Here is a 1,153,433-nt window from a genome sequence, read left to right on the forward strand (position 1 = left end):
GTCATATGCACTTGATGAATGTTTTTGAATGAATGCATGGAAATTCCCCCAGTTCTCCAGAGAATTACAAAGTGATGTGGAAGTGGTGTGTCTGAGTGTAAAAGGTGTTTAAACAGTTTTTTTGCTTTAAAGCACTGACGCCTTACTTGAGCCCATCAATTAACTAAAAACAGGAGAAAAGTCTGACATCTCTATCTCCATCTTACACCTGTTCTCCTTTGCTCTGAGCCAGTCTTTGCTACAGCCACCTTGGAATGAGGAAAGACAGAAATGATAGATAACATCTTTATTACAAGGGACTGAAACTACCCCTAGGGACAGCAGAGCCTTGTAGGACAGACCACTCCTCCAAGGAGGACTGTTACCTACAATGATGAGGCTGCACCCTGAAGTAAGAATAATCAGCTCATGGAAACCAGATTGCCTCCTTAAGTGATGACAGTGATAACAACTTCTCCAGAACCCTCAAAGAACAAGGACTGAGGTAATGGTCAACCAGGCCCCACCCAACCCCTGGAACATACCTGTGACTGTAACTGTTTAACGATGCATACCTTTTGTTTCCTACCTTTGATTCTTTGTCTATTTAAAGCTAAAGTTCATGTCTGTACCCCAAAGATGGCAGAAGAGGGGCTGCTTGCTTACTTTGTCTCTTCCCACGTATGTCCCGTGCTATGTAAGAAATCTTCTCTGCCCTTACCGTGTCTCTTTATTTCGCCAGACCTCGCATTTGGAAATCCAGAAGTTTTGAGCCGGGGGTCCAAAACTCCAGTTTCAAGTGACACAAAAGCACCTATGAGGAAAGGGTAGCTTGAAACATTAAATCCCAAAGAGTGCAAAGCTGACACATGAAAACATCGGTGAAGATGTTTCTGCTTGTTTCTTCTCATCTCTCACCAGCTAGTACCAAGGCTACATGGGGCAGAGGGTATAGGTTCTGAGAAGAATGAGAGATGGGATGGCTAAATGGACAGAGTGAAGGTGGGCAGGGACTGCTCTCCAGACCTCATAAGTCTCAGGGTTTCTAAACTCCAGGAATACTGAGTATGAGTGAAAGTGTCAACATGGGAAACTGGCAGATTTCATAACTACACTGATGCAACATAAGCAGAAGCAGCGGGTGTGGATGTGGGGACAACAGATGCTTCACTAGGCATCTAGATTTCAAGAGGATGAGTCCTCAGCCCCCAAATCGGGTTTCTATAAACTCTGAAAATGAAGTGGGGAAGATCTAATTGCCTATACCAAACTTAGTTTGGCAAAATAACCTTTCCAGTAAAATACATAGTGTGGGAATTGACACAGAACAGCCATCTTGGTCCAGGAATGGGGTGAGCCCCGTCACTTCCCTTATCTCCCTCCCTTTCCTGCAAGCTCAGCTAGGGTTTTCTCCCTTTCCAAATCACCTGTAGCTGCCTACATCTGCCTAACAGAACAGCCAGAATTCCACCTTGCTAGTGCTGAGCAGTATTTTATTCTTGGCAAAGAGTCCCTTAAACTTGAGAATGAATGTCTTTGTAACCACCTTGTCTGTTTCTCACCTGTCTGATCCTGTGATACTTGTTGGGGATGCCACAAAGTATAAGATATTGTCTTGACCTCATTGATTTTGTAGATTCAGTGCAGGAAACTAGAGATATAATCATGAGGCAATAAGAAGATTACAAGAAATACTCACACATAAACACGTTACTAGAGTAGCACAGAGGAAGGAGAAATTTGAATGTCATTCACCACTGCCAGCCCATTTGACCACTCTTGTCTTTCCAACACAACGAAATATCACTCTTATCAAAAAATAAGGTGCTTCACCCAGTTTTTGCAACAAAGGCTGATGTCTCTGCAGTAATCACTTATCTGATCACTTCCTTCCATGTTGGTGTGACTCCTTTCATGGGAAAAATTTAAGTTGTTGTATGATCTCCACTGTTGCCACATACCTGCCCTACTGATCCCACTATTGTGCCCAAAAGGTCACTATGAGACTCATTCCTTTGAAATGACATTACTGTCTATAGAAGTCTTCCTCGTCATTGTACATTTACCACCTAACATTTCAATATGTGCCCTTGGAATGCTTGTGCTTGTATGCTGTATAACTGTCATGCAAAACTGTGGTCAGTCAGTTGGCAAACTCAGCCTACTCTAGAGCCAAGGAGCAAGTATTCTCATGACCACTGGCATAGGTTCTAATCCTCCCACTGGTACCCTACATTAACTATATCTCAATTTCTTCATTTGTAAAACAAAGACATTGAGAAGAATTAGTGGTAGGATGTTATAAGTTTTTAATAACTGAGATTAGTACTTTTATCATCAGGATGAATAAAAGATATTGAAACACACTTAAAACAAAGAAAAAGTATAAAGGAGAAGAAGACAGATAAGGATAAAAGAAACAGTTAAAGATGAACAGAATTGCGATCCTTATAAGAACCACATTAGGTTTGAAATATTCCAACTGAGAAGAAATAGGGACAGAGAGTATAAGTTTCAAACAAAACTATTACCATATATTCAAAATTGAACTGTGAGGTTGGATATAGTAGCACATGTTTGTAATCCCCTCTACAAGGGAAACACATACAGGAAGATTGAGGCCAGCCCAGGCAAAAATGTGAGACCCTATTCAAGAAATAAATAAAACGAACAAACAAAAAACAAGAAAGGGATGGGGATGTAGCTCAAGAGGTAAAGTGCCTGCCTAGCAAGTGCAAACCTTAAATTCAAATCCAATACTGCCAAAAACAATCAGTCTGTACAGCAAATCTAAGAACGGTGGTTGGTTGATATTCTATTGTCCCTTTAGAGGTGAAAATATTCTTTCAACATACACACACACAAACATAAACCACCGAGTGTGATACGATAACATATATGATACATCATAATTTTATCTATAATTTCACTCTCACATAACTTTTATAAATCCATGGTTATGATGTGCATAATTGTTAATTATCTAATTCCTCCTATTTCATCATTTTATGAAGATACTCATGCTATTTTATTAAACAAAATCATTATTACATGTTAACTAAATTATTAAATGAAAAACTCATTTTTAAATTTAATGAGTTCAAGTCATATCCTATATATAATAAACTTAAAGTCTTATTGTATTAAGAACTGTGTTTAAACTAAGTTAATACTTAGTCTCAAAATATTTTTGACCTATAAAGCTCAATAGCATTTTCTTATTCATAAAATTCTGCTACAGATTTGGGCTTCTGACAGGGCAAGGACAAAAAGCAAAATTACTAGCACGCTTGGAGCCAAAATTCTTTTGCTTTCCTTTACAAAATTGCTTACTTTCTTCTGAGATTAATGAACTGTCAGTGGACCGAGCAATGACTAAAACTTTAAAATAAGGAAGGGTGACCCCTAGTGTTGGGCTTTAGAAACCAAACTCACACAAAGCTCCAAACCCATAAAAAATTAAGTAGCACATGTTATATAAAACAAGTCAGAATTTCAATTTTATTTACCTTCATCATCTTTAGGCACATAAATAACTAATATTTAAAAGATATTATTAACAATTTAAGTGAATCTTTCAAATGACAACAATTCCTCCCACGTCAACTGTTTCATTCATGGCAAGTGTATGAATAAAAAAAGAATAAAACTAGAGGAAAAGGTACAAGATTTACTTGAATGAGCAAAGAGAAAGCTAGCCAAGGGGAAAAAAAAAGCTGAAATATTAACTTCACATTGCACTGAAGATAAATTATATTTAAACCAGAGCAGTAGACTTACATGTATTCAGTAAGAAAATCTTGAGCAAATCATTTACTCCTTTACTAGTCTTTCCACAGAAATTTTCACCTTTACAAGCTCAAGGTCACCAGTCCTGCAGACAAGGAAAATAGTTCTGTTTAAACACCTGTCACTTGTGACAGAATGAAATGAAATGAGAGGTCAGAAATGACTTACTGCATCATTTGAACTCATTGTTACACAACAAGAGGAGACTTTTGCAAAAAGAGGACATACTGGGACAAGGGAATCTTATATTTGAAGGGAAAGTATGTAAGAAAGCCCTGGAGTTCTTTCTTATTAAGTTTTATTGCCATTATTTACTAAGGCTCTTGATGGGAGCTGGCTTAGCACCAGCACAGAGCTAAGCAAAAATTAGATATTTAATGCTCTCCTTTTGAGGTTCAGGTGTTGGGGTGATGTAAGGCTTGCTCAGTCAAAGTTTATGCTGAGGACATCTCTACCTCTTCCTTTTACCCAAACAGATACAAGAAAAAGTGCAAAATGATGGGGCAATTGAGAAAGAGAAGGAAATTGAACATGGTGATAAAATTGCCAATTTATCATGAAAATAGAATTTACTTCTGCCATTAACAATGACACTTACACAACATATTTGCTCCTTAAGATCTGGACTCATTTCCTTGCTTTGTTCTACTGTTTCCATGAAAAGAGGCATTTTGCTTGATGAGATCTTTGTGGATGCCATCTTAGGCTTTCTAAATGCTAGTTGTACCAGCAAAGAATTTCTGTTTGTCATTGAAGCCTTCCAAGCCTTACCAGATTCCCTGAATTTGGTTCAAAATAGAAATGCCTTGTTATTTTACTCTTGTAATCTCTGGTTTTACTCTCTAGGCTCCCTAGGCTTTATCCAGTAAAGCGTCGCTTATTGTTTTACACAAGTGTTTCCAATTAACATCTGTTATCTAGCTTGTAACTGTAAATTATTTACATTACATGTGCTAAATTATTTAAAATAATACTTTAAAAGAATGTTTATATTCTCAAGAAATAAGGATTTATACTTTCAGATTATTTAGCACTAAAAGATAAATTTTATTTCTTTTATGCTTCTAATTTTAAACATTTTACAAAAAAGTAAAAGAACTCTTTTAAATCTGCATTTTCAATATATTTATAAAAAGAATTTATTACAACCTGTTGCTTAGAGTTCCTCTTTCATTATACGCCTTGCAATCAAGGACTTTCAATTACTAGCAATGTGTCCATCATAAAAATTTTCACTTATTTAGCAAGAAGGTAGTCTTTAACAGGTGTATTCATAATTTCATTTTGTATGACTGATTTACTTGCCTACCAATGCTCATTCCAGCAGAGCATTAGCACTCTCTTGGAACTTCTGTTTCTTTTAAAAGCTGCCTCAATTCCTTCCGGTGACTAATTTCATAAAACACTGAAATGGCCTCTTTGAAATTCGGCTTTCAAAGTGCATAGAAATCTTCGGAAGTAGCTATTGCATACATTATGCCTTTTTTTTTTCAATGTAACTCAAGCAAGTAAGCATAGCAGGTATCTAAGCAACATTTGGAAGGCAGTCTTTTCTCGCCAAATAATACCACAAAAAAATACCATGCCCAAATACACACACACACACATTCTCAAGCACAAATTCATGAGCATTTACTCGTTAATACTATGCTTTGGGAAGGTGGTGTACAAAGAAGCCTGAAAAGTGATAGCCCTGATAGAAAAAATCTTGGAAAATTAGTTTTATTAATGATTTGGTAAAATCAATGATTTGCTTTATTTCCTACTTGAACCCACAATTTTGTAAAAATGTAAACTTATTACCAAGTGGAATTCAGCGATGCTTGAATTAAAACATTAAAACATGGAACTTCAAAAGTATTTAGTATTTAGAATGTTAAATGCAGGTATTTAGGGTTTGCTGGAGTGCTTTAAGGAATTTTTTCAAGTCTTTTAGGTTTATAGAGATTTTATTCTTCTATTTGGAGTAAATCTATAGAACGGCTTGAGGTCAAGTTCTCTTCAAATTTAAACTCTTGGGAGTGATAACATATAAAGTTGTTAAAATAAAAGTGCATGTGTATTTGTCATATCTATGTGAAATTCATGGGCAGATAACTATAGAAAAAATAAATGAGAGGTACAGATTGACACATACATAGATGGATGTATTCATCTATGGATAAGTAGACAGATGAGAGAAAGAGATTGAGAGAGTGCTGTGGTACATACAGAGTGAGAGCCACAATTAAAGACTGTATCGGGAAAGTAGAGACAGTCATGTGGGCAAATTTGAAAATATTGAGGGTATAATGCTTCTAGATGGGTTCAAAGTGGAAGACATGACTGGTAGATAGAGTAACAATAGGAAAGACTGGAACCAGGGAAAAGCCCAAGGACAAATGACCAACATCAAGGAGATGTTTCATATAAAAACTCAGATTATGATCTATACAATGAACATGTTTAGCAAAATTTTTATGTAAACAAAAAATATATAAAACTAAGAATAGACTGTATTGTCTGATTGACAAAAAGTTCCCAAACCATCTGGATTCCCTCAGAAGAAGAGGATAATTTAAAGAAACATGAAATGAGGTAAACATAAGGTCTAATATGTAGGTCTAAACATTCAACTGCAAATGAAATAGTGTGGTTTAGGTGAAATGCAAATGAATCTACTCTAACACAGGTCTGCCACAGATAACTGAATAGAAAGGAGGTTTGTACGGAAATATTCTGTCTGAGCCTGAATTCTCCTCGTTAGTCTGTGTCTCCTTGATGATAATTCTAGGTTAAGAGACACATATTTCTCCAACAGATACCACCAACCTTATGATTTTTCCCAAGATTTGACTTGCACTTTAATTATGAAAATTATGCTCTTATGGTTAAAAAAACTAACATTACAAATATTGTACATAATAAATGGTAAAAAACAGCTTTCCTAATACCTCATCACTTAATACATAGATGTACATCTTTTGAGATGTTTTCTTTACATATACAAATATATATACCTAAATGCATAAGTATGATTTTTTAGCAAAACAAAATTATATTAAACAGTTTTTCAACTTCCTTTCTTCCCTTTTTAATACAACCACTAATCAATCAACAAATAGTTACTTCTCTATGAGATCGAAGGAAATTCATCAAGATATATAATACTTATTATCCCCTCCAAGTGTAGCAAATTCCTCCCCGACCAAGCATGGCAGTATGTGGTCATGTCTCTGCTCAGATTGATTAATTGACTATCTTTTAATGTATGTATTTCTTTTTATCTTTTTTCTCCTTTTATTTTATCATTTTACATTTACTTACATGTGTATATAGTGTTGGTGTCCTCTCCCCCTCCCCCTAATAATGTATCAATAACACATTATTATGTATATACATTAATAATATATTATTAATACATTATTAGAGAAATAATGTATGCATTTGTCTAAGAACACAGTGCATATATTTAATGTTTTCTTTAGCTACAAGTTTCTGTATTGAAATTTTTCTCCTAGATTAAATTATTTCAATAATTATTTAGTTGTACTCAGTTAATTTAAGGAACAAATTAACAAATTTTGACAATTTTCAATCAGAAAACATAAACCTTATTTATTTACTTACTAATTCATTCATGTATCTATTTACTTATTAGAGGTGCTAGGTATTGAACTTAGGGCCTTGTGCTGGCTAGGTAAATGCTCTGCCATTTGAGCCACATCTCCAGCCCACACTTTAAATGAAAATTCATTTCTTAATAAAATGGATGGAAGTTTTTCTGATTTCTCAGTTATTTCTATTATTAATTCATATATTCACTGCTGAATGTTATTATTCTCCAATTCTTCACTGAGATCGTGCTCAATATTCATCTTATCCTTATTTTCATTTTCATAGACAGAAGTGCTAAGAAAGCTTATTCACATAAATTAATAACAGGTCCTAGAGGGAGCTTAGATACAGCAGTGTCATTAAATTTTTTGAACTTGTTATTGGGCATATGACAAAAATTACTTGTGGTATTCCTTCAAATATTATTTTTAATGATTAGTCAATGAAAATTCTATTAGGTTCTCTTTAAATTTTATTTCATCCACTGAAAAAGAAATCCAGTGGATTTGCAAGAGCATTTGTTACCCAATAATTAGGCATTTGCTTTCTCAACAACTTTAGTATTTCCAATTCTCATTTGTTTGGCCCCCTGATCATTTTATACACTGTTACAATTTACCATTGTATAAGGAGGCCTATGCCTTTCTTTATAAAGGAGAAAATCTGGGAAAATAAAGTAAAGAAAGAATACTTTTTATTGCATTCCTTTTAGATAGACCAATTTTAGGAATAAATTTTTATGCAGGATGAGGATGTGGAAATTGATTCCTTTAAACTATGTATGAAACCTCATCACGTGTGGAATATCTATACACATCCATGGAGACACAGGCAGATGGAGACCACTGCTCTACACTCTGTAACCATTTTATTACTTAACAACTTTAAATGCTAAATTGCTAAGAAAAAATATATAATTGGTCCAGCTTAAGTGAGCTTCCTATTCCACGCTCAGTGAACGAGGGCTCACTGGCATAATGTCACACACGGTGCACGGAGACACCAAGTATCACTCTTAATACATGAGAGACCAGTCCTAACAGGACAGAGGTGTGAGCTGAGCCATGCTCACAAGAATTACCTATGACACTTATTAATGTGTTTTCTCTTTTTCTTCTCAAACTTGCCAATTTTAATTTTTGATCTTATTTTGTCTTTTACTTTATTCTTGCCACCTAAATTATTTTACCTTACTTTGTTTTACCTTTTACTTTTCTTTAGTTGATGCTTAGTATATTTACTTTTAACATGTTAAATACATGTTTTCACTGTTATGAATTACTTCCAAGTACCAATCTGCTTATGTCCTATTGACTTTAATACAGAATTTTTTTTTTTTTTCTGAGACAGGGTCTCTTTATGTAGCCTAGGCTGACCTGGAACTTATTATGTAATCCAGGCTGGTCTTGAACTCAAGAACCTCCTGCCTCCACCTCTCTAATGCTTACATAGTAATCTTAACCTCATTAATTCTACATAATCCGTAATTTCAAAGTCAAGGTCAGTATAGGAAAGTGTCTCTATAACTGTCTTGTTTTTCCACCTTTATCCAACAGTCCTAAATATTATCACCATTTATTCATACTCGCCGGTTGTCAAATGTTAGCTAAGCATCCACAAACTCATTTTAAATTATGAATACTTAACAGCATGCTCAGCTCAAAACCAGACAATAGATTTTCATCAATTTTAGAATAAATTCCAAACTCCTTACTGTGGCTTTAATCTTTCCTTGAATTAGCTTCTCAAATCTTCCCATCCTCATTTTCTGTGATCTGCCTCTCTCACTCCTCCTTTCAGACAACACTGTCTGGCTTGTTTTTCCTAAAGAACAAAGAGCTTGCTGTTATATAAAGAACTTTGCAGCTACCATTTACTTTGCCTGGAATTCTTTCTCCCTAAAACTTCACTTGGCATTCTTAATCATTTCATTCAGGTCTCTGCTCACATGTCCTTAGGGACAGGTTCACCACTCCTTCTATCATTAGTATTTAAAAGGACTGAGAAGGGAAATGAGGAAAGCATATATACAAACACAAACACACACATACATATAAAGAACATCTCTGGAAGACTAAGGGAAACAGGGAACTGCTGAAAGTCAGAGACTTTAGTTATATGTTTCTTATTCCATAGGACTAAATCATCTATTTTAGACTGTAGTAGACTCTGGGTATCCATGGGCATGACGCCTTTTGACAAATCTAAAATTTCCACTTTATCACTTAAATCAAGCATATTAATTTTACCTTGCCTTTTGGGCACCATTGGCTTTCCAGGAGGCACATTTTCACAAAATGAAGGTCAGGGAACCACTCAGCAGGTCACACAATGATTTAAACACAACTGACACAACATGGCTGATAGCTTCTGTGCATCAATTGAGCTGCATAATATATGTACAGAAATGTAGAATTTTTGTTTTTGAAATTTCTTTTGTTTTTTATTTATTTTCATTTGACTGCACTTGGTCAAAAATGTATAGTAAATCTGTGAGTGATGTGGGCTTATTATTTTTAAAAAGACTACGCAATGACTTTAAGAGGGGAAGGTGATTAATGACGGAGGAAAGTTTTGATAATGGGAAAAATATTTGTTGGGTTATGGACTTTAGGTAAACTTATGTAAGGTAATGGGAGAAATTTAGGCATTCCAGGAAACTTAAACAGTATGTATAAAAGTATAGAAGGTAAGAGAAAAATAGAAAACATGTTACTAAATATTTTATGCAAATTTTTATCATTGGGGCCTAGATTAGTAGAGGCAAAAAATATACCTGTCTCGGTAGAACAGTGGAAGCTTGTTAAGGAATAATAGAAAATCATATTACATAGGAAGAGTAGAGACAGAAAGATTATAAATTTCAGAGGAAAAGTTTAGCTTTGCTGTACCAAAGAAAACCAAGTCATTGAAAGTGTTTAAGCAAGAGAATAGAATAGTCACATGAGTGATTAAGGTAGATTATTCTACATCATTGCAAGAATGGATTGGTAGAGTTACAGCCTGGGGGCAAAAAGGCCAAGAAAGAGGCCCTTAGAGTTATTTTTAAAATGGTTGGGGTCTAAGTAGTTGAGTGTCTTTTGCTGTGAATTGCAGGTTATAATAATGATGATAAGTTGGTTTTTTTCTCTCTCTCTTTCTCTCTCTCTCTCTCTCTGTGGTATGTGTGTATGTTTTCGCTTTTTAAAAAAATTAGAATATTTAAAATTGTCTATATGTGCTATAGTTTTGATGTCTTCCAAAGGTTCATGTGTTAAAATGGCACTATTGGGAAATGGGTTCTTATGGGAGGTCCCAAGGTAATTGGAGGTACCCTTGAAGGGGACTGTGGAACCCTGTGCCCTTCCTCTTTCTGTCTCCTGGCTGATGATGTGAATAGTGTGCTCTGCCATTTACTCCCAGTCACTGCCAAAACTCATCAGAGACCCAAAGCAATGAGTTTAACCAATCTTGTATGGGAACCTCCAAAACTGTGAGCCAAAATACCCCTTTTCCTCTTTATAAGTAAATTACCTCAGATATTTAATTATAATAATAGAAAGATGATGAATACATTATCAGTGTAAATTCAACCAGCAAGTAACAATTTTTTGTAGAAAGGCTATGCTGTGGTGGCTTATATAATATAAAAAATACAAAAGTATTCAAAACCTGACTCCTCTGTTGATATTAATCAGTATACTATTAACAGTATATGAATAACTTTACAGAATTCTTTCTCTTACCCTACAAATATTCATTTAAATCATAATTCATCCCACTGTATAATAGAGATGACAAAGCACTATAAGTTTATGCATCAGGGCCAGGTCATGGCATTGTAAAACCAAGGAGCACAAAACCAGAAACTAGACCTTTAAACTACAGGTTTGCATGCATTCACAGTGTTATGCTTTATGTGGTGAGACAATCTTCTGAGTACTTCTTATGTTCCAGCTACAAGTATTGTTACCTCATTTATCTCTTTAAGCATCCCACAAGTTAGGCATTATTATGAACACTATTTACCAATATGGAAATATGAAACTTCAGAAAGATAATTTGCAAGGCTGGGCATTTCACATCATGCTTGTAATCCCAGCTACTAAGGAGACAAAGATTGGGAGACTCACAGATTGAGGCCATCCTGGCCAAAAAGTTAGTGAGACTCCATCTCAATCAATAAACCAAGTGGTGGTGGTGTATGCCTGTGATCACTGTTACATAGAAGTCTGTAGTAGTGGCAGGATTGAGGTCTGGGACTTGTTCCAGGTAAAAAAGGCTGGGTACATGACTCAAGTGGTAGAGTACCTGCTTAGCAAGCACAAGGCTCTGAGTTAAAATCCCAGTACCATAAAAAACACATAAAAAAAGATAATTTGCAATGACTCATGCAACTTGTAGGTAGCAGTAAAGGTATTAGTGTACAGGCCTGTCTGACCCAAGAATCTTAACTCTGACAGTCACAGTATTTAACAATATCACAATGAGGGGGAAAAAAATGCCATAGAAACAGAGTTGCGAGATTGTTCCTAGGAACTTTGGGATCAGGTGATTCTTGGTGAAGGAATTAGCATCTGAAGACCTGGAACAAGGCAGGTGTGTTATTCTCACCAGGTCTATTTAACCTAGGCAGATAAGAAGTAGAATTGGCATGGAGAGCTGATGATATGGTATTATGTATAAAACTCTACAACCAAAAAGACTCTTAGAATTAATAAATGAATATGTAAACTCGAGGACACAAAATCAACACATCAAATAAACACATTTCTGTATACTAATGTCCTATGTGGAAAAAATCAGAACAATCTAATTGAAAATAATTACAAAAAAATAAAATTTAGGAATAAATTTAATCAAGGGGCTGAAAGACACATATACTGAAAACTATAAAAGTTTGATAAAGAAATCAAAGAATTTTCTTAGAATAAAAATGTCTCCCATATTCCATATGCATACCACACACACATATACATGTGTGCCTTGATTTTGCTAATTTTAATAGAAACACATCAGCATTCTAAAATTCTCTTCAGACTGGAACCATGTCTTATTTGTGCCTGAAAATAATTCAGTTAAAAAGAAAAGAAACAAAGGAATATGAAGGAAGAGGAGGAAATAAGAAAAAGAAAGGAAAATGAAGGGAAAACCCAATGTAAAAATTGCAATCTAAAGAACTTATAACATTTAGCAAATACACATTGAAGTGTAAGTAGTGTTAAACATGGCATCCTCTTCTAGTTCCTTTTTTCTCAATTTTAGTTTATTCTTGTGTACTTCACTAACATTCTCACATTTACTTATACCATAGCAATCTTCTCATTCGAGTCAAAAGGAAAAAAAATACTTTTGTTCCTAGTTATCCTTCAGATATAGGCTTTCCAGAATTTAGCACATAGTAGTAGAAATCAGTGAATGAGATAAATAACTATAAGCCATGAAAAATTTAAAGCTAGCATAGTTCTCAAGTTTGAAGCTGTGTATAACATAAGCTCATAACATTATTTTACTTTGATTTTTATATTTACTTTGTTTCATATACAAGTAAAGAAACATTTTCTAAAGCAAGAAAAAAAGGTTGTTATATTAGGTTTATAAAATTTCACAGAATGTAATGGAAGCATTCAGCACAAAATATTAACCATAAATCCAATATTTCTTTTTAATCTCAGTAAATTCAAATGTTCTAATTTAATAGCTTCCAGATAACTAGCTTATTAGCAAATGATGTGAAGTAAAAAGCTTTAGACATACCCCCAGGCCTCCTTAAATGATATTTTACTGTTAACTCTGCACCAGATGCAGTGTTCAATCTAAATAAATGAATCACCTCCTACCATTTTCAACTTTAAAAAATAATAAATTAAATCCACACCAGAAATGACAATAAAGCTTGTTTTTGTTGCAAGACTACTCCTTGATTATGAAGTCTGATTGCCTTTAAGCTTTTGATATATGTTTTTAATCACATCAGCATTAAATTTTAAAGAAGAAATTTTCTTTATTGTTTTATGTTATTTTTACATTGTTTTATGCATATGAGTTTTGGGGATTGGCTGTTGGTAACTTCACTTAATAGCTTTAAACACATGGCAAAACAGGCATGATTTACTAAGACCATTTGCAAAAGCTAAGCTAAAGGAAAAAGCATATTTATAAATAGAAAATGCTTAAGATTTTATTTATCTTACTCTTTCTTGTCCTCTTACTTTCTGTTTCTCTTTTTCCTTCTTATGGACAATTTTCCTGGCCAAACTAAAGATTTTTCTATATTCATCTTAAGAACTCTTTCTTAGCTACCATCCTGCCATGGGCTAGGTTATTAAATAGAAAAATTCCAATTGCTCATCTATGACCTAAAATAAAGAAGGAGATGTACAAGAGTGAGAAGCTCAAGAATGACGCTATTGACACCTGATGAAGGTACTATGACTCAAAGATGACACTAGATTTTTCGTTGTGTCCAGGTTTTAGATCATGACATACATTCTGCAACCTCTTATTCATAGATACTTGCTAATATTTTTTCACCTGGGTTTATGACCAAGCATTGCATATATATCATATTTTATATATTTATTTTATTTTATTTTCCTTTATTGTTGTGCTGGGTGGAAGTATGTTGTGGCATTTACAAAGGTTCTTACAAGTATCAACTATATCATACTTGAATATGTGTGTGTGTGTATATATATATACATGTAATTATGAGCTTTTTATCTTAACGGTATGCTATAGATTCACACCTTGTTTTGTTTTGAAGAGTTCTTAAAGTGCTGGTTTTCTATATGTAGCCAACCTTTCAAAATTACAACTAGGCCCCAACCCTGTTCAGTTTTTTGTTGTCATGGTGACTTATTGTCTGACAAAAATACATTAGGAGTCATAAGAGAAATAAGACAATATGAATTTATTGTCCAGTGAGCTTGTAAATTAATATAATTTTCAGTTATACCTCCCCCAAATTTTTTTCTTTCATAAAAAGAAGGTCATATTTGTGTGTTCTTTCTGATCAGAGTATTTAAGGCAACTTTTCATTCTACATCCCTGATCCTAGGAAGCAGACCCCAAAAAGGAGCCATCACCACTGGTCAACTTTATTTCAAATGCCTCATGATGAGCACTCTTCCTTGCCACATGCAGAAGTACTTCATACATTGGCAACTTAGTTACAACTGATTTCCTCTTCAAGACTTGGTTGTTCTTAAAGGATATTCAAACCAGTCTAATCTCTGCCACACTTTGAATAATGAGTCAGACCAACAAAATCAAGGGGTAACATGATTGTTACTTGTTAACAAATAACTTTTTTGTTATTTGTTCCATTGAAAATGTAAGTGGTGTGTTTAAATGACTACTTTTATTGAAATATAAAAACATTCATGTTCTTTAAGGTTTAATTTATAATCAAACTAACATGCATAAAGAAAAAATTTTGAGAAAAATTTAAAAGAAAGAATGATGTCTTCTCAAATACTAAAATTTTAAGTACTTCCTTTAAAAAATAGCTTCAAATGCAAGATTCTCAAAACAAAGGAATGATAAATGCTTAAGGAGATAGAAAATGCTATCTCTCCCCTGATTTGATCATTATAAATTTTTGTATTGAATTATCACATTATACCAAATAAATATGCATAAGTACTATATGTAAATTTTAAAAACTTAAATACACTGAAAATATAGCTCCATTTTAGATATGACCTCAAAAGCACAGGAAAAAAAAAGCAAAAATAGACAACAGAGATTACATCAAGTTAAAAATCTGCTCAGCAGAGGAAACAATCAACAGAATCAAGAATCAACCTACAGAATGGAAGAAAATATTTGTCAACTATTCATCCAAAAAAGGATTAATATCTAGAATATATTTTTTGAAAACTCAAAAAATAAAAGCAAGTAACCTGATTTAAAAATGAGCAAATTCTTTAAAGAGACACTTCTCAAAAGAAGGAAATACAAATGGCCAACAAATATATGACAAAATGTTCAGTAGCTTAGACATCAGAGAAATGCAAATCAAAACCATATTGAGCTATCATCTTACTTCCCTTAGAATGGCTATCATAATAAAGAAAAAAAATGAACAAATGCTGGTGAGGATGTAGAGAAACAAAAGAATCCTAATACACTGCTTGTGAGAATGTAAATTAGAATAGACATATAGAGAACAAAATAGAGGTTCCTCAAAAAGCTATAAATAGCCTGGTGCCAGTAGTTCACACCTATAATCCTAAGTACTTGGGAGCCTAAGCTAGGAGGCTGTTCAAGGCCAGCTGGAGGGGCAGGGAGATCATGAGACCCCATTGTAGCCAATGGCTGGATGCAGTGGCCATGCCTCTCATCCCACCCATGGCGGAAAGTCTAAAATAGGAGGATCACAGTCCAGGCTAGCCTGGGTAAATAGTGAGACCCTATCTCCAAAATGATCAGAGCAAAAAGGACTGGCTAGAGGCTCAAGTGGTAGAGCACCTGCTTAGTATGTGTGAAGTCCTGAGTTTAAACCCCAGTACTGAAAAAAAAAAATAGATTGAACATATGATCTAGCTATTCCACTTCTGGAAATATATCCAAAGGAAATGAAACCATGATATCAAAGAGAGACTTGCAACCCTACATTTGTTGCAGTACCCAATAGCTAAAGTATGGAATCAACCTAGGTATCCAATGGATAAATGGATGAAGAAAATGTGACATATATACACAATGGAATATTTGCCATAAAGATGAATGAAAATCCTTAATTTGCAGCAAAATTGATTGAACTGAGGTGAAATAAGTCAAACACAGAAAAATAAAGAGCACATGCTCTCTTTCACATGTGGAAATGTTTTCTAAAAAGAAGTTGATGAGAATATAGAACAGTAATTACTAGCAGTTGGGAAGGATGGGATGGAAAACCGAGGCTGGATTTGTTCAGTATATACTGCATCCCCATTAACACGTAAAATTAATATATCAATCACAAATAAAAAATTTAAATATACGTGGATCCATAAGAAGACAATTTCTCTATTTATATTATTATCCAAAAGAAAGATTTTCCAATGGCACATAACAAGATATTTACTTCTGTGACAGTAGTGTCTAACACATCCTAACTGGGTAACTTATTAAAAGCCATGGTTTGGCAGTCAATCAGACTCCAGAACAATTGAACAAAAGTTGTTTCAAATTAGTTTCCCTATGTGAAGTCAACCAAAAATTATGCTTGATTGATTTAATAATTTCAGTAATAATTAAATTTTATTAATCATACACTGAAGGTTTTTATCTTAGTAAACCATATGAAGCAAAATTAGTAAATAGTTTCTCAGCCTTTTGGCTAGGAAAGTATAAAATTAGTAAAATATATAAAAAATTCTCATAAAAATAACAAAACTAACTTTTAACAGATAATGGATCTGAATAACCATTTCTTCTAGAAGATATATAAATGACTGATAAGCACCTGAAAGATGTCAACATCATCAGGGAAACACAAATCAAATACCATTTCACCCCTATTGGGATGACTGTAATCAAAAAGACATAATAACAAGTGTTGGTAAAGATGTAGAACTTGAGAATCTAAAGTGGTATCAGCTCTTTGGAAAGCTGTGCAGCATTCCTCAGTTGCTTAATCATAGAATTACTTTATGTTTCATTAATTCTACTCTTGCACATGAACCCAGGGAAATGAAAAAACATGTCCACTCAAAGACTTGTAATGAATGTTTACAGCAGCATTATTCATAATAGTAGAGGTTAAAAACAACAAATGTCCTTCAACAGTTAAGTGGCTAAATGAAATATTGTATATGCAATATACTATATCCATAAAATGGAACATTATTTGCCTATAAAAAGCAAAGATTTACTGATACATGCTATAACATAGGAGAGCCTTGAAAATGTTATGCTAAATGAGAGCAGCTAGAAAGACACATATTTTATGATTCCAACTACATGAAATTTAGGAAATTATAGGAAAATCTATGGAGACAGAAAATACATTTGTAGTTTCCTAGGGCTTAGGAGGTGAATCAGGTGTGGTTTAGGAGAATGCAAAGAGAGGCTGCAAATGGGTATGAAATTTCTTTGTGGGAGTCATGAAATGTTCTAAAATTGATTATGGCAATGATTGCACAACTCTCTAAATATGGAAAAAAAACATTGAATTACATACTTTAAAGGGTGAGCTGTATATAATATATGAAAATATCTCAATCAAGCTTTTACCAAAAAACTATTAGAACAATCTCACCTGAGAATAACACAAAACATTGAATACTGATACAAAGGGACCTACAACACTGTTACACACCAACTAAATAACAAAGTCATCTCAACACTCTCTTTATGAATGATTTGGTGAATAATCCTTCTCTTTCTAACAATAAAACCAAAAGATGATTTTCAGAACAGCCAAAACTCAATCTTCAGGTTTTCTTAGTCTGTTGGATAAATATATATACTGAAAGAAGCCTTAATTAAGCATCCCCTGCTCCAGGAAAATTCAATAAAGCAACAATTTAGATGGCTCACAGAGACTAGTTTCAGTAGCAGAAATCTAGAAATGGTGGTTAACATTTCAGCCCTCCACTTGCAAGTATACCTTCAAAACAGCACTCAGCAACTCAGATAAAGGTCTTTGGAGGCATAGAACAAGACCAAAACACACACATTTAGTAAACATTTACATTTGACAAGGCTGTAAAATTTGTAACTAGTTGGAATATAACTCCTCTAGGTTTATTTACTGAGATGCACATCTGTATGATGAAACTACCAGATTAGTTTATTAAAATCAGTTCTTTATTTTGAACATTTGATATATGGCTCACTTTTCTTATTATCTAGAGTGAAATTGTTTCACTCCATCTAGCACAGATTATATTGTATCTTATGACGAACTAAGTCACAATCAACAAAACAAAAAGGGCTTGTGTTCTTTAATCTTAAGAGGTCTTAAAAAGATCAAAGTCACAATTCATTTCACACCATATTCCATTTTTTATGACAGGAAGCAATTCATAAAAGACATGAAATACATAGGCTCACTTATAATATTAAGTCATTTTGAGAGAAAAAAATTACCATGACTAGTGTCAAACCCTTATTGAACTATATTACCTATATCATCAACATAATATTTGGATATAATATTTGTCTTTTATTTTAAAAAGTATCTATCTATACTATTTTACATAAAACAGACTGAAACCTGGCCTGAGAAATGTCTGGTAAAAAAAAATACCTAATCTCTTATCATTGTGGTATAGGCAACTGGAACTGGCTTAAGACATATTTTTGAGACATGAAATAGCAGAGATCTATAATTAAGTATACTGTGACAATTGAAAGAATATTAAAATTAAATTTTTATGCAAAGGTACTAGTATCTATAGAAATTTTAGTACATATTAAGAAGGAACTGTATTTTTCTGATGTCTGAGTTTATTTAAATAACAACCTTACTCCTTAAGAGATAATATAGCCTTTTTATTTTTATGTATTATGTACAATAAAAGAAAGAAGCACTATGCAGTGATGTGCTTGAAAAGTTATTATTACTTCAATGACAGAAACAAAAGTATATTATCACTTGGATGATGTCAATGAAAGGGTATCATTACTTTTTCTGAGGAGAACATTCTGGTAAGTAAACATGCAAGTATAGTATTTATTACATTTTATTCCACATGTGTCTCCAAGGAAATCAGAAAGAAATGCAATTAGTTTGTGATGTTGGAGGAAAAAGTTCTGGTTCCTTTTTTTTTTTTCAACAAAAAATCTCTGAATCAGTTATATTTCATCAAAATTTCCTTCACATCATAGCATTCTATTTTGCAATCTGCTCTATATTTCTCACACATTATCTCAAAGTTATTCTTGCTACAGAAAGTGAAAATCAAAATCCAAATTCCCAAAGAAAGTGCTGAAATCTTTCAATGTTAAATCAATCCCTTGGTACATGTATTAAACGGAATTATATATATTGCATCCCTGTAAGCCTCTGAAAATAAGCATGTTATTCTAAGAAATGTCTAATGAAAAGCATGTTTTACTATACACATAAGTTTTAGATTATTATAAACTAAAATTAAACAAATTTGTTATGTAAACTACTTCATATTACCTTCTTAGAAATCAGAGCTTATTGTTCTTTTCATTTCTGAAAGTGATATGCCAGGTTTAGCAACTTTTAAATACTACTTACTAAACTACAGCTAAAACAGATCACACCTGAAGGAATACAGTTCAAAAGCAAAATTATTTCTACATTTAAAAGGTAACTGCTAAATCTTAATATGTGCTAATGCTAGTGTTTTTCTCACCCAACTTTTTCTCTGCAAATCATGTACCAGCTAACAAAAATTACATGGGAAAGTATAAATTTCAAAGCTCAATGTGTGTCTTACCTGTACTGTCAGTCTGGTACCTAAGATGAAATATTTGGTCACCACATTGATAACGCTTTCTTCAGGAAAATCTAAGAAGATTGTGCTGGGCAGGAGAAGATAGCTGTCACTAAGCAAGGAAAAATGTCATTTTCTTCTTTTCTTAAATACAAAATTGGAGAACAGGAGTCCAGAACAGATCCTACCTGCGGGAGGATGGGATTGGTACCAGGAGGGAGGGGGGACGAAGTGGTGAAAGGGTATAGGAGGGTGAATATGGTGTAAGTACTGTGTACACAAGTATGAAAATGGAAAAATGATACTTGTTAAAACTATTACAGGAAGGGGTGAGAGGAGATGAAAGCAAGTGGTGGAGGAAGTGTATTCAAGTATGATATACTTGATATACTGTAAGAACTTTTGTAAATGCCACAATGTACCCCTACCAGCACAACAATAAAAAAGAAAAATAAATAGAGAAAGCATCTACTGTGTAAATTGTGGTTAGAAAGAATACATACTCCCACCTTGGGACCTTACAGGTACTGTTGGATTAACCCATTGTTTAGTAGATCAGTTCATAGTAATCACCTTTACATTTCTCGAGTCTATCATTTTTAGATTTCTTTTTCAGGTTTTTTTTTAATACTTTCCTACATAAATGACTTTTTTCTGTAGTTTTTCTTTTCTCTCCCTCAGAATTCTGTCCTTGATATTTTGGTTATCTTACCTTTTTATGAAATGTAATTCTCATTTGTGTTCAGTCCTCTAGGACCTAGACTACAGCCATTGGCTCACTCTTATTTCAGGGGAGATCTCCCCTCAACTTTCTTCACAGCTTCTGCAAATGGACCATTATTTACAGAAACACTGGCAAAAATCAAATCCAGTTTTTCCACCTAACTCTTAACTTATCTATTAACCAGGTAAGCACGATAAGAGGAAAATTTTTGAGACTTACATGGCAGGCACCAGAGTAATCATTGTACATTATCTTAGCTCATCTTATCTGTGAGGTAAGCATACTGTCATTCTTATTTTACATACAAGGAAACTGAAGTGCAGAAAGATTAAATTATTTTAACGTGTTCATGCAGTTATATAGAACAGAACTGGGATTTAAAACTAAACTCTTTACAGCAAAGGATTGCTTCTGTAACCTCCACATCAATTACCATTCAGCACTTTTTCTTTTCTTTTCCTTTATTTTGCGCTGAGTGGGGGCACATTGTGGCATTTACAAAGGTTCTTACAATGCTAAGCACTTTTTCCCTAAGTCTTCATGAAGCTCAAAAATCATGCCTAGATAATATGAACTTTAAAGTAATTGATGACATCTTTTATTATTTACAGTTAAAAAGCATGAGAGAAACAATGTTCTTTGGAAGGTGTGATTTAAATTAGCATTGGACCAAAGGGCCTAAAACAAACAATTCTATAGTCAAATTAAAATGCAAATAAACAGCATCATTCTGGGTTCCCTTTGGCTACTAGCATGAATGCTAAAATACACAATATTTCTGTATCACTAAATGTTGACAGTGGGGAGGCGGAAGCACTAAATTAAATCTTCTCTACTTCATTAAGAAGCTTCTGGAACTAGAAGAATATCAACAGTGTTGCCAACAGTACTAAATTGTAGGGCATGGCTTACAACTCTATGTACTTGTACTTCTGGTAAGTCTAGACATTGAGCCTCTCCATTGGAGGGTTGCCCAAGTCATTGGGCACAAATTCACCCATCTACCTAGCACCACAATTCTGGCTTCACCAGCTTGGAGTATTTCAAAGACAGGCCACATGTGTAACTGACTTTTAACATCCAAAAAGAAGGAGTAGTGGTATTTGTCATACATTCACCACTTACCATCAGTCAAATCAACCCTTTTCCCAATGAAAAGATTGTGTAAAGAGTGGAGAGGAAGACTTACTACAGACAATGCACATTATTTTTTAATGTAAGAAAATAAAAAAAAACTTTCAAAAACCATATTCTTTATAACAGTACAACATTACATATTTTATGATATATAATAACTTTAACAGGACACACTGTCTCTTAAAATAACAAAAATAGGCATATATAGTTCTATACATGTATACATATATACATGTCTTTTAAAAATACTTTAAATGTATTATTCTTACACACTAAAAAACATCTTTAATTCATTGTATCTAAATTGTGAGAAATAGCAGATATACAGGACCTCTACCTGAACATATCTATAAGGAGGAATCATGCATTTAAAAGACTGTATGTCTGGTGGGAATGTAAGCTAGTACAACCACTTTGGAAAAAAATATGGAGGCTTCTTAAAAAACTAAACATAGATCTGCCATACGATCCAGCAGTACTGCTCCTAAGGACATACCTTAAAGAATGTGACTCAGGTTATTCCAAAGGCACCTGCACACCCATGTTTATTGCAGTGCTGTTCACAATAGCCACGCTGTGGAAACAGCCAAGATGCCCCACTATCGATGAATGGATTAAGAAAATGTGGTATTTATACACAATAAAATTTTATTCAGCCACAAAGAAGAATGATATTTTGTAATTCACAAGTAAATGGACTGAACTGGAGAACATCATCTTAAGTGAAGTTAGCCAGGCTCAGAAGGCCAAAAATCGTATGTTCTCCTTCATATGTCGATTACAGACCTAAAACAAATGCAGTAATATTATGACATGGGTCACACACTAAGGGGAGAATGCACACAGGAGGAATAGAGAGAGGAAAGGAAACTTAAAATTTGAATGTGGTTGATGTGCTCACTGTAAAGGAGTGAATACAGTAATCTTAAACTGGCAGAGGCCACTATGGGAAGGGGACCAGGAAGTAGCAAAGAGGTCTGGTAGAGATGAACCAGTGTGGGTTGTAATACACATGTGCATGGAAGCAACGCTAGGAATCTCTCTGTATAGTTATCTTTATCTCACACTAGCAAAAACGCTATGCCTTTCATATTATCTCTTAAGTTTTCTCTTCAACAAAATCGGAGAACAAGAGGGCAGAACAGGTTCTTCCCTGAAGTGGGGGGAGGTGGGGTAGCCCAAACAATATATACACATGTGAGTAAATGTAAAAACTATTACAAAAAAAAAGGCTGTATGTCATGATGGCATAAAATTAATTGTAGAATACTCAATTTTTATACCTTCTCTCTTGTATATGTGCATTTTAATTTTAATTGTTTTGTTAATAACAAAGAAGACAATTGTCTTGTAAAGTATTAGCTCATGCTTTCAGCTCCAGATGGCATGAGGTAGTGCTAATAAAGTAGCACTAAAGAGATTTTGATTCTGAACGAAGATGCTTTTGCATCAACTAAGTGAGGATGACTTTTGGAACCTTTCATCAAACATGAAAGGTTGCTTCTCCATAAGCACAATAGCACCAAAAAATTAATAAAACTCTCATGCTTTTGGTCCATAGTCAAGCTTTCCCAATTGTTAGTGTATATTTTAGCATATATTAATTGTACAAAATGTTGAGCTTCACTATTTCATTTTCATACATGTGTAAAGGCACTTTGATTGTGTCCTCCCCCCATCCCCCACACTTGTTCCCCTCAACCCTCTTCTAGGTCCTCTTCTTATTCTCTAATAGTCCCCTTTCTACTTTCATGCCTTTTTGAACTTCCATGTACTTTTTTAGACGGATTACAAGAGAAAACATGTAATATTTGTCTTCACTAATCTGGCTTATTTGCTTAACATGTTAATCTCCGGTTCCATCCATTTTCCTGCTAATAACACAATTTCATTCTTAATGGCAGAATAATACTCCATCGTGTATATAGGCCACATTGTTTTTATCCATTCATGCATTTATAAGTACCTGGGCCAATTCTTGACTTGGCTATTGTGAATATTGCCACAATAAGCATGGGTATCCTCCATCCATCTATTGTATCCTCATGTAGGAGATACATGAGGATGTAGAATAGCTGAAACATATTACAGTTCTATTTTTACTTTTTTTGAGGAACCAACATACTAATTTCCATAGTAGTTTCACTAATTTACATTCCCACCAACTGCATATTAAGGGTCAATTTCTCCCTGTATTCTTGTCAGCATTTGTTGTTTTATGTTCTCTTGATGGTAGCTTCTCTGACTAGGGTGAGAGGTAATCTGTGTAGTTTTAATTTGCATGTTCTAATAGCTAAAGAGGTTAAACATTTCTCATGTATTTTTTGTCCATTTGTATTTCTTCACTTGAAAATTTCTATTCAGTCCATTTTACCATTATTTAGTGGACTATTTATTATTTTCATGTTAATTTCTTTAGTTTTTTATGTGTTTTGGTTATTAATCCCCTGTCAGATGAATAGTTTGCAAAGATTTTCTCTCATTCTCTATTCCATCTCTTCACTCTGGTAATTATTTCCTTTGACGTGTAGAAGCTTTTTAGTTTGATGCAATCCCATTTGTCAGGTCTTGTTATTATTTTCTGAGCTATTAGAATTCTAAACATAAGGTTACTCTCTTGGCCTATACCTTGAAATATTTCCCCTATGTTTTCCTCTAGTAGTTTCAGAGTTTCAGGTCTTACATTGAGGTCTTTGATCCATTCTTGAGTTGATTATTTTTTTGTACAGGGTGAGAGGTAGGGATAAAGTCTCAGTCTTCTATGTTTGTATACCCAGTTTTCCCAGCTCCACTTGTTAAAGAGACTTTCCCCCAGTGTATGTTTTCAGAACCTTTGGTGAAAATCAGGTGGTTGTAGCCATATGGTCTTACTTCTGGGTCCTCTATTCTTATTCCTTTAGTCTACATGTTTGTTTTGGTGCCAGTATCATGCTAGTTTTATTACTATGGTTCTATAATGTAATTTGAGATCAGTTATTGGGATACATCCTGCAGTGCTTTTTTTTTTTTTTTTTTTTTTTTGCTCTGGATTGCTGTGGTTACTTGGGGTCTGTTGTGCTTCCATATGAATTTTAGGATTTTTGTTCTAGTTCTTTGAAGAATGACATTGGAATTTTCATGGGAATTGCATTTTGAATCTATACATTACTTTCAGTAATGTGGCCATTGTTACAATATTAATTCTGGTGATTCATAAACACGGGAAGTCTTTCCACCTTCTGACATCTTTAATTTCTTTCTTCAGTGTTATATAATTTTCATTATAGACATCTTCTCTCATCTATGCCTCCCATGCCATTGGGACCACATGCGTAATTGCCCATCCTGGGTTGTTGGTTGAGATGAAGTTTCACTAACTTTTTGCCTGGGATGGCCTCAATCCATGATACTCTCAATCTCCTTCTTTAGAGTAGCTGGGATTACAGAGTGAGCCACCCCACCTGGACTGTTGAGAGACTTTTCATTACTTTTTCAATTTCATTACTCATTATTGATCTCTCTAGAATTTTTTAATGTCTTATTTTAGTTCCGTTAGGTCATATGTGTCTAGAAATTTATTCATTTCTTCTAGATGCTCAAATTTAGTGGAGTATTAGTTATCAAAATATTTCATAATGATCATCTGACTTTCAGTGGTACCTATTGTAACATCATTCCCTTTTTCATCTAATTTTATTGATGTGCATTTTCTGTCTTTCTTTTGGTTAGTTTGGCTAAGGGTTTGTCAGTCTATTGGCTTGTTCTTAAATGATATGTCTTTCTTAATATCTCTTGTTTTCTCTTCAACATAATCTGAGAAGAAGAAGCCAGAACTGGTTCTGCCTGGAAGCAGAGGGGGAGAGGAGGGAGGTGGCACAAACAATTTATACACATGTAAGTAAATGTAAAAATGATAAAATAAAAGGAGAAAAAAAAAAGAAAAGATCAGATTGTTCTTGTTTTTCTAAGACCTTGAGGCACATCATTAAGTTATTTTATATTCTTCTTCTTAAATGCTGGCATTTATCACTATAAACTTCACCCTTACTTTTTAGTATAATAACTTTATAATATAACATCTACAGGATTTTGGTATCTTGCAGATTTTGACCAGGTTTATATGATTACAACTTTTTAATTAGTGCAATCTGGGTGAGGAAAAGAAGAATAAAAGGAAACAAAAAGGCCAAATGTCCCTTAATTTTGTTTTTATAAACATTTCTTATAGGTGAAATAAAATCTACCCTGTAATAGTAAGTATTTATTCACATTTGTACATTACCATTTTCACAGTTTGAAATAAATTCTGCAGTGTCTTATAAACTGTATTCATAAACTTCCCTCTTAGAACCACTCTCATTGTTTCCCTCAGATTCTAGCATGTTGTGTTTTCATTTTCACTTGATCCTAGAAATATTTTAATTTCCCAGATTTTTTTAAGGACCCACTGTTCATTCAAAAGTATATTGTTCAGCCAAGTGCTTGTGGCTTACCCCTGTAATACTTGCTCCTTGGGAGGCTGAGATCTGAAGAATCAAGGTCAGCCTGTGCAAATAGTTCATAAGACCCTAACTCCAAAAAATAGCCAGAAGAAAGTGGACTGGAGGTGTGGCTCAAGTGGTCGAGCACATGCTTTGCAAGTGTGAATCCCTGAGTTCAAACCCCAGTTCCACCAAAAAAATTGTATTGTTCAATCTTCATGTGTCTGAATATTTCCTGTAATTTCTCTTGCTGTTGATTCTTACAGTATGAGCTGATAAAATCCAAGAAATATTTCAAATTTCTTGTATTTGTTAAGACTTGCTTTATGTCCTAAAATGTGATGTGTTTTAGAGAACGTGCCAAGTGCTGCTGAGAAGAATGTGTGCTGTGTAGATTTTGAGTAGAATATTCTATACATATTTCTTTAGTCCATTTGATCTATGATGTCATTTAACTAAGATGTTTGATGATTTTTTTTTTACTGGAATACCTATATATTGGTGAAAGTGAGTTATTAAAGTCACTTATTCTTTTTGTGTTGGGGTCTATCTGAGCATATATTTTATAAAATTAGGTACACCGACATTCAGTGCATATATGTTTACAATTGTATACCTTCTTTTAAAAAAAGATTTCAAATGCATTTTATTTATTCAATTATGCTGTATTCTAATGAGCAACACAGTGCTTACATGACAAGTTGGTTTTAAGACAATTGTATATTATAGCAGTTGATGTTATAGTCACTGATATTTCCACTCTTTGTTGGCTAACTCTGCCAACAGGGTATAGGTTCTATTTTATTCCATCTATGTGATTAAAACCACCCATGCAACAAGACAAAAAAGTGGTTCCACTAGCTAGCACAGCATTGCCATATTTGTCAGGAAAATTCAGTGAGTGTTTTATATGGCTCTGCCTTGCCATAATTCGATGAATGAGTTTACTGTGTGTGTGGCCAAGCAAAACATCATGAAGGTCTGATTGGATTGCAGCTAACTGTAGCTATTGGTCTATTTTGTTGCAAAGACATCAAGACCTCTGCAGTAAAATCAGTTCTAAGAGGAGAGTAATAATCCAGTAATAATTGCCTGGATTTTTCCTCTCAGGCTCTTATTTTCCAGGATTATAGATAGCCAATTCACCATCTCCTGTTAAAGTAGCAAGATATATAGAAAGCCAAAGTCTTCCATTATTTATGATTTCTTGTGTTCTGCCTTTTTCCTTTCCTGAGATTTTAGTCTAACCAAGTTTTAATGTTTTCTACTTAATTCAGTTCCTGACCATCCATGTCATCTCACCATTTGAAATGTGTCATCTGTCACTCAGTTTCTCTTGGATGTCTTGAGATAGTTCCTGGATTTGAAAGGCCTGCTATGGGCTTCAAAATCACTTCTAAATTTCTTATCTGATTGTTTTAGTTGAAGTTCTTCTACTCAGATGCTGAGATCAGGAAGAATTTTGAAAGAGCTTCCTTCAAAGTGCTAGATGGGTAGAACAGTAGCCACTTCCAAATTCTACCCAGACATATCAACACCATTTCTCCAATGGAATAGAAGTTTTGATCTATTGGGAAAATTGAAGTTCAGATGATTTCCTTAGGAAGTCCAAGATTCAGCTTTGAACTAAGTCACAGACAGAAGACAAAAGGAGATGATGCCCAGGCAAATCTGGCAAGTGTCACTTTTCTTGTATCTTCTTGATGACTTGTTCCCATTATCAACACACAATGACCCTCTTTGACTCTTCAAATTTTGGTTTAAGTCTGCTTTATCAGATATAAGTATAGATACTGCTGCTTCCATTTAGGTCCCATTTGCTTGAAGCATCTTTTTTCATCCTTTTACTTTCAGCTGTGTTTGTTCTTGCTAGTGAGGTGTGTTTCTTACAGGCAGCGAAACATTAGGCTTTGTTTTTTAATCAAATCTTTCAGTCTATGTCTTTTAATTAATAACTCTGCCGACTTTCAGAGTTATTATTGAAAGTTATGTTGTTATTTTTAATGTTCAATTAATCCCCAGTCTTCATTTGCTATCTACTCTGGCAGTAAGATTTATTCTTTCCTGTATTGTTATAGTCATTTTTATCTTCATGTTCCATGTATATGATTCCTTTAAGTATCTTTTATGGTGCTTAAAGGTCATTAATTCCTTTAGTATGTGTTTATCATGAAAGCTTTTTATTTTTCCTTCTATTTTGGATGGTAAGTTTGTTGGATACAGTAACCGAGGTTGGAAGTTATTCTTTTTTTAGGGCTTGAAGTAATCATTAGATATCCTGTCTTTTAGAGTTTCTGTTGAAAAATCTGTTCTTATTATGATAGATTTGCCTTTATATGTGACTTAGCACTTGTCTCTTGTAGCTTTCAATATTCTTTCCTTGTTCTGTATAGTTGGTATTTTAACTATAATGTGATGAGGGGAAGTTCTTTCTGGTCATGTCTGCTTGGCATTTTAAATGGCTTCTATACATGGATGTCCATATCTTTCCAAAGATTTGAGAACTGCTCTTCTATTATTTTATTGAATATATTTTCTATGCCTTTGGCCTATCCTCTTCTTCTTTTTATATGTCCATGATTTGTAAGTTTGACCTTTTAATGGGATCTCAGAGGTATTGTATGTTATGTTCACATTTATTTTTTTCTTTTTATTATTATCTGAATGCTTTCATTTATCTACCTAGTCTTCAAAGTAGTCTGATAATTTGTATAAAAGACTAAAACAAGACATTCATATGTAAATATTTGAACCAGTCTGTTCAAAAAAGTCCCTAGAGAAAAACAAACAAAAACCAAATAAAAACAAACAAAAAAAAAAGTGAGAGGGAATAAAATAAAAATTTTAAATTAAAAAAAAAAGAGGACAGATTTTCAGTCCTTTAAGGAAGTCAATTGTGTAGGCAGCCATGAATGATCTCTACCTATACATACTAGATCTTCTTTCTGTGGCCACTTCAGTTATGCACCACTTGGTAAGAGCAGAGCCTGTGCACTATTTGCCTTCCTTTTTTTCCCCTTTGTGGTGCTTGCCTAACAACCAGAGGGCAGACTAATTGCTTTTGGCTGCCATGTTCCTCAGGACTGGGTGGGGTGGAGCATAAGCCTTCTGCTGCTAGTCCTAGTCTCCAGTGCCTTCAGCTGTCTGGTCATGGGGTGTGGAAACCCTGTAAAGATGCAGCAATCTGCATGGTGGTAAAAAATTTGCATGCTCTACCATCCTGGTCTGACTTTCTGTGTGTAATTGTTTACAACCACTCGTGTAGCACTCCTGGAGTCCTTGTAGCCAGCTTCTGGCCCCAGACAGACAACTTCCAGGCCACCACCCTCTGCCCTGGACTCCTACCATTTTCCTACTGCCTGGAGGTCTCCGTGTCTCTGACTCAAAGTCTTTGCACTGTAGTTAGATGAACTGCCCAGGCCAGTACCAGCTGGATCAGTGCTTGACCACTGCAGGAAATTCCCATTGCTGGAAGTTCCCAGAGAAAGGAAAGTGCAGAGCCCTTTGACTCCTAAAGTCACAGATTCAGAGAGGAGCCTCCTAAAACAGCTTCTAGTCATTTGCACTGTGACTGATGGCCAGGAAGAAGAGATGGCTTTCCCAGTGCTTATATGTGATGCAGACTCTAGGACCCCTGTTGGTTAGACTGCAATCTTAGTGAGTTTAAAACAGAGAGAGATAGACAGACAGACAGACTGAGACTTTCCAAGGTTGGCTTCAGAGAGTATCTCTTGATGGGGAGAAGTAGCTAGATCACACCAATCACCCCATTGATTCTGAGGTTTACACTGCTTTTCAACTTTATTACAAGATTATGCTAACTTGGTAGGGGTTTTTATTTTATCCAAAATTGGATAAATGATCCATCCCTTCTTTCCTCATGGTATAGTAAAGGAAATGAAGGGACCATCCATTAATCATTTGTGTATTTCCAGAATTGATGACAATGATTAGCAAATACTGTGCCTACTAAGTATGAATTGACTTAGCTCAAAAACCCACAAGGAGTACTTTTACTTAAACTGATGTGCAAAAAATACATACATATATAAATATCTATGTATATAGATATCCCTATATGTGTGTATTTCTCTCCCTCTAGGAAATACAGGCCTATTTCACTCAAGTGGTGTCCTAAGGACAAAAATGAGATACTTTCAAGTATCTCTATGGAGTCTCTGGCCCACCTCCATGGGCTACCTGCCCACCACTATATTTCCTTTTTAATATAGATACTGCAAAGATTAGATGAAGGAAATAGAGTCCTACCTTTAGTTTCTTTAGAACCTGCCTTTCCAGTTTATTCCCTCAAAAAATCTTTTGTCCATTTAATTGACACTAGAAGTTACCTTTCCCAGTAACTAAGTTTCCATTCACCTAAAGGATTGTCACACTGCTGCAAGCTAGTCTAATCTCAATATAAACTCTGACTTTAAAATTTGTAAGAGGTAGAAACTATTGGAGATGTAAAAGAAGTTGCATTGCATTTTACGTTTTCCTCACCATCTTTCCCTGCTTACCTCACATCCTCATTCCACACTACTTTACACTGTCACTAGCCAGTGAGATTACAAGCTTTGTCAATTATACTAGCACAACTCCTTTTCCATTCTTACTTTCCCTGCCAATACTAACTCTTTTCAAGTCATTATCTTGACTTTAAACTATTATCTTGATTTCTTTATAATTGGAAAACATGAGGAATAAAGTATTCATTATTAAGTATTGAATGTTTATATCAGTGGGTCTTCTTGCCTTATTACTTCCTTCCCTCCTTTGCAATCAATTTGCCACAATAAAATGTGGCCTTTTTAAAACCACCTCACTTTTCCAAAACCTTATATTTGCTCTGAAATTAAATATACCTGAAGTGGAACTACATAGAGAACATCAGAATGTTTCCGTGAAAGAGGTTTAGACCTTGAGTTATGTCACATTTAAAAACAAATACACTGAGGAAGCAGAAAGTGTGCCTCCTATAGTGAAATCTTAGAGAGATGCTGGAGACACACCTTGCATGCAAAACCACCAAAAAGAGGCAAAACTTTGACCCCTCCACACCTCCAGCCGGTGCAGAGCATATCCACTTCACATTAAACGGAGAAACCAGGAGGGCCCCCAGGCCGCCAGGTGCCTGCACCCAGATGGCTTGGGAAGACATGGACAAGGTGAGATTAGCAGTACCGCGGTACTCCCACAGACATCCCTGGGCCAGAGCAGCATAGCCACCTGGACAGACCGACCTCCACCCAGGGAAAAAAGAGAAATTGAGTAATAAGCAATAAGAACAATAAAGACATGTGGGAAAGAGAGTGGGGTGCACTGAGCACCGAAGATTGGAGGAAGGGAATCTTTCCTGGGACTGTAAATAAACAACCTGGGTGGGCAGGAGAGGCTCCAGCGGGAGAGGGGGCGCACACCCAGCAACCAGGAGTGGGAAAGCTTGTGAGAGTGGCAGAGGGAGGAAAACTCTACAGGAGAGGAGGGAAGACCCACTTCCCACGTGAGCTGTAAACAAACATGGAGGCTGGCAGGAGCAGCAGCACCGCCCAGTATTCATGAGTGGGAAAGCTTGTGAGAGTGGCTGTGGGAGGAAAACTCCACAGGACGGGGGGAAGACCCACTTCCCACGTGAACTGTAAACAAACACGCAAGCCTGAGAAAGCAGGTGCAGTGTCACCTCCCCCAGTGTGCTTGGAAAGGGGAAAGCTTGTAGCAGAGGCTTGTGCACAGGAATACTCTGAGTAAACAAAGCTGGCAGGGCCAGGTGAGTGCTAAGCTCACCCCTGAGATCTGCATAAATAATGCCTCCAGCAACAGCAGGCTGACAGCAGTACACAGGCAAGCCACAACCGCAGATACCATTCACAGAACTGTCTCCAGACTCTTTTTTTTTTTTTCTCTCTCCCTACCTTTGATGAGAAAACAATTGAACTACACCTGCATGCTGAAAAACTTACTGAAACTGTATTGCATTTGAACTTGGGACATTTTGTGGGTTTTTTTGTTTTTTATTTTTATTTTTTTGTGTGCAGTATTGTTCTACTTTATGCATCCCCTTTGATGAGACAACTACAGAACAACATCTGAGGCACCATCTCCAGGACTGGAGACTGAGATGGACACCAAATTATTAAGACTGAAACTTCATTCCATTTGAACTTGGAGGTTTTTTTCTTCTATTTTTTATTTTGTTTTATTTTATTTATATATATATATGTATATATATATATATATATATATATATATATATATATATATATATATACATATATATATATTACTTTCATTTACTTATTTTTTATTTTTATTCTTATCTTTATTATTTTATTTTTTATTTTCAATCCTCTCTCTGTCTCTCTAAGGCCTGTTCAGCTTACTATCGATTAGTACACTAACACTCCCTGTTTATACTTTGAAACTTTGTTTGATTCCTTCTTTTGTTTTTTTCCTACCTGTCTGTTTGTTTTTCCCTTTTCTTTAACTTCTTGCTTTCCATCTCCTCTCACCCTTCCATTCTAAATATTACCATTGTTATTATTATAAGCTAGAAAATACTTAATTGCACACAGTACAGGGACAGTAACAACACCAAGGACAATGATGAGAAGACAGAAAAAAAAGGGAAAACAGTTTCCTCACAGCAAAAAATTAGTACAGCAACCAGAGGGAAATGAAGAAAACAGATACTCAGATCCAGACTCCAACAAAATGAAGATAAACTATGCCAAAGAATCCAATGAAGCCCACAAGAATAATTTAAAAGAAGAAATACTACAGGTACTCAATGAGAATTTTATAGAGATGATACTGGATAGGGTCAATCAAAATGTACAGGAGACACTGAAGAAATTCCAAGATGACAAAAATAGAGAATTTGAGAAAGCAGAAGAAGAAATAAAGGAAACCATACAAGCACTGTATAAACACCAAAGTGAAACAGAGAACATGATTAATAAACAGATAAATGAACTCAGGACAAAAATAGACAACATTAAAGAGGAAACCACCCAGGACATGGAAAACCTCAGAAAAAAGAACAAAACAGAACTGCAAAACAAAATGGAAGGCCAATCCAGCAGAATAGAACAAACAGAAGAAAGAATCTCAGAACTTGAAGATGAAATGGTAATTAAAGGAAAAATTGAGGAACTATTAATTAAACAACTCAAGACCTGTGAAAAGAAAATGCATGAACTCACTGACTTCATCAAAAGACCAAACTTGAGAATCATGGGCATCGAAGAAGGAGAAGAGGTGCAAGCAAAGGGAATGTGTAACATATTCAACAAAATAATAATGGAAAATTTCCCAAATCTAGAGAAAGATATTCCCATACAGATGCAAGAGGCCTCCAGAACACCAAACAGACCAGATCAAAATAGAACTACCCCACAACATATCATCATTAAAACAACAAGTTCAGAAACTAAGGAAAGAATATTGAAGGCTGTAAGAGAGAAAAAACAAGTGACATACAAAGGTAAACCCATCAAAATCACAGCAGACTTCTCAACAGAAACATTAAAAGCAAGAAGAGCGTGGGGTGAGATCTTCCAGGCACTGAATGAAAATAACTTCAACTCCAGGATACTCTACCCAGCAAAACTATCATTCAAAATAGATGGAGCAATAAAAGTCTTTCATGATAAGCAGAAACTAAAACAATATGTGACAATAAAACCACCACTACAAAAGATTCTACAAGGGATTCTGCACACAGAAAGTTAAACCCAACTTAACCATGAAAAGACAGGCAGCACCAAACCACAGGAAAAGAAAAAGCAAGAAAGTACAGAGTAACCTCAACTTAGGTACACACAATCAAACCTTCAAACAACTAAGACAACTAAATGACATGAATCACCACATACCTATCAGTACTAACAATTAATGTTAATGGACTTAATTCACCCATCAAAAGGCACCACTTGATGAAATGGATTAAAAAGGAAGATCCAACAATTTGTTGCTTACATGAGACACATCTCACTGACAGAAATAAGCATAGGCTTAGGATGAAAGGCTGGAAGAAGATTTACCAAGACAATGGCCCCTGAAAATAGGCAGGAGTGGCCTGACAAAGTAGACTTCAAACCTACGTTGATCAAATGAGATAAAGAAGGACATTCCATACTAATAAAAGGGGAAATAGACCAAAAGGAAATAATAATTATCAACCTGTATGCACCCAATGTCAATGCACCCAATTTCATCAAACATACCCTGAAAGACCTAAAAGCATATATTAACACAAACAGAGTGGTTGTGGGAGACTTTAACACCCCATTATCAACAATAGATAGGTCATCCAAACAAAAAATCAATAAAGATATACAAAATTTAAAATATACAATAGATCAAATGGACCTAGTTGATGTCTACAGGACATTTCATCCAACCTCTACACAATATACATTCTTCTCAGCAGCCCATGGAACCTTCTCCAAAATAGATCATATCCTAGGGCACAAAGGAAGCCTCAGCAAATATAAGAAAATAGAAATTATACCATGCATACTATCTGATCACAATGAAATAAAAGTAGAACTCAACAACAAAAGTAAAGACAAAAAACATGCAAACAGTTGGAAACTAAATAACTCACTACTTAATGAAGAATGGATCATCGATGAAATAAAAGAGGAAATTAAAAGTTTCTGGAAGTCAATGAAAATGAAAACACAACCTACCAGAACCTATGGGACACAGCAAAGGCAGTCCTGAGAGGAAAGTTTATAGCCATGAGTGCATATATTAAAAAAACTGAAAGATCCCAAATCAATGACCTAATGATACATCTCAAACTCCTAGAAAAACAAGAACAAGCAAATCCCAAAACAAATAGAAGGAGAGAAATAATAAAAATAAGAGCTGAAATCAATGAAATAGAAACCAAAAAAACCATACAAAGAATTAATGAAACAAAAAGACGGTTCCTTGAAAAAATAAACAAGATCGATAGACCCCTGGCAAACTTGACTGAAATGAGGACAGAAAAAAACCCAAATTAGTAGAATCAGGAATGCAAAAGGGGAGATAACAACAAACACCATGGAAGTCCAAGAAAACATCAGAGACTACTTCGAGAACCTATATTCAAATAAATTTCAAAATCTTAAAGAAATGGACAGATTTCAAAATATATATGATCATCCAAAACTGAAACAAGAGGATATTAATCACCTGAATAGATCTATAACACAAAATGAAATTGAAGCAGCAATTAAGAGTCTCCCCAAAAAGAAAAGTCCAGGACCTGATGGATTCTTTGCTTAATTCTATCAGACCTTTAAAGAAGAACTTATACCAATCCTCCTTAAACTGTTCCACAAAATAGAAAGGGAAGGAAAACTGCCAAACACATTTGATGAAGCCAGTGTTACACTTATCCCAAAACCAGGCAAAGACACCTCCAAAAAGGAAAACTATAGGCCAATCTCCTTCATGAACATGGATGCAAAAATCCTCAACAAAATAGTGGCAAATCGAATTCAACAACACATCAAAAAGATTATTCACCACAACCAATCCCAGGAATGCAGGGGTGGTTCAACATATGAAAATCAAAAAACGTAATAAACCACATTAACAGAAACAAAGACAAAAACCACTTGATCATCTCAATAGATGCAGAAAAAGCCTTTGATAAGATCCAACACCATTTCATGATAAAAGCTCTAAGAAAACTAGGAGTAGAAGGAAAGTACCTCAACGTTATAAAAGCTATATATGACAAACCTACAGCCACCATTATACTTAATGGAGAAAAACTGAAACCATTCCCTCTAAAATCAGGAACTAGACAAGGATGCCCACTATCTCCACTCCTATTCAACATAGTACTGGAATTCCTAGCCACAGCAATTAAGCAAGAAGAAGGAATAAAAGGAATACAAATAGGTAAAGAAACTGTCAAAATATCCCTATTTGCAGATGACATGATCCTATACCTTAAAGACCCAAAAAACTCTACTCAGAAGCTTCTAGACATCATCAATAGCTATAGCAAGGTAGCAGGATATAAAATCAACATAGAAAAATCATTAGCATTTCTATACACTAACAATGAGCAAACGGAAAAAGAATGTATGAAAACAATTCCATTTACAATAGCCTCAAAAAAAATCAAATACCTAGGAGTAAACCTAACAAAAGATGTGAAAGACCTCTACAAGGAAAACTATACACTTCTGAAGAAAGAGATTGAGGAAGACTATAGAAAGTGGAGAGATCGCCCATGCTCATGGATTGGTAGAATCAACATAGTAAAAATGTCAATACTCCCAAAGGTAATCTACATGTTTAATGCAATTCCCATCAAAATTCCAATGACATTCATTAAAGAGATTGAAAAATCTACCATGAAATTTATGTGGATACACAAGAGGCCATGAATAGCCAAGGTAATACTCAGTCAAAAGAACAATGCTGGAGGTATCACAATACCTGACTTCAAACTATATTACAAAGCAATAATGATAAAAACAGCATGGTACTGGCACAAAAACAGACATGAAGACCAGTGGAACAGAATAGAGGACCCAGACATGAAGCCACACAACTATAACTAACTTGTCTTTGGCAAAGGAGCTAAAAATATACGATGGAGAAAAAGCAGCCTCTTCAACAAAAAGTACTGGTAAAACTGGTTAGCAGTCTGCAAAAAACTGAAACTAGATCCATGTATATCACCCTATACCAAGATTAACTCAAAATGGATCAAGGATCTTAATATCAGACCCCAAACTCTAAAATTCATACAGGAAAGTGTAGGAAATACTCTGGAGTTAGTAGGTATAGGTAAGAACTTTCTCAACGAAACCCCAGCAGCACAGCAACTAAGAGATAGCATAGATAAATGGGACCTCATAAAACTAAAAAGCTTTGGCTCAACAAAAGAAATGGTTTCTAAACTGAAGAGAACACCCACAGAGTGGGAGAAAATATTTGCCAGCTACACATCAGACAAAGACTGATAACCGGAATATATAGGGAACTTAAAAACGAAATTCTTCCAAAACTAATGAACCAATAAAGAAATGGGCAAGTGAACTAAACAAAACTTTCTCAAAAGAAGAAATTCAAATGGCCAAAAACACATGAAAAAATGCTCACCATCTCTAGCAATAAAGGAAATGCAAATTAAAACCACACTAAGATTCCACCTCACCCCTGTTAGAATAGCCATCATTAACAACACCACCAACAACAGGTGTTGGCGAGGATGCGGGGAAAAAGGAACCCTCTTACACTGTTGGTGGGAATGTAAACTAGTACAACCACTCTGAAAAAAATGTGGAGGCTACTTAAAAAGCTAGACATTGATCTACCATTTGATCCAGCAATACCACTCTTGGGGATATACCCAAAAGACTGTGACACAGGTTACTCCAGAGGCACCTGCACATCCATGTTTATTGCAGCACTATTCACAATAGCCAAGTTATGGAAACAGCCAAGATGCCCCAGCACTGACGAATGGATTATGAAAATGTGGTATCTATACACAATGGAATTTTATGCAGCCATGAAGAGGAACAAAATGTTTCATTCGCTGGTAAATGGATGGAATTGGAGAACATCATTCTGAGTGAGGTTAGCCTGGCCCAAAAGACCAAAAATCGTATGTTGTCCCTCATATGTGGACATTAGATCAAAGACAAACACAACAAGGGGATTGGACTTTGAGCACATGATAAAAGCGAGAGCACACAAGGGAGGGGTGAGGATAGGTAAGACACCTAAAAAACTAGCTAGCATTTGTTGCCCTTAACGCAGAGAAACTAAAGCAGATACCTTAAAAGCAACTGAGGCCAATAGGAAAAGGGGACCAGCAACTAGAGAAAAGGTGAGATCAAAAAGAATTAACCTAGAAGGTAACACCCACGCACAGGAAATCAATGTGAGTCAATGCCCTGTATAGCTATCCTTATCTCAACCAGCAAAACCCCTTGTTCCTTCCTATTATTGCTTATACTCTCTCTACAACAAAATTAGAAATAAGGGCAAAATAGTTTCTGCTGGGTATTGAGGAGGGGGAGAGGGAGGGGGCAGAGTGGGTGGTAAGGGTGGGCGTGGGGGTAGGAGGGAGAAATGACCCAAGCCTTTTAGGCACATATGAATAATAAAACAATAAAAATAAAATTTTTTTAAAAAAATGGGATGAACACAACAAAGCAAGTTTCACAACTGGGAAAGCTATGAGAGGCAGAGTGACCTGTCCAGGGTCAAATGCCTCACTGGAAAAAGGAGCAAGGAGCGAACCCACGTCAGGCTCCTCAAAGTAATGGCCGTGTTTCATCCCAGCCAGAGAGAGTAGGTGGAGGGTACAGGTGTGAATGTGTCTAGTTGTCCACATGGTTTGGGCCAGGAAGCCATCAGCATGATGGTAGATCTAGTGAAGGCTTTTGTTTGAGGCAGAGTGTCAGTTGAGACCTTCAGAGATGACCTCACTTCCTGGAAAAGGACAAAAAAGAATATAGAACCCTGGTGGCCAGGCAACTAAATTCCTGAGCAACCACTGTCAACTCATATCTCTACTAGCTCTGTAGAGAGAAAGATGTTCTCTTGCTGTCTCCAGTGGTGTTGGGGCTCAGGCCCCAGGAGACCACACAGAGGAGAACAGCCCAGTTCTGGAGAAACTGCTTCAGGACTCAACGACACCCCCAGAGGGGATGTTCCCAGAAGACAACAAAGGGTGGAAATAAATCAGCCCACATCACAGGTGAGCACATCACGGAGGACATCCTCAACAGTTTCATTCTGGAGAAAATGGATGACTTGCTGCCTCCCCTTCTGTTCTGGGACCACTTCTTCATCCCCACTTTCCTATGTAACAACCGATGATCCAGGACAACTTAACATGAGCACAACAGATGGCTCAAATGATCCAACTACAAAAGCCAAGCCAGTTACTTCATCAAGTCCAGAACTTGAATCAGCTCACTCAGAACATATGGAGGTCGAAGCAACTCCCACTGAGCCTCCAGAACTGGAGCATGAAATGGTGCCTGGCCCATCACAGGAGCCCACAGAGCCTTCACCTGTGGACACAGAGAATGGGCAAATTGAGAAGAAACCACTCTTAGATGTCCTTCAAGATTTGGTTCCCGAGCAAGTCACACCAACAGATGCGACTGAAAATGAGTCAGCATCCACCCTGGATGAGAACTGCACTGAGGACATCCCAGAGGCAGCCACACAGGAGATGTTGGGGGAGCAACAGCTGCCTTCCCTGCCATTTGGAGACTTGCTCTTCGTGCCCACTGGATTGCAAGGCTCCGAAGGAAGAGTAAATATGATTCAGCAGGCACTGCAGATCTTGTTTTCATGGTGTGACTCCAACAGAAATCGCACAACTCAGGAGCAATTCAAAAGGGCTGTCTACTCGATCCTTATGACCTGGCTCGACGTGTACCCGGAGGACTTCGGCCAGCCCCTTGACATTGCCTGCCTAAGGCTGCTTATAGTGTTCCTTCAGCCAGCCGTGACTCACGTGGACAGAAAGTGCCGTGTCCAGTTTCTCCTGGGTCCTGGGAACCAATAAGGCAGAAACTGAGGAACTGAAGCTCTTTATACTTCGAAAATATTCTGTACCATTAGAATGAAGTCCACCTATCAGTTCTTACTGAAGAAGCAGATATTCAAAAAGTGAACAATTATCAAGAATAGTGCCAGCTCTGGTAGTGAGGGGGTGGGGGGGAGAGGGAGGGGGGGAGTGGGTGGTAAGGGAGGGGTGGGGGCAGGGGGAGAAATGACCCAGGCCTTGTACGCACATATGAATAATAAAACAATAATAAAAAAAGAACAGTGCCAGCTCAAACCTCTCTTGGAGGAAGAAGAGACGAGTCCCTTGTCTCTTAGGAGGTTTCATCAGGATCTTGTTGGCTGGAAGCCAACCCCTTCTATCATAGATTAACCCTGGCCTGCACGTAGTCCCTCAACTCATTTCCCTGGACCTTCAAAGTTCACTGAAAGGCTCAAAGCTTTGTCCCTGGAATGTATATGTCCAAATTTTTTCATAATATTGTTTATTTAGTTTACCTCTTCATATTTCTTGCCAATGTTAATTATCAAACATATGCTTAAGTAAGTTTCAAATTGCCAACCACTTGGTTGCTGTCAAATTTTCCTTATTCTCTTTGTTCTCCATTTATGCAGACTCAGTGCCCCCTCTTTCCCTCATTCTTTCTCTGTATGTCTCCATTTCATGATTTGTTATGACTATTCTATATTCCAAATAAATTTGTTAATTTTATGAAAAAAAAAACAAATACACTGATAAATAAGCTAACAGATAATTTATTTAATAGATTCTTGTGGGTTCACCATGAAAATTTAAAGCTTTCTATTCTTTCCTATGCAAAACTCTTTTCATAAGCAGCTACCCTAAGCACTTCTCAAGTCATATGCTCCATATCTAACAATGAGAATCCTGGGTGGATAAAGAACTTTTACAAATGTGCAGGGAGTGCAAAAAGAGGAATAATAGTACAGCAGCCCCGGCTCCCAAGAGGTGAGGCCCATTGCCAGCCCTAGGTCTGAAGAAGTAAGGGGAGGGGCCAGTTGTAAGCACTAGGGAGAGCTGGGGTTATGTACAACAACTATAGTCCCAGCTACTTGGGAGACTGAGGTGAGAGAATCACTTCTGTCAGAGGCTAGCCTGCAACATAGCAAGACTTTGTGTAAATGTAAATAAACGAATAAACATCCAGAAATCCATCCGAAAGGAGGCATTTGCCTGAAAGAGAGCTAATCTGTGGTAACCTGGTTACTTGGAAGACAGAGCTGAGCAAACCAATACCATATTCTCTCGCTCTCATATCCTGCAAATGTCCCATTGGGTCAAACAAACCAGAAAACAAACATAGTATACTCAAGTGTGAAATTCATAAAGAGCTGCCTCCTGGGACATGCAACAGTATGGAGAAGGGTGAAGTATGAATCTGGAAGGGACAACAAAGGAAGTTATCCAACACATCATGGGTTGCTATATAGTTGTTATATAAAAAGAAAGAAAAAATATGATAGTGAAAGAAATACTGCTGAAATGAAGCCGTGTGTGTGTGTGTGTGTGTGTGTGTGTGTCTGTGTCTGTGTCTGTGTGTCTGTGTCTATGTATGTCGAGATTTTTACAAAGTCCCAAGCTATGAGGAAGGACAAAGTATGTACTATTTTCAAAACTTTGTTTTTATTTGAACTCTTTTTAAAGAAACAATAGAATGGGTGTCTCACAAAATTACTTTGGTCAAAAATACACTAGACATACAGTCCCTAGTTTACCTGAGCATTCAAATTACTGTAAATTTGAGAGCAGGCTCTACATCTTCAGCTCCCTGTCCCCATTAGATTTTTGTTTTCTTTTTCAGTACTGTGCAATGAACCCAGGGCCTCATGCATGCTAAGCAAGCACTCTAGCCCTTGAGCCATGGCTCCCATTAGCTGAGATACAAGGGCTTACTGAATGAGTAAGTCAATGAGTGGTTGAGAGATGAAAAAAAAGGAATCATCTCTGTAGTTTAATATCTAAAGTTTTCCTAATAACATTTTCAATGTTACCTGCTCTAGCTCTTTATTCCTGCCAAACTATTCCTGATTTATATCCTGTACTTTTTCCATCCAGTTCCTTTAATAGTCCTATATTCTCCAACAGGAGCAGACTCTGTCAAGCTTGTCCCTGTTTTCACGTGGGACTAGATGACTTTTTATTGTGGGAGGCTGTCTTGTGTATGCTCGGCAGCATCCTTCCAGATGAGAGCAGTGCTTTACCAAACATGATATGTAATAGTGGCTCAAACAATGCTTAAAGTCCCAAGGTGGGTGGTGTATGTGTTGGGGAAAGGAAGAAGACAGTGGTTGCTGCCAGTTGGGAGCCACTCTTCCAGAATGCACTCCTCCTTTTTTGTCTCTAAATATAAAGGCTCTCCAGAATGTTACCTTCAAAAATTTGCATGCTTCTTGGAACTATTCAAGAGCTTTTGTAATATTGATGATTAAGCTTCTATATCATGCTTATCACTTTCCATCTTCAATTTAATTACTTGAATTCTTCCACTAGATGAAAATTCCATGAGCATAAGAATATTACTGTATTCCCAATGTACCTAGTGATGTATCTTCATAGTCTACAACATATGCTTGATAAATATTTGTTTAAATGAATGAGTAACCTTATGTTTTCATACTCAGAACTGCCATCATGTAGTGACATTTTCACTGTGCAATTAAGAGCTTCAGAGAAATCTTAGAGACTCTAACATGCAAACCCTTTTTTCTAATAAGAAGCTGAGAGCAATACTTGCACATTTGCTGGGATTCATAACAATTCTAAAGTATTATGAATTAAAGTAGAATTTCACATCCTTTTCCTAAATGTTTTTTTAAGAATCTCTAGTTAACATAGATATCCAAAAAAAAAGCTTTTAAAACTATGTTTAGACCAAATGCAGAGCTTTGCCTGGTCAATATTTACCACGAAAATTTACCTTCAATAATGAGACTTATAAAATTGTTTTCATCTTCGAAGTGCTTTAAAGCATTAATTAATTATTGTAAGACTTCTGTGCAATAAATAATTAAGTATTTTTGTCACTCCATTTGTTGATAGGAAAATGAAACGAAATTGTTTAAGAACTTTCTTCAATTTATTTAGGTTAGCCACAATGTTCAAGAATGTCTTTCAGCAAACCTTTCTTTTTTTCATTGCATAACCTCATTTAAGAGCCATTTTATGAAATACATCTTATAAAGTTTGGTACCAGAAAGCTCAAATGATTTCTAATATCAGAGTTATAAATAATAAACTCTCCTATTTCCACCAAATATTAAATCAAACTTCAATCTTCAGTATTTCTGTTCATGAATTATAAAACTTTAAAAAGTGGTAAGTGAATTCCAGAATTACATTTCCATTTCTTCAGCATCAATATAAGTAACTGGATGAACATTTTGTGCAAGAAAATATGCAAACCCTAAAAATTCTAGCTCAAGAAATGAAGTTCAAATCATAGTTGATTATATTCCAGGATTTACAAAACTAGCACTTCCCTTGGAAAATAAAATAACAAGAAATTTACAATGTTCTGTCATATTTTGTAATGTATTCAGATGTTAAAGTGTTGGAAACATTTTGGACTTCCTGTCAGTTTTGTGTTTGTGAATTCGCTGTTTCTTATCAATTTACAGGGTGTGTTCACAGACTTAGGAAAACAAATTTCTTGGCCTTTTACTGCTATGAGTATGGATTTGTCTTTATATTTGACCACTTACTCTTAATATGGATATTCAAAATTACATCTGCAGCAGCACACTGAGCTTAAATGTATCTCGGTCTTCTTGATAGTGTTAAGCACTTTTATGCCTCTTTTCCAAAGTGGTCACTTAAGTAGCAACCTCTCACTAAGCACCCTATTTCTACAATCCTAACTTGCCCTCTATTGAGTGTATAGACTTCAACCTAAGAGCTCAACCTACAACAGTTTCACGCCATAAGAAAACATAAACGTGCTATTCTCTGCAGAGTGTTATAAAGCAGAAAGCATGTTAAGGAAGGAAGCATCAAAGGAAGGAAGCAAAGAGAGCAGATGGTGGAAGCAACTGGGTTAGTGCTTAAGGGTTTCGATACAGTTATCCACTCAGTGTAAAGGGATGGGGGAGGGAAGGAATTTGACAGGAAGTACAAGGAGTTCCTATAGCAGCAGAGGAGAATTTTTTCAATGTTGTCACTTCTTCACTGGTGGAATTGCTCTTGACTAGAAACTGTCTCTGAGTCATAAGCTCTGACTGGAGGGAGATACAATTAGCCCCTGTGACAATGGCCACTTCCAAATGTTGCCCTCAGATACACTCTTTTTTGTAAAAAAAATTATTCCTACACTCTTAGACTTAATCATGCTGACCACCACAAGAACATTAACCATACTGGGTGGATAAGTGAAATCAAGAGATATTTCAGAAAAAAGCCAACACCAACAATTTCCTTAAGCTCCCAATGTCCATATTGAAAGACTCAGAGTCAGAAACATTTTGTTTGTTCCTTTGTTTTCTTTCAGAGATGGCCTAAAACTTCAGTGTTAGATAAAAATTTGGCAAAACATGATTTAAGAAGTATAGTAAAATCAAACCTTACATCAGGATACCTTTCTCTTTATTAACCTAAAAACATGATATTTTGGGAGGATAGAGGAAAAGAGGGAGGGAGACAAGAAATGTATGAGTGTAAGAAAAAAAGACAGAAAGCATGTGTGTTGGTGCACACCTGTCATCTTAGCTACTGTAGAAATCATAAAATAGGAGGATTGGTCCAGGGCAGCCTGGACAAAAAGCAAAACCCTATCTCCAAAAAAAGCAGAGCAAAAAAGTGGCCGGAGTTGTGTCTCAAGTGGTAGAGTGCCTGTCTTAGTAAGCAGAGGGTCCTGAGCTCAAACCCCAGTACTGAAAAGAAAAAAAAGATACATTTGATTGACTACCTATTAACTCTTAAGGTACACCCTTTAGCCACTTTTAAATGTACTTTATCATTTACTCCTCACATTGTAGCAAGGAGTCGGGCCAAAAACAAAGAAATAAGCAAGTTTGTGTTCGGATAACCTAGTAGGAGGAAGGGGATGGCACAGCAAGGAGATAAAACTTAAAAATCTAAACATGAAGAAGGTCATGTAGCACTGGGGATGAAGTAGTCAATAGAGTTACATGTAACCATATGTGGGTTTAACCTTGTTTTTTGCTTCTGTAACCTGCTTACAAGGGTATATATGGTAAGACCCCTTTGTTCTTGGGGCTCAGCCTTTGGAAGTGAATCTGCTGAGCTGCTGCTGGCATGCTAATAAATATTGGTTCCTGAAAAGCTGAATCTCTGTTTGAGAGTCCCATAACAACATCATGTCTGTAAGATATGTATGTGTATACCAATTTTATAAATTTAAAAATTATACTGAATGATATTAAACTGCCCTTGATTATTCAATTAATATGAGTATTAGTTATAAATTAAATCTAGTTCTTCAGAACAATCTATTTTATAGTCTATTTACCTATTTATATTAATGAACATTTAAAATGCCAATATCAACTGCCATATGATCTAGTGATACCGCTCCTGGGCATCTATCTACCCAAAGGAACCTAAATCAGGATACAATAGGGACACCTGTAAACTATATTCATCGCAGCACTATCCACAACAGCCAAGCTTTGGAAACAACCCAGATGCCCTACAACTGATGAGTAGATCCAGAAATTGTGGTATATATACACAATGGAGTATTACTCAGCCGTAATGAATAATGATATGTGGTTTAAAGGTAAATGGATGCAAATCTTCATGCTAATGCATGCATGTTAATTACATGCAATACTTCATGTTAAGTGAAGTAAGCCAGGATCAGAAACAAAAAAGCCACGTGTTTTCTCTCATACATGGAAGATAAATCCAAAGATAAACATGTACACAAAAACAAGCATGATCATATGCAAACTGAGATGTAGAACATGTTTGTAACAGTGGAACTACTCTATGGAACTCGCGGAAAGAGAGAAAGGAAAAGAGAATGACAGAACACCAGTGATATCACATAACATAAGATGTGAAAGTAGAGGATATAAGGATGTGTAATGAAAGCTGTTGAAAAACGGGGGATGTAAGGTAAAGGGTAAGGCAGAGTAATGGAAGGGGTTGAACTGACCAAAGTAAGGTACACACACAGTAGGCATGCATTGAGACATCCCTTTGAACATCAACTTAAAGATTAATAACAAAAACCAGGACTGTAAAATAGGTACAGTATATGTGGAGGGGGGTACTAGTGGGAGGAGGTAGAGTGAAGGAAGGAGATTAAGGTGATGGTATATAGTTGACAGACTTCATGTACCTATCTGAAAAGAACTAAGAAACCTCTTGCAATTGCTTTAAGTGGTGTGGGGCGGAGGTTGAGAAGAGAGACGATGGGGGCAATGTAACTAATGTACAATATAAGTCTAATTGGATTGTCACTACGAATTCCCCATACAATGAATATATCCTAATTTTTAAAATATATATATATAAATAAAATGCAAATATCATAGTGAGCAATAGGGCCAAAGAAAAACATCAAGACAAGAAAAATAATTCATTTCAGAAAACAGAGCAAAAAAAGAGAAGGTTTAGTAGAAAATTATGCTCTTTCCAAAAAAAATTTAAGAGTAAGGAAAGCAATAGAGATCCTCCTCTGAGGGTGTGGGGAAGCTTACAACAAGCACAGCAAGGAAATGCAGCTGCATGAAAGGCAAAGGCATGAATTTAAGACAAAATAGCCTATTTATGATCAATTAATTGGTTATCCATAATCACAATTCTTGGTCAGCAAAATATATAAGTTAGAAGAATACTTGATGTTATCATTTTTAGAAGAATAATAGAAATATGTTGAGAAAGAAAGAGTGGGAGTGAAGGAAAGGAAGGCAGGAAGGGAGGGAGAGAGGAAAAGAGTCAGGAAGAGATAGAGAGAGGGGAAGAAGAAAGAGAAAAAATCTTTTCACTGACTTGCTTCTGGAAAGCTCTGCCAAATTCAATGCAATGCCATTAATCTGACCATAAATTTATCACCCATCAGACAGTTTTCAATTCATTCAATGCCACTCATTTCTCAGCCAAAGTGACAGTGCCAATTTGAATTAATTTTTCACATATTTCCTCAGCTACTCTTAATGGTTTATTAAATTCTAGGAGCTACATACACTGTCTTTCAACTATTCTCAAAATTTGTAATTCCATATGAAGCTATCAGTTTCTATATGATTTATCCTTTACAGAACAATGTCATTTATTACTCATTGATTCCATTACCCTCTAAATTTTCCTATATATATGTTTATATCTTATATCTATATAAGCTTATAGAAATGACTAGTTTGTCAAAATCAATTAAATTTTATGATCTTCTAGGTATTTTTATTTTTCCTTCCTAAAATAGATTGTAATTTTGGGTGGTTTGAGAATGATAAAAAGTCAGGGGCTATGTCTCCGACTGAATTTGACACTTTGATATCAAAAACTCTATATCTATCAGGAAGGAATCCGAAATATGAAGTATCACACCTAGATTCAGTGTGCCATGGACTTATTTGTGTTAAATGTTAATGTTTCCTGGTTGTTTCATTTAAGAATTAAATCAGCTACCTGAAACAGAAAACAAAAATTAATACTGGCTAGGACAAAATAGTAGTATAACTTTCTTTTGTAGGTGAAACTTCTCGGGGAAGGTAGTCAAGCCTTCAGAGACTCACACTCCTGACTTCCTATGTTGCAATCCCAGTTCGTGCTTCCCATCTTAATGATCAGCTCAAGGTTTCTGGCACACCTGAGCTTTCATAAAGAGATTTTGCAGAAATCCCACATAACATTTCCATTTATATGTGACTAAAAAGAAATAAGTCACATAGTTATACCCAACTATGAGGAAGTGTACAAAATAGTCTTTCAATTAGGCAATAATCAATAGTTTGTTTCAAAGATGGAAAAATGGATATTAAAGGGCAACTAAAGGGCTACAGCACACCAGAGTTCCATCTTTGTCTTTCATTTTTAAAACCGTTCTTTAAATTGTTTTTAATCATTTGCAATGTTCTTTCTTTGGATAATGGGCTTTTTAATCCAAAATACAAGTAATCAACCCATATCATTGTCATTGTCTTCCAAGGCACTACTTATCATTCAGCCCTTTTCTTAATTTCCAAACTCCTATTGTCAACTCTATTTGGATATACAGTGTGATAGAGATAATGCTATATACTAATTAAAACCTATTCTCTTGGTTGCTTTTGCTTTTGAGAGTGGGGACATACAGTAATACTTCATTTCCCAGCCACCCTTGCCATTAACTTAATTCCACATGACTGAATTCTGGCCAATAAATCATTGACAGTGATACATTCCATTTGAGAGTTCACTCTTTCTCCTCTATTTGTGATATGAAGTGACAAATACCAAGATGGCAGAGGCACACAATTGAAGGAGCCTACATATGTTGTCATTGCTTAAAGATGTGCCACCCAAGAAAGCCCCCACCTAAACCTGTATCAGACATCATGGTGAGCCCATGAGATTTGTAGTGTTATTTGTTTCAATAGTTTCCCTGACTAAAAAACCAGATACAAATAAAGATTTACCATATTCTCTAGTGAGTCAAATATAGTTCTTAACAGATTAGTTTTGTAAGAAGACAAATCATGTTAGGAATGACAGGTTCTCTTTACATGAACCAAACAAATAAAAATAGAGAACCTGATGTTAGAGAAATTATTATATTTAGAAGAATTGCATACAATAGCATGAAGGAGAAAAATCAAATTCAATTAGAAGAAATTGAGAAGTCTTCCAAGATTAATGATCACCCAACTTTGATACTATCCAGCATTCCTTCATTGTTATGGTTACCAGTTATCTCCACTACTGCAGGGTGAACGTCCCTTATCTGAAATACTTAAGACCTGAAATATTTCAGATTTTCAACTTTTTCTGCATTTAGATGATTGTCATCTACAGAAGGAGATTTTGTGGGGACAGGACTCAAGTCTAAACATGAATTTCACTTATGATTAATATATATTTTACTATAGTTTGGATAATAAATGTCCCCCAAAGGCCCATGTGTAGAAGGTTTGTTTCCCAGAATGGGGCTTTTGAGAGGTTGTAGAACCTTTAATAGGTGGGATTTACTGGAGAGTCTTTAGGTCTTTAGATCACTGGGTCGTGCTCTTTTCTTGTTCCCCACTCTTGGTGAGTGGTTTTGCTCTACCACATGCTCCTGCCATGATGTGCCACCAATAACACGAAGCAATGGGTCAATAGACCAAAACCTCTAAAACCATAAGCCAAAATTAACCCTTTTCTTTTTAGCTTGACTCTCTCAAGTAGTAGAGTGATGGAAAGTCTACTAATACACACCTTATAGACATAGTCTGACAGTAATTTTTGGTAATAGTTTTATTAATTTTGTACATAAAGTAAATTTTTATGGTGTAAAGTTTCCCACTGTGGTATCAGGTCAGTGTGGTATCAGGTTGGTCATGTGGCTGAAATGGTAGAGCAACTGCCTAGCAAACACCAGGCCCTGAGTTCAAACCCCATTACTGCCTAAAAAAATATTTTTTCAGAATTTGAAGCATATCATATTTTGCATGTTCTGATTAGGGATGTACAACCTGTAGTTACAGAGTCCTTGCAATCTGTTCTTGTCTAATCTCTGGTTATAAAATAAACACAGGCTGAGTATGGACTAAGTGTTCAGTAACAATGACGATCGTGTTGATGGACACAATGATGATGGTATTGATAATATTAAGGTAAATGAGTATCAGTGTTATTTTATCAAGATTAGTAAATAGATTTTATGCAGCTCATTCAAATAAGAAGTTTAGCATTGATTAAAGCTATTTTTCCTTCATTATGTTTTTCCCATTCCCTGTGTAAAATTTCTAACAGTGCTAAGTTCAGTTTCCTTCTCTTTAAAACAATTTTTTTGGTTGTTTCACTTCTTACATAGGTCCCAGGATTCATATTCTGGTCATTTTCACAAATACTTTCATTTTTTTAACTGTCCTCTAACCTTGTATTTGTGAAATGAGGCACTATATATAAAAACCTAATTGGTACAATCATCTTTTGATAAAGTGTCTTCTCCAGAAATCCAGTGTCGACCTTTGTTACCTCCCTTTTTTCCAGCTGACATGTGAATAATTAGAATAATTATTCTATATAATAATTAGAATAGAAGTAGTGAGAACAATTTCCTACTCAAATAAAGTTGGAGTAAGTAAGTGATAGTACTCTAAGTCAGTTTGGGGGAACTTAAGTATGAATTGCAATATATATATGTATTGCTGTAATGTTCAAGGACAGAGTCTTGGTCACATTGTGTGATCTGTGCAGAAATGGTGGTATTTATTCTAGTTGTTCAGATGAAGAACAGATCAAAGACACACAGAAGGATGAGATGATGAGAGGAATGAAGAAACACTACACAAACACTATGGGACTCCTTTATAAAATAGCTTTAGTAAAGCAGAAAATATTTTATGTTAACTAAGACAGGAAAGACAAAAGAGAAAAAAAAAGTAAAGTAAAAAAGTATTCAGAAGGAGGGAAAAGCACAAATAAAGGGATTTTTTTTCCTTTTTCTAAAGTAGTGGAGAAAAGAGACAGAAAAAAATGATGAGATTTAAGAACACAAGGTAATGCAGGCTTATCTGGTTTTACTTTCTTCCAATTTTTCTTGAAAAAAAGATCATGAAAACAGAAAAGAATCAGGGTTATCACAGTTGGAAAGCCCTTAGAAAACAAACATGTGTAGTACAAGAATAATATAAACTATAAAATAACTTGGTTCAAGGAGAAAATAACCTTCCACATTTGGTGAAAGGCCACCCCCCCTCATATTTTAAAACCATTCGTGTTTGAATAGAAATGCAAGCAAGTAGTTCAGAATTAAAGACCTGATCATGCCTTCATTGTGTGTTTGCTTTTGTGCTCATATTCACGTTCCAACTCCCCACACACCGCACACCTTCCCCTGGTTTGAGCTCCTGCCTCACACAAAACACCAGGCACAGACTGGACTGGCATCAAATGTCTGAAGAAATGCATGTGGATTTGCAGTGTTCTTCTGCAGAAGGATTCGTAAGGCTTCTCTTACACCCAATGGTGTCATGTCATTTGGAAAATTAATTTAATTGACGTTACATTTGTGTACTGATTTTCATACCTTTGGTGAAAACTCTTCCCTTGAAAGGTATCTCAAGTTTTTGCAAGATTGAAACTTGATAAAGGACACAAATAAAGCAGTAGAGAAAGAAGGAACCAGGAAACCTATTAATTCAACTAATCTTCCTCAGAGATTCACAGACTGACAGATGTCAATCCTCCTTATGTCCACAGAATTTGTTGAAGTGTTACTTTTCAGGAGATGTTCTGCTGCTAATATAAATACATTAAAGAAACCAAGTTACAGGTTCACAACATGGTGATTTTTGACCTGCTAAGAGAGATGTGGGGCATGAAATAAATATCACGGTGGACAATTTTATCAAAAGAACTTATGATTCTATATGATATATTCCAAAAAAAAACCAAAAAAATGATGTCAGAGAGGGTGCTTATCTGACACTAAGGAAGATAGGAAACTCTAGGACCTTTTTTTTCTTCCTGAAATAGATTGTAACTTCAAGTGGTTTGAGAATGAGAAAAGTTGTGGGCTACCTTTTCTATTGATTGTTTATGCATTTGCTATTAGGTGCCTCTGGTGACGCTTCAGGAGTTAAAAATACGTAATACTAAATCTGGTTTTAGTGTTACACACTATTAGGTTGAAGAGAGCTCGTGTTGTACAGAATTTAATCTTTAAAGATTTACCTCTAGAAGAACGATGTATGGACAATATAAATTAGGAAAATATTCAAAAAAAGAGAAAGGAATAAGTAGCAACATAGCATATTCTGTTTGTACAAGGAATAATGAACAAAAATTTTGGTATGACCTAAACCATAGGACCCCAAACATAGGTCAGTGGGGGACCTTTTCCCTACTTACCTTATGGGGGAGTCATAATGACCTATTGGGGAAAACAAGACTTTCTGGAGAAAAAGACAGGGGAAAACTGGCAAAGGAGGTAAGAGGAGAGGATTTTAACCTGAGGAAACACATCAGAACCGAAAATGCATCAGAACCTAAAAACAAGCTATTTCCAGCAGCATCTGCCTCTGATAAAGGAATTGAATTAAAGTTTCCACTTCTGGCCCTACATGTGTGTCCTCCTCCCTCCAATTTTCTCTTGAAACCACTGCAGAATGTTTTCTCCATCGAGTATCCTACTGAGTCATCTCAAAAACCAGGGACAACCTACTGCAAAATGTTTTTGTAGAATATTAGTGGCAAAATTTACATTTGCTAGACTTAGAATAATTAATTTGGATAGGAAATGATATGTTCTACAAAGGTATTCCTTGCTTCAGTAGTTTTGACTATTATCCTGTAACAAACACTATTTGACTTCTATTTGTACACTGCTTTTCATTTTTCAAGTCTCCCTCACTTAGGTTAATTTTCTTGAGAGATAAGATAAATATGACTTTTCCTGGTTTTGAAGATGAAGAAAATGAAGTATAAAAGGATCACACAACTAAATCTATGTACAGAACACACCTCATGGCTCCCACTTCATTAAGAAAATATGAAAGTTAAATTTTCTGCCCTGAATATATCTCATGCACACACTCCAGTTGTATACTTCACCACAATACTTAATGTGGTTTATAATTAAATATTAGTAACACTTTTAAATTAATTTATTGCCATCTAAGAATAGGCTAAAATATCTGTTTTTTATACTATCATAACTATCATACAAAACATAGTGCCTCATACATTAGAGATGTTCAGTGGATACTATCGCATGAATGATGGATGCTTTTCTTTAAATCAAATGGTACTTACTCTTTGTCCCTTGTAATTCAACTATGATTGTGCCTAGCAATGTCAACTGCATCTAATTTTATCTCACTATATCACTAGCTGGTCATTATACTTAATTATCTCTGCATAAGCTCATCTATTTCCTTCTATCAGACTGTCGATTCTTAACTATGCATGACCACCAAGAAACTAGTACAGGGCAGCTTATGGTGTAGGTCAGTGGTACAGCACTCCTTGCATGGAGGCGGTCCTGCAAAGAAAAGACCCTAGGACAGTCCCACATCCTCTGATGGTACCCAATAATATTTGATAAAATGAATTTTTCCCATGCACCATAGGAAACATACAGAACAATCTTTAAAGTTCTAAAAGTATCAATTTTAGAGACAATCTACCCACACAATAAACTCTTAATGAATTTCAGAACATAAAATCCTATATATAAGACATTTTCTATGTGAGTAAATAATTTCCATTTGATCAGGAGCCATGATAGATACAAAAACCATCACCTTATTTTTCAATCCATGTGAGGTCACAACTTTCCTTAAAAAGAGAATGATCTTAAGCCTCAGAGCAAGTAAAGAAAAAAGTGAATACAAACTGGCCATTTGAACTCCAACATTTCTTGTTGTTACCCCTGCCCTTCCAGGCAATGTCCTTACTTTTTTTTTTAATTCCATTCCCTTTCTGTTCTACCTTGCTTCCCTTTCCAGAGCCCTAACCCAAACGTCACTGTATGATCAACACATGCACTAAGATTGCCTGATTTTCCTCAGGATGATGAGGTTCTGTGAAAAAACAAGATGTCAGGCCCAGCAGAGCCCAGTTCGGCCAAACCATTAGGCCATCATCTTAATCACTGTCCTCTGGTTTCATTACCATGATGTAATACATCTCTATAGTAAATTTCCTGTCACCAAAGCCAGTATGGTTTCCATGACAAGAACCAGAACTGGCCAAACATGGTCAAGAGGAAAGGGGGGACAGTCATGAATATCCTGCCCACTTTTTGATTCACCTGACCCTCCCATCCTACAAAATAATATACCCTCAGGTCTTTCACTTGGGATGAGGCAATCAGTTCCTGCTCTTCACTGGCAACTCAATAAAATCTGACCTCTTTGTGACTATTGGTTCTGCTCCAGAGGGTTAAAGAAATGAGATTTGGCTCTGTAAAAATTGGGCAAAATTTCCTACAATTGTACTCAGCTGTGTAATGGATGCACTGAAACAGGTGATTTGTATATGTGGTGGGGGACTTGCTTCATGTATTTACTTGATGTAAGGCATCAAGTCCTTACACCTAAGTGTGGGAAATGCCACTGGTAAAAGTTTTGACCTAACATTCTATATAAGTTACACATCATGAAACTAGAAGACTGAACATTTCCAAAAGATTTCCTCCACACCTCAAAGGGAGAAGTGACATTTTCAGTTCTTGCTTCTCAATCAGGAATAAAGTTCTCCCAATTTAAGGAGGAAAAATAGCAGTATTTCAGAGACATTGTAAAGGTCACTAATATATGACATAGAACTAATGTCTGTGAAGAAAATCACTACTGGAAGGATAAAGCTATCCTCTCAACCTTCAAATGCACTAATTAAAATTATATCTTCCAGAAGAAAAAATGGTAAGGCAGATACTTCACAAAATAACAGCCTTGTTTCACTGAAATTCAATCTCAAATAACAAAGAGATCCTTAAATGTCATTCAAACCTCTACACAAATGATATCAATAGTTATATAAAAAGAGACATTTCACTGGTCTCTTTTTGTATGATTCACATTTCTGAATTTTGTTACTCCTGGTCTTCATTTATTAAGGGTTAAATTTTGTTTCCTTATATGTCTATTTTAAGGAAAAGATGAGGCTCACCCAATCCCTTTACATTCCAAACAGAACCACATTTATTTTTGTACCTAAAAAATAGCTGTCTTCCCAATTCATTGCTAGTTTTTCATGACTTTCTTTAGGTCTTTCTGATTTTACTCTTCAAAGTCATATAAATAAGAAAAGTATCTTAATTGAAGCTATTAAATCTTAGTTTAAAACGTATACTTTTTTAACATTTCCATTTTTTAAATTTTCTCAGCTTATATGCCACCTTCAGCTTTTATTGTGCTTATTGGTGCTGGTGCTGAGGATTGAACCTCAGGCCTTGCACACGGTAAGTATGTATTCTACCACTGAGCTACACCTCCAGCCCTCACTCTCACCTCTGTTTTAATAAGGCTGAAGACTTGGTTTTGTTATAGACATAAAAATTGTAATCTGTAAATATGTCTAGCATGAAAACTACCCTGCCTCTGGATACATTTTGAATACAAAATGCCCACAATCATGGGCAAAAGGTTCCAGCCCAGTCTCTAAGAACATAAGAGTAAGGTTATTGCTTTACCAGACAGGATGCTGAAGGGGATCAGAATATTCCAAAATAGTTTACTTTGACATAAGGATTATTTCAAGCTGAAGAACTGGAAAGAAGCAGGAAGAATTCTCTCCTCTCCAGGGAGAGAATTGAAACCAGGGCATATGTTTCTCTTTATGAAAGTGACATAAATCTCCATTTGTCAAGGTATTCCCCTCTCCTGTACCAGAAAGAGGAAATAACTCTTATCTGCATAACGAACCATACTCAGTGGCCTTTGTCTGCTATGCATTTCTTAGTTACATTCCTACAATTCATTGTCCCTAGGAACCCAAACCCCATCTCTCATTGTCTAATTACTTATTCACATTTTATTGTCCCTTGTTAAAATGGTATACATGTTCACCATCTAAGCACCTCTGGGTTCTTGCATCCTTGCTCTGAGGCCCTGTGCATAAACATATTAACATAAAAGAACCGATGAGGATGTGATATCAGCAACATGTTAGGAGATTCCAGCCTCTATCCCAGCACAGTTAACACTGATTTGACAATCTTCCACAGGAAAAATGCCTTTATGAGGGTGACCAAATCCAAGTGAAAGATAACAGCACACACATAGAGCACAGACATGAGAAAGACACGATAGAGAGAGGACAGTTTTACCCACATAGTCATTCCCCCAAGCCCACTTAGTAAAGATCCCTTTGGACCAAAACTCCCCTATTGAATAAAGGGAGAGCCAAAGGAATATCTGACTTTACCATGGACCATAGCACCAGATCTACTCCAGTTGCAGCCAACAACGAACCTATCCACAGAAACCCAAGTTTCAGGTTCACTGCCTGTATACCACAACAATTCTGTTCCCCATCCATCTTGCCAGCCCAACTAGCATTTTTGACTGGGCTGATGGGTACAGGGCTTTCCCTATACTTTGTAAGGAATAGAAGGACTAGAAGATGAGACTTTTCTTTCAAGTTCATGGACTTGCACACAGGTCTACATGATCACAAAGAATCAGGAAAATGTGACACCACCAAAGGAACAAAATAAAGTTCCAGTAACTGACACTAAGGAAATAGCAATCACTGAACTATCTGACAAAGAATCCAAGTAATAACCTCAAAGAAGCCCAATGATCTACAAGGTAATATATAGGGAGCAATGACAAAGGTGACTCCATTTTGGATGACAGAAGCACTTTAGAAACAGACATGTAAAAGGGGCATGAGAAACAATAAGTTTCTCACAAAAATAACAAGCCTCTAACCAAAATAACAAAATGCAGCTGCAAGATGTGGGCCCCAAGGCCAGGGTGAGCTGACCAGACCTTCCTGGAATGCTCAGTTCGATAAGGAGAGGAACAGACCAGTGACTGAGTTCAGCAAGAAGCTGACTCAGCACCGACCAATCACAAATATAGTTCAAGGTAGAACAGTTGGACCTAAGCCAGTTAATGTTCTGTATCATCTCCTAGAATTCAGCCATTATTTGACTTGGTTCCTTCACTAAGTCCCACCCATCAGGATGCTTTACTATCCTTTCAATATCCTTCATGCTTGCTTTACGCTTAACTCCTAGTCTGTGGTGTGACCTTGCTTTATCTCCTAACTGCTTATCCAGCAACTTCATTTGTGACTGCATGAGGGTACGAATTCAGGGAATAAGAATCCAGTCCAGTAACAGTAACACAGACAAGTGAAGAATTATATAAGTACAAATATATATGCAACCAATATCAGAGCACCTCAATACATAAAGCAAATATTGACAAATCAAACAAGAGAAATAAATAGCTATACCTTTGTAAGTGATTTTAGTGGCCCAGATCATCCAGACAGAAAATCAATTAAGGAGACAGAAGACTCAAACAACCTACAAACCAAAAGAACCTAACAGACATACACAGAACATTTAACTTACATCATTAGAATAGACAGTCTTCTCAAGTACACACGGAACATTCCCCAAAATACCACATGCTGTGCTGCAAGATAATCTTAACACATTTAATAAAACTGAAATTATTCCAAGCATCTTTCCTGACTATGAAACTAGAAATCAGTAACAAAAGGAAAATGGAAAAATCCAAACTAACAAATGAATTTAGCAAAGTTGCAAAATACAATATTATTGTTTAAAAATCATTTGCATTTCTTTGTCCTAAAACAAATTATCTGAAAGAGAAATTAGGAGAATACTGCCATTTGTAATAGCATCAAAAAGGCTACACAGGGAGCTGGGAATGTAGCTCAGTAAGAGAGAATTTGCATAGCATTTGCAAAGCCATGGATTCAATCACCAACACAGATACAAATGAATGGAAAAACATTTGATGCTCATGGATTAGAAAACTGTTGGATTTCCGTGTTCATAGATTTGATTAATACTGTTAAAATGTCCACACAACCCAAGATTGAGCCACAGATTGAGTGTAATCCCTCTCAAAATTTCAATGTCATTCTTTGGAGAAATAGGAAAAAATCCTAAAATTCATATGAAAGCAAAAAAGAACCCAAATAGACAAAGCAGTTTTGAGAAAGAACAAAGTTGGAGGCATCACACTTCTGGTTTCAAAATACATTACAAAGCTAAGTAATCAAAACTGTATAATATTATCATAAAAGTGAACCCATAGACCAATGAAATAGAACAGAAGGCATAAGTATTCACACATATACAGTCAATTGATATTTGCAAGGGTGCCAAGAATATACAATAAGGAAAGGGCAGCTACTTCAATAAATAATGGTATAAAAACTGAATATCCATATGAGTATGCACAAACAATGAAACGGGATCATTATCTTAGATCACAAGCAAAAAAGTCACAAAATTGGTTAAAGATGTAAACTAAGATTTGAAATTGTCTTGAGGTAAACCTTAGTTTACCCCAAGGTTTGTCCTTTCATGACAGCAAGATGGCTGCAACAGCTTCAAATATTACCCCTCACACAACAATATCCAAAAGCCAAAAATAGAGAGAGAGCATAATGTTTTCCTACATCCCTAAATAAGAATGGTTAGAACTGAATCAGAAGTGATTTAAATGATTTCTCTTCATATCTCACTTGTGACAATTCTGTCACATGCCCATGCCAGATGAATCACTTGGCAGGAGTGTGGAATGTCATAAGTGGCTTGGACAAATCACACATCACCCTTGGAGTTGGGAAGGAAGCCAAATTCTCCTGATGCTCAAAGTCCCTGGGCAAAGCAGGACCAAATCAGTGTGTGCTCACAGGCCACCAAACAACACTGTCTGTCTTGATTGCTAAAGCAACCCCTCTGTTCTGCTCATCCATTTTTTTTCCCTTTCTCCTGCTTTCATTATAGCATGCTGAAAATACTAACATCTGTTTTATTTTCCACAGCCCCAAGTTTGAAGTTCCAGCTTAAAGAGTTCCCACTAGACCCCTTTGTGACATGTCTTGTAAATAGGCTAACATTCAGTTCACAAAAGAAACACTTACAAGCACGTTAAGAAATGCAATTGTCCATTAACCTTCCCACTCTTTGAATATCAGCAACATAATTCACTCAAGATACCTGGGAGGCAGGAAGTAGCCACAACAATCCCAGCTGATTCTATCCCTTTAGCTCTTCAGACTCAAAGATTATGATATTTATGGCAATTTATAACCTCCTCAAGAGCACAACTCACACCTCCCATGGTGATAGGTTATGAGCAGTTAGTAAATATTTATTGGATATATTAATCATTTTGTGTTATTCTTTTTGTGACTCTCCTGAACACTCTGACTAGATGAAGATTGCCTTTTGGAAACTCAGTAAACCTTCTGAATCTATTTATGGTCTGACTCTTCTTTATCCCCAGGGAAGCTCAATTCATCCTGCAAAAACAACCACTGTTTCATGTTAGACTGCACCATTCCATTTCACAGCACTTCATGGGTTTGTGTTATTGCTTGACATGCTATGTTTGGGGAATATAATGGCAGTATTACTTCTTCTAACATTTCAGAGCTCAAAGTACTCCACTTGCATAACATTTTAACATGGATAAAGTGCCAGGCCTTTCATGAGAAGCTTTTTGCTACACTCCAGGGCCATGCCTTTTGACAACTCCACCAGTGCTCTTCCACTTAGCTTACATTTTGGTTAGCATTGTCTTCTTCATGCTCCTTCAACAAATTTGCCTGTACAGTTGCCCCTGCTTAAAATGCCTTTTACTACCTGGTTTACCTTCTGAACTTGTCTTGATGGCCATTCCTCAAGCCAGCTTGCCAGGTATCCCCAGGAAAAATTTGACACATTTTCTCTATGTTTTTTAACCATGTTTAATTATAGCTTGCTTTGATTTGGCTTTTAGCATGCTTGTTTCCCTCTTTGATAAATTTCTTAGAAATGAATTCTGTTTTTTTTTTTTAAAAAATATAATATAAAATGTACTCAATAAATAATTGTTAATTAAAATTTTGAATTACACATAACTATACACAAAGCAGGTAAAATTTCTAATATATTACAAAACTAGTGTCCTGAGTGAATATAATATCTTACTTTCAATCCTTTCCCAATGTCTCCTCAGCTTCCTTGACAGAAACATTCTAAAGGAAAGTGTAATTTTCTGATTAAATCTCACATTAAGAACACAGTTGGAAATTGTCATATATTGAAGACTTGTGTTTCATATAATGTTTAATATCTAATCAATTCAATGCTCCTATCTGGCTGTCCAAAGCGCTTCTAATTTTTTCCCATTTCCTTTTCTGCCTCCTCTTTCTTATCTTTCTTTTTTTTTTTCTTTTCTTTTTCTATCAGGCAATTGTAGAACATTCAAATTGATGAAGTGTAAAATTATTCTGAAATAATTGTTAATATAAATATTCTTGAGTTACTTTACTTGTTAGTTAAAATGGAATATTAATGACAAATAATATCATCTCTTCCAAGCATCAGCAAGCAAATTTCTTGCCTACTGTTTTGCTGCAAAAATTTAGAAATAGCACTCTTTCTTTGTAACACCTAGCATGTTGTGCCACCATAATTGTCCCATTCACTAAAGCTTTCTGTTTCATCCACTAGGATGTACATCTCAGGAACTATAACTTGGTTAGTTTGTTAACACATTTCAAACCCCTAGAAGAGTAGCTGGCTCAAAGCACAAGCACTCATTCCTTTTTTTGGTTAAAGTGAAAGAAGGAATTTATAGCTTCTGCAACTACACATGTTACTGATAAGGCTATTCCATTTTGCTCATCATTTTCTTTCATCCTCATTTCTCCTTTTTCTTTCCCCTGTTAAATCTTACACATACTTTATATGTGCTGTATAAAAATCAAAATAATGATAAATAATACCAACTTCATCTCTTTATACTTTCCAATCTATTTTACATGTCACAATTTTAACTTTCAAAACCATCTAAAGACCTTTTTATACTGATAGTGTCTTAATTAGAATTCAAATGCTGATGTAATTTGGCTCAACATGTCAGCTCTAACTCAGTTTGGCTAGCTATGCAACATTTTCCATATAAATTTACTTTATTTTTTCCTGCCTTATGTCATCTATTCAGACTACTATTCAGTCCTCACATAATGGTCTCCCTTTTCTCTGTATGTCTCCACTTATAGGCATCTTACACAACTTTTGATTCAAGGTTTATATTACTCTCTTAAAAAGAACCTCAAATAACCACCTCTAATTTTTCCAATAGCTCTCTAAACAATGAAAGGAATTATGATTTACAGGTTAAGAGAAAAACTAATGAAACGAATGAATCCCTCCTCCAGAGAACTATGCATGTATACCAACAACAATATAGGAAAATCTGTGTCACTTACAAACTAGCTTGTATCTTCATGGTGTCGAAATCCTGGAAGGTATGTACCATTCTATACACTTCTCCTGATAACACAATAATGCTTTCATTGAAGATTAAAATTTTTTAAATCTTAAAAGTCTCTAGTTTATTGAAGTCCAGCTTATAAACAATTTCAATAGGATTAATGATATCTAAATATGTACATAGTCTCTACTCAAACTACCTTCTGCACCATTATATATGCTTACATTCATAATGACATTTTTTAAAGTTTTTTATTATTGTGTACTGGGGGTATATTGTGAAATCATAACAACATTTTAAAAAATTCCCCAAATGATGCTTTCTATCATTCCAATTTGAGAAATCCCCAAACCTTCAATATAACTCTGATAAGACTTTGGTTTTTTTTGTTTTTTTAATTTTTTATTCATTTATTCACATATGCATACAAAGTTTGGGCCATTTCTACCCCCTGCCCCTTGCCCCCTCCCTCTAACCCCACCCCTCCTCGCTCCCAGGCAGAACCTGTTCTGCCCTTATCACTAATTTTGTTGAAGAGAAGACATAAGCAATAATAATAAAGACAAAGTGTTTTTTGCTAGTTGAAATAAGGATAGCTACATAGAGAGATTCCTAGCATTGCTTCCATGTACAAATGTGTTACATCCCAAGATGATTCATCTCTAAATGAATCACCAGTTCTTGATCCCCTTCCCATATTGACCTCTGTCACTTTAAGGTTTCTGTATTAGCTCCTCTGCAGTGGGGACATCAAACACTTTCATATTTTGGGTGTTCTATCTATCCCCATACCTCTCATATGTGCTCTCCCCTTAGTGTGTGCAAAAGTCCAACAACATTGCTGTATTTGCCCTAGATCTAAAGTTTGCATATGAGGGAGAACATACGATTTTTGGTCTTCTGAGCCTGGCTAACCTTTGAATACATAAGAATATTTTTTAAAAATAAAGCCATTCTGTGTTCAATTTTTGCTGGCTTGTTGCCTTATAGCTTCACTTTGTATTATTCTTGTTTCTTCAAAATATGTGTGTGTTTGTTGTGTATGTATAATATGAAATCAAATATTATATATTTCCATATAGAAAAAAATCAAATAGATCTTTTAGGTCAAAACTATAGTCAAGCAGGTACTATTGGCTCACACCTGTAATCTTGGCTACTTGGGAGGCAGAGATCAGGAGAAATGCAGTTGGAAGCCAACCCAGGCAAATAGGTTGTGAGACCTTATCTCGAAAAATACCCAACACAGAACAGGGCTGTCGGAGTGGCTCAAGTGGAAGAGGACCTGCCTAGCAAGTAGACTGAGTTCAAACCCCAGTACCACACACACACACACACACAAACAGTCAAATGTTTAAGTGCCAATAAACAATAATGGAGGCGGGGGCATCAGAAAAGAGAGGGGAGAAAGAGGCAGAGAATAAGAGGATCTTCCATGAAGGAAAGAAATAACTCCATGTTTTTCAAAGTTTCATGGTAACATGCAGAGAAAGCATTTTTTAAATCCCTAAATGGATTTACTTTATGTTGTGAAACACTCCTCTCCAGAAGAAACTAAAATCCCTTCCCTGTTTTAACTTGTTTCTACAATTTTTATCTGTGCTATTAAAAATATGAAATATTATAGCCTTTTAATATACAGCATCCGATTTATAGAGAATTCTTAGAAATAAAGATAAAGCCAATTTCCAAGGAATAGGTAACCATATTAGGATTCTTCTGAAGGAACGCACTTGTTTTACTCAGATTCTCCAGAGGAAATAAACACATTTAGAATATACAAAGAACAATTCATCATTTTGTTAAAAGTATAAATAATCCACTGGGGGGAAATGTGGGGAGGAAAACCCAAGAGCAATATGTGATGCTGGAATACAAAATTAGTTTGGACAACTCATTAGAAAACATACTGCAAAAAAATAATCCTTTGCTGTTCCCCACAGACTGAACAAAATGATAAAGAAAGAAATTCACATTTTTTTGTCATCAATAGAACTCTCCCCCTAGAATAACAGAGAATATGAATCAATCTTGCAGCAGGACAATTAACCATTTCTTAACCTACAACATTCTCCAATTTCTACAAAATATCACCGCATTTTTAGGACTCTTCAAATGAATGCATCAGAGAATTAAAAATCAAGGGAAAGTTTCAAATCTCCATTGTCCTAAGTGCTACCCACAAAAACTATACAAATTACAAGGTGATTAATGAGTCAAACACATGTAACAGCCTCGGAACCAGCTCTGAATCCTTTTAGCTATTGTGTTGGGCTGGTTTGTTCAGAGTTTGTGGACATGTGTGGACAAAGAAGTATGATAAATTTTTTCTAGCAGCCCCAAGGTTTCTATCCCTGAATATTCTCAAGAGCCCTGGAAAAAGAAGTTTAGTCTGATTTTCCTGTTTGGGATCTCAATAGCCCTTCTCCCTTCAAGAAGGAAATTGAAATCTTAGCTCCTTTTAATTTCTTATATGATCAAGCTAACATTACTAAAATCCATACTAATTTGACATGTTTGGGCAAGAATGGAATTGGTCTTGTGAAACCAGAGAAAGGGTCCACTTCCTTTACAAACCACAAGCCATACTAGGTCAAACCCTAACTACCTTATATTTGCTCTTTTTTTCCTACAATGGTCATATTTATCATTTTTATTATGAGCTATTCATGCATACAGTCTTTATTTTTACATATTTAATAATATTTCCTATTGGACAGTTGTTTTTCTAAATACTTTACAAATATTACTTCAACTAATTCTTATGACAATTCTATGAAGTGGACACCATTACTTTCCCCATTTTAAAGATAATACCAATGCAGCACAATGAGGCTAAACAATTTGCCCAACATCACAGTGTTGGTAAGTAGTGAAGTGAGGGTTTGAATCCAGGCAGTCTGACTTCATAGTATGTTTTTAACTACTCTGCTCTCTGAAATTATTCTTCTTAGATACCATTTTGATTTCATGATAACCATATTCTCCCTCTCAAAAAGCAAAAAAAAAAGCAACAAAATAATAATAGCTCACCAACCCAATTAAGTCAATATTTTGACAAGGGCCCACTCTGTTTGGTCTGTGCCTGTGTGTCCAGCCTACAGCCCACTGAAGTCAAAAAATATCAGTTCTTTACTGTTCTAATGAATTCACACTCTTCAACAGGTGAAACCTCGGTTTGTGCTTCCCTCTTCCTCATTGCTCATTCCTTTTTTCTGCACTGTGTACTTTTTCCTTTTAAGGACCTGCTAAAAAGTCATGTAAATCTGTAATTTGTTTAGTATGTTCTTTCTTGAATCACACTGTCTGATAGAACATTCTCTCTGCTAGCTGTAACCTGACCTCTTGTCTACCAGACCTACTGTGCCTATAAAATCCTTTCTACCTGACTAGACTTTGGACTTGATCCTAAATAGTTAATTTTGGCCTGATAAAGTCATGGCCTACTCATGATGTCTTCCCTCCAACACTTAATAGTATTTTAGTCTAAGAAATATTTGCCTTTGTTTGTATGACGGCAGAGTTGTCACCATGTTATCACATTTTATACTCCACCATCTCTCATTAAATATTTGTGGAGGAAAAGAAACAAGGAGTAGGTAATGAAGGATGGAGAAAACAGAAAGTAAGAGAAGGAAATTGATGGGAAAAAATTTACTTATATATGGTATTGTTTGAAAGGATAACTTTAGTAAAATTTTCTCCTCTTCTTACTTTTAAAATACAGCAAATTGTAATTGTTTATTTAATCTAAACTTTGACTCAAAAAGACAAAATAACAATTAACCCTTTAATTATATCTATGTCCTTAGAGACAAACTAATACATAAACTAGGTTAATACAAGAAGTCCCTTCATAAAAGTTTTATGTAATAACCTTGAATTCCATTTTTAAAGCCCAATCTTTTAAGTAATGATTTATTTTTTATCATTTCTAGAAATGTTGCTCCAGGGGGAAAATGAGACCCAAAAAGATAAATGTTAGCAATTAAACTAGAATCTTCTATCTTATGCTAGATGGTACATTTGTAAAGCCACATAGAAAAATATGAATCATCTTTATGACAATTGTTACAAGAATCATTAGTACTAGTCTTGCATTAAGTAAGGAAATAAATTGCTTTGCTGAAAATTTAATCTAACTATACCTTGTATTGTATTTACTAAAGTGAACAGAATTTCAGCTGCTGGAATTTCAGTGAAGGACCCCAAACTCCTTCAGCAAACAATTAATATGCTTTTAACATTACAAAACATCTGAGCTTTGACAGGATAATTAGACTGAATAGGGTATTGAGGCTTGTTTGATTGTTTTGATTGATCTGACCTGTCAAATCAAATCAAAACCATCAAATAATATTTGACATGGACAAAATAATCACATGCAGGAGAATATCCTGTTTCACAACCTTTTATAGTAGGAATTTTGCACAGTATTAGTAAGACAACAGAACAAAAATGAAGACATCACATATGTCAGTAATAATAATCTTCATAATAAAATTTTCTACTTTCCAGGGCCCATGACATTTTGTCTTTCTAACTTTCCATTATAGGGAGTTAAATTATCTTTTGGTGTATTTCTCATGTACTTTTTTTTGTTTTTTCTCTTCAGACAACTTCCTTTTGACAGCATTTGAGGGAGAATCAGGTCAATGAAGCAAAGCATAAGTAAATTGCTTTTTCTCTGCAATATCTGTAATATATTGGTAAAGGAGACACTTATTTGTGCATTCATTTACTTATTTGCTTGTTTGTTTGAGACAGGATATGACTATGTAACCCAGGCTGGCTTTAAACACCCTAGGCATGGCCCAGTCTGGTTTCAAACTCATAATCCCCCCCACATCTGCCTCCCTAGTGCTGAGATTATAGGCATGCACCACTACCCCCACAGTTTATTTAAAAAAAAAACACAGCTCTTTGGGATTAAAACAGAATTAATTCATTAATCTCACAGAAATATCTCAGCAACATGAATAATATAGGTTGGACACATGATAAAATAACAAGACAAAAAAAAGTACAAAGATGTACTAAATATATCATAGGATGGTAAACTTTTAGTTAAAAATTAAAAATTTAGGTATGTGCAATATTTTTAAACTTTATGTATTTTATTATAACCTAAAAGCAGAACTAAAGCTTGTAAGTGACATAGGTAAGAGAGGTTTTTCAATAAAAACCCATATTTTCATTTTCTATTGAAAAAAATAATTTTGGATCAGTATCATTTTTCTATAGCTGTGTTCTTCTATCATTCATTTCTTTCTGGAAGAAACTCCTTAACATCACTTTATAACCTATTTATGAAAGTCCATCAATTCATGTCAGTTTTCTGCTTCAAAATACTGGCCTGCTTTCCACGTCTACAGAATAATTTGTTTTTATGGAAATAATTTCCTTATTAACATTACCCTAGGTGAGTTCTAAGTCCCTTACTCTTCCCCATCTTGTTTACTTTTCCAATTCTCACCATCTTATTTAACTTTTACTTTGAACTTTAACCTCTAGGTCTTTTCTTAATGGACTATAGTCTTTCATTCTACTCTTTCTGTTGGAATACTCTTCACTTCTAATCTCTGTCTGGTAAATTTCTCTGTATCTAAGGAAACATTTAAAATGTCATACATATACACTTGAAATAAGGTCACAAAATTCTTTAGCCTGGGGAAACATAGGTGTGAAACCACAGCCTCCTAGGTCATTCTGACCTAGTACAACAGTTTCCACAGACTCTCCGATTCTGTAAATAACCTTAGTAAAAGCCCTCTCATGTTATCACAATTCTTACCTGAAATAAATAAGGTAATTGACAGACCACCAGTCAACATCCTCTGTTGTCAATTAGTGTAATTATAACAACTGGGTTGCTATAAACACCTCTGTGTTCTTTTGTAACCATAAAACTCCTGCCCCTTCAGGTGTTTTTGTGGGGCATAAATTCTAGGTACCTAAACTTGTGCCCCTGGCTGACCATTCCCATATTGCTTTGAATACTCTTTGTTCTTATATTCAGTGTGCTTAGTCACTCCTTGTCATTATGACAAATACTAGAGCAAATTAACTTAAAGGAGGAAACATTTATTTTGGCTCACTGTTCCAACCCGTGGTTGGCTGGTGCCATTGCTATGACTCATGGTAAAGCAGAACATTTCTGGAGGAGGTTGCTTACCTTGTGGCAACTAGAAAGCGAAGAGAATAAGATAGGGGCTGGGAACAAGACAGAACCCTTCAAAGGTACCCAATCCCTAGGACCCACTTTCCCCAAAGGACCCACGTCCAGTCAGCCCAGTCAGCTATGAATTCATCAATGTTTTAATTCATTCACCCTCATGACCAGTTACCAGTTATCCCCAACTGATACTGGTATCAGTTGGGGATCAGACTTCCAACACCTGAGTCTTTTGGGGAAGGACACTTTATAACCAAATGATAAAACTCAGTATGCCTCAACTTGTATTTTAAATTGTTACATCCCTCAAGATTCTTGTGATGGTGAGTATTGACTTTCAAATGACTGGAGTGAGAGATGCCTAGAAAACTAATAAAGCCTAATTCCAACTCCAAGGGAGCGCCCAGAATAGATTGGCATCTCGGTCAGAGGACTGAGTGGAAAAGACTTCCCCCCCAAAAATGTGAGCAGCACTGTGCAATAGGTTGGAGGCGCAGGTGAAACACAAATGTGGAAGAAGGAGGAAGTTCATGTGCATACACACACAATCTCTTCTTGAGCAGGTGCATATTTTGCTGCTGCTGTCAGCGGGGATGTCCGATACTCCAGCCTTTGAGTGTGGACTTGTTCCAGTCACTCTGTAGGGGTGTTTTGGTGTTTTAGGCCTTCAGTCTGGGGCTGCATCATGTGTCCACCTTGTTGTGAGGCTTCCAGATTCTTGGACTGAGCAGCTACTGGTTTCCCAGGCTCTATGGATGGACATTGTGTGACTATGCAGTCCAATATGATCTCATAAGCCAATGTAATAAATCTATATATACATATATATATATATATATAATTATTATACCATGCATCAAAGTTTGGTCATTAATATTACTTACATGAAACAATGTAAGTAATATGATGAGGCCAGGTGTGGTGGCAAATGCTGTTATCTCAGTTACTTGGGAGGCAGAGGTAGAAGTATCTTTTGCCAACCCCAGGCAAAAGACCTTATCTGAAAAATAAACTAAGGCAAAAAGGACTGGGGGCATGGCTCAAGTGGAAGTCCTGAGTTCAAGCTCTAGTACTGCCAAAAAAGAAAAAAAGGCTGTGGTATATTGATGATAACTTACCATCTAGAATCAGCCCCAGTAACTTCACAGGGTTTTTACATCAGGTGATGTAAAGGTAAATACTTAGCCCATTGTATGTGGTTCATTAAACAAATGTGTTGTAGAATGGGTTCTCTTATGAGGGGATAACCTAAGGAAACACTTCAAATATATATAATATCTTCATTTTAAATGAAATAAAGAATGCATAAGAGCAGTTATATTTGAGACTTGATTTTTTATATACTCAGAGTTAACCTCTTATAAAGTAGGGATTACATATTCTGTATATTTTCAATATCAACACGAAATTAAAAATATAACATGTCATCCTTAATGGTTTTAAAATAATTTCTTTTATAAGTGGTGAGAATATGTCTTTCACTGATGATCCTAACTCTTTTGTTAAACATATTTTTATTCGATTTTACATTTTACCTTCTTAATTTTGCATCCAGTCTTTTTCAAAGCCTATGACTTTGAGTAAAAGACAGGGTTAAGCTATAAAACTAATAAAATATGTTACTAGCTGGAGGAATGCTGGTAATTTCAAAGAGAGCCCTCACAGGTGGCAGGTTATAATGAAACATAAAAGAAGTATAAAAAGGGGGATAAAACAGAAGAGATAAAAACCAGCCCCCACATTCCCTATCCCTAGTAATGAATAAATCAATAAATCTAAAATCAGCCTGAGAAAATAAAACCTAAAATACACCATCTCTTGTAATATGCAGAAATGGCTACTAGTAGATGGTCAGGATATTTGCTTTCACACATCCAGACTGTAACGTAATTTTGTGCAAACTCTTTGAAAATGTCTTTCCTAAACAGTTTGGGAAATTAGGACTGTGATGGGGAAGGGTATTTAATTTGCATATGCACAATAAGTATATTTTCCCATAAATTATCTTTGGATTAGGAGCATATTATTAAAGCAATATCCCTCAATATAAATATCAGAAAGCATATTTTTGCAATAATTTTATACTAACTGAAAAGCTAGAAATTGGGTCATAATCACTAAGATGCCCAGGCAAAAGCATCTGGATCCATTAGCTACACACATAGGCCTGGACCAGTGGAGCCCAAACATATTTTCACCCATGGTCGCTTACAGACCTGACATGTAGGTAAATTTTCTGTATTATTCATGACAAAATGTCCCCATAAACAATACTGTAAACAGAGACAAAAATGGTTGTGCACTTAAGTGTGCATATTCCTTCTGTCTCTCTCTCTCTCTCTCTCTCTATATATATATATATATATATATATATATACATAACTTCAAATTTATGATTTGCAAATTGTATTACAATTCCAGATGGCTGCTTAATTTTACCATTAAATTTATTTCGAAAATCTCCAAACATTTACAACTGATAAACTATATTGGCAAAGATATATGTGATTGATTAAAATTGATGTTTATAACAGGTGGCCAAATTAAACAAATCTGCTTTGCTGTGAAGCTGTATTAAAAACACCACTCAAAAATCTAATCTGCCATTTAAGGAAACAGTTCAAACCAATCCAGTGGCTGTTCCTTTTTTAAATTTTTTGACCATTTAGCTGGCCATGTCCTACCAATATGCTAATACCCATCTGGGACATAAGCCATTAAAATAATCCAAAAATACCAAATGAAATGATCACTTTCTCCACTAAAATAATAGGCTGAAAACACACCTAAAGTTTTACTTTCCTCTCCTCTTTCATGTATGATTTTATATTGTGTCAGAATTTTTTGAGCAAAATGTCATGCTGACCAAAAGGAACAGTCAATCTTCTTTACAAGATACTTGGATCTGTTACACACTTGGGAAGACTCGTGATTATTTCCTATATGCCATCTGTTCATGCTAGTCTCCCAAACTCAACGCTATTTATTTATAGAGATTGTATCCAGGGAATAACCAAATTATGCAGACTGTAAAAACTAGAAAACGATTAACTCGCATTGCCCATCTCCTACTTGGTAACAACGTGGATGGTGACAGGGTAGTGATAAAACCAGACATCAAGATCCCCCATCTATATCAGCAATGCACATGAGAACAACTAAGTCATAAATTTTGTTAGAAGTAATTTTGAAATTAAAGTCAAAATAAGTGAAATCAAAACAAACAAAGTAGTTTTTATTTTGTAAAATACAGAGTTCTTATAATAGGGTACATATACACATACCACACATATATATATTTAGCACTTTGGTGCACATAAACACATAAAGTTATAGGTGTCGCTTTGGTTTTATCACTCTACCTTTTGATACTGTCACAAATCTTGCTGGTATAATTGAAACCCTTTTAAGTAGCAGAAAAAAGTGCTGCTAGGATTTGGGAAAGATGGATTGGTTCAGTTCATAGGATACTGAACCACCAAGTTTATAACTAAGTACAAGGCAGGGTTCAGTTTCTCTGTCATTTGACTAACTCCTTCCACTGTATGGTAAATCCACACAAACTTAAATGTGTGCAGTGTTGGGGAGAATTTACTCTTTAAAGCTGAAAAGTTGTTTTAGTTCTCCTCTATCTGAGAACTTGAAACTTTGTTCTGTCCATCAAAGGTGATTCTAGTCAGAATGAAAGAAATATTAAGTTCTTGTTAGCTTCAAGATGAAGACCCTAATCCTCTATTGTTATTAAAGGAATTTTGTCTTTTGGAGGTACTGGAGTTTGAACTCAGGGCCTTGTACTTGCTAAGCAGACGCTCTACCACTTGAGCCACTCTACCAGCCCTTTTAAAATTATTTTTTAGCTAGGGTCTATCATTTTTGTTCAGGGTTGGCCTTCTCTTACTTATGCCTCCAGTGTACCTGGGATTGCAGGCACACACCATCACTTCCAGCTTACTTAAGGATTTTTTTTTCCTTCATTCATTCATTCCACACTTATTGAGTGCAATTTTGTCTATTACTATATAAAATTATCTATAATGTATCCAATTTTAATATTTCTACTTTGTTTTACATTTGGTGCAAAAGCACACAGCTGGACTAACCTGTTTGCTTCTCTCTGAAATACTGCTTAATCCCGGTTTTGTAGTCCACAGACTATTTCTGGAAAAGATAACACTGAGTTAACACACAAACCCAGAATGTCCGTCTTCAAGAAGACAGCAAGCTTGTATGGTAGAGGACATCTTTACTAAACTTTTGAAATCACTCTTTCAACAGTTCTCAATAATTATTCATTTCAAGAAGAAAATATGTAATGTGAAAGATTACAAAAAGCTAATGTAATGTGTTGCATGTGTATCTTTTTTGGTTTTTTTTGGAGGGTGGTACTGGGGTTTGAACTCAGGACCTTGCACTTGATAGGTAGGTACTTTACCATTTGAGATATGCCTCCAGATCTTTTCATGTGAATCTTTACATGTGAATCTTTACATGTACTGTACATAATAAGCCATAATACAATATATAAAAATCATTTGAGTATCCAGACTACTATCCTTTTAATTCCAATTAAAATGACAGCTCTGAAAACTTCTAAATTCATACATTCTTCCTTGTGTTACTGAAATTATAATTCAATGAAAATCACAAAATAATCATTTAGGGACACATTCTTTTAATTCTTACTTACTGGATGTAATAAGTATTTGCAGAGTACTGGGTCTCTGGTTTTAAACCAAGTCATTTTTTTTATGCTTCTCCTCCCCAACATCCTAGCATACACCCATTAGTTTAGGTAGGGTGCATCTACATTTTTACTAGATTCTGTTAATCGTTCAGTATTCTTTGTGATAAGTGGCCATGAGATTGATTTAGCTGAAAACAGAATATCATATTCTGAGCCCCAGAACAGCCAGCAGTGTTTTAGAATGGCCATTAATCTTCCACAGCCAGTCACTTTTTCACCCCCACTTAACCCCCCACCCAGTGCACGCCATGGGAGCACTCCTGAGCTTCCTTTTAACCTGTTTGCTTGTGTTCAATTTTGGTTCCTCAGTAGGAAAGTAGAGCATGCCAGAAAAGATTTGTACTCCTTAAGGTAGGAATCAGGAAAGATTAAGTTGGTTTAAAAGTGAAGCAAGAGACTTAAAATGAAGCCCTTTAAATGCCACCTTTATTTCTTTCTGTTTTTCTTTTAAAGAATAAACAAGGGAAGATATGGAAGAGGCAAGGGGGAGGAAAAGGCTGTTTATTCTTAGCCCTTTCTCCCAATGACTCTTACAGGTGCCTGCTTGACCCACAGACCCCCATGGCATCCTTATGATATTATGGAATAAGCTCTTTATGCAAAAGCCACTTACATCATTGAACTATGGGATAGAAAGGTAAATATAAAAATGCTCTACCCAAAATGTGTGGAAGGCATGAGTGCATGCTTGTGCATGTTGGAAGAAAGTAAATATTGTTGCAAGAAGATAGTCATATACTTTTACATTTAAAGTCATGAGTAGAATTTTCCTCACATTCAGTAGAACACTCTGCTCATTCAAATCACTCCCAATAACTAATTCAGAGTTAGAAGTCAGGATATTAGTTACCCTTAGTGAGGAAAGTGGGTAGGGAGTAACCCAACTAGAAAATTTGAGGGAGCTAGTCATATTGTGTTTCTTAATTTGGGTGTTTGTTACACTGGCGTGTTCACTTTCTAAGAATGTATCAAGCTTTCCACCTGCAATTGATGTAATTTTCAATTTTAAGTTACATGTACTTTAAAAAGTTTTCTCTAAATGAAGTTTTAAAGTATATTATATAAATATTAAAACAAAATCCGCTGCTGATTTAACAACTAACACTTTCCTAGTGTCAGATGACAGAGCCTTCCTAACTTGGCAGTTAATCGGCCAGCACATAAACGACTTTCATGTTGAGTGCTAAGAAGGAAAAAATGATTCAACACCTTGAAAATCAAAAAAATAAGACTTTTTCCTGGTCCACTATAATAAATGATCATGTCATCTAATATAACTAATACCCGATGTTGTAAATTTATTTTTCTTTAAGCCACCAGAATAATATTATAATATCCCAATGTCTCATAATAACATTCACCTCTAGGGAAAGAATTCAACTTCATATATTGCAGATCTTGCCTTTTCACTGGGGGCTGTTTCTTTCTTTTATCCACTTCTTCAAAAGTTAGCAGGAAAAGTGACTAGCATCTGTGATCCTCTGTAATGCTGGACTGACTGGATAGGAATAATAAGGTTGTAAAGGAACAATTTCTATATTAAGATTCTATTCAGGTACTTAGAGAGTGGAAGTGCCATTTTGTTCCTTTAGCCTTGCTGTGTCTCAGACTCTACCAAAGTGTACTGGAAGCAATTTCTCTTTTCAAAACATTAGGTTTCCACTGCTGACCATTTCAACTAATTCCAGATTAAAATAAACCTATCTTGTTTCCTAACAAGGGAAGGGAGTATTATTATGCTATCAGCATAAAAATGGTAACCCAGAGCAGCCATTTCTATACTTTCCTGGCTAACAGGTCTCTCACACCTACCTTCACAGTCCTTTCCTCAGATGGTAAAGCAAGACAGAAAGGAAGAGAATCCTGTATAAAAGCCCCAGCCTTGAAATATAAACACATATTGATCCAAGTCCCTCTATGCATGTAGAAGCAAAACAAACAGAATTTATTAGTACTGTTTTGATTGAAAGTCATGGTGACCTGTGGGAAGAAAGGGCAGGGTTGAGTAACCTATAAGCTCAAGAAACTGAATATTCAGAAAGCAATAAATTCAGTGGTTCTTTCCAATTATGACAATGAGAACTTGGTCTCTTTCTTTCTCTCAGGTCTACTTTTCTCTATGTGGATAAACTTCATTCAGTCAGTCTCATCCCATAGAGTAGCAAGATGGCTACTATGCCTTCTGCCTTCATTAACCACAGTGGAAATAGCTCTTTCTTTTCAAAAGCTCAATCCTAGGATTGTCTCCAAAAAATGTGTTATATTGTTTTCCCTCTAAACTATGCTTTGTACATACTGAAATTGAATAAATCCATTGGGTAGGCCTGGATCACAGCCACATCTTGCTCTAGGCTGGCAGGCTGCCCTTCCAAAATATAACTTCTAAAGTGGGGAGTGAGGAAAGATTTCCATAAGAGGGGGACAGGAAAGAAGTTTGTACCAGAAAAAAAAACTGCTGTTTCTGGGGAGACAAAGGTACTAGACATCGAGTAGCAAATACACTTACATGAGTATCTTCAAATGCAATGTTAACTTCTGAAGCACAATAGAAAAAATACCATATAGCACTTTACAAGTAGTCACAGTTATGAAAAAAGTCCTGAATCAGTAGAGATTAATTTTCCCACTTCAGCTGGTCCAGAATGTTTTCTGGGAAAGGCATCAGTCCATTTCTCCAAGAAAACTATCTCTGAAGACAAAGTTCCACTCTACCGCTCACATTAGCAGCTATTTCCCCAAGCCCATTCTTGCCCACCCCAAATCACAAATTCAGCTTTAATTCTATTCCCTTTTTAATTATAATTCCTCATTGTTTCTTCTAAACCTATCTAAAGACAAAGAGAGGGTTATATAAAATAAAAAAGAAATAATCTGGATAGAAGCTTGCACTAGATAAAATTTAAAAAGGAAATCTTTATATCATTTCAAAGGAATAAACTCTTCCTCCTCCTCCTAGGGGTCCATTAGTTAAAGTACTACAATGACATGATAATAATATGGGTTGTTGGCATTGTGTAATAGTATTTTGCTAAGAGACTTGGAAAAAGCATAATCATTGATAATGTATCTAAAGATAGCCTCCCAATTAGATGCTTTCTGCATAGCTTTGAAAGGGAAGATGGTGGCCTGTCCTTCACAAAAGAATTTTAGAAAGCAAAAGAGTGATGTTTTTAGGTTAGTTTGACTGCTGTTGGGCTGGAGTCAGGGAAGGAGACTTTTTGTAAGCCTTCCTAGTCTATGATTCAGTCAAACTACTCAATAATGGGATAATCTACAACCCAATTGTTATGTGAGGCAGTCAGGGATGGGCTAAGTGAAAAAATAAAAGACAAATTACAGGGTAAACTCCTGGACTGCTAGAAGATGGAGTCTTTTATCCAATTTTACCTGTTTTTTTTGCTATTTTACTAGTTGTTATATGGCAGGTTCTCTTTGAGAAAAAAAAGGAATAACTTACAGTATCAACTATTGTGAAAATAAAATGCCCCATAAAATCCATATGACAGTATCTTTATTTCTTCAGGGAACTGAACATTCTAAGCTTTTAGACTTTTTTGTGGTTTTCTGGCACCAACTTTTCTCTTTTAAAGCTTCTTTTCATGAAGATCTAGATTTTCTTTCTTCTCTTGAGGGTTAAAAATTTTATTATTTGTTCTTTCTGCTGAACTTCTATTGATTTCCACATATCTACTTCTACTTTCCAAAGTTACAAGAGAATGTTTGACCTGATTCTTGATGGATTTTCTGTTCTTCAGATTGAGATTGTTATTTGTTTTTCCTATTGATTTGTTAGGGAACAAACCTAGATAAGTTATTTTTTCTCTTTTTATTTGAAAATACAGAAAATTTACAGGCCAGCAAATGTTACTTGATTATATTTTTAGTTTTCTAATATTTTATTTTCAGCTTCATCTCTTTAACTCAATTTGTAAATTTTATTTACAAATTGTAATTATTTTGTATTACAAATGTAATTATTTCCACTAATCTTACAAAATAAAAGCCTCGGATGAGAAGGACATGGCAATTAGGGAGTGTCCATTTCATGCTTTCCAGAGTTTTAAATGTGAATAATGAATCATCTGGTCATAGCAGTCTTTAGAAATCTAATTTTACATGTGATCCCTGTGTATTTGATAGTGTGATTTCACTACTTGAGACTTATCTGCTTTTACTGTGAGTGATGGGTCAGTCAGGCATCCACACTGAGAAGACACAGGTTAGACCTTAAGAGAGATGAGTCTGCTAAGGGAGGCACAGTCTTCTGGGTCAACATTCTGCAAGACATCCTTCTCCAAACACAAGCTTCTGTGTCATCTTGTGTCAGTGTTCTTTCTACCAAGTAAATACACAGTGAGCTATGTACTTTGACATCAGCTTTAGAAATATGGTAAAATATATGAAGAAGTGAAGTATTCATTAAATGAATGTCAGTGAACTCAGAATACTTCACAGGAATTTGTTCACATTACACTGAGTGTATTATTGACTGACTCCATAAATATGATACAATGTATACCTCGTCAAATTCATCCAAGTTTGTTCTTGCATGTACCACTACTTGGCAATGGTATTCCAGCCTTAACATTCTGTGAGTCTTAAAAATTTGATCTTGAATGGCAACATAATATTAGGTATAGAAGATTAAATTTCTTTTATAATATAAGTAACTTAGAAGCTCAATAATTTAGTAAAAGTTTTACACACTGTCCCTCTCTTTATTTCTATTTTAAAAATTTAACAATATAACTTTTTCCTTAGGGAAAATAATACTTCTTAGCTTGACCTTTATGCAAATTTTGAACATAAAATACAGGCTTATCTTGTGTCTATATAAGATAAATGGAAATCATAGCTGCTAGTGCTTTTTATTTTAATTATCCTGTTAAGGATTTATGTTAATAGTGCTTTCAACTAGATCTCTGTCATTTAAATTAGTGAAATAATTAATTACTAGGCATTATAAAACCAGCAGATTGAGCTGGAGGCATGGCTCAAGCAATAGAGTGCCTACCTAGCAAGCACAAAGTCCTACAAATCCCAGTGCCACCAACAAAAATTAGATCTTGGTCATACAAAAAAATATCAATTCAGTGGCAGTCTGAATCAGTTATTTCAAGTGCTACTTATTAAAAAAATCAGTGAACTCAGTGTAAAAATTTATAGTACTAAGTGTAAAGCCTGTGAATTTTGTTCTGTATCTTATATAAACTTGTAACAATTTTCTCAAGCTGTCAACATAATACATGTATTTTTGTGAGCTATTAATTTTCTAATTAAATTTTACAGATTGTAACATGATTTTTACATGAATGATACTTTGTTTAAACTATCAAGTGTCAGTATTTTACTATAATTTTATTATAATTTTATTATAAAAAGTATATTATCACTAAATGAACTTTGATTTTAAGACCAAATTAGTTTTAGATGTATACCATTTTTATGGATAAAAGCCAACATATGTCAAGTCTAATTTTTAAAACTGATGAAGTTTCTAACACACAGTGCTGGCATTATCAACACACTGAAGGAGCCAAGCTTTACTTTGCCAAAAAAAAGGTGAATATGTTAGAAAAAGGGTAAATCCAATTACTACACCTTTTGCTTTCTAAATCTGGAATTGATGACCTGAGAATAAACCAATGTGAAGCAAAGACAGAATCAGAACTATTTTCTGCCAGTGCAGGGGATAATTCTTAAATTTTAGTGAAGCTATCCAACTTTGAATGTTCAGTTCATAAATGACTAAGGCTGCAAGTGGAATTTTCCTTTATGGTTTTTCTCACCTTGAAAAATAAGGTAAGACATATGAAATTGAAGTTCAAAGAGTAAATATGTTTTGCTTCTAAATTAGGATGATTCAAAAATAATTTGGCTAAATAGAATTCAGTAAAATGTTCTGATTTCTTGATCTTATTTCCCAAGAAAAGAACTACTACTTATTAGTAGTAGTTAGAACAACTCCACCATACACATTCCTTTTTAAAAGTTCATAAGGAAATAAGACAGTAAGAATCATATATATATATACACATGCACACACACACACACACACACACACACACACACAGAAACACCACTTTCTCTTCTCTTTCAGGATACCATTGGAGAATGTGAGTCAGTCATCAGGAGAATCCATACTGAGATAGATAGCTCTTGAAGAAAGCTTGTGGTTGGTTGAAGAAGTCAGACTGGAAATTTAAAAATTTATTGAAATACAACATATCAAATCCTGTGGAATATAGCAAAAGCAGTACTAAGAGTGAAGATTATAGCAATGAGTACCTAAGTAAAAAAATAGAGAGGTGTAAAATAATCTAATGATACATCTCAAGGTCTTAGGAAAATAAGAACAAACCAAACACAAAACCAGTAGAAGGAAAGATATAATAAAGATCAAAGCAGAAATGGGGGAAGGTGGGTTAATGGAAAATGATGGAGGGGTAAATTCAACTATGATATATTGTAAGAATTTTTGCAAATATCATAACATACTCCAGTAAAACAATAATATGATAATTAAAAATATAAAATAAGGATCTAAGTTAAAAGGAAAAAAGTTTTATTTCTTAAATTCATTAAAAGTTACCAGATTAAAAATAAAATAAAGATCTGAGCAGAAATTATTGAAATAGATTTATACAAAGTGTCAATGAAAAAGAGTTGGTTCTTTGAAAAGATAAATAAAATTGATCCACTTTTGGCTAAACTAACTAAAGAAAGAGAAAATGTACCCAAATAAATAAAATTAGTGATAGAAAGGGGTCATTACTAAAGAATTATTGGAGAATGTTTTTTAAATCATGTTAATAAATTATAAAATCTAGAATAAAATGGACAAATTTCTAGACACATATAACCTGCCAAAATTGAACTAAGAGGATATAAATAACCAAAAAGTCTCTCAACAAGAAAAGCACAGGAACAGGTGACTTTATGGCTGAATTTTACCAAACTTTTAAAGAAGAACTTGCACCCATGCTCATCAAACTACTTCATGAAATAGAAAAGAAAGGAATGCTACCAAACTCATTCTACAATGCCAGCATCACCCTGCTACCAAAACTTGAAAAGGACACAACAAAATTGAAAACTAAAGACCAATGGCCCTGATGAATACAGATACAAAATTCCTCAGTAAAATACTAGCAAACTGAATTAAATAGCACATTGAAAAGACTAGATATCATGACCAAGTTGGATTCATTCCAAGGATGCAAGGATGGTTTGACATACACAAATGAGTAAAAATAATTCTATACACAAAAGAATAAAGAATAAAAATCAAATGATCATCTCAATAGATTCAGAGAAATGATCTGATGAAATTCAACATCTATTAATGATAAAAGAAGAAGGTATAGATGGATCATACATCTGTGTAATAAAAGCTACATGTAACAAACTGATAACCAACATAAAATGGAATGAGGAAAAAAACCAAAAATTTTTCCTCTAAGATCAGTAATAAGACAAGGGCGTTCATTCTCATCGCTCTTGTTCTATGTAGCACTAAAATTATCACAAAAGCAATCAAGAAAGAGAAAAAAATAAAGGATGTCTAAATAGGAAAGGAAGAAGTCAATATATCCTTATTTGTAGATGATATGGTTCTGTACAGAGTAAAACCTACAGAGTTCACAAAAAAATTATTAGCACCGATAAACAAATTCACTAAAGCAGCAGGATACAAAACTGACATAGAAAAAATTAGTAGCTTTTCTACATATGAAAAGAATTTACTGAGAAATAAAGTAATCCCATTTGCAATAGTTTTAAAAAGTAAAATACTTAAGAATAAACCTAAATAAGGATGTGAAAGACCTCTAAAATGAAAATTACAAAACACTGGAGAAAGAAATCAAAGAACACACTACAAGGTGGAAAGTCCTCCTGTGCTGGTGGATTGGAAAAGTTAATCTTATAAAAATGTTCATACTCCCCAAAGCAATCTACAGATTCAATGTAATCCACATGAAAATACCAATGACATTCTTCACAGAAACAGAAAACAAATCCTAAAATTCATATGGAAGCACAAGAGATATTGAACAGCTAATGCAATTTTGAACACAAACAGTAAAGCTCAAGGCATCACAAAACCTAGTTTCAAGACATACTACATAGCCATAGCAACAAAAATAGCACGGGATTGGCATAAACATACAAACAAAAAGTCTGATAGGTTAATAGAACAGAATAGGAGGCTCAAGAATGAATTCCAAATCTTCAGAAAATTGATTTTTGACAAAGGTAACAAAAATAAACATTAAAGAAAGGACAACCACTTCAACAAATGGTGCTGGGAAAATTGGATATCCACATGTAGAAGACTGAAACTGAACCCCTACTCTCTCTGTACAAAAATCAACTAAAAATGAAACCAAGACTTTAATAGAGGGCCTGAAACTCTGAAACTATATAGGAATACATACGGGAAACATTTTAATGGATTGGCACAAGTGACAAGTTTTTGAATAGGACTCCAATAGCTTAGAAAATAAAAGAAAGAATTGACAAATGAGATCACATCAAATTAAAAAGCTTTTTTAACAGCAAAGGAAACAATCATCAGAGTAAAAAGACAACCTTCAGAGGGTAATAAAATCTTTGCCAACTCTTCATCCAACAAAGGATCAATATCCAGAATATATAAAGAACTCAAAAAATTTAACAAAAAAAGCAACTCAATTAAAAAATGAGCAAATGATTTGAATAGACACTTCTTGCAACCAACAATACTGCACCAACGTCCACAAGGAGCTTTAACTCTACAGTGATGCCTAATAATCTATCAAGGTCATGGTGACACCAACCAGGAGGGCATTCCTGGGAGAGGGTGAGAATGAGAAAGTAAACAATAAGTAGGCACTTTTCAAATAATTTGTACAAGGGATGCTTAATTTTCTTGCAGGTACAGTTGGGCTAGAAAAAATTTAAATTTTTTTCAAATTAATGGACAGTCCAAGATGTTACCAGCTTGTTACCACACTCAGCTCACCTCAGCCCTAATTCAGCCAAGCCATGGACAAAACAAAATCAAAGTGCTATTTCCTGTACTTGTAGCATTTGTAAGAACTTTGTGATAGAAATAAAGAAACAAAATCAATATTAGACATTTAGCAACTAAACTTCTTGCTTTAGAATCTTAAACTCTTCAAACAAAGCATGGTAAAAATGACAAAAGTATTTCAAACAGTTACCTCGTAAAAGATAAAGAGAAAATTCTTGGTTGTACAAATGATATGTAAGAAAAAAGCATAAAACTAAGCTTCAAAGGAGGCATTATATAGATGAATATTGTTTAAATCTTTTTGCAATACAATTCTTTTATGTAAACATTTTTAGTAATGTGATAAAATTTTCTGTATTTAAAACTTACTTCCATTTCTAAATATACTATAGGAAAGTAGAACACAATATTAAAATTCTAAAAAGTTACATGCTATTGACTTGATACAGAAAACAGAAAAAAAATCCATTTCAATTTTAGCTTATCATGATCCTACATCTACAAACTCTTAAAACATGAGGTTACAACATAAAGGAATCTTACTACAATCTTTTCTTCTGTACTATTAATGTCTATTAATGGGGATGTACATTTAATAAGCATTGTGGGCTTTAGTCAAAACCTATAAAATAATTGGAAGAAATTAAAACATGATTTTTGACCATTATGTTAATTCAATTTATTTATAACTAATCTGCATTATTATAATTTATTGTTTTTCATTTAAATAAGCTTTAATATAAATATGAATGTTGGTTATTTCTATTACTTCTAAAAACAAAGCTACACAGGCACTTTACTAGCTTCTCTAGATACACTTAAGCCATTTGGTAATTCTGCAGTTTAATAATTATTACCTCTACATACAGATGACATAACTGAGAATAATGAAGTTAAATATTTTTGCTCAATATGTATTCCAAGTCTTTCTGGTTTCAAAGTGCTGCTGTGTTTGCGATTCTAAAACAAAACAATAAAAGTCTGAATCCTTTTAAATGTGAGAAGAAGTATTAATCATAGAAAGCTAAAAGAACTTAAAATTTTACATTTTAAAAATTGTATCACTTATCAAGTTGCTATGTATTACTTCCTTCCCACTCCTCCCAACTTTTCTTATCTTTCTATACCTTTCTTTTCATCATGATTTATACTTTGTTTTACCTTCTATAATGCCATATTTTCAGACTCATCTCAATCCATTCATCCCTACCCTTCCTGTTTGAACATCCTTCATCCCAGGTGCCAAATACCTTCCCATTATAACTTACATCCATCATCACTCAGACTTGACCCTACTTGTCATAACTACCTTTAAATGCATTTTTAAAAAGAGGACACAGATAATATTCATGTCATAGTACTCTGTCATCAAGATAAAACAATTATAGTTCAGAATTTCTTTAAGCCTGGTGTTCATAGTTTATGATCCTAAAGTACTGTGTACACATAACTAAAATCAATAGGAAGTTAATGGAAAGCAAGTGCCCTAGGGTGAATCAGGCACTACACATAACATACCTACACAACACAAGAGAAGACACTTCAGCTGAACAAAAACAAGTTGGGAAAGTTGAACCAAAACATGGATTGGTTGTTTTATATGATGCTTACCTTTAGGGAATTTATAACTTGACTTTGGATTCAATATGCTCCCACTTCTCATACTATAAAAAAAAAATGTCTGGAAAACCTGAGGGAAATGCCCTGATTAAGATGATTCACCAGGATGTGCTAGGAGGTTCATATATCTTCGTATTCTCATAATTAGAAGAAATGAAATCTCAAAGGCTTGAGTACCTCTCAGGTGATGAATGTAATAAACAGCTAAAATATAACAGCTGAGCTCAAAGTCGTTCCAGCCACTGACACCTCTAGCCAGGAAGGTAGAATGAATAATGCTGGCCTTTTGAATATTCCTATTGGCCAAAATGTTCTTTAGAGAATCATGAATTGATTTATAATAAAAAATTAAATTTACAATCATAAAATGAATTATTTATAAGCATTTGCTGAATACTTAATATTGTTTCATATGTGCACTGGTTGGGTGTAACATATGTCAATCATTCACTCAATGATTGATAAAGAAGTTATATACATAGTGATTAGGACCATAGATTCTGAGTCAGATAACGTTTTAAAAAATGTATGCATTTAGCCCATTAAAATACTGTTAGCCCATAGTTTTCAGACAATAAAAGTAATCTAAAGTTCCTACCTGTTAGTATTATCAAGTTTTCTAATGCTTCTGTAAAAAGTTGCTACAAATTCAGTGGCTTAAAACAGCACAAACTTATTCTTACAGTGTCAAAGACCATATATTCAAAGAGGTCTCATGAGACTAGAATCAAGGTGACCACAAGACTCTATTCCTTCTCACAAAGTCCTATAGACAGTCTGATTTTCTGTCTTTGCCTCCTGCTCAAGGCACCTTCTTTGGCCACCTAACATCTGCATAGCCAGCAATAGACTAGTGAGTCTCACTTTGAATCACTAACTCTGTCCTCTCTGCTGTCCTCTTCTGTATTTAAGGGCCTTTGTGATTACTATGATCACCCCAATGATCGAGGACATTTTCCTTAATTTTGATTGGTTAGCAACCACACCACCTCTTACTATGAATTTATGCCATTCATAAATTCTGATGAGACAGTGGATATCTTGCAGGGGCTATTATTTGGGTTAGAACATACTAAATAGTTCAACAATAGTACTTAACTTGCTAACACTATCATATTTTATAATGCATAATAGGAAAATAAAATAAAATTTATAAGGTCCTTTCTTAAAATACTAAGTATTATAGTTAATAAAAAATTACATTGTTCATTACACTAAACACATTTTTCATTGTTATTTTTACAAATAAAAATTCCTGTGAACAATCACATCTAACTGTAAATTATGTAAGTACAGAAATATATGCTGGCATATAAACTTCCAAAAAAGACACATTTGAAGGAGCAATGGTTTATGTTGTTCACAGGCATCATTTAATTACCCTTTAAGAGTGAAGTCCAAGGATTCCAAGATGGCTGCTAGAGGTAGGAAGCAGAAAGAGAGCCTCCTATAGTGAAATCTTGGAGAGACACTGGAGACACACTTTGCAGGCATAATCACTGAGAAAAGGCAAAACTTTGACCCCTCCACACATCTAGCCAGCGCAGAGAATCTCCACTTCACGTTAAACAGAGAAACAAGGAGGGCCCCCGGGCAGCCAGTCACTGACGCCCAGACAGCTTGGGAAGACACGGACCAGGTGAGCTTTGCGGTACTGCGGTACTCCCACAGACAAGCCTGGGCCAGAGCAGCAAAGCCCCCTGGACAGACTGACCTCCACCTGGGGAAAAAAGAGAAACTGAGTAATAAGCAATAAGAGCAATAAAGACATGCAGGAAAGAGGGTGGGGTGCCCTGAGCGCTGAAGATTGGGGGAAGGGAATCCTTCCCGGGACTGTAAATAAACAAGCTGGGCAGTCCAGAGAGGCTCTGGTGGGAGCGGGGGCGGGGCGCACACCCAGCAACCAGGAGTGGGAAAGCTGGTGAGAGTGGCAGAGGGAGGAAAACTCCACAGGAGAGGAGGGAAGAACCACTTCCCACATGAACTGTAAACAAACATGGCAGCTGGCAGGAGCAGCAGCACCGCCCAGTATTCAGGAGCAGGAAAGCTGGTGAGAGTGGCAGAGGGAGGAAAACTCCACAGGAGAGGAGGGAAGACCCACTTCCCACGTGAACTGTAAGCAAACATGGCGGCTGGCAGGAGCAGCAGCACCACCCAGTAATCAGGAGCAGGAAAGCTTGTGAAAGTGGAAGTGGGAAGAAAACTTCACAGGAGAGAGGGGAAGACCCACCTCCCACATGAACTGTAAATAAACATGCAGGCCTGACAACGCGGGGGCAGTGTCACCTTTCCCAGTGCTTGGAAAGGGGAAAGCCTGTAGCAGAGGCTCCCGCACAGGAGAACTCTGAACAAACAAAGCCTGCAGGGCCAGGTGAGTGCTAAGCTCACCCCAGAGATCTGCATGAATAACGCCGCCAGCAACAGCAGGCTGACAGCAGCGGGCAGGCAAGCCACAGACGCAGATACCATTCTCAGAACTGTTCTCAGACTCTTTTTTTTCTTTTACTCCCTACCTTTGATGAGAGAACAACCGAATTACACCTGCAAGCCGAAAAACTTACTGAAACTGTATTGCATTTGAACTTGTGACACTAGGTGGGTTTTTGTGTGTGTGTGTGTATAGTTTTGTTCTACTTTATGCATCCCCTTTGATGAGACAACTACAGAACAACATCTGAGGCACCATATCTAGGATTGGAGACTGACACGGACACCCAAATTATTAAGACAGAAACTTCACTGCATTTGAACTTGGACGGTTTTTTGGTTTTTTTTTTTTAACTTTCTATTTTTCATTTTATTATAATTCATTTTTAATATATGAATATTTCTTTCATTTACTTATTTTTTATTTTTATTCCTATCTTAATTTTTTTTTTATTTTTGATTTTCAATCCTATCTCTGTCCCTCTAATGTCTGTTCAGCTTACTGTCAATTAGTACACTAATGCTCCCTGTTTATACCTTTGAAACTTTCTTGTCTGAAACCTTATTCTGCTTTCTCCCTCTTGTCCATGTATTTGTTTTCCCCTTTTCTTTAACTTCTTGCTTTCCATCTCAGCTCACCCTTCCATTCTAAATATTACCATTGTTATTATTGCAAGCTAGAAAATACTTAATTGCACACAGTACAGGGACAGTAACAACACCAAAGACAATGACGGGAAGACAGAAAAAACAAGGAAACTAGTTTCCCCACAGTAAAAAATTAGTACAGGAACCAGAGGGGAATGAAGAGAACACAAACTCAGATCCAGACTCCAACAAAATGAAGATAAACTATGCCAAAGGACCCAATGAAGCCCACAAGAATAATTTAAAAGAAGACATACTACGAGTACTCAATGAGAATTTTATAGAGATGATACTGGATAGGGTCAACCAAAATGTGCAGGAGACACTCAAGAAATTCCAAAACAACAAAAATAGAGAATTTGAAAAAGCAAAAGAAGAAATAAAGAAAACCATAGAAGCACTGTATAAACACCAAAGTGAAAGAGAGAACACAATGAATAAACGGATAAATGAACTCAGGACAAAAATAGACAACATTAAAGAGGAAACCAGCCAGGATATGGAAAACCTCAGAAAAAAGAACGAAACAGAACTGCAAAATAAAACGGAAGGCCAATCCAGCAGAATAGAACAAACAGAAGACAGAATCTCAGAACTTGAAGATGAAATGATAATTAAAAGAAAAACTGAAGAACTATTAATTAAACAACTCAAGACCTGTGAAAAGAAAATGCATGAACTCACTGACTCCATCAAAAGACCAAACTTGAGAATCATGGGCATCGAAGAAGGAGAAGAGGTGCAAGCAAAGGGAATGTGTAACATATTCAACAAAATAATAATGGAAAATTTCCCAAATCTAGAGAAAGATATTCCCATACAGATGCAAGAGGCCTCCAGAACACCAAACAGACCAGATCAAAATAGAACTACCCCACAACATATCATCATGAAAACAACAAGTTCAGAAACTAAGGAAAGAATATTGAAGGCTGTAAGAGAGTAAAAACAAGTAACATACAAAGGCAAACCCATCAAAATCACAGCAGACTTCTCAACAAAAACATTAAAAGCAAGAAGAGCGTGGGGTGAGATCTTCCAGGCACTGAATGAAAATAACTTCAACCCCAGGATACTCTACCCAGCAAAGCTATCATTCAAAATAGATGGAGCAATAAAAGTCTTCCATGATAAGCAGAAACTAAAACAATATGTGACCACAAGGCCACCACTACAAAGATTCTACAAGGGATTCTGCACACAGAAAGTTAAACCCAACTTAACCATGAAAAGACAGGCAGCACCAAACCACAGAAAAAGAAAAAGCAAGACAGTAGAGAGTAACCTCAACTTAGGTACACACAATCAAACCTTCAAACAACTAAGACAATTAAATGACAGGAATCACCACGTACCTATCAGTACTAATGCTTAATGTTAACGGACTTAATTCACCTATCAAAAGGCACTGCTTGACGAAATGCATTAAAAAGGAAGATCCAACAATTTGTTGCTTACAGGAGACCCATCTCACCGACGGAAATAAGCATAGGCTTAGGATGAAAGGCTGGAAGAAGATTTACCAAGCCAATGGCCCCCAAAAACAGGCAGGAGTAGCAATACTTATCTCTGACAAAGTAGACTTCAAACCTACATTGATCAAACGAGATAAAGAAGGACATTCCATACTAATAAAAGGGGAAATAGACCAAAAGGAAATAATAATCATCAATCTGTATGCACCCAATGTCAACGCACCCAATTTCATCAAACATACCCTGAAGACCTAAAAGCATATATAAACGCCAACACAGTGGTTGTGGGAGACTGTAACACACCATTATCATCAATAGATAGGTCATCCAAACAAAAAATCAATGAAGAAATCCAAGATCTAAAATATACAATAGATCAAATGGACCTAGTTGATGTCTACAGAACATTTCATCCAACCTCTACACAATATACATTCTTCTCAGCAGCCCATGGAACCTTCTCCAAAATAGATCATATCCTAGGGCACAAAGCAAGCCTCAGCACATATAAGAAAATAGAAATTATACCGTGCTACTATCTGATCACAATGCAGTAAAAGTAAAACTCAACAACTTAAGTAAAGACAAAAAACATGCAAACAGCTGGAAACTAAATAACTCATTACTTAATGAAGAATGGATCATTGATGAAATAAAAGAGGAAATTAAAAAGTTCCTGGAAGTCAATGAAAATGAAAACACAACCTACCGAAACCTATGGGACACAGCTAAGGCAGTACTGAGAGGAAAGTTTATAGCCATGAGTGCATATATTAAAAAGACTGAAAGATCCCAAATCAATGACCTAATGATACATCTCAAACTCCTAGAAAAACAAGAACAAGCAAATCCCAAAACAAATAGAAGGAGAGAAATAATAAAAATAAGAGCTGAAATCAATGAAATAGAAACCAAAAAAACCATACAAAGAATTAATGAAACAAAAAGTTGGTTCTTTGAAAAAATAAATTTGAAAATTTTAAAGAAATGGACAGATTTCTAGGTATATATGATCATCCAAACCTGAACCAAGAGGAAATTAGTCACCTGAATAGACCTATAACACAAAATGAAATTGAAGCAGCAATCAAGAGTCTCCCCAAAAAGAAAAGTCCAGGACCTGATGGTTTCTCTGCTGAATTCTATCAGACCTTTAAAGAAGAACTGATACCAACCCTCCTGAAACTGTTCCACAAAATAGAAAGGGAAGGAAAACTGCCAAACACATTTTATGAAGCCAGTATTACACTTATCTCAAAACCAGGCATAGACACCTCCAAAAAGGAGAACTATGGGGCAATCTCCTTAATGAACATTGATGGGAAAATCCTCAACAAAATAATGGCAAACCAATTCAACAACACATTAAAAAGATTATTCACCACGACAAAGTAGGCTTCATCCCAGGGATGCAGGGGTGGTTCAACATACGAAAATCAATAAACATAATAAACCACATAACAGAAGCAAAGACAAAAACCACTTGATCATCTCAATAGATTCAGAAAAAGCCTTCAATAAGATCCAACAGCATTTCATGATAAAAGCTCTAAGAAAACTAGGAATAGAAGGAAAGTACCTCAACATTATAAAAGCTATATATGACAAGCCTACAGCCAGCATTATACTTAACGGAGAAAAACTGAAACCATTCCCTCTAAAATCAGGAACTAGACAAGGATGCCCACTATCTCCACTCCTATTCAACATAGTACTGGAATTCCTAGACAGACCAATTAGGCAAGAAGAAGGAATAAAAGGAATACAAATAGGTAAAGAAACTGTCAAAATATCCCTATTTGCAGATGACATGATCCTATACCTTAAAGACCCAAAAAACTCTACTCAGAAGCTTCTGGACATCATCAATAGCTATAGCAAGGTAGCAGGATATAAAATCAACATAGAAAAATCATTAGCATTTCTATACATTAACAATGAGCAAACTGAAAAAGAATGTATGAAAACAATTCCATTTACAATAGCCTCAAAATAAATCAAATACCTAGGTGTAAACCTAACAAAAGAAGTGAAAGACCTCTACAAGGAAAACTATAAACTTCTGAAGAAAGAGATTGAGGAAGACTATAGAAAGTGGAGAGATCTCCCATGCTCATGGATTGGTAGAATCAACATAGTAAAAATGTCAATACTCCCAAAAGTAATGTACATGTTTAATGCAATTCCCATCAAAATTCCAATGACATTCTTTAAAGAGATTGAAAAATCTACTGTTAAATTTATATGGAAACACAAGAGGCCACAAATAGTCAAAGCAATACTCAGTCAAAAGAATAATGTAGGAGGTATCACAATACCTGACTTCAAACTATATTACAAAGCAATAATGATAAAAACAGCATGGTACTGGCACAAAAACAGACATGAAGACCAGTGGAACAGAATAAAAGACCCAGATATGAAGCCACACAACTATAACCAACTTGTCTTTGACAAAGGAGCTAAAAATATACGATGGAGAAGTAGCAGCCTCTTCAACAAAAACTGCTGGGAAAACTGGTTAGCAGTCTGCAAAAAACTGAAACTGGATCCATGTATATCACTCTATACCAAGATTAACTCAAAATGGATCAAGGATTTTAATATCAGACCACAAACTCTAAAGTTGATACAGGAAAGAGTAGGAAATACTCTGGAGTTAGTAGGTATAAGTAAGAACTTTCTCAATGAAACCCCAGCAGCACAGCAACTAAGAGATAGCATAGATAAATGGGACTTCATAAAACTAAAAAGCTTCTGTTCATCAAAAGAAATGGTCTCTACACTGAAGAGAACACCCACAGAGTGGGAGAAAATATTTGCCAACTATACATCAGACCAAGGACTGATAACCAGAATATATAGGGAACTTAAAAAACTAAATTCTCCCAAAACTAATGAACCAATAAAGAAATGGGCAAGTGAACTAAACAGAACTTTCTCAAAAGAAGAAATTCAAATGGCCAAAAAACACATGAAAAAATGCTCACCATCTCTAGCAATAAAGGAAATGCAAATTAAAACCACGCTAAGATTCCATCTCACCCCTGTTAGAATAGCCATCATCAGCAACACCACAAACAACAGGTGTTGGCGAGGATGCGGGAAAAAGGAACCCTCTTACACTGTTGGTGGGAATGTAAACTAGTACAACCACTCTGGAAAAAAATTTGGAGGCTACTCAAAAAGCTAGACATTGATCTAACATTTGATCCAGCAATATCACTCTTGGGGATATACCCAAAAGACTGTGACACAGGTTACTCCAGAGGCACCTGCACACCCATGATTATTGCGGCACTATTCACAAGAGCCAAGTTATGGAAACAGCCAAGATGCCCCAGCACTGACGAATGGATTAAGAAAATGTGGTATCTATACACAATGGAATTTTATGCAGCCATGAAGAAGAACGAAATGTTATCATTTGCTGGTAAATGGATGGAATTGGAGAACATCATTCTGAGTGAAGTTAGCCTGGACCAAAAGACCAAAAATCGTATGTTCTCCCTCATATGTGGACATTAGATCAAGGGCAAACACAACAAGAGGACTGGACTTTGAGCACATGATAAAAGCGAGAGCACACAAGGGAGGGGTGAGGATAGGTAAGACACATAAATAATTAGCTAGCATTTGTTGCCCTTAATGCAGAGAAACTAAAGCAGATACCTTAAAAGCAACTGAGGCCAATAGGAAAAGGGGACCAGGAACTAGAGAAAAGGTGAGATCAAAAAGAATTAACCTAGAAGGTAACACACACGCACAGGAAATCAATGTGAGTCCATGCCCTGTATAGCTATCCTTATCTCAACCAGCAAAAACCCTTGTTCCTTCCTATTATTGCTTATACTCTCTCTACAACAAAATTAGAAATAAGGGCAAAATAGTTTCTGCTGGGTATTGAGGGGGTAGGGGGGAGAGGGAGGGGGCTGAGTGGGTGGTAAGGGAGGGAGTGGGGGCAGGGGGAGAAATGACCCAAGCCTTGTATGCACATATGAATAATAAAAGAAAAAAAAAGAGTGAAGTCCAGCTCTAGAAACTGGACGCTATGGCATGAAAGAACTGTGTCTCTAAGAGCTGTCTCCTTGATCTGTTAAGAGAAGACATTCCTGAAACCAGTCAGTAGCAATGTGAACAAATTCATGTTTAAGCTTTTCAGAACTGCTTCCAGAGTAAGATTGATATAGACTACAGTTTTCAGGTAAGGCAGGAATTTTGAACAGGTCTTCCTCACAATTTTGGCTTACAGTTTTCTCTTAAAACTGTCAAATGCTATTAACTCTCTTTTCTCCCCCAATTCCATTCCCCAAAACACACAACACACAGTTATGAATACAATTTCTAAGTTTTCACTGACCCCTTGAAGTCCATGCAATAACTTCAAATATCCACGATCTTGACTTTAAAAAAAAATCATACTGTTTTGTTGTAGAATAAGATATAAGTAGATGGATGAATAAAAGAATGGATTTCTAAGGATAAGAAATGACAAGAATGGCAGGCATCTCCTATTAGACTGGATGAATGACTCATGCTTAAGTACTGTCAGCTCTTATATCTTCTATTTTTCCCCTGAGCCTGAAGGTCTGGAGAAAAGTCTGAGTAATGTGAGTTAAAGAACAGAAAGAATAAAAGCCAAACTGAGACAATGTAAGGAAATGTATATAACAATCATTATTTATTTCACACTTAAAGCCATTCCACTTAGACTGATAAAATTCTTAGGATAATTCTTCACATTCACTGCATCCTTGTGACAAAGTTAGACAATGTGTAATATTCTCTGTGTTTTTAAGTCACAAGACTAACACATATTTCAAAAAGAAAATTAGTGTGGAAGGCATAAAAAAGAGCTCAGATTTTTAAATCCATATACTTTCATATTTCTGACACTTTCTGTTGAAAGTAATTATAAAGTGATTAAAAAAAAAATCTACCCAGTGGAAAAAGTCTGTCCCTTTCAACATCTGACTTAGAAAATATATGCAAAAACATTTTACTTCTCTTTCTAAAAGATCATCTTCCTTATCACTCAGACCTGGTCAATTTCCCTAAGCTTAGACCTTAATGTTTCCTCTAGAACTCATCATAGTAATAATAAAATAAATGAGTTCCAAATATCACACGTGATGCTATGGATTAAGCGAGTGGGGGAGAGGTCATTCAGGAAGGAAAATTTCTGGGTTTTTTTTTTTTTTAATTTAGAGTTAGACTATTTCAATGCTCCCCAAATCTTCTCCCTTCTTTTTAAAAATATTTTTATTTAATTACCTTTATTTATTTTAACTGATACATAAAAATATTAAAAATTCACATAGTACTGAGGTGGTATGTAATGTTTTGATACACACATAAATTGCACAGTGTTTATGCCATGGTAGACATAGCTAGCTCCTCAAATATTTATCATTTGTTTATGGTAAAAACTTTACAAATGTTTTCCTCTAATTTTCTGAAATGTGCAGTTATCCATAGTAACCCTATTGTGCAATAGCACACCAGGACTTCTTGTCCACATCTAACTATAACTTAGCACCCTTAATCAACTTCTCCTCATCCTTTCTCACCATCTTCCCAGACTCCGGTAACCACTGTTCTTTCAACTTCTATGAAAACAACTTTTTAAGTTTCCACTTAAGAGTGAGACCGTGCAGTACTTCTGTACCTTTTTTCACTTAACATAATGATCTCTAGCTCCATCCATGTTGCCACAAATGACAGTAGAATTCCAGTTTATATAGGTACCACGTTATCTTTATGCATTCATCAGTGGTTACACACTTAAGTTATTCCCATTTCTTCTCTTGTGAATAGTGTTACAATGAACATGGGAGTGTAGATTTCATTTCCTTTGGATAAATACCAGTAGTGAGATTGATGGGTAATACTGTTTTCCGTAATGTCTATTTTAGTTTACACTCCCACACAGTATACAAGGGTTCCCTTTTCTCCATTCCTTCACTGGCATTTGTTTCCTTTAGTTTTTGCTGTTGTTGTTGTTTGGTTTTTATTTGGTTTTGGTGGGACTAAGGTTTAAACTCAGGACTTCATGCTTATAAAACAGGTGCTCTACTGCTTGAGCCACACCTCCAGTACAGTTTGCTCTAGTTATTTTGGATATGGGGATCTCATGAACTATTTGCCTGGGCTGGCCTTGAACCACAATCCTATCAATCTCAGTCTCCCAAATAGCTAAGATTACAGGTGTAAGCCACCAGCAGCCAGCACCTTTAGCATTTTCATAATAACTATTCTTACTGGAGTGGGGTGATCTCTCATTGTACCTTTGATTTACATTTCCCTGATAATTAATGATATTGAACATGTTTTGTGTACTCTTTGGTCATTTGTATGTCTTCTTTGAGGAGTGTCTATTTAGATCTATTGCACAATTTTTATCAGATTCTTTGTGGGGTTTCATTTGTTTGTTGAGTTTTTGCAGTTCCTTTTGAACTCTGGTTAATAACCCCTTGTCAGTATATTTTTTAAATATTTATATTTAAAAAATTGTATATTTTTAAAATATTTCCTCTATTTTGTAGGTTGTCTCTGCACATTGTTGATTGTTTCCTTTGCTATGCAGAAGCTTTTAGTTTGATATAATCCCATTTGTCTATTTTAGCTATTGTTTCTTGTGCTTTTGTCTTCTTGTCCAAAATAACCTTACCCATTCCAATTTCCTTTCTGTTTACTTCTAGCAGTTTCATAGCTTCAGGTCTTATATTTAAGTCTTTGATCTATCTTGAGTTGATTTTTTGTAACCACTGGGAGATAGGATCAAGATTCCTTCTTCTACATGCAAACATTGAATTTTCCCAGCAAGATTTGTTGAAAAGAGTGTCCTTCATTCATGCATGGTCTTAACACCTTTGTTGAAAATCAGTTGGCTGTAAATGCATGGGTTTACTTCTAGGATCTCTATTATATTCCATTTGTCCATGTGCCTTTTTTCAATGCCAATGCCAGGCTGCTTTTATTATTGGAGCAGTGTAGATATTTTGAAGTCAGGTAGTTTAATGCCTCCTGTGCTGTTCTTTTTGCTCAAGATGGCATTTCCATCTTGTGTGTGTGTGTGTGTGTGTGTGTGTGTGTGTGTGTGTGTGTGTGCCCATGTAAATTTTTAGAATTGTTCCTTCTAGTTCTATGAAGAAAGTCATTGGTATTTTCATAGGATTATATTGAATCTGTAAATTATTTGGGGAACTATAACATAGTTTCTGATTCTTTGTGTTGATTTCTTATCCTGCAAGTTTGCTGAATTCATTTATTACTTTTAGTAGGTTTTTTTCTTTTTGGTAGAATTCTGGGGGTTTTCCATGATACAAAGTTATCAACAAGCAGTGACAATTTGACTTCTTTTCCAATTTAGATATCCTTTATTTCTTTCTCTTGCCTGCTTGCTTTGGTTAGGACCTCCAAATTTGAGTTAAATAGAAATGGTGAAATTGGGTATCTTTGTCTTGTTCCATGTCTCAGAAAAAAATTTCAACATTTCTCCATTCAATATAATTTGCTGTTCACTTATTATAAAAGACCTACATCATGTGTTGGTTCCTTCTCTAAGTAAATTGTTCAGTGTTCTTACTATAATGGTATGCAAAATTTTATCAAATACTTTTTTATATCTATTGATATGACCATGTTTTTATTCTTTATTCTATAGATACAGTGTATCACATTTGTTTGCATATTTTGAGCCATCCTTTTTGTCCATGGGGTGAGTCTCACTTGATCCTGGTGAATAATCTTTTTAATGTGCTGTCAAATTGAATTTGCTAGCATTTTGTTGAGGATTTTCATGTTTATGTTCATCAAGGTTGTTGGCCTGCATTTTTCTTTTTTGTTGTTGCATGTTTATCTGGTTTTGATAATCTTAGCCCCATAGCATGTGTTTGAAAGAACTCATTTCTCCTCTATTTTTTGGAATAAGTTAAAAAGAATTGATATTAATTCTTCTTTGGCAGGATGTAATAGTAAAGTCAACTGGTTCAAAAGACTTTAATGGGATGCTTTTTATTACTGATTCAATAGTGTTACTTGTTATTGGTTTGTCTAGGTTTTCTTTTTCATGAGTCAATCTTAGCAATGTGTTTGTGTCTAGGAATTTGTGCATTTCTTCTAGGCTACCAGATCTGTTGGAATTTAATTGGTCACAATAATCTCTAACAATGATCTTTTGTATTTCTGTGGTGCCCATTATAACTTCTCCATTTTCATCTCTGATTTTACTTATGTAAGTCTCCCTTTCTTTTTTTTAGTCTAGCTAATGTTTTAGCCATTTTGTTTATCTCTTCAAAGAAATAGCTATTGTTTTGTTGATCTTTTGTGTTTTTCATCTCCAGTTTGCTTCCTCTCCATTCTTTATATTTGGGGCTTCATTTTTTCTTTTCTAGTTCCTTGAGATACACTGACATTGTTTATTTGAGATCTTTCCATTTTGGCGTAGTGGGCATTAATGGCTATAAACATTCTTCTTTTTACTACTTTTTCTGTATCCTACATCTTCTTTACTACTTTTGCTGTATCCTGGATATGCTGTCTGCATTTCATTTATCTCAAGAAAATTTTAAATTCCCTTCTTGATTTTTCATTTGATCCATTGGTTGTTCAAAAGTAAGTTTTTTTATTCACATGTATTTGCATAGTTTCTAAAGCTTTTCTTGTTATTAATTTCAATTTTTACTACAATGTGATCAGAAAGATACTCAATATGATTTGTTTTGTTTTGTTTTGTTTTTGTGGTACTGGCGTTTGAACTCAGAGTTTTGCACTTGCTAGGCAAGCACTCTGCCACTTGAGCCAAATCTCAAACCCACTTTATTTTAGTTTATTTTTAAGATAGGGATTTGCACTTTTTGCCAAATGCTGGCCTCTACCACAATTCTCCTACTTCTGCCTCCTGCCTAGGTGGATTACAAGCACATACCACCATCCCCAGTTTGTTTTTTTAGAGAAAGTCTTACTAACTTATGCTAGTGCTGGTCTCAAACCACAATCCTCCCATGTCTACCTTCCATGTAGCTTAGATGATAAACATTAGCCACCACACCCATCCCTGATTTCAAATTTTTAAAAATTTGTTAAGACTTGTTTTGTGGTATGTCATATGGTCTATTCTGGAGAATCTTCCTTATGCTGATGAGAAAAATATGCATTAAGCAGCTGTTGGATGGAACATGTTATAGATAATCTGTTAGTTCCTGGTCCACTTATTCTTCCTTGATTTTCTGTGTGGATTATCTGTCTGTTGCTTAATATGGATTTTTTTTTTCAGCTTTTATTGAAATTTATATGGTGTACAAAGAGATTTCATTTTGATGTTTCCATACGTGGATACAATGTACCCCCATCAAATTCCACTCATCTACCCTGCCCTTTCTTTGAACAAATTCAGCAGGTTTAATTGCTCTATTTTCATATTTTAACCAGAGAATGATTAACTATTGTTGTTCTGGAGTCTATCTCTTCCTTAATACTTAAGTCTATCTCTTATATAGATTTATAAGAGACTTATAAGAGATATATTCTTTTAGTGTGCACTTTTAGAGATATATTCTTTTATATATGCACCAATATTGGGTGCATATGTATTTAGAATTATTTCCTCTTACTGAATTGACACATTTTCATTATATAATGATCTTCTTTCTCTCTTTTGACTACTTTTTATTTGAATTCTATTATGTCTGATTTAAGTATGCTAGTCCTGATTCTTTTTTGTTTCTATTTATATGGAATATATTGTATAACATCTCTTCATTCTCAGTCTATAAGCATCTTTAGAAAGGAAGTGAGTTTCTTATAAGTAACACATAGTTGAGTTTTATTTTTTACCAATTCAATCACCCCATATCCTTTAATCAGAAAATTTAATCCATTTACATTCAAGGTAGTTATTGATGTGTAAGGTCTTACTGCAGCCATTTATTTAATAAACTTGTTTTCTCATATTTTTGTAGTTTCTTTTCCTTTTTTTCTTTCACAATCTCTTATAGTCTTCCTTTGTCATTAGATAATTTATTCTAGTATGTTTTGAGTTTTGCTTATTATTTATCTATTACAGATTTTAACTTTGTGGTTACCATGAGGCTTACAGAAAAAAAAATAGTTGATTACAAAAAGGTCTTTTTAAATGATAACAATTTAACAAGTCATAAAGAACAGAAACAAAGTAATAAATGAAAGAAGAGAAAAAATAAGAAGAAAACCATATTTGCCCTCTAGTCCTTCCCACATTTTGAATTTTTGTTATCCCATTTTATGTCTTCTATATTATCTATCTCTTAACATAATGATATAGTAATTATTTTTTTTATATTGTGTTTTAGTGTGATGAATGAAGACATGAAATTTATGCACCATGCTTACAGCATTAGAGCATCTGAATGTTTGTTTAACGATTCTTATCAGTGTTTTTACACCTGCCTATATTTTCTTCTTACTCATTATTGTTTCTCTCTTTCAGCTTGAAGAACTTCTTTTAGCATTTCTTGTAAAACAGGTCTAGTAGGAGATACAGTCCCTGAGATTTTGATTGTCTGAGAATGCTTTCTTTTCTCCATTTCTCAAGAATAGCTTTGCTGGGTACGGTATTCTCAGTTGACAGGTTTTTGGTTTTTTCCCTTCAAAACAATGAAATTTTCATACCACTCTCCTGGCCTGTAAGGTTTCTGCTGAGAATCTGCTGTCAAGCAAATTGGGACACCTCTAAGTATTATTTATTCTTTTTTCTTACAGCCTAGAGAACCTTTTCTTAACCTTCACCTTTGAGAGCGTGATGATAAGCTTTGGGTAGACTTAGTTGAGTGATAGTTGACTAGTGACCTCTGACCTTTCGGTACCTGGATATTTGTATCCTCTAGATTTGGGAAGCTTTCTGTTATTATTTTTTTGAATAACCTTTCTACCCCTTTGGCATTCTCAAATCCTTCTTGAACTACAATAACGTGAATATTTGCTCTTTTAGTACTATCTCAAAGTTCCTAAAAGCATTGTTTATTCTTCCGCATTCTTTTTTCTTTTCTCCAACCCTATATTTTCAAACATCCTGTCTTCAAGTGCGTAAATTCTTTCTTTAGTCTATCTTGTTATTGATACTTTGCACATTTTTAATTTTGCTGAGTACATTTTTCAGCTAAGAATGTCTGCTTGATTTTTTTAAATTGCTTCCATCTCTTTATTAATTTTCTGTGTTAGTATTAAAACATGCTCTGTGCTTTCTTCAAACTTGAGTTCCCTTGAAAACACTGTTTTAAATTCTCTGAGAATTCTCCCATACTGGTTACTATGTGGTCAGGTTTTAGAACTTTATGAGGTAAGGTCATATTTTCCTGAAAGCTCTCGATGCTTGCTGGTGTGATGCCATCTTGGCACTGAAGTATTAGGTATTTACTGCAATCCGTCTTCCTAACCTGGCTTTGTTTGTGCCTATACTTACAAAAATTCAAAGCAAGCTGCTTATTTTCTCTGAGCCTGTAGTCACTTCCTCTATTTCAGCATGGGACGGCACCTAAATCTAGATTGCTAGGAGTCTGCTGTTGATGTGTTATCACTATTTCAGTACTAGAGGGAAATCCAAGTCCAGGCTTTACCCAAATACATGTTGCTTGGAAAGAACCAAGAAAGTACCTAGAGGGAGAACTCTGTTCCCACAAGATTCTCCCTAGGGCCAGGGTAGGCACAGATCTTTGTCCTAGTTACTAGTCTGTAATCAGACGCTGAAGAGTTCTGCTCAGCTCTGGCCAAAGCTGCAATGGAGCGACTAGTCTCTGACTCCTGTGTCATACTGGTAGTCACAATACCAACAAGTTTTATCACATTCTGAGCCCAGAGCCACTAAGACCAGCATAATACTAAAATAGATCAAGAACTGCACTGCTATTGACTACCTTTTGCTGAGGTGAACTCATGATCCAAGACCACTGCAACCAGCCACAGGTAAGGCTAACTGGCATAAGATCCTAATAGACTAGGCCATGTGCCTTTCCCTGGAGTTGGAGCTATTCCAGAGGCAGACCTGTAGATGGAAGCCTTAAGGATCTTTCCAGTGTTAGGTTTCACCAGTCCAGAACTAAGTGCGGCTAAATCTTGTGTTTACTATCCTGTCTATTCCTGGTGAATGGGGTCGTAAAGGATACTCTTTTTTTTTTTTATTTTATTATTCATATGTGCATACAAGGCTTGGGTCATTTCTCCCCCCTGCCCCCACCCCCTCCCTTACCACCCACTCTGTCCCCTCCCTCTCTCCCCCCACCCCCTCAATTCCCAGCAGAAACTATTTTGCCCTTATTTCTAATTTTGTTGTAGAGAGAGTATAAGCAATAATAGGAAGGAACAAGGGTTTTTGCTGGTTGAGATAAGGACAGCTATACAGGGAGTTGACTCACATTGATTTCCTGTGCGTGTGTGTTACCTTCTAGGTTAATTCTTTTTGATCTAACCTTTTCTCTAGTTCCTGGTCCCCTTTTCCTATTGGCTTCAGTTGCTTTTAAGGTATCTGCTTTAGTTTCTCTGCGTTAAGGGCACAAATGCTAGCTAATTTTTTTAGGTGTCTTACTTATCCTCACCCCTCCCTTGTGTGCTCTCGCTTTTATCATGTGCTCAAAGTCCAATCCCATTGCTGTGTTTGCCCTTGATCTAATGTCTGCATGTGAGGGAGAACATACGATTTTTGGTCTTTTGGGCCAGGCTAACCTCACTCAGGATGATGTTCTCCAATTCCATCCATTTACCAGCGAATGATAACATTTTGTTCTTCATGGCTGCATAAAATTCCATTGTGTATAGATACTGCATATTCTTAATCCATTCGTCAGTGGTGGGGCATCTTGGCTGTTTCCATAACTTGGCTATTGTGAATAGTGCCGCAATAAACATGGGTGTGCAGGTGCCTCTGGAGTAACCTGTGTCACAGTCTTTTGGGTATATCCCCAAGAGTGATATTGCTGGATCAAATGGTAGATCAATGTCTAGCTTTTTGAGTAGCCTCCAAATTTTTTTCCAGAGTGGTTGTATTAGTTTACATTCCCACCAACAGTGTAAGAGGGTTCCTTTTTCCCCACATCCTCGCCAACACCTGTTGTTGGTGGTGTTGCTAATGATGGCTATTCTAACAGGGGTGAGGTGGAATCTTAGTGTGGTTTTAATTTGCATTTCCTTTATTGCTAGAGATGGTGAGCATTTTTTCATGTGTTTTTTGGCCATTTGAATTTCTTCTTTTGAGAAAGTTCTGTTTAGTTCACTTGCCCATTTCTTTATTGGTTCATTAGTTTTGGGAGAATTTAGTTTTTTAAGTTCCCTATATATTCTGGTTATCAGTCCTTTGTCTGATGTGTAGCTGGCAAATATTTTCTCCCACTCTGTGGGTGTTCTCTTCAGTTTAGAGAACATTTCTTTTGGTGAACAGAAGCTTTTTAGTTTTATGAGGTCCCATTTATCTATGCTATCTCTTAGTTGCTGTGCTTCTGGGGTTCCATTGAGAAAGTTCTTACCTATACCTACTAACTCCAGAGTATTTCCTACTCTTTCCGTAAAGGATACTCTAATGCTAGAAGTTGGGATAGTGTTGGTGAAGGCAAGCCCTTAGCTTCCTAGGCTGATGTTAAGCTGGATTGTGCCTAAATTTCATAACTGCAGGGGTTGCACAGTCTCAAGAAGAGAGTACGTATGCCCACCCCATGGAAACTACAAGGGCAAAATTTATCCTGAGGGCACATGGTCTGCCAGATGCCTGGGAAGTTTATAGGCTCTGTTTCATAGGGCCTTCAGTTTCTATCAGGTGGTGGGTCTCACCACAATAGGCCTGGCACTCTAACACAAAGCCTTGAACTAGCTTGTATGCCCTGTTCCCCTGAAAATGGAGTCCTACTCCCTACTCTGGAGTCCAATATTGAAGGAGCAGTGATAGTTGCATTTAGCCACCTGGCCTAAGGTTAGAATGTGGGTATTGGCCTGCTGGTAGGGGCTATGTAGCTTTTCCCAGCACTGAATTTCACCATGGCAGGCCATATACTGGTTTTCAAGTCTAAGGTCTAAACTTAATTCCCTGTCCCAAGCGGGGTCATTTCTCTGCATGTTGGGATGCTTAGAGTTCAAGGATGGATAATGCCAGCAACCTTTTCCTTTCTGCCTTCTTTAATAGCCTTTGCATTTTGTTGTACTAACTCAGGTGCCATGGTTTCCCACCTGACATCCTGGGCTCTTGTGAAGGTAGTTTGGTGTGTGAATAGCTGTTCAATTTGGTGTGTCTATGAGAAGATAATTATCTGAGGATATTACTCAGCTGTCAACTTGCTCCATCTCCTCCAGATTTTATGGGGACTAGCTCCATATAAGGAAATGTGAGAAGTAGGACAACACTCCAATATGTCTGGAAACATAAACTAAATATTCAAAAATCCAACAGAAAATAGGATTTCTTTTTTATCAAGTTTCTGGATTAAGGATTCATCAGTATGTACTCAAGTGAGAGAAGAAATAATAAATGTAAAGATTAATAGTTTTTCTTTAAAAATTTATAGATAATGAATTACAGCTAGAATAAAAAAGTCAAGAGCAAACAAGAAAATATTTTTTCATTATTGTGCTTGGTTGGGGTATGTTGTAGCATTTATAAATATAACATGGATCAAATATGTCATATTTGAACTCAGCCCCTCCACTACTCTCTTTCATCCTGTCTCCCCCAATTCCTGGAACAGTTTCAACAGATATCATTTTTGCATTTGCATACATGTGTATACATTATTTGCACCATACCCATCCCCCTACCCCTTTCCCCACCACTTCCGTCTCCCACTAGTGCCAAACTCCCCCCACTCTGGACAGAACCTGTTCCGCCCTCTTGTTCTTTGATTTTGTAGAAGAAAAAAACATAAAAGATAATAAAAGAAACATGGCGTTTTTGCTAATTGGAGATAAAGATGCTATACAGGGAGATTCCTTGTATTGTTTCCATGCATATAGGTATTAATACCCCAATTGGTTCATCTCTACCAGTCCCTTCACTACTCCCTAGTCCCCTTCCTATAGCAGCCTCAGCCAGTTTAAGATTACTATATTAATTCCTATACAGTAAGAACATCAACCACCTTTAAGTTTTTGCTTGCCTTCCCTTGCCCTATCCTTCCCTTGAGCAGCCTCCCCTTGGTGTGACCCACTAGATATTGCTGCATTTGTTTTAGGACTATAATCCACATATGAGGGAGAACATGCAACTTTTGGCCTTCTGAACCTGACAAACTTACTTAAAATGATGTTCTCCAGTTCCATCCATTTGCCTGCTAATGACAGATTTCATTCTTCTTTGTGGCTGAGTAAAATTCAATTGTGTATAGATACCACATTTTCTTAATCTATGTGTCAGTAGTGGGGCATCTTAGCTGTTTCCATAGCTTGACTATTGTGAATAGTGCAGCGATAAACATGGGTGTGCAGGTGCTTTTGTAGTAACCTGATTCATATTCCTTCAGGTATACATCCCTAGGAGAGGTATTGATGGATAATATGCAGATCTAATTTTAGTTTTTTAAGCAGCCACTATATTGTTTTCCATAGTGGGTGTACTATCTTATATTCCCAAGGGCTCCTTTTTCCCTGCATCCTTGCCAACACTTGCTGTTGGTGGTATTCTTCATGGTAGCTCTTCTAACAAGAGTGAAGTGGAATTTTAGTGTAGTTTTGAATTGCATTTCCTTTATGGCCAAGGATGGTGAGCATTTTTTCATGTGTGTTTTAGACATTTGGGTTTCTTCCTTTCAAAAAGTTCTGTTTAGTTCAATTGCCCATTTCTTTACTGGGTCATTGATGTTTTTCAGAGTTTGGTTTTTTGAGCTCCCTGTATATTCTGGTTATCAGGCCCTTGCCTGATGTATAGATAGCAAAGATTTTCTCCCATTCTGTGATGGCCTCTTAAATATAGAGACCATTTCTTTTGTTGTGCAGAAGCTTTTTAATTTCATGTAGTCCTATTTGTCAATCCTTTCTCTTAGTTGCTGAGATGCTTGAGTTCTACTGAGGAAGTCGTTGCCTATAACTGCTTCTTCCAGTGTATTCCCTACTCTTTCCTAGACTAGCTTCAAGGTTTCAGGTCTGATATTAAGGTCCTTAATCCACTTTAAGTTGATACTATTACAGGGTGACAGGCATGTATTTAGTTTCAGTTTTCTGCAGGCACATCACCACTTTTGCCAGCAACATTTGTTGAAGAGGCTATCTTTTCTCCATCATATGTTTTTGGCAACTTTGTCCAAAATTAGGTGGGCATAACTATATGGATTCATATTCTGACTATTCTGTTCCACTAGTCTTCATATCTGTTTTTGTGCCAGTACCATGCTGTTTTTATTGCTATGGCTCTGTAGTGTAGTTTGAAGTTGGGTATTTTGATCCCTCCAGCATTACTCTTTTTGCTCAGTATTGCCTTGGCTATTCACAGTCTTTTGTGTTTCCAAACGAACTTTAGGGTTGATTTTTCATTTCACATGTAGATTGCTTTTGGTAGTATAGCCATTTTTATGATGTCGATTCTGCCAATCCATGAGCATGGGAGATTTTCCACCTTCTGCAGTCTTCTTCGATTTCTTTTTTCAATGGGTTTGTAGTTCTCCTTGTAGATGTCATTCACATCCTTTGTTAAGTTTATTACTAGGTATTTGATTTTTTTGAGGCTATTATAAATGGGATTGTTTTCCTATATTCTTTCTACTCATTGTTGGTGTATAGAAAGGGTACTAATTTTTGTATGTTGGTTTTGTATCCTACTACTTTGCTGAAGCTGTTTATGGTGTCTAGGAGCTTTAGGGTGAAATTTTTTGGGTCTTTTAGGTACAAGATCATACCCTCTGTCAATAGGGATAGTTTGACTACTTCTTTACCTATTTGTCTTCCTTTTATTTCTTCTTCCTGCCTTATTGCTCTGATTAGGAATTGCAAGACTATGTTGAACAGGAGTAGGGAGAATGGGTTGCTTTGTCTCATTCTTGACTTTAGAGGAAATGGTTTCAGTTTTTCACCACTAAGTATGATGTTGGCTATAGATTTGTCATATGCAGTCTTTATTATGTTGAGGTACATTCCTTCTATTCCTAGTTTCATCAGAGTTTTTATTATGAAATGGTGTTGAATCTTATTGAAGGCTTTTTCTGTATCTATTGAGATGATCAAGTGGTTTTTGTCTTTGCTTCTGTTAATGTTCTGTATTACATTTTATGATTTGCATAAAATGTAATCCCTGCATGCCTGGGATGAAGCCAACTTGGTCATGGTGCATATCTTTCCTATACATTGTTGGATTTGGTTTGCCATTATTTTATTGAGGATTTTTGCATCAATGTTCATTAAAGAGATTGGTCTGTAGTTCTTTTTAGGTGTGTCCTTGTCCAATTTTAGGATGAGTGTAATACTGGCTTCATAAAATGAGTTAGGCAGTGTTTCTTCCCTTTCTATTTTGTAGAAAAGTTTAAGGAGTGTTGGTATTAGTTCTTCTTTAACAATCCGGTAGAATTCAGCAGAGAATCTATCAGATCATGGACTTTTCTTTTTTTGGAGACTATTGCTTCAATTTCACTGCATGTTATAGATCTGTTTAGGTGATTAACATCCTCTTGGTTCAGTTTTGTATGGTCATAGTATCTAGAAATTTGTTCATTTCTTCTAGATTTTCCAATTCATTTGCATGTAGGTTCTCAAAGCAGTCCCTGATGATTCCCTGGATCTCCTTGGTGTTTGTTGTCATCTCTCCTTTTGTGTTTCTGATTTTACTAATTTTCCTCCTCATTTTAGTCAGATTTGCCAGGAGTTTGTCAATCTTGTTTATTTTTTTTCAAAGAACAAGCTTTTTGATTCATTGAGCTTTTGTATGGTTTTTTGGTTTTTGTTTTGTTTGGTTTCATTTTGTTTGTCTCTATTTCACTGATTTTGGCCCTTACTTTTTGGCAAACAAGAAAATAGTAACAGATAAATGATACTCAAAAAATTGAGATTATAAAGGAGCTCATACAAATGAGATAGAAAATACTGGTAAAGTTTTAAAAATAATAATAAAATAAAAATGGAAGATGTTCAAGGTTATTGATGCATAATAATTGTACTCACAAGCTTTGCTATGAAAGCGATCTCTGAAAATAAGTGATTTTTAAACTACAGCATATAGTTTCTCAATTATTCATTTAAGAGAATGACTCATGTGACTGTCAGTATTTGTTAATAAAGTGTTTTAGAAACCCCAAGTCAAAAGATTAATTAGGAAAGATTATACTGGGATTGGAACTAAGCTGTAATGTTACCACTAAAGAAAGAGGGTTTCTTGAGCAAAAGGCATGAGTCTTTCAGCAAGGACAAGGGAGCAGGAAGCCCAGAGTCTCTGGCATTGTCTAAGATAGAAGTGTTCTAGTCAGCTGACAAGAGTGCTCTTGCTGGTATAAGAGATATTTCTGACAATGTGGAAATGCTGTCCCCAAATTGCCTGGCAACTTATTTCCCTGGTAGATGTCATTTCAGATCTAGCATAGTCTATTCCCTAACAAACTGTACAAATCTTTTTGGAAGAGGTTACATTTTGGTGGTCAGAATATCAGGATGCAGAGAGTTATACACAGAGGGAGGTTCAGAAATCTTCTTAGAGTTCCCCCTCCCTTGAGTCTTTGGCTGAGCACTGATCAGAGCACTTTTGTGAAGAAATTCTGTGAGAATGAGAAAAGAACAATCCAGAAGTATTAGAAGGGAAGAGTCACATATTTCTTACAGGACCAGGAACAGTTTCTCTTCGCATTAGTCAAAGTGGAAAATAAGGCAATGTGACAAAATTAGCTACCCTGATCCCTCTTAGCAAAGAGTAAATGCAAGACCTGAAAGAATCAGCCTGTTTCCGGGTAACCTCACTATGCCTCAGAACAAAGTTCAAAAACATTTATAGTACTATGAAAACAAGATGAATTTCACAAGTCTGCCTTGTGAATATAAAAGGAGTGGGAGAAAAAAAGAATCATAATGAGTAGAAAAGTAAATCAATCAAAACTGACCCAGAAATTACAGAGATGATAGAATGCATAAGAAAAGAAAGTAAAACAGTTTATGCAACAATATTCAGGTATTTAAAAGCTAGAGATTAAATATTTTAAATAAAGATGTAAATGACATAAAAAGACCTAAATCAGGATAGAGATAAAAAAAAATGTAAAAACAAGCCTCAGAACCTACTTCAAATCATGCATAAAAATTAATCAAAAATAAAGCAGAGCCTTAAGTATAAAAGCTAAAATTATAAAATTTCTAGAAAGAAACATGAGAAATTCTTTGTGACCATGGTATATCACATTGACTGTTTGTGTGTAAAATTTTATATTGTACATGTAAAACATAATTATAAAAGAAAAAACTACTGATTGTCTTTCATTAAGATTAAAAACAATTGCTCTTTTGAAAGATATCTCTATCTTAAAAAAAGAACCCATGAACTGGAGATGAACCTTCACAATACATATAGCTGATGAAAATCATGTTCAAGAATGTACAAAGTTCCCTTACAACTCAATAAGAAGATGCAAACCAGTTATCAAATGTTCAATAGAAATTGCTAAAGTTTTTAAAAATATGACAAAATGTTGCAAGAATATGAAGCAATGGGAACTCATATGTTGTCAGTGAGAATAGAAAATTCTACCACCATTTGGAAAACACTTTGAGAGTTCCTTATAAAGTGAAACATATGGGTGTAAAAGGGTGAATATGGTATAAATATTGTGTACATGTGTATGAAAATGGAAAAATGAGACCTGTTGAAACTATTCCAGGAGTGGGAGGAGGAGGGATAAAGGAGAATGATGGAGGCAGTGAATTCAACTATGATCACTGTAAGAACTTGTGTAAATATCACAATGTACCTCCATAAAACAGTATAACAATAAAAAAAAGTGAAACATCCACTTGATATTTGAAACAGTCATTCCATTCCTAAGTATTTACCCTAGAGAATTGGTAACATTTACAGAATGACTTATTCAAGTATATCCAACATGTAGTATATTCTTTTCAATGGAATATTACTTAGGAGTGATGCATAACCAACTATAGATACATACAGCAACAAAGATGAATCTCAGAAACATTTCACAGTGACATTATGCCAGACATAGAAGACCAGTCATTGAATGACTCCATCTACATGAAATTCTAGAGCAGGCAAAAACAGTCCATAGTGATAGAGAGCAGATCATGCTTGTTTGGTAAGTGGTGGTCCATGGTGGTACTGCCTGAGAAGAAACACAGAATTCTTTTTAAATGAAGGAAACACTCCACGTAGTAGTTTTTATGGAGGTCCTACATGATGAGTACATTTGTAAAACTCATTAAATTATACATTTTAAATGGACTTGTTTTCATATATGAATTAAATAATGATAAAATTGGTTTGATTTTTGTTAAGAGGACATCATAACTCTCCATTAACAAACTTAACTAATGTGTTAGTCCTTTTCTTCATTGGACAACACACCTAAGAAAACCAATTTAAAGAAGAAAAGATTTATTTTGGCTCATGGATTTAGATGCTTCAGTTCACAGCCACTGATTACATTCTTTCTGGGCCTGTGGTGAAGCAAAATAGGGGGCTGAAAGGGTGTGATGGAGCACAGCTGCTCTCACCTCATGGTAGCCAGGAAGCAGAAAGTGAGCAAAAGGGAGAGGCCGGGTAAAAGATACACTCTTCAGAGGTATGGCCCCAGTAACAAAATTCTTTCCACTAGGCCCCACCTTCCCATAACATATTCAGCTATGAATTGATCAATGGATTAATCCTCCGATGAAGTTACCAACATCGTGATTCAGTCACCTCTGAATAGCTCTACCAGTTGGGGACCAAGCATCAACACAAGGGCCTTTTGAGGGGACACTTCATATCCAAACCACAACAACTGGCAACCATGATACTGAATTCAGCCAGCTCTAATGGTATAGGTAAGCTGTGGTGAAGGGAAAAACTCATGAAGCTTTTATAGTTCTCATTCTTTCCAGTCAAAGTAGAAAATGGGACATTAGGTACAATTAGAGCTGACACTAGAGTTCAAACTTTTCACACCAAAAGTCTGCATAGGTAACAAAATCCAAACCACATTTTGGAATTCAGGAAGAGTTTGTGATCCAGTGACTAAGGAAAAGTATGGCTTAGAGACAGATTCACACAGCAATCTTGTACTACATTAATAACATAATAGAACATTTCAGTCCTCAGTGTAATGGCCCTTAAGGAGAATGAGAAAGATCTTCCTATAGGGCAGAACCACTTTACTTTTTTTTTCTTATTTTTTTATTATCACATTATTGTTGTACTTGGGATACATTATGGCATTCTCAAAAGTTTTACAATATCTCATAGTTGAATTCACCCCCTCCATCATTCTCCTTTACCTCCTATCCCCCCCATTCCTGGAAGAGTTTCAATGAGTCTTATTTTTCCTTTTTCATACATAAGTACATAATATTTCTATGACAGTCATCCTCCTACACCCTTCCTGATCCTCTCAACCCTTTCTTCCCCCTCCACTGGTAACAACCCTTCAGACAGGACATATTTTTCCTTCTTAAAAAGATCTACATAATAAAAAATGGGTAATAGTTGCCCTATTATTCAGAATTTTGAAAGAAACTAAGTAAGGAATTGATAAAAGAGGTTTTGAATATGAAGTAATAAATTTCTGGAAATGGGGAAAAATTTGAAATTGTTTGTGCTCACAAACAGGCATCAAATGGAGAGCAATTTTCCTGTAGTAAAAATGAAGACAAAGACAGTTTTTAAAAAAATATTAATGACCCTCTATCTCCTGCTACTCTAGTTTGACCAAAGGGAGCATGAAGAAAATAATCAAGCCATCAGGTACAGAGGCTGCACATGTGCCCCCAAAACACAGGCTTCCTTTAACACGTTTATTCTAGCTTCCACTATTGCTAAATACCTTACATGCCTTCAGCTTGAGGCTGATTCCCTTTTGTGGCTCCATTCGCTATGTGATCTTCTGGCCAAGTTGAATATTTCCATCACAGAAGGAAGAACAACATATTTCACCAGAAAAAACACATCAGACATGAGATGCCTTCCCTGAGTGCTCTCAAGAAATTCCAAGACAACAAAAATAGAGAATTTGAAAAAGAAAAAGAAGAAATAAAGGAAACCACAGAAGCACTGTGTAAACACCAAAGTGAAAGACAGAACATGATTAATGAAGAGATAAATGAACTCAGGACAAAAATAGACAACGTTAAAGAGGAAATGACCCAGGATATGGAAAAACTGAGAAAAAAAAACAAAACAGAATTGCAAAACAAAATGGAAGGCCAATCCAGCAGAATAGAACAAACAGAAGACAGAAACTCAGAACTCGAGGATGAAATGGTAATTAAAGGAAAAACTGAAGAACTATTAATTAAACAATTCAAGACCTGTGAAAAAATGCAAGAACTCACCGACTCCATCAAAAGACCAAACTTGAGAATCATGGGCATCGAAGAAGGAGAAGAGGTACAAGCAAAGGGAATGCGTAATATATTCAACAAAATAATAACAGAAAATTTCCCAATCTAGAGAAAGATATTCCCATACAGATGCAAGAGGCCTCCAGAACACCAAACAGACCAGATCAAAATAGAACTACCCCACAACATATCATCATTAAAACAACAAGTTCAGAAACTAGGGAAAGAATATTGAAAGCTGTAAGAGAGAAAAAACAAGTGACATACAAAGGTAAACCCATCAAAATCACAACAGATTTCTCAACAGAAACATTAAAAGCAAGAAGAGCGTGGGGTGAGATCTTTCAGGCACTGAATGAAAATAACTTCAACCCCAGCATATTCTACCCAGCAAAACTATCATTCAAAATAGATGGAGCAATAAAAGTCTTCCATGATAAGCAGAAACTAAACAATATGTGACCACAAAGCCACCACTACAAAGGATTCTACAAGGGATTCTGCACACAGAAAGTGAAACCCAACTTAACCATGAAAAAACAGGCAGCAGCAAACCACAGGAAAAGAAAAAGCAAGACAATAGAGAGTAACCTCAACTTAGGTACACACAATCAAACCTTCAAACAACTAAGACAACTAAATGACAGGAATCACCACGTATCTATCAGCACTAACACTTAATGTTAGCAGACTTAATTCACCCATCAAAAGGCACCGTTTGATGAAATGGATTAAAAAGCAAGATCCAACAATTTGTTGCTTACAGGAGACCCATCTCACTGGAAGAAATAAGCATAGGCTTAGGATGAAAGGCTGGAAGAAGATTTACCAAGCCAATGGCCCCCAAAAACAGGCAGGAGTAGCAATACTTATCTCTGACAAAGTAGACTTCAAACCTACATTGATCAAAAGAGATAAAGAAAGACATTCCATACTAATAAAAGGGGAAATAGACCAAAGGAAATAATAACTATCAACCTGTATGCACCCAATGTCAATGCACCCAATTTCATCAAAAATACCCTGAAAGACCTAAAAGCATATATTAACTCCAACACGGTGGTCGTGGGAAACTTTAACACCCCAATATCATCAATAGATAGGTCATCCAAACAAAAAATCAATAAAGAAATCCAAGATCTAAAATATGCAATAGATCAAGTGGACCTAGTAGATGTCTACAGAACATTTCATCCAACCTCTACACAATATACATTCTTCTCAGCAGCCCATGGAACCTTCTCCAAGATAGATCATATCCTAGGGCACAAAGCAAGCCTCAGCAAATGTAAGAAAATAGAAATTATACCATGCATTCTATCTGATCAAAATGCAATAAAACTAGAACTCAACAACAAAAGTAAAGACAAAAAACATGCAAACAGCTGGAAACTGAATAACTCATTACTTAATGAACAATGGGTCATTGAAAATAAAAGAGGAAATTAAAAAGTTCTTGTAAGTCAATGAAAATGAAAACACAACCTCCCGAAACCTATGGGACACAACAAGGCAGTCCTGAGAGGAAAGTTTATAGCCATGAGCACATATATTAAAAATACTGAAAGATCCCAAATCAATGACCTAATGATACATCTCAAACTCCTAGAAAACAAGAACAAGCAAATCCCAAAACAAATAGGAGAGAAATAATAAAAATAAGAGCTGAAATCAACGAAATAGAAACCAAAAAAACCATACAAAGAATTAATGAAACAAAAAGTTGGTTCTTTGAAAAACTAAACAAGATCGATAGACCCCTGGCAAACCAGAATAAAATGAGGAGGGAAAAAACCCAAATTAGTAGAATCAGGAATGCAAAAGGGGAGATAACAACAAACACCATGGAAGTCCAGGAAATCAACAGAGACTATTTTGAGAACCTATATTCAAGTAAATTTGAAAATTTTAAAGAAATGGACAGATTTCTAGATACATATGATCATCCAAAACTGAACCAAGAGGAAATTAATCACCTGAATAGATCTATAACACAAAATGAAATTGAAGCAGCAATCAAGAGTCTCCCCAAAAAGAAAAGTCCAGGACCTGATGGAGTCTCTGCTGAATTCTATCAGACCTTTAAAGAAGAACCGATACCAACCCTCCTTAAACTGTTCCATGAAATAGAAAGGGAAGGAAAACTGCCAAACACATTTTATGAAGCCAGTATTACACTTATCTCAAAACCAGGCAAAAACACCTCCAAAAAGGAGAACTATAGGCCAATCTCCTTAATGAACATTGATGGGAAAACCCTCAACAAAATAATGGCAAACCGAATTCAACAACACATCAAAAAAATTATTCACCACGACAAAGTAGGCTTCATCCCAGGAATGCAGGGGTGGTTCAACATACGAAAATCAATAAACATAATAAACCACATTAATAGAAGCAAAGACAAAAACCACTTGATCATCTCAATAGATTCAGAAAATGCCTTCGATAAGATCCAACACCATTTCATGATAAAAGCTCTAAGAAAACTAGGAATAGAAGGAAAGTTCCTCAACATTATAAAAGCTATATATGACAAACCTACAGCCAGCAGTATACTTAACGGAGAAAAACTGAAACCATTCCCTCTAAAATCAGGAACTGGACAAGGATGCCCACTATCTCCACTCCTATTCAACATAGTACTGGAATTCCTAGCCAGAGCAATTAGGCATGAAGAAGGAATAAAAGGAATACAAATAGGTAAAAATACTGTCAAAATATCCCTATTTGCAGATGACATGATCCTATTCCTTTAGACCCCAAAAACTCTACTCAGAAGCTTCTAGACACCATCAATAGCTATAGCAAGGTAGCAGGATATAAAATCAACATAGAAAAATCATTAGCATTTCTATACACTAATGAACAAACTGAAAAAGAATATATGAAAACAATTCCATTGACAATAGCCTCAAAAAAAATCAAATACCTAGGTGTAAACCTAACAAAAAGATTTGAATGTCCTCTACAAGGAAAACTATACACTTCTGAAAAAAGAGATTGAGGAAGACTGTAGAAAGTGGAGAGATCTCCCATGCTCATGGATTGGTAGAATCAACATAGTAAAAATGTCTATACTCCCAAAAGTAATCTACATGTTTAATGCAATTCCCATCAAAATTCCAATGACATTCATTAAAGAGATTGAAAAATCTACCGTGAAATTTATGTGGAAACACAAGAGGCCACGAATAGCCAAGGCAATACTCAGTCAAAAGAACAATGCTGGAGGTATCACAATACCTGACTTCAAACTATATTATAAAGCAATAACAGTAAAAACAACATGGTACTGGCACAAAAACAGACATGAAGACCAGTGGAATAGAGGTCCCAGATATGAAGTCAGACAACTAAAACCAACTTGTCTTTGACAAAGGAGCTAAAAATATACAATGGAGAAAAAGCAGCCTCTTCAACAAAAAGTACTTGTAAAACTGGTTAGCAGTCTGCAAAAAACTGAAACTAGATCCATGTATATCACCCTATACCAAGATTAACTCAAAATGGATCAAGGATCTTAATATCAGACCACAAACTCTAAAGTTGATACAGGAAAGTGTAGGAAATACTCTGGAGTTAGTAGGTATAGGTAAGAACTTTCTCAACAAAACCCCAGCAGCACAGCAACTAAGAGATAGCATTGATAAATGGGACTTCATAAAACTAAAAAGCTTCTGCTCATCAAAAGAAATGGTCTCTAAACTGAAAAGAACACCCACAGAGTGGGAGAAAATATTTGCCAGCTACATATCAGACAAAGGACTGATAACCAGAATATATAGGGAACTTAAAAAACTAAATTCCCCCAAAACTAATGAACCAATAAAGAAATGGGCAAGTGAACTAAACAGAACTTTCTCAAAAGAAGAAATTCAAATGGCCAAAAAACACATGAAAAAATGCTCACCATCTCTAGCAATAAAGGAAATGCAAATTAAAACCACGCTAAGATTCCACCTCACCCCAGTTAGAATAGCCATCATCAGCAACACCACTAACAACAGGTGTTGGAGAGGTTGTGGGTAAAAAAGAACCCTCTTACACTGTTGGTGGGAATGTAAACTAGTACAACCACTCTGGAAAAAAATGTGGAGGCTACTTAAAAAGCTAGACATTGATCTACCATTTGATCCAGCAATACCACTCTTGGGAATATACCCAAAAGACTGTGACACAGGTTACTCCAGAGGCACCTGCACACCCATGTTTATTGCAGCACTATTCACAATAGCCAAGTTATGGAAACAGCCAAGATGCCTGACTACTGACAAATGAATCAAGAAAATGTGGTATCTATACACAATGGAATTTTATGCAGCCATGAAGAAGAATGAAATGTTATCATTTGCTGGTAAATGGATGGAATTGGAGAGCATCATTCTCAGTGAGGTTAGCCTGGCCCAAAAGACCAAAAGTCATATGTTCTCCCTCATATGAGGACATTAGATCAAGGGCAAACACAACAATGGGATTGAACTTCGATCACAAGATAGAAGCAAGTGCACACAAGGGAGATATGAAGATAGGTAAGATACCTAAAAAATTAGTTAGCATTTGTTGCCCTCAACACAGAGAAAGTAAAGCAGATACCTTAAAAACAACTGAGGCCAAAAGGACAAGGGGACCAGGAACTAGAGAAAAGGTTAGATCAAAAAGAACTAACCTAGAAGGTAACACACACACACACAGAAAATTAATGTGAGTCAAGTCCCTGTATAGCTATCCTTATCTCAACTAGCAAAAACCCTTGTTCCTTCTTATTATTGCTTATACTTTCTCTTAAACAAAATTAGAGATAAGGACAAAATAGTTTAGCAGGGTAGCAAGGGGGTAGGGGAGAGAGGGAGGGGGCAGGGTGGGTGGTAAGGGAGGGGGTAGGGGCAGGGGGGAGAATTGACCCAAGCATTGTATGCACATATGAATAATAAAAAAATTAAAATAAATAAATAAATAAAAGTACTAATTATGTCCTCTTCTTATTCATTTGTAGAAAGGAGGCATGTAGTACTAAGCCCATTTCTCTTCCTCCTTTATAGTATACACACATGCATTTTTTTTGCTAACCTTCCTCTTCTTCTATCTAACATAAAGTGTATTGGTTGACTTTATAGTTTAGTCTATAAATTATATAATATTAAAGGAGAATTAGTGCAGCAGGAAAAGAATAAACATCACTCGGAGACAGATTCTATGATTCACAGAACCTTGCATCCACTCATTTGGGAAGATGAAGAACTATATATGGCTAGGTAAGGCACAGTTATGTCATAGCATATGGGTGATTGTTGAGTGGTTGCTATTTTTAAAATAAAAAAAGAGGGTAGAAAAGTGCATATGATGCTAAGCTGACAAAGTTAGAACTATGTCAGAGTTATGTTCAAATTGACCTAATGACTGGACCCGTTTTTCTTTTGATCTTCTTTAAAGGAGAGAAACCTGAAATTCTATTACCCAGAACGTCTTGAAGTAGATGGTTATAGATTGGTCAAGCAAGCATCACAACAAGCAAGCAGTAAGATGTAGCAAAGAAGAAAAAAATCATTTTAGGGGGAAGGGCAGCAATTAAAGAAATGTACAGGCAGACATGAGATTCTGTGGGTAAGGGTTTCCAAGTCAGTCACCTTGGGTGCTTCAGGCAGCAGGGACATTAGTGGCCACTTCTTAGAGATTCTCAAGGTTCCAGCAGTGTGCAGATGCTCTCTTGAGAATCCTCTCAAGGTCATCAGGCCACTGCCATGAGCAGGATGGCTTCCCTGGTCTTCACTTTCCAGTCTAACAATGATTACACCTATAATTTTTGAGTTTCTGTATAGAAACCCTTTCCATTTGAATACCCAGAATGACTTCTGACTTCTTGACTAAAATCTACCAATATAGGAAAATGCCATAAATTTGAAATGGACAAAAAGTGACTGATATGGTAGTCCTTTAGACACAACTTTTAAAAAAACACATTAAACAACATCAGTTTTTCTGAAGTCCTAGATCAGGGCTATGTACTATGCAATTGTCTTCCCCAGAAGACAATCTATTTTCCATTCAGAAAATAGATGAGTGTTGTCTTAATTTTACTAGTTTCCTATGGTTGCACAGGATAGAAAAGGAAGGGAAAACAGTCTTCCACCTGAGCATGAACTCAAAACTTTAGTCAAATAAATGAAGTCCTGCACAGTTCTTATAGTCACAGCAGAATAATCCTTCATACGCATATCTCTCACTCAGATTCTACAGATTATCAAAAGTTCATTATTGATGACCTTAGATTACTACATTTAGTTTTCTATATTTAATATCCTAACAAGAGAATAGAAACATTTTGTAAATTATCCACTATCTTAAATTATTGAAAATATGGCATTAAGTGATGACAGAGTTATTAATAAAAGAAAACAAATTCCAGTTTCCTGTCCAAGAAATGTTTCATGCCAGTGAATGAAACTTAGTTTTTTGTTTCAAAATTAGTTCTAATTTGGAAGAGATTCTTAACAGCAATGATTAAGGAAAATACTTCCATGAACAATCTGAATAAAGGTTCACTTCTAAGTGTTAAAAGTTCTAAATGAAAACTCTCTGTGATTTTATGTTTAGTTTTAAAAGATTACTCTGACTTAATAGAAGATACTTGTGACTGTCAAAAAGGAATGTTATGGTCGATTAATGCTCTTAGTAAGAGCATTTAAATATTTTATAACAGAGAACCCATCATTCAAATCACTGAATATTTATTCCTTTTTATATGTTAAAAACAAGACTAAATTAAAGAACTTTTTCATTAAAGATCTATTTAGGCTGTAAGAAGTAAATGAAGCTTTTCAAACTAAAAATAATTCTGGCCTCTTGCTACATTTTTAGCATGCTAGCAAATGACATACTGATATGCGAAGAGCTAGACAGCTGTGGTGAACTCAGTGTGTGTTTTGGCACAGAGTCAAACAGTGTTCTATCAAGCAACACTACTGTCTACTATATAACATGACACCTAAATCTATCAGTTACATCATATTCAGCTTCCAGATATGCTTCTCTGTTGACATGTTCTTCTTAGAATCAAGTGACAAGAGAATGTGTCCAGTAAAAAGTTTTGAACTGCAAGTACTCCAGAGGCATGACAACCTAATCTACATTCAACTGACTTTTTTAGCCAACTGATAAATGTAACGAGTGCCAACCAATTGTGGGAAAAGTTGATTCTAAGGCAATTGCACAGAGGGAAGAATACTAGAAATGGTTCCAGAACACGTTACAATCCAGCCTGAAACACTGCATGCACAAGGAGAAAAGCCAGAAAGTGAGAATCACAGAGCAGCTATGGCAGTGGTAAAGTCAAGGAGAAAATGTGAGTTTGAGAAAGATTGAAAAAAGTGACAAGCATCAAATGATCTTTAAGAAGTACCATTTTCTAAAGAACAGAAATTGGATTAAAAAAGACAAATGACGTATATTTTCAGGCAATATTGAATCTATTTGAAAATATAATGTGATTATATGAGAAAATAATGATGGTAACTGCCATCTTTTGACACCTGTGACATGCCAGGCATTCTATCAAGCTCTTTATTTCATCATCTTATTTAATCTGTGTGACAATGCTTTAAAATAATCTCACTTATCCTTATTTTACAAATGAAGAAACTTAGGTTCAGAAGCTAAGTGACTTGTCCAAGTTCACAGTCATCAAGAAAAGTCAACATTTCACAAACCCACACAACTGCAATCAGCTGATTTTTGACAAAGGTGCCCAAAATATGCATTTGGGAAAGGGTAGCTTCTTCAACAAATGGTGCTAGGGAAACTGGACTTCCTGCAGAAGACTGAAACTAAATCCCAGTCTCTCACCTTGTACTAGCAACAATTCAAAGTGGATTAAAGATCTTAATGTGAGATCTGAAGTAGTAAAATTAATACAGGAAAAAGTAAAGAACTCACTGGACCACATAGGCATCAGTAATAACTTTATGAATGGAACTCCAATAGCTCGGCAATGAAGATAAAATATTTACAAATGGAACTGCATGAAACTAAAAAGCTTATGTACAGCAAAGGAAATGGTCATCAGACTGGAGAGACAGCCCACAGAATGGAAGAAAATCTTTGCCAGCTATACATCTGACAAGGGAGTAATAACCAGGACATATAGGGAGTTTAAAAAACTAACCTCTCAAAGAATCAACAGTCCACTGAATAAATGGGCAAATAAGCTGAACAGACAATTCTCAAAAAAAGAGCAAACAGCCAATAACTTTGAGATTTCATCTCACCCCAGTCAACATGGCTATCATCAGTAACACAAATAATAGCAAATGCTGGCAAGGATGTTGTGGGAAAGGAAAACTTCTGCGCTGTTAGTGGGAATGTAAATTATTACAACCACTATTGAAGCCAGTATGGAGGTCCTTCAAAAAATTAAAGATAGAAGCTACCATGTACCATTACAACCCCTAGGTATATATTTGAAGGAATGAGCTCCGGGATATGGTGGAATCACTTGCACATACATGTTTATTGCAACACTATTCACAATAGCCAAGCTTTGGAAACACTGCAGATGCCTCACAACTGATGAATGGATTAAGAAAATGTGGTGTATACATACAGTGGAGTTTTATTCAGTAATAAAAAAGAATAAAATTATGTTGTTTTCAGGTAAATGGATGGAATTGGAGAACTTCAGGTTAAATAAAGTAAGCCAAGTTCAAAAAAATCAAAGGTCCCATGTTTTCCCTCATATATGGAAGATAGACCTGTAAGCTAAATGTATATACAGATACATATATGATCATATATATATATCTATATACACACACACACATATATATGTATATATATATATATATATATACTATATATAGTGAGAAAGAAAACAAAATTCTACTAGTGACTCTGTCTGAGGGAACTAGAGTAGATGGGAAAGGAAAAAAAATGTTAGAGAATGAAAAATATTGAAACAAACCCATCTATATATGAACATAATATAATGTACTGTACAATAAGCTGTTGAATATTAGGAAAGCAAGGTAATAGAAAATGGCTAAGTAACAGGAGTAAGTAACAAAGTAAGTAAAATACTAAAATACCAAGGTGAAACCCCCTTGGCCTATCAATGTACACTTTTTAAAAATGAAGGGCAGGAGGGTATAAAAGGTCTTATCTGGGGGATAGGTACCACTGGGAAGGGGGGAGGGATGAGGAAAGTCTGAATGAGGGTGAATATGGTGGATGTATTTTGTATTCATATATGAAAATAGAAGAATGAAACCTGTTTAAATTGTTCTAACCTCTTAGAGGTTAGGAACAATGGAGAGGGTAAATGTAACTAAGATATATTGTAAACACACATGTAAATATCACAATCTATCCCCCGTACAACTATTAAATGCTAATAAACACTTTTTTAAAAAAGAAAGTCAACATTTGACCCCAAATCTATGTGGCTCAAAGTGCAACTTCCCTTCTTATTCACAAATTTGTGAACCTTGTACTTATCAGTGCATAATAAACATATGTAAATGCACATATGCATAGATTATTCATACACATATATCCATACTGTCATTCATAGACTTATCTCAGCACTATGAGGGTAACAACAAAACTATGCAGACCATTTCTCTACACAGTTTACTCATTAGTTTACTTTGGATGTCATGTAATCATAATAAAAAATGGAGGTATATTTAAGAGAGAAATGATACTAGGACAGGTTTAAAATACATAAAATGTTTTCAGTATTTTCTGGGATTTTTATACTATTGAAGCCATCTCTCTAAAGAAGGTAAATATTAAGTACAGCTGTTCTATAAGATAAAGACAGGGATGACTTTTGTAAGGATTCTTTTAAATAAAAAAGCATCAGTATTCAGTGAAATCCTGGATATCAGAGAGGTGAGAAATTCCTTAATTTATTTAACCATACAATAAACAGCCTTTGGGGATACTTTGGAGAATTGATTGAAACATATAGAAACAGGCCAAATGGTTCACAAACTATAGGTTGATTTCCCAGAGAAATATACTCATGTATTCAGCAAAGAAAATTCCAAAAATCAAAAAATATTGTTACTGAATTTTGAAAGAAAGAATGGAGCTTCTTCAATGTATTGTGCTGATAATGCAATCACAAGCTCCTCTTCATTTGCCCACCTCAGGCAGATCTCCTTTTTTAAAGTTCTCCCATACTCTGTTTTAATAAACCTAGTAGGAGGTTCAGAATATGTAGGATGAGTTTCCCTGGTAGCTACAAAGAAAAAAGCAGATGAATAAAGGTATCTGCATCCATAGGTGATGTCAAAGCAAACTACAGCAATTCAATAGTCTCATTTCCATGCTATAGAATAAGAGAACTGGAGCTGGACATGATAACTGATGCCTGTAATCCCAGCTATTCAAGAAACAGAGATCAGGAGGATGGCAGTTCTAGCACAGCCCAAACAAAAAATTACCAAGATTCATTCTCAACCTATAAGCCAGGCATGGTGGCATGTACCTGTCATCCCATCTATGTGAGAAGCATAAGTAGGAGGATCCCTGTCCAGATTACTAGGCAAAAATACAAGTGAGACCCTACTTAAAAAATAATTAAAGCAAAAAGGGCTGGGCATATGGCTCAAGCAATACAACATCTGCATAGCAAGAGTGAGGCCCTGAGTTCAAACTTCTGTACTGCTAAATAAAATAGTATAATAAATTGAAATAAGAGAATTGGAGTAGAGGACATAAGTCTTATTACTGTGATTTTTATACATCAAGGTGGTAGCTGTGGTTGACTCCAAAGAGTGGACATCCATGGGAATGACAACTTCCATGTCTTCTTTATTTTGTTTTAATAATGAATCTGTATTACTTTTGCTTCACCCATTATCTTGTGATAACTGACATAACAGAATTTTGTTACCTGTGTCAACTATCATAGCGATTATCCACTAGGTGTCCCCTAGAAATGAGCCCCTGACCACACATTTTAAATCCCTGGCAGAATAACCTCCTTTCCTTTTTTTACAGAGGGGATTGGTTTCATTGGTCCTTTTAGGAAATAAATACCCCATTCTTTTCAATCTTTTCTTTTTCAACTTTATTTTATGGACTCTAACAAGGGACTTGACTGGGCCCCTCACACTATCTGACCAAACTCAGCATGACTTGAATGTCTGAAAAGAAAGCCTTTGCATTTCCCTTTTGATCATGTTAAGACTATGTCAACCTCTCTCTTGTTCTAGCAAGAATAAGGCTGGTGACCACTGCCAAGCCATTATCAAATTTCTCTTGCTTTTTATGATAAGCGGTTGGGATTTCAACTAACTGAGTGAGGGCTCCCTGAGATTGTCTCTGCGTCTGGATTCCCTGAATTATCTTCATCTGGGCCACATCTCCGTGCATCAATGGAGCTAAAGCCTGACAGCTAGATTATAATGTCGCCTTTGTGTAACATGAACAAGTTTCCTATTAGTCTGTCAAATGTAAATTTACCAAGTCTGGCGTCCACAGGGTAGTTTTGAGGGATGAATGTTTTGGAAGGTGATCTCTTGAGTTTTGCAGCAGTGGAGGGTTTTTGTGTTACTGTTGTTTTTACAAACCAGTAATTTAAACCATTCCTTTAAAATGAACTGTCCAAACAATTCAATCAGGCAACTTTCTTTTTAATGGTTTCCATGATAAACTATAGCATAAATCCTATTTACTCACCATGTGATTTTGAAAAATAATCTAGAATTTGACTAAAACACACCAGAGAATCTGGTCCAGTCGTCACTTAGTGTTGAAAGCAGGAAAACTTCATCTCATCTGGGTGGCTAATTCTGATACATTGACGAAAAGATTGGGACACACAGGAAGGAGACTCTTCCTTTTCTTCCCCACCCTCTCTTCCCCAATGCTCTTAAAATAGAAAGTGTTATTTTTCTGGAACTCTGTAACACCTACCACCACTTCATACCTGCTCTTCAAAACTGAGTTGATCTCTCACCATCTTACAAACACACTTTAGAATCACTGCCTTCCAACTGCTCAGAATGAGGAAGCTGTCTTATGTAAGCATTACTTTAGTCATCATATTCATTTCCTAGGGGTGTTATAGCACCACTAACTTAGTAGCCTAAAGCAACAGGAATTAATTCCTCATAGCTCTGAAAGTCAGAGGTCTGAAACCAAGATGTCACAGGACTGTGCTGCTCCAAAGGTTCCAGTGTCCTCCCTGCCTCAGTCACCTCTGGTAACTCCAAGTGTTTTTTAGCTTGTGGCCACATCACTCCAGTCTCTGCCATCATCTTCACATCACCTCCTCCTCTTCTGTTTGTCTTCACCTCAATGTGTCTGTGTGGACACTCTCTCTACCTGTATTTTCTAAGGACAATTTTGATGATATTTAGAGCCCACCCAGGTAATTCAAGCAATTTTTTTCATCCCAAATCCTTAATTTTGTCACATCTGCAGAAACCCTTTCTTTTCCAAATAAAGCAATGCACAAATTCTAAAGACAAGACATGAAATTTTCATGTCATCATTATTCAACTACTATCAGAAGGTCTGGGCCTTAAAATTTTAAACTCTTTGAATGCTCTTTTCATTTTCTTTTTTTTTTTTGAAAAATTGATTTCAAGCATGACCATGTCCATTTATATCACAACACACTAAATTTTTCTCTTACTTTAACTTACTAACCCTGAATATTTATCCCAAGATGAGCTAATGCTTCAATTTTCCCCATATCAAAGGTTTTCCTACTACCTTCATATGTATTCCTTACCTTCTACTTATTCTCTGAAAAACTGTATTTATTTGGCTAATAGAAGTATTGATTATATTAAAGACTATCTATAAATCCCCCAGTATTCTTTTCTTCATCAAATATTTTTGATTCCCTATAATTCTCTCAAGTCTGTAAGAGGAGCTAACTTTAAACTCCCGAGTTCTTTACCTGTAATTTACCCAGGAGTCCTATGGACTCTGATGAAAACATTCTTATAGCTTATCTTACCCACAAAGTTCCCAGTGTAGACAGGCAGATGTGTAATAAGGTACAGCTGAGTGTCTGAGAGTTCAGGCCTGCAAAAAAGACATCCCTTAGGTTCCCAAATTTGTAGTACATTTGGGACATTCAGTATGTCACTGAAGGTCTTACAAGAGTATCTTCAGTAAAGCATGAAAGCATCCAGCCATCCAAGTGTCACTGAACACCTGAAGGTTGAATGGAATTATCTATCATCTCAACCTGAGGGTCTCAGGTGTCACAATGAATAGGTAGCTATGGGGGCAGATGGTGATTTTCTAAAAGGGAGGAACCTAAATGCTTCAAGTCCAGTAGAAAATCACTCTAGCCTAGAGATTCAAAAACGAGCACTAAGGTATCATCAGATGAGCAGGGTGTCTCATTGATGAGGTAGCTGGGCACAGAGCCACAAGGAAGGAAATTTTCCTGTAGAGAAGCAAGAAATTACATTAAGCCAAGAAAAAAATATAATTTTAGTTTTCTAATTACAAACTTAACATATACCTACTCTAGAAAACTTGGACAGTGCATTTTAAAAGTCTAAAATTATTTATAATTTCAATCACTCAGGTAAAACCACCATTAATGTTTTGCTATATGTCTTCTGTCTTTCTATAAAAGTATCTCTGTTGTTTACTGTAACTTTGAAGTTATTTTATATATATTATTGTGTATCCTACTTATGTTTTGCTTAACGTTACATGAAGATAATTTCTCTACTGGGCATTCTTTGAAAGTAGAGTTTCAATGAAAATATAATATCCCCTTATGTAATTCTATCTAAGCATTCTTTATTATGCATTTTTTTATTTCTTTCTTTATTTATTTTTGTCAGACTGGGGTTTGAACTCAGGGCTTCATGCCTGCAAAACAGGTGCTCACCTGCTTGAACCACACCTCCAGTCCATTTTGCTCTGGTTATTTTGGAGATGGAATCTCATGAACTATTTGCCCAGGATGGCCTCAAACAGCCATCCTCCTAGTCTCAACCTCCCAAGTAGATAGGATTGCAGGTGTGAGCCACCAGCATCCAGCCTCAGCATTCTTTGTTGTTTCAAACATTTTGCTATAGAAATAGTGTCAGGACAAATGCCTTATTTATTACATAATTGTATACATGGGTCATTGGTTATCACTACAGTATAAGTTCCTAGATGTATGGCCAAGGTTAAGAAAATTAACACTTCTAAGAATCCCAACACATTGTAAATAATTGTCATTAAATTATACTTAAAGGTTGGGGCGGGGGGGCTGGCAGCATGGCTCAAGCAGTAGAGTACTTGCCTAGCAAGTGCAAGGGCCCAAGTTCAACCCCTAGTACTTCCATTCTGACATACAGAAAGTACTAAATTAATGCTAGCTAATTCTTAGTAATAATTTGCCATGTGCTCTATACAAGAATGAATATAGGATTTTAAACCTGTTGAAGCCCCATAAAAGGGGACTAAGGTAGAAAGAAGAAAAATAGAGAAGATGAACCAATTTGGGTTATAATACTATATATATATATATATATATATATATATATATATATATATGGAAATGTCACAAGAAAATTCCCTGTGTAGCTAACTTACACAAACAAAAATGTCATTTTTTTTTCTTTTACAAAATCAGAGAACAGGAGAGCACAACAGGTCCTGCCTAGGGGGGTTGGTACTATTGGGAGGGGGGAGGACATGGGGAAAGGGTGTAGGAGGGTGAATATAGTGCAAATACTATGTACATATGCATGTAAATGGAAAAATGATGCCTGTTGAAACTATTCCAGGAATGGTGAAGGAGGGATAAAAGGAGAATGGTGGAAGAGGTGAATTCAAAGAAGAACTTTTGTAAATGCCACAATGTACCCCCACCCAGCACAGTAATAAAAAAATAAATAAATAAAAACTATATCAATTGATATCCCTTAGACAACGCTCTTCTCAGACATATTTCTCTAGATCCCATTTTAAGGTAGGGGATGAGAGGGTCAACTTCTGAGCATCTACCCACATAAACTACCTGTTTCCAGGCTCTCTGCTGGTTTCAGGTGTGGCATTTGTGGCATTTGCTGTATTTCATTCTCTCTGATCTGAACCTTCAAAATGTTCCAACATTTCAACAACATTGGTTCCATTAGGGCTACACTGTGAATAGTTTACATTTTCTAAAATGTAGGGATGAGGTAGAAATATTGATGCTGAGAAATGAACACATGGCACATGCATTTACATCAAAATGAGAGTTTTTCTACATGGTTTGGTATCGGCTAAGGAATAATTTTCTATTTTATTTAAACCTTGTCCACTGAAAAGCTACCAAAGTTAATTTTCTATTTCATAAAGTAGTCAGCATGTCGTTACTGTGAACACGTACTTCTCCCTCCCATATTTTGAAAAGCGCTTTTGATTTAATACATGGAGTTGTATTACAGTTGTCTTGCACTTGAATATAAGGATGAGTTATACGAGTTTCTTACAAATGTGTTCCGTGCAATCCAAAAGGGGTGACCTTTGGTCAGTATTAAAATTGAGAAGAAATTAGCTCATTAAAAGGCAATATCATATCCCTTATTCAGCTGTCATGAAGTTCAACTTGAAATAAAATATATTTTAAGCCTAAACTCATATTCTTTCCAAGTATGGGTTTGATATCATACTCCATACTATTATAACAGTAGTTGAATGTATTTTGTGTAAATCTGTAAAATTTCACTCTAATGTTTCTTATAATAGAAAGGATTCATTTATCTTGCAAGAAAAATTATTCCTCTTACTTGAAGTTTCAACATGAATTTCTCTTGTTTTAGCTCTAGGTTTACATGTGGCCATTATCCAAGCCTTTCAGCACCGCTATTACCAGTGAACTTTGCCGCATAACATCATTAGCTGTACACATCACACTGATTAGAACATTCACTTCAGTTTGAAGGTCAGGGTAGGGTTTTGACCCCAAAGCCCATAATTCTCTGCAACATGAGCCATGTTCAACATGAGATTCATATTTTAGAGTGTGAACAACTAAAAGGCTGCAGAAGAGCACTCAAGATTTACCAAGGAAAGACAAATATTAACCTATGATCTCAATAGACATATTCTGAAAACCCTGTTTAGGTAAGGAAAACACATCTTGTTCAATACTATAAGTGCTTTGAAGAATGCATACAGTAGAGATTATTTTTATAAGAGGAAGAAAATGAGGGAAGGAACTTAGGAAAGGGGGCAGGAATGGAGAGAGGAAAAAACAGGGAAAATAAAGAAGAAAGGGAGAAAAGGAAGAGAAGGATCTCTTCACCAGAGAGAGGGACCACAATCCATAGAAGGCCATGTTAGAGAGTTGACTCCCTAAGATGGAAGAAACTAAATGCTTCAAAGTGCAGAAAAAAATCACTCTAGCCTAGAGATCAGAAAGTAAGCACAAAAGAATTTTGAGATGAGCAAGTGTCCCATTGACATTGCAGTTGGGCAGACAGCCATGGGAAGAGGAGCAAGGGAGGCAGGGAGGAGATCAGAGCAATGCTTCTACATACAATAACTGATTTGGGTCTCTCCCTCATTGACTTCTGGACAATCTGTCCTTAAATTTTGGTGCTATGATTATTTGTGCTGATTCATGACCACTGTCATACCTGACCTTATCTTAGACACCTGGCTTTATTTTCTTTTCTTGCTGATTTTGGCTTTGTAATACAACCTCACTAGTTTGTTGGGCCTGGGATCTCCAGCCCCAATTACTTCCCCAAGTCTGCTGCTCAAATAGATTTCTGTATTTTTTACAGGTTCTTCTCTGTGCACCATTGATTAGATTTGGAATTTTCTAAACTGGACCTTGGTTAACCTTGCCATTTAAACAGAAGGAGCCAAATTCCCTTGTGCTAACTACTAACCTCACAATAATTTCAGCTGGTCCAGCTATCCTCAGACTTCCCTGGAGCACTAACTTTTTAACCTCCTGAAGGTAATTTTAAATATCTTTATGACTTTTCAATAGCAGCTAGTAGAACTCAAAAAGTATTCTTAAATTCAATTTGGGAAGGACTTTTAAATCTAAATAAAAAATAATTAGCAAGAAGGTAGTTTGCATGATGAACAGTCAAAGGTGTACTCAGGCCTTCTCTCTCTCTCTCTCTCTCTCTCTCTCTCTCTCACACACACACACACACACACACACACACACACACACACCCCAAGAGTATTTTGATTTTTTTCTCTTAGATTTAGTTTATCTTCAATCATGGTAAAAAGAATACACATATTTCAAATCTGAGTTCTTATATCTACAATTGTGTGACATAAATATATGTATCTTTTCAAAAATAATGACAAATATATTACTTTAAAAAAATAGATATACTCATTGTCAGAAATTTAGAGTAAATAAAGAATAAAAGTCACCCATAGTCTATTATCCTGAAATAAATGTTAAAGCAAATTTTACCAAGTTTCTGTTTTATATGATTCTCTGATTTAATGTGATTCTATAAGTCTTTGTAATCTATATCTGTCTTTACCTTTTTTTAAAAATATAGATACATATACATACACATACATACTTACATTTATGCAATTTTGTAATCTTTTTTTAACATCAATATCTAGTAGGTATTTTATGTCATCAAATAATAGCATACTTACTAACTTGTCAATTTTTATTATGCTACAATTTAATCAATTAGATTTGAGTTACTTTGCTTATTTGAAGATTAGTTACTTAATTTCTTGACATTTCTTCAACCATACAAAAATGGAAAAAACAGCAACTTTAATGGGTAGTTGTGAGATTCAAGTATCTGACTCAATGGCACTTCTAGGGCACTGAAGAAAAATTAGATTGGCTCTCTCTCGCTCACTTTTTTTTCCCTAAAATTAGATTTCATTACCTCACATAGTCTTTCAAAGAGAAATCTACAAAGATAAAAACAGGATATAAGTAAATATCATCATATGGACTGCCAAGAAGTACTGATAATTTCAGTAAATAAACAAATAAGTAGAAGTTGCTTTTTCATAGTTTTTCATTTTCATACCAGAAATTACAAGCAAATTTTGAATGGTGTAGTAAGTTAAATGAACCTGAATCTGAAATTGTGAGATTCTTTTACAGTACATTTAGCGAAAAACAAAATTTTAGATTATTTCTGAAAAGTGAAACTTCAGAGTATATAAATAATTTCAAATTAATCAAGAAATTATAAAAGTAGAATTATAATACATAAAAGTAGAACTACTTCTAAATTAAATTCTTATTTACTCAAAATTTAACATAAATTAATATTTTTTGTGTGTGTGGTACTGGAGATCAAACCAAGGGCCTTGCACTTTCCAGGCAAGCTCTCTAGCACTGAACTAAATCCCTGCCCCTCCCCCACTGCCCAGGCTGACCTTGAACTCACCATCCTTCTGCCTCAGTCTTATCAGTATTGATATTAGAGGCTTGTACCACCATAGCTTATTAAGTACATAATTTTTCTCACATGTTTAACTTCTTTTTTTCTTTTCTTTCTTTTTTTTTTTTTTTTTTTAACAGTACTGGAGTTTGGACTCGGCACTGTGCTTACAGAGAGGTACTCTACTACTTGAACTGCTCAGTCAACCTTTTTGCTTTGGTTATTTTTAAGATAGGGCCTTGCTTTATGCCGAGTCCAGCCTGAACCACCATCCTCCATCTCCACCTCCCAAATATCTAGGGATTCAGGCTTGAGGAACTTTGCCTGGCCATTGACATCTTTTTTTAATGTGTAATTTTCCCTCTTACTAATATATGTATTCTAAAACCTTTTTTCACTCTTAGTTTTTATTTTTTTAAAGCTGTGATATAGACTAGCCCAGAAAAATCCCAGGTTTCACCATGTCTTTTAAGAATAGATAAAATCAGAAGTCTATAGTATTACTTTTTGGAATTTCATCTCCTTTGGTCATGAAATTCCATGGAAATAAATGTACATGTCCTTCAAATTTAATCAGTTAGGGACTTTTAACTTGACTCTCAATTTTACATATGGATATTGGAAGTTATAATGAATTAGTAATCAAGAAGATGAAAACTCTGAATGGAACATTCTACACTACACTTGATCTATGAGGATCATTACAGAAGCAGATGGGTCCCAAAAAATCTTCAGAACTATTTGGCAGAGAAACAACCATCAGACAAACTAAGGGCAATAGCTACATGATAAAAATCTCATAAACAGGTAATGCTGAACAGCAGTTACCTGTATTTTCTTCACAGTGTCGTTCTCCTGCTCATCTCTCTCTTTTTCAATAAAAATACCCAAAAGCATCCTACAAAAGAGGAAACCAAGATCGTAAGAGGCATGACTGGAAGAGCCACAACCCATCAGAAAACCCAAGCACCAGGGACAAAAGCTCTGAAGTAGGGCGCAAAACGAGAAGCAAGCTTACTTTCCGGAGTTGTAAGTGCATAAAAATCAAATATCAAGATGAGCTAATTGGTTGATCGGAAGTGCAGAGATAAGGCTGGCAAAATGGTTCAAGTGGTGTAGTGCCAGCCTAGCAAGCTCAAGGCCCTTAGTTCAATCCCCAATACTGTCCAATAAATAAATAAGTAAATAAAAGGACAGAAATAAATTATCTTGAAATTGTAATACATTTGACTTCCATTAGTAAACTTGTAAATATTTCCTTCTCTGCCCAAGTGAGACATGACTATTCTAAAACCCAAGAGTAGGAAGCAAGTGAGTCAAGATCAAAATGTAATAAAGTCACTGTAACAAGAGTGAAAACAGACATAGAAATAGTCCATACGCAGACTGGCGTAAAATCTCCCATTATAGGCCCATTAGTATGTTGCTAATGAAGATTGTTTTGGCAAAGTGTCTTTTTTTGTCTTTAAAATCCAATTACACCTTCCTGCTTTGCTTTCTGTAGTTGAATTCAATTAAAAATAAAATATTTAAGTATTAGTTATCTATTTGCATATTTATTCTCTATCACCTATGTGATATAACCTAAGGAGACAGAAAACATAAATCCAATGAAGAAAGTTTGTGCCTTGAAAGAAGTTACAAAGTAATGTGATCAATGAACTGATTAAAAAAAATTTTATTCATTCCAGACAGAGATTTTGATATACTTTCTAATGTTTAACTTGTTCCTAGCAACTCTCACCTATTTAAAACTGGAAAAGATTTTCAAAGATACATTAAGTCTGATGCATAGTGTTAGATTATTGAAATATTTATGTAAAAATTCTAGTTGGTTTCCCAACCGAGAAAATTTTAAGTCAATTAGAAGGTAAATTACAGCTATCAGCTACAACTTCATGCAGGACTTCTGGAAAGTTTTGTGTATGTAAAATTTTCTATAATATCTAGAGTTCCTGTCCTATTCTGGTGAGGCAGCAGCTCTTACCTCTCTCATTGTTTGGATTAGAGAACATCATTGTTCTGCAGATATTTGGAAGGTTTAGAGCTCCAACTAACTCTGATGAATTTATTGAGAGAAAGAAGCACCATTTCATCAATTTTGTTTCTGTTCTTTGGGTGAACAACAGATCCAAGAAGTAAGAACGCTTACTCACCAAGGATACCATGACTTAAGAAGTCCTACATTTTCAGGAACTTTCTTTTGTTAATTAAAGAGATTAGTCTGCTTATCGAGAAATATTTGCATTGACCTGGAATGGAACAAGTAATCAATTTGAACATCTCTTGGAAGCATAACTCAAACAATCTTGCCTCAGAAAGTGAGAAAATCCTAGTACTCATCCATTCTTTCATAAACCCAAAATGTCACTCCTGTCATTTTTTTCACCTGTCCTCTCTCATTGGATTTTTATCTTTGGCATCCAGTTCAGTGATTTCTCTGCTGTCCTGCATTGCCCATGGCTATTTTGAGCTTGTGTGATCTCTTTGAAATTGAAGGTGACCTATTGTTTACAACAATACTGTTAAGTAATAGAGGAGAGTATTTCCTTCCTCTGTACTATCTTCATTGTACCAGATTCAAACTTCATAAGTTGTTTCACATACTTAAAAGTTAAACTGGAAGACTTGAATCAGAGAGAAAAAAAATTTTTCCTTGATGATTTTAATTTACTGATTAACTTAGGGAAATCCACAGCCCCTCTTCCTAAAAGAAGCTGTAAGGGTTTTGTTGCTGTTGTTGTGCTAAAGTTAAATTTTCCTTTACTTTAATTTAATGTTGATGTTAAATTTCACACTTATAACCCATACATTATGAATCTAGAATCATTCATGCTGTCCCAGAAAACAACATCCTAAGTTATTGTTTAGCTTATGAAACACAAGTGATTTCCTATAAAAAAAAAAAGAAAGAAAGAAAGAAAAGAAAAAATAGATTTGAGGACCGAATTTTGTCATATTGAGCATATGGATATAATAAAATCAATGATTGACTGAAATAATAAGGAACTTGATACAGCAAATAGAATATTTGTTTTCTCCTTTATTTTTCAAGCAAATGATCAAAAAGTCTTATATTGGAAAAATAACTCAAGGAAATATGCTTATGATATCAGAGTATTTGGTTTGGATTAGTTTTATGTCTCTAAGAGACATAAACAAAAATCCTGATTCTAGCCATCTATGAATTTTTAATGCCAAAATTAAATGGACTCTTGTAGGTTCTCATTTTACTTGAACTCTCAGACACTTTTGACACTATTATTTGTACCTTCAATTATTTCCTCCAAGATTTTGCTGTTTTGCCTTAATTCTTACTTCTTTTTTTATCGGCCTATATTAAATTGTGCACAAAAGTGTTTCCTCACGACATGTCCACACATGCATAAAATGTACTTTGTTCATATTCACCTCCTCTATTACTCTTTCTTACCCCACTCTTTCCACTCTCTCTTTTCTTTCCCTTCCCAGCTTCCTAACAGCCCCCTTCTACTTTCATGACCTTGAGGTATTTTTTTTTCTTTTCCCCTAGCATCCAGAAATGAGAAAAAAGAAATGTGATATTCTGCTTTGTAGGACTAGCTTACTTCACTTAACGTGTGATCTCCAGTTCCATCCACTTTCCAGAAGACAAAATAATTTCATTCTTCTTAATGCCTGAGTAAAACTCCATTGTGCATACCACATTTTCTTCATCAAATCATCTGTCAGTGGGCACCTAGGCTAATTCCTTAATCAGATTGATTTTTCTTTCTATGGTTGCTCTTTCTCAGTATATTTTAGATTTCCTCTTCCCCTCTATCTATGCTGTAAATATTAGATTTTCCCAGGTTTTCTTCAACTGTACTTTTCTGAGTCCAGTAAACTCTCTGTCCTAGAAAATCTCAGTCAAATCTGTGGCTTCAACTATTATCTGGTCAACAATGATTTTTAAATATGAATTTGAAGATCAGATCTCTCTCCTGAGCTCCAATCAATATGACCATATGCCTATTATTCATCATTTATCTCCAAATTAACAGAATCCCAATTAAGCTCACCATCTTTCCTGCCTTTTTCCTGAATCTACCTCTGCAAAACACTGTGATGTGGGTTCCCCACTACCTGGAAGATTGAGCTAGAAACAGGGAAGTTGACTTTAACCATCCTGTCTTTTTCTGTCAGCCATTCAATCTATCACCCAGTCCTATTGATTCACCTTCCTTAGTATCTCTTATACCAATCCCATGCTCTCAGTTCTACCACTGCCTCTTCAGCTCAAGCATTTATCATTTTTACCTGCAGAGCCCACTAGTCTCTTAGCAGAACTCCCAAGTTCATTTTGAAATTTCTTTATCCACATTCCACACTGATCCTACATCTTTTTATCTTCAAATAGGTGACTGCAAAGAAAGCATATAATACTCTCATCTAAGTGCTGGGGGAGGAGTAGGGTAAAAGAAGAGAGACTTCTTTAATCAAACATATTCACTGCAGAGTAACTGGAAAATTTTTTGGAGATTATAATTACTTTATTCTTGGAAATAATTTGGGGATTTTTATGTTGAGTTTGTTTTTTGAAACAGGGCCTCACTATGTTGCCCAGACTGGCCTGGAACTTGCTATGCACCAGGCTAGTCTCAAACTCAAGATCCTCTGCCTCAGATTGTTAGTATTACAAGTATACACCACTGTGCCCAGCTGAAAATAACATTTATTTTGACCCCTAAAAATCTTTCATGTTTATTCAAAGAGATGTTCAGCAAAGAAGAGCAGAAGAAGGGAGGGAGGGAAGAAAAAGAAGAAAAGAAAGAAGAAAGAGAAAGAAAGGGAAGGGAAAAGAAATTACTTGTTTAATTTCCTTTCTTGCATGTCAGAAAAGAAAGGAAAACTGTTCTGTGTAAAATTTTTCAATGGGTCCACAGTATTGTTAAATAAACAGTCATTTATTTAGCATGTTTTACAAGCTTCTTCATGTATAGTACCTGCTTGTCTCCCCCCACACCCACTTGTCATCAATGATTACTAAATATAAATGGTATATAGAAATATAAACATTGTTTGATGCCCTACTATCTTTCCATATGCTTTGCACATACCTGAAAGTACCTAAATACATCTTCCCTACTCACCTCACAAAATCCATCACGCATACACGTGCACACACACACACACACACACACACTCTGATATCTTTTGTCCTTCAAAGACAAAACCCATGAAGTGTAATTGCCTTAGAAAATCTTCTCTGATTTTCCAAGATTTGGAGGTTAAATGCCATGCCTCTATCCTTTGCTTGTGTTTTTATATACTGTGTGACTATTCTTCTATATTACTCATTGCAGTGTAACGAGGTGCTCGTTTTCTATGTCTCTATTCCCAATATACAGTGAACTTCTTGAGAAGAAAATTCATGTTTTCATCTCTATATCCCCAGTATCTACCCTAATATTTTAATGAATGATTTATAAATACTTTGAGACGGTTTCAATGTTTTAGTAAAAAAGAGAAAAAGTATTCCTTAAGGCAGGTTTGTTTTGATATTTTTGTAGTTTAAAGTTCTTAGAAGAGTTGATAGCTTATAATGTTAACACTTCTGTTATTTTCAAAGGATAACCATGAAATTACTAACCCTAATCTAAAGATTATGTACTGGGTGTTGAAGCCTAAGGTACTACAGTGTGAGTCATTAAAGACAAAACAAGACATAAAATTCTGTATATCTAAGTCTGTCAGAGCAGTTAATTAACTAAATTAGGCAGAGTTCATTGGTGACTTTTTTCCTTTATTTGGTTTTAAAAGTAAAATTTATAAGCCTATTAAGAAAAGAAGACAAATCACTTCTTGTAGACAACATGTAAAGAAATTTGGTGAATGTCAAATTGCCTGAATAAATTATATTATAAATTATTTTGGAAAAAACACAGAAGATAAACTTGCTATCATTAACTAAGATCACTTTTTGTCATTATTATGTGTATTAATTATTATACAACCAACTAGTCAAACAGGTTAGCTTCAGTTTGTTCCTATTGAACATACAATTAAATAATACCATGAACTGAGGAATGATAATAATGACACATTCATAACCATCCTGAAAATATATTTACAATGTTGGACTGTCTACCAACATTGCATATTGTGTCATGCTAAAGAATGGCACAGGTGATTTAGCAAATGAAGACAACCTTTGCTTAATGCTCACCTGAACTATTACACAATTACACAATACTTAATACACAGTGTGTAATCAGAATACAGGATAAGGTAACAGTACACCGCCACCAACACAATCAAAGAAAAGAGTCATCTTCAGGTCTTGCAATGCTACTTATCCATGATCCACACGTGGGCATTCAAGAGCCACTGGCACTCAACAGGCTATCAGTCAGGGCAGAGAACACAAAATCTTTAGTCTGTTATTCAATATCAATTCTGACTCTTTATGTCATTCTTGAATTTACTTCCTTGACTGTCTAAAGTTCTAGTTAGCTACTAGGCTCATTAGTTATTCATTTATTTTTGCTTCATTTATTTGAAAGAAATTCATTCATTTATTCTTTCAAAAATATTAAGAATACCCCCCTTATGCAATACAAGTTCTGTGCTTCATGCAACCTATGTGGGGGAGTCAAGATGAGAAGCCATTATGAATTTTATAAGATTTTTTTAGGGGGGTAGGAATAAGAATAATTCAAAAACTAATCTAAATATATATCCTTCTAAACTTTCCATAATGGAAAAATGACTGACAGAGAAGTGACAAAGGATTACCTTCCTTGTTTCATTAAATTCTCTTTTAGCTTTTCTTAGTTCTATTTACTTTCCTGCTCAAAATTGTCCATTAAAAAAGCGAGAGCACACAAGGGAGGGGTGAGGATAGGTAAGACACCTAAAAAACTAGCTAGCATTTGTTGCCCTTAATGCAGAGAAACTAAAGCAGATACCTTAAAGCAACTGAGGCCAATAGGAAAAGGGGACCAGGAACTAGAGAAAAGGTTAGATTAAAAAGAATTAACCTAGAAGGTAACACCCACACACAGGAAATCAATGTGAGTCAATGCCCTGTATAGCTATCCTTATCTCAACCAGCAAAACCCCTTGTTCCTTCCTATTATTGCTTATACTCTCTCTACAACAAAATTAGAGATAAGGGCAAAATAGTTTCTGCTGGGTATTGAGGGGGGGAGTGGGAGGGGTGGAGTGGGAGGTAAGGGAGGGGGTGGGGGCAGGGGGGAGAAATAAACCAAGCCTTGTATGCACATATGAATAATAAAAGAAAAATGAAAAAAAAAAAAATTGTCCATTAATGGCTCATTGACCAAAACTTTGTTTCTGAAGCATTTTCCTGGTTCCACATATGATGTGTCTGACCACTTAACTACTATCAAGACCTGTTATTAGACTAATTGTCACCCAATTATTTACAGATACATTAAATGTTTTTAAATATTTATTTATATGCTTTTAATTATGTACATATCTTCAGTTGTGCAATAACCGTAAGCTTAAGGCCCATATCGAAATGTGAAAAAGATATTTTGGTCACTGAATGGCCTTAAAGGGAGTTTTAGGACCTATTCCAAATTCTAAAGCTTGACCAAAGACATGGGGAAATGAAAATTTGGTTAAGACTCCTTTCTATGAGAATTTGGGACTAGAGCAAGATTGGAGAGACATGGAGAAATCATTTTTAAAGTCCCATGGCTTCTCTGAAGGATAATAATAAAGTTGTCTTGCAGGAGATAATTACTATGCACTAAAAGTGGCCTGGCACTCAGTTACACTACCACATTCTATGCCAAGGTCATATGCAGTCATACCAGGATGGAATTTCAAGCATCAGAAACTAAAACCAGAGTCCACTGTTTAAAACTTGAGCTTGAGTGGTTTTGCATAGGAAGCAAATTCTATATAAATATTAATTTGACAACTGTCAGCTCCACATATTCAGAGTTAGTGTTACATAAACTGTCAACCCACAGACAGGTTGGAGAGAAGGGCGGGTATACCCTGGGGATCCCATCTTATCTGCCCCACACTGTTTTGCTTTTTTTTAAGGAAGGGAGCTAGAGAATCAAAGGCAAAGTAAAGACAGCTACAGATTGAATGGTTCTTCTCAGTTTAGGATTTTACTCCTTAAGGACAGGTGCACACTTGGCTTTAACAATCTCTTTCCAAGCCAGGCCTGGTGGTACATGGCAGCAATTCTAGCAATTGGGAGGCTGAGGCAGTGGGATTACAAGTTCAAGGACAGCCTCAACTACATAGTGAGTCTGAGGCCACAGCCTGAGTTACATAGTAAGACCCTGTCCCCCCACCCCCCCAAAAAAAATCCCCTTTGGAGCACGAGTTTCAAGTTCCCCTTTCCCTAGTACCAGTGGATGATTTTGCCACTGAGGTCAATGATCAGTAGCAAGTTTTAATTCAGAGCCCAAAGATTTTTTCCTAAGGAACTAAGTATATAATACTATTCCAGGTAACAGTGCTTTTCCAAATTTTTTTAGTATTTTAATGTTTCAAATCCCACCCCATGGAGTATGGAGAAAAGCAAAGAATGGAGCAGCCCTTAGCAAAAATGAACTGAAGCTAGACATCTACTCTCAAAGCCACAAATTCATGGATCTCTGACTATGCTTGCCTCTGCTTCTCCTGTCTGGCCTACTTGACTGTTGTGCCAGTTCAAGTCTTTCAAATTAAGCCACCTGCTTCATCCCTCCCTATGTCCTTGTTCTTGGCAGACTTCAGCCCCAGGCAAGAGACAAGGTCAGCTCTTCTGCTGGAACTGAGTTGCCTCTGGCTAGTCCATCCTCCCTCAATGACTTCTGCTGGTTCCCACTCACCAGAGGCTGTCAGAGCCATGGGCACAAGTAGCTAGTTCTAGCTTTGAAAACCTTAAACACGTACACAGTTAGGGCTTTCTGCAGAACTTTACTCTGAGCACACAGCTTCACTTTCACTCAGATTACCTTTTATTGAAAAAACTCTCCAAATACATACTTTCTGCCTATACTGCATAATTTTAATTATGCAGCATCTTACTATACTGCAGAATTTTAATTTTTTTTTGCCAAGTTCTGGTGAAGGATCTCTACCTCAACCATACAAAGCAGATATTTAGATATCTTAAATTAATTATCCACATAAATGCTACCTAACAAAGTTTTGCTGCAATAGCATCATTTCATTGCCAAAAGAGTTTTCAGACTCTATTAATTGTGGTTTAGAGATGACAGTGATAAATAGGTGGTAGATACAGCTTCCTAAACTATATACAAGATTGGAAAATACTATACTATCCACTGTGAAGTGTTACTTCCCTGTAAGAGTGGCTATTTCCAAAGCTGATTTACAGTGTGGCAAATAAGAAAATGGGATGATGTACAGCAACGGAGATTCTGCAAGAATTGCCAGGCAGGCACTGTTCTCAAGCACCGTACCATAAATTCTCACAAGATAAAGTGTGTTCCAGAGGAAGCAGGGGACCATTTGCTTTATATTCCTCCATTCTGCAAGATTTCTAAAATTAAAATAGGAGAGAATGAATAGGATCTACTAGTTTAAAATCAGAATAGACAGCACCAGATAAAATCATATCTGTGACTGATCCTGGGTGGGGATGAGTGTATGTGACCTTGGACAGCCTGAATCTCAATATTCCCAGCTGCCTTCCATTGTTTTATTTCTTGAGGGATATCAAATATCTTCTCAGCTAATGTGAAGATAATATGAAATAATACACAATTGTTATATGTCACTAAAAGTGATATTTATATACATTTATGTATGTGGTCAGATTGCATAATATCATAGATGAAATGCAGTGTTTGCCTATATCTGGATACTAGAAATGAGATATGCACAGGACAGTTTTGATTCTCATTCCTGATACCTGGTATTTTGATACTATGAGCTCCCCAATTACATGAGAATTCCAACAAAAATTGTGAGTCAGAGAATTTATTATCTTTTTTTTTTTTTTGAGACAGGTCATGTTATGTGGCCCAGGCTGGCTTCTCAATTCTCCTCCCACAGCCTCCTGAGTGCTGGGTTTACATGCATGTACCACCAATGCCTGGCTTAAGAAGAATAGTTTTTAGTTATATTTCCAACTGGCAGCACTGAGAGGGATTTTAAAGCCAATCATTGGAAAAAAGGCCTGAAACCAGTAAAAGCACACAAGAAAATAGAAATTGCATAGCAATCTGAAATCATGGAGTCAGTGGTCCCTCAGATGTCTCTAAATTCATCAAAAGTGAAGTACAACCAAAATGACATACACTACTGAATGGGTGGTAACATGGATGCTAGTAATTCTGTAAGGTGAAAAGTATAATCAGTGAAATTAAAAATTACTTGAGGCTTTTTTCAAGGTAAATGAAGTTTAACATGCTAAAAAAAAAAGCATAGTTTAGAAACAGATTGTTTGTGAGAGTTCTACACTGTAATCATTCAACAAGTAGTAAATAGCTAGTGTAGACCAGGCAAAATGTTAGATGTGGGAGATCATTAGTTGAAAAGACAGACCAATATCCTATCTGCTTATACCAGCAGGAAATACACAAAATTAACCACATAATTACAAGATATTTAATAATGAGTGTAAAGTGCTGCTCACTGAGTAGTTGAAATAAACATAGGATTATATAAAGAAAATTAAGTTTTAACTGGGTGAAGAGAATTAATTTTAGGTACTATAGTCACTTAAGATATATAGATATATATATATATATATATTTTTTTTTTTTTTTTTTTTTTTGGGCAGCACTGGGGTTTGAACTCAGATCTTCATGCTTGCTAGGCCAGCATTCTCACTGCTTGAGCCACTCCACCAGCCCTACTTTTTTGTGATCTTTTCTTTCAAGATAGGGTCTTTCAAACTATTTGCTCAGGACTGGCTTTGAACCACAATCCTCCTGATCTCTGCCTCCTGAGTAGCTAGGATTATAGGTGTGAAATACTGATGCCTGGTTTGCTTGAGATTGTTGCTTTGTTAGATGAAAATTATACCATTAGGAGAAAATACAGTTAGCATCAGTGTGACTGGCCAGTGTATATGTGGGTCTTTTCAGTTTAGGCAGTCTTTGAGAATCTCTTCAGCAAGACTTATTAGAAATGCGGAAACACAGTGAAAATTGCCATTTGTATCCCCAAACTTATTTTGGTATGAATTCCTGAAATTTAGCAATTACAAACCAGAGCAGAGAAATTTCTTAGATGCTGGGCCTAGTTGGTAAAGTCACTTCTCTTTAGCACAGTTTTCTGAAGTTAAAAACTCAATGTAATTGCACCTATTAAAAATAAACAGATTTTTTCCTAATGTTAAGTTATACATAATTTTAAAATTTTAATTAGTATACAGGGGATAAAATAAAAATTTAAAGTGAATTTTTAAGATATAAGAAGCAAGTTCAAAGAAACTTCATTCCTAAAATACATCCCAAAATACATGCATATACATACAATTTCCAGCAGAGACCTGATTTTACTTGCCTCTGACTTTACGGAAACATAATCAAAAGTTTTTTGGAAGTACTTTACCATTTATATCCTAGTTTTATCACTAAGGACTTTTAGGCCTTAAACAAGTTACTAATTCCTTTTGACTCTCAGTATATTTGTTTATGAAGTTAATAATGCCTCCTTCACAGACTTGTGACATTCCAACTGTGAAATGCTAATCCTTGCTCCATCCCTTTCTGTGGCTATAACTGACTATCACAGACTGGGTAATTTAGGAAGAATAGAAGTTTATTTAGCTCAGGTTCAAGAGGCTGGGAAGTCAAAGAGCATGGTAATAGCATCTGGTAAAAGTCTTCCTGCTACATCACAACTTGGCAGAGGACATCACAAGGGCAAAACAGCAAACATGCTAGCTCAGGTCTCTCCTTATAAAACCACTAATGCCATCATGGGAGCCCCACCCTCATGACTTCATCTAATCCTAATTACCTCCCAAAAGCCCCACCTCTAAGTATCTCTAACCTACGCCTTTGAGAATCAAGTGTGTAACAAGCAAATGGGGGAGCCCTTCAAATCACCCCTCCTACCAAATAGAGTAGAATCCAAATAAAAGTTTCCTAGTGTCTTTCTCTTCTGACCTCATCCTTCTGACTTTACTATAAATGAACAAGAAAAATAAAAAGAAAGTAGACAAAAGAATAAAAAACTTGTTTCTCTTTCTAAAAAGTCAGCTTTAGATAGTTAGAGATGTCTTCCAGACATCTTCCAAGAAAAGAATCAGTGGTAACAAATTTGCATTTTAGGTAAGTGATGAGGGTGGGGATTGGATAGTTTGGTGACAAAAACAAAGTGGTTGCTTAATAAATATTAAGTCTAATGAAAATAATTTCTAAGCTGATTACTTGAACCGAGTGAATGAACAAATAAAGAAATATCATCCATCTGAAAAGGTCTTGACACCATTACACAAATGCTTTTTGATGCTATTTCTTTTTATGTCAGTGGCTTTCAACCCTGGCTATATTATAGAACTGCATGGGTAATTCTATCAGAACTTGAGGGGAAGGAGTAAGGCATCCATGTTTTTTAAAGCTCCCCAGGTATCTTAATACCACAGACTTAGTCACTTATAAACAATAGAAATTTATTTGGCTTACTGTTCTGGAGGCGGGGAAGTCAAAGACTAGGGGCCACATCTTCCTGCATAGTCCCATGCAGAAGGCTGAAGGGTAAAAGAGTATTGGAAAAACAAGAGGAGACCTAACTTGCTTTTATAAAAAATCTACTTTTGAAATAAGGACCCCACTCCTGTGATAATCAACGCTTCCCCAGAAGAATTGCATTCATCCATTTATGAAGACAAAGCCCTTGTGACCAAATTATCTCTTTAAAATCCCACCTGCACTGGGAATTACATTTCCAGTATGTGAACTTTAGGGGCTATCTTCCAACCACAGTGCCTGGTGATCTCCAAGGCACTGTCAAAGTCGACCACAATTAGAGGTTCATTGGTTCCACACCACTCAGTGTCCATCCTACACATTTTCTTAGTGACAAATATCACCATTCATTTTGTACCATCTCTTGGCACCTTTGAAGTAATAAATATTTTATTACTCTCTTTTGTCCTGGTTTACTAACAGATGAAAATTACATAATACAGCCCTCTTTTGTTTTCCCCCTGCTGTACTGGGGCTTGAACTTAGGACCAGACATTTGCTAGGCAGGCACTTTACCACTTGAGCCACAACACCAGTCCTAGACAACCGTCTTTAAATCTTGTTTCATCTGATAACTAGGTCCAAAGAGCAATCACGATGCAATGGCAGAAATTTGAAATAGATTTAAAATGGATCATAATTCTTGCTGAGCAATAGGTTGACCTGGGAGGGTAAGTATTCTCTCTCTCTGTAGCTCTGAACCTCAGAAACCCAGCCACTCCTCTTACACCAACTGAATCTGAATCTCTGACACTGAAACCCAGGCATCAGAATTCTTTTTGTAAATCTAAGGAAGCTCGCAGTAAGGTATAGGGATTGTTCACATTCCTACCCATAGGTAGCTACATGACAAAGTCTTCCATGCAACTGGCTCCAGTAGTCAATGGAGAAGCCTGACAAAGTAACAAGATTCTCATTTATAGTGGTGCTGGCTTCTTTCGACTTGTGTGACTCACAAGCTGTTGTTACTGTTCCTGAGGCAAGGAAAGATGAGCACCTTTCCCAAGCCCTCTCTGGTTTGACAGATTCAAGATACTAGACATGAGGCATTCTTTTTAAAGCCAGATTTTTTTCCACCTAATTGCACATTTTTGTAACCTGATGTTCTGACTGAGGCTGTACATTATTGGGATTTGTATTATATTATAATTAAGTCTATTTATTCGTTGTTAAATATAAGTCTTTCTCTTCTTAAAAGCAAGACAAGCATAATACTAATTTGCATCAAGATACATAAGTGTAATCATATGTTAGACATTTTATTATTTTCTTTGTAGTCTGCTATCACTTGTTTATTTGAACTCTTCTTTATTCTTGATACTACTTTCCCCTCTCCAAATTACATGATTTGTTCCGTTCCCCTGCACCCAAGAAAATCATGTTTAAAATGTAGAAACTATTTTAGCAAATATAGGCATAAATAAATATAAATTATATCACTATTTGCTACATAAAAATAAAATCTTATATACATTTGTGCTTCTTTTTCTTTTCACCCAGTAATACCACATGAAAATTCCACAAAGTCCTTTCATATAGTTCTCATTCATTTTAATAAATGTAAAATAATTCATTATATGCAAAGTACCATAATTCAATCATTTTAATGGACATGTATTTTTCTCCTTCCTCTCTTCTCTCTCTCTCTCTCTCTCTCTCTCTTTCTCATACTGAGGATTCAATTTAGGTCCTTGCTCTTGCTAGGCAAGCACTCAACCACTTGAGCCTCACTCTTAGGCCTCTTAATTTTTTTTTATTATGAATGCTGCTTAATTAAATATGCTTCTATATGTATACTTATAGACCGCTGCTTTTAACTTTGTGGTTTAATTATTCCATTGTGGTTGCTGGCTCACAGTGTATACTAGGGATTTCTTCTTTTTAATTTTAATGGCCATTGGTAGATTTCCTATCCAAAGAACATAAGAATTTACACACCCACTAACAATGTTTGCAAATATACTTTTTCTATACCATAATAACTAGAATTTTTTTTTATTTCTGCCAGTGTAGTACAGAGTAACATCTCATTTCAAATTTAATTTACATTTCCCTGACTCCTACTTAGCTTAGTCATCATTTCATTTATTTGTTGACCTTCTGGGTTTTTACTTGGAAATACATATTCTCAATGACTTTAAAGGAATGTGTAGTATTTCATTATTTAGGAATTTTTTTTAAAACTTCAACTGTGTTTTGAATAAGTAGACTTTATCATTTTAAAGCTTTTTCTTATTTCTAATTAAGTTTTGCAATGACCATATGGTTATGCACTTTAAATTCATTTTTACATTAAATTTTATATTAGTGCCACTTACAGATGTCCTGATAATAATAAACCACTATTTATTACTGAAACAAACCTTTATCAGTCTATTAATTCTTTGCTAAACTATAAGATTATTACACTAATATTTAGTTTGTAATTTTTACAATTAGGTTGATGTATTTTCTTTATATTTGTGATCATACAGATACATACATGTGTCTGTATATATAATAAAACTTTATTATATATATGCAGCAAATATTTACATACATAATATATATCGTATTGCTTTATTCAAAACAACTTTTTAATTTTTTCCATTCTGGACCTATTTAAAATAGAAAGCAATGTCGAATTTCATTCTAATAAATTTCATTTACATATTTAGTTGCTGTAATTGGTACATAAAGGTTTGCAGTTAGCATATTACTTCATAAGTAGTAATTTGTTATTATATAATGTTCTTATTGTCCCTGATTTTCAATGGCAAAGATAAGAATCAATGTATGTGTTCATTAATGGATGAATAGATAAAGGAAATATGGCATAGAAACACAATGGAATATTACTCAGCCACAAAAAGATACAATGAAAGCCTGTTAGTGGCAGCAACAGAGATGGAACTGGAGAATATTGTGGTAAGTAAAATAAGTCAGGCACAGAAACATAAGTAAGGCATTGGCTTACTTGGGTATGGAAGCTAAAGAGTTGATGTCTAGGAGGAGAAAATAGAACAGTAGTTAGTAGGGCCTGGGAAGGGGGTGGTGAAGAGAGAAAGGCTAATTAGATGTAGGACTGCAGTTTCTATGGCATGGTAGGATAATATAGTTGGCAACAATTGACTGAATATTTAAAAATCTCTAATAACTGGATTTTGAATCTCCCACACAAAGAAATTGTTAATGTGTAATGTGACAAAAATGTTTTATTAACTCTAGTCTAACCTACAAAAATTATATATGCATTAAAATGTACATTTCACCCAATAAATATGTACAATTACTGTGTCAATCAAAAATAGCTGGGTGCTAGTGGGTAATACCTGTAATCCTAGCTACTTAACAGGCTGAGAATGGGAATATCATGGTTCAAGGCTAACCCAGGGAAATAGTTCTTGAGGCCCTATCTCCAAAATAACCAGAGCAAAATGAACTGGAGGTGTGGCTCAAGTGGTAGAGCGTCTGCTTTGCAAACAGAAAGCAATACATTTAAAAAAAGCATTTTTAAAAGATTGATAGCTCTCACTATTCACAATAGCCAAGTTATGGAAATAGCCAAGATGCCCCATTATCAATGAATGCATTAAGAAAATGTGGTATTTATACACAATGGAATACTTACTCAGCCATGAAGAGGAATGAAATCTTATAATTTGCAGGTAAATGGATGGAACTGGAGAACATCATTCTGAGTGAGGTTAGCCTGGCCCAGAAGACCAAAAATCATATGTTCTCCCTCATATGCAGACATTAGATCAAGGGCAAACACAACAAGGAGATTGGACTTTGATCACATGATGAGGCGAGAACACACAAGGGAGGTATGAGGATAGGCAAGAAACACAAAACAACGAACAAGATAGCATTTGTTGCCCTCAATGTAGAGAAACTAATGCAGAAACTTTAAAGTGATAGAGGCCAATAGGAGAAAGGGACCAAGAACTAGAGAAAAGGTTAGATCAAGAAGAATTAACCTAGAAGGTAATACCCACGCACAGGAAATCAATGTGAGTCAATGCCCTGTATAGCTATCCTTATCTCAACCAGCAAAAACCCTTGTTCCTTCCTATTATTGCTTATACTCTCTCTTCAACAAAACTAGAGATATAAGGGCAAAATAGTTCTGCCTGGTAGTGAGGGGTTGGGGGGGGTAAGGAAGGAGAAATGACCCCAAACATTGTATGCACATATGAATAAAAGAAAAAGATAAAATAAAAAAAAATAAAAGGATTGATAGTTCTCTTCTACCACTATAATAGCTCATAAGATAAGATACTTCCAACTCACTTTTACAATTACAGGTTTTCAAGGTTAAATTGTCACATTTACTTTACTACTTAGGGTGTTTTTTGGAGAGGTGTTGTTGTTGTTTATTTTTTGGTAGTACTAGGGTTTGAATTCAGGTTTGTGTGCCTGCTAAGCAAATGCTCTACCACTCGAGCCACACCTCCAGTCCTTTCTGCTTTTTTAGTTATTTTTCAGATAGGGTCTTAGATTTTTGCCTGGTTGACCAGGATCATGATCTTCCTACCTATGCCTCCCACATAGCTGTGCATAGCTGTGATAATAGACGTGAACCTCCATGCTCAATTTGTTTATTGAGATGGGATCTCTCTAACTTTTTGCCCCAACTGGTTTCAAACTGCAATTCTGTCAATCTCCACCTCTCAAGTAGCTGGGATTGCAGGCATGAGCCACTTGTATTTTTAGTCACTTAATACTTTAAAAAGCCTTGCCATTTTGTTAGTCTTATCTTTTAAAATATGTAACAATTGAATGTTATACTCCTAATGCCATTTTCTTGCTACACTCTGTCATTTTTGAATTGCATGATTTTGTACCAGGCTGTCATATGTAGGAACAGATATGCTAAGTTATGTAGAAGTGACCAGTTTTTACATTTTCTTTTTTATTTTATTCTGATTAAATTGTTATGACTCATTTTATTTTTTATGCATGTTAATTGGCATGTTTTAGATTTTTCTTATTTTTGATGGTTATAATAATGAGATTATTGGACACATCATCTCTCATCTCTCTACTACTACTAAAAATCAGACAGCCTCTAAACAAGTGCTCTACCTCCATCCGATTCCTGCTTTCCCACTCCTGTTCACCAGCACACACACACAGGTAGACACACTAACCAGCTGTGAGCTGAGTAGTGTCCTCTCTAGGGACCAAGCTTTCCACATAGGGAGCTTTGAAGGACATTCCAGATGCAAATCATAGCACTGATGAATCAAGGTTTCATTACTTCTGCCTTAAATAGCTATGATTTCACTGTAATTGGTAGTAACTCCATGAGAAGGATCGACCCTTACAGATTAAAGTCTTCCAAAATTTCCCTTTTATCATCAGCTTTTTTAAACAAATAAATAATAAAACCAGACAAAAATGTTTGACTTACAAGTTATAAATAATTGTCAATTCAAATTTATGACATTTTATTCTGAAAATAAATTACAAAATAAGGTTTTACAGAACAATAATATTTTATGCCCTTGCATTGGGGTTTAGTAGCCAATACTTCGAAGATCCACTTGCACTAGACACTTTTTAAAATAATCCTGAATAACAAAGTCATTCTCTACTCTCTGTGATTTTAACAATCACTCATTATAATTAAAGTGGCTTGAAAATATCTTATTTGTCCTGGAAGAAAGGAAAATGCCTGGAAAGAACTAAGAGTTACTGTTTTTTACTTGAATAATTACCCTTTCACTCCACAACTCAATCTAACTTCCAAACCAGGGTTTGATAATACAGAAAAAAGAGACAAGTAAGGAAAGGAATTCTATGAAACTACCCCTTTTTGCCACTAATTCAAAACTTCACTGTTAAAGGCCAAATGACAACTGCATTTATTATTGAATAAACTTGTAGTTTGTAATAATGACTCCAAATTTTATAACAGTCAGGCCACTTGATTTTTCCCAGGAAGCTTGCCATAATGGAATTACCTTTCAAATTACATACTGTTATTATTCAATAGTACTAAAATACACCTACTGTGGTTTTAATTTGTACAAACTACCATTGTATTTGGCACAGAAGAAAATACAAATAATAAATTATAAACTTAAGAACTACATTTATATTTGAAAATATGTACAATAACACTCTTTACCCTGAATAGAAGGAACTTCCTGGGATGGTTGGATAAATACATGACTTCTTATATCTCTTATGTTCCTAAAAAGAGAAGTTAGTGTGCCAAAAGAAACTTCTAATCATGTATGATGATGAGGACTATTTGCTTTGAGTAAATCCTCCGCCTTAAAAAACAATTTGAGGAGAATTACGATGGCCAAGTAGGAAGAACCAGAATTTATATGCCACATAGACAACAGTTGCACTGGGCAAATCTGTGTGATGTAACACTTTTGGATCTCTAGCATCTGTTGAAGTCCTGCAATTTCAAAAGGCTTGCACCACAAATACTGTTGGTTTGGTCAATTCAACTCTGAGCACAGGAGCAGCTACCAAAATTACAAAGACAATAAGCAGAAAGGGAGTAGCCAGGAGCTCCAGCTATATTGTAGGCAGCCTTGCATGTGTTCCTGGAGCAGCTGGCACACAGCTGTGGAAACCAGTCTGGGCAAAAGGGACCATATCCTCCAAATACGATGGTCTGTGCGCTCATCAGTGACTGTTGCTTCTGGCTTAGAGGAGCAAAGAAGCAGGCAGCCACTTTTGTTCCACCTCTCCATTTCTGCAAGCCCCATCACCTGTTGAAATGATTTCCAGGGCATTTAAAGGGCTGGCACCCCTTCCCATCTTCATTTTTCTTTTTCCATTACTGAAAACAAGATTTTAAAAATAAGGACATTCATCAGCTGGGTGCAGTGGTGCACGTCTGTAATTCTGGCTGTGTGGGAGGCTAACATAGGGAGGATCATGATTCCAGACCAGCCCAGGCAAAAAATTTGTGAGACCCTCCCCATCTCCACCTGTTGCTGGACATAATGGCTCATGTCTGTCATCCCAACTATGGCAGAAAGCGTAAAATAGTAGAATCATGGGCCACACCTGCCCAGGCATAAATGCAAAACCCTATCTAGAAAACAACCAGAGCAAAAGGGCTGGAGGAATAGCTCAAGTGGTAGAGCACCTGGGTAGCAAATGTGAAACCTTGAGTTCAAACCCCAGTACTGCGAAAAACATAAGTAAGTTAATAAATAAATACATTGAAAAACAGGTGCAAATATAGAGAAAATAAGAAAGTGACTACACTTGAACAGAGAAACCTGTAGGTTCAGGAAAAAAAATGACCTTAAATTTATATATTAGATTTATACTCAGACACAGAGACAGCCTATAACACTCAAAAGAAAAGAAAAAGAAAGAAACCCAGGGAAATTGTAACAAATCTGACTTCCAGAGTTATTACATTAATAAATTCAAATATGAGGCTTTTATTTAAAAAATCACAAAGCATAATACGACACTTTGGAATGAAAAAAATTAATGTCAGCAAAACCTATTCCTGAAAGAGACCATATGCAGACATACTATACATAAAACAACTGTCTTAAAGATGCTCAAAGAATTAAAGAAAGTTGTTGAGAAAGTCAAAGAAAATGATGCATGAACAAAATGGAAATATCAGTATAAATCCAGAAAACCTAAAAGAAGTCAAAAACAAATTCTGAAGTTGAAAAGTACTGTAAATGAAATGAGAAATTCACTAGAGGTATCCAAAAACATACTTGAGCAGGCAGAAGAAAGAATTAGTGAAAGTCACAATAGGACACTGGAATGGTCACGTCTAAAGAATACAGAGAAAAGTAACTGACTAAGATTCATCGGTCTAGGAGACTTGTGAGGCACAGTTGGAAGGACCAAGCATGATTTGCTTTTGGGCAGCATGCTTCAAAGCAATGACTCAGAGACCTTGGCTCCCATTTAAAAACAGCTTTTACCTTCTTCAACTGATGGCTCCTGAGATCTCCTGAGAGGGTTCGCCAAGTTGGTCACCTGACAGTGTAAAACAGTGTGGAGGATCACGCCTGAGATTTTACCATCCAAGCCCGAGAGCGTATATATCATTTCCACTCATACTTGACGGCCATGCCAAGCAATCAGTTAGGTTAGAAAATGATTTGTTGAGTAGCAGAGAGAAAAAAAATTTACTTGATATTCTGCAGCATGGTCTGTGTGTAAGTATAGGAATAGGGAGAAGTTTCACAGGGACATTATTTCTTCTACTGACTCTAAAAGTGTTCCATTTTCTGGGTGAACAAATCTCAGGAAAGAGCATTTCACAAAGTAACAATTTAAGTAAAAGCAAGGGGTTATGGGCAAAGGCTAAGGAACAGTTTGGGGCATTTGGGAAGGGTTGGTATCTGGAGCAAAGGACAAAATGTAATAGATATTAAACTGGAAACTAGTGACCTGACCACTTAGTTCATGTCAACAAAACTGGCTGAACATTATATTTTTTACACATTAGATCTTGAAATCAGAAAGATTATTGATAAATGTCTTCCAAAAGACATCCAGAAAAAAAGAAACCTTATTAAGAAAAAAAATTTAAAGGAGTCTTTGCTCCCATTTCTTGCCTGGCGAACAGGAAATGTTTCTTTCTCTTTTCCTTCTCCATCCTCCCTTGTCTATATTTTATCCTGTTACATTAAAATAAATCCTTCCTAAAACTTTAAAAGAAAAAAAAATAAAGATTCAAGATATATTTGTAAGAGAAGAATTGATTGGACTTTGTGTCTGATTATATTATTATTTCTTACCAACAGACTATTGGTAGGAAAGAAAATATAAAATGACAGCAAGAGTTCTGATTTTTCAGAGACTGGGTAAGTTGGAGGAAGAACATAGAAATAAAAATCTGTTTATGGATAGATGGGGTCATTGAATGAAATTAATATTGAACTTTTTGAGTTCCAAGAACCTACACAGTAACCAGGCTTGGTGATATATGCCTGTAATCGCAGCTACTGGAAGGCAGAGGCAGGAAGATCCTGAGTTTGAAGCCAGCCAGGCAAAGTTAGTGAGATCCTATCTGTAAAACAAAATACAGAAACACAAAATGTCTCGGGGCCTGGATCAAGTGAGCCCTTGCCTAGAATGTGTGAAGCCCTGGGTTCAATGTCCAGTGTCACAAAAAGAAAAAGGAAACCTTAACAGCATTCATCTCAAGACAGAGATATGATTACAATTTTGTGCAGTTTCAACTTTGAATCAGCCTCCACCAATTATTTCTGTCTCTTCAATCTTTTTGCAGCATCTCCTACTCAAACTCATTTGTTCAATAAAACACTTTTTTATTCTTTAAAGCAATGCTCCCATAAATTCTCATCTAGCTATCACTACTTAAAAGATTTAAAAAATTTTTTAACTATAAAATTCCTTCTATATTTCCTCTGTCCATCATAGATTTCTGTCCCATCACAAAAAAACAAACTGTTTTCATTACTATATGTCAGTAGTGACCTTCTTATTGGTAAAATTAATAGACTGTTTTTTACTTATCCTATTAAATTTCTTTGGGGACATGGCACTGTTTGACCATTCCCCTCTAATTAACACTGTCTGCAACTTTGACTTTGACTCTGGTAAAAATGCTCACTGTTCTAACTGATCCTTCTCAGTTTCCTCAAATGATTTTTCTCCCCTGCCTTCCATCACTGGCCCCTTTCCCTTCTGCTTTCATATTGCAACCTAACCTATGTCTCAAGCCTTGACTGTGAACTTCATCAATTCCCTTGCTTCCAGAGGGGAAGAAGGTGGCCCAGAAGAATGGGGAATGTGTGCACACATGTGCCTTGAGTTGCAATCATGTCCAGCTACTCACAGGAAACTGAGCAGCTACTCCTCAGTTTCCTGTGGCATTTGCCATGTGAAAATCCCAAGCACTGTGCCTGGACTATCCAATTTTTTTTAAAAGTTCATTTTAAAATGTTTTATGTATCATATATTAAAGTAGTCCACTTATTGTTAAAATCTGCTTAACAGCATTAAGAGTTTGTGGTGGCAAACTCTACAATCTCAGCTACTAGGAAGGCAGGGAGGAGGGTCACAATTTGAGGCCAGTTGGCCAGTCCAGGCAGAGTTAGCAAGATCATGTTTCAACATACAAGCTGGGTGTGATGGTGCACGTCTGTAATCCCATCTATGTGGGAATTGTAGATAGGAGGATTGCTGTAAGAGGCTGGCCTTGGGGGTAAGGGAGAATGATACTCTATCTGAAAAATAACTTAAAACATAGCAAAAAAGGGCTACAGGTATGATTCAAGTGATAGAGTGCCTGCTTAGCAATGCAAGGCTCTGAGTTCAAACACCAGTACCACAAAAAAAAAAAAAAAAAAAAGACTGTTCCCTGAATTTCTGTTATCTTGACCACATGTCCTTGGATGCAGAATCAGAATTCCAAACTGCACATCTCCATTTTGTTATCACACAGGCACCTTAAGTTCAACACAGGCAGCATTGAAATATATGCAATCCAGAAAGTCCAGCCTCTCGTTTGTCCTGAAATCTGTTTAAGGACATGTTGAAATCTTTCATACCCACCACCTTCATTTTCATATCAATAATAGGGTCCAAAGTTAATAGTAAAGCTAAATTCAGATTTCTGAACAACTTAAATGCAATCAGGTAGGTGATGTCAGTGTGTAAGTCAACCTACACATGACACACATTACCTGAACTAGTAGATGGAGTAGAGACATCACAGGCAGTAGCTACTGTTTCTATTGCTGCAGTAGATATGGTAAGAATTTTATGTGAATTAATTTAAGGAATCCTCACAACAGAAAAAGTCCTATTATTATCTTCAGCCTACAGATGAGGAAACAGAACCAACTTATGAAGGTAATCTTAATAGTAGGTGGATGGGTTTAGAATCCAAATTTAAGACGTGACTAACTCAAGAGCTTGTGAGCTATGCCCAGTGGCCATTCCAATCTAGACTAAATTGTGATTGTTGAATGTGAGGTTCAATGTGTTTGGAGTACCTTTAATAGGAAATCTAGCATAAATAATAAATTCCTTTCCAGAATGGTCCTGTGCAATCATGATATTTAAGACCAAGGCAGATTGGTTACTCTCCATCCATGGTGACATCTGCAACTAGTTTGTGTCCAGCATTACTTCCTCCTTCAAGCCATAGAACCTCTCCTTTCCTTCAGGGAACTGCCTGTTTCTTGATTCCTAAGTTTGTGCTTTGGAAAGTTGTCAAAGGGCCTCACCTATCACATCATAAGATAGGAATGTAACTACAAAACCAGTAGATACAATAGAATGGAGCCTCATACCTAACGGATATTAGTTTGCTAGTTTGCAGAGCTGAATTGTGGTTACTGGAGTTTGGGGTGAGTGGGAACATGAGAAGATGTTGGTAAAAGGCTACAAAGTTTCAGTTAGATAAAAGAAATAAATATTTGAGTTCTACTTCATACTATGGCAACTGTTAGTCAATAATAATGTAATATATTTCAAATTGCTGAGAGCAGATTTTAAATGCTCACCTCGCCAAAAAAAAATAAGCGTGGGAGATGATATACTAATTAACTTCTTTTAATCATTACTTTTTATATATATAGAGAGAGAAACATCACATGTACTTCATAAATGTTTACAGTTATTATTTGAAAATTTAAAATATAAACTTATGACCAGATGCAGTGGCTCAAGCCTGTAATTCCAGCTACTTGGAAGGTGGAGATCGGAAGGGTCATAGTGCTAGGCCAGCCCAGGCAATAAAGCAAGACCTTAACTGAAACATATCTAAAGCAAAAAGGTCTAGGGACATGGTTTAAGTGGTAACATGCCTGCCCAACAAGTGCAAGACCCTGAGTTCAAACCCCAGCACTGCCAAGAAATAAAATTAAATTAAAATTTTCAAATGTGAAAAAAGAAGGTGATAACATTTGCCAAGATTACTAGTTATAAGAATGACATAGGTTGGAATCCTACCTAGAAACTGCAAAGAGTAGGTGGCTGCATTTCTATCCCATGCTCTTGTCCCAAAGGTGGAGAAAAATCCATCAAAGATAAAAAGTTTATCAAAGATCTAAACAAGCATGATAAATGGGAAAAAGGAAAGAGATTTCTGGTATTATTTGACCCCACTTTTCTAGCTACGTCTACTCTGAATGCAATTTTTATTTGAGGCCATGAACTTTGGTTTTTTAAACTAGTTTAGATCGGAATTGTGACCTCCAGCTAAGAGAGGGCTAATGAACATACCTTGGTAAAATAGGTATCTTTGGAAGCGTGCATCAAGTAGACTGGCTTACTTTATACTTCTACACAAATAAACCAATCATAGGTTAACATCACTATTATGCCCTCATTTAAACCATTGTAAGACATATTGCTTATAATGTGTTTGCAGATCAGGTGACCATCACCCTCTTAAAATATTTCCCTATACGGAAATTGGTGGGTGAGAAAGGGGAAGAAGTGGAGCAGGAGGAAGTTGTAGGTAATCCTTGTTGACAACATGAGAACCATTTAAATTCCTCAACCAACTTTTGTATCATGCTCTGCCAACATATCCAGTTTAATATGTAAAGCAAAAACAGCATGAATAAACAATTTGCAAAAGAAATTGCCTAACCTTCTTTATAAATGAAAATGAAAAAGAAAGCAACTTGCCATTTCTCAGCTATGAAACTTGTAACAAAACAAAACCAAAACAGAAAACAAAAAGCCAAATACATAGCAATCCTAATTATGGTCACCAAATACATTCCTTTCAATGCATGGCAGATGTGCACTTATGCAACTTGTCTTTGGGTGAAACCATTTGATGTGTTATGGTCACAGGGGTCATGAATACCCCTTCGTTACTTATAGACTACCACACTTACTAGTTGAAACAAAATCCTCCACAACCATCCTGGGTGGAATTCCAGAGAAAGATAATACAGAGCTGAGCTCAAAGACAAGCTCTTTGAGCAAAATAAAAACATAAGTTGCTTTAAGTCACTAAACTTTAGGGGTTGCTTGTTATTGTGTACACCATGGCCTGTGTTGACTAAAATAAAATGCAAAAAGTGTTAGCAGCCTATTTTGAGAGGAGTTAAAATTGCACACATATCTGCCTTTAGTGGCAGGATAAATTGGGAGAAGCTTTTTGGAGAATACTTCAGTGGGATGTCCTAGCAGAAAAAATGAAATTATTCATTTTTCTCCTGACAATAGATTGTCATATAAAAAGGAAAAAGAAATATTAGCATTGGTAACTAAAGTTTTATTTTCCAGGAAATTAAAGGACAAATTTGTTTTAGTGAAGTTTTAGTGTTTTGTAAGTTAGGGGAACCCACTCTAAGTTCAGCCCTTTGATTACAAGTCTAGCCTTCTTCTCTTACTGGCTTTCAATGGTTATCCTTACCATGCTTACTCATTAATATAAGAATAGTATTACAATCTTATTTTAATTTCATTATCATTTATAGAATAAAGCAGAATTATTGCAGGGAATATTTTTGGATAAAATATTCTTTCTTTCATGCTCAAATTTAAAACCAAACAATATCCAAATATCATCAATATTTCTAAAAAAGGTAATGAAGATAATGACTTTGATATGGAGCAGAATGAACTTGGTACACTTTCACCCTCCAAATGATTCCACTGGTCATAGTCACAGCCAAGAAGCTTAGACCCAATACACAGAAGCAGGGCCTCACCAAAGAGCAAAGAATAAATGCTCCCCATTTCCCTGACAGATTCATGAACAAGAGAGAGGAAAAGTTTCATTGGTTATATTTAATTACTCTCACACTCACCAAACAGGTAAGTCTCTCCTTCTCCCAGGAGAAGGCAGCTATTAGGGCTGGATAGAAATAGGTAAGGTGATCTTCCAGGAAGTTCCCCACAGTAACTGCTAAGTCCTGGCAGAAGCCTCTCATTCACACCTCGATAGGTTTTGAGTTTCTTCAGCAGCCGTGGTCTGGAATTTTTTTTCATTACTAAAATGCATGTGATTTTTCTTTCACAATGACAAAGGCAGAGTTAAAAAGATGCTCACACAAGTTAATCAAGGCATGCACTCTATCAGTTTAACCTATTTCTGAATTGGTCTCTTTTCTTCTCTACCTTATGTAGGGCTCTCGGCATTTGCAGACTTCCCACTTTCTTCATCTCTAATCTCCCATTTTCTCTTAATCTCTTCTTACCCCTCTCTCCAGGATTGGTGATTTGTTTGGAACGTGTTGTTTGATCTCTGGGTTAAGTGCATCAGGCCATTGAGTTCAGGAGCTGGGTCACCACACACTCCTCATATGTGGGTTGTTGGGTAGGACAAGTCAATGTATTCCAAGACCATTCTTCTGTGGATCTTTAAATTTACCACTGTGAACCTTTGAGTATTCAATTCAAGGAACAGATGGGAGCAACACGATAAGAATTAGTACATTAGATAAATGTACTAATTTATCTAATGGACATTCCATAAATGCAATGGAATTAGCAGCTATGAAAGCTTTGTATGTTTTGTGCTTTTATTTGATTTTTTGAGGCATTCTTTTAGAGTTTTGCAAAACCCAGACTTCAAGAATAATAAAGGGAATTCTGTGATTGATTAGTTTAGTTTAAATTAATTTGTTCAGAGGCAAATACATCAAATTCTCTTGATTTATTAAAATCAAGTGATAAATTCATTATATTAATATCTATCTTAAATGATTAAATATTTTATAAAAAAACGGTAAGCTGTTTCTTAAAATTCCAAATTTGGGCCCAACCATGCACCCAAATGATAGGCTTTAAAGAGCTAGTAATACCTGCTGTGGTTTGAGTGTGTTCCCAATGGGTTACAGCCTTCGCTCCTCAACAGAGCAGTATTGGGAAATGGGACCTAATGGGAAGTATTTGGGTCATAGAAGCAAAGCCCTGTTAAATGGATCCATGCCTTTCTCCCAGAATTGGGTTTTTGCAATAGTGAGTTCTCACTCTTACAAGACTGGATTAGTTACCTGGAGAGAAGGTTATTATAAAGTGAAATCATCCCTGTGTCTTAACCTCTTTCACATGGACCCATTTGTCCTTGAGTTTTCTGCCATAAATGGAAACAGTACAAGGCCCTCATCAGAAGCAGGGCAGATGCTGGCAGCCTGCTCTTGGAATTCCAGCCTCCAAAACCATGAGCTAAATAACCTTCTCTCTTTTATAAATTATCTAGTCTTAGGTATTCTGTTATAGCAGCAGAAAATGGACTAAAACTATATCCTTTTGCCTTCCCCAATTCGGAAACAATAGAGAAGTAGACACAGAATTCAGATGAAAATCGTGTCATCTTTATCACACGTGAAAAGGTTTGCAGAACATTACTTTAGATCAATGGCTGGAATCATCTACTCATTCAGGCACTGGCACAGTGGACACCCACAGAGGTGGAGCCTTCCAGCAGGCCACAGGCAGACCCAGTCCTCCTACCTTAGCCACCCAAATGCTGGGATTATAGGCACATACTACCATGACCTGCTAAATGTTTTATTTCTTAATATATGGTGATTTCCTGAATTTATAAACACTTTAGATTTGCATATTTTACCATATGGATTACCATTCTAGGTATTTTATGCAACAGAAATTTATTTCCTTCAAAATTCTGGAGGCTGGAAGTCTAAGATCAAGATGTCAGCATGTATGGTTTCTCTGGCTTCTGTGTTCACATGACATTTTTCCTATTGGTATACACCCCGGCACCTCTCCCTTCAGTCATATTGAATTAAGGTCCCACATTATAGGCTATAAACTTAATTACCTCTTTAAGGGCCCTATCTCCAAATACAATCATAATGTGGATAAGGACTTCAACAGATGAACTGGAAGATGGGATATTTTAACACATGGCACAATTTGTATAGTATACATCAAAAACAAAGAAAAAATTCAATTAAGTGGAAACACTTTAAACAAAGAGATTGAATTCACTGATAATGACTTTAAGACATCCCCTTCTTTCCTAAGGGGGAAATTTTTTTTTTCGTGGTACCGGGGCTTCAACTCAGGGCATGCACCTTGAGCCACTCTCTGATAGGAAGAAGAATGCAAGAGAAATGGAAGCCCGTGGAAAAAAAAATAGGATAGGAAAGAAACAAAGGAGTGTTTGTAGGAACAGCCTGTCTGGAAGTAAAGACTGGCTTTTCCTGTTTTACAAGTAGAAACTAGTTTGGAAGAATCCATACTCCCTTGTCCTGGGACCAGTTGGGGTTCTTCCAATGACAGGGAGGGAAGGAGAAGGAAGAAAGACAGAAAGTGGGCACAGGGAAGAATTGAGGGCAGAAGAGAGAGAGTAGTGTAAGAAGGAAATAAGAGAGGAGACCGGGAGGGAGGAAAGGATAGAGAGAGAAGGGATAGGAGAGGTATGATTAAATATGACAGTAAGGAAGAACTACCTGGCTATATGTTTAAGTAAACTCTAAAGGATGACTGCCTAAGTTTTTATCCCAGCTCAGCAACTTAACAGATGGGACAATGGGAAAATCACTTAATATCTCCATACATCAGTTTCTTAATCTGTCAAACAAGGTAAACAACTGTACCTCCATCAAATAATCATTTACAGAAGCAAACGGACTCTTCTATGTACAGTTGGCATATGTTTAGGCCAGGGCTCTATAAACATCCACCACTGTTACCATCATGTCGAAGATGTACATTTGGGATCCAAGTTATAAGCAGGAAGTAAGACCTTGACTGTGATGATCCACTGAATGTACACAATTCGGGAAATAATCCGTTCCCCTTTTCACTCCCAGGTTGCTTCTCCAGCTGAGCTTAGCTATGGACAGTTATGACCAACTCTGAATACAGCAACTTTAGACAGATTGCTCAGTTTACCTAGACTGAAATGACTGAGGTGATACAGCAGTTCTTGTGTGATTTTATTTAACTCTCCTAACACAGACCTCATGTCCCATCTAGGAAGTGCTGATATGTCCTACCTTCTCATGAAAAAGCTAAGCAAAAATTCCAGTCTTCCAATATAAGTTTTCTACATGAGTTACCAATTACTTGCTTTTTTCATTGATGATGCAAAAAAAAAAAAAAATCCAGAAAACAACTGTTTATTCCCTTCAATTTCACTGTGCTACAAGTTGGCAAACCACACTAACCCCTAAAGAGAGTCATTTCTAAAATGAGCGTGCTGGTGTTCTGTTTACTGTTACTTGGGCACTTTTGCCTTGCCAGTGCCTATGTCCAGAGACAACACCACACAGAAATCAGTAGCTGAAAAAACACCAGTAATGTTTACTGTGTGCCTTTATTAAAAGTTAGCAACTAATTGCATAGCATCACCTGCTTAAAAACATCACAAATAGTATTATTACCACGAGTCTGAAGAACTTCTCCCTGGCACAGATTTTTAATAGGCTTTAAAAAGAGTAAAGTCCTATAGGAGATGCCAGATTTGTGGTTTCATCCAGTGCAGTTGGGAGACAGGATGTGGTTCAGCAGTTATGGGGGTTGCAGTGAGTCAGCTATGGAGACAAATGTTTCCATGGTGACCTTCCCCATTCATTTGGTATGCCCGTGAGGATTAATGACATGGCATTAACACTGATAATCATAATGAAGAGAGCTGTCTGAGAGTGGGGCAACCCAACTCTGACATTTGGGAGGAAATAGGGAGGAATTTTTAGCCAATGTGTTGGGGAAGAAAATTTTGAACTATAGGGACAGGAAATCCATTTCTTCTCTGTTTTATAGAACAGTGTTCCTGCTTATGACAGACTTCTAGTCTCCCCTCTGGGAATGCTCTTAGTATTACCACAGAGTGAGTGTAGAAAAAAATAACCCAGAGAAGTGATCACTAAAGGTCAAAAGAACCAGGATGAGAGAATATGGACGGTACACAGGCTTCATCTCAACTCGGTCATTTTGTTTTCTTTGTTTCTTTAAACACCATGATACGTTCCTTAGGAAATCCTTTCAAGGAAAGTCTTTTTCACTGAGACTTACTATTTTTTTTAGCATCATAGCACCACTTTTGTCCCTTTAGGGAAAAAAGCACATCTTTTCACGTTGTGCTAATAGCAGCATTTTATTTTAATGCACAGAGATGTGGGACATTGTACAAACTGATAAAGTGGAACATTAGGAGCTGCAGCCTGACTCAGATGCCAGCCTGGGTAAAGTTAGAGACACAAAGAGAGATTACTACACTTCGCAGAGCAGGACACAAATACTCACAGGATCACAGATGATTGTGCCTTGTCATTTAGTTAGTCATTTGCATGGTTAGCTCCTTTATTAAATTTCAAGATTCCATGAAGCAGAAACTTCATCTTACTTATCTTTGTCATTGCCCGTTCCATCACTAATACACACAAATAAATACACAAATACACACACATGTCTATACACACAAACACTGATCCAGCATACCATTCTGCCAACCACACAAGACCTTGCTACGTATCTACTAAATATGTAGGTTTGATCAGCAAGTTAAAACCTTGAATGAGGCAATTAAGCACTTGTATATGATATTTAAAAATCCATAGAGTCAAATTAAAATGGTTTGTAAAATTACGTAGCACTGTTTTGCTCTTTTAAGTGTTCAGACAAGTGGACTTGACACAAATACAATAAAGTCTGAGTGTCAGTAAATGAAAAAAAGATACATTTAAAAAAATCAAAAGATTCTCAAAGCAGCTGGACCATTCAGATTGATTAAACAATGTCTGCAGAATGCTGATGGCTGGACCTACCGTGGCATTTCTTAATCCATCAAATATTTATTGAGCACCTACTTTAATAGCTATTTGCTGTGCAAAGCACAGTTCTAAGTGCTTATGCATATTAATTTATTTAATCTTCTCTAAGAGGTAAACACCGTTATTAAAATACCTATTTTTCAGACGAATAAACTGAAGTAGAAGTAATTTAATAACTTGCCTAATTCACATAGACAGTAGGCAGTGGAATTATAAATTGAAGCAAGCTGTCTAGCTTTAGATCACAGGCTTCTGACAACTCTGCCATATTGCCAGTCCCTGGACTGGAAACTGTTGATACAATATTCACTGGGCACATTCATTGCCTCTACTCTCATAAAGCTTGAAGTTTGAAGGTGCGATGTGCTAAAAACAATGAGCCATGATCACAAGAGGCAAGTGCTGAAAGAGCCTCCAGTGACGTCATCCTAATCTAATGATTATGAGGTTAGTCAGAACCAGGAAAAGACATAGATAGTAAAAGAGATAAGTGCCATTTTTCTTACTGACCTTAGCAATGGCCTTCGGTAATGTATGAATAGCTTGGCTGGAGATGTTGAGTGGAGTTTAGTAGGGAACATTTCCAAGTGAATCCTAAGGTGAGCCTCTGAACCTTAACAAACATACCTCTGAGAGGTGTGTCACAGGGCAGAGATTTAGTATTGACTAGACAGGGACCATCAACCAGGTAGAACCTGTTGGCTTGACTTTGGAAAGGACAGTGTTTTTATGAAACCAAAAATGTAAACATGGACTTTCTGGAGACCAGGGTAGTCAATAGTGCATACTTGCAAGCTCTGTTAGAGTTAGAGTGAATGCCATGAACATAAGAAACTTTGAGAAGCCAGGTGCCTGTTAAGAAAGTCCCTCTAAAATTTAGTCTAAATCTTGGCCCTTTGTTAAACATTATACTATAATGTTTGATATAAATTAAAAATTTTATATGTTTCAAGTTCTATGCTAAGACAAGAATATAATGTTATATTATTGTATAGGGAAATTCAAACTTTCTATCCGAAGATTCAATATTTGAGCCTGCTAAAATAAATTGACAATGGTTAATAGGATATAATCTGTAGCAAATTCATTTGGTCACAGTTTTGTGTGACCTGGAGCCTTCAGATTGAAGACCCCAAGACCCAAAAACGAACTATCCATTTTTATGGTTATATTTGATGTAGTATGACCATCCATATAAAACTATGATTATACAAAAAGTGTATGATCAAATAGTAATATATTAAGGGCAGAAACCCAGTAAGGTTTAAGTGACAAATTTGTCACTTAATGTCATTGATGCCCCAGTATAAAGGGTGATAGTCAAATCTATAGGGAAACATTGGGCAGGGAGGGATGCAAAATTCTTTTCTCCCTTCAAACTTGTTATGAGTTTCATGTATTGGCAGGATATCTGGAGGCAAGGCACAGGTCAGGAGAAAAGCTAAAACGAGAGAAATGAGTAAGCAGAAGAATCAAGAACATGGACATAGCAGTGCGAATTTAGGAGTTTTAAAGCCCCAGCAAACTGTTTGTGAATGAACAGCAGAAATGTAAGGGGAAAAGCAAAATACTGTGTCAAAGAGACAGGTCATCAGAAATTGTCAAGAGAGCCAAAGAAACTCTGAAAGTGGAGAGGAAGCAAGACAAGACTTGTCCGACTCACAGCAGAACTGATGTAGGGCTGAGGTAGCCTGCTCTCCAGCCAGGCTTCTCCAGTTCCTTCCCACCCTGCTGAGAGGGAGTGAGCTGGGCCACTACCACACATGCTGAGAGCTAAAGGCGGCAACCAAGAATGGATCTGTGATGGGGGCCTGGACATGTCACTGCTGAGCTCAGTGAGTTGCAGTGTTTGGTGCAAGTTGACCTCAAGTGGCTGGAGTATTTTAGATGAAAATACCAATTTTTTCCATCAAATAAATGACTGAAGAATCATCTCTAAAACATTTTAGGACAGAAAAACCTCATTTGTGAGTCACAGACTTTAAAGCTTTCTGGAATTTTCTCCTTACATCTTCACAACTTTCATGTGTCTGTTCCTTTCTGTATCATCTCATGACCATCGCTGACTTCATTCTCCTCAAACAGACCAAAATGTGGCATATTGCTCTAGACTACTCTGTGGAAAAGCACGTTAGACATGTCCTGAATTGTACCTTTATATATGATTACTTTTGTGGCTTATCTAGTAGTCTATCTTGCATCATAGCTAGGATTGCTAAATATTGGGAAAGGGAAGTAACACCTTTTATTAAAATATGACATTGCTTAAACAAATATCTATTCAATTCCAGGCATGTTCTACTGAACTGTACTATTCCTTTTTTACAATGTAACTTTAACCTAAGGTTGTTTCACTCAAATAATGTACTTACACACCTGAAAATCCATACCTGAATGAATTTTAAGATGAGTTAGCAAAAATTAACCAGCTCAATAATAATGTGAGCCAAAAAGTACTTTCCTTATTTTAATCAGAGGAAATATTTGTATTGCATGTAGTGACTTGAGTGATATTTCTGGGAATTTTGAAGAAAGCATTTCTCTCCTTGGGTATAAATTTCCAACTACAAGTTATTACCCTTGTTCTTGGTGTTTCTGGATGGCTTTACTAAGGATTTGACATATTGTCTTTTGTCCTTTTGGCTCCTGTCATTGTCTTCACTTTTCTGGATTTTTTTCATGGTGTCTACTTGGTTTTAGGATCTCTTTTTGGTTGCTTTTTCCCCTTTGTACAAAATGCTGTCTTGTCTTCTCAGCATTTCAAAAGGCCTCCCCAGTGATTTGAATTTGAAGAAAGCTGCAGGGTCTTAGCTCAGTGGAAAGCTTAGAATGACAGTGAAATCCCTAAACAGGGACTACTTCTGAACAGGGAAACCTAAAAATAAAAGCTGTCTGTAGCAAGGACTATGCACCAAGACAACTATCACTGAAATGCAGAGGAAATGGAAACACACACACACCACACACACACCACACACCACACACACACACACACACACACACACACACACACAAAACAGCCTGGTAGGTGCCAATTAGAAACCTGGAAAAGACCAGCTTCCTAGAAGGTGGTTCACCCCCCAGGTAGTTTGAGGTGGTGGAAGTTTGATTTATCCAAGAAATATCCGAGAAATCAAGAAATGTCATAGCCCAGAATGGAAGGATACGATACCACAAGAGGATCTAAGTTTAAGTCTTCCCAAGAACTGCCCACACTGAAAACTGTTGAACAATACAGGGCAGGGGAAAAGGTAAGGAAAAATAGTGGAGGGGTTAGACTGATTTAAGCACAGAATATTTGTAAGTAAGATACCAAAGCAAAATCCCCACTGAACAACGAACAGAAACAAACAATGGACAGGAATGTAAAACAGGTCATGAAAAAGGGACAGCATTATCAGGAAGGAGAGGATAAATGAAGAGGGTAAAGGAGAGTGAATATAGTTGACATATTTTCTGTACATGCATAAATATGGGACATTAAAATCTATTGAAGTTATTTTAAGAAGGGAAATGGGGTATGAACCAAACTGCAGTATAATACATATATATGCAAGTGTCACAGTGAATTCCCCTGTATAACTACCATATACAAATAAAAATGTTAAAAGAAAACCAAAAAACTGGAGGACTCCAGGTCCCCTCCAGTAAACCTTTTCTTCCTTCTTCCTAATTACTTACCAGTTGTTCTTCGAAACAGTCACTCTCAGTTCAGAATTTCCTCATCCTCACCTGCTGTATTTCCCACCATTCCAGCATTTTGCTCCTTTAATTGCACTCTAAAGAGCTGCCTCAATTAACTTTGACCTCCAATTTTCCATCCTTTCCCATGTAATCCTGTCATTCTTGTATACTTTCTCTTCTTTTTCTCTTTGGTCCACACCACACCCTGGGTCATTACTTGTTTGTACCCACTGTGAAAATATCAATACTAAATTTAGTATCTAGACTCAGGCTGCTGAAAGAAATTGAGGGAAAAGTACAAATGTGTGGCAAATGCTGGTAAGTATTCATATTCACCTCCTCAGCTGGACCACCAATACTACTCGGCAATTCTACCCTGTGTCCCTCTTATAGCTCCTTCAGTTATGAAGCACAAATGTTACTTCAACTGTGCTTTGTATGAAGAGAAGCAAAGCTATTAATTACTTCTACCCATGGGATATCACTTCTTTCCTACCAGCCTCCATGAAAAACGCTCCTAGTTTGATCACTTGTTCTCTGGACTTCCCTCGTATTAGATCAGCGTACTTGTTTGTGTGTGGTACTGCAGTTTGAACTCAGGGCCTCGCGCATCCTAGGCAGGTGCTCTACCTCTTCAGCCAGCCCACCAGCCCCTGGCCATGCCTTTTTCTCTTAATTTAGCCATAAAAATAATTTCTCAAGCGTATACTCCTTTCTAACTACCTTTTCTGCTTTCTTCTTCCTTTTATTAAGTAGCTTTCACTTACCATATTTATTTTTCCTATCCAGCTCCCCATATTTCACTTATTTGAAATGTATTTCTTTAAAATCATTATTAATATTTGTACTTATCTGAAAAAAACCTACACTGAATAACTCTGTGTATACGTACCAGCACCCAGCCCCAATTGTGTTTAACCTTGGGCCTCTCTTTTAATTTTTTAGGCTACATGAATATCATCAGTTACTATTTCTCTTCACTGAAGGATTTTTTTTTTTAATTCCTTCATTTTCATAGAGCAAATTCTCTAGTTTCCAATAAAGGGAGTGAGCTTTCTGTTTTTTGTGTGTCTGAAATGTTGCTCTTCTGCCCTCATGCTTGATTAAAAGGTGATCTGGGGGTGAAATTCTGTCATAAATCACAATTGCCCTCAGAATTTTGAAGGCACTGCTCCATTACCTATCATTGGTATTCCAATTATTGTTCATTGTTGTGCTGAATTATAAAGTTGTATTTACAGAACACCATCCTTAAACATATAAATAAGTTGCATGAATAGCATAAAAATTTTTTTTCTAACCAACTGAAAATAAATTATCAACCAGAAGCTCTCAGTACCTTTATTTTCTTTTCTTTATATTTGCTTACAAATTAGAATGGACAAAATTTCTTATTATTTTGTAGGAATTCCTTTTCTAGTGCTCTTTTTAAAATTTTATTTTATTTTTACTAACATATTATTGTATTGAAGGTACATTGTGACATTTATGAAAGTGCTTACACTGTATCTTAGTCAAATTTACCCCTCTATCATTCTGCTTTATCCCCTCCTTAGAATAGTTTCAGCAGGTCACATTTTTCCATTGTCATGCATGAGTACATAATAATTCCCCTATATTCTCCTTCCTACACACTTTCCTTATGTCTTCTTCCTTCCCCTGGTACCAACCCCCAGACAGGGCCTGTTTTAACTTCCTATCCTTCATTTTTGAAAAAAGACATTTTTGTTTGTTTAAGATGGCTGTACAGGGAATTTCATCATATTTCCATGTATATATGCATTATTTTCCAAATTGAATGCCCTTACTTTAACGTGTATTCCCTACAAAGTCATTTAACATTCTCCTACATAATAAAATGTCGTCATCAAAATCAGAAAATTAGCATTGATGTAGTACTGTCATTTAAATCCTTTAACTCTTCAGGTTACTTTTTTTGGATCCTAGTCAGATTTGGCCAATTGTCCTAAGAATATTTATTTTTAAAGGGTCCTATGAAAATCATCCCTGTAGGTCTCTTTAGTCTTCTTTGTTCAGGAATAATCCTTCAGGTTTCCTTGACACTTCGTCACCTTGACACTTTTGTAGAGACCAATCATTTCATGACATTTTCCTCTGTTTGGGTTCTCTGATGTCTTCACCTGATTAGGTAAAGGATACATGTTTTTGGCAGAATTAGCACAAAGGAGATGTTATATCCTTCTTGGTATATTTTAATAGTTTTCCAATGCACACTATATCTTTTTTCCACTCTTTTATTTTTAAATTTTTCTATATCATTACATTGAAAAGATCTCTCATGTACACAAGATGTGTGTGCCATTCTTTGCCACTTGAGTGGAATATTTAAATCATTTGAATTAATGTAAAATATTGGTATGGTGTAATTTAAGTCTAAAATATTGCTTTTGTTTTTCTTTTTTGCTTATTTTGGACTGTATGAGTACTTTTAGTATTCCATCTTATCTCTACTGTTGGTTTACTAACTAAAACTATTTGTTTTATATTTTAGTGTTTTTTCTGTGATTTATAATATGCATCTTTATTTTGCAATGATACACTTTTATAAGTTATTAAATTACTTAAGTAATTTTTAAAATAATAGTATTACCTAATACACCATACTTCTTTATGTATAAGGTAAGAACTTTATACATAAAGTATAAAGTACATGATCTTATCTCTCTCTCTACCTTGTACTATTGTTATATATTTCATTTTTGTATATGTTACAAATCAAAAGCTATATTGTCGTTAATTTTGCTTTAAATAATATACTGCCTTTAATTAAATGAAATAAAGGAATCCAGGGGCTAATGAAAAAATTTTGGAGACAAATGGTGGTGACCCACCAATGTAAGTATATTTACTTACCCTGAACTATACAATTCAAATGGTAAATTTTTATGTTATGTATATTTTGCCACAGAAAAAAACTTTCTACTTACTGTATATTTATCCTTCCTAGCATTCTTTACTCCTTTGCATACATCCAATTTCTATTTCATATTATTTCTTTAACCTGAAGAGCTTTGTTTAGTATTTCTTATAGTTAGAATCTGCTGGCAACAAATTCTTCTAGTGTTTCTTCATCTTAAAAAAGTCTTATTTGCCTTCATTTTTACAATATCTTTTGTCAGATACAGAATTCTAGGTTGACAGTTATTTTTTCCTTTAGAAATTTAAACATATTCTTTCATAACTTTGTGACTTGCATTGTTGTTTGAAGAATCTGTGATCATTTTCATGTGTTTTTTTCCTCTCTGGCTGGTCAGGTTATACTCATGTTAAGGAAATAACAGTCTTTGGCTATCTCTATCCCAATACCTGAAGACAATTGTTTCATAGTGTGGTCCAGGCTTCTAATTATTTACAGAGAACGGTCAATTTCCATATTATTTACTCTCTCATGGAAGAAAAGGGAATTCACCATCCCATACACAAGTCACTGCTGTTATTGTTATTATTGTTAAAAATCAGTAACTATCATTTATTGCCATCCTACAAATTCTTTCATGTTTTATTTCTATTATCACTCAATCCAAAATATTTTCCAATGTTCCTTGTGATTTCACCTTTGACTAATGTGTTATTTCTAGTCAGTTATTTAATTTCCAAATATTTCAGACTCTCCTAGATATATTATTTGGTTGTAATTTGTGTGTATTGTGGTCAGAGAATATGCTCAGCAATATGGCAATCTTTTGAGAAGCAAGATCCAACTGTAACTTGCTGTTTATTTTCCATTTGTCTCATCTGTATTTTTGTTCTTTCTTCGTTTCTTGCCTGCTTTTCACCTGCTTTTACTTTTGAATTCCTTAACTGCTTTTCTTAAATTTTTATTTAGATATACACCAATGAATATCGTGCAAGGAAGATTCATTGTGACAGTTCTAAGAAGGCTTATGTTATACATTAGTTAGATCACCTCCACCATCTCCTCCTCTTGACTCCCTCCCCACTCCACTTATAACAATTGCAAGAGGTTTCATCATTCTATTTTATATATACATACATGCATATATATATATATATATATGTATATATACATATATATATATGAAGCCCATCAACCATAGTCCCTCACCTTCACCTCCTCCATTCACCCTTCTCCCTCCCACAAGCACCCACCCATATACCGCACCTATTTTACAGGTCTGTTCTTTGTTACTACTCAATTGCTTTTTAAAAAATACATGTTTACATTATTTCCAGTGCATGCTGAAGGAAATACAATATGCATCATTAACTGCCACAATCTAGTTAGAGTTCATTTTTATAACATTTAAATAAAATATAAAAACTCTGAAAACTAAAGAGTTCCACCTATTCATCTTCTTCTTTTGACTACTGTTGTCACATATATTATTTCTAGAAATATTTCCTCAATTTTACAGTTTTGGTTTTCATCATATGGCTTTTAAGGCAATTAATTAAATATAATTTTATATTTACCCATTCACCTGAGCATTGATGAAGCAGATGGAGTTTAGGACCTTAGGTTCCCATATTTTCAGAATTCTATAGTCCTTCTATGAAGAAAAAACATGTATCTCTCTATTTCATACTGCTGCTTTTATTCCACCTTAGTGAAGACTATTAATAAGCCACAAAAATTAGAGTCTAAAATGTTTTGTTTCTAATTATTCAAGTATTCAGCATGCTCTCTTTAAAAGAAAAATGTATACCTGGTACTATTTTTCTTGCTTGACATTGCTGATTCTTTCCTTGAATTCACATTTTGGTTTTTCGTTGCCTTGGTATCATTCTATTGATTAGTCACTGCCTCAGTCTTGTATCTTCTCATGCTGCTTTAGCTAAATCACACTACTTGTTATTTTCCCTGAATTCATCCTGAAGTTTCTGGTCCTGTGCTTTTCTTCTGGTTCTTCTTTTATAGAGAGAGCACCTTCACCCATTCACCATCTGGCAAAACACTCAGCTAGATCCTCATCTGAACCCACCAGCCTTCTGCTTACATCACCTGCCTTCTAGGTGGTAATTACCCTGCCTTCCTTTCAGCTTCCAGCATGTCCTATATTTTCAGTTGCCTTTGTTCTATTAACACTTAAATATATTTGCTTGTTTACCTGACCTTCATAAGCAGTTTTAGATCATAGAGCACATCTCTTTCCTCTCCTTGGTCCATGTGTCTACCACAGTACACTGGATTTACATGTGACTGATTGACTGAACACATGACAGAGGGAAGGAATATAAAAGCTTCTTCATATTAAGCAATAGTTGGTAGTTTTAAGATGGTACCTATTTTAATAAGGAAGCAATATGCTAAACTAAAGAAGTCAAATTGAGATAAAAATGTATAGAACATATCATGAAGATAGAGTAAGAAATAACAAGTTTCTACTAAAAAATCTCTACATTGGGCCCTGTGTACAATAGCTTTTTCTACTTTCTTAAGAAATATATATGGCATGGAATCTTTAGCTAATCAACACAAGACCTTCACAGACATTTGAGCAAGCTGAAGACCAAAATGAGATAGTTCAAGGAAAGTCATATCCTTTCTGGACAGGTAAAATGCAGCAAATGTACTTGACCACTTTAGGAACTGGTAGAAGAAGAAATTAAAGATTCTAAAAACTTTAAGTCCAAGACAGAGAAGAAAAAAATAGTCTTTTAAAAAGTCAGTGTTTTAATGATGAGCAATTTTGACCAATTAAAGCTTAGACTAATTGCTATGGTGATTTTGGAGAAGAATGAAGCTAATGAGTTTCTGAATGTCAACTACAATTTTTGAGTACTTTTAATTCGGAATCTTTTTATTTAATGAAAAAAGCACTGAAGACTCATTCTAAATGTATTCAAACTGCATTTTTACTTTTCCAGCTGTATTTTGTATAGGAATTATATTTTACTATACTACCCACTCTTTTTTTTTTTTTTTTGGAAGTAAAGCCTTAAAAAGTCTCCTCTAGGGCTGTCAAATCATATACTCCATCAGATTCCAAAAATAACTTTACTCAATGTAACATAGGATAAGAATTTGGCCTGATATACCAATCCAATGGTCTAGAGGAAAAGAGTTGACAGATTGCTTGACCTAGGAAATCATTCAAATAACTCTGCTAAGAGCAATGCACATGCACTTTTTAACATCATTTTTTGATTCATGTCAATTTTTACTAAAAAAAAATCATTGAGCAAAATGCCTAAAGACTTTTGAATTCACTATATTTTAAATGTTTGCCTTGGGTAGATAGAAAGTAATCTTTCTCTTTCCAACTTCTATGGGGACAAATGTAGAAAATAATGAGAGAGACAATTTATCTTTTCCTTTTTGCTTTGCTAGATATTAATTACAACTAATGTAAAATTACAGCACAACTAGCTAGACATTTAAACCTACTTCAGCTTAGACATTTACCTGAAGATCAATAGTAAGAAACCCAAACACACTATGCACATACATAAATAATTGGTCTTAGCCCCAGACGTGAAGACTGTGCTTTTCATTTGCTGGTATTGATGTTTACAGAGAAAGCAGTGAAGTAATGGTACAAAGTCAAATGCACCAATCACATGACCCCAATCATACAGAGGAGAGAAGTAATGAGCTCATTCTCCTCATTTTCCTCCTTGTAGTTTCTCCTCTTGATTTTGTTTTAACATCAAGGTAATATTTGATATCAAGATGGGAAATGCACCAAAATAAAAAAGTGTAAATCAAAAAGAAAAAAAATGAGCATCAAACCAACAGTGTCTTTTTGTGTCTGTATTTGAGATTCACACTGCCAATTATTTCAGGTCCAAGAAATTCAGAGATACAAGGATGGCCTACTCCTACACCTACATTATTTTTCCCTTCATTGTCAGGGTGGCAAGCAACGTGAAAACAAACAAGGAAAATTTGTATTCGCAATGTCGTTCCACTCAGTTAATGGTTTACTAATCTAACGTTCACTAAACTGAACTGTTGCAGAAAAATACCTGCCTCCTGATATTGCTCTCTTTCTGAACCCTGCAAATGAAAGGTCCTAATCAGAAATACTATTAGATCTGATTGAGACTTTTAGTTGATATACATTGGACTGACTTAAGAGCTTTCACTTTTTCTGTCTAACTCAGGGGCACTGGTCTTTGAAATAAACTTTGTGAAGATAAGCAAGTATACACAAATAAGGGGTTCAATATAATTAGATGAGCACTAGAGGTCATTAAATTTAATAAGTCTTATGTAGATAATGATACATATTATCTACAGATCTAGTTCCATAAGTTAGATATGATTTTCTGTGTTTTTTCTATAGACATTCTTGCACTTTACTTTCCATCAGTATTTGAGGCAAATACATAAATTTTAAGAGAAAAATTATATCCCTCTTCAGTAGCAGCTGGTTATCAGAACAATTGTACAGTGATACCTCTGGGATTTCACAATATAACAGCTCAGAATAGAGTATATATTCAAAGTATTTTCCTGTAAATGTTTAAATAATTTTTAAAATCATACCATGATATCTGAATGATAATTTTATAATATTTACAAACAGAAAAGCAGAAGGACTTTAAAGATTTTATAGATAAATCTCTTCCGTTGACACAAGAGGAAATAGGCCCTCCAAGATGAAACAACCTGCCCAAGGTCAAACCTTGAGTTCACGAAGGAACCAGAACTAGAAAGCAAAGATTTGCATTATCAGTACTAAATCCAATGGAGGTGACAGATGTGTTCATTGTCCTTTAACATTCTTATTTTTTCCCAGAAGTTTATGTTTATAAAAGAAGCCTTTAATAGACTATTTTCTTACCAACTCTCTGAAATATAAGCTTTTATTTTCAAACTTCAAGATTTTTATTTTTTCTAATAAAAAGTACTTTCTGTTGAACACTTAAGAGTTCTGTACATTCTGAAAGGTAACTTAGATTTTTGGAAGTTAATTTTAGAAATTTAGAAGTGTTTGTCAGCTTAAATATTACCTGAAAATCCATTTGGCATTCAAGATGTTCATTCATCAAGAATTTAAGGTTGTTGTTTATTATTCAATGGCAAAAGTTTACATGCATTAATAGAACATTTATTTTCTTTTTCTTCTTTTAAAATTCCTTTTGGTATTTGGCAGCAAGCAAAAGGCTAAAAACTCAGGGAAAAAATTTAATAGCTATTCATATTTTTTTCAGATGTTTTTATAGACTGTTTAGATATATAGTTCTGTCAACTAAATCAAGCCCATTGATTTCCTTTGTGTGTGTAAGAAGGGAGGTGTGTGTGTGTGTCTGTGTGTGTGTGTGTGTGTGTGTGTGTGTGTAATGTGAACATCTTAGAAAAAACTGATTTTGGAAAAAATTATTTTGTTAGCATGGAGGACTATCTATCTACTGGTTAATCAGACACTAGAAAAAATATTAATGGAAGTTAGTTGAGCATATTACCTGGGACTTTTTGTTACAAAACATAATGTTTGTTATTTTAAATACATTATACACTCAAATGTCTCTCCATTTACTAAGTCTCTAGTGAGTCTAATAAAGACTACAGATTTAAGAGATCAAACCATATGAAGTCAACAAAACCCAATTAACAAGTGCATTAATTGATCTTCCTGTATAACTCAATCTGATTGGTAGTCTGTTAGAAATTAAATGATGAATTACACACACACACACACATATACACAACTAGCCAGTGTTATATATTGAGAGATATGTGTAAGTGATTTTTTAAAGTTGAACAATTGTCAAGCCCCTCCTTTACATAGCATGTTCAGCCTTTGCTCAGTGACAGTTGTTGCTCTCGACGAGATACAGTTTTGTATGTAGACCTCTAGTCTAACAGTTATAATGATGCTTTTTATCATGATCACAAAGCGTTTAATTACACAGAGCAATTTAGAAAACAGAGTCCATGTCAAGACAGATCATAATCTAAGACAGATAAAACTGATGTGGAAAGCTTAGAGGGTATGCAAACAACAAAATCAAAAGTAAGCATTGAGTAATTATAAAGATAAAACCTCATAGTTTCACTTTACTTTTATTCAAGATAAATGAATTTTGGACAAGTCACCTTTAATTGCTAAATTCTTCACAGGGCCATCAGGGTTCTATTATTTCCCTACTGAGCTTCACTAACTCCAGTAGTCATGATTACTGCCACTGTATCATGAGATAAAGGGGTGTGTGGAAGCAGGGTATATTGTGAGAAATAAATAAATCCAAAGCCATTGTTGTACAACATCACTTGAGCTAGCTGCTATTTTTAATTACAAAAAAAAAATTATGTTCCTCTCATATATCTTATTGCTCAGGAAACCATCCTGTATCTGAAATAACATATGATCACACACTTTGTTTAAGGGCAAAACACCACAGGCAAACCCGATCAACTGATCAGAGCTCTGAGTTTATGGAATCTTGATTCCTAATTTTACATTAATTTCTGAAAATCAGAACTATTACCTCCAAAAATGAGAAAAGAATTGTAAAAAATAATTACTTTGTTCAGTTTTATAGTTGTAGAAATGGAGTATATTTTCTAAATACTATAAAGAAAATATCACTGAACATAATAGTATGTCAAAATAGATCTTCAGGAAAAAAATACTGTGATAAACTTGACTCCTTGATACCAAGAAGGAATTCTCATCCAAACTTTAACATGCTTTCCTTGTTTTCACTGGATGCTCAGCATCCTTTTCCATATGAGATGTTTGGTACAATTTTTAAAACTTGATTATTAAGTGCAAACCCAAAATTTATTGATTTCTTCTCAAAAGGCACTCTAACTCATCAGATAACCTTGCAGTTTCGTTCTCATGAATGCTCTAGTCCTGAAAACCTCTATAGGACACAGACAAATGAATAGAAAAAAGATATCCATTGAGTTTTGAAATACCTGGTGTATTGGATGGGTCCAGAATTATGAATGCCAACCCTCCTGTCACACACAAGAAGCTGGATGTAAGCAAATCCTTCCATATCATGTATTCCATTCACTCTGTTGGCCCTGATGCCCATCTTCATTAGTCACGGGAGCAACACTTGGAGGTTCAATCATAACATCGTTAATTATTCCTCTCATGATGAGGAAGACACCATCACCAAGTGTTGTCATTATGGCCAACACCAAGTGCCCTCAGAAAAGCTTCAGCTTCAGCATGGGACATACAAACCCTGAGAATGAGACTAGATACAAAGTCCTCATGATAGTGGTGTCAACAAAGGTTCTGGGCTTCAAGCCCAAGGCACCTCCCAGAAACAGCCAGTCCTCCCTCTCAACCCCAATTATTTTATTGGCACATATGCACAGCTAATTACTGAAGAACTCTCTTCTTTATGCAATAAGGATGACTATAATTGGCAAGCATTTTTTTTCCTTTAAAAAATTGATTTAAAATATAAGGGAAAAATCTTTTGATAAAGGTAAATAACACAAAGAATAGATATTGGAGGAAAAAGAAATAGTGGCAATAATAATTATAAACATCTTGGCTCTTAAATTTTCCAACTAAGGTGTCAATCTTATGCTTTTGAAAAATTATTTTTACACATATCAACAAACTTGGTTGCAAGCAGAGAAGTACAATTTAAGCAATTGTCAGGTATTTATATGTCACTGTGATAATTGGTTACCAAAGAGAGAGGATAACAAGGAGAAATGCAACTATTTTCTTGAAGCAGCTTTGGAAACAGACTAATACTTAGTATCTTAAAAAGGCTGGAATGGTAGATTTGAACAGAATATGTCAATATGAAAACTGACCTGATGGTAGGTTGTGTGTGTGGTACAGGGTTTATAGTACTTTGGGTTTTTGCTTTAGTTATTTTTTGGATAGGGTCTCTCACTTTTTGCCCAGGCCTGCCTTTGATGGAGATCCCCTGCCCATATCTGGGATTATGCACATGCACTACCATATGCAGCCCCTGGAATATTTTAAGTTCATTTTTTTGTACTGATGAGGAAACAGAATAATTGTGACTAAAAAAAAAAAATAAGGATTTTAATAGTGTAAGTGGCCAAATTTTGCTCAAATAATTTTAGTTTTGTTTCAATGAACATAGGGGTTTCTAAAAATTTCCAAACTACACAGAAATACACAGTAAAAATCATGGATGCTGTGACACAATTCTCAAAAAATTAAGCAGCTAAATGTTTAAAAAAGAAGCAAGTAATAAATGGTTTTAAAACTTGTTAAATGGTTAAGAAATACATGAATACTATAACAAATATGTTAGTTTGTCTTGGAAAGGACCTGATGTTTGTGGAAGGGTTGCAGCTTGTGAATTATTGTGAAGTAGCAGAAGGAAGGTTTTCTGAAATCAACAGGAAGTTGTAACACTGGATGTGGATATGTGTGGACCATTGATTGTGCTTGTGAGGTGAGTTTGTGAAGTTTTGTGTAGTCTCACAAAACCCAGGTCAGCCATATGCGTTTTTTTTCCTCCACCTACTTTGTCTAGCAGATGAAAAAGTGCACAAGTAAATGCAAAATTTCCCTTGTGGTGAACTTGCTTCCCTATGCATCCATTGCATAGGAACAGACTCACATTAAAAAAATAATAATAATTACAGTAAAACTGGCTATAGAACATTGGTCAATTCAAAAATTTTTTAGAATGCACCAAATATAACATGAAAATAATTTATCCGGGGCTCAGTTGTCTGACCACACACAATTTTAAATACTAATTAAATGATTGTAAATGAGCCTGTTAGCTGCTCACGCAAACCACAGGATCATGACAATGGATGTAATTATTATACTAGTGGTTCCCTGACTTTAGTATGATCAGAACCTACTGCAGTATTTGCTAAAACTCAGAGTTGTCCAACTCTCAGAGTTTCTGTTTCATATTTGCGTTTTTAACATTCTCAGGAGATGCTGATTCTGCTGGCCTGGGAGACAGGGTCACTGAATAACCACTTGGCCAGACCACATTAACTACTGCTGAAAGCAGCTATGACACAGAGTTCCAATACCATACAAAGAAAATCTGTTTTCATCAAGATTACACAAAAAGAATGGGACTGTCTCATCAAGAAGACCTTAATAACATTCTTCCGACATTCTTTGTTTCAGTGCTCATGGCAAAAGAGATAAAAAAGTGAAAAAAGACAAACTTAATGCTTAGATTTTTGACAGGGTAGTTGGAATTTAGACGATCTCCCAAGTATTTGTCATTGTCAATTGTATAGAATCTGTGTATTTGCTGTGCAGTTGAACTCCTGGGATGTGTCTTGATCAGAACAAATCACTTAGGTTAATCTCATTAATCCTGGGTACCCATGAGTATCCAAGCGTGTTCTAGTCAGGAAAAAATTTTAAACTTCACCTCCATGGTTTGAGAAGCAATGTTCTCAAATCGTGCTCTGTTTTACCTTTGGCAGTGCTGGTGATTGAATACAGGCATAGTAGCTAGTATGCTACCTCTGAGCTTCCTCCAGCCCACTGGGAAACAATACTTGCTTTCTCTTCTATAAACCTGAACAGAGAAACAGGTCACTCCAGAAGTTGCTGGCAACCATTGTATAGCCATAAGACAAGCCAGATTTAAGGCAAAGCTAAATTTCCAGAGACAGTAACCAAGAGAATACCACAGAAAAATGAGCAAAATTCTTCCTTGATCATAACCTGAAGCTCACACTACTATAAAAACTTTTAAGAGCTTGAGTTGAATTCTCTGTTATTTTAACCAAAAGAAAAATAAATTAACAGGGGAAAAAAGTCTCCTGTCTAAACAAGTAGAGAAAAAAGCTTTGAAGAAATGGGAACTAATAATTAAATCAAGCAGATGCATCTAAAATGGATGCACCCTTCATAGAAATCTATTGATAAACATGAAGTAAACTTAGGCTATTTGTAGATGCACGGATCAAAATCTTAATAAAGCCTGTGAAACAAATTATCAAGTCCACGTAGGAAGGCCTTGATAAACCTCTAAAAGGTTAAAAGGACTCAACATTCTGAGGACACAAAGAATCCAGAGCAATTATGTGTGCAAGCTTTTCCCACAGCCGTACTGCTTACATCTTAGTTGCTATAAGAAAATTAATGTAGTCCTTTTTTCCTGAGTACAGTTAGAATACTTCAGTCTTAATTTCATGAAGTATCTTAAAGAATCTTTCTAACCTATTTCCAAATACAGATACCTGAACCAAGGAGCTCCAATCGAAACAAAACCAGTGAGGGAGTCCCACTTCCACTCAACTTGGAAAATTCCAACTTAACAAGATTCTTTTGAGTAGATGTGCCCTATGTTTACCAACAGGAAGCAAACAAACAAAAAATAGAGCCATGGGAAATAAAGGCCTTTCCCAAAAACATAAATTTGATTTGCCGGTTTATTTGTCACAGAGAAATGACTTCACTATCTCTTGGTATAAAGTAAATTAAGCCCAGTAAACCAAGTGAGAGATAGAAATGGCATGATCTTAGGAGTGTGAGAAAGTTAAGGTTGAAATCCCATCCCTGATATCTTACTTTAGACATGCTATTTAACTTTCTTGAGTACCAGATTTCTTATCTGTATACTGAGGATAATATGTAACTTACAGAGGTTTATATATATATATATATATATATATGTAACAATTAAATAACACATGGAAAGCATCTTACAGTGCCTGGTTTTTAACAGGTACACAACATACGGTAAGTTCTTCTCTCTCCCTTACCTTAGGTGCCTCAATAACCCTTTAGAACCAAACAAAAACTAGCTATATTTGGGCAATATTTATCGTAGGCTGTTCATGGAGGAAGGTAATCAGTGCTATTAACCATATGAGCTTTAAAAGCATTGCTGTATTGGAGGGGTCAGCATCTTGAGAATACCCAAAAAAACATTGGGCAAAGTACCCTTCACAGGAGAATCTGCTGGCAAAAGGAAACACAATGACGCCTAGGACAAACACTCAGAAATATAGAGAAGGATAATATTGAGTGCTATAGAAAGTGGACTACATTTCTTATTAGCAAAAAATCAGACTCTTTGTGTTTGGGGAGTATATTGGGTTGGTTGGTTGGTTTGTTTTTAGAAGGACTAGTGCCAAGGATTGAACCCAGGGCCTCACTTAGCTCTTGTTCAGGAGAAGCTTTCTGTGACACTTGGGCCAGCTGATTTCTGAAAAGCAACTTTCACATTTGGTAGTGGGACATGAAACCTGAGGGCTAAGTGTGTCCGTAGAAAGTAAATCATCAAACAATGAATGTGTAACAAATATGCATGGCATTTTAGGACTCATATATCAAGACCATATCCCGAAATACTTCTACAAAGCTGATGAAATTGTTGTCCAATTTACTCTTGCTTGCCAAACTGTAATAATCTCAAACTGCTGCATTTAAAAAGAAAAAGGGTACATTAACGACTTTTGCATATACTATCCCTGCTGTCTTTTATATAAACCTACACTGCTACAAATTCTATCCATTAAAAATAATATACATTTATAGTTCTGTGTTTACAAGGTGTGTGTTAATAGGCAGGTGGCTAGAGTACTGTTCTGTTTTGGTTTTTTCTGGTTGTTTTAACCTTATTTTGCCACCTGCAAAGTACTTTTTAAAAAAGCATTGCCTGAATGATAGGTTCACTTAATACAATTGTAGAACGTACTCTAAAAGCAAAATGTATTGTGAAAGACTTGTGATTTTGCTGCCTAAACTGTCACCTCACTATTCAAACTGTATACTTGGGTGTTACTCAGAACATAGAGTGTTACGAACAAAGTTAATTTCATAGGAAATTGATTTATAAAAAATTTAAAATTCTATAATTTTACAATGGGTTCTTAAAATCCCATTTGCCCATAAGAATACAGAGACATTATAGAAACGATTGATGTGGTGTTCAGCAAAGAGTTGACTTTTCTCAATAAACATACTTAGATTCCCAGTTTCACCATTCCCATCTATGAGCTTGGGCAACAATTCCATACCTTCTGGTACCAAAATCAGGGAGAGATCAGCAAGTACCACAAAGGTGACTATGTAGAACAAATTAAATAATAAATATTAAAAGATCTTTTCTGTTGCTGTTTTTAAGACATGGTTTACTTTATAGTCCAGGCTGGCCTTGAACTCTCAATCTTCCAGCTTCCACCTCCCAAGTCCTGGAATGATAGATGTATACTATAATACCTAGCCTATTAAAATATTTTCTAAATTAAAAACTACTTAGACAGTTTCAGAATTTTTAAGTATTCTAGATACAAGTATCAGCTCTGCTACTTATACCAGTGTGTCCTTTACAAGTCATTTACTCTGAGCCCAAACTCTGTATCAATACGCTACAAAAAATAATAACAGCTACCCTACTTATGTTACTGTGAAATTCTAATGAAACTGTGTTCTCTAAAAGAACACTGTTGATTCTATAGTATTATAAATTTCTTAATGATAGTTTTCTTGTCATTATAAAATACACTTTGATAAAGCCCTCCCAATTATACTTACACAAAAAATTTTTGGTTTTAGTGGCGCTAAAATTTGAACTCAGGGCCTCATGCTTCCTAGGCAGATACTCTATCACTTGAGCCAGTTCACCAGTTCTGTATGCTATGTGGTGTGTGTGTGTTTTGGTGATACTGGGGTTTAAACTCAGCACTGTACCACTTGAACCAGGCCCTCAGCCCGGTTGAGTATTTTTGAGATAGTGTCTCACTTTTTCCCCCCAGGCTGGCCTTGAACAGCAATCCTCCTGATCTCTATCTCCCATGTAGTTAGTATTACAGGCATGAGTCACTGTTGCCTGGCCACTCACACAAATTCTTAACAGAAAGAGAGAGACACTTCAATTCTACATGCCAGATTAGAAACACCATGAAGTTAGAATTCTTACTGTTTTGTTTGGTGATGCAGCTTGAGCTCCTAGAATAATGCTTTATACATAGTAAGTGTTCAATAAATGTTATCTTAAATATAGGAAATATACTCATCTTGATATATTGATAGTAATATAAGTTGGAAAATGCAGCTATAAAAATCAACTATAGCTAAAAAGAGAAGAGAAAATACCTTAAGAGAACACAGTGTCTGTATTCCATAATTTACACTGGGAAAGAACAGTCACACAACATTTCCCTGGAGACCAAAGAATACGTGGTTTTCTTCCACATCTGTAAGAAAGAAACCAAGTCAGTGAAAATAGAAGAAAGCATTCAACAATCTGGAGATTTTTTAAGGAAAGAAAATATTGCCAACCATTTGCCCCTATTCCTTTCATCTTCATCTGAATATACACCTAAAATTCAATTAAATTGTTACACTCATAACAGTGACTCAGTTCTCAAAGATGTCTAAATTGTATTCAGTATAAAGAAGTGTATGTTTCATAAATAATCTCTACAAAAATCATTACACTTAAGTTGTGCTATTTACTTCTTTCTTCAAATTATTTTAATTAAGCATCCATTATGTATCAGGATAGAAGACTCAAAGAAGTAAACATATCTCATATTGTAAAGGAGTTTAGAATTTAGTGAAAAACAGAGATTAACCTTTTTTTTAAAAAAAAGTGCTCTCATTCAGTATGTCAGTATTCATAGACAATCCATAATTATACATCAGGTTTATTTCTTGTAGAACTAAAACATCTAAGTTGTATAAATGTGTATCTGTTGATAATCTTGAGTTTTTTTTTCTGGTAGCTTTGTTATTTATTGTTAGCTTTTTTGGTTATTTGAGTGTTTCTTGGTTGGCTTTTGGGGTTTGTGTATTTTCTGTGGGTGTGAGTGTATTAGTGAGGATATTCTAATGTTATATTTTATTCTCTAATAGCTTCAATGTACATATCTACCAAAACATTATAATTATTTATTGTTTTTACCCAACCATTATACTATCCATTTATTAGCACATAGATTATGCTCTGCGTTATGTTGTTTTTATGTTGTGTGGCACAATATCTGTAGTGTTGTAGATGCTAAATATATATGGAAGAAAGAGAAGGAGGGAGATAAAACCCAGGTAAATACATGTCATGTTCTACCCAAATGACCACATGATCTGAACTTAGAGAACTTTCAATTAAAAATAAACATGTTGATAACAAATTATGTTTGAGCTTTAAGAGTATGTGAGAAAGTAAAAACAAAAACACAAAACAAAAGGCAATACCGGGTAAGTTTTAAATAAGGAATTGGATGGTGTTTTTATCTACATGCTCCAGTTAACCTCATATATTCTTGTCACATGCAGAGAAGTCACAGCCTACTGAGCTGAACAGGGTAGACTTTCCTATCACAAGACACAGCCATGAGCTGCTCAGGTTGGCATAACTAGACTCAACCGGAACATTGTGATTGGTGTCTTAATAACACAAGCAGGATGTAGGGAAAACACTACATCATCCTTTGCTTTTACCTTTTTGCCTGAACTACCTGGATAATTGGCTAAACCTTCCATTTTGCCAGAATGTGGACACTTGGCAAAGTAGTGAAAGGAAATGTGCCTAGTCTTAACCTATGGAACTAATTCTCTTCATTACTGAAATACTTAAGCAACTAAAAACTTACTAGGAAAGGTTCTGCTAAAATTATACCTGCTGCTTCCAGACTTGAGAAACAGAAACGCAAAAGTGACTTGAGGAAAACAAAAGCACAAATACAGATCTCACTGGCACAGTCCTCAGAGCAGGTTTTACTGGTGTAGCTACAATCTTGTTACTAAACCAAGTGAGAACACTGAGATTTCAGGACAGGGTCATACCCCTGCAGGATCTGGGTTGCCTTCTCATCCCAATCCTGTCCAAAGAGAGCACTTCTCCAGGTACCTGTTAGGACAGCTGGAAAGACATTATTCCACCAAAATAAACTTTTTTTAAATTAAAAGTTTGATTGCAAATTCAACCCAGCCCAGTATGTGATATGCCATTTTTGATAGACACCATTTTCCTATTGCTACTCCAGGAAAGATCTCTATTAGTGACTGTGCCTGACTAGTGAGGGGGGAAAAAAACTAAAGCATTGTAACCCAGATGACAAGAAAAGTAAAGAGAAAACAGAAACTTCAACCTAGAATCCCTTATATCCTGACACTTAGGGAAGGAAAAGATTTGGTTGATTTTATGTAACTTACTTAGTTCACATATGGAAGACTTTTTTCCCTTTTGTTATCCTACAAGAAGAGAAAGGATAGTATCAAGCAGATTAAAATGTGTTTAAGATGTGGATGGATGTTGTTGTAAAGAATACTCCAGAATGTGTTTTACTTATATGACCTCTGCTTGTGTTAGTAAATCTGGAGATGACTCACTGTCTTACACACCAGTTTGCATGCTTGAATACTCTCCTTGCCCCTACAATCTCACCAGGTCCCACTCTGTCTACCCAAAGATTTAGCTTAAATGATTCCTACTCAGAGAGCTTAAATGGTCCATATTCAGAGACTTTCCCTGAAGTTTCAACTTGGAATAGATTTCTTTCCTATTTGGGTTCCTTACGAGATTTCTTCAGCAACATTATTACAAACTATAACTATTTAATCTATTTCTTGGCTTTCATCTATTTCCCTCAGTAAAATTTAATTTCCCAGGATGCAAGTGCCTTCCAATGTCTTGTTGATCAATGCATTTCGAGGACTAACTCATGGCCTGACATGTATCAAGTACTGAATCCTTTTTATTTTTCCTGAGTGAATGAATGAATAATACAAACTGGTGCTTAGAAAACTACAGTTCCATTTTGGGACTTGCAATTTTTTACATAATCTTGAGTGTTGTTTACCACTTTAAACATGTTTGATTTCCTTCATTTATAAAATAATGATAGTTCTAATGGAGATGCTGAACATTAGATGAAATAATGAAAGCAAGAACATCATGTTAAACCAAAAGAGAATTTACAAGGGGTTGGGGGGTGATGAAGGAGAATGGTGGAGGAGTGAATTCAAGTATGATATATTTGCTATATTGTAAGAACTTTTGTAAATGCCACAATGTACCCCCACCCAGTACAACAATAAAATGACTGAGACCAAACAGGTACACATTGAGATTTGTATGTAGGAAGTGGAGGCAGTATGAGTTGTTGATTGGCAGTTTCTTATAGGCAGAAGACCATCTACCCAGAAGAGTTTAATTAGACAGTGTACAGAGGCCTCCTCTGTTAAGATACTACTCTCTTGACACATTCAAGGGGTAGGATTACTCACAAATTATCTTTCTTTAATTCTTCCTGAATCCTGTGCTGTTTTCTTTCTTCTAGGGAGAAGGAAGGAGAGAAGGAAGTAGGGAAGGAGGAAGGAAGAGAGGGAGGAAGGAAGGAAGGAAGGGAGGAAGGAAGGAAGGAAGGAAGGAAGGAAGGAAGGAAGGAAGGAAGGAAGGAAGGAAGGAAGGAAGGAAGGAAGGAAGGAAAGCTAAATCTAAATTTGTTAACTGCTTTCACAAAGTCACTCTAACATATTTACACCTAACAGCTACAAATGCAGGCCAGTGCAGGTAAGATGTTCAGATAACTCAAATACCAGGGCCAGGATTATAGTTCAACATCTGAGGCTCCTTAAACAAGAAAATCTAAAAGCATTTGCATGATTGTCCCTTGAACTTTGTACCTCTTTACATCACTCATCTTACCCAAATTCAAATACCTTAGTGTCAGAAAACATTCATTCACACATTCACTATGATGTTTTCCAAAATGATGAAAAACCCTTCATAAAATGCCCAATAAAATAAACTTTTGTTTATACCAAAGCTTCATTCCTCAAAAATTCTTCAAATGTTCTTAATTTTTAGCAATTTATTATCACTGCTGCTAACATTTTTTTGTTTGTTTTCTTCTATTTAATTTTTTTTATTGTTTTATTATTCATATGTGCATACAAGGCTTGGGTCATTTCTCCCCCCGCCCCCACCCCCTCCCTTACCACCCACTCCGCCCCCTCCCACTCCCCCCCCAATACCCAGCAGAAACTATTTTGCCCTTATCTCTAATTATGTTGTAGAGAGAGTATAAGCAATAATAGGAAGGAACAAGGGTTTTTGCTGGTTGAGATAAGGATAGCTATACAGGGCATTGACTCACATTGATTTCCTGTGCGTGTGTGTTACCTTCTAGGTTAATTCTTTTTGATTTAACCTTTTCTCTAGTTCCTGGTCCCCTTTTCCTATTGGCCTCAGTTGCTTTTAAGGTATCTGCTTTAGTTTCTCTGCGTTAAGGGCAACAAATGCTAGCTAATTTTTAAGGTGTCTTACCTATCCTCGTGTCTCCCTTGTGTGCTCTCGCTTTTATCATGTGCTCAAAGTCCAATCCCATTGTTGTGTTTGCCCTTGATCTAATGTCCACATATGAGGGAGAACATACGATTTTTGGTCTTTTGGGCCAGGCTAACCTCACTCAGGATGATGGTCTCCAATTCCATCCATTTACCAGCAAATGATAACATTTCGTTCTTCTTCATGGCTGCATAAAATTCCATTGTGTATAGATACCACATTTTCTTAATCCATTCGTCAGTGCTGGGGCATCTTGGCTGTTTCCATAACTTGGCTATTGTGAATAGTGCTGCAATAAACATGGATGTGCAGGTGCCTCTGGAGTAACAGTCTTTTGGGTATATCCCCAAGAGTGGTATTGCTGGATCAAATGGTAGACCAATGTTTAGCTTTTTAAGTAGCCTCCAAATTTTTTTCCAGAGTGGTTGTACTAGTTTACATTCCCCCCAACAGTGTAAGAGGGTTCTTTTTCCCCCGAATCCTTGCAAACACCTGTTGGTGGTGGTGTTGCTAATGATGGCTATTCTAACTGGGGTGAGGTGGAATCTTAGTGTGGTTTTAATTTGCATTTCCTTTATTGCTTGAGATGGTGAGCATTTTTTCATGTGTTTTTTGGCCATTTGAATTTCTTCTTTTGAGAAAGTTCTGTTTAGTTCACTTGCCCATTTCTTTATTGGTTCATTAGTTTTGGGAGAATTTAGTTTTTTAAGTTCCCAATATATTCTGGTTATCAGTGCTTTGTCTGATGTGTAGCTGGCAAATATTTTCTCCCACTCTGTGGGTGTTCTTTTCAGTTTAGAGACCATTGTTTTGATGAACAGAAGCTTTTTAGCTTTATGAGGTCCCATTTATCTATGCTATCTCTTAGTTGCTGTGCTGCTGGGGTTTCACTGAGAAAGTTCTTACCTATACCTACTAACTCCAGAGTATTTCCTACTCTTTCCTGTATCAACTTTAGAGATTGGGGTCTGATATTAAGATCCTTGATCCATTTTGAGTTAATATTGGTATAGGGTGATATCATGGATCTAGTTTCAGTTTTTTGCAAACTGCTAACCAGTTTTCCTGGCAGTTTTTGTTGAAGAGGCTGCTATTTCTCCATCGTATATTTTTAGCTCCTTTGTCAAAGACAAGTTGGTTAAAGTTGTCTGACTTCATATCTGGGACCTCTATTCCACTGGTCTTCATGTCTGTTTTTGTGCCAGTACCATGTTGTTTTTACTGTTATTGCTTTATAATATAGTTTGAAGTCAGGTATTGTGATACCTCCAGCATTGTTCTTTTGACTGAGTATTGCCTTGGCTATTCGTGGACTCTTGTGTTTCCATATAAATTTCATGGTAGATTTTTCAATCTCTTTAATGAATGTCATTGGAATTTTGATGGGAATTGCATTAAACATGTAGATTACTTTTGGGAGTATTGACATTTTTACTATGTTGATTCTACCAATCCATGAGCATGGGAGATCTCTCCACTTTCTATAGTCTTCCTCAATCTCTTTCTTCAGAAGTTTATAGTTTTCCTTGCAGAGGTCATTCACATCTTTGGTTAGGTTTACACCTAGGTATTTGATTTTTTTTGAGGCTATTGTAAATGGAATTGTTTTCATACATTCTTTTTCTGTTTCCTCATTGTTAGTGTATAGAAATACTAATGATTTTTCTATGTTGATTTTATATCCTGCTACCTTGCTGTAGCTATTGATGGTGTCTAGAAGCTTCTGAGTAGAGTTTTTGGGGTCTTTAAGGTATAGGATCATGTCATCTGCAAATAGGGATATTTTGACAGTTTCTTTACCTATTTGTATTCCTTTTATTCCTTCTTCTTGCCTAATTGCTCTGGCTAGGAATTCCAGTACTATGTTGAATAGGAGTGGAGATAGTGGGCATCCTTGTCTGGTTCCTGATTTTAGAGGGAATGGTTTCAGTTTTTCTCCACTAAGTATAATGCTGGCTGTAGGTTTGTCATATATAGCTTTTATAATGTTGAGGTACTTTCCTTCTAGTCCTAGTTTTCTTAGAGCTTTTATCATGAAATGGTGCTGGATCTTATCAAAGGTTTTTCTGCATTTGTTGAGATGATCAAGTGGTTTTTGTCTTTGCTTCTGTTAATGTGGTTTATTACGTTTATTGATTTTCGTATGCTGAATCACTCATGCATCCATGGGATGAAGCCTACTTTGTCGTGGTGAATAATCTTTTTGATGTGTTGTTGAATTCGGTTTGCCATTATTTTGTTGAGGATTTTTTGCGTCAATGTTCATTAAGGAGATTGGCCTATAGTTCTCCTTTTTGGAGGTGTCTTTGCCTGGTTTTGGGATAAGTGTAATACTGGCATCATAAAAGGTGTTTGGCAGTTTTCCTTCCCTTTCTATTTCATGGAACAGTTTAAGGAGGGTTGGTATCAGTTCTTCTTTAAAGGTCTGATAGAATTCAGCAGAGACTCCATCAGGTCCTGGACTTTTCTTTTTGGGGAGACTCTTGATTGCTGCTTCAATTTCATTTTGTGTTATAGATCTGTTCAGGTGATTAATTTCCTCTTGGTTCAGTTTTGGATGATCATATGTATCTAGAAATCTGTCCATTTCTTTTAGATTTTCAAATTTATTTGAATATAGGTTCTCAAAGTAGTCTCTGATGATTTCCTGGACTTCCATGGTGTTTGTTGTTATCTCCCCTTTTGCATTCCTGATTCTACTAATTTGGGTTTTTTCCCTCCTCATTTTAGTCAGGTTTGCCAGGGGTCTATTGATCTTGTTTATTTTTTCAAAGAACCAACTTTTTGTTTCATTAATTTTTTGTATGGTTTTTTTTGGTTTCTATTTCGTTGATTTCAGCTCTTATTTTTATTATTTCTCTCCTTCTATTTGTTTTGGGATTTGCTTGTTCTTGTTTTTCTAGGAGTTTGAGATGTACCATTAGGTCATTGATTTGGGATCTTTCAGTCTTTTTAACATATGCACTCATGGCTATAAACTTTCCTCTCAGGACTGCCTTAGCTGTGTCCCATAGGTTTCGGTAGGTTGTGTTTTCATTTTCATTGACTTCCATGAACTTTTTAATTTCCTCTTTTATTTCATTGATGATCCATTCTTCATTAAGTAATGAGTTATTTAGTTTCCAGCTGTTTGCATGTTTTTTGTCTTTATTTTTGTTGTTGAGTTCTACTTTTACTGCATTGTGATCAGATAGTATGCACGGTATAATTTCTGTTTTCTTATATTTGCTGAGACTTGCTTTGTGCCCTAGGATATGATCTATTTTGGAGAAGGTTCCATGGGCTGCTGAGAAGAATGTATATTGTGTAAAGGTTGGTTGAAATGTTCTGTAGACATGTACTAGGTCCATTTGATCTATTGCATATTTTAGATCTTGGATTTGTTTATTGATTTTTTGTTTGGATGACCTATCTATTGATGATAATGGGGTGTTAAAGTCTCCCACAACCACTGTGTTGGCGTTTATATATGCTTTTAGGTCTTTCAGGGTATGTTTGATGAAAATGGGTGCGTTGACATTGGGTGCATAGAGATTGATGATTATTATTTCCTTTTGGTCTGTTTCCCTTTTTATTAGTATGGAATGTCTTTCTTTATCTCGTTTGATCAATGTAGGTTTGAAGTCTACTTTGTCAGAGATAAGTATTGCTACTCCTGACTGTTTTCGGGGGCCATTGGCTTGGTAAATCTTCTTCCAGCCTTTCATCCTAAGCCTATGCTTATTTCTGTCAGTGAGATGGGTCTCCTGTAAGCAACAAATTGTTGGATCTTCCTTTTTAATCCATTTTGTCAAGTGGTGCCTTTTGATGGGTGAATCAAGTCCGTTCACATTAAGTGTTAGTACTGATAGGTATGTGGTGATTCCTGTCATTTAGTTGTCTTAGTTGTTTGAAGGTTTGATTGTGTGTACCTAAGTTGAGGTTGCTCTGTACTTTCTTGCTTTTTCTTTTCCTGTGGTTTGGTGCTGCCTGTCTTTTCATGGTTAAGTTGGGTTTCACTTTCTGTGTGCAGAATCCCTTGAAGAATCTTTTGTAGTGGTGGCTTTGTGGTCACATATTGTTTTAGTTTCTGCTTATCATGGAAGACTTTTATTGCTCCATCTATTTTGAATGATAGTTTGCTGGGTAGAGTAATTTTCATTCAATGTCTAGAAGATCTCACCCCACGCTTTTCCTGCTTTTAATGTTTCTGTTGAGAAGTCTGCTGTGATTTTGATGGGTTTGCCTTTGTATGTTACTTATTTTTTATTTCTTACAGACTTCAATATTCTTTCCTTATTTTCTGAACTTGTTGTTTTAATGATGATATGTCGTGGAGTAGTTCTACTTTGATCTGGTCTGTTTGGTGTTGGAGGCCTCTTGCATCTGTATGGGAATATCTTTCTCTAGATTTAGGAAATTTTCTGCTATTATTTTGTTGAATATGTTACGCATTCCCTTCGCTTGCACCTCTTCTCCTTCTTCGATGCCCATGATTCTCAAGTTTGGTCTTTTGATGGAGTCGGTGAGTTCTTGCATTTTCTTTTCACAGGTCTTGAGTTGTTTAATTAATAGTTCTTCAGTTTTTCCTTTAATTACCATTTCATCTTCAAGTTCTGAGATTCTGTCTTCTGTTTGTTCTATTCTGCCGGATTGGCCTTCCGTTTTGTTTTGCAGTTCTGTTTCGTTCTTTTTTCTGAGGTTGTCCATATCCTGGGTGGTTTCCTCTTTAATGTTGTCTCTTTTTGTCCTGAGTTCATTTATCTGTTTATTCATCATGTTCTCTGTTTCACTTTGGTGTTTATACAGTGCTTCTATGTTTTCCTTTATTTCTTCTTTTGCTTTTTCAAATTCTCTATTTTTGTTGTCTTGGAATTTCTTGAGTGTCTCCTGTACATTTTGGTTGACCCTATCCAGTATCATCTCTATAAAATTCTCATTGAGTACTTGCAGTATGTCTTCTTTTAAATTATTCTTGTGGGCTTCATTGGATCCTTTGGCATAGTTTATCTTCATTTTGTTGGAGTCTGGATCTGAGTATTTGTTTTCTTCATTCCCCTCTGGTTCCTGTACTAATTTTTTGCTGTGGGGAAACTGGTTTCCCTGTTTTTTCTGTCTTTCTGTCATTTCCCTTGGTGTTGTTACTGTCTCTGTACTGTGTGCAACTAAGTATTTTCTAGCTTGTAATAATAACAATGGTAATATTTAAAATGGAAGGGTGAGAGGAGATGGAAAGCAAGAAGTTAAAGAAAAGGGAAAAACAAACAGACAAGAGGGAGAAAACAGAACAAGGAATGAGACAAAAAAGTTTCAAAGGTATAAACAGGGAGCGTTAGTGTACTAATCAACAGTAAGCTTGTCCATGTCTTCCCAAGCCATCTGGGCACGGGCAACTGGTGGCTTGGGGGCCCTCCTTGTTTCTCTGTTTAATGTGAAGTGGAGATTCTCTGTGCCGGCTGGAGGTGTGGAGGGGTCAAAGTTTTGCCTCTTCTCGGTGGTTTTTGCCTGCAAAGTGTGTCTCCAGCGTCTCTCCAAGATTTCACTATACGAGGCTCGCTTTCTGCTTCCTCCCTCTAGCCACCATCTTGGAATCCGCTGCTAACATTTAATTATGAGAAAATCATAGATTTTACTTACTGTCTTTTTAAGTTAACACATACTATATAGATTAATGAGCTTCACTGTGATATGTTCATGCATGCATGTATTGCCCATTGACCATGTCTGCTTTCTCTTCCATGCTTTCTTGTCCTCTGCTCTCTCCTTGCTCTCCATTACCCCCTTCTTGTCCCTAATAGTCTCTCTTCTACTTTCAGGCCAACCATGTCTTTTAAAAGGCCTATTATGTTTTCTGTTTCCTCAATAGAAAAATGTGTATTCACTAATAGTGATGCACAATTCTTTATCAATTTTCAGCCAAAATTTGTTAATTGTGTTTTCATCCTTTTTGGAAGCTTGCTTTTACTTTTTCCACTTTAACCAATTAAAAATAAAAGGAGTGTGTTAAAATTTCTCATTATGATGTTGGGTGTATCAATGTATCAGTTTACTTCTGTAGCACTTCTATCAATTTTTTGCTGTACATATTTTTAGACCATTGTATCAGGTGAATAGATGGTTTCCAAACCATTATCATTTGGGGCTGATGCTTTTCATTTCTGCAGATTCTTTCAGTGTCATTTTATCTGGTCCTAATGCACCTACATCTACTTATTTTTGTAAGTCTTTTTTTGGGGGAGGGGTGGTACTAGGGATTTAAACTCAAGCTTTGTGCTTTCTGGATAGGACTCCAGCCATTTTTGCTCTAGTAATTTTGGAGGTAAGGTCTTGCTCTTTGCCAAGGTCAGCCTGGACCATGTTCTAGATGTGTGACACCACACCCAGATTTTTTCCATTGAGATGGAATCTTGCAAACAATTTTTGCCAGAGATGGCTTAGAATGGAGATCCTCCTAATCTTAGTCTCCTTTGAAGCTTGGGATGACAGGCATGTGACACCACATTTGCTCTATGAAAATGATGGAATTAAAAAAAAAATCCCTCAGTGAAGAGAAATAGTAAAATGATGATATTCATGTAGCCTAAAAAATTAAAAGAGAGGCCCAAGGTTAAACACAATTGGGGCTGGGTGCTGGTACATATACACAGAGTTATTCAGTGTAGGTTTTTTTCAGATAAGTACAAATATTAATAATGATTTTAAAGAAATACATTTCAAATAAGTGAATATGGGGAGATGGATAGGAAAATAAATATGGTAAGTGAAAGCTATTCTTAATAAAAGGTTGAGATAAGGTCAAGCCATCTGCCAGAGCTGGCCTTAAACCACCATCCTTTCAATCTCAGCCTCCCAAGTAGGTGGTATCAAAGTCACAGTCTTGAACCATGGGTACCTGGCCATATTTGCCATTCTTTTATTTTCAACTTCAACCCTTATGTTCTAGCTGTGCCTTTTTCTATCTTCTTACCTTCTACTTATATATGCCACTTCATATATAATACCTTTATGCTCCTATATTTTCATTTGTTCCCTTCCCATTTTTATGCAATATTGTCATCCATTTTATTTCTGTATATGTCAAAACTCCAAAATGTACTGTATAGCTTCCTAAACAATATCAATTATCTTTTTAAGATATTTTAATGAGAAGAAAAAAATTCTTAAGGAGGTTGCCAGTGGCTCACGCTGCAATCCTAGCTACTCAAGAGGCAGAGATCAGGAGGATCACGGTTGGAGACAAACTGTGCTGGTTTTTCAAGACCCTATCTCGAAAAATAACTTCACAAAAAAGGGCTGGTGGAGTGGCTCAAGGTGTAGGCTCTGAGTTCAAGCCCCAGAACCATCAACAAAAAGAAAAGAAAAGAAAGAAAAAAATCTTATATATGTATCCACATAGCTACATGTTATTATTTGTGGTTCTCATCATTCCTCTACATGAACAGTCTGAAAAATTCGTATTTTACCATTATTTTTTGCTAGTCATAGAATTCTAAGTACCCAGATTTGGTTTTTGGTGCCTCTCCCCTACATGCAGTACTTCAAAGATACTGTTATAAAGTGAGATAGCCTCTCACATGCATTGTTTCCAAAAAGGAATCTTTCATTCTTACCTGCACTGCGCAGTAATAATGTCTTTTTCTCTGACTTCCATCTCTTTATTTTGAGAAATTGATTATGATGGGCTTTAGTATAGGATATTTCATATCTAGATTATCTGTTATGGTTGGATATGAAGCATCCCTCAAAAGGCTCATGTACTGATGTTTTGGTTCCCAGACGGTGGATCCAATCACTGAGAGGTGATAGGATCATAAGGGTTCTGACCTAATCTATGGATTAATCCATTGATGGTTGGTGAAAATTTCAAGTGTGGGCCCTAATTGGCAGAAGAAGGGAACTAGGAGCATCTTCTTGGGGACTATACCTTGTCCCAGGCCACTTCCATGAGGTGAGCAGCTTGTTTCCACTATGCCCTCCACAATGATGCTCTTTTGAGCTTCACCACCACAGGGCCAAAATCAATGGGTCCACCAGACCATACACTTAATCCTTGAACCAAAATTGATCTTTTCTTCCTTTAAACTGATTGGTATTTCTCACAGTGATGAAAAAGACTGACTAACACAGAAAATTGGTGCCAATAAGTAGGGTTCTCGCTGTGATCTCCTGTTCACATGGTTCTTCAGCCTTTGGAACTGGTTTGTAGGAGGGATTTGGAAGAGTTTTGAAATGCAATTAGAGAAGCTCGAGAATGCTATAAAGCAGAGCTTAACAGGCAATTTCTGTGGAAGTGCAGATGAGAATGCTGATAGGAATGTGGACAGTAAAAACTATCCTCATGAGGTTTCAGATGGGAATGAGGGCTACATTGGGAATTGTACCAGAGAGCATGGATGTTACATTCTGACAGGGAATGTGTTTTTATTTGTCTATGTCATAGGATTTTGTGTAAGGCCGTTTGTATTAGATAATCTGGAGAGGAAATTTCAAGTTAGCACAACATTGGGTTATGGTATGGGTAGTGCTAGCTGCTTTTAGCCAGTTTTACAGTAAGAATTGAGACTAAAAAACAGAGTGGGAAGACTTGAAAAACAGTCTGGTTTGGAATTTGCCAGAAAAGCTTGTACAGTTTGGCCTAAAGAAGTATGGTTTCTAGAGAGATGACAATTAAAAAGAAATCATCTACTTTGCACCAGGACAATAGGAAAGATGTCTCAAGGGCATGTCAGGAATCAGCAAGAACAGCCGTCACAGGTTCAAGTGTTAAAGTAAAAATTCATTTGTAAAACTTTCACTTGAGAAGAGAGCTAATGAGAGTACTACTGGGGCATGCTGCTCACTAGGGTCACCTACAAAATTGTTTCTTCAGTGTTCCTTTAACCATGCTCAACCACCCAGGCATTCAGAGGCTGCTGAGCCATATCCCAGTGGGAGCCAGCTACTGTTCTTTCTGGTGCCAGACTGGCATCCTTCACTTGATGATTTTGCAGATGTTCACAATGCAGGAGTTACAGGGATGGAGGCTTCCACCTAGATTTCAAAGGAAATCCAGCCCCTCAAAGGAAAGTAAATGTGCAACTGAGTCAGATTTCCTTCCGGCAGATCCTAAGAAAGAGATGCATGAAGCTATAAGAGTGATGCTGAAGAAAAAGTGGAGACCCCAGGAAGTTAGAGATGCCAGGAATATGCAATAACAGTCAAGGACAGCCTATGAGAGTCCAGGAAGTGTTATGGTTTGGACATGAATTGTCCTCCAAAAATTCATATGTTAAAGATTATGTCTCCAGATATTGGATCTAGTCACTGGGATGTCATTGTATCATGAGGTCTCTGAGACCCCTGGATTAATCTGTTAACCCATTGGTGGATTCATAATTTGATGGCATTATTGGGAGGTGGTGAAAACTCTCAGAGGTGGGGCCTCATTGGAGATAAAAGGTAACTGGTTGTATATTTTGGGGAACTATATCTATTCCAGACTCTCTTACTTTTCTCTCTCTCTCTCTTTCTCCCTTCCTCCTTCCCTCTTTCCTGGCTTCTTCCATGAGTGAGCAGTTCTATTTCACCATTCCTTTCTGCCATGATGCTCTGCCTCCCCATAGGCCTAATAACAATAGAACTGTCAACTATAGACTGAAATCATGACCCAAAACAAATCTTTTCTCCTTCAAACTGTTTCTCTGTTAGTTGTCACAGAGACAAAAAATCTAATATTATTTTTTTTTTGCAATTCTTAGGCTTAGAGTCTACTACCTTTTTTAATGACCTACGGATTTATAGCTTTCATCAAATGTGGAAAAAAATTTTGCCATTATTTCTTCAAATATTTCTTTTCAGTGTTAAGCCCTTTGGAAATTCCAATTGCAAGTATAGTACATCACTTGAACTGTCCCAGAGCTAAGTGGTGTATTGATCATTTTCTTTATTTGTGCTTCATTTTCTTTACTGTTCTAATGTTTCTACTCACATTGGATCACATCTATTGCTGTGTCTATAAGTTCATTTATTTTTTTCTGTAGTTCTCTGTCTACTGTTAATACCATTTAGTGTATTTCATTTCTGATACTATAGTTTTCTTCCCTCAGAAGTTCTATTTGATTTTCTATTACTCTATTAATATCATGTCTGTCTTTTTCCTATTTTAAATATAGAATAGAGTTAGGAGAGGTTTAATATCCTTACCTGTTAATTATAACATCTTTGTCACTTATGATTAATTGATTTTTCTCTCCTCATTATGGATTATATTCTTGCCAGTTTTCATGCCTAATCATTTTTATTAAATGCCAGGCCTTGTAAATTTTTCTTTTGGGATAATACATATTTTGCAACTTTAAAATATTTTGATTTTTTTTTCTGAGATGTTATTAAGTTACAGGTTGATGCTTTGGTATCTTTCTTTGAAGATTTGTTATGCAAGCTAGCACCATAATCAGTCTAGGATTATTTATTCCTCACTGCCAAGGCAGAACTCTTTTATCCACAGCTCTGTGAATTATGTGATTTTCCAATCTGGCTGGTGGGAATATGTGCTGTTTCCTAGACTATGTGAGTGCTAAGTCTTAGTCCTTTAACTATTCTGATCAGTTCTGTCAATTACTATTGAGGTAGTTTCCTCAAATGCATCCACTGATCAATACTTTGTTGAATATTAAAGGGGAATTCTCTAATTATCCAGCATTTTATCTATATGAGGTGATTTCCTCTGGTGTTAGTTTCCCTGTGAGGTTCAGCTACATTTTCTCTCTTGATACTTAGCTTCATCTGTTCAAATCAGGGATACACTAGACTCCCTGTGGGAGTCTTAAGGCCTGGAAATTCTCTCAAGGTTGGGAAAACAAAGGGTTTACCTCACTTCTTTCCTATCTTCCAGGAATCATTGTCCTTTGCTGTTAGTTACCAATGTCTTGAAAACTATTCTTTCCTGTATTTGTTTAGTTTTTTCATTGTTTCCAATAGAAGTATAAATCTGGTGCCTGTTGCTCCATCTTGGATACAAGTAAAGTCCATGTATATTTTACACAACCTATATTTAGATTTCTTTTTTCTTTAAGGCAGAGTTTTAAATAAAATATGCTAGGCTACATCCACTAAGCTACATCCGTAGTCCCCCAATATTTGAAAATTGTACTTTGTTAAGTATAGTCTATTTTTATCCATCATTATTACTTGGACATGTTTCTGCAACCTTATTTTTTATTTTACTTTTCTCTTTCACTTTAATGCTTCTTCTTTAAAAAAAAAAACAAACCTGATTTCCCATTATGAGATGACATTAGCAAAATCTTAAATTCCTTAGTTCTTCTCTACAAAACCTGTCATTTGATTTTTTTCTAGACTCTAAATTCCAGATTATTATGAATACATTTTGTCTTTTTATTTGGACTTAAGTTGCCTACACAGGGGCAAACTTTGCCAAACTGTTGAACCATTTTTAACCCAAATAGCTTTTGCAGCATCCTTTGAATTTTCTCTTTCCACTGTGCAACAAAGTTAATTTCCTCTGTCACAGGAATTTGGATAAAGAGTAGTGACTCAACTGCCTGAGGTCAGATTGTTCCCACGTGGTTTTCTTATCTCCCCACAGGAAAAGAGATGCTTTTCTGCCCAGAATTATGTTTGAGGATATTGGGCAAATGTCAGTGGGAATTTGGAGCTGGCGCTTTTTGTCCCAAGATGATAGGGGAAGAGGGACAAGAACAGGACTCCAATAGTACTCTTCCTATTTTTGCCCTCTAAATGCCCTATTGCACTTCATTCGATTCCAGTTAAAACCACCACCACCACCACCATACACACACACATATCTTAACAAATTGCACAGAGGGCAATAGAGTGGGAATGCCCCAGGATTTCCTCAAGTTGAGGAAGACAAGTGGTCTTCATTATCCTGTTCTGGTTCCTAGAAAGTTGAAAATAGTAGATGGATTGAGTGGTTGGGCTAGTTCAGTATCTTGGTTTAAATTACCTTCAAAATCAGTGCAAATTCAAGCCATTTTAAAAATTAAATGACACCCTATCCCAGTGCCACCAAAAAAAGTGAAATGAAATTAAATCTTTGCACCTTATGAAAAACAGAGATAGGTTCTGGATTCAGATAAAATCTTCACCTCTTTGGACATTCTGTGGGGGCATTTGTTGTTATATACAACTGTCATGTACTCTGTAGAACGTCAGTCATTCCTGGCTCTTGCCCCATCCCTTAAGCAATAATAGATTGTGCCAGAATGTGAAGGGTCTTGCAAGCCCTGATAAACCTGAATGTCATCCTAAGAATCATGGAAAGATGTTTAAGATTTAAAAACTTTAAAGAAGAGAAATAAAATTTCAATCAAACACTAGTGAATTAGTCCCTAAGGGGACAACATCTTGATATAAGCATAGCATTACCAGGTACTAGTCAAGAACATGGTAGGCAGTGGACAGTGAATGAGTAAATAAAAGCAAGAGAACATAGGCAGAGATTAATTGGGGGCTAACATAATTATTTAATTAATTATTAAAGAATATCCACACTACAATAATATGAATGGAATAGTACAAATAGGACTGATGAGAATTGTTTAGAAGAAATAATCCATAGGTCCAATGAAGTAGTCTAATGTTGCACCTAGATCATTAATTCTATAGCCCTGATATCAATGATTTAAGCAATAATTCATTTTAAGCACAAAGAAGGCACAGTAACATAAGAAGTGCAAAGATAAAGTTACTAAATTATTTCTACAAGGTATGCATAGTTTTTCAAGTATATCTCTGTTTGCATATCTCATAGGAACATACTCAGTTATTTGGTAAAACTTTAATAAAGACCTACTGAATTTGTACGAATAAATGAGTTTTTATCTCATTCACATTATCAAGCTACTAAATCCCCAACACCTTTGCAGTTTCAATGATGAGCCTTTTCTAGAGTTTCTGTTATGGAATGAGCAAGAGGGTTGTACATTTGTGCCATTCTGAATTCTTTTTCCACTTTTACAGATGATAGTTGTGGGTGTTTCCAGTTCTCTTTGAACTGGTCACATTTTTAAAACAAGCACCTATACACATCATTAATTAAAACCAATCATATGCAAATTTAAAGGATTTGAAGAATCTTAGCTATAAAGGCTATTTCTTTAAAATATAGAAATGACTTGAACAATTGCAGCAGTGTATGAGAGAACAAAACCATTTGGAGAGGGGGAGGTAAATGGATTAAAAAGGAAAAGAGAAAATTAAAGACAAGAAGTCATAGATATAGTTCAAAGGAGAGGGAAGTGTTAACAATCAAGGAGAGCAAAGGTCTGAGACTGAGTGCAGTACAAGAGTGGATTATAAGGATTGTGAAAGACAGATGAAACAATGAGCAAAAGAGTCAGTTCATGATTGGCATTGACTTTGAACACCCCATAGGATGATATGAAGAATATGAGTTTATCGAGGGGAAAAAAAAAACCACAAAAATGTGAAAAGAAAACAAGTAACCAAAAAGTATCTTTGTAAAATTAAAGTTATTGTGTGATAGTTATGATATGCAACACCCAAACTTGTGTGTGTGTATATGTGTGTGTATTAGCATGCAATAGTTGTACAGGGGAGACACACTGTAAAATTTACATAAGTAAAAAGCAAAACTTTTAGAGATTTCAAACTACAATAAAACCCAAAAGGAATCTATGAGTCTTCATAACCAATTTTTCATACCACATTTCCAATTAGCAAATTTATTTAATACGTCTGAGTCCAGAACAAATATGTTCTCAGTGGTCTCAGAGCAAAAGTACCTGGGAGTATACTAAACATATTTAAGAGGGAAACCTGCCTGTGCCTTCAAACCTAATGGAAATTCTAAATTACAGCAGCAAATGAGAATTACACATGAATACTAAGAAACTGTGACAAAGATTTGGACAAGGGAATATTTGTGGCATATTTGGTTGGCAGGGCCATCAAATGAAACAGCTTATTCTTGGCTCCTCAACCTCATCTTTCTTTCCTTTCATTCTTCCTAATCTCCCAGGTTCCCTACATTCCTAGGGCTCTATTCTCTTTTGCCCAAAGCCTACCATTGGAATGGTCTTAGATTACGTTTCATGTTTAAACAGAAAACACTTGTATAATTCATCCTAGAAACTAGAAATGCCAAAATTACCATCCTCTACAATGCCTGTAAAGTTGTACAGGTTTTTACTTTTTAATTTCTACATGTATTCTGTAAAGAAGTATACCTCTATGTGTGTGTGTATATGTGTGTGTATGTGTGTGTGTGTGTGTATGACCTGCCCTCCTAAAGGAATATTTTATATTCCCATAGTATAGGAGAATTTGATGAGATTTGGGTTAAATTATATCATATTGGATTAAATTATATTCTAAAGGTAAGAAATTTACCTTTATGGGATTATCAGTAGCAGTAACAATTTGAACATGATGGACAGTTCAGACAATGAAGAAGAGGGAGATGGGGTAGTGTAAATCAATGTGGGTGGTAAGGTTAGCCATTTTCCTGCTAATATCTTTTTAGAATTTTAGAGATTTTGAGAACTAAGGTAACATTCATAGTAGAAAATGGAAAATAATCCAAACAATGGAGAGAATAGCATGGATAGTAGAAAGCAAACAGGAATACAATGACCTTGTAATAATAATGCTTGTGATCTTGGTAAATATAAAAGGTCTCTTCCACTCCATTCTCTTCTTGCATACTTTGTGCCTCTTATCTGTCCAGAGCAGCAGGTGAGCTTATTCCCATCACATGAGTAATCGAGGGTGAACATTATTCAAGCAGATAAGGCTTTCTGGAAAAAAACTATTGTATTACTTACTGGTGAGCACTATCATACACACACACACATGCAAAATTTTCTAATAGTAGCCTGTGATGTCTTGTATCACATATTGTGAAAATGATTATTTTACAAACACTAATTAATTAAATATCACAGACTGCTTATCAGCAATATCTACAGAAAAGAGCACAGCGAACCTACCAGTCCTGAGATTTTTCAACACACATGGAGAATGCTAATTTAATAACAGTGCTGTGACCTCTAAATATGTTTTCCTGTATAGCTCTGACAAAGCTATTACAAAGCTATTACAAACAGTAACATATTTGATTAAAAAAAGTTGTAGAGATATAATTATTTAAAACTTATTTTGAGTTAAATTACCACTTCAGAAAGATACTTGTTGAATTATAATCCTATATATTACTTTAAAATATTGTATTTACATGCAAGTTAGGTTCATTTTGGTCCCTAATATTGTTTCAATCCCCCTGGTTTTTCCCAGGGCACACTCTGCTTCTGATTTTATTTTCTTTCTCCTATTTTCTGTCCAATGTTTATTTCCTCTTCTTGATACAATGCACCATCTTTTAATTATTTTGTGTCCAGTTCATCTGTCAGTTCTGCTTCTGTCTTCTTCCTCCATTCTCTCAGTCTAACTCATGATCCTCTCTGGACCATCTATGTGTTGCTCTCTCAACATTAGGGGATTCCTAGTATTTGCAAGTAATATTGAAGCTGATTCTGGTTTGTAATAAGCCAGGGCCAAAGTACGGAAGAGCAAGGGCCAGGGGACAAGGCCAAGCAGTAATAAGTTAACTTATAGGTACTAAGACTTCTAGCCCTAAAGTTAATTAAAACTTTCACTCAATGATTATGTTTAATGACTTTCCTTCCACTTTGGTAATGTCTCAAAGAATGTTTTTAAATGAGAATGTCATCTATGCTAAGTAGTCAATAAGGTGATAATACCCACATTACATTTCCCTGTTCAGAATTTCAGTTTTTGAGGAAACTCAAAAAAGACCCTCTTACTGTAGTATCATTTATTGGCTTTAGCAACATGTGTTGGGAAATTGTCTTCTTGTAGTCATGTACAAAAGCGGTTGCTATGAACACTGGAGAAGAGGCACAAGTGGTAGAACACCTGCACAGCAAGCATGAGGCCCTGAGTTCAAACCCCATTACCACTCCACAAAAAAAAAGACAACTGCCATGCAAAAACAGCTGATATGTAAAAGTAGCTGATATGTCTTCCTGTCCTACAAATTCTTCTCTCAACGTTCAGTATTGTCTACACTCCTAGCCAAATCTTGCAGTACATAATGCTTTCAGGAATTTATATATAATAGAAGCTTCTTGACAAAAAGTAATCTTACTTGGCCAAGATACTGTGCCAGTTTTCTAGGGTTACCATAACAAACACAACAAATTTTCTGTTTTAAAACAAAAGAGGTTGTATTGTCCCACAGCTTCTGAAGCTAGAAATCTTAAAATCTAGATGTCAGTAAACCATGCTCTCTGATGGCTGGAGGGGAGGCTCCTTCCTTGCATCTTCCTAGATTCTAGGAATTCCTTTGGATTCTTTGGCTTGTGGCAAAATAACTCTTATCTCTGCTTCCATCTTCACATAGCCTTCTTGTTGTGTGTCTATACCTGTGTTCCTGTTTCTCTGTTTTGTCTTTTTATGAAGAACCAAGCATTAGCCAGGTGCAGGTGGCTCACATCTGTTATCCTAGCTACTGAAGAGGCAGAGATCAGGAAGATGGCAGTTCAAAGCCAGCCAGGGCAAATAGTTCACAAGACCTTATCTTGAAGAAAACCACCACAAAAAAGGACTAATGGAGTGGCTCAAGGTGAAGGCCCTGAGTTCAAATCCCAGTACCACAAAAAAAAAAGAAGCATTAAATTAAGATCCTCTCTAATTCAATATGACCTCATCTTAATTTAATTACATCTGCAGAGATCCTATTTTTAAATAAGATTACATTCATAGGTGCTGAGGCATCAGTTCAACATATCTTTTTTGTGTGTGATACAATAATGCCAGAATAGATTGCTTTCATTATTTTCCCATTTGAAACCACAGTTGTCAGTTATGTATGGTGTAGATGTTTAACTCACATTGCAATGAAAATACTCCAAAAGAGGGCACCAAGAATTGTTTGTGATCCACACACCCACAGAATCTTGTCAGTTTGGAAAGATTGCAGACAACATAACTAATAAAGTTATTGTACTCTTGTGAAAGAAAAATAGCATGTTAGGAGAGTGTATTAACCCTGTTGTAAAGTATCAATTATACTCTACAGCAAAGGAAATGAAAGAACAAAGACAAAATGGTTTTAATTCTTATCCTGTTTGCTCTTGCTTGTTTTATTCCATTTCAATTTACACCTATATTCAAGAATACTAAAATGTATCAACCAAGCCTCAAAGGCAGTTTAATTTTTCCTTCACACTTTTGTAACAATTTGATGCTTTAAAGAACAGATATGTAATCTAACATAGAAAGTGATGAATAAGAAATATAATTCAATCTCTAATAGCTGTGAACTAAATTTGTTGTTTACTATTATAAAAAGGGAAGAGAGGGGAGAAAGAATAAATTAGAGTAAGGAAAAGAAGAGAGAAAGGGGTATGAGAAACAGAGTAAAGAAGAGGGAGAGGGAAAAAGAGTTAATATAAAACAGTTACTTCGTTTTACCTTTTTGTTGTTAGGTTTGAAGATTTCTATTTTCTGTGCCATGACTATATCAAGTTACAATCCTTATTGTAACCTTCTATAAAATATAGCAATAAGAAAGCAATAATTATTTCTAAAATTCAGGTTTTAAGGTAGAAGATTTTTAAGAGTACTGATCCTTATCAAAGATTATTGATGCCAATACTGAATATTGGTTGAAACCAGCACACACAAAGGAGCAAGTCCTTAGAAAGGCAGATAGTGTGAGGAGCAGGAGCAATGGAAATTATTCAGATTTTTAAAATTGAAAACAGAAAATTCATGAAATTTTAGTGTCAGCCTGAAGAGTATATATGAACAATGCTGTCGCTACTCCTTTGCCAGGTTATTTTATACAAAAACAAAGTATGCACAAAAAAAATATTTTTACCACGAATAGCCAAGGCAATACTCAGTCAAAAGAACAATGCAGGAGGTATCACAATACCTGACTTCAAACTATATTACAAAGCAATAACAATAAAAACAGCATGGTACTGGCACAAAAACAGACATGAAGACCAGTGGAACAGAATAGAGGATCCAGATATGAAGCCACACAACTATGAGCAACTTATCTTTGACAAAGGAGCTAAAAATATACGATGGAGAAATAGCAGCCTCTTCAACAAAAACTGCTGGGAAAACTGGTTAGCAGTCTGCAAAAAACTGAAACTAGATCCATGTATATCACCCTATACCAAGATTAACTCAAAATGGATCAAGGATCTTAATATCAGACCCCAAACTCTTAAGTTGATACAAGAAAGAGTAGGAAATACTCTGGAGTTAGTAGGTATAGGTAAAAACTTTCTCAATGAAACCCCAGCAGCACAGCAACTAAGAGATAGCATAGATAAATGGGACCTCATAAAACTAAAAAGCTTCTGTTCATCAAAAGAAATGGTCTCTAAACTGAAGAGAATACCCACAGAGTGGGAGAAAATATTTGCCAATTATACATCAGACAAAGGACTGATAACCAGAATATACAGGGAACTTAAAAAACTAAATTCTCCCAAAACTAATGAACCAATAAAGAAATGGGCATGTGAACTAAACAGAACTTTCTCAAAAGAAGAAATTCAAATGGCCAGAAAACACATGAAAAAATGCTCACCATCTCTAGCAATAAAGGAAATGCAAATTAAAACCACACTAAGATTCCACCTCACCCCTGTTAGAATAGCCATCATCAGCAACACCACCAACAACAGGTGTTGGCGAGGATGCGGGGAAAAAGGAACCCTTTTACACTGTTGGTGGGAATGTAGACTAGTACAACCACTCTGGAAAAAAATTTGGAGGCTACTTAAAAAGATGGACATCGATCTACCATTTGATCCAGCAATACCACTCTTGGGGATATACCCAAAAGACTGTTACTCCAGAGGCACCTGCACATCCATGTTTATTGCGGCACTATTCACAATAGCCAAGTTATGGAAACAGCCAAGATGTCCCAGCACTGACGAATGGATTAAGAAAATGTGGTATCTATACACAATGGAATTTTATGCAGCCATGAAGAAGAACGAAATGTTATCATTCGCTGGTAAATGGATGGAATTGGAGAACATCATTCTGAGTGAGGTTAGCCTGGCTCAAAAGACCAAAAATCGTATGTTCTCCCTCATATGTGGACATTAGATCAAGGGCAAACACAATAAGGGGATTGGACTATGAGCACATGATAAAAGCGAGAGCACACAAGGGAGGGGTGAGGATAGGTAAGACACCTAAAAAACTAGCTAGCATTTGTTGCCCTTAACGCAGAGAAACTAAAGCAGATACCTTAAAGCAAATGAGGCCAATAGGAAAAGGGGACCAGGAACTAGAGAAAAGGTTAGATCAAAAAGAATTAACCTAGAAGGTAACACCCACACACAGGAAATCAATGTGAGTCAATGCCCTGTATAGCTATCCTTATCTCAACCAACAAAACCCCTTGTTCCTTCCTATTATTGCTTATACTCTCTCTACAACAAAATTAGAGATAAGGGCAAAATAGTTTCTGCTGGGTATTGAGGGGGGGAGCGGGAGGGGGTGGAGTGGGTGGTAAGGGAGGGGGTGGGGGCAGGGGGGAGAAATGAACCAAGCCTTGTATGCACATATGAATAATAAAAGAAAAATGAAAAAAAAAAAAAAAAAAAAAAAAAAAATATTTTTATACTGAATGTATCTTCACTCATTGTTACATAGCAGGTCTTCAGAGTATATCTCCCAAGTATTGATATGTAAAAACAAATTGGATTCCAGGTAAATGAAAAGAATGTACAAACTAAAATTTTAAAGATTTTTTTTTAAATGAAAAACCATGCCAGGATGAAGCTCCACAGTTTTGTGTGGGAGTTGATGAAAATTTCATACATCATTTATTAGATATAAATCAATATTTAACAATCAGATAAAATTCTTTTTTATTGTTGATGAACATCATTTGAAATCATCTTTGCGTGGTGATCCAGTAAGTATAAAATCACTCACCTTTCTGGGCCACTTCTTTTCAGAGCAGAGCTCCTATAATTGCATTCCCATCTCCCTTGCCCCTCTTCTTTTTTTTTTTTCTTTTCTCTTATTTTTGGAGATGTATCTGTAAAGACATTTGGCATCTCATCAGTAAAAAGAGCAGCTGGAGAAAGGTCTTCCTACGTGCTCTGTCAAGGGAATTGCAAGTTTAGGTGGGGTTTTAATAGACATCAAGGATGCACTGACATAACATAGATTGCATGCTTTCATTCCACCCATTATTTGTGCCTTTCTCTTTTAATGGAAATGAGAACAATTATAGAGCAAAAGAGATAAAACTTCTCATTGACAGTACAGTATTATAGTCCATGAATGGGATAAACCTAAATACATACATACGGCAGGTGTTTACACATCAGATGATACTAATTAAACTTACTTTCTGTTTTCCAGTTTTGTAAGAAACATGCAAAAGTCTATCCTCACTAACAAATCATTAATGTCCTACATAGGTTGAGGAACTTAAAAATATGTTTTTGTATATTATATGTGTATATATATATACACACACATTATATAGACACCAAATATGTGAATATTTTATATATATACATTTTGTATATATATATATATATATACATTTTGTGTATATATATATATATATATACATTTTGTATATATATATATACAAAATTCTAAGTAATATTTTCCTAGAACAGCTAATAGTCTGCCTTTTTATATTTCGAATGCTAATAAGTTGTTTCTTCCATAAATTTCCCACAACTTGGACTTTTAAAAAAATACAAACTAGGCAGATCTTCCCTGACTCAAGCCCTGAGAATTTCTTTCACAAGGTGTTGACAATTCTTCATTTTAGAAGCCCTGTACAGCCGTCCTGCACGTGGTGGCCCCATGCTAAACATAAGCAATTGTTCAGCACATCCAGAATCAAACCTCTATCTAAGAGCAGAAAGGGAGCTGTAAAAACACCACACTTGATAGGGCTCTGTTGAATACATGGAATGTGGGCATTATTAAATAGTCAATTTACTCTGTGTTTGACTCATGCTTAATTAAAGGATTAAAAAAATAGAGCTGGACCCACCTGCCAAATTCAGCGTTCATTTTAGAGTAACTTCTTAAATTTGAAAATTAAATCATATTTCTTGTGGTAATTTTGAGAAACAGGTTTCATTTTAGCACAGTAAATTGAACTCTACCATTTATTTCTACTTCCCCTAGAAAAGAAAGTAATGAAAGGTATGGCAAGAAAAAAAAAATACTAAACCTGCAAGAAAAAAAAAATACTAAACCTGCAAGGGCAAAGAGAATTAGAGAGAATACCACAGCAGGTGAGAGATGTGAATGAATTTTGGGGAAATGAAAAGCACAAGGAGCAGTGATAATCAAATTGACAGAGCAAAATGAGATTTAACTCCTGCAAAGGAGAAAATTAGAGTAGCTCGCTAAGTCACACTTCAAAGTCCCAGGAAGGCAAGGGACATGGAGGCTTCCAACATCAGAAGATGGCTTCTCCCACTGCAGCAAAGACACAAGGCACGGGCAGGTATACTGTGGTGTCCACTGAAAACAGATGTGATGATGCGGAAGGCTAAATGCTGACCAGTTACAACTCCCACCACAAACCACCACCTCTTCCATTGTCTGTGTCCAACAGCAATTCATAGCAACAAACTATGAGTCCAAATACATTTGAGGAAAATTGCTAATGTTTAGCATAGAAAAAAGATCTAGAAAATTTGACAATTTACCATTGCATCAGCAGCAAAGGATGCCTATTTTCCCATACCTTCTTTACCTTAGGGCATTGATAATCATTCAAAAAACATTTTCCCCTCAGTAGTTTAAAAGTACCTTAAGGGTCACGTGCTGTGGATTATGCCCATAACCCTCGCCACTTGTGAAGCACAGATCAGGAGAACAATGATTCAAGGCCAGCCCTCACAAAAAGTTAGGAAGACCCCCTCTCAACAAAAAAAATCAAGTGTAGCAAGGTGCACCTGTGGTCCCAGCTACATAGGAGGCCAAAGATAGGAAGATCTCAGTCTGAGGCCAACCAGGGAAAAAGTCCTGAGACCCTACCTGAAAAATAACCAAAGTAAAAAAATGACTGGGTATGTAGATTAAGCAATAGAGCACCTGCCTAGCAAGTGCAAGGGCCTGAGTTCAAATCCAAGTGCCACCAAAATGTATCTTAATTCACGAATGTTCATTTCTTTGATTCTTAATGGTATGAATTTTTTTGTTTTTATTATTTCTGTGCATTCCTTCTTAATGTTCTTTTTAATGTTCCTTGCCTTTTTTTTTATGTAGATTGGTCATCTTTCCAGTTGATTTCTCAAGTGGACTGGTCACCCTTCAATTGACTTGCCAAAGCTTCAGTTTCCTTTTAATGTAATAGGTACTCACCAAACAACTGTAAAAAACAATGTGTACTTACAAAACACATTTGAGAGAGAGCAACATTGGAAGAATTTTATCTCCTGACTTCAAGACAGTATAAAGGTACACTAATCAGTACAATATGATAATGGTGTAAAGATAGAAAAATAGGCCAAAGGAAGAGAACACAAAGCCCAGAGAAAGTTATGTATGGTCATGGGCAATTGTGTTTTGGCAAAGATGCAAAGGAAATTCACTGATGAAGGCATATTCTTCTCTGTATCATCTTGTTCTAGAACAATTGGATATCCATACACTAAAATAAGTGAACCTCAATCCTAACTCAAGGAATCCAAAGAAAGTCAAAATGAATCACAAACCCAAGTATCAAATCCTAAAACTGTAAAATTCTAGAGGAGACATAGTAGAAAGTTTGTGATGATGAGTTAGGCAAAGACATAATATTCAATTCTGAAATTGTTATCCATAAAATAAAATGAACTCTAAGTGGAAGTTTAGCAAAACTTCTCTTCAAAAGACATTGTTAAGCCAGGCACCGGTGGCTCACACCTGTAATCCTAGCTACTTGGGAGGTAAGGTTGGGAGAATTGCTGCTCCCCCAGCAATTCCCCACAAGGGAAATAGTTCATGAGACCCTATCTCCAAAAAATAACCAGAGAAAAATGGACTATAGGCATGGCTTCAGTTGTAGAGTGCCTTCCTAGCTAGTGTTAAGCCCTGAGTTCAAATACCCGTACCACCTAAAAAAAAACACCCAAAAACCCAAAAGATGCTTTTAAGAAAATATGTGTAAATCTTATATTTCATAAAGGGCCTACATCAAGAATATATAGAGAATGCTCAAATCTCAAGAATAAGGAGATAACAATCTAATTTAAAATGTACAGTATAAGCCAGGTACCTGTGGCTCATGCCTGTAATCCTGTCTACTCAGAAGCATAGAGTAGACTCAGGGCTGGCCCCAGACAAATAGTTCCCTGTGTCAAAAAAAAACCCATTACAAAAAAGGGCTGGCAGAATGGTTCAAGCAGTAAGAGTGCCTGCTGAGCAAGTGCAAGGCCCTGAGTTCAAGGCCCAGTGCCACCAAAGAACAAAAACAAAAACAAAATGTATGATATAAACAATAAAAGGCAGAACATCTTTCATACCAGAAAATGAGGGGTTCAAAAACAAAACACAGCAAAATCAACCCTTCATTGAAGATGCATCAAAGGGATACAGGAACCAACTGAAAGAGCTCCCAGTAGCCAATGTTGGAATGATTTGAACAATAATAACAACAGCAAATATTACTGGAGTATTTAAAGAAACAAAACCCAGAATATAAAATGCATTTTTATGAATCTATATTGACATAAGTAAATGATTAAGTTGTGGAGGAAAAGAAATACCTCTTCAGTACAGAATTCCAAATAATGTATGTAAATATTTCCCCTCAGAGAAGGTGACTTCTTTGCAAAAAAGTATAATATGGCTAGAAGAGAGAAGAATAATTTTACAGCAGAGAATCTGAGAAGCATTATCTTAATATGATGATCAAGGTTAACATTAACAATGATAAATTAAGTTGATGGTAAAAATGATTGATATGATATGATATAATTAAACCTTTATCATTGTGGTCTACCTTCAAAAAACCTTGTAATGCCAGTATAGTTGTTAGAAAAATATCAGGCAAATTCAGTTAGAGGAACATTCTACAAAACATCTAATGTATCTAATGTTCCCCTTAAAACTGTCAGGGTCATCAAAACGAGGAGAGTCTTAGAAACTGTTAGAGACAAGAGAAGCCAAGAACTATAAAAAATAAAAAATGCAATGTGATATCCTAGATGGGATCCTAGAACAAATATGGAGCATTAGATAAAAATAAGGAAGTATAGAGTATGTTTTTTACTTAATGATAATATATCAATATTGGTTCATTAATTGTAACAAATGTACCATACTGATATGTTAGGGGAGACTGGGCACAGTTTATGTTGGAATGCTTTGTACTTTCATCTCAATTTTTCTGTGAATCTAGAATGGTTCTGAAAAAGAATCTATTTTTAAGAAATCAGTAAAAATTTGAATAGATAGTTCACCAAAAGAAGATGGAAAACAATTCTATGAAAGTGTCCCAAAATCATTACTCATTAGAAAACTATAAATTAAAACTGTAACTAGATACACTTGAATTTCTCAAACTAAAAAGCTGACCACACAAACACTGATGAAGATGTTATATTACTGGAACTCTCCTATGTTTCTGTTGCAAATTTCAATGCTAGAACTTCTGTGAAAAACAATATGGCAAGTATTTGAAAGGTCAAATACATACCTACTACACGACCCATTCATTCCACTCCTAGATATTACTCAAGAAAATTGGAAGCATATGTCCCTATGCAAAAATGTTTACAGCATTTGTATTTGTAATACCAAAACCTGAACTGTTCTGATATTACATGAACAAATACAAGGATAAAGAAACTTTGTCATATCCATGCAATGTAGTACTACCCAGCCTGAAAAATGATCAAAATATTAGCTGGGCATGATGATATACTACTATAATTCCAGCACTCAGGAGGCTGAGGTAGGAGCATCAAGAGTTCAAGGCCAGTGTGTGCTGTACAGCAAGACCCTGCCTCAAAAAAACAAACAAATAATATACTAATTACTAATGGGATGACTGGATCACAAAATAATTATTCTAAGTGAAGAGAGGTAAAAACTAATAGGGCTCCTTTTTTTATAAAATCCTAGAAGTGTAAATTATTTCTATAGTGAAATAAGATCTTGTCAATCTGTTGACAAGATGGGGGAAAGAGCCAGTTGAGATGAGAGTATTATAAAGTTTCTGGAAGAAATGTTGGGATTACAGATGGAAATGTTAGTGATCTCAGTTGTACTGATGTTTTCACAGGTGTATACATGTGTCAAAACTTATCATACTGTGCACTTTAAAGTCAGAGAGTTTATTGACTGATATTGTTATCCTTCTGACTTGATTTGGAAGATTTGCCAAATTAGAGATGTTTTCTTTCAAATGTCTATGTTTTAATCCATAACAAATGTCATTAACATAACATATGCTTGTGTAATTGACGATAATCATGCTATCATTTGACCAGGTGTTATTGCATAGCATTTTCACAATAAATACAGTTCACAACAACTTTTTAGAGTTGTGTTTATGGAAATTTAACTTACATATGGGGAGGAAAGCATTTTATTTTAAGAAAGAGACTCCACATGCATTAAAGCACCTTAAAGATAATATTCTTTTAAGGATGAAGGGGAGAATAAGAGGAAGAGAGCAAAGGGCTAAAGAAGGAAGAAAAGAAGAAAGGAAGAGAGCTATGGAGGGAAGAGAAAATAAAAGATGGAAGAAAAAAAGTAAAGAAGGAAGGAAGGACCTAATATAGTCCCCTCCAAATTACCTTATTGAATTAATAACTTGAATTTACAAAATCCCAGATGCAGAAAACATAAAATGTCTTAAGACCAAAGAAAGGAAATACAAATACTCTGGATATGTATGAGATATGTTCTAAATGGGAGTTAAATGGACCAAGGCAGTAAACAATTACATGATTCACAGAGCAGGGTGGCAGAGCAGTAAGAACCATCCATCAAAAACTTTGAAAACAGCTGGATTATGGTAGAAAATCATAGGACTCTTAGCAGTTAATATACAGTGCCAGGCATTTGCTGTTTGAAATGGGTTGATGAAATCAAACTCCTAAATTTAAATGAGTTTACCTAAATTTAGCATGCTAATTTCCCTCCCTGACAACGAATATATTTTTCTTTGTTTCAAATGCATACTGCTATTTGACATCTAGTGTTCTCCTGTCCCTCCAACCAAAATAAGTTCAATTACACTTTTAACAGTCCAGAAGAGGTTCTGAATTACTAACCCCTGATCAGTTTCTAAACACAGTTGACTCTTAATGTAATCCAAATTAATTGAATTGTACAAAATAGAAATAAAGCGAGTAAGTTGAGAGCTGAAAAAAGAGCAATCCTGAAGACCTGTGATCTCTTTCTTGAAGCCCAGGAGCCATGGGTATCAAAGTTAAGAATTTTCAGAGTGTTAGAACAGTAATATGAAGAACATACCAAAGGTTACATATATCCAGTGTTATCAAAGACATGACTATATTTTGTAGGGAAATGTAGGTACATCCATTAGCATGCAAAGAAGAGATTGTAAATAATGACTTCATGTTCAGTCATGGCAGTTTTGTCATCAACAAATTTCAGAAAATCTTGTGGTATTCATATCATTTTGGATTTCAGATTTGCAGATTAGGCTTTGTGAACCTGTAACTTCAATGCCTTAATAAGAAAAGAAGACAGTCATGATTTTTTATGGCTTTCTATAGAAGTTTAAACATGACAATAATGCTTTTGCACACATTTTAACAGATTCCTTTAACTTTCAAAGTGTTAATAATACAGAATTATCAGTTATATGAACTCAATTTTTTTTTCTTTTTTTATTATAGTATTATAGTACTGGGGGCACATTGCAACATTTTACAAAATTTCTTACAATATATCCTAGTCAAATTCACTCCTCCCCCATTCCTACAATAGTTTTTCAACATGTCTCATTTTTCCATTTTCATAAATGAGTATATAATATTTCCACTATATTCAACCTCCTTCACCCTTTCCTTATATCCTCTCCCCTCCCACGAGTTCAAATATTGTATCTCAAATTTGTTTTTCCAGAGTTTTCACAGAATGGCTCTGTAGTTTCTGAAAAGTGTAACTGTGAAACCAAAGTTTACATTTTGCTCATTTTGAACTAGCAATTATAATAAAATAGCAACTGACCAAGTCAGAGATTTGATGGAAAACTAGGCCAAAAAAAAAAAAAAAAAAGAATTTCGATTGATTAGTGTCTATTGATACTACTATTTTTAGAGGAAACAATTCAAGAATTATGAATGGTGGTGTGGTATGCTGAATTGTAAGAATGGTAATATAAGATATTACAGCTAGTATATTTAAGACATATGCTTGAGCATACTTTTCATAGTATATGTAAGATAGCATACTATATTGCTATTACATTGGAACGTTCCTATGATTCTGTAATGAGGGTCTATGTAGTATAGCCATATACATAGTGAAATATTTTAGATCTGAAACTTCGTACATTGAGATTGATGTCCAATTAACTTCTGTTTCATCAATAAAATAAAGAAAGTATGTTTCAAATGTGTTTCATTCTGTTGTATAAGGTACTAGACATTTTCCTGAAGATAGAAAATGTTAGCTCAAATTTCCACTTAACAGGAGGCAGAAATCAGGACAATCTGGTTTTTGCCAGCCCAGGCAAAAATCCTTTACAAAAAAGGACTAGTGGCCATTTCATGATAAAAGCTCTGAGGAAATTAGGAACAGAAGGAATGTATCTAAACATTGTAAAGGCTATATATGGCAATTCTATAGCCAACATCATACTTAATGGGGAAAAACTGAAACCATTTTCCCTAACACCAGGAATAAGACAAAGGTGCCCACTCTCCCCACTCCTATTCAACATAGTCCTGGAATTCTTAGCCAGAGCAATAAGGCAAGAAAAAGAAATAAAAGGAATATAAATAAGTAAAGAAGTAGTCAAACTATCCCTATTCAGAGATGACATGATTTTATATCTTAAAGACCTGAAAACTCCACCCAAAAACTCCTAGACACCATAAACAGCTTCAGCAAAATAGCAGTATACAAAATCAATGTACAAAAATCAGTACTCTTTCTATATACCAGCAATGAACAGTTTGAGAAAGAATAGAGGAAAACAATTCCATTTACAATAGCCTCAAAAAAAAAAATCAAATACCTAAGAATAAATTTTAAAAAGGATGTAAATGACCTCTACAAGGAGAACTACAAACCATTGAAGAAAGAGATCAAAGAAGACTGCAGAAGGTGGAAAGATCTCCCATGCTCATGAATTAGTAGAATCAACATAGTAAAAATGACTATACTACCAAAAGCAATCTACATGTTTAACACAGTTCCCATCAAAATCCCAATGACATTCATCACAGAGATTGAAAAACCTACCATGAAGTTCATTTAGAAACACAAAAGACTGACTAACCAAGGAAATACTGAGGAAAAAGAGCAACGCTGGAGGTATCACAATACCTGACTTCAAACTATAAGACAGAGCCATAACAATAAAAATAGCACGGTATTGGCACAAAAACAGATATGAAGACCAGTGGAACAGAATAGAGGACCTGGACATGAATCCATGCAGCTACACCTGCCTAATGTTTGAAAAGGTGCCAAAAGCCTATGGTGGAGAAAAGACAGCCTTTTCAACAAATGTTGTTGGGAAAACTGGTTATCTGCTTGCAGAAAACTGAAACTAGATCCATGCCTGTCACCCTGTACTAGTATCAGCTCAAAGTGGATTAAGAACCTTAATATCAGACCTGAAACCTTGAAGCTAGTATAGGAAAGAGCAGGGAATACACTGGAAGCAACAGGCATAGGCTAGGACTTCCTCAGTAGAATTCAAGTGGCCCAGCAACTAAGGGAAATGATTGACAAATGGGACTACATGAAATTAAAAAGCATCTGCACAACAAAAGAAATGGTTTCTAAATTGAAAAAGCCACCAACAGAATGGGAGAAAAACTTTGTTAGTTAAACATCAGACAAGGAACTGATAACCACAATATACAAGGAGCTCAAAAAACTAAACTCCCAAAAAATCAATGACCCAATAAAGAAATAAACTAAACAGAACTTTTTCAAGGGAAGAAGTCCAAATGATTAAAAAATACTTGAAAAGATGCTCACCATCCCTGGCCATAAAGGAGATACAAATCAAAATCACACTAAGATTTTGCTTCACTCCTGTTAGAATAGCTACCATCAAGAACACCACCAACAACAAATGTTGGTGAGGATGCAGGGGAAAATGGAACCCTCATATACTGCTGGTGGAAATGTAAGCTAGTACAACCACTATGGAAAACAATATAGAGGCTCCTTAAAAAACCAAAAATAGATCTGCTTTATGATCCAGCAATACCACTTCTAGGGATATACGCACAAGGAATGTGAGTCAGGTTACTACAAAGGCACCTGCACACCCATGTTTATTGCAGCGCTATTCACAATAGCCAAGGTATGGAAATAGCCAAGATTTCCCACTGCCAATGAATGGATTAAGAAAATGTGGTATGTACACACAATGGAATTTTATTCAGCTACAAAGAAGAATGAAATTTTGTCATTTGCAGGTAAATGGATGGAACTGGAGAATATTTTAAATGAAGGTAGCCAGACTCAGAGGGCCAAAAATCGCATGGTCTCCCTCAGATTTGGATTATAGACCTAAAACAAATCTGTCATATTATTGGACATGGGTCACACTGAGGGGAGACCATGCACAGGAGGGATAGAGCAAGGGAAGGAAACCTAAAACTTGAATGTGGTTGATGTGCTTACTGTAGAGGAGTGAATATGGTAATCTGAAATTGGCAGAGGCCACTATGGGAAGGGGACTAAGGAGTAGTGAAAAGGTCTGGAAGAGATGAACCAATTTGGGTTATAATACACATATGCATGGAAACAACACAAGGAATCGCCCTATATAGTATCTTTATCTCAAACTAGCAAAAACACCATGCTTCTCTTACTATCTTTTATGACTTTTCTTCTACAAAATCAGAGAACAAGAGGGCAGAACTGGTTCTGCCTAGAGGCAGGGTGGATGGAGGGTGGGCAAATAATGTATGCTCATGTAAGTAAATGCCAAAACCATAAAATAAAATGATAAATAAATAAAGAAAGAAGATGATAATGCATAATCTTACACATTTAAAAATCCAAAAATATTTAAGTGAATCATTGCTTATTGAACTGTTCATAGCATTTCAGTAAGTCAAGTTTACAACCAAGGTTCTCAAGATAAATTTGAATGTCAATTCTTGAAAGTAAAATAAGAATAAAAATTTTTTTAAATGGGTGTTGGGGTGCTGGTAAAGTGGCTCAAGGTGCAGGCCCTGAGTTCAAACTCCAGTAACGCAAAAAAAAAAAAAAAATCAAATTTCCACTTAAATTAAAATATGAACTTACCTTTTCAAAACAGTTCTATATTTTGTCTTTTTTTTCAATATGATTTTCATATGTAGCATTATTTATTTAAAATCTGATTTTTACTCAGGTTGGGCTTACCTGATAAGAAAGGAATTTCTGATTACACAAAGTAATTTGTATACTTCTACAGGTAAGATATTTTCAGAATGTTGTGTTCTATTCCTGCTTCTCAGAAAATAAGAACTCTATTGTTAGTCTGTGAATCATCTAACGAGTCTTCCTCTTCATTTTGTTAACAACTCTCCTTCAAATTTTAAAATGTTTATCTATACAAAGAAACCAAATGATTAGCATAACTATTAAAGCAACTACAGCAACAACAAACCCACTCTGTTCCAAGCCCCATGTGTAGTCCTTTCTCTTACATCACTATTATTTAATCATCACAGCTCCCTTGGATGTGCACCATTAACTATTTTATCTTACAGTTAAAAGATGTGTCCACATCACAATTACACACATTTTCTCTGACTCTTCTACATTGGTACCCTTTTCTTTACATCAAATGCCTTTTTTCTCTTATTCTATAGAAGATTAAGTCTATGGAGTCATCTCTGTAGTTTCTTTACTAGCAGGTGACTGGTAGAATGCACATCAAAATTCTGCAACTAAAAAGTCAATGTACTCAGATATTCCCTAAATGTTTCTGCCAGCTAGCCTTGCAGATCACTCCAGAGCTATAAAAGAAGGCGTCAGGAGCTCAGAAGTGCTTCATTTGTGCTATATCCCCATACACTCAGCCTACTAATTGTTTCTAACTTCCAATATTGCCCAACCTGCAATCAAGAGCTCTTGATACCCATCACTTTTGGGTCTCCGTAGTAGTCTGGGCATTCTGAGACTGAATGAAATTAGAAGTGATTTGAACTCAGCATCTCTGAAATATTTTTATGCCCTGTTGCAACCTACATTTCCATCTCTTTGGCCAAAATGCTCGGGCAACTGCAAGTAGTGCCCAAATGTTTCAAGCCATTTGATTACCAGGAGTTATCCCTCTGAAAGTATGAGGGATTTATTTTGAGATGTGTGCTGTTACTCTGACTGCTGCTGTAAAGCTATGGGTTGTTCTTTCCTTTTTTGCCATAGGAGTACTTTATAATTTCAGTAAGATTCTCTCTGCATGAAATAATGTACTTTAATGTAGATTTCCTGCAGCAATCCACAAATACTTCTCTGTGGGGTTTTATGTTTCAACCATTTCAATGTACTCATATCACTTTTAAATTCACTTTTACTTACATTTTTTATAATGTTCACCCTGACTAGTAATTTTAGCCTTACATAGATATTTTTTGTTGTAGTTTCTCTAAATCTTAAAGTCCTAGAAGTCTGAGCATAAGGTAAGTTTCCTTGTTCTTAGACCTCCATTTCAGTATGGAATGACAAGTCTTAGATCACAAAATATTAAACAAAATGGAAGTTTTCCTTAACATTAACATGATTAGCTTGGTTTAAAAGATAAAGCAGACTACTTTTTGCTAACTTGCATGGCATTCTGGCTGGAGGTAGAACAATATTCTTATTTGCATATAACGTACATATATATTTCTCCCAACCCCTGGATCAGATCTTTTGGTTTAAGCTTTTTAATTCCAGTTCCAATTTCAATAAACTTTATTGGCATAGCAAGGAATGCAAGCATGGCTAGAATCCATAAATTATGTTTGTGACTTTAGGGCACTGGGTCTCACAGAGGTAATAGGATTTTTTCCTTGCATCTTCATTTTCCATTAAGTAAGGGAAATGGACGAGAATATTTTACTTCTAGAAAGACAGAGCAGAAGAGGGGAAAAATGGACTTCTCAGTGTGGCTGCTTCTGAAATGAGCCATGAGCAGGAAGCAAGCATTGTCTTTAAAAAAATAAAAGAAATAACAGTTCAATAAAATAATTCAATAAAATAAAATGCACTTTTAAGAGAACATCCCAGTTTTGTGGTGCCTAAGGTTTATATAACTTTGTGGATCATTTAAAAAAAGAAAGAAATTAAGCTTATAAATTCAAAATTAGGTTCAAAAGTTAATATTCAAAATGGTAAATCACAAAAAAATTATACAGGTTTTTAAATGTGACAAATAAACATCATAAAATTCAAGAAAATACAATTTCAGTTAGATAATTAACATATCTCTATACTTTTCCTCAGCATTTTTGGCTGTGTATCTGATCACCTTTTATATGACAATTTCTATATCTTTCATAGTTTGAGTGGAAAGATAATTCAGTTTATGTTCTAATTTAAAATATATTTTAAATTAATTAGACTGTAGAACACTTTCTTTCAGCTTCACAATTCATGGTTGGCAATGTCAGACCAAGACTTCCCAATATGCTGGGATGCATAATCATCATTCATGGCTTCAAAGTATTGCTGTAGGTTTGTACCAGATAATCACGAGTTCTATAAATTCTATGATTCTCATAAAAAGGACAAAAAATTCTGGTGCATTTATAATCATTCATGCTGCATTATTATGTTCCTGACAGAAGAGGACTTCTGTTTTTAGTAGTCATCTTTCCCTTAATTGCACGTGTTCAAAAAAGTAATCTCAGACCAGTTTCTGGCTTATTTCAAACCTTTTCCCTTCACCACCTGTATGTATCTAGTGCCAATTATTCTAGAGCGAGTTATTATAGTGATATAATCTCAGGTCCTATATCTTCATATTGTGACATTGGGCAACTCTGCACAGGGTATTCTGGAAGCCATTTTTATACTGACACAACCAGAAATAACTTAACTGAATATGAAAGCATTTGAAAACAACAAAAATGCATTCTACTGAACCAGTTTTAAGCCTTGGCACTGCAGACATTTTGGCTGGATAAATTTATATTGGGGAAGGGGCATTTTTTAACTCCAGGATGCTTGGCAACCCCCTTCTTCTCTACCCACTAGGATACCCAGCCCTGTTCCAGCTGTCATACCCCAAATGTCTCCTGAGACAGAAATCACTCCCTAGTTGAGAACTACTGCACTAGAGAAATCTCATATGCCCAACACATATTAATTGCTTACGAAAAAGTCCATCCACTTCGCTAATGCCAAAATATGGCACACAACAAGTTGATAAAAAGACAAAGTCTTAACCAGGTAGAATATCTTTATCTGCATATTTTTCAAAAACATTATGGTCATCCCAAAGTTTGGAAAGGAATCCATTCAAGGAGTGTATATGTTAAGCCTTTTAGTCTGATTCCATAATGAATGAATTTCTGTTTGACTTTGAGGCCATAAAGAGAATAATCATTTTGGTATTTTTATGTTCTGAGGATTCCCTGAACTTAGATATGATGTTTCTAGTGGTTAGTGGTTTTTAAATTGTACTGGAAAGGAAATAACCTAGCTCAGTGGACAGTTTCAGGATTTCCTTACTCATTATTGACCTTCTTTGTCAGTAGTGTGTGATGGCTGAAGGTCAGTGAGTCATTTGCTTAGTGCTCAAATGCCAAGACTAACTGTCTGTCTCCTTCAGCTCCTTAATAATGATAAGTCCTAGGCTGGCAGAGTGGTTCAAGTGGTAGAGTGCCTGCCTGGCAAAGGTGAGACCCTGCATTCAAACCCCAGTAGCACCAAAACACCAACAAAAATATTGGTAAGTCTTCCTCTCTCTGAAGTTATTCACTTCAAGTTTCCTGGTCTAGACAATACCATCTTCTCCTTTATGAAACAATGAGAAAGTACCGTCATAACTATCAATTTTCAGCTCTCCTGCTACAATCAAGTAGAGCTTGAAGATGTAAATTGTGAATCAATGAACTAAATCCTTCAGACCAACAATTATTGAGAGTCCCTAATTAAGAAGTGATGAACCACTGGCCAATATCCACGGCCCACAGTAGACTGGAGGAAGGCATTGTGGTGGAATGCTAGACTCCCCAAATTATAGCTATGGAATACAGAAATCTTTTGTAATGCTTGCTGCACTCTCACATCAGACCAATTTTGTTAAAACAAACCTTTTGAAAAAATAGAGTTTGGTGGCTCTCTGTTACATAAAAGCCAAGTCAATAACTTTGTCTTGCAATTTAAAGCAGTTGAAGTGCTTCCACCATCTGGTACCTTTCTCTCATAATTAATATTAATTATTATTAGCATTATCATTACTATTCCTATTATACAGACAAGAAAACTAAGACTCATTAAGTTAAAATATTTTCTTGTGCAATGGTTTTGCAGATTTATTTCTGGCTTAGGAACCTGTAATAAATCTAAAATTTAACAGTAACTTTATTTTGATCCCCAGATAATCCTCCTCATTCTTCTCACTCCACAGTAACTTCAAACTGTTGGAATATGAAAAAGGTCTAAGTGATTCTATGTTTTCCATTACCTCTGTATTCTTGGTAAGAGGAAGGGAAGATTTTTTTCAAATCCTTCATAACCAACTCCATGTTGTGAGGAAAAGAACTATATGGTAGTCTGGATAAGTTAACATATGCTTCTTGAAGCAGGACTTTTTTTTTCCCCCTCTTCCCCACCCCCCTCCCTTACCCCCCTGCCCCCTCTCTTACCCCCCCTGCCCCTTCCCTCTCCCCCCTACCCCCTCACTACCAGGCAGAAACTATTTTGCCCTTATCTCTAGTTTTGTTGAAGAGAGAGTATAAGCAATAATAGGAAGGACCAAGGGTTTTTGCTAGTTGACGTAAAGATAGCTATACAGGGAGTTGACTCGCATTGCTTTCTTGTACCTTTGTGTTACCTTCTAAATTAATTCTTCTTGAACTAACCTTTTAGAAGCAGGACTTTTTTAAAAAAAGGTATTTTCTCTATCAAATAAGATTAAGAAACTGTGTTAAATTAAGTTTAATATGTTTATTTCCTACAATCTTTAATTTCCCAAATATAATTGACAATGAAGTCTTGCTTTCTTTCATGGAACATAATCTTATTGGGTAGTAGTGTTATTTGGAAAATGGATTGGTGAATGCTGGTATAGTGGTAAGAACATGAGATTTGGCACCAAGCAGTTTGGGGTTCAAATCTTGGCTCAGATATTTACTAGAGAGTGACTGTTACAAAGTTACAAAGCCTCTGAAATCTTATCAGTAAAACTGGGCTCAAATAACTGGCTGTAGAGTATTGTTACATGGTTTAAAGTCAGCACACAGATAATATCTTGTACAGTACGTGGTACATGTTCCTATTAATTTTTGAGTGCATTCATTAAAAGAGGTTTTAGGAAGAGTTAATTTGAAATCACAGGGAAGATAGTTATATTGACTCATAATTTTATTAGCTTTTACTTACTGTATGTTGATTGACTTCTTAGGGAGAATGAAATCTGTTTAGATTCATTGAACCCCATCTAATGTTCAATAGTTATTTGTGTGAAAATCTCTTGGCTGGAGAAGAAGCAAACAAATAAGCTTTTTGTAGTAAAGAATAATTCACTATTAATTCAATACAATCTTATACAAAATAATAGTCTTCTTAGTAAGGTTACATACCAAGTATTAACCAGCATAGGTTCTGAGTAGGGAGGAGTTGTGATGGTTTACCAATTTCTTCTTCTAATTTTCTATAATGAACATGTACTATGTTTGTAATGAAAGAAAAAGTTATTTTTAAATTTAAAATAATAAAACCCTGAGTTCTTTAATGTCAATGTCTTGGTAATGCTTATTCTTCTAGTAGGAGGAGATTGTGTCTATTTTGATAGTGCTATGTACAGCACAATTCTTTTAAAATATAAAACTAATTATAGTTTTCAGACCCAAAAGAAATCTTAATGATCAACTTTTCTTATGCTTTGCCATGAAATATGAAAAATTGGATCCCGAATGTTTATGGTACTTGCAAGCAGTAAGTTACTGATAGAACCAGGACTCACTCCTGGACTTTTCGATGTTTATGTTTAACAAATTACACCAGTGTGAGACCCTGGGAGAAGGAATCCTAGGTGACCTGGAGAAGGTATTGACTAAAGGGAGTGTTGAGGATTTCTACACTGTCAGTTCATTATTCATATTCTTATTCCTTCTAACTCATTCTACTAATCTGATCCTAATTGACTTGTTCCTTTGCCTCTTTAAAATAAGCTCTCAGTGGGACAGCTATAAAGCAGCAGCATAAGAGAGAACTTTGTGGTGACAGAGTGGTTCTGTGGTTGGTTTTGGTAGATGATTACAGGAATCTATACCTGATAAAATAACTCAGAGCTACAAACACACACCACGTCAGGTTACTGATGTTGCTACAGTTACATAAGATGTGAGCATTGGGGAAACGTCTCATGAACCTAAAATTATTTCAAAAGAAAAAAAGTAAGCTCTCAATGACAGAAGTCAGACTAAATTTGAATCCTTCCATGTCTCCTTCTCCCTTCTGGTATTTTCTCCGTAATTCTGAATCTACTTCGTCTTTCCCACTTACAGTATCTCAGGCTATTTTGCTCTGTTCGAAGTCTTCATCTCACTTTCACTGAAGCCTTTCCCACAGCAGAGTGGTCATGATTCTGTTTTTTTTCCCTGCTTCTCTAAGCTCTGACCAACTCTAACTTAAACTTCAAGATTTATCTCAAATCTTTGGTCTTTTATGAAGCTCTTAACCAACGCAGTGTTGTTGGTTTCTTCGTACAATTGTCACTTATTAAAATTACAGTTGTGTCTCTTTCCCCAACAGGCATATAGTCAAATAAGTATTACTCATTTTTGTAACAACATCTTAAGAGGACTCTAAGTCAATGGTGGTTGAATAGGAGACTTTTGTCTCCCAAGGGTAGTTCTTGTCTGCTAGATGTTCAGAGCAAAGTGACAGGATGTTATAATTTTAACTGAGGGGTGAGTGAGTAAGAGACCTATTGCTCTGCTCTTACAGGGACATGAAATAAGACACACAGATCAGTACTTTTTTTAGACAAAAAGTGACTCTGGAAAGCATCTCTAGATTTGTAACACATAAGCAACCAGGTCATCTCAACAAATAAACTGGTCTTTACTTTGAGTATAAGGCAGCTAGAATAGGCTGGTACAAGGTACTGCTTAGGTGACAAAAGAAAAACAGTGGGAAATCTAGGAAGAGGTTGGAATTTTGGATGAGAGAAGCAGAAATGAGAAAACATGAGTGAAAGCAATAGGTATTGGGGGGCATACAGCAGTAACTAGGAACAGGGCCATAGGTTAGGTGCTCCTTATGGAAATCTGGTCACTAAACTGTTCCTTTACATTAAATTAAATGTAGCATCTTCTGCAGTTGACACAGAAATAAATTTCATCATCCACTTTCACATTTTGGTAGCAGGAACTAACAACCCAGCTCCCAAATTGTCTCCATTAGAAGTGAGAGGAACAGATGGGAAGAGAATAAGCAGAGTGAAGATATTTGTCAACTACCATTGCTAGAAAATAACAAAAATTAATTGCCTCCTTGTCTGTGTTTTCACAGCAGGTTGTTTTTACCTCAATTGTGCCTACTGCTTTTGCATTTATTGCTAATTCTTTCCACATATCGTTCTCCTTGTCCTCCATGCTCACAACTAGATGGTAACTTGTGCTTTTGGATGTATGAGATCCTGTATGCTACCACTGTACCACTTAATGCAGGTATAGAGCATTATACATAGGAGGAAAAGGAGAGGAAAGGACACAGAGAGAAGAATCACTGTACTGGGAAGGTACTGATTACTATAGTGTTTGGGAAAGGAGGCCAGTGACTGGATGAGCTGGACTGGGGAAAATGGAGTTTGAAAGTTAAGAGGAAGAAAACAGAGACAATGATGATACACTAATTGCAAAACTTGGCTTCAGGTTCACTTGCTTTTTATGATTATTGCTGAGAATTTTGCAGTTTGGTGTTACAATTTATATAGAAGTAGTTAGAGCCAACTTTTCAATTTATTCCACTGTTAAATAATTAATCTGTCCCTTGGGCTCTTTAGTAAACTGATCAGCTGCATTACTACTGGACAAAATAGCTCTGTGATGGCTCTTGTCACTTACCAACTCAGGCATCATTTTTCTTTGAGAAATCATACCTTTGAATCTGAATCATATGATTTTTTTTTAATAAAGAGGAAGGTTGTGATCATTGAGAGTAATTTCAGATAACTTTACCTGGTGTCAGTAAACATGTCCATCTGATATGATTTATAGATTCTGTACCAAGATTTATTCTTCACAATTTTGGAGAATTTGGAGGACTCTGTTGTTTATCTTAATTTCTTTCTTTTACAAAAACTCAAAGATAACTTGCAGAATGTTAGTGGAATAGATAGAAACATAAAAGCTAGCAGAATTCTGTAATCTAAAGACTACATTTTAACTAATAGTCTCCATAACAAAAACTCCCCCTTCCCCAGTTTCACCATGATGAGTTATTAGTTAGCTAAGTGCCACCTGGTAGCTAATAAGGTACCTTTGAGTATCCAGCATGAAATTTTGTATTCCTGTGTCTTGGCATTTTTCATCAAAAAGATTTAAGGAGCAGGAAGTCACAATCTCCACAAAACTGATGTACCTGTCCTCCTTGGATAGTTTTGCTTTTTGGCCAATAGACTTAACTTTTAAAATCAGTATGTTAAAACCCAAGTAAAGAATAAAAGAGAGAGGAAACCCAGCATGGAATAGAGAATCAGACAATTAGAAATTTAATATATAAAACAAGCATCTATAAGTTATATCAGTTACCATAACTACAAATTTAGCTCTGGGTTTTGTAGCAGCCAAAGTAAAAATAGAAACCCAGATACTCATAAAACTTTTGTCTACTTAGCATCCTGCTGTATATGCAGTATCCAGAATAGTATCTAGAACCTTAGGAGACACACAGTGAATACATATCCACGAAATAAAAGAGGAAAATCAGGCTGGTAGAAGTATCTCAGTCAAACTACCCTGAATTAACAATATATAATCAGCAACTGGATCATCAGGTAATCAGCCCAATCATGATTGATTACTAAGCTATTTGACCATGAAAGACAACATTTTGAATGAAGGCATGAATATAGCCTTCCCTTCTGCCAGCCATCCAGGAAAGGAAAACCTCGAACACTGAGATCATAGATGACCCAAATTGTCCTAAAATGTCTTGGTGAAAAATCACATTTGATCCAGGTAACTTGGATTTAGACTAACAGCTCCCATGACTCCAATAAGAAGTTAGTTCTGGATATCACACAATGAGTTACAACAACAGCCTTCAGTATCTCTAGGTGTAAATAAATGATGTTAATAGCTGTTTGTTATGCACAAAAGAAGACATTTCATCACACAGCAGGAAGACTTCAAAAAGAAATAAACTAATAAGTCTGAGATCTTGACCAAATTTAGAGCTATAAAACAAGACAAATACTACAGGTAGAATAAAGAAAGAAATAGACTGCATCAGGTATATATTGCATCAGGATAATACTTTTATAGTGCTTAAATGGCTGTAGAAGTTAAGATTTTTCTTACTTTTTTCTAGTAATAATATTATTCATTTGTTTTTGTTTTGAAACAGGGTCTCCACGTTGGTCAGGCTGGACTTAAACTCCTGGGCTCCAGGGCTCATCTTTCAGTAGCTTTAACTATAGACACACCACCACTGATGGCTGCTCTAGAAGTAATTTTAAAATCCTCTTCCCAGAGATTATTCTGCCATTGTGTCATTATCTCAGAATTCTGCAGTTTCTCCAGCCAGACCATAAAGCTACCTGGGCATGGAAAGTCTCTGTATTTCTTCATTCCTCAATTACAATTAATTAAAAAATTATCTGACAATAACTACTTTATGAGCTGGAATCCTTGAGAAACATGCAATTCTGACTTCCAGGAAGTTAAAGAGACAGCCCATGAACTAATTAGAAGAAAGCTTGATTTTGTTGTGTTTTGTTTTTGTTTTTGGCATGGGAAATTGAATCCAAGGCCTTGGATATGCTAGGCAAGCACTCTACAAATGAACTACGTTCCCAGTCCTTTTATAAAATTTTATTTTAAGACAAGGTCTCACTAAATTGTCCAGACTGGCCTTGAACTTGCAATCTTCCTGCCTCAGCCTCCCGAGTAGTTGGGATAACAAATGTGTGTCACCAGCCCCATCAAATGTTTGATTCTAAGAAAGCACTGATTTTCAGCATTAATGATTAACAGACCATAATGACCTATACATATAAACAAGTGGATGGAGTGACATGGGTCAACTCAGTCGTCTTGAAAGACAGTCTGTTTTTCAGAAGTGTATAATCTATAAGAGAAAGCATAGTTTATATAGGAAATATATTAAGTGTATATGGTTATTAGTCTTCCAGATAACTACTAACAAAAGTTATCTCCTAGTTTATATGTTTCTCTGACTAAATAATATAATCATGCCAGTCTAGTATATAATTGTTAGCATTTATAGCCAAGGGATTGTAACAGAATGTTAAAAATTACACTAACTATGAACAAAGAGAAAATCGTAAATGTATTCAGTAAAATTTATAAATTTTCTATCATGATTTACCTTTATTTAGGAATGAAATATATTCTTGCCATTCTAAATTAGTGTTTAAAAACAGCATTATTTCTTACAGGTCCAGACTGGTGGAGTCAGAGTGCATTGATTTTGACTTGACTTCCACCATTTAACTATATTGGTTAACTTATTTTAGCATAGGTTTTTGCATCTGTAAAATGGGTATACTATTTAAACTATCAAATGAGATGATAAATACAAATTAGCTTCCTATTGCTATCATAACAAGTTGCCACAAACTTAGCTTAAAAGTACAGAAATTATTCTCTTCCACTTCTGAGAGTTAGAAGTCTGAAATGGATTTCACTGGGGCACAAAGGAAATAGCAGAGCTCTGCTCCACTTGGAGCATTGAGGGGAGAACCCCTTCTTTTGACTTTTCCAGCTTCTTGATTTCCTTGGCTTCCTATTATGACCTAACTTTTACACTTTTGTCTTCACTCTCTGATTCTCACTCTGCTGCTCCACTTATTAGGAATCTATGGATTATATAGATCTCATGCAGATATTCCCAGGTAATACTGCCACTGAAAGATTCACTCAACAGCACTGGCAAAGTTCCTTTGTGCTGTAAGGTATTCAGTTTTAAGGATTAGGTCATTAGGTCGTAGTTACCTTTTTTTTTTTTTGGAGGAGTGGAGGATTTGTAAATTACTTTGTCTACCATCCCATGTAAAGTGTTTTTAAAAATGAGCTAATATTATTTTTGATAAATATTTACCTGGTTCACCCAGCTTCTCTGAAGTTTGTACAAAACAGTTAAATGGCCATCATTGTACATTAGGTAGATGTTTGACCAATACAGTCTCTGGTTCTTTTCCCAGACTGTATGAATTTGTTCTTTAAGTGTCTGCTGAGATCAGTGGACCATTAGTTTCTATCAGGTGTAGTTATCAACAAGTTTAAAGTTAATTGACTATTTCATTATGGCCCCAAAGAAACTACATGTGATTTTTAAATATTCTACTATGCTCATTTCAGAATTTCTTAGTAAACTCTTCTCTGGGTTTATTTTGTTTTAGACAATTGTGATGCATTAAAACCATGTAATCTGTTGCTATGAGACAGCTACTTATATTTTATTCATTTTCCACCAAATCTTCTCAGGTAGTATCAAAAATTCCTCGATAAAATGAGAACTCATCCCCAGGATAGACAAGGATCACAGTCAATCAGAACCAAACTTTGGTCAGTTATCCAGTGCCAGCTGCTTCCCAGGAAGCCTACTCAAGTATGAAGTTTAAGTTCCAAGAAGTGATTTAACCCTCAGGCCATTTTTTTTCTCTGTCTGCCACAACTATCATTTGCTTCAAGATCTAGCTCAAAATTAGCCATCCTCTGAAAACTATTCCCTTCAACTACATGTCACCATGACTTAACACTTTGTTTTCTGTTCCTGTACATTTAGCATGTATGTATTCACACATATCTCTGAAATACATGTGTGCAAAAATATATGCACCCACATATACATGCATACATTTATTAATTTGCTCATTTAGCTTTCTCTTTCTTCAGTTTGTTGGCTCTTATTTTTTTTCCTGTTAATCTCCAGTGTAAACTACTAATTCTCCCTATCTCCCCTAGGGTAACGAGCACTGTGTTGTACACTTAATAAATGCTTGCAAATGACAAAATGAATTCTTTGCTTTGGTTAAAGAGGAATTCAGCAAGGAAATGAGCCCCTGTGTTTGTGTGTAGGTTTCAATGGTTCATTTTCTTGTCAGACTTCCCCTGGTTATGAAAGCTGTGGCGGCACCAACAGTGTTAAGGGAGGATTTTATTGGAGAACATTTGGAGGATTAGAAAAATCTCCAGAGCTTTGGAAGCACTGCATTTTGTGTTCAGACTTTTTCATTCTGTCTCCAGACCAGAATAAGCAGAGAAGAAAGATGGCAAGATCCACAGGACTCCATATGTGAAACCAGCCTCCTAACCCCCTTCAGAAAGAAGGGGGAGGAGGAAAGGAGCACAATCATTAGAGAATTTCTCGTTCAGCTGTGGTAATTCTCATCTGGCTGCAACTCTGCATATCAGCTCTTAACCTCACAAAATGTATCACTGAATGCATGATGTGTTCAATTAGTTTTAAGTTATCCTCCTTCCCAATTTTTCTAAAATAACAAGCCAAAAAACATCTCAGGAAAATGCTTGCATTCAAACCAAAAGATTCAAACAGGATTCAATGGAATGCTCTGTAGCTCATGCCCTTTGTACACTTTTCCCTGTTGTGGGACACAGAAAATGCTTACTAGTGTAACAGGAGAATAAGGCACAATTTCTAGTGCCCCAGAAAAGACAATTGATCAAACCAAACACATACTACATTACTGTAAAGCCAAGCCTCTTCCCTCTCCCCCCTTCAAAGTTTAATCTTATATTATCATCACTGCACTAGATTTTCTGAAAATGAGGGGATGCTCTCAAGTGAGAGTACACAAATTCTGGAAGTGACTGTCACTGTCCCATTCCTCCACCTCAATCCTATTCACACTTTTATGATTGGCTTCCTTTTTGACCCAGGCTTGTTAATTATATCCAGCTGTAGGCAAATTGCTCTTCCAAATTGGCAATGCTGAGCTCTCAAGCTGCTTGAATTTTTTCCTTCCCTTGATAAAACCTTTGGCGCATGCATTTTCTTGACTAGTGTTTCTGAATTAATCCCGAGTTATGGATTTTTTAAAAGGTTCACGGGACTCACAAAATAATTCTGGTTTTGAATGTAGTGTATTTCTTTTCATCTGAGTCAAAATTTCCTAAGAACATAGAGGAGACCTTTCCAGAGAGTTAGACATGTTGCCATCACTATTCCTCTAGTTCCTAGATACTCGTGTTAAGATCTAAGTAGTAACTGGCCAGGTCACAGTGCAACTCCAGAGAGCATTTGGATGTTTTGCTATGTTCCAAGGCTCCAACACCCATCCAGAATAGCTTTCAAGGTTTTAATGAACGCTTTTTTTTTTTTTCCTAGAACTTCATGCTCCGTCCAAGGATTTTATTGTTCAGACATTCCCTTGTCCCTCTCTTCCCAAGGGATTCTGTTGACAGCACATATACACTTGCTACAATTTTACTGTAAGAAAGTATTTTATTTTTTGTTTTCTTTTTCACCTTCCAAGGAAAAAAAAATAGAAGCTCATTTCCACCTATCAACCCAAGAGTCTCTGCCTAAGAAATTGACCTTGAGGGTAAATATCAGGTACACAGGAATTGGGGCAGGGAATGAGATGCAAAATCAAGAGAGCCAGGTCAGAATTAACAGTCCTACTATTAACCAGCTGCCTAACCTTGGGCCGTATTTTAATCCTCTAAGCTGTGGCATTAGTTAAGTGGAATTAATAATACTACCTGCCTTGCCTCTTTCACAGGGTTGGAGTGAGGACAGACAGATCATATGGGTGAAGATGCTTTGCAAACTGAAAAGCATAATAACCAATTAGTTCCTATTAACAAGCTGAGAATATTATCTAATTGCTTTTAAATGCATGCTGTGTGTACACTCATGCTCTGTCACTGGGTAAATAAGACCTTGCTTTTGCTAAGTACAGATTCGTTCAGTGAACAAGAGGAGGAAAATAACATTTATTAGGCAAATATGAGCATCCAGGCCTTTTCATACTTATATCTTTAACTAAAAGTACTTCTGTAAGAAAATACATACTTCATTAATTCTCTGAAAAATACAATTTAGTAGTCTCATTTTCATATGAAGGAAATTGAGACATAGAGATATTAAATGCGTTTAAGGCAGTGTTTCCCAAATTCTTTTCCTACAACTCTAGTTCTGAGAGATACCTCCTGCTATAGTTTGGATCTTGAATGGGCCCTTAGGTCCCCACACAGTAGTACCACTGAGAGGTTGGTAGAAGATTTAAGTGGGAGGAAGTTAGGTCATTGGAGGTGTGTCCTTGAAGAGGACATTGGGGCTATAGCCTCTTCCTCTCACTCTCTTTGGCTTCCTGGCCAAAGCAGCTTCCTTTATTATATGCTTTCTCCCTTCTGTACTGCCTCTCCACGGGTCCAAAGCCAACAAGGCCAAGTGACCATGGATTGAAACCATGAGCCAAAATATACCTTTTTTTTTTTTGTAAGTTGATTACATCAGTCATGGTTTTATTTCACAGTGATGGAAAGATGACTGACACACTCCTCTTTTAAAGAGTTCTATTTTCCAAAATAGAGAAACACTGTATTCTTTCATGTCAAATAGATTCACAGTGCACAATATCATATTTGTAACCACAGAAAAGATCTTATAGTGAAGAAAACTGTTTAACCTTGCTCAGTCTAGAGTTCTATACACTTAGTTGATCTTAAGAGATTCTTTTTCTTTCTCTCTTTTTTTTTTTTAGTAGAATTGGGGTTTGAACAAAGTGTTCTCTACTGCACTCCCCAAGTAGCTAGGATTACAGGCATGAACCATTGGTGTCAGGCTTGAGATATTATTTTTTAATTGCCCTTATTAACATTGGATAGAACTGAGATTCTGCAGAAAACATTTTGTCAAATGTAGGTGTAAGTTCATCGTGTGGTAAATCTTCAGGAAGAATTGCAAATCTGTGCTCGTATAAAAGGTGTACTATAACCCAATAAAATAGGAAAAGAGAGGACAGCAGCCATAAAATTTATTATTCTCATCCACTGGTAATTAACTTAATACTAAATGTTATTTGTTTATATTTATTTATTTATTTAATTGCTGGAGATGTAACCAGGGTCTTAGGTCTGCTGGGCAAGCACTCCGCCAGTGAGCTACATCTCTAGTCTGTTTTTCCCCTCCCCCCATTCTTTTTTTTTTCTTATTTGTTATCAAAGTACATGTAGACTTTTGTCATCTGAATTTTAAATGTCATTTTATACGTCTACATGTAGATACATAAAGCATAAATTTTAACATATTCATTTTAAAATGTACAGTTGGTTGTCATTGAATACATTCATTGACATTGATGCTGTCCTGATACCAGCACTGTCCCTCTCCAGAACATTTTTATCTTCCTAAACTAAAACCATATACTATATTCTGATATTTTTACCCAACATGTTATCCTAGTATTATTACATTTTGTAATTTACTTTTTTTATAGCCTTCATTTCTAGTGATTGTGAGACAGCCTACTATATTATTTTCATGAACTTGCTCATTGCTGGACTTATGTATTATTTCCACTTTTGTATCTCTGTGTATACATTTTTTATATTTTGGATTATTTTGTTAGAATACCTACTGGATCAAAAATATGAATATTTTAGTGATTTGTAATGAAGTTGACAAATCTAAAAGTTATATAAAATTTATACTTAAACTAGTGATTGGTATATACATTCATTCTTTCAAATAAACAAAATCTTAGGCTTGGTGTGGTGGTACACACCTGTAATCCTAGCAGTTGGGAGGCTGATGTAGAGAATCACAAGTTTGAGACTAGCTTGGGCTGCATAAACTCTGTCACAAAACAAAACATAACAAAACTTAGCAGGGTTCTAATATTTACCAGGCATCATTATATGGAAGAACCATGGTCTCAAATGATTTCAATTCATGCAGGTTGGTAATCGTTATGGGTCCTAAGGAAAAAAAGGGGGAACTTACTTGTCCAAAAGTTTTATTGCATTTGTTTTTTACTGAGAAGGCATCTTTCCTGTTTACTGATTCCCTTTGAGAATTTCCTTCTTGTTCTTCATTTCCCCTCTCCCATTGCTCATTCCTGTATATGTGGCTGGATAAATTCACCTCTAATATTGTTTTCTCATTTGTTGAATGACAGCAATTCTATCTACATCATGTGATTTTTTGCTTTAACTCAATGAGACATTGAACAATCTTAAAGCCTCAAAGTGATACTGTATATCTTAAGACAGTGTCTAGCACATTTGAAGCAGTCTGCAAACATTTCCTGTTACTGTTATTACCCCATGATAGAGAAAGTAAAATGAATCCTTTAGCCATTCCAAGGAATGGACAAGGTAAGAACTGTGGCACTATATGTCAATCTTAAAGAAGCTTTTTGTTTTGTGTTTTCAAAACCAAATTACCAAGTAATAAACATCTTTCTTCCAAGAACAGCACAGTTGAATTTGTATGTGGATAGGGAATTTTTGGTTGAGTTTTGTTTGTTTGAAACAAGGTTTCACATGTAGCCAGCCTATCCTGGAACTTGCAATCCTCCTGCCTTAGCTTCCCAAATGCTGGGATTACAGACATGAACCACCAAGCCCAGCTAGAGTTTTGTTTTTACTTTGGCAAATTACTGTTAAATTTTAGAAAGTTCTGCTAAGTACTTGAAAAAGAAAAATATGGGGCTGCCTAGCAAGCATGAGGCCCTGAGTTCAAATGCCAGTACCACTAAAAACAAAACAAAACCCCAAAAAACAAAGAAAGAAAAAAGAGAGAGAAAAAAAACCATGTCTTTCAGGTTTTGGCTATCTGTGATCTAGGAAAGTTCCTCAATTTAAGAAATAGGAATGGTGGCAGAGTATGCTCAAAGTTATAGTCATTAAAATCCAGCTATATTGTACGCTAAGAAAGGATGAACTTAAGAACACTGAGCTGAATTGACAAGTTATGGTAGGCTGGTAAGTATGCTAATGAGCAAGCTACAAGCCTCAAAATTCTGCTTAAAACAAGATTCTATTCTTACCAAATGTTTAAAAGAAGTCTTTCTCTTTCCAATATGTATGTATGTATGTATGATATATATGTATATGTATGTGGTGTGCATTTACTTACATTTATATTTCCAAGATCTGTTCTAAGCTTGGTTATAACAGCATATCTCTGATTAAAGGAATGTGTGGCTTGGCAAATTAAGTGAATACTATATTAAATTGAATTTCACATTGTCTTGATTTTAAAAAAGTAAAGATGTCTGAGTAACTGACGGATGTCAATCCATGAACTCTTGTTAGAAATTGTACATACATAATGCCAGAATTCTGAATAAAAGTTATGTTTATTCAATTGTGATCACACCTACGTTTATGATATTTTACAAAAACGACTAAAATATGCACTATACAGTCTTACCACAGAAACAAGTCAGGGTGGCATATGGTGAAACCACTTCAAGCTGCTAAAGAAGTAGCAAACTGTAAAATACTTCAGTCTTAATACAGAATTATGTTCCTCTCGATCAATCATATACTGCTGTTTTCATTGTCGAGGTAAAGTCCTTTTATTAAAAACTTATGTCCAAATACACGATATTAAAATAAAAATAAAAAAACCTTATTTACTCCACCAGACCTAAGAGAAAGCAAAGAGGCCAGGAGCTACCAGAACAACTAGGAGAGTAAATTCAAATATTCGGCAAATGACAAATAAACCAGAAAAGGAGATAAGCCAGCTGTTCACACTGCAAAGTTACCAAACATTTTTTTTGGTCCAAGTTTTATTTATTACAGGAATAAGGAACAGCAAGTTTTCCATGGTGGTGGTGGTGGTGGTGATGGGGGGAGCCTTATTCCTGACTAGACGAACAAGCAGCGGTCCATTTTCAATGCACCTTGGTATTTCCTTAGGGTAGTTTCTACCCCTTTCTTCCTACCGGCAGCCGCTCGGGTCTGACCTCCACCTTGGGGACACAACCCCACGACGCCTCTCCTCGGGCTGCAAGTGTCCACGGCGCTCGACCTCGGCTGTCCGGCCACACTGCTGGCAAACTCTGCTATCCACGTCCGGATACTGGACCCTGGCTGCGAGCTGCGCCGCGTCCGGGTTCCCGCTAACTGCCGGGAAGCCGCTGCGGGGCCCGGGTGGCGAACAAAGGCGGGGCCCCGGGCGCGGGGAGCGAGCGCAGGGCGCGCGGCCGGGGTAGCGCGCGTCTCTCCGGTGGCGCGCCCGAGCCCGCATTCCTCAGAAGCGCCTGGAGCCCGCGGGGCGACGTCACCCCAGGCTCCGCCCCCTTCCCTCCCAGAGCAAAGTAACTCTTGAGTAACAGGAGCAGCCTCTGCCGAGCATGGAGAGCTGCCGCCGCGACCGGCCGGCGACGCGGGAGACGCTTTCGCCCGCGAGGTAGTTTGGCGACCGCGAAGAAGGCAAAAGTGCCGGCACGCCGGCGGCTACGGACCCCCGCCTTCACCCCCCGAGGTCGGCCCCGCAGCCCGGCCGTGGATTTGGCTGCGAGTCCCCCGGCAGCTCTTTGCAAAGCTGCTTGAAACTTCTCCCAAACTCGCCATGGATTCGGCGGCGACGGCGCTGCCTGCTTTTGTGGCGCTCCTGCTCCTGTCCCCTTGGTCTCTCCTAGGGTTGGCCCAAGGCCAGTTCTCGGCAGGTGAGTGGCCGGGAGGGACTTTTGGAGCCCGGACGAGTGCCCCCAAGCCCGGGGCAAGGATGGAGGGAAGCTTTGGTGGCTGGGGTGTGGGTGGGGGGGGGCACAGGTTAGAAGCAGAGATGTCCCCGGACTTTGTGCCAGGTGGGACGTGGGGCACCCGGCTGGCGCCACTTGGCGCGCAGGTAACTTTCATCGTGACGACCCATTGTGTGTCTCTGAGGCGCGCTCAGGGCGCGGGTTCACGGCTGTGTGAAGTGCGTGGGGGACATTGCTTTTCTTGGGTGAACTGGTGGCCTCGGCGTCCGGGGCAGCCTGCATTGGGTTAGTGGGGAGCAGAGAAAGAAAAAGTAGTTGGGGCTCCGGGGACGACCAGTCTGTTGCTCGCCGTGCGAGCTGCTGCTGGCTGCCGCCAGAGTGTTCAAAAAATTCCCCGGGAAGCCATTGTCAGAAATGTGGAGAAGCGAAGGGGCCGACTTCGGCGCGCTTTGCCAGGTGCTTTTTGTCCGGGGAATAACCTCCGCTGAGTATTGTCCAGCTACTTCCCCGTTGCTCTCCGAGTTCCCTGCCTCCTCCCCCCACGTTGGGTCGCTTCCCCGTTCGCTCTGTGGGTAGGACAGTGCTTGGAGGATATTGCATGCGTGTGTTGGCCGAGTCCTTTAAGATGTTTTGAAATGTGATTCTAAGAATCAGCGCAGAGCAGGATCTGTCCTGGGCAGCGAACTCTGGGCTTCAGCCCGGGAAGCCTGGCCCGCGTGTGGGAGCCGCTTGTCTGGCAACGCCACCTCGGAGCTGGCTCCGCATCTTCAGGTGCCAGTCTGGGTGATCGGGTTGTAAATGACTGCTGCCCGCCAGGAGAACCCCAAAAGAGGAAAGTGTCAGTCTCGCATGTCGCTTTGGGTTCTAGGTAAAGCCACTCAGAGCAGTCCTGGAGTCCTGGTTCTCTCGGACCGGTTCAATTGTGCTACCCTTCAGTTGGGTTGCTCCTACCCTTCTCTCCTCTGGGGGCCCCGAAGTTTTACCTGGTGGACGCTGGGGAGCGGGCTCGCGGTCGCCGGTCTGCCTCCCGCTGGTCCTGACAACTTTTCTGGCCAATCCACCTAGCTCAGCCCGACTGGCGGGCGCATCTGCTGCTTTGGCTCTGTGTGCAGATGGAAACGCAGAGGTGACCGAGAAGGGGATGCAGAAGACGGGAAACACAACAGCCGCGCTCCGGCTCAGCCCGCAGGATGCGGAGAGAGAACTTACTTTGTACTTGACAGTTGCTCTCTTTGTTGAGACTGGCTGATTTCCTGGGAATAAACTCACATTATTGTTTTCCCGAGCAGTCGTTTATTTGCTTTCCGCTTCCCCTCCCCCCTGTTAGAACTCTAGAAAAGGAGTTAGACTACAGATTCAGGTGTCAGCCTGTGTCGTCCACTCAAGAGACGAGGAAATGGTAGCGTGCAGAGGAAAAACCCTGTGTGTAGGCTATGTGTGCCGAGGGTAACAGCTCTGTGCAATGAGTGATCCGATGGTTTAATTTAATTCCCTTTGGATTAAGCATGACTGCATGCATCTCTGACATACAATGCCCGTTAGTATTGGAACCGTGCTTGATGTAACTCATTATATGCAAGCAAGTTGGAGAGAGTACTGATTTCTGCGTGGTGTTTGCCACTGCTCAGAGAGCCTATGCTTGAAAAGGCATGTAGTTTGTTAATTGAAAGTTTGAACTTTACCAGTTGCATGGTTAAATTTACATGTAATAGGGCTGCAACTATTAATGTCTTAACAGCTGGAATATTTTCAATAGTAAAGAAATTTTGTTTCTTTTTAAGTATCACTTACCCTTTATGCACAAGTAAATATTGCGTTTCCTCCAGCACAATGTGCAGATGGGTTTTCTGATACCTGGAATTTAGATATCTCAAATGAACAATTGTGTTCTTACACATCCAGTTCTAAGTAATTTAGCTAAATAACATCTGACTTTTCTTTAGTGACTTTATGTTGTATTTAATTAGGATGTGCAGTCCTTATAAATGCAATTCTCACAGGGCTGTATATCAAAAATTTGCCATTCAGGATATACATAGTTCTCCAGAAATGAGTGTCTCTTATTCCCAGAGTTTAAAGTCAGATTGTGAATCTTTCTTCACAGACTGAAGGTTTGTTTTGTAAATATTTCCTTTTTTTCTGGTTATCATAAATCATTTGGTACTGTCATCAGAATCTATGGTAGTCAGATTTGTTGAAGCACATAGATTAGAGAGGAATTGGAGATTGGTGGTGTATTATTTCTTGCTGCTGTTTTTCCCCCTTACATTCTGTTATAAGTGATAAACTTTTTGAGAAATTTAAATAAACATGTTTAAAAATCTAAAACAAATTTATGCTCCAACTTTGAAAATATTTTATTCTCTGAAGTATGTCTTTTAAATCACACTACATTCTGAAATTGTGCAGTTCGGATGTAGTAAACTTAAAATTGGAAAGACTGAGGAACTGAGGATGGTTGGGTGTTTGATGTATCAACTACACATTTCACCTGCTTTTTAAAGCTCACTATTTAAGACTGTTGTCATTATTGTGACTTTTTTCTTAGCTTCTGGAGTTAAGGTGTAAAACTGCTTTAGGTGAGCCTATTAAAACCAGGACTTCCTATAAATCTCAAATCACTCTTTCATTCTAGTCTCTCACTTAAAATGACACTTGTATCATATCTATATTATATCTGGGAAACCTGAGGTGGAGAAGTACAAAGAGTAGTATGATATATTCAATGGATTTTGTAGCTGTTATCTCCTGGTATCATCATGTAAGAAAGTCACCTGTATAAGAATCCAGATGACTGACAAAACCAGTTACAGATGAGATGACTTGGAAACTCAGCTTTCTCATCTATAAAATGGGGATAATACCTGTCCTGACCTTTCCACGTAGCTTTTATGAGGCTCAAGTGAAGTAATTTATGTGAACTAGCACTGTCAATTGTAAAGCATTATGTAGCCATCTGGGGTGTAATCATCATGCATTAAAGTAGCCGGAAGTGCCTTAGTTTCAGCTTTTACTGCTCCCCAACTCTCAGAACCCCAACTCTCAGAACTCTCTGACCAGTTCAGACAGTTCAGGACTCTGTGTGTGTGTGTGTGTGTGTGTGTGTGTGTGTGTGTTTCACTCAACTCATCATTTTAATCATTGTTAAACATAGGTAGTTTTAACAGTGACAACACAGTGTCAGAAATTATCCTTGAAAAACATTTTTTATTATCTTGCATGGATCCTTTCATGAATTAAACTTGTGGAAGATTACTATTAACATTTCTAGTATTCTAACTACAGGAGAAAAAACATTTTTAAGCCAATTTCTTTAGCCAATTGTTTGAAACGTTGGTTCAGCTTTTTCATCTTAGCATAGAGGATAACATGCAGCTTTGAGATGCAGTCTCATCAATGACCTAGAGGGGGACTATCCTCTCTTTAGTTTGATATGAGCCTGCAGTGATGTGAAAATGCAGCTCAAGAGCTTGCCTTGGATGTGGTTCCTGACATGTCACACTGGTGATACCTTATGACCTTGCAACGTATCTAAGCAGTGTCACTTTCCTTGTGTCTTTTTTCTTGTCTCTAAGACAAAATTAATTTCTCTTATACTTATCTCTAATTTCTCTTACTACTCTCTAGGATGATATGATGTAGCCAGCTTATATTTGGTTTTCTGGTTTCAGTTGTCCAGTATTTCTTGGTGCCTCAATGTATTAAATCTTCAAATTCTAATCACTGGTAATGATATGTAACTGGACTAGCTTTTCTCTTACTTGTCCCCTTCTATCTGACTGTTGATTTTCCTAGATTGTGAGATGTCACTATTTGTCTGGTCTACCCAGACTGGAAGAGGCAGGTTTGGCTGCTATTTGAGCATTGGCATGTGTGTGTGCTGCTGACAGCTCTTCTTTTTGTGTTCATAAATGCAAATATGAAAAATAAACCAGCCCTCTGCTTCTCTGCCCCTCTTCCCCACTCGCTTGTAACTCCTCTGTAGCAGCAACTAAGCCTCCTATACATATACACAAAATCACAGCCTTTTTGTTTTTACCAATTATCTTTTGGTCTGGACATATTCTTAAAAACTGGAAATTGGACTGATCCACTGCTCAGAGTGAATGCCATCCCTCCTACCAAATCTCTTATGTGTAGCGATGATGTTTTAGTACATGTTTTATACCCTTAAGTATTGAACTTTTGTGATGTAATTCCATGTAGAGGAAGTGTGTTGGTTCCTACTAGTATTGTTGAAGTGTATTGCGTTAGTTCTACTTTGGGTGGTATTAAAGACAGTGTAAATCATGCCAAATATGAATCTGTACTGTTCCCATTTCCCCTACTTGCTCTTCATGGAAGACAGGAAGAGAACTGCTGGGAGATTGTGGGCAAGAAACATGAAGAGACTTTATAGATTGTTCTTACAGACAAAACAGCACAGGGAGTGTGTGTGTGTGTGTCTGTGTGTGTGTGTGTTTGTAATCATTTACTTACTTTTTAGAAGGAAAAGAAGGCTATTTTTGATTTGTTTATTGGAATCAGCCTTTGCCTTTGTCCAAATAGATTCATTTCTTATTCTGTCAATGTAAACATTTCCCTCTGTGTATTCCTCTTAGATTTCATCCTTTGATTGTATGTATCTGTTCTGTGTTCCTATATTAAATGTTTTTCTCCGCCTAAAAAGGTTGTAATTGCTTTTGAACATGACTTGTTTTTTCATCAGAATTCATTGTTTGTCATAGTTACTGAAAAATAGTACAAGACATCAATTCATGATGTATCTTAAAATGGTATTTGATAACAAAGTTAGTAAATAATGCATCAATCAGGTTACTTTTATTTCAATCACAGCCAAAAGCAAACTTGCATATCCATGTAATAATCTTTTAATGTCACAGAATGTTTATTTAGTGTGCTTATCTGTCTCAGGATGAAAGAGAGTTTTTATGTTCCTTTTTGTAAATGGGGATAGAAAATTTGAGTACCTAGTTACCTGCTATTTTGAGATAAATAAGATATATACAACTATGCTTTGTAAAACTTTAAAAAATTATTATGTTTGAATGTTTATAGTATGAACTTTGAGGTAGTTTATAAACTTCAAACTTTATCTCAGTGCAAATGATTTATGAAAATATTCTTAAAGAATCATAGTTAAATATAAGAAGTGTTTTATGAGACATGTGTTTGCTATTCTTTCTTATTGTGGGAATTCTTTGGATTTGTAGTTAATGTTTTGGTAATAAAAACTGAATTTCCATTATTTCAAAACTTAATTTTCTGAGGTATTTCAGATTGTTGAGGTCCTGGAAAAGCATTAGGCTGAGATGTAAGGATTGCATTGATCCTGTTGTGGAACATTGACACTTCTCCACTTAACTCTGGTTGGATTTGTTTTGGCATTTTGCTCTGTCTGTTGATAATCCATAAAAATTATAAGTGGCTTATTTTGTCACTTATAGTTGTTTTAGTAGCAAATTAAGTAGTCCTAAGTGAAATAATTCGTGTTTCCACTTGATATGATTGTAGAACTGCTAGTGAAAAATGATAAACAGGGCAATGCTAGCTGATTCCTTCTACAGGTATCATTCTAGGAATTGTTTTAATAATAGGAATTCAGGAATAAAGCCAAGTGAAATACTGTGTAGTTGAGATATTGTTTGGAGTTATTTTGTTAGGAAAGCTGAAGTTGTAAGTATATGTATCTTGACAATGATAGTACTTCATTGTGCAAAGATTCAGGTTGGAAAGAAGCTGAGGATATCTAGGGATGGTACAAAGCTCTATATTTATATTCTTGGAAGTACTACTGAAAACAGATCATTATTTTCTCTATTTCTTAGATGGAGAAACTTAAATGGAAATTAAATGAACAGATAGTGTATCCTATCCTGTACTTCATTTCTTAATGAGAAAATCATAAATTGTCCTTCAGATTGGTGTCTGTTTATATAAAATCTTTCCATAGACTTCCTATATAGACTTAGGTTGATTCTCCAAACTCTGTCCAAAGAAGCTGCTGACCCAGCCACAGAAATTCTCCTAAACCTAGTGGGCTGTGGGGTGGTCCAGCAGCTGCTTCAGTGACAGACTGGTCACAGCTCCTTGAGGTGATTTGCCTTAGGTCATTCAGCAAATTCAAGAGGACAGGGGAAGCCTCACTCAGGTCTTTACTACTCACCTAAGAGTTGATGATTGCTTCATGGTCAATGTATTCTTCCACTGCGAGGTGCTGTAGGTTTTGTGGTCCATGCACCAGCTGCATTACCATCACCTGAGAACTTGTGATGATCTGTGGTCAGAGTCAACTCCAGACCTACTGAATGAGAAACTGTATTGTAATATGATTCCAGGTGATTTTCTTGAATATTTAACCTTGAGAGACAGTACTCTAAGATAAAGAGAGCTTAACATAAAGAGATTGCCACATGCCCTTGATTGTAGAATTTTAAGACTTGTGAAAGGATTAATTGTAATATGAAACAAGTGTCCCTGGATTTATAATTTTTATCAATATTTACTTGATTATAATTTAACATCTCAGACAGATCAAGACAACAATGCTATTTTTTTAAGGAATACTCAGAAAATTTTGAAAGAAATATTTTCACAGGGAAAATAAAAGTAAGGCTAAATAGTTTTAGTTATAAGCATTTTGAATACGACTATTTAGAGGTAAACATACTATTGAAGGAACAAAAATGCTAAATGCAAATCGTTTTTACTTAATGCAATGTTGGTGCAGAAAATAGTATTTCCTCTGACATTAGTAGTATCAGGCTCTTGCTTTGTATTTCTCTTTTTCTTCCAAGTGTAATTTAAGAGTCCATTTATAAGACAGTCTAATTTAATGAATGGGAGTTAGTAGGTAGAATGCATTAAATTTCACAAGTATTCTTTTTACTATCTTTTGTGCTCATATTTAAGAACAGAGATTCTTGTCAGTTTTCTCAAGAGAAAAATTATGATGTAATAGACAGTGTACACTATTCATGTCAAAACACAATTTTGCTTGCATTTAATAGCTTGCTTTTTAGCCTTTTAGAAAATGAATTTTCCCAGAAGACCTAATTGCCTTCTTATTAATGAGCCTGTGTTTTTTGTTGTCCATTTACTTTTCTGTATGTGTCTACTTGTGCTAGCTGTTTCAAAAGTGAAGTCTCCAATTAATTCACAACTAGTATATTTGTTTTTTCCACTCACTAGTGATTCAGAAAATACTGGCATGATGACATGTCTATGGTAGAGACTAATGAAAGGCAAGAAGTATGAATTAATGTTAACCCATAATAGTAGGTGATACTGTTGTAGTAGAAGCTGGGGTGGGGGATAATATAGATAAACATTCTCTGTATTTTTTGATACTGTAAATACAGATATAGTTACCTTCCATTGTCTGAAATACAAAAAGCAGTTGGATTTATTAATAAATTACAAATTAATTTGACTTATGTTTCTTAATCTAAGCACTTTGGTGTTTAAAGAAAGGTCTAATTGGTGACAGATTACTGGTAGTAATAGACAACTAGGGATAGAAAAACTCTGAAAGTCATTTTCATGCACCTTCAAGAGCTTTGGAGTTTGGATGTTCTGACCATTTACTTTTTCTAATTTTACTCCAAATTCTACACCTTGTCATTTTCACCAGCTCTGCTTTTATTCTTATTAGTGATTAGGTTCCTTGTGTCTCTCACATGTTGGAGAGGGGAGATTTTTCCAGAGCAATTACAAATACAGTAGGAGCTGCGACTTACTGAGAGCGTAAGACTTGCCAGAATCTGGACCAGTGCTTTCCGTATTTCCAAATCTTCACAATAATCATTCCCAAGTGGAGTCACACCCATTGTACAAGCAGGTTTAGGAAAGTAAGTGTTAACTTGGCCTAAGAGGCTGTGTGAGGAACTGGTTGAGCCAATAGTTATTATTGGATAGATGTAAATAGGTGTAGTGCTTAGACTTTGTTTTGGTTGTGTATTAGCAGAGGATGCCACCTAGCCTGGTCACAACAAAAGGAGAATTCATTGTCTCTACTACCAACTCAAGTGGAGCTCTTGATTCAGAAGTTTACCTAATTCCAATGGGACATGATCTCTCTCTGCCTGTACAACTTAGCTCTCAGTGGCTCTACGTAGTGGCAAGTCGTCTGTGGCAGCTCCCACCCCACAAGATCCCAATTTCAAATCCGTTAGGGAAATGTGAATTTACCTGCTGGCCAAACCTAAAATGACCCTGAGGTTCAATGTGACTGCATCCAGTGGATTGGATATCTCCCTGCTGAATCAAAGGTTCTCACTGAGGAAAAGTTGGTGTGCATACTGGCTTAGTCCAGGGTTCTGGGTTCAGCCCTAGATCCCCACCCAGGTTATATATGGACTGATCAGGAAACTGTGGATCCACAAACAATCAGATGTGCACAGGTAGAGAAGTGGGTTCTGGAAAGGCAACTAGAATATGTGCTTGTGATGGAATTAAGTTAGACTCAAGTACTAGAAGGAAAGAAAGAATAGGGCTAAGTATAAATTCATATTTTGATACTTAGGGAATATATGAAGTAAAGGGGCTGGCAGATTCCTGGTTCCAAAGATCTGTCTAGGAGGTTGTTTTAGGCCACAGAGCCCTGGGCTCTGTCTTAGCTCTGTCACTTGATCCTAATTCCTTTCTGTTTTATCCTCCATTTCCTGATCACTAAAGTGGGCATATTACAAAGAAAAATAATCTTTAATGTCTTTTTCTCTAGTTACTTAGCCAAAAAATATAAAAAATTTTTTGTAGATTATTTTAGTTAGGGATATAAACTTTGGTGATAATTTATTGTTAAAGGCATAAAAAGTGTATATGCTGGAGAATGGGAATGAGAACAATGAATACTTCATATGTATGCCCGTCTAAATTCTGCTCTATGTATCTTACTGTGGGGAAAAGAGGTATAATAAGAGTTTGTATGATTTCATTTTCATCTATCTATCTGTCTATCTATCTTTCTATCTCTCTATCTAATATATAATGTTACCAAATAGCATTTGTATTTTCTCCAAGTATGCCACTGTTGAGAATTTACAGTGAGTTTTTGGAATTTAAACACATGTTTTAAAGACTGGGATCATGCACAGCCTATTGTGTGTACAATTTTTTCCTTTTGAATATTTTCATGAAAAGATAGAAAATGTTCTTGCCTCCATCCAAGCTGGTTTTCCGTTTGGTGAGAACATGATTTTGATGAGTTTTGTATCCCTTCATTTATTCTTCTGCACTATGCTGAGCATTTACTGCTTGTCAGGGCTGCCCCAGGTCCTGGCTATGAAGTAAGTAAGCCTGACCTTGTCCTTGGGCTTGGGGAGTCGATATAAATTGTGACTTCAGGATTGGCAGAGTTTGCATAGCTCCACATGCAGTGATTCAGACTGAAGCCTGGGGCTACATTATAACTGACCATACCTCCCTAGCTTGGCGAGCCTCAGAGCTCAGTCTGTCTCTCTCAATTTGCTGGTCCACTTCAGAATTTGCCTGGGATAATTCCAGTTTACCAGCTGTCTTTTCTTATCCTCAAGACTACACACAAAAAAACCAAACTACCAGAGAATTATGCAAAAAACCCCACCATGATAGTAAAATTCCACCAAGAGGAATTCCCCAAAAATTGAGTAATCTGGAGAGTAAGCAAAGTCAGGTGGAGGAGAAAACATTTGTTTTCTGAAGGTCACAGTCAGTCACTAAGCTTCTGCAAGCAGGAAGGTTGACAGGCAGCATCCCAGACTACAATACATATTCATAAATGCACATTCACTACCTGATCTTTCATATGCAGAATCCCTGTTGTTTGGCTGCCAATTTTTATTTGCTGTGACCTCCAGCTGCCTGTGGACGGCCTTTGTTACCTGGACTCTGAAGGGCCTTCTCTTTGCTACTGCTTCCTTGGAGCCCACTTCTCTGAGCAGTGGATTAGGGAGAGAAGCCAAAGATCATTAAGAAAAAAATCCAGCAGAGAGGCCTGGCAGCCAGGAATGAGGGTGGACTATGACTCTCTGACTGCCCAGGTAGCACCTGTTTCCCAGGAACAGAGAAAACTCACTGTTTAACATTTTGGTCATTCATTATGAAGGGGACAGCATTATTCACATTTAAACACACCTGTTGTTTTATCCGGAAATGGAGTTTTGAATTTCTGTCTTAAAAGTGACCAACATGACCTGCGATATGTGAATTCAGGAGAGAAGTAATTTTAGAGATGTGTAAAATTAAAATTGCCAAATTACGTGGACCTCAGCTTCAAAAACAAAAACTTAGAATAGCTAGTTTTAGTTGAGTCACAAAAATTTTGTGCCCATTTTACATTTAAGCAAAAGACACCCAAATGAAGGATTCCATTTATGGAGTATATAGCACAGACACTGGAGTCTGACTGTTCATGTGTGAACACAGGCTCCAACATTTTCTTGTTCTGTGATCCAGCCACTTCCCTTTAGTTTCCACATCTGCACAATGGGGTTATGAAAGTACCTTTTCTGGGTGTGTGTTTTGAAGAATACTGAGTTTAAGTGCTTTCAAAGAGTACAGGACACACTAATGAAATTCATTCACTTGAACTATTATTATTGGCGCCATTACTACTAGAGTAAATTAAATAATGTTTGCAGAATATCTAATCTCATGCTGTTATCTTTCATAACCTCTAGTTGCATTATCTTTTACTTTAAAATAAAACCGGCAGAGAGTAGATTATAGGATACCTGACATAAATCAATTCAATTCAATACAGGCAGCACTGTAAAGAATATAATTCAGTATTTATGAAAATAAGAGATAAATTTATACCAATTCCTAAGAATCAGAACCTTAGGATGAATGACAATAATCTCCCTCCCTGTCAAAGTAAAAGTGATGGGTAGAAGAGCTAGAGTTGAGTGTGAGAGAAGCATTATGTTTTAGGTATAAAAAATACTCCCTGAATTCTTGGAAAATGTTTTATCATTATTTTGGCAGTACTGAGAATCGAGTTGAGGCCACCTTGCTTGCTAAGCAAATGCTCTTAACACTTGATCCATACCCTCAGTTCTTTTTATTTTTACTTTGCCTTTCACTAGGGTCTTGTGCTTTTGCCAAAGTCAGCCTTTGACCACAATTCTCTTACCTCCACCTCCACTACTACTTGTAGGTGGGATTACAAGTGTGTACCACTAGGCCCAGCCAATTTAAAATTTCTTAAGAGATTGGAGGAGTTGAGAAGTTTTAGGCAGACGTTAAATCACTTAACCTCCTGAAAAGGTTCAATCAGAAATAAAATATGAAAAACCCTATTGGAAATATGATTAAAATGGGAATTGACCAGAAAGTTGAGAAGTGAAATCTCTGCCACTAGTTGTCTATCCCAGGGAGATTAATGTCTTATCTAGAAGCAGCATTCAGATTTTGAAGTGAGGGGATTAGAAATAAGCAAACATGTAAGAGAGACCTCCATACCGCTCAGTGAATGTCTTTCACCAACTGTTGCAGAATGAGAAATGGATCTCAGTGTTTCTTCAGTTTGCATTCAACACAGGTGCTAAGCAAATGCACACCAGCATTTAAAATACCCATTTAATTATGAATTCTTATATTTTTGTTTTTCTTTTTGAAAGTTATGCAAGGGTTTAATCTTCAATAGTTCTTAAATAATGAAGTAGTTCTAAATCTGTTTATATCTGGAGACTTTTTCAAGCCACTGTCCATTGTCCACATTTAAAGCTATGTTTAGTCCTGGCACATGTTGGGAAGGTTGGACAAAACTCTTGACAGTTGTTTGCTGGTCTACAGCCGGTAAACAGAGAAAATCCTCTCAAAACTGCCATGTGGATTTTATGCTCTACTCAAACTCTTGTTTTCTTGTACTCTTTCACTTCTTTTACATTATCTTTTCTAGCTTTAACTTGAACCAACTTCCCTTTTCCCTTGCATTGTATTTGTGAAAATATTGGCTCTGCAGTTATTTAAAAAGTTCTGTTAACTGTCTTATGAGAGAAGCTCTTTGCACTGTAGGCTTGAATCTCGCCAAAATAAAGGTCTTAAAATATTTAATTTACCATACCAGTGCTAGTTTATGCCTTCGTCTGGATGTTCCTATATGACCTTGTGACTGTGATGGCACAGGTGTCTTTAGGATGCCTCTCCATTTAAAAATTTAAGTTTTTACCCATTTCTTTAGGTGCTGTCATTTTTGTACACTATTTGATGAACATTGTTGACTTAATGAAAATGACTGTTAAGAGAAAAATCCAAAACTTGTCTAGGACATCAAAAGTTTGAACAGTTTTCTAAGAAAACTGGGCTTCAGAATCACGACTCAGTCTTTATTTGGAAAAAAAGATTACTAGTCTCAAGAATATATTCCTAAAGGATACTGAATCAGAAAAAAATTGAGAATTGGAGATCCATGCATGGAGTGAAAACACTGTACAATGAATTAATATTTATTGAAATGTTGTACATGAAAATCTATAAATTCTACCTAGTGTGGTTCAGGTTCTGGCTTCTAGTCATCCCTCACTAGGCAAGTGGAGAAAGCCATAAGCAGCAGAGGTTAGAGCAGATACCGCTGGAAGAACCCAGGGGCTGTGATCGCTCCCTCTTAGGCAAAGTCTTAGGTTCTGCAAGATGGAGAGTGCTATTCTCAACAGTAATGTAGATTCCATCTGAAGCTTTGAGTGCTATTGCTTACACTTTTAGTTTAGGAAGCTGCTGTAGACCAGTCAGTCCTATGATTTCCCAGTTAGTTACATGCTGGTCACTCATTTGAATGAGATCTTTCCTAGTCTCTCAGAAGTTTGCTCACAGTTTGGAGTCAGCATAGCATTGGCTGCAAAGTACTCTATCCACCTTCAGCACTTATTCACAGTTATCCTACGAACCTTACCAGTAACCAACACATTTTAGAAAAACATGTAATTTTGTTAAAAATGCCTCAGGTTGCTTTCGGTCTACTAGTTAAGTAAAAGGTGGAGGAGGGAGGGACTGGATGTCATATCAGCATTTACCCTTTCAGGGACTAATACCTTGAAAACTCTAAGGGGTTCCTTTTGGGTGGAGATCCTTACTCTTGTCACCTCATCTGTTGTTGGAATTACAGTTACACCAATCATTGTCTTTTATGGAGCGATGACAAAAGGGATATACCTTTCCTGCACATTGTGGCAATAGGTTTGAACTTGTCACAGCACACCAAACATAATATCCTTTTGAGGTTGTTATAACAAGTAATGCCAGTCTCAATTATTAGCACTTTCTTGATGGCAGCACCTTGTTGGGGAAGGAATCATTGATCTGTGCATTCATATGATTGGTTAGGATCCCTATTAGAGAGGTTGTGAGCTGGTGGCCTCTTCATCCAACACCATGTACAGGGCACAGCTTGTCTCATTTCTTTCATATTAGTCTAGTTAAGTTCATAAAATACCAAATGCATGTCCCTTGTGTGCCAGGTGGTGTGTGTAGCATTCCGGGCAAAAAGATGAAAAAGTTGACCAAATTCCTGTACTGAAGGCCCTCACAGATTCTTTGGAGGATCTAGTAATAAATACTTATAATTCAGAGTGAGAGATAACAATGGATCACTCCTGGGTAGCTATTAGTCCTTCTTGGGTCAGAAGGCGATTAACTGGAATCGGCACACAATGGAGGCAGGAAAATTGGGGGAAGTTATGTTGATGGTGGTGAATTTAAATAATCAGCTCTCAAAAAAAAAAAGTTCAGGGTTTTGCATTTGTGTATCTGTGGTGTCAGTAAGTCCCACCACGCTGATTTCAGACTAGTACAGTGACATCACTGAACAGAAATTGGGAAGAGATGCAGTCACACATAGTGCTTACACCATTGCAGATACAAGAGAAGTAAATAATCCTGAGAACATAAAAAAGATACTTAGGACTGCTGAGTTTTTAGTTATTGCCCCTGTTTGTAAATATAATTTATTTAACTGTGAATTTATGTAATTCGAATTTAAATAATGGCTATAGTTAAGAACTGGCTCACAAAATTCCTAAAAATTTTTAATAATTGATGTCAGGAGTTGCCGTTATAGGTGGTTTCAGTTCATAATTTTGGTTATGTGTTTGAGGGATCCAGTCAATGAGTTGTCTTTAATTTGGGTAACATTTTCCCAATTGTTACCCACAAAAAGTGCATGCCTTGATATAAAATGTTGATGTCAAAGGGCTTGGAGCCTACATAATCTTAGGTAAAAATCTCCCTCCAAAGAAAACTATCTTTCTGTTTAATGTGTTTCTTAAGACCATTATCTTTGGTCTCAGGTGCTGGTGTGACTTTTAAGTTCTCCTTAAGAACTGTTAACTTAGAGCCCGGCTACCAGTACATAAAAGCTAAGCTTTTAAACCCCTTTGAATTATGTACATTTTCTACACTAAGTATCATTTTTTCCCCCAGAATATTACATAGTAGATGGGGGGTTTTCAGTAAACAGAGCTTGAAAATTATTATGTAGTCTTTGTAGTAACACATCTCTTGTGACCCATAAAAGCACCAGGTATTTAAGTTATTCAGAAAAAAACATGTCTATAAAAGCGAATGAAATTGCACCCAGTCTTGCTATACATTATTGCTTGTCTGGATTTTGGGGGAATATAATACAAAACTGCTAACATCTACAAAATATGTTTTCTTTTTTGTGGTACTGGAGTTTGAACTCAGGGCTTCATGCTTACTAGACAGGTACTCTACTGCTTGAGCCATACTTCCAACCCCCAAATCTGTATTTTTAAATAAAGCATGTTTCTTATCTTAATACTGTATGTGAGCTTTTGGCTTAGTGATCTTTTATTATTGTTTTCCACTGAATTAGTTACTTCCAATAAGAGTATGTCTGTTTAGTTATTAACTGAAGCTATATGACTATTTTACTTGCATTTTAAAATTCTTTCATTAATCTCTACCAGTGTCATGTACAGTAGTTGAATGCTGTTTTGCTACATACTTTTATTGTTTATTTCTCTAACACAGGATTATTCCATGTCCCAAAAATTGTTTTACAGAATTAATGGACTACTAAATGAAAATTAGCATGCTTTTCACATGTGTTAGATCTGCCCACAAAGTTATTGTCCACAAGTAAATTATCATACTTTATACTGTAGAATATATCATGAGATATTTGTTGAGATTGGCATAGTGTGACTAGGTTATGTATGTATGTATGTGGTTTTTTTATTTTCTATTTGGTGGGATGAGTGTACGTATGTGTTGAGTTGGGTAGTACACACAGTTCTACAGCACAGACAGTGTTATTTTAGATTTTATTTATTTATTTTAGATTTTTTTAGACAGTTCTATTTTAGACTTTTTTCAACTTTACAGTGGAGTGAAATTGATATGCACTTAGTAGAAAGCATTTTTTTTGAATTTTAATCTTTTCCTGGGTTAGGGATATGTGGTACCATGCTCCCCGGGTGACTGAGCTGTAGGGAGTCACAGCACCTATCCAATGAGCCTCAGGATCTCACAGGGAAACAGCTGATACACCTACAGTGCAGTGTGTTGCTACGGTAGCCTTTCTGGTAGGTTAGGTGTGTTGCATGCATTTTTGACTTTGGATATTATCAATTCATGATGGGTTTATTGGACTGTAATTTCATCTTTAAACTGAGGAACATCTGTATGAACTCCTGACCATCTCCAAGTGATTTATTTTGACAAAATGAATTTCTCTCTGTATTATTTCCCTCTGTGTAATTTTATATACTATCTTTTACCTCATATCTAGAAAAAAAAATCTACTTTCCCTCATATGTAAGCTGTTTCTAGAATTTGGAAGCATTCTAAACTTTCTAATGTAAAACTAGATTTCATAGCAGAAGTTTCCCACACTTTAATTCTCAGTAGTCTCTCTTAATGAAACCAAGTGGGAGAAGAAGTGACAGATATTACTCTAAGTTAATAAAGGTTAAATACTAAATTGGCTGGAAGTTTTGCTTTTTGTACTTCCATAGGTGCAGGAAAGAGGCATTTTTTAGTATAAACTCTCAGGGTTTCTTTTAAAAAGTCAGTTCTACTGTATGTCCTGGGATTGGTAGACTTTAAATTTAATTTCTTACCTTTCTACATATAATACTATAACAATTAATTGATACAGAATGATGCCTGAATTAGCTGAGCATAATCACAGATGTAATTATGCTTGGTAGATTATAATTCATAGGACTAGAAGGATGATCAGTAGTGACCACAGTCATTAAAATGAGATTCCCCCTCCCCTCTCAGTTAATCACATGATTATGTCATCCAGGATGAGCCATTTTAGAGTATTTGTTTTTGACAGACAACTTCTCATTTGTATTACTTTATACCACAGCATTCTGTGTATTGAATGGGGCCTGATAAAGATCTGTAATTCCTTTCTCACTGTATTTAGCCTGTTATTTATTGAAGCCTGATGACACCACAACACTGCATGGGTCTCGTGATTTCACGTGTGTTGCACTGGAAGCCGGGCCTATTTTCATGTCTTCAGCCATTTCAAGGGTAGACATTACATCTTTGTTTTGAATGGTTTGGATTCACTCGTTTGTAGTGATATAATTTTAAAAGTATTGTCTTCAATAACTGAGGTTTTTGTGCTTATCTTTAGCCTAGCACTGAGATCAGTACTTGAACCCTCATGTCAGTATTTTCAAATTTCAAGTGACAACCTATTTTTTGGATACTGAGTTCAGTTTAGTAGATAAAATACTAGAAGAGAGTATAAAACAAAAATAACAAATAATCATGTATCTCATAGAGGAATGTGGGGTGAATATTATTTCACGAAATTTTGATCTTCATTGAGTAGGCTTATGTATCTTATGTGTGTATGCATTGGGTCACAATGTGAAATGAATTTCTAGCTGTGGGTCTGGCCAAAAAAGTGGGAAAGCCATTGTTGCATGCGATGCTCACTACATTCCTACAAAGTAACTTGTTCAAGGTCACCAGCTTATAAACTCCAGGATCATTTAACCATTACGTTGTAGCTCCTCTGGCTGACTACAAAGACCACAGGGTTTTGCTTAATTTGGTAATTAATTTTGGGGTTTAAAAATACTTTAGGGCTGGCAGAGTGGCTTAAGTGGTAAGAGTGCCTAGCAAGTGTTCAAACCCCAGTACTGGCAAAAAAGAAAAAAACATTTAATTCACTTTTCTTTCCTCAATTTGGTAGTCAATTAGTATTTGAAGAACCAAAAGAGCAATATCTGTGTGTTCATATAAATTACCATATTTGATTCCCACTACCCTATGTATAGCTACATAAATGTTAGGTATTGTTATTGCCATGACTTGCTCTTTGCCTCTTCAAATACTAATTGACCACCTGGTTTGACTAGAGAAGTTTGGATTAAGTAGCTTTTAAGGTATTTCCAAACCTAAAAATTTACAATTCAATGTTTCAGGAGTAGAGATAACTCCTGTGGAGTACTTTATATAGTCTTTTGTTCCTTGTTTATGACAAGATGTTGCAGTGAATAAAGAAGCTATGATTTTTATTTATATTTACTTTTCTATTTTGGCGTAACTCCTGACAAAACAACAGAAGGCAAATGTACTTTGGATATACCTGTACAAGCTCATTATTCACATTTGTCTTCAAATAAATCTGCAGCTTGATTTTAAAACAAAACACTATGCAAATAAAACTTGATTAGGAAAAAATTAAATAACCATGGTGATATTCAATGGAACATCTAAAAAATTCTGATGAGTAAAAAGATATCCAAGATTTAAAGAAAAAACAACAAAGGAACAACAAAAAACCCCCTTGAGCCCTCTAGTTGCAAAGTAGCTATCTATCTCCTATTTCTTTGCAATTCATTCTATTGTCGAGGCTTTGAAAACCTGCTTATCAGATATCCATCTATTAATCTCTATGTAGAGATCTAGATGAACACTTTGTCAAGAAGTATGTTTTATTTGTGTTTATTCTGTGTCCTAATCCTAGATACAATGATAAACATAGCTTGTATTTTGAATGGTGGCATGGTATTACTTCACAGTTCAGTATGCATCTCTTCAAGATTATGGACATTATCATGCTTAGACGTTTCTCAACAATTAGAGGAAGCAGCCGTTTTTGGACAGAGGAGCATTGATGCCTCTGTTCTCTAGCAGCCCCTTAGTCTGATCTTGCTGGAACCAGAGGAGGATATTGGGATGCAAATTAAGTAGAGGACGGGCTCCTTGCCAAGTGTTGTTTATTGAAGTGAGTAAATGTCTCCGTGGGCTGAAGGGAGAGGGAGCTGGTTACTTTAAGTGGGCAGGAAAAGCCACCATACTTCCAAGTCTTGAGGTTTCTTCTATTGTATCCCAAATGCAGATTACCTGAGCGCCTCAAGGGGCCCAAAGTTCTCCCAGCACCTAAGAGCCCAGGTTGTTTTGAAACTGAAAACTGGTCTTTTTTGGAAGCAAGGATGGTTAGAATGGAAGCTAGGCTGTGATTTGTCTTTTTAACATTTCCATGGGGAGAGACTGTTAAAGAAATAAGAGGATTATAATTTCAGGGGACATGTTTATAGTAATGGTAATTGTTTCACTTTTTTATGTTTCAGATATAATCAATATGTAAATAGCAGAGCATTCATACCTGTTCTTGAGAAAAATTCTTTACACGTTTTTAAAAACTTATCGTTTGAATAAATACTTCAAAGTATTAGTACCATATTTATTTAAAATTTTCTGCAATTCAGATTTTGAAGTAGACTTACAGTCACGTCAGCCCACCTAGTTAATGAGATTTTGCTGTTTATGTGTTAGCCACATCCAATTAGAAAGGAGGAAAAAAAACTCTCTAACCCTTTTCATAAATGATAATCATCTAAGTGTTAATCCAAACTAAGAGAACAGGATTCATCAACATAAGGATGTATTACTTCTTAGAAGACATAAGAGTGATGGAGTAAGAAATAATAAGGCAAGAATGGATGAATTCAGTCAAAACAAGAAAGATTTAAAAATGTGTAACTTTCATTTTGATGTTTATTTGATCGAAATGTGAAATTTCATGTTTCCTCATTTCAAACCATAAAAAAATATCAGATATATAGAGAAATTAAATTTTGTTTAGTTTATGTTAAAATAATTATTTGTCATTTTATGTAGCCAGGCGTCATTAAGATAAGAGAACTTCAAAAGTGATCTTACTTTGATGTTATTTGTTCCCTATACTCCCTGGCATCCTAAAGCTATTAAGATTAGTGTTTTGTTGTTGGCTGGTGCCTCCTTTTTTTTTTTTTTTTTTTTGTGGCTGTTAACTGCTGGTAGTCATCTTCAATTTTGATAATTGATGTAAGACAATTTTATAGATGATTAACAACACTATTATATATGTGGGAGGGTTATGGCTTAGTTATTTTGTTAGCCTTTTTAAGTGTTATCTTTTTCAGTTTATAAGTAACCTTATGTTTGTTACTGTGAGTGTGAAAAAATGTGATACCTTTCCTCATTCCTCATAAGGGACACAGCCTTATGATAGATTAGCAATAGAAATACATGACAAATTTATTTTACTAGAGTTTTACATATCACAGTTTTCAGAGTGAAGACCCAAGGAAAACTGCCCATTTTTATACTTAGATTTGGTGGGGAATGGTTAGTTATGTAGAAGTAGGATGAACCAAAAAGTATGACAGAATGGTAATTGACCAAGGGGTGAAACTCAGCCGTGGCTGTCCAGGGTCTTCCTGGCCTCTCTTGTGACATTTCTCCCTCCTGCACATAGGGCAAGATCCTTCCTGGGATGAGAGTTTTAGATGTGTTATCAGACAAGGTAGGTCATAGTATTTCTTTATAGTTAGTTAAAAAAATTTTTTTTGTGGTACTGAGATTTGAACTCAGGGCCTCGTGCTTAGTAGGCAGGCATTCTACACTTGAGCCAAGCCCTCAGTCTTATGGTCAGTTCTTATGTAGAAGATCAGGCGAGTTCAAAGCAATATTTTTAGGCTGTATGGCTTGCTTTGGGAAAAAGGAGTCTGAGTTTCAATGACTCAACTTGGGGAAGAGGAAGTCTGGTTCCTGTGACTCACTTTGAAGAGAATGAGAGGTGAGGAACAGGAGGGCAGGAAGGCAGGAGGTCAGGCAGGCATTGGTTCTGGGGCTGCTTCTGAGGCCTTCCAGTGTCATTGGGTTTAAAATAGTCATTGTGCCAAAATACCATACTTTGGAGTATCAGTTTTCTACATCCTTACTCTGCAATAGTGTTTTACTGATTGCAAGGACATCCTGGTTTACTGAGCCTTCTTTGGTTTACTGTGATGCCAAACACAATAAACATATTTTGAGTAAGATTTTGTGAGGGAAGCTATAGTCCTCTTTGTTTATAAACAATTATATTACAAAAAAAGTACAGAGTCTGTACCTGAAGGTGTCACATTATATCACCATTAGTTTATTATTATACCTTGTATAACACTTAGTACTTTTATAAATTTAGAGCCAGTGTGCATTGCTTTATATGTTTGTTTAAGAAACAATAGATCTTATAATATGTTAATAACCTTAAAGGCCGGATATGTTCTTATTAATGACCAAACTGAAGGAAGTTACATTTTTTCAAAGATTATAGTCACACTTTGTACAGTGACTCATTTGTAATACCAGCTCAGGAGGTGGATATTGGGAGATTGTGGTTTGAGGACAGGGTTGGGCAGAAAGCTAGTGAGACCCTCAACAAGCTAGTCTTGGTGGTATATATCTGTAATCCAGCTACCGGGAGGCATAGGTAGGAAGAGGACCTCATCTGAGGCTGAAAAAAATAAAGGAAGAAAGGGTTGGGGTATGGCTCAGGTGGTAGACCCCTTTCCTAGCAGGTCTGAGGCCCTGAGTTCAAATCCCAGTACCACTGCAAAAAAAAAAAGATTATGAAATTATGATTTCTCTGATTCTATAGAATAGGACCTTATAAAGACTAAATATGGACTTAAGTCCTAAAATCCTAAATTAAATTTATTTTATTTGGCTTAAGTAATGTTTTACAATAAAAATGGTCATTCCACAAATATTTCTTATGGTAACTGTATGTACAGCACTTTGATAGAAACCGTAGGGATACAAAGTATATGGTAAATTTCCTAGATGTAGTATGTAGTATCAGAGGTGGTGTTTTGGAGTTAAAATGCTCTGTTCCAGACTTTACTACTATAAAGGTAGCCCACTCAGTATCTGCCCAGAGTTTCTACCTCAAGATTTAGAATCAGTTTTTTTTAATGGGACTGGGATTTGAACTTAGGGCTTCATGTTTGCAAGGCAGTTGCTCTACCCCTTGAGCAATCTTTCCTCAAGATTTGGGAAATTGATTTTTTCTAATATTCACCCTGGTGGAATCTCAGAGGAGATTTCCTCGCTAGCATGCCTGTTCTCCATCCCATCAGTTTTTAAATTCATCTTGAACACCTTCACTATGGTGTGCTTTCGGGCTGAGGCTGTAGTTGTTTCATCACTAGCTTTTTAAAAAATTTTTATCCTTTACAGTTTTGGATAGACAGATGTTAAACAGACCACTTGTCAGTAAGTAACCATAAATTACTAAAGTTGAGTAAAGAAAAAGGATGAGGAGAACATCTTTCAGGGAGATTGAAAACTGGAGTGAGTGGGAATTCTTGACTTGCAGAAAGCTGGGCAGAAAAACCTAAGTGAAGAGCACAGTTTTCTTGAAGACTGGAGAGGCATGAAGATCCCCTCGCTGGTGTGGTGGAGAAACTGAGAGAAACCCACCCATTTTATGGTGGAGAGGAGACATAGAAAGGAGGTTGGCTGAGAGTGGCAAGGCTTTGGGGCAAAAGCCACACCGAGCAATAGCCTAAACATAGTTGTAAGGATTTAGTTCCAAGGAAAAAGTAGAACCAAATCAGGAAAATGACATGATTTGAAATTTATTTTAAAAGGATCTATCTCTCTGGGCAGTATGACTAATAGTTTGGAGGGGCCATGTGGATTTTGGTGAGGCCAGTTTAGAGGATATCGTGAAGATCTAAGTGAGGGATGATCAGTGGTCTAGATGGAGGTAGAGTGGGAGAGAAGTGGGAGGAAAGAATGGTGAAGGTTGGAAGGATAGGGCTTGCTGATTGGTTTGTGGGCAACTAAGGAAGAAGGAAGGATGAGAGATGCCTCCTGAAGTACCTGCTTTGAACTGTAATGTTTACCAAGACTGAACATTAAAGTTGGATTTTTGGAGCTTTTTGCTCTAAGAGGATTTAAAAACAAATTTGAGTGTTACACTTTTCTATTTTATGTAGTTCTATTTTAGGCGATATGGCTGAATATTCTTATTTTTCAAAATTACTTTCACACTGTGGTTTAAAGTATGTGTGTAAGTATATGCACATGTGGTGGAAGTTAGTCATTTAAAATTTCCCCTTGCAGTTCCAAACAATTGGATCCTAAACCCAGGTACCTTTCTGTATTGATTCTCTGCGCTTTCCATGTTGGCTTCTTTGAGTTATAAGCTTTACTACTTTTGGAGTTCTTCTCCTGCTAACTTTCTCTTTTTTAAACTATGTATGAATACATATGTATGTGTATGTATGTACATAGCCATTCACCCACAGTTTCCTTTAGATTGCACTGTGTTGCTGTGTAAGAAAATATGGAGAAAGGAAGAAAAATTTTAAAAATTGTTCCTTTTCTTTAATGGGTTGTCTTAGAAAATGGACACATTCTAGAACATTGAGGACTGAGATTTCTTTTTGTGAAAGCAGCAAAGATTTTACAATTTGGCTGCATAGGAAAGTCAGAAAAAATAGGAATTCAGTGGTTATTCTACCCTTCCCCCCCCCCCCCCCCGCATACTTTCAGGGCATTATGATGTTTTAATATGAATTGTGAAATGTAGGGAGGTATACTCTAATTCGCTTTCACGCACGTAAATCAAGTTTCAGGCTCTTTCGGAAGTGTTTACTAGCAAAAGCGTCACGGGCAGGTTTTAAAATGCTTTTGGATTGCGTGACGGCATGGTGCCACTTCGATTGAAGGCTTGTAATATTTTATTTTCTTTTTCAAAGAGTCAAGATAAAGCCTGTAAACAGTTTTTCTCATTTTGTTGTTTCTGTTGTAGTATTGTGTTGGCTCTAACCTTTTGCCCCTGGGAAACAAAAGTGTTTTTTTTTTTTTTTACTCCAGTGCTCCTGCTGAGTTCTCCAGCTGTTGGGCAACAGTTTCAAAGTTGTTCCTTATTTACACACTGTAATTCTGGCTGATCAGAAAGCTTCCCAAGTCTGATGTAAAGCACAATGTACTAATTTTAAGGGGACTATCCATGAGAACTTACTGGATGGTTGCTTAAAAAAAATATATAAAATTCAATGTAATTAAATCATCATATCCTTAAAAATGGTTATAGTGAACTTCAATGTAAAGCTTAGTCTTCCACAAATTAGAGCAAATTCATCAACTGGCAGGGTCTAGGAGCTACTCTTTATTCATTCAACATTAAAAGTAGCAAGCATGGTGAAGCACTAGTGTATGCTGGGTACCACATGAGGCTCTAAACAGGCTTTGCAAAAACCTCTAGGACAGATTCAGACCAATTTGAGACCTGGAAATGTTCCTCAGCCCACTAAAGAATGGAGTGCTGAGAGCCACGTAGCAACTGGCTCTGTTGGAGAATTTGAGAAAACATTACAGAGGTGGGGCAGTTATGTTAAATCCAACCCTTGGAGTTTCAGATAAGAGATACGAAGAAAAGTATTTAGATGCCAAGACACCACTATGTTAAAATACAGCATTTGGATTTGATGATTTTTATTTTTAAGCGCTTTCTAGTTCTGTGAGAATTTAAGTATAGTGGTGTGGGTGTCTTTTAAAACTGGGCTTGAAGCATTCGTATTTGATATATTTAAAATAATTCAGTTTCAATTCGTAGTTCTATGTGGATTTTGTTAAATAGAAGTTGCTTTGGAGAAAAGTAAAGATGTTGAATGTTTGCTTCCTTTTTGGAGAGGAAGCAGTCAAGTCATTCATTCAGCATATGTTGTCATGTGCCTAGTATGTGAAATATTGTTAGGGAACAATAAAACAGATATTCCAACCCATTCACTTCAGTGTTTAGATTCTGGTGGTACATGGATACCACTTTCTGGATTGGAGATTAATACAGGTGTTTGGGTTGCCACAAAAGTCAACAAAACATCAGTCTTTCCCAATCCTCCAAAAAAGTATTCAAGGGGCTAGCCACAGAGAATGGAGAGAGTATATCAAGTGTGAGAAGGCTATGTGGGGAGTGTGGCTATTGAAATGTTTCCTGAAAGGCAGGGTTTTCATAGGCAAAGACTGTGAAATATGACATCTCAGAAGAAGAGAAAAATAGAGTATTTTCAGCTTAAATGCTCCAACTGAAGAGGCAAACTACTCAGTTGAAATTGGATGGATGGAGTTTGCCTAGGAGGTGATACAAATGTTGAGAACTAAAGATTCATAGGAAAAGGGCCTGCCATCCAGGTCAGTATTCTAGGTAGAGTCAGCAGATCTTGTTGGGATCCAGTAGGAACTGCTATTGGTGTCTTTGAAGATGCTAGAGATTAATCTGGACCTTTGTAGATCATGAAGCCCTTGGGTCCTGTACCAATGATTGGTGACTTTATCTTGGAGGCAACATGACATTGGAAGATTTTAAGTAGAGGAGTGATAGAATCAGATGCCAACAATTAGGAGGTTACATTAAATCCATTTTTTAAAAAATAGTGAACACTGGTGAACCAATTCCCAGGGGAAAGGGAATTGTCAGGACTTATCCTAGTCTTGAAGCTTAGGCTACCGGCCTTGGCTTTTAGCACTCTCTTGCAGTAATTTTTACTTCCCTTGTCTTTGCTCTTACCCTCCATTCTACTCTGCATCTGTTATATTTGTGGTACATAGATCCCAGCCACAATTGTGAAGGGCGATTTAACAAAGTAATAAATGAAAAAAGTAATAGATTAGTGTAAGCCTAATGTTTATTTTAGTGGTAGATTTTGGTGTTCTTATGAATACTTGAGCCTGTCTAAATTAATCTGATGTTCTCACCACAGTTTCCAGCTTGGGAACTGACTGCAGGTAAAATAATTAGAAATTATTGGTGTAGCCCAAACTGCATTATAGCTGCCAAGTATGGATACAGGAGAGCCAGGCTGTTTTGGCCTGCTTCCTCATAAACATTCTTTCCGCATTCTTTATCAGCACATAATCCTGAGACACAAAAAGCCTTTGTGTCCTAATGGGAATGTGAGAAAATCAAAACTATCTATTGGTTTTGCTCCTGGTTAGGAATGACTAATGTGTGTATTAGCCACCCACGTTTTGAATTGAGATAAATGTCCTGCTTTTCCCCCTAAGAGATACCACCATTCCAATACAAGGCACCTTAAAGACAGACTGTAAATATCTGTTTTCATCTACCTAATGCTCTGATTTGTAGACACTTGTTAGAAATGTAAATTTAGTGGCTCTTGGCCTAATAGCACTTACAAAGAGTTTCCCATGTGCCAGGCACTTTATGAATATTAACACATTTAATCATCACCATGATCATGTGAGGTATTATTGTTATACACTGTTATAGACCTAATTGTGTCCCCAAATTCAGATGTTGAAACTCTAATCCCCAAAGTGACTGTTTCTGGAGATAGCTCTTTAAGGAAGTAATTAGGGTTAGTTAAGGTTTTGGGTAGGAGCTCTAATCTACTAGGACTAGTGGCCATATAAGAGAAGACCTCAAGAATGGGCATGCAGAGAAGAAGGCCCAAGTCAGGAAACAGTGAAAAAGCAGTCATTTACAAACCATAGGGAAGCCTCAGGAGAAGACAGCCCTGCTGGTACCTTGATATGAATTTCCAGTCTCTGGAACTTGAAGAAAATAATTTCTTATGACTCTCAATCTGTGATATTTTGTTATGCCAGCTCTTCAGATTAATGAACATTTTTATGATGTGGATAAACAGAGATTGAACAACTGGTTCAACTGGTTACAAAAGTAGGAAGTGACAGAGTCAGGATTCAATTTTGGAAGTATGATCATGCAATTAATGCTGTTAACCACCGTGCTATGGTGCTTCCCATGCAGATGGAGCATGCCAGTGTCTGGCCTGGGTGGTGTGAACACATCCTATTTCTGTCAGTTTCCCTTCCATTCCTTTCCACTCTCCACCCCTCTTCCTTCTAGTGTGCAATGTCCGTGGACTGTTCACCTGGAGCTGTGCAGTGCAGGAATGGTACATCTGCAGAATCCCTTACCCTTGTCATGGTTGGTAATTTTCTCTGGTTTGAGGAATTTCATGGCTCAGAATGAGCAGGGTCAGCAAACCCTGTTAAATTTTTCTTGTCATGCATTAGCAAAACTCACCTTCATTTTTTCCCAGCATTAGTCTGTGAAAGACTGCTTTTGTTTTATATCTCTGATTGCCATCTTTTGGAAAAGATTTGTGAGTGAGTGTGTGTGTGTGTGTGTGTGTGTGTGTGTGTGTGTGTGTGTATAAGGGCAGGAAGAAGGAACTGGGAGAGAGGAGAGATATTGTTGGAATTAAAGTGACCATGTTGGATGAGGGAAGGGGTATTGAAAATATAATGGAGGGGGTGAGCCTCTTCAAGGTACTCTGTACATATGTGTGGTTTTATCACAATGAAATTCTCTCATATATTAATGTATGATAATTAAAAATAAAATTAAAAAAGAGAAAAGATATAGTGATCATGTTAATACCTAAAACTTACCTAACCAATAATAAATTAAGAACTTTTTGACTATTTAAAAATATGTTTAAGAGGGAGGAGGGGAGAAGAGAAAGAATAATGGGTGAATTTGATCAAGGTACATTATATAAATATATGGAAATATTACAACGAAGCCCCTTTGTTTAATGACTATGCTGATAATGACAGGTTTAATATGTTGTTTTAATTGTATAATAATGGTAGTATTTTTGGTACTTGGACTTCCATAGACTGAAAGAACTGGCATAGTTATAAGAATGCAGTCCCGTGACCACTGAGAGTGATTTGTAGGTTCTTTCCTGAAAATGCAGATAAGGAATGGATTATATATGCATATGCATTGATAGTCACCTGGGAAATAGTAAAACTTACTTTTGAGCTTATTAAACATTTCCTACAAATTTGCAATTATGCAGGTTTTATAAGAAAACAAAAATTTATTACAAGTGTTTGGACTCTTTCCTGAGCCTCCTTTTAATTATGTGTTTGAATGAAGACCAGTGAGTATGCTTCTGTACGTGTCTTTTGTAAAGTATAATTAGATACTTGGGTACAGATAAACAGAATAAAATTAGGTTGTATTGATTAATACATTTGATTTTTTATATTTTACTTAAATATGATTAAGAACATGATAAGCATAGCTTTTAACTTTTGAAACAATGTTAATATCACTTTATTTATTTATTTATTTATTTGTGGTACTGGGACTTGAACTCAGGACCTACACCTTGAGCCACTCTACCAACCCTTTTTTGTAATGGGTATTTTTAAGGTTGGGTCTTTCGGACTATTTGCCTGGGCTGACTTTGAACCTCCATCCTTCAAATCGCCATCCTCCTGATCTCTGCCTCCTGAGTTGCTAGGATTACAGGTGTGAGCCATGGGTGCCTAGTCACTTTTGTTACTTTAATGAGGTCTGAGAATATTTTAATGATAGAGGTTTGCTCTCAGCCCATGTTCCAGTGCATTTTCTGTTCAGTGTTCAGGGCTTTTACCAGGATTAGGAGAAATGAGAGAATGCATTGAAGCTTTCCTCTTAAGTGCGAAACTCTAAACATAAACTGCTTTTGGAATGATTGGAGAAATTTTTTCCATCATGGAAGCACTTTGTTATCTCTGTATGTGATTTCAGTACAAAATATATTCCATTTTCTTGCCAATAAATGCATGAAAAAATGTTCAGTATCTTTAACCACCAGGGAAATGTGCTAGTGAAGATGGGAAGGAACTCATACTCCACTGGTAGGAATGCAGTTGAAGGTTACTTAGAAATCAGAACTACCACGTGATCCAGCTATACCACTTCTGGGTATATACCCCTAAAAAATCAAAGTCAGCTTACTATAAAGATCCTTGTACACCCATGATTATTGCAGTGCAATCCATATTAGCCAAGTTATGGAATCAGTCCAACAATTGTGATGCCCAACAATCAAAGAATGATTGATAAAGGAAATGTCACACACACACACACACACACACACATACACACACACACAAACACACACACACACACACACACACACACACACACACACACGGCAGTTTTATTCAGCCACAAAGAAGAATGAAATAATGTCATTTACTCCTGTAAATGGAATGGAAGATTATAATATTAAGCAACATAAAACAGGATCACATAGAAAATGCCATGTTTTCTCTCATGTGGAGTATAGGTGGGAAAAGTGAAAGTGGAGCTGCTAGAGATGTGGAAGTGCAAAAGGAGGAGGGAAAATGAGAAAGGGTAATGGAGGAGGTAAGTATGATCAGGGTAGGTAATGTGAGTGTATGGGATGTCATAATGAAACCCATTACTTCATAAACTAATATGTATTAATAATAAATACACATATAGTCCACTTTCAAAATAAAACTTTACACCTTATTTGATATCTGGGGATGCAGGTCTTTATGCCATTGAAATTTATTGCTATGGAAATACGTTCAAAACTACGGAAATGTTCCTTTGTTTGTTTTTAATCAGGCTCTTTTCGCATGCTTATTCACACTAACAATACAGGCATGCAAATTTTGAGTAAAGGAGATTATTTTAATGCAGTTTTTTTCTTTCCCATTGATTGTTTTTTGAGCTGTATCTCTTCAATACTCACTCTCCAAAATATCACATGCAGGCTACCTATGATAGGCAAAACTCACTGCAAATATGGAGGTCTTGCTTTGAATATTTGAATAAACAATTTTAGCTGTGATTATCTGCATACTGCACATGAATGGTGAGGTGAAATCTCTTTTTTCAGATAATTATCTACTTTTGTTTATGTTACAAATAGCATACTGTACTGGATCCTAGAGTAGGCAACTGCAGTTTGTGGATGCTCTGTATCTATGTCCCATTCTAATAGGCAGCAGTCTCCAGATTTTAACTTAGGAAATGACATCTTCTCAATGCATGCAGTCTTGGAGGGACTTTCAGTTACAATGTCCTGCGTTAAGTGTGGGTAGCTGAACCACACGAGGAAAATGCAGATCTTATCCTGGGATTTATCCAAATGTCATCCTCTCGCAGGAGGTAAAATTTGTAAGATTTAAAATGTGAAGCTCACAGTGTCCACTTTCCTGCATTTGAAGAAAGCAGCAGGAGAGTATTACAGAGAGGAAGTGGAGCTGCTCCTCCATGTTAAAAATATCTGTTCTGTTTATTTATGAGAACTAGCATTTTTCCCTGTGTATCCTGTGGTTTAATTACTTCATTCTCCTAGTCAATTCATTCTCCTTTTGCCTAGTATGAGTTCATTTTCTGTCACTTAAAACCACAGTGGTAGTCACATCAATCAAATTATTTTCTCTGTGTTCATACTTTCTTTTTTCACAGGGATAAATTATTTTTATTAATTATAATTGCAGCATAGACAGAATTTTGTTTTCTCATTTTTTTTCAAATTATTGTGTCCAGTGAACACATGCTTTTTTTCCCTAAGCCTTTTCTTTATAGTTGTCATAAAAAAACCTGCATAATATGTGAATTGGTATCATAGTTTGCTATTTGCTCCATGTTAAATATTTATATTTCTTTTTACTTCCTTTTCATTATTTGAAAAATTAAAAATATTAAAGAACTTTTTGCATGCTCAGTAGTATTTCCAGAGTGGATTATTGAGAAAAAGAAGCTACTATTTTATGAATGAGCGCTTATTTTGGAACCCAAATTCTGCCAGTCACTATTGAGATGGCATTGGTTAGATAAATGTTTAATATGTTGGCTAAAATGAGGATAATGATATCTGCCTTGTGTCTTTGTGGTAAATATGAAATGAAAAAAACGGTATGTAGACTTTTTAAAATAGTCTGTTCAACATTCAAGGAAAACTGCTAATTATTCTTCATTACAGAAGGTATTTTCCATTGTTACATGTCTGATGATTGTTAATTTATTCCTTAGTGACATGTTTCCAGCAAGAACACCATTCTGTTTCTCCTTGGTCTCTGTCAGCTTCACTCTTCTGCTTCTTTCTACATACATCCTTTCTGTGGTGGAGATGACCTCCACTCTTGGTCCTCCTGACAGCTACTCCTTAATTCCTCCGTGGATCTTCTCTCCTTTTCTAGCATCTCTCGCTGTGATGGCAACTGTGGTTCAAGTACTCCTCCTCTTCATTCATTTCTTTTCTTTCCCTTCATTTTGTTTAACATAGCAACCTATGGGTTATCCTGTATCTAATCTGTGACCGGAACATTGCCTTTGTAAGAATAACGATTGCTTCAGAAGGAAGCATTAATTCTATGTGTATGCACGATTTTCCTCTTTTTATTATTATTTTTAAACACAGTGTTACTTTGTAACCTGGAACTCTTGAGCCTCCTGTCTTTGCCTCTTAAGTGCTGAGATTTCAGGTTTGTGCCATTACACCTAGGCATCATGCATTTTCAGTGAATGATTTACTATAAAAATGTTTTAGTAATATGGGTATGTATAAGGTTATGCTATATTGAATGCCAGGAGCGTTTTCCTCTCTCCATTCTGTTTTTTTCTTCAATGAAAAAAATTATTGGAAATCTGATGGCAGCTGAAGTGAGTGAAGACTACATAATGTGCTAGCTGGTTACTTGCTTAGAACCTGATGATAGATGTGTAAAATGTGCTATTATAAACAATGGGTCTAAATTGTCATTACTTAAGTGATTTAAAAAATGTGATTATGGGTTGATTGCAACAAAGTCATAGGTTAACATTTGTATAGACTATTAGATTTTCTGATAATTTTCGTAACCCTATAGTTGAATTGCAATTATATAGTTTTCATTTATTTGTGGGTAGCAGTAAAACTTCATATAATTTATACTTCTTATATGTAGATCATTCTTCCTTTTTATTGTGGATTCAGGGACCTTTCTCTGATGCTTTTGATCTTGTGAGCATCCTGTTGGGATTGTCTGGTAGAATGGAAATTTAATTTTTATGAGGTTTGCTTGTGTTTTGAAGCAAATTAAAATTACAGTACTTAGGGTTGTATATTTGATTTGTATTTTTTGAGAGGACAGAAACTATTAAGTTTAAAAATGTGATTTGATTTGAACAAACTCTGCTAATTAAATTTATTTCTAAGGATAGTATTTGGAAAAAATACAAATGGGGTAATTAACTTTCTGTTGCCTTTTTTTTGCATTTCAGAAGCATGACTCAATATTTTCTTAACACTTGTTTTCAAAGTAGAGCACTTTCAAAATTTGCAAGTGACTTATTTGCGTTTGAAAAGTTTACTTTATGAGGGATTAGTCAGGAAATAGTTTCTTCCCCAGTTTATTTCTTTTTTAAAATTATTGTTCTACTGGGGGTACATTGTGACATTTACAAAAGTTCTCACAATATGTCATAGTTGAATTCATCTCCTCCATCATTCTTCTTTATCCCCCTTCCCCCAATTCTTGGAACAGGTTCAAGGGTCTCATTTTTCTTTTTCCATACCTGGGTACATGTCTAACCATGGGAAGAAACGCGTGTTAATATATCACTTAATAACTAGCCGGCACTAATGAACTTAGCACCATAGACTCAAAATCATTCAGATTTGCTGAAGATAGTATTAAATTGTTTGATTTACTAAAGCTTGTAAGCTGACGTCTATTGAAAGTTGATATTCACTTGAAAATGTAAGATTACAAACAGCATTGAAAATAACCTATAGAAAGCATTACTTTTTCAAGTAATTAGATAATAATTTTGCTGCTAGAATTTTGAAATGTAGCTGAGCATTTGTTGATAGTTCTGGAGAAGGGAGTAGAAAGATGGGTGGGTGAAGCTGAACCCCACTATTCTTGGAAAATTTAAGTTTGTTGAAAGATCAGTGCTTTTAAAACCCACTTTAGGCTGTTTTGGATATAATTTAAGACCAAGAGTGATGAGTAAGCCTATGAATACCAAATGAGAAAAAACATTTTCCCCAGCCCTCTTTGTTTTATTTGATAAACATGGAAACTGTGTGTCAGTTGCTGTATTCGAAGGGCACTTTGGTTAGTAACTAAGATATGTTTTTGAGGAATCAAGGGAAACTAGGGATATGTAGCAGAACTATGAAGAGGAGAAAATAAATTGAAAAGAAAATGACTGATCCTGGAAATTATTAGACATCCTACCCAGGATGTCCTTACCAAATCTCTGTTCTGTTATTTTTATAAAAAGATAAAACCGATACACACCACAGGACAATGGCAAATGGAGACATAATTGGCCTATGGACATTTCAGATCACATTAGCTTAGTACTTTTGAGTTTCAGTTTAATTTTACTGTAACTATAAACTCGCTGCAGGCACAGACTGTCTAATGATGGAGCACATAGACTTAATTTAGGACTAGCTTCTCCTATCAAGTGACAGCTGTGATTCTGCGCAAAATGACAGACAGTAGGTGTGTAGCATTTTACTCATATCTTGGCCATTTGGGAAATGTGTGAGTTCCTTTAGTGCATTACATATTACATATCCATGACTGTGTTTATTTCATTCCCTTGTTTATCTTTATGAATAGTTACTCAATTTTTGAAAGCAAATCAGGCTCAGTATTACTGCACTTAAACTACTAATTCAGAATCTCAGGGAAAAGATAATGAAGAGAAAAATAAAGTAAAAAATCAGAATTATTTTTAAATTACTTTTTAATGAGAAACATGCTGCTTTTTTCTTTTGAACAAACTGATGCATATAAATTAGTTAATAGGATAAAACAAGTTAGTACAAAGTAATTATTACTCTTATAGGAAATGGAAAAATCAGAATAACATTGTTTTGGAATTTTATTATTTTTATGAAAGCCATGACGCTTTCTTTGATTTTAAGCACAGTAGTGAAAACAAGATAAAAATAAGTTAGTAGGAAATGTCCATGTCAAATTTAATCTCATTCCTGAGAAGGTTCTAATATATTAGCAGTATTTGTACCTTAAATGCCTTTTATAATTTTGCTTTCATGTCATACCAAGGACTATGCTAACGAGGATGTTCTCTGCACCATACTTTCTTCAGTTGGAAGTAGCACAGAATACTTCTGGATAACAGAAAGATTATAATATGTTACATTTTCGTAGAGGAAGAATCCACACCTCTCATGCTCCAATGAATGGGTACTCACATTCCCATTGGAGTGATTCCCCCATTTAGCAACTTGGAAAAAATATTGTGAAGCTCTGAAAAATTGGATTAATCACCAGTTTTTCATACTGGCATCATGACTGTGTTCACATTTAAATTCATGTTTGTAGGTAGAATTTTGCCTAATTAAACAAGGAGAGTACCATTTGGGCGATGCATATTCCAAGAATCATCAACATGTAGCAGGGAAATATTAATATACAACTCTAAATGCTACCTGTGTTGATGTAGTTTGGCCCTTGGCAGACTGGTGCCCCAGAGAGTTGATTAAGGAAATCTGCTGAGGGCAGAGGTATATTCCAATACAATTGTATGAAAAGTTCCTGCAGTACATTAGTTCTCATCTTTCCTTTTCAGATTTCTTTGATGGAAATTAATTTCAGAAATGATTTATTTATGAAAAAAGTAAAAAGAAGCTAGTTTTCAAAAAAATAGAGACTGGATAGAATCTACAGAGGCAAATTCACCAGAAGTGTTTTTAAACAAACATCCTAAAAAACAATAGAATCCTATTCTCATAGTAGATCATTTAAAAAAATATATAACAAAGAGCATTGGGAATTCTCACAGGGTGGAATGGGCACATTATTTAACTTTTGCTGGTGATTAATGCAATGAATAATGCCAGAATGCTAGGTGCCTGGATGAATTTGTGGCTTTAAAGAATACACAGCGATGCAATGTATGTTAGTAAGGTGGATGCATATTTAGATTAATTAATTAATTAATATTTGAGTATATGCACTGTACAAGGTGAGAGATTTAATTGTGATATTTCCATATATGCATATAATGTACTTTGATCATATTTGCCACTTCTATTACTGCTTCTTATTCCTCCTTTCTACCCCCCCCTTTACAGATTTTCAAAATGGGATTCATTATGATAATTCCATATGTGCAATGTACTTGGATCATACTCAGTCCTTCCTCCTTTGCTCCTCTCACTGGCCACTGCTCAAGTAGCATTCCTTTTATGTTCATGTCCATTTTTAAATTAAATTAATGTTTTGAGAAAAAAATCAGCTAGTAGGATTAAAAAAATGGTAGAGAAAACTGTCAAGTCTTTTAGGTTTATAATGTAATACTGTAATGCATTGCTCAAGCTTTTAAAAATGAAAAGTAAATGGAGAAATTGCTTGGCTCAGTTTAGTGGCAGAATTACACAGGTAGGAGCCTCTGTTTGAATAGTTAATAGACATTCATATTAGTAAAATGCTAGCTTATCAAGAATCACACATCTGAGGAAGTTAGCCATTAGTTCAGCTAAGAAGAGAGCACAGTTGATGCTTGCATTGGGTGGTTTTATGAGCAGGATGCCACCTGGCTCCTCCTTGCTCTGACTTCATCTGTTATTGTCTGGAATAATGAGGACTGTTCATTGGCCTAATGCCTTTACTTGTAGAAGACAGATGCTATCTGATCCCTTTTGTCAGAAGAATTCCCAGAATAAGCTATTCAGCTTACAACAATTGGAGTCTTGTTGATTGTAGCAGTAGAAGAGGGAATTCTCTGTATTTTCTTGCACCTCGATTTTTCTGCTCATCTGTGTCCATCAGTAGCTGACTGACTAACCAAAGGTGGGAACATGGGTGGGTTTTTGAGGAGATACTTTTTTTTTTTTTTTTGGCAGTACTGGGATTTGATCTCATGGCTTTGCACTTGTGAAGCAGGCATTCTACCAGTTAAGCCACATCTCCAACCTGAGGAAATACTTTTTTTTTTCCCATCTGTGATTTGGCTTATTTGTTACAATGATGTAACTGCTCACCATCTAGAAATATTCACATTGCTTTTCTGCTGAGCCCATCTCCTAATGTGTGTATCTATTGTCTCTTCTGATACACACATTTTATTTAAACAGGTCTCTGTTTCTATTTCTTTTCTTTCCCCACCTTCTTCTCCCATTTCACATCGTATGACCACACATCTTTCACAGTCAAGATTCTCTTTGTTTCCATTTCAGAACATTGTGTCTTAAAAATAAGTACCCTATAGTGCAGTATGAACTATGAGAAAAGGGAGACCGGATGGACCACTGGAATGTATTTTCAGTTCCACTGTTGTAGGCTGGGGTGACCCTGACTATTTACTTGATACCTCACCATTTCAAAGAACTGAGGAATGTTTTCTAATCTCTTTCAGTACATAGCTAGGTCACATTACTGTCCAGTCAATTTGTTGTTTAACTGTTAGGGGCAAGTGTTAAAAACAAACAATGTAAAAAGTACCTTGTAAGTTGCTTATTTGTGCTAGTGACTGAAATCCATGTGAGAAGAATGCATTCATTCTTAGTTGTTTATTTTGGGGATAATTTATTGGGTTAAAACAATTAAATTCTGAGAAGAAAATTCACAGCAGCTCTGTTATCTATTTTAGAACCTCTCATGTAGTTAATAACTCTTTATTTTGTGCTAATTTTCAGGAAAATTCTATGCTTTATAGTACTGAAAAGATAAAGGACCTGTAAGACCCGATTCTTTTTAGTATGTCAATCTTGTTGGCTTTTTCTTTCTCTCAGAAATTGGACTGGAAATGCAAGCCCATTTGACTCTGTTTTTGTCTTACAATTTTTCACTGGGCTGTACTTCCATGAAAAGTAGAGGACTGTCTGTTCAAGGTGCGGTACATATACTGATCCAGCAGCTGGTTGAAATGTTATTTGAGTTTGGGTGTGACAAAAGAGGGCTTTAGGGCAGAGAGGTTACTAGTGATGAGTAATGAGAGACGAATTTGGAGAAGCAGTGAAAGTAGTTTTAAAGGCTTGAGTGGTGCAGGGAAAGACTTTAGGCTTTGTATAGTGTGATGCATAAAGACTTAGTGGGCCTTGCTGTGGGTGACCAATGTGATATTGGGAAGCATCCTGACAACAAGTGGGCAGAACACTGGACCTGAAGTCATGAACCCTGGGTTTTGTAGCCTTGGCTCTACCTCCAGTCATATAGGGAAATGGAAGTTACTTTACCTCTTTGATTTTTTTTTTCATTGAAACAAGAATGTTAAACTGATCTGTGAGGTGCCTTCAATACTGCGTGAAAGTTATTCTGGCATTTTGATATTGGAAACGAATTGAAGATATGTGGATGTACGATGGACTTAAGTGTGAGGAATAAAGGCTCCATCTGGAAAGGTGTTTAAAATTGAAGAGGTAAGGCAGAGGTGGAAGTGGCAGTTTGTAGACAGGTTGAATGTTGAGGATGAAGAAGAGAAAGTTGAAAACAAATTTACATTTATGAGCTTAGAGGATGGGGAAGACAGGTAACAGTGGAAACTTGTGAGCACTTGCTTATTGTCAGGGAAGAAGATGCACTCAGGTTTTCACACACTTAGCTTTTATTGACCACTGAGTGTGATGTCCTGCCAGCATTTGGAAGAACAAGCTTGAAAAGGAAAGGAAGGTCAAGCTTTGGTGATGGCTCCTGGGTGTTGGCCACAGCCAGGCTGTCTTTAGAGCAGAAAGTGAAGGAACTCATTGAAGAAGGGACAGGAATTAAAAAAGAACATTAACCTAAGGTTTGGTGTTGGAGTGGGAATGGGGGAAATACTTCTTGTAAGTCAGAGCTGAGGGGAAATCAAGGACAAAAGTGAGGTAGCGACATTGCAGAAGGTCACGGATATGTGAGAGGTTGAGCAAGTGAGCAAGCCACTGAGTTTGGTTATGAACTATTTTCTGAAATTTTTTTTGACTTTTCATTTTTGGTTCTGAGGATCGAACCCAGGGCTTTGTGCATGCTAGGCTGGTGCTATTTTCTGAATATTGAGTGGAAGAAATAACTCTATGGAGGAAATGAAGATTGTAAGAATGAAGTCTATATTTTAATTAAAAGAATATAGAAATTCTAGTAAGTTAGGAAAATAGTGTTAGGTAAATCCCTCAACATTGTGTGCTAAGAAAAAAAGATAGCCTGTTTATTTATTTTTTTTTTTGCCTTTAATGAAAAAGGAAAAATCCTTTTTTAACCATTCCTCTTTCAAGTACTACCAAAACTACATTTTACAATCAAAAACTACATCCTACTATCAAGAACTACATTCTGTTACATCCAAAGGTAGTATATCTCTATCCCAGGAAACAGAGAAAAAAACATAGGTGTGAAACCTCCTTTCTCAACTAGGGATACCCCCACCCAGTCTGTTTACCAAAAAGAGGTCCTGGCTTGCTTGGTGTTCTCACTACTATCTCTAAACACTATGTCTGGGATAAGATGGATTATGTAACGATGGAATTTGGACATGGGTTGGGATTGAGTCAATATAGGCATTTATCACTCTGTTTTCTTTGTAAATAAAAGCTTGAAGCATGATCTGCAGGGGAACAGCTAACATTACTCATTTTTTAGTCCCTAAGTTTCTGTGTCAGAATCATTTCAGAACCAAAGTGTCCATTTTTTTCTGTCTGAGATCTGATTAGTTGTAATAAATTTGCATTTGAATCATAGTTTCATTGACACTTTGAGGCCCTGACCAACTTCTGGAGTTGAAGCACTTATGCATTGTGGCAAGATCAGAGGAAGTCTTCTGTGCCTCTTAGAATATAGATTAAGTCACTGAGTGGCTTTTTCTTTGAACTAGAACAATACCAGTTATGCTCTGCTATAGTTAGTGTTTGCTGAGGCTTTACCAAAATGTTAAGTTCACCACTCTTACCAGTGAGAACATCTGACTTTCTTTGTAGCTCTAGGGAGGAATGGGAACCTGTTTTTTGCTAGCTGTAATTCCATATTTCTTTGATATAGAAAGGTGAAAAATAAAGTAACTATGAAAATGTTCTGCTAAATAGCAATGAAGGCATGATTATCTTTCCTTTAGCTAGCAATCAACCAACCCAAATCTACCCATGTGTATATTTAAGATCCCCTCAAAGTCTAGAGTACCATAAAAATTCAAGATATCTTATACTCACTCTTTTGTTTTGTAGCATTGTTTTGTCTGCCTTTGTCAGGATAAAGTTCATGTTAGGGTTCTCTGAACACTCATCAGCCTGGAGAAATCACCAAAAGCAGGTCAGAGTACTCCCAGGAAGTAACAGTAACAAGCAGTACTCATGTATGTGCAGGGGTGTCCCATTGCAGCCGCTCCAGACTGAATCCGGGGAAGCAGCACAAAATGAAGAAACTGTATATTTGCTGGTAGTCTATCAGAAAACAATAGCACAGGAAGGAGATTGTGGGTAAGGTCAGTCCTTAAGTTAGTCAGTTCTTAAATTTTTTAGATCTTTGTTCTACTTTTCCTCCCTTAATGCTGGTATCAAAACAGTGTCTCCCAAGATGGTTTGAATTCATTAATTCCAAGTAGGTAGGAATGCTGTGCTCCCTCTTTCAATAGTTTTGACTGTTATCAACACATCTGTCCTAAGTCAGAGAATGATTAAGTAGTTTGTGGTGCATAGTTGTTTCCCATGGCATTGCATTTTGGCAGCATGACAGTATGGAGAATGATGGAAAGAATAGGAGTGCTAATTTGTCTCCCAATGCCTCAGATTAAACAGTGCCTCTTCTCTCAGACTTACCAAAAGAAGGTGGCTTTCAAATATAACCTTTATAATTCATCAAATTTGCTTTATTATTAGCGGAAGAAAATTTGTGTATAGATTGCATATCTGCATTTTTTTTGAGTGCTGAATTTATATCATAACTATCAGCTGCTTGATACATAGTTTTTCACTTCTTAGTCTGTTTGAAAGGATTAGGTAAATGTAGGCTTTCCCTTAGTGCTTTTAAATACTATTAGCTGATTTATAGTGGTTATTCTTCTTAAAGCTTAGCTTCTAGACTTTAATTTATAGGTTACAGAAAAGAGATTGCAACTTTGTGGTAAATGTTGAATGCAACCATGAAAATAATATCACCTTTTTTTTCTCTAAGCTACAATACATCTGCTCATTCCTAAGTGTAATTGTATATTTTCTTTAATAGAATTTGTTAGGTTCTTAAAATAAAATTTGGCTCACTTTATTTGCCACAAATTTGCTACTTTGAAAAAAAAAGTCACGGGGTAATTTCATACCAAAATGGGTAAGTATTTTTATTCTTCTTTCCCTTTTTGATTACTTTGACTACATAAAATTTGAAAATCACATTTTAACACTTTATTGCCTCTTTATTAACTGCTTGGAAAACTAAACACAGGAAAGTATTCATGGTCTACATATTGGTGTTAACAACCCAGTAATAGATTTTTTTATATAAGAATTGATTAAAAAAATCAGTTAATTGTTGAAATTTCTGACCATCTGTGCCTCACGATCACATACTCTGAGTTCTCCAGTAATGAATTGTAAGTTTTCAGGACTTAAATAAATGTGAAACTTGAAAAATAGGAACACATTTGCTGAATCAAACCAAAATGAAATTGTTTTCTTAATCATGAATGAGACTAAGTTATTTTAAAAGACTACTAAGCCATAGTAAAAGATTTGAAATAAGATTAAATTTATATATTGCATATACTTATTGGGCCAACCTGCATCATTAAAATGATTTTTTGATTCTCTAGTGCACTGTTTGTATATATTTAATCCAAATGTTCATGCATAGCTGATAGTTAATACTGCTTACATGCTTTAGGATTCATTGACCTCAGACAAGCATGGTTTCAATGCATGGTGCGTTCAAACCATATTTGTGGCCAACATGGTTACTGAGATGGATGGCTTTTGTTTGTATATTTTTAAACATTTAGTTGACAAATAAAAATTGTATATATTCAAAATATAAAACCTGATGGTTTCATACTATACACTGTATAATATTACCACAGTGAAATTATTACAGCACACATCACCATCCATAGTTAACCATTTTGTGTTATGTGTTTCTTTGGGTGTTTTTGAAGTTCTTTTTATATGACCCCAATACAATTAGACAGCTCTTTGAGAGAAGGCACTGACTGACTGCTGCTGCTGCTGCTGGGGGTGGTGGGTGTAGGTCTTGGGCAGCAGAATTACAACTGCATTATGAATGTCGTTTTCAGGGAATTATAGAATGAAATATTGTCTGAACTATAACAGAAAGCTTATCTGGGCAAAACTTGTCTTTTGTAAATTTTTTAAGAAAAAGAATTGGTGCCTCAAAGCAAGTACTGATTTTGAGGAACAGGTGAGATGTTGATGGAAGGACTTTAGTATCAGCATCAAATATTGTATGCAAATACTCAGTAATGAACATTATCCTAGAATGTGGCTGTAAATCCTTTCTTTTAGTAGGAAATATCATCTGTTTCTTCTGTAGAATTAAAAATATTATTTTCATTAGTGACACAATGGCTTTCAAATAGGATCTCAGCTCAGCCTTTTCTTTTATGCTTCAGGTCTATGCAAGTCTTTAACCCACAGGGATGCCCAGGAGTGTCTTAATCTCAGCATGTTTAAAAATAACGGTGTTATTTGTTCTCAAGTATGCTTCTTAATTATCCTTCAGGTCTAGTTATCCAAGCCAAAAGTGTGAGATTTGACTTTGATTCTTTTTTTTTTTTTTTTGTAGCACTGGGGTTTGAACTTAGAGCCTCACACTTGCTGCTTGCTAGGCAGGTGCTGTTACTGCTTGAGCCATTCCACCAGGCTGTTCTTTTTACTTTCTTTACTCACAGACTTGTCCTTAAAAAATTTCTCTCAACTATTCCAACACTGTTCCGACACTGGGCTATTCGGTAGTCTCCTGTCTTTGACCTTGTTTGCACAAATAACCTCTTTGAAACAATCTTTCATTGTGCTCTCAAAGTGATTTATATGAAACAGAACTCTGATGACGTGAGCCCTGTCTTAAGGGTTCAGTGTTTCACTATAGCCAACTTAAATATGTTCTGTGTACAAGGAATTCTTTAAATTTATTGTCTTGTGTAATCCTCACAGCAACTAAGTGAAGTACTAACCGTATTATCTCCATTTTACTAAAAAAGACAAAGTACCTGGTCCAGGCAGTCCAATTCTAGAAACTGAGTTGGTAAACACTGTGCTGTGAAGCTTCTAATTTCTTAGCTTCCCATGAAGGTAGAGTTTGAAATTCAAAGTAAGCAGAAAGAAAAGGGCCCATTTCATACAATTATATATACCCATAAATATGGCCCTGCTTCCCCACTTTCTGTAAAGAATATTGTTTTAAATTGTACAGTGTAGAATTAATGCTGAAAAACATTACCTGGTTCTTGACCCAGGTAAGTACTCATAGTTTTTAAGCTGTTTACTACATTTTATGGCTTGTATTACTTGAAACATTAGACATTTTTAAATGCATTCGCAACATTCATAGCATGATCATTTTCTTTTAGCAGTGTCTTTTTTTGACCTTGTGTTGTTGTTTGGGGCATATGTTTTACTGCAGAGAAAAATATAATGATTCTGAGTCTTGGTATGAAGACTACTTTTGCCTGAGGCAGTCATGAGTTTTCAGTTGTTGCAGAAGTTCAAAAACCTTAAAAATTTTGATGGACAGAGCCATTGAAAGCTTGTGTCTTAAAGTTGTTTGATTTGAGAAAAGGAATATACAGATATAAATGTATTATCCAGCCTCATTTTGCCAGCTTTTTTTTTTTTGCTATTCCTTCAATCATTGTTATAAGAATAGATCCTCTTTTAGGAGGTCACTGGTTTCCTTCTAAGTTCAAGTGAGTTACAAAGATCATTTTTTAATTGAAGAATGCAACATTTTTCAGGTTATAACTTAGTTTTTTTTTTTATGAATGACTTAAAGTAAGTCAATTTCTGATGCTTCTTCTATGTGAGAATCTTCTACTCATTTGATGACAGTTGTCATGTCTCCTTGTGTTGTCTTTCCTTTAAACATTCACATTCCTCACAGAAGACATCTTTCAGTTTTTATTTAATCCTGATCCCACAGTGATTTAAGAGGCCCAAGTATATACTTAGATATGGTTTAGTGTAACCTAGAAAAACATTGGCAGTTGCCTTAAACAGAATTTAATTATTGGTTAGTATTTATGACCTCAAGCCAAGACATGTATTGAATGATGATCTGTGATCTTGATAGGTGAAATGGACAGGAATGATTTATAGGCAAACTAAAAATTTAGTGTATACAGAATGCATTAGATTTTGTTTTTGTGTTATTTTATCTCAGTTGCCTCTTTTTTTGCTTTCTAGTGGAGCCATGAATGCCATTCTATAGTGAAAACCATGGGGATATGTAACTTTTTATATGATAGTTGCTTCACAAGATAGGTTTTGTACACTGATGAGCAAGACTGATTATTGGAGTCTAGAGAACATATTTTTCAGTCATTATATAGTCTGAAAAACTGTGGGAACTTTAAAATTGAGAGTTTCAAAAGTTCAAATTCTCTTAGAGACCTTTGAAAAATAACTGGCAACAGATGAGTCCTTTCGTATTTCTGAACATCTGACTTCTGATTATAATGAGGCCATCTTGGATTCTATGATACTGACAATGAATTCGGACAGTTGGCACCCTGCTTCTTAATAGTAAAGATTGATATGGGGAAGAATCATCATTGGATGTTAAATTATAGGGAGGAGAAGTTTGATGGAGAGCTAAATATTTGCATGGTTTTAAAGGATCTCTGCATAGAGTTTTATTCATTACAAGCACATAAAGTAGTAACTATATAGTGGAAAAAGTGGACATCAGAAGTAATATCACCAAGGAGGGGCAGGAAGACATTTGCATTTTTGTTTTATTGAAAACTTTTGAAGCTTTCTGACTTTTTCTTGCTCTCCTGTCTCTCACCACTCAGTCAACCACCACCCTTCCCCTGCTCCCTAGGTGAGCAATAGGAGCTAGAATTCCTCTTCCCCAAGGTGTGCCACAGAAAGCAGAAGCCCCTTTACCCAGTGCCAGCCACAAAATCTATAACTATTACTGTTTGGCCATAAAGAGATTCTCACACCTGACTTCTTTGATTGTATGTCATAAGATGGCCCCAGTTCAGAACAAAGATGACCCTGTACAAAGAACACAAAATCACTTTTGTAGTGTTCTGACAAAGGATGCATTATCTGAATCTCATCATAAGGAAATATCAGATAAATCTCAATAGAGGAATAGTCTAAAAACATACGTGGCCACCTGTTGTGGCTTACAGGTGATTTAGAGGTGTGAGCTGCAGTTAAATGCACTTTATGAACATACATCGAACCTTAGAATGAATAATATAGCTTAAAAGGATATTCTTCAGACAACTGACAATTGAATGTAACTAAAATTGTATGAAGTTTAAGTAATATTTTTTTCTGTGAATGGCCAGATAATTTTTTTCAAATTTGCAAGTCATACCTTAACTCTTATAAAAACTACACATCCCTGCTGTTCACATTGTTGATAGTACAAAAGAGAAGAGATATTGCTTCTCTGTGTACCAGTAAAATTTGATGTACAAATTTTTTCGTAAACTAGATTTGGACCATAGGTTTGGTAAATCCTGGATTATATAATCAAACTGGATCAATGTTAATTTTCATAATTTAACACTAGTATTATAGTTATATAAGAGAATATTCTTGTGTTGGAAATATACATCACTGAATTATTGGGGGTAAAAGCAATGTTTAGAAAATATAAATAAGTTATATAGAATTATATAGAATAAATGTTGAGAAAACAAATATGGCAAGATGTTGAAAATTGGAGAATTTGGGTAAAGGACATATAGCAGTTCTTTGTCTTATTCTTGAGGCTTTTCTCTAAGTTTGAAATTATTTAAAAATAGACAAATTGAGGGAGTTCCCCAAACTAAATGGTGGAGTGGACACAAATGAATGTAACAAGCAACAAACTTGCATACCCTCTCATCGACCCATTGCCTTGGGCTATGTTGCACTGTCTGTGACATTCTGAACTATGTCAATAAACAGAAGCTGCAAACCAAGATTTTGATGACAACTCAAATAAAAGGCAGGATTCATTAGGAAAAAAAAAAAACACTCTAGAAACAAAGAAGAGAATTAGGGACAAAGTCTCAGCAGAATAGCCAAATTTCACTTGACTTTATATGAAGTTTTATGAAGTCCCATTTATCTGTGCTATCTCTTAGTTGCTGTACTGCTGGGGTTCCATTGAGAAAGTTCTTACCTATACCTATTAATTCCAGAGTATTTCCTACTCTTTCCTGTATCAACTTTAGAGTTTGTGGTCTGATATTAAGATCCTTGATCCATTTTGAGTTAATCTTGGTATAGGGTGATATACATGGATCTAGTTTCAGTTTTTTGCAGACTGCTAACCAGTTTTCCTGGCAGTTTTTGTTGAAGAGGCTGTCTTTGCTCCATCATATATTTTTAGCACCTTTGTCAAAGACAAGTTGGTTATAGTTGTGTGGCTTCATATCTGGGTCCTCTATTCTGTTCCACTGGTCTTCATGTCTGTTTTTGTGCCAGTACCATGCTGTTTTTATTGTTATTGCTTTGTAGTATAGTTTGAAGTTGGGTATTGTGATACCTCCAGCATCGTCCTTTTGACTGACTATTGCCTTGGCTATTTGTGGCCTCTTATGTTTCCATATAAATTTAACATTAGATTTTTCAATCACTTTAATGCATATCATTAGAATTTTGGTGGGAATTGCATTAAACATGTAGATTACCTTTGGGAGTATAGACATTTTTACTATGTTGAGTCTACCAATCCATGAGCATGGGAGATCTCTCCACTTTCTACAGTCTTCCTCAATCTCTTTCTTCAGAAGTGTATAGTTTTCCTTGTAGAGGTCTTTCACATCCTTTGTTAGGTTTTACACCTAGGTATTTGATTTTTTTTGAGGCTATTGTAAAATGCAATTGTTTTCATACATTCTTTTTCAGTTTGTTAATTATTAGTGTGTAGAAATGCTAATGATTTTTCTATGTCGATTTTATATCCTGCTACCTTGCTATAGCTATTGATGGTGTCTAGGAGCTTTTGAGTAGAGTTCTTTGGGTCTTTAAGGTACAGGATCATGTCGTCTGCAAATAGGGATATTTTGACAGTTTCTTTACCTATTTGTATTCCTTTCATTCCTTCTTCTTGCCTAATTGCTCTGGCTAGGAATTCCAGTACTATGTTGAATAGGAGTGGAGATAGTGGGCATCCTTGTCTAGTTCCTGATTTTAGAGGGAATGGTTTCAGTTTTTCTCCGTTAAGTATAATGCTGGCTGTAGGTTTGTCATATATGGCTTTTATAATGTTGAGGTACTTTCCTTCTATTCCTAGTTTTCTTAGAGTTTTTATCATGAAATAGTTTGGATCTTATCAAAGGCTTTTTCTGCATCTATTGAGATGATCAAGTGGTTTTTGTCTTTGCTTCTGTTGATGTGGTTTATTACATTTATTGACTTTCATATGTTGAACCACCCCTGCATTCCTGGGATGAAGCCTACTTGGTCGTGGTGAATGATCTTTTTGATGTGTTGTTGAATTCGGTTTGCCATTATTTTGTTGAGGATTTTTGCATCAATATTCATTAAGGAGATTGGCCTATAATTCTCCTTTTTGGAGGTGTCTTTGCCTGGTTTTGGGATAAGTGCAATACTGGCTTCATAAAATGTGTTAGGCAGTTTTCCTTCCCTTTCTATTTCCTGGAACAGTTTAAGGAGGGTTGGTGTCAGTTCTTCTTTAAAGGTCTGATAGAATTCAGCAGAGAATCCATCAGGTCCTGGACTTTTCTTTTTGGGGAGACTCTTGATTGCTGCTTCAATTTCATTTTGTGTTATAGATCTATTCAGGTGATTAATTTCCTCTTGGTTCAGTTTTGGATAATCATATGTATCTAGAAATCTGTCCATTTCTTTAAGATTTTCAAATTTATTTGAATATAGGTTCTCGAAGTAGTCTCTGTTGATTTCCTGGACTTCCATGGTGTTTGTTGTTATCTCCCCTTTTGCATTCCTGATTGTACTAATTTGGGTTTTTTCTCTCCTCATTTTAGTCAGGTATGCCAGGAGTCTGTTGATCTTGTTTATTTTTTGAAAGAACCAGCTTTTTGTTTCATTAATTCTTTGTATGTTTTTTTTGGTTTCTATTTCATTGATTTCAGCTCTTATTTTTATTATTTCTCTCCTTCTATTTGTTTTGGGATTTGCTTGTTCTTGTTTTTCTAGGAGTTTGAGATGTACCATTAGGTCATTGATTTGGGATCTTTCAGTCTTTTTAATATATGCACTCATGCCTATAAACTTTCCTCTCAGGACTGCCCTTGCTGTGTCCCATAAGTTTCGGTAGGTTGTGTTTTCATTTTCATTGACTTCCAGGAACTTTTTAATTTCCTCTTTCATTTCATCAATGACCAATTGTTCATTAAGCAATGAGTTATTCAGTTTCCAGCTGTTTGCCTGTTTTTTGTCTTTACTTTTGTTGTTGAGTTCTAGTTTTATTGCATTGTGATCAGATAGTATGCATGGCATAATTCCTATATTCTTATATTTGCCGAGGCTTGCTTTGTGCCCTAGGATATGATCTATTTTGGAGAAGGTTCCATGGGCTGCTGAGAAGAATGTATATTGTATAGAAGTTGGATGAAATGTTCTGTAGATATCAACTAGGTCCATTTGATCTATTGTATATTTTAGATCTTGGATTTCTTTATTGATTTTTTGTTTGGATAACCTATCTATTGATGATAATTGAGTGTTAATGTTTCCCACGACCACTGTGTTGGAGTTAATATATGCTATTAGGTCTCTGAGGGTATGTTTGATGAAATTGGGTGCGTTGACATTGTGTGCATATAGGTTGATAATTGTTATTTCCTTTTGCTCTATTTCCCCTTTTATTAGTATGGAATGTTTTTCTTTATCTCATTTGATCAATGTAGGTTTGAAGTCTACTTTGTCAGAGATAAGTATTGCTACTCCTGCCTGTTTTCGGGGGCCATTGGCTTGGTAAATCTTCTTCCAGCCTTTCATCCTAAGCCTATGCTTATTTCTGTCAGTGAGATGGGTCTCCTGTAACCAACTAATTGTTGGATCTTCTTTTTTAATCCATTTTGTCAAACAGTGCCTTTTGATGGGTGAATTAAGTCCGTTAACATTAAGCGTTAGTACTGATAGGTATGTGGTGATTCCTGTTATTTAGTTGTCTTAGGTGTTTGAAGGTTTGATTGTGTGTACCTAAGTTGAGGTTATTCTCTACTTTCTTGCTTTTTCTTTTTCTGTGGTTTGGTGCTGCCTGTCTTTTCATGGTTAAGTTGGGTTTCACTTTCTGTGTGCAGAATCCCTTGAAGAATCTTTTGTAGTGGTGGCTTTGTGGTCACATATTGTTTTAGTTTCTGCTTATCATGGAAGACTTTTATTGCTCCATCTATTTTGAATGATAGTTTTGCTGGGTATTGTATCCTGGGGTTGAAGTTATTTTCATTCAGTGCCCTGAAGATCTCTCCCCAGGCTCTTCTTGCTTTTAATGTTTCTGTTGAGAAGTCTGCTGTGATTTTGATGGGTTTACCTTTGTATGTTATTTGTTTTTTCTCTCTTACAGCCTTCAATATTCTTTCCCTAGTTTCTGAACTTGTTGTATTAATGATGATATGTTGTGGGATAGTTCTATTTTGATCTAGTCTGTTGTTCTGGAGGCCTCTTGCATCTGTATGGAAATATTTTTCTCTAGATTTGGGAAATTTTCTGTTACTATTTTGTTGAATATATTTTGCATTCCTTTTGCTTGCACCTCTTCTCCTTCTTCAATGTCCATGATTCTCAGGTTTGGTCTTTTGATGGAGTCAGTTAGTTCTTGCATTTTCTTGAGTTCTTTTATTAATAGTTCTTCAATTTTTCCTTTAATTACCATTTCATCTTGAAGTTCTGAGATTCTGTCTTTTGTTTGTTCTATTCTGCTGATTGGCCTTCCATTTTGTTTTGCAGTTCTGTTTCGTTCTTTTTTTCTGAGGTTTTCATATCCTTGGTTGTTTCCTCTTTTATGTTGTCTATTTTTGTTCTGAGTTCATTTATCTCTTTATTAATCATGTTCTTTGTTTCACTTTGGTTTTTATACAGTGCTTCTATGGTTTCCTTCATTTCTTCTTTTTCTTTTTCAAATTCTCTTTTTTTGTGTCTTGGGATTTCTTGAGTGTCTCCTGTACATTTTGGTTGACCATATCCAGCATCATCTCTATAAAATTCTCATTGAGTACCTGTAGTATGTCTTCTTTTAGGTTATTCTTGTGGGCTTCATTGTGTTCTTTGGCATAGTTTATCTTCATTTTTTTGAAGTCTGGATCTGAGTATCTGTTTTCTTCATTTCCCTCTGGTTCCTGTACTAATTTTTTGCTGTGGGGAAACTGGTTCCCCGGTTTTTTTGTCTTTCTATCATTTCCCTTGGTGGTGTTATTGTCCCTGTACTGTGTGCAATTAAGTATTTTCTAGCTTGTAATAATAGCACTGGTGATATTTAGAATGGAAGGGTGAGAGGAGATGGAAAGCAAAGAAGTTAAAGGAAAAGGGAAAAACAAATAAACAAGGAGAAAAAAACAAAACAAAGAAAGAATCAGTAAAGTTTGAAAGATATAAACAAGGAGAGATAGTGTACTAATCAACTGTAAGCTGAACAGGCATTAGAGAGACAGAGAGAGGATTGAAAATAAAAAAATATATAAATCAATCAATAAATATATTAAAAAAAATCTCCAAGTTCAAATGCAAGAAAGTTTCAGTCTTAATAATTTTGGTGTTCTTCCCTCAGCCTCCAATCCTGGATATGGTACCTCAGAAGTAGTTCTGTGGTTGTCTCATCAAGGAAGAAAAAGACTGGAAAAACCAAAATAAAACAACCACACAAAACAAAAAAAAAAAACCCCACAAAGTGTCCCAAGTTCAAATGCAATACAGTTTTAGTAAGTTTTTCAGCTTGCAGGTATAATTCGGTTGTTCTCTCATCAAAGGTAGGGAGAAAAAGAAAAAAAAAGAGTCTTGAGACAGTTCTGAGAATGGTATCTGCGGCTGTGGCTTGCCTGCCCGCTGCTGTCAGCCTGCTGTTGCTGGAGGCGTTATTTATGCAGATCTCTGGGGTGAGCTTAGCACTCACCTGGCCCCGCAGGCTTTGTTTGGTCAGAGTTCTCCTGTGCGTGAGCCACTGCTACAAGCTTTCCCCTTTCCAAGCACACTGGGGGAGGTGACACTGCACCTGCTTTCTCTGGCTTGCGTGTTTATTCACAGTTCACATGGGAAGTGGGTCTTCCCCCCTCCTATGGAGTTTTCCTCCCTCTGCCACTTTTACAAGCTTTCCCTCTCCTGGTTGCTGGGCATGTGCCGCTGCTCCTGCCTTCTCAGGCTGGCTTTTTTATTTACGGTTCTGTGAGGGATTCCCCTCCCCCCCCTTCAGCGCTTAGGGTGCCCCACCCTCTTTGCTACGTGTCTGGTGTTTTGTTTTTGTTACTGCTTATTATTCAGTTTTTCTTTTTTCCCTGGGTGGGGGTCGGTCTGTCCAGGGTGCTATGCTGATCTGGCCCAGGGTTGTCTGTGGGAGTACTGCGTCCCACTTAGCTGAACTTGTGGTCCACACGTGTCTCCCCAAGCCGTCTGGGCGCTTGCTTCTGGCAGCAGTGTGGGAGCCCTCCTGGTTTCTCTGTTTAACGTGAAGTGGAGATTCTCTGTGCAGGCTGGAGGTGTGGAGGGGTCAAAGTTTTGCCTCTTCTCGATGGTTTTTCCTGTAAGGTGTATCTCCAGTGTCTCTCCAAGATTTTCCTTTAGGAGGCACGCTTTCTGCTTCCTCCCTCTAGCCACCATCTTGGAATCCCTCAAGAATTATTTTAAAAAGCAAAATTCTGTATTGAATTTTTTTTTTTTTTTTTGCATCTTCTGAGATAATATTAGCTGAGACATTCTCTTGCTTGAACTTGGTCTTTTCGTAAGAGAGGAGAAGTGCGATTCTTAGAGACCTAAAGTGAAAGTCAGTAGGTTATTGTGAATAATCTTTTGAATTTACATCAGATTTGACTTGACTATTTTTGTTAAAAATATCTCAAATATCTTGTCAAAGGAAAAGTCAAAGCTCAAACAATATTTAATACTTAGCATTCAGGAGACGACATAAAGAACTTCCAAGCTCCAGGAAGCTTCAGAACATCTCAACAAAACTCCATTGTAGTGAAACAAAAAGCAAAAAAGGAAATTGAGGCAGAAGAAGTAACTTAACTAATCATTTCTGTGAGGTCTGAGGTAGACCAGACATTTTTTTAAAGTTCAAATTATGTTGTAAGAGGAGATGGTTAGTTTATTATTATGAAACAATGTTAGTTGTTTAAAACAATGAAAATTTAATGATCTTACATTTCTGAAGGTCAAAGTTCAGATGGGTTTTATTTTACCCATCAGGGTGTCTTCAGGGCCAGGTACCTTCTGGAGGCTCTAGAAGCCTTCTAGAGATGTGTCTGAAGCATCTTTTTATCCTTTACTTGCTGTTTTCACCTTGTAGAAGTCACCAGACTTTCTTGATATGTGGCTCTTTATCTTTAAAGTTAGTAATGCAGGCCAAGTCCTTCTTACACTTCTCCTTTCTCTTTCTCTCTTTTCTCTCCTGCCCACTCCCCCCATTCATTCTGCCTCCCTCTTCCATACTTAAGGACACTCATGATTATGTTTGGTTTACTTCTGTAATCCAGGATAATGTCCTGATCCCAGAGTTAGCTGATTAGCAATGTTAATTTCATCTGCAGCCTTAATTCCTCTTTGCCATGCCACCTAACATTGATAATACATAGACACTTGTTAGGTGGGGGATCAATATTCTCTCGCCGCATGAAATCTGAATATTTGTGTCAAATTAAAATAGGACTAGAAGCAGTAAATTCTTATTTGTTTGGAGACATAGATTCAGAGTTTGATTGTTTTACTACCGTTTGGTTTTCTAACCCCAGGCTTTATGTTAGAACATCCGCTTAAAGCCACTCTCGGGTGTTCATAAACAGCAAGAATATAAGAAATGCCTGGCATTTTGTTGTATTGAATTTAAAGTGGCTTTCCAGGTCAGAATATAAATGATCTTGGAGGTAGTTGCAGGTTATGGAAGTTTAGCAGTTAGGCATGCTCTCCTTTTGTGTGTTTTTTATTAATTTGTGAAAGCAACCTTCCTTTGACATACATTGATAGTTAAGTATACAAGATAACTTTTTGTTTCTTGATAGGTGACTTAATGTATGCTTTCTAGCTAGTTAAATGGAGGAAAGCACTTATTTATAGTGGTCGTTTCTATTCTTTTCAAGGTTAGGTACTGATCTGGTTTTGTTAGTCTTGCCATGGATATTATGGTCTTATTTTTCTATAAATGTGAAAAGTACATTTATCATTGCTATTTACAACCATGTTTCAAAGTTGTGAGATTTATTTATCAAAGGGTATTTCTGTGGAAAAGGAACTTACTCTGTGTTAGTGAAATTAGATACATTGAGACATTTTGGTTTATTTGAGAAGGTGTTTAATGGATATATTGAATTTCTCTGGCTTGGGGCCTGTTTTTGTTTGGCATAAAAGATTTTGGAAAATTACGTGATTCAAATAGAAACATTGCAACTTTTCAGAGGGGTAAAGAAATCTCTTACTAAAGGAAAGAGCTAAAAACTAGTCAGGTGAGAGATAATATAACAGAAATAAAACAGAACAAGTAGAAATCTGTTTCTGGGAGGTTTGGATGCCACCAACAGAAAGTCTTGGAATTACTGGTGGTTTTCTGAAAATTTATTCCGGAACAATTTTCTACTCGTGAAGCTTTATTCAAAGATAACAGATTGAACAGTAACATAAATATGGACACAAAGAAAAAGAAGTTTAAATAGAGACAAATTAGACTACACGAAAATAAACATTACATGATGGGACATGTCCAGTTTGTTATTGACAAGCATTTCTTTTTTTCCTTCATTTTTCATTAGGATATATTTGTTGTACAGAGGGGATTCATTGCAACAATTCTGAATAGGCTTACATTGTACATTGGTTAGATCACCCCCACCATCTTGACAAGCATTTAAATGGGGATCCCAGTAAACTCGTGCTGAAGACTATAGCAGCTGAAAACCTGAAATTCAAAATTTTATGTGATGCTGCCATACCGAAATTTTGTCTAGGACTGAGTATGTAGTATGTACATATATTTAGCAATGTAAAAATATCAGCCTGTTAATATACCTAGAAATTGTGAACCTCACACTGGTTTGTTGTGCTGACCCAGCCGTCAGTAAACATGTCCTCTTCATTGCCAGCTAAGAGTTTTCCCTTTCGAAGAGAATTTGAGTGTTACTCACTGGTGGACATTATGCTACGTGTTTCTTGCAGGATACTAAGTACAAATAAATTGATCCCTGCTGTCATGGAACTTGTAGTCCCAAAGAGAAGATACGTAATAATTAATTACACAGCATTAGGTTTGTGTGTGCTATGAAAGGCAGGTACATGGTGCTATGTGAATCTGGAAAAACTTACCAAAAAAGGTGAGCTGTGATCTTAGGGATACATGAAAGTGAGAGAAGTTTGTAATTTAATTAGTGTTTGAGGATATGGAAAGAAGGGGTTGGACCTAAAGGACAGAAGGTTAAAGTTTGAGACTTTGTGATGGATTGGGTCTGGTGATGAGGGGACGGTAAGGAATCCTTGGATTTTCTCGCTTCAAGTCAGGATGAGAACAGACACTGTTCCTGAGAGAAGAAGCCCTGGAAGAAGATCATGTTTCAGGGTGAGGGTTGGACCACTGGTCCAAAGCCTGGATGTGGATATGTTTGAAATGCATTTCTGACATATGAGTCAAGACATAAATTAAGTGTTTGGATATGTAGGACTAGAGAGATGGAAATATCTGAATTGCAGAATTTAGGAATTTTAATTATTGAGACAGCTACATTAGTCTTTTGATATCAATAAGAAATTCCAACATTTAATGTTTAATGAGAGGATCACTTATCTGCAAGGAAATCTAGGAGTGACTGGAATGGTTGGAAGAAACATATATTATGGAAACCAAGAATTCCTATGAAGGCTGAAGATGTACTGATTTTGGTAAAACCAAAATCATTAGTCAAAATGTTCCATGGCCATGAGATTGCAGATTTCCTTTTGAGCACTGAACTCTTCCAGGAGTGAATAAACTGGAAGAGGTCATTTGTTATTTTATAGCAATGCAGAATTCTCATTTCTTTTTTTTTTTTTTTTATTATTCATATGTGCATACAAGGCTTGGGTCATTTCACCCCCCTGCCCCCACCCCCTCCCTTACCACCCACTCAATACCCAGCAGAAACTATTTTGCCCTTATCTCTAATTTTGTTGTAGAGAGACTATAAGCAATAATAGGAAGGAACAAGGGTTTTCCCTGGTTGAGATAAGGATAGTTATACAGGGCATTGACTCACATTGATTTCCTGTGCGTGGGTGTTACCTTCTAGGTTAATTCTTTTTGATCTAACCTTTTCTCTAGTTCCTGTTCCCCTTCTCCTGTTGGCCTCAGTTGCTTTTAAGGTATCTGCTTTAGTTTCTCTGCGTTAAGGGCAACAAATGCTAGCTAATTTTTTGGGTGTCTTACCTATCCTCACCCCTCCCTTGTGTGCTCACTTTTATCATGTGCTCATAGTCCAATCCCATTGTTGTGTTTGCCCTTGATCTAATGTCCACATATGAGGGAGAACATACGATTTTTGGTCTTTTGGGCCAGGCTAACCTCACTCAGGATGATGTTCTCCAATTCCATCCATTTACCAGCAAATGATAACATTTCGTTCTTCTTCATGGCTGCATAAAATTCCATTGTGTATAGATACCACATTTTCTTAATCCATTCGTCAGTGCTGGGGCATCTTGGCTGTTTCCATAACTTGGCTATTGTGAATAGTGCTGCAATAAACATGGATGTGCAGGTGCCTCTGGAGTAACAGTCTTTTGGGTATATCCCCAAGAGTGGTATTGCTGGATCAAATGGTAGACCAATGTTTAGCTTTTTAAGTAGCCTCCAAATTTTTTTCCAGAGTGGTTGTACTAGTTTACATTCCCCCCAACAGTGTAATAGGGTTCTTTTTCCCCCGAATCCTTGCAAACACCTGTTGGTGGTGGTGTTGCTAATGATGGCTATTCTAACTGGGGTGAGGTGGAATCTTAGTGTGGTTTTAATTTGCATTTCCTTTATTGCTTGAGATGGTGAGCATTTTTTCATGTGTTTTTTGGCCATTTGAATTTCTTCTTTTGAGAAAGTTCTGTTTAGTTCACTTGCCCATTTCTTTATTGGTTCATTAGTTTTGGGAGAATTTAGTTTTTTAAGTTCCCAATATATTCTGGTTATCAGTGCTTTGTCTGATGTGTAGCTGGCAAATATTTTCTCCCACTCTGTGGGTGTTCTTTTCAGTTTAGAGACCATTGTTTTGATGAACAGAAGCTTTTTAGCTTTATGAGGTCCCATTTATCTATGCTATCTCTTAGTTGCTGTGCTGCTGGGGTTTCACTGAGAAAGTTCTTACCTATACCTACTAACTCCAGAGTATTTCCTACTCTTTCCTGTATCAACTTTAGAGATTGGGGTCTGATATTAAGATCCTTGATCCATTTTGAGTTAATATTGGTATAGGGTGATATCATGGATCTAGTTTCAGTTTTTTGCAAACTGCTAACCAGTTTTCCTGGCAGTTTTTGTTGAAGAGGCTGCTATTTCTCCATCGTATATTTTTAGCTCCTTTGTCAAAGACAAGTTGGTTAAAGTTGTCTGACTTCATATCTGGGACCTCTATTCCACTGGTCTTCATGTCTGTTTTTGTGCCAGTACCATGTTGTTTTTACTGTTATTGCTTTATAATATAGTTTGAAGTCAGGTATTGTGATACCTCCAGCATTGTTCTTTTGACTGAGTATTGCCTTGGCTATTCGTGGACTCTTGTGTTTCCATATAAATTTCATGGTAGATTTTTCAATCTCTTTAATGAATGTCATTGGAATTTTGATGGGAATTGCATTAAACATGTAGATTACTTTTGGGAGTATTGACATTTTTACTATGTTGATTCTACCAATCCATGAGCATGGGAGATCTCTCCACTTTCTATAGTCTTCCTCAATCTCTTTCTTCAGAAGTTTATAGTTTTCCTTGCAGAGGTCATTCACATCTTTGGTTAGGTTTACACCTAGGTATTTGATTTTTTTTGAGGCTATTGTAAATGGAATTGTTTTCATACATTCTTTTTCTGTTTCCTCATTGTTAGTGTATAGAAATACTAATGATTTTTCTATGTTGATTTTATATCCTGCTACCTTGCTGTAGCTATTGATGGTGTCTAGAAGCTTCTGAGTAGAGTTTTTGGGGTCTTTAAGGTATAGGATCATGTCATCTGCAAATAGGGATATTTTGACAGTTTCTTTACCTATTTGTATTCCTTTTATTCCTTCTTCTTGCCTAATTGGTTTGGCTAGGAATTCCAGTACTATGTTGAATAGGAGTGGAGATAGTGGGCATCCTTGTCTAGTTCCTGATTTTAGAGGGAATGGTTTAGTTTTTCTCTGTTAAGTATAATGCTGGCTGTAGGTTTGTCATATATAGCTTTTATAATGTTGAGGAACTTTCCTTCTATTCCTAGTTTTCTTAGAGCTTTTATCATGAAATGATGTTGGATCTTATCAAAGGCTTTTTCTGCATCTATTGAGATGATCAAGTGGTTTTTGTCTTTGCTTCTATTAATGTGGTTTATTACGTTTATTGATTTTCATATGTTGAACCACTCAAGCATCCCTGGGATGAAGCCTACTTGGTCGTGGTGAATAATGTTTTTGATGTGTTCCTGAATTCGGTTTGCCATTATTTTGTTGATGATTTTTGCATCAGTGTTCATTAAGGAGATTGGCCTGTAGTTCTCCTTTTTGGAGGTGTCTTTGCCTGGTTTTCGGATAAATGTAATACTGGCTTCATAAAATGTGTTTGGCAGCTTTCCTTCCCTTTCTATTTCGTGGAACAGTTTAAGGAGGGTTGGTATCAGTTCTTCTTTAAAGGTCTGATAGAATTCAGCAGAGAATCTATCAGGTCCTGGACTTTTCTTTTTGGGGAGACTCTTGATTGCTGCTTCAATTTCATTTTGTGTTATAGATCTATTCAGGTGGTTCAGTTTTGGATGATCATATGTATCTAGAAATCTGTCCATTTCTTTAAGATTTTCAAATTTATTTGAATGTAGGTTCTCAAAGTAGTCTCTGATGATTTCTTGGACTTCCATGGTGTTTGTTGTTATCTCCCCTTTTGCATTCCTAATTCTACTAATTTGGGTTTTTTCTCTCCTCATTTTAGTCAGGTTTGCCATGGGTCTATTGATCTTGTTTATTTTTTCAAAGAACCAACTTTTTGTTTCATTAATTTTTTGTATGGTTTTTTTGGTTTCTATTTCGTTGATTTCAGCTCTTATTTTTATTATTTCTCTCCTTCTATTTGTTTTGGGATTTGCTTGTTCTTGTTTTTCTAGGAGTTTGAGATGTACCATTACATCATTGATTTGGGATCTTTCAGTCTTTTTAATATATGCACTCATGGCTATAAACTTTCCTCTCAGGATTGCCTTAGCTGTGTCCCATAGGTTCCGGTAGGTTGTGTTTTCATTTTCATTGACTTCCATGAACTTTTTAATCTCCTCTTTTATTTCGTTGATGATCCATTGTTCATTAAGTAATGAGTTATTTAGTTTCCAGCTGTTTGCATGTTTTTTGTCTTTACTTTTGTTGTTGAGTTCTACTTTTACTGCATTGTGATCAGATAGTATGCATGGTATTATTTCTATTTTCTTATATTTGCTGAGGCTTGTTTTGTGCCCTAGGATATGATCTATTTTGGAGAAGGTTCCATGGGCTGTTGAGAAGAATGTATTTTGTGTAAAGGTTGGTTGAAATGTTCTGTAGACATCTACTAGGTCCATTTGATCTATTGCATATTTTAGATCTTGGATTTCTTTATTGATTTTTTGTTTGGATGACCTATCTACTGATGATAATGGGGTGTTAAAGTCTCCCACAACCACTGTGTTGGCGTTTATATATGCTTTTAGGTCTTTAGGGTATGTTTGATGAAATTGGGTGCGTTGACATTGGGTGCATAGAGATTGATGATTATTATTTCCTTTTGTTCTGTTTCCCTTTTTATTAGTATGGAATGTCCTTCTTTATCTCATTTGATCAATGTAGGTTTGAAGTCCACTTTGTCAGAGATAAGTATTGCTATTCCTGCCTGCAGAATTCTCATTTCTATATAGGGTTTGCTTTCTTCTTTTTTGGGTAATATCTTACATTCTCAGAATCAAACTGAATGATATTAGCAAAATAGTATTTGCCACTGTTAACGGTATCTGCTGTGTCTTGATATGAGCATACTTTTCTTTATTCTTGCCCAAAACATAGTAGTTTTTTAGTTTCCTTCCTTCCTGCTATCCTACCTACCTTCCTTCCTTCTTTCCTTCCTTCCTTCCTTCCTTCCTTCCTTCCTTCCTTCCTTCCTTCCTTCCTTCCCTCCTTCCCTCCTTCCCTCCTTTCCTCCTTTCCTCCTTCCCTCCCTCCGTCTCTCCCTACCTCACTCTCAGGGCTTTGTGCTTGGGAAGCAGGAGCTCTACTACTTGAGCCACACATCCAACCCTTTTTGTTTTACTTATTTTTCAGATAGGGTCTGGTGCTTTTTGCAATGGATGGCCTTTCACTAGATCCTATGCCTCCCACCATAGCTAGGGATACATGTATGCCCCATAAGCCCTGCTTGTTTGTTGAGATGAGATCTCAGTAACTCTTGCCCAGGCTGGCTTGGAACTGTGATCCTCCTGAGTGGCTCAGATTATAGGAGTGTACCAACATGCCTGGCCTGTTTCTAGTATCTTTCAGTTTTAGTAGGTTCTTAAGTCTCCATGAAGTTATTTTAGGGTATATTTCATTTGTGTATTATTAGTCTCTTAATCTTTCTAAAATTTTATGTATGTCAAGTACTTTAGTGCAAAGAAAAGACCCTATGCATTGCTTTCTAAGTATATATACCTTTTCTGTGATTTGTATTAGCTGCATATTCACTTTAAAATCATCATATTCTTTTTTTTCTGCACTCACAAAATCATTTAATCATCCTAAATTAAACATAAATTATATTTAAAATGTATGACTATATCTATTATCCCTTTCCCTAATTATTAGGACTCTAACTGTCTCATGTTTCTGGTCACTCTGACATTTCAACGTCCTGAACTCCATCTACTGACAGTTGGTAGCCTGGGGCCCCTGGGAGGTCCTTGTACATGATGCATAGAAAGAACTTCAGCTGTAATTGCTTTATTTTTTTGGCTAAAAAAACTTGTATTTGTTAGTATATTCATCTGTGCCTTCTTGTTCATACTACTGTCTTCTTTAGGTCTCAGCTCTAGTTTGCGCTGCCCTTAGTACATGTTGTCTGACAGGTGAATTAATTAGGTAAGAGGTTACAGATCCAAAGTGTTTTTCTCCTTGTTAGGTTTCTCTTGTTTATAATTGTGGCATTGACAGAGTCTTGGCAAAAGATATTATGAAGACAGATTTAACCATGTAAATTGGCAGTAGTTTCTCCCAAATACCATTCAGTATTTTTTTCCTTTAGTCTGGGTAGTAATTGTCAAGACTTGCTATGTGGGCAGGCAACCAGTGCAGTCTTGTGGGGGCTCCAAACTCAGAAGAGGGTTTGCTTTTGGGGCTTAGGTCGTGGGCTTGCTGTCTTGAAATTCTTCTTATGTTTATCTTTGAGTTAGGTTTTGTAAATGATGCCCAGTGGCACAGTGGACTGAAAGCGTCAGGCTTGGATCCTTGGCTCATGTAGGATCTGCCTACCAGAGCTTCACTCTGCTTTACTGGGATGGGGTTTAGTTACCCATTCTCCTGCCCCAGTCCATCCTGGTGACCCTCTGCCCTCTGTACTTGCCGGAGGCTAGGGCGCAGTTGTGGGAACACTTGAGGCAGGCAAAGTGCCTACCAGTTCCTGAATTATGGCACAGGGCCCCAACCACCAATGAAAGTCTGTAATCACCAAGTATTCACAATCCCAACAAAGCAGGATATAACGATAGCAAATAAAAAATACTGTGATGATTGAGACATACCAAAAGAAGGATATGATAGTTTTTTTCCCTGTATCTGAATAAAGGGCCTACATTTTCATTTAATCCTGGGCAAATTATATAGTTGGCTTTGAAAATTTTTAGTAGTGAACCAGTGCCTAGAAACAAACTTTACCTTTGCAAGTCATTGATTGTATTAGAAATAAGGTTAGAAGGAGGTTCCCCAAATTTTTAGTTTATCTGAAACATGATATAGAAATACATTTGGTTGTACTTAGAATCTAAGGAATTCCAAAATATGTTGTCATAGTGATTGTCTTTTCAAAAATCATATTAACTTTCTGATTTACTTTTCATTAATTTCTTTTAACAATTGAGCTATTAATTGTCACAGTACTAGTAACTTGAATTTAAAATACAGATTTATAAAATTAATTCCAATTTTGTACAATTACTCATGTTCTGACCTTTTTGGGAAAATAAGTTGTTTGTTTAATAAAATTTCTTCATGATCTTTTAAATTAAGTTTTTTTTTTCATGATTCAGTAATTGGCTTTATTGTTGCCTGTTTTTTTTTTGTTATTTATTTTTCAGTGCTGGGGATTGAACTCAGGGCCTCCACATGCTAGGCAAGCTCTTCCCTCTGACTTTAAGTAAAGCTTTTCTATGCTATCACTACCTCTTCTCTACCTGGACATGCAGTCACTCTTACCTCTCAACTGGCTTAAGTTACCAAACTGCTGTGGCTAGAAATTACACATTTTATATGATTGCTTTATTGAAGGTCATATTTGCTTTGAGTGATGTATTTAAAGATGCATCAGAGTAGTGTAAGACTGCCCATGGCAGAAATCTCAAACCCAAGGAAAGGAGAGTAAACTGGCTTTTAATCTTTCTACCCATAGCCCTTGTGACCTCTTACTTCCACTCCTGTAGACCTGCAGTACTATTGTTGTGTTGTTGTTTAAAAAAAATTATTTTCTTCTAAGTTAAAAAAACATTGTGTGGTTTGTCACACGTTGGAAGAGTTAATCATGCCGCTCTTACAGGTACTCCCCTGGGGAGTGTGCTGCAGCCATGTGTGGCCATCTGTTCTTTTGGTTTCTTTTCCTTTTTTAAAGAAAAAAACCTAAAATTAAGCTTCTAAAGTGTTTCTTGTGAGATATATTAAAAAATGAATTCTTAAAATTATTAATTTATTACTTTTGATTTTGAGTCATATTAGTACAGCAGATGTCAGAGGTGTGCTTTGTTGATTTTATTCAGATTATCTTTTTGCTTCCTTTAAAATCTCCTAAGGCAGATCACAGGAATGGACATTTTGGAATGTTAATGTGCCCTTTTCTTTTGCACAAGTTGTAGGGAATGTAAGAAATTTGCTTTAGCTTCTATGCCAGGATTTATCTAGTTTATAGTCTTACATTTTCTCTCTATCTGGAGGTTAAACTGTTCTTCTTACTTCATAGTTGAACTTGTGACTTTTTAAATTTGAAGCAACTATTTAGGGATATAAAGATATATAAAAGTCTGTGTTTGTCTTAATTTGGCCCATTGCCTAAAATAGTATGCAATAATGAATATGTGTTTTGCAATCCAGACATTATCTCTGTTTCTCATGGAATTCATGGGTGAAGTCGTTTATTTGAAAGTAAAATTTATCTGTTATAGGAAAGACTGAGTTATTTTATAAAAGCTAAGTAGAATTTGAATGAAAATATTTCTGTTTCCTCACTTTTAATTATCTGCCTTAATTTTGTTATTGACTACACGGCATGACTTAAAGCATAAATTTGTTTTCTGTAAAATCACTTAGGATAGAATATCAGTGATGCAGAATCTCTGGGAATGTAGCTCAGTGGTACAGCACTTGCCTACTACTATCTGCAAGGCCCTGAGATACATCTAACACTACGGTGTGTGTGTGTGGGGGGGGAATAAAAGAATGAATGAGAAAATCTGTTGTGTAGAACTAAGTACTAATACAAAGTCTTGTGTGGTTGTTGAGCATTGGTCAGGTGTGATGTTAAGATGGAATTCACAGATGAATTGAGGCCTTAGTAGTTCAAAGAAACAATTGTACATTAGAGACCTTTGATACACGTAAGAGAGATCCAAATCGTAAACTGACCATTAGCCTTGGGAATAGCATACTGGAGGCTGCCAGGTGATCAGAATGCTAGCATCAAACAGACTTTTAACAGCTGTGATAGAGACATTGGGTAATATGAAAGAGGAGAAAGAGAGAGAGAGAGAGAGAGAGAGAGAGAGAGAGAGAGAGAGAGAGAGAGAGACAGAGACAGAGACAGAGAGACAGAGACAGAAGAGCTTAAAAGGATATTGCTGGATTCTTTCAGTTCTGAATAAATTCTGCTGCTACTAAACCATGGTATCTGCATTTGTTTTATAGGAAACATCACCTTCTAACTTACTCTTGATGATATGTTTATTGAGGACAGGCATATATTGATCCTTTCCTTATAGTTCCCTTGGTAACCTTTTTTAGTCAATTAATTTACCAGATGTCTTACATTTTGATAGGTGTATAGATATGGGATTCAAAAATGCTTAATGTAGAAATTAATACTTGCCTGCTGTTTTACACCTGGCAATCTTTTGTTCTCTGCCCTTTTCATGATAATGTTCCTTATTCTCATACTTTTCAACTATTCCCATTTTCCTCTCATGTCCCTCTTGGGTTACCCCTACCCTCTAGAGCTGTTAATATTTTGACTATATTGGATTATATAAAGTTCTATTAAAATTAATTTTGTGTGCTTTTTCCTAAAATAGGCTACTAATGAATTAAGAATTACTATATACATGGAATTAATTATATTGAAGAGAGTTGCTCTAGATTCTCTCATTGGTTTTAGTACTAACCCTCCTAGGACCCCTTCCTGCCATTCTGTTCTCACATCTCAAAAAAAATTTTCTTTTTAAAATTTTTATTTTATTCATATGTGCATACAATGTTTGGGTCATTTCTCCCCCCTGCCCCGACCCCCTCCCTTACCACCCACTCCGCCCCCTCCCGCTCCCCCCACCCCCTCGCTACCCGGCAGAAACTATTTTGTCCTTATCTCTAATTTTGTTGAAGAGAGAGTATAAGCAATAATAGGAAGGAACAAGGGTTTTTGCTAATTGAGATAAGGATAGCTATACAGGGAGTTGACTCGCATTGATTTCCTGTACATATGTGTTACATTCTAAATTAATTCTTCTCGAACTAACCTTTTCTCTAGTTTCTGGTCCCCTTCTCCTATTGGCCTCAGTTGCTTTAAAGCATCTGCTTTAGTTTCTCTACGTTGAGGGCAACAAATGCTATCTAGTTTTTTAGGTGTCTTACCTATCCTCATACCTTCCTTGTGTGCTCTCGTTTTATCATGTGATCAAAGTCCAGTCCCCTTGTTGTGTTTGCCCTTGATCTAATGTCTGCAATATGAGGGAGAACATACAATTTTTGGTCTTTTGGGTCAGGCTAACCTCGCTCAGAATGATATTCTCCAATTCCATCCATTTACCTGCAAATGATAACATTTCGTTCTTCTTCTTGGCTGCATAAAATTCCATTGTGTATAAATACCACATTTTCTTAATCCATTTGTCAGTGGTGGGGCATCTTGGCTGTTTCCATAACTTGGCTATTGTGAATAGTGCCTCAATAAACATGGGTGTGCAGGTGCCTCTGGAGTAACCTGTGTTACATTCTTTTGGTTATATCCCCAAGAGTGGTATTGCTGGATCATATGGTAGATCAATGTTTAGATTTTTAAGTAGCCTCCAAATTCAAAAAAATATTTTCATGGGGGCCTAAAATTAGAAAACTAAAAAATATAAAACTTTCTTGAAAAACAAATGTTAGGTAGAATGTTATTTAGTAGTATCAAACAATTAAGCATTTGTTCATGCTCCCACCTCAGTGAACTTCAAAGCTATAATAATGCTAAGAGGAAGAAACCAGATGTAACAGACTATATGCCATGTTATCCTAGTTACATATGAAGTGTCTGAAATAGGCGAATCTATAGAGACTGAAAGTAGATCCATGGTTCTCAGGTTAGAGGGAGGGCAAGTGGGGAATAGCAACCAATATGTTCTTGGTTTCTTTCAGGGGAAATGCATAATCAGATAGTGGTGATGATTGTTGCATAACTCTCAATATGTTAAAACCTTTGAATGATACATTTAATAGAGTGCATTTGTGGAATATAAATTATGTTTCAACAGCTGCTGAAATAACAAGTATTAGATGATGCTCATGACATTAAAGTGTCGTTATTGGTCTTGTTTGGCAGTTTGCTCCTTTTTTTCTACTTTTTGGAACAAATTTGCCTTATTTTGTGTTAATTATTTTAGCTTTCCTAGCTATTAACTGTATGTTTTTATTAATGTCAACAGTGGTCATGTGTTTTTATCTTTGAAAGTGCAAAGAAACAGGTCAATGTGTGTTGGAACTCCTGGAAGTGATTAACAATCCCTTTTTAAAAATTGGTCTTTGTGCAGAAGTTATTTCAGTGCAGTTTGTTTCCTCAAGGAGACTTGTTAGGCAAATGTATTTAAGTGTGATCTTAATGCTTTCCTTTATTCTTTTATACTTCAGTGATGGTTCAACATCTGATGAACTGTGGTTTTTCATTAGGACATCTGGATTTCATGTATTAAAAGAAGAGTAACAAAAGGGGGAAATTTTTTTCATGAGGTGGCTATACATATCTGTTTAAACTACAACTACATAAATATGTGGGTTTTTTTTCCGTAACAACTATGGATAATACAGAGGTCTGTGCGCTGAAGAGAAACATTTTGATTAAATTGGTCAATTACAAGAAATGAAAACAGATTAATGTGAAAGTAGCTTTTAGACAATTTGTTTCTAGTCATATTTTTCCTTCACAATTTTCTTTTAAAGTTAGCTGCATACTGCAATATCATAAGTTAATAATATTTTTATATTTACTCCTTTAAGTATTTACTATTTTATATCTATCCCTCATTTGGCAATAGCTTACTTTTCTAACCTTCAAAATAAAATATTTAAGTAAACAACTAGAAAACTCGTATAAACTTTGATCCATTTGACCTTCAGTGAGAAAAGTGGTAAGTGAAAATCTGGTGGTTCCTATAATTCCTTACAGAAGTTCTCTGTCGTCAGTCAGGCAACTTTTTTCTTTCATCCTCTCCATCAGTTAGCTACACTGTGACTGCAGTTATGTCTCCATTAAATTTGCTGTGTTTTACTTTTCCAAGAGAACACTTTAATTGTGCAGGTGACTTAATGGGCAAGAACCCCTAAATTTGCAACTATCTTTGTCTTTAATGATTAATTCTTTTTTGGAAGCAAATAACATTCTTGATGATGTAACAGATCTCTAATCAGTTATGTGTTATAACATTTTCTCAATTATAGACAACTTTTTAACGTTATGCCATTATTCTGACAGATGAATATCATTATCAGCCCATGGGCTGGGACTATAACTCAGTGGTTGAGTACAAGGCCTTGGGTTTGAGGCCTCATACCACAAAAACAGAAAAGGCAGCTCATTATCACTTATTATTAGCATAATAGTAGCTAGACTACTGATAGCCTCTTGCTATCTCTAGAAGGCAAGGCCAGCTCTTGAGCTTGTGCTGTTTCATGTATCTGCATTATTCCATTTGTTGTTGCTGTGGTTGTCTGTATTTTCTTGGCAGCTTTGGGTACAGCGGCTTCAAAGGCATCTTTTTAGAGTCCAGAGAACTGATTTAGATGGTGGCAGATGTCTTCCAAGTGTAAGATTGTGAATTGGAACAAGGAGCACTGAGGGCTGTGGGTTTTCTGCCTTCCTCTCTTTTTTTTTAAAATTTTTTATTCATATCTGCATACAATGTTTGGGTCATTTCTCCCCCTTTCCCCCACCCCCTCCCTTACCCCCCCCTCCTTCCTCTCTTTTTTTTTAATGAAAACTATGGGATATGATGAACTTTGCCGAATTTCAATACCATACCCTGACCTTTATAGAAGTCAAGTATGTTATTTAGTGATAATCTAACTGTAAGGAGATGTTTTGATATATTGGATATTAAAACTTAAAGGAACACAGTATTACATTCATTTTCCATATGAGGGTACTGCCAAAGATCCCAGAACACTTATCCTTAATCATTTTTTTTCTTTGTAATAGATTCCTAATAATTTTAATCCATAGTACCAATCTTTAAATGTTTAATTTCAAATTATGTGGATGAATTTTTATGTGCATATAGTTTTACCATAAATACATGCATTTCCAAAATTCTCTGGGCTTTAATAATTGATGGTATGCCTTTAATAGCCATGAGAAAATTATTTATTCTGAGTGTGCTTTTTTATTGGAGATAGAGATGGGTACAGTGAACAATAAGGAAAAGTACACAATGTCTTTCTTCAAATATTAAATCAGAGAATTAATAAAAAAAATGCTCTGTGATTTTCTCTAATGGTATGATTTCTTTTTTCCTCTAGTTTTACTGACCAATAAAAGTGGTATATGGTCAAAGGGTACAAAGTGAAGATTTGACACACAGATAAATCTAGTAATGATTACCCAATCATTAATTAACACATCCTTCCCATACATAGTTACCATTTTGTGTGTATGTGCATGATAAGATCACTTAAGATCTGCTTCACATATCATAGGTTCTTATTGTGAACAATTAAAATGTGGTGGGCATTTATTTCTGGTCAATATTCAATATTTGTGCTTTTTGAGATTATATTTTAAATTTCTTAGTATAAAGTTACCTGATATGTATTGGGTATGTAGTTATATATTCACATTCCGTGAGGAGATTTGTATCTTTTTATTAAACTTTATTTCATAATAAAGAAATTGAATTGGTTGGTTTAATTTCAGGAATAAGCAATGCTTATCAGATGATTGACTGACTTCATGGGCTCTCCCTTTCCTGGCTTTGTTTCCTTCTTTCCTCAAACAGTTACATGTTCTCCAGTTTTTACCTTTGGTAGAGGGAAGGGGATCCATTTAGTCCTTGTTGTTGTTCATTTCAACAGTTTGCACAGTTAAACTGAAGAGTGATGAAGGGATGTCTGAGAATTCAAACAAGTCTCTAAGGAGACCATAGTGTTGCCCTAGAGAAAGTAGAGATTGCAATTTGGGAGACTGATTTCCTTATCTTCTCAACTACTGAACATTTGACAGCATAAGGTGTTTGAGGGCAGTGCATGTGGGAGTGTTAAGGAGTTAACATTAATAGTGCGGTGGCTAAACAGATGGTGTATGTAATTAGCCCACAATGGGGAAGAACAACATTTTCATGTTTGGATAAAAAGGGCTCCCTGTGGGTGGTTGAGTAAGAGGTTCCAAGTGACAATAACTTATGAAGATTAGGAGAGTGGCAGTTTATACATTATGCTTTGGGTACATATACACAATCTCCAAAGCTATTTTAGTCTAAGTTTACTGTAAAAATTCTCTGCAGCTGAATATCAAATGACTTAATTCAGCTTAGTGCAGGAGATGTGGCTAAGTACAGCAGAAGGTATGGAAAAGAATTTGTTCTGTGTATTTAAGTATCTAATTTTCTAGGACAAATACTGTCATAGGGCAATGGTAAATATAGGACCTGGCAAACAATTTTATAGCAAAAATACATTGTCAGTCATTAACTGATGATAACTTAGCCAAGTTCAATATTCTTCATAAGAAAAATATTTTCAATAAGAGGAAATAAAGGGCTAAGTTTTTCTCTTCAACTCACCCAACTATTTCATCTACTTCTCTGTGGAATAAGATTTGCTGTGTTCAAATCTGATTTGTTTTCAACTTGGGCATATGTTTTTCTGCAGCACAAAAAGTGATACAACATGCGAGAAAACATAATCGAATGAATAAAAATATGGTGTACCTTTCTCTGTATAATTTGAAAACACTTGCCTCCAGCAAATTTGCACGTTAAAATTGATTGTACCTTTTTCTGTTTAGACAGATCTTACCCACATTTTTTTATAATAATGTAAATTTAGGATAGTACCTCACACTTTGGCTAATTATTAGAGAGATATTTGCAAAGATTTTTCCCCTTGTCAGCCCATCTGCTCCTATGGTACAGTCATAAGGTGGAAACATTGACATCTCAATTATTTCCATGGCAACAAATTGATGTCAGGATCCTACATTTGACTTCACTGCAGGACCAAATAGGATTTGGATTACAAGGGTGGGTTGGGAGTTCTTACTGAAGCACAAGCCTTTAAGCAAGGGAGATGGAAATATCTTTGGGAAAATTTTGTGTGTGTGTTTTTTAAATTTAGGCTTACTTTTAAAGAGAAAAATGTAAAACTATACATAATGTTGAATGAATGCTCTTATGTCTTTCTGTGTGCACATAGACAAAATGAAAAATATTTGTCTTTATGACAATTGTAAGTAAAAGTTTGATTTAATGTTTGTTTAAAAGTACTTGCCAGTAGTACCGAAGAGTGAAAGTTCAGAACCATCACACTTTTGGTTAAGTGAAAAACATAAAAGTTTTTTGGTACCTAAACTTTTTAAGTGATCTGAGTAATCACTTTGTGGTGTAGGATATTATAATTACAGTTAATCTTCCACACTATATGGGTTATTCAGCTTCAAAGATTTTATATTGTGTCATTTTGTATTGCAACAAAGGGTATTTGGTATTATGTTACTTCTCCAGATCTGATTCTTCTCATACTTTATTGCTAATACTGAGGGGGAAACAATTAGATTTGATTCCTGTTAACAAACTCTGTTGAATCTGAAAATGCTTCTGATGCTTTTCTGTTCCACAGCCCTTGGTGTGTAACTTTCTGTGAGGCTGTTCTCATTACATTCAAGCCTCTTTAGCTTGATTGTGAAGGCAGGGATTATTTCTTCTTTATACACTCAGAATATTGAGGGACTCGCTGAATTTCAATGCTGGGTCTTGAGTTTTGCAGGTTAAATTTTCTACTTTATTTTTAGGGGACTGATTCATGATAAGCAAACTTTGAAGAGACTGACTTACGACATATAGTTGGTAATAGTTGACTGACTCTGTTACTTTGTGCGTGTGTGTGACTGGAGGGCTTTGAATTTAGGGCTTTGCACTTGCAAAGAAGGTCCCTATCACTTGAGCCACATCTCCAAGCACATTTTGTTCTGGTTATTTTGGAGATGGGAGTCTCATGAACTGTTTGCCCAAGCTGAACTCAAAATGCAATCATCACCTATCTCAGCCTTTCCAAGTACCTAGGATTACAGGCTTGAGCCACTGGCACCCGGCTCTATTACCTTTTTTTGAATGCAGGATTCATGCAGGGATCATATTATAGATTAGATGGTTCCTGGGTGAATCATCCCTGGAACTTGATGAGTTAGATGTTATTCACTATATAAATTGTCTCTGGATGTTTCTTTCCAGGTACCTGATAATCATCTTTAGGATGGAAGTTGTTTTTACTCTTCACTGTAGTGGACAAATTCTACCAGCAATTTTGTTTTTCCCTCCTTGAATATAACTTGCATGTTTCCATCCTTCTACTAGGTATTACTTCAGACAACAGAGTATGAGGACACTTGTAGCAGTTTGTTTATGTGGTCATGTTCTAACTTTCTTGAGGTTGCATGCTTTGAGGATGAGATGACAGTATATGTGGGCCAATGTATGTGGGCGGGTTTACTTTGTGTCTGAAATTGTGCCATTTCCTGATGTACATGGTCATGTTCAAATCATTCAACATTTCTAGGAGACAACTACTCTTATTCTTCCCCATATAAGAGAGGGAAGGAAAGCTAGGGGAATGTGCAGTAACCCAAAAGTGATACCCCAGAATAAGTGCAGGAGCTGGGATTTGAATCTGATTCTGGAGCCAGGGCCCTTGCCACTGGGCTCACATATAGATTGACAGATCATTTGTAAAGTAGCTTGTATTTTTTATTTTTTTACTTTCAATATTGGAAGTTGAACATGTTCCCAAATTCTGATTGTCTAACTAGAGTTCCTCAGTGGGGATAGTAGTTTTCTACCTGCAGCATCCCTGCTTTCGAGGTCGGAGAAACTGAGAATTAGCATAAGCTAAGAAGAAAATGAGTGTAGTTAATGATAAGCCTTCACAATGAGATTTCCTATGAGCAAATATGCCCACTTTGGGCTTTTTAATTTTTTTCCTGTGCAGCTTTGCAGCTTTGCAATAAAAGCTTGCTAATTTAGATGAGTTGTAGGCAGCACCTGTCTGCATTAGCTGGAAGTCTGGATCACAGAACAATCTTATAGAAATTAAGTTTTATTATTTTTCTGGTACATATAATTATCTTATCAATTAGGAGCCAGAAAAACTAAGTTTCTGAGTTATTTACTTAGAATAGTTTGTTTTACGTTAGTGTGTTCTTATCTTGTTTATGCTATGAATTAGCTTTTAAAATATTTAATTTTACGTAGAGATTGACTTTTTGTAAAAGGATCTCATGTACAACTTTACATTTAATCCCCACAAGAACTCTTATTTTTCAGACCCGTTGATTTGGTGTGAAAAATGAGTAATTAAAATAGTTTCTTCAAGGCAAGAAGGTTGGCTGTTCCTGGCCTGGCTTAAAACCTATCTCCCATCCAAGTGCTAACCAGGCCTACCCCTGCTTTGCTTCCAAGGTCAGGTGCATTCAGGGTTGAATGCCTGTAGTCCACAAAATGTCTTTTGAGGTACTTTATTATCATTACACAAATCTGTTCTGTTTAGACAGTACAGCATCTTAACTCTCTTGCTCTTGTTAGGTAGGGCTGCTATAATAGAATACCCTAGGCTGGGTGGCTTTATAAACAACAGAAAATTATTCACCACAGTTCTGGACACTAGGCAGCACAAGGTCGAATGCCAACAGATTCAGTGTCTGGTGAGGATACTCTTCCTGGTGCCATCTTCTGGCTGTATCCTCATATGACTGAAGGGTGAGGGAGATTCTCCAGGGTCCCTTTTATAAGGATACCAATCCCATTCATGAGGGATCTGCTTTCATGACCTAATCACTTCTCAAAAGCACCACATCTAAGTACCATTGTAGAGTTTTGTGGGGACCTAAACACGCAGTCTACCTCATTAACTAAAGTCTTCCTTCCATCTGCTCATCCATTGAGATTTATATTTCTAAAACATAAAGAGAATTTGCTGTCTGTAGCAGATTCCTTCCCTCCCCACTTCCCTTCCTTCCTCCCTTCCATCCTTTCTCCCTCCCTCCCTCCCTTTTGGAGACAATCTTTCTTTGCAGCCCAGGCTGTCCTCAAACTTGTGATCTGAGTGCTGGGATTATAGATGTGCACCACCATGCCCAGAAATGCCTGTTAATTTCTTGTATGTCCATTGAAAGTTTTCATTAAGTTCTTGTTACAATTCAAATTTATACTCATTGGGTTGAAGCATTTTGAAATGGTCCTAAATTATTTATTGCATTAATTTTTTAATATCCTGTTATTAGGGATATCTGTCAATAATAAGTCTTGAAATAATCACTGAAATTGGCTTGTAGTGTTTTAGATTTTGAATTAAGCAATTTCTTCTTCTGTTTTCTGAATCTACATTTATCTGTCAGAATTCAGAGGACTTAAGTAACAGAACTGACATTGGCTACCTTGTACAAACAGAAAAAATCATTGTAAGTCTCTCCAGGTGATGCTTATGTGCAGCCAGGATACAGAAGCTCTAGTCTAGAGTTTGGGTGCATCCCAAACTCCAAAGTTTCATTACTTTTTATAAAAGCAAATTTATCAGATAGCTATTGTTTTTACCACATAATACATACTTTTGTCAAACTTTATCACAAGTACATGGATTTCATTCCAAGCAATTTCTGTAGGAGTGTTTTGGGAGTTGCTTGCTTATATTTGTTCATTTACAGACTAAAGTAAATGAACCATACAAGAAACACTTCAAGGGCAGCCTGAGATAATAATGCAAGAGCTGATGATTGTTAAGGGCTTACTCTCTGTCCCACCCTTTGTAGCCATTAGCTCATTTGAACCTTGTTACACCTTCTGAGGTAGATAATCTAATTCCTATACCACAGAAGAACCACCAGAAGCTAAATGCTAAATATATGTGAAGTTGTGAGGCTAGCAAAGGGTGAAGCTGGGGCTGAAGGGAAATGAGAGGTTGTGTGGTGGATCCCAATTCTCTGCTCCTCTCAGAGTAGGGTGTTTCTCATGTCTAATCCTTTCCCTTGTGTGGATTTTTCCTGTTTCCATTCTGAGACAAAGAAATGGAGTGACTCTTTTAAATTTTTAGATTCCACCATAAGAAAATGGACATATGTGCAGTTGTACACAGTAGTATGCTATATTTTGATTAGACCATTATAACCAGCATTTTCCATGTATTTACATGTGATGGACACAGTGAGTTCTCAGTGTGACACAGTGAGCTTTGAACCAGAGCTCAGCTGACTGCATAGCTCTTTATTCTTAACCACATTATTCGGACTAGGAAAAGGAACAGTTAATACGAATTAACAGTAGTTTGGACAGTAGCTTTCTCTAGAAGCCAATTTAAGGTTGTTTTCCAGCCAAAACAGGAGATTCCACATATCAATGAACAACATGAATTTTAGAAATGACAGCCCAATTAACTCTCTCAGTGTCAAAATTTGGCCCTATCTCTATAGTCTGCTCGTTTTCATTTTCTAGTATTTCCAAGTGTTGGGCAGTGAAAGAATAAGGTGTTGATTAATCATGATCTGCTCAGAATTTTGCTGTGATTTTTCAGTAGGTGTTGCTCATTATTTGGAAATGAACACTCAAGGAGAGGTCTTGCGGAATCTTATTCTTGTGTGGTTTGCCTCATTATAATTGTGGAAAAGAAAAGTAAGCTGAGCTGGGTGTGGTGGTACATGCCGGTTAAGATCAGCTACTCCTGAGGGAGAGACAGCATCACATATTCATGGCCACTCTTGGCAAAGTTACTGATACCCTATCTCAAAACCAGAATAAAAACAAAAGAGCTGGGAGTGTACCTCAGCTGGTAGAGGCCCTGTTGGACTACTTTCACAATGTTTTAAGCATAGGGTTTATAAACGCATATTTTTACCTAATCAGAAGTTAATATTTAAAAGCTGACAAAGAGAACACAACACATACTCATAACTTTCTTTGATAGTGAAGACAGTTAGCATCCAGCAACAAATTAAGTTAGGAAAAAACACCAAATGCACTTGTGTATACTTTTTCTCCCCCATTGTTTTTGAGACAGAATCCCACCATGTAGTCCAGGCTTGCCTTTGAACTCTCGATCTTCCCACCTTGGCCTCTTGAATGTTGGGATTACTGGTGTCCACCACCATGCTCAGTGCAACTTGTGTATGCTTTAAGTGAAAAGGATTCACATGGCTGTCCATGTTTATTTAAAGGAATGACCTTTAAAAAATGAGACTAAAACAAAAACACGGAAATTAAGATAAGCAGAGCTCAGTGGTGGGGGTAGAACTGCAAGGGACATTCTGATCAGGTAGAAGAGGTTATAAGCAGGTAGAAAAGTGGTATGAGCTCTCAGAGTGGGCTCAAGTTGCTATTTGGTCTGTCCCCAAACAGTCCTGGCAGGACTAGGATATCTCTTTGCTAAACTGTAAACAACTTGAGGGCAAGAATTTAGCATTTTTCATCATGTATAATGAGGAATTAACATGGTACTTTGCATTTGGTAGGCTCCCTTTAAATGTGTGTATAAAAGCATACTTAAATTTTATTATGGCAGTGTGTCAAAAATTCTTTTTTTTTTTGCAATACAGGGGTTTGAACTCAGGGCCTACACCTTGAGCCATTCCACTAGCCCTTTTTGGTGATGGGTTTTTTTCCAGATAGGGTCTTGCGAACTATTTGCCTGGGCTGGCTTCTAACTGTGATCCTCCTGAACTCTGCCTCCTGAGTAGCTAGGATTATAGACTTGAGCCACTAGTGCCGGGTTTAAAAATTCTTTTGAGAAACATGCTATACTGTAGGTAAATATCCTTTAATTTAGTTTAGGTCAGTGTTTCTCAAACTTTTTTTTCTAAGTACTCATTTGTGATCTTAAAAAAACTAAGAACCCCAAATAACTTTTGTGGGTTATGTCTATCAGTATTTACCATATAAGAAATTGAAATGTTGAAATCAAAAACAAATTATTTTTTCCCGGTGTTATTGTTGGAAACCAGGGCCTGAAACATGCTGGGCAAGTGTTCTACACTGTGCTACATTGCCAGCCACTAAGATGTTTTTTATACACAAACCAGAAACCAATCCAGAAAACCAAAGAATTCCATTTGCATAACAAATAATTAGAAGACTGAGTTTTTTTGTTTGTTTGTTTTGTTTTTTCATGGTGTGTTATCTTCTTTATTTATGATGCTAGATTTGATTGGGTTTTTGTTGCTGTTGCTGTTGTTTAGGATTTTTTTTTTATTATTCATATGTGCATACAATGTTTGGGTCATTTCTCCCCCCTGCCTCCACCCCCTCCCTTACCACCCACTCCGCCCCCTCCCACTCTCCCCCACCCCCTCGATACCCAGCAGAAACTATTTTGCCCTTATCTCTAATTTTGTTGAAGAGAGAGTATAAGCAGTAATAGGAAGGAACAAGGGTTTTTGCTAATTGAGATAAGGATAGCTATACAGGGAGTTGACTCGCATTAATTTCCTGTGCGTGTGTGTTACCTTCTAAGTTAATTCTTCCTGAATTAACCTTTCCTTTAGTTTCTGGTCCCCTTCTCCTATTGGCCTCAGTTGCTTTAAAGCATCTGCTTTAGTTTCTCTGCGTTGAGGGCAACAAATGCTTATCTAGTTTTTTAGGTGTCTTACCTATCCTCACCCCTTCCTTGTGTGCTCTCGCTTTATCATGTGATCAAAATCCAGTCCCCTTGTTGTGTTTGCCCTTGATCTAATGTCTGCATATGAGGGAGAACATACAATTTTTGGTCTTTTGGGCCAGGCTAACCTCGCTCAGAATGATATTCTCCAATTCCATCTATTTACCAGTGAATGATAACATTTCGTTCTTCTTTGTGGCTGCATAAAATTCCATTGTGTATAGATACCACATTTTCTTGATCCATTTGTCAGTAGTGGGGCATCTTGGCTGTTTCCATAACTTGGCTATTGTGAATAGTGCCGCAATAATCATGGGTGTGCAGGTGCCTCTGGAGTAACCTGTGTCACAGTCTTTTGGTTATATCCCCAAGAGTGGTATTGCTGGATCAAATGGTAGATCAATGTTTAGATTTTTAAGGAGCCTCCAAATTTTTTTCCAGAGTGATTGTACTAGTTTACATTCCCACCAACAGTGTAAGAGGGTTCCTTTTTCCCTGGCATCCTCGCCAACACCTGTTGTTCGTGGTGTTGCTGATGATGGCTATTCTAACAGGGGTGAGGTGGAATCTTAGTGTGGTTTAATTTGCATTTCCTTTATTGCTAGAGATGGTGAGCATTTTTTCATGTGTTTTTTGGCCATTTGAATTTCTTCTTTTGAGAAAGTTCTGTTTAGTTCACTTGCCCATTTCTTTATTGGTTCATTAGTTTTGGGAGAACTTAGTTTTTTAAGTTCCCTGTATATTCTGGTTATCAGTCCTTTGTCTGATGTGTAGCTGGCAAATATTTTCTCCCACTCTGTGGGTGTTCTCTTCAGCTTAGAGACCATTTCTTTTGTTGAGCCGAAGCTTTTTAGTTTTATGAAGTCCCATTTATCTATGCTATCTCTTAGTTGCTGTGCTGCTGGGGTTCCATTGAGAAAGTTCTTACCTATATCTACTAACTCCAGAGTATTTCCTACTCTTTCCTATATCAACTTTAGAGTTTGTGGTCTGATATTAAAACATATTTTGCAGATCTCTCATCTCTAGCTTGTTAGAAGACAGCAAGATTTTTAAATATGCTTTTGCACTCCAATCTCTTGTAATACATTGTTTTGGTTGAAGATAGCCCCACACAGATATGTAGTTGGAAGACAGGTATATTTTTAGTCTTTCCAAACAATTGCACTTGTTTTGATCCTATACTACAACACTGCAGATTTTATTCATTTATTTATTTATTTTTGCAGTGCTGGGGTTTGAACTTGGCCTCCTGCTTGCTACACAAATGCTCAACTACTTGAGGCACGCCCCCAGCCCTCAGATTCTACTTTCTTAGGAGTTTGAATAATCAATGTGCAACTTTATCAATGAACACTTTGTTACATTAAAATTCATTTTTTTTTTTTGCATTTTGGATGGATCTTTACCCTGTGCATGATTTTGTAACATCAAGCTCTGGTCAATTGGAAAATGTTGGTTCATTAAGCTCTGCAAATGTTGGCGCATTTCATTATAAATCAAACAATCATATTTATTAATGTCAGAAAATGTCTTCAGTATTGGAAAGCTATCAACTTCTGAATGGTGGAATTTTTTAAAATACTAAATTTTGCTTAAAAGATCAAATTCTATCATTGACTACTAGTGTCAGTTATTTTCTTTCATGTGACAGGCTGAGTCATTCCTTTTCCCAAAAACACTGTTCATGATCACTTTGGCATAGTTTGGCTTCAGCTTTTCATTCAAGTAAACATGATGTTTTATGAAAAAGGTGGCTAGTTGAGCTTGCGTCTCAGCCTTACAGGTGGCTTTTTTTTTTTTTTTTTTTGAGATAGCCATCCCATCCTACTGGATAACACAGCAGAAATGTTTCACTTATACTTCCCTTCATCACACAGGATATTAAAATGGCGTATTGAAGTGTGGTGATTTTAAAAGGTAACTAATTTTATAGGTTTATCAGAGACATTCTGAAGTAAAATTGCATTTTATTTACTGTGATTGCAAGTCAGTGAAGACTAAAGCGATCACCAGTGAAATCTGGTGCCCCTGTCTTGATTCATGCTAATGGCATGAACAGTTTTATCCACAAACACTTTCATTGCACTAGTAATTAAAAAAGTAAGTGGTGTCATAGTATCATCATGTAAGCAGCTGTGACTTCAGAAATCCTAGAAGGATTTTGAGGAATTCATACTTTGTATATACTTGGTTTAAGGGGGTAGTAGACTTGCACAGTATAGCAATTGTTTGAGTATGTAAAAAAAGTTTTGGGCTTGCATTTCTAAAATTAGAATTCCTTTCTTGCATTAGAATAAGTGTTTTTGCTTAATTGGTTCATTAACAGCTTGGAAAAATTAAATTGTTATCACAAAGAAAAGAATAATTTGTTTTAATTTTCAAGTAGATTAAGTACAGTAGTTCTTCACAGTGAATTTCTGAATAGTGCCCATGTTTGTCACTGTAACTATACCTGCATCCTGACAAGCAAATATGGTTTGAGCAGGTGACATACGTTTTCCACTGTCAAAGTATAGATCTTTTCTCTGCTTATAGAATTCTTGGTCTGAATTTTGTGATACTATAGTTCAGTTTCACACAGTAAGTATAAAAATAATGTAAGTGTGAATCTGTTTGACTTTTCAGTTGCTGAATTTACATAAGACCTACTGTAAGTATTAAATATTTATTTCTGCTTTTGGTTAGTAGTCAGTTTAAAAAAATTGTACCTTAAGGGGAAAATAATTGTTTTCACTCAAGGAGTAGAGATCAGAGAATAAACTTCTGCCTCCTCCTCCCTTTTACTTCAGGGTTTCCTTCTTGGAAAACAGAAACTTTAAGATATAAGGTTGAACAATGAAAAAAAAAGTGTCTTAACAATAATAATGCTGATAGTGGAAAGTCTGCTGGTATGTAAAGAACAGTTGTGTAGACATACCAAATACTATGAGTGATCAAAATAGCAAATTCTAATTAAATATTTGTTTTAAATAATATAAAGTGATGTAGCCGAGTAAACTGTTAAGGGTTTTAAAAGAGCCCATTTTTTAACAGGGTGCACAGAGTGAGATTTTGTGAATCCCCTTCCTTGTACATATGTGTTGGTTTATGTTTAAAAATTACTTGAGTACAACATTTAAAGACATTTTATAAAACTGTCAAGATACAGGACAGAAACATAGGAATCGATGTGATCGTTACTATTTAGAGATGGTGATGTACTTTGTTAGGGAACCCCTCTTAAATGCTATGCTTAGTTAATATTTTTTTGCACTTGGTGAGTAATGTTTAAATTATAAATGGTATTTATATATTCTCGTCCCTGTCTCACCTCCAACACATAGAAAATATTTGGATCTTGAGGACGAGGAGCTAGCATCCTAAGAACTGTATGCATGCATAAATTATTTCCAGTAATTATTTAATGCCTGATATAGACCATTGCACTCTGTGCTGAATGTTGAAGATAAAAGAAGATAAGGTCTTTATGATTTAATAGAGGAGAACACAAGCAGTGAAAAAGCATTAAAGTCTCTGATAAGATTATGTTCTGAGGCTTTGTTGAGAGTTCATTCTGTTGTGGTATGTGTGGGGGGTTAGAGAGAAAGAGAGAGGGAGAGAGACAGAGAGAGAAGTCTTTACAAGACAGATGGTGAATTGAAATTATATGTACTCAGATGCCTTAATAACTATGTACTCAGATGCCTTAATAACTATAAATAGTAATCATTGATTATCTCCCTATAACTCCAGAACCAAGGTTATGAAAACTAATAGTTCTTCATGTAGTTCAGAAGCATTTATGAAGTATCTGTAGCATTTGTTACCATGGCAGACTCTGGGGATACTGGCATGAATGTGGACCATAGTCTAGTAGGACATAATTTCAGTACTGTGTAGTGTCCTGGAGGTGAAATGCTCAAAGGAGCGTTTCACACAGCTGTTGGCTGGCCATATCAACAAGACATCTGTGTTTGCCAAAATGTAAAGAAGGATGTTTCTGAGTCTCAGACATTTTTTTAAACCTTAGACATGTTGTATAACTGTGTCTAAATAAAAAAGAGGCCTTTTCTTTTGTGCTGTAGATGCTTTATATGGTTAAGGAGCATGGTCTTGAGTTTGCACACTGGAAAATGGCCAAGGTTTTCCCACTGCTTTAAGTGCTCATAATAGGTTAATCCTCATTCACATCCCACCACTAATTAGCTGTTGGGTTCTTGGATTAGTTTTGTAGCATTTCTAAACCTTACTTTCTTCCACTGCAAATCATAGGTAAAAATAGTAGCTGGCTTCTAGGGTTTTTGTGAGAATTTAATGAGATAATCTATGTAAAGTGCTTAGCATGGTGCCTGGCGTATGGTAGGTGCTTGTTACATATTAGTTATTATTTTCTCTTAAAGCAATTTAATAAACTCCATAGCATTTAGCCCTCAAAGTAATACAAAATAGGATTTTTTTTCTTCCCAGTTCAGGTAGATGATCCTGGCATTCTTGAAAGGTTCTGCACTGCTAACCAAGAGCACAATTTTGCTTGCTTAAACCAAGCTGTGTTGGTAGTGATTTCTAGAGAGCAATGCTACTCTTTTCCATTAAAGTGGGATAAGAAAGAATTTTTAACCTCTCACCTTGGGCAAAGCACTGTGCCAAGAATCCTAGAGAAAAGGAACTGGAAATTGAAATTGTCCTTGTCCTGAAGACGCTTACACTTTATCATATTGAATAAGGTAAACATTTAAGTAACTGTGTAGTTTGATAAATAGTTGTATTTTTTTAAAAGGACAAGAATTACTTAAGTTTGTCTTAGTTATGCTTTAGATTTTCTGAGGGCTAAAAAACATAAGATTGCAGTTGTTAGAAAAGGCCTTTGTTAAAATTGTTTTGAGCATTTTCCCTACTGTTTTCTTAGTTTTATTTGCAAGCTGGAACAGGTATTAAAGATGAAGTATTCTGGTGGGAGCGGTAGCCCAGGGCGTTTGAAGCATTGCTAATTTCAAACCTTGTAATTTAGTTAAATTGAAACATAACTGCATTTAGATGAATGGGCTGCTAGTTTTCCTTCCCAAAGCAAACATGCCAACCTTTCATTACTTCTTGTCTGTGCTACACCTTCTGTGCTATTCAGATCTGCTCGTTTACACATAATTGACGTGTAACATTATTGCAGATTTTTTACTTTGGAAAAAGAATTTAAAAATTTGAGGATGCTTTCTGTAACGTATCAGTCATTTCACATTTTGAAGCGAGAATGAGAATGTTTCCAGGTAACTCAACGTTCCTGTGGAAGGTGCTTTGTACTTGGCTCATGCTTCTGCAAACCTGGGAGTGAATAAGTGACACAGTAGGTCTGATTACAAATACAGTTTATCTTCATTTGGGATCCATGGCTTCTATTAAATTTAATTACTTCCCCCGTGGCTTCTATTAAATTTAATTAATTTCCCCTGCAGCTGGCATGGTAGAGGTACGGCTGCTAAATGAAGGTGATTGCTAATTGAGGGAGTTTTCTGAAAGAGGTTTTACACTTTCTCTTGTTTATCTGGAAATCGTTTCTCCAGCCAGACATCTAAGAACATTCGTGAGGAATGGCAGGTTGCAAAGTTCTAGGTTCATTATCATTACTTCAAGAACTCTGTAGATTGTGTTTTTCTTTTTCTTTCCCTTCCTTCTCCCGTTCTTGTCTGATCCTTCAGTTAGCATGTCTCTTGGTGAGAGGCTGGCTTAGGATTCTAAGGGAAGAAAACTAACCTAGACAAGATGGAACCTGTTGGCCCTATCTACATGAGGAGGTTCCTGGCACCTGGATCAAGGTTAATTATTGCTCTGTTTAAAAACACAGAAGAGAGGCAAAAGAATTATGAGCAGTGCATTGCTCATCCAACAATCATTATTTGAAGTACTTCCTCAAATTAGAATTAACAATTGTATTATTAACACAGATTATTTTACTTGTATAATGAAAATAAATATCAGTATACATACCTAAGGTAAAGCTAAAAATTTCAAAGCATTAAAAAAAATCAAGGTGGATAATTGTTATACACCCATGGGCCATTACTTTGTTTCTAAAAGTTGGTGATGTATTAGGAAGAAAATCTGTATACTGTAATTGGATGTACATGGACTTAATGCAACTTTTATTCTCAACCTTTCAGTTTATAACAGAAAGGGTCTCTTACATTTTGAGCATCAGTATGTACTAGAACTTGTGCATATATAGATACGTACATACATGTTTTATAATATAAATATTATATGTAATATTTACAGACATTAAATATTTATATGTAAATGTATTATATACATTAATTATTCCAGCAGTCTGATGAGGTATTTTTACAAAGAGTTCAGCCTCAAATTCTTGTCTTCTCCCATAATAATTATACCTGCCTATAAATACTAGTATGTAAATTTTATACCTGTCTGTGAAAATATAGAGTATGGTTTTTGAAGAAGTTCCATTACTCTTTGAATGGACAATAAATAATCTTTTGGCATTAAGCTCTTTAAAAAGTTACTTCCTGATCTCATTTTTTTTTTAACGTCTACCTTTCTGGATATTGCAGAGAGTTTTAGCTAAAGTATAAGGCCATTGTCTCTTATTTTAAGTTTTAGTGTAATGTCCTTGATGCTTCATAATGGCCCATTCTCTTTTTATTCTATGCCATTTCCATAATGTATTATTTAATCTTATGGCTATTAATACCATATATAAACTGATACATAACTCCAGTCCTTCTCTTCTAAGCCTGTTCAAGAAAACCAGAATGGGACAGTAGTTGAAGTGATACAACCAGATTTTACTCAGGAGCTATTGCAATAGGGCAGAAAGGCCTCAGACTAAAACTAGACTTGATGCCTCGTACAGTGTGCACTAGTAGAGATTTCTAGCAAGAAGCGGGGTGAGGATGGGGTAATGTCAATGGTAGAAAATCACTGAGAGAGAAAAAACTTCAGGGGTCGGGGTGGTTTTGGTTAAACAGAATTAAAAGGATTCTTGCTGATGGCAGGCAGGGTGATATGATACTCGCAGTGTTAGATGAGTAGTGGGAGAGGAGGAAGTTGGGGATTCTTACTTAACTGATAGAGGGTTTACAAGAGCCAGCAACAGTTGATCAAGGAGGACATCTTCATTGGCTGCAGGACCTTTCCCTCATTCCTTCTCTTAATTTGGTCATTTCCCAGTCATAGCATAAGAAATAATGCATTCCTGTACAATCTGCATTTTCTTCCTTCAGCCCTCTTAGTCTTGACTGAACAGTTAATGTAGGAGTCTAGGAGTTCTTCCTCTCCCTCGAGTTTCTACTTTAAGCACTAAGTTCTATTCTGTTTTCAGATTTATTTATTTTTTTAAATTGCATTTCACTTTGACCTTTCCATTTTTAGTTTGCTATACCTAGACTAATAACTACTTCCTAATCTACTTAGTATTCTCTCAAATTCTTTCTCTAGGAGCTCGTATCTTTGGATTGTAAGTGTGATCATTTCACTTTTCTTTTCTGTCCCCTCCTCTTGTTCCTTCTTCCTTTATCCCTGTACTATGTCTATCCTTCCCTAATCTTGTCCCTCTCCAATTCTCTTCCTTACCATTCCTCTCAGACTTCCTTCTCACCTCTCCCGTCTTCAGATTCTTGGCAGATAGAATGATAAAGACTTATGTGCTTAGTAAATTGTGTTCCTTATTAATGATTTAGACTGGGTTTATTTAAAGTGTACTGATGACCATTTAAAATTCCAAGGAAGTTAACTCTTTTAGAATGACCTGAATGTTTTTCTCTGCCATTGTCATAGTTTTCTTTGTGTTGCTGTAACAAAATACTTGAGGCTAAGAAAAGAAATTTTCTTGGCTGATGATTGTGGTAGATGGGAACTTCAAATGGCATAGCACCATATGGTGAGGGTGCCATAATGGCAAGAACCCCTGGTTGCATCACAAATGACAGAGAAGCAGAAAGGAAATACTGCATGTAGAAGGGGTCACACTCATGGGGTCCCCTTGCTTTTTAGCACTCACTCTTAGAAGAGCTAACCTGATTCTGTGAGACCTACATTAATTCTTCCTGAAGGTGGTGCTCCCATGATCTAATCATCTCTTAAAGACCCCATCATTACAATACCAAGTGTATTGGGGACCATACTTCCAGCACACAAACCTTTTTTTTTTTTATTCTTTTATTCACATGTGCATACATTGTTTGGGTCATTTCTCCCCCCTACCCTCCTCCCTCAGTTCCAGGCAGGTCCTGTTCTGCTTTATCACTAGTTTTGTTGAAGAAAAGAGACAAGCCTAATAAGGAAGACAAAGCGGTTTTGCTAGTTGAGTTGAGGACAGCTATACAGAAATATTCCTAGCATTGTTCTCATGTACACGTGTTATGACCCATGTTGATTCATCTCTAACTGATCTTTACCCTGGTTACTGATCCCCTTCTCATGATAACCTCTGTTGCTTTAAGGTTTCTATATTAGCTCCTCTGGAGTGGGGACATCAAATGCTTTCATGTTTTGGGTTTTCTGCTTATTTCTATATCACCCAAATGTGTTCTCCCCTTATCATGTGATCCAAGTCCAACCACATTGCTGCGTTTGCCCTAGATCTAAAGTCCGCATATGAGGGAGAACATACAATTTTTGATCTTCTGAGTTTGGCTGACCTCACTCAGAATGATGTTCTCCAGTTCCATCCATTTACCTGCAAATGATAAGATTTCATTCTTCTTCATGGCTGAGTAAAATTCCATCACACAAACCTTTATGGGACACATGCAAACCATAGTCACTACCATTTTAAAGAAATTAATCCTTTAGTTTCACATAATTTTCTTTGTGAAATGTAGTTTTTCTTACTATGTTGTAATGTTATTATAACACAATTAGTGAGGTTTTGTTTTAAAGATTGCAGCCAATCACTGAAGTTCTGAGAATGTCCTATTAAAAATACACATCTTTGCTTTTTACCAGTGCTACCAGAATTATTTTTCCTTTTACAAAATACCTTCATTTTTCTGCTCACTTAAGCACTAATGTTCCCAGTCATTACTTAACTGATATTTTTAATGAACTGGCTATACTAATTAGAGCCACAGGTGCAAGAGTCAATAAATGAATTAGACCTTTTTTCTTAACCCGTTATGTGCCCCTGTCTGTGCTCATTTGTTTTGCTCAGTACATAATGGAGATTGTCCTGCCATTTTTTTTGCACATTTAAATTCAAATATACATATATTTTTGCCATATTTGAGGGCATACTCTTATGTGGAATGTCACCATTGTGTGGGAGAAATGAGATAGGTAATTACTTGAACAGATATAAGGATCCCAGGTGAGAAATAGGTAGATGTGCTTTGTGGGCACTGTTGGCTAGCTTTATGCATAGGAGGGCAGAAGATGGTTGTGTTGGCCATGTAGGTACGGGTGGATGGTCAAGGGGTTTGTTTTGATGCTGTTTTTGATAGCATACAGATTTGGAATGCAATGTACTTGTGGTTATTTTATGAATCTGAGGAGATAGGTGGGATGTTGGACCAGTATATATCCCTAGTCAACTGTGATCCCATGAAGTCAAGGAAAGGAAGAGAATGTAGTTAGAGATACATTTGTGAACATCGGGGCTACAGAGGGCTACAGGACAAAAGGAGATAAACAATGTGCAGAGAATGAAGTGACTGGTGGTAGGCCCAAGATTCAACTGAAAGATGTTTTTGGGGATAGTCCATCTGCTTAATTTGTAATTACAGGATTTGTGCATATTTAATCTTGTACAAATCTGCATCTCTATTCAGAATTGTAAAGACTATGATACAGTATGGTGAGGACATGTGGCCCAGTATTCCTTTTTACTTGTCTTTTTAAATATTTATTCAAATATGGATTTAGTACCCAAGATCTGACTTTCATAACTGCTTGGTTGGTCTGGACTTGGCAGTCTGAGGTCCCTGAAGGTTTATGCCTGTTCTTTAGATGTGGGACTCATTGTAGCTACTGAGTGTTTAGTGGCAGCAGTTTTCTTTTTTGAACCTTTTCTTCTGTGTTCTGTTTAGAATCATAGTAGAAACTTGTACTAGTATTTATGCCTTCCTAATTTTTTTCTTATTACTGTAATAGTAAATAAAACCAGCTGCTTGGCCTTCATGTGCAACCATTCTATATGTGTTTGCTTAAATTCCTTTCTTTATAATTGGTTCTCAGATCAGTTTTATTGTTTTCTGTTTAATCCTCTTTGGGGAACTGACTATGTTATTATCTTTGTTATTTTCATGGACGTTAGAGCTGCCTGACTCCCAAACTCATGTCAGTTAACCTTTTTCTAGGCTGCTTAGAGGAGTGTCAAGAACCTAGGGCTTTAATGATAGGTTTGGAGGGCTGACCCTTTTTAGAGGGGCCTTGATGGTGAGCTTGCTCCTTCCTGATACACACAAAGGGTTATTGGTCAACTGACTTAATTTTCTAAAGTTTGTTTTTATTATTCATAAAAGAGCACTTCAAAATAGGTTGACCTCTTTGTTGATTACTTTTGTCCAGTAATATGTTCTCCCCACATTGACTACAAAGTTTTCATTTCACATTTTCATATTGTCTGAAGTATTACCACTTAAGGTCTAAGGTCACTCACTTGCTTCTGTGATTCCAGCTATGCTATGCTGTGTGGCTCAAGTGTTAGAGCATTTGCAAAGCAAATACAAGGCTCTGAGTTCAAACCTTAGTGCGCCATAAACAAACAAATAAATAAAACTTTAAAAAAACAAATGATTTTCACAGATTTAAGTAGCTGCTCAAAATTTATACTGTTGTTAAGATATGAAAAAATTATTTACAGAAAATGAAATACATATTAAGTTTAGGAAGAACACCCAAGGTATAATGGCAGCAGTTATCTATACAAAGAAAGATTTCTACCATATTGTTTTTAATTTTGTTTGTAATTTTTGAAACATGCAAATATATTATCTCTTAAAAATTCAACTTAAATTCATATGGTAGTATGAGGTTACCTTAATTACTTAATTATACGCATCTGAAATGGGGGGAGGGGAATTTTTGCTTGTTTCGGAGGAGGAACTAAACAATTGCGGGCCATTCAGTCTTTTTGTGAGCAGAATCTCATCCATAATCTACAATGGCTACAGTGTGGAGCTTTTGGGAATTATGAAATTAGTAGGAGCTTTGCAGCAAAGTACGTGAAAGGATGTGAAAGGACTTTGAAATGTTGGCTACAGCCAACTCCAAGCAAAGCAAAAGCTAGAATGGGATATTCCTTACCCATTTTGCTGCTTTTTGTGTGAGTTGAAATTTAAATCAGAATCAAAATAAGAATGTAAAATAAGCTTTGAGTTCACATATGAGTAAGATGTATTATAGACCGAATATATTTAATTCTCTACTCTGAGAACCTTATCAATGTTTAGAAGTCTGTAACTGTGTACAACTGCATGTTAACTTTCAGCAAACTAATTTTCAAACTTTTGCTAATCAGGTGTGGCATGTAATCATTTGCACGGTCATAGATCTTGTCATTCGTGATAATTGTGGAATTTACTCTTTGGAGGTTGGCCTGTTATTGCTATACTTTAGAGATTTTGGAATTCTGAAGTCAAAGCAGAAATCATGAATAAAGCATTTTGAAGGAGATTCTGTTGTGTTACAAACCTGCTATAATTCTTTCATGGTTAAATTAGCCATAAGTACAAAGGATGCTTGTTTCAAATTATATCAGCATGAATGGCTTTGCATTGTTCTTTGATTTCTTATTTCCTTAAAAATGTACCAATACTTGTCATTAGCCAGCTTTGTGCTTGGTCCTGAGGATTTAGTTGTGAAGAAGAGAAACTTCCTGCCTTCATTACTTTTGTAGTCTTGTAGGTTTTGGACTCACTGACTGTGTCCATCTATAGCTCCTCCTCCCAATTTCATTGTAAGATATTTTGAAGTAGGAGGGGAAGGAAAAATGCTTAATTGTTCAACCACTGTTCCTTTCCAAAATATTGTTTTCATTCAGTAAAAAACTATGGTCATTTAGTAGGATGTTTCTCATCTAAGAAATCCTTCCTTATGCTCTTTCTTTGTTTGTGGTCCTGGAGTCTGAATCAAGACCTCTTGCACTGCATACTTTGCCCCTTTGGTTTGTATTTTGTTTTTAGATAGCGCCTGGCTAATTTTGCCTGCACTGGCCTTGGTCTCAAGATCCTCCTGCCTCCACCTCCTAAGCAGTTGGGATTACGGTTATGTTCCACTACACCTGACTAGAAATCTTCCCATTTTTTAAACAGTAGCTCCTTGATTCCCACAGAGTACTTTGTAAGCACATTGCATTGTGTCCTTTTGGAAATGCAGCATTATGTAATGGAAAAAATAAATGCGTTTTTCTGGTTGGAGTACTATACTAATACATCACTACTTAGTAATTGCATGGTAATATTTAGGTCTCCCCTGCCTCTCTCCCCCCTGCCCAGCAAACTTCAGTTTTAAGATGGAAAGCAAAAACCACCTCCCTGAGTTGATGCAGGGATCAGTGCCATCTATCCGCCTAGCACACTAGGGTCTCTGAAAATGCTAAGCATTACTTGATGGTTAATTTAGAAATAAGTGATCAGTAACGACTTAAGGGGTGGGACTTACATTTGGTCATATGTTCCAAGTTTCAGATTGGAGTCTGAAGTCCCTCGTCTTTAGGAATTTTGCAGCCTAACTTGGACAACCCAAGTTCATTATTCATATGCCTTTGTAAGTTTGAACCGCATTGCATTTGAGTTGAGTAACAGTGCTTTGATTTTGTCCCTAAATCAAAGAAGGTGAGATGAAGGCAGATGAAGAGAGCTGGAAGTAGTTGGACAGAAGTAGAGAAATGAATGCTGACTGGCTGTCTCTTCTCCATTCCCTACCAGTGGCAAGCAACCAGCCATTTCCTTAATTCAAACTTCTGTGTGCCCTGGCAGTGATAAAACACATTCTTCTTAGAGAAATCCTGCTGACAATTGCATTTCAAAGAAAAAGCTTACAGTTGAAAAATTATTATGGTTTTAGAATGTTAATATGTGCATAGAAGTACAGTAGGTAGTGTGAAGAGCCACTGCCAGGTATTGGTGTCCATTCAGAAGCAGCCAAGTCTGCATTTATTCCATCACTCGGGTGCAGAGGTGGAAATGACAGTGTGTGTGTGTGTGTGTGTGTGTGTGTGTGTGTGTGTGTGTGTGTGTGAATGTATGCGTGTGTGTGTGTGCGTGTTTGTGTGTGTGTGTGTGTGTGTGTGTGTGTGTGTGTATGTGTGTGTGTATGATCAGGGCTGTGGGGTGGTCACCGTACACAAAGCTCTCTTTCAGAATCTCCTGTGATGTTAGGAGCTTTGATCCAGATCATCAGCCCAGACATATATACTCTACTTAATCCTGACAGTCAAGGAATAGCCACACTTTCTGGCTAAAGTGAGGTCCAATGTATTTTAAGACCCTCTCACTTACTGTCGTAGTCCATTTGCTATACTATAGTCTATATAATCCCTCTCCTCCCCCTCAGGGGTCACCCTTGCACACATAGCTACTTTTCAGTGTGTCTTACTTATTTCTCTACTTGCTGCTCCTTTAATATTATCTCCTTCTGTTCTATCTAACAAGACCCTCTTTAATCCATTGTGTTCTGTCTTCCTACTTTTGGTCTCCTTAGTGATCGTGAAAATTGTGGCCAAGATAATGGCTGATGTATTAGCATCTATCTGCCTGATGTTTAAAATAAATTTATTAATTTATATTCTTTGTGGTAACAATATTTACCAAAATAAATAAAATGTTAAGTGCATACTACACTTTGAGCACAATGTTGCCTAGCAGATCCCTATAATTTCTTGTATAACTGAACTTCAGACCCATTGGACAGCTATTTTTGCTTGCCCCTTATTCCAGATCTTGGCAACGACCATTCTATTTTCTGTTTCTCTGAGTCTGACTATTTAAGATAACTCATAAGGAGAATCTTGTTGCACAGGAAGACAAACATAGCTTGCGTTTTAATCCTCTCCGGAGAGCTGGGCAAGTTGTCTTGTACTCTACACCTTTGCTTCCTCAAAGAGCGAGGCTAAAATAAAATAATGCAGGTAGAGTTCTCAGCACATCATGTTATGTGGAAAAATCACTGTGATTTGCTAGCTTTTATTATTTAGCTGCCAGTGCACCTTTTCATGTAAGTACCATAAATAATCTCGATTGATGAAATTAGTGTCAGTATATACTCAAAGCATAGAAAAGAAAAGTTGTTTTTAGGAAAAGGAGCTTTGCACCAGTTTCTAAAGTAAGTGAAAATGTTGAAAGTTATGTTTAGAAACTTCATATATCTCTAAATATTCCTCCTCCACAAAATTTGCAAATCTGTTTTTTTAAAGCTCCTGCAGGTGAATTTTGAAAGAGTCCTTCAGTTGGATCATTTTAGAGTTTTAATTGTTCGTATTGAACTTTATTATTTTATCATTTTCCAACTTTAATACAGAAAATTTAAAGTACACTTTGAAACTGAATATAAAGCCTACCAGTTTCCTGGGAGCTGTCCAGGGAAACTTATCATTGTTTAAAATAATATCTTGGAGAAATCTTGATTGAGACCCAAAAAACAACTTGCAAATTATGATTTTGAGTAAAAGAAGGAAATGAGTTTTTTTCATATCCTTTGCCACTTTACCTGTAGGCTCCCCAATAGGGTACAATTCTTGCTAGTTGACTGGTGAATTTGGCTAATTAGTGGGCTTCCTTTCTTAAACTACAACCAGTCATGGTGCCAAGATGCTTATTTCTGGTGTGGTTTATTTGAGTAACACACATGTAGAGGAAAGCAATGTGAGTCAACTCCCTGTATAGCTATCCTTATCTCAACTAGCAAAACGCTTGGTCCTTCCTATTATTCCTTATAGTCTCTCTTCAAAAAGGGCAAAATAGTTTCTGCCTGGTAGCAAGGGGTTGGGAGGGTAAGGGAGGGGCTCGGGGAGAAGGGGGGAGAAATGACCTAAACATTGCATGCACATATATGCACATATGAATATAATTAAAAAAAAAGAACTCAGTTTTTAATTGAAACATTTTCGATAAATAGCACACAACTTGTTTTTGTTATAATTTCTTAGTATTAGCTTTTCTTAAGATGTTTGTCTAGCTTTACACAGGGGTTACACAGCTGTAAACTATAATACTAGAGGACTGTACTCCTTTACAAATAGCCCACTTGCTCTTTTGTCCTTTATTCATTAACTCTGTGACTTGTCCCTTAAGAGCAATCTGCAATGGTTGTCAGTATTTTTCTTTCAAGAAACTGATAAGGAGCTGCCTTAAAATCATTCACCAACAGGATAGAAAACTGTCTCTTCTGATCTCATCAGACGACCCTGATTATGCTGTGCAACTCTTGGTCTCTGCCTAGCCTCTTCTGGCTGCTGTGGTAAATTCAGATCTAAGCTGCTGGCTGTGTTGTGATCAATTTTACATCAAGGTAAAAGGTTGTTTAAGTTTTAAAAAATCCATGTAATAAATGTGCAATATACCTTAAGCCAAGTAACTTCATCCTCAAAAGACCAACTAGTTTAATTACATGTGTGTAATTCATAATAGTTGGCCCTGCCAGATTGCCCATTGTAATCTAAGCATTTGGAAATTTCAAATGGTTTTAGATAACTTTGATAGCATTTGGGAGAATCCTATTTTCTAGATTTTTATTGTAAAGATAGCAGCTTGGGGAGGCTTCAATATGAGGAATATTTAAATTCCTTTCTTGAAGTGAAATAATTGTGTCTATTAAAGTTTATTTTGAAATGGTCACACAACAAGGGGATTGGACTATGAGCACATGACAAAAGCGAGAGCACACAAGGGAGGGGTGAGGATAGGTAAGACACCTAAAAAACTAGCTAGCATTTGTTGCCCTCAACGCAGAGAAACTAAAGCAGATACCTTAAAGCAACTGAGGCCAATAGGAAAAGGGGAACAAGTACTAGAGAAAAGGTTAGATCAAAAAGAATTAACCTAGAAGGTAACACCCACGCACAGGAAATCAATGGGAGTCGATGCCCTGTATAGCTATCCTTATCTCAACCAGCAAAAACCCTTGTTCCTTCCTATTATTGCTTATACTCTCTCTACAACAAAATTAGAAATAAGGGCAAAATAGTTTCTGCTGGGTGTTGAGGCGGGGGAGAGGGAGGGGGCGGAGTGGGTGGTAAAGGGAGGGGGTGCGGGCAGGGGGGAGAAATGAGCCAAGCCTTGTATGCACATATGAATAATAAAAGAAAAATGAAAAAAAAAAAAGAATGGTTCACAAAATTAAAAAAAAAAAAAAAAAAGAAATGGTCACCATAAGAGAGATTCCAGTACTTAAAATTTGAATTGATAGGTATTTTTTAAAACTTGTTACATCTATGGAGTTACTTAAGTGTCAGACATGCTTCCAAAAAATATGGGACACATTCTAAGACGAACTCACATAGAAAGTAAATGAATTGAGACTTTAGGAGGTTAGCATTTTGTTCAAGGTCATATAGCTATTAAGTGGTAAGATCTGCTCTGCTAACGCTCGCACTGTGCTCTGCTGCTCTCTGTGTGCATCTTTCAAAAAAAAAAAAAACCAAAAGCTTAAAGGAAGGTTCAGAAGTATCTAGTTATGCTCTATTATAGGTCATTTTGAAACCGAGCAAAGGGCTTATTTAGGAAAGTCCCATGTGTGCTCTTGTCTATCCATGGCTGGTTTGCTCAGGAGAAAAAGCCACAGTCATATAATTGTGTTCAGAGACCATGGCTTTGAGTACATCCACCCGTCTCCACAGAGACAATGTGAATTGTCCCAGCAACAAGAAAATGTTTTTGCTTCAATTCAGCTGGCTGTTTTGCAGGCCAGCTTGTCATCTGCCCACGGGGGTAATTTTACCCATGTAGTCTGTAGACTGATGTCTAAATGGACAAAGAGTGAGTTTGGCTTGTCATGGTAGTGCAGATTGTAATCCCAACAGTAAGAAGGTTGGGGCAGGAAAAATTTAAGTTCCAAGACAGCTTGGGATACAAAGTGAGACCTCATTTCAAATATGAAAAACAAAGCAACAACAAAGAAGAGGCTGTTGGTCACTATTGGCTAATGAACATTAGGATCAAGTGTTAGCCTAAGAGATCTCTAACTTGGGATGTGGGATGGCTTAAATTAATATAAAACCATTCAAAATAAAGATGTCTTTCTTTCTTCTCTATAGAGAAATGTTTTCCTGAGATTCTCTCTACTATGCTCAAGTACTTTCCTAGGATCTTTTCAAAAGGGGCTAAAAATTACTTAAAAAAAAACCAAAAAAACCAAAACCTATTAGAAAATGCTATGGAAATAGATTAACTAAAGATTATTAGATAATATCTTTAAAATAGTATTAAAATCAAAAAACGATAAACTGGCTATACAATCAGAAGACAAATGAATATACCTGATTAAGAAAAGAAAATTTAAAATAAGATAAATACTAAATGAAAGTTCATAATAAAAGTAAAAGTATGAATTAGCTGCATTGAGTTAGGCGTGAATATATGCTTTTGTGCACGTGTTGGTGAGCACAGCTTACCCATATGGTAGAAGTAAAATGAAAATGTTGAATTGGTGACTCACCTAAAATAGTTTCATACTAAAATCTAAACAGGGACATAAGCATATTTTTTGTAAGGCTTCAGGCAGAGTTGAAAATCTTAATGGTTTGTAATGGGTTAAATGGTTCTAGAATTTTGTGTAAAACATGTTAAAATTGTCAAGACCCATTGCTACATAAGTAAATGGACTGTGTTTATAACTTGCACATGGTTAGCCCTTTATCTCTTAAGAACTCTACTATCATAGTGATTTCTAAGAGGTTTAATTTATGTTAGCCTTGTTTTTTTCATTAAAAAAATCTGAATTCTATTTAAAATATACCTGGGGCTGCATATAATAATGATCACCAATATCTACCCATTTTCAGAGAAAATGAAAAATTTTTCAGAGAAGAATTTCTCTTTTGAGCACCCAAAAGTAAAATCACTTGAAAATAGTAGCTATCAAGGTGTTGATCTACCATACTTTATGACAGTTTCAACAAATTGTATTAGGAATTTGCAGGTCTGGGTATGTTTATAACACCAGCTGCTCAGGTGGCAGAGATAGGGAGGCTCGAGGTTCATGGTCAGTCTGGGCAAAATGTTAGCCATCTCAACACAGATAATCTGGGTGTGGTACCTTGTACCTGTAATCGCAGATATGAAGAAGGAATAGGTGGTAGGACCACAGCTTGAGACTTTTCCCTAGGTAGAACCAGGAGGCCCTATCTGAAAAATAACTCAAGCAAAAAAGGGCTGGGACTGGGGGATGGTTCAAATGGTAGTAATTGCAAGGCCCTAGTTTAAACCCTAGTATCTCCTACTACCCTAAAAAAAAAAAAAAGTTTGTAAGGAATTATGTTTTCAGTAGGTTTGTTTCTCTCCTTCTTTTCTCTTCCTTTTCTTTCTTCCTCCCCCTTCCTGGCTTCCTTCATTGCCATTTGCATCAAAACATTTAATATTACATCATTCCACTTTTCTAAAGGGTTGGAGGTAGACAGTAGTCCATTTTCCATGAGATTTCTGCTTGCCATGGTAGTTCTACAATGAATAACCTTAGCCCAAATCTTAGTCATGTTTATATCTTTTCCTTTACATTTGGAGACAGTAGTTGCCTATGATTGAATGAAAATCACATGTTAACCTTTTAATGTGTTCTAGTCACTTAAATGTAGTTTTATAAGTGAATGTTCATTCATTAAAAACCAGAATAAGAAGCAGTTAGATCCAGTGTCCTGCTGGAATATTTGATAAATTTTCTTGAGCCTTATGAGTTCATAATGAGCTCTCCCCAACTGACATAGCATTTCGTTTCATTTGATATACTCTCTACATTATTTGTGGCACCTGCTAAATGATAAAGCATATTTTGAAAAAGTGATTTCATTCTACCCTTCAGATAGGATCACTAGTTGAGCTCGAGAGATTAACGTTTGGTGTGTCTTCTTCTTCTTCTTATTTTTGCTATATAATAACACAATAATAATTATTATTGTTCATAATAACAATGACCAGCAGACAGTACTGGGGTTTGAACTCAGGGCCTCATGCTGCTATCTAGGTTCTCTGCCACTTGAACCATGCTCTTAGTCCTTTTTTGCTTTAGTTATTTTTCAGATAAGGTTTTGTGTATTTGTTTGGGCAGATCTTCGACCTCCATCTTCCTCCTTATGCCTCCCTCCTAGTTGGGATTACAGTCTTGTACCACCCTGCCTGACTGATGTCTTATTTATTAAATAAGATAATTCTCAAATTCCTCACAAAGGTATTTTATATTCTTTATCAAATGTTTTAAATGTCATAGGTGTTGTAAAGTCTACATATTTCTATAAAATTTATTGTAAACTCAGGACAACATTCTCAACAAAATACAAACTACACATTTGCATAACAAAGAGTATTTTAAAAAAATCACATGTTCAATAAAGGTTTAAATTTTATTTGTGTGTAGGCTAGTCACTGGGGAGGAAGTGCATAGCATGCATTTGTTCTTTCTGGAAGACCCTAGGTGTGTTCATGTCCTAAGGTCTCTGCTGGGATGTATACGGTGCCAGCTCAGAGCCTGGTACAAGCTAAGCTTCTGAACCAATGTGTATTATATTATCATTTCCTATTTCCTGACATGGTTTCTCTTGTCTTTTTTGCTATGATAAATTCCTGCTTGTATTCCAAGGTCAAATCTAAAAGTCTTCTTTTTGTGACTTTCCTTGTTTGTTGTTTTGCTTTCGCCCAATCAAATGATTAATTTTTTTTGCATGCATGCTTCATATATTCTTATGAATACTATGCTGCATTAGTTATTTCTTTCTAACATTTCTGCTATTATTATAGGTAGGTAATATATTACAGCCATCATTGTGTCACTAGCACTTCATACTCTTTCTGAATATAATGTACCTCAGTAAATGCTTGTTGAATCAAAATCAAACAGGATTCAAAAGAGGACAACTTGGAGAGAGAGCTAGCATACATTGATTTCCTAATATATGTTAATCTCTTCGTTAGTTACTTTAAATTCAGTGCTCATATAATCTTTCAAATAATCTTGGGTGAGAGGAGGTATTGTCTCTGTATTACAGATGAGGAGACTAAGAGGCCAGCTAGGCATGCTTTCTCCTGAGCTGTCTTCTGGGCAAGGCTGTAGTAAGCTGCTTGCTGAGAATTTAAATTACCATGCATTTTGCAGCTTCTTTTCTTTATTCCCTCATTGCTGAGCAAGTAGGTAGAGTTTACCATTTTCAAATCTTTCTTCCCTTAAACTGTTCATATTATGCAAACTAACCCAATTTCAAACTCATCCATCAAGGTGACCCCTATTACATTCCTTCATGTAACATTTTCATCATCGCAATCTTTTACAAACTACCAGAGTTTGAAATCTGATCCTTTATGCATAACATTTCTTACCTAAGAAGTGAATTAAAAACTGAAAACAACACCCATGATTTAGAATAAACTTCATAGCCTTGATGATTATACAAATATATCTCATCATGCTGGATGTTCTCAGTAGATCTGATTCTTATTATGGCAAGTCTCACGGCAAGACTTATCTACTTAGTAATGCACATCTCATTGAGTAGAACAAGTTTATTCTAAATTACTAAGAAAAATTTTTGCAAGACCTTTAATATTTTGATTTTTAAACAGAGATGCCCCTTTAAAACATTTTCCTGCTCCTGTACAACATACTAGAAAGCATATAAGGTGGTACATATGTTGCAGAGGAAATGATGGGGATGTTTTTAGTTGTTCTTTATTTTTCTGTTACTGTGGAGATGGCTTTACTATCTGTTCGCGCAATGTTAAATATGTATTTTATGCTTTATTTCCAGATTATTGTTATTTATTTTAATTGATAGGATATGATTACAGAGTATGAATCTTGATTTTTTTATGAAGAAACCAAGACATGTTTGATATTGGTTATTAGGTTAGTTGCTTGGAAACTTGCAAAGTTTTGGAAACATTGGGTACTACATCTGCCTCTTGGGTGATTTTCAAACGACATTTAAAGATTCTGAGAAGTTTTCAAGTAAAAATGTATTTAATATTATTTATGCTTGCTTCTTTAATTATGAAAGCTTTTTCTGTAAAACATAGAAAGATACTAGGAAACAATTTCTTGCAGATGCTTATTGGGAACTGTTAGTTTATAAAGGTAGAGTGAAACAAAGTCATGGGAGGTTTGAAGAATTTTCTGATATGAGTGAGCCATCATCACCTGTGCCCTTTACCAGGGTTAATCTGCAGGCTATACATGGGATGGATTGAAGAGTGGGAAGAGATTTGTAGAGGGTGTTTAGTACATTTGCTGTCTGGGACGTTTTGAGGTAAAGGAATAGAGTAGCCTGAGAGTAAGTAGGGACTAAGCAGTTCTGATAATGTGATGTTCTCCACTCCTTTTCTGGAAGAGAGGCCCCACTGTAAGAGGACTCCAGGCATCTTGACCAAAGGAAGTGCTGATTTGATTCAGAAAGTGATTGAGTATCAGAACCAGGATTTCCTTGTGAATTTTACTTCTCTTCACAGGCCCTTTTGACCCATTAGTGAAAGGGAAAAGTCCTTTGGAACTTCCACTTGGCTCACTGATTTGCTTACTAACACAGTTTTATCTGGAGTGTGACTTTAAGTAAAATTTTGCTTTGTTGAGAGATGTGGACCTTACCCTCAGTTTTGTAGATAATTAACTTGAGATGAGCAGGCCTAAATTTCCTGTCTCAAAACTGCTTTTCAGAGGCTGCCATTCTTTCTCTGCAGTAGTGTATCTTTACCTACTAGCTGTAAAAATAGACAATTTGTGCCACACATTTTGTTTGCTGTAGTTCTCTTAAGAGTCATTTAATCTGCTACTTTTAAGATAAAGATTCAAATAGCTGAAATGTGTTTGCTATTATACAGTCTGTCTGTATTTATGATGTAAAGAACTCAAGAAAATATCAAATACAAAATATCAAAAAACCCTCCCCTCAAATATTGATCCAATAAATTTTTATGAAAAGATATAATGTAATATACCTTTTATAATAGGTATATGTACTTCTTTATATTTTTGAAATATTGGGGTTTGAAGTCAGGGCCTTATGCTGGGTGAGCAGGTGCTCTACCATTTGAGCCATGCCCCCAGCCTTTTTTGCTTTACTTATCTTAAAATAAGGTCATGCATGCTCCCTCTCCCACTGATATCTTCTTATTCACACCACCTACATAGCTGACATGACAGGTGTGTGCCACCATCTCCAGCTTATGCTTGACATGGGTTTTCACCTGTCTTTTGCCTTGGCTGGCCTTAAACCAGGATCTTCCTGGTCTTTCTCTCTCAAGAAGCTGGCCTTATAGGTGTGATCCACCTCATCCAGCTCAATGTGTAATTCTTAAATTGCTCTGGAATATGTTGGTTTGACTGTATACCTGTATGAATGTTATTCTTGTGAAACTAATGGCTCTATTTTTTATCCTCCTCAAAAAATTTTCTAGAGATGTTATGGCTTGATAAGAGTGTAGTCACTTTATGAAATGTTAAACTTTTTATTTTTCCTTTTTTAGCTTTAGATTGATAATGTTCCTATATCATAAGATCAATATGAAAAAAGTGTTTTACATTATTAATTGCAGTGGATCCACTGTGGACTAGTGGTCAGATCCCACATAAAGAAGTAAAGAAAAATATCACAAATGGTTTCTTTTTTAAATTAGAAACATTGGACTTTTTTCAGACAGATTAATTTGATTTTAGGTAATCAGAAAAGGCCAGACCCAAGCTGATTTTGTGAAAAAATACTTTTGTGAGAAAGAGCTGAACTTGTTTTGAGATGACTGTATACTAGTCGTTAGTTTGAATCACACAGATGAGCAGAGAGGAGTAACTGAAAAGTTTAGTTCTAACACAGTGTTATACTGATAACTGGCCAGGTTATTATGCTGATCTCTTTAATCTCTTAATTGCTGCTGTTTAATATTTCTAAATAGTAGAAATGCTCAATTTATTATTTTTTTAATAAACACCTGTGAAATGTTAAAACCTATTTTGAGTTCCTTGGGAAAAAAAGCATTCTCCCATGTTACAACTAATGGGACCAATAATGTGTTAGTTACGACTCTTTTGATTATAGACAAAGATCTGACTGTTTGGTAGTAGAAAAGAAGTATTTTTGGAAGACACATGGGAGTTTAGTGGATCCAAAGAGCAAGTAAACAATAACAACAAACCCCGGGGAGGTCGGGGATAAAATCTGATCTTTCCAACACTACAACTGGGACCCAGACCCAGTGCTATCTTTTTCTTCCATCATCTGCTTCTCAATTTCTTTTTGTGTGCTGGTTTCATTTTCCTTGCTTTGAGGTATGTCTTTTTTCTCTACTCAGTAGTATGACCATTGAGAATTACGTTATGCTACAGACACTTCACAGATAAAGACTTAAGCTTGTTGAGAGAAGGTGGCCTTTCTCTTGCAGAGTGATTTATAAGGTATAAAATCCACTTTCACATAACCATGCTCACGTGTACACATGTAAGAAATCCACATTAAATTCATATTAAATAATTAGTTAAAAGGGAGAAAATAATGTATCACAATAATCGTACATAACCCTTTATCAGCACACTTAGAGAATACACACACAAAAAGAGGTTGTAGTTAGGGGAACACTAAGAAGTACAAAGCAGCTCTGTTGCTTCCTGGTTGCTGGCCAAGGCTGTAAGGTGTGTGAGCCTTTGTATGTTGCTTAGCAATGTGTGTTTTCTTGTTTGAATGGGCTGAGCCTCATGAATTGTGAATTGTTAGTTTACAAGAATAAGGTGTTCTTAGAAAACTGCCAAAAAATGGTAACCGAACCCATACCTTTGTTATACCAAAAGGATTTTAAGTACAGCATTTCAACTGTACTTTATTGCAGATAAAGTACAAGATTATTAGATTCAAAAAAGAAAAAAAAAAACCCTAAACAGTAAAGTTTTCTTACTTCCCTACTCTTAATCCCACTTTTTTGAGTAATAGACAGAATTCTATCTTTGCCATTACTACCAGCCTTCTCTTAAAATATTTACTGCTTCTGACAACCAGTCTGCCGTTTCTTTCTTTTTTTTCTTTACACCTTTTTCTCCCACTTTTCCAGACTTGTAAGTCAGAAAATTATATTTCTTAAACTTTTGTTTATGTAGTAAGGTTTAATCTCCCCCCAAATTTGTTGCTTTATAATTAAGATAAAACATGAATAGTTTTCTTTACCAGTTTGTGTATAAAATTATGATAAATGTTTAAATATGCTATTGGGAAAAATTAGCCTATTGATTTTGGTGAGTATTGATTTAAAATGTCTGAAAATGGGTGATTTTGTACAGGTATCTAGAACATAATGTAGGAAGGTGAAATGTTTTACCTGGGCATAGAAATTCTTTCCCAGATACCACAGTTGGATTTTATCATGCATATCTAGATCATCCATCTAATTTCTAACTTTCTCTGCCATTGTTTTTTTTCTGGTTCAAATCTAAACTATGTGGTACACCATTCCCCAATATACACTGTGATTTTGTGTCTTATGCTGTTCCAACAATTCGAATGTCCTTCTTCAGCCCTCATTGGCAAAATATTTTATAGCTTAGTCTTTGTACTGTCATTTTCCTTAAGTTCTTCTTGACCATAAATGGCAAATGTAAAATTGCATTCCTGGTATTCTCTCACACATAGCTGTACTTCCTGTTATAATGACTCTGGTGTTGTAATTTTTATCCATTCCAGGCCTTTTCATAGAACTGCAAGCACTCATGATAGCAGCAAAATGTCATTCACAGAAGCATGCTCCATGCTAGTAAGAAAATGGTCTTGGATTTATTGGGTGGTGATTAAATATTTATTACTTGAAAAAAGACGATGAGTCACAGATCAAAGAAGGAAAAAATACATGTTTTAGCTTTTTGCTAGCGAGAGTTTCAGGCAAAATTACGCAAATTGTTGAGTTTAGAGTCTTGTATTTATTTTAATGATTACTTTTACCGTGCATGGAAAGAAAAGATCTTCCCAGAATTTGCAACTCATTGAGACAGTTTATACTTTTCAATTTCACTTATTTATTTCAGAGACAATGTTTTTTTTCCCCTGTAACTTTCATAGCCAATGGCAGTGTGTTCCCTTTCCTCTTTTGAGGAGAACAGGTGGCTATATTTTAAACAAAGTTTTAGATAGACTGAACACACATGAACAAGGTTTAGAAATGCAATGGAATAAGCTCACAACATTACATCTCACATATTTAATGTTATGTATGATTATTCACTTTCTAGATGTGACTTGAACTTAGAACTAAGCAGCAATTATGAAGAATTTCATACCTAACTTAACCGACATCCTCAGTTTCCACAAAAGGAAAGGGTTGATATTAGGAAGTTTGTAAGCATAGCTTTGGATCCTTGTTACTTTCTTTTTTAGGGGGAAGACTTTGGAAGAAAAGATATTCTTAACATTTTTGCTTCATAGCTTTTGGTTGGAAACACCAAGTGCGTGATCCTCTCCACCCCAGAATTGGTCTTTTTGCGTGGTACTTTACATTGGTAGCCAGGGGCTTCTAGAGCAGCAAACATATTGGAAATCTAAGTCTACAACAGGACCTCAGATTGGGTTCCTACTGCATTTCTATTCTGCCTTTTCACCTTCCACAATTTGAAAGAGGAAGCTAAAGACCACAGTTAGCCTTTTCTTTTGTACTGTTGGCCTAACTTGGGACACAGATTGAATAGACTGGGTTTTATGCTTCAGATAATGGTTCTTTGCCCCAAATATTTTTTCTGAAGTTCTTTGAGCATCATGTAATATAGTATAATAAAACAACCACAACCACCTCAGTCCTACCATTTTTACCTTCTTTGGTATAATTGAATACTAATTTGTAGATTTCTCTATAAATTTGAATTATTCTCTATAAAGAATATTTGAATATTTCTCTATAAAATCTAGATTAAAACTTTCAGAAGAGGAGGAAAGAGTTCTTAGTGATTAATTAAGTCCATTGGGGGAGTGGTGTTTATTGTTGATATAATAGACTGCTTTATAGAGCCACAAGGGTTCATTACTGTGAAGTGTTTTTTGGTAGGAACAGCTTCAGAAACAGGAATGGGTAAAGAGAATTGTGTAGGCAAGAAGGTAGTTTGATAAAAAGTCAGAGGCACCCCATCTAAGATTTAAAATTTTTCAGAGATGTGAATTCTTTATCAGTTCTCCCTTTGGTATTCCATTTTAGGGGTGTTCTGGTATTGATTTTGAGGCCTAGGACATGTTATAGTAGATGAAGCTTGTTGTATGTACTTCAGGACATACAGAACAAGTTTTTAATGAGTTCTGTAGTTGCTGCTTCAAACTACATTTTTCAGAAGGAAAGTTTTATTTGGAGCATATGAAATTTTGGGGAGAACTATTGCAATGATTTCCTCATACACCTTTCTGTGTGTGGCCCTCTAAATCATCCTTTATCCTACCGCTAAGGAAGTTTTTTGTCTCCAAGCTATAAGTCCAGGAAATACTAAGCATAACATGCAAGTGTATTGTAACTAAGTGTTTGCTTCTCCAGTTCTTGTCTTAGTATCCCCTCATAAACTAGGCAGTGCCCACAAAGTTGAGCCATGTTGCTTTGTCAGGTAGTTTTCATTCTTCCTTCAAAATTTAGTCCATATGTGAGATTTTCTGTGAAGTCTTACGACCTACTCAAAGTATATTGCTTATTAGTCACTTATCCTATCACACCTGTGAACATGGTATGTATTTCTCATATCGTGATTATTTATATTTAACTCAATTGATGACAAGCCAAAGTATTAAGTATTTACATGTTAATCGTATTTTTTTATTGTAACTCTATTTAGTGAGTTTGATGATAATTAAAAAGAAATTATTAGCCCAAACATTGAATTGCAAGCCTCACAAATTTTGCATACCTGTTTGTTTATAAATATGTCTGTAAGAATGGAATTTTTCATTTTATGTTTCTTCCTTCTTTCGTACTGTGGCTTGAACTCAGAGCTTCACTCTTGCTAGGCTGGCATTGTACCACTTGAGCCATGCTTCAGCCCTTTTTTCTTTGGTTATTTTGGACATAGGGTCTTGCCTTTTGCCTAGGCCAGCCTGGTCAGAGATTCTCTCATTTTATACTTTCCACATTCACTAAGATGACAGGCACATGCCACACCTAGCTTTTTTTCTGTTGAGATGGGGTCTCACAAACTGTTTTTGTCCCTGGTAGCCTGGGGACCATGATCCTTCTGATCTCAGCCTCCTGGGTAGCTTGGGATGACGAGCACCTGGTTACATTTTCAATTATTTTGAACAGTCACTTAAACCTTTCTATGTGTCACATATTCCTGTCTTTGCTGGATTCACACAGGTTACTGTGACAGAGTGAATGAACACCACACATCTTTTACAGAGGGAACTTAGTGGTACTGTCATTGTAACAATTATTGGTTAGGGTTTGTTTTTCATGCCATTGACTTCAGCTCCTCTGCTGCTAGGTAGGCTTCAGGGTCTGCTGCTTTTGCCCCAGACAATTCTCTCAGAAACGGAGGAGACTTTCAAGAATCATGTCTGCAGAGGGCTTTGTGAGGGTGATTTGGGAGAACTGTGTCTTTATGGTTTTTCCTCACTGTATGTTTCAAATGGCACTCTTTTCATTACTGAAATACAAATATGTTCATTTGTGTTTATTAAAATTATATTTAACTGTTTATTCACTAAGAGTAAAAGCTTTGTTTAATTGGGAAGATTGTCTCGTGGCCTTGTACATTAGGCACAAGTGACATATTTATAGGATGGAGCCTAGATTTTTAACAGAATAAAAACAAATATAATTCGAGGAAAACGCTGTTCCTTTTAATTTTCACAAACTTAATTTGTCATTGGAGAGGTCTGAGGTGTTCAGGGAGGAGGTGTGGAAGGCGACACACAGAGAATGGTTCTGTCTCGTGTTTTCTGTAGTGTTGTGCTAAACCTGAAACACATGAGCAAGCATGAATAAATTAGAAGAAATGCTGTCAAATTAAAAAAAAAGCCCCTTAGGACATCTTGATTGGCTAAAACTTGCTTAATCAAGATCAAGTGCATATTAACCTTCCCTGCCAGTTCCTCAGCCTCTCATGTCATCATCATCTTTGCTTTTGTTTGAAAAATCAAAATTTAAGAATCACATAGATTCTGTCTGTAACCACATAGGTACAAGTTTTATTCAGTTAATTACTTTGTAACCGTGGCCAAATCAATGAACTGCTGCACCTCTCAGTTTTCTGAGCTGTGAAATGAGAACATTTTCAGTGATCTTGTTTGTAAATATGAAATTACTTAACATTTCATATGAAGTAAAAATGTGGAAATTAATATTTGTGAATATTAGATAATGAAATTAAATGAAAGTACCACCTATCATGACTGACACATAATATGTGATTTCATAAATCCACTTAGGTTTCCTTCTTTCTTTTAAAAAATTTAATCTCTCCTGAAGTGTTTGGTTTCTCATTTTCTGTATTCCACATTTAGCAAAGCTTGGACATGGCATTATTACTTCAGATCAACTGGACAGAGCAATAAAAGAACTAATCTCCAAAAGATGAGGTTTTAAAATAAGAATTGGCAAAGCAATCCAACTTCTCACCTATTTCATTCATTTAAAAAAACAATTAGATGAATTCCATACAATATCGTCTATCTTTAAACAACTTTTCTGCTTTAAGAAAGTTTCATTTGTGAACACTATCAAAATTATGAAAATTAAATTGATTGAATAATAAACATTACAGAGCAGTTGTGCAAGAAAAGAAGAATTGCTGTATTAGGATGGCGGGGTCGTGGGCTGGAGTCTCTTAGCACTCACTGTGAGGCTAGGAAAATCAATCAACCTCAGAGAATCCTGGGTATGAAAGGAGGGCAGTGGTACCTTTTCTACAACATAGGGAACTGATTCATGTAAAAACTTGACATCTACTTCTAGAACTTTAATACTAAGTGTTGGAGAAAATGTGACCTTTTCCTGTAAACATTTATTCTTACATAGCATTACACATATATTTAGTTACACACATGTTTATGCCTTAGAGTTTAGAGAGAGTGGATTTTTTATTCTGTTCAATTCTTCTGAAAGGTTGAATGGATCCACTCTCACCTTTGTCAAAGTTGTGACCCAAGAGACATCAGAATGAATCCCAATGTGGTAATTGCTGTTTTCTTTTGGTGACTTACCTTTTATTAGTCTTTAAAAAAAAAATCAGGATAATTAAAGTTAATTCAATGGGATGGAAAGAGAAAATTAAGTAGATTTTAGTTTGAGTAGGGAAAAGTAGATGTAAAATAAGCTTTGTTTTGAAAAGTTGAGTCAGAAAGAAGGTACCTCTCTAAAGTAACTTATAGTAAGCTTCGCATATATGCACCACTTCACATATATGTACCACTAAGCTAAATTGTGGTCTGGATTGAAGCAAAACTGACCTGTGCTAATATTATTTCAAAGTCTTTTCTCGTTCTAAAGTCTACTGACTAGTAAGCATGCAACAGTAGCTTTTGGTAAGATACAATTTCTCAAAAGTGCCATGCCATTCCATAGGAATAGTCAAGTGGCTTCAAATTCATCTGGAGGAATACCACTGATAGCATAGAGTCCTGCCCTTTCTTAAGTTGAAGGACATGAAAAATATCCAAGCAGATGCAGAGAGACCATGTGTCCTGAGACACTAGAGTACATTCCTATGGTGGGTGGAGAATTGTACTCATTCTCTATAGGTAAGCGAGCATTTAGAATTTTGAGCCTTGAATTTTCTTAGAAAACTAGGATGGACTTCATGTAGGAAGGCGACAAGTAAATGTTCTTTTTTTACTGTTCCTAGCAGCACTCTATGTAGACAGACACTTTTGATATTTTGTTTCTTTTCATTTGTAGAATTGCTTTGAACTTTGTCAGAATACACTTTTGATTATCCTTGCCTTGTCCTGCTTTAGTGAGATGTAGGCGGCTTAAATACAGTTCCATCCTTAAATAGCTGGTTCTAGTAAATTAAATGCCCTTTACTACTGAGGAAATAGATGGGTTGTAGATGCTGAAATAAACTAGGTTAAAAATACTTACTACACAAAAGAGATACTAACTGAAAGAGGTACAGAGATCTTGATCTCCCAACAATTTCTTGATTGTAAATGGCATCTCCAAAGGGTTGTCCAAATTCCTAGTGTAGGCATGCAGAGTAGACAGCTGAGTCACAGCTGCTAAAAAGAGTCCATGCCACCCTCCCCCTCAGCAGCAGAAGAAACAGGGAGAAGGCAGCAAGATAGAACAAGTGCCAACCACTTACTTAAAATTCACTGGCTTGAGAAGTCTGTGAGATTCCTGGGCCAACAGGAAGCCATTATGCCACTATGTGGGAGTATTTGAAGTATGAAATACACCTTTTTAAAAAGCGAACTCTTGAAATTGGCTGTAGTTTAGTCAAAAACATTTCTGTAGAAATCTTCCCTGCATTTGTAGGAAGGCCAGAGTTATCTGGCCTATCATTTAAAAAGCTGCTGTTCAGCCTGTACTTTTGACTTGGTAATACCTGGTGTCTGGGTGCTTTCTACTCTGCTTTGATGTTACTCTTCTCTTTGAAGTGGCTATTTCCAACCATTTGAAGAAACTTTGAATTTGGATGCTGGCTTAGAGCCTTACTAGCAATATGAACTTGAAAAAATTAAGTTCTTTCCTTGGTAACTTTATTAATAAAATGGAAGTAGTAATAGCACCCATCTTTTTAGGTTGAAGTATTAAATTCATTACTTTATTTGAAGAGCTTAGAACAGTGCCTGAGAGGTAGTAGCTACTCTGTCATTACTGGCTGCAGTGAATATTTCTGCTGCCTGTTCTTCCTCATGTTGATTCCATCTGTGCTGTGGAGGCATCTGTTTCTATTACTCCTTGTGGCACTTTGTAGCTTCTCCCACTGCTGTCTCCCTATGCCTTAAGAATGTCCTCTCCTGGAAGGAGCACTGAAGATGAATGGAGGGAAATTCCAGATTATTTGTCAAGTAATACTCCAGCAAATAGGAAGAACAGTAACAAATTACATCTGTCCAGTATTGCCATTGTTAATATTGCTTTAGAAATTCTTATGATATAAATAATTACATGCCCACAAAGGAGAAAAAAATAGCATTATTTAGACATTATGGATTTGTGCAAAGAAGTCCCAGTAGCACTAACTCTAAAATTATTATTTAGATCATTAGCAAAATGATCGGGAACTGCAAATTTTTAAAGAAATGGTGATTTTCTTAAGTAGCATCAATAAAAAACAAGAAAATATAATATAGAAAAGACTAGAAATAAATTCAAGCTAAAATATTAGCATCACTACCTCTGGGTGGTGGGAATATATATGTGATCTTTTAAATTAAAAGAACCTATTGTTTATTTAATACTCAGTTTATGCTTTGAGCTGAGTTAAATATTTTGAGTGTTTAAAAAATAACTGTTGGCTTTACACTTCATTTGAATTCTGGCCAGATATTTTCATTAATCCCTTTCAAGATCCATAAAGCCTTTCTGACTTTTGTTTGTGAATTCTAATGCATTTAATGGTTGTAATTGTAAAACTGCATTCCAAATGTCCTATATTATAATTTGCTGCTATTTTTATCTGCTTGAAGCTGTCAATATATGGCGAGTAGATTTTGATCATGGGACTGAAGTAAAACTGCTCTCAATTGAGGAAGGAAAACTTAAAAAAATATTCCCTTCTTCTTTCTCAGTGTGAAAATATGATTATGTTTTCAATGTATTTTTCATTATTTATAATAGAGGAATTTATTTTCAGAAAATCAAAGTAAACAGCACAGTTAATCAAGGTATCAACCAGTAAATAAAAACCTTTGTTTTTTCTCTATAGAAAGGTCTTAAAATTTGTACACATTTCTGGGGGTACAGGGTGAAAATTTAATATATGTATATAATGTGTAATAAGTTAAGGAAATTAGCATTTCCATCTCCTAAAAAATGTTTATTATTACTTATTGTTGGGAACCCAATTTTGTCCCTTAGTTTTTAAAATAAAATATGTAATAAGTTGCTATAAACTATAGTCTTTCTATTATGTTATAGAATGTTAGTGTTTATTCCTATCTAACTATAGTTTGGTATCTGTTATCTGACTTCCCTCCATCTCCTCTTTCTTCTTTCATTCCTGGACTTCAATGACCACTATTCTACTTTATATTTTTATGAAATCAATATTTTTAGCTTCTACACATGAGTAAGAACATGCAGAATTTGTTTTTTTCTGTTCCTGGCTAATTTCACTTAATGTAATGTACATCAATTTCATCCATATTGCCACAAGTGGCAGGATTTGATTCTTTTTTTTTATGGTTGAATCATATAAATGTAGATACGACTTTTCTCCCAGGTAATATTGTAATTTAGAAAAAGTGCAATATGCCTGATACCTTGGGTCTTTGGAGAGCTTTACTCTGTTTACTTGCCTTTCTTTGGAGGCTGTGTTCTGATTGTGGTTATACATTTAATGCTGGGAAGGAAGTTTTTTCTTACCACTGAAGGCCCAGACTTAGTCGAGTTGGTTATTGGAGAGGAAGTCAGTTCTCCTGCCCTCAAGTACTTAGCCTGCAATTCCCTTCTCTTGAGACTTCTAAACCAGTATTTTATAGTACTATAAAGTTTTACTCTTTGACTCACACAATTCTCACTTCACCCTTGGAGGTGTAATTAGTTCCATTGAATCAGATTCAATAGCCATAACTCATTGAGCTCTTAGGGTCTTTCAAGAAATCACAAATATTCCAGTTTAGGACTATGTCTTGGCTAACATTGCCACAGCACGGTGATGCCATATGACAAATCCGTAACTTTTAATGACTTTCAGTATTTTGTTATAAATAATATTTCTTGAAAACAGGACCATGTTATTGTCAATATCTCTACAGCAAAAAGAAATCTTTTTGTCTATTTTCCAAGATGCTCAGAATACCTGAAAAACAAATCTTTATATAGAACATAGCCAGTGCCTTTTGGATTACATAAGAGAGAGTGGGGTGAATTGTAGACTCCCATCAATGGGTAATGCTGGTTTTGGAACATTCACTGTGGACCTGATCACAGCAAGGAATAGCTGTGATTTCCTTCATAGATTGAAGGTTAAAATCTACTGAGCAGGAATCAAAATGCTTCTTACTTACTTACCTTATGTGCCTTCACAGGCAGCTCTTCAAGTACTACTACTTGATACAATTCATGCTTATCATGAACAGCTCGCCAGTTATTACTGAATTACGGCTTTGCCAGTTAGATTGAGTGGCTCACAAATTCTACCATCCAGTCTATTTAGGCCCCCATCTTAGGGGTCTGTACTTCCATCCTCCAACCCCTTGTGTCCTTCAAGCTCTTATTCTTTAGCTCTCTGCTGTTTTCCCTTCCCATCTAGAGTCTCTTCTGTCCCTTCCCAAGAGATATTTTCATTCCTGTGGGTTTCTGTCAACTCTTTTCTGTAATGTAACAGCCCCTCTGCCTGCTACCATCCACTCCATAGAGCATTTCATCAAAGAATCTGTCAAATACATTTATATGGAATATCAGCTAAATTGCTTGCTCTGTATCATGACTTTCATACCTTACTTCCTCCAGCCTTGCCTCCTCCACGTATCATCTTGATCTGAGTAAAACCTACACTAACATCTGAAGTGTTAACTAAAATTAATTACAATAATGAGGGCTAAGAGGAGGGGTTAGAAAGGGACTTGATGTTGGAAGGTATTTTCCTATTCCTCCTAATATGTCTAATACGTGATTTTGCTAGTTGTGTGTATTCTGTTTCACTAATTAAAAATATGATTTCTGAATGTCAGAGAATGAAAAATATTGAGACAACTCCTCTATATATGAACATAATATAGTGCACTGTACTGTAAGCAGTTGAATATTAGGGTGAATATGGTGGATATATTTTGTATCCATATATAAAAATAGAAAATGAAACCTGTTGAAATTGTTCTAAGAAGGCAGAGAGGGGGCAAGGGGAGAATGACAGAGGAGGTAAATCTAACCAAGCTATATTGTAAGGACATATGTAAATATGACAATGTATCCTCCTGTACAACTATTACATGCTAATAAAATAATTTTTTGAAAAAAAATTTCTGGGAATAAATTATATTTTACTAATATCAAGTTACTAGTAAAATGTTGAATTAAATAATCTTATGAGCATTTAGATAATCACAATCATGGTCCAAGCATTTCATATAGAAGTATGTATACATTCTTTGACCAAGTTATAAACCCATCCTTTGTAGATGAAGTAACATTAGAAATGCTTTGGGCTGCAGAAATGACTCATGTCCTAGAGCACCTCCCTAGCAAGCGCAAGGCCCTGAGTTCAAACCTGGTCACAAAATCAAAAGCAGAAATGCTTTTGATATGGCTGACTCTCTTTAACATCTTAATCTATGTTGCATTCTAGTTGTGTCTTTAGATAAGCCCTGAAGCTACCAAAAATAACTGAAAAGTAGATGAGTTATGTTATTAGATGCCAGGAAAATACTAGGAAGTTATACTCAGTTATTAGATAATTTTATTTTTGGCTGACTTACAATGCTGTTAATGTAATGCTGTTAATCTTATCTTGAGCAGTTAATCATAAAATGCTACTTCTCATAAGCAGTTTCCCCTTGTTTGTTTTCAGTAGGCTAAATAGCTAGTTATAAAAATTGGTGGCTAAGGAAGATACTGTGCAGTCACTGATCTCCTAAGCCTTTCAGTTTGTATACTTGATTCAACATTCTTACTGTAACTTCTTTGGGTCTTTTTATTCCCTTATTGTTTTGTCAAATAATTGCTGCATTCTATGTTGTTACTATTCTGTGTTGCAGGCTTTGTCTTCATCAACTGATAATTCTGAATAGTTATCTTCCTTACATGAATTAACTATCATAATAACTTACTCTTAGTCATTAACCAAAAGTTGAGAGTCTATTTGCAAGCAGTCTTGTTGTTAGTGCCTGTCTGGTTTGAAGGTAATCCTGTTGTCTTTGAAATTGATTTTTTTTTTCCTAGGAGGAGCTTGTAGCGTTAGCTTATATTTACACATATGTCAGCACTTATACAGGGTAGATTATAGAAGTGAAACGGTCAGATTCAAGGACAAGTACTTTAAAAACCTGGGTATATATAAAGGCAAATGGCCTTCAAAAACATTAAGTACCAATTGCCCTTCTGTTGTTATCACATTTCTGGACAAACCTTATACTATCAGTTCTTGGTCTTTTTTGCAAATTATATGTAGAAACCCTCATTTTTGTTATAACTTGCCTTTATATGTAGTCATAAAGATGAGAGACTTTTCTTCAGTTTGTTGGGACATTAATTAAGGGCAGTTCAAAAATTATTTGCCAGGATGACCTTGGCTACAACACATTGAAATAATATATTTTATTTTGTTTGCTTTTAGAGATTTAAAAATTCTAAAATATAAGCTGTGGCTTGAGGTGCGAAGTGAGGCATGAAAGCCATCACACCAGACTTCAAATGCCATCTTCACACTGCTCCCGCTTTTAATCTATTATTCAAATCTTGTTTGCCAGCTTCTCCCCTCACACAGGAAATTTAAAAAGCCTACAGGTTTTTTTTTTTTTTTTTTTGGTCACATTCTGAAGAAATATGTTTGCCTTGTTTTTACTCCCTCCTTCCCCGGCAAACTTTACACTCTGAAAGATTTTAAGTTGGTCATTATGTTGAAGAACAAATACTGGAAGGAAAATTAGAGACTGTTGAACAAATGGATTCTAATGTATCGACCAGTCATCTAAACTTTATGACAAAAGAATATTTATATTTTCATGTTACCAGTTTTGGGAACTATGAGTCTCTGATCTCCTGGGGTTTGTAATGAAAGAAGAGTTAACTACTTATATCTGTAAATTATATTTTTCTGTACTGAATATTTAAATTAAAAAATAATTTTATTTGCACATAGGAGTTGCATGGGGGATAAAATGTGATATTTACATATGTGCTTACAATATATCTTAGATTTACCACCCCCATCATTCTCTCTCTTCCTCCCTTCCCCTTCTCTTAGAACAATTTCAACAGGTTTCATTCTTCTAGTTTCATATATGAACACAAAATACATCTACCATGTACACCCTCATTCATCCTTTCCTTGTGCCTACCCATCTCCCACTGGTATCCATCCCCAGAAAAGACCTATTTTAAAAATATTTTTTGTTTTGTAAAGAATCCTAAGGAAGGGAGATTCAGAATCTCTAAAATATTATTATCATATAAGAATGGTTAAGTTGTGGTTGTTCATATTTTAGGAGTTCTACTGGAAAGTAGAGCCAGGCATCTGTTTCCATGTTTGTCTGATGTTATTATCACTTCACTGATTAATCTTTCACAGAGGTTCAGAAGTGATGGGGTTTTACTGTAATCTCATCACATCTTTTCTCATTCACCAAATTATTGATCATTACATTTAAAATTTTATATAAATATTGAACAATAATAAGAATACCATCTAGACGTTTTCCTAGCCAAAAGGCTAGTATAATGGTCGCTTAACTATGCAGAGCATTTTGCTTCTTAAGGTATAGGATATTGTGGAGAGATACAAATTAGTTGGCATAGCATTCTTAAGTACTTATTGGAAATTAGAGGTGAGCAAGTGAAGCCAAACAGATTCTCCAGTGGTATAGAAATGAGAAAATGAATACCGAAGCAGACCTGATTCTTGGTGAAGCCCAAAGCAAAAACTTCAGTCATCATCCTAATGTAGAGAATGACTCATTAGGTTTGAATGGCCACTAACTTACAATGCCACTTAAAGGTCTGTGTGTAGCAAGTTTTTGTTGTTGCTTGAGAAATCTTTATGTTGTAATTCCACTAAATGGTAACCTATCTACTTTCCTGAGAGAGGAGCAAAAGAAGAAAGTTAATGTGATTCAGCCTCCGTTTGTTTACTTCCTTTGTTACTGGTTGTTTACTGTGAACCAGGGAGTAGGTCAAACTGTCTTTCATGATGTGTAGAATGAGAAGAATTTTTAATACATCTAATAACAGTAGTTAATATACTGGCTGATATTATGATAATATGCAATTTTCTTATTCCAATTAAAGAAAATGGCAGAAAGAAAACTAACTTTGTATTCTTAAAGATTTTTAAAAGAATTATGAAAAACCCAAACATTGGCCTGTATTCCTTCTATATAAATCAAGTGTAGAAAAATACTGATAGGAAAGAGTTTTCATTTTAATGAAAAACATGGAAGGATAAAGTATTTTGCTTTTGTAAATGACTAACCTCTAGTTAGTTATCTGTTTCCTTGAAGTATTTCAAAGTCTTAACTGATTATTGATCTTCTTAAAATGTGTTGAACATGTTTAAGATGCCTTTGCCAATCTGATACAAAACTTTAAATTCAAAATAAGTCTTTTCTCCTCCTCTAGGCGGTTGAATCATAGAATTCTGTTTACATGGCTTCAGCCTTTCACAGAACCCCCTTCATCAGTGAAAATGATCCATCATCTGTCATGCTTGAATTGAGTCAGGAGCAACTGCTGAAATAAGCCAGATGTGTCTGATGTGGGTGAAGTGGAGCCCACCAGTAATCCCTCCATGAGAAACAAAACAAAGAAAGGCTTAAAAGTGAGCTTGGGTGGCTTCCAATTTTACCAAAATGTAAATATGATTTCAGTTGGGAACTTTATTTTTCACTACATTTACTCTCAATTACTTCGTTCAGTGGATTTCTCTATATTGTATATCTAATGCTACGCAGAAAAGATGAGATTTTACTGAAATAGTTAAAAGGATAAAAAAAAGTAGTAAAAGAAATGACCTTTGGGAAAACACATGGTTTCTTAACCTACAGGTGGTGTGGGGGCAGGAGCAAAAATTATCAGAACAAAATGGCTTCTAATTTTTTGAAATGTTTTAAAGTTTTTAAGGATAGTAATGTCAGTTGTATTTGAGTGAAAAGGACAGTGTTATCTTATATAATTTCAGCCTTTTTAACAAATAAATAATTTTGGGGAGTAATTTGTGCTCAGCAGCCCATTGGAGGGAGCTGCACTGGATGACTTTTGAAAATGTAACTGAACCTTACTTTCTGGAGACAATTTTCTAAGCCATTTCATGTGGTGGTGAGGACCCATAGTGCCTAGGTGCAGATGCTGCTTTTAATACTTTCTTGGCCTGTGACCATGGCAATTTTTTTTTTCCTACAGCAAAGTACTTTTCATTAATATGTTCCTTTTACATTTTAATAAAACTCATTTCATCTGTGAAATCATTTCTAAGGTTATTTGCCACGTAATCACCCATTAGCTCCATAATAAGGATGGATGAAGTCACATATTGTCAGGGCTGCCCATGTCTCATAGAGTCCTATTTTTGGAAGCCAATTTATGCCTGAGATCTACAAATTAAGTAATTTGGTTAGCTCACACCTATTTTCTGAGCCCCCTTCTTAGCATGGTCACATGTATTTGAGAAAAAGGATTATTGGCTTTTTCTCCTTATATCTGTTTCCCTGATTCACACAAATACTTCTGATTTTATTTCAGTTATGAAAATAACATGGAACAGGAGACAATTAGCAGGAGACAATTTGTATTCATGTGTGTATGTACATGTAGGGTCACAGGGTGAAATGCATTTCCTTTTGTAGTCTTACAGGTTTGAAGCCTTTGGATTAGGGTTGCTAGCTCTCTCACAGTCTCATGGTTTCTGACTTACACTGCTGTATAGCCAGACAGCTGAATTGGTTGCAGACATATTACTACCATTCAGACTCCATTTCTACTTCAGTTTCCTATATGTTGCCTATTGCTACTCTCATCTTGATATACATAGAAGTATTGCCGAAACCAAAGACTGTCTTGTAAACTTTTAAACAGACTATGTTCTACCAATAGTTTCAAAGAATGTATAAGTTCTGGGTGACTTAAACCTGGGGTCGATAAACCTGCCCATGGGCATATCCTGTTTTATAAAATGTTCTATTCAAATACAGCCATACCCATTTATTAACTTTTTCAGAGGCTGCTTTCTAGCTACAATTATGAGTTCAATAGTTGTAACAGAAATGGTAGGGCTGACAAAGCCTAAAATGTTTACTGACTGTCTTTGTACATAATACAGTTTATACAGTTTGCTAACTCCAGATCTAAAGGAATGTATTTCCTGTTTGAGAACATATGTGATGAGGGCCTAGGGAAAACTGGTGTCTGTGTTATAGTAACTGTCTTTGTATAAACAATCTGTAGTTTTTCTGGATAGACCATGTTTATCTTTCATTTAGGGTAACATTTAGCTGTTAAATGTGTGCATTGGGTCAAAACTGTAAAGCACATAAATGGAATAACCTGAGAAATGGTACTGAAGAAGGTAAGGGTTCCTTTTATAAGAACTTATAAGGAGCTTTACAGGTATTATGTAATTCTCACACCAAGGTGCTGTAGCTAAGTGTGTTGCTTTTATTGGGGAGAATATTGAAACTCCAAGAAGTTAAATAACAAAGCTATTGTGTACTTAGATATCACTCCATGCTCTGTATCTATACACATACTCTCTCTTCTACTACCCCAGTGGATAGTGTGTGACAGTTTTTATTAATTAAGGCACAGAGGATTTTCATATTATTCTCTGCCAAGATGGAGGAGTATGAAATTGGATGTCTTACTCCATTCTGGTTAATTCAGTCTTATTAAAGGATGATTATGAAATCAAAGTATAACATTTACTTTGAATCAAAGATAATTTGAATAGAAGTCTTACCAGCTAAATAATCTTGTATTATATATATTAAACATATATTCTTGGCTAGAGAGGTACTCCAGAGATGAATAATTAGATAATTAATGGATATATTTGAAATGAGTTCTCTTCTCATTAAGAGTTATTTCTACCTATCAGTAAATGATGGGATTGAATTTCCACAGATGTTTCTCAAGTTCCTGTTCCTTTATGGAGGAACTAGGCTCAAATAATGTTCCCACAAGCATCACAAAGATTTTCTTTTGGCTCTGAATTGATTATCTTTTAAAGAACTCTTATTCATAAATTTTCTTAGTTTTCTTCCAGTAGGACCTCCTTGGTATAGAATTAGAAAAATAGGGCATGACCAGTGACTCATGCATTTGCCTTAAAGGCATTAATTCTTCTTTGTATCTATTTTGAGTTTTTGTGTATTTTAAATGCATAAATTGAGAAAAAATGTTGCTTGTCCTTATAGTGGATGCATACTACCTAAATATTGATCATGTCTGTCAATTTTTATTTTATACATTCAACATTCCCAGAAGTGTACAGTTAATAGGAAAAAAATCTATTAAGACAACCCAGTATATTTCAGGGGAAATATGGACTTTCTTGAAAGCCTTCAATTTCTATATTTTTTCCAATCAGGTGTTTTTTCTGGGAATGGGTTATATTTGCTTAGATTACAAATGAAACTATATTTAAGATATTCAGCACCAAGTTCCTTTTTTTGTCCTTTTAATTTTTTTTATGAAGTATATTGACTTCATTGTGATGCATTTTGGATATTATACCAGTACACTTATATTGTGATTTCTGATTAGCATAACTAGAGATGACTTATTCAAAGTTAGTTTAGCTCAGTATCGTCTATGCCCTAAGGCAGCATGTACTAATATTTCTCTGTATCCCAGATGGAAGAAAGATCATTTCAAAGTTGATTACTACTTAGATGAGCAAATTTGTGTACTGCAGCTTAATTTACAATTGGAGAAGGTTAATTTGTCCATTTTTGAGAGTCCTCAAACAACTATGTTAAGGGTATTATATTTGCCAACATAGTTTGTCTAGGATTTTTTTTCTTACTACTTAAATGCTAATATATTTCACATGATTTAATAAAATAAGAATGTGCTGTATGTATTTAGCTAAATAAAGCTTGTACTCTACAAACAGTAAAGAACCATGAAGGATAATTCTATTTGTTTCTTTCTATTATACCCAGTCAGGAGATTACAAATATATATGTGCTTTGGATGGGAGAATATGGAGAATCTAATATACTATCTTTTAAAAGATTGCCCTTCACAAAATGTAGAGAGCTTAAGGCCTTAATGACTTCTTTGTTTTCTCCAGTTCAACTTTGTTTAAATTAATCTGATCTTGTGTTTTATTGAAAAGTTTCACTTCAGAAAGGATTTTAGCATAATTCAGTTTTTCGTGATTCCGTAGAAAGGGTCTCTGTTTCCATGTTACCATAGAGTTACCACAAAGTTACTACCTCCTTGAATAAGTACTCAAGAATCCCTCTAAATGCTAGATAATTAGGCACAGGGTTTTGAGGACAGAAGTATTCTTTTTAGAGGGATGAGGGTACCGGATGTCACTTAGTACCAGTCCTTTCAGTGAGCAGCTTGGGAACAGAAAGAAATCCTGGCAAGTCCCAATCAGCCTGTTTCTTTTTATTTTCAGGTGAACAGGTTGCAGAGGTCCTTAAGTGGCTTGCCATAGTGAAAGCAGACCCTTGCAGTGATGCAGCTTTCCCTTGGCTGATTGATTGGTTGAGAGGAATTAGCAATCTGTGAAATTCTCTTCAGAAGTAATTTTTCTCCAAGGGTCAAGAACTATGGTCACCATTTCTCTGGCATGATTTGCAGCTACTCATTTGTAGCCTTATCACCAGTAGCAAATATAACAACTGAAAATGGAAGATGATTCTGTGTTCATTTTTCTTCCTCTATACCTATGTAAATTTCTTGAACACCAAGTCAGTATGGCCACCTTCTGTTCTGTCATCTAGCTTAGTGAAACCTGAAATCATGAGCTTTTTTTTTTTTTTTAAATTAATGTATTAGGATCTTGCCGTGCTATTTCTCCTTTAAATACTATAACTCAGAACAGCTGTATGGAGGACTGTGTATCATAGAAAACTGTGTTTAGGGCCAGCAAATCTTCAGTGGTCAGTAGGGATAGTGTATGATGGAATTCACTTAGGACGTGCATTGTGTGCTGTCTGTTGTAAGACTGAATCAAATTAACCCCCTCCATTTACCCCCATTTCACTTTCTACTCTACATGGCTGCTGTAGTTATTATCATTAAATTGTGTTACACTCCTGTGTAAAATCTTTAAATGGTTTCAGTACAACTGTAGAAAAAAATCTAAGCCCTTTTACGAGATTTAAAGTCTTTCCTATTTAGTTATGTTTTTGACTTGTCCCCTCAGAACTTTTCATGTATGTTTTAGAGAATTATTCGAGGTTCCCAGACATACCATGTTCCTTTGTGCTTATGTGACATTTCTCTTGCTTTTCTTCTGATTGCAATCTCATTTCCATTCCAGCTTTTCTTGCTATATCCTTTCTTATCTTCATTAAGTAACTCAGTAAGATCTTCTCCCCCAACCAGCCTAGTGCATGTAATCAACTCTTTTGTGTTCTTTAGAACTTTCTCCATACTGTTATCCCATGTTACACATTATCTGTTTAATTCATCAGCCTAGGATTATTATTTTGTATTTCCAGTCATCTACTCTACTACAGTGTATTAGCTCTTAACCTTGAAATACAAAATCCACTATAAAAATGATTATAAGAATCTTTTACCAAAGACTTACAAATATGCTATACATTTGGTAAATAGATAAATGGTACCTTTTGTATTATAGCTTATTATAAAGTATAAATTAAAAATTCATCTTAAAATTTTTTGCTAACACCCAGAAATGATTTTCAAGACTCTTGACAATGTTTCTGATATGGCAGTAATGTGCAACGTTGACCCACTTATTTCATACAGCTACTTCAGTTATTATTGTTATTCAGAATCCTGGAGTCTAAAATTAACAGTGGCTATGAAGGGCAGCAATTAAGGCCATTCGTCTTCGAAATGAGTCAATGTGGGTTCCACTAGTAGTTTAAATTTATATACAGAGGGCAGGCATACCAGTATAAAGGGTAATGGGGGCCCTGAAGGCATGTGTTACAAAGCAATAAGTCATTTTAGGGTTGTGATAGCAAATTATATTTTTGAGAAAAACGTTTTCCTTGCTATGTGAAGGGAAAAGCATTTCTTAGCAACCTCCTTTTGTTGATTAATTTTAAATTAAAAAGTACATCATTTTCCATGAGAACATTTATAAAATAGCTATTTCAAGCATATATAAATGACAATAATAAGTTTTCAACTTGCTAGAATTTGGATTATTTTAAGCTAATTGTGAGTTATAAGAGGAACTTCAGTATACCGCAGTATGTTTTGCTTTTTAAAGAGACTTTAGGGCTATGGAACCTCCTGGACAACTGGACATCTCTGATGCATATTTTGCATTTGATATGACTCCTCTCTGTCCTTGGTAAGGAATGCCACTTTGTTCATATTCACATTGCCAAACTTTTGATGGAGGTGGGTGAGATGAATTTGAAGGTCTGAAGTTTATCACCCCTTAGACTGTTGTTTCTGGCTCTAGAATTCTTTGAATTTCTTCACAAAGCTCTAAACTAAATAAATAAGCTGTTCGAAAGGAGACAGGTTATTGGTTTTTTTCATTAAAGCCACTGCTGGATTTTCATTAGCTATAATCCATTTTCTTTCAAGATTAGACATATAGGCCAATTCTTATTTTCCTGATTGAATAAACTAAGTATGTTGACTTGTGTGTGCCTGTGGTAGATGGGCTAAGAAGCAAAAATAATCATTCTACTTCTACCCCTGGAAATAAAGCCAGGAAAAAAAAATGACTGATACAAAAGGGGAGAGACTACTTCCCTTTAAAAAACTAGCGATTAAATAAAGTGGAAGTGGTGGGAGTGGTTATGGGCTAATCTGATTGACTTTATGCTTCAGCCTTCCTCCCCACCTTTCAATTGTAATTGTGTTTGAAAGCAATAGATACTGGAGGAGTGTATAACAGACCTCAGACACATTAGGACTCTAAAGCTTTTTACAAGTATCTACAATGAGTACATTTCATAGAGTTATTTTAAAGTTAGAGATTTGATAAAAGTCAAATATTAACTTCATTGTTTTGAATTGGATTACAAAGAAAGACAGTTTTCACCCTTCCTTTCTTCCCTTCTCTCCACCAAAGGTATTTTATAGTTGCAGGAAAGCCTAACTATATCGTCATTAGACACTGGTAGTAGTGGGGCTTGAACTAGGGTCGTAAGCTTAATGAAGCTGGTGCTTTACCACTTGAGCCACAACCTCAGCCCTATTTGTTTTTAGTTCTTTTTCAGATAGAGTCTCTTGTTTTTTGCCTGGATGTGAACAGGAATCAGTCTACAATCCTTCTACCTATGCCTCTGGTTTAGCTAGGATTATAGGCTAGAGATATACACCCACCTCATTTGTTGAGATTGGAGTCTCACTAACTTTTTTGCCTGGGCTGGACTTGAACCATGATCCCCCAGATCTCTACCTCTTGAATAGCTGGGATTATAGCCACTGAACCTGGCTCTTACATTTTTTTTAAAAAATAGATCAAAATCTATGCATTAGCCTTTCTCTGAGGCACAAACTTTCTTCCCTCCCTCCTTCTCTTCCCTTTATTTCTTTCATACTGAGATTTGAACGCCGAGCTGTGACTTGGCTCCCCAGGCACTCTACCATTTGAACCATGCCTCCAGCCCTTTTTGCTTATTTTTCATATAAGGTCTTGCACTTTTTGCCCCGGGCTGTCCTCAGACTGCAATCCTCTTACCTATGCCTCCCTAGTTGAGATGGGATTATAGGCATGGACCACCTTACTTGGCTTTGTCAAATGGGTTTGTTTTTCAAGCAGAATATATTGATAGATATTTCTTTTCATCTGAAAGTTTAATAAGAATGATAAAAAGGAGTATTTTTGATTATTATAAGTAACATGTTACATATTTTAGTGTAACATTTGCTTCCCTATTGACTTTCCTCATTTTTATAAAATTGGTCTAGACTATAACAGTGTTTCCTTTTCCCTTTCTAGGTGGCTGTACCTTTGATGATGGTCCAGGGGCTTGTGATTACCACCAGGATTTGTATGATGACTTTGAGTGGGTGCACGTTAGTGCCCAAGAACCCCATTACCTGCCACCTGAAATGCCTCAAGGTGAGCATCATTCTCCTTACTCATTGTTGGGGGAATAGTTTTGGAATATGTAGCATTTTCTTATTTTAGATTTAGTTGTTATGATAAACTAATTTTTTGTGCTACTTGGCCACATCCAAGAATCTTAAAGTATTCTATGCCTTTCTCATAACTTTCTGTAACTGTATATTCTTCAAGAATTCTCATTATATCTTTGTTTCTCTGTCTTTGAAACATATATACATATGAGTATGTTATTTTTTTAATAAAATCAAAATGATAGTCCAAAAAAAGAACAGAGTAAGTGATTTATTAAATAATCTTAAATATAGGATTAACTCATTTGGTACCTATTTAGTTAAATTATTTAGGTTTGATTGAATCAGACTGAGGGAAAGAGACTGTCTCATTCTCCTACTGGTGATGAGCATAACAGTGGCCCTGAGGGGAGGCAGCTTGAGACAAAATTATCAAATGGAGAAGGTCTTTTCTGAGCGAGTTATGTAGATAGTGCTGAGACCTTTACATTGTTTACGTGGACTTCATTGTTGTATCCTTTGAGTTTTAAAATTTATTTTCTAATCATTCATTATACATTGGTTTGTGTTTTCTTTTATTTGTGAAAAGGTATTAACATAGGATATGAATATGTGCATACAATTTTATACATTGGATTAATATTTGTGCTTTCAATTCTACATATTAGTTTGGAACTAATTTTATGTTATGTTTAACACTACTTTGTTTAATCATAAAAATTAAAAATGTAAACAAATTTTAAAATGCAGTACTAAAGAGAACAAGTTTTTTTCCTTCCAGTGTTTAGGAAAAAACAAAGCATATAATTATATATAATCATTATGTACATAATATATAATCTTTATAACATAAAATCATGTAATTGTGTTTATTTCTTATTTCTAACAACTTGTTTTAAAATGTTTTTAATATTATTCTATAAAATAGTTTGTAATTAATTTTTCTACAATTCAGAAAGTTCTTCCTACACTGAGTGTGAATTTAGATATGACTTTCAGACATAAACATTAGAAGTAATATGTCAATTCTGGTGATTGATGAAAAAAAACCTTACCAGTAGCATTTCTGAATTTTCTACTTAATGTGATTTATAAAAGGAAAAAAGCAAAGCCCAAGATCAAAACTCAAGATAACATGTCCAAATTGTGATTTATAAATGTATATAGTAAATATATTCTTTGACAGGATTTTTTTCTTATTCCATTCTGTAACATGTACATGAACCAAATTTGCTTTTTATTCTGAATTGTCACTTTCTTTGAGTAGGCACATGGATATTTCTGAGTCTAGACTGAGCCATAATTTCCTTTGCAATGTAGTAAATTGGTATTTCATAGTTAACATCCTTTGCTTCTTATGTTTGACCCCTACTTTGTCAGTCAACTCACTTAGTTTTGTGCATAAGGGTTCTTTTGTTTTTGAGGTTCATACCTTTTTTCCTGGTATATTTTAGTTAAAGAAACTATTGTAATGTTTCACCTGAATTTTCTCTGTGGTATATTTAGACCAAATTTTTCATGTAAAATTAAAGAGGGTAGGTTGAAATGCACACATTTTACTGTTTATCATCAGAGAATAATCAGAAAGATGTTGATTTATGGAAATGTTACCATTACTAATTACTACTGGCAGTGGGTAATGAATAGCTGAGTAGATAGTGCTACATGACCTTGTTGGCTCACCTTTGATGCATAGTTTAATTGGTGGTTACAGTAAAAGATGATGCAGGAGATGATATGCACAATAATGAAAGTGTTTGAAATTCACCCTCAGCCTCCAATTAATAGGACATTAGGTAATTAATCATGTAACAGAGGGAAAGAGGTCATGGCCACTTAATTTTGCCCAGTGTAACTGTGTTTTTTTTTTGAAGAATGGTTAGAGAAAGCATTCATACTTATTCCTTTTTTATTCTTTTCTCTCCTTCTTTCTCTCACTCTCTTTACAAGAGATACTAGTTTTTCACATTTTCCTTACGATATTCCTTGAACATTATCTGCCCATAGGTTGTAAAAGGGGACATTTACATTTATCCTATTAAATTTTTATGAATGATCATTTTATTTTCAAATAAATAGGTAGTCATGCTTACATTTTTTTGTTTATTTAATACATACTTCCTAATCAGCACAAAAGAAACAAAAAATCTCAAGTGCTTGGCACCTCAGTATTAGAAAGTCTTCTTCATGACATATATTTGTTATTGAACTCTGAAGGTCTTGGACATTGTTAATTGGCTTTGGTTTGTTGAACTTTTTGGTCTAGAAGCCAAGAAGGAAAAAGAGAAAGAAAGGATGAGTAAATAGCTTAAAATAAAAGAAAAATGAAGATGGGTAGAAGGAAAAAATAGAGAAAATAAAATAGTTTCTTCATATAAGAAGATACAATGGTATCAGTTGAAAAATGTTCTATAATTCTTTGCTCTTCTCCTTCTTTCTTCTTCTTTTTCCTGTTATGACTATGTTTGTGTGTGTTATTATGTGTCAGTACTGGGGCTTGAACTCTAGGCCTTGGGCTCTGCCACTTGAGCCATGCTTCCCAGGCCTTCTCAGATAAGGGTTCTTTCTTAGACAGTTATTTCTCAGGTAGGGAAGTATCTGGCATTGTTGAGATAGGGTCTCATAAAGGAGCCCTAATGACCCAAAATCACAAGACAACATGAGCACTTACTCAACTCAATCATCAAGGAAATACAAATCAAATCTGCAATGAAAAACTACTGTACACTCATGGAAAATTGACAATCATGATGTGGAGTGTTGGAGAGAAGAATGTGGAACAATTGAAACCCTCACAGACTTCTGTTGGAGAGTAAATCTGTGTCTACAACCCCTTTGTTTTTGGTGGTCCTGGGGTTTGAACTGAGGGTCTTGTATTTGGTAGGCAAGTACTCTATCACTTGAGGCATAAGCTCAGCAGTTTTTGTTTTGTTTTTTTGGCAGTACTGGGGTTTGTACAACCATTTAATACAACCAAATGACCAGTTAATCCATTCTTGGGTATAAATCCAACAGAATTGACTGTACTTGTTCAGACAAAGTACATGCAAAAATGTTTACAGTATCACAATTCATAATAACTCCAAGCTGAAAATGACCCAAATTTCTATCAACTGTGTAATGGGCAAATAAATGGAGATATGTTCATGTGGACTATTACATCATAATATAAATGGATAGTCTACTGTCAGTACAGTAAAGTGGATGAATTGTGCAAACATCTTGAAGCTAGACACACGAGTATGTATTATATTCCATTTACATAAATTTCAAAAACAGGCAAAATTAATTGATGAATTGGAAATCAGGGTATGATTATTTTCAGGAGGGGCTGAGGAGGGGGGACAAAGGAGTCTTCTGGATGTTGGTAATATCATTTCTTGACTGGGAGGGTACTTGTACAGCTATGATCAAATGGTAAAAATTATTGAGCTGTTCATTGGTAAGTTGTGCACTTTTCTGTATTTATCTTAGAAGTTAATAAAAACTGAAATAAAATAAAATTAGTGCTTACAAGGTTAGTATTGGGAAATTGAAATAATAATGAAAATATTATAGATTAGAATAAGAAATGCATAATACGTGACCTTGTTAGAAACTCCACCCTTCGCCCCCCACCATGGATCCCTCTTCACACAAAAATATTATGTTCTTTGACCTGTTCGGGTCTATGTATGTTTCATTATCTCTACTTATATATTTCTTTGTCCACTTATCTTTTAACCAATTGGTCTTCTTACCCATTCTTACTATGTCTGCAGAAGTTCTGTCTGCTCCGAGAAGAAGATTTTCCTGACTGGCTTAGAACTCTTAAGTTTCTTCTCTCTTCATATCCAAAAATGCTTTCACCTATACTCTGTACAGATGTCAGTTGTTGGTATTATTGTAGTATCCTTTTAATATGTCTTTTTCTGTGCTAGACTTTAGTGTTTTCATGAATACACACCGTATTTTTTCATCTTTGATTTCCCAAGACATTATTTTATTTTGCCTAGACAAAAATGTCAATTTCTATAAAGGTAAGATTTACAATTTTTTGGCCAAAATTTAAATAGTAAAATTTTTTTCTTGTTAAAAAATTATTTGAGGGGCAGGCAGAGTGGCTCAAATGGTAGAGCGCTTGCCTAGCAAGCATGAGGCCCTGAGTTTAAATTCTAGTACTGCCAAAAGAAATTAATTGAATAAAAATAATCCCATTTCCTAAATGTATTATACTGAATAAGATTTAAATGTAATTTGAAGACCCCCTCACATGATTATTAACAATAGGCTTATATTGTTAATATTATATTGTTATAAATGATATCACCAAATTATTTTGGATATGTTTAAATTTTATTAATTACTACAAAGAATGAATTACCTTTTACATTTTTTCTCTCCTCTCTCTGTCTTTTGCTCGTGAAACTTATATTTATCTGTTATATAAATATAACATGCAAACCTAAAGAGAATGAACAATGTTGCATGGGAACTAGAAGTTGTTCTTTGATCTCAAATACATCTATGTGCCTGATCTTGTTTATTGCATATTCTTTTATGCTTATGACATTATGAAACAAATTTATATGATCATTTTATTGTATGTTCTCTTCTAGATCCAAGAGTAGGTATCATGATTGACAACTCAATAGATTTGTCTTTTGTTGTAATTATAATTGCTTTACCTTTTTAACAAGTTTCTGTAAAATAACTAATTGAATTTTAGTTTAGTCTGTAGAGTACTGACTGATTTGATAGTATTTAGAATTATGACTACATTATATCCCACCTTTAGTCTGCTACTTTTTACTGTTAATAACGTAAATCACAGTACAAAGTTCTTATTTTAAAATTCACACAGTGTGTATTATAAAAAATAGCTCTCTGTCATTAAATTAATCTGAAAACTGAAGAAACCATTTTTCCTCTCTTATGAAAGTTAGTGAGGTGTGTCTCAATCGTTTAAGACTCCACTAGATCTCAAATCTGAATCCATGTCAAAGTTTGAAACTAAAATTTAGAGAGCAAATGAGATTACAGAGGAAAAGGAGAGAAATAAGCAGTGCTGTAGAAATGAGCCTTTGTAGTAATTTGTTGCTTTTAAAACGTAAGTGCTTTTTTTTCCCCTTTGATACAAAGATGAATCATTATCCAGGTTGTTAAAATAAGGCTTGCCTTCTTCAAATATTTGTTTGGTGAGCTTGTGTAGTCAATAGGGAACATGCATGGTTTATAATTTTGTACCTAACTTTCTTTTGATGGTGTGATGTAGTGAAATTAAAACATCGACATCCACGATGTTATGTTAATGCCCATAACATTTATAGGTAACAATTTCATTCAGTTTTTAAACTTAATGATATAACTCTCTTAATTTTATAGAAGACTCTTATAATTCATTATAAAAATCTTATGTACGTCACACAACACATTTTCATACATCTGTGAAGAAATTTGAAGGAAGTTTTAACTTAACATTTTTAACCTATCGTCCTTCTCTTTGGGAAATGTAACTACTTACTAAAATTATTAGATCACTTTGCCTACTATTTTCACTACTATTTATTACAGAAAATTGATAATAGCCTTTTGGCGAGATAGGGTCTCATGTTGCTCAGACTGTAAGGCATATGTTTTTTGAATAATCATAACTACTGAAAGTCTTACACAGTTGAATTGCTAAAATTATTTGATAACACATCTGCCAGAAAAAAAACGTGGCAGAGAGGTAGAATAAAGTTATGTGCATGTAGTATTACTAATGAAATATGAGTTCCTAATATTAAGATTAGTTTTATTTTAGAGGATAGGGCAAACCAGGCCAAAACATTGGTTTATTTCCTTTTGTAGCATTTTCTGTTAACCCAACTAAAACCTACTGTATATGTGTACATTTACAGTAGTCCTGGGGTCTGAGAGATAGGGTAGTAGTGAGGAGAGGGGAAGGGAAATGAGTTATTTGATTTATTTAATCCACCATCATTTTCTACCACTGTATCTAAAATACCATTTCTTTCCATGGTGTTTATGCTTAAAATGATTGTCTGTTCATGTTCATGGGAAGTAGAATCTAAGTTTTGCTGTTGTCTGGAACTGCTTGCTGAGTTTCAGTGCTTCCTCATCATATTCTCTTCCCCTGGGGAGATGCTCTGCCCTGTTTTTGATTTACCTGCATGTTATTTTTAGTGATTTGATGAATACCTGCTACATGTCTGTCTAACGAACCTTTAGAAACACATATATTTTCTGCTGTCTCATTAGAGCATGTATGGTGGAAGGAAAATTCACGGACTAAAGGAATCAGATTAAAGTTAGGGTTTGAAAATAATTTTAAGGCTTTGTTTAGAGTGGGTTATTTTAGGGCAAGAATGATGGGCTGATTTTGATGTGCTCTTGTAAACCGTGTTATCATGTGTCTTTTGGTGTTTTGCCCTGAGCACAGCAAAGATAGTTTACTATGTTTGAGTTGCTTATTAAACATACTAAGAGTTGGAGACAGTGCAGGGGAAGGTTATAATGGATGCTTGAAGGGCAAGTCACTAAATGAAGGCTGGGTTTTAATGTAAGCACTATTACCCTTATGGACATAAGTGCAGCATGAAGAATGTCTAACACCTAAAAAACTAGCTAGCATTTGTTGCCCTTAATGCAGAGAAACTAAAGCAGATACCTTAAAGCAACTGAGGCCAATAGGAAAAGGGGACCAGGAACTAGAGAAAAGGTTAGATTAAAAAGAATTAACCTAGAAGGTAACACCCACGCACAGGAAATCAATGTGAGTCAATGCCCTGTATAGCTATCCTTACCTCAACCAGCAAAACCCCTTGTTCCTTCCTATTATTGCTTATACTCTCTCTACAACAAAATTAGAGATAAGGGCAAAATAGTTTCTGCTGGGTATTGAGGGGGGGAGCGGGAGGGGGTGGAATGGGTGGTAAGGGAGGGGGTGGGGGCAGGGGGGAGAAATAAACCAAGCCTTGTATGCACGTATGAATAATAAAAGAAAAATGAAAAAAAAAAGAATGTCTAAATTACAGAGGACAGAAATGGCATGCTGAGACAGGATTTTTTTCCTGATATTTTAGGTATACAGTGTGGCTAAGTTAGATATGTCCCAATACATCTCAGGGGAGAAAATGCAGCTTAGTATTAAAAAAGAAAAATAATTATATTGGTGTCAGTGCTAGAGAACTTCCAACCTTCTAAATAAATTAGAGATAAGAATAAAGACTAATTTCAAAGTCTATACACTCACCTTTAACATATACCTTAAAATCAATACATAATCCAAAGAAGCAAAATGACTTTTCCTGCAAGGAGTGTGATTAAGTACAGTTATGACCTTACACTTTTCCTTTCCAAAAAATAAACGTCTCTCATGATGACTAGAGTCTTCTTTTAAACATAAAGATTCCAGGGAAATAAATAGAAAAGCAACAAAAGTTATATAGTCAAGTTGGGGATTACTTAAAAATATATATGATATTAATGATCACACATAGTTCATGTTGATTAAAAATGCATAGCACTGCTTATGTATTAGGTCATTACATATAGAAAAATGCCTTAAACTCTCAGAAGAAGCCAGACATGGTGGCTCACACATACAATCTTAGCTACTTGGGAGGGTGAGATCTGGAGGGTTGTGTTTCTAGTTTCCTGGCAAAAAAGTTCTTGAGACTCCATCTCAATAGAAAAAGGTGGATGTGGTGGCAGGTGCCTGTCATCCCAGCTACAGTTGGAAGCATAAAATAGGATAACAGTGCAGGCTGACCTGGGCATAAAATGAGACCCCCTTTCTAGAGTAACCAGAACAAAAAAGGCTAGAGGGGTGGCTGAAGTAGTAGAGTGCTTGCCTAGCAAGTGTGAAGCCCTGAGTTTAAACCCCAGTACCATAAAAATAAATAAATAAAATAGATTAAAGAAAGAAAAAGAGGACATATTGGAAGTCAATCCTTATTTCCCCTCCTCCTCTCCTGTGCAACCACTCTACTTTCATCTCTATAGATTTGCCTGTTCTAGACATTTCCTGTGTAATTGGAGTTCAAACCCTAGTAACACACATACACACACAGACACACACACTCACCTCTCTCGAAAGAACTGTCACTTTTCAAACCCAATTTGAGCCAAGAGTATGTCATTGTTGTAAAGGTGTCATCTTGCTCCCTAAAAGAGAGAATTACTCACTGAGAAATATTTCTCAACAAATTTACACATTGTGTTGTATTTAGAACACATGACAACCAAGAAAGCTCTATAGAAACATAAAATCTTCATCTGCTGCATAAATTAAAAAGATAGTGGCTGACTTTCTGAAGTATTATGAGAATAAAAGTAAAAATAGTACAGTCTCACAAACTTCATTAAGTGGTCTTAATATTATACAGTTTTATGTAGCTGGTGAAAGAAGTAGGAAACTAGGGTGTCACATTTGGGTATTGTAAATTATGTTCTGAAGTTGTGATTTTTATCCATCTACTTCAGAATATTGATCAGTGTCTAACACACACACTACTCTTTTGGGGTGTTCATTTATCATCTTGTCTAATTGATCAAAACATGTCTCATGTCTGTGCCTAAATCAACCAGCGATGAGAAGGAGATCACCATGACTGGCTTCACTATGAGGCCCGGCCCTCCTCCTGCTGGACCTGGGACTGAGGTTGAGTTCACTACCAGTTTCTCTGATGCACCTGAGAAGGGCAGGGTCGATATCAAATAGCACAAACAAACTTGGAATAGAACTATGAGGCAGGTAGGGTAGGAGGAATCCAGGACTATTTTCAACACCCCCTGTTCACTTCACAGTGTTCCTACACAATCTCCATTATTTACTCTTTAGAACCTAAGAAGACAAACTGAAAGCACTCATCCACCAAAACTACTTCACCTGCATTATTTATCAATGTAAATGAGTTGATCTCTTTGACATCTCCTAAAATCACCTGAGCTTCCTCATCTGCCAGGACTGACCTCTCTTACTCCCTCTCAAGGGCTGGGACCCTACAAGTTTATACTTGGTATCACACTCAGTTACTGCCAGGGCTTTGTAGGTATTGATTGGTTCCACATAGGAAATACAGTCTTTGTCCCTTTGGTAGGCTTGTCATACCCACTTCATCTATTAGTTTGTTTTTTTTTCCCACAGACTGGAGTTTGAACTCAGGGCCTTTACCTTGAATCACTCCACCAGCCTTTTTTTGTGATGGGTTTTTTGGAGATAGGGTCTTCAGAACTATTTGCCTGGGCTGGCTTTGAACCACTCTCCTCCAGATCTCTGCCTCCTGAGTAGCTAGGATCACAGGTGTGAGCCACAGGCACTGCTTTCATCAATTAGTTCATAAAACTCCAACAATTTAGTTGTAGGGTTGATTTTCCAAATTATATTCTAGGAAAAAGAAGGCAAACTTGTACTGTTTTAAAAAGACACTTGCCATTAAAAGTGAAAAAACCTTAGAAAAATGCATTTTTTACATTTTTTGGATTATAGGCACAGGCCTGTAATACCAGCTACTTGGAAGTAGAAGACTGGAAGGACCATGATTTGAAGCCAGCCTGGGTGAGACCTCACCTGGTTTAGTGGTTTAGGCGGTTTAGTTTGGAATCCCAGTTACACAGAAGGCATAGGTAGGAGGATGGGCATCTGACAGTATCTCACATGTAGTTGTTGCTTAACAAATATTATTTGTCTTTTTTTCCTTTGGCTCATGGTGCTATGGCTGGTTAGTAAACTCATTAATCTGTAAGAAATTGATTTGGATTCCTCTCACTTACTTACTTTAGCACAGTATAAATTGCATTTCTCCATTATAAATTTTCAGCAGCTCATTAGGAATTATTTTATGTCCAATTCAGAAAATTACCTTTCCTCCATAATTGTTCACTGCATGCGTGTTCTTTGTTCTGTGATACATAATGATACCTGAAAATGATTTCCATAAAAGAGTATTGTAGGTCAACTTGGACTTTTCAGATACTTTTTGCTAAAATAGAGTATTTGAGCTATGGAAATGGTTTTGAGAAAGATTTTATTATTCCTCAACTCTTTAAGTGTGTTATTACATAGTTTTAATAATGTTACTATGTAGTTATTCTATTTGGTTTGCCAAATTGCTTTGCAACCTCTTATTTTAACATTTTTTCCTAATGAACTACATTATTTTATTTAATATTGACATCATCTGTAGCATATAGTGTCCTCAAAGTAGAAGAAATTAAATAACAACATTTAAAACACTGAGAAACTGGAAAAAGCTATAATTTTCTTGTACTACAAAACCTAAGTGTCTATTACTACATAAATACCCTTAAGCAGGCACCAGTAAATATTTAGATTGGAAAGATGGAGGTTGAGTCTGACTGGCAGGGCTTGTTTATTATTGTTTTAAAAATCTGGGTGTTAAATAATACAAACAGATTTTTTTTGTGTGGTTTAAAATAGAACTTGTAAAAGATACTGAATTGCTTTCTACATATTTGAATAATTTTTTTTAACATTTTATCTCAGCTGTTAGCTGTGTTCAGGTTGTTAGTTGTGAGTTCTGGTTCTAAAGAAAAATTATGTTGGCTGTCCTGTCTATGTCTTGGTTATCTCTTTTGAAGACTGAAGTAAGTATAAATTCAATTTTCTTTGCTCCTTGTATATTTTGTCTACATTGTATGCCAATCAATGAATTATAAGTGACTTTGAATATCAAATGAAGATTTTTTTGACATATGTTTTAAAGGGTCTATTAATCCTTTAAACATTTGGTGTATGTATATATTTGTGTGTGTGTCTTCTGTAGGTATAGCACAATCTTCCTCAAAAGTAAAAACATTGGGCACCAAATGTCAGAAAATTCACACAGAATAGTGACAGGATTATATAGAGAACAAAAATGGGCAGTTCCCTATGACACAGAATTTGAGGAAGTTTTGATTTAATTTAATTTTGTGTATGTATGTATGTATATATGAGTGTATGTTTTTATTTTTGAAATAGGGTCTTGCAGTGTAGTCCAAGTTGATTTCGAACTCATGATCCTCTTTCCTTTGCCTCCCTGAATGCTGGGGTTACAGGCATGTGCAATCAAACTTGGCCAGTTGAATTTATAATGGGAAATAAAACTTCCACTGTGTTCATCTCTTAGTCTGATAATCTCGTTCTGACTCGTTCAAAGATGGTATCTTCCTACAAAGTCTGACCTGTTTTCCTTTAATATCATTTTTGCTCCTTCCAAGAAAGTTAGTAATATACAGATGTTAAATGATTTAAAGCATTTTATTCTCGAAGGATTATTTTGTGAAAGTTTTCCCGTCTGAGAATAATGTTTATAGGTCTTTTTTCTCTTGGTGGATAAAACCCCATTTTTTTTTTTTGCTATTTTACACTGTTTTGACTGATTACTCATTTGCTAGATAGGAGTTGATAAATTTCCTCCCTCCTTGTTCTTTCATATACTTAAACATATTATCTTTAGGGAAATTTGCATAAATTACTTTGAACTTCCTGTGTTGCTCATTTCTTCTTACTGTTGATCATTCCAAGAAACATCATGAGTAAGAACAAACAAATAAGCATACAAGTGTTATTGAAGCACAAAATATTAGATAACAAATATATTATATAGTAAAATAAATATCAAGGGAGTTTGTTTACACACTGAAGTGAATACCCTAGAAAATTGAAGCCTTTTTCCTCTAACCTAGTGAATTAGGGTTGGCTATGTAGAGAGGTTACATAGAGCTGGCTAGATAGAGAAGAGTATATAACTAGAGTTTTCCAAGAATCTGAGAATATCTGCAAACTATAACAGATATGTTATTGTTAAGAATATTGAAAGATATTTATTTTCTCCAATATTTTATGAGCCAAAAGAAGTTCTTGAGGCATTTTTACTTCTTATTTTGGAAGACCCAATCTACAATCTATAATCTAGATTCTAGCATGTATACCATGTGATCGGAACAAATGGTCCTTTCTTTCTTGAAAGTAAAATCAGGACATTACTATTTGGCCTTAGTTTCACTTAAGGAGGTTGTAAAATCAGACTAATACATGGTTGTAAGCATACTTTGAAAGAGTGGAAATAGATTTTAATAATCCCAAGAAATAACAGGTGTATCCTGCTGGGGGTGCAAGTGGATTGCACCTTGGGTCTTTAATTATTAGAAAAATTATGTCACTTTTCTAGTGAACACTTTAAAGAATGAGAGTGAATTACACAGTTCATGGTTGTGCATTATATAACATTTAGTTGATTTATAGTATTTTATGCCAGGACCTTAGAAGCCATCATAGAGTGTAGACTGATAGTAAACTGGAGTATGTGGGAATGAAGTGACTGCAACAGGATTTGCCATGTTCCAAAAAGAACATAGTGTGGAACTCTTAGTTAGAAACTAGACAGACTAGTAGGAGATTATCAGGGCAGCTTTAAGGGCCAATGCAAGTGGCCAACAATTAAGGTACCATCATTTTTTGCTCTCCTAACAGTGCCTAGAATCATATTTTACTGTGATAGACATTCAAAAATTTAAATCACCTCACAGTTTAATATCTAAGGTTATTTTAATTATAACAAATAACTCATTCTACATTTTATTATTTTAATTCTTATTGAATTTTGCATAATATAATTTTACAGGAGTGGTTATAAAAGTAGAAGAAAATTTTGCACAGGTAAAAATACCATCTTTAGAAAGAAAATAGGTGAAACTAAAAATTAACACAATACTACTCTAAGTTTTCCCAAAGCTGCTTAGTTATGTAGTATATTTCACATGAAATTCTTTGGACTTCCTTGTGGGGAACCCACCAAGATTCTGTATATATATTTACAGTAATTATTTTGGAGTCTGTTATTTGTAGTTTGATTCCTGGAAAACATTTTTCTTGTATTTCTTCTTCATTTGTATTTTCAGCAAAAACTTTCAAATGTTTGTTTTCTTCTTATTTTAAAACTAGTACATATATAGCATACAAAAATTAAAATGAACCAAAACTCATGAAAATCATACATAAGTCTCAGAACCAAGAGAAATGCCTATTAATATTTTGTTATATTTTATTCCTCCTAATGAGAATCTATATTTGTGTGCATGCAGGGTGTTCACATGCATATCTCTGTGTATATGGTGTGCATATGTATGTTTATGTGTGAAATCATGAGGTTATAGTATACATGAAATTTTTTTCCCTGCCATAATTTAATACTATAACAACATCCAGAATTTTTATAATTTATAATTACCTTTGGCAAGGTTAGTTTAATAAGAACTACTCAGTCTTGTCCACAATCAGGTCTCTTTTATTTTTTTTCTAAATTACTGAATTTACTCTCTACAACATAAATGTAATAATTTCTTTATATATAGGTTTAAGCAATTTATAATTCATATTCATTGAAATATAACTTTCACTTAAATGTGTGGTTAATTTGTTGCATATCCTTAAAGATGTGAAAAGTTGTAGAGCATATTTTTAATTTGCTTTTGCAAACTCCATTCACAGATTACATTTTAAGCAATTCTTGACTCTGTCGGAGCTATGCAGAATAAAGAAACAAGTGCTCATTTTCAACATTAAGAAAGGAAGAATTTTAATGTGTTTAAAATACAACCTAATTTATATGCTTGTAACAGTTCTGAAGTTGATTAAAGTCTGTAGACTGAATGAAAATTGCATGTAGTTCTCATTTTACTTGACCTTCCATGTTAATTAGGACATTTTTTCATTTATTTTGGAGCTAAGTATATTTTCTTTGTCTAGTAAACTTTGATTCTGTTTTTTCTTCTTCTTGCTTTATCAAAGATGATCACTTACATTTTCTTTGTCTAGTAAACTTTGATTCTGTTTTTTCTTCTTCTTGCTTTATCAAAAATGATCACTTACATTTTCTTTTTAACTTTCCTCAAGATTTTAGGTAAAAATTCCAGTGAACAGAAATTAGGCAGTTATAGTTATCTTACTCACCAACTCATTCATATTTATTTAATTCTATATGTTCCACACTCTCTTCCATATACTAGAGATAAATCCATGACCCAAATAGACAAATTTCTTTACTTGCAAAAAGCTTTTATCTTGGAGCAAAAAGAGTTTTAAAAAACCCAACTCAAAAGGATAAGCAAAACATGTAGTGTTTCCAAGTGCCATGAAGAAAACTGAAGACCTAAGAGATGTGAAAGAGCATCTTTGCACATATCTGGGGAAAAGCATTGCAGACCGAGGGCTCAGCGGTGGAAGTCCTTGAAGGAGGTGCATACCTGGCATTTGAGCAATAGTAAGATGACCATTTTGGCTTAAGGAGAATTTGGGAGGCATTGTTGTAGGAGATAAAGTCAGGAAAGTAATAGGGCACTGATGGGAGTTAGTGGCCATCAGCAGGACTTTGCAAAGTTTTCAGTAGAGTGACATCATGTTACTTTTATCTTGACAGGGTCATATAAACTGCAGGATTGAAAAATGAATATTATGAAGGAACAAAGATAGAAGCAGAGAGTTCAATGAAGGCTGTTGTGCTAATCCACATGAGGGAAGATTTTAACTTGATATGAGGATATAATCAGAAATGATTTTTAAATGTTAGGGTAAATCAAATTTGAAGAATTGGATTTGTGGTATGAGTTTGAGATTGGAGGCATGGATGAATAAAAATGATTTTAGTTAGCTTTAACACTTGGAAGGTGATTAAATGTGGGAGGGGCAAATGTTTGGAAAAGAAAAGGAGTTAGAAATATTAAGTTTGAAATACTTAAATGTGGTATGCAAGTCTGATTCAGGGAAGAGGACCATGCATATTTGAGATCTTCATTATACAGGTAGTGTTTGAAACTAGATGAAACTAGGTGTGATCACAATGGTAGGTATAAGCAATGAGCAGAAGAATTCTAAGGAATAAAGTATGTATGGCTTCAATGTTTAGAGATCAAAGGTGAAAGATACATACAAAGGAAAGTAGATGTATATATACAAAGTAGATGTGGCCTATGCTGTCAGAGGAATATGCACCATTTCAAGAAATATTTCAACAAAATTGAGAATGATGCAGGTGAACTTAGGATAGAATAGAATTATTGAAAATCCATCTCACCTACTTTTCTGTCTTTATAAAATAAAAGAACAAAAATAATATTAAACAAGATGTGATATTAATGTTAAATGTATTCTGGAAAAGTTTTAGAAAATTGGAGTATGGGGACTGCATATCTATTTGTGAGAGTTTTTTCTTTTTAAGATGTTAGGAAATCAGAAAATTGGAATAAAATTAGTGGCAACACAGATAAAAGGTAGTCACATATATAATAAAAACAATTTTGTGGTTCAAGAGAATAATGACTACTCGTACTGAGACCAAGAGCTACCAAAATCAGGCAAAGATTTGTCTCATAAGCAGAAATTCAGAGTGAGCACAACCAAAGTGAATGAGTGTTTGAGAAACTCACATTCCAGACCTCTTTACATGGATATATATCGATTATATATTGTCTTTAGTACTTTATAATGTTACCTTTTATTAGTAGCATATAATGGAAACCTAGGATAGTAAGTATGGAAGGAAACATAATGTCAAGCAACATTTATGCAGTGTTATAAGATGGTGATGGAACACTGGTTCTCAAAATTGGCTTCACTTTAAATTAACTGGGAATTCTTTATATTGGACCAGTGCCACATCCCCAGAAACCTCTGTTTAAATGGTTTGAGTTGGTGCTACAGCACAGATTAACATCTCCCAAGTAATTCCAGTGTATGACTAATGAAAAACACCAAAATAATGGAAGCAAAGGCTGTATATGAGTGTGTGTGTGTGTGTGTGTATATGAGTATACTTTCTATAAATTATTTCTAGTATTTTATGTTACACAAGGTTGTCTTGTTTTTGTTTGTAGATGTACTGAATATGCATCATAGCCTGACTAATGTGTATGTGCTGCATCTAAAAATGTGAAGCAACACAGCTTTGTAAGGAATAAAGTCCCAGACCTAAACCTTGCAAGTATATTTAAGTATACTAAAAAGTCCTAAGAATAATGTGTGAATGCTAGGAATAAAGTAGTTGATTGATGAGCAGTTTCAGTAAAATGTGATTGGTAGGAGCATATATGTGCCATATTTATGTATACGGGTGGTTGGAAATGGTAGCCAAAAATACATTTCAATTTTTCCAGTCTTAGGTCACCATTTCTGCTTTGAAATTATCTTCCTCTTTAATTTCCAACATTTACAGTGTTTGGTATATCCATACAGTATCATATACACCCCTCAGTTCTTATATACCTGAGTCTTTTTTTCTGTTTCATTCTTTTCATTTTTTCATTTCACATTTCCGTTCAAAAATTTGGCAAGGAGGGCGATGAAAATATTATGGACATGGAAATGTCTTTGTGATATACCTAGAAGTTAGACACTTAACTAAGAGCCAAGTTGGGTCCAATCCATGTCAATGGAGTAGTCATCAGTAACTAAAAATGAAGAAGGAAGGACCAACTACAGATATCCTTGTTCACCTTTAGTTTTCTGGCTTTTTTTTTTCAATTCTTTGGAAATTATTTTTAAAGGTTAAATGAATAATGCATACATCATACCTCTGTCATTTTCTCCAGGTAGGTTGAATGTTGGAACTTATTGGAGCCTATATTTTTTGGTTTGGTTCTTTTGCTTGTGGATGATGTTGTAGATGGAGATGCTTTTATCACCACATCCACAGTACTAAAATCCTTTCCTTTCTATAGATTCTTTCTCAACTTTACTTCTTCACTTCTAATTTATTTTTGTCTCCATTCCCTGATACCCTTTTGCTATGCTTCTGAACTGCATTCCTTTATTATGTCATATGAAACTGCTAGCAGAGCTGTTTGTAGAAAACCCTGTCTAGCAATTTAAAGGAAAAGTTTTATAGTCAGAACTTGGGCATAGAATGAAAACACTGGGTTTGAGATCAGAGACCATTTAATTCATGCAGGAGAAAGTGGTACAAATTAGATTGGACCTGAAGTAACAGGGACAAACCAAAGGCAGCCAGTCCAGTGTTCCCTCCATGCAGTGTGTCCCCTAGAGTTGCTCATTTCTGAGCATCTTTCCTTGAAGTAAAATGGCATTGAATTCATAGCTTAAAAGAACCATTTATTTAAGGAAGCTGAGGAATTGAGGGTGAATAAAGAAATCTAGAATGGCCTGTTTTTCTTGAAATTAACTCATTTATTTGCTTTTTAGGGTTGGTGGGTGGTTGGGTAAGTTATTGATTAGGGTGCTCTCAGTGTCTCACTTTGACTTCCCAGCCACCTGTTTAGCCAGGGAAGGAGCTCAAGTGGAATATGCTGATGAGTTATAGGAAGGGCAGCTGCAGATTGCAATGAGTTTTGAAATTTTCCAAGTTGTAATTGTAACTACCAGTTTAGACCTATGAGATTAAGGACAATGCTGCAATTGTAGAAAAAACCTAAATACATTATATTAAGAGTTCTTTTAAAATTAGAATATGTAAAATTAACATGCCAACAAATTATCAATTTGAATAGAAATACATTGCAATAAAAGATGGATATTGAAGTAGTTTTTTAAAAAAAATATTTGCTCTATGAAAAGCAGACAGTATCCAAACTGATTAATCAAATGTAACTGATAAAAAGAATTCATAGGATATTAATGGTAAGGAGAAGGATTTGAGGACAAAGCAAAAGTGTTTTTCTGAGGTTTTGGTTGACATGGGTGGGGGCAATGGAAGGTGAGGCAACACATTGTGCTGAACAACCCGTAGATAAGTCCAAGCGAGTATTTATTTGTTCAGTTTCATTTCACTGAGTTGTCTGATTATAATTGAGTTGTTCATATTGTTCTCTTGAAATGTTTTGAGGCAAATGAAATCTTCTAAGAATTCAATTATACTGAAACAATAGCCACGAGTCATGGCAGAGTTACAGCTCATGTTAGCGAAGGGCAAAGGGGAAAACATGGTTTGTAGTTAGTCGTGTTGGGGCTGTTGCTTGGAACCATATATTTAAATTAATTTCCAATGCAAACAGACTTCAATTCAATAATGAATTTTGCAATCAATCATGAAAGCAATCTTTTTATCCTTTAAAGTAATAAGCTGAAAGTGCTTTTTAATAAGATGAGTTGATTGTTTTAAAAATGTCAATAACAAAAGTCTAAAATCGATTTACAAAATGACGATTTGCTGATGGGACTTTATTTCAATAAAAATTTGGAATGTTTCTAACGTAATTCCAAGTTTAAACTTAAGAGTTTTTTTTAGTTTTCATAATTTTGTTACTTATTTTCATTAGAAAATAATGGCCTTTTAACATAGAAAAATGCTAATATGTTTAATTATCATGATTAAAAAATGTACTACTTTGTGAATAATATTGCTATCAAAAATATTTAGGATCCCTGCAGACTTATAAAGGAAAAACATCTTATTTAGGAAATGAAAAAAAATCTGGAGCAGTAGCTTGGGGAACACTCAGTTCTATTCCCTATTTTACTATTAATTCTGTAGCTGTGAGCAACTAATTTAACCTTCCAAAAGCTCCTCATTTGGATAAGGAATGAATAATACTTTCCAGCTACATCAATAACAGGGATACCCTGGTGAATGATGATGTTTATTTAGTACATTGAGCTCTATGGGCGGGAAGCACATACTACAATATGAACACAAGTTGTTATCATAAAGCCACTTCTTTTTAATGCTTATTTTAAAAATATTTATTTTGGGTCTGTTGTGTGAAGGAGACCAAATGACATATCCTTCCTGGTAGATTCTAAGGTCTATGAAATGCAGCTGACATTTCTTACTCATTACTGTATCCTGTCCATTCAAGACTTTGCTTTAAGTGTTCTACATGAGGAATAATCAACAAATGTCTGTTTAAACCATAAATATTTTTAATGGTTTCAGATTTGCATGGTTTGTTCTTTCACAAGACTTTAGGAGAAAGAAACTTGCTCTCTCTCTTCTCTCTCTCTTTCTGGTGGGACTGGGGTTTAAACTCAGGGTTCATGCTTGCAAAGCAGGTGCTCTGTGCCTTAAGCCACACCTCCAGTTCATTTTGCTGTGGTTATTTTGAAGATGGGATCTCATGAATTATTTCCTCGAGCTGGCCTTGGCTGTAATCCTCCCAATCCCAGCCTCCCAAATTGCTAGGATTACAGGTGTGAGCCACTGGCCCTTGGAAAGCCTGCTATATTTCAGTTGTCTTTCAAGATGTTTGTGTTGCACTTTTCTTTGAGGTTTTACATAAAATGCTCAGTCTTCAGAACTTATTTACATATGGATCATATTCCTTTTCTCTTCAGAGCTCTTAGAAAAGCTAAGCCTTCTTTGGAAAAAAAAGTCTACTCTGAAATTATTGTACTTCTGCAAATTTCAACCCTCTTTCCCCAGGAATAAAGAAGTAGGAAATGATTCACTAAAACTTCTGTATAAGGATGGTAGGACAGTGAGAGGGAAGACCAGTATGTAAGTACTTTCAGGATAACTTTTTTTCCCTTGTAGAAGTGCCTACTGTATCTTAAAGGCAGCAGGCTTGACTTGTGAAGTTTAAATTGCATGCAAGACTCTTTTATAGGAAAGTGAATTAAGTCTACTGTGCAGCTTAGCTCTTCAGTGATTTTTGTCCTTTTGGAAAAAAGTGAAGTTTTATTCTTATGTATTCTCTGCATAATGGAAATGTTTTCTGTTACCTGAATTTTAAACATCATTATTAAAGCCTATAATCTTATAGTATTTGGAACTAGAAAGTACTGCAAAAACCTAGTCCAACTTGGCTTACTTTACAGGTAGGAAAACCTAGTCCCAAAGAAGTAGCAATACTTGCTTGATGAAAAGTACAGAGCTACTTAAAGTTACAATCAGGGTTACTGGTTCACTCTGGTTCTGTGACCCTAAAGAGTTAAAGAAGAATGACTTCTGACATATACTCCTCAGTCTTGCTGGTAGCAATCTTGGGTAAGTAGCACTTACTTTGTGTTAAAAATAACTTGGAAGTAACTTGAAAAGAATGATAAAGCTCTACTGGGAAAAATTAGGATTACTCAAAGGAAGCTCCAATTAGTCAGAGGAAGCAACCAGTAACGGCAGGATCTCTCTCATTGGTTTTGTCATAGATTTTCCTGTATTTTGACATTTTCCCCCTTTTTAAAAAACAGAATAGTTAATTATTAAGGCACCTCTCCCTTTACTGAAATTGGCTGCTCTTACATTAATTGATTTCTTTCCTTTTTTTTGAGCAGAGTAAGGGTGGATCATGGCTCTGACCCTGTCTTTTCATCCCAGATCCTCCTTCAGTGTAATTTCTTTCCCCTTAAATTTATTTCCTCCTTCATTCTCTACTTCTTGTTGCCCCTGCCTACCTCCAAAAGCCTTCTCAAAGTCTAAATTTCAGTAAAATTAGTGCATAATAATTTCCAGACACCTGTCGATTTAAACCCAGTGATTTATAAAGTAAGCACAGCAGTTTTGGAATGAGATGACATCTATGTATTTTGTGTCAGTTTTGACTGGATATGGGGAAGGTTATGGATGCAAATTAGAGAGTCAGATCTCAAGTATTAGGTCCTGGATTTGCCTCTTTAGTTGCTTTATAAAATTGAACTCATTTTGTAACCCATTAAAGTGAGAATATTCTTCATCCAAGTCTCTCAAACTCTCAAGTTGAGCAATAATTTGTATTTTTTTTTCTTTTCTAGGTTTCCATTTCAGCATTGTTATTGTTCTAAGAGACCCCTGTTTGATACAGGGCTCTGGTGTATCAGTGAGACCTAAGTTAAGGGGTTGATTTGCATGTCTAACAACTTAGAAGGAAAGATGCCTTATATTGCCATATCTGATAAACTTTTAATTTGAGTCTTCTGCCAACTCTTAACTTTTAGAGATCCAGCAAAGGGCAGTGGTGATCAAACTTGGCTGCTTTAGACAATGTTGGAAGCCTTAAAAACAGCTGTGCTAGGTCTCATCTGAGACCACTTAAATTTAAGTCTCTAGGGATAGGGCCAGGGTGTTGGTGTTTTTCAAAGCATTCTAAGGTGTATCAATATTGTCTAAGGTATGTCAATACTGGATAAATGAGGAGAATAAGTGAATTTGGCAGGAATTGGATTTGGAGACTGTTACTTTAGGTCCATGTGGGTATTTAATGGGTGGCTTTTACAATATTTCTTCAATTATAGAGTCCTATGATACCCTTCGTGTAAATGCCATCAAACTGTTACAGACTTAAATGCGGAGGGCATTGGGATGAAGTAGCTAATTCAACATCACCTGTTGACAATGTTGGAAAATCAGTATGAAGAATACAGTAGAATTGTATTTAATTGAACCATATCTCAACAGATATTTACTGTTACTCCTGCTGTGTACCAGACACAAGAGTTAGAAAGGTGAACAAAATGGTAAAATGCTCTTCCTTTATGGAGTTTGCATCCTTGAGAAATGTACTACATAGAGATCAAGGTTTAATTTAGCTAGCTGTCTACCCAGGGTAGAAACTGTTGAGCATCAGAAGAGAAGATTGCTTGGTGTTAGAAGTCTGCTTCTATGAAGTACCTTTTAACACTGGTGTCATTCTCTGCTTCTCCATAGTTAAGACTGGGAGAGGTAGGAAGGAAGAGACAAGATGCAGGGAATAGCAGATCCAGGTTTGCTGTGTGGCATACATGCTTATTAAGTCTAAAAGCAGGAAATAGCCTCCACGTTTCTAATTCACTCTCTTGTCGGTTTCATAAACCCACCCAATTGTTTTTTTTTAATGTGTGCTTAATGCACACAAAAGGTGTCTCTGCATTCTCATTGTATATAATTAAATTTCTGTAGAGGTGCAACAGCTTTGTGGATACAGTCTTTGAGTTCAGAAAAACCTGATTTATTTATTTCTCATGTCTCTCTCCTGAAGTTTATGTTACCTTAAACTTCTTTAATCCTTGTTTATTCAGCCATAAGCTGGATATTTGTAGGGATCATGTGCATGTTTGAGTTATGTAAAGCCCTATTCCATAATCGTACATGTAGATGCTTTGTAAACAGAGCTGTCTGTGTAACTATCATAACAGCAACATTTTTTAATACCTAAAATTGAGAAATGTGAAAATTAACAAGAACTTTATATTACCACAAAAAGAGGTATGAAGCATAATTTGTTTGTATCTTTAATCCAGGTTAGAAGAGCTTTAATTAAATCAGTTCTACTGGAACGTTCTTGGATAGCTACAGTGTTTTTGCTTAGGTGATCCAAGTTTAATTTTCTACAGGCTTTACCAAACATCTGAACTAACACCACCACTTTAGTATCTACAGAGCTAGTCATAGTGTTATATTAGTCTCAGAAGCATGCAGGGCCTACTTCACTTCTTGGGCTTCTCTGTATGATCCCAATACTGACAAATTTTTCTAATGGTGAGGGTTCATCTGCCAGGTGAATTCTATGGGAAGCATAATCTGTCTTCTACTCAGGTAACTACTTTCCTGTAGTTGGTTGGAATTTAGAGGAAAATCTGACTTGATTTTTATTTCAACCTAGGCTTGGAAACAGAGCCTAGAAAAACAGTACTCATTAAAGCTTGAGACTTGGGGGTAAATATCACCAGTATGACTTTCTTTTGAAAGTAGTTAATAGCCTAGCATTTGAGTATCAAATCTGGTTAGGTTTTAAATGGATCTTATCAAGTTTTCCCTATTTTTGATTTAAGTAAAACATTGCATAAAATCATTAGCTTGGAAAACACCCAGCCCTCAGGAAACATACCTGTTCCTGTTCTAAAAGTACATAGACACGGCTGATATTGACAGTATTGAGTTGCATAACAAACTCAAATATAGCTCCAAATGTTATCGGCAGCTGAAGCTAGGCATACCGCGGCTGGTGGGCGTGTAACACTGAAATTCTTGTGGTATGGCACTTACACTTTAAAACCCAGAGATGACTTTTAAACCAAGTACCTTTGATTGTTGGTGGCCATGGAGATTTAGATAAGGTTGTTAGGGAAAAGAAAAATGAGAATGTAGATTATTCCCCCAATAAAAGCTTGAAATTGGCCTATGATGCTCACAAGTTTTTTATTCATGTCTATGTCTACTTTGTGTGGCATATTGTGCTAGACTCTGTAGGATAGTTCAAAAAATAAAAGATAGGCTTATCAGACAGTCTTTGTCATTTTCAAAATATATCTAATGCAGATAGAGGCATATAGTACTCTTATACTAAACTATTGTCAAATTTACCACTAGTAGTATAGACCTTAAGCTTTTCAAAATAGCATCACTGGGCTGGCGGTGTAGCTCAAGAGGCAAGAGTGTCTGCCTAGCAAGTGTGAGGTTCTGAGTTCAGAATCACATCTTAGGGAGCTGCAGTGACTCAAGTGGTAGAGTGCCTGCATAGCGAGCACAAAGCTCTGAGTTCAAATTTCACTACCACCTTAAAAAATAAACAAAATCACTTCATGACTGGAAAAAAGATGAAGTCATTGGTTATACCACAGCAGTGTATCAGGACCATTTTATAAGCTCAGATTTACATGATATCAGAGGATAGAAAAAAATCTAAAAATTGATTCGTAATATGAAAGACTTTCTAGTTCAATAGGTCATCCTGATACCAAAACTAGTATATAAAAGAGATAATTCATTGCTATAGTTAAATTAAAATGCACACATTGAAGCTGTTTACATATATGGCTTTACATATATAGATTTAAAAATAAAATATCCAAGCATTGTTGCTTATGAGAAATTTATTTAGGTTTTTTGGGAAAAAAATTGATTGTTATTGATTTGATAAAAGTTAATGTCCCTCTTTTTCTTTGCAAATGTTTGCAATAGCTTATCAAGATATAAGACCTATGGCAATAAACTGACCTTTTGCATCCAGGTGACAAGTCATTTATGCATTTCTAATTGTGTGTAAAGAATTCAGTAAATGCTGGGTACAGGTGGCTCAAGCCCTTAATCCTAGCTACTCAAAAGTCAGCCCTGGCAAATAGTTCCCGAGACCTGATCGTGAAAATACCCAACACAAAACAGCGCTGGTGGAGTGACTCAAGAGGTACCTGACAAGCAAGTGTGCAGCCCTGATTTCAAACCCCAGAACCACCAGAAAAGAAAAAAAGAATTCAATAAGTAGAACACAAATTTTTTGTAACAAAGGCAAGTTTCTGTATTGATCATAGTAGAACAAGATAGAAGACACAACTGTTTGATGGGAAATGGGAGGAAGTAGAAGGCTTGATGCCTGGCACTGTGGATAGCACAGGTATTGTACAAGAAGGTCTCCCTTCTTCTTCCTTTTTAAGTTTAGAGAGTTATAATAATTACAACAAATCTGACTTTTCTTACTGTATCATAGTAATTCTCTTTCTCCCTGTCTTGGCTTTTGTGTTTTAGCACCAGTTCTCTTTAATTTATGAGGACCTGTATCTCAAGAGCCACTTTCTAATCCAAAATGGTCATTGGCACATAGGCATCTCCTTTTGAAGGGAAAGCATATTCCAGTTGAAAATTTCACTTATTTTTTCAACTATGTTGAAATATTGTTGAACGTATTGTTGAAAATAAGTACACATATTAATAATGTTCTAGTTTTTCTTCTTATAATTTTGATACTAAATGTAGCCATTGCCTCCATTTGTTAATGCTATTTTATTTGGTATGACTAAATCTCCTTTAAAATTTCATCCAGAATTTAAATCTCCTTTCAGTTAGTGTGGAAATTAAGAAGTTCTTAATCTGTCCTTTAAAATGTGGAAACCAGTATTCTTTTTTATGCTTTAACAAAAAGTTTCACAGACCTTCTTTCTCTAAATTTATTGATCAGTGAGGAATTAAGAGCTGCCCTTAAGTCACATTAAGAGTGTAATTCAGGTCTGTGCTTATAAAAAAGCTCTACAAAATACAATGTACTTAAAATAACCTGACTACATGTATGGGTAAAAACACCTTAAGGACACCAAAGTTTCCCTTGTGTGCTGTAAAATGTCAAATCTAGTTAATATCATATTTTTAAGATAATATGTAAGTGGGTGAAGAACAAACTATAATCTATGAAATGTCTATTTGCAAGGTATTTAGTTAATTGACCAAATGACTTCTTATGTCAAACAATTCATTAAATTATTTAAATATTACTGATTTTTAATTTTTATAATTATTAAAAACAAAATTCCATATTAACAGAAACATTTTATAAATTAGAGAATAATCTGGTGTGCTTAATGGATTTCATGAAGCAATAAAAGCAACAGAATAGCAAAGGTAACTGAATACTGCTTTTATTGTAGATGGAGAAAATGAGATTTATTTTCCCAAAAAAAAAAACCAAAACAGTTCTCCATTCATTGGCACAAGATGGGAATGAGGAGAGCAAATTCTCGTACATGTTTTTTGTTTTTGTTGTTGTTCTTGAGATAGCAGCTTTCTGTGGATGGTTTTGTCCAGGGACTACCCTGTCTACATTGTATTGTTGGAAAGTGAATAGTTGAAGTTAACAAATCCCTATAAACGGTGCTAATTATGAAACATTCTAAATGACTGAAGAGCTAGTCCTTATAGATTTAGATACTCGACACTTAGCCATATTAATTTCAAGTAGTTAATGATTTTTAATTTGCTCTGAAATCTTTAGTCTAAGAAAGCAATAATAGGAGGACTGGGCATCCTATATCCCATTTTCATTATTTCAGAAAAGGCTCTTGTGTATTTAACACTGAATTTGTTCATTCTTGCTAAAGTGTTAATAGTACTTGATTTTCATTGAAATTATGTTATTTGAGAATTGCAAGGTATTTCATATAAGAAACTCTGACAGGATTTGAAAATTAGAAATTAAGAGGAATTTTAGTGCTGGTGGTGCTAGGCTAAAAGCAAATTGAGGCCAGTTTAGGGTGTATAGGGTGTGGAAAAATGTCACCATCCCATCTGGCTTAGTTTCCTAGCTATTCATTTTGTTAGCCATTTCCTGGCCATTAATTTGTTACTTAAAAACATATTAGTATTTTATTGACACTTAAATCGCCATGAAGGGAGTCACATGAGACCTTGTCTTATGAACATTTTTCAGAATTACTTTAAAGAGTTCTGCCAAGGGGTGCAGAAGACACAGAAGAAAGGGTTTAGAGGTCAATTAGTGGCTTCAGACTCACTCTGTATACTAGTTAGTATTCTCTATCTGTGTTTCAGAACTAATTTAGTGATCACCTTGATGTTAACACAGTACCAGCTATCATCACATATCAGTATTCTGTGATTACTTTTTTGACTGTGATTGATGAAATTTCAAGGAGAGTGTGTTGAACAGGGGAGCGTTGAAATCCTGTCTGGTATTTACTGACCCATGACCTTAGGACCATTTTCTTTTTTGAAATACAGAGATTAAGTGAGGAATAATGAAATCATATATGCCAAGCTGTAGTATTCTGTCCTGATGTAACTGTTTGGTTAATAATTATTACCTTTTGGGCTGGGATGTAGCTCGGTGGTACAGCGCTTGCCTAGCATGCGTGAGGCCCTGGGTTCGATCCCAGCACCAAAAAAGAAAAGACAAAAAAAAAAAAACCTCTCCCCAATAATTATTACCTTTTTTTGTCTGATTATAAAGTGATCAGGCCCTGGAAAATAAGAGGAGTTTCATTTCTTAAATTTTCTTAGATTCAGTTTAAAATAGTATAAGTTTGTGAAGTGTTTTCCTAAAGCTCTGTTCTTTTAAAAAAATCATACTTGTCTTCAGTAGCTTTTTTCTATTGTAAAAACTTGGAAGAACATGACCATGAGGAAGAAAGGATGTAAAAAATATGTATCTAAAAGACAAGAAGTTTTTAGGTTGGGATAAATGTGTATTGATGAAGAAACCATTTTCCTACCTTGTATCATTCAGGAAGCAGTGACATGAACTACAGCAGTGAAGAACATCTGTGAAAGAGAGTATCCTTCATTGAATTTTAGGCCAAGGAATAAGAATAAAGCCACATAGGCCATCTACTAAAATATTGCTATGTAGCCTAGGTCCATTAGTTGTGTTACTAGGCAAACGTTAAGTCACTGCTTTGTTACAGACTTTTTGTTGAACTGTAAACATGAAGGAAATGTAATTTTCTCTTTTGGTTTGCTATTAAATGTTATAATTTTTTTCTTTAGGGAAAATTGATGCCCTATAGTATTACACAGAGAATAGCATTCGATTGTACTCATGGGTAGAAAATACTATCTTTTAAATTGAATAAAATGAAACAGTTACTAACTTGTGTAGAGTATAAACACTATTGTTTTTACAAGCAATTGAAATGCATGATTCTTAAATAATCATGTCTATAAAATAGAATATAATATAATTATCCATGAGGCACTAAATGTAACCAGGATATAAATAAAGTGGTATGCTATCTAACCAGAAAGTAGAAAACTATTTCTAAAATTAGCTATTTCTTACTTTGTCAAACTGTCTTGAATTTGTTCTCCATTTTCTTTTCTTTTTTAGCATGGGGAGAATATAAGGAACTAGGTAATCATGTCACTATTTCTCAAAGTGTAACCCAAGAACCTTATACATCATAATTTATTAGGGTACTTATTTTGAAAGGGAGACTTTGGGTCCAAGAATCATAATGTCCCTATCTGAAATCTGGATATTGTCCCTCTTTATCTGGCAACCATTGGGTTCTGTGGTTGCCCTCCAGTGGGATTCTTTGGCATATTGTAGTGCCAGTATCCTGGAGGAGTCTATATCTTCAGGAAAGCAAAGGCAAATAGGTATTGTCTACATTGCACATCCTATCTAACTAGCTAACTCACATGTTAGAAACTATGAGTGTAAGTTTCACATAAGTAAAAATTATATCTATATGTATCAATCCCCACACTTTTTTCCTTCTGCCTTCAAATTTGAACAGGTTATTATAATTTCAGAAACTTCTCTTCCTAACTGAAATGTATTGCTGCTTTCCAACTCCTGACTATGGATACTTAAAAATCAAAACTAACTTCTCATTTCATGTTATTTTTCTGCCTACCCATGTGCTGAGATAATGTGCTGGATATTTTTGTCATTCAGCTGAACAAGAGTTCTGTTTGCATGATTTATTAGGATAATTATTTGCTATGAAACAACAGACCTGGAAAGACATCTCACTTTCAGGTAACCTAATACTGAAGAAGGCACTGTATCACTGAGTTATTGCACTGTCCAGTGAAACGTTTTGGTAGATGAAATCTCCCACTGTTTGAAAAATATCCCAGAGCAGTGCTTGAGGTTCTCCCTTTCATCTTTTTCTCATTTGCCTACTGTGGCTGAAACTTAGGGATGCACGTACCCGCTATTAAAATTTCATCATGGTGGAACAGTGTTTTTGTTCAGCTGCACACCATTGGGTTTCTCTGTACAGGTAACAGATGTTGAACTTTTCTAGTGCTTTTGCTGCCATAAGCCATTGTGGGTGGAGAGGAAGGGTCAACTTCTACACTAAGGTGCATGAGAGTGAGCCCTGCTTCCCCCACCCCTGATGGCATATGAATGGGATTGGAGACTCTGGCCTGACCATTATATAGTAAATTTTTATTATAGATCAAGTGGAATTTGTCTTTGCTTTATTTCAACTGCCTAGAAATTTAGTCAACTGCTCTTAGTCCATTCTAGCTTTTGAAGGAGGTAGTCAGTTTTGATGCACTCTAGTTTTAATGTTATGAAAATATAAATTTACCTTTGGGATAAGTTTATAGGTCTGCAGTAAATTACAACTGATGGAGGTTCTTTGAGTGAGCCTATCCTTTGTAATTATTAGCGTATTTCATGAAAGTCTGCTCTGTGAGTAGGGATGGCCATCTGATGGAAGAGAGTGATGTCAATATGACATTACTAGTAGTTACTGTTAACACAAATCAATGTTTCTTCTACTCACAAAGGTAAAGCTGTATGTTAAATTTCTAGAAAAGAATGCACTGATAAATGTATGGACACACACATATAATATATATAATTATCAGCATAGTAAGATCAGCAACCAAGATAACTGTAGTAAAGCACTAAAAATGGAAAATTTGTTATTTGAAAAATAAAGACAGTTACTCTTGAATGAATGAATATTTATAGTTATTTGGGTGGTGTTGATCTCCTCTTCTGGCTAGTCTATACATATCAATAGACTGAGGCTGGGAACAGTGTGTACTGTGACAGTGGCTAGATGCCTGGGAGCCCTCTGGGCCCTGAAATATAACTCTCCAGATAATATTTTTGTCTTAGCCCTGTTTTTGTTGCCCTTTGAGGGAAGTGACAACATCCCAGATCATGTTATACCATTTATAAGAGGCAGCTAATAATCGGAGGTTCATGATCTCTATCTTTGCTCTTTTTCCAGCTGCTTAATTTTGTGATACCATATGAGACTATTAAAATGTGAACTCTGATCTCTATCTGATTAAATAGTTCCTAAATTACAGAATGAACATGCATAAGGCTCGAGTTTAGTAGTATGATAGTAGGTAGATTTCATTGAGTAATTAAAGAAACAGCCCAAAGAAAATGTGAGCCATAAAAAGTATCTCTGCTTCTTGGTTTAGAAGGATGGATTCATGTGCCCTCGCTCACCTTCCTACACTTCTAGACTCCACTTTCATTTTTTAAATGTGTCTAGAAATGCTTTCCTCTATTTATCTTAAGCCTTCTTAGTATCTAAGCCCCTGCTCCAACATTAAGTCCTATCTTCCTATAAAGTTCTGAGACCCATAATTCTTTACTTCTTTGAACTTAGCATTTCATCCACTGATGAACCAGAGAAACAATGTGCTTTGTTATAAAAAATGGGGAATGATAATGAAGTCAAGAGGCAGGGCTTACACTGAACTTTGATCCTGGTGTCTGGGTAATATAGTATCAATAAAAGTATTTTTAGACCTCTGGAGAACTATCTGAAGTAGAAATACAGATTTATTAATCGTAGCTCAAATTGATGGCTGAAACTATAGTGCTTAAGATTGTCCATTAAACATCGCACTTTATGACAATTAAAGAAGAAACAAACCCAGATGAAACTCTTAAAATGAGGGATAGGCATAGAAAGAAGAGTTCATAAGAAAACTGAAGAGGGTCATCAGGGAGGAGGCAGGAAGAATAACAAAGGTTGTGTCATGAGTTGCATGAGGGAGGATTTGAAGTAGGCAGAACAATGGTAAGTAAACCTTGTCGGTTTGGAAAAATATGATAGGATGAGAAACAAAAAAAGCCTAATGGATTATTAATTAAGAGTTCATTCCTAACCTTGTTGGAACTACTTTTATCTGCAGCAAATAAGGAGGTCCACTAAGGTTGGATGGAGGAAAGGAGAAAGCTAGACAGGAATCTGAACCTGAATGATTGTTGTTCTTGATGATAAGGTGGAGGACATTTTATGCAGAGGCTCAATCAGTCAAGAAGGGTACAGCACAGAAATGGGAGAAAAGAGAGTAACTGACTGATGGGAGAAAGGGCCCCTAAAATGATCAAAGAGGATGAGATCCTGCTTTCAGAGAGAAGAGGTTAGTCTTAGATAAGTGACTCCTTGGGCCTTAGACATTTTCCTGTTTGGCTACGTTAATTATCTTGCATGTAGGCTGATTTTCCAGTTACTTACTTTCCTGATAGCTCAACGTTGGTTTACTAATTTTATTTTATTTTATTTATTTATTTATTTATTTATTTATTTTCCTTTCCTTTTTTTTTTCATTTTTCTTTTATTATTCATATGTGCATACAAGGCTTGGTTCATTTCTCCCCCCTGCCCCCACCCCCTCCCTTACCACCCACTCCGCCCCCTCCCTCTCCCCCCCCCAATACCCAGCAGAAACTATTTTGCCCTTATTTCTAATTTTGTTGTAGAGAGAGTATAAGCAATAATAGGAAGGAACAAGGGTTTTTGCTGGTTGAGATAAGGATAGCTATACAGGGCATTGACTGGTTTACTAATTTTAAATAATCTTGGAAAAGGGTTACTTGCGACTGACTAAGGGAAAACTACATTGAGCTGCATTCTTCAAGTAAAAAAGTCTAGGAGAAAAGCATGTTTATTTGTAGAAAAATTGAGAACTGTGATAAAAATGTTTTAAAACTTTTTTTGAACTCTAAAATTCTCCTAGAGTTTTACAATATCTATGATACATGTACATATGCTTATGTGCCTGTTTGTGTGTCCATGTACGTAAGGATACCAAAAAGAAAAACAAAATAAATTCAGTTCCTCATATAATATAGTATGGCTTGTTATCCACAGGGGAAACTATCATTCTAAAGCCCCCAGTAAAGCCTGAAACCAAGGATAGCATGGAATCCTGTCTCCATATAAGACTGTGATGCAGCAGCAGTCATTCTGGATCTGGTACCCTAGATGGCTTTAAGTGACTAATGATTGTATAGCCTTCACTCTGTGGGTACGCTGAACAATTGCCATAGTTGCAATCACAACTATGGTAGATAAACCCAAGAGATTTCATTACATTATTCAGAGTGGCAGGTAACTTAAAACTTATAAATTTTTTATTTCTGGAATTTTCTATTCATTATTTTCAGAACATGGTTGACCAAAGGTAACTAAAACTACAAAAAAGTAAAACTACAGACATGGGCTATTACTATACACTGACAACGAAGACTGCTTTTGTGACCCAGTGTAAGGAGGTTTCCTATAAACTCCAAGCTTCAGACATCAGCTGGCTGTCCTTTATTGAAATTTCATTCTGATACTGTCTACCTGGGGATTGCCTCAGATCCCAGAAGTTTGGTGCTCATTCCCACAAAACTGTGTCCCTGATCTCAGATACCAGTCACAGGCAATAGGTTGTATACTTCTGACCTAGCAGCAGTAAATTAGTCCTTTTGGGTTTTTAATGGAACTTTCCTTGCATAGATACAGTTGACTAAATCATTGGCCACTGGTGATGAATCTAACCTCTAGCACCTCCATCCCACAGAGAGATGGTGTGGGTGAGGTTGCAAATCCCAATTCTTTAATCTTGCCTTGGTTTTCCTGTGCCCAGAACCTTGAGCTACCTAAGGGCTGCCAGCCACCAGTCATCACATTAGCCTTGAAAGTCACTTATCACCAAGGAGGGGGTTTTATGTCTGGAAAGGGAAGTGGGCAGTTAATAATTAATGCAAGAGAGGACAGGTTGGAGAATTTTTAGTACAATGTAGATGTCTGCTGCAGAAAACAGATTTAAGCACTCTTTGCTTGTGCTGTTTTGTCAAATAAAGCTCTCCCAATGACATGTGCAAATGTCACTTACCCTGCTTTATTAACTCTGGGTAATTGCAACAAGCACACACCTTACAGATGGGTTTTCAGCCCAGAAATCACTCCATTTATACCAGGGTCAGTGACCAGTCACATCATTTCTTTCACCAGCTGTGGAAGAAGCCACTGCTGGCCTGTTGTTTAGTTCAAACACGAAAAGCAAGCATGCAATTAGGTTGCCTCCTTATCTCCCATGGCAAACCTATATCAAATTTTATAAAAGTAGGTATCAAAAGAGGGAATTGGATGACAAAGTTAATTACTCACAAGAACAAACAGCTACCTCTCTGCGATGTACTGTATTGCTAAGCTATGATGTTCATTAGGCTAAGTCAATTAAATGCATTTTCTGCTTATAATGTCAATTTATAATTGCTCTTTTGTAATGTAGGTTCCAAAATGAGTTGGAGCTGCTGTATATATTATGTACTGTTTTGGATAACTTTTTCACTCTGCACAATTACCTTGGGATCCATGGAAATTGTTACAAGTATTGATCATTTATTCATTTTCATTGCTGTGTAGTATTTCATTATACATTGTTTACATAATTGTTTTCTCATTGAGGAACATTTTTGTTTCCTTTTTAGCTACTATGAATAAAGCTGCTATGAGTGCTTGTTTATGTGTTTTTATTAGAATATAAGACTTTATCTTTTTGGGATAAATATACAAGAGTATAGTTGCTATATAGCATGGTAAATACATGTTTAGCTTTATAAAAAACTGTTAAGCTACTTTCCAAAATAAATATCATTTTTAAGTTCACATGAAAATGAATGACTTATGCATTTTTTGGCATCTGTACCAAATCTTATACTATTTAGTGATTTAATTGCCATTTTATCTATCTATCTGTCTACCTATCTGTCTTATCTATCTGTCTATCTATCATCTATCTATCAATCATCTATCTCTATCCATCCACTCATCCATTCATGGCAGTACTGGGTTTGAATATAGGATTTAGGGCTTGGGTTGTGATGCAGGTGCTTCACTGCTTGAGCTACACCTTTAGCCCTCATTGTGGTTTGAGCTGATATTTCTCTAATATCAAGTATTTTTTTCCTCTGATCTTACTTGTCAGCTGTTAAATAAGTTCAGTGAAATATGTGTCTTCTGCTTATTTTCTAATTAGATTACCTGTTATGTTTTGAATTTCTCTTATATTGATGTTTTCTCAACATTTCTTATGTTTTGCATTCCAGTGTAGTAAACAGTTATTAGTTTCACATTCATTTAAGTTTATAACAAACTAAGAGAATTTTTTTAGTGTTGTGATGAAAAATTTCAAAGAACATTAAAGCATCATTAATTTTACCCTTTATTAGAAAGGTTTATTTGCAGTCTCAACTGGTTTTGGCATTTTTGCATTCCTATTGAGCACAGAAAGGCGAGTGTACAGTCATTAAAACATGTGATCCACACTTTGTTAGGAGATAGGTGGGATGCTGTGGCTGTAGCCTTTGAGAATTGGTTCTCAGCTGGGATCTGTGCATGAACAGCAGGTTGCCAGGTGGGGGTTGAGGACAGGATTGCCATCCATGCAGAGGGAACTGCATATGCAAAACCTTCAAGGGATTTGAGAACAAAGCATTTTTAGAGAAAACAGAAACTCAGTGTGGTTGCATCACAGAAAAGCGAAAGTGGTAGGGAAGCTGTGAAGATTGGAGGAGGCCAGGTTAAAACACATGGTCTTCATCCTAAATCCTAGAGAGAAACTCAATGAAATCTAGAATTCACAGTGGTCCCTGTGACTGCAAAATGAAGAACAAATTATTAGACAACTTAACTGACCACTTAGTAATTTATAGAAGTGTATTACATTCAAAGTTGTTTTAGTATTTATGTTTGTTTTGGTGCTTGAGTGTAGTGGATGATTTTTATTAATAGAGTGTTCCAAATAAAGCCTCCATATAAAAATGCAAAACTGGTTAAAGTTGAGCTACTTTGCATAAAACTGACATGATAATCCACACTCCAGAGACCTAATTCTCTCTTTCTACTTCCAATCGGACCTTGACACCATCTCCCCAAAACCCCAAAAACAGTGCTCTTTGTAGGATGGAGTGCATCGCACATAGTCCTCTTTCCATTTCAACCATGACATTTTAGCTTTTGTTTTGTGTAAATTTCATTGCATGATTTCATTTTGACATAGATTTTTCTGTGAACAAAATGTTTCAAAGTCCTCGTTCTTAGGGTTTTGAGAGTTCAGGTTGGTAAACTAAAGAATGGAAAATTTAAAATCTGGAGTACATTTTTAGTAAGAACTAGGTGAGAAAATGAACTACCAGGAACTTTCATTTAATCAGTTTGACATGTGAAAATTATGTGAGAAGCTGATGATCTATCCTTTGAGATATTTTTTCTTTATTTTTGAAGTTTAAGTTCCCATGTTCCTTACAGTTATTTGTCACACATATTCCTCCAGATCTTTAAGGAATTATACTGATGATTTCCCCTCCATTCTACATGTCTAAACTTATCCCGTGTAAGTCCACAGTTCATTTTTCGTCACATAAAATACCAGCTATATTGCCTGTATAAAACAAGACTTCAACAACACCTATTTTGACATATGATGCTTCCTTTTATTTATTTTAAGTGCTGAGGTTTGGTTCACCAGCCTCCTCACCCTTCAGAATCTTGAACTATGAGGGTACAGCATGGTAGAAGTTATAATTGCAAGACTGAATGGGTCACATTTCAACTGTAGACCTGGTGCCTTCTCTTTTGAAAAGATTCCTGGCTCATTTCAGAACTCACCTCATTGGTATGGCTCAGTGTCTAGCAAAGCATTGCATACACTTGTTTGTGTAAGTGCTTGCAGTTGAAATCATCGTTTCTGTAACTCTTCCCCAACCCCCATAACTTCACCCAGGTTAAAGTATAAAGAGTATGACATTGAACTGGAGGTTTAAAAACAAAAAAACGAGTATTCTGACTCCAAAGGACTTAAAGTGGTTTGTGAACTTAAAGATCTACTAGGAAGTAGGTAATAAAAACTGGCTTGGAACAAATTTTTCCACTTAAAGTGTAAATAGAGTATTCCTATTCCAATTCTACAGTTTTTTGATGTGTGCAAATGTAGGCTTAGTGTTTATATTGCTTTTAGTTATTCTAAAGAAACTAAAAGTCCCATTGTTTACCTTTAAAAATATTGACTTACTTTATAATGCACTGTGCAAACCAAACAAAACAATTTTGTGGACAGATTATGCCTCTCACTTGTCAGTCTGCAAATCTTAATCTAGTCTGTTAATGAAGACCCCGCTATTGAATTGATGAAGACCTCTCTATGCACTCTTTACCTTCTATCCTCTTTTTCTTTTGGAAAACTTTTGATATTGTTGATAAATCTACTTGTCCTTGAATTTTAACAGTTAGCTTCCTTCCCCTCCATTGTCTACCTTTTCACCCCAACACATATAATAACTCAATCTGCTCCTTACTGAAACTTTTGAAGTATAAGAGCATATTTATACCCAGCCCTGACTGGTATCTTTAGTACCTTCTGCCTTACTGGGAGGTATAGTCCATAGGTACCCTGTAAAACGTAGTGTCTTTGATCATCCTCTTTCTGGCCTGTTACTTCTTGCTCCTATCCTGTTGTCTGGAGTTTTTATTTCATCTCTTCTGCCATCTTTGTCAAGTGGTAGGTCCATCTTCATGGCCTTAGTACATAATTGTTTTAGTACTGCACATGATTGTCTCTTAGAACTGGCCACAACGAGAACACTACTCCATGTTCTCCAACTGGTGCATGAATTGCCCATATGTCCTGATTTTCCTGGGGCAGTCATGACTCATACTTGTTTCCTGGGTGTAATTATTTATAGTACCCTATTTCTCTGTACAGAACACTGTATTGTACTTTGGAGGAATGTTTTAAATTTTTAAAAATTTTTTTCTAGTACTGTGGATTGAAGGCAGGGCCTTACTCTTCCAGTCATTTTACCACTTGAACCATGCTCCCAGTCCTTTGTTTTTGTTTTTGCCTCAGTTGGCTTCAAACTTCATATCCTCCTGTTTTGTCTTCCTGAGTAGCTGGGATTACAGGTGTGAGCCATCGTGCCTGCGTGGAGGAAGGCTTATATGGTCACTTACTTGTGTTTTTTTTCCTTAATCACCACTGAGTTCTCACTGATGGCAACTTTGCCCAGATTTTAATATTTGAATCATTTCAAATGGATAAAATTTCTTTATCACACAAGTAAAACAAAGCAGAATATAAAATACCTTTTTAACAGCACCTCTTATCAAAATTCTTCATATATTACACAGTCACTAATGTTCACTGATAAACACACACATATATTTTGAACAGTGTGAATATAGTTGTGTAATCTTTCTCTCCCTTATAACAGAACTAGGTTCTGACGATTCACTGGTTTGTTGTTAAGCAAGGCAGTAAAACAGCTGAAGCTTTTCATGTAAATTGCCACAGTGGGCCTCTCACCTCACATTTCACTTATTCATTTATTTATATTTGATACATTAAAAAGAAGATAAGAAGGCTGAAATCATGGAAGCATAAAGCTAGAATGAATTTCTGTATTTTTCTGTTGATATATTCTCTTGTTCATCTGCAGTTGTACATTCAATTACATGTTACTATCAAGGGAATTTAGGTCTTAAAAAATACTCAGGAATATTTATAGGCAAATTTACTTCAGTGTGTTGTTTCCTGCTTACATTTGATTGAATGAATGATGGAAGAGGTGTGAGGAGTGAGAAGTAGTGGCACCAGAACTCCACACTTGATCTTAGAACTCTTGTGAGAATTTGCTGTTATTCCCTTCTTTGCCTCTTTTCATGAATTCTCATTTTCCTTCATTTTTATCCTTACTTATAATTACCCTCTTCATGTAAAGCTACAGTATGGAAATATCTGCTTGCAAAAACCGTTCTCAAATACTAACATTCTTAGGAAGGCTTTCAAAAGGATGCAGGCATTCCTGGGCTGTGGTGCCCACATGTTTTTATTTATCAGTAGCCAAATTAGTGATTATTTTTCTTATCTGTGTTCAACAGGAAGTTTAATTTGCTTCACTTCCAATGTAGAGGAAGCTCAATTATTATACAGCTTCCAAGTTTTCATACATGACCTACCAAAAACATAGCTAAAAATACTTGAAAACTAACTGATAAGTAATTCTCTTCAGTTTGACTGTTAGAAGGCTATATCTGGTAAAATGTTTCATGTAATAAAAATAGTAAAAAATTAAAAAAAATAGTATATTTGTCATCAGCACTTTGAAACATTTTGGTTTACATAAGGGTACATGGATTATATCTCTCATGAATTGTTTTGTAAGGTGTTATGGCTGTAATATTCAATATGGTAAAATGTGATGAACATAGATGTTAACGTCAGTCATTTTAAAGAGTTTGGGATGAGTTTTGTTATGTTAATGTAGCTTAGCTAAATTACATTAATATATCTAACAAGCATATTATTTGCCAGGGGAAGATACTTTTCTGTCCTATAGATGGTTGTAGTGGACTCAAAACTTGATCTAAAAGTCTTACTAAGATCTGGAGCTGGAGGTGTGGCTCAAGCAGAAGAGCACCTGCCTACTGAGTATGAAGCCCTGAGTTCAAACCCCAGTACTTCTCCCAATCCCCCAAAATAAAAGATTTGACTATAATGGATTATTTTTGCAGGCTTTTACATTTTGGGTTTTGGTTTAACCAGATTTTTAAAGTTAATATTACATTATGTTTTATATTCTGAGTAAATTAATTGGAAAACTTATTTACAAATTATATAAATAAGCACATACTTTGAAGTAATATAGTTCTATTTCATGCTTCCTAACAAAAATAGTGCTGTAACAACTTCTGAATGTCATTATTCTCTACAGTTTATAGCAACACATCAGTGTTTTGTGAAAGCTGCAACAGATGATCTTCACTTAAGAACAAGGTTGTAACCTTTTTTGGGGGTCATATTCTTCAGGAATTGACATAATCTAATTTCCATGGGTACTGTATTGTTGATAAAGCAAGATGTCAGAAACTTAGAAAAAAAACTTATTGGGCAACAATGGAATCAGCCTGCTAATGTTGCTGATTCATTTAAGGTTATGTGTTAATGCTGGATTGCACTGTAAAATTTTAATTATAATGTAGAGATTGAAATGTTACAAATAAATAAAATTTAGAAAACTAATTTCTTAAATTTATTTCTAGCTAATGTAGGTCACTAACTGAATTTTTAATGGTTAAATATTAATATATTTCTCCTTTTAATACTTACTTTGTATGAGGAAAAAAATGGTAATTGAACTTAAAGAACTCTGAAATATGAGATTATATACACACACCTGAATATATACTCATACTGAAGTACGTACTCATGTGTGGGCTTGGACATTAAATAAAAAACTTCATAGACTCTGGTGTAGGGTTGACTTTCCTGTTTCTTTAAAACATGTAGACAAACAAATGAAAAAAGAAACCTCAACATATGTTATTGAACCCTTTTCACTATAAATTTATGTTTAGTTTCTTTAAGATTAGAGATACCCCAAAATGATAGATTCCACCTCTGAACTTAATCACTTATTCAGTTGCCTGACTTAGCAATATTTTTATGGCACCATTTTGGCAAGAGAAGAATGTTATAATAGTCCCATGGTGATATTACTGTCTTATGGGAAAGCAACCAGCCTTCTCTAAGGGAGTAGACAGAGTCAGTAGACAATGGCTACATGATTTACATGGTCCCTCTTTTAACCTCTTTTCACATTGTCCCACGTATCAAGCTTGCTGTGAATAGCTAAGATTCCTTTTGCTGTTAGTGATAAAAGATTAAAGTAATAATTAAAACATTATTATTGGCTGTAGGTGTGGCTCAAGTGGTAGACTGTCTGCCCAATTAGCACAAAGCCCTGAGTTCAAATCCTAGTACTTCTTCCCACCCCAGGAAACAACAACAACAAAACCAAAAACAAAAAACCACCCACACAAATTCATAACAAAGGGAGGAAAAAGCATTATTGTGTTTCTAGAGAGATAAGGTATTAGTCACTTATTTGGGCATTTACTGTTTTTATAGTTTTTGAGGGGCAGTTAACCTTAGACTTTTGATGCTTGTAATTTAATATTTTTTCATTCCTTTTCTGTTTTCATGGGGATTGTGAGCATTAGTTGTAGGTATATGCCAAGCCTCAAGCCACATGCTGCTGATGCTTTCCAATACACCCTCATGGAAGTCTTAAGGGGCTGGCTGTACTCCCCAGTCTGAAAGATGAAGTATCTGTGTTTCATAATAGGGAAATAATTTGCTCAAGATTATTCACTTGACAACTATGGTGCCAGGAATTAGACTGGATTGTTCTCATTTCACTGGTAGTGTAGGTAACAGTTAAACGTTTTATTAGCAATGTTGTCTTTCCCTAAGATTTGTTTATTTACTGAGAGAAGTAGAATGTACTTGGGATTAATTCTTCAGGCCACAGAAAAGGAAAACAGTTATGTAATATAAATTGTGTAATAGGGTAAGAATTTCACATCGAATATCTATTGGTGCAAATGGTAGAGCATCTGCCTCGCAAGTCCAAAACTCTTGAGTTAAAACCCCAGTACTGTCCCAGCCCTTCAAATGGCTGAAACTTTAACTTTTTTAAATGACATGGTTACCATCAAGCAGAAATGAAATTTCCCTTGCTTCAAATATTGAAGCTATTTGCCATGTCACTTAAATTTAGTGTTTTTCAGATTTTTAACTATAAAATGTACATATGGAAAAATCAAATGATCTCTCAGGCCCTAAAAACCACAGAATTCTGTGAAATTGTGGTCACACTCTATAGCATAATAGAGAAGAAAATAGTAATATAATCCTCTTGTGTCACTTTTTCTTTCCTATTTCTGATTATTAATTGGAAAAACTTTCAAACAATAGATACATACTAAGGTGATAGTAGATTCTTTTGCATAATAAATAAAATTTTTATTGCCTGGAATACATAAACTTAAAATTTAATTTTAAAAAATAGATATAGTGAGTTTTATAAAATACCTACCATTTTACTTTGCAGCTAAAGAAAATTGAGGACTTCTGTTACACACACACACACACACACGCACACGGAAATTAGGTTTATACATTTATGTTCATTATCTCAGGACTCCTGGGATAACAGGCAAGATTGTTTAAATACTTTCATGGTCATAAGATATGTCAAGGGATGCAAATGCATGTAGTGTATATTTTCCTCTCCAGCCTTATGTACTGAAGAGAAACCCTAGACAGTGTTGGAGGAGAAATAAACTGGAAAACATTGTTGCTTCATAACTTGATTATTTGTATCTCAGATGTTGGGAATTCTCAAATGTCACTGATTCAATTTGCTGATACTTATTGATTCCTGACCCCTTCTTTAAAAATAAAATGCTAAATGCTGTAGTTTGAAGTAATATAGGGCATTGCCAGCAGCAAGATGACTTGTGTCTTGTTGAGAAGATGGCAAACACACACAGAATAACTAAACAACAGATAGCATTAAATATATGATGTACATAATAAAAACAAAATTACGTCTTCATGCCCATCCTTAAAAGATGAATTCTTTTTGGTGTCATATATGAATTAGCATAAATTCAGTATAAAAAGTGTTAAAATGGCATGCATTCACTGAAAACTCCTTTGAGATATGTATGTTTGTGCCTATGTATTCATGTTTGTGTGTACAGATGATAAGTCAAAAAGTTTCCTTTAAAAATACTCCTTATTTGACTTCTCAAACTTCCATATTACACAGACATTCCTTTAATTTTGTCTCTAGATAAAAAAAGCATAAAAATCAGTTGGCTTATATTTAGAGACCTATTTCCTCCACCTCATTCTCCTACATTCATAAATTTTTTTCTGTTCCCCAGGTAACTTTTTGCCTCTTGTTCCATAAACAAATTTTGTTTCTCTAGATTAATTAAAAACAAAATTTCCCCTTCTCTAAAATCTCCAGGGGCATAACAATAGCTAAATTGTGCAGTCAGAAATCCTTAGAAATGAGGGGTGATTGGATAGAATGGATGAAAGATTGAATAATCATAGCATATTTTTGTTGAATCTGGGTGCATACAACCTACATTGTGGGTTTTACATTATTTTGGTAAACACAGATTGCCAACTGCTAGTAAATTCAGCATAAGAATTGGGAGTTGGTCTTTGAAAAGATGAATGTAATTTCATTGACTAAGAGGTGAAGGGAGAGTTTCTGAGAAAGGGAGCAGTATTAGTGACACAGACAGAATGGAACAGTATTAGTGACACAGACAGAATGGAACAGGAAATGTGTTCACCTAGTGCTGTTGTTGCTCACCTGTTTAGAACAGAGGATCACAGTGATGGAGCTGAGTTTTCTTTGGGCAGGAAGAATTAGGCAGGATTATTGAGATCTTAGAAGCCAAAACACAGAAATTTAGTTTTTATTAATGTTTCACACAACATTGAAACATTTAAAAGAAAAAAATACATATTCCATGTATGCCTTCTAACGTTTCTACATGGCAAGTAGTATTACCTTTCTTGTTCAAATAGAGTCCAAATCTGTATAAAAGGACAGTGATTTCTGACAATCACTAGACTTTTAGGTGATGCCACTAGGATTTGAAGCAAGGTTAATCTGACCCTAGAGTTCATTCTCATAGCAATATCCTGAGAAGAACAGAATTGCAGATGTTTCTTACTTTGAGATCTGTCCTGTTTATTTCAACTGGACTTGGGACAAATAAGACCTTTGCCCTTGTATGTTTCCTCAAGCTGCTAAAAATGCAAACAACACTGATTCACATAATTTATGAAATGCTTTTGGGTAAAGCATTTAGCAGCTGAATTTTTATGTAAAAATCTTTGTTTGAAAGTAGTTTGTTATTAGAAATTTTATTATACTGTATAGAGCCAAAATATGTGAATTTATATCTACATCAGTTCATCTGGTAAGTTTTTAATTTTTTTGTAGTCTTAAAGTGCAGTAAAACCTTGCATTATTCTTACTGATAACAACCTAACTACTGAAGCTTTTTTGAGGTACTGGATTTGAACTCAAGGCCCTGTGCTCAATAGGCAGGCACTGTACCACTTGAACCATGACCCAAGCTCTTTTTTCCTTTAGTTTTCAGTAGGGTCTTGTGTTTTGCTTTTTGCCCAAGGTTGACATTGAACTCCTCTCCTGAGAAGCTGGGATTCCATGATGATTACATGTAAATGCCACTGTGCCCAGCTTCTTTTTCATTTATATATAGACATTTATATCATCCATCTTACTGTGCTGTCCCAGATATCCAGAAAACATAAAATAGAAATGATCTTTTGATCATTCCTTATTTTAAGAGGAATATTGTCAATTGTCAGCAATGAAAGTGATGATTGATGTAGGTTTTGGTAACTATGATTTTTCAGAATAAAAATGATTTCTTTCATTGAAAAGGTTACTTCTTTGAAAATATGCTAGAATGAACCTTTTTTATTTTTAAAAAAATGAATTTTATTAGTCTCCTTTGAATTTATAATAATTTTTCCTTTGGCTCTATCATTTCAGTTTTATTTATGATTTTGATTTTCTACTTTGTTCTAAAAATGAGGATTAATGTGTACTTTATCAAATATTTTGATACAATTTATGATATCCTGTTCAAGAATCAGTATAGAGTTCTCAAGGTAGTGTTTGGGACAGAGGCAAAACTACATAATAGGACTTTTTTCCCTAACATAACTATATTCAGTTTTAATATTTATAGAAATAACCAGAACATACTTTTAATTCTTCTTGCTTATGGCTTAGCAGGCAATCACAATTGACTGTTGCTATTCAGAATTTTATGTAGAATTGCCTTTTGGATTGTTAGTGTACATATTTATGGGAAATTTGATTTTTTTTTTCCTGTTAATTTTTTATTTTTAAACTTTGATTCTTTCTTATTTTTTTTTTTTATTATTCATATGTGCATGCAAGGCTTGGGTCATTTCTCCTCCCTGCCCCCACCCCCTCCCTTACCACCCACTCCACCCCCTTCCTTCCCCCCTCCCCCCTCAATACCCAGCAGAAACTATTTTGCCCTTATTTCTAATTTTGTTGTAGAGAGAGTATAAGCAATAATAGGAAGGAACAAGGGTTTTTGCTGGTTGAGATAAGGATAGCTACACAGGGAGTTCACTCACATTAATTTCCTGTGCGTGTGTGTTACCTTCTAGGTTAATTCTTTTTGATCTCACCTTTTCTCTAGATCCTGGTCCCCTTTTCCTATTGGCCTCAGTTGCTTTTAAGGTATCTGCTTTAGTTTCTCTGCGTTAAGGGCAACAAATGCTAACTAATTTTTTAGGTGTCTTACCTATCCTCACCCCTCCCTTGTGTGCTAAAGCTTTTATCATGTGCTCAAAGTCCAATCCCATTGTTGTGTTTGCCCTTGAGGGCAAACATATGAGGGAGAACATACGATTTTTGGTCTTTTGGGCCAGGCTAACCTCACTCAGAATGATGTTCTCCAATTCCATCCATTTACCAGCGAATGATAACATTTCGTTCTTCTTCATGGCTGCATAAAATTCCATTGTGTATAGATACTACATATTCTTAATCCATTCGTCAGTGGTGGGGCATCTTGGCTGTTTCCATAATTTGGCTATTGTAAATAGTGCCGCAATAAACATGGGTGTGCAGGTGCCTCTGGAGTAACCTGTGTCACAGTCTTTTGGGTATTGCTGGATCAAATGGTAGATCAATGTCTAGCTTTTTAAGTAGCCTCCACATTTTTTTCCAGAGTGGTTGTACTAGTTTACATTCCCACCAACAGTGTAAGAGGGTTCTTTTTTCCCCGCGTCCTCGCCAACACCTGTTGTTGGTGGTGTTGCTGATGATGGCTATTCTAACGGGTGAGGTGGAATCTTAGTGTGGTTTTAATTTGCATTTCCTTTATTGCTAGAGATGGTGAGCATGTTTTCATGTGTTTTTCGGCCATTTGAATTTCTTCTTTTGAGAAAGTTCTGTTTAGTTCACTTGCCCATTTCTTTATTGGTTCATTAGTTTTGGGAGAATTTAGTTTTTTAAGTTCCCTATATATTCTGGTTATCAGTCCTTTGTCTGATGTATAGTTGGCAAATATTTTCTCCCACTCTCTGGGTGTTCTCTTCAGTTTAGAGATCATTTCTTTTGATGAACAGAAGCTTTTTAGTTTTATGAGGTCCCATTTATCTATGCTATCTTTTAGTTGCTGTGTTGCTGGGGTTTCGTTGAGAAAGTTCTTACCTATACCTACTAACTCCAGAGTATTTCCTACTCTGGGAAATTTGATCTTAATAACAAGTACAGGCTATCTTCATATTACTACATGTTCGTTATTTAACTTATGTAAAATCCTGTACTTTTCATTATTTCACAAATAATTTGAGCTAAATAATTAAATGAAGAGCTATGAGAAATAAGGAGAAGGGATTCCTTCCTTGTTACCAACTTGACAAGGAAACACAGTTACTTAATGTTTACAGACCCTCCCTGTGGTGGAGTTCTAAGCTCTAGGAAAACAGGGAGGCATGGAAAACATTGTTGGCTCCTTCCTTGTTTTGTGGGGATGAGTTCTTCTGAGGTGCAGACGAAGGTTGCATAGTAGTTCATATAGAGAATACTAACCATGGGGCAGATAATAACATGCAAAATTTATAATACATTAAATGCTAATTGATGACATACTGATTTTTTTTAATCAGAGATATTGTGCTCCTCCTGATTTTGTACATACTAACTTGGAACAACTCATTAACAATAAATATAGTAATACTTAGACAATAATTTTTGTTATGCTGGTTGAAATTTTTTCTATTGTGTCTTGTAGGAATGCATTATGAAGTTTTTCGGTCCATCAAATGCATGAATCAATGGCTAAAAATCACGATTAAAGAAAAGCTAGTAAAAATCATGATAACATTGACTCAAAATGATTCCTTGCCATGAAGATCAAAGGAATCAAACCTGAAAGTGAAAGATAAACTATAAGTTAGAGGTTATTTTGTACATTTGTTTGCATGCATCAAATCTATGTACTTGAGATACACTCAGATATTTATCTGTTCAGAGTTCAAGTTAATGTTGAAATCTGTGCAAAAGATTGGTGATTTACTAATGCTTGAGAAACATTGAGTCAAGAGTTTATTCTTAATTGTTTCATGCCCATAGCAAATTAACAGCGTGCTTATATATATTTGGAGGATTAAAAGGTAAAAATAATGCTTACCCACTTATTGAGTCTGCTAGAAGGAGGGGGTTCTGTAAGGACAATAGTGTTCTGAGACTGGTGCCTGAAAGAAGTGTTCATCCCCAGAGTAAGTCTTGAAACTGTATCTGGTTGCCCTGTTTATGTGATGAACCATATGGGTCATCTCTGACAGGCTGACTCCATGGAATGCTTAGCTATTTTTACAAATTTGTTAGAGAACTGAGAAACAGTTTGTATTTAGTCAAAATGACTTACTTTAGTAGGAAATTCTAACCACTGGAGAAATCGATCCTTCTTGAAGGTCATCTGAATGAATCAATTAAGTTTGTCAAACTATTAGATTTTGCAGCCTTTTGTTCAGTTCCTGGGTACCTTGCACCTATCCCTCCACTACTTTCCTTTTATGGGTTTATTTTAGAGGGGAATGACTTTGGATTTCTGTCCAAACATTTATCCTGGGCCATTAGAAAGATGGGTAACACAGCTCCTTGCACATTCTTTAAATCACACCTAGTTTATTCCTGGGACCGTTTCTACCTGTTAAAAAAAAAAAAGAAAGGCAGAATCCCGTGGAAGTCTTTAGGCTCCAGTCCTAGCAGGAAGTTTTTTTCTGCTACAATTGATTAGTATGAACTTGCTTGTTAGGTTCTCATTTATGTACTTACTTTCATTTTTTGAGGTATGGTGCCTTTCTTTGTTTTAGAAAGCAATTTTAGACCAAAACTACTGTGGTGAGGATAATCACAATTGTGTTTCAAACACAATTAGTTCCAATTTTGCCTCCCCAGACACATATGTCTATTGTACTTTCTTGTCAATTCTTTCATCCTGAGAACACATTGTCTTTAAATTGAATGCTGATCAGGTTAAATGTACAACATGCACAACAGGGAATTTTGGGTTTGTATTTGAAGGAAACAAATCAGTAGATGGCTGTTTAGATTCTAGATGTGTTTTGTGAGGGTCAAGAGGTGAGTATGCTTGAGATACCCAAACTAGTTCTGTGTGCTTGTGAGTGCAAGATTAAATGGCTTTTATCTAGCTGCAGTTAGAGTCTGCTGTGAGGTCTTGGAAGTCACCCAAATTGTTGAGCACTATAGGAATAATATTTGGGTAAAAAATGGTAAGAAAATTATTAGTTAGAGAAGCTATTTATTCATGTAAGTTAGACATTAAGAATAAATATTTCCTCCTTTACCCTTGTAGCATTTCTGTCACTTGTAGTGATAAATAAGTTTGCAATCATATAATATTTGGGAAGTCTGCAGTATTTCACAGAGTGAAATGTTATCTCATGTTTCATAATAATGTACACTGGCATTAATTTTATAAGGTAAACTTACATTTACATTTTATTTATATGTAAGACTCTTTTGAAGAGTTTTTAAAAAGCAAAACCCAACAGTGTTATGAAATTTGTATGTAAATATATGTGCAGATAATTTACAAATGTGTTCATAGCTAAGATCTTTCCTCTGAGAAAAAGATTTATATATCCAGTTCCTACTTGATATCTTTTCCTATTTGCTATGTGTCAACAAAATTAATGCCCTCTTTCCTTAGATAGTATTTGTTGTTATTCTTGGTGGTCTTTCCTTTATTTCGTGAATTTCTTGCCTTATGAGTTTGTATGACCCCAGAAATGAGTAAACTTATCTTTTCAGCCATCCTTAGGGCAAGGATGTTCACAGGTGACTGCATCTTCACCACTCAGACCAATGATAGGAATTTTTTTTTCTTTCTTTCTGTCTTTCTTTTTTCTTTTATTTATATGTACATACAATGTTTGGGTCATTTCTCCCTCCTTCCCTCTGCCCCCTGCCTTACCCCCCCACCTCTTTCCTTACTCCCCTACCCCCTCGCTACCAGGCAGAAACTATTTTGCTCTTACCTCTAATTTTGTTAAAGAGAGAGTATAAGCAATAATAGGAAGGACCAAGGGTTTTTGCTGGTTTAGATAAGGATAGCTATACAGGGAGTTGACTCACATTGATTTCCTGTGCATGTGTGTTACCTTCTAGATTAATTCTTTTTGATCTAACCTTTTCTCTAGCTCCTGGTCCCCTTCTCCTATTGGCCTCAGTTGCTTTAAAGTATCTGCATTAGTTTCTCTGCATTGAGGGCAACAAATGCTATCTAGTTTTTTGGATAGGAATTTTGATTAGGAGCTCTTGAGTAGTTAGAGGAGGCATCAATAATAAGGATTGCCTTCTGCAAAGTGGAAGCCCAGACATACAAGGCAGCAAATATTGGGCCTAGCATGGATTTTGGGGAACAGTGTTTTCTGCTCCCATTGGAGGGGTCTTTGAAGGTATTTTGATCATTCTTTAATTACATTCTATTCCTGATAATGATACAGTAGATTCTACTATTTACATCAAAGAATTGAACTGACCTTTCTCTCCCCTACCCCCCACTTGATCTTCATTCAGTATAACATGGATCAGAGACTAACAACGTGTGTTTGGGTATATAAGCAAGAGCTAACGGTGTATGTTCTGAACCCCTGTCTCTGCACATATATGTCTAACACAGCACCAATTTAGCTGTTTTCAACTGATATACTGATGGTGATGGTTGCTTCACTTCATCACCACAATTAAATACTTTCATAATTAAACATAGGTTTTTCTCAACTTGAATGTTATAATTATTTCCTAGCTGATCTCCCTTTTTCCCTTTGCTGTTCTGGAGTTTGAATCCAGCACCTAATGCTTCTATACAAGTGTTCTACCACTTAAGCCATAACCCCAGCCCTTTTTACTTTAGTTTATTTTTCAGGTACAGTCTCACTTTGCTCAGGTCCAGCCTCAGACTATGATCCTCTTACCCCATCCCCTATCTTGCTGAGATTATAGTGTGATCCCCCATATCCAGCTTGTGTTTCTCAGATAGGGTCTCGAGAACTTTTTGCTTGGGTTGGCCTCAAACCATGATTCTCGTATCTCTGCCTCCCATGTAGCTGAGATTGTAGACGTGAGCCTCCATGCCCAGCCTGTATTCACTTTTCTCATTGTCATATGATACATATGTTTACCACATGGAAGCCAGAAGAATTTCCAAAATATAAATCTCAAGTTCAGTTGCTTCCAGTTTAAAGCTTTTCTGTGTTGTCCTGTAACTTTTGAGGTGAAGACAAAACTATCTTTGCATACAAGGCCTCCTTGGTTTGTGTGCTTCCTGCGTTTCCACCCTCAACTCTTCCATTTTCTTTAACCTACCAGGTTCTCATTTTCGCTTTTCATTATTCTTGGCTGTGTTCCAGGGTCTCCACACAAGTGATTGCTTCTGCCTGAAATGATCTCCTTTCTCTAAATTTAGCTAATAACTCTTTCCTTCTTCAGATTATAATTCAAGTATCCCTTTCTCAGAGAGCTTTTAAGACCTTCCTGAATAGGTTCATATCTCCCCATTATATGATCACATAACCAGTCTGCCTCTTGTTCAGGTCACCACAGTTTAGTTTTGACATATATGTGTTTATGCTTCACTCATGTGCTATGACATGCTAGTGGATGAAGTTACACGAAGGAAAATTACTGAAATGGCATTCTGTACTTAAATTCATGTTCACTAGATTTTCCATGCAAGTTTTATTACTTATTTATTTATTTTCCTGTGTTGGGGACTGAACTCAGGACCCAAGCTCTTCTACTGAGTGAAATCCCCAACCTTTCCATGTAATTTTTAAAAATTAAATTATATTATCACTTTATAATTTAACTTCTTATCCATTTTGGTAGGCAGTGTAATATAGGTGCTGAAGAAAATTGTTTTAGTGGTTAGAATTGGATTAATTTCTGAGTATGTACTGAGCCTTTGTAAACCACACAATTTTTGTACATTCTTTTGCATTTAGTATATAGTATAAACAGTATCTTTCTTACTGGAAGTTTGGTGAATTAAATAAGATATTTGTACTGTTTTAAGTTCTTCCACTAATTAACATAATCCCCAGTCATAACTTCCATTCATGGACGTTTTTCTGTGTGTAGATCAGTAGTCAGAGAGGCATAATGGTAGGTAATAACCCTTAAGAAGTTTACTACTGAGTTTGGACATTTCTACACATTATAATGATGAAAGTTAGGAAATGTTAGTTTGTTACCTAAATACTTGGATAATCAAGCATAAGAATGAAGAATATAAGAATGGAGAGTCCTATGGAAAAGAAAGACAATTCAAATATTCCAAGGAAAAAATAGTAGTGGTAAATCTAGGCAAAATCGGGTAATGTATCATATACTGTGAAGTAGAAGTTCTTGCTGGTGGTTTGTGACAAATAAGCATTGGAAAGATCATATGGGTTAGATTTGTGAGGACTGTGAGTGCCAAGTGAAATGTATAGCTCTCCTTGATACACAGGCATGCACTTAATTGCTTCAACCAGTAGAATTTTGTTTCTTTCTAGTGGATGCATATCTCTATTAAGTGGATGAACGACTGTAGGTATAGGCTGCTAGTGGAGTTTTCTCTGCTTATAGGATCATTTCAAAGCATTTTTTTGGCTTCATTTTTAGTTAGATGAGTCTTAGGGAGATCCTTGATAATGTTACAGTTAGAAGAAAATGTTGAAGACATATCCTTGAATGTGGTTGTCTCAAGAGAGAGAAATTTGATCCTGTTCTTCCTGCTTGAAGTGTTTCCCTTTAGGCTACGCATATTAATGAATCCTGACTGTGTGTATCAGTAGTAGATGAAAAGGTATGAAAGTAAAGTTTTGAAATTGTTGAAAGTTCCCTCTTCCCTTTCATAAAAGAAAGACTACCCTTTCCCCTGGAAAAGGGACAAGGGACACCTGTGCTTGATTGTTGGTTAGAGATTCAACTGTTACTTGTTTTGGCTGAAGCTATTTTCTATTTTAGTTTCTACAGTACACCCCAGAGGAAAGCTTTAAAAAGTTAGTGTGGGAACTAAAAACCTAGAATTTCTCAATGTTTGTGTTCTCCCATTGAGCCTTAAGTTAGCATTTATGAAAACATTAAAGTACAATCCTTGGTTGCTCTCCAGGCAAAAAAAGCACATTTAGAATGGAGGTCATTTACAACATGCTGCTTTTCTGGTTAGGTTCAAAAGGAATGTTGTATTGGAGTAAGATCTTTGTGTGACTGTATTTGCTAAGAGGAAAAGGAATTAATTATCTGCTAACAATCATAGAACTATAAACATGATGCTCATTTTCTCACCAGTGGCCAATACCTGTTTCATAATTGACCAGGTGTGTTTATCTCAGAGAATAGCTTATCTCAGAGAATAAATGATGTAATTCACTATTATATATTGTTCAAGTATTGGGAACTACTAATTCCACTAGAGCTGCATCAAATTAATGTAGACTTAGAAGAATTTATACAGGGATTTCAGGGACTTTAAAAAGTATGTCAACTTATCAGAAATTTTATTATTATGGTCAAAAGGAGTAATCTCAACACTTGTGGTAATGACGCTGGTTTCTTTTGCTTTTGTATTTTTGGGACCCCAGTCTCTTTTATCTTATTTGAATGATTTGTGAATCTGCTAGGCTAGATAGGAAATAAACATAGTCCCATTTTCTCTACCATTCTGGTCTTCCGTCTTTGCTCCTATCCTCCTAGATCTTGCATTTTAAAGTGTAGGCATAATTTTATCTTATTTATTTCTCTAATTTGGACTCTTCTTCATTTCCTTACATTTAGTCCTTCATTTATTCTCTCAGCTTTTATTCTCATTCCCTTTTGCTTTTTTCTTTTGCCTCCTAAGACAGGACTATTGATCTGGGCAAGCAAACAGATTCCTGTTTTAGCTAATACTTTATAAACAAAAAAGTACAAAACAAAAACAAACCCAAGAACTGTCATTGTTTTCTCTTTGACAGTTTCAACTTCTATAATTCCTACAACAATCCTCTTAAACAATTTCCTTACTATATTTATGTCACTTATCTTTTCTAAGCCTCAGATTTTCATCAGTGAAATAATAGAGAAGAAAGGCAGATTTTTGGGACTAGTGGTAAGAAACTGAATCTGGTTGCTAACTCATGTCTGATCCATCAGAGACTGAATTCTTAACCTCTTCATGAACAGGAACTTGCTTTCATTTGAATGGTGTAATATATGTTATTCCTATATTTGTGATGTTTTTTGAAGTGTCTGCCTTCTATTGTAATTAATAACATTTGTGGTTCTTTGAGTTTAAGAGAGGAAGGAACTTCAACTTCTACTTGAAACTGCTCCCATGTCATTACCCTTGATCCTAAAAACTCAGTTGAAAAATTTCATTCAGCCTGAGTTCTTCTCTGATTGATCATGACTTGTTATTTACTTATTCAGGAATAATTATCATTATTACAGTAGTTCTAATTCAGTAGATAGCAATTGTTATTAGTTTTGGTACCATTAGACATAGTGTGATTGCTTAGTAGATTATTTTGACTTTCTGAACAGTCACTTATATGGAAAATGTGGAAGCAGTGTACACTTACTCTTTACTGATCTTTATTGCTGCCCTTCCATTATTAACAGAATTGATGGTATGATATTTAGTCTCTTGGTCTGTTCCCAGGAACTAGAGGCTACACTCCCTTCCCTTTCCTTTTTTTGCTTGATCCAATCTTGGTTCATTTTAAAAGGCAAGTGATGATTACAAAATTCACTCCAGGACAAAGACTCTTGCATTTTAGGGTAATGCAAGTCTGATTATCCCCTTAAGTTGCTTTTCATTTTATTAGCTACTTCTCATACGATTTCAGTACCATACAACATCAAAGCTATGGACACTTGAAAACCGTAGGCAATGGTTCCAGCATTACAGGAATGGAAGATATCTTACAAAGGCTCTTAAATTTAGTTCTGTGAATCCTTTAAAGTTGATGGTGTGTGTGTCTTGGAGTGTGGTTGGAGAGAGGAGTATGCTAAATTCATGTGAGATTTCAAAGAAAGAAAGAAAGAAAGGGAGGGTTAGAGAGGACAGAGAAGAAAAACCTGGGAACTGGGTTGACTCACACTAGGATAAGAGGGTGGAGTTGTGAGGGAAGGGTTAAGGAAGTTGTATGGTTAAGTGCCAAGGAATTGGAAGATTCTATGTATAACATGTTTTAACACTGTCATCTAATTTTTAACCCTTGAAAATGTTCTGATCACACATTCTCTAGATTTTTCTGTACTATGTGGTACCGAAATGAGTGAATGTATCCAAGGGAACAAATTTTTGAGGAACTATCTGTTCTCCATTCAGCACAATAGTGTTAGGGGGAGGAGGCACTTCAAGATGAGGAAACTAAAACAGAAGCTAAATAGCTGAATAGATGTGTGCGAAGTAGGGATAATAGAAGTCGTAGAAAATCCTGGAAAGTGAGGAAAGCAGGTTATAAAATTAGCCATTTCTAAAGAGGAACAGATCATGTTGACCCTTTTAGTCATCATGTTGCATAGGTTATCTATGTCATACAGATGAAAATGCAAATTTTTGTGGTCAATTAAGGACACATACTTCTTTTTTCTGTAGTAGTGGAAGAGAATTAAATTGTAGAACAATGTTGGCCTGTTTCTTAAAATTTAACATGTATCAGGTAAACTACATGAGAAGTTCAGTCTCCCAAGAAGCAGAAAAGCTGTGCTAATTTTTGAAATCTTCATGTGTTTCTGTCTTCTGAAGGTTTTGAAAGCTGTTCTCTGAAATCAGTATACTTTTCAATTTTCAAATGTAAGTTGGCTATCTAGTGCAAACACAAAGCTCATACTTGGCCATTAGGAGGAATTTTATCCTGCAGATTGTGAACAAAGCAGTCACGTTATTTTCCTAAAGCAAAGGAGGGATATTTTAGGGACACCAAAGTTGTTAGAAGTAGAATCCTCCAAGGAGGCAAGTTCAGTCCTTTTGTTTTAGATTTTGGAGGACAATCTTGCTTTTCCAACCTGACATTTTATAACATATGCTTCATTAGCACATGTTATAGAAATAAACTGTACGATCGAGGGGATGAGCCTCACTGGAAGAGAAGCATTATCTTGAGAAATAATAGAAGGTAAAAGCTTGAACAATTAATAATAGACCATGATAAAAAAAAAAAGTGAGGGCACTAATGTCAGCCTTCCCAAACAATGGAATCATTTGGGGGAATTGTCACGATTGAGAACATTGTCTAAAGTCATTTCAAATTATACCATTTTTCCTTTTTTGTTTTCTCATTGAATAAAACATGTTAAAAATGTTTTCTTTGTTTTTGCTTGCCTTCTATTGATTTTCCCAAGAGTTTAAAGGTGCACAATCCATCTATCGTGTGCTGGGGTTAGTGGACAAAAGAGTTTTCTGATCTTGGAAAGCTTACATGAGGGGTGGTGAGATACATAGGCAGATATTTGTTACATAAGAGAGTATTATATAAATGCCCTGGGGATGCAGAGGCGGAAACACTAGGAGACAGATGCCAACTTGTGTTATAGAGCTCCAGATTGAATGTTCTAGCCCTCATTCTGGACTTCCGGAAGGACAAAATGATTGAAAACCCAACTTTTCCTAGAGGTTTTCAATGAAGTAAACAAATTCAGCAAGTGAAAAGTGCTATGAGTGATGTAACAAAAAGTGATATGTTAGAAGGAACCTTACAAAAACTACTTCAGTTGTCAGAGTAAGAAATGCTTCTCAGGTAGGTGATATTTAGCCTGTAACTTGGATAATGAAGCCAGCTAAGGAAAATCCAATGCAAAGAGACTGAAGTAAGCATCAGGTTGGATTTTTTTTTTTTTTTTTGAAGGACAGAAGGAAGCCCACTGTATCTGGAGCATGGTAAATAAAGGAAAAAGAGAGCAGGAGGTAATGTGGGAGAAGACAGGGGTCAATCATTTTGAAGCTAAGTGGTAGAAAAGTGTGGATTTCATTCTTATTGCAATATGAGAATGAAAAAGAGATTAATATTGTGTTTTAAAAATTAATCTGGAAGCTTATAGAAAACTATTGTAGGACTGTTTTTGTGGAAGTTATGAAACCTGTTAAGGGACTATTGTATTTGTCCTCCATAGAAATGGTCAGAGCTTGATAAAACTAGTGAAGGAGATTCTAGATTGAGGAGATAGCTTGGAAGGAGACAACAGGAATTGCTGGCAAATTACATGAGGGAAGTGAGGGCAAGGGAAAGATCAAAGTGATTCATAACTTTCTAGTTTTAGTACCTTGGTGTATTATGTTGCCATTTAATCAAAAGAAGGAAACTGGTGAAAGAGGCTTGAAAAAGGAAATTAAAACCTGTATTATTTAAAAAATAGGGCAGTGCCATTGCCTTCAGCTCATAGATAATAGCAACAGAAATTACTTAAAGACATTTATTTTAGAACAACGAAAAAAAATCCCAGACCAGCTCGGGTCCAAATCATGATTTCGCTTCTCACTCCTTTCTCTACCAGAGATCTTGTTTGTTGCCTTCTAAAATGACTGGGCATGAAACCATATTACTGTGTATTTCCTTTAGTTTTTTTCAAACCAACAGTTTCTGGCATGTTCTTTGTTTCTACTGGGAAAATTTTACTCAATGCCAGGGACTAATTGTGCTGCACACTGTGTTGGTGCCTTTGTAGCTCTTCAAAATGATCTGAAGAACATGGAAAAAACTTTTTCTTATTAGAATAGAATACTTCTTATTCTTGTGCTTCTGTTTATACATTGTCATATGATTCTCAATGGTTAGAAACTAGAATAGAAGCAAGCCCTTTGTGATACTAATTTTATATGTCATTTTGACTCAGCTATACCATATCCAGATATTTGACTGAATGTTATTTCTGGATGTCTCTGTGTGAGATTATTATAGATTTCAAATAGTAGACTGAGGAAAGCAGATTACCATCCCCAAGGTGGGTGGGTCTCATCCAATCCATTGAGGGCCTGAATAGAGAAAAGTATGAATAAGAGAAAATTCACATGGGACCTGACCTTCTTGAGCTGAGACATCTGTCATCCCTACTTTAGACTTGCAGTTGTGTTGGAATTTATATCATCTACTCTCCTAGTTCTTAGACGTAGACCTAGCCTGGGATTTGTACCATAAGTTCTCCTGCTTGTTAGGCCTCTGGACTCAGACTGGAACTAAATCCTTGATTTTTCTGGCCTGAAATTTTTAGCCTCTTTAATTGCATCTAAATCTATATTTCTTACAATACTTATCTAAAGAGATATAATCTACAGAATATGGAACATGTATGTGGGTGTATTTATCTACCTATTGCTATCACTTCTTTTCCTCTGGAGAATATTAACACACCATTTACATTTATATTTTTGATTTTTAGTTTTTGAGCATACAACAGCTTAGTTAGAAATTTTATTTCTTAGTGATCTTTTTGCACAGCAAAGACTGAATGAATGCAGTAGACTCTACAAATAGCAGTAGTAATAATGTTCTCATTAGAGCAGAAAGTAAAAGGAATTGTGTATTTTAAAGTGTAGTGATTTTCTGCACATAGTCCAGGGAACCCAAGACCTTTTCAACAATTTTGTGATGTCAAAATTATTTTCATAAAAGTCCTAAGATATTTTTCTTTTTTTAATCTCACTTTCTCATGAGCATGCAGCCAAACTACCCAGAAGTTACGTGTTCTGTGATACCATAATAAGTAAAATGAAGAAGTGAAAAATAAGAATCTGGCTGGCTCTTGTTAAGTCAAACCTTAAAGATACTTGCAAAAAGCTAAAACAATGCCTCCTTTTTATTTTGGAATTTTTTTTAAAATAATACTTATTTAGATTAATATAGTACGATTATTGTTAATCAAGCAAATTAATAATTTAAGGAATTCTCAGTTTTAATTTCTTGTATTACAGTACTGATAAAGGTCACAGAAAAAAGCTCTTTGATAGCCTTGCTGTCTTTTAATAGTGTGAAGGGATTTTTAGACTAAACTGTTGAAGTGCTATTACTCTAAACAAGGGTTCTAATACATAAGGTGACTTTGAAACAAATGTGAAGCGCGTGCTTCCAAATCTAACACGCTTCCATCAAATCATTATGTCTCAAAGCAGCTTAAGCCAGTTCCAGTTGTTAGCTTGATTTTTGTTATTATTTTTACATTTTCTGATAATTTTCCTCATATGTAGGAAGAGTTAGTACTGCCTTAGCTATTACATGTTGCTATCTTCTAAGAATTAATCTCTTGCCTCCTCATCAAGTCAGTCACCCAAATAATGGCTAACAAGTATTTATTGAATTTGTAGTACATACTCCTATTGCTTGCATACACTCTTGTTAGATGGTGTGCTTGTGGTCAATTCATTGTCTCAGAACTCAGATCTACCCTTCACTGATTGCTCTGTGATGATGAGAGCTTGACCCTTCTGGCATTTCTCCTTCACAGCTAGCACAGTGCCTTTCTTTGTTGAGGGCACAGGAGACACATTTTAGAAGGAAAGAACTTCTATTCCAGGGTAAACATGCTTCTGTGTGTTTTTCACCCCCTCCGTCTTGTGGACACTGCTTACTTAGCTAGCAGTGCAAAGTGCATTCAATGCATATAGTCACTCAGTGAGTGAGCTCGCAGTCCAAACCTTGGCCAGGTGACTGCCTTGGTGGCCAGCTGATGACCACTGTGTAGCTTATAGCACACCCAAGACCTCATGACACCTGATGACCACTGTGTATCTTACAGCACACCCGAGACCTCATGATATCCTGTTGTATGGGAAGTGTTCCTTGTTTCTCCAGAAACTATGCACTTGCTCTGGCCTAAGTAACCCAGAAAACTCCATCCTCCAGTAGGCTGCATCCAAACTTTCTTTTTTTTTTTTCCTTTATTGTGCCAGGTGGGGTTGCATTGTGGCATTTACAAAGGTTCTTACGGTGTGGCAAATATATCGTACTTTAATTCACCACTCTACCACTCTCTTTAAGAAAATATGACTGAACAATCTCCCTCCCCTCCATCCTCATTCCTCCCTTTGTCATTTGATTATTACTTAGGGTTCTCTTCACAACTTTAAAGTTTTTACTATCTTATATATGTAATAATTCTTTGTATTTTCACTGTTAAATTTACTCTCTGGCATCTCTCCTGCTTTTTATTTTATTTTATTTTTACATTTACTCACATGTGTATGCATTGTTTGGGCTACTTCTTCCCCCCTCCCCACCCCTCCTCCATCCCATCCTGTCTCTCCTGCTTGATCTCAGAATGAATCAGGTGCTTTCAAGGAGAACATTATTATTTTTCTGAGAGAGGATGATCCCTTTCAAATGGTTCCCCTTGCAAATTATTTAAAATGTGTACAAAATCAGCATAAAATTAAGGATCAGAATCAGAAATTCAGAAACTGTGAGCCAGTTCTGGCAAAGAAAAATGGCATAGTGTGGGCAGAAAATAGTAATAGGTATGCCCAATTGAAGAAGGAGGTTTGTGAGGAAAAGAGAGAGGTGGAGTTACCAAAGCACCTCAGAGCAAGAGAATGGAAGATTGTGTATTAAAAGCAGAAAAGTTCATCTCTTAGTTTAGAGGAGATCCTCAATGGATTTCGAATAAGAAATAACTTCATGAAAGTATATGTTAGCATATGCAAGAGTAAAAAGTCCCACACATACACATACATATATGAAAGCTTAAGAATGAAGCACTGAACCCATTTTTCATTCTTTTTCTTTAATATTAATCTGATTTCCCTGTGGTAATGTTATTCCTAGAACTGTAGCTTAATGCTAAAAAATTTCATTAATATAATAAACCCCATAGGGCATTGCTTCTTCATCTATACATTAGACAGGAATTTATGAGTATGGTACTTGTTTTCTTTGGCCATTCTTTTTCAGCAAAACTGTCATTTAGTGTAAATACTTGCTACTTTTCTCTCTCTCTTCCTTTTAATGAATTGAAATAATAAGTATCTGATTTTTTATTATGTGTTTTTGAATGCTATGATGCTGTTAATCTGTAGAATGCAGGGAGGATTTATCTTTAAAAGGCCAATAATCTGTATTTATTTACTAAGTACCATTGTTCAGTGAATGTTTCCTATGTAAGATATACTTGTATACACTGTTTAAAATAAAAAAGTATACATCTAATGAATGTTCATTGTAGAACATTCAGAAAATGTACATAAAAAATGAAGAATTGCAGTCCCCAATAACATGCTCTTAACATTTTGCTCCATGTCCTGTATTTTTTTCCAGTTGGCTGTGCATACACACAAGTGAACACATTTACAAAAACATTTATAGCCTGGAAGCGAGGGAGGTGGGGAGACAGGGAGGGAGTGGGGGGGCAAGGGGGAGAAATGACCCAAACAATGTATGCACATATGAGTATATGAATAAAGAAAAAAATGCATTAAAGAACTTAATTCAAGATCTAAAACTTGGAAACTACAAGACTGATACATGGAAGATACATTTGAAGATGGAAGCATAGACATGGAATTTCACAATAAGACTCCAGTAGCTCTTACAGTAAGGCCAATAATTGACAAGTGGGATTTAAACTAATTTAAAAGCTTCTGCACAGTAAAAAAATCAACACAGTGAATATATACCATAAAGAATAGGAGAAAATATTTGCCAATATTTATTCAATAGGGTATTAATATACAGAATATATAAACAAAAATTAAACAGCAAAAGAACAAGTAACCCAATCAATAATCATGTAAATAAATTTAACATTTTTCAATTGAAGAAGTGCAAAAGCTAATAAATATATGAAAGGATATTTAATATCCTTAGCTAGCAATGAAATACAAGTCAACTACATTGAGATTCCACACACAACACAGTCAGAAAGGCAATTATTATGAAAATAAAATCTGGCAAGCATGAAGGAAGAAAAGGAGGTCTTTTTCCCTCCTAATGGGAAAGTAAATTAGTGTAACCACTATGGAAATCTGTAAGGAGGTATGTTAAAAAATAAAAATAAAGTCCCATTGATCCATGCATATCAATTCTGGTTATAAACCAAAAACAATCTGTGTCACCTTAACTATAGAGAAACCTGCATACCCATGTTTATTGCAGCACTATTCACAATTACTTAATTATGAAATCACTGTATGTGCCCATCAACAGAGGAATGAATAAAGAAAATGTGGCATATATGCACAATTGAGTTCTATTCGGGTGATAAGAATGAAATTAGGTTCCTTACTGAGAGATAGGTGGAATTGGAGCTCATGACTTAGAATGAAGTAAGCCAGTCCCACAAAGTTTCACATGTACTCTCTCATTTGTGGAATTTGGGGAGGGGGAACAAAGTCATGAAAATATAGGAGTGATTACTAGAGAAGTTTAATTAGGAAATATGTCACCATAGAAGATGTGTTACATGGTCATTCACATTTGAGATTTGAAGCTATGCCTTTATAAAATAAAGACAGCCTGTTTTATAAACAGTAGACTTTTTCATGGTGGAAGACTAAGGTTTTTTCTTGTTGTTTCTTTTCATTATTATCTAAACAAAGTAAATAAAACCAAAAGAACTTACTCTAAAATTTAAAAAAATATTTATAAATGGGTTGTTATGGTATGAATCTGAAATGTCCCCCAAAGGCTGATGTTTTGAAGGCTTGGTCCCTGTAGCAATGTACAGAGGTAGGGCTTTTGGGAAGTGATTGGATCATGAGGGCTCTGACCTCATCAACAGATTAATCCATTCTCATTGATGGATTAATCCATTTAGGGTTTCATAACTCTATGGACTATTGGGAGGTGGTGGAAAGTGTAAGAGGTAGGGCCTACTTGGAGGAGGTAGGTCACTGCAGGCATGTTGTTGAAGGGTATGTCTTCATCATTCTTTCTTGCTTTCTCTCTTTGTGCCTCTGGAAGCCACAAGATCAGCAAATTAGCTCCACTACACTCCCCTTATGATGATGTTTTGCTTTACCACAGGTCCACACCCATGAGGTCAAGTGAGTATGGGCTGAAAGCATAAGGCAAAATAAATTTTCCTCTTTTAAGTTAATTTTCTCAGGTATTTTGTCACAGTGTTAAAAAGCTGAAAATCATATGAATATAATATTTTCTACATATTTGACTTAATATGAATAGGTGTCACAAAATGCTTCCTTAGTATGATTTATCAAACTTATTGATCATAATTTCACAAAGTAACTATTATCTTACATTTAGAATCCTTTTACTTTTCTTCATTTTAAACAGTGTAATGGTGAGATGAGCATCTTTTTAAGCTGTATCTTTGTATATTTACAAATTCTTGCTTAATATATATTTTTAGACATGGAATTGTCAGATCAGAGGGTTTATATTGCTATAAGGTTTTTGGTTCTTACTGTAAAATTGCTTTCTTAAAAATTGTGCATTTAAAGACATCTAAACTCCATCTTGGATGATAAAATTTGAGAACTCTTTGCTGAAGAGGTTGTAAAAAGTATCAGTAAGGCCACAATAAAGATGTTATGTTCAGTAAAATTAGTACATTTTATGTGTGTGAACATTTTATTATTAAGCTTTAAGGCAGCTAAATCACAATTAAATATTACTGAGCTTTATTTTTTAGAAACATGAGATTAGTTACCGGGAACCAGAACAATAGTAAGTAAGTTTAAGTTGTAACATAAAGAATGAGGGAGTGCATGTTGCAGAATTTCCACTCCGTAAGTGATGAGAACCAGTTACACTGGTAGGTTGTAGAGGTAATTTTTCAAAGTTTATAAGAACACAGTGTACTCTATGTTTAGGATGACTGAGGGGAGTTTGTGTCAAACAGGCAGCTACCTCAATGGAACCTACTGTGTAAATTGCTACTCTATCAAGTCACTAGACAGAAAGATTTAAATGACTTTTTGGTATTAGTGCTTGCTTCTTCTTTTCTAGAACTGTGCCATAAATGCATTTTTATTCCATACCACTCAGAGAATATAGTAATACTGGGCTGCATTGAAATAGAGCATTTATGAGAAACATTCTATAGAAATGAGTTATATAGTTTGGATAAGCTCTTATTTTGTGATTATCAAATTAGTAAGGCCTACAAATGAATATAGTTTGCTCATCCCATTTCTCTAATAGGAAAATTATTGTAGCTTAAAAATGCAAATGGCTGAAAATTGCTAAATGCTCTTAATGGTTAATCTCATAATGTATGATTAAAATGTGACACAAAGCATTTTACTACAAAATTTATTTTCTAACAGAAGAAAATGACTATTAGAAAGCCAGTAAGTCATTTAGAAATCACTATTAAGTTGATAATCAGAAGCTATAATTGATGCAAACTTGTAAAAATAATTTAAATGTACTACTGTAATAATATGTCAATGAAAAAATTGTTATTGCAGTGGAGAAATGTGCCACAGTTTTGTGAAGAAGCAGAGGCCCAATAATACTAAGTAACTTATCTAAGACTCAGACCTGATCCTAGTTAAGAATAACAGGTCTGCTAAGCATTAGTGAATCTGAAAGTGATCTTCCTAAATCAGCTATTGATTTTAGAACAAGAATATAACCACGAATAGAAGCACCCTACTTCTGTAAATTGGATCAGGATGCAGGATATCCTGTTATAAAAAAGACATAGTTTTTCCAAAAATCAGGTAATTTATTGTGTAAATGTACCATCTGCGAAATCATGAAGAAGGAAAAAAGAATAGAATTCCAAGCTTAAGAAAGAAGATGAGAACTGAGAAACTGAAGTAAACAATAATACTGGTTATTACTGTTACAGTATTTGTATTCTGTATTTGAATTGCATTAAATAAAATGTTAGACAAAATCTTTGCCAAAGTTCAGAACCACAAGTTACCACTCAGTGGAATTAGTCAGTTTTGAATTTGTTTTCTTATGTAGTTGAATTCCTCCCATCTTTCATGATTTGAGCCTATTGTTGAGGTTAATTGAATTTATTAGTGGTCACTGAGTGTTTAATATATCATGGGTACAAGTTATGTTTTCAGGAGGGAAAACAGAGGGTTGATTAGTTATATATTTTGTTAGGAAGAGAGGGCCAAGAACCCTTGTAAAACTGGGTTCTGTAATGCTGTACCAAATATATTGTGGTTAAAATTACATCCTAGGAAAAAATTTTGTAATAAAATTGTATATTTACATTTTTGTGATATGTGTCTCTGTTAAAATCTGCTGTGAGACTAGAACAATTTGCTGTTTTTCTGGAGAGCTTCTTGCACTAATATAGCAGCCCAATGTTGAAGTCTTGTTTTTGTAGTTAGCCTGCAGTGAAAGGTCTGTGTAAATGCTCTATGCCCTTGGCCTCATGATACATAACCAATAAATATTCAAACAAAGGGGTGGAGTAGATTATTGATTTCAAGTTTTTTTTTTAATTTTTTCCTCCTCATCTTAGAAAAGCAGAATTGGGGCATATGGTAATGGTGATGAGTTATGAGTTGACCGCCTAGTCTGCCAGAAATACATTAAGCCTACTATATACCCAAATCTTAGCTCTGGGAAAGTTTAATGTTAGCCTTCACACTAACTCTACAAGGTATTATTTTTCCAGGAACTGAAGTTCAGAATAGTTAGTAGGTGGCAAATAACTTGTCCAAATAATAATCTTGCAATTTGAAATCAGAAACAATTCTATTACCTATCCTCTTCCATCTTCGTACAAAAAGATTCTGCTTTTTGTGGGGGGTAGGATGGGGAGGGGCATGTGGTCAGTAAGATAATTGCTTTTATTTGTTTTCTAAGACTTTCTATTTAGGAAGACTGGAATGTTTTTAGTGAGATCTGAATTTGAACCATGCCCTTCCCTGTCCACTATGTGACTTTAACTAACTAATGCTGCCTCAACTTCCTAATTTGTAAAATGGGGACAATAACAGGTTGTTGTGGTGGTTAAATGGGTAAATGCATTTGTCTAGTGTAAACAATGTTATTTAAGGATTTAATTCACCTACTTGCTTAATTGATATCTTTTTATGACTCTGTTCTGGAAGACATGGCTTTTTTGAGTTACATAGTATTCAGAGTATATTGGAAATTTTTTATTTTTATATGTTCCCTGTGGCTTTCGTATTTATTTAGATTTATTATTTGTAATTTCATTTCAGGTTCCTATATGATAGTGGACTCTTCAGATCATGACCCTGGAGAAAAAGCCCGACTTCAACTGCCTACAATGAAGGAAAATGACACTCACTGCATTGATTTCAGTTATCTGTTATATAGCCAGAAAGGGTTGAGTCCTGGCACTTTGAACATCCTAGTTAGGGTGAATAAAGGACCTCTTGCTAACCCAATTTGGAATGTGACTGGGTTCACCGGTAGAGATTGGCTTCGAGCTGAGCTGGCAGTAAGCACCTTTTGGCCCAATGAATATCAGGTAATCATCTGTGATTTTCTCGTTTATGTGTTGATGTATTGGATCTTGTTGTATGTGTAATACTTTGTCATAAATACTGGTCCCACAGTCAACAGGAGTTTGTCCCTTTTGCTTTCCATCACCCTCCTTCTTCCTTGAAGAACAATTCAAATATGTTGTCACAAAACATTCTAAGCAGAAAAAAATATTTCCACACGTAGAAAAAAAGTAGGTTCATATCCAAAATTTGTGGTTTGTTTTCAAAAACCTATTTATCGATAATCTATTTCTATAGCTTTGTTCAGGAAGTAGTCTTTTTTATTTGACTGTAACATTCAGACTGAATTGGTTTACTAACTTATTGAAAATAAAATTTGTAAAATAAACATGAAATAGTATTTTATGAAATATGTTATCTTGAAGGGAAGGCATTTTGATTTAATTATTTATATTTTTGTCAACCAAATGGAATATAAAAATAAGTGAACAAAAAGATAAGTTGTCTACAACATCTTTGGGTTTTTCTCCCAGAAATTATTGTGCTCGACCTTGAGATTTAGACTTTTAAAAGACTTCCTATTTGTAGCTTATTAGAGAGGCTAATGAGAGTGTGTTTATGTAAAAGCATGTTTTATGACAGTGATTAGTATATAAGGCATTAACAGTTTCATTTGTGCCTTTTAAAAATGAACTGTTTGATCAAGTAGGGATTGTCTGCTTCTGAATCGGAAAAAAGCAGTGCCTTTGTGTTACTTGTATTTTCTTGAGTTGATTATTAAAAGCTTCTTACACCATAGACATGGCTCCAGAGGTAAGGTTCTTATTTTCAGGTTATGTGTTTGTTCAGGTATCAATGTACTTTCATTAGGTATAAATTCATTCTATCATTCCTGAACGGCAGGATGTTTCTTTTCAGTCTGGGAGAGCTATTAGCTTTTTCAGGGCCCTCACCTTTGTGAGGGCTGTGTATGTGGGATGTATGGGGTGTGTGTGTGTGTGTGTGTGTGTGTGTGTGTGTGTGTGTCCTTGTGTGTATATGTGAAACTGACATTGTAGAATAACTGTAAGGTCAGTGGGATTGTCTCTGACAGGTCTATGGCTGTCATCACTGGATGACCTCATGCTGCATTATCAGCATACTGATTTCGTGAGTCTATCTTTGAAGATTAACATAAACCTGGGTAGAATAAGAAGGTTTGATTCACAGAACAAAACCGTGAACACATTCCAGATTCCCTAAAACAAATTAAAACTACAAATAACACAAAAAGCTAACAAAATCATTACAAATGTGAGTTCTGGAGTCCTGTGTCTATTTTCAACTCTTCATGTTACTTGCTGCTGTGTAGGTAGTTATTTAAGGAATCAAACACTTAGTTGTTCCTTTAAAAGCATCAATATAGAAGTAGGTTTTGATTAATCCAACAAATAATATGGCTCTATCGTTTCCTTCATAACTAAGAAATAACATCATTATTTTTCCTGGTTTTAAAAGAACTATCTTTGACTTATTGATAGTAATAGGAATTTTCTCTGACCCAAATTATCGCAAAGTTACTTTATTGTTGAGTTACAGTGCCTCATACTGGATGAATAATTCTTTATTCAGTCTCATTTTGAAGATGGCACTCTGTAGGTTATATGTGTCTAGAAGCATTTAAGCAGGCAATGCAAAACATGCCTATGTGAGCTGCAACATGACCAGCAAGATTTTTGTGAACATGTCTTATCAGAGGAAAAAAATGACTAAATACATAGAACCTTTGGGCAAATATCTTATTTTGGAAGATTAAAATTTGAGTCATAGATAATTTCATATATTTTACTTTTGTCTTTTCCCCTTCCACCTATAAAACTTAATGAGAAAAAATAACAGAATATTTTTTATTTATGTACTTAATGTTCAATAAATTACTTGGTGTTTTCATCAGTTCAATCATTTAATACCTACATGTACATCATTTCTTACAAAACACTAATATATATTGTATTTATGTAGCATTTTTTGCTGCTAGGAAGTACTATCAGGAAAAAGATGTCCTGTGCATTCCACAATGCATTCAGGTAGCTTTCAGGATCTGTGAAGTTTTCCATAAGTGCTGACAAAATCTGGTAGAAATTTTTAATTAGGTTACTTAGGTGCTGATAGTCCCTACATACAAAGAGAAACTCATTTGCTTTAAGTACTAGATATCAGAGACCAGTTTTGAGATTCCATTGGGGAAATTTGGAGGATTTTTTTGGTACTGGGATTTGTTGAACTTAGGATGTTATGCTTGCAAGCAGACACTGTACCACTTGAGCCATACCTCCAGACCTAATTTGGAGTCTTGACTTGTATTCTTGTGTAAGAAAAAGTCCACCTCATCCCTGTACAAAACCACTTGTCAGGCTTGTATTACATAAGGACAAATTTATTATTTAAAGTTTCTTTCTCTCTAATCAAACCTACTCAAATAATTGTTTAAGATTCCAGAAGTGTTTTGTACAAAAAGATTTAAACATAGTTTTTAAGAAAAAACAAAACAGCCTGTACGTAGGTGAAAAAAAGTACCATATGTCTGTCTTGACCAAAGAGAATTTAGTTTGGACCCCATAAATCATCAGGTTTTCTTTTTTTTAAATAGACTACCTTATTAGACTTGCCAGGATAAATTACCTTCAGTTTGTGCATAAACTTAACCAATAAAATGATCCATTGGATTTCATTATTTGGAATTTTACATTTTAATTTTGTTTTTAATGTAGTTTTTGGAAATCTATTCTGCCAATAATTGCTCTTCCTCATGGCTGATCCAACTCGTGAATAGATTAGAGTACTGGCTGTATTGAGTGGCAGAGTGTATTTTTCATTCCAGTCACCTTTAAGGAGAAGAATTCCATTGGCTGTATACTTTCCAGAGTCAAACAGACTAAGCAAATGTAAATTTGTGTTTTTCACAATCATTACAGTAACACACACACACACACACACATAATATATTATTCTTCAGAGCAATAGATGTCTTTTAGCTCAGTATTCTAATAGTATCATATTATATTTGTTTTTTTTTGTCATGGTGACAAGATGTTATTGCATATATTTTTATAGGTCTCAAGTTAATACTATAGATCCTTAAATTGATTGCAAAACAGAAGTAAAAAAGAAGTACAAAAAAGCTAAGTTTTCATGAGTTGTTATCTCAGTGATACAGTGTAACTGAGGATCTGTATACCTCTGAAAGAGTAATTTTCTCCACTCTGGAAATCTGACCTGTCTTGTACACATAAAACTAAGTTCTGCTTTGGGATTAAATCCATTACTTTCTTACTGAGCAGTGAGGTTGTCAGTAAATGAGGCAGATAGGCAATGTACATAACTTGCAAAACTATTAGTGGAAACCTAATCTGCTGTTTTCCATTAACTGGGTGCACATCATTAATCACAAAAATGATGCGTGATGAAAACTACAGGGGTTTGGCCAGAAATTGGAAAGTGACAATATAGCAGAAAGTGCCTTTTCCCACCTCAATTCACTGAGAAGAAAACAATGAAGTTTTGCAATCCGTTTGCTTCTTAACATTTTCTTTCCATCAGTTTGAAAAAAATGTAAGAACAGGATAGGCACGAAACTCTCTGGGTTTATCTCCTTTTTAAAGGATTATATTATATTAACATGTATTACACTGATATTTTGGCAATGAAATGATTGCTATACTCCAGAGATCCTGCTGGCTTTGGATCTGAAAAAGATTGGGATTTAAAGCTAGAGACTGTTTACCTGAATGAAAAGGCTTTTTTTTTTTTTTTTTTTTTTTTTTATGAAAAGGCTTTAAAAAGTGGATCTGTAGATACAGAGACCCATGTAAGAAGAGTGTGCTCACGAACTATCTTGCCATGAGTGTGTATGTGGGGGGGGGGGCAGGCCACTCCTCTGTCATAGCGCTTAGAACTCCTCAGAATTTTACTGTTTCTCATTCATTCATGTGGAGCCCTGCCTTTAAAAGGAATGTGGCAAAGTTATTCTTCCTAAATATCTTATAGATGTAACTTTTTCCTTTGTAAGCATTGTAATTGATGCTGGCTCATTATGAATATTGAGCAGTGTTGAAGATACCATGGTTATCTATTTGATAGTCATTCTCCTCACTTTCATCCATATTTTTAGGACTTTATCCCACCTACTTGCTTTCTCAATTCCCTTTGCAGGTAGGGCTGGCCATGTGACACAGTTCTCATTAATGAGTGAGAAAGAAAGTTTGTGAAGGGACATCAGGGAAAGATTTTCTTCCCTGATATAAAAAAGTGAAGTATGTTGTTGCATGAGAGTGTGATACCTGGTATTAGTGCACTCATCTTGTAATTATGTGGAAGGAGATAGTTGACCAAAGAGGGTGATAAAAGAAAGATGGATGGAGTCTGGGCCATACACTCAAAGTAGTAGTAGGGGTCGTGGTAGTGGTAGTAATAACAACAATAATGATAATAACTATTTTATAAATCTCATTTAGATGAGTATTCTGCTGTGCAGCCAAAAGCTTCCTAATATATCATGTCACATTTTTTCTTGAGCTATCTACACATATTGTTTAGACATGGCAGAACTACCTAAGAATCTATGAATTAAGCAATTCATATTTTCCAGTGTAGTTGGAGATAGAATACAAACCTATGAACTTGAAAAGGTAAATAGGTGGAAGACAATAGATTAATGATTTAAGGGGATAGAAAGAAAGGAAGGAAAGATAATCTATTGAGTGTCCACCATGTATATGTAGGATGCTGGCTGAATACTTTCATGTATATTAACTTTAGTTTGTTTTAATATTTGATTGTATGCTAAGTAAATTCTTCTTACCTTCATAGGTGGACACAGTTTCTGATTATGTGGTGGGGATTGGAATTTTTCCCCATTTGCTCTTTAGTAATTTACTCTGGCTTTTAAAAGTTTGGAATTTTGCCATATTATTGACTTCTGAATTTGGCCTCAACAAGATGGCCTTATTTTAGTTGTGGCAATAGTAATTATCTAACATGGTCACTGTGGCTCATTTTTACACCACCCAAAATTTACCTTGTGTTTGATAGAGTAAATAACAAAATAGCCCTTTGTTACTGCTTTTTTTTTTAATTTTATTCATTTATTCACATGTGCATACATTGTTTGGACCATTTCTCCCGCCTGCTCCCTGCGCCCTCCCTCTCTACCTAACCCCACCTTGCTTCCAGGCAGAACCTGTTTTTTCTTTTTCTCCAATTTTGTTGATGAGAAGTCATAAGCAATAATAAGAAAGACAAAGTGTTTTTGCTAGTTGAGATAAGAATAGCTATACAGAGAGATTCCTAGTATTGCTTCCATGCACAAGTGTGTTACAATCCAAGTTGATTCATCTCTACCTGATCTTTTCCCTAGTTCCTGATCCCCTTCCCATATTGACCTCTGTCGCTTTAAGCTTTCTGTATTAGCTCCTCTGCAGTGGGGATATCAGACATTTTCATGTTTTGAGTTCCCTACCTATCCCCACACCTCCCTTATGTGCTTTCCCCTTATCATGTGACCCAAGTCCAACCACATTGCTGTATTTACCCTAGATCTAAAGTCTGCATATGAGGGAGAACATATAATTCTTGGTCTTCTGAGCCTGGTTAACCTTCCTCAGAATGATGTTCTCCAGTTCTATCCATTTACTAGAGAATAATAAGATTTCATTCTTCTTTATGGCTGAGTAAAACTCCCTTGTGTATAAGTACCACATTTTCTTAATCCATTTGTCTGTAGTGGGGCATCTTGGCTGTTTCCATAACAAATCTTCACAGTCTTCTTTGTTACATTTAAAGTGCTCCAAATGGATTTGGAACTACTCTCATGTTATTCTAGCCATAGTTTTCCTGAAACTTAACACAAGTGTTATGAGTATGACTTCTTCCTGATTCCTGAGGTGATAAGCTTTTATTATAAAACATCTGCTCTACTTTAATATTAAACTCTGTATTGATTCATTGATGAATGCATGGTTGTGTAAAAAATATAAACAAATGAACAAGACTTCTGCTATTTATCAAAATAATAACTGTATGCATGAGAGAGAAGCATCTTGTTCCTCTGTCCAATCAGTCCTGTTTTTAACTTAGGGCAGCAGGAGTGGCCACAGCAGCTCCTTCAGTGTTTGTTTTGAGAAATATTTCCATGAAATAATTCAATTTCCTTATAATAACTGATTGAAAAATAATGAGCATTAAGGAGGGATAAGCATGTTTGTTCAATTTATCCTTTTTTTCCCCTTAAGAATTTGTTTTGTCTGCAGGGAGCAGGGAGGAGTGCTGCTGTACAGAGTAGTGGAAGAACTGCTGTTTCTTTGCTCCCTGACTTGGTTTGCATTCAGCTCTGTTGGCTGAATCTGAGTTAACACACTTCTTAATTCTTACTTTGTCTATATCTTGATTAATTATCTAGCATACATTAATTGAGCTAATCTTCATGTAGCAGTATAAAATAATGTAACCAGACACAAAAAAGTGAGAACCATTCCTCTTAAACAATTTAGTGATGTTTCTGACAGTTTTGTACCATTTATTAATTCAATTCCATATTGTAGAAGAATATAGGCAATGATGCTAAATTCATTAATTCTTCAGTTATTTTGTCTCCTGTTTTTGATAGTTAATTAAAATTGGTCTTTTGGAGGGCTTTGCATTTGTTCTACACCGTGAAATTTTGCATGACGTCTGCCCATTCTCATTTTTAAAAACTTGTATTTCTTCATTTTAGTGTGCACAAAATATTGACTCTTCAAGAGAAAAAGAAAAGTGAATGACATTGTGTTTTATCTAAAATTTAATTTATGCTGTGATGACTTCAGTTTGCTTTCTTAGAACATAATAGAAGAGTAGAAGAATGCAGTTGTCTATTGTAGCATAAGTATTTCCATTGAGAATACAGTAAGAAAACATGAGAAAAGTAGACATTCTACAGTTTGTATCTATTTTTTCATTTTTCAGGTAGCATATGGAATCTAATTATTCTGTTGTTACTAACTAAAGTTAGACTATAAACAAAAAAACCCTGAGTATTTAAATGTGCATACCCACTCATGTAATCTAATGAACAATTTATAGCAAATTTTAGCAGTTTTTGTTTTTAAAAGGTGCTTTTCAAACTGTCATTATAAGCCAAGTGTAGCAGTACACACTTAAAATCCCAGTATTTGGGAGACTGAGGCAGGAGGATCACCTGGGCAACACCATGTCCCCAAAACTGTTTCAAACAAAGAAAAGCAAAAAAAAAAAAGCAAAAAACTCATTACAAAGCTAGGTGCTACATGCTATTTCTGCATTTAGTTATAAATTACCTCTGTACTCACCCCTGGAATTCCCTGATGACAATAAGATTCTTAATATCCTTTGAATGATCTTTAAAAAATCATTCTTCTCAGCTTCCTAGGAGCAGTAAATCAATTCTCATTTTCTGTTTAAAAATAAGGTCTATGGTCATAGGTTTATACCAAGTAATAATTCAGTAAAGTAATAAGGAAAGAAAAATTTCTAGTGCCTAGAGACCAAAATTTGGTTCAAAACCAAATATCTTTAGATTCTGGTGTTTCGCAACAACAGCACAGATATAAAGCTTGGAAGCTGATACAGCATTTTCTTAGGTTAATAATTTTTAAAAGAAACTTACGGTTTGATTGTGAACAAGTGATGTAAGACTTTCAGTAGTCTGAAATCAGTTTAGCTGCACACATACAGGAATGGATTCCTGTGTTTGTGGATTTTTTTTGTTTTCTTTTTTTTTTTCATTCTGTTTTCCTCTTTTTTAGGGGCAGGGGAGTAGGGATTATCATAAGCAGTACAATAAACTTAGAAACCAGTAACGCTTGAGGATGTTGTTTTATGTTAGGCATTGTAGCATGTTGCATGAGAATTAGATGTAGAATGCCCCATTTTTATATGATGGTAGAGAATAACTTAGAGGCTGTTTTGCACATTGGGTAAAAGTTTGGACTAGACGTCATTTGTTCTGTGTTCAGTTGGTCAAGGCCTTCATTCATGGCTATGACATGGACCTTTTAAGTTTCAGATCCTGCAGTATGGGGATCACTGCTAGCCTAGTCATTACACATATGTTTTATGAGGTTCTTATTTATTAATAGTTAGTAATATTTACTAACATTTAGTAAATAAGGTATACAATTGAAAAGATTTAGGATTCTCTCCCATCATTCATACCCATGCTGAAAACATGGGGTCCAGAATAACCGAAAGACAACAGTTGGATTGATCCTTTTTCTGAAGGACTGCTGTTATTTATTTATGCATTCACTTATCCATCTATCCATCCATCCATACATACATTCTGCCATGTTCATTGAGCAACCTAATCCATGGCAGGTACTGTTCTTTCTCGGAATTGTACTCTAGGGATTGAAGGGGAGAAAAGGAAATGCAGAGAAATAAATAAATGAAAAAATGATTAGAGCACAGTAGGTGCTAAAGAGATAATTAAAATAGAAAAATGTGAGTTACAAGCCATAGAAGCTACATTAGACCAGTTGCTATGTGAAGAACTGTTTGAGCTGTTTAGCTGTTTGAGATGGTGACCTTCAGCTGGAGGTCTGAATGATAAAAAAGAACGAGGTATTCAAAGATCAGAAGGGGTGCCTTGTACCCAAGAAAAAGCAAAATGAGACAAAACAAACAAACAAAAAACTCAGCTAACCCAAGACTCAAAATCTGGAAGGGTGTTGGCATTGTGAGGCATAGAAGAATGGAAAGGGAAGATTCCAGTAAAGTCGCATTTACAATCCAAGGAAAAACTGAATGCTTTTAGGATTTTTATTAAGCAGTGCTGTTTACATAGTCTTGGTCTCCTTGGTATCCATGCTTTGAATTCGTTTCTTCTTTAGTCTTCTTACTGCTTACCCTATTCTCTGCTCTGGCTGGGTCCCATCTCAATAATGGTAGCAGTTCCCTAATTGTTTTCTGTGGCCTTAAACTCTGTTATAAATCCATTGCTTTCAATGGTTGGTTAATTTGTGATGTTGAGCTCATCAGATATTGTCAAAGTTTCCTTTAAAGTAAAATCTGAGTCTAAAAAATTTGCATCTTTTCATAATTTAGTCTTTATCAACTGCTCGAATCTGTTACTTTTATTTGATCTTTACAGGCATTCTCTGCTTTGGTCAAACTGCTCTAATCGCTCTTTGGACAGTTTGGGAGCTTTTTGTTGTTGTTGCTTATTTATGCCTATTACATCTATCTCCTGAAATGTCTTTGTTTCTTTTCCTTCTTTTTTCTTCCTGTCCAAGTTACTCTTTTAAAAGGGCCTAGATGTGTAACAAAGACAATTTAATATATGGTTCTTTGTATTTTATAATGCAGGTAATAAATTAGAAAGAGTTAATCTTCACAATAATATTATGAGATCATTGGGAAAGTATGACTTTTTATTTTAGAGATAAGGACTAAGAGAAGACAAGTGATTTACTTAAAGTCATCTTGGTAGCTAGAATTGAGCTAGGTCCCCCCTCTACTGGGAAATTCTAGTTGCTCTGTACTGTGTGAAGTTTTTATTGGTAATGATTTTTGCAATCTTGGTGTCAGAAGAAAATATGGCTTCCTGATTAAATTTTCAGTGATGTGACGAGTAAGATTATAATTATTTTATGATCATACAATTTCTCAGGAAAATTATCCTTTCACATTGTGTATTAATATTTCTTTTGAAATACTGAGTGGTTTTATGGATTTTCTATCTAAGAATTAGATGGATGAAGTAAGTTGAATTCTTGAGGGACAGCTCAGAACTCTTGTGAACTAAATTTCAGTTCTGTTCATAAGCAAGTATTGGGTTGTTACTTAGCATTAATCTTGGCTCAGAGTGAAAACAAACAGAAAGTTAGGAAAACAGTTTCAAATTTTTCCTTAGGGAATATAAAGTCCTCTAAGGCAATTTCTCATTTGTTGACATTTGTGTGTGTGTGTGTGTGTTAGGTGATGGTTAAATAGAGTTTTGTTATTTAATCATCTCTAATTCTATCTATGGCTGAAAATGCTATGATAAAATAGTAGCAAAGAAGTCTTCTGATGGAGATAAACATCCATGTTGGCAGCCTTGTATTATTATTTAATTCAAGGTCCAGGGAAGTGAAGAAACCAGTACTACTAAAGGAGATCCCAGAAGGGAGAAATATAGGTCTGTGGTCAGACAGCTGGTTGTGGGTAAAGGCAGGTATAAAAGGCAGTTTAGACTTCTTAATTACAAAGTACAGATAACAGCCTTAGGTGGGCAGACATAAGAACGATCATACTATGTAAAGAAGCAACCTTACTGGTCTGGCTGAATCCAAGGGTTTTGAAATTAGGAGGAGTGAATTAGGAGGGCCCAACTTTAAACAGGTTGGGCCCTATTGTTGAGAGGTTTCCAAATCCCAGCCAAGAGACTTGTCTGTTTATTTTGATTCCAAATGCTTTCAATCTCTTCAGAAGAGGCTAATCAGCATTGCAGTGGGAGGACAATGATGGTTTTTGGAAGTCATTTTAGAGACTGAGCTCCAAGGATCAAAGGGCTTGCCCTGACTCGGTATTTGCTAGTCACAAGCTCCTGTGACTCACACCTGTCTGCTCAAAATAGACTCTTCAAATTGTGACAATCAACATTTTTGGTTGCTGACCTGTCTGTGAGGGGGGTATGTGGTGTGTTTTTGTTACCTTATTGTAGATAGAAATTGATTTGTTATGAAAGATAATCAGATGTTGGCAGATAAACTCTCATTAAAAAAAAAAGGTCGATTCAAGGAGTCTTCCTTTGTCAACAGAATAGCTAAATTTTGTTCATTTGAGCTCATTCTTTCTGTTGGGACTGCTGGGGAGCTTTCCCTTGTTATAAAAGATGAAGGACGCCCAGATGATGCTCTTCTCCTCCATCTGCCTGTTAAATCCTTAATCCCCTACACCTGGGTTGCTTCTAATCTTTTATTTGCTTTATGTACCAGTGGTTCCAAGGCGGGTGTCATATATGCCAAGCAAGTTTCCTTCTGCCATAAAAGGGCATGCTGCTCCCCCAGAGTGCCTGGAAAAGAAACTGGGTTGCTACTCACAAATGGACCTGCCGGATTTAATGCAACCCAGTTAGTAAGTGGCATTCACTCACTGGGCAAGCAGGAGTACCCCACTGATTGACAGCAGGAAGCTCCTTGTTCATGTTGAGAGTTCCTTTTTGCAGGGCCACTAACCTCTGAGAATTGTCAGTGTAATGCCTTTGTGATGCACTAAAAGGTCCTTTCTGCTTTTCTCATTGCCATTTGGAGCTCAGTTTGGAGCCATTTGAGTTATTTAGTCATGGCCCTGATGTGTAAGGTGCAGCAGTTTTAAGTGAGTTTGTTTTGGATTTGCCTTGGGCAGTTTTTGTTTTGTTTTGTTTTGTTTTAAAAAAAGAACATCAAGCAGAGAGTACAGGAGGCAAAGCAATCCTCTGCTTCTTAGTTATCATTATACTAACTTAAATTCAGTGTTCTACCATGTCAAGAGGTTATGCCCTGAATTGAATTTCAGCCTTGAGTTCCACTTAAGTTGAGGGAGAGCTCATGTTGCAGAAACTGTCCTCTCACCTCAGCCACATAAACCTTCCTAACAATCATCTGTGTACTAGCAAGACCATGTATGTCTGTCAGCTACCTTACAGAGTGAATCAGAAAGAAAGAAGGTGCAGTCTACTTCCCTATTCTCCAAGTAAAAGCCTGGTATCTATAAGTCACTTAATTAAAGCATGATTACTGTTTTGGTCAAGACAGAACTGCTTACAAAGTTTGCAAAATAAAAAGAAGGGAAAAGAAAAGAGAAAGATTCATTGTCCAGTATTTTTGCATCTCTGATTAGCCAGGATATAAATGGCTAATTTATATCCTACAAATTTATATCCTGCAAACATTGTAGGAAGAGAGACTGAAAAGTTTTATTTTTCAATCTCACTGCCACCATTCGAAAGTCAATATACAAGATTGCATTTCTGAGTGTTACTAAATGTTCTGTCCTCAGGCCAGTCAGAAGTAGCTGCAGCTGCTACCACATCCAGGATGGCTGTTGCCTTTGGTAGTGTTGGAGACCAGCATGCCTGCCTGCACCGCTATACTGTTTTTGTGATGCCCTGAGACATCTGACTCCTATTGGACTTTAGCCTGTCACCCCTCTCTGCCTTTGGCCTTGGCCGGAAGGCTCTGTTGCACCCTAACCCTTCTGACCCACAGGGAACCAGGCCCCTCTTAGGAAAGAAACTTGTCCTTGGACCAAGAGTTAGAAAACTCAGGAGTGGAAGAGGTGTGGCTCTCCCATACCCTCTAATCAGATTCGTTTTTTTGAAAAACAACAACAAATGAGCACTTAATTGGATTAGACTTTGTAGTGAGTTGAAAAGTAATGAGAAAGGTTTACTCTTTGAGAAACTGTTCAGTAGCAAGTTTGTAATTTATAACCTATTGACCTATTTTACATTTGATAGGGAATAGCAACCCCATCATTTTTTAATGCTTCAAGTTATAATATTATTTATTTAAAAGTGACATACAACCTCAGCTATCTGTTTTCGTCCTGTGACTTTGGTTCTTTTCTTCAGGGCTGTCCTGTGCCCACTCATGGCCACCTGTCTGCCTGCCTATGCACTCAGTGTATGGAAGTGACACTTTGTACAATTGATGTACACTAATGAATTTTTAAAAATGTGCACAGTCCTCCTATACAACTATTCTTCTCTGCCAGATTTGTGCAGAGGGGTTTTTACTTTGTGCCTCTAATTCTTCAAAAGTTGGTCATATCTTCTAGCTTGGTTGTTATCTCATGCATCTGAAAATTTCTCTTAAGATGAGAAGGCATCTCTAAACTTCCTCACATCCCCATTTCCTTCAACTTCCATGACATTTGACATAACTAGGTTGCCCCCTCTTCCTTCCTCAGACCTAAAAGTCCTCAATATCTATATACTTCTGGTCATTTTTTCCACCCCTCTCCTTTTCTGTTCTTTCTCATTCCTGTTAATGTAAGCAGTTCTATAAGGCCAGTTTTATTTTACAAATATTTGTTGTTAATAAAATACTATACGAATATATGACTAGGCATGACATACAAAGAATAGTAACACAAACATGAATATTTCGTAGAAACCTACTTAAATATCTGGGGATGTAGTTGGTAAAATTCTTGCCCTGCATGTGCAAGGCTGTGGGTTCTAGTCTCAGCAACACACACACGTATACACACACACACACACACACACACCTGCTTCAGTAATCTCACCAGAATCCCTTCAGGTTCCCTCTCTGAAAAAACTATTCTATTCCATGTAAAGCAGTGTTCTAAATTTTGTGCTTATTGTTTTCTTTCAAAAATGTACAAATTTTGTTCATTTTATACATTAAAATATTTTATAGGACTCGGTGTGGTGGCTCATGCTTGTAATTCCATCTACTTGGGAGGCATAGATCAGGGAGGATTGGGGTTCGTGTCTAGACTGGGCAAAAAGTTCCAGATACGCATCTCGACAATAGACTAGGCATGGTGCTACACATTTGTGATTTCTGCTACTCAAGGGGCATAAATAAGAGGATTCCAGCCTGGGCAAAAACATGAGACCATATTTAAAAACTAAAGCAAAGTAGGGCTGGGGTGAAGCTCAAGTAGTAGAGCACTTGCCTAGCAAATGCAAGGTCCTAAGTTCACATCATGATGCTGCCACAAAAACATTTATATATAATACTGTGTTTTGTGCATTATTTGCAGTTTGATTCTCTTCCCCCAGTTCACATCTACTTTTCTACATAGCTGTAAAAATTTTTTTGTCATTCTTGTATATATAGTACCGTTTTTGAATAAGCTAATATTAGTTATGTAGCCTCTATGTATGAGTATTGTGTTGTTTCTAGGTTTTCTAATTGTCTTATCAAAAATATTGTTATGAGTCTACCTGTATATGTGTACAATATTGCTAAGTAGCCATTTGCTAACTCATATACTCTATGTGTTTGACTTGTTAAAATGACACTAAGTTCTTTACGAAAATGATTTAACCATTGGCATTCCAACCAGTTCATTTCCGACCAACACTATGTGTTTTTGTTGTTATATATTCTGGTTAGTCCTTTGGTATTTGTACATTTTCAGAATTTTCCCACATTGGGTAATGGTTGAATTATGGTCAAAATTTGAATTTCTCTGATTATTTTAGTTTCTCTAACTATCTCACTGAGTTTGATCATATTCCTAAATGTTTGTTATTTGTGTTTCTACTTTTTCCAGGTGTGCCCTTTATGTTTTTGGTGTAGTTTCTATTGGTTTACCTATTTCTTGTCAATTGGTTGACCTTTATCTAGTCTAGATCTTTTTGTCTAGTTAACCATTTTATAATAACGTGTTCTTAATTTGGGCTTGGTTTTTAAACTTTCTAAACATTGCTTGGACAGAATGTTTTAATTTTAATGATTTTATAGATACCTATCTTGATTAAGAAACCCTTCATAGCCCTGGGGTATTTTATTACACATTTCTTCTAAAATTTTATGATTTTTCTTTTCAAATTAAAATATTTAGGGACCTTGGGACTGATTTTAGATATAGGGACTTTTATAATAGCCTTCCTTTGTCCTGGATTCTGTGAGTACATTTTCTACCCCATCTTCCTCTCTTCTCTGTCTTTGTCTCTATAAGACTATGTGTATATGTTCATGTATATAAAATATATCTCCTTTTTCTGAGATCTGAGACCTCTTTCCAACTGCCTAATAGAAATTTCTGTGTTGATGTGCATAAACTATGATTCATTATACCTAAAAAGAACTCTTTTTCTCAATTCTTACCTCCATATCTAGCTGGTTTCTGGGTTATTTTTAACATTTCCTTTGAAGTGAGTTTTTAGTTTTACTACTCCCCTGCATTATACTATTTGACTTGAACCTTGGGCCTCTGTAATGTTTCAAATAGACTTCTTGCATGCAGGCCGTGTGCTGCTGACTAAACGTTAGCCCCTAAGACTCTCTCTAGTTCTTATGTCTAGCTCAAACTCTGATTAATAACCATATCTTACACTAATATCCCTTCTCTAAATTGATTTCTCTTTAAATTGTCTTGTGCTTTTCATTTTTGTTTATTAGTTCATTCCATTATACCACTGTTCTGCTTTCTGGCAAATCTAAATCAAACCCATGTTGTCATTCTTTTGGCATTTATGATTCACTGAGTTGTAACTTCCTTTGAATGTTTTTATAGAACCACAGGTATCAACTCTTTGTGTTTCCTTGCATTCCGTGTAACAACTATCATAATACCTAGCATATATTATGTAATAAATACTGGTAATTTGATTAATAGAAGGATACTAATTCTAAGCAATGAAATTTCATTTGCATTCTCCGGGGTGAATTCTTTTAATATTTGATTTGGGGAGCTAGAGTTGTAAAGCAGCTCTTGATTTTATCATGTGAATCATTAAATATTTGAATTTTATTTAGAGAAGTTGACAGATGTATTTTTCTAATCTGAAAGATTCAGTTTTCAATCTGCATATAGTCTTTTCTTCTTGAGTTTCTTGTATTTTTTCATGTTAACTCTAAATAGTTCCATTTTCTATAAAGAGACCAAGTCATAGTAGATATGCCTAGACTGACTATTCAAGCTTGACATTTTTATTGCTTCTTTGTGATTTAAAATCCTCGAAACTAATGATATAGAAGATGAATCTAATATTGTTGATTCTTGAAAAATAGGAAAAAAAAGTAGCGAGGCATGGTAGTAAACCACTATAATCTTAGCACTCAGGAGGCTGAGGCAGGAGGATGGCAAGTTGGAAGCCAGCCTGGCCTACCTAGCAAGACCCTGTCTCAACAAAACAAAACAGAAAAGAAAACAAAACAAAACCAAGCTAGAAAATGAAGCATAATTAAAGAGAAAACTGGTTTAATCCTCTCCATTAGTCAACTTTATTTCAAATATTCCCTAGTCTGCCCTAAAATGGCAGTGATAAGTCAATTAAATGATGACTTCAGAAAGTAGTTCTTCAGAATCTCCTAAAAAGCTTGTCAACTTTCTGTGCCTACCTTTTAAAACTTACTGTTTTTGTCTCTTCTGTAGCAATCAAGAAGAGAATACTAAGAAGTAGAAAACAGCTGAATTTATCTTCAAAAACAATTCTATTTAAGAAATTAAATATAGAAATAGGAAAGTAAGCATGAAAGAAAACCACTATTTGCCACAGGTTTTTGAACAGTAAGTTCTAACACATTGATTCCTGAAACTGCTGTGCTGAATTAGAAGTACTTGCCTCTCACAGTTTTGCTTTATATAACACACATTTCTTGTCTTTTTGCCCCTCTGGATTGTCATTCTGGTACTATCCTCCTAGCAGGTTTAGGGAGCATCTGCTGATTGTAAGACAATTCTCTTGACAATTTGGCATTCTTCTCAATTCTGTTGAACAAATAAACATTGAGATGCCTTTCTTTGCACACAGTTATGTTTCTTAATAGAGGTGGAAATGCCTTTTAATTTTAGACATTGGTAAAGTTATATGTGTTTTAATCTGAAGGGCTTTTATGAGTCTTTTATCTTACCTCCGGTCGTACAGACTCATAGAATTACATTGTCTATGCATGTCACACACAAAAAGTGTCTGAGTGAGCCAGAATTTCCTTTCCATTAAACTATGTTCAAGATAACTGTTTTATGTATTTCTCAATCAAATAAATTTTCCCCCCTTAAAGTTAATCCAAAAGTGTGCTTTGTGTATTTTTATTATCCATATCCATTGGAATTACTTGTCCTGTATGCTATAATGAATTGTGGGTGGTGAATTAAGTTAAAATATATTTGATAAAGTTTTGCCTTCCTTATATGAAACATTGCCATTTTTGTAGCATTGTTCCATTCCGCCTTCTTAGAAGTTGTGTTCCCCCTTCTTAGTGTTCTACTTTGGTTTTGGTTGGGCAGATTATGTGGAAAGAGGTTTTCTATCACACCAAGTTTACCAGTAAAGAACAGAGAGCATCAGTGATCCTGGGTTAGTCTTTTTAAGTAAGTCACGAAATAGCAACACAATTTAGGATAATTTTAATGTTCAGCATTGGGAAAGCCATGGGCTATGATAGGATCTTCCATGTCTGCATTTCATTCTGACTACAGTGTAACTTTTGTCTCCTTAAGGTAAACTTCTCTGTTGTCTCCACAGGTCTCTAAACTTAAATTATTAAATGAGTGTTGTAACAGACACAATTAACTCTTAGAACTGCAATCACTGTGGAAATCTCATGCTCTAAAAATTCTAAGTAAAAGTAGTCTAAGTGTTTTAAAGAAAATCTTTTCATCTCAGAAAGAAAAATTTCCTTGAACAATTTGTTTTAACATAATAAACTTAAGTAAATTAAATGACACCACTTTAACTGAAGCCTTCTGAATTTAAGGTAATCATTATAGCAGATATTCCTTTAACATCTTGAGGTAGTAAAAAATCCTATGTAGAGAATATATGATTTATAATAGAGTGCTTTGTGTTAACATGGAATGGTAGCAACCCATCCTAAATCAGGCAATGGCTTAGAAGAAAATGCTGAGAAATATAATAGCACTAATTCATTAAGAGATGTCATCTCCCAGTATGTATCCTTGTCCTAGTCTTCAATGTATGGATACCATCTCACTTATAGTCCTCTACTCCCCAAGGGCATCCTTCTGATGGACTGACAGAGACCTTAGCACCTTAAAGTAATGTCAACAACAGGGAAAAGTCTCATGGGATCTAGTAGTAGAAGTCAGTGGACAAGAAAAAGGAGGCTAACTTTGGAAGATCTATGTGGGAATGAGGAGCCAATAGGCAGTATTGGAGTTGATATGCCCTTTTGGGAGACCCCTATTGTGGTCAGGTCAGAGATGGGGAAGAAGGGGCTGAAATAGTCCAGTGGCAGTACAGGCTGAGTTAGTTGATTTCAGAAACAGCTTGGCAATAGAGCTGATGGAAGTTGAGAGCTATTGGTATGTGGGTTTAAGGGAAAGAAAGCAGAGGTGATGCTTAGCTTTCTAATTGTGCAAGTGAACTGTGATGCCATTTATTGAATCTGTATTTACTGAAATACCGATTAATTGAAAGAGGTAGTGTGTGTGTGTGTGTGTGTACTGGGAGGTGCGGTGGGAGATGCTGATTTAACTGACTGTAGCCAGCCATGTGGAATTGGCTCATAGTTTGAATATCTAAACACCAGGAAATAGATTTTAAGATAAGCATGAAGATGCTGACAGAAGTCAGAGGAAGCAGGTATTGCCCAAGGAGAATACACAGATTAAGAAGGAGGTGGTGCCATGAACAACAACAGATTTATAGCCTATGGAAAAGTCCAGTGAGGTGAGCATGCAGTAGGGCAGAGAAGGGATATACAAAGTGTTAGGAGAAACCCATGAAATTGAGTGCCAAGAAACCTAGGGAAGAGAGTTTCCAGGAAGGGAGAGGTAAGACTACCAAATGTTACAGAAATCTCAAAGAAGATAAAACTAGAACAATATATTGACTTTAGCATGCAAGACTTTGTTTTTGATTTATTCCAGAAATTCTCTAGCTGGAGAAAATAGAGCAAAGAAAAGACAAATAGCTCTGAGGCAGAAGATACTCTATTTTTTTTCTGTCTTCATATGAAAATTAAGTTTTTTTTTTTCAGTTTATTGTTTGCTTGTTTGTTTCTTTATTTGTAATTTAGTAGTAAGAACTTAGAATGAAGTTATTTTGTCTTATATGCTCTTCTTAGCACACTGGTGTTCGAATGTACTGAAAATATTCTATCCCTAGCAAACAAGACAATATATGTAGATGATTTTATCTTAGCTTAGACAGATCCAGAGCATAAATCATTGGGAAAATATCTTTATTTTAAAAGAAGTCTAAAGCAATATAATCCTCCAGCAGTGGAAACAAGCAGGCTAGTTATCAAAACATGTATTGGCAAAGATGACTATCTAATGTGGACTCTGATAATATGCATATGCAGACAAATTAAATAAATGCATTCATTTAGTATTTATCAGTTAGATGTACATTCATAGAATTATAGTGTTTTTCCTAAAAGTAAAAGTACTCTGAACTTATAATTTAAATGAATTTGTATTATTCTTAAAAATATGTACCTGAAATCATAATGTATTTTTTGTGTTCAATGTTTTCCTGAAAGTCTTACATGCTGTCTCATATTTTAAATAACAATTTATTGCAACAGTTGCCTATACTCTAAAGTGATACTTTTACCTATTGTCTTTCAAACATTAAAAGAGTGATGAAAAGTATCATTTTGGTATTAGCATCAAACATCAGGGGAGTTGAGTAAACTGAAAAGAATTTCTGATTTTAAGATCTACTTTGGATAATGTGAGTATAAACATGAGTATTTTGGGATAAATTTATATTATAAATGTTGCTAAATTTTTTTTACAGTTGGATAATTGCTATATTTTTATGTCTTTATTTATAGTAAATGATGTTTATCTTCCATTAAGGCAAACACTTGTTTATTTATTCAGCAATTATTTCCCAAGAATCATCATGCCAGGCACTATTTTTGGTACTTACAGTGTACCAGTGAATTAAAAAAACCAAATAATCACTTGTCTGAAGCAGCTTTTTTATTATGTGTCTATGGGGGGCAGGGAGCCCAGGAGACAATAAGCAGCTAACATTATAAGTAGGAGTGGATAGTAATAACAGCTGTGGAAAAGAAAATACAGAAGGATTGTGGTATTGGGTGTATACTTTGAAAGTGTATTGGCGAGGACAAGTTGTAATTTTAAATTGGTTTGCACAGGATTCACTAAGATGGTTTTTGAGAAAGAAAATGAGGGTATAAGGAATATGGATATCTACTATGGAAACATTTCAGATTGGTGAAGAGCATGTGTAAAGGTCCTGTAGTGGAAACATGCCTGCCTAGGAGTAGCAAGTAACCACTTTGGCCAGTGGGCAGTGGGTAAGGGAAAAAGAGGAGGAGGTGAGATCAGGAAAGGAAGTGAGTCAGGTCACTAAGAAATTTTTAGTAGTGCCTGGAAGGGCTTGGCTTTAGGAGGAAGGAGAGGAGAGACTTGATTTCAGTGAAGTTAATAGCTTTAAAGAGTTTTATGAGCATACCTTGTAAGAATGTAAGTTTATCACCCCCTCACCCCTTTTATTTTTTTCTTAATGCTCACAACAGTGATCTCCAAATAGTTGCTACAGTGTGGCCTACTGGCCACATATGGAATTGCTGTGTGTCTTTATAGGATTCTGAAGTTTAAGGTGTTATTACTTCTACATATGCCTTGTTTTCAAACTGAATTTTAGAAAATTTAGATCTATTTAAAATAATCATTTACTTTGTAGATGGTAATGAGAAACAAGAACCAAAAAAGTAGCTACTGAGATCATCATTTTGTCCCAAACTATGCTTAGTTTCCTCCACTTAAATAATTTTTTTCTCCTCTTAAGTTATGTGCTTGTACCTTTGGTACATCTTTGTGGCCAGGTGTCTGTATATAATGGACTTTACTATATTTCTTTCAATTATAACCTAAAAAAAAAAAATCAATCCTGAATTTGCTCCCGAGGACTAATTTTTTTAAATTCTTACTTTAGGTGAAGGATGTAGTTCAAGTGGTAGAGCTCCAATATGGCCGAAAAATATAAGTAAAAAAACTTAAAATTCTTGCTTTATGCCTACATTGAGAGATACTTAAAATTTATTCTTGCTATAAGGTTTTTGTGTATTCTGTGATCTGTCCAATAATGTTTTTTTACACTTTTAGATGATTAGGGGAAAATAAGAGACAAATATTTTATAACACATAAAATATATAAAATAGAATTTCAGTGTCCATAAATAAAGTTTTATTGGCACATGGTCACACTCACTATTTTACCTATTGTCTGTGAAGCTCTGAATAATGTTGACAAAGAGCATATAGCTTGAAAAGCCCTAAGTAGTTTCTCTCAGGTCTTTTAGGAAAAAGTTTGCTAACCTGTGTGTTCGAGCTTACTGTGCAGCATAGAGTTTCTGTGAAGGCTTGTTCAAACCATAGCCATCACCGAGAGAGAATCTGGTTTCATTTCTGCAGGGTGCAGCCCAAGAATGTCCCCAGCAGTGCACATGATGCACTGCCATGAGGTGGGCCTACCAGAACTTCTTAGCTATTGTCTCCTCTTGTGGGAATTAATCAGTTATCCTTATGGAGGAGGGAGGTAAATGGCTTCTTTTGGAATGTGTCAAAGCCAGGTGCCCAGATACTGAGTCTTAGAAATTTATTCTGATTATGTATTGTGCTTTTCACATGAAACTGCATATTTAAGAATTAAAAATACTCATTCTCCTTTTCTACTCTACCCTTCTCCCTACATTCAGTTTTCTCTTACTTATTCTGGGAGTTAATGGCCTTTGAACATACTTCCTAATTGTTCTGTACAAATGAAGATTCCTCACATTAACGATACTTCACACTTCATCCTTTTGAACTATCTCTTTCTTCTTAGAAGTTTCTTTTTTTCCTTTTGGCAGAAAATGCAACCCAACTATGAAGTTCCTATGAATATATTTTCAATTTGAAGAAAATGCAGAGTCTATTGTATAGTCTATCCTAAATGCATACTTACCATGTAGTTAACTTGTAAAAGAAAATCACGTATGCAGTGATATACCTCTCCATGTGGGATATTATGTATTTCTTGTTTCATATTATAATCTACACAAATGATTTTTTTTTCCTTTTCTGTGGTTCAAGGAATCGAATCCAGGGCCTTGCATATGTTAAGCAAGTCCTCTACCAGTGAACTATATCCCCAGCTCCATAAAAGACTTTTACTGACTAAGGCTGTGTTCCCAAAGTCTATGATTTCTTTATGAGTTGGTTAATATAATACTCTTATCATTTATTCATATGTGCAAAATATAATTATGCATTCATGTTATTCAATAAAGCATAAGTAAGTTTAGGAAAAAGCAATTCAAATATATTGTACACATATTGTATAAATTCTATACTTAGCATATCTTAAGCCATCATAGTGGGTAAGCAAAAATTTGCCTCCAAGCCAGTGTGATATGTGGCTAATTCTTAAAAATTTGTTGTGGCAACAGATACATTTCAAGTTAATTTCAAATATACTGTCTGAATGAGAGAGGTAAAATGCAATAAACTTTATCTTTTGCCCTCAAATTTAATGTAATAAATTTATTTAGTAAAATTAAATAAGTGAAATGCTAGCTGACATTTGCAGAATTCACTAATTATAGCTGGAAACAAAAAGCTTCAGACTGAAACACACGAGGAACCCAAAGAAGACCAATTCTGTAATTCAAGTGACAGAAGAGAAATTGTCATCACAGAGCATTTCTACTTCCGGGTGCATTGGATAAAGAAAAAAGGAGAGGAATTTCGCAGACCCGACCAAAATAAGTGGAAAGAAGAAAACTGTCTTGAGAGAAGCCTGCCTTTTAGTCAGCAGTTGACATCTTAGAAAGATTGATTGTTGGCAGCACCATTAGAAACAACACGATAATTTGCTCTTAGCAGTCTTAGCAAATGATTTCTTGTATCATTAAATTTAGTAAAATACTGTAAACTTTCTAAATACATTTAAGGAATGTTAATATTTGTATGTTGGTATGTCAGATAGGAAATAGTTGCTCTAATGGAAAATATGTAGTATGGTAGAGACTGCAAAACATAAAAAAGCTGGGATTTATAGAAAAAAAAATCATCCCTAGCTGTAAGCACAAAGTCTCCATCTCACTGGGATACATCAAGCAGGATTTTCTCAGATTTTTGTCTGATGTGTTATTGTCTGAGTCTGTCTGATCACAGTATGTGGATGGGAACAGAGTCTGTCTTATGTTCGTGGGTCTACCTGTGCATTTTGCACATGAGTTATTGTTACTAAACAGCCAGAAAAAGATTGTGAAAATGAATTCTGCTTTAGTCAGTGTGACTACCTTCTCCATGTTCAGGTAGCTCAATTATATTTTTGTTATTTAATTATAGTGGACACAACAACCTGTAACTCAGGTAATTCCTGCAAAAATATTTTGTTCTGGTATATTATTTTGGAAAGGGTATGAGCTTTGAATTCCCTAAAATTTTATTAGGCAATTTACTTTAGTCTTAGGATAAGCCAATAAATGATGTTTGACATTTCTTGTAAGATTTCTGAAATCACAGTCAAATGAAACTGTAGGTAAGAAAAGGTTTATGAAGTTTTGTAGTCCCAGATAAATCATTGCTATACTTTTTGGTGTTTCTGGTCCAAAGTTCAAGTGTTGCCAATCTTATAATATTAATACCTCACTATTAAAGTCTAGTATCAGTACTAAAGATAGTATGAAGACTTTAAGAGATGGTTAGATCATGATGCCGCTCTCTCACAAATGGAATTAAGAACCTTATTAATGAGGCTAGCTTGGGCTGGAGGTGTGGCTCAAGCAGTACAGTGCCTGCACTGCAAACATGAGGCTCTGGGTTCAACCCCTCCCACCATCCCACCAAAAAAAAAAATCAGGGTGGGGGGAAGGTTAGCGTGCTACTCTGTCTTCTGCCACAGGAAGACATTGTTTCTCTTTATTGATGATAACTGCCACACGCCTACATCTCTGAAGTAGGGAGCAGCCTTCAACAAATATCCAAACCTACCAGTGCCTTGTTCTTGGACTTCCTATCCTTTAGAACTTATAGAAATAAATTTCTGTTTTTCATATATCACCCAATCTCAGTTACTTTGCAAGTAACAGCGCAAAATGACTATGACAGGATAATAGTTTGCTCTATTTACTGTTCTTAACATCTCTACTTGCATCATGTACATTTATTTTCACAACAGTTCAGTGAAGTGAAATATCATGTACATTATATAAAGAAAGAAACAAAAAGGCTTAAATTTTCTTAACCAGGATTACAAACCTGGTAGACATCAGTTAGGTGTTGAACTTCAGACTATCTCACTCCAATGGCTCTTCTTTGTTACTAGGACATTTTTGTTTCTTTAGTAAAGACTATTGAAATATCTTTCGCAAGATACGAATTCATTCAAGTTTGGGGATGCAAATATAAATTAACCATATCTGTTGCCCTACCCTGTTTTATAGGGTATAAAAAGAGTCAACAAATACTTACATTGAAACTCAATTACCACAGTTGTTGTATGCCAGTGTACTAGATAACACAGGAGGATTGCCTGTTGCTTAAGACTGGCAAAGGCAGAATTCATAGGGTAAATGCACTCTTTGCTTAATGGATATGACACATTCTATTTTTGCAAAAGAGGGAAAGTTCTGGAGAGATAGAGAACATAATGCATACAAGTATGTACAGTTGCGAAAGAGATGTTTTGGTAATTATGTTTCTTTGTATCTGGTGCCTGGGGAAAAGAAATAAAAAATAATATTTGAAATAGGAATTAGTATTCTCTAGTATGACAGAGATGTGTTATGTTCTTATTTATTCACATATTAATTTTTAGTGTTGATAAAATTACAATTAGGGTATCGAAAAGTTTGTTCTTTGATATATTTTAAAAATATTCTGGTATTTACCTAGACCAGCATTTTTCCAAGTCTTTTTAAAACATGCAGTTGGTAATTAAAAAATATAAATATTAGATTTATGTTTAGAATGTACGTATGCACAATTTCCATGAGAAATATGTGAATTGAGTCAACAGTAAAATTATCTAAAACTTATTTGTATGTGTGTTAATAATATTGTCTGTTAGGGCCACATTGGTAGCATAAACATGTGAACTGGGTTAACTGTAGAAAACAAAATGGCAGAACCAGAGAAATTAAAACACTATGCCAACCATGAACATATCTGCAAGCTTGATTTGGGTAAAGGACTCCTATGCTGGTAGTGATCTCAATGGGGAAGGGTGTAGAACTCCTGGAGAGATTGCTAATTGTGAGCAGAGCAGGTTCAGAAATACCAGCTGTAAGAGGTGCCTAATATTAGTTGCCTATGGTTATCGATTGGAAAAGAACATGGCCCCATGGAAAAAAATAGGGATTTTGAATTTCAGTTGCAGTTAAAGCTCGGCCTCTTACTAGTATTGTGACCTTGGATATATTACATACTATATTAGTTTTCTAATTGCTGCCATAAAAGTTCATCACTTTTTTAGCTTAAAATTACCAAATTTATACTCTTTCTGTGCCACAGGTCATGATCCGATACTGATTAGTGGTCTGAAATCAAGATGTTGGCAAGAGTTTGCTTCTTTCTGGGGCTCTAGGACAGACTTCCTTTCCTTACACTTTCTAGCCAGAAAAGTCTATTAGCCCACCTTCCTCAGCTCAGGCAGGCACCTTCCATCTAGCAACAATGGATGGAACTCTTACCGCATTCCTTCTGTAGCTGTGCATCTTCCTCTTCTACTTTTGATGACCAGGGTTCTTTTCCTTTATAAAGTCAGCTAGTTCCCTTTATGTAACAATCTTCCCAAGTTTGTGGGATGAGTATATAGGCATTTTCTGGTCATTATTCTGCCTACTACACTTAGCTTTTATTTTTAGTTTCCTTGATTGTAAAATGAGACTGTTGTGAAGATTAAACTAATGGGTAAATCTGAACTGCCTTGCTAATGCCTGGTATATTATAAGAGTTTAATAAGTGTTAGCTGCTATATTTCTTATTTTCTGCATTGCTTTTTCTTATTACACCCTCAATTATTTGCTCATTGTGCTTTGTATTTCTAAAATCAATTTTCAGAGATTTTCTCTTGTGATATGAAGTTTCAGTATGTTACTGAATTATAAGCTTTAATAAGTTAGAAATTTTGAAGACTTAAAAAGTTAAATTGCTTTTATATAGAATCCTTTAATGCATCCCACAGTTCTCTGTCCTAGAATCAAAGCTCCTATTCCTCTAATTTCTATGCCAGTGTTTTCCAAATTTGAGTAGACACTTTTGGAATTGCTGGATGGTTTTGTAAATTTAGACTGTGGCTCCATCCCAAGCTATCTCACTCAATAGGACTGTGAAGGACTCAAGTGGATCTTGAAGCTGCTGGTCTGAGACAGCATTTTGAGAACCACTGCTATATAAATAGATATGAAGAAAATGGGGTTAATTTGGCTTTCTTCCCATGTGTAGTTAAGTGTCTCTCTGTGTTTTTCTTTGGCTCATAATTCCCCCAATACTAAAAAGAAGTGATAGAAAGTGTCAAGTTTTAATGGAAATTTATAAAGTTTTCTTTATCCTGGAATACAAATTTGTTCTCAAAAGAATTATTATTTGAAGTGAAGCGTACAGTAACCATCGAGTAGATAGATATCAGAATGTATGCCTTTCTAGACAAGGAAGAGTGTCTGACCCAAATCCACACAGAGGTTTTGGTTATTGCCCTTTTCCCAGTCAGTGTAGCAGGCTGTTTTTCAATTGTGAACATCACAAAATGGAATAGCTCTCTATCTGATTATGTTGCTGCTTCACAAATCAAGTTTTTTAATAATGCTGTTTTGAAGTTACTAAGCATAGTGCCATTATTTTGCAACATGACACTTATGCAATATAAAGATACTTCATTGTTTTATAAGGCACGAAAAACAAAATATTAAATTAATAATGTGAATTACAGCATTATAAAATACCTAATGATTTGTATCATGTTTAAACTCAGATTGCTTTGATATAGGAACATAGAATAAGTTTCTAAAACTTATTTCATCTTCACAAGGTAGCATAGGTCAAACTTTCTTTATATATTTAGTAAGAGGCTGAGACTTTAAAGGGAAGAAAAAGAGTTCAGAGATGTCTCATTAAAACCTTCAAGTTATTAAAAAGTATGGTCCTGCAGGACTAATTGCTGTTTAAAAAAACATGATTTTTAAAAAAGAAGGTTAATGTCATTGTACTGATTGGACAGTAATATAAAATGTTCATGTAACTTGATCTTTGGGTCATTTAAACTATATGTCAGACATTTTATTTCAATACTTGTGTACTTAGACTGGACTTAGCATTTTGCAAGTTTAATTTCTGACTCATTCCCTTGAAGAGAATCACATATAATGAATGTATTTGGTGTAATGTTAATGTTGATTGCAATATCTTAGTGAGATAATACAAATGGGCATTTCTGTACCCTGAAATAGACATAACTCTTTGATATGAATAAGGATTTCTAGAACTTAGATTATATTCCAGTGGTCTGTAAATGTTAGCAGGCCTGAGAATCACCTGGTTCTTAAAAATGAAGATCCAAAAGCTCTACCACCCAGGAGTAACTCACTAGGTCTTTGGTAGAACCTAGGAATGTTCATGTATGGTATGTATTTTAGATCGACTTTGATGCAAGTGATTCAGAGGCTTGAGAAGTACTAGTCTAGGTTATAGCCATGGTAACTGTAAATTTTGGTGAGAGGAAGACTAGATAATGGAAGTTGGGAATCAGATGGGAAATGGAGGAAGGCGGCCATAATGATGATTAAAAAAGGAGGAAAGGTTACAGGACATACTGAGGACAGTATGACTCCAGAGAGGGAATTTCTTGTTTTGATTTAAAAGTACTAAAGTGATATTTGCCATTTTTAAGGAATTGTCAGTTTTCAAAGGTAAATTCATTAAATTCATTATATTTAATATTAACTGATTACAAAGAAGCAGAGGCCACTTCAAGATTATTAGAATAAAAGTGTTTTAATTTAATATAGCAGATAGAATGGGAATGTTAAATAAAGATGCAGAAGAAATTGATGATGGATGGAATGAGATCCAGGAAAGTAAATAATCAAAGGCATCAAGTTGGCCATGAAAAGGTTAGGTCAGCTCATCTTCGAAGAATGATGGAGAGGAACTAAAAATAGTGATGATACACAGAAATTTTTAGTTTTCTGGCAAGATGTTAAGGGCAATGGTATCTGATTTCTTTGGTTTCTCTTGGTAAAGTTTGAGACAACAGGATTTATGTGAGGTTGAAGACTAGGGATATAAAGAATCAAGGTCACAGGTAAGAGTCCCTCTGATGTGAACTAGCAGAAAGTGAAGGAAATTTTATATTATTATGCTTGGAAAAAATCCTGGTTTTGTTCATGCAGGATTAACTTCTGCATTTGTCCTCTTGAGCAAGAGATTTCAAACTTTGAACAGTAGGCAGCACAGCACTACAGTTCCTGATAGCAGGAAAGCAAATGAGGTGATTCTTAAGATTATATCAGTCACAGCCTGGAGGTATTCTCTAGTCTGGCCCCAGGAAAGGAACCTAAACAGATTCTAGCACTTTCTCTGAAGGGAGGGTACTGATAGCAGTGCTGAGGAGGATAGGTAAGGCAGTGAGAATTTGTGGAGCAGAGGACTGGAGAATTGCACAGAAAGAGATCTAGAGATTTGCAGAGGAGTCTTTTCAAATTGACACATGCATGAAGAATTTTACTGGAGAGAAAGGAAAACAAGAGTGCCATAGTATTGCAGAGGGATTCTTTCAAATCAGTCTATAAACTAGCAAGAAGCAGGAGAAGACCCACTAAAAACTGATAGGACAAACCGTTTTCAAATTCACACCAAGCTGGGACTACTTTGCATTCACAATAGCCGGGGTAGAGGGTCTTCATAATACAGAGTATCTGGAAGAGTACTCAGAGTGATACCACCTGACTGTGGAGCTACATTGCCTTTGCTCTATAGCTGCTTTGGACACCCTGTAACAAAGCTTAAAATCACCCTTTGAGAGGTTAATATTGATTCACGTGTAAGAATCTGATTTTTGCCCCCTCAACTCTTCCCCCCCCAAAAAAACCCCTCAATGTACAGCATAAAATCCACAGTATTTCACATTCAATAAAAAAAACTACCTCACACAGGAAGAAGCAAGATATTAGGAACTCTAGTAGGGCAACAAAAATTAGTAGAAACAGCAGGGAAGGACAGATGATAAAAATCGGATACAGAAATGCAATGCAACTAGTGTGTACCGTGTACTCCAGAAACTGAGGAAATTACTAGCATAATAAGGAGAACAATGGAACACACAAAAATTTACCCAGTGGAATGTCAGTTCTGATTAGTATGAAGCCATAGCAATAGAAATGATTGAAAATGAAATACAAACAGGAAAAATGTGAAAAATGATGAGCAGAGTGGCAATGAGCTGTGGGTATCAACATGTCTAATGTGTAATTGAGGTTTTGCAAGATAAAGAGAATAGAAAAACCTTTGACAAATTAATGGCCAATGCTTTGTAGATTTGATGAAGAGTATAAATTCACAGACTGAACACCACAGTGAATTCCAAGCAGAATAAATGAAAACAAAATGATACCATAGTACCTTATTTTAAAAAGTACTAAATACCAGTGTTAAAGAGGAAAAAATTAAAGGCCATCAGAGATAAAAGTCCTTGTCACCACTGCTTTCTGAATCAAGGGAAAGTGTGTAATAAAGACTGAGTAGAAGCCCATTCTTATCCTGCCAAGGGTTTAGACAGACAAACAACAGGACGCAGAGGAGAATTTAACAATGTCAGGGATCTTCCAGGGGGCATTTAGAATGGGTTTTTGTAAGGAAGGGAAGGTTATGGATGAGATTGAGTAGAACTATAGAAAGTAAGAGGGATTTTCTGGTGCCCACCTAAGGATTACCATGATTATTAGGAATGAATAGTTTCAATTATCCTAACTTTGGCTTACGATGTTTTGAGGATAGAAATTCTCAGACAGTGACCAGCATCGCTTCAGCACCTTGTTTTACTTTGCTAGGTTTGCACTGGGTTGGTAAAAGGTACATCTTTAGCTATTCTTGTGAAACTTTGGTAAGGATATGGTAACAATTATCCTCTGAGTATTGTGTATGTATGTAGAATATTGATATGTAAATTCAGAAAGAAAAAATAACATTTCTTTTTTTCAACTTTATATTCTCATTTCATAGCACAATGCCTGGCCCACATCTTTGAACTTAAAATAATATTTTAACAAACTTTTTCATACTCCTTAATTGGTGACAATTATTTGATACTAGAAACAAATTAAAATTATATATAAATGTATGTCTATACATTTATATCAAACCTTACTTACTTCCCAGTCAAGCATAATATGGTAACAGTGGCCCAAGTTCTGTTAAATAATTGTGTGTTGGAGCCTTTGCAGTAGAGTTTCCTTAGTCATAAAGGGAAATTGATGCTTCTGACCTACTTTGTATGTATTATGAACAATAATTATAAAACTCCATGTACTTTATAAAATGCCCTGTAATGTATATTTTCTGTAAACATGCTGATTTTTTAAAGTGGGTCATTATGTTTTTGTCCTTCTGCCCTCTAGTGAAATCAAGAATAACCTTAGAAGTTTTGTTGAAAAGTTGGAACATTGTTCTTGTTCAACACCGTTAACTGAGTGAACATTTGAAGCAAGGGTACATGATGTCAGGCTGAGTTATAGAACGCAGAGTTTCTGTTCTCTTAAAATAGACACAAATGGGTCTATGTTCATAGTCAAATCTGTTTATAAAAAGTGTCATGTGGATAAACAAGGGTACATTTCTGGAAGTGAAGGGTTGGCAGCACTGGCTGCGAAGTATGGGGGCAGGGATCTAATCAACATGAGGTGGAAAGGAGCACCAGATGGAGGCGGCATTTGAACTGTTATGGTTTCCTCTGGTGGGAGAGAGACATGGATGTGTAGGTAATGACCTTTAAAAAAGTTGCTTTAGGAATTGAGAGAGGGCATGTTCAATAAATTTCCAAAGTCCAAGTTAAGTGTAAGTTAGGATTTGTTTTGAAACTGAAATTGAGAATGCAAAAGGTTGCACAGAGCCAGATTGTGAAGAGCTAGGAATGCCAGTAAATATTCAGGTTTTTTTTTTTTTTTTTTTTTATGGAGGACCACTCTGAAGACTTGCCTGTACTCAATATCTTTACAGCCTCTCCTCAACGAAATTTATTTTTTTGCCATGTGTACGTTTTCTGGAATCCAGCAGACTTGTTAGTGAGCTAGTGTAGTTTAATTATTTCTAACTAGTTAATTATTTTCTTAATAAATACGATTGATTTTAATTTTATTGTATATATATGCGTTTTATATATAGCTAGTGTATATATGTATTTTGTGTATGAAACTCTTCTTATAAATAAAAAATGCACTAGTTGTTTTCTCTGCTCTCCTAAATAAGTTTTGTGCTTCGGTCAATATCTGTTTCTGACTCCTGTTTCTTGACCAGATTGGGCTCTATTTCAGAGCTTCTCTTCTTTGTTTCTCTGTCACCTTGTCGTTTTCTAAATTGATTGGGGTACCCCTGGAGGAAATGGTCTGTGAAGGACATGAGCTAGCCAGGGCAGGTATGGGGTGAGCTGAAGGGTGAGTGAAGGCAAAGGCAAGCTGTGTTCTGGTTGAACTCTCCTTCCAGGAAGACTCTGGAAAGTCACTCAGGGTAAGCTTGGTTTGTTTTAACCCTTGGTGGCAGGCTGGTTAACCCTACTGCTTGTATGAAAGCAGCATCCTTTTGTTGTAATTGTAGAGCTAATTATATTTCCTATATTTTGTCAGCCCTCTAATCTGTCAGCAGTATTTTGTTTTTTGGTTTTTTTTTAAACTCTCATAGCTAAATTATTGTTTCTTTTTCCCCTTTATCTCACAAGTTGTTGTGGTATGATAAATACACGGTGTCTGTAAACTATTTTTGCAAAAACGCCCACAGTGCTTTCTAGATGTATCTACTAATTAATCTCTACAGAATCCCTATGAGGTAGACAGAGCTGGATAGGATATTCAGCACACAGTGCACCAGACCATGCTGTCTCTCTATTATGATAGAGGATTAGTATTATGTTAAAATGTTTATACACTGAGTACATAAATTTGTATAGATTGATGTAAACTAAATCCCTTGGCGAAAATATGAACATGCCTGTAGCATAAAATTGCAATTGTAAAGCAAGTTATATCAGTTTTGGTGTGTAAAGGATTATTCAGATCTGCACACTAAACCTCTGTTGAATAGCTTGTTTCCTTTATCTTTCCTTGTGGGGGGTAGTGAGCTATTGAAATTTCAGCAAGTAACAAACTTAGATTCCCGATCACATTATTTTAAAATTACGAGCTCCTCTGGAACTGACTCATATACATGTATGTAATAGCTTAATTGGGTTATGTAATTAGTGCTTTTTGTTCATAATCTGATAACGAACCTCATCAAGTGTTTCATTTTTTTTTTTAACAGAGTTTGATGTGGGTCATCTGGATTACCCTTTGTGCAAAGAAAATAGATACTTCCCCCTCCCCAAGGGAAGAAAGCAGTTTACAGTCCTGAGGAACCTTAATGTTTTCCCCACTGTGTCATGCAGATTTACTGTGAGGAAAGCAAATAAACCAGAAAGTGGGAGGGGGAGGTTGGAGAGGCAGTCTTTGGCTTCATTCCCCTTCTTGCGTTGTTGTTTTTCAGTGTAGGCATGTTGTCTTGTTCTCCCGACCTTCCTTTTGACTTCTTGCTATTGTCCATATTGGAAAAAACAGTGGTTCTTGGATTCATACACCTTCTAAACACACAAAGGTAGCAAATTAATTCTAGTTGGTATTTCTGGGTATACCAGAGGTACTTGGGAGTTGTAAGAAAATTATGAGTTTGTGCATCAGTAGATAGCCCCTGTCTGTATCTTTCTGTCTTCTGTTAGGATTTCAGCAGAGAGGGATTTGTAGTGGATTTGGAAGCAGGTGTGAAATAAGAGTGGAGATAGTTTTCATTTGTAGGCACAGGAGCTTCAGGAAGATGGGATGAATTTTCTTATCTCTCAGCCAGGGTGCTCCTGGCAAGAACTTGGAGAAAATCAGATTCCAGTATTGTGTAAGAACCTGATTCTTGCCTAGGGAAATACCAGGCTTGGTGGGAGCTCCTGGAGGTTTCCAAAAATGAGAGTGAGGTCTTTTTACAAAAAAAAAAAAAAAAAGGTGAAATTGGGGAAAATAAACTTATCTTCAATGTAGCCTCTGAGGCCTCCTGTTTGACTCTTCAGCTCCCTTCTTTCAGCCTTTGCGCCTTTCACATTCATTTAAAAATAATATTTGAGGGGGAAAAAGAGGAGGGTATTACATTCTATATAAAATATTCTTAAAATATGGGTTAATTTTGAATTACCAAAAAACTTCAGATTGTTTACTTTTGCATTGGATCCTAAAGCTCAGTCAGTACCTCCTGCCTTTACCTCCTTTGGATAAGTTCACAGCTGGGCCTCCCTGTTCCTAGTTCACCGTTCACCCCCCTCAGTTATCAGCATTGATCTGCCATGATCCCTGACCTGTTCAGCAGGGTTCAGCAGAGTGGATCATGTTTGTGGGGTCAGCACCATGTCACACTGTCTTTGTATATTGATGTAGAGAAATAATTGCTGCATTGCTCAGTATGGCTGAGTGTTTACAAGTATATAGATACCCTTTACCTCCTAAAATTCTCATAAACTGTCAAATATTAGATCATTGGATTTAAGTTTTTTTCTCCAAAAGTTTGATTGTTTAATTAACCAAGTATTTTTTGCAAAGTATTATTCAAGTATATACTACAAAAAGTATGGAAAACTGATTTAAAAATTATCATAAGTCCCAAGTATCTAAACTAATTGCAATTACTAGAGCAACACTTTTCCAGATTTTTCTAAATATGCTTTTCACATAGTACTAGCCATATTTGATGTGATAACATTTCCCTGCCTTATTTCAGCATTGTTTTTGTGGTCATAAGTTTCAAAAACTAGAAAACATGCTAAAGAAATATTCCTGGTTGATTTAGCCAGGTGCTGATGGCTTACTAGCTATTTGAGAAGTTAAGATCAGGAGGATCCTGGTTCGAGGCCAGCTTGGGCAAAAAATACCCCATCTCAACAAATAGCTGGGCACAGTGGCACTCTTCTGTCATCTCAGCTATGCTGGAGGCTGAGAGCAGAGGATCACTGTTCCAGGCCAGTCTGGGCAAAATGTTTGATACCCCATCTCAACAGAAAAAATAGCCTGGTGGCATGGAATTGTCATCCCAGCTAAGGCAAAATAGGAGGATCTCTGTCCAGGCTAACCTGGGCAAAAAGCATGACCCTATCTCAAAAACAGCCCAAACCAAAAGGGCTGGAGCTGTGACTCAAGCGGTAGAGTGACTTCCTAGCAAGGGTGAAGTCCTACTGCCAGAAAGAAAAGAAATTATAGTTGATTTAATTATTTTTCTATTGAGTCCTTTTTTTTTTTTTTTGCTTAAATTTTACGTGTTTAAAAAATATTTTAAATTATTTCTGTGGAATTTAATTCCCCAAAGATGGCTTTGGAATTCAGGAAGGATGATTTAATGACCTGTATTGTTACATTGTTCTGTTAAATTGTGCCACCACAGGTTACTTTGTAAGATATTCTTTTATTAGATAATGTTATTTTCCTCTTTGATAAAATTTCCTGACAGATACAAAGGATTTTCTGACTGCTAAGATTCATATAGGAATTATTAAATTTTTTAGTTCTTTGCTTTTTAGAAGCTTCTTGGTCCTCATTGTTATGCTTAGGGCCAGTCCCCAGGGATGAGGGCAGAGCTTCCTCATTCTCTAGACCAGCCCAGGAGGGCTGGTTACCACAAACTTGCTACAGAGAGGTTTGCATTAAGAGGTGTAGGAGGGGATACTGAGCCATATAAGGAAACACAGTGGCTTAACCCAAGCTGTGTGTTCAGATGTAAGAGATGGGATGGGTTTCATTTCTTTAAAATAAAAACTTTGATATTTGTCATACATGTTTGAACTTAATAAATTGCTACTAATCAAAGAAAACATCAAAAGTTTTCTCTCTTTCTCCCTCTGGGTATGTTGGTAATATAAAATCCTTTACTGCCTGATGATAACTATTATTTGTAAATATTCTGTCAATGGGATGCCGGAAATGGTTGATAATAAGAAAGGAATTAGCTACAATCCACGTGTATTCTCTTCCTCTCACTACACAAAATTTGATGGTGGTGGTGGAGAAATATGTAGCAGAAATTATACGACGTTTTTGTCAAAATTAAAATAATAATGTCTTAATGGTTACTTTGGGGATGCATTTTTGCATTCCCCTTTAAGCCTGACTAGCCAAAATGTTTCAAAAGACTGCCTTCAATTTTAAAAAAGAAAGAAAAACAAATAGCTCTGTGGTTTACCACTATAATATGTATCTGCTTTGCTTCCAGCTGCATTGATCCCTATCAAAGTGGCTGTTGCCCTAACAGATTTAACTGATAAGCAATTCTCTAGTCTGCCAAGGAAAGCCATTCATTGAGGAATGAATCCATTTACTTTGTGTTTTTAATTAAAGGTGTCTAATGCAGCAGTACCTGTTGCTTTTCCATTTTCTCAAACATCACAAATCAATATTTTTCTATTTTTCTTAAATCTGGACTCTGACTTATATTCATTTTTTGTAGTTAATTAGAATCAGCCTGGATCACATTGAAAAAGCAGGTTTAAGCACTGAACAATTTTTCCAGGTGTCTTGTTTTCTTTCTTTCTTTCTTTTTCTTTTTTTTTAATTTGCCCTCAGTAGAAATTTGTGTGACTTGCTTCCCTAGGGATTGGCGTGATTTCCAGCTCTGATATAGCCTACTTGCAATGGCTCACAGTGTGAGCTACTTCTAGTCTATGTAAGTGCTTAGGATGATTAATGACTGAGTGGGAAAGCTAAACACACATCACTTTGTGGACTGAAGACCAGATCAAACCAGTCCTGATTCTGTTCCCATCCCTGACCTCTTTGCTCAAGACCCCTTCCTAGTCTGTTCTTATTATTCATTAGTGTCCAGTCTTGTGATGTATGAATGTGTTGAAGTGTAACAAGAGCAATGATCTGAGAAATCAGTAGGTTTGGGTTAGGAACAAGGTTTTATGTTCTTACTAAATTTTACTTTCTTATATGTATCTCATTATCTCAGTGTAAGAATTTTTTATTCTACTTTTCTCAGCCAGTGCATTAAATATTCTTTAAAGTCTTGTTTGTGTTTGATAAGTATTTGATAGTTACGTTCCCTTTCAAGTGTTTAATAATTGTAATAAATAGACTAAAGCTAAAGACCAATCCCTGTGCAGAATTCAGGATCGCTTTTTCCTGGTTGATAATAATGCGTTAATCAAATCTTTTTTCCAGTACATAGGACAGAGTCGTCATAAAGTGTCATTACTGTATTATTATCCACCCTTCATTTCCGTGTCTTGCCTGTAAGTGGGGGTTGAGAGATTTGCCAGATACTTTGTTAAAATATGGACATATTAAGAACTGCACGGTTTTCTTTACCTTTTGTTCTGATACTTCTAGCTTTGATTTAGAAATACTTAAAAATTCTTCATTTAAAATATCAGTATAATTTCATAGATATTGGAAACACTGGTTCGTGGATCATAGGTTTTTTTTTTTTTTTAAAGTTCTGTTTATTCAGTTTTTAAAATAGCAGTATTGGGTCTCTTTTCTTCTTACATAATACCCACTTCTATTATTTTCAGTATTAGCAAGTATTACATTAGATCTTTTTGCCATTCACTCAACAAATAGTTTTAAATTCCAGAGAAGGGCCAGGAACTTCTGCAAGTTTTCTCCATATTTTAGGATGTCATTTGCTTGAACCAGGAGACTGGAATTAATTTTAGCCTAAGTCATTGGCTGAGGTCGATTCATAAATCATGCTAGAATGTTATTCTAACCACAGAGAAATAAATGTGTGTCCTTTCCCCAACCTTTACTTCTTTGGTCAGGAGTCAGTTATGAGCAAGTCTGCCCAAGCTCAACATAGACTCCCATCCCTTTATTGATCTCCTTTCAGAATCTGTCTCTATTATTACTATTTCTAGAGTCAGGGTCAGCAGGAATATTGTTTTGAGAGAACAGGTCACATATTTCATTAGGGTGATGCATGATTGTGTGCTGACCTTTCATCTCTAACTTGATGTCAATGTTTTAGCAGAAGTCTAGTATCCCTGCTCCCTAATAGAGGACTTAAAATCTCATTTTCTTATATGACGGGTTCATAGTTTGTCATTTCAATCTAAAAGTGGCAGTGGCATAAGTGCTACTACTTCATAGCTTTCTTTGATAAAGGTAATATGACTCTTTTAATTAAATTGTTTTGGTTTATCCTTCAAAGATAACGTTCATAAATCTTACCTCTAAGTTAAACATTTGGTGTGTTTTATTGAATTAGTTACCATATGAACTTGAGTGGAAGGCTATTTTAGCATTAGTGACACTTTTTCAGACTCACTGTTGTGCCAGGCTCTAAGGAACAGACTCTTTAGGTAATGGGCCACTCATTGTCTTTTAGTTAGTGAAGCTTTAGAAAGCTTTTCTAAAGAAATCTCTCCTCCTGTTGTATTCTACAAAGGAGGACTAAGAGACAACCTTTTGGACATTGGATAGGATCCTCAATTTTCAAAGGGTATATACATAGTTTCTTAAAACTTTAGGTTTGTTATGACATAGGGGTCAGCATTTAAATGACATTAAATAAATGTCATTATTAAATAATTAATAAATGACATTATTAAATAGACTGCTCTCCTTTTCAGGGAGCAGTCTTTAATTTGTTGGTGTCTAAGAGAAACAATATTTGGGGAAGATTGTTTGAAAGAAATTCAATCCATTCTTCCTCTATGTACTAAAATCTATTCCCAACTCAAACTAAATCTGCAAAGACTGGCACAAGGAACACATCAGTTTGCCTTCCAGTGGAATTGTGTTACTGAATCAAATTACACTGGGAGCAGCTAGCTGCATTTATTGCTAGAAAGCTTAAAGTCAATTTATGATCATCTAGGATTATGGTAAACATATTTGAGCTTTATTCCTGGCTCTAATTGATGTCTTCATTTTCATTTTTGTGTTTTTTCCCTCTAATTTTACACTTAAAGAAATTTTCTTATTCTTAATATATCCCGTCAGCTGTCATTAAGCTTTTCTAGAATGGAATCAGAATTTAACTGATCAAATATAACACATCTGTAACAGAAATGGATTACTAGAAGTATATGAATTTATTTTCTTTTCAACTTCTGTGGTCAAAAACAATACTTCTGCTGTCTTAGATTAAGATGTCCTAGTGAATGCATTTACTTACAGATATCATAAAACTTCCAGTATGTGTGCTGTCTCTTGACTAACTTGGCACATTAACATTCATAATTAAGGCATACTATCATGTATTCATTAGTGATTTAAACATTTAATCATTTAATATTTAAGTAAATATCATTACCTAGTTACATTTTTGGAAAAAAATGTCTCCTGTATATCCTCTCCCTGATGAAAATTATTCTACAAAGTAGGCATGGTTTGTATGCATAGTACCCCCGTTTTAGAGTCTTAATTAGGTTTTGATTTGTGAAAAATTTAATAAAAAGACAATATGTCATGTGACAAAAATATAAGATTAAATTTTGAAATAATCTTAGGAGCTACTCATAACTCATCAAATACAAGCTATCCTTTAGTTTCATGAAACTTTAATACTGAAAAGGACCTTGGAAAGCTTTTTGTCCTGTCTTCTCATTTTGTGAGTGTATACAATTGCAGGCCTGAAAGAATTTTCCACTTAACTGATGTTATACACTTAGTTATTGAGAATGGGACTTAGTCATCTCTCTTGGCAACCAGTGTGCTTCTCATTGCATTATGCCGTGTCTTCTCCAATAACAGTCCATTGTAATTCTAGAACATTCAGGTGAATATTAACCTCCCTTGTAGTTGAGCAGTCTAATCCTTATTTCTAAAAACTACTAGTAAGACCTTTAACTCCTGACTCAGTGTTCCTACCATTTTAGTCCCTTTTTATTTTAACTGTTCTTAGAATTAAATGGTATTTGCCCTCACTTATCAATTAATTAGCCATTTGCTATTTATAGCCAAATAGACCTGGAGTGAAAATTCTGCTTCCAGCCCTTGATCTCTTTCTTCACTTTTTCTGTGTAACATTATTGAGTTTGTCCCTTGTTTATAAGTTAATGTGTAAAAACCTCACACCCAAACAAACAAATATAAGTAGATGAACTATCTTAGTGCTCTGAACCTTCACACTGACAAAACTAAACCAACACATACAGAAATAGTACTTGCAGTAAATATATCGCAAAACAGGAGCCTAGGGTTCAGAATCATTTAATGAGTTCAAATCTTGGTTTTTCCACCATTTTCTATCAGCTAGGTCAAGGGAGTCACCATCTGTGAATGTTTGTGTCATCTCCGAAACAAGTAATTCCTGTACTGTAGGTATGCTGTTATTAAATGAAACAGTATTGTGTGTTGCACAGTGCTAACGCTGTATGTGAGAGTGCCTCCTAAAGTCTGACATATCATAGTCACATAGGAAACAGATACATTACTTGGCTCCTGGTGGCATGGGATTATAACATTATAAACATAATTCTATTAAATTATTATTCAATAATTCTGTTGAATAATTTTAGTTTGAGACTTTACCAGTAACAAAAGGCCATGTTCATTTATAGTTTTCATTTATAACTTAAGCCAGAAACCTGACTTTTAAAAAAATTTTAATTTTTACTATCATATTATTGTTGTACTGGGGGTACATTGTGACATTCACAAAAGTGATTACAATATGTCCTACTTAAATTCACCCTCTCCATTGTTTTCTCTTATCCCTCCTGACCCACCCCTTTGTAGAATAGTTTCAACAGGTCTCATTTTTCCGTTTTCATTCATGAGTACATAGTATTTCCATCTTATTTACCTTCCTTCACCCTTCCTTGTATCCTCCGCTCTTCCACTGGTACCAACCCCCAGAGAGGAACTGTTTTACCTTCTTGTCCTTCGTTTTTAGGGGAAAAAAAAAAAAAAAGACATTTTCCCAGAAACTTGGGTTTTGTCTTTTTTTGATAATGTAAAATAGTACAGGAAGACATTCATTTTAGCCAAATTGGGAATTTTCAGTTTATACTCTTCTGTGAGCTGGCTTACAAATGTCATAGTGAAGCAATGTACTTGTGAGTTTTTGGAGGCATTCTGAATCGTTTCTTTGGGCTCCAAATGAAAATGTTTTCAAGGCCACATGAAGATCAATGGAACAACCTGAGAGTTTTATCTGGGTGTAATTGCCAGGAATTGAGTCTGCAGATAATCTGCACATAGATCTGTGGCAAAATTTTAAATTTATTCAAGAGAATTATAAATCCAAGGAAACAGTTTATCATGAGATATGTAGCATTTTTCATTTTATTTGTATCTTTTGGCGATACCAAGTGTTGAACTCAGGGCTTCATGTTTCATAGGCAGGTACTCTACCATTTGAGCCATGTTCCCAGACCTTTTTGCTTTAGCTATTTTTTTGGATATAGTCTCACATTCTGCCTGGTTTGGTTTGGGGTTAAGCTACTTCTATTTATGCCTCCCATGTAGATAGGATGACCATGATGGCCAGGCAGGTGGGCACCATCATGCCCAACTACAGGCTGAGATTTGGTGTTTTGCTAACTTTTGCCCCAGCTGCCTCCCACCTTGATCCTTTGACTCCTGAATAGCTGAGAGTCACCACACCTGGCTGACATGGGTAATTTAAAAAATGCTCTAAAAATATATTAAAACTTTAATAATTACTGAGTTATTTTTGGGAGTCCAAAGTATACTTAGCAAGATACTGGATTATAGTTATATAGTTTTCAAATTTTCAGAGAATGCCAATGTCCTAGAGAACTGGGAAATGGAATTGAGTTTATTGGTTTTAAAGCATAGGCAATGGAAATGAAGCCTGTGTACTGCGTTGTAGGAATGCAATTCTTCTTGGAAATTAAAAATAACAAAAACAATAATATTTTAGTGTCATGGTTTGTAAACATTTGCTTATTTGAAGTAGTGGGTTGTTATTTATACTCAATAAGCTCTTGGCCAATATTTTATATTGCAATCATCTTATAAATATGGAATTTAAGTATTTTAAGAGGGAAATTGGCACAATGAAATCTTGGTCTTTTAGTGTTGTTGGTCTAGTAATTTCTGATATTTTCAGCCTCACATTAGTGAATTCAACAAAATACATTTTATTTTGTTAGTGTGAAATTCCTATTATGGAGTTTTTGAGACATTACAGTAATATGTTGCTAGTTCTGCACTGACTAGTATTCTAGGTGCTTTTTGCTGTATGCTTTTTAACTGGAGAGGCTAGGAGAAATCTCAAGGGAGATGACCCTAGGTGTACCTGCATCTGAAATACATGGACTATTGGCCTGTGACATCTGGACATGTTTTGGAATAGTGTTCAATCTTAGTATGACTATAGCAGGAGGTGTTGCAATTTAGACCACAAGTGTGCAAAAATTTTGATCCATGATCTGGGGTCTAGGGATCAGTGGGTTGCCTAATTTTGTGCTTCAAAGTCTCAGTTTTCCAAACTTTATTAGGGAGGAGGAACTTTGGTTTTCATAGAATCGGTTCTGGGACTTCAGAAAGACTATCACTGCTTTTTGTGCACATTTGATATTTTCTTGAACTACATACTAAAAAGGAATCCATTGTTGTTCTTAACTTATGTTTTAATGACTAACTCATTTGTGGGTAAATCCATTGTAAGCAATGTGCAAAACTTCACTATAGTTGATATTGGGCTTCTGTTTTAGGAAATCAAATCGTTGACATATTAAGAAGTGCTAATAATATGATGATACTTTTAATTTTATTCATAAACTTCACACTTATCCTTTCATTTTGATAGTATTTTTAAGTGCTTTTTTTAACCTCCTAACTCTCCCAAATAAAATGAATATAAACCAGTAAAATATGCTAGCATCACAAAACATTGGGCAGAGACTATGCATCCATAGTCTTGGAAGAGAACCAGAAGTATTATAATCACAGCAAGCCAAGTCTGAGTAATGATTCCTTCAAAGTTGAGAACACTAGTGTGCTAGTGTTTTGTGAATGCTTTAAACTTTTATCGAGGAGGGGGACTTCTAAGCTTAGGCTAGGGTGCCCAGAGGGATTTGCACCTGATCAGACCCTTCTTTTTTGGAGTAGTTAATAGCTGCTTCTGCCAGAAAGCCCGATCAAAGCATAGCAGGGGAGATTAGTACACTGGTTTTATCAGCCATTTTCCAGCTACAGCTCTTATAAAGCTGATAACAGGGTGGGGGTGAAGGAAATCATCTGCTTTCAACCTCCCTGTGGTGCTTTCATCTTGATTTGTTTAAGAACCTAGGAGGACCACATTTACATGTGGACACCTGGTCAGCCCCCTCTCCATCCCTGTCAGTTTAAAGCACTTAACTGGTAATCACACCTCTGACTCAGGGCAGTTGGGTACCATGTTTCCTATGCTTTTGACTTGGCAACCACTATGGCTCCTTCAGCGCCTGATCCTCTGCCAACCATCTCCCTTACCTTGGATTGACTATAGAAGACTTTTTTTGAGGGCTGTGTTCTCCCACTATTATCAAGGCAAAGTGCTGCAGCTTCTATTCCCTCCCTCCATAGACTACAGAGCTCAGGAAGCCTTTTGTCTGTCCTTTTTGTTCCTTCAAGGCTGCTGTCTATGTTAAGGACCTGAATAAAGCAAATCTCACTTGCCAAGAGTTGACAACTGAAGTCAGAATCATAGCACTTGAAGATAAAAAAGACGTTATCATCCTGTCCTGCCCTGTTCTTTAATATGGCATATTTGCATCTGAGAAAACAAAACTAGAGCTACAATCTTGGTCTGTAGAAGCTTGCCTATTACACTGATTTCTCTATAAAAAAAGATTTTATGCTGGCTAAATTTAAACATAATAAATCCTGAGATGGTATTATTTCTTCTTTGGGACTGAGGAATAAATCAATATTTTTCTAAATAGCATTTTGAAAAAAATGTAACTTGTCTAGAATATACATTTTTAAGTCAAGATGGCATGATGCAATGTGGAAAATATTGAAGTACATTCTGTCTATGTGTGAAGATTGCATAATGAAATATACTGAAAACTGTTAAAATTGAGATAGAATGGGTTAGGAGAGTACACAGCAACAGAGGGGATTAATTTGATCCAAGTACAATATATTAATATATGGAAATACCATAGTGAAAACCTTTGTACAAAAACTAATAAAATGTAAAAAAGACTGCAGGCTGATGCATGTTATATACTCTGTGAAACACATATATAGATGATGTTCCTAATGCTTCTGACATCTGGAAAATGCTCAGAACTGTGACTGTGGTAGAATTGCAACATTTATGTGGAATATCTCTACAGTATATTGGCTTTCCTTTTATAATCAATGTGTAATAATTATTTATGGTCACTGTATGATAAGGTTGGTAAGGCATGAAGTATAATAAAATTTAAAATACCTTGACCTTTGAATCAGAAGAACCCAAAGTCTAATTTCTGTCAGTAGCACACTGACATGCTTGGAGTCAGGTTTATGTTGTGTATGTCATTTTTCTCCTCCAAAAAGTATGATGCTGCATTTAGTTACTTTCTAAGACTTCCTCAGTACAAAAATCCTAGATGACTTGTAATATATTTTTACTATTTAAAATGATTATATTTGTGTACGAGTATATTGGCAGTTTTATTTTAACAAAACAAGGTTGACATTGCCATCATTTATTGATGTCAAAACCTCTATGTGAATTATACCATCATTTTAATAGGAAAACTTAATCCCCTTTACAGCTATTTGTTTTATAATGTAGTTTCAAGGAAACCATCATAGCCCAAAAGTAAGGACTGCCTGTTGGGGCTAAGGTAATCGACTAGCAGGTACAATCAGCAGAAAAAATAATAATTCAGTTGGTGTAAAATCTTCTTGCATCCACAGAGAATGCTAAATTGACTTTGTTTTACTACACAGAAAAACTGTAGCACATATACAAGGGAAGTTGATTTTGGAGATACTATCTTCTACATACTATGCCAGTGATTTTAGGACTCTTGAAAATAGCAGTCCAAAGTTTAACAGACTGTCCTTTTATATGTCAGTTCTTATGGGGTCCATATGGGTAGTAAAAGAAGTACACATAAAAAAATTTTTAAAACTTTTTACCTAATTTTAGCTGGCTGGTTTATGTTTTTAGTTTTCTGTATTTTAGAAATAAACTGTTTACATTTACTCTTTGGGCTTTTTTTTTATTGTTCTATTATTCATATGTGCATACAAGGCTTGGGTCATTTCTCCCCCTTGTCCCCACCCCCTCCCTTACCACCCACTCCGCCCCCTCCCTCTCTTTTTTGTTTTGTTTTGTTTTTGAGACAGAGTTTTGCTTTGTGGTTCAGGCTGGCCTGAATTATGAAGCCCAGGTTAATCTCCAACTTGAACCCTCCTGCCTCTGCCTCTGCCTCTAGATTGCTGGGATAACAGGCTGGAACACACTGTGTTTGGTGACATTTATTCTTATACTCCAGTTATGTCCCCGTTTCTAAATCTGTGACGTAATCATTCTCAGAATCTTTTTGGCTGGAGACTATAAGGCTGGAGATGACTCAACTTTTATCACAGTGCAATCTTATCATTTTTCATATTAAAATCCTTTAATGAATTAGGTAGTACTTGTAACTTGTTTCATATTTAGGTAGACTTCTCTATTTCCATCACCTCAGTTGCCAAAGGGCATTCTTCTGATTAACTGGCCTCCCTGGCATCACTATCCCAAGTTAGAACATTTTGCAAACTGCTACTGAATGAATTTCTTTGAACACTTTAATTGACTTGTGGGGAATCAAATCTTTTTCCAAATTTCCAGGCTTTTCTAATCATACCTCTTTTTTTCCTTTATGTGAGTTAAAATGGAACCTTACTTTGAGGCTCTCTAGCTTCACTGGACAATTTTTCCTCTGCATTTCAGATTTATGTAGATACTTCTGTCATAGCCCACATAATATCCTCTTGCAATCATCTTCATCTTTTTTAGTCTCTGGCCTTCTGACTGTTGGGACTGCCTTTATTTTAATGGTGTACTATAGTAACCACAGCACTATCTGACACTTTTGCGGTAAATGAATTTCAAAAGATTACATTCCACTGAAAGCAGGAACCATATATTTTACTCTAACCTCTCTTTTTTTCATATGCCTTGCACAGTGTCAGGCACAAAATTGGGTGTTAAAATTAAGAATTTTGTGTGTTCTTGATTTCTGTTATGTAATGTTCTCTGTAGAACATTGTTAGTTTTATTACTTTAAAAATCCCGTGATACTTTTAATGCACATAGTGTGGCGATTTCATTTATCTTCATACTGTCAGGTGTTCAACATTTGCCTGCAATTGTTGGTGTATAGTGAAGCTGTGTAGCTTTCAACAATGGAGAAGTTAATGAACTTTGTGAATGTAGTTATATTTTTGCAGGATAATTAGGTAGCAATTCCCATTTCTTATAAGATTGATAAACTTTGGAATTTTTAAACTAAATTTTAGAGGCTACTTCATTAAACTACCTTTACTCTATTGAAGAGAATAAATTCCTTCCCTCTGGGGCTTTGCTGGGAGCAATCAGCTCTAGCATGAGATATGAGACACTTATTACCAGGTTGTTGGCTCCCATCGGATTTTACTTGACAGAGGTATTACTGATTGATGTGACCTCTCTTTCTGTATATGACATCAGAGTGATAGCTAATTTCATATTATTTCAACTAGATCATTCTTTTGATGAGTGTAATGGTACAGGAAAGGACTGAAGAAAATCATATAATACATGAACAGTCTCAAGTCACCTTCATTAAGAGTTCACATTTACATTTTATTGGTGGGAAGCAAATGATAAGACTGATAATTATTCCTTCAGTGATGTTAACCATACAGTTCCCCATTTCCTATCAAGGTGAGAAAAGAAACTGGAAAAGTCTCCCTCAATGGAATTCATTGAATCCCCTGATTTTTTTGGCATACTCATTGATAAACACTTTATCTTGAGGCCATATATAGCTACCAAAGAATAAAATGGTAAGGTGTGTTTAGTAAATATGAAATATTTTACTTTAGATGAGCACACAGTACTCCAGATAAAGTACTGACTTAAACTTAGGAGATAAATTATTATACAGTAATTTAGCTAGAACCATGTGTTTTAGAGACTGTAAAACAAATGAATTGCTAAAGATAATTTTACTGTTCACTGGGGCACAGTAATTATTACAGAATGACTTTCTATTGGTAATGCAATGGGCAAGTATAAGTAAACTGTTTTACTCTTTTTGATGGTCTTTGATGCTTTGTCTTTCTCAGATGAACCCCATTCCTCAAAAAAGCTGAAATCACAAGCATTTTTAGTAGCTCTTTTCTTGTATATAAACTTTAATTAATGTCTCTCTCAGTTTCTTTCCATTATGTTTCTTCTCATTAGAAAATATGTCTTTTCCTTGCTCAATAATGGATGACCCTTGGAATTTAGTGACAAATGTGGGTTAATTTAAATCATCATCATCATCAATTTAGCAAGCACCTCTGGTAATGCTTTCCACTTTTAAAAAATTGTATCATGAAGCAAAATGTGTTTCTCTGGGGAACAGCAATGATTATAAGATAATCACATACCTTGAGGGCATAAAAATGGGAAAGGTACAAGCCAATGTATTTATTCCTTTGACAGTGATCATTTCATAGGAACTGAGTACTTCCACTCCAGTCTTTCCAGCCAGTACCATCCAATTTTTTTCCCCTCCATTATACCAGACTTAAAAAGGAACAGTAGAATTTTGTTGTATTAAACTAAAATGCTGGTTGTTCTGTGATGGTTCAGTATATATTTTAGCTGAACTGTACATTTCCTTATAATCACTAGAAAATAAGAGAGCTCTATTTGCACATGTAATTGAAATAATAGAGAAACTGTATTTTTCTTCAGATCATTTGTTTATGCCATTACCAAGAAGATACACAAGATTTCCTTTTTTAAAAATCTCCAGCTTGAATGCATATTCTATCCTTTTTAGCAATTTTAATGTAGTTTTATGATTTTGTGTTTTTTTTTTTTTTTTTTACTTCTGTTATTCTTGGACTACTTAAGCTAACAACCTTGCATTCAGCCTTTCAAGGTCTATGTGTCTATAGCCACAGTCATCACACTGGAGACATGGGCTTTTTCCTCTCACTCTCCCTTTATTCCTTTGACAGCGATCATTTCATAGGAACTGAGTACTTCCACTCCAGTCCTCCCTCCCTCCCTCCCTTCCTCCTTACCCTCCTCCTCCTCCTCCTCCTTTTTTTGAGATGGTCTCTCAGGCTGACTTCAAACTCACCATTCTCCTGGCTCAGCTACTTATCAAAGGTTAATTGTGGACTCTGTGCCTCACTTTGTCAATTACTTTGTATAAATGCCTCAGAGGAAGCTGTTTTGTGAATTATTAATAATAGCCAAATATTGGAGGAGGAGTTACATGGTTTTAAAGAGACTGGGTGTTTAGGATCTAGCTAGTTATAATGAAATCCCAGCTAAATCACTTGTCTGTTTCCTTGTACATGCCTAGGCCTCAAGTTTGTTCAAAAATGCTTGAGGAACTATATGACATAAATGCACAACAAATAGTAGTACTTTGCTTTTTCCTTGTCATACTGGCTATCAGGTTCTTAAGTTTGGTTGGACTGTGTGTGGTGGATGGGCGAGTTGGAGTTGAGGTAGTCACTGACAGCTTTGTATAAGAAACAGAGTAAAAACACCCAGTCATTGCCTCCAAGTCCTGACATGATACATGTGACTTGAGATTCCTGAACTAGGTCAGTGTAACTGTTTCATGTCAACATTTTGGAGGCCTTGGCTGAGCTATGGTGGGTAGTCTCCTCCATAGAAGCTGTGTCCTTTTCTCAGGAAAAGAAGGATTTATTGAGTGCCTGTTCCATGTTAGGACAGATCACGTTACTGCGTGACCTCCTCCAAACAGTCCTATTTCAGAGAACAAAGGGGTGTGGGAGTCTTAAGAAATTTTCCAGAGTCAGTTGCAGGGTCCCAGCTCAAGTGGATCAAGGCTGAATTATACATTTAGGGGGAAACCCAGGCTTCATTTACAAAGTCAACTTTAACATTTCCTCTTTTGGATAGGATGTTATAATTACTTTAGGTTATAGTATCTCAAGTTCACTAAGTTATATAATTGGGGCTAATTTTGATTTGTGTTTCACACAGAAATGTGTTCATATGTTTTTATTTTGTATGCTCATTTTTGTTAAAGATGTGCAAAATAAAAATAAGGAAGAGATAACTCATCGTCCAGATTTCATTGGTTTTAAATGATATGGCATCAGTGGATTTTGAAATAATAATAGGAATAAAGGAGAAGGCATAAAATAATTCATATTTTATTTTCTCTCCTAGTGATTTCTATTCTTGGTAATTTGGTTGAAGAAATGAGTTACATTTTAATATGTTTAAAGATGCATTTCTGAGTAGATGAATCGTGGATTCTACTCTTTTTCCATTTATTTCATAGTGACTCATCAGTGTTGATTTGTTGTTTTCTGGGTATACATTAATATGTGTATGTAAACACACACACACACACACACACAAACATATTCTTTGGTGCTACTGGGATTTGAATTCAGGGGCCATGATTGCTAGGCAGGCACTCAGAGCCACTTCCCTCATCCAATATGTGTGTATTTTTGTTTCTGCTTGTTTGTGAAAAGTTAAATGTCAAAGCTAGCATTTAATTAGCTATACAATTTTATAAGATCTTTGTAAGATTAATAATACAATATTCAGTATCACAATAAATGTTTCATTATGATACTTAATATTTCTGTAATGCCATGAACCATAATTTTCATGCATTTCTCAGCAATTTTTTCCAGTTATTACTTTCCTGTGTATCCCATCACATCCTATTTCTATTTTGTATTTTTACTTATTCCATGTGCAAGCTCTGTTGATTAGGCTAGGTTGGAAGGATTGTTTTCAAGGAAGTACATAAAACTTTCTAAGTTCAGAACTGATTTAGCACAAGTTTGTTTCTGGCATTCTGCAAGCTTTTCTTGATTTCTTCCCTTTCTCCTTTCTTGTGTCTTGAGACACTACTTGATCTTCTAGATATGTTGCCTTCTGTGTGGGTGATATAGAATCATGATTCTTGAAAAGACCTCAGATATTGTGTTCTTAGAGGAAGGAGTCATAACATAAAGAGATTATTTGGCAAGTACCATGTAAGCAGCATGAACAGGATTAGAATTTGTGCCTCACTAACCCATTTATCTGAATCCTCATTTACTGCCTGATCACTGAAAAGTGAAGGGATATTTGCTAGATATTTCTTGTGTATCAAGCACAAAATTTAGATAACTCTTCTGTGTCCTTTCCCAGCTTTAGGGCCTGTCCTCTACACCTTTAGCCTTGTGTGATTCTTGTTCTCTTTCTGCAACCTGCTTCCATGCTTTCTGCTCGCCGCCCGCCCCCCCGCCCCCCCCCCCCCGCCAAAAAAAAAAAAGTCTGCTTATTTCCTTGAGGCTGCTATAACAAAATACCATAAACCAGGTAACTTACAAACATGGTCCTGGGAGGTGGAAATTCCAAATCTAGGTGCTGACAGATCCAGTGTCTGATGAGGGCATGTTTCCTCATTCATAGCACTGTATCTTCACATGCAGAGGCGAGAAGGTCTCTCTGGGTTTCTCTTTTACAAAGGCTCTGATCCATTTCACCATGATAGAGTTCACATGATCTAATCATCTCCCAATGGCCCTACCTCCTAATACCATCATCTTGGCTGTTAGATTTTTAACTTGTGAATTTTGAGAGGAGACAAACATTTCAGCCATAGTATGTGCTAATTAAAAATTCTTTTTAAAAAAAATCTCTAAAATACCCTATTAAGGACTTAAATTTCACACCACTTCAGAGATTAAAATGTACCTTCAAGTTTAAATTTGTACTTCAGGACACAGTCTTCTTGTTGTTTTTGATGGAGTTGGGGTTTGAACTCAGGGTCTGTGCATTCTACTGCTTGAGCTGCACCTCCAGCCCAAGGACACAGTCTTGAAAGGTAACGCCACTGATGAGTTTACACACATACAAGTGCTGAAGGTCAAGGACTGTGGTGCCAAATTTGCCTGAGTTTGAATGCTGCTATTGCCATTCACTAGCTGTGTAACCCTCCTTCTCAAACCCACCATCCTCTATAGCTCTGTAATTGGATCTATTTTAAAGGATTTGCCTTTATTACAGATAGTTTAATAGACACCCCCATTCTTTTCTCTGGAAAGTTAGTTTTCTCTTTTTGTATGTGGGAAGTCTAACATTTTTCAAAAGAACTCACTTTGGAAATAAAAACAGAAGACTAAAAATTTAGGACTATGAGATATAGATATCGACGATCAATGTTTATGTTTTAAATAAGATTCTCATCTGGTTCCCAGGAGATAGAGATGCCCTTTTAAAGTAATATGCTTTATAAAAATTTTTTTTTGCTGCCACAGACTTACTTGGATTCAGTAATTTAATCTTGAGTTTGTCTCATGCTGTTTGAATCTAGGGAGAAAACATGTTGGAACTGGACATAAAATTGGTGTATGCACAATTTCGAGTTGCAGTATAGCTTTCACTATGCTGTTTAATTTGTCATCCATAAAATTGGGATGACATCTAAACCTGGAAAGTAATATTTGACTGTAATAGCCAGTCATATAGAATAGCTTGATCCACATAAAGCACACTTGACTGGTTCTGTCATTTGCACACGTAGAGAGACTTTTTTCAGGCTGAGTAACTCCTGGTATTAGATTCTAGACTTATTCCCTCTACTCTTGCTTGTTGATACCATGAAATAACGAGTCTACCATGTGAAGGCCCAACTGAAACTGTACTTAGGAGTAGAACCCACAGTTTTTATTCTTTTGGAATTTATATTACTCTTACATGGCTTACGGTTGCTTCTTTTTACTTTTGATTTAACTGTGATTAAAACCGCCCCAAAATAACTGTTCTGCAAACTTGATGAAATTCATACTTCAGAGATCTTCTGTTCAATGAGATAGCCATTAGCCAGATGTGATCATTTAAATTCAATTAAAGTAAAAAAAAATTAAAAATCCACATCTTCTGTCTTACTGGCCATATTTCAAGTGCTCTTTGCCCACATTTTGCTGGCTGCTGGCTGCCATGTAGAAAGGATATAGAACATTTATGTCATGGTAGATAACTTTATTGGACAGTTGTGCTATAGACTGAGAAGCTCTGCACACATAGTGCCTGCCCTTTGATAACTATATACATATAGCTAGAATTTAAACATTTTGCTAATTCATAGTTGGTGACAATGCATTTTACAAAGAAAGTATAATAAAAATGAACCTATCAGATATTTGAAGTATAATACTTCACTTATTATAAACTAAAATATTTTAATAGTTAGCTTGGAAAATTAGCTATTTGTTATTTTTGATATTTTTCCTTTTTAAAAACATCACCCTTAAATTTCAAACCCATGTGGTGCTTTATGAATACTGATCTTTAATTTTGTGAGCCAAAAGAAACAAAACAATGAATCATCTAACAGATTCAAATTGTAATTGTAGTTATTTTTGAAATTTTTTTTAAGCATTGAGTTTGATATATGAAAAAAGTAAAGACAAGATGGGATTTATACTTGGGCAGGTGAAAGAGAAAATTAAATTCAGAGGCTTGACAGAGTGACAGATCAAGAGAGATAAAAAAGAAATTATTGCTATGCAGGCTTAGGATGAAATACTAAGTAGAGACATCAGCCCATAACTAAAAAGAGAAATGGAAAAGCAAAGAGAACATAAATTAGGTTAGTAGTTCAGGACAAAATTTTTTGTTTCTTCTTCCAATATCTCCTAACATTCTAAAAAGCATGTATTGTATTGGAATTGAACTGAGAATGTAGTATATTTTGAAATAACTTTGCTCACTTGCTTCCAAATTTGTTGAACTAGTGATTAAATAAATCTTTAATATCATATGGGATTAGGAAAGTGCTTTAAGGCATGGACTATCCCCAAGAGAAATGCTCTACCTCTTCAGCTCAAATTAAAAATCCTAGTGTAGTTAGCCTTCCACTTGGCTGGCCTCCATTCCTGTCCCTTCTTACTTGAAGGGATATTTATGGCAGGCACACTGCATGTCACTTGCTATGTGAGCTATTAGGCCTGCAAAGATAAGACCATTTTCTCCATTTCCCTGGCCATCCTCCTTGTTCATGCCATCTTGTTTTGCTTGAACAGCTGCAGTGATCCCCTTAATGTTGTCTCTGCGTCTGGCTTTTGCTCTCCCATAAACCACTTCTCACAGAACTCAGAATAAGCTTCATAATTGAGCTTGTGGCACTTCTCTGCCATGTCTGTCTTGTGACATTTAGAATAATACCCAATTCTTTTTCTAAATAAGTGAAAAACAGAATTAATATTTTTGAGGAAGCCATGTATTCAAAAGTATAATCAAGAGAATATTGATATATTTAATAACCTAATTTTTTTTGACATGCACAGGTGATATATTGATATATGTTTATAAAAATTCAAATACTATTTCAGTAAAGTAAAAAGTGAAACTCTGCCTTCAACTACTGTTGGATCTGTATGACTTAAGACTTTTATAACCAAAATTACACCCATGTTTTCCACTTGCTTTATGTCTAGGGTTATGGACTGAAGAATGAAAGAGAGTATGTAGACTAGCTCTTCCATGCTCCAGAAGCAAGTAACATTCTTTTGCTTCTTTTTAACTCTACTTAAATGTAAAGGGAAGAATGATGCTTTAAGTTAAATCCCCAACTGGTAGAAAAGTAGTATATTTAGAATTGTAATGGTCCTTTCCTAAGGATTTCTGATTTTTACATAAGTTAATGAAAAAAAAAACTGATCATTCTTAAAACATCCTTCTAATTGTTCTTCCTCCTTGTCTGTTCTTGATGACTTAGTTGAATGTGCATATTTTGTTGTAGAGGAGAGGAAAACCAGTCATACTTTTACAAGCATTGCCCTCCTCCACACACACCCTGTTTACTAAACCACTCTTTCCTCCCTACATCCTAAGTGTAAGCAGTCTGTCCTGATCTGGCCATGTCTCACATCCCTGGTTAGTGCATCCAAGGCTGGTGTCCCAGGCCATGTTGGAGATCCTCAGCATGGTAATTACAGTTGTAAAGAGAAATCGATGATAGGACAACTTAATGCATAGATTCGGCCTTGAGCTATGAGCATCCTTGTCCATTTCTTCTAGATGTCATACAGCTATTGTCATTTTGTTTGTTTTGTAATACAAAAACCTGTTAGAAGCACTGTATAGTCCATATTTCTATATTTGACCTCAAAGATGGGCCTACCTAAGGTTCTGCCATCTTACCTTCTTTCCTTTAATAGGCTGTTCTCACAGCAGACTGGTGTTTAAAAAATGCATATCAGATATTAGGAATTAATCCTCCAGTAACTTCTAAACAAACAACATAAAATCCACATTTCTTTCTGAGTCCTGGCTAGCTCCATAGCAAGTTGGCTAGCTGCTGCTCTCTGCTCTCTCCTTATGCTGTCTTTTGATTTTAGTGTGCTCCAAGATGGTTTCTCTGTTAAGGTCTTTGTCCTTGTTATAGCTCTTCCCTGGAATGGTATTTTCTCCATCTTCTCAGTTAGGTCTCTATTCATGTTTTTACCTTCTAAGAGACTTGCCTGATTACTCTATCTCTACTCATCAGTGGCATAGCTCCTTCTTCCATAGCGCTTTGGTCACCATACTATAAGTCCCTGATGATCTTCCTCAAATTATCCTGTTTAAATAATTCTCAGTGTTCCTAATGAATGTCTGAATAAAGTACATTCTGGTTTTCTTTCTTTCTGCCAAGATTTGTTATGAGCTTATACTGGTAAAGTTTAGGTCTATTTACAAATGGTCAGTTTTATGGTTAGTTATCTCTTATTAGTATGACCACTTCAGAGAGAGGTAAAGGAGAGCTATTAGCCAATAAAGCCATGCAGCAACTGTGTATTACCTAATGTGTAATAGCTTGACTTAATCGTGTGTATGGTTTTTATTATTAACATTTTAATTGATTTCATATTACTTTTTTTTAGTGGAAGAAATTAGAGACAACATTGAGCTTCTCTCTCTTTTTTTTTAAAGAATTATTTTAAAAAGTAAAATTGAAGTTCAAGTATAAAAGAAATGATTTTTATGTTCAGATACTTTTGTGGTCTGTTTGTATCTCCTCAAATGATCCTGTTTAAATACTTCTTGGTAGTCCTATTTAATTCTGAATAAAATAAATTCTAGAGATTTCTTTTTCTGCCAAAATTGGTTATGAGCTTATAACCAGTTTTCAGGTCTGTTTACAAGTTAAAAAACATTCATATTTTTGAGTATTGGAATTTTGAATTAGGTTAGTTCAGTAAGTCTGGTTGCTTTTTTGGTGCCATGCAATATAGAGAAAATTAAATCATTTTCCTATCTTTGAAAAGTAAATATAACTTGAGGTGAAGGAAGTAAAAATTAGCACTTTATTATAACAACTTCACTCACTGTTTTATAATCTTTAGGTAAAGAGAATATTTATGACATTATTTTTAAGTCTTAAATTAAATTTAAGTAAATCTTAAAATTTTAGTTAAGCATTTGTTGATGTGTTATTAAATTTTATATTTAAAATGTAAACAAACTCAACACATATTTATCTGGATATATAATAATACATGTATGTTTGTCATTAGTATGTAGATGAAGACTGCAATACAATCTAAGTCTTCTTTCATCATTTTACATACTAAGGGTGCAATAAGTATTTCTTGATTGGCTGACTAATATCCAAGCACGTTTAAGTGTACTGTTTGATATTTAGGTTTTTCTGATGAGATTCCAGTACTTCAATGTGGTTGTTGGTATCACACTGACCTTTTTAAGGTGCAAATCGATCACATTATACCATTTGTAAAACCCTTCAAAGGCATTAAAGTTCTGTCAGAATAAAATGCAGACTGCCGCTTATTGCATGAAAGTCTCTGCAAGGTAAAGTCTCAGCCTCCAATCTCCCAGTCCTTACTCCTCTGTTCTGTTGGTCCTGATTATACTGCTTGTGCTGACAGTCTCTCATGTTTCCTATTGTTGCTGTTTTGCAGAATGGACCTCGTTCAATCTGTAATACCCCCTTTTTCACTAGTTTTAAAACTGCTTTGGAATCATTTCCTTTTGCAATCACTCTCTGCTTTCCCAGTGGAAAACAGTTTGCCAACCCTTCCTACATCTTTTGTTACTAAATCTTTACTCCATAGAAGTTGTGGCTCTGCTTTTCATCCACCTTGGTATACTCCTAGTGTTAAGAATAGTATGTGTAGTTCTTATGAATAAAATAGTGTTTAGTTAGTATGGGCTAAATTCTTGGTCCATGAAGGATGTTTTCCTTTGACCAGAAAATCACTCAAAAGTCATTTTCTCTGAAGTATTTTGCTTTTCTCTCAGGTGGACTCATTTTCTCCTCCTCCGAGGTCTCTCTTACCTCTCTAACTACTTCATCAAAAAAACAAAAAACAGTGCTATGGTTATTTCTTAATTTGTCTCACTCCTCTGCTAGATTGTGACTCTCTTGAGGATGGAATTAAAAAAGTATTTGTTGCTATCAAGTATTAGTTTATCAACTTTTATATACTCCCTAAATTTTTTATGAATAAACAAGTGGTCAATTGTTCAAACTTTTTAAAAAACTAATATTTTATATATGCTTATATTTTTGTTTTAGCTAGGTATCTGATGAAGAAAGTCCATGAATTTCTATATGGATTGATTTTTCTGAAAAGAAAAATATACTGCAGCTAGAATACTGGTTCTTAGGGCCACTTCTTCCTAGGGACTAGTAACTGTCACATAACTTCTAGCTCATTTTCTCTGCATCTGAACTGTGGAGCTTAGCCTAAATGAGCATGATATATCTGCATCTTTATTTCTGGAAGGGCTGTGAAAACACACATCACTGAGTTCTACTCAGATTATCTCTAAGAAGCTCCCAGGTGGTGGTGGTTATGGTGCCAGGACCACATTTTCAGAACATTTGACCTAGTCTCTCAAGGCATTTTGCACCCTGCATCATGTATATGATTTGTTTCTATGTTACTGGTAAAATGTAGTATCAGTGCAAAGGTTACGTAGGTTAAGTATCTCCCAAAGTCTCTGGAAAGGCCTTTGATTTTCATAGACTATAATCCTTCTAATGACAATGTTTTTTAAGCCACCTAAACCAATTTAGGTTGGATTGTGCTCTTTACCCCTTTAATTAAAGGAAACACTTGGTCATTATGTCACACATTCCTATGCTTATAACTAAATCATACCAATAAAATTAAGGCTTTCTGTCCTACTCCATCTGCCATAATTCATTGTCTGTCTCCATCTCTTTAAAAGTTAATTTTATTCCATTCCTTCTGTTTTATATGGGTAACAAAATTGGCCTATGAATTGGTCACATTTAAAAAATATATATAGTTTCAGGCCATTGTAGTTTCAAGAGTTCCAAGGATTTCTTTATTTTTGGTGTTGTAATCTCTTAGTTTCTGCTTCAAACAATTCATTTTTTAAAAATTTCCAGACACCAGGTAGGTTATGAGTATTCTTCAATAATAATGTTGACTTAGTTTGTGAAAGAATGTTGTTTTTCTTCTTGTTTTTGTTGACTCATTCCATACTCCAAATATTCTAGATAGCAATTTTTTACTTTAAAACTTTTAGCAAGAAGGATTCTTAAAGTCTTAAAAATTCTGTTGATTGCTGATTTATGACACATGAATTTTTAAGTATATCACCAAATATTTGGATTGATATTCTGTAAGGAAGTAAATGAACTGTATACTTTTAGCTTATTTATCTTACATAGACTCAGAAATTATAGTCAAGCCAAATATGGATGTACATATTTATGCATATGCACAATTTTTTAAGGAGGGCTAAAATATCTTACAAAGTTTCCCATATTTTCTTTTGTAGAACTTTACTATTAAATATATCTTAAGTTATTTAAATATATTTAAATATACTTCTTATGAATAGTTTTGAATTTTGAATAGGCTTTTTGCTAGTTCAAAGTGCTAATATCATAAATTATACATAATTTAATTGTATTTGTATTACTTAATCCTTTTTGCCAAAGATGTCACGTTCCTTGACTATTTTACTTTTTATTTAAAAACAAATGGAAAAAAGTTCACAGTCTTTCTATCCCTAAATTCAGCTACGAGTACCTAAACGAGCTACTCTATGCTTTGTATAAAAACCTCTTCCCATTGCAACCCTAAGTTGTTCTAATGAAGGACCACAATACTTTGTTGTTGTTGTTGTTGTTGGGACTAGGGTTTGAACTCAAGGCTTGACTCTTGAGCCACACCTCCATTCTGTTTTGCTCTGGTTATTTTGGAGATGCAATCTTGAAAGCTGTTTGCCTGGGCTGGCCTCCAACTAGGATCCTCTGGGTCTCAACCTCCAAGTAGCTAGGCTTACAGGCATGAACTACCAGTGTCCTGCAGACGACAGTACTTTAAATTGCTTATATAGTGGACCGTGATGTACTTAGAAAGTTTTTCCATTTACAAGTGGCTTCAAGAAAATAATTATTTACCAATAAGTTTAAATTTGTGATGGGATAGCCTAAATTGCATGTCTAGTTGATTTTGCCTGAATGTAGACTAATTACTTTGTGTTACTTGTTTAGTTACAATTTTATCACCTAGTTTGCTTAAAGCTGCCTTTTCTATTTAAGTGCACATTGTCAATGGATTTCATATGCAAATAGCTGTTTACTGTGATGGTACATATAGGTTGGACTGCTAATTTTAAGTTTCTCAGTTGCATTGCCTTATTCTAAATTAATGCTCTTGAAAATCACTTAAATTTGGCAGGAGGCAGACTTACTATGTTAGTTTGAAAGCATTTTTTTCCCCAAATATTGTTGTGCTAGTGAAGTGATCTACTTCTGCCATGTGTGAGATTGGACTGTTGGTGCTAAAATTTAAAAGGTTCTGCTTGTGGATTATAGGAAGACAAATGGCACATCTCTAGAAGCAAGGAAAAATAGTACTGTAATTCAGTGTCATGTTGATAGAAATAGAAACCTTAACCAGTCATCTTTTATTTTTGGCTTAGACAAGTAACTATAAAATACAACCCAGATGGTAGAGCTATGATAGTAAAGATATAGAAATGACATTTTGCTGATGAATTTTTTTGCTACCCTTTACTTTCCCACTTTCATTTTACACAAAATCTTTTATGGTGTAAGATGCCTGCTTATGTATCTAAGGACAGAACCATAGGATAAAAAATGTGTTTGGTGGCATTTTTCAATCTTCGATTATTTCAGTAAAGTTTTGTTTCATTTTTCTGTTCTAATTGCCTTTTTTGCCTCTCTGAAATCTAGCATAAATTAAGCTTGTCATTGATAGTGCATCCTATTACAACTTTATTTTTGGATACATATTTTAAATACATTTACAGTGTATTGTTAGGCTTTGCATGCCTGTATGCCTATATTAGAATGGGAAAACCTGTGAAGAGAACAGAGTTGGCACAACTTGTCCTATGGTGTCCAGTTTCAGCCAGCTCAACCAAGGTTGTACCTTGTGTTGAAATGGGAAAGGATTCCTGTAAGTGTAATTATTGTTAGGAGTGGAAGCAATAAGGAATGGGGCAGGGTAGCAGGTTTGTAGAACTGGTGTGTGTGAGTGTGTGTGTGAGTATGTACGAGAAAGTGTGTGAGTGTATATGTGTTAGTGTGTGTGTGTGTAGAAGAGTTGAACAGTGTTGAACAGTATCTCCTCTTGGTTTCCAGCTTCACTATCTCTGGAAGTGGTTCTCTTGTTTCTCACCTGTTGGGTCTACAGGCACTGAAAATGATGAGTCAAATTCCTGGAGAAGGACAGGAAAGGAAGGAAGTGGCTAACAACTAAACTGTATAGCATTTCTTTCAGTCCTCACAGTGACCCATTAAGATCAAAACCAGGACTTGTGTGGAGTTCTGTGAGTCAGAGCTGAGGCGCTGCTGCCCAAGGCTGATGGACTTTTGTCTTTGGTGTGTGTTTACATCTGTGTATTTTCACTATCATAAGGATCTTACAAAAAACCTTTTGGAAAAAGCAGTTTATACCTTTTCCTCAAAAGCATCTTAATGATACAGAGAATATGCAGAGAACACAAAAACTTTTGGGATTTATTTGGTGAATATTATTTTTCCATAGTTCAGATTTTGGGTTTGTTTTCAGTGATGAAAAGTTTGTCAAGATTATTCTTCATTATATTATGATTAAGAAGCCATTTTTTTCATCCACATTAGCCTGCATCAACATCTATTAAAATTTGGCCAGGCATGGTTCACACCCTGCCAAATAGCTGTAATTCCAGCTACCTGGGTGGTAGAGATCACAAGATCACAAGATCACTAGATCACTAGTGCGACCCAATCTCAAAAATGAGCGAGGCATGGTGGTGTGTGCCTATGATCCCAGGTGGATGGGAAGCCTTAGGTAGAAGGATCTTTGTTGAGGGCAGGCACCTTGCAAAAGAGTGAGATATGAAAAATAACTAAAGCAAAAACGGGCTGGGCATATTGCTTAAGTGGTAGAGTGCCTGCCTGGCAAGCGCGAGGCCCAGAACACAGCCAAAATAAAATAAATAAATAAATAAATAAATAAAAACAATAAAAAAAGACCACTGATCATTTTTTCTAAGTGCAAGATTTCAGGAATGAAGACTTAATTTAAGTAATTAATGGTCTATTATGAACTTGAAACATGCTTATGTAAGTTCTTAAGTGTTAAGTTTATTCATTTAGGCTTTTTGGAGATCACATTAGGGATAACTGAATCAAAGCAGAGGAATGTTACCATGCTTGCATGTACATTTCAGTATGGCTCCTTTTGAAAATCCTCTTGGGGCCTTTTTTTCATAAAGTTTTTCTGTGATGTGAAATCTCTTAGGTTTTATTTTCTTCTTTTGATCTGTGATCCAGCATTTTTAGTTTCTTGGACATCCGCATATGCTTTGTTTGATATTTTGTTGTTTATTAGACAAGACAGGTTGTAGTTGGATGTGTGCTGTTGCTGCTGTTCATTCAGGTGCAGTCTTGTTACACCTAATACTGTTGCCATAGTGTGCTAACCCCTCTCATGTAGACAACTGGTAGTGCTAAACCTTGGTATAATTTTGTAACTAAAAGCTCCTATAATTGGATACATTGATGTTTTATCCAAGAATATTTGGTGACACTTTACATAGTATTTTAGTATTTCTAAAATCCACTTGTCATTGTTATGTTACTACTAAGATAGATAGATAAATGTTTTTGAATTCTTAGGTATTTTAAGTCATGGAGGTGCTACAGATGACTAAAATCTGAACTATGAAAGAGTTTAGATAGAGAATACTTTTGGGCTTGATTATATGTTTTAACTGCCTTCGATATAAAGTTGGTGTATATTTAGAACCCACTAATTACTCTCACAAGCAGTTTTAAAGACTAAGTATGTACCAGTAATTCCCTTGTTCACATATCTTATCTATATGCTTTTGTCATTTTAGGTATATATCTCCTTTAGAAACTAAACAAACAACTAACCAATAGACCAGAGTTGTTAAAAATTCATTTCAGAGAGCCCCAAGGCCTGTAGTCAAGGTACAGTCATTCTTTAGAACAAGTGTGCTGGTGTCTACAGGGAAGCTAATCCTTAGTTGATAAAGCAGAATGGCAAATTGGCAGTGTCTCTGCAGGAGCTACGGTGGGAGATAGCAGCTGTAGGTTATAGGTTGCACTTTTGGTGTCACCTGTCTGCTATGTGTTTGCTCATTTTACTTATGGATGCAAATAGAATATTCACATTTGTAAAGAAATTATATTGTAGAGTTTTTAAGTTTTCACATAGATACATACTCAGTAGACAATCTTCTGGGGTCTGTCAGGCATAAGTTTATGCCTGATAGCCTTATTTAACTATTCACAAGAAGTAATTATGTTTTCATGATTTCTAAATTAGCTTGGCAAAATTATCTGGAACTTTCTCAAGGGAGTGTCATTTTATTCTGTCAACAGAATTTTATGAGTTAGGTATAAATGAGCTAAATACCTAATCCCATTTTTACCCTTGGAGGCAAAACTATTAATTAAACTCCCTGGTTTACAGACTTGTTTTCTGTAACATATTGGAACTCTTTCCATCTCTGACTTTGAGCAAGACTTTTTATGGTTCAGTAGTGATTTTCCCAAGTATATTAGTAGTATATTATTAGTGATCTATTTGCTCCCAGGTAACTTAGGGCAAGACCAATGGGTAGGAAATGCCTCTGCCCCTTTGAGTTTCTTTTTTTTTTTCACCAATGTCATTATTGTCCTTATTACATTCCACAGGACCCCCAAATCATTTTCTTCTACTCATCATTAACTTTGTTTCTGGCATCATTTAGAATTGATTTCTCCACTTTGAAGGTTCACAGTCATCCTCATGACTTTAGTCCATTCATAGTTTCTTCAACTCCCTACCTCCAAAGTTCATCATTCTTATTTTATCAGCAATCTACTGTTTGATTAAATGGACTATAATGTCTCACAACTATTCTAACATTACATATATGCCTCTTCTTCCTACCTAATGCTTATTTCCATTCTCCCCACTTTTTCTGAACTTAAATATAAGGAAATGCTGCTAAGAAAGCACCCTATATGACAGATATTTGATCAAGGGAAATTCCTACTCATCAGCTACAATTGGGGCCACAATACAACTGGAAATCCTACTTGCTACATTGTTTTTCTCAGTTTTCTTTCTAATTCTTTTCTGTTTTCCACTCCATTTGATTCTTTGTAAACTTCAGTCACTCCTCCTTTTTATCAGGCCATTTCTCATAATTGAAAAAAATTAAAAGACATATCATAGAAAAACTCCCTTATCTACTAATTCTACAAACTATATCTTCATGTATCTCCTTTCCTCTTTCTATGAAAGGTAATGACCTTATGGCCAGTGATTTGGATCCTATTCTATATCATGCAAACAGTTATCATTTCTCTCCATTGTACACTCAGATATTCCCTATCAAGTTGACTCATCCACACCAATAGCTAAACATGTCTTAAGTGTTTCTCATCTTAAAAAAATAGTATGAAAAACCTAAACAATTTGCTTCATTCCTTGTCTTCTCATATCCTTACTTAAATCTCTCTCCAAACTTCCCATAGGAGTTTTGAAGCTCATTATCTCTTCTCTTCCACTTTCTTTACCACTGCTCAATATATTTTCCATTCTGTTACTTCATATAGGTAGTTCTTTCTTGGGGCACATCAGACTTCAGGTGCAAAAATAAGGGACATTTTCAAACTTAATTTTACCTAGTGTTGACCAGTATTTGGTCCTGATAATATTCTTTTATTAGCTTTTGTGACACTGTCCACCTCCATTTTCCTTTTATATCTCTGCATACATTAAATATGTTTCAAGCTCCTCTGTCCTGCTTGTAGGCTTATTTGTTTTAGTCTTTCAGGATAGGAAGTATGGAGAAAGTGAGAAGACCTAGGGCAGAGCCTGGAGAAACTGGCATGCTTAAAGTTCACATGTTAGAAGTCAATTATATCTAATGATGAGGATTGAAATTGGTTATATATAGGGAACTATATAGGATTGGACTTTGAGTCTCATGTTATAATTAGAGATGCAGGTGAATGTGCTTTGCTAGTAGTCATGGCTGGATCTGCAAGCCTTTAATCATCTTTGTGTGTATTAACCATTGACTATTGGTCATTACTGAAATTTTGATTAATCCGTATTTCTAGTATTCTCAATAAATATTAGAGATATGATTTCATTTTGGCTCCTTTAGTCTTTGAAGGAAAACTGTGATTTACTTCAGATTTACAATAGTAAAATATGAAGTTTAAAAATTCAAATCACAATAATATAGTTTTAGGAGTTTCATGGGAATGAAATGCCAGTTTCTTTTACGTTTTTCCAAGTTTGGGGTAGGGGCTTCAGTTCTTGATAAATTTCAATTTATTGCATGTGTCCTATTATGGGTGTTTTCTTCCCATGATGGCAGTGATGCTATTTGATGCACAGTACTCACTGTGTGGGAGCTGTGCTGAGTGTGTCATGTACATGACCTCATTTAATCCTGTCTAAAGCCCTGAGGTAGACATGAATAGTTTCTGTTATAGGAGAGGAAACCAGTGTTTAACTTTTATGTAAGTTAAAAAAGTAACTTTACAGCAGTTTTTATACAAGTTAAAGTGATAGTTAAAGGGAGTGAACTAAATACATACCTGGTTTTGGAGCTTAGACACTTACCATTTGGACATAATGAAAGATAATTAATGGTAGCTCACACCTGTGGTCCCAGATATAGGGGGGTAGGGGAAGGAGGGAGGCTGTAGGTACAAAGATTGAAGTCCAGGCCAGTCCTGGGCAAAAACGTAAGCCCCTATCTGAAAAATTAATTAATTATTTAAGAAAATAGTCTAAAGAAAAAGGGCTTCAGGCCATCACTCAGCCTAGCAAGCACAAGGCCCTGAGTTCAAACTCCAGTACCTCCAGTCAAAAATAACTAAAGACAATTAATAGTTAAATTTTCTGATTTCTTCAGTACCCATAATACCTTATATCATTTCATATGTCATTTAATCATTTATATATACCATTCAGTCTTCCCAACAAACCTATGATTTAGGCAAAGGCAGAATAGTTCAGAACAGGCTATAAAGTCACTTGTTATTTGTTTCTGTGGGTTACACATGACAGCAGACCAACAACAACTGACCCAGGATCCCTGACATCGAGTTCAGCTTTACATGCTATGAGACCCTTCCTTGTCTGTATTAACCCAGTTTTCCAGAGGACAGAATTGTTCTTTCAGGTTTGACACTATTTTCTCCTCTACTTTAATTCGACTTTACTTCACTTATTTAGTTAGTAATCCAGGAATGTTGCTGGTGTAGCAAAAATTTGATTAGAATCATCACCTTCAGTATTTCAGGTAATGGAGTGGAGTAAAAACAGCAGGGAAAGCATTCCGCCTTGGTCCCAGGCTGTCCTCCTGGAAGGGTGAAAGTTGACGTCTTGTGTGGCATCCATTGCTCTCTTCTTCTGGGAAGCCCTGGTTGACCACTTGACACCAAGCATTAGATCTGACCTGAGCACTAGCCCAAGCAAGCTCTGAGTAATTAAGCTGTTAAGATTTGTTTCCCCTGACTGGACATAAGAGCCTTACAAGGTGAGGGCTCTGCTGAAGTGTTAAAGCTGATTATATCTTCAGTAGTAAAGGAATCTGATCTCAGAAATGTCTTCTAGCTCTTGTTAATGAGGCAAAGACAACACTTAGCAGAGAAAATGAGGACACTAAAAAGAGAACTTTTTTCCCCTTTAATAAAGAACCAATCATTTTGCCTTCTTTTGAATCAAGGCCTAAATTTACTGTGCTGAATAAACCTCAATTTAAATGAACAAATAAGAGCATTTTCTCAGGGGTATGGTAATGTTGTTTAAACTTATAACCTATGCAAAGCAAGGGGAGTTAAACAATTCTAGAAAGTAACACTAAGGTAAGCCAAGAAGTTAAAATAATTTAATTAGTGCTGACAAGAACAAGCTGAAATAACTAACAGATGTTAGTTGTTACACAAATATGTGGTTTATTCACTAGAATGTGTTTTTTCTCTAAAATAATTTCTTACTTTTTCTTTTATCTACTTTCTCTTTCCTTGAACCATTGTTTAAGCAAATAAAACTTATTTTCCTATGGTTCACTTACACAGCCCTCACATGAAAACAATGTCAATAATTACTCCAAGAGCAACTTTTCATATGCTATTGTTTAAGTCTTAAAAATTTCAAAATGAAAGACGTAATATACACATATTATAGAGGTAAGGCTTTGCTCTAAAAGTCCCCAAACTCACATGTACATGATTTGCTCAAGATTTGTTAACAAGAGAGCTTGGAATCCAATACTGTTTTCTTACCCCTGAAGAAAGTCTCTTATGTACTACAATTGCATCAGTTATACATTGTTTAAACTTTTGGATTCTGTTCTCTACATCTTGCTAATCCCTTTTTCCAATAGTTACCAAACAATATGGCGATCAAGTTTATACAAAAAGCATTTATATGAAATGCGAATCATCTGTGCATGTCCTCCCCCCAGCATGTCTATGTCCTTCATTAGCAGTCCTCCTATCATGAATCATTTTTCCTCTAAGCCCTCATCCTTCTGAACTTCAACTTATTCCAATAAAATCTGTGCTCACTATGGGCAAGTAAGAAGTACAAAAGATATAATACAGGGGAAAGCTGATGATGAAATGGATGGAGGAAAGAGGAACCATGAATCTCTTTTTGGTGGCTGTAGGTGTTTGATATGACAGCATGAAGGGTTTAATGCTCATGATACTATCACTAAATCCCTATAATATATAAACAAGTGTGCTGTTTGAAATGACATTAATTTTTTTATTTAAAATTGTACAGAGGACATTAAAAGCCTAAAATCTACTTAAATGAAATCCTCTCACTCTGTCTACTTCTTTATGTAGTGAACTGATGAAAGCAGCCTAGAGGTAGTGTGGCTCAGCCATTTCTTGCTTGACCACTGTCAGCTGCTTGGTCTTGGTCTCATTCTTAACTTTAAATAATACGTACCTCATACAACTGTATGAACAATTCCATGGGCTTTGTGTGTGTGTGTGTGTGTGTGTGTGTGTGTGTGTGTGAGAGAGAGAGAGAGAGAGAGAGAGAGAGAGAGAGAGAGAGAGAGAGAGAAGAAGCAGAAGCAGGCTAGCTTAGAACAGTCTCATACAGTTAAGTGCTCAATAATTGTTAATTATTATTACAAGTGTCATCGAGTTTCTGCTCCTCCTCTCAAGTAAAATTGTCCTGGAAAAGGTTACCTGGGATCTAATAATCACTAACCCCAATTTATACTTTTTAATTGCATTTTCTTTGACTGCTCTTCTATATTTGGTGTTATTTACCATGGCCTACACCTTATTTTTTTCTTTAATATGGCCTCCCAACTTTGCAGATTACTTCAGTTTTCACACAGCCACTACTAGCTTCATTACTTTCTCTTTCTCTGTAAGAGGTCCTCAGTATGTGCTGAGTCAGGACCACAGACTGATCCAAGAACTGGCAAATATTCTCATAGGAAGGGAAAAATGGCTAGAGCTCAGTGGATAGTAGTAGAAAGGCTCTCTCCTCAGAAAATTTGTGTTTATTAGGTGCCATTGTTTACATAATCAAGTATCCTAAGTTACAGTTACTTGACCTTATCTAATTAATTTTCTGGGAGTGCTGATGTACCTGATACCTGGTACTTTTCTTTCTTCCTTTACCATTAGTTCTTATTTATGCTTTGGCTTTAAATTTCTGGTAGCTACTTTTCAGTCTTGGCCTTCCTTTTGCATAGATCCCTCTCTTCATTTATCTTCCTGTGCCATCTTACTCACCCATCACACTAACTTTTAAAATTGATAGCTTACTGCCTTCTATGATGCTCTCTTCTAGATCCTACCTCTTCTCTTTCAGATCTACCTATTTAGTATCCCCTAAGCATTTCCCCCTATATCTTTTTGGAAGGAAATAAAATATGAATAGTACCCAATAGTTACCATCTTCAGATATTTGCATCTTTTTTCTGTATCACTAGTCTTGACAGCATCACTCACCTAGTAGCCCAAGCCAGCAATGCTTGAATTATTCTGTATTTTTCTACAGCTAATGAGCCAACAAGTTCTAGCTTGTCTGCTTTTTAGTATTATTTTGGTTTCCATCTAAGCATTTCTACAGCTGCTAACACATTGTCTGTTTCTTTCAGATCATTTCTACCTTATAACCAAATATATTTCTATTAGGTCAATTTGATTGTATTACTTTCTTACTTTAAATATCAACTTTGATTGTATTTCCTAAAATGCTTTTCAAAATACTTCAAAATGATCTATATATCTCCATGAATAAAGAAGTCAAATAAAACATCAAAATGCTAAAGGCTAAACCTGTTTTCTCTTGGAAAATCACAGCACATTTTTTTTAAAAAGGCCATATGAAGTTTTTCTATCAAGTATAACAACAAAACTCTGCAACATGAGCCTGTGTTTAACCATGCAATTTTTTTTGGTTGACATTTGTTAATGTAGAGCTGTTGACAGAGTACATTTCAAGTTATCCATGCCTATTTCTATCCTCATGTCTTCTAATTTAGTTATCCAAACCTGTAGTCATATTCTGTTTCATTGTATATCATTTATTTTGCCAGGAATACCAATATGTGTTGATCTCTATCCTGGAAAATTATTTCTTTATGCCTTTGATACTTTCACTGGTTAGCATACTGCTTAGAACACAGTAGATGCACAACAGATGTTAAATAGATAACAAAAATGGGGAAAGTCCATAGAAGATTTAATTTTAGAGATAGCAGTTTTACTTATCTGCCTTTATATTGCCTATTCATGAAATCTATTAATCCATGATAATAAAAAATATTGAGCTGTTTGGGGCTAGGGACATGACTTAAGCCTTAAGAGTGCCTTTTAGCAAGTGCAAGGTCCTTGCACTTGAACCCCTCTATTATCTCCCATTCCCTCAAAATTGAGTTGTTTCAACTTAGTAATTCGACTATTCAAATATTTTTTTTTTGTGCCTGTACAAGGTTTGGGAAATTACATTGTAAGATATATTTTTAAATTCTTAGTAGAACAAAAATCAAATTTACATTAAAGTATATTACTGTTACTCTCCTTTTACTGTAAAGAATGATTGTTGTAAATGTTTACTGTTTCTTCTTGACAGGTAATATTTGAAGCAGAAGTCTCAGGAGGGAGAAGTGGTTATATTGCCATTGATGACATTCAAGTACTGAGTTATCCCTGTGGTAGGTTGTGATTAAGAATTGTATTTTTCTGTGTCCTTTCAACACTTGTCTTATATTGGCAGTGACTGTTGATTGTTTTTCACTTGGTCATTGCTGTCTCTTTGTTGTTGTTATTCCTAGTCTTCTCTTTAGTGTGACAATATCCCTGAAATCTTTCTAGAATTTTTGATTCAAATATTTTTCAGACTTATAACTGACTTGTAAACATATTAAAGGAATCTCTTAAATTATTTAGTTACTGTGAACAAAGTATATATGCAAAGGCACGTCTGTGTAGGACATATTGTATCTTTTGAGTATTATTCAAGTATCAAGGAAAGTAAAGAATAACATCAGAGTTCAACAGAAAGGAAGATAACAAGAAGCCTCACTAAGTTATTGGATCTGCTAATGTCAGGCTGAGGTGAAATGAAGGGAATGAATTAGTTCACCTATTTCAAACTTGGACTATCTCTTTGCTGATGTCATAAAAATAAATATCAGGTTAGTTAGCATTAAAAAACAGAAAGTTAATAAAACAAAAACTCATTTACCAACACATAGTTTTATTATGCCCTTAGAAACACATTGATTACTTTCCAGATAACATACCTAAAGTTGTGTTTAAATACATTACCCACAAGATAATTATAGCAAACATTCAGTGCAGCCAGGCTAAACTCCACAGGTATAAATTCAGACTTTTCTTTCTTACATGTTCCAGCAACAACATTGTGTAGGGCCCATGTATTTGGATGTTCTGTGCAGTAATCCTCCCTGATGGTACCAGCTCTAGCAAACATATTGTAAACATAATACACTGGGGCTACCCTGCCAAGGGTGAAGGCTTGTGCCCCCGCTGAGTGACTGTTACGCTCTAGTGCATCAGGATCCTCCACTGAGGATGCTAACTCATACATTGCTTGACCTTTTCCCTCTGTCTTGATTCTTTAAGTCTGGGATGGGACCTGAGAATTTATATTTCTAATTATTTCCCAGATGCTGCTGATAGCCTGGTCAAGAATTCCTTCTTTGAGAATGCTTCTTCTAGCTCATGTTCTAGTTCAAGCTGAGCTCTTACTATAGTAGGGCCCTAGAGAAAGATGTACCAGGTAAAAGTCGAATTGTATAGTCCATGTGATATGTTCTTAGGACGAAGAGAACAAAATGACCTCCCTCAGAGTTCAGGTTGGCTTAGTAAATTCTTTCAAACCATTCCTGTGAGAATTGTGCTTCCTTCTCCTGTTTGTGACAGATGACAGAGAAAGGCTTTCCTGAGTAAACAGGTAAGAAATTATTAGTTGAGCACAACAATGGCAGTTGCAGTGCAGTATGGTTCTCAGAGAGCTTTTCTTTTATTCGTCAAGGCTTAGCTTTTGCTCATCGTATTTTCTTTCAGTGGAAACCATCAGTGGAACTTCAGTTTTAAAAGGTAATTGCAGACAATACTGAGTTGACAGTTGTATGAATCTTGTATATTTTGATTAGAGTCAATTTTTGTTGATCTATAAAGAAATAGGAAGTGGATTTAACAACAGTTAAATGGATATTTTGATTTTGAGAAACAACAATTTTCCCTCATTCTTTGAAGTACTAGAAGGATCTAAGAATGGAAGTTTTATTTTAGTTTTTATACTTTATTTTAATTATTGTTATACTAGGGGTACATTGTGCCATTTACAAAATTTCTCACAGTATATCACAGTTGAATTCACCCCCTCCATCATTCTCTTTTACCTCCCCACCACCGCTCCTACAATAGTTTTAGTAGGCCTTATTTTTTCCATTTACATAAATGTATACAGAGTATTTCCGCCATGTTCTCCCTCTGACTCCTTTTTTTTATATCCACTCCCCTCTCACTGTTACCTATCCTCCGGACAGGACATGTTTTGCTTTCCTGTTGAAGTTTTTTTTTAACAAAGAAAGGAGAAGTGATTAAATCAGTATTTTAGAAATCTTTATATGTTCTTATATCTTTACATTATGCTCTGGTATGTTCCTATTTAATCTTTTTTTTTTCTTACTTTCACTTATACCTTATTTATTATTGCCCATAACCAATGTGCTATACAGTAGCTATTAGGTAGACATTTTTGAATGCTCCCTATGGAGAACAATGTTCTAGCAATTATGGAGCAATAGGTATAGAATACTGAACAGAAGACAGCTGTGGGAGTGAGAGAGGAAATGACGTTTTCTAGTACAAACAGAAGTCCATTTTCTTATACATATTAGCTTGTCTAAAGATAGAAGCATTAAGAGAAATACTGTGTTCAGGAAAAGTAACATGGTGTAATTTCTTCATGTGAAAAAATAAATTATAAATTTTTTCTACTTTCACAGATAAATCCCCTCATTTTCTCCGTCTTGGGGATGTGGAGGTCAATGCAGGGCAGAATGCCACATTTCAGTGCATTGCTACAGGGAGAGATGCTGTGCATAACAAGTTATGGCTTCAGGTAAGAACCACTCGGCAGATGCACTGAAGAGTTCATGTGATTAAAAAAAAATCACTCATGTATTGTTTGTGGTTTTATCTTTTTCTGTGTAAGTATGAGTGTGTGAAAATGTGCATGCATGTGGAACAGGCTGGGTTTGGGAGAAGGGTTAATTTGACTACAGATGCAGCATTCCTTTTTTGCAATATGAGTAAAAAATTGAGGATATATAATTAATATTTATATTGGTATCTACTGAAACCTAATGATTCTCCAATGCTATGTTCACACTGTAAAGGAAATTTCTCTAGACTCATTTGAAATCAGAATAAAAATGAAAATTTTCTTATTTAATAATATTTTGAAAACTGAATTTATGGCAGTACTTATGTTGGAACTGTCATACTCAAAGTTTTGAAAGTATTTTAAGAAACTCTTGTATTTCAAGAGATGTACATTGGAAAGGAGCCAATTAATTTTATTTTCAGAATCTTTGTGTAGCGAGGTAGTCACATCTGAGGTCAGGACATTTTCCTTGCATATATAAATTCCAGAATAAATCTATACTTAAATAATTGTGACTTAACATACATGTTGGGGAAATGTAAATGGTACATATTAAGAGGTTTAAAAGAATCCAAGAAAGAACTGAGGACCTGGGAATATGCTTGCCTTCAAAGAATTTACTGGAAAGTTGTCTGTCAATCCTGGAATGCTGGGGGGTAGAGGGAGGGGAGGGCTGAGAGCAACTCTGAAGCCAGGAGACTGAACCTAGAACAAATGGCTGTTAAGCTAGACATTTAAAGCTAGATTATATGTAAGCAATATTCCTAGGTTTTTTTTTTGTTGTTGTTGTTTGTTTTTATTATTGCTTGTTTTTTCTATCTGCATTAGAATTAAGGGCAAGAGATTTAATTAATGTAGGATCTTAAATTGCTAAGAGTACTGATAGAGATCTAAAAGAAAAATCATTGTAAGTTTAAGTTTCTTAAACATAGATATAAGGATTTATTTACTGTATCCTTTAGGGAAGTTAAATTAGGGATAATTATTGGATTGTACGTATTTGGAATAATCGTCATAAGTGATTATAAAAACCATACCTAATATAATATCTGATGTTATGGTAGGTGTTATATTTTTGTTATACAATTCCTATAACAATCCAGTTGGATATTACACAGATGTACTTCATATTATGTACTATATATTATACTTCATATAATCTACTTATCACTGCTAATTTTATAACTTATTTGATTTATATGTATCAGGATACCATCTTTTTAATCCATGTTTGGAAAGGACTCCCTTTTCTCTGGGTTTACTAATTTCCCCTATAGATATTGAAATATAATTCTTTCTAGAGAACATAGTGTATAATATACCACCTGTCCTATCAACTTAATGTTAAGTCCATTTTCTTTTCTCTCTCTCTCTCTCCCAAAGTAAATGATTTAAAAATGATTTCAGACTTATTTTGTAATTTGCTTCTATTTTCTTTTACTAGAATGGGATCATTATTTGGTATTTGGCTTTATTTGTGAGCCATATAGTCTTTTCTTAGGGAACGAGAAAAGATTTTATTCTTTCGCTGGTTTTATGCCTTAGGATTGAGTGTGACATTGAAATAAAAAGGGTTTTGTATCCACAGACAGCAGCTGCCTTGTGGCAACAAAGACATTCTGGACTTTGCTGGTCTGAGTGGGTTATAGTCAAAATACTGCTCATTTTTGTTCTTTTCTATTTTGTAGATTGGCCCATTTTATTATGGTTTCCTAAAATTGTCCTCCTGCCATTTCTCAAACAAAGATGAGCGAAAACAGTCTGTGACACTTCTGTTCTTCTCACTTTTCTCTCTCCTTGCATTTGCTACAAAAGGTGAATTTGTGTAGTTCTCTTTGACTTTGACTTTGACATTGCACAATTCTTCAGCAGTGAACATATTTACCTTATTTACTGAAAAGCTGTTCTATTTTTTAAAGAAATATCTCATAAATTACCCTAAATTGTTTTCTTAAATCATTCTTTTTCCTATTTAAGAAATACCTATTGTTATATTTCAACATTTAGGGAAATTTTCAAATTAAAATAAAAAATTTCTTTCTAGTCATACCATGTAACAATCAGCTATATAAGACTGGTCCATATATATGTATATGTTTGTACATATATGTATGTGTGTGTGTGTGTGTGTGTGTATTAGAAAGTGGCTATTACTTTAAAAATTTACTCATCCTTTGTTGTAAATAGTAAAAAAATAAAGCAGAAAGAGTTTTGGTTCCACAGTGAATGTATCAGCTAACCCATACAAATAGATGCCATGTTATTTTTATTTAGGGTCCTGAATAACATCCTAGAGTTCAAAAGGCCCAGTTCTTAATCCTAACCTTAATCCTAACCTTCCTAACCTTTTCTAACCTAGTTAAGTGCGGTGGGTTTACAGACTTCATTAAACTGTTCTGGGCTTTTACTTCCTTATCTGTAAAAGGAGATTTTTGATAGAGACTAAAATGCCTTCTGGCTATAAGATGCTAAATTAGGTCTTTTTTTGATGGCTTGAAACATGGCATGATAACCTTTTTTGTTTGAGAGAATAATGTAAAATTTTTATGTTATTAGTTTTAGATGAGAAAAAAAATGGTCCTTTAAGTTAACTTTCACTGTGAGAACAAGTGCTGAAAAAATCTGCTAAGGGTATTGAGAATATATGTGCTTGAAGCCACTCGGTGAAAGGTCATCGCATTCTGTCATGGAAGTAATGGAATAACAGCATAACTGTTACACCTGCCATGGTCAAGGGAACTAACAAATGGCAACCATCTTTTTCAAAGTCCTCCAAATAGCTTAATTATGTTGTTTTGAGCTTCCTTTGGTAACATGTTGTCTAAATGTAGAATAACGTAACAAAATTACACAAGCTGCTAGTTTTCTATTTTAGAGGGAAAATGGCACACTATGACCTCATGAAAGGGATTAAGCACTATTTTTGATCATACTTGTTATTTTACGTCTTTTAATATAGAATTACATGTAAGGAATAAATCCTTTCATTTAGCTATTGTTTCAAGGTTATGATTAATTTTTCAAAAGGTTTTATTATCTAAACTTACATGCCAGTTAGGTAAATTGAGAAATGGAGGGGAAAAAAGAAGCAAATACTGAAAAATATACCTAGTCTAATCTAGGATAATTCACAAGGTATATTATGGTAGTTATGTATCTGTAGAAAATGTTATCCCATTATGTAAATATGGAGTCTGAAGAAGGCCACTCTAGATATATAGAAAACAATTACAAAATATGTAACTCAATTACCCTTCTTATACATGTTGAATAAACTAATGTGCATAAAACATTATAGTTTTATACTAATAATAATCTTGTAAGTATCAGTGGACTAGAAATGTGCTGTAATCTTGAGGATTTCTGGGACACAGCTTTTATCAAGCATGTTATATGTACTGTCATATGTTGTAAAGTATACGCATATTAAAAGGGACATTTTCTTAATGTCATAAAGCTCAGTGAAGTAGCATATATTCTTGGTGTGAGTATTTAATATTTTCGTCAAATAAATAATTTATAAATTTCTCCACATAAGCATGTTTTTCAATTCTTACAAGTTTTGGAACTAAGCTTCTAATTGTATTCCTAAGAAACCCCAATACTGGAAAATTTGTGATGCACGACTTAAGGCTTATAATGAATCTCAAGTTTAGGAAATAAGATCACAAACGATAATTTACATGTAACACATACTGAAATAATACAGTAAAACATCTAGTTGTATTGCTGAGAATTGTCAGGTAATTTTTGCACAGGAAAAATAAGTATTAGGTTATATATTTTATTGCTCAGTTAAGTTGTTCAGGTCCTTTTTCTTGCATCTCTTATTAATATGAATAGCAGTTAAAGTGACTGAGGAAAACTGAATATGCACCACATATTAACTAATGTGGTGCAGCATTTCCACTTCTAAGTATTTACTCAAGAACAAATAAGACATATGCTCACGTAAAGTTTCCCCCAGAATGTTTAATATGTTTGTTCATAATAACTCATAATTATAAAAATCTAAACATCCATTAACAATAGAACGCACAGACATTTTGTGATTCATTCAACCAATGGGACGCTGCTTGGCAGTAAAAAGAATGAATACTCATTCATGCAACAGCGTGTGTGAACCTAAGCCACATGGTGTTATCAGACAGATTGCAGACACAAAAGAGTATGGGTTATATGATTCCCATTTATATTAATTTTCAGAAGAAACAAAATTGAAATCAAAGTAGTGGTTGCCCTGTGGGAGTTGAGGATTGGATGGAATAGGATTGGCAGGTGGGGATTTATTCTGTGGTAATGTGTCATATATCTGGATTCGTGTATTGGGTTATGGGTGTACATACATATATCAAAGGTTAAGACCCAACCAGTATACCATATATATATTTTACCTAAATAAACACAAATGAGGAAAAAGGAACACATGGTACTTTTTTTTCAAATACCCCGCTTGCTGACAGTACTAATCAGACTATACATGGCAACAGCCTAAAAACATTACATGAATTTTTGCCCATCTTGTCTATTTGAAGTGCTTTGATTACATTCAGAAGTAACTTGTAATCAACAGTATCACTTTAGATATTGAAGGAAGCATGGCCTGAGTATTCTGTTTTAAGAACATCTTATAGCTTGAGGATGGAAAAGGCTTGAGATTGGTTATATTGTAATTAATAAATTAGTATTCTTTCATGAAGGTCCAGTATGAGTGGACACCTACATGGCAAACCCAATAGAACCCATTGCTGCAACATCTGTCAGACCATATGCTTTGGCTTCAGGTTCAGTGTAAAAACTAAAATGCTAATGACTCCATCCTTCATCACAGAGCTTGTTGGACATGCATCATTGAATTGGGCTAGAAACTCACAGTGGATTTTCTGAAAGTAGCGAATTGTGTGGGTAGATTTGGTGGCACCATTTGTTTTGGTGAATTAAAATGAGACTGTTCTATGTGTGACTGGTAATCCTATGCAGATTGCCATCAAAGCTCTGGCAATTGGTCCAATCTGTCAGTAATCGCTGCAGGTGCTGGCCGGGTTCCTCCTCCATGGGCCTGCCAAAACAGGAAAGTCAGCCACTGCTTTGCCCTTGGTGAGGCTCATCACTGCTAATGTGGTGTGATACAGCTAGTTTCTCAGCCAAAGGAAATGTCATTCCTTATGGAGCAACAGATAATTTAAGCAGTGGCTTGAGAGTAATAATTGAAGAGTGAAATTAGTAAAACGAGATGCAAATTGCTCTGAAAAACAACCAGAGAAAGGCTGACCTCTTGAAGTCCCAACTGTTGCCAGCTCAGGGTCAATAAAAATGGCTGATCTGAAACTTCTGACCACATAGTGGTTTACCTGTTCATACAAATGCTGTAACCTCCTTTCTATAATACATGTGAATGTCACCATATAGCAATGCTTTTTACAACTGATGAAATATTCAGTTGCACTCTTTCAAATGCTATGTAACCATTGCCTGAAACATACTTTCTGATGCTTCCATGCTAATGTATTTCCCTATGTTTATCTGTACTGTCATATTAAATACGTGGGTGTTTGGAGCATATTTAATTTCCACAGAGATTTTACTATTCTTGCTACTGCTTCTTTGAGACAAAACAACTGGAAAATTTTCACTTATCAGAATGTAGAATAAAAGTTCTCTGAAAAAATCACTGCTAAGAAACTATAGTTTACAGAAGGAAATTCATTGAAAAATAGTTTGAGGAGAATTTTTCCATGTTAACTTGACTAAACATGTTAATATGTGATCAACTCATATTACTATCACAAAAAAGAATGAAATAAAAACACTATGTTGAAAAGTGTCCCAGTGTCAGGACTTTGTCAAAGTTCTGACATTTCTAGATAATTGGCTTTCAGAGTGTCTTGACACAGTTCTGAAATACTACAATAACAAAGGGAGTGTATAATTTATCATGACAGGGAGTAAACATGAACAATTGATGTTAGATTGACTAATGAGACATTGCACAAACATATCTTGAGATTTGTGAAAGATTGGTAAGTTTCTAAAAACTTAGAATGTAGACAATATCTAAGGTTTGAAGCTGTAAATTCAGACATAGAAGCTCCAGGATGAAATAAAATTTCAACCAGAGGAAGTATCCAAGTATAATCTGAATAAGCACTTGCCGGACATGTGTTGAACATTCAGCCTTAAGCTGAATGCCTTCAAGATCCTTTTAGCCCCAAGGAATGGTTCTATAACTAAATAAGGAAAGACCACATAGAATCAAGGACTACACTATTTCAGAGATGAGAGCAAGCAACATAGGCTAGAATGTTTGTGTAATCATTAGAGAAGACTTGACTGAGACCTTGAAGTTTATATAGGACCTGATGAGCAAAGGTTTAAGTGGGAATGCAAAAAGCACATGTGTGTAATTGCATAAAGTGACATGGGTGGAGAAGTAGAAGGTCCTTACTGAATTGGAATGCCCACAGTGAGAAATAGAAGTAAATAAAGGCAATTGCAGAGTTGGAATTAGACCATAGAGAGAATTGGAAGAGACTTCTATTGGTAATACACCAGGTTATATTAGCCCAAGATGGACAGTGCAATGGAATTTGGTAAAATCTGTGTGAAAGGAACAAATTAAAGAAGACCAAAGGTTTTGATCAGGTTATGGTACTAGCTGACAGAATTTTGAGAAGACATTTGAGTAAAGTAATAATGAAAGTTTTCTTTTGTTATTATTGTCATATTATTATTGTAACAGAAGTACAGTGTGACATTTACAAAAGTGCTTACATAGTATATGTTAGTTAAGTTTACCCCCTCCATTATTCTCCTTGACAGTTTTCTAAACTTCATCAAAGTTAATTAATTTATTTATTCATTGGTGGTACTGGGGTTTGAACTCAGGGCCTCATGCTTGCTACTTCACCAGCCCCAAAGTTATTTTTTTAAAACCAGTTGGTGGAGGAGGATCCAAGATGTTGACTAGAGGGCAGAAACAGACAGCATGAGCTCCATAAATCAAAAATTTTCCTGAGATGCTGGAGCCACCCTTGGCAGAAAAAAAAATACCAAGAAGAATCAAAACTCTGACACCCTGAATCCCCAGTCCATACAAAGCTTCTCCATGCACGTTACACTGAGAAAACAGGAGGGCTCCTGTGCTGCAAGATGCCAGCTCCAAACCTGCTTGGGAGATGCAGACCAACAGGTGAGCAAATAAGTGGCATGTGATTATGATCATCCAAAACTGAACCAAGAAGAAATTAATCACCTGAATAGACCTATAACACAAAATGAAATTGAAGCAGCAATCAAGAGTCTCCCCAAAAAGAAAAGTCCAGGACCTGATGGATTCTCTGCTGAATTCTATCAGACCTTTAAAGAAGAACTGATACCAACCCTCCTTAAACTGTTCCATGAAATAGAAAGGGAAGGAAAACTGCCAAACACATTTTATGAAGCCAGTATTACACTTATCCCCAAACCAGGCAAAGACACCTCCAAAAAGGAGAACTATAGGCCAATCTCCTTAATGAACATTGATGCAAAAATCCTCAACAAAATAATGGCAAATCGAATTCAGCAACACATCAAAAAGATTATTCACCACGACCAGGTAGGCTTCATCCCAGGGATGCAGGGGTGGTTCAACATACGAAAATCAATAAACGTGATAAACCACATTAACAGAAGCAAAGACAAAAACCACTTGATCATCTCAATAGATGCAGAAAAAGCCTTTGATAAGATCCAACATCATTTCATGATAAAAGCTCTAAGAAAACTAGGAATAGAAGGAAAGTTCCTCAACATTATAAAAGCTATATATGACAAACCTACAGCCAGCATTATACTTAACGGAGAAAAATTAAAACCATTCCCTCTAAAATCAGGAACCAGACAAGGATGCCCACTATCTCCACTCCTATTCAACATAGTACTGGAATTCCTAGCCAGAGCAATTAGGCAAGAAGAAGGAATAAAAGGAATACAAATAGGTAAAGAAACTGTCAAAATATCCCTATTTGCAGACGACATGATCCTATACCTTAAAGACCCAAAAAACTCTACTCAGAAGCTTCTAGACATCATCAATAGCTATAGCAAGGTAGCAGGATATAAAATCAACATAGAAAAATCATTAGCATTTCTATACACTAACAATGAGCAAACGGAAAAAGAATGTATGAAAACAATTCCATTTACAATAGCCTCAAAAAAAATCAAATACCTAGGTGTAAACCTAACAAAAGATGTGAAAGACCTCTACAAGGAAAACTATACACTTCTGAAGAAAGAGATTGAGGAAGACTATAGAAAGTGGAGAGATCTCCCATGCTCATGGATTGGTAGAATCAACATAGTAAAAATGTCTATACTCCCAAAAGTAATCTACATGTTTAATGCAATTCCCATCAAAATTCCAATGACATTCATCAAAGAGATTGAAAAATCTACTGTTAAATTTATATGGAAACACAAGAGGCCACGAATAGCCAAGGCAATACTCAGTCAAAACAACAATGCAGGAGGTATCACAATACCTGACTTCAAACTATATTACAAAGCAATAATAATAAAAACAGCATGGTACTGGCACAAAAACAGACATGAAGACCAGTGGAACAGAATAGAGGATCCAGATATGAAGCCACACAACTATAAGCAACTTATCTTTGACAAAGGAGCTAAAAATATACGATGGAGAAATAGCAGCCTCTTCAACAAAAACTGCTGGGAAAACTGGTTAGCAGTCTGCAAAAAACTGAAACTAGATCCATGTATATCACCCTATACCAAGATTAACTCAAAATGGATCAAGGATCTTAATATCAGACCCCAAACTCTTAAGTTGATACAAGAAAGAGTAGGAAATACTCTGGAATTAGTAGGTATAGGTAAGAACTTTCTCAATGAAACCCCAGCAGCACAGCAACTAAGAGATAGCATAGATAAATGGGACCTCATAAAACTAAAAAGCTTCTGTTCATCAAAAGAAATGGTCTCTAAACTGAAGAGAACACCCACAGAGTGGGAGAAAATATTTGCCAACTATACATCAGACAAAGGACTGATAACCAGAATATACAGGGAACTTAAAAAACTAAATTCTCCCAAAACTAATGAACCAATAAAGAAATGGGCAGGTGAACTAAACAGAACTTTCTCAAAAGAAGAATTTCAAATGGCCAGAAAACACATGAAAAAATGCTCACCATCTCTAGCAATAAAGGAAATGCAAATTAAAACCATGCTAAGATTCCACCTCACCCCTGTTAGAATAGCCATCATCAGCAACACCACCAACAACAGGTGTTGGCGAGGATGCGGGGAAAAAGGAACCCTCTTACACTGTTGGTGGGAATGTAGACTAGTACAACCACTCTGGAAAAAAATTTGGAGGCTACTTAAAAAGCTGGACATCGATCTACCATTTGATCCAGCAATACCACTCTTGGGGATATACCCAAAAGACTGTTACTCCAGAGGCACCTGCACATCCATGTTTATTGCGGCACTATTCACAATAGCCAAGTTATGGAAACAGCCAAGATGCCCCAGCACTGACGAATGGATTAAGAAAATGTGGTATCTATACACAATGGAATTTTATGCAGCCATGAAGAAGAACGAAATGTTATCATTCGCTGGTAAATGGATGGAATTGGAGAACATCATTCTGAGTGATGTTAGCCTGGCTCAAAAGACCAAAAATCGTATGTTCTCCCTCATATGTGGACATTAGATCAAGGGCAAACACAACAAGGGGATTGGACTATGAGCACATGATAAAAGCGAGAGCACACAAGGGAGGGGTGAGGATAGGTAAGACACCTAAAAAACTAGCTAGCATTTGTTGCCCTTAATGCAGAGAAACTAAAGCAGATACCTTAAAGCAACTGAGGCCAATAGGAAAAGGGGACCAGGAACTGGAGAAAAGGTTAGATTAAAAAGAATTAACCTAGAAGGTAACACCCACGCACAGGAAATCAATGTGAGTCAATGCCCTGTATAGCTATCCTTATCTCAACCAGCAAAACCCCTTGTTCCTTCCTATTATTGCTTATACTCTCTCTACAACAAAATTAGAGATAAGGGCAAAATAGTTTCTGCTGGGTATTGAGGGGGAGAGCGGGAGGGGGTGGAGTGGGTGGTAAGGGAGGGGGTGGGGGCAGGGGGGAGAAATAAACCAAGCCTTGTATGCACATATGAATAATAAAAGAAAAATGAAAAAAAAAAAATAAAATAAAAAGTGGCATGTGATATTCCCACAGCTACCCCTGGGATAAACCAGCATAGTCCCCTGGACAGACTGAACTCTGCCTTGCAAAAAACAAAACAAAACAAAACAAAACCTGAATAATAAATAAGGAACTGAAAAGGAACACGGGGCAGCGGGCGCAGGGTACTCTAAGTGCACCAGGGAAGGGGGGAAGGACAAGGTGCTGATTTCCATGGGAACTTTCAATAAACAAAGACTGGAAAGGCAGAAGGGCTGACAGTGGGCTGGTGATAAGCTGGTGCCTGAAATAGGGCAGATAGTGGTCCACAAAGCTCATCTCCTGAGCCAGTGAGCAACATCCAAATTCAAATGACCTTGCAAAATTGAAAAACAGCAAACAGCATAATATGCTGATAGCAGAGAGCCAGCTGACAGATCGCTGACCTTGCCTCAGAGAAAGGGCGCAAGGCAAATAAATAAGCCCCCAATAAACCAACACACTGAAAACCCAACTCCAAAGCAGGACAGCTAGTGGGCCATAGTGCTGATCTACAGAACCTGAGGATAAGCCACACCTCACTGAGGGAGGAGCTGACTAAGCAGCTGTCGTTGAAAGATAGGAAAAAAACCTGGCAAGTCTCCCCAGCCACCTGGCGAGACTAAGACAGAGCTTCTGCTTAAATATCAAGACCAGGACTGGATGCTGAAGGAGTAACACTAGAACTACTAATATGATCTTTTCCTTATTTAGTTATAAAACTATTCCTTGGGGCTAAAAGGATCTTGAAGGCTTGGGAGACCTTCAACAGACCAAACAGAATACTTTCCTGCTGGAGCCACACTTGGCAGAAGAAAAACAAAAAGAAGAAACCAAACTCTGAAACCCTGAACCCCCAGCCTGTACAAAGCTTCTCCATGCCACATTACACTGAGAAAACAGGGGGGCTCCCACACCACCAGATGCTGGCTCCAAACTTGCTTAGGAACTCAGACAAACAGGACTGGATGCTGAAGGAGCAGCACCAGAACTACTTAGACTGAAATTCTGCTGTTCCTGAACCTGGAATTTTTTTTTTTTTATTTAAGTGTTTGTCTTGTTCACTGTTTGTTTGTCCACCACCACTCACTGTTGATTTCTTTGGTTCTCCATTTGTTTTTCTTTCTCTTTTTTTCTTGGTTTTATTAGTTTTACTTTTGTAAGTTAGCTGATATTAAAATACACATAGACCAGGGACAGAAACAGCACAAAGTAGAACGATGGGAACACGAAAAAGGAATGGAAACCATTCTCCCCTCAAAATAAATTAATAAAGGATTCAGAGGGAAATGAAGGAAACAGATACCCAGATCCAGACTGCAACAAAACAAAAATAAACTATAACAAGGAACTCAATGAAGCACACAAGAACACCCTAAAAATAGAAACCCTGCAAGTAACCAATGATAATTTCATAGAGATGTTACTAGACATGGTCAACCAAAACATACAGGAGGCTCTCAAGAAATTCCAAGACAACAAAAATAAAGAATATGAGAAAACACAAAAACAAAAAAATGAACTCATAGGAGCCCTAAATTAAACACCAAAGTGAAACAGAGAACACCATAAATAGAGAGATAAATGAATTAAGGGCAAAAATTGATAATATTAAAGAAGAAGTGGCCTATGATATGGAAAACCTCAGAAAAAAGAATGAAAGTCAAATACAAAACACAATGGAAGGCCACTCCAGCAGATGAGAACAAACAGAAGACAGAATCTCAGAACTTGAAGATGAAATTGCAATTAAAGGAAAAACTGAAGAACTATTAGTCAGACAACTCAAGACCTGTGAAAGGAATATGCAAGAACTCACCAACTCCGTCCAAAGACCAAACCTGAGAATCATGGGCATTGAAGGAGAACAGGTGTGAGCAAAAGGAATTTGTAATATATTCAACGAAATAATAACAGAACATTTCCCAAATCTAGAGAAAACTATGCCCATTCAGGGATAGGAAGCCTCCAGGACACCAAACAGGCTTGATCAAAATAGAACTAGCCCATGTCATATTATCATTAAAACAACAAGCACAGAGACTAGAGAAAGAATATTGAAGACGGTAATAGAGAAAATACAAATAACATACAAAGGTAAACCCATCAGAATCACAGCAGATTTCTCAATGGAAACCTTAAAAGCAAGAAGAGCATGGAGTGAGGTCTTCCAGGCAGTGAATGAAAATAACTTCAACCCTAGGATACTCTACCCAGCAAAACTATCATTCAAAATAGATGGAGCAATAAAAGTCTCCCATGATAAGGAGAAACTAAAACAATATGTGACCACAAAGCCACCACTAAAAAAGATTCTTCAAGGAATCCTGCACACAGTAACATTGATTATACTGCACATAATCACACCCTTAAACAACAAAGACAGCTAAATGACAGGAATCACCACATACTTATCAATACTAACACTGAATGTTAACGGACTTAATTCCCCCATCAAAAGACACTGATTGGCAAACTGGATTAAAAAGGAAGATGCAACAATCTGTTGCTTACCAGAGACCCACCTCATCGACAGAAACAAGCACTGGCTTAGGGTGAAAGGCTGGAAGAAGATTTACCAAGGCAGTTGCCCCTGAAAACAGGCAGGAGTAGCAATACTTATCTTGGACACAGTAGACTTCAAACTTACATTGAGCAAATGAGATAAAGAAGAACACTCCATACTAATAAAAGGTGAATACACCAAAAGGAAATAACAATTATCAACATGTATGTACCCAACATCAATGCACCCAATTTCATCAAACATACTCTGAATGACCTAAAAATTTATATAGACTCCAATACAGTGGTAGTGGGAGACTTTAACAGCCCAGTATAACTAATAGAAATTCTAGGATTAAATCACGCCATAGTTCAAATGGACCTAGCTGATGTCTACAGAATATTTCATTCAAATTCTGCACAATATACATACTTCTCAGCAGTTCATGGAGCCTTCTCCAAAACTGACTATACCTTAGGGAACAAAGCAAGCCTTAGCAAATATAATAGAAATAATCCCAAGCATTCTATCTGATTACAATGCATTAAAACTGGAACTCAACAACAAAAACAACAGTAGAAAATATGCAAACAATTGGAAGCTGAACAACATATTGCTCAATGATCAATAGGTCATTGATGAAACAAAAGAGGAAATTCAAGGTTCCTGGAGTTATTGAAAATGAAACCATGTCCTCCCGGAACCTATGGAACACAGCAAAGGCAGTCCTAACAGGAAAGTTTATACCAATGAGTGCATATATTAAAAGGTCAGGAAGATCGCAATCTCCTAGAAAAACAAGAATAAGCAAATCCCAAAACCAGCAGAAGGAGAGAAATAATAAAAATAAGGGCTGAAATCAATGAAAAAGAAAAAAACAAAAAACCATGCACAGAGTCAATGAAACAAAAAGCTGGTCTTTGAAAAAATAGATTGACAGACCCCTGGCAAACCTGACTAAAATGAGGAGAGAAAAAACCGAAATCAGCATTATGCACAAGGGGAGATAACAACAAAAACCATGGAAATCCAGGGAATCATCAGCGACTACTTTGAGAACCTTTATTCTAATAAATTTTAAAATCTTTAAGAAATGGACAGATTTCTAGATACTTAATGACTATCCAAAACTGAACCAAGAGGATATTAATCACCTGAATAGATCTATAACAGAAAATGAAATTGAAGCAGCAAGAGTCTCCCAAAAACGAAAAGTCCAGGACTTGATGGATCTCTGCTGAATTCTGTCAGATGTTTAAAGACGAACTGATACCAACCCTCCTTAAACTGTTCCACGACATAGAAAGGGAAGGCAAACTGCCTAACTCATTTTATGAAGCCAGTATTACTCTCATCCCAAAATCAGACAAAGACACCTCCAAAAAGGAGAACTATAGGCCAATCTCCTTAATGAATATCGATGCAAAAATCCTCAATAAAATAATGGCAAACCGAATTCAACAACACATCAAAAAGATCATTCACCACGACCAAGTTGGCTTCATCCCAGGAATGCAGAGGTGGTTCAATATACGAAAATTAATAAATGTAATACAGCACATTAATAGGACGAAAGACAAAAACCACTCAATCATCTCAATAGATGCAGAAAAAGCCTTTAACAAGATCCAACACCACTTCATGATAAAAGTTCTAAGAAAACTAGGAATAGAAGGACAGTACCTCGACATTATAAAAGCTATATATGACAAACCTACAGCCAGCATTATACTTAATGGAGAAAAATTAAAACCATTTCCCCTAAGATCAGGAATGAGACATGGATTCCCACTATCTCCACTCCTATTCAACATAGTACTGGAATTTCTAGCCAGAGAAGTTAGGGAAGAAGAAGAAATAAAAGGAATAGAAATAGGTAAAGAAACTGTCAAAATATCCCTATTTGCAGACGATATGATCCTTAAAGACCCAAAAACCACTACCCCAAAACTCCTAGACACCATCAACAGCTACAGCAAGGTGGCAGGATACAAAATCAAATTACAAAATTCATTAGCTTTTTTATACACCAATAATGAACAAACTGAGAAGTAATATATGGGAAGAATTCCATTTACAATAGCCTCAGGGAAAAAAATCAAATACCTAGGAGTAAACTTAACAAAGGATATGAATGTTCTCTATAAGGAGTACTACAAAGACTTGAAGAAAGAAATCGAAGAAAACTACAGAAGGTGGAAAGATCTCCCGTGCTCACGGATTGGCAGAATCAACATAATAAAACTAGATATACTACCAAAAACAATCTACATTTTTAATGCAATTCCCACCAAAATCCCAATGACATTCATCACAGAATGGTACTGGCACAAAAACAGACATGAAGACCAGTTGAACAGAAAGGATGATTCGGATATGAATCCATACAACTATACCCACCTCATTTTTGACAAAGGTGCCAAAAATATACAATGGAGAAAAGACAGACTCTTCAACAAATGTTGCTAGGAAAAGTGTTAACGTCTGCAAGAAACTGAAACTAGATCATGTTTATCACCCTGTACTAGTATCAACTCAAAATGGATCAAGGACCTTAATATCAGACCTGAAACTCTGAAGTTAGTACAGGAATGAGCAGGAAACAATCTGGAAGTAGTAGGTATAGGCAAGGACACCCTCAATAGAACCCCAGTAGCCCAGCAACTAAGAGAAAGAATGGACAAATGGGACTTCATAAAACTAAAAAGCTTCTGCACAACAAAAGAAATAGTCTCTCAAATGAAGAGACCACCCACAGAGTGGGAGAAAATATTTGCCTGCTATACATCAGACAAAGGATTGATAACCAGAATATACAGGGAACTTAAGAAACTAAACTCTCCCATAATCAATGAACCAATAAAGAAATGGGCAACTGAACTAAACAGAAGTTTCTCAAGAGAAATTCAAATGGCCAAATAATACATGAAAAAATGTTCACCATCTCTAGCCATAAAGGAAATGCAAATAAAAACCACACAAGATTCCACCTCACCCCTATTAGAATAGCCATCATCAAAAACACCACCAACAACAGATGTTGGCAAGGATGTGTGGAGAAAGGAACCCTCATACACTGCTGGTGGATACACAAGCTCATGCAATCACTCTGGAAAAAAATTTAGAGGCTTCTTAAAAATCTAAACATAGATCTGCCATATGATCCAGCAATCCCACTCCTGGGGATATACCCAAAGGAATGCAACACAGGTTACTCCAGAGGCACCTGCACACCCATGTTTATTGCAGCTCTATTCACAATAGCCAAGTTACGGAAACAGCCAAGATGCCCCACCACTTATGAATCGATCAAGAAAATGTGGTATTTATACACAATGGAATTTTACTCAGCCATGAAGAAGAATGAAATCTTATCATTCACAAGTAAATGGATGGAACTGGAGAACATTATTCTCAGCCAGGTTAGCCAGGCTCAGATGAACAAAAATCATATGTTCTCCCTCATATGCGGACTTTAGATCTAAGGCAAATACAGCAATGTTGTTGGACTTAGGTCACATGAAAGGGGGAGAGTACATACGGGAGGTATGGGGTTAGGAGGAAAACCCAAAACATGAAACCTGTCCCCACTGCAGAGGAACTAATACAGTAACCTTAAAGTGACGGAGGTCAATATGAGACGGGGATCATAATAGAGAAGAATCAATAAGAATCTCAATAAGAGAGAAGAATCAACTTGTGTTGTAACACATTTGTACATGGAAGCAATGCTAGGAATCTCTCTGTATAGCTATCCTTAACTCAACTAGCAAAAACTCTTTGTGTTCCTTATTATGCTTACTTCTTCCCTTCAACAAAATTAGAGATAAGGGCAGAAGAGTTTCTACCTGGAAGCAAGGGGGGTGGGTGGAGGGACGGACAGGGTGATGGAGAGTGGCATGGGGGAGAAATGGCCCAAACCATGCATGCACATGTGAATAAATGACTAAAAACTTTTTTTTAGAAGAACTAGAAAATAAGTTGTAGAAAATAAATAAATAAAATCAGTCAGTGAATTTGTTTTCTCATTTTTTGTCTTTGATCTAATTTGTTGGTTATGACCATTGTTTACTTTCTTCTTTCTACCTTCATAATTGAATATAAATGATCCTAGGAAATAGTGAAAGATGAGGCATTCCAATGCCTTTTGGCTTTTTTTAACCTTAATAAAAGTTTGCTAAGGTAATTTGAAGCTTGTGGCCAACTTAAATCTCTGGGCAATCATAAAGTTGAATTTGTTTATCAGAAAATTTGTGGTTCGTTCAGTATTGACTTTCTCCTTCTGTATCTTGTGGCCACAGAACAGAAGTGAGGTGAGAGGATTTCAAACCTTGTCTTTCATGCTATCCTAATTTCTTGTAATTTGCTGTAGACTTAAATTAACAGATGGATGCTGGCCTACTAGTTAATTCTAATTTTCCCTGTGTATATTTTGGTGCTGCAGTAGTGATTTTTCCATGAAGATTCCCATTTAAAATTAATTCTCCACTTAAGGGACCATGTTCTGTTTGGTAGCTAATATCTGTCACTCTTATCAGGCCTCCTTTTCCTTGTGCTGCTGGATTATTCTAGTTCTTATGTAATATTCTTCTTTCATGACTTTATATAAAGCATGATGCTCATAGAACTTGAGATAAAACCACTTCGCTGTGTGTCATCAATTGACGGTTTCTTTTTGTTTTTGGCATTTGAATGTGTGTTTATGATGAGCATCAGAACAATTAACCATACTTAACTTTCAGAGTTGCTAAATATCCCTGAGTTCATTTTGGTTGGTGTTCTGTGACTTTCTGTATAAAGAGTTCAATTCTTTGCAGATGTAGTGCTATAGTTTCCCTATTTAATAATTTATAAACCCTGGGTGTAATGTCTACAGATTATATAATTGATTATAGATGAGTAATGTGTGGAATATTCTTTACCTTCTTATCAGTATCTAGGCTTAACAACTTACTTCTTTTTGTGTGCATGAATATCCCTATGAACTCATAAATTTGAACGCATTTAAGAGTTGCCCTTTCTCTGTGTTTACCATATGTAACACTTAACATGTTTGACAACTTTCCCAGTGAGCACCTGTGATTAACATTACAACATGGGGCTTTGGTAGAAGCCTGGTTTCTTCTTTAGGAATAGCAGACTAATAAATAGATCTAATACTTAAAAAATCATTTTATTGTACAATAAGATATAGATCCTGAAAAAACACCCCAGAATAAAGACTATTATGTCTTAATGAACTTTTATAAGAGAAATGACCATAGGTCAAGAAAGAATCTTTGCCAGCCACCCCAAAGGCTCCTTCCATGTGTTTCACACCAAGTGCAGCTGAGCTTTGCCCCTGCCTCTACAAACATCCATTGTCACAGCTTTAATTATGCAACTGTGGACACTGTAGTTTACTCTTATCTATTTAAAACATATGTCTTTTAACTGTTGCATTTATAGGCTTGTCCTTTAACCCTTTTTTCCTCCCTGTTTATCTTTTGAGGACCCTAAGTCTTTGATGTCTTATTTCCCACAGTATTTGTTTGCTGATTATATGTTAATGTCATGTTCATTTCCCTTTCCTCTGTATCTTGTGAAGGTTGGCAGCCAGATCCAGGGTCAAGTTTAATCCTGTGGCAGCTGCCTAGGTGGTGCGTGGTACAATTACAGATAGTACAAAATGTCTCTGTTTTGTTTTTGTGATCTTGGCAACTGCAATGCTGAATGCCTATGCTCTTTCCTAGAGGTTGAAAATTGTGATACTCTATTATTTCTTTTTGGGTTCTTATTTCTTTTGTATTTGTTTAGTTGATGAAAAGACTTTCCCCTTTATGTACCATGTGGATACCCAGTTTATTAAGGAAAGTAAGGATAAATGTCCCTCTAATCTGTCTTTTGATACTTATTTCAATAAAATGAGTTGAGTATTTTCCTGCAGTGATGACTGATTCTTTTCCTTTTAATATCCCTATGAACTCATAAATTTGAACGCATTTAAGGGACTTCAATTCATTGCAATTGTTACTATTATTAAAACTCAAGTGTCCAGTATTTGACCCTTGGGGCCTCTTCACATTGGCTTCGTTGAGACTTTCTTCGTACTGTTTTTGTACTGTGTCTTCTAGATCTGGAATCAGTCTTTTTTTCCCATGGTGTGTGTTTTCCTTCAGTGAGAAATTGTACTTTAAACCAACAATCTTTGTGTTCAGAGAGACTCACCGCTAGACTTTTCAGTGAATATACGAATGAAACACATGCACACATGTTTAAAGATTAAAAATACTTAAAGAATTTATTTTGATGATTTCAAATTCAAGCCTAAACATTTTTTCACTTACTGTTTTCTCTCTTACAACTTACCTGTTAAATTTTTTAAAACTTTGATATTCTTAGTTATCAGTAACACAGGGAAGATAAAATATGTCATAGTTACTCATTTGTTTTAATCTCACATTATTTTGAATACAAATGCCAAATGCCATTGCCAAATGTAGATATTGCAATCATAATATACTCCATCTTATTTCTAAATCTAACTTTTTATGTGGAGCATTAGTCCTTTTTTTATGTCTTCCCAATAATTTTATGTGTCTGAAACTCATTTTCTTTCTCATTCTACTTTTAACATGTTGTTTTTAATTGGAGCATAACCTCACATAACATAAATTTTGCCATTTTAAACACTTTAAGTGAATATAGTTTAGTAGTGTTATGTGTGTTTACATTGTTGTAGAAGGAATCCCCAGACCTTTAAGAATGGAGTTACACTCTTTAAACAACAGTGTTCCATCACTCACTCCCCTTTCCTCTGACAGTCATTATTCTATTCTCTGTAAAATGCGATTTTTACTAGTTGAACCATACAGTGTTTTTCTTTCTATGACTCTTTCAATTTTCTTAGCTACTGTCCTCCATATTCATCACGATAGCATGTGACAGGATTTCCTTCTTTGTTAAGTTTTAGTAATACTCTAGTTCATGTACATACACATTTTATTGTATATTTTAATTTTTAATTTGCATATAATAATTGTGTGTATTTATATGATGTTTTGACATGTATATAAAGTGCAAAGTTAACATTTTTATAATTATAAGCTCATGATTTGCATGCGGCATTTGATTAAGAGCATATCTAATGGTGACTGTTTGCAGATCTGTTTTGCTGCATCATGCCATGGACTCACATTGTCTTCTTTACCTCCGGCAAGAAGGTTATTGCCTTTGAATCCGATTAGACTAAAGAATGAATTCCAGAAAACACATAACCAAATAAGGATGCTCATCCCTAAAAAATATTTTTCTCCTGAATCACTTGTGGTAGTAAAACAATTTCTTTCAGTGGTCCGGAATCTGCATGGTAAGCCTTTGGAAAGGACAGGCTGAAGCCTCGGGCACAGGCTGATGCTGCCATTCATGCGTGGAATTTCTTGTAGTTCAGAGAAGCTTCACATCTGCTCTTAAGACCATCGTAGTATGTATATGTTATCACTCACTACTTTTAAATTACTACATTACTGAAAGCTAAGTAAATAAACCAATGTCTAGTAGATTTTCTCATAACAACACATTGGTCAAATCTCAACAACAAATAATCTATTCATTGAATTGGAAGTATGATAAAAATGAACAGCAGCTTTGGTTTTAGTTCAGAGGAAGACTGTTGGAGTTTACATTATTAAGCCTGGTTTTGCACCTTAGTTATGCCGCTTCCAGGCTATGTGTCTCACTTCTGATCTTTCTGAGTCCTGGTTTTATGATCTTTAAGTAGAATTTACTAACACAGCATGTTCATATGAGAGAGAAATGATAGAACCAAGAAAATGGGTACAGTAATAACAGGTACATGTGAGTGCTTACTAAATGATTATTGAAGATAAGCCTGAATAATACGACTATAATAATTTTTATAATTTATTTAGAAAGTTTATTGTACTAATTAATTATATAATAATTGTTCCCTCATAAGTATGTATTCTTGGTAGCTATGTGGTAATATACTGATGGATTTATTTCTATCTGCTTTATGATATCCTGGCTAATTTTAAATAGACCCCTCAACATTGTGATGTACATTCTTATGAAATTAAAGGTTGAGCATTAATAATATCTTGATGTTCTGAAGATTCAATATTTATGTAGCTTCCCTATATTATTAATTTCTTTTTTTATTATTATTCATATGTGCATACAAGGCTTGGGTCATTTCTCCCCCCTGCCCCCACCCCCTCCCTTACCACCCACTCCGCCCCCTCCCTCTCCCTCCCACCCCCTCAATACCCAGCAGAAACTATTTTGCCCTTATTTCTAATTTTGTTGTAGGGAGAGTATAAGCCATAATAGGAAGGAACAAGGGTTTTTGCTTGTTGAGATAAGGATAGCTATACAGGGAGTTGACTCACATTAATTTCCTGTGCGTGTGTGTTACCTTCTAGGTTAATTCTTTTTGATCTTACCTTTTCTCTAGTTCCTGGTCCCCTTTTCCTATTGGCCTCAGTTGCTTTTAAGGTATCTGCATTAGTTTCTCTGCGTTGAGGGCAACAAATGCTAGCTAATTTTTTAGGTGTCTTACCTATCCTCACATCTCCCTTGTGTGCTCTCGCTTTTATCATGTGCTCAAAGTCCAATCCCATTGTTGTGTTTGCCCTTGATCTAATGTCTGCATGTGAGGGAGAACATACGATTTTTGGTCTTTTGGGCCAGGCTAACCTCACTCAGGATGATGTTCTCCAATTCCATCCATTTACCAGCGAATGATAACATTTCGTTCTTCATGGCTGCATAAAATTCCATTGTGTATAGATACTGCATATTCTTAATCCATTCGTCAGTGGTGGGGCATCTTGACTGTTTCCATAACTTGGCTATTGTGAATAGTGCCGCAATAAACATGGGTGTGCAGGTGCCTCTGGAGTAACCTGTGTCACAGTCTTTTGGGTATATCCCCAACCCAAGAGTGGTATTGCTGGATCAAATGGTAGATCAATGTCTAGCATTTTAAGTAGCCTCCATAATTTCAATTAATATATATTTTGTTCCAGTAATTTAAAAATTCTCAAGATTTACCTGATTCTTGTCTCTAAAATGTTCAATGAATGTATTTCATTTTGCAAAGTATTCAAGCATTTTCTAGATAAAGATAATATATATTAAGTAGCATGTAAAAAATATACATCATTAAACACAAAACTTTCCTTCAGAATGTCTTCAATGCACAAGTGATAAAGGAATGTGCATTGAATATTATAGTACTAAAAACTCAAGGTATTAAAGTCAGTTAATAAATTTTTATAATAATATTTGACAGATTTTTTTGAGGTAATATTCATGACACTGTCAGCATGGACATGAAGGGAAGGGTCTATAACATAATGGAAATAGGAAGCTTAAGCAGAGAGAACAGAACCAGACCCTGGAAATCAAAGCAGAATAATTAAGAATTGTTCATCTGGGAACACAAATTTTTCATAGAAGCAAGTAATTCCAGCAAAAAATCATTAGTTTTAGGAAAATTGTTTAGAAAAGGGGCCAATCCAATATTGGCAATGCATATGCAAGGGAGAGTTAGAATGAAAATTGTTTGGTGTTAGTGAAGTTTCTTTGAAGTGGATGGTTGGTAAAGTGAAGGGTTTAGAAAGTGAGGCCTCACTGACAGTACTGAAGATTGAAGTAGTTGGAAAAAAAATCTCCTGGGCATCTGTGATTCAAGAGAAAGCTATTATGGTGCAAGAATTTGGATATTGTAAGATAGTAAAGGAGGGGTCAGGCGTCACTGATGCCAGGGTGAATTTGGAGATCACTGAGAATAATCTTAGTACTGTAGTGGGGAGGATATTTGGGTCTGTGAATACTCTCAACAATGAGAATGATATTAGGGAATGCTGGGAATTTTAGAAACTGAGAGGTGGTTTGGTGGAGAGTAGAAGAGTGCTCTTCAAGTTAGCTACTTGTATAATGCTAGCTCTCTCTGAAGAAGGGATTAAGATAATAAAAGGAAATGTGCCCATCTTTGAGAAAGTGGTATTTTGAGAGGAATGCAAATAAAGGCAAAACTACAGAATTGAGAGGAAAATGTTCAGGGTACTCAGATCACTTTGCAAGAGCAGAAGAGATTTTTGAACAGTGTGATGTTAAAAGACTTGCTGGGTATGTGCTTATGTAAGAGGATCTAGTAGGTTGAACTGGGGGCAGGAATTCACTAGTTTTGTAAAAGAACAGAGAAATAAGTGGAAGAAATATAGCTGAGAGATGTTGAGGGTTAACCTCAAGTTAAAGAAAGACTAGATGAGGGTGTGCACAAGAGGAAGGAATGTTGAGTCATGTCTGTGTCTGCCTTCTGAAAGATTACATGTAGATAATGTTCTCATTGAAAAAAATGCAGTCTTAAATTTGCATGTGCCTTTTTTTTTTTAAATGCAGATTGTGGGGAAAGAGAATTTGGTTTGATTTTATGAATTATGTTTCAGGGTTTTGAATGGAAGATTATTTTGCCTCATTCAGGGGAATGAGTAGGAGTTGTTTGTATAAAATTCATGAAAGGGTGGGTACAAAGAAAATTAGCAAAATACTGAATGACTAAAAAATTGCAAAACCATAATTGGGACTTTGTTTCCTGAGGCATGTATGTATGCACTGGCATACACACATCCATCGTTGATACATAATATGTGTATATAAGCTTGGATATACAGGAGCATAGTTAAAGATCAGTGAATTTTAGGATTTACAAAATTATTATGAGGCACTGAATTTGATGCCCCAGCACCACCCACCCCATTAAAAAGAGGGGGTAGGAAGCGAACACTTTCGTAATTTACAAAAAAATCATAGAAAACACTTAAAGTAGCCACCATTATATCTGCCTTCTAATTTAATAGAAGTAAACATTATACATTTCTTTCTTATTCTTTTTGTTAACTCTTTTTTGATAGTAAACACACATAAACATAGTACTAGTACTAGTCAGCGGAATGCTGGAGCTAGTGAATACCAGAGAGTTGTTAAGTTTTCAGAAATTTTGAGAGTCAAAAGATACCACACTGATAATTTGAAATTGTACATATAGGAAATACTTGCATTCCAGAAACTGACAAATGCTACAAAGTCGCACTTTACATTTTTGGTTAAAGAACTAGCTAGTTCATTTTACCGGCAAACTGTTTGCCCTACTTTGCTTGGTTTGACTGCTACATTATATTTTATTGGGTGAATGAAACTCAGAGATGTTTGGGTCTTCCCCATATTTAACTCTCATAAATGGTGCTGAGTTCAACAGTCCTATTTATATCTCCTGGATATAGAAGAGTGTTCAAATGTAGAAATCTAGGACTAGTATTGCAGTGTGCTGAGCTTTGCACATCTTCAGCTTTCCTAAATAGCAACAAATGATTTTCTAAAGACAATTTTAGTTAGAATGCCACCATTAATTCTATTGTTCTTATTTCCCATATCTAGTACTATGAATCAATGCTTCAAGTGTTATTAAAGAAGACCAGGGATATTTAGCATTGCACCAAGAAGAAATGAGGTTCAGGCTCTTGACCCATTTTTTCTCATAGTTAGGGCTTTTCTTTGTCTTTTGTCATATAGAACTTTCAAGTTTTAGATTGATGATTTCCTTTCATTGTCATTAGGCATACGTATTTTCTCTTTTTATAGCCTGTCTATTTTTGATTGGGTTGTTTATCTTTTTTTATTGAACTATAGAAGATCTTTACATATCTTTGCTATTTATCTTTTGATGGTTATTTCTTTGACAAATATCTTATAATTTTATTATAGTTGAAATTTTTAATCATTTCCTTTATAGTTTATGCTTTTTGGTCTTGTATGAGATACCCTGATATCATAAATGTGTTTTCCAAGTTTCATTTTGAAAGTTGACAGGTATGCTTTTAATATTTAGGGTGTTTTTTGATTACCTCTTTAAAATGAATAAATTGAGTGTGATTAATGCCAAAGAGATAGGCATTTACAAAGAGTACAGATTCTGTGTTGACTCTAAATTATTCATCAGCATTTATTGTCACTCTGTGGTGCACACTTGGTACATATTTGGAATTCAAAGATATATAGGGCATGGTGTTGATCTCCTGCAAGGATAAACATTACAAACCATTTGTAGATTGGTGTACACTAAGAGAAGCTAATGCAGACACTGGGAGGATGGAGGGCATGAATCATTTGCTGTGGAGGCACTGACTCTCCTGTTAATTCATATACACTGCTGTAGCAATTTTACAGAAAACCAAGATAACTACAATAGTGTCAGCCCTGCACCCTTAAAGGGAAAGCAATATTTACTTAAATCCTTTCTGTTATTGAATGACAATTGCAATAATTTTTGAGTCTGCATAGACATTTTTCCTCTAATTTAACAACAAGAATAATTTATCACAGATACTGCTTGCTAAGATGCTTTTGATTTACAGAAAGGTTAAGAACCTGTTTTTAAAGATTGGTTTCTGTTTGCAGAGGCGAAATGGAGAAGATATACCTGTAGCCCAGACTAAGAACATCAATCACAGAAGATTTGCTGCTTCCTTTAGATTGCAAGAAGTGACAAAGACAGACCAGGATTTGTATCGCTGTGTAACTCAGTCAGAACGAGGTTCTGGTGTGTCCAATTTTGCTCAACTTATTGTGAGAGGTAAAATTGTTTTTACTTCATGAAATTGCATGTCTTTATTAGAATAAAAGCAACTCTGTAGACATTCTGATTGATTTTTAAATCATAGTATTCTTCATTACAAGTCACTATAAAAAAGATACAATTATAAAAGTTCTCATGATATAATTTCCTGCAAATGTTTCTAATCAAAAGGAATCTGTCTTATAATGCTATCATAGGGTCAAAGATATAAAATACTCCATATTGCCTTCATCTAGTTCAGTTCACATTTCAAAACTTTAGATCTGTTTCTTTGTGTCATAAATACTACTGAAATGCTTTGTCGTTTGAAGCATTATGGCAATAAGGTCAAGGTCAAAGGCTACATTCTCATGTAGACCTGTACATTTTAGGAGTCTCAAGCCTCGAAACTGAGTGTTCATTAATTCTGCCTTCTATTAAGTCTCAGAAAGTTAGGACTGCTAAGAGTTTCTCATTAATATTCTTAGATGCTAAAATTACTAGAGAATGTGAGGGGTTACATATATCAGACACACATCTGTAGTGGATCCTGGAAAAAAATATTCAAGGTCAAAAGATACAAATTCATTCAAAATTTACAAGTCCAGGACAAGAGGTGTGACTCAAGTGTTATAGTGCCTGCTTTTTAAAGCATGAAGCCCTGAGTTCAAGCCCCAGCCCCACCAAAAAAAATAAATAAATAAAATTTACAAGTCCATATTTTATCCCAGGCACTGTGCTAGGTTGGAGGGATTCAGTTGTAAATACAGTGCAGAGTTCCTATCCATGTGGTACATAACACTGAGTTACTTTGGGAGCCCTTTCACAAAGATATAGAAAATATAGTGTAAAGTCATAGTACATGTAACAAAAAGACACACAAAATGATGGAGATTGGTACTTTAGTTAAGGCAGTTTGGAAGGTCTTTAAGAAGGTGATAGTTTAGCTGAAACCTTAAAAAATATGAGGACTTCAGTCATATGACAATGTAGAGTAGAAATAGTTTTGTTGAATCAAATCTCAAGCATCAATTAACATTGACACAAATGAAAATAATTGTGTAAGCTTATTTCCATAGAAATTTGGGAGCCCCTAACAATAGCTAAACTAGGAAGGTAGGGAGTATGGCTCAAGTGATAGAGTGCCTGCTTAACAATCACAAGGCTCTGAGTTCAAAGCTCTGTACCACCATAAACTAAAAAACACTAAACTGGGTAGGGATTTGTGTAAAGTATCAAGAAAGGCGTTTGTGAATGAATATTCTTTGAGGAAGGATCTGAAGATTGAGAAAAAATTGCCCAGGTGAGGGGAATGGATGTAAGGACCAGTATGAGAGAAAGAGACACAAGCAGGTAGTGGGAATAGCACCTGCCCACACCCAGAGGCTGGAAGAAAATATGAGATATGCCCATACTCATACTAATATATCTTGTAAGGCTTGAAAGCCAATGTCTGCTATTTATGAATTATTTTAAGACTTAATTCAATTTTAATACTTTATCCTTTAATGATTATAAACAAAAGGGAATTGAAATTCTGGTTATTTGACAATTTTCCCTGAATCACAAAAATCTAATGACTGATGGAGACAGGATATAAACTCTTTTTTGTCCTTATAATAGTAAGCTCATTCTTTCCCACCTTCATTAATGTTATTAAATAATCCTATTAGTCTTTTGTATACTTTTATCTTGGGAAATTTGATAGTTAATAAAAATTTTACCTTTGTAGGTTGAATATGACTATTTCCAATGAAATTTCTTTTATGTTTCAATAGTCAACTCACATCACCTGCCCAATTTTATTAAATTCCATCCCTAATCTATTAAACATTGAGAAGATATGGTAATAATTGCCTCCACCCACTTACCATGTGTTCCCCTATGATGAGTGTATTGCCATCTTTGTTGAGTTTCATTCTGGCATCTTTCTCGCCTAAGCCTAAATTTGAAAGCTGAAGGTGCCCTTGGGTAATCTTGTGATTGACAGGCTCTAGTAACAGGGACGTGGATGGGCTGCTGAGTAATCTAGTGAGCTGTGTCTTCCCAATGCTATCTGTCCATTCACAGTGTACAGACATGAAGGTGATGGTGTCTTACTGCACCTAGACTACTTTACACTACTTCAATCACATGTAACATATGTAGCTAAATATTTGAAACGTAGTACTGATTTTAGTTATACATATGGCTCTAAACTTCTTTTTAAATTGGTACTGAGTATTGAAGCCAGGTCCTTGCACATGCCAGGCAAGTTCTCTACTACTTGAGAGAGACACCCCAGGCTCTTTGGTTTGTATTTTCCTTTTCGTTTCATTTTTGAGATAGGATCTCCTTAACTTTGCCTGGACTTATCTTGAACTTGTGATCTTCCTGCCTCTGCTTCCCAAGTAGCTGTGAATACAGACGTGTGCCACCATGCCCAGCTCAAACTTTTTTGAGCAGGGAACCTGTGATGGATTAATTTCACAGGTTGTCAAAGGCAGTGTTGATGCTTTTATAGAGGTCCACTCTTTGTATATATAATTCTTTCATTTGTGTGGATTTTTGCCAGCTTTTTTAAAAAGAGAATTTGCTTTTCATTATTAGATTTGGGGGGAAGCAGAGTTAGATTTAAGCTGAGGGTCTTCTTTGATAGGCAAGTGACCTCCATTATACTACGGCCCCAGATGTCTGTCCCTGGCTTAATTAACAGGTGTATTTTACTATTTTAGCAAAGCCTAATTTCTACACTTGATTGTAGCCAGGAAGGCTGAGAAACACATTTCAAAGACTAATTTTCTTTATCTGGAGGCAACTACATTATTGCAATAAATCTTTTTTTTTTTTCATGCAGTAAATCTTTTAAAAGGAATATCCTTAAATTTCTTGCAAAATTTTGACTTTTTCTTTTTTTTCCTTTTATAAGAAAATAATACCACATAATATGTATTCCATATAATATGTATTTTATTTTAGCTTTTACGTTAGAAAGGTTTGTTTAAAATGCAATGAGGGTTTGAATGTGTTACTACAGTCTGCAAACATTATAGCATGTGTTTTGATAATTTTGACAGTTTTACTTACTTTTTTCAACAGCTTTTAGGATCTATATCTAATACCTACAGGTGATACTTTGCTTGCTGTTTTATTTGAAAACTAATAAGTGTTTATTTTTTGTTTAAATAACCACCGAATAATTTTGTAACAAAAATACACCCTTGGGGGTTCGGCTGTTCTGGTGTTGAAACAGAGCTCAAAATTAACTATGATGACAGGTCCTATCTCTCATTGGCACTTTTAAATCTGACATCCTGTTATCAGAATACAAAAGATGGTAATTTTAAAGGAAATTTTTAGGGCAGTGATATGAATAGTCTTTAATAAGAGCTGGCATAGTGTTGCCTGTTGTCAAAGATGACCCATGGTAAGAGTTTATTAGTGCATTTTCTCTTAAACTGAAAGTGACAGGGTATGCTTTAGGCTTTTTTGTTGTTCTTGCTGTTTGTTATAAACGAAAATTGCCCTGCAAAACTCTCATGCTAAAGAGTATTGATCTATGTGTTCGCATAGCCATAGGAAGAACAAAAAGAGATGGTAAAAAGAATTTACTTTCTCATGACTGTAGCATTGCTTCCAGATCATTTTGACTAATGATAATGTTACAGCCTGTGGAAGCCAATCTTTATTGACAAAGAAGTTTTTGTACAAATAGATGAAGGACAGACATTTTGCTCTGTAACTCTGCAAAACTGAAGTGTAAAACATGTGAAGTACATGTTGAAGTGTTTACCAGTTTCACAGTGAAAGCACCAACTTCGTTGTCTAATCATACATATATCATTTGGCTCATTCTCTATCTAATTTTTGGCCATCCTTTTCTGTCTGTCTACATCAGAGATCCACTTATATCTCTAACCAAAGGACCCAAAATAAGTTAGTATAAAATTTCCTGATTTCTACCACTGACACTCTATTCCAAGTTGTGTTATGTTGTTGTATCTACCATTTTTACCACAGAAACTTCAATTACATTTTAAGTTTTTTAATTTGAAAGCAGAGATTTTTCTTTGTCATCATTAATAGTTTGATCATTACATTTTACTCTCAATTATTAGCCATTATTAAAATGCTCTGGATATGAAAAGTATTCAGTTAGTAGATAACTATATTAACTAATGAATAACAGTGACCTATAGCTAAAAATTGGGGTGAATATCAGTCCATTTATCCAGTCAGTCAAAGTAAGTATCCAACATCATTCAGAGTTAGTGTTAGAAGAAATTTATATTGAGGTTGATACTTCCCTTTGTAAGACAATGTAAGTCAGCTTAAAAATGAGAGTATTAGCTGACTTTTGTGACTGGAAAGTGCAGAGATAGTCTTCAGTTTTGTTTGATCTGTTCATTAAGGATCTAGGTTCTTTGCAATCCTTTGTTCTGTAGCCTATGATTTTGGAGTCTGTTGTAAGTCAGGCTCACTGATAGTCATGGGATAGCAATAAGATTCCGTGCTTCCTTGGTCTCATCCAGTTTGAGATAAAGAGGGTACTGCTTCACAAAACTATCAAAAAATAATAAAAATGTATCACTGGATGTTGAAGAAATCTGCAATGTCCAGTACTAAAATTTTATACATAGGACTCCAGAACATAGACATAGCTATGCATTTTATTAGGTGAGATTCTAACTGAGGAAGTATTTCAAGAGAAGGTACAATACAATCTCAAAGGGTATACAGAGCTTGGAATATGGTTATGTTGGAGAAGGGTGTTACCATACTAAGTCAAGCAACTATGAGTCATGAGATAATCAATGGGATCATAGATATTTTTGGTCAGTTGTGAGCTGTTAATGGAATCACTTGTTAAGTACCAGTTACTCAATACATTTGTAAAAAAGAAAAGAAATCCAAACTAACACAAGGTTTGCATGTGAATTTTAAGATTGTGCTTTTACTGTAATCATATGTAGTTCCATCAGATTCCTGATGACTACCTCATCTTTGTTTATTACAGCACCTAGCATAATCTTTATATAAATTCACTCGATATTTTTTCTCAAAATTAAAAAATAAAATTGTGTAGTTAAAGTTAGAGTAGTCAGACTCATCATGGAATATGTAGGGAGTGGGTGATGAACCTGATACCCCCTCCAGCCTACAAGATGGAGTGAAGCTTGCTGGCATAGAGAAAGTGAGGACAACAATTGTTCTTTATTGTGTCTTAACCAGTCTCTTTACCTTTTCAGGCTAACTAGAAAGGGTGATTTTAAGTTTAGTTTGAAATATTTTTTACTTGAAAAATAATCTTGATTTGACTAATACTCTAGTATAGTGTTCTCATTTTACCAGTTAAAAATTTAGAATCAAATATTTTACTCTTTTTATTAGCAACAAGTAGATCTAGGAAGGGGAAAACATGACATATTTTACTAATACTTTTGCTAGTTGTTGGCGAAAGTCCATGGAATTTCTAACTTCAGATGTTCAGCAGTCCTCTTAATACTACAAATATTGATTTTTAACTAGTTTTCATAGCACAGCTGTCAGACCCATGAATTCATATAAAGATCTTTTTTCTTAATGGTGACTTGAAGTTCCCTTTACTTTTATTATGAAAACTAGTCAATTGAACAGAAGTTTGGAATTATTTGGGAGAGTACAATTTAAACATCTGTGCTTTATAAAATTTGAAACATAATGAAAGTCTTAGAACACATTGATAAAACACATACTAATTTTCCCCAAATATCCTTACATACTTAGGAAAGCACATGCAGTGGGTAAATACCAAATGTCTTAAATTTGGGGGCAAATTTAAATGTCTTATATTAAAATTTCTGCTTTGCTACCCTTGAGGATGATAAAAGAAGCATTTAGAGTCTCCTCTCATTCACAGAACCTACTTGTAATTCAGATGACTAGTTTTTCAAGATGTCTGGTACATATCTAAATTTTAAATGAGAAAAAGAATACTAGATGTTCTTATTTCAGATAAGGTACTATGGTACAACCAGAAAGTGGATACTGATTTGAAGTGTCCTTATCAGTTTAGTAATACTTTTTAAAAAATTGAACAAATTGTATTAAAAGTTCAATTTTTTATTAAAAATTAAGATAGTATTTATTTATTTAAAAGTAATGTAGAAATAATGGCTTTTAAATTTAATGTTAATATTGATTAGAATTTAGTATTATAAGTGGAATTATTATGCCCACTTCTGTATACTATTATTCCAAATATTTTTGTCTGTTAATTTTCTCCTCCTTTGAGGAGGAGGTACTCTACAAAAATAGTAAAACGCAGCACCTGTTTTTGCCTGTATCTTTATTTTCATTTTATTTATTCTAAGTTCATTTTAAAAATACAAATGCAACAAGTGTTGTTTCCATAAGAATCTCTGAGTGTTTTTGCATAGGTGATTCATGTGTGTATAATGCGACAAAACGTTTAGCAGATGAGGTGCTGCTGGGCACTGCTCTTTGAAGTGAATCTTTGGGGTGGTTTGCTTTTTTTTGGCCATTCTTCTTAAGAATTTGCAAGGATTCAAGGAGAAAGAAAAATTATTTACATGCCAAATAACTATTTCTGTGGAACTTGAGGGTAATTTATTTAAGAGTTCTGATAGTAGGTCTATACTTTCCGTCTGAGCTCTTCATTTCCCTGCTATTTGGAGTCTGTGATCAATGTAATTTGGTCTGATTTCTACCAAGGAACTTATATCTACTTTACTGACTAACAGTGTCTTTTTAAAATTTGTAACATGCTTCCTGTTCACTATTTTTACTATCCTTATCGTAAACTCAAAAGAAAGCAGCAAAGTCAATTTGTACTAAGACTTTTCAGTCTCTCTGGGTTCCTTTGCACCTTCATTGGAAAATCAAGCTGCAGCCTTTCTAGAGTACTTAAAGTGGTAAGAGGCACTGACAAACACCAAAGAAACAGCAGACATAGTTTCTCTCCTCTAGCAATTTATAACTTAATTAATTCTATGGAAAAGTGTAGAATTACTATATTGACATAGAATTTTGACTTAGATTCGGTCACATTTTTAATTATATAAGTGCTTCCCTAATAAAAAAAATACCCAACTAAAGCTGCTATTCTATTGAAACCCTTTATTAAGCACTAATGTGGTAAATAATGTTATGCTGTGAAAGTCTTATAGAATGTTAATTGAACAGAAGCACTGTAGCTGATAGATCAAAATCTGATGACAGAGAGGTAATTCATAGTATTTGGTGGCACCATGAGTAAAGGCTGATTTAAGTGTCATGCTAGAACATTATTTCATTAGCTAGAGTTCTTGAGTCTCTTCTACTTTTCCCACCACTTTACTTTCAACAGAGTCAATAATAGCAGTTTCTACCAGTGTATTACCAATGGATGAGGTTCTGTGTTTTGTTTTGCAATTAGTGAAAATTATTTGTCAGTTAAAAGTTCACATCTTTTTAAAAACAAGCTAATGCATATTGTGCTTAATAGTAAAATGCAATCAGAAACCTGACTATTATTAAGATTACAAATAAGGAAATACCCCCAAAATAGAAATCATTCATAAAATGTTAGCAGTCTTACAGAGAAGACAGAGAACAATACGTATTTGTATATTATGAATAAATCAGTTAAAACCAACTTGTTCAAAGGTTAGCATAGTACCATAGATACTACTTTTCTCTCTGAGTTAATATAAATGAAGTTTTTGCCTTTTGTATGAAATACTTAGTTTAGTAACAATAGCCAGCATAAAAACAATAATTGGTAAAGATAAATATTTGTAGTTTTTTAATTTCAGCATGGGTTTTGTTTACTCCACAGTTGCTAGGTTTTAGAGAAAGGTAAAGTTTTCTCTTTCAATATTACAGGTGAGAATGGGGGACCAAGACCTGCAGAGGGATTAAGTAACATGACAAACTGCGTGGCAGCTGTCCTTACCACCTTAATCTACAAAGCCTCTTATGGAGGTTGAGCTTACCGCTCATGACTGTATTTAGGGAAATTATGGCCTATTCCTTACAGGTATAGGACCAAGGTTAGTTTTAAACTTTGGAGTATAATTTGGAAGATAACTTTCTTTTGCTCTTCCATTTCTGCTTTCTGAGCCTTAAATCAAGAAAATATTTTGTTGGTTTTCTGCCATGTTGCATGATTTGGAATTAGATTTCATTGTGATAGTACAGAATGCATGATTGTATTAAAACAAATGAACCAACACATCCCCAAATGAGCAGTTACCTATATCATTCTTAAGAAGTAAGTTTATTCATGTGCTTATTTACATCTTCTAATTACCACTGGCATCTTCTTTCATCTTCACACATGTACTAAGGGTTCCATTCCTACTTTCATGTTGCCGTGACACCTCCTCCAATAACTTCCTTTCATATTAAGGGCAAAAAATCCCAGCCAAAGTTATTTGCCAACCAAAGGCCTTAAATGAAATATCCGCTGGGTACCACTCCAAATTTCTTTCCTATCCTTCACCTTCTTCCTTAGTCCACGGCAGGTGTACCGTGTCTCCTAAGAATCTACCTGCCTTTGGGCCTTTATGTTTCTGACTCCCTCACCCTCACCTATTTTTTTCTCAGACATATGTTTTCATATTCTTATTTCTTTCAGGTTTATGCTAATTTTTTTCAAAATTTTAAATGCCACATGGGACAATCATTTTAGTACAGAAGACAGTTCATTGGATTTGTTTTATATAGTTTATTTTCTCCAGAGTTAGTTTTAAGAAAGATCTTCTTGTAGTACCTACTCTTAATAAGTTTGTGCAGAATGAGAGGTTTTCTCAGAGGTTTTTGCACTTTGAAACGTTAACACATTGATATATGTATATTGACTGCCTCCTTCATTCATTGATGTTTTATTGCATATGCTCTGAGTGCCCAGCCCTTTGCATTTCCTTCACTACTTCCATGTTGGATCCCATCTTCTCTCTACTGTACTTCTGTAAGAGAAATCTTTACCAGTCTCCCTCCACTAGCACTTACCTCCCCCAAATCAGTCTTCACAAAACAGTCAAAGTGCCCATATGACATAGAATATGTCAGAATATGTGAAATCACAGTTGCCAGGGCCCTGCTTCTTCTAGCTGTGGCTCACCTTCAGTCACTCACAGGATGCTCGCAGTTGCTGGTATCAATGACTTTCTTTCATTTACTTTAGTGAACGTTGTTTCTGTTGTCTTAGGTCCTTAGCATTTTCTGCCTGCAATGCTTCTCCCCAGTCTTCAAATCAAAACTGTATTCCTAACATCTGCCTTATCCACTAGATTGATAAATGAAGTATGGATAGTTCCCTTTTGTTCATTCATGAAAATGTTACTGTAGCCAACACCATGACCAAAGTCCTGCAGATATAATCTAATATTTGTTGTCAAAGAAGCAAAAACAGTGTACATTGTAAACTGCCCCCCAAATGGATTTAATGTGTACAGGAGAGGAGGGCAGGTGCACCACTGCTGATTGTCAGTTGATGCACTAGTAGGAATTGACTGATGGATGGGCAGGATTTGAAGAGCTGAAATAAAGGGTGTTCCAAGCAGACACAATGACATCGGAAAACACAAGTTCTTGTGGACTAGGATTAAATATTGGCTATAGCACCATTTTTTCCAGAAAAGAAATCTAAAATGAAACTAAAACTATACTTTGTGGCTTTACAGTGGAGGAATTTGAATGCTAGGCTAAGAAATATAAGTGTATTATGTCATTTGACTTGGGCAGCTTTGAGAAGTTTGGATTTGGTTACTCATGTGTTCACATTTCTCTCAAAAACTCCAGGGTGGTGAATTTACAGGTACTAAATTTAGAGGACTCTGATAAGACGCACTCTATAAGCTTGAGATGGTGAGGTGTCCTTGAGAATGTGTTATGGATGAGGAATTACGACTGAAACATTGTTGAGAGCATTATGGAATGTCAGAAGGGGGAGAAGTCAAAGAAGACTTAGATTTTTAATTTAAGACTCTTGGTGGAATAGGGCATTATGAACATTAATTTTAAGACTTAATAAGAGAATTGCTTTGAGAGGATAATCATTTTGATGGTTAATTTTTACTTGGGATGCAAGAGAGACATCCAGGTTTAAAATCTTCAGGTGGGTGGATAATGCTTAGACTAATTTCCATATACTAAATAAGTATTCATACAAGATGAATTGAACAATAATTCATAAGATGTCTTTGTATTTTGCTGGCTTCCATTGCATAGGCATTAGCCAGTAACACTAGAAATTTTTAGATTGTTAGGTTCAGGGTAACAGCACATGTATACAATTAAATGGAAATTTTTTAAAAAAAAGAATCCTGACATATTTAAATAGTTCTTTTTTTCTTTGTTGCTGACATTATCCACATATAAAAACACATGTAAAGTATATAATGTGTAAATATGTTTTCATCACTGTTTCATATGGATATATAGCTGTTAAATGAAATGTTTTTCCTGATTTTTTGGAAAACTTTGTATTTTATAGAAATGAAGCAAATTCTCCAAAGATTTCATCACTTTTTCTGCTCTTCAGAATTTGCTTGTTCTTGATAACAATGCTTCTAGATCTGTCTTTTTCTTATAACATTTTTTTTTTTTTAAGAACTTGAGGGAAGGGAATTTTCTTTCTAAAACTTTTGGCCAACAACATTTTTCATTCCTCAAAGAATGTCATTCACTGCAGCGGGCGGCTTGAAACTATTTACTTAAGGGTTCATAAAGAGTTCCCACCTGTCATAATTTCCCTGTGTTAAAACTCCCACTAGGTTTGACATTTCTGTGTTTTGTTCAGGATTGCTAAAAAGTAGTTACCATGACCAGACTGGTTGATGCATGGTAATGATGAAAAGCAGGGTGTTTGGAATTCAACATGGATGGTAGAAATGCAAGATGTCAGAAAATTTGAATTAGAAATTGAATCCCAACCTGCTACTGTGAACATTTTGATCAGTTTGATTTATTAAACTTTTATAACAACATTCAGATGAAGCTGAATTAAAACCTTTAGTCGTGGATAGTTTATGGTACACTGTTTTACTGGTATCATTTTTGAAGGTTCTCTTTGAAATCAATGAAGACAGAAAGAATGAGTGGGTGAGGGACTTATTAATAAGGCAGTTTTACACTTTTATTCTTGTATCTCACTTGAAAACCTTCTCCTTCATTGTCTTTGCATCTCACAAGCATGTTTTGCAATTTCAACATATTTATGTACTTCAAAATCTTTATTTTTATTAAGGGTATTTGAAATTCTTTTGAATAATTTTCTGATTTAAATGTTGTATATATGTTGTATATATCATATGCTAGTCTTTTTTTTTTTCATTTTTATGCATGCACTTGTGCACTCAGGCATCTGGACCTGATTCTTGTCAGTGTTTGTGCTCCTGAGTTTTATGGATAAATATTCAAATATAAATACTAGTATAATTCTGAAGCCTAATTTGGAAAAGTGCATTTCCTTATGATACTGGAATACTATACATCAAATCTTTTCAAAATTGTCTTTCAGCATCAGCAGCCATGAGTAGTCTTTTCTGAACAGTGGCTCCTTGATAAAGAGAAATCAATTCCTATTAGAGAGGCACTGTAGGTTAAATGCATTACAGGTTCACACTTGGCTTTGCAGCCATGATAGGATATTTAGCTGTGAATCAGGAATGATGCAAGATGGATGAGACAGAGTTCAAGGAGCAGTAACGTGAGGGTCCGGGACTATCATTCCAAGCTGTCTCAGCAGTAATGATGGATGGTTTGGTGGCAAGAAGTAATAATACAAGATGATGAAAGATACATCTCAGCAACTTGAGCCATACCATGCTTGTCTACCTGTTGGATTTCGGGGACTTTAATGATTCCTGATTTGCAACCAAACTGGTTTGCTGCATTTAGCAACCCAGGTTTTTGGCAGCTGTGAAGGAAGCAAGTAGCATATCAAACACTCCTGCACATTGTAAATTTAATTACCTCATATCTATGCATAGTAGTTGTTGACAGGAACTTGTAAGCTATGCTAATATGGTAGGTAATTTGTTACCTCCAGAAATCACTTTCCATGTGTCTTCTAATCATTATCATGAAACATGATAAATGATCTAGCCCATAAGGTATAAATGAAAATGAAATGGATAATTGGATTCTATGTCTAAATTGTGACTGGAATAGTTGCAGCAATTAAAATTGAATTATCTCATAAAAATGCATTTGGCAATATATCAATGACTTTTCATCATCTTGAGCCTGTGGTGATATATGCAACTATTCTTATTCATAATTTTAAACAAAATATTACTAACACTTCAATTTTGTCTTGCCATATCCCCCATGTGTCTTTAAGACATTTTGTTTATCTATACTGAGTTTAAGCAATTAATGCTGATAATCTTATTTTTATGCTGAAAATAAAGTGTCTTGTTATCAACACCTTAATCAAAATACATTGTTTGAGAAACAGCCCAAGATGCATTCAGCTTATTTTGATGAATACTCTATCAATGTCAGCACATATCTTTTTGCTAGGTGATGGAAATGGGCCCTCTTGCTGACTGTGTGTGTTTATTTTGATTCTTAGAAATGAATATTTCTGATGTACGAAAATAAAGTAGAATTTATTTTAAATGCCATCACACTCATTCTTTCTCTTTGCCTTCTCTTTAGTTCACTTTAAAAAAACAATTTTTTCTCAGAAGCATAAGAACATTATTAATGTGTTCATTGATTAATGTTTGAGCAGTTACCATAGGCTACTCACTGTGTTTGGTGCTCATAAAGTGAATAAGGTTCATGACCTTTAAGGTCTTATCATTCCATCTGTAGCAATGGAATAGCTATTCTTTAAATAATAGCATTGTGTAATTTCAAGTTTTGCACTTTATTCTAGAATTCATTTTTCTCATCTGAATTCTTTTCCTAAGGGTCTAAGAGGTTCATTTGGGCCTGATTGCAGTGCTTTTTTTTTTTTTTCCTAACCAAAGGGAACTACTTGAGGTTAAATTATTAACAGCTCTATGGATATGAAACGTTATCATCTGGACATACCAGCTTGGTGGAATATCATTAGGAACTTCAGGATGAGAATCCTCTTGGACTTAGTGGTTCTTTAGAGATGAGGGTAGGATTACTGGGTTTTCTGGTTTTCAAAAGTTTTGAACTATTTATTATTAAAGTATAGTGTAAGCATATGGGAAAGTATATATTAAACATGTAATTTAAGAAGTGTAAACCTTGATAAATATTACCAGCACCCCAGAAATTTTCCTCAGTCTCTTCTGGTTAGTAGTTTTCCCAGGAAAACTATGGTCCCATAGCAGTGAATATCTTGGGCAAATGGAATCTTACATAGTTTATACATTTTTATTTGACTTTTCTTATTTAGCATTGTTTGTGAAATTCATTCATATTCTTGATTGTAATGTACATTGTATGGCATGGTTATAAATCATACTATTCCATGATGGTGCTACAATTTATCCCTTTTACTAATGTTAGGCCTTTGGTTATTTTTCATCTTAATTTCTTTGCAGTAGTGGTGCAAGGAAGAGCCCCCTAGTACAGGGGGTAACACATATCTGAAAGTAGAATTAGCAGGTTGTAAGGCATGCTGTTTCAGCTTTACTGCATAAGATAAATAGTTTTCTGAATTTGTTGTATCAATTTATACTCTAACTTGGAGCATGAAAGTTTTTATTGTTCCCTGTCATAACCAACACTTGATTTTATCCTGCCCTTCATTTGAAATTACCTTTATATATTAATTCTTTTATTTCTTCATATGTGTACTCATTCAGCAAACATTGATTGATTCCTTAATATGCCAAACACTGAAAACACAAATTCAAAGGCAAATGACATAAAATTCCTTGTTCTCTAAGAACTCATTAAGCAAAGAGAGACAAGAGAGAATAAATCTCTTATAAGAAAACATGCATTTAGGGGAAGGAGTTAGCTCAGTGTTTGCTCAGTATTGGTAAGGTCCTGAGTCCAATCCCCAACACCACTGGAAGGAAAAGGAGGGAAGAGGAGGAGAGGGAAGAATAGAAGAAGGGAGAGGAAGAGAGGGGAGAGGAGGAGAAGGGAGAGGAAGGGACAAGGAAAAGTAAAGGTGCATTTACTTTAGGGTGGAGGAATGGTTTTCAGAGGCACTATAGTAACAACTGAACTGAGACTTGAATAAAGTGTAGAAATGGCATGGGATAATTTTAAGAGGGAATCTTCCCCTGGAAAATACAAGTTGTTAAATATGAATATACAGTTGGAATTAGGAATGGTAAGACAGGAGGATGGAGAGATAAGCAGAGGAAATCATGGAAGGGCAAGTATATTTTATAAGAAGTTTACATCAGTTTTTTGTTTTGTTTTGTTTTGTTTTAAACCTTTGGCTGTCTTAATAAAGCACACTTTTCCATATATCCACTGTTGTATAATAAAATATCCCAAAACTTAGTACCATAAAACTAGCCATTCTGTAATGCTCACAGCTTCTGTGGACCTGACATTTGGAAAGAGACAGCAGGAATGGTTTCTCTCTGTCCCAGAATATTTGGGTCCTGAGCTGAGAAGTCTCAAAATGAACAACTGAAAGAGAATCAGATGCCTGGAGTGTACAATCATCTGGTGACATCTTTCTGTTCATGTCTGGCACTTGCTAATTGAAAATTTTACATGGTGGCTTAGGGCTCCAGGAAAAAGTTTTCCAATTCCAGTGAAAAGGAGGAAAACTGCATGGCATTTTGTTACCTAGACTGAGAACTATAGGGCTGTAGAGTAGGAAATGGTACCCTTCAGTTCCAATATGGAAACCTTTCAGCCTTCTACTGATATTAAAGAGTCATTGTACAAAATACTTGCCAAAGTATTTATTTTATATCCACTGATTGAGGTCCTTCTTTAATGTCCATGAAAATATTAACATATTTTACTTATTATCCCATATTTGCCACTAGCAAATTTTCAACTGATCTCACTTCAGTTGGAAAATGATAAGAATTTGAAGTTCACAGTTAAGAATATATGAATAGCTGGCTGTATTGGCACATGCTTCTAATCCTAGTACTTGGGAAGCTGAAGAAAGAAGAAAATTGTGAGTTTGAAATCAGCCTGGAATACACAGCAAGTCTCTCTCAAACAATCAACAGCAAAGCAAAACGAAGAAAATAGCAAAAGAATCAGGGTTAGTAGTCATTTCAAGCTCTTATTTTTCAAGGCATATTATTTATCTAAGTAGACTTGGGCTGTTTCCTCTTACTTAGTAGTATCTGTGAAAGAAGAGCCCACTCCCTTAGGACTAAAATGGAAATACTCTTGGCCTTAGCCCCTTTGCTTTAGTCTTCTAGCATTCCTCCCCTTTTTGTGCACTGATGGAACACAGAAGTAAAACTGCCTTCCAGTATTTTATGTTTTAGATGATATGTCTGATATTTCAAATGTCCAGATGTCCATTATGACATGGTCATGGAAGCTTTAAAGGGATTGAAAACTAAAGGTCGTTTGCTGGCTGTGTCACATTCATTGGACAAGTAGCCTTTTAAATAATTAAAATATCTTAAAAGAGATGTGGGAGTTGTTCAGGTGTTATTGTCTAGAAAGTGTGAGACCCAGGATTCAACCCTTAGTTCTGCGCCCCCCCCAAAAGAAAACCCTTATAAATGCTAGTAACAAAGAATTTTAAAATCAGATAATCTATAATTACTCCCATATACCTGTCATTTCCATCTACTTGTAAAAGTACATGTTTTAAGTTATTTTTGTTTGTACTTTGACAATTAGGAACAGATATTTTAGCTCTAAAGGTATTAATAAAACTGGAAGATTTGTTAGTTTTCTATTACTATAATGAATTACCTGACTCTGAGTACTTATAAAGAGGTTTATTTAGCTCACAGTTTTGGAAGTCCATAAAAAACATGGTACCACCTCTGGTTAGGATCTGTATCATCTCATGGTCTGTGGCATCATGTGAGCTCTATGTGTGAAAGACAAGAGATCACATGACCAGGCAGAACACCAGAATGACAGAAGGGGCCAGGCTTCTTTTTATGTCAACCCTTTCCTTAGAATTAACTTGAGTTCCCAGGACTGTAATCTTAATCTTTTCCAAGGGCACTAACACCCAATAAGAACCTCCGAATAGGTCCCATGTCTTAAAGGTCCCACTATCTCCCTGACATTGCTACAGTGAGGACCAAGCCTCCAGTACATGAACCCCTAGGAGACAAACCACATCTCCTCGGAGATAAACCATACCAATGGTTAAAATAATTTCAGATGTCCATATTGTGACTATATTGATGGCCCTACTTTTGTGATATTGCTCTGTTTAAATCCTTATGCTTGCGCTCTCCAGTTAACCGTCTTAGTTCAGGAATGTAAGTAGAAGTACATAGAAATCTTGTTGTCTGTTCCCTGTTCACATCTTCAGACCCTTAAATAGTTGTTGTTAGGAATAGTTTATCTGGAGTCAATGTCCATATCTGTGAGCTCATTTCTCATTCATAGTGCTCCCATCTCCTGATTTAATCTAGAACGCTTAAACCAATAGGATATTTGATTTTTTGTTGTTTTATTAACCAAAGAGAGGAAATATTCTACCATTGCTATTGTGTCATTTCTCCTTTGGAATGACTATATATTGAGAATTTTTACCTTATGAAACTAAATTGGATCCATATAAGCCAATAAAACATTTTTTTCTTCTATGAAGATTTTTAAAGACTTTCATGGTTTACTCTCTACCTATATACATGTGCATGTAATATAGATCTGTGAGAAGGATTTTAAAATTATGACCACTCCAGGGTTAGTAGTGCTCAAAGTCTGTTATCTATCTATCTACATATATATATATGTCTATACATATATATACAGTTATATATGTGTGTACCCACAGACACACTGAGGCTGAGATCTTGTTCAGTTGATTTGACTATCTCATCATAATTTTTCATTTCATAAAAGTAAACATATCAATTCTTGCATAAAGGGATATGCCTGGCCAAAAAGCATGCTATTCCGTACACTTCAGAGGCACATAGAAATAAAAGCTATGTAATAGCTCCTCTGATTAACTAAGGTAAATAAGTCTTTTATTTTACCTGACTGGAACCTAGGCTCATACTTTCAGTAGTAAGTAGTGTCTTTTCACTCCATTGCCATTCTGAGTCATTACATTGAAAAAAAAAATCACCATCTGTTTGTGGCTTCATAACATAAAATCCCCACGTATCATTTTGAATTAACTTGGAATGATCACAAAGTATGTATGTATAATGAACATATGCTTATGATATGTTATATTACAATAAGTAAACATAATTGAGTATTTAGACCCAGGGAACAAACTTAAAGTACTTTTTAATTTTTTTTTAATAAAGCAGGATTTATTAGAGAGAAAGGAAAGGCTACAGCTAAGGTACTGCAGTGGAGCCTGAAAGCCGGTGGCTCAAAGTACCTTTTTATAATTAAGTGTGGGGATATTCTTTCAATTGTGGTGTTTAAAAATTTCTTGAAATTTGGAATTTTGGCTCATGGGATTCTCAAATGTAAATATATTCTAGATGTGGAAGACCCTGGGTATTTTTAATAACACTTTTTTCTTGAGTTTATTCATACGTTACATGCACATGTATATAGGTAGAGAGAGTAATATTATACTTTGTTTTAGTTGGTATCTGTTTAAAAACTTCATTCAGTTATTGTGTCTTAATATGTGCTGACGTAAAATTAATGTGAATGTAGTTATTATACTCCAGATTCCTTTCCCAATAATGTAGATAGTGAAAGAGCCTGTGCTGTACTAACCCAGGCATACTTAACATGTTACTGGGGCATGTATTCTCATTATCAAACACATGTTCCCTCTTCTCACCCAGAATATATATTTAATTTTCTACCTTGTAAAGGTGACTGATGAGATGTTGTGATTGCCTATTTGTGGCACTTGACTTAGGAAACTGTGAACATAGAATTGAAGAGTTTCCTAGTTTTACTACTGAGTTTATTGTTATTCTTAGAATCACCTGGATATTCTTTCCTTGAAATATGAACAGTTGAAGCTCATAGAAGGCTGAAATGAGGGATTAAGTAATTATAGAACTTTTCTGTATTTTTTAGCTTACAACTCATTCAAATGGATCCGTAATTTTCATCATAACGTGTTTGCTGCCTTGTGGATTACTGGGAGAGATTTTGTGAAATTGTTAAATTATCACAATAATCCATACTTCAGAACCAATTCATTGCATAGATTTTAAGTAGGAAGAGAGGAGGTTTTGGAAAAAATGAGCTTCAAATCCACAGTTATCTTACAGTTTTGATTTTATGGCCCAAAAAGCAAATATACTTCACTATTAAAAAATTCCTTCACCTTTTCATATACCCTGCACATGAACCTAACCTTGTTTTCAGTTTGTGCTGACAGATCTAAAACAGTGCACTGCTTCTGTGCCTTTTTATTTCAAGCAGGTAATAAAGTTATTGCTGCAGGTTTTCAAATCATGGTGAATAAAATGCCATTATAATGCATAGCATATAAAATGTATATGCTAACTTGCAGGTATGCAAAACTTGCAGGTTCATTGCTAAAATAACTTATTTTTTAGAGATCAGGAAAAGAGGCGTGTCAGACATTAAATACTCTGATTCTACAGATCTTGAAGTTTTAAAAAATGAGAGCATATTACATAGTAACTTGAAATGCAAAAAATGCTCTTTAATATGAAGAGTGGTATAGTCAGCATCAGAATTGCCACTTGAACTAATTTTTTTAGTTCAGTGTTAGTACAGGAAGATATACTTCCTGTACTAACACTTAAATATATAGCATAATTTATTAATATATAGTATAATTATATATTTTTATATCAGTCCTGATTTGTATACTCAGTTTACTGTTTTCTTAAAAAAACATTTTAATTGATCCAACTTGACTAAAAAACAAAGAATTATTACTAAGTTTGTAGCTGTGGTCTTTTTTTTTTTTTTTTTTTACAAGCTGGATCAATCATTTGATGCTGCTTGGTCACTAAGCAATTGCTTAGAAAGTGTTCTTTTGTTCCAGTCAACTAACTCTTTTAATTAAATAGTAACATTTTGTAGGTGCTGTGTATCAATGTCAGAGCAATTGGCTAGCTACATGGTTCAAAGTACAAGGTAGTAAATCTTACTCTTTGAGGACTCAATTTCTGCATCTGAAAATAATGTAATAAATAAGCAACTACACAAATACCACCATCTCCAAGTGATGATTTTTCATACCGATATTATAGTATACATCTTCTTATATGGAATAGGTACATTTTACGTGGATCATTTTTCTTAGGGTGGCATAGGAAAGTGTTTTTCTTCAATGCAGTGTTGAGCCAGACATTCATTCTATAACAATGGTACTAAACGTTGTCCCACACTCAAGAATGTAATGATGAGAAAGTTTTATAGGCACGTTACACATTTTTTTTTGGATTCTAGAAACAAAGAAAAAGCTAACTTACTCACTGTCTCAGAATTCCCCCCTCACTGGTATTAGCTTTTTGGAATATTTTTTCTTCTAGTTTTGATGATTGAATTTCTTGGGGATGTATTATTTCATTTTAAAATGAAAACTAATGATCTTTGTAGGCTGTCTTGAGGTTTGTGTGAAATTATATTTAATAGATATACCATAATATGCTATTGAATATTTAATATCTTAAGTTTTTGTCTTCTAAACAAAAATTTTAAATATCTCCTTTTAGTGAATTCCTATAAGTGTGATTACTTTGTTTTATGAATGTGCCTTTAATTTTGACATTTATTATGATGGACTGTTTTCTAAAAACATTATCCATTCACAAATCTGTGAAGAAACTGTGTCTCCTCGGCATCACTCAAACTTGTTTGAATAATAGTGACCTGCATAGGACTTGCACTCTCTTTCTTGACATTCTGCCCCATGACTCTTTGGACAGGTAGAATTCTAAATGATAGTAATTTAGGTGAGCATAAGCAGTGAATTTACTGTTTTCTACCTTCCTAACAACTGACCTTTGGGAAATGACATGTGCTTACTTTATGGTCCTCAGAGGTTATTTATAGTTAAAATATTTAGGGATGTCGGTAGTATGCACAGTAATGCACAATTCTATCAGTAGTTCAGCATAAAAATATGTGAACATCCATCTAATTTTCATGGATATAGTAAAAACATGACAGTTGTTCCTTTTCAGTGATATTGTACTTACTATCACTGCTAGCATAGGGGTTTCAAGTCTGACAGCATCCAAGATGTGATATGTTGCTGGTCTTCATAGACCAGTGAGTGGAAAGAGTGTGAGCCACCTGAGTGATATAATTTGAAATGTATCCATCAATTGGGTTGATGGATCTGAAGAGGGATCTTAATATAATAAAAATCATTTAACTTGAAAGTGTCAGTGCTAAAATATTTAAATTTAACTTAATATCAAATTAATATAAAAAATGAGATGACTAAGAACATTCCTCAATGGGTAAGATGAAACCTAAGTAATATGGGGGGGAGTATTTGACTGCTTATGGAATTTGTTAGGACTAAAAATATTAAATATTAGACAAATAAATGTGAAAATTGTGAAAGGTCATTACTCTTCATAAGTATACCTGGGTTACCTGGGTTCATAAACTGGTGATACAGGAGAAATCTTGTTTTCAAATGTGTACTTCACATTTTAACATCTAAGAAAAAATGGAAGAGATTATGTTGTCACTTATGATATTAAGCAAAGAAAATGCTTCTAATTATGAATAACCAGCTTTTTGTTTCTCATAAGGCAAAACTTATCTTCCTTTTCATCAGATATATTATTTTACAGCTCTTGAAACACCCAAGAACCATTAAATTTGTTGTTATTCTAGTGAAGAATAATTTAAAATCATAAAGGTAAAAATTACTAGGGGGAGTTTACAAATATTTGACAAATATTGACATATGTGGTAGAATGATGTCATTCTTTTTTCTTTCAGTTTCTTAATATGCATTATCCTTTATAACACCACTAATTGATGGGAAAGAAATTTAAGCAGTAGGAAACATGGACATTGTAAATTTATTTTTTAGCAGGAATTACAGCTGGATCAAAAATTCAGTTAGGGGAATAATAAACAGAATAAAGTTGGCTTTCAAGTGATCCATTATATAACAAAATGATAACAGAGAAGAAATTGTCTCTGTGTCTCTAATAATTGAATTTTTGTAAAATTTTTTATATGGTAAGGGAGGACTGACTTCTGTAGCCATTTTAACATTTTAAGGTTCATCATCCCTGTGTTACTTACTGGGTGAAAGTAGAACTGAGCTATCTCCCAGGAAGAAGGAGCTCATAGCTCATTGTAGGCTAAAAATGTCCCCAAAATATGTCAGGTTCTCATCCATGGAATCTTTGAATGTTACCTTTTATAGTAAAATAATTTTTGCAGATGTGATTACATTAAGGAATTTGAAAATGTTGACAGTGTCTTAAATTATCCACGCAGACAGTAAATGAAATTACAAGTGTCCACCTAAGTGGAAAGTGGAGGATAGATTTGACTATAGACAGAAGAGGAGGCAAGGTTGCCTTCACCTTCTTTTGATGTAAAGCACAACTGAAGTGTGTTTCAATTGAAGGTTTTTTCTTGTGTGTGGGGTTGGAGAATACTGGGGTTTGATTCAGGGCCTTTTGCTTGTCTTGCAAGCAGTCTACCTGAGCCACTTCTTAACTCAGAAGTATTGCCTTCTAACACTTTGATTTCCATCAAATGATACTGATTTTGGTTTTCTGGCTTTAAGAATTCTAAGCAAATAGACTTTTCTTCTAAAAGAGCCATCAAGTTTGTGGCAGTTTGTTGCAGCAGCCAAATATGATGTGATATTATTGCTTGCTTCTGTGGTGGGAGGGTTAAATTTAGGATACTTTATGTCATGACCTCATTGATAAAAGAAAACAATTACTAAGAAGCCAATAGGATTGAGTAGTATTTAGTTTATCTATTAGGAAAGATGGATATGGACATGTTATTTGCCTTGACATTTACTTTGCTACTGACATTTTCTGGCTTTGTGCCTTCTATTCTGATTTTGCATTTTATTGATTAGCTAAATTTTGATAAGCCACACATGTTTATAAAATACAATCATAATGAGCATAGCTGGACAAGAATATACTTTTATAGTGATTTACTTGATTTTGAGGCTTTTAATGATTATTTGAAATATAAAACAAATAAGGCAATTAGAATATATAATTGGGACTTTATAATAGGTTGACTCTAGAATAATGAATGTAAGTCATTAATTGAAAGTTAATTGGTAACATCGGCAAAGTTTATCTCATATTTTGGGAATTGCATGCTTCACTTGATACCTAGTATACAGTTGGGATTTATTTGCACCACACCTTTGAGTCTGGTAGCATATTAAGTTATGAAGAATATTAATATTACTCCAGAACAATTACTCATTCATTTGCTAACTGATTAAAATTCATGCATAATTTATTGAAATGAATAGGGATTTTGCACATAAATCTCCTTTTTCTCAAGGGTCTAAAAACAAAATGCATATGCTAATATAAGGCACTTTTTACCTCCAACATGAAAAATTTAATATGTAGTGCTATATTAATCTCATTAATGTGAGTTTCACTTCTTATAATCATGCTGTTAATCAATGTATATTTTTTAGCCTCTCTTAATATTGCCACAGTTCAAAATTTGAGCAATTGCTTCTATTATTAGATTACTGCCTTTTTTGCCTGACCATAGCAATGAAATATAGAACTGATCAGAGTGCAATACTACCCTTTTTTTGGGCCAAGGCACCAATTACATTAAATTCACTTCTTTATTTTCATATAACATTAGTGTTGAATACATTTGGTTTTAAAATTTACAAAGTGGCTGTCTAAAGAGAAAAACAAAGCAAAAACATTGCATATAGGGATTTATGTATTTAGAAGTATAGCTTCTTTTAAATATTTTCATATAATGCAAAGCTAAAACATGTTTGAGTTTACTCTGCCATTACAATATGTGTATCTTTTGAAACTAGGCTCCTGGTTCTAAGTTTTATTTTATTTACATGTCATTGCCTTCAATTAGAAATGACAGAAGACTATGCTTGTTTCTGATGCTGCTATAGCTTTTTCTTCCCTTCCTCTCCTTTCTGTCTTCTGCTCTCCCCTTTTGTTTGCTCCATATTTTCTATGGCAAGGGTATCCAGGATTTTGATGGTTGAGTCTAGCATTGGATAGACACACATAAGATCAGGTTTCTATATAATGATACATTTGTAGATCAGCCAGAGTTTTTTATTCATAATTCATTTCCATGTTTTTCCTTTTCATTCATCATGTTAAGTTTCAGACTTCTGCAGGTAATTGCTGAATTGTAGAATGAGTGAGACATTGTTGCACAGTGGTGGAACTGAGAGCTATGGATTTTGTATTGCTTTCTACTTTAAGTTAGTATATGAGCCATCTAAAATGAAAACAGACATTGCATTGTACATTTGAAACAACTCAATTTATTCACAAAATACAGAGTGACTTAAAATTTGTATAGTGAGTGGGAAAAACATTTACTTTTTTTCCTATTATGCTCATTTTTCTATTCAGTTTCATTCTAGTTTAGGACTTAGAGAATAAACTTTAGCTTTCATTTTCTCCCTGTTTGCTAAAACTTTTGTAAACGCTAAACATGAAAGTTATTAGACTTGTTCATAAAATTTTAAGATTATTAAATGTATAGCTGTTTCTCGTTTTAACTGATAAATGAAAATTCTAAACTATTTTGGTTTGATTAAGCTTTTACTTTTGAGAATACCTTCATTGAATTCATTTGTGAAACTGGAAATAGTGCACCTGGGAGACATTTTCAACTACATATTGTTAAAACAATTTGCAAACCATTAGGATCAGAGATTTTATAGTTAAAGTTGATGAATCCGTGTGAACTCCTTTTCTGTAGAAATATTTCTAAGTGAGTACAATTTATATAGCGTATGCTATGTTCCTCGATTTTAGTTTTATTTTCATTTTAAACATGAGCATAGTGAAACAAAAAGTTATGTTATTCTTTCAATAGTTACTTTGAAACCTCTTTCCTTAGTTTTAAAACGATGATCATTTGAGGGGCATTACTTATTTTCTTAAAGTGACTTAGAATAGTTAAAAATATTGTGTTATATCTAGTAAACAGTACACTTACTCTTTGTTTCATATGTAACCCTCATTTTAAAATAATAAATTTATTGTGACTATTTCTCCCACACAATATTATATACAATACCCCAAAGCATAGAACAGCCTATTAATTAGTAATTTTTCAACAAATATTTTTCATGAACTTTAAAGGAATATTCTTAAATGACTGTAACCTGTGTAGAGATCCATATAAGCTGGTCTTATATATAATGAGAATTACAAAGCAAATCCTGCACTCCAGCTGAAATTCTTAATTCACTGACAGCTGTGTAAGAAGGCAAGGCCTTTCTGTGGATCTTCCTCCCCTCCTTCTTTCCTTCCTTCCTTTATCTTTTTTCTTGTTTTTTCCCCTTTATATATATATTTTTTTCCTGCAGTGTATTGGCATTAAATATTTCAAAAGATACTGTGCATTCTTTACTTTCCTATATTTGTATTTTTCCCAGTCCACCTCTATCTGGGGTGGGACTGGGTGAGGAAGCATTTTGTGGTTGCATTAAATAGTTTTCCTTTATGTGATTTACTCAAACTCTACAAAATAATCCTTAAATCAATTTGGGGGTAATTACCACCTTATTAAGGTTAACACTTTCCTTTAAAGCTTTTTAACTTACCCAAGAAGTGTGGCAAGTATCCTAAAAGTGTAAAAACACCCCCCGACACACAATGTACTAATTACAACTCAGTGACATGAACATATTATTTATTCACTGTGGACAGTCCATGTGGACAGAATTAGAGCCATGGAATCCTTCATGGAGTCATATAAGTACTGCGCCCTGACCAATTGCGCCACTGTTGCTCCATTCCTTCCCAGGGTCATCCCAGTCTTTCACCTGCGTTTCTTTGAACAAAATAACCTAAGTCCAAATTAAGTTGTAAAGTATCTTTGACATTTGAATTTAATATTTGATACATTGCCTTATCAAATATTATTCCCAAAGGCCAGAGATAGTGATTTGGATTTTGCGTAGGTGTAAATTTCAGTTTCTTGCTGCATGTGCAAACAAATTAGCACCTGGTATCAGCTTCTGAGTTTAGCTTTGTTGTGTCTTCCTCCTTATCTCATTTTCTTGTGCTCTGGAGAAGTAGGAAACAGAGGGAAACCAAAAATACCACTAGACATTCACAGAATATCAGAAATTACTCTGTTAGTAGCTAATGAGAGTTATTTACCTCCAAATATTTTTTTTCTTTTTATCCCTTGTTTACTGTGCCTGTTCAAGTTTATTTCTTGGAGATGGAGTTTTTATTGAAAGAAAACTTGTGCTAAAATGATCAGAAGCCTTCACAAAAGTGGGTGCTCTTTAAAAGTACAGTTGCCTGACCACTCCTATCTTGAATTTCTTTTAAATATGTATTACGTGCTCCTAAATAATTCATTTGCTAAAACTTTATGCTTTAAAGGACATTAATATATCTCTGTCTTGCAGTATGTTACATTTTTATCTAATTAGAGTTCACGCTCATCTATCCTAGAACCACCAAGACCCATTGCTCCTCCCCAGCTGCTTGGAGTTGGGCCTACATATTTGCTGATTCAACTGAATGCCAACTCCATCATTGGTGATGGTCCCATTATCCTGAAAGAAGTGGAATATCGTATGACATCAGGATCCTGGACAGAAACCCATGCAGTCAATGCTCCAACTTATAAGTTATGGCATTTAGATCCCGATACAGAATATGAGATCCGTGTCCTACTGACAAGACCTGGTGAGGGAGGAACAGGGCTCCCAGGACCTCCACTAATCACCAGGACAAAATGTGCAGGTAAGACTGAACAGATGGCCATTCTACCTTGTGAAGGAATCTTACCTAGGACATGTAATATACACGCAGTCTTAAAACTTCTAATTGTTGCATGATGCAGATACACTTTCCTAAGAATTCCAATGAATTAGGTGATTCTTCACATTAATTATGTCATAATTTGGCTGGTATGAAAACAATCTGAGTGTTTATTCTAGTATTTTTATGAAACTAGAATTTTTTCTTGTGTGGTAATTTGATGAGTTTTCTGTTTTCAGCCAAAAAACCCCCAGATCTCTGATACTGTAAGTGAGAGTATTTTTGCGAGATACCTTTTCAGTTCAACCAAATACTGAAAACTTAATTGTGGAAATTATGTTCCTCAAAAATTTGCTGTAGTTCGTACAGAGGGCAAATCCTATAATATAGTAACAAAAGTTATGCAAGAGTAACTATTTTGTGCAGAAAATCATATTGTTGAGAATTAGCTCAGTAACTTGACATCCACAAAAAATGCAGAGAGGTTTTCTTTGTTATTGCCTTCCCCATGCCTGAACCTGATTGTTGACAAACAGGATGTGCAAACCAAACACAAAGAAAGAATAGAAAAACAATGTAGTGAAATGTATGATTACTTTCCTTACTACACCATATTGTTATAATGATAGTAATTGTTGGTAGTTACCAAAAGACACTAAAAATTTTATCATCTATGTTATTTGAATGCATTTTAGTGACGTTTATTTTATTATTAAAAATAGCTTAATTTTTAGTTTAGTTTAAGGAGGTATTTTTTTATCCATCCAACTTTATGTTGAAATAACTACAGAATTAGTACATGTATTTGTCTTGAACATTTAATGAGTTCATTTCTGAAAGTGAAAGCTAAAACTTTGGAAATCCATGTAATATTAATACTTTTAAAATTTTTGTTTCTTGAACATCGGTTTAGTATTTAAAATATTATTGGGCTACTCACCAAGAATTCTGATCTACAATTAAGGCAAACCTCATTCAATTACCTGGTATACTATAACCCATAAACATCTTTTAATCCAGCTGTTTTTATATACTAATAGCATCTATTGAAAGCTGTTTACTAATAGGAAGTTTAACTTCTTAGCCATTCATTAGCTATTTAGACTGTAGTGAGTCCATTAGTTTGTTGATTGGTCTCATACTTAAATCTGGCAGGTGAAAAGCAGTTTAAGATACCGTACAAGCCTCCATGACTCAGCATGAATCTCATAGGCTACTTTTAAATATTCTGTAGACCTGCATGCTCCTATTTGAGCTCATGAGACAAATGTTCTTAGAAAAGTAAACTTTCTAAGGGAGGGGCAAGTTTACCTCTCAACAAGCAGAGAAGTAATTGAAAGAGGAAACAATGAGGAATATCCCTTGCTAACTTGTTAAAATGATCCAGAGAGTCCTTTCGACTGAGTATATTGCCTACATATGTTATCTAATAAAATTATCTTTTTCTACATTTAATCTTTATAACTAATGATCTTTTCCTTGAGTCCTTTACCCAGGCTCCTTACTTTTAAAGAATGCATTTTATTTTTTTACTTTTCTTATTTTCATCAAAATAGTTCTTTAAAAATTAGCAGTAGGTCACATTATATGTTACTGTAATATAATTTTTGTTTAAGCTAGGGACTATTAAAATTGATCCTTAGTGTAAGGGACATGGAGATTTCAAGTTAATTGGACTATGTTTCAAGATGAGTTATACTGTAAGTGTTTGAAAACACCATTTTAATGAACACCAATTTATCCCTATTGAATGCCTCTGTTCAGAGTGCATATTGACCTGCAATAAGTAAAAATATGCCAGTGAAGTGCTTTGAGGTATTTTATTCTGAGAATAGTATCATTGTTGTGGAAGTGGATAGAATAAAAATAGCTTACATTCATAACTACTTTCTAACTTATGAAATGCCTTGACATTTGGGAATTATTTTGGTCTTTTTATTGAATTCTGTATTTGGGAAACACTTGTTTACTTTTTATGGAATTAAATAGTATCAAACTGAATCACTTGTTGCCTTACTTCCCAGTGTAGAAATTTTGTTTTTAATACACTCTTTTTCACACATGATGAATTATACATTTATTATAGTTAATTGATGTCTTCAACAAGATTTGTCTGATGTAGGAGTTTGGGAGAGGAGAAGTGATATAGACTAGATAGCAAGTGATATAGACTAGAGTTTAGATTTGAGAGAAACCATGGTTACTGATTCATTATAATGTTTACTAATCTTACTCTAATGTTAGAAAAGGAGGAAGAGCTCATGGAAGTATATGTGGTATTTATTTTTAAACATTGTATATCTAAACATAAAGTCAATGTCAGTTGAAATTATGATGTTCCCTATTGTATTAGTTGATTTTAGTAAAGATTTCAAAAGCTTAATACTTACTTGTAATCTGGGGAAATAATCCCTTCAAGATACCAAACATAACCTTTAGTGAAAGTTCCCATCTCATTCTATTAAACACTACCCGCCCTGAATACTGAAATGTCAATCTATACAGTCTTACTTTTTATTTATTTGTTATTTTTATTGTTGTGCTGAGTGTGGGGGTACATTGTGGTGTTTAAAAATGTTCTCAACGTATACCAAATATATCATACTTGAATTCACCCTTCCACCACTCTCCATTATTCCCCCTCCCACTATTCCTGCCTGGAGTAGTCTTAACAGGTATCATTTTGCCATTTACATACATGCAAACAGTCTACTTTGATCATGATAGAAATAAGCTGATTTCTAATTGTGGAGATTTACCATTAAAATCATCTTATTGAATAAATGTTGATTATTTTGAAGTAGCTCTTTTATCACACCATACATGTTAGACCACCAATGAGCCTTAAAAGTAAGCTAAGTACTGCTTAGCTCAGTGTGTGTGTGTGTGAGTGTGTGTGTGTGATCTCTTTTGCAAGAAGGTTTTGTAAGTTACAGAAGAATGATGATTATTTTCTGCCTTTCACAAATTCTTATTTTATTTTTCTGTATCACAGAGGAACAATTTATGAAGAGTACCTTAGTTGCTATTTACTATTTTTTATGTTCTATTTTAATGCATTTAATCCGTTGACATTTTATTTCTGGCAATAGTAAATATTTTTTACTTGGAGGGAATCTGTCAATAAATAATTTTACGGCCAGCCAATTGAAAGGCTTTACTTATGTGTATAATGAATAAAGTTTTACATTTTTGAAGGAGAATGTAGATTTTTAATAATTAATTATTGATTAGTACTACTTTAGAATCACCCTATGAAATGAATATATAACATAATATTTCATGTACCCACCCATTCTGTTAGTATTATTATCTCACTTTTGTATTAAGTAATTTTAAGAGTGGAAATGGGGAAGGGGCAAAACAATCAGCTGCTTGTCCAATGTTAGTCAGCTGGGAAGCTGGGTCTCAACCTTATTATTTGTTGTTTTAAAAGCCTCAATTCTTCTCCCTCTTACTCCTAACACAACTGACCTTTCCTCCTCTCTTAAAATAGTACAGAATGAATATATAAAATTATAACAGGTGAAATCTGGGAGACATGTACATTTTTTTTAAATTAGAGGCTATCACAACCAACTTACTCCCAGAGAAAGCATAGTTTAATGCTTGCAGCCTCACTTTTATTGAAAGCGCGGTGGATTGGTGCTTAACACTCAAATATAAGCTGTGTTTTATACACTTTAAACAGTTTTGAAAAGGTGTAAAAAGTGTTTTAGTTTATCCTCTTATGAAAATGTCCTACCTAGTTAGCAAAGCTATTTTTTTTTGTTTACTTTCTAAAGTACATTAAAGTCATTTGGTAAGTGCAATTACCTGCTTCAGGGTATCTCAAGGTGGGAGAAGTAGTAATTATAGCTTGTTGTGGCTGAAGCCAGCTACGCCTGCTTCATGTTCCTCTGTGAACTTGAGGGACATGATTATCTCACTGTGAACATACAGCCTGACCCATGTTGTTGTTCGCATACGGTTCCTCAGCTATTTTGTAAATTTTTAAAAAGTGACATAAATGTGAATTAGTTCAAAACTCCAATGAACAATCAGAGAAAGTATGTCCTTTTTTTGTTTTGTTTTGTTCTATGTGTCTGTTTCCTCTGGGTATACCATCTGGTATAGAAGCTAAGAAAATAGTTTGTCTTTCTTATAAAATGGAGAGAAAACATGCCATCATCAGGAATTGTCTGCATTCCATGCTTAGGCAATTGCATGTTAAAGTTGCTCTTTTAAATTGCCTTCTGCTTCTGGGTAGCCAATTGTGGAACACCTTCATGATTAACTGACATTTTAGCAGCACCTACTTCATAGGGAAGGTCAGTAGTTCAGAGTATCCAGAGAGTAATATATTTACACATTTGGGAAAACTACTCTGTACTTTTATACGCTCGGCAATTTTTAGTGAAACATATAGATCTAGGAGGAAGTGAAATGGAAAGTGTCTGCTTTCAAATGTAAACATACTAAAATGCATTTTTTGTCCTAAATCCAAAATAGAAGAAAAAATTAGGTATTTACTGAAAACCACATTTGTGGAATTAAATTTTGGCCTTTTTGCTATGGCTTCATCAGTGAAATAGTAACATTGATTTTTATCCTGATTAAGATAGTTATCTATCATAAAGACTAGTTAACATTGACTCTCAGCCTGGAGCTTAGGACAAAATTCTTCTCAGAATTGGCTTGGTTTAACAGTGTAAGGATATTTACTATTTGATTCAAACTGAAGGCTTATATCGGGCTTGGTTTGAAATTTTTTGAGATATTACCTTGTATATGTTCTTATGTTTTGTCTTTATTGTTTTTGAACAAGAATTTAATAAAAGCAATACTACTATTATTGAAGTCAAGAAAACTAAAGATAAAAAGGTATCAGAAAAATAATGGAAAACAGTTCTTCAGTTTTCTTGAAAATCACAAATAAAATCTTAAGTTTGATTTATTTATCTTTAGTGAGTAATCTGATTTTGCTTTTCAGATTCACTAGAGAATATTTCCATTTGAAAAACATGTATTCACAAAGCCTTTTGCTGTCTTCTTTCTTTGCTACCAGTACTGGGTTATGTACTCAGTCTTCAAGGTTATATAGGCACTGTTTTCATGTAAGCCCTCCATAGTGACTCAGGATACACTTGTAAACAAAGTAAAATGTAAGGGGAGATGAGCAGAATTACAAACAGAGGGAACCTCATGTTTAACCCAGCTGTAAACACTGCTGATGTATTCTTCAATTTCTGAAAATAGGTAGATTCAGCAGATCATTGTCTAACTCTGGACTGGTGGTTGAATTGTGACTGATGGGTACACTGTGGGTGGGTCTCACATGACACAGAAGTTATAAAAAGCTGTTTTAGTGAAGCATGCCAACATTACTAGATTTGCTTTTACAAAGATCATCCCACGCCTAAGGAAGATGGACTAGATCTAAGGAAGGCCTAGTGGCAAAGAAAAAAAAATGAACACATGCTGTATGTATGTATATGTATATACATATATATGTACATATATATGGCCTGTAATCATTTCTATGGAATCTCTATCATTTTAGATGAAAAATGAGAAATCTGTAAGTTACCAGAAAATATCATTCTTATTAACCAAGAACATTTATTTCAATAAATGGCTTTTACAGATATTTTTAAAGTGATCTAAATTAATTAATTGCTTGAATTAATTTTCATCTTCAATCCTATCATATAACATTATTTTAGAGTTAGGAAATCACAAAAGATTGGACAGAAATTAAAAAGGTACTGTATATTTAATACAACACTTATTTCACAAATTTGAAGAATCAACTTGAACCAGTTAACATTCTTCGGATTCCTGTTTTTAAGCAATTGATAGCCTAGTATCATAACCATAATGAAAGCATAATAAATGATATGATCACTTCTTCAGAAAATTCTTCAGAAATCCAGAAAAGTGAGAGACAATTTCTGGCAAAACCAAATAAATAAATTTTCTTTAAGCATTATTAACTTTTCTAAAATAGTTGGATTAATACTTATGTTGAACAAGGCCAGAGCCTTACCTGTGAAATAATGTATAAAACAAGCCTGGTCAGTAGTCACCATGAGGATGGTTTACCTTCCTTTTTTACTTGCATGCAAATTCCATAGGGTACAGATGGAGGTATTGAGGAAACAGATAATAATTCATATCCTAAGTTAAGTCATCAGAGTATTTTGCTTGAGGAAACAGATAATAATTCATATCCTAAGTTAAGTCATCAGAGTATTTTGCTTTTTTACAAAATCTCTGTAGAGACTGTAGGGAACATGGATTTGAAGGAGGGATGGGAAAGATAGAGACAGAGAACAATGACACACCAATTTATTAGGGCTATCATGCTAGGATCTCCCAGCCCGAGTCATGAAAGTTGAACACAGGAAATTTTGCTTACTATATTTTTTCTATTTTTACCTCAGAAGCAGGATGTACGGTTGATCATACATCACAATTCATGGCATGTTTCCTTATAGATGATGTCATCATTAAAAATGTAATTACCTTTTTTAACTAGAGTTGAATTGCTTTCAACTTAAATTTTTCTCTCCAACTTACATTGTTGATGAAAAACATTTGGTAAGCAGTGAAAATGACACTATATTTATTTATCCTTAGTACTTTACCACATGTTGAGTCTGGTAATGGTATCATTAAATACTTTTTTATTGGCTTCATCTGTTTTTATTGAGTTTTGCATGCTGCAATCAAGCTGACAGGTGGAAATTATTTGAATAACAGCATCAGTCTCATTATATGTCATGGATTTCCCCTCAAGTCCTAGGACTTTTATTTGATATCAGGAATAAAAATGACTTTAACAACAAAATGATACAATAATAATGTCTAAATGATAATAACACAGGAGTATTTGATGAAGAAAATGACTTAAGTAGAGTTAAAAAAAAATAGGTCCTATATCAGACTCTAAAGAATGTGTTAATTATGAAAACAAGTTTTAGAGACCCAGCCTGTGAGCTTCTGGTATCTCTTTGATGGTGTCATTGTGGTCAAAATGGCTCATAGACTTGCTCCTGATTTTCTTCTTTTTACTTAAAGAATCTACCTCATCTGCCTTCAGTTGTCATGTCCTACTAACTTCCATTTTTGAACTGTAATATGTATTCTTGGCCTTGGAATAAGAAAGGAAACTAACTCAGGCCAAGAAAAAAAAAAAAGCCTGTAATCTTTGTAGGTTTTGTTTTCATTTTTGCTTTATTTTTGAGTAGGGTTTGGTGGGAAGGAAGATAGTTAAATGATTGTTTTTGAAACTCACTGATCCAGACCCATATTAGTTATAATTAGCTTGTTGAGGAAGTCTTGGTTACGCTGTGTAATTTTCTTCTTGGAAAAATGACATTATCTCATGATTATTTTCATCAATTAATTTGACTCTAACCTAACCTATATCTGAATAGGGACTCATCAGCTTAAGAAATTCCTTTCAGGTCTTTGCTGTCTTAATATAAGATAGGTCATTATTATAGCATGTAATTGTCATGGGGGTGACTCTTCCATCCTCCCTGGTATCCTCTAACCTGTATGTGAGCCACAGTAAGAAAAAAGCATATTCAAAGGAAAGAGATAATTCTTGAATTCCAATCTAGAGTTATATAAGTTATATTATGCTTTCTGAGCCCAAAAGAATATAAACTTCAAAGGACTGGAATTCATACCCTTCACATCACCCTAGGCAAAAATCTGTCACTATATATGATATGGCCTAGAAATCATTGCATAATGTCCATTTTAAATTGTGTCAGCTGAATCATCTCAAGAAAGCTAAACTTAAATGATTCATCTTTCTTTCTTTGTGTATATTTTCTGCCTCTACATATTCTCTGTTTATAATAGAGAATAAAAACTAGTCAGAAAAGAGCTTATTTTTATGTTACTTAAATTACTCCATTTTAATCCTCCATATACTTACCGTTGTGTTTTTGTACTCATGTTACATGTAAATCTATAATTTGTTATTGCCAAAATGGCGACATATATATATGTATATATGTATATATGTATACACACAGACACACACACACACACACACAGACACACGCTTTCTTTTTGAGGGAGGTATACTAGGGTTTCAATTTAGACCTCTTGGTAAGCAGGCATTCTACCACTTGAGCCACACCCCAAGCCCAAGACTTTCCTTTTAAGAGTAATTTATGTTTAGAATTTGGATAGCAATTTAAAATTATATTACTGATGAATATTTGAACTGGCCATTATTCCAGAGTCCTCTTTCATGCTTCTCAGTCTATTTGTACAAATGTGCATGAACCTGACCTCTAGTAAGAAATTTCTTCTTAGTTGGAGAAAATGTAATAGCGATGCTATATCCTTAAGATGATCTCTTTAGAGGTTCCTTGCTGAAAATCCTATCATCTGTAAGGACTACAAAGAACTAATATACCCAAATTGTTTTGTAAAGTATATGAAATAAAACAAGATATAAAATTTTGCAAGTATAATTTTAAAAAGACACTCATAATGCTGCAATATTTATTGTATTGTAATAATGCTGATGACAACAAGGCTGTGTATGCAGTCCTATGGTTTTAGCAGGAGAAAGTACTTTATAATTAATCAAGTCCATCCTTTTCTATTAATCACCATTCTGGGCACTTGATTCAATAGTGAGGTGATTTGCTCAATACCAAATAGCTACTTGATTAGAAAACAAAGCCTATCATTTTTATTATATTTTCTTGTTTTCTTTTACTTGAAATATATTTGGTATGCCAGTTACTGTTGAAAATGCCAAGAAGTCTAAGATGAAGAGTCTTCATTGTAAGGCACTCAAAATCTAAGGAGTCATGGTCTTAATATTGTATTTGAGCACTTACTATATGCCAGGGACTAGTGTAAGGTTTTAAAAACAAATTGAGGCTCCCTGAGTGCATATCTGTGCTGATTTCTCTAAAGGTGTAGAAGACAGATGTGTAGATAAACAGTGAGGCCCCTGAGCAGTGTGTGGATGTCCCCATGTTACACAGGGGACTGTGAAGTGTGAGTGCAATTTTACCAAGCAGCCAATCAGAAGGGTCAGTGGTTATAAGTGAAGCTTTTGGAAACTGTAAGTTCAAGTCTTGCTCTGATATTTACTAATAGGCAAGTAATCACTCTCTTTTCATCTATAAATAAGTGTAAATAATTGAACCAGTCCAACTTGACATTTGTAGACTAATCGTCGAATATGTACTAAAACTAAGCATCAAACTTAAATTTTCAGAAATGTTCCCACCCCTTTGTTAAAAACTTATTGAAAATAAATTGTTTAAACTTGCAAGTGTATTATTTCCAATTATTTTTAAACATATGTATCCTCAAAGTTTAGTAATTATTTTAAAACATTACAGCATTATATATATTCCTTATGCCATTTATTTCTAATTTGTCTGTCTGTTGGAGATAGCATGTAATGATACTCTAATACTCCTCTCTTCCCAATTTTATCTTGGGAAGCTTAAAACTACACTGGCAGGCTAACAGCATGGGAAGTTGTATGCACTAGAAATTGCAGCTTTTTTTCCCTCCTGTCATCCCCTAGTTTGGAGGAACTAAAAGCTTGTTTAAGGTACTAAATTTTTTTTCTGTACTCTACTGGAGATAATTCATGCAGTGTGTTTACTTAGCACTGTGTATGACACAAAGTGCACAGTCATAGTAGATCTTACTATATTATAAGCTATTTCATTAATAATGGTTTTTTCTACTATTATAGAAAGTATAGACATGCAGAAAACCTGAAAAAATTATGAAGTGAACACTCCTGTATCGACTGCTATAATGTAACTTTTGCTAGATTTGTGATATCACTCAATTATTCAGATATTAATATCTTAATTTCTTAATCAAGGGACTGATTTTTTTAGAGAATGAGTTGCATGAATTTTTTATTTAGAATATTTAAAATGATTTGTGTTTTAGAAATATTTCTCTAGTAGTAGTTTAGGATAAGAATTGAAAGTAGATTTCAGGGAGATTAGAAAGCTGCTACTTCATTGTAAACAAAAATTGATCAGAGCTTGAACTGAGAGAGTGGAGATAAGAATGAGAAGGGAGGGTTGAAAGAGATTTGAGAGGTGTAATCAGTAGAACCTAGTGACTTGTTGGAAGTGAATTCTGGCTTGCGAAATTGAGGGATAGTGGCAGGTTTTAACTTGAAGGAGTAAAACATTGGAGAAAGTCTTAGAAGGAAAATCTCTGTGTTTATTTTGAGAAATGAGCTACTGGGTAGGCAATTATATTCCTGGATCTATGGTTCAATAGAAAGGACTAGAGAGGGCAGAGAGCAGGATATACAGATTTGAGTGTCGTCTCCATTTCATTCCTTGTGTGAGAGACATGGTTATGCTATAATTTCTTTCAACTGGTCATTGAAGTAAGCTTCTTTCAAACAGTTTCTGAAATTAAACTCTTTTTAGGAGACATTCCGCTGTATACATTAATATCTTATGGTATGACCTATTAAAGGTAGATGCTGTTAATGACTTTTATATAGAAACAAGTTTAAAATATATAGGAAGTTTTGTGTTTATAAATTATTAAATTTCTTTAGAATGTGATTTATAAAGGGTCATCAGTTTGTTGAATTGTGACATCTTTAGGTGTATTTTAAGTGTTGATTATAATGGGCAGCTCAGAACATTATGCTAAGGACAGAATCAAAATGTGGTTTTCACAGTCAATCCTATGCAAACTTGCAAATAAGCAAACTGTGTTGAGTGTTTCTGTCTTCTTTCCGTTATTGCTCTCTGATCTTACCCTCGGTTATCCCTCATCTCAGATGCGTGGTACTCTTCTGTCAGTCTTGCACTCTTCAGGGATCTCCACAAGAGAACATGACCAGTATAAGACAGATAGTGTTGCATTGATACCCTAATGGAATTTCCAGTCATAGTAACATTTTTCATCTTTGTATCAAATTATTCTATGCTCTAGTAAGTGTTTTGGTTATGAACTACAATAATTAGTAGGACTCTTTAAACCTTAAGTCCTAATACTTTGCCTTTCAAGAATTTTCATTAAGCAGTGGAAACAAAACACCTGTATTTCAGCAAAGAGCAGAAAAAAATTATTCCTGCTCTGTCACATTTTGGTGTAATGTTCTTATAAACTAAAAAGTAGGTCAACAAGATTGAGTTGCTTTTTTCTAAAGAAACAACTACAATGCCTATTACTAAAAAGAAAAGGTGAGAAGAATTTTTAGTTCTTCATCCCTTAAACTGTCCAAGTCTTTAAATATAATGCTAATTATATTAGGTAAATTAATTTGATTTCTACTTTTAAGCTGATATTTTTTCTATCAGTTATAATATTATAATTTTGTAAATAAACAGTAAACCATTTCTAAAGCTGTGGCTAATGAAATCTTCAGATATGTCATTGTGTACAATTTTAGAAAAAAAATTCTCAATGTATGTGTTTGTCAGCTTTGCATTTCTGTAACAAATATCTGAGAAAACCAACTTAAGAGAGGAAAGTTTGTTTTGGCTCATGGTGGTTTTAGTCCTTTGTTCCTTTGGGCTGGTGGCAGCCCCTCCCAGCAGGAATGTATGGTGGAGCAAAACCACTCCCTTTGGACTAAGAAGTAAATGAGAGTGTAGAAGGGATGGGATGTCCCACAGCCCCCTTGCAGGGCATTCTCCCAAAGTTTTAAAGACCTTCCAGTGGTCCCTACCTATTAAAGGTTTCACTACCTTCTAGTAGCACCACCTTGAGGACCAGCCCTTTGCCATATGTCCTTTGAAGAACACTTAAGATCCAGACTCTAGCAATGTCCTAAAATTGTTTATCAATCTCTTTTAAGAAGATAAATTAGTATCACCACTATTGTGAAACTGGCACTGAGAGAAATAGTTATATGTGCAAATCTACTAAGTTCTTTTAAATATGCTTTTGATGAAGCCTTTTCTCTTTTAAGAACATAAATTAGTATCACCACTATTGTGAAACTGGCACTGAGAGAAATAGTTATATGTGTAAATCTACTAAGTTCTTTTAAATATGCTTTTGATGAAGCCTGTATATGTGTAACAACAAAGTTAAAATGAGGCAATAATATTAGTTTACCTCAGTTTTAAGATCAAAAATTGTTCTGATAAAAATTTGTTCAGAATTTAAAATATTCCCCCAAAAACCAAGATGGTATAATTATAGCCCTTTAATATAAAAATCGTTAAAATGTCCGAGCAATAAATAGATGTGTGCCTTGCCTGCAGCAGAACAACAAAATAGAGCAGCTCCTCTGTTACAACAACGCATAATATTTTAATTTTCATGGGACTAGTGAAGCATTCGTTATATTGTGATTTTTTTTAGCAAGGAATATTGAATATGTCTTCTTTTAAAAATACAGTCTCAGCTTGGACAGGTGGTGTTTAAGGATTTTGGAGTGAGAAATGGTTTGGCAGTATAACAAGGCACTTTACAAGTGGCTGCTTTGAAACGGAAGAAAGAAAGTTAGACATTTTCCATTACTACCTACTGTTCAGGTGCTCGCATTGTCCCTTAAACAACCTGAGGCTTGTGGCAATAATCATGCACTGTCATTTTTTGTACTAATATGAAAGTGCAATTCAATCTTTTTGACAAATACTGCATCACTTCTGGCTTGGCAAATTTTTGTCACTCAAGCCTAGTTGATGTCTAAATAGGTTGTGACATGCTGGCTGAAATGACTTTGGATTAACTATATTGAGCAAAGAAAACTTTTACTTAAGGTGTTTCTTTTTCTTTCCATTTCTCTCCTCTTTCTCTCCTCCATCTTGTATTCCTTCTCCAAGTTCACATTCACCCTACCTCCATTTTCCTTTACATGTAAGCTGTATCATTATGCCCAAAAAGGGAACTTTCCCTAGAAATGTGTATTAGATTTTTTTGTTTTATATTTTTGTCAGTTGTGTGCATGCGTGTCCCACAATTTAACCTACCTTCCTTCCTTTCTTCCTTCCTTTCTTCCTTCCTTCCTACCTTCTTTCCTTCCCTCCTTCCCTCCCTCCCTCCTTCCTCTCTCCTCTCCCCTTCTTTTCTCTCTTCCTTTCTTTCTTTACTTTTCATTCTTTCTGTTAGGACTGTATTTCTGAAGAGACTAATTTTCTGTAACCTTAGCCTCTTAAATCATTCATAATCTGTCAATTAGTGTGAAATGTAAACATTCTTCCTTTTTACTTTTGTGATTTTATGGTTGCAGGTTTTTTGCTTCTAAAATACCCTTTTCAATCGTGTGGTTTGGAAGTAGTAGTTTTAATTTTTCTTCTTCAATAACAATATCTACATTTATCATAGAGAAGAAAAGAAAGGTTAGTGGCACTTTTAAGAAGAGATATTTTCTCAGGTAAATTGATATGCCTGGTAGGATCTGTTTTTATTTTAAACACAGTGCTTGATCTATGAAATATTATCTTTGTAACACAGACTGAAATTTATATCTATATAAATTGAACTCAGATCCTCACACTTGCTAGGCAGGTGCTCTACTACACGAGCCACTCTGTCAGCCCTTTTTTTGTGTTGGGTTTTTTGAGATATGGTCTCACTTTTTTCCCCAGGCTGGCCTCAAACAAGGATCCTCCATGTCTCTACCTACAGAGTGGCTAGGATTACAGGTGGCCACAGATGCCTGACTGAAATCAATAGTTTTTGAACCCCCAAATAACATTTAGAGGAATACTCATATCATTAGTTTCTTTTTCATTCTCTCCCAGGATAGGAGCCTATGCTGAAAAAGCATAGGAATAGTTATTGACAGAGACATGGATAGATATAAAGTAAGTATCTTCTCACCCACTTCTTTGTTATCTGCAGTGGGATGCTAGCTTCTTTCTGATCCTCACATCTTCCATTACAGGTAGTGCTATTTGAGGCAAATTATAAAAACAAAAATAATTTAATAATAAATTTTTAACTACTTTAGGGGAAAAGGTGGCATTAAGATTAAAAAAAGAAATTGAGTGGATAATGACAATAAACTAAAATTTGGAGATGATAGATTTCATCCTGAACTATTTACTAATAAGTATAAAATCTGTATCATCAACAACCATAGTATTTATTATCACTTAAAATAAAACAGCTATATTTATCAATCACTCATTCTAAAAATGTGCTCAGTAATTCATTTAAAATTATATATTGACTTATTGCATTGAGCTTGTAAGGAGTCAATGGTGTTATATTTTATATTTCTCAGAGAAGTGAACTGTCCTTTCTGAGTTCACACAGGTTATTTAATGGTTGAGCTGAGATATAATTCCAGGCAAGACTCCCAAATCTGTAATCTTATCCAAAGAAATCACAATTGTCATAAGAAAATATATCAGAAAAATATACTTGCCTTGATCTGCGGATAAGAAAAAAATATGTGCTGTGGGTTTAGGTTTGATTCACCAATAAAATGGCGACTGTCCAGAGCAGTGTCTAGAATGTATGTCCTTCAGGCCATCCTTGTGAAAATTGCTTTGCTTTTTGTCCTTAGCAAATTATTTCATCTTAAGGCTGTGAGTAAATTGATTTTCTAAAACGTTTGTTTTCTATGAGTACTTAATATTAAAGCCAAAGTGAGATCTTGTTAGCCAGTTTTTTTTAGTAACTATGTTATCAAAGTCTAAGATAAATACTCTTATAACTGAGCATTAAGTCTAGAAATTAACCTACTAACCAGAATTTTGCTAAATGTGAAATACTATTTTTAAATTATTTTCAATATTTTAATATTTACTTTACTGTTCTATTGTCCTAGGTTTTTATATTACAAATGTAGAAACATAAATCTAGCTTTATGTCTAAAATATTTTTATTCTAATTTAACATTTAATTTCATTGTCCTGTTGATGCTTATTTAAATTCCATTGCTTCAAATACAATGTTGTTATAAACATCTTTTTGTATGTATTTTTAAAAAACATATTTCTGACATGAAATTAGAATGATACTATCATATGATAATGGTATATTCATTTTAATTTTTATTAGAAATGGCCAAATTGCATCCTGACTGTCTTATTTGTTAATGATTTAATCTATTCAGAGTCCCAGTTGCTAAATGTCTACACTAGGATATATTATTGTTAGATTTTTGCCAGTGTGAGGTTAAAACTGCAAACTAAGTGTAAAACTGTTAACTTATTTTATATTAGTTTAATAAGTTACCTAATTACTCAAAGCTCAAACACCTCATTGTTTTTTGACTGTTTACATTTCCTTCATAGTGAATTGTGGCAACTTTGTGTTCAACTTTTGTTTTAGATTTCTTTCATTGATCTTTCATTGTTAATGTTTAGAGTTTTGTCTGAAATGTATATGAAAATGTAGAAAACACTTGGATATCTGTTTTTCCTCTGTTAATTTCATTTCCTGTTCTGTGGCCTATCTCTCACAACTACCAATTTGTTAAATGTTTTTAACCTTCCCCTGTTCCACCTGCTTTTTATTTTATACTTTTTAAAAGCATTAGTTAGTATATGCACATTAGTAAATCAGTCCATATTTCTAAAGATTAAAAAGTAAAAATTAAATGAAGATTTAGTTTTGTATTTCACAATAACTTTTTAAGAGTATAGCTAGTAATCTTGATTAATGTGTTGGAGCAGATTTCAGTTGGAAGTGTTGGAGACTTGCAGTTTTACCAGAATAAGCCATAATAGAATTGGACAGCCAATTTAATACTAATTTCATTTACAAATGTTTATTTAAAATGTAAAGCTATTAGTAATCCAGTATAACCAGTGAATGAAGTTTTTCTTTTATGAACATTGCGTGAGACACTGTGAGAATAATCACAGTTATGATATAAGAGAAATAAGATGACAAACCCATGCTTTATTTGAGAACAGTGGTTTGTTTTTCCATGGTGAGAGTTGCACCTTTGAATTTGAACAATTATTGTGTCCAAGTCTCTGATTTGTCACTAATTTCTTCTTGCAAAATATCTTTATTTATTTATAAGTATTTGTCAGTGTTAACCACTACGTGGCGAAATCATGATTTGAGTTAATGGTGGGATGTCTTGTAGAAGGAACTAGGGAATATGTGTGTCAAGGGAAGAAGATGGAGGGAGCTGGAAAGTACCCCTAGAAAACAGGGGCTCTAAACCCGGGAACCACGAATTTTATTTAAGTAATTGGAGAACTGGGACATGAAATAAACTACATCCTTTTCCCACTAATCTCTAACTGTAAATTAGCATATTCTTTAATTTTGAATTGTACACAAACTGTACAAGACCATGAGTAGCACCGATGACTGGTCTCCAACAAACAGCAAAGATACTTTCATATCACATTACAGATGTTGCAGGAGGCTTGGAATTCCATTTATAGCATTCTTATATTACTTTGAAATTGTAGTAGCTACTCTACCTGCCTTTATTTAATGCATTAGTAAATTAATATATTTATCATTATATCATATATTTAAATCAAAATTTAGCAACTGTGAATGCTAATAAATGGTTTCGGTGTTTTATGTTTTGAATTTTTAAACTTTATTGTCACAAGGGAGCTAGACCAGTAGATGACCAAAGCCACAAAAAACTCTAAAACTTTTGCTTTAAGAAGTCACCTAATCCAGTTTGCATTTAACCTCCCTTCTATTCCACTTGTGCCAACAGCTCTCCTTTTGATCTGCCACCAAATGTAAAGTTACAGTGAAGTTTTTCTACAGAGCTGTTTAATCATGTTATTTTATCTTTAGCTCATGCCTCTAATTCTAGCTACTTGGGAGGCTGAGATCAGAAGAGGATCAAGGTTTGAGGCCAGACCTGGCAAATAGTTTGTAAGACCCCATCTCCAAAATAACCAGCAGAAAATTTGACTGAAGGTGTGGGTCAAGCAGTAGAGCACCTGCCATGCACAAAGCCCTGAGTTCTTACCCCATTTCCACCAGTGTGTGTGTGTGTGTGTGTGTGTGTGTGTGTACATACATATATATCACCAATATAATGAGGAAAAAAGTAAAATTGGTAACTTTTAAAAGACCATTCAAGTCTAAAGATACTCATAGCATCACACTGAGAAAAGGTAAATAAACACTTCCTTTAAACTTTTTCTTCAATATAGAAAATATAGAATATCACAGTTCTTTACCTTAATATGCTTAGGTTTCATTTTCATAAGAAATGACTCATACAATGAGAAATTAATAAATACCATCTAAAATTATGCTAATCTCATACAAAAAGAGAAAGCAAAAAGTTCTGTCAGTGCTGTTGTCCACATGACTTTTTTCACTGAGGTTTATTTTTATTTTTGTTTTTGTTGCAATGGAGGTTTGAACTCAGGGCTTCGAGCTTGCAAAGCAGGCACTCTACTGCTTAGAGTCACACCTCCTGTAAATTTTTGAGATTTAAGGAAGTATTTGCCTGGACTGGCCTTGAACCACAATCCTCTTGATCTCAGCCTTCCAGGATAGCTAGGATTACCGGTGTGAGCCATTGGTGTCTGGCTTACACTGAGGTTTTTGACTACTATCTCTGAGCAGGATTCTGTGCAGATCTTGTCAATACTTACAGCTTCCTGAAACTTGTTTTATTGCTCAATTTTCCCCCTTAATGGACCTCTTCCAGATAGAGTTAACTCTCAACTGGGTATGTCTTCTCTTTTCTTTCATTAATTGAGCACATAAAGAGGTGTTTGACTTATTCCTGAGTTGAAATACAGCCTTCATCAATGATTTGACAATCAATTTTTTCTAAGTATATTTGGATCTTGCTTTCCTCCTAGGATCTTTTGTTTGTGAGAGAAGTATCAAGACAGTTTTAGGGAGTGTATGAGCTGTACCCACATTCTGACTTTCCAAGTACATACAGTCATGGCAAGACCTAGGAAAAGTCTAGTGTCTTTCCTCAGTTTTTTTCCTTTCCTCACAAACTCATAAACACACTCAAAGACAAAGAGAAGAAGAATATGAGAAGAAAGAGTAAAATTAGAATAGTAGAAGTTTGAGATCACTGCTTATTATATATCATATGTTTATTTACACATGTAAGATTTGTGTCTTGATTAACATAAAGCAAAGAGTTAATCAGCTTGTAAAATGTTAAAGTCAAATAGTCCAACATAGTAGAATAAACATCAAAACTGGTATCCTCATTAGGTTGTATAATGGTATATTGGCAGTTGCTGTTATTTAAATGTCATCCCAATTTCCTTTTTGTAGTGCTGATGTTAACCTTGTAAGCTCTAAATTGTCTAGAAGTTAATGGTCTGTTATATGAGTTTAATAGTTCTTAGTGAAACAATATTAGATTATATTATGCAGTTTGAAATGTAACTTGATCTCTACCTCCTAACCATAAATATGACAGTCTTGTTTGAAATGAGAGACATTTTTTTCCTGCTGTTTCTATCTATAGAATAAGTGAGTAGGTTTTAAAATTTTTTCTATTATGATAAATATATTTATTTGCCTATCATCACACCTTGATTTAGGAGGGGGAAAGAACAAAAGTGAGGATATGTTAGGAAAACTAGAATGTTCATTTTGAAAGTCAGAATTTTAAAAATTACTATATTAAAGTTGGTAAATTCAGAAGGACTATGTTCTGTCAGACTTTGGGGAGAGTTTTATTTTTTTTAATTTGATAATAGTTAAATTTGAATTGAAGCCCATGTAACTGACAAGAGGGAAATAGAAGCAATTGGCTTGCACTAAGCAAGTCTGAATGGTTGTTAATGTGAATGACTTTCAGGCACTGAATGTCAGAGAACAGTAGATTACTTTCTTTACCTCAGGCATTTTAAGTCATCTCCTATGGTAGGACTGACATAATTTCTCTCTCTTTCTCTCTTGATACTGGGAAGCAAAGTAATTGGGAGTCTGGTAATTTTGGCCTATGGCTGATGAATATAAATCCTAATGAACTATGGAATACACACTGACAATTCACATAGGGATACTAGAACATGGGTTTTCAGTAATGCATTCATCAAATATTGTTGTATTCTGATTTATCCTCAAGAAAGCCACTTAACTGTTTATTGTGCATGCAGCAAACATTTGATATTTCTGATGAAATGTCAATGCCAAACATATTGTTTCAAAATATAGGCTATTGTGATCTTTACAAGTCTTATCCTTTCCATTATATTCAGAACATATGATTTTGAGTCAGCTTGTTTGTTTAACACAAACCATTGGAGGTTTTAAAATAATATAGGTGGAAGAGAATTTAGGACCATCTAGTCTGACCCTGTCCTTAAGGCTCAAAAATGTTTAAGTCATCTTGAACAGATGGAAGTGTAGTCACCTAAAATTTAATAGAAATAAAGGTTCTGAAACTTCATTGTGTAGCTCATTTTTGAATTGGATCACTCCAAATGCTACGGACTCTGATATTATGGCCAACTTAGTTTTTTTTGAATGCATCTTTTTAATATTATTGTTTAGGGTTTTGAAGACTAAATAGCCTCAGTGTTTCAATAGATCAGCTTAAATTTATTGACAAAAGATATACTTATTAATCACACCATTTATTGATTATTTTCAGTACGTTAGACACTGTGCTAAGTGTTTCCGTATCTTATTGAATTCTATTTTAAAAAGAAGTGAGCTTAGGTTTCATTATGTCTTTTATAGATATAGAAAAGGAATGTTCTAAAAAGGTCAGTAAGGTGACCAAGTCTAATGAAAAGAGTTGCTATATCTTAGGTCCAAATTTTTCTGCCTAAATTGTTTCTCTCTAGACTTCCTCCTCCCTGTTAGAGCTCTGACTCCTTTCCTTTTGGTACTAAATTTCTATGACCTCGTTGCTTCCATAATTCTTATCACCCTCTTTCTTCAGCTAACGGAGAGTTTATCTTGTACTTTTTAAACTTTGTTCATTATCGCTCCTACCAGCTATTTTAGCATTTGTCCTCCTAATCTCTCCTAATGAAAATTTTAAAAGATAAATATGCTATGCTTCTGTTTATTTACTATATTTTTGCCCCCTCCAGAACCAATCTTCACCTCATTAGGAGTTAAATCAGTGCCCTTGAGAATGAATGGGTGTATCAGTAGTATTCTGTGTGAGCATATACATCTTTTACTTAATATGAACAATATGTTAATTTGTTAGGATATGAGAAATATTAAATTAATATTTAATTTAATATTAATTAAATTACATGAGTTTTAAATTACATGAGTTTTCCAATGCCCTGAAATATGAGTAATTTTGAAGAATTATCTAAATATCAGGGCATAAGTGAATTTAATACTTGTATAGAAATATATAAAAATCTCAGAATGTAAGTAAATATAATCGAGCCTATTTTTTTTCTGTTCTTTAGACTTTATGCCAAATTTTCTGCTTATCCACAGGTATCCTTTTCTTCTATAAATCCATATTCTTCTGTTTTGACATCACAATCCATTGCCCTGGAAATGATTGATACCTCACATTTATCTTCATGTTTTCACAGCAGTTTTTTTTTAAGGAGACTGTCAGGAAAAAATATACTTTATTGGCAATAGTGGACTTTTAAAGATAATGTACCTCTTTATCTTCATCTTCATTTTCTTTTAACATACAGCAGCTATAAGTTGATGCTTTAGAAACTGTAAAAGCTTTGCTTTTCTTTCTGTAATTTCTTTCGAAAACTATATTAGATTTTGATGCTTCATAGAGAATTCAAATAATAGGTTTTGCACAAATTTTATTTTGTATCTTAAACATAAACTTACCTTGCAACCAGTGGCCAAGAAATTGTAGTAACTGAGAATATCCTGTTTTGTCATGTAATGCAAAAGAAATGGCAGTTCTTTTGTTAGGCCAAAAGAACATGGAAATTCCTTGGAGCTTTTATATGTAGTTTATAGAACATTTTTAGTCTGGGACTTTATAATCTACTGCATTGGATTAAATGCATGATAAATTGAATATTAAAACATTTTCTTGCCTTTTGCACTACACACAATGTTCAATTATTCACATAGACAAAACTGATGACTTAGGTTTTAAAATCTCTTCTACTTCTTTTTTCCATGAAAGTTATTTTTATCCTGTAGTGAATCTGACAAATTTTCTTATCTACAAAAGGCTTTACAGTAGTGTCTTTTATCACTCCAAGTAATTTTGACCTTATTGACTAACCCCACATACATTTAGAAATCAAGAGCAGGATTTTTCATATGTCTTAATGCCGAGGAGTCATAAGGAATTTCAAAAATTGTCACCTGTGAATTATTACACCATTACACTTTTCAGGTACATATTGAGAGGAATCATAGTATACTTCTAGGTTAATGAAGTGGAAGAATTAAACAGTCCTGCAGTTTGAATGAGGAGTAGAAAAAAAAGCCCTAAAAAAGTTTATTTGGTAAAGGTTTGGAAATAAGAAAAGAGAAATGTGAAGTGGCCTCTGCACAAGTATATTTTGAATGATGTAAAGAGTCACCTATTTGAGAGCTTTAAAACTTCATGTGGCTTTAGGAAAAAAATAAGAGATTAGGAAATAGAAACCAGGAAGCTTATATAAACCACATAAATTATCTACTGGTGGTTTATTTTTAAATGTCTGTGTATTCTGAATAAAGCATTCAGACTTTGTTCAGTGGCCTTGACCCTCCTCTATTAAATGTGTACCTTGCTTTTTTTCCAGGGTAAACAGAACTCAGTCAATACAAGCTAGACAGAGAGTCCATTCATAAGTAAAGTTGTCATTTTATCATGGATGGCTCAAAAATTATTTTTCTTGAGTCTTTATAGTTAATGCTTTGGAAAGAGGTATAACATTAGATATTTAAATGGTTGTGGAATGTTTCGACCACTCCCAGCCCGCATAATGATCCAAAGCAAATATCAAGTCACTTGGGCTGTGGAGGAATGCCATTCTTTATGGTGTTTGGGATTCACATGGTCAACTGTGATGTACTTCATATACTTACTTGACTCATATTCTAATATAATGTACAATATTTATCTACATATCTGTAAAATCATAATAATAATACAGCCTATATATTTGAAAGACACTGCAGGATGTTGAAAGGATACAATACTATTCAAGGGGTTTAAAGAGATTTTTGTGGAAAATCAATAGCCTGTGCTGAGATATGAAAGCACCATTCTCCACTGGGGTCAAGAGCAACATCCTGTCATCAGACAAATTAATACCTCTGCAGACAAAGCATGGGGGATAATTAAAAAGCATCAGCTGCCTCATCATGGTTCAGAATCTGAATAAACTTTTGATTTTCAAAGCTATTTCTCCTGATTTTGTATAAATTATTATGGGCCTGGATTAATTCATTTGCATCCTCACAATAACATGATAGGAATTCTTAGATCCTTTTTAAAAGCAAAGACCCAAGAACACAAAGAAGAGTTAGGCAACTGCAGTTATCAAAAGAAGGACCCACTCGTCCTGAGTCCATAATCCACACACTTAACTGTGATGCTTTTTTGCTGTTCTTAGAAACATACATATAGGTATATGTATATATAAAGACACGTGTATACATAAACTACTACTCAAGAATCATTTAGAAGTGGATCCTGAAAATTCTAATTTTTTTAAATTAAGATTTTCTTACAATAACAATTTTATTTCATATTTATCCTTTTTGCTAATGTGTATTATGTGTTCCATTCTCCAGATTGTTATTAAAAGCCTGTGTGTATTTTACATTTAGTTTGATTTATGATATTTTCCACAATTTATAAAGTATCGACTTTTACTAAGGGCTGTAACTTTGTGACATGGATTATAGAAAAACACAGATGACAAACCAGCAGTATTCATAGTAAAAATCATTAGAAAAATGTTATTGAAGCCATGTTATAAAAATGAATTTCAGGGAGTGTTTGCTCCCATTTCTGAGTGGGGAACAGGAGATGCTTTTTCCTCTTTTCTCTCCCCTGACCCCATAGTTCTTACTGTAGAGACAATCCACTTTAGTATGTTCATATTTCTTTCCTTGCCTAATAAACTTTACTATTACTTTTACTAAAAAATAAAAAAGAAGAAAGAATTTCAGTTATTGCTACATGAACATAGAAGTTATAGGGTTTATTTTGTTTGTTTATTTATTGATTGATATAGGATCTGACTGTGTAGCCCATGATGGCCTCTGAAGTGCTGGGATTATGGTGTGTGCCACCATACCCGGTTAAGTTTTAGTTCTTAAGCCTGGTTTTGGCACACAAGGATAAATACTCTGATGCTAACTGTTACTAACCTGAGCCATTGGGAATGCTTCTTAATATCCATATGTACATAGTATCATATTGCTGATCTTGTACTTTTCAGTGCATTTAATCTTTTGTAGCTCTTTGGAGAAGTGGCTAATACCACATCAGGACCAGGAAATATACAGAATCCTTAAACATCTCATAACACCAGAAAATAAGGAAATTAACATAAAATAGCTCAAGATGGAAGATTCTCCTTTAAGAAAAAATGAAAGAATTAGAACTTTTCCATTTTACAAAAGTAAAATAATGTGTTTAATTGGTGACCATTATGGACTATTAATATTCCAAAAGAGAGATCACTGAACATTCTGTGCCTCCTGATAGAAGTCACAACACCTAAGAAATATTCTTGCCAAGAAATTCAAGCCTGAATTTGATCAAGTTTCTGTATCTATCCACAGTTTAAAGAAAATTCTGGACATTGTCAGGTGTGTAAATATCACTAAGCATATACAAGCAGGAACATCTAGCATGTAGGAAACCCTATAGGATAAATTACCCAGAAAAGGACTTCAAATGCACGTGTGGACATTGCTTAGATCCCACCTTGAGCAACCTAATTATCATCATCATCATTATTATTATTATTAATTATTTGTTGCATTATTCTGTTTTCCTATATGTTTAACATTTTCCATAATAATCATAAAATTGAAACACAACTTTGTGCTCCTAATTGTATTTTCATCTCGTATTACAAGCAACAAATTACGAGACTGTGGAACAGCCGATATTGGGCTTTTTCACTATTCTTGAAATTATCCCTAATTACATTTTTGTTTCCTCTTTGATAATGTAGCTCCTTATGGGAGCCATTTATTTTCTCAAATCTCTGGTAGTTTCAATTATTCATAGTATATTCTGGTCAGAAAATGAAGTAGTGTAAATTTATGCTGCTTTGGAATTTTTCTTCATTAGCCAGTAGTATGTAGACTCTTTTAAAGAAGAATTATCCTCTAAAATGAAGATTAACATTATTGAACCTGCTTTATTTTATTAATGTCAGCTAGATCACTTTTTGTTGCAACTGTCTTGATACTAATGATAGGCATCACTAAAAGTGAATTTGTCTGGGAATGCAACTCTGATTGTTTGCCTAGAATATAAATGGTCCGAGGTTCAATTCCCAATACAACAACAAATGAATAAATTAATTAATTAATTAACTAAAATAAAATTAAGTAAAAGTTAGTTTTGCTCAATTTCTCCTTTTTTCCTTTTTTTTTTTTTTGCTATTAATACTCGGATACTATATGCTTCAATAGAAATTCATGACTGTCTCACATTCATTGTGAATTGAATTCTCTGTTTTGTTAATGTACAATATCTCAATTGTTAATTATTAATATGTATCAATTATTTGTTCACAGATATCTCTATGAGATGACATCCAAATGAGATGACTAAATTATACATAATAATTATGATTATCATTAAGTCTGAGTAAATTTCTGTCCTTATGAAATTCTTGTATCATATGTACTGATCTAATCATAAATCAAGCATTGGCTAAAGAATACATGATTTTAAATTTCTGAACTTCCACCACCATTATTTTAATATTTCAAAGGAAAAGATCTTTCTCCTCACTCTGTACCAAACATGTCTTATGTCCTTTTCACATCTAACAGTCCCTTCCCAGTATATGTGGAATTGGACTTTTTCTTAAGTCTATGGAGTGAAGCACATTTTAATAGATGGAAGCCATACCAGGACAGTGTTGCCATGCGTTTATCTTAAATTTGTTAAAAACCAGCTAATTCTTAAAGAGGAGGACAATATATTTACTTATATAGTCATTGTAACTGGAAAGATGAATTTCAAGTGTTAGAGCTTCAGCAAAAAAGTATACTTTTAATAGTCCAGTCCTCTTCTGACAGTACACGTTTACACCCAAGTAATTTCAGTCAAATTCTGGAAAACACATTTTCTTTGTTCTGATGGCAGATACGTAGTATACCTTGACTTATATAAAAGTCCACATGCTTCAAAGATGCACATGATTAAGTAGTTTTAATTATTTTCTTACTATATGTGTATTAACAGCTTTAATACAAATGTACTCCAGCGGTTGTCTAGTAGTACACTGTGGTACTTTCTGGTGTTTCTGATCTTCTTTTAATTTTGATTTCACACAGTTACTTAATATTTTATCTTGTTAGCCAACTAATTTCTTCATTTTTTTCCTAATACATTCTATTCTCCCTGAAGGCAAAATTTGCTTCAGGTTGAGTTAACTTTCCTCACTGTATGCAGTTTTACAGAGATGGAAGACACAGGACACATTTTAGTGTATTCTTCAGAGTGAAGTTGGTGTTAGAATCTCAGTTTTACTGACATGTTTGAGTTCTAACCTGGCCTCACTGATCACTAGGTGCTGCCCCAGAGGACAAGGTGATGTCTGCTGTTAATTCTGTCACCCTTTTCTCTTCTGTGACCTGCTCCCCCTTTAAGTCATAACAAGCAAATGTTGTGACTCCTAATTGTGATCTGCCAGGTTTCTGCAACTTTTTTCATTTTTAATTATCATTTTGCCTCTTACATCATGTTTTATCCCAATAGCTTTTACTCTGCCACCATAGGTGACTTAACTAGTCACACTGATGACACATTTCTCAGAGTATTTTTTTAATGACAATCCATACATTCCTCAGGCCCATGATTTGTAGCATTACACCAGTCTATTCAGCCTCCCTTTTGATCTCGCTTATTCTGTTGTCTTTTCCCCCCAGTCCCTGTGTGAACCCAAGTTCCTCAGTCTTTCTCAGCCCTTCTCCTTTCTTTATGCTGTCAGTTTCCATTACTTGACAATTTCACTAGTGTACTCACCTAACCAGGCTACCTCTCACCTCCTGCTCCTGAGGTCCTTCCTAAACTTGTAAGACCTCATTGTTGAATAAGTCTCATGGTCCCTCTTCATGACATGGTGTGAGCAGAAATCCATTCACTGGCATTGATTGGCTCTAGTATAAACCCAGTATGCCATAAGTACTTTCCTTCATCTCTACTCAACATCTTATCTACAAGAGCGACTGTGAACCATAACAATGTATCTTTCTTTCAAGCATACCACTCAGTTACCTCTCAGCTAAAAACCTTACGTTTGATGATAGTGAGAAAAATCAAGCCATCTGATGTCAACCCCATTACTCTTTCTTTCTTCAATAAAACACTTTGGAATTTATTCCTTCCTACTTTTCTCTTGACTCTCTAACAAATATACCCTGTGTCCTTTTCAGATCTAATATCCCCTTCCCAGGTCCACTTAATCTTAGCTGCTTTTGTTTTTCCAGAAACTTTTGCCATCAAAAAATTCATCTCATGGATTTCTCTTAAACCGTTCAATCAGCCTGTAAATATTCATAGTCTTAAGTCATGTCATCAAAGAAAATAACTATTATTTTGACCCCAGCTTTCACTCATTATATGCTATCCTTTTATTCCTAACTGTAAAGGGTCTCAAGAGCTGGGTCATGGCTCAAGTGGTAGAGTCCCTGGGTTCAATCTTACTGTAAAAAAAACAGTCTTTGTCTCAAAAGAGTTGCCTTTTTATACTATATTTTCTGTCTCTGCAGTGTTTATTCACTCATCTGTGAATGTGTTTCTTGACTAGTCCATTAAAACTTTTAGAAAATTTTGATGGCCTTCTACTATAGACAAACCTCATTCTATTTAGATATTACCCTGTCTAGTGCAAATACTGTTGTGTAGATTTTAATACACATGGATTCACAGAATATTACTTTTATTTAACCTACCTTATGGGGTGTGGGTTTGGGTGTGTGTGTGGGTGGTAATTTCTTTTTGTTTTAAAAAAATGACTCAAGCTAAGTTTTTCATATGTGAAGGATTTATGATCTGCTTTACTCTTTGTTGGAGATCGCCTCGTTGGATGTGTGTTCATTTGTGTTGGAGGTTCTTTTACCATTTATATCTTCTTATAGCTAATAAAACATAATCTATTACACAGATATTAAAACTGTGGATATTAAAGCTATAGAAAAGGTATCTTGGTTTAAACATGCTTTTATGTCTCTTTTTCTCCCCCTACACTAGGATTTTTTTTCTTTATGACAATAAACATGCATAGTACCAACCATATAAGATTTTCTTGATTTGTAGCACAGAATACCATATAAATGAATAGGAATAAATGCTGAAATCCATAAAATGGGAGAAAGCTCTTCCTCTCTATTTTGGCTTTTCAACATTCTATCTCTCCTTTAATATCCAGTTCTATTTCTAACAAATCTGGAATTTCAAGTCAATTTATCAAACATTTGTTTGAATTCTTAAATGACAGACTTCACACTTCTTACATCTCAATCAAAATTAATTTATTATCTTGTACTTTTTTAATGTTTTCATTTTTCTCTTATGAAAACACTTTTCACATGGCATTTCATATTTGATTTATTGACAATAATAATAACTGACATTTGAAAACATAATTGTCTTTGCCAAATACTTCACTAGCCACTTGATAGTCTTTATGTCTAATCCTGTAAACAAACCTGAAAGTTTGATCTTTGTTTAGTCTTGAAGACTAAACATAGAAAGTTTAAATTGTCCCAAGTAAGAGCAATGCAGCCAGGAGTTTACCTTGAGTCTTATCTTTTTAAAGTCTTGCATGTCCTACCATACTTGTAAAATTTATAAATTTGTGACTCTTCAATGAAAATGTGATTTTCAGGATGGAAAGGATAAACAGATGCTTATGTAATGTGATATCAGAGCACACGTTCAAAGCACTGACAGGAGTCTACTGTTTGAAAGTTACTTGAAGCAAGGAAGGGCAAACAGAAGGAGTAGCATTTGGAATGCCTCTAGAAAGATGAACAAGGCTGGTGAGGGAAGGAAAGGGTAACATATTTCCTACGGCCAAAACAGTGAGTGTAAAGTATGGTCCCTTCAGAGCCCAGTAAGGCTAGAATGTAGGATCTGTACCTGTTTTATTATTGCATTTGGTTTGGGTTTTTGCTCCACAAACATTGGGGGGGGGAGGTTTAAACAGCTCCTCCCTCATATCTAATATATATTTAAGTCAAAAGGAATGAAATCAGAAAAAAATTTTTGTGATATGAAAAGCTTAAAGAAGCATCACTAAGACTAGTGCAGTAATTATCAGACTTTTGCCCATTTTCCAGGAGTTTTGTCCCAGAGTTTTAATTTTTGGCTCTCTGCTATATTGCAGAAATTACAGTCAAATCCACTGAACTGCACTGCCTGTAACCCAAATTGATACTAATGAATGTCTTAAGACCAAGTACTGCTTCTAGTCCATGAGTTAACATTCTGTCTCTTTCACCATCCAGTGAATGATAAGATTCACTTACAATTACTCAGGAAGATAATTGTGAAATCTGGTATGTTGTAACTCTTACAGTTTCCCCACAGTGAATATCTACAATTAGCTAGAAGTGATCTCAATTTTAAAGTCATTTGGCAATGACCACTTCTTACCTATTTTTTATATGAAAACAAATTCAAAGCTGATTTAGTTTGGCAGCAACAAGGAAAAGAAAGGAATGATGAAAGTTTCAATGTCTCAAAATAGAAGGCTATTATAAATGTTACATTAAAACGTCCATTTATTGAGATGTTACCAAGAGTTAGGTTCATTTTTTGGCATTGCTGGCATTTGAACTCAGAGCCTTGTACTTGCTAGGCAAGTAATCTACCATTTGAGCCACACTCACAGCCCTTTTTCTTTGGTTTGTTTTTCAGATAGGGTCTTGTACTTTTGCCCAGGCCATCCTAGGACTCAGCCTCTCAAGTGACTGGGATTACAGGTGTGCATTCAGCCAGGGCTAGATTTTTTAGCAAATTCTTTACATGTATGCTGTATCTATTTTAATTCTCACAACTACCCTATGATGTATATATTTAACCTCATTTAAGAGAAATGAAGAAATAGCCTTAGCAGGATTGGATTAAGTACCTCACATTGAACTAGATTGGAATGAGACTACATACCTATCTGGTTCCAAAGCTGTCTGCTGCATGTGTGTGCACCCTATATTGCTACTGCAAAATAAAATCTGTTCAAAAACCAAAATAATGTTCTTAAGTCAGACATATCTTAAACATAACAGTGTGTTTTACCTTTAACACATTCATTGTATCTTAGAATTATTATTATCAATGTTATTCTATTATTTTGTCAGCTATGCTGTACCATAGAGATTTTGTTTGATATTCAGTGGCAGTCTACAACATCATATCAAAGCAAGCTGATTAAGTTCATGGTTGCCTTTGATTAAAATGCATCAATCATTTATGTAAGGAATGGTTGATGAATTCCCCTTGAAATCATGAAAACAGGTAATTAAATTCTGTCATTTTCCCAAACTTTGACTTTGTTCTGTTTCTGGAAAGACATTATATAATCTGAGCATAAATTAGGTCTCATTCCACTAAAGTTAATTAACATGCAAATAAATTTCCTACACAGTAGCGATTGTTCTAAGTAAATCTATATAACTGGACATATGATTTTTAAGCAAAACTTTTTTATTTTTTATAACTCTAAAATGTTTTGGAAATTTTGCAAGAGTAAGAAATAAAAGGCTAATGTATTCTTTTTGCACAATCATCCAATTCTTAGTTTATCCTCTGATTGGTACATTGAAGAAATGCTAATAATACACCTGTAATCTGTTAAGGAATATCAGTTCTCTTCAGGAAAAGAATAATAAATGCTAATGGTCAGCATTAGCCATATGAATTGGTAGGGATTACACAGGAACATTCATGTCGTTTTACTACCAAGACAGTATCTTCTCAAATAATCATCCCTATGCAGCAATTACTGCTACCTGTGAAACTAGTAGAAATCGAAGAAAGACATTGTATTACTATTATTCTATCTAATTTCAGAATTCACTGAACAATCTTTTGCATAATATATGCTAAATTCGTTTTTCAATGAATATTTTTAAATTTCAATAATCAGGAATTACCTACCTCATAAAGCAATCCTTTTTATTTATTTATTTTTTAGACAGCATCTACCTATGTAAGTGAAATGTACTCTTATCCTGGCAGCAGTGGCCAAACTCCAGTTTTTCCTCCATGATGGTCTAGCAGATGTTTGCCATTCCAGCAAGTTCATCAATTCCTCTTAAAATTCTACATAGAGAACTGAACTCCCCATGCACTGCTTCAGCCAATTCTGGATCTAATGAGTTTTCACTTCCCTCTTTCTGGTCAGAAAGACTATATTGCAATACTTGACACTCTCATCACATTTATTATTATATAAATCAACCTTTAAACCTTCTCTACAGTAAGGGAAAATGCGTGTGTTTTAAGAGTTGTAAAGGGGGGAGGGATTGAGGAAGAGAAAAGCCTTTGCTTTCATGGGTAGAGGGAGGAAGGTGGAGACATGTAAAATATATTAATGATTTTTGATCCATCAGATCTCCATCTCTCTCTCTCCCTCTTTCATCTTCTTTTCTTTCTTGTGGTACTAGGGGTAGAACACAGGGTCCCCACTTTCCTACCACGTATTCTACTACTCAGCTACATCTTCAGCCCCTCAAATATTTCCTATGCAAAGCACTTCCCCAGTTCTGAGATGTGTTTATTTTTTTAGCTTATGTCATTTTCATATGACTCATTGTTGAAGTGGAACACATACATTGTATGTGAGAATTTTAAAAACATCTGCAGCAGTGTGCATTCAACCTTCCCAGTCAACCACATGGTATCAATGTAGTAAAATTTCTCTTGGATCTATTTTCTCTTTACAGCTTCATTCTATTCCTAATGATTCTGTATTTTTGTCAGTTATATCATCTTAAAACTCTAAAAAGTCATAAATATCTGGAGATAGCTTCTCCCCTGAGAGAAAGACACTGACAAATGTGTTTAAATGATGTACTTCTGAAGGGCCCCCCTGCAAGATGGATTAGGGTTTTGCTATTGAGAATCAAAAGATGATGAATGATTTCTCTGAAACCACATACTTTCCTGGGTTGCATATCATTTCAAATATAAAAACTATAGAAAAAGTTTCTGAAGCTGTTTAGTCTTAAACAGAGTATTACTTTACTAGAATGTTTAAGCAATTCTAAATACCATTACCTTTATTCAACCTGTCTCCTATGTCTGTATTCTAAGTTTCATTTCTGTACACAGCAGGCATTCTCTGTGTACATAGTAAGCAACAATGTATTTGGTAGGTAGGCAAGCAATTAAAAATGGAAGCAATATTCGTTTTATACAAAGGCAATACCTCAAAAGGTAACAGGAGAACAAACTGAGGTGGAAGAATGAGCTAATTAGATTGGAAGAGGAGACTCATTCTCCATTGGTTCTCCAGTGCCTGTTTTTTCAGGCCATTCTTTTGTATTAAAATATGTTTGTAACTGAAGCAATTATATGATGCATATAGATTTTGCAAATGAGATATGAAATTGTTGAGTATTATACACTGCTCCACAAAATGATATTAAAGTATTAATTTCCTACCTCATCATGCCCTCTTCTATCATATTTACAGAAGAGAGTACAAAACTACAGGTTTTCCAAATTGATGCATACATTAAAACAATTTTAAACAACCTGGTAAAAACATAATTGCAACCAACAACACTGTGTAAAGCTGGTACAATTTATGTGGAGTAAAACTTGCCCCTTTTGGTATATAGTTTTATGAATTTTCACAACTACATAATCAAGACATAGGTCACTTCATCTTGAAAACAGTTTCTTCATGCCCATTTGTAATGAACATTCAGCGTCAATAGCTTTATTATCTTCCATCTTGTAGCACTGCCACCAGAAAGACGAATCTCTCACCCCAGGTCCACTACAAGGTTCTGATTTGCTCTTGTAGGCAGGGGACTCCTAGACTCTGCAGTCATGGCAGTGACCCAGCAATGGCTTAGTTTGCTTTGTGAGGAGATTGAGATCGTATCAAACCTAAGGGAGGAATAGAACATTTCTCACAGTATGGTTATTAGTTCCCAAGTCAGGCAGGTTGGGTACACAAAGTTAAAAGTCAATAGCTTTCAACAAGATTGTTAAGATTAATGTTTTTTTAAAGATACAAAAGAATTTGTAATGTTATCTCTAAAATATCTATTTTACAAGGTGAAATGATGCACATTGTATCTAACCCAATAGAAAGATATTTAGGACATAAATATAATCTGAATTTATATTGAATTTTTTAAATAAAGTCAATCTTTCTTTTTAGCGGGGGCAGTACTGGGGTATGGACTTAGGACCTCTCACTAGGCAGGCTCTCTACCCACTTAAGCCACTCTGCCAGCCCTTTTTTGTGTTGGGCTTTTTCAAGATGGGATCTCGTGACCTATTTACCTGGCTGACTTAGAACTGTGATCCTCCTGATCTCTGCCTCCTAAGTAGCTAGGATTATAGGCATGAGCCACTGAAGCCCTGATTATCATTTTTCACATTTTGTTTAAATGTGATTTTTTTTTAACTCTTGTTTCTTTAGCCTCAAGTATAAGGAATGTGATTTTTCCTTCAACTTACTTTTTTACATTCTAAATTTAACCTAATGATATTTATTGTTTAGTGTATTGAATATACAACAAATCAGTTATAATAAAATAGTCCTTTCATAAATAAAGGAACACGATTTTTTTAATTAAACTGCTTTAATGATTAATATAAAAATGTGTATATCTATAACTTGATGAGTTGGGGATAAGTATACATTGTGAAATCACAACCACCATCTATGCCATCTATTCAACCCCTCCTCTTTATTATTGTTTCCTTATGTCCTCTTTGTTATTGTTTTGTGTGTGCAGCATAAGAACACTGAAGGTAAGATCTACTTTCTTAGCAATTTTTTTAAAAACAGTAATCTTATAAATTTACTTCTAATTTTCTTGAAAGGCAATAGGTTTTAATAGTTCATTCCTCCATTTTGTTAGGAATATCCTCAAATTTGAGCTTGTTATTCAGCCACTTCAGCTACTTTAATAATTTCAGAGCAGCAAGAGGATAGGATTTAAATGGAGTTGGAATTTTTCTAGGAAAATATTAAGAGGACAAAAAGTTGAAAGCTTATAAAAAGGATGTTCTTGGAATCTAAGCTGGGTGAACAGGGAAGTTAGGGCTTTGGGGATGATAGCCAATGAAAAGATCTTTGAACTGGCAGGAACAATGAGGAAAACAAATGCTTGAAATGGGGACACTGGAGATCAAAAGCCCAAAGGAAAGGGCAGTAAGTCAGTGACTGAAATGACCAAATTGGTGTTTTGGAAAAGATGTAATTACTGGCAATGAGTGAAATGGGAAAGAGATCACCTGATTGTGTTGATATTCTAAAACATTGATAGCTTAATTTTCAAACTTAGTGAGACAAAGTAGCATTCTAGTACCAGGTTTTAAGTGAAGTCCATCACTATTAGAAAGAAAACATTTATTGTGTGCTAGTGACATTTAACATTTCAAATCAGATAATATAATAGGTTTTCATTAGTTTCTTTACCTCTCAGGGCCTTATACATGCTAGGCAAGCCCCCTACCACCAAGCTGTATTTCCACTTCACAATCATTTTTCTTAAAAGAATGTTAGTTCCTATCTATTTCTGTATCTGGGAAGAGGTAAACCCATTTGGAGGAGAGTACATGGTAATAAAAATACTGGAAGAATGGATGGGCTGGTAGAGTGGCTCAAGTGGTAGAGCATCTACCTAGCAAGCATGAGGCCCTGAGTTCAAACTCCAGTACCACCAAACAAAACTGGAAGAATGGAAATAGAAGAGACATCTCTTATAGTGCCTGCTATCATGTGGCTAAAATGCTAATCTTTTATTGTTTTCTTTAGCTAGCATGTGTCTGGGAGGTATAGCGAGGGATGATCAGCTTTATAGGAAAGAAAGGGTACCAAGTAGTAAATTTCAGGACCAATCCTTTGGAAAAATAATACTGAGCATTCTGATTCCTTCAGTGTGGATAAGTTTTGAAAAGTATTTGAGAAGTAAGTTAATATTTTGGAACAGAGATCATAAATATCTTGCATAGATACATTAAAATAATTTGGAATTTTATTAAGAAGCAATGTACCAAAGTATATCTCCTATGGCTTAAGATAGTATGCCATACTCACACACACTTTTTGGCACCAAAGCTTTGTTTTGTGTATGAAAAATACATTTTATATGTTTGGCACCAGGTGTCTTAAATGATGAGGCATTGTTTGACTAGAACATTTATAAGATTTTTTAAATTAGTCTTTATTTTTGTTGAAAACTAAGTTTTAACTATTATATTTGCACACTAAGTTTTTGAGTGCACTTCTCTATGAAAAAGGTTCTTCAGAATTTTTCTATATATTTTCATCTGTGAGAAATATATTTTCATTTTGAATTTCACATTTGTAAAAGCAGTGTGTATTGCAATATTTATATTGTTAACTTTCAAAGGAATCTTGTACTCAATTCTCATCTCTTCTAATGTGTGACTTCCTGCATTACATCCGTGATGGATTTGTTCACCTCAGATGATACTTACTTCCTCATCTTACTTCATTACATGTAACCCACCTATGCAAGATCTTATGGCCTGCGGTAGACTTTATACTCTACTAGACAGCTTATCAGCTTCTTTGCAGCCTTCTCAATTTGAATTTTAAAGTAAAAATGAATGCATTTATGTGGCTTGTTGAACTCATATTCTGAACAAATGCTGTTCTCTGGTCCTGGGAAGATAACTAGAGAAGGAAAGAAAGTTCCTGGGCTGTCATTTGCAGTGGTTGCATTTTATCTACATAACCTCTATAAATTAACATGCCACGTATGTGTGTATATGCATGTGCATTTATATATACACAGGCATAAATGGTTGTATACACACACTGATAATTTATAACTCGATGCAAATATAAATATTAATGAATAATTTCTGTGTATGTGTGTAAGGGGAAAAGGAGAAGTGTTGATTATCAGAAAAAAATTGATGTTTGGATTGAAGAAAGATTTACTCTAATTTAAGTAAAACAATATACCATCTGCCATTTTAAAATGAACAGATTTGCTGGGTGGTAGACATGCCTATCTATAATCCTAGATTATAGTCCTATCTATAATCCTAGCACTCACGAGGCTGAGGCAGGAAGATTGCAAGTTTGAACCAGCCTAGGCTACATAGTAAGATCATAACACAAAAACCAACCAATCAACTAACAAAAAGAATGGATAAAAGCAAAACATAATTTCAGTTCTTTCCTTTTGGCTTCTGTATAACATAAGTGTTAAAAGATTATTTTTTAAAAGACAGAGTTTCAGAGACCAAGTCCAAGATGGAATGGTACAATTTTATAATGAAAGCGAAGAAATATAAAATAGGTTTACAGCCAAAATGAAATTAATACATCTGTAGCCACACAAAACATTTGCTGTAAGACATAGTAAGGCTGATGAAAAGGCAACCAAAATGTTGTGTCTCAGGATCTCAGGTTTGGGTGTAGATCAGCATCTTTCTGACAGTGCTTAAGCTGTAAGAGGCCTCCATACTGCATATCTCCACAGGATTTTGGTGGTGGCATTTTCTTCCTATTTTTTCTTTCTTTTGAAGACCATTTATGACTAAACTGTCTTAAAATCTTCTCAAACATTCATTATAAGATCTCACTTTGCAGTGTTCTTTGTAATTTTGTTTTTGAACACTACTGAAGTTTGAATTCAAGGCCTATTGCTTACTAGGCAGCTGCTTTACCATTTGAGCCATGTCCCCACCCTTTTATAGTTATTTTTCAGATAGTGTCTTGAGTTTTTGTTGTTTGTTTTTGTAATTTTTGCCTGGGTTGCCCTACACCTCAACTCTTCTACTTAACCTTCCCACATAGCTGAGACCAGAAGTATGTACCATCACACATAACTTTTTTGTCCAGATGAGGTCTCACTAACTTTTCATCCTGGCTAGCCTGGAACCATGATCCATCTTATTTTTACCTCCTAAGTAGCTGGGATTACAGATGTAAACCACCATGCCCATTGTCTTTGTATCTTTTGTGGAAGTAGTTGAAGATATAAAAATTTTTCCTATGTTAATTTATTATATATATATATATATCTTTACAAAGTATGTAAAAGAGTACCATTTTATCTGCAGAGACATGACAATATTTGTCAGTTATATGTACTGAAATTTTGTTTCTCAGTCACAGTTGCTTCCCCAAGCTTATAAGGAAATTTGTAAATGTATCACACAGTAAAATGATAAGTTTTCAGTTTCATTTATGCCACATTAGTTTCAAATGCTAAGTAATCTGGGCCTTCCTTTGTGGTTAATTTCATCAAGAAATGAAGTGCCGGGCTGGAGGTGTGATCATGTGGTGGAAAGTAGTGTACTTGAGGCTCTGGGTCCACTCATCAGTACTACAAAAACCAACCAACAGAAACCCCCAAACAATTATAAAAGAAACATCAAAAAAGGGAATCAGAAATGAACATATGTTTATCAAGTTAATGAAATTCACAGAATATAAAAGTGTAAATAAATAGACTCATAAGAAGAAAAGACTTAGGGACAGAGATAGAATTGAGGTCATAGAAACAACTGTCCCTTTATGGCCCTTGGTTCTGAATAGTCTTCTGCTATCTTGCAAAGGCAAGATGCTATAATCTTCTCTTTGTACAACTGTTCTCTACCTTTAAGGGATATTAAGTCATCTCTACCAATGTATGACTTTTTCTGCAGAATGAATATAATGATTTTGATGAATTTTAAATATTTTCTAGTTCCAAACCTAAGTCAGAAATTAAATCTGAGCAGCCAACTTTATCTACCTCTGTTTTGATCTGGTGATTTCTCTTGAAAATGTTTACTTGCAAAATGGATGTGGTGATGATGATGCAGATAATAATTCTGAGATTGGACGCTATAAAGAATCAGTTTTCTTTCTTGAAAAAAAACACTTTTTCTACAAATTATTGAAAAAGTTACACATGTAACTCAGTGGCCAATGCATTCAAATCAGGCAACCAAGAACTCTATAATAATAATTTAAATGATGGAACTGTAGAGCAGAGAGACGTTGGTCATAATATTACCAGTCTGTATTTTCAGGTGTGTAATGAATTCTCCATAATGCACTTGTTAAGGAGTCGGGGAGCAGGAGTGGAGAGGAGGAGGGGAAGAGAAGATATAAGAGGAGAAGAGACAGACTTATTGACCGTATTTACTTTACAATTAAAAAAACCCTGATAATTTAAAAAACCATCCTAAAAGTTTCACACTTCCTAATTCCTAACTATGGTTTTAACAGTGAACCTTTGGAGGGGGAAAAGCCCTTTAAATATATTTCATGAAATTGGTGGACTATTGTTTCATATGCTCATTATGTGAGTTACTGTATGTGTTTATGTGAGATTCTATCCCTGAAATGTCTGAGATTTGAGATCACTTTACAGCTATTTGACTCCTCATGACTTCACAGATGGGAAAGTCAGTTTCCTTTAGGTTAACATACCTTTCTAGGCTTTTCTGGAGAAGGAAAACTCTCTACACCAAGAGATAAATTTTGTCTTATACTATTTGTTTTTAGCAAACTTGATTCCTATGCTCTAAACTTATGACTGCTAGCAGAAAGTCCAAATCTTTATCCACTGCTTAAGGCTGTCCACAATGTGACTGTTCTCTGATTTTGGCTCCCATTATTATCTTACCACAGTTTAATCTCCCACTAGACACATTTTCTTCTCTCCCCCGACCTCATGCTATTTATGCTCAGCTGCTCTAGCTCACATTGTTTTTCCCTTCTGGGAACTTTTACTGACAGATACCCCTCATGTGATGCTTAATTGTCCACCCCACACCCCATTTGATTGAAGTCTCTTGGGAAGACAGAGGCCCTGTCATTTCTTTTATATTTCCCACATCACTTGTGTGATGTGGAGTGCTGTCTGCAGAGAGAGCACTCAAGTTATTATAGAATATGTCCATTAAGTTCCCTACGTACAAGACCCCTGCTTTATCTCCTATTATTCTGCCACTCTGAAAACTAAACAAAAGCTCTGACGGGCTCAGTATTGCTTATGCTTCAAAGACAGGGTATCTGTTCCCTGGAGTTCCAGGCAATGAATGGAAAAAAAAAAAAAAAAAGCTGGTTTTAGAATAAAAGTGAAATTGTTTAGTGAACCCGATGGAAATAAATAGAAGTGAGGGTGACTTAACTTAACTGAAGTAGAAGAGCTGAGAAAAATCTGAGCTATTTTTTAAACATAAAAATGAAAATCAATGTGGCAAAAGGACCAAGGGTGATTTTAAGAGGACCATTAGGATAAGTTCAGGAGATAATTATTTCTAAGGTGGAGCAGAAACACTGAATCTTCTTGAATAAAGAATGAAAGTCTAATATGTAAATAATCCCCCCAAAAAAAACATATGTTCACACAGGCAAAAAAAAAAATGAATGAAAGTATTGAATTGTCACAGAAATAAATAAAATTTCATGAAGCTTCCACATCCTTGTTGAACACTGTTCTACAATTCAGTAGAATTCTGCCCTATTAAAAAGTGGGAATGAACCAAAAACAGGAAGAATAAGACATGTAAGTTAATTATATGGTTTTAATAACTACTTTATATTCATCTGAGACTGCCAGAAAACCATCTCAACTGAGCAAAAGTTATTCTAGCAGGTCCCTAGTACTTACAGTGACAATTCATGTTTGCTATATCTTCTGTGTTTCATAATGCATACACAAGGAGACCACAAAGATTATTTCCAATTGTAATTTGGAAACAGGGAATATATCAGTTCCTATAAAAGTCATGCATTTTCTAAATTAAGTATGCCTTTATGAATGTGCTGGAAGTGTTTATATTTCAAATGAATGGGCAAGAGAAAAATCTTTAGTGAAAGATACCAGTTTTGTGGCATGATCATCATTTGTTTTTCTTTATTAAAACTTGATATTTCTTTGAAGTAATTCCTAAAACATAAATAATTTCTGCATTCACTGCTTCAAAAATTTCAGATGACTACTAAATTTCATTATATATTACATACTTTATTGTATATTATAAATTTTATTATATAGTACATGTTTTATTATATATTATTTTAGCTAGTGAGAACATTTAGTGTTATTACTTTGACTGTTCTTCATTTAATGGTGAGCCTCTTGGAAGAACTTAGTTGGGATTTGTGTTCAATAAATAGATTGTATGGTCCAGGAAGGAAAGAACTTTAAGACCCATCTGTGATGCTATTCTCAGATGTTTTACTACTTCCTCATTTTCTGATACTTCATGTATTAGTCTGCTTAAGTTGATATTACAAAAATATCACAGATTATGTGCCTTAAACTACAGAAATTTATTTTTTCATGGTTCTGGAGGCTTAAAGGTTCAAGATCAAAGTATCAGCCTGTTTGGTTTCCCCTGAGGCTCCTATCCTTGGCTTAAAGATAGCTGCTTTCTCACACTGTGCTGACTCCTGGTTTTTTCTCTTTGCATAGATACCCATCCATTGTGTCCTTCTGTGTGCTCAAATTTCCTTTTCTTATCAGGACATCAGCCATATTGGATTAGGGCCCACATTTTTTAACTCATTTTAATTTTTTTGCCTTCTTAAAGACCCTATTTTCATGTTAAGTCACTTTCTGAGATACTGAGATTTGTGACTTCATTATGGGAACGGGAGTGGGAGAGGAAAAAATTTACCTGACAGCGCCATATTCAGTGGAATAGCTGATGGCTTCTTTAGTATCATCAGCTTAGTATCATCACTATTCTTTATGCATACTTGATAACAAAGGCCAACTCTACACATGGTTGTAAAACTCAGGTAAATCCAGAGCATGTTTCATATACTTCATTTTGCCATCACAAATCAGCAGCATTTGTAATTAGCAGCAGTGAGGAGCTCCAAAACAAGAAAAATATCCTAATTCAAAGTTAAGTGTGTTAGTCTGTATTTCTATTTTTAAAAATCTGAGAATAAGTTAACTTAAAAAACAGAATTTTACCTGCTCATTGACCCAGAGGAGGTGAAGTCCAAGATCAAATTTCATTGGGCAAATATAGGAACTACTGCCAAGATGATGCCTGTTGCTGAGTCTCCAGAGTTGAACACTGTGTTCCCACAAGACAGTAGTGCAACAAGTGCAAAAGATCCTACCTAGTTCCCTTCATCCCTTTCTTGATCGCTAATCACGAGGGCTCAGTCTCCTTTGTAAAGACCTGATCATTACCAGGGTTTAAAGTTTCAACAAGAAATTTGTGGGACACAATCATATCATAGCAAATTAAGGAGGCCTTCCTCATTAAAATAAGTGAGTGGTGTCATCACTGTGTAACACTTTGAAAGCATATGAGAGTATAGCAGGGCAGGTTGACAAAAGATAACAGTATTTTTTTTAAAAAAGAAACAGCAAAATTTTGCTTAGACACAGCAAACCCCTTAAACCTGGAGGAGCCACTGTGAAAGGTAGGACTTGTCAGTAGCTTTGCCAGTCCAAGAGGAAAGAGTTCCATAGCTCTGGGACCAGACTGCTCCTTCAACCAGCATTATAACATGTTGAGAAACAGAACTCAACTGGGAGGGAGGGAGGGAAGAAGTGAAGGAGGGAGGGATGGAGGGACGGAAGAAAGGAGGGATGGAAGAAAGGAAAGAAGTTCAACTGTGAGAACCTCATACTTTTTGTGAAAAGACATCAATTACAGTTAGACCTTGCCTCATCTAAAACCAAATAGAAAATAAAAGTGGTGATACATTTGAGTTCTACAGTGGAAGAAAATTAAACCATCAGGATACATGCATATAGAGAACTAAACTCTCAATATATAAAGAAGTATGTAAGGAAGTTGACTCACATATTTGTGGAGACTGGTAAGTCTGAAATCTGCTGGGCGAGCTTGCTGGCACACCGGAAATTCTTGCAGTGGTTGATGGTGCAGCCTTGAGTCCAAAGATGGCTTGAAGGCAGAATTTTCTCATATATCAGAGTCCTTAGTCTTTTCTCTTAAAACCCTAAACTAGATGAGGACACATACACACACACACACACACACACACATATACACACACACAGAGCTGTGTGCACAACACACACTATGGTTTATAATCTCTTTTACTCAAAGTTTACTTATTAACTGTTAATTACATTTAAGATAGATCTTTCATGGTAACATCTACAGTACTATTTTTCGAGATATGGAGCATCATGACCTATCTCAGTTAACACATAAAGCTAAACATCATAGGTGGTCATGAAAGGTTTCTGAAATTTAAGTAATAAAAAATATACACAATGCAGGGTATTGTATAAGGTTGAAAGTTTTTTTTTTTTAAAGCTCCTTAGAAAAGATAATATTGGTATTTTCCACAAGAGATAAGACTGACCAAGTAGCAGTTACAACTTGGGAATATGTTAAAAGTTTATGCATGCCATAAGAAAAGTGTAAATATTCATGTGTGTTTATTTTGTATCATTTGGATACATTTGAGTGTGAAAATGGAAATGCATACATCTCATAATACTCTGATCAGTGTTATTCACTGGTGAATATTTTTATTTGGTATCACAATAATATTATTAAATCCATTCACAGCTAAAAATCAGAACTCATATTTTGCTAAAATTGCTCCAGGGACAGAATTCAAATCTTAACATACATGAAATTTTATATTTTCCTACTAAATCAATATGTACAAAAGTCTAAAATCCTGGAAATTTGGACAGTTTTCAGAAATAAAAAACAAGGAATTGCTATAAACGTGAAGTCCTACAACATCAGTGTATTATTGTTTAATCTTTAAATTTTTACTTTAGACATTATTCCATACAGAGGGTTATGAAAGTTTTTTTTTTTTTTTTGCTTGCTAATTGCTTTCCTGCTTAACTGCATACCAAGATACCCACTTTTTAATTTTACTTTTTGGAATGCATTTCTCCGAATATAAATTCTTGTTTCTTTTATCTTGAAAAAAGTCTTAAAATGATAACATAGAGGTAATTTTCCTCATCAGTCATGAACACAGAAACTCAAGTCTAATGTAATCACTTCATAAGGATGATTCAAAGTAAAAAATGAAATCTAAAATGTCTACATACTATTTAAAATTTTGTCTATGAAAATAAAAATTAGCAAGTTTCCTTATATTCTCAATTTTAGTTTTGTGATCTATGTGTGGCTTGTATGATAGTATTTTGTGTTTATATTTATTTTCAATATCAAAATAATACAGATTTTAAAACTATAAGAAAACTTGTTGGCCAGTTATCAAAATGGTATTTGATTAATACATCATTCTGTTTATGTTGTACAAACTAAAATTATTACATTCAAAAAGGAGAACCAAAGAAATATACATATATCGTTTTGTACGTGTTTGTAATCTCTACCTACATAAATGCTCCAGGCTGAAATTTTAACTGCTTCTCTGCTTTTAAAATTGAAATTTAAAAAATTAGTTTACTTATTTATTTAACCCAGAGGCTTGTGCATACAACGCAAGTGTTTTACGAGCTATAACCCCATCCCTTAAAATTGAAGCTTGGGTTAATGACTTCTTGTTGGACATGTAGCCGTTCCAGTTTATTTATAATTGTAGTGATGTTTGTAAACTTGTCAGTCTCTATATCTTTTGAGTTTTTTTTATGTAGAGAGTTGTTTTCTTACTGGAATGCTGTTTTACCAGTTAGACTTGCAGTAGCATAGCCAAGGTTGTGTGTGATGGGATAATTTTTTTGTGGAGAATAGAATGAATATAATATTCATACCCTAAATGAAAATAAAGCATGTCATAACTTTAACTAGTACCAGTTGTGCTTTGTTCACATAGTCATAGTATTATCAGTGTGATTGAGGGAAGATTATACTGAAGCTAAGTATTCACAGCTTTCTCCAGTGTGGGCCCCAGTTGGGAAGAGTGAGAATCAGTGGAAGAGAATGCAACTGATGACACTAGTTCTTAAAATGCACAGCACAGCCTGTAACTATTTAACATCCAGACTTGTTGCATTTTATTTCACTGCCTTAATTACAAAAAATCGAGTTTTTAGCCATACAATGGTTTTAATTATTTGCCTAAAGAATTGATTTGACCTTTGAAGATACAATTTTTGTGCATCAATGGGACTAATTTATTTAAATAGTTTATAATCAAACTGTTAGCTAGTCATTATGTTTCTTTAGTGGAAAGTAAAAATTTCCTTAAAATCCACTAATAACTCACTTTTCTACTTTTGCTTCATGTTACAAAAACATGACAGAATTAGTTGTTTTTAAATTTGACATTAAATAAATACAGTGAAAAATAATGTTTGAAGAGGTAATCATGCTTTCTTATAAACAAGGTTAATCATATTTTTAAAACTCACATTCATTGTTTAAAAGGAAAATACAAACACTGGTGTACAACTCTACTTGATTTGAAAAAGATCGTTTTATTCTGCAGGTATCCAAATTTTACTTCTAGCTGGAGAGGCACTGGAAGATTTTCAGCCAGACCTCATTTGTTTTATATACTGAGATGCTGAGATGTCTGTGAAGAGAATTGAGCTAATTTTACTGTTGAAGAGTAGTTAATAGGTTACCTGCGTCCAAGTGTACACCTGTTATTCCCCCACAAGTAGATGCAGACTAGAGCATTTCTAGTGGTGGTTTCTCATCTGATGGAGCTCCCCTTAAATTTTTTATTAGATCAAGCACCCTTCTCTCAGTCCCCACGTGATCACCCATGTTTTTATTATTGGAGAAGTCGCTTTTGAAGCAAAACACAGCTGAAATTTGGAAGATTGCTGCCGTACAGTTGCCCCTTTATCTTCCAGTGACTTTGAGAAAAGCCTTGGGATGAACTGACGGCTCAAAGCTCTGTTACTGTGTATTCTGTAGTACATTATTTCAGTTATGCTTTTTAGGGAATTGATTTTTCTTTTCAGTTTACCACCCTTTCCTCAATTCTCTCCCCTTAAAATGGAAGAGAGAAAGAAATAGAGCAAAAGGTGTCTGAGAAATAGAGCAAAAAGTAGGCATTTACAGTCCCATGAGGATGAGAAATGGATGGAAATTTAAATACACAGACAACCATCACTTACAAACATGCAACAACAACAAATGATGTAATTCTGGATTGGAGAATTTAACACCAGACAGCTTTCTCTCCCAATTCCTTAAAATTTAATTTAATTATTCAATTGTTTGGATGTGTTCCCAATGTTTCCTTATTCCTTAATCTCTGTCCAGAGTTTTGGACATCTGAATTAAAGGTGAAATCACTGCATTTCCATAGCAACACCATTCTTTCATTTGTCGGAAAGTAGTTTACTGGTCAAGTACTCCCCATGTACTTCATGTAATTGGCTAATGAATTGCTTTCAAGAGTTATAGTGAAACAAAGATGATGAAATTCAGTAAATCTTGTGATAAATAGACTTGTTTAATTTGTTTAGCACAGCAGTTTTTAAATGAAACCCTTTTATCCAGCACCTATTTTTAGATCCACTAGCTGACTGTATTAGATTAAAGTGTAGAAAAGAGAATTGCATAAATTAAAGAGACACAAAAATTAAAAAATGGTAAATCTTCCACAAGTGGAAGTAAGGAATTAAGGTAGACAAGGCTCTTAAAGCTCAGGCTTGTAATACATTGGTTTGTGGATCATTCACTGAGATGAAATGCTGGGGTTTATTAATATTTTCATATATGTCTTGGCATCAAAAATTCTGGCTACTATTTTGATTCAGAGAAGGCTACTCTGCATATTGCAGTGTTTATTATTGAGAATATATCCCTTGAGAAAATGTAATGTTTGCAGAAACAGATTTGGGTTATCTAGCTACATACAGAAATGGAACTTAAAAATATTAAGGAAAATACAGGGTAAGTAGAAGAAATCATACTCCACTAAGGTGCTTTAATCTTTTGACCTTAGAAATTATTCAGTATTTGCCTTATGGTCATCTGAAAAAAAATCCTGTGACTTAGAATAAATATACTATATCATAACTCTTATTGTGTTCTTCCATCCTCTTGCCAAGCAATACGAGCAGAGCTGTACATTCAAAACTGGTAAGATGATTGTCTGAATGTGTGACATTATCTGATGACGCTCAAAAGGCCTTTAAACATAAAAGATACAGTGAAATGCCTCATAGCTTTCCTTGACGGCTTTTTTTTTTCCTTTGAGTCTAAGCAAGATTAATGTTCTCAACTGACATGATGACACATCTAGCTGAAATGACAATATAGTGTATGCAAAAGGGAGTAGGGACATGCCTAATAAAATGCCCTATCTTAATTTTTTCCTAAATGCTATTAGTTTAAATTGTTCTGAAGGTAATGATGTTCAGCTTATACATGATTACATAAACCATTGTGTTTATACATTTATGTGTATACATTTTTTGTTGGGAGTCAGATCACTTTACTTTTTGCCTTCACTCCTATATCTCAGAAAAGTAGTGGTATTTCTTACTTTGTTTAGTTCAATTTAGCAATGCTTAAGTAACTTCTTTGTTAAAGGTACTCTCTACAGTACCTTTTATATGAATGTTACCCAAAGTAAAAGAACAACCTGAGAGCATCAATTTCATTTATGTGAATCTGTTAATTCCTGGTGGTCCATGCTAATCACCACATTTATAAAAAGCAAGAGAGAGTGGTATTGCATTGAATTAGGTACAATAAGGTAAGAAATAGTTTTATTTTTTTAAATGAGCCATGTAATATGGCTCACACATATGCATCACACATGACTAATATCCTAAATAGCAGTGTTGAAATGGCTAGCATCAGTTGAGCTGGCATTGAACATACATGTGTAATAGTTAGAATGAAAAGGAATAAATATTTAGGAATAAATAGTCACCAAACCAACTTAAACAGATAAAGGATAAATCAAGATAAAGGAAATTGTTTAACTTTAAAGATTTGGTTTTGGTTTTTTTTTTTCCCCCTTTAATGTTGTGCTTGGGTGTGGGCACATTGTAGCCTTTACAAAGGTTCTTACAGTGTATCAACTATATCATACTTGAATTCACCCCCCGAATCCTTTATCTGCCCTCCCATTCATGGAATAGTTACAACAGCTATCATTATTGCATTTACATGCGTATATACACATTTTTTGCACAATATTCACCCTTTCCTGGCCACTTCCTCCCTCCCACTGGTGCCAACCCTTCCCCTGGGCAGGACCTATTCGGCCCTCTTGTTCGTCAACTAAACACAAAGCCCAGATTCAATCAAGATGATCTCTTTTTCTATACATTGTTTGTCACCTAGCAATATGTTCATTTATTGGAAATATTTCTTGATGTAATTAATAGGCCCCTTTCAGTCTCTCTTTTCAGAATGGGCACGGCAGTGTCTTTCAGCGGGCATCACTGTTAACTATTTCACTTTGTGAACTCTTGGAGTACATTATGGTTCATATTACTTCTGTGCCTCACTTAGCAATTATTTATCATCTAATACATAAGCATCTTTTTTATTATATGTTTGTGAACATATAAAAGTAACTTACCTGACAGAATTTCCTATCCAATAACTCCTGCATTAGAAAATAATGAGTAAGTCTGAGAGAGCTGAAAGTGTAACATGAGAGTGTTGGTTTCAGATGACAGCTGCCATGTTATAATTTCTCTACTTACACTGTGTCAGAAAAATTGTAACTCATATAGATATGACATATAATTGAAAAATATGTAATTAATCATTTATTTTGCCATCCAAGGATAATCTCTTATTAAGCTGATTCATAAACTTGAAAGAGGAATAACTGGGAAATGCTATTTTCATGTTGAATCACTAAGAATTTAACCACTGCTCACAATGCTAACTAGCAGAGTTAAATTTGGTTGGAATAAATCAAAAGTACTGCTAGATGCCTTTTTAAAGTAAACTCAAATACATCAGTGATTTGTTCAGTTGGAAATTCAGAGTTTGTAAATAGTCGTTTTTTCCTTACTTTGCAAGTTTTCCCAAATTTTCTTTCTTTCTTTCTTTTTGTGTCACTTGGGTTTGAACTTAAGACCTCACCCTTGAGCCACTCCACCAGCCCTGCAAGTTTTCCCTAAAATGAGTTTTACTTTCATGAAGGACACTTTCTCTGTAGGTAACACTGTGACCCTGCATCAAGACCGTGAGCTTGTTCACTAGGTCATGTGGAAGCTGAGATACCACATCCTTGTGGTTGAGATATTTAGCTAATAAAGTCTATTTAGCACCAAAAATAGGGAGGCAATCATTCATGTCATTTCTAATAGTCCGGTAACAGCATGCCTCCTACTAGCAATGAGCTTTGGTTCATAACAAGAAATTCTAAAAGTCACTGCTGCAGTTTTAAGAGTGTACATAAATATGAAATACAAGACGTAGGACATTATCTCACACTGGTTGGAAAGGCTTTGGACTTAGCAAACAGCAGGTGCATGGCAGTGCAGCCTATCACAACTACTTGCACACAGTTCAGCCCTCACTTTTTAGCATGCTACTTAGCAAGCTCATAAGAGGTTTTACTGTGTAGACTTGAGGAACTTAATAAGCCTCCCTGTGCCTCAATTCCTTCATCAAATAAGTAATTCCATGCCTATGCCTGCCTGTTGTGTGGTGAAGATTAAATGAGCTAACACCTGTAAGATAATTATCTAAGTTGGGTTGTTGAATTGTGTCTGGAAAACATGTATTTGAATCCTAACCCTGAGTACTTGTGAGCATAACTGGGTTCGGAAATGGGATCTTTGCAGTTGTAATTGAGATGTAAATTTAGAAGACATTATACTGGATTAGGGCGGATATTTAATCCAATCACTGATATCCTTATCAGACAAGAAAAGACAAAAGAATGGAACCCAGATTGGAGCCGTAGTGGTTCAAGCTAAGAAACACATTTGCAGACAAATCTCAGAAAGTAGAGAGAGCTGAGGGACCATTTCTTCCTCAGAGCTTCCAAAGGAACCAAGTCTGCTAGAATACTGTGGTAGAATACACAACTATGAGTACATGTCTGCACATGATGAACAGTAAGATAAGAAAAAGAGATAACTCAAAATGTAAAGGAAAAAATGAAACTGCTCTTATCCATAGATGATACTTAGAAAACTACAAAACACTTATGAAAGTAAAAACAAATAGTAAACAAAAATATGTTGGTAAGTGAAGAGGTAGTCTGTGCTTATGGAAACTTCCAAGATGTCAGTTGTTCTTAACTTAATCTATAGATCCAACCAAATCCCAATCTAAACCACAACTGATTTGTACATATCAACAAACTGATTCTAAAGTTTATATAGAAAAGCAAAAGACCTGGAATAGACAAAAGAGGACCAAAAACGAAAACAAATTTGGATGGCTTCTACTACCCAAATTTAAGTATAACTATCAAACTGTTTTAAACTGTTAAACTACAGTGGTCAGCATAGTCTGGTACTGGAGAAAGACTTGACACATATATATCAGTGAAATTCAATATAAAAATCTAGAATTGACCCACTTTTTTTGAACAAAATTGCAAAGATGATTCAATGAAGAAAGTATAGCTTTTTCAACATCACAAATTAACAAAACCTGATACCATTATAAGTCTTTTAGCATAGCTAATGTGCACTAGAACAAGAAGTACGTGTTGTGAGCCAGAATCTGAGCAAATAAGAGTTTTCATTCATTTCTAGGGGCAGTGCAAGTCAGTTAAACTACTTTGGAAGACAGTTTGGTATTTTTTATAAATGCCAAAATTATGTATATCTATAATTTATATATAATGTATAAATATATAATTTTTATATAGTTAATTTATATATAATTTACAAATAATATATATAATGTATGTAGTTAAGTTTTTATAAATTTAACTATAGATATACCATTTGTCTAGCAGTTATGCTCTTTTCCAGTCATTTGTGATAAGAGCATAATTTTCAGCAGCTAGTCACTAAAACCTGGAAGCAACCATGATGCTCTTCAATTGGTGAATGAATAAAGAAAAAGAAACTGTGTTACAGTGGTTCTACCTTATCTACTGGGGATATGTTCCAAGATCTGTAATAGATGCCTGAAACTGCAGATAGTACCAACCGCTATGTATAATATCTTCCTTTGCACAACTACATATGATAAGTTTTAATTTATACATTAAGCATAGTAACAAATTAGTAATAACTAATAATAAAAAATACAATTGTAATAATATAGTTTAACAAAATTAACAGCATCACTCCTTTTGTACTTTGGGCCATTATTAAGTAACATGAAGGTTATGTGAACATGAGTACTTTGATACCACCAATAGTTACTCTCATAAAAAAAAAAAGACCTCTACTAAGTGACTAACGAGTGATAGTATTTACACCATGGCAATGCTGGACAAAGGGATGATTCACATCCTTTAGGCAAGACATAGCTGGGTAGTACAGGATTGATGGTATACAGGGTGGTATGTTATTAAAAACTTATGAATTGTTTATTTCTGTAATTTTCCATTTAATATTTTCAGACATTGGTTGACCATGGGTAACTAAAACCTCAGAAAGCAAAGTCATAGATAAGAGGGGATTACTCTATGTGCATGCATTCAGTGAGTAAAAGGAACAAAAACAAATGAGCTATCAAGCCACACAAAGACATACGAATCCTAAATACATATCTTTCAGTGAAAGAAGTCAGGCCAAAAGGCTAAATACTTTACAATTCTAATTAAATGACATTTTCAAAAAGGTAAAACTATGGAGACAGTGTATTAGGATTGCACAGGAAAAAAAAAAGAGCCAATAGGATGTGTCTGTACATATGTAGAAAAACAATTGCTAAACTTAGCTTACAAAATTTTGGTGCCTGACAAGTCCAATATATACAGTTCAGCCCAGCAGGCTTGAGACTAGTGGTGTTCCATTTAGAAGACTGGCAGCCTTGAGACCTCAGAGATGAGGATGCAGTTCTAACTCAAAAGACAGCAAGTCAGTGACTCAGGGAGGAGGAGCCACTGTTCAGCTCAGGTGATGGAACCTGAAGGCAGACTGCTGGAGAGTTTCTCTTTGGTTGGCCGGGTTGGTTTGGTTGATCTATTTAGGCATCCAACTGATTGCATGAGGTACCTGTGCCTACTAAGAAGAAAGCAGTGTGCTTTCTCAAGATTTATCAATTTATGATACTCTCATGCAAGAGCACCCTCCAAGTTGACACATAAAATTAACTACCCCAGAAGGTAAAGATATCATTGGTTGCCTGGAAGGCAAGAGAATAGAATAGGCACTGTAGGATTTTTTAGGGGAATGAAACCATCTTTCTTTAATTGTATGATAGTGGATGGGATAGTAAACCTCCTTAAAAGAAATGTGCGCACACACTAATCCCTGGCACATGTGAATATTATTTTGTATGGTCAAACAGTGAATATGACCATATGTGATAACTATTGTAATTAAACAATTGTATTTCACAAATTTAAATAGTGACTAAGGACAGATGTGGTTAACGATGAATGAAGAAATTATTTGGGATTGCATTTGTACACCATAAATATGAGAGACCTAATATACCACTTCAACCAGGTAATGAAAGTCGGCATAAGCAATGATGAGTCATGTTGATAATGTGTACCCTTGATAAGATACAAAAGTGTCACTTTAGTTTTCTGATCTTTCTCTCAAAACCCCAGTCTAATTAGGAGAAAAATCAGCCAACTCCCATTAGAAAGAATACTCAGTAAAGTACTCAATGAGCGTTTCTCAGAACTGCAAACGTTCTAAAAAGTAGGAAAGTCTAAGAAACTCTCACAGGTCTAAGACCTGTGAGAATGAATGAAGGAGAAATGATAAATATAATAGATTATCTCAGATGGGAATCTGGAACAGAAAAAGGACATTAGTCAAACTAACCAAATCATAATCAGTCTGAATAAAGTAATAGATCATCAATTTTGACAAAACATGTCACAGGAAATTGGGTGTGATATACAGTCTGCAAGTTTTCTATAAATCTATAACTTTTAATTTTTTTGGTGGTACTAGGGTTTGATGTCAGGTCTTCATGCTTGTTAAGCAGGTGCTCTACCACTTGAGCCTGTCTACCAGCCCTTATTTTGTTTTGGATATTTTCAAGATAGGACCAGGTTCTGCTCAGAAGTTTGCGTAGGGGGGTGGCCCAAACAATGTATACACATGTGAGTAAATGTAAAAATTAAAATAAATTTTAGAAAAGATAGGAACTCTCAAACTATTTGCTTGGGCTGGCTTTGAACCATGATCCTCCTGATCTTTGCCTCCTGAGTATATAACTTTTCTTAAAACTTTTATTTTTAGAGAGCAGGAATTGATTTCCCAGAGGTACTTTAACAAATTACCATGAACTGAGTGGGTTAAAACAACATCAACATATTCTCTCACACTTCAGAAGGCCTGAAGTCTGCAATTGGTATGCCTGCAGCTCCAAGTACCCTCTGAAGGTTCTAGAAGATGACCCTTTCTTTCTTTTCCAGATTCTGGTGATACCTGTCTTTGCTTTGAACTTCTAGATACATCACTCCAATATCTGCCTCCATTTTCACATGATTGTTCCCACTGTGTTTTTTTTTTTTCCTTTTTAGTCCCTTTAAAGGACACTTCATCATTTAATTTAGATCACAGTCTCATCCATACTGAAACACTTGCATAGACATAGCAAAAGAAGCCTGCAAGAAAAGTATTTCGCAATAGAAATGAGCATACTAATGGTCTACCAGCTCTAGAATTGTCTTAACAATGATTATAATAATAATTACTTAAATCTTGTGATGTTATTTATTGATATGAGTGCCTGTATTCTCTTTTAATCTTTATACTGCTGTTATCTTTGATCTCTAGTTGATGAAGCCAAGGTTCTGAATTGGAAAGAACCTTGCCTAAAGTCAGAGAGCTAATAAATTGTAAACCTGTGTTAACAGTGTTTATTGCAGTTAAAACACAAATACAATGAAAAACAAACATTTCTGGAAGTTCTGAATCCTTCACACAGAACCTGAAGGTTGCATTTTATGATTTAAATCTGTGAAGGAGGGGGGTTCCCATGAAGTATGTTTTCAGCTTCTCTGTGTGAACATTCATCAGCCCTTTTTGTTGGGGTACCTTGCAACAGAGATGAATAAAGCTTTTTTTTTTTTAGTTTTAAAATTCCAGATGAGATTCTATCTCTATTATTTAGCCAGCTTCCACTCTACTATTTCTTTATTAACTTCTGTTTACCTTTCAAAATGACTTACTTTCTAATTCAAGTTGTCCTCTCACTGGAATAACCCCTCACATCCACACATGCACACATGTGCTTTTTCATGCATTTAATTTTTGTCTTCCCCCAAAGACTTAAATATTTCATCTCAATAATGTAAAGACTGACAAACCCTGTTAAAAGCAAATGTAGTGTTTCTAGAGGCTATTAGAAATACACAGATGCCAAGTAAATGTATACGATGAAGTAAGTGATTCAAATAGAACAATTAACAGATGGCAAGAACAATTACATATTCATGTTTCTGGCCAACAGCATTTGGTAGATATAATTATCTTACAGGTGTTAACTGCCCTTGTATCATGGAATGAGACACCTCTGAACACCAGAGAGGCACAGTTAAATGACTGATGGTCACAAATTAGTGAAACTTCTATTGGCTCAGCTTTTAGATAGGAATCAGAAAGCTAAATTCAGTTCTTGGAGTCTATTGCTAAGTTAAGAAAAAGTGAAACTTAAATGGGAGAGCAGGTGTGATATAATCTTCAGGTTGATTGCTGGGGTGGGAAAAAATTGCACATTAAAAGGCATTTAAAATTCACTCAACATTTGCAAAGTACAAAGTCCAAACAGGCAATCATTTAGGGAAAAGGTAGCAGCTGTTATGACTTATTCCTTTGAGTTTCTTTAAATTACCTGAGTTTCATATGCAAAGTAGTACTATTGTACCATATTTTAAAAGTTTTCTATGTAGATAAATTTGTAGTTAATGTTTCTTCATACCTTCAGCATATTATACTAGAATGAAGAAAAGTACAATTTAATGTTAATATTTTATGTTTAATCATTTTCAGAAAAAATTTGAAAATATACATTGCCTCACAAATTTATACACACACTAATTAGGTCATTCGAGCATTGTCACTTTTACTTTTCTACTGTGAAGAGTAAATTCTTTGATGTAACAATTACAACAGTTGAAACTGTCTGCTCATGGGAGTATTAAATGAATTTTAGTCCCTAATTGGAATGATATTGTCCAATTAAAATTTTCCTCCTGTCTATTCTACCTTCCAGTTTAGTATGAATTTTTGAATGTGAGCTATCCTCAGCACCTTTTTCTTAGGACTTAATTATGTTATTATCTTTTAATTTACTCATGCTTTTAAATATTTTATGGTCATTATTTTACAAAGTAATAGTTTCAAACTAGTAAAGTCCTTTAACACAAATATGACTCTTTTTAGGTATTTTGTTTATTCATGGACAATATATTATTACTGGACAATAGTTATTACTCTAAATATTTTTAATTGGTCAATAAAACCAAGATAGTGGGGTGGCTAAGTGTTACACTGCGTGTCTAAAAAACACAGGACCTGAGTTCAAGCCCCAGTACTATAAAAATAATTTTAAAAATGGATCTAGCCTGTACAAATAAATACTGTCCCTCCCTCCCTCCTTCTTTCCTTCCTTGTTTTCTTTTTTCCTTGCTCTTGCTGTTACCCACACTGGTCTCAAACCCGTGGGTTTGAGTGATCCTCCTCAATGCTGGAATTCTGCACATACTACCGAATCTGACTTTAGATAACTATTTTCTAAAATCATTTTTTTTCTCTTTCAGGTCTGTAGTTGAAAAAGAGAATAGATTATTTTTTTTCCTCTAAAAGTCAGCATGAAAAATTCTATTGATTTAGTTCTTTAAAAGAGACTTTTGCCAATACTGTTTTAATGGTGTTTACATTATCCACCTAATATACGAAGGCACATTTTTAAGAGTCTAAATGGTTACTGTGTTATACTCTATCTCTGTAGTGAAAAGCTGTATTTTAGTAATAAAATGTCATTTTAGTGAAATATGCTATAAATTTCCTTTAGCACTCTATTTCCTATGATAATGACTGAATGTTTCAGTGTGTTGAAATGTATTTTAAAAAAACTAAAAAATAGGTTTCTATTTCTTTTTTTTTTTTTTTCTAAATGTTTTCCAATAATTCTGATGCTTTAATTTTCTTCTTTTTCTGGTTAAGGATAGTGTACTTTTCTGTTTTGATCTTTGTGAATACTCAATAAGTAAAGAAGTTTTTCTACAAGCATTACATTCATATAATAAGTCATGGTACACAGTTCATTCTTCCCTAGTTTCTAGGTTATAAGTTTAGTAATCCATTATCATTAAGTAGGACTGGGAGAGAGGTTCAGAAGTAGAGTACTTGTCTAGCCTGTGTGAGACTTTGAATTTGATCCCTAGCATCATACATACACACACACAGAAATCCATTACTGTTAAATATTTTTCACAGATTGCCATATGACAATGTATATGCAATGTCCCATTGATACTTTTTCAATAATAGGATTACTGTATCCAAAATAATCTAAAATTGGATCAATAGTTATACTGCTATACTCTTGTTTTATGGTGAAAAACACTCAGAGTTTCTGAACCGTGAATTGTTAAAAAGTACACATATGTAAGACCTTTAAAATAATATTTTCAAGTGTTTAATACTGATATTAAATACTTAAATAGTGAAATATAATATTAATTTTAACCATATCTATAAGAATGGATTTGCATGGGAAAGCATTAGAATTAGTATGCAAAAATTGATAGCACTCATTCTTGAAAGTAGGATTATGAAAGACTAAATTATATAATGAGAACAAAATATTATAAATCTGAAAAGTTAGCTGGTATCTTTATGTAAGAACAAAGATCCAAAAAAAGATGTAAATATGATAATAGGAACATTTTTATATAGTTATTGTAGAAATTAAAGGAAATGACAAATGAAACACTTAAAATGCCTGGCCTATATTTGTCACTAAGATTTTTAAAAATAATTCCATTAACTCTATTGAAAATAAGAACTATTGAGTATAAACATTTTAGAAATTGTACTTCCATGTATTATAGTTTCTGGTTTTCTATTGTAACTGACCCCAACATGGTATCATGAAATTAATGGGGAAGCAGGACTAACCATTATCTAGAAAACTATATAAAAATAAGCTCCTTCTCTTCTGAGATAAAGTTAGTTTGGTCCTTGTGTAAATTTCATTTTTCTAATTATTATTTTCTGATCTACAACTTTAGCTTACTCCCACAGATAACTGCCAAAGTGAGCAGCAATGCTGGAAATAAAATGTTTTCAAGCCTCGATTACATAATTCTGATTTTTTTCATTATAGTTAATGAAGTTTGTGAAATGTAGTTTACAAGAAGGTTAACATTCAAAACATTTTATATTTGAAAAGACTTTGCATTTTTCATTTGGATAGTAAAACTGAGACTTAAGTAATAGTCTAAAGCAGAATGTCATTCTGCCTTTGCAAGTTAACTTAAAGGAATAAAAATCAAAAAAGTGTGAAGTTGCTTTATCACATCCTTAACTTCTCACTTTTAAATGTAATTATGTGTTCATGCTAAAAATTTTAAAAACTCTGTTACCACTCCTGCAGAGACTCAAACCCCTGTTAGGTACGCTTTGCTGGCTGAGTATATTTCTTCTAGCTGATGGATAATGTTTTATTCTAGCAGGTGACTGAAATTCAGATTCACCCATGTCACTTAATTTGTTTGCCTGGCGTTTTAAAAACAGCTCATTTTTTGTATTAGCATATTTAAATAATGTCTGAGTGTTCTGTTAATCACTACCTAGAATCTTACCTGAGAGAAATCCAATAAAGGAAGTGGAATGGTGAATGCTGCATTGTAAAGAAAACTGTGACTGTGGTTCAGAAGGTCTGAATAAGTTTTTGTAAAATAAAGCTATGGAAAGCTGATGACCCTGGACCAAGAGGAAATTTTTCTTCTCAGATTCAAAACTGTAGAATGGTTATAAAATAGCAGCTCAGAATGAATGGCTGATTTCTCAAGTAGAAAAGCGGGTGTCATCCAGATCAACTTCTGTACTGATGATACTAAGTATGTCAAGGATTTAGAAAACAACTCAGAGACAATTTGCCGACATCATTATTTTATTTATCATGGTAAAAAGCAAGGAAAGATTAAGAACATGGCTGAAAAAGATGAAAAGTACCTTTTTAAAAAAGAAATTCAGAAATAACCAAAACAGTCAATTTCAAGCTTTTGACTTATACTTATTCTAATGATCTGAAGCAAATTGGTGGAGGAAAACATTTGAAGCTTCATTATTTATGTAAAACAAAAAGTAGTGTAAAATTCAGCATTCCTCTTGCTTTTCTGAAATCTGTATCCTGTATTTATCAAACAAAAGTCTCCATTTTAGAATAAAATACAGAAATGCTACATTCATACATACATGCATGTCAAAATAGCATTTAGAGCAGAGCTACTTGTGCCCTTACTTCTCATCACAATTCTATAAGAATTGTTCCTGGATAGGTGAGGGTAGTGCCAGAGTAGTTGTGCAACACAGACAAGCAACAGCACAAGGCCATTGTGACTGAGCGTTCCTGTTATTAGATGCAGATTATGTCATAATTCCCTATCATGACAAATATGATAGGTAGAAGAGTAAATGAGGTTATTTGAACCATGGGTCACTATGACTATTATTGACAAGATTTTTACTTGTCTCTGAATATTTGGCAATAAAAAGCCTTTGGATGATGGGTGGATAACTTAAACTTTCTTGTGGAGTTTGTACATTTTCTGACTCCTAGATTAAATATAACCCTATCACAAATAAATAATTCCATTATAAATATGCAAGATTATTTAATAAAATATAAATACTTATATATGTAAAATGATAAAATCAATTAGGCTGCAGACTGAAAAATATAGAAAGCTGCAGGATTTAAATATAACAAATTATAAAAGGTCATGTTTGGGAAACACCTATTTCTGTAGCCAGAGCAGGCAAACCTATTGAGATTCTCCTTAATCTTAGAAGTCTGTACAACTTTAAATGTCAAGTCCTTGCAGGAGTACTACCTAATCAATTTGTTTTATTCATTGTTATTAAATATATATTGATAATGTACCCTCAAGTTATAATCATACTAACCTTAATTTAAGAAAATGTTTTCCAAACTGTGTTTTATTGAACTCTATATTTCCTAGGGAGCTTTAGGGTTTCATACACTGTCATCCATCTATAAGTCTAGAATTCAGGTATCCTTGATTATCAAAACAGCTTTACTCTTCAACTAATTAGTTAATATCCTAAAAATTGGTTTTAGAATTGAGAATTTTTGAAATTAGACTTTAATGGTGTAATTTATCTCTTCATATGTTATTGTTCAACCCAAAATCTTCTCTGTTCCATCATTTCACAAATGAGTGATTTGGAAAGGTCTCTCTCATATGTCGTTTACCAGTGTTCATACTGCTAATCACAAATCAAATTTGCATCTAACAGTCCAACTCCAGTGACCCTCATGTTGTCCCTTGCATTGTGCTGGATTTCCTTTGCAGTCTTTGGAAGAATAATAGAATTTTTTTTAATTTAAGTTTGGATTCATTCTTCTTTGGTTCTGCCATGGCTTATCAGCCACATTTTATCTGCTTATCTTTGTCTATGAACAATCTCATCTGTTTAAAATATTATTGTGGAGCAAATACATCTAAACTCTCTATCTAAAGTCTCTTAAGGTAAGATGTATTCAATGATAGCATGTGAACATTAACATTCAGAATTTTAATTCTAACCTCAATGCTAATAAAACGTATCATATATATTATATTTTAGAATCCAGTTTCTACATATTATTCCATGTCATAACCATATCAAGTTTAAGAACTATTTTAAAATAGGCATTAGCATTCCTATTTTATTAACTGAAAAAGGCTTCTATAAAACTTTAGTGTGAAATTTCTCTTTATTCTTTTAATTTATCTTAAATGCTTTTTTACTATAAAGCAAATAATTACTTTCTAATTTCCTTTTTATAAATAACTTTCCTTAATAAATTCATTTCTCTTGTTAAATCTTCCTATCTATATTTTTTGAAATCTGCTCATTTTCACTTCAGTTTACGTTTAAATGGTACCAGGGAGACACACGTAGCAAGTGAAGGCAAGATAGACACTCCAAGTTTTATATGTGACCATGATGGGTGTGTTACCTGGGGAACTTGCTGCAGGAACTAGGTCCTTAATTCTGGATGTCCAACATTTATGGGCTACAGGATCCTGGAGAACAAGTGTACTTAACTTAGACACTGTAAGTGACTTTGTCAAGTTGGAGACACTGGGTTCTTCAGGTGGCTGGAGTGCAGCATCATTGTGGGGTATGGGGCAAGGTGCAAGCCATTAACCTGGACTTGGCCAAAAGGAAGAGTGCTTGAGGTGCACCCCGGGCTGTTTGGCATTATTTTAAATGTGATAAGGAGCATGGGAGTAACATGATGGGATTGCTTTTTAAGATCATCAGCCTAAGGAACTGTATTTTTTTATTTTTTCAATTATCAATTAAGGCATATGTATAGAGAGGTGATTGAAGGAAAACATAAAGGCTGTGACACATATATGGCACAAAGTGATGTGGATGCTGCCTACACTGTTATCTTTGTTCCTGCCATGCCTGCCTCTATTTCAGTGACCCCTCTCTGCTGCTCTGTGCCCTGCCTCTGGGACTTACCACTGGCTGAGTGCCTGGAATACTCCTCCAGCACCTCTGAGTAATTGGTTCCTCCTATTTATCTTTCAAGGTGCACCTCAAATGATCTTTCTTTCAAGAAAGGTAGTCTTTCTTGGTGCCTGATTATCAGTCAAAGCTCACTTTTTAACTGTAAGCATAGTTCTTTGTAGTTTTCCTTTACAACATAAATCACAATTTTAATCAAGAAATATAGGGAATCGTTGAGTATATACATTATGCTAGTGAGAATAGAATGTATGTGTGTGTATACATGTGTGCATAGGTACAGGATTATGACTCTTCTTCCTGTGGAGGTAGAAGATTTTGTTTACTGGGATACATGACAGAAAAATTGTAAGAGTGTCCAAAAAGAACAAAAGCTAATACCTTGGTGTAACTGCTCATTTTTTCCTCCTGTCTGTGTGTACATATGTGTATTTCTGTATCTAGGTACATTTCATGAATTTTGTGTACATCTTTGTGTAACTGTCATACTATTTTCCCATGTAATTAGAACCAGCGAAGGTAGAAAGAATTAGAGGTTAAGAGATTAGTTAGGAATCCATCTCATTCTTCTAAGTGAAACCTTGGAGCACTGAAGAATATTTCTGAGAATAAATCGGAAGATTTTTTAGAGGTAAATTTGATACAAGTATATGGAAAAGGGGAAAATTAGTATATCTAGGGCAACTCTTGGGTTTGAGTAAGTATTTTAGTGATGGTAGGCAAAAGGTCCAGTTTGGAGAGGGAGATGAGGAAGATGAATTCAGTGTCTGACATGAGTTTCAATTGCCCCTAAGAAATCAAACTGCATTTATTCAGTGAATTAGTCTGTTCTAATTCACTGAGGAAGAGAAAGCAAAAGACTATGGCCTCTGACCTCCCTGTGCTAAACTATATTTAGCTTTCTGTGTTAGTAAAGGCTTGGTAAATTATTAAGGGGGATTATGACTCCTCTTTCCCTGGAGATATTTTGTAACTACACAGAAGCATTTGTCTGCTGTGCTTTCAAATGCTCTTGCTGTGGCAAAGTAATCGCCAGCTTAAAAAACCTGTTGAGGACTCTTCTAGAGATCTGAACCTGTAATAGACTTATTTTGTGTTGATACTGTCACCTGCTTCTTGTGTGCCACAGTTTTCGTAAACAGTGCTTATGCTAAGCCAGTAACAGTTCATAGCATGTTACTAAAATACATTTTCTAAATCATAAAATTAAGTATCAAAAGCTCTTATTAACTGAAAACATACTAATTCTTCAACCTTTGATTTGCTTTTTAATGTTTTCATACAAGAATGCCATGATATATAACTCAGGAAACTATATCATACATAAGTATGCAATCCAGATAGTTTTGCATATTTTTCTCTTTCTGAAAAATTTCTGTATGATCCAAAGTAAGTGTATAAAACAAGGGTGTGGTTTCATTCAAATGAAATGTACATTAAGAATGATATATTAAAATGTTTAGATCGTCAATTTCTAAAAGTAACTTATCTGTAAAAGCAAATCTTACAAATAGCTGTCTATTTATTTCATCAAGATTTACTTCACCATTCATGCACAGACATAGTGAGAATAGTGATAACATTAGAAGAATAAATTTATTAAAGCTGTAAAACTTTTACTAACACCCTCCCCTCCACCTTCACGGGGGAATTTGAGCATTCATTCAATCCTAAGTCATTTATGGCTTTACCTCCTGTATAGTAGATATTGAGCCAGATTCTGGGAATATGAAAATGAAATTAGAAGTGCTCACTCCAGGAAGACAGACAGGCATATTAACTGATAATATAATACTGTGATACCAGTATCACAAAGTATAATAAAAGCTACTATCTTAGTGAGGAGATGAGGAATCAGGGAACACCTGGCCTTGTACAGAATGACTAGGAAGTTAGTCATACAGGATGGTTGGGTAAGGGAGGGATCATCATGGAGGAAAGTGTGCGATATCAAAGGAAGCAGCAAGAAAAAAATCCTGGATGAAAGAAACATGCATATGGAGCTAGCTCAGGTAGTTTAATATTCCAGAAACGTAAAGAGATAGTGATGAAGAAAGACAGTGAAGACATAACCAGAGCCTGGATCACTGAGGATATTGCATACTTTGCTAAGGAGTTTTTTCTTTACCCAATAGGTCAGTGTTTTTCACAATTTTGATATCTACAAATGACATAGGGAAGTTTGATGGATCTTGGAAAGCATAATTATAGGTGCAGATTAAGTAAATGCAACACTGTATTTCAAAGTCATGATATTCATTCCATACCAGAAACGTGAAGTCACTTATAGTAGTTTCCATTGCTATTTTAAGCAGAATTATTATGGACACTCTGAGATACAGTTTAAATTCTAGGTCTAGTCTTTATTTTCTTTCTTCTTCTAACTTAGCAAGTTCTAACTCAGAATTATAGACCAATGAGAATGATCTCTGGCAAGCATTTGCTGGCTGACAGTTCTGAAGGTTTGAATCTAATGTGAAACCACAAATGATGAGACATTTTACTGGAAAGTATTTTTTGCAAACCATTGGAATTGGCAAGCATCTCTTACTCAAGATCTACAGGGTTAAATGTTTAAGATAGCACATACCATATGTTTTTGTATTCAGAAAGAGAAATTATTTTTTCATGTTTTATAGTAGCATTAGCTGTGTTTTCATGCATGCCTACCAGGGAGACATCATTTTTTAAATAAAAAATAGAAAAGCATAATTTTGAAGTAGAGTTAAGCTTGCAGTAATTTTGTCATTTGTATTGTTTTCAGTTAGCTTAAGAAATCTTTGTAATCTTCTAAATTAAATATGGTGATATTTTAGCCTTGATGTGATAGACTTTAGAGTATTCAATAAATTGAATATGTTGCTGAAGTTTGGGTATGCCACTTGAAATCATTGAGATGATCTTTAATAGCATGGTAAGAATCAGAAGAAAATATGCTGATATCAGCCTGCATTTAAAACCCAGTTTAGCTTGCATCCCCTGGATAGCATACTTCAGTATGGTAAAGAAGACTCATATTCACTTCACATTTCTTTACTCAGTACAGTGAAAATACAAGATGATTCTATTCACAGGTTTTATTATTTCCCTCAACACTGAATCAAGATCAAGTAGGATTATGCTTGACACTTGGCTGTTTTCAGATGAATAAAATACCTGTATTGACATTTGAGTTTTATTTAACTCTTCTTCAATGTGTCAGTTTTCCCTTTTGCATACACAGCTCTGTTCCTCCAGTGTTGAACCCACTGCCTCTTTCCTGCATCAGTAGTCCTGGTCTGTTGGATGACTGGTACCAAATTATGGTGCTTTTTATCCTCCAGTTTATTCCACACATCCATCAAGTGTAGATCCTCTAAACATCAGTGGTTTGTTCAACTGTTAAATGAAATGTCTGCAACTACTTCCAAAAGACAGCATGGCCTCTCCATGTTGTGTAGCTCCTCCACACTGACAGTATGCAATGATGAGCAATGTTCATTGATGTAGACATTTTGTCAATAACTTTTCCTGATTTTTTTTTTAGTGCATAATAGTTACCATTAATTCTCAGTGCCTTGACCAGTCTTTTAAAACTAATATGGACACACTTGCTTTTCATTCTAAGAGAGTCAATTTGAAATCGCTGCTTTTCCTTTTTTCTCATTTTTGGTAATCACTTTCATCATAAAAACATTTGTCTTATTCTTTAAAAAGTTATTGTTCACTACAGCTTATTTATAAAATGATAATAAATCTCAAAGGATTTAAGTAACTATTTGAAAATACACCAACATATAAGGATCACCAATGTAAGAAAATCCAAGTTTCAAGTATTTAAATTATGCAACTCCCCCTCTCCCATATCTGTCTTTTATTACTGCTTGTCCCAGCTGAAAGAGACTCACAGTGTGCTTTAACTTTGTCTTAACCTCACTTAATGTTAAGGTTTTGTTCACTATGTTCTGGACCTGGCTATATTCATACTACTTTGGGGCTTTTTTTTTTTTTTTTTATTCATATGTGCATACAATGTTTGGGTCATATCTCCCCCCTTCCCCCCATCCTCTCCCAGTCCCCTCCCCCCCTTCCTCCCTTACCCCTACCCCTTGCTACCTGGCAGAAACTATTTTGCCCTTATCTCTAATTTTGTTGAAGAGAGAGTATAAGCAATAATAGGAAGGACCAAGGGTTTTTGCTAGTTGAGATAAGGATAGCTATACAGGGAGTTGACTCACATTGCTTTGCTGTACATGTGTGTTACCTTCTAAGTTAATTCTTCTTGAACTAACCTTTTCTCTAGTTCCTGGTCCCCTTCTCCTATTGGCCTCAGTTGCTTTAAAGTATCTGCTTTAGTTTCTCTGCGTTGAGGGCAACAAATGCTATCTAGTTTTTTGGGTGTCTTACCGATCCTCATACCTCCCTTGTGTGCTCTCGCTTTATCATGTGAGGGGGCTTTGATAAACAATACAACAATACAACTTTGGTGGTACTGGAGTTTGAACCTGGGGCCCTATGCTTTCTAGGCAAGTGCTCTGCCACTTGAATAAATCATGCCTCCAGACCCCTTTTTGCTTTGTTATTTTTTCAGATAGGATCTTGTGGGGTGTGTGTGTGTGTGTGTGTGTGTGTGTGTGTGTGTGTGTGTAGCCAGCCACAACTATCCTCCAGATCTCTGCCTCCCAAGTAGCTCAGATTATAAACATGAGCCACCATGACCTGTCTGAACAATACTTTTGTAATTATTGCCACATACCAATAAAACAATACAATTTTAAAAGCACATTTAATGTTTGTAAATAATACACTCAGCTTAAAAATAAGATAGATGAGACAACTGGACCAGCAGGAATGAGCCATTAATAATGTAACAATTATTAAGAATGTAAGTGAGTTAAATTGAAAATCATAATTAATCTTACTTTTCAGACTTCTGAAACATGTGAAAAGGCAAGGATGGGAACATGGCACTCATTTGGAAAGCTGATGTGGCTGTTCATTTGCACTTAATTACTCTGATGTTATATCAGTATAAATGTACCTATTGGAACATGGTAGCTTTTTTAATTCTTATTTAATATTGTAGTAAATTTTAATCCTTTTCTCTGTTATGAGCTAAATGCTTGCCTTCACTCAGTGTCTATATACATGTTGAAGCCCAATGTGATGATATTTGGAGGGGAGATCTTTGAAAGATAATGAGGGTATTTTTGCGTTTGTCAGGATTGGATTTGAATTCTGGAATGACCATCAATAAGTTACTTGCTCTCCTCTTACTCCCATTTGCTTCTTTGATAAAGTCCAGGGAGGAAAGTTCTTGCTTTCCAGAGTTTAATGTAAGCTTTAAATGAGATAATATACCTAAAGCTTCTTCCATATTATTCACTACATAAGTTAAATGTGTTCACTTTTTTCCTCTATATACTATGGATTGATGTCAAAAAGTTATATTATTTTTCTTCTTTTGTCTTTTTATTTTATTGCCAATAATTAATTACTTAGATTTTTTTATTCACTAAAATAACTGTGTCTGTTTTTAGCATTATTAGAAGGAAGCACTAAACTTAGTACTATTTTAATCCATCAATATTGATACTAAAATAACCGTAGCACTTAGTGTGCTTAAAATAAGTAATTTTGAGAGTTTTTTTTTTTTTCAGTGTGTGTGTGTGTGTGTGTGTGTGTGTTTATTCTTTTGCTTGTTAGTGCTTTGGTTTGTTTTTGGCATGGCCTGGTAACATAATGAAATAACTGAGATACCACTTCTATATCCATGTAGAGTTAAAATAAAATTACAAAGATTGAGTTTGTCGACAAATAAAATCTGGTTGTATAGAAGAGAAAACGGAGGCCTCTTGTGGCACAGTCACTGGCTGTGTTGCTCAGCAGGAGGGGCCACTGCAATTATGTTCCTCAGCAGGGGTCCCTGCCACAGGAGGCAGGTCCACAAGGATGGAATCAGGGTTTCCAATAGAGAAACTTGAGCATCTTCCTTTCCAAATCATCCCCCACATTATTGCAAATGTTATTTTTTAATAGATATTTTATAGATTTGTAAAAGAAATATGATGGAGTAATATGTATATAACTTAATTGAGGCAAATTGACATGCTGTTAACCCTTTTTTGTTTCAATTTTGATAAAATAATTGCTCATTCCTTAAAATTATTTTTACTTCAATATGGACATTGTTTAGATAAATAATATTTATCCCATCATTGCAGCTCTAGGACAGAAGACTTAATATAAACTTCTACTTTATAGGAAGCGGTTCAAAATGTTTTCAAAATACATATTTCTGGTGTGCTTCATTCCTTGATGAGCCATAGGAATTAATTATACTTTTCCTTGAGAAAATTCGTGAAAAACTGCATTTTCAATGCTTCAAAAGAGATAAAACTGTCATTTTCCAATTTTTAAGTCTATATTTTTACAGTCTACTTCATTTTTTCTATAAATTTCTCCTGAGAACAGACAAAACATATGCTAGTTAGCATAAAGTTAATTGTTAAGAGTATAATTGTATGTGTTTTTTGATATGGTTTATTTACCCAAATGTATTAGTAAATGTCTGTATATATTATCATATTTAATACAGATACCCAATATAACTTAGAACAATCCAAAAATTAAAATTTTCTGGATATTTCCTTAAATTGAACTCAGTTGGAAAGAACTGATGGAGTACTTTTTGTTGAGTACTCTGACTTTTTGTAATCACCAAATTCCTTTTTAAATATTTGGAAAGCATTAAAGAATGTTAGAATATTATGAATAGCTGTACTTCACTCATGATAATTGGATGCTGTAAATGTCCTTGATCTCCCACTCATAAAAGATAAATAAACAATAAAAACTTTGAAAGAATTCTACCGATAGCTTTACATTCAAAACAAAAATTCTTGAAATACTTGTACTAACATTTAATGATATATTGAGATTTCTCTTGAGGAGGAAAAGACAGTTTGCATTCATGTATGAAAATGAGTGGGTAGCCCTGGGGCTTCACTTTCATATTGAAACTTTGTGATCAATGACATTACTGTTCTTCTTTAAAGTTTTCTATTTGTTAGATTTCTATTAGATTTCAGTGCTATTTTTTTCAAGTTAGATGTTTTCCCCTGTATCTTCAACACATATTCTTGAAGGAGCTAAAATGGTAAAAAAAAAAAATCCAAAAAGCCATGTTAATTTTTCTAAAATGATTTAGCTTGATTCTTGGAAAACTAAAAATCTTTTATTGTGTACATGGGGAGTAAAAGATGAATAGCCCCAGATGACACATCATTCACTTTGGGAAAAGGAAAAGCCAAACAACTCTTCTCAAACCTATCAAGGATTTTATTCTTATAAGTGATAATACCATATTCATGAATAGAACACAATAAAAATTAATACTTATGTTTTATTAATAGTGTGTGCCTTGTACTTTTCTCAGCATTTTATATGACATACATTATTTTTTCCTAACTAAAACTCTATGAGTTACGGTCTTTTTACTCCCCACTTCATGGCTTTGGGAGTGATGCATACAGATGTTAAGTAATCTGCTATTTATAGTCTTGATTCCACAGCCCATCCTCCTAACTCATTTAATGCAGAAATGTGTGTATCTGTATTATCTATTCTGTATATTATATTACATACATATATGTGTATGTTAAATGGCCCTTTAAATAGTGGAGTACATTGACCTCCTATTGTGGCTACACTTGGTAACTTAAGATGTATGTCACATGTAGAAACACATAGAAGCCAGGAAACCTGTTCTGTACCACTATAATATTCAGGCTGATAAAAAGTCATAAGCAGTGTGCAGAAAGTTGACCCAGGAATTAGCGTGATTGGCAGCAAACTCATGCTAAACAATAATGAGTCAGGCTCAAACTAAAAAACTAACTTTTAGTTCTCTACGGGATTGGAAAAGAAGTTTAATGTGCATTTAGTGACACCATCTGTTCTACAGTGTGACCTAAGACAAGCTCAATTCTTTATGAATTAAATTCAATTTATGCAGAGCATCTACTTTTTAAGTTGGAATATCAAATACTTTAAGACACCAAAGTTCTGTTCTTTCACTACTATAAAAATAACGTTCATTAACTTCAAGGATTTTTTTCTTTCTTGATGAAGTTTGTTTTGATATTTTATTTACAAAGCCCTTAGATTTCATAACACCTCTTTTAGGGTAAAATTGCTTAAAGTTAATATATTCATTGCATTCTTGCCCTGTGCTTAGCACTGAATAAAAAATAAGTGGAGCAATTTCTAGTTGCCCTGGAGAAACTTTCTAGTTGAAAAAATAAGAAAAATACTTGAAAGATCAAAAAATAATAAAAGGGAATTCAAAATGAACATTATTAACTATTCTGATTTCATGATAAAGCATTTTCAGTACTTTAAATTTCCATCTTTAAATGTACACTTCCTTCTGCCCTGAATTTTTCTCCTTAGTTTTTGCAAGGTCTGTGAAAACTTTTTCCTCTGGTAATTTGACAGTTTTGTTACTCAATTGAAATCTTCATTTTGCTTCTTAATCTTTAAACATGCTAAGGCTACTTTAAGAGGATGGGCTGATCTATGTTTAAATCTCAAGACTAAATTCAAACATAGGATTTTATGTTGCTTTTCTGTTATTAAAGAGTAACATTCAATCAGCAAAAATTTGAAATTTACTCGTTGTATGCCAGGAACTTGCTGACTGTAGAAGATTCAGCAATCTGTCTAATAATTCATATGTGGTCAGTCATTTATTAGCCCAAATGTTTATTGAGCAGTGCATATATACCAGGTATTTTAGTATGGAAAGATAAAAATAATAAACACAAATAAGTAAAATATAAGTGGGTATTAAAGGATAACAAATGATAAGGAGAAAAATGAAGAAGTAAATGGATATTGGATTTTAAATAAGGTGGTCAAGGAAAGCATTCTTAAGGTAGCTAGCTAGTGAATGTAGCCCTGAGGGAGTGAGGCAAGTGAATGTGTGATAGAAAAACATGCTAGGCTGAGAGAACAGCAAGTGTAAAGAACCTGGCTGAAGCAAGAGATGTGGCTGGCCTGTTCGAGTAGAGTGAACAAGACTAATAACAGAAGAAGATGAGGCAGTGGGAGTGGAGTGGAGTGTGAGACAGAACCTGAGGACCTGGAAACTCATCATGAGGACTTTCACTTTCCCCCTTACTTAGGAGGGCAGTGGCCAAAGAGTTTGTTAAGCCCCTCTGACAGCTGTGAGAATGAGAAGCAAAAGACAAGGCAGAGTTCTTTCTGATTTAGTTTGTAGGCCATTTTACTAAGTATGTGATAATAGCTAAGATCCAAAAGGAGCATGGTTAAGGGTCAGATCCTAAACATATTTAGGAGAGAGGTGCGATGAAATGGGCATGAGGTGTCAGATGAAGCCAGACATTTGAGTAAGTTCAAGGGTTTGGCTTGAACAATTAGAATAATAATTGAGTTGTTTTTCTGAGCTGGGTAAAGACTGCTCAAGAAATAGGCTGTGGAATAGCATTAGCTCATATTTAGAGATTTTTATTTAATAGAATCATTAGATAATCAAGTTGAGTTGTTTGATAGATAATTGGACATATGAGTCTGCATTTTAAGGAAGAGTTCCAGCTGGATATCAGTATTCAAAATTGCACACCTTCCCCACACATGCTTTTCTCCTCCAGGGGTGAAGTAATATAGCAACAGGGAATACTGGTAATGTGGGTAGAAGTTCTTCCCTCTTGGAAATCCATGCAAGAATTCCCTGCAACCTACCATTTTTGAAGGTCCTTCATAAACACTCCCATCACAATGAAAACATATAGACATCTTTTGGAAAAGATCTTGATTGTTAGTGCTATGGTGAAACATGTTATTTTTCAGAGTTTGTGGGCCTGTATCTTCATCACAAGTCTAAGTTTGAGGAAGAGAAGGAGTTGTTTTATTTAATCACCTTTGAATCATAAGCATCTAGCCTGGTCCATTTGGACCATTCATCTGGCCCAATTGTTTTTACTTGTTGAATATTTGATAGAGATAATTGTTCTTGATATTTAAATGTCTAGTAGGAACTGATCTTAGAGTTTTTTTAATCTTCTGTATTTTGGAAATATTTGCTTATTAATTATTTTGCTTTGCTTCTTCATGGCTCAGTTTACATGAACTACATATGCTTATATTGAACACAGTTCCAAATTTCAGGTTTACATGTGGATTAAGGAGACTTGAACACACAGACAACACACAATGAAGGGAAGTTGCTGTGCATTGCATGCTTTAGCAGAGATACTGATAACAGTCTGAGCATGAAAGATCACTTATCAGTTGTCAGCTAGGCACTGTGAGGATCATATTTTTTCAGTGGACTTCAAAGCATTTCAAAAGGGAGATCTACCAGGGGAATGGTTTCTAATTAGATGGAATGAAATGGACAGTCGTGTACATGTGTTGGACAGTGTGATATTAACTTTAGTATCTGAGAAATAGTTTGGCAGGAGTGTAGGACACTGGGGGAGTACCAATAGATTTTCTTGTGTTTGTGCAGTTTAAGGAACCTGTAAAACTTTTTAGAATGAATGAGATATACTCAGAGCTGCATGTTGATAAGCCCGAGAAAAGAATTCAGTGGAAAACTGGTGTGAGCAAGAACTCCTAATAGTCCAAGTGAGAGGAAGTTAGAGCTTGAATTAAAGAGAGGGACAAAGAAGCAGCAGTGATCTTATAAAATGATGTATTAAGTAGTTTTGGCAACAGATGATATACTGTGTGGAGGTCAGAGGTCCAATGATGTCTTCAAGATTTTAGTCTAGGAAGCAAAACCCTTAAGAAACTTCAAGTTTAGAATGAGGCGCTCATGGAGAAAAGATGATGACTCTTGTTTTAATTGTCATTGTATGTTAGCATCCAGATATTTCTATTTGAAATTCAGAATTCAAGAGATGGGTTAGAACTGGCGATACAGATTTAGATGTGGAAAGAATGTGATTCCTAAAGCAGCATATATATACAGGAAACAAAAAGTAATTCCCCAGGGCTTTGATACTTCTACACACTTTCTGCTTTGTTTACTGTTCCTCCTTGAATATCTGTAGAGATTAGGAACTTCTACAAAAGATTTTCAAATGTTGTTCACCAGGACGTATTTGTAGAAACAAAGGATAGCAGGTTGTCGTTTCTATGTGGTTGTCAGCAGTCTGTGCTTCCCTGTGGAGCCATTTAGTAGAAGATATTAGTAGATATTAATAGAAGATATCTTCACTATATACCTTGCATAAAATATTTAATAATACATAGCTTACTTTTTTAATTATATAATTTAAGTGGATTTCATTTTCTGTCAAGTCCAATGTAAATACACTGGAACAATTAACTAATGTTACAAACTGGCTTAAAGCAGTGCATACTCTAAAACTTCTTGTTGGATAGTTTTTCAAAAGTAATGAAATGAATGCTTTAAGAATACATATCAACAAGAATCACTGTTTCTTTTTCTGGCATACAAATCATGATATACAGAACCTATGAAGATCTGGAATATAACCAGCTTGCATAATGAATGATATTTCTCAAGGAAAAAAACTGAAATAATATTCAGAGATCCATTAGTATAACATAAAAGAGGGAAAGTAAGATTTGAATTTGGGAAATATTAGCCTTCCCTAATATTAATTGAATATATTGCTGTTCTGGATAACCTCAAACTTCAACACAGTGGACATAAAATAGCTATTCATGTTTTAATAGTTTTTAAGATGACAATATTCATAAAACAGATTTACTTTTGAATTTTATGATCACTAGGTTATTTGCTTTCATTAAAATGACCATATTTAGTCTTCTAGAAATTAAAAAAAAGTCTTCATTCCTTTATCTCAAAAAAAAGATTGTAAATTTTCAGTTTTAGTATGGGCCCAGATTTGCCAGGTAGAAGTTAAGGAGTTCATTATTCTTCTCTCTGTCAATTTCCTAATTTACAAATGAGCTAAAGCAATTAATCCTTGCAAGTTCCCTGTATTAATTATAGTCTGAGGCAGTTTTCCTTGCAGTTTGGTAATTCTTTTTGTCACATTTCACTGTGTTTACTGTCTCAGCTTGATTCTTGTTGACATGCTGATTCATGTTTTAGTGCACTAGATAGGTTTTATTCATCTAGAGGAATGAGTATAAAGAGGTCACACCTTACAATCACAGTAGCATTTCTAGTATGCACAGGCCATATATCTTCTTTTAATTTAATCTCTAAAAAAATGTACAGGGATTTCTGCAGCTAAGCTGTACAAATCGATAAAATTTATAATCAAGGCTGTCTAATCTCTAATATAAAACTTCACAACTATTGATTATACATGAAGGATCCACAAGCTGTTAATCATGCATGAAACATAAAATAAATGGTGCTTCAGAAAAGGAAATGGACAAATAACTATCAGCCCTGCATTCCTTATCTTTCTTTCTATTCCCCAGAAACAAACATGTTACCAGGCACTTGCATTTTATAAAATCAGATGATTTGTTAACGTGTATCAGTAACCATGATCACTTTAGATTGCTTCAGTTACACTTTAGAAGTGTTCTCTTTTTTCCACATTTGTAATCAAATGCAATTAGGTCTCTTTAATAGTTTCTAGAAGGAGTAAAAGAAGGACTTAAGTTGTGCAGTACAATCATAATCTTTCTAAGGAGCAAAATGTCTGGTACATACTTAGAATATTACAACATAATTCTTATGGTTAATATTTTGGTTTAGAGGAAATGTTACAAGATATTCTCCCTTAAAATGGGCCCTATTAACATTGCATTAACTAACATACTTTTTAATAATTTTCCTAATTTGAATGGACTAACTGGTTTATTCAAAGGCAGATGCACAATATTTACAAAGGAGTTGTATAGTTGAGAAAAATGTTAGAAGGGATTTGGATAAGAATGCATATGAAAATATGTAGTTTTTCTGCCATCCAATCGATTTAAAAGCAAAGAAATTTACATTACAGGACAAACAGGCTTTTCTATACTCATACATACTCATTGGGATACAAAATTAAGTAATTTAGTATTATATTGCATTGTTGGAATAGATTACTTTTGTCTCAGTTATAGCTTAGAATCAAGTGTTGGTATATTTTATCACTCATAGTATTATTATTTTCCAACATTTATCAGGTTCTATGGAGAGCTTAGTGAAGAAATTAACCTGCCCTCACAAGGCATTCAGGAAATGAAGAAAAAAATGCATCCATGTGAAAGTCATGTTATAAAGAACATACCACACCACTAGTGTAGTGTTTGGCATATGTCAAGCATTAATGTTTCCTATCATTAAAAAGAGAACGTTAAATAAGCGTGTAGAAATGTGGGTAGTTGAAAAACTGGGAACTCTTTAATGTTTTTCCCCTATATTTTATGTAATAATATTAGAGTGTGTCTGATAAAAACATGTTACTACAATCAATAAATTCACTTTGATTTATCTCTGATGTTGTATATCATGCTTAGGTATTATTAAATAAAACTTAATAAATAAAATAAGTTAAATAATGGTTAAATAAGCTCAGCACAACCCATTAGTAGGGACATAAAATTCTTAAGTACTGTACTGTTCTCTGTAGATACATCACTGCTACAATGCTCATGTAAATAGCAAGGTAATGTATTACATGAAGAGATGAAGCGTAGGTATTTCTATCTCATCTGGAGCATTGAGAAAGCCTGATTGATTATATACTTCTGGGATGATGCTAGGAATCTTGGTTAGCTTACAGATCTTCTGGTAGATGACTGTTGATTTAGTTGGCCTTTGCTGGTACTTGGCTCTGCTGCAGATGCATTTCATATTCTAGAAGGTGCATGAGCAAGCTGGAGAGCACAAGGCTTTTTGAGATTCTAGCTGAAAACTAGGACACCCTTACTCTTCGGTTAATGAAATAAGTCACACAGGACAAGGCCAAAATCAAAGAATGGGAAAAATAGACCCATGTACCATTTGTATGTGAGGAATTGCAGAGTGACCTAGCGATCAGTGTGAATACACAGAGGATGAAGAATTGGAGTTACCATTGCAAATCCTACAAAGGAAAACAGGGTTTGGGGCTGTATTTTCATTGGCTCTTAAGCTTAAAATATGTTAAAACTCTGCTTTATTATTCATAGAATAAAAATTTCTAAGCATATACTATGGACTAATCACTGCTCTTGGCATACAAAGTATTTATCTCCTTTTTCAGAGTAGTCTGAAAGGTAGGCAATTTATCTTCTTTAAGGGATAAAGAAGGCATTGAAAATTCTCTTTTAGAATTTTGTCATTGCTACATGTAGCTGTTCTCAAGTCACATTAGGTCTAAGGCCATACCACCCTGAACACTACTAATCTCGTCAAGTCACATTAGTTTTTAATACTGCATATTAGGAAGTAGTGTTTCACATATATTTTAAAGGTGTATATGTATATCACACTACCTTTGTGTCTGGTTTATGCTGCTGTTAAGAAATTTTATTAAAAGTACAGCATGTTTCTATAAAATTAGATTATTCTCTTATTTTCCTTCTATAAATTAAGAAAATTTCTTTTGTCTGTTCTCTCCGAGTATAAACAGTTATCTATAGAAACTCCTTTATTTTTTAAGTTTTATTTAATAATACCTAAGCATGACATACAACATCAGAGATAAATCAAAATGAATTTATTGATTGTAGTAACATGTTTTTATCAGACACACTCTAATATCATTACATAAAATATAGGGGAAAAACATTAAAGAGTTCCCAGTTTTTCAACTACCCACATTTTGAGAATTTGGTCTTATGGCAGTGGGATTTATCTACTATAAAAAAGAATTGCCTTTGTCCTTATTATGACACATGTCACTTTGGTTATCAAATCAATGCTTTGGCATTATTATGGAGAGGTTCCTAATGTAACATTATTAGGATCACCTGCCCAACTTCAGGAAGTCTCTAGAGAACCGTGGCCATGATTTGTTGGGGTTTAATGTGATGATGTGCTTAGTATGGCTCTGATGGCAATGGGTAAATAATATTGGGACTCTGCAGGACAGCAGAGTGAGCTGTGCACCCTCTGTCACTGTATATCCCCCGAGTCTAACCATGTCACCTCAGCAACTCAGCCAGAAAGCCAAAAGAACTGACAGTTGGCTTGTGATTATTCCTGGTCCTGAGGCTCCTCATGTTACAGTACTAATCAAATCATCTCTTCAACTTACCATTAACTCAATTTGACCCATGGGAGCAGAGATGCGATCTTTTTGGCATTACTAATGATGCTGTAACATTGAAAAGATGTGAAATGTACAACCTTGATTATGCTCAATCCTTAACAATGCAGAAGAATAATAAGAATACAAAAGTACCTAAAGTAAAATGTCTTCCAATAATCTTCAGTTTTTCCTTTCCCCAAGGAGTGACACTGTATTTTTTTAATTTACACCCTTTTTATTTATTTATCTTAAATTCACCCATGTTCTGAAATTTCATCTCAATTCTTTTTTATTTAACACTAGCAAATATTTTCTCTGGCAGTCAGAAAACTTGCTTTCTTTGGACTTGTTTTGATAAATGGAATGGAAATTGTGTTTTGCAGTCAGCTTCTAAGATTTCGGATGAAAAGACAGCCAGGAGCAAGAAACTGCTGTCATGCTTCAGTGTTCTTAGTTTATGTACATCTTTGACAAGATTTTTGTTTTTTTCTAGGCATGAGCTTTGGGATATCTCCTGTTTTTCTCTGACTGACAGATGGACAATAAGTTTTATCATTAAAAACTGATTCTAGGGAAATATGAACCCTGCCCTCCATTCTCTTGTAGCCGCTAAGGCTTTTGTTTTCACAACTCTTTCAGAATAACTAGAGATTATCACTACAAAAGGACATGAATATTGACCTGTCATGTCAGGTGTTGTTTAGCAAGTACCAAAGAAATTGAATTCCCTTTTGTCTGTTATCTAGAACTACTTAATAAATCTTCTTGCTGTTGAGAGGTGACTCAAAGTCAACAGGTTCTATCTGTCCATGTTGCTTTTTCTTTTACTAGTCTTTATAGTATAACCAAGTAGTTCTTCATTGTGTTCTGTCAGGTTGGGTTAAATATTACAGGCATAAATCCCATGCTTGATCTGTTTAGAATTTAAGTGAAGACAAAGATACGTTGTTTCTTTATTTACATGCTAATTATGTAATACTGGTTACAGACTTAATGTGTTAAACTTCTGTCATTTCTCTTTATTTCATCTTGATTTAACATGGCCTTTCTTGCTGTAACAACTAGGAAATAGTTGGGCAGTAAAAACCTAGATGGGTATGGGAAACATTCATTGGTGAACATTTAACTGGGAAGATAAAGCCATCATGCTGACACTTCCCATCACATTTTTTTAATTTGGTAGATTTTTTCCTAGAATATATTGAAAATGGATGGATGGATGAAAGGAAGACAGCTGTATATCAATTTGGGGGCATAATGAGAGAGCTTGAGATTTATGAACTAAGGATTAAAATTAAGAAAGGACCTGATTTTGTTTATAGTTCTTGGTCTTTCAGCTGCTTCTTACTGTTCTCGCTGTCCCCATCCCTCTTCAGCAAGTATGATATATCAAAATCCTTTCATAATTAACCCTCTGTTTAGTCCTTATGTGACAGATTTTGCCCAATCTGAATCTCTTGATTGCTTCAAGAGAAGTTGGGGAAAGAATTGCAATGAGCGTGTGTACTGAGCACAGAGTTCAAAAAAAAATTTAAAAGAACAATCAGAAAGTTTGGCTTCATAGTGTTTTCTGTTACCATCTTAACTTTGAATTGTTCCTGACTCACTAATCTTGACTAATGTTAAACCATTGTCTGTTTTCTCAGAATTATTGTACAAAATAAAGAAACCATGTTGATGGATTCTACTAAATACTTTAATGCCCTTCAGCTACACATCCATGGCTGGCTCTCTGTGTCTCTGTCTCTCTCTCTCTCTCTCTCTCTATCTCTCTTTCTGTATCTCTCTCTCTGTCTCTCACCCTACCCCCCTCATGGCCATGTTTGTTACAAAGTTATATAAACAAATTTCAAAACATATAATGGAAGCAAATTTAGCAATAGACAAAATCAGAAAATGGTTTAGTAGGAGCAAAGACACAATCTAAGCTGAGGTCAGAAGTAAGTTTCACAAGCATTCTAAATGAGAACCCTGACAGCTCTCCACAGAAAATTCCTCCAATTACTACTGCAGATACTGCAGATACTTTTTCACTTTCTCACTGTCCTTCCCTTAATTCTATGACATAATCTCCTAATATTTTACTAAGAAGAGTAAAACTAGTCAGTTTTTTTTCCCCACATGGAAGATTGATTTTAAGTTTACCCGTGGTGTTCAGGCTTTGTGTGTTTGGTTTGTCCAGTGCAATTCATAAAACATAAAAGAATCACAAAAAACTGATAATTAAGCAGCTAAATGGATGAAGTAATCATTCTAGGTAATTGGTTTCACCATCTTGAGCCTGAATTTTTTAAAAGAATGTTTACTCAGTGACTGTTGACCAAGCTCAAATCTGGGGGCTAAGGTTATAAAAATTAAAAATATATCTTAACATTATTGTTTATATTATTAAAAGATTGGGCTTCATGCTTGTGCTGGCTCCTTGATCCCTAATTAAAGGGATGAGAGTGATAACTCTAGAATAGCAATGGAACTATAAGGATAATATGTTCACAAATCCAATAGATCGAATTTCTTAGATATCGAAAATATACAAGCAAACTTGGAGTAAATGGAGTATTTAATTCATGTGCATTGTATGTGTCCAAAGGTGTGAGGCAAGGATGCATTTCTTATGTGTCCATGTGTCTGTGTAGATGGGTGACAGGACTAGAATTAAATAGGCAATCAATGCGCCTGAAGTGTGGTACAGCTAACAAGATATTTTAGAAATCATCTAGAAGAATCTGTAGAACATGGCTTAGATTTTAGATTGGAATGGTTCCTGAAGGACCCATGCAGTGGTAAACGGACTAAAGACCTAATAGTCTAAGATCTGCTTTCTGATTCTGACCTCTGCTGTTGATTTAATGGGTGTCTAGAAAAGTCAGCTAGCCAACTGGGCATGGTGGTACATGCCTTGTAATCCCAGCATTTGGAAGGTAGAGACAGAGGCAGGAGGAGCATGATACCCAACAAATCTGTTCCTCAAGGAAAAAAAAACCAAAAAAGAAAAATCAGCTATCATTCCTAAGAATTCATCTTTATAAATTTATAAAATGGAGGAAAGAGTTAAAGTAGACATTAGATTACAACTCTCTTGGCCTCTTTATCTCTGTGGAGTGATTTGGTCATCTTTGCCTCCATCCTCTTCCAGCTCACATGCTTACTCTTGTGCTCTCTAGCACACACTCTGTTGCTCTCTCTGTGTCTTTTTTCCTTTCTTCCCCCATCATTCTCCCTTTCTTTCTCCTTCACCCTCTCCTTTTTCTTCCTTTTTTTTTAATTTTTATTTTATTCATATGTGCATACAATGTTTGGGTCATTTCTCCCCTCTTCCCCCACTCCTTTTTCTTCTATTTTCTCTGAAAAGATGGGAACACCTTTCTTCTTTTTTCAGAATGCTCCCCAATTATTTAAAACACAGATCTGTTCAAATATTTTTGTATGCTTTGCTTTGAGAGTAGGACATTGTCAAATTATCTTTGTATTCTTAGCTCCTAGTACACTTTGTGGCTATCAGAAAGTAACAAATCAATGACACTGAATTTATTTCTCAGTGTGTCTCTTTTGAGTGTTCTTTTTCATTTCAGTGCACCATAATTTTCTTGGCCATTCCATCTGAACTCATTAGCTGTATGATATACATCAACATATGTCAAATCCAAGTAGTCACCAAGTTTTTCAATTGTTCTTCCATATCAGTGGCCTCTATTCTGCCTATTCCTATTGTCACCATCTTTACTTAGCCACTGATTCTTCCCTAACACATTGCAGTCTTTTGATTTTTCTGTCTCTACACTTAGTACAGCTTCCAAATTAATGTTTCTAAAACAGTTATTTTGACTATGTTAATTTCCTGCCCAGAAACTCTCAGTGAATATTAGATTAAATTCTGCCTCTTACCAACACATCAAAAGGTTGCTTAATTTTTTTCCAGGCTGTCTTTCCTACATTTTGTTCTACTGGATATTTGTATAGCAGCCATATGTGATTACAGTTTTTTACCTAAACAATGTCTACGGATCTTTACTCTGTCTTCTGAGTCTCCATTTGACAAGCAGCAATAATTTCTCTCTCTTGGACTCCTATATAGTATTTTATGTAATTTGCGTATCACTTATGCCATATATTATATATAATTTTTGTTCTTCTTGTTTTACCTGTGATAAGAAAGTGGTAAGCTCCTTGAGTTCTAGTATTGTTTTATTCACTTTAGTACCTTCCACAGAGTTTGCTACACTTTTATAATGGACAGTCTATTTTTATTTCAAGATGGATGGTAACTTGATCTAGACATTTTCACATGAACATTTGCTGCACTAATGTCCATCCATTGCTGTGTTTTTTATTCCCATGTTTCTGATAAAATTCTCCCTGCAACTTTTTTCAATTCCTACTGCCTACTCAAATTGCCTTTCAGCAGTGTGTGTGTGTGTGTGTGTGTGTGTGTGTGTGTGTGTGTGTGTGTGTGTAAGAGAGAGAGAATGGTTATATAAAATCATATATACAGAATACTCAAAATTTAGGAGCAGAAAGTCAAAAATTAAGAAAGACAAAGAACATTTGGCATATTCCAAAATGATTGACAATGCATGGATGAGTATAGTCTCCATTGTTTTACCATTATTATGATTATGTTGTTTTTGTTGTAAATACTATTTGCTAAAATCTCTCAACCTGCCATTCATCATGCTAGGTTATTGCTTTAAATTACTTAACACTTCAAATTTAGTTAAGTGTATTTTTATTTTTTGTAGTGCTGGCGTTTGAATTCAGGGCCTTGCACTTACTAAGCAAGCACTTCATCATTTAAGCCATACACACTCCCCCAATCATGAAAGCTAAAAATCTTATTTATGTGTTCATGTAGTCTACATGAGAAATACAATTCATTAGAAATAATGAAATAAAGCTGAGTATGCTGGCTCATGCCTATAATCCCAGCAGCTCAGGAGGCAAAGATAATTGGGAAGATTGCTTTTCAAGGCCATCTCAGGTGAAAAGTTAGCCAAAATCCTATCTCAACCAATAAGCTGGGCATGGTGGTACATGCCTGTGATTTTGGATACATAGCAGACATAGGCAAAGAGGCTGAGTGTCAGATGCCAGGCCCCATGCAAAAATGTGAGACCCTACATAAAAAGTAACTAAAGCAAGAAAGGTCTGGCAATGTGGTTCAAGTGGCAGAACTCCTACCTAGCAAGTTCAAAGACCTGAGTTCAAATCTAATACCACAAAATAATAGTAATAATAATATTTTACTATTAATACTGTTAGTACATAATATGTAATTATTATATTGTGTATTGTTATATAATTATATTGTATAAAGTGTAATCATTGATTATAGTTACTAATATAACATGTAGTATATGATGCTATTTTATACTACTATAATAATATACTATTATAATACCATTATTACTATTACAACAACAACAACAGGTTAAGGTGAGCAATTTAAACCATTTTATTGTTGAGTCCTTTGATAATATTTTCTTTGGATTTCATAATATTAGAACTGTGAAGTCATTGTTGTTTACAAAAATCTGCTTGCAATATAGCTTTCAGCCCATGTTTGAGTCTAACAGAATTCAGAGTAGTTGTATGGCAGAATGCCTATCATATGTGCGTGTATATACACGTATATAGATATGGTGTTTGTGTGTGTACATGTATAGTATACGCACACATAGACTTTAAAAGGTCCCACCTCAGTAAAAGCTGAGAAAAGTTAAAAATTTATACAGTACTACTTAATCCTCTGAGTGTATGTATTCACTTTGTGTATAGTTTCTGAATATTGTCGTAAGAGTTGAATTGTGTTGGATTGCTGTAGTGCATGCCTTTAATCCCAGAATTTGGAAGGTGGAAGCAGGCTCATATATATTAAGCCAGCCTGAGCTGCATAGTGAGACCATGTTTTTTTTTTTTTTTTAAAAAAAGAAAAAAGAAGAGTTAAGTTATATTTAAATCTCATTTTAGCAACAACAGAGCAGTTGTTCAACCCATGAAAAATATGAATAGCAAGTAATATACTGACCTTGAAAGATTCTTTGCATCTTAGAAAAACTATTTCTTTCCAAAAGTCTTTCATATAAATTAATAAAGTATTAGGCACTCAGATTATGGTTGTGGTTTATACACGCATGAATATGATACAGAAAGCTACTTTTTCTTGAGTTTCAGTGAAGTATTTTAATATAATTCACAATGAATTCCAAAGTAAATGACATTAATACACACAAACACAATTCTCATATTGAGCCCTATGCATTTCCTGCATAATAGGTAATAAGTATATACTTGCTGACTCTTTGATATATGACAATTGGGGATGCAGAGCTAAATGGTCTTTGTTCACAGTTCACAGTTTTCAAGGTTGCTTTAAATTGTATTAGATTGTGGAATCAATGCAAACAGAATAGTGAGACAAAAAGAGAAGACTGGTCAAAGAGAATGAAGACTCAGAATTAGAGAAATTCACAGAAAAGGAAAATGTCAGATTCAAAATGTGGGGTCAATGAAAACAAGTGTAAAAATGCTAGGCCTAAAATTACTAAATAGAGGAGTAAATATTATTGGTGTTTTCTGTCATTGCTGTACATTCATATGCTCCAGGTGTTTTCATGATGAATCTTACTTTCACGTTCTGGATACAAAGGAATGATTTTTAGAATGCTATCTAGCTCAGCCTGACCTTGGCACAGTTTCTTTGAAAATCTGTAGGGCTCTTCTTTATGAAACTGCCTGGTCAGCTGGCAAACAGTGCTGACAAGGACTGTATCTTCTGTCTAGCCTCATCATTTCATTCATGTGCCAGGTATGGAAAATGTTAGCATGGAGTTAGACCTAGCAAGTAATTTAACAAAATGACTAGAAAGCCACGTCTTTCTGCCAGTCCACCTGTATGCTCAAGGTAGCACACAAAACAAAAATGGTAAAATAGGCAGGATGGTCATAAGATTGGCATAACATTTAAAACCTAGACTTAGATTTTGCTAAAGTTCAATTTATGTGTTTGCAAATGGGTTTTTGTAATTTTGATGTTTTAAATTAAATGGACACAAGTTTGTTTCAGATCTTACATTAAATACATTGAACTGGCTTCCCAATTTGGATTTACCATCTGTGTAGCATGCTAATTGCTTTCATAGAACTGAGATTTTATTCTCAAAAATAAAAATGTATAAAAGCATAGAAGTTGGGATTGTTTGTTTTTCCTTTCACCTATTGATTTCCATTTAGCAAGTGTATTGACTATACTTAGTAAGTTAAGAGAGGCACCAGCAAGGTCTTGACCTTGGTAATGACTTTTTAATTTTTGTCAAATCAGTGTATTAAAGTTTTGCTGCGTACTGGCTTCCTTACTGTGTAGAGTTTGCCATGGCTATGACTTTCATAGAGTAATTATTTGATTAAGTTAGACAATTAAAATTAGTCTTGCATGAGGAAAGAATGCACTTGGGAATTGGTGATGGATGAACTCAAGTCTTTGGAGTGTTCAGTTCTGCCAGCATTTTCCAGTTCAATGGAAATTCACCTCCCAGTTTGGTTTGGGTGACAGCAAATGGGTTATTAGACTTGAGTGTTTTCTAGAAAAAGTCAGGAAGAGACAAAGAGGAAAAGAAGACAATGTTAATATCTGCATGTGTTCTTGCAATTTTTCTAATTTTTTTGCTTTGATGAACAACATCATTACTGAAATAATTAATGTTAATTAATATCTGTGTCATTTTTTGTAAATGGTAGTTTAGTGTTACAATTAGACTAATTACTATACACCATAGATTAGTGACATGACAAATCATAGAGCAGAACATGTTGACTCTTATCCATTGTGATATATGAGCTTAGTAATGACAATAGAAAAAGGACAAGGAATTGGGAGTAACAACAGCAATCACTGTGAAGGCATTATGGCTACAGTGCCAGGTTTTTACTTTGCTGCCAAGTTCCTGAATATTATAAATTGTTGTCATCTTATGTTCTGTTTCTTTTCTTAGTGGTAAACCATAAGCCCTAATTGAAACTTTCAAGAATAAGATCATGAATAAGTAAAAATGATCAAAATAAAAGGTGACTTCTACATTTCCTTAGACTTACGTATACTGAATTATACTCCGTGCTTTACTTTTCCAAGAGAACTCATGGAAAAACTGACAGCTGTCTACAACTTGATCTGTTTCAGAACCTATGCGAACCCCAAAGACTTTAAAGATTGCTGAAATCCAAGCAAGACGCATCGCTGTGGACTGGGAGTCCTTGGGTTACAACATTACTCGCTGCCACACTTTTAACGTCACCATCTGCTACCACTACTTTCGTGGTCACAATGAGAGCAAGGCAGACTGCTTGGACATGGATCCCAAAGCCCCTCAGCATGTTGTGAGCCATCTGCCACCTTTTACAAACGTCAGCCTCAAGATGATCCTAACCAACCCAGAAGGAAGGAAGGAGAGCGAAGAGACAGTTATTCAGACTGATGAGGATGGTATGCTCATATTTTGTTATTTAAATAACCCAACTTCTTAAAATTTTTCCTAGATTACCTACTATCAGAATGGACTCTGAAATCTGCTAAGTTCTCCATAATGAGGTTAACTTTGGAAAGAGTTTTTCTTTAACAAAATTTGTGTTCTTCACAGAAGAATCCAAATACTAAAAGAAATGTACCTCTATTGTCTTCTCTTTCCAAATAATGACATAAAATGGCAACTACACCAAAGCTTAAGCTTATTTTTATCAAATGTTAAAAATGTTATTTTCACCATCCATGTCATTACCCACTGGTAAGATCAACTTCATTACAAGTTTTAGTCTTTTGTATCTTATAAACGAATACTACTTTTTATTTTCCTAACATTTTAAAAATAACTATTTACATATTTCATTTATTTTTAGATGGTTTAATATGAGTATAAATATTAAAGATAACCCTAATCCATACCTTTAAATCAAAATAAAGACCTCTATTACATATTAGCAGGCTATCTTCCTTTATATATTTTATTACTATCCAAGTAACAGAAGAATAATTTGTCCAATTTCCATGTGTGTTACTGCTGAATCATCAAATTATAGGAAATATGCATAATAATATTATAATATGTGTACAACCTCCTTTAGCAGTGTACTCATTAATTTCAATTGAATACATTTCCTGATTTAACAAAAATGTGTACAAAACCTCTACAAATGATAATATTAGAATATTAACAGTAATACATTCTTTTGGATAGGAAATTTTGTTTCAAACTTTCCTTTTATAAATGAAGTCAGGCAAAGGAAAAATGCCTGCAATATAGTGAGCTGCAGCAGTGCTACAATAGAAGTCAAGAATCATGAGTCCCCTCCAAAACAAACTTCAGTAAATGCTTCCACCTGGCTGGCTCTCCATTTCTCAACTCTAAATGCACAAGTTAAATCAGATGATCTCAGTGGTTCATTCTCTCTTAAAATTCACATTCAGATATTTGATGGGAGGCCATCATTTCATTTGGGTTTCTGAAAATAGAATGTGTTTTTAAAACTAAGTCTTCCATACTCCCCTCAAGTTCTAGATTTTAGACTCAAGTATATTTTGGTGCCTACCAATTATGAATTTGCCATAAAATAGGCTAATATGTTTTAATATCCAAAAATACTCATCAATCCAGAGTCTTCCCATTCTGAATAGTGGGAGCAACTCTGGTTTGTCCTATTGCTTTGTTGTAATGCAAATAAATAACAGTCTTTTAACTTTATTTAGCTTAGACTTGGAAGGAAACAGTTATTTTCGTCCTAAAACTGTTAGTGGAGAGCTTCTCATCACTAAAATTTCAGATGATAAACCTAGGACTTATGTATGATGAATGCAGTTTTGATATGTTTTATCAAGCATGACTATTTCAGGTATTATATCTGAGCTTTTCTTAACCAAAGTTGCAACAATATTTGAATAACAAACTCCACCTTAATATGTGAACACAAAAATTCTCAACCCCACCCTCACTACCAACACACGCACAAAACGCCCTAAGTGTTTATGAAAGTAAGAATGGTCACGGGTAGTTGATTCATAGATCAATAACAGGAGTGATAAATTTAAGTGTATATTCAAATGCTGTGAAAACTTTGGTTTTTTTTTATAAACTGCTATAAATTCTACAATGTCTGCATCACACTAAACAGTTTTTATAAACCGTGATTTTAGTAATGCAAGTGTATTCACCTGTCTTGTTGCCTGCTTTTAATTTTAAAAACATGATTCCTTAATTGCCAATTTTAGACTCAGTCATATGGATTTTCTGCTTTTCTTTTACAATCACCCTTTAATAGTACAATTTATCTTGATTGTATCCTCTGATATGGCGTGTTAGTTTGCCTTTTATTTCCCCACACAAACAAAAGAATGCAGTCAGGCTTTTATAATGTGTTTTGTGTTGCATTAAAATTTTGAAGTGCATTTTCTTGTATGCAGATGACTGTGTTAATAATCAGGAAATGAGTTGCTGTGGAATTTGGCCTAAATTGATCAAACTTATGGCTGTGATGCTTATTTAATCCAGAATTAGTTTCTGTATTAATAAAATAATATTCATTATATCTTCCTATCTATCTTCTAATTTCAGTATTTCTTTCAGGCCTAGCTTTTTCTTTTTTTGCTGGTACTGGGATTTGAACTCAGGGCTTCACGCTCACAAGGCAGACACTCTACCACTTAAGTCACTCTGCCAGTAGGCCTAATTTTATTTTAACCTCTGTTTATTATTACTGGTTTCAATAATACTAAATTGCATATTAGTATTTCATAGTACATATGATCACAAAATATGAGATTTATTTTTGTTCTTTTTGTTTTACATATAATATTTAATGATTCATTACAAAATTTTATGAAGTATTTGTAAATAACTAATCTTCAAATCTGTCCATGTGAGCTTCAGTTTCTGCTGGAATACTTGATGTATCTTAATGTTGCTGAACACATTGTTGCAAAGACCAGTGGGTTATGATGATCTGATAAGGCAGCCTTATTAAATTATTGCTGCCCTGTATACATAGAAAAAGAATAAATTATCAACCATCTAATAAAGGGGCATAATTACATGAAAAGAATTCTGGGGACATCCATAAATCATGAGAGCAAACTAGAACAATTTCCCACCAGAACCCTAAGGTACAGTTTATATTTAATTTATTGCACACATTTTTTAGTGCATGGCAGAATTTTTTTGCATGAGGTTTTGTTTTCATTTTTTATTTCAGCATTCATAAAAGTCAATATTGTGAAGTTAGCTCCGCAGAAAAAGCTTAGTTAGGAACAGTTTTTGAAAATACAAAGCTATTTTTAAATGTACATTTATTACATTTTAAAAGCTATCATGCTTGTTTAATATAATCTTGCTCCACCCTTGTTACATTTTTCCTTTCTTTTTCATTTTGGAAGTTATATTTTAAAGGATTTTCTTATACTAAAAAAAAAAATTGCTGATACAGCTCTTATATAAATCACAGGCAGGGAACAAAAGTCAGCATTCTGTCGCCATTAAAAGTTGTTGATGTAGAAATGTGAAGTGACATCCCAGCAATCTGTAGACTTCCATGCAAAGGCATTAGTAACTTCATGCTGTATTTACACAAATCTCTAAACACACTGACCTCATCTTCCTTAAAATGTGGAAAATACATGCATATAGTTGGTCTGTGCCCACATCTCACTAAAGTGTAATTCTTTCACTCACTCACTAGACTTGTCCAAGAAAGGATCAATAGTAGAACATGCTTTGGTCATTATTTCCCCACATACTTTCTCTCTCACAGGTGTGTCCTGTACATTCTTGAAGCACATCCTGTTGCCAAAGTAGAGCACATTTCTATTGCAGGGCATAGAAATACAAAAATTCGAGCTGGGAGCTGGGACTCAGACCAGTAATCCCAGATACTTGGGAAGCAGAAATCTAGAGGATTGCAGCTGAAGCTCACCAGGACAAAAAGTTACCAAGTCCCCATCTTAATAAATAAGCCAGGTGTGATGGTACATAACTGTAGTCCCAGTTATGCTGGAGGTATATTGAGGTCTGAGGCTGGCTCCAGTTAAGAAACAAACAACTGCACCTTAAAAATAACTAAAAGCAAAAAACAGCAAGGGGAATGGCTGAAGTGATAGACCTGCCTGGGAAGCATGAGGCCCTGAGTTCAAACACCTGTACCACCAAAAAACAAAAATAAATTCTAGGGAAACTACTTTCTACTTCTTACCCTGTCTTTCAGTGCAGAATTATGCAAGCCTTTTAAACCATCCCTAGTTATGAACAATTTTAAATATATCCATGTCATTTTACAGTGTATGTATATATATATATATATATATATATATATATATATATATATATATATATATAGTGTTTGGAGATCATAGGCAGTTATAATTATAATGCTATTAAGTAAACATTTCTTCACTATTTGGGATTTGCCTCCCCCCCCCATCTGCCATCTTCCATCAGAGATCTGTAAAGAAGTAATAAACTATGTCACTTGAGAAGTACAAACAATGGCACTGCCTTGGAAAATAAACCAGTGCCCATGGCAGCCTCAGCAGCTGCCTCAGATCACACACAGTGGCAGCCATATCCCTGTGCCTAAGCTGACACCACAGAGAGGGCCAGAGATCCTTCAGCTGCCATGCTTGCACGTCTTCCCAAGTTTAGTGCTGATATCTTTCCTATGTTGCTTTCCTTTATGAATTTATTATTAAGGTGCCAAATTACATTGCCTGTCTTAGAGGTCATAACATCATTCATATCTCCTTGTAGAGTGAAATAAGTCTTATTCTTGGGACATATCATTCAGAATTTCTTGATGCTACTAGCCAAGAAGCAAAGCACTTCCTTTGATCCATGATTTTTAATTTATTTCAATCCTCACAAAGTTGCTCTACACTTCGAAACTGCATTTCTAGATGATATCATGTGTGAAGTTCACTGAAACGTTAGATTTAAGGAAATATTAATTTAAAAAATACTTGTCCATTATTGGGTTGATATTTTCAAAAGGAAGCATGTTTTTAAGCCAACAATGCTAGATGGTATATATTTTAAAGCATTATCAGATAGAGGATCTGCATATTTACATGAATAAATAGCTATGTATTGAAGTAAAGTATATAAAAGGAAAATACACTCAGTATTAACCAGTGGGTTTTGCCAGTCACACATTTGCCAACAAGGACTCCAGTCAGGCCAAAAGTAGAGGGTGCTCAGGTAGTGGTGCAAGAGCGGGAGTGTGGCCCAGTGGGAGGGCACTTGCCTAGCTCTGTGATGCACTGGGTTTGATCCCCGCCACTGTGAAAAAACAAAAACAAACATTTTTAACATCACTCTAAACCAGTTTCATGTTATAAACTGGTTTGATTCTTCTTAGCTATGAAAAGTAAATTTCATTTAGAACAATGAAGCAATGATGTATGAATGCATTCATGTTTAACAATTTTTTTTAAATGTAATAATGCTGTCTTTTTTAATTATAAAAAATTTAATAAGTATAGCTATGAAAGTCAGAATGATTATTAATGGGCATTTCAATCTGATGCCATGTGATTTGGCTTTTGAGTCCAAGGAGTGTTAATTATTATTGTAATTCATTATTTTATGAACTATGGAGTCTCTTTAGGGGATTATCATAATCTTCAAAAAATCTTTCAGGGAAATATATCTCTGTTCTTGAAACAAATTACAAATAAGATCTTCATCTTATTAGTAGTATACAGCAGGGAAAACTAGACTACATAATTTATACAATTCTCTAAGGTGATAGAATAGTCTTTTGAATAAAAATAACTTTGCGTTTCTATATTTTTTGCTTTAGAAACTTAATAGATTTGAATTTAAGTTCCCATATATCACAGTTAAGTCAGAAATCTGTTCATATAGCTTATTTCTTTTTAAGGACACATTTTCATTTCTTGCGTGTTTTTAGAATTTCGATTATCTAATTTGCATGATTCATCTTTTCTCTTTCTGATATAAGCATTCTGATAAACCAATAATGCATGTACTTACAGTGCCAGGCCCTGTACCAGTCAAATCTCTTCAAGGAACATCCTTTGAAAACAAAATCTTCTTGAACTGGAAAGAGCCTGTGGAACCAAATGGAATCATCACTCAATATGAGGTACTGAAGAACAAGGAAGTTAATTTGAAAGTAGATAGAAGGACAAAAGGGGGGAAAATATTCAAAATGTTAGGGAAAACTGGAAAAGAAGTGAGGATTACTAGTTCTCCTGTCTTAATTTATAAATTCTTTGTCTCCAAAATTGAGTATCAAAACCAACAATGTATAATGTCTACAATTTTTAGCTTCTTAAATGCTTGGATTGTGATATTGTTTTAGAGAGGCTTGATAGTCCTTGTCAACAGACAAGGTCTATTTGTCTAGTGACAAACCCTAATTTTCCTTTTTATAAAATTAAGGAAATACCACACTGTGTTTTGGGAGAGGACATTAAATATCAATTATTTCAGAGTACGGAATTAATAGCAAAAAAATAGTAGATAAACCTATTTCAGAACTTTATTGCAACTTTGAATGTAAATCACTGTATTTTCAAATATAAGAAGCTGAAAAGAAGAAATGAAGGATGATTTTAATTGTGCAACTCTGTGGTTCTGTTCCTGCCATAGTCAAGTGTTGATTATAGCACAAATTTTTAGATTTCTAGTGGCTACAAAGTGAATTATGGAAATGAAAATCGCTAGTGCAATCTGATATTTTTGACTGTGTTAGCACATCTGAATACTTCTATTGTGGAATTTGTTAAATACTTCAGAGTATATAATAATAATAATAACAATAATAATATACGCTCATTTAACTCTTTCTGTGTTTCTTATGCATTACCATATACAACCGCATAATTTTGTGGGTATATATGCTTATTTAAATAAATTAATTTGTTGTTTGATTTTTGATGTAAGAACATACATACATATTTTGTATCGTCAAATATACCTCTAGGTATACCTATCCGTAGAAGGATGATAGATACATAGATACATAGATATTAGAAATACTGGATTTAAAAAATAATTCTATTAAAATTAGTAGGAAAAGAAGTGGAAAAAAAAATTATGACTTACTCAAAGGATGCCCTTGTATTGCCACCTCATTTAGAAGGAGTGTGTTTACATGTATTGTGTCTTTTCTTGGATGTGTAATAGAAAATGTTTTTCCTAAAACAGGTTAGCTATAGCAGCATAAGATCATTCGATCCTGCAGTTCCTGTGGCTGGACCTCCCCAGACGGTATCAAATTTATGGAACAGTACACACCATGTCTTTATGCATCTCCACCCTGGAACGACCTACCAGTTTCTCATAAGAGCCAGCACAGTCAAGGGCTTTGGGCCTGCCACAGCCATCAATGTCACCACAAATATCTCAGGTATGCACATGAACAAAGTGCAAACAAGATTAATTGTGCTCTTGGTTGTGATAGTATGTCCTGAAGAATCACATATGTACTGTGTTACTCATCTTGCTTATTGTATCTTTAAAATAGTTATGTATGACTGAATACATCTTACAGAACAATTTAAATACAAATTGTTATTAATTATATGTTCAGATCTAAACATTTTGTACTTTCAATTGACAGTAATCTATTAAAAAGTCATATCTTTATTGAAAATCTTTCAAAGTTCATTGTAAGTGATAATAGGCCTTAATTATACTTTTGAGATTGCTACTTTAAATGGTTTTTCTCAAAAAAAAATATAGCATCCTCTTTCTAATATTAGAATATCACATACATTCCACTTTTCCTAATATTCTAATAATTTAAAATATAGGCTTTCCTTTCTCTCTTAGAAAACTCATAAATGCATTTAAATTTCAGAATAGGAACATGAAGGACAATTTTAAATTCATAAGCAAATATAATTAAATTTTACATTTATTGTGTTCACAATTTTATAGTTTGCATTTGACTAGATTGTTTACAGATGCTATTTCTCTTTCAGTCAAATCATCAGTTAAACCTGGTTAATTCTTGCCAGAAATTAGCATTGTAATGTGCCCTAAATCTATTCTAGTTTATATAATGTTTCATCTTATTTATTTAGGACAACTAGAATAAATATATGTTTTATATATATGAAAACTAAATGTTTTAAAGGTCAGCTACATAATATATTAAAACACTAATTTTGACTGAATTCTTTTTGTTTATTTTCATTACGGTTCTAGGTAATATATATTCTACATCATAATACTCAATTGCAAATTCTTAATATTCTAAATCTAAACATTTGCATCAAAAGGAAGATATATATTATCTAAGTTGTTTTAAGGCTAAAATTTTATGTGGAAATGTGTTGAATATAATGCAAACTTAAAGATGTATATCATGAATCCTAATATTCTAGTAAAACAAGTATTTTAAGATATTATCCATTATATTAGAAAATAACAATATATTAAAATTGCTGTTTTATTGTTTCCTGATGAAACAATTCTAAACTTCAAATTAAAATATTTATTGAATCAGTTTATTAGAAAATAATACTTGATGATATTACGACATGTTTCCTACCCTCTAGGATTAGAACTAGTGCTGTAATTGAGTAGTGTATTTCCACAGAGATAGCTACAAAGTTTACATATGCTTATAAAACAGAACATTGAACAAATGCACATTCCTGAGAGCTGCTCATATGTATTTATGTAAAATTTTCAAGTCTCAGATACTATGTTTGCGTTGAACAAAAAATTTATAATTTTTGATCAAAATACCATTTAGTTTTTTCCTTGAATTTTTAACTCCATTTCTTCTTGCATCAACCCAAGAGCAATGAATAATCAATTATACTTTTAAAACTCAGTTGCCATCAGTGTACATTTGGAGAAACTAGTTAATCACAGCTAAGCTGATCCTATTTATATTTAGTGTTGAACACCTGAAATTTAAGATAATTTGTTGTTAATTTAGCCTTTGAGTCACTAGCATTTTGAATTTCAATTTAATACAAAGTGAAATTAAGTCATTGGAGTTGTGGTGGTTGGAGGTATGTATGTGTGAGTCATGTACACACATGCACACATATACACAATGCACACATGCATATTTTGCATGTATTATATTTAATATTTGTTGCTTCTGCTTCCTAAATAACTCTGGTTAACAATTATCTCCTTTTAATGTCACTGTTCCTTTTTTTTCTGCCTGGACCATATTTTAAGCAGGTCACTGAAATATCTTTCTAAGTCATGCCCCTGTCTTTAGACATACTCTTCTTCAATGTATCCTTCTATTATACTTTATATAATGTAGGTTTTCTTCTTACATTTTTTCAAAATCTAATGTATTGATTGTGTCCAGTAGGACAGAGTCCACTTACCTGCTTATTGTTGGTGCTATGGCCCTTCACTATATGATTCTTCTCATCCTCCACTCCCCCCCATGAATCAAAAGTCCAGGTACAGCAGACTACATGTAGCTGGTTAGCATATACCACGTTCTTCCAGGTGCTGATGTCTTCGAACACTGTTTCCTCTCTCTGGAATTTAGTTCATGTTTTCTCTTCCTGGTGAATTTTTACTCTTCTTTTTTAATATTCAGTTCAAATATCCCCTAAGCCCTAAAGTTTTCCCTGTGTCATTGTCCTAACTCTCAACACTAATTTAAAATGTGTGGTCCCCAGACTAACAGTATCAGCATGACCCAGGATCTTTCTAGAAATGCACGTGTTTTGGTCTCTTCTCAGACCTGCGAATCAGTCAGTGGCTAGAGGAGAGCGGTGGTAATCTGCCCTATAAGAAGCACTTCTGACCTTGTAAGGAGCACGAGAGCTACTGTTTTGACAGATGCCTCCTTTGGCCACCTAACAGTTTAGTATATATTTGGTTTATTTCATGTTTCATAAAATGTTAATCCCTTTTTAATTCCATAAATGTCAGAAACCATAATTTGTCTTTATGTAGAGAGAATGTCTCATAAAACTTTGCACATACTATATATATTCAATAAATATTCAATGGATGCTAGAAATTCTTCAAAAAAATGTATTACCTAATTTTGACTCAGGTTTTTCTGATAATACACATATTTCACTTGCTACACATTCCCATAAACTTCTTTCTACATGAAAATAATGAAGAGCCATTTGAAGTTATTCTTTCACTCAATCCCCAGTTAAACATTATCCAATATTTTGAAATCCAAAATCGTGACAACTAATATACTAAAAACTAAGATTCCAATTCCCCTTTACCACATTTGCTGGATCTGTCTCCACTGTGATTACAGAGATGAAAAGAATCCAGAACAGAATGCTGAGTCTTTCTGCGAACTTGAGGACACGAATGGCCCTGCCTCACCAGGCAGCCTTTCCCTCACTTGTGCCATGCAGACCTGCAAATCTTCGTGTGTGATCCTCATAGCCAGTACTCCTGAGTCTGTTTTCCCACCTTCTTCCCATTCCTTCCTTGCTTACTTGAAATTCTCAGCAGAATGAAAGCAAAAACATCTTCAAAAATGTTTGGAATGTGTATCACCACTGTCTAGATTACTTTTTAAATTTCAACAATTTTGTCTTTATAGCTGGACTATACTTTAGATTGCTGGAGTTAAACTCCAGTACCTGGCATGATGCTACAAAATAAGGTACACTACAGATAACTACAAATTAACTGAATGTTTCCTAAAGTTAGGCTCACTTATTTATACTGACCCATGATATATTACTATGCATCGACTGAATTTTTTTTCCCTCTCCTTGCTCACTTTTCAGCTCCAACTTTGCCTGACTATGAAGGAGTTGATGCCTCTCTCAATGAAACTGCCACCACAATTACTGTATTGTTGAGACCTGCACAAGCCAAAGGAGCACCTATCAGGTGAGAGAGGCAACCATAACCGCCAGTTAGAGAAACATTTTCTCATGGTTGCTTAGTAGCAAATAAAGTGGTTCATTTTAAAAGACATTCCTTTGACAATTAATGTTAGGAAGGTTTTATTTTTGGTTTGGTTTTGTTTTCTTTCATTCTTTTTTGTTGTTATTATTGGTTTTCATTTGGGTAAAGCCTGCAGGTAGACCTATAGTTAAAAACAAATTCTAAGGGGATTTTTGAGATATTCATGAACTGAACCATTCACCTCTGAGCTGTTTGATTTAAGTTGCTTTCTGTCTCTCTTTTTTCATTCCTTTAGACTCCTTTCATTTCCCTTCTTCTCTTGGTTCTATGGTATAAAAGCTTTAAGGATATTTGTCAGAAATAAAATGCGGAAATAACTCCTGTCCACTGCAGTAAATCAGTTATGAATAATTTCATATGAGAGATTGAAAAACAAGAAGCTTTGAGGAAAAGCAGCAGAATAGTTGTAACAAATGAAGCCTGTGTGACCTTTTAATTCCTGAAGTATTCCTTATCAAAATTCTGTAATAAATATTAAAGTTCAACTTGCTATTTCTTTTTCTTTCCAATATTAAAGTCTATCATATTACCTAATGTCCTTGACTTCCAGAAAATTGTGAGGCATGTCCTTTTAGGGATTAGGTCAGAATATTCTAACCATTTTAATTTTTGCACAATTGTAATTAGATAAATGTTCTATTTGAAACCGGTAGATATATTGGCATTTTGTTTTCAGACTTCTATTAAGAAAATCAAGGCACAGAAATCAGTGTAGATATTTCATAATTGAGTCTTATGAAGGTGCTTACACATTTTCCTTTAAAAATGTGTCTTTGTTCTATGTGTGAAACAAAAATACTGGGCTTTATGAATGTATATTACTATTCAAATAATCTTGTGTCACTGGATGTATACAAATATTTTTCTTCATTAAAAAGTATATGTTGATAAAAGAACATAAGTCATAAAGGAAACTTAATTTCCATCTCACTGAAAGTTAGGGAAACACCACTCTAGAACAAAAGAGGTGTCTGTGTGTTTGTGAAGCACTGGCTATTTGGAAATTCAAAGTAGGTATATATTGCTATTAATGAATCAATGATCTGTGAGGCAATGTGATTGCTGATCCTGAGGAGAAAGAGAAAATGCAGCACTCAACATTTTCCTCAATTGACAAGTAATCAGGATCATTCACATCTCCCTATCTATCTACAATAAAATTTACTGTGTAGGTATTCAGTTCTGCTATTGTTTAACAGCATTTTAATAGTATTAAACTGTTCAGTTCTGTTTAAATTAGCTACCAGGTGCTTGCATTTATCTTTTAACAGTTAGATATTTGAGTGAATTCAGCTTTACTTTAAGTAAATTTGCAAGCACATTGTGTTACTATTATTCTTACTATTGCACCACTGTGCTATATAATATAACTTAAGTACCTGGCACAGTGCTGGCCATTGTTAACCAAAGATAAAATGACCACAACAAAACACAGAATCTGTGCTCAGGTTTATTATAGACTATCAGGTGTACGTACAGCCTTGTAAATTCTTCATTCATAGATGGTGTTCAGGAACTTAGTATGTTTTCTCTACCACATTTTAAAATCAAATGTCTTCCTGTATGATGTGTTTGATACATTGTAAGGACCTGTGTAAATGCCACAATATACTCCCACCCAGCACAATAAAGAAAAAAAAACAATTAAATGTGATTGCAATGCATTAAAAAAAAGTCTTCCTTCTACTTTGATTACCTTTATATATCACATAAATTGTAATTAGAAAAAAAGTCATGTAGTATGAACTAGTGGTTGTGCAAAATGAGTCCTTGATGATCATATATACTCTTTCTCTGACACGGAATGTACTTCTTTGTATTTTTAGAAAGACTCAACCGTTTCTGGAATTTAGCCCAGTGATGGGGAACTCCATATAATACACTGTAGTAGATTAGTGCTAAAAAATAGTTTAAATCCTAAAATACTAGAAGAAATAAATTAATGATATTGTAAACAAATGGAAGATCTAATTTCTAACTGATATTCTAATCCCAGGTACAACTGAAGTTTATTTGTAAAGAATTACCCAACTCACCTACAGGTGGGGCTAGTTGACAGGACCTGACTGGTCTAGTCTGGTAATTTGACTTCAAATGAGCCCTGTCTCTTGCATTTTGAGTCCTCTGGTCACACAATGCTTTCTTTTTTCCTTGGACCACATCTTTACCTTCGGTCTCCCTATCAGTAACTGGAGTCTTATCATGAGGCTATCTAGCTTATTGTTCTAAGTTCTTCTTTTTTTAATGGGGCCTCAATATGATTTAATCAGTTTTTATATCACTGATTGTATGATCTGGCTTCAAAAACCTTTGGATACCTATCAATCCCTTCTGTTCAATTTCTTTGTTACCTGTCAAACTATGAGAAGTACTTTTCCTGATAGTACTTTGTTCCATTCTACTCTGTCTTTGGCCTCACAAAAAAGCCAAAACCATTTATCATAAGCTAAATCTCCTGAGAGCAACCAACAGTTTTCTTGTTTTCTGATGTCAGTCCTTAATACTGGGTCTATCCTTCCCAACTTCCTAATATTACTAGCTTCTGCTAGATTGCATTTTACCATCTATTTGTCTCAGTTCCAGTGAAAATATTTTTTTTCTGCCTGTTCTTCCTAATAACAAACTCCAGTTATCAGCAAGTAGAAAAAACATGTTCTATAGAGTTCATGCATTTTAGTTTAGCTTTACTTTGAATGCTAAAATTAGTAATGATTTCTCTAACTTTGTATGTTCAGTAACATTTTACATGTGCCAGGAGCTTAGTGAAATACTTAGAATAGAAATTGACCTAAGGTGACTTAATATGTGTCCACGAGCAAGAGTGGTAGACTCATAGATCAATGACTGATAAGAATAGTGTAAGTGTGAATAACAGTAGGTAGAAAATGAAGCGTCATGCTAGAACAGGGTTCTTAAGAAGGAGAAATGTGCTTGATGGTATATCTGACATAGCATGGTGAACTGAAAAGCAGTAAGTAGTTTGGGTCATTTGAGAGTGAAGGGTGTGTGTAGGAAATGGAAGTAGTTGAGGCTGGAGAGATCAGCAAAGGCCAGAGGATGAGGCTGTTTAGTGCCAGCCTGGAAACTGAAGGTGGCCACAAGACTGTAAACAGCAATTACCATGAGCAATTTTCTGATAGAACCATAGAGAATGGGCTGAGGTTAATGCGGACTGAAGGCTAGAATGGCCCCTGTGAGAAGTACTAATGGGTCACAGTAAGATAGTAGTGATGGAAATGCTAGCAACACTATGCATGTTACACCAGGTCTTAGGTAGGATGTATAAAGTTTGGAGGGAAGGGAGATGAAGAGGTGTCTTTTAGTGAGAGACAGCAGAGAAAAGGTTATCTAAGAATTCGAAGTACTGTTTTTTTGAGATTATTGAGTACCCCAAATCAAAAAGGCAGATTCTGTCTATGGACTGAAGTAACTTTTTATATTTTGCCTGCCTTACCAATATTTTCAACAATTTGTATCTCTAAGAGATCATGGTGTGTGCAGAAGAAATGACAAATACCTCAGTGAAAACACCCATTCTGAATCATACATACAGCATTCTGCATCACCAACCACTCAGGATTTCTGTCATCCATGAACACTGCCTTGTGATGCTAAATGCAGCATGTGCAATGCAATAGTGACAAGCATGGTCCTGGGACAAAATTAGTTTCTTATTTCATAAATCATTCTAAAGATGGAAAGTTGCTGCCTGACTTAACTAGAAGTTTGAATCGCCTTACCACCTTTTTGAGATCTAACCTCACAACTGTCATCACATGACAATCATTACTGTGCTTCAAAATGAGTGTGTCCCACATTTGGAAACAATTTCATAGAATGCTTAATTTTCCTATTTTTTTCTAAATAACAGAATATTATAAAAGTACAGACCAGATCCTCTGTGATGAGGCTTAGTAATAAGATGCAACAAATAAATGTGTTTTTATTTCACAGTTTTCCAAATACAAGTCCTACCTTTTGTTTTAATTATCCAAAAAGCTACTCCTTCTAGAACAGCTTTGTTTTGTGGGTAAAATCTAATTCTGCATTTAAGCATCATGTGTTTTAGTGAAGTAATTAGGATATAGCCATGAAATATAGTTTAAAAACACAATTTTTGTCTTAAATTGGGAAAAAAATTATCTGATGTTTTGACAGTTGAGAGCATAACAAAACAAATGAAAATATAGAGGTGATCCACTCACACATTGTAGGCTAATGGTCTTTCTTGGATCACTTGATCACATACACACAGCTTTGAACATTAGGGCTACCATTATCATCCACCTGCAGAATATGCAGTTCATCCCATACATTTAAAGAGATCAAATAGTTCTACTTTATTTTCCTATTCACTGTCAGGACAGAGAATTAACTTGAATTCCATATACAAGCATTCTAAAATTTAAGCAAAGATGTAAATAACTTTTGTGTGTTATTTTCTGGGCATGAAGGTCATAAAGTCCAAATTAAATCAAATAAAGACTATTTTAATTTTATGTTTATTCTATAGAATCATAACAGGTAGAATTCTTTCTGCCAGAAAATAGGAGGTGCTGCACTCTTTCTTTTTATTAAAACTTTCATCCTTGAGATGATGGCAGCCTCAATCAACAGCTTATGATCTTATGAGAAACCTGGAGCCAGAACCATGTAGCAAACCCACTCTCAAATTCTTAACCCACGGAATTATGATACAATAAATGTTGTGATTTTAAGCCATGGTGTTTTAGGGTAATTTGTTATGCAGCAAGGCATAACTAATACACTCACCCCCAAAACTGAAATCTCCCACCAGGTTTCTACTCAAAGGTCTCTCTTAACCATGCCATACAAATAACACTCACTCCTATCATTCTCTGTTTCATTTATACTGCTTTATCTTTCTTCGTAGCACTTATCTCCTCTTGACATATTATGTGGTTTTTTATTTTATTTATATCTTTCCATTAGAATGTAAGCTTCATGAAAGCACAGGCTTTCACTAGTGTGCTTATTATTGCAACCTCAGCAGTTAAATTAATTCACAGTTTATAACAGATATTTAATTAATACTTGGTGAATGACTGAAGTTAAAAATATGGCAGTCACTCCTGTTATTGAGTTTCTAATCTTAAAACATACCTGAAGAAATATGCGGTACAACACCAGACAGTATTTGTAATGTACCATGTTCATGAAACAAGCAATACATTTTTATTAAGATAGCAACATATAGACTTCTTAAATCCCAGAATATCTGAGGATAGCCCTGCAGGGTTGAACCAGTGGGTGTGTAGCATTGTAATTAGTGTAGTGGATTAAAGATTAGATTGAAAAAGGATCCCATGTGATTATAATTCCTACCACGATATCATTTCCCAACCACCTCCACCTCAAGACAGAGTACTGAGGAGTGAGATGGTCAGGGAATGCTTTTATGGCAGTAGAACAGCAAATAAGGGAGATGGAGGAAACCCTAGACAGCATGTGTAGTTTGCTTAGGAAACATTGGTCATACCACTTTCAAACAGATGATATATATCAGGATATACATATATGGCAAGGGATGTGGTAAGATATTAACCACAGTGTGAAGAGTATAGAGTTTGACTTGTGAAATAGTGGAAGCCAAGGGAATGGAAAGTAATGGTAGATTGAAAGATGAAGAGAGACTATAGGTAGATAGTTCTTGTTAAAGTTAATGCCAGGATTTTGAGCTTGCTGATCTGTAACTGATAGTTCCTATTTAGAAATAGGGACTCATGAGAGAACTGGCTAGTATGATAATTAAGCCTTTACTTTTATTGATCATTAGAAGTTGCCAGCAAAGCAGTATAAACAAGTGGCTATGGGATCTTGGGAAGTTTCTTCCTAAGAGGAATAGTAAAACTATGGAGCTAGGGAATTTCTCCTGAAGGTCTAAGGAAATATTTTACACAAAATAAGAAAAACTTTATACACTATTGTATAATTTGTTATTTTGCTTTCATCAAGAAGTTGTGCAACCTAAAACTGTTACCATATTCACAGAGATTTACTTAGTAATAGTCTAAAAAACAAATCCATGGTGGGTTAATACAGGTAATTTTGGTTCCAGCTCAATGTTTATAAATATGAAATCATGAAAATGATCTGCCATATGTATTACATAATCTCTTTCTGAGCTAACAGCAAAATCCTTATGTTTTCTTACAAGCTTGAAACTGAAAGGAAATTGTATGATAAGAAGTCATCATTTGACCTTCCAAAAAGCTAAAAATGACTACTACCTCTGCTTAATCAAATTTGATTATGATAATAAATGTCATTTTTAAACATAAGGAAATCTCATTTTGAGTATTGAGTAAAGATTGATAATGCTAATATTGATTTTAACTTAATCATTGTAACATTTTAAAATTTAAGAAGAATGGAAAATATGTGAAATATGGGTAGATTAAGTAAAATATTATGGTGACTTTGGAAAATATTTAACTGCTAGAGTACTAATCCCAAATAATATTTGGATTCTAATGTAGTATTAAATAATTAGACAACCATAAGGATGAAAAAGCACAGGCCAGTTTCATGTGGTTAGTCAAATCCCTTCTTAATTGATTTCTCATGTTTTCTGTTTTATAATGATAAATATGAAGGTAATGTGGATAAAAACAGATTTTAAAAGGTGGGTCTAGTAAGTGTTAGGCCCTGAGTTCAATCCCCAGTACTGCCAAAAATAAATAAATAAATAAGTAAAACATGGCAGTATGTGGTTAGAGAACACCTCTCAAATTGAACAATCAAAGAAAGATAGGAAGACAGTTTCTTTTGCCCGTGAACATTCATACTTTGGAATTCCATCTTGAATTCAATGAGATTTCTCCCTGTAGTGACTTTTGATTATTTTTATAACTACTTCTTACAATGTACAAACCATTTTTTTAAGTAGTCACCATAATTACAGTTGATCTATGTGCAGATTGTACCCATGCTTTCTCAGTACACGTGAAGAAACATAGAAACAGATACACAAAGTGCTATGTCTTTAGGAACTGATTGAAGACTGTGCCTGACTAATAACAGTAAAATGCCACTAGGGAATTTTGAACAGTATTATTATATGGAAAGATACTTTTCATTTTCTAGGGCATTCAATACATATAGCAGACAGGTGTGAACCAAGATTTTAAACTGGAACAGAGTATGTTTCAGAGAAATTGTCCAGTCAATTTCAGCCTGGTTCAAGTGTAAGGGAGAAGAAAAATATGAGAAGTGAAAATCTGCTTCTGGGTGGCTGTCTTAGTCACTTTAAATGCCTACCGGGGACAATCACAAGTTTGTAAGTATATATTTTGGTTTTTGTAGTTTGAAATTTGATCAAACTTGAGAGAGTTAGAAAATATTCTAACAATCATAGAACTTTATAAATTTTAAAAAGAGAAAAGTAAATATAAGGTTCATGAGACCTTATATCATCGCTCTTTCATCGCCTATATGGATCTGTTCAATATCTAATTGTTGAATGAATTTAATTAATGGGTGAATGGATGTAAAGTCACAGGAAGAAAGCTAATTGTGGAAATTCTCATTATTCAAACAGTGTTCAGAAATTCTGAGTTGAAACCACTTCTTTCATGTAGAAAGAAAAAGAGTGCTTTAGAATTATCCTAAGTAAAAGCATCAACAGAGAAAGCAAAAGCAATTTTCTCATTCTACAAATGCTCCATTATTCTATTTGAAACCTCACTTGAATATAAATTTAATGGCTCCTATATCAACTTGTGGAGTTAGGCACAGTTGAGGTTGGACACTATGAAGAAACTGAGCTGAGTGTTACATCATGAAGACATTTCTCCTGACAAGTGGTGTAGTGGGAAGAGAGGTAGGGTTAGATGTTGCAGTCTCCACCTTGCTTTCTTTCCAATGTCAAACATTGCACAAAGGGTATTTTAGGAAATATTCTCAGAAACAATCTTCCAAAATCATTTTAAATGTATACTTCTCTGTCTGCTTGGGCTGCTATAGCAAAATCCTGGGTGGTTTAAACAAAATACATTTATTTCTCACAGTTCTAAGCGCTGGTATGTCCAAGATCAAGGTCCTAATGGAAGACTCAGTTCTTGTTGAGGGTCTCTCATCTAAGCCAAATTGCTTTGCAAAGTTTGCATCCTCAAATACGATCACATTTTGGCGGGGGAGGAGCGGTGAGGATTTTAGCGTGTGAATAGGGGAGGGGCACAATAGTATAATGTAAAACAAGATATATTCATTATACTGGGGGGGCAGAGATTCATAGTGACAATTTCAATTAGACTTACATTGTACATTATTAACATTGCCTCCATCATCTCTCCTTTCAACCCTTCCTCTACCCCACTTAAAGCTATTGGAAGAGGTTTCTTAGTAGTGTTTCATATACGTATATGATGTCCATCTACCCTATACCATAGCCTTACTAGCCCACTCTTACTAGTACACACACACGTAACACCGTACCTATTTTACAGTCTTGGTTTTCATTATTAATATTTAAGTTGATGTTCATTGGGGTGTCTCAATGTAACAAGATTAACAAACCTTAGACTAAGAGAAAATTCAAATAAATGAAACTATAAATGATAGAGGAGAAATTATGACTAACATCACAAAAATACAAAGTATCATAAGAAACTACCAGGAACAATTAAATGACAAGTTGGATAATCTAGAAGAAATTGATAAACCCTTGGGGACATATAGCCTACTAAGATTGAATCATGAATAGAAAATCAGAACATATCAGTAATGAGTATGGAGAGTGAATGAATAATAAAAAGTACTGAACAAAGAAAAAAACAATAATATGACACTCATGGTGTAAGTTTCATTGTGAGCTTATTTTCACTTTGCCTCAGTTCCTCAATAGTAACAAAATATTTCATTTCTCCTATGACTACTCAAAAATAAATGAGTAATATTAGTAAATGGAGGATGTATTACAAGATTAAAGTGAATATTAATAGAGTATCTGTATATACAGGTAGAAATAATCTTTATATACCTTATAAACATACCCTCAACTTATAAACTGAAATAATTTCTCTTTCACTTAATTGTGAATAGTGGTGAATCTGAAACTTCAATCCAATGTGTTGATGTTTATTTCCTATGGAATAATAACAAGGTTCTTTCCCAAAGTGTAGATTTCACCTTTTCTTCCTCCTGCCTCCTCACCACAGCAGCTTGCTTTGCTCCTAATAAAACTAGAAAGCCACAAGCTATCTTACATAAAGTATGCTAACGTCAAATGTAGAATGATTTCAATTTAATAGAATTACTTAAAATTGAATGTAAACTATATTTTCTGGATTTTCTAGAGGTGTGGGATAATTAACAAAGAATTTGTTTTTTAAGGATTACATTAAAAATACATTAATGTATTAACAAGAATGGATAATTGTCTTTATTGTTCACTGGGGCCAGAATATAAAGTTAAATTTGTCTGGAGAATATATGTATGTTAGTTTATGTGTATATATGTATAAAACACACAATTATATAACATATAAATATGGATTATGAATTAAAAATAAAATAAAAATGGACCCAGTTTGCTTCACATAGCATATATCAACTGTGATCATTCTTCGTTCTCTAGGGCCATGCGTGCTGGTTTTCACTAACCTAAAATTAACAAGTGCCTGCTTAATGGATGCCTCAGAGCTCATCCATCTTGATGATTCCCACCAGCTTAGTGACCTAGTCTGGCAGAGTGTACCGAATGATCCAATACACAGAATTTGAAATAAATAGATTGATGCATTAGTTACTTGCTCAAATTATAATTTGGGGTATTAATACAGATTCTGTCCTCTTTCAAGAGGTAAGAAGACAGATACCAACTTTCCCAGCATTTTAGCAATATTTTAATTTATAAAATGGGAACTTTAATATTCAGTAAGAAAAGAAAATCTTTATATACTAAATTTAATCATTTCTCTTAGTCTATGAAGGTCTTTATAGGTATAACAAAGTTTACATTTAAATTATTCTAAATTATAAATTTTAATTTTCCTAGATGCAAGCTGAGTTTTCTGTCTGTCTCTCTCTCTCATTAGTGAGGTATGTTAAGGAAAATATTCCTGCTGGACAGTCATTGAATAGCAGGTGCTTTATCTATGCAGAAGGAATTAAAGGAACATATTTTCCTAAATTCTCAAGATTCAGCATCCAGTCAGTCATACACACAGATTATTCATACTGAATTTATACAAGCTATCACAATGCATTTTCTGGCAATTTTCAGCAATTAAAAAATATATGTCCTTTAAATATATATAAAATACATTGATAATGTCAAGTTTCCTAGATATTTTACCTATCTTTTTTAACCTAAGAAGTTGTCTACAAAGGAAGAAATTGACAAAAAAATAGTATTAGAGATCAGGGATATCTTTATTTTAAAGTTGCATTATTCTTTTCTTTCCTCTGTAAAGTAATAGCTCTTGTAGAAGTTTTAAGGTGCTTAAGAAAAGCATTAGGAGGTTCAGGTTAGAGCTTTAACAGGCCAAATGCCATCTGTTTCTACAATTTGTAACATTTTATTATTAACAACTCCAGAAGAAGGAGGCGGTCTATTTCAGTGGCGAGGACAGATTTCTGTCCATCTGTGCCCGCACTGCCGCATGTCACTTGTACTGGAGCTCTGCATAGCTGTGAGCCAATGTAGATGCCGTGGCAAGGTCAAGAGGTGGGGAAGCCTTTCAGCACATTCTCTCTGAGGCTGTGACAACTGCAGACTGGTGCTCCAGTACCACCCTGAGGCTGTCATTCCTCTGGGCCTTGGAGGTGGGCCCTCCATAATATCATTTCAAGAGAAAATGGTTACTTTAAACACTTAAAAATATCAGACAAAGAACTTCATCTATGATGTGACTCTGGTTAATGTCAGAGTCCTTATTAGTGTGGCTTACACTCATTCTTTGAAAATGTGAACAGTTTTATGGTGATTTTTCTTACTTTTCTCAGTTCCTAAGTAACTGTTGGTGCTGATGGGGAGAAGAATGAGTGGAAAATTCTATTTTATTGCAAAATAGCTGAAAACAAGAGCACAGTGGGTTAAGACTGAGTTCATACTTTTAGATATGGCAGGTTAATTTTCAACCCCTTGTTCTTTTTTTCTTTTTTTTTTTTAAAGTCTTGATATCTCAAATTTCTAAATGCATACTTTTTCTTTTCCCGAAAGTGCTTATCAGATTGTTGTGGAAGAGCTGCACCCACATCGAACCAAGAGAGAGGCCAGGGCCATGGAGTGCTACCAGGTTCCTGTCACCTACCAAAGTGCTATGAGCGGGGGTGCGCCCTATTACTTTGCTGCAGAGCTGCCCCCCGGGAATCTCCCTGAACCTGCCCCATTCACAGTGGGTGACAATAGGACGTATCAAGGCTTTTGGAACCCACCCCTGGCTCCACGCAAAGGATACAACATCTACTTCCAGGCAATGAGCAGTGTGGAGAAGGTGAGCTTCCTCCAGGATTTGAGTTTTCATGGCTCTGAGGAAAAGCCAGTATATTTTATAAATACTCAGTAGCATTTATCAAGAAAAATAAAAAAGGAGAGGAAAAGAAAATCGATGTGTAGGGGGTGTTGTTTCTGTTGCCAGCAATCTGTATCGTGTGGGGCTGGCTGAAGCACTGGGGCAGCATGCCATTTATATTTCACAGAATCCCTGTTTCCTAGTAACTGCTGCTACTTGAGCTGTCTTCAGGAAAGCCCACAAAGGCAGCTGTGAGTAAAGTGATTTGAAAAGGTGGGTGTGCTGCTGCCAGGACTCCACCCTCAGTAAATTTCCAGCATTGTTCTGCCTCCCATGCCCAGTAATGGCAAACTTCAAAAGATTAAATTTACTGCAGGATAAACAGAATGTGCGTTCCACAGCAGGCTAATAAGCCCTTATAAACTTTTCAGGGGGTACAAGCCAAATAGTAAATAACAAGTAACAGTCCTCTGATTACAAAGTAACAGGGCGCCTGTGGTATAGCTGACAGAACCTAAACAGAAGGCTGCCTCGTGATGGCTGGGTGCTGTGCTATTACAGAAGTCTGTTTTCTGTTTCCCTGGCTGCCCCTCCTTTTCCCATTTTGGACACAGTTGTTTTCGAACACTGCCGCTGATCCCAAATGAATATTGAAGAGGAAAACACCACAGGACATTAGAAACTTCCAGTGGTTCCATATGTAGAGAAACAACCTGGCCTTTTGTACCTCATGCTGTTTCCTTTGAAAGATTTACTTTCCTAAAACTTATTTTCATTTATTTATTTATTTATTTATATTGTGGCAGAGAAGGATAGGGGGAAAAAAATGTAGAGAATAGAAACTTCCCCAATTTAAAACCCAGTTGAATACTGACATTGTGAAGGACTTTGAAAAAGAGATTGCTGGTTTTGTATAATTGAGTCCCTAAGGCGGGCACCTGGAAGATGGTGCGAAATATGTGATATCCAATTTCATCAGTTATATTATATTATGCAATAGTTTAATTGGAAGACATAACCCATTTGTGTTTCTGCAGGGTCCATAAGAACTTGGGTATCGGTTAGCTGCTTTTACATGAAAGCTGAACCTTTCTGCTTACCAATGTGTTTGGCTTGCAGTGTATGGCAAAGAAAAATGCCACAGATGTTCTAAGATATTCTCCTAATCCAGAGGCTCTTCATGGTTGCAGATGCTCTTTGCTTCTCCTAGTTTCCTTCTATAGAATTGGGATTCTTTAGAGGCCAAATATACCTTCACATCCTTCCCAAGCACTGGTACAACTGGCCTGGTCAAAACAAGAGAACCTAGGAAAGTTAGTAATCCATTCTGGGTATAAATAGCAAAGAAGTAGGATGCAGTTTTCTGTTAACATTTTTCACCTTTAGAGAGGTGAGAATTTCCAAATTAACTTTTATTACTTGTCGATTGTTTGAGAGGAGTGCTGATGAGTGTCTGTTACTTATTGACTAATTTCTCTGGCACTCCTTAAAGGCTCTGATATGAATTTACTATATCTACCTCGTCGTTTAATCAGAGTTCAGCATATCAACAATATATTTCATAATCTCTATGATAAACAGCTTTTAAATTGATGTGGTTTCCACCAGCGGAGACTTGTAACGTCTACAGAGAATCAACGAAGATTGCTTTTAGGAAGTCAGAATCCTTTGGGCCTGTATTGGAATGTGAAGAGTTCTGTGGCAGCTTACTATGAAGGTCTAGCTCACACATAGTAGAAATGCAAGATTTGTTTTTTATGCATTAAGTCCTCTACCATGCCTTAATTTCAAAACAAATGCTTATGAAGAAATTATAAATTATTTTGGCTTATCTACATGTAGAACTATTCAAGATAGAGTTATAAATGCATCTTGCAGATAAATAGATTCTATTCCCAAAAAATCTGCTCCCCAGTGTGAGAACTGTTTGCCATAGATGCAAGGGACATAGAGACCAGCCCAGGTGTCAATAACTGGCAAAGTATCATGACTATCTTAATGATTTTCCCCTTGCAGGGCCAAAATGGCAGCTACAACCAGATGATTATAGTCAGATAGTGGTGGTCCCTCCATCCTCTGTTTTGTTTACTGTTTCAGACACCTCATGTAACCTACTGTGTAGTCAAAGATGGACACTGAACTAGGTCCTTGAGAAGTGAGATCTGGGCCCATAACTAGCTTGTGAGAACATGTGTCTTCTACTACAACCAAACAGCCCATTAACAAAACAATTCTTGTCACTTCCTCTTTATGCTTTTACTCTCTGTACCCTGTCTGTCAGCAGTAGAAAATAACCTACCTTGAAAACTCCTACCAAGTATTTTAAAAGGAAAGAAAGAACAGATAAATTATACTTCAACTGCTATAGGGAATGTTTTGATGATCTTTCTAACTACCATCATTTAGCTCTTCAGTCATGCAGTCCAAGTGACAGTATATAATGTTCATCTTTGGTCTGAGTCTATAGCTATCAGGTAAAAATTAAATTTATATTTGGTTTTGATTTATAATAGCTTTGCAGATACATTTTTCTTTCTGATAGCATAAGGATCAACAATAAATGCAAGTAGAAAACCATACTACTTGTTCTTGTCAAGTTAGCCTGTTTTATTACAAAGTAAAAATAGATACCTACATCTTTAGAAAGTAGTAGAAATTTTCTTAAAGTTTTCATTTTAGGTCTCTGAAAAAAATCTGAGACTATATATCAAGGATCACAAAATGACTTAGTTTTTGGAAGTCTATAGTTAACAATCCTATTTTATGACCTCACATTATTCTTTGTAATACAGTTTATGAAAGAGGAAACATTACCTATACACTTACTTATTATTTCATTTTACTTCACCAGGAAACTAAAACCCAGTGTGTACGAATTGCTACAAAAGGTAAGAGGTTTGCTTTTTTTTTTTTTTTTAAGTTCCACTCGCCCCTTTTCTAAAATTAAAGAGCTTTGTGCCCTCCACAGACTCATTCAATGTGGCATTTCTATCACAGAATATTTATACTAGTGCCCAGTTTAACCAACAGCCCAGTTCTTGGACTCATTTTGGTATCTTTAACACATAATGGGTGCTCCATCTGATCCTCTACACCTTGACTGAAGTATGCTTGTTATGAATAGGAAGAATTTGGAAAGCCTTAGATCGATCAATCTATTGGAAAAAAAACTCAACAGTAACAGCTCAAAACAGCAAGTTGTTTGTGTAAAAACCTCTGTTACTTTCTGGACAGACAATGACACATACAAAGTCAAAAGCTAATTCATAGTATGAGCCGAGTGTTCCCTGTCTTCATCAATCGTACAGTTGGCCTGAAGAGTTTTTCTTTTTTTTGATTCAACTAATACCAAGAATTATGTCTGTGATGGCAAGTAGCCAATTCCTGCTGACCCTGCCGATTTTGACTTCGTTGGTTAGTTTCTTTGCCAGGAAAAAAAATATTGTCAATTTTGAATGAGTATTTAGAGTTCAGCCTAGGGGAAAATCTCTTGCAGCTCTTTGTTTGTAGTTCTTCATTTAAGAGTCATTCGAATGTGTCTACAAAGCAGAGATTACTTCTTTGTATGTTCTAGCAAGAGGACTAAGGAAAAGCTGTTTGCATGCAGGCATGCACCTCCTCGGAGGGTTGGTCCTCTGGGTGGTTTGTTGCCAGAGTTAGTATTAGACCCACATTCATGAGCAGGAGTTGATTCATTTGGGGTAGAATGAATAGCCATATTCTGTTTGTGTTGGCATCTTTCCTTTCATCATTTTTCTCCATCTAATCATCAGTGTGCTCAATTAGCATTTGTTTTATTTTTGATTTGTAAAGGCAATAAAGACTTTTCCCTTGACTCATGAGAATACTAAAGAAGCTTCACAGAAGAAAAAAATACACTTGTTCAATTCAAACATTTAGATTCCTCATGGTAGTCAAAAAATAATTAATGAAAGAAAAGAGAAATTATATGAAGATACATATAATGTATAAGCATTTATTTTATTTAATAAAATTTAACTTACACATCAAGAGTTAGAGCTGAAGGTTTTAGAAGTTAATGGCAGAAGGCATTTAGGTACATATTACATGTGCTTTTCCAGATTTAAAATAGAGAAATGCAAAAGGTTCTCATAGCAGCCTCTAAGAAAGGTCTTTAGATAGGATAATAGTACATTTCTGCAGCAGAAAAAGAAAGCTATAAAGGACTTTAAGGTTTTAAATTTTCCTACTCATTTATTTGATTTTGCATGCACTGTTTAAGTGTCATTTTGTCCCTCTCTGAATACAAATAAAAGCATGATGACAAATATTCCATAACATTAGACATGATTGAGCTGAGGGAAATTAATCTTACTATGTGGCATACAATATTTGCCAAAACCTCAGAGGTAGCTAGAAAAAGTCCATTTGTGATAGTTCTTCTTTGTCTAAGGAACTAGCTATTCTGCGTGGTATGAGATTTCACACTGCTTTGTCCTTCCAGTACCTAAATCATCCCTTATCTAGCATATCCATGCTGAATTTGCTACCCACTCATTAGACCACCATGGTATCAAAACAACTATTGCTATACTGCAGGGCTTGCATTCAAGTAACCCTCATATGACTATATATGAACCTTACATGAATATATGAAAACAATAAGTTTTCTGTCTGGGCATTTTGAAGGCACACTTAATAGTCAGAATGGCACAACCATATTGACTGGGAAGGGGCATGAAGAGACCTTCTTGTGAAGAACTGGCTAATGATTTAACAAGTGTGTACACTGGTAAAAATCAATTAAGGTATAGACTTGAAATATGTGAGTTTCCCTATTGTAAATGTGCTTATAGACACATATAGGTATTTCTCAATTTAAAAAATAAAGATGAACAAAACATTAAAAAGTGTGTGACCTTAGGTACAAATAATGCTGAGTGCATAAAGGAATCTCAGGGGTTTGGAAGTCTGCCCTTGACAGCATGGTTGCAAGGTTTGCCTCCGTAAGACAAGGTTCATCTTCACTCTCCAAGCCACTTCCGTTGAACAGGACAACAGTGGCCAAGAATCCCTGAGCTGAACAGAAAGAGTCTAGAAATGACTTTTTGTTTGTATCCTGGACAACTCCCCTGGGCACATCTTGTGTTCTACCTGTTCATCCATTAAACTCTCCCCTGTTCTCCATGCCCACAGCCTTAGCTGCAGAACTGAGGAACTAGAACTTTAATTTCCTAAACTCCTTCATAAAGTTGATAAGAAGTGGTGCTCTAGAAATCCTCATGTATTTTACAAGACATTCTAGGGTACAGTGGCCTTTTACCAAATTTTGTTTAGACAGCATGTAGTAGTAGTGATTGCTGTCACTCACATTTTTTAATTTAAAATGAATATTTACTTAGTCAGGTTTAATGCTGGGATTTAATAGTCTTGTATATCAGTATAAAACAGGAACAAGCACAGAAGGAGAGTAATCTTAAGTACAAAAAAATATTTGAATCAGTAATTGAATTTAAACTAAATTTAAGGTAGATGTTTTAGCTTTAATATTTAATCAAACTAATTAACAGTGTGGCCTGTAATTCTGAAAAGTATGAGAGCAGTGTATACATGAGTTAAGACAAATTTTGTATACAATTATTTTTTTGTTTCTTTGAATGTACACTTATACTGTGATATGTATTTCACCTTCTAATACAGAATGCTTTTTTCCCAAAGCTGAGACTATTTGATTCTACCTAGAACACAGTTAATTTGAAATACAATTTATAAACAAACTCATAGTAAATTAAATTTAAACCATATCTATCTCTATATCAGTTTTATTCAAGTGAGTTCTGTGACCATCAATGATTCTTACTCAAATGACTACTTGTTAGGATAGACAGGTGAAGCCTCTCTCTTCTACTTGATAACTGCTGTTCTTATGAACAGCTATTTTATAGCTTCTTTGCTTTCCCAGTGTGTACCTTTTAATGTGAAGGACTTATGAATTTAATCAGAATTAAAGAGTGTGATATATTAGAGCAGGGTGTCCAAAGGAAATCTAGCTATTAACTCTTGTTACTCAGATTCTGAAGGTAGTTGTTATGATAAAAGATTAAAATTCTATTAAGTATCATACAAATTATCATAACTCAGACATATAAGAACCATGTTTTACTAATGAGAAACTCTTTAGACTTCCCTAGATGTATTTAAATTTCACCATTGAAAGAAACATTAAAATTATGAATATCTTGATGCTTCTAAAACATAAAGTCCAAGCTAGAAATCAATAATACATGTCATTTATACTATTTCTAACATTTTTCTTTTCTTAGCAATTTGAATTATTCTTAGAGTTGATGCCAGTTTTCCTATAACTACTAGTATCTGTAATGCTCTGTGTCTAATGGTTTCTTAAGGTACCTTAAAATGGACACACTAAAACCTCCATTTCTGCCCCAATTTTTAGTATAAGTATACTTTTCCCATTGTGTTTCCAGGGACATATGCTACTCACTGGAACAGAAAAACCATGAGCTGAGGATCTCAAATGATTAAGCTCTTTTCATCCTAGCCCTAATCTAGCTGGAAGTTAATATTTCTTTGATTTAAAATTAGGTAGATTATCGTTTGCTTATGTGATAGTACACTTGTAATTATTCTGACAAAATAGAAGGAACTGAGATGCTGGATGCTGGAATATAAGGTTAAAAGGAAAAGGTAAACCTGACCCATTCACCTAATCCATAGCTGCTGGAAAAACAGTATCAAGAAAGAGAGTTAATGAAATCGCTCAGTTTATTCCTGTTATTTACTTCCTGATCTGACATGGAGTAGGCAGTTAGTGACTGAAGAAGTTTCCATTAGTCAACACTTAATTACGCCTGTCATTTTTTTGGCATGAGTGATTCAAGACAAATCAAGAATTTTTACTGTTTGGAAATTAGAATGTTTCATGAGATGACTTTTTCAGATAATGCACATTTATGGCCAAGTATGTAGGAAGGATGACATTAATGCCCAAGCTGTCACTGTTAGTTATGGAAGGACAGAATTTCTAACCTAAATTATAATACTATAATCAAATACTTAGGAGAGACTGGAAGAATAGTAAATCAGAAACCCCAAGAGAACTAACTGATAATCTATCTCAGAAAAGAATTCATTAATGTTGGTTTTTACCTAATTATCATCAAAAACTCAATAGCATAGCAGCAACAAACAAATAAAGTAACAGTTTTTGAATATACAACACACCTTTAAAAAAAAAAGCCAGAGTGCTGGGCACCTGTGACTCGCACCTATAGTCCTAGCAGAGATCAGGAGGATCATGGTTCTAAGTCAACCTAGGCAAACAATTCATGAGCCCCTATCACAAAAATTAACCAATGCAAATAAAAAGGCTGGTACAGTGGCTCAAGTGGCAGAGCTCCTGCCTATCAAGTGTGAAACCCTGAGTTCAAACCCTAGTACCACCAAAAAAGAAAGAAAGAAAAAAAAAGCCAAAGTGAGAACATATCTAATGAGAGGTCAATAATACCCCTCACTGAAAACTCTAAAACATTATGGAAAGAAATTAAATAAGACTTACATAAATGAAAAGACATACAGTTTCATGGATTAAGCCACTCAATATTAGACATTGTTAATTCTATGGTGAGCCATATTAGATTATAGATTTAAAGCAATCAGAATCCCAATTTCTTTTTTAAAAATGAGTCTTCTAAAATTAAAATGGAAATGCAAAGGAAAAAAATCCTTAAGACCACCTTAAAAACAATTAAGTTTCTTGATGTTATCAAGGTCTGTTTTAAAGTTATAGTAATTGAGACAGTGTACTATTAGCACAAGAATAGACAATCTGACTGATGAAAGAGTAAATCTAGAAATAGATCCACAGAAATATAGTTACGTTATTTTTAACAAAGATAAAACTCTAAGAGGAGGGAAAAGATACTTTTTTTAATAAATTATAGTGCTTTCAATGCCTACATGAAAATACATTTGATTTTTAACTCATAACATATTTTTTGAAATGGGACTAAAAGTAAACGGAAAAAGTATAGATTTTATAAGTCAGTACAGGAGAACATCTCTGATGGTAGAATAGGCAAAGATTTCTAAATATAAAAAATGTGCTATTCATTTAAGAAATGTATGTAAGACCATCTTTCCATTAAAAAAATACCATTATAAACCAAGTATGGTAGTACATACCTATAATCCCAGACTCAGGAGGCAGACATAAGAGAATCATGAGTTTGAAGCCAGTTTGGACTACCTAGCACACGCTGACTCAAGCAAACAAACAAATTTTATAAACAACAAGAGAAAAAAAGACCACTGTGGGATTAAAATATTACTTACAGAATTGTAAAGATGGTTGAGATATATATATATATGGAGATATAGATATGTATCCATAAAAAGTCTCACATCTAAAACTTAGTGCTACAAATCAGTAAGAAAATGAAAGACAAACTTACTAGAAATTAACAAGTGACAAACAAACAGATACCCACATGATCAATAAATCTATCAAATGTTACTCAACAGGAAAATACAAAATAAAACCACAGCATAACTCCTTTATAAGCATGCCAAAATTGCTGAAATCAAAAAGTAGAGAAAATACCAAGTACTGGTAAGGAAGCAGAGCAACTGGAATCCCATATCGTTCTTCTGGTGGAAGTAAAACTTTGTACAACCATTTTGGAAAACTGCCTAGCAGTACCTATTAAAGGTGAACTAACCTCCCTGCAATTCCATTCCTAGAAATACCGTCAAAAGAAGTATATATATGGGTACACCAAAAACATGTACTACACAGCTGATAGCAACACTACTTGTAAAAGCCATAAACTGAAAAAAAAAAAAAAAAACCAGTAAAAATCAGTAGTAGATTGCTTAAATAAATTGGATATATTCAAACAACGCTATAAGCTAAAGCAAAGGATATAAACAAACTGTAAATACACACATAATATACATGACTAAAACACGTCATTCAAATGACAAAGCCAGACACAAAGAATATAAACTTCCTTATCCCACTTATACAGAAATAGAATGCCTAATGAAAGCAAAAATTATGTTCAGTGTCTATAAACATGTATTATGATTTAGATAGTATATGATTCTGATATAACTGTGTCAGGGGTTCCTAAGACTATCCTCAGGCTTGCTGATTCACTGAGAGGACTCATGGTCATACTTATGAGTAGATCTCATGAATGTGACTTATCACAGTGAAAGTATACAAAGCAGAACCTGCAAAAGGAATGTCACATGGACAAAGTTCAGAGGAACTCAGAGTAAGCTTCCAAGGGGTCCTTTCCCTGTAGGGCAACAAAGAACATGCTTAATATCTCCAGGGTTAAACTGGGACAACATGTATGAAATGTCTGTCAGGGAAGTCAGTTAGTGACTCAATGCCCAAGACTTTTGGGGGAGGCTAATCACACAGACACCAAGATTCTGTAGTCCCAGAAGGACAGCAGGTTTTTAGTATAAACAACTTTGTTGGCATGATTTAGGCACAGTGAGCTACAAGATAAAGCCATTCCTGGGTTAGTCTCCCATAAGCCTGCTCTAGCTAGAGAACGTGGGCTTGCTTAACTGATTTAAAACACACTGAAAAGGATTTCTTGAAAATCATTTTTAGAATCTTCTATGGAATAATACTTCATTTAGTCATTTGCCATTGCAATAATATTCCTGCTTGCACCTCAATTCATTACTTCAGCTCTCTATAGAAACATAAAGTGTTTTCCCATTCCCTATTCATATTCGAATTGTCCTTCTATACCAAATATCTATGCGATTCATGCTTTCACACACTTACCGACATAGGTAAGTATAGCTATTTGGAGACATATTTCAGATAGAAGAAAAGGAAACAGCAGAAAGATTAAGCTAAGGGATAAAACCTAATGATAACTTGTAGTTCATGAATTGTGATAGTAGAAATAGCACTGAACAGAATTTTAAGGAAATGTAGAAAGAAGAATAATTGGTGGTTTCATCCATGAAAGCCTGGCCTGAGGCCCTTCTTGTTGCTTACCCAGCTTAACTATGTACTGAACAAAACTGAAAACCAGAGAAATTAAAGTGGGGAGAAGGAGAAAAAAGGAAATGGAAAGCATCACAAAGGCACCTGCAGGTCATTCCAAAAATCATTTTTTTGCATAAAATGAACATCAAACTATGTGAAGAAAAGGGAAAGGCAGGGAGAAGAAAAGGAAAACCACATACATATTCTACTTGGCCTGGGATGACTTCAGGACAAATTCCAGGATTAAAAGACCTGATTAATAGCCCCTTCCCATAAAAGAATCAGACAGAGTTTAGGAACACAACAAGTAACACTTGGGGCAACACTCATGTTCAATGCAAAGAACATGAGTACATGAAGAAGTGGTGGCAGGGGAGTGACATATATGGGAAGGACATGCAAAAGTAAAAAAAAAAAAATTGGTTAAAAAATAAATAAATAAATGGAAGGTTAGAATTGCATAGAAAAAATATATCCAATTCCCTACTTATTATTGAACTTTTAAGTCACATTTAAATTATAAAAGTGAAACTAAATATCATAAGACTAGTTTATTTGTATTAGTTTTGGGTAAGTTTAGGATAAACTTTCAGGAACTTTGATGAGTCCTTGAGTGTTGTGCTATTTGCTTGAAAAGTTGGGTTCTGTTTGTTTTTTGTCAAGATAAACTTTGTCACTTTTCTTCTCACTAAAGATAATGGTTGAATGTGACCTTAAGTAGTTTATTCTTAAAAGTGATTTTTAAAACTTTCAAATACATGGAAATAGTAATATATATATGAAGGGGATTTTTTTACTCTTTAATTTTTAAAATTTTTTATTTTGTTACACGTTAAAATCAAGTAATTCAAGGGTTTGATTTGGATGATGATTATAAAAGTTATATATATATATATATAACTTACATATAGTCTAAGCAGCACTGCCTCCTGATATGGAATCATAGCGTCAAGGGATGTATGGCAAGTCCTTGGTCTTACCCAGAAAAGCATTCAGAGGACAGGAGTAGTCAACAGAGCGTATTTATTTAAGCAAAAGCTAGATGTTATTAAAGCAGAAATGATCACACAGTGATCATACACACACAAAGGAAACTGAAGGCAGGAAGCTTAACCAAGAAGTCAAATCTCTATCTTAGGCACGTTTATGGATAGGGTTTGATGATTATGCTAGTGATTATTCTAAGGACATGTACATAATTGTGGAGATTTCTAAGAAATGGGAGAGCATTTCTAGGAACTGGGGAGTGAGGACTGGTTTACTTAATGTGTTCTCAGAGCCAATGTGGCAGTTTGAGAAGAGGTATGTACCTGAAACCATGAGTATAATAAGATGTAATTGAGGCCTTTGGCTAACCTCTGGCCTGGGAAAGTCCTTGTGTGTTGGGGTGGGGAGTGGCATCATTTCTGGGGTCCATTAACCACTGTACCAAGAAATAGCTTCAACCCTAGTCAAAAGTTACTCCAGGACAATGGTAGAGCAGCAGTTTGGCAGATATGTTGCTACACCTGTTCCCTGGTTCCTTGGTGTTATTATTCCCTTTCTACCTTCCTACCCCATATCAGTAATGATCCAGGAAGTTAAGTGTCTATTTGAAATGTCATTTCATATTTTTGTCGCCTATGGCAACAGAATAAAAAACTAATCCTCAGTCTTCCAATCTATGGTTCCTTCCTCTATTCCCTATTGAATGTCCTGCATGGAAAAGTTCTGTAATGGTAGGAATATGACATTAAAAATGACGGTTCTTACCCTCTAGAACCTTTTACTAGTCTAAGTAATGTGTGAAATTTAACAATGTAATGTAAAGGGAAAGAAAAAGGCAAATTGCTGGGAGCACCTGGTATGAGCAGTGTTTATAATCCTAGTGCAGATAGGAAAGCCTTGGGTTCCGACAGTTCCAGATTCAAACCCCTCCATCTGCCGTTTATTAGTTAATAGGCCTTGAGCAAGTCTCCTGACCTCTCTGTGCCATTTGTTTTCTTACATGTACTATAGAATTGGGGTTGAAAATAATGAATTTCAATATTGATGTAAGACCAACAATAATAGATACGAACTTCGTAGTAAGCTTCTTCATGTGTGAGACATTTTCAGCTAATATCTGTGGTAACTCTTATTGTTATTACTGTCATTAATATTATTCATAATTACTTATGGCTAGGAAGCTAAGAGAATGATTTTATGGAGGAAATAACATTAAATTATACTTTTAAAGATGGATATTATTTTGTCAGTTGGAAGTGAAAAGCATGGCAATTAAAGATACAAGAAATTAGGCAGAACAAAAGCTTTAGGACTAGAAAATATATCTTACATAAAGAATAATAATTTGAAAATCAGAGAACAGGAGGGTGGAACAGATCCTGCCTGGGGAGGTTAGTACCAGTGGGAGGGGGGAAAGAGGTGGGGAAAGGGCATGGGAGGGTGAATATGGTACAGGTACTATATACATACGAATGTAAATGGGAAAATGATATCTGTTGAAACTATTTCAGGAATAAGGGAGGGAGTATAAAGGAGAATGATGGAGGGAGTGGATTCAAGTTTGATATATTTGATATATTGTAAGAACTTTTATAAATGCCACAATGTACCCCTGGCCTAGCACAACAATTAAAAAAAAAAGAAGAAATAAAAGAATAATAGTTTACTAAGTCTCATTCATGTTGAATGTGGAGGAAGAGAAGCTAGAAAGTTTATGTTCACGTTTGATAGGACCTGCAATTCCAACTGCATTGCAAAAGCAACAGTGAATCACTAAAAAGTTTTGAAGAGAGGACAACTTAATCCCAGCTGAATGTAATATTTTGGGTACAAAAAACCCCTAAAGAGCATATATGTTAGATTGATGCCATAAGATAATGGACATAAAGAAGCTTTTTAAAAACCTGGTACAGCTCTTCCTGTTCTCAGTTTTTTTGGGTTTTTTTTTTTTTTTTGGTTTTTTTTTTTTTTTTTGCAGCACTGGGGCTTGAACTCAGGCCTACACTCTAGCCACTCCACTAGCCCTTTCTTGTGATGGGTTTTTCAAGATAGGGTTCCATGAATTATTTGCCTGGACTGGCTTTGAACCATGATCCTCCTGATCTCTGCCTCCTGAGTAGCGAGGGTTACAGGTGTGAGCCACCAGCACCCAGCCTCTCAGTCTTTTCTTTAACCTCAGTTCCTGAACAATTCATCTTAAAACTACTATGGTGGAGCACAGCCATGTGGAATCCACACAGCAAGAAAGAGGAGAAGTAGCAGAGGCCCACAGAGCTGGTTAAACCTAAGTAAGTGAAGGAGACAGCCCCAAAAGGAGCATCTGGCATGGTGTGCCAGAGACCAGAAGCAGGTCAGGTTTAAAAGATTATCAGTGTGGAGGATATAGACCATTATGTGGGGAGGTCCAGACGTGTCCACATGTGAAGGTACTTGATGGGGTTTGGGAGCCCAAGTAGGGTGAGTGCAGAGGAAATCAGAGCCCAAGCTTGGAATGGCATGTCAGAATCCAAACAAGGTGAGAAGTTTGGGATGGGGAATTAGAATTTAAGTTAGGTAAAAAGGGGGATGGACACAAGAGGGTGGCTCACACCAGGTGCCAGAGTCCAGTTCATCCAGGTAGGTGAAATTCCAGACAGAGGATTGGCCATGTATGGGATGCCCGAATCTATACGGAATGAGTAACATAAGCACACCAGGATGGGGGGGAGACTGTAAAAGTAGAGAGGGGGCTGTGGGGGGGGGGTATTGTGGGTGTGTGTGTCTATGTGGGTGTTCTGTAATCGATTCACTGGGAGCCTGGGAATAATGGTACCCTAACTATTGTAAACACTCCTAACATTTGAAATTTGGTGTCTGAACACCACTATCCAAAAAAGTAATTGGAGCTTCTTGATTAAAATGACTAATTCCCGAGCCACACTGGAGAAAGTATAAGACAAAACTAGATTTTTTTTTGTATAGTAAGATGGAAGCATTGTATAACTTTCAGGGTTGTTGAAAGACACCATTTTGGATTCTATGATATTGGTTTGCTCTAATTTTTTACATCTAATTTATAACATTTTCCTAACTCATTATACATAAACATAATTTTTGTAAATTAGCAGCTAAGAATCTTATGCCATGGTGTCATAAATTATAGAAAAGTGATAACTTTATTTTTTTCTTAAGGAAATGATTTGAATGAGTAACACTGTGTAGCTATATTTAAAAGTACTTATTCATGCAACTAATATATAAATTATAATAAAATTTACTCAAAGGGTTTTCAAAAGTACTTCTCTGGAAAAATGCTTCATTCACATTAAATTAATAGAAGATGGATTTTGATCAAACTTTAATTTTATCTTTCTCAATAATATTTAGTATATTATGTCATTTAAAATTTTTTAATATATGAATAATCATTTATACAGCCATATACTAATTTGCATAAAGTTATTCTCAAAGTAAAGCAAACAAGCATTGAAACAATCAAGTAATGCTCTAGATTAAAGCTAAAAACAACTCTTGATTTCAGTGCTAGCATAAGTTTTAAACATATATTACTATATTAAGAGAAAGATTAATATTAAAAATTGTCAAACATTCAGACACTAGTAATATTTCATCACTTCCTTTATTCATTCTTCTCTCTTTCACTATTTCCTAATTACTTCGTAAATAGTAGGTTTTTAAGAAGCATTTTCTTCATAATCTTAATTTTGTCTCATGCTGTTTTGTCAAATCTTTATTGGTGCCCTTTTCTCTTGAGTATGCAGATGGATAAAAATGCCTTTTTAAGTGACAGACATTCAAAAATAACAAACATAAGAGAAGGACCACTAAATCTGTCAAGAAGTTACAGTAAAACCATGGGAGCTCCATTTGGTTGTAGCTCCATGTGTGTAGAAGCTGACAGGGTTCATTCCCACAATATTCATCACTGGTGAACTTGAACTCCGGAGTCTCCACTGTGAAATAGTAGCCTAATACTTTATCCCTTATGGAACATAACAATAGAATATAGTTTAAAAGCAAGAGTGAGGTCTTAAGTGAGTATTAAAGTCAAAAATGCTTGCTTTAATTTATTAAATTTTGCTAAGAGATCCTTTTATACTACTTTGTAAAACTGATGGAAATGAGGTCTGCTGTGTTAGTGTAGTGCAGCCATTTAGAGACTGAGCAGGGGTGTTGCTTTTCCTATTCTTTAGGATGGATTAACTGTGAAGAAACTGCTGAAAACTTGTAACCAAGTGATTATAACTTTGTCATTTTTCCTGAGTGCCTGAGTACTCTTGCTGGTATTCATACCCTTTTCTCCTACAAGGGAACAAACACACATCATTCTTCCAATCTATTATCTGTGTACTTGTTTTCAAAAATTAATTGATTTGAGGTTTCATTTTTCATGAACTGAAGGGGAAGAAATTCTAGAAGAATGTATTAGTAGTAGAGTAATGTACTACAGCCTGAGGGAAATGAAAGTATATATAAATGCAACCAAGCCAGGAACAAGTGATTTTGATAAAGCTTAACTCAGCATAACCTCTGTTTGGCACCAGTATTTCCTCCATTCTGTTAAAGTTCTTCTCATTGTAATGTTTTTTAATAATGCAAAAAAAGGTATTAAAAATTAACAGCTAATAGGTATTTCATCCCACTTGCAAAACTAAAATAACTCTTTGCTTTTGAAAAACTACAGTAGAATAAGAATGTAGTATTTCAACAGTGAAATCAAAGTCTGAGTGGTCAGATTACTTATTCAGAAATTTCTTATCAGAATGAACTGTCTGGATGGACTGTAAAGTTTACAAGAATGGAGGTGACAATCTGCTTCTATATAAATCTGTGCCTATCTAGCATTTAATTTAAATATATCAATCTTTTTTAAATAGATGAATAAATATTGTTATTTAGAATATTGTTTGGTAAAGTAATTTAGAATTCTCTTTTCATTACTGTGAAATTATATCAAGTGTTTTTCTTCTGCATGCTTATTTTAGTGGCATAATTTAAAAGCCATGTGAAATGTTCATTTTCTTCTTAATCTACAAAAAAAAATCCAGAAGATATTATGAATAGAAAAATTTAGCACAAGCCGTGAGTATAAGTCTCAGTACCACCACAAAAAAAAGAAAAAAAAAATCTGCCTTTGCTTTTGCATTCCCATAATCCAAAATGTTCTACAATTTTAGAATGGACAAAATGTAAGGAGAAATTTTTTCCCTGAGTTCCTAATTTCATTATTTTTCATTTTAATTCTCTTTTTCATCAGGAGAAAGGTTTTAAAAAATACTCCCCCTAGAGCGTCTATGTCATTGTTGTATATGTCCAAGGCAAATGATAAGGATCCAATCATGACATTAAAAGAACCTGAGAAAAATTAAAGTCTAGAAATAAATACAATAAAAATGTTTATGCAGAGTAATAGAGGGATAAATATGATCAAAGTACATTATGTACATGTGGAAATACCACAATGAAACCCCACTGTACAATTAATATACAGTAATAAAAATGTTTATATGTTATGTGTACTGTCATGGTTACTAGATAAGTAACCTACTAATGGTTTGAGGAGTTTTGAAAAATAGCAATAATTTCTTATGAAAAATGTCTGGAAAGTCATGAATTTTAATCTTTTAGTTGAATTTTAACTATATGACTGGCAAAAACCTAAACAGAAAGGTTCTAAACAAACAAGTTATTTGAGGATTTCCCCCAACAAGTTCATTCATTTATTCAACAAATTTTAGGCACCATTTATGTACCAGGCACAATTCTAGGTGACAGAGTTCGAGTGGTAAGCAAAACATTACTTCTTTGAAGGAGTTTATATTTTTGAAGGGAAGGCAGACAATATATATGTATAAATTAAATAATCGAAATAGTTTTAAATTTCTGGTGCATTCAACAAAGAAACCAGAAATGTATGATGTGATTTCAAGTGACTTACCAGAGTGAAGTTAATTCTGATAGGATTTCAGATAAATCCTATCTGAAGTAATGTTTGACCTGAGACTTAAGTGAAAAAAAAAAAATAGAGAGCCTATCATTGAAATAGAAATTGCCTGAAAAACTTGCCAAAGAGAAGGAAGAACAATAAGGGCCCTGATGCAAGAATAAACTATGGAATAGTGAAGATCACAAAGACCATTTAAACTTTAAACTGTGTATAGAGTCTGCCTTTTGCTTTTGGTGTGAAGGAGAGACATGGGAGCATTTAAACAGGGAATTATGATTTCCTTTGTTATTTCAAGGATTACTCTGGATGCCCTGTGGAGTGGTGATAATATCAATGTGTCAAGAGAGTGCAGGTTACTAAAGGATATTGCAATTTTCTGCGCTGGAAAGCTAGGACTAAGGCAATGCAGTAGAAATAAGATAAATCCATAGAACTTGTTGGTAGATTAAATGTAATATATGAAGGAAAGCAAAATTAAGGAGGATAGGCTTTTGACTTGTGCATCTAAATGGGTGAATTTCCTGTTTCATTTAGTTTTGCAGTGTTGTAGAAGAAGTGTGCTCTTTGAAATCTAATAATGTTAAAATTGAAATTCACACTTTACTTCAGCACTATTCAGACAAGATGAGGATTGAAAATGCAGGGTTTGATATAGTAAAATCCGTCATTAGAAAATAGAATCATGGAATTTTCAAACTCAAAAGTTAGGTAGCAATTATATATTCCCAAGACTTACTTAGTTTACTTTGCAGAAATTTTTGGCTATTTCAAGAACATTGGCTGTACTTTTTATAATAAAATATTTTTAAATTGAAAACAGTGTTTACGTACACAAAAGTTTTATATACAGAATATTGACAAATATCTTCCTTTAAGTTTTGCTGTATAGTTTCTTTATTTCTAGGCAAATGTAAAAAGCAAAGCTTTTCCTTCTAACTCTATCTTGAAATTGCCTGGTAAGTTACTAAAATATTAGTATCATCTGAAATTGCATATGTTGATAACCAAATAGAATATGAACATGAATATTTTATTTATTCTATTTATTTTACTTACATTCCAGCTAATATTTTTACAAAATGATTTTATGGTAAAAAGTTTGGAACCCCTGCCTCAATCAATGCTTCTTATGGATGAGAAGACCAATGTTCATTGATGATTTCACTTTACTAGGATTGTTTTCTATAGATTGTTGGAAGTGTGAGAACAGAAATCAGTTCCCTGTATTGCTTCAGTATAGCACATTATTACACAGTGCCCATCTGGCATCACTAATTCAAATGTTCAGTCTCCATCTTCATGTCAAAAAGGGCACAGTAGTTACCAGAGGTCCATTATAGTAATCATTCTTGTGATGTAATTAAAGAACAATCTGGAGATTTTATTCAGTATACTGTAACTGATAGCATCAAACCAAGGATGTTAGTTGTTTATTGGGGAGAATTTTTTCATTTAAAGTTTCATTCAATAATATCAACAGCAAAATCTGAATTTAATTTAATTCTAGGAACATAGCCTTTTAGTGACTAATGAGACTGAAATAACTGCAACTCATGTAACATTTTCATAAGACATTTATGACAGCAAAGATGGCAAGACTCATGATGATAGGATTGTCCTTCTCGCATCATTTTTTAAAACTGCCAATCAAAAGCTAACATTTCTAGAATATTTTGTATTAAATAGATAAATTATTTGTAATCTATAATCTAATGCCCAGATACATAGATATATTAGCTTCCAGAGCAAAAGCGATTTTGCAGTTGTGATTAAATTAAGGCTCTTGAGATGGGGAAATTATCCTGAATTTTCTGGGACTCAATGTCATTTTAAGAGTCTTTGTAAGTGAGAGGAGGAAGGGTTGAGGTTAGAGAAGTTATTTGATGACAGAAGCAAATGTTGGAATGATGTACTTTGAAAAGAGTGGAGCCGTGAACACAGCCTAGGTAGGCTCTGTAAGCTGGAAGAAGCAAGAAAACACAGTCTTTCCCTGAAGAACAGGAAAACAAAGCCCTGCCAATAACTTCATTTCAGTTCTATAAGACTCATATAAGACTTTGAACCTCCAGAACTATAAGATAGTAAGTTTGTATTGTGCTTTTACCCACAGATTCGTTGTAATATATTTCAGCACTATTACTGATTAATACAGATTTGAAGCAGAGTCCTACCTAAACAAATACCTGAAAATGCAAAAATGACTAGAATGAGCAGTGAGCAGAAACTTAGAAAAATTTTGATAGCATCATTAAAAAGCCTAGATTTCTCTCAACGGACTGTTAGCAGAAATATGAATGTTAAATTGAGGCTCAGAAGATGAAAAACATGTTATTGTAAACTTAAAGAAAGGAGATCCTTTCCTTAAAATTTCAGGCAAATTGTGTCCTATAGTTACATGAACAGCAGAATTTCTAAAGAATAAGCTTTGAAACGGGGTAAGAGAATTTCTAAGCAATGTTAAAGATGCAGCCTTTTCAAACACACCCAGAGCATATAATAATATTTTTTAAAGGAATATATATATTATATTATATTATATTATATATATATATATATATACACACATATATAAGTTCTTGGTATTATTATCTATATAGTGGCAGTAGAGAGTCCCAATTTTAATCCTTTGGGTTTAAAAAAGACAAATGCTAAATCACAGAAAAGTCTTAAGTATCTTGTTCTTGGCAATTAAAAACAGGTCTTTAGAGTGAATCCCTACATCAAAAGGATTATATTAGTTTTATTGCAATATTGTGGTACCATAATCTCCGACTCTGGTTTTTCTGTATTTATCCTATTGTGGGGGAAAAGATTAAAATCCCGTTTGGTCTTGTTGAGACACATTTGCGGAGTGTTGTAGAGTACTGGTTTATGATTATTACTTATTACAGACAAACAAAATATCCTTTATCCTCTATCAGTTTAGTGTCTGAAATTACGAATTCTATTCAGCTTTTAATGAAATGTGGATTACTGTAAAGATTATCTCTCTGATTTAATAAATGGCATTAGAGTAGAAAGTTAATTGAATCTTTTTTGGAATAAGCAATGTCCACTATGTGTGGCTGCTGTGAGGAAAAAATAGTAATTATGAATTTTGAGTTTGTTTTATGTGTTTGAAATTATTTTGGATTAAAAATTGTTTTGGTGATCAGTTTTCTCGAGTAAATAATGTCCCTCTTTTACCCTTACAAAAATCATGGAAAACTTCTAATTCATTTTAAAATAAAAATTTCTTGGGCTAGTAGAATAGTTCAATCAGTAAGAGCACCTGGCTAGCAAGCATGAGGTCCTGAGTCCAAACCTCAGAAACACAAAAAAAATTTTTTTTCTTATATTTTGTAACATGTGATATAAACATGCCACATACTGGAACACATGTATATAGATCAGTGTGTTTCTATTTTAAGGACAGAGAAGATGATCTTATCCCAGCAACTGAGTAGTTCTATATTTCTCACCTTTTGTTCGACACATATCTCAGCTGAGCTTCACATTTTGGAATCTTCTTCCACTTTTTGTATCTCCTGTTCTTTATTTCAGAACTCTACTGGATTTTCTGGTAAAGTGGTTACCATCTCTGTCTTTTCATAAACTGTGAAAACCCTATATCAGTATTCTTTATTATTTATGAAAATGTAGAAAATCAAGGATTTGCAAATATGACAGGAGAATTGATAAAGTTATCCTCACTGCATTTTGTATAGTCCTGGTACTGGTAAAAAGAAGTTTACAGCCTAAGTATCGCCGACTCTTAAGTAAAAATACCAATTATCCTCTGAAATAGATGTATGTACGTACAGGTGTTCCTTCCATGTTGTCAATTCAGAAAGACAGTGTTTGAATTGCTGGCTGCAGCTGTTATTTACAGCACCTGTTGTAGCATCTGAACCTCTTAAAATTCCAGTTTGGGCCTGTTTTGAGGAAGCCACCAATTCTGGTGTACCTCCTGCTGTCCCATTCTGTTTCCTGTTGTTATTTCCCAGATAAAAACACACATAAGCCATACAATTGAGGTGGAATTTCACAATTCTAATAAAACTTCCCTGTGTTCACCCTGATAACCATCATGTCCAGTCAGACTCCTTTATGAAAAGCTACTTTGTATTGTGCAGGTATTATTTTTTCCAACAAGTTCAGCCTCTGGGGGAGCTAGTTTGAAGTAAATGTGGCCCATGATCGTGGTCTGTGTGCTAGAGACTAGAGCAAAAAACAGAAGATCATAAGAAATCTGTAGGCTTTACCTCTTACAATTCAGACTTTTTCTCTAAGTGTTTCTTTCTATCACATCATTTCTTAGGAGTGACAATAGTAGCAACCACTTTTTTGGTATATACTTTTTTAATTTGAATTTCACGTGATTATGGTAGCAGTTACCATCCTTGAACATGTCTTTGTCCATTACTTAATATCTACATGTAATGATTCCACCAGCTGCTAAACATTTGGGATGTGGTCATTCATTCAGCAAGTATTTATTGTGTGCTTCCTGTGTATCAGGCACTGAATCAGATACTGAGCTCCAAGGAAGATGCAGTAACTATGCAGACCAGGTTTGGGGTAAAAGCAGACTTCAACCATGTCTGTCATGAGTCACGAGATACAATCCTTCTCATGATTACCCAACTCAGCAAATTTGTCCTTGAAATAGGATGCTTCCTTTTTTTTCAATAGAATATTCTCAGTCTATGTTGTAGTCTTCCTATAACAGAATTTGCTAAAATCTCCATTTACCAGGCATATTCTCATCTAAAATATATACAAGCTTTTTTTGGGGTTTTGATTTCATAAAACAGATTATCAGTCTAATATTTTGTAGACAGAAAATTTTGTATATTTCCCTTTTCCAACAGTCAGTATTTGTTACATTTACATAATATTGGGTTGTTTTCCAAACTATTAATATTTCTTTATCTATATACAGAAAAATATTTTTTTAATTTCTATCATCCTAAAATGGTGGTCTAAAGCTTGCAATTTTTAACTTAAACTATGACTTGGGCCTATATTCCAAGTTAGAAAATACTGATAATCCATTGTATGAATCTTTATTCCTTTCTGCATTGGAGGCCCTCTAAATCTTCAAATTTCTTCCTATTACCTGAAATAACTCACTAATCATGTTTGGTTAAGCTCTTTGCATTCTCTTAAATAGGACAAATTCATAGAAGCAATGTTCCTATATAATGTTCCTTATACTATGTATATATTTTTAAATAGTTATAGCCAAAGTACCATTAAACATAAATATATAGATTTATATTCCAGAGTGCGCATTAGAATGTTTATTTCTCTATACCAGTGTCACTACTAATTGGCACCATTTTTTAAAATGTTGTTTACTTGGTAAGCAGACATTGTTAACATTGTATGATATTTCATTGTTAAATGACTTAGGTAGCAATAACACTGATTGTTGTTCTAAAACTGTACCGTAAAGAATGAAGAGATGAACACAATTAACTGTTCAATTTATGTGGTGTACTTTGCTTCAAGTGGATGAATGAAAAAAAAAACAAAACAGCAAACACTAAAAGTTTTACTTAAGGCTGCTCCTTAGGGGAAAAGCCTGGAAATACTTCAGTTTCCTTTGGAATGTCTTTACGTGTGTAATGGTCCTGTCACATTTTCTGATCTGCAATAGATTTTAAGTTCTCTTGATTTGTGATATGCCTTTATTAATCACTGAATTCAGAATTCTTCAGACATTCTCACTTTGAGTAGCGCAGCATCCCTAGAAGTTGTAGAAATTGTACTTCTTTTCCTTTAATAAAAGTAAAATGTGTCAAAAAAACAAAGTAGAAGAAAGCTTAAGTAGCTACACATATTATGTGGAATTTATTATGTAAGCCAGTTGGCAGAAGCAAATGTGGACAGTATTTTCAAATTCACTGTGAAGAGAAACTTTTTTTAAAAGTCTGTCTTAAAGTCACTACTTGAAAAATTCACCAATACTTTAAAGAATGACAACAAGATGAATGTCACAACAATTATAAAAAAATACATAAAGTACATTAGTATTTAAAATTTCTCCTGGAAGAAAATAGCTACATCTCTTCAAAGATATGTAACAGGTTGAAAAATAAAGTCAGAGAAATATGCTCATCACTATCTTGTTCAGTCTGACTTTTGTTTACCAGATGTTTTGATAGAAATCTTTTTCAATGTTCAATATAGTGGTGTCTGTGTTCATAGTGCTGTGAAACATCTAAGCTATATATCCTGTTTGCTGGTAAAGAACATATAGTTTTGGAAATCAGAGTTAAAAGCACATGAAAATTTTTCATAAAGCCAAAATTCGGTTTTACTCTCAATATAATATTTGTTTTAAAGACCTTAAAGAATAATATCAAATTTGATTATAATATCTATGTTATCTAGAGAAGTATATTGCCGAGAAAAATAGAAGAATGTGTCCTGTTGCTCATCTCTGGATTGCATTTTTTAGAGTAATTGACTTTTAGAAAATAGCTAATAACATGTTCATTTCCTTAGTCCATTGTTGTAAGCAAGATATTTATTTTAGTATCTTGTATGATACTAACATGATTGTTAGATTTATGTATAGCATGTACAAGTGTTAAATGAATAATAAGCTTTAATTTTGATTTTGTAAATATTATTTTAAGGTATGTATTCTTAAACTGTGATGGGCAAATATCCTGAGAGGCTCTAAGAGAGCTCAGTTGGTTACTGTGAAAGGCCTGGCTTGTCCCACATTTGCATCATGCTTTTGTTTAGTTCTGTTCAAAGGATCCATTGCCCATCATCCAGAGTATCAGAAAATGACCTACACTAACTCTTCTGTAGGAAACGAGTGACCACAGAATAGGAAACTTCAGTTTCAAGTTTCCCCTGAGATGTAAATTAATTCATTCTTAATCCGGAGTGACTTACATGACTTAGATATAATATCTCCTGTTTTTCCCAAAGAAAATCTATCAGTGACAGAGGCCTAGGTCTAGAGATCAGATGTGCAGGCCTCCTTACTAAGAGGAGAAAGAAAAACCTGATTAGTCAAATGAAAGGAAGGAATGAGAGGTGACAGTACTGTGAACAAGGTTCTCTTCAGCAAGTGAAAGAGCAAATTAGGGAGAAGACTGAGAAATCAGGTCATTTACATGTAAAAACATCAGGGATAAATGACAGTCATTTTTAAACATCTTTTATAATTTTGTGATGTATCTGCATTTTGCCAGCCTTATTATTTCTTCCATATTTATGTCAATAACCTATTTTATTAAGTACTTGTGATGCCATGCATCAAGTATAGACAGTATCAGGAATACAAACATGAATCTGATAGGTATATTCACTTTTAGACCCTCACATCCTAGTTCCCTTTCCACATTTTTTCTCTTGCCATTTGCTGTGAAGGTTGTCTCTTGTTCATGACTAATAATTTTGACTTCTCTTAACAGATCTTGTTTGTTCTTTCTGACCTTTAAATTGCTATTATCTGTACAACTATGTTGCCCATCCTCCCAGTTTGTTCATATTTTGAGGTGTGCCAATGGAACACAGGTTGTCCAATCCACTAGATCCCAAACATATCAAGTGTTTCCTAAGATTGTTTTTACTGTAATAGACAAAAATCCATTCCATGTGCCAATACACACAGAATTTATAACCAGACATTTCTAACTTTAATGTAAAAAAGAGCTGAAGTAAATAACATGTACTCATTACCTAAATGATGAAATACAACCACACTAGAAGACAAAAGGAATACTCTGATGTGTGCCACTGTTCTTCACATCACAGAATTGAACAAGTGCTGCACAATGCCCTGCACATCTCGGTATATCTCATCAGCCCTGCTCTCCTCCCACTCATGACAAGACCTGAGCTGTAATCATCAGGAGACCAAATGTCTCCAGAAGTCACTGTCTGCTCTGTTGACAACCATTGCTGTAGAAATACCTCCAATACCAGTTCTTATATTTTACACCTATCTCAGTTTGGTCACTCTCAGGGAGGTTTTGCTTTCAATCTTCCATGAGCACATAAAGTCAAGGAATAATTTTTTCTTCTTCTTTTCCCCAAAATAGAAGCCAGATATACCCACACTTGGACTTGATGTGTTTTAACTAAGTGTCATATAAAGTGATGTTACCATGTTGTCATCTTGTATCCAGATGATATTGGCAGAAGGTACTGAAGGACTCAGTAATGTTTGGGTTAAAAAAAAAAAAATCAGTAAATTTTTTTTTAATAGGCATTGACTTTGGAATGGAACGACATTATTTTAAGCAGCATAAAATGGGCACTTTCTGAATTTTCCATAATCAGCACAAACATTAAACAGTTTCAAAATTTTTGTGTCTGTTTCACTTGCAGCTTCCTTATTCCTAAAGTGTTTGCTGACATTGCTACAAAACACCTAATGTTATTTCAGATATACCTTCTTCAACAAAATGTCCTCTTTGATTTAAACGTTACACTCAATCCACAAGTGTTTATTAGGGACTCATATACTTTATATAACTCCATGTTTCAGTCATCAAAGCAGTATACATACTTCTGATTGTCAATCCTTTTTCTTCAAATTAAAAACAAACCAAAAATGTATCAGACACAACTACTCTATTCTCAAAGAGGTATTGTAAATTATAAAACTTTAACTCTTTTAGTATTACCTTTCCATGGCCTGTTTAATAGTCAAAGGGAGTATAAACATCTTATAGAAGTTTTTCTTTGGTATCACTTTCTAAACCAAGGCATTTATTATATAGTACTCTGGATATTTAATAAATTTGTACTAACTGCATGAATGAATGAATACACCTTGTTTATCAAACAGGCAAATGAATTTCATCAATGAAGATTTTGCTGATTTTACCAAAGGGAAGCTTATGTTAAACACTTCTGTTGAAATTCTGCTGATCAAAACATAACCATCAATTCAAATGCATGTTATTGCTTTTTTATCATGTTGTTGGATTATTTCTGAAAACATGAGAGAAGTTCATGGGGCTGCTTAGCTGTCTTTGTCTCTAATGAGGTATAATGAGACTTTAATGTCTTTAGCTGTACATATGGATTTTTCTGTTGATTTTTTTAAATGTATTGCCCTTTGCTTAAAAAAAAAGCATAATGATAATGACAAGAGGCACAACTTGTACTGGCAAACCAGTCTATATTCAATGAGCTGATCCTAAATATAAAGAAATATTGCTTTAAAAAAATTTTTTAGAGTATAATAGTTATATGAGGTGTTTCATTGTGACATTTCCATGTACACATATGTTGTACCCTGGTTTGGTTCATTCTCTCCATTTCTTTTTATACGAAGGTGGGTAATAGCTGAGGAACTCAAAACCTTCACAATACTTCTAGGACCCTAATCAGAATCAATATTGTGTACTAAACTATTCTTGGCTTGAGAAATTGATCTTCAACCCCAGTTTTACTTTATAATACAAAAATCTTTCTTTTAAATGTATACCCATCATTTCATTTAATTTCTAAATTAGCATGCCAGCAAAATAAAACATTTATTTTCATGCACTAATAGACATATCCTGTTCTGAAATCCTCAGAAATCTGGCAAGGTGACAATTATGAAAACAGCTATCATCTCAAGGTATTTGAGTATAGTCCCAAACTTTGTAATGATAGATTTGCTAACAGGATATTCATTCTTTACTTCAACAACTGCCACCTTCTCCCACAGTTTCGTATCTCACTATCCCCTGACATTACCCAATAGCATCCACTGTCAGATTGAAAGCCTAGTTCTGTCATCTGTGCTAGGACCCCAGCGCTACCATTCTGTACCAAAATCAGTAGTACTTTTCCACATTACTCCCTGGGTAGCAGTGTGGAAGCAATTTAGAAATACTCAAAGTGTATTCTTTGGCTGGCTTCTCTGCATCTCCTGCCCCCTCATGTCCTACCATCCCCATACTATCTTCACCTACCTTCCCATCAGTTGTTCTGCCAACAACTCAGCTGCTTTCTCCACCAGATCATATAGGCTGGTAGTAGTTTAGGGTATACCTCTGAGTTACCAAAATTGATTTTCAAAAAATATTTATCATCCAAGGGGTAAGATCTGGAGTCAGGCCCAGGCAGCAATGTTCTGAGTGTTTTTGCCCTCCATGTGGCAGATGTTCTTTCAGTAATAGGATCTGCACCTCTGCCAGATGTTACTGACTCCTTTATTCATGGGATTGAAACTAAAATACTAAAAATGTAGAACCTACTAAACCTTGGAAAACTTTCAGTTCCTAGAAACGGGAATTATTGAATTATTCTTTTCTTAAAGAGGGAAATATTTTCACCCTTACCATTAAATTGACTATCATATGTGGTGTTTATCTGACTTTTTTATATCTACTTAAAATGATGAGGCCATGAAGCCATTATAAATAACAGCCCTTGTATGAAGTTGAAGTTCTGTAAGGCTATCAGCGGAACTTAAATTACTCTTTTAGAAGCATGAATAGATGAAGCTGTTAGAGTAGTGGCTTTACAAACCTGTATCTTAGGAGCCAATTCCTGTTGCTGATCTGAATTGCACAACTGGCTAAACTTGTGGAAAACAGCATGATCTTTCATTCACACAGCAACAGAAGCTAGAAGGAGGAAAATCACAAGGGGCTAAAAAACATAGCAAAGAGAAACCCAGAAGCAGGAAAGGGTGAGACAGAAAGCAACAGGCATTGCATGGAAGGGAAGATTGAGAAGGTAAGGAATACTGGAAGTCTGGGGGTGAGAGGAGGAAGCCAGAGGAAGCCAGAGGAAGCCGCAGCAGTCTGCAGTACGTCAAAGCCGGATGTCAGACAGTACTGTGAGATTAGAGCAGGCACAACAAACCCGAAACATTGAACATGTTCAAAGAACACCTGCCTTCCACAGGAAGTCCTTGCCCTGAGACTGCTGAAGCTTGCAGCTCAGTAGCTAGTCACACCTGAAGGGCACTGGGGGAGGGTGCAGAAAAAGGCAACACATGAGACCAAGGATGCTGATTCAGACAGATCACTGGACAGGTCAGATGCTTATTCTGTAAGGAAAGAAGTAGGAGGCAGTATGTCTTTGTCATCTCTTCAAACTATCTCAAATTATTTCAAGAGCTACAAATTGAAAGTTTTAAAAAGAGGAGAAGATAAGGCTAAGCTCAAGCAGTTTTGATTGCAGAAACACTTGGGAGTGGGCAGATTCTTAAGAGATGGAAACATAGTTAATTTAAAAACATGGAATTGGTGTTTTCATTGCTTGGTATTTTCTCATTAGCTCCCTACTCCCAGCAATAACAACAACAGAAGATCATTACTACATCTAGTTTTTATTCTTTTATTGTTTTGTTTTGCTTTGCTTTTAATTTTTGAGACAGGATCTCACTACATACATAGCCCAAGCTGGTCTGAAATTTGCATTCCTCCTGCCTCAGCCTCCTGAGTGCTAAAATTATAGCCAGGAGTGGTGGTGCATGCCTATAATCCCAGCACTCAGGAATCTAAGGTAAGAGGATCAAGAGTCAAGGCCAGCTTGGGCTACACAGGGAGACCTTGTCTCAGATAACTGCTGTGATAGTGTTCAATATTTCTTCCAAAGTTGAAATTTTATTTTATTCATTGTTTTATCTATCATATCATTCATGTATTTCTTTGAACCTAAACAGTGCCTGAAAAATATATGTGGAGGAAAGAAAATGAATGCTACAACTCAATCATGCACTATTCAGATTTTCATGACAATATCCGTGTTTAAGTTTAGTATAGTCTACAGAGAATGATATTGTATACTTTTGAGGAGAATTCAGATTAAAATTCTTCTTGAACTTGATATCTGATTTAGGGAAATGAAAAGCAATCCTGGTGTACATATGCTTTGTGCAGAAAGTGAGCTGCTTTTGAAAGAGTAGTCCAACTGCTATCTGATCAGCCATGTAGGATGTGGTCTGTGGAAATAAAGAAGCCTTCCTTTTTTCACTTTGAGTCACACATGAAGGCTTTGATGAGATTAAAATAATCCAAGGAAGCAATTTCAAGATGCACAGCTAGAAGTAGTAACTAAGAAACATCATGTCTTACATGGTACAATCACCCACTAGAAGAATCAGGTTTTACGATCCTCGTCCAGCTAATGTCAGGGTATGATAAATAGGGACCACTGCTGGAGCTAGAAACACTGCTGATTAAGTTACAGATCTTGTGTTTTTATGATGTTAGTCCTAAAGTGCCAATTATATTGTCACTTGAAAGCTGGTGTTTTTGTGCAACTTTAGTTTCTTTTGGTGCCCTGGCCAGATTTCTTTTACCAAGCTAGTAAAACCCTGGTTGCTGTGTTACCTGCTAATGTCTCAGAGTCAGAGTAGAAAAACATTTGCTTTGCCCAGGCCCTTAGGTGCTCACTCCCAAATCTGTCAGCTCCCAGTCAATGCTAACTGGCATGGGGTTGAGATACAAAAGGCAGTCTCCCTCATTTCAGGGCAAGATCAGCTCTGGGTCAATTCATGAGACTGCCAAGGTCACATTCTTACTTAACTTTTTTTCCCCCTATGTTGCTTCTTTCTCTCCTTTTCATCTGAGAGCACTCCCTTAATAACTCATCTGCATCTGAATCCTTGTCAGGTTATGCTTTTAGGGAATCTAGCCTCAGATACTGGTTTTTTTAACAGAGTAGATTCTGCCATCTTTTATCATTCATCCTCATTGTCATTCATCAATCATTCACATGATGATACAGTTTTCTGGAGAGTAAGCAGAGTAAGAAATTTGACATTTACTGCTCACAGTAGAAGATGCATAATTGAAGTCACAAACACAGTTCTAACCTTACTTTAAATCTTGCTCCACTGAAGAATTGGGAACATGGCAGAATCAGGGAGTGGGATTATTGTAATAGCAGATGGAATCCATTTAATACCCTAGGGAATCACAAACCATCAAAGCATCATATGAAAAAATGTTCTTAGAGAAGAAAGTTTATAAAATCTGTTAATCAACATAATTTTGTTGTACATCTATTCCCTGGTCACATGTCCTCTACTAAGGAAATGTTACAAATGAGTAATATATCTTCCATACTCTTAAGAAGTTATGAATAGTGTGAAAACACATTAGATGAGCTAATATTTCCATATCGTGTGTCTGGACATGAAATAGAGTTCCATACAAAATGGCACTTAAAATGAGGTGGCAGGAAGGCCATACCCACATCAGAATCAGCATGAGCCAAGATACATAGTTGTGAAAGCTAATAGAATGTTCAGGGAAAATATGTAGAAAAACCAATAAGAAAGGAGGCTAAAGGTTTATACTGAGATGTGAAAGGGCTCTCAGACTGAAGATTGACTTCACCTTGGGAGCAGATGGACAGCTATTAGCAATGCTTTAATGATTTGTTTTCTCTCCTGTAAAAATTTAGTAGCATTAAAAAATGTTCTGAAACAATACCCTAAACAACGATTATCATTTTTTCTTCTTTCATCAAATGCTGATGTAATGTTTTTTATAATTGCAATGACCGTGAAATGCAGTTATTTGTAATTAACTATTTTAGCCTGAGCTTTTCCACATTATTGTGTGTTTCAATTGTTAGTGGCTAAATGCTGTTATAAATCTTGTGTTTACAGAAAGTTTCATTCTCTATTTCCATTTTTCCTGAGAGCTTTGTACACTTTTAAACAGATCAATGACAGGATCATATTTAGGTGGTTTTTTTTTTTTTTTTGCTAAGAGAAAACTACACATTAAAGCTGCAGTTAGGTTGGGATGAGGATTTAGAATCAGAACCCTCAGTAAGGCAGCCTCTGCAGTGTAAAGTAGGGAAAGTGTGATGCAGACCCTGCATCCTCACCTTCATCTATGAAAGGAAATACAGCAAGTCCCAGAGGGGCTTGTGAAAGTTAATTGAAATAATATATTAGAAGAATTTGGCATTTATTATTCTCCTGAAATGATCACTCATTCAATAGAGGAAGCTATGAAAAAAAAATTTAAAGGTCAGTTTGACTTTTTAGGCACCCAATTTCCTAAAGGACTCTTTGAACTCTTTAAATGTGGAAAATGTGTTATTCATTTCATGTGATCACTAGACTGCATGACTTATATTATTGGCCAACATACATATTTCTTCAGTGAATGGACTAATGAATAGTCAGGTAATAAATATCTGTTGGTAAGGTAGAAGAACAATTATCTAATGGGAAAATATGAAATTCTGCTTTAACAGAATTTATATGCATTAACCTAAGAAACAATGAGCAGATAAGCACACTTCACCCATCACTTGGTGGTAGCTATTTTCTTCTCTCGCAAGTGAAAGTGTGTTTAGCTGTAGAACAAAATGCTTGATGTAAATTATGAGGTGAGTGGTGAGATCCATCAAGAATCTCAAAGTTTTCTGAGGACTGTGAAATACAAAAGTCTTAAAAAGGAGTAAATTGATATTTTCCTATGTAGCACTAAATTAGTTATAATTGCTAATGTTCTTCTTCCCTCACAGAGTGCAGGCTCCACAAGAGCAGGGCCTAGGTGAGACTTAAACCTGCTTCCTCAAGTAACACAGCAGGTGCTTAAATGTATTCATTAAATGGATTCAAAAACGCAAAGTAAATGAAATCAGACACTGGTTGGAGTACTGGGTCAAAAACAGTTTTGCTGTGATGTTATGTTCTGCTTAGCACAGTGGGAAGAAAAATGACAAAAATTAGCATAACCTGCTACTAAATATCTATTCTGTTATAGGCAGAAAAACAAAAAGGACTGTTGCATAAGACGGGGTACATAAAAAGGACATATGTTTCAAAATAATGTAATCTTCTCAAGAATACGTGATGTATGCCACTAATTTCTTATGTCCTCATAGTAATACTAAAAACTGTTAGGTTCCTGCTGTGTGCCAAGCTCTTCTATGTTCTTTAAGTACATATTCAGTAATCTTCAAAATAAACCTGCAGAGCAGGAAAATTATTTATCTCACTTTTAAAATATGAAAACTTATGCACATATGAATAATAATAAAATAAATAAATAAAATATGAAAACTGCATCTCAGAAAAAACAAAAAGGCAGAATAACTTGTTCCAGGTTACAAAATAGTTTTTTCTGACTCAAATTTTTCCTGGTCCAAAGAATGATTCTCATCCCTCTTCCATATGCACCCTTTAGCTATTGGGAAATAGCTGTTATGACTAGATTATGTTATTTTACTGGACGTAAAGATCCTTTGATACATACACAAGTAGGAGAAGAGTATAAAGTATGTAACTAGCAAGTATTTGTACAAATAAGAGAAGAATGATGAGAAGTTCCTTTGTTCCTTACCTCACAATACCATCACTTAAATCTCTTAGCACTTAGATTTCCTTGGATTCTCTTAGTCACTCAAAGAGTATACCTTAAAAAACATTACTGAAAACGTGTTGGAAATTGTATAGATTTTAGTCGATTAAATAACTGCCATCTGAAAATATCAGGTCCTAATCCCTAGAACCTGTAAATGTTACCTTTTAAAGAAAAAGGGTCTTTGCTCATGTAATTAAATAGAGGAAACTGACAGGTAAAGATTATCATGGACTAACATAATGGCCAAAACTTGAATCACATATGTCCTTATAAGAGTGAGGTAGACTCAAATATATATAGGGATTTCCACCAAGCACATGTTTTATATTTTGTTGCATTGTACATTGCAACAATAAGGCAAGAAACTGCCATACTGTGCATAGCATGTATTGTTTCTAAAAACCACAAACTAAGAATGAGAAGTTAATTGGTAAAGTTTAGTGTTTGCTAACTTTACTACATTCTTATGTATGTATTAGGAAGTCATTGTGATTATAAATTTGAATAAAGTTTAAAAGCATATGTTATATGATAAAGAGTCTTTAAGCACCGATATTATTCATTTGCTGTGAAGAGATTTATAAGAGTTTTATTTTTCTAACATTAAAAGTTACTTAACTTGGAAAAAAAGAGGAAGATGTGCTACATGGGGGGAAGAGAAGGCACTGTGACCACAAAGGCAGAGTAACCACCAGTCACTGGAAGAGGCTAGGAAACAACCCACACCTAGAGCTTCAGGACTGCGTACAGCCCAACAAACACTTCATTTGGGCCCAGGAGTGCTGCCTTTGGACTTCTGGTTTCCAATAAGTGTTGTTTTCAGCCACAAGATTTGTGCTAATTTTTAACAGTGGCCTGGGAAACTAATGTGTACATTAAAATTATTTTATTTCTCTGAGGTATGGATGTGTAGTCAGCATTTTTATCTTCCTGGGCTGTAATAAAACCAGAGTTTTCTAATCTAAAAACCATCGATTTTCATCCTAATGTGTAAGGTAGGACAGTTTAGCAAAAGATTTATAAGAATGTGTTGCATTCTTTGAGGTTCAGCTTAAATAACTGATATAACAAAAGTTGTAGGAAACAATCTGTCTGAATCAGAGACTTTGGAATATGAATTAATACAAACTAATGAAGGAAAACAAAACTTGGGCTCAGAGGGAGCAAGTGTCTTATGCAAATCTTTGTTGTTGTCAGCCAAGTTCATACATGCAGAATGCAAAACTATGTTTCACTGTTTGTTGGGGATTTAGGAATAGCTTGAGATAATCTAATTTAAAAGGACTAACAAATGCTTTCAGCTTTGTAGAATTTATTCCACATAAGTCAAAGATATACTTACTATATTGCCAAATAAACTAGTACTATATCCAACCTCAGATGAAAAAGTAAATATTATAGTTTACATTTTATTCTCTCATATTCATTTTATTGGCACATGTTAATGAATTGCAAAACTATAATGTTGATGTTGTTCAATCTACTGATATTCAGGATGTTATCAGAGATTAGTTAAAATGAAGTTCTGGTTTTGTACATGAAAGTATTAACATTAATTTTCATACTTAATACTAAATTTACATTTATTATAAATGTAAACATTTAATAGGCAAACATCAGTCTTTTCTTTTTCCTCAAAAGTATTGCCAGTAAATAAGAGAGTTCATAAGATTGTGGTTTGCTGATGCTATACCAACATAATCTTGAGAACATCATGTTACAATGTAAGTAGTTTGGGTCATGTGCTCAGATTAGACTTTCAATTATGTAGTGATGTGATAAGAAAAGATTTGTCCAAATGTTTACCCAACTCTTGCAAGGAATTATTTTAGTGTGTTTATAAGAGTTGAACTTTTATGCACCTAAAGGATTCAGTTACTGTTACAACTCAGAATATTTAAGTAGCCTTGAACTATGGGAATAGGTTAAATGACCATTTGAAGAGAAAAAAATAATACAAATCTGTGGATTACTGATTTCCCTTGAAATGTTCTCTATTTAAGTTAAAAATATGAGATGGAATGGTTCTTTTAAAAAATATACTAGATGAGTGGTTCAAGTGGTAGAGCACCTGCCTAGCAAGGGTAAGGCCCTGAGTTTCATCCCCAGTCCTGCCAAATACTTATGTATTTACATCTATTAGATGAAAAGTGGCTGTATGTTTCTTTGTTTTTATTTTTTAAAAAACACTTTGCAATGAGTTTGAATGGGAAGCTAGCAAAATAAAGAACATGCTAGGGGTAAAGTCAGTGATTAAGATAATATGAATGGCAGGATGAAAAGGGTAGAAACGCCAGCTGAAGGTGAGTTAGGAGGGACTGAGACTGTGAGTCTACCTTCCAGAGAAGTTTAATGGACAAAATTAACTTCAGGAAGATATTAGTTGAAGGCCAGAAGCTAATACATATAAAGATGAACTTTACATCATAAAAGCAGAGGGGTGTTTAGACTGTTTTCTGTCACTATAACTGAATACCACAGTTTTTAGTGTCATTTATAAAGAATGAAGGCTTATTCACTTCATAGTTTTGGAGGTCCAAGGTTGAGGGGCCACATATGGTGAGGACCTTCTTTATTTGGGGGACTCTGTAGAATCCCAAGGTGATGCAGGATATCATGTGGAAAGACACAATAAACTTGGGTCTCTGTTCTTCCTCTTATAAAGTCAGTGATGCATTCATGGGACCACCACCTCCATCTAATACTGATTACCTCCCCATGTTCCTTTCTCCAAATATCCTAGCTTAAGTCTCCACCCATCCACTCTCTTAATACTTCCAAGATGGAGACCGAATTTCAACATGAGTTTTTGTAGGAACATTCCAAACATTCCAGGCAGTGTGAGGTTCTGCATTACTCTTTATATACAGCAGCTCTTTTCCACATTCATGTTAGGCCATGCAAATTCCCAAGAGATTGATGAATGCTGATCTCAGGTTCTATACCTTCTTTTCAGTTCTTAACTATAGCATTAATGTGGCTGGGGACCCTGTCTTCATATCCAGAATGTAGTCTTTTCACTCAGCTATAAAGAGCAAGCAAAAAAAATGCCTTTGTTCTTATTTTGGTGTGTTGCCTAGAATTCTCTATCAATTCACTGGTAAATTCTATTAACTATTAGTCAACATATATTTCTAGGTCCATACACAATTAAAATATTAAATTATTTTCCTACCTGATACTTTTATACATTTATTTTTAACAACAAAATATAATAGGAAATGATTTTTTTTTCATTTTCCTTGAAAATATAACTGAGAAACAAGAAGAATGATAAGATGATGACTTGCTGATCACTTTAAGAGCCAAATGTTTTTCCATATCCCCCAAAATGGAGTAGATCAAGCACATAGCTTCCCAGCCATGGACTCACTCCAGTATCTTCCACCAGACAATATAGTTCAACCTGCAGCGTAGCTATCCAAGGTCAAATCCTGTTCAGGAAGAAAAGTGTAGAAATCTAAAATAGTGCCGGTGCCTATGGCTCATGCCTATAATCCTAACTACTTGGGAGTCGGTGATCAAGAGGATCATGGTTCAAAGCCATCTGGGGCAAATAATTCACAGAACCCTATCTTGAAAATACCCAACACACAAAAAAAAGGGCTAGTGGAGTGACTCAAGTGGTAGAGCACCTGCCTAGCAAGTGTGAGGCCCTGAGTTCAAACTCCAGTACTGCCAAAAAAAGAAATATGAAATAGTGAAGGAAGAACAAATATGAGAGTTTTGGCTGACTTAGTATGTCCTATAATTTTTAGCAATTTGAAAAGCATTTTTCCATACTTAGACCTTCCATAAGATGTTTTCTGCTCCTACCCCTCCCTTCAAAGAGCTACCCAAAAAATCTTCAGTCTCAATCCTTTTAAAAACCAGCAGATATCAGCTCAACAGAATGTGTGACACATTGGCTCTTTCTTTCATGTTGCAAACTGGAGTCCTCAGCCAATGACCAGATGTCCCGTTTCTTCAGATCTGTGGGTCAAGTTAGAAGGATGCTAACTAGGTAATGAAGTGGAATATAGTATCAGGGATGGAAGATTTGTAATTCCGTGCAGTATCCTTACCACCAAGGGCTGTGTTGAGGCTAGTTCCTTTTACTACATTCCTTGTTATATAAGGATGCCTTGCCAAAATAAGAATAGTTTTTTTTCTTTGAATACAATAAAATCTAAACCCAGAAAAGGATCTTTCTCCTATCAGCATGATCTTGCCTTCACAATCTAGTAAAATGAGGTCTACCCTTCCCCTGCCTCTTATAGGTAAATATGCCCATTATATGCAAAGGAATACTGGACTTAGTTGGCCCTGCCTGAGACCTGCCAGTTCCCAAAAGAAATCACACTGCCTGTCCATGCTCACTCGTTCTGCTGTCAGGGATCATCAGGGCCTGCTTTCATTTGACAGACTGAATTGAAATCCTTTGACTCTGCCTCTACATCCGATAAGAGGAGTGGGTAAAATTTTGCAGTTGATCCCAACATAAATGTAGCATGAAAAACACAGATGCAACATGCCCTTGTATGTGATGGTGGGGAGCCTGCATAAAGCATCTCTCCATACTGTTGCTCACATTCTCTGCAGACACAAGACTAGCTTATTTGGAGACATTTCACAAATCCAGTATAATGCAGAAAGGAAACATGGAACAAACAGATTGAATACTAACTAGAGGAAATGAAAAGAAATTGAAGGATGGAAATCAAAGAATTAGAATAAAGACTAAGTTTTATTCTTGCAGAATTGAAGGAATTATTACTTCTTAAAAAAGAAAAAGAAGAAAACTAAAGCCTGCGATTTTACCAACTCTTCACTTGCAACTTCAATTTGATTGAGGCAAATAGAAATTAATCTTTAGTCAAGCATTTTGGAATGATGATGAAAATGTAGTGACTATTTTTATGGGTGATACTCAAATTATACTCGGGTTTTTGGTTTTTTTTTTTTCTTTCAGATTTTAGCTTCTGCTTTAATTCTTTCTTTCTCTTTTTCTTTGCAAAATTCTTCCAGCCCCACTGCTTAGTTTACTACAGGTCAGAGAAGTTGTTGAATATTTTTAAAGGAAAATGTGATGAGAATAAGATTTAATCACTTAAGGTTTTAATCTTGTGTTAGAGCATTTTGGTTTGTGAAACGATCCTAAGTAGGTAAGGCTAGACAGGATTCAGCACTAAATCTGTATGTATGTGAAAACTTGCAGAAGAAATCTGCCTTTAAAAAGTTTGGCTGCCTAAATATGAAAGCAGTAGGAATGGGAGATTGAAGAAGAAATATTCTCTTTTTTATAAGGCTCAGTGAAGTCCATGAGAAGCAGCAAATTCTTGCTGAGGTCAGTGGAAGAGGAGGGACTGGCATCTACTAGAAATGGGTCTTCCAGGGAATACAGCTGTGTCATCTAGTGATTCCAGAGGACTGCCCCAGCGCCCTCTTCAGAATGCATGCAGTTTCCTTTTCTACATAAACTGGGAATCATTGACCACTAACCATAGTGGGACTCATTTGGAGTAGAGTACTTAGAAACTGGCTTTAAGGAATTCAAAGCAGTAAGTGAAAGAAGGATATGAACATTGACTTAAAGGAGTTTGGAAGTAATTGTCAAAACACACATATTAAAGGTCAAAGAAAAATGAAATCACTGCTGACAAGTATTTTAAGAGAAGAAAAGTAAGGCACCAAAAGTTTGGGTGAGAAATGTGCAAAAAACCAAAAGAAGCAAAATCCTCCATGCTGTGGGTGTTTTAGAATCTAAAGCAGCCATGAAGGAGAAAAGGATACCCAGTGCATGGAAGCTGAAGGCACCACTGGCAGGCACTTAATTTCTTCTAAGAACTAATTTATACCAACTACCACAGCTTTCAGAGCAGTACACAAAAGGTTAATAGTCTATGTGTATGTATACTGTGAAACTCTATTTTACAAACAGTAGCAAATTAGACCAAATTTATAATGGGAAGTGTGGGATTTGGGGATCAGGTATTTCCTGAATCTTTATCCTTTCCCAGAGAGTGGAAATGCTGGTGCATGCTCTGAATGAAGAACAGACATGGAAAATGTAACATAGGGGACATATCTTTATGATCTGTTAATCTGTAGAGTACATATGAAAAAAAATTATTGCTCCACTTTATAAGTGAAGAAACTCAGTTCTAAGAGGTTATACAAATTACCCTAAGTCTAAATATCAGAGAATATAACTTCAGAAATCCTCACTTGCTCTTTTTAAAACTCTACTCTAAGAATGGGGATGTAGCTCAGTGGCAAAGCACTTGCCTACCAGGAGATCCTGGGTTTGATCCCCAGGAGGCAAGAAACAAACAAACAAAAAAAAGCACTCCACCCTAAGTCCTTTAGGGCTGTGGTTTAGATACAGATAAGAAATAGTGCCAGCTAAGACAGAGGAATTTGGATGACAAGGGTGGGATCAAAGTGCTTAGGGAAGACGTCATAGAAGATAAAGAACTTTCTTACATTGAAAGGGTCCTGTTTGGAGGAAGAAGACTTTGAGTATAAGGAGGTTTATTATGTAGAAGAGGAGAAAGATGTAATCCATTGAAGTATCTTGAATATAAGTGTGTGTTTGATATTTTGAGAATTAGAAATTGCAAAAATGTAGTCATTAATTTTGGACAATCAAAAGCCATTTAAAATGTCACTCCTATCTATACATTCACTCAAGGCACAAAGGTATTTTAAGATTAAAAACCAATCTCAAATTCTAAAATATTTATTAAAAATTTAGACTTTAGATTAAACTATCTTGGAACAGCTGTAATTCAAATAAAATCATTTTTAATCTGGTTGTTCTGTCCAGTATTAAAGCAGTCTCTAATTTAGTAAATAAACACCTGTGAAAATTGCAGTGCAACCTCTTAATATGATTTAAACCGTGTTGTGTGTTCTCCTGAGATATGCCAGATTAATGAATTATCTAAGCCTTGGTGGAAAATGACCTGCTCAAAATGAAAATAGAATTCATAACTAAAAGCAGCCAAAACAATGGCTAGTCTTAACCCTTCAATTTACAAATAAGAGCAGTGAGAATAGGCTAAAATGTAGGTCATCTTTATTATGTTAGATCATATTACACCCTCAGAATGTGACTACTGTTAAAGGTTTTGTTTGATTTCCATTTATTACATTCAAATGTGGCTTTTTTCTTCCTTCCCTGTTTTTGCTTTGAATGGCATGTTTGGATGACTGGCCCAGATTCTGGCATTCTGAGTTTGTGCCAACAAAAATGTCAAGTGCATTTGCCTTTTAATTATATGCAGTGCCTAGATTTTAATATTCCAGAATTTTCCCCCAGGAAGAGACTTTTCTGATCCTGCAGTCTGTGGGTAGAAAAGATTCCACTGACATTATCACAAAGCTTTTTTCCCCTACCATCTACAGATATCCACATTGGTCATTTACAAACATTTCACTTTTAAGTTTATTTAGTTGTTCCATAGCTTCCTGTGCTATAGACACTGTGTGGATACATGATTCGGCATTATTTGTTTTCACTGCTTTTATTTCCCAGGGATCTTCAGCTGAACCCATTTACTCTTAATAGGCCATTTCTACTTGAATGTGTTACACATGGTAATCAATATGTGGAAGATGGATTTCCTTACCACTCACACTTCAGGCTGTCCCCCACACACACCTTTACCTTTTGTATAAATAGGGACTAGATCATTATTCCACAAAAGTACAAAATTGTGTTACTTGGTTTCTGCCGTTCTGGCTTCCCTAAAACACAGAAATGGAAATGTTATTGCCTGGTCTCCTTTATTACTTAAGGTGAGGAGAAAATCTTGTCTATGAGCTAACTAGTTCCGTATCTCTGGACTACCTTTAGTACATGGACAAAACTCACAAAGCCTTTTTTGCTATTGATATTATACTTCCTTCCTCAACTAAGTAAAAATCTGTACCATCTATCTGCATTTCTTCTTCTGAAAGGTCCTGCCCCACATTTGAATCTTTTGTGGTACTGAGTGTCTCTCCTTTTTTCCTATTCTAATTCTCCTGTAGAATTTAACTCTTTGTCTTTTGAATCACAACATAGAGATGGAGCAGAGATGGCATGGAGCAGAGATGTTCTCTGTCTCATTCAGTGAGGATTCTTCAGGGCCTTAAAAGGTGCCTCACACATGCCAAGGACAAAAAGTGATTTATTTAATTAATGAAAGGAAGGAAACAAAAAATGAATGCCTTTTTTCATGGATTTAAGATGAAAAGCAAGCACTCTCCCAGATTGATTCCACCCCTCTAAATCTGCTTTTTCTCTTGAGAGAATTTGATGTAGCTAATTGCCAATTTATTTGAATTATTTGTATTTCTATCCCTCCAGATTTTCTTCTTTTTGTGAGGTAGTGGTTGAGGTTGCCACTTCTGTTTCCTTCCTTTTTTTTTTTTTTAAACAAAAGTACTTTTAGATAACTAATCACATTTCTCCCAAATAAAAGAGACAGATGGGAGGTCAGAAACTATAGACTGTATTTTTAATTTGTCAAAAAAAAAATACTATTAATGCCATGAAGGGTCATTCACCACTTCTTTTTTTTTTCTTTATCTGAAAATCAGGCTTGGGGTTTTATGTTGAATGATCTTAAGAAATGGTTTAGAAGTCAACAAAAAAGAAACAGTTTCATCTTCCTTTACCAAGACCCTGTTTGTGCCTCTTCTGTAGTATCAGCCATAATCTGTGACTAAGTATAGTCATTTGAATACTTACATCTCCACCTATAGATTATTTATTCCTTGAAGGAAGAACGCTTATTTATTTCTGATTTATTTAAAACAGTATAGAGTTTTTTGCTCATCAAAAATCCAACCAAATTAATATCTCGTAGAAATTTGATTTGTCTCCTTCTAATGCTGCAGATTTGAAGCCACAATATCTGTGGATCAAGAGTCTAAATTTTGGAAAAGGATTTAACTGAAATTAGTTTTATTTATATATCCTAACACTGAGGCTTTATCAAGTTAAGTAGTAGGTATTCCCCTTAGCACTTTACATATTATAATGCATTTAATGTTTTCATCAATCTGAAATATCATCATGTTTATTCATCTCCCTTTTACCAATAAGAAAACTAAGGGGCAGTGGTTAAATAGTCCCACATCATCTAGCTAGCAAGTGACAAAGCTGGAATTCAAAACCAGATCAATGGCTTTTTTTAGCAAAATTACTTTAATTCCACCTAATTGGAGTGTTCCCTATTAGTGCCTGTATTTGTCAGCTTTGCGTTACTAACATATAATCAGTATATAACAAGAAAAGATTATTTGGGCTTCATTTTGGAGATTTTCATCCATGGTTGATTGGCCTCATTGCTTTTGGGTCTGTCACGCAAAGGCTGTACACCATAGTGTGGAGCACATAACAGAGGAAGCTCTGCTGGGAAGCGAAAAAAGAGAGGCTAAAGTCCTAACAGCCCCTTCAAGGATAATGCTCTAATGACATAACTTCTTCCAACTAGGTCCCACCTCTCAAAGGTTTCACCACCTCTAAATACCACTGCAGGGGTACAGAACCAAGCTATTAGCACATGGGCCTTTGGAGGCCATTCAGGATCTATTTAAAAAATGTTATCAGATGATACTATGTTGAAAAGATTTTTTCCCCCACTTTGGGCATTACTGGGGTGTGAACTCAGGGTTTCGTGCTTCTGCAGGTTTTGAGAGAGACCTGCGGCAATTGTTTTTTTTCTTAATGAATGGTTATAGACTTCATAAATTAGTTCAGTTAACCCTACCATTAACATATTTTGAAATAATAGATTAAATGTCATATTGTAGTTGCAACTTACCAGAAAATACTTGCTAACAGTTTTATTTGTGGGATATAGGATAATAATTAACTAGTGTTTAGGGGTGACAGTGTAGTTAAGGTAAGGTCTGGGGAAAAATAAAGAACTTAAAATCCATGATCTCACTACTGTTCTGGAATCCTGTTGGATTATGTGCTGAGAGGGTCTCTGTAGAACAAGTCTACCCTTCATAGAATACATCTTTAGACACATTGCTAGACTCACAGAGAACTGTGAGCAATAGGCGGAAGAAGTTCGGTAGTCCCTGAAGGAAGACATTAAAAGTTATATTGCCCTAGGTCTTTGGGTTGCCATTGAGAGTTGGCTAGCTGGGACTCCCATATAAAGCTGACAGGGTTAGTCTGAGTCCTGGGTATCTCCTAGCTACTTGTAGAGGACGATGCAAATTAAAACACTTTTTTTTGGCGGTACTGGAGAGTGAACTCAGGGCCTTGCACTTCCTTAGGCAAGCACTTTGCCTACCTGAGCCATGCCCTCAGCCCCTTTTGCTTTAGTTATTTTTCATGTAGGGCTTCCCACTTCTGCCTGGACAGGTCTTGGACCACAATCCTTCTACCTCCACCTCCCAAGTAGTTGGTATTATAGCCATGTGCCACCTCATCCAGCCCCATACAAAACATTTAAAGTAATAAAGTATAAATCATAAAGATTAGCAAGATGCTGTCAGGAATAAAAGTAAGAACCATTTACCAAGAAAGAAAAGCATAATTATCCAAATTTTAAAATAACTCTTCAAATGGATGTGTCAGTCAACCTTTTCTCATGGTGACAAAATACCTGATGGGGAAAAATAACTTAAGAAGGGACAGATTTCTTTTAGGTCACTGTTTCAGAGATTTCAGTCCTTGGTCACTTGACTCTATTGCTTCTGGGCTGGTGAGATAGATGGCATGTGGTGGAGCAAAGTGGTTCACCTCGCACTAACCATAAAACATAGATTGATCTATTTGGACAAAAGGCTGAGCACCATGGAGAAAAGGACTGGGGCCAAGATAGACCTTTCAAAGCACACCCTTCATGAACTAGTTGCTCTGAATAGGTCCCACCTCCAACTTCCTACCACCTCCCAATAATGCTCTCAAATTATGAATCCTTTGTGGGAGGGGAGAGGTTGAATGAGGAGATGAAGGTGAGGGAATTCATACACACATATGAAATAAGTGTATATGACTTCATATGGTTGATGGACTTCATATACACATACAAAATAGAACAATGAAACCTCTTGCATTTGCTTCAAGTGGGGTAGGGAGGAGGTTGAGAGGGGGAAATGGAAGAGGGCACTCTAACCAACGTATAATGTAATCCTATTTAGAATTGTCGCAATGAATCCCCAATGTACAATGAATATACCCTAATTTTTTAGAAAAGAAAAAAAAATAGCTAGAACCAGAAAAAAAATTATGACTTTTTCAATGATTGTTCCAGTCAATCCATTGATAAGGTCGAATCCCTCATGATCCAGTCACTTTTCCAAAGCACCAGCTGTGGATCTTATCTTAGCTCATGAACTTTTTTAAAGTACACTTCATAGCCAACCCATAATGATGGACTTTTTAGCAGATTTAACAAAAGTGAAGAGTTAAAATTATTAGCTGGACTTTAGATCTAAAGAAGTTGTCCAGAGTACATATAAAGAAGAACTAAGATACTCAAAAAGAGAAAGCTTAGTCATAGACACGTGCTCTTCATATAACAACATATGATGAAATATAGTCATTAAAACCATGTAATAGCAACACCAAATAGATATGTTACCTCTTGGAAAATAATGGAAAATCGAGGGAGTGATTCATGTAATTATGTGATTTTGATATAGGATAAAAGTTATTTGTAGAACATTGGATCTATTCCAAGTTTTATACAGATGATGAATATTTTCATGGGGAGCGAGGAAGATCTGAAATACTTCCTACTGTACATCATACTCAGAAAGTGATTCCATATTGATCTAGGATTAAACATGAAATGCAGTTTTAAAACTTCCTGAGAAAAAAGGAAAATGCTCTTACTAAATAGTAAGCACTAACCATAAAACATAGATTGATCTATTTGACTTTATTAAAAATAAAACTCCTATTAACTATAAATAATGTTAAAAGAAAAGCTACTGATGCAGTTTAAGATACATAACATACCATCTTGGCATATTGAATATTTTCAGCTGAAAGTTTGGTGCAAAAGTGACAAAAACAAAAAGGCCTTTTTGACTTTCCCCCACCCTTTCCTCTGAAATAGGCAATAAAACAGATTTTTTGTCTATTCCTTAAGGCAGGTCTTAAGGCCCTTGTATGAGAGGTGTCCTCCTTATACCAGAAGAAAAGGAGCATCTTTGTTCCAAAGATAAATGGACACAGAGGATTCTGAACCAGGAAGCTACCCTGTTTACTAACTCACACTCTTTGCCCTGTCATTTTTTTCTATGACTGTCCACCCTTCAACAAATCCGCTATAAAAAACACTCAGATTTAACTGTTACTTTGGGACTTCATTTCCTTATGAAGGCACCTATATCAAGTAAAAACTTATATTGAATAAACTTTTATACTTATTAATCTATCCTTCATTTTTAGAAGTCCTAGCCATGACTTTAGGAAATTAAAAAAAAAAAAGATGTTTTTTCAGCCTCTGCACCATTCAATCGGAGAAGGCATTTGCAAATAACTAGCAAAGAATTATAATCTACATTAAATCAAAAAGAAGGTAAAAACAAAATTGAAAATAAATAGGTCAAAGTTATGGACTGAACATTTCAAAGAAGCAGCAGCTATAAATACTTCTCAAGAAATCATTTAATAGTAGTTAATTATTAGATCTCGTTTTCTACCACTACACTGGCAGAAGTTAAGATTGAAGATACAGGGTTAAGATGCATTTTAAAGGGAGTTTATATCATTGGGTCATGGGTCTATAAATTGGTAACAATTTAGCGTAGTCTTGTAAAGTTGACTGTTTATGTTCTTTGTTTCAGTCAAAATGAACTGCATATGCCACAGTTTACCAACCCCAGAAATAGAGTGAGGAGTATTTGATTATTTGGTGATGGATAATTAGAGTATATGAGACCCTAAAGAAATTGTCAATAAATAGGATTGAAAAGGTTAATTTGAGTGGTTTTGAAAGGCTATATATGTTGTAACTCTTGCCTTTTCCTCTTAAATTTGAAGCAGTTATTTAATTACATTTGCATTGGAGAAAACTTATCCTTGCAGCAAAATATAGTCTAAATCTGAGGTGGACAGTAGCAGAAGCAGGAGGTTAGTTGAAAAATCAAGATAATTGAGTCTTGATTCAATTACCAATTGCTCTAGAAGCTGGAACAGAGTATCCATGACAGATTTCAGACGCAAGTTAGCAGGTAAGACTCCGCTGTGTTTAGGATGTAAGACAGCAGCTAAGTCTCTATTCTACCCAGCCAAAGTCTTTAACTAAATGGGAAGCTGGATGGCCAATTCTTATGTACAATGAAATATTTTCTCTTAAATTCCTATGGAGCAAAACACTATTTTCCACATTTTCACATTTAAATATACTCCTGAAAACATTACACTTACTGTATTAATTAAATAACACTACTGTGTTAATTAGTTGTTTGTAGTGGAGTTTGAACTCAAGGGTTCACACTTGTTAGGTGGGGCTGTCCCAGCCTAACAAGTCCTCAGCCCATTTTTTGCTTTTTCTCAGGACTGGCCTCAGACTTCGATCCTCCTAAGTACAGCCTCCCTCTTCTGAGATCCAGGCATATAGTACTATGACCAGCTTATTTGCTGAGATGGGGTCTCACCAGCTTTTGCTCCTGATGGCTTCTAACCCAGAGGATCTCTGCCTTCAGCTGGGATTACAGGCATGAGCCAGCTCTGCCCTTTTTTTTTTGGCAGTACTGGGGCTTGAACTTGGGGCCTTCAACTTGAGCCACTCCACCAGCCCTTTTTTGTGAAGGGTTTTTTCAAGATAGGGTCTTACCAACTATCTGTCTGGTCTGGGCTGGCTTCAAACCACGATTCTCTTGACCTCTGCCTCCTGACTAGCTAGGATTGTAGGCATGAGCCAGTGGTACCCAGCAACATGTTTGCAAGGTTTTTTTTTTTTTTTTTTTTTTTTTTAGTACTAGGGTTTGAACTCAAGTGCTGTAACAACTGAGCCATTCCAACAGCCCCAAATTTTTAAAACAATGTTTCTACCATTCCTTCAGAATTTTATGTAACATTTTGAACTATAGTTTTTAAAACAAAAGCAAATTCAAAGAATATAAGGTAAGAAAAAGATGTCTTAAGCCATATGAATTAATTTTAATAATTTGTAATATTAACATATAGTTTCGTCTCATAGTTATTTAAACTCTTTGTAGATCTCTGCACTTCTGTTCTCCACATCAGAAATTTTCAAGAAAATTTCTTCATTAAACAAGAAAAAATTATTCTCCAACTATGGTTAAAATGTGTGACATACAGCTATTTTCTTAGTTCACCAGTAAAAAATAATCCTCTTAATTGATCCTTTTTTTAATAGTCAGCAATGTAAGAATGGACAAGTTTCATAAGATCATTGAGGTGATGAAGCAAAATGACTTCAAAGGATTCTTGACTTAAATAATAAATAATTGAAGATGCCTGTAAGGCTTAAGACATCCACTGTGGCAGACTATTTAATTAATAACATGTACTTTGCAAACCCCTCCATTATATATTTATATGACAGACTGCTGAGATTTTTTTAAAAACTGTTTTTCAGTGATGTCAGTTCCCTTGTTCATGGTTTTTGTTTTTATATGATGGATCCCAAAGGATAACCTGTTGGTTATAGCTACCCAGTAGGATCTACTAGTATTTTCTATCACAAGTGTTTCTTTTATAAAAACTATTTCTACCAAGCTGGATGCCTGTGGTTTACACCTGTACTCCTACCTACTCAGGAGGCAGAGAACAGGAGGATCACTGTTTGAGGCCCAGCCAGGGTAATAGTTCACGAGATCCTATCTTGAAAATACCCAACACATAAAAAGGGTTGGTGGAATGGCTCAAATTGTAGAGCACCTGCCCTGAGTTCAAACCCCAATGCTACAAAAAAACAAAACAAAACACTTTTCATACTATTATGCCACTTAATATCCCTAAAAGGTATAACGTAGGAAACGTTTTTTTTTATAGATGGAGGTGTTACTCTAGGAGATGCCAACTTGGCTCATTATTGTGCAACAAATAACCTTGGATTCATGTTGCATTGTTTCCCTACCATGATATATTGTAGGAAGTATGTCAGATCATCCTTACTCACCATGTAAATATTTAGTTATTTGTATACAACTCTTGAACTCAATGGTGATCTTATAAAGCCACCTCTGTCTTATACTCAAATTACACAAATTGGAGTCTTCTTGACTTTCCATTGTTTTCCAAGGGGCATTGTATCTATTCCATGCTGATATTACATGGTTTTAATCACTACAGCTCTATAATATGTTGCAATATATGAAAGGTATTTGAACCTAGTTTTCTTCTTCTTGAGCATCTTAGCTCTTCTTTATACTTTACTCTGGGTTACTTCTTCAGATTTAAAATCCAACTAGTAATTAAACGTGTGTTTAAGGTGACTCTCATACATCTATCTCTTCAAACAGGAGAAGAAGCTGTGAATCAAAACAGGTTCTTGCTGTTAGCAAATTCCTTATGCTCTCTGTAATGTTGAAATTTCCTTGTACTTGGTTTGGTGGTAGGTGGCAGGTGGTGAGAACAGCCCTGGAAGGGATAGTTAGCACCAAGGCTTGACATGTCAGAAACAACTTAGAAATGTATGTGCCAAGTTCATCTTAGACTACCATCCAAAACAATAAGATCAAATATATCCTTGTGTTTTCAGGAAGGCAGCTGATTTTTAATACACTGGTATGATCTGTTATATGCAGGATTAGTGTTATTCTTTCATTTGTTTAAACTAGTGTTTCTTGTACTTTTACTCCTTTCTAAACCCTACTAGAAATACAATGGTGCACACAATATACATGTTTCCTTTTTCATAGACTTTATCTTAGCAATGGGAATCCATTACAGGGCTGTAGTCACTGGATGATACTATCTGACAAAGTATTCAAAATTACTTTGTGTGTTTTGGTGGGGAATGGCAGAAGTTGCAGTCAGGAAGATAAGCAGTTACTGTGTGCTCAGAGTAAGACATGATACAGATGTGAGTTAAGGTAGTAGTGCTTTGTAACTAATTGCATGAGAAAGAGAAGTAAAGTGACCATATCTGCTGGGGGCAATTCCAATTTTTACCTCTTGTCCTGTTATAATTATTAAGAGTATCCCCTTTCATTTATAAAAGCATCTGAAATTGGGTGATAAGATTATGTTAAAGCTGGAGAGGCGAGAGGAGGATTAAAGAATGGCACTCATGTTGCCTGCTTGAACTGTGTTAATCATTGTGTCATTTACTAGAAGGGGAGGAACTGGAAGAAAAATTAAGGTGACAAAGAGTTTATGTGCTTAGTTTGGACATGGTGTGTTTAAGGTATCTGTCATACTTAGAAGACATACTAATAAGATGATCGCATGGGTCAGGAGTTCAAGTAGGAGTTGTTAGTTAAGGATAAATTGATTTTGAGAGTGATCAAATTAATTTGAGAGTTATCAGCAAGGGCAGTAACTGAAGTCATGGAAGTGGATAAGATCACCCCAGCCAGAAAGGATAGGAAACAACGTCATAGACTGAGGTCTCTTAGGAACTCAAAGGTACACCTACTAAACAAGGATGGGCAAACAAGAAGATATGGCAAGAAGAGACCAAAGTCACAAGAAAACTAGGAGATGCCAATAATGGAAGCCCCAGGCAAAGTGTTACCAGAGGAGAAAGAGGACAGCAATGTCCAGTGCTTTTAAGAGGTCAAATAAAATAAAAGGAGAAAAGTGCCTATTGAACTCAGTAACTATTAAGTCATTGCTGATGGCCTGATTGTAGGATTTGACAGAATGATTGAGGTGTCAACGTAGACAGTTTTCCAGAACTACAACTAAGAAAAGAAATACGTATTTTTGAATTATCAAGAGGATTTGCAGAATTTGAGTGTTGTCTCTGAAGATATGCTACAAGACCATCTAATATATTGTACTTAGAAGCTTTGATCTCTATCATGAAGGCAAAAAAATGATTCTGTTTGATCACAGCTGTTAGAATCATTTTGATTTTTTGGTAAATTTATGTGATTTTAAAACTATCTTATTTTTAAGAAGTGGGAGCAAGTACACAGTTTATAAAAAGTTACTTTAGCCATTTTTGCTGCCCCCCAATGGATCTCATAAATTTGCTGAATAAAAATACACTTTAGTTTTTCCTCACTGTGCAAAAAATTATGCCACTCTTGGCCTCAGAACACTGGGGATTCTCTGAATAGTCTTTGGCAAATAAAAAAGGTAAAGATTTATGGCAAAGGAAAGCATTTCTGAAAAAAGTTCTCCATATTATCTTTGTGTACGTGCATAAATTATATAAGGGCTCAAGGGTGCAACTTCTACTGTAGCTTTTGCTCTCTTTGAAGAAAATATAAAATGCTCACTTAGAGGCTACTATTTATATTTCTATTCATTAATCTTCTAAGCTTGAATGATTTTAAACAGGATATTTATGTTCCTTAGTTCTAGTAGGCCAAGAACTTAGAAAACTTTGTGTGATTAAAGTATCTAGTGCAGTGAATTTATACAAACATAACTTCTAACAAATACTTTTGGTAGTAGTAGTAATAGTAATGATAAATATCAAACTAGAGATCTTGAGAACTCACAATCAGGAAAAACAACCACCGAAACACATGGACTTGAAGAATTTGATTAGCCTTCTATATTTATTTAACAATTATGTTGAAGATTGGTGAATGCTCTTTGCACAAGAATTATAATCATAACAGATGAAACACTCTTACCCAACTGGAGTAAATGAACTTGATAGGGTTTTTTTTCCCCCATTTTTTAACCATTTGGTAACTATAAATTAGAATCCCATCTTTTTGCTTCTTTTTACTTTAAAGACTATCACTTTAAAGTAATAACATGGATTTGCATAATGGATTATGTAAGTCTTAATTCTCTGCACTCTGAACACACCTATAGTTTATCAGTATCTCTGTGCAATGGCATTTCACTTCTGGGACCATTGTTAGGTTAATTTTTCAGCAAATCTGTATTATTAATAAAACTCTTAAAAATCTTCATGTTCTGAATTTGAAATTGTTTACCCATCATTTTCATGTCAGTTTCGTTATTTACACAGCCCAGGTATTATTAAAACTGTTATTCATAATTCATGGTGACAGTTTATTTTTTCACCCTGCATTATCTGTGTTTGGTGGAACTTAGTAGTTCTGAAGAGTCTCATAAAGTATAACATGCTATATATGGCATAGTATCCTTAGAAAATTATCCCATGATATGTCAGACATAATGGTTCATGCCTGTAATCCCAGCTATGGGGGAGGCATAGGTGAGAGGACTACATCTGAGGCCAAGCCTGGGCAAAAACATGAGACTGCATCTGAAAAATAAAGAAGGGAAGGAGGGAGGGAAGAAGGAAGTTATCACATGTTAACAATGTATTGAATTAAAGTACAATATTAAAAATTGACCTTATCAAAGAAGAACTGACCTTTCAAAGCATCATCAGAAACATTTAATTCTGTAAGTCATATGCGTCAAAAAAATCACAAAGGGATTATTATCCTCTGAAAGCCAAGAATAACTTAGAATCTGAGTACCCTTTAATTAACAAATAATGAAAATTTGTCTCATGAACAAAATTTTTTGTAGGGTTTTCTAATCAAGCATTCTGTTTCTATTCTATTTGAGTAAGTATCTGTCAAACCCATTTAATGGGAGTCTGCATTTATGGAAAGTGCCAAGTTATGGAGGAAAACTCCCTTCCCAAACTAAGGGGGAAAAAGCTGAATGCTTACCTCTTGCTTAAGAATAACTGTTACCAATTACTAGTACTTGAGGAAGTTTTACCTATGCAACTAAAATGGTAAGATAAAGTGAACTTTATCTTTGTTTTACCCAGTTAATTGTGTTTTCTTTTTCCAAATTATTTCTTTCCCATAGTTTAGCTTTAAATTACCATTTTGTGAAATAATATTAATACTTTGTATATTTTGTAATTTTAAATTTCATACTTTGGAAAACTAAAAGTGAACCTGTTAGTCTTTTTGTGGCAGAGACTGTGGCTGGTGAGAAAATTGCAGCAAACGTGGAGATGTGGAACTGGAGGGGGTGGGGGGAAAAGAAGCCCAAGAAGAGAAGCTAAGGAAAGGACTCAAGTATAGAAAAAGTAGATAACGTTGTAAAGAGAATGAACAAATTGTCCACTGGAAACATGAGGTCAGGTTTAGAGCTTTTTATGCATTCATTCAGCCACCATCTCTGGACTCCAAATGCAAGGTGCTGTGATTAGTACCTGAATACTGTTTCCCAAATATGCCTAATCCTAAGAGTCCCCACCACCATCCCATCTTTTGCCATGTAGATTCCTAGCAACAGGAGCCATAGACCTGGAAATTTGAAAAATGCTTTGTTAAAAAATAGAAGATATATTAGATTTTGTTTCTGTCCTTGAGCAATTTGTAATCTATGCTTAATTCTCTACGTGTCAAGGTTTTTCTATCTGTAAATTGTAAATAATAATACTTTTCCCATTCAAAGTAAATGAGGTAAAAGTAAAGTATCTTCAGAGAGTTTCTAGGGCTTATATATTGATTAAACTTTCTAATTTTAATTGTGTGTGTACAAGAGGGGGAAGAGTGGCTTTGAGAAAGAGGGGAAGTGAGGGAAGTAAAGCATCAAGAAAAAGAATCATCATCTCACATTTGTTCCCCGTGTCTATGTATTATCTGAGTTCTCTTGGTGAGAGAATGTGAAGTGTTGGGTATATTGCTTTGCTTATTCTTTTCTTCTGCCAAATTATTCACCTCAAATCTTACAAATTCATGCCTCTAGGAGTTGGGCTAAGCATTTACTCAACCTAACCCTGTGTCCCAGGCAAGTGTTAGTAACACTACATTAAAGCACTGGGCATTGAGTCAAAGAGGGGTTATTTTTGTTTTTGTTTTCATTTCCATCTTCTGAGACAGGATCTTGATATGTAGCCCAAGGTGGCCTCCAACTCTTGGTCCTCTTGCCTCAGCCTCCCTTGTGCATGATTGCAGGTATGTGTCACCATATGTGGCTAAGAAGTATTTTCTGAATGAACTGATAAAACACACAGTCTGACCACATTTCTTTGTATTTTGCTATTTAAGAAAGAAAATTATATTCTGACTTTAAAGAACATTTGGAGTAAAATAGTTTACCATTCTTTTATGTTAACGGCAACCGTGCAGTCTGTGATCAGATTTCCAAGGTCATTGTGTCCCTCTTGGAAGAATCCATAGCAGGGCACACGGGTATAAATGGAGTTTATTAAAAGTTAGGGAAGGGAAATACAAAAGAGGGAGCATGGTGGGCACAGGTGGAATCTGGAGTCAGAGAGAGCATTCTTCTCCAGGTGCTTTTAAAACTTACGCTGACCTAGGGGAAGGGCAGAACTGGGTGATACCCATCCAATATTCAGTGAATGGGAAGGAACATGGTCAATGCCTGGGCCAGGTGAGGGTGGTCTGAGCCTCCCTGAGTCAGGCTGGAAAATTTTACATACATACAATATTAAGTCATATATTTTCTATGAGACCCAAACGTTCTCCAACTCTAGCCTGCCTCATCTTGATTGTACTTCTGGGTATTTAGTTGTTGTTGCTTAAAAAAAACAAAGACAGAAAGAAAAAAACCTATAGAATGAAAGCTTTTCCATTATCTTCACCCTAAATTCTCATGCTGTGGTTTAGCATGCTCCTGTATTTATTTGTTTTGGTTACTTTTTATAGTAACTTTTGGCGGGGGATGATTTTCCTTTCTATGATAATTAGCTACTTTCAGTAACTTATTTTTTTGATTCATTTAGCAGCAGCAACAGAAGAACCAGAAGTAATCCCTGATCCTGCCAAGCAGACAGACAGAGTGGTGAAAATAGCAGGAATTAGTGCTGGAATTTTGGTGTTCATCCTCCTCCTGCTGGTTGTCATATTAATTGTAAAGAAGAGGTAAGACCTGATATTGTCCTGTAATACTCACTGGTTTTCAAATACTTTTTTTTTTTCCTTCAAGCTCTTTTAAATTAGAACAATAAGAAGAGTTTAATTTTAATAAGGTTCATACTTTTTAAATAAATTCTTGTTTGGTTATTTGAAGTTTAATTTTGGTTATAGATGTTTATTTTTTATTAGTTATGAAAATAATGTAAGAAATTAAATTTCTAAAATACAGACATACTTGAGACATGAATTTTTCCTATTTGAAGTGTTACTGTTATTAAGAATAACAAAATACAAATTTTTTGCAATACTTGGACTATAGTCTAGATTATTTTGTACTCTTATTCTGTATTTTTCTAACTTTTGACTGCAATAAGATATGAAATATATAAACATTGTGTAACGACATTGTATATTAAATATTCACTGACTAGAATTTTTAAATGAAGAGTAAAATTTTATAATTGAACATTATCTTTTATACTATTTCAACCACTATCACCATCTTACAGAATTCTATGAAGATATTGAGACTTTCTGGAATTTAAACTACTCTGTTTTAGAGATTAAATTATATTTCTGCTGAAAAGCATTTCAAACTATACAATTTCTGTTATTAAGCTTTTGACCATTATATAAAATGTCATGATCTGTAAATCACTGAATTAGAAACTAACAGCACTACAATTCTTTCCAATCATGTATTTTGGATAATGTTATTATTTTCGAAGAAGACTTTAAAAATATCATTAGATAAAGAGTACTCTTTAACAGCTTTGTATATAGAAGTGGTAATCCTTTATTAATTCTATTGAATAATATAATAAGTGATTTTGCTTATATTACATTAAATCTAATAATATACTATTTCAATTATTTTATACTCAAAGAATTAGCATTAAAGATAAGACTCATGCTACATGTTTTAACAATTCCGTGAGAGTTTATTTTAATATATTGCCTCTTTACAATTATCCCCTGGAGATATATATGTTGGAGAAGACACATCTGCATTAGAAACATTAGGTACGCATTATAGTGTTTTGTGTTAAATTAGCTACATATGTGCTTTCCCCAAATAGTGCTTTCTCTTTTTGCTGTTGTCTACCTCTGTGGTTGGAAAATACATCATATGTGAGGCAAAAAGACTTAGGTATTTTAGAAACACAAATTTTCCAATAAAGATCAGTAAACTCATGGAATATAGCCTGCATATCTTATGTCTGTCTAGTTTGAATTTGTATTTGAAGTGTGAAAAACTCAACACTTCAGGGATAACTCTCTAAAATTGCTTCAAAATCCAAATTATCCTGGTCACTTCAATTTGGATGCCTGGAAGTGGCCTCAGATTATGTCCTCACACAGAATTAGATTATTCTTAGTTTTACTTGTTATTTATTTGAAAATACTTATTTGTTTTTTATTGCTGTCCTTATCAGTGACTCTCTGTTTCAGAAATAATAAAAAAATTAAATAAATTTCCAAAACTATGATAAAACAGTTACTAAGCAAGATTTTTTTGTGAGTGGGGGGACTAAAATGTTCTGACAACTCTCTAAAATTTCATAATATAACATTATTTTTCTGGTTCATGTTTTAAATGATTGGGTAAATGAGCCTCTATTAAGTGTTGAATGTTTGAGTTTTTATAGTTATGCTTTAATTGATAGAAAAGTATCTAGGACTTTTGTTCTCTTCTTTACAGTTCCTCTATGACTAGGGAAAGGTTTTAATTTTATAGATGGATAAAGTTCCATAGGTTACTTTCTGGTGTATGGTGTTTCTAGTACTGTGTCTAAATTACTTAACTCCTTACTTACCCAAGCAACTTTGAAATGACTTTTACTCATACATAGTGTGTGTCACACATATATAATATATGATTTTAAACATGAGTATATTTATTATAAATACACAAAAAGGATAGTTATTATAGCAGTATTGAATCAAGTTTACCTTAAAATTTTTAGGATAGACTGTAGTTTCCCTTTAAATATAGAAATTCATGTAAAAAATAGAAAAGCAAAATACTTTAGCTTCTTATCTGCATTTTTATGGGAAATTGTTTCTGAAGACTTTTTCCCATACTGGGAATGAAATATGTAGGTATATTTCTCACATTGAAAAAAGTTCCATGTGTTTTTGGTTGTTTTGTAAAAGAATGGTTTGGAATTCAACTAAGTAAAATTTTACAACTGAGGGTATATATAAAGTAAGTTTTTAGGCTATGAAAAGGGATATTGCATCATTCAGAACGCAATGTCATTTTTTAATTTAATTGCTCTTGAATTATTTCCAAATGTATGCCATTTTCCATTGATTGTGTATTATATTTTAAATACGCAGCATGAACATATTAAAAATTCCAAACAACAACTTGAAATTATGTTTCAGTACAGTAAATGTTTGTGTATGATACCATGTTCACATGCATCTACTGTAGAAATACCTTTGTGTATATATAGTATTTGGTACATATGTATATTCACATAACACATGTATATACCTGTGTACCATTACAGTATGAGTTATTTATAGAAATTTAGGTGTTACTTTCCATATATTATATATTAACAAAATAGATCTTTATGTTTTGCATCTAAAGAAAAATAGTCTATTTAGTATATAATTCTTTACACAGCTGTTCCATCTGTCATGACATTTAGATGGTAATGGATACTTTACTGCATGTTGAAAATACACAATCCATTTAATTTTTCAATTTTTGGCAATAAAAGAAATGTCAGCATGTTATTTTTTCCAAATTATGTACTTCAAATTTTATTTTATATTGCATATCTGTCTGTTTAATTGCATGGCAAAAGAAATCTAACAGTGCATGGGCAAACTGAAATGCAAAGCAAAAAACATGAATTTTATTTTATTTTGTTTTATTTTTTTAACGCACATTTTTCTGCTTTATTGAATGTGACAAAGTCATGCTTTTCATTCACCATTGCTTCTCTTTTTCCACTGTCTGTGATTTGCTTGCCAGGAGGAGCTACTATTCTTACTCCTACTACCTGTAAGTAGAAAATGGGTGATGTACGACTTTTCATGTGTTAAAGATGCAGTATCCCTTTTCAAAAAAAAAAAAAAAAGACATGATATTTGTAATTTTGGTGATGTTTCCAAAAATATGTTTTTCTAGACCCTAAAACTATTAACTATTATCTATTTTAGCAATCTTTTTAAAAAGGGATATTGTATTTCTGTATGTTCAGCTACTTTTAATTTTTATTTACAATTTTACGTAAGTAGCTTTATTCTACAGCCAAAAACATCATTTAGTAACTTAAATCAATCTATACTTTATTTCAGCAATATGGCACTTCACTCACCTGGTAAAGAATGTGGTTATAACTCCGTAATCCCTCTCTTTATGTAATACTGTTACATTTGAGAAAATGAGCCAAGTGATATGTTCATAGAAGAACATTCAAACTGACCTCATGGGACGCAAATCAAATCAGGTCTGCAAGTGATAGTATCTCTCTCCACAGTGCCAGGAATACAAGAGGAGTTGTAAGTTCAGAACACCTTTGCTGGCCATTAAGACACTCATTATGCTTTTGTAAAAATAAGTGGACAAAATCATAATGTTGCAGGGAATAAAAATCCCTTTTCAGAACAGAAAATTTGAGCTTGTTCATTAAAATTTAAATAGGACAAAGACTTTATAAAACTAAGCAAAAACAGAACAAAAACCTTCTTGTCCATCCAGTCAGGAAAGAGCACAGACTTCACATTATCTCCTTTGCCCTTCCAGAGCCTACAACTAGCCTAGAATTAGGTGTAGCAAGCTCATTTACATAAGGATAGAGGAGACAGTCCATTCTCTTTTCTGAGTCATTTTCAGTTTATCACTTTAGATGCAAGACTTTGGATCTATCCAATCCAAAGGAATGATGTGACAACCCTGAAGGCTTAAGGATTAAGTATGTTTGGGGCATATATCCTCCAGCATTTATATCACTAGATAAATTTAAGCTAGCTTTACAAACAGAATTTTATGATTCAATCACTATAACACAATTCTGCCAACATTTTAAATATTACAAACATTTGGCTTCCTAAAATCTGCTAAAACAAGCAGGTGTAAAATAACAGTGCTCCTAGCTTATTGTGATGAATCATAATATGCTTGTTAAATCATGTTTGATGAAGCCAAAGGTAATTAACTGTACCATTTCATACAATGATGGAATACTTTTCCCCTTTATGGCCCACCCATACATCCACCTGCAGAAGTTTATGCTGTTGGCTGCTTTGATAATGAAAGTCATTTGCACATCTGTCAAACTCAAGTACTTTCAAAATGAATTGTTTAACTGTCTTGAAGTACACAATGCGTGCTTGGTGCTCAGCGGAAGACAAAGCACGAGACATACTAGAACCAATAAGTATTTAATTATGAGAATGTCAATAATCCTACCATTAACTGTCACTGTATCTGTAGAATTAGAATAGGATTCGTTTTTTGGTACATAGTTAACATTTCTGTATTCTAGACAATGTAACAGATTATACTTATGTTATTGTGATTGTTAGGCCTACTGATATTTTAAATCTTACCTAGCAAGAATATCAGAGACATGCTTTGAAGGCTATTTAAATATACCTAGTGACACTAATCTGAGTCAGAGTTTTATTTTATAAAAGTAGAAATAAACTAAAGTGGAATTTAGAAAACCACATGTGATCTTTGAGCTAATTTTCCTTGGCATTGTGTCATAGTAACTGTTAGGTCTTTATGAAAACACTTAACACTGATATTAGTGTTTCTCAGTTTTGTTTTAACCTGAATGAAAGCCTACCTCACAGGGCTGTTGTGAGGATTAAGGTGTAAGAACCCAGCTGATAATACCATGTCTTGCAGATATCTACAAAAGTTATATTCTCATATAATTTGCTATCAATCTGTTTGTGAAAGTGAAAAATAAATCTTTTATTTCATGAAAACTTTCACTTTTCGTGCACTTGAAAAATTCATTATTTGTTAATGTTCCTTAATCATGAACTACCTAGAAATTATACACATTTTAAAGTCTGAAAGTTTAAAAATCATCATTTCTACTTGCTATTTTCTATATGCCCAGTTTCAAAACATTATTTTGAATCCAAGCTTCAAGTTGTCTTACTTTTATCTAATTCAATCTCTCACTTTTTTTTAACCTTACTGGAGATTGAACTCAGGGTCTTGCACATGCTAGACAAGTGTGCTGTACTACTAAGCTAAATCCCCAACCCCTCCTCCCTTCAAAGAATGGAGTTCATAGTCAGTAATGGTAAAATGATTCAATCTTAATCCCTTTTACCACAAAATAGCTTAAGGGAGCCCTGAAATATAATTATTAAACATCCTAAAGAAAAGATACTTTATTTTTGTCATTGTGACTATTTTTTATTATTTCTGTTTGAAAATGGCCAAAACAAGAAATGAACAGGCAATGAAGCAAAAGCATGTTACTAACATAATCAGACTTACAAAAGAATAATTGCTTCATCAAAATGGGGGGCGAGCGGGGGGAGCATTTCCTCGGATCTACTTACAGACACACCTGAAAACTTACTTCCTCAACCAAACTCTACACAAAATGAGAAATTGGTCAGAGGAAAATGTGGCATGCACAGTATATATAAAACTGACATTAAGTAAAAAACCAAAGCAAATATATAACTCAGTAAGACCAGAAACCCCACATATCATGTAAGGCCCTTTAATACATGTGATGTCATATTTTAAATCCAAGAAAGTGAATTAAATAGAATTATATAGATTTGTGATTTCCTAACACTGTTTCTTAAGCATTCTAACTTACTTTTTTTAAGCAATCCTTCCAAATTTAAGCAATCTTACTAAATTTTAAAGGAATGAATTCTTTATTCTGGCCTCAGAAACGAAGATTGGAAGTATTTCTTAAGCGTTTTTGTTTTAATTTTAATTTGTTTTAAAATTTATAAATTGCAGTACAAATTTATAAATGTACAGCAGTATAACTCAGGGTAATTAGTAATTTATATTATAGTATACTTCATAATGTGACACTAAGCACAGTGTAAGCAAGTAGGTATAATATAATAGCTTAGGTTTTGATACCAGGCCATTCCTCATTGCTTATTAGATAAACAGCATTGGGTAAATTGTTTAACTCCACTGAGCCTCAATGAACTATAAGATTAGAAACCTTCTGCTTTTCTCAGTGGATTGATCTGAAAATTGAGTTAACAAATGAAAAGTGCCAAGCACACAAAAGTCCTAATTATCTATTAAACAAGTATTTAAATTATCTATTAAACAAGTTGGATGCCTGCTATGTGCTAGACGCTGCTCTGAGTGTAAGGATATACAGACAATCTTTCTCTTCCATGGAGCACACAATGGGGAAAATATTTGCAAAGTTATGTGGTGTGTTAAGTTATTACAAAGGACAAGCATGACACTGAAAACAACACCTGAAAAAAGGCTGTATTGGGAGCAGCTGTACAAAACCATCCTGACAAAGTGTCTTTGTCTTTTAGCTGAGACAGAATGGATAGAAGACAGCCAGATATTAGAGGGTGAAGAATGTTGTAGGTCCAAGAACAGATAACCCTGTATGAGGGCCTGGAGGAAAGCTTGGAAAGTGGAAGTCTGTAGGCTAAATATGAACTGGTGATGTTTCATTAGGCCCAGTCACTGTTTGGAAAAGTAAAAGTACTTGAAAAAATATATATATATTATAAACATTCTGAATCATGGTTTGTGTTCTTTTTTTAATTCCAAGTCAGAATTTCAACACTCAGATCAAATGCTAGTTCAGTCAGGAAAGTTGCCCCTTAGCTGCTCACCAGTTCTTCAGTCAGCACCCTCCATGTGGTGTCTTACTTTTGACATGTATTTCTTTTACCTATCTGAAACCTACTCTAAAAAGAAAAATAACAACTGTTTTAGTGTATGGAGCATTTGCTAGTAAATGATGGTGGTGGTGGGAGTAATTATACTTTTGTCTTTGTCTTAAATATTACTAATGCTCTAATTATTATTTCTTTGAAAAAAGAAAAGTCATCTCCAATGCCAAATCTCAGGTTCTGCTTCTCTCACTCAGATGTCAGGTCTGTTGTGTCTGTGAGTTGTGTGTATTGGGGATCTAGCCCCTAAAGACAAGTGCTACAATTCTCAGAGAGAAACCCACTGGAGTACCTCTCACATTGCTCGGTGAGGTTTTAAGGAAACACCTTTGGACATAAACTCAATCTATCACATGAGCCTTTCTAGTATTGGTAGTATATTTACTCTGGTACAGACACTAATGAGGATCATAAGAAAATGTCTTACCTTAAAATCTAGCTGAGAAATGATGTTCCTTAAACAGCTAGAGAATATTTCCAAGGCAACATAAACTGCTGCCATAAACTTAGTGATATTATTTGCTTAGTACAGACTTTTACAGTGTCTTTATTTATATCATATATAAATTCCTGGTAAGTGTGATTTAATTGTTGTGTATTCTCTTAATAGTTTTTTCACTTGCATGTTTCATTGGTAACATTCACAGAGCACACACTATATTTTATATTCTTCATATGTAAGATAAACGGGTCAGTATTTAAGTACTTTAAAAATGCTAACTCTGATCATTTCCAAATACCCTAAATAATTTGTTCTGCTATTCAGAGGCATTAATACAGTGGATATTTTGGCATAGGGTATTCCAGAATAATGACACATTACATTATGCCTTTGCATAGTATTTGTCAAATTTCAATTTATGGTATTTGACTTAATATTATATATACTATGTTGTGCTATACATAATAATATATTATTTTATCACATATATTCATGTGTATTTGAATTGAAGACATTTGTGGTTGATTCTAAAAGACTTCAGACTAGGTTTTAAATAATATAAATGTATTACTAAAAACATTAGTGCTGTACGTGTTGTATTTTTACTGATGGAAAACAGACTTAAAAATGGGACCTTGTTTTGATTGGGTGGCTATAATAAAACAGACTTAAGTTACTTCATTCCCAAGAACTTCTAAAAGTTAACCAAAGGAATTAACCAGCCACCCAGGAAAAAGACCAAAACTTAGTTTTAGCTTATATCTTTCTTGAACTACCCTACTTTGGAAGTATTTATTCCTACTTTCTACAAAATACAGGGTTGGGGTTTTTTTTTATATTTATTTTAACACATTGAAATACAGGAAATGATGAGAGGTTTGGGTTGACAGCTTGAATATTGTAATATCTGACAAATAAAATAGTTTTACTGCAACCAATCAATGTAATGGCTTGAGTGTCAACTTCATTCCTGAATTTATGACCAATTCTAAGTATTTTTAATCCACGTCTGTAACTTTATTCTCAGGCACACTTGAGCTGCTTATTGCTGGTGTCAACTGTTGTTGTTCAAACCTAACACTGAGGGTTCCCTTTTGTATTTGCCTTGGCAGCAAGCTTGCTAAAAAACGCAAAGATGCTATGGGAAACACGCGGCAGGAGATGACTCATATGGTGAACGCGATGGACCGGAGCTACGCTGATCAGAGCACACTGCATGCGGAAGACCCTCTTTCTATAACCTTCATGGACCAACATAACTTCAGTCCAAGATGTAAGTTCTTCATGACAATGTTGAGAAATGGTCTTGAAGCTTATTGAGCTTGCCATGAATTCTTGCATGTTAAGTTTTGAATAAAGACAATAAGAAAGAGGAAAGAAGGAGCTAGAAAGAGAAAAAGAATAATATGGAACTCACAAGAAGGTTTATGTTCAGTCTTGATACTGGATTTAGTTTAACTTCAAACTGTGTGGTTTTTTATTATTAAATCATAAGAAATATTCCATATATACTAGTCACATCATATGATCTGTCATTGCTTTAACTTAAAATATGTGATTTCCTACCTAAAATTAGTGCATATCAGAATTTATAATTATTTTGTCAATTATCATCTTCTTTTGTGTAACAAAGTTTCTTTTAAGAAAAAAGAAACAGTAATCCTCTCTGAGAATTAGTGCATGTGTAAAATGACTCCATTTAAATTGTCCACTACGGATCTAGGAATTTCAATACTAAAATATTAACTATTAGTTTATATGCTCTAGGGTGAAGCTTACAACTGCACATTCATTTACAAGGAACAGTAAAATCCACCCATCCATCTATCCATCTTAAGAGTTACTAGTGTTGATCTGTGAAGGCAGGGCTTTGAATCTATTTTCACCGAAGTACTGTTTAATGGCAGAAGCTTTGAGTAATTATCTCATTAAATTTATAACATTGTTTAATCTTCAAATTTCCTATGAATTTTATTTTCTGCTCCTTAGTGATGTATTTGTTTTAAGTTAATTAAATTTAACTTACCTGATTTTGTTTCTTCAAATCTTCATGTAAAATTGATGTTTGGAGTAGACAAGTCAGCTTTGTCATTGACTTCTGTACACAGAGGCATTTTGTCACAGATCTAGAACTATGCATATCCCAATTTGGAAAACATGGGTGTAAGGAAAGAAGTATACAATAGAATTATTATTACTTCCCATGCGTATTGTAATCATATTTAGTAGTAAGGTTTAAAACAATGCATTTGTAAATTATATGCCATTATATCTTTTTAGAGAGGTATATTTTTTGAAGTGCTCAGCTTGATAAATTTTTTAAATAATTATTGACCCTAAATACAACCTGTCATTTTTCTCTAGTATGTATCTATACCAAATGGAATTTTAAGATGCTGTATGAGTCATTTTGGAACTTAAGTATAATCATCACAGGATCTTTTTGATCTGTTTTATTATTTTTATTTCACTATAAGATAAATGACCAGGACTGGCAGAGTAGCTCAAGTGGTAGAGCACCTGCCTAGCAAGCATAAGGCCCAGAGTTCAAACCTCAATACTACCTCCCCCTAAGAAAAAATGACAAGGAAGAGCATAAAATACTATTACTATTGGAAGTAAATTTTTCTGAAAATATAAATGTATCATCTCTCTAAGTATTTGATTTGATATTTAATAAATTATAAGTTTGAAAACTTTTCTCCAAACTTTTCTATCTGTTGCCTATGTTGGTACTGTATTAGAGAATTTTGATTCAGTCGTGTAACTATAAATATCCACTTATCAATGTAGAGAAAGGATTAAATCTACTTTCAGTTAACTGAAAAAAATTATTTGCCATGAATATGAGATAATTATTTCTGCAAGTATCTTATACTTGATAGATCTAAAATGTGTGCTTTTTTTCCCTAATTTTTTAATCTTTATAATGTCAAGTTGAATCTTCTAGCTTTTTAAATTGAACAGAGTACTGCGCTATAATTATAAATATACCTTTCTTAATGTTTTGCGAAAACCCAAGCTGGAAGAGAGAATTTTACGCTTGCAGTATACAGTAATCAAAGCAAGTTTAATGATTATATTTCTTAAGAAACCAGAAGACTATTACATAGAAAATAAAAGAGTTCAAAATACAATTTTACAGCATATATTCTTCATGAGCTTTGTTTTCCTGCAGTGCCCAATGATCCACTTGTGCCAACTGCTGTGTTAGGTGAGGCCCTATGTCTTTATCACCATGTTTATTTCATTTATTTTTTTGCATGGATCACAACTCCTTGCATGGGTTGTAGCTTTGTCCACATAGTAATTATTTAGAGTGCAGGAAGCATCTTGATATTTAAAATAGATAGTCATTGTCTTATCAGAGACAGCAACTCTGTTCAACAAAATCAGATCTAGTATTTTTGAAATTAGCAAGGTATACTATTTAAAGCTATGTATTCATTAATTCATGGTCCTGTTAGATTTACAGAAAAAGTTCAGTAGCCCCTAATGCATGACTAATGATAATATATCTAAATTAGTGGGATAAACCCAAACCCTTCATCTCCCAGGGACCAATGGTGACTGAATAACTATATTGAAAAGTCAATATTATGGTAGGGAATTTTATAAATCCTAATTTTTTAGTAACAAAAGAATACATTTATAAGTGATCATTAGGACTATGTGCATTTGCTTTAATTTTGTCTTTACTTAGAATTTACAAATTCCAGTAAAGTTGCAAGAATCTTGATGTAGGGTGTGGCATTATATGTAAATATTACATGATAAATAGTGTTGTCTTTCAAAAATTTAAAGCAAGCCACTTAGTTTATCTCTGTGTAACAACTAAGATCACTGTATTGCTGGTGATGATTCAAGCCTTTTCAATTGTAAAATTGCACTATTTTTAAATCTGGCTATGTATTTAAGAATTATATTTTCCTTTCAAATTATCTCCTATTCCTTGACTAATTATATACCAATGGCTTAGGGCCAGCTCACCTACCTATTCACAAGTTCCATATCAATTAGAAACTTTACTATTTCTAATTAAGTTTAACCCAAGGGTGAAGATATGGAAATTATCAGTTAAAAATAACAAAAATTCCCAGATTCCATGTTTATTATTTATTTTTATTATTTCTTACATGCATAAAAACTTTAGCTTGCATTTGTGCATATGCTTTTGCTATATATTCAGTGTTTCATTACACTATAAAATATTTTGAAAGATTACAATTAATTCAGTGAAGTAAAACATATCTTATTCACTAAAATAAATAATTTAATATTTGATATAAAGAATATATATATTCTAAAAGAATCTTTCTTCTACTGCACTTTCCCTGTGATGTCCACATCAATAACTGGAGGGTGGTGAACTGGGGGAGTTATTCCAACTGATGTCCTGATTATGTAAGGGAGGTGACATGAATTATGGTCATTGAAGAAGCATCTCTGCAAATGTCATCTTCTGTTGACCACTATAGAATGCTTATCATTATCAAGTAAATGAATGAAGTTCTAGGAAAGTATTAAACTCATTGGAAGGAAATGTTAAAGTTTCATTATAGTAATTTTCTAAGAGCATATAGAGTTAGATCCAAATTTCAGTACCTCTGTAGATTTACAATATAAATAAATAGAAAATACCTTATATCTTTGTTTTTCCATCTTTAAAACTATGTAGTTATTCCTACCATACCTTTTTCAGAGTTTAAACAATTACTGTAATAATTTTCCCTGTGAAAAGGGATATTCATGTTTAAGGAACATAGCATTAACACAATAATCATATGATGTGTTTCATTTTATTATACATTTTATTTCATTTCAAAGTCAACCTGCTTGATTTTTTAAAAAATTGGCATTCTTTAATAAAAGCTAAGTCTCATTAATCATGTATCAAAATAATTTATTACATAATTTATTAGAGTCATGGTGTTTATAGTTGTTTTGCATCTAATTGATTTTATGTTTACAAAGCAGTTTTTGAAATCCTTCAAATATTGCTTAATATTAATGTCTACTTAATGTTTTAAAAGGGCTTAGAAAGTTTTCATATTGATTCATATTTTTTTTTGTGTGTTTTACTGCTTCATTGGGTTTAAGTCCCTATAACTGGTAAGTGTATTGCAAAGAACTCTAGAAAACCTTTCAATCAAGTATATAGTTGAAGTTATTATTCTTAAATGTGTAATAAGGATAATGATTAGTACATGTATCCTCACTAGCAGTCACATTATTAGGTGGTTTAATGAGGTGGAAATGTATTGAGATTAATAATTCATATGTGATCATTTTAAAAACTTACTGCTGATTGTACTACTGTATTGAAGCTTAATGCAACATAAAGGCACTGTCTATTTCACATTGGGATATAGTCATCTGTAAGATTTGCAATATGGGTGAATTCTGTGTTTCTCACTGAGTCTCTTATAATTGTAAAAATTCTGCTGCTCCAGCAGGTACAGTGTGAGCTCTGGGTTTGCTCCACAGAGCTCTGGCTACCTTATTCCAGCATGGGTGATTGCCTTTTGCCTCCCTGACGTTATCTGTTCTCTACTTCTCTTCTCCAACTGTATATTCTGTGATAGTGCCTGACCACTTGCTTCAGAATTTAATTTTACTAGGGATAGGAATATACTCTTTATGTCAGTCTATTGATTGATTGTAATATTTTAGCAAAGGTGGATCAGTTGGCTATAGTCTGTCTCGTATTGAAAAGAGGTAACACATCTGAATCATGTTTGTTAGAAAATGTTTGTGTGTAGAGGGATGGGTAAAACCTGAGTAAGAGGCACTTATTCTTTTGGAAGGTTAGGTCACAACAGAATCCACCAGGAATTTTTTTTTTTTAATTCAGTGTGGTATTTTTAGAATGAATGCAAAAAAAAATACATTCAACTTAATAAGAGAGGGTAAAGATAAATGCAATCAAGCTAAATTATAGTGGCACACATATCTGATTGTAGGGTTCTTTTTTTTTTTTCCTTCTCCAGGAAGAAAAAATGTTTATCATGGGGACAACAATTCATTTTTTGCCATATCCTATTTGTAGAGTTGGTGATAGAACAGGCAAATGTACCAGCACTTGAAATATGTTTAACTGTTAATTAAATATCATTCTCTACAGTATGCATTATCATTCAAAACAAAAGTTCCCCTAAGAGTGTACTTTCTTTTCTGTTAATGAGTATGACAGTATAATGCTTTTCAAAGTAACACCCCTTAAAACATTTGTTTTTTTAAAGTGGTAAGTTTAAATGTGATAAATATAAGCATGCTTCTCATTGTAATGATTAGTACTTCAGTCATTAAAATACTGTTTATTCTTCATAGGCAAAATGTTCTTGTTCTTTCTTCCTCCTTATGACAGAAAGAGAGTTGAAAGTTTCTTTTTGTTTTGAGCTAACACAATTGGGGTGGGGCCTACACATAAATGTGGGTGGTAAGGGATTCAATTGATTTTAACTGATTATTCATTGAGATATTTATTGAACTACTGACATGTACGAGGAATAAAAAGAAAACTATCACTGTCCCTACACTCTAAGCATTCAGGGTTTAGGAAAGAAAATAGCAAAGTTACAGAATTATTAAAATATAGGGCAAGTGAAATGACATGCAGGAGACCTGGAGGTCATGGAAACAAGAAGTAGCCTCATAACTCAGCCTGCAGAAGCCCACATTTGCTCCAGCACTTCCTGGTTTTTCTCACATGGTGGTCAGAAGAGTCAAAGAATGTTAACAATAAAACCAATAACAATAATAATAACAACAAGAAACCAAGAGGCACAGACTGGATATAATTACCTGGATTGCTTGACTAGCAGGAGGTCAGGGGTGATCCCATGAATGGCCAATGTTGGGGGAGGGATATTGTATGAAAAAGCCAAAGATAATAGGGCACAGGAGAGTCACACAGGCAAGAAGAGCAGCCATGTGGGTATGGGTTGCTTAAAACAGCTCTTTGAGGGAGGTCGGGAGATGGGTTGGAAGAAATTTGTTAACTCAGTCAGCAGTGAAAGCACTTTTGCATTTGACAACTTAGTCCTCTGGTCCCCACCCTATACTGCTATGACTACAGGTTCAAGAAACTGTAAATCTCCTACTTAATTCTTTTTAAAAGTAGATTAGATGTCTCTCTGCATCTCACAGCATCTGTTCTCTTGCTGATATACATATAATGTGCTCTGGTCTCAACACCTGAGCTGAAGTGAAAGGCTTTATGTCTTTATGGGGATGCTGCTCTAGGCCCCATCTGCTGGTATTTCTTCCCTTTCCTTCTGTTATCAGAAAGAACTTAAGGTCTTAAAATCTTCTTTGCATAGAATACATATTAAACAAGATAACTTTATCTCTTTTTTAATCTTCTGGAATATGAAATATGCCAGATGAGAACCACAGCGCTACAGCAGAATCCAGTCGCCTTCTAGATGTACCTCGCTACCTTTGTGAGGGGACGGAATCCCCTTACCAGACGGGACAGCTGCACCCAGCCATCAGGGTAGCTGACTTACTGCAGCACATTAATCTCATGAAGACATCAGACAGCTATGGGTTCAAAGAGGAATATGAGGTGAAAGCTTCAGTACTATATTAAATTTTATTTTTTAACATGAGACTTGGTGAAATGTAACACTTTCCTCCCTTTAACATAGCAAGGGGTGTAATGCCCTGCAGCCTCTCTAATTCATGAATGTACAATCAAGTTTATGTATGGTGAAGGGAGATGGAATTGAAGGAAAAGAGCACTTCCTAGAGACCTATCAGGGTCTTCATTCATTATAAGCCTTTTAAGGTTGGATTTCAAGATTTATTTTACTTCTGTTATTTAAGATACTTTATTAGACCTTCCTTATATTTCACCATTCAAAAATCAAGTGGCAGGATACCCAGCGATCCATTGTACCATTGTGGATTCTGTTATTTGAATGACTTAAGTACCAGGTATTTGTCTGCCTCTTTGGTTACTGTCCCTCTACTAGAGAAGGATGAAGCTATGTGTTTAAATGCACTATTTGCCCTCTCAGGTTAATTTTGTAGGCTATTGGCTAAGAGTGGTAGAGAAGAAAAAGAAAGCACTGTGAATCAAGTGAACAACATCCAGAAACCAAAAGAATACAGGAAATTCTTCCAACCTGTTTTCATGTCCCACTCAAACCAAAAGAACAGGATTTATCTTACAAAGGAAGTAATTTGAACCAAACGTTCCAATAAGCCTAGCAAAACAGAAAAAGTTCCTCTTAACCCTTACTTACTGAGAAATGTCAGTCATTGAAACTTGTCCTTACCCACCACAGTACACACACACTCTTAAGATGAAAGAGTGCAAGCAATACGTCACTTTCAGTGATCATTCAAGATACATACAACTCCATTAAAAATCTTAATTTCACATTTTATCTACAGACTACTTGTGTGCTTTATCTGGGGAGTCAGTAAAATTATCTTTGAATCTTTATTGGTGTTTAGCAATATGCTGAAGCACTATATGCTGTGATAAAAAAATAAGTGCAGATATTACCATATTCTGCCAAAGCTGGTTCTTTTTGTTCATTTCATGTGTATCCCTGTGTACTTTGCTTCAAAGACCCTTGGCTCTTTGAAGACCCCCATTTCCTGTGCTGAGCAAAGTGTTAAGCTTTTTCTGCAAAAAGAAATCTTTACCCATATTTAAATTGCTGCATATCATAATTAAATCAATCAACAAATTCATCTGTTCCCACACTCTTGGAGAAGGGGACTTTAATTTTCATAGTCCCTGCTGCAGACACTGTCTTTTTCATGATCTTTAAAGGATCTGAAATGTGATGTATTGCACATGATTTAATTAATAATTACTGGGGAGCAGTGGGTTTTTTTCCCGTTTAAATGCTAGCACACATTTGAAAGATACTCATTAAAAGTAGTTTTTGCGGGTTTTGATGTATTATTATTCAGTATGTTTTGAAAAGAGTGGTGTTTTTTCTACTTCTATCTCACAAAGTTAGCGCTACCTTGAATTCGAAATCTTTTCAAGGTCCTTTTTTTCTCTAAAGTTATTTTTTGTTCTTTATTTGAACTCAACCCAATCCAAAATGAATACACATGAGTCCCACAAACCAACTTTGAGGTCTGGAAATGAAACTTGTTTACTACTGTAGGAATCCCCGCCTCCCTAAGAAAGTGGCTTTTACTATTTTAATCTTCAGAACCGATAAGCCTGTTTTGAAAATGAAATTAAATTCTGTCTACTTGTTAATTCTTTTCTTTTTCCCAGAGCTTCTTTGAAGGTCAATCAGCATCTTGGGATGTAGCTAAAAAAGATCAAAATAGAGCAAAAAACCGATATGGAAACATTATAGCATGTAAGTCCCCATAAAATTCTTGGTGAATGTATTATGTGCAAAGATATGTAGTGAGTTGCAATTTTCCTTATATGGTTTTAAGTTTTTAGAGAATCCCAGAGGATTTGTTATAGACACATCTGTCTATAATCTATTTAATATTAAAAATATCAGCAGTCACCCTGAATTTGCCATCACCCTCATTAATTAAATTGAATCAGACTTTATCCTATGGAAAGAACTTGTTTGATTTCATGTTTGGATGTAAGTACATGGGATGATGTATTCAACTGAGGGTATCAGTAAGATAAAAAAGATCTTTTCAGTTATAAATTACTATAACACTCCTACCAAATATATTCAAGATTGGAAGGTTATTCTTTCCACGTACCTTTATTCCTCACTTGGAGCCAGGAGCTGAACTCCAGCTGCTGCATGTTATTCATCAATTGGGACTTCCTCCTCATTAAGTCTTCACAGTGTATACATGAGAAAAATAAAGTCATTAACCATGGGAAACCACAGAAGCAGTAAGGAGAGTAGAGAGTTTAACTTGTAATTAGCTGCTGATCTCCTCAGACCATCCTAGTTTGAATTTAAATAACTTAGAGTACCTAAAGTACATCAAAACTTACCCTTGACTCTCAAGAAATGAAATAAGAGCAAGGTTCAAAATTCATGTTCTCAATCTGTGGTTCACTTTGCTGAAGTGCAGAGGAAAGGGATCTTACCCATTTAAAATCGCATCTAAGAACAATAGGAAGTTAGGCAAATTCATTGCTCTACTTCAGCAATGACTCATCAGACATTATCATGTTCCCTACAAGCTTCCTAACTATGGAGATGAAAGTTATTGAACCTGTATTCCTAATTATAATTGTAATAAGTAATGAGCTCATTAAAGTTTTTGCATTTCCTCTAAATGACTGATTAGATAGTAGTAAATTATGCATAGAGTATTGTCAAGTATGGATTATAAAGACTGAATTATTTTAAATCTCTACCAGTGACATTGTCTCAAAATGCAGGAATTTTAATAGTTTTCATTTTATTATTTGAACATTTTAGATGATCACTCCAGAGTGATTTTACAGCCTGTTGAGGATGATCCCTCTTCAGATTACATTAATGCCAACTATATAGATGTAAGTATTTTATAGTATACATTATTAGCTTATGTCTGTGAACCTTTTTGCTTATTGTTACCTATAAAGTGATTGCTATCTTTTTAAATAAAGAACAAACTGTACACTTTTCCTTGTTCTACATCTAGTACTTACTGACGTTGTTGTGCTTTCTTTCACACCTGACTTTGGTTTGGGCTGTAGATATGGCTGTACAGGGATGTAAGTACCACTATATGTAAATAACAGCACTTATCATAAATAATATATATATTCTTAAGTACAGTTATTACTAATGCTTACTACTAGTTATTTCTGCATGCTTCACCTAATTAGTCTCATATAGTATATCTATGTTTCATTTATTTGTAATTCTTTCACATGTGTAAAGATCTATTTTATCTTCTTCCCTTTTCTTGTCTAGTGAAACAGGATCATTTTTGGCTTTGACAATTTATTATGTACTCAAGTTTTATTTGTTGATAATTTCTGTTTCTGACTTTTATTCTTACCCTTCCCCAAACATATGTGAGAAGCTGGATAGTATGATGTGTATTAGTGTTTCTGAAATTTTATTTTTTACATTTGACTTCTGATGCTTAAAATAAGTAGGGAGACTATTTTGTGGTATGTATTGGCTGGTAAAGCAATAAAATTATTCTGACAAAATGATCACTAAATTACATTTGTAAAATACACATATCACATGCATATATATCGAATCATGCAAGTAAAAGTTGCTTTTATTATTTATTCCACTGTTAAATTATGGTTACATACCTATGTGTACATGGATATTCTTTATTTAAGGGAAAATAATTATCAAATGAAATATAAAACACTACTAAGGAGGCAATATATATTACATTCATGTAAGGCAGACAGGCTGTTTGGCTCTGATACCTGGTTCAAAATCACACTGGCCATTTTGGGAGTGTTACTTCTCTCTGTGCCTCATTTTCCTCATCTTTACAGTGGAGCTACTGATAATAGTACTAACTCTATCATTTGTATGAAAATTAAATGAAATATGCTTGTTGAGCATTTTGCACAATGCCTAGCACATATGGAACACTCATTAAGCTTCAGTTTTTTTTAACAATTAAATTTGAGGTGCTAAATTTAATTGATTCAAAGTATGCGTGTAAGGCAAAATGTAGAAGTACAGTATCACAGTATATATGTATAACCTTTATTCATAAAAGATAGGAAACATTGCATTCTACCTTTTCCTAATTTCTATAAATAGGAAACAATTTTCATCACACTTGCAAAGTTCATATTTATTTTGATAACTACAATTATCTAGATAAATTAGTGTATTAGATATGATATATGAGTACACTGGTTAAATTTATGATCATTATCTTATTCTCATTCAGTAGGTAAATTTGTGTGACATGTCATTGTGGAAAACTTAAGCTACTCTTTAGAATAAAAGAAACAACATTTCTCCAACAAAATTATAATTTTTCTTACCTTTTTAGTTTAACTTGGGTTTTCTGCCAAGACATAAACACTGCAGCCTTATTAATAATACTACTTAATAGTTCCTAAGTAATAGTATAGTTTCAGATAATAAGAACTGTCAGACTTCTTATCCAATCTTTCTACTGAGACCCCAGTGTATTTTGCCCGATTATTACACAGTTTTTAAAATTTCCTGTCTTGTTTGTTTATTATACTTGAAAGACATCTGCAATTGGTAAATATTTTGTTAAAAAGGATGTGAAGTGCTTAAAAAGCTTGAAAAACATGTTTCAATGAAACATTCTTATATGTTGATATATTATGAAGTAGAAATCTTCAAACTTTGCAACAGTGTAATGCACACATTAATGATTAGTTGTAGATCTCAGTTGACATGCATTAAAAATGCACTTAGCTATCCACACCACAATGTGGGCATATCTTACCACGGACTTTTACTAAAAGCCTTTGGCAAACACAAAACAAATTCACAACTTAACTCTATCATACCAGCAATATTTTTTCAACTTACAATTTGTATCAAGTCAAACTATTTAACTGTAATTTATATCCCATCCCTAATCAGGAATAATTTACTGAAACATTATTAAATGTTTAAATGAAATTTTGGCACACTGAAAAAAATATGCCAAACTTTTTCTTCAGGATAAGGTGCATTTTTAGAAATCCTTCTTTCCCTATTTACATGTGCACCTATGACAATGTGTGTAAATTAACATCGCCAGTGCACACAAAATAGTTATGTGGATTCCTGAACGTGTTATAGAAGAGGGACATTATCTTGAAAACAATCTTAGCGGGACTTTGATTTGAGGCACACATGCATTGTCCAGCTCTAACATTGGAATGTTCTGTTTTTTTTTTTTTTTATAGTTCTAATATGTCCTTGTTCATTTGTAATGCAGTGTGTTGTACTTTTGGATGATGAGTTAAGAATTAGTATTTTTAGACACAATTTGACCAGGAATGAATGACTAAAGATTAACATGAAGGCATAAACATTTTAGTGAAACTAAATAAAATCTATGAGGTTATTCCATTGCGAATAAAATTCTATTATACAATATATATTCTAATCAGAGCTTTGAAAACATTCAATTTCTGTCTTATGTGTACCTTTCTGACAATAGGTTTGAGAAGTGAACTATGTGTTCACTGCTCACTTCTGGACTTTTTCCGTAATTTAATCTTAACAGGTGGTTGTCTTCATCTTTTTATGCCTTCATTCATTTATTTCTGACACTGTTGTAAAATAATAACCAATTTGTTCTCCTGTTTTAGGGCTACCAGAGACCAAGCCACTACATTGCAACTCAAGGTAAAACTTTGATTTTTAGATTAAACAAAATTGGCTTATTTATCCATACGGGATGTTTTCTTTTTCCATTTTACCTGAATAAACTGAAAAAAAAAAAGATCAGCTCTTGTAACTAATACTGCACTATACTCCTTTGTGTAGCACAATTTTTTTTATCTCTGCAAAACTTAAAACTTGATTTTTTTTTTTTAATTAAAATTGAAACTCCTGGTAGTTTTTGTGACTTGGTCCTTGGTGTCCAGTATCTCACAGCTGGAAAGAGGAATTGCTTACTTTCATGCAAGAAACTCCCTTTTTGTATAAGGTGCCTGTCTCGTAGAAGACTTTATCAGCCTGGAATGCCATAATATCCCACACCATTATATCACACTATCTTCCAGAAATTTCTTAACAAGTCAAGACTGAGACAAAACAGCTAGAGGAAATTTAGTGCAGCTTATTCCTCATGGAAAAGAAGAAGAATATAGGTTAATTTTACAGGGGTGCACTGAGAAATATAAAAAAGTACTCCTACAAAAAATATCTTTGCTTGTCTCTTCAAACTGATTACTGGCCTTCAAAAGAGAAATCTACATATCTTTTATCCATAGGAAACTAAACAAAAAGCTGTGTTTGCTATCTTGACAGGTCATTTTTTAAGTGTTGTTACCATTTTGTGAGTAATTGAGTTTGACTGAATGCTCTTTAAAGCTAGAAAGTTGAACTGTTATGCTGAACAATATTCCAGTTTACGGTACTGAGGAAAGTATAGCACTACACAGACTTTTGCAGTTTGGAGGTGGCCATATCCGATAATATTAGGATGTGTCCTTGTATGTAAGGATGCTTCTTCATTAACTTGTAAACATGCACTATTTATAAAGGATGGATATTTATTTGATTTGTAATTTATTAACAATAATTTATTGGTAATTTATTATCAATTGATAATGTGCTATTCATAATAATAGATAATTTAATTAATAATATGTTGTTTGATTGAGGGTATCAGAAGAGTTCTATTTTTCAAATATACTTAAAGATACATTAGAATGACTTAGTGACATATGTAAATGCTCCCAGAAGATAGTGATATCTTCTTACGAATTAGAAAGAATGAAAGGCAAATAGAAGAAAAAAGAAAACAACTTGTATATGTCTATGATTTTTCCTGTAGTGTGAATTCAGTTATGAACTGAATTTAAGTAATCTCAGTGACATTTTGTTACTTGTAGTTATTTTACTATGCTTTTTATTTTATGTAAACTTCCTATAACCTATAAAATGTCTCTGGTAGCACAATTAATGCATGATAAATACCTAGTTAGTATATAATGCACCATCACTTTCTTCATAGGCCCAGTTCATGAAACTGTGTATGATTTCTGGAGGATGGTCTGGCAAGAGCAGTCTGCCTGCATTGTGATGGTGACAAATTTAGTTGAAGTTGGCCGGGTAAGAGAAAAAAGGTCTTGAGGGGTTTTTTTGTTGTTATTATTGTTGTCATAAGTGTAAGTACAGTTGAGAAGCACTACATCTATTATTAGGCTTATATGTTTTATGAGTGTACAAATCTATTACATAACATTTTCTCATTAATAGGTATGTTTTTAACTCTGTTTTAATTGTGGCCTAAAGAGTTATCACTTGGAATTACAGCTGGGCACCATGGCTCATGTCTGTAATTTTAGCTACTTGGGAGGCTGAGATTGGGTGGATCACAGTTCAAGGCCAGACTGGGCAAAAATTTTACAAGATCACATCTCAACCAATAGCTGAGCACCATGGGGCATGTCTGTCATTCCACCTATGGAGGAAAGCCTAAAATAGGAATATCATGGTCCAGGCCGGCCAGGGCAAAGAGTGAGACCCTAACTCAAAAATAACCAGAGCAAAAAAGGTTATTAGTATGTCTCAAGCAGTAAAGTACCTGCCTAGCAAGCAAACCTCAGTATCACCACCTTAAAAAAAAAAGTTATTATTGGAATTAAATCACCTTGGCTAAAATGTATTACACATTTAAGTCTACCTTGTAATGTATTCTTTTTATCATTTAGGTTAAATGCTATAAATATTGGCCTGATGATACTGAAGTTTATGGTGACTTCAAAGTAACCTGTGTAGAAATGGAACCACTTGCTGAATATGTAGTTAGGACATTCACTCTGGAAAGAGTAAGTATTTAAAAACTCTATTAAGAATATGTTCATTAAAACTTTTTTTCTCTTAAAATTCCTGTCAGGTTTTGTCTTGATGATGAAATCTATTCACAAATACTTATTTCAGAGCCTACTCTGTAGTAGACATACTTTTTAAACCTTATGTATTAAAGGGTGACAGGCAATAGCAGATATGTTATACAGAGTGAATAGTGTTCTAATGAACAAAGCTGGTGGGAATTGAAATCGGGAGTAGTATTCAGGTAAGGGAGAAAATGTTCTACAATTTTAAAAGATGATCAGGGAAGGACTTGTTGAGAAAATAACATGAGTTAGAATCTGGGGGAAGAAGAAGAGAAAGAGAATGTTTCTGACAGAAAAGACTCATTCCAGTGCCTGAAGGCTTACATATTCCTGTCCCAAAGAGAAGTGGCCAGGAGGCCAGAGTGTTCAGAGATGGATAAGTGAAGGGAAAAGAAATATGTAATGAAGTCAGAAGAATCCCAGAGCCAGATAAGTAGGGCCTTATTGGCTGTGATGATGATTTTAGTTTAGATTGACAGTGAGTCAGACAGCATTGGAGGGCTTCGAAGCTGAGGGTAATATGATTTGACTGTTATTTTTAAGGGGAAAGACTAGAGCAGGGATGGTAATATAGGAGATGCAGGATACACTGTTGCAGAAACACCTAACAGATGTGAACACACAAAAGTGTTAACTGACTGTACCAAAAAATTAGTAAGGCACACACACAAAAGGACCTGTGATTATCAATATTATCAACTCATAGTGTTAGTACAAATAGAGGTGAAAGCACCAGAATCTCAGAAGACAGGCAACCACTGATGCCTATTTAAAATGTTTAACCGATTTTATACTTTAAAATGAGCAAGAAATTTTTTTTTAAAAATAATAATCATTGATTATATATATTAAAATAGATATTTTCGTATGTTGGTGATCATAGTTAAATTCCTTGAAGTCCTTTATAAATCAATAAAGCAGTGCATCCCTAGAACTTTTAATATTAAGGTGTTTGAATAATTTACCTTACATGAATATTTTTAGGAATTTATTTACATACAATGATTTCATTTATATATAGGCTTTGAAAATTATAGATAACCATAAACATCTCACAGTAGAAAAATAGTTAAACTATTATAAACATAATCTAGAAACACCATCCTTATCAGTGATATTTGAAAATATTTCTGCCAACAAAAAAAGTAATTAGAGTGAATATTAAATACAAAGTAGTATTATACAAAACAACATAATTATATTATCAGAACTCTAATATATGAATGGAATTTTCTTAGACAAATCAAGTAAAATAAAATAAACAATAATATAGGAGATTTCAAAAACACGACCACTAAATTTAGTGAATTACTAGCTCTCCTTATCATATATAGAATGGATATGGAATGCACTCTCCTTAAATTTATACAACTAATAGGAAATCATTTGTGAACTTTGTTATAAAGGAAACCTGAATTCATTAAAATAAAGCTGTGTTTCCAAAATCCAATGGAAATCAGCCACAAATCACTGACCAGTGATCTTACAAATTAACCTCCTGGAAAAATGATCAAGTCCTTCACTGAGTGATCCTTGAATAATTTTCTCAAAAGTAACATTATATCATAATGTTTGACAATTTATATGGAAATGTACTGTTCTCGTAGAAAAAGCTATGTTCATAAGTGATTTCCATCTTAAAAGCCAATTTAAAACCTGTTAAAACTCAGAAAATTAGAACACCAGAAAAACATCAATAGAGCAAAGGAAAACTAAATATAGAAAGGGAACACAAACAAGGAAAAATAAATTAAAAATCAAGTCATTGAAAATATCAGTGAAGTAACTAAATCACTGTCAATTCTAAACAAGTACAATGAAAATTTCTAATACTATATAAAATATACTGTCATAGAAAATATAAGAAGCTATAACTACAGTTATATTTACTTTTAAAAGAAGTATTATAAAAATACTGAGTATGAACTTCAGCCTAGATTTTAGTTCAGAAGCATTCTAACAAATTATAATTCTCAAAATTTTGGTCAAAACAATTAGAAATATGAACAGATAGTAAAAGGAAACAGTGATTGTTAAATTTAATATTAAATAAATCATTTAACAGAATGGTTGTTAAAATTGAACAATGGTTTTATAGTTGAGGGTTCCTTATCCTTTTATTTTTTTTCTTTATTGTGCTGATTGGGGGTACCTTGTGGCATTTAGGAAAGTTCTTACAATGTATCAAATATATCATAATTGAACTCACCCCCTCTCCTCCCACTGTTCTTTGTCCCCCCTCTCCCAATTCCTGGAAGTTTCAGCAGTATCATTTTTGCATTTACATACATGTGTATCCATTATTTGCATCATATTCAACCTCCTACCCCTTTCCCCACTGCCTCCCCTCCTCCCATGAGTGCCAACCCTCCCCCAACCCCCAGCAGGACCTGTTCTACCTTCCTGTTCTCCAGTTTTGTAGAAGAAAAAAGATAAAAGAAAAAGAAAAACATGAAATTTTTGCTAGTTTGAGATAAGGATAGCTACAGAGGGAGTTTCCATGTGGTATTTCCATGCATATATATGTTACAACGCCAGTCGGTTCATATCTTTCTAAAGAATAGCCTATGTTTATTCAAACTCTTTTCACCACAGAAAACCATTAAAATCAACAAAATATACTTAAAAGCTAACATAATTATGAAAACATAACTACATAAAAATAGTTCTTTCTCTCTCTGACAATCATATGCATTGCAAACCAATTTCATTCAAAAACATGAAAAAATTGCAAAAAATATTGAAATATAGAACATTTGAAACCAGTATTGAATTAAGAAAACATCCCATGACATACCATGATTTTTTTCTATGCAAGGATATTTCAACTGTGGTGAGATATTTAGCAAGATATTGCATTGTGTCAGTACATTAAAGGAGCAATACTGTATTATTTTATTAATAGATTAATGTGTGTTTAAATATTTAATTTTATTTAAATGATCATTTGAAGTAACATTTTAATTAGGAAACATGATTTAATGATAACTAGTAGTATTCATGCCAAGGAATGGAAAATTAAACACTTAGCTTTCTGTAATCAACTAATATACGGGCTATTATTGCTGTTATCTTTAGGAAAATGATGTGGATTTATTCTCACTAGTACTCAACACTTAGATTTTTAACAAATTAAATAAAACAGCAAAAAGAATAAACTGTAACAGAAAAGACAATTTTTTAAAATATTTTATGTCCAGAAAACTAGCAATAATATTTTAAAGGAAACTAGTAAACATTGATTTAAACAACTAATTCAATAAAAATATTCATAAATCATAGCTTTTCTTTACTAGCAAAAAATGATAAAAAATTCTTTCATAAAAATAAGCTCCAAAATATCCTTGAATGTATTTAACAAGATAGAGATTCCAGATGAGTAATACACAGTACACAGAAGTTACTCACAAAAGTATTAGAGAACAAAAAATAAGTTGTGAATGAACAGACACGCACCGTGTCCCAGAACACGGAAGAGTGTGGTATTAATATCGCTAGACAGGTTTTTTACAGTTCTAATGGGAACATTGCTGGAGTTGTATTTTTAACATTTTTCTTGCTATTTACAACTGAAGACAGTGATTTATTTTGGTTGGGGGGACACCTATTTAGTCAGTACTCAGAAAATTTCAAACAAAAGAGTGATAAAAGGACATCCACTACCAGATAAGGGAAAATTACTTTTGAAAGAAAGTCTTGTACATGTAGCAGAAGGAGAAAGGAAACAAGTTCCATACAGCCACTCTGGTAAATGGCTAATTTGTAACAGGTGAAATAATTGTGTAAAATCAAGTCTTAAAGTAATTTATGAGCTTCCTTCCTCAAGTTAACTTGAAAGGTAGCAAAGAAGAAAGTGAGTTTCCCATTCCTGTGAATTCAGGCTGATGTTTGTCTTGTGGGTGTTATAATTGTATGTTGAGCCCTCCTTTGTGTAGCTTATTGTACTGGAACCTGGAACTGAAAAAGATGATAAGATGTGATTGCTGGTTTTCAAGGTTTTGATAATATTGGCTTAGATATTGATTACACTCTAAATAGTCTTTCTCAATTTGTCTTTTTTTATTTCATTATTAACTTATTTATAATGTTTTTACATTTTCTGATTGAAAAGGTGACATTGTGTCATCATAGGCAGCTCACAGTAAAGTTAGAATTACATGGATTAAAATGATTTTTCCTTTCTACAAATGTGAATTCTGCAAAATAAAATTTTATGTATTTCCTTTATGACATCAAAACTGTGCTACCCCACGTTTACTCTCATCCAATAACAAGAAAGAAAGAGAAGGCTTTAAACTGTTCATCTGCACAGTTCTCTTCAATTAACCCAATAGGAGAGATGCACTACAATGGATGCTTCACTTCATTTTTTTTTTAACTTTTGTTCCTGTGGATAATACTTTGTGTGCTGAGCTAAGAAAAATAGTTTACCTGAAGAACAGTTTAGCTGTCTATATATTTTCACAAACCAATCTAGAGTACCAGTGTCCTGGAAAATCCCTATATGCTATGCTTCAAAACCATTTTCAACATGGATAAGAAAGGTATTAAAATCTCTTTGTGAGGTAAGGGACTGGAAAGTTGCTGTTATACACCACTTGAGAACTCCGTGCTTTGGGTCAGTAGGGCTGCATTTAGGCTTTCCCATTTCCTTCTTTTCCCCTAATAATTTTATGTGTTGTCATTCCTAGTAAGAATCAAGCTGTCAAGGTAAATAAAATTTACCTAAACTTGTAGAACTGAGCAAAACGTCTAATTTTCTTTCTTTGGTGGCAGTTGTTGAATGATAAAGGTAAGTTCCTAGGTAGGCCATGTTAGGCCAGTATCCGCCCTGCACCTTTTTTTTTCTTTTTTTGTCAGAAAAGATATGATTTCTGGTAAATTTTTAATTGTTATCACTGTCAGTCAGGTCTAGTACACCTAATGGTGCTGAATGGCTTTATTTTGTTTCTTTTGAAAACCCTTCTTTCCTTCTTTGCACAGAGAGGATACAGTGAAATCCGTGAGGTTAAACAGTTCCATTTCACCGGCTGGCCTGACCATGGAGTGCCATACCATGCTACAGGGCTTCTCTCCTTTATCCGGAGAGTCAAGTTATCCAACCCTCCCAGTGCTGGCCCCATTGTTGTGCACTGCAGGTAAGTGGCAGTCCAAATGGCATTGGCTATGTGCAGTCAGCTTTTCAAAAGCTGTCAAGACAAGGTTCTTAAGCACAGAAGCTAATATGTGCTTTCAGAGTTTTTGTTTGCAGTATGTATTACAGCTAATATAAAACACCAATAAAAGAAAAGTTTGCTTTAAAGTAGGATATAAAACAGAAAATTAAGAAATACATATATTCATCCTAATGTGTGTAGAGTTCTCCACAATTACAAGTTTGGGAACTCTGCCTTTTAATGGCAACATCTGTTTTTTTGGAGGATTTTTTTTTATCATCTCTGTAAATCCCATATTGTATGGAATGGTAAGCTAAAGTAGAGATTTCTTGCTAATCTAGTAAATTCCCTCTAGAACTCCAGCTTTTAAAGCTAAATTTGAGCCATCCAGAATTACTAAATGTCCTAAATTGCAAGAATTTATGCTGCAAAACAGCTATTTAACTTTTTTCAAAACACAGTCTAGCAAAGGACCTTGAAAACTACATCAGTGAGATTCAGCAAATATATATAATGAACACTATATCCAGACTGCTTCTGATTAAAAACTTCTCTTAAAACAAGCATTCCAAGACACTAAAAGCAAATTTCATGATTTTGAGATGTGGCCAGAAAAAAATAAAAAGCTCGTCCAAATGCCACATACCATTCACAAATACTATCCCCTCAAAACTACATAATAGGTTGTATTTAAGCATTTTTTTCTTTCTGAAAATCCAACCTGTTTAGAATTTAAGTAACCTGTATAAAAAGAGGAAAAAAGACAGCAGAGAATGAAACAAAGGTAAGGCATTCCTTAAGGATCAGATACACGCCCCCCACCAAAAAAAATTTTCATTTCAATCTTCCTGAAGAAATCTGATGTGCTTTTCAATTACTTTCCTGCCTCACATCCTAGGAATAGTGATTAAGAGGAGGATGGGGGAAAAAAGAGGTAGCCACAATGTCTTTTGCTTAAATTCCTAAAAGAACAGAGAGTCTAAGAGAAGTGAGAAGTCTGGATAAAAAAGAATAATGTTATTAGCCCTGTAAGCATCTAGAAAATTAGATAAGTAGGTTTTCAATTCAGAGATTCCTTGATTTATTGTAGAAGTTTACTTTCTCGTGAATTGCTTTCTTCAGAAGTGCTCCAGGATTCTCAGACACTCTTGAAACAAAAGTATCATTTTCCTCCACACGCTGGCATCTCTGGACTTACAGAAAAGAAGAAGCTGACTACAAAGTGGAATTTAAACAAAACTTTTACCTTGTTTGCTCCATTGATTTTGACATATAAAATTGGAGAGACATTTCCAAAGGGTTTATAATCTGCTTTTTGATGAAATATGAGATAGTGGGCTTCATTGTGACTTACAGGAAATAGTATTCTATAGCAAACAATTTATTTTTAGTTTCTCTTTGGGTCTTGATTAAGATATCCTTTTCTCCTACTGGGCTCCTCCTCTGATCACCATCATTCTTTCCCTACCTATCTCCATTGGCATTTCCTGTGAATTGCAGATCCTCAGATTTTCCATTTGAAGACTTTGGGATTAATATTCTTTTGCTTTATGTTTACATGGGCCTCTCTGAGACAGCGAACCACCATTCTCACATTTTTTCCAGAGAATACATAACTAGATGAGTGTGAAAGAATTTCAGTGTGTAGTTAAATTCTGTAGCATGAATCCACCTCTTGGTCAATCCCATGAGTTTAAAATTATGTACATTCCATTTGCATAAAACGAAGATATGGCATACCTACATCATTTTCAGTGTGGAAATAATTTGGAACTCTTGTCCTAATCTTCAGTTTATACCAAACCAAATACTCCACATGAAGTTATTTGTAAATTAATAAGTTTTTACACAGTATGTAAAAAAATGTATCTTGCACTTTGTTATATCAATTTGATTTCACCTATCTAAAAATGGAAATATATTCAAGGTTGCAAAGACAAACATGCTTCTCACAATTCTTTAAATTGAATTTTTTCAGTGCTGGTGCTGGACGAACTGGCTGTTACATTGTGATCGACATCATGCTGGATATGGCTGAAAGAGAGGGCGTGGTTGACATCTACAACTGTGTCAAAGCCTTACGATCTCGCCGCATCAATATGGTTCAGACAGAGGTAGACTGATTGTGATGAACATCTTTTTTTTTTTTGAACTTCCAACATTTATCAAACAAAACAGTGGATGCTTTTTATATGTAATGAACATTAGCTCATATAGGCAGATTTGGATATCTTCATGTATATTCTCTGTATCCTCTTCCTTCACGAGAAAAGTTTTATTAAAATAGTATGAATTTTTTTCTTTCTTTTAATAGGAACAGTACATTTTTATTCATGATGCCATTTTAGAAGCCTGTTTATGTGGAGAAACTGCCATACCTGTCTGTGAATTTAAAGCTGCATATTTTGATATGATTAGAATAGACTCCCAGACTAACTCTTCACATCTCAAAGATGAATTTCAGGTATAGACTATTTCTAAGGCCTCTTTTATGACTTAATAGAATTTGTTCTGGGCATTAATAATTCTTCTAAGAAAGGTCTTACAAGTCAAATTTACAACCCTTGACCCCACTTCAAGTATAATATAATACCTTTCTCTTTCATTACACATATTATGGAATCACTTTTGTATTAATCAACTCTTATCTGTTATGTCCTGAAGAGCAAATGAGTTTATACTCATGGAAAAGTATGAGAAAAAGGTATTATAAAAGTCAAATTTGGTGATGATTTGTGTGTGCTTATAACCTCTTTTTCTATGTAACCTTATGGATTTTGACCTTCTGTGTCATTCCCAATGTGAGGAAATGAGCACATTAACATTAATAGCTGAAGTTTGTACTACACATTGTCTCTAACTAGCCCCAAAGATTTTCACTGCCCTTACAGCATCCCTGAAGATGGATGGAAATGGAGCCAGGGTAGTTTTAGAAAACCAATCCTTTGATTCTTGGACTAATGTTCTACCCAGCACTCCACAGTACATCTTCAAACGTGGTGTGCCAAAATGTGATTGCAAATGATAGTGCCACAAAACAACCATGCTGACTGTATTTTCTTTAGTTGAATAGTGTATTTCTCAGGGAGATGTGGTGTTTAGCTTCTGTATTCCTTTTAGGAAGAGGCGCATTGGGTAATGTGTGTGTGTTGTGTCTTTGGTACTTCTCAGGCTTCGTTAGCTTCAAAAGTCTTCTCTGCCCTATTACAGTGGCAACTGCCATTGCCTTGCACAAATCCTTCATTTTCTACTTGGCCTCCTAAATCTTTGATGGGTCTGTGTTATGCTATTAAATGGGTCACTGTTTTTTAACCTGGATTCCCTCTTCTTTTTAGACTCTGAATTCAGTCACCCCTCGACTACAAGCTGAAGACTGCAGTATAGCATGCCTGCCAAGGAACCATGACAAGAACCGTTTCATGGACATGCTGCCACCTGACAGATGTCTGCCTTTTTTAATTACAATTGATGGGGAGAGCAGCAACTACATCAATGCTGCTCTTATGGATGTAAGAGACTGCTCTCTTTGTTGGTGTAAAGTACCATGAAAATCTACATAATGCAGCTGAACACTGGCTACTTTTCTAGGAAATTAAAGTGGGCTAGAAAGAAAATTGAAAACTCTCACTGAAATACAAATTCAAGGGGAAAGTGTTTTAGATTTCACCTGCAGAGTAATTATAATTTTTATAGCTTTATTGTAAATTTTGAGCTTAATTTTCAATTATTATCTTCATACAGGAGATACCACGAGTTATATTTTTCATCATAATTACTTACAGAAAACAAAGTTATGCCCTACTATTTTGAGTATCATTAGGACTGAAATTTTAAAAATCACAGAACTCTACATGCTTACAAAGTTGTGCTACTTTGGGAAATTTTTATCTGCGATGTGTACGGTTCCCATAATTTATAGGTAACTTGTTTCATTTGCTGTTAGTGAATACAGACTATTTGTAAGTAACTAGGAAGCAGTATACATTAGCGTGTTAATATATCCACCATCATGAAAAACTATCCTGCCCCATTCCAGTCTGTCACATGGTTGGGGTGCTAGTACCTACAAACAGAATGCCGTGGAAAACAGCACTTTAAACTAAGTCTCTAGCCATCTTAGTTTGGCTTCTCTGGAAAGAAGCAAGAAGGCTATCAAGGTTTGGAACCCTTCAAACAGTTTGTCGTCTTCCTTTTTAGCTTTCTCATTTTCACTTATGAAATGATAGCAGGAAAAATTAGAAACCAAGATTCATTGCTGATTATAGTGAAGATTTCTACGTTGTTGCTTCTGTGTTTTTTCTTCCTTCTTATCTTTTCTTTTTTGTTTCTTTTCTTCACTCCTAGGTTTTGCACTCAGTGCCTTGGGCTTGCCAGGCCCACACTCCACCACTTTAGTTCCACCCCTGCCCTCTACTCTTTTTAGTTTGGATTTTTCTTTTGTTTGGATAGGGTCTTGCTTTTTGCCCAGGCCAGCCTCAAGTCTGTGATACTTCTACCTACGCCTCTTGTGGGATTATAGGAGTGTTCCACCATACCTACCGATTTGCTAAGATGGGATCTTCATAACTTTTTGGCCAGTCTGACCTCAAACTGTGATCTGCACCATACCTAGCCTCCTAGGGTATTTTCTAAAGCTGTTTTCTGTAAGTTATGAATCTCGTATGGAGTAGAAATATAGAAAAGCCTACATTTTAATTTTGACTGATCTTATCCAGGTACTATACTCTTTTGTGTGCTACACAGCAGAATAATCTAAATGCAAGCTCTAATGAAAACCTCTCGGGGGCACAGTGGCTTACACCTTAACCCCAGCTCCTTGGGAGGCAGAGATAAGAGTAAGGCCACTCGAGGTCAGACTGGGCAAAAAAAAACTTAGCAAAACTCAATCTGAACATGTTCCTTCTACTTTGTAAGCACAGGCAGTAGGATCACAGCCCAGCAAAAAGCATGAGACCCTATCTGAAAAATAACTGAAGCAAAAAAGGGCTAGAGGTATAGCTCAAGTGGTAAAATGCTTGCTGCACCAGTCTTGCCATGGGTTTAAATCATTACATGTAAACATTTGTCTTAATTTTAGTGTAGGTCTTGAGTCTACACTAAATGCAGAATGACAGATTGCTCTGACTATATAAGCACTGCCTTTACTACCCCTCCTCTGGAAAAAGACAAAAGTATCAGCTCCTAATCAAGGGGTACTCGGAAAACAAGGTCCTGTCTCACCCATGTGTGGTTCCAAGAAGTGTTGGTGTTGACTTTTTGGCACTTGAAAATTGTTGATGATTGAAAGTATCACTCTTACCACTGATATTACGTCAGCAGTGTCCTGGACATCATGGAGAGAACTTGCCTATTACTGGATAGGCTGATAAGACATATACAATAAAATAGCCCAAGAGTTTGAGGAATTGGGGGGGGTCTTTACATTTGGAGAAGAAAATCAAATTGTTTTACTCACATACACATATGCATACACACACAGAGAGAAATGATTATTACACAGACCAAGGCTTTTTTTGCTTCCTTTGCCTTTAGCTTTTCAGAGACTCAATAAGTTTGGGAAATTGGAGGTTCTTAAGCTCAAGAAATTTATGCATTTCTTCTTTCATTTTCCTACCATATTTATTTCTCTCAATGAAGCAGTAATTCAATTCTTGACTTGCATTGCTTTGGAAGCATCAAAGTCTTCCCACCATATTGACTTATTACTAGTTCTAGTATATTCCAGTGGCTGCCATGGCTTCTACAATGCTGGTTCCATCTCTGTGTGAAGTTACTACCTCTTACTGGTCCAGCATTAAAGTGTACTAAATGTTTGAACAGCTGATTGTGCATTTGATATTCTTATATTTTTCCATCTACTATGTTTCTTCACAGAGCTACAGGCAACCGGCAGCTTTCATCGTCACACAATACCCTCTGCCAAATACTGTGAAAGACTTCTGGAGACTAGTGTATGATTATGGCTGTACCTCCATTGTGATGTTAAATGAAGTCGACTTGTCCCAGGTCAATGAGCATGGGATGCTTTTGTGTATTTGTATATAACTTAATAGAACAACAATAAAATGTTAATTTCTGCTTTATAGGATCCTAATTAGAAAAAAATAACACTCGTTTCTTTTTCTTTAAAAATATTCATCATCTAGGGGTGCCCTCAGTACTGGCCAGAAGAAGGAATGCTGCGATATGGCCCTATCCAAGTGGAATGTATGTCTTGTTCAATGGATTGTGATGTGATCAACCGGATTTTTAGGATATGTAATCTAACCAGAGTAAGTCTTTGTGGGGTCATCGTAACTGAGCTGGTTCAGAGCAAGTAGACATTCCTTTCAGGCATCAAGGAGAGCATTAATGAACACCACATAATCCACAGCCAGAGCTAGTGACACCTTATTCCTTAATACAAGCACAAAAATACATTCCAGATACAGAAAATAGAAATGCCCAAAGCTAGATTTTCTGGCCACTTACTAGTAGGCTGGTACATTCCATCTGGAAATCAAGATTCAGATGCAGTAGTTTAGTCAGGTTTGATAGTCTGGGCCTAGTTCCTGAGCGTGTGTGGACTTAAGTGAAGGATAGCTAGTTATTTTAGGAGTACAGACATAGGACCAGAAGAAGGCATGCAATTGAAAAATAAGAATATAATAATAATGATGATGAAGACAGAGAGGCTTTACCTCAGGAGGAAAGGATATGTCAGATCAATCCTTATAGGAGAGACTTCCATGCCATTATTCCAACACCTGTGTACCAGAGAGAAATGTAGGCCTGAAGGAGAAGGTAAATCACAGCCATCTTCGATTCTCCTCCTACCCACAATTCTCTTTCTAAACATCCCAGGCTTTTGGCTTTGCCTGATCTAAAGGGAGAACCAGTGCTGCCGCTGCCGCTGCCGCTGCTGCCACCGATCCTTTTCCCTGCAGCTGAGTAGCAACCATGTCCCTCGGGAGACTTTCTTTCTCTGACTATTCACATGCTTTGCACTAAACAGCAAGTTTGAGTTCTCCCAAAAAAGCAAAAAAGAAAGTACTAATAAAAACTGTCTAGCTTATGTAACCAGATAGCAAGCAGAATGTGAAAACGGTAGTTCAGTAACATCCATAGAACTGTGCTTTGTAAAGGAATTGATCTGTGTTTTAAAGCACCACCTTTATGTGTGTATATTATGTTAAGTGTGTGATTGGGAATGTCATGTTTCAGTGTTTTTCATATCAAAACGACTTTGTGTGTGTCTTGTTACTTAGTCTATATGTATATAACTATGAGCATGGGATAAAATCATATCTAATTCTATCGCTTATTTCAGTGGAGAAAAAAAGGATAAGTTCAATCATGTCATAATATTCATGCATATCTTAGATGTTAATTTAAATGGAATCTCATTATATCTGCACATCTGTTACATTATGGTTCTGGTAATATTTTAGCTGAGCAACCATAGCTGCTGAACTAAGAAAGTAAAACTCATCTGTGACTTGAGCTGTTTATATGAAAAATATTCTGGGAATAAGACCTGAAATCTGTTACTTTTTTTCAGCACGTATATTTATTTGTTCATCTTCCTCCATAGCTGATGTTCTGGTACTTATTAGTGCATAGTATTTTTTCTTTCCCAGTCTCATTGTTTAAGATGATTGTATTTCATCAAGTATTTAGTATGCACAAAGTTGGGTATTGTAATAGGTGGAGCCTATGTCCTAATAACATATGTATGCGTACTCGCCATGTGGAACTTAAGATCTGACACCTCACACTATGGCTTACTCAGTGTATTTCATAGTCTTACTTATGTTTTGTATTGAGGGTTTAAGATTTTGACTTCTCTCAGCAGTACTAGTATTTAGAAAGTATTACAGAGTTTCAGGGGAGAGAGAGATTTCTTTATCCTTAAGGAATGTATATTTTATCAGGGAAGATGAGCATTAAAGAGCTAATTCTATAGTCATTTATTTACTAAAATGATATATGTGTGGCCAAGGAAAAGCACAGAATAGAGTTTATTTAGAACTGGACAATGAAACATAGCTGGGTAATCAGAGAAGAGGTCTCTAAGACAGTGAATTTTAACCCAAAATTTGAAGAAACAGTAGGTGCTATTTGCTGTGAGTAACCAACTGTCTTGTTTGCCCAAGACAGAGAGTTTTCCCAGGACACATGAGTTTCAGTGCTAAAACAGGAAAGTCCCCAGGCAGCTAGCTGGGTCAAGTTGATTACTCTACTTGGGATTGAGAAGGACAATCAAGAAATAAGTTTTCAAGGCAAAGGGGACAGCCTCTCCAAGTCCTTGAAGCAAGATGTGACTTGATACATGGATTAAAGGAAGACCAGTATGTCTAGAACCAGAACACTGTGTTAGAATAAAAAGAACTTTGGTGAAGGAGGTGGTCCCAGATTATGTAAGGATTTTTAAGTCATCACAGAGATTTTAATTTTGTTCTAACATCGTTTGGAAGTCATTAAAGCAGGGGATGACAAGATCATCTTTGCACTTTAATCTTGATGCTTATAGTAAGAATGGATTGGAGGGAGATCGAAGATTATTCAGGGAGATCAACTAGGAGGTAATTATAACTTGTGATTGGCAGTTGCAATAAAAAGATAGAGGTGAATATGAAAGTTATTTAGGAAGTATAATCATGGAACTCAATAACTGGATTTGGGGTGTGAGAGAAAACAGATACAAAGGAAAATTCCTATGCTTCTTGCTGCTGTAACTTAGAGTGTTTCTATAAGAGCATGCATATAGTTAAGACTCTCATCAACTAGACTCAAGCCAATGTAAATTTCATTTGTATTATAAAGTTTGTACACTTTTTACATTTTTAGCAAAAATTCTACTCCCAACATATTCACATAAAAATACTTTCCCCTCTACAGCCACAGGAAGGTTATCTGATGGTACAACAGTTTCAGTATCTAGGGTGGGCTTCTCATCGAGAAGTGCCTGGCTCCAAACGGTCATTTTTGAAACTGATACTACAGGTGGAAAAATGGCAGGAAGAATGCGAGGAAGGGGAAGGCCGGACAATCATTCACTGCTTGTAAGTAGAGCAGCCATGCCACCTTTGTATTTTTTATGCTAAAAAGTTTCTGACTTGCTGGATCCTCATGGCTCACACCTGTAATCCTAGCTACTCCTGAGGCAAAGATCAGGAAGATCTTGATTTAAAACCGACCCAGGCAAATAGGTTGTGAGAGCCTATCTCAAAAATATCCAACACAAAAAAGGGCTGATGGTGTGGTTCAAGTGGTAGAGTGCCCTGAGTTCAAGCTCCAGTACCATAAAAAAAAGTTCCTGACTTGAGCCAAGAGCCAGTGGCATAGCCCTGTAGAGCTACTCAAAATGCAGAGATTGGGAGGATTGTAGTACCAGGTCAGTCCAGGCAGCAACTTTGCAAGACTCCATCTCATCCAAAAAATTGGATGTAGTGGCAAGTGCCTGTCATCCTAGTGATGGTGAGAATCATAAAACAGGAGAAACACTGTCCAGGATGGCCTGTGCAAAAAGCGAGACCCTATCTCCAAAAATAACCAGAGCAAAAAAGACCTTGAGGCATGGCTGAATCAGTAAAGTGCCCGCCTTTCAAGCATGAAGGCCTGAGTTCAAACCCCACACTACCGAAAAAGCAGGAGTTTGGGATGGGTAGCGGTTCCTGACTTGCATGATGACTGACCTCACACAGATATTACTTTAAAATGGAACTCCTGTCTTATGATCAACTAAACTGCTAACTTTAATTTTTATATTTTCTAAATATAGATATATGGTTGTTATATGATTTAAACTCTTTTTAGCACTACTCTGAACAACTATTCTGATTTATACCATTTTTAAATACTTGGAATCTCAAGGTATCTTGGTTGCAGCAATCTATGCCTACAACATCCTCAGGTTTCCTCTTCTCTAGACACATACATAAAGCAAGATTAATACAAAAATGGGGGAAAAATTTAAAGCTAATGTTTTCTTTGCTTAAACATACATGATGGTATGATGTGTAATCCCTCCAAAGCTGCTAAAATCCCCTTGCTTTTTCTGCCTTCAGAAATGGTGGCGGCCGAAGTGGCATGTTCTGTGCTATAGGCATTGTTGTTGAAATGGTGAAACGACAAAATGTTGTTGATGTTTTTCATGCAGTAAAGACATTGAGGAACAGCAAGCCAAACATGGTGGAAGCCCCGGTAAGTCACCAGATCTTAAACTAGGAAGGGATCTTAGAGATTGGCTAGTCATATACCTTCTTATTAATTTAAGTACATATACATGTGGGGAGTCAGAAGAGAAAAGGAGTTTTTGTGGGGACTTCTCTGCCTGATTGTTAGTCTGTGAACAGCTCCCTCTACCCACATAACCTCAGCATATATTGCACAGTAATGAAGAAAACTATTTTCGTTTTATATAGGAAATATATAGGATTTTTTTTTCCTGTTATAGTCAATATTTGCTGTAATGAACTTTGGTAAATGGCTCTATAAGAAAAAAAATGTCCTGCTCTCTAGGCTGTAATCGCATTTTTTATTTCTGAAAGCATACTGAGTTAACTAGTAAAAACATTTATCTGAGGCCATGCTCATAGGTTTCCTTAGTATTTTAGATACCCAGTGATTTGGGGGATGTTGTTTAGTTCCATCTGTTTGCTTGCTTGTTTTTTGTAGTGCAGGGCCTCATGCATGCTAGGCAAGCTCTGTACCACAGAGATACACCCTCACCCCCAACACTCAGAATTTTTAAAGGGCAACTTAAATTGATTTTAGTTGTTATTTGCAATTCTTGATTTTCTGATTAAATTATAAATTGCTAACTGTCATTGTTGACAGTTTTCTGTTTACCAGCTGTGGAGTACAGTTCATATAATGTCACATGAGTTCGCCTGGTTTCATAAAATGCAGTTTACAAAATAAGAGCTGATAGGTATATGTGAACAAAGTTTCATCTGGGTGAGGCTGAATGCAGAGTAAGAAAGAAAGCTACTACCTCTCTAATGCATCTTCTAAAGAGAGGTGCCTGTGGGTTACGCACATGTACAGGATAGGTCGGGCTGTTCTTTACACTCACAGAAAAGCAAACCAGAAAAACCAAGGCATCATTGTTGGCTTGCCTTACCTTTATCAAGATGATCAGATAACTAAAGTGAGCGATTCAATAAACCTTTCATGTATTTTCACCACTTCCTGCTCCTGGGTTGTTCACATGTGAGGCGCTCTGCTTCCTGAGACAAAATCTGAAGATGTAGGTTTATGCTGTTTCACTTTTACAAGTGGCTGAGGGCTTCTGCCCTTTATCAAGTCCCTTCTCACCTGCCTCACTCCTCCTGGGACAAGATGATGTTGGTTTTGTCTGGGGTACTAGTAATTGAGGTGAAGAAAGAGAGTGGTTTCAGGGATTTTTTGCTAGAACTTTCAGATCTTTCTACAAAATGGATGGGTACTAGTCCTGTCTTTAAACTCTTTCTGGTTTGAAGATTTGTAAACTGTAAAATGCAAGCTCTGCCTTCATCACTCAGACCAAGTATTGTTACAATCATCTGGGAAATCACTCCTGACTTCAGAATTCAACTTTTGCCTCCAAGTTTGACTTTAATATCCCACTTTTTTCTTTAAATTTAAAATCCATAATTGACCTCTGCCATTCTAGAACCTTCCATTGAGTTCCATTGAGTTACTATTTCCTGTTACATTCATGTCCCATGAATCCTGACTAAACCCCCTGTTGAATCAAGGTTAATAATTAGTTCAGTGTGCTGTGTGGTTGTGGTTGAGCTGAGTTGAATTGGTAAGGAAATCAGAGTGACAACAAAACTGAGAGACTGTTTAAAGAGACATAACTGTTTTCACCTATGTTTTGGTTCTTTGGGTGGATGTGCCACAGTGGTAAGCTAATTTTAATCATATTTACTTTGGAAATTAGACTAACAATGATGCCTACCTCTTGGGGAAACTTCTATTACCCAAATTTATTGCTAGAGATACCTGGAAGTTCTCCTTAGAAATAATATGCATTTTAGATTGTTCTCTAATTCAGCCTGAATTTTACCCACTTCAACTGAATTGAGAAGTTACGTATTATAAATCATAAGTGTAGTTTGTGAATTTTTCTAAATTCTTTCTAATAGAACAAGTCCATAATGAACTTAAAGAAAATACAGTTTTGTCCAGTCTCCAGTGGCTCAGGCCTATGATCCTAGCTACTCAGGAAGCAGATATCAGGAGGATTGCAGTTCAAGGCCAGCCCAGGCAAACAGTTCAAGAGACCCAGCTGCAGCGGGGCTCCGACTCTGACCCTGGGGGCTCGAGTAGCAAAAAAGGATAGGAACTCGGGGTTGTGCCGGACAGCAGTGGCGCAGTTCGTTTTCTGAGGAGCGTATTTAAGCAGTGCAGACAAGCAGGAAGGAGTACGTGGCAGTGCCCAGGTTTCCCTTGACCTCTGTACTAGGATTGGCTGTCACGTTACTATGGCTACGAGCCCAAGTGCCGAACATCATGATCTTGGGACTGGGTCTTCCCGGTCCCACACAGAGAGAGAACAGGGTTGTTCAGCAGCTGACCTCTTGGACAGCTGCAGTCTCGTTTAGGGCTGTTGCACAAAAGCGACAGTGACTCCACTCCTTTCCGAGAGGCTTTGGGGGTCCTGAGGGTTTCCCACATACCTTGAGGATATCCAACACGCTAAAAACTGGGGGGAAGGAGCTTGTAGAGTGGCTTAAGTGGTAGAGTGCCTGCTTGGCCAAGTATGAGGCTCTAGTTCAAATCCCTCTATTGCCAAAGAAAACAGTTTTAACACAAAATTTTATTCCAACCAAGTTGTCTTACTTAAAGTATGGTGGCAAAGATAAATTTTTAGGTATAGGTAGGCTTGGAAAATTTAAGAACCACTAACCATTCTTATAAAATTTGCTTAAGTAGCGCTCTGGTGGACCATGAAGTGTGACAGAAGTTAAAAACTTGAAATTGCAAAAGGCAGTGTAAAATGATTGGCTTTCTTTTCCTTCCCTTTTTTTTTTACTCCTAAGGAAATAATCAGAACTGTGGAGAAAGTATTTGGCTGTATCTTCATCATAGTGGAAAACAACTTAAGCAATCCATAGGGTAGACTTTTATGTAATATTAAAAGAAATGTTAAGTAACATGGAAAAAGACACATAATGTTACACAAAAGAAAGTAAAATATAAAGTTATACTGTGAAATATGTAATTAGGTTTATTCTGAGATAATTATTATTTCAACCATGTATTTTAAAAAGGCTGAAGTAAACTAAAGTGATATTTTAACAACAATTGCATCTGATGATAGAATTATAGCTCTTCTCCTTATTCTTTATATTTTTCTATGCTGGAAAATTTTCCTGTAATGATGAGGTTGTACTATTATAACCAGATACAAATTCTGGACATTTTTAAAAATTAACAGAAAATACAGGACAGAGATAAAATGTCTTTTATCATTGTTTGTTTTTCTTAAACAGGGGTCATTAGTGTAAAATATTTATGCTCAGATGTTCATCCTGTACAGAAAAACTAGCTTGTGCTTCTCGAATAACCTAGCTTGAGTATTGAGTGTTCACTTGGTAGAAATTATTCACCACGAGACTTTCCTGAACTTCTCAACCTTTTGTTGTGACGTTTTCCAGGAGCAGTACCGGTTCTGCTATGACGTTGCTTTGGAGTACCTGGAGTCATCTTAGTTGATGGCATGTTTTACAGGCATCTCAATGGAAACCCACTCACCTGTTGAGCCAACAGCAGCTGTACCTTTTACACCTGTGCAGAAAGATTTTTGAAGTGGGGGGTGGGAGGCTTTTACATTTGAGAGGTAAAAGTATTTTTCTTATGAAGTTGTGTACCTTAATAAAAAGAACTTGATTAGTTTCTTTTACTGTATTAACGCATCAGCATTTCGTGCCACATGAAATCTATTTAATACGAACCCGATTCAAGTGAGAACTTATCAGTGTTTGTACAGTGAATATGCAGCCTTTTCTCTCCTGGCTTCAGTAGAGCAGTCACCACATGTTGCATGAATTAATATATTTTCTATGTGGCATTTTCTTCCCTTTTTAAAATAAAAGCTGTTGAATCTTTAAAGGAAGAAGAAAAAGAGCTGTGCAAATTCATAGAAAATTTCATTTTTATATGTTGCAAGTGTAGCAGATCCCTATATAAATATATAAATATATATAACTGGCTTATTTTCTTTTAATGTGCAATGATGGCTGGATCACTTAAAGTTCTTTTTAGAAAATAACATAAGCCAAAGACTCAAGTGTAAATATGTCTATATGGAGAAAGCACATTATATTTATTGGTGACTTACATTCCTTTTTTGATGGCTAAAATACTGCCACCACACAATCATTTTTGTTTCTGAAGAAAACTTTTTCTTTAGCTAAAATCAATTGTAAACGATTTTTGTAGATTATTTTTTGTATGTTTTAGTGTAAGTAGAAGATAAACTTTTTATTCATAAACCAGGAAGCAATGTTCTTTTCAGCAGTTCCCTTGTGTACATGCTTGTGAATTAAATTTATGTAAAACACTTTGGCAATTGTCTTTTAATAGAGGACCAAATTAAAACAATTTTGCGGAAAATGTACTTTTTCACAATTTCATTAGGTAAATAAGATAAGAGAAATGCACACATTAAAAGGCATTGCTGTGACTTGCACAATGTTGAATATAGGCTTTAAGCATTGTTTAAACTTTAAAGCAATCGATCTTTTCCGCCTGTGGCCAAGCACTGGTCAAGAACACAAGATGGTAGTGTTTATGCTTTCTAGGTCAAGTTTTAGCAAACTGTCAAGGTGATAAAATGTTTCTTTTGATGTTTACACGCACGGGCTCTGGGCTCTGACCATAGAAAGTGTGAACAAATCAATGCCAGATTCCTGTTTCGTGCATTGTCCTGGGATTTTCAAGTGAACCTTTCTAAGTGTGGTCTTCTTCCCATGCTCCACGTAGCTGTAACTTCACATCATCAGCTTGCAGTTTGTTACTGACTAAGGCATTCTCGTGTCCTCTTTCTAGATTGCCAGTTCATGACATGGTGCTTATAAAGATCTCCTTAAAGTAAGAGTGAAATAAAATTTTATAATTTCAGCAGTTACTGTTTGCACACGTCATTGTCTCACCCTAAATTTTCATGCCTTCACTCCCAAATAATCAGCCTGTTCCTATACTCTATTAAAAGCATAACCAATATCCAAACTCTAATTTGTCTTATTTTTGTTCCCTTATTTAAATGTCAAATAGTCCACATGAGTAGAGGGGAAAATGGTTAGGAGTTTGATTATTATTTTATTTGGTTTTGTTTGTTTCTATATTTATATGTCACTGTGTGTGAATTAGACATACATCTTTCCATCACTGTGACAAAATACCTGAGAATATCAGCTTAAAAGAAAGAAAGCTTTATTTTGGCTCCCAGTTTCAAAAATTTCAGGCCAAGTTTGTATAGTCCTATCACTTCGGGCCTGTGTCAAGGCAGAGCTCATGGCAGGAAGCACATGGTGGGGCAAAGCTGCTCACCGCATGAAGATGGAAAAGGAGAGAGAGAGAGATTGCATTTATAACCGAACACCTACTCTATAACCATTAAACTATGACTCCATAAATGGATTAATCCACTCATGAGGTCAGAGTCCTCATGATTCAGTCACCTCCCAGAGGCCCCACCACTGAACAATGCTGCATTAGAGACCAGGCCTTCAACACAGGAGCTTTGGGGGAACATTCCCAACCATAACACCTTCCGTTTAAGTAATAGCACATTTCCATACTTCTTTGTAACAAACTCGACAAATAGTAATTCTGTGTTTTACAGATGGTTATGCTAAAGATAATGAGAAGGTCAGTGATCCAAATCTGAGTAGATTAAATCTGAGACTGATTTAACAGCTCTTCTGTCCACGTTACACAATGTCAAAAAGGTAGACAATGCTCAAGTTCGCATTTGCTGTGTACACTACTAAAATATTTGTAACTTTTATTAGTAAGAATTCAGATGAAGTAACTTTCTCTGATTTTAATTTTCGTTTAAACATGGAGATGTTTAACAAACATGGAGGCTGTTGTAAGCCACTTGCGATTGCTAAGACAAAATACTTGAGTGTGGTGATTTATGAAGAAAAGGACCTATTTTTGGCTTTCTAGAGGCTAGATAGTCCAAGAGCTTTGCATCAGCATCCTCCTGACTTCTGGTGAGGGACTTATGCTGCTTTCACTCATAGTAGAAAGTGGAAAGGCAACCAATGCCTGTGAAAGAAAGGGGCCTAAGTCAGGGTAGCTAACTCATTCCCACAAGGAAGCTACATCCATGACACCACCACCACCCACTAGGTCCCACCTCCCAACATGAATTTTGATAGAAATAAACCATACTGAAGTCATGGCTGAAACACTTAAAAGTCCACAAACTCACCCAGGATTTCTTTACCCGGCAATGTTCCTGTGTTGCTGCTGCAGAGGCTTTTGTTTGCTAAATGACCCCCTTTTCATTTCTACTCACGAGTGTATCACACACCACTAAAATCACCATGAATATAGCTGCCCATAAAGTGCAATAGTCTATGTAGCCTCCAAAATTCAGGCAAAAAAACAAAAGGAGTTCTCTTTCTCTGCCTCAAAAAATAAAAGGGTTATGCTTGATTTATTTGGTTACCACATAGGCTAACTCATCAGAAGACAATGTGAGAAGCCTAAATCTGTTTTTGTAAAAACTCATACCGTAGTTGGGCTTGGTGGGGCATACCTGTAATCCTAGTACTCAGAGGCTGAAGGACTGTGAGTTCTAGGCCAGCCTGGGCTACTTAGTGATACCCTGTCTCATAAAAACAATAGAAAAACAAAATACGCATACTTTATACCCTTGAGGATCTCCCTGAGTAGACCTGTTCATAGCCATGTCCTGCCTCACCATGTCCCTCTGGGGAATATGTCTTGGCAAAATAGCTCTACAAAGTTGACAAGCTTTTCATTATTAATGGCTTTCTATCACTATATCAGTTATTCCTTACATGGCTGTCATGAAATTGAATTTTACAGACCTCCTTGTATATCATCACTAGGAAAATGTTGGAAGTATATGGGCAGAAACACATAAGCAACTGGGAATTTATGAATTTCAGTCAAGTATTTTTGAAAATGTCTTAGCCCTATAGTCTGAACTGCTTACCTTGCTTTTTTCTAGTATTTCTCTTTGCAAAAAGGTCTTTGAATGATAGTGCACTGGGGCCAAATGATCTCTGATAACAAAGTTATTTTTGCCTGGACATGGAGAGGACAAGCTACTCGCACACTAATGTGCTGATATGCTCATTCAATATTCATCTATAGAGAATCTCTTGTGTTCCAGGCACTCATGTAACAAGCTTAGAAGTCAGTCATCAACAGCTGCTCCTTCTCACATCCACTTTGTTCCCAAAAATAGGTAGATAAAGAGGTTCCTAGTATCTTAAAAAATCTTACTATAGTGACACTAATAAATACTAAAATGCAGGCGAGTAGTCTGAAGCAGAAATAGGAGTTAGTCTGTTAACCTAAAAGACCACCTTTGAGATTAGCCTAACTTTCCTAGGGAAGTAACAGTTGTACTATTATGCTTAATTTCTATGAGTTTTAGCTGAATAGCCAGAAATCAATATTCTGTCACATATCCAAATGTAATTTGTTACATTTACCTATAAAATATTACACAGGCAGACACTTTCATGGCCTTCCTGGACTCATCGCAGTGTTTTATAGTAAATATCCTTATTTAATGTGTGGTTCATATGCTATTTTATTCAATACTATACTATGTGAAGATACAAGACAGTTGGCTGTGCCATGCTTAGCAATTTCCACCTATATATTATTTCATAATACTTATATATTATTTAATAAAGTCTCCCTACAGCTTAGGGAGGCTTAAAGTAGGAGTGATACTATCTGAATTTGTTCATAACTCTGACCTATTCAAGCAATCTGCAGAGTACTAGAATATTATCTTTCTGAAACTCAAAGGAAAGGTTCTGTATTGGGATCCATTTTAAGTAAGCTGTAAGTGGTTTCTGGAATATAAATTGTCCCAAAAAAATCAATGAAAATGTGATAGATATATAACACTTCTGAACTGCTAGCTTCCTCCAAAGTGAATTAAAATGTTAACCAGGAAGATAGCAAACACCACAAAGACACTGTTGTAATAAAATCCTAAAAGAAATTAATAGATGGATTTCTAAACCAGTGAAACAAACATGAGATCCCTATAGAATGTCTGAAAGCTCTTACTTTAACGTTAAAATCTGTCTGGAGAGGGAAGTGGGGAGAGATTTTATGACAGATAACATCTCATAATGCACTTGTCAATTGTAGAAAATGATCCACAATTCATGCAATCTAATGCACAAAATTGAGTGCAGATTTATTCTGATTAATCTTTTTAAGTTGTATTACTCTTGATTCAGTCCCTATTATGTAACATTTAGGTGTAAAACAAAAGAAAACAAAAAACAACCCTCACTACTTAGAGGCAATCTGTGCAGATATAGGAACAAAAATATCTGAATGGAGTCACCAGTGAGTTCTTTTCTTCCACAGAAATTGGAATGTACAGGCAGCAAAAGGCCACGCATTTAGCTTCTGCTTCATGGTCTTGGAGACATAATAAAACTAGAGATGTAGAAAAGGAATGATTGTCAAGGCGTCCTTTGGTTTTTGTTGAGAAGAGAGTTGCAAGCTCATGGCTGCAGACCAGCAGATACTGTGAGTGGGAGATTCAAGCCATGTGTTTTTGTAAATGACTACTCAGATCATCTTATTGCAGCAAATATCTTCAGCTTGTGCTTTTTCTATTGGAATAATTTTCATCTCTTAAAAAATACTCTCCTATTTTTATTAAAACACATGTCCCTCCTGATCATCTTGCTCTTTCAACTTTTGGTTGCAAAATGGATCTTAACTATTCTGCAGTCCTCAGCTGTACCATCAGAAACATGAGTGATGACAAATGGCAACTGCTGTGTGACTCTGAGGCCACAATCCCACTTGGACTCAAAAGTGCCTCAGTGCCCACAGAGAAGGGCAAATACTTCCTTCTGGTGTCTGCTCCACACCAATATGGACTTGTTAGTTCCTTGTTGCTCAAGAGAATATACAAATCAAAATTCTCAGATTTTTTAAAATTTTGGATGTTGGCAACCAATTTATGTAAAAAAGCATAAAGTAGACCAAAATAAACCTCTAGTCCCAACTCTGTAGAACAAACAAAAGGCTACAGCTGTGTAAGAGCTCCAGGCTCGTGGTTTTTGACTTCCATAATACAATAATGTGTTTTACTGCTTTGACCTTTTAAAGAAACATAAGGTTTAATTGTCTCAAAGTAGGTGTCATAACTGGCTTTTTTATCCTTACTCTTTTTTTTTTTCCTGTTTGCCTATTTTCTCACACATTTATCTGTCTTGGAACTACGTGTAGATGAATCTTAACTTCTAAAACAGAAAAAATAAAAAATAGAAACAAGGTCAATTTCTCCTATTGCTCCCTGGTATATAGGTTGAATTAAAAAAAAAAAGCATATTTCAAAAAGTAACTCAAGCATTTCACCTAGTCAGCACCCCCAAAATGATGACTAGAAAACTCTTCTGGAAATAATACTGTTGCAAATTCAGAAAGAGCATTTGTTCTGTGAGCCATGGGACAGCCTGGATCATTTGAGTCACGAGTGCAGAATAGCATCTGTGGAACCTCCACATTTCCAGATTGTGATGGTGCGTGCTGACTTCCATGGCAGGTGCAAAACAGTGTGGGCTCTTGCCAGCCCACAATGGGAACCTGCCTTCCACTTTCACAAATCTAATTATCTGAAGCACAGTCAGCAGACTGAAATTGATTTCTTCTCACCTTCATGTTATATTCTTGGCATGATAAAGTGAGTATTTGTTAATTACTTATTTTCCAATGTCAAGTTATTTACTGGCTGAGATCAAATGTGGTCAGTAAATGGGGAAAAATCTACTTTCACTAAGAAATCAGAGGATTGATTTTTCCCTACAGAATAATAGAATGTTAGAAGGACATTAGAGAACATCAGATCCCAAGCCTTTATTAATAAGTTAAGAAATTAAAACCCAGAAAAGTCATGCCTGTGTGTAAAGGGCCAATTGGAAAATATTCTAACTTTTGTGGGCTACCAATCTCTGTTACCTTTGTTACTACTAAACCTCCCATTAAATGTGGTTCTTCAAACAGAAAGGAAATGATGTAAGAAGGAATTTTCAAGCATTAGGAAGAAAGTGAACAGTGGAAAAGAGCAGAATTATGGAAATATACAGTATTTCTTTTCTTATGCATTTGTTTTATAAAATATATTTGATGATTGAAACAAAATATCTGATATTCAAAAAATGATAGTTAAAAGTGGGAAAGAAGGAGCAATCTAAATGGAAGTAAGAGTTACAAACTTCACTTAAGGAAATAATAGACTGTAATTAGTCACATATTTATTGGAATGCCCAGGGAAATCACTGAGAAATTTATATCACAAGGTCACACCAAAAACATTAGAGATGAGTCAAAATGGAAACATACAACACATATAACCCTCAGGAAAGTAAGGATATAGAGGGGAAAAAAAGAGAGAAGTCTGGGCCCGGAGGCTCAAGCCTGTAATCCTAGCTACTCAGGAGACAGAGATCAGGAGGACCAGTGTTTGAAGCCAGTCCCAGGCAAATAGTTCATGAGACCCTATCTTGAAAATAACCAACACAGAAAAGAGCTGGTGGTGTGGCTTAAGTGGTAGAGCATCTGCCTAGCAAGTATGAAGCCCTGAGATCAAACCCTAGGACTGATAAATAAATAAATGAATAAATAAATAAAATAAAGATTAAGAGAAAAAGACAAAACACGTAAATAACAGATGTAAGTGCTAACATTTGAATAATTACTTTAAATGTGCTTTAAATGGTTTAATATGCCAATAAAAGACATAGATGGGAAGATTTAATAAAATAATAACAAAAGTGACCCATATAAATATATATTATATTTGAGAAATTCCCTTCATATTTAGTGAAATGGGTAGTTTGAGATGAGAAGGAATGAAATGTTTATGTCATGCATACGTTCAATTTAAAGGATTATGAGTATATATATATATATATATATATATACACTCATATATAGATACATGAAGCAAATAAAAGTACTACAGTAGTAGCATGATACTACACATTATAAAAAGATCAATCCGCAAGGAAGACAGAATGAGACTGAATGTGTACACACCAAACCTCAGAGACTCAAAATGCTTGAATCAAAACCTGATCAAGTTGAAGGATAGGCAAATCCATGATTATAGTTAGAAAATTTACACTCTCTCAGCAACTACTAGAACTAATAGAAAATCAGCACAGATATAGAAGATCTGAACAACACATTCGACAAAAGAATTTAGTTTAAAAAAAGACCACTCTACCCACCAGCAGTGGAATACACTTTGCTCAAACACCCACAGAACCGTTATCAACATGCATTGTAACCTGCGCGATCAAATAAATCTCAACAAATTTGAAAGTGCGTGAAATAAATTGTAGATAAGTATTTGATATGTATTAAACTTATCAAACCAGACTACAGTAATAGAAAAACAGGAACATCTCTAAACATATGGGAATTGAGCTACACTCTACTAAATAATTCATTAGACAAGGAGAAATGTTCAAATAAAATTAAAAACACAAAGTACAACAGAACTAAATGGGAGATGCAGCAAAAGCTGTGCCAGTGGCATTGTATTAAATGCTTACACTTAAAGTGAAACAAAGTTTCAAATTCTTAAAATCTCTAAGTCAAGAAAATAAGCAAAGAAAAAATAAATCAAATATAAGGAGACAAGAGGAGAAACCAGTGGAAATAAAAATAGAAAAATGAAGGAGAGTATCAATGAAATAAAACTCTGATTCAATAAAATTCATAAATCTTAAGCAAAACAAATAAAGAGACAGCATAAATCACCAATATCAGGATTGAAACATTAGGACATCTCTATAGAAACTGCAGCCACTAGAAATATAATGAAGGAATACTGCAAAAAACTTAATAATTGCCGATTGAATAATACAGAAAAATTGGATTAATTTTTAATAACCACCAATTGTTAAAACTGAAATGCTCTGAGTAATCTTATAACCTTTAAAGAAATTAAATTCATGAATTAAAAACTCCCCAAAGAGAAATTTACGCTGGGCACCAATGACTCACACCTGTAATCCTAGCTACTTGTTAGGCTGAGATTGGTAGGATTGTGATATAAGGCTAGCTTGGGTCAATTGTTGAGAGACCCCCATCTCCAAAATAACCAGAGCAAAATGAACCAGAGGTGTGGCTCAAGAAGTAGTGCACTTGCAAAGCAAGTGACTTCAAACCTCAGTCCCACTAAAAAAGAAGAAAAAAGCCGGGAACTGGTGGCTCAGGTCTGTAATCAAAGCTACTCAAGAGGCAGAGATCAGGAGGATCATGGTTTGAAGCCAGCCTGGGCAAATAGTTTGAGACCCTATCTAGTAAAAAGGATCACAAAAAGGGCTGGTGGAGTGGTTCAAGGTGTAGGCCCTGAGTTCAAACTCCAGAACTGTGGGAAAAAAAAGAAGAAAAGGAAAAAAGGAAATTTCCAACCCCACCCAGATGGTCATTGACGAAGTCTGTCAACCATTTTGAAAACTTAAGACCAGTTTTGCACAATCACTTCCAAAAAATAACATTTTCAAACTAATGAAGCCAATATACACCATTATGAAAACCAGACAGAACACACAAAAGTAAAATCACAAACAAAGATATCTCATGACTTTTGCAGAAAAATCCTCAGCAAAACATTAATAAACAAAGTTAAACAAGAATCATGCATATAATTTAGATTATTTCTATATATGCAAGGTTGGTCCAATACATGAAGATCAGTCAGTGAAATTCACCAAATAGTAACAAGATAAAGAAAATGCATAAAATCCTATCAGTTGAGAAAAAGCATTTGACAAAATTGAACACCCATTCATGATTTTTTTTAAAGTCTCAAGAATAAGCCCAGCACAGTGGCACACACTGTAATCCCAGCATTTAGGAGGCTGAAGCAAGAGGATCATGAGTTCCAAGCTAGCCTGGGCTACATAGTGGGACTCTGTCTCAAAAACAAAGAATAAAACAAAAAACACTCTCAAGAATAGAAGAGAACTTCCTCAACTTGATAAAAAAATCTATAAAAAGTTATAGCCAACCTCAAACTTGATGGTACAAGACTAATGTTTCCCCACCACCCCAACCCCACCCCAAGGCTGGGAAGGAGGTAAAGACATCCTTTCTCAGGGCTTGTGGAGTGGCTCAAGTGGTAGAGTACCTGACTAGCAGGTGGGTGTGAAGTCATGAGTTCAAACCCCAGTACCACTCACACACACACAAAGACGTCCTTTCTCACCATGATGCTCCACAAAGTACTGGGATTTCCACACTGCAATAAAGGAAGAAAAAGAAAGGAAAGCCATATAGACCTGAAGAATAAAATCAAGCTTCTCCTATTTGCAAACGGCATGATTGCTTATGTAGAAAATTATCCCCAAACAATCTGCACACCAAAAAAACTGTAGAACTAGTGAGTGAAGTTCAATGGACATGATATCTACACAAAAAATTAATCACATTTCTATTTATTAACAGTGAGCATCTCAAAAGTGAACAACAGAGTGCCATTTATAATTGCCCCATAGAAAATGAAATACCTAGGTATATATTCAAAACACGGGACATACATGCTAACAATTATAAAATAAAATATATGTAAATAATTGGACAGGTATATTTTGTTCATGGGTTAGAAGAATTAGCATGATAAAGATACGAATTCTTCCTAAATTGATATTGAGTTTTTATGTAATTTCTACAAAAATCCCAAGAAAAATTTTTATATATATATTCAAGCTTATTCTAAAATTTACATGGAAAGGCAGAGGTCTTTGTTAGTAAGCTTGACCAGCAATAACAAAATGAAGAACCACTCCACCCAATATTAAGGCATACTTATAAGTGAAACAATCTGAATTAGTTTTAGAAATACAAAGTGGGAGAAGATTTTCCTGGTTTAGGGCTTATCAAAGTTTTTAGAGTTGGCCCTTGAATTAATTCCTAAAAATGAAAGTTTATATTATACCTCACCAAAATTAAGAATATGTGAATAAGGCTGGCAGAATGGCTCAAGTGGTTAGAGTGCCTGCCTAGCAAGTGTGAGGCCCTGAGTTCAAACCCTAATATCATACCAAACACACAAAAAGAATATGTGACTAGAAAGAAGGAAAATGTTAGAAGAAAATATTTGCAAGTTATACAACTGATTTTAAAAAAACTAGTGTCTAGGTTTGTAAAGAACTCTCAGATATTGTAAGAACTTTTTGTAAATGCCACAATCTACTCCCAGCACAACAACAACAAAAACTCAACAGTAAAAAATGTAACTAGAAAATAAGCAGAAGACATCTTAGTGAAGAGGACAGACGGATGGCAAATGAATACGCTCAACATTGCCAGCCATTAGGGAAATGAAAATTAAAACTTCAATGAGCTGTTAATACACAGTTATCAGAATGACCAAAATAAAAACTAGTGACAATGTTAAACACTAAATGCTGATAAAGATGCAGAGAAAATGGATGATGCTGATATTGCCAGTGCAAAAGTGAAATGTTAGAGCCACTCTGGAAAAAAGAATGACAGATTCTTGCTAAACATGCATAATGTTCAACACAGCTTTGCACTCCTGCATATTTATGCCAGAAAAATGAAAACTTACTGTCTTATTCCATTTAGGCTTCTGTAATAAAATACCACAGACTAAGCTGTTTAGAAAACAACCAAAATTTCTCCCAGTTCTAGAGGTTAGGGAGCCCAAGATCAATGTATGGGCAGATTTGGTGACTGGAGCGCACTTCCTGAATCACAGGCCATTGCCTCTTTACTATTTCCTCGCATGGTAGCAGGGGCTAAGGATCTCAGTGGATTTCTTTCATAAGGGGACTATTCTTACTCATCCATGAGGGCCATTCATCCTGCCCTAATCACCTCCCAGTGTCCCCACTTCCTGACATCATGACCTTGAAGGTTAGGATTTCCATATATGAATATAAGGCAGATATAAATATTCAGTTCATTGCATTCCTTCTCTGCCCCTCCCCAAAGTCCATATCCTTATACATGCAAAACACATTTATTCCATTTCAGAAAGCCCAGAATATGAGACCTGATCCAATGTCAACTGAAGAGTCCGAAGTATGAGGTCTATAGTCTCATCTAAGCATGATCTAAATCAGATATTATGTGCCTTTCTGTAGAACTTACTCAAAGGAAAATTCTCCTTGTTCCAAAATATAATAATAGGACAGGCACAGGAAACACATTCCTGTTCCAAAAAGGAGAAATGGGAAAGAAGAAAGGAGTGACAGGTTCCAAGCATAATTAAAACATTATGGCTAGAGGATAATTTTATCCTCCAGGTCCTGGGGACGGTGGTGCCACAGTCTGTACTCACCGGGTTGGGAGGGAGAGGCATTTTTGTCTTCTGAACATATTTATATTTATGTTCATACTAAAATTTGTATGTGAATATTTATAGCAGCCTTATTCAGAATAATCCTAAACTGGAAACAGTCCAGGGGTGAATGGTTAAACTGTGGTATAGGCCTACTACAAAATATCACTTGCAATAAAAAGGAGTCATCTATTAATAGAGGCGACAACTTGGATGAATCCCCAGGAAGTCAGGCTGAGTTAAAAAAAAAAAAAAGCCAACCCCAAACCAGTGCATTCTATATAAATCCATTTATGTAACACTTTTTAAATGACAAGTATTTTAGAAATAAAGAGCAATGACAATATTGCCAGAAAATAGAAAGGAGGAATGGAGGGATGGAGTGGTTGTGGTTTTCAAGGCAACATCAGGGGTCCTTGTGGCAATGGAGCCACTTGACTGTGGGAATGGGTGCTTGAAACTACACATAGGACAAAACCATGTGCGACTACCCACTCACACTCATGTGCGTATGCACACAAGTAGAAGCAAAACCGCAAGTCTGGGTAACAATGGTGAATTCTATCAATATTTATATTCTAGTTGTGGTACTGTAATTTACTTTTGAAAAAAAATACAATTCAGGCTTCCCTGAAAGATGAGACTCAAAAAGATTCTTCTGCTGACTCTGAAGAAGTACACTCCCAAGTTGCAAGAGGCAAAGTCTGCAAGGGCCTCTAATAGCTAGGGATTGCCACAGTGCCTGGCAAAATTTAGGAACCTCGTTCCTACAACTACAAGGAACTGTATTCTGCCAACAACCATGTGACCTTGAAAGAGGACCCCAAGTTCTGGAAGGAAAGAACTACCTGCATCACAGCTTTACAGAAGACCCACTTAGTCAGGTTCAGATTTACTGTTCATGGAAACTACGAGATAATATATTATGTTGTTTTCTAAGTCTCTCATTTTGCAATCAATTAAATTGCATAGAAAAATAATACAAGGGTAAAAAAGGAAAACATAATGTATATGAAATATACATTATAAACAAGGTAGAGAATATGTGTGGCTACACAATCCTCATCTCAGAAAATATGTGTGGCTACACAAGCCTCATCTCTGTAACTGGCTTTGGGCTATGGTTGCTTCTTTTTACTTCCTTTTCATAGAAAAAGGCCTATTCTGCGTTATTGCCCTCAACCAGCACCTCAGGTTGGGGTAAAATAAAATATTTTCTAAAGGGTATGAAGCTACTTTAATTGGGTTGCTTTAATTTTCTATTAACTTTTATTACTAGACAAAAAACAGTAAAAGACATTACGAGATTCATAGGGGAACAGTAAAAACTTGCTAAGAGTGTGATGGTTTCAAACAAGAGAAATTTATCCTCTCAGTTAGTTCTAGAGGCCAGAAGTCCAAAACCAAGGTGTCAACAAAGCCGATTTCCTTCCTGAAGCTCTGAGAGAGGATTCACCATGCCTCTTTACAAGTTTCTAGTGTCAGGCTGTGATCTTAGCAGTCCTTTACTCGTGCATGTATCATTGCAATCCTGCCTCCACCTCCATGTAACCTGTGTTTTCTTCTTTTGTCTGAGTCTTTTTCTCTTCATGTAATGACACTTGCCAAACAATTTTGGGCTTACCCCAACAATCTGACATGATCTCACTTTAAGATCCTTAATTAAACCAGAGAAAAAGACTCTTTTTCCAAGATTACATTCACAGGTTTTGGATTCCATATCTCTTCTTTTCTATTATATATGGGTTTTGATGATTTTATTAGCATATAATAGTTGTACGGGGAATACATTGTGATATTTATGTATGTGCTTACAATATATCTTAGTTAGATTCACCCCCTCCATCATTTTCCCTCTTCACTCCTCCCCCTTCTTAGAACAATTTCAGCAAGCTTCATTCCTCTACTTTTATATATGGATACAAAACACAGCCACCATACACACCCTCATTCCTCCTTTCCTTGTGTCCACCTCCTCCCACTGCTCCCTACCCCCAGAAAAGAATTTTTTCCCTCCTGCCCTTCATTTTTAAACATTAAGTGTATATTGATAGTCCAAAGGGGTTTCACCATGGTCCTTCAGTTCTATCTATATTGTGCTTTTATCAAATTAACCCCTCCCCTCCACTACTTACTCATTCTCTATCACCATGCTCCCTTTATATTTAACAGTTTACTGTGCAGTGAGTACAGTATATTACATTCACATATAGATTGGATACCACATCTTTTCCTCAAGAAAAATCCCTAAACAAAGTTATTCCAGCCGTCTTATTTATACTTGATAATTAGGATTAATCATCCAACAAGTATAAAAATCTAACATCCCTGTGTACTCCCTTGCTTATAATTTAAGTCCTGAAGAGTCTAGAAGGCCAAGTGGTAGACTCACCTTCCAGCTCAATAAACCATTTTGTGTCCTCTGGGAAATAAAACTCCAAGATTAATAACGCTGAAGTGTCAGGGATGAAAAGCAGAGCCTTCTGATTGTTTTATTGGCTGTAATATCAAGGAGAACCTCTCTTCCTTTCACTCCTTGTTTTAATTGTCTATATCCCTGATCCAATTAACCAGACCCAGGAAGCACTGACACAGCCATGTAGGAGAACCATTGGATTCCAGAAACTTACCACTTATAGGACGCCATAACACACAGGACTAATGTTGACATGCACATTTTGTTTTCTTTCTTTTTTTTTTTTTTTTTTTGGTGGTACTGGGGTTTGAACTCAGGGCCTCACACTTGCTAGGCCATTCCACCAGCTCTTTTTTTTTTTTTTTTTTTGTGGTGGGGTTTTTTGAGATAGGGTCTCACAAACTATTTGTGTGGGCTGGCTTCGAACCATGATCCTCCTGATCTTTGTCTCTTGAGTAGCTGGGATTACAGTCATGAGCCACTGGTGCCTGGCTACACTTTCTAATATTCCCCACACGTAACCTACTATAGGGTCCAATTATATCCAGTACACACTTCCAAAATTCTCTAACCACTTCCTCAGAATCCATAACCTTACCTCTTTTCTCCTTTTCTTTCTTTCTTTTTTTTTTTGTATTTTTGAGACAGAGTCTCACTACTGAGGACTGGGATTACAGGAGTGGCCCACCATGCATGGATTCATAACTTGTTTTCCAGGTGGGAAAAAAAGTACCTTTTACAGTACATTCCTTTTCTTACAGTTGGCGTAATAGCATCAGAGGCAAGGGAATAGGAGGAGGGTTTAAATCAAAATCTTGTGCTTGTCCAAAAGCATGCTCATGAGAATAAAACCAGATAGGCAAGACAGAGAGACAAATAAAACATATACAGCAAATACACAAAACAAATGCTGGCTAGTGAATGCGCTATGCAGAGTCAGTTTAATAAGATGATATCCATCAAATGACCTAGGGAGCTGAAGAGAATAAGGGGGAAGACTCTTTTAATCTATGTCCTTAAAATGGAAAGAAGCTGACTGTGTACACAGGATAGAAAGTATCCATGAGGTTAGAGCACACTGAGGACAGAGGTACAACGTGAGGTCAGCAAGAGTGGTTCACAGCGTGTGGGGCTTTGCAAGCCAAGTGTTTGAATGCATTATTTATCACTGTGCTCCAGTCTCTCCACCCTCACCCTGCATAATCGGGAGCTTCATGCACTGCAGTGCATATGGTAGATTTCAACAAATGTTTACTAGACTAATTTGAACCAGGCCTAGGATCAGGCTTCTTTCTCTTCCTGTGATTTTCCCACTTCATCAAACAGTGTCTCTGTTTCTAAAAAAAAAAAAAAGAAGAAGAAGAAGCAGATAAATAAATGAAAACCAAAGGCATCTGCTCCTTTCCAGGGTTATCCTTTGAGTACACTGGGTAGCTCATTCCCCTAAATCCTTTGGTGCTTCATTTTTACTCTTCATGAATTCAATGAGCTCTTTAGTAAGTAATTTGACTCAGGACCATGAGAAACAAAAAATAAATCTGGGTCTAAAAAGACTATGGCTTACATCCAGCTCAGTATCACTGGTTGAATATAAACAAAATCTTCTTCCATTCCAGTCCAAACTCATACATGATATAACATATAAACATATTTTATAAACACAGAGTATACTGTGAAAACTAGAAAGAGAAATTTCATACATCAGAAATGGAGAGACATTCCTAAAATAAAAACTGAAAGTGTAGAGCAGTGGGGGTGAGGGGGACACTGAAGCTGTGTGGCCTGGGTGCATCAAGAGAATGACAGTGCATTAGTTGCACAGCATCTGCACAGCAGAGGCCTGAACCAGACAGGGAAAGAACAGATGCCCTTGACCGAACGGTGGAGATATTCACTGTACCTAATGATCTGAGAACCTTGAAGCATGTCACTCATCCTGAGATGTCCTGAGATTGTATTGGATTCCTAGGGTTGTCATCACAAAGTGTCACAGACTGGAAGACCTAAAACAATAGAAATTCATTGTCTCCACTGTGGAGGTGAGAAGTCTGAAATCAAGGTGTTGCCAGGGTCATGCTCCCTCTGAAACCTTTAGGAGAGGATCCTTGCTGATCTCTTCCTAGCACCTGGTGGTATGCCAACAATTTTGACATTACCCACTTGCAGCTGCATCACCCCAGCCTTGGCCTTTGTATTCACATGCTGGTTCCCCAATGTCTCTTCTCATCTTATTCTTATCATAATAGATTAGAGAATCCACCCTACAGAATTACTTTATTTTGCCATAAATGTATCTGCACTGACCCTATTCTCAAAGCCACTTTCTAAAGTACTGGAGATTAGCAAATATTTTTTTTATCAAGCGCACCATTCAGTCCGCAATAAACAGCAATAGATAACTAACATATTCAGCCGAATTACTCATGTATGAGGGTGGAATGAAAAATTTTCAGACATATTCAACTCCTAACAGTGATGTATACAAAACTGTATCCCTAGTAGTTAGATGCTAGAACATCTTTTTCTTGCATATTTATGTATCCATAAAATATGGTGTTACTGGATTTTAAATGCTATGCTGTGGGTGTCCTGTGGCTACATGCTGTTTTTCACTTATGTTCTCAATATTCATTTACACTGAAAGCTAGTTCATTTTTTTAAAGTGCTATATGATATCTGATTGTAGAGATAGAACCTATTTTATCAAAACTTCCTCTTGCGAATGAGTGAATGTCCTCTATTTGCCTCTAAGGGCCAGTGCCTGCCCTTCTCCACCTGGCTGTGTGTCATGGGAGGCTGACTTCTTGTGACTGTATGACCAGAGCTTCCTGGCTCTCTGAATTACAGTTCAATTTAGCCAAGAAAGGTAACAACAGGAAGTCAGCTGGCAGGAGGATAGGGAACAGTAACATTTCTCTTGCTGGTCCATATTTTTTTCCAGTTTTTTTATTTTATTTTATTTTTATTTGGCAGTACGGGGGTTTAAACTCAGGGCCTCATGCTTGCTAGGCAGGCACTCTCCCACTTGAGCCACTCTGACAGCCACATTTTTTTTTCTTACAGTGGCTGCAGTTTCTTTACTAATGTCCTTGGAGGCAGTCCCTTGCCTCAACACTGCTTCATTCTTTTACTCTACAGGCCCAAGAATGAAAGTGGCTTCCAGCTTTTGCCACTTCCTGGGTGCTTTATTAATCCTTGCTGGTCCCCTAACTTTTCAAGTAACACTGTAAATAATCTTTTTTTTTTAATCCCTCAGTTAAAATCTTGATTATGCCATCTATTTCCTGTGCAAATTTTGACTTTCAGCAAGTGGTTCCAGAAGTGGCTCTAAGTATCAGTCCATCAAATTGTATTGGGGGAGTCCCTGAAGGTTTGATGCGCACATGGCTCTCTGACAGGGTGAAGTGACCCCCTGGTAATTTGAGGCAAGCAATGGTGGGTATCTTTCCTAAAACACAGCAGCCTCTGGCATGTGATGTGAACGTACTGATCTAGCAAATGCTTTCTTTTTAATTTTCATCAGTCAGTTTAACCTATAGCAGCTTACCTTCACCCAAAGTTTCAGCAGTACAACTTTGCTGCCTTTTTCATCGAGGTTATGTCTGATCTCTGTCATGTTGGGGTCCAGACTAAAGCAGTGAACCTCAAAATGTTGTCTGTGAAGTGGTGTCTGGTCCATGTTTCTCATTTGTCCCCAATGAATTAGGAAGTGTGCACCAGAATGAGAACTAGGTCACCAACACACTAGTTCAGTTAACATGTTTTTTCTTAGAAGATTTTTTTTGATGAAGAAACTGTCATTGATTTACATTCTGTGCAAACCCCTTACCTCTTGATGCAAACACGTGCTTTGAAGAAGTGCTTCTGGGTCTAGAGGGAGCTTGAGTGTCTTGACATCCCATAGAATATCATGTTGGGGCATATCGATTCTACGGGATACTCAGGAGAAAGCTACCAAGCCCTTTGGGAAGATTAACACATGACCAAGGAAGGGAGAAAACCCATGTAAAAATTCAAAGACATGTGATAATATGAAGGTTGTGATGTGGGTGTGAAAATGTCAGACTGTTCCTAAAGTGAGAAACAAGTTGCTTTACTTTGCAGAGCCCACAGAAGAAAGACCCCTAGCACATCCATAAAGGTCATTGACATCGAGAGGTAACAAATGCCATATTTGAATATAGTGCTCTGGTCCATCTGCCTGGTAACTTGTGAGGCTACCTGCTCCAAGAGTTATCTGTAGCAAGAACGGCATTTACAGCAGATCTAGGCTTCTGCACAAGCTGACCTGCCACCTAGGCCCATGATCCAGCAGGCAGAACAGGACTTGAAGTATTTATGACCAAAGCGGGTAGTATGTTGTCAATAACAGCAATGCCATGCTGCAGATCCTTTGGAGAAAGGCTACGGCCCCTTCTGCCAGCTACACGTCCCCATTAGTAGAACTGCTGTAGTTAGCTACTTGGCTCTTGTAGAAAAGGAACAGCTGACAATGGTATGGAACACCAAGAATGGAGATACCATAAAATCCTGAGTGTTATGTGACCCAAGTCATTGTAAGTTGGATGTGTGCTTCAGCCTTAAATGTAAAAAGTCTATTTAAGACTGAACTGAGCTGCTCAAGAAACCACATGTAGATATAAGGTAGGCATCTCCAACTCCTCTGACATCTGCACCTGTTCTCACTGCCTCTCCCTGAACACACCTCCATGGCTTCACTGAGATGCTAAAATCATCATGGTTTTGTTAGTTTGGGACCAGATTGTCTTTTGGCATGTCAGCGCCACTTCCACCCTTCTTCTTTCATGGGGTCTAAAACAAGGGTTGGTAAACAACTGCCTGTGGGCCAAAACCACCCTGCCCCCTGTTTTGTACTGATCACAAGCCAAAAGTGGTTTTTACATTTTTTAAATGGTTAGGGGAAGAAAATCTAAAGAAAAATAAGAATATGTAGCATGTAATCATGAGCTAAGATTCAAGTTTCAGTGTCTGGGGAGCTTTGCATGCTTCAATGGCAAAGCTTAAAATACTATCTGGCCTTTTATAGCAAACATTTGTCAAAAGTGGATCTAGAAGATTCCTACCAGCAGATTAGAAGGGTTTACAGGAGGTTTCAAAGGAAAAAAAGAAGCAGAAGGTAGTTTTCCCCTACATGGGCTTTGGCGGAAGGTTCTAGGAGGTTTTGCCAGCATCCGCCAGGTACTTTTGTGTGAATTAACCGGGTAGGTGGAGCTCTGATTGCAGATGACTCCTGTGCTTTAGACGTTCTGAATTCTTTTGGCTGCTTCCCGCCAGGCTTCACTCTTCCCATCTTCCCAAAGACTTGCATTCCTACATTGAGTTCTTTCCTCCTGGAAACGCCTAAAGTGGGCAACTGTAATTTCTACTCAAAACTTGATTGGGTCATTTAAGAAAAGCAATTAATAAGAAAGACAGGCTAACACATAAAGTGATGAGAGAAATTGTGCTCCTTGAGGGCATGTAATAAAGGAATCCTTAGACAGGTGTGGTGGCCCACATCTGCAATCTCAGCACTCCAGAGGGTCAGGCAGAAGGTTCGTGAGTTCAAGGCCAGTCTGAGCTACCTATCTTAATGTAACCAAAAACCAAAAACAAAATCAATAAACTAAAAGGAATTCTTAAGTATTCTAGGAAATAAGGGAAACTTTCCTTAAGGAATTAAAAAGTGATCTTAGATATGAAAGAATATAAGTCACCTCATCAAAGGACTGAGGGACTGTGGCTTTCAGGGCAGGAAGGTGTTAAACAGGAATGAGTGAGGAATGTATGCAAGGAACTCTCTAGCAGAAAGAACAAGGACCCCCTCGAAAACTCATATTGAAATCCAACGGTCACTGTGATAATGTTAGGAGGCAGAGCCTTTAATAAGTAATCAGGCCATGAGGGTTCTGCCCTCACATGAATGCATTATAGTGTGTATAGGTTCATTATAAAGACACAAATACAGCTCTTTTTTCCTGTCTTGCCCACTCACCTTCTGCCATGTGATGAGGCAGCAAGAGGGCTTTTACAAGGCAGTTTGCAAAAGTGTGAGGATTTGTTCTTTATAAATTACCCCATCTCAGGCATTTTGTTACAGCAGCACAAAACAGACTAAGACAGAAAAATGTCAATGGGACTGTACTCATGGAGCAAAGTGTCAGCTAAAGCTGGAGATGGAAAGAGAGGCTATATAATTTATGACCTGAGTTGGAGGTTGTGGTCTTTCTCTCATGAGCAATGGAATATTTTCTCTTGGTCATGAAAACCTTATCAGAGATGGCATAAGAGATGGACCTTGACTAATGTGTGGGAAAGTTGGAGAGTAGGAAATGACAGAAAAGGACAAGACATCATAGTGATTTGTATAGCTAAAACATAGTAGAAATTATTTTGGAAAAAAAAAAGTGGGGGTGGGACCCAACATGATAGGAGTTTGGACTTTATTTTATTGTTGATAAATTTTATTGTTGTTATCCAGGCAACCAAAAAGGCACTTTTCTGGGGAACTTTTTTTGTGTAAAACTTAAACTGAAATATCAAATTTGAATTAAGACTGAGAAATACGGTTTGCTTTTGTTAATTATGGGGTTTTGTGGTTCTTGAAGTAAGACAGAAGCTAAAAGTTACAGGAAATTGGTGGCTTTGGTAATGTAGAAACTTTGAGTTGTTTTATATTAAAAGGAGCTGTTGCAAGTTTTCTTTTTCTTTTTCCTTCCTTTTTTTTTTTTTTTTTTTTTTTTTGCTGTAGCAATGAAGGATATGGATTATGGAACTTTTGAACAGTAGCTGAGTAAAAGCTAGATGTCCTAGGCTGTGTCTGTGTTTACCTAGGTCTGGCAGTCCTATCTCATGAAGAAGGCATTGAGAAGAAACCTAAATGAAATTTGACACCAGAATTTCAAGAGACATGAAAAAAGCATTTAAGTATGAGTTTAGAAGTACTGTTCATTGTCTTAGGAAGAACAACATCAACAAAATACATACATACATACATACATACACATTTTAATGGCTAGGTTAAAAAAAAAAGATGTTATTTTGATAGAGTTGGTAAATATTACAGGTGAATTTTCATTATAAAAAAAAGACCCTGAAATAGAGATCAGTCTGTGGGTGGTTTATTGAGGAGCTCCTAGAACAACATATCTGAGAGAGAGCAAAGTAGCTTTGGTCAGTGGGAGGAGTTTAATCAAATTGTTGATATAACAGTTAAATAGCTCCTCAGGGTTATCCTGAAGGGTAAGTAAAGCAAAGAGACTAGCCCTTTGTTTTCCTACATCAACCAATCATTGACTGTAGGCCAAAAAGCTTCACAAACCCATGCTGAAAAGGGTTCAGTAGAAGATATCTAAACATTTCTGGCTGATGATGGGTGCATTGGCCCTAAGGGAAAATCTGGATGCCAAATTCGTGAGTTAAATAAGAATGCATGTGACAACCACATCTGCATCTTCTATGTGTTTAAGGGTAATATATAAAAATATATGAATATGTACATATATATTTATGTTGCTTACTAAAGTTGCAAATTTTTAAACAGTTTTATTTAAATATGTAAATGTTATATGATATGTTAATTATAACATAGCACAATTCAATGCTTTCTAGGATGCTCACACAGATGGGCAATATTATTTTTGACTAACTCTCTTGTGAAGAAGTTTCAAAGAATTCTCCCTCAGTTTTCCCACTATAATAATCTTACCTCACAGATTAAGGAACCAATATGGAGATTTAGTCAACTACCAAAATATCCATTTGAATCAGACATGTGGAGACTAGGGAAAATTACTACCAGGTGTGTTCATAAGTTAAGTGAATATGTTACTGATGGGTGGTCTAAGGCAGCCCTGGTCCATAAGATTTCAGGTACTTGTGCCCTTCACAAAAAGAATTCAGGCAGGACTCAAAAATGTAGTGAAAGTAATAATAAACTTTATTGAAGGTAAGAGGAAGGGGAAGGAGCTGCAAAAGAAAGAGTGGTGGGCACCAGCCAAGTGGGATAGAAGTGCAGGTATTTGTTTCAAAGACCTTTGTAAATTGAAAGGGCAAAGGGTGAGAAAAATCTGGGTGATCTTTGCAGGATGAGCTAGGATGATTTGTAAGTTTGATTGACAAGGTCCTGTCATATAACATGCAGCACTTTGTGTATGAACTTATACTAATTCTCAGGTATTTTAATTACACGTACGAGGTACAAGCAATATTTATATTTTAAGTAGAGGGCTTGTACCTGAGAGGTAATCAAGAGCAGAATCCCCTGTCTTTGGCAAAACTTAAAACTGCAAAGAATTTACAACTGAAGAGGACTCTACAGCTGCTAAGATTTTACAATTGAAATGAAGTTTACAACTGCAAAGAATGGCATTGAGCTGAGATAAGGAGTTTAGCATGAAATGCTGCAAGAAGTCTTATGTCACCAGAGTCTCTTGGGGACTTTTCCCTGTCACTAGCCTGCCTCAATTACCCTGTGAGTTGGACCTGGGGCAAGGCTTCATGTATCACTTGATTTTCAAATACCTCAATCCAATGAGGGTAGAGGATGAGGATAGACCCAACAGTATTCTGAATGCTGTACATTTTTCCCAATGTACAGTTGTTATTTGAGCAAATGGTTACTGTTCCTTTTGGAGAAGGGCTAGGAACAGTATTACCTCTATATATGCAAGGGTGCTGCAGATTCCTTTGTTATAGGAAACCAGTCAAGAGGTACAGATCTACCTGAGGTTTGGAAACTGGGTTGTGAATCATGACTTGTTGTGAGGGTAGACCATCAAGTCTAACAAGGCATTTCTGAGTTCTTTAATTCTTTCCTCCACTATTTGTGCCGAAATTTTTGATATTTCCACTTCACTTAGTGTGGACCATCTCTTTCCCCAACATCCAAGAGCCAATTTGGCAGTGTAATGGTACCACCTCCCAGATTCTTGCCAGTGTTTGAAATCCTACATGTGAGAGTACCCCATATTGATGTCATACCCTTGCCTAACTTTGCATTCCACCCCTCTTATTAGAGCATACTGGAGACCCAGTCTCATAGATACTTTCCCAACTCCTAGGCACACAATTTGCGTAAGTTCTTCAAATGCCTTTGGTATGTAGTGACTCTTCTCTTGGTAAGACCTATACTTTTCTAGCCTGTTTATCTTGTGATTCAATCCTAGTTATTTTTCTAGCAATTAGTAGAGAAATTGGGGCTGTATCTTGAGCAAATAATATGTTAGCTTTATGTCAAAATCTATTCTTCATCTCCAACCAAGGGAAGAGCAACAATCAATAAGAATAAAGAGTATTTCTGTAGTTCAGGAATTCAAATGATTTGGGGGCTTCAGAACCCTTTAATGTATGAAAGGAGTTCTTCCAAATGTCCCCATTCCAAGTCACAGAGTACCACTCTTTCTCAACCAGTGCTCTGATGCTCACATATCAGACCTGTTGGTTTTGAGAATGTAACCTACTCCTGGAGAAAGTTCTTTTAAATTAAGTCCTGTCTGATCCTCAGCCTTTTCTATTCTTTGGCTGAAGCAAATGAAAGCCTCTTCATGGTGTCAAGGAGACTCTGTAGCTTTACCACTTTGCCTTACATTGATGATTATTCTCCTTCAGTATTTCACTGTCTTTTTCTTATGTCTTTTGTCCCATGAATAACCATCATATCCCATTATTCTTGTACTTACTATCTCCATTAAATCTCTCAAGATCCTATGATATTGCACCTGCCAGGGCATTGCAACTGCCAATAGATTATTTCAATTCACCAATGGTAAAAGTTCTAAGGATTGCACTGCAAGGGCATGCGAAGGCTGAGTACACTACCTACCTTCAGTGATGGTTTCTTATTGCCATGTGATCAGCAATGGGTCTAAAATCAGACTTCTGAGTGTACTTCCTAGAAGCAGTCTATTACCAACTATCTTAGGTTTGTTCTCCAGGAAACATCCTAGGACTCTTGGACTTGTATACAGTTTATTGGGGGAGTGCATTTCCTGGGGAACAACACAAGTGAAGTATGAGGAGCACAAAAAGATGGCAGAGGATGAAACTGAACTGTGGTGAATTGCAATGGAAGCCTGTCTGATCTTTTGGAAATTTCAGGAAATAGAGTAGCCCTTCAGAATTATCTCAATTGAACAAGGGGATAAATATATTGGTACCATAACTCTGGCTACTCATTTGATTCAAGAAATCCTCAAAGAAGTGTCTTAATCTTGATTTGAGGCAAGGATGACTTGTTTCAGCCAAGGATGACTCCTAGACATAAGCTCAACTGGGAGCTATTGGGCAGTACCACTCCTCGCAGCTAAGGGAATTAATGCAATTGTTCTGAACACTTAACATCCATTTTAGCTGGGGTGTCACTAAAGTAATACCAGCATATGAAGCCAATATATATTCAGAGTTTTAAAAAGAAAAATATGCAGAAACATGTAATATTTGTATTACAAAAAGTAAGTGCAAAGATAAAAGAACAGAAACACTAAGCCTTTGGGGTCAGTCAACCTTTAATGATTAATATTTCCCCTCCAGCTAAATTTGACTTTAAAGAAATTCCTGCCCACCATGCTGGGTTTAAAGACCCAGAAGAGATAGGCACTGAGAATTTTATAATAATGCTATAAATCAACGGAGGAAAATTTTCAAAACTGACACCTCTGGCATTAGGAGTTCTGGGTTCTTAAGGAATCACAGGGGAGTAACTCAAATAATTTCATTTGACTTCTTTGAAGAAATTTGACTAGTTCTGTTTTGCCACTTGGGATATCTTCTTTACATAAATATTAGAGGAAGCATAAACTGAATCTAGACTTTTGGGGCACAAGTCTTTTCCTGCACCTACTAACTGGGTAACAAATTTTTTAATGTGTTCCTTTGTGCATCAATTTTCTCATCTACAAAATGGGAATAAGAATACACTTACTTTGTTGGTTGGTTGTGATAATTAAGTAAGCATTTTGCACAATGACTGGCATAGCCAATCAATGACAGTGAAGAAGTTTTGATACATAACCTTGATAATCTTAGCAAGATTTTCTCTTTGCAGATAGATATGATGTGAGCTGTGTCTTCCCTATAGAGCTGTTTTTTGTTGCATAATCCACATATGGCCACTGGAACAGATGTAAAATGGTTGTCCCAGATTAATTGTGAAGTCTGTCAAAATAGCTCATTTATGCAAGGCTGACATTATTAACCTAGATCGTTGGTACCAAATTAGAAAACTGGGGTCCCCAGTTCAAATTTTACAATATTTAAGAAATCAGCATTATCATTATGACTTGCTCATAGACTAATACAGTCTTGCTTAGTATAAGTAGGAAAGTTTGCTTTTTCTCCACTATTGTGGCTTTTTTTTCTCCCCAGTACTGGGGTTTAAAAGCAGGACCTTGAGTTTTCTAAGGAGGTGTTCTCCACCTTAGCCTCAATCCTGCTTCTTCATTTTTTTTTTTGAGACATGCTCTTCCTTGCTATATTGCTCAAACTGACCTTGAATTCACTATACTCCTGCCACCACCTCCTAAATGTTGGAATTCCAGGTGTGCACTGCTATTGCTTTTATCATATTTTGTGTTTGATCTTGCCTTTTTTATCCCTTGATGGTATCTAGGATAGATAAAACCTATAGATTTCTAATAACTTTCAGTTAGAAGAAGTAGTTTAAAAATATTTTATAAATTCTAAGACAGACTACAGCATGATTTAAATCCTACTTCTTGTTCCAACTCATGCCGATTGGGAGGAATGTGACCTTGTATGGGTAGAGGGCCTATTTATTTACTCTTCCCTCTGACATGAAAAATCTGAGGTAGCAGAGTGAAGAAGAGAAGAGATTAAAAGCAAGGGTATAAACATTCTGTGTATTTATTTTTTACTCTTCTGGCTCTTTAATTTTATTTTCATTTGGATATAACTGATAGTCTGTTCCTGCCTGCTTTGGGACAAACATCCAAATGCTATCTTTTAATATGTTTGGTTTATTGGAGAACTTTTGGAGACTTCTATACTGCTTTCTTGAGATTTCTTGAGATGTATGATAGCATTTCTCATTTACTTTTGGTTATGCCCAATTCAGATTCTTCTTGTGGTGAGTGTATCCCATGTTCTATGCCACCTAACCTTCTGCTGGCTCAGAAGTTCATCTTAACGAATGGTGACCTTCAATATGGATGAATCCTAGCTCTGCCATGGCAAACTGCTGAGAGTGGTGGCTGTATATGGCTCCTTGTGTTCAGGATCTGCCATCAGGGGTGGCTTAAGCTATAAATTTAACTCCAACATTACTCAGGTGAGACACAGATTCTATGTCTAATTCTCTATGTATAATCCCAAAGTCTAGGGTACACTGGTTATGTACCTCACCTGGTACAGTAAGCTAGGGAGGGCCTGTAAATTTCTGAAGCTTAGCAGCTATGAGAGGGAGTTGATCATCATTGTATTGTTCTTTTGGGCAGCATGCTCTTTAAGGTAATGGGGGAAGGAGGAGGGAAAATGGGAAAGCCACAACTCTTTCCATCCATTAACTAATGACCATCTGAAAAGACTACTTCCAAGAAACTCCTTCCAAATTTTAATCTTTATATACTTTGAACATGGGTGAGGATCTGATGATGGTAGGATTGTTTGATTTTCTTTCAAAATGTTTCACTAAGATATGCATATTGGTTCTCCTTTGGAGAGAGTTAGTGCCTATCGTTTATAGTTTATAATGTTGGTAATTTCGCCAACATTCTAAGAGATTAAGAAAAGTCCAATTTGCCTAAGGGAGCCCTGGATAATTTAACCTTTTTGTTCTTCTGTTTTCTCATTTTCAGAAACAGGAATAATAGTACCTACCTCTAGATTGCCTCAAAGCTTAAGGAATCCACATAAAACCCACTGCTTTGCACAGTTTTTCAGACATAGTAAGACTGTACTCAATGTTGGCTACCATTGTGTAAAATGGTGTATGTATTTAACTCGAAATAAGTGTTGATGTTTGTACATTTATTCAACATATATTTACAAATCACTTAACTGTTGTAGGCATTTGGGGAAGGACAATAAATAAAACAGCTCTCATAACACTCACATTTTAATGAGGGTAGACAACTAATAAGCGGTCATGTAAGAATTAATTTGTCAGACAAAGAAAAATGTTGTGGAGCAAAATAAAGCAAAGAGGGTGGCTCACGATGTGTAAACATGCTGCTATTTTAAGTGGCCAAAGGACTCACCAAAGAGGTGATATTTTAACAGAAGCAGGAGGATTTGGCATGATAGCAGGAAATGTGTAATTAAATTCAGCATTACAATCTCTAAAAGTTGATTCTATTTTAATTCAAACAGGTAACTCAGCCTTATAGCCAATGTAGAAAAATTACCTTAAACTGAGAAGAGTAACTTAGTTCTTCAGTATACTGTTTATGTGAAAATTATGTATCGGCTTATACGGAAGATTTTTTTTCTTGATTTTCAGCATATTTCATGATTTTTTTTTTTTTTTCTGTTGAGAACCACAGTAATACAAACTGTGGTAAAGAGGCCTATACTGTGAGATTCTGTGCTAATCAGCTAGGAGCAGTAGGTACATTGGGTTCAGGTTCCTCTTATGGATTGGTTTGGTCTCCCTGTTGTTTTGGGCTTCCCAAGAACTCCTCCTTAAATAAACTCTGCACACTGCAGCTCTTTTAGCTGGTGGGAAGGCATGAGGAGGGGAAGTGAGCTCTGCATAAGTCTCAGCCTTTTAGCCTCGGCCCCTGGGCTTTCAAGTATTTCTCAGCTTTTTCCAGGCAGCACAATCCCAAACCCTTGGGAAGACAGAAAGACTAGAGGGAGCTGGAGTTGGCTAAATTCCCTTCTTTGGAGCTGGGATAAAGCTCTGATAAATTCTTTTCCACTAGAGAGTAAGCCTTTATTGTGTAGAATGTGCTAAGTGTATTTCAAATGGTTCCTTTTTCTCCCTCAATCAGAGCCAGGATTTCTTTGTTCTCCATTACAAAAATCTGATAGGGTTTCTAGTGATAAAGCCTATAAAAGTATAAGGTAAGATCCTTTTCTATAAAGTGATTTTTTATTAAAATATAGCCTGCATATAGGTATGCACAAATCATAAATATACCCTTCCATAAATGATCACAAAGAAAAAATAACCACATAGCCAGGGACCTAACCAAGAAACAGAATGTTGGTGAGCAAAAGTAGACATAGAGGTCTTAGCTAATGAGCTCTTGTTCATTTGATACTAGGATAACTTGGCTAAGGCTTCTGTGAAAGAAAGAAGGTTTTTCTTCTTTTGTTTGCTTCTGGAAAAAACCTAATAACCTTCAAAGATTGTATCTTTTCTAGAAAAATCAATACAGAATTAAACTACTCCAAAATGTGTGAGGTTTCAACACCAAGCAAAGTGTAAATTTACATGTATAGCTATTGGTATAACCCTTTTTTCAGAAGCATGGAGGACAGTACTTATAATCCACCATATGCATCAAATACTTTGAATTTATCTACAATTTAGTGGAAAGACAGATGGAGAAATGTGTTGACTTCATTTTCCTATCCACAAATATGTTCCTAAAAGTGTTGAACAGAGCAGTACATACTGTCATTTTATGAATTGTAACTTGCAGTGAGAACTGACTGGGGCAAAGAAGAAAATAAATGTGCTTTCACCAGGAGCCTGTGGGTTTAAAAAACAACAAGAAGCCATTAAAGGAGTTACTTGCCTCAGGATGCAACATTCACAGAAATACAGAGTCAGCAAAATTAAAACAAGATGACTCATCAGGAGGAAGAAGATGAAGATTATTTTTCTTGCTTTGAATTTTTCCAGAGAAATTCTTGGGAATTAAAACAAAATCTACTTAAAGGGTAAGAAATAGTCTCTCTTTATAAATATATATATATATATATATATTTAAAATCAAATGTTGCTCACTGCTATTATCAGTTTTCTAGTAAATAAATGAAAGTAATCTATTTTTAGTATCCAGAACCTAAGAGAAAAGTAGATACAGTATGGGAAAGGAGATGTCCATTTTTTCTTTTTCTTTTTTTTTTTGGCAATAGTGGGATTTGAACTCAGGGACTCATGCTTGCTAGGCAAGCACTCGACACCTTGAACCCTTACTCAGCCTTCCTTTTTCTCTTGATCATGATGAAAAATTAAGGAGGCATTGTATTAGTGCTTCAAAGATGAATATATATTGTTTTCTCTTTACCTCAGCAATGGTCACCTTTTTGGCCATTATCAAAAAGCATCTTTGCTCCTTGCAAAATAAATATTCAATGCTATTTTTTTCTGTGTTTATGTAAATGTGTAAGGTATATCACATTTTGGGGTGTGATAAATCATAAAGTTTGGATGGTTACCCTTGTTAGGGACTCCTTTGTCACCTTCCCTGTCCAGTAATCCTTGTTTGTTGAACACTGGCCAGGTTAGCCAGTCCTTTTCACTTCTGGATCTCAGAGATTGTACTGACACTCTGGTGCACTCTCTGAGGTAGAAAACTCAATGCTTCTACCACATTGTCAGGTTTCTGAGGTGTTCTGACACTCTGCTAGAGCAGTAAGCTACAAATTAGTGTCTGAAATAGATAGGAAAGCTGGAAGGATTGAGTGGTTCCTTGTACTTCCCAGGATGTATGGGTCCTCAAAGAGGGAAATTGCTTTTCATTCCCTCAGTGTGAAGTCAGTGAAGTTCAACAACAAAACAGTTTTGGGTTCCAAGGTTACGGCTTCTTTTATTATAATAAAGCACTGAATAATATGGTGTCCACAGAGAAAAATAGTAAAATTAGCAGTTAGCACTTACTAAGTACCTTAGCTCATCCACCATAAGACATGGCCTATGTACCATTATAAACCCCATTTCACAAGTGAGCAAATGGGGGTGCAGAAATGTTAAGAAAATTGCATAAGGTCATATAACGCAGAGACATTTCCCACAGTAAATAAGTGCCACCACTGATGGTCCAGTTCACAGAGGCATGATTGGATTAATCTGCTTCCCCTGCTATTCAGGTGGCCTCTAGTACAGATTTCGGGCCTGTACATAAAAAATAATCTCACCTGTCCAGTGAGAATTTGTCAAGAGAGCTCCATGCAAAAGCTGCCCAGGGCTGTCAGGGCTACAGCCCTTTAGATGTATTTGCTTCCCCCAGAGGGCTAGTATGTTCTGGGCTAGCTCTCCTTCCAGTATTTCCAGCTCACAGATCAATAACTATTTTCTTTTCTTTTCCTCCATGCCAATCCACTACTACTGTCTCTGTGATAATTTTATTTTAGAGATTCTGTTGCCCTTCTCTGCAACTAAACATTAATCAGGCTTTCCTTTGCCTGCCCCAAAAGATTTCCTTAGTTATATGACTTACTTACAAAATGGAATTCTGATGATGATTTGGTGTGCAAGTATGTATAACATGACCATGGTGGTGCTGGTGGCAGTTGTAGTGATTTGGGTGATGACGATGAATCTTTTCCTCTTTTTTTTGTGGTACTGGAGTTTGAACTCAGGGCCTTGTGCACTTGCTAAGCAGGCATTCTTATCACTTGAGCCATGAGCTCAGCTCTGTAAAGTAGCTTTGAATTGAACTTCTGTCCATAGTATTTAAAAGTCCAGATATGAAAGTACCAGCCTATTCTGTTTAGAGCTTCAACATGAGTAAGAATGGCTTAAATATTTACTTAAGGTTTGGATTTGAAGTTTTTCCAGACTGTAGAAAATATAAGTGTTAACTTCCAAGTTGCTAAAGAATTAAATGAAGTTCTTGCTTCCTTGTAATTGCTGCCCTTGCACCATTTGCCAACCATTTTCTTACTACACAAATCTCCCCTGCTGGGGAACTCCCAAGAACACTTGACTGCTGTTTTCATTTCACAAGCATTTTTTCTGAGTGCCAGTAGATATTATACATACTCTTGGAGAAACGAACACAAGTGAGACAGAGACCTTCTCTCCAAGGACACTTTGATCTGTTGGGTAGTAATGTCGATATCCATGTGTGGGAGATATCCAATAGAAGAACATGATTGCTCTCTCAACTAGATGTCCTTTAACAAATGAAAGTATAAAGACTGTTGTGGTTTCAATTTGAAATGTCTCTCATAGGCTTATATACTGGGGGCTTGGTTACCATTTGATGAACTTTTGGGAAGTGACTAGATCCTGAAAGCACTGACCTAATCAGTGGATTCATCCCTTGAATGGTTTATAATATGATGGCATTATTGGGAGGTGGTAAAAGATAGGAGGTGAGGCCTTAGGTCTTAGGACTTTGTCCTTGGGGACTATGTCTTGTTTTAAGGCCATCTCTGTTGCTCTTCTACTTCCCATCTACTATGAGTTGAAAAACCTCCTCCTCCACATCCTCCCTCCACCTTAATGTTCTGCCTCTCTACGGGCCCAGAAACACATAGTCAAATGCCCATGTACTGAACTCTCTGAAGCTGTTAACCATTTTTGTCAGGTATTTGCTCACAATGATGCAAAAGTAACACAGAAAACTAGTACCAGAGAAGTAGGGTCATTGTTGTGACTAAACCTGACTGTATGGTCCTTAAGCCTTTGAAACACATTCATGGGAGGAATTTGGAAGAATTGGGAGATAAAAACTAAAGAAAGCCTAGAACGTTGTAAGTAGAGTTTAATAGGTGATTGTGGTAGAAGTTGAGGTCAGAACACCAACAGGAGTGCGCACAGTGAGGGCTAGGTGAGCAATCAGATCAGAAATGAACACTGCATTAGAAAGTATACTAAAGGCCAGATGTGGTACATTCTAGAGCTTGTCTACATTTTTCTACGTCCTGAGACTTTGCATGAAGTTGAATTTAAAGGTAATGAACAAATTAATCTGGCGGGGGTAAATTTTGAAGTGTTCTAGTATTAAAGCTGTTACATGGTTATTGCTGGCTGATTTTAGCCAGACTTACAGTGAGAATTTGAAGTCAGAGCAGAAAGACTTAAAAGACTCATAGTTTGACAGAAAAAGCCTATATAAAGTTTGGGTTGAAGCAATTTCTCAAGAGATTAGCACCATTAGAAAGAAGTGAAGTAATTTGAATTGGGACAATAGGAAAGATAACTTAAGGGCACCTCAGTAATTGTCCAGACCCCACCCATCTCTGGGTAAAGGATATGAAAGATGTGAAAGAGTAACTCATTTGCAATAATTTCTCTTTAAAGGATGGAAGGAGAGAAGGAAGGGAAGAAAGAAAGAAAAGAAAGAATGAAAGAAAGAAGAAAGAAAGGAAGAAAAGAAAAAGAAAGAAAGAAAGAAACAAAGGAAGAAATTCCATTGAGAAGCGAGTCCTTCCAGGGAGCCTGGCATGGGGTAACCTAGGAAATTGTTTTCCCATGATTCATTTCACCATGCTCAGCTGTCCAGGCACTCAGAAATGACTAAAGCCATGGTTCAAAGGGGCTGGCTACGGCTCAAGCTGGCAGCAGACCTTGGCATTGTCTGTGTGATGCTGATTTCGTAGGCATTCAAAATGCAGAATGCAGGAGTTTCAGGGCCATGGAGGCTTCTATTGAGATTTCAAAGGAAGGCCAGGCAATGTGTGGCAGGGTCAGGATACCTACAGGTAGCTCCTCAGAAGGCAACACCTGAACCTGTGAGGGTAAATTTTAAGCTGAAATGGAAACTCCAGGTTGTTGGAGGTGCTAGAAACATGGAGTCGGCTGAGGAAAGCTCCAGGCAAAGAGTGAATTCAGCCAAAGAGAGAGGCCTTGTGTACTACAAATGGCAAAACCACAGGAGCAGAACTTCCCAAGCTCACATCACAACACAACATACCCAGGATACCGGTCAGCATTTCAGAATTTAGTGTTTGCTCTGCTGGGTTTTGGTTTGATCCTTCTTTGCTATTTTCCTACACATCATTTTGCAATGGGAATTTTACTTTGTGACTATGTATCTTGGGAGTATGTAACTTTGTTTTTTCTTGTGACTTGTTTTTTTATTTTACAGGGGCTCACAGCTAAGAGCTTATCTTAAGTCTCAGAAGAGAATTCAAATTTGGGTTTTTGAACAGTGTTGGAACTATCAAGACCACTGAGAATATTATTAAGTTCACCTTGGACTGGACTAAATACTTTTTTTTGCATTTTGAGATGACCATGAGTGTTTGGGAGCTAGGGGTTGAATGTTATCAAATATGAGTTGGGGCTTAGTTCCTGCTTGATGGCACTATTTTAGAATGTTGTGTTAACTTTAGGAGGTGAGCCTAGTTAGAGGAAGTGGGTCACTGTGGGGGTGACTTTAAAGGTTATATCTTCTCTCTAGCTCCTTCCTTGCTCTTTGCTTTCTGTCCACCATTAGGATAATAGCCTACTCCTCCACATAATCCTGTCACCATGTGACCAGAATCAATTTACCCAAGAACTATGGACTCACGTCTCTGAAACCATGAACCAAAATAAATACTTCCTTGTTTAGGTTGTTTCTGTCAGGTTTTTGGTCTCAGTGATGAGAAAAATAACAAACACAGTTTCAAAGGTAAAATCACTGATTTTCAATAGTTAGAAAAAAGCAAAAATACAGGACTAGCATGTAGTTCAGAGATAGAGCACTTGGTTAACATGCACAAGGCCTTGAGTTCTATCCCCCAGGACCAAAGTAAACAAACAAACAAAAAACCAAAAATGGGCTTTAGAATTAACAGCTAAAAAGACATAACATAGGTCATCCATATCAAATAATATACTCAGTTAAATGTGAATTTCAGATAATTAATTTTTGTAATTTTTGCTTACTAAATTTGACAATCCTAATAAAGTATTAATTCCTGTTTAAATTAAAAATTCTATTGTTTTTGAAGTAATGACATATTAGAACAGAGATCACATTTGAAATCAGCCATATGTGGGTTAACATCTGACGTAAGTAATAAATAATCCCTTATTTATGTTCCCTAGACTTAGTCATGTTACTTTTTAATACTTCTCAAAAAATTAATTTAAAATTTTTTTCACACTGGGTTCAGTGGCACATACCTGAAGTCCCAGCTAATCATAAGGCTGAGATGGGAAGATCACTTGGGTCCCATGTTGGGGTACTTTAACTTGCAGCCCACCTAGCCTAAAAGTCAGCTATAACTGGCATGACCCTTGGGTAACCTCGTGAAGAGGAAGATAGTCTTGAAACAGGGTTGTAAAACATGGTAAACTGTCAATTAAAAGCTGTAACCTTGGACAGAGCTGTGAGGAATTGCTCATTAGAGCCATGCAAAAGTTGGGGACGGAGACAAAAGGCACCATGCAGAGATAAGCACCCATTCCTGCCTTTCTTTGTCTCCACTTGTAAATAAACTTTCCAAAGCAGGACTCCTCTGCTGTTCTTATCTAAACCTTAGGTTTCTATTCCACTACTAGCCCCTAATTTATGGGAGAATGCATTCCTTGTAACCTAATAAGTAAACCTCTGGTGTTTCCCCAGTTCCCAATAAATAATCTTACCCCACCACCAGGATGTGGGCAAGATCAGGAAAATGTGACCCCAGGGGCATGAGGAATTCCTCCTATGTGACGATGATTGATGCTTTAAAGAGTATAAGATCTGCTTAAACTTTACTCTCAGGGTCCTTGTTAAAACCTGCTGCGTCAGGCAGATGCTCGGACCCTAGCTAGCTAGAAATATACCTCGCCTTGTGACTTCCTTTGTCTCGAATGTCCTTTGTCCTCTCAGGAGGTGGCCGGCCTCGTACCCTAACACCCAGAATTCAAGTTCAACCTGGTAGCATAGTAAGACACCATTTCAGAAAGCAAAAAAAGAAACAAAGCAAAACAAAGTTAAAAAACCCAAAACACAAACAATAACTACAGAAACCCTTAAAAACCCTTTTCTTTTCTGGAGGTATCTTGATTTGTTTTTCTCTGTACCTTTCAGGCACTGGGTCTTATTGCTGGCTATCTATTTGTATATAACAATCTACCCCAAAACTCCATTTCTTAATATAACTACATGTGTATATGTACATGTATATAAACACACATATGTGTACACACATACATACATATAAATATATATTTTTTCCATCTATCCTAGATGTTGACAGTTCCTGTGGTTGTTTCTTTCTTAGGTTCACTTTTATGGTTTGAATCTAAAAATGTCTGCCAGCTGGGGGTGTGGCTTACAGTGGATTGCCTGCCTAACAAGCACAAGGCCCTGAATTCAAACTCCTCTACCACCAAAATAAATAAATAAAATAAAAATGTCTACAAAGGATTATGTGTGAAAGGCTTGGTTGTTGGGTAGTTGGATCATGATGTAGTTGGATGGAATTGGAGAACATCATTCTGAGTGAGGTTAGCCTGGCCCATAAGACCAAAAATCATATGTTCTCCCTCATATGTGGACATTAGATCAAGGGCAAACACAAGGGGATTGGACTATGAGCACATGATAAAAGCGAGAGCACACAAGGGAGGGGTGAGGATAGGTAAGACACCTAAAAAACTAGCTAGCATTTGTTGCCCTTAACGCAGAGAAACTAAAGCAGATACCTTAAAGCAACTGAGGCCAATAGGAAAAGGGGACCAGGAACTAGAGAAAAGGTTAGATCAAAAAGAATTAACCTAGAAGGTAACACCCACGCACAGGAAATCAATGTGAGTCAATGCCCTGTATAGCTATCCTTATCTCAACCAGCAAAACCCCTTGTTCCTTCCTATTATTGCTTATACTCTCTCTACAACAAAATTAGAAACAAGGGCAAAATAGTTTCTGCTGGGTATTGGGGGGGGAAAGGAGGGGGCGGAGTGGATGGTAAGGGAGGGGGTGGGGGCAGGGGGGAGAAATGAACCAAGCCTTATATGCACATATGAATAATAAAAGAAAATAAAAATAAAAATAAAAATGTCTACAAAGGATTATGTGTGAAAGGCTTGGTTGTTGGGTAGTTGGATCATGAAGGCTTTAACTTTATCGATGGATTAATGCATTGATAAATTTATAGATGAATGAACTATTAGGAGGAGGTGGGGTTAGTTGGACAAAGTAAACCTCTAGGGTCTGCAGAGCCTCCTCAGACCCTTCCTTTCCTTCTTCCTGCCTCCTGGCTGCATGAAGTGAGCTGCTTTCCTTTGCCACACCCTTCTGCTTAATGTTTCTGCTTTGCCACAGGCCTAAAAGCAACAGAGCCAGCCAGCCATGGACTGAAACCATCAGCCAAACTAAATATTTTCTCCTTAAAGTTGATTTACTCAGCATCAAATTTCATTATAGCAATGAATAGTAACTGACAGACACTTATATAGCTGCAGCACGCTGGCCTATAACTAGGGTCATCCAGAAGCTGCTTTAACCGTGTGTCTGTCACCAGGCAGTTAGCCATCTCTCCCCATATGACCTCTGCAAGTGATTATCTTGGGTTTTCTTATAGCCAGAGTGGTAGAGTCAGGGTCACTTAACATTGTTTATGGTGGCTAGCTTCTTTCAGAGCAAGCATTTTAAGAAAAAGAAAGAAGCACCCAGTCTCTCAAAACTTGGCTCAAAACAATGAAAATAAAATTCTACTAATAGTTCAGATTATCCTAAGAGTTCAGATCAATAGTACAACCCATTTAGAGTCACAGGAGTGAAAATAAACCCTCAGCACTCAATGTGAAGTGTTCTAAAGAATTTATGGCCATTTTAAATCTGCAATGCTAGTATTTCTCATTAAGTATTGGATGGAAGTATGGGCAAATAAATATGTAGACCAAAGAATGCAGATAGATAAGAAGAAATGAGATATAAAACAATTAAAAATGAAAATACTTACAAGGAATCTCACTACTTAGAGTTTAAAAGCTCATAGAAATATGTTTCACAGTCTAGGCATTTGATAGAAGATACACAAGCAACATATGCAACATATAGTAGAAATTATACCAACAGAAGACATGAGGTAACCCTTCCTTTTTATGCTGGTCCATTGGAATGGAGGTTTCTAGAAAAAGTTTCTGGACATAACGGCTCTTAGCCCCGCCCTTGATGAGATTATCTTATTCTTCATTCCTTTTTTCATTCAAGTATTTCTTCTCCATTCAATGTTTATCTTTGAATGGTCCGAGACTTAGAATACATTATCGTTGTATTCTCCAGGCCTTTCCTATTCTTTTACTTAAGAGATTTCAAACAATATAGTGGATTTGTAAATTTACTTTTTATTCTAAAAATGATTCCAGAACCCAACTTCCATTTTATTTTCAAGGTTTCACACAATAGGTAGAAAATTCTATTATATTATCCTCACAGCCATCATGACCAGAACCCTTCTTTGACTCTTGGAATCTTCATCAATACTTCTGTTTCAAACTCTCTTTTGTGCCCTTCTCAGAGAAATTGCTTTTTAAAATCATGCAAATTATTTAAACTTTTTCACTGTTTCCTAGAGAGGAGTAGAGGGAAATGTGGGACCTTAACAGGGGCATAATGAGAGAGTAAAAACCACCAGGACTTTAAATGCTAAAATCCACAAAATATGCAAAATGCCTTGAGGCAATGTAATATCACTGTCTCACAGAAGGCAGAAAATTACTAAGAGAAATTTAAATGATGTGCTGGAGAATGTCAACTGCATTTGGAATGGAGCTTTGGATTTTTATAGGAATTGAATACACATTTCAGTCATTAAAATGAAACGCTCTGAAATTGTTTCAGATTGAACTTTACAGAGGCCAAGGAAGAAATTACAATTAAATATATCATGCCAAGTTTTTAATTTATAAAGTGAGACATGGGGATTTCTGGAAAGGATGTAAAATACAAAGGTTTTCTCTAGGACCCCTTCCATTCCTAGAATGTCAAAAATTGGGACCACTATTGGTCCTCCTTATCCATCCAATTAAGACCCTGTGAGAGTGAGGTGGGTATGACCTTCACAGATTCTAGAGAGTATAACTGGAAGCAAACAGGTATTAACTGCTCTTTTCAGTGATGTGGTTTGAGGTGTTTCTTCTCAATGGCCCAGGAATCAAAATCATCATTCTTTTCCTGCTTCATGGCACCCTCACTGCTGGGGCCCCCTAGACTTTGCTTCCTTATTTTGTCCTCCTTTTGTTTTTTTTTTTTTTTTTTTTAAGTCAGTGCTGGGAATTGAATCTAGGGCCTTGTGCATGCTAGACAAACACTACCACTAATCTATGTCCCCAACCTATTTCTGATCTCATTGTAATTCTATTTTGCTTGTTTTATTTCTCTTCAGATACAGGTATTCAGGTTTCTAACCTAAGTCCAATCTTTGCTCCTTTAATTGATAGTTTAGATGTGACATCCTTGACCTTGGATGACACATCTGAATAATTAACAAGAGGAGCTCAGACACTTTCTTGGGAGTCTCATGAGATAGTCACCCATAAATTGGGCCTCTGTGGCTCCTGTACAGAAATAAACAAAATCTCAATGACAAACAAGGGTCATATGGATTTTTCACTGCCTGACCTGCAGATGGTAAATGTTTCAAACTTAATGAACAAGAATAATTCTGTGAGCATCACTGGTAATAGCAGGTATTCTTGACTATGGTGACATGACCTTCCATGTCCAATTATCTTCCTTCCATACCAGATCTTAAACATTTCTTCCTGGTTACTCTTTCAACTTTGTTCTTTCCCTTTATCCCCTCCTAATTGTATTTACTACCTCTGAATATCTCTAGATTTGAATGTTCATGTTTTTAAATATAATTTTTTCCATAATACAAGCCACAACAACAATTAGAGATTTTTCTTCAACTGTGTAGAAAGTGAATAATTTGTTCAATTTTTACTGTTCTTACAATTATATTGGAATCTGGGTGCATAATACAATTGTGCTGCTTCTGAAAGAATTATGTCCTTTCTATGCCTCTTCCACTTTTCAGTCTTGCCATTCTTCTCTCACACCTCCAAGACCCCTTTTACTGATTTACCATTGAAATGTTCTGACAGGGAGAACTAGAAAAATATATTAATAGTACTTTAACAATATAGGTATTTGCATAATGCAATAAGAAGTCTAGCGAGAAGCAATTCAGAATTGTTTTAGCAACTCAGTGATTCCATTAGGACACATTTTCTTCAAAAATACTTTTCATTTAATTTTTAAAATAGTCTTAGATTTAAAAAAATTCAAAGATATTACAGAAAATGTCTTTATATCTTACATCCAATTGCTCTTATTAACATCTCCTGTTATTACATACATATGTCACAACTAATAATAAACATTGATACATCATTATTAGACAGTTAGGGATAAAGTTTTGCTAACTGGTTTAGGGTCAGTCAATATGGAATGTCTGCCCCTCTTATTGTAACAGAATTGGAGGTCATAATGAGGCAGGCTCAAATTAGGAGAAGTTCAGAACTCATAAGAAAATATATGACTTAATACTGCATTTCAGATTGATGATACTCTGGCTCAGGAACCACCCTCACCTGGCCTGGGATTTGCCTGTACCCGGCTCTACTCACTGATTATTGGATAGAAATCACCTGGTTCTTCCTTTCCCATAGATTAGTAAGTTTTAAATGCACCCAGAGAAGAGAAGAACTCTCTCTTTGCATGCAGATTCCACCTACACCCCACTAGGCTCCCCTTTTGTGTTTCCCTTCCCTTTCCTAACTTTTAATAAAATCCATTAACACCCACATGTCCTGCCATGGATTCTTCCCTGTGGGACACAAAGTAAATGGAAGTCTTCTGATCACAGAATCCACCATACTGCCAACAATAAGAACAGGATTCACACACTCCTTTATTCAGTAAATACTGGGTCCCAACTATATGCTTGGAACCATTTAGGTAGGACAGAAAATGGATTCTTGACTCATGGTACATAGATCTAATTTAGGAGAAAATCAAATAAACAAATTAATAATTTCAAACTGAGTATTGTGAAGAAAACAAAACAGTAACATGACAGAATGGCTGAAGTGGGTATAAGATATGAGTAGATAGCATTAGAGATGTGGTCCAGGAGGGCCTTTTAAGAATATGGATAGTCTTTGAACTTAGTGCTGAAAGGAAAAGTCACCAACATGAGAATCTAAAAGAAGACTTTTCCATACCAAATGGCAAATGAATGAAAAAACCTGGCTTGTTCAAAAATCAGAAACTAGTGGAGAGAAGCTAGAAAAGAGTGAACAAGGAAGAGGGTCAGGTGAGATGAGGTTGGAGTGGTACTCAAGGTCAGATCTAAATTCAATACTTTTTGATCATGAGGAAGAATGAAGATTTTATATCAACTGAAAAGCAAAGAATTTGGAGCTTTTAAGTAGGAAGATAAAGTGCTATGACTTAAATATTTACTCTGACAGTTGTATGAGGAATGGATTTCAAGGAGACCGGAGTGGAAGCTGGGAAGGGGATGGAGAATGGGATGCATCAGGATTTAGTTTATTTTTAGAAAGTAGCAAAGGCTGAATTTTCCTATGTTTTACACAGAAGAAAATTTAGGACTTCCATTTTTTCTGGTGAGCCTGGGGTTTGAAGTCAGGGCTTCCTGCTTGCAAAGTGGGTACTCTATTGTTTGAGCCACACCTCCAGTTCATTTTTTTCTGGTTATTTTTGGAGATGGGTTTCATGAACTATTTGCCCAGGCTGGCCTCAAACCAAGATTCTCCTGGTCTGAGCTTCCCAAATTGCTAGGATTACAGGTGTGAACCACCAGCAACAGGCAATGGAGGCTTTAAATTTTTTTTGTTAATATTGCTGAGATAAGGAAAGTGGGTATTCCTGGTATTTGTTACCATGTAGCAAATCACCAAAAAGTGTTTCTTCTATCTTTGTTTCTGTGGGGCAGGAATTCAGTGGGACTGTCACTGCTCAAACTCTAATGTGGTGTAATCAGTCAAAGATGGCAGGAAATGAAGCTGTTAAGCACTGACTGGGTCTCCTTGTCTCTATCTCTGTCTCTGTCTCTCTCTTCCTATAGCTTTAGGACTTCTCTGTGTGTTTTCTCTTTGTGGGCTGCTTTGGGCTTTCTCACAGTCTGGCAACCTTGCTGTAATTAACCCCTTTACATGGAAAATGATGACTTCACTGGACAAGGTTGAAGGTGAGAGATTTTAGCACCTTCACCTATTCTCAGAAGTCACTCAGTATCATTTCTTCATCATGTTGCTGTTTTTAAGGAAGTTTGTGATCACAAGGCTTCCCAGATCCATGAGAAAGGGAATCAGATCTCCCCATAGATGGGACAATGGCAGGATTGTAGAAGAACAAACGTAATGTGATGAAAGATATGGCAGTCACCTTTGAAAAATGCAGTCAGCATGGAGTGTCTTCTGACCTCTATTAATCCCTCCTACTTGCAAAGCACATTCAGCCCCTACAAAGACCTATTAAAATTCCTATCCTATTAGAGCATCTGGCTTAGACTCAAGAGCTGGGATTTCATCATTTAAATCAGGTCTCCTGGCCTCAGGTGGTTGGATCTGGCCTCTTGAGAAATGTTTTCTGTCTGAAGACCAATTGAACTAAAGAGTCCTCTTAGGGTATGAGAATGTAGCTCAGGGGTAGAACATCAGCTTAGAATGTGCAAGGCCCTGGGTTCAATCTCCAGCACCACAAAACAAACAATAAGAAAGCATCAAAATACCACCACCACAACAATAAAAACTCACAAGACATGTCTTACCTGCCTCATACAATTCAAATGTGTAGTGGTGCAGTGGATATTACCACTGAAAAAGAGAGCAAAATTATCACTGCTCTGTAGCAATTGCTGTTTGATTTGGTTTCATTCACACTTCCTGGGAAATGTGCTTTGGCTCTTCCCTTGTTTCTACCTTTGGAATTATCTTTTCTGTTGCAGTAAAAGTCTTTTGTATTTAGTTGATTAGTTTCTTCATCCTGTTTTGTACCTTTAGATGTTCAAGAGTCCAAGGGCTTCTTTTAATTTTTGAATCTTTAAAAATTTAAAAAATTGTACTCATTAATTTATAATCTATTCCATTAAACAAAGGGACACCCACAGATCTTTTCAAGATAAGTCATTTTCTACCTTGTATGCACAAGAGGCTGAGCGATAATACCCTGAAGATTCTTAGATCCCTTTTGTTTATTTGAAAGGATCCTATGAAGTATACTCTTAAGATCCTTGAGTCCTTTCTGCCTGTATAAAAGGTGTCTTGAAGCTCTTTCTGATAGTCTCGTAGTCACATTTTTATATTTTATCTTTGGCCTGAGATACTTTCTTATTTATGAAAATATTTCTAACTGAAAAGACTATTTTGGGTTTATTTTTTTGTTTTTCAAATTCTTTAAATTCAGTCCAAAAGTTCAACAGTTTTTTAAAGCTCTTCTTATTTTTCTAATTTTTTTACAGGCAACTAGAAGAAACCTGGCAGCACTCTCAATACTCTGCCTGGAAATCTTAGCTATGTCACTGTGTTCATTAGATATATTTTCCTTGTGACCTTAGATGACATATGTTTAACTCTGTCACTGCACAAAGGGATCGCTTTTCCTTAACCTTCTAGTATTTTCATTTCTTTCCTGCAAGCTTTATCAACAGTCTTCCTGCAACTTTTTAAGATTCTGCTAATTTAGGTGGGGGTTAGGCTTTTCTTACCAGCCTCTATAATTTTTGTCAGCTTCTGTCTGATCCCAAACCCAGAGTCACACAGTTATGGTATTTATTTTGGCACTCCATTTTTAGCTACCAAATTCAGTTGTAGGTAGCTATTGTTGCATTAAATTTTATGGATCAAAAATAATAATAATTTTATTCCCACTCATGGTTTCAGTGGGTCTGGAATTTGGGAAGGACTTGACTGTGTAGTTCAGACACAGGGTCTTATTTTGTTGCAACTAGACAGTGCCTGAAGTGGGAACAGGAAGGGCTGCATCTCTCTTTTCTTGTAGTCTTAGGACTTCTTCATTGGTCTGTCTGTGTGGGTGGCTTTGGGCTTCCTTCTAGCTTTTGGGCAGTTGGACTGATTATCTTGTAGTTCAAGGATACAATGTAAGAGTTTGAGCAGGAGCGAAAGATGAATAGCCTAAAATCATCTAACCTTAGCATTTTCCCAGTGCAGCCTGGTGTCTTCTACACGTGATGGTTTCAAATAGATCATAAGCCCACAGAAATTCAAGGTGGGGGAAATTGTATTTCATTTTTTGAAGGACAGAAAAGGTATAATGGAACAATTCTATTTTGTATATCTGTAATTAGCGCAGGAAGTCTTTCCTTTGGCAAGCAAAAATAGGAGATGGTGGACCTATTGAAAAAATAATGCCAGGGCCATGTGGAAACGAGAGCCCTGGGTCACCAAAGAATAAAAGTTAGAAATAATTACTGTTTTGTGTAAAATACATTTAACATAAAATTTACCATTTTTACCACTTACACGTCAGCAGCATTAAGTATAAATGTGCAGCCATTATCTTGCTTGAATACAGAAAGTTATTTTGGGGGGAGGACCAGGTTCAGGAAAATGCAAGCCGTAATTAATGTTAAGCAAAAAACCCCTCATATTCCATAGAGGAACTGTGCTAAGACAGAGGGAGGTTTGGGGATGGCGACCTACCCTTACTGCAGGGTTGGAGGTAGGCTTATGTTTGCTGAGAAACACTGCTGTTAGCAGCCATGCTGGCACAGTGAAGCAAGACCATCCCTGTGCAGTGCAAAGCATTGACAGGACTGATCAGGACCAATTTTCCACAGTGACACTGGGAAGCAGAGGCCACGGCAGAGGAGATAACAGGCTGTTTGAACATCCCATTTCTCTTTTAGTACAATGATTGGCCTTCCTAATGCTAAGTAAACAGTCTTGTTGCTGAGAAGAAAATCATGTGGAAGAAAACTTATCTCTAATCAGGATACAGGTAATGAAGCGATCAGCTGCAAAAAATAAAACAAATATGACAATATTTTACCCTAATTTTCTAGAACTCATCAGACTAGTTACTTAGAAATGAGTACACCAATCTTTAAAAACTAGAGAAAATTGACTTTGAATTTACCTTTTGGTTTAATATATTCTGAACAACTGTGTTCACTAGTGTCAGGTTATTATGTTTCTGACTCCTGGTAACTCAGACATTAAAACAGATAAGGAAGGTGACAAACCCATTTTCATTCTAGCATTATTATAACTCCTGGCTGTCAGGAAAGTCAGGCTGTTTGGCTTCCTTTCTGTAAGAAATCGTCAGTTGATAGGCAAAACTTCAAGAATAATTAAAGAAATAGGATATGAACCTACCTTGGGAAAATCAATCTTTTGCAAATGTATTTAAATGAATTCAGTAGCCTTTCCTTTTAATAGTACGTATCTGGGCAAAAACATTTATTTTAGATTTTGTTATGCCACTCAGAAAACTATGATTCCTCTTCAAAAATAAATTATAGTGTAAAAGTCACAGACAAGACTTACTGAAAAGAAAAGAAAAACAATCATAGGAACATTCCCTGTATGTCTCCTGTTGTCTTATGTGCACTTAACGTATGCCAATTAAATCTCAGAACACTTCCTGTTACCTGAGACTATCGTGAAATACCTCAGTCAATGTTTAATGCATCCCTATCTCGTATTCAGCATGCCAGAAGGAGAGAGATTTGTTTTTAGCAGGGGTTGGCTTTGGTAAATGCCACAGGTTAATTCAGCGGTGCCATGACATCTGTGTAAATTGGGGAGATTTGACAGGTTTCCAGGAATACTGGCTGTTTTCCTTGGGAAATTAGACTTTGACACTTGGATTAGGGCACAAATGAATGTCAATTCATTTGTTCACCTCACTTCCTCCTCCACAAAAGCACTTAAAGATTGTTTTAGAAATATAAATATTCTGCTTTGAGATTTCTCAAGGCCGTATTGTTTGTGTTTAAAATTGGAGCCTGAATGACAGAACTGTTTGAAGGACTGATATGGTAACAGTGATCCCGTTAGCCTGTCCCATCAAAAAAGACACTGTGGGTGTCACACAGGTACATTGTCTTGTTTAACTCTCCTATTAGTGCCCAGTGGGAGATACACTCCCAAAACCCAGTTTACTTGTTTTTAGAAGTAGGAAAGCCAAGACATGGAGAGTATAAATAACCTGCATTGGGTCTGTCTAGTGAGATGCAGAGCTGGGACTACATGACTTCAAGATCTATGATTCTACTAACACACTATGTTGGAAAAGAAACAGATGGGAGGAAAGATGGAAGAAAGCAGGCCCCCATGCAACTATTCATCAACCTCATATAATACCTATGCATTTAGTGCAATTTACCATTTAGTAGAAAGTGAAAGTAGTTAGATTTGCACAGCTGACTTTAGTTGCTCTCAAGTCAGAGAGTAAAATGAAATAGAAATTTCTTAAAACCAGAGTCAAAAGATTTTGACTTTATTTCAACTCTATTAAAAACAAACTCACTGAATGTGGACGAGCTACATAGACTCTTATAGGACAGACAGAGAAAACAAAGGAATCCAAGGAAATGTTTAAACATCAGGCTTTTGGAATGAGAATATCAGAAAAAAAACAGATCTCAGGAGCAGAAGTTTGTGGTTCATTCTTGTCTTTAATGACAATTCCTAATTTCCAGCATGGTTGTTTATTTGTTTTGTTTTGTTGAGATAGTCTTACTATGCAGTCCAGGTTGGTTTTGAACTTGCTACATAGCCTAGTTTGGCCATGAACTCAAGATATTCCTGTCTCAGCTTCCCAAGTGCTAGTTTTGTGTGTGTGTGTGTGTGTGTGTGTGATTGTTATTATTATATTATTATTTAGCAGTTTTTATGAAACAGGGTATTGGTACATAGTCTAGGCTGGTTTTGTACTTGTAAGCTTCCTGCCTCAGCCCACCACAAGTGAGAATATAGATGAGTGCTACAGCTTGTTTTCTCTGAAAAGACAATTTTTAAAATTTTTATTTGTTTGCTTCTGTCCATTTCCATTTCCACGACTTCCTGCTCTAGATTTCAAATTCAGTACTCTTGCAGAATCAAATTCTTAATTCTTCTCCTGGTCTTGGAGTTTCTGTTGCTTATCAGTATAGGCTTAACTTTAGGTGCTCTAACCTGCCCATCAATACAAGCCCATTAATGACTTCTATCTTGTGCTGTGACTCAGGTCATCTAAAACAATTGTCTGATAAAATAGCATTTGAAGTCATTGGCTGCAAGCAACTGAATCTGACTCTGGCATAAGCAAAAAAGAAGCTTATTTTATGGATACTGGAGAATTGACTGATTCTACTAGAATGTGGAAGTATCAGATTTAGGATCTAACTGTACAGCAAGAAGTAATTCACTGTCTTCTCTGAGCATTACCAACCACTGAAGTGAGTGCACGCCATTCATTGTTCATTCTTTGTCTGTCATCTCCCTCTCTTCTTTTCTTACTATACTCAATATTTAGGTTTCCCACTGGAAGGAAATGGTTTTAGTGTTGGTCATATGATACCTAGTTTTTGGTCCTTCTTGCGGTAGGCAGAAGGACCCCTGTGTTAACCACATGAATGGAGATTGGAATAGGAAAGCACCATCAATCATTTTTATCGTATCACAGGAAGCATTCAGTTGAATCCACACTGGGAAAGGAGGAGCCTCAAAAAAATGTCAAGCTTGATGGGTGTAGGTCAAATGCTCTGCTCCAAGCAGATGGTTCCATGAGTCTGGCAATCTGGAGATTTGTGGAGCCAGTGGGAGTTTTACATGGTTTATTATTCGTCATGCCAGCCAGCCAGTCAGCCCCAGGCCACTCTCTGCAGTGGATTTTATACAGATAGAGACAAAAGTGAAATTCTGCCAAGTTATTACGTCTACTGGGCATGTGAACCCAGCCGTAGTCATTTAACTAGTTGTCCTTGAATGGTTACATAGCAACTGTGTCATTATCTCTGGATATGTTGAGTGCACCTGCATGGGTAATTAGACTAACCATAACTCTACCCTTTGATGGGGAGAGTAGTGGAGACTGGATGGACAATTATTTATTTTAAGGTAGCCACAATTTTTTAAATAAAAACATTTTATTAAAATTGAATATATATAATAAATGTTTTATATATAATTCCTTCTAAATAGGTTTTTGTTCAACAAAAGCATTTAATTACTATATAAAAGTATATGTTTTCTTTACTTTTTCCCTAGATTTTGAAATATGGAACAATTTTTAAACAAACCTAGGGTTAATTCTGTGAAACTTTCCAGATTTCCACCACTCATAAAGTAGGAACTTCTGCCTTTTAGATTAAGCTTTTGGGGAAAAAATTTTGCTCATTCTTCTTCCTTACTTGTTTTTTCTTGCGATGTCTCCTGTCTGGTAAGATTGGAAATGAAGGTTCAGGTGTGACTCAGTTTCTCTCTCCACTATCCCTTCTCCTTCCCATAGGCAGAGCATACTACCTTTCTTGCTCTGCCGTTATGTAGTAAGAATAACCAATTCATGGCCCAGCACCTGTTTTTTAGAGCTAGGTCTGAAAGTCTGACTTGTGGAAAAACTGTATTTTCCTAAGTACTGGATTTTACTTTAACTCTGTCCACTGTCAATACCGAGTTCTAAACATTGAGGGTGGTGATTGGAGGCTCCAATTTTAGTCCATGGTCACAGATACGCTCAGCAGTACCAAAATAGACAACAATGAAATGACTCCATACTGTTACTGCCATTTTGCTTCTTAATGCTTGTTTTCAGTTTGTTTGTTCCCAAAGAGGAGTTATGACACAACCCAACAAAAGCTTTGGAAGGGTTTTCTGTAGTTTTTGTAAAAGTAAATTTCTTATAAATAGGACTAAGATGGGTCCAATCATAATGAAATGTTATAATGAGACTTCAATAGATGTAGGATTAAAATTATATGGATGTGGCTGTAAAAATGGTTTCATATTAACAATTAGCAGCTCTTCAGATTCACCTCAATTATATAAAATAAATCCAAGCTGTGTGTTCCTAGTCAATTACTCTTCTGATAACCAACTCATATATATTCATAGAATATGCCTGGCATTTCATCTGTAATATTACATTGTTTCAAACAAAAGAGATCATTGCAGAGATCTTAGTTTCTCTACCATGTAAAAGCATAACTTCAGTGTAAAATGGCGAACAAATGAGGGAAGTGGTATTTATGTACCTTTGAAAGTTCCTTTCATTCATCTTTTAAATTCTATCAGTAGATGAAATGATAGATCTTATAAAAAATTCTTTCCTAGAAAATTTAAAAGATGACAAGAGAAAGGAATTGAATTTTTCTAATTATCTTCACAGACCTGCCCTACGGAATAAGACTTGGTTTACTAAGAGGTGCAGAAGCAATATTTCCTCCAGAGAAAGTCTGGAAACATGCAAATCTTGATCATCATTAATAGTACCAATGACTTCTAGCCAGGAATGGTGGGGCATGCATATAATCCCAGCTGTGCAGGAGGCATAGGTTGAAAGACTGTGGCTCAAGGCTGGACTAGGCAAACAGTGTGAGACCCTATCTGAAAAACAGCTAAAGCAAAAATGGCTGAGGGCATGGCTCAAATGGTAGAGCACCTGGCAAGCAAGCACAAGACCCTGAATTCAAACCCCAGTACCACAAAAATAAATAAATAAATATAATGGCCTTCTAGGTTATAAGAACATGTGATTATGTGATTGGATTCTAAAGGATGAGCTACAAAATTTACACAGAAGAAAAATATCCAGCTTCTTGGAGGTACTAGGGTTTGAAATCAGGGTCTCATGCTTGGTAGGCAGCCACGTCTACCACTTGACACACTTAGCCAGCCCTTTTTTTGTGTGTGTGGTGAGTATTTTTAAGATTGGGTCTTGTGGACTGTTTGTCCCAGCTGGTCTTGAGTGGAGATCCTCCTGATCTCTGCCTCCAAAGTAGCTAGGATTACAGGCATGAGCCCCTGTCACCCAGGTCTAGCTTCTTATATAGTCAATACTTCCTTTAAACACAGATGCTTCGAAGATAAAAAGCCTAAACTTACAGTGTTCCTTCAACTCATTTGTCTTTTAGCGAGACAGATACCTCATTACTGATCTGGATTCAGGTCAGGTCATAATTTACTCTGTCATCTTGAGGAGAAGAATGGAGGATAGAGGCAGAACTCCACTGGTTCAGTTTCAGAGTGAAGACCATTCATTTGAGTTTTAAGAAATACTTCTTGGTATAGTGTTGTGAGGCTATGGAGTACATAACACTGAGTTAAACACAGATTCTCCCCCCAAGGAAGGTACACTCCGGAAACAAGAAAAATGCATGCAAAGGCCACATAATAAAATTATCTCAATAATGGGAATTCTAAGAGGGAACTCAAAATGGTTTAGAGATCAGAAAAGGCTTTGTTGAGGCAAAGGAGTAAGAGTGGCAATTCAACAGATTAGTATAGGAGACATTCCACTGTCTGTTTGACTCCAGTGTCTATTTGCCTTTTTCGTTGTTGTTGTTTTGAGTCAAGAGTCTTGCTATGTAGCCCAGGCTGATTTCAAACTCAAGATCCTTCAACTTGACTCATGGTGGGAGCATTATAAATGTGGTAAATTCAGTCTAGATTCTGGAAACTTTTAACACCAAAGGAACTGGACTTTGTAAACACAAGATACAATTTCTGTTACAAAGCACTGTAATAGAATATCCTGCTGCATTTGCTTACAGCTTTTAAATCTTTTTCAGTTATATATTATTTTTGTTAATAATTCTTGTTAGACCATAGAAGTATATTATCCTTTAATTAAGGGATTTGAGTATTCTCAAAGATGCACTTGGATATCCAGTGTCTACAAATTCCTTTATAGTTCATTCCTGCTTGGGGTCATCAGAAAATCCCCTATACTTAGTACAGTGCTTGGCATATGGTTCAAGTGCAATAAGTATTTAAAAATAAGTGAATAAATGAATATTTTTCTTTGATCATTTAAGTTTTATAATTTTAGTTAGATAACTGAGTTTTAGGTACATAATTTATTTAATAAGTTTTATAAATTTAACTACTACTAAAAACAGCTGGTAAGCTTAAGGAATAGACCATTCTCACCACTTTTGAGATCCCTTGCATTTGTAACAATCCTGGTTTTTTTTTCCTTTGGCTGTTATATGTTTATACTATTATATATTAATTGAAATATAATCTTGCCTACTAAATGTAATTGTACTGTGTATATTGTTTTGTGACCTCTATTATTCTTATCTGTGAGATGCATATGTGTTTGAAGTGTAAAGCTGTTTGTTGTTTGTTTTTCACTCTGCAAAATTCTCTTGAATAAATAGACACTAATGTACTTACTCATACTGTTGTCTTGGATACCTTTAGTTTTTTTTAAATTCTCATACATGTTCATATGTTAACATGCACTTGAATATCTTCATGCAGTAGAACGTAATTATCGACTTGGAATTTACTACTCATATATACTCTTCTGGCACTGCTCAGTATTACAGAAAAATGTAAATTAAGAATCACACTGCTTAAAAACACCCTCACCGCTAAGTGCTTCAGAACTTACAGATCTGATGGCTTCTAAAGGAATCCAGAGATGGAATTCAGACTGTGACAAAAGGATCTTTAATACACTATATAACATAATCCTATTAAAGAAGTACAGAGCTAGGTAAATTTGGAAATGATTGAACACTGTAGAACTAAAGACAAAAGGAATTATAATAAGCAAACGCTAGTTTGTAAAGTTATTTATCATAAACATTTTGGTATGGTTTACATGTGGTTTAACATTTTTGAAACATCTGTACATGTATGCTTGAATTGGACAATTAAGTAATCGAATGGTGGATGGTGGGAATCAGGTTTCTCACACCTGGGGTGCAAGGTTCAAAATCAGCAAGAAAAGAAGGCTAGAATGAATCATGTAGTATTAGATTAAAGTCAAAGATATCAGAATGCATTTCTGTTTAGCATGAAGTATTAGATTATAACCCAAAGTATAAAATAAATATCCATGAATCCATGCTCATGTAAATGCTTGATTGAATAAATAATCAAGGCGCAAATCTCTCACGCAGAATAATTGCAAGTTATCTATGTACTCTTCTTGTATGGATCTGGAGCAAGTGTGAGCTAAGCTTGTCTTGCTTCCACAGAGAATGATTGAAACGAGACAGAAACTTCCAGTATTGTGGAAAAAATGGCAAACACTACCTTGGTCAGTGTATTGATTTTTAAATATGCTTGAAGCTAGGTAATTTATTAAGAAAGAGGTTTATTTAGCTCACTGTTTGAAAGAGCCAAGAGCATGGTGATGACTTTTGCTCATCTCTGGTGAAGGCTTTGTGACAGGTGGCGTCATGATGGCTGGAGCACGTGGTAAGACAGGAAGCCAGAGAGCAGGGAGAAGTCGGCCTTAGCTCTTACAAAAAGCTATCTCACTACACAAGACCAGCAGTAGTAGTCCTTTCCAAAAGATCCCAATAACCTATAAATGATCTTACAAAAGTCCACCACCTTTCATGTTACCACACTGATCAAGCTTCTAGCACATGACCCCTTTGGGGACACACTCATACAATATCCATACGAGAGCCATCAGAATATCAAAGTTAACACCATCAGAGACAGGTCATGTTGATAGAATGTACCCTCAATATAATGGAAAGAAAATAGAAGTTCACATTTATGGTTTTCCTCCTCAAAGCCATAGCATCAGTCTAATCAGAAGAAAATCATCAGACAAACCCACCCTGAGAGACGTTCTAGAAAATATCCATCCATTACCTCTTAAATTGCCAAAGTCATCAAAAACAAGGAATGTTTGAGAAAATGTCATAAAGCAACCTAGAGAGACATGATGACTAACTGCAATGGGCAGGACCTGAATGGAACCTTATAAAAAGAAAAAGGACGTTAGCAAAAAACTAATCAAATTTCAGTAAATTTGGCCTTTAGTTAGTAATATCTCAATATTGGTTTCAAAATTGTGACAAATGCACCACAGTAGTGTAAAATGTTATAACAATAGGTGCAGGTCTGGGTATATTGAAGATCTCTGTAGCACAATTGTAACTTTTCTGTGAACCTATAACCAATTTTAAAGTTAAACAATTACTTAGTTTTTTTTAAATGATTGCCGCTCTCCTTTATAAACGCCATTTCAAATGTGAAGTCTTCTATTTATCTTTCCTGAGGCATGGTGATAGCAGGAACATGTTCCCTGATACTTTGTTCTACTCAGAGTTTTATTCTGTAAATAATGTTTCAGGAAATGGATAAAAATATTAAATTACTTTTGAACACACAACCATCAGAAAATAAATACTCATGTAATGTGAGTAAAGATGTTACTCTTTGTATCAAGAATTTTCTTCTCCGATAAAAATCTCTTAAAGATAAATTTGAGATTCCTAGGAATAAAATAAATAACATCTTTTAAAACAATGCTCACAAAATGATAAGGCTGCTGCAGTGCTTGCGGGGTTTAATTGAAAAACATAGTCACTGAGAAGGTAATTTGAGCTACGACTATAAATCTTTGTGAAAAATAATCATCTATAACAGGCCTTTACTTCACTTATTCTTAGCTATTTCATATATACCAAAAAAAGGAGAAATTGGATACACTACAAATTAATGAAATCTAAAGTCATTTTTTTTCTATAAAGGGGATCTGTAAATCTGCACTGTTCCTACCTTTTCAATCTGTTTCTTTGAGTTTTTACTGAGGGGGTAGTTTTTTAAAAGAATGGACTTTTCTTTTTGGCAAGAAGTTCCTGCCTCCAGGTTTCTTTGTCACTGGACCTATGACTTTTCCACTTTGAAGATAACTTCAGCCAAAGTGTGCATCATGTGCTTGGTTTATACAACAAGGACACATTTGAGAAACAAAGTGTTCTTCTCCGCTATGTATTGCTGATCTGCTAGGTGAGCAGAACAGCTTCTTGACTTCTTGTTGCTGCAAAGTCCCACCTTTGTTTTTGGTGGGACTGGGATTTGGACTCAGTCTTCATGCTTGCAAAGCAGATCCTCTACCACTTGGGACACGCTTCAGTCCTCTTCAGTTGTTTAAACACCTCAAGAAATTGGGACCCTGTCCAAGCTGCATCACTCACCACGCTCCTTTGTCTGTGGGTGTGTCTGTGTAGTTGTGGTTTTCTTATTTTTACTTTTATGTGTGTATTCATTTTGAGACAGGGTCTAGCTATGTAGCCTGGCTGGCCTTGAACTCACCATCCTCCTGTCTCAGCTTCCCAAGTGCTGGAATTACAGGCCTGGACCACCATGCCTGGATCATGTGTTCGGGTTTTGTGGATATCTGTAACATATTTCCCATAATGAATTTGACACAGAAGGTGGAATGTGCTATTAATATTACAGAGCCTTAGTTACCTGGTACCTCCCATCCTAACTCCATCTGGTGGTTTGAGCTAAAAAAAGTTGTTTGTAATTAATGGTTTCTTGTTTGTTTTTTTTTAAAAGGTACTGGGGTTTGAACTCAGGATCTTTTGCTTGCTAGGCAGGCACTCAAACCATTGAGCCATACCTCCAGCCCATAATTAATGGCTTCATACATGCATTTTTCAGGTTGAGCAAATCGTTTATTGCCCAATTGATTGACCCTTCCTTCCTTCCTTCCTTTGTTCCTTCGTTCCTTTGCTCCTTTCCCCTCCCTTCTACCCTCCCTCCCTCCCTTCTTCCTTTCTTCCTTTCTGACTTCTTTCCTTCCCCACCTCCCTCCTTCCTTCCTTTCTTCTTTTCCTTCTGGTGGGACTAGGGTTTGAATTCGGAGCTTCACACTTGTAAAGCAGGAGCTCTACCATTTGAGGCACACCTCCAGTCCATTTTGTTGGTTTATTTTGAGGATGGGATCTCACAAACTATTTGCCTCAACTGACCTGAACCATGATCCTCCTGATTTCAGCCTCTCAAATAGCTAGGATTACAGGCATGAGCCACCAGCCCCTGACTTGGATAAATACATATTCTAAGTGAAGTTTATCAAACTAGATTATTTATATTTAATATAATTAAAATTTATTTTGATAATATAATTTATATTTAATACTTTATTTTTAGGTATAAAATCTAAAAGGAACAACCTGATTTTTGAAGGGGATTTGCAACTTCACTAGCTAATTTATAATAGGAACTTACTGAAAAAAAAATTGAAATTATTTCTAATACTTCTAAAGACTGAGTTGTTTCTCCGAGGCCCTAAGATGTTATCACATAGAAAGACAAATGGCATTCTTGATTTTTCTTTCAGATACAAGATGTAACACATGTGAAAAAAGAGAAAAGAACTATTAATGTGGGAATATCCTTTTACTGGCATATTTCAGTTAAGCTTAACAAAATGCTATGTAAAAGAGGAAATTGTTAGAATTCTATGACAGAACCTCTATCATTGGAGAGAGAAATTGGGAAATGTGTTATTTCATTTTATTTTGGGGGCTTATTTATTTATTCATTTTGGGCGTGCTATTTGTTTATTTATTCAATTGGTTTTTAAAATTTTTTTTATCCATTCTATAGGGAGGAGTCATTGTGACAATCCCCAATAGTCTTACATCGTACATTGGTTAGCTCACTCCCACCAGCTCCCCACATCAGACCCCTCCCTGCGCCACTTAAAACAATTGCAAGAGTTTCATCTTTGAAGTGTGTTTTTTTATTATAGCTATGATTTTTCATAAATCAATCACTTTTTTCTTATAAATGCTTCTTAACTTTAAATTTAGTTTATCCGATATGATACAGTTTCATAAAATTTCTTTAGCTTAATGCTTCATGATCGATCTTTTCCCATTCTTTGAACTTCAGACTTTTGGTGTACTTCTAATTACATTATGTATATTTTTAAGCAACATATACTTTAAACATTGGAATCTGTCAATATTAGTTTCTTACTTGGGCTACTAAATTATTTGATATTTATTTAAATTGATCACAATAGGAATATAATTAAGTTGATATCTACCATCAACTATCTTCAGGTTCTTTTTCTTTCCCTCTTTTCCTGTTTTGGATTACTCAAAAATTAATTTTATTTTTCAGTTTACTATATTTTAGTGATTTTAGAAAATACAACATGTATCATTATTTATTTCAGTTTAGTGTTAATGATGACCTTTACAATTTTTCTAGAAGCCTAGCCTTAGAACATTTTAACTTCACTTATCAGCTTTTCTTTTACTACTGTATTGTGATATGTTTCATATATTTTATATGGTTTTTTTTTTGGTGCTGGGACATTCACACATACTTTAGAAACAGCCATTACAACTAATGGTGTATACAAAGTAGACTTCAAACCTACATTGATCAAATGAGATAAAGAAGGAATTCCATACTAATAAAAGGGGAAATAGACCAAAAGGAAATAATAATTATCAACCTGTATGCACCCAATGTCAACGCACTCAGTTTCATCAAACATACCCTGAAAGACCTAAAAGCATATATAAATGCCAACACAGTGGTTGTGGAAGACTTTAACACCCCATTATCATCAATAGATAGGTCATCCAAACAAAAAATCAATAAAGAAATCGAAGATCTAAAATATGCAATAGATCAAATGGACCTAGTTGATGTCTACAGAACATTTCATTCAACCTCTACACAATATACATTCTTCTCAGCAGCCCATGGAACCTTCTCCAAAATAGATCATATCCTAGGGCACAAAGCAAGTCTCAGCAAATATAAGAAAATAGAAATTATAACATGCATACTATCTGATCACAATGCAGTAAAAGTAGAACTCAACAACAAAAGTAAAGACAAAAACCATGCAAACAGCTGGAAACTAAATAACTCATTACTTAATGAAGAATGGATCATTGATGAAATAAAAGAGGAAATTAAAAAGTTCTTGGAAGTCAATGAAAAAGAAAACACAACCTACTGGAACCTATGGGACACAGCTAAGGCAGTCCTGAGAGGAAAGTTTATAGCCATGAGTGCATATATTAAAAAGACTGAAAGATCCCAAATCAATGACCTAATGATACATCTCAAACTCCCAGAAAAACAAGAACAAGCAAATCCCAAAACAAATAGGAGAGAAATAATAAATATTAGAGCTGAAATCAATGAAATAGAAACCAAAAAAACCATACAAAGAATTAATGAAACAAAAAGTTGGTTCTTTGAAAAAATAAACAAGATCAATAGACCCCTGGCAAACCTGACTAAAATGAGGAGAGAAAAAACCCAAATTAGTAGAATCAGGAATGCAAAAGGGGAGATAACAACAAACACCATGGTAGTCCAGGAAATCATCAGAGACTACTTTGAGAACCTATATTCAAATAAATTTGAAAATCTTAAAGAAATGGACAGATTTCTAGATACATATGATCATCCAAAACTGAACCAAGAGGAAATTAATCACCGGAATAGACCTATAACACAAAATGAAATTGAAGCAGCAATCAAGAGTCTCCCCAAAAAGAAAAGTCCAGGACCTGATGGATTCTCTGCTGAATTCTATCAGACCTTTAAAGAAGACCTTTAAACTGTTCCAGGACATAGAAAGGGAAGGAAAGCTGCCAAACACATTTTATGAAGCCAGTATTACACTTATCCCAAAACCAGGCAAAGACACCTCCAAAAAGAAGAACTATAGGCCAATCTCCTTAATGAACATTGACACAAAAATCCTCAACAAAATAATGGCAAACAGAATTCAACAACACATCAAAAAGATTATTCACCACGACCAGGTAGGCTTCATCCCAGGGATGCAGGGGTGGTTCAACATACGGAAATCAATAAATGTAATAAACCACATTAACAGAGGCAAAGACAAAAACCACTTGATCATCTCAATAGATGCAGAAAAAGCCTTTGATAAGATCCAACATCATTTCATGATAAAAGCACTAACAAAACTAGGAATAGAAGGAAAGTACCTCAATATTATAAAAGCTATATATGACAAACCTACAGCCAGCATTACACTTAATGGAGAAAAACTGAAACCATTCCCTCTAAAATCAGGAATGAGACAAGGATGTCCACTATCTCCACTCCTATTCAACATAGTACTGGAATTCCTAGACAGAGCAATTAGGCAAGAAGAAGGAATAAAAGGAATACAAATAGGTAAAGAAACTGTCAAAATATCCTTATTTGCAGACAACATGATCCTATACCTTAAAGCCCCAAAAAACTCTACTGAGAAGCTTCTAGACACCATCAATAGCTACAGCAAGGTAGCAGGATATAAAATCAACATAGAAAAATCATTAACATTTCTATACACTAACAATGAGGAAACTGAAAAGGAATATACGAAAACAATTCCATTTACAATAGCCTCAAAAAAATCAAATACCTAGGTGTAAACTTAACAAAAGATGTGAAAGACCTCTACACGGAAAACTATACACTTCTGAAGAAAGAGATTGAGGAAGACTATAGAAAGTGGAGAGATCTCCCATGCTCATGGATTGGTAGAATCAACATAGTAAAAATGTCAATACTCCCAAAACTAATCTACATGTTTAATGCAATTCCCACCAAAATTCCAATGACATTCATTAAAGAGATCGAAAAATCTACTGTGAAATTTATATGGAAACACAGGAAGCCACGAATAGCCAAGAAATACTCAGTCAAAAGAACAATGCAGGAGGTATCACAATACCTGACTTCAAACTATATTACAAAGCAATAACGATAAAAACAGCATGGTACTGGCACAAAAAAAGACATGAAGACCAGTGGAACAGAACAGAGGACCCAGATATGAAACCACACAACTATAACCAACTTGTCTTTGACAAAGGAGCTAAAAATATACAATGGAGAAAGAGCAACCTCTTCAACAAAAACTGCTGGGAAAACTGGTTAGCAGTCTGCAAAAAACTGAAACTAGATCCATGTGTATCACCCTATACCAATATTAACTCAAAATGGATCAAGGATCTTAATACCAGACTGCAAACTCTAAAGTTGATACAGGAAAAAGTAGGAAATACTCTGGAGTTAGTAGGTATAGGTAAGAACTTTCTTAACGAAACCCCAGCAGCACAGCAACTAAGAGATAGCATAGATAAATGGGATCTCATAAAACTAAAAAGCTTCTGTTCATCAAAAGAAATGGTCTCTAAACTGAAGAGAACACCCACAGAGTGGGAGAAAATATTTGCCAACTATACATCAGACAAAGGACTGATAACCAGAATATACAGGGAACTTAAAAAACTAAATTCTCCCAAAACTAATGAACCAATAAAGAAATGGGCAAGTGAACTAAACAGAACTTTCTCAAAAGAAGAAATTCAAATGGCCAAAAAACACATGAAAAAATGCTCACCATCTCTAGCAATATAGGAAATGCAAATTAAAACCACACTAAGATTCCACCTCACCCCTGTTAGAATAGCCATCATTAGCAACACCACCACCAACAGGTGTTGGCGAGGATGCGGGGAAAAAGGAACCCTCTTACACTGCTGGTGGGAATGTAAACTAGTACAACCACTCTGAAAAAAAATTTGGAGGCTACTTAAAAAGCTAGACATTGATCTACCATTTGATCCAGCAATACCACTCTTGGGGATATACCCAAAAGACTGTGACACAGGTTACTCCAGAGGAACCTGCACACCCATGTTTATTGCGGCACTATTCAGAATAGCCAAGTTATGGAAACAGCCAAGATGCCCCACCACCGATGAATGGATCAAGAAAATGTGGTTTATACACAATGGAATTTTATGCATCCATGAAGAAGAACAAAATGTTATCATTCGCTGGTAAATGGATGGAATTGGAGAACATCATTCTGAGTGAGGTTAGCCTGGCCCAAAAGATCAAAAATTGTATGTTCTCCCTCATATGTGGACATTAGATCAAGGGCAAACACAACAAGGGGATTGGACTTTGAGCACATGATAAAAGCGAGGGCACACAAGGGAGGGGTGAGGATAGGTAAGACACCTAAAAAATTAGCTAGCATTTGTTGCCCTTAACGCAGAGAAACTAAAGCAGATACCTTAAAAGCAACTGAGGCCAATAGGAAAAGGGGACCAGGAACTAGAGAAAAGGTTAGATCAAAAAGAATTAACCTAGAAGGTAACACCCACACACAGGAAATCAATGTGAGTCAACTCCCTGTATAGCTATCCTTATCTCAACTAGCAAAAACCCTTGTTCCTTCCTATTATTGCTTATACTCTCTCTACAACAAAATTATTTCTATAAGGGCAAAATAGTTTCTGCTGGGTATTGAGGGGGTGGGGGGGAGAGGGAGGGGGCAGAGTGGGTGGTAAGGGAGGGGGTGGGGGCAGGGGGGAGAAATGACCCAAGCATTGTATGCACATATGAATAATAAAATAATAAAAAAAACCTAATGGTGTATGAGTCAATATTTATTCAATTTGCCTGCATAGTTACACTTGTCATTCCTTCCTGTAGTTATAACTTTCTGTCTGAGATTATCTTACTTTTGCAAGAATAATATTTTTGCATTTCTTTCAGTGAAAGTTAACATGTGACATATTTTTCTAGTCTTTATTTGTGTTAAAGTGTTTGCTTGTCTTTTACTTTGGTAGATTGTTTACTCTGCATGTAAAATTTTTTTAAATTTCTTTTATTCATATGTGCATACAATATTTGGGTCATTTCTCCCCCTTTACCCCTGTCTTCTCCCTTACCCTCCCTACCGCCTCACTTCCAGGCAGAAACTATTTTGCCCTTATCTCTAATTTTGTTGAAGAGAAAGTATAAGCAATAATAGGAGGGACCAAGGGTTTTTGCTAGTTGAGATAAGGATAGCTATACAGGGAGTTGACTCGCATTGCTTTCCTGTACATATGTGTTACATTCAAAATTAATTCTTCTCGAACTAACCTTTTCTCTAGTTCCTGGTCCCCTTCTCCTATTGGTCTCTGTTGCTTTAAAGTTTCTGCATTAGTTCCTTTGCATTGAGGACATCAAATGCTATCTTTTTTTTTTTTTTTGGGTTTCTTGCCTATTCTCATACCTCTCTTGTGTGCTCTTGCCTCATCATGTGATCAAAGTCCAATCCCCTTGTTGTTTTTGCCCTTGATCTAAAGTCCACATATGACAGAGAACATACGATTTTTGGTCTTCTGGGCCTGGCTAACCTCACTCTGGATGATGTTCTCCAGTTCCATCCATTTACCTGCAAATGATAAGATTTCATTCTTCTTCATGGCTGAGTAGTATTCCATTGTGTATAAATACCACATTTTCTTAATTCATTCATTGATAGTGGGGCATCTTGGCTGTTTCCATAACTTGGCTATTGTGAATAGTGCTGCAATAAACACGGGTGTGCAAGTGCCTTTGGAGTAACCTGTGTCGCATTCCTTTGGGCATATCCCCAAGAGTGGTATTGCTGGATCACATTGCAGATCTATGTTTAGATTTTTAAGAAGCCTCAAATTTTTTTAGTTTGCATTCCCACCAACAGTGTAAGAGGGTTCCTTTTCTCCCACATCCTCACCAACGCCTGTTGTTAGTGGTGTTGCTAATGATGGCTATTCTAACAGGGGTGAGGTGGAATCTTAGAGTGGTTTGATTTGCTAGAGATGGTGAGCATTTTTTCCTGTGTTTTTTGACCATTTAAATTTCTTCTTTTCAGAAAGTTCTGTTTAGTTCACTTGCCCATTTCTTTATTGGTTCATTAGTTTTGGGAGAATTTAGTTTTTTAAGTTCCCTATATATTCTGGTTATCAGTCCTTTGTCTGATGTGTAGCTGGCAAATATTTTCTCCCATTCTGTGGGTGTTCTCTTCAGTTTAGAGACCATTTCTTTTGATGAGCAGAAGCCTTTTAGTTTTATGAAGTCCCATTTATCTATGCTATCTCTTAGTTGCTGAGCTGCTGGGGTTCCATTGAGAAAGTCCTTGCCTATACCTATTAATTCCAGAATATTTCCTACTCTTTCCTGTATCAACTTTAGAGTTTGTGGTTTGATATTAAGATCCTTGATCCATTTTGAGTTAATCTTGGTATAGGGTGATATACATGGATCTAGTTTCAGTTTTTTGCAGACTGCTAACCAGTTTTCCCAGCAGTTTTTGTTGAAGAGGCTGTCTTTTCTCCATTGTATATTTTTAGGGCCTTTGTCAAAGACAAGTTGGTTATAGTTTGTGGCTTCATGTCTGGGTTGCATATAAAATTTTAAGTTGGGTTTTGTCAATCAGCTATAGTTTTACTGGAGACCCTATGGTAGTGGTGATTATTTTCCCGTGATTGTACTTAAGACGCTGTCTTTGAGTTTGGCTTTCAGAAGTTTTAGTATGATGCTGCTAGGTATGCTTTTCTCTGCATTGACCCTGACATTCTTGGCAATTCCTGAATCTATTGATACCTTTTTCACCTTTAGAAAAATCTCCAGCCATTATCTTTTGAAATATGATTTCTTCTCTTTTTTCTTTCTCCTTTCATGTTAGGGCTTAGTATACATGTAAAACCTGTTCACTATGGCTGAAAATTCCCTTATATTCTTTTTTGAAACTTCTACTCAAAAAAAATCTCTCTGTAGAGGGTCAATATTTTTCATTCTTCTAATTTAACAGTCTTCTTCCTATATGTTCATTCTACTATGAAGCCCAACCACTAAATTCTTAACTTCAGTTATATTTTGCAAATCTAGAGTCTTTATTTGGTACTTTTTATAGGTGACAAGTTTATTTTATTTTATTTACTTTTCTTGTCAAGTTGCTTACATTGGCCTCAAATTCCTGGGCTCAAATGATTGTCTTGCCTCAGCCATCTGAGTAGCTGGGACTATAGTTGTGTACTGCCATGCCCAGGACTAATAATTCTGATAGCTGAGTCATCCCATGTGTTTATTTCTTTGACCCTTATCTTTCATTTTTTTCTGGCTCTTGCTTTGTCTTATTTTTTTTTTGCTATCGTTGTCATCATTATTACTTTAAAACTGAATCTGAGACATTGTATTTAAAATACATTTATGAACACACACACACACACACACGATGCATACATACATGTATGTGTATGCATACACACATGTACATGAAAGTTCTGGCTGCTTTTCAAAGGAGCATTTACTTTTTTTTTCATTTATTCACATGTGCATACATTGTTTGGGTCATTTCTCCCCCCTGCTCCCTGCCCCTACCCTTTCCTCCCACCCTCCCTCACTTCCAGGCAGAATCTGTTCTGCCTTTTTCTCCAATTTTGTTGAAAAGAAGACATAAGCATAATAAGAAAGACAGTGTTTTTGCTAGTTGAAATAAGGATAGCTATACAGAGAGAGTCCTAGCATTGCTTCCATGCACAAGTGTGTTACAACCTGAACTGATTCATCTCTACCTGATCCTTTCACTAGTTCCCGATCACCTTTCCATATTGACCTCTGTCACTTTAAGGTTTCTGTATTAGCTCCTCTGCAGTGGGGAAATCAAGCACTTTCAAGTTTTGGGTTTCCTACCTATCCCCATTCTTCCCATGTGTGCGCTCCCCTTAGTGTATGACCCAAGTCCAACCACATTACTGTATTTGTCCTAGATCCAAAGTCCGCATATGAGGGAGAACATACAATTTTTGAACTTCTGAGCCTGGCTAACCTCGCTCAGAATCATGTTCTCCAGTTCCATCCATTCACTTGCGAATGATAAGATTTCATACTTTTTCATGGCTGAGTAAAATTCCATTGTGTATAGATACCACATTTTCTTGATCCATTCGTCAGTAGTGGGGCATCTTGGCTGTTTCTATAACATGGCTATTGTGAATAGTGCTGCAATAAACATGGGTGTGCAGGTGCCTCTGGAGTGACCCGAGTTGTATTCCTTTGGGTATATCCCCAGGAGTGGGATTGCTGGATCATATGGCAGATCTATGTTTAGATTTTTAAGAAGCCTCCAATTTTTTCCCAGAGTGGTTGCACTAGCTTGCAAATCATCTCTAAAGATTTCCTGGATTTCTGTGGTGCTTGTTGCTATCTCCCCTTTTGGATATCTGATTTTACTGATTTGGGTTTTTTCTCTCCTCATTTTAGTCAGGTTTGCCAGGGGTCTGTCAATCTTATTTATTTTTTCAAAGAACTAGCCTTTTGTTTCATTGATTTTTTGTATGTTTTTTTTAATCTATTTCATTAATTTTAGCCCTTATTTTTATTATTTCTCTCCTTCTATTTGTTTTGGGATTTGCTTGATTTTGTTTTTCTAGGAGTTTGAGATGTAGCATTAGGTCATTGATTTGAGATCTTTCTGTCCTTTTCATATATGCACTCATGGCTATATACTTTCCTCTCAGGACTGCCTTTGCTGTGTCCCATAGGTTCTAGTAGGCCGTGTTTTCATTTTCATTAACTTCCAGGAAACTTTTAATTTCTTCTTTTATTTCATCAATGACCCATTGACCATTGAGCAATGTGTTGTTCAGCTTCCAATTGTTTGCATGTTTTCCACTATTGTTTTTGTTGTTGAGTTCTAGTTTTAATGCATTGTGATCAGATAGAATGCATGGGATTATTTCTATCTTCTTATATTTGCTAAGGCTTGCTTTGTGCCCTAAGATATGATCAATTTTGTAGAATGTTCCATAGGCTAATGAGAAGAATGTATATTGTGTGAAGTTGGATGAAATATTCTGTAGACATCAGCTAGGTCCATTTGATCTATGGTGTGATTTAGTTCTAGAATTTCTGTATTGATTATTTGTTTGGATGACCTATCTATTGGTGATAGGAGGTATTAAACTTTCCCACTACCACTGTGTTGGAGTCTATATATGTTTTTAGGTCCTTCATAATATTTTTGATAAAATTGGGTGCTTTGACATTGGGTGCATATAGGTTGATAATTGTTACTTCCTTTTGGTGTATTATACCTTTTATTAGTGTGAAGTATCCTTCTTTATCTCATTTGATCAATGGAAGTTAAAGAGTATTGCTACTCTTGCCTGTTTTGGGGGGCCACTGGCTTGGTAAATCTCCCAGACTTTCACCCTAATGTACTGCTTGTTTCTTTCGATGAGATGGGTTTCCTGTAAACAACAGATTGTTGGATCTTCCTTTTTAATCCAGTTTGCCAAACAGTGTTTTTCGATGGGGGAGATCAATCCATTAACATTCAGTGTTAGTACTGATAGGTGTGTGGTGATTCCTGCCATTTAGTTGTTTTTTTGTTGTTTAAGGGTTTGACTGTGTGCAGCTGAATCAACATTACTCTCTGATTCCTTGTCTTTTCTTCTTCTGCAGTTTGTACTGCCTGTCCTTTCATGGTTTTGTTTGCTTTCAAACAGAATTCCTTGAAGAATCTTTTGTAGTGGTGGCTTTGTGGTCATATATTGTTTTAGTTTCTGCTTATCATGGAAGATTTTTATTGCTCCATGTATTTTGAATGATGGTTTTGCTGGGTAGAGTATCCTGGGGTTGAAGTTATTTTCATTCACTTCCTGGAATACCTCACTCCATGTTCTGCTTTCCTTTAAGGTTTCCATTGAGAAATCTGCTGTGATTTTGATGGGTTTATCTTCGTATGTTATTTGTTTTTTTTCTCTTACATACTTCAGTATTCTTTCTCTATTCTCTGTGCTTGTTGTTTTAATGATAATATGTTGTGGGGTAGTTCTGTTTTGGTCAAGTGTGTTTGGTGTCCTGGAGGCTTCTTGCACCTGAATGGACACTGTTTTCTCTAGATTTGGGAAATTTTCTGTTATTATTTTGTTGAATATATTACAAATTCCTTTTGCTTGTATCTCTTCTCCTTCTTCAATGCCCATAATTATCGGGTTTGGTCTTTTGATGGAGTCTGTGAGTTCTTGTATGTTCCTTTCACAAGTCTTGAGTTGTTTGACTAATGTTATTCAGTTTTTCCTTTAATTTCCATTTCATCTTCAAGTTATGAGATTCTGTCTTCTGCCTGTTCTAGTCTGTGGAGTGGCATTCCATTGTGCTTTGTATTTCTGTTTCATTCTTTTTTCTGAGGTTGTCCATATCATGGGTCACTTCCTCTTTAATATTGTCAATTTTCATTTTTAATTCATTTTTCTCTGTATTTATAGTGTTCTCTGTTTCACTTTGGTGTTTACTTAGGGCTCTTATGAATTCATTTATTTGTTTTTGTGTCTTATATTCTTTATTTTTGGTGTCTGAGAATTTCTTTAGTGCCTCTTGTACATTTTGGTTGACCACGTCTAGTAACAGCTCCATGAATTTCTCAGTGATTACTTGCAGGGTTTCTTCTTTCAGTGTGTTCTCATGGGCTTTGTTTGAGTCTGGAACTGGGTATCTGTTTTCTTCATTTTCCTCTCTATCCTGTATTGAATTTTTTTTTGGAAGAGAATGGTTTCCATCCCTTTTTTGTCTTCCCATTGCTCCACTTGGTACTGTGTAACTATATTCTTGATAGGTTGTTGGTGGTTTCAGTCACCTGTTTTCTTTCCCTTGGTTTAATTTTGTATTGTGGGTGTGTTGGGTTTTAGGTTACTGTATGTATGCTATTTCTGTCCCTGGTCTGTGTGTAATTTAGTATTAGGTAACTCACAATGGTAAAACTAACAAAACAAAATAAAACAAAAATAAAGAAATAAAAAATACCCAAAGAAATCAATAGGGAGAGATGGACAACCTCACACAAAAAAACAAACAGGAAACAAAACAAACAAACAAACACACAAAATAATTCCAGGTTCAGGAACAATAGAATTTTAGTCTTAGTAGTTCTGGTGTTACTCCTTCAGCATCCAGTCCTGGTGTTGATATTTAAGCAGAAGCTCTGTCTTAGTCTTGCCTGGTGTTTGGGAAGTCTCGCCAATTTTTTTTTTTCCTGTTTTTCAGTGGCAGCTGCTTAATCAGCTCCTCCCTCAGTGAGGTGTTTCTTGTCCTCAGGTTATGAAGGTCAGTTCTGTAGCCTACCAGCTGTCCTGCTTTGGAGTTGGGTTTTTGCTGTGTTGGTATATTGGAGGCTTGTTTCTTTGCCTCTCCCCCTTTCTCTGGGGCAAGGTCAGAGATCTGTCAACCGGCCCCCTGCTGTCAGCATGTTATGATGGTTTGCTGACTGTTTTTTAATTCTGAAATGTCGTTTGACTTTGGATGTTGCTTACTGGCTCAGGAGATGAGCTCTGTGGACTGCTACCTGCCCTATTTCAGGCCATGGCTTATCACCCACTCACTGTCAGTCCTGTCTTTCCAGCCTTTGTTTACTGAAGTTAGCATGGAGATATGCTCCTTGCTCTTCCTCCTTTCTCCAGTGTGCTTACAGCACCCTGCTCCCTCTGCTGCATGTTCCTTTTCAGTTCCTTGTTTATTATTCAGTTTTTTTGTGTGTGTGTGTGTGGTGCAGGGGGTCAGTCTATCCAGGGAGCTATGCTGGTTAATCCCAGGGGTAGCTGTGGAAGTACCAAGTGACACTTGGTCCTCAACCATTGGTCTGCCAGAAGTCTCCCAAGCAGGTTTGGAGCTGGAGTCTGGTGGTGCGGGAGCCCTCCTGTTTTCTCAGTGTAACTTGGCATGGAGAGGTTTTGTATGGGCTAGGGGTTCAGGGTGCTGAAATTTTTATTCTTTTTGGTGCTTTTTTTCTGCCAAGTGTGGCTCCAGTGTCTCAGCAAGATTTTTGATTTACGGAGCTGTCTGCTTCTGCACTCTAGTTGCCATATTGGATACTGTTTTTTTGAGCATTTACTTTTGCTTTAGTCTGTCAGCCTTCAGAGGCCAAAGCTTCGAAGCTCCTCCAGCCTATTGTTCAGGATTTGTCTTCCCAAGACTGCAAATACCACAGCTTCTGTCCTTCATCTTCTTTCGGATCACCTCTTAATTCATGTCTTATCCAATTGACATGCTACTGCTTTTGAGTATCCTGAAATCCTAAGGAGAAAAAGTAGGGCTGAACACACCATTTCTCTGAGTGTTACTGGATGACTTGCTAGCCCTAAATTCCAATGTTTGGTTTCTGTAGTTGTTTGAAACTGCTAAAAACTTGACAAACCATGTCTCCTCCTTAGCAGTCAGGTTTTTGCTTTGCTTCTCAGCCACCCTGTTGGTGCCAATTACTAAGGCACAAATACCTTGAGGGAAAAGAAGTGCACAGTACTGGTGCCTTTCATCATCTTGCCCTGCTTTCCAGAATCTTGGTCTCTCAGGTCCCAACTCTCCTGCCCCTTAAATGGCTTTTTAAAAAGTGATCCATTTACCTGTAAATATATTGTGAAATAAAAAAAGTGATTCAGCATTTTTAGTGCCTTTGGTAGGAGAGTTGATCAGCAGAGGTGTTTAAATATTTTTATTTTTGTTATTTATAAGTGCTCATATATATCCAGGACACAAATTTTTTATTTGAAGTATGCACTTTTTCTGTATTTTATTAAAGGTGTATACTTTTTTCCTATTTTGTTAAAACTCTTTTTTTGATTTATAGAGATATTTTATGTTTGTCCTCAAATCTATTAGTCTTTTCTTTTAAGGCTTTAATTAAGAACTGTGTGCTAGTGGCTCTTGCTTGTAATCATAGCTACTTAGGAGTCTGAGTTGGGGAGGATGTCATTTTGAGGCCAGTCTTGGCAAATAGTTTGTGAGACCCATATCTCAAAATAACCAGATCAAAATTGACTGGAGGTGTAGCCCAAGCAGTATAGTGCCTGCTTTGCAAATGTGAAGCCCCAAGTTCAAACCCCAGCCCACAAGAAAAAAAAAAATAGAAACAAAAAGAAAAATGACTTTAATTAAGGTTTAAAAAAAGTTATGTTTTTTTTTTTACTTTCTTCCAATCATTTTCCTTTGGTTTATTTTAATCTAAATTTAATTAAAATTTTATCTATGTTTAATTTTGTTTTGAAGAATTTTATCAAACAGTCTCTTTTTCAGTTCTTTAACAGTCATTTGTTGAATAAAACCTTCTTCCTTTCATGCTGTTCTGGAACAACACAGTTTTCTATAGGGTCCATAGTCTGGTTCTATTCTAGCTCTCATTAATCTATTATTGCACTATAACTTCCTGTTAATGACTGGACTTCAATAATTCATTTCACTACTGAATAGTTTGAATGTCTTCTCAGTACTTGATCTTGTCAATTTCATCTTGGTAGTTCACACAGGGAGTCTGCTTGTAGTATGGGAAGTGAGCATGGTGTAGACAATTGTAGTAGAAATGGAACACAGGATAAGGACAGAAGGGCTGGTGTTGAGTGAGATTGGGAGACTGGGAAAAGTGGATTCTTCCATGACTCCGAGCTTTCTGGTTTGGGGCAATGAAGAGAATGGTAATGTCATCAACTAAGGCTGGGGATACAAGGGGAGCAGATTCTCACGGACAGGGAAGGTTATCTGCTCGAAGAATGAAATCAGGGGTAGCATAGATTCTGATTAGTGATGTTATAAAATCTTGCCAGCTTTGACTAGTAGGACAGAAAGTTGGCTTAGGATTTTTTTTTTTAGAAAATCAAATCCATTAGATAACAAATAAAATTTTTTTCTGTTTGTTTTGCTTTGTTTTTTGAGACAGGGTCTCACTGTATAGCCCAGGATGCCCTTGGACTCTTAGTCATCCTGCTTCAGCTTCAAGAGTGCTGGGATTACAGGTGTGCACCACCATGGCCAGCTAATACAAAATAAGACATATTGTGACACCAATTGTAAAGCATAACTTTTAAAGAGCACTCTATACCAGCCCTTTCTGTATATTCCACCATATGAAATATGCTACTAGGCCTTAAACAATGTTCACTGTCAATCGAGGCAGCTACACTTGGCAAGGGGAGGGAGAGACAGATGTCAGACTCATCAAGTTTGGGAGATATTGAGGCAAAAGTGTTTTAAGTGAGGAAGTAGAAGATACTGATGGAAACCTTTTGTTGAAATCAACCACACATTTCAGTTTTGCTGAGAAAGAGTTAAACCTAATCAAATTATTACAAATGTCAAATTGTAATATGATAGCTCTGAGGACCAGAAAAAATGTGATAAGTTCTATATCAAAATCAGGAAGAACCTGGTATGGTGGTATGCTCCTGTAATTTCAGTTAGTTGGGAAGTGGAGGCAAGAGGATCACAAGTTGAGGCCAGCCTGGGGAAAGTTAACCAGATCATATCTGAAAAACAAAATAAAAAAAAAAAATGGGAACTGGAAGCATGGCTCAAGTGGTGGAGCACTTGCCTAGCATGCTCAAGGCCCTGGGTTCAACCCCTAGTCCCCCAAACACACATACAAACAAACAGAAAATCAGGCAGTATTTTTGTCCTAGGTTATTTACATAAAGGATGATGTGATGGAGGCGGAATAGCTATGTACTCTGCTTAAGGTCAAAACAGTTGATAAGCAGGGAGCCTACAGACCTGTTTATAAGGAGATTCTTTTTGGCATCTTTCAGCTGTGTCTACAACAACCAGCCTTTTTAAAATTTACCTTTAAGAGACTTAGAGAATGTCACTTTCAGTTATATGATCTAGCTCAAAATTACTATTTGACTTAAATACAAAGAATAAAGAAGATAAGATTGGTTTTCATAAGACTTTTCGCCTTGACAGAGATTGTACAATTTATTTCATTCTTACTTTTTTTCCCACTTAACAAATGAGGCAAATGAGTTTCTGAGAAGACAAGGCTGAAGTTCTCCAGTAAGTCAAAATCAAAGCTGAGCCCAGGAAACCTAGGCTCCTAACAACTGATCTAAATAATTTCCATTACAGTGTGAAGATCAGAAAGTTCTTAGTACCTTACTATATTAATTCCTGTACCATTTTGTATATTGTGTCCCTCCCTCAAGATTTAGCATAATTTTTAATGTGGAAAGATAAAAAGTGGTTTCGATACTCTCTCCAGACTATCAGATTTCTAAAAAGAGCTGACACAAAGCACTTTTGCAAACAAGTCTAATATAAAAGCAAAAGAGTATGCAAATAAGGCACAAAGTCAAACTTTAGAAGTGAACTGGAGAGAATGAATTCATATGGTACCCTTTTTAAGGGGAGGCTTTAGTCCGACATTCCTTGTTCTTTTCTAGTGGATAAGCAACAAGCACCCTTTGACCTCAAACAGTCTTGCCACTGCCATGGATGCACACCTGGGTCAGCAACAGACAGAGCCAGCAACTTGCCAGCTCTCCTTTGCTGGGTAGCTTAGATTCAGACAAACTCACCCACCCCCGCCCTGCTCTACTTCAGTGTCAGAAGGAAATCAAGCCACAAAAAGAGCAATGACACCTTTTGTCTCCTGCCTCCTCCCTCCTTTCTCACTGTCCTCCCCACCTAGAACTGCTCCACCCTGGCGTGGCTCCAGGGTCACTTCCTGCCTGCCTGAGGGAAGAGTTTGTGAACAAGGACAGCAATTGCAGACTGGTAACTTCATTTGGTTCCAGTGTGACATCCTGCCAATTGGAGGAAGAAATTATGAGCAAAGACTGCCACTGCAGACAAGTGACAGCCAGAAGCCACAAGTTTTTGTAAAAACCACGTCTTCGCAAGATCCAAGATACAACAATGGCATTATCCCTGGAAGAATTTGTCAACTCCCTTGACCTCAGGACTCTCCCCAGGGTCCTAGAAATCCAGTCAGGCATCTATTTTGAAGGTAAGCATTCTCTAGTTCCTTAGCTGGCTACAGAGTGCTTACAAAGTCTGTACTCTTGGGAATTAGTGGGGACCATTTTAATAAAGAGTATATGAGTTCTCTAAAGGAAAGGTGACTACAAAAATGAAAATAAGTAACTGATGAATGGTCAAAAGTCAATACTGTTGAAGAAGGAAGAAACTAGATGGGTCTCTGGGGTGGATGGGAGAAGGAAGGATGGGAAGCTTGAATTTTTGTAGGCATGTGGTAGTTCATGCTAGTGTTGAATTGTTCCTGCCTGTTCTTTGAAGTTGGTTGTAAGCAAGGGTGAAAAGTTTAAAGGTATTGGTATTTGTTTCTAGAATATAAAAAAATCAGTTTTTTCAAAACAAAGGCTACTATCAAAAGCACAGTGTTTAGAAAGAACTGTCTCTAAGCTCTTACCTACTTCTGATTGCTGCTCCTTACATAAATGCTTCTCTTGCTTTTTCTGTAGTGGCCCAACTCTGAATTCTTTAAAAGTGAAAATTTTTATTGGAAGATATAGAAATTGATGTCTGTTAGTCACAAGATAATTTTTTTAAAATATGCCAAAAAGTTGGCGAATTTTGGTGTAACTTACGACAGCATATTACAAGTATTTCTGATTATAAGAATGATAGAATTGAAGCAATGGTAGAGTAAGATCTGGCCAAACTACTGGAAAAATAGCAGAAAGAAGTGCTCATAGGCAGTCTTTCCCATTCATAGACAAATAGCCCTTGATTTATGGTAGACTTACAATTTTTTGACTTTCAGTGGTGTGCAAGGATACTCGTACAACCATTCTGGTATTCACTTTCAGTACAGTAGTCAATAAATTTGCATGAATATTAAATAACTTATTATAAAATAGGCTTGCATTAGATGGTTTTGCCCAACTGTAAGTTAATGTCAGTGTTGGGAGCATGTTTAAGGTCGGCCAGGCTAAGGTTAGGTGTATTTGACACATTCTATGTATTTATTTCTTTCACATTTTCAACTTATATTTTCAAATTACTGTGGATTTATTAGGGTGTAACCCAATCTTAAATCAGTTACATATTTTCTTATGAAATAAAAAAAGGTTGATAAATGTCAGATCCAGGTTGCATGTAAGCACATGCTTGCACACACAGCCACCCTCCACTCCTCCGCAAGGCAATGAATTAATACCCCAGCTGCCCTCAGCTTGTTATAGGCTTTGGTTTAATTCATTTGGGAATTAGTTATTTGGAAGCAGATCATCTTTTGTCATGCATGCCATATTATGATGTTAGTCAAATGTAAATCATTTCTTGTCACAAGGGTTTTGCTTTTAAGGTTTTGTGTGAGAAGTTCTTAATGTCTTGGAAAAGGTATTTTCTGATATTATTTTATACTAACTTTACAGTTTTACATTTTACATTTGGTTTTTAGTCTACTTGGAGGAGAATTTTTTTCTTTTAAAAATTTTAAAAGTTTTTATTAGTATATGATTGCTATACAGGGGTTTTGTTGTGACATTTCCATATAAACATATATCCTATTCCAGTTGAGGAGGACATTTTTCTATGAGATGTGCAATTTTAGTTTTCTTTATACAATAAGCCTTATTTCAAAGTGCCATTTATTAAGCTAGCCATTCCCCCCCCAATTAGGATCACTACCTTTAAGTCATATTATACACTCATGGATGTGTTAATCTATCTCTGAAACATCTTTTCCACTAACTATTTTTTTTCTTAATTTTGCCCAAATCATGCAAATTATTTTGTAATGACGGCTCTGAAATAAATGTTAACATTTAGTCAATATACAGTCCTCTGTTTTGTATTCACTATTTTTCTCAAATCATGGACTTTTGGAATTCATTTTTTTTTAAAATCCAGTTGAATTTATAAGATATCAGGCTAGGATTTTTATTGGATTGTATTGGTTTAACATATTAACTTGAGAAGAAATGACATTTTTATATTGTTTTACAAAAGAAACATTAAGAGCATCTTCTTCATACATTATTACAATGTTATAATTCAATTAAGATGAATTTTTACAAAGTAAGGACATTCAATTAACTGTCGTCTTACTAGAAAATTTCAAGTATTCTAGAAAGCCCATCCTGTGCGCCTTTTCAGTTGCTATCCACAATTTTCCCCTAAATTAACCACCATGATGAATTTTCTCCTAAATTAACCACCATGATGAATTTTCTCCACTTATGAACTTTTTATAAATGGAAAATAACAGTATTTATTCCTTCCTGGTTGGCATATGTCTTCAACATTATATCTGTAAAATTTATCTATCTTGTTCTAAATAGTGCATTCATTTTCACTGTATATAATATTCTATTGTGTGAATATACTATAGTTTATTTATCCTTTCTACTGCCAATGGCTTTTGAATTATTTCCAGTTTGAAGTTTTACAGTAATATCATCATGAACATTCTTATACATGCATACTCACATGTGCAGGTAGGTTGGGTATAAAAATAAGTGGAATTTCTCTGTTGGATGCACATGTTCAGAGTTAGTAAGAAATGAAAAAAATTTCCTAAGTTGTTTGAATTTACATTTCCTTTAGTGTCTAAAAGAGTTCCAATTAATCCATATGCCTGATAACACTTAATATTATGTCTTTTTTTTTTTTTGAAATAGGGTCCAGGCTGGCTTCAACTTCATGAGCCTCCTGAGTGCTAGGATTATAGGCATTCACCATCACATCCAACACACTGTCTTCTTAATTTTAGTCATTCTGGTGAGAGTCCATTTGTTTTAATTTTACAACTCTTTTTTATCTAGTGAGATTGAACAACTTTCCTTTTCTTTTCATTCTCCTTCGTTCGTTCCTCTTTCCTTTCTCTTTTTCCTTTCTTTGGCTATTCAAAGATTCCTTTTAGGAGCGACCTCATAGCTCTTGCTTGTTTGTATTATATTTTGTAATTTTTTATTACTAATTTGATGAAATGCATATAAAATTTACTTTCTCATTTATCTGTGCTGCAGAGATCCTCTTAGTGTGTATAGCTTGACATTTCATTTTCTTAGCAGTATCTTTTGATGAATGGAAGTTTTGTATTTTAGTGTTAGTTTGTTCAATTTATAATTATATTCCTTTTGGTAGTTATGAAAATAGTCTATATTATCTCTATAAATTTTATTATTTGCTCTCACCTTCAGATCTGTACTCTACCTGGAATTCATTTTTTGTATATGGTGTGAAATGGAGGCCAAGATTTATTTCTTTCTTCTCTAGAGCCAACTGATGCTTTTTTTCTAGTGCTTTTTATGTTACCTTAGTCATAATCATAGTGTGCATACAGATCTGGGTCTCTTGTTTTTATGTTATTCCAGTTATCTAATTGCTACTTTTACACCACTTCCACCCTGTCTTAATTAATGTAGATTTGCAGAATATATAATGTGTAATTCATATCATGTTACATATAGTAATACGCTATAGCACCTTTGTTCTCAAACATTATTGTGCATTTAAAACACCTGAGATGCTTTTAAAATACAGACGCTTGGATACTTCTTTAAGAGATAAGGATTTAATTATGGAAGAAGTGAGATGTCACTATTCATGTTTCTAGAAATCTCCCTGACTATTATAAAATGCAGTCAAATTTGAGAACTATTACTGTAGAATAAACTTTCCAATTTATTATTTTCCTTCAGGTTTGGTTCTTTGAATTTTCGTATACATTTTTGAATTAACTTGTTAACCTCCACAAAAGTCCTCCTGGAATTCTGATTAGCAGTGCATTGGTTTGGAGAAAATTAACATCATTTTAAATCAAGTCTTCTGATCCATGAACTTGGTATAGCTCTGTAGTTCTATAAGTCTCTTCATTTCTGTCACTAATGTTTTAGAAATTTTTTGTGGTGAACTTGAACTTTTTTTCAGATTTATTCTTAGGTATTTGGTTTTTATGCCATTACAAAAGATATTTTTCTATATTTTAATTTTCTCTTTGCTGTGTTTGCTGAAATTTAAGGATGTGTCTAGATTTTCTTTGTTTTTTTATACATACTAATGTTAATATTGATATATTTTAGTTCTTCTTTCCAATGATTGTACTTTTTTCCCCCTTCTGTTGAAACTATAGCTTCTAGTGTAATACCAAATAGGGTTAGTGATGAGGGACCTTCTTGCCTCATTCACAGACACAGAAAGTATCTGTAATTCACCATTAAATGTGTTCATTTTAGATTAAAGAAGCTTTCAGTTTTTAATACCTTTTAAAATAAGAATTATAAGTGTATATTTAATTTTATCAAATATTCTTTCTATTACTTTAATGATAATTATATGATTTTATTCTTCTGCATTAATATTTTGAATGTTAGAGCTTTATTTGTGCAGTAAAACCAATTTATTATTTTTCACTGAATTTGATTTGTTTTTTTCTTTCTGTCTAGAATACTTATAAGAGTTTAGAAAACATCTCTCTGCAGATATTGTATGTCCCAGGCTAGTTCCTAGAAAGCACATATATTTACATATGTGTATTTATGTTGCTACATTGACCTAATATCGTATTTCTTATCTTTTCCAATTGGTTATCACAGCAGTAGAGGAGTGAAATGGAATATTATCAACATCATTGATGAATTAATTCTCTTACAAATCCTAATAGTTTATCTATTTACTTTGTTGGTTTTCTGAAGTAGATGGTAATGTCATTTAGATACCATCAAGAGATATCCTTGTGAACTGTGTAGTAGAGGACAGGTCTTCCAGTGACCTCTACATTAATCATAAAGAAAATCATCTAAAATTCCTTCATGAAGTATAATGTTCTAATTTTCACCATTTAGTTTTTACTAAATTTAGGAAGTTCTAATTTTGCCTTGTTTTCTAGGTGCTTTCATAACAAGTTGGTATTGATCTTGATGCTATTTCACCATTAATATAGTAATGTGATTTTGTTCTCTAGTCTATTTATGTGAGTTACCTTTAAAGACTTTTCAAATGTTGAAGAATCTTTTTATATTTTGTATGTTTTCTTGAAATAGGCTATAGAGGTTTGTCATTATATTTAGAAGTTTTGCACTCAATAATAATTAAATTACCCAGTAGACTTATCCTGTTTAATATAACATTGTCTTTCTAAAATTATTTATATAGGTTTTGTAGTTTTCTATTTTATGAAGTAATTGCTCAAAATTCATTTTAACTTCTTATACGTTTTCTAGAACTCTCCTGTAAAGACTGCTACTGAATATGGAATTTCTTGGAGAAACCAGAGTTTGGTTTTGTAAATAGTCTTTTGTTTTGCTTTTTTTGTTGTTGATTTTCTACCTCTTAATTATTTTTTTCTTATTTCTTTATTTGCTCTTTTTCTCTTCTTCTAGCTTCCTTAGCTTCCTATGTCAGGTCTGTGGTCATTTTAAAAACATTTTTTGCTTCTTGATAGATGTAGTTAATATTAAATTTTTTACTAAATACTTTTTGTGATATAGCATTTTCAATTCTGTTTGTGTATCTTTGTCTTTTTCTTTTTTACTTTTAAAAATAGGGTCTCACTATAAGCTGGCCCCAAACTCATGATCCTTCTGCCTCAGCTTCCCCAGTGCCAGGATAACAGGCAGGTTCCACCTCATCCTCAGCTCTCCTTGTTACTCAGTTCTAATTACAATTCATTTTCTTTTAAATTCAATGCTTATTTATTGATTGATCTTATGGAATTTTATTTAACTATTCTTTTGCTTTTAATTAGTAATTTTGTTTTGTGTTGTTAGAGAACAATAGAAGGTATGTAGTGTTTTTTAGTTAAGTGAGGTTTCCTTTACTTTAGGGCATGAAATGAACTATTTTGTGGTTGAAGAGAAGTTGAAAACAACTGACATCAAGAAATGTGAAGTTCTGTGGTATTGGATTGAATGATCCCAGCTGATAACCACAGTGGTAACAAGAAGCATTTTATTCTAATTAACTTGTTGCCCTGGCACTCATTGTTTTAGGAAAGTAAGTTTGTGCTACTAATATGAAGTGTAGAGCGGTAGCTTAATAGACTCAAGACTCTGCTTCCTGAGTAAGTTAAAATGAGAAATGATTCTATGGTTAACTTGAAACATGGAGCATTGGGATTGTCCTTTGCTAAGAAAAGAAGTCTTCATGCTAATTCTGAAGGCTGAGGTAAAGATTAATTTTGCAGATGGTGTACTTAGCAAAGTGACTGGTCCACAGTGATCTCCCAGTAAATTGTAACTATCATTACCACCTAAACATGGTATATGATAAGGAATATTGATCAACCATTTCTAAAAAGTAAAATAAAACTAATTTGAATTCTTTACTGTTTCATGTACCAACACAAATTGAATACTGAGAAAGAACAGTAAAAATTAAGACATTAATCATAAAAACACTCAGAAAACTATTAAAATAAAAATAAAAAAAGAAAAAAATTAGATATATAAAATTTAAAAATTCCTTATTGCCAAAAAAAGCAAAACCCAAATACATAAATGTGAAAAAAAAACCTAGACATGGCAGTATATCCTGATTTTGTAATTGCTTTATAACTTTAAGCAAAAAACATAAAATTTTAAAAAGAGCAAAAATGTAAGAGGCAATTAACATGCCATAAATATATAAGACAATTTTCAAGTCTACTAAAAATGTGTATGAAATAACAAATCATTATTTACCTTTTAAAGGTCAAAGATATAAAAAGGATTCGCAAATCCCAATGTAGGCATGAACAGGCAGAAACGAGGTAAGGCACAGTTAGTTGGTATGTAAATGGCTATGGGCTATCTAGATAGCAATTGGGTAATTATATCAGCATGTAAAATATGCATTCATAATTTGACTTTTAGAAATTAACTTTTAAATATAATTACAAAAAGCAAAAATAATTATATGAGAATGTTCACAAAAGCATGTTTTAGACAAATATTAAGCAGATCTCAGAATGGAATAACTTTCAAAAATTCCTATAATTCATTTTCAGGCATTGTCCAGGGGCTAGAATTATAATTGGGAAAAATGCAATGTTCCTCTCCTCTTGGAGCTTACATTGAAGTAGATGGGAGAAATGACAAACAATAGATTAAAATAAATATATGCAAGAACACTACTAGAGAATAAAATGAGACAGAGGGGAGAGATAATCTGTGGATAGGGTGACCAGGATTCAGCTTTAGTCATTTCTTCACACATATTGGTAAGTCCTGACATTACTATCTCCAACACATATCCTGAATTGATTTCTCTTAACACTTTTATCTGTCTATTGGATTATGATATTTCTGAGGAAATGAAATTTCAGTAAGGGTGTGAATAAATTGATGAAATGACCCTTGCAAACGTCTGGAAAAAGACCAATCTGGCTGCAAATAGAGCAAGTGCAAATGTGTTAACACTTTGCTTCATGTGGTTAAGAAACAGGGAGGAGGAGAGTGCCTGCCTAGCAAGTGCAAAGTCCTGAGTTCAAACCCCAATACTGTCCAAAAAAGGAGAGAGAGAAAGAAAGAAAACAATGGGAAGCAGAAGTATCAAGGGAAAGGGTGGTAAAAGAGAAGGCTAGACATGGGTGGCCATCTTGTAAGCTTTGTAAGCCTTCAAGGTCATAGTGATGCATAACATGGTAGGGCTAAGGAAGGGCTTGTAAGATAAGGTGATCACCCTAAATAACTGATTTTGGAGCAGTGGCCTGAATATTGAGAAGGAACAGCCAAGAAAAGATCTGAGAAATGGGCATTCCAGAATGAAAGATAGAGTAGACATTTGGAGATCAAAAGTACCTTAGTATACTTGTGAAAGAGAAAAAAATATCCCTGTACTTTGAACATATAGAAAGAAGGGAAAAGAGTTGTATGAAAAGAGGTTTAAGGAGAGACAAGAACATTTAAGGTTTTTTTCTTTTTTAAACAAGAAGTGAACAGCAAATGACCAATTGAGGCAGGGGAGTAATAGGACCTGACTGTCTTTTTCAGAGGATTACTGGCTATTTTAGAAAGAAGAGGAAAAAAATGGAATAAAGAGGCAAATTAGGCAGATTCTTCAAGCATCCAGAAGAGCCTGGATTTAGGTTTAAGAGAAATGAACAGTTCAGGATATACTTTGGAAATAGAAATGTCAGGACTTGCTAATGGATTTGATATGGGTGTGAGGAAATGTGAGGCTAAATGATGAATCTAGGGATTTTGACCTAAAACTCTGAGTAAATAAATGTTTGTACATTTCACAGAGTGTTGGAGACCAGGGGAGGATGAGGTGAGAAGAGCAAAAGTTCTGTCTCAGATATGTTCAGTGTAAATACCCATGATTTGAATGATCTAAAAAGACAATTGAAAAGTTAGTTTTGGTTATAAAGGGAGTTCATTCATGATTATAATTCTCTATAATTTAACTGCTCACTGCTTTATTTGATAAAAATGTTCATTGATTGAATAAAAGAGGATGAGTCCTTCACATTCATATTTTTTATGATATATTCATTCTAATGTATACATAATAATAGCAGTTGTAAAAGGGTAAAGGTAAATTAACAATATTTAAAGGAATTTATGTTTTTATTCATAATACAAACCCATTTTTCTCTCAAAAAGTTTCAAATGTTATTATAACATTAGCTACTGATACATTTTTAATGAAATCAGTATGACTTAAAATTATTGAGAATATTAAGCATCATGTAATATTGTGATTCAAATGGTCCTAATTTAACTTATTTCAGTGCTTGTTTTGAATGGCAGCTATGAAAGATACCTCATAAAGATCCAACTTACACACAGATAATCTGCACATAAATTAGGTCTATCATTAACATTTGTGGCTATCAATCTGTATGTGCAATAATCTTCATGCATCTGATTTTGGCTCTTTCATTAGACAGTGACTCTTTCCAAGCTTGTACTAGAGAAGAAATGCCACTCTGCCATTTTCTCCTTGATGTGCTCTGGAATCTTCAATTCTCAAGAGGTTTTGTAGTCATCTTGCAAAGTTATTTTCTAGTTCATGGGAGCTAATATCATCAAGATTAGGGTAAAACAATTCTTAACTGGAACAATTCAAATTAACTGTACACATTATACACATTATATGGAAGTAGCTTTAAAATAACTGAGCTAATGAGGACAATTCTTTTATTGCTCATATTTTGCAATGCCCAATCTGTCTCAGTTGGAAGGATAACTCAGAACTTTTTAATATTAAATAATAGAGAGTTTAAAATTAAAACTAGTTAACTATTAGTTTAATTTTCCTATTGACTTTAATATGAATTAAAATTTTAATATTTTCTTCTCTTACTTTGCAACTAATAATACTCTATGAAAAATAGGCCACTTTTAAGACCTTGTTAGGAGATAACATGATCCATGATAAGTCCATTTTTATGTCATCTTCAGTTCTTTGAAAGAACAGTTTTTAATAAAGGACCAAATATGAGAAATTAAAAAATAAGTGGTATTAATATATTCCAGTTTCCTCTTTGCTTGAGTACCTGGTAGTGTTGCATTTCCCAGCCTTTTTGTGAACATATGATTTGCACTGTGAAATGAAAAGAGAGAAGAAGTAATGAGTATTATTTGGGAGGTTTAAACACCAGTGGTTAATTTAATGTCTTCCATCCTCATAGGATTTTTTGACTCTGTCAAAATGGAACCTTTCACAGTCAGGACTGCTAAGCAAGTAATTAGCAAAGACATGTCCTCATCCAACCTGTATTGGACATGTAGTTGAATAAGATATTTGCCTGATTGTTTAAATCACTAATATCTTGAAGTTCTTTATTATCTTAATATCACCTAAGCATTTATCAGGGATACAATGTTACGTTTATTGTGATTAAAACCAAACTTATTATCAATTCAAAATAATTAGACATCAGCGGTACTTGGAAAGACACACTGTCAGGACAATTACGCGAGTAATACTCTTACCAACTATTCATAGGAAAGTGAGTTCACCACCTTTTACTTGGGAAATACCTGTTGTTTCTCTAACTGTACTCCATATTGCCAACATACACTAATATTTATTTCATACATGTAACCATTTTGGTTCTGATTTCAACATTTTTTAGAAAACTGAGATGTTTTAGTATTATGATTCTTTTGATGACATTGATATTAAAGAATTATTTCTTATGCTGGGCGCTGGTGGCTCACACCTGTCATCCTGGCTACTTGCGGGGCAGAGATCATAAAAACTGTGGCTTGAAGCCAGGCAGGGCAAAAAAAGTGAGACCCTATCTCAAAATATCCAACACAGAAAAGGGCTGATAGAGGGACTAAGTAAAAAAAGAATTATTTCTTGATAAAAATACTAAGACATGATTTGACAATTGGTAATTATGGAAAAATAATTACTCATAGCTCCACCAAATAGATAGAAATATTGTTAGCATTTTTATGTATTGTCTTCTAATTTTTATGCAATTATGAATTAACTTTTAAAGAGAGAATAGTTGATTCCCCAACTCCTTTTCTGCTTTGTGCACAATCTCATCACTTCTTAAAACTTTAATTTACCATCTTGGTTCAAATCATCATAATTTATTTGTCAGGATTATAAAAATTTCCACCCAATTGCTCTCTCTACCTCTATTGTTTTCACTCCTGAAAGTTTATCCTCAACTCAGTACCATTTTATTTCTAAAATGTATGTCTGATAAACACACTACAATGGCTCTCCGCTTTTTTTCTCAAAATAAAAACCTTGGAATAACTAATAAAGCCCTACCTTGTCTCTCTGCCCCATGGTGTATCTGAGTTTATGGTTTACTAATGTCTTTTTAGTTATACTGGCCTCTTCACTGTTCCTCACACGTGGGGACTGTTCTGAACTAATACTTTGCTCGCATGCCTGAATCAGACCACAGCTTAATGGTCTCACTTCTCTATGAAATTTGTTAATCTTACAGTTTTCTCACTCCTCTTCCTTGTGTTCCCTGTCTTCCATAATCTGTTCTTTCTATCCCTTTTGCTTTAAAAAAAAAACCAGCTATTTTTTTCATAGATACAAATTACTTATGGTCTCCTCTCATTAGATTTTTCTTATAGCTTTACTGGGGTATAAATTACATACAGCAAAATTCACTCTTTACAGCATACACTTTAATATTTTCTAGTAAATTGATAGATGTGTACAGTCATTACCAATAAGAACATTTTCATCACCTCAAAGAATTGTCTTGAGTTGTTTGCCATCAGTTCCCACTTGGATTTCCAGCCTCAGCAAGAACTGTGCTGCTTTTTTCCATAGACAGTTCATATAAAATGCATTATCATGCAATATGTGGTCTTTTGCATGTGGCTTCTTCCATTTAGCCTACTGTTTTAGTGTTTCATCCATGTTGTAACATACATCAGTATTTTATTCCTTTTATTGCTAAATATTATTTTATTGTATTAATATATATTACATTTTGTTGAAGGACACTCAGATTGCTTCATATTTCATGTTTTGAATAATCCATAATTATACATTTCCACAAAAAATGTATGAGGGTCTAAACTTTATTATATTCTGACCAAAACTTAGTGTTGTGCATCTTTTTTTTTCTCTGATAACCATTGTTAGCTCATTGTAGTTTTCATTTGCCTCTCCTTAGTGACAAATGATGTTGAGGACTTTTCCTGTGTTGATTAGAAATTTATTTGCTGCCTTTGATAAAATGTCTCTTCATATGATTTTCCCACCTTTAACAGCATTGTCTGTTATTGAGTCATAAGAATTCTCTCCATATTATGGATATTTGCTTTACAAATACTTGCAGGTATTTTCTGTCTCTTTATGACTTGACTTTTCATTTTTAAAAATGCTTTCTTTCGAAGAAAAAGATCTTAAATTTAAAGTACAATTATATTTTTTCCCTTTAGGACTCATGTTTTTGGCATCATGTTAATTAATACAAGTTCACAAAAATTTGTTCCTCTTTCTGTGATGGGGAGGGGTGACAAAGACATCTCTGAAATTTGGTAATTTTCTGGAAGGACTCATAGAACTCACTAAAGCTGTTAAACTCAAGGTTATGTCAGGAATGTTTTGGCATATGTAGGGAAAAATGAGAAGCCAGTGAAGCAGGAAGGAGGGAAAGAGTAATCAAAAATGTTATTAGAGAGGAAATGGTGGAGAACCTTTACAGTCCTTTTGGAGTTTGAATGCTCCAGAGGGAATCTGGAGATAGCAACCTAAATTAAAAGAACAAGCTAAAAAATGGGAGAGAGTTTTTCTTCACTATGAATTTAGACAGCATAAGCCCTTTATTTTCCCACTTTATTAAGGAGGAAAAGGCTGATGAAACCACACATATTTGCAAAGCCAAAGCATAATTTTGCCACCATCCATAAATATAATACTCAAATATGTTTCTTATATCATTTTTTAAATGTCAAGAAAATGCTTTTTCACTCTTGAGAGTTAAAATTTTTAAGTACCATGTTTTGAATATATTAAATAGTATATTTTTTACTCCTGCAAAACTATATTAAATCATGGAAATTAGGCCCTAAAATTATATATCTCTCTTCATTTCTTCCTTCTTTTATTTCTTCTCTCCTTCCTTCTACAAAATGAATAAAATGTGATCCTTCTCCTGAAGAACTCCTTAGGCCAGTAGAAGGAGACAAATGTATTTTTGAAATCAGTATTTATGGTACAATGTGAAAAGTGCTCTAAGTGATATAAAATGTTTTGAGAGCACTGCGGGGAGTGTAGTGTTAATCACCATCGAGGAAAACCAGAGAAGCTGAACATGAGGTGGTGATAATTTTGCTGGGATTTGCAGCCTAAATAGAAAATAAATAGGTGAACAAGAACTTTTAAAATTATATAAAATTCTTTAGAAGATTATACAAGTTTTAAAATTCAAAATGTGGCCCCATGACTTTTCAGACTGTAGTACATAATGAAGCAATTTGTGATTATATCTCAAATAGGTCCTGAATTATAATAATGATATTGAGTTTCTACTGCAATTGATCAGAAACTAAAAATATATAATTTTACTAATAGGTATTGTGCTGAATATTTGCCTCCCTCCCAAATTAATATTTCGAAATCCTAACCCCCAATGTAACTGTATTTAGAGATAGCGCCTTTAAAGAAACAATTCAGTTAAATGAGGTCATTAGGATGAGGTCCCGATCTGATGATATTAGTATCCTTGGAAATGAAATATCAGAGCGCACATTCTCTTTCTCTCTCTCTCTCTCTCTCTCTCTCTCTCTCTCTCTGCACACACACACACACACACACACACACACACACAAGTTGAGGAAGACCTTGTGAGGCCATTGCAATAAAGCAGTGGTATGCAAACCAGGAAGAGTCCTCACCAAAAACTACTAGCCCCAGAACTATAAGAAAATAAATTCCTGTTGTTGAAAATACCCAGTCTATAGTATTCTCTTATGGCAGCACTAAGCTAACATAAGATATCTTCTTAGTCATGAAGCTTAGAGATGTTTATTTAGTTAATTTGAAAATTACAGAAAAACCTGAAGAATTTCAGAGATGTTTAAGGCAAAAGAAAGGAAGGAAGGAAGGAAGGAAGGAAGGAAGGAAGGAAGGAAGGAAGGAAGGAAGGAAGGAAGGAAGAATCTTCCCAGATAAGTAGAAAAGGCATCCATTCTATTGAGTTTTGCTGAAGGAATATGAACAGAAGATAAGCAGCAAGGAGCTAATAGCAGCTGTGGAGATGAATCACTGATCTTTTTGAGTAGAATCTTTTGAGTTTGACAGGTTGTGGGAAGCAGTAAGCAAGGAAGGAGGTGAAGTTTTAGGACTATTTGCATGATAGATGACAAAAACAAAGATTTAAAAAATTCAGTTATATTCCAATAAGTGTGAGGCCCTTATAAAACACTGACATATGAGTGAACCTTAGACAGCCAAAAATGTAAATCTAAAGTATAAGAAGTGGCAAAATTGTCAGGCCTGACATTACAGCTTTGTAAATGAGTCAAAGAAGACTTGTTATTTCAGGGATTTCCCTATAGTCCATGTGCATCAGAAATAAAACAAAACAAAACAAAAAATGTGGGTCTCAAAGAACATCAACATGGGAGGTACGGGCAGAAGAGGAGCCTGAAAACCAAAATTCAACTGTCTGCATCAGAGGAGAGCAGCAGAGAGCAGGGTCATTTGTTGGTGGGAAGAAATGACAAATAGCGCCAGAAGGAGAGAGTGTCAGGAGTAAGTGTGTGGTTTTAGCAGGTGGATTACAGTAGAGTATTGACAGTCATAGCTATATATATATGAAGGTTTACTATAGGGTGGACACTGTCTATGCCCTTTGTATGTAGCTTTGGGTGTGTAAGCACATAGAACACATATATTTTATATGTGTGTGCCTATACATAAATATGTGAATGGTGATAAAACAGCATATATAATTAAATAATGTTATTTTTTTTGAGACAGGGTCTTGATATATAGCCTAGACTGGCCTTCAATTCTCAATCTTCTAGCCTCAGCCTCTGGAGTATTGAGATTACAAGTATATGCCATCTCTTCCAACTTTTATATAACTAAATGATAATTCATACATGCTCATCCATTCATGTTTAGTGTTCATATGCATATACATGCAAATGTATATTTGAACTTATTTAAATTAATCGGTCATATTTATAAAGTTACTTAACCCTTGCAATTCTTTTGTGAGATTATTATGATTGCTAATTTCAAGTTTGGGTCTCTGCTGTATAACCTACCTCTACTTTGGGGCTTAAACTTATAGTAAAGTTTATTCTTTAGTGCTTTTTTTTCTTCTTTTCTTTCTTTCTTTTTTTTTTTTTTTTTGGTGTCAGTGGGGTTTGAACTGAGGACTTTATGCTTGCTAGGCAGGTACTTTTACCTCTTGAGCCATTCTACCGGTCCTAAGCTTATTTTTTAAATAAATAAGAAATGCTATAGTGAATGCTGTCATTATAGAATCTGTAATGTCTTTAAGATAATTTATAACAAGTCATCAATGGCAGCTTACCTGTTCAAATTTGATTCCTGAAGTAAACATGCATAAGAAAGGACTAGCAATAGCTACATTGTCTTATCTTTTACTAATTTACTACTAATTACAATTTGATGAATATGACATTGAAGAAACAACTTTAAAATTGGCTGAACAATCATATTGAGTTATGCATTATATGAACATGAGTTTTATAGGTTTAATTTCTTTTGGTGTACTAGAGTTTGAACCCAGGGCTTTCTATTTGCAAAGTAGGTGCTCTACCACTTGAGTTACACCTCCAGTTCATTTTTTCCTATTTATTTTGGAAATAGGGTCTCTTGAACTGTTTGCTGGACTGGCTTGGAACCAGATCCTCCCAGTAGTTAGGATTACAGGCATGAGCCACTGGCGCTTGGCTTGGAATTAATGTTGACATGAGAGTTCACATGGTAAAAAATTATGCCCATTTTCATACCCACATAATTATTTTATGGCTTAAATGAATTAAATATTTAAAGATTTTTTAAAATTTATTTTTAATTGTTTATGCATTCATTCATATGTGTATACATTGATTGGGCCATCCCCTCCTTTTCCCCCGCCCCCTTGAATTAAATCTTTTTCTATTCTATTTTAAATTTTATTTTATGGTTTTTTGCATTTGCTTACAAGTATATACATTATTTGGGCCATCTGTAGTTTAATTTAATCAGTCTGGGACATGATAGTAAAATCAGAGCAAATTTGAAAATTATAGAATTATATTCTGGTTGCATTTATTCACATTTCATAATTTGTAAATATTTAGGCAAAAACAAAACCTTTTTCACTTTTTAATATAAATTTTCAACATTGATACTGGTTTATACAGAATCAAGAGGAATGAATTATATAGAGTCTAATAGCATATGATCTGTGATGTGTTTTAAAATTAATTTCAGTTAAAAACCAAGCACCAGTATTTTCCTACATGAGCTTATATTTGTAAAGATTAATTCAGGACAAGCATTAAATTTCTAAAGAGGAATTTTTCTATGTGCTTACAACATGTTCTGTTGAACTTTCCAGGTATCAAATTGTTGTTGACAGTCAGGACAACCTAAACTAATAGACATTGAAAATTGAGAACTTATTAAAGCTTAAATTGATGATGATTAATCAAAAAATGTAGAATTGCTCTGTGTGACTGGTATATCATTGGACACTAAAATGACTGTCAAAGTAGAATTTAAATGTTCAGTTTAGTTAAAATGTATTGGAATTGTATTGATTTGATAATGTGCAAAAATTCTACTTTGGGTTACATTTTTAAAGGTGCAGTTTTAGTTGAAATGATATTTGATTATTTTTTTCTTTAAAAATGTTGGAACTTTCTTTTTGCTAAGAATTGACACTTCATGTACTGTATATTCAATTGACTATCGGAATGCATTTGGTCAAGCACTGTAGGTCAATAAGAAGTTACACTTCTGGTGTAGATACTGCATTTTTGAAAATAAGAATCTAAACACTTGAGGCCAGAAACTTCAGTACATTTTTGTTTATGTGCTTGAGTGGAACACATTTTTCCCCAAAATTTAGCTTAAACAGGTCTTATCATTTAGGAAAGGCTGTAAAACAGGTGCACTACAAAAAAGTAAAGAAGCTTAGATAAAAGTGACTTCAGTTGTATTCTTTTCAAAAGTTGTGGAGGCGAATAACTGGCAGAACATTTTTTATGTTGTTTACTTAAGCAGAGATGTGCCAAAATGTTGAGAGTGTTGTACCAAGGAGTACATAATTTACATCCACAGTAGAGTATTCACATTAAAAATTTCTCACTTACACAGTGCTAAATACCATCCTGGACTATGCAATCAAATGTAACCACATGGAGGCCTGGAAGATGATTTCTCATACAATCTTCTACATGTAGATTATTTAAGTTTTCTTCATTTCATAAGTATAAAGAAATAATGAAAAAGAGAATAAAAAATAAGATTTTTTATTATCTGGCTAGGGTATAAGTTGCATGCATTTCAATTTTTTGGTCCATTATTTATTATTGAATAACATATACTAAAGGAAATAAAAACAGGATTTTTGCCGGAAGACCAGTGAGTAAGTGCTAAAATTAAAAAGAAAGAATCTAGAAGTTTGTAAAACAAAAATCAGAAAACTTGTTTTTAGTAATGCCTATCTTTGATATAATATTCAAGCTGTTGAATTTTAAAACTTCATATTTTAATTTTAACATTCAGTTTGCTTTACTTCCAATAAATATTTGGAATCATTGCATGACTTAAAACAGGATTTTAGCAAAAACTACACCATGAAACAAAACATATCTTTTACATGAAATAATACTTTTTTTTTAATATGGAAATAGGAAGGCATTATTTGATAATACTTTTGTCATTTTAAAGAAAAGCAATTTATTAAAAGTTTTTTAGGGTAATTAAAAGTTTCTTAGGGTAATTGCTTACTAGTCTATGTAATTAGATGAATTATCCAATTTTCTAATTCTTACAAAGAATAGTTAGAATTGACAAGGTTTTGTCCTGGCTAAAAGGATGGGTTTTAGCAACTCAACATTTGTGTCAGTTGAAGCAAGAACACCTGCCCATGAATGATGTGAGAATTCTAACCGCAGAACAAAGTACCATTTTTTTTTTTTTACTTCTCTATTGAGTTCAGAAAAGTTAAAAAAACCCCTAAACATTAGAATAGTTTTTACTAGGACCTCTGAAATCATGTGAGTTTTGAACTCATTGTTCATTAGCAATTTTTTTGATTAGTAACATGGTTGTCTTGACCTTATTTTTTTCTTATGCCCTGACCCTGCATAGGGGCATTTACATTTTTTAAAGAAGTAACTTTCTACATTACTAGTAAATCAACTCTATTTTAGAATGATAAAAGACCTGCTTTGCAGAGTCAGACAAATAGTTGCAAAGACATTTCAAGATGTGTTATATACTAATATACGTTCAAAAATAGGTTGACTCCTGGATTGCTACTGTTTCTGTCAACTATTAATTAGAGCACTCAAATTTTCACATAATATACCTAAGAGAACTTTTCTTTTTCTCTATAGAAATAATATGTTGAAAAATACTTTTTTCTAAATTTACATTTAGCAAATTACATCTTATTGTGACACACACTTTAAAGCTTAAATGAGTGCTTTATCCCACTAAAGATAGAAATAAAAATGGAAATTTTAATTTCTGTTATTAAAATCATTGTCTGTTGGGTTTCATGCTAGTTGTTTGAATCCAGGTCCCTTTACAAAACAAAGCAGAGTTATTCAAGGAATCATCATGTTTTTACATGATTTGAAAAAGTCACAGGCTCACTTCAGTAAAATTCAGCCACTCCTATTTATTAAAGTAGAATATTAACTTCATCTTTTTACTAGAGCAACCAGAGGGTCTAGAGATTTAACACAATTGGGACAGTACTATGCATTGCATGTATCAGTCCTGGATTCCATCTCCAGAACTGCAAAAGAAAAAAAAAAAGAAACTATGGAAAAACATCATGCCAAACTTTCCAGAGAAGATGGCTGTTGTTGCAAAGTGACGACAGTCTATTTGATTATTCACCATTATTTGGTTATTTTAGGTAGGTATGGATAGCTTTCATGGCAGCCATTGATCTCTTTCCCCACATACTTCTTGGTCTAGTACAGTGAAAGAAAGCTTCAGATCAATTTTTGCCAAATGTCATAAAACATTTTTTTTTTGCAGGCAGCCATATAAAGTTATGTGACCCCTGCTTTATATAGTCCCTGCTACTTGCCTTTTGAAGCTCTCTGCTGTACCTTGCATGAAAAATTCATTAGAACTGGTGGAGTGGCTCAAATTAGAACTAGTGCCTGTCTAGCAAACATGAGACCCTGAGTTCAAACCCCATAATTTCCCCCCAAAATTCATTAGAGACTTCAAGAGTGTTCAGTAGCAGGACTCAGCTACCCTGTATTTAGAGTCAGGTGACAAAATTGCTTTGAATCCGTTGCTGAGTCTGAATAATAAAAGATAGGGCCCCATTTGACTCACTAGGTTCTTCCTCTTTCCACTCTGTGGAGCAGGAGTGCCCGTGTCACAGTTGTAACTAAACAACACATTTTGAACACCACTCATTTCACGCATGAAGCAGCCTTCTTAGGTACCATTTGGCTCAAAACCTGTGTTAATAGGTGATTAAAGTAAGTGACATTTGTGATAATTTTGAACTTTTGATTAATCTTTTGTGTTAACTGGTTACAGTGAGTATTTATGTATTGGTGGTGATACTGGGGTTTGAACTCAGTGCTTCACACTTGTTGGGCAGGTGCTTTACCACTTGAACCATACTTACAGCATTTTGTGCTCTGGAAATGCTGGAGATAGAGTCCCACTGTTTTTGCCTGGGGGACCACAATCCTATTTTACACTTCCCAGCATAGCTGGGATGACAAGTACACGCTACCATTCTTAGCTTTTTCCATTGAGATGGGGTCTCATGAACTTTTTTGTCTGGGCTGACGCAGACAAGTAGCTAGGATTACATGCTTAAGCCACTGTGCCAGACTGGGTTTATATTTCTAGTTAGTATACTTCAAATACTAACCACCATTTCCCTTATCCTTTCCCCAGTGTTAAAACTATTGAACACAATCATATCATCTCATTTTCTACACTGAAATATTTTAAGCAAATTACATATATTACAAACTTAAACATTTGTCTCCGCATGTTTCAGTTGCTCTATTCTTACATAGTGCAACAGATCTATGCAGAGGTAATTGCTGTAGTTTTGTTTTATCACTGTTAAAGTTTTAACTAACTCCTAAATCTGTGTGCTATTTGAATTGATATTCACTATTTTGACTCCTCTTTACCTACTTAGTGATGTGTAAGAATATTTGCAAACTTAACTTTGTGACCGTCTTGGGGAATTTTAAAATAAATTACATATTCCTGGGTTCTGTTTCTAGAATCTGATTGAGAATACTGCAGAATGGTCAAAGAAACTGTTTTTAAATTATCCCATTTGATTTTGGTGCAGCCTGTCTGAAAACAGTTAAAAGTAGTTTAAGAGGAAGTAGAAAGGACCATCCCTGCTTACAGATGACTATTAGATATAGGAAACAGCATTTCAAGAACTGATTTCAGTGTCTCCTTCTCAATTTTTGCAGATCAATGAGCTTAGTACCCCATCCTTCTTTTAGTACCCCAACATCTCAGTCTGCAAGTTACTTTGGTCTTACTTTTCTACTTTTTTCCCTGGGTCCTAGTGTCCATTTTGATGTTTATGTGTAACATTCTATTTAAGTGCTTATGCATGCCTGTTTAACCCTGTAAAATATCTCAGTGTACCTTGTGTCTTTTGCCATTCTGCAAACAGGCAGGCAACTCTCAGAAAAGCTTACTTATAACAATGTACTTCTACATTTTCAAGTCCACTCTTCTTCAGGTACCTCTACCTCTCTAACCACTGACTTGTTTGTTTGGTTTTGGTGGTATTGAGGTTTGAACTCATGGCCTTATGCTTGCTAAATGGGTGTTTTACCACTTGAGCCATACCCCCAGCCTTTTTTGGGAGAGGGTAGGATGCGCTCTTGAGCCACACCTCCAGTCCATTCTGCTCTCATTATTTTGGAGATGGGGGTCTCATGAGCTATTTGCCTGGGCTGGCCTTGAATTGAGATCAGTTTCTTTGAAACTTCTCTAGCATTTGGTGTAGTTAACTATTTTTTGTTTTAGACATTTTGATAGGTATGTAGTTAGCAGTATCTCATTGTGTTTTCAATTTGCATTTCACAGTGTATTCACTTGGCATCTGAATACCCTCATTGGTGAAATGTCTGTTCATGACTTTTCCCCATTTTCTAATTGGATTGTTTTTTTTTCACCCTTTGATTTGTAGGTTCTTTATAAATTCTAGATCTAAGTCCTCTGACTGATATATAGTTGGCTTGAAAATATTTTCTTCCAATCTGTAACTTGTCTTTTCATTCTCTTCACATTGGCTTTCAGAGTGCGAAAGTATTTAATTTTGATGAAGTCTAATTTATCAAGTTTTCTTAAAAGCAAAACTGAGACCAAGCAAAGTTTGCTTGAATAAGAAAGGCCTGAAGTTGGAAGTAGAATGATGGCTTCCACAGGCTGGAAGTGGATGCAAAGTTATCGTTAGATTGGAGCAGGAAGTTCTGGTGTGTTACTGAGCGGTAGTGTGCCTTCAGATAATAATAATGTATCGCCCATTTCAAGACGCTGGAAGAAAGGATGTTTGTAAGTTTCACCATGAACAAATGGTGAATGTTTGAGGATATATATGTAAGTTTAGCCTGATTTAAACATTACATTATAGATATGTATCAATATATCACTAGGTATGCCATTAATATACACACAGTATTTACAATTTTTATGTTTTTCTGTATACATCGAAAAACAAAGCAAAAAAACTTACAGCAAGAGAAAATGAAGTGAGATACAGAAATAAACTGATTGGATGCACCTGGCATCCTAATATAGGCATGATGTGATAGGGTACTTGCCTAATATGGATATGACCTAATTAGTTGGCAGCCTGTGATTGGCTAAAGCTAGATTACTGTGATTGTCTGAATCTCAATTGCTTAGTTATAAGAGTATACTTTTTTTTTTTACAGTACTGGGGTTTGAACTCAGAGCCTCATGCTTGCTAGCCAGGCATGTTACCATGTGAGACACTCTGCCAGCACAAGAGTATACTTTTAAGATAGGTCACAATTTGCTTACACACCAAGCTAGGGTGCAGTTTACTCTGCATTGAGCCCAACTTTATACCCAAATAGGGAGTCAGGTTTAGGCTAAACCTATTTTAGTTTAATAATTTGTTCTCGTGGATCTTGCTTTTGGTGTCAAGCTTTACAACTATTTGCCTGGTCTGAGGGTTTACATTAAATTGGTTTTGCAATTTTGTTAACAATCTGATGAGTTTATTCCTTTATGGCTATTTCTAGCTAGTATTTGTAGGATGTATGTATCTGTTCCTCTGCCAGTGTCACATAATCCTAATTACTGCAGTTAAATAATGTCTTAACCATAGGTAGTCTTATTCTCCTTCCCGTTATTCTTCATTTTCAACATTATTTTAGTTTTTCTAGATTCCCTCCCTACCCATATTCATTTTAGAATCATCTTGTTTATATCTATAAAAAATCTTGCTGACATTTTGATAAAATTGCATTAACCTTAATATCAATTTGAAGAAAATTAACATCCTTACTACCTGAGACTTCTAAGTTCATGTGCTATACTTCAATGAATACAGTTTATCTTTCCAGTGGTTTTTTTTTTTTTTTTTTTGGCAGTATTGGTGTTTGAATTCAAGGCCTCATACTTGCTAAACAGGTGCTTTACCACTTCACTTGAGCCACTCCACCAGCCCTTTTTGTGATGGGTATTTTCAAGATAGGGTCTCATGAACTATTTGCCTGGGCTGGCTTCGAACCATGATCCTACTGAACTCTGCCTCCTGAGTAGCTAGGTTACAGGCCTAAGCCACCAGCGCCTGGCAGTACTTTATTTTTTGAGAAATGACAAATTATATTTTCAATTTTGATGTCTATATGTTTATTGCCAGCTATAGATATAAAGCTGATATTTTACAGTAATTCAATATTTTTGGAACTTTTTTTTCTTTTGGCAGTACTGGGATTTGAATTTAGGGCCTCATGTGTGTTAGGGAGGAGGATTTTTCTGTGGATAATTATGCCATCTCTAAATAGGGATAGTTTTCTTTTTTTTCCCCCAGGATATAGGCCTTTTATTTCCTTTTTATGTTACTGTACTGGCTAAAACTCCCAGAATCACAGTATGTTGAATATGCTTGCCTTGTTCCTTATCTCAGGGAGAAAGCACTTAGTCTTTTACCATCAAGTATAATTTTACCTGTTTTTCTTTTCTTTCTTCTTTTTTTTTTTTATAACTTCTCTTCACCAATTTGAATAAATTGCACCTATTCCTAGTTTTTCTGAGAACTTTTTATTATTTCGTTATTTTAAAGACTTGTTTAATGTTTCTTTCCCACATTAATTGATATAATCACACCTTTTCTTCTTTAGTTTGTTAATACAGTGAATTATTTTGATTGCTTTATGGATATAGAACCAATTCATATCTATGGGATTAACTGCATTTGGCCATGGTATATAATTCTTTTATGTATAGCTGAGTTCTATTTGATAATATCTCATGAAAGATTTTTGTCTACTATTGATGAAGGATATTGGTCTATAGTTTGTGTGTGTGTGTGTATGTGTGTGTGCTGTCTGTTCTTGGTATGTTAGCCAACTCAATTGGTAAGTATTCCCTCTTCTATTTTCTGGAAGAGATTCTGTAGAATTGGTAATAATACTTCCTTGAAAATTTGACAGAACTTTGCAGTGAAACAAATCAGGGCCCTGAGAGTTCTTTTTGGGAAGATTTTAAATTGTAAACTTGATTTCCTTAATAGAGGGCAGAACAAATTATTTAATATGTGTTGAGATGTAGTCTATTTTGCTTTTTTGAGCAATTTGTTCATTTCTTCTAAATTGTCAGACTATGTAAGTAGAATTATACATAGGATTCCTTTATTATCTTTTTGATGTCTGGAGAGTCTATAATAATATCCTCTGTTTCATTCTACTTACTGGTTTGTCTCCTCTCTTTGTCATTTATGGAGCTTCTAGTTGTTCTTCAATATTACTGATGTTTTCAAAAAATCTTTTTTTTGCTTCAGTGATTTTTCTCTATTGTTTTTGTTTCAACACAGTCTTGAGGTAGGACCTTAGATTATTGATTTGAGATTTTTATTCTTTTCTAATATAAGCCATTTAGTGCTAAAAATTTCCCTCTCAGGATTGCCTTAGTTGTGTCCCACAAAATTTGATATGTTGTATTTTTATTTTCATTTAATTCAGTATATATAGACATTTATTTAATTTTTCCTTATAGTTTTTTTTTTTTTTAGGCTAACAGATTATTTGGTGGTATGGTGTTTGGTTTTCAAGTGTAAAGAGAATTTCCTATTATCTTTCTGTAATTGATCTTTATTTTAATTCATCGTAGTCATAGGACACCGTGATTCAATTCTTTTACATTTGTTGAGGTTTGTTCTACGGGTCAGTATATCTCAATATATGTTCTTGTGGGCACTGGAAAGCAGTGTGGCTTCTGCTATTGTTAGATAGTGTGCTTTATGAACGGAGGTCAGATTCTGTAGTTGATAGTGTTGTTGAGTTTCTCTATGAGCTAACTGATATAATCTGTCTGATTTTTCTACTGTTTGTTGAGAAAGGGGTGTTGAAGTTTCCAGCTGTAATTGTGACTATTTCTCCTTTTAGTTATAATAGTTTTTGCTTCACAAATTTTTAGCTCTATGGGTTGTTGAATATGTGTTGAGAATTGCTATATCTTCCTTGTGTATTAACCTGCTTGCCATTTTGTAACATTTTTCCTTGGTCTCTATTAAATTTTATTTGCTCTAAGATTTATTTTATTTGATATTAATATATTTACTTCCACTTTCTTTGATAAATATGTTTGTCATATTCTTCCATCCATCTTCTTTTAATCTACCTATATCATTATATTTGATATTATTATATTTGACATATTATATTATAGTAGCCTATGTTTGCCTTACTTTTTTCTAATCCATTCTGATTCTGATCTCTATCATTTTAAATGTATTTAGGTCAGATACATTCAGTATAAATACTAATATGGTAAGACTTAGTTCTGCCATTTTGTTTTTAGCTTTTCTTTGGCCTCTGGTTTTCTTTCTCTGACATTGTTCTGGCAGGGGACCTAGTATACTGCCTTATGCCAGGTAAGGCAGAAATCCAGGTTTCCTCTTTGCCTCTGTGAGATCTTAGGGAGAAAGGATCCTCCTCTCTGCTGGGCAGGATAGGAGTCTTACTATGACTTCTCTGAGGCAGAGTGCACACAATTCCTGTTCTATATGTAGCTTTTTCTTATGTATTTCTTAGCAGGGTGCTGTTTTTTTTTTTTTTTTTTTATACTGAGCAATGGTGAAACTTAATTTTTCAACAGATATCCACCAGACATCACCCCAGTGGGACAGAAAGGACACCTCAGTACTATTTTTTTGGTGGGTTGAGGATGGGTCTGCATCTCATTACAGCCTGGCTAAGAAGAGTTTAAGCCCTTACTGACAAGGGTTGGCATAAAGCCAAAGTTTTTCTCTAATCTTTGGTGGGAGGAGAGTGATTATTGTCTTAAAACTTTCTGTCTTTCAGGATGTACCTTTTCTGGTCTTTTTGCTAGACAGAACAACTTTGAAGATTTTGTTTTGACACTTGGTTTCATTGTGTAGCATTGGCTGGCCTCAAATCCTTGATCGTCCCACCTCAGCTACCAGAGTGCTGGGATTATAGACTTGCAGCCACTTCTACTTTGCTGAGAATGTTTTTGTCTGTACCCATTGACATTTTTATGTTGCTAGTTTCTTCAGTGTCAAATCTGAAGTACTTGAGGGTAGGAAAATGTATGTTTACCGCATGACTCCCGGAAACAAAAATCTCATCTGAAGTCTTTCAATAAAACTTTAATTCAAGTTTGATATTGATGTGCCAGGAACTCAATAAATACTTGTTAAGTGGTAATAAATTGTGTTGAGTGGTTTATAAGTTCTTTATGAATAGCTATAGAGTTTTATCCTTGCTGGTGTAGCAGTTGGCTGGGAATTCAGCCAATCTCCACACAAATGACAGCAGATTCTCTTCTCCATTAGTACAACCCATCCGTTCCTCCTAGCCCTTTAACCCATTTCTGCCCTGATCTTTATTATTTCTTTCTATCTATTGATTTTAGATTTGCTTTTTTATATTTTTTTCAGGAGTCTGAGGTACACTATTAGGTTATTTATTTGAGATCTCTGTGATTTCTTCATGTGGGCATTCATAGGTATAAACTTTCCTCTTAACTTGTGCAGTGTCCCAAAGGATTGGTAAATTGTGTTTTCATTTTCATTTCTAGGAGTTCTTTGATTTTCCTTCCTACTTCTTCAATGATCCATTGATCATTCAAATGTGTATTTTTCAGTCTCCAGGTGTTTGAATATTTTATGTAGTTCTTTTGGTGTTGATTTCTAGTTTTATTCCAGTGTGGTTCAGTAAAATACTGGAAGTTTTTTGAGTTTCCTTGTATTTTTATAAGATTTGCTTTATGTCCTAAAATAAGATCTGTGTTGAATGATAAGATAAAAGGAGAAGAAAATTAAAATAAAAAAAAATAAGATCTGTTTTTGAGACAGTTCTGTTTGATGCTGAGAAAAATTTGTATTCTTCAACTGTTGGGTGGAATATCCTTTAGATTTCTGTTTAGCCTATTTGATCTATAGTGTTGTTTAATTCTGAACTTTCTTTTTTTGATTTTTTTTTTGTTTGTAAATGACCTGCCTGTTCTTGACAGTGAAGTATTAAAGTCACCCACTCTTATTGTGCTGGGGTTTATCTGTGCTTTTATGTCCAGTATTGTTTCTTTTATGAAAATGTGTGCTAATGTTTGGTGTGTACTTGTTTACAGTTGTTGTAGCCTCTTGATGGATTGTCCCCTTTATCAAGATGGGGTGACCTCCTTTGTTCCCTCTGGTTAATTTTGTTTTGAAAGCTGCTTTTTTAGATATGAGTATTACTACTCCTACTTGGTTTTGGGCTCAATTTGCTTGGAAAAATTTTTGCATTGTTTCACTTGGAATATTTCCTTTCCATCCAATCATCTTAAGCCCATGTTTGCCTTTGCTACTGAGGTGCATTTCTTATAGGGTTGGTCTTGTTTTTGAATTGTATTCAACAGTTATGTCTTTTCATTAGAGAATTGAGACCAAAAATATTATTGAAATGTATGTACGAATTACTATAATTTTGTTGTTTTTGTAGTGTTTGGTATTTTTCTAATACCCACTTGCTTATCTACCAGTCTAGTGAGATTTATTTTTCCCTAGATTTTTATGGTTGCATTCATCTTCATTTAAGTATCTTCTGCAATGCTGGCTTAGTGACATGATTACTTTTAGTTTTTGTTTATTGTGGAATGATTTTATTTCTTCATTCATTATGAAGGATAGAATTGCTAGATTGGCAGTTTTTTCTTTCAGGGTTTAAAATAAATTATTCCATACCTGCCTTGCTTTTAGAGTTTCTACTGAGAAAGCTGCTGTTTGTCTTTATAGGTAATTTGGCACTTCTGTCTTACAGCTTCCAATATTCTTTCCTTGTTCTAGGTTCTTTAACTATGTTATAATATGCCACAGTGAGGTTCTTTTTTGGTGTTATTTGTTTGATGTCCTGTGCCTATATGAGAAGCTGTGCCTTAAGCTTTTGGAAATTTTCTCCTATTATTTCATTGAATATGTTTTCTACCCCCTTAGTTTAATCTCTCTTCTATGCCCATGATTCATAGGTTTGGTCTTTCAATGGTCTCCCAGAGGTCTTGCATTCCATTCATACTTCCTTATGTTTTTAAATCTTTATTTGAATGTTCTAACTCATCTACATTGTCTACAAAGTCTGTTATTCTTTCTTCAACTTTATCTAGTCTACTGGCCATGTTTTCAAGTGAATTTTTTATTTGACTTACTGAGCTTTTCATTTGCAGATTTTCAATTCTCTTTTATCAGAATTTCTATAAATATATGGAGTTCCTCTTTCATATCTTACATGTCTTCCTTATTTCATTTAGCTATTTATTTGTTTTCACTTGGAATTCATTTAAGTGTTTATTTGTGTCCTCTTTAATTTCATTGATCATTCTTTTTTTTTTTTTTTTTTCATTGATCATTCTTATACTCACTCATTTTAACTGTTTGCGATTTCATCCACTTCGCTATCATTCAAGTCCATAACTGCTGAGTTGTTGACTTGGAGAAGTTGTATTGCCTTATATTTTTCATATTTCTTGTGATTTTGCATTGGGATTTGTGCATTTAAGGTGAAGTAGTTGGTTGGAAGTTTTAATCACCTGTAGTCTTTTAGTTGCAGTGTTTTCAGTGACCAGGAAGGACTGTGCAGTGAATTGGTTGAGTTGCTGTTTCTCAACATTGGACTGGAGGTATAACTCAGTAGCCAGACATTTGCCCATATGCTTAGGGCACCAGGACTGATCCCTAGCACCACTCAGATAGAGGAAAACTAGTTGGAGTTTTTTGTAGTTCCTAGTGTTCAGCTTATTGCTATACATGGGCTGAGGGCAGGACCAGTTAAGATACCATTGTCTACTTCCTGGCTCCCTTCACTTCAGAAGTTTCACTTTACTTTAAAAGTTTCTTTTCTTTTTGTGTAGTGAACTGCTGCTGGCAGTAGAGGTTCTGCATCCTGTAGACTGGGCAAGTTCACACTTGTTCCACAAGCCTTCCAGTTTGTGCCCCCATGGACAGAAAGCATCCAAATCTAGGGGTGTTCCCTGAGTACAACAGCTTTCAGGGAGTAAACAGAGCACCAAACTCTCCTCTGGTGGAGAACTGAGGGACTCAATTCTCACCTGCTTCACTAAGCATGAAGCTCTTGAGTTCAAACCCCAGTCTCATCAAAAACAAAAGAAAGACTAACGTACATTTCTATTTTCTAGATAATGTCATCCAAAGATATACATCTCTGTAGAACCAAATAATTCACAAAAGTTTACTAGCCAGCATCTAGTTCCCCACTTTAAGGACACGCTGTAGTTTTTTTTTGCCCTTTTCATATCTTGGACAACTTTTTTTCCTGACAAGCTTATATAAAATAGTTTTGAAACATGATGCTTTGTAAATGGTTTACTCAGCAAGCTTTGAGTGTTCAAACACTGCACCTCCCAAAGAAAAACTGGCCTTTGATGGGTTCCCTGGCACGTTCTATAAGCTCTTGAAACATTCTGCCTTATGAAAGGTCTTTATGTACTCCAGACCTTTGGGTACTCCAGAAAACTTAATGTTAACAATGTGATTTATGGTAGATGCCTGCTTTTGTTTACCTGGGGTCCTGGGCCACAATGTTTTTTTCTTTTTTAATTTTAGTTTTGAATTTTTTTTATTCATTTATTCACATGTGCATATATTGTTTGGGTCATTCCCACCCCCCCCTTGCCCCCACCCTCTCCCTGCAACTGCCCCTTGCTTCCAGGCAGAACTGGTTCTGCCCTTATCTCTAACTTTGTTGAAGAGAAGACATACGCATAATAATAAAGACAAAGCATTTTTGCTAGTTGAGTTAAGGATAACTATACAGAGAGATTCCTAGCATTGCTTCCATGTACAGATGTGTTACAGCCCAGGTTGATTCATCTCTAACTTATCTTTACACTGGTTCCTGATCCTCTTCTTATGTTGACCTCTGTCGCTTTAAGGTTTCTGTATTAGTTCCTCTGGAGTGGGGACATCAAATGCTTTCATGTTTTGAGTTTACTACCTATCCCCATACCTCCTGTATGTGCTATCCCCTTGTCATGTAACCCAAGTCCAACTGCATTGCTGTATTTGCCCTAGATCTAAAGTCCACATATGAGGGAAAACATACAATTTTTGGTCTTCTGAGCCTGGCTAACCTTGCTCAGAATGATGTTCTTCAGTTCCATCCATTTACTTGCGAATGATAAGATTTCATTCTTCTTCATGGCTGAGTAGAATTCCATTGTGTATAAATACCACATTTTCTTGATCCATTCATCAGTAGTGGGGCATCTTGGCTGTTTCCATAACTTGGCTATTGTGAATAGTGCTGCAATAAACATGGGTGTGCAGGTGCCTCTGGAGTAACCTGTGTCACAGTCTTTTGGGTATATCCCCAAGAATGGGATTTCTGTTTAGATTTTTAAGAAGTCTCCAAATTTTTTTCCAGAGTGGTTGTGCTACCTTGCATTCCTACCAGCAGTGTACGAGGGTTCCTTTCCCCCATCCTCTCCAACACCTGTTTGTGGTGGTGTTTTTGATGATGTGGACCACACTGTTAATTTGGTAATTTGACCTAGGAGAGGGGACCTCAATATTGAAAAGTTAAGGTCAGTCAGGTGGACCACCTGTGCCTGTGTGATCGATTCATAATAAAATCCCTGGAACTGAAGACTCAGGAGAATCTCTCTGGTTGGCAATAGTTTATACATGTTGCTGTCCATCACTGCTCTGTCCATATGGCTCCACTGAGACAGTACAACTGGCAACTCATGCCAGGTTATTCCAGGGCTCTGGTCTATATATCTTTTTCCTTTGCTCATTTTAATCTGTATTTTTTTCTTTGTAATACACTGTAATGATGAGTATAACAGCTTTTCTAACTTCTATGAGCATTTCTAGTAAACCATCTAACCTGAGGATGGTTTTGGGGAGTTTCTGGTATATGCTTTTGGTACAAAATAGACATCATTTTGCTAGACATTTAGGTAGTTGATAATGAAGACCTTGAACACATTGAAGTGAGAAGGTGAGAAACACTTTGCTTCTTCAGGTTTATACAAAGTTCAATAAAGCGGTTATTTGTGATAGTCTACAGGAACCATTTCCTGAAGCTGATTATTGAGGGTTCTGGGTAAAGGACTTATGGAAGTCTTTCTATCTCTCCAATGATGTATCTAAATCAGACCCAACTCCAAGATAACTCTCCATTGAACTCACCATTCTCCTTCCATGGGATGCTCCTAGAAGATAATCTGGAAGTCATCTATTCTGTTTCCAAACTGTCTGCAAAGCATAAATTCTATGGCCTTCTTCCTCAAGACCTGACTTTTACTTCTCTCAATAAGAAACACTTTGTAGCTACTTGGGAGGCAGAGATAGAACAATTGTGGTTTCAGGCCATCCCAGGCAAAAAGTTATCAATACCCTATCTCAAAATCAGGCCGGTGTTGTGGAACAAGCTTGAGATTTCAGCTACTTGGCATATAGAGGTAAGAGGATCACAGTCTCAGAATGGCTCCAGCAAAAGTGCAAGACCCTATCAAAAATACAACAAAAAGCAAAGAGTACTGGGGGCATGGCTCAAGGTGTAGGCCATAGGCACAAAGCTATGAGTTTAATCCCCAGTATCACAAAAAAAGAGAGAGAACAATTTTATTTTTCTGATGTGACACAAAGAAGAGATAATAGAAGTGAAAAATAGTCCATCCAATTATTTTGTTCCCTTTATAATTAGGAAAAAATTCTAATTACCTTTCAGCAGGATTGTGACAACATGCCTCTTGGTCCAAAATCTACTATATGAATCTTCCATTATTTTATTCTTATGCTCACATAAAAAGATTTCGGCAATTGTGAAAAAATCTCTTTTCTTCCAATAAAACCTGTATTTTCAAGATTATTACTTCCCTAAGTATTCAAAAATTCTTTGAGTCTCAGGGCTTACCAATGACTAAAACTTCTATTATATTCCCTTGGGAAATAATCTTCTTTCTTTGGGTTTAGTGGAAGAAGGGATGCAGGGGAAGAATTAAGCTACCAATGAAGTATTATTCCCCTAAATTTATTACTTGCCTTCAAGTTACTTTAACTTTTCAACTATAGGAATTATTTTGACTATTGATTGGCAAAATCAACTGTTGCTAGTAAGAAATGACTGGTTATTATTCTTATAAGCATTTTGTAAGACATTTCGGCAAGACATTTCATGTGGGCATATTTGACAGGTACTTAAGCTGCACACACATTTTTGAAAGGCAAGATGCCGTGTTGTGCAACTCCAAAAATACCATTCATAGCCATTAAAGTTGTGGTTCAAGTATATCTATAATGGGCAACCTAGGTGATAAGCTGAGTCCTTGAATATTCTCCATTGTTTGGTAGGTTTACTTGTTAGAAAAGACACCTGGTGACAGTTATCTTAAAACATTTTAATGCTTCTATGTAGAAGAGTTAAAACAATTGTCTCTATTATTCCAAAGACTGAGTTCTAATGTGTCTATCCTATAGGAACACAGATTACACTTACTAAAGGGAAAAGCATTTTAACAGCGACAGTTGTTCAAAAGTAAAGCAGGTTGCCTTAAATTAATCCATATTAAATTCCAGAAAAAAATGGAATTCCATAAATGAAAATGTTCAAATACAGTTTGGACAACCACTCATAGACCTATGGTACATTGACTCAGTCATTGTAGTATATTAGTAAGATAAGAGGGTTTGTAAGTTCCTGTCTGACACAGACTCAATGATTCAACAGATTTTTAGATTTTTCTGGCACTTTCCTTAGAGAAATAAATGAAATTTAGACTCATTCTATGGCTGGTATTGGGTTATATAAAGCTGTGATGATTAGCAAGTTAGTTGTTTTATGCCTCAGCACATAGGACAACTGTCTAGTTGTCCTAGAATAAATAAATTGAAGGGGTCTGTATTCTGTTTGATAAACACTTTGGCAGTAAACTAGCCCAATTTGAGTATTAAAAAAATTTAAAGTAAATATCAGCCAAACGGGTTTAAAGAAAGCAAGTTAGGCCATAGAGGACTGGGCTGGTTATAATTTATACCTGAAAAGCCATCTTCAGTTGATGGATAGTCGCCTGACGTATGTTGAAGAAGGTTATTAAAAGCCACTGCTGAATTTAGTTGGAAAGATGATTTGTGATGGCAGGATCCACTGGTAGAATGTACTCTAGATATTTGCCATTTTTTCATGAAGAATACTTGTCATGCTATTTAGGTAAAACTCACACAATTCCTTTAAGGGATATCACTTGCTCACCACTTTGGACCTTAGCTATGTAGAGTCAACAACTCAAAGCATCCCGGGTGAATGAGACTCAAGCACTGGCTAATACAACTAGAAGAGAATAATGTAGAAATCAGGATCTCAGTGTAGTAATTTGCAATCAGAGGTATTACTGTATTTTGATCCAACTTTGTGTCTTTAAGTTAGGATACCCAGGCTGCTGGTGTCATTAATATAGATGAGTTAATAACACTGATTTGTCTTTGCGTATTAGTATATAACTTTCTTTTCTTCAATATGTTCAACTATGTCCTTTCTCTAACTCCTTGAGACTACATCCTAGTTCTCTGTTTGACTGTGGTCATATGTTTGTACTTAATGTCTTCAGAAAGTACTTCTGAAAATATCTGTGGTGGAGGCCCAATTTTTCCCACTCCTCCTTCTTTTTCTCCCTTTCTTCTTGTTCTTCTTCCTTTTTTGGCAGTACTTGGATTTGAATTTAGGGCCTTGTGCTTACTAGGCAAGCAATCTACCACTTGAGTGGTGCCCACCGCACTTATTTCTTTTTTCTAATCCTTCATGGACTGGTGTTGATAAATTACAATACAAGTGAGTTGTGAAAATTAAACAAAAACTGAAGAAACACAAAATACTAGAATAACTTTTATTATTTAATACTACAGATATCACATCCAAAATTTCTATAAAATTTTCTAAATTTTTACTCTCAGTTTCTATACTGTATTTCATAAGCAGAATAGTTAATGAAATGCTTTATAAATGGTAATGAACTTAGGGAAATATATAACATAGTAAAGCTTTATTTTTTGTGTATTGTGTGAACACTTTATAGGGCATCTGAGGCCCTGTAGAATCAGTGCAATCAGTACATTTATATTCATTAAATAGGAAGTAGAAAGTAGGTTTATGATCTTAAATTGCTATAGAGGTCTGTAATAGCTTCATGTAACATTTAGGATATAAAACATAGGCAAGTGTATTAAAGTAGATAAAATGTATTTGAAACCAAGTCCTTCCTAAGATAATAAACCAACTCCCATTGCAATGTTGTTTGTATAAGAAATTATTATATTATTTATGATGTCTTTTTTAAGGTTGAAACTTCTACCTTATCTCAATGTTGTGTCCTCTATATACTAAAATGTTGGGGAGGGGAGAAAAAGTATGACCTTGAAAGATTATTTCTTATTAATGTTCAGGTATGCCTCTAAAGGTAACCTTAAAAATGTGGGAAATAGTTATTCAATAATACTGTGAAGAGATGAAGAACCACTGATTTGCTCTAACATTATAGGAACATGTTTTGCAGTTGTATAGTGTGACATCTATTTCATGCATACACCCCTCCTAAATCTGTTCACTGTGATAACCATTGACACAAAGAGCCACAGTGATTACTTCTATCATAACAACTTGATATCATAAAACTTTCAAACCCTCTTAGTACAGGTTGTTAAATCTATTAAATTAATAGATTTGCCATTTAAGATGTGGAATCATTCCTCCTTGATACTAAAGCTTAATCATATAATTGCCATGCATTTTGCCCAGAGTAGTTGGAAAGTTGGGCTTTTCTGGTTTCTGGCCTTACTAATATTTTATTTATTTATTTATTTGTGGCTCCCAAGGTCAAGCCTTTCCAACCTGAAAGAGCTTTCATTGCTTTTTCATGGTCACATTTTAAAAAACTTACCAACATACACTGCATATTCCTGTTTTCAGGCTTGACTTCTTGGATAATAATTTAACCCCAAATTAACAAGATGGGCTTGATATCCTCTGAAGCTAGAGAGATTATCATTTAGTCCTTAGTGCAGTCATCATTTTTCTTTCTGCCTTATCTCAATGTTTTATCCTCTTTATACTAATTTTCTTTTGGGGTGTGTGTCAGAGTCAGCAATGGGACCGTGCCTGTGTGATTTGGCATCTGGCCTTGTGAGAAAGCTCTAAGGAACTGAGGCAAAGGTCTCAGAACCAGATGTCCAGAAAAACAACAGTGCTCCAGGTTCCCCAGATGGCTTCATGTCCTTCAGATGTAAATAAGAAAATTATGCTGACCGTGTTCTTCTCCTGCCTCTCTGTTCCCGTTTTAAAAGAGATGTAACAAAGATAGAGTTAATTTTAACTGTGATTCTTTGTACTAATGTAACCTTGACATGTAATACTTGGCATGCTTTTTCTGACCAAATGCTCTCTGTGAAAAAAAAAGAGTTTATAAAAAGCTGTAGTGATCTTCAATAAAGTGGCTATTGAGCACAACTCAATAGTCCCCTCATCTTTTTCAGCTCTGGTCACCCAGGTCCAGCTGATAAACAGCAACAGGGGGGAAGTATGACCTTGAAAGATCATTTCTTATCAATGTCTTTCAGTGGTGTATCCATTTTTAACTGATAAAATCCACCCATAGTGCTAAGCAACAAGCTTGCTGTCTCATGCCTACTTACCTATACACTGCATTTAAATCTCATTTTACTTATTTTTAGATACTTTCTTCAGATTGTGAGAAAGAATTTGTCTGTACCTTATAGAAGATGGAGAGACCTCCTTTATGAAGGACTGGCCATGTAAAGGTCGATTGCAGCATAGTTCTCTCTAAGCTTCATTCCTATGGTGAACTATCTAGAGAGAATTTGATCTATCTCTCCAAGGGTCTCTTTAATGCCTTATCAACCACCAAGTCTGGGGACATGATTCCAATAGAACTATTTCACCCTTAAAGTCTTACTTTATGGAGAAGCTCCTCCTCAATCATTTGTATCATCCTTAAGCAAAGAATAATTGCAACTATTTATGAAGAGCAAAGATGCATCTCCACTAGCTGCCCCAATCTTGTAGGGTTCTGTATCCATTGTCCTATATTATCAATCATACTTTGCAGATATAATTTTCTAACTTTTCCATATCTACCTCAGATCATCACAGGAGCACCCCCTTTAACTGTAGCAATATACATAATGGTAAAATGGCAAACACAATAAGAAGAAATCATATTTGAGAATCACCTACCCTTCATATTCTTTATCTAGTGTATTTATAAGGTGCCTAGCTAATCTGATTTATGTTTGTATTTTTGATAGTAAAGAATAACAAATGAAGATACAACCAGTGCCAAAACTTTGAGTTGAACATGCTTCAAATCACTGATATAGAAGTACCATGATTACATCTACAATAATTTATTGTCATTTTATGGTAAAGATAAGTAATAACAACATTCACTAAGGGTGTACTAAGTGCAAAAGCTCTGTGATAGCTTTATGCAGAAGTTATAAACACAGTTAACCTAATGTCTTTTTTCTAGGAACTCAAATACCAAAATATATAATATCAATGATCAGAAAATAATACCCCAGTAGCAGGCTATGATAATATCCCATAAAAACTATAATGGACACACATCCAAAGTACCATTAGAGCATAGAGGAGAGAATTAATTCTTAGGTTTGAGGATAATTTTGTTGACGAAGATGACAGCTGAGTCTTTAGGGTTGGTTGGATTTGGACAGGTGGATGAGAAAGTAAAGGGATGAGGGACCTGAAATACTTTGGTGACATCATGAGTGTATTTAAATAAAAAGGAGAAAACCTCCAAACAGTGTAGTATCTTCTTTCCTAATGCCATACAATTTTAAGTTGGAGGGGAAATAGAAGAAAATCTACAGAACCGATTATTTTGGCTGTTCCAGTGTGATCGTAGCATAATTTATATAGATCATCAAATAAGGGATGAGCTCATAAAAGGATATTAATGTGTCATTTTATTGAGCAAAGTAGCATTACAGAAAAGGTGATTTCAAAGGCACATGGCTTTTCATTACAGCCTTCAGGGGCGATGTTTGATCACTGAGAACAGGCTGCTTTGTTCCACTTTCCTCTGATGTTTGGCATTACCCTGAATACATATGCTCTGACTTGGAAAGAATCAGTCTGTAAAGACTTAATAGATTCGAGACTTGCATATTTGAAATACATGTCTTGTGGTTAAAGTGAAATGGAAACCATTTTAATATGTAGCCTATATATACACAAACATATTTTAGACATACATCTCAGCAAATTTTTTTAACAATTATACATATGTGTTTGTTCTGCGATTATGAAAGTTAGCTATTTTTAAAATTCAACATTTTATATTAATACTGAGGAAAAAGTATATTTTAGGAGATGTGATGTTGATAAGAAACTTCTAGTTTTAGGGGTTTGATATTGGTTATATGTCCTTGTCACCTGTTATAGATGTAACTTTCTAGTTCTGGGTATCTTTATTCTTTATTAAGAGTGTGTCAACAGCTTTTCTGGGAGCCACAAAATGGTTAAGAGAAATTTAAAATGTTAGAATTTTATGAGGTTTTTTTTCCTTATATGACCAAAAGAAGTGATTTTTTTTTTTTTCAAAAGGAGAGAGAAACTTGGAAAGAGACCTGAAGATTCAAAAGCTTTTCATATGGAGACCAAAACTCAGGATTTTCTCTTCATGGAATTCTTTGGCTTCTATTCCCTGAAAATTGATATGCAACCTCACACTAATATATCTGTTCTTTTTTATTTTTGGAGGTGCTTGGATTTTTAAATTCAAGGCCTTGCACTTGCTAAGCAGGCATTCTACCATTTGAGTCACTCCCCCAGCCCTTTTTTGCTTCAGTTATTTTTCAGATAGGGTCTTGCCTTTTACCTGGACCAGGTTCAGACCTTGATCCTCCTACCTATGCCTACCATGTATCTGGAATTGTTTGTTGAGATGGGGGGGTCTTGATAACTTCTTGCTGGTGCTGGCCTCAAATTACAATCTTTCCTATCTCTCAGGTAGCTGGGATTATGGGCATATGCCACCATGCCCAGCTCTTATCTTTTTAAATTTTAAATTTCAACTAAAACTTTGAAAGAAATATGACCTTTCAAATCAGTCAGTTGTATATATATTAGACACTCATTGCATTGAGATTAAGCCCAACATACTTTAGCTGAGATGAGCTTGGCTAAATTGTATTCTATTTCATGTGATAAAGAAAAATCTTATGGTGCCACCTCTCTGTTTAAAAATCCTTCCTTTTGCCTCTTCCCCACATAAAGGACACCTAAGGCTTTCTCAGTATGGTACCTGTTACAAGAGGCTATTTCGGTTACACCGCATTTGTTGCCTAGACCGATGTTTTACAAACCTTAACATACTCACTAATCATCTGGGGATCTTGTTAAAAATGCAGGTTCAGATTCAGCAGGTTTGGGGTCTGGGCAAGACTTTAACAAGCTCCCAGGTGACACAGTGGACCACACTTCAGGTAGTGGCTATCTATATTACAAATGGCCTCTTATTAAATTGGTAATTGTTCCTGGACTGCAATAACTGGAAATGCAGATTCTCTGACTTTAAGCTTACTTCAGACTTCAAGTGGCTTTTTTTGTGTATTGGTAATTTCATAAGGCTACCTGATTTGGACTCCCTTTATCTACTTCCCTAATATACCCTACACCCCATTTTTTAAAACTATCTCCCCTTTCTTACTTTATAGTTTAGATGCAACAAACTTCTAGACGTTTCTAGAATGTATCAGGTTCCCTCACATCTCAGTGCCTTTTCAAATGCTGTTTCCTCTGTCTGCCCTTGAATCTTGTGACTTTTCCTTTAAAACTCATCTCAGCTGTTGTCTCCACCAGCATACCTTCTCTGGTCTCTTTCCCCTGTAATTGCTTGACTAAATACCTCTGATATTCCCCGCAATGCAATGCATCGCCCCTACCGAGGCCTTCTCATAATCTGTGTCAATTGTCTGCCTTCTTGTCCATTCTTTTCATAGCAGTGCTTTGGGGATGAAGACATTACGCACTTTGTCTTTGATACCTACTGCCAATCACAGTGCCCAACACATATAGGCTTTTATTAAACTGACTGACTGGATTAAAAAGGGAGGTTGATGTATTGTACTCATGCAAAAATCAAATGAAGTATTTTCTCTCAAGAAAATTAAAATTAAGTTGGAAGTAATAAAAACTAAATTCACAAAAAAAAGTTAGATACAGGGTGATAAAATAGGAAAGTTGTAAAATGTTACTGTGAGATTAATTGACCACTGAAAGTTACAGCAAATAACTAACTACTGAGTTCTTTGGAGGAAAATGTCACCATGATTTTTATTATTTATTTAATACCTCAATTTGTTCCACAAAGAGCTGGAGAGTGCTGGTAACTCTATGTAGTGGAGTTAATGAAAGCATAAGCAGTAGTAGTTAGGGCAATAATATGAAAGGTAAAAAGGGGTGTGTAGAAGGATATTTTGGAAACTTGAGAAACAGACTGGCTTATGTGCAAATCCTCTCTTTGTTCTGTAGTGAGCAGTGATGCTGGACTTTCATTTTCATCCTATCTGGGAGGTCGACTGCTATGGGGTCATTAGCAGCTCTCTTGTCCTTTGGTAGAATGTGGTTAATGGGGTTTCTGGGGAGGACAATGAGATCAGATTTATTATTTTCTTGGGTTGTTTAGAGGTGGCTGTGCCTTTATGTTATCTGTCCCTATGTTAAGACTTCTCAAATTATTATAATTTGAATGTGCCCCATTTCCTGTTGGGATAAACACAATTGCAGAGTTGTTTAGAGCCAGATTGGCTGCCAGGTTTAGTAACTTTTAGGATAACTTTTAATGCCATAAAAATGTTTTAAATGCTTACTGTACATCAGTCAAGAATCTATGAGCTGAATCCAGGAAAAATTTATAAAACAAACAAGCCTAAAACCTTGCCCTCAAATGTTTTACACTTAGTGTGGTAAAGAGGCCATAAACCATCTTAGGGGTAAGGAAAAATTGGTGCTGTACTTAGAGGGTTACAGTTCTATAATACTTGTTTATATAAGTCTTACTTTACAGTTCAATTGTAATGCAATTGTATGCTAGAGGAGGATTGTCCCTTTTTACTAGAGGTAGATTGTGAGAACTCTTATTTCTCCTCTTTCCTATTCATCTTCTGCTTATTTGAAACCAGAGTTTTAGATCCCAGGGACAAAATCCTGGGATTCCACATGTCAGGTCTGGTCACTCACCCTTATCCACCAAATAAAGAGACATGGTGAAGGGCAGAGAAAGGTTTATTACATGGTATGAGCAGCTATAGGAAGACAGCACTCAGCCCATCTTCAGTCATCTTTGGAATATGGACATGAGAAGTCTAGGTTTAAATAGATAAAGAATGAGGGCAGGGAGCAAAAGGTATGCATAGTTAGACTGTCCCAGTCACATGTGTGTTCAGAGGTAGCAACAGGTGGTCTGATAGCCCATTGTCTCATAATTGGTCAGGTGGGGCCTGATTGACCTGCCTTTGTTCTGCAAAGGTTCCTGAGAAATTGTTGTCACTTGAGGGGAGCAATGTGGTTCTCAGTAGATGATCGCTCCTGCTCCAGGGTGCTGGCTATCCTCTAGCTCCAGGCAATTGCCCCCATTTGGAGGGGTTTTGTCTTGCTAGACTCACTGTTTCTTGGGAGTAATTTCGGTCTCCCATAAAGATGTCACCAATCAATTCTGTCCTTTCTGGCTTCCTAGGTGGCTGCACATTCTAAAGTGAATGGCTTAGAGCTAAGACAGGTACAAAATGGATGGAGGGATGCCAAGCTTTTCTCCTGCTTTTAGTTTTAATTTGAGGGAGCAAGAAAGGAGTCAATGCTTTTCAGAAAAGTAGTTTAAGTACCTGTTACAATTTTACCACACCACACATTGTCTTTCTATCAGGGCAAAAAAGGGAAAATAAATTGATAAAAAGCTTAATGTTAACATCTGTAAAGAAAGAGTATCAGGATGGAGACTGAAATCCTGAGCCAAAATGAAACTTTTCTGTTTTTCTGGGTTTGTCTGCCACCTATTGCCATAAAGGTATTGAGAGTTGTTTCTGACTTATCAAAAACCAAAAGATAAAAATGGGCAAAAAGTCTTAATACTCATGATAATGAAGAGAACCAGGTGAATATGATGTTCTTACTTTAAATCCCTGGTGTGCAGACCTCTCTGTCTTTGGATGTTGGGTTGCACTGCAGCCTTGTTTGAGGTACTTAGATCACTGTTGACTCATGTGAACTAATTCTGTGACCCAGCAAAAAGAGACAATAAATACCAGCAGTGGAAGATATGTTAGTAGTTTGACCTTGGACAAATGAGCTAAAGGTGCTGAAGAAGCCATAAATTCAATTTATAATAACACAAAAATAAGATTGTTTATATTTTGCCTAGTGAATGAAATGAAAATTTAATATGTTTCCTGGTACATGGTGAGCATTTTGGGAGGGTTGATTAAATTTCTTTTTAATAGGTAGCTAAGAAAGGAACTCAGTAAAAACATTTTATGAGAGGCTTTTGCTTCCTATTTTGCTCTTACTGTTTTGTTCTTGTTTAAAAGCTCCTTTTACTTTTCTTTCTTTTCAGGCTCTATTTATGAAATGTTTGGAAATGAATGCTGTTTATCAACAGGAGAGGTGATCAAAATCACTGGTCTTAAAATTAAGAAGATCATAGCTGAAATTTGTGAGCATGTTGAAGGCTGTGAGTCTCCACCACCCTTTGAACTGCCTATGAATTTCCCAGGTAGAGTATACTGCAGCCAGTGATCATTTGTAAAACTGCATTGCTGATAGTTATATACATCTATCCATCTGGAGACAATGAACAAGTGTACCTCGCTTGCTTTACTTATTTATTTTTAAACTTTGAGCCAGGGTCTTGCTACGTAGTCAAAACTGGCCTCAAAATTCCTTTGTAGCCCAGACTGACCTTGAACTTGAGAACCTCTTGCTTCTGCCTTCTAACTGCTGCAATTACAGATATTCACCAAGATGGCAGGTCTTCTTCTTCCTCAAGCAAGAGCAGTGGGTAGTGAAAAAAATCATAATTCTTACAATTCAATAAATTTAAGGACTAGTAGAAAGAAAATACATTCCGCATTTTTAATAAATGCCTTTTACTGAAGAATTAATTAATTTAGTTAATATATAATGGTTGAAAAATATTTAGTGAGTATCTTAAGTTAAATTTATTTTTAACTGAAACACAAAATGCATAAAACTGTACATATTAATGGAGTAATGTGATATTTTGGTATATGTGTACAGTATATATTATTTAAATCAAGCTAAATATGACTGTCTTCTCAAGTACTTATCATTTATGTTGAAAACCTTCAAAAGTCTTTCCGCTAAGTTTTTGAAATGTACATTACATTGTTGTCATCTACAGTCTCTCCGTGATGCAGTAGCACTTCAGAGCTTTTTGTTCCTACCTAGTGAGTTTTGACTGTGCACATCACTGTCTGTGCCAGATGGGGAGCATCAAGACATCAATGTTAGTTGTGCATGGTGCCATGCACCTGTGATCCCAGCACCTGGAGGGTGAAGCAAGAGCACTGCGAGTTTGAGGCCATTCTGTACTACGTATTGACACCCCATCCCCCCAAAACAAAACAACAACAATAAGGTTAATCAAAGCTATATTTTTATAAAATGTATAGAACTAATTAACATCAGTTAGACATATCTACTCTCTGTATTCCTGCTGTCATTACTCTATCTCTTTGGATCACTGCTAAGCTTTCCTATCTGATCTTACAGACAAGTCTGGTTGCTCTTCTTTGTATAGTGAACTCTATTCAGCCTTCCAAAATTAACTCATACATCATGCCTTCTGGGAAGCTTTCATCTACCTTCTAACCTATCCAAGATATCTCTTTTTTATATTCCCATAATATATTGGGCACTATAGCACACATATCATTGGGCTGTGACTGGTCATTTACTTGTCTTATTCTCTAAGACCAGTGGTTAGCAAACTTCCTATCAAGTACCAGATGGTCTGTCACACTACTCCACACTGATGTAACATGAAGGCAGCTATAGATAATACATAAAGCAATGGCCATGGTTGCAGCTCAATGAAACTTTATTCATAAGAACATGTGGCCAGCAAGATTTGATCTGTCAACTATAATTTGCAGGCCTCTGTTTTAGACATATATGACTTCAAATTTCTAGTACCAACCACATTTTCTGGCAGAAAGAATATGTGCAATAATTTTTTTTTCTGATTGAGAAAAAGAGTAGAGAAAGCAAATTTACAAGCATTACAGTATAATTTGTTACGTAGTATTATCAAAGCTTTCCTAGGTTCAATGGGAGTCTTATCAGGAATATCAAACTGTAATGGGTCACGTTTCAGAACATGGGTTTAGAAATCATATTTCAATCCCCTCTGCCACTTCTTAGTTGTATGATTTTGGCAAGTGATTTACACTACTCAGGTAAAATGAAACAAAAATCTGTCTCCTAGTGTTGTTGGGAGGCCTGACAGTGAAATACATTTAAAGTACTTGTTATAAGAACTGACATACAGCAAGGTCTATAAAAGTGTCAGGTTTTATTGCTATTATTAAGATTATTGTTTGTGTCATTGGGGGAGTTATGAAAAGCTTTTCAGAGAATGCTTTAATTGAGTTGAGGTTTGGATAATTAAATTAGATATATTGAGAAGATTCCCCTAAGTGCTCCAATATCCTGTCCTTGCCCATTGAAACCTTGCCCCCTGTTCAGTTTTATGTCTTCCTTACTGCTGTCTTTTACAACAGTGGTTCTCAAACATGGCTGCATGTTGGAATCAGAATTGCCTCTGGGGATTTTTTTAAATCCCAATGTTTAAACCACTTTGATGAAGCATCCTATTCTTGTGGTTGGAGTAAAGTCTGAGCATCAAGTTTTCTTAAAGCTCCCACATTGGTAGCAATGACCAGCCAAGGCTGAGAAACAATGCTCTTTAAGAAGCTTTTCTTATAAGGGCAAAATAGTTTCTGCTGGGTATTTGGGGGTGGGGGAAGAGGGAGGGGGCGGAGTGGGTGGTAAGGGAGGGGGTGGGGGCAGTGGGGAGAAATGAACCAATCCTTGTATGCACATATGAATAATAAAAGAAAAAATGAAAAAAAAAAAAAAAGAAGCTTTTCCTAAGTACTCTAAGTAGATATGCCCACTCCCTTTTAGAGTCACTGAAATTTATCATGCCTGAATTATTGCATTTATTACATTTTGCATGAATTGTAGTTATCTATGTGCTTGTCTTACTAGCATAATCTACCTAATAGATAATGAGGTTTCTGGGATGACAGGCATGAACCACTGCACCTAGCTGTTGGTTGAGATGGGGTCTTATGAACTTATTGCCTGGGCTGGTCTAGAACTGTATCCTCCCAATCTCAGCCTCCTAAGTAGCTAGGATTACAGGTGTGAACCACTAGTACCTGGCTCTATCTTTTTACTTTCAAAGTATTTATCTCATTGATTCTAAAGTATATCTCTCATACTATATAGTTGTGATTTTTTAACTAACCCATTTGGTCAGTCTTTGCCTTTTAATTGTACTGTTCTATCCATTTATAGTTAATGTAATAGCTGATTATATAGGATTTATATCTACCATTTTTCTATTTGTTTTCCATATGTCTTATACTTTTCACATTTTTCTATTTCTCTACTACTATCTTTTGTGTTAAATGGATGTTGTCTAGTGTATCATTTTATTTCCTTTTTTTTGGCCAATACTAGGGCCTTACACTTGCTAGGCACACTCTACAATTTGATTCATGCCTCGAGCCCTTTTTTGTTGTTGGGTATTTTCAAGATAGAGTCTTGAAAACTATTTCCCCAGGCTGGCCCTAAGCAAGAATCCTCCTGATCTCTTCCTCCAGGGTAGCTAGCTAGGATTATAGGCATGAACCACTGGTGCCTGGCTTTCATTTGTTTTAAGCATTGTTTGTTGTGATCTTGTTATTATTGCTTTTTCATTCTAGATGCAATCTTGGTATAATTACTTATTATTTCCTCCTGGTGGCTTTTGTTGATTCCTTCATATTTTCTATATAAGTAATCATGTAAGCTGTGAACAAAGACAGTTTTGTTTTGACTCTCCAAATCAGAATAAATTTTATTTCTTATTTTATTTTATTGTATTGATGGGATCTTCAGTATAATGTTAAAAAATGACTGGTGAAAGAGGACTTTTTCATTCCTGATTTAGAAGGAAAGTTCTTTATCACATGACATTTTCTGATGTTACTAATATGCCGAGAAGCCTTTTTTTGTTTGCTTGTTTGTATGCTTTTATACACAATGGATTTGGATTTTGTCAAATGCTTTTTCTGCAGCTATGATATGATCATGTGATTTTTCTTCTTTAGCATTCTGATTTGATAGGTTACATAATTGATTTCCAAATGACAAATCATCATGTATTGATAATAGGGTAAGATTCACTGGTCATGGTGTATACTTCCTTTTATTGCTGTAGGATTTGATATAATATTTTTGAGGATTTTTTTGATATAATATTTTTTTGGATATAATATTTTGATAAAATATTTTGATATAATATTTTTGAGGATATAATATTTTTTGAGGATTTTTGATACTAATGAGAGATATAGGTCTATAGTTTCCAGTTTTCTCCTTTTATATCTTTCTTTTTTTATTCTGTAATAATATCTTTAATAATAGTTTTGGAATTAGGGTAATGCTGGACCTACCCTGGAATGAGTTAGGAAGTATTCCTTTTGTTTCTATCCTATGGAAGCATCATAAAAAATTTTATAATTTCTTTCTGAAGTGTTGGTAGAATTGACTATTGAACCCATCTGGGTCTGGAATTTCTAGCTAGGAAAGTTTTACTTACTGATTAAACTTCTTCAAAAAATATTGGCTTATTCATAGTATTGTCTATTTCTCCTTATGTGAGTTTCAGCAGATTGTGTTTTTGAGGAAGTGACTATTTTAAACAGATTCTTAAGATTGTGAGTATATATTTATTCATAATATTCTTTTGTCATACTTTTAATGTTCATAGAGTCTGTAGTCATGGTCCCTCTTTCATATTTGATTTTAGGAATTTGTATCTACTCTCTGTCTCCTTTTTTTTTAGCCTGGCTATGTGCTTACCTGTTGTGAGACTCAGCTTTTGGTTTGTTGATTTTCTGTATTGATTTCTGTTTTCAATTTTACTCTTAATTCTTATAGCTTCTTTATTTCTCCCTACATACTTTGATACAATTTTCTCATCTTTTTCTTGTTTCCTGAGATAGAAACTTCTTGTGTCTTTCTTCTAGTCTACTATGTGCACATACAATAGTATAAATTTCCTTTTAAGTACAGCTGTTACTGCATCCCACAAATGTTGATACATTATATTTTTTTTTCTCATTGAGCTCAAATATTTTAAATTTCTCTTGAGATTTTGACTTTAATGCTTGTATTATTTAGAAATATTGTTTAATATCTAAGTATTTTGGGATTGCCCATCTATCTTTATGTTATTGATTTATATTTAATTCCATCATGATTTAAGAGCACACATTGTAAAATTTCTATTATTTTAAATTAGCAAGGGATGTTTTAGCTCAGAATGTGGTTTATCTTGGTGAATGTCTATGTGAGTCTGAGAAGAATGTGCAATCTGCTATTGTGTGTTGTCTGACCATCACTTCCAGTTGATTCTTGGTACAGTTGAGTTCAATGAGGTCCTTATTGCTTCCTGACTGCTGGATCTGTCCATTTCTGATAAAGAGGGGTGTTAAAAGTCTTCAACTGTAATAGTGGCTTCATCTATTCTCTCAGTCTTTGCCTTATGTATTTTTATGCTCTTGTATTAGGCACATGTACATTAAAGATTCTTATTTTGTCTTCATTATTATGTAATCCTCTTTTGTATCCTGGTAACTTTTTTGCTCTGAAATCTGTTGTCATATGTGAGTATTGATATTCCAGTTTTCTTTTGATTAGTGTTAGTGTGGTATACCTTTCCTTTTACTTTTAATTTATATGTGTCTTTATTTTTATATTTTTGTGACACTGGAGTCCAAACTCAGGGCCTTACTCTTGGCTTGGCAGGCACTCTTCCACTTGAGCTATACCTCCAGCTCTTTTATCTTTAGTTATTTTTTGGATAGGGCCTTGTGCTTTTGCTTGGGACTGGGCTTGGACCACGATCCTCCTATCTATATCTTCTGCATAGTTGGGATGACAGTGTACACACTACTTCAGTTTATTTTTTCAGATGAGAGTCATACTTACTTTTTCACCAGACTGGCCTCAAACCATGATCCTACCAATTTCAACCTCCTGAGTATCTGGGATTACAGAAGAGAATCACTGAGTCTGGCCTTGTGTCTTTATTTTTAAAGTAGGTTTCTTGAGATAAAATACATATGAGGCTTGTTTTTCTGATCTACTCTGTCAGTATCTATCTTTTTATTGGTCTATTAAGATCATTGACATTTAAAGTAATTTTCAATTTGGTTGAATTGATATCTACCGGATTGCTTTTGCATATTTGTTATTGTTGTATGCTGTTCTTCATTCTTATTTTTTCTACAACAATTTTTTTTTTGCCTTTTGTGGCTTTAACTGACCATTTTATATGATTCCATTTTTCTCCTTTCTTAGCATATCAATTATATTTCTTATTTTCCTTTTTTAAGTGAGTGTTCTAGAGTTTGCTATATGTATTTTCAGCAACATATGTATTTCCAAGTACAGATTCAAATAGTAGTTTACTGCTTCATGCACTGTGTAAATATTTATAATAATAATATATTCCTAATCCTTCATTTACTTTTTTATATTATCTCTGTCATTAATTTCATTTATATGTAAATTTGCATATATGTGTGTATACATACATAGTCAAATAAATTATTGCTATTATTTTGAGAAAACTGTTACTTTAGACCAATAAAGAATTTTTAAAAATAAAACCTTACATTTTAATTTTACTTATGTTTGCTCTTATGCCCTCCTTTCTTTATGTAGGTTCAAGTTTCTGAGCTAAATAATTTTCCTTTTGGCAGAAGAATTTTTAAAGTTTCTTTGCAAGGCAGTTTTACTGGCAACACAGTCCCTTAATTTTTTTCTGAGAAAGTATTTATTTCTCCTTCACTTTTGAAGGATAATTTCACTAGTTACAGAATTCTAGGTCAGTGGGTTGTTTTTAGTAAACACTTTATATGTTTCATTCCATTCTCTTCTTGCTTGTGACATTACTAAGAAGAGGCAAGACCTATGTTTCTTCCTCTACAAATAAGGTATTTTTTCCTCTGGCTTCATTCATGGTTTTTTTTTTTTTTTACATATAATTTTTCTGAAGTTTGAGTGTGATATGCTTAATTAGAGTATTTTTTTTTCTGTTTTCTTTTTTTTTTTTGTCCTTTATCCTGCTTGGTGTTCTTTGGGTTTTCTGAATCTGCTTTGTATTTAACATTAACTTGGAAGAAATTCTCAGTCATTATTTCTTCAAATTTTTTTTCTACTATTTTCTGTCTTCTGATACTCCCATAATAAATTTTGCACCTTTTGCTGTTCTCTCAGTTCTTTGATATTATGCTTTTAAAAAAGTCATCTTCCTCCCCAATTCCCATTTTAATTTCCTGTCTTGGAAGTTTTTATTGACATATCCTCAAATTCTGAGATTTTGCTCAGTCATGTAATTCTACTGACCAGACCATCAAAGGCATTCTTTATGTTACAGCATTACTGATTCATATCATTTAAATAATTTCTCAGACTTTTCATCTCTCTGCTTTCATTGCCCATCTGTTCTTGAATGCTGTATTTTTTATCCATTACACCACTTATCATATTAATCATAGTTGCTGTAAATCCCTGTTCTGATAGTTATGACCTGCCTATCATGTTTAAGTTTGATTCTGCTGTTTCTTCAAGTGTCCTTTTGACTTTTAGTATGTATTGTAATATTTTTATTGAGAGCCAGGCATGTTGTGAAAGGAACTGAGTGAAAGTAACTGTGGTAAATAGACTTTTAGTAATGTGAAGGTAAGATGCAGGGTAAGAAATATTCTATAGTTCTATGATTAGATTTCTCAGTAAAAGTGAGCCTGTGAATTCAGAAGTGTTTTCCTTCATCTACAGTAGATGAGGCAGGATGGATAGAGTGTCTGGAGTTCAATATTGTCTTCCTCAGATCAATTAGGCTCTGTTAGTTAGAATCAGGTATGTAAGTTTTTCTTATGGGATGCCTTTTTAAGAACAGAATGCTCTGACCTATTTTGGAAAAAAATGATCCTTTACATTGCCCTGGCTTAAAGCCCATGGGATTTTTTTTTTTCTCTGATATTCATTATAAAAGCCTGATCAAGATTTTGAAGTAAAATTCAGAAAAGTGTAAGGGTAGTCCACAGACGGCATCTCCTAGGGTTTTAATTCTTCAATTTGTATCCTCTGAGGCTCCTGTAATTTTTAAATTACAGTTCAGATTTTCTTTTCACAATACTGATTCCTATGGAGGTATCTTCTTGAGAACTTCTACTCTTGGCTATTGTGATTTTCAGTATTTTCTGGTGTCTCCAATTTTGGGTAGTTGTGGTTTGCCCAGACAAGTGATCTCATTTCTCTTAAATATCTAGGAAAAATTGTTGATTTTTCATTTTGTTCATCTTTTCACTTGTTAGAGTCAAGTGGCAGCTTCCAAATTCCTTACATTCCAGTCATGTAAATGGAAACCAGCAACCCATCTTTTTGGGGGTGGGGGACACTTTTCAAAATATAACTTATTAATATTTTGTAATGGAAATATATTAATTTAAAAAATTTAAAATTTTATCAACTGTTAAGTCATTTTCAAAAACTTCATATTATACTTCAACTTCATTGCACAATTTCAATAAAAAATGTTAATTTTTAAATGAGAAAAAATAAAAATGCTTTCAAAAGAGAAGAAAAGCCTTATTTTAATGACAATATTCTATAGGAATGTCTACCAGAAAATAACTGACTTTTTCAGAGTGCCAATTTGGATAGATGCTTTGGCAAATCCCATACAAAACTTTGTTTAAAACCAGTTCAAGATACTGAATCCGAACAGTATGATCATTCTTCATTAGAAATCTAGGTGCCATTCAAAGTGGTTTCTTACACTTTAAAAAGTTGAGGCATTTTTCAGTGTAAGCATTCTGACTATCTCTTACATATCAAAAACAACACTTCCAACTTAACAGCCATTTGCAGGGTGGTATTTTACTTCATATGAGCAATCCTTTCTTTAAAATGAACCTTTTTTTCATTGTTTTTCAGTGATTGTGTTGAGGATTACAGTGAACATTTTCACTTATAGCAATCTATTTTGGATTAATTTAATTTCAACAGCATATAGAATTTGGGTTCTCTATAGTTCTAAATCCTTCCTCTTCTTGTTGCTGTTATTATTATAAAAATTACAGTTTTAAACATTGTGTGTGAATTATTTAAAATATTTTAAATAATTCATTATCCATTTTTTCTTTAAGTGACTTAGGAAAAACAAGATTTGCCCACAACAGTGTACATTTAAAATATCTTTAATATTTACATCAGTAGTTACTTTTACTGGTAATCTATTCCTTGACAAGGAATAGAGTTAGTTAGAAGTTTCATTTCCACCTGAGATTTTCTTTTAGTATTTCCTGTATGGAAAATCTGATAGAAACAAATCTGTATTTTTCTTTATCTAAGAGTAACTCAATTTCTCTTTCTTTTTTATGCAAAAGTGAGTGTTTTATTTTGGCAGCACTAAAAGAAAAAAGTCAAAACCACTGTATTGCTACATTGATGTGAAAACAATGTTCAAACTTTCTTGTCAATCAAATACATTCCAGAAGAAAGTGTGTTCTAGGAAGTTTCCAAAGAACTGGCAAATCTTGACCTGTGTCCAATAATCTCATTTTTAAAGGATAGTACTCTTGGGTAGAGAATTCTTGACTGATATTCTTTTACTTTTAAACATCTTAAATCTGTGAGCTATTGCTATCTGGCCTCTATTGTTACTGAGAAAAAAAATAACTTTTTAGTCCTTCTATCTTTTTTTGGTTTATTTTGTTTATTTTTCTTTTTTATTTTATTTTGTCTTTTTAAACATTGTTTATCTTATTTTTAATGTTATTGAAGAATACTTGTATATGATGAATCATTTCCAACTTGTAGTATGTTGAGCTCTTGGATGTAGATATTTTTAAATATAATTTTGGAAGGTTTTCAGTATTTTCTCCATATATACATACACATATAGGAAGAATATATATATATATAAAATAAATATATATACATATATTTATTTTTTTTTTCAACATTTTTTCTTTTTTTCTGCATTTTTTTTCCCTTTTTTCTTTACTTTTCCCCCCTTTTTTTCTACACCTTTTCTCATCTCCTCTCTGCTTGGAACTCACACCTTTGCAGTTCCATTCATTTTTTTTTTCCTTTCCCTTCCCCTTCCTTCCTTCATTCCTTCCTTCATTCCTTCGTTCGATCCTCCCTTCCTCCTTCCTTCCTTCCTTCCTTTCTTTCTTTCTGTAGTGGGGTTTGAACTCAGGGCTTCATGCTTGCTAGGTATGTGCTCTACCACATGAGCCACCACACTCACCTATTTTTATTTTCTTTTTCTCAGATGTATGATCACAATTGACTTATCTTCAAATTTGGGACTTACATGCTCCATTTTGAAATAAATCATAATCATACTCTTAGTTAGATAAACCTGATTTCCTTATATTTTATATATTTAAATAGTTGACATAAATTATTTCTGTATTAAGTCTGAAATCTGGGCTTCCTCGGGGATTGTTTCTGTAGATTCCCCTCCTCCAACTCCTGCATACGTGCCCATCTTTCTTTTTTTTTCTTTCTTTGCTGGTCTTGTAATTGTTTGTTAAAAACTGTGTGTTTTAAATAATTGAATGTAGGTTGTATAAAAATTATATTATCTCTCCTTTCCAGAGCTTGTTACTACTTATTTAGTAGCTTTATTGAACTCAATCTATAAAGTTCACATTCTGTAATGTGTTTCTGATCTCTGTTCATTAGCTTAGTAGACAATTAACATCTGGATAGAGGTTTTCATTTCATTTTATTGATTTTTAATACAATTGAATACAATTATTTAATTTTAAGATAAGAAGTCTCTATTCTATGTAGAGCTGCTCTGTGTGCCTTTTGGGGCATTCCTTCACTACTTAACTAGGCAGGTGAAAACTCTTACTTAGTTTTCACTTCCTGCTCACATAGAACCTCAAAGACAGTCAGAATTGAGAGGTGTCTTCTCAGACTTTCCTGGGATCATGCATAGTTCTACATATATATGTAGCCTTCTATGTCTTCAGAAACATGTTGTTACTTTTCCATGTTCTTATGAACATCTTATTTGCTAGTTTCATTTAAGCTTTTAGGGTATCCTATTTCTTTTCTCCATAACTGCAGGCAGCCACAAATGATAAACAACTGTCATTGTTTTTCACAAAAGCTCTAGGAAAAGGTTTTCTCCAATGAATATGTTAACAAGAGATCAGAACAAGCTAGTATGGACTTCTAGTATTCACCACACATGCTAAATAATAGCAATTTTCTGGGATTGGACTTGATGATCCCTTAATCCTGGCTCCTGTGACTTCCAGCCTGCTGCTTTTTGCCATGATTGCAGATTGCTGGTTGACAAAGCTACCAGGGAGCAGAAGGGAGAGGAATAAGAATAGAACAAATTGAGGCACCACAATATTCATTGTTCTTTGCAAAACTCAGCTATTCTAATAAATTCTCCCCAGATTTTACTTTAATCTGTAGGCTTCTGAAAAAATTCATCCTATTTACTTATTTATTTATTACCAGTTTTCTCATTGCATTTATATAGGAGACAATTTCTAGAAGTCTTTATTTCATAATTTTTCTTGTTGACATCATTCATTGTTCTGTATTAAGGTATATTAATACAGATGCTCAATTTCCTGGTAACTTAAAAGTTTTTATGAAACCTGGAGAATGATGTCTAGAATGATTTTGCAAATAAAGAAAATGCGCTGAAAAGAGATTCTGACCTTTGACCATAACAGTTCTATAGCTGGAGCTCCAAAAATCCATGGTCAAGAAAGGAAAGGTTGGTATGGATTTAGGAAAGATACTTTTAGGGAACAAATTGGAATCTGATTTTTTTTTTTTACTAAACTATAAATGGGGAATGAAACTTCCAATATATACCACTGGTTGCATCTTATATAATGTTATGCTTCCATATGTCTCTACTTTGCACCTAAAAATGTTCAATATATTAAAAGAAATAAAAGGCAATCATTTTATTTCTCTATGGGAATAGACAAACTGCCCAAGATATACAATTTGTTCTTTTAAGAGACAGCTTTCTTAGCTGAGCTCTTTTTTATGAGCTGGAAAACATGCCTTTCTTGCCAGACACAGAAAACATATATTCTGACACTAGATGGTTGATTGCATTATCTCCATAGATTGGTAAATCACATATTTAGTTTATAGTGAAGATCCAAATTTCTAGGTTGCTGCCTGGAAAGATTTATTCTCCTTTGTAATGTTATGAAGCATGAGTAATAAATGACTCCTCTTTAGTCATGAGAAATATACTGAAAGAAAATGTTCTAATACATCTTTATGATGAACACAGGTTCCCCCCCCACAAAAAAACCCCAGCAAGTTTACATTGTGTCTCTAAACCATATATTCATGGAGAGCTGTGAGTACATCTATAAAACCACTGTTATTATAAAGCTAGATTGAAGAAAGTTTTCTCTCCGAATTTTTAAACCCTACTCTATGAACTGTATCTTTTTGTAGGCATTTTGGTTCTGGAGGTAGGAGTTATGTAGGGAATGTGGAAGTTTAGAGCTGGAAATTCTTTTATTACTCTACCCTCTGCTGTCAACACCACACACTCAAATGCAGGTCCTGATGAGATGCTGGACTCTGTTTTGTCTACTTTTATGTACATGTAGGTTACAGAGTGAATTTGCATTTTACAGATGAGACAATAGAGTTACTGAGAGGCTGAGTTATCTTTCCAAAGTTAGTACATGATTTCATCGAATCTGCACTGGCACGCTTCAACAGAAGTAAAACATGAGTTATATAAATAATTAAAAATTTTCCAGCAGTCACATTCATTGTATATTTCTACAGAAAAATCCTTCTAAATTCAACAACTTAAGACAACAAACATTATCTTCATGCTTTTCTGAGCATGTTAAAGATGTAGAAAAGTATTAAGACTAGCTAAAAACAAAAATTGGGCTAATAATAGAAGTGCTTTCACATCAAATTGATTAAGATTAAATGACCAAAATTTATGAAATATCCTTTTTTGCCTGGATGCCAAAATAGCAAGTATGTTAACAGTTTTCAAAATGAGTTTTCTAATTATTTCATTTGGAAAGTTATATATTTAACTAGTGGATACCAATAATATGACATGAAATGGTTATTCATTGTATCTTAATCAACCATTGAAATGACTAAATCTTTTGTCTTTGGCCATATTATGATTATTGGTAGTGTTTTATCTGACTGAAATATTGGTTACTAAAATCTGATAAAATTAATGTATAAAAATATTTAAAGTATACCATTCTATCTTCTGATTTTTGGAGGACTTTTGTGAAAAGAGGCAGGGTACAAAGCAAAATTTGATTTGTTTTTCCATCTGGATATTGTGATGAAACATAATCAGAGCAACCCTACACAGAGCTTCATCTTTCACATAAGGAACCAAGGAACCACAGTCTATTCTTCCAAATTTTCTAGGTCAACTTCTCTTAAGGCACTTCTTCCCTACTGTGCTCACTTAAGCAAAATAAGTTCAGCTGTGCCTATTACACAAAATGTTTTCCTAGAGATGAAGGGTTATCACATATAAACTTTGTAAGAAAATGTGCATTAGTCAATATGCAAAATAAAGTCAGGCTTCTATAGTTCTATTTTTTTGGGGGGGCAAGTTTTCTTCTATACTTCAGTTCATGATCAGATTATCTCTGTAAGTCCTGTGTCTTTAGATAATATATCTGGATGACAAATAGACTTTGCCATTCTAGGTTAAAATGATCTACTCTCCCCCACATTCCACATCAATGTGCTTTTTTCCATCAGATCAGAATTGTAGCAGAAAGATCATTATAAAATAGGCTACTCCACAGCTAGTACATTCTACATGTTTTTATAGTATTAATATTTTCTGTCCATCTTATAAGATCTCTTTCATCTCTCCTTGTTTTTAACATATCCTTTTTCTACATGCACAATTCTTCTAAAACTTTTTTATGATGTTATCTTGATAGTATCACCATGGAAGTACTTACATCAGAGCAATCATTTTGCCCTTAAAAATTTGTGTTCATAGATTCTTAACTGAGCATTTGTTGGTACAGCATGTTACTCTATTTATACCCAATGACATTCCAGGGATATAAAGGTTCTGTCATTGGAACACAAGCAAAATTTCCATGTGCTTCTGACCCCACAAACCACAAATACTACAGACTCCCTATCAATATTCATAAAAAAGTGACTTATTTGTTACAATCTATTGACACCTTATTATCACCCGAAGTCCACAGTTTGCATTAGGATTCACACTGTGGGTTTTGACAAATGTATAATGACATGTGTTCAGCATTGCAGTATCTTCCAGACAAGCTTCACTGCTCTAAAGTATTCTAAGCTCTTTTTTATCCCTCTGTGCCCACTAACCCTTTTACTATCTCTGCAGTTTTGCCTTTTCTGAATGTCAAATAGTTGAAATCATAAGGCTATGCAGCTTTTTCAGATTGTCTTGTTTCCCTTCCTTAATATGTATCTTAGGTTCTTGCATGACAGTTCATGACTTGATAAGTAAATTCTTTTTAGTGCTGAGTAATATTCCATTGTCTATATGTACCACAGTTTATTTATCCATTCACCTCCTGAAGAACTTGATTATTTCCAAGTTTGGTAATCATAAATAAAACTGATATATAGATTCATGTGCAGGGTTTTGTGATTTAAAGTTCTAAAATGACTGATTTCTTCCAGTTTTACAAATAACACATGCATCTTGTAGAAAATTAGAACATGGAAGAAAATTTAGGGAAGAAAATAAAAACTCCCTATAATTCCCTTACCAGAACCGTTTAGCATTATTAATATTTGGTACATTTTTCTCCTCCTCCTGCTGTTTAAATTAACAACTTTATTAGAGTATAATTTGCATATAATGAAATCTACCTGTAATAGTGTATGTTAAACTAGAGTATCTTTACTCCAATTTTTTTAGCAATCTGAAATTTAAAACCCATTCTAGTCCTAGAAAACAGCAGGGCCTGAGGTAGACATGGCACTGTAGTTAAGTCAACCAAAAGGAATGTTGTTCTCATAAGGTGTCTGTTTTTTGTTTTTTGGGTTTTTTTTTTGTCTTATTTTTTGACAGCCTGGTGCTGGTCTCAGACTGTGATCCTCCTACCTAGGCCTCCCATGTATCTGGAATTTATAGGCACATGCTACCACACCCTGTCCTAGGGCATCTGTTTTAATTTTTATTTAATATTGTTTTTATAAGTTGGCAAGTAAACATGGCCAGAAATGAATGAATTAGAAAAACTTTTAGAAATGAGGTGATAATCATTACTTGCAGATAGTAACATTCCCCAGAAAAATCAATAGAATCAAGTAAAACAAAAATTTGAAGCTTGTTTCAATTAATATAAGCAAGTTGGATAGAATGAAAAGATGAAAATTTAATATATAAAACAAATATATACATAAAATATATTTATAAATAAGAGTATATACAGTTATAACTTCCCATTGATGTATAAGGGACACATATACATGTTACCTTACTTAATTGCTTAAAATGATATATGTTTACTTTTTATTAAAGATAAAAAATATACTTAGTGTTTGAGTCAGAAAACTGAATACTGTGTCTAGATTAATTTACAAATAGTTTAACACAATGATAAACATAACTTCTATATTATAATAATTATTTAAGCAAATATTTTAAAAAATAGAATGGAGAAATAATTGCTTTGCCAATACTTAAAACAAATATAAAGTGATAATAAATTGTACTATATGTGACCAAAAATGAAACCTCAATCAATAAATTACTTAAATAGTGTTAGAAGTAGTTGCTCTAAAAACATTAGAGTGATACTTTGAGCTTGGATCCATGGTGCCCATGCATTTAGACATTCATTTTTAGCTCAGAAACAGATTTTATTATAGTGCAGTACTTTCTATTTGATGAAATTGGTGCTGCCCATCTGCAGTTAAAGGAAGAATTATTTAGTAAATAGCTTCAGTACAGTTTTCAATTTAGGAAACAGTAGATCAAATTGGGTCATCGACCTTACAACACTTAGCAAAAGAATTTAGAAATAGATGAGAAAAAGTTGCATTTTTAAGTAAAACTAGTTTATGTTTGTGCTTGAAACAGCTTTCAGATTACAAATATAATGAAAAACAAACAATATATTTGATTACATAAAATGGAACAACAAAACTTGCTGTGGATCTGAACAGTTTATAAAAAAGAAGGAAAATTCTATAGCAAGGCATGGGAAATGATTTGATTTAAAAATTTAATAAAATGTTGTATAGCACTGTCTGGGGAATGGACAAAGGGTGGAGCACTTGGTAACCACATAGTGATTAGTTTGGACTCACAAATGTCAATTCACACAGTAATGAACTGTGTCCACATGTTTAATTAGCTCTGTTTTTCTAATCACGACAAAGTTAAAAAAAATATTGTTAAATGACTACCCTCAAACCGAACTGAAGGGTATATTGCAGTCTTTGTAAAAGTAAATTTAGTAGATTGACTAGCCCTTCTGTATGTAGGTTTGATATATTTCAAGTACCATATGTCAGTTAATTAGAAAATATTTATTTTGTGCATGTGTAGAGATAATGGTTGATGACAGGGATATACTTATGTCTGACATCCCAGACATCCCAGAACTGGCATTTTTGCTAAAGAATGGGCCTTTGTCATGTTTAAGCTTTCATAATGTTTAATGTTTAATGCTACAATTCAGTGGTTTCATATATCAGAAAAAGTGAAGAAATAATCAGAATTATTTGTAATAACAAAATAGTAATCAACTTATAAGCTCAAGAATACTTGGTTAAGCTGTGATAGATTTGTTACAATATGTTATTTGACCATTAAAAATATTATTTGTGAAGATTAAGAGTCATGGCTCATACCTGTAATCTCAGCTTCTAAGAAGACAGAGATGAGAGGATCACAGTTCAAGATCAGTCTGGGGAAAAAATGTTAACAAGCCCCTATCTACAAAAGCCAAGCTGGGCAAGCTGGGTCTTTAATCCCGGCTACTTGAGTCAACTCCCTGTATAGCTATCCATATCTCAACCAGCAAAAACACTTGTTCCTTCCTATTATTGCTTATACTCTCTCTACAACAAAATTAGAGATAAGGGCAAAATAGTTTCTGTTGGGTATTGAGGGGGTGGGGGAGAGAGGGAGGGGGCGGAGTGGGTGGTAAGGGAGGGGGTGGGGGCAGGGGGGAGAAATGACCCAAGCCTTGTATGCACATATGAATAATAAAACAATAAAAAAATGAATATTATGAATCTAATAACAGCTTCACAATGCATGAAGCAAAACCTGACCAAACTAAGAAAAAATAAACATATTCTTGATCCCCCAAAAAAGAAAAAAGAAGCAGAGTTGGAGGATTGTGTCTCAAGTCTGGACCAGGCAACACACAAGATTCTGTCTGAAAAGTAAACACTAAAACAAAAAGGACTGGGTGTATGCCTCAATAAATAGAGCACTTGCCTTGCAAGTATGAAGCACTGAATTCACACCCTAGTATGGCCAAAATAAAAATAATATTTGTAAAAAATAGTTTTAAAAACTTGGTTTAATCATGGGTTGGTGTTACATGAGGAAAATAGGATCTGAATAAATGTACATGATAGTGTTTCAATGTTGCTAAAGACATTTGTATCTTTTTGTGTATATATAAAATTTGAAAAGCACATACCAAAATTTTAAGAGTGGCTATTTCAAGCTGGTGGAAATATGAGTAATTTTATTTTGAAATAATCAAAATTTATAGCGAATCTCTATGCATATACATACTATACTCTCACAAATACAAATTTAGGCTGAGTGAACTTGATGCTCAGTTTACTGGTTTCCCTATCCATGGAGTTGGGAAGCATTAATATCATCTTATAAAATTCTCCTGAGAATTAAATAACTGAGGTGATTGTGAACTGCTGACTATGAGCCTTGACACATAGCAAGTACTCAATGGTTGTTAACGGCTGTTTTTCTCATTATTATCTTGTAAAACCTTAGCAGGTCTCTATGAGACCAAAGTGCGAGCTGGCCTCTGATGTTCATTTTAGCTATGCCCTCCTTATAATGGAGCCAATTTCTTTCTGACTTTTTGAAGTAGTTGGTCTATTATTTGTCATTTTGAATGATGTAATGAGTTTTCATCTTTTTTTCTATCATTTTCTATATTTTATTGCAACTCCTTTGTTGGAAAGTCAGAGGTATCTGTGTCTAGGGTTGCTAGACTGTCAATATTTATACTCCTCTTAATCAGTTTGTATCTACAAACTACAGAGAAAGCTCATTTTTTTCATCTTCCATGTCTAAAGTGATCACAATAGCTAGACCAGTCTCTTTGGTCTTTCCTGGAAGCTACTGTCTGGGCTGGTTTCTGAATAGTTTGAAGCAGCTCCATAGATTTGCCAATGCTTGAAAGAGGCTTCTCTCAGAATGGCTTAGGTGCTCCTGTTGACCTGTGCCAGGTCAGATCTGCAGAGGAGTGTTGGAAGCCAGCAGGTGACATTCTAGATCAAAATGTGGGGTAGTGGTAAGTTGACCAAGTGAAAAGCCCCAATGCTGACTTTAGGTGAGATTTTCAGATCTGTGGTACTGGAGTTAATTTCTGTTGCCTAGTTATGCAACCACAGGGATGTGCTTCGAGAGAAAACATCCCTTTTACTATGCTGGTGAATTAAAAAAAAAAGCTCAGTTTTCTTTATTGTGCAAATCAACGTCTATTTAAATCATTAGCTCTGAAATCCACCTAAAACTTATGGTTACATTGGAAAACTATCTCTTCCTAATTTGAATTTAATGTAAACTGATTTTTAATGGTTTTGTATAACTGTGGGTAACAGAGTTTTTTTTGAACACTGCATGGCAAAAATCAGCAAATATGTCAGACAAAGCACAGCATTACAAGGAAACACCATGGCATACGTTGACAGTTATAAAAGAATTGCTGCTGTTTTCACCCTTCACACCAGAATAATTGTTTCAATATTTACCTCCTCTCTGTAGAGAGGGAAACATATGGGGCTTTACAGGATCAGAAGCATAAACAGGTGGCTACTTAGGTACATTTAATTTGCAGGCAACATCAATACTCAACAACACCATCAGCTCCACATGGCTCCTAAACTCTTTGTACTAACATTCCATTAGCAAATTAAGATCATTAAAATAGAGGGAGAGTATATTCCTCCCTCTAGTGCCTTCAACCGCTTTTCAGAGTCCTGGATAAACACGTTTTCAAAAGTACCTTGGCATTTTGCTGTTTCTTTTGTTCAAGAGAATGTCAGTAACTGTGCATAATATATACCCTGTAAAGACCTATGAGCAGCACAATATTTGCATTTAAATGTGCTTACATCTTTTCTTTTCCCCTATCCAATATTCTGCTTATTATGAGCATAAAATTATGGTGGTTAAATTCTAGGTAGTTTATCAAAGCATGAGGTCACACTCCCAAAAGCAACCTGGAAATACTTCTCCAAGTTAGACTACCTAAAGAGGTAACCGGAGGCTCATTTTCATTTTCAAACACTGTTGTGAAATCTGTGGAAGTTATCATTGCTGAGAAAATTGGCTCAATCTGGTCAGAGGCTAAGCTGCAGATTCTATATATTTTGTTTCTTCTTTTTGATTCTATTTGATCCGGACTGGAATATCTAGTGTGTCCCATTTGGCACTGACTTTTAGTGATATTAATCTTTCTGACCTTATTGTCATCCTGCAATGACATGATCCCAGACTGAGAGGAAATGAGAAGAGATAATAAGTAGTTTTTTATGAGGGGGGGTTAGGTGCAGAGCTTACCATGTTGTTAAGTACTTACTAAGCATGTTGCATGCTTTAACTCATTTAATCATCATAACGACTTTATGAAGTAGGTGATACAATTTTCTCTATTTTTTAAAAGAGGAAATTATAGCCTTGAGAGTTAATTTCTCATGCTTTTACACAGCGAGGAAAGGGCTGAGGCCAGAACTGAATTCCAGGCTTTCAGAATCAATATACTCTTGTCCATTTCACTCAATTTGTTGGCATAGTTGGGTTCCTCTTCACCTGAGAATTCCACCACCCAACGTCATCTAGGGCCACCAGGAAGCTCCTCCTTACAAAGCTTAGTGAGACATTTTGGGGTGCCTAAAGTCTGTGGAGGTTCTTTCCAGTCCTGATGTCTCCACGTATCTTCCCATAACATAAGGGGCAGTGCTCTGCATGCTGGGGAGAGGCCAAGAATTGTGTTTTCACCACGGGTTTTGAGCAGAGTAGAATACATCCTTCTCCTCATCCTGGGTCTATTACTCACTCACATGGCTTGGGAGAGAGAGAGTTTTAACAAGTATGTATGGAACATTTATTAATAAGCTATGATTATAATAGAGCTTTAGGCATAGATACCAGGTTATATTATTTGACTTCAACAGTTGATGTTAATGAAAATTATTTGTTAAACATCTCACATATGTTACCTATTGAAGTCACAATCCTTTCAAAGTGTTTAATTGTTATTAAGAAATAGGTGTTTCCTTTTCTTATGCAAGATTAAACCAAAGAGATAAAAATGAGTTGAAAGGTTTTATGATACATTCTTTTATTTCTAGGTAAAGAACTATTACTAGCTGTTGCTGACAGTTCCAATTTAATTAACTATATAAAGACATTTGAAAATGTGAATTCTATACCCTGGCTCATTTTCTCCTAACATTTAGTAAATGTGGTCATCATCCTTGATATGTCTTCTTCCTTCTCAAATACTAATTGACTTTCTGTGTGACACTTTCTTATCACAGATTTTGAATTTCCTTTTATTCCTTATTTTTGCTCTTTGAGACTCTCCTATGAAAGTTGTAGGAAATTGTCATTAGTTGATGTTATTCAATAGATCCCTAATAGACTTAGAAATCTAGAGAATTGTCTCACAATTTGGATGCTATTGTATGTCCCAACATTTTGACGAATAATTTCAAGGTCTTTTTTAACAAGCATGTTTAGGAAGTTGATTGGAGAACAAAGTATTTTTAAAGAAATAAAGGCCCACAGGCACAAAAATAGTCCAGCTCCAAACTTTTAGAGTCCTTCATTCTTTAGAAAATTTGAACATGCATCTCAAATAAGTATGTATTTATTTTTTAAAATTGTGTGCATATGTTTGTGTTTGACTTTACCTATACCTCAAAGGCAATTCTCTTTATAATGATAGTGGATATAAATCCATATTTTAGAACTTTTAGTATTAAAGAAGTTTCAGCCAGTTGTCATATTTCAATATGTGAGTATTATTATAACCTCATAATGAGACTGAGGAAAAGTTTAGACATGAATAGATGTGTCGACTATCCTTTTTTGTTTTAGTTCACTTGTATTGGCCTTATTTTTAAAATTTATTTTAATTTTTTATTACTGTTGTACTGGGAGTACATTGTGACATTTACAAAAGTTCTTAAAATATAGCATAGTTGAATCCCCACCATCCTCAATCATTCTCTCTTATCCCCCTTTCCCCTGCTCCTGGAAGAATTTTAACAGGTCTCATTTTTTCATTTACATACACATGTACATAACATTCCCACCATATTCACCCTCCTCTACCATGTCCTTATATATGCCCCCTATCCACTGGAGCCAGCCCCCCAGGCAGGACCTGTCTTACCTTCCTATTCTCCAGTTTTTTTAAAAAATGACATTTTTGTTTGTTTAAGATAGCTATACAGTGTGTTTAATAGTGACATTTCCATGTATATAATGTATTATGACCTGAATTGGTTTATCCCCTCTATTTTTCTCCTTTCTACCTTAGTCCCCTTCTTACGGTGATTTCAACAGGTTTAAAAATTGTATATTCATTCTTTTATAGGAAGTACGTCAACCATATTCACCTTCTTAACTTCCTTCTTTTACCTTGCATCTCTCCTATGTGACCTTCCCTTAGTGTGACCTGGTTTTTTTGTAATATTGCTTGGGTCTATATTCCATGTATGAGAGAAAACATGTGGCTTTTGGTTTTCTGAACCTGGCTAACTTCACTTAAGGTGATGTTCTCCAGTTCCACCTGCAAACAACAAAATTTCATTTTTTATAGCTGAATAAAATTTTATTCTATATAAAAGCCACATTTTCTTAATCTATTCATCTATCAGTAATGGGGCATCTTGGCTGTTTCCATAGTTTAGCTATTGTGAATAGTGCTGCAATAAACATGGGTGTGCAGTTGCCTTTATTGTAATCTGACTTACATTCCTTCGGGTATATCCCCAGGAGTAGAATTGCTGGATCATATGACAGTTCTATTTTTAGATTTTTGAGGAGCTTCCATACTGCTTTCCACAGTGGTTGTACTAATTTACATTCCCACCAGCAGTGTGTGAGGGCTCCTTTTCCCCCACATCCTTGCCAACATCTATTGTTATTTGTATTCTTGATGGTAGCCATTCTAACAGGAGTGAGGTGGAATCTTAGTGTGGCTTTGATTTGTATTTTCTTTATGACCATGGATGGAGAGTACTTCTTCATGTGTTTTTTGTCCATTTGGACTTCTTCCTTTGAATAAACTCTGTTCAGTTCATGACCCATTTCTTCATTGCGTCATTGAGTTTTTGGGAGTTTAGTTTTTTGATCTCCCTGTATGTTCTGGTTATTAATCCCCTTGTCAGATGTATGTCTGGGTCTGTCCTGTATTTTGATGTTGGGTATTGTGAAACCTCTAGCATTGTTCTTTTTGCTGAGTATTACCTTGGCTAGTTGCAGTCTCTTGTGTTTCCAAATGAACTTTAGGGTAGAGTTTTCAATCTCTGTGATGAATGTCATTGGGATTTTGATGGGGATTGCATTGAACATGTAGATTGCTTTTGGTAATATATCAATTTTTACAATAGTGATTCTGATATTGACATACAGAATCTAATACATGGCTTCTTTTCAGAACATGTGTAATGTCATTCATATTACTTCAGACCTATGCCAATATATTCTGCAATCCTACTTAAATATGGCTAGGTGAACTGTAGCACTCTGAAAGTACATGAACTTGTGTGGACAGCATGGTTGACCTCTTCTTCTGGTGCAGCTACCTGGCATCTGTCTGAGACTTCACCTGCGCTCAGAGGCACAGGTCACCTGAAATATGTACTGATGTGTTTAGTACTAATCAATGTCTTAAATATCAATGAACTTCACTTTCTTCTGTTGTTACATTTTAAAAGTTCTATGTCTTTTTCCATCCAAAATGGAGTGTGGCTGTCCACATTGGAATCATCTTCATTAGCTTTTGAAAGGCTGGGTAATTTATGATTTGCAATAATAGTAAATGGTCGAAATGTACTCTTGAGCTTTGGAGACACCAAAGCCTACTCTGTCTCTTAATAGGTTGTGATGATAAAGAATTTTTTATGGCTTATCATCAAACCTTCAAGATTTGTCTGTGAAATGTTCATGTTTTATTAATATAAATTACCTTATATTGCTATTTTAAAGTGATAATGTATCATACATGTAAATTACCAGCATATGTGAATATGTCCTAATATCTTAAAAATCTTAATTTTGGTCATATGAGAAGACATAGGGAATTAGTGAGTAAATTTCACTCCAAAATCCCTTATTTTACAGATGGAGAAAAATAGATGTGGTTGGAAATGGGAAAGCAGACTGGAGGTTAGATTCGTTTAGGAAAAAAGGATTGTGTGTGATAATGATCTTATGCTGTGTGTACTAAGTTATGCTGTGATGTGTTATTAGGAAATTTAATTTTAAAAGTTATTCTTGATTTGTATAGAAATTGATGAAGTAGAAAGAGAAAAAAATAGAAAAAATAATCTGAAATCTGATGGGTATAAATTCTGCACAGCGAACCAGGGACTGATTCTTGCTCTTCTCTACCAGGGGTTGGGGGAGGCTGATCCATGCAATGACAGGGCTACCTAGTGGGACTCACAAGCATGCTTTGTGAATTGAATAAACATGTTCTTGTGAACAATGTCCTGGAAAATCATATGTGCACTAGGGAGGCAGCTTGGCTTGGTGGTACAATGTAATATATGGATGTAAGAGTTCATGATTTAGAATCATGATTAGCAACTGTGCAAGTGCTTCCATATTTCCAAATAATATTTGTTTTATTGTTCTCAAACAATTATTATGAAGATAAAGATTCATATGAAAAAATTGTTCAAACTTGACTATTTCTCAGAAAATTTCATTTATTACTGTTACTACTAATAATAATGATTATAAGCTATTAAGAATTGGTTAAAAGTAAAATTCCTCCCAAACCTAAGGTTCAGGAAAAAGATTTAAAGTGCTAAATTCACTACTTAACACTTATTATATTCAACAACTTAATTTATTTCATTTCCTCAAAATTTTTAATTCTTTTTTTAAAAATTTTTAATTCTTAAGTGACATGTTCTTTATGAATACTTTCTCCTAATTTTTAGTAATAATAAAATATATTTTAATAGCTACCAATCCAAGTGGAAATAGAAATCTATTTTCTTTCTGCTTTTAAACTTATTTTTGTAAAGGTTATATATTGACTTATTTTATAATAAATCTCATGATTATTCAGCTCCTGCAATGTGTTTTGTTTTTCTTTGAGAGAAGAATAAAGCATATTTTCACCAGTTTTAAATTATTGTACTCTGTCAAAAAGATGGAGGAAGAACTGGTCAAATTTAGAGCTGATCAGTGTTGGTGTGCTTAAGTTTTATGTTTAACTACCTGCATTGTGAAATTGAATTTCTGATATGACATTATATTAAAAAAAACCTCACCCTAGTTTATGATTTTAAATGGCTGTTCATAACGAGAGACCTGTTTGGATTGGCTGCAATAGTGAATGAAGAGATAAGCTGATCAAGTATTTTTTCATATATTTTGACACTTACTATGCTAAACTGTGTGCTACCTCATCTTTTAAGAGAAAACACACAGATTCATAGATACATTTTTCTTGCAGTAGAGATATCCAGTAAGACAGCAATGAGTAGTGTGATTAACTTCAAATAATAGTGGCCCCTAGGGTTTTAGTTAGGCTGGTTCTATTTTATGTCCGTCATTTCCTTAGCTGAACTCTATTCCCCAAGAAAGATGATGCTGAATTAATCCTTCTGTGACTTATATCATCAATATAGCTGGGATAGAAATAAAACTATGTGTCTCTATCTTTTTTGAGATGCTGGGTAGCTATTTTTTACAAAAATGCTGAATTTTCTTTTTCCTGATAATGATCATGGACTCTTAGAAATAAACCTCATACTCTGACAAATGAGGTTAAGCCCATGTGTGCACGCACGCACATGCATGCACAGATTGATTTACTGTGGCAAATTCAAGACTACTATTTTCTCTGATACAAGACATAATAAAATTAGAAATGCTTTCAGAGTAAACGCATCTTTCCCTTCCTCTCTTCAGGCACACCATATAGTTAGTGAACATTTTCCAATTTTTAAGTGTTTTCGGGACAGATTGCACATGCTATCTTATTCATTCCTTATAAAGATTGCATCACTGGCTTTTTAAAGGAGTTTATATCTAAAAGTAACCAAAATTCCTTCCTTTATGTCTGAGCAAAAATAGATTTTATAAATCACTGCTCAGAAAAAGTCTTCAAAGAATAATTATAAATATATATTAAAGGTACATGACCTGATTAAGAAATAATTCAATGTATGGATGAATGTAATTGGAATATATTTGTTGAGTAAACTAAGAAATGATTTCTCCAAACTATTTCTTTCCAATAAGCTTTAAAAATATACTATCTTCTTAGAGCATGCTAGTATATCATCATTAATTTACTTTTTGTTGGATAAAGCAATTACCTATTTTTTTGTTCTAATTTTGTCTGGATTTTTAAAATTTTATTATAAAATTTTTATTAGAATATATTCATTATACAGTGGGGGATTCATTGTGAAAATTTTGATTAGACTTATATTATACATTATTTACATTGCCCCCATCGTTTCTCCCTCTCAGCCCCCTCCACACCCCACTTAAAGCAATTGCAAGAGGTTTTTTTAGTTCTGTTTCATATAGGTATATGAAGTCCATCAACCATATACCCTCCCCTTAATCTCCTTCATTTACCCTCCCTCCTCCCACTAGTAACTACCCCCCCCACCCCCTACACATGCTGTGCCTGTTTTACCCTTTGATGCTCAAAGGGGTGTCTTAATGTATACCCATTGTGGGTGTGCTTTACTTTGATCTGTTCAATCCCTTTGAATATTCTCCCTTACCCTTTACCTCCAACCCCCCATCTTTCAACAGTTTTTAGTACACATCCTTATGTCTTCTACCTTCACATCTTATGGTGTGTGATATTACTGATGCTCTAGCATTCTCTTTTCCTTTCTCTCTTTCCTTAAGTTCCATAGAGTAGTTCCACTGTTACAAACATGTTCTATATCTGGGTTTGTATATGATCATGCTTGTTTTTGTGTATATTTATATTTGGAACTATCTTCTATGTATGAGAGAAATCATGTGTTTTTTTGTCTTTCTGATCCTGGCTTACTTCATTTAACAAAATGTCCTCCAATTGCATCCATTTACCTTCAAACCCCATCTCATTATTCCTAGTGATTGAGTAATACTCCATTGTGTATATATACCACAATTTCATGATCCATTCATCAGTTAGAGCATCTGGGTCATTTCCAGAGCTTGGTTATTGTGAATAGTGCTGTAATGAACATTGGTGTACAGGTGTCTCTACTGTATCCTGGCTTATGGTCTTTTGGGTAGATGCCCAGGAGTGATATCACTGGATCATATGGCAGTTCTATCTCTAGTTTTTTGAGGAATCTCTGTACTGCTTTCCATAGTAGTTGTACTAATTTGTATTCCCACCAGCAATGTATAAGGGTTCCTGTTTTGCCACATCCTGTTGTTGCTATTACCTTTAATTCTGGCCATTCTAATGGGGGTGAGATGCAATCTAAGAGTTCTGATTTGCATCTCTTTTATAGCTAGAGAAATTGAACACTTCCTCGTGTATTTACTGGCCATTTGTACCCCTTTCTTTGGGAATTCCCTGTTTAATTCATAAGCCCATTTCTTCAATGGGGTGCTGATTCTTTGGGGGCTGAGTTTTTTGAGTTCCCTGTAGATTCTGGATATTAGACCCTTTTTGGATGAGTAGCTGGTAAAGATTTTCTACCATTCTGTTGTCTGTTTCTTCAGTCTGATGACTATTTACTTTGCTGGGCAGAAGCTCTTTAGTTTGGTGCAGTCCCATTTGTTCATTGTTTCTCTTAGAGGCTGAGCCATTTGAGTTCTGTTTAGGAAGTCGTTTCCTATACCTATCTGTTCCAGTATATTTCCTACTGCTTCTTGGAGTTATTTCAAAGTTTTGGGCCTTATATTAAAGTCTTTGATCCACTTTGAGTTGATTTTGGTACAGGGTGAAAGGCAGGGATCTAGTTTCAGTCTTCTACATGTGGATATCCACTTTTCCCAGCAGCATTTGTTGAAGAGGCTGTCTTTCTCCATCGTGGGTTTTGGGCTCTTTTGTCAAAGATCAGTTGGCTATAGATGCATGGGTTTATGTCTAGATCTTCTATTCTAATCTATTGGTCTTCCTATCTGTTTTTGTACCAATACCATGCTGTATTTACTGTTATGGCTCTGTAGTATAGTTTGAAATTGGGTGTTTTGATGCTTCCAGAATTGAACTTTTTCCTCAGAATTGCTTTGGCTATTTGAGGTCTTTTGTGTTTCCATATGTACTTCACAATTGTTTTCTCTATTTCTGTGCAGAATGTCATTGGAATTTTGATAAGGATTGCATTGAACATGTAGATTGCTTTTGATAGTATGGCCATTTTCACTATGTTGATTCTACTGATCCATGAGCATGGAAGATCTTTCCATCTGATGTCTTTTTGATTTCTCTCTTCAGTGGTTTATAGTTTTCATTGTCCTTGGTTTCTTTCATTAAATCTATTCCAAGGTACTTTATTGTTTTTGAGGCTATTATAAACAGGATTATTTTTCTGTTTCTTTCTCTGTCTGTGCATTGTTGGTATATAGAAAATCTACTGATTTCTGTATGTTAATTTTATATCATTCTTTGCCAAAAGTGTTTATGATTTCTATTAATTTTTTGTAGTTTTGGGGGTCTCTTTGGGTATAGGATCATGCCATCTACAAATAGGGATAGTTTGACTTCTTCCTTCCCTATTTGAATCCCTTTTGTTTTTTGCCCTTGTCTTATTGCTCTAGCTAGGAATTCCAAAACTACATTGAATAGGAGTGGAGACAGTGGACAGCCCTGTCTCTTTCTTGACTTTAAGGGGAATGGTTTCAGTTGTTCTCCATTTAATATGATGTTGACTCTAGTTTTGTTATATATACCCTTTATTATGTTGAGGAACATTCCTTCTATTCCTAGTTTCTTCAGAGCTTTTATCATGAAACGGTGTTGGATTTTTGTCAAAGACTTTTTCTGTGTCTATTGAGAGGATCATGTGGTTTTTGCCCTTGCATCTGTTTATGTATTTATTGTATTACATTTATGGATTTAAATACATTGAACCATCCTTGCATCCCTGGTATTAAACCAACTTGGTCATGGTGTATAATCTTTTTGATGTGTTGTTGAATTCTGTTTGTCAGTATTTTGTTGAGAATATGTGCATCTATGTTCATTAAAGATATTGGTCTATAATTCTCTTATCTGGTTACATCTTTATTGGGTTTCAGAATGAGTGTAATGCTGGCTTTATAGAATGAGTTTGGTAGTATTCCTTCCCTTTCTATTTCCTGGAAAAGTTTGAGGAGAGTTGGTGTTAGTTCTTCTTTAAAGGTTTGGTAAAATTCAGCCAGGAATCCATCAGGTCCTGGGCTGTTCTTTGTAGGGAGATTCTTTATTACTGCTTCAATTTCATTGCATGTAATAGTACTATTTCAATGGTTAATATCTTCTTGGTTCAACTTTGGCTGTTTATATGCATCTAGGAATTTAACCATTTCATCTATATTTTCTAGTTTACTTGAATATAAGTTTTCGAAGTACTCTATAATGATCTTCTGGATTTTGTTGGTGTTTGTGGTTATATCCCTTTTTTCATCTCTGATTTTATTAATTTTGGTCTTCTCCCTCCTCCATTTTGTCATGTTGGCTAAGAGTTTGTTGATCTTGTTAATCTTTTCAAAGAACCAACTTTTTGTTTCATTGATTCTTTGTATAGTTTGTTTGGTTTTAATCTCATTCATCTCAGCCCAGATTTTTATTATTTCACTCCATCTGCTTGTTTTGGGTTTGGTTTGTTCTTGTTTTTCTAGGAGAGTAAGGTGCATCATTAGATTGTTTATTTGAGAGTTTTCTTTTTTTTTTTAAATGTAGGCACTTATAGCTATAAACTTTCCCCTTAGCACAGCCTCTGTTGTGTTCCACAGATTCTGGTAAGTTGTATTTTCATTTTCATTGGATTCTAGGAACCTTTTTATCTCTTCCCTTATTACTTCAGTCACCCTTTGGTTTTTCAGCAGTGTGTTGTTCAGACTCCATGTGTTTGAATATTTTCTGGGATTTCTTTTGTTGTTGAGGTCTGGTAATATGCTGCAGGGGGTTATTTTGATTTTCTTCAATTTGTTGGGACTTGCTTTGTATTCTAAAATATGATTTATTTTGTAGAAAGTTCCATGAGATTCAGAAAAGAATGTTTATTGCCTAGTTTTTGGGCAAAATACTCTGTAGATGTCTATCATGTCTATTTGGTCTAATGTGTGGAGTAGCTCTGAAGTTTCTTTGTTGATCTTTTGTCTGGATGCCCTAACTATTTTGCATGGAATTTATCAAAATCTGTGTAATAAATAAATTAAGATAATGATTTAAAGCAAATGTATCCATAGATGAAAACAAAATAGTTAAAACAGGAGAACCACTGAAACATACAACTACAAAAAGTTACACTTTTCTGGCAGAGTGTCTCAAGTGGTAGAGCACCTGCCTAGTAAAAGTTCAAACCCCAGTGCTGCTAAAAAAAAAAGTTATATTAAATAGTAAAAATCATTATAGTAGGGATTATGCTGATAATATCAAAGAAAAATTCAAATAATGAAGTTAGTAAAATTGAAGTTACTGCAATAGTGAAAATAGTGGAGAATTTTAATGGGAAAATTAGAGAAATAATACAAAAAAGAATGATATATTATCAAGAATATCCAGCCAAGTGCAGGTGACTCACATTTGTAACCCCAGCTACTTGGGAGGCTGAGATCAGGAGGATTGTGGTGCCAGGCCAGTCTCACCAAAAGAATCTCAACAGAAAAATGCTGGATGTAGTGACATGCACCTGTCATCCCAGTGATGGCAGTAGCGTAAAATAGGAGGATCATGGTCCAGGCCTGCCTGGGCAAAAATCAAGACCCTATGTAACCTAAGCAAGGAGGACTGGAGGTGGACTTATGTTGTAGAGCCCATGCCTAGCAAGCAAGAAACCCTGAGTTCAAACTCCAGTACCTTACCTCCCCCTAAAAAAAAGAAAGAATATTTGGTTCAAACAATCATCTGACCTAGCATCCTTCCACACAGAGGTATGAGGAGGAATAATCTACTGTGCCACATTGTGTTCTGATTTATTAATGCGTATTTTGTTCAAGAGCTTTATAGTGAAAGACGTTTGGGAAATTCTGCATGCCATATTCCCTTTTTACTTTTTTTAATGGCAGTACTGCGGTTTGAACTCAGGACTTCACACTTGCTAGGCAGGCACTCTACCTCTTGAGCTACTCTGTCAGCTGCCACAGTCCCTTTTTGAGAGCCATAGTTCATCTAAAGTTTCTGAAAAGTCTTAAACTAATTAGAACTATGCAGATATTTTCATCATAGTAAAATACACCTAACAAAATTCACCTTCTTCAGCTATACAGTTCAAATGACATTTACTATATTTATAATGTTGTATAATCACCACATTACTTAGTTCTAGCTATATAGCTTTTTAATCATTAATTTGACTATGAATCAATTCCTTTCTGAAGTATCTTTTAATTTTGCTTTTTCTAAAGAATATACTCATGGAAAAACTAATCTCACCAGGTCCTCTCTTTTGAAAATTAAACACTTAAAAATGTAATCTTTAGTGATTAAATACCTTGAGATCACATTGGTAGTTGAATCAGAGACTTCCTGTTTCTAAGAACAGGCCATTTCTACTTGTTTCCATCTGTGTTGCCTGATCTAATGATCTAGTAATCTATGAACAATATGTGGTCATTTTACCTCCAAGAATTCAAGATTAAAATCTCTATAAAAAGAAGTACTAATTTTTAAAGGTACACTGTACTTGTTTTATGGTTATTTCATTGTGATTTTCTTCTGAGAATTTTCATTGTAAGACCTGTCTTTAATTTACACAATTCTTTCCTTAGGTCTCTTTAAGATTGTGGCTGATAAAACTCCATATCTTACTATGGAAGAAATTACAAGAACCATTCACATTGGACCTAGTAGATTAGGACATCCTTGCTTCTATCATCAGAAGGATGTGAAACTAGAGAGTCTCACCATAAAGCAGGGTGAGCAAATCATGCTTAGCTCAGTTGAAGAAATTGATGGAGAAGTACTGGTGAACTGTGGAGTAGTACGGAATCATCAGAATCACTCATTTACTTTGCCTCTGGCACAAGAAGGAGAATTCTATGAGTGTGAAGATGAACATATTTATACCCTAAAAGAGATTGTCGAATGGAAGATTCCCAAGAACAGAACACGAACTGTGAAACTTACAGATTTTTCAAATAAGTGGGACTCAACAAATCCATTCCCTAGAGACTTTTATGGAACTCTGATTCTCAAACCTATTTATGAAATTCAAGGTGTGATGAAATGTAAGTATCCACTGAGAATGTGGCTCTATGAACATGAGCCTTATGGAAAATGGAAAAGGGAAAGGCTTTTAAAGTCCCAAAAGTGGGACTCTGTCCCTGATTCATTCATTAAGTCTCTCAGACTTAGATTCTTCATGTATACATAAACAGGTCACATGTCTGTTGTAAAGTTCAAATTGAATAATGCATATTCACATATATCATACATTTTATGATGCTATCCAAACATAAAGTACAGGCAGATTAATTATCTGTACGAGAAAATTATCAGGTACAGACAGATTAAAATACTAATAATTTTTATTTCTGCCACTTCAGCATGGTTAGAAGGAACTATTTTTATTTGCATATATTAGTGGCTCAAAGAAGTTTAATTGTGATATTTCCATAGAAGTGTATAATGCACTTTGATCAAATTTACCCTATTATTTTCTTATTCCCCTTTTTACAACCTTTTAAAACAATTTTTAATGGTTTTCATTATTCTGTTTTCATACATGCATACAAAATACTTAGATCATATTCACTCCCACTCATCACCCTCTCCTTTTGTACTTCTTCTTCCCACAATTCCCCCCACAAAGTCCCAATTTTACATGCATGTCATTGTGTATGTAGATTCTGTGTATGAGAAAGAACATTTGATATTTGTCTTTCTCAGTCTGGTGCATTTTGCTTGACATGAAAATCTCTAGTTCCATTTATTTTCCTGCAAATGACACAATTTCATTCTTCATTATGGCCTAATAATACTCCATTGTCTCTACATGCCCTATATTCTTTATCAGCTCATGAGATCATTAGCACCTGGGCTAATTCCATGGTTTGGCTATTGTGAATAGTGCAGGTATATCTATTATAGGCTAACTTACAGTCATTTGGATAGTCACCCAAAAGAGCTATTTTTGAGAATAGAGCACGTTTGTTTAGAAAGAGGTTTTCTTGTGTGGAGGTGATTAAAAAAAAAAAGAGGTAAGGATGCAAAGTTTCCCTAGTATGTGCCTTATTCCTAGTTCATGAAAACTTTTTTTCTTAGCCATCCATGACTGGGCACAAATCTTCCTTAGCATGGAGTCCTGATTTAAGGAAAAACAGTATGATAAATCAATTTTCACATAGTGTATTTTAATATGCAATTTTCATTGAAAATTTTGCATGTTAAAATGAGAATATCTGAAAACAGCATTGTTACTCCAAAGGTATTAATACCTGGAATTTTCAAGATTATGGGACACAAGTGGGGCAATTGGTGAAGCAAGGAGTTCTGGACCTGCAGTTGAAACTCACAGACTATAATTCTGGATTAATAACCTTTTAAGTAGTGGCCTTAACCAAACCATTTAAATTCTCTAAGAGATGATGATACCTCTTTTGTCTACCTCTTGGAGTTGATTTGAGAGTGAAACCAGGTGTTGATAAACAACTACATGTAATACATTTGAGGATATAAAGCAGTATGTAAGTATATCTGGTCATTCAAAACCCCAGCATCACCCCCAAAAGATGGCTAAGAGTACTTTCTTAGATATCTTAAAATCTACTTCTGCTCCTATTAATATTGTTGGTTGCTTATACAATTATGAAAAGATTGATGTGAATATTTTGGCAGGTTTTAGAAATATGTGTTAAAAAATAAAATAAAAAAGTAACATTTAAAAATTAAAAAAAAATATGTGTTAAATTATGCCACACTAATATATCTAACCAGAAATTGATCAATTCATTTTGAATTAAAGTAATAGGAATTCTACTTGGGACTTTTAATATTATAAAAACTCAAGGCCAAAACAATTTTTTGACCTTCAGATTAATATTCTGTTAGCTATTCCAAAGCATGGACTTGAGATGGGTCATTGAGTTTTTCTTATTTTTCTTTTGTAATAGATAGCATTTTTCTCATTTAAAAATTTTAATTTTCTAAAACTATCAGAATCATCTACCAATCACATGGTTGCAAATGGGAACAAACCCAAACCTAAACATGTGGATAGGTTGGCTATAACATTAAATGAATTTAGATTAGAGTCTTGAAGGATGAATAAAAGATAGTCAGAAAAAAGAGCAGGGGGCAAGGTTTGGGACAGAAGAGGCAGCTAGCAGAAAGGTAGATAAACAAGAGATTGGAGCTGAAGTACAGCTGGTAGGAGAAAAAAGAGGAGAAGGCATATTGAGACAAATATGAAAGCATGCAAAGAGCGATTTTAATCATGGAAGATCTTAAAATCTACTACAAGGGGCTAAAATTTCTCCTAACCAAGAAAGGTTAAGTTGGAAGAGATAGAGTGCAGTGATGCAGGTTGAGCATATGTCTGGGTATTAGAAAGTCAGAGAAATATAATTGGGCTTACTGGGTGTTTAAAATGAGCAGTCAGCAAGGTTTGGAAGTCTATTGGAAGGAAAAAGAAGTCAACCTTATTCCTAGCCTTCTCGCTTCATCTACTGGTTAGATGGAGATGTGTTTATTAGATATAAACATCAGAAGAGCAGGGATTATTAAAAGAATTGTTAAAGTAAACTTAAATATGGTTTCCTGCTAACCAAGATCCCAGAAGAAATCCATGGGTTGAAATGAAAATCTTCCACAAAATATTTTAGTCTAATTTCCACTCTTCAAAGCTATTATAATTAAAATTTCATTTCGATTATTCTGTATCTTTAATTTCTTAGGGATGATTTTAGATGTTAGTTCTTACTTTTTAGGCACTTTGGGACAGATTCTGTGTAAGACTGGCTCACATGTATACTTATTACAGAACATGCCATGAAAATGAAAGGTGGACGTCCATCACAAATACCACATTTAAAAAATTTTGACTTGTAGGTATTTTTTTACCTAAATATAAAATATAGACTGTACGTTGAACCAATTATGGTCTCATTTTACATTATTCTTTCTTAAATCGAAGGTTCAAGCATGCCTTGAAGTCAAGGGATATTGTGAAGTTGCTTTCCACAGGCCTTGAGTATCAGGGGCCCAAGACTCTCGAGTCCTTTCAAGAAGCCTGAGCTGGGATGGGAAATTTTATAGAAATGGGAAAGGCAATATGGAAAAGACTGAGAACTACAGGAAGCTATGAAATACTGATTTGCTGAAGAAAATATGGCAAATAAGTAGGGAGGGATATAAGATATTCTACTCACATTACTAGTTTGTAATATGTTGTTAATATGACAATTCAGGCTCCAAAAGAAAAGAAAAGGAGCAGAACTGTTTAAATGGAATACTTTTTTCTGACACACTTTGGCAAATATCCATTAGAGGCCTCCTGCTACCCCTCACCATACTTAGTGGTTTGCAAAAAAAAAAAAAAAAAGATATATATATATATATACATGTAATATATATATATGTAATATATATATGTAATATATATTTCTTAGGGAAAAACAACAACAAAAGCACATTATGGCATCAAATGGGATGCATAATATTTGCAAATGAAATATGTAAATTTGCTTCATAAAAGCAGAGGTCTTGATCATTAAGACTTTTAAAGTAGTATTATGTCTCAATGTACAGATTGATTAATTCCTCTTTAACTGAAAATTTCAGCATCACACAGGTCTTTTGTCTTTTAGAAGAAGACAACAATGCTGCCCAAAACTTAGGGGTACAATCTCTGCTCAGATTTTATAATCAGAGAACTGAAATCACACAAGTAAAAAGGACTCATAAAAGTAGTCTTTGAATATTGTACATTAGATGATAAATGAATTGCAGAAAAAATACTTACAGCTTTAATATTATAAGACTCCTTTTTCTTGTTCAATTAAAAAAAATTTCCACCTTTACCCCCCACCAAAAGGGGCAAATAGTGGTAAAAAGAAATAAAACACAGTTACCAGCAAACCTTGTACCCCTGACTGCTCCCAAATTTTCCCCATTCTGCTATTCTGTGGTAACTCCTTTCATGTTTCCCCCGCTTGCTTTTTGGTATTTACATTCACGTTTCCAAATAATAGAAACATTACTATTTTTCAAGCCACTGCCTTTTGACATGTGGCCCTGAAGATGTATTCCTACTTCTCTTTCTCATTCTCTCAGTGTATGGTACATTCTGATTGAACATTAACATTTTCATTATTGTGATGATTCACAGCTAAACCAAGTGCTGTATGAGTATTATTGTTTTTCTGTCATGATGGCCTTCTTTTCTTTGCTTGGATTTCTTCACTCCTTGCTTAAATCTTCAACATCTTTTTGAAAAACAGTGCAGTTTTTCTCAGAGTCCAAACTATCAGTAAATCTTTCTTTTCTATTACTTTTTTCCCTGAAGGTATTTTTTCAGAACTCTCCCTCTTTACACTTCAATCTGAGTCTGTTGCTTTGGAGACTTACTGTACAAATGCTGTAATGGTGCTTCCATTTAAAAATCATCTTGGAGGTTCCCTTTTGACTTGCCTCTGTGTTGAGCAGCGTTTCTAGAATCAAATAGCTAACTTCCTCTTTCTTGATTTTCATCAAATTCTGATGGGGCCCACCCTCTCCTGGCTTCCTGAGAAAGGTGCATTAGATATTGACTAGAGAAGCTGCATGTTTGAAAAATCTTTATCCCCCCCCCAACTACATGATTGTAGTTACTTATAAAATGGTAGGTTGAAAATAACTTTCCCTTAAAGTTGAAAGCTTTAGTCCCTTTCCTTCTTGTAGTATTGTCTTTGAGAGATCAACTGTGTGTCTGGAAGATCCACAGAATTGTACTTGTATTGGGTCTGTGGTTTCATTGTGATGACAGTTTTCAATATGAAAACAAAGCTCCTTCATCTCTGAAATGACTTCTTTGATAATGTCATCTCCATTATACTTTGTCTCTCTTTCATTAACTTTTAGTCCTATATTAAAGCCCCAGTGCTGATCTTCTAGGACTGTTGTCTGTTCTGTCTCTTTGGTTTCCCTTTGGGGAAAATTCCTTTGCTACATTTCCACTGTCATAATGAATTTTTAATTTCAGCTATCATGTTTTTAATTTTCTAAGAATTGTTTCTTACATTATTTTAAAAATACTTCCCTGACCTTGTTTTAGGGATGCAATATTTTATTCCTGAGGATATTGCACATTTTCTTAAAGTTTTCTACTGCTACCTGCATTTCATCTTCCTCCTTTGATCTCCTAATTTTTCTTTTTTAAAAAGTTCTGGTCTTGCCATTTGTATGAAATGTTTTCATTAAATGCCTGGTAGTTATTTACCATTTCTTCATATTTACTTGTGAGGATTTTTTTTTTTTTTTAATTTACAAGTGAGGCACTACATATATACAGGAGAGAGAGAGACAGACAGTGAGAGAGAGATGGTAGGTAGCAGAGTGGTCGCTTATCTTCCTGGGTTTAACTATTACTAAGACATTCAAATGAACTCTTTTTAAGCGTCTTGCTTCATTTCCACTTTTAGAGGGTCTATGTCTCCAATGGCTAAGCCTTTGGGAGTTCTATGGGAGAGAAAAGGCTTAATTTTCAGTGGATTCTGCCTCCTTAGGCACGTTGGCATTCTTTTTTCTATTCTGCTAGGACATTTATCATTCTTTCATTTGATTTTTGTCTTCATTTACATTACAGATTGCAGATGTTTTTAGATGTATTGAAACTTTTTCTTTCTTTTTGTTTTATTTTACCATTGTGATAAATTTGAGGGATTAAAGGGTTGAAAAGTTATACATTTGACCCATAAACCTCACTGCTTACTTAAATTAGGTCTAATCCAGAGATTTATGTGGACCTACTGTAATCTCTTAAAGGACCGGCTGCTATTACTGCTAAATGATAAGTGTATTTTATAAATTTAAAGTTTTTAGTAAAAATTCTCAATAGTTTATAAGAATAACAGAGTCAATTTCTTATGCATTTATTTTTACCTTCTTAATGAGGTACTAAATATTCAATATGTATTCAGTAAATTAAGGACAGGAATGAATGACAAGCATTTAAAATACTGGGTATGTGTGTATATTCATGTCATACAGTACAGAGTTCCTAACTGGATAGCCAGAAGGTTTTCTCACTCATCATATCATATCCAGATTTGCTTTATTATGATGATATATTTATGGTTTTATTAGTGAAGGAGAATGCTAACTTCCTGGCACCAAAGTTGCTATATTTATATTTGTATAACTTGATGAATTTTTATCAGTGATGCTTTTCTATAGAAATACTGCAATGACATGATACTTAGAACCATTTCATTTCCTTCCTTTAGAATGAAATCTTATTCCTAACAGAGATATCAAGGAACAGTACATACTTTCATTAAATATAAAATATATATATATTTTACACTACAAACATTAATGTTTTATTAGTCAGCATTTTCTAGAGAAATATGTAGTTCTTTCTTATTGTATATAATAATTTTTATTTATTTAAAAGAATTGACTCATGCAATTGTGAGGCTGATAAGTTCTAAATCTTTAGGATGAATGAGCAGGCTGGAAACTTAGGCATAAATTAATGCTGTACCTTTCAGGGAGAATTTATTTTTCTCCAGTAAACAGATGAGGCCCACCTACAGAAGGTAACATCCTTTATTTAAAGGCTATTGATTTTAGATATTAACTACATTTATAAGATACCTTCACAGCAATATCTAGATTACTGTTTATTTAAACAGCTATTATAGTCTAGCCAAGTTTGTATATAAAACCAACTACCACAGTCATCAATGGAAAACATGCTGAAATATATCACCAAGTATTAAATATGTATGTTACATTTTGTTTGTTTTTAAAAACTAAATGAAAATGTGAAAGACAGAGAAAGTACATTCATTTTAAATGACTTGATTTCTCAATGAGGGTCATGATTTTTTTTTTAAACTACAAACGTTAGAGAGCAATCCTAAGAACACTTTATCCATTTAAAAATAGGAATAGCAAAAGAACCAAAGGAGGTCATCTAATGAAATGGAAATTTACAGTATAGCTTCTCTTAAGTTGAAATATAGTTGAGTAAGTAGGAAAAACTTAATTCACAGAATATCCACAAAGAAAATTTAGATAAAATTGATGGACTATAAGCCAAATTTTAATTTGAAAATCTGGAAAAATACAGAGCTCAGAAATTATTGGTAAATCTAGTAACTGCTATGTGGTTAAGAGTATAATGCAATAAAAAATGTAACAAAACAATTCACTGAGTAATTGAGAGATGGAGATGAAGTTTATGAATGCATTTTTTGAGAAAAATAAGTATTAGTCTTAGAAAGTGATTGACAATGAAATCAAACTTAGAGAGTGAAGATTTCCAATTACTACTGAACGATATTATAGGAGAAGCTAGAAGTTGAGAGAAATTAAAACTAGAATTTGTTAAAATTTTTTTAGAAAAAAATGTAGAAACCAACATGTCTTTAATGCTTGAATGACTGTCTCAGCATATTTTCAGCTTATACTAATTTAGGTTCAATTGCAAAGGACAGTTCTTCATGTACTCAGTTGGATCTGTGTGTGTTTCATAGTGGAATATTACCTGTGCAAGGAAACAAGCTTTGCCTCACACCAACCAAGCTGACATGTAATTTTTTGTTTTCTCTTCAAAGGGAATTGTTAATGAGGTCTTTAAAACTCATACTCCTTTGAGAGAGTTGTTGCAGTGGGCAGTGCAGAAAAGCAGAACATTGTGACCCACAGGAATATTGTTTGCTCTAACTGTGAAGGGGGCTTTCCCTGGAAGAAGGAGCAGAAAGAGCAGAGTGAAATGACTCAGCAGCATACAGAGGAAATCAGTTTTACCTTGTTACCTTGTTAGAACAAAATGAAAAGGAAATTGCTTATACAAGAGTTCCCTTTGGATAACCAGAAAACATATGCTGCCAGAATCATTCATGTTCACCCAGAGGAACATTTGGGGAGTCTAAACTAAGATTGCCTAAGTATATATTGTTTTTACTTCACTTTAGTTTGAGACTGGAAAATTTGTAGTAAATACCTTCAGGAATGTCTTTTATTCTCTGAGTTGCTGCCTTCTCATCTGTCAGTCATTCTGAAGTCAAAGACAACATTTCAGAGAGTGACATTTTCTAATTTAACTTACACTGTCTATATTGCCTGTTTTGAGGGAGGAAAAGATTACATTTTACCAATTGTGAAATAGCTAATGCTTGTTAAAAAAAAAATCACAATATGCATATACAACTACAATTGAGTATACTAAAATGCAAGTAGTGAAAAACTAAAATTTTTATAAGTTTATTAATGATGGTAATTTTCACCTGTTATATTTTAAATATTTTTATAAGAGCATTGTTCCTAAGAAAAATATAAATAGTTTCTTTATCATTCTTAAGAAGAAATGTAATATTTTTCCATAAAACTAGTTAAATTTATTCCAGTTTAAAAACTTGGGGATACATTTTCAAATTACTGTTAACTTTAAACAAATACAACCTTTTCTTTCAACTTTTGACTATGGAAAACTTAAAACCTATGCAAAATTAGAGAGAACGGTACAAAAGCCAGAAAGAGCTTTGTTTTAATGTACTAACAGCCATGAGAGGATAAGATCTAAACTTTGAAGTTGATGTAAAAGCAAATAGGCAAACTGAGTTCCTAGTAAGTTGGAAATCTATCTATATCCTGTAGAAGAGAATGGTAAACTCGTTCTTCACCTTCTCCTCCCATTGAACTATCAGATTAATCTGTCAAATACCTCATTTTAATTTTGCCCTTCTTAAACTCAAATATTTTGGATTTCTTCCTGAAGTAGTTACACATTCCCTAGCCTGGCATTCAAGGGTCCAATTTAACTTCACAGACTTACTTTCATTGGGATTTCCCTCTAGTCTAAAATCCTAGGAGGTCAGATTACTTGTTAATTACTGACATTACCCAATTTCCCTCCTTATGATTGATCATAGTGTTCTTGCACCTGGGTTATTCTCTCTCCTATTCTGTCTTGGTCTGTATTCTCTTTCTGTCCATAGAGAATCAGCTTGTGCCTTTCATTATATCTGTCATCTCCACATTTGATGTTCTGTTCTTCCATTCTTTTTTCTGACTATGGCAGCATTAATTGAGCCTTTCCTATATTTCTATTTCTTTTCATTTTGCGCATCTTTCCATTTTTTTCCTTTACACTATAAAAACACATTTTTAAATTTGCCCTAGAGTTTGCAATATACATATGTAACTAATCTGAGTCCTCTATCAAACACCACAAATAACTTCATGGGTTGTCCCTTTACAGTGACATATTCCCAATCCTTCCCTCCTATAACCTTATAACACTACTGTTTATTTCACTTATTGTGAATTATCATCATCTGATATATAGGTGCTATATTATTTTGAGCAAGGTATTAGCTGTTATGTCAATTAAAAATAAGAAATAAAATACCTATTTTTTTTCATTTATGCCTTACTTAGCACTCTTATGTATGTACTTCTGAGTTTCTGACCTTATCTTTTCTATTGTTGTTCTGAAAATAATTGTTTTTATTTCTTTTATTCATATGTGCACACAATGTTTGGGTCATATCTACCCCCTTCCCCTCACACCTTCCCATTCCCCCTCCCTCTCCTCCCCTACTCCCTCGCTACCAGGCAGAAACTATTTTGCCCTTATCTCTAATATTTTTGAAGAGAGAGTATAAGCAATAGTAGGAAGGACCAAGGGTTTTTGCTAGTTGAGATAAGGATAGCTATACAGGGAGTTTACTCACATTGCTTTCCTGTACATATGTATTACATTCTAAATTAATTCTTCTCAAACTAACGTTTTCTCTAGTTCCTGGTCCCCTTCTCCTATTGGCCTCTGTCACTTTAAAGTTTCTGCATTAGTTCCTTTGCACTGAGGACATCAAATGTTGTTTTTTTTTTTTTTGGGGTTTCTTGCCTATCCTCATACCTCCCTTGTGTGCTCTCACCTCATCATGTGATCAAAGTTCAATCTCCTTGTTGTGTTTGCCCTTGATCTAATGTCCACATATGAGGGAGAACATGTGATTTTTGTCTTCTGGGCCTGGTTAACCTCACTCAGGATGATGTTCTCCAATTCCATCCATTTAACTGCAAATGATAACATTTCGTTCTTCTTCATGGCTGAGTAGTATTCATTGTGTATAAATACCACATTTTCTTAATCCATTCATTGATACTGGGGCCTCTTGTCTGTTTCCATAACTTGGCTATTGTGAATAGTGCTGCAATAAACATGGGTGTGCAGGTGCCTCTGGAGTAACCTGTGTCACAGTCTTTTGGGTATATTCCCAAGAGTGGTATTGCTGGATCATATGGTAGATCTATGTTTAGATTTGTAAGAAGCCTCCAAATTTTTTTCCAGAGTGGTTGTACTAGTTTACATTCCCACAGCAGTGTACAAGGGTTCCTTTTCTCCCACATTCTCGCTAACACCAGTTGTTGGTGGTGTTTCTAATGATGGCTATTCTAACAGGGATGAGGTGGAATCTTAGTGTGGTTTTGATTTGCATTTCCTTTATGGCTAGTGATGGTGAGCATTTTTTCATGTGTTTTTTTGCCATTTGAATTTCTTCTTTTGAGAAAGTTCTGTTTAGTTCACTTGCCCATTTCTTTATTGGTTCATTAATTGTGGGAGAGTTTACTTTTTTGAGTTTCCTATATATTCTGGTTATCAGTCCTTTGTCTGATGTGTAACTGGCAAATATTTTCTCCCACTCTGTGGGTGGTCTCCTCAGTTTAGAGACCATTTCTTTTGTTAAGCAGAAGCTTTTTAGTTTTATGAAGTCCCATTTATCTGTGCTATCTCTTAGTTACTGAGCTGCTGGGGTTCCATTGAGAAAGTCTTTGCCTATACATATTAGCTCCAAAGTATTTCCTACTCTTTCCTGTACCAACTTTAGAGTTTGGGGTCTGATATTAAGGTCGTTGATCCATTTTGAGTTAATATTGGTATAGGGTGATATACATGGATCTAGTTTCAGTTTTTTGCAGACTGCTAACCAGTTTTCCCAGCAGTTTTTGTTGAAGAGGCTGTCTTTTCTCCATTGTATATTTTTAGTGTCTTTGTCAAAGACAAATTGGTTATAGTTGTGTGGCTTCATATCTGGGTCCTTTATTCTGTTCCACTGGTCTTCATGTCTGTTTTTGTGCCAGTACCTTGCTGTTTTTATTACTATTGCTTTGTAATATAGTTTGAAGTTGGGTATAGTGATACCTTCAGCGTTGTTCTTTTTACTGAGTATTACCTTGGCTATTCGTGGTCTCTAGTGTTTCCAAATAAATTTAATGGTACATTTTTCAATCTCTTTGATGAATGTCATTGGGATTTTGATGGGAATTGCATTAAACATGTAGATTGCTTTTGGGAGTATAGACATTTTTACTGAGTTGATTCTACCAATCCATGAGCATAGGAGATCTCTCCACTTTCTATAGTCTTCCTCAATCTCTTTCTTCAGGAGTTTATAGTTTTCCTTGTAGAAGTCATTCACATCCTTTGTTATATTTACTCCTAGGTGTTTGGTTTTTTTTTGAGGTTATTGTAAATGGAATTGTTTTCATATATTCTTTCTCAGTTTGTTCATTATTAGTGTATAGAAATGCTAATGATTTTTCTATGTTGATTTTATATCCTGCTACCTTGCTATAGTTGTCAATGGTGTCTAGGATCTTTTGAATAGAATTTTTTGGGTCTTTAAGGTATAGAATCATATCGTTTGCAAATAGGGATATTTTGACAGTTTTTTTACCTATTTGTGTTCCTTTTATTCCTTCTTCTTGCCTAATTGCTCTGGCTAGGAATTCCAGTACTATGTTGAATAAGAGTGGGGCTACTGGGCATCCTTGTTGCATTCCTGATTTTAGAGGGAATAGTTTCAGTTTTTCACCATTAAGTATAATGCTGGCTGTAGGTTTGTCATATATAGCCTTTATAATGTTGAGGTACATTCCTTCTATTCCTAGTTTTCTTAGTGCTTTTATCATGAAATGGTGTTGGATATTATCAAAGACTTTTTCTGCATCTATTGATATGATCAAGTGGTTTTTGTCTTTGCTTCTGTTAATGTGGTGTATTACATTTATTGATTTGTGTATGATGAACTACCCCTGCATTCCTGGGATGAAGCCCACTTGGTCGTGGTGAATGATACTTTTGATGTGTTGATGAAGTCGGTTTGCCATTATGTTATTGAGGATTTTTGCATCAATGTTCATTAAGGAGATTGGCCTATACTTCTCCTTTTTGGAGGTGTCTTTGCCTAGTTTTGGGATAAGTGTAATATTGGCTTCATAAAATGTGTTAGGCAGCTTTCCTTCCCTTTCTGTTTTGTGGAACAGTTTAAGAAGGGTTGGTATCAGTTCTTCTTTAAAGGTCTGATAGAATTCAGCAGAGAATCCATCAGGTCCTGGACTTTTCTTTTTTGGAAGACTCTTGATTGCTGCTTCAATTTCATTTTGTGTTATAGATCTATTCAGGTGATTAATGTCCTCTTGGTTCAGTTTTGAATGATTGTAAGGGTCTAGAAATCTGTCCATCTTCAAGATTTTCAAATTTATTTGAATATGGGTTCTCAAAGTAGTCTCTGATGTTTTCCTGGACTTCCATGATGTTTGTTGTTATCTCTCCTTTTGCATTCCTGATTTTACTGGTTTTGGTTTTTTCTCTCCTCATTATAGTCAGGTTTGCCAGGGGTCTGTCGATCTTGTTTATTTTTTCAAAGAACCATCTTTTTGTTTAATTAATTCTGTGTATGTTTTTTTTGGTTTCTATTTCATTGATTTCAGCTCTTATTTTTATTATTTCTCTCCTACTATTTGTTTTGGGATTTGCTTGTTCTTGTTGTTCTAGGAGTTTGAGATGTATCATTAGGTCATTGATTTGGAATCTTTGTCTTTTTAATAAGTGCACTCATGGCTATAAACTTTCTTTTTTAGTACTGCCTTTGGTGTGTCCCATAGATTCTGGTAGGTTGTGTTTTCATTTTCATTGACTTGCAGGAAACTTAATTTTCTCTTTTATTTCATCAGTGACCCATTGTTTATTAAGCAATGAGTTATTCAGTTTATAGCTGTTTGCATGTTTTTTTGTCTTTATTTTTGTTGTTGAGTTCTAGTTTTATTGCATTGTGATCAGATAAAATGCACGGAACAATTTCTATTTTCTTTTATTTGCTGAGGCTTGCTTTGTGCCCTAGGATATGATCTATTTTGGAGAAGGTTCTGTGAGCTGCTGAGAAAAATGTATATTGTGTAGAAGTTGGATGATATGTTCTGTAGACATCAACTAGGTCCATTTGCTCTATAGTATGTTTTAGAATTGTTGGATCTTCCTTTTTAATACAGTTTGTCAAACGGTGCCTTTTGATATGGGAATTAAATCTGTTCACATTAAGTGTTAGTGTTGATAGGTATATCGTGATTCCTGTTATTTAGTTGTCTTAGTTGTTTGAGGGTTTGATTGTGTGTAGCTAAATCAGTGTTACTCTCTACTTTCTTGCCTTTTCTTCTACTGTGGTTTGGTAATGCCTGCCCTTTCATGGTTATGTTGGGTTTCACTTTCTGTGTACAGAACCCCTTGAAGAATCTTTTGTAGTGGTGGCTTTGTGGTCATATATTGTTTTAGTTTCTGCTTATCATGGAAGACTTTTATTGCTCCATCTATTTTGAATGATAGTTTTGCTGGGTAGAGTATCCTAGGGTTGAAGTTATTTTCATTTAGTGCCCGGAAGAACTCGCCCCAAGCCCTTCTTGCTTTTAATGTTTTTGTTTAGAAGTCTGCTGTGATTTTGATGGGTTTATCTTTGTATGTATTTGTTTTTTCTCTTATAGCCTTCAATATTCTTTCTCTACTCTCTGAGCAGTTGTTTTAATGATAATATATTGTGGGGTAGTTCTATTTTGGTCAGGTCTGTTTGGTGTTCTGGAGGCTTCCTGTACCTGTATGGGCATAATTTTCTCTAGTTTTGGGAAATTTTCTGTTATTATTTTGTATTATATATTACAGATTCCTTTTGCTTGCACGTCTTCTCCTTCTTCAATGCCCATGATTCTCAGGTTTGGTCTTTTGATGGAGTCAGTAAGATCTTGCATTTTCTTTTCACAGGTCTTGAGTTGTTTAACTAATTGTTCTTTGGTTTTTCCTTTAATTACCATTTCATCTTCGAATTCTGAGATTCTGTCTTCTACTTGTTCTAGTTTGCTGGGTTGGCCTTCCGTTATGATTTGCATTTCTGTTTCATTCTTTTTTCTGAGGTTTTCTATATCCTGAGTCTCTTCCCCTTTAATATTGTCTATTATCGTTCTGAGTTCATTTATCTCTTTATTTATTGTGTTCTTTGTTTCACTTTGGTGTTTATGCAGTGCTTCTATAGTTTCATTTGTTCTTGTGCTTTCTCAAATTCTCTATTTTTGTTGTCTTGGAATTTCTTGAATGTCTCCTGTAGATTTTGGTTGATCATATCCAGTATCATCTCCATAAAATTCTCATTGATTACTTGCAGGATTTCTTCTTTCAGAGCGTTCTTGTGGTCTTCATTGGGTTCTTTGGCATAGTTTATCTTCGTTTTGTTGCAGTCTGGATCTGGGTATCTGTTTTCTTCATTTCCCTCTGGTTCCTGTACTAATTTATTGTTGGGGGAAAAGTGGTTTCCCTCTTTTTTCCATCTTCCCATCATTGCCCTTGATAGTGTTACTGTCCCTGTACTGTGTGCAATTCAGTATTGTCTAGCTTGTAATAGTAACTGTGATGACATCTAGAATGGAAGGTTGAGAGGAGAGGGAAAGCAAAAAAGGTAAAGAAAAAGGGGAAAAAAAAACAGAGCCAAAGAAATAAGCAGGGAGAGATAGTGTACTAATGAACAGTGAACTAAACAGGCGTTAGAGAGACAGAGAGAGGATAAAAAAGAAAATCCCCAAGTTCGAACGCAATAAAGTTTCAGTCTTAATAGTTTTGGTGTTAGTCCTTCAGCACCCAGTTCTGGTGTTGATGTTTGAGTAGTAGTTCTATCATTGTCTCATCAAAGGGGAAAAAAAAATATCCCAAGTTCAAATGCAATACAGTTTCAGTTAGTCCTTCAACATCCAGTCCTGGTGTTTGTGTTTGAGTAGTAGTTTTGTCATTGTCTCATCATAGGAGAAAAAAAAAAGAGTCTGGAGACAGCTTTGTGAATGTCTATCTGAGGCTGCAGCTCACCTGCCACCTACTGTCAGCCAGCTGCTGCTGCAGGCTTTATTTACTGCAGATCTCAGGAATGAGCTTTACACTCACCTAGCCCCACAGGCTTTGTTATTTAGAGTTCTCCTGGACACATGCCCCTTTTGTTTTCTTCAGTGTACAGCCCTACCCACCTGTTGCAATTGCAGTCTTTATTTTTTTTATTTAGAGTTCACATGGGGAGTGCCCCTCTCCCACTCTCTTGTGGAGTGTACCACAGGACAGCCACTGTTACAAGCTTTCCCTGCTCCAAGGTTGCTGGACAGGGCCGCCACTCCTGCTTTCTCTGGCCAGCCCTTGTTTATTTACAGTTCACGTGAGGGAGTTCCCCTCCCCCACACTCTGGAGCTCAGGGCATCCTGCCGTCTTTGCTGTATGTCTTTTTTTTTTTCAGCTTATTGTTTATTATTCAGTTTGTTTTTTTTCCCTTTTTTCCCCTGGTCGGGGTTCAGTCTGTCCAGGGGACTGTGCTGATTTGTTCCAGGGTTCTCTGTGGGAGTACCACATGCCACTCATTTGCTCACCTGAGGGTCTGCCAAGCAGGTTAGAAGCTGGTGTCTGGTGGCATGGGAGCCCTCCTGGTTTCTCCATTTAATGTGGAGTGGGGATGCTATGTGTGGGATGGGGGTGTGGAGGTGTCAGAGTTTTGCCTCTTCTTGGTGGTTTTTCCTTCCAGGTGTATCTCCAGCATCTCTCTGAGATTTTACTTTAGGAAGAATGCTTTCTGCTTCCTCCCTCTAGTCGCCATCTTGGAATCCCTCTGAAAATCTTTTGAAAAATATTTCATGGCAAAGCAAATCTACTGGTAATATGTTCCCTCAGTTTTTTCCTGAGGAAGCCTTTATTTCTTCTTTATTTTTGAAAGATAATTTCACTGGATGCAGAATTCTAGGTTGTGCTTTTTCTTGCAACACTTCAATTGTGTCACCCTCCCACCCTTCTTGCTTGCATGATTTCTGTAGAGAATTCCAGAGGAAGTCCTCTCTTTGTTCCTCTCTAGGAAGGGCATTTGTTTTTCCCTTCTCTGGCTTCATGTTTTCTCTTTGTTTCTGATTTATGCAGTTTGAATAAGATATCCCTCTGTGTAGCTTTTTACTTTTTATTTTTATTGTTGTACTGGGTAAGGGCACATTGTGGAATTTACAAAGGCTCTTACAATTCATCAAATATATCAGACTTGAATTCTCCCCCTTCATCACTCTCCTTTACCCCCCTCCCGTTCTTGGAATCATTTCATGAGGTATCTTTTTCTCGTTTACAGTCAATGTACACAGTATTTGCACCATATTCACCCTCCTTCACCTGATATTTATTGTGTTTAGTGTTCTCTGTGCTTCATTAATTTTGGAGACTTCTGTCTTATACTTTGGATATTTTTTCTTTTGTCATTCTTCATTTCTGTTTCAATCATGTTAATTTTTCCTACATTTTCTATCTCTTTGCTTACATTACCCATCTTTTCTTCTTTGATGTCCCTTTTTCTGTTATAGCCCTTAGCATGTTAAGCATACATTAAATGGGCTGTAATTCCAAAATTTCTGCAATTATCTGAAGTTGATTTTGATACCTGCTTTTTTTCCTGAGTTTTGTGCTTTTTGGCTTTTTAACAAATTTTGTAATGTTTTTGTGGGAAGCTGGACAGTTAAAAGAAATTAAGGAAATAGTCCTTTAGTGTGAGGTTTTCTGTTTATCTGGCTAGGATGTAGGCTCGTTTAAATATTCACTATAACTATAGGTGTCAGTAGCTAAAGTTCCTTGTTTTGTCTCTGTCTTCCTTGTGTATTTCCCTAGAGACTCCTTCTTACATAGGGTTTCACATGCCATTCTTTCAGTTAGAATCCAATTATTATACAGAAGTCCCATTGATGTAGTCATAATTTTTTTTTTTTGGCTGGGGAGATTATTTTATATCCTTATAATTAGGTTTTAATAATTTAGTGAACCTGTGCATCTAAGTGCTTCTCAGCTTTTTTCTCTGCTTTAGGGGAGACAGAATGGCTAGCTGGGGTGGAGTTAGGTATTTCCCCTCTGTTCTATAGAAGTATATAGGGGGCTGAAGTTAGGCATTTCCTTTTCCCCATGTAACAGGTCATGTATAGGTGGCTGGAGTTGGGTAATTCCCTTATTCTATATTGGTTAGGCTCTGGTAAAAACCCAACAAGTTGGTCAGGCTGTGGTGAAATAGTTTTCCTTGGGACAGGCCTTTTAAAAAAAGATCAGAGTACTCTGTGTGTATTTTAGAATGGTTGCTTTTCCCCCCAACCTTCCAGAAGCACAAGGGGATTTTTGTCTAGTTTTCATCCTGAGAACCTGGTGGGGCTTCGGGAAGAAAGACTGAAGAATGTGTGGGAGGTCCTTTAAGCACAGTGCCCTGGAGTTTACCTCTGAAGCTAGTTTACACTTAATTTCCAGCAATCAATCAACTACTCTTTATACGTTTTTTCAGCTGGATTGCAGTAGTGGCTTTGGCTTGCAGTAAACTGTGACTCTTTATACCAGGTAATACTAGTTAGTTTAGGGGTAGTGTTTTGACCTGTGATCTCAATTCTCTGACAGGTCTAAAAGTGTACTGGATGTGCTTTTTCTGTGTATCTTTGGGCATTGCACATTGTGATTTTAACTAGTCTCTTTTATTAAAGAATAAAATCATGGGTAAAAAAACTTTGTCTATCTTTTATACACTAATATTGGACTCTTTTGTAGGAATTAAACAAGTATTTATTGCATTGAATAGCTCATTGAATAAGACAAACTACAACTTTAAGTGACATGTTTTAAATGTAATCTATAATGTCTGCAATGATGTATAGTAAGAGTTTTAACAGTGGAAGGTTTTTTCATTAATCAAATTTCATATGGAACTATACTTGTGTACTGGATCACTTCTTTTTAATGATCATACATATACATTGTGCTTACAATTGTTTTCATTCATTTATTGAATACACTATGATCAAGGCACCATTATAAACACTAGAGATATTGGTGGACAAAAACAAAACAAAACAACAAAAAAAAAGCCCTCTATTCCTGGTTGTATATGAGGAAACAAATAATAAAAAAATGTTACAATAAATATGCACATTATGTGGAATGATTAAAGGTAATGAATAACATGGAAAATAGAGAAACCTGAAGGACAAAGGGCAGAGATGGTTACAATTTTCAATAGAACATTTAGAGTTGATCTTATTGACAAGAGAATGTTTAAGCTGACATGAAGAGAAAGGGGACTTGGTCATGAATATACCTGGCTAAAGGATATAGTAGGCAGAAGAAACAGTGCATGCAAAAATCTGACTGATAACCAGGAGGACAGGGACAGTAAGTTAGAGTGAGGCAGTATATCAGAAGATAAGATTCAGGTGATAACATGCACCATGTAAGGACTTTGGCTTTTATTCTGAGTGAAAATGATCAACACTGTGGGCCTAGGAACAGAAAGTAGTTACAACTGATTTAGCACTTTTGTTGTTGTTGTGGCAGTACTGGGGTTTGAACCTAGGGCCTACTCCTTGTGGTACTCCACCAGCCCTTTTTTGTGGAGGGTTTTTTCGAGATAGGGACTCACAAACTACTTTCCTGGGCTAGCTTTGTATGGCTATCCTCCTGATCTCCTCTTGAGTTGCTAGGATTACAGGCATGAGCCACGAGCGCTGGCCTGATTTAGCATTTTGAAGAGAATCTCTGGCCACTCTTTTGAGATCTAACTGTAAGGAGAGTTAGGAAGCCATCAGGATGAACCAGATAAGAAATAATTGGTATAAACCATAGTAGTCCTGATAGAAGGTATTAGAAGAGGGGAGTTAAGTATGTCTTAGCTCTGTGGACTGAACAAGGAGAAAGGTGTTCCCAATAACTGAGATGGAAAAAGACCCAGGCAGTCCAGGTTTTGGAGGGAAGATCACATTTCAGTTTGGACATTTTAATTTTAAGACATTTACTAGAGGTCCAAGCAAAGGTCTTAAATAGACATGTAAAATTCAGGAGACTGATTTGGCTAGCGCTATAGTTTGGGGAGTCATAAGCAGATAGATGATATTTGAAGACATGAGACTGTGTAAGTTCCCTGTAGGCGTGAGTGTAGATAGAGGAAGGAAGAAAACCAAAAGGCGTGTGTGTGAGTTGTGGGTGGTGTGCAGAGGGAAGAAACCAGAAAAGAAATTCAGAAGAGTCACAAGAAAGGAGGAAAAGTAAATATCAAAGTGGAGGGAATCAAATCTACTTTGTCAAATGCTGTTGATATGTTATGTAAAATGAGAAAGGCTAGCATTACTTCAGAAGAGTTAGAAATGGAAGTATTAAAGGTAGGTCACTAATTGAATATGGAAAATTTGAACACAGACGTTAGATAGCCTGACCCTGAGGCTTTCTCTGGCAGGTAGCTATGAAGTCCTCCAAATGTAATAAGGCTATTCCTGGCCCACTGCATCAACCACACACAAATATAGATTGGGATCTATCTTGCATTAGGGCCTGACATTCTGATGGACTTCTGATGGACTGATTCAGAAAGCCTATAAAGTCCTTGATGGCATCTATTGTATCACTCTAGCTGTTCCCTAGATTTGAGGAACAGCAAGTCTACCATGCCCATTGCAGCTGGCTCTGGAATTCTTAAGCTCATGAATTTTGATCCAAGTAGCAAGATTTTAGTTTCTAAAATCACCTCAGGGCTTAGAGAAATCTGTGAGAACAACCTCAATGTTTAGGATCTGATAAACTTTCTAAAAATGATTTTTTTCTTAATTTACCTCTTTTTTTCTAAAAATTAAATTTATGAACTTCAGTAAATAGGCAATCATTGATTTTTATTTTTTCTTCTCAAGAAAAATGAAATAATTCTTTTTCATTTTGTGTCTTCACAAACTCTTATACAGAATAGATAAGTAATAGGACACAAATTATAGAGTTAGGGTTTTCTGATGCTTAACAGTTAATAATATAAAAAGTAACTAGGCATGTCTGTAATCCCAGTTACTCCAGAGGCAGAGGTAGGAGGGCAGTTCAAGGATAGACTGGGAAAAGTTATCAATATCCTATCTCAAAAACAATATACAAATAAAAGGGCTGAGGCTTAAGTGGCAGAATGCTTGCCTAGCAAGTGTGAGGTCCTGAGTTCAAATCCCAAATATCACAAAACATTAGTCAATTAATATTTTTTAAAAAGTAATGACTTCAAATGACATAAGTGGTGTTTTACAAGAGCAACTTATGTGTTTAATTTTTCCAAACTGTTCCTTTCAAAAACATAGAAGAAAGAATACTAACAGTTAGACAGTAGATAATTGGGAAACAAAATTGGATCATGAAAATGCTTGTAAAACTTGTGTTAGAAAATTGTCAAGAAACTCATAAACTGTTATAAAATCTTGTTAGCATTAACATATAAGCTTATTTTTAATTCAAGACCCTTTATGGGGCAGTATCTGGAAAGGAGGTAATTTAAGGACAATTCTTTAAGTGGCCCTATAGTCTCAAAGAAAGACTTCTTGGAAAGAACATTGTTCCGAGGGATGCATTTATAAGCACCCACCAGACTATCTGAGCTCCTGATGGTTCCTCTGTGACCCATTCTGCAGCACTCTTTGTCTATCCAGGTGAAACATAGCACTGGTGGAAAAAGAAGTAACATTGTCGTCAGAAAATGATTGCATTTTCATATCTGTTTTCATATATAAATCTAAAGTACCTTTCACCTTGTGATTCTGCAACACTTCTAACCCCGAGGATAGGATTTTATGTAAAGAATGTATGTCTTTGTTTGATCCCTAGCAGGAGAGAAAAAAAAATGAGCCTTAAATGTGAAGGATTTTTGTCTGAAGTATCAAACTTTTTTCTGTAATAATTTCAAGTGTAAAGTCTGGGCCTTAAGAACACAACTTAAAATGATATGGTGATATCACTTTTACATAGACATTTGCATGTATATTTACATAGATATCTATATTCATGCATGTTATGTGTCATAAAACTATAAGTATAAACATAAGAATAATTGACACTAGAATCAGAAGGGTAGTTGCCCTTAATTAGAAGTGAGGAGGATGGGTGTGATTTTGGTGAGATTCATAGGATTTCAACTGAGCATTGGTTTACAGGGTTGGTTTTTACATATGATGGCATTTGCTTATATATGATTTCTTCCATTTTAAATTTTAAAAACTGGGAAGTCACATATAAGGAATGTTCTATTATAATTATTTGAATTCTTTTTTCTAAATTAAAATTATGGCAGTGGGACTACATATTACAGAAAAGACTTTGATGCATGAAATATCATAGTGTTGTTTTTTTCTTTTCTTTTCAGTTCGAAAGGATATTGTCCGCATTCTTCCTAGTTTAGATGTTGAAGTCAAAGACATTACTGATTCTTATGATGCTAACTGGTTTCTTCAGCTATTATCTACAGAAGATCTTTTGGAAATGACCACTAAAGAGTTTCCTATTGTGGCTGAAGTCATAGAAGCACCTCAAGGAAATCAGCTGCTCAGAAATATTTTACAGCCTGGGAAAACCATTGTGATCCACAAAAAGTATCAGGCATCAAGGATCTTAGCTTCAGAAATTAGGAGCAATTTCCCTAAAAGACACTTCTTGATCCCCACTAGCTACAAAGGCAAGTTCAAGCGGAGACCTCGGGAGTTCCCAACTGCCTATGACCTGGAGATAGCAAAGAGTGAAAAGGAGCCCCTCCACGTGGTGGCCACCAAAGCCTTTCATCCCCTTCATGAAGAGCTTTCCTCTGTATCTGTTGGGGACCAGTTTCTAGTGCATCACTCAGAGACTACTGAAGTCCTCTGTGAGGGAATAAAAAAAGTGGTGAACGTTCTGGCCTGTGAAAAAATCCTCAGAAAGTCCTATGAGGCAGCACAGCTCCCTTTGTACATGGAAGGAGGTTTTGTAGAGGTGATTCATGATAAGAAACAGTACCAGATTTCTGAGCTTTGTAAACAGTTCCGCTTGCCCTTCAATGTGAAGGTGTCTGTGAGAGATCTTTCCTTTGAAGAGGACATTTTGGCTGCTACCCCAGGACTGCAGTTGGAGGAAGATATCACAGACTCTTACCTACTCATAAGTGACTTTGCCAACCCCAGAGAATGTTGGGAAATTCCAATTGGCCGCTTGAATATGACTGTTCAGCTAGTTAATAATTTTTCTAGGAATACAGAATCATTTCTAGTCAGGACTCTGGTAGAAGAGATTACAGAAGAACAATACTACATGATGCGAAGATATGAAAGCTCTCCCTTGCATCCTCCACCTCGCCCCCCCAAACATCCCTCAGTGGAGGAAACAAAGTTAACCCTGCTCACCTTAACAGAAGAAAGGACAGCAGACCTGCTTAAGTCTCCCAAGGTAAAGCTATGATTTCACAGATTTTTCTTTAGAGTTGTTTTCCTTGAGGTAATTTGTTTCAAGTATTTTCAGAGTTTGCTGTTTGCTTACTTTCATGCCATATTTGAAATGAGCTTTTTTGATGCACAGTATTTGAATGAACATCAACAGAGTGTAAGCTGTTGCAGCACTCTATATTTTGATGCTTAACCAGTAGATGTGGCATGAAATCTATACTGAATGAAAAATAGCAGGGATGACATTTGAAAGTGATTGCCCAAATTGCCCTTCCAATCGGTTTTGGCAATTAAAAATGTTTAATAAGGTGTCTTAGAAGCAAATCTCTTTTATTTTGGAAGTGCAATTCATTTTTCCTAGGTAGGATTATTTTAATACTTCATCCAGGAAATGAGCATACAATAAACTCCCTTCTTCTGGGAAGTCACTGGTAACATGCATCTATAACGCATGTCTTCATTTTGTTTTATGTGAAGAAAGATGTAAAAATATCTTGGCAGAACTGTGTGTGAGAATGTGAGCATCTGCCCACATTACGCCTGTCTTAGAATTGCAATCTTTAACAGTTCTATTGAAAAACAAAATCGATAAAATTGCAGACAGTATGAGATCATTATAGAATTAACAACTCCATAACCACTTTAAAGATTTTGGATGGTGGCTCAGATTCATTTCTACTTGTGGTCTTTACCTCTTGGAAACTGCCTGCTGGTTACCTCAGAAACATGTCCTTACAGCAAGACGTGCTGGCCATTTGTCTGGCTGTGTTTCTATGGTGTGTGGAAGGAGTGCATTCTGCAGATGTTGTGCTCAAAGCTTAGGGAAACAAAACATTTAGTAAAACAAAGAGAGATGGCGTGTTTACTCTCTATATTCAGGAAAGAGTAGCTATAAGGCTTCAAGACTCATATATGGGTATGGAAATACTTTTAATTTGATATCTCGAACATTGCATTTAGATTATATGTTGGGGAAATTCAATAAGGATGATCAACTCATTTTCAGAAAAAAATAAAGAAAGATAAAATTAGCAGAAATTTCCTTTCTGGCAAAACAATTTTGAAGGAATCATTTTAAATAAAAATAGCCCTCAAATAATGTTGAGTAACAAATTGCTACTAATGTGGAAAGTGCCTGGTTCTTTTCTCCACTAACATATTTGATTATTGAGTTGAATGATATGAGAAATGGAAGGCTTTCCTCATTTTTATTGGTGGGCAGAATGATGCCACCACTCACCCAAAGACATGTACACCTAAATTCCCAGAAGCAGTGAAGATGTTATGTTGTATGGCGACAGAGACTTAGCACATACATTTAAGATTCAGGATGTTGAGATGAGATGATTATCCTGGATTACCCCAGGTAGATCCAGTTTAATCACAAGAGTCCTTTAAGGAAATTTTTTTCAGTTGAAGTCAGGATTAGAGGGAGATGGAACTACAGAAGAATGCTCAGAGACACAAAGTAAACTGCTTTTAAAAATGGAAGGCAGGGATCAAAAATCCTAAACCACCAGGAAATCACTTGTAGAAAAAACATTAAAAAACTTAAAATGTCCCTTGACAGATGAACATGCTGTAAGTGTTTTATTAGGAGAGAAACATAAATTAATAGTGATACATCTAGGTTACTAAAATAAAGTGAACGTAATCTTTCACTGAATTCACATATGTAGAATTCTAGATCAACTTAATTTCTAACTGCTGTTCACTGGTCAGACCTGCATGTATTCTTGGTGTTGAGTTCTGAACCCAACTCCAGAGAATATTCACTGGAGTTTGTAAAGAATTGCTAAAACGTTGGGATGGAGTACAGCTCAAGAACCTGCTTGCAAGCAAAGCCCTGAGTTCAAACCCCACTCCCACCAAAGAACAACAAGAATAAGAACAGCAACAACAAAACAAAAAACTAAAATGTTGAGAGGTCCTGGAGCCATTTTTATTTGAGGAACAGTTTCAGGCATTGAGTCTAAACTTGAAAGAATTGATAGTAGATGGTATTCCTTGTAGTATACACTTAAAGAAATACTCTTTGGCAAAAAGTGCAGTTGTTTCTTTACAATATTCTCAACACTGGTTGAAGTCATAGGGAGGACATTTTTGGTGTAATCTCTTGGGACAGATTTCACACCCCCCAAAATTTTACAGCAGAAGATGGGGGACTGCAGGTCAGTGATATTGTCAAGGAATCGAATGAGAGTTTATCACATAGTTGAGAAGAATCTGCAATTCCTTGTGAATGTGATAAATATAGCATTACATTTTCCTCTAAGACCACTTGAAAATGCCAAAGCATGCTGTTTTCAGACCTACTGACCTCACTTAAAATTATTTTTCTTACCATGAACATAGGAATCTGTTTAGTGGATCATTTATGGAACACAAACAGAAAATCTGTCAGTTTCTTCACAATCTAGTCAAAAAAGTCTTGCAACCACTATTTCTTAATAGCACAATGTCACCCTTTAATATATTTCTTTTATGTTTCTTCTGATTGATTTCTTACATTAAAGTTCTTCTATTATGTATACTTTTGAAGTGATTGGATAGAACATTTTTTATGCTTTACAGGAGGAAGAAACCATTGGAAAAAAAGCCTTTAAAATTTTGGATTGTACATGGAATATTGCTTTAAGGTTAGAGAACAATTTGTGAAGGTTATTTGGAGTTTAAATATTCAGACTCATTTAGTTCATTAAAATGCCTTTTCACATGCATAACTCATTATATGAGTTTACTTTTGCTTTCCTAATGGATCATTAACTTTACTACATCATTTTTTGCATTGCTAAGTAAAAGGACAGATGTACAGGCAGTCTAAGAGTAAGAATCTAAAATGGTCTTAGTATTAGGCAAATTCATTAGTAGTAGGTATCTGTTGTCAGTTATGAACACTTGAATTTATCTAAGAATTTTATGAGAATATATGTGGACAGGTTGTAAGAACAAGGTGCAACTACCAACTATTTCTTTACCAATATGTAAGAAACAATGACAACAAAAAAGCTTACAGTACAAACTTGAGAGTTGTAATTTAAGTACGGTTGGGGGCAGATGAGTGTAGAAGCTGGATACTAAAAAACTGACAACCTATCTCAAGACCTATGCAGTTTTACAGGAAAGATTTTTAATATTTGTTTAGTGTTATAACTAATGGTTGGGTAATAATGTATGGAATCTAAACATTCTCTTGACACTAATGACATAATGGTATCTTTATGATACGTGCATTTGGATTTTTTTAACCAGATGGAAAAATACTATCAAATGGCTAAATAAACGATGCTGTGTCTAACATTGTGCTTTAATTAGGAAAGCTGTGGTATAGACTCTCCTTCCCTGAAGGTTAGTGTCTATGTCAGAAGTAGTTTCAGATAGTTTGGAGGAACATATACTCACTGGGCTTTTTGCCTGTCGTGGATATATATGGCTATGACTTCTGAGTACCACACAGGAGAAATGTAACTTCTGTATTCTGATGAAAGGGCCCATAACCACATAGAAAAACAAACCTTTGGTTGAAAGATGAGATATTCTATGTCTTCAGAGACTGCAGCTGGGATCAGAAATCTTGCATTTCACTAACTCTGTTTGGCTATTCGATACCCAAGTGTCCACTTTGTTGCTGGAATTTCTAGATTTCTGTTGGAAAGAACACCCCCAGGGCACATTAAGACAAAGAACAAGGGAGGCAGTAATGACAAGGCACTGTGCAATGAGCAGAAAAGAAACACTGAACCAGAATGAGAGAGGGCTGAAAAAGGGCAGAAGGAAAGCAACAGTTCCTGGGAAGTGCAGAGAGAACACTTTAACAGCTGCTGCTGGTGCTGAAACATTACTTCTGATCTGCTTTGACAGCAAGAGTGGCTGAAATGTGTTAAAGAAACCCATATTGTTGGGCTAAATCTAGATCTTTACAAAACAGGGAAGAGTATTATATCATCTTGGTTGTTATTGATAGGATTCAGTCACAAGCAATATGATTTCTTTTTGTTTTTGCTAACATGATGTGGTGTAAATTTATTGAGTGTTTAAATTTGTAAATGCCTCTGAGCTTCCAAAGATTGATACCAAATCTCTTGGTCTAACATAGAAGCTGTAAATCAGTTTTCTCTCTAAATAGAGAGGATTACCATTATAGCAAGTTTCAAAGACCAGAGGCAATGAAGGTAGAATACAGACTCACTTAAAAATTGGGTATTTGAATCTGAAAATATGAAAAAGAAAAAGAATTTAAGAGCTTCCTGTAAAAATGGCAAATCTTAACTGTGAGATACCATTTTAACATTTTTTTAGCAGATAGTTGAGTTGCTCTTAGGGCATGACATATACAGATTAATAAGTCATGTTTTTTACATTGCCTGAGGTTGGTCTCGTTAATGGTATAGACTATAAACAGCTAACTATAGTAGAAACAAGTGAAAAAGATGGGAGGAGAGGGCAAAGCAAGATAGAGGAAGTGTTAGGTTGAAAACTGGCCAAACTTGAGTTACAAAGGAAACTTCCCAGCCAGAAGTCTGTGCCCAACAGAATGTGCAAAATATTTATAAATTCCTTTTGTGCTTCTGGAAGTGGGAAAGTAATCCAAACTTTTTTGCTCTAGTCAGGACATGTACTATTGCAATACTTGCAGTTGTGTAGGTGAAGAATGCTCTAAATGAGTTTTAAATTTAAAAAATGGTTAAATTTAGTAAGGCTTTAAAAAATATTGCCTGATTTTTAAGGAATTTCAACAAACAATGAAAAAGTTATCAAACTAATAAGACAACACTAATTGTCTTAGGAGAACTTATGTCTAAAGAACAGTTTTATTCTAGAATAATTGAAGAAAACTTCCACATGGAAATCCTTGAATGAACCAAAATTTTGGCCCTCTTTGAGCATTCAAACAATTGAGAATGTTCTCATTCAGAGAATGGTGATGAAAAATTTTCGTTAATACTATTCCCACTTTTTATCTGTGGTATCAAAAACTAAAATAGCCCAAATATGTGATTATTATGTTTTCAATGCTAGAGATTATTACATTTTAGCAACAGAAAAAATGTGAATTTTTAAAAATATGTATTTTTCAGAGATTAGCATAATGATTGAGTGAAATAAGTAACAAATTATTTTGCATTAGATTTCTAGCTTTTAAGAAGCTTAAATGTCCACAACATGGAAATTTGTGTTTGAAATGACCAATGATAGCAGAAGTTTAGAATGTTCAATACAGTGTATACAAAGGGAGGACAGTTGAATTGCCAAATTCCCGACATCACAATATGGATTTTAGTGCCTGGAATCACTAAGTTGCCTGTGGACTTATTAGATAGATAGCTTATATTCTTTGAGATCACTAGATTCAGTTTTATTTTTTTCAATTTTAAAAAAAATCAAAAGAAAATTTGGAGAAAATTCCAGCTAATGCAGTTTTTAAAGCTGATTTATCTGAATTTCCTATTAATATATTTATCTTTCCTGAATTTTAGAATAAAAACCTTGATAAAGAAAAGCTATACACTTGAACATATATGTTTTGCTATAATTTCCTAGGTCCTTGCAAACCAACTATTCATTTAATCATTTGGCAGTGCTTTTTGTACACTAATATTTAGCCAACTGGAAATCAATGTATATGTTAAATACCACAAGAAATACATAATAAATACAGACACAGAATTTAAAAGGGCTGGCTATAAAACTTTAGAATCACACAATATGTAAAAGCAATAAATACCTGTTCTGCCATTGCAACTGGAAACAAGGTTGTTTTCTAACTTGTGGCATTTTGCTCATTCAGATAACTTCTTATGCTGTTTGTCCCTCATAAAAGTTTGTCATTGTTTTCAAATTCTTTAATAATCTTAATTAGTATAAAAGGTCCACAATTCCCAGGGAGAAAAAAGGTGGTTCAAATCCTGAGGCAAGAATGTGTCAAAAGGGCTCAGGATTGCACAGAAGGCCAGGATGGGTGGAATATAGTGACTAGAGGAATTTGAAGGGAATGAGATCGGAGAGGAAATGGGAGAAGATTGCACGGGTTCTTATAGGTCATCACAGTGCTTTTGGCCTAACCTTTTATGATGTGAAGCAATTGGATACTTGCATGGAGGAATAACAAACTGACATATTTTAAAGGTCTCATTCTGATTTTGTGTGGTGATTAGAAGGGGTAATGGAGTAGGGATAAAGGATGAGAATAGAGAGAGAGAGTAATTAGGAGAACATTGCTGCACCTGACGCTGCTATGGGCTGGGCGGATACTAACAGAGGTAATAAATAGTTAATTCTAGATCTACTCTGAGTGCAAAGCCAAAAGTATTTCTTTCTGGTGTATTTCCCCGCCTACTTTCAACAGAGAATCTCATTTCATACCATCTCTACTGCTGACCTTTAAAGTTTAGCTTATCCCCACCTGGATGGATTCTTTTATTAACAGAACTTTCTTCTCTAGGCTTTAAATAAATGCAGTTCTCTTTGGAAAATATTAAAAATTTAATCTGGATTTAGATAACTGTGATAAAAACAAAAATAATTATCTGGAAATGAGGAGAATATGGTTCTAGTCTGGATCTGTTACTAGTGTACAGTGTGATCTGGGATAATTTTAGTGTCCTTGCCTATAAACTGAGGTTAGAGTGTCAACCGATCAGTACTCTTTCTTCTAGCACAAATATTCTACAAATCTATGACTGTATTCATACACTGTCCAGTTAAGGGTTGAAAGTAACTTAAAAAGGCTTCATTTGAGTGCCTTAACATATCAATAGGTTGCTTTCTTAAACCTTCTAAAGAGAAGAAACAGGAAGGGTCACCAAATGAGCTGGTGGTATCTTGGAGGATAGGGGTCTTTCTGGTGACATTGCTGTATAAGTTTTTCTGATTTTGGCACCCAAAGAGGAATCATTGCCTGCAGTACTTTATTTAATGGTGTCTGCTTTTTCTTCCTAATCCTGCATATACTATGAGCTTGCTTCCTCTGTTCATCTTTTCTTACTTCTCTGAGAGACTTTTCCCAGGAACTTCCTCTGTTTAGAATCATCTCTTCCTATTTCAGTTCTGCTTCTCCAAAGCCTGATTTGTCACAGTTGTTTTATCCCTTAATATGTATATAACAGTCCCCCTACCTCTCTACCCCTTTGATCTTAAACTTTTCCTTTATTTGTCATTCATCTTGATTCTTTTTATGATTTCTCCCCAAGGCTGTCAATTCCAACCCTGTATTTTTTTTCATGGGGACCCACTCTTCATGAGTAGCTTGGCCACTCCCATTCCCTTGTATATCACAAAATACATCAATTTGATGCAGTGGTGAGGACTATTCCTTCCTGAAACTAACTCAATTTGTTTTCAAATAAATATAACAATATTTTCCCCCCATCTCAAGGGTGTTACATTTATGACTCTATTTGCCAATGAGAGACCAGAATTAAAGTACTAAGAGGCTGTGCAATGAAAGGCAGAAATATCTTGTTCTTGCAAATGGAAAGAAATTTAGTCTCATTTAGCTAAAAGCCCAAGACCTTTCTAATCAAACATTTGACATTATGACCAGGCTGGGGAAATGTGTACCTGTTCATTTATAATTGGTTCTGTTCACAGAAGTGGATTTTTCATTGTCTGTGGAGCTACAGGAAATATGGTTAATAAAAGCACATGTCAGCCTGGCTAAAGCTGTTCTATAAAGCTCTGCCAGACCACTCTGTGAAACTGTTATTTCCTGTTATGAAAACTAAATCTCGAATCGTGGTTAAAAGGTAATCAGTCTTCAGGAGAGTGGTCCTGTAGAGGTAAGCAGTAATTCCAATTTGATTGGTGCCATAGGCTTTATAGGGAACAGTTTCAAAATGAGGAGCATTTGGGGAGAGAAAGAAACACAATCCAAAATGATGTTTCCCAGAATTTTTCTAACATCAGGTTATTTTAGTAAATATATTGCAATTTAAAAAAATTGTCTTTTCTGGCAAGGCTAATAGTAAAACATACTGGGTTTGAGTACTTCCATTTCTTTGACCCACATAGCACAACCCTGTGAGGTAGGTTCCACGGTCACCATATTATAGTAATTTTGCCTAAGTTCCAAGGTTTCCAGTCAGTGTCAGGGTTGACTGGATCCCTAGTCATCTGAGAGCACAGGCCAGGCCCTTAGGTCCCATGGTGCATACTGGAAAGGTGCTGTGTGAATGTCTTTTTCAATATTTCTATTCCTTTGTTCTTGGTTTGAAAGCTATGTTTGTGTCTATCATTGGAAGACGAATAGTGTCTTCCTCACAGGATGGTTGTAAAGGCAAAATTCAAAGAAATAACATATATTCTTATGTATGTATTCAAAAGGGAATTAATATGGTCTCACATTAGAGATAACTTAATTTTAATAGTTTCATATGCAAATATCATGATTTGACAAAAAGTTGTTCCTTTCAGTAAAAGGTTTTGGGTACATTCCTAAATTAGATATTATTTACAAACAAGTATATTTCTATTTTCATAAAAAATGGCATTGCTGACACATTGTTGGAGAGACAGGTGTATTATACCAATTTCCTACTTGGTTCTGAAGTTCTGAGAACCACAACCATTCATTAAGCCAACACACCTGGCTCACTAATCTGCTCTATCTTCTTCCAAGACTATTTAGGCTTCTGAATAGTCCTCACCTCACTCATGAGAATTTCAGTGAGGAGAACTTTGGACCAAGTAATCAAGGGAACTTAACTACAGTTTCCTTGGAATTCCTTAGCACTTTATATTTTCTTTTGATGCTTTATTTGGAAATATTATTGTATATTTACATATCTTACCTCCTTTGTTAGACCTAGGATATTCTATACAGCAAACACCATGTTCTGAACACACGTATGACTGCCCTCAAGAGACACTTAGTAAGTTTTGGTCTAGTGTTGAACAAGAGAACAATTTTTTTTTTATTCATATGTGCATACAATGTTTGGGTCATTTCTCCCCCCGCTCCCCACCTTCTCTCTTACGCCTTTCGCCCCCTCCTTCCCCCCCACCCCCTTGCTACCTGTTAGAAACTATTTTGCCTTATCTCTAATTTTGTTGAAGAGAGAGTATAAGCAATAATAGGAAGGACCAAGGGTTTTTGCTAGTTGAGATAAGGATAGCTATATAGGGAGTTGACTCGCATTGCTTTTCTGTACATGTGTGTTACCTTCTAAGTTAATTCTTCTCGAAGTAACCTTTTCTCTAGTTCCTGGTCCCCTTCTCCTATTGGTCTCAGTTGCTTTAAATTATCTGTTTTAGTCTCTCTGCATTGAGGGTAACAAATGCTATCTGGTTTTTTAGGTGTCTTACGTATCCTCATATCTCCCTTGTGTGCTCTCACTTTTATTATAAGAGAACAAATTTTTATGACACCTGAAAAATCTCCCACTGAAAACATTTGAATTATACCCAAAATTTATGTGGCTTCAGTGCAAAGCTAAAAAGATTTAAGACTTTTTTCTAAGCTGCATGCTAATCATTCTCAATTGTTTATCAAATAATCTATCTGTTGGTTGGAATGTGTAGATATAGCAAAACAAAACAAATTTTAACAAATCCAACAAAACTGTTACCCAGGACAAGCAGGCTACATAGAGTATTATAGGCCATTGAAAAGACTCTGAGTTTTTTCTATGACTGAAATTGGAAGCTAGCAAAGGCTTTGGAGCAGATAAGGGATAATATGGTTTCTGCTTTAAAAGAATCACTATGATGCTGAGAACATCCTAAATGATTGACATCAGTAGTGGTCAGTGTGGCTTTGCTTCTAACGTGTGATCTAGATAAAATGTCTAGGTACATTTTATTTTGATTTTGAAATTATTTGAAAGTATTTATTTTTATAAAAGTAAATAAATTTTATTCCTCTACTATTTTTTCATATTCTGGAAGAGTGGGAAAGAATTAGGAAGGATTAAGTAAAATAGCTTTGTCTGAGCAGAATTTGTAAAATACAAAAATGTATTCCTATTCAGTGGTGAAAGGCAATCTTTTCTGGTTTGATTGTATTTTGTGCCTTTTTTTTTTTTTTTTGTGGTACTGGGTTTGAACTTAGGGCCTAAATGTTGAGCTACTCTGCCAGTCCTTTTTTTGTGATTTTTTTTTTTTTTTGATAAGGTCTCCCAAACTATTTGCCCAGGGTTGGCTTTGAACCATGATCCTCCCTAAATCTGCCTCTTGAGTAGCTAAGATTACAAGTGTGAGCCACCAGTGCCTGGCTTTTTTTGGTGCCTTTTAAAGAAAAGATGCAAAGCTAAAATGTTAAAAGGACTTGTTTTCAAGTAAAATCCTTCAATTTGAAAATATATAATAATACTTTATAGCTACTTGTAAATGATTACTATCAAAAGTTCAGATAGTTGAGAATAAGGCAGTAATTATCAATATCATCTATGTGTTGAATGTAAATGTCAGTAATGACAAAGGAAACAGTTTTCTTTTTTCCCTGTGGAACTGGAAAGATCCTTTGTATTGGACCTCTAACCTTCCATTGTCCAATAATAGAAAGCTGTACAGTAATTCAGGAAAGACCGCTAGGCCTTTTACCCTCAACCCTGATTCTGATTATTGGGAAGCACTTGTCTATCAATACTTTTATGTTATCAGACTATCTCACCTTTTTGAAAAGAGATCATGGAAAACTGGGTTAAGGATGATTGAATGGCAAACATGTCTTATAAGATATAGGTAGTGCAGTTGTCCCCCTCAGTATCTGTGAAGATTCTCTGTGGGTACCAAAACGTGTAGATGCTCAATCCCCTACATAAAAGTATAGAATTTTTATATGACCTATACTCATCTTTCAGTATACTTTAACTCATCTGTAGACTACTTATAATATCTAATACAATGTAAATGCTATATAAATTATTGTTATACTATATTGTTTGGGTAATTACAATAAGAAAAATTCTACACATGTTCAGTACAATTGTTTTTCAAATAATTTCAATCTGTGGTTGATTCAATCCATGAATGAAAAACACATGAATATTAAGGGCCAATTTTTTGTTGCTTCAAAGGGATTTAGAGAATTTTCCTGTGGACACTGCTTACATCTCAAGAGTAAAGGACTATCCCTCACTAAAGGAGAGAATGGGTCAATATGCCAGTCAAAGATCTGAGGGTCATAGTTTGTGAGTCTGTATTATACTCCCACTGCACATGGCCAGTTACTGCCAGCTTTATAATCTCACTTAATGCTAAGATGCTATATAAATGCTAAACTGTTTTCTTATCTAGAGACTTTGTTTTCTGTCAGGATCTCCTCTCTGTCTCTCTCTCTCCCTCCCCCCCCTCTCTCTTTCTCATTTATCTGTTTATCTGCCTACTTACCTATGTATCTTCTACCTGTCTCTCTATCTTCCTAGCTATCACTGTGGCAGGCTGATTTCTTAGCTTAAAAGTAGTTATACCTCATACCATTCACAATTCAGACTTAATACTAATGGATTCCCATCGTGAATCTCATACCATGTTGATGTTTGTACTAATGAAGAACAAGTCTCACTATATAGTATGAGTGGTCAAGATATTCTGTATGTCCTTTGTTTTTGATGGTACATTAAAAAAAGAGCATCCAGAAGTAATATGTGTACAAATTAAGAGTCATTGACAAACATATATACATCTATTTATAGAGCTGGTGAAATGAGATGAAAGCATATCCATGTTGGTGGTGGTGGGCTTGAATTTCACTGAAATCATGTGAGTTTAAGGTAATGTCATACAAAGAACAAGGCATAGGTGCAGTAGAGTGTCTACCAGGAGCAGACTGGTGATCTCTGGGGCCTTTTATTTGCATGAGTAGATATGGAAGATTTCTGTTTTCTGGCTAAAGGAAGTAGTCTGTGTGTGTGCGTGCGTGCGTGTGTGTGTGTGTGTGTGTGTGTGTGTGTGCACGCACATGAGCACATATACTAGAGGAAGACAGAGACAAATTAAACAAGCAAGTAAGGGAGATTTACATCTTGCATCTTGTTTGCTGCTTTTGGTCTCACAGGTTCAGGAAAGATGTAATGCTAAATAATTGCTGCCGAGTTTTGATAGATGCCCTAGTGACAGGTCTGCTTCTGGAGTGTGTGCAGTCAGTGCAGACAAACCCTGCAAATGGGGGTTTTCAGGGAGATTCCCAACAAGTTGAAGAACAGCAGTGCTCTAGTTATACAGTGGCTTTTTGAATAGCACCAAACCCACTGTGTCCTCTCTGGTGGCTACAGGGTTGATGGTTTTTTCTGATGCTGTTCTTCATTTGTTTGCTTTGTTTTGTTTTTGGAGATAGGATCTCCCTATATAGCCTATGCTTGCCTTGAAATTGCAATTGTTCTGCCTCGGCCACCTTAGTGTTGGGATTATAGATGTTCACTGCTGCACCTGGCTAAGGTGGTTGTTTTTCATAGCTATTGTGGTTCTCAAGCCTATTGTTTCTCAAGACTACCATGGAGCTACAGAGAGGGGAACAAAAATAAAGCACCAAACAGATCACTGTTTTTTTTTTTTTTAAATCAAGATTTTTCCATTTCTCTTGAATAAAGCCTAGATTGTTGCAAATCTACAGAAAATGCCTAGAGTTTTAAAAAAGTTAGTTGTGATAATTTTTTCTAAGTGTTCATTGCTTTTATGGAGTGGATCTTACAGTCCTAGCTTAGCAGTCCTTAGCTTGCCATTCCAAATTGTTAATATTAGGCAAGGTATTTAATCTTCCCTTTTCTCAATTTTCTTACTCATAAAACAAAGATAATAGCATGTCTTAGAGACTTGTGAGGACTAAGCAAGTCCATTTAAGAAAAGCACTTAGAATAGTACCTGACACATAATAAGCTCCCAAGCAACGTAGCCATCAAAATCAGATTGATTCTTCTAAAATACATTAATGCCAATAAACAAATGGGATTATATAAAACCAAAAAGTTTCTGCATAGTAAAGGAATCAATCAACAAATGAAGAGACAACCTACTGAATGGGAGAAAACACTTGCAAATTATATATCTGATAAGATGTTGATATCCAGAATACATAAGGGTCTCTGAAAATTCAATAGTAAAAAATAAAACTATTAAAGTGGACAATAGTCCTAAACAGACATTTCCTTATTTTTTTCCTTTTTTATTATCATATTATTGTTGCACTGGGAGTACATAGTACATTTACAAATTCTTTCAATATATCATAGTTGGATTTACCCTCTCCATCATTCTCCTTTATCCTCTCAACCTTCATTCCTGGAATAGTTTCAACAGGTCTCATTTTTCCATTTTCATACAGGAGTACACAATATTTCCACCACATTCATCCTCCTGTCTTCTTTCCTTATATCCTCCCCTCCCCTCTGCACTGGTGCCAACCCCCAGACAGAATCTGTTTTTACCTTCCTGTTCTCTATTTTTGAAAAAAAGGACATTTTTGCTTGTTTAAGATAGCTATGCAGGGAATTTCATTGTGACATTTCCATGTATGTGTGTATTATAACCCAAACTGTAGACAGTTCTTTTAAAAAGATAAACAAATAGCCAACAGGTATCTGAAAAAGTGTCCAACATTTCTAATCACCAGGGAAATGCAAGTCAAAATCACAAAGTGATATCACCACATTCCAGTAAGAATGACTATTAGCAAAAAGACCAAAGAAAACAAGTGCTGGGAAGGATGTAGAGAAAAGGGAACTCCCATATACTGTTGGTAGGACTGCAAATTAGTACAGTCATTATGGAAAACAGTATGGATATTCTTCTAAATTTTAAAAATAACCAAGCACAGTGGCTCACACCTGTAATCCCAGATACTCAGGAGACAGAGATGGGGAAGATTGAGGCTTGACACCAATCCCAGGGAAAAAGTGTGTAAGACCCCATCTCAACAACAACAAAAAACTGGGAATGGTGGTGTGTGTCAACTACATGGTAAGTATAAGTAGGAAGATTGTAGTCCAGGTGGGCCTGGGCAAAAATGTGAGACCTTATTTCAAAAATAAAACCAAAAAAGTCTGGGGGCATGGTTCTGGTGGTAGAGAACCTGCCTTACAAGTGATATGCCCTGAGTTCAAAGTGAGTTCAGAGAGACCCAGTACTGCCAAAACAACTACACATTAAAAATGAGCTAGCATATGATCCAGCAATCCAACTGAGCATGCATCCAAAGGAAATGAAATCGGTCTGTCAAAGAGACAGCTGCACTCCCATGTTATTCCAGCAGTAGTCACAACTTCTAATATAGAATCAATGTGGTGGAGAAATGACCCAAACAATGTATGCACATGTGAATAAATGAAAAAAAATGACATTTAGAATCAATTGTGTTTATCAACTGATGAATGATAAAGAAAATGTGGTCCATATACACAATGGAATACCATTCAGCCAGGAAAAAAGAAGGAAATCCTGTCATTTAAAGCAACATGGATGGGGCTAGAGAACAATATGCCAAGTAACAGAAACCAGGCAGGCACAGAAAAAACAAGTACTGCCTGCTCTTACTGGTATGTGCAACCTAAGAAATTATCTCATAGAAGTTGAGAGTAGAATAGTGAAGAGAATAAGCAGGTAGAGATGGGGAAATTTGATCAGTGGGTACCAAGTTATAGTTAGATAGCAGCAAAAGTTCTGATGTGTCATTCCACAATAGGTTGACTCTATAAACTGTGATGATGAACCGCACATTTCAAAAGCTAGAAGGAAGGATTTTGAAGGGTTCTGCCATAACGAAAAATATCTGAGATAGATGTGTTTACTCTGACTTAAACATTACACAATACATACACATGTCAAAATAACATGTTATCTAATTAATATGTTTTTAGGTGCCAGTGAAATGAATTATAAAATAAATAAGTTCAGATAATTATGCATTATTTTTTCTACATTATGGTTTCATATTCATAATACTAGTCAGATTTTATGCTTCCTGAGCTGGTTTGTTTGGGAAGGATGGCTTTCATATTGTATTTCACACAGCTTTGGATTACAGTAGTTGATAGTGTTGTTTTCCCTTCCGTTACATGGAATATTCCCTAAAGCTTTCTGAAACAATAACAGATGGCCAAGCTGTTGGAGATATTATGATTCTACTTGCTTTTCAAGCATGCAGGCTGAAAACCATACCATAACAGGGTAATTTTGACTCTGTTACCTCAGGAAAATGTGTTACTTTTATTTATGTTCTTTTTTTAGTATGAGTTATAAAATTGCACTTTTTGAGAGGATTGTCTCAGGGTGCAAATAAAAATATTTTGTTTGATACCTGAAGCTATCAAAGTCATTAATAGTTTTATGAAATATTTCAATTTTTAATGACAAACAAAGCTGCTTCCTGAAGGGACTCCCTCCTAAGGACTGATGGATGTTAGAAGATGGGTGTTCTTTCAGCACCTTAAATGTCAGCAGACTTATCTGTTAGTGGAAGTAAACCATGAGTGGGTTTAGTGTACAATCACAATTTGGAATATTTGATAATAGATTAGTTGTAAAAGATAGTCATTTGCCCTTTGTTCTATAAAAAATATTAAGCATCAGATCACATAATAATTCACTACATTAAAGGTATCCTTATTTTTCTTTTGACCTATATTTAGTATTTTCAAGTCTTTTAAAAATATTTTTTTCTTTTTGCGATGCTGGAGATTGAACTCAGGACCTCTAGTACAGGCTCTACCACTTGAGCACACCCCTCAATCGTTTTGCTTTTAGTTTGTTTTTTAGATAGGGTCTTCCCTAACTTTGCTGGGTTAGGCCTTGAACCATGATTCTCTTACTTACACCTCTTGAGTAGCTGGGACTACACGTGTGAGCTACCATGCCCAGCTCGGTTTTTTTTTTAATCTTATTGCACAAAGGGGTTTCACTGTGGTATTTCTATATATGTATATATTGTACTTTGGTCAGATTCACTCCCTCTATTACTCTTTCTTATTTCCCCCTTTCTAGATAGAACTCCTCCTTTATTTTATAGCTTTTAGTGGCTTCCATTATCGTTATGCTATTTCTACACATATAATATTTTTGAGATAGGATCTTATTAACTTTTGCTTGGGCTGGTCTTCAACTGTGATCCTCTTGTCTCTGCTTGAGTAGCTGGGATTACAGTTGTGGACCACTGTGTCTGATCCTCTGATTTTTGAATAAGCAAGAAAATATAATGGTTTTCTAGTTAGTTTTTCTTTTTTTTGACAGTCTTGGGGTTTGAACTCAGGGTCTCATGCTGCTAGGCAGACACTCATCCAGCTGGGTCATACCCCTGGCTCTTTTTTGCTATAGGTATTTTTTGGTTAGGGTCTCTCAGTTTTGCCCAGGGCTAGCCTTGGATTGTGATCCTCCTACCAAGGCCTCCTCTATAGCTGGGATTATGGATGTGCACACCATGCCCAGATTATTTGTTGAATGAGGCCCTGTTAACCTTTTCTTGAGCCAGTCTTGAACCTTGATCCTCCTGATCTCTGCCTATTGGGTAACTCAGAATACAGGCATGAGTTACTTTCAGTTCATTTTTAAGAGTGAACTGAAATATTATCATGCTTAGGTTTTTAAAAATCCTTTCATTTCCTTCTCTTTTTTTCTGGCAATATTGAGGTTTGAACTCAGGACCTCATTCTTGCTAAGCTGGTGCTCTACCACTTGAGCCAATCCACCAACCCTTAAAAATCTTTTCATATTATAAAGAACTCACCAAATCAGAGCTAAAAAAGAGAAATAGCCTGGCATGGTGGGTCATGTCTGTAATCACAGCACCTGTGAAATGGAGGCAGGAGGATCTCTAGTTCAAGGCCCATCTGGGTTACATGGAAAGTTCGAGGCCAGGCTAGAGAACATAGGGAGACCTTGTCTCAAAAAAAAAAAAAAAAAAAAAAGAAAGGAAGGAAAGAAATATACTTCCCTCAAAGCTTTCTGTTGGATCTATCAATCTGGAAAAAAGAATTTCTTTCTTAAGAACCAAAGTTTTGACTTAATTTTATGTAAATTCTCACATGTAGCATGGAGTGTTTTTAAAGTCTGATTATTTTGGAATGAAATGCTTTTATAGATAAACCTCCTGACAATGAATATTTTTTCAGTCATTAATGACAGAAAACTCATCCCAAACTGGCTTAAGTAAGAAAGAAAATAGCATATACGTACTCTGAAAAGCCCGGTGGTGGAGTACTTTCAGAAAGCTGGATTAAGGGCCAATCACAGGATATATCTTGGCTCTGATTCCTCTGAGCAGTTGTATGGCAGTGTCCGGTATTTTGTGAGCCACGTCAGTACAGCAAAATAAAGATTTCTCCTTCAACACTGACTCAAACAGAAGCCACAGAATTGAGTCTTTTGTTCTCTGATTGACCTGCTTTGGGTCAGAGAGGGGAAGGGTATGGGGAGAGACGGAGAGAGACAGAGACAGAAGGGGATGGAATGTGATTGACTTGTCAAAGTTCCACACTCTGCTTTGAGACAGATGTGCTGACTGTTTCACTCAAATCATGTTGGCTGAGTAGAAGGATACAACCTACATGAGATCCAGAATTTTGTTTAAAGAAGGAAAATTGTCTCGAGATGTAACTTTCTGATGGAGAATGTTATTGCAGGAAAACTATACTTTCAGAACTATTCTGTATGAAATCTTATTTTAAACTTTTAGAAGAGTTCAAGGTAGATAATGTAGTATAATTACTACCTTTCATCTGAGTCCTTCCAGGCAGATATTTTGTTTTGTACAGTATGGTATATTTTTTAGTGATTTAAAGTTTATTTGGCAAATGAGTGAACAAAGTATAAGTAATAATGGATTATTGGCTCCATGGGATTGGAAAAGTCCAGAAGATTATGTTAATTTAATCACCTTCTCCAGATTGGCTTGAAAAAGCTACTCATGTATTTCCTTTCTGAAAGATAATGCACAAATCAGTTTAATATTGTTATAAGTAACTGAGAGATTTGAGGTGGGCATGATGTTAAAGGGAATGTCTGTGAAGTGAAACTCTATTTAAAGCTAGCGTCTATCATTATTTAATGCCTAAGGAAGGATCAGTCATGGAGAAGGGCTTTCATTTCTTTCTAAAAGATGATAAAGTAAAGAGGAAGTGAGATCAGGCACTTAGAGGAATATACTGAACCCCAAGCGTGCTCAGTTACTATCTTTTTGATGGATTGACTGATCGTCACATGTAGGCTGTCTTTAGTTTGGTTTTCTGCAGAGATTTTCTTTCATGGAGTCCTTGCCAATGTTTCTCAGGAAAGACACAATTTTATAGTAATTCTTTATGTACCTCCTGGAGATGTAAAAGATGAAGTGGCTCCTAAGTTAAATGAATCTGCTTCTATGCAAGATAATGAAATTGACTCCATAACATGGAAGCTTGGGTTCAAGTAACCCAGTAGGTATTACTTCTTTATTCCCCCAGTCCTTTCACTTTTTTATAAAAAATAAAAAAATTTCCATCTGAATGATTTTTAGAACAAGACTTCAATAAACACTTAAGTAGTCTGGTTAGATGAAACACTGTCATATGTAACTTACTAAAAATAAAATGCAAAACTGCACACATAAAGAAAACGAAGCATTATGCTCTGGTGATTTCCTTTTAATGAACAAATTGTTTAGATGTGACAAAAGGGCATACTGTCATGGCATACCTTCAGTATTCTTCCTGCTCTAAGGCACTAGCAAATTTAAAAAGGTTAAACATGTGAGAAATGTTCAAAGTTCATCTGATAACTAGATGAACTTTGAAAGATGTGGCATCTATAATCACATTAAATACCAATAGGTAAACATTCTAATAAAAGGCAGAAATTGACATTCTGATTAAAAATATAAAGACACAACTGTATGTTGTCTATATAAAATATATTTTAAATATAAAAACAAAAGTTGAATCTAAAAGAAATGGAAACAGACACTCATTGCTTTATAATACTTCAAGGTCGGGAACAATTTAGAAAAGGATACCTAATTTTCATTTTGAAAATTGGATTCAGTCCCAAATACATTTCCTATAACTTGTGTTATGGGGAAGACTGTCAGAAAGCATCTTTCATGTTTGTTTCTGTTGTTTAGATACTGATGACTGGCTTGCTATTTTTGAGCATAGGCTTTGAGATCACACACACACACACACACACAATTTTTTTGGTTTCACTTGGTCAATAACTCTTTCAGCATTGAGAATTCATTGAGATTTATACATTAAGTTTAATAAAATTTTAGAAAACAACCCAGTAGTGTTTTGCATTTGTGTATTTATGAAGTTTTAACTTTAGTAATAGTAATTAAAATGGCATTCAGACAGTGCAGATTTCACAAAGATTAGATTCTGATGGACCCTAAGCATCCTTCCAGAGACAATGCAATCTTTAAGAATCATCCTAGTCAATGCCCAAGTGATGTTTTTAACACAATAAACAATACAAATAATTTTTAAATGTTATAGAATCTTCAAGAATTTGAAGACAACAGAGTACAAACAAAATGCAATGGTGTTTATCCCCCATCTAGCAGTAGTGTTTACTTTTCAGTTCTTAATCTAACACTAAAAATCTTTTTCAATGAAAACATTTTGTTCAGGATAATTAGCATGCTACTTTAAAAGAGTCAAATTGCTTTTTTAAATTAAGAATGTATTTATTTAAATAAAGATTCAGGCTATTATTTCATATGACAAATGTTTTCTGTTTTATATTTTGAGTAGTAGGAATTTTAATTGACATTTTAATTGTTTTCCTTATCATAATGTCTTGGGTCTTACGAAGAATATTTCATAGATTGAAAGTATTATAATTTGAAACAACTCTGTCACAAACAGAGTTTGAATATTATAAATCCTAAAACAAACTGTGAAAATATAAATCAAAGAGGTAAAGTCAATAAGATAATTGTATAAATAAAACAAAATCCTAAAATTAACAAAAAAGCCAGCAAATAAGGAACAACAAAATGATGAAAGAAGTAGAAAACAAAGAAATAAAACAAAGTTTTAAATTTAAACTCCAGAAAATCAGTAATCATTTTAGTGTGGATGAAATGCAGAAATTGTGGCTGGGTGTGATGGACAATAGTGGTTCCAGGCCAACACAGGCAAAAGTTAGCAAGAGACCCTATCTGAGAAACAAACTAAGAGCAAAAGGACTGGGGGCATGGCTCAAGTGGTAGAGCATGAAGCATAAAATCCAAGTGCAGTTCCTGCACACATAGATACACGCACACAGACACATACACACAAGCAAAAATTGTCAGACCAAATAAAATAATAAAGACCCAGTAGTATATTATCTACAGAAAGTACATTATAATTTTAATGACATAGAGAGAGAATAGAAAAAGTTATACCATTCAAATACTATTCAAAAGAAGATTGGAGAAGGTCAATAAAACAAAATAAGCTCAAGGCAAGGAATATTGCCAAATATAAAAATGGAAATTTTATACTGATGAAAGGTCAATTTATCAGGAAAACATCATTCTTCTTTATGTGTATGTACCTATTAAGAGAGCTTTAAAACACATAAAGTATAAGCTTATTAAAGAGAAAAAAGAAATAGGCAATTCCACAACTGTAGCTGGAAATTTCTAATTATAACACTGATTGGTAGAAAAAAAAGACAAAAAATTCATCTTGCGTAAAGAAGAATTGAACAAGACTCATCTAAATTGGATGACTATTTTATATAACCCTGAAAAACAGCAAAAACACACACACTGTCTGTAAGTCATGGAAAATTCATCAAGAAATCTAACAGCTGCATTAATTATCTGCTGTTGCATAACAAGTTATACTAAAACATAGTAAGTGGAAACAACAAACATTCATCATGCCACAGTTCCCGTGAGTCAAGAGTCTAGTTGCTGCTTGGCTGGGTGGCATTGGTGTCTCTTATGATGCTACAAATCAAGATATCACCTGGGATAGCCTTCATATTGAAGTGGTGACTCTAGGAGGTTTTGCTTTCATGGTCACTTACCTGGCTTGAGGCAAGCCTCAGAAGTTCTGGCCCCAAGTCACTTACATGAGCCTCTGCACAGAACTGTTAAACAAAATGGCAGCTGGCATCCCCCAGAGTGAATAGTTTAAGAGAGAGACCCTGAGACAGAGACTGCAGTCTCTTTGTAGCCAAATTTCAGAAAGGAGATCTCATCACTTCTGCTTTACTCTGTTTTTAGGAACTGGTCACTATAAGCAACCATACTAAGTCAGGGATTACACAGTGCATGAATGCAGGTGGCTATACTCACTAGGGATAGGGTCATTTTATAAAGAGTCTACCCCTTGAAAGACTTCAAAAAGTCTTGAAAATTTTAGAGGAATAGATAAAATTTACAGAACAAATTCTTTGATCACATTTAAACTAATTAGATGTCAGTAATAAAAAGATATACAGAAAAATCCCAAATTATTTAGCACTTAAATAATATACTTCTAAACAATCCATGTGTCAAATACAGAACTCACAACAGAAATTAGAAAATAAATTGACGCTATTGAAAATAAACAAAATATGTTGAAATCTTTATAATGCAGCTAGAGCAACATTTCAGATAAACTTACCATTTTAAGAGCTTATTACAGAGAAAAAGTACTATCTAAAATCAGTAACCTATTTTCTATCATAAGATCGAATGTTAGAAAAAAGCCCAGGACAAAGCTCAAGTGGTAGAACATCTTCTTAGTACATGTCAGGCCTTGAGTTCAAACACTAGTATCACACACACATAAAAAAAGAGAGAAAAAATGTAGCAAATTAAATATAAAACAAGCAAAGGGAATGAATTAATAAAGATAAGAAATGAATTTAAAAGAAATAGATAAAGAGCATACAATAATCAAGGGAACCAAATTGGTTCTTTGAAAAGATCAAAAAATAGATCAAATATTACTTCATTTTAATACTACAAATTAATCTACAATAGTCAAAATACTGTGATATTGGTGTAAGGATAGACCTATATATACACACACATAAAAGTACCATGTAATTTATTTATCAAATGATAACCTCATACTACACAAAAAATAGCTTAAAAGTAATCATAAACCTAAGTTAAAAATTAAAATTAAAAGTTAAGACTGAGGGTGTGGTTTAAGTGGTAGAGTGCTTGTCTAGGAAGTTTGATCCCCAGTATTGCCAAGAAGGAGAAGGAGAAGTTAAAATTAATCAATTTTAGAAGCAAATACAGGAGAAATATCCTTAAAATTTGTCATTCCATGATTTTTAAAAAAATTTAAATTTTATTGATTTTTTTTTCTTTTTAAAAATTATTGTTGTAGTGGGGCTACATTGTGACATTTACAAAAGTTCTTACAATATATCTTAGGTGAATTCATCTACTCCATCATTCTCCTTTATCCCTTTTCCCCCATTCCTGGAATAGTTTCAATATGTCTCATTTCTTCATTTTCAAATATGAGTACATAATATTTCCATCATATTCACCTTCCTACACTCTTTCTTTATATCCTCCCGTTCAACTGGCAAAAATAGCCCCCTTACTTCTTCTGATCTTCAAGTCCCTCTGTAGTTGTCTACCATATGGAATTTATACTATTCCTGTGATTTGCTTTACCCAATTAAATATGGTAAAAGTGTCCTGGGCCAGTTCTCTTACTAACCCATAAGAAACCCAGTAGGTTTGCTTTGCTTTTTAGAACAGCCCCAAGCTGACATGTAAAAGGGTTGACTATTGTCTGGAGAGGCCATTGGTATGCCCAGCATCTTAGCAGAGTCCCTCTTTCTTTGCCAAGGGGCAAAGCAAAAAAAAGAAAGAAACATCTTGGGTGCTGCAGACCCCAATCACATTATGGAGCTGGGACTGTTAATTCCCAGAGTATAGGGGTACGAAAATGGTGTTGTTTTAAGCTACTGAATTTTGGGGTGACTTGTTACTCAGCCGTAGATGTCTAAGATACATTAGACTAAGATACATAAGAACTTAAGATTATACAGAAATGGCCCAAACAATGTATGCACATGTAAATAAATGAATTAAAAAAAGAATACAAGTAAATGAGTTTTCTAATTGTGACTTTCTCACTTTGAAATTTAATTCATGTTAATATTTTTCTATAGCATATAATTATACAGTCACCAATGTTAGAGCCTTGTACAGTTGTTGCTCTATTATTTATTCTTTAGATTTTCTGGCTTCTTTATTATGGTGACTTTTTACAAAGTTAAGTGATAGTTTTAGCCATTTATAGATCTTGGCAGGAAAAAAGGCACCAGATGTCATGTATGTGATGAAAATATCCATAATCTTCTTGTTGTCATGAAACAATTTTTAAAAACTCCTTCAGTGGAAGTTTAGATTTGTAGTGGTATGTCAGTCACAGAAGAGATAATTTTTAAAATATATATATATTTAAGATCTTTGAGTTTTTAAAAGCTGTGTTCTAATTTGAATCATTAAAATGGGATAAAGAGGCTCAACTTGCTCTAAAAATGTGAATTCTTCTTTTGGATGATTCTAGTTAGAACTTGGCGTACTGGTCGTGCTGAAATTTATTAAGAATATGTTTGATGATCAGGAACATAAGATGGTGTTTTAAGACTTTCTGATGTCTTCATCCTTTCACATTAGCTTAATTATAGGAGACTATTTGTAAAAAGCTACATTCTTTGTCTTACTTCCCAAAAAAGTACACTCTAGGCCAAAGTTCTTTTATCAGCAAAATTTTGGAATTATCTTTAGACTTTAATTATTTTTTAATTTTCAAAATCATGCAAAAAGATACCAAGAGGCTTAAGCACTTAGCTTGAGTCAGCATATCTTTATATGCACATTGTCATTGAATTCTGGAATTTATCCAGTGCTATCACATTGATTTAACATAACCTCATTTTTCTGCTAAATAAGTCATGACTGGAAGAGCTATGAGAATTCTGATAAATAAACTTTGATTTGTTATAGAATAAGAATTTTTTCAATGCTGAGTTTATGCTCTCACTTTTTGTGAACTACCTAAATGAAAGGATTGGACTGCTAAATCATTCACCCTAACTTCTTATAGTTTTAGACTTCTCTGAGACTGTAAACATCATGACATTGGACTTGAAAGATAACAACTGTTGTTTCTAAGAAAGAGCCATATGAATTAAAAATCTGTTGGCAAGCATGCTTACTAATGAGAAGAGTGGACTGTTTGGAATGACAGAAATAAGAATATATTTGAGTGATTCTGGCTATGCAAAAGTGAAGCATCACACATCCAAGTTTTTTCAGAGGATGACCTCAAGAACTTGATCTTTAAGCAATTAAATTAGAAACAAAACATTATTAGCTCATTTATAAGAATTCTTCAGAAAATCCTCAGTAAGGAGATATATGCTATCTGAAAAATAGGCAAATTATCCTGATTTCCCCATTTTATGTTGGGGAGGAAAATGCAACGAATAGAAAATTTACAGAAAAGCAAATAACCAATAAATATGTGAGGTACTGCTTAATTTTACTGAAGTTTAAGAATCTGCAAATTTTAAAATAGGAAATTTGAATTCAGTGGGGTAAAAATGAAAAAAAAAATGGTTAAAAAAGCTAACGAGTCTGGAGTGTGAGGAAGCAGTTTCTTTTATACCCTGTAAGTCTATATTTTGATCTAACAGTTCCACTTAATGTATATCTAGTTTAGAAAACCCCCATATATGTGCATTCATAAGAATAACTGTTGTATTGTTTCAAACGAAGAATAAGTGGGAGAAATCTGGATGCCTATCAGAGAAATCTGATGGGTAAAGGAATTTAATAAATGAGGGAAAATTATACTATAAAACATTTAAAAATAATAAGACATGTAGGTACATAAAAATAAAGGTGTTCAAGGTAAATTAAGTGCAAAGAGCCAAATGTGAAACAAAATACACAGTACTGCTACATTTGTTTAAAAATCACAAAACAAAATTATACATTTCCATATGATTGTATAAGTATTATAACACATGTATGTGGTGTGATATACATGCACCATTTTGTTTGCAGTAACCTCAGGGAAGGTGGAGAGGGAAATATTGAGGTAAGGATTACGCATATATTAATTTTGTAATTATGGAGAAGTAAAAAGAATGGGGAAAATCCTTGGTGCAGTTTAAAAGAATCTCATCTTTGGTTTTAAATGATGTTTAAGTGAACTACAAAAAATTACTTTCATAGTTACAACTTCAAAGTGAGGTTAGTGTTTTGCTGTGGATTATAAAGGTGATTTTTAATGTCATTTATCTAATGAAACTGAAATAAAACCTTCTTAATCCTGAACAGTAAGCATGATTGGCAGAAGAGAGCAATGCCTGAGTGGAGGAACTTTGCAACTTTGAGTGTTTTGTTCCACCTCTGTGCCTCTCTTGGTCACTTGTGAAATGAGCAGATACTATCTACATCTAATAAGTTCCTAGAGACAAGCAAAGACAGTTTGTCAGACAACATTTCAGACACTACCAAGCACATCTGTTTTCATCTCTTCATAATAAATACAACAATCTCAGAAGTTTAAAACAACTCCTTCAATCTCTGGTTAAAGTAACATGAGAAAATCAGGGAACACTAATCATTTCAGAGTTGCCCAATTCAATGGGACCCTTTAAAAATGTAAGTTTTATTCCCATCTATTTTACCTCACTAAACCTTTATTTGAAGAGTAATTTTAAGAAATCAAATAATTGCCCCAGTTTTAATTAATGTTTTCAACTCTTTTTGGAGGTAAAAGGTGACCAGAATTTAGAGAGCCACTTGGCAACATTAGTTTTCAAAGCAAACTGAAAGTGTATATTGTCTTCTGGTGATGTGTCTGAAATCCTGTTACATTTGCATTTTAGGTTGAGCTCTATATTTTGTTGTTTTGGGTTGAAGAATTCTTCAGGGTTGGCCATGTGGGAAACAAGAAAGTATGATTATGTGCTCTAAGAGCTAAAGGGTTGGAATCTGTTAGCAGAAAGCAAAACCCATATGAAAAAAAATTGATTACTTTAGAATTCAGCATCCAGCTTTATTCAGGTAGTTTTGTAGAAATGCAAGTTGGGAACTTTTGTTTGGAAACATTTTAAATTTTTTGGAACTGTTAAATTCCTAATCTGAATAGTCATTTGAATACATAAATAATTCAGTTAATTGTGTGGTATAACTTTAATGACCTGAATTAAAAAATATAATTAATACTATTTGATGGTATTGTTCACACCTTTGCCTTTGTTCTTTCATAAAAGAAAGTTCCTTGTCTTTTTCTTTTTGGAGGAAGAGGCATACATATTTAAAGGAAGCATTGATTAGCATGTCTGTTGTTTTCTTTGCAAAGTGTGGTTTCTTTTTAGGTAAGTCTGTTCTCCCTTTAGACTATGAAACTGATGATGAAGCAAAAATACTTACACTTTGAAGTCAGAAAAACCAGCTTACTGGGCTGACAGAGGCAAAGGGAGGGATGTGTACTGGAGTTGCTAATGGTCCCAGAAACACAGCATGGAATTTAAGTTAGTTAGAAGGGGTGGAAGATTAATCCCTAGAAACAAATAATTTTAATTAACATTTACTTTACCCTGAAACTATACTTCTTCATTTGAATGAAAGAAATACCATATTCTCCCACCAATTTATAATCTGTGTAATAGAAAAATCACTAACTATCTAGGGTCAAGAGTGGAGACAAATTGTATCTGTGTGCATGTGTGTGCTCTAATTCAAAGGAATTGCAAGAAAGGGGAAGTTATATTGAGAGAAATGCCATCAATAAATAATAATTATTTAATAATACTATTGTATTAATTATTATATTGGACCTGTTGAATTTATTTCACCTTTACTTACCTGAAAAGAAACAGTTCTTTTATTACTAGAAGTAGAATAGAAAAGGGGCTAAAACTCTGGGTCTAACAACCAACTATTTTTTACTTAAATTATCGTTAAACATTTTTAAAAACAAAGATTTCCAAATGCTACTTAATAGTTCATATCTCATTTTATCTTCAATAAAGATTTTGGTTACTACATCAAATACACAATCAGAAAAGGTCCATGGAATGTATGAAATTCGCTTTGAGGATTCCTGGTAGGTATCATAAAAATATAAGCAGTTATCTGAAGAGCCAAAACTACAATGTAATGAGCCCTTTTGCTACTAGATTAAGCCTTGATGTTGGCTAAGAATTAATAAGGTTTTATTTAAGAATAATTGCAGATTTCTTTGCAAGTGATTTCATATTGATAAACTACCATTCAAATAAACTCAATAAATTTCAATTTTGATTAAATAGCTTGAGTAGTAGTTCCTTACAGTTAGAATTACAAAAATTCTCTTCACTATTTACAAATAATCTTGAAGTTCAATAACATGCAATCATTTGTAATTTATGACAACTGAAATTGATCTCTTATGCTTCAAAGTTCATGAATTCAAATCAACTTCACCATCCATTTTTTTCCTTCTTGGCAATCCATCCCAACAAGAGCCTTTGTTTTCTCTTCATTATTTCCTATACAGTTAAACTTACAACATGATGAAAACTTGTTGTGTTGTGAAATATTTCCTAGAAAACTGCTAACTGGTAAAGTTGGTGAGTAATAAAGAGGCATAAGAATGTTACATTCTTACCCCTCAAATAGCTTTACACATGAATTTAGCTTTGGGTTTATAGAAACACTAAGAGTCTGAAGAGACCACTTACATTTTTTTCTTCTGCATTACTGAATTTTCAAGGAAGAGATTATGGGTTATAATAGTATTCTTGACTTTGAGAGTTCTTTACAGTCTCAGAAGGTGTCTCTTGAGAATTCAGGGACTCCTGTAACAGAATTAGATTTATAGGACACTTGAGTTTACACGAAGCTTTGCAATTCACAGTTCATGAGGTTGTTTAGTGGTGGACCATATAAAAAATATATCAGAACAAAATGAAGTACAAACTGTTGTAGTTTAGGGTGAGTCTAATTTTATAATGAGGGAGAGAAGGAGAGAGAGAGAGAGAGACTCATATAGTAAAACACACAGCATCATTTATATTCATCGTTCCAGGAAAAGCAGAGTTCAAACAATTTCTGCAGATTTTAAGTAAGAAAGAAAATACCGATATTCAAACTAATGACAGAATTGAAAGTGATGGGAAGGCAAGGCACAAGTGTGATTACCAATGATCACCATTGCTATGGAGTAATGTCAGCTCTGACTTGTTATTACCAAGTACATTATTTTAGGAAGCAACATGAAACAGTTAAGAAGTGGACAGAGAGAAGTATTTGTGTGTTTGTGTCCCATTCAGGCGCTCTTTGTGGCTAAGATAGCTCTGTATACACCCGAGAAGCAGTTTCTTCTGTACTGTAATTGTATTAATCACAAGATTCTCCTGCACACATTCCTTTTTAGAACCACTTTTACTCTTAATGTTTTAATGTTTCTATCCCAAATTACAGGGATTCTAGGAAGTTACTAAAGTGAAAACCTTTAAACTTGCAGTTTTTAATGAATGAAAGAGAAAGAAAGGCTGTTTTGACAAATAACTGTAAAAATACATAGGAAATGTGTTTGGTCCTGATTTACTCCCTACATCATAGGTATTTTACAAGTGGGATGTACAATGTTGGGTAACTATTAAACATTTAGTAAATGTTATCAATTGTAAAAGCTCTCATTGCCAATTTTATGCTAGAGATTATCTTGCATAATCACTTTCCTCTGTCTTTCTAAACTGGTGATAAACTATTCTCTCACTTATATCTTCCTTATTTATACATAATTAAACCTGCTTTTATGAATGCATAAGATTTGCATAAGATATCCCTTTTCAAAGTTATCTGTCAAATAGTAATAAGTGAGCCTCAATTTTTACATTTCTTAGTAACCATATCAAAAAAGAAAAACAAAACAGGCAAATTAAAGTTACATATTTTATCCCAATATTTATAAAATACTTTTAATTTCATTGGTTTTCATGAAATTATAAACAGAATTGTAGATTAGAAGCCCAACTCTCTGGGGTTCTACATGTCAAGTCTAACCACTTGCCCTAACATACTGAATAAAAACATGAGTAACAGTGAAGGGAAGAGAAGGGTGACTTACTATGTGGCACAGGTGTGCTGCAGAAAGAGGCAAAGTAAGGACCTCAGATAATCTTCAGGGTACAGACATGAATCTTAGTTTTAAATAGAGAAAGAATTTGGGAAAGCGGTGAGAGTTATGCATAATTAAATCCAGGCACAGCCTGGCTTGGTTGATCATTGAGGGCTTCTGGATAAGTTATTGCTTTCACAACTTGAGGGAAGCAGTCTGGTCACTGTAAGAAGCCATGGTTGCCTGTCCTTCCTGGATATCAAGGTGATATCAGGAGAGAGAGAGAGAGAGAGAGAGAGAGAGAGAGAGAGAGAGAGAGAGAGAGAGAAGAGAGAGAGAAGAGAGAGAGAAGAGAGACTCTGAGTAAAGGAGACAGATGCATGTTGGAGGCAGGGATGTTTAGCTTTTCTTCCTGCTTTCAATTACTTTGTGAGTGCAAGAAAGAAGTCAGTGCTATTTTTTAACAAAAATAGTTTCTAAGTACCTGTTATATAATCAATTTAAAATTATTAGAGATCATTTATATTCTTTTTAGAAAAGTTTTTTGAAAGCCTTTCTGTATATTACACTTATACATATCTCCGTTCAGACTAGCCACATTTCAAACATTCAACAACCATTTGTGGCTAGTAGTTATACATAGGACAGTGCAGACCTATACAGATAATAAGCTGAAGGTAAAAGCAAAGTAGGTAGTCTCTGATTATATATTTTCAATCATTTGCAAGTGGATGAGATCATGATAAGTAAGGAAATAGCAAACCTAGGACCAACGCTTTTTAAAAATTTTTGGTTCTAAATGTCTTATAATAACCTGTTCTATAATGCAAACGCCTTGTGTTGCTCAGAAACACCATTATTTAATCATCAATTCTTTTGGGTATTCAAAATTAACTCCTTTTTAGGATCATGCTAATTAGTTACTCCAGTTACAGCCACAAAAAACTCTTGATTTTTATGATCCAATGAAGTAATTTATATGAAGGCCATCTGTAAAACAAATAGGATAATAGTGCATATCGAGGATCAGAAATTTTTTTAATCACCTAAAGAGGACACATAAATAAAAATAATGCTCTTCTTTTCCTTTCTAAATGGACTAAATATTTTTCTCTAAATATCTTATATCTGTACAGAAAAAGAAACTTCTATTGGAACATTACAGAAAGTTGTATTGGAAAACTTTTTTATGGAGAAAAAGAATGTTCTTTTGACTTGAAGTACAGATATTTCTGATTTCTTTTCCTTTTTATTTATGACCACTTTTTGATTATGGTACTAGTTTGTTATTTTTGCCATAAAAAATTTGCAGAGATGTTCTAATAAGAATATGTCTGAATTGAAAAGTCATGACATGTATACTTACTAAAAAAGAATCCAAGATTAATTGTGGTGGCATTTTCTATTAGGATATAAATAATTGGACAGGAGAACAAGCACATTTTAGAGTTCAAAGTGACATTACCTTTTCTTCATAAAAGCTAAGCAATGAACCACTCTGATGTAATTTGCTTTTGGAATGAATTTAACTAGCATATTAAAATTCTCAAAAATACACTATCTGTCCACTTTTTTTCCCTTCAACTAAAGTAGCTGTCATATTAGTAAATAATAATTAGCAAAAAATACTACATGATATGGTTGACAGAAGAGTTGAAGGAAAAAATGCAAAAGCTTTCTCTAAAGGTGCTAGAAATGTTTCTAACGTGTTTTGTATACTGATCACTCTCATTTCTTTGTTTTTATTATCATCTTGTCAAAAGTAGCCATTAGAGGCAGTAGGTAGACAGTCATCTTGAATAACATTGAATTTGGTTATGGAAGCATTCTGCTAGAGATTGTCATACAATAGTTTTCATCTTTTATGTTGCACAAAAGTGAAATTGATTAGAAATAACCTTAGGAATAGTAAAACTTGTCCATGATTCCATACTTGCATTTCTGGCATTGATTTACAAATTAATGAGATGTTTGTGTGCTACTTTTTTTAACTGATAGTACTGTCCACAATTGTACTCTTATAGTCATACAAATGAGTACTTGCTTGCATATTGACATTTTTATTAGTAGCATTTAAAAAAAGTTAAATTGAAGAGTATTGAAATGAAATTCTTAATTTTTTAAAGAAAAAATTAGGATCCTTCCTCTCTTTTCTTTCTTTTGTTTTTTTGGGGGAGAGGTAGGTTCTCAGGATCGTTGCTAGGTAAGTGCTCTACCACTTGAATCATGTTTCAAGCCCTCTTCCTTTCTTTTTTAAAAATATAGGAATCTTTTTCTGCATTAGAGTTGTTAGTGCTAAACACTGATTGCTAAATTATAATATGTAGAATGAAGATCTTGTTATTTTCTCCTGTTACTTTGTGTAAAATATTTGTTCAACACATAATTGAAAGGTACAGTAAGTCAATCCTAAGGTAAAAAAAAAAATCTTTAAAAGATGGCATTTCAATATGACAGATGGTTTATTTCAGGATTCTGTATGTGGTAGAGAAAAGGTAGATCAAAATATGAAACCTTAAACATTTTATTGGAAACCTCACAATTCTTGGTCTTGACCTTTTTGTTTCTATCTCAATAGAAATCCAAAACTTGCTTAGACCGGTTAGCCAAACTAACCAGTCCCCTATGAAAACTTCTAATTCAAAAAGTGTTGAAGTATTTTGTAGTTGGGAATTTAATGCCTATTGTAGTGTACAACATTAAACTGTGTTTCCTGAATCTAACAGGTGATGCTGTTGCTGGTGTCATCACAGTGGTGAAGCAGCATGTGTTTCTGGAATATTCTCTGTAGAGTCTGAATATTTTAGTGAAAAGAATTCTTGCATATCAGTAAACTAAGATTTTTCTTTAAAAAAAGGAGAATGATGGAGGGGGGTGAATTCAAATATGATATACTGTAAGAACTTTTGTAAATGTCACAATGTACGTCTAATGCAACAATAATATGATAATAAAACGTATTTTCAGAGTAATATGCCATCAACAGTTTTTAAAGAAGGTCTTTTGAAAACAGTGGAGGTGATGGAGCTTTAAGATAATCCTTAACCTAGTACCTTGAGAGAATTTTCAGAGTTGCAAAAATTTCTAGAAACACAATACTACACACATATTTCACAATAGATATTATGAGCGTCATCAAACTATCAATAATTTATAAACAATTTGCTAATTTGAATAGTTGTCAAAATTCACCATTCTTTGCTTGTTTTTATTGTCTGCACTGATGCCCTTCTTAAATCCCTTTGCATTCTCAAAGTCCAGAGTGCATTGCTGTCATGCTTCTTCTTACCATTATCCAGCAGTAAAACAATTTCCAGCCCAAGTTTTATTTTCTGGTTCATTAAGGCAATTCTCTACCAACCCTTATTAATCCAGAGATGGGTACATGATCTGTTTGTTCAACAAGACTGAGGAGGAGAAATTACCTTCCTTGGTTAAGGGAGAAGTTTCTGTCTTCCAGTTGGTGAGAACTCAGGAGCTTTTTGTACTGTCTTGTGACCATGAGAAGACTTGGCCAGCAGGCAAAATTGGCCTGCTAAGAATGGCAGAGTGGAAAGCAAGAACTCATGATGACACGACTGGGCCACAACATCCTGACATGCAATTTTCTATACATTTCAACATTAGAGTTATGTACTAAATAGAGTTTAGTGCATAAGTTATTTTGAAAATAATACTTTATAAAGTTCAACTGTACTTAAACAATTGTTGTGGAATGGAAATGTAGACACATGGTTGAAAATGGTAACAGAAAAATTCTACTGAGTATAGAAATAAATACAAAACCTTTGTAGGTTGAGCATTACTTGTATAATCTATGCTTTATAAAAAATTTAAGTAATATGAAATAAATATTGTGCAGCTACTAAAATACATTATTCAGGTATGATTCACATGCATATAACTGTATATATTTGTGAATAAAACTCCACAGTTTGGAGTAAGCATATAGCCATGAAATGATCACCACTGTCAAGGCCGTAGGCACATCCATAATCTCCATAAGTTTCTTCCTGTTTTGTTATTATTATTATTAGATATTTATTAACATAAGTTCTCCCCTCTGATAATTTTATGTATAAAATAGAGCATTGTTGGATATGGGCACTATGCTATACAATAAATTTCCCAAACTCACTCACTTACCTTGCAAAATAAAACTTTGTACTCCTGGACCATTGTCTGCCCATTTCTCCCTTCCACAGTTTCTGGCAATAACTGTTCTACTCATTGCTCATACAGATGAGTTTGACTACTTTAGAGTTCACTTATAAGTGAGATAATTCAATGTTTCTTCTTCAGTAAGACTGGCTTTTCACTTAGGATAATATCTTCCTAAGACAAAATTAGAGGATTTTCCTTTTGAAAGCTGAAGAATATTCCATTGCATATCTACATCACATCGTCTTTCTCCATTCATTTATCAGTAGACACTTAGGCTGTTTTCACCTCTTAGCGATTCTGAATTATGTGTCATCATGGGAATGCAGGTATGTCTTGAAGAAACTGACTTCAGTGCTGGGTGTGGTGGTATACAAACAAACAAACAACAACAGAATCTGATTTCAGTTTCTTTGTATAAATACCAAGAAGTGGGATAGTTCTGTTTTTAATATTTCAAGTAATATGTGTTTTGTTTTCCCATAGGACCTGTGCCATTTTGGATTCCCACTAATAGTACACTGCTTCTTTTTCTTCAGATACTCAGCAATATTATATTTACATATATATGTGCACGTATATGTATTATATATATGTATATGTATGTATATATATACATACATACATGATATATTTAATAGCTATCCTGATAGGTCTGAAGTAATATCTAATTATGGTTTTGATTTGAATTTCCCTGTTAGTGATACTGAGCATTTTTTATGTGCCTGTTGGACATGTGAGTGTCTTCTTCTGAGGTCTATCCCTTTGCCCTTTTTTGAATTCAGTTATTTGGCTTTTTTTGCAATTGAATTTTAGGGGTGCATTGTAAACTTTAGGCAGTGACCTTATGTCAGAAATATGGTCTACAAAACATTTTCTCCCATTTCATTTGGCTCCCTTTAAATTATGCTGATTGTTTCCTTTGCTGACAAGCAGAAATTTTTAGTTTGGTGTAGTCCCACTTGTTTATTTTTACTTTAATTTTAACCTATGTTTTTGTGACACATTTAAAAAGTCATTGTCTGTAGGAGGATGAGTATAGTGGAAATATGTACTCATGTATGAAAATGGAAAAATGAAACTATTCCAGGAAAAAGAGAATGATGGAGGGGTGAATCCAACTATGATATATTTTAAGAACTTCTAAATATGTCACAATATACCCCAGTACAATAATAGTATGATAACACAAAAAGGCATTATAATTACCAAGGTTAAGACACTTTTCCCCTAAATTTTCTTGTAAGTTGTTTTTTGTATATGGTACAAAATATGGATCAATTTCATTCTTCTGCAAGTAGTTTTGCCAGTGAGATTCGTTCACCAGACAATTTTTGTGCCTTCTATGTTCTTGTCAAAATTGACAGCATATGCATGAGTTTATTTCTTTGCTCTCTATATTATATTGATATAGGGTGTAGGAGGCTGGATGTGGTGAAAATTTTATGTGCTCATGTATGAAAATGGAAAAATAAGACCTGTTGAAACTATTCTAGGACTGGGGGAAGGGAGGATAAAAGAGAATGATGGAGGGGGTAAATTCAACTCTGACATATTGTAAAAACATTTATAAATGTGACAATGTCTCCCAAGTACAACAGTAATGTAATAAAAATAAATAAATAATGAAAAATAAAATAAGTAGAAAGTGATCAAAGTTCATTATGCAAAATAATTAAAAAATTAAGAAACCAGTAACAAACTGTTCAGATAGCTTTGAGACGTAGTTGAAAATTAGGATGTGTGATGCCTCCAGTTTTGTTTTTTCTCAAAACTGATTTGGCTATTTGGGGTCTTTTGTGGTTCCAAATGAATTTTAGCATTTTTTATGTCCCTTGGAGTTTGATAAGGATGACATTAAATCTATAGATCACTGTGGGTAGGATGGATATTTTAACAATATTAATGCTTCTAATCCATGGTCACAGATATCTGCTTGTTTTCTTTTCAGGGAGCTCATTGTTAGTGTACAGAAATGTAACTGATTTTTCTGTTATTTTTGTCTCTTGCAAGGATATTGAATTTGTTTACTACTATTAACAGTTTTTTGGAGGAATCTTTATGGTTTTCTTTTTGTGTGTATGTTTTCCAATAAAATTTTATTTATGAGCATTAAAATTTGAATTTAATATAATTTTCATTATATAATTTTTTTCTTTTTTTTAAATTTGTATTTTTAAAATAATTTTTATTAGGATATATTTATTTTATGGGGGATTCATAGTGACAGTTCTGATTAGACTTATATTGTACATTATTTACATTGCTCACATCTTTCCCCCCTCAGCCTGCTTCCTGTCCCTCTTAAAACTAAGAGATTTCTTAGTTCTGTGTCATGTAGTGTATGAAGTCCATCTACCATATACTGTCACCTTAATCTCCTTCATTCCCTCTTCCAATAGTGCCCCCCTCCCCAGATTGTATCTATTTTTTCTATTAGCTTTTGTGTGTGTGTGTGTAGTGAAACAGGTGTTTGCTTCAGGCTTACAAAGCAGGTGTTCTACCGCTTGAGCCACACTTCCAGTCCTATGGTTTTCTATATAAGATCATATCATCTGCAAACAATTTCACTGGTTCCATTTTAGCTTGGATGCCTTTTATTTCTTTTTCCTACCTAATTGCTCTGGCTAGGAGTTCCGAACTATGCCAAATAGGAGTGGTATACTGTGCTTCCTTGACTTATTCCTCCTGTTCTGAGAGAAAAAGTTTTCTACTTTTCACCCTTGAATATGATGTTAGCTGTTGGCTTGTCATATATGGCCTGGATTATGTTGAAGTACATTCCATCTACACCTGTTATGTTGAGAGACTTGTTTTAAAATCATGAATGGATGTGAATTTTGTCAAATGCTTTTTTGTATTTATTGAGATAATAATATGTTTTTTATTGTTAATTCTCTTAATTTGTTGTGTTGTATTTACTGATTTACACATCTTAAGCCACTCATGTATCCCGGGGATAAATCCCACTTGATCATGACTTGTGATCTTTTTAATATACTGTCAAATACACTTTGCTTGTATTTTGTTGAGGACTTTTGCATCTTCATTCATCAGGGACATTGGCTTTTAGTTTTCTTTTTATGCAGTATCCTTGTCTGGCTTTGGTAGCAGGGTAATCCTGGCCTCAAAATGACACTTACATACTTACAATTTTTTTGAAAGAGTTTGAGATATATTGGTTTTAATTCTTCTTTAAATATTTGGTAGAATGTACTATCAAAGCCATCGGGTCCTAGAATTTTCTTTGGTGGAAAGTTTTTGATTATTGATTCTGTCTCCTTATTTGTTACTGATTAGCTCAGATTTCCTGTCATGATTCAGTCTTGGTAGCTTGTGTCCAGGAATGTGTCCATTCCTTCCACATTTTCCAATTTGTTGTTCATTATGTTCCATTGTGATACTTTGGCTATCTGCATTTTCAGTTGTAATGTCCTCTCTTTTACATACGATTTTACTTATTTGAGTTTTCTTTTTTTCTTAATCTAGCTAAAGGTTTGTTAATTTTGTTTATCTTTAACAAAACAACTCTTCATTTGGTTGCATTGTTCTATTGTTTTATGGTCTTGGTTTCTTTTATTTCTGTTCTAATTTATTATTTCTTTCCCACTGCTGAAGTTTGCCTAGTTTATTGAGATGTATAGTTAGGTTGTATTCCTGAAATCTTCCCGCTTTTCTTAATATAGGCATTTATTGCTATAAACTTCCCTGCTAAAATTGCTCTTGCTGCATTTGGTAAGTTTGGGTGTGTTGCATTTTCATTTGCAGTTGTCCCAGATACTTTGTGTTATCACTTTTGATTTCTTCTTTGATCCATTAGTTGTTCAAGAATGTTGTGTTTATTCATCTTCTTGCTTCTAGTTTCACACCATGTGCTTAGAAAACATACATAGCATGACATCAATCTTTTTTTTTTTCAAGACTGAGATGTTGAACCCAGGGACTTGCTCATGCTTAGTAAGTCTTCTAACACTCAGTTACCTCCCAGTCTTCAATCTTCTTAAGTCTTTGAAGTCTTGTTTTGTGAACTTACAGAATCTTTCCTGGAAAATATTACCTATATGTTTGAAAAGAATACATATTCTATTGCTATCTTGTGGGAATGTTTTGTACATGTCTATTTGACTCATTTGGTCTGAGATATTGTTTCAGACTACTAGTTCTGTATTGATTTTATATCTGAAGGAACAATCCATTGTTGACAGTGAGATATTAAAATCCCTTATTATTAGGGGTGAGCATTCACTGGAAGTAGAGGTATAGGTAAGAAACCCAAAACATGAAAGTATTTGATATCCCTACTATAGAGGAACTAATACAGGAACCTTACAGTGACAGAGCTCAACATGAGAAGGGGGTCAGGAACTAGTGAAAAGGTCAGTAAGAGATGAATTAACTAGGGATGTAACACATTGGTACAGAGAAGCAAAGCTAGGAACCTCTCTGTATAGCTATCCTTACCTCAACTAGCAAAAACACTTTGTCTCTCTTATTATTGCCTTTGTTTTCTCTCCAACAAAATTAGAGATAAAGGCAGAACAGATTCTTCCTGGAAGCGAGGGGGGTTTGGGGAGAAGAGGGAAGGCATGTGGGGGTAAGGGGGAGAAATGGCCCAAACAATGTATGCACATGTAATAAATGAATATAAATAAATAAAAATAATTAAAATAAAACCCCTTATTATTATTGTATTGCTGTCAATTTAATCTTTCAGATCTGTTAATATTTGCTTTATATATTTAGGGACTTCACTGTTGGGTTGTGAACATATTTATAATTGTTATAGCCTTTTGTTGAATTGACCCCTTTGTCATTATACAAGAACTATATTTTAAGACAATACTTGATTTAAAGTGTATTTTGTCTAAGTGTTACCACCTCTGTTCTCATTTGGTTACTGTTTGCAGAGAAAGTCTTTTTTTCATCCCTTCATATTCAGCCTATATTTATCCTTGAAATTGATGTGAATTACTTTGCTCCTTTCTTCTTGTCTTCTTTTGTGATTTGATAATTTTATAGTGATATGTTTTGATTCTTTTCTCTTTATCTTTTGTGTAGCTATGAGTCTTATATAAAAAATCTCATCATTATAACAGCTTAGTTTAAGCTGATAACAATTAATTTCAATCACATACAAAAATACCATACTTTTACCTGTTCCTGACACACACTTTGTTATCGATGTCATTATTTACATGTTTTTATATTGTGTATCCATTAAAAATTATTATAGCTGTAGTTTTAAACTCGTTTCCTATTTAATTTTTATATGAGAGCTAAAATAGTTTTATGCATCTTCATTGTAGCGTTATTCTGGATTTATATTTTCATGCTGCTAATTGGAATCCTTACATTTCAACTTGAAGAACTCTCTTTGGCATTTCTTATGAGGCAAGTATAGGGGAGATGGACTCTCTCTCTCAGTTTTTGTTTGTCTGGGAAAGTCTTGAATTTTTTCCTTCAATTGACAGCTTTGCCCAGTAAAACATTCTTGGTTGGCAGTTATTTGTTTTTCCTTTCAGCACTTTTAATATATCATTCTACTGCCTCCTGCCCTGTAAGGTTTCTGCTGATAAATCTATTAATTCTCTTACAGAGTTTCCTTTATTTATGATGAATCATTTTTCTCTTGCTTAAGCAGCTTTTTATCACATTTTAACTTTCTTATAAATTTTGATCATTAACTTAAAAATACCTTAGTAATTATCTAGTCAATCTTAGAACAAGCAGATGTTTTTCCTGCCTTAACTCAGATAAAAAGATCTAGTTTGACTATGTTTCATGTCACTGTTATGATAATCCAAATTCATACATTTATTAAGAGATTAGTCCTAACTAATGATGCATTGACACCTTGGTTTAGAATTTGTGAGTAAGCATGAATGCAATTATGCCCATAATTAATAAGTTACCTTATGTTTTCTTTCTTGGATTTACTATAGAATATATTATAAAGAATACATAAAGATAAAAGAAAACAATCAGTGCTTAAAAACTAGATACTTTCTTCATATGCCAGTTATAAAAAAAATACATGCTTGATCAATAGAATGATATAGGAATGATATAATTTCCTTGTTTTTCTTCCACATGAGAGAAAATTTCTTTCTTCAACTAAAGATAACCAGAATATACTATTAATAGGAAAAAGACACCAGTAATTTTCCTCATTCCTATGAATACAGCTTTCTTATTACAAGCCAGGTCCAGTTAGTTAATTGACACCTGGACAGATGTGTGTTAATATCTCCATAATAATAATTATAATGAATCTATTAACATTTTGTTTATTTGGACAGCAATGATAATTATAGCAATAATAAGCATTTCCATTGCTCCTCAATGCAGTGTCTGCATTCTGAAAAGAAATGAGCAAAGGTTAGGAATTTTTATTAAGGCCCCAGAAAAGATCAAACAAAATAACTTTTATTAATATCTTGGTCTATTCCAAACTCCACATCTATCCCTATATTCTGTAAAACTTGTGAAATGATGTTATTGTGGTCAAAGGAGGTAGCAGCAATTCTCCATGATGTATTATGCTCTAATAAACCTTCAGTTGAGCTGGACGTCCAGAGGATAAGGCCTACTTTATGGCTTAAACTTCATCTTCAATCTAGTAAGGTCCAGGAACATTTAACCTTATGGCCCAGTTATGCTTTGTTAGGTTCTTATAGAATAAGATTGCTTAATTGGAGTCTTAACCCCCTTTCACAAATTCTCTAAAAAGAGCCTGGCCCTGTCATAGCATCTATTTCATACTTACCTTATAGAAGTTTGCTGCTGTATTAGGGATGCTACATCTTATGAAGGCATGTGGCACACACAGCAAAATCCTAAGGGAGAATTGAAAATGGGGTAGTCTTTTTATTAATATGAACCCTTCTTTTCTTTTTTCTAATCTTTCTTCAAAATAAGCTGCTGTTGTGCAATACCTTATATCTTGTTTTATGAATAATTTTCTTCCCCATCAACTTCAAAGAAAACATCAATCTTAGAGTTCGAATAAATATTGAGATTAGTTACTTTGCTTACTGTCAGGTAAGAACAATGGATATTAACACAGTTACCCACATCATGAGGGACATAGATGGAATGTACACATGTTTTTACAATGAAAGGAAGAAGAGCTTTCACTCTGTGGTAATGCCTTGATTCAGGAGGCATAAGAGCCTCAGGGCTGGGTCAGGTTTTATTATGAGGACATTTTTGCCAAAGGCGTTATTCTGGTATATGAAATTTTCTTTGAAACTATAGTCAAAGAATCATCGAATGTTAACCTGAATGAGACATTGGAATTCATCTTATCACACCTCTTCACTTATAAGTAGACTTTTAGCTCTTGATGTCTAGCCTAACATCAATAAAAATGATTGTTTCAGTTTTGAATGGTACTGAGCCTGGACTTTGAAATTGGAATCAGATTTCCATCTGGCTTTCAATCCAGGCTGCTTTCATTCTGAAATTATTTTAGGTATAAGCTTCACTAAATATCAAATTTTAATTCAATTAAACATTTAGATATTATATAATTACATTATTAGAGGTTAACCTGGAAATTGAGTTTCGAAGAAACTATCTTTCCCAAGGCTATATAAGCAGCGGTAACTGAACTGAGATTAGTAACCTTATTTTTGATTCCCATTTTGTTGCCGCACCCATGTAACACCTACATTGGACCATTAGATTAGACTCTTCAAGTGGACACATCCAAGTGGATGAAATCCCCCAGATGGAGGCATGGCTGGAGTCCTAACAGAGCAGATCTGCCAGCCATTAGCTCCAATTCAATTGTACTAGTCCTAAAATTGTGGAAAATCCTAGTGGAAAAGTTGAGTCTCTTTTTGTGTGTGCTGTCTTCACATATGGCATTTCAAGGATATTTTCAGTTTAAACACTTGTTAGCTAGCTAGCCTTCTATGTAAGATATGTGTGTATGTGGGGGAGAAAGATCCGTGTCTGATAAAAAGAATATTTCAGACAGAATGGGGGTACAACAGGAAAATCCACATATAGAAAATGTAAGATGAAGATATTTTGTGTCCCTCAAGTATCATTTGGTCAGTGTGGCAAATATATGCATGTCCAGTGTAAATTATGAGCACTAATCTCTTTGATGCTGATTAGCATCAAACATATTCCAATGTGACTTTCAAAATAATTTTATTATTTGAATAGTTTTATTCAAAAATTCTTATTGTAGGAAAAAACTATTTTGAAGAAGTGAGAGACCAATATGAACCTATAATTACCTTAGTAATTTTTATTACTCTCCTATTAGTTTCTTTATTCCTGCTCAATTTGTTTAGTAACAGCTCTTTCCAATTAATTTCATATATACCTAAATTTTCTATGCATATTATATTATGGATATAATGTAAAATTTTATATAACCAATCCTAGTTCTGAATTCTTATTTATATTTTCAGTACAAAATACTAATACAATTGTGCTCTTGTCAAATCTTTTAACACATCTTTGTTACTTAGTTTGAATAACTAGAATTGACATTTCTAAATCATATGACCAGTTTTTCCCATGTTGCCAAATTTATGACCAATACTCTTATTTCTTTTCAATTATGTTTTAAAGATACCATTTATCCGATATTTCTCATGCACTCAATTTTGTTCTAAACACTGTGCTATAATGAAGAGCAATGACCGTGTCAGAATGCTAAATGTTTTCTAAATGGTCATTTTTGGTGCTAACCTTAATGGACACCAATTAGATCTTTTGTGAATGCATGTGTCCTATGGAGTAGCTACATTTTTGCATGTTTATAGCAATTGACTAACTTTATCTATCATTCACTAACTGGAGAAATGATGACTAAAAGCAGGAGATTGAGCTGGTATAGTACGGTTTAACCTATCTTTTTGGCAGAAAACTACCCATAGTATCACTGCTTTTTGTGTTCATTTCATGAGAGTATAGTTGAATATGTTGAATGTAGTTCATGCAGTGGTGCAGATACATTGTCTAACCATACAAACACTCTCAATTTGCTTTTATCCATATAAAATTATGGCATAAAAATGTTTACAAACATGATAAATCATCCTTTAAAATTGCTTTAAAGATCTACCAGCCAGGTATGGTGTTACATGCCTGTAGTCCCGGCTAGTCAGGAGGTTGAGGCAGGAGTCTATTTCAAGACCAGCCTAGGCAACATAGTGAGACCTTGTCCCCCTCCCTCCTCCAAAAAAACAAAGGTAACTTACGGATTCACAATTTCCTAGGTTATTCTGAATAATCTGGATATTTTGATTTGTATTTAAATGATTATTTTTAATTTTTCTTATAAAACATGTTATACTTAAGATTAGTTACTTAGCCATATTTTCTCTAAGCAATTATTAGTCAAGAGTAGAGTCATAGTTAAGGATCTTGATGCATATTTCCAAATTGCTTTTCATAAGGTTGGAGAACAATTTAAACTTTCTGGAGTTAGATGTAGATGATAATGCTGTTTGGGTCAGTGTGGCTGATTATTTTGTGCCATTAAAGAATAGATTCTTTTTTAATATCTCTAAATTAATGAGCCCTCTTGGTGTAAGTTGTACTGTGTTTCATGTTTTTTGTAGCTTTATTGAGCTCTAATTGCTGCTATACAATAAAGTGACACATGGTTGATATATGTACAGCATGGTGACTTTGGACATACGCAAATAACCATAATACCCTCTTTTCAGCCAAAATAGTAAGCATGTCCACCACTTCCAAAAGTTCCCTATGTCTCTTTGCTGTTTTTTTTTTTTTTTCCTGTACTAAGAACACTTAACCTGAGATCTAGCTTCTTAATATGTTTTAAGTAGTACTTAATGTATAACATCATATTAACTACAGGTGCTATGCTATAAAGCAGATATATAAAATTTGGTACCTTATACAACTATGACTTTATATCCATTGAACAAGAATTCCCCACTTCTCTCTCTCATCCTTTGCAAATTACATTATATTTTTTGCTTTTACAAGTTTGGCTATTTTGCATACTTCATACAACTAGAATTACAATATTTGTTCTGTGACAGACATTTCAGTTAGCATGGCATCTTCCAGGTTCATCCATAGTGTCACAAGGTAGTATTTGTTTCTGTTTAAAAGAATAATATTTCATTGTGTGTATGCACCACATTTTTTTCATTCAGTCATCTACTGATGGACATTTGGGTTGTTCTCATATCTTAGTGTGAATAATGTTGCTATGGACATGGGAAAGCAGGTTATCTCTATGTCAGTGTCTTCTTTTTCATACTTTTCAATTTTGCACACTATGAAGGGTCTGGCATAACACAGCAATTAAGGGAGACTGGGGGAAAGTGAGAGATGGAGAATGAGTAAGAAGAAACCCCAAAAAGACAAATTTTGACTCCACTGAAAAATTTCACATGATTACCCCTCTAGCTTCCTGAGCAAAGTGACCAGATGACTCTGACGTCAAGTAAAGAAACTTGGAGTGTCTGTAACTTATTGAAGAATATTTCTTGTGCAGCCAATGAATAGCCTGTTCTATGGGCAACTTTGATCCTTGTACCTGATATCATATACAGAAAAGTTGATCAAGTTCAAGGATTTAATAAAAAAAATTATTGCCAGATCTCAATTATTTGTCTTTGCTGTTTTTTCCAGCACTAAAATATGTTTTTGAGGGATAGCATATTATACTATTGGAAGTAAAACCTAGTGAGTTGTCACTCTTTTACCCAAGGAAACACCTCTGGGTATAATACAGATACGACTAGAATTATACTGAAAAATACAAGACTTCCTTTTTACTATTTGTACATTGTTCTCCATGGAACTGATTCTAAATAAAAGATTTCCTTTTATGATGTACTGTGTACCCAAAAAATCTGGGCTAAGAATTATGAAAGGAATTAACTTAATCGTCAACTTTTTCATCATCACACATATGTCAAATAGCTTGGGGCACAATAAGACGTCAGTAGTTTTATTTGGACTCGGTATCTGCCCACAAAGCTAATATCATAGAAACTAAGAAACACTTGTATCTTTTCCTTGAGAGATTCTCTTAAGAAACCTTTTATATTCTGTCCCCTTACATTTCAGGGTTGAATAGAGCATCCTCAGAACAAAACTGATCTTATATATGGTCACCCTTTTTGATGATAGTGAGAAGTTTTAGGCTAACTAAGAACTAGTTTCAGGAGAATCTTTTGGATTGGCTATGCAGTTGAATTTGATTAAATAAAATTTGTTGCCTTAAAAAAATCACTAGGTTATGATCATTAACAGTTTGAACTTTACAGTCAATAAAGGTATTTAATAACATTCAGATATGCTAGGTCTTCTTCAGCAGTATTTCTCTGACAAGTTCTTATTTATCAGAGATCACTTAACTAGTAATTTCAACCCTGTTATTAGTCACAAATATGGTATACATGTATTTAATATATGTAAATATTATATACATATATTTTTTCAACACTTAATAAATACAGGCATGTAAAATGATTTCAAGTGTCTTTTGTGGTTCAGATTTTCCCACCTTCCCATGAAAGACCCATAAAGCAGATAAAAACTAATCAGATTCCAGTTGCCACTGCTCTAATTAAGTTCCCGCTTTTTTCCAAGGAGGAATCAGAAGAATCTCTGCCTCCCTTCTCCAATGGCTGTTTTCCAACCCTATTCTTACATATCTATGGATACCACCATTGATGGTCCTAGAGAAAGGTCAATGTGGACACTGGCCAATCAGAACATGCTTTATAGAAAGTGGATGCTTATCAATTGTGTAGTTATATACACCAGCTGAACTGAAGTCCAGCTGAATCAGAGTCCTGAAATTCTTATATTAAAAACCACTGTGGTTCTTAACTGTTAGTACAATGGAGTCTTAGAGTATGAGAATATTGGGAAAATGCAGATTATTGATTCACACAAAATCTCTTTGCAGTTGATACACTAGGCAAGATTTGTATGTTAACAAGATTAAGTAGGCTGCCTTAGGCCCTTCCTAATTCACAGGATTACCTCTTTCTTCCAAATGGCCTATTCTTCCTTTATCCTTAGTCCACAGAGCAACCAAAAATCATTTCCATAAGTATTTATCCCATCCTTTTTTTCTCTTTTGCTTTCTGTCTCTCTCTCAACTCTATGTTCCTTGGAAGTGAAATTCGCTTTTCATCTTGGTTGTCTTATTTACCTTTTGACCTAATTCCCAAATAATACTCTCTTGACTCTCCCTGAATATTTTTTATATGGCAAAATATATGATTAAGTTAAGGATCTTGAAGAGAAATTTGTCATGAAGGAACTGGTGCACCATAAGTACCGCCACAGTATGCTTGTGTAGAGAAGCTGAGAAGGTTTAGACACACACAGGCACAGGAAGTGAGTAAGAAGATGAAAGCGGGAATTGCAATCACCCAGGGGTGGCAAGATACCGACCTCCAAAATTTTTAGGGAATAAATTTATTTAAGTCTCCCAGTTTGTGATAATTAGCTACAGAAGACCAAAAAAATTAATATAATGTACAAGAGAATATGAGTATGCATATATTTCCTAGGCACTTTGGAATTTTACAGAAATGGCCTAGTCAGAAAACCTCCGTGATTTACTTACTGTATCAATTTGTCATCTGTGTATTTTGGGCACAATAGAAATTTCAGAGGTGAACAAGTTGAAACACTGCTAGGAACTCACTACCCAGAAGAATGGAATTGAAAAGAAGCAAAAGTTGAGGCTTATTCAGGGAATTGCAAAGCAAAGCATAGCAGGGAAGGCACAAAATGGAGTTGCAGAATAATCTTCAAGGTCATGGTCTGAATTTGTTGTGTGGGCAACCAAATAAGAGTTTTAGAGAAGTTAAATTGACAATCCTAATTTTATATGAAAAACTATGACTGCTTGCTATTGAAATAAAGTAAAACTTGCTGTCTTCTTCTGAACACTAGTACCACAGCCTCTCCATGTTGCATTGTTTACCTAAATAATTTGATCCCAAATTCCCCATCCATAGAAAATTTTTCTTTTCTGTGCATGATTGTACCCACATATGCTACATTATTTGGAAATTGGATTACAGTCCTATTCTCTGTGGATGTCTGTGAATTTAGTTCTGTGTAATGAGAATTTTTTAACCTAAATTCTTACTGAATTACAATACTTGCTTTGTATTATGCATATTAAAAATAGTTTATATTGTCTACATCTGGATTATACTGAATATTGGAGAATATTGTTGAGTAGGGGTGAGAACAAAACTCTATGGCAGAGTAGGACTTACCCATGGCTTTGTTCAATAGGTTGTGCTTTCTCTGGAAGGTGTGAACAGGACAAATCCAAAGTGTAAAGGACAGAACCACTTATCAGCTCTCTTTCCCTGGGTCACCACTGGGCCCTTTCCTGAGATATGGCTGTCCTCAAATCCCTACCCTTTGCCCTACACAGGTACCCCATGGGAATACTTCCAATGTATTTCTTACCTAAAATATAGAAGCACCTAGGATTGTTTGAATTACCATATTGAAAAAGTAGCTCACTAATACTGAATCCATGTTAAGAGTATTTATTTCACAGACACACATATAAAAAATGTGAAAATGCATTAAGGTTCTCTCTAGCAGTAAAAGGAGTTGATGAATTTCCCATTGCTTCTAACTACTGAATGCAAATGTCACTGATCATTGTGGTGAGCCTTTTATTCCTGAATTAGTTTATGATATATTTGTGCACATGTAGCTAGAGAGTAAAATCCTCAAATCTAACACATTAGTCAGATGTCTCCTGGACATATGTATAAAAAAGGTAAAATTAACTGTATTTATATAGCTCTTTGCCAAGAAAATGAAAATGTTTTAAGTAAATATTCCAGGAGCTAAGATTAGATAAGAATCCTTGAGATATGGGTGGCATTTGAATGCTTCTTACTTGGCTCTGCTTTAAGGAGCACAATACTGTGAAGCACTTGCTGGCACATTTACCAGCCTCTTGGAGTCCTCAGCAGCCAGGGAAGGTGCCAAATGCCATCCTAAGAGGCTCAAGAGAAGCCTGGAGTTTATGTAAATAGCTTTTGTCTCAAAGGTGTTATGTATGACTGAAAAAAAAAAAAAAACCTCTGCCCATGGAAGTCTCTTTTCAAATGCGAGACATTTAATCCCAGAGCCACTGAGTCCTGGCATATTTCCCGTATTCAAACCAAGTACATAGATATAATGTCACTGTTTTGCCAATGGTGAATAGCTAGACAGACCCTGGAAGGTAGCTGCCAAGAGCCAGAGAACACTGCCATCTTGTGGCTATATAAAGTTCCTACCAAAATACAACTCAACCCCCAGGTCCTTGATTTGTTTACAACCTTTTTTTAAAATAAAAAAAAAAAATTATTGTGCTGGGTGTGGGTACATTATAGCATTTACAAAGGTTCTTACAATGTATCAAATACATTATACTTGAACACCCCTCCACTTCTTCCCCTCCATTCCTGGAACAGTTTCAACAGGTATCATTTTTGCATTTACATATGTGTGTGTACATTGTTTGCACCATATTCAACCTCCTATCCTCCTTTCCCCTCAATCTCCCCTCTCCCACAGGAGCCAGCTTCCCAGCTCCCCCTCCCCAGGCAGAACTTGTCCTGCCCTCCTGTTCTTCGATTTTGTAGAAGGAAAAACAATAGATAAAACAAGGAACATGATGATTTGCTAGTTTGAGATAAAGACAGCTAAACAGGGAGTTTCCTTGTGCTGTTCCCATACATATGTGTATGTAATACAACTCCAATTGATTATTCTTTTCCAGTCCTATTCACTCCTCCCTAGTCTGCTTCCCATGGTGGCCCCAGTCAGTTTAAAATTTCTATGGTCATTCCTGTACAGTGAGCACATCAACCTCACTCAATTTTTGTTTCCTTCCCTTGCCCTATCCCTCCCTTGCATAGCATCCCCTTAGTGTGGCCACTGTCCCATAATATTGCTGTATTTGTTTTAGGTCTATAATCTGCACATGAGGGAGAACATGCAGCATTTGGTCTTCTGAGCCTGGATAACTTCACTTAAGATGATGTTCTCACGTTATGTCCATTTAACCTGCAAATGACAAAAATTCATTCTTCTTTTTGGCTGAGTAAAATTCCATTGTGTATAAATACCACATTTTCTTAATCCATTTGTCAGTAGTGGGGCAACTTGGCTGTTTCTATAGTTTAGTTATTGTGAATATTGCTGCAATAAACATGGGCATGCAGGTGCCTTTGTTGTAATCTGACTTAAATTCCTGTGAGCATATTCCTAGGAGTGGTATTGCTGGATGGTATGGCAGATCTATTTCTCATTTTTTAAGGATCCTCAATATTGTTTTCCATAGTGGTTTATGAGCTTCCATTCCCATAAGCAGGATATGTGGGTTCCTTTTTCCCCACATCCTTGCCAACATTTGTTGTTGGTGGTGTTCTTGATGGTAGCTATTCAAACGGGTGAGGTGGAATCTTACTGTGGTTTTGATTTGCATTTCCTTTGTGGCCAGAAATGGTGAACATTTTTTCAAGTTTTTATTAGCCATTTGGATTTCTTCCTTTGAGAAAGTTCTGTTTAGTTCAGTGCTCATTTCTTTATTAGGTCATTGATATTGGGGGAGTTTAGTTTTTGAGCTCCCTGTATATTCTGGTTATCAGTCCCTTGTCTTATGTACAGCTAACAAAGATTTTCTCCCATTCTGTAAGGGGGGTTCTCTTCAATTTAGAGACCATTTCTTTTGTTGTACAGAAGCTATTTAATTTCACATAGTCCCATTTGTCAATCCTTTCTCTTAGTTACTGAGCTGCTTGTGTTCTACTGAGGAAGTCCTTGCCTAAGCCTATTGCTTCCAGTGTATTCCCTGATTTTTCCTGGACTAGCTTCAAGGTTTCAGATCTGCTATTAAGATCTTTAATTCACTTTGAGTTGATACTTGTATAGGGTGACAAACATGGATCTAGTTTCAGTTTTCTGCAGGCAACATTCTCCAGGAACATTTATTGAAGAGGCTGTGTTTTCTCCATCGTATGTTTTTGGCCCCTTTGTCAAAAATTAGGTGGGCGTAGGTGCGTAGACTCATATCCGGGTCCTCTATTCTAATCCACTGGTCTTCATGTCTACTTTTGTGCCAGTACTATGCTGTTTTTATTGCTATGATCGGTAGTATAGTTTGAAGTCAGGCATTGTGATACCTCTAGCATTGCTCTTTTCTTGGTCAGTATTGCCTTGGTTATTCTTAGTCTTTTGTGTTTCCAAATGAACTTTAGGGTTGATTTTTTTCAATCTCTGTGATGAATGTCATTAGGATTTTGATGGGAATTGAGTTGAACATGTAGATTGCTTTTGGTAGTATAAGCATTTTTACTATGTTGATTCTGCCAATCCATGAGCGTGGGAGATCTTTCCGTCTTCTGTAATCTATTTCAATTTCTTTCTTCAATGGTTTGTAGTTTTCCTTGTAGAGGTCATTTACATCCTTTGTTAAAGTTATTTCTAGGTATTTGGGTTTTTTTGAGGCTGTTATAAATGGAATTGTTTTCCTATATTCTTTCTCAATCTGCTCAATGTTGGTGCATAGAAAAGTTACTGATTTTTGTAAGTTGATTTTGTATCCTTCTACTTTGCTGAAGGTGTTTATGGTGTCTAGGAATTTTTGGCAGAATTTTTTTGAATCTTTTAGGTATAAGGTCATGCCATCTGTGAATAGGGATAGTTTGACTTATTTTTTTACCCATTTGTATTTCTTTTATTTCTTCTTCCTACCTTATTGCTCTGGCTAGGAATTCTAGGACTATGTTGAATAGGAGTGGAGGGAGTGGGCACCCTGTCTCATTCCTGATTTTAGGGGAAATGGTTTCAGTTTTTCCCCATTAAGTATGATGTTGGGTGAAGGTTTGCCATATATAGCCTGTATAATGTTGGGTTATATTCTTTCTATTCCTAGTTTCCTTGGAGAAAATGAAATGGTGTTGAATTTTATTTATTTATTTTTTAAATTTCCTTTATTCATATGTGCATACAATGTTTGGATCATTACTCCCCCCTTCCCCTGCCCCCTCCCTTTCCCCTTGAATTTTATTAAAGACTTTTTCTACATCTACTTAGATGATCAGGTGGTTTTTGTATTTCCTTTTGTTAATATAATGTATTACATTTAATGATTTGCATATATTGAACCATACCTGCACTCCTACGATGAAGTTGACTTGGTTATGGTGTATGATCTTTCTGATATGTGGTTGGATTTGGTTTGCAATTATTTTATTGAGGATTTTGCATTAATATTCATTAAAAAGATTGGCCTGTAGTTCTGTTTCTTGGATGTGTCATTGTTCTGTTTCGGGATAAGTGTAATACTGGCTTCATAGAATGAGTTAGGCAGTGATCCTTCCCTTTCTATTTCATGGAAAAGTTTAAAGAGTGTTAGTATTAGTTCTTCTTCAGAGGTCTGGTAGAATTCAGCAGAATCCATCAGGTCCTGGGCTTTTCTTTTGGGGGAGACTCTTTATTGATGTTTCAATTTCATTGTGTGTTATAGACCTGTCTAGGTGATTAATGTCCTCTTGGTTTAGTTTTGGATGGCCATATATATCTAGATATTTGTCTGGTTCTTTTAGATTTTTCCAATTTATTTGAATATAGGTTCTCAAAGTAGTCCCTAATGATTCCCTGGATTTCCTTGGTATTTGTTATTATCTCCCCTTTTTTGTTTCTGATTTTACTAATTTGCGTCTTTTCCCTCCTCATTTTAGTCAGATTTTCCAAGATTTTGTCAATCTTGTTTATTTTTTTTCAAAGAACAAGCTTTTTGATTCATTGAATCTTTGTATGTTTTTTGGTCTCTATTTTGTTGAGTTTGGCCCTCATGTTTATTATTCCTCTCCTTCTGCTTGTTTTGGGTTTATTTTGTTCTTGATTTTCTAAGTGCTTGAGATGTAGAATTAGGTTGTTTATTTGAGGACTTTCTGTGTTTTTAATACATGCACTCATGACTATAAACTTTCCTCTTAGGACTGCTTTTGCTATATCCCATAGGTTCTGATAGTTTTCATTTTCATTAAATTCCAGGAACTTTTTGACTTCCTCTCTTATTTCTTCTATGAGCCACTGATCATTGAGCAATGTGTTGTTCAACTTCCAATTGTTTGAGTATTTTCTTCTGCTGTCTTTGTCGTTGAGTTCTAGTTTTAATGCATTGTGATCAGATAGAATGCAGGAGGTTATTTCAATTTTCTTATATTTGTTGAGACTTGCTTTGTGCCCTAAGATATGATCTATTTTGGAGAAAATTCCATGAACTGCTGAAAAGAAAGTGTATTGTGCTGTTGCAGGATGTAATACTCTGTAGACACCTGTCAGTTCCTTTGGATCTATGGTGTCATCTAGTTCTAAGATTTCTTTGTTGATTTTTTTGTCTGGATGACCTATCTATTGTTGATAGAGGGGTATTAAAGTTTCTTACTACCACTGTGTTGGTATCTATGTGTGGTTTTAAGTCCTTTAGTGTATATTTAATGAAGATGGGTGCACTGACACTGGTGTGTGTAAGTTATAATTGTTATTTCCTCTTGATGTATTGCTCCTTTTATTATTGTGAAGTGACCTTCTTTACCTGTTTTGAGTAATTTAAGTTTGAAGTCCACTTTATCTGATATCTGATATTGCTACTCATTCCTGTTTTGGGGGCCATCAGTTTGGTAAATTGTCTTCCACCCTTTCACTCTAAGCCAGTGTTTATAGAGTGGGTCTCTTGTAAACAACAGATTGTCAGGTGTTCCTTTTTAATCCAGTTTGCCAAATGGTGTCTTTTGATGGGCAAGTTGAGTCCATTAACATTCAGTGTTAGTATTGAGAAGTATGTGGTGGTGACTCCTGTCATTTATTTGTTTTTGTTGTTTAAGGATTTGATTGTGTGCAGCCAGTTCATTGCCCATCTCTGAGTACTTGTCTGTTCTTCTCATGAGGTTTAATATTTCCCATCCTTTCTTGGTTGTGTTTGTTTTCGTCTTCTGTGTGTAGGTTCCTTTCAGAATCTTTTGTATTGGGGCTTGGTGGTCATATAACCCTCCATCAATTTTGAATGATAGTTTTGCTGGGTAGAGTATCTTAGGACTGAAATTGTTTTCTTTCAGTGCTCTAAATACCCCTTTCCATGCTTTTCTTGCTTTTAAGGTTTCTGTTGAGAAAACTGTTGTTATTTTGATGGGTTTACCTTTATATGTTATTTGATTTTTTTTTCTCTCTTACAGCCTTCACTATTCTTTCTCTGTTCTTGGTACTAGCTGTTTTAATGATAATATGCTGTGGAGAGGTTCCATTTTGGTCAAGTCTGTTTGGTGTCCTGGAGGCTTCCTATACCTGAATGGGCAACTCTTTCTTGAGAGTTGGGAAATTTTCTGCTATTATTTTGTTGAATATATTATGTTTTCCTTTAGCTTGCCTCTTTCCCTTCTTTAATGACCATGATTTTCAGGTTTGGTCTTTTGATGGAGTTGCTGAGTTCTTGCATAGTCCTTTATCAGGAACTATGTTGCTGAGTGACTAATTGGGGATTTTAATCACATGTTATCTTCCCCTTGACTCAATTACTGTTCTATGACTGGTAGCTAGGTTGATGTGCTATTTCTGTTCCCTGACTAGGTGGTATTAGCAATAACAAAGTCTCTGATTCAATGCTGGACCAGTTACTTATAAAATATGTAGTTGGCTCCTGGGTTATATTATCTATAAGCCATAGAGATTGGAAGGATAATGGTTGTTTGAGTACAGATGGGTACTTAGGTATTGAAACAACTGGTGCTGGAGGAAGGGGAAGGAAGGGGGAATGGGTTGATGGGGTTAGGGGTGTGAAGCATGAGAATTCTAGGATACTAAGTCCCTAGTGTGTGTTGAAGTGTAGTTTAGTCATTGTGGAAGAGGGTGTTATTGTCAGTGTTGCCAAGGGATAAGAAGGGTGGGGTAATGTGTAAAGTTGGTATAATAAACTCTTCAGTGGGTGCTGCATTTTGAGAAGGTTGAGGTAGTGGGAAGAGGGGGTGGAAAGGAACAGGGAGAAGATGGAGAGAGATGAGAAAGAAAAAACTTGAGGCAGAGAAAGGAAAGTGGGGCAATAGAGGGCTGAACGATTTAGTGTTAAGATAGAATGGAGAAAGGAGGTAGATAATATAAGATGGAAGAAAAAATAAAAGTTAAATTTAAAAATTAAGAAAATACAAAATACAAAAATAAAAAATGAAATAAAAATAATATAAAAATTAAAAAAAAATATATGTATATATATGTATCTTCAGTTCAATGAATGCTCTGGACTCTTTCCTCTAATTTCAAGTTGAGGTGATGACACTTTTATTTTTTATAGGGGATTTGGCCAAGGCTGATCCTTCTTAAGGTCAGTATATTGGGTAGCATGGCAATGAGTGTTGCTCTTCCCTATCAGACAGCTTTGGGAGGGCTCAGCTCTGGGTATTTGAACCCAGGCTTCCTTAGTGGAGTGGGGTGTCTGGAGAAGGCAGGTTCTCAGAAGTGGTCCCATGAGGGTTTGGTAAATGAGCAGTTGCCAGACATTTCCACTCAGAGGGTAAGCCTATGAGTTAGAAATGAGCTTTTTTTTTTGGTGAGACTGTCAGTTTCAGTTTGCTGCCTGGTTTCTCCAAGGCAGTTCAGTGCCTGGCTTTCCCCATAGTAGCTGCTGAGTCACCCCACCCCCACATGGGCTTTTTTAGCCTGCGTTCTACCCATTCCACCCCAGGCAGAGGGGAAATATTCCCTTTGTGTATTTGGTCATTAGTTTTGTCCAGAGGGTGTGCAATCAGCTCCCCAGCTGTACTACAAATTGTGGATCCTTCCCAAATAGTGTGTTGTGCTCACCTGGTGGGTTAGCACATTTGCTTGGTTGAAAATGGATCAGCTACGTGACAGCACAGGCACGAAGCAGACAGAGGTTTTGTGTCTGCTTGTGTTTGGTGGGTCCTGGTCTTTCCAGATGCTTGTAGCAGCTCTCCTTCTGCAATTCTCTGTGCCATTGTTGGTGAGGTTGCAGACACACTAAGGTGGAGAGAGATCTGTGTAGGCGGGCAACAGTCCGAAGTTCTATGTACCCACATATTATGGCAGACCCAGGTACTGCCAGATGTTTGCTCATCTCTGCCATTCTCTGCATTATGTTTTAATTTTACTGACCTGGGTGGGAGGGAATTGAGAGAAAGAGAAAAAGAAAAGGAAAAAAAAAAAAAAGCACAAGGATAAGAAGCAACAGATTGACTGGGGCTATCTGACTCTGTTCCCAGCTGTTCCCAGCCAGGAAACAGACAGGCAGGCCTGCAGCAACTGCCTGCCCCTGCCCTGGGCCTTTATTTGCTTAAAAAATAGTTTAAGGGTTAGTCAATGAATATTATGTGCCTTCTCTGTGTTGGCAGTATTTTGATTGTCAGAAAAAGCAGTATTACTCAAATCTTGCTGTGATGAAAATCTGGAGTAATTGTTTGAAATCATGCAGGTCAAATTCCCAAAGTCTATCAGGTATTTGTCTTCTTCATTTTCCTTCTGTTTACCACCTTTAAAAAAATAATATTAGCGTATGTTAATTGGTTACTTGTAGAAATTAATGAGTTCTGCTGTGACATTTCCATTCATGCATTAGTTGCCCATTTATGTTCACCCTCCCTTCTACTTTCTCCTGCTTCCCCGTTGCTCCACACCATCCCCTTCCCAACAAGAAAACTTTTATGGCAAGTGCAAAATGAAAATTTAAATTAAATACCAAAGAGATGAAATGAGCACTATTTTAATTAATGATAATAATTACTTTACATGTTGTTCTACTGTTTTACTTTCATTCGGACATGTAAAATTTTTTTCTTTTATTGTAACTCATCTTTCTTATTAGTCATTTCCTAGTTTTCAAAAATTAGGGTAAGCCTCCCTTGATAAAAAGGGAAATGGAATACTCAAACTACATTAGGAGGTAGAAGAATATAGATGAATTAATAAAATGGCAAAAAATGGTCATCTAAACATAGGTCAGCAAATAATGGATCTTTCTGCTTAGATTCTAGTTTGGTTTTCACTTGAGGATATTGTTTAATTCTTTTGTACTTGTTACCCTTACCAGCTTTGGCTCTTATAGCTCCTTTCTTAGCTGGATTTAACCTTGGTGAATAATATTGACTGATCAGGTACTTGTATAGTGATTTTAATGTACTTAAGTGCCTGTATGATCTCTAGGCTAGATCTTGGTGCAATAAAAACCATATCAATAAATGTTTAGCCCTTAAATATTCCTTATTATCAGTTTCACTCCCCATCTTATTGACTAGCTCCCTCTCCAAAGTGAATATGGGAGTGGGTTGAAGTACTTTTTGTAGAGTGTCAGATGGTTTGTGTTTGTGTTTATTATAGATGTTTATTTCAACTCTACTTCATATTCACAGTTTTTTCCATATGAATTTGTCTCTCCGTTTAATGTAAAAATTATGTCATCAAAGTTTTACTCAATCCATGACTTTAAATATGCATTACTAACCCATACCAAGAGATTCATAACAAAGGAAAAAATGACATGTGCAACAGTGTATAAGGGTCCCTTTTCTCTCTGTACCCTCACCAGAATTTGTTGTTTGTTTTCTTGATTATAGCCATTCTGACTGGGATGAGATGGAATCTTAGTATAATTTTGATTTGCATTTCTTTTATGGTTAAGATGTTAAACATTTCTTCATGTATTAATTAGCCATTTATACTTGTTTTGAGAATTGCACTTCTGTTCAATCATTTGCCTACTTGTTGGTTGGGTTATTTGTTGTTTTAGAGTTTATATTGTTTTAGTTCTTTGTATACACTGGATATTAATCCTTTATAAAATGAAAAGCTGGTAAAGATTTTCTCTCATTTTATAGACTGTCTCCTCTGTTTAGTTTTTTTCTTTGTGATACATAAGCTTTTAAATTTGAAGTAATCCCATTTGTCAATTCTTGTTCTCATTTCCTGGAGTCCTATTCAGAAAGATCTTACCTATGTCTATATCTTCAAGGCTTTTCAGTATATTTTTCTCTAGCATCTCAAACTTTCAGGTCTTATATTAAGATCATTGATCTATTTTGAGTTAATTTTTGTACAGGATGAGAGATAGAGGTCTAGCTTCATTGTTCTTATGTGTATATCCTGCTTTTCTAACACCATTAGTTGAAGAGGCTGTCTTTTTTCTAATGTATGTTTTTAGTGCCTTTGTAAAAAGTCAGATGTCTATAGCTGTGTGGGTGTTTTCTGGATCTTCTATTTTCTTCCATTGGTCTATGTGTCTGTTTTTCTGATAGTACCATCCAGCAATACCATTCTAACCTAGCACTAATTATTAAACTTGACCTTAAGGTTCAGGAAACAAGAGCCTGTTTTCTGAAATCCAGTATGTGTTTCCTTGTGCCCTCACATGTATATAAGCATATGGTTGTTTTGATTTCAAGTCTCAGATAGAACTAAGTTTTTAATATCTTATCATGGAAAGTACACAAAAAGTAGATAGAATAGTATGGTGAATTTCCAGGTACACATCCCCTCACTTCATTAACTGAACACTAATTTTGTTTCATTGATATTCCTTATTCTTCATTCCAACTGAATCTTTTGGAAACAAAATCAGACATCATTTCATCAATAAATTCTTTAGCAGATAGCTCTAAAATGTAGGGATGCCTAACAATGAGCAATAGGATGTTACACCTGAAAACATCAGCAATAATTCCTTAAAATCATCATGAATCAGGTAAAGATTCAAATTTGCCTAGCTGCTTCAAAATGATTCCTTACAGTTTGAATCAGGATTTAAATAATGTTCATCTGCTGTAATTGACTGATGTGTATGTTTAAGTGTTTAAAAAAAATGACTGAAGACCACCTATAGATTAAAAAATCATATGGCTGGACATGCCATTAAAAGAGTGAAAGGCAAAAAACAGACTAGAGGAAGCTACTTGGAAATGGATAGGGGCTATGACAAAAAAATTGTATTCAGAATATATAAAAAACTTTTAATAATCAATAATAAAAACATTGATAGCATAATAGAGAAAGTGGGCCACACACCTCACATAGTAGCTAATCTGATTATCAACTTGACTGGATTGAGAAGCATCTATGACATTAAAAAACCACACTGCTGGGTGAGTCTGTGAGGGCATTTCAAGAGAGGATTAACTACGAGGGAAAAATCACCTGGAATGTGGGCAGCACTATCCCACTGGCTGAGGATGGAATAAAAAAGGAAAAAGAAAAAGCCAGCTAACACAGGCATTCTTTTTCTTTGCCACCTAACCACCACAATGTGAGCTGTTCTGCTCCACCTTGCACTCCATGCTCTGCCATGATGGACTGAAACCTTTGCAACCATGATCTAAAGTAAATCTTTCCTTCTTCAAGTTGTTTTCTCAAGAATTTTGCCATAGCAAATGAAAACTTTGATTAATACAACAGGTATTCACAGTAAGCATCCACAATGATCAACATAATATTGACTGAAAAGCTACTTAATCTCTTGAGTCATTTGGGAAATACAAACCGCAATGAGATAGCGTGAGCACTTCAGAATCACTAGAATTTTTAAACAGACTGGCAGTACTAAGTCTTAGCAAGTATATGGAGATATTAGAACTTCATATACTCCTAGTGGGAGTGTATTATTCTGGGAAACTGTCATATATGATCGACTAAAACTTAGCCTATAATAACTAGGTCATATGATTTAGTAATTATATATCTGTAGAAATGTACACATATGTGCACCTAATGGAAATATGAGAAAAGACATGTGTAGTATCATATAGTAGCAATATATATAATAGGTAAAAATTAGAAATGACTCAAATATTCAATAGTAGAGTTGGTATATTCATACCTGGAATCTTATATTATAAAAAAAGAAGCCAGACATAAGACAGGACATCTTACATGATTCAAAGTCCGGAAAACTTCCAAATAAGAATGAAAACTGAACTGATTGTTAGATACAGGATAGTGGTTAGCTTTGGGGAAGGTGTTGGAAATGTGATTGGCTTGAGGCCTGAGGGAGATGCTGGACTTACTAATGTCCTACTGCCACATCTGGGTGATAGTTACTTGGGTTCACTCAGTTTGTCTCAAGTCATTAAGCTGTGTCCTTTTGGGGGGAGGACATTTTTCAAAGCACAAGATTTGAAGTATGAGTTTTTAAGAGAATATTTACTATAGCAAGTAAATTTATTATAATATTGAACTTACAAGAAAAAGAAAAGTTATATTTTAAAAGCAGAACTGACAGTTTTCACACTTCTAATATTTCTCCATCAGCTATATTAAGAGGTTAAAAGAAAAGATGAACAAACCATGCCCATCAAGATGTCAGCTAAAAATTTGATATTGTAAAGAAGATTGAAATGGAGATTTACAAACACTAAGTGACAATGAATTTCACCATATTTTATTCTGTATCATGTGATATTATTCACTGAGAAAATGAAGCTGTCATGATTAACACATTTTAAAACTAAGCAATGAGAATATGCAGATAACGTCTATGATTTTCCAGTGCTGTTAAAAAATTGTTATAGTCAGTATAGTACTTCATTATATTTAAAATTCACTAAAATTAATGGTAATTCTTGAGTTTTTTTTCTTTTGCAGTATTGGGGTTTGAACTCAGGGCCTCATACTTGCTAGGCCTTTCAGCCACTCTACCAGCTTGACTCTTGAATTTTTTAAACAGTGATAAGGAAGAAGTTACATATCACTGAGTATACTGGTTCTTCCTAAAATAGCTAAAATAATATAAAGAAGCAATATTCTGACAAAAACATTTATTTTTTTCTGAAAATGCTCTCAAAAGACACTTACATAAATGCTGAAGATTTCAATATGCTAATACATGTAGCAAGTTTAGAATAGTGCATGACACTTAGTAAGCAGAAAATAAATGTTAGCTGTTATTATTTGTACTAACAAAGAACTTGGTGTGAAAGATTTTCTATAAAGTTGCATGAGAGTTCAGTTTTTTTCCTGACATATCTGTTTATTATATTTGCTAGATTGTGTTTCAATAGTGAAATACATGAGAAAGCATTTTTATACATTAAGGCATTCATCTATCCCTTGATGACTTCTTTAGTGAATGCATCATTTTATGGATGAACTGAGTAAATATGACCACTGCTAGAGCAGCTGAACTGTTTAGAATTTTTTAAAGTGATTCTAAAGGAAGGCTAACGAGGTGGTTTCATCTATGAAATGCATTCCTGGTGTCATTACAGACTGGATACTGAAGTAAATAAATTACAACCAGACATTTACAAAGTTCTGCAGGATGTTCTGGATATTATTAATTTATAGAAACAAAAATATAGACATAGTAGCATCCTCATTATACTTTGTGACATGGGAGTGACTATCTTGCACTTATTTGCACCATTTGGAGATTTCCTGATCATTTCATGACAAAATGCTTTGACTGAAATTAAGGATGTATTAGACCTGTGATGTATCTCACAAATCTGCCTACCTTATACGTGGTAAGGTCTGGCAATAGTCAGGAACACACACATACACACTTGAGCTGGTAATTTAATTAAAAGATGATAAAATGACTTTTATTAAAGAACTGCTTCATAAAAACATTTCAAAGATGGGTTCTTTTGGAATATATCTGCTGTTATGTGCATTCATTGCTGAGAATGATATGTAACTTATAAAATCATTCCTCTTACAAACTTAAACAAATGTGGGAACAAAAGTTCTAATCATTTATTAAATATTCCAAAGAATTGCTTTGGATTTGAAACCCCATAATTAAGATATTAAATAGTTAAAGGTTTAAATTGATGACAACCAATCATTTTCTCAACATATTAATAAGTGAATTAAAGATTTGCTTAATGTATTTTATTTCAACTTTGTATTTTTAAAGTTTCAACAGTTTTTATAATGTATTTTATGTATTAGAGCAAATACACATTATATTATATATATTATATATACCTTATATATTATGTATATATACATATATGTTTATATGTACTTTATCTACATATATTTTTGTTGAGCACATGTATATAATTTTAAGTACATACATGGGTGTCACATTTATGGTTTATGCTTAGATTTTATATTGTTGATACATAATCAGAATTATTTAGAGACTACTGATAGAGAAGCTGGTAAAAAAGAGAAAATATCGCAAAAGAGATAGTTGTAAAAGGTTCTAGGAAATAAATGAGAACAATATAACTGTAGACTGAGAGGAAAGTCTACATTTTACATAAATGAGGAGATGCTTAACAGAATATTCCAACAGAACATGTTGGGAACATGAGGTCTACAAAAACACCATGGTGTTCATGACAGTTCATTAGAAAGTTATCAGTGAAAGTACTCTTGATCTAATGGTGGGAACAGAAACCAAATTACACCCAGTAAATTCCTAGAGAAATGGGAAGAAAGGAAAATAAGCAGTAGTAGGTTGCTTTTATTGAAGTTTAGTTGAAAATGAATGGAGCAATGCAGGAGGGTCAGAGAATAGAAGAGAATAAGAATAGTTGATTAAAGTAAATCAAGGTGAGAGTGGAAAGGAAAGGGTTACACTCAAAGAAGGCGGCACTTATTTTAGAAAGAGGACAGGGCTCTTTGTAAGTTAGCAATAAAGACAAGAGAGAAGTAAGGCTGTGGGAATTGATTTCGGATGGCTACCATCTCAATGGATTAGGTGATTAAGTAATTTACTAAGATTGAGGAAAGCTAGACTTCAATTGTACATTTGATAAAAGAGGAAAAGATTTGAAGTCTCTTCCCTGGCTCCCTTAAAAGGAACTGAAGCAGATGTCCTTAGATAACTGAGCAACATTGAGGACCCAGTTGTCGCCGGGTAACATAATTTACAACAGACACAAGTTGCAAGACGTTTGTGAGGGTATTGCTTAGAAACACAAATTTTTAGAGACTGGCAAAAAGAGTAGAGTGGAAAATAAGGATCTTATAACAGGGCAAGTCAGCTGTGAACTTGTAGATTCTAAGGACCCCTTATGTCGGCCAGGTGGACGCCGATAGGCGGAAATGAATGGAAGACAGAGAAGAGCAGTGTTAGCAGCAGGAAATGTGAGCATAGAAAATGTTAGAATCCAAGCCCTTGAGGAAGAAAATCTATAAGACAAAGTCCATTTTTCCAATTGTATTTATAAGCCTCTAAAAAGAGTATGGAATAAAGCTAAACAGAAGTATAAACATTAGAGTCCTTTGATGTCATATTGGGGAAAGATAACAAAGACGAGGATGTGAGCTTAAGTGGACATTATAAGCAAACGGCCAGAGGATAGCAATTTGAAGAAAGTGTTGGATGGTGGTATACTTTAAATATTACACAACATGTGCATACATGTTTTTGTGTTTTTAATCCATCAGTTTAAGATGTTAGATAAGAAATATAAATAAATAGATAAATAAAAATTAAAAAGGAATTTGGGGACAGTGTCTTAAGTCAGAAGAGGTCAGAAGAGCAAGCAGTCTTTATGGCAAAGGGTCAAAGAAATATAGCCGGGATTGAGTTGATATGAGGAGGTGGAAAGCAGCCTTCCAGGATCTCACCCTGTATTTTAGTAATACTTTAGTGTAATGTGAATGCTTGAAGAAACAGTGACATGAATTGTGCTTATCAAAATTGTTTCTAGGTCAAATAACAATATAATGGTGTTTTAAATCAAGTTGCCAGGATGTATACTTTTCAAAGACTCATGTGAAAAGCTATGTTTTAGTACACAAAAGGTTAAGGTGATTTAAAATATAATTTTTAAGAAATGAATTTAGAATAACTTGCCTAGATACAGACCTATTATATAGCACTCTGCAGTTCCCATCTGTCATCTGCAGCCTGCATTGCTCTGCTGGACACTGTTCAAATGCTATTCATATGTCCACTAATTCAAAACTAATTTCATCAAAAACTAATTTAACCAAAAATGTGTCATATAGTTTGTTCCATTAGAATTTCTGTTTCTGTAATTCAAAATAAGATTATTTTCCTGCCCTTTGGCCACCAATTACTCTCAAAGAATCTGAGTTATGTTTTTCCCATTAACATGGGAACAATGAATGTTATGTCCATACCATGTAAATTAATTACTTTTAATTTTGTGGGAGGGCAAAATAAGGAAGAAGACTTCTCTATGCAAAAAGTTACTTCAGTGTTCATAACATCAACATTTTAAATAAGCCAACCTCGGTATTTGAAGGTAAGCAATTTTCACATTATCTCTAAAATAGCAAACGCTTTTGCATGCTTGTTCCATATCTGGAGTAATGATACTAATATCTTTGAAGGTAGCATGCTTCTTGTTTATCTCCTGAAGAATAACAATTGTATAAATTAGCTATCTACTCAGTGCTCATTTTAAATTAAAAATATTCTGGTTGAGCATTGCTTCAAATGCCCATCTCATCATTGGCTAAATTCATAGAACATTAGAGTAGCAAGCAGTGGAAGTAATTGACCTTGATAGAACCAGGTGAAGAGGTTCTCCATGCAGGAATTGTAGGCAACATTTCTCAAACTATAAGTGTATGATTATATCAACTTCCTATATTCATGAGCTAGAATTTGAATTTTCCCAAGAGGATGATCAAATCAACATCAAATCAGGGTGGTGGAACTTGAAAATTACCTACTTTCCAGTTTCAACAGGGATCATAGAGGAATATGCAACTGAAAAATGAGCACTAGTAATCTCCTACTTTAATACCTGATATCTTCATGTCTTGGAAAATGAGGATGTAAAATAGTTTTAATAGCAAGTGAAGGATTTCTTTCCCAGAGAACATGGTAAGATCTTTACTATATGACAGATGATAAGATTTCTAATCATAGTTCCAAAAGATGGCTTTACTTACATCTAGTCCCAGCTGGTCCAAGAAGGAAGAGCTGGTCCTGGATGTGGTGGGATGGGAGGCTGTCATCTCTTATCAGGGCAACCAGGAAAGGAGATACAGGCATCTTTATTTTACATAGGCCTTCTGCTTTTTCTCTGACCCAAGAGAAAGGGGAAGGTAGATGGAAAAGTCCAAATCTTTTTTAAATGTCTGGCCTTCTGGTAATACTTGAAACAGACAGGGGAGAAATGTTTTATACCATCTGTCAATCATAATCTCAATGTCAAGATACATGCATACATTGGTGATTGCTGGTGAAGCTCCCGATTAGCTATGAGGTTAGAGCTCAGACAGCAAGGATCCATTGGAAGAAGGTGTATATGGGCAAGTAGGGAGGACACTGGCCATTAAGGGTTAGTGATGCCAGCAAAGAGCTGGCTTATCTGGGAAAGCCATAGCCTGATGCTCTCAGAGAACAGGAGAGGTGGAAATGAGCTTCTGAGGGGCCAGTGGAGATCAATGCCTGACAAATACAGGACTGAGAAAACTCTGCAAACAACAAAGGCTATAGGGAACAGGAGTATTATTAGGTGGAATAAGCTCAGAAGCATTCTTTCAATTGGTATAAAGAATACATTCTGTGCAGAGATGACAGTGTTTGAGTATGTGTGGATGATTCCATAAAACCTCAGTATTGCCTGAAAAAGAGGACTATACCATCAGATTTAGATTATTTTACACAGTTTACATTCTTACTTGTTTATTTTCCTCCCCAACCCCCCAACTTTTTCTCTATTAAACTGGATCATTATAATGCACAATGAGAAATTTGTTATTTTTTAAAGCCACTTGTGGTCTTCTAAATTGTTTATAGTGTTTGAACCATGTAACAAAAGAGAACACACACACACACATACAATACATACACAAAAACACAGAAGAATACAGTACAAGATAAATTACTTCCAGAATTGTGTGTTCTCACTAGTTAAAAAACTTGATAATCTCATAAATTATTACTAATGATAATTCAGCCATATAACAAATGAAAGAAACTCTACTCCCTCACCCTGCCTGCCACACACACAGAAGACAGATTACATAGAGGAATGCCACCTTTCTAGAATGATATTTCTTGTGATTAGCTTTTTACTCCTTTATCTTAATATACAGTCTCTGAGTTATTGCTATTGTTCTTGTTTTAAGTCAAATTTAATTCTCAGGGAGAAAGTTAATAAGAGACTCCTTCCTAAATTTCACTCAAAATTTCTTTTGAAATACTACTTAAATTTACTTTGTGAAGTGAAAAAGTGCGGCAGTAGAACAGAGCAGTTGTTTCTATAGCAGAGAATTTTATATAAACAGTAATCTGGTGGGTTACTTCTTGAGTCAGTTAGAAGAGGATTGCTTTTTTACAAAATACAAAGGAAAGTACACTATCTGGAATATTTCATGTTGTTTTAAATATAAAGGGTATTTCATCCAAGGCCAAGACAGGTCATTTGTAGCCCTCTAAGGGAAAGCAAGCCTATTTGCCTTTGGGGAGAAGTGGCACAAGTGAATATACTACTAGGACTCTCAAGCTGTTTGGGAAGGGATGATTTTATACAATGAAATGACCGTAGATATACGATAAAAGATGCATTTGGAGAAATGTTTCAATGTGTTCATGGACATCCTAGTGAACATTGTTTTGGGTAATGTCTATTTGTTCTTTTCTTTGTTCTGAGACAAATAGTTGGTACCTCATATTTAGGTCATTACTTTCAGCAGGAACACTTAAAACAACATACATACTACAAGCCAAGAATAACATGAAAAATAATTTAATAGTCATTTTATAGTACTAGACAGCATCCTAATGACTCATTTCTAATGACTAGTTAAATGGAAATTACACAGAATAAACAGAATTTAGTTTTTAAGTACAACTATAGAGTGGTCTCAAGGCCTGATGCATGCCAGTAGAAATTTATCTATGCTTCCATCCATTCTTTAAATGAATTTACATTTTCTCAATTTCCTCTGGATCCGGTCTTCATGTTGAAGACTTGATATCATTGAAGCTGTGCCTGATAGTTTTTTTTCTTCAGTTGTTGTCAGACCATTTTCTTGTGCCTGGAGAATATAGGGACAATGTGCACATACTGAGTTCTCAATTCTCACTTTCTCTAACCTAACCATTACTTTGATTTATAACTTCTATAGATAGTTGACCAATGTAATTTGAATCCGAGATGAATGAGATGGTATATAATTATTGTTTGCAATGATTGCAATAATTAACTTATTTAAAAGCATAGGATTTGAAATATACATTTTTATGGATAAAATAAGGTGAAATATTTGAGACTTTCACATATAAAATAGCAGTATTATTGACAGACACTTTTGTATATAAGCCAAATTTATTTATATATGTGAATCTGTGACTATGTAGTAGTCCCTAATAATGTACTAAAGAAAAATTCATAAAAATGTTTGATTCATGAATTTACCTATTTACTTAATATAGTTATTTTAAATGTACTGTATTGTTTTCACTCATAAGTGGAATGCAGACCTAAAAGAAATACAGCAATAGTATGAAAGACAGGTCACATTAAGGGAGGTCACACACCAGAGGGGGAGAGTATAAGAGGAAGTTAAGAAGGTGAATATGGTTGATGTACTCTCTATACAATAATGAATATAGAATTTTTTTTTCTTTTATTATTCATAGGTTTTCAAAGTAGTCTCTGATGATTCCCTGGATTTCCTTGGTGTTTGTTGCTATTGCCCCTTTTGCATTTCTAATTTTACTGATTTGGGTTTTTTTTCCCTCTCCTTGTTTTAGTCAGATTTGCCAGGGGTCTGTCAATTTTATTTTTTCAAAGAACCAGCTTTTTGTTTTGTTGATTCTTTATATGGTTTCTTTGATCTTTATTTCATTAATTTAGGCCCTTATTTTTATTATTTCTCTCCTGCTTGAGATGGTGTTGCTTGTTCTTGTTTTTCTAGGAGATTGAGATGTAGCATTAGGTCACTTATTTGAGATCTTTCTGACCTTTTCATATATGCACTCATGGCTATAAACATTCTCCTCAGGACTGCCTTTGCTGTGTCCCTTTGGTTCTGGTAGGTTGTGTTTTCATTTTTCTTAACGTCTAGGAAACTTTTCATTTCCTCTTTTACTTCATCGATGAACCACTGGTCATTGAGCAATGTGTTGTTCAGCTTCCAATCGTTTGCATATTTTCTGCTGTTGTTTTTGTTGTTGAGTTCTAGTTTTAATGTATTGTGATCAGATAGAGTGTAGGGGATTATTTCTGTTTTCTTATATTTGCTGAGGCCTGCTTTGTGCCCTAATATATGATTGATTTTGGAGAAAGTTTTATGGGCTTCTGAGAAGAATATGTATTATACGGATGGTGGATGAAATATTCTGTAGGCAGTAGCTAGGTCCGTTTGATCTACAGTGTGGTTTAGTTCTAGAATTTATTTATTGAGTTTTTGTTTGGATGGCCTACCTATTGGTGATGGGGGGTATTAAAGTCTGCCACTACCACTGTGTTGGAGTCTATATGTGCGTTTAAGTCCTTTAAAGTATGTTTGATGAAATTGGGTACACTGACATTGGGTGGATATAGGTTGATAATTGTAATTTCCTTTTGGTGTATTTCCCCTTTTATTAGCATTAAGTGTTCTCCTTTATCTCATTTGATCAATGTAAGTTTGAAGTCTACTTTGTCTGATATAAGTATTGCTACTCCTGCCTGTTTTCCAAAGGAAAACCTGCCATTGGCTTGGTAAATCTTCTTCCAGCCTTTCACCCTAAATCAGTGTTTGTTTCTGTCAACGAGATGGGTCTCCTGTAAACAACAAATTGTTGGATTTTCCTTTTTAATCCAGCTTGCCAAATGGTATCTTTTGATGGGGCTGTTTAGACTGCTGACGTTCAGTGTTAATATTGATAGGTATGTGGTGTTTCCTGCCATTTAGTTGTTTTTGTTGTTTAAGGATTTGATTGTGTGCAGCTGAATCAATGCTACTCTCTGATTCCTTGTCTTTTTTTTCTCCTGTGGTTTGATACTTCCCATTCTTTGTGGTTTTGTTTGCTTTCATCTTCTGTGTGTAGAATGCCTTTCAGAATCTTTTGTAGTGGTGGCTTGTTGATCATATATTGTTTCAGTTTCTGCTTATCATGGAAGATTTTTATTGCTCCATCTATTTTGAATGATAGTTTTGCTGGGTAGAGTATCCTGGGGTTGAAGTTATTTTCATTCAGTGCCAGAAATACCTCACTCCATGCCTTTCCTCCTTTTAAGATTTCCACTTTATGGAGGACAGAGAAGAGAAGGGAAGAAAAAAGAAAAGAAGAAAAAAGAAAAAAAATCACTGTGGGCAAAGAGGGTTTCTCCGGAGCTGGACTTGCCTTGCTGGCTGTGCAGCGGGTCACAATTGTTAGGTGCAATTAAAGGCTGAGTTTTAGGTCAGATTTGGAATTTTTTCCTGCACCTATTGTGATGGCAATTATTATTTTGGTTAGAAGCAGTCAGAATTCCCCAAGAGTGGCTCCAATGCCTCAGAGAGGTTTTGGAGTCATGGAGGTTAGTCTTTATTTCTGTACTCTAGTCATCATCCTGGATCCCTTCAGTTAAGGATTTAAAAAAAAATTCAATGTTTCTTCTTTGCAGTCTGGGAGATATTATATGTAATTTACATGAACTGTTATATTTTCCCTCATATTTTACTGCTGCCATTTGAATTTGGTATGAAATATCATTAAACTGCATTCTTACTTTAATCTACTGTATTGATAAGTACTGAGAAGCTATGATTTAATACCCATCTAATAATTTGAAATTGATATATTTTCTAAAGATATTTAATCCAAAATCAGGAAATAGCTTAGAGGCTGATTGAATCTGCTTCTTTCCAATATCTATGAGATAACATAGGCTTGAAAATAAATTTAAAAATTCATTGTGAGTGATGGGCTTATGTTCTTGTGGACCATGGATGAGTTGCTAGTTCCAGTTGTTATCAGTATTCAAGCTCTGATCTTTTGACTTGTCCTTGATAGTACCACTAGGACCCCATCCTTTGTCATTAGAAATGGAATTTGGGAATTATTTACAAATGCCTTACCACATTCTGTTTTAATTCTCTGCTTAAACAATGAAAAAAATTATATTTCAACAATATGGAACCAGAGATGGTCACATATATATTTGTATTCTCACACCATACTCAGTGTCCAGGATATCATAGATAACTGAATTTATCAGTTGTCACCACACAATACTGCATGATCACCAAAATTTTGATGGCATCAGCTCAAAGCACACTTACTTAATTCATGAGTTGTGGATTTCACCTGTCCTGAGTTGCTAATAGCTGATCTAGGCTGGTTTAGCAAAATATCTAGGATTTTAATGACTGTTGATTGCTTCAGCTTAGATAACTGGGGTAAACTAACTGCTCCAGCTTATGCTCAACCTCCACCAGGCTAATTTCGGCATGCTGTCATGGTCTAGTGGAAGTCTGAGTGTGAGAAAAACTAATTGTGTATGCATCCTTTAATCTCCTATTTGTGTCAGAAGAAGTCACATGGACTAACCAGAAGTCAGAGAAGGAGGGCACTGAGAAATTATATGTAAGCAACATGGATACAGAGAATGGTGAACTGGGGTCATTTGTGCAACCAGTCCCTGCATTGAAAAACTTAACTGACCAGTAAGAGTGACATTAAGAGCATCATACTAAAGATCAAGAGTCATATCCTTGAACCTTGGCACTGTTTGTTTTATTAATATGGGTGAATTATTTAATAACAGTGAAAATTTACTTATTGGTACTTTCTAAGCTTTAAAAACCTTTCATTCTATAAAATTAAGTTTTTAACTAATTTAATTCTATACCTAGTCTGTAGAAGGAACTTTTGAGAAAAACTTTTCATTATCCTAAAATAGCTAATGTGGATGTCCAAAATTGACTGGCTAATTCCGACTGTGAATTGATTAAAAAAAAATATATATATGTATATATTTTTTGGTGAGACTGGAATTTGAACTCAGAGCAATCACTCTACTGCTTGAGATATGCTTCTAGTTCATTTTGCTCTGGTTATTTTGGAAACAGCATCTTGAAAACTATTTGACTCAGTTGGTCTCAAGCTGTGATCGTCTAGGTTTCAGCCTCCCAGTAGCTACGATTACAGGCATGAGCCACCAGTGCTGACTTGACAAATATTTTCTAATCACATCCAAACTGATAAACTTCTAGTCTGAATTTGGATCTGAAACAAAGTGCTGAAGCATAATTTCTTTCAGTTTGAACTGATGATTCTTAGAAGTATTCAATGTGTCAATATAATGTCAAACATTATGACATATTTATGAATGAGATGAGTTATAGGGGCCATTGATTCTGTGCCTTAATTCATTTTATCATGAGTTATTATTCTTTAATTGACGGGAGGAGTATTGTTTAATTCACAGAATGCTGATAAGATTGTGTGTAAATTTAGAGTAGATGTTAACTTTTGTATAAGAAGTAGCAATTATATAGAAATGACACTTGAATTTCATTAAATAATACATAATTACAGGGGTAGGGGTATAGCTCAAGTGGTAGAACAATTGTCTACCATGCACAAGGCCCTGGTCTAATTCCCAGTATCACAAATCTACTATTACTACTTATAACAATGACAATAACAAGTAATTGTGTAATAGTTAACAAACTGCTGGATTATTTAAGTATAAGAATAAAAATTGGGTAAAATGTCCTAAATGAGAAATGTTTTATAAGCTTCACAGGGAAAAAGTAACATATACGAATAATTTTGGGAGATGATTTTATAAATCTAAAATCTTATTCTAGTCACTCAGATTGCTTCAAAAATTCTGCACCTAGATTACCAAAACATATAATTTATAACTTGCTTTGGCATATAGAGTGCTTTCTTTCAGACATACAGAAATGAGTTGCCATATGATAAATGTTTATCCTTGTCCTATCTCAAAGAACATTTATTTTGGACTGATAATTTCCCTGTGTAATCAATCACATTGGCCTGTGTCATTTCAGAGTCACCATGTAGACATATCCAAGAAACTTCACTCAACTCAAGCTGGCTGGGATTCAAGAGTACCAGTTGGTTGTCAGAATGATTTGGCTGATGTGGAGAAACAGAAGAGCAAGCGTGGGCCACTGCAGTAACAAGCACCAGTGTGACTATAGGTTAGGTAAGCCACAGGGTGATGGTTTCAACTGCTTGCCTGACAAAGTTACAATGTACAGAGTCATACTAACATTTTGTGTGGACTATATGGATTGGCCATGGAGACCACCCTAGCCTTTAAGTTTTATGAAGTTTTAAGTGCAGCATAATCTTAAACCTTCACAATAATGGCAGGGCTATTCATTGTTTTCTGTGGTTAAATTGTTTTCCTCATTTATGGTTTTCGTGTCCAAGAAAGTATTTTAATATTTCTTGTGTTGTTATGATAATGATGTTTTGATATTTTTACTAGAAAAATGAAGAAAAAGAGATTAATGGCTTGAAAAGAGGTTAAAATAATTGAGATGTTTAAAATTTAAAAAGTACCAGAAAGTAATCAAATGTAGACTTGAATTATGATGGTTTGGTTTTATAGAGAGGATGATCTGATATTTTCATCTCTATTGAAGGCAAAACAAGAGCAAATGGGCCTGTGGAGGAGTTGATAGCGTTCAATTAAGCTACCCAGACTAACTTCCATATGGTGGAAATGTGGGATGAGTTAGCAAGGGACATAAGAATTTTCTTTTTGGCAATATTATAGATGTACCAAACCAGCTCAGTTTCTATTATACTTTATCTTTGAAACTTTACATTTAGTTTGTAGGAAGATTGAAACTGTAATTACTCCTAAGCATACGATTTGTTCTTTTCTCCTCCTTATTTGGTTTTGTAGATAGCACACTTTTTATTCTCCAAGGACATGTAAAAGTCAAAATACTAGATATAAAGTCTCTGAAGTGCTTCTGCTCCAAACCCTGTCTGTACAATCTGGGTTCTTTCATGTAGTTAGCTTACTGGCTTCTGACACTCCTATAAAAATATACCATAGAGCTTTTCTTATTACCTTTTCACTGACTCTCTACAAGTGATAAAAATGAAATTCTGTAAGGGGCTTTGAAAACCATGCATATTGCAATTCCTCCACATTTCAAATACTAATCAAGTGTGACTATAAAAGAAACAACCACTGCAGTGAAAATTGCTGCGGTATGTTGAGATTCAAAGCCATTATTAATTCATTGGAAACTATTTTTTTCTTTAAGATTATACATCCTAAAAAGTACCAGATAACACAATTCTTGAGATCAAAGTTTTTTGTTTCAATCACAGGGAAATCTGTTATCTAATCTTCTCTTGTGCATGTATCTCTGGGACAGTACAGTGGCAATCTGAGATCTGTATCCTGCACGAATAATACAAAATATGTTACAGACCAGGAAAGCCCTGCTTTCAACATATTGCTTATAAGTGATGGTTTTTAAGGACAAACAGAACCTAGGATTAAAGGATATTATACTTCTTAATTTATTTAAGAGAAAAAATGAAATCTCCTTTCCTAGGTTAATTTTAACATGTATTTATTTAGAAGTTACATTATATGCACATCTGGGCAATATTACATCTGTTCTTCCATCTGTAAAGTCAATAAATTAAAATCTTTCTTATTATGAATCATAATTGTATGACAATTCCATACATAAAAATGCAAAAGTAGAGCACAAATAAAAGTTTCCAAACTCTATGTTTATCTCATATAATAGAGTATATTTGTCTTCATTAAAAAAGGACCAATTAGATTAACATTTAACATTCTTGGGTTGGTATGGGTAGCTCATCCCTGAATATGCATGTGGATTAACCTCCTTTGAGTTTACGATACAAAGATGAGACCCTTTCTGAGCTTTATCTCTTTTTAAATCATATGTTATATAAGATATACATTTACATAAATTGTGTTGTACAGATTATGAAGTGTACATAATCAGACTTAATGGGAGAAATAACTCATAGGAGATATATTTCTAACTGACACAGCAAAAATAACAAAAGTATTATTTATATACAACTGACCACAATAGGAACTAAAAACAAAAAGAACATTATGTAAGTCATTTTCTCCTGGAAAAAATAGGAATCACAGAAAATTCAGTGATTTTCACATTGTCAAAACAAGCCATGATTTTATAGATATTTTAATTGCTCAAAAGAAAGTTTTATTTTTTTTCTTCCTATAAAGTACAGAATCATTGCAAGAATTTTTAAGTGCACAACCTGCAAAATGAATAATTACTTCTGTCATGCTAAAGCACTTGGGCAGTTCAGTCACTTTTAGGGTTGTCTGTTTATGTTTTCTTGCAGTGATCATGATTAAGAATTATTAAAACAAACAGCAGCATTCATCACTTAGCTCACAAGATGCACTGTGCTTTTCAATCCAAAGTCCAGGGTACTAGGGCAGAGGTCCACAAAGCTTATTGGAACCATCAGACTGATAACTCTTCTGTGGGTGATAAATTTGACTGAGCTATCAGCTAAGTTGTCCCAGATGAGGTGGCTCCTTGGTGGCAAAAAGAACCCAGATGTCTTGATTCTTAGACTAGTGCACGCTCCTGAGAATCAACAAGACGAGTAACCACAAAAGGACCTTGTACACATTGGAAACTACCAAGCATGGTACAAATACACGAATGTGAATCACAGTGTGAAGAAACTCCTGGAGCCCTAGATGCAAATATCTGTCCAACTGGGAAGAGTTGGTGATCTATATTTACAGATTGATAATGGCTATGTATTGTGATGGGTGCCGAGTCTATGAGTTCCTTGCTCTCAAAGTTTCAGTTGAAACTCTCTCTCTCTCTCTCTCTCTCTCTCTCTCTTTCTCTTTCTTTCTTTCTCTCTCTCTCAGACAGGGTCTTGCTATGCAGCCCAGGCAGACCTTAAACTCATGATTTTCCTGATTCTGTCTCCCAAGTGCTGAGATAATAGGCATTAACCACTTATCTTTCTCTTTTTTTTAATGCTTATACATTAGTCATTCATTTCCAAAATTCTTTTGGTGAGAGTGAAAGTGGCAGAATCTTTGCAGCATATCAGACTAAAAAGCAAAAATTTAAAAAGTCTAATTAAGATAGGAGTACTGCTTTTCAGGTCTTGCTCCTTTTGGACACCTAGGATACCTTTACAAATAGGTGTCTAATAATATACTAAAAGGAATTCTTTATCTGAGATATTCAGTTTAGACACTTAGAGGGATTGCCATGAATGGCTGAAGCAGAATTGTGTAGTGACAATTGACTCCACTGCAGCCAGGAGTATAAACCTGTAACTCTGAACAGTGCTATCAGCACCTGCTCCTTTCATTAAGAAGTTGATGAAAATGTTTCACCAGATCTCATAGATGAACTTCTGTGAGTTTTTAATTTAATCTGTAGCTTGGTGATTCTTATATCATATTTTAGGGACATTATCATTAACTCTACATATTGTTTTGCTCATAAATAATTAAGAGCACCGTTCTCTGGAAGTAGCATAAGTAAGTGGTATAAATGCAAAGTTCAAGCCTCTTGAGTTTTAACTGAGAATGCTGGCTTTAATTTTTGACTCTCTTACTTGCTACTGTGTACCATGAACAATTTGTTAAAGTCTGTATCTTTATTTGTCAAACTAGGTTAATAAGAGTGCTATACTATAGGCCATTTTGAAGATTACATTAGATCAAATAGGTGAAAGTTAATTTTGTACACGATAAACTTCAATTAAGTCAGATAAACTACTGAGTCTTTATGAGTTGGTTGCTAAGGAAATCTTTGTTTTCCTACAACATCTTTAAAAAGTTTTGACTCTGACCACCCAATGTTGTAACTCTTGTAGTCTCTGATTCTCAGTTTCCTTTGGGAATTCTGTCCTTTTGTGACTTTTGTGGTCTTTATGAATGCTATGGTCATGGGAGGGGATGTCAATAATTTCTGAATCTAAGAAGCATTCCAATTATGCAGACACATGGATGACCTGACAGGTATTTTTTTTTCTACCTCAGTAGCAATAGTTCAGGAAGAGCACTGCTTAATCAGCTTAAGAGCCATTTTTAGTAGGTGAAATGTTTTAAGTGGAAAAGTTTGTATCATGCTTTTAGTTGTACATCTAGTTCCCTGCGTTGATCTTCATATGGAAAGCTGTTTGGGTAATGCTCTCTGAAAGACAATTGAGGCACAATAACAGAAGCTGGTCTGGGCAGATGAATCATGATACAGCCATAACAAAGACATCAGAATATTCTACAGGGAGCTCTGGGGTTGCATGGCTTTTGAAAGCTGTCCTGAATTGGAGGCCAGTGGTTTTTACTCTCCGTACCAGTCAATCATTAGATGCAGCTGTCCCTGAAAGGGGACGGTGACTGTGGATAAGGTAGCTTCCTTCTATGAAGGGCAAAGTTATTCATAAGAGGATTATTATTTAGTTGTGAGGAGGATCTGGTTATTATGTGGGTCACTCATTAATTACTGCAATTGCTTCTGGTGATTTGCCTGGCTAAAGAGAGGACCATTCTGTTTTTCTTCCTTACCTATTCCTCTAGGAACTGAAATCTTGGCCCAAAAGTAACCTTTTAAATATATCTATTTGCTCTTTTGCCCTACATAAATGTTCTCTGCTGAACAAATTTTATTCTTTTCTGATTCATGTTCTCTAATGCAATTTCCTTTCTTGCGAAGCTTCAACTATGTTTTTTGAATTATCCGTAATCTTTAGACTGAATCTTCCATGACTTATACTTTATAAATTAGACTAGTCAACCAATGAGAGGAGTGCTGAGTCAGAAAACAAAACACAGGAACCTGAAGTTCTAGTCCCAGCTCTGCTAAAACCTAAATGCATAGCTTTTCATTAGCTATTTCATCTCTCCTGGCTTCACTTTCTTCACCAAGCTGGGAGGAAAACTTGAGCCTGTTAGTTTTGAATGCTTTTGATTCAATGGCCTATGCTGGTATCACAGAGCATTGTGATTGTTGGGCTCAGATGATCTCTTCTCTATGTAAGAACAGGTGATTCATCACATAGGATCTAACTTATTTTGGTCAATTAAAGAGGTGAGAGAAAACACGCTCTAAGAGGAAAGCTCTTCATTGCGGCCGAGGTAGAAGCTGGAGTGCAAAGAATGAATATGAAGGAATATAAAGAATTCTTTATATTGAGCTTTAGTTGAATCTAAATGTCTAATCTAAACTTCAGATTACTTGTATGATGAGATACAGAACCTGAGTTAGTTCCCTGTCTATTATTTTGAAGATTGAACAAGATGGGAGTTCTTATATTAAACACTTTGTTTGAATTGCTGGTTCCAAACTATCTGAAGATAGTTACTTTAGATAACCTTATCATAAAACATATCATTGGTTCTCAATTTTAATAAAGGATCAGTTTAACAATTTAGTGTTATTCGAAGTAGTGGTGCCATTCTAAATCAGTGATATTCTAAGTATACTACTTAGCAGTAAAAGTATAATGAACTTTACTTCAAAGACTAAAACACCCATCATTGAAAATACTGGATAATTTAAAACTGGCCACCAAAAAAGCTGGCATATCTTTAATTCTATTCTTGCTATTGCTGGATTATATGGTAGTTTATTTATTTCTAGTTGTTTATTTTTAAAAATATTTTGTGCACGTCTTTAGAATACAGTTTGATACTTCAATACATGTGGACAATATGTACTGATTAAATCAGGGTAATTAGCTTTTCATGCCCATATCCTTTTCTTTGTGTTTGAAGACCTTAAGCTCCTTGCTTCTTGCTCTTATAAATTGTATAACAGATTATTATTTCATCCTATTTAATATTAATACAACATTTTTATAGTATAAACAAAATAATGATATTAATAGAATTCCCCCTTTTAGGGAATGCAGTCTTAGTTGCAAATACTGACACCCTAAAGTAAAATGTTATTAAGAACACTCTTCATTTTATACCAACCCTCTTCCCAGAAGGCTTAAATGTTTAAGAATGTGCTGGAAGGAGAACTGCAGTCCTTTTGTTCTTTGAACAGTTCTGAAATATTATTTCCTATTAGGCAGTTGTGTGAATGCTGACAACCTTACCCTTCTTCTTCCCTAGAGATTAATTTATTTCCTGCAGTGTGCTCTTCATGGAAAATCTCACTCGTCAGCCTTCACCAATGGGAGTTCTCACGGCAGAATGTTAATTACAAAAGCAACACCATACATTGCATTGAAAGTAAAAAATGGTTCTCTGGGCAAAGTAACTCTTTTCTTTTCCTTTTCACCCTACCTGTTCCTTAGTCAGTGACTGCACAGGACCATTAACCATTGGGAAAACATTCTACAAAGTGGTGGGATATTTGGAACATGTTGAGGCTCTGCACCATGATAGACCAAGACTGAACTCTGACACAAAGATTGTCACATTTCTTTGTGAGTTTGCTTTCTGGTCTTTAAAAGTAGAGTAAAAATGCCTAACTCACATGAAGGTTCTTATGCATTAAAAAAAAAATCATTTGGGGCTGAAGAGTGGCTCAAGCAGCAGAGCATCTGCCTAAGAAGTGTGAGGTCCAGAGTTCAAACTCCAGTACTACCAAAAAAAATAATTTGATGTGCCCTTTAAAAAATACATATTTTGGGGATCTGTTTTCTAGAGCAGGATTGGCAAACTATGTCCTATGGGTCAGACCTGTCTCATTTTCTGTTTTTCTACAGCCCAGGAGCTAAGATTTTTTTTTTTCATTTCTAAGTGGTCAAAAGCATGAAAAGCAGGATAATATTTTATGACATGTGAAAAATGCCAATGTAAATATAAAGTTTAAATTTCAGTGTATATTATAAGTAAAGCTTTATTGGAATATAGCCACATTAATTACTTTCCATATTGTCAACAACTGCTTCACTGCTATATTAGCCAAGTTGTGACAGATAATTACTATCTGGCACTTCAAAGAAAAAGTTTACTAACTTTTATTCTTAAGAGTGATTCAGAGATTCTTGGGTGTAGCAGAATCTATTTTGGCATGGTGTTTGGTTGATTTTTATGCCAGGGGCTTATGAAGCACTTTGAAAAGCAGTGCTGTAGAATTGAGAACAACCTTCCTCTTAATTTCATTCACTCATCACAGCTACTCTATCAGCAAATCCTGTTTGCTTTATCTTCAACCAATATCTAGAATATGACCATTTCTATCCCATAACCACTGCCAGCAACTTAGCCCAAGCTATCTATTACTGTCAACCATCATCTCATCAGGATTCTTGTGTGGACTCTAATTAGTTCATCTGCTCTGTCCTTATCCCATAGTGTACATTCTCAACACATACTCCTGAAGAACCTCCACTGACCTCTCCATTTCTCCCCACTTTTCACTGTTCTACCTACACTGTTGACCTGTTTTGTGCAAGTAAACAACCACCATATGTCCAGCACAAACTATAAGACCAAATGATAAGCAGCTTATTTATGTAAATGAAGTTACCACCTATAAACTTACCGAACTAAATCAGGAACACATGAACATGTGGCATATCAAGCTTGTATCAGAACCTAGGCCATACCACCTTGAAATGCCCTATCTCATCTGATCTTGGAAGCTAAGCAGGTCAGGCCTGGTTAATACTTGCATGGGAAACCCATATCAGAAAAACCAGGCCCATGAATTTATTAAATACACCACACCAAGGAAAAATGCAACTCTCTCACCTGGATCATATAAAGGAGAGACACCTAATACTGGACACAGTGGCAAACACCTGTCATCAGACCATCACATGCATCACAGATCAACAAGCAACTCCAGACTCTGTCCCTGGGGTTTCAGCTCAGTCAGTACCTCTGATTGACTTGGCCCACTGTGAGCCTAGAGTGACTCTGTAAGCCTAGAGTCAATTTTGCATCTGGAATCAGCTTTATACCTTGAACCATTACTGTGTATCAACTGTCTATCTTTGCCTTCATCCAGGCTTCTTTGAACACTTTTTGCCCTTTCCTTGTTTTCTGTAGCTTTTATAGTATTGTGAAATGTAATGAGTGATGTGAGAGTTAATATTTGAATTAAGATTGGGATAAAAGAACCCGTTTGCCTGCCGGCTAATGGCAATCAAGCAAAATCGGTGGTTCTTTTGCAAGTCAATACCAATGAAACTAATGGTCAGAAGAGTTACAACCTCAGTGGCTTCCCAAGGAGGCATGGAGATGACTAGTTCTAAGTTTCACTGTTCAGCTTCAGATTGAGCAACTTTTAAGAGTCTGGCACTCAAAGTTCCCAAGAGGGAAAGTGAGGTGTGAATAGTCTTGATTTAAATTAATGCTTTAGGAAACATCAACCTTTCAAGAGAATGTAATTCAGTTTTAGGTATGCATGAACCTGAATCCCCTAAAATCTGAAGAAATGGAGATTTTTTCTTCCACTTTAATCTTCTTATTCAAAGAATTACTTATCTGATTTTGTGCTCATAGCTTCATTTTGTGGATTGAATAGCAGGTTATTTTTATAAAGATATATATTCTGGCCATTGAAAGACACTTCTTTAACTTATACTTTTTGGGAAGAAAAATGAAACAAAACTCTATATTATGTCTTTCCTTCTATGAATGAAGTGTTTGGTTTGATGTCTAAGAACTTATTCTGTATAATTCCAAATTACTCAGTTAATTACATTATCTCAGCAATTGGTTAAGTGAATACTCAATTCAATGTAATAAGCATCATCTCTGAATTAAACTTGTGGCATTTACAAAAGGAATGGGTGAAGAATGCTAAAAAATAAGGATTTATATTAATTTGAATCTTAATATCTAAATAATTGTCAGACAAACCAGTTCCTGCACATTTTGAGATTTTTTGAAAGTTAATGTGACAAAAAGTTTCTTTTAGCTTTATTTTATTTATGTTCCTTTATTGTTGTGCTATGTGGGGGTATATTTTAGCATTTACAAATGCCAAATGATATGATGTATCAAATATATCATACTTGAATTCCTCCCCTCCACTGCTCTCCTTTATCCACCCCAGCCCAGTTGATGTAATAGTTACAACAGGTATCATTTTTGCATTTACAGACATATGTACACATTTTTTGCACTGTGTTCACCCTGCTACAACCACCTCCCCCTGCCACTGGTGTCAGCCTTCCCACTGGTGTCAGCCCTCCCCCTTGAGCAGGGCCTGTTTTTCCCTCCTGTTCTCTGATTTTGAAGAACAGAAAAGAGAAAACAAAAAGAAAAACATAATAATTTTGTTTGTTTGAGATAAAGGTAGCTAACTTTTTTTGGTGGGATGCAAAGAGGGAAACAGAGTCACTGTGGTCTGTCCTCAATGAGCCTGAGCAGAGAATAAAAGAATTTCCAACATAAATCCCAACATAAAGATCTGTCCTGTGGTAAAGGATATAGGAAAAAAAAAACAAAAAAAAACAGACGTTCTATTCAATGTAAAATTTGTTCTGTCCTCTAGAACTGGCTACCAGAGCATGGATGTTACTTAAAGGATCCCTGCAGCAGGTAGAAGATTGGGCTACACTAGGCAGGGTAAAATGACTTATAAAGTCCCTTCTAAAATTAACATGATTTAAATCCCATTATTACATTTTGAGATAATATAATTATTCTAATTTCCTTACCTCCCATTTTTCTGCTTGGCTATGGACTATCTTAAATCAGTTTATTGACAAGGGAGAATGAGACTAATAACTGTCAAGATGACAGATTGAACTTCGCAACTACAGGCTTATAATAGTTTTATGGGAACATGACATGGTAATAGCAGTAATATCTCTGTAGCACTTTATATTTTACAAAGCACTTGTAGATCCATTATTTCATTTGATATTTCCTCAACTCTAAGATTCAGTTATTATTATCAAGAGTCATTCACTGATAAGGAAATGGAATTCAGAAATTCTTCAAGACACATAGCCAGTGAGTTGTAGTTTCAGGGCTCAGGCCTAAGTCTTCAGATTCCAGGTTTTTGTACTATAGTATATCTATTTCATTTTCCCTTATCTTTCTCTACCAAGAAAAAGAATATTGCAAGGTAGAAATACTGTTGCTATCCCTTTTCACAGATAAAGTCTCAAAGATAGTAAGTCATAGAAGTGGGTATTAAGTCTGAACATACTGCGTAAAATCAGGTGTTCTTTTGTCTGTAATATATATTCTGCAGTGAGTAGTTGTACTGCTGTTTGTGATATAAGAAAGATCTAGAAATCTAAAGGCAGCATCTGAGGACAGTAGTGGATTATGAGGAGAGGGAATGAATCCAAGAGAACATGGACCCAGGTTATCTTGCACATCAGGCCAATGTCCATCCCAGCCCCTGTTAACACTGAGGGGAAATATTGACGAAAGAAAATAAATTCAGACCATTAGGGGGAATTGACGTGATGTATGGAGACATTCTATTTGCTTCCATTTTAACATCATTTAGTAGTAAAAGAAAAATAATTCAAGGAAGGGAGGAAGGAAAGGAGAACAGAAAGAAGAGATGTAGGGAAGGGGGAAGAGAAAGAAAGGAGGGAAAAAAAGAGAGAAGGAAACAGGCAGAATAAAGGCAGAAGGTAAGAGGAAGAAGGAAAGAAGGCAGTCTCAGTGTAATGACTACTCAGGAGCCAATCCACAGAAGGTTCCTGTCTAGGTATAGGTAACAGATCCTATATTTCTGGCTTTTTGTACCTCGTGGTCATCAGAATGGTAGCTAGTTTGGCTTCTTTTTTTCCTATCTACATATCCCTCATACATTACAAAGCTATAGTGTATAGGAATAAAGTGTTTTGTCCCAAACCTAGAACTCCAGTTTACTTTATTTCAGAGTTTGGTAGGAAGTTGTATTAATGTCTGGTTTGTGTATATTCTAATTAGGAGCTTTAGATAGTATAGCTGATCCTCAAGACGTATTGATTTTTCTTCATTCTAAAGTTAATAGATACCCTTTTCCTCTTCTGTAGTACTTAGAAACCCACTACATTTGGTGTTCTGCTCTTCAGATCTAGTGTCACAGCCATGCAATGTTGGGTTTGGACTCAGACATGTTCAGATCACAATCACCTGCAATCCCTTACTAAGCTGTGTGATTGTTGGGTAGGGCTCAGCTTTACTGCGACCTGTTTCCTACCTTGTATTAGTCATAAACAATTATTACAAAGATAAACTAAAATTTATGGAAAAGCATTTTCAACTGAAAATCGCTTTACAAATTTAAGGTATTGTCTCCCAGTTTATAGAAATGTGTACCTTGTTTTTGAAGAATTTGCATCTCTTCCTTGTATTTTACTTTTTGGCTCTTTTTACTTGGCTCGCAATTATTTCTCAAAAGGCCTATCTATATGTGCATGAGTGTCTTATGAACAGTTTTTAAAAGCAGGCAGCTTCCCTAGCGGTTATTTCTAGTACATACTTCTAACAGAACCTTCTTATTTTTTTTCTTTACTTCTAGAAATCTTCAAAAGTGAAAAACATCAAAAATAACAAGATGTGATGGAAGTCACTTGGGCAGTGAACATAAATGTTGCAATGGGAAAGGAAGTCTTGCCTTCTAGCTGAAAAACAACTATTCCCCAATGGACTCCAGAAAAATTTTTGTCTGGTCACTGCAAAAGAGAAAACAATCTTAAAAGTTTTAGCAGCTAAAACTCAAAGCTATACCTATGATGTGGAATTCATATTGTGTATTCTGCTGTACTAAAATCTGTTTGTATCATTTCATTGTTATCTATTACATATCTAATGTATACATTTTCATTGCTCTTACTTCTACTACCAACAATTAAACAATTGAAAATAAATTTACTCTTTAATTTCTGAGTGAACCAATTTAAAATGAGATGAAAGCTCATCAAATGTTTTAACTTTATTCTACAATTTGTTTTGCCATTTTTCTAGTGTTACCATCATTCCTGCTAAGACTGACTTAAAGAAAAGTAATTGTATTTGAGAGTGACTTAAAATATCCAGGTTTCTTAACTGATTCCCTGGGAACAGTGAAAATGAGTTTGACTTCACATTTTCAGTTTGTTTTATAATATACTGTAAATAAATGTGGTCAAATCTTAAGAGCCAAAGTCACTGGAGTAAAAGAAATTTTTTGTTACTTCTTCATTTAACCCCTAAAAACTAGAGTTTATGTATGAAATATCACCAAACTTTTTATAATATGCCTTATTGTTTTATGTACTATATGGTAGATAATCCTTTATGAATGTTTATTAGAACTGTAGTAAAACCATTTAGTTAGTCATAATATTTGATGGAAAGAAAAAAGCAATAGATTTATAATGAGATATAATAAATTTAGTTGTCTAGAAGTCAAAGTGATTCTTAATTAGTGTGTATTAAAAACACATTCGCACAATCTGTAAAAATTACTTCAAGAGCAATCACATATTTGTAATTTATCTTTTTATGTACAGGAATAATAGTACTTTGTTCTAACAAAATGAAAGACAGATTTAACTGGTTAGGTTGTATAGAATTTTAATAGCAAGCTTAGATTTTGTTCATAGGTCATGTTTTCACAAAAACTGACTGATCTCATAGTTAATTTACATCATGTAGAGAACGTATTTGATGATTTAGTACCAAACAGTTTCTGAAGATAATAAATCATGAAGAAACTTTTCAACAAAAAAAAAATTACAGCTAGAGATTTTTCCTATAATGTTTACATTGTGATTCAGCTTACTTCCCCATATCTCTTATTTTTCAGTGATAATGAATACTGATTTCCAGTACCCTTTTGATTGTGGTTACATCATTTGTTATCAACTATTTTATAATGTGGTTTCAGTTTCATTTATTTTGCCTATTTGTGCCCAGATGTACAAGACATTTTCTTAGTTTAGTTCCCCGTATTTGCTTTTAGAACACCACAGATAATCTTGATAAAACCCCACAACTGTGGCAAACTTCACTATTGGTGCTTTTGGACTCACAGAACTTGTTACCTTTCTATATTTTTATTTTGCATTTGGGAGCAATTACACTTGTACTTTTAGAAGACAATTCTCTGATTAGAAAAATCAAGAGAATGCATATCTTACTTTGTAAATCGTCAAGGGCTTTCTGTTGGAAATTGTGTATAACATTTCTAACTTTGTATAACTCCTTTTACATGCTGTGTTTCCAGATGTCTTGGTACTAAAAGTGTAATAAACTTCATGCTCACCTATGGAAGATTTTTGGGAAGTTGAAAATAAATGTTCTGAATTTCGTCAGTATGGGTTCTCTGCCATGTTTAACTATGAAACAACTCTCTCCCTATAACAATAAGTTAAAATATTCTTTAACTAGAAATGAAATCAGTTTTTCACTACTAAGTAGAAGGCTGCTTGTGTAACAGAAGTGAGGAAGAGACTGATAGTTTTACCTGCCTTCCACCCACTATGGGCCTACAATATTGGTTCCAGTCACAATGACCAAATTTCTCAGCTGCATAATAGGTACCAAGACCATCAATTATTAACGCTATTAATTATTAGGGCTGCCCCTTTCATAACTGAAGCTGTCAAGCAATTTTGGAAATGGAGGTGAAAAGAAAGTGAGAAACACAGAGAAATGTGATTCTTTGAGATGGCTGTCTAGACTATTGTAACTAGAATTCAAATATAAAAACTGCTCGAACATCGAGGCAAACATTTAATATACTTCCATGTTACTGGACTGTGGAAGAGAATATGTGACATTTGTGGGAAGAACAATTAATATTAGGATATAAATAAGTCTTGATAAGCTGGGATACTAAAAATGGAATTCAATAGTGTGAAAGTGTTCTTTTTATTTGAATATCAAAATATTTCCAAGATTTTACCATTTCTTTCTGCTTTCACCTCTACCACTGAGGGCAAAGCTTTAATCATCTGATTTGGTCTATTGTAGTAACTCTGGAACCTTTCTTCCCATTCCTGCCAGTGCTATCTACTAAGCTATTCTCACTGCGGTAGCTGGAATAATCTCATTAAAAATGTGCCACACGTGCCACAGTCGTTTCCTGCCTCACTCAGAGCAAAAGTCAAGCTTCCTAAAATGGTATATATAGTCCTACACAACACATTCCAGGTAGCTCTATAGTCCCTTCTCTTTGATTCTTTTCTCATTCACTTTGCTGATGTCCATCTACCATGCCAAAACCTACCTTGTTCAAAGCTTTTGCATTTGTTTTTTTCCCTGCCTGGAAGGCTTTTTGCTCAGCATGCTACACAGGTTGCTCTCTCACTTTATCCAGGTTTTATCCAGATGTTACCTTCTCACTGAAGCCTGTTCTGATCATCCTTTCTCAGAGCGCAACTTCAACCTCTCTTGGACCTTCTTATCTTCTTCCCTGTTATAGTTTCTCCATAATTGATTCTACATATTTTATTTTTTGTTTCCCTTACACTGGAATGTAAACTCCATGAAGGCAGAGATTTCTGCTGGGTTTGTGCACCAAACCTGGGCACTTAGAATGGAGTTTGACATATCTTTGATTGATGCTCAATGTAATTTTGCTGAATAAACTGATAGAAGTTAAGGGTATGAGAGTTTATGTCAGACTTCCTGAATTCTAATTCCTCTGAATGTTAGGTTGCTTTAGATAAGTTTATCTGTTTCTTTCTGCTTCAGGCATTAAAGTAGAATCTATTTTGTAGATTTTTCTGAACATTTTATGAGCAAATGCAAGTAAGTGCTTAAAGCTTTTCCTGGTAATGATTAAGTTCTCATTAAATTTATTTGTCATAATTTTGTGAAATATATGTATATGCACACCTATATGTATACAAACACACACACATACATATATCAAAGATCCCTAAACTACTAAACTACATGTGAAATGTTAAGTCAAGACCTTTTCTCTGCTGAGTTTTCTTTCTTCCCCTCTTCCTCTCAAATGCCATACATGTACATGCATTGTTTTAACACAGGTCTACTAGGAGCACAGGCTAAAGGGCTGATCTTGTTCAGTGGCTAATTGAAAGAGTGTTCTTATGGGAAATCTATGCATGCAAGTGAAAGAAACATGACAGGATAGAAAAAGGTAGACAAATACATGGTTTCAAGAGAAGCTCAACCTCATCTTTTCAGCCTGATTCCAACAGTATCCAGAAGCATGAATCCTTCTGCAGTTCTGGTCCTTCATCTGAGCCTTCAAATACCTGTTTCCATTCCAGGAGGCCAACAGCTAACAGATGGCATGGACAGGACAAATGGATCACATGAGTTTGTCCCACAACAGTGCCTCCCTTCTAATAAATTGTGTCATTTCATCTGAGATAATATGAAGAATGTCATATTTGGAAAATAAATTTCATGAGCCCCCAAATGCTGCTGCTAGCAGAGGCAAAATGAATGGGAAAGGTAAGCCCATACATGGAATTTGTGTCAATTTGTTAGTACAAACATAGACTTGATGAAAGGAGTCCAATATAATGAAATTATTAACAAATGACTAGGTCTGTTCATAAGATGGTACCTTACCACGGTGAGATGTCTTCACTGCAGGAAAGTTGAATACTCAACAGTGGCAGTAGCTAGATCAGCCTGTGGGAGAATGAGTTCCTGGGAATGGCTCATGAATTACCTTATCAGCCACTATGGTTACTCCATTCGTGAGTCCTTTGTCCAGTTCTAGAGTGCCTTAGGACATAGGCTGGTTAATATCTTTTTTTTTTTTATTCATGTGTGCATACAAGGCTTGGTTCATTTCTCCCCCCTGCCCCCACCCCCTCCCTTACCACCCACTCTGCCCCCTCCCCCCCACCTCAATACCCAGCAGAAACTATTTTGCCCTTATTTCTAATTTTGTTGTAGAGAGAGTATAAGCAATAATAGGAAGGAACAAGGGGTTTTGCTGGTTGAGATAAGGATAGCTATACAGGGCATTGACTCACATTGATTTCCTGTGCGTGTGTGTTACCTTCTAGGTTAATTCTTTTTGATCTAACCTTTTCTCTAGTACCTGGTCCCCTTTTCCTATTGGCCTCAGTTGCTTTTAAGGTATCTGCTTTAGTTTCTCTGCGTTAAGGGCAACAAATGCTAGCTAGTTTTTTAGGTGTCTTACCTATCCTCACCCCTTCCTTGTGTGCTCTCGCTTTTATCATGTGCTCAAAGTCCAATCCCCTTGTTGTGTTTGCCCTTGATCTAATGTCCACATATGAGGGAGAACATACGATTTTTGGTCTTTTGAGCCAGGCTAACCTCACTCAGAATGATGTTCTCCAATTCCATCCATTTACCAGCGAATGATAACATTTCGTTCTTCTTCATGGCTGCATAGAATTCCATTGTGTATAGATACCACATTTTATTAATCCATTCGTCAGTGGTGGGGCATCTTGGCTGTTTCCATAACTTGGCTATTGTGAATAGTGCTGCAATAAACATGGGTGTGCAGGTGCCTCTGGAGTAACAGTCTTTTGGGTATATCCCCAAGAGTGGTATTACTGGATCAAATGGTAGATCGATATCTAGCTTTTTAAGTTAGGCTGGTTAATATCTACAGACTGAGTCCTCCCTTTTAATTGCTTTCATTGTGCATCCTCTATAGTGGATGTTTCTGGAGGACACTAATGTGCTGTACAAAATTTTCCAGTTTCTGCTCACTCTCATTTGTTTAATAACATCCTCTTCGTCTGGTACCTCTATCCTTCATCTTCTAATCTATCTTCTTTCTGGTGTCTGATTAATCAGCTGAACCATTTGCCATTAGAGTCACTTGCCAAAAAGTTTGTATACACTCTTATTGCAAACCAGTTTTCTCAGCACACAAAGTGAATAATTAGGTGCACTGCCTGACATTCTGACTTGAGAAGATTTCTCTTCACCACTGTCTTTCAGGCCCACCCCTTAGTGGGGCTTTTGTGCAACAGTAAACCATTTTGGGTCTCTGTTAATACACAATTTGATTGTTCCATGAACTGATCTGGTTTTTAATTAGCTGTTTGTAGAGAAGTTCTCCATGAGCTTTGTAAGCATGAGCTGAACAAAAAGTGAGGACACAGCAGTGGTTGGTGACTTAAGAACTTGGGTCACTCAATCACATGGTTCACTTGTATTATCTGGACCTGCTTAATCCTCAACCCAGAGATGCAACTTTTGTTTTATAGGGGATTATGGCAGGGCTTACCTGATCTTATAAATAGCAACCATGAGGGAAGATTCAGTCATACAATAACTTAATGCTTTGCTGTCATATATTCAGTTTCTGCCATGGCCCAGCAGCTGATGATAGCTGCTTTTCAAATGGTGCACCGTTCTGTGATAATATTTCATGACCACGTTTCAGGGGCTGCACAATAAGTCTGTTGAGGTTTATTAGGGACTTCATACACTATCTATATCTACCACAGATAGTTCTACCATGGGGTCTTGAAAGTTATATGCTAGAGATGCAAGTCTCTCCAAACTGTAGACCTGGCCTGCCATAACACCCTTCTTGTTCTGGGCTTCATAACGAGCTTTCAGCCATTTATATCATTTCCTACATGAGTCACAGCAATATATCCAAGTGTCGTATGTGCTACCTCTAGAACTCAAAGGGGCCTACTAAGTGTTATGTGTCTTATTGGAAAAAGGGATAGGGTGGAGTCTGTGGTCTAAATATTGGTGCCTTACCCCATGTGAATACACAAGAAATGCCATCTTTGAACAGACCAAGCCTCAAACAGACACCAAATCTGCTGGTGCCTGGATCTTGGACTTCTATGCCTTAGAAATATAATTTATAACAATATGTTTTTATTATTTATTATTTATGAATTACCCAATCTAAAATATTTTATTGTATCAGCTTAGAATCAGCTAAAGCAATGAAATAAGTTATTTCTTTTAGAGGGGAAATCTTGGCATCCCTAGATCCCTGGAACCCTAAAAACTTTGTCTATATGGAAACATCCTAGATCTCTCTAACATTTATGGAACAACCCTCGAATAGCATATGTCTTACCATGAAATCTATCTTTCTTTACATCATGTCAAAATAACATAATATTTTCCATATAGTGCACCAACATGATGTTTCCAGGTGACTTTGGTCCTTTGGAAAGTCAGCATTGTCCTGGGGGCAAAACTGACACAAGAATTGTTTTTGATCTATTGGAAACATCTTAAAAATAATATATTTGCTGATCAGCATTCACATGGCACATAACAAAAGCTTTGTAAATTTGGTCTTGTAAAAATAGTGGCTATAATTAGGGATACTATAAGGTGAAGACCATTAGATACCACATTATATTGCATTTTGTGAAGATCAAACTGCCATATTCAATGGCAGTATGACAGAGACCATCATCCTTGTATTCTTTAAATATCTCAAGATTGCACTGCTCTATGACAATTCCCCTAGATTAGGAAACTGTTTTATGTTTACTATCTTAACTAGAAATGAATGTAGTTTCAGACGATTAGACTCGTCTTTTTCTACAATAACAGAATGCAGAAGAAACATAAAACACTATAAGTAGAAAGTATAATAATTTTTAGAAAACCTAACTCCAGTTTAGGCACACAGAAGTAAAAGTTGATGAGGTAATAGAGCTTAAGTAATTATTCAGCAGGTAGAAAGGAAAGAGAAGATATTGGAAAATATAAAAAGAGAAGTTAAAAGACATTGACAAGGCGATAAGACAGAAATTGATTTTAGAGATATAATAGGAGAAATGGAAAGAGAGTGGTGCAATGCAGAGGTGAAGCAAGGCTCAAAGGGATGATGTCTGAGAACTCTTAGACTTGATAAATGGTCCCAATTCTCAGGAAATATGGTATGCCTCCAGGAGGACAAAATGGTAATTTCCCAACCAGTTATATCATAGTGAAATTTGAGGTGACAGATAAAGAGAAGACTGGGGCATCAATTGGACAAACAGTAGACTTGTCTATGTCCAAAGCAAAAGCTAGAAGATGGGTGATGGGGCACTCTCAAATAAGTACAGTAATCCATTTAAATGACTTTCAGAAATAAGAACAAGACACCTGCAATAGAGATATTTTACAAAACAATTCTACCCATAATATACAAGAAAAACTCCTGAACATCACGAGTTAAATGCAGACAGACTAAATTTTCAAAGGGATGAAGGACTTAATCAGGTACTTCATAAAGTGAGGCTAACCAAATAATGATAATCAACATATGAAAATGTGCTCAATATCATAGTCAGTCTTTATGACGATGCAAATTAAAGCCACAATGAGATATATCATTAAAAACCCAGGAGATGGTTAAAATTTTGAAAATAGGACAAGAATCAATTGTGAAGAAATGAAGAAATTGTGGGGAATAATAAGACCTCTCACATATTTCTGTTGGGAACTTAAGTTGATATATCTAATGTGGAAAACTGTTCGGCAGTGTCTTTTAACCATACACTTAACCTATGACCTAAAATTTCCACTTGGTGTAAATCTGAAATAACTGAGTGCATTTGTCTAACAATAAGACATATACAAAGATATTCATAACAGTTTCATCCAGAATATCTCCAAATTGGAAACAAGCCATGGCACGAGCTATAGAATAAGCAGGTAGTAGTGTAAGCATGTAACAGAAGATGATGCAGCACAAAAAAAGACAAATTACAGACGCACACAACAGCATGAATGTACTTCACAGCCATAAGGTTGAATATTGGATGCAAGATTCCAGAATAATATATAATGTATGATTGTATAAATATGACTTTGAAGAACAGGCAATAGTGCTTCATGGTTAATAGAAGAAAGAATGTTGTTTGGATTTGATTTGGTAATGACTAGGAGAAGGCACTCTAGAACTTCCCAGGTCTTGGCAATGTTCTATACATTAACCTGTTTTGTGATTATATAGAGATATACATGAGTTTAAATTTGTGCTTTACACTTTAAAATTGTGCACTTCACTGTGTTCATGTGATAAAGCAAGGGAATAGTAAGGAAGCATAAGTTTCAGAATAGAACTTGCCCTGGGCTGGGCATGGTGGCACATGGCTATAATCCCAATACTTTGGACACTGAGGCAGGAGGATAGAAAGTTTGAAGTCATCCTGGGCTACATAGTGAGACCCTGTCTCAAACAAACAAACAAACAAACAAACCCTAAATAAAATAAAATAATTTACCCCTGTAATTTTTTGTTGAGGAGAGATTGGGATGGGAGTTTAAGGGACTTAAGATATACTGGCAGTGTTACATTTCTTATTTGTTATGCATATGTGTATGCTTTATACATATGAAGCATTTCATGATAAATAGAAGAAAAAGGGCATAAGGAAAACATTGCTGTTTGACACAGCCAACAGAAGGTATAGATATTTAGCAAACCTCCCTCAAAATATGTGTTAGAATCCCCTGCATACGCTTTGTTTTATCATATATAATTTTCTGAGACATATACTTTTTCTCTACTATCATAGATTTTTCCATGGGGATGATCTCATAAATATTTTCTTATATTTATCACACATGCTAATAAAAGATAAGAAGTACATTTTGTTTAGCATGATCCTTGAAAATAAATGCTTTTTACATGGTGTGTCAAAAATCTTATCTTTTGCGGTATTCAAAAGTAAAAGCTAAACCCTTTAGTCTGTATTATCAAAGTACTTAAAGTACTTAATGCATATGATATTTATACACTTTTTAGATATAACCCTGACATTGAATTATTTTGCTTTTGTTCATTCTGAGGAAACCTCATGCTTGATTCGAATATTTCCAATACACAAGAAGATACATGAATAATTGTATTTCTAAGCGAGCGATTAGTAGTGAAATGGTAGCAAAAATATTTTTAAGTGCTCCTATCCTTGATTAATAGTATCTATTCAAGGAGGTCCACTATATTATTTCCCTCTCAATACATGGAAATAATTAACTTTGTGTAGATTCTTGGCTTCTAACTTAAAAGTATTATCATATAAAAGGTATCTACATATGTTTCCCATTAAGATTCTAAAATTTTCAAATATAAATTCTGCTTATCAGAGCCTGTGCCAAATAAGTGATTTTTGACAAAGAAGCCCTAAACAAGCATTGGAGAGAAGATAGCCTCTTCAACAAATGGTTCTGGGAAAACTGGAGCTCTACCTGCAGAAGACTGAAACTACATCTCAGTCTCTTACCTTGTATTAGTATCAATTCCATGTGGATCAGAGATCTTTTTAAATTTTTTATTATATTATTGTTGTACTGGGGGTACATTGTGACATTTATAAAAGTGCTTACAATATATCTTAAATTCACTACCTCCATCATTTTCATTTATTCCCATACCTCCATTCTTAGAATAATTTCAACAGGTCTCATCTTTCCATTTTTGTACATGAGAACATAATATCTCCACCATATTCACCTCCTGCACCCTTTCCTATGCCCTTCCCCTTTCACTGATACCAATCCCTAGACAGGACCTGTTTTACCTTCCTGTTCTCTGCTTTTGAAGAAAAAAAAGATATTTTTTGTTTAAGATAGCTATACAGTTTCATTATGACATTTCCATGTAAATATGTGGATCAAACATCTTAATGTAAGATCTAAAACTTCAAAACTACTCCAGGAAAGAATAGGAAAACACTAGAACATATAGGTATTGGTAATAACTTTTGAATAGCATTCCAATAACTCAGCAATTAACAGAAAGGATTGACAAAAGGGAATACATTAAAATAAAAAGTTTCTGCACAAGAAAGGAAACAGTCACCAGACTGAAGAGTCTACGGAAAAGGAGAAAATCTTTGCCAGCTATCTGTCTGACTAGGGAATATACTGGGAGTTCAGAAAACTTATCCTACAAAGAATCAACAACCCAAATAATAAATGGGCAAATGGAGTGAACAGATAGTTCTCAAAGAAGCACAAATGGCCAATAAACACATGAGGACGTGCTCAACATCTTTGGTCTTAAAGGAAATGCAAATCAAAACAACATTGGCATTTCACTTCACTCCAGTCAGAATGGCTGGCATCAATAACACAAACAACATGCAGAAAAAAAGGGACCCTTACCCACTGCTGGTGGGAAAGTAAATTAGTGCAGTATGGAAAACTGTATGGATGTTCCTCAAAAAATGAAAAATAGACCTAAATGATACAGTGATATCACTCCTGGGCATATACCTGTTGGAGCGTAAGTCAGGAAACAATAGAGCCATTTGCACACCTGTTTATTGCAGTATCACACTGCTACACTATTCATAATAGCCAAGCTTTGGAAACAGTCTAGATGCCCCACAACTGATGAATCAAATAAGAAAATATGGTGTATATACTCAATGGAGTATTATTCAGTCATAAAGGAGAATAAAATTATCTTGTTTTCATGTAAATGGATAAAACTGGAGATCATCAGGTTAAGCAAAGAAATCCAGACTCAGAAGGACAAAAGTTGCATGTTTCCCCTCATACCTAAAAGATAAATGTACACATAAATATGTATGTTATCTTATATATAGGATCATATGAGAGAGAGAAAGAGAGAGAGAGAGAGAGAGAGAGAGAGAGAGAGAGAGAGAGAGAAAACACGATTGCAATAGTGGGTCTGCCCAAGGTGGGAGAGGAAAAGAGAATGATAGAGGGTGAGTAATATTGAAGTACATTGCCTCTGTGTATGAAGATAGTTTAATGAAATGTACTGAAAGCTGTTGAATAAGAAGGGAGCAGGGAAATAGAGAAAGAGTAAGTAATGGAGTGGGTTGATCTGATTAAAATATGATATATACATGTATGAAATACCAGGGTGGACTCCCCTTGAACAATCAATGTACGTTTAAAATTAAGGACAGGAAGGTAGAACAGATCTTGTCAGGGGAGGGTTACAATGGAAGAGGAAAACAGAGGGTAAATATGGTAGATGTACTTTGTATTTGCATATTAAAGTAAAACAATGAATCTGTTGAAATTGTTCTAAGGGGATGTGGGGGAAGGAAGGAGAATGATGGAGGGGGTGAATCTAATTAAGATACATTGTAAGCATATACATAAATGGCTTGGATAAGTTAATTATTTAGTTTTGGTTTTGTTGTTGACAGATGCACAGTCATGCTTTGGTATATGGAGGGGATTGGTTCCAAGACACCTTGACAATACCAGTGTTCATAAATGCTCAGTCTCTTATTTAAACGAGATAGTGTTTGCAGATGTAGTAGTGTATTTCATATATCTTAAATCATGTCTAGATTACTTGTAATGCTAAATACATCACAAATACTTATCATATTTTTAGTTTTAGGGAATGATGTTAAGAAAAAAGAACTGTACACATTCAGTATAGATGTAATTTTTAAAAATTATTTTTTATTTGAGGTGGGTTGTATCCACTGATTCAGAACCCACAGACACATGCAGGTAGTTACACTTAAAATAATACTATATCCCGTTCTCACAACAAAGTCTTGGATGGAGAGGTGAAATTTTGGACCTGGGTTTTAAAAAAGCCCTAGAACAACTTTATGGATGGGTCCAGTCAAAACCTAATTTTAATACTCTAAGCCATGGAAATTGGAGGTGAAGGTAGAGTTTAAATTAATCTGGAATTCAGAGACTGTTAAAGTGGAATATACATAAAACTACTAAAATGGTGTTTCAAAATTCCCACAGGAGATAATACTAGGGATTTAAGAATAAAAAAATTAGAATTTCTTGGAAATCATGAACATTCCTCCAAATCATACATATTTCCTGTTCATTTATTTATTTTCTCCAGATTTTTGAGTTAAAATTGAGAAATATAGTTTTCTATGGTTAATGTATACATATATTTTCATATACACGTATATCGTGAAGTAATCACCACAAACAAGCTATGTAACATATTTACCAATTCATATAGTTATGTATATATATTTTTGGTTTGGTTTTGTGAAGAGAACACTTACTTAAGAGCTGCTCTTTTAGAAAATTTCCAGTGCACAATATATGATCAATTAGCTATTCTTACCGCATTACACATTAGAAGGCTATAAGAACTTATTCTTCTCATTATTGAAATGTTACAACACTGGTCAAATCCACCCTATTTTGCTCACTGATCAGTCACCACCTTTCTACTCTCTGCTTCTATGAGTCCAATTTCTTTAGATGCCACACATAAACAAGTTTGTGTACGATTTGCCTTTCTGTGTCAGGCTTATTTCACAAAGCATAATGTCTTCTATGTACATCCATTTGGTAACAAATGGCAAGATTTCCTTATTTTTAGGGCTAAATAATATTCTCCCCAGCACACCCCTGCCTTCCTCCTTCTCACTCTCTTGTGTTTTCTTTAGCTGTCCATTCATCTGCCAATAGACTTTCAGGTTGATTGCATACCTTGGCTCTTGTGAATGATACTGCAATGAACAGGAGAGTACTGATACCACCTTTATGATCCTGCTATCATTTCCTTTGGAAAATTATCCAGAAGTGAGATTTTTAGGCAAAATGATGGTTGAATTTTTAGGGTTTTTTTTTGCAATATTTATTTATAGTATTGTAGAAATGTGAAGAAACTGGAGATACTAGGCTTATACAAAGCTTTGTGTGTGTGTGTGTATATTTTTGGCTGGTACTGGTATTTGATTCAGGGTCTCCTACTTGCTAGGCAGGCATTGTACCAATAAAGATACACCTCCAACCCTGTTTGGCATTAGTTATTTATTTTTCGATAGAGTTTTCCCTGTTTTGCCTGATGCTTGCCTCAGATCCTGATCCTTCTACCTAGACCTCCTGAGTAGCTGGGATTACAGCCGTGAGTTACTGTGCTTGGTCTTCTTTTTTTAATATATCATATGTCTGTGAGATTTATTTCTTTGGAATTACTAGACTCTAGGTAACAGTGAGAAATTATTAACTACAGAGACACTAGTCTCAACACTTACAAAATTATCTTGCATGATTTTTTGAGTTATATAACTTGGGAGCTTGCAAAGTGAAAAAAGTTTCAAAATTAACAATTTAATGCAGAAATGTCTTTCCCTGTTTGGGACCTAAGTGGGGAGGTCTACCCATCAGGAGGTTGGCTGTAGTTTTTCAGTCAATAAGTAGTTTGTAGCATCTTTGAAATGTGCTAACACATCCACCACAGGAGTATAGACCTGTATGACAATGTTTCATCTAAGCAAATGTACTATTCTTTGTCTAGAGATGATGAAATCAGGGATGGACATTATAACAGGAGAGGAAAACCTCACAGGCTTCCTTGAGCCTTAAAGAAGACTGAACATTTGGGCAAAATCCTAAAATTTTAATGTAATAGCTTGAACAATGAATGTGAGGACATCACTTTAGCATCTTTACATTCTCACTCACAGACAACAACCTTGGCCTTGTGGACACATTAGCAGTGTGGACCAAGACAAAATGTCAACAATGCAGTTCAAAGATTGTAAGAACTAATAAAAATCTGATGACTCAGTTTGTGTACTTTGTTTTCAATCTCAAGTTTTAAAGTTATAAAAATCTAAACATTGCTAAAATTTATCTGTATGTTGACTATCACTGAAGGTTTCATAAGATTAAGTTATTGGTAAAATCCATAAGTAATGGAGTCAAATTCAATGATTGGTTTTGAATTGGGGGAAATTTATAATTATTTCTTATATAATTTTGATCAGTATAATCCAAAATAATTAATTGACAAGTTATGTAGAGCAACATTAATTCAAAATTTAAGAGGTCAAATAACAGCATTTGACCAAATAAGATTAAGAGCAGAGGAGTGACTTGATTTTGACAGTTTTAAAAACTACTCATTCTTAGTGATTTAATGTTCTGTGTTTTTATTTTATTACATATTCCTGCTAAAATTGACTTAAAATTCAAATAATTCATTAATTTATTGAACTAATATGTTTTAAGAATCTGTTATTTCCCATGTGTTGTTCTAGCAATTAGAGATATAGTTATGAACAAAATAAATACTCTGCCTTTACAGAGTGGCAGAGACAAATAATAATATAAATGAAGTATATAGGTTGGATTGTGGTAATTTTTAAGGAGAAAGATTAATGCAGGAAAGAGGCCCTTGTGGTGACAATGTTAATTCAAATGAATTAATGAGAAGGTAAATTAAAAAAAAAATTCTGAGGGAATAACAAGACTGGTCATTTGGGTACATAGAGGAAGAGCACCTACGCAGTGACAGTAGCAGGTGTAAAATTGAAAAGCACTGGCAAGTTCAATGGTGGCTGCAAGGCTACTGAGTTGGGAAGAATGGCGGGGAGAGTAGTCAGGATGAAGAATCGGAAAAGTGAAGGAAGACCCAATAGTACAGAACCTTGTGGTTAACGTTAAGGATCTTAGCTTTGAATTTGAATGAGATGGGAGGGTTTTGACTGAGAAGCCATAATTATTGGCTTTTATAAGACCACTGGGGCTGTTGTTTGAGAGTAGAATTTATGTGATGAAGAAAGGAAGCAGTAATTGTAACAATCCTCTAGAGAAGACAGTCATTTGGATCTTAGTGACAAGGGTAAGAATCAAATATTGCATCTATTTTGGAAAGGTAAACTATTGTAATTTGTGGAAGGAAGGAATCTAAATGTGGGACATTTATTTTATGCAGGACATTGTAATAATTTGATACATGTAAGGATCAAATCAGAATAGTTAGTATCTCTATTCCCTTCAACATTAAAAACTGAAATCTATAATGATTAAATATATATATTTATGAAGTGTGGTATGCTATTTCAATTCACATATACAATAGGATACATTAACTTTAGATGCTTATAAATCAGGAGATAATTTCATGTATGGGTCAGGAAAGGGGTCTAAGACAGAGGTACAAATTTTAGACTATTACCCACACACATTATTCTATATTTTGGGTTAAATTATGTCTCCTTCAAATTCATATGTTGAAGTCTTAACACCCAGTACCTCAGAATATTATTGTGTTTGGCAAAGAAGAATAAAATTTTGTCATTTTCAGGCAAATGGATGGAACTGGAGAACATCATCTTAAATGAAGTTAGGTCAGAAAGCCAAAGCCACACGTATTCTCTTACATGTGGAATACATACAATACAAATGCAGCAACACTATGAAAAACAAGTCACGCTAAGGGGAAATAACACACAAAAGGGGGAGGGTAAAAGAAGGAAGTCAAAGTGAATATAGAATTTTTAAACTGGTTGAAACATCCATAAGAAAGGGACAACAGTAAAAAGAAGAAAAATAAAGGAATTGAAACAAATTGGGCCACAGTACATATTTACATGGAAGTGACACAAGGAAACTCTCTGTGTAGCTATCATAAACAAGCAAAAGTGTCATTTATTTTTTCTTTCTTTTGCAAAACCATAGAATAAGAGGAAGGAACAGATCCTGACTAGGGCAATTGACATCAGTGGGAGGGGGAGGAGGTGAGGAAAGGATATGGAAGGGTGAATATGGTGCAAACACTATGTACACATGAATGTAAATGGAAAACAAGATATCTGTTGAAACTCTTCCAGGAGTGGGGGAGAGGAACAAAGGAAAATTGTGGAGAGGGTGAACTCAAGTATGATATATTTGATATACTGTAAGAACCTTTGTAAATGCCACAATATACCCCTATTAGCACAACAATAAAATTTAAAAAAAAATTTTAGAAAAACAGAAAAAAAAGATTCTTATTGTGTTTGGGATAAAGGTAATTAAGGTAAAAGAGGATATGAGAGGGCTGTAGTAAAATATAACTGCTGTCTTTATAAATAGGGAGGAAATGTAGACACAGGCATGAATACACACAGGATAAAAACCTGAAGACAAAAGGAGAAAGTCATCCCCAAGCTAAGGAGAGCAGCCTCAAAAGAAACCAGGGCTGCTGACACCTTTGTCTCAGACTTCTTGCCTCTAGAACTGTAAGAATGTAAATCTCTGTTGTTGAACCCCTCCAGAAAACGGTATTTTGTATGTCAGCCTTGACAAACTCATACTGCTTTTGACATGGGGCTTGAGGTTCTATTGTACAAAAATCATGAAAGACTGGAAGAATTCTGAAGCCATGTTGGAGAAAGCCTGGACTCCCCTGAAGAGGCCTTTGGAAGAAGTACCATGCTCATTGTGAGGTCTCAGGTGGAAAGAAAGAACATGGTTGGACACTGGAGAAAGGGCCACGATGTTATTAAGTGCAAAGAACCTGGTGAATTGTGCTCTAGTGTTTTGTGGAAGGTAGAATTTGTAAATGATAAATGTGAATATTTAGCACAGATGTCTTTGAAGCAAATGGTTAGACACATGGCCAGGTTCCTCCTTGCTGTGTACAATAAAAGAAGAGATAAATAAAAGAATTATGAATCGAAAGGGGGCAAAGCAGAATATTTGGAAAATGATCAATTTCTCCACATGACAAAAAATGAGAAATCTTGATCTGGAGACAAGACCAAGATGCAGCTGGACATTTATTTAATAAAAGATGATGGGTGTGACTTACAGATCTAATTAGTCATCTCAGCCAAAGCCAGGAAGTGAGAGGGGATGAGGAAAGTCTGTGGAGGTTGCGCTTGTCTGATGGCTTGCACCCTGAGAATTTTACCGGCAGAAAGTCTGCCAGCTTGGACTAAAAAGGACAGTGATAAGATAAAATCAGAAAAGGCAGTCAGAATTCTGGGATTCTATAGGATCAGTCAACAGAGGATTTGGTGCAAACACGTGTTATACTTTAAGGACAAGAAGAGTGAAAGCAGAGGCATTTAGAGATGGAAAGGGCTGCCGCTATCACTACAGGTCCAGAGGTAAAGAGGCAGGGATGTTTCTTTCACAATTTTATCATTCCTTTTACTTTACACATAACTGAAAGGAAGTTTATTTTTAATACTTTGATTTTTTTGAAGGCTCATGGCATAATTAGTTCGATTGACTATTAAGCTCTTTGACCTGGTTCAGCTTGTATAGTCATGTAAAGCAAGAACTGTGCATACATAAAGATATACATATCTTTATATATATGTGTACATATATACAGTGTATGTTTATAACTTTAAATAATTTAAGAATAGACCATCTGATAATATTTCCAATAAATGAAGATAGGAAGAAGAAAATGACTGAAGATTAAGCCCTAGGTACACTGTTACAGCTTAGAAAGTAGAATGGTGAGGAAAAGTGAGATGCTTTAGACCAGGTAATTGAGGACTACTGGTAGTCAGGAGAACAAAGTGTTTCAAGGAAAGTAAAAGAAAAACTTGGTAATATCTGCTTCAAACATAGGACTAGATATGGTGAAAGGACAGTGGAGTTGGCTTTGGCTAGAAGTATACATGATTCATCCATAACAGCAAAGCAAATGTGACATACAAGGGCACTGAAAGAGTCACGGGGATATAACTGGGGATGGGAAATTGTCTTATTCAACTTGAGCTGCTATAGCAACCTACAAAAGACTAGATGGCTTAGACAATAGACATTTATTTCTCACAGTTCTGAAGCCTGGGAAGTCCAAGAGCAAAGTGCTGGCTGATTTATTTCTTTGTCCTTTGCAGAATGCCATCTTCTCCTTGTATCCTCCCATGGCAGGGGGGAGAGACAGAGAAAGAGAGAAAGAGAGAGAGAAAGAGAGAGAGAGAGAGAGAGAGAGAGAGAGAGAGAGAGAGAGAGAGAGAGATCTTATAAGGATACTAATCCTGTCACATGGGCTCCATCCTCATGATGAAATCACCTCCCAAGGGGTCCCATCACCACACAACATAACAGGGAGGTTTCCATTCAGCTCATAGCAAAAGTTATGAAAGTATGCCTCTGACTGTTTCATTATTCATATTGGAATTTGAAGTCACAGTTATCAGTTGAGGGGAAATGTAGGAGGCAAAGATGATTTGAGATTGCCAAGAAATTAAATGAATAATTCTGAAAGAGCCCAAGAGAACTGTTTTCTAACTTGTAATTTCATTACTAGTTCTCATACAGTAAAAAAAATTAATTCTGAAAACTGTATCTTAAAAATTTGTGTTAAAATTTAAACTACACAGTAAAGTTTAAATTATTTTTGGACAAACTCATTGTAGTTAACATAAAAAATTGATGTTTGTACATTTGACATTAATTTGGGTGAGAGATTTTGAAATTCAAAATTAAGTTTTATAGTTTTACACATTTCATTTCAAGGCACATGTATAAAACAATAAAATAAATATAAATAATGAAATGCACAATTAGCAATGCATACAAACTCATAAGAAAAAAGCAAATTGACTTAACATTGAAGTACCATGTGTCATCTGTCATAGAGGCACAGATTTGAAACATGTCTGTATTGAGTGTGGATATAGAGAAACATGAACTTTGATGAGCTTTTCAGTGAGTATACAAAATCTATCAAAATCATTTATCTTTCTCTCATTAGTTTACTTGCAGGAATTTCCTCTTGGTTATGATCACAAATTATGCCAAGAAAAAGAACACAGACAGATACTGTTTCAATAGTGCAAAATTATAACCAACGGACATATCTGTTACTATGTGGTGTTATCAGATACACAAATATGAGATGGATGAATAAGGGACACTGAAGTTGTAAGTGGTGTGTGTGCATCACAGTATATGTACACTTTTAAAAGCTTTTTCCGAAACATTGTATAAAAGACACATACAAAAATGTTCCTTATAAGAGACTATTTTGGAAGAGGAAGGAAATTAGTAGCACGGAAGGAAGACGAGTTGGTAATGAAGGACAAATGTGATCAAAGTACATTTATATACATGCATGAAAGTGTCATGATGAAACCTATTAAAATATACAAAAAGTCCCTTCTAGTAGACCTGAAAGTAGAATAGAGATTGCCAAAGATTAGGAATGGGATGAGGTAGGGATAAGAAAATGGAGGCTGCACTTGATCAGTGCAGTGCTATATGCATGTATAGAAACATCACATTTAACATGTACAATTAATACATATTAATAACTTTAAAATGATCCTTCTTTTTGAGGACCTTAATCAGGAAGATACATAGTTCAACTTTTTGACAATAAATGCTTTATATTTAAAAAAATAACTAAGAAACAAAGTTACAGTTATATTAAATAGTTAAGTAGTAAGTTTTATGCAAACAAGATATGTTTAATTACAGATTATCAATTGCTTGAGAATGGTGTCAAGACAGGGAACATGTCAGTTTAGACCAGTTGATGTGCCACTGTGACAGCTTTGTCTCCTCTCATTAGGCAGTCCTGTTTGCGGATGATGCATCAGTTTATTTCCATGAGGAGTCAATACCTTTGGTGAATTATTTTTTAAAAACATTTCAAGCCCATCTGTTTCTCCCCTTTCTCTCTTGCCTTTATATGGATTGTGCTTTCTACCCTTAATGATCTTTCATCCCATCTTAATTGGGGTGGTGAACTTCAGAGTTCGAACATGTCCTCTGTGAATTCTAAAATATTCATTAAAGCAGTCACTATTATTGTTCTTCTCCTCTGCCATTATAGCATATATTGTACAATAACATATCTCCACAGGCTATTTGTGTCTTTATGTCTGCAGTGACACCTCATAGGTATACAATTTATGACCTTTAAATGAATATCTCCAATCCTGCATAAAATTAATTTACTTTGTCACTCTAACTTAAATTTGGATCTTCAGCTTTCTCTTTATTTATGGAAGTTTTACTATCTGAACTATGTATTTCCAAGCATTGTGTATGTGGTCTTTTAATGTTTGGCATGGTTTAATTACCTTTTAAACATGTTTGCCTTTCCTAACTGGGTGGTAACATCTGTAAAGTCAGCATTCCATCTGTTTTTTTCTACAGTTGCACTAATGCCTGACATAATTATTGAATGAATATATGAAATGGAAGACTTTGTTCACCAATGAATAAAAGTCAGATTTGACCAGTGGGCATCTTTCAGAACAGTGAAGCATCTTTATGTGGTTTTGGAGCCACTTCTTTCAGGGTTTGCAAAGCAATGATATTACTAAATAAATGCTGGTATGGTATTTCAAACTTTTTGCTCAGACTATAAATTTAGTGTATATGGTGAGTTGATACTCTGAGAACATAGATTTTTGAATTATATTGGGTCAAATTTAGATCCACATTTGTGTAATCATAGGAGTGAAACTCTTCAGTTTCTTTTTCTATAAAATGGGGTACAAAAATATCTGCCTACACAATTGTGATGAGAATGAAGTATGATGGTAGATGTATATGAAGCACCACCTAGTGCTTAAAATGTGAATAATAATCATTAATATCTTTTTTGTATTCCTCATTTCTGTTTTTAGATTATAATCCTATATCCTATATATGTCCTCAGGGTCAATAAGATATTCTTAATATGTGAAATAAATAATCTTTTAGAGCATTTGCATTATGCTGCTAAGAATCAACAATTTCTTGACAGCTTTTAATTTGTCAACTTTTGCTTATTTATTTGCAGATTGGCCATGAAAAACTTTAAAATTCCTTTAGCCATAGAGTAATTATCACCTGTTATAATTTCTTAATATGTGAATAAACTCAAATTCATGCCCATTCTATTGGTTAAAAGAGTGGGATGGAGGTGGGCAAAATGGCAGAATAGAATCTTTCTCCATTTAACACTGTGAAAGAGAAGGGTCAGGATAACAAAGATGAGACTATAATTTGAAGAATAAAAAAGAAGAAGAGCATTGGGAACTATGAAAGAAGGATGAGATAGCTGAAAAACATGGAAGAACAGAATGTTAACAGAATAAATTAAGAAAGAGTCCACAGCTCCAGCTCTGGCTCCCCATGGTAGAGGGGAACTGGATCCTCCAACACAAGGTAAGCTAGGTGGCCTTGCCAACAGACTGGCAGACCTAGCTCTGGGCCAAGCCTACACTTTTCTAAAGTCTTAAACATAGTGTGGGGATTTGGTGTGACAATAATTTCTATTAAACGACAGATTAGCATCAGGGATAAAGGCTTTTTTCACTCAGTAGCTTGAGAACTATACTGAGGTGTCATCCTTGGTGGGGGTGGCGTTGTTTGAGACTGAGATACTCTGGAGACTCAAAAACAAGGATTAATCATGACTTGGGGACTCTTGAGACACCCTGCCACAGTGTTGGGGTGGAGATAGCCATGGGAGGTGGTTGTGAAGAGGGAAAGGGTGTGCAATGGGCACATTGAGACATTTAAGCACCAGTTACTCAGGCTGCAAAGGATGACATGGTCTATAGCCTTGACCTCCTTAGGAAGAAGAAAGTTCCATTACCTGAGGATCATTATGGATATGGAGCACCAAGCCTGTGACTGGCAGAGTGCTAGTACTCTGGGAACTGCCTTCCAGTTGTTGACGTTTGCTGTCAGATGGGACTGAGGTTTCTGAGCTTAGGTTCTCAGGAATCTAATTTCCCCCATTCCTTCCCTAGGTTTGGAAACTGCCAGTACGGGTCTGAAAACACTGAGATGGGCATCTGACAGCCTGCCACTGCAGATATTTACTGTCAAGCAGGTCCAAGAGCTCTTAGCACATGTGCTGAAAATCATGTGATTTCCCTAGCCACTTCCCTTCCACAGGAAGGGAAGAGTCTGAAACTATTGTAAATTGCAGGCTTTGCACTTGAATCCTTCAGTTCTCCACGTTTGGCTATTGAGCTATATCCCAATTCTAGTGGGGAGAAACTGAACATCAAGCTGCCACTACAAATACTACCTGAACATTGAGAATACCTGAACTGAAAGCTACAGGTGATTAAAATTCCTGACAATGACTTGGACTCAGATGCACAATCATAATGGAGAAACAAATAAAATATGAAAACTCAAGGCAATATGACTCCTCCAAATGAGAGTACTCCACAAGAATGGACTGTAATGAAAGTAAAGTGAATGAAATCCCAGACAAAGCATAAAAAGAATGACTATAAGAATGATGGGCGAAATTTAAGAGAACATATATATGTACTTCTAGGATTTCAAAGAGAATACAAATAAACAGCTAAATGAAATAAGGAAGATAATAGAAGATATAAAAGAAGAATTGAATAAAGAAACAGAGATTCTGAAAAAAGCATCAAGTTGAAAGTCTGGAAATTAAAAGCTCCATAGGCAAAATTAAAAAAAAAACCTCAGCTAAAATCTAATTAATAGACTTTATCAACTCAAAGATAGAATATTAGAGTTTGAAAACTAGGTAGATGAGATAAAACATTTAGGTAAAGATTAAGAAAAAAATAAGCAGGGTGCCAGTGGCTCAAGCCTATAATGCTAGCTACTGATGAGGCAGAGATCAGGAGGATTGCAGTTTGAAGCCATCCTGGGTAAATAGTTTGTGAGACCATTTTCTGAAAATGCCCAACACACACACACACACACATACACACAAAGGGCTGGTGGAGTAGCTCAAGTGGTGGAGTACCTCCCTAGCAAGCAAGAAGCCCTGAGTTCAAACTCCAGTACTCCCAACAAAAGAAAAAAAAAAGAAAAGAGAGAAAAAAATAAGAAATGTATGAACAGAACATGCAAGACCTTTGGGACCACTGAAAGAGGAACTCTACAAATCATGGGCATAGGAGGAGAAGAAGTGCACAGAAAGCCTTCAATAAACTAATTGCAGAATATTTCCAAAATCTTGAGCAAGAGAAATTCATGTATAGGAAGTTTTCAGGACACTGAACAGACAAGACCAGAAGAAAACCTTTCCATGGCAAATTATAGTAAAAACATTAAGTATACAGAGCAAGGAAAAAATATTGAAAGCTGTAACAGAGAAGTACCAAGTCACATGTAAAAGAAAACCCACCAGAATAAAAGTAGATTTCTCAACAGTAACTTTAAAAGCAAGGAGAGCTTGGAATGATGTATTTCAATCCCTGAAAGAAAACAACTGTAAGCCTAGCTTACTATGATCCATCAAAGCTATCTTTCATAATTGAAGCAGAAGTCAAAACCTTCCATGATAAATGAAAACTAGAGATATTCACGACTACCAAGACGACATTGCAAAAGGTACTTTAGAAATTCTACATAAAGAAGAATAAGATAAATGCACCTATGACAAAATGAGAAAAAAAAAACTACACTAGAAAAGTAGATAAACAAATAAGGATTAGGAAAGAATCAAACACGACAAAAGGAACAAAATGACGTCACCAGGATTACTCCATAGTTCTCAATAATAACTCAGTATCAGTCATCTCAATTCTCCAATTAAAACACATAGAGTGTCAGATTGGATTAAAAAATAAAACTCAACTATTTGTTGCCTAGAGGAAACACACCTTACTGACAAAGAAAAACACAAGAATAGTGAAAGAGTAGAAAAAGTTATTCCAAGTAAATGGTATTCAGAAGCAAACAAGATTATCTATACTCAGATCTGACAAATCAGACTTCAAACAAGTTTAGTCAGAGGAGATAAAGAATTTCATTTCATATTGATAAATGGAACAATCCATCAAGAGAATATAACAATTATAAAAATATATGCACCAAATGTTGGTATACCCAATTCTATAAAACCAAAAAACTACCAGGCAAAAAGCACAGATAGACCCCAACACAATAATAGAGGGTAACTTCGGTACTCCACTCTCAGCAATAGATTTTTCAGACCAAAATAAAAAAAATAGTCAATAAAGAGGATGGAAGGCATGGCTCATACAGTACAATATTTGCCTGGTAAATACAAAGCCCTGTGTTCAACCCCTGCCCCAATAAAAGAAAAATCAATGAAGAAACTTCAGAATTAAATGACACTATAGGTCAAATATACTTAACCTGTATGTACAGAGATGCCAACCATCAGCTACAGAATATATTTTTTTCTCAGCAGGTCACAGAACTTTTTCCAAAATAGGTACTATTTTAGGTTGTAAGACAATTCTTAACAAACATAGGAAAATTGAAATATCTCCTATACTTTATCAGATCATAATTAAATAAAACTATAAACCAACATCAAAACAAACTACAGAAAATATTCAAGCATATGGAGTCTGAAAAATATAATTTTGAATGATCAGTGGGTAATCAAAGAAATAAGATAGGGAAGATAAAAAAATTCCTAATTCAAATGAAAATGAAAACAACTCACTAGAACCTTCAGAACACTACAAAGGCAGTGCTAAGAGGAAAGTTCATACATACGAGCACCTACATTCAAAAATCAGAGAGATATCAAGTAAATAACTTAATGAAACACTTAAAACACTTAGAAAGACAAGAATAAACCAAACACTAAAGCATTACAAGGGAAGAAATAATAAATATTAGGGTGGAAGTTAATGAAATGGAAACTAAAAAGAACATTACAATGAATCACTAAAATAGTTTATCTTTGAAAAGATAAACAGGATTAACAAACCTTTATCCAAAATAACCAAAAGAAAGAAGCCTCAAATGAATAAATTTAGAGAAGGAAAAGGAGTATCACAAGAAATATCAATGAAATTCAGAGGATCATTAGGAAATATTTAAAAAACTTATATTCCAAAAATAAGGGGCTGGCAAAGTGACAGGAGAAGTAAGTGACTGCCTAGTAATCATAAGGCCCTAAGTTCAAATTCCAGTACTGCTAAAAAAAAATCAAAAACTGAAAGTAAACTGGAAAATATAGAAGAAATGGGCAACTTTGTAGACTCACATGATCTACCAACAGTTATCCAACAGAATATCAACCACTTAAATGGATCTATAATGAACAGTGAAATGGCTCTATAATGAATAATTTAATTGAAGCAGTAATAAGTTTTCCAAAAGGAAAGTCAAGAACTGGGTGATTCACTGCTGAATTCTAATGGACCTTTAAGAACAATTAACACCCAAACTCCTCAAACAATTCTATATCGTAGAGAGCTTTTTTTTTTTTTTTTTTGTGACACTGGGGTTTGAACTCAGGGCCTCACACTTTCTAGGCAGGCACTCTTACTGCTTGAGCCACTCTATCAGTCAATTCCATAAAACAGAAAGAAAAGGAATACTTCCAAACTCATTCTATAAAGCTACCATTAATCTGATACTAAAACTAGATAAGGACAGATCGAAAATGAAAATGTAGACCAATTACCTTGGCTGCTAAAAGCCTTGCAAACCAAATTCAAGCTTAAAAAGATCATATGTCCTTATCAAGTTGGGTTCACTGCTGGTATGAATGCATGATTCAATGTACACAAAACAATCAATGTAATATGATGCATATATAGAATAAACAACAAAATTTACACTATCATCTAAATATAGTCATAAAAAACCTTTGACAAGTTCAACATCCTTTCATGATAAATACTCTCAAGAAACTTAGAAATAGAAGGAACATATCTCAATGTAATAAAGGATATATATGTGAAACCTATAGTCATCATCATACTTAAATGAGGAATAACTGAAGTCATTTCCCATGAAGTCAAGAATGACAAGGGTGTTTACTCTTGCCACTATTTTGCAGTATAGGCTGAATACTTACCAAGAGCAATAAGTCAAGAGAAAGAAACAAAAGTGATATAAATAGGAAAGGAAGAAGGCAAATTTCCTCTATTTGTTGATGTTATGATTCTGTATTTAAAAGAACATAAAGATTGCATCATAAAATCCTTAGATATGATAAGCACTTGGAAAAGCAGCAGGATACAAAAATCAGTAGCTGTTCTATATACCAATAATGAAATGGCTCAGAAAGAAATCAGAAAAAAATCCCACGTTTTCTCTAATATAGAGAAAGTAAAAATGAAAGAATCTGAACACACATAGGAGACTATTTGGTGGCGGATGGTGAGAGGTGGGAGATGAAAAGAGAATGTGATGTGGAGGAGAATATGCTTGAAATGCATTGCATGCATGGATGAAAAGGTCCTAATAAAATCCACTTAAAATAAAATTGCAAGAAAGTTTAAAAACTGGTAAGGATGGAGAAGGTAAGAACAAAGAATAATAGAAGGGGTAAATATGATCAAAGCATATTATATAAATGTATGAAATTATCACAATATAAACTCCACATTGTACAATTAATATGTGCTAATAAAGATTTGGAAAAAATAATTAAAAAATAAGAAATAAACAAAAGAAAAAAAGAATGATAATGAGGGAAAGGAGCATAGTAAGATCAAAGGAATATGAGAGGTATCAGATCATATAGGAACTGGGACTGCTGCACTCTATTGATTTATAAGAACCAGGGTGGGGAGACATACTTTTTTGATATGGTTCTGGGGTTTGAACTCAGTTTTCTGAGATTTTGTTTTTACTTAATTCAAAATCTTGACAAGATTTTTGGCCTGTAACTGATTTCTAAGTAACAATGGAAATGAAGAGAGGAGTTGGTCTTGGGAGTGAATGACCACTAGATGTTGCTAGCTGTCTAGTTTAAAATCTTCACAATTGCATTTCTCAAAAGCTTGCTTCTGCCTTTTCTTCAAATACAATATTTAATCCAATGTTAACTTTGAGTAAAATTGAATCATAAAAAAATCTAAAGTGTATAGCACTGAGTTTTTAAATTTCAAGTCTTCACTTAATCACATTCCATTATATTCTAAAAGGTAATCTTCCAAATCTAACATACACTTATAATATCTAAAAAGTTACTAATTTAATATTAAAATGTATTATTTAACTTCTTGCTTATACTTGTATTCTTTTTTTTTTGCTATAGGACTGAAAATAATTTAATTATAACTTGGTTCATCTGGGCTCATTTATCCTGGAAGTAGGCTAAGTGAAAATTTTTCAAATGGTCAATTGCTTCTCTTTTGTTCCTTTAATATATAACCTAGAAGTTGGAGAAGAATGGAGTATAGCATTAGGATTTGGAGGAGGAATTTTTGCTTATGTCTGAAATGTACAGAACTTGGTAGGCAAAATTCAAGCAAAGTTGATTTAATTATTGCTTACATTAGTAAGAGTTTCTGTGTTTAACTTTCTTGTGTTTAAGAGTAGTGGAGAAGGCAAAGATAATGAACCCCAAGAAAGGAATAGAGAGTTCATATTACCTCCAGGTCAATTGAAGTGCACATTGCAGAATCCTGCCGCTGAGGACCCCATGTACGGAGAATGTCAACTGTGAAAGGGCCATGGCAATCTCCATTAACTGTCCTGACAAAAACGTTGGACAAGACTGCAACAGGAAGCCACATTTTTTTCTTTGATAATATATTGCAATGATCTTCAGCCACGATTCAACTTCTAAGACACTTATCCATTTTCTTGATGGTAAATGAATAATAGATCTTACCTGTAGAATTAGGAGATAGGGAGGAAAATTCAGATTAAATCACTCTCATAAATTAGCAAAGCCACCAAAGAAGAAGTCTTTTTCTCCAGTAATAAGAATTAATAGTGACAGACCCAATGGAAAATATCTATATAGGTTGAAGGAATAAGGGTAAGAGTCCTCAAAGTCAAATTCTGCTTCATAATATTCAAATCTAAAAGAAAGTAGAAATAAGCAAGCTGATTTAGTTTTCCCTGAATCTCATCTTCCATAATTTTTAAGAAAGATGTTTAGGTGGTTTTCCACTGCTCAAACTTAGTAAATAAATTCACTCAGTAGCAACTTTAACTTTTATTCTTTGGAAATGTGAAAGCAGATCTCATGCCTTTGAATTTATAAAGGATTATTCTAATGGCAGCTATTTACACATTTTCCCTATATAATACTAGTGAGTATAAATAGAATAAAAAATATCAGATGATACCACTGCCTAGAACCATGACTAATAACACATGTGGAAATATAGAGTGAACAAGCAAGATGGTGAGGGAGCATTTCTGTGAGAATCTGACAGACTTTTAAGTAATCCTGTTCTGCTGAAGTCAGAGAGAATTTAGAATTTGAAGTCACTGGGAAATGACTTGCATTTCTTTTTAAAAGTATGTTAGTTTTCTAGTGGCAGTTTGCACAAAAGCTAGCTTTTTCTGCTCAAAAGATAAGATTTCTTCAAGAGAAATATTAAGTAAAAAATAAAAATTAAAATTAATGGTTAGTATCACAACTGCACAGTCTCTTGTACCAACTGGTTATTTGTCTAGGGAAGAAACATGAGCTTTCCCTTAAAATGCCTCCGTGCCATCACCTCTACCTGGGGTTCCCTTCCCCCAGATCAGCAGGCTAAGTGCCACTCATCCTTCAAGATTGAAGATGGTGACATCTTTTGGGAAGCTTCCCTATACCTCCAAGAGCTGACTTAATCATTGCCTGCTCCTCTGTAGATTCCACCTATTTCTCTTTTTTATTCTAAGTCCACAGGATTAGATTCTTATTTGTCACTAAATTTCTAGTCTCTAGCCACCCAGCCCTGCATCTCTTAGCAGCTGCTGAGTTCATATTTCTTAAGTTGAATAAACAACAACATAATTAGGTAACAATGCTCGCTTTTTATTGGGCGTTTGATATTGGCAGCACACTTAATTCCTTGCCTCTTTGCTCCCTTCTGCCCAGGAAAACTTATTAAGCTTTTGATGCTATTTTTTAAACACAGATTTTACTTTTACAAGTAGTTTTAGATTCATACAAAAACAAAATGGAATATATCAAGTGTTCCTATATATCCCCTGACTTCTCTTCCACTATCAGCAACCCCACCAAAGCAGTCCTTTAATTACAGTCAGTGAATCTATGCTGATATATCCGTCCACAGTTTACACTCAGTTCACTCTTGGTGAAATGCATTCTGTGAGTATGCATACCGACATATGTCCATCGTTATTAAAATTTCACAATTTATGCAGAGTAGTCACTGACTTAAAATTTCTTTGTGTTATGCCAATTCATTTCTCATTTTCCCAAAACTCTTATGCTTTACTCTTAGGTCTATGATTTATTTTGAGTTATTCTTTGTTAAACTCTGTGAATAGAATCATTTTTGTAGCATGTGGATGCCCGGTGTTTTCAGAACTATTTATTGACAAAGCTATTCTCTCTACTCTATTGCTGTGACTCTTCTTTCAATGATTACTTGACTTTATCGAGTGGTTCTATTTGTAAGGTTTTCTATTCCATTTCAATGATTTATTTGTTTATTCTTTCACTCAATGCCACACGGTAGCTGTAGAGTAAGTCTTAGGTTAGGAAGGTGTCAGTCCGCAGACTTTGTTCCCCTTCAATATTGTGCCTGGGCAATGATTTTCCCATTATTGCTCATCTGTGGCCCAACACATAGAAGCCTTAAAAAACACATATCTCAGCAGTAAGTAAATTGTAGGGAAAGGGGAGACACATAAAGGGGGAGAGAGGATAATGATAAATAAATCCAGAGAGGGAAGAAAAACATAAGTACACTGGAAGGCTTCTTAATACCATTTTAGGTTGAGAAATTGGTGGTTGATTTGAAGAATTTGGATAGGATGTAAGATCATAAAACAAGAGGATATAAACATGACTTACATATCTCTTTCTGACTTAAAATTTAAAGGTTTCCATGTATCAACCAGAGTTGTTCATTGGACTTGGTCTTTGTTTGACTAATTGGGGTTCAATTTTGCCTTTCTTGTTTCAACCATATGCTAACTTTATGAATTCTTGGTAGCATTTTGCAAAGAACATACAATTTAAGGATCCTTGAGAAGTAGTCTTAATGTAGAATCCTTCTGGAATTTCCCCCCAAAACTTTTGTGGCCTATTTCCAATATGACATACTTTTCTTTGGTGGGGGGTAATTATTATTATTATTACAATTATTATTTATTTTTATTGTGCTGGGTGGGGGTGCACTGTGGCATTTACAAAAGTTCTCGCAATATATCATACTTGAATCCACCACCTCCACCATTTTCCTTTATTTCCCCTCCCCCCATTCCTAGAATAGTTCTAAAAGATATTTTTCTAATTACATACACATGTACACAGCATTTGTACCATATAGACCCTCCTACACCCTTTCCCCACCTCCTCCCCACTCCCACTGGTACTAACCCCTTTAGGGACCTGTTCCACCCTCCTGTTCTCTGATTTATATAAGAAAATAGGAAGAAGGAAAAAGATGACATTTTTTCTTGTTTAGGATAGCTATAGAGGGAGTTGGCTTTTGGCACTTCCATGTTTATGTATATTATAGCCTGAGTTGGTTCATCTCCTCTGTTTTTCTTCTTTCTACCTTAGTTCCTTTTTTATGGTGGTTTCAAACCAGTTCAAAAATTCTATATTCATTATTGTATAGAAAGTACATCAACTGCCTTCTTAACTTCTTTCTGTTACCCTCGCCCTCTTGTATGTGATCTCCCCTTAGTGTGACCTGTTTTTCATAATATTGCTGTATTTTTATTAGGTTTATATTCCACATAAAAGAAAACATGAGACTTCTGGCCTTCTGAACCTGGCTAACTTCACTTAAAATGTTGTTATCCAATTCTATGCATTAACCTGCAAATGGCAAAATTTCATTTTTCTTTGTGGCCAGATAAAATTCCATTGTATATAAATACTACATTTTCTTAATCCATTCATCAGTAGTGGGGCATCTTGGCTATTTCCAAAACTTAGCAACCGTCCTCATGCCAGAGAGCCAAAACTGGATTTTTATGCATGCACAATCCGAGTCCATTTGGACTCACAAAGCCCTGTTTGCCCAAGGTGTCTTTTACTCAAGTTCATCCTTGAACTTGTAATGGTGCTTGTATTTGTCTTTATTTGTTCCTCTTCATAAATACTTCTTTTCTCTTTTAATGTTCACTACTTTAATGTTTGTTAATTGTATTTTTGAATCAAATAACATTATTATTATAATTATTATTGCCATCACCATTGAATTTTTTTAAATGCTTCATGAATTTGTGTGTCATCCTTGCAAAGGAACCTGCTAATCTTCTCTGTATTGTTCAGATTTTAGTATATGTGTTGCCAAAGCAAGCACCATTGACTTTTTGAGGCTGGATCTTGCTTTATAGCTCAGACTGACCTCAAACTCCTGATCTTCCTATCTCAGCATCCTGAGTGCTGGGATTGCAGGTGTGTACCATTCTATTTGGCTCATAATTTTATTTATTTTATTTTAAATTCGTGTATTCGTATGTGCATACATTGTTTGGGTCATCTCTCCCCCTTGCCCCCCCGCCCTCCCACTCCCCCCCACCCTCTTGCTTCCAGGCAGAACCTGTTCTACCCTCTTCTCCAATTTTGTTGAAGAGAAGACATAGGCAATATTAAGAAAGACATAGCATTTTTGCTAGCTTGAGATAAAAGATAGTTATACTGAGAGATTCCTAGCATTGCTTCCATGCACATGTATTACAACCCAAATTGGTTCATCTCTTCCAGACCTACCAGTAGTGAAGAACTACTTCCTGGTCAACTTCCCATAGTGTTCTCTGTCAGTTTAAGGTTACTTTATTAGCTCCCCAACAGTGGGTACATGAAACACTTTCAAGTTTTAGGTTTTCTTCCCTTTCCCTATTCCTCCTGTATGTGTTCTACCCTTAGTGTGTGACCAGCGTCCACTGATCATTGAGCAGTGTGTTGTTCAGCTTCCAATTGTTTGCATATTTTTTGCTGTGGTTTTTGTTGAGTTCTAGTTTTAATGCATTGTGTTCAGCTAGAAAGTATGGAATTATTTATGTTTTCTTATATTTGCTGATGCTTGCTTTGTGCCCTGAGATATGATCAATTTTGGAACAAGTTCCATGGGCTGCTGAGAAGAATGCATTTTGTGCAGAAGTTGGATGAAATATTCTGTAGCCATCAGCTAGGTCCATTTCATCTACGGCGATTTCTTTGTGGATTTTTTGTTTGGATGACCTATCTATTGGTGATAAGGGAAGTATTAATGTCTCCCGCTACCACTGTGTTGGAGTCTATATATGCTTTTGGGTCCTTCAGAGTATGTTTGATGTAATTGGGTACACTGATATTGATTGCATATAGGTTGATAATTGTTATTTCCTTTTGATGTATTTCCCTTTTCATTAGTATGAAGTGTCTTTATCTCATTTGTCAATGTAAATTTGAAGTCTACTTTGTCTAAGTATTGCTACTCCTACCTGTTTTGGGGGGGCCACTGGCTTGGTAAATCTTCAAGCATTTCACCCTAAGACAGTGTTTGCTTTTGTCAATGAGATGGGTCTCCTATAAACAACAGGTTGTTGGATCTTCCTTTTTAATCCAGTTTGCCAAATGGTGTCTTTTGATGCAGAAGTTGAGTCTGTTGACATTTAGTATTAATATTGATAAGTATGTGGTGATTCCTGCCATTTAGTTATTTTTGTTGCTTAAGGATTTGATTTTGTGAAGCTGAATCAATGTTACTGTTTGATTTCTTGTCTTTTCTTCTCCTGTTATTTGATACTGCCCATTGTTTTGTGGTTTTGTTTGCTTTCATCTTCTTGTGCAGAATTCCTTGGAGAATCTTTTGTAGTGGTGGCTTGGTGGTCATATATTGTTTTAGTTTCTGCTTATCATAGAAGAATTTTATTGTTCCATCTATTTTGAATGATAATTTTGCTGGGTAGAGTATCCTAGGGTTGAAGTTGTTTTCATTCAGTGCCTGAAATACCTGACTCCATGCATTTCTTCCTTTTAAGATTTCCCTTCAGAAATCTGCTCTGATTTTATATGTTATTTGTTTTTTCTTGATTACAGTATTCAGTATTCTTTCTCTATTCTCTGTGTTTTTTTAAATAATAATATGCTTTGGGGAGGTTCTATTTTGGTCAAGCCTGTTTGGTGTCCTGGAGGTTTCCTGTACCTGACTGGGCAAAATTTTCTCAAGATTTGGGAAATTTTCTGTTATTATTTTATTGAATATCTTATGAATCCCTTTTGCTTGCACCTCTTCTCCTTCTTCAATGCCCATGGTTCTCAGGTTTGGTCTTTTGATGGATTTGGTGAGTTCTTGCATATTCCTTTTGCAGGTCTCGAGTTTTTTGCTAACATTTCTTCAGTTTTTTCCTTTAATTTCTATTTTATCTTGGAGGTCTGAGATTCTGTCTTCCATTTGTTCTAGTCTGTTGGAGTGGCCTGCCACTGTGTTTTGTGCTTCTGTTTGATTCTTTTTTCTGAGGTTTTCCATATCATGGATCACTTCCTCTTTAAAATTTTTTATTTTCATCTTTAATTCAATTATCTCGCTGTAGTGTTCTCTGCTTCACTTTTGTGTTTATTTAGGGTTCCTCTCAGTTCATTTATTTCTTTATGTGTCTTCTTATATTCTTTATTTTTGGTGTCTTGAAATTTCTTGAGTGCATCTTGTATATTTTGGTTAACCATGTCTAAAATCTTCTCCATGAAATTCTCAGTGATTACTTGTAGGATTTCTTCTTTGAGGATGTTTTTGTGGGCATTGCTGGATTCCTTAGTGTTATTTACCATTGTTTTGTTGGGGTGAGGAACTGGGTATCTGTTTTATTCATTTCCTTCTGAATCCTGTATTAAATTATTTTTTTGAGGAGAGTAGTTTCTATCCCTTCTTCTTCCCATCACTCCACTTAGTACTATGCAACTATGTTCTTGATAGGCTAGTTGGTGGTTTTAGTTATCTGTTTTCTTTCCTTTGATTTAATTTTTGTTTTGTGGCTGTCTTGGTTGTTAGCTAAGTTGGTGTGCTATTTATGTTCCTGGTCTGGAGGTATAATTTAACAATAACTAATTCACAGTTTAAATACCTGGCCAGTTGCTTATATATTGCATAGACGACTCCTTGCTGGTAATATCTATAAGCTGTGTGAGTTGGGGGGTTTTATCATTTGTTAGGCTAGCTATAGAAATTTGGGTGAGTTTGTTAGGGTGGCACTAAAAGGGAAGGCAGTAAGTGGGGTGGGTATGTGAGGGAAGCAGTACAAGGGATTTGTGGCTGTTGTGTGTGTTTGGGTGTATTTCTGTTGTTGTAGTGGGGGGGTTCTTGTGTCAAGGATTGCAGGGGTTGAGGTTGTGTAAAGTTGGTATAGTAGGTTGGTCAGCGGGTGGTGAGTATGTATGAGGGAGGGGTAGTCTGGTGACAGGTTGGAAGAGAAAGGGAGGAGAAGGGAATGGCAGGGGGAGAGAGTGGATGAGAAGGGGGAGAAAGAGTAGTTGGGAAGTAGAGCAATGGATTTTAGTACAGAAGAAGGAGGGAGAGTTAAGGAGGTGAGAGTAAGGATGAGAAGATTGTGATGGTAAAGTTGATAGCATAGGAAGAAAAAAAAAAGAAAATAGGAATTAAAATTAAAAACCTACAGTAATAAAACCAACCAACCAACCAACTAATCAACCAACCAACAAACAAAAAAACCAGAAAAAAACTCCACCAGGTTCAGGAACAATAGAATTTCAGTCTTAGTTTAAGTTCTGGAGTTACTCCTCTGGCATCTAGTCCTGGTACTGGCATATAAGCAGAAGCTCTGACTTGGTTTCACCAGGTGATTGGCTTTTGAGTAGTGTTTTGTTTTGTCTACCAGTTTAATTGAAATTGTGAGGTGCAGTAGGTTTGCCAGATCATGCAGGGTGGTCAGAGTTATTGTTTTCCCCACCTGATATCTGTGTTATTCTTCAGCTGCAGCTCCTCCCCCAGTGAGATGGGGCAGCTCAGTTTTGAATGTTGGCCTCTGGTTTAGGAGATCATCTCTGTGATCTACTACCTGCTCTGCTTTGGAGGTGGCTTATCACTGTGTTTGTTTACTGAGAGTTCAGTGCTGGGATTTTATTTCTTTGCCCTGCCCTCTTTCTCTGGGGCAGGTTCAGTGTTCCACTCACCTCCTCTGCTGTTCATGCTAGGCTACAGTTTGCTGTTTGTTTTTCAGTTTTGTGGGGCAGTTCAGCTTTGTATACTGCTCTCTGGCTAAGGAGATGAGCTCTGTGATCTGCTACCTGCTCTGCTTTGGGGAGTGGCTTATCACCTGCCCACCCTCAGTCTTCACTGCCTTTATTGTGTTTATTTAATAATAGTTCAGCACTAAATTTAGCTCCTTGTCCTTCCTCCTTTCTCCAGTACAGTTTCAGCATTCCACCCGCTCCCTCTGCTGTCCATATTTGATTACATTTTGCTGTTTGTTATTTAGTTTTGTTGGTGGAGGGATTAGTCTGCCCAGGGGCTGTGCTGGTTTATGTTTGCAAGGGTGGATAGGGGATTCCCATGTGGTGCATGGTGTTCACCTGTTTGTTTTGTCAACTGAGGCATAGGCAGGTTTGGAGCAGGCAGTGGTGGTGACAAAAAATGGTGCTAAATTTTCTCAGTGTAACATGGCATGGGGAGGCTTTCCACAGGCTAGGGGTTCATGATATTGAAAGTTTTATTCTGCTTGATGCTTTATTTCCACTTGATGGAGGAAGAGAAGGAAAGAGAAAAGAAGAAAAACCACCAGGGGACAGGAGGGTTTCCCCAGGGCTGTAACTGCCTTGCTGGCTGTGTAGTGGGTTGCAACTGTTAGGTGCAACTAAAGGATGATTTGAGGGTCAGTTTTTGAATTGTTTCCTGCACCTAGTGTGATGGTAGTTATTATTTTGGCTAGAAGCAGTCAGAGTTACCCAAGTGTGGCACCAACTTCTCAAGGAGGTTTTTGGAGTCACGGAGCTTAGGCTTTCTGCTTCTGTACCCTACTCGCCATGAGTGTTTGCTTTATATGTTCCTTTTCTTTATTTTTTATATTTATACTCTTACTTCAATAGAGGTTTTAGTTTGTCTTTTATTACTCAAATGAACCTAAGACAGTCTCTAAGTTCATGAAGAAGGAGGAGATCAGAAAGCCATTTACAAAATTGTTTATGAACATTTGGGCTGAGCTGAACATGTATATGCATGAATTTGGTTATAATTAGCATACCAAAGATTGTGAGGAACAAGTGGAGGAAAAGGTCTTTGAACTGGTCCAGACTGAACACAGAGTGTTAACACACATGGGACAAGTTCAAATAGGACTGGAACATTGCAAAGACCAAGAACCCAACTGACACCAAAACTTTTAGCAAGTAGATTATCTGTTAAAACAAAAATATGAACATTGCCCATGCCATTGATAAAACCCCAGAGCCTTATATGTAATAGAGCAGGTATAGTGAGGACTTAGGATGTCTACCTAGTATTTATGGACTGTGTGACAAGTGAGAAAAATGATTCCAGTAGTGCTTTACCAATAAGATTTGATTTCTCTGTTGTTCTGAACCTATTACCTGTGCCTGCCTTCTCTAATCCTTTCCTTAATCTTTTAGCCACTCATCCCATTCACAAGATGTTCTAAAGGGAGGTATCTGTAACTCCTGCCCTCTCCTCAGCTCACATGCATTGACTTTCAGAAAAGTAATTTGTCTGAAAAGAAAATGCAGGTGCTGGCCCCTAGGAAGTGGAGGTCCTAGGTCTGGGTCACTTTTTGATGAATAAGAGAGACTTTACTCTGGACAGAAAGCTCCACTCAAAGCCCATGATTTCCCACCCATTGTCACATTGAAATTCTTGACATTCTATAAAGGCCTCAAACCAATTACTCCAGAAGATATTTGAAACAGAGAAGTTTTCTCTATTTCCCTCAGGAACATCCTTGAATAAATCTATTTCCTTCTACTAATTTCTGTCTCCAGGTTTTTTGGTAGTATGATTAGTAATAAGAACTTTGATTTGTGCTAGCAATAATATGATAATTCCAATATTCAAGATGCAATCCAAAATTACTCAGCATTTGAATAGAGATAAAACTTTGACTTTTGTAATCAACAGATGCCCAGGATGAGATGACATATATGTTAGAATGGTTAATGGAGACATTAAAAAGCTATTATAAAATTGCCCAAACAGGTAGAGCATTGGTTAAAGATACATATAATTTTTACTTTAGACTCTTCTTAGACTAAACTATTTTGTAAAAGTATATTTTTTCAATTGTTAGTGTAAAATAATAGAGCACTTATTGCCTCTTGATTAAATTTATTTTTAAAATATGTTTTCTTATGTCTTAAAAATGTAATCATCCCAATCTTAAATGCCAAAATTAAAAGAACATGATCTAGATGATTTAAAGAAATAATATGGTGAAAAATTAAAAAATGAAATTGTTAGAATTCAACATATATGAGTTAATGAATAAAATTGAGGTGGAAGAGACTTAAGATCAAAGGTAATATTTAAGTTTTATAAGCTAAAAGATGGGCATATGTAATATCCAGAATCTAGAGGGAATGTAAAAAACTGAGCTGCCAAAGAATCAACACCCCAATGAAAAAAATGGGCTCATGAATTAAATGGTGAATTCTCAAAGGAAGAGGTACAAGTGGCCAGTAAATACATGAAGAAGTGTTCAACTTCCCTGGTCATAAAAGTGATGAAAATCAAGACAACACTTAGATTTCATCTCACCCCAGTTAGATTGGCCATATTCAATTGTAATAACAACAAATGCTGGTGAGGATGTGGTGAAACAGGAGCCCTTATACACTGATGGTGGGAATGCAAATTAGTACAGTTACCATGGAAAGCAGAATAGAGATTCCTCAGAAAACTAGAGATAGAACTGCCATATGACCCAGTGATACCATTCCTGGGAATCTACCCAAAAGAACATAAAACAGGATACAGTAGAGACACTTGTACACTGATGCTCATTGCAGCACTATTCACAATAGATAAACTTTGGAGACAACTCAGGTGCCCTACAAGTGATGGGCATATATACACAAGGGAGTATTACTCAGCCATAAGGAAAAATGACATTTGGTTTGAAGTACATGGATACAATTGGAGAACATCATCCTAAGTGAAGTAAACCATTATCAGAAACACAAAAGCCCCAGGTTTTCTCTCATATGTGGAAGACAGATCCAAAGATAAACATATACACAAAAACAAGCATGATCATACACAAACCTAGATGTAGAATGTGTTTGTAGTAGTTCCACTACTCTATGGAACATGGGGCAGGTGGGAAAGGAAAAGAAAATGGTAGAGCATCAGTAATATTGCATAACATAATATGTGAAATTAGAGAATATAAGGATGAGTATTGAAAGCTGTTGAAAAACAGGGGGTGGGAGGTAAAGGGATAAGGGAGAGGAAGGAGATTAAGGTGACAGTATATGGCAGATGGACTTCATATACCTAAATGAAACAGAACTAAAAATCTTTTGCAATTGCTTTAAGTAGGGTGGGGGTGTTGCAGGGAACAGATGATAAGGCAATGCAAATAATGTACAATGTAAGTCTAATCAGAATTGTCACTACAAATCCCCCCCATATAATGAATATATCCTAATAAAAATTATTTAAAAATAATGAAATACATGATAAGAGTCACTGTATGAAAAAGATATGAAAAGAGACAAGTTTACATCAGAGTTTTGGACCCGAGATCCACGATTCTGGGCTTCCATATATCAGATTTGGCCACTTGCCTCCAGCAGACTGGAAACAAGAGAGAACCATGGCCTGATTTATATATGAAAAGATCACTCTGAGTAATCATAGTGAGGTAATATTGCTACTTCTTTCAACTCATCCTTAATTGAAACAAATTAGGCAAATCTGTATGAGCTATGCCACTGTACTGTCAAGGATGAATTTATGTAAGTGGCTTTTATGAGATAGGCAATATGTAGGTACATCTTTCTTTGTGTCCAAAAATACATCAAATATGTACATTCTTTTGACAAGTGTTCCTTGATTACCCTTGTAATAACTTATTCTGAAAAGTAGACATTAGGAATATCTAAGCAGGCTGCATTTCTAGTTCCTTTTTACCATTTCCTATGACTTCCAGGGAAACTTTCTATTTAAAACTGGTGAATAAAAAAGAAAATGGGCCAGGCACTGGTGGCTCATACCTGTACCTTAACTATAATGGGGATGGGAAATCTATTGGGAAGAACTTGAGCATGTGTCTGGTCATTGACTTTATTAAGAAGGAAAAGTAGTCAGAGGGACAAATCTCTGAAAATGAATGATTTCACTCTGATGGAGCATTTCTTCTTTGTATTGTTGATATCTGAAAGAAAAATAAGGATAGAAGGAGGTTTATGTATGCCCAGTTGGCAAAAGTGTGGACTGTGTCAATTTGCCTGTGTCTGTTCATCATTAATCCCTTTGACTGTCACTGGCACTATATTATAGTTTTTTAGTTTTTTTTTTTTTGCATTATTTGTGCAAAAAGTTCTGTGTTAGAATTTTTCTCAGTAATAGATATCAAGCAAATTTTAAGGTAGAAAGGGAAAAGACTTTGTCCTTCTCCTGTGGTTACAGGGCAGGAAATTGGGCAAATTTCAGGTGAGAACTGAAACAGACTCCTATGAATTCTCCTATGAAAAATCTAGCTCAATAACAAAGGCAGGTGAAGGCATAAGTAGCATTGTCCTATTGTTGTGATCTTATTTTAGTTCTATTTTGCCACAATTATTCCCACTATGTTAAGTATTACATTATCAATTTTATTTTATTTATTTTTTTATTTAATATTTTTGCTGTTATTTTTGAGACATGATCTTTTTATATAGCCCAGGCTGGCCTAGAACTTTCCTTGTAACCCAGGTGGCCTCAAACTTGCAGTCCTCCTGTTTCAGCCTACTGAGTGCTGGGATTTTAGGTGTTCAACACCATGGTAGGAAATATAACCAACTTTACAAGCTAAATCTTGACTTTACTGGCAGTTTAACTCATATTTTAAAGAAATTCATAATCATAAATAAATAAGTATTGAAATGTTTCAGGAAAAATAGTAAGATTTTTAAAGAAGTATACAGTAGTTATTCTTATTTTAAAAATAGTTTTGTGGTATTTACTGAAATAGGAAACTTTGGAAAACTGAAAGTTTTTATTTAATATGGTGTAAGGTAACCTGCGTTATGATTTCCTAAGAGATGGGGCATAGTGTAGCGTGTAAATCTTGCAATCAAAGAATAAATTGTTGTGGATATCATGAATCCAAGTTCCTTTCCTCTTAAGCTTTACATGCTTTTAGTCTAGTGCTTATAAATGTGATCCAAAAAGACTTTAAAAAATCACACTTATATTCCAATTGACAGGAATGAAAGAGGGACCCTAAAATCTTAAGTGACACATTTTAAAATTTCATGTATCACTCTCTTCACTTTCTACTTCACATGTCACAGTGTATATTTAGGTGAAAGTGATGCAAGAAAATGAAATTCTTTTTTAAGATGGGCGTTTGTGGAGGGAAAAGGATGTAATAGGTATTGTGACCATAAAAATAATGAAATTATATTGCTATGAGAGTAGGGAAAGTGAATACTGGGCATTGACATGGTGTTTGCCACAGATTATACTTCTACCTGCTCAAATATTTGTGTGCACCCTTTCCCGCAGGTATAACACTCCCACCAATTCTCTCTCCAAGTAAGCCAATCTCAAAAGCCTTCCACCTTCTGCTGAGCCAATTTGGGCACTCTTTCAGTGCTCTGAATAGCACCTGCCACTTGGATCTAGAGGAATGCCACAAAGTACAATGCACAATAAATAAACCAGGTGTAGTGGTGCACACTGTAATCCCAATACTTGAGAAGTGGAGGCAGGAGAATTGTGAGTTCCAGATCTTTCTGGAAGAGGTTAAATGTGTGTGCTTTTTAAAATTTAGAATAAGATAGTGTTTCAGAGAAATTATTTTGAGTTCACCATCAGCTGATTGTTATTTTGAAATGCTTTTCATCATTTTTCTAGTTTCTTATATTCACTTGGCACATCAGATATTTCCCCACTACAGCACCTGCTGCTACAAGTATAAGCTACCAACAACCAGAATTTACAATTCACCAATTACGTTTATGCCTCGATCATTTCTCTGACACCCAAATGTATTCTAAAGATATAGAACAAGCTAAGGCAAAACTTAACTTCTCAGGTCAATGTTTTGTACATTTAGATGAAAGAAAGCAAAGAACAAGACAAGTGGTGAAAAACAGCAACAAACCATTCATGAGATGATGCACCTCAAACTAAAAGTTCTGATTTCTTTCATAAACACCTAGGTTGAGCAAAATATTCACCATGAAGAATACCTCCAAATAAGACGATGGAGGAACTACTTATCTACAAATATTATCTTACATATTAGCATTATACATAAATCTAGAATAAGTCCAGTGAGAACTCAGTTATGGTTGAGACTGACTCATGAAGAAGAGATTATGATGGACAATGGAATTAACATAGAATTAAATTTTATTTTCTTAGTAACAAAATCTTAGTGATCTCACTTCTATCTCCTTTTAAAAATCCTGAGTAGCAATGGCTCCCCAAAACAGGCAGAGGTAGCAATACTTATCTCAGACAAAATAGGCTACAAACTTACATTGATCAAACAAGATAAAGAAGGAAACACCATACTAATAAAAGGGGAAATACACCAAAAGGAAATAACAATTATCGACCTATATGCACTCAGCGTCAATGCACCCAATTTCATCAAACACACACTGAAGGACCTAAAAACATATATAGACTCCAACACAGTGGTACTGGGAGAATTTAATACCCCTTATCACCAATAGATAGGTCATCCAAACAAAAAATGAATAAAGTAATTCTAGAACTAAATCACACCATAGATAAATGGATCTAGCTGATGTCTACAGAATATCTCAACCAACTTCTGCGCAATATGCATTCTTCTCAACAGCTCACAGCACCTTCTCCAAAATTGATCATATCTTAGGGCATAAAGCAAGCCTCACCAAATATAAGAAAATAGAAATAATCCCATGCATTCTATCTGATCATAATGCATTAAAACTAGAAATCAACAACAAAAACAACAGTAAAAAACATACAAACAATTGGAAGCTGAGCAACACATTGCTCAATGATCAATGGATCATTGATGAAATAAAAGAGGAAATTAAAAGGTTCCTGGAATTTAATGAAAATGAAAACATGACCTACTGTCTTAGGACAGCAAAGACAGTCCTAAGAGGAAAGTTTATAGCCATATATTAAAAAGACAGAAAGATCTCAAATCAATGAGATGTTTCAAACTCCTAAAAAAACAAGAACAAGCAAATCCCAAAACAAGCAGAAGAAGAGAAATAATGAAAATAAGAGCTGAAATCAATGAAATAGAAACAACACCACCAACAAAAAACACACAAAGAATCAATGAAACAAAAAGCTGGTTCTTTGAAAAAATAAAAAAGATTGACAGACCCCTGCAAATCTGACTAAAATGAGGAGGGAGAAAAACCCAAATCAGTAAAATCAGAAATGCAAAAAGGGAGAAAACAACAAACACCATGGAAATCCGGGAAATCATCAGAGACCACTTTGAGAACCTATAGTCTAATAAATTTGAAAATCTTGAAGAAATGGACAGATTTCTAGATACTTAGGACCATCTAAAACAGAATCAAGAGGATATTAATCACCTGAATAGATCTATAGCACATAATGTAATTGAAGCAGCAATAAAGAGTCTCCCCAGAAATGAAAAGTCAAGGACCTGATGGATTCTCTGCTGAATTCTATCAGACACTTAAAGAAGAACTGATACCAACCCTTCTTAAACTGTTCCATGAAATAGAAAGGGAAAGAACACTACCTAACTCATTTTATGAAGCAATATTACTTTCATCTCAAAACCAGACAAAGTCACCTCCAAAAAGGAGAACTATAGGCCAATTTCTTTAATGAACATTGATGCAAAAATCTTCAATAAATAATGGCAAACTGAATCCAACAACACATCAGACATTTCATCTACTACGACCAAATGGCTTCATCCCAGGGATGCAGGGGTGGTTCAACATAAGCAAATCAATAACTGTAATATAGCACATTAATAGAAGCAAAGACAAAGCCACTTGATCATCTCAATAAAAGCAGAAAAAGCCTTCTACAAGATCCAACACCACTTCATGATAAAAGCTCTAAAAAATCTAGGAATAGAAGGAATGTACCTCACCATTGTAAAGGCTATATATGACAAAGCTACAGCCAACATCATACTTAATGGTGAAAAACTGAAACCATTTCCCCTAAAATCAGGAGTGAGACAAGGGTGCCCACTATCCCCACTCCTATTCAACATAGTGGTGGAATTCCTAGCCAGAGCAATTAGGCAGGAAGAAGAAATAAAAGGATACAAATATGTAAAGAAACTGTCAAAATATCCCTATTTGCAGATGATATGATCCTATACTTTAAAGACCCAAAAAACTCTACCCAAAAACTCCTAGACACCATAAACAGCTACAGCAAGGTGGCAGGATACAAAATCAACTTATAAAATCATTAGCTTTTTGTACACCAAATAACAAACAAACTGAGAAGGAATATATGAAAAATTCCATTCACAATAGCCTCAAAAAATTAAATCAAATACCTAGGAGTAAACTTAACAAAGGATATGAACAACCGCTACAAGGAAAACTATAAACCCCTGAAGAAAGAGATCGAGGAAGACTACAGAAGGTGGAAAGATCTCCTGTCCTTATGGATTGCTAGAATCAACATAGTACAAATGGCTGTACTATCAAAAGCAATTTACATGTTTAATGCAATTCCCAACAAAATCCCAATGACATTCATCACAGAGATTGAAAAATCTACCCTAAAGTTCATTTGGAAACACAAGAGACCGCAAATAGCCAAGGCAATACTCAGCTAAAAGAGCAATGCTGGAGGTATCACAATACCTGACTTCAAACTATATTACAAAGCAATAGCAATAAAAACAGCATGGTACTGGCATAAAAACAGACATGAAGACCAGTGGAAGAGAAAAGAAGACCTGGTTATAAATCCACACAACTATACACACCTTATTTTTGATAAAGATGCTAAAAGTATATGATGGAGAAAAGAGCCTCCTCAACAAATGCTGTTGGAAAAAGTGGTTATCTGTCTGCAAGAGACTGAAACTAGAAACCATGTTTATCACCCTGTACCAGTATCAACTCAAAATGGACCAATGACCTTAATATCAGACCCAAAACTCAGAAGTTAGTACAGAAAGGAGCAGGAAACACTCTAGAAGCAATAGGTATAGGCAAGGACTTCCACAGTAGAACCCCAGCAGCCCAGCAACTAAGAGAACGAATGGACAAATGAGACTTCATAAAATTAAAAAGCTTCTGCACAACAAAAGAAATGGTCTCTAAACTGAACAGACCACCCACAGAGTGGGAGAAAATATTGCCAGCTATGCATCAGACAAAGGATTGATAACCAGAATATACAGGGAACTTAAGAAACTAAACTCTCCCAAAATCAATGAACCAATAAAGAAATGGGAAACTGAACTAAATAGAATTTTCTCAAAAGAAGAAATTCAAATGGCCAAAAAACACATGAAAAAATGCTCACCATCTCTAGTCATAAAGAAAATGCAAATCAAAACCACACTAAGATTCCACCTCATCCCTGTTAGAATAGCCAACATCAAAAACACCACCACCAACAGGTGTGGCAAGGATGTGGAGAAAAAGGAACCCTCATACACTGCTGGTGGGAATGCCAGCTAGTGCAACCACTCTGGAAAAAAAATTTGGAGACTTCTTAAAAATCTAAACATAGATCTGCCGTATGATCCAGCAACCCCACTCCTGAGGATATACGCAAAGGAATGCAACACAGGCTACTCCAAAGGCACCTGCACACCCATGTTTATTGCAATGCTATTCACAATAGCCAAGTTATGGAAACAACCAAGATGCCCCACTATTGACAAATGGATTAAAAAAATGTGGTATTTATACACAACAGAATTATACTCAGTCATGAAGAAGAATGAAATCCTATCATTCACAAGTAAATGGATGGAACTGGAGAACATCATTTTGAGCGAGGTTATCCAGGCTCAGAAGACCAAAACTCATTTGTTTTCCCTCCTTTGCGGACTTTAGATCTAGGGCATATACAGCAATTTTGTTGGACTTGGGTCACATGACAAGGGGAGAGAATATATGAGAGGTATGGGGATAGGCAGTAAACTCAAAACATGAAAGCATTTGATGTCCCCACGCCAGAGGAACTAATACAGAAACCTTAAAGCAACAGAGGTTGCTTTATGAGAAGGGGATCAGGAACCAGTGTAAAGGTCAGTTAGAGATGAATCAACTTGGGTTGTAACACATTTGTACATGGAAGCAATGCTAGGAATCTCTCTGTATAGCTATCCTTAACTCAACTAGCAAAAACGCTTTGTCTTTTTTTATTATGCTTATGTCTTTTCTTCAACAAAAGTAGAGAAAAGTGCAGAACAGATTCTGCCTGGAAGCAAGGTGGGGGGAGAGGGAGGGAATGGGGGATAGGGGAGAGAAACGGCTCAAACAATGTATGCACATGTGAATAAATGAATTAAAAAAAAGTAAAAAAAGAAAAGAAAAATCCTTAGTAGCTTTCAATGTACTTTCTATTTATGCTAAACCTAATACCCTTTTAGAATAATTTTTTATTTTAAAAATTTTATTAGCATAAATTAATTGTACAAGGGGTTTTATTGTGACATTTACACCATGCATAAAATGTGCTTTGATCAAATTAACCCATGTATATCACTCTTCCTTAACCATTCTCCTTCTTCTCCCTCTTTTTTTTAACAGTTTTTGTTGGATTTCATTGTGCTATTTTACACACATATAATATACTTATATAAATTAAAACAAATATATATAGATATATATTTATGTATCTCCATTTTTTTTTTTGTGGTACTAGGATTTGAACTTATGGCTTATGTCCTGAGTCACTCCATCAGTCCTTTTTTTGTGAAAGGTTTTTTTTTTTTTTAGGTTCACTACATTTATTTTAAAAATCATAAAACATTTTGCAGGTAAATGGGTGGAACTGAAGATCATCATCTTAAGCGAAGTTAGCCAGGCTCAGAAGGCCAAAATTCACATGTTCTCCCACGTATGAGAATTATAGACCTAAAACAAATGCAGCAATATTATTGGACGTGGGTCACATACTGAGGGGAGACCACGCATGGGAGGAATAAGGAAATGGAAGGAAACCAAAAACTTGAATGTGGTTGGTGTGCTCACTGTAGAGGAACGAATATAGTATAATAATCTTAAACTGGCAGAAGCCACTATGGGAATGGGACTAGGAAGTAGTGAAGAGGTCTGGTAAAGATGAACCTATATGGATTGTAATACAAGGAATCTCCCTATATAGCTATCTTTATCTCGAACTAGCAAAAATGCTGTTTTTCTTGTTATCTTTTATGTTTTTTCTTGTACAAAATCAGAGAACAAGAGGGCGGAACAGGTTCTGCTGGGAAGCAGGGATAGGGAGTCCAAATAATGTATACATATGTAAGTGAAAGCAAAACAATAAAATAAAATTTAAAAAATCATAAAATTTTTTTTATAAAAGAGCATTGCATTCTGCATACTGCTCTGAACAAATGTAAGGGATATGTGAACTATTGTCACTTTCCTCCCTATTCACCCCCACCCAATGTTTACAGTTACCACAAAGCAAGGTATTCACAAAAATTAGATGGTAGGATTTTTAAAAAACCACCAACAAAGAACAAAAAATAAAATGTTATTTTTGTTGTTGTTGAGACAGGGTCTTGTAAACTATTTGCTTGGGCTGGCTTTGAACCACTATCCTCTTGTTCTCTGCCTCCTGAGTAGCAAGAATTAGAGGCTTTGAACCACTATCCTCTTGTTCTCTGCCTCCTGAGTAGCAAGAATTAGAGCCACTAGTGCTTGGGAAAAAAATTTTTTATAATGACTTTTATCACAAGGTCAAATTCTTGACTAATATAAACTACTTACACATAATTTAAAAAATAACAAAATCTTCTGGCACAAATAGGAAAGGTAATTAAAAGAAACAACTGCAATAAACATGTATATTAATGTCCATGCTGAAGTTTCAAGGTGATAAAGCACATGTTATGCCTGTGAGGAAGGTCACATGCATATGACAACTACTAATATAGACTTATACATGGGAACTCTGCTGGAAGTACAAATTCTACCAATAGATTTTCTATTAATGATTTCTTTTTTCCAAACATAAAAACTCATCATCTAATAAAATATTATAACAATCTTTCCTTGAGTTACCTCATAGGGGATTTACAGAAAACTAATTGAATACCAAAAGTATATGACATAATTTCTATTTATTGGAAGTAAGAGTTAGGCTTAGAATAACCACCTGTGATTAGAAGAGTGCTTTGGTCAGCCTTTCCTGTTTCCCTTTCCTCACATATTAAATATTTGTATTATCTTACCCAAAAGATGAGCAGAACACTCAGAAAGTAACCCCTTCTCTGCAGTATATGTATTCAGAATTGGGAAAAATTACATGGTTTCCCTTCTAAAAGACTTGCTGGTTACCAGAGAACTTGGCATATACCTGTATGGAAGCCTTCATCACATAAACCATGCTTATTCATCCACTTAGTTTCCTAAACTGGACTGAGCTCCACTATATAGGAATTACACCTTTAAAAAATTTATATTCCTATATTCCTAGGCCCTAATACAGTGCCTACCCAATTTATAATTAAAAAAACTCAATAAATGTTTGCTCAATTATTAGGAAGTTAAACAAAAGCAAGTATTTAGACAGCAATCTGACAAAGGTCAAGGTGACCTGTTCCTGAAACAAAGATGCCTTGGTTTACTCACCTTGACCAGAGTCTGGTGTTCAACCTAATGGAAAAAAGTTATTTTGCTTTTGTGCCAGTACTGGTAGAACTTAACAACTTGTTCACATTAACCAAGTCAAAATACAAGCACACAGAAAAATGCTACTATATTGCAAACACAGAGAAGAATGATTTCTTGTCTATAGAGAAGCCAACTTGGAAGCACACTCATGGCCCCTGGACATGACATCATGGCATTTTGTCCCTACAGCGGGATCAACAAAGGAATCCAAATTTTGTTAGGGACACAGAATCTGAACTAAACAGGAAGCAGTTTGAGCCAATGGGTTTGTATTATGACACTAAAGCTTTGTGTATTATCAATTCTTAAAGACAGATTAATAAAAAGATCATTAAACATGTAGATTACTTTTGGGAGTATAGACATTTTTACTATGTTGATTCTACCAATCCATGAGCATGGGAGATCTCTCCACTTTCTATAGTCTTCCTCAATCTCTTTCTTCAGAAGTTTATAATTTTCCTTGTAGAGGTCATTAACATCTTTTGTTAGGTTTACACCTAGGTATTTGATTTTTTTTGAGGCTATTGTAAATGGAATTGTTTTCATGCATTCTTATTGTTTGTTCATTATTAGTGTATAGAAATGCTAATGATTTTTCTATGTTGGTTTTATATCCTGCTACCTTGCTGTAGCTATTGATAGTGTCTAGAAGCTTCTGAGTAGAGTTTTTTGGGTCTTTAAGGTATAGGATCATGTTGTCTGCAAATAAGGATATTTTGACAATTTCTTTACCTATTTGTATTCCTTTTATTCCTTCTTCTTGCCTAATTGCTCTGGCTAGGAATTCCAGTACTATGTTGAATAGGAGTGGAGATAGTGGGCATCCTTGTCTCGTTCCTGATTTTTGAGGGAATGGTTTCAGTTTTTCTACATTAAGTATAATGCTGGGTGTAGGTTTGTCATATATAGCTTTTATAATGTTAGGTACTTTCCTTCTATTCCTAGTTTTCTTTCAGCTTTTATCAAGAAATGGTGTTGGATGTTATCAAAGGCTTTTTCTGAATCTATTGAGATGATCAAGTGATTTTTGTCTTTGCTTCTGTTAATGTGATTTATTATGTTTATTGATTTTTGTATGTTGAACCACCCCTGCATTCCTGGGATGAAGCCTACTTGGTCGTGGTGAATAATCTTTTTGATGTGTTGTTGTTGCCATTATTTCATTGAGGATTTTTGCATCAATGTTCATTAAGGAGATTGGCCTATAGTTCTCCTTTTTGGAGTGTCTTTGCCTGGTTTTGGGATAACTGTAATACTGGCAGTACTGGAAGGCAGTTTTCCTTCCCTTTCTATTTTGTGTACAGTTTAAGGAGGGTTGGTATCAGTTCTTCTTTAAAGGTCTGATAAAATTCAGCAGAGAATCCATCAGGTCCTGGACTTTTCTTTTTGGGGAGACTCTTGATTGCTGCTTCAATTTCATTTTGTGTTATAAATCTATTCAGGTGATTAATGTCCTCTTGGTTCAGTTTTGAATGATCATATGAATTTAGAACTCTGTCCATTTCTTTAAGATTTTCAAATTTATTTGAATATAGGTTCTCAAAGTGGTCTCATGGCCTTCCATGGTGTTTGTTGTTATCTCCCCTTTTGCATTCCTGATTCTACTAATTTGGGTTTTTTCTCTCCTCATTTTAGTCAGATTTGCCAGGGGTCTATCAATCTTGTTTATTTTTTCAAAGAATCAACTTTTTGTTTCATTAATTCTTTGTATGGTGTTTTTGGTTTCTATTTCATTGATTTCAGCTCTTATTTTTATTATTTCTCTCCTTCTATTTGTTTTGGCATTTGCTTGTTCTTGTTTTGCTAGGAGTTTGAGATGAATCATTAGGTCATTGATTTGGTATCTTTCAGTCTTTTTAATATATGCACTCATGGCTATCTTTCCTCTCAGGACTGCCTTTGCTGTGTCCCATAGGTTCTGGTAGGTTATGTTTTCATTTCATTAACTTCCAGGAACTTTTTAATTTCCTCTTTTATTTCATTGTTGACCCATTGTTCATTAAGTAATAAGTTATTTAGTTTCCAGCTGTTTGCCTGTTTTTTGTCTTTACTTTTGTTGTTGAGTTCTAGTTTTATTGCATTGTAATCAGATAGTATGCATGGTACAATTTCTATTTTCTTATATTTGCTGAGGCTTGCTTTGTGCCCTAGGATATGATCTATTTTGGAGAAGGTTTCATGGGCTGCTGAAACCTTCTCCAAAATAGATCTTTATTGATTTTTTTGTTTGGATGACCTATCTATTAATGATAATGGGGTGTTAAAGCCTCCCACAACCACTGTGTTTGAGTTAATATATGCTTTTAGGTCTTTCAGGGTATGTTTAATGAAATAGGGTACATTGACATTGGGTGCATACAGATTGATAATTATTATATCCTTTTGGTCTATTTCCCCTTTTGTTAGTATGGAATGTCCTTCTTTATCTTGTTTGATCAATGTAGGTTGGAAGTCTACTTTGTCAGAGATAAGTATTGCTACTCCTGCCTGTTTTGGGGGGCCATTGGCTTGGTAAATCTTCTTCTAGCCTTTCATCCTAAGCCTATGCTTATATCTGTTGGTAAGATGGGTCTCCTGTAAGCAACAAATTGTTGGATCATCCTTTTTAATCCATTTTGTCAAGTGGTGCCTTTTGATGGGTGAATTAAGTCTGTTAACATTAAGTGTTAGTACTGATAGGTATGTGGTGATTCCTGTCACTTAGTTGTCTTAGTTGTTTGAAGGTTTGATTGTGTGTACCTAAGTTGAGGTTTTTCTCTACTTTCTTGCTTTTTCTTTTCCTGTTGTTTGGTGCTGCCTGTTCTTTCATGGTTATGTTGGGCTTCTCTTTCTGTGTGCAAAATCCCTTGTAGAATCTTTTGTAGTGGTGGCTTTGTGGTCACTAATTGTTTTAGTTTCTGCTTATCATGGAAGACTTTTATTGCTCCATCTATTTTGAATGATAATTTTGCTGGGTAGAGTATCCTCGGGTTGAAGTTATTTTCATTTAGTGCCCGGAAGATCTCACCCCTCTCTTCTTGCTATTAATGTTTCTGTTGAGAAGTCTGCTGTGATTTTGATGAGTTTACCTTTGTATGTTATTTGTTTTTTCTCTCTTACAGCCTTCAATATTCTTTCCTTAGTTTCTGTACTTGTTGTTTTAATGATGATATGTTGTGGGATAGTTCTATTTTGATCTGGTCTGTTTGGTGTCCTGGAGGCCTCTTGCATCTGTATGGGAATATATTTCTCTAGAATTGGGAAACTTTCTGTTATTATTTTGTTGAATATATTGCACATTCCCATTGCTTGCACCTCTTCTCCTTCTTTGATGCCCATGATTCTCAAATTTGGTCTTTTGATGGAGTTGGTGAGTTCTTGCATTTTCTTTTCAGAGGTCTTGAGTTGTTTCATTAATAGTTCTTTGGTTTTTCCTTTAATTACCATTTCATCTTCAAGTTCTGAGATTCTGTCTTCTGTTTGTTCTATTCTGCTGGATTGGCCTTCCGTTTTGTTTTGCAGTTCTGTTTCGTTCTTTTTTTCTGAGTTTTTCCATATCCTGGCTGGTTTCCTCTTTAATGTTGTCTATTTTTGTCCTGAGTTCATTTATCTGTTTATTAATTGTGTTCTCTGTTTCACTTTGGTGTTTATACAGTGCTTCTATAGTTTCCTTTATTTTTTCTTTTGCTTTTTCAACTTCTCTATTTTTGTTGTCTTGGAATTTCTTGAGTGTCTCTTGTACATTTTGGTTGACCCTATCCAGTATCATCTCTATAAAATTCTCACTGAGTACTTGTAGTATGTCTTCTTTGAAATTATTCTTGTGGCTTCATTGGGCATAGTTTATCTTCATTTTGTTGGAGTCTGGATCTGAGTATCTGTTTTCTTCATTTCCCTCTGGTTCCTGTACTAATTTTTTGCTGTGGGGAAACTGGTTTCCCTTTTTTTTCTGTCTTCCCATCATTGCCCTTGATATTGTTATTGTCCCTGTACTGTGTGCAATTAAGTATTTTCTGGCTTGTAATAATAGCACTAGTGATATTTAGAGTGGAAGAGTGAGAGGGGATGGAATGCAAAGAAGTTAAAGAAAAAGGGAAAAATAGTCAAGTAGAATAAAAAACCAAAGAAACAAACAAAAAAAGTTTCAAAGATATAAACAGGGAGAGACAGTGTACTAATCAACCGTAAGCTGAAAAGGCATAAAAGAAACAGAGAGAGGATTGAAAATAAAAAATAAAAAGAATAAAGATAAAAATAAAAATAAAAAAAAACTAAGTGGAAGAAAAAATATAAAATAAAATAAAATAAAATAAAACAAAATAAAAAATAAAAACCTCCAAGTTCAAATGCAATGAAATTTCAGTCTTAATAATTTTGGTGTTCATCCCTCAGCCTGCAGTCCTGGAGATGGTGCCTTTGATGTTGTTCTGAAGTTGTCCCATCAAAGGGGAGACATAAAGTAGAAAAAACTGCACAAAAAAATAAAACAGCTCACCATGTGTCCCAAGTTCAAATGCAATACAGTTTCAGTAAGTTTTTCAGCATGCAGGTGTTGTTTGGTTGTTTTCTCATCAAAGGTAGGTAGAGAGGAAAAAAAAAAGAGTCTGGAGACAGGTCTGTAAATGGCTATCTGCGGCTGTGGCTTGCCTGCCCACTGCTGTCAGCCTGCTGTTGCTGGAGGAGTTATTTATGCAGATCTCTGGGGTGAGCTTAACACTCTCCTGGCCCCTCAGGCTTTGTTTACTCAGAGTCCTGTGCACAGAGCTGCTGCTACAAGCTTTCCCCTTTCCAAACACACTGGGGGAGGTGACACTGCACCCACTTTCTCAGGCCTGTGTGTTTATTTACAGTTCACATGGGAAGTGGGTCTTCCCCCCCTCTCCTGTGGAGTTTTCCTCCCACTGCTGCTTTTACAAGCTTTTGTGCTCCTGATTGCTGGGCAGTGCTGCTGCTCCTGCCAGCCAGTGTGTTTGTTTACAGCTCACATGGGATGTGGGTCTTCCCCCCTCCCCTGTGGAGTTTTCCTCCCTCTGCCACTCTCACAAGCTTTCCTGCTCCTGGTTGCTGGGTGCATGCCCCCACTCCCGCCGGTGCCTCTCCAGCCAGGCCTGGCTTGTTTATTTACAGTTCCGGGAAGGATTCCCCTCCCTCCCTCTTTGGAGCTCAGGGCACCCCACCCTCTTTGCTCGTGTCTTTATTGTTCTTATTGCTTATTACTCAGTTTCTCTTTTTTCCCCAGGTGGGGATTGGTCTGTCCAGGGGGCTATGCTGATCTGGCCCAGGGTTGTCTGTGGAAGTACTGTGTACTGCTTAGCTCACCTTGTCCACGTCTTCCCAAGCCGTCTGGGAGCAAGTGACTGGTGGCCCTGGGGCCCTCTTGGTTTCTCTGTTTAATGTGAAGTTTCTAAGATTCTTTTAAATGTTGGACTCTAATGGTACTGTTATAATTTTCTCAAGACAACTTAAATGATTGTAATACTATCAGTATTTGGTCATATGTAGGCTAGGGAAAGAGTAACTGTTTTGTCTATGTTGTATCATTTTCTTTTGTCTTTGATTGCTGATATTGTGTGTAATGCACAACCTTATTTAGTGCAATGAGTTTAGAAAACAGATGTTGTCTTATTTCATGACTGCCAATTTGTCTGTGAAAGTATATTGTCATTGATCAATAAAAATTTTAAGAGTCAATGAGATTTAGAATAAGTAGTTACAAGTTCAGATGTTGAAGGCTAGAAAGACAGGATGTGTCCTTGATCCAAATCTCCACATCTATAAACAAGGAAGTAAAAGACTACTGACTTAGCCAGTTCACTATGAGTAGAAAAACAGGTTGAGAATAAATACAAGTTTTCTTTTTCATAAAAGAAACATTAAATTAAACTGCATTAGACACTTTTCATCCCTCTTTAGAGTAGATATGCTTTCATTTTAACACCTCTCTCAGGTGATTTATTGATAAAATGTTCATCATTTTCCTTCCAATCCCCATAAAGTCCTAAACCTGGAGGTAAGTGTTCCTATCTTCTGTATCCTTTAACATTTTTATCTATGTTCACATCAATATATACTTAGGGTATTTTATTGTTGTTACATTGCATCATGCTGTAGACATTTTTGCAGCTATTTGCACTGTTTAGGTGGAAACAAAGTGTTACTTTATTCTTTTATAATGGTTCTGAAAGAATCCATAATGTTGATATCTTGCTATTTATAACATTATCCATTAATTATAGAAATGAAGCAAAATTCTGGCAGAAAACTTGGGATTTAGATTTGATTCAAATAGAATTACTAAAATGAGGAAATATTAATTTTTGTAAAACAACAAAAACTAATCTCTCTCCTAAGATGAAAATAACAATACTTTCCTACTGATAACTTTGGTTATATTTTTATAATCTTGTCATGTCCTATGGTAAAATTTTCATTGTTTTTTTATGTAGGCTTTCATTTCCATTGACAACACTCTATAAATATAACCCCTTTTAATCTCCATACCTTTGTACACAATATTCTATCTTTCCAAATTGCTGCCTCTTGTTTATATCCTGTGTTCCTACTCAAGCTTTTAATTTCAGATAAACCACCCATTTTAAATCAATTTTCCTTATTTACCTCTCTCTGTCCTAGAATATTTAGCACTCTTATAAGTCTCTATTAGTACATAAATCATGGTGCTCTATAAATTTGTCTGCAACTATCTATCCATGTTTGAACAATTGGACCATTCATTTATCTTAATACTCTAATACATATCAAAGTACTTATTAATGGATATAAAAGTAATATTTGGCAACTGTATGAAAGCACATTATAGACTTTGAGTTGCTATAAACCCAATTATTATGTATTCCAAAATGAGAAGGGAGTGACTCTGAAGGCCATGTTTTTAAGGATGATTAAGTGATGGGGAAATGGTTGCATAATAGTGTACATGGAGAAATAGAGCAGAAGATTAACTCAAGGAGACATACTCTCCAATGACAGAAGTTCTCAGAGACTACTGAGTAATCTCAAGCTACTAGTATCTCAAATAAGAATGTCCATTTTGATTGGTTGGAATTTAGATAATCTGTACAATTTTGTATGTTCAGTACTGGATGGATCTAATGATTTCTCCTACCTCTTAAAAGGGATTATCATTAATATTTTAACACCCAATACAAGTGCTTTTATTTTCTGTATATATCAGATTATATTAGAATAAAACATAAAATGTAATCAATTAACTAAGGCCTATATACTGAGTGTTTTATAATAACTTAATAGAATTGACAAGTGCATACATTGTTAAAATGATTCTTAAATGTGCATCCAAACTCAAACTTTCAAATTCTCCACAATGTCAAGCACCTGTTACAGTAGAAAGAATTGATAATATGGGTATCACATAGATTGTCTCTATTCCAAATTCTGAGCTGTAAAATTTTGTACAAAGTTAAGAACATTTTTTACTCTCCATTTTCTTTAATATAAGCATGCTAATACATTCATGACAAAATTATTTTTAAATTATATAAATAAGTAACTAAAATATTCTAGCAAATAATCAGAAGTATATAAATGCTATTCCTTTTCCCTTGGCCACCAAATTTTCCCAAAATCATGGTGGGAAAAAGTATACTTTGAATAACACTAGAACATTACAGAAAAGTCAGCCCAAAGGTTTTTCAAAACTGTACATTTGTTGAAGAAAGTAAAAAAGGTGAATAGGATTGATGCACTTTCTATACAAATATGCATATGGATCATTTAAAACTGTTGAAGTCACCATAAGAAGAGGAATAATGTAGAAAGGAGGCTAATGGAGGGAATGAACCAATTTGGGGTATAAAACATATATATATATATACACAAGTATATATGTACATATATAACCATCATAAACAAAGAAAATTTATCTTTTTTAAAATAATGAAGGACAAGAAGGTAAAATGAGTCCTGTCTGTGAATTGGTACCAGTAGGAGGGGGTGGGGCATAAGGAAAGGGTGAAGAAAGGTTAATATGATGAAGTACTATGTATTCATGTATGAAAATGGAAAAATGAGACCTGTTGAAACTATTCTAAGAAGGGAGGAAGGAGAATAAAGGAGAAAGATGGAGGGGGTGAATCTAAGATAGATTGTAAGCGCTTTTGTAAATGTCACATTGTATCCCCCACACAATTATAATATGCTAATAAATCAAAAAAAGAAAAAAAACCCAAAAAAGCCCTGGATATTTGTGAAGACTAGTCCATATCTTGTTCATTACTTCAGCCAACTTTGGTTCTCAGTGTTCCTTAAAGAAATATTAGCATGTTTTTGGTACCTCTGCCTTTTGATATGCCTTAAATTTTAATACCTTTTGTTCTTCGAGCAAAAACTACATTCTACCTTTAACTATCTTCTAATACAACTTTTAGGAGAAAAGGTCCCTTGCCAACACATCTCATATTTACATGGTTTTTGTTTTCTTCTGGATTTTGATTTTAAAAATTCTCAGTCCTACTTTACTACTTCTGATGTCTGAAACAGGCATTTTCCCCCAGTTTTTCTATTTGTTAACAAGAAACAATTAAGCTTTCTAATTAAGGCTTCAAGATCTCAATTTTGAGTCAAGAAAACTTATGTAAAGGCAATTGAAAAATAGAATTGGATTTTGTTAAAAAGCTGTGGTAAATGGTATACGGGATGCTCACTGGTTCCACTGGCAAGTGCTTCCTTCATTTCTGATTCCAGATAAATTTAAGATTCTATACATATTTTTATTAGAATTATTATAGTCAACACTATATTTTGTTGCAGAAATTTCAGAAGTTGAAACTTGATTACTCTTTATTTCATTGTAGTGCTCTATCCTACTCAGGACTGTAGCTGTACTGTTTGCTTTGGTGAGGCATATTTTCACATAAGGGAGGGCAGGGAAATGCTCAGCAGATCACATGATTTAAACAATGGACAATTATTCAGGACCAAGATTCTCCACATCAACTGTGTTGCTTAGCATGGAAAAATTATTAAAAATAAATTTTTTTGCTTTTGAAATTTCTTTTTAATTATTTTTATTTGCTTATTTTTGTCTATTCTTGGTTGAAACCGTGTGTAATAATATAGGAATAAGGGGGCTTTACTTTATTGCTAAATTCCATGCTTCTATTAAAGAGTATTCACTGTGCATGGTAATTAATACCCTGTGTTCATCTGTATTTGGTCTCTTTTCATATAACCCATTCTGAATATTGGTCCCCTTGTCATGTTACCTCCATTACATTGCCAACTCTGATGACAGCAAACAATTTTTCAATGTTTTCCTTGTCCTTACATCATTCAACATACTGTAAGTTTTCAATCATGATTACTGAATGAATGAGAATCTGAGTGACTTCATTGTATATGGAGAACACTGAACATGGTCAGAGGTGATGTGGGTCAGCTCTTCAGGCAGGTCATGTCTCAGGAATGGACACCTTTGCCCAGGTCTGTCCTTAACTCTGTGTGTGTGTGTGTGTGTGTGTGTGTGTGTGTGTGTGCTTAAAATTATTGGCTTTTAAACTGAGATTAACAGTTATGGAACCAGTTTATTGATTTTTAGCTGTCCTACTCAGTCACTTTGTTCTTGCAGGGTAATCAACATAGGACACTAACAGCTAAAGTACATAGAATCAGAGGTAAAGGACAGCAATGGGTACCCTTAGAAGTGTTGTCATTCTTCAAGTTTAAGCAGCAGATTGACCACTAGCTCCATATTTTATATCTGACAAAGGAAATGTAAAATCCAGTCACCTAGTAAAGCATCTTCTCATCTAATCAGCTCTAGAAACACCTTGATATTTTGTCCTTTTTAATATTTCAAGTAGACCATCTATCTTCAATTTATATTTTGTTGGAATTACTTTTAACCTTAGGAAAATCTTTACTATTTGATTTTATACTTTCCCACCTTTGATAGGGAAGAATAATATTTATTTTAGATGGCTTCTGTAGATACACAATTATCTATCATACATATTTTTTAACAGTTTGAGTGTATTTTGTGCTGTGTGCTCTTAAATTCATTTATTAATTATTAAAAAAATCATTTCACCACCAACAGTAGGCTAAGTACTGCATGAGAGTGATTTTCTTTTTATCTAAAATTTTCTGAAATATTTATTTGTTGACAATAATGATATTTGTATAGCCTAGAGAATCTATACAGTTTTGGTATATCAGACATTTGGAAAATTGAAAAGAGGAGCTTATTTATTGAGAAAGAACTCAGCAGTGTGTCTATCAACAAGCTTCACTAGAAACAGTAAGTTTGGTAATTTTGAAACTATATTGAATCTCTATTTTATATATTATTTATTGTTTGTGCTTGGCTTTCACAAAACAACAGAATGCCAGCCTGGTAAAAGGGTGGTAGAAAAATGTGACTTTAGGATGACATTGAGGAATAGAAAAGACTGGCATGTCCTCTGTCTCATAAAAAAAGAATCTAAAAACTCCTGATAAATTTTCTTGCCCAGGTCACCTAATTTAGCTGGAGTCCAAGGAGAATTCAAGGATTTTCTTAAATAAAATAGTTTTCACTTACATGACATAAAATTTTTATTTTCTCTCATAGAAAAGACATGCTCATTTTAGCAAGTTCAACACTGAGAACCACAAAAAAAAATGACATTATTCCTCTTCTTTGACTTTCACCACTAGATGTAGTCAAGCCTAACATATATATGCATATATAACATGTTACCATGAGTTCTTAATTCTATAAAATATGTGTTTTAGTTGTTAAATAGAATCATATTGTAGGGAGGAGAAGATCAGAAGATCATGGTTTGAGGCCAATCAGGTGAAAAAGTGAGACCACATCTCAACCAATAAAAGCTGCACCTGGTGCATCATGAGTGTTATGCCAGCTACACAGAAATCATAAATGGGAAGTTCATGGTCAAAGCCATTCTTGGCATAGTGTGAGACCCTATTTGAAAAACAACTAAAGCTAAAGGACTCTGAGGAAGGCTCAAGTGGTAGTGTACTTGTCTAGCCCTGCAAGGCCCTGAATTCAAAGCCCCATCTCAAAAAAAAAAAAAAAAACCAAAACAAAAATGAATCATCTTGTAAATATGATACTGTTTTTTCACTTTTTGAGTAGGATTTTAATAGCTCAGGAAAATTAGCAAGAATTAACAAAGATATCACATCCACTGAAAAAGTTTCTGCAAAGTAATGTAACAATTGTCAGAGTGAAGAGACAGCCAGCCTACAGTATGGGAAAAAATCTTTGCCAGCTATTCATCAGACAAGAGATTAACATCCAAAATATTTAAAGAGCTGAAAAACAACCATGAAAAGAACAAATAATGCTAACTATAAATGGGCAAACAAACTGAACAAGAAGTTCTCAAAAGAAATATAAATGTCCCATACATGCAACAGCAAACTCTGGTAAGGATGTGTGCATGGGGCTGGGTGCAGAAGGAGTGCTTATACACTCTTGGTAGAGTTATAAATTAGTCCAGGCACTGTGGAAGTCAGTATGGAGTTTCCTCCAGAAACTAAAAGTAGAACTATTGTATGATCCTGATGTATCACTTCTGGGTATATACCAAAGGAATCAAAGTTAGCATAAAATAGAGATACCTACACATTCATATTTATTGTGCCACTGTTCACAAAAGTCAAGTTATTGAACTATCTTAGATGACAATAAACTAATGAACTGATAAAGAAAATAAGGTATATTTGCATCATCAATTGTTATTCAGCCATAGAGAACAAAGAAATTATGTCATTTGTAGGAAAATGGGTGAAACTGGAGAACACCATGTTTAGGGGAATAAGCCTGAATCAGACAAATAAACATCACATGTTTTCCCCTCATATGCAGAATCTAGATTAAAGACAAACATGAAAATAGAGGGGGATTATTTGAAAGCAAAGCAGAGACAGTGGAAAAAGGGAGGGGGGAGTGGAGAGTGTGATTGAAGTGCATGGTATGCATGAAAAAACTTAGATTAATAAAGTTAGTAGACTTACTCCACAAATAAAGTGAGTGCTTTGGCCTTGAATACAAATGATTGGAATAAATAAATAAATAATATTTCTTTGTTAAAAAAAACAGAATCATGGATGAAGGTAATTTGGCTAATGCAAGTAATGATGAGATCTGCAAAATGCCCATCTGTTTAGGGTAAGCCTCTTATTATCAATTTTTCTGCCATGTTAGAGTTCCCCACATGGCAGAGTCCAGAATATATTTCTTCTAGAAATCCATTTTGCAAGGTATACTTTTCAATTATCACACTAAAAGAGTAAAATTCAGCCAACTTTATACCCTCAAACAACTAACTACTTGCCCTGCAGTATGTATGGTACCACATTGATTCCAATAATGCAGGTGGAAATTAATATTACCTAGCATATGCAGAGGGCTTTATGTTATTTCCTTTCAATAATTTTAACTGGCCTGTAATGAGTTTAGCTGGCCTAATTGCATCTTTAAAAAAATTATTTCATCATTTTTACCTTTACTTCCATGTGGTACATTGTTTGCCACTTCCCCCCCTTTGTGGGCAGAACCTGTTCCACCCTTTTGCTCTCCTATTTTGTTGAAGAGATGATAAGAAAAAAATGGTATTTTCATTAGTTTGAGATAAAATTAGCCATACAGAGAGATTCCTAGCTTTGCTTTCATGCACTTGTATATTATAACATTGGTTCATCTCTACAGGACCTCCTCACTACATCCTGGTTACCTTCCCATTGTGTCTTCTGCCAGTTTAAAACTACTATATTCACTCCTATACAGTGAACACATTGACCACATTCAAGTTTTAGGTTTCCTTGCCTTTCCCTATTCCTCTTGTGCATGTTCGCCCCTTAGTGTGTATCCCATGTCCCATAATATTACTGCATTAGTTTTAGGTCTATAATCCGCATATGAGGGAGAATATGTGATTTCTGACCTTCTGAGCCTTACTAACTTTGCTTAAGATGACGTTCTCTAGTTCCATCCTTGAGAATGACAAAATTTCATTCTTCTTTGATGCTCAATAAAATTCCATTGTTTAAAAATACCACATTTTCTTAGTCCATTCAATAGTAGTGGGGCATCTTGGCTGTTTCCATAACTTGGCTATTGTGAATAATGCTGAAATAAACACGGATGTGCAGATGCCTTTGTAATGACCTGAGTCACATTCCTTCAGGTACATCCCTAGGAGTGGGATTGCTGGATCATATGGCAGATCTATGTCTAATTTTTAAAGAGGCCTCCATATTATTTCCAAAGTGGCTGTACTAGCTTACATGACCACCAACAGTGTATGAGGTTTCCTTTTTCCACACATCTTCACCAACATTTGTTGTTGGTGTGTTTTTGATGACGGCTATTCCAACAGGAGTGAGGTGGAATCTTAGTGTGGTTTTGATTTTCATTGCCTTTATGACCAGAGACGGTAAGCATTTTTTTCATCTGTTTTTTGGCTATTTGGACTTCTTCCTTTGAAGAAGTTTTGTTTAGTTCAGTTGCCCACTTCTTTATTGGTTCATTGATTTGGGGGGAGTTATGTTTTTTGAGCTTCCTGTGTACTCCGGTTATCAGTCCCTTGTCTTATGTATAGCTAGAAAATATTTTCTCCCACTCTGTGGGTGGTCTCTTCAATTTAGAGACCATTTCTTTTGCTGTGCAAAGCTTTTTAATTTCATGTAGTCTCATTTGTCCAGCCTTTCTCTTAGTTGCTGGGCTGCTTGAGTTCTACTGAGGAGGACCTTGTCTATACCTATTGCTTCCAGAGTATCCCCTGCCCTATCCTATGCTAACTTCGGAATTTCGAGTCTGATATTAAGGTCTTTGATCCATTTTGAGTTGATACTAGTACAGAGTGATAAACATGGATGTAGTTTCAGTTTTCTGCAGCCAGATAACCACTTTTCCCAGCAATATTTGTTGAAGAGGCTGTCTTTTCTCTATCATATTTTTGGTGCCTTTGTCAAAAACAAGGTGGGCGTAGCTGAATGGATTCATATCCGGGTCCTCTATTCTCTTCCACTGGTTTTCATATCTGTTTTTGTGCAAGTACCATGCATTTTTATTGCTGTGGCTCTGTAGTATTGTTTGAAGTTGGGTATTGTGATACCTCCAGCATTGCTCTTTTGCTCAGTATTGCCTTGGCTATTCACAGTCTTTCTGTTTCCAAATGACTTTAGCATAGATTTTTCAATCCTCTGTGATGAATGTCACTGGATTTTTATAAGGATTGTGTTGAACATGTAGATTGCTTTTGGCAGTATAACCATTTTTACTCTGTTGATTCTACCAATCCATGAACGTAGGTGCTCTTTCCACCTTCTGCATTCTTCTTTGAGCTCTTTCTTCAATTGTTTGTAGTTCTCCTTGTAGTGGGCATTTACATCCTTTGTTAATTTATTCCTAGGTATTTGATTTTTGTGTGTGGCTATTGTAAGAGGAATTGTTTTCCTACATTCTTTCTCAATTTGTTCATTTTAATTTCATCTTTTATGAGACATGTTTTAAGGTCAATGTTAGTTGAATACTATGTGAAGTTCTGAGATATTTGCTATGATTATTTCACCTAGTCAATTCTATTCTTATATGTGGTACTGATTCACAGTATCCAACATAACAGAGTAACAAATTTCAGTCTGTAAGAGATGTCAGAAGTCCAAGGTTTAGTATGATTTCACATTTATATTGGGATCAGTTTTTATCCTGCTTGCTTATGGAAATTCTAAAAATTAAAACACTTGTAACCTCAGTTACTCAGGAGTCAGAGGCAAGAAAGATCATGAATTTGAGGCTATCCTGGACAAAGTTAGCAAGACTCTATTTTAAAAACAAGAAAGAAAACCAAAAGCGTTGTGGATATAGCTCAAATTGGTGTTTGCCTAGCAAGTAAGAGGTCCTGGGTTCAATTCTTGGCATCACAAACACACACATACACACACACACACAAAAGATGCAAAGCAAAAGAAAACAAAACCCCCAAAGCCACAAACAGCTCCTCCTCCCAACAAGACAAACAAAAACCCAAACCTGGAAGAACTTTTATAAATAATAAATACTTTAAAAATTTTGTATTAATTATGCAAGTGTAGCTATTTATGCATAGTCTCTGCTTCTTGGTATATTGAGATATTACTCTTAAAATTGCTCTAGTAAGCCCTTTGATAATAAGTAGTAAGTTATTATTAGATATGAGGACATATTTTCTGTGGTTATGTATATTCCTGTCTTTGAATGAGCATGTTAAAAATTACTGGAAATCACAGACGATAGAAATCTATATGTTACTCAATATAGGAAGTGAATATTCCCTTTATAAAAATAGATCCCATTTCTTCACCTGTGTTATCTTTGTGAGTTAGTGGATTTATTTTTTGGGTGAACTGTTGACGTAATATTATAGGTATTTAAAAACTATCTTGTGCCATAGGATTACCTAGGATGTTTTTAAAAATAAATTCAAGGACAAAAGGGCACAAGTATTCTGGAAAACAATTTGGTAGTTTCTTATGAAGTTAGATGTGTACTTTTCATAGGACAAAGCCATCTTACCTTTAGATATTTTCCCTGGGGAAATGAAAAGTTATATTTTCATAAAAACCTATACATGACACAAATACATATGATGGCTTTATTTGGAATTACACAATTCTGGAAATGGTCCAAGTGACATGTAATGGAAAAAAAACAACCTTGCTGACTCACATAGTGGCATACTAGTCAGCAATAAAAAGAGGGAGCTCTGGATACATGCAACAACTTGTATGAATCAATCTCAAAGGCATGGTGAGGCAATAAAGAAGCCAGTTTCAAAGTGTAACAAGGTGCATGTTTCCATTTTTTTCATATTTGTAACAAAATGAAGCTATAATAATAGAGAACAGACCAGTGATTGTAGGGTTAGGGTAGGGATAGCATGAAAGATAGGATATTTTGGGGAGGTAATGGAATGATTTGGCATCATGAATATGGTGGTGAAAGTATGAATCACTAAAAGTATTAATATTCACATAACTTTACAACAAAAAACAATGTCACAACATATTAAAAAATAAAATTTGAAAGTCTCACCTTCAAAGTATATGATTCAATAGACCTGAGGTGAAGTCTGGGACTCTGAATTCTAACACATATACATGCATTCAAGTGACTCTGACAAAGGTGATCCATACTTTAAGAAAAATCACTTTAGAAGAAAGTGCAAGTTTAAAGACTGGAGTATAGAATCCTACTAATTAATAGCTGTGTGACTTTGGGTACTGTTATGATTTGAAAAGTGACGCCCCTAGATATATATATTGGAATCCAGTCCTTAGTAGGAGAATGTGACCTTATTTGGAGATTTGGTTTTTACAGAGGAAATCAAGTTAAAAAGAAAGTAGACTGGACCTTAATAGAATATGAAATTTGTTCTTTTAAAAAGAGGGAAATTTGAATGTAGAGATTTGCACACAGAAAGAACATACAGAAAGAATATATGTGAATGTATTGAATATAAAGGCATGAATATAATGACAGAGATTGAGATAAAGGCACTATAAGTCAAAGAATGCCAACAATTGCTAGTGAGCTGCCAGAAACTAAGAACGAGGCAGTGAACAGATTCTTCCAGTTTCATTTAAACAAAAAATGGCCAGTCAACAAAATTGTGTTCACTACTTGCCTTAGAAAAATTATGCAACAATTCCAAGATGGCGGCTAGAGGTAGGAAGCAGAAAGCGAGCCTCCTATAGTGAAATCTTGGAGAGACGCTGGAGACACACTTTGCAGGCATAATCACTGAGAAAAGGCATAACTTTGACCCCTCCACATCTCCAGCCGGTGCAGAGAATCTCCACCTCAAGTTAAACGGAGAAACGAGGAGGCCCCCGGGGCCGCCAGTGGCCGGCGCCCATACGGCTTGGGAAGACGCGGACCAGGTGAGCTTCGCGGTACTGCGGTAGTCCCACAGACAAGCCTGGGCCAGAGCAGCATAGCCCCCTGGACAGACTGACGTCCACCCGGGAAAAAAAGAGAAACTGAGTACTAAGCAATAAGAACAGTTAAGACAGCTGGAAAGAGGGTGGGGTGCCCTGAGCGCTGAAGATTGGGGGAAGGGACTCCTTCCCGGGACTGTAAATAAACGAGCCGGGTGGGCCGGAGAGGCTCTGGCGGGAGCGGGGCGCGCCCAGCAACCAGGAGTGGGGACGCTTGTGAGAGGAGGGAAGACCCACTTCCCACGTGAACTGTAAATGAACACGCAGGCCTGACAACGCGGGGCAGTGGCACCTTTCCCAGTGCTTGGAAAGGGGAAAGCCTGTGGCAGAGGCCCCCCACACAGGAGAACTCTGAGCAAACAAAGCCTGTGGGACCAGGTGAGTGCTAAGCTCACCCCAGAGATCTGCATAAATAACGCCGCCAGCTACAGGCTGAGAGCAGCAGGCAGGCGAGACACAGTTGCAGATACCACTCTCAGAACTGCCTCCAGACGCTTTTTTTTCTTTTTCTCCCTACCTTTGATGAGAGAACAACCGAATTACACCTGCAAGCCGAAAAACTTACTGAAACTGTGTTGCATTTGAACTGGGGACACTTGGTGGGGCTTTTTTTTTTTTTCTTCTGTGTGTGTGTGAGTGTAGTTTTGTTCTACTTTATGCATCCCCTTTGATGAGACAACTACAGAACAACATCTGAGGCACCAACTCCAGGATTGGAGATTGAGACGGACATCCAAATTATTAAGACTGAAATTGCATTGCATATAAACTTGGAAGTTTTTTTGTTTTTTGTTTTTTTTTTTTTTTAATTTTCTATTTTCCATTTTATTTTAATTCATTTTTATAAATAGATATTACTTTCATATACTTATTTTTTATTTTTTTCTCTTTGATTTTCAATCCTCTCTCTGTCACTCTATTGTCTGTTCAGCTTACTGTCGATTAGTACACTAACACTCCCTGTTTATACCTTTGAAACTCTCTTGTCTGATACCTTGTTCTGCTTTCTCCCTCTTGTCTGTATATTTGTTTTCCCCTTTTCTTTAACTTCTTGCTTTCCATCTCAGCTCACTCTTCCATTCTCAATATTACCATTGTTATTATTACAAGCTAGAAAATACTTAATTACACACAGTACAGGGACAGTAACAACACCAAGGACAATGACAGGAAGACAGAAAAAACAAGGAAACCAGTTTCCCCACAGCAAAAAATTAGTACAGGAACCAGAGGGGAATGAAGAGAACAGAAACTCAGATCCAGACTCCAACAAAATGAAGATAAACTATGCCAAAGGACCCAATGAAGCCTACAAGAATAATTTAAAAGAAGACATACTACAAGTACTCAATGAGAATTTTATAGAGATGATACTGGATAGGGTCAACCAAAATGTACAGGAGACACTCAAGAAATTCCAAGACAATAAAAATAGAGAATTTGAAAAAGCAAAAGAAGAAATAAAGGAAACCATAGAAGCACTGTATAAACACCAAAGTGAAAGAGAGAACACGATGAATAAATGGATAAATGAACTCAGGACAAAAATAGACAACAATAAAGAAGAAAACAGCCAGGATATGGAAAACCTCAGAAAAAAGAACGAAACACAACTGCAAAACAAAACGGAAGGCCAATCCAGCAGAATAGAACAAACAGAAGACAGAATCTCAGAACTTGAAGATGAAATGGTAATTAAAGGAAAATCTGAAGAACTATTAATTAAACAACTCAAGACCTGTGAAAAGAAAATGCAAGAACTCACTGACTCCATCAAAAGACCAAACTTGAGAATCATGGGCATCGAAGAAGGAGAAGAGGTGCAAGTGAAGGGAATGCGTAATATATTCAACAAAATAATAACGGAAAATTTCCCAAATCTAGAGAAAGATATTCCCATACAAATGCAAGAGGCCTCCAGGACACCAAACAGACCAGATCAAAATAGAACTACTCCACGACATATCATCATTAAAGCATCAAGTTCAGAAACTAAGGAAAGAATATTGAAGGCTGCAAGAGAGAAAAAACAAGTAACATATAAAGGTAAACCCATCAAAATCACAGCAGACTTCTCAACAGAAACATGAAAAGCAAGAAGAGCGTGGGGTGAGATCTTCCGGGCACTGAATGAAAATAACTTCAACCCCAGGATACTCTACCCAGCAAAGCTATCATTCAAAATAGATGGAGCAATAAAAGTCTTCCATGATAAGCAGAAACTAAAACAATATGTGACCACAAAGCCACCATTACAAAAGATTCTGCAAGGGATCCTGCACACAGAAAGTGACACCCAACTTAACCATGAAAAGGCAGGCAGCACCAAACCACAGGATAAGAAAAAGCAAGACAGTAGAGAGTAACATCAAGTTAGGTACACACAATCAAACCTTCAAACAACTAAGATAACTAAATGGCAGGAATCACCACATACCTATCAGTACTAACACTTAATGTTAATGGACTTAATTCACCCATCAAAAGACACCGTTTGACAAAATGGATTAAAAAAGAAGATCCAACAATTTGTTGCTTACAGGAGACTCATCTCACCGACAGAAATAAGCATATGCTTAGGATGAAAGGCTGGAAGAAGATTTACCAAGCCAATGGCCCCCGAAAACAAGCAGGAGTAGCAATACTTATCTCTGACAAAGTAGACTTCAAACCTACATTGATCAAACGAGATAAAGAAGGACATTCCATACTAATAAAAGGGGAAATAGACCAAAAGGAAATAACAATCATAAATCTGTACGCACCCAATGTCAACGCACCCAATTTCATCAAACATACCCTGAAAGACCTAAAAGCATATATAAACGCCAACACAGTGGTTGTGGGAGACTTTAACACTTCATTATCATCAATAGATAGGTCATCCAAACAAAAACTCAATAAAGAAATCCAAGATCTAAAATATGCAATAGATCAAGTGGACCTAGTAGATGTCTACAGAACATTTCATCCAACCTCTACACAATATACATTCTTCTCAGCAGCCCATGGAACCTTCTCCAAAATAGATCATATCCTAGGGCACAAAGCAAGCCTCAGCAAATATAAGAAAATAGAAATAATACCATGCATACTATCTGACCACAATGCAGTAAAAGTAGAACTCAACAACAAAAGTAAAGACAAAAAACATGCAAACAGCTGGAAACTAAATAACTCATTACTTAATGAAGAATGGATCATCGATGCAATAAAAGAGGAAATTAAAAAGTTCCTGGAAGTCAATGAAAATGAAAACACAACCTACCGGAACCTATGGGACACAGCTAAGGCAGTCTTGAGAGGAAAGTTTATAGCCATGAGTGCATATATTAAAAAGATTGAAAGATCCCAAATCAATGACCTAATGATACATCTCAAACTCCTAGAAAAACAAGAACAAGCAAATCCCAAAACAAATAGAAGGAGAGAAATAATAAAAATAAGAGCTGAAATCAACGAAATAGAAACCAAAAAAACCATACAAAGAATTAATGAAACAAAAAGTTGGTTCTTTGAAAAAATAAACAAGATCGATAGACTCCTGGCAAACCTGACTAAAATGAGGAGAGAAAAAACCCAAATTAGTAGAATCAGGAATGCAAAAGGGGAGATAACAACAAACACCATGGAAATCCAGGAAATCATCAGAGACTACTTTGAGAACCTATATTCAAATAAATTTGAAAATCTAAAAGAAATGGACAGATTTCTAGATACATATGATCATCCAAAACTGAACCAAGAGGAAATTAATCACCTGAATAGACCTATAACACAAAATGAAATTGAAGCAGCAATCAAGAGTCTCCCCAAAAAGAAAAGTCCAGGACCTGATGGATTCTCTGCTGAATTCTATCAGACCTTTAAAGAAGAACTGATACCAACCCTCCTTAAACTGTTCCATGAAATAGAAAGGGAAGGAAAACTGCCAAACACATTTTATGAAGCCAGTATTACACTTATCCCAAAACCAGGCAAAGACACCTCCAAAAAGGAGAACTATAGGCCAATCTCCTTAATGAACATTGACGCAAAAATCCTCAACAAAATAATGGCAAATCGAATTCAGCAACACATCAAAAAGATTATTCACCACGACCAGGTAGGCTTCATCCCAGGGATGCAGGGGTGGTTCCACATACGAAAATCAATAAACGTAATAAACCACATTAACAGAAGCAAAGACAAAAACCACTTGATCATCTCAATAGATGCAGAAAAAGCCTTTGATAAGATCCAACATCATTTCATGATAAAAGCTCTAAGAAAACTAGGAATAGAAGGAAAGTTCCTCAACATTATAAAAGCTATATATGACAAACCTACAGCCAGCATTATACTTAACGGAGAAAAATTAAAACCATTCCCTCTAAAATCAGGAACGAGACAAGGATGCCCACTATCTCCACTCCTATTCAACATAGTACTGGAATTCCTAGCCAGAGCAATTAGGCAAGAAGAAGGAATAAAAGGAATACAAATAGGTAAAGAAACTGTCAAAATATCCCTATTTGCAGACGACATGATCCTATACCTTAAAGACCCAAAAAACTCTACACAGAAGCTTCTAGACATCATCAATAGCTATAGCAAAGTAGCAGGATATAAAATCAACATAGAAAAATCATTAGCATTTCTATACACTAACAATGAGCAAATGGAAAAAGAATGTATGAAAACAATTCCATTTACAATAGCCTCAAAAAAAAATCAAATACCTAGGTGTAAACCTAACAAAAGATGTGAAAGACCTCTACAAGGAAAACTATACACTTCTGAAGAAAGAGATTGAGGAAGACTATAGAAAGTGGAGAGATCTCCCATGCTCATGGATTGGTAGAATCAACATAGTAAAAATGTCGATACTCCCCAAAGTAATCTACATGTTTAATGCAATTCCCATCAAAATTCCAATGACATTCATTAAAGAGATTGAAAAATCTACTGTGAAATTTATATGGAAACACAAGAGGCCACGAATAGCCAAGGCAATACTCAGTCAAAAGAACAATGCAGGAGGTATCACAATACCTGACTTCAAACTATATTACAAAACAATAATAATAAAAACAGCATGGTACTGGCACAAAAACAGACATGAAGACCAGTGGAACAGAATAGAGGATCCAGATATGAAGCCACACAACTATGAGCAACTTATCTTTGACAAAGGAGCTAAAAATATACGATGGAGAAATAGCAGCCTCTTCAACAAAAACTGCTGGGAAAACTGGTTAGCAGTCTGCAAAAAACTGAAACTAGATCCATGTATATCACCCTATACCAAGATTAACTCAAAATGGATCAAGGATCTTAATATCAGACCCCAAACTCTTAAGTTGATACAAGAAAGAGTAGGAAATACTCTGGAGTTAGTAGGTATAGGTAAGAACTTTCTCAATGAAACCCCAGCAGCACAGCAACTAAGAGATAGCATAGATAAATGGGACCTCATCAAACTAAAAAGCTTCTGTTCATCAAAAGAAATGGTCTCTAAACTGAAGAGAACACCCACAGAGTGGGAGAAAATATTTGCCAATTATACATCAGACAAAGGACTGATAACCAGAATATACAGGCAACTTAAAAAACTAAATTCTCCCAAAACTAATGAACCAATAAAGAAATGGGCATGTGAACTAAACAGAACTTTCTCAAAAGAAGAAATTCAAATGGCCAGAAAACACATGAAAAAATGCTCACCATCTCTAGCAATAAAGGAAATGCAAATTAAAACCACACTAAGATTCCACCTCACCCCTGTTAGAATAGCCATCATCAGCAACACCACCAACAACAGGTGTTGGCGAGGATGCGGGGAAAAAGGAACCCTCTTACACTGTTGGTGGGAATGTAGACTAGTACAACCACTCTGGAAAAAAATTTGGAGGCTACTTAAAAAGCTGGACATCGATCTACCATTTGATCCAGCAATACCACTCTTGGGGATATACCCAAAAGACTGTTACTCCAGAGGCACCTGCACATCCATGTTTATTGCGGCACTATTCACAATAGCCAAGTTATGGAAACAGCCAAGATGCCCCAGCACTGACGAATGGATTAAGAAAATGTGGTATCTATACACAATGGAATTTTATGCAGCCATGAAGAAGAACGAAATGTTATCATTCGCTGGTAAATGGATGGAATTGGAGAACATCATTCTGAGTGAGGTTAGCCTAGCTCAAAAAACCAAAAATCGTATGTTCTCCCTCATATGTGGACATTAGATCAAGGGCAAACACAACAAGGGGATTGGACTATGAGCACATGATAAAAGCGAGAGCACACAAGGGAGGGGTGAGGATAGGTAAGACATCTAAAAAACTAGCTAGCATTTGTTGCCCTTAATGCAGAGAAACTAAAGCAGATACCTTAAAGCAACTGAGGCCAATAGGAAAAGGGGACCAGGAACTAGAGAAAAGGTTAGATCAAAAAGAATTAACCTAGAAGGTAACACCCACGCACAGGAAATCAATGTGAGTCAATGCCCTGTATAGCTATCCTTATCTCAACCAGCAAAACCCCTTGTTCCTTCCTATTATTGCTTATACTCTCTCTACAACAAAATTAGAGATAAGGACAAAATAGTTTCTGCTGGGTATTGAGGGGGGGAGTGGGAGGGGGTGGAGTGGGTGGTAAGGGAGGGGGTGGGGATAGGGAGGAGAAATGAACCAAGCTTTGTATGCACATATGAATAATAAAAGAAAAATGAAAAAAGAAAAATTATGCGACAAACATTCTCTTCATACAGCTTTCTGTATGGATGCTTTGAATTCTTGGGTTTTGATTCATCTTCAGAATTGCTGAATAAATGTATTTAAACATGGATATATTATATATAGATATAGATATAGATATGTAAAGAAATTTTCAAAACTATTGTTGCAATTTATATCCTGACACTTCAATGACAATACTATTATTGCCACATCTTTGCCTCTATTAGATATCATAAAATTGTAAGCATGTGCATTTCTAGTAGATGAAACATTTCATTTTTTTGATTTGTGAAATTTGACATTTTTCTATGCTAAGTTGGTTTTTTTGTCTGGGTATCATGTTGTTCTATGATAATGATACCACAAACTCTTCCATACTTGTTTTCGTGATTTATAGTACTGAGTGTGAGAATGTCTTAAGTTACAGGCTTGCATTCTGTCTTTTCCTATTGTTATCATCTGTGTGATTTCCAATCAAAATACCATATATCTGAAATACTAGTTTTTTATTTGTCACTTAAGATTCTTTAAAGAAAAATAAAGAATAAGCTCACATTTAACAGTGGAAATATATGGTTTTATCTTTTACTTTGCCTTTAATGTAGAGATTTGGAAAAAAAACAAATGATTGGTTGAAAAGCTACTCTTTTCCAGATGCTGTATTATGTCTACTACATAGAAAACCATCCCAGAAAATTTATGTGTGACAAATGGAGGATCTCAGAACATAAGCAATTTGATTAGGATCACATAATTAGTTTATGTCATAATAAGGATTTGCAGCTCAGTTAAAACCATTGTTCATTGTCCTGTGTCAAGCTGTGTTTTTTTTTTTAAATTCTGTAATATTCCCTTTGAAGAAGAGAGTGACTGATTCTCCTCATATTACTATCTATTTTTTTCATTAACTTTATTGTTTAAGTGGTATGAATTATAGCCAAATATATTAAATGATAGAATAACAGAATCCCAAAGTTGAAAGGGATCTTAATAGCCATTGTTAATCTTATATACAGACAAAAAACTATTTCAGAGATATTAATTAAGATGACTACGCCCCATAGCTACTAAGGTGATAGACTATTAAAGCCTAGTAGCTGTTCTCTGCTGGCCTTTGCTTTCATCCTACATATTACAAATTAATATGTGGGACAAGTATCCTAAAATCCTATCCTGGAGCTCCTTTCTTACTACAAGTCCCTCCTTGTGAACTTCCTTCACAATTAACAACTCCACCAAGCTCCTTCAACCTGAATCCCTGTTTTCTTCCTCCTTAGTATGATAAGGATACAGCTCACAAATTCTTGGTTCCAGGACTGAAGTTGTGCACTGACTATTGTTTGATATCTGAAAATAGTCAATAAATTTCATGTAGTTTATAGGTTTTTATTTTTATGGTAAGAGGATAACTATGATCTCTTAATTTTGAACTAAATAAGATTCCAATTGTTTTTAAGTTTGAAGCACATAACTTGGTTTTCATATCTGGATATTTTATTTATATGATTCTTTGAAGATGCTTAGCAATATGTTAGAGACTTTCTGAATTAGAATTTAAGATTCACTTATTTAGTAAACGTTTGATCATTTTTACTTACTAATATCAAATTCAAATCTAAGTCTGTTTGTAAAATGAAAGGAAAAAAAGGCTGATTTGGCTGCTGTTTTATCTCCAAAGCAATCTCTAAAATAGGCCAAAATATTTTAAATGTGTCCTATTAAAATCATCTTTTTTTATTCATAATTTTACATAACCACAAAGTCTACCAGTATACTATGGCTTTAGAAATGATTAAATAAATTGTATTTGCAATTTGTAATTTTATTTTGCTTTCTCAAGGCCATAAAATGTGTGCACAGGAGAGAGATTGTACTTTTTCTAATCTTTCCTGTATTTTTGGTTATATTCTTTTTAAAAATACTAAGCTCATGATTATAATAATAAGCTAATTGTTGGGACAATTGTCTAGCTTATCTAGAACAATAAAAACATAAAAGTCCTGAATTCTGTATCAACTTTCATCTTATATTTTGAGGCTTATGAATTAATTATACTAGTCTGCTTGTCCCTAGATAAAGATCCAAATTCATCTTCTATTGACCTGAATTGCAGATTTGAAATTTTATGGGAATATTTCCAACATTTCTTAAAACAAAATCCCTTAGGATAGGATATATTTTTAAGAGATAAGAAAAAATAAATATGAAGGCTGGAGAGATTATAAATTGTTTATGAAGATTAAGATAAGTTCAAGAACATTTCTTAGAAGTTAGAAAAGATGTACTTTCAAAGATTAATTTGAATTTATCATCAGCCATTATTGTGAAATTTTAAAATTATTTTCTGGAGTTTCTTCTATTTATTTTGAAAGTCAGATAATCCCCCAATAGAAAACTTATTGCTATAAGTAAAACAATATTCTTTGTTTACCCATCAGGTGTGTTCCTCTGTCTTATCTCTATGGACATTTCAAATGAATTCTAAAGATACAGAACAACATATGGAAAAACAAAGAAACATAAAGCCACTCAAGTAAATGTTTGTACATTTAGATGAAAGAAAGCTAGAAAAAAAAGTGAAAGAAGCAGCAACAAACTGTATATTAGATGATGCACCTCCACCCCAAAGTTCTGCTCCTTATTTAAAGAACTGAGTGAAACAAAATTTCACCAAAAAGCACACCTCTAAATCAAAAGATGCAATTATTTATCTATAAGACTATTAATATTATATACAAATGAAAAATAATACTACAAGTTCAGCTACAAGAACTCAGACAACACTGAGCTCAAATCCTTACTGAGAGAGAAACAAACTCATGAGGGAGCAGGCCTGATGGACAAACAGAATAAGGCAGAACTGAACTTTCCTCTTTTGCTAACAAAGATCTTAGCAATCTCTCTCCCTATCTTCTCCTACAAACCCTGAGTAGCTTTGAATATACCATTTCTTAGATCTACAGTTCATGTAACTATCTTACTTCATTGCAAAACATATTAAGTAAAATCCCTTTTTTAGAGCAAATATTTTTATGATCACTTTTATCACTAGGTGAAATTCTTAGCAACACAAGCTACTTACACGCGATAATGAAATCTTGTAACATAAATATGAAAGGAAATCGAAGAAATACCTACAATTAAATGTCTATTTTAATATGGTAATGCTGAAGTTCCAAGGATATCACAAAACATACGTCATGGCTATTAACAAGATTATATATATATATGACAATTACTAATGTTGACTCATATAGGCAAGTTTTTGCTTGAAGTACAAATGTTGTCTATGGATTTTCTATTGATGATTTCTGTTTTCCAAATATAAAACCTCATAATATAACAAAACATTGTAACAATCTTCCACTGACTTATATCATAGTGATATTTATAGGAAATTAAATGAGTATTGAAAGTATAAGAGATAATATCTGTTTAATGGAATTAAGAGTTAGGCTCAGGCAATTACCAACCTGTGATTAGATGAGTGCTTTGGTGAGTATGGATATGGGATGTGCTTTTCTTTTTCTTTCTCTTTTATTTTTTTGGTAGTATTGGAGTTTGAACGCAGGCTTCATGCTTGTTAGGGAAGTGTTTCACTACCTGAGCCACTCCACCAGCCTGAGATATGTTCTTGACTTTCCTATGTATCTCTGTATCTTTCTCCCTTCCCCACCTCTAACATATCCATAGTGTTCTAACCAAGGGATGAGCAGAACTCTCAGGAAGGAACCCATTCTCTGCAACATATGTGCATCTGAATTGGGAAAAAATTTTTGACTTTCCTCCTGTACTAAAAGGGTTTCCCTGTGTTACTAGAATATCTAGCACATTCCTGTATAGAGGCACTCATTACATAAACCATACTCATTAATCCACTTAATTTCCTAAACTAGACTGAGCTCCACTATAGTAGGAATTATGTCTAGTTCAATTTTATATTTGTATACACTAGTCTCTAACACAATTGTAACCCAGCTTACGATTAGAAAAACATTCAATTATTGGAAACTTAAACAAATAGAAGAATTTAGAAAGCAATGTGCAAAGAAAAAGACTGCCAGTTCCTGAAGCAAGGACTCCTTCCTTTATTTACCTTGTCCAAGGTCTGATATTCATCCTAACAGACAAAACTGATTTGTTTCGTGTGACAGTACTGTTGGAATTTATGAAACTTGTTCACTTTAACTAAGTGAAAAAAAAACACATACATGAAATTTCCACCTTATTTTAAACACACAGTTGAATGATTTATTTCCAACAAAGTAGCCAACTTGGCAGTACACTCAGTCCCTGGACATGACATTTGTCCCTATAGTGGAATTAAGTAAGGAATCCAAATTTCTCTATGTACACAGAAGCTGAACAAATGCTAAAACGATTTGACCCTATGGACTTGGATCATGACATTAAGGTTTGATGCATTATCTATCCTTATAGACCGATTAATAAAAAGAAAAATCATTCTGCATATTTCTTTTCCTGTTAACATATTCCTTTAAACTATCACCAGATTTGTTTTTATTTCTAGCATCTATCAATTAATTATTAATTATTATTAATTATTTATCCTACACTGTTGAGGTTGTGGGACTTTTCATCCTTTAAGACAATCTCATAGAATAGATATCTGATCTATGTATGTATGTATGTATCCATATAACTATCTATGTTGTTTACTATTGGGTTGAAGCATCCCTTTCTAATATCACTCTCTTACTCTCTTAAGTAATGTTAACTACTGAGTCTTCAAAAGGACTTGATCACTTGTATGAGGTACTCTACTAAACACTTTCAGCTTCCTCTGAGATTCTCTTAAATGTTAGATCCTCATAATACTGGTAGTTTCCTCATGAAAACCTAGATGATTGTAATACTATTGACTTTTGATTGGGAAGATCTCAGATATTTGGTCATATGTAGGCTAAAGAAAGAACTTTTGTCTGTGCTACCTCATTTTCTTTTGTTTGTCTTTGCTGATATTGTCTGTAATTCACTACTGCAGTTATTATGATGATTCTTACAGATTATAAAATTAGATGTTATATTATTTTATCATTGACAGTGTGCCTGTGAAATTATCCTAATTATTACTGGTTGGTAGAAATATTAAGAGTCAGTGAACTTAGAATAAGCAATGACAAGATGATATGCTTAGGGTTAGAGAGACCTAAAGTGTCCTTTTCTAAAGCTGTAGTATCACTAACAAGAAAGGTGAAGATCATTGACTTGCCCAGGTCACTAAGAGTAGAAGACAGGTTGAAGAAAGCTATGTCTTCTTCTTTGTAAAAGAAACCTTAAGTTAAACTTGTTAGAGTAGATATATGTTTATTTTAACACCTCTACCTGTGAGATTTCCCCAAATAGAGATCTGATGTTTGTGGGTTGTTTACTTTTGTATCCATTTCTAATAGTGCTGTTTTTATACCATCAAAGTGACTACCAAATTTTCACTGCTAATACATAAGTTGCTTGACTAAGTGCTTTTATTTTCCTCCTACATTCTCATAGATGTCAGTTACCAACAATATTAGTGCAGAATCCTCAAAGGAACTAGATGATTTTAACACTATTATCCTGTGAATGGGGAAGACCTACCCTAGGTAAGGTAGAACTGATATCATTGCTTGGAAATTTTATTATATCTGAAAGAATTTAGGTCTTATATCATTTTCTCTTTTGTGGATTGAAATTTCTGAGGAACACAATTTTATTGAGTATGACCATTCAGATAAAATTGATAATAATAAGACTTTAAAAAATTAACACTCATATGTATTTAAATGTTTACTAATTGTCACTGGCCAGGTAAAATAAGAATAAGGAAACATCATAAATTTTTTACAGTACAATTTTTGCTGCTTTTAATGGTTAAAATAAAAAATATTCTATCAATGACATTGTAAAACTTGTAAGTTTATAATTGCTTCAAAAGTATAATTTTGGGGAATTTATGGGTAACCATTATAACCCATATACATAGGGCATATAACTAAGTAAACAGTATTTTTGCTGTTTGTATTTTTCCCTCCTTTAACCACTTTTTGGGAGTACTAGGGTTTGAACTCAGGGTCTCACACTTGCTAAGCAGGTGATCTTCCACTTGAGCCACTCTGCCAGTCCTCCTTTATCCATTTTTATTGAGTTGGTCATTATCATTCAAAAGAGGCTTGTGATTTGTTATTTATTGATTCAATTAGATTGCTTTTTTGCTATTAAGATAATGAATGGATTTATATAGTGGCATATGTTTTAGACATTCATGTCCAAATTTAATATGCTTCAATGATTACGTTTTGAGAATTTTTGTTTGTTTTATTTTGTTTCAGTTTTCATGTTTCCAGAATCACTTTATTGACAGTATTAGAATGGCTTAGTGGATTAAAGGCTTATGATTTTGTTTCAGCTATGAAATTTATGAAGTTCTTGGTCCTTGATCAAGTTTCTTCCATGCCTCAGTTTACATATCAGTTAAATATACTTAAGTTCCTATCGTAACATATGTATAATAGCATCTTTAGTATAAGAATCTGACTCTCTGATTACATTCAGGTTTTTCAAGATTTGGTTTAAATTATTTGAAAAAATTTATATTCTGAGATAATTTTAAACTTGCAAATATGTAGCAAAGTTACTACAAAAAATTCCTATACTGTTTTTACCTAGGTGACCTCATGTTACATAACTGTGGTAGAATTATCAAAACCAAGAAATTAACATTAATATAACACAATAATTAAATCTATATATTCATTTGGATTGCCTCATTTTTTTTGCTAGTCTCTCTTTTTAGCCTTGAAACCCAAAACAGAAACTGTAATATTAGTATTACATGTTAAATTTGGACTTTCAACTATTTTGTCATGATCAGACTGAAGGCATGGATCTTTGAAAAGAATCGAATGAAATGAAGCAACTTCAAGATAAGATTTCAACATGAATTCATGTCAGCTTTGGCCAGTTAGTTATGATGATGTCTGCTAGGTTTCTTGTCTATGAAAATGTGAGTGTCAGCTTCATATTCTTTCATTAGAGGAAAGTCATGAAGTCAAGCCCACATTCAAGATGAAGGCAAGGAGGCAGGGTAAGATGAGGAAATAGAAGTTTTCCCCCTTTGATTCCATGAATGAAGAATCTGGATAGCAAAGGAGAGTCTGCATTTGTAATGCAGAAGGACAGGTAGAGTAGTGAGAACTCTGGAAGAAGGGAAGGACAGCTGAAAAGCCTGGGAAAACAGTAAATTAGGAAACATCCTGCAGTTTCCTCCTTAGCTCTATGAAGGTGGGGGGGAAGTTGAAACTTCTTCCACTAGGTAAACTAGTAGGCCTTGGCAACCAGCTGGGAGACATAGGAGCAGGGTAAGCATCATGGCCTCCATAAGCCTTAGACCCAGTGTGGCAATCTTGTGGGACAGTAACTCTCTAGGCATGACATGTTAACTCTCTAGGCATGACATGTTCACACAAGAAAGACATTTTGTCACTCCCTAGGTCTTGGAGAGATATAGCAAGGCACCATCTTTAAAATGGGTCTATTCTTGGAGACCAAGAAACTAAGGACTTTAAGCAAGAATCAACCACAACTTAATTAGTTTTGGGACACCTGGCCACAGTGTTTGGTAAGGAGACAACCACGAGGAACAGCTGTGGAGAGGGCAAGGGACTAATGAGGGTAATTTGAGAAATTTAAACAGCCAAGAACTTGGGCAGTGATAGGCCTGGTAGTCAGTAGCCCTGACCTACGTGATGAGTGAGTCCCATTGTCCAAGAATCACTGTACAAACAAAGCACTGAGCACATGGCTCTTAGAGACCACCATTTTCAGGAGATTGTGGCTAACTGCAGGAGTTTGCTGCTAGTTGGAGTTTGAAATTCAACTACTCTGGTGGCTGGAAAACAAGGAACAGTTGTAATTCAGGAAATCCTAAGATGCCTGGCCCCAAGGTCTGGCAGAGAGAGAGCCATGATAGGTGGTCATAAACAGGGAAAGTGTTTGACATGAACCCTGGAAGAAGTTTAAGTAGCAGAGCATTCGTCAGAGAAGGGCTTAGTGCTCAGTAGCCCCACCTTTTATGATGAGAACAATTCTCATTGCACAAGGAGCATTCAGAAGCAGTGCATCAAGGCTGTGGCTAGGGTTCTAATGCCAGAGACTTCTTGCCAGCCATAGATGTTTGCTGACATGTAGAGTTAACTGAGCTACTTTGGCGACTTGAAAACCAAGGAACAACTATGACAAAGGGAGTTTTAGGATACCCTTTCATAGTGTCTATGTGGGCGATAGACACAGAAATAGTGGAGAAGTGAGGGTCTGATACAGACTCTCCAAGTAAGCTAGGTAGTGGGAGCTTAAGAAGCAAAGGTCATGGTGGCTAGCATCCCTTTGCTCTCTGGTGAGAGGAAGTCTCATTGCCTAAGGATCACCAAATAAACAAAGCCAAGCCTGTGGCTGGTAGAGTGTTTGGCCTCAGGTTGGCCATTTGCTTGCTATGGATATTTGCTGACAAATAAAGCTGAGAGCTTTAAGCATAGGACACATGATTTCCCTCATTCTCCTGATGAACTATTGGGTGGGTCTAAAACCACTGAACCCTACAGGCCCATTTCCAGAGCTTCTCACTTCTCCGCCTCCAGTACAGAACTCAATGTTCAATAAGCTTCCTGGACTATCTGATGCTTTTGGGACGTAACCACCCTTGTCTTGCATGCATGCTGCCCCTGGGAGCACAAACAGGGGGGCCTACAGCAAATTAGATCATCGCTGGCCCATAGAGTACAAAGCTCTATGAGTACAAAGATGTTGCCAGCAGCATCTTCCACTACACAGACAAGGGAAGTTTCTATAGTGAAAGTAAACACAAGTGGAAAAACCACCCTTCTATGAGAACCCAGCAGTTTTCCTTGACTTGAGAAGTGATAGAGATAACATCCAGAATCTTGAGTACATGGGTGAATGTTTGGCTACTGTGCCATACACCCAACTCAGTGATAAGAAATACCACCTCAATCCTGCCACTCCACTATCCTTCCTCAACATTGATATTACTTCAACCAGAAGACTAAGGATGCTTAAAACTTTTAACCAATGACTTGGTCTCAGAGGCATAAATCCAAATGCAGAAACACAAGGAATATGAAAAAAAAAAATTAAAAGTCAACATCTCCACAGCAACAGACGCCAATGATAGTGAAGTAGATGAAATCTCAGACAAAGAATTCAAAAGAATGATGATAAGAATGATCAAAGAATGTAGCAAAATCATGAAAAAACACTTGAGTGCATTCCATGAAAATGCAAATAAACAGCTGAATGAAATAAGTGTGAAAATTCAGGATGTGAACAAGGAATTTAACAAAGATAGAGAGATCCTAAAAAAGAATCAATTAAAATTCTAGAAATGAAAAACTCAGTAAGTCAAATAAAAACTGTGTTGAATGCTTCACCAGTAGACTGTATCAAGTTAAAGACTAAATATCAGGGTTTATAGATAAAGGCGGAGGAATTGGAATATTCAGATAAAGAGACAGAAATATAGAAGAACACAAAAGGAACATGCAAGGCCTCTGGGAAATCATTAAAATACCAAACCTATGGACTATGAGTATAGAAGAAAGAGAAGTGCACAAAAGGCATAGAATATATATCCAATGAAATAATGGGAAAAATTCTCAGATTTTGAGAAAAAGATAGATAAAGGAGGCTTTTAGGGCAACCAACAGAAAATAACTTCTTTTTAAAAAATTTTATTTATTTATTTATTTTATTATTCATTTATTCACACGTGCATACATTGCTTGTTGTGCATACATTTCTCCCTCCTGCCCTTGCCCCCATCTTCCCCCCACCCCTTCCAGGCAGAACCTGTTCTGCGCTTTTCTCCAGTTCCATTGAAGAATAGAAATAAGCAATAATAAGAAAGACATAGCACTTTTGCTAGTTGAAATAAGGACAGCTATACAGAGAGATTCCTAGCATTGCTTTCATGTACAAATGTGTTACAACCCAAGTTGATTCATCTCTAACTGATCTTTACACTGGTTCCTGATCTTCTTTGCATGTTGACCTCTGTTGCTTTAAGGTTTCTGTATTAATTCCTCCGGAATGGGGAGATCAAATGCTTTCATGGTTTGGGTTTTCTGACTAACCCTGTACCTCCCGTATATGTTCTCCCCTTGTCATGTAACCCAAGTCCTACAGCATTGCTGTATTTGCTCTAGATATAAAGACTGCATATGAGGGAGAACATATGATTTTTGATCTTCTGATCCTGGCTAACCTTGCTCAGAATGATGTTCTCCAGTTCCATCCATTTACTTGCAAATTATAAGATTTCATTTTTCTTCATGACTGAGTAGAATTCCATTGTGTATAAATATCACATTTTCTTGATCCATTCGTCAGTAGTGGGGCATCTTGTTTGTTTCCATAACTTGGTTGTTGTGAATAGCATTGCAATAAACATGGGTGTGCAGGTGCTTTTGGAGTAACCTGTGTCGCATTCCTTTGGGTATATCCCCAGGAGTGGGATTGCTGGATCATATGGCAGACCTGTGGTTAGATTTTTAAGAAGCCTCCAAATTTTTTTCCAGAGTGGTTGCACCAGCTTGCATTCCCACCAGCAGTGTACCAGGGTTCCTTTTTCCCCATATCTTTGCCAACACCTGTTGTTGGTGGTGTTTTTGATGATGGCTATTCTAACAGGGGTGAAGTGGGATCTTAGTGTGGTTTTGATTTGCATTTCCTTTATGGTTAGAGATGGTGAGCATTTAGAAAATAACTTCTTTAAGACACTTTATAAAGGCAAATCCAACAGAATTTCTCAACAGAAACCCTAAAAGGATGGAGGGCATGGAATGGGGTATTTCAAGCCCTGAAAGAAAATAGCTGTCAACCTGAATTACTATATCCAGCAAAGCTATCATTAACAGTTGAAGGAAAAATGAAAACTTTCCATGATAAAAACCAAACTAAATAAATTCATCACCACTAACCCAGCACTGCAAATCCTAGACAAAGGAGCAGAAGATAATTACAACTATGGAAACATAAGAAAAATAAATATTACTAGATGGGTAGGTAAGTAAATGAGAATTACAAGAGAAACATTACAAGAACCACAAAATAACATTATAAGGATTATTACACAGCTTTCAATATTAACTTGAATGTTAATGGTCTCAGTTCTGCAATCAAAAGAAACAGACTGGTGACTTGGCTTAAACAAGGCACAACAATTTTGTTGCCTACAAGAAATGTATCTCTCTGGCAAAGAGAAATACAGGCTTAAAGTGAAATTATAGAGAAAAATATTCCAAGCAAATGGAAACTGAAAACAAACAGGCATAGTTATATTCATGTAATAAAAGAGACTTTAAGCCAAAATTAGTCAGAGTGACAAAGAATGTCACTTTATAGGCTGGAGGTGAAGTGGTAGAGTGCCAGCTTAGCAAGTACAAAGCCCGTATTCATACCTCAATACCATCAAAAGAAAACAACAAAAAACCCCAAAGAATGTCACTTCACATTGTTAAAGAGAACAATCAAGAGGAGATAATACTTGTAAACATATGTTCAGTGAATGCCAGTACACTCAATTTCATAAAAAGAAATCTACTAGAAATAAATGCATAGACAGACGCTAACACAATAATACTGCATGCCTACAATATCCCACTCTTACCAATAAATATGTTATCCAGACCACATCCCCCCCAAAACAAAGAAACTTTAGAATTAAGCACTGTGGATCAAATAGATTTAATCAACATCTATAGAATATTGTACTACATAGCTTCAAAATGTACATTCTTAATCTATGGAACTTCTTCCAAAATAGATAATATTTTAGGACATAATGTAAATCTTAAAATATATAAGAAAATTAAAATTACCTCATGCATTTTATCAGATCACAATGAAATAAAAGTAGAAATTCAGAGCAAAATAAATTGCATAGAATATTCAAACACATGGAGTCTGACAAATGTATTACTAAGTGATCAGTGAGTCATCCAAGAAATAATTCAAACAATAAAAAGTTCTAAAATCAAACAAAAATGAATACACAACTTACCAAAACCTTTGGGACACCATAAGATGTGTTCAAAGGAAAGTTCATAGCCATTAGCTCCTATATTAAGAAACCAGAGAGGTCTCCAATAAATAATGTGATGATGAGCCTCATTTCCTAGAAAAAAAAAGAAGCTTAAAATTAAAAGTAGTAGGTGTTAAGAAATAACAGAAATCAGGATATGAATTAATGAAATGGAGACCAGTAAAACAATACAAAGAATCAATGAAACAGTGAGTTGATTATTTGAAAAGATAAACAAGATTGAACAAACCCTTCACCAAAGTAACCAAGATAAAGATGGAGAAGGCATATCATACTAATAAAATTCAAAATGAAACCGGGGATATCACAACAAGTACCAATGAAATTCAAAAGATTATTGGGGATTACTACAAGTATTTATGTTCTAATAAACTTGGAAATCCAAAAGGAATAGATAAACTTCTGGATGTACATGACATATCTAAACCTACCCAATGGGGTGTCAACCACTTAAGCACATCTATAATGAGCAGTGAGAATGAAGCAATAATAAAGATTCTTCCAAGAAAGAAGAGTTCAGAATTCACTTCCAAATTTTACCAGAGCCCAAGGAAGAACTTACACCAGTGATTCCTAAACTATTCCATAAGATAGAAAAGGAAGAAATACTGGCAAATGAATTATACAAAGTCACTATTACCCTGATGCCATTATTAATCGCCTTAAAATTCCTAGGAATAAATTTCAGTGAGGAAGTGAAAGACCTCTACAATGAAAACAATAAGGCATTGAAGACAGTAATTAGATGTTAGAAAGTGGACACTACAAGATGGAAAGACTTCCCATTCACAGATTGGCAAAATTAATACTGTGAAATGGGTATGCTACCAGAATCTATATAATCCCTATGAAAATGTCAATGTCATTCTTCACATAAATAGAAAAATAAATCCTAAAATTCATATGGAACCATAAGACATCCTGTAGAGCCAAAGCAATCCTGAGCAAAAAGAGCAGTGCTGGAGGTATCACTATACCTGACTTCAGATTATATTACACAGACATCATAAAAATAAAATCAAAAACAAAAATGAAGCAACAGAAAACAAACAAACAAAAAAACTCCTCAGCATTCTACTGCCACAAAAGCAGACATATAGACTAATGGAATGATACAGAAGATCCTAAATAAACCCACACAATGACAGCCATCTGACTTTTGACAAAGGTGTCAAAAACATACACTGGAAAAAACATACATTGGAAAAAAATACAAATGGTATGGGGGAAATTAAGTTTCTACATGTAGAAGACTAAATTTAGACCCCCATCTCTTACTTTGTACAAAACTCAATTCAAAATGGATCAAAGATCTTAATACAAGTCCTGAATTGTTGAAACTACTGCAGGAAAACATATGGCAAACACATGTAGATATAGGCATAGGCAATGACTTTCTAAATAGGAGTCAAATTTCTCCATAAATAAGAGCAAGAATTAACAACAAATAGGATTACATCAAATTAAAACACTATGCACACCAATGAAAACAATTACCAGAATGAACTAATAACCCACAGAATGTGAGAAAATCTTTGTAAACTATTCATCAAAAGATTAATATCCAGAATATATAAAGAACTCAAAAAATAAAAACTAAAAGAATACATAATATAATCAATAAATAGCCAAACTAATGAGACAGTTCTCAAAAATATCGATAGAAAATAAATACATCAAAAATGTTTGATATCCTTAGTTAAAAAGGAAATGTAAATTAAAATAAGACTGAGATTCCATCTCACTCTAGTCAGAATGGTTGACTTCAAAAACAACAACAACAACAAAAAAAATGCTGGTTTAGATGTGAAGAAGGGACCCTTATACACTATAAATTAGTTTAGCAACTATAGACATCAGTATGGATGGACAATCCTCAAAACAGTAAATATGATCCTGCTGCACTACAATTTAGTATATATCCTAAAATGTAAGTTAACGTACAACAGAGATATCTGCACACCCATGTTTATTTCAGTACTGTGGAATCAGACTAGATACCCAGCAACTGATGAATGGATAAAGAAAAATGTGGTAGATATACAAAATAAAGTATTATTCAGCCTTAAAGAATAAAATTATTTTGTTTTCAATAAAATGTATGTAATTAGAGATCATTGTGTTGAGTGAGGCAAGTCAAGTTCAGAAAGACAAATATCGCATATTTCACTCTTCTTCAGAATCTAGACTAAGATGTAATAATATGCCATGATTGTGAAAGGGGTACTATTTTGGCAAAGCAGTGGGAAGGGGGGACAAAGGAAAAGGTAATGGGGTTGAATATGGTTTATTATATATACATATATAATATATGTATAAAAATATATTATATATACATATATATATATGAAATAGCATAAAAAACCTATCAAAATCTGTTTAAAGGACGTTTGGAGAAGGGAAGGTGGTTAAAAAATAGTAAAAGAGGGTGCGAATTTGATCAAAGTACATTATACGCATGTAGGAAATATGTAAATGAAACCCTTTGAACAACTAATTTAAAAGAAAAATAAGAGAGAAAAAATCAGTTAATTTCACACTGAGAGGAGAGGATTAACAAAATTTGTGGACAGATATTAAAACCATCGAAGTAGTTAATATTTTGGCTGAGGAAACGTTCCTCTTTAGGTTCCAGGATCAAAGAATGTTACTTGTAGCAATTATTTCTATTATGTTCTAATGACAGTTCTCCATTACTCCCTATTACAATTACTAATTGGAATTCCTCCATAAAGCATTTTTTATTCTCCCCCATTGACTATTTTACTCAATCATTTGTTTATTTATGTGAGCAGACACTTATGAAAAACATTTTATTCTTTAAGTGCTGATTAATGCTGTTGATATTGTTTTGTTATTTCAAACATTCTCCTTTTTGGATAGTAGCTTTCTTATATTGGTTTTGATGTATTTTCACTGTTTTATCCACTTTTTTACTTTCTGGCACTATAAAATGCCCCAGATTCATGTATTTCCCTTGGCCATAGAATTAGCTATATCTTCAAGGAGACTGATTTTTCCCAGTGATCAATCCACCCAAAATCTGGATGTTACATTTTGTATTTATTATTGGAGTGTTACTAAATCTATGTTTTTTTCAGTGAACAGAGCTGAAGAACATATATGTATACTAACACATGTATCTATATCTATTTGTACTTCTACACCTACCATCTGAATATATACAATTTTGTTTTTCTGTGCCATGATTGTTTTGTCTCCTCCAACTCTTTTGAAGTTTCAGATGAAACTCAGTTTCATTCTCAGTTGAGAAGATTTTTATATTTTTGCAATGAATGACATTGGAATTGAGGGGATATTAAGCTTACAGGTAGCTCTGGGTAATATTGATAACTCAAAAATAAGTCTCATTCATTGAAATATGAGCCTTTCCATATAGTGTCTTCTTTAATTTCAGTAATTATTTTTTAGTTTGTAGTATACAAACTTGTTTTCTTAGTTAAGTATGTGCATAAGCATTTTATTATTTTTGATGTTATTATAAATTAATACTTCTTTATAATTAATTCTTTTTCATATAGTCCACATGTGTACAAGTGCAATTGACTTTTGTCTATTGATTTTGCATTCTACAACTTTGCTGAATTTATTAGTGCTAACAGCTTTTTTAGTGACATCTTCAGTGTTTCCTGCCTAAAAGTTCACATTAATATGAGCAGAAACAATTGTACTTCTTCCCTTCAAATTTGTATGCCTTTTATTTTTCTTGATCAATTTCTATGGCTCCAGGTTCCAGTGCTATGTTAAACAGAAATGTATTAAAGCAGTCATTCTTGTCTTGTTTCTCTATGTGTTATTATATTTGATTAGATGCCAGATGGACCATACTGCTAATTCTCCCCTTTGTTGTATTATTGTTATAGTTTTCATTTTACATATTTTATAACTCCAAACAATATTGTTATTATTTTTAACAGTAAATTGTCTTTTAAAGAGTTTTAAACAATATTAATTAAAAGATCTTCTTATTTCTTATCCTTAGGTGGTGTTGAGTTTCATGGATCTGTGATTGCATATTTTCAAAAAAATCTGGAAATGTATTAGTCATTATTTCTCAAAATAATTTTTAAAATTTTTCTTCCATAACACATTTTTTGAAGATTATAATCACTCATATATACAGTTGCTTGAAGCTGTCTACAGCTAAGAAATAATTTTTTGCATTTAAAAAAATTTTTTTTCTGTCTATAATTCTTCTGAATATTTTCCATTACTATTTCTTCAATTACATTCACCTTTTCCATGATATCCAATCTGCTATACATGCTGTTTTACAGTTTTCATGCCTAGAATTTTGTTTTTCATCTTTAGAAAATCATTCATGTATTTTTGAATACCTTGGTGGTAATTGCAAGTGGCCCATTGCTCTTGTCTTCTAATTCAGCCATGTTTTTTGATTCTGTATTGGTTTTTATTTATTGGTTTATTTCTTAATGTAGGTCATATTTTACTATGTTGTCATGCAGAATATTTTGATGGGATACCAGAGGAAAAAGTATTACTATAAGCTAGGCACCGGTGGTTCATGACTGTTATCCTAGCCACTCAGGAGGCAGAGATCAGGAGGATCATGGTTCAAAGCCAGTCTAGGCAAATAGTTCCACAAGCCCCTATCTCAAAAAAACCCTTCAGAAAAAAGGGCTGGTGCAGTGGCTTGAAGTGTAGGCCCCGAGTATCAAGCCCTAGTACTGCAAAAAAAAAAAAAAAGAAAGGATTACTGTTTGAGGTGTCAGGTGTTTTTGTAATAATAATATATATGGAAAAAATATATATGTATATGTGTTCTTGGTGAGAGTCAGCTAAATTAGAATTTTAAACTATACATATATGTATGTGTTCTTAATGGAGAGCAATTAAAATAGAATTCTTTAAAAAAATTTCCAGCCCTGCTGTTTTGAGAATTAGTGTAGTACAATAGGGCAAAACTCTATGTATCTCTGTACAATGACCTGTGAGTTAAGATATTTCCATATTTACCATTTAGGTACAGACGTAACCTATAACCCTGTGTAAGCAGTCAGCCGATGGTACTTAAAAAGTTTTTTGGCTTCAGTATGTTTTTGTAATCTTTAAGATAGTGGTAGCAATTTACAGCTAGTAGAATTATTATGAAATTACATGAAATAATGATTAAAGGGGACTTGCAAGCAAAGATAAATGATGTTAGTTATTTTTCCTACTTACCACAGGATTACCAACCAAGCACAAAAGGGCATTATGTACAATATTGATCATAGTGAAGAGTTTTATCTTTTAATTTGTAGCAAAGCAAAAGTGGTTTACTTTCTTTCCTTCATTTCTCTTTACTTTTTTGGTTAATGTGATCTAGAAGATAGTTTTCATAAAATATTGAAAATATTTATTTGGATAAGATGAATAATTAAGAAATTATTTTAGAAAAACTGAACATGTTTAAACTGTGAAATGACTGATCACTTGACTATCTCAGAGAATCATCTGTTCAAGTTATTCACTTGAGGAAGTTTGCAAGAGCCTTTAGTCATTTACTCACTAAATCTATGCTGGCAGATGCTCATTTATTTGCTCAGGCTCTGTTTGGTCAGTGGATTAGACATTCTTCAACTGGCAAAAAGACTGCATGGCTTCTATTTGCTATATAACTTGCTCCTGTTTGAGACTTAAGCTAAGACACATCAGACAGTGTGAGGATGTGGTCTGCTTTGATGAGCCCTTCTTTTCTATTCCTGAGCTTCTTTACTGTAGGATTGGCCCAAAATTCAGGGTCACCCACAGATGTAAATGACAGCTATCCTCCTTTTTGGGATCAGATTAGTGGGGATATAGCAGAATTTCCAGTTCAGAATAACAAAATTATTATTGACATCTGGAAATATATGAATCGACTGAAAATGTATAAGATTCTCTTAAAAAAATCAAGCAAATATTTTGTTCAATTTGGACAAAACAATACAGGCAACGTACTGTGGGCACTCACCTTATTTTATGGGAAACTGTGTAAAACAGGTATGTACATTTTAATTATTTCTAAGGAAGGTTTCTTTTTTTTTCTTAATGGAGAGCAATTTAATGTTTAATGTGTTTAAGTGTTACTGTCACCCAGCACCACTTCTTTACCAATACTGAGAACTTCTTATGACCTAAACTATGACTTCTGCTGTTAAATTTACTTAACATGTCTCTGTTTATATTTTATAGACTTTCTGGTAAATGGAAAATTGCAAATTTAAAAATAAATTTCTGTGAGCTAAGCTGCAAATGCATATTACTTGGAGGAAAAAAACCCCTCTAGATTAGAAATCCTTGGTATTTTAGATATCTTCTGAAAACCTGACAGTCTTCCTAAAGAAATTTAATACTTCAGATATAACAGGGGATTATAATAGAAAATGCAACAAAACCTTCTTTCATGCATAAAACTAAGGGTAAAATTCATACAAAATAAAGTAAATGACACACTTTCCCTTTAAAGTCTGAATTTGCCTCATGTAATGTTAATGGAAAAAGAAACCAAGACACAGCATTCAGTACATGTAAATCTTGAGAGGAAGGAAGGGAAGAGCAACACTAGTAACTAAATGATTTCCTTCTTATACTGAAACAAGTAGGATGGGGGAACCAAGCACAGATGTGATGTTTCAGCTTGGAACCCTGTGTTTTTAGAAAACTGTTCTCTTTTCTTCCTGTGTTTAAGTGAAATTTTCTATGCACTGTAATTCTTTCTATACCTTCAACCAGTCTTCGGATTACTGAAGTTTCCTAACTGAACTGGCTACCCAATTCATGAAATTTTTTCCAAATTTGTCCTCTTTGTTTGTGGCTAGACCCACAAGAAACTCAGACTGAGCATGAAAGGGAGCAATTGTTAGAATATCACAGGTTGGTGCAGAAAAAAGTTAGTTGTTGGAAGTTTCAACTATTTCAAGCAGCTCTTAGTTTGTTTGGGGAAAAAATAAAGTTACTAACAGAGGCTGCCGGGGAAGCAAGTGTTCTGCTAGTTTGCTCAATCAACAAGGATTTTCACAGATTTGTCTCTGAGAGTTTTCCAACAATCAAACTGTATCTAGCCAATGAAATGGTATTAATGGACCACAAAGAAATAACCCTCCTTTCTCATTTTAATTGAAGGGGAACATGTATGTCTTTTGTCCTCTTTCTCATGATTCTATGTTAAAGACTTAAGCTTTCATGTTAAGAGATTATTTTCAATTTACTTTGTTCTGCAGGTAGATTTTCAGATCCTTCCAATACTGCTCTATGTGCTTACCAAGCTGGATCTCCTGGCTGCTTATCAATCAACAGTGCCTGGGGAGGTAGGTGTTATATCTGCCCATGCTTGTATACTGGTCTGTGGACTTGAGGCTTGTATTGGTTTCATATGGTGCAGGATATGTTGAGGTAAATTCTGATATTTTCTTTGTACAGATATACTGTTTCCTCAGGGTTTAATCAAGATGTCAAAAAATAAAGATGATACCTCTTACTATGGCTACTTTTAAATTATAATATATAGCACATTATTACTTTTGTTAGATATTAAAGAACACAACATTTTTCCTCTTGGGAGCTTATTTGGAGATTCTGGCAGGGGAGTACAGCTACTCCTATACTCTTGACCAAAAAACGGTCCTCCAATATTGAGGATGGTTGTCCTCTGTTCTCTTTGACCAAGAGCTCAGCTCTGTGAGGAACACACATGGAGCTGTGAGGGAGGAAGGGGACACCCATCTAGCCAGCCACATTTGCCAAATAAACTCAGATGATCAATGTGGTGGTAGCTGTCTCAGCCAGATTTCCCTCACATCCTTATTTCTGTTTAAGGCATTCAGTGTTTCAGTGTTTCTGCTTCTTCTTCTATGTACTCTTAGCTCCTTTCTCAATCAGCCTCTTTGGATTTCACTCTAAACTGTTCTCCAGAACCTTACAAAGCCCTTAAATTCAAGCCTTACATCAATGTTAAATATTCCTGTAATACAAATAATCAGATAGAAGTTGAAGGAAATTGAGAATTTGCTTCTTTGTATAGAGCTAGTGATAGATTCCAAATGCTCATCCACTTATCTTTAAAGTCTATTTTCACAATCACTATGAGGTTTGCCTTCCTAAACACCTAATATGCTAACAAAAAAACTCCTTGATAATGATGTCACATTTCCAAATGCAAGTTAATTTTTATCTTTTAGGCCTTTCTATTCAACTTTACTATGGGTTTGGTGCATCCCAAAGATTTATTCACAACTAAACCACATTAAAAAAAATGTAAAGAAGTGAATCTAGTAAATGCTCATTTAAAAATAATGGTCATTCTTTGTAGTGAACAAAATTCTTTTAGGTCAAATAAAAATATAGTCTTTTTATTTGTCTATAATATAGACAAATAAAAATAAAGTTTTTATTGAAAATAATTTACTAAATTTTGAAGATTCAGTGTCAACAGGTATTAAAAAATTCAAACAAGTGGAATAAGGTCACTAGTGTGTCAAGCTTCAAATAGAGAGAAAATGGTTTACCGTGGGGAGTGGAGTTTAAGAAGCCTATGATGACATAAGCACAGTTTTACTCAGTATTCTGCAGGCTGAGTTCTGCACAGCCCCAGTCATAGAATAGAGTGAGAATAAGATGCAGAACGGCTGCTATTCCTAAAATGTTTATGTCAAATAATCTGTAGGCTGAGATTTGGCATAGTCCCAGCTGCAGAAGAGAGCTAGAAGGCAAGATACAGCTCAGCTGCTTTGTCCTAATTGTTCCTAAAATGTCACACTCCTCCCCAAGAGCTGTTGCTCCACCTCCTTATTTACCACTGGATATAAAAAACTTGCTGAAGGAGGACATGAGGCTTTTGGATGGGGGAGGGTTTTTGATGGGGGTTTTTGGCTGAAAGGAAATTGCTGGAGGGGGATTGCTGAAGGGGGAGAATGAATTGCTGAAGGGGAATTGCTACAGAGAGGTTGACAGAATTCAAGACTTTAAGAAAGCTAAAGACAGAACATGGGACAGTGCAAGTCTGCACCAAGAACTTTATACACAGGCTTTAGAAAAGCAAAGCTAAAGAAAAGCTAAAGAGAGAACATGGGACAGTGCAAGTCTAAGGAAAGAGACTTTAAAGAATAGCAAAGAAGCAAGGTTTTAAAGAATTTTAAAGGAGTAATTCCTTAAAGAATAAAGATAGAGAAAAGAAGCAGAATAATAGAGGAAAGATGCAATGAGGCTGTTGTGCATCTCCATCTGAGCCCCCAGTACAACTGGCCCCAACTTTCTGTCTGTCTATCTATCCTTTGTCCTTTCTGCATCTCCCACCGCCCCCAGTTAGGCCCAATTAGATTCAGAAATGACCAGAAGCAAGAGAAAGCTCACTCCAGTTTATCCTCTACAGGACTGAGGGCCTTCCTTGAAATTCTTGCCTATGGTTTGTTTATTTTCCTTCATTTCTTGCTGCCAGTGGATATCTTGGCTTCTCCCTGATAGCAGACTGGCAATCAGAATTTTTCTCTGGTTCTTAAGGAGGAACTCAGGAGAATGTGTTTCATTGAAAAAAAGCATCAGATCATGCCTGTGACCACAGAAGCCAGCATGGGGAGTGGGGAGCCACCATGATCTCAGGCCTGGAAGCTGCCAGATTCCTGTTAGAAAAGATGAACCCAGAGGTTCAGAAAGAGATAAACAGTCCAAAAACAGAGAACATGCACAAATAGTTAGAGTGAGTACTTGGCTGAAATGAGTTAGCACCAAGAATCGGAAGAAAAATATTGAATTGGAAATGTGTAGGAACTTGATTGGAAAGGAAATTTAAAAAATGAATGTGTAAAAGAACTGAAAGGATAGCAAATGATGATTCAAAACTTCTTCCTCAATGTACGCAAAGAGTTTCCTTCCACAAATAACATAGATTGCATATTATCTACCTATGTGTCAAACCTGAGGCAAGTGTTTTCCTTAGCCAAACCTTATTATATGCTTCCTATTTTAGGAGTAAATAAATAAATGACATGAATAATATGGAACTGGGTTGAATTAGGATAGTTTATATGTAAGTACCTGTATACAACTGTGCCCTGATGTAGAAAATTTCCCATGATTAACTCTAAATTCTCCTAGTCTTGCATTTCCTAGTACCAACAAAAAATGTTTTGTGTTATAAACTGGCTAAGGAGTGTAAGCAGAGCCATAGTCACTTTGCTAACTCTTCTCTTAATGCACGCTGAATAAGTTCAGACACTTTTCTTCTGTTACATTGTAGGCATTAATTTCTATGTGATTGTTGTGCATTTCCTTGCTGCAATTGAGTCTGGGTTTTTGGGGCATGTGCCACATGAGATAATATTATTATCTCAAGTGGAAAACAGATCCAACTTCTGTTACTCTATTGAAGAGTGCCGGGCATCCTACCCACAAGTTATGGATGCAGCCAAGAGGTTTTATCAGGTAAAAAAAAATCAGTGTTTTTCTTCTGAATGTCATAAATGAAGTCACCAAAGATCTTTCATTGAATTTATGTTTAAAAAATTTACTAAACTTAATGTTTAAATAAGATATAAAACTATAAGTATAGAATGATATATCTTCTCTGGAGTTCTTTTTGTTATCCTAAAATGATACAAAATGAGTAACTACTAGGAAGTATAATTTTATTGATAAAATGTTCTTTTTAGCACAATCAGTATCGAATTATGTTTGTCTTTGTAAGTAAATTAGCATAAATATATGTGTAAAGCAAATATGAAAACTTAAATGCCATCTTCAAATATCAACATTTATTTTGATAATTGATCTGTTTCTAATTTCTACACAATCAGCCAGACTAATATTTCATTGTGGTGTAGTTTAGAAGTTAATGAGCTTAGTGATTAAATTTATTTTAATCTAGTTTCAAGTTCTTCTATTCATATATATCATATTATTTATTCTGCAGTATTTGCAGTCCAGGAATTCACTCTCTATTGTCGGAAATTCTCCTGTGTACAACACAGATAAAGAAACTGCAATCATTTTAATGTGGGAGGCCCATCAAACATCTGTTGATGTTGGAAAATTAAAGTTCAGTGACATGTAAGATAATTGTTTTCTATGACAGTTGCCTATCTGTTTCTTTCTTTCATTGTAAACATAATATGTACTATTTTTGTGTCAAATATTAAGGTTTTCATATATCCAAAATATCTAGACAAACAGCTTTACTATTACTATCTCCAATTCAATTAAGAGTTATTTAGGTCATGAGTGAAGACATACATGAAAGGATGACTGGACGTATATGCTTCTTTCAGGAGAGAGAGTCTCATAATATAGTCTGACTGTACTTTTTATAATAAAATAGCTCTTTATGGCAAATCAATGTTTCATGGATGCAATAGATAATCAATTTCTCTGTCTTTCTCTTTCTGTATTTTCCCCCTCAGTGTTTGTGGTTACAGGACTGATTTATGGTAACAGGTTACATTTTATAGTTATAATAATCCAGACACTCAAGTCCCTTGTGTAAAGTGGCATTGTATATGCATGTAACCCATGCACATTCTCTTTTTATGCTTTAAATAATCTCTTGATTACTTGTAATACTACTACGCTGTTGTGTATTAATACACAGGCTGTGTAAATAGTTGTTATCCTACATTGTTTAGGAAATAATGGTAAGGAAAAATATGTGTATGTGTTCCTCATTGGTGCATTGTCTCTGGATTATTTTTAATTGCCAGTTGGTTGAATCCTGGATGCAGAACCCAAGAATACAGAGGCCTGCTGGGTAAGTGGGTAAGAGAGCTGTGCAAGGATGGTGGTCAGATTCTGAGGAATATTTTAGTTGACAATATCCTGCCTTAACATCAAAAACTAAAAAGGGCTTCAAGTTAGAATTTTGAAATATTAGTTTTTTAAAAATTTATTATTTCCAGCTCATTCCTTTAATTATGGCTTCTTAAGACAGAAAAATTTAATGGTGAGTAATTTTTATTTTTTTCTTTATCATTGAATGTTTTGTGATTTAAGAAAATAATTTCTATATCAAGATTATGGATATTATCCAACTCCTGGTACTTTGTGTGTCTGGGTGTGTGTTTACCTAAACACAACTTTTTTCCATTGTTCCATATGTCTTGCATGGGTTTTCAGAGTTTAATTACAAAGGTTTGCTATTTGGGATTTTAGCTCTTCAAAGCTTGTTCCCTGTTTACCATTTTTAAGATCATCGTGGCTTTCCTTTCCACTTTTGTATTTCCTCACAAATTTGAAAATTGGTTTGTTAATATGTACCAACAGACAAAAACTTATGAGAATTCAGTAAATAAATCTGTAGGTCAATTTCAGGAGAACTTATATGTGTACAGTACTGGGTTTTGCCCTATTTTTTGGGTTGAGCCATATGAAGCAGTTAATATTCATTTTTTAGAAACAAAAATTCATGTTATTGAGTTTTTCCATTTTTTGCTGGTATATATAAATACGTGTGATTTTTGCATAATGTACTTAAGACTGTCATTAAAATCACTTATCAATTTCTCAAAGATTACATCTTTCTTTTCATAGTCTATATAAATAATTTGCTATATAAATAATGAAAATTTTTGTTTTTCAAATCATGATTTTTAATTTTCTTATCATTGCATTGCTGTACAATAAGTGTGGAAATTAAGTTCAGGATTTAGATAAATAACTTTTGTCAGATAGGAGTTGTCATTTTATTCTTAGCTTGTTATTTTTCAACAATGGATAGTGATTACTAAATAAATTTTGCAAATATTTAGAAAAGTCATATTTTCCCATTTTTTGTTAGTGTTAAAATAACATTATTTGACTTTGAAATGGTTAATTAACCTTGGACCACTGAAATAAATAAAAATGACTGTAGTATATTTTATTTTAGAGATATTATCATAGCTGGTATGCTAAAATAATGTATACTTTTATATCTATACTCTTTACTGGGATTGGCTTGCAACTTTCTTTTCCTATATTTACACTCTAATTTTGACAGATAAATATTTGCTGGCTCATTAGATGAACTGAAAAATGCATCTCTGGTAGACTTTGTGTAAAATTGGTTTGATTTTATTTTTTATGTTTCTTTGACTTCATGATGAAGTCACATTTTATACAAGATCCGAATTTGTTTTTCAAAATTCTATTTTTAATTTCATCAATTTTAAATCTTATATTCTCCTCTTTTTTTCTGCTTATTTGTTTTCTTTCTAGTGTGTTTACTTACATCAAAAAATGAAAATTTAGAGTGGGGTCATGGCATAAGTGCTAGAGCACCTATCTAGCAAAGGCAAGGTCCTGAAGTCAAATTTCAGTTCAGCAAAAAAAAAATAAATAAATAAAAAGAGAAAAAAAAAGGAAATTTAGATAATGTCTATGCCTTAAAGACTATAACTCTATCCAGGAATGAGAAGAGGGGGAATGAAGAATGATGAAAGTAGTGAATTCAACTACGAGATAGTGTAAGAACTTATATAAATGTCACAATATACCCCAGTACAAGAATAATATAATAAAATTTTTAAAAAGGTAACAATTTTAAAAAGATATCTCTCTTTTAGGTGTGATTTTAATTTTAGCCCACAAGTTTTAATATAACATATTTTCATTACATTTAATAAAGATCATTTTCTAATTTTCATTGTGAATTTTTCAGTGTGTTACTTTATTTCCAAATATATGAAGTTTTCTTGTGATCATTGTTATGAATCTGTGTGATATGGAGAAAATAATTGAGTATGACTTCAATGGATTGCAATTAATTGAATCTAGGATTTTGTACTAACACACTTCAGAAATATTCCACATGCCCTCAAATAAGTGGTGTCTTATACGCAGCTTATAGCGATGCTTAATTCTTTATCTAGTTAGATAATATTTAGGACTTTTGGGCATTGCTTTAGTATTTACCTTAATTGTTATTTTAATGAGACAGTAAAGTTTAATGTAAGTGCTTTACTATTTCCTGAAAATGTCAGTCAAGGACCTATGCATATTCCATTTACTTCTCCCATAATATGTACAAGTATCATAATGTACAATGAAAAATGTTATTATAAATAATTATTTTAGATAGCATTATTTGTTTAGATGTACCTACATAATTATTTTTCCATTTCTCTTCATTTCACTTTGAATCTTTTTATCACTCTGGTATACTTCTTCCTTCTCCTGAAGTAATCCCTTAAGAAATTGATTTCTAGCCCTGTGCTGAAAATTTCTCTCAGTTTATGATAGTATAAGAAATTATGGTTCTGATTTTACTTTTATGAATTATGTGTGACTACTTTATTAATTTCAATATTATGTATATATACATGTATGTATACATGTATTTAAATTTAATTATATTTTCTGTTAGAACTTTTTAGCTCTGTTCAGTTATTTCTGGCCTCCATTTTTAATGTTTAAAAGAAAAAGTATTGTTTTTATTGATCTTTTTAAGGTAATTCTCTTATTGAATGAGAACCTTTTTCTTTGCCTTTTTTGTAATTTTTTATTTGATATGCTAGCCATATTTGCTCTAATGAATTTGCTTGGAATTTGTATTTGCTCTAGAATTTGTAGTTGGTGTATTTTTCATCAATTTTGGAAATTTGCAGTCACCTTCTTTTCAAATACTAACTCTGCTCTTTTTTTTTTAATAAATGCTTACCTTTAGAAACCTCCTTAAATATGAATTAGACCATTTCTCCATCTGCCATAAATCTCTACGAATTTTTGTACTTTCAGCATTTCGTCTCTGTTCTTTTGTCTTTGAATTTTCTTCTACCTCACCTTTCAATTTAAGATTTGGTCCTTGTGTTTGTTTTGCTTAGCCTGGTACATGTACTATTCTGTTAAACTCATCCATTGGGAGCTTAACTTGTTATTGCATTTTTATGACCGGAACTTCATTTGACTAATTTATACATTTTAGGCTGTTTTCTGAACTTTTAAATTTTTCCCTTTATTGTCAGACTATTTTAGAAAGCTCCAAAATATAGATCTCTTTTGTATCTTGTAATCTGTGAATGCACATGTTTCTATGTTTCCTCTTGCTTTCCAGCTAATTGCATTTTCTTATTTACTTGACTAATTTGGACTGTGTAGGACAATGCAAGTGAAATTTGGAGAGATAATTTGTACTTGTGGGTCACCTTACTCAATGGAGAATTTATTTCTGCATCTGGGAGCCAGACTGGAGGCCTGGCTTATTTGTGTCACCTTAATATAATCAGAATTATAATATTGGAAGATGGACATAAGCATTTATGAAGACTTACTACCTGTTCACTCTTAAACCTAGAATTTTTCATCTTTAGAGGTTCTAAATGAAACATAGAAACGCATATCATTGACTCTCTTATTCAATCTTCTCTTAACATTTGTCACAGCTTTCAAAATTATCTATTGCTTCAATTGAAAACATATCCACATGTACCACATAGCTTCTCTCTTTCTGAATTTTTATCTCACAATTTCTTAAAACATGTTTCCTCTCTGAAACTATCATAGTTTTAATATTATACTTTATTAAGTTTTTATAGTTACTCTGATTTAAGTTCTATCCAAGAAAGTGCTTCTGTAGTGAATTCTTAATCTATTTCTCATTCCTATGAATTAAAAAAGAATTTTAAGCACATGTATTTAATAAACTTTTAAAAGCTTGGTATACCAACAGTAGAGTTCTTGCCTAGCATGAGCAGGGGCCAAAGTTAGATGCCCAGCACCACAAAAAAAAGATTTTATTATTCTGAGTTCTAAGAAGTTATTGTTAGATAACCCTCTACCCTTTATATTGAGTTTCTTGTGTGGAAAACATTGATGCTTGGATAAATGAGTAGTACAGAAATTAGATATAGAAGAAATTCAGTGAAAAATCAATAGGAATAAATTTCATGGAAGTAAGGGAGGGATTGTTGTAAGTTATAATTTTTTTAAAAATGTAATTCAAAATTTAGCATTCTGTGTGGCTTTTTAAGAGATTTTTTTCCACCCAGTTACCATAAAGAAGATACTGTGGGATTAACCTATTATACTGAAATAGTAGAGTCTAATGAAAAAATTGTTCAATAAATACATAGTAATTACATGGGAAAACACTAATTTACATTTAAATTGTAAATACAATTTACAATTTAAATGTAATATAGTATTTTGTTAATTATTCTTTTTTAGATCACAATATGTTTCTGTGACTGAAAGAGACTTCAATGAGGACTTCCTAACTGCCATAGAATTTTGTGAGGCAGCAGTATATCGCTCATTCTTTGAAAGTTCAGCAGAATTTCTAGTAGGTTACCCACATAGGCTACTCATGGACCAAGATGACAAAATTTTCACAAGTGACTTCAATACACGAGAAAAAGCACTTTTGACTTCAGTACGACTCATTTCCAACATAAATAAAGCCACAAGTAAGATTATAAATTAAAATATGAATGTAACTCAAATTAATCACAATATATAAGATCTGAATGTAGTTTATAACTTGATAAGAATTGTTGGATAAATACCATGTTTTGGATAAATTGGATATAATTTTGATAATTAAAGGTAACTGGTAAGATATCATAAATTAATTATAACAATAGGTATATAAATGATCTCAATATATTTTCATTAGGACAAAAATATAAGTATACACAAAATTTACTTTTCTGAAAAAGCATATGGAGAAACAAGTGGGGAGCTAAATCATTTCTCAGGTTAATGACAAAGTATATGCTTTGATTGCCTGTTTTTTTTTTTTTCATCCCTCCTTAGTTTCCACAGCTCTTTTTGTTCTCAGCCTCCTGCCCTTTTAACTCTTTCTGGATGAAACATCAAAGCACGTTGTTTGAATTAGACTCAATATGATCATTAATTATTATCTACAGTCCAGACCTCATTGTTGAACATTAACACTGGAACATTTTTTCATTAACTAGGCCACAAATATTTTACATTTTTATATACTACTGTCATGTTCCCCCATCTGTTGTTTCTCCTAAATTATAATCATTTTGCCTTGTTCTTAGACTTCATTCCGTTCCTTCCTTTCCAAGGGCAAATATTAACCATTTATAAGATTTCCCTAGAGCAAATATTTGTCATTTCTTACCCAGATTTATCACTATCCCCCTAAGTGGTCCGAACTAGATTCTTGAAGAAATCATTCTCAATACATCATTAGCTATTGCACGAGTACCAATTTTAAGAAAAATATCTTCACATGTTTCTTGTTAAATTGATCTTATCACTCCTATAGTATTTCATGTTTTTGGCTTAAGATTCAAACCCATCAGTCTGTAAAAATCAGTCTGTTCATTACTGATAAGGAAATCTCCCTTGCCTCCTGTAATACAACACCCTTACGGTCAGACTACTGTACATCTCTAACACATCGTGTTACCTGGAATCCACCTCCCCTCTTTCAATGATTTCCTTCTCTTTTGAATACCCTAAAGGACCACTACCCTGATCATTCTGCAGGCTACCCTAATTCAGTGTCAGTCTTACTTTTTTTTTTTTTTTAAGAATTGCATTCTTACTATTCATTGAATTAAAGTTGACTCTTTACCATTCCCTTTTCATACTGTGCAACCAGATAAGATTTTCTCATTAGCTTCTCCCTCTGCACTGAAAAGCATATGTTTATTTTTACAATTATTACTCCAGTATTTAGGCTAAACACTAACTGGCTAAGCTAAGTCAAGTGTCCAATTACTGATCCATAATTATAATAGAGGAGGAAGGGAATAAATGCGGTTGGCATTTCCATTTAGATCATGAGTCTCATGGAGAGGAAGAAGAATGATTTCCCTATAGAAGATGATGTTACATAACTAGTGTAGCTGTGGAAGTCACTGTAAATTGCACAGACCCCTTATATTTGTACTGACTGAAGAGGTGGTAAGAGATCTTAAACAGGGAAGTGATATAATATTGTTGATTTAAAAAAAAACTACAAAAACTAGAGATTCTGGAGGGAGAATTATAACTCCAAATCTGAAAGTCTTGCTAGGGCTCACAAGGACATTAATATGATAATAGAGGTGACTGTCCATATGACAAGACAAAGTTGAGTTGGACATGAATATGTCAAACCAGTAAGACTTAGCAATTGCATATGAAAGGGACCAGAGAAGATCACTCAGTAATTTTTTGTTTGTTGGGGAAGTACAAGTTTGTGTTCATCCACTAAGATGCCAGTATAGTAAGTAATAGAAATGGTTAAGGTAGAAGAAGAAAGACCTGGTACAGAGAAAAGCAGTTATGTAATATTTATCAAGCACCAATTTTATCATGGAAATTAAATATCTTAGCATATTTCTTTTAATGCCCATAATAACTATGATCTGGATGTCACTAATACTATCTTTGAGTGAAAAAATCCATTGAAATTTATCAACTGCCCAAATTCATAACCTTATACTAAATATGATAGAGATTTAAGCTAAATGCTGTCTAATTTTAATCCCTAGGGACTTTTTTATTGTCTTGTTTCCTTGTTTAATGATATTAAACTATCAATGATATTACACATTTACTAAATCTCACTCTTAGAGAGAAATTGATAAATTCATTAGTTTTGGTTCATCTTTTCATAGACTGACTCTAAGACTAAGGGCATTTAAGTTGGTAGATAGCACTCAGTTTTTGTGTTAGTGAAATATAAAACAAGTCTCTTTCCTCTCAGGAAAATATTTAATCCCAACAAGCAAACATCCTAAATAGTGGTTGGAATGGTGTTTTTGTGTGTCTTCTTTTTTAATTTAAAATAAAATGCTTATAAATTATCCTTTATTTATTATATACATGTCATGGTTAAAGTCTTGTTTGATAATTTTGAAACAGGTGTGATTCTCACTTAAGATAAAGCATTCTCTACTATTCTGCTAGACTGCCCATTTACAGTGCATTTCCTTATGTACTATGCCAAATTTTATTATCAGGTAGAGCTAACTATATATTATAAATTCAATAATTAAATATTTTAATTTATTTTATTTTAAAATTTTGAGATTTCTGATTTGCTTTCATATTTTTATTAACCAACTGAAAACGTGATTGTTTCTATTTTTTCAGATGGCTTGTTGTTAACATTTTGGAAGAAAATCATGAGTATTTCAGAAGTAAATCAAGCTCTGGGACGGTTCTTTATTAAAAGGCTGCTCTTAATACCCATTGGTTAGTAGCCTATTTTTTGTCACTATATGTTGGCCAATTTAATTCCACAATAAATAGCAATTAAATGTTATAATCGTCACTTTTTGAAAGTTTTTTTCGTTCCTTCTATTTTGGGTTGCTACATTTCTGAATTTATTAACTAATAATGACCCTGCCCTATTAACTACACACTTGGTGGAAGGCTAATGCTTAAGTTACTCGTGAACGTGCAAATATCTATGCTTAAGGCACTTATACTACTTAAAATTTTTCTTTTTTTGTCACTTTAATTCTCTCTTTTTGTTAATTTATTCACATGTGCATACATTGTTGGGTTAAATTTTTTATTTTTCTTAATGCCCAGTTCTAGGCTGCCTAGTAAACAAAGCAAATTAATCTTGGAAAGATATAGTTTTGTATGCTGGAGTAGAGATTTTAAATATTCTATATTCTAGGACTGAGCTCAAAATACCTTGTAAAAAGAACATACTTGTCAAACCACATAATAAAGGAGGCTTAGTATCTGAGCATTAAAGGAATCACTTTACCCCTCCAGTAGGAGACTTCTGAGCTATTTCATTGCCAAGAACCCAACCCCATAACTTTTATTTTTAAATTTTTTTCTTTATCTTCCTTCCTTCTTTTTTTTTTTGCCACTATAGCACTGACAGGTGAAAAAAGTAACAAAATGAGTTTAAAATTATCTAAGACCATTTTCAGATCATTGCCGATGGTATTAATCAAAATAATTACATTAGGAAAAGTATCTTTGGATGGCTTCAGGTCCTAATCACACCTTTCCCTACAAGATGTTTTCCTTCTGTTTGACCTCAAGTCCTTTATGAAATGATCTGTTTTTAGATTTTCAGTGTTCTGTAGGAGAAGGCCTTCATAAGCAAGATCCAATGTTTAAGAGTCAAACAACATGTTGATCAATGCCTACATAAAACTAGGCATTTTTACATGAATAAACTAGTAAATGAAGTCACTAGAAAAAAATCTAAAAATGAAAAGTATACAAAAATATGTCAAAAGTCTTGCTTATATATACATAAAATGTTAACAATTAATAAGCAAAATACATATAGTTCATTAGAGAATTGGTATAAGATAAGAAAAAGCAATTTTTAGGAAAAAAGTTGTGGCTCTTTATATTTAAAAATAGATATTATTAGCTGACTATGTAGCTCAGTTGTAGAGTACTTGACTAGCATATGTGAGATCCTGGGTTCAATTCCAGGACTGCAAAACAAATAAAAATAGTAGGGGATGGAAAATGAGATATGATCAAAATATTTGAGATGAGAATATAAACAAATCTGTGATAACCCAAACTTTCCATCGATGTTGGAGAAAAATAATATTGGGAGATATTTTACAAAAGTTTATAACTTCACATGTTTTATAATTCCATAATATCATAGTGTATTATTACACTATGGGAAAATAAATTCCATAAAGTTGTTTACTGATGAATGTTTATTTGGAACATTCACCAAGCTATCACTGAGTTGTTCCTAATAAATATATCATAAATTAATACAAGATGTATGCTATCTATAAAAAAGAATGTGCATGCTATTATCTACTAATATATCAAAATCAGGTTTAAGACATCTTTACAAATTTGTGTGTAATATTTTTCCATTTATGTTTTCATGACAAAGCTGGATAAATTCATATCATACAACATAAATACCCACTGAAAAAACAGGACAAATGGCAAACTTGTTTTTCTTTATCTATAATTTGTCTTAACTTATTTTTACATCAAGAATGGGAGAGTTGTAGTGAGAAAGGACTTTGATTTTCATCTTGTTTTCAAGTTAAGGCAGCTTCTTAATTATTTTTGCTAGGCATCTCTTCTTTTTTTTTAAACATCTGCTACTTCATTCATTGTTTCAGGAGGATTTGAAACAAATTTTAAAGGTGTTTTCCTTTTTCCCCTAAAGCGAATTGTTCAAGTAAAACCAATTTAACTATAGAAATGTAGCAGAGTAAGGGGAAAGTAACACAACAACCCAAGAGGAAAGGTTGGGGATGGGAAGAGGGTACAGTCCACATATAACATATTCACAAATGCCATATGATTCACCTGCTCAGGGCTACCCTCTCAGAAGGGACCCATTTTAAGAGTATGTTTTCCCTTTAAATACCTGAGAATGTTTCAATTTAAAGTTAAGGTTAAAAAGAGAAAAAAGAAAACAAAAAACACAGAACCCTACAAACCACCCAGCCACAACCACCTTCATTAATCTATCATAAGAGTTTCTTTTCATTTTATAAGAACATTTATAAAAAATGTTGAAAGATTATTGCCTCATCTTTTATTTGTAAAGATAATAGAATTCAGAAGTTTCTTAAGAAACAGACCAGGAACTGCCCTCCTGTTGCTGAGGATCAGCAGGACTAGAAAGTTTGGGATTGTGAAGCTGTGGGTGGAGAATGGGAAACCCAGCATAGAAGAAATCAGAAAATATAGTAGGGTGGGGGTAGGTGCATGGGAGTGATAGGAAAACCCCATGTGATAGAGTGGATAAGCAGGTCAATTGATGAGAGACTTGGTGTACAAAATTTCTGAAGGCAAATTCTTTTTGCTTTCTTTTTTTGGGTGGTATTCTGTTTTGAACTTAGGGCTTCCTGCTTGCTCGGCCGATCCTCTATCACTTGAACTACACTCCTAGTTCTTTTGTTTAGTTGTTTTTTTTCAGATAGGGTCTCTTGTTTTTGCATAGGGCTGACTTCAGACTGCAATTTTCCTATCTATAGCTCCCTTGCAGAATCTTTTGTAGTGGTGGCTTTGTGGTCACATATTGTTTTAGTTTCTGCTTATTATGGAAGACTTTTATTGCTCCATCTATTTTGAATGATAGTTTTGCTGAGTAGAGTATCCTGGGGTTGAAGTTATTTTCATTCAGTGCCCGGAAGATCTCACCCCACACTCTTCTTGCTTTTAATGTTTCTGTTGAGAAGTCTGCTGTGATTTTGATGGATTTATCTTTGTATGTTACTTGTTTATTCTCTCTTATAGCCTTCAATATTCTTTCCTTAGTTTCTGAACTTGTTGTTTTAATGATGATATGTCATGGAGTAGTTCTATTTTGATCTGGTCTGTTTGGTGTCCTGGAGGCCTCTTGCATCTGTATGGGAATATCTTTCTCTAGATTTGGGAAATTTTCCATTATTATTTTGTTGAATAGATTACGCATTCCCTTTGCTTGCACCTCTTCTTCTTCTTCGGTGCCCATGATTCTCAAGTTTGGTCTTTTGATGGAGTCAGTGAGTTCTCGCATTTTCTTTTCACAGGTCTTGAGTTGTTTAATTAATAGTTCTTCAGTTTTTCCTTTAATTAATATTTCATCTTCAAGTTCTGAGATTCTGTCTTCCGTTTGTTCTATTCTGCTGGATTGGCCTTCCGTTTTGTTTTGCAGTTCTGTTTCATTCTTTTTTCTGAGGTTTTCCATATCCTGGCTGGTTTCCTCTTTAATGTTGTCTATTTTTGTCCTGAGTTCATTTATCCATTTATTCATCATGTTCTCTCTTTCACTTTGGTGTTTATACAGTGCTTCTATGTTTTCCTTTATTTCTTCTTTTGCTTTTTCAAATTCTCTGTTTTTGTTGTCTTGGAATTTCTTGAGTGTCTCCTGTACATTTTGGTTGACCCTATCCAGTATCATCTCTATAAAATTCTCATTGAGTACTTGTAGTATGTCTTCTTTTAAATTATTCTTGTGGGCTTCATTGGGTCCTTTGGCATAGTTTATCTTCATTTTGTTGGAGTCTGGATCTGAGTTTCTGTTCTCTTCATTCCCCTCTGGTTCCTGTACTAATTTTTTGCTGTGGGGAACTGGTTTCCCTGTTTTTTCTGTCTTCCCATCATTGTCTTTGGTGTTGTTACTGTCCCTGTACTGTGTGCAATTAAGTATTTTCTAGCTTGTAATAATAAAAATGGTAATATTTAGAATGGAAGGGTGAGCTGAGATGGAAAGCAAGAAGTTAAAGAAAAGGGGAAAACAAATACACAGACAAGATGGAGAAAGCAGAAGAAGGTTTCAGACAAGAAAGTTTCAAATGTATAAACAGGGAGCATTAGTGTACTAATTGACAGTAAGCTGAACAGACATTAGAGAGACAGAGAGAGGATTAAAAATCAAAAATAAAAAAATAAAGATAAGAATAAAAATAAAAAATAAGTAAATGAAAGAAATATCCATATATAAAAATGAATTAAAATAAAATGGAAAATAGAAAAAAAAAACAAAAAAACCCAAAAAACCAAAAAACCTCCAAGTTCAAATGCAATGAAGTTTCAATCTTAATAATTTGGGTGTCCGTCTCAGTCTCCAATCCTGGAGATGGTGCCTCAGATATTGTTCTGTAGTTGTCTCATCAAAGGGGATGCATAAAGTAGAACAAAACTACACACACACACACACACACACACACACACACACACAAACCCACCAAGTGTCCAAAGTTCAAATGCAATACAGTTTCAGTAAGTTTTTCAGCTTGCAGGTGTAATTCGGTTGTTCTCTCATGAAAGGTAAGGAGAAAAAGAAAAAAAGAGTCTGGAGATAGTTCTGAGAATGGTATCTGCAGCTGTGGCTTGTCAGCCTGCTGTTGCTGGAGGTGTTGTTTATGCAGATCTCTGGGGTGAGCTTAGCACTCACCTGGCCCCGCAGGCTTTGTTTGTTCAGAGTTCTCCTGTGCGGGAGCCTCTGCTACAGGCTTTCCCCTTTCCAAGCACTGGGAAAGCTGACACTGCACCTGCGTTGTCAGGCCTGTGTGTTTATTTACAGTTCATGTGGGAGGTGGGTTTTCCCCCCTCTCCTGTGAAGTTTTCCTCCCACTGCCACTTTCACAAGCTTTCCTGCTCCTGCTTACTGGGTGGTGCTGCTGCTCCTGCCAGCCGCCATGTTTGTTTACAGTTCATGTGGGAAGTGGGTCTTCCCTCCTCTCCTGTGGAGTTTTCCTTCCTCCGACACTCTCACCAGCTTTCCCGCTCCTGGTTGCTGGGTGCGTGCCCTGCCCCCACTCCCACCAGAGGCTCTCTGGCCTGCTTGGCTTGTTTATTTACAGTCCCGTGAAGGATTCCCTTCCCCCAACCTTCAGTGCTCAGTGCGCTCCACCCTATTTCCCGTGTGTCTTTATTGCTCTTATTGCTTATTACTCAGTTTCTCTTTTTTTCCCTGGGTGGAGGTCAGTCTGTCCAGGGGGCTATGCTGCTCTGGCCCAGGCTTGTCTGTGGGAGTACCATGGTACTACGAAGCTCACCTGGTCCGTGTCTTCCCAAGCCATCTGGGCACTGGTGGCTGGTGGCCTGGGGGTCCTCCTTCTTTCTCCATTTAACGTGAAGTGGAGATTCTCTGCACTGGCTGGAGGTGTGAAGTGGTCAAATTTATGCTTTTTCTCAGTGATTATGCCTGCAAAGTGTGTCTCTGGCGTCTCTCCAAGATTTCACTATAGGAGGCTCGCTTTCTGCTTCCTCCCTCTAGCCGCCATCCTCTATACCTCCCATGTAACTGAGATCAGAGGCACATACCACCATTGAGATACGATTACATTAACTTTTTGTCCAGACTGCCTTTGAATTGCAGTTCTCCCAATCTCTGCCTTCTCAGTAACAAGTACCTGGGATTATAGGTATAAACCACTACATAAGGCCTTAAGGCAAACTCTTTACAGGCTTATATTTATCTTAGAGTGAGTGTAGACAACATAATTTCAATTACATTTCCATGGCAGCATAATGACTCATAGTGCTTGGTATAGGAGACATTTAATAAATATATATTAAATGATTGAAACTACTTTAAACAACACTAAGAAAACACAATTTCCTTCAATGAAACTATAGCAAGAATTCCTGCCATATCTCTTAAGCATTAATCAATAGATGGTCTTTCACAATTTTTTATCTCACCTATATCTAGATATAGTTTTAGATATATAGTTTTCTCCTGACCCTCAAAAATTGTGAACAGAATTAAGAATTTTGCAACATTTGCTGAGGCTATATTTTATTGTCACTTTCTAATATGATTATTAATTATATTTTTAAACCTTGCAATATATTTCTCAGACATATCATAATTCTGATGGGTTATCCTCTATGATCTGTGCAGAAAGCAAACTTAAGTGTAGTTTAACAAGCATCATAGCTTATGTTATCCAAACAGAAGTTTAAATTTTCTTAAAGTAATACATTAACCATGAACATAACCCTTATAAACATTCTTATAGTTAATTAACAATTATTCTTTTTCCATTATCTGTTGATAATGGAAATCTGTTGTATCTGTTGAGAGTGCTGATGGACAACTGCATATAACTTTTCCAAAGATAAGTTTGCTTCTTTAGCTCTGTTTAGTCAGTCTGGATAGTCTTGATTGTTGTCATATCAATTAAAAATGTTAAAAATGTTTAGGTTGTTTTCTCATTTTTATGCTTCATGCCCCATGTTTGAGGTTCTGTGAGCTTCCTATGTTCATCATTTTCCCAATATTGAGGACATTTTCAACTATCATTTCATTGACTATGGTTTTTATACCTTCTGTCTTTCTCCTTCTCTTTAGTATGAAAATAATACTAATATTTTTTCTTTGTTTACTGGCATTCCAAAGTGTCAGAAACTGTCATAGTTATTTATTTATTTTTATTTCTTGTTTGATTGGGGTGTTTTAAAGACACTATTTTCAAGTGCAGATATTCTTTCTTGTTTGTTGCTTTCTTTTGTCATTGTGATTTTCAACCTCATTTTATTGTTTTACTTGAGTTATTGAGTTCTTCCTTTCCATGGATTCTGTTTGGTTCTTTTCCAAGATCTCTCTCTCTTCAGAGAACTTCTCTTTCATGCTATTCATTGTTTTCCTATTTATGTTTACTGTTGATCTATATTCTGACCTTTTAAATTCTTTACCAGGCATTCCATGAATATCATTTTTTGGGATCAGTTGCCACAGTTATTAGCTCTTATGATGGCATCAAGTTACCTGGCATTTTCATATTTCTTGTGATCCTTTGTTGAAGTTTGTACTGATTAATCTGTTAACACTACTGCTGTTATAAAGTGGTTTTTGTGGTAAGCAGCTTTTGCCTGAAGATGTGTCCTGGGTGATTTTTTTTTTTTTTTTTTTGGTGTTGGGGTTTGAACCTCAGGGCCTTACACTTGATAGGTACTCTAGTAATTTAGGATTCCTCCAGCCCAGGGTGATGGTTTTGTATACAGCGTTGGCTTTGGTCTCAGCTGGGGACCATAGTATTGTCTCCTTAAAATCATTGTTTTTGTGTACATGTTTCATGGTGGGAAACTATGGGACCATGCTTGCTCCATCCCTGTTATGATTTACACCCAGCCCCATCTTCCCACAACATATATGCCAGGGGACAGTCACCTTTATTCTCAGTTCTTGAGAGCAGCACAGCCATTCTTCTCTGTGCTTAATCACCCATCTCCTATATAGTACAGGGCACTGCATGGACTTACATGCTGGGATCACAGTTGACCTTCTGTTTTGAGTTAGATTCACAAATACGTAGTCCCTGTGCTAATGTGGAGGTGTATCTGTGGGGTCAGAGATTGAGAAATGCAATAGTTTCTAATTGCTAATGCAGTCTTATTTCAAACAGTTGTTCTTTTTTGAACAATGACATTAAACTACAGTAACCTGGGTGTTGGCAAGGAGACAGTGTGAGATCCTTCTCCAAAGGAATATGATGGTGTGGAGACTCTGGGTTGCTCTCCTACCTGACCTGTATACATCTGATGGCTGTGAAACCTTCCACTAACTAGCATTGTCAGTGTCTGTGCTGGTGGGGTTTTCTGGGAGTCTCTTGTTCACCTTCCCACTTATAAGTTCATTGGTTGGTGATCCCTGGATCCTCTTCTCTTCTGCTGTCTCAGGTTTGAGTCTTACAAGGTTCCAGTCCCTCCCTTGATGAGTTACAGCATTGTTTCATGGGTACTCACATCCAAGTGCAGCTATTCACTTGTTGCTTTGGGTTCTTCCTTGTAGAAGAGGAGGCAAGTCCTGGCCACCTGTATTTAATCTTCTTAGAATCCAGCATTTGTTTATCTTATTAACTTATTTTACTTAGATTATTGTTCTCCAAGTTCATTTTGTAGCATGACAGGATTTTCTTATTTTTAAAAACTGAAGTATAATCTATAGGATGCATATATCAGATTTTCTTTATTTATCCATCCACCAGAGGACAATTTAATTGCTTTCATCTCCTCCCTACTGTTAAAAGTGTAGAAATGAACATAGGTGTATATATATCTCTTCAAGTATCTGGTTTTAATTATACATGTATGTATATATAAAATTCAATTTCTTGAAGATCCTATCTTTATCTCCAGAGTATCTACATCATTTGCATCCCCTCCAACAGTATAATAGAATTCCAATTTCTCCACATTTTCAACACTGTCATATTCTGTTTTTGATAGTGAACATATTTTTTAAATAAAGGATACCAATTGTATTGACATACAGCTATCAAAATGTAAAGATTATGTGATATAGTAAATGAACAATTATTTTCAGAACTTTGCTTTGTTTTCTACAAATTAGTTCACATCTGTGTGTCTATAATTCCATTCTTTGGGTAACTATCTCATCACTGCCTCTTACAATGGTACACTTAAAGATTCTGGATCTCTTAGAAGGAAGACCCATCTTTACACTTCAAGTATATATGGTATAAGCAATAAGATTTTTATATTTTAGATAATATGCATTTAAAATTTTTGATGTAGTTTATTAAATGTGTTTATTACTTTTCTAGATATAGAAAAACATAACAAAATTGCTGAGATCAGAATTTTTTTTTTTACATCTCAGACTGTTTTAATACTCCCTTAGAAATTTAATGATTCTTGTCAAATCAATATCTTTCAGCTGGGTATGGTGTGCCCATCCCAGCTACTTAAGAGGCTGATGAATGAGGATTGCAAATTTGAGGCCATCCTGGGCAAAAAAACTTACCTCAAAACAAAATGCAAAATAAAATGGCTAAAAGGGATAAAGTGGAAGAGTGCTCGCCTAGCATGTTTGAGGCCCTGGTTTTAATCTCTAGTACAAAAAAAAAAGCAAATGTCTTTCAATGGCCAATGACCATTAATTAAGTAAATACTACTGTCTTTTTTATTAGATTATTGTTGTACTGGGGGTACATTGTGACATTTACAAAAGTTCTTACACTACATCATAGTTGAATTCACCTCTTCCATCATTTGCCTTTATTTCCCTTTTCCCCCTTTCCTGGTATAGCTTCAATATGTCTCATTCTTCCATTTTCATACATGCCTATGTAATATAACCACCACATTCACCCTCCTATACCCTTTCCTTATATTTTCCCCACTCCCACTGGTACTAACCCACAGACAAGAGCTGTTTTACCTTCCTGTTCTCTGTTTTTGAAAAAAGGCATTTTTGTTTGTTTAAGATGACTGTACAGGGAGTTTGTTGTGACAATTCCGTGTATTTGTTCATTCCATCTATTTTTCTCCTTTTTGTCTTAGTCCCCTTCTTATGGTAATTTCAAAAGGTTTAAAAATTCTGTATTAATTCTTGTACAGAAAGTATATCAGCCATATTCACCTTCTTAACTTCCTTCTTTTACTCTCCCTCTCCCATTAATGACCTCCTCTTAGTGTGAACTGGTTTTCATAATATTGCTTGGGTTTGTATTGTGTCAATCTCCCACATATTGAAAAAAGCATGGGCCTTTGTCTTTCTGAGCCTGGTTTACTTTACGTAACATGATATCCACCAATTGCATCCACTTATCTTCATCTTAATAGATGTGAGGTGATACTGCAATTTTCATGTTCATTTCTCTAGTGATTAGTAACTTTGTGAGTCATGTCTTGCCTTTCAGTCACTTCAATGTCTTTTTTGTAGAAGAATCTATCCATGTTATTTGTCAGTGTGTGTGTGTGTGTGTGTGTGTGTGTGTGTGTGTGTGTGTGTGTGATGATAGGGAACCCAGGGCTTTATATATTGTAGGCAAGCACTCTTCCACTGAGCTGTCCTCTCAGCTTGTCAACTTTTAAAAGTTTTTCCAATGTTTAATTATAAAAATTCCTGTGTACAGTAGCTAGTTACTTGAAATATGGTTTAAAAGTATTTTCTCCAATTCCCTTGACTTTCTTTCAACTCTGCTGGCCGTTTTCTTTAGTGTACAGAAGTCTTTTCATTTGACATACTTCTATATGTCTATTTCTGGTTTTTTTTGTGATCTGTGCCTTTGCTATTATATCTAATATATAATTGCCAAATCTAATGTAAAGTTAGCTTTTCAAGAAATTTTATATCTTTAACTGTTATATTTAGCTATTTTATCCATTATGAGTTAGTTTTTGTACATGGTGTAGAAATCCAGCTGTGTTCTTTAAGATGTGGATATGTAGCTTTCCCAACATTTGTCAAGAGACTATCATTTTCTCATTGCATGGTCCTATCAATTGTATGGGACCATGTGCTCAGGAATTTATTTTGGGATTTCTGATTCTGTTCCATTGTTCTACATGTCTGTTTTTATGCCACTCAAACAAGGTAGTGGTGTCTGTAGGTTTTCAATGAATTTTGAATTTAGTATAGGGCTTCCACCTTTTTCTTTTCCAAGATTATTACGGCTACTTGGAGTCTCTTGGGATTCCATATGGATTTTTGGATTTTTTTCTATTTCTGGTATGGCTAATTTTTTTAAACTGAAGGATAGTATACTATACTTCACAGAATGTACTATACTTTCCAATCTCTTGGCAACAGCAAGATGACAAAATAGAAGGTCACCAATGTGCGTTGATCCATAGGAATCCACACTGACTCATGAACAAATTCTCCCTGTGGGAGACTTAGGATTTAGCTAGAATGTTGTAAAATGCTGAAATTTAAGAGAGTCATTTTGAGAATGCAGACAAGCACTCATGAGGCAGACCTGTCAATTATGCCCCTCAGTTCAAATCCAGAAACAGCTTCATTCACCTGAGCACTTGACTACAACCCCATTTTTCTTGAGTCTATAATCAAATCAACTGTCAGGGGTTCGGGAGTAATCTTACACACTAGTGCCGTGGCAGAGAGAATGGTCTGCCTTTTGGCATTGGTATCAGCAGTAGACTTAAAATTACCTTATATCTCTGCTTTAACCCTACCCTGAGATGTGGTTCTGACAATACTGCTCACACAAATGCCCAGGTGAAGAGTTACTCATAAGAGAAGTCTTACTAATAGGAGCCACTGGGACAGGGTTGCTATCCTTTTTCCCACAGGAGATTCTGATGAGGTCCTATGTCATAGTCTGCCAGGCAGAAAAATCATTAAAGGACATACTCATCTGAACCTTTGTGACAGGCTTGCCAGCCTCCATTCCAACAAAGATGCAGAAAGGAATCAGCCTCATCCCCCGCCCTGCTTTGTCACAGCCAGGGAACTATTCTGGTTGTTCAGGAAACTACAGGGAGATTTGCACACACTGCTATCAGTATAGGCCTCCAGCCTCTGTTATATGGCAGATCTTGAAGGAGCCCAGCCTCAGCTCCACCCCCATTGCTACATTCCAGGAGCTGTTCCAAAGGCACCAGGGCATGTTGAAAAACTCACCTATCTGAGCTAGCATAATAGGCTTGCTGTTCTCTATTTCAGGGAAGATTCCCAAGTGTCCCTGTCTCAGATCTGCCTTCTCCGAGGAGCAATCCGTTACTGTAACAAGGGCCCTAGCAATCAGCATCCCTGTAGGAAATATCATGCTGGAAATGTAAATGGCCTGTCTTAAGAGTCCTTGTGCTATCTCCCACTTCAAAATTTAGTGCCCACAACTAATCTACACAAGCTAGTTTCATCTTTTTGTAAATTGTAACACTGCCACAGACAAGGGAAAAACTAACAGATTTTCTGTCTCCAGTTTTGGAAAACTCTGGGTGATATGCCCATTTGAGTTCCTGAGATAGATTTTCCAGTCTCTGATCCACAGCAAGTCCTCATAGGGCTTTCCAAGGCTGTAATAGATAAAATGTTCATAGCTTAGACACCAAAACAGACAGACAATCTCCTCAAACTGCAGGATAAGGCTACTATAGAGGATTGCTGCAGCTAAAACTAAAATGTAAAGACTTCAATACATGCCTCCTTCTAAAATATTTTGCAAAATGTATCTCATTATGACATTTTCATTCATGCATACAATGAACTTCAGTCACATATTCTGCATTACCTTGTTTTGTCCTCCCTCCCAAATCATCTTTTATGTTCACAATTTTTCTTGGTTTATGTTTAGGTGTAGATTCCACATATTTCAGAAAACATTCAGTATTTGTCTTTGTGTGTCTGGCTTTTTAATTTTAAAATGAAGATTTTTAACTCTATCCATTTTCCTGCAAATGACATAATTTCATTCTTCATTATGGTTGAATAAAACACCATTGGGTATACCTGTTATAATTTCTTTATCGATTCATCCATTGTTGGACACCTTTTTTAACTTGATGCATTACCATTTGTCAATTCTTGCTCATATTTATGGAGCTATTGGAGTCCTACTTAGAAACTTACTTTTCTTTTATATATACCTGTATCTTGAAGTGCTTCCCCCACATTATCTGCTGAAAGTTTCAATGTTTCAGATCTTATATTAAGGTATTTGAAGCATTTTGAATTGGCTTTTGTACAAAATGAGATATATAGTTTCATATTTGTACAAGTGGATGTCCAGCTTTCCAGCATTTTTTATTGAAGAGGCTATCTTTTCTGTAGCGTAGGTTTTTTTCTAACATTGAGGAGGACCAGATGCCTGTAGCTGTGTGGGCTTATTTCTGGGTCCTCTATTTTATTTCATTGTTTTATGTGTCTCCCTTTGTGCAATATCATGTTATTTTTGTTGCTACACTTCTGTAGCATAATTTGAAGTGAGGTATTTTGATATCACAAGATTTCTTTGGCTATTGCAGTACTTTAGTGCTTTCATACAAATTTTAGAATTGCTTTTTAATGCTTTTGAAGAATATCACTGTAATTTTAATGGGAATTGGATTGATTCTGTAGGTTTCTTTTAGTAATACAGCCATTTGCACAATATTAATTCTGTTCATGCATGAATATGGGAGGCTTTCCATTTCCTAGCTTCTTCAAATTCTTTCTTCTGAGTTTTATAGTTTTCATTGAAAAAAATCTATGTCAGACCAGAAAAGTCTGTTTGTAGACTGAGTCTTAGTCTGCCTTCTCTGCTGGAGTGAATTCCTCAGTATTTATGCAGCAGCTGCCACCACCTGATTCTCAGGAAGCTCCACATTGCATGCCAAAGGCATTCTGCCTGTGCTGGTTTAGCACAGTAAATTCCAGAGAACTGTCTGTTATCCATCAGTATTGTTGATCCTTTGGAAGTATAGAAAACAGTCTAATTAACACAGTTTATGTTGGCTGCTGAAGGCACAAAGGGCTTTGATTAATCCTGAGTGCCCTAGTCCAACCAATTTCCATCTTAGCACCCTGGTTCATAGTCAGAGACAGATGGCTTCTCCCCTTTACCAACATTTAGAACTATCACTCAGGGTTTTCTGTTTCCAGCCTTGGATTCACTGCTGGATCCATGTTGATTATAGAGGTAGTTGCTACTTTGCCAGTGGAGGGTGAGAAGTCTTTGGAGTTCATAAATATAAAAATTCAGAGCCATCTGTTCTCTCCAGTTGAGAAGTCTGACTAAGACTTCACCTGCAATGACTCCTCTCCATTTCACCAGTGAGTTAGCTGAAACATTTTAGAGTCCCTTTTAACAGATTTTCAATAGATTTCTAATCTTAAACTTTATTTTTGTAGAATGCCAGCTGCTGCATGCCTGTGGATCTTCCTGCAGCTTGCCTTTGCTTTTTTCTTTAATTTTAATTTTTTTTATTATTCATATGTGCATACAAGGCTTGGGTCATTTCTCCCCCCTGCCCCCACCCCCTCCCTTACCACCCACTCTACACCCTTCCTCTCCCCCCCACCCCCTTGATACCTGGCAGAAACTATTTTGCCCTTATCTCTAATTTTGTTGAAGAGAGAGTATAAGCAATAATAGGAAGGAACAAGGGTTTTTGCTAGTTGAGATAAGGATAGCTATACAGGGAGTTGACTCACATTAATTTCCTGTGCATGTGTGTTACCCTGTAGGTTAATTCTTCTTTATCTAACCTTTTCTCTAGTTCCTGGTCCCCTTCTCCTATTGGCCTCAGTTGCTTTTAAGGCATCTGCTTTAGTTTCTCTGTATTGAGGGCAACAAATGCTAGCTACTCTTTTAGGTATCTTACCTATCCTCATATCTCCCTTGTGTACACTCACTTTTATCTTGTGATCAAAGTTCAATCACCTTGTTGTGTTTGCCCTTGAGCTAATGTTCGCATATGAGGGAGAACATACGATTTTTGGTCTTTTGAGCCAGGCTAACCTCACTCAGAATGATGTTCTCCAATTCCATCCATTTACCAGCGAATGATAACATTTCATTCTTCTTCACAGCTGCATAAAATTCCATTGTGTATAGATATCACATTTTCTTGATCCATTCATCAGTAGTGGTTGCCTTTGCTTTTGCATGCAGCCCTGCTGGGGTTCCCTACCATATTGCTCAGAACCCCATGTTAACACTCATTTTTTTTTCATTTTCTAAGTCTGAAGTTCAATATTTCTGGTATTCATTTGGTTTCGGTCTCTCTACATTTACTGTTGCTTTCCCTTTCCTCTCCTTGCCAACCAATTCTTTCTGAGTTAGGAATCTGGTGATTTTGTTTCAGATTCATGAAGACACAGGAAAATGTTCACAGACTCTAATCTGCCATCTTAAAACACAACACCTTGATTTTTCAGTGCATAGACATCAATTCATATCACAAAGATTTAGAACAATCAGGGGAACATGGCACCACTAATAGATATAACAGGATTACAGTGACTGACTTTAAAGACATGGAAATGGGTGGTGAATCTGATAAAGACTTCAAAGCTCAATGAACTTCAAGTATATAGATAGAAACAATCAGAAATTTGTCAGAAAAATTTTTATAAAGAAACAGATAATTAAAAAAATTTCACTGAAATCCTGAATTTAAAAAATACAATGAACAAAATTTAAAAATGCATTAAAGAGCATGAGAAGAATCAAACAAGCAGAAGAAAGAATTATTTTATTAGGAATCAGAATCTGAACATAGAAAACTTAGGAGGCTAGAAGGAAAAACTGTCAGAAAAGAAAGACCAGCAAGAAGGAGGGTAGGTTTGGGTAAATCTGGGGAAAAAATTCTATGGTTTTGAATACAGTTTTATCGCTTCTCGGCCTTTTGGCTAAGATCATGTGTAGTATCCGTTCTTATCAGTTTAAAATTCTATGGTTTTGAATATAGTTTAAGTGTGTCTTCAAGGGTACATGTGTTGAAATTTAATCCCCATTGTGAGGTATTAAGAGAATGAAAACTTAATTCAACTCTCTTGTTACACAGGGCTCTGGAAAGTATTTAGGATTTGTTCAGATCATCAGCATAGAGGCACCATGATTTTTATGAATGGGTTTATGGGGAGAGGGAAAGGGGTAACACACATATTCACACACACACACACACACACACACACACACACACACACTACTTGGCAATACACAGAGGAGAAAAAAGAATTTAAAAAATTAATATAGCTTATGCTATTTATGGGACAATGTAAAAAGGCCAAAATTTCAGCATATTGGCATCCCAGAAGGAAAAGAGAAAAAGGATGGGGGGAAAACTTATTTAAAAAATAACTACAGAAATCTTTCCAAAGTTCGAGAATATACAAATATCCAAGTAGGAAGGTTAAGGGTCAGCAATCAGATTCAACAGAAATAAATTCATGCTAAAACATTATCATCAAACATTAAAAGGTCTAGGACAAAGGGAGGATCCTGAAAGAATGAAGACAAAGTAAACAAATAACATATAGGGGAATTCTAACATGACTATCAACAGACTTCTAAGGCAAAAACTTATAGGTTTAGAAGGATTAGGGCACAATATTCAATCTGGTGAAAAAAAAACTTGTCAACCAAGAATATCATAAACTGGAAAGCTATCCTTCAAAAGTATAAAACAAAGAAAAGCTGAAGGGATTCACATCAGACCTCTCACAGGAAATGCTCATCGAAGTACTTCGAGGTGAAAAACAAGACAGTAGTGAGTAACACAAAGACATTTAAAGGCAAAATTCACTGATAAAAGTAAGTATACACTGAAATTCATAATAGTCCAATGTTGTTATCATGAATTACAAAACACATATCTTCAGTCTGATGATTAAATTACAAAACTATTTAAAGCAATAATAAGTAGAATAATTGCTCAAAGTATCTGTAATACAAAAGAGGTAAAATTTGACATCAAAACCAAATGAGGCAAGAGAGTGGAGTTAAAGTTTAGAGTAACTTTTTTGCAGTAAAAGTTAAATTACTATCAGTTCAACATATTCTCTTCTTGATATATTTTCTGTAATACACACACACACACCACAAAACACATGGCTAGGGAAAATGGGAAAATCACAACCACAAAGGAAAATAGTAAGAGGGAAAGAAAGGATGAACCAAACAACTAATAAACAATTAACAAAATGGCACTAGTAAATCCTTACCGAACAATAATTACCTTCAATGTAAATGAACTAAAATTTTCAGTTAAAAGAGTCAGAGTGTCTGGGTGAAATCCAAGCAAGAAAACAAACAAAACAACAAAAACAATGAAGCTTCAATTTTATTCTTCTTACAAGAGACTCACTTCATTTTAAGGAAGCAAATAGATTGAAAGGAAAACAATGGAAAAGTATTAGATACACACAGGAACCAATGATAGCAGGAATACTGATATTTACATCAGACAAAATATAAATCTGTAAAAAACAATCAAATTAAAATGTACAAATGATCAAAGAAGATAAACAAATTAAAAATATAGAAAAAGTACTATCACAAATTTTTAGGAAAATATAATTCAAAAGCACATTGAGATACCATCTCAACAGAATGTAAAATATTTTTAAAAAGCAAAATATAACAAATTCAGGTGAGGGTGCAAAGAAAAGACCACAATTACTTTTGGTGGGAATATAAATTACTATATCCATTATGGAGAACAATATGGAGTTTCCTCAAAAGTTTAAAGATAAATCTACCATACATTCCCACTTCTGAGTATACATCCAATGGAAATGAAATTAACATATGAGATGCCTGCATACATGTTCACTTCATCACTATTCACAATAACCCAGAAATTGAATTAACTGAAGTGTTAATAGGCAGATAAATGGATAAAGATAATTTGGTATACATACACAGTGAAATATTATTCACTACACTGAAGAATGAAATCCTACTTTTTGTGACAAAATGCATGGAACTGAAGGATGTTATATTAAGTGAAATAAGTCAGACAGAAAAGGCATATGCTATATATTTTTGTATATGGAAACAAATAAAAACCTCAAATAAAACTGTGGAATACTGATTCCTAAAGGCCAGGCAGAGGAAGAGGGAGGTTGAATACCACATGCTAAAATAGAGTTAAATAAGAAAAGCAGATTCTAGCATTCTATAGCATAGTAGGATGGTCATAGCTTACAAGAATCTATTATATATTTCATGAAGAACTATAAGACATGCATTAAAATGTTCCAAGCACAAAGGAACAATTAGGACATAGAAATGATAATTATACTAACTTGATAATTTCAAATTGTATACATGTATCAAATTATCACACTGTACCACATAAATATGGACAATTGTTATGTGTCAATTTAAGCAATAAATAAATTCATCATGATTATAATAGTAAATACTATGTTTCATGAATTTTTTACCTTAATTTTATTTAAGATAAAAAAGTATAATAACAGAGAAAGAGGTCATTATATAATGGAAAAAGATCAGCTCAGCAAGAAGATATAAAAATTATAATTATATATGCACCCAGTATCACATCAACTAAATATATTAATCAAATATTAGAGATATAAAAGAAGAGATATATTGAAATACAATGATAGTAGAGAATTTAACATTCCATTCTCTGCAGTGGATTGAGCATGAACAAAGAAACATCAAATTTAATTGCACTCTAGTGTAAATGGATCTAAAAGATATTTCAGAATATTTCACTTAATACTGGCAGAATACACATTCTTTTCAACTGAACATGTAATGTCATTCAGGATAAGTCATATATTAGGCCACAAAACAAGCCTCAACAAATTTAAGAAGATCAAAATCATACCATGTATCTTTTCTGAGCACAGAAACAAACATATCAATGCCAAAAAGAACACTGAAAATTTTATAAACACAAAAAAATTTTAAAAAGTGTCTCTAACCAAAAAAATCAAGAAACAAATTAAAATAGAAACTTAAAATTTTCTTAAGGCATGTGTAAATGGAAAAAATGATATCAAAACCTGTAAGATATAGCAAAAATAATTATAAGGAAAGTTTGAAAAAACAAACATCTGGATCAAGTAAGAAGAAAAACTCAAATAAAAATGTTACAAAACTCAAGAAACTATAAAAGCAAGAAAAATTCAAACCCAAAAGTAGTAGAAGGAAAGAAATACTAATGATCAGAGCATAAATAAACAAAAAAATGACTAAAAATCAGAAAAAGTCAGTGAAATGAAGACTTGGTGTTTTGAAAAGAGAGACAGTATTGCAACCTCTGCCTAGACTTGGAAAAAGAATGATGACTCAAAAATCAGAGAAGAAAATGGAGACATTGAAACAGCACAGAAATACAAAGGATCATAACAGAATGCTATGAGCAATTATACAACACACTCAAAAACCTAAGTTAAATAGATTCCTGTGTCCATAAATGTATGAAGGCTGATGTATGAAGACTTATAAAGCCTGGAAAAACCAAGAAAAAATAAAATATAAATCAGGAATAAAAATTCTCTCATTAAAGGAAAATCTGGGTCTGATGGTATAACTGTTGAATTCTCTCAAATATTTAAAGAACTGACAGCATTTCTCCTTAAACTGTACCAAAAAGTTCAAAGAGGAATGATTTCTCCCAAACCCATCCTGTAAGGCCAACATAATCCTCATACCAAAATTACACACACACACACACACACACACACACACACACACACACACACACACACACAGAGAGAGAGAGAATTGCAAGTTTATATTCCTGATATAACTAAATCAAAAAATCCACCACAAACCAAATGCAATACAAGTTAAAACAGTCATTCATTACAATCCAGTGAGATTCATATCAGCAATGCAAGAATGCTTCAACATATACAAATTAATAAATGTGGTAAATAATATTAACAAAATAAAAGATGGAAATTATGTACCATTTAAGTAGATACAAAAAGCCATTTGACAAATTTAAGTGTCTTATCATGATAAAACTGAAAGATTTTGTATAGAAGAAATGTATCTTAAATCAGCAAAGTTCATATGTGATAGCTTCACTGCTAACATCCTGAGTGGGAAAAAGTTAAAATTTCCTCTAGGCTTTGGAACAAGACAAGGATGACCCTTTTCACAATTTTTAAATAACAATAGAAGTCCTAGCCAGAGAAATCTGGCAAGAGAAGGTAATCAATGCCATCTGAATTACAAAAAGGGGTTTCAAATTGTCACTTTTCACAGGGGAGTTGGTCTTACATATAGGAAATCCTAATGACATCATAAAGAAACTGTTAAAACTAATAAACATATTAAATACAGATTCAACACACAATGTCCACATGCAAATATCAGTAGTGTTTTCATATACTAACAAAGCTTTTATTTATTTTTTAAATGTTTTTATTAGTACATGATAATTCCACAGGAGGTTTCCTTATGTTATGTGCTGATGTGAAATGTGTGGGCTGGTGTTGAGGGTCCTTGTCTTCACAGACCAGGAAACTGGCATGTGAGGTAGCTGATTGATTTGTGAGTCAAAGCCAGTATATGAAGTAGGATTTATTAGAGAGAAAAGAAAGGCTACAGCTAGAGCAGTGAAGCAGAGCCCAAAACTGGTGGTTCTTGTTTAGGTGAAGGTTGGGGCTTTTATGAACATTTTAACTCCGGGTAAAGTGAGCTGTTTTCATTGGCCATGGATTCATGGGCTTTCTTAGATGAACTGGTTTGTTTGCCCCTTATTGGGGGAGGGAGAACAATCTTGAGAGCATTTTGCTCATCAGCCCTGTGGCAGATCTATGACACCTGTATCTCCACTTCAGGGTTCAGAAATGCAGATTTACAACTCCTTCTCAGGATGCAGGAATCATAGTGTTCTCCATGGTGGGATGAGATACTCACTCATCTGCTCTTTAGGTCTCCAGACCCAATAAGTCCCCCCTCTGAGACAATTACCCAACTGTTGTAGGGGAGAGGGGTGATGATTCATCTAGCTGCTTTGTGCTGGCAATGGGGTGACAGGAGTGGGTAGGGGTGGTGGTACTTGTCTCAGGGGTTGACCCATGTAGTCTCCAGAGGCCCCTGATAGAACCTGATAGAGGTCTCATGCATAGGCAGAGGTGGGTATTCCTTGACTAAGAGCTGGAGTTTGATCCATTAGATCAGTTGAGATATGAATCTGGAGAGAGCATTTATTAATGCAAGATCCAAATAGGAGTATTAGAAGGAGCACAACAGGGGTCTGGCAAGGGCTGCATATCTAGGGATCCAGATTCTGTAAAAGTTCTCTAACTCCCAAGAAAGCTCTAAGCTGCTTTATAGTCTGGGGAAGTGGGAAACAGAGGATTGGGTTGATTTGCTCATGACTCAGAGAGCAAGTCTGTCCCTTTAAGACCATGCCTAGGTAGGTGACCTGAGGGAGACATCATTGATCCTTTTCCTTGGAGACTTTGTATCCCCAGGAGGCCAGAAAGTTTAAAAGGGACTCAGTCACCCTGGAGATGAGGGGCTCTGCACAGGAGTAAGTCATCAACATATTGAAGAAGGGTGGACTCTAGGTAGTGACAATCTAATAAGTCTCTGGTTAGGCCTGTCCAAAAAGATGAGGACTGTCTCTAAACCCTTGTGGCAAAACTGTCCAAGTTAGTTGTTTTGAAGGGTTTATGGGGTCTTCAAAGGCAACCAGAGACTGACTATCAGGATGCAGAAGAATGCAAAAGAAAATGTTCTTTAAATCTAGTACAGAGTAATATTGGGTGTTTGAGGGTATTTGAGCCAGTAGAGTATAGGGATTGGGAACAATTAGGTGGAGGGGAATGACTGCTTCATTAATGAGCCAGAGGTCTCAAACGAACCTCCATTTTTTTGGCCCCTTAAAGACAGCAAGAATAGGAGTATTGTAGGAGCTGGAGCAACTAATTAGTAGCCCTTGTTTTTTAAAGGAATTTATGATAGGTAAGAGGTCTCATGGTCCCTCAGGCTTGGGGGATAATGTTTTTGATGTAGAAACTATGAGGGATCTTTGAATTTTATTTGAATTGGGAAGGCCACTTTGGCTCACCCCACAGTCATCCATCAGTCCACACTATGGGATCTACTTGTTCCTGAAGAAGGTGGCAGCAGAGATAGTTGCCTGGGGGAGTAGAATTTGAGCTTTTAGTTGAGATAGTAAATCCTGTCCCAGCAGGGGCACTGGAGTCTCAGGGACTATGAGAAAAGAGTGACAGAAGTGGAGGTCTCCCCAAGAGCAGGCCAGAGGCTAAGTAAAATAGAGCTCTAGGGGCTGGCCAGATATACCCCGAACAATAACCTTATTGTTGGAACACAGACTGGGAGAGAATGGTAAGACAGAGAAACAGGCTCCACTGTCTAGGAGGAAAATGACCTTCACTTCTCTACTATTTTGGTTACCCGAGACTCTTCAACATTGATGTTAAGAAGTAGAACCTGAATAGGAGGCCCCAGGACCCATCAATCCATAGGAAGTGGCACCCTGCCTTCCATCTGGAGATGAGGGACTTAGACCTCCAGTGGTTACCTTTGCAGAGAGGACAGGGTCCCAGTGGGGGCTGGGGCTGTTCCCCTTTGGGCATTCTCTGCAGAAGTGCCCCTTCTGTCCACAATGGTAACAAGCTTGGGATGTAGATCCTTGTCAAGTAGAGCACTCCCTGAGTGCTGCAGTGAGGACATGATGTCTTTTTTATCCTTTTCTCTCTTTTTAGTAATGTCCTGGTTATGGTATGCAGGCATGGCTAATTGCTTTAGTTTGTCAATGATTTTTCCACTTCAACCACAGACTTTAAGAGTTTTCTATGGATATCTGGGGCTGACTGAATTAGAAATTTATCTTTGAGGAAGACCTCTCCCACCTGTGACTCTGGGTCCACTAATTAAGATGCTGAAGAAAAGTAAAGTGGTTTTCATCAGGGCCTTGTTGTACTACAGTTACCAGGGAATAGTTTAGAGGTTTAACTTTGTCCCTTTTTAGCCTTTCCACTATAAGATGGATAAAGTGACATTAATGCTGCTCATCCTCCTCACCATTTTGATCCCAATGTGGATCTTCTAAGGGGATTTCCTGTGCCCCTGTGGTAAAGGCATATTTATTCCATCATTTCCAGGTGCCTGGGTATTGGGGTTCATTGTAGGTGGAAATTATCTCCAACCTGAATGTTCTGGACTAGGACCCATTGCTTTTCTAATGAGGAAAGAATCTGGTCTGGTAGAAGCAAATATCCTTCCATGCCAATTAAAATATTTGGATCACAGAAATAAAGGCCTAGATGTATTGGTCTGGGGCATCAGTATAGCTACCCAGACCATTTTTAATCTCCCTTAGATCTGATAACTGGAAGGAGACTCAGACTCACCCTCTTCCTACCACTGCCTGTTGAAGGGGGAAATATCCATTAGGAGGTTCTGAATATTGGGGTGGCTTAGAGGGTAGGGCAGAGGGTGGAGCAGTAGGGATGGAGGACTTGGCCTTGGTAAGGGGCTGTTCAGGTCCTCCTTCCTCATGTTTATCCTGTGGGTTACAAAGAATGGGCAGTAGTAGCTTTTTAGGACCATAACCTTGAGATAAGAATTGGCTCCAAAGGCTCAGTAGGTCAGGCTCAAGGCATGAGGTGGGACTGGGAGCCAGACCTGCACAAGGCACCTCTATCCCCCCATGACCTGGAGAATGATCTCATCTGCCCAGCCCCACCCCTGTGGCCTGTTGCCCCTCCCCCCATGTACGCACACCTGTGCTTGTTTATTTTTCCTCTCATCCCTTTTTGGGTGAGTGACTGGCAGCTTTGGATGCTGGGCCCTCTCTATGGATTGCCTTAGCTATGGCAGGCATTACCATTGTGCCCAGGGAGTCCAGTGGGTCAGTCTGGCATCCGGCATCCCTGGGCATGCAGAGGCCTGTTTGTTTTCCCTCCTCCCTTTGAGGGAGCAGAGTTAGGAAGTGTGTGTGTGTGTGTGTGTGTTTGTGTGTGCACGGGTAGTGTGGTCACAGTTTTCTGAGGGCACCTTTGCCTCCTCAGCACCCAGAAGCTGATTTAAAGTTGCTGTGGACTGAAGGACATGAAAAACTAGTTGTGGGAGTAACTAAGAAAGACATGATACCATGGTATGAGTTTTCCATAGAAGGCCAGGGTCCCAGTAAGCACAGGAAGGGGAAGGCAGAGCCTGGAGGCAGCAGGCAAGACACATGCCTGAGGGATTAACAATTAGGTGTGCTTTCAGGACGCTCCCATTAAGTGGTACTAGAACACTGTCAGCCACATAAAATCTTCACTCTTGGGTCACTGCCTCTGGCAGAAGGGGTATTTGACAGGTGGGAACAGATGAAAAATCATCAGGTACCAAAATCAATCAGGTCTCCTCCAACATAACATAAGGTGTATGCAAATAAACCCCAGGCTCGGTCTCAGCCCATAGTGAGGGAGCAAAAGCACCCCTAGAGCTGGAATCACAGTAAGGCCAAAGTTGGCTAGGAGCTGTTGGTTTGATAGCATGATGGGAAAGTGCCTCAGGAAGATAGGAAAAGAAAAAGACATGGGGCACAGTGCAAGGAAGTCTGCTTTTGGTTGATCCTCAGCAGGGGTTTCCCCAAGCAGGAGCACTGAGCAGGGTGCCAGAGACTCACCTTAGGCATGCCCCTGTTGATTTGGAGTTCAAGTCATACTGACCTTGGTACAGGAGAGATGTCCCTTTGTGTGGTCTCAAAAATGTATGTGCCAATGTAAATGCTGTGGACCAGTGTTGAGGGTCCTTGCCTTCATAGGTCAGCTTGTGGGGAAGCTGATTGATTTGTGAGTCAAAGCCAGTATATGAAATAGGATTTATTAGAGAGAAAGGAAAGGCTACAGCTAGAGCAGTGAACCAGAGCCCAGACACTGGTGGTTCCTGTTTAGGTGAAGGCTGGGGCTTTTATGAACATTTTAACTCTGGGTTTAGGTAAGGGTTAGGTGGGCTCTTTTCATTAGCCATGGATTCATGGGCTTTCTTAGATGAACTGGTTTGGTTGCCCCTTATTGGGGGAGGGAAAAAAATCTTGAGAGCATTTTGCTCATCAGCCCTGTGGCAGATCTATGACACCTGTATCTCCTCTTCAGGGTGCAGGGATGCAGATTTACAACTCCTTCTCAGTATGCAGGAATCATAGTGCTCTCTATGGGGGGATGGGATACTCACTCATCTGCCCTTTATGTCTCCATACCCAACACTTGTGACATTTCCATATATACATTTATTTTACACCAGTTTGATTCATCCCTTCCATTATTCTCTCTCTTCCTCCTCCCTCTTCTTAAAATGACTTCAACAGGATTCAGTATTCAATATTCATGCATGTATAAAAAGTACCTCAAGCATTTTACTTCCCTTAACATGGCCTGATTTACATTCCTGCCCTTCATTGTTTTAAGTGCCAGTTTATTATTCAGTGAGGTTTTGCCTTGACATTTTATCTGTAAATATATTGTACCTTAATCAGTCTAACACCATTTATTATTAATTTTAGATATTTTTTCTACTTTTGGAGAAAGTTGCAACACTATTTTGACAGGGATTGTATTGAATTTGTAGATTGTTCTAGGTAGTATGGATATTTTAACAATATTAATTTTTCTAATCCACAATAATAGGACATCTTTCCATTTATTTGTGCCTTCTTCCATTTCTTTCTTTCTTTATTTTTATTGTTTTATTATTCATATGTGTATACAAGGCTTGGGTCACTTACTACCCACTTCTCCCCCTCCCTCTCCCCCCACCCCCTTAATACTCAGCAGAAACTATTTTGCCCTTATCTCTAATTTTGTTGAAGAGAGAGTATAAGAAATAATAGGAAGGAACAAGTGTTTTTGCTGTTGAGATAAGGATAACTATACAGGGAGTTGACTCACATTAATTTCCTGTGCATGTGTGTTACCTTCTAGGTTAATTCTTTTTGATCTAATCTTTTCTCTAGTTCTTAGTCCCCTTTTCCTATTGGCCTCAGTTGCTTTAAAGTATCTGGTTTAGTTTCTCTCCATTAAGGGCAACAAATGCTAGCTAACTTTTTAGGTGTCTTACCTATCCTCACCTCCCTTGTCTGCTCTCACTTTTATCATGTGCTCAAAGTCCAATCCCCTTGTTGTGTTTGCCCTTGATCTAATATCCACATATGAGGGTGAACATACGATTTTTGGTCTTTTGGGCCAGGATAACCTCACTCAGAATGATATTCTGCAATTCCATCCATTTACCAGCGAATGATAACATTTAGTTCTTCTTCATGGCTGCATAAAATTCCATTGTGTACAGATACCACATTTTATTAATCCATTCATCAGTGGTGGGAAATCTTGGCTGTTTCCATGTCATCAGGTGCCTCAATAAACATGGGTATGCAGGTGCCTCTGGAGTCACCTGTGTCACAGAATTTTGGGTATACCCCCGAGAGTGGTATTGCTGGATCAAATGGTAGATCAATGTTTAGCTTTTTAAGTAGCCTCCAAATTATTTCCAGAGTGGTTGTACTAGTTTACATTCCCACCAACAGTGTAAGAGGGCTCCTTTTTTCCCACATCCTCACCAACACCTGTTGTTCATGGTGTTGCTAATGATGGCTGTTCTAACAGGGGTAACGTGGAAACTTAGTGTGGTTTTAATTTGCATTTCCTTTATTACTAGAGATGGTGAGCATTTTTTCATGTGTTTTTTGGCCATTTGAATTTCTTCTTTTGAGAAACTTCTGTTTAGTTCATTTGCCCATTTCTTTATTTGTTCATTAGTTTTGGGAGAATGTAGTTTTTTAAGTTCCCTATATATTCTGGTTATCAGTCCTTTGTCTGATGTGTAGCTGGCAAATATTTTCTCCCACTCTGTGGGTGTTCTTTTCAGTTTAGAGACCATTTCTTTTGATGAACAGAAGCTTTTTAATTTTATGAGGTCCCATTTATCTATGTTATCTCTTACTTGCTGTGCTGCTGGGGTTTCATTGAGAAAGTTCTTACCTATACCTACTAACTCCAGAGTATTTCCTACTCTTTCTTGTATCAACTTAAGAGTTTGGGGTCTGATATTAAGATCCTTGATCCATTTTGAGTTAATCTTGGTATAGGGTGATATACATGGATCTAGTTTCAGTTTTTTGCAGACTGCTAACCAGTTTTCCCAGCAGTTTTTATTGAAGAGGCTGCTTTTTCTCCATCATATATTTTTAGCTCCTTTGTCAAAGACAAGTTGGTTATAGTTGTATGGCTTCATATCTGGATCCTCTATTCTGTTCCACTGGTCTTCATGTCTGTTTTTGTGCCAATACCATGCTGTTTTTATCATTATTGCTTTATAATATAGTTTGAAGTCAGCTATCGTGATACCTCCAGCATTGTTCTTTTGACTGAGTATTGCCTTGGCTATTCGTGGCCTCTTGTGTTTCCATAAAAATTTCATGGTAGATTTTTCAATCTCTTTAATGAATGTCTTTGGAATTTGGATGGGAATTGCATTAAACATGTAGATTACTTTTGGGAATATAGACATTTTACTATGTTGATTCTACCAATCCATGAGCATGGGAGATCTCTCCACTTTCTATAGTCTTCCTCAATCTCTTTCTTCAGAAGTTTATAGTTTTCCTTGTAGAAGTCATTCACATCTTTTGTTAGGTTTACACCTAGGTATTTGATTTTTTTTTTTTTGGATATTGTAAATAGAATTGTTTTCATACATTCTTTTTCCGTTTGCTCATTGTTAGTGTATAGAAATTCTAATGATTTTTCTATGTTGATTTTATTTCATGCTACCTTGCTGTAGCTATTGATGATGTCTAAAAGCTTCTGAGTAGAGTTTTTTGGGTCTTTAAGGTATAGGATTATGTCATGTGCAAATAGGGATACTTTGACAGTTTCTTTACCTATTTGTATTCCTTTTATTCCTTCTTCTTGCCTAGTTGCTGTGGCTAGGAATTCCAGTACTATGTTGAATAAGAGTGGAGATAGTGGGCATCCTTGTCTGGTTCCTGATTTTATAGGGAAGATTTCAGTTTTTCCATTAAGTATAATGCTGGCTGTAGGTTTGTCATATATAGCTTTTATAATGTTGAGGTACTTTCCTTCTATTCCTAGTTTTCTTAGAGCTTTTATCATGAAATGGTGTTGGATCTTATTAAAGGCTTTTTCAGCATCTACTGAGATGATCAAATGGTTTTTGTCTGTGCCTCTGTTACTGTGGTTTATTATATTTATTGATTTTCGTATGTTGAACCACCCCTGCATCCCTGGAATGAAGCCTACTTGGTCGTGGTGAATAATCTTTTTTGATGTGTTGTTGAATTCTGTTTGCCATTATTTTGTTGAGGATTTTTGCACCAATGTTCATTAAGGAGATTGGCCTATAGTTCTCCTTTTTGGAGGTGTCTTTGCCTGGTTTTGTGATAAGTGTAATACTGGCTTCATAAAATGTGTTTGGCAGTTTTCCTTCCCTTTCTATTTCATGGAACAGTTTAAAGAGGGTTGGTATCATTTCTTCTTTAAAGGTCTGATAGAATTTAGCAGAGAATCCATCAGGTCCTGGACTTTTCTTTTTGGGGAGACTCTTGATTGCTGCTTCCATTTCATTTTGTGTTATAGATCTATTTAGGTGATTAATATCCTCTTGGTTCAGTTTTGGATGATCATATGTATCTAGAAATCTGTCCATTTCTTTAAGATTTTCAAATTTATTTGAATATTGGTTCTCAAAGTAGTCTCTGATGATTTCCTGGACTTCCATGGTGTTTGTTATTATCTCTCCTTTTGCATTCCTGATTCTACTAATTTCGGTTTTTTCTGTCCTCATTTTAGTCAGGTTTGCCAGGGGTCTATCAATCTTGTTTATTTTTTCAATGAACCAAGTTTTTGTTCCACTAATTCTTTGTATGGTTTTTTTGGTTTCTATTTCATTGATTTAGGTCTCATTTTTATTATTTCTCTCCTTCTATTTGTTTCGGGATTTGCTTGTTCTTGGTTTTCTAGGAGTTTGAGATGTATCATTAGGTCATTGATTTGGGATCTTTCAGTCTTTTTAATATATGCACTCATGGCTATAAACTTTCCTCTCAGGACTGCCTTAGCTGTGCCCCATCGGTTCCAGTAGGTTGTGTTTTCATTTTCATTGACTTCCAGGAACTTTTTAATTTCCTCTTTTATTTCATTGATGATCCATTGTTCATTAAGTAATGAACTATTTAGTTTCCAGCTGTTTGCATGCATTTTGTATTTACTTTTGTTGATGAGTCCTACTTTTACTGCATTGTGATCAGCTAGTATGCATGGTATAATTTCTATTTTCTGATATTTGCTGAGACTTGCTTTGTGCTCTAGGATATTATCTATTTTGGAGAAGGTTCTATGGGCTGCTGAGAAGAATGTATATTGTGTAGAAGTTGAATGAAATGATCTGTAGACATCAAGTAGGTCCATTTGACCTATTGTATATTTTAGATCTTGGATGTCTTTATTAATTTTTTGTTTGGATGACCTATCTATTGATGAAAATGGGGTGTTAAAGTCTCCCACAAGCACTGTGTTGGAGTTAATATATGCTTTTAGGTCTTTCAGGATATGTTTGATGAAATTGGGTGCATTGACATTGGGTACATGCATGTTGATGATTATTATTTCCTTTTGGTCCTTTTTATTAGTATGGAATGTCCTTCTTTATCTCATTTGATCAATGTAGTTTTGAAGTCTACTTTGTCAGAGATAAGTATTGCTACTCCTGCCTGTTTTCTGGGGCCATTGGTTTGGTAAATTTTCTAGAATTTCATCCTAAGCCTATGCTTATTTCTGTCAGTTAGATGAGTCTCCTGTAAGCAACAAATTGTTGGGTCTTCCTTTTTAATCCATTTAGTCAAGTGGTGCCTTTTGATGGGTGAATTAAGTCCATTCACATTAAGTGTCAGTACTGATAGGTATGCGGTGATTCCTGTCATTTAGTTGTCTTAGTTGTTTGAAGGTTTGATTGTGTGTACCTAAGTTGACGTTACTCTCTACTTTCTTGCTTTTTCTTTTTCTGTGGTTTGGTGTTGCCTGTCTTTTCATGGTTAAGTTGGGTTTCACTTTCTGTGTGCAGAATCCCTTGAAGAATCTTTTGTAGTGGTGGCTTTGTGGTCACATATTGTATTAGTTTCTGCTTATCATGGAAGACTTTTAATGCTCCATCCATTTTGAATGATAGTTTTTCTGAGTAGAGTATCCTGGGGTTGAAATTATTTTCATTCAGTGCCTGGAAGATCTCACCCCAAGCTCTTCTTGCTTATAATGTTTCTGTTGAGAAGACTGCTGTGATTTTGATGGGTTTACTTTTGTATGTTATTTGTTTTTTATCTCTTACAGCCTTCAATATTCTTTCCTTAGTTTCTGAACTTGTTGTTTTAATGATGATATGTCGTGGTGTAATTCTATTTTGATCTGGTCTGTTTGGTGTCCTGGAGACCTCTTGCATCTGTATGGGAATATCTTTCTCTATATTTGGGAAATTTTCTGTTATTATTTTGTTGAATATATTATGTGTTCCCTTTGTTTGCACCTCTTCTACTTCTTTGATGACCACTATTCTCAAGTTTAGTCTTTTGATGGAGTTGGTGAGTTCTCGAATTTTCTTTTCAGCGGTCTTGAGTTTTTTAATTAATAGTTCTTTGGTTTTTCCTTTAATTACCATTTCATCTTCAAGTTCTGAGATTCTGTCTTCTGTTTGTTCTATTCTGCTGGATTGGCCTTCCGTTTTGTTTTGCAGTTCTGTTTCATTCTCTTTTCTGAGGTTTTCCATATCCTGGGTGGTTTTCTCTTTAATATTGTCTAATTTTGTCCTGAGTTCATTTATCTGTTTATTAATCATGTTCTCTGTTTCACTTTGGTGTTTATAGTGCTTGTATGGTTTCCTTTATTTCTTCTTTTGCTTTTTCAAATTCTCTATTTTTGTTGTCTTGGAATTTCTTGAGTGTCTCCTGTACATTTTAGTTGACCATATCCAGTACCATTGCTATAAAATTCTCATTGAGTACCTGTAGTATGTCTTCTTTTAAATTACTCTTGTGGGTTCACTGGGTTCTTTGGCATAGTTTTTCTTCATTCTGCTGGAGTCTGAATCTGAGTATCTGTTTTCTTCATTTCCCTCTGGTTCCTGTACTAATTTTTTGCTGTGGGGAAACTGGTTTTCCTGTTTTTTTCTGTCTTCCCATCATTGCCCTTGGTGTTGTTACTGTCCCTGTACTGTGTGCAATTAAGTATTTTCTAGCTTGCAACAATAACAATGGTGATATTTAGAATGCAAGGGTGAGAGGAGATGGAAAGCAAAGAAGTTAAAGACAAAGGGAATAACAAATAAACAGACAAGTGGGAAAAAACAAACAGAATCAAACAAAAAATTTTCAAGGATATAAACTGGGAGCGTTAGTGTACTAATCAACAGTAAGCTGAACAGGCATTAGAGAGACAGAGAGAGTATTGAAAATAAAAAATAAAAATAAAAAGAATAAAGTTAAGAATAAAATAAAACAAAATGAAAAATAGAAAAAAACCCTCCAAGTTCAAATGCAATGAAGTTGCATTTAATAATTAATAATTAATAATTATTAATAATTTTGGTGTCTATCTCAACCTCTCATCCTGGAGATGGTACCTCAGATGTTGTTCTGTAGTTGTCTCAATAAAGGGGACTCATAAAGTAGAACAAAACTGCATACACATGCACAAAAAAACCCCACATAGTGTCCCAAGTTCAAATGCAATACAGTTTCAGTAAGTTTTTCAGCATGCAGGTGTAGTTCAGTTGTTTTCTCATCACAGGTAGGGAGAAAGGTAAAAAAGAGTCTGGAGACAGTTCTGTGATTGGCTATCTGCAGCTGTGGCTTGCCTGCCCACTGCTGTCAGCCTGCTGTTGCTGGAGGTGTTATTTATGCAGATCTCTGGGGTGAGCTTAACACTCACCTGGCCCTTCAGGCTTTGTTTACTCAGAGTTCTCCCATGCAGGAGCCACTGCTATCAGCTTTCCCCTTTCCAAGCACACTGAGGGTGGTGACACTGAACCCGCTTTCTCTGGCCTGCATATTTATTTACAGCTCATGTGGGAAGTGGTTCTTCCCCACCTCCTGTGGAGTTTTCCTCCCACCACTGCTTTTACAAGCTTTCCTGCTCCTGATTGCTGGGCGGTGCTGCTGCTCCTGCCAGCTGGTGCATTTGTTTACAGGTCACGTGGAGTTTTCCTACCTCCACCACTCTCACAAGCTTCCCACTCCTGGTTGCTGGGCACATGCCCTCGCTCATGCCAGAGCCTGTCCAGCCAGGCCCGGCTTGTTTATTTACAGTTCTGGGAAGGATTCCCCTCCCCCGCTCTTCAGTGTTCAGTGCACCCCAACCTCTTTGAAACGTGTCTTTATTGTTCTTATTGCTTATTACTCAGTTTCTCTTTTTTCCCTGGGTGGAGGTCGGTCTGTCCAGGGGGCTATGCTGTTCTGGACCAAGGTTGTCTGTGGGAGTACCATGTACTGCTAAGCTCACCTTGTCCATGTCTTCCCAAGCCATCTGGTCATGGGTGACTGGCGGCCTGGGGGCCCTCTTGGTTTCTCTGTTTAACATGAAGTGGAGATTCTCTGCACCGGCTGGAGGTGTGGAGGGCCTTCAATTTCTCTCATTAATGTTTTATAGTTTTCATTATATAGCATTCTTTCATGTCCTTGGTTAAATTTACTACCAAGTATTTTATTTTCTCTGCTGCTATCTCCAATTTCACTATTTGATTGTTCTAACTTTTCTTTTGGTTTCCATTTCCCATTTTATTCTCTCAAAATTTTCTTCTTTCTTTTCTTACCATCTTTTATTATTTCTGCATCTACTGTTCGCATTGTTGTTGTTAGAGTGCAGATGTTATACTGTGGTACTTGGTTTTTACTTTATTTCTGTATCTGATTCAAAGGTATTTGTTGGTATTACTGATACTTTTTTTCACTTTCTATATGATACTAAGGATCAAGTATGCTATAAGTATGTTGTATAAATGCTCCGCCTGTGAGCTTCACCACTAGCCTAAAAATCAGCACAGCTTGCTATACACACAAGTCACACCCAACTGAACTTAAGTGAACATTTTAACTCAAAGAATTCAGGAGATAAAACTGCAAGCCAACAACTGGTCTCCAAGAAGTCCCAGCTGGAGTGGTAGGGCTTAAGACCCACTCCTGAACATTCACTCTTACACCAACAGCAGAAAGAAAAAACAAAAACAATGTGGACACTGCACTGCACCTTGGAGGAACTGCAGAGTAAGTCATTCCAATACCAGTTCAGACCATATATTGCTGACAAGAGTAGAGGAGTAATTACAGAGGGTGTAGCCCACATGTTCTACAGTCTATGATACATTTGCTTATGTGCTAGAAGTGTTCCACATTTTTGAGGCTTACAGAGAACGAAGGACCCTCAGGTTCTGAAACAATATGCCCTCTGCCAAAATACACTAATCCCCATCAAAGAGGTAATAGGTGAACTATTCTACAATATCCAGTTGGAAATATATTCAACACTTCACAACAATCTTGTATCTTAGGTCATGTCATCAAGAGAAGGCTGGTCCCAAAAAAGAATCTCATGTAAAATTTGGAAAGATATCTATAATAATAGATATGAAAACATCAACATAGAAATACAAAAAAATATGAAAACCAAGACAGCCTGACTCATCCAAAAGATAGTAATTCACAAGAAGGAACAAGAATGAAAGTGAAGTGAATGAAATCCTAGACAAAGCATTCAAAAGAATGATTATAAGATTGATCCATGAAATTGAAGAGGATACATATAAACACCTGAAAGAATTTGAAGAGAATACAAATAAACAGCGGGATAGAATAAGGAAGACAATGCATTGGATAAAAGAGAAATTTAGTGAAGACATAGAGATCCTAAAAAAATCAAATTGAAATTCTGGAAATGAAAAGCTCAATAGTAACATAAAACCTCTGTTAAAAGTCTAATCAATAGGCTGGATCAACTTGAGAAGAGAATATCAAGGCCCACATAAAAGGGAGATGAAATAGATTATTCAGATAAAGGTAAAGAAAAAATGGGAAATTATGAATGAAACATGAAAAACCTCTGGGAAATCATGGAAATATCAAACCTATGTATCAAGGGATAGAAGAAGAATAAGCAATGCACAGTAAAAGTATAGAAAACATAGTTAATAAAATAATAACAGAAAATTTCTCAAATCTTGAGAAAGGGCTATTGTCCAGGTATAGAAGGTTTTTAGGAAAACTAACAGACAAGACCAAAAGAGAACCTCTTAACACCATATTATAGCACAAACAGTAAGTATAAAGAACAAGGAAAGAATATTGAAAGAAGCACTAACTCACCTACAAAGGCAAACCCACTAGAACAATACCTGATTTCTCAACAGAAACTCTAAGAGTAAAAAGGGCATAAAGTGATATATTTCAAGACTTGAAAAAAAAATCATAGCCAACTTAGATTAATATACCCAGTAAAGCTATCCTTTGCTATTGAAGGAAAAATACAAACTTTTCATTATTAAAAAAAATTAACTGATGGTATTCAGGGCCAGCAAACCACCCCTAAAGAAGATAATTAAAGGAATTCTATATATAGAAGAAGAAGATAAATGCAAACACAAATGACTAGACCTTATAGATGATTAGATAAACAAATGAGGATTGAGAAAGAATCAAATAGTACAAAAATAACAAAGTGAAAGGAATTACTACATAAATTTCAGTAATAACTCTGAATGTCAGTGGTCCCAATTCTCCAATGAAAAGATATAGATTGGTGGATTAATTTAAAAAAAAGATTCACTATTTCTTGCCTACAACACACACACACACACACACACACACACACACAAACACACACACACACACCTCACTGGCAAAAGCAAAGACAAACAGGTTTATAACAAAAGGATGGAAAAAGATTTTCCATCTGTCAAAGGAGTTGTAAATTAAAATTAGAAGAGACAAGGTCACAATTGTAAATATCTATTTGACAAACAGCAGTTCACCCAATTTCATAAAACAAACATTACTGAACAAAAAAGAACAGATAGACCCCAAAACAAAAATAGTGTATGTCCACAGTACCCTACTCTCACCAACAGATAGGTTTCCAGGCCACCTCCCCAAAATAAAGAAACTTCAGAATTAAATGTCACTATAGATCAAATGCACTTAGCAAATGTCTATAGAATATTTCCCCCAACAGCTTCAAAATACACATTCTTCTCATCAGCCCAAAAAAATTTGTCCGAAATAGATCATAGCTCAGGACATACATCAAGTCTTAGAAAACATAAAAAAGTTGAAATAACCTCCTCTATTTTATCAGACTACAATGGAATAAAACTGGAAATCAACAGCAAAAGAAGCTACAGAGAATATTCAAACACGTAGGGATTGAATAGTATACATGTTTGAATGATCAGTGTGTCTTTGAGAAAGTAAGTGAGGAAAATATAAAAATCTCTAGAATCAGACAATGGAAATTACACATGCATGTAATGGAAATGTAGTGGAACTATCACAATAACACTCCCATATTGTACAACTAATATGAGTTAATGAAAATGGAAATAAATACATTAAAACTAAAAAAAAAAAAAGGAAAAAAAGAAGGATAATGTAGGGGTAACATAGGAGGGAAAGAAAAGTGAGATGTGTGATGGATGTGAGAGCATATAGGGCCTTGTAAGCTATGGGCACTTCGTACTGTAACCACACATAGGACTGGGACTGCTGCCCCCCACTGACTCATGACAAGAGCCTAGTGTGGAAGACACACATTTTTGAAGGGGTATAGTCTGAGAAAGATGCTGGGGCTTTGAATGGAAACAACAGGCAACCCCAGTGTCTGTTTCTTCTGAATATCTCTTCCTTTGCAGAAATTCCCCCACCCCCAGCCTCTGTGTTTTACCATTCATCCTTTTCCTTCTTTAGTCTTTTCCTCCTCCTCCTAAACATCTCTAAAATAGTTTAAGCCTGCTAGTCCACTCCATTAGCTACTCCTGGGATCCTGACACAACTAAGGTGTGCCTTGGGTCTATAATACCAAAACCTTTGAGTCAGATCAGAGTGACAACTGTCATTGTGGTGAAAGTGGCAGCAGGGACTTCAGAGTTTGAACTCAAAACTTATAGTCTTTTGCTTGTCCTCTGAGAAAGTTAGGCAATTCTAGTGTACTAAAGCAGCAATTTAGAAATAAAAAGTATGGGGAGTTATTTATGACAGGAGTCCTAAATTATCAGCTTAAATTTTGTGATTAAAGGTAACAAAGTTAAGATCTGTCCCCTGTTTGTCGTAAAATCACAACCCTTATTCTGACAAGTAAATAGCAGGCTATTTTCTTTGATAAGCTTTACTCAATACATTCATTTCTATTGATTGTAAACTGAGTAGTTATTTGCAAATAAAAGCTTATGTATTATCTATTTATATTTCATGTATTTAAAACAAATGCTAAGTTTTAGTTTTGTAAGTTTTTCATTTGCTTGATTTTACTTTTACTTAACTCAAAATCTTTACAGGACTCTTGACCCATACTTGAATGCTAAGTAACACTGGAAATGAAGACAGAAGTTGACCAGGAACAACCACTAGATGTTATCTTGTTTAAAAAACTTCACAATTACATTTCTCAAAAACTTGATTCTCCTTTTTCTTCACTAATACTATTCAAACAGGATCTTTGAGTAAAGCTGGATCACAAAAAAGTGTAAAATTTATAGCAGCCAAGTTTTAAAAAATTCCTTTTAACTGTTTACATAATCACTTTTCCTTATGCTCTAAAAGGTAATCCTCCAAATCTTTAACATAGCTATAATACCTAAAAAGTTATTAATATAATTTAAAATGTATTACCTGCCTACCACTATACCTGTATTCATTTTGATATTTTTGCTATAGTAGTACTGCAAATAACTTAGTTATAACTTGATTCAATTGTGTACATTAATTCTGGAGCTAGGCTAAATGAGTAATTTTCAAATGTCCACTTCCTTTTTTTTCTTTTGTTAGGTAATTTAGGAGTTGGGCAGGGCCAAAGCAAAACACTAGGTTTTGGGAAAGCAACTTTTGTTCACATCTGAAATGTACAGAATTGGATAGGCGAAATTCAGGCAAAGCTGATTTAATTACTGCTTATGTTAAACAGGCAGGTTTTCTCTGTTTAAATTTTTTGTTTCAGAGTAATAAAGGAGGCAAAGATAATGAGCCTCAGGAAAGGAAAGCTGCCCTGTACCCTCCAAGAGCTGAGTTAATCCCTTTCTCCTTTACACTCCTCTAGTTCTATAGAGACCACATACATCCTTGTTTTATTCTCCTTATAGGGAATAGGATCGTATTCTTTCCTCTCTATAAATTTCCAGTCTTTAGCCACTCACTAATGCATCCCTTATATAGCAGATGCTGAATTCACATTTCTTAATGTTGAATAAACAGTAGCATAAACCAAGGATCATGCTTGCCTTTTGGAATTTGATATTAACACTTACTCCTTATCTTTCTGCTCCTTCTCTTCCAAGAAAACTCATTAAGCATTCAATGTTATTAAAAAATAGACTTTATTTCTCAGAGAAGCTTTAGATTCATAACAAAATGGAATAGAATATACTGAGAACTTCCACATAACCCCTCACCTATAGATGAGTAGCCTTTTCCATTAACAGCACCCCCAACAAAGTAGTACATTTATAGCAATGTGCATTGACAGTTCACTGGAAGCTTTCTTAATGCTGTTATTGAATGGGAAAGAAATTGATGGTTGATTTGAGGAAATTGAATAAAGTAGAGAAAAGATACAAATATGACTTACATATTTCTTTCTGTCAACATTTCAAAGTACTTATATGTCAATCAGTATTATTCCATTGCTATAGTTTGTTCTTTGTTTGGCTAATTTGGGGTCCAATATTTTTCTTTCCTGTCTCAATCACATGCTACCTTGTTTATGAATTCTTCTGTAAGGCTTTGCAAGATACAATTTAAGGGCCCCTGAGAACTCGTCTGAATGTACACTCCTTCTAGAGTTTTTCCCCAAAGCTTTTATGGCCTGTTTCCAATATGACATATTTTGGTGGGGGGAATTCTTTTTTGTTGAGACCTTGCACAGTAAGACAAAAAAGAATCATACTTTATTCATGTATATAATTGATTTCATGGATATAATTAGATGAAATCATATGTTAAATCATATTTCAGTTATACATATGTAATGTTTAATCAAACTAAATAATTCCCACAAGGAGTTGAACTGGTATTAAAGTAGTTTTCAGAAAAACCACAACTGCCACTTGGTAAGTCACTTTGAATATAAATAAAATAAAGATAGAAACTGCAAGAACTTTCTGTTTATTTCTCCCTTCCTCCTCCTTTCATCCTTCCTTCTCTTTCCAGCCTTTCTTTCCTTCTTTCTTTCTCTCTTTCTTTCATTCTCCTTCCTTCCTTCCTTCCTTCCTTTCTTTTCTTTCTTCCTTTTTCTTTCATTTCCAGGCAGCACTGGGGTTTGAACTCACAGCCTCATGCTTCTAGGCAGGATCTCTTACTGCATGAGTCACTCTGCCAGCTCTTTTATGTGATTTTTTTTTCCAGGTAGTGTCTCAAGAACACTGATCCTCCTGATTTCTACCTCCTGAGTAGTTAGGATTACAGGCATGAGCCACCAGCATCCAGCTCAGTTAACATATTGATCTTTAATTTCATCCATGTTGTTGCAAATGACAGGATTTCATTATTTTTATGACTACAGAGTATTCCATTGTGTATAAGTATCATTCACCATCATCCTCTCCTATCTACTTCCTCCTACATACTGTTCCTCCACAGTCCCCATTTTATGATCATGTCATATTGTTTTTTAGGTTTACATTTTGCTTAATAGTGAAAACATCCAGTATTTGTCTTTCTGAGCTTGGCTTATCTCACTTAACATGATGACCTACGGTTCCATCCATTTTCCTGAAAATGACATAATTTAATTTTTCTTTGTGGTCGAGTAGTACCCCACTGTATATATGTACCACATTTTCTTTATGTAAGCATCAGTTTTTGAGCACTTAATCTGGCACTATATCTTGGGTATTATAAATAGTGCTTCTATAAACATCAGTGTGCAAGCATCTCTCTTGTATATTGATTTACACTCCATTGTATATATGTTCAGGAGTGGTGTAGCAGGATGATACAAGGTAGTTCTATTTTTAGTGTTTTGTGGGAACTCCATGTTGATTTTCAGTGGTTGGAACATTCAAATTGCCACCAACAGTGTATAATGTTCCCTTTATTCCCTGCATCCTCACCAGCATTTGCTGTTTGTTTCTTTGTGATTGCCATTCTGAGTGGGGTGAGACAGAACTTCAGTGTGTTTTTCATCTGCACTTACATTATGACTATAGATGTTGAACATGTCTGAATGCATTCATTAGCCACTTGTCTTTTAATTGGAGTATTTAAGGAATTACCAATAGGTCAGGTCTTACTACTGCTGTTTTATAATTTCTTTTTCTAGTTTTATTGTAGTCCATTTCTTTCCTCTTCTTTTATAATCATCATTTGTGGTAAAGTTATTTTATCTTGTGATGTATTTTGATTCCTAGTTTATTATTTTTTGTTTGTCTATTTTAGATTTTTGCTTGGTAGTTTTTGTCAGGATTACATTAAAAACAAGTTTTCATTATGACAAATTATTTTGAAATGATAGCAGCTTAACAAAATTGTAATGAGAAGAAAGAAAAAGACCTGAAAGAACAATTATACTAGCAATTGCACTCCATTCTTGGATTTCTGATGTCCCATTTTACAAATTTCTGCATATCTTATCTCACAACACATTCATATGGTTATTATTTTAATTGTTTTCTGTTTAGTTTACATAGTAAAGATACATATTACTGTTGGACCATGTTTATAAAATTAAAGCACTCTAAATTTATACTATAAATTTATATAGTTACTCTTACCAGGGCAATATATATATCATAGGTTTTCTTCTTATTCATTGTTTTCTGTTTGATGAAGTCTCTTTAGCATTTCCTGTAGGATTGATATATTCTCTTAGCTTTTGTTTCTCTGGAATTGTTTTTATCCTTCCATTTTCATGGATAACTTCGGTGCATGCAGTATTCTTTGTTGTCTGTCCCTCTCCCTGTAATGTGAAACATTTCATGCCAATGTGAACACAAGATAAGCAGTTTGAGTTAGGTAGCATGGATTTTCCTTTCCACACATCTGAACAACTATAGACAAGATACTTGGTTGAAACTTCCAAAATTTCCAGATCTTCATTAGAAAACTTTAACTTTCTATTGGAAAAAAATTGAAAAAAATTATGAAGTATAAACAGTACACACAAATTACTAGTTCTTATTAAAAATTGAGGTCACTAAGAGTTAAAATTACAACTAATGCATGTAACTAAAAAATGAGGAGTAATAAAGAAACATTTTCTTTTCAAAATATTCAAAGAAAATAAGGGATAACTTTGGTCAGGAAATTCCTACAACATGAAACTATATTTTCTCTTGAGAAGAGGAGAGGGATTAATTTTTGTCTAAAACAGAATGAACGGTTATTTCAGGCTGAGATTGAGTCAATTACAAGGAAAAAAATGCGGATAGAAAAAAAAAGAGACTGTAAATGGGTTGAAATAACCTTGTGTTGTACGGTTTAAGCCGACTGGTGTTGGATAACTTCATTAATAAGGATACACACACACACACACACACAATTCACTGGAAGATTAGGAATGCATTGATGTAAAAGTAGGATTTGGTATTTGTGGGGAGTGGATTATGAAAAGCCTGTGAGAACCGGACATAAGCAAGGCAAGATACAGCTTAATTGCTTTTATCTGTAGGCTGAGACAGGCACAGTCCTGGCCACAAACAGGGAAAAGAAGAACAGCTGCATCCCCTAAATTGTTTCAGAAAAGCAGGAATGCAGGTTTCTCCTGTTGCAGTGTCATGCCCCTCCTTGAGAGCCCCTGCTCCACCCTGTTTACCACTGTTATAAAAGATCCCTGAAGGAGGAAGAGGGGCTTTTTGCCTTTGGTTTTTACTTTGGGCTTTTGGCTTTGGCTTGGATTTTTCACTTTGGGCTTTGACTTTGGGCTTTTTGGTGTTGGAAGCTTTTGGAAGGGAAAAGAATTACTGAAGGGAAAAGAATTGCTAAAGGGAAATTGCTGAAGGGAAAAGAGTGGCTAAAGAGGGGTTGATAGAAAGTCTGCACTGAGAACTTTAACATAGGCCTTAGAAAAACTAAGCTAAAGAAAGAACTTTATACACAGGCCTTAGGAAAGCTAAGCTAAAGAAAAGCCAAGGAAAGAACTTCACAGTGCAAGTCAAAGAACCAAGACTTTAAGAGTTATGCATACGCAGTTTGTAGACATGGATGTTTGCAAGACTGAGCACCAAGGCTTTAAGAAAGCTAAAGAGAGATGGTAGAGTTCAAGCCTGGGGGCAAAAAACTTTGAGTAATTAAACTAAATATAAGCTAAGAGAAAACATAGGACAGAGCAAGTCTAAGGAAAGAGGTTTTAAGCAAGGTGTTAAAGAAGACTTTAGAAGCAAGGTTTTAAAGAACTGTAAAGGAGTAAGGCTTTAAAGAATAAACATAGAGAAAAGAAGCAATGAGGGTTGGGCATCTCCACCCGAGCACTCAACATATCTGACCCCACTTTCTGTCTGTCTGTCTATCCTGTGTCTTTTCTGAATCACCAGTTGCCTGCAGTTCACCCCAGTTAAGTTCAGTAATAACAAGTGGGGAGAAAGCTTGTTCCAACAAAGGAGTGAGAAAAACAGCTCCCTCCAGGTATTGTCTGTATAACTGATACATAGCAAAGTTTTCTTGTAGCATTTGTTTGAGAATGTGAAGGTAATTTTTTCCTAATGTATTTTTTTTACTGGGTCATTGATTTTGTTTCTTTTATTATTCATATGTGCAAACAAGGCTTGGGTCATTTCTCCCCCTTGCCCCCACCCCCTCCCTTACCACCCACTCCGCCCCCTCCCTCTCCCCCCCCACCCCTTCAATACCCAGCAGAAACTATTTTGCCCTTATTTCTAATTTTGTTGTAGAGAGAGTATAAGAAATAATAGGAAGGAACAAGGGTTTTTGCTAGTTGAGATAAGGATAGCTATACAGGGCATTGACTCACATTGATTTCCTGTGCATGTGTTTTACCTTCTAGGTTAATTCTTTTTGATCTAACCTTTTCTCTAGTTCCTAGTCCCCTTTTCCTATTGGCCTCAGTTGCTTTTAAGGTATCTGCTTTAGTTTCTCTGCATTAAGGGCAACAAATGCTAGCTAATTTTTTAGGTGTCTTAACTATCCTCACCTCTCCCTTGTGTGCTCTCGCTTTCATCATGTGCTCAAAGTCCAATCCTATTGTTGTGTTTGCCCTTGATCTAATATCCGCATAGGAGGGAGAGCATACACTTTTTGGTCTTTTGGGCCAGGCTAACCTCACTCTGAATGATGTTCTCCAATTCCATCCATTTACCGGCGAATGATAACATTTCATTCTTCTTCATGGCTGCATAAAATTCCATTGTGTATAGATACCACATTTTCTTAATCCATTCATCATTAGTGGGGCATCTTGGCTGTTTCCATAACTTGGCTATTGTGAATAATGCCGCAATAAACATGAGTGTGCAGGTGCCTCTGGAGTAACCTGTGTCACATTCTTTTGGGTATATACCCAAGAGTGGTATTGCTGGATCAAATGGTAGATCAATATTTAGCTTTTTAAGTAGCCTCCAAATTTTTTTCCAGAGTGGTTGTACAAGTTTACATTCCCACCAACAGTGAAAGAGGGTTCCTTTTTCCCGAATCCTCACCAACACCTGTTGTTGGTGGTGTTGCTGATGATGGCTATTCTAACAGGGGTGAGGTGGAATCTTAGCGTGGTTTTAATTTGCATTTCCTTTATTGCTAGAGATGGTGAGCATTTTTTCATGTGTTTTTTGGCCATTTGATTTTCTTCTTTTGAGAAACTTCTGTTTAGTTCACTTGCCCATTTCTTTATTGGTTCATTAGTTTTGGGAGAATTTAGTTTTTTAAGTTCGCTATATATTCTGGTTATCAGTCCTTTGTCTGATGTATAGTTGGTAAATATTTTCTCCCACTCTGTGGGTGTTCTCTTCAGTTTAGAGACCATTTCTTTAGATGAACAGAAGCTTTTTAATTTTATGAGGTCCCATTTATCTATGTTATCTCTTAGTTGCTGTGCTGCTGGGGTTTCATTGAGAAAGTTCTTACCTATACCTACTAACTCCAGAGTATTTCCTATTCTTTCCTGTATCAACTTTAGAGTTTGTGGTCTGATATTAAGATCCTTGATCCATTTTGAGTTAATATTGGTAAAGGGTGATATACATGGATCTAGTTTCAGTTTTTTGCAGACTGCTAACCAGTTTTCCCAGCAGTTTTTGTTGAAGAGGCTGCTATTTCTCCATCGTATATTTTTAGCTCCTTTGTCAAAGACAAGTTGGTTATAGTTGTGTGGCTTCAGATCTGGGTCCTCTATTCTGTTCCACTGGTCTTCATGTCTGTTTTTGTGCCAGTACCATGCTGTTTTTATCATTATTGCTTTGTACTATAGTTTGAAATCAGGTATTGCGATACCTCCTGCATTGTTCATTGACTGAGTATTGCCTTGGCTATTCGTGGCCTCTTGTGTTTCCATATAAATTTAACAGTAGATTTTTCAATCTCTTTAATGAATGTCATTGGAATTTGGATGGGAATTGCATTAAACATGTAGATTACTTTTGGGAGTATCAACATTTTTACTATGTTGATTCTACCAATCCATGAGCATGGGAGATCTCTCCACTTTCTATAGTCTTCCTCAATCTCTTTCTTCAGAAGTGTATAGTTTTCCTTGTAGAGGTCTTTCACATCTTTTGTTAGGTTTACACCTAGGTTTTTGATTTTTTTTGAGGCTATTGTAGAAGCTTTTTATTTGTTTGTTTTTGGTGGCACTGGGGTTTGAACTTGAGGCTATTGTAAATGGAATTGTTTTCATACATTCTTTTTCAATTTGCTCATTGTTAATGTATAGAAATGCTAATGATTTTTCTATGTTTATCTTATATTCTGCTACCTTGCTATAGCTATTAATGATGTCTAGAAGCTTCTGAGTAGAGTTTTTTGGGTCTTAAAGGTATAGAATCATGTCTTCTGCAAATAGGGATATTTTGACAGTTTCTTTGCCTATTTATATTCCTTTTATTCCTTCTTCTTTCCTAATTGCTCTGGCTAGGAATTCCAGTACTATGTTGAATGGGAGTGGAGATAGTGGGCATCCTTGTCTGGTTCCTGATTTTAGAGGGAATGGTTTCAGTTTTTCTCCATTAATTATAATGCTGGCTGTAGGTTTGTCATATATACCTTTTATAATATTGAGGTACTTTCCTTCTATTCCTAGTTTTCTTAGAGCTTTTATCATGAAATGATGTTGGATCTTATCAAAGGCTTTTTCTGCATCTATTGAGATGATCAAGTGGTTTTTGTCTTTGCTTCATGTGGTTTATTACATTTATTGATTTTCGTATGTTGAACCACCCCTGCATTCCTGGGATGAAACCTACTTAATCGTGGTGAATAATCTTTTTGATGTGTTGTTGAATTCGGTTTGCCATTATTTTGTTGAGGATTTTTGTGTCAATGTTCATTAAGGAGATTGGCCTATATATTGGATTTCTCCTTTTTGGAGGTGTCTTTGCCTGGTTTTAGGATAAGTGTAATACTGGCTTCATAAAATGTGTTCGGCAGTTTTCCTTCCCTTTCTATTTCATGGACAGTTTAAGGAGGGTTGGTATCAGTTCTTCTTTAAAGATCTGATAGAATTTAGCAGAGAATCCATCAGGTCCTGGACTTTTCTTTTTGGGGAGACTCTTGATTGCTGCTTCCATTTCATTTTGTGTTATAGGTCTATTCAGGTGATTAATTTCCTCTTGGTTCAGTTTTGGATGATCATATGTATCTAGAAATCTGTCCATTTCTTTAAAATTTTCAAATTTATTTGCATATATGTTCTCAAAGTAGTCTCTGATGATTTCCTGGACTTCCATGGCTTTTGTTGTTATCTCCCCTTATGCATTCCTGATTCTACTAATTTGGGTTTTTTCTGTCCTCATTTTAGTCAGGTTTGCCAGGGGTCTATTGATCTTGTTTATTTTTTCAAAGAACCAACTTTTTGTTTCATTAATTCTTTGTATTGGTTTTTTTGGTTTCTATTTTGTAGATTTCAGCTCTTATTTTTATTATTTCTCTCCTTCTATTTGTTTTGGGATTTGCTTGTTCTTGTTTTTCTAGGAGTTTGAGATGTATCATTAGGTCATTGATTTGGGATCTTTCAGTCTTTTTAATATGTGCACTCATGGCTATAAACTTTCCTCTCAGGACTGCCTTAGCTGTGTCCCATAGGTTCCAGTAGGTTGTGTTTTCATTTTCATTAACTTCCAGGAACTTTTCAATTTCCTCTTTTATTTAAACAATGATCCATTCTTCATTAAGTAATGAGTTATTTAGTTTCCAGCCGTTTGCATGTTTTTTGTCTTTACTTTTGTTGTTGCGTTCTACTTTTACCGCATTGTGATCAGATAGTATGCACGGTATAATTCCTATTTTCTTATATTTGCTGAGACTTGCTTTGTGCCCTAGGATATGATCTATTTTGGAGAAGGTTCCATGGGCTGCTGAGAAAAATGTATATTGTGTAGAGGTTGGATGAAATGTTCTGTAGACATCTACTAGGTCCATTTGATCTATTGCATATTTTAGATCTTGGATTTCTTTATTGATTTTTTGTTGGATATCTTATCTATTCATGATAATGGGGCGTTACAGTCTCCCACAACAACCGTGTTGGCATTTATATGTGCTTTTAGGTCTTTCAAGGTATGTTTGATGAAATTGGGTGTGTTGACATTGGGTGCATACAGATTGATGATTATTATTTCCTTTTGGTCTCTTTCCCCTTTTATTAATATGGAATGTCCATCTTTATCTCGTTTGATCAATGTAGGTTTGAAGTCTACTTTGTCAGAGATAAATATTGCTACTTCTGCCTGTTTTGGGGGGCCATTGGCTTGGTAAATCTTCTTCCAGCCTTTTATCCTAAGCCTATCCTTATTTCTGTCCGTGAGAAGGGTCTCCTGTAAGCAACAAATTGTTGGATCATCCTTTTTAATCCATTTTGTCAAGCAGTGCCTTTTGATGGGTGAATTAAGTCCATTCACGTTAAGTGTTAGTACTGATAGGTATGCGGTGATTCCTGTCATTTAGTTGTCTTAGTTGTTTGAAGGTTTGATTGTGTGTACCTAAGTTGAGGTTACTCTATACTGTCTTGCTTTTGCTTTTCCTGTGGTTTGGTGCTGCCTGTCTTTTCATGGTTAAGTTGGGTTTCACTTTCTGTGTGCAGAATCCCTTGAAGAATCTTTTGTAGTGGTGGCTTTGTGGTCACATATTGTTTTAGTTTCTGCTTATTATGGAAGACTTTTATTGCTCCATCTATTTTGAATGATAGTTTTTCTGAGTAGAGTATCCTGGAGTTGAAGTTATTCCATTCAGTGCCCAGAAGATCTCACCCCACACTCTTCTTGCTTTTAATGTTTCTGTTAAGAAGTCTGCTGAGATTTTGATGGGTTTACCTTTGTATGTTACTTGTTTTTTCTCTCTTACAGCCTTCAATATTCTTTCCTTAGTTTCTGAACTTGTTTTAATGATGATATGTCATGGAGTAGTTCTATTTTGATCTGGTCTGTTTGGTGTCCTGGAGGCCTCTTGCATCTGTATGGGAATATCTTTCTCTAGATTTGGGAAATTTTCCATTATTATTTTGTTGAATAGATTACGCATTCCCTTTGCTTGCACCTCTTCTCCTTCTTCGATGCCCATGATTCTCAAGTTTGGTCTTTTGATGGAGTCAGTGAGTTCTCACATTTTCTTTTCACAGGTCTTGAGTTGTTTAATTAATAGTTCTTCAGTTTTTCCTTTAATTACCTTTTCATCTTCAAGTTCTGAGATTCTGTCTTCTGTTTGTTCTATTCTGCTGGATTGGCCTTCCGTTTTGTTTTGCAGTTCTGTTTCATTCTTTTTTCTGAGGTTTTCCATATCCTGGCTGGTTTCCTCTTTAATGTTGTCTATTTTTGTCCTGAGTTCATTTATCCATTTATTCATCATGTTCTCTCTTTCACTTTGGTGTTTATACAGTGCTTCTATGTTTTCCTTTATTTCTTCATTTGCTTTTTCAAATTCTCTATTTTTGTTGTCTTGGAATTTCTTGAGTGTCTCCTGTACATTTTGGTTGACTCTATCCAGTATCATCTCTATAAAATTCTCATTGAGTACTTGTAGTATGTCTTCTTTTAAATTATTCTTGTGGGCTTCATTGGGTCCTTTGGCATAGTTTATCTTCATTTTGTTGGAGTCTGGATCTGAGTTTCTGTTTTCTTCATTCCCCTCTGGTTCCTGTACTAATTTTTTGCTGTGGGGAAACTAGTTTCCCTGTTTTCTCTGTCTTCCCATCATTGTCTTTGGTGTTGTTACTGTCCCTGTACTGTGTGCAATTAAGTATTTTCTAGCTTGTAATAATAACAATGGTAATATTTAGAATGGTAGGGTGAGCTGAGATGGAAAGCAAGAAGTTAAAGAAAAGGAGAAAACAAATACACAGACAAGATGGAGAAAGCAGAAGAAGGTTTCAGACAAGAAAGTTTCAAATGTATAAACAGGGAGCGTTAGTGTACTAATTGATAGTAAGCTGAACAGACATTAGAGGGACAGAGATAGGATTGAAAATCAAAAGAAAAAAAATTAAGATAGGAATAAAAATAAAAAATAAGTAAATGAAAGAAATATCTATATATTAAAAATGAATTAAAATAAAATGGAAAATAGAAAATTAAAAAAAAAAAACAACCAAAAAACCCTCCAAGTTCAAATTCAATGAAGTTTCAGTCTTAATAATTTGGGTGTCTGTCTCAGTCTCCAGTCCTGGAGATGGTGCCTCAGATGTTGTTCTGTAGTTGTCTCATCAAAGGGGACACATAACGTAAAACAAAACTACACACACACACACACACACACACACACACACACACACACAAAACCCACCTAGTGTCCCAAGTTCAAATGCAATACAGTTTCAGTAAGTTTTCCACTTGCAGGTGTAATTTGGTTGTTCTCTCATCAAAGGTAGGGAGAAAAAGAAAAAAAGAATCTGGAGACAGTTCTGAGAATGGTATCTGCAGCTGTGGCTTGCCTGGCCACTGTTGTCAGCCTGCTGTTGCTGGAGGTGTTTTTTATGCAGATCTCTGGGGTGAGCTTAGCACTAACCTGGCCCCGCAGGCTTTGTTTGTTCAGAGTTCTCCTGTGTGGGAGCCTCTGCTACAGGCTTTCCCCTTTCCAAGCACTGGGAAAGGTGACACTTCACCTGCATTGTCAGGCCTGCGTGTTTATTTACAGTTCATGTGGGAGGTGGGTCTTCCCCCCTCTCCTGTGAAGTTTTCCTCCCACTGCCACTTTCACAAACTTTCCTGCTCCTGCCTACTGGGTGGTGCTGCTGCTCTTGCAAGCTGCCATGTTTGTTTACAGTTCACGTGGGAAGTGGGTCTTCCCTCCTCTCTTGTGGAGTTTTTCTCCCTCCGCTACTCTCACCAGCTTTCCCGCTCCTGGTTGCTGGGCATGCACCCCTGCTCCCACCAGAGGCTCTCCGGCCTGCCCAGCTTGTTTATTTACAGTCCCGGGAAGGGTTCCCTTCCCCCAATCTTCAGCGCTCAGGGCGCCCCACCCTCTTTCCAGAGTGTCTTTATTGCTCTTATTGCTTATTACTCAGTTTCTCTTTTTCCCCGGGTGGAGGTCAGTCTGTCCAGGGGGCTATGCTGCTCTGGCCCAGGCTTGTTTGTGGGAGTACCGTGGTACTGCGAAGCTCACCTGGTCCACATCTTCCCAAGCCATCTGGGCGCTTGTGACTGGCGGCCCGGGAGCCCTCCTTGTTTCTCCGTTTAATGTGAAGTGGAGATTCTCTGCGCCAGCTGGAGGTGTGGAGGGGTCAAAGTTATGCCTTTTCTCAGTGATTATGCCGGCAAAGTGTGTCTCTGGCATCTTTCCAAGATTTCACTACAGGAGGCTCGCTTTCTGCTTCCTTCCTCTAGCTGCCATCTTGGAATCCAATTTTTTCTTTAAGTAAGTGCCCTAGGAAACAAGGATTTGTGTTTTAATAAGATAATTATTGTGCTTCATGGTTTTGATTTGTTTCATTATTATTTTTTGTGGGGTAGTACTGAGTCAGGCTAGGGGTATTCTGGGACTGCTCCCCTTCTTGGATCAAGGGCTTCTTCCCTTAGCCCACAGGTGAGAGGAGCCCAGTGATAACTATTAGCTCCCCACTTCCAAGTTCAAGGTGGTATAAAAATGACCTACCAAGAGACCCTGACCCTTCTTCTTCTCTTCCCTCACCTGGCAGAATGGGTGACTCCCCTTCCCTCGATAAAGCTATTCTACCTCACCCCATCTATGTATTCTGCTTGACTTCTTCCATTTGGAACACAAGGACCAAGATTTTCTAAAAACATTATTTGCCAACAGCATTTGTGGTGATGCCAGGCAGGAGCAACTGAAGAGTGAGACCCCCATACGCTATCCCTCCTAATCCTTTTTATTTCATTTCATCTTTCTCTGTCCTCAGGTCCCGTGCCTCTCAACTTGATATTTTGGAGCCAAATACAACCCACAGTGTGGATGGTGTGGGACCCTCATATTGGTACATCCAGCTGATGCTCAGGACTCACTTGGAGCTCCATTGCAGATGGGCCACACCCTGATTGGCAGGATGCAAAATTCACCTGCAGGACTCAGAGCTCCTGCAAGCACACCAAGGCACAGGGTCCACGTCCGAGTTCCCTGGTCCTGCCCAGAGTAATGGTCCACATTAAAACCAGCTGCCCCTTCCTTAACCTTACCCTCCCTAACTCTCAACCCCCTTCCCTGTCCTTTCCTTTGCTGACAGTAGATGCACTGTGAGAGATCATACTCTAAGGTCCCTAACCCTCATGTGTCCAAAGACAATCAGGAATGCCCCAGCCATTTGGCCTGGGTTTCTCACCTCCCCTCTATATTAATCTTCTTTTCTGTCTCTTCTAACCAGTGGTTTTAAGAGAACAAATGGTAGGCACACTTCACTCAGCTCATCCAACCACAGGTTTTATTTTTAAAAAAAAAAAAAGAAAAGAAAAAGAAAACTGCCTTTTTTCAGGTTAACTGATGCCTGCCCTGGGAAAGTGTGGCTGGTCAGGAAAGCAGGGAGGGAGCTGCCAGAACAGGGAACAAATACACTGCTACCTGCAGGTTGGGGGAACTGTAAGCCCCTACACTTGCCCCCCAAGGGTAATAGAGATATAGATGTTTAATCTACCAGGCATGCACTGGAGCAACAAAGGGTCAAGAGCCTTACTGCCCCATCCTGACCACCAAACACCACCAGCACCTGGGGATGGGCAGGTGCACACAGCTTGGTGGGCACATGCAGCATCCTGGCCAGCCTCCTCAGTGTGGGTGCACATGCTTGGTTGGCACACATGCCTTGGCAGTTGCATGTGTTTCCTGGCCTATCCCTAGGGTGGGCCATGCAGCTCTCCAGCCCACCCCTCAGGGCAGATGCACACGGTTCCCTGACCCACACCTTTGGCAGGAATAGGTGGTTCTGAGGCCAGCCCCTTGGGGTGGACAAAAGTCCCACCTCCAGAGAACCAGAAGTGCCAGTCGAGAGGACTGGGGTAGGCTGCCACTTCATGGGACCTCTGAAAGTCCTGCTGCTGCCCAGTGGGATCTCCACCTTTACCATGTGGACCATCATGGTTTGGGACTTTCAGAACTCCTGCTGCTGTCTGGCAGAACATCTGGTTCTTCCCTGTAGGCTCCTTCTGGTTCAGGACCTCTGTAACTCCCACCACCATCCAGTGGGACCTCAGGGGTCCTGCTCCATGGGCTACCATTCAGTGCAATCCTCCAGCCCCTCCCCTTAGGTCTACACATGGCACAGGCCTTGACCTGCTTCTCAGTGTGGGCTGGAAGTTCCATCTAGCCAGTCACATGGTGCTAATGGTGGTAATGTGCAGTGACCACGACCACTGTGGCAGCAGCTGCGGTGGTATTCGTGCTACAATAGTTACTGTTGTGGCTACAGCATGCAAAAGGGGCTACAGCACCAGCATGTGCATGCATGCATGCTTGGGCCCTCTGCACGGGCCAGCAGCCTCTGCCAAGTAGCCTCCAGTGGAGAAACTTCCAGTGCCTAAACTGGTGGAAAGAGGGAGCTCAAAGGCACAACAGCTCCACCGTCAGTGGGAAGGTCAGGGAGTATTGGGGCACTAGGGACAAGACAGGTGGGCGATGGCCTGGCAGCCCACCAGGACACATGCTCTCCCCAGCTGTGCCTTTCATGGCTCCTCAACTCCGTGGCATCAATGGAGACAGGAGAGGGATACATGCCCCCAAGTCCTGGGTCCATAGCCCCCACTCCGCAGACCAAAAAAATTTTTCTTTTAAAGAAAGGGGTACCACTTCTGGTGACCAAGACGTGAGCCTGGCCAAACCACCTTCTTCCTTTCTGCAACCTGCTGTCTTTTTTTTCTGACCTACTCCCTTACCTGCCTACCTGTCATACCCAGCCATACCCCTTTGTCCTGTATACCCCATCCCAACTCTCACCCATGCTCTCCTTGCCTCCATGACCTATAGAGGTTGCAGAAACACTCACCCAGGTCACATTCCCTTGTCCTAGGGCTAACAAGAACTTGTGTGCCTATCTTAGTTAAAGATTTTAAATTCTACACAAAGGTAAAATCTAAATTAACATGTAGGTTACATCTGTGTAGCTGTGATGTTAAATGTTATTGTCTTTAAATGTTAAATACACTTAAATTCTCTTAAGTATGTTTCCTAAAATTAAAAGCAGTGCCATTTAATTAAGGATTTGACATCGGTCACCCATAAAGTATATCTATAATAAAAATCATTGTAACTTATTTTAAATTCATTTACTTTAAAGGGAAAATTTATTCTAGTAATGAGACGTCATCTTTTTACACTAAAATATGAGTTCTAAATTTATAAATGAGAGAGACTTAATAGTACTAATTAATGCTATCCATCATAATCTTTATTCTAAAATGTGATATATCACAATCATTTAAAAATATTCTAACTTTCACTGTTCTCTGCTGATAAAATTAGGCTTACTTACAGTCAAGAGGTTAAAAAGAATGGGTCCTTATGTGTGGGTATTTTAAAAAGGAAATTTAACTAAAGGTTTTATTTTTAACAACTAATTATTTTTGTTTTGAAATAAAATAAGACTTTGTTCTCCATAGCTCAATGTAGTATGTCAGATTCTAAACGTGTTTAAGGTCCTTTCCAAACTGTAGATCTGTAAGTGGCTGGGTTCTACAAGTTTTAGGTCTTAGCTTTCTAGGTAACAACAAAGCCCCTTTATTGAAAAATTCAGAATCTAATTATAAACACCTGGAGTAAATTGGACAATAACAAAGCCCCTCAAAGCTTAGAGGTTTGCTGCCATTTGCCCTAGCCCTAATAATCTTAAATTTAAGCCTTCAAAACTAAAAGACAGAATATTATATTCAAAGATTAAAAGTTCTACAACCTATGATTAATTCTCCAAAATTATCAAGTTATGTCACATCCCTGGAAGTTTTTAAATTCCACCTTAGCTTTCTTCAATTATTTGGCCTTTTCATTAGGATGATTAACTCATATGGATACCTCTCTCTCCGGGGGAGATGTTCTTTATTAGTATTAACAGATTGCTATTTTGAGCCAGTATGTTGCATGCAAAATGTCTTTGTGTCCATTTGAGAGACGCTTTGGAGAGAGCATGTGGTCACAAGAAATGCACCATGATGAAGCCACCATGTGTTCAACACCATCTTGCCACTTCCTAGGGATAGGTGATGCCATCTTTCCATCCTCTAGGAAAATTACAACTACCTCGTGGTTAAAATTCTCTAGATTAACAGTCTCTGTACTTGTTGTTTTTACTGCATTGGTCTTTTGAGGATTGAATGAAGGGTAAATTGTTTGTATTGGAGATCTGTTGTAAACTACTTAGGAATCTAACTAACTAATTTACTAAAGATAATGACAAAAATTAGGAGTGCATTCTGAATTAATGTGATAATTATGTATGTCACTTTTTGCTTTCTGTGTATGTCTTTGTCTGTCTGCTATGTACTGTGGCCAATAAATTTTGAACTCACTATTTGTGCTTATTCTTTGGCATGCCTAGATTAAAATATCTCTGTGTGTATATGTGTGTTAGATGTCTTTAGGATGGTTCTTAAGCACTTTTATAAAGTTAGTGTGTACAACTGTCTCAAAAGTTATCTAAAGTTCTAATCCCACCCAGGCCAACTATTCTCTGTCTTAGCTGATTTAATACAATTTCCTTCCTAAGTCTTTTAAGGCATAAGGTTACTAAGAGTTTTATTAAAAACAGTGTTACCTAAATTTGGGTTTATATAAAGATTGTTTTGAAATATAAATCAAGGTCTTAAAGCTCATAAGTTTATATATGTATAATTGGATTGGCTGAAATTTAAAGTTTGCTTTACTGTTACTCCAGAGGCACCTGCACATCCATGTTTATTGTGGCACTATTCACAATAGCCAAGTTATGGAAACAGCCAAGATGCCCCAGCACTGACGAATGGATTAAGAAAATGTGGTATCTATACACAGTGGAATTTTATGCAGCCATGAAGAAGAACGAAATGTTATCATTTGCTGGTAAATGGATGGAATTGGAGAACATCATTCTGAGTGAGGTTAGCTTGGCCCAAAAGACCAAAAATCGTATGTTCTCCCTCATATGTGGACATTAGATCAAGGGCAAACACAACAAGGCGATTGGACTATGAGCACATGATAAAAGCGAGAGCACACAAGGGAGGGGTGAGGATAGGTAAGACACCTAAAAAACTAGCTAGCATTTGTTGCCCTTAACGCAGAGAAACTAAAGCAGATACCTTAAAGAAACTGAGGCCAATAGGAAAAGGGGAACAGGTACTAGAGAAAAGGTTAGATCAAAAAGAATTAACCTAGAAGGTAACATCCACGCACAGGAAATCAATGTGAGTCAACGCCCTGAATAGCTATCCTTATCTCAACCAGCAAAACCCCTTGTTCCTTCCTATTATTGCTTATACTCTCTCTACAACAAAATTAGAAATAAGGGCAAAATAGTTTCTGCTGGGTATTGGGGGGGGAGAGGGAGGGGGTGGGGGCAGGGGGGAGAAATGAACCAAGGCTTGTATGCACATATGAATAATAAAAGAAAAATGAAAAAAAAATTTTTTTTCTAAGGTCAAATTTCAAGGTAATAATGTATATAAAAAATGGGTTTCTGTTTTATCAAAATACATATCAAGATCTTTTGGCACTATAGGCTGATAGGAAATTTTACCAAACCAAACAAAGCTCACCTTCCAAATTGTGATGATAAAATCTTAAGTTTCTACATGAGTACAAAAAGGTAATTAATCCTATAATACTAATTTATTTTCATCATTAACTGTCAATAACTGAGCCTGTTATTTTTGGGCTTTAGGGGCTACATGCAGGTCAACAACAACCCTGCTATGTGTCCCAAGTCATTCTGTTAATCAGCAGCCTAGGATGTAATTTCTTAACAACATCCAAGCCATGGCTCTCAGCCATTGGGTCCTCTAACTTTATGCTAATTCCCTTATCTCTGTTTCTGTATCTAGTTATTTAAAACCATAATCTTTATTGGTTTATTATTTAAAAATATACATGTTCCTCCAGTTTTCTCAGTTTACAAGCTGACTACAACACCATGGCCTAATACAAAAACTGACCACGAGTGATCTGTTTGTATCAATCAAGCTTATCTTGGTGCAATTTGGATTTGATAATTAATTTTGTACTGGATACAACTGTTCATATTAAGATATTTTCTTTTAACACTCAACTGATTATCTTCCTACATATCATTATCTTTTCATTTTACATGTTGTTTTGGTATCTGACTCTGCCCAGTACATAATACTTCTGATGTTTTAATAGTTGAGTCAACATTCAGGATCAGCATCCCATCTAAAAACCCTCATAAAGGGGTGGAATAGACGAGTCCTTAGGAGAACGATTGACTTGCAAGACAGGGGGCCCTGCTACTCTCTTGCTCCAGAGACGTCTGATGGAAACAGGTTGGAGGGACCTGTACTGAGGCCTTCAACATACAAGGGATATTCTGCAAAAATCTCAAAAGCTCTCATTTTTCTCTCTCTGAAAGGGCAACTTCCCTTCCTTTCTTTTTCTTTTTCTGTCTCTCACTCTCCACCAGCCAGCATAGGGAATTCCATTCAGAAGCCCTCATGCAGGGGTATAAGGGAGAATGGATTTTTTCCCTTCCCTTACCTCTTTCTTTCCATCAACCAGCATAAGAGAAGTCAACTCATGTGGCTATACCCTTAAGTACTGGGAGATGGTTTGATCCTGCTAACCCAAAATAAGATAACAAGTTCTCTTCATGGCCCATTTAAAATTATTTGCTATTCTTTACATCCTGGCAAAACCCTAAAGTATTTTTCTGATACCTCTAAAAAAACCTTAAATTTAAATTAAGTAAAAATTTTAATACTGCTAGTGCTTTGTACATGTATCTATTGTTATAAGTCATTTACAGAATTAAAAATGCATACATGTAGACAACTATAGTTCTCTCATCTAAGGCACATTGTACCTAATAAAGTCTGACATTTCTGCTCTTTGTAACAAATGCTAAAAGTTCTACCATTTAGGCCTGATATCTGTCTGTCAGATAAATATTGGTTTACCTATTAGATAAGCATTGGCTAAACAATATATATGATATACAATTGAGCATCAAAACAGGGGTGATTTTAAATTACTGACACCACCTCCCCTTAACCATTGGAAAAATTTAGGGTTTTTAATTGTTAGTATTGTGTTGTTACTTTACCTAATTTGTTACTTTACCTAACCAAAATTCAAGGTGTAAATTGTAATTGACCATGGTTACTTTAATTTTTATCATTACAGTTCTGATACTTCAAAAACATTTACAGGGAAGCCCATAAAAATGACTCTGACAAATGCTTATCCATTAACCAGGACAGATATTCTTAAGTATTGGAGTCATTTTATATTTTCCTTGTAAAAAGTTTATAACTGTTACCTGCTAACATTTTGCAGCAATTTAAAGGTGTCAGTACATTCCCAATAGGACAATTAGATTTAATTAAGCACAGCCTAACAACCAATTTTTTGCTATAAATCTTTTTTTTGCTTAATTTGGCCAAAAAGGTTACATTGGCACTGACTTCTGATCTGTTTGATGTGTTACTTCCCCTCTTCCATGGGACAAAATCTGTCTTTCAGGACTTTCCAGGATAAACCACTCCTGCTCAGGGGGACACACTGCCAAATTGGCAGAATCTATAGAGACTACTGTTCAGAGAAGCAGTTTAAGAGGATGTAACTCCTGAGCAGTTAGGGTCCCCAAACTTCTTAAACAAACAGGTGACATTCAGCCATGCAAGACAGTTCAAAAGAACTGCACAATTGGCAGAGTGGCTCAAGTCACAAAGTGCCTGCTTAACAAGCATGAGGTCCTGAGTTCAAAAGGACTGCAAAAATGAGGGACTACCCCAGATCCAGATGCAGTCAACTATGCCAGACCTCTAAATGTAACCAAAGCTGAGATTTTTAAAAGGGGGCTCTTACATATGTGCTCTAAAATTTATGCTTCTAGACCTCTGGTAAAAGGCAAGCTCATGTCTTTGGCCAAGGCTGTCTGTTTAAGTAAAGACAATATGACTTTCAATGGTATCCAGCTTCTGTCTGGGACACTGTGAGTCTTAATTCTGCACAAAACTGACTCGCTGATGTTTACTCTCTGATTGGATCAGCACAGGCCCTTGGTACACCTGGCCCCTAACATGATCAGCCCTTAACTGCCTACAAAAATGATAGTCCAAAATAGAGGGCCATCTGAGAGTTAAATAGCTACAGATATGCAAACCTCTAGGCAATGTAACCTTAAAACTCTGTCGCTTTTCAAAATTACTTTATCCTTCTTGCCACACCAGGCAGGACCACTTCTGATGCTCTTATCACTATGATGTTCAGGTCATGCCTGCTAAACCAGATTTATCTCTTCTGGGATGAAAGTCTTTATTTTATTTTTTTAAGGGATTTATTTATTTATTTATTTATTTATTTATTTATTGTTCATTTATTCACATGTGAATACATTGTTTGGGTCATTTCTCTACCCTGCCCCCCATCCCACCCTTTTCTCGGCCCAGATCCCCCCTTTCAGGCAGGTCCCGTTCTGCCCTTATCACTGATTTTGTTGAAGAAAAGATATATGTATGATAAGAAAAACAAAGTGTTTTTGCTAGTTGAGTTAAGGATAGCTATACAGAGAAATTCCTACTATTACTTTCATGAAAGTCTTTAAAACCCAAACCATGACATGACAAAGATAACAATTTCTGGAGGTGTTCAAGTTGACCATGAGCAATCTTTATCAGGCTGAACATAGATTCAGGTAACAAACCTCACTGTTCAAGTCTTCAGGGTCACCCATAGGGAAAAGACAATATCCCTGATAGGTAGGGTTTACAGTCCCTTGTCAGCTCAAAGCAGCTACTGAAGATGGATCACCCCTCTCGAGCAACCCCCCAAAAGAATTTTTGGAATATTGTACCTCATGGGGAGTCTGTAGCCAGCAAGGGATAATCTGGGACTGCTCCCTCTCTTGGCTCAAGGGCTCCTCTCCCTAGCCCACAGGTGAGAAGAGCCAGGTGATGATGTATTTTCTCCCCACCTCCAAGTTCAAGATGGTATAAAAATGCCCTACCAAGAGACCCTGGCCCTTCTTCTCTTCCCTCACCTGGCAGAATGGGTCACTCCCCTTTCCCAATAAAGCTATCCTACCTCACTCCCATCCATGTGTTCTGCTTGGATTCTTCCATTTGCAGTTCAAGGACCAAGATCTTTTAAAACACTGTTTGCCACTAGTAGTACTGGGGTTTGGACTTAGTGCATCAATCTGGCTAGGCAAGCACTGTACCACTTGAGCCACACCCCCAGTCAATTTTTGCTTTGATTAGTTTCCAAGTAGGGCCTCTCACTTTTGCCCAGGCTAGCCTTGTACTAAGATTTCCCTAACTATGCCTCCCATGTAGATCACATGGTGGTTCACAGGAGTGTGCCACCAGGTCTAGCTTTATTTGTTGAGTTGAAGTCTAGCTAACTTTTTCCCCAAGCTGGCTTTTAATTACTTTCCCCTTGATACTTGTCTTCAAAGCAGATGGGATTGCAGGTGCAAATCACAGTGCCTAGTTTCATGTTGTTTTAATCGTCAGATCTTTGATTATTTAAAGAAAACTGAAAGTTCTGATATTTAAAAAGACAAACTATTATAACAACTATATAATGTTATATTCTTGTTTATGAAATCTTCTATTGTCACTTTGGTACTTATTCTATTTAAGAAATTAACATCATATTTTATTGTTTAAACCTTTTGACATATTTTGACAGCTTCACAAAATCAAATTCTAAATTTAGGCTTTGAGATTACAAATTAACTTTGCAACATTGCAGAGAACCCTGAAACATCCCAAAAGATTTGCAAAAGAGCAGATATTAAACTAATAAATTTCAGCTTATGTGGGAAGCACTGTCATATTGTAAAAGATATTAAAACTTATTCAAGCTATAATGTTAAATATATGATCAATCTTAGTGTTTTCTAAATTATGAAATTTTAAAAAATCTGATCATTCCTGTCATAACAGTACCAATCATTATTATGGTATTGCATTAAAATATAATATACAACAGAAATGACCAAACTTCCATGTCATTTACATCACTTTTATAATGAGTTCTCATCAGATTTTTAATGATAGCCAGTGAGAGGTTGTCACTCATAGAGACAGTCAGTTGTTTTATTTTGATTCTTCTCTGCAAATGTTTGGAATAAGCTGTGGTACAAAATCTCTTTTTCTTCAAAGAGAGTCAACAAAGAACTCTGACAAATGCCCTGGAATACAGATCTAGAATAGTCACTAGAAGATCATTGCACTGGGGGTACATTACCAGAACTAACAAATAAACCAATGACTTCACACAACTGCTGTCACAAGACCAAACAAAACAAGACTTATGTGTGACTAAAGGAACAGATGGGATTGCTTTATGAATTTTTACTTGAAATTTTGCTTATTCTTTATTGTAATGTTTTATTTCCCAGAGCTAAGGAAACTTTTTTCTTTTTTTTTCTCTTCAGCAATTTATACCTCCCAGGAAGTTGTTAATATATAATTTTATAAACATGAATTGAACTATATACTTTTTCTTCCTACCCAATCCCTCCAGAATTCATAAAACTACTTGTGTATATTCTTTTTGTATGGCAATATCACTTACTTAATATGTTTAAGATAAATAAGAACTGATTTCATTATAACTATATACAACTGAAATTATGAACTTTATTACTGATGGTTTGACTGAGAGGCTGTATTTAAGAGCATGCAAAGGTTCAGCAAAGAAAACTTAATGAGAACTCATAAGTTCAATGACTATTCTTGCTGTACTTTTATGAACAATCAGGTCATGTCAGATAAAACTAAATTTTTTTTTTGCAAATAAACTCCCTTAGTTTGAATATCTATTAAAAGTAAGTGCAACTTCAAGGAAAAATTATGTTTCAGAAGAAAACTTTCTTACACCTATAATTAGATTACAGACCTGTTCATTGCTTTTAGTTTTTAATATCTCAACTGGAAACTTTCAAACTACAAATCAGAATGAGAAGTTGACAACACCAAGCTGTGAACTGCTTTACCTAAGATATCAGAACAAGACTACTTATCATTATGGAACTCTTATTCCTATTATTTTTTCCTTACTTATGTCACCTCTTTTGCTTGCTAGAACAATGCTATAATTGTAACTTTATAATCCATATCTTCTGTGAATAGCCAGATGGAGGTTGGATCTGTCATACTAAGGCAAAGATTTACATGACTTAAGAGACCCCATAATATTCAGTGGTGAATATTAGCAATATCCCTAATACAACTATTTGTTAAAATTGTACTTATTGCTAGTGCTTTTAATAGAACCAGACTTAGAATTATGACCTTCTTCTTTTCCTTCCTCATTTCTATTAGTCCAGTCAGTAGTTACTAGATAATATTTTTCTGAAAACAAGAGATTTGCACCCGTCAGTCAGAAAGAGTCCACTCATCCTGAGCCAGAGTAATTAGTTTAACCTTTAAAAAGAAAAGTAGTATCCTGATTTTAACCATTCTGCTTTTTTTCACTGTAGTTTTCTTGTCCCCACCTTACTAAAACCAACTTTTAAGTCACGTCCACTGGAGCTCCTACTCTATCTTGTAGAATGAGATGCTGCCCAATTAGATTTTTAAACAAAATCAGTTATAATTTTGTTTGTTGACCTTGAAAAACTAAGACATAGCCTTATGGAATATATGACTTCTGGTTTGTTAAGTTGTAAATACCACATGGTAGTGCTTTCACATAGAAATAAACTGTAAGACAGTTTAGTTTTTAGAGTGATTGCTTATGTTTCTTTTCCTTTTTAATATATTTTTTGCTTTTGTATTCTCAGTTCAATAGATTCTTTGCAGGATTGTTTTATTTTTATTTATTCTTTTTTTTTTTGGCTGCACTGGGTTTGAACTCAGGGCCTCATGCTGCTATACAGGCATTCTTACCACTTGAGCCATTCCACTAGCCCTTTTAGTTTTAGTTGGGTGTTTTATTATTTAAGTGAACATAATCAGTTATTGACTACCAACTTATAGACACAATCTCCAGGTTCATGAAGAAGAGTGAGCTCAGAAAGTCAGTCACAAAGTTTTTTATGAACTTCTGTGCTGAGCTGAATATGTGCATGCATTAATTTGGTTCCAACTAGCATATCAAAAATTGTGAGAACCAAGTGAAGGAAAAGGTCTTTTTACAGGTTCAGAACCACCATCCATAGAGTGTTATACACATGGGACAAATTCAAATAACACTTGAGCAATACAAAAACTTCCTAAATTAAACTAACACTCAAACTATGGCTGACAGAGGATGGGTAGAAATCACAGCCTGAACTGGGTAGATTTAGCAAGTGTATTTCCTACTAAAAAAAAAAATATCAACTGGCCCATGGAATTTAAATAAAACCTGGAGTCTCATAATGCAACAAAAAGTGTAACATGGACTTATGATGTCTACCTAGTATTCAGAAGCTATGTGAAAAAGGAGAAATATGTCTAAATAATGCTTTTCCAGAAAGAAGGCCTGGTTTCTCTTTTGTTCTGAACCTATCACCTTTGCCTTCCTTCTCTAGTCCTTTCCTTATCTCTTAGATACCCAGCCCTTCACATGTTATTCTAATTAGGCACCTCTAACACCTGTTTTCTTTTCAGGTCAGATAAGTTGACTTTCAGAAAAATAATTTGATTGTCTACAAAGAAAATGCAGGTGCTGGGTCCTGTTACGTGGTAGTCCTAAGTCTGGGTCAACTTTTGAAGAAAAGGAGAAAAACTTCACTCAAGAGAGAAAGCTCCATGCATAATTTCTCACCAATTGTATCATTGTAATCCCTTGCATCCCATAAAAGCCTGAACACATTTACTTCATGCATTAAGATTAGAATTCAAAGAGAAAAGACTTCTTTATTTTCTTCAGGGTCATCCTAGAATAAATCTATTTCCTTCCACTAATGTTTGTGTCCCAGTTTTTTTCATAGAGTAGAAAGCAATACAAACTTTGGATTCTGGCAACCATAACATGATAGTCCAAATGTTCAATATGCAATCCAAAATCTTGCCACACAGGAATCTTTGCCCCATTTCCTATGTGGGAAACAGGAAATGTTTTTCTCTCTTTTTCTCCTTCTCTCTGCCCCCTGTCTATACTCAATCCTTAAATCCTTAAATACTTAAATCCTTGCAAAATCTTTCACCTTGTGAGACTCCTTGTTGTGAGAAATCTTGAAATGCTTTTCAGTGTTTGTGTATCTGAAGGACCTGAGATTTTGTGTGAAAACTGGGAAGATGTAGAAGCCTTCATCTGTCCTCTGGTGACATAAATTGTTGAGTCTGAGCCAGGAGTTGACTCTCACAAGGTATGGAAAGAATTTAGCTTTGGAACTTTTCTCTCTAAATCTGTTTTAGCCATGGTGGAGGTTTCTTTCACCTCACCTATTACATTGCCTGCTCCTGTCTCTTCTCCCAGACTGGCCACCCCAGTGAGGACAACAGAAGCAAAGGTGGATGTGGAGTAAGAAAGAGAGAGAAGTCCTTCTCAAGTATCACTGTTAGCTTTCTCAGCCTCTGGAGTGACTCACTGGGTCCTGGGATTAAAAACATAAAATCAATAGGGAATCTAAATAGCATGTGGCTGAGGTTTGGAGCTGCTTCTCTCCTGGATTTTTTCCACCTAATTCTAAGTTTCTAAATCTGCCTAAACTCTCTACAAATATTTAACCCCTTTAAGTCTTGTTTTTAGGATGGGACACTTTTTCCATCATAGACATGTCAAGACCATGAGAGGGAATAGGTCACATCCAGGTAGCTTCAGGAGGCAGCTATGATCTGACTTATTTACTCTCCTGGCCAAGACACCACACAGTTGGGATTATGGACCCATACTCTTGGCCTCATGTGCACATGGGCTGGAGGGATTAGAGTGGGAATTTTGGTTTTCTGTCTAAGGTTTTCTTTATCTCCTCCAAATGCCCCATGTATCTAAAACTGGGACCTTAGTATTTCAAGTTATTAGCTAAAACATAACAAGTCAGCCCCCTTCTTGGGTTCTGTTATAGATTCAGTCAGGTATTTGAGTTCTTATGATTATAAGCAGCCCCGTCCTGGAAATTAACTCTTGAGGGACTAATTCATTTTACCTTTTTCTTGCTTACTAAGATAGCCAGATATCACCAGTTTCATTGGAGATGTAATCCTTCTTTCCTTGCTTAACATACAAATTCTTACATGAGAAATTAATTTTTATTGTAAATTAACAGAGTGGACTCATACATTCTGTATCCTTTTTCCAGAAGAGGATATAGTATGCTAACTTTCCACCCAAAATTAGGCACTCTAAATTTGCTTTAAAAGGTTTGACTAATAACACAGTTGCTGTAGCCCATAGTAAACTATTATTGGAGATTATTTAAAAAGTACCCACTAGAGGTAAATCTGTTTTTAATATTAAAAGTGGTAAATCTTTTAATATTAAAAGAAGTCATTATAATTTCAAGATTCTACTCCCTGATGCTAGTTGTGTGTCTCAGTATGCCTGGTAAGGGGACTCCCTAGAAGATGGGGAAGTCCAGAACCCAGCAGTAAGGACTGGAGGTGCAATGATTAGGAAGGGATGCCTCCATAAAAAATCATTTATTAGTCATGCTCATGAAGGTGTAAGGAGATGACCATCCTTAAAGTTATAGTTTAATTGGAACAGTGAACTTAGGAAGTGGGGGGAACAGTGAACTTAGGAAGTGGGGGGAACTTCCCCATTCCCCAGTGAAAGATGCAGCTATATACAACTCCATCTCTGTCTTTTCTTCCTTCTGTCTTTCTTCTCCAAGCACAAATTGAGACACCATAGGAGAAAATGCAGGCCTGGCGATTCTCCCCTAGGATTTTATGAGTGCTGCTTACTGGGCTAAGTGTATTACTTAGTGTGTAAAATTTTAAAGAAAGAGGGATTAAGAACAATAATATGGCCAAACTTAACATTAAGATGCTTCAAAACTGGGCTTTAAAAAGACACCTATTGCAACTTTGATATTTGAGCCATTTGTGTTAACTTTAAAAATGATTTTTGAGTTTCTGAAGTTTGTCTAACAGGGAAATTTGGATTCTACTTTGGTCTTTAACAGGGAAGGGATGGTAATTAAAACAGGGGATTTAAAAAGATCTGTTGTAATTTGCATAAAATCTAAAGTCCTTGAGCTTATCTTGTTGCTGACCTAATCCTGTTTTATTGCTATCCTAAGGAAAATTCTAACTTACACATGATTTAAAAGGTTTTTATATGAGTGCATTCCAGTTGTTTTTATGTGTCTTTTTATGTATGTCTAAGTCTTGCATTTATGATTGCCTTAATGGAGGCTAAGATTCTAAAGGCTGAAACAGTCTTGTTAGAGATTTTCTTTTGCTTCAGTCACCAAGATAAGCCTTTAACAAAGTGAGTTCTAAAACAACATTGGACACAACTTAATTTGCTTCTGGAATTCAAGCCCATCTATGCACACTTAAATTGACATTTATAGCATGCCTAATTTAAAACACTTTTTGCATATGCATGTATTTGAACATCTTTAGTATGATTATCATTAATAGAGTTAATGTAAAGGAATTGCTGTTTCTGTTCTCCTTTCCCTCACTGCTTCTGCTACTACATTTTTGAAAAAACAGGTTTTTCAAGGTTTTATTTCAACTAGGTCTAACAAAAATATAGGCATTATTTTATGTACAGTAATCCCAACCTTTTTCTTCCTGTCTGAAGTGTAATTTGAACTAAACTATCTTTCATAATTGGACCATTATCAAATGTGACTTTAAGTTGCTTATTGTATAGACAAATAGCTTAAGATTGCCTTTCTTCATGGGTCCATATATTAAAAATATAAGACTAATAGACTATTTTATTTTATTGAAGAAAAAAATTTATTTAAATTTAAAATTCCTATAAAAGTTATTTTAAAATACAGTTACAAAAAAAGTCAACTAGTAGAAAGGATACAGAAAAATATCAGGCAGGTCTTTTTTGGGGAAAAATTTGAAGGGAAAAGAAAGTGCTTAAAAAAAAAAAGAAAAGAAAAGAAAAGAAAGTGCTTTGGGATGAGAAAGGATTTTGTAAGAAAAAGTTTGTCCTAAAGGATTGTTTCAAAATGGAAAAGAGGAATAAGGATAAAACATCAGAAAATTCAGAATGTCGTATGAGGGTCCTGAGTAAGTTAAAAATGTATGATGGATGAAGTTTATAAAAGTTTATGTATATCATTTATCTAAAGGATTTCCTAAAGTCAAAATGTAATAAATTGTTATAACACATAATTCTCTGTCTTAAATATTCTGCTCTTAATAACTGCTAAAAACTAGTTTATATGAAAGATTTTGTTTTTTCAAGATAAGTAATTTCTTATATTTTGCTAACTTTATTGGACTTTTTACTATTTAGGAAACTGAGTTTTAACTAAATCAGCGTATTTAAATATCTGTATTTTCAGTGATTTTAATATATTTGACACACTAAAAATGTGTGGACTATATGTCTACATTTCATTTAAATGCTATACAAAAACTTACAGAGTAAAGTTATAAAAGTTTAATACAAAGTGACCAACACTTGGTCAATAGAAAACAAGTCTATATGGGGTCACTGACATGTCTCCCTAAGCTTGTACAAGGTCATAAAGCTTTGCTAAATCTTACCCCAAAGATAAAAATTTAAATTAACATATATATGACATCTGTGTAGCTGTGACGCTAATTGTTACTGTCTTTAAATGTTAGATGTATTCAAGTTCTTTACCTACCAGTTTTCTAAAATTAAAAAACAGGCAATTTATTTAAGGATTGGATATTGGTTACTGACAAAGTACAATCTATAATAGCATATTTAATTTATTTAAAATTCATTTACTCTAAAGGTAAAATTAAAAGGGGGACTTACTCTATTAGAAGGTGCATATTAGGTCATTTTTAATGCTAAAATAGGAGTTTTAAAAATATATTTAAGAGATAAGGAGTGCTTACTGGTACAAATAAGTGCTATCTGTCATAATTATTTTAAAATATTATATATAATAAAACTTGTTTTGCTGATTGCTAAATATTTAAAAAATTCTAATAATAACTGTTCTCTGAGTTTTTGTCATCTACAGTTTGGATCCTTCTCTAAGGCATTTACAACCAAATTCCCAGAACAGGTCTCTCTTAGGGTACGAGACTGGCCACCTTCTGAGAGGACAAATGACACTCGAGACAAAGGAAGTCACAAGGCGAGGTTTATTTTCTAGCTAGCTAGGGTCCGAGCATCTGCCTGACACAGCAGGTTTCAACAAGGACCCTGAATGCTAAGTTTAAGCAGGTCTTATACTCTTTAAAGCATCAATCATTGTCACATAGGAATTCCTCATGCTCCTGGGGTCACATTTTACTGACATTGCCCACATCCTGGTGGTGGGGTAAGATTATTTATTGGGAACTGGAGAAACACCAGAAGTTTACTTATCAGGTTTACCTGTCAGGAACTTGAAAAACACCAGATGTCTTAACATATTGACTAACATTCCATTCAGCATGATCAATCAGAAGCAGTCCCTGTCCCAGGAACCGTTTCACCTCCCTTTGTTCCAGGGAGTGGGGCTGGAGGTTACCCAAGGGTCATGCCAGGTATAGCTGATTTTTAGGCTAGGTGGGCTTCTAGTTAAAGTACCCCAACTTAGGCTAGGTGAGCTGCAAGTTAAAGTACCCCAACATTCCCCCCTTTAGATGTTCATAATGAGGAATCATGCTCATTTGGGTGATACGTGTAAACATGTCCGGGGCTAGGTAGCCCTTCATATTGCTGTCTCAGGACCATGAGTTGGACTGTACTAACTCGATCTTTTACGAAGGCCACTAGCTTATTCAGAATGCATGAACCAAAAGTTAGGATAAGCAGCAGTATAACCAAGGGAACACCAGGGTGGAGACCAAGGTAGTAAACCAGGGGGACCTATTGAACCAAGCTTCAAATCAACCTTCATGGGCTTCTCTTTCCTGCTTCCTTTTTGCCAGTCCTTCTCTCACTTTAGACATAGACTCCCTAACTACTCCTGAATGATCAGCATAGAAACAACATTCCTCTCCTAGGGCTGCACATAGCTCCCCTTGCTGAAGGAACAAGTCTAGCCCCCGTCTGTTCTGAAGTACTACCTCAGATAGGGAGGTAAGGGATTTTTCTAGGTGACTAATGCAGGCTTTTATTCTCTCTATGTCCTCATCTATGGCCGCATGCAGTGAGGACATCCCGCTATGTTGAGTAGCCAGGGAGGCTATGCCGGTTCCTGCTCCAGCCACTCCTAGGCTAAGTAGGGTAGCAATGGTTAATGCAGAAATAGGTTCTCTCTTTTTTCTTTTACCTGTTCCTGAATTCCAGTGTGAATATAAGCTCTCCTCAGAATGATAGATGATGTGGGGCAGCACAGTCACTAGGACACAGAATTCTTTGGAGCCGTTAAAGACATTAGTCGATAGGCAAGGGGTGAGCCAAGACTGTGAGCATATCCACCATCCATTGTCTTTTGGAATTACCCACTTAATACCATCACCCCAAGTGGGGTTGTTATCTACAACAGCACATAGGTCCTGTTTTCCTGCCAGCACCTTCCCTAAGCAGGTTCCTTGGCTACTCATTTGTTGTATAGTCAGACCTCTCTTATGGTTTCCCCAGGAACATTGAGTGGGGTTTTCACTAGTCGAGACATTGTAGGTGGCATTTAGTCCTATTGCCTCATAGAACGGGGGCCTCCCATCATAGCACAGCCAGCAGGAGGTAGTCATATTAGGGCTGGTGTGGTTCAATGTTAGGAATGTGGCATTTACCAAATTTCAAAGGGGGTCCATAGACCTGGTCATAGGGCTGGGCCTTGCCAGGGAAGAGCCAGTTCCTAGCGGTCCTGGAGTTGTAATACTAGCATTTGTGTGAGGCCGGGAAGGGACCAGGGTTGTGTGAGGTCAGGGAGGCAGCTCCACATAGGGCGGCTTAAGTACTTTATTGGGGCCTATCGCCCGAGTAGGGGCGGGTTGCTGTGTGAGCCGGATGGTAAATAGGGCTCCCTGGTCTTGGACCCCGAGCCTCATCGGGTCATAGCGGCGAATTCCCCAGATGAGGCCTGATATCCATCGAGTGTCAGCTTTACCTTTTTCTGTAAATTTGATTTTTACAAGGTCACAGTGGGGCCTCCAGTGGCTTCTTTGTTCTGTTATACAGCCCTTAGACACAGTAATTAGGTCTGTTTTTTCAGGGGGTGGCCACCAGATGTTGCCAGTGGACACACAGGACCAGGAAGCACAAAAATAATTCAATGCCCCCACGCACTGTTTACTATTACTTTTACCTTTTAGGTGTGCTGGGCAGATGTAAAAGTTATCCTTTAGAATCCCCGCACGGGCCACCAGTTTTGTCAGATCAAAAGTTAAATCAGGGAA

General features: G+C 35.3%; 3 protein-coding genes, 1 long non-coding RNA gene, 1 other non-coding gene and 1 pseudogene across 23 annotated transcripts; 4 read left to right on the forward strand and 2 right to left on the reverse strand.

The window, feature by feature from the left end:
- Positions 1-371: 371 nt before the first annotated feature.
- Positions 372-172,813, reverse strand: LOC141423428 (uncharacterized). Of its 4 annotated transcripts, none has more exons than XR_012448308.1 (5): positions 172,524-172,813; positions 9,080-9,189; positions 4,367-4,547; positions 3,760-3,853; positions 372-793 (listed from the first exon to the last, which is right to left on the reverse strand). It is a non-coding gene; the product is annotated as an uncharacterized lncRNA (long non-coding RNA). The 4 variants fall into 4 exon arrangements; XR_012448307.1 differs by lacking the exon at positions 372-793 and adding an exon at positions 1,539-1,630; XR_012448315.1 differs by lacking the exon at positions 4,367-4,547.
- A 58,868-nt stretch (positions 172,814-231,681) lies between these two features.
- Positions 231,682-736,602, forward strand: Ptprk (protein tyrosine phosphatase receptor type K). 16 transcript variants are annotated; one of them, XM_074075073.1, is made up of 34 exons: positions 231,683-232,046; positions 351,116-351,238; positions 414,665-414,936; positions 482,563-482,644; positions 484,970-485,085; positions 510,340-510,514; positions 536,140-536,433; positions 618,712-619,014; positions 624,565-624,674; positions 625,742-625,943; positions 629,290-629,395; positions 640,659-640,932; positions 643,802-643,838; positions 693,973-694,111; positions 697,098-697,127; positions 702,548-702,708; positions 704,614-704,649; positions 706,536-706,547; positions 708,821-709,005; positions 710,689-710,776; positions 711,824-711,900; positions 712,084-712,101; positions 714,652-714,688; positions 716,025-716,122; positions 716,725-716,841; positions 721,894-722,048; positions 724,045-724,180; positions 724,381-724,530; positions 725,402-725,575; positions 727,941-728,072; positions 728,213-728,338; positions 730,947-731,110; positions 732,116-732,251; positions 735,698-736,602. In XM_074075073.1, exons 1-34 carry the CDS (start codon positions 231,950-231,952, stop codon positions 735,749-735,751), a joined length of 4,416 nt encoding a protein of 1,471 aa, XP_073931174.1. In that variant the 5' UTR covers positions 231,683-231,949; the 3' UTR covers positions 735,752-736,602. The 16 variants fall into 16 exon arrangements, with proteins under 16 accessions (XP_073931160.1, XP_073931154.1, XP_073931174.1 ...); XM_074075007.1 differs by lacking the exons at positions 704,614-704,649; positions 706,536-706,547 and adding an exon at positions 695,087-695,128; XM_074075080.1 differs by lacking the exon at positions 697,098-697,127.
- A 69,363-nt stretch (positions 736,603-805,965) lies between these two features.
- On the forward strand, positions 805,966-985,209 carry Themis (thymocyte selection associated). The gene is made up of 6 exons (XM_074075092.1): positions 805,966-806,361; positions 847,317-847,475; positions 878,436-878,894; positions 900,330-901,378; positions 971,445-971,602; positions 982,857-985,209. Exons 1-5 carry the CDS (start codon positions 806,271-806,273, stop codon positions 971,574-971,576), a joined length of 1,890 nt encoding a protein of 629 aa, XP_073931193.1. The 5' UTR covers positions 805,966-806,270; the 3' UTR covers positions 971,577-971,602; positions 982,857-985,209.
- Positions 985,210-1,013,987: 28,778 nt separating this feature from the next.
- Positions 1,013,988-1,014,093, reverse strand: LOC141416265 (U6 spliceosomal RNA). Its single transcript, XR_012441038.1, has one exon. It is a non-coding gene; the product is annotated as a U6 spliceosomal RNA (small nuclear RNA).
- Positions 1,014,094-1,072,259: 58,166 nt separating this feature from the next.
- Positions 1,072,260-1,085,760, forward strand: LOC141420706 (protein LEG1 homolog). The gene is made up of 5 exons (XM_074065173.1): positions 1,072,260-1,072,571; positions 1,073,792-1,073,878; positions 1,077,475-1,077,611; positions 1,082,697-1,082,935; positions 1,085,589-1,085,760. Exons 1-5 carry the CDS (start codon positions 1,072,551-1,072,553, stop codon positions 1,085,693-1,085,695), a joined length of 591 nt encoding a protein of 196 aa, XP_073921274.1. The 5' UTR covers positions 1,072,260-1,072,550; the 3' UTR covers positions 1,085,696-1,085,760.
- Positions 1,085,761-1,100,978: 15,218 nt separating this feature from the next.
- Positions 1,100,979-1,101,142, forward strand: LOC141415805 (U2 spliceosomal RNA; annotated as a pseudogene).
- The last annotated feature ends 52,291 nt before the right edge of the window (positions 1,101,143-1,153,433 follow it).

This window comes from Castor canadensis, chromosome 1, assembly GCF_047511655.1.
Source record: "Castor canadensis chromosome 1, mCasCan1.hap1v2, whole genome shotgun sequence".
Lineage (NCBI taxonomy): Eukaryota > Metazoa > Chordata > Mammalia > Rodentia > Castoridae > Castor > Castor canadensis.

What these genes read in the sequence shown, in the direction of transcription:
- Themis (XM_074075092.1), top strand. Translation starts at nt 806,271, where the DNA reads ATGGCATTATCCCTGGAAGAATTTGTCAACTCCCTTGACCTCAGGACT. An exon ending in ACTGCCTATGAATTTCCCAG is followed by an intron (nt 847,476 to 878,435) that starts GTAGAGTATACT and finishes TTCTTTCCTTAG; the next exon opens with GTCTCTTTAAGATTGTGGCT. An exon ending in AATTCAAGGTGTGATGAAAT is followed by an intron (nt 878,895 to 900,329) that starts GTAAGTATCCAC and finishes TTTTCTTTTCAG; the next exon opens with TTCGAAAGGATATTGTCCGC.
- Ptprk (XM_074075073.1), top strand. Translation starts at nt 231,950, where the DNA reads ATGGATTCGGCGGCGACGGCGCTGCCTGCTTTTGTGGCGCTCCTGCTC. An exon ending in ACATAACTTCAGTCCAAGAT is followed by an intron (nt 702,709 to 704,613) that starts GTAAGTTCTTCA and finishes GTTTTCCTGCAG; the next exon opens with TGCCCAATGATCCACTTGTG. An exon ending in GGTTCAAAGAGGAATATGAG is followed by an intron (nt 709,006 to 710,688) that starts GTGAAAGCTTCA and finishes TCTTTTTCCCAG; the next exon opens with AGCTTCTTTGAAGGTCAATC.
- LOC141420706 (XM_074065173.1), top strand. Translation starts at nt 1,072,551, where the DNA reads ATGGGAAACTGTGTAAAACAG. An exon ending in TGGGAAACTGTGTAAAACAG is followed by an intron (nt 1,072,572 to 1,073,791) that starts GTATGTACATTT and finishes TTTGTTCTGCAG; the next exon opens with GTAGATTTTCAGATCCTTCC. An exon ending in CAACATAAATAAAGCCACAA is followed by an intron (nt 1,082,936 to 1,085,588) that starts GTAAGATTATAA and finishes CTATTTTTTCAG; the next exon opens with ATGGCTTGTTGTTAACATTT.